The sequence below is a fragment of the Thermobia domestica genome, chromosome 11 (genome assembly GCF_964235325.1).
Source record: "Thermobia domestica chromosome 11, izTheDome1.hap1.1, whole genome shotgun sequence".
NCBI lineage: Eukaryota > Metazoa > Arthropoda > Insecta > Zygentoma > Lepismatidae > Thermobia > Thermobia domestica.
The window spans coordinates 253,692,243-254,845,675 of record NC_137464.1 but is presented as its reverse complement, the minus strand read 5'-3'; the positions used below and the strand labels follow the sequence as shown (position 1 = coordinate 254,845,675).

Genomic DNA, 1,153,433 nt, shown 5'->3' with positions numbered 1-1,153,433 from the left:
ATTAGTAGCATACGCATATCAAACAATTGATTTTGATTTTCAATCAAAATTTTAAGTGGAGGAACAAGGGTAAATTTGGCCATATACCAACTTTATTTTGTAAACATCTCTTTATGTTTTAAGAAAGATACGATTTTTACTATTTTTCTTCAAAAAAGTCAATAACAAACGAAAAACAAACGATTGGCTTCCGATTTCAATTCGAAATTTGAAAGGAGGCAACTTAACATAGGTGCATTGCTTCGCTTAAAAAAAAAAAATCCAAACGCAAATTCTAAGCCTACAGTTTTAAAATTGCAGTTACATGTACATACTTCAACTTAGTATACATAAAAAATTACAGCATTATAAAAATATCAGACAAATAATATTATTTATTCGGTATTGAAAGCCTCGAATCAACTATTGGAGTTATTTAGCGTATTTTTTTTTTTTAATATCACAAAATTAAAGGTGTATTTATTACGGCATGGATATATTACGCACAATATTTTTATACAATTTGTATATATATATATATACAAATTGTATATATATATATACAAGGTGAGGGATATGCGATATTGATATTTTCAGAAAGTGTTGACCACCCTACAGAATGTCGATCCTGTGCCGTGTCGATCCTGTGCCGTGTCGATCCTATGCCGTTTCGGTCCTGTGCCGTGTCGATCCTGTGCCGTTTCGGTCCTATGCCGTGTCGGCCCTGTGCCGTTTCGGTCCTATGCCGTGTCGATCCTACGCCGTTTCGTTCCTATGCCGTTTCGATCGTATGACGGTTCTCTCCTATATATCCTTGAGAAAATAATTGTTACTTAATATTGCGTAATTATAAAATAATGTATTTTTTATTATTTCGATCGTATGAAAGTTCTGCTGTCGATCCTATGCCGTGTCGATCCTGTGCCGTTTCGGTTCTGTGCCGTGTCGATCCTATGCCGTGTCGATCCTACGCCGTGTCGATCCTACGCCGTGTCGATCCTATGCCGTGTCGATCCTATGCCGTGTCGATCCTACGCCGTGTCGGTCCTGTGCATGTAACCCAATATCAGTAGGTTTTCCCCTTCTAGCTATAAAACGTTTCAAAGCTATACAATAAATGACTCTGTTGAAGCATCACTTACTAATTCCAAATGGATGGCTTTGACACTGAAACAAATAAAGAGTGATACGTAACCTTTGAACAATTTTGAATTTCGACTTTTCATATTTTTTAACATTGGTGGACCAGCATAATCTAAACCGCAATGCAAAAATGGACTAGTTGGTGTTACTCTACAAAAGTTAATAACTGCTGGGGTCCTATATGACTAGGGTTGCCAGATTTAGTCAACGAAAAACCGGGACACCAATCTCAGGCGATTTTTTTTATGATCACGGTTCTACTCATTTGGTCAGAATAAATTAATTACCTGTCTTTCCCAGGTTGCTACTCACAATTTCCCAGTTCATTCTATATACAGTTAACACAAATGAAGCCCCACGAGGGATGTATAAAGAATGTGAAACGGTAACATATAAGAAGAGACGCTGAATGGCGTCTCTTATTTCGAATTACGATTTGTTGTGTTTAACAGGTACTAAATATTGCGCCAATACGATATACCCTTCCATTTACGATTGAAGAGATATTTTTTCTTTCTTTCTTTGTGCTTCATTATCTGAGTCAGAGACACTATTCTAAAAGAAATACAAATTTAGCATTTAGCAAGAAAAATTACATTTACGCTCAATGCAGAACGATAAATAAGAAGTAAATCTCCTTAAAGACTTATGCGGACTCTCCAAAAGTTCGGAAGAAAAAATTCCAGTTCCAAAATTAAACAGGACACACCTTCGGTGTTTAACTGCCACTTCTTGTGCTAGAGTAAGTTGTTACGGAATTTTAAGCTGAAAATTACTGAAAATTTTATCAGATAAAGGAAAAATATAAATCCAAAATTATTGAATACGTGCATAGCATCTTCAGAAATATTTATTCACACATAGGAAAGTAAATTACAGACAACTCAGTTCTGTAATCGTTGAAGTGGAATTTGATATGAAACTTGGATGTAAGACCACGGACCTAAATGCAACAGACGCTCATGCAACCTTCCATATTATTCTTACAATAGAAGCAGTGAATTGTTCGAAAAATGAAGCAAATTCTTCACATGAAATGTATAAAACACATAAGAGATTTTTCGGACTCTTAGATTAATTTGCGAAGGTAATATAGCGAGCAAAAGCTTAAAATATATCTTCGCAAGAACACAGGTTTTGCTATTACACACTATTTTTCCGCTGGTGTAAATTTTTGCTGGCAAAGATTATGGTTTTATAGGTGTTATAAATTCTCCTCCACTTGTTACGGTATTGTTTGAAACATATGGAAACAGGCTAGTAATGAGCCCAAAATGTAGGGAGAGGGGCGATCCAATCATATTATAGTTCATCACTATATTATAGCTTATTTCCAAGCCAATCGTGAAAATTTTAAAGGGTCCGGCAAAAATTTTGGGGGTGCGGCTCCTAGTCCACCGTGGATACGGGCCTGTTCAGGACTTTTTTTTTTTCCGCTAGATCGTAACGTATAGGGCTATACAGATGAAGTTAATATGATTTCCAAAACAAACATACTGAAGCTAATGGATTTTGTCACTTCAAGTCCTGTTTGAAAAAAATAATAATAAAAGTGTAAATTTAAAAGAACGAGTAGGCACATCTTTCAAGCACGTCAAGAAATGCCTGATGAAGCAGAATGGAAGTTTAAAACAATACGTTCGGAGTATCTCAAATCATCCACTTTTAGGCCAATACCTTGGCTTTTCCAGCTTCACGCACTCTCTCTTTATATATACTGTATATGTGGCAATGCTGTCACTATATTGTAACAAACGAATATCATATATGATTTTTATTTTCAGAACATTATACCATCTATAATAAAGTCAATTAGCAACTCACATTCAAGTTATTACACTCACTCCTGATATTTACCGTATCTGGTTTTAGAAGCACTGCAAAGATCTCGCCGCTGACTTACATAATCAAAGAATTCTAACAGCTCATTCCATAGTTAAATACACATTTAAAAATGCAGGCGATTTCTCTCCTTTATGCACTGCACATTCATGAGAGAGAATATTCTTTTCATATTAGTATTATGCCCAGGAACATTGAAGATAAATTCTCAAAACCGGGACAAACAGGCGTCCCGAAAGCCTTTTTCGGGACAGTCAATTCTTTCATTGTAAACCGGGACGTCTAGCAACCCTATGTATGACCCCAATGATACTCAGTGCAGGAAGTGAAAACCTTGCGCGCAGATACACACAAAAATATCACAATATACCAAAATGAAGTTCCTAAGAAAACATGAAAATTCATTTTTTTTTTAAATTTTTATGTAATATAGTACGCAAGTTATATACTGTTAAACTTAGCTTGGGATCATATAGGACCCCACGGTAGTAGGAAGATTAACTAGTAGAAACTTGTCAAAAAAAAAAAAAAAAAAAAAAAAGTTCAATGTATATTCTTCAAAACAGTTTCAGATGTTATTCTTTGTAAAACTAACAATTTGCGAAGCAATTTTCCGTTTCATTATCTTTGAAAAGGATTTGATTAAATTGCTGTTGACACAAACCGTTATGACCTTTGACTCAGGAGGTGAAGAAGAAGAAAAAGAAGAAAAGCAATTGCAGATTGACCATGGAAATACCGGAAAGCAACTGGTTTCCAAGATGACTAACGTTCTGACTATAGCTATATATGTTTAGCCAATGGCCTCCGTACTGCGACAACAGGATAAGATTAGTTCTCCGATTTGTAGTTTGATACTTCTCAAGGTAAACTACATTTTCTTATAGGTGTAGGTTATTAAATGGTTACTTTTTCTTCTTTTCGTCCTGCTCACTTGAATTCTGGGTAGTAGGAGCCGTGACCAATTAATTTCAATCCAACAAGGCGAATAGAACGTTTCATGTAGTTCAAATTTAAAACTATTATAGTGTTTTATTGGATTTTATATTTCAACATTTTACTTGTTTGTTAATAGAAATGATAATACAGTACATGTATAGGCCTATACAGGATGAAGAATTTGTAATGTCCAGCCATGATTACGGAGAAACCAAAAGAGAGGGGAAAAGTGGAACTTTGCATGAAGTAACTAGGAGGGGGATATCTTTGCGTGTATTAAGCGAAAATGTGATCTGACCTCATTCCAGTACAATATCTATTATGCGGCCTCCAAAAATGATGTTCATTTCTTCAGGCTTTAATTTGTGTCAAATATTGTCCCCTGGATTTAAACGGCATGACAAAGATCTTGGCATTTGAAGGCAGCGCTCCATGCCCTGCCCCCTTCCCTTTAAACGCTGCTAGCAAATGAGAGGCCAGCGATATTGCCACGTTTATTTTGCACACATCCACGTCTATTCTCTCTCACCGATTTCGCTGTAGTTTGCGTAGCCATAGCCACACCCCTTTATCACTTGGCAACGTCGCGTCAGAGCTTGCGTTTTATTCGTTTAGCTGAAATGCCAAGATGTTTGTCACAGGCTTTAGTTTGTAAAGCCCAGAATGGAGCGGACCAGACACACTATTTCCAAAAGAACTGAAAATAATTTAACCTTTTAACGCCCATTGACGCAACAGCTGCGTCGGGGTTTAAACCTCAATGGCTTAGCCCCTAATTAAGGTAAGAATATGATTTTGGTATCAACGTATTCCTGAAAGATGCAGCTTTCCACCGGTATGCGAGGTATGTGGAGGTACCACGACGGGGGAGGAGGGTAGAAGTCAAGTTTTTCAACTTTTTTTTTTAAAGGAGGAGTACTACCTCATAAAAATTGGCATATGAAGCAATGAACTAGGCCACTACATGGTAATATTCTGCATTTGTACTTCTTGCTTATATGGGGGAAGTAGGAAGGGGGCGAAGTTAAGCAATTTTTGATGTTCTAGATTTTGACGTAAATTACATTTATTTTTACGACAAACATAAATAGCTCAGCTCCTATTTAAGCTAGAAAGATAATTTGGTACCAATGTGTTTCTGAGGGTTGAAGTTTTCCGCCAGTATCCATTTTATGTATGTGAGGGTACCACGGCCGGATGAAGTTCGTTCTTTTTATTTTTTCATCAATTTTGCGGGAACCATTCCTCTCTCTTTTTATGGTACACCCATGAAAATTGGTATTATATTGTAGCAATGGCTACCATTTTTTATATTATTGTCGCAAGTGTCTGGCCCAAACATTAGCATCATTTTTTCTGTGTGGTTGACTGCAAGGGTTGCTATAGGCACATAGCCAAGGAGGGGTCTCCCCTTCTAGACTAGAAATAAAAAAAAATAAAAAAGGATGATACAAAATGAAATGAGAAAAAAAATCAGCGTTAAAAATAAAAAGCTACAGGAAGCTTTTGGTTACTCTTTTGAGGAGATTTGTATTACTTGCAATACATGGTGGCGAGGTGAGCGAGATAACCTGAAAGAGTCAGGGAATTTGAAATTTCTAGAAAAGTTACGGAATTCTCAGAATTTCTTCTATTAGTCAGGGAGATTTCAAGCTTCCGAAAGCATAGTGCCGTTGTGTAACAGCGTGGACATTTTTTTTATCATAATTTTTCGTCATTGCATCCTTGCAGTATCAAACATGTTATTTCAAAAACAATTTTCTACTGCTTCTTTAACCTGTCATTTGGAACAGACAGTAGTTGACGGAATAATAAAAACAAAAATTTATGTGGAAAAAAGTTGTTAACAGTTGATTCAACAGAAAAAGGAAGGCAGATATTGCAAAATATTTCACAAGACAATATTGAGTATGTACTTTTTATAATAGTGAATATATACTTTTTATAATAGTTGAGGTCGTAATGAAAGGAAAATTGTTATATTTGAATAAAGAGAGGAAGGACGTAAATATTGTAAAATCTTTTTCAATACGTTTTTTTTATTATTTTACTCGAGATTTCTTCATAGTTCGTTATTAAAATACTTACCAACATATCCTCATTTTATTGTCCTAACTAACCAATATTTGTTAATAGTAAAGTAGCTTAGATTGATCGAACTTTGGGCCTTCAGAATTTCATGTCTCGCCCCCTCCCCCCGTTACGAAATCTTGGCTAAACGAAGCAATATATGTTACAGTAAAATTGTTTAGAATGATCTAGCCCCTGGTGTGATGACAATAGTATTTCATGTCGCGGACCCCCTCCCCTTTCACGAAATCCTGGCTATGTGCCTGGTTGCTGGGGCACAGCAAATTCTTTTTTTCTTTCATTTTTTTAATGATTTTCGTGTTTCTTCTTCTTCTAATACTACTGTTACTAATGTGGCGGGAATTGCACGAATGTTACATCATTAAAATTTGTGTTCTATAAGCTTTCCAACGTTGTATGAATCATGATTCTGTGATAATTAGGGGGATCACCAGAGCCCCCAATGTGATTGTCTACGATTTTGGCTACGGGCGTCTAAAGTTTAAGGTGCTGCTTGCTGTCTCATCATGTTAACAAATCATATTTTATTATGAGAGTGCATAAATGTAATCTAGAGCCTCATTCCGTAGCAGTTTGCGTCAACTCAACAAAAAAAAGTTGAATTGTCGTTTGGGATATCTGTATTATACTTATAACTAAATATTGCATTATTTGCGTTGCGATGCGTAAATTCTCTTAAGACCGTTAAAGAATGAGGCATTAAGTTATATTTTAGTAAAACGCAATCTAGTGTCACTAGAAGTACCAGTAATAAAAATATTTTTTAAGGCTTTAAATTCTAGCCAGGCTCAAATTTTATATTTCATATTTTTCTAGGGGAAGGACCAGATATTAATGCCTGCCTCCCAAGAAAAAGTTCCAAGTTACGGTGCTGTTTGTACACATATCTTAATACAATAAATGTTCAGTTTTTCATATCTTGTTTAACCTTTTGCGTAGTCATTGCTTTCATTAGTATTCGTCTGTTTAGCCTAAAGGGGAATATGGTTGCTCAGTGGTAGAGCGCTTACTCCTGCGTGGTGTCCTGGTTCGATCCCCGGTCAGGTATGTTTGTGGTGGACAACATCGTGTCTGTGGGTTTTCTCGGGGGTACTCCCGTTTCCTTCCACTTTCTCATTCCATCAATTATTTCATCATCATTCATTTGCTTTAATCATTCGTCCCTGTTAGCCTAAAGGACATAACCATGGGAAGTTGAATTAAAATTTCAATTTATTTTTCCCTGCTGGAAGGGATGTTAAAACCTAGAACTCTTTTTAGCGTACGTAACGTCACTACTGACTGTATTTTGCCTGAACATTTTATTTCCTAAAAATTAAGTCATCAAACCCTAATGATATATCAGCATTTTTACCAAGGAAAATCTAACTAGAGTGTTAATTGTATTCTGTTGCGCAAGTATTCTCTGAGAAGCAAGAGAAGACGAAAAAGAAGAAAAAGAAGAAAATTAAAAACTTGACTAAATCTTATGGGAAAAACAGAAACCGAAAATGGCAACAGAGACGTCACGCTTTCTTTGTGGTTGATGACAACATTCGTCTGATGGATTTTTTTATTTTTTAATTTAACTTCCAACACCCCCCTCCATTTATACACACACACACATACACAAACTAGCAAAAAATGCAAAATGCAAAGAAAAACAACTGGGAAATAAGACATTTAAGTTTTTTCTCTTTATAATATTTTATGGCAGTTAGTAAGATCGAATGAGAAAAAAAATGTGTAATAACTGCCACTTTTCTTTGCCAATAAAGTAAGAATTTGAGTGGAAAAAAGCAGAAACTATTGCATCGGATGATTTGGAGTCTGTGTATCTTTTTTCTTTTCTTTTTTTATTTGCAAGCTCACATCATCTTCTCTGAGTATTATTATTACTTAATTAACGAACAACATCTGTCTACTGAAAGAAAGAAGAAAAATGTGTACTAATTAAATTTTGATCTACTGCGCTTATGATGTGAAAATTTCATTTTTCCTGATTGATTGTTTTTTTCTGTATTCCATTCATTAAGAGATGATACTTTTCTCTCGTTAGTTGACATACGTCAAAGTTTATTGAAGAAATAAGAAAGATGGTGTTCTTACATAACATGTAATGTGGAAATAGTTTCTTTTCCCTCAGTCTTTGATATAAAATTCAACAAATAAATTATTTTATCTTTAAAAAAGAAAACTATGGAAGGACTAGTGAAGTGTGCCGACAAACGGATACAAGAGTCATTATGAAAAATGCGTCATTGAAACTTTACGCAAGAGATCGTAAATCAAGTAGGAGCGTCATGTGTACAGTCCGCAACGAAAAAACTGCAACATGAGCATGTAAGTTTATTGTGAAAAGACGAAGTCTTTTGCTCCGGAATAAGTGTGCAGGGGAGGACACCGAGGTTTCTCCTAGAATGATTCGTGCCACTTAGACGTTATGTTGATTCTAGGGATGGGTGAAACCGGTTTTGTAAAAACCGGAAACCGGTTTCTAGAAAAACCGAAACCCGAAAAACACATTCCGATCTGGTTTCGGTGAAAACTTTTGGAAAACACAAAAATATTTCTGTGGAAATGGATTCCGTTTCCGGAGAACAACAAAACGCTATTCTGGTCAGAAATAGAACAAATTTTGAGGAAAACCGAAACCGGTTTTGGAGAAAACCGAAACAGTTTTTTGAAAATTTTGAAAAACCGGTTTCGTTTTTTCTAAAAACCGAAAAGCCGGTTTTTGTGCCCTCCACTAGTTGATTCCCTGCGCTGTTAGGCGTAGTTTCACAATAAACTTACATGGTCATGTTGCAGATTTTTTGCTGCGGACTGTACAAAACGTGAAGAAGCTTGACGTTAACGGCGAAACATTTTTTCAATTAATACTAAAACCGGATGTGGTACTATATTTCTACCACTTACGATTTTAGTAGAGTAAATAGAATGGTGATGGAATGTATTTTGGAACACTGCATCGATTGCACAAAACCGCTTCTCGTTATCTATTACCGTGTTTTCAACATTACAACCGGAGATAGTTGGTTTCTACCACTTCCGGTTTAAATATTACCTTCATCACCGAACTGGGTTCTAGCGATGAGCAAGTGGAAGACCAAGTCACAGGTGGTCTTGGTTTTTGTCTTGCAATGGAAGTCTTGGTCTTGGTTTTGCACACCCCGTCTTGGTCTTGCTTTTATGAAGTTTTATATTTTTCATTGGTAAATTTTACACTGGATATAAGATATATTAAAAGCTACGCGTATCATTGCCTGTTTTAATCGGTCAATAATAACGGAAATATGTCTTCTAAATGTAATATTCTTTCTCTTCATGTAAATTTGATATGATAATGTACAGACTTACCGAAGTTTAATGCTACATTTTCGATTTAGTTTTAAAACTCACTAAAATCAATTTTGTTAGTTTATTTTAGTTTATATGCTGTCTTACGTTAGCCACATAACTAGGATTTCACAGAACCCAATCATGGGCTATTGTAAATGAATCGAATAACGGGCAAAGTAATTCAGACACTGAAGTTCTTACCTTGCAACAATTCGTAGAATTGTATTATCTATCGTTTTTTACACACCATTTCAATTCATTGCCATTCTCCGTGCTCCAAGTAAGTTCAAAAGGAAGACCAAAGATGCACGGAGACTGTATTTGACTAACACTTACTCTTGTTCAGTGGCGTATTTAGAACTTTATTTCGGGGAGGCTTCGCACAACACGTGAATAAACACTTACATTTTTTTTTTTTTTCCTTTTGGGTGCCGAGAAATTTTAATGAAGTTGTACATACCTAGGTATAACAAATTTATTTCGGGGTTGGAGCTTGAGCCCGATAGCCACTCCCTAAATATTCCACTACTCTTGTTGCTTGCTTTTACTAAGGAGGAGTCATGCTCACAACTTCAGACAACTAAACATATATGATATTAGTTATGGCTCAAGAGAATTCTGGCAGACAAAAGCGAGTGACCGAAATCGACATTATTTTCCAAATTGTGGAGCAATATTTTATTGTAGAATGGATGTATCAATGTAAACCGTCTGAATTTTAAGTTTTTCCATGATCATTATACCCATCTATTACATCTTACTCCAAGGAAACTTTTGTTTTTGTTGTAAATTTAGTATATATATATATATATATATATATAAAGAGCATTAAATAGCAAGCATGGCATGAATTTTCGGGACATTGATATGAGAGATAGTATTAAGATGTGGTTAGCAAATATACATTGAATTGGGGACATAATATTGCACATTGATGATCTTTAATGTAAACTTCTGTGAATTATGTAACACAGCGAATCCAGAATTTTTTTTTTTCTAGATAGACAGTAATATGATCCTGAATTTATTGTCAAAAGTAGTCGGCTGGGAGACAATGACATCTGGAAGGTTGTTCTTCGCATGAAAACAGGCAGAAACGTCTATGTAAAAATAATATGTCGAAAACGGCTTGTATTACTTTCCCTTCTACCTTCTGAAAAATATTCAGTTACTACGTGTGCAAGACACTTGCAGGTTGGTTTTGTTCTTGCGAAAGTCTTGGACATGCATTGCTGGGTCTTTGTCTTTGTCTAGCATCCAAGACCAAGACTCTTGGCTCATCATTACTAGATTCATAGCTTTTGACTCCCTATATCTTAGTCAAAATAGGTTGTGATCTATCAGGTAATTTATTTATTGATTTTTTATCTCCTGGACAGACAGACAAACACACTGACGAAGTAAATACTGTATATAAAGGAATTTTGGTAAACCAAACTCTATAAGAAAATAGTTCGCACATGCAAATCACAGAGTAACTATGGTCTGATTTAAATTTCTATTACTGATATTTCAAGAATAGGCTTGTGCTGAGAAACTTTGTTGCTAACGTCAATCTATGTAGCAATAGGAAGTAAGCCTAATTTTTCATATGCTAACAAGCACAGAAGTGGGAACGTCACCGCAATCTCTGATAGAAGTAAGGATTTAAAAAAAAATGAACGCATTATAGTAGTTCGCATTCTACTTGAAACGGTAGGTCTATGTTTCATATAACCTCGCAACTCAAAAGGGGCATTGAACTCAAATACGCCCAAACGAATTTCTTGGTTACTCAAAAATGTGACCAATGTTACTTTCACAGTATATTGTCATTTATTGGTATGTATTTCTTATTAAGCCCATTTCACGAATAACAAATGCATTGCCAAGAAACGAAAATTATATTGTGTGACCTTGAATACAAAATCATATGGAAATGTCTTTAATACTAGGTAGAGTCTGTATACAGAAGTATAATAAAAATAACAAAGAAAATAAAGAATTCGGTGAATCATACTAATGGTTTTACCTAAACGGAAATATTTCAGAATAAAAATTTAGAAATGGAGCACACTAACGTAAGGATCACGACTGAAACAATTGATTACAATTCCAGTTCCACTGATGCTTGCTTCCGACCGACAAAGGAAAAAAAGGAATATCATTGACAGGATCATTAGCTTCTCAAATTAACCTGTGAAATAAGGAAGAAAGTGTTAATGTTTACGACAACAAGGTTGCAATCTTACATTTTATGGAGCTAACTGATTTAAAGAAAGGGAAAAAAGTTCTTTGTGCTAGGTTAGTAAATACAGAAGTTATCAATGTTTAAGGCAGACTACAGAGTGGTCCAAATATCTTGTCACATTGTACGGAAAAGCGTATAAATAATAGAATATCAGAATTTGTACCGGATTTAGTTGATCACGTCACTGTTATTCTTTACGTCACACCCAGAAGATCTGTAAGAACACCATTATGTGAGCTGCATAAAATAATGCGGTACCATTACATCTGTGAAGTTGTGCCGCCCACCTAACGAATTTTTCTTTTTCTTATCTACATTGTTAGTTTATCGTTAGCTTACGTTAGTTTTGCTTAAATAGTTTCGAAAAAATAAATTTTTCATTCAAAAAATAAATGGGCAGGCCAACTTCACGGTTCCCCACCCACAAACGAATTTCAGTTTTTTTCACATCACATCGTTAGTTTATAGTTAGTTTACGTTAGTTTTGCTAAAACTATCGTTAGTTTCACAAAAATAACGATTTTATTCTAGAAATAAAGTTTTCCACCAACTGTGAATTAGCCCGCCCATACTGAATTCTCATAAACTTCCGACTCATATCGTTAGTTTACGTTAGTTTTTCTAAAATTAACGTTAGTTTCGCAAAAATAACGATTTTATTCAAAAAATAAGTGTACGTTTGCGTGTTACTTGCCACGGTGTTACTTGCCACTATTGGAATTTCGTGTTACTTGCCACGGTTACCTTATCGCATATTTATTGTCTATGACAGCGTGTCTGTTGCCACGCACCTGCATCTAGATTTGACTTTGAGGGGGTGGGAGTAATTTCCCAAGCAATTTTCGAAACAAGGCAATCACCTGAAACACAAGAAACAAATTTCTGATTTAAGAAATAGGAACCTTGTTACATTTATGCGTGTCACAAAACTCACAAAACTCGCACGAAATACAAGAAACAAAACAAGATTCTGATGAAAGGAGTATTCTTGCAAATCTACACAAACAATTGAAGTTCTTCAGTAACTCGAAAGCATGTAATTCGAAACATCTATTTTTTTTTTTTTTTTTTTATCTCTCTGCTTGGATGTACCTCGGCAACTTTTCTGTCGCCGTCGCCGCAGTGAGCGGACTCCCATAAGACTCAATGCATTTTTAGATGTTGCCCAACTGTTTCGTCGCCAAGCTGTTGCCTTAGGCCTACCGCTCACTGGCAACATTTTGTCGGGCAACTATCTTGTTGCTCTGGCTAAACGCATTGAGTCTTATGAGAAAAATGAAATGAAATGAAATCTTTAAGTTTTACGTCCCACGGTTATGCCGGTTAGGCTAAAGGAGACGGTGATTATGAGAGATGAGTGAAATGGTGGAATGAAGAAAGTGGGAGGAAACGGGAGAACCCCGAGAAAACCCACGAGCACGGTGTTTGTCCACCACACAAAGTTCACTTGGCGGGGGCTGGGATCGAACCCGGGATCCCAAGCACCAGAGGTGAACGCTCTACCACTGAGCCACCGCGCCCCCGAGTCTTATGAGAGTTCGTTCACTGAGACGACGGCGACAGAAAAGTTGCCGAGGTGTTGCTAAGCAGGGTGACAGCAGGGCAACAGCTCGGAATCGGAATAGTTGCGCAACATCTAAAAATGCATTGAATCTTATGGGAGTCCGCTCACTGAGGCAACGGCAACAGAAAAGTTGCCGAGATATCTCCAAGTAGAAAGGTAAAAAATAAATGTTTTCTACAAGTTTTTTCACGTAACAGTTCGTTCTGTGTGTAGTGCGTGAAAAGAAGTGCTCGCAATGGAAACTAATGCATTCTTTGATTAGTGAGTAGCATGTCTTTAATTAGTGATAAAGACTATGAGAAATTAATTGAGGGAATAGAGAAACGCCTCATTAAAGAAGAAATATATATAAAGAAGAAATTATGGAAGGATGTGTGTTTAACTGTTATAAGAAACCAGAATGAGCTTTCCAGCCAAGATAAAACAACACAGGGAAATTACTCCCACCCCCTCAAGGTCAAATCTAGATGCAGGTGCGTGGCAACTGACACGCTGTCATAGATAGATAAATATGCGATAAGGTAACCGTGGCAAGTAACACGAAATTCCAATAGTGGCAAGTAACACCGTGGCAAGTAACACGCAACGAAGTGTACGCATTGCCAAAAATTTTTCGCGGTAGGACCCCTGGATCCCCCTAATTTGTAAGAGTCCTTAAAATATAGCCTAAAATTGCGTTCCCAGTTTACAAATTGCCAAACAGTTTCTGGGAAGGGTCCCGGATCCCCCGAAACGAAATCCTGGCTACGCAACTGTCGAAAACATTGTTTGTAGAATTAAATCGTTATTTTGCGAAACTAACGATAGTTTTAGCAAAACTAACATAAACTAACGACAAACTAATTATGCAATGTGAAAGGAATTTTTAAAATTTGTTTGTGGGTAGGGAACCGTGAACATTTATTTTTTGAATAAAATCGTTATTTTTTGAATAAAATCGTTATTTCTGCAAAACTAACGTAAACTAATGATACGAGTTGGAAGTTTATGAGAATTCAATATGGACGGGCTAATTCACAGTTGGCGGGAAACTTTATTTCTAGAATAAAATCGTTATTTTTGCGAAACTAACGATAGTTTTAGCAAAACTAACGTAAACTAATGATAAACTAACGATGTGATAGAAAAAGCTTTGAAATTCATTTGCGGGTGGGGGGAACCATGAAGTTGGTCTGCCCATTTATTTCTCGAATAAAATCGTTATTTTTGCAAAACAAACGTTAATTTTAGCAAAACTAACGTAAACTAACGATAAACTAACGATATGAACTCGAATTTTATGATAATTCAATATGGGCGGGCTAATTCACACTTGGTGGGAAACTTTATTTCCAGAATAAAATCGTTATTTTTGCGAAACTAACGATAGTTTTAGCAAAACTAACGTAAACTAACAATAAACTATGTGATGTGAAAAAATTTTGAAATTCGTTTGTGGGTGGGAACCGTGAAGTTAGCCTGCCCACTTATTTTTTGAATAAAAATTTTATTTTTTCGAAACTCACAATAATTTAAGCAAAACTAACGTAAACTAACGATAAACTAACGATATAGATAAGAAAAAGAAAAATTCGTTCGGTGGGCGGGACAACTTCACACACATGATACCATTTCTTATGTGATATTTTACTGCGCGTTGCCTTGGCAAATGGTGGAGAGGCTGCATCAACAGCATCGTTCAACTGTTCGGTTGTCTGGTATCGCTCTTGGAAAACACGTTTCTTGATATGACCTCACAGAAACTGGTCACAATTCTTGAGTCTGGATCTCTGGGAGACCAATGGAGATGTACTGAAAGTTGCTCTGATCTTCTCTTTGTGCATCTATCACAAAAAAGTTCATTCAGCAGGTATTCCTTGGCAATGTCATAAAGCAGTGGTTCTCAACCTTCTCGAGCTTAGCGACCCATCGTCTTAGCCCAATCCATCCATGCGGAAAACTGAACATAAGACTTGGGCGAAGCAGTCTAAGAACTGGTAAATGATTTCAATTCTTAACATTAGTCCTGAAGAATATATTTAAAGGCTCAGTGGTAGAGCGTTCACCTCTGGTGCTTGGGGTCCCGTGTTCGATCCCAGCCCCCACCAAGTGAACTTTGTGGTGGACAAACACCGTGTGCCTGGGTTTCCTCGGAGTTCTCCCGTTTCCTCCCACTTTCTTCATTCCACCATTTCATTCATTACTCATCATCACCGTCTCCTTTAGCCTAACCGGCATAAACGTGGGACGTAAAACTCAAAGATTTCATTTCATTTTCAATATATTTAAAGTGAAGGAAATTATTGTTTCTATGATTTGTCTTACATTAGCCATTTGCCCCCCTCACATTCCCCCCCCCCCCGCTTTTTAAAACGTAAGCTTGCCTTCCTTACTTTCCAAAAGAAAGGGACTAATGAGTGTTTCTTTGATCGACTTTTAAAAGGAATCAAAATGTGTTAGAATCAACCAATTATTATTTATTAAAAAAAAAAAAACACTAGATTTCAGTTTAAGGTAGGACCCGAAACGCTGTGATGAGTTCAAATTTGAATGCTCTCCCACGGGGAATCAAACCTGAAACCATGTACACCAAAATCGCACCCACTAACCAGTAGATCAGTAGGGACGGCTGGAAGTAAATAAGATATGCATATTTTGAGTATCAAAAGTTCCCATACTATATATATATATATATATATATATATATATATATATATATATATACACAAAACATTTTATTAATTCAACACAGTTGCTCTGTGTTATTCTAATTGTATTCAATTTTGGCACGTGACTAATGCTATTTCAATTGCACCGGATTTTAGAGTAAAATGTTAAAATGGTAGTCGTTAAATCAAGTACCTGACACAATGATTTATTGTGTGATTGATTTTAGTAGCTCATTATTGGTCTTGCTTTGTGCACAGTTGTCATATAACTACGTTCACAAAAAACTTAATAACAAAGCAGAAATAACTGTTATGAATGACAATAAAGTATATGTCAAAAATGATTAATTAATGAGTAGGAGAAACGAAATATAGTGGGTGAGGAAGAGGACTTTAATGTTGCAATCTGGTAGCCATATTTCCAGAACGGAAGGATAGCACGCAATGACCAGCAAAATAATCACATGCAGTGTCAAACGTTCTTGGCTTAACCTCATTTTGCAGAGTCTTAACTATGGGTTAAAATACATCGAGAAGAAACACGCATTCCTTCGTTCAACCACCTAATGTCTAACAGAGTCACAGTGTTATTTTCACACCGCTCAATATCAGCTCTGTGTCAAATCAGTAACACCAGGCCTGTATTTATTTGAATGTGTAAAGTATTTTTAAAGTAACGATATATTGTTTGACCCTTTTTCGTGTTATGTTTCACATTTTATTTAAATTTTAATTTACATTTGAGGAAATAGATTTAGAGAAAAAACTTGCGCAGAACGCCATAATGCGTTGTTGCCAAATTTATACGTTTACACTGGTAGTCACAATAAGAAAATTCCTGGATTCTAGCGTTGCAGTTCGAGAAGCGAAACTTAGGTGTGAATTGCATTAAGCATCGAAGACTAATTTCTCCAGTAAGTATCCAAGCAGAATTCAATGCTTACTTTCCTTTATTATCTGGCATCAGTAAACACTCGACACCATCTGGCAACGCCGCAGCATTTAGCATAGAGCCAAGAACACCTAGTAATCCACCTTAATATCGAGTTGAATTAATACTATCATTTATGTGTATGCTATAATGTCATGTTTTCAGTCTTTGTTCTAGAAACTTTTTCTACGGGGGAGGGCGGACACAAACAAAATGTGGAACCTCTGCATTGGGATGCACTTATCCAAAAAGATGTGTCCTATATAAGACTGACATGCAATAGCAATTTAATTTATCTTAGTGCCGGGGGTAGGGCGATTAACCTATTCTGGAGATTTTGTTCCTGCTATCCCCGAAAACATGACTCTAAGAAACATTGCTTAGAAGTGTAACTATTTAGAAAAAGATTCCCTCTTCGCATTGCACCTATCATACTTGTATTGATCTCTTCTCCCCCCCCTCCCCCTGCTTTTTCGGGATGGAAATAGTATAATTATTTGAGTGTAAGGTTCGTTTACTGTTTACCAAAATGACATAATGTACAGACGTTAGTGTACTTAAATACTTATAAATCCAGGGTACAGAAAAAATACCTATCGCCTCCTACTCCATCCGCCATATTAAATCCTTTCAAGTGAATGATAATCGTATTCTGTATATCAGAAAACTTTTACATACATGAAATTTCATGTCCTTGTGTTCAGTGTTTGAAAGACATGTAAAATTACTCTTGTAGTTAGGGTCTATCAGTTTTAGCATAAACTTGATCCATCTTTTACACTATCGATCAGTTACGTATCGCTAATTGTGGTAGTAGGATATAGTATAACCATCTGAAAGACGTGTACCTTCCAACGGTAAGAGTGATCCGACTCGAATGCATAATCTCAAATGCATACAAATACCCTATCAGCACAGACAATAAGTTCAACAATAGGAAAAGAATTGGCTAATTACGTGCCAACGTTGGTCCTACGTTGCGATTGGCCGCTTTGCCGAGCATTTTCCAACCAATAGATGGATGAAGCATGACGTAATTCTGGTATTATTTGTTTCTGGTAGGTGTCCAAAGACTTGAGCTACATATGGGACTTTCAATGGTTAAGTTTTGCAGTGACTTATATAGATTGCTAGCAGAATACCTTATCTTCTCACGGGCAGAATAGTTTTATTTTGGACATAAAGGGCTGAATTTGGATTTAAACACAATCGGAAGTGTCACTGTTCATCTCAGCGACCACGAAAACTAAGTATTCGACACTAATATCGCTCATTTTCGATTATTTTTAAATATCTTCCCCCTCACCCTACTCTATATTGTACCGTCAAAGTGAAATAATAAAAACCATCGCAGGCCCGAACCTTGATAATTTGATCGAGATCGGTCGGGTGGCTCAAGAGCTATGATGTCATAAACATAGTAATTTTCATTTTTACTTATACAGATAGATAATGAAAGAAAGAACTGCTTATTTTGTTCAAATTTTCGAAAGAAGGAATTTTAAAGAATAACAAAGAAAAGGAAGGCAAGGAATGTATTTGGATGAAAATAATAATAATGATAAAACTAAAATAAATGATAATTTAAGCTGTATGTTGGCCAGTTAACAATTTGCCAGATTGCACCGACGCATTTTGCAACTGTACTTTGCTAGGTTACGTCTCAAATTAATGACATTCTCTCATACGAGAAATAATATAGTTTTGAAGTAAAGCAAGTAGACTCTATAATATGCAAACAACATTCTGTAAACGAGGATAAGACGGAACAGTGACTCTTCAACGTTAAATTGTTAGATACGGTTAAAGTCCAGAAATGTCGATGATCTTTTCTACCGTGTTTTCCCATTTTATAATTGGTCGGCACGAGCGTCGCAGTTCCATCAGAAACACAAATTTAATTGTCAAGCCATGAAAGCACTTAACAAACATTATTTAAAGCATAAAATGACACTAAGTTGTTTGTAGAAATGACAATTTTATAATGATGGTAATCAATTGGCTATTGGGTGCGACAGTGGTACCAGGCTCTTTGTGAATCTGTGAATTGAGGAAGCTAAACACCATGATTTTCTGCGGTGGCTCTTTGCACAACGGCATGATGATAACAAACGGGTCTTCTTTTTCCTCAGTGTATCAATCTGCTTTCCTTATTTTATCACTCCATAGTAAGGCAATGGGCTCTCAGTTCCAGGACGGGTCATGAGATCGAAAAATCTTCAACATGATTTTTAAGAAATGAATCTTGAGTTGTCTTTTTGTGACTGTTAATCAGAAACTACTGGAAAAGTTTAACTGGACTTGTTGGGAAGATATTGAGGAAGTGCTGGGCAACATTAGATATACTTTTAAAAGCAAATGAATGTGATTTTCACACCATGAAACTATGGATGATTTCGAAACTTTGCGAAGTTGCGTACTCAGTACTGAAACTTGTCGTAATGGATCTATAATTTCTAATTATAATACAGGAATAAGGTCAGAGGTTATTCTCGGGACGCTGATTCCATATCAGAAAGCCATTTCTAGCTGTCTCTGCCATATAAGGATTAATATTCAAAAAGAAAGTGTTTTTAGATTTCTACAACTTTCGGTTGAACTAGAAGAATAAAATAAAATGAAATGAAATCTTTCAGTTTAACGTCCCACGATTATGCCCTTTAGGCTAAGGAAGACGAATAGTTAAGGCAAGTGAATGATGATGGAATAATTGGTAGGATGAAAATGTAGGAGGAAACGGGAGTACCCCGAGAAAACCCACAAACACGATGTTGTCCACCTCAAACTTACTTGGTCGGGGATTGAACCAGAAACCTTACTCTACCACTGGGTCACCGCAACCCTTCCCTCATAGAAAAAAAAGTCAGTGACGGAACATATTATTATCCAAACGCTTAATTTACTGAAAAAAAAAACTCTCGCTATCTCTGCCGTATTTGATCTATGAAAATCCATGGAGAAATCGGAAATAGTAGTAAATTTCTACCAATTCCGGTTTTAGGAAAGGGATAAGGCCCTTATCCCTTTGCTAAGGGTGAAAACAGTAAATTTCCCCAAGACTGTACATCAACTCCAAAAAGCCGTTTGTCATTATTTGTCAAGATCACACATCTCATTTCTCATCGCATAACTTAGTACAGGTAACTCAGATCACAACCTATTCTATCTATTTTTTTTAACATCATAGTTGACGCTATCTATTGCAGTTCACCAGAAGAGTCGCCACTTGAGGGCAATTGTCCTTGTTTCCAGCTGCGGGCGTTCATGCCGCTTGATGTTTTTGTGTTTTGATACTCTCACAGATGTGGCTGTTATGTTTGAATCACCAGAAGAAATGTCTTATTTTGATGGAGAAGCAAAACATCAACTCACCTTTCCACTCTTATTTTTGATTATCTAGTTTTAGAATAACATGACAACTTGAAATAACGTTATAATCACAGCCTGCTTCATATTCACCTTTGTTTGAGCCACTAATGATATCAAGACCTTTTACTTTACTCACGTTGCCTCATTACCATTTTTTTATTATTTAATCATTATTTATGCCTGGGTGTCTTCTTCATTACGGTCATGGAAATTACGGAAACTTATAGCCTCTAGGCCAGTGATTCTCAAAGTGGGGTCCACGGGCTCCTGGAGGTCCGCGGGAAGTAGCCAAGGGGGCCGCGACGCCTAAAATTTGAAATGCGACGTAATGAAATGGAACTCACAGCTGTCATGCAAGAACTATTTTTAAGATTAAGGAGCTTCAGCAGTGGGCAGTAAGAGTACAAAACAACAACTATTCATCATTTCCACTGCTAAAGCATTTCATTGATTCTTCAGGTGAAAAATTCTCTGCTGAAATGCACAAAACACTTGTAGGACACTTAAGAGCATTAGCTACAAGTTTTCGAGAATATTTCCCTGTCCCACACCTGGTAATGGTTGGATTGAAAATTCGTTCACTAATATAGAAATCCATGACATACAAGGTATGAATCTCTCTCTAACACAGAACAAGAACAGCTATGGGAACTATATTGCGATACTTCATGGAAAAACGTTTTCAAACAAAATGAACTTTGTAGGTTTTGGTTGCGTGTGCACTGTCAGTATGAAGGGTTGTCTAAAAAAGACATTACAACATTTGATGCCTTTCCCTACCACTTCCTTATGTAGGCAGACCTTTTTCTGCTCTTTGCAGTGTTAAAACCTTAAAGCGAAATCGTCTTAATGTGGAATTTGGATCTAAGATTAATGGTAGCAAAACTTATTCCAAATTTCAATGCAATTATAGAAAAAAAAATCAGTCCTCACATTAGTAACCCGACATTTGAGACCATTGTTTATTAAGTGAATTTCCTTTTTTTAAAAGATTAAAGAAACCTTGATTTTCAGTCTTGAAAGTTACTGTATTTTCAATTTAAATTTCGTTCACTAGGAAACAATCATGTATCTTTAGAATAAATTACTTATTGTATTATTTTTCTTGATCTTTTTCTCGTCAGTGGTATTTCTAATTAGTATATTCTTTTAATACCTCGTGAAATTTCAGATAGCATTGCAAGGGGGTCCGCAAATCACTTTTCGAAGGAACAGAGGGTCCGCGTTATCGGAAAGTTTGAAAACCACTGCTCTAGGCTATTTTCATAGGTACTTTTATGACGTCATGCCTACAATCTTATAAAAACCCACTAACGTGATCCTAATATGGGAAGTGATGATACAGATGAAAAAAAGCATGTGAGTATGTCCACTTGTAGAATATTCCTTCCATTAAGCTGATGTTCTAACGTAAGACAGCAGTTCCCAACCTTCTTACTGTACACTCCCGATATCACGACACGCTCTTTTGATTTTTAATTAATAACTAGCTATAAGCACTTGTCGTTGTCGGGTCTTAATTTAAAACCTGAATGAAAATAGAGGTATTTATCCTATGCTGTTATGTAAGCCAGCAATACCAGAACGTAATTTTTGTTGCGTACAGACCAGCGTTCTTAGAAAACACCAGTCAAAAATGTGGATATATTTTCATCCCCCGAAGCCAAAAAAAAAAAAAAAATCCGCTTCGTAAGTGATTAAATTAAATGACTCTTTGCTTTGCAAAAATCTGATGACACAAACATGGGCATGTGGGGGGGGGGCGGTGGCTCAGTGGTAGAGCGTTCACCTCCGGTGCTTGGGGTCTCTGACTCGATCCCAGCTCGCACCGTGTGGACTTTGTGGTGGACAAGCACCGTGCTCGTGGGTTTTCTCGGGGTTGTCCCGTTTCCTCCCACTTTCTTCATTCCACAATTTCATTCATTTTTCATCATCACCGTGTCCTTTAGCCTAACCGGCATAACCGTGGGACGTAAAACTCAAAGATTTCATTTCATTGCAAACATGGACACAAACTTTTGTTGTAATTATTATTGTTGCTCTTATTTAATAATAATATAATAGCGTAATCCTATAAGTTTTTTCTAAAGTAGTGACTCTAAGTAGTATTAAGTATTGCTGCTGTTCTGGAGGCGCAGACTGATATAGTGTGTCTCAAAATTGATTCTAACTAATTATTAAAGGCAGTGGTCGAAGTTGGACGGTATGCGGTGGTATGCCATACCGCCTCTGGTTTTTCAGCGATGAAGGCATACCGTCTCTGGTTTTTTAATCATTAAAACATACCGTCACTGGAAAGTAAATACTAAATATCTTTAATAAATCAATTTTTATACACAGCAATTGACGAACAGCTTTGCACGAAAAAAGATTTTATTTCTTATGGAGAGATAATTTCTAAGTTGACAACACCGATATTTTTGTTATCTTTCCCCTATCTTTTGTTTTTAAAATGAAGTGTCTTCAAAGAAGTTCATTTAATTTATATTTTGATGTGCCATATTGAATTGTTTGTTTTTTGTGTGTGCGTGTGTCTTCTTTCCTTAATGCATATAAATGCTGTGTTTTGAGCATGGGAGGATATAGGGTTGTCTACTGTAGGGGCAAGCCTTCTGGGGGCTTAGAATACTCCACAGTAGAGTGGGGGGATTGGAGTTTTCCCGCAGGAAATTGTTAATATCCTCATTTGGTTTTTGAGTATTTTCGTGTATAATTCTCTATAGTACAAGATAAGGGAATATATTTTTTTTTTTCAGAAAGTTGTTGGTAGGGGATAAAAGTCTATCCATATCCCCCCCTCCCCCGTTACTACAGAGAAGCTCTCCAATGATTTTCCAGACATTATGTAAATAGAAATGCAATATTTTAAGCAACATACCCTCACAGCATTTCAACATTTAGATAGCCGGTATGTCTAGTCAAAATCGTAATAAAACATACCGCCTCTGCTTTTTCACCACTTAGAACACTGGTTAAAGGTATCATAATTTTTAAATTCTGGAACTTCGCGACACACCTTACAGAACCACGCGATACATCGGTTGGAAACCACTGTTCTAAGAACTGCTCTTATTGAGCTTGTCAGACTGAATTGAGCATTGTTTTTTTTTTTCAACTCTTAATATGTAAGTACAGTACACTGAATTACTAGTCATTACAGAATAGCAGTAATGTTGTTAACAAAAGTATGAACTTTTCTTATAATTATAAAATAAAATTTTATGATTTATTACTTCGGGAACGGGTTATAACGTGGTTGCAAGGAGTGTATCTCCGCAGTGGCGGATCTAGAACATGAAAACTGGAGGACTAGCTAGAACCCAGACTATGATAGGCATATCATGTGTTTACGATTTTAATTTTAATTAATTTGAATCACATTTTAATTTGAAATCTGTTTACGTACTTTGTTAAGAGGAAATAGTATTTTAAAAAAAATGTTTGCTTCTTGTGTAAAACAAGAGAAAGCACACATCGTTGTTGCTTCTTGCCTTCAGTTTCTTGTATTTTATTACCAGCACACAGTGACACAACATATAATCGTGATCCATTTAAGAACTAATTCGTCGGTTGCCTGTGTTTGCAAATTGATTTACAATTTTTCTTGGGTCCTGCAGAAACTCCCAAGAAAACTCTCTCCCGATGGATATTATAGCTAGGTTGAACGTTAACGTTGTGGACCTCAAGTATTGTTTTAACACATTGCATAACAGAAAAACTGCAACTTAAACAATATCTAATGGTTCAAAAATTTTCCAGTAAAGAATAAAGAGCATTGCTTACTATAAACTTTCAAAAATATATAAATAATAGCTTCAATTATTTTTATTACTGTAAAAATGGGGGCCCTAGCCCTTTGCCACCGGGCTAGATTCGCCATTGTCTCCCAATACCCGCAATACCATTAAAAATTACTTAAAAAAAATACACTCACTTCACAAGAAGGCTATGAATGTGATAGAAATTATCTGACAGATGGCAGTAAAAGTACACTAAGTTACTTGTGCCATCTATCGTTTCTTTTCCGAATTAACCTGTCTCCACAGAAGAAGAGGACAACATTTGAGTGAAAGTGTGTGAAACGAAAGCAAACCATGTCAGACTGAAATATCCGTGGAAATAGAGGACTTCTTTGATATAAAGTTAATAGCTACACTACTCGTTTAATTCTACAATACTGTTGGGGTTTAACAGAAAAGAATTCTAAACATCCAACATATATATATCAATCGATAGCTCTAATAAGGTGAATGTAAAGTGTGTTCTTAGAGAAAATAATCAGAATCGAATAACTTTGTAATAATTTAAAAAATAGTGTTGTACGATAAACAGTCTTTCTATTAAGATGAAGTTGATGCTGATAGCTATGTATTTTAACCCTTAAACTACGGAGGTAAATCTTTAACCTTTAAACTACGGAGGTAATTTACCTTTAACCTTTAAACTATATTTAAAGCGTTTTCGTAAGGGTTTACAAAGAAGTCCATTTCTTCACTCATATTTATCAAAGACACATGAAACAAAACGTTTTTTAAAAAAAGTTATTGTAGTACCATTTCGAAATCGAAATATCCGTAGTCAAGACAAGAAACAGGGTATTTTGAAAACAAAATATCCCGTAGTTTAAAGGATAAACATGCTCCTTTACTATGGAGCCTGGAAGATGAGAGTAACAGAGTTATTGCATGAGTTTGTTATAGATAGACTTGCCAGATTTTTGAAGCTCCAAACCAGGACCTTGTTAATGCCACTCTTTTGCGATAAATTGTCGTCATAAATTCTCAAGTTAACAAGACATACTGAATAAAAATTTATCGTGGACGTTTTCCAAAATTGTAACATAAGATTTATCTATATACACCTCTCAGAATTCAAACTTTCACTACCTAAATATTAGTATGCGCAAAGACAGTAGGTAAATTTTGATTTGTAGTACCATAATAATAATAATAATAATAATAATAATAATAATAATAATAATAATAATAATAATAATAATAATAATAATAATAATAATAATAATAATAATAATAATAATGCGAAAATCAGTCTGAGGTATTTGTCTCAAAATTTGCTGTTCGGTACGTCAAATTTGGTTTTCTAATTTATCAAGCAGTTCAATTTCTCTCAAGACTCGTTTCTGTTTATATATATAGCAAGACAAAATTTAACAACTAACTAGTTTAACATCCTCAAATCAAGGGGAAAGGAACTTCAAAAGTTTACCAGATTGTAGATCTAAAATATCACTAGAACTCAATGGAAAACGCGCTAGAAGTTGTTAAATAACTTTTGCGACTAGAAACGAAATTTCTCCGTCTGACTGGGACTAATTACAAAACCGGCCGGGACGCTGGAGTGACCCCCTCAAAACTGGGACTGTCCCGATCAAACTGAAACGTCTGACAAGTTTACTTAATAGACAACTTTAATGTATATATTGTTTGTGACAGAGGTAATACTAGATCAGAGTGTAACGACCGGGCTATATCAAAGTACCTGTTGGTACGTCTTGGAATTAATGATCCCCCCCCCCCTAGGTTCAGACCTGGAAATGTGTCCCTCCACGTTTCTCGATCTTCAGCTTTCTCTTTTAACTCCCAATATTTTCTTTTATTTTTCAAATCATCGATCTGTTGTGTTCTTCTTCTTCCTATTCCTCGCTTTCCTTCCATGTTTCCCGTGACGGGGAAAATAGCTTCTATGCTGAAGTCCCCATTAAATTTCAGTCAATTAAACATTCCAGGTTTCCTTCTATGATAGTACGAACACGACAAGTTTTTCAGAGGATGTGTCTAATCCAATTGGTGTTTCTTCTACGAAGGACCCTGGCTAACAATATCCTCTCTTCCCTACCGCTTTGTTTGCCACTTTCTCCGTCCATTTTACCTTCTCCATTTTCCTCCAAGACCCATCACAGACTTAAGGTAAATTCATAAAAATGATATAGGTTAGAAAATGTGGAAAATCAATTTGTTTCATGTTTTGTCCCAAATTCATTTACTTGAGAAATATTTTTGTTGTATTCCTCGAAAAGTGAAATTTTTATTATTGTTGTTAATTTAGTAGCACTTAATTTTTGTCGTTGCAAAACCAAAATTGACGCGATATCCTATATTCTCTTTAGCATGCGCCTTATGTGCCCAACCTTGCTATTTTGAGAAATATTTTTGTTGTATTCCTCGAAAAGTGAAATTTTTATTATTGTTGTTAATTTAGTAGCACTTAATTATTTTTTGTCGTTGCAAAACCAAAATTGACGCGATATCCTATATTCTCTTTAGCATGCGCCTTATGTGCCCAACCTTGCTATTACATTCTGGTAGATCAGTTGTCAATTCGAATTTTGGAGAGAGACGCATTTGGCGAAGCACTCCTCGATCTCTGTCCCCAGGTGCCCAACACTATGAGTTCCAGCCTCCACACACTTGAGTTGCCTGATTTTTCAGAGAAATTTAAAAGGAACATCCTACGATTTTTAAGGAAAAAAAAAGGAAAATATGTAATATTGAAATTTTGCATATAATAAACATATATGGTTTCACATAGTAACGCAGAATAATTTAAATTGACAACTGGAGCAGTATCATTACAATCAATTGTAACACATAAAGCAGAAAAAGATCTATTACAATTCCGTGTGGGAAATCGTGGGGCTCGGGTTCCATGTTAAGCAATAGGTTCTCGCCTCATATAATCTCCATTCTGAAACAGACGCTTCAGTCAAATCAAACCAATTCTTTTAACTGTAATTTTATGAAGATTTCATCTCTTAACAGTCCCACATCCTTGTTTATACGCTCAAAGAATCCTCACAGTACATAATTGAAATTTTGCAAGCACTTGGAGTCCTGGTTTTAGTAATTCACTGCAGTTAATTCTCCTAACATTAGTATTCGGCTTTTACTAGCTCACAGTAGCCTCTGTTCCTGACATTAGTATATTTTGCTTTTATTAGTTCACAGTAGCTTTTGTTCTTGACATCATTATATTCTGCTTTTATTAGTTCATAGTATCTTCTTTTCCTGACATCAGTATATTCTGCTTATATTAGTTCACAGTAGCTTCTGTTCCTGATATCATTATATTCTGCTTTTATTAGTTCACAGTAGCTTCTGTTCCTGATATCATTATATTCTGCTTATATTAGTTCACAGTAGCTTCTGTTCCTGACATCAGTATATTCTTCTTATATTAGTTCACAGTATCTTCTTTTCCTGACATCAGTATATTCTGCTTATATTAGTTCACAGTAGCTTCTGTACCTGATATCAATATATTCTTCTTATATTAGTTCACAGTAGCTTCTGTTCCTGATATCAGTATATTCTGCTTTTATTAGTTCACAGTAGTTTCTGTTTCTGACATCAGTATATTCTGCTTATATTAGTTCATATTAGCTTCTCTTCCTGACATCAGTATATTCTGCTTATATTAGTTCACAGTAGCTTTTGTTCCTGACATCATTATATTCTGCTTTTATTAGTTCACAGTAGCTTCTGTTCTTGACATCAGTATATTCTGCTTATATTAGTTCACAGTAGCTTCTGTTCCTGATATCATTATATTCTGCTTTTATTAGTTCACAGTAGCTTCTGTTCCTGATATCATTATATTCTGCTTATATTAGTTCACAGTAGCTTCTGTTCCTGACATCAGTATATTCTTCTTATATTAGTTCACAGTATCTTCTTTTCCTGACATCAGTATATTCTGCTTATATTAGTTCACAGTAGCTTCTGTACCTGATATCAATATATTCTTCTTATATTAGTTCACAGTAGCTTCTGTTCCTGATATCAGTATATTCTGCTTTTATTAGTTCACAGTAGTTTCTGTTTCTGACATCAGTATATTCTGCTTATATTAGTTCATATTAGCTTCTCTTCCTGACATCAGTATATTCTGCTTATATTAGTTCACAGTAGCTTCTGTTCCTGACATCAGTATATTCTGCTTATATAAGTTCACAGTAGCTTCTGTTCCTGACATCAGTATATTACGATTGATCGAAACTACGATATAATCGAGACGGTGTTGACAAATGAAGGCGAAGATGCTAAAACAAAATAATTCTTAATCATAAGGTTGAGGTACCAGCTAGATAGGAGATAAAAACTCAAACTGTTGTATATTCTCTTTGAATACTAAGTTACATCTTTAGGTTGCATTAGTAACAGTTTGTGAGTTATCTGTAAACAGTTTTAAAATGTCCAGTTCTATGACCTCTTTTATTTATTAAAAACGGAAGAAATCGGTTTATGGAGATAAAACATTCTGGAGGTGAAATAGTCCCCGTTAGCTATGGATTTTCAAAAACACAAGCAAATTCAACTGGTATAAGAAACCATACGACAATGTATAACTATTTTATTTTACCAATACATCACGTAACTGCCAATACATAACCTATTATTATTATTATTATTATTATTATTATTATTATTATTATTATTATTAGTAGTAGTAGTAGTAGTAGTAGTAGTAGTAGTAGTAGTAGTAGTATGTATTCTTCCTGTTGGCAGGTTCTGGGGCTAATGTTTTTTTTTTTTTTTTTTTTTTTAAGTTTGGGCCTCGAAATGTTACTTCCACGTTTCTCTCGATCTTCAGCTTCCTTTTTTAACTCCCGATATTTTCTTCTATTCATTAAATTATTTATCAGTTGTGTTCTCCTTCTTCCTATTCCTCGCTTTCCTTCCATCTTTCCTTCTATTGCGGTGTGAAGAAGATATTTCTTCGTAAGATGTGCTCAATCCAATTGGCCTTTTTACGAAGAATGGTGGCTAGAATCGTCTTCTCTCCTATCCGTTTTAAAACATCGTTTGTTGCTCTTTCTGTCAATTTTATCTTCTTCATCTTCCACCACCACTACATTTCAAAATTCTCTAAATATTTCTTCTCTTACTTCCTTAATGTTCAGGTTCTTAACCATACAGTCCAATACTCCATATACAGCACTTAACCATATTCTTCCTTAATCCAGTATTAAGTCTGCTAGTTAAGAGTGATCTTTTTTTGTTAAATGCTTCTTTGGCTATGGCAATTCTTGACCTGATCTCTTTACTATTTGGTCTAGGAATTAATTCGTGCGGGTGGACAAGAGATGGCGCAACGAACGGAGCGTCCCACAGTTCCGTGTATCCACACATGTGTTGCAAACCCTGTCATCGCGTATCGTTCGTAGTATAGGGCAGTGGATTAAAGCGTCAACAACACCAGTTTGTAGTTAAGTGAACATGGCGCAATTTGTGCCTGATAAAGTGTTTTTGCGGGGTGTCCTGCTGCATTACTTTAACATGCAGAAAAGTGCAACTGAAAGTCATCGTATTTTGGTGGAAGTGTATGGTGACCATGCTCTAGCTGAGCGAACGTGTCAGAAGTGGTTTGCACGGTTTAGAAGTGGTGATTTCGGCTTGGCAGACCAAGAGCGAGCTGGACAGCCAAAAAAATTTCAAGACGAAGAATTGACAGCATTGCTCGAGCAGGATTCGTGTCAAACGCAGGAACAACTTGCAGCAGCATTAGGCGTTGATCAAACAACAGTCTCCAAACGCTTGAAAGCCATGGGAATGATTCAAAAGATGTCCACATTGGGTTCCACATGAATTGAAAGACAGAGACGTTGAAAGACGAAAAACCATTTGCGAATTGCTGCTTCAACGACAGAGCAGAAAGGGGTTTCTGCATCGAATTATTACGGGTGATGAGAAGTGGATCCATTACGAGAACCCTAAACGAAAAAAGGCCTGGGTGAAACCAGGTGAACCAGGTCCATCACAACCAAAACGAGATATTCACTGTGCAAAGGTTATGCTGTGCATATGGTGGGATATGAAAGGTGTGGTGTACTATGAGCTGCTGCAACCGGGTGAAACTATGAATGGAGAACGTTATCGACGACAATTAATGCGTTTGAAGCAAGCTCTGGCCAGAACACGACCAGAATGGGAGAACAGACATGATAAACTTATTGTTCAGCATGATAACGCTCGCCCACATGTCGCAAAACCGGTCAAAACCTATTTAGAAAATGTCGGATGGGAAGTTTTACCCCACCCGCCGTATTCACCAGACGTTGCTCCTTCGGACTACTACTTGTTCGATTGCATGAACAACGATTTGATTGGACAGCGGTTTACTTCTTCAGAAGATATCGAAACATGGGTCTCTGACTGGATCGCTTCCAAGGATGAGGACTTCTTTCGCCACGGAATCCGTACATTGCCTGACAGATGGGCGAAAGTGGTGGCTAGCGATGGACAATATTTTTCTTAAGGTATGTATGTATTTTGTGTTTGTACTACAGCTTCAATGTGTGCGTACCAACCGCACGAATTAATTCCTAGACCAAATACAATAAGCGTCTTTCGTCAAAATACTTCCCAAATACGTGAATTATCGACCTCTTCAAGTTCCTTTGTTCTACCCTGACCTGTAAGGCTCGTTTCCACGAGATATACTCACAACTTTCGATTTTTTAATTTTTATTTTCATTCCATATAGTTTTCCAGTGTCAACTATTGTATTAATCATTTCCTATAATCTTTCTTCGGTTCTAGCTATGATAACCATGTCATATCCATACCTTATCTTGTTAATGATCTGACCCCCAATCTTGAAATTCCAATTTCCATTAATGCTTTCTTCATTAACAAACAATAAAAAACTGTTGAGTAATCAGAGTGACATACTACATGCTTGTCTGACTCCTCTTCCAGTCTTCACATTATTGGTTTCTCCTTCATTCAAACGAAACCTCATTCGTTGTCCTATGTACAGTTTGCGATTGCGGTCCCTCCAGTTAACCCCGATTTTCTTAAGTACTTTCGAAAGTTTGGTCCAATTGATCCGGTCCAAAGCCTTCTGCCTGTCGATGAAGCACAAACACAACTATATGTCAAGAACTCGTTCTGATATAATTCTCATGAATCCAATAGTTTCTGTTGTGTCTTTTTCTTTCCGGAATCCAAATTGATCTTCCTGTAGCATTCTTTGTATCTCACTTTCCAGCCGCCTGTTCAGTATGCGCGCAATAATCTTTCTAGTGTGAGAAATAAGGCTAATGGTTCTGTGATCGCTGAATTTTTTTACTTACTTTTTCTTGGGCAATGCAAGGATTGTAATATAAAGAAAATACTTTGGCCATTCTCCACTCAGGTAGATTTTGTTAATAAGTGAAGTCAGTACTTTCATTGCATGTCTCCTAATTCCTTGAGCAAACCTACTGGTATGCTCTCGTCTTCAGTGGCCTTCCGCCTTCGGGAGTTCTTAAGTTGACATAACCGAAGCAACAGCACATGTCGTCACTACCCTGGAGCACTTAATGCGCAGTGTATCCATAAGCAAGGTAGCTCTGTTGACAGTATTACTGCTGAGATAATATGCCAAGGTGGATTACAATTTAAGACATACCTGGAATTTGTTCGTGTACTGGTAGACAATAAAAAACACATTATGTTGTTACAGCGGTTGTGTGAGTTGCGTTTTACATTCAACGAGCGAACAAGATTATACACAAACAATGCACTGAATAATGCGTAAATAATTGCGGCTTGTCCCATCAAAGGCGGGAAGAACGCCGGGATTTTTTAAAAATTTCATTTCGTGCTGCGCACTGATACGTATATCAAGATTGAAATTTCAGGTTTCCTCAGTTATGTTCTATTTTATAATTGTACTGACATTCATGATATATCAATTTATTTTAGCACCAAATGAACTCTTGTAGGTTTAGTAAGTGTTTTGGAGTGGCAGAAACGGAATTAAGAATACGTGGACATTTTTAAAATTACAATTTACAGGTAAAAAGTGTTAATTCAGAACAAAAGACAAATGTTTAGGGAATTTATTTATGAAGGCGCAGAATATGTAAGTCATCTGTGGACATAGATACAGCAATAAGATGTTGCTTTAATTCTATGAAACTCTCCAGAAGGGCGTTATTCCAGGCCTGCAAACTAATATACAAGGGACTTGAAATATGACTATTTCGCTGCCTGAACCTACCCTAACCTAACCCGAACTACTGCTACTCTACTACTACTAGTATACTATTATTATTACTACTACTCAACTGCTACCATTACTGCCTTACTATACTACTACTACTACTGCTACTAGCCTATTATTATACTATCATTGCTACTACCAGGGCCGAAACCAGCTACAAAGTTTTGGGAGGACCGTGAATATGTTACGGGGGGCCAAGTCTTTAAAATTATCTTATAAATATCTAAATTGTGTTTTTTGTATTAATAATAAAATTTTGTATTGAAGTCTGGAGGGGCCATAAAAAGTTTAAAGGGACCTGGCCCCCCTCTGGTTGTTGGCCTGGCTACTACTAAACTACTAGTCTACTACTACTGCCTTACTACTACTATACTATCATTACTACTATTACTACTACTAAGTGTGTACCCATAATTTTTTTTAAAAAATGTAATTTTTGAACAATTAACTTATCTCTTGTAGCGCTCCTGAATTTTACCTGTTCCTGGTGGATCACTGGCATGCGCCAACACATGTACAGTCTAGAAGGCGTGATGACACTATTTTCATCGAGAAATGTGGGTTTCAAACTAATATGAATTTGTCCACGTATTATTGATCTGAGCTGCAGAAACTACTCTATCCCAGTTTAAGGATGCACATTAACACTGATGTAATAAAGTAATTATGCAGCCTATACCTAAGCTACACGAGGTTTACGTTTAAGCACCCACCGTTTCAACTTTTGAAGTATTTCGTTTTATTAGCTTATCGACGCCGACCATACCCTAGACGCCGCATGGACAAAGTCACACATAGTACGAACCACTCGCAAAATCAAAGTAGGCGAATCACTTATCCACAATTTTCGCATTTATTACTGCCTTAAAATGGGGAGGTCCTTAAGTGACATGAATTCCAGCCTATATCTGTGTGTGTTGTGGATTACACGCACAACATTTAATGGACGGCGGGAGCTCATGTGATTCGGATTCCACGTTAATCAGTAGGTCCACGTCTCATATAGCCTCGCTGCTGAACGGGACGTTAAACTCAAAATCAACTCAACTCAACTCAACATTTAATAGATTTATCAAGAAATACTGAACCCACAGGTTCAGCACCCACATAACTGCATTACTTATGAACAAGGGCGCCCATCAAGTAGGGCTAGGTGGGGCGCTCGCCCCCAAGAGGAAATTGTACTTGGGAATACTGGGAACCCAATAGAATTTTTACATTACTTACATCAAAATTTGAAACTATATTTGAAACGTCGCTTATACTTGCCCCCTTGGAAACCACAACATGGGAGCCCTTGCTTATAACTGCACACTAAGAAAAATCCGTTCTCCGGACAGCGGTATATTGTACAAATATACAAAATCCTCTTGCTTACTACAGAAATCAGTATGAAGCATATGCTACATACTAGGAATGGCCACAAAGTTCCGGTTCCGGTGGAACCGGTTCCACGACAAACCGGTTCTCGGAGATCCGGTTTTCAGAACCGGTTCTTGGGAGCCGGTTCTAGACCTGGATCCGAAAACCCGGTTCCAGAACCGGATCTTAGGAACGGGTTCCAGACCTGGATCCGAAAGCCCCCAAAGACCCGTAAAGAAGGCACAAAGTTCACCTTCAAAAAAATAATGCAAAGAGGACCATGCGCTTGTGCCTTCCCCGCCCAGACCCGCTTGTGCCCCCAGAAAAAAAATTTTGGTCCACCAGTGGGTGTTTAGCCAAATGAGTTTGCCAGTTTGCCTGTTTAGCCAATGAGTTTGCCAGTTACCCAGTTTATTTAGCCAAATAAGACAGGCTGCCTCCGCCTGGGCGCCTGCCTGACGCTTCCACCATTTCACGTAGCATACTGTTCACAGCTTGCCAGCAGCTCGGGTTTAGCGTAGGGATGGTCACAAAGTTTCGGGTCCAGCGGAACCGGTTCCAGACCTGGATCCGAAGAACCGGTTCTAGACCTGGATCCGAAGAACCGGTTCCAGACCTGGATCCGAAAACCCGGTTCCGGAACCGGATCTTCTAGAACCGGATCCGTTCAGACCCGAAAACCGGTTCCACCAGGAACCGGTTCTGGCCATCCCTACTACATACGCACTGCCCTTAGATGTTACATCATGCCATTGCAGGATGTCTTACATCTAACAGTTTTCCGTATATATCACCTATGTTACATTCTGCAGCTATATTCTATTCTACTATGGACATTCTGCGTCGATTTGTATGTGAGATCCTGACCGCCTATATTGTTTCATACGGAAAGTACGTATAGATGGAACACTTATACGGAAAATAAGTATTATAAAACATGCGTTTTCAGTTATACGTTTGCTGTACGTTAAGTCCAAAAACTACAGGAATTACGCATGTAACCTACCGTTTTGAATACGCTACCTACAATTTTTTTTCTCAGTATGTGCTTTGAAAACTAGCCATATGTCGGATTAATGGGAGAAAGCAATTTTTATTGAAAATCATTGCTGTTTTCTTAAATGTTTTTGAGGTTAATCTACCTAAAGCCAAACATACCACTAACTAAAGAGTTTCAGACAGTATTGCTGAGCATGAGTAGTCGCTAATGCTCTCGCCTTTGGTCCTGGGCTCGATTTCCGGCAGGGTCAGTCGGTTCAAAAGGTGTAACAGCTTTTTCAGGCTAGCTATCTTAAATAATTTTTTTTCCTGGGATTTCCTCATTCACACCAGATAAAAGCCGGGATGGTATCTCATTTACAGGCCTCAGGCCGCTTCTTTCCTTATCCGTTCCTTATATCCCTCCCCCGTTCCCCGTACCGTGATTGTGTGCTCGCCGAGGATGTCATTCCTCCAACCTGACGTGCTTAAGGCCATACCCCATCAGGATTCTGCCGCCTATTGTCGAACAATTTGTCCATGCCGACCAGATGCCGCGGTCGGATTGCCGGCGCCGGACGCCGGCATCTTTCAGCGCGATTTTCGACCGCGACGAATAGTTGCCTTGGCGAGCGGTCGGCAAACAGCCGGAAATGAGCATTAAATGCGCCGGCACCGCCGTCGAAAAGTTGTCTTGCCGAGCAGTCGGCAAACAACCGTAAAGGCGCAGTAAATGCGCCGGCGCCGCCGTCGAAAAGAGGCCGGCATAAGGAGTCGGCAGAGGGTCGGAAAGAGGCCTTTCCGATTGTTTTGCCGGCTCTGACGGTCGGCAACAGTCGGCAAAGAGTCGGCAAAGGGAATTTTACTTGACGATTTTCGACCGCTTGCCGCCTCAGCAAAAGGTCGGCAACTTTGAACAAGTAGATCGTCGTGCCGCCGCGGAAGGGTGCCGGCTGCCTCTGGCGGCCCGCCACCGTCGACGGCGGCAATCCATCTTTCCGACCGCGACGTCCTGATGGGGTAGATACCGGTAAAAGCCATGACTTGTAGCAATAAATAAATAAATAAATAAATATTGACGAGCGAGCGCTAGCAAGCGAAGTCGGGTTAGAACGCCGCAATGCACGTTATATTTGTCCATTCTAATTAATAGCAAATTGTAATTGCAAAATTTTCCATTTCGCAGATGGCATTTCCAGTCTACTCAGTTCACAAATTACTCACATATCAATATCAATTATCTTTTCGCAACATGAACTCATTTCACCTATAAACATTGTGTTTTTACGCAGTTTTGGTCCCCCGTAATCCTAGAGAACCCGAGAAATATATTACATATTTCTTTCGTAAATTTTGCAAATTCAAACTCATAAAATAGGACAGCACCATCGTTTTCTACATACAGTAAACGTTATATAATTTTTAAAAATTAGTAGTACAGTCCCTTTCACACGCAGTCATTCATTTTAATCATAAGATACTGTTTTTATGTTTATGTAATCTACACCTGCATCCATTTATCCAGCGCCGTAACTTAGATCGTTTTCTTGGGAGGGGGTAAGCATTAATACGCGTATTTGGTGCTCCTAGAAAAAAGTTGTTTCTCTAAACTTGGGCTCCCTCTTTCCATCTTTCTCTTACTCTTTATGGGCCCGAGTCGTTAGTTACACCTTTGATCCCGTTCCAAACATGACAAATGAAGTAAGGGGACAATATTGACAAATATTAAAGCCATACGAATAAACATTACTTCTAGGGCCCCTAATAGAAACTTTTTTATTGAAATGGGCCCACGACTCATTTTCGTTTTATTTACCTTTATGTGTTGTTTTGTTTATGTAATATAGTGGACATATTCGATGCTTCATTTATAATTTCATGTTCGTATCGTATACGGAGTAAGAAAATGTTGTCTTAAAATGGGTCCCCTCGAACGGTGGGGAGCTTCCTTGGGGAAGCATTTGCCCTCTCCCTCCTCAAGTTACGGCCCTGTCAACTATCACATACTAGGCTGGTAGCCAGCCCAAAAATCTAGAAGCCCGGTAGAAGTTTGAGAGGGAGTCCCGATCCAAACGTATTATAGTTAATCATCATATTATAGATCAGCATATAAATTTTCGACTAGAAATTGGCGACTAGAAATTTAGAGCTGGCGACCAGTGTTCAGTAGGAATGGTTTCTGCCTGAACTCACAGGGCAGCGCATTTTCTGTTTCGTAAGAAAATAATTGTCACTGAGTGAGAGAAAACACGGAATGTGAAGTCTTTCTTTGTCAAACCAAAGGCCATTTGGGGGGGGGGGGGGCATCTTAACTTGTACGTGAGAGATACTGGCGACCATTATTTTTGGATCGGCGAGTGCGACTGACTGAAATTTTGCACCCTGTTATAGTTCATTTGCAAGCGTACTGTGAAAATTTTAGGGGACCAGTACCGTAAAAATTTAGAGGGGCCCGCCCCCTAGACCCCATGGATGAGGGCCTGTCACATATTAGTATGATGTAGACCTATCATTAATTTTTATGTCAATTATATATTGTGGATCTCCAAATTTTTTGTGGCAACAAATCTTTCGCGGAGCACATCATCAAATATCGCGTGTGGAAATGCTATGTTTTCATACAAATATACAAATATCTCTTTAAGTATATTACTTCATTAACAGATAATCATTTTTAAACATTTTCTTTACCGGTCTGTCACTCTAGTATAAAATTAATAAGTTGACACCAAATCAGTTGCAAACACTGCTCAACTTACTATCACATTTAGTGACGTCATATTGTGTGGTGCCATGGTTTTGTCAACTTAAGATCTCCCTTCCGCCTTCGCATGTCTTTTATTGCTTGTAGTACTTCACTTTTCAATATGCTGGGTCCTTTTTCTTCATCATCCACCTTTTCCTCTTCTTCAAACGCAATATCTTTGGGGCGAATCTACTGATCATACAGATCTTTTATGTGTTCCTTCCAAGTTCTTAAGATTCTTTGATGGTCACTGACTACATGACCTTGTTGATCTTCGATTCCAAATGTGCGTACACTTCAGTGGCGAAGGGTCGTAAGAGGCCCTGAGGCCCGGCCTATCCATTTAATTTCAATTATAATTTATAATTAATTAATTTTCCTTGCACAGAATGTATGATAGTTTTCTAAGTTGAAAAAAAAAAATTGTTCAATAAAGAAATCGTGGTTAGCACCACTGCTGGGAGGCTCACCGAGCAGTGTCTCAGGCAGCAGTAGAACTATCGCCAACGCCAAGCTACTAAGAAAATCCCGCGAGAGAACGTGTTGGTAATAACCTGCGAAAGAGACCGGCCTGCATTTTTGCCGATCCCAAACGTTTCAGCATTCTTGCCAATTTGATGTCGAGAACAGAATCCAAACAACTCCTGCGGGGCTTCTAACCCGTTCCTACTACTACTACTACATTAGCTGTGGATCTATATAGTACAGGGGCAAACGTACTACCGGTACTACATTTGCTGTGGATCTATATAGTACAAGGGCAAACTTATTTTAATGAAAGAAGTTTAATGAAAATTTAAAAAAAATGATCTTTAAATCACTTTTTGAATATTATTTTTAATCTTATTTTAACGAAAGAAGTGTTATAAAAATTTTTAAAAGTAGTAAAAAAAAATATCCGTAGGCAGGATTCGAACCTACGCCAAAAACATTTTCTTTACTAGCATGTTACGCTAGACCACTCGGCTACTAGAGCCGACAACAATGGTCGTTTACTTTGTGCTATATGTAGATCATGTCTTGTGATATCGCATCTGCATCGACCAATCAGATCAGAGGATATCTGAAACGTTTGGGATCCGTAAATATGCGACCGGCCTCAGCGCTTATCGACTTTCGTTTCTACATGGAGCGTTTCTCTTGAGACCTTCGATTTCGATTCGATATGTCAAACAAATAAAGAGCAAGAGAACGTAGGGCTCCATTCCGTACCAACTTTGCTTAATTTTGCTGACTCTAAGACAACGCAAAATCTGGAACAAGTAATTCTAAAGGTGCTACGCCTATTATCGCAAACTAATACCCCTTTATTCCGTTACATTGGCGCAAACCTGAACGAAATCAGACTCCATGAGTTCATTAAAACTGAGTAGAGAGTGTGTCTTTTTGAGATATTGTGACATTTTTTTCTTACATTTGCAAAAGTGAATGAGAGAAAATGTCAGTAAGTGGAGAATATGAACATAATATAATTACTATTAAAGAATCTTCTATGTGAGTGGTCTTTGGACAATTAATGTGTTATTAAGGAACGAAGACATACGCCTGTGTTGAAAATAGAACAAACAGAGGGCAAGAGAGTTCTGCATGAATTCTACAAGAAAATTATTTGTAGTTGTTGAAATAAAGAGCAGCGTATGAAAAAATATTTGTCTGATTCTGTCTCGAAAGGGGAATCAAGTGACACACAAAATGACTGGATTGAATGCTTGTCACTGTTTTGAACAATATAGGCCTAATTAAAGACGAAATTTTACAAGCAGAGTTTGTTTAAGTACAAAAAGACTAAACAACATATGTTTCTTGTAAAGCGCAGATAATGTGATAATCCATCTTCCCCACTCGATCAAGCCCAATTAAAACAATTAAACTGCATTACGGCGAATTAAGATCAGGTATGAATCACACGTGAATTTCATTATGAAAATTGAGATCCGAATCGAATAAGTGCTGTCGATGGACTACAATTACGTTAAATTATGTGAATTTTTCTTCTTGTGTTTCTGTATTAAAATACTGTATTTATGTCTAATCTGTTTCATTTTATTATTATTATTATTATTATTATTATTATTATTATTATTATTAGTAGTAGTAGTAGTAGTAGTAGTAGTAGTAGTAGTAGTAGTAGTAGTAGTAGTAGTAGTAGTAGTAGTAGAAGAAGAATAAGAAGAAGAAGAAGAAGAAGAAGATTGGTCCTACCCTCTTGAAACTATCACTCTTCGCCACTGGTACACTTTTATTAGCTTCGTCTCCTAATTTTTGTGCTTTCTGAAACATCAAACTATATCTGTCACTTCGGTGATGTTCCATTATTTCTTCACATGTCTCTTCCATGTGCTTTTCCTTGGCTTTGTCCGTCTCTTCTCAATTCATTATTCAGCCTTCTATATTCTTTGATGTTCGTGGTTTTCGCTATTCTACGTTCCTCCATCTTCTTAAGCTTGGCTTCAGTTATAGTTTTTTCGATGCTCTTTCCATCTTGCCAATGTTATTGTAGAGTGTGTCAAGTAGACTATGTTTAAATTCTATTTTCGACTTCTCCTTCCATTTTTCTTGATTGACTTTAACCAGATTTGCGTTTCCGCCACTAGGAGATTGTGATCCGAATCAATATCTGCTCCCGGTAGTATCTTCACGTCTCGCACACAGTTCCTGAAACGTTGCTTGACAAGGATGTAATTGATTTGAAAACGTTTCTTATCTCCAGGACTTTTTCCACGTGTACAATTTTCTTTCTTTTCTTAAACCTATGTTCGTCACCATTATATCATGTTGCCTACAGAAGTCAATAAGCATTTGGCCCTATCCATTTCTTCCACCTAATCCCACTACCTTATTCGCAGTTCCTCCTCCTACTACGATGTTGAAGTTTCCCATTACTATTACGTTGACCTTATCTCGTCCCTCCTGATGCAATAAGTCACTAGTGTCATGATATATTACTTCTACGTCATTGTCATCATGGTCGGTTGTTGGCATATTCAATTGTGTTAGTACAATATCCACTGGTTTTGAACTTACACGGGATGAACACGGTTCTGAACATGGAATCTGGGGTCAAATGTTCAGAAAGTACGTGTCATGTAATTGAAGAATTCGCTTGCAAAAGTTCCGTTGGGCCTAACCCAGTTCACCATAAAATAGGGGTCCGACAAAACAATTGAGCTACCCTTTTGACCTATAAAGCAAATTACTTCTAGCGACCTCTAGAATATTGTTCAGGTGGGTTTGACACGATTCTCACCGAACGACACAAATAATTAGTGTAAAAACATATTTAAGCAATTTTGCCCTGTATACCGAGATCTACAGGGAAACCAATCATGAATCCGTGACCTACTCTCCAAGAGGAGTAGTGTGATATGTCGCATGGTATACCCTCACAGACATTTCTATGACCTGTCATTAGCTCACTGCAAGTATATCACCATTTATGCAAAATGTACATTCCCGAAATTTCTGCTGCAAGGTGTACCCAAGATATTATTCGAGGATAGGCTGATGTATCACTCGTCAAGAGGAGCTCTTGTATATCGCACCTAATTCGTGAACGACGTTTGTGTAGCTCCTGAAGGAAACCTAGATCGTAATGCTCTTTATTGATATATATTTTCTAATTTCAAATAGGATTGAGAAATATTTTTCCCGCTTCACTATATTTAAGATATCAAAATCATATTTCGTAAAAACATTAACTATAAATAAATGTATTTTACAGGGTACAATGTGATTGCGTACTCTTACCTTAAATCGCTCTAGGGGTCTCCAAACTTCAAAAAAGATACTTTGGTCCCGATTTCCTCCAAATTTCCCGATTTCCCTTTTCCGATATGTCATGCAAACATGTGCCATTATGCAGTTGAAAGACTGTTTTATTGTTAAGAGAATGAGATACAAAACATTAAATTCGGATGAGTAGTGCTGAAGCAATAGCTATTTAAAAAAAGGCAATACCGTGGCTCATGGTGGTCATTTTGAATGGCCGCCATTTTGATATTCTACACGGATTTCGAAGTGGATCTTCGGCTCAAATGTTACATTTTGACCTAAACTTTAACCACAGAAAGTGGCATATTCCAATCAAAATGTGCAGTATTTTGGCTTTTCCAGTCATGTACCCAACGTACTAACTTTCTTCTGTTAGAAACAAAGGTCAAACGTAGCACACACTATCCCGTAAATGACTGGCGGTCGGTCAAAAATCAGTTCAGATTCTTGTTTGTAGGAAGATTCTAGCCAGGGACGTACGCAGGGGATGGGTCCTGGGGATCCGGATCCCTCTCCCTCGAAATTTCTACTTTTGTGTAAATTTAGCCTAATTTTAGGGGCAATTTTAGGAATTTACATATAAAATATCCTCATATTGAGCTTGGACTTCTCCCGAAATAAATTCCTGCGTACGCTACTGATTCTAGCCTAAATTGGTGTGATGATAACGTACCTCTTGCTATTTAAAAATATTGTGTGATATCCAAGATGCAGAATTCAAGGTGGCTACCTTGTACAATCATTCAACTCTGTTTTCACCAATACCAACTTGCAACCAGGATTGGATTTTTTTTTTTGGAAAACAACAAAACATGTGTTTAAAACATACAAAAGGTGTTCAAAATGTTTTAAACATGTTTTAAAACACACAAAAACATGTTTTTAACATTTTAAACAGTTTAAAACATGATTTTAAACACATTTCAAAACCGTGTAATAACGTATTTATTAACTTTTTTTTTCTCTTGCAACCGATCTTTTCATTTATTTTATTCTCGTTAAGACTACACTGTTGAGTACAGAATATTTCAGTATAGATTAGTAATTCTCAACTTATTTCATATCACGACCCTCTTTTATTACACCCTCTTGCCAATAACTTTCGTAAGTACTTTCTTGGTTGTAATAAGCTTTTTAGGTAGATTTTAAAATCTACCTAGGAGATTTCACACAATCTATCAATATACATGGCAAAACAAAAGTCCTCACCATCCTTGTGTATTGAGAGCTGGTTGAGGGAGAATGATGAAACTTGGAAGTGGTCTGACACATCAGATAGTGCTATCAAGCGTCTTGGCGGACATCTTTAATTGGTATTCGAAATTTCAAATGGAAATGGAGTCATGTTACACGTTTTACGGCTAGAATTTTACCAGAAATACGCTTGAGCAGTTATTTTAGCCCTAAAGCGAGTCATTTCGGAGTTACCACTTCTGAAAGTGTTCTAGTTATTCTTTTAGAGGCTGAGCTCGCGTTTCGTGGAGGTGGGTGAGATTTTTGTTGCAAAATTTGATTACTATTTGAGAACACTGATGCTAGTAAGATTATTTTAAAATAATAAATTTTCGAAAAGTAATGTTTGAAGCTCACTTCATGTTGTGCTAACTTTAGAATATTTTCTACGAGCCTATGGAATGATCATAGATGGATCATCCCTTGTAAACAGTTTTCAATGTTGCCAATCTGATTTTAAAGGTGTAAAGAAATAATAATTTCGTCATATTTTATGACGCCGGGACCTACATGGCTATACTTTTTGTCTTATCTTGGTGTCAGGAATCACCTCCCAAACGTTGTCGGTGTTGTTTTGAAACACCCTGTATATACTTTAATATATATAATTCGATATTTCCTCTGTAAATTTTACACATCAATGCTTGCCTTTTAAACAAGGTCACCTTGGGGAAAAGTTAAACTTTTGATATGAAGACACAAACGACGACTATGCTCTAGCAAAACTATTTATCGTAAACCTGTACTTCATTTTCATACATCTCACCTGTTACTTCGTATGTTTTCTTCATCAAAGCAAACAAAAGTATTTTTATTTTTTAAAAAATATTGAATCATTCAGTGTTTGTACTTGCACCGATTTTTCCGACACATGATTTCAAATGCAATGTTTAATGTTGATTACTGTTCCCAGATGTCTCTGGTTGTATTGCACCTGTCTATGAATAACAACACTGAATAAACGTATCATGGATAGTCTTAAGAGATTTGAGGATATCAATTTACTTTGATACGTCGCCATTTTGGAAACGGTTGAAGGAAAACAAGTTTGAAAGAAACGATTGTGTGGCAGTGGCTTGTCAACTTAAATTCTTTTCAGTGACTTCAAGGAAGAATAATATCTTCAGTGAGCTTATATTACTATATAGTAAATTGTCAACGTAATCTAGAAGATAGAAGTGGTGTAACATTGAAGAATCGTGACAAAATTTAAGTGAAAGGTAAAACCTATTAATTTGGACGTTATTTGGGTATGGCCTAGTATTGTGAAACCAGTTCTTGAAGGGAAGTATAGGTTCGTTTCGATTAAAATATTCAATAATTAGTTAATCTGAATGATTGTCAATATTGATCCATAAGTTTTAACTTGCAAACAGGTGTTGGCAATATCCTTTACTGATAATAGCTACACTATGTTTAGAAATTTGATATCGTTGCGTAAACTCTTTATATAATTTTGCTTCAGTATTCTAAGAAATTAAGAGTTTAATATTTAAACATCAGTGTGCTTGTAAAAAATGCAGCTTGTCCTTGGTAGTATCGATTGATATGAAATAGCTTATATTGGTTGAGCAATCAAGTATGGTAGATTAATTGAGTTTGATCATAGGAGTTTGCAAATATATCTGGTATGTTATAAATTTTATAGTTAAAACCCATAATTGTGATTCATATTAAACTTCGTTTAACCTAATGTGACAATATATATGTACTATAAAGAGAAAGTAAACTTGACCTTGTACTAAGTCGAAAATGGAAAAATTTTAGCGAAGGAAATTTCGAGTTCAAGTCAGTTGGATAATGTGATATTGAAATTCATGTGAAATATTATGACTGGAAATTATTTCTAAGGTTTCCTAATTCGTTTACATGAAGCCAGCCACGTGCCATTCATTGTATTTGTTGTAATCTTTAGTGCAAGGGTTCAAGGACAAGTGATACAGGTCGTTAGTTGATACTTTTTTTTAGGCATTTATTCCGAAGTTGGGCGTCCGTTTGCGCCACGTTCTTTCGCTGTTATATCCTTTCCACATTTTCAGCAATTTGTTATTAGGTTCATTAATCCGTACTCTTCACAACCTTTTAAAAGATTTTCCTCGTTATCAACGTATTGCTTCACAAATGTTAAAACTGTTACTTCATTGCCCTTGTACATCCGCCATGTTGATAACATAAATGCTCGTTACTTTCCCACAATGCAACTGTTCGGTTACCTTGCGCCAAGTAGTTCCCTCCGCTCGCCGTATAGTCCCATGTTTATAACCGCTTATATATGACACAAACAGATTTTTCTCAAGACCCTTATATATTATCAAGCACACAAACAATTAAATTATCCATATCTTTCCTGTAAATTTTAAAAATTTTCATGGAAACGGACGCCCAACTTTGGAACTTAACCCTTTTTTTATTTCGGATCACTCATTAACTAATTAGAACTCACTCTGGTTATAGTTAAGGAGCCGTACTTCCCATTTAGGGAAGGACGAGAAACGCCATACTTTCAGGAATTATTCAATGACTATCTAGGATGTTAAAAAGTAGGTAATAGACTGAGTTCTTGCCCTTGTACTTAGGGTGTTTAGGTAGTGCAACAGTAAGATGTATCCTCGTGCACGGGAGATGAGAAGTAGCTGTTCTTAACTATTACCCTCACTCTATTACCTACTTTTTAACATGCTAGATAGTCAGTGAAAATTCCTAAAAGTATGGGGTTTCTCGTCCTTCCGTAAACGGGAAGTACGGCTGCTTAAGTATAACCAATACATTTTCAAATGGTTATCTGAATATTGAGACAGTGATGGTTTAATTATATTTCTGATAGAAAGTAGGTAAAATTAAAAGTTGATCGGGGAAAAAATCGGTAAGAAGAAAGAAATTAATTGCAAATAGCGCAGTGCAAAAGGTTGTCACGTAGTCCTTTCATCTTTACTGATCTTCCAGAACTATAATTAAAATATTACTATTTCAAAATTAATACAACCAATTTCAACTCATTCACGTTACGAATGAGACAACAAAAACATTTAAAAGAATTACCCAGGACAGTATAACCTCGACCTCCGACAAATAGTAAAAGAAAATCCACATGCTAATCGTATCCTGAGCAACTAACTCACACAGACAACATAGATACATAGGGTCACAACACTATCATGGGAAGGTTCTAGAACACAGGTCCCCCCATATAGGTTAGTAGCTAGGTAGGTTTCTTTCTGTATCAAAGTTTAATATTCAATTCACACAGTATTGCCAAGAAAGCGCTAGCAAGTGAAGACGGGTTAGAGCCCCTCAGGGCATGTTGTTTTCTGTCTTTATTACAGCTAAATGGGAAGGGGGACCTGTGTTCTAGAATCTTGCCCACTGTCATAACCAATCACAATGTTTGAAAGCAAGGAATAATCACAGTAGAGTACTAACACTAAACTCACTGTCAACCAAGACAAAACACCCAATCTTGAAGTACATGTTAATTTGGGATGAATACATGCTCAGTAAAGTGAAGGAAACAATATAAATCAATGAATAAACACCAAACCTAATCTTTACCCTGCCTTCACACGATGTCACCTGATGATGTGACTGAGTTGCGTTACTGTTTGTGAAAAGAAATATGGCAGTAGACAGTGAGGGATTTTTTTTTTAATTGCTCAGATTATGGATGGTTGCCTGGACTTATTGAAATACATGGAACACGTAAAAATAAATATATAACCATTCGTAGTTGGAGATTTCAGTATTTACTCGGCGACTGTTTTGTTCATATAGTTCGTAGAAGCATTTCTACCGTCAAAGTTATTCCACTTCGAGAAATGGCTGTTAATAGTAAGCAAGCGTTTCGTCTTTTGCTGCTCAAAAAGAAGATAACGTAGAGAGTATGATTGACCGCGTCAACTTTAATACTTGTGTAAAAATTTCTGCAGTGGTTCACTAAAGCCGCGAGGGAGGAAAAATATTCCCAGATTATTGGGTGGTGCAACGTACGGTTGAGGATTTTTTTATTATGTGTTTCATACTTCTTTCTTTACGGAACCCAATCTTTGACTGGGCTTCAGATTTCGAGTGCTTAGGTTAATCAGGAATTCATGCGCCGGGACAGATATTTCACTCGCTTCAACCTAAACACTGTTGTGTGTTTGGGTGGAAATTCCTCAAATCCAAATTATCTCACAACTGGGTCAACACCGAAAATCGGGGATCGAACCCGAGGCCTCACTCACAGAAGGCGGACACACCCGTAACAGATAGCAAAAGATATCAAGCATGGAAGCACAATATTATTATTACTATTATCAAGCCTATAAATTAGCCAATGGCATCAAATTATTTTCCAGTATTTGCAGACAATTTAGCGGCGATTTCAATGTTGTTGGGAGCGTTAGCTTCAAATTCTAATTTCGTGGCCTGCCATGCTTATTATTTTTTTATAGGTTTTTTTTTTTTTTTTTTTTTCAGTTCCACCTGTAATACGAGGAATCAAGTATAATGCCTTCAAATGAGTTCGTGGCAGACTCTGCGAATTCCTGCCTCCTTTTATGTGACCTGAGCGAGATCCCTGAAAGTCACAAATGCATACATAAATACCGGCAAAACATAAATGAATATTTGGTAACTGTTTAGTAATGGGGGGCCAGGGCTAACGAAGACAGAAAACAACTTGCCGTGCGGGGCTCCTAACTCCCTTCACTCGCTAACGCTCGCTTGGCAATACTACCTGAATTATGTGTCATTAACCTAACCTAACCGAATGTGAATAGAATATCGCAAAAAAAAAAAAAAAAAAAGTGTTAAAATCCTGTCCCCTAAAGCTAAACATTACTCGAATATTTAATAGGTCAAGGATAATAAGGTAAATTCAGCTTCGAAGTTGATTTGCTTGAGGTTGATTTTAGGATAATTCACATTAAAATTGTACTTCTAATTTGTTTTAAAGCAGTTTACTATTCGTGCTATGAAAGAAGATACAGCTTATTTAAACAAGGAAGATTGGTTTAATTTTTGAATATTAACGATTTTTTTTTTTTTTAATTCACCCTAATTTTAACATACTGTGTGCTGCAATGCCAAACCACTAATAAACAAATCATGTTCCTTCTCTAGTCGTCTTTCTCATTAATGGTTCCTCGAATAATGAACGAAATAGCAGTCTCAAGTTTTCAAGCGTTAATCGTTTGGACTTCAGCGTTATGGTTCTTTTAACGTAGGTGAAATCTCGAAAGAGTAAGAACGTGCAGGATTTAATAGCATTAACTTGGCCGTCGTTGTGGACAGCGAGTGGGCAAAGAGTATAAGTTTCGAACTTGATTTTTAATATATATGTATATATAGGGCGGGATTTAGGGGAGGGTGCACGTCCACACCCCTTCGTTGTAAATATACACTATCTAAAATGAGACACTGGTAGTGAAAAAAGCAACACTTTTCGAAACGTTCTGCCATCATGTTTCGTTTGGGGCAGAGCTTTGCAAAGGCAATAGTTTAAGTCGATTTTCTGAAGGTTGAAGGAAAAGGATTCACCAACCAAAACTATTAACATTTCTCAAGTAGGGAAGAAAACAGAAACCAGGAGGAAAGAGCATTTTTTCCTGCATATCACTTGCGATCCTTTTTGAAATACTCCCTCACCACCCCATTGTATGTAGCAAGTGTTGTCAGGGGTAAAGAAGATTGTCATATGTCACTTTCAAGAGTTTGTGTGAGTGTGATTGGTGCATCCTTTTCAGAAGATCCTGGATGGATGGTGGTGTAATATATATTTTCATTATTGTGAAATTATCTCAGTAAGAAGTGGGTTTGGGAGTCTCCAAATATGTCAGTAGTGAAAAGGTTAAGATTAAGAACTTTCTTAACATAATAGTTTGTACCTATGAAATCTAATAGTTTTTGCATAATTTTCGTGTTGCGGACAGCTTATGAATCTACATAGGGAAGTATTTCATAATTTCGAGTGTTTGTATGGGGCCGCGGGGGTTCAGTGGTAGAGCTTTCACCTCTGATGCATGATGTCCTTTGGTTCGATCCCAGGTCGCGCCAAGTAAGTTTTGTAGTGGACAAACATCGTGTACGTGGGTTTTCTCGGGGTTCTTTTGTTTCTTCCTATCTTCTTCATTCCACCGTTTCATTCTTTTATCATCACCGTCTCCTTTAGCCTAACCGGCATAAGAGTGGGACGTAACACACAAAGATTTCATTTATTTTTTTCGAAGTTGTAATACAATGAGGATTGAATTTTACTTTAAATGAATTTCCTTCGTGGAAAGCAGGAGCTTATTGAATATTCAGTCTTACAAGCTGTTCTCAGTCTACAGGTGACAGTGCCGTTTCTCTAGGAACTCTCGTAGATACGCTCGAAGAGAGTTTGGCATATGTCAGTGATTCGGAGGTGGATCGAGCTGTTACGATTTCTGTAAGTTCCTTTCTTCTTCCTAAACACGAAGTTATTGCAAACCTAATGGATTAATCTGTTTAAAAATACTCTTACGTGAGTACCGAAATCAATTAAACGTAGAAGCATTTCTTCCTGCTAATCATTAATAGAATAAAAATGGAGCCGAAAGGTACGCTGCTGGATTTCCTGGGCATTGTTAATGCTTTGTTTTTATTCCAGGTAGTCCATCTTTTGCTGGTTTCCAGTAATGAAGCGTTGGAGTTTTGTCAGATAGTACGAAAGGTTTATTAGCAATGATAATGAAATGTTGTTGTTCCAAGTGGTTGCGTTGAAAATTTAAAACTGTCTTAAAGTGATAACTTATCATGATGGATGAGGAAATGCCCCATTTCAACTCCACTGAGGAGGAAATTCAGTATTGGAGAGATTTGGCTCTTCAGTATAAACAGGAGTAAGTATTCATTTTTATTATTGTACTATACATTCCTGCCATGACATGTCAAATCAAAACAATTTTCAAGCAAAATCTACTTCATCTTGCCAGATTTTGATGAAATTTGGTACAGATTTTGGTACCACTGGAAAATTATAATCTCAGGTATTTCAAGTAGGGATGTACCGATATATCGGTATCGGTGATATCGGCTACTTTTGGGAGTATCGGTATCGGCAAATAGACACCAATATTTACCGATACATTTTCCGAACTATTTTCAGTTTGTTTAATATTAACAGTAACACTTATATTTCATCGGTTTCTTTTAAAGTAGATCTATATTATTATCAATTGTACAATTCATTTCTTGATGTATGTTTTCGCCTTTGATTTGCACCACTCATACTCAACTGATATTTTTAGTCTCTCGATGCCAAAATAGTGATGAAGAAAATTTTCTATTTTGGAGGCATTCCATGTTTGCTGTATTACGTATACATTTTCGTGAGGCAGGGGGTCCCACCCTGCCCTCCCCCTTCGGATATCCACAGTGAGGATAACAGAAACGTAATTTGAATCCCAAACGAGACAGAGGTTTCGATTCAGAAGAAAATGCTATAGAAGAAGCCCACAAGACGTTCACTTTGTCATTTTCTCCTACTTACTGGTTAAAAACAATTAGTTCTAAAGTTAATAGATAGTTCTATCGTTTTAGACTTCGCTTAAATAACCCTCTTATTTTTTTTTTTTTTTTTTTTTTTTTTTAAATAATATGGAATACACAGCAGCATCTGGTTCAGCACGCATAATTTTGTAAACAATAAAAATTTGTAACGGTAGTATCCGTTTGCATTATACGTATGTAATAGAGGCTAGTAAATACAATGTAACTCTCAAAGAACATTATCACTCTAAATATCAATCACTGACTCTTACAAGAAACGGACATGAACGTGTCATCCGAATCAAATCTAGTCCATTCGATAGATATGTTCGATATTCGATAGATAACATGCACAAAAAATTAGGTGCCATGGACAACGGAGTAAGGCCTTAAAGCCCATTATCCTTGTTAGTATAAAGAAAATCGTAGATACGCAGTGAAATAGCTATTGTATATATCGACACAGTTCATTGGAAAGTCATGGTTTATAGTTCATTTTCTTCAGCATGGAACAAGCTTTCCAGAGGTGCTATGTATTGGAGCCCAAAATGTATTTGAACAAGGAAAATTGGGAGAATGTCGGAAAAATTCCCTCCAAAAACCCCTTCCATCAAATTTGACCCCAGGTAAAAGCACACAATCTCAATTTATCTCGGAAAATACTATAGGGAATAAGAAATGAGTGTACCAAATTTTCTTTTGATAGACGGAATAGATATGAGGGGAAAGGTTGTATACCAATACGCTCTGTACATACAAAACCGAACCTGTAACCTGACCTATAAAGAGAACAAAGTAAGATTTGTATCACATTTTCAGTAGAATGAAGCAAGCGTTTCAAACAGCAACTGTGCTACAGTTGCATTGGGATAAACCCACGTTATCCACCAACACCCTCACCTATGTCCCTTTGTTCTCTATTCCGTTCTTACTATGTCATACTGCATCTTCTCCCTTCTTTTAAGAGTCTTCATCTCGGCGAAATTAAAATACCGCTAATTTTACAGTAATTATGTGATATCTTCAAATAGATATAAGATAATTGAAATATGGAACAAGAGCGCCCTAGACAATATTATGTTGCGTGAGGTACCGTTATCACAAGTCACCTAGCAGCTTTCCGTTTTCAGCTGTTTAGAAACGCAGTGAGTCGTGATAACGGTTTCTCATGTAAAATAATATTGCCTAGGGTGCTCTTGTTCCACATTTCGGTTATCTTTTATCTGTTTAAAGATATCACATAATTACTGTAAAATTAGCGGTATTTTAATTTCGCCGGGATGAAGACTCTTAAGTATATACCTCCTCCTCATAGTATTTTTCAAGTTATTTTAATTCTGTACTCATACCAGGAAGATGAGGGGGGAAATCCCCCCTCTAAAGAATTGGATGTCTACCATAAGTTTTGAACTTTCCCTGTTAAGTTTCTCGGATGTACACTTTATCCCCCCTTAAAATTTCTGTAATTTGCACACTGGCTCGAGTGTCACTTCAGAGGATGCACAGCTTCACAATAGAGCTATTTTGGAAGATATTTTTGCGACTTACCCCCAATTTCCCCTTTCCATATATCACGGAACAAAGTATGACAACCATTGAGACGCTTGCTTAATTTAACAGAGAATATGTGTGTGTGTGTGGAGAGTTCATGATATGAGGATAAATACTACTGCATTTACATTTTTATATTATGTTCTATTTATAGCTCAGGTCATAAATTCGGTTTTGTATGTACAGAGCGTATTGGTATACAACAGGCTTTCCAATGCTCCTATATTTCCTATATTTTAAACGATGCCTCCTTTATTTTTGTGGCGTTGCTACTTCCACTTGTGAAAATAACATAAGGAAATAAGATGTGGGTGGTTGGAGGGCCTTTTGTCTCCATAGTAGGGTGCTTGAATGGAGACACTTCTGTATTTCGTCCTTTCCTGCTTATTCAGGGTGTCTATCGGTCACGGAAAAGTCACGAAATCAGAAAATGGTAATGGAAGTCAAGAAAATTAAAGAAGGCAACTTTCAATTCTATATTGGAAAACTTCTAACAGATAATTCCATATAAATCTCAAAGTTTTGGGGATACATTCATAACATGTGAAATTCTTTTTAAATTTTCAGAATATGACTTCTTGAGAAAATCAAACTTAAAATGTATTATTAAAAAAAAAAAAAAAAAAAACTTCAAATTATATCTTATCTTTTCGTAATTTTTAAAGTGACATTTTAACCAACATCTTAACGTTCTTTAGGTCAGCCGCAAATTCCAATCGAACAAATGTCAAGTAATTTTTGGTAAATTTTGAGAACTTTGGGGAGTCTGTAATTTCGAAATTGGTTCACGAATCAACTTGAACTTTCCGCTTGTCCCACACACTGACATAGCGGTCAATATATAAAATATCACTACAATCTGTAAGAGTCGATCCGAAATTGTATGTTGATATGACATGGAATGTCTCTACATAAGGTCTTATTCTTATGAACTAGATCAGTGTAAATTAGAAAGTACATAGTTTAGAAAGAATGATTACCCTTCGCTCTTTAAGAAGTTAAAGAGCTCTGAAGCCATTTTGAACTAGAAAGATTAACAGTGGATCTACATATTAAGGATTCCATTCCAGTATTCGCTTGATGGGACTGAGAATAAATCTTGGGATAATTATATTGCTAGGATAGCCGACCGGGAAATTCGAACCCAGTAACCTCCTGACAGTGATGTGAGAATGTTAACTGATCTACGGTACATACCGTTTTATACGTTTATGTATAGAGGTACTCGCAAGAAGAGGAGTTTTAAAGTATGGCAAGTCTTTTCATAACATGCTGTAATTACGTGTCTGCGGGGGTGATTCGAGCTTTTCTGCATTTCTGTTGACTTTGACGAACTTTATACAGGGTCCGACAAGAAAACCTGATAGTTTTTGAGATCATAGTACAAGATCACATTTTGAAAGAAATAAGATTGGTTTACTTTTACTCGTAACAAATGAATTGTCAGTTGATGATGAAAATCTTCATTTGAAAAACTACATCATCTGAATAAGAACCATTCTTGCAAACGCATCCGACCAATAACTCCCTCAAATGTTGCTTCAGCGAGATGGAGTGATTGCTCATACATCAGAAACATTGATGGCTGTCCGTATACAAATGTTTGCCGTGCACCTCATCGCTCATCGGCCTATCCTTATGCGATTTTTTTTTCTGTAGTCCCTGTCATGAATTCGTCTCTGGTACGTGGACACCCTAGTCCTATCCCAGCTTTGCCAAATGGTCCTGTGGTGGAGAAACATCATGTACATAGATTTTCTGTCTATATTGGCCTCTGTCGTTAACAACAAAAGTTCTAGTGCAAAGTATTGCAGTAGTAGATAGGTCAAAAGATTTGTTCAACTACAATTGATTTACATTAACAAGAGTTTAACAAAATGAAATTCTGAGAAGTGGAAGGGTCCCATTTGATGAAACAGCTGTTGATGAGGTCAACTGTTGATGAAACAGTTCAGTGGAATTAAAGTGCAGTTGAGTCAGTGAGTTTTTAATTAAAGCGTTCTGTCTGTTTATGGAAACAGTCTCTTTAGTGTTGCATACAGTGACAATGGGGTTACGTTATAAGTGGCTATGCATGTTTATGTATGTATTTTTTTTTTTTTTTTTTTTTTTTTTTTTAGAGGGGGGGTATATTTGTTTGTGTGTGTCGTTGAATTCAATATTTTCCATGCTAATTTTATACGTTTATTTTTAGGAAACAAGAAGCACAGGATGAGTTGGAAGAATTTCAAGAGAACTCCAGAGAATTAGAACAAGAATTAGAAACCCAACTAGAACAGGTTGAAAATAGGAATCGAGAATTGAGGACTGTGAACAACAGACTGCAGCAAGATAATGAAATGCTTAGGGTTAGTTTTTAATATGTTGCATTGCTTTTGTTTTATCGGTGCTACATTAAAAATTGTTTTAGTTAGTGTTAGCACAGATGTGGAAGGTCAAGGAATACTTTGAAGCACAGATATTAATTGAACTCAATTGACAAGAGTTTTTCGAGTAGCTTACATTAACGAGACACATAGTAGATAATAAAGATTAATAATTTTATCTCAAACATCGACGAAAGCGTATTTCTGAAGACGATATCGATGTTAGACTATCATGTTTAGTTCAAAGAATACGCTGCTCAACAAACTAGATACCTAGGAAAAATTTTATCGTTTGATGGATCTTGATGTCTATTTACAAGGAATTATTTTTATTCAACGATTTGTGTACTTTTCTTTCTCTAGTTCTGAATTAAAAGTAAAACTATGCCTACATATTCGGCTGAATACTTCCACACTAACTGTTCGATTAGTCCATTTCCAAAAGTAGTCATAATGTAAAAATTTTAAAAACTACATTTGGTGGATAGCTTGTTGATTTCTGTACACAAATAACGTTGTAGTTGTACACCAAAAAACTTGTACATACTGTAAAACCCTCCACAATATAGTCTGTTGCAGTGTGCGAATTGAAAAATTTTCCCAGGGGGGGATGAATTTCACCCATATGCGCACCCAGTCCTCACACACACACACACACACACACACACACACACACACACACACATATATATATATATATATATATATATATATATATATATATATATATATATATATATATATATATATATATATATACTAACAAGTACAAAACAGTTGAGATGTGAGATCTTTCATAAATTTTCACTCAAGTAATATTTAGGTTAGCTACGCAAAGTAAGAATTGTTCCCTTTTTCTATCTTATCTTTATGTCCATTTAAAAATACTCCAGAGGGGGAAAAAGTTATCCCTGCCAGGGATAAAATTTTTCTTCTCCAGGGTGGGAAAGATTTTTGTCAGGGGGGGAAATCCCTGGCATCCCCCCCGCCAATTCGCACCCTGGTCTGTTGAGCAGCATAAGTTATTACTACTCGCACTGAAGATGATGATGATGATTACAATTTTTAACTTCGCAGGTCACACTGGTGAATGTCATATGAAAGATTTCGTTTCACGAAAAGATAACTGCCCCGAAATTAATTCTGTGACAGTCTCGCTCCTTTAATGTGTTGAATCCTCATAATCTTTGCACTGCATTAGCTTGTACCTTTCGTAGAGGTATTGCTCTTTATGGATTGATCTCTGGTTAAATCCCAGGCTAGTTAAGGTTTTTGAGTTCCATGATTATGCACTGAGACTGAGGAAACGGTAGTGATAGTGATGAACGAAATGATGGAATGAAGAAAATTAGGAAAAACCGACGCATACGGCGTTCGTCCACCACAAAACCTACTTGGTGCGAACTGGGATTGTACCAAAGACCCCACGCTCCAGAAATGAACGCTCTAGCACTGATCATCGCAACCCTTGTAAGTTTGGGGCTGCCAGTGTCTTATTCGTAAGACTTTTACTTTCCTTCCAGTAGTCAATTCATCCATTCTTTTATCATGGTTGGATTTTCTGTTTTCGTGGCTAGTAGAAAATAATAAATACGATTAATATCTTATGAATCTGTCTGTTTGGTTGGTTTGAAACTTGTGAGATTTATTGTGAATAATGTTAGTTTCGATAATGAATTTTAAAGACCGAGAACGGTTGCTAGAATTGAATCGGGGCCTCCAATGTGCTGTTCAGTGCTTTAACCACTTCGTTACCCTGATCCTTTTTCAGACCAGTGACGTATGTTTCTCTTGAGGATAGTACTGTAGATCCTAGATAACGCGAGTTCTACAACAACTAATGTGTAACACTTTTTAAAGGCACACCTCAACGTGACCACCCAGACAAGTTTTATTTATTATGACTGTTCTTATATAGCATGATTGATGGACTTATTCTTAGAATTCTGTGGCCTCCCTGCTGGTCCAGTGGCTAGCACGCTTGCATTTGACGCCCGTTGTCTTGGTGGAGATGCCTTGAATGAACATGTTACATGAACATATTAAGATCCATGTCTCACATACCATCAGAACTGAAAAGGGACACTAAAGTCCACTAATGAACCAAGTGTTAGAATTCCATTGTACGGCACATGCCTTATAATCGGGAAGGGTTAAATCCCTAATAAGTTGCTTTTGTTTCGTGTGTCAGTTCTGACAATCTCTCTTAACTAATTTCTTCGTTGTCTGTGATTCTACATTTTTTAGTTTCCGTTTCGGTAGCAGCACTTTTCTATCCCGTACCTTCTTTATCTCTTTTGAAAACTGCCTCTAAGTGTTTAAAACTTCATCATTACTTAATTGTATACTTAGTATTATAATTTGTTGCTGTTTGACTTTAAGTTAGAATTGTACTTAAAAAGTGATGTTGAATTACAGGATAGGTTAGAACAAGTGCAAAGGGAAACGCATTCACAGATTCAAGACCTTCAGGAGGAGTTATCACAGTACAGGTCACTGAAGGATGAGTGGCATAAATACATCCGAGAATTAGAACAAGCCAATGATGATCTAGAAAGAGCGAAGAGGTAAGTTGGAAATTCGTGATTCGTTGTGAGTAACTGGTAATGGAGAGGGTCGTGTTTTGATGTAGCGAACTCTGATAGAATAAATTTTTTAACTCTCTAGTGCACCGTATGGATTATAATTAATTGAATTGTTTTTTTTTTTTCTTCGTTGTTAGGACATTAAAAAGAAAGAACTAATATTGTAATACGAGTAATGTTGTATATGTGTAGAAAACTATTGAAATTGCTCTTGTTGACTAAGAAACTGAACAAGAACAGTGAGTACAAGTTGCGAATTACGAGAAGGCACGGGAGATTTGAGTTCGATTCCCGGTGAAAGCGCATCCACATTAAACTGTAGATTCTTGTCTTCCGGATTGTGCAGAAAGACGTGCTGACTCAAAAACAACCAATCAAGATATGAATATTAGTATAAGTGTGATCCTTGAAGTATAACACACGTTTATTGTACTGAAGTGGGAAGATTGTGATGAGAGTACTTTCTAAGTAGGAGATCAAGAAGTAGAAAACCAGCGTATCTCCTAAACAATTCAGCCACGCACCCTAGCAAGAACGTCTGTTCAGCGTTTGAAATTATTGCTGAGGTATCTTTTTGAAATACTTGAGAAAAAGAGTGTAAATTTAAAAAAAAAAAAAAAAAATCGACGGAAGTTGGTTTGTTGATCACGTATTACAATGATTTGAAAAAGTGGTCTTCTTTATGTTGTAGATATTTATTTTAAACATAAAAAGTCTGACTAAAGTAAACACTGGTAATTTAATGTCTAGTCTGTTACAGTTTTCAGCAGTACTTTCATTGCTTTCATCAGACATTATAAAAGTACAATTAAAGTCCGGCTCAAACCTCTTGACATCTGTCAAAAGCCAGTGGTGGGCATGTGCGACGTTGTCGGATTTCGCTTCTTTCCGTGTAGACATATCGTGAAACGTTAACGCGAGAAATTAAGATATTTAAAAACAAATTCGTTCTTGCAAATTTATTAACGTTACAGTGACATATATCATAAGAACTTACCTTTGAAATTGCTTTCTCCTAATTCAGGAAACAAAGCTGTTAGACAACGTCGTCCAACTTGCATTTGATATTGTGAAAAGGAAGACACGCCTTCAAGGTCAAGAGGTTTGAGCCAGACTATGAATGTTACAGCTTATATGGGGGTCCCATACCGAATCGGATTAACTACCTTTTTGTTGAAATTATGATAAGAGTGGTATTTGTGTTGAGAAATGAAAACTTTATCATGCTAGAATACACTCGTTACAACAATTTAGTGGTCTTGTATAGCGTAGTCGCTAACGCTCGTGTCTTTGGTGCAAGCGGTCCTGGGTTCGATTCCCGGTGGGTACACCGGTCGAAAAAGTATAAAATCTTTTTCATGCCATCCATGCTGAGTGAATGAGGGCTTTTCCTCATTCACACCAGGCGAATGCCGATACGTAACTCGTCCCAGCCAGCTTCCTTTCTTCCCCAATCCTCGAATAGCGTGAACGCCGAGGGATGTCATCTCCCACACATGCCAAGCTAACATGGCCATAAATGCCGAGAGCTCAGAAATATAATTCGTAGTCCTAATCGTTCACAAATTAAGAATAGGTTAATTCTGGCATGATAAATCTTTCAGTTCACAACACAAATGTCACGCTATCTCAGTTTCGTTAGAAATGTAGTTAGTCCGTTTTGGCATTGGACTCCCCTTCCCCTCTCATATAATTCAGAAAATGAGAGGAAGTAACAACCAATACATTTCTTCTTTTCATTTTTAAAGTTTTAATTATTACAGATTGAGGTCTTTGCTTAGTTAAAAATTTAGAACTGAAAGTGAAAGGAAAAATTTTCTTGGTCCATAGAAGTGACCTCCTCCCATTTTCTGAAATACAAAAGCTGTAGCCTTTGATTATACTTTCATAATGTATTGGAATAATGTATGGCCGAAACCGTAACATAGTAATAATGTCAGATTTTATTTTTTATTTAAGTTATACACTCTTCCAAAGCTAGAATGAGCCATATTCAGATACTTATTTTAATTGTGTTATCTTAGTCAAGTGGATTGGAAGAAATACGGTTGTACAGGGTGATTGTAGAATTTTGAAACTAGTAATAGAACATTAATGGTCACTCGCAGTAGAATTTGTATATTTTTCAAAATAGTTATAGAACGAAAGGTGTGCTCATAATTGCCGAAACAAAAAAATAGTATTTGGCTACGGCAATTCTTGACTTACTGTCTTCAGTGCAGTAATAGTTGCTTATTGTTTTCCGTGTCAACTGTTGTATCCATCACCTATAAGTCTTCTTCAATTCTAGGAAGTAGTGTAATTTGCATACTTAATCTTAATTGGCGTGGGAGACCCAGGTTCGATTCCCAGCGGGAGCCCATGTGTTTCGGATTGCACGTTAAACTCAACTTAATCGTGTTAATGACGTGAAATCTCCAACTTTCGTTGATACTTCCTTCATTAAGCATTTACTGTAAACATTGAATAAGTGGGAAGACATGCTACATCCTTGTCTGATTCCTCTCTCTATCTTCATACTATTGTTTTCTCCTTGATTCAGGCGCGTCTCTTTGTCCTGTGTACAGGTTGCGAATGAATCGACGAACTTTCCAGTTGACTCCAATTTCAAGTATTTTCATAAATTTGGTACATTACAATCCGATTCTCATATAATATCTCATTTAGCCCTCACAGGCATTAGAATGGGTTGTAAATGCACAGTAAATCAGACACGAATTCAATTCCCCGTCCAATCCTACTTTTTCACATTTTTCGTGTCTCCCGCTGAAAAAAATACGTAATAACTTCGACATCAGAGTACCATAAATTTTTTTAAAACTAAAATAGCACGTGTACTCTTTAACCTTCTAGTCCTACAAAACAAAACCAAGAACGAATCTCACTACATAGACTGGTGTCAAAACTCCATGTTAACAACAATTAGTCGCACGTTCCGTAACTACAGCGTGCGTGCATGTTGTAATTACGGTTATATTTGGTACCCCTCTTGGAGCATAGAGTTTAACGTTCAAAAGCAAAAGAATGGTCTAGTGGTGGGAAATCCATATCTCCTTGGTTAACTAACATACTTATTACTCATTTTGAAACCTAAATATTAGAAGTAAAATTTAATAAATAATAATATTTTGCTGTCGACACTTTAATAGTATATCAAACCAGTGATAAGTTGAAAACTTTCGACACTGGAAGAAAAATTAAAAATAAGAAGTACCTGTACCATTCACAATAGAATATAGGAAAAAGAATTTTTTTTTGGGGGGGGTAAGCTTTCATAGAATAAATGATAAGTTCGTTACCAGTATTTACAGAAAACCAACGGCGAGTGATGTATCAGTACACAGAAATGAGCAGATTCAAAAACGATAAAATCCTATATTTGGATTAATTAATTTCTGAGGGCTTACCAATTGGTCTCCTCACAGGAAGAATTACAACAAGAGGCATTTTATTTATCAAATTGGAAAGTCAAATGGTTATGATATCACACTTGATAAGTTGACCTATAGACCTCCTAAGGTTAGTAGTGATAGAAGAAACATTGGCACAAAAATTGATTACTTTACCCTTATATCCTCGCTTTTCATTTAGGTTATTTAGGATATCTAAGAAACATAAATTAAAAGTGAGCTTTAAGCCACCCAAAAAAAAATATCAAGTTCTTATATAACTGTATTAAGCACTATTAAACAAATCGGCGATCAGAAATGGAGTTGAAATTGTTCGTATAAATTCGTTGATGACTTTCCTTTCGTGGGGAAGGTAAATAACTTCAGAATGTTATTAAGAATTGTACTACGAAGATATCAATTGCAGCGGTTTTTCCTTATTTTTGAAGTACTGAATTAAGTAGATATCCTCTTTTAAGTTCTTCAAATCTCATTAATCTTATTATTTTTTAATTCATGATTTGACTTCAGAAGCATCCATAAATAGATTATGTATATTGTTGATTTTGTTTTGTAGAGCCACCCTCGTTTCTTTGGAAGACTTCGAAGCACGACTGAATCTCGCGATTGAACGAAATGCATTCCTCGAATCAGAACTCGACGAAAAGGAAACTCTCAAAGCCATGGTGCAACGATTGAAAGATGAAACACGGGGTAAGTTGATTTCTGTTGTATAGTTCTCCTGTTTAATGATAAGAATTTTTCATAGCTGCTGTGTTATATTGTGGTAGTATGAAAGTAGTATGAGTGTCAGTTGTTAGCAGAAACCTAATGACAATAGATACAAGCTGCCACTTGAAGCTGTGTATTTTTTCGTATACAATTCATATATAAACTATTGCGATTACGATGGGATCGACCCCAGATTAAGACAATTGAATAAAAGACGAACTGAAATCGCCAAGCTTTCTTCAGAAGTTTAAGCCTCCATCATGCGGTTACGCTGTGTTATCTATGGTATACTTATAATGGGACGTACGCGAGAGGTATCGTATTCATAGCAACAACCAACTTTTTTTAAGAAATCTAGGCATCGGTAATTTCCTACACCAGTATTTCATGAATACTTTTTCCTATTGAAATGAAAGAATAGGATTTGTAGGGGAATGTTTTTGTGTAATTTTTCGTTCAGTCGAATCTGTTGAAACTTCCCACGGACAGACTCATGACTAGGCATTGACAAATATGAAACATATACATACTTTCAGATTATTGATGCAGAGTATTGTTGGTTGATGGAATAAACTACTAGTAACAATCAGCCTTGATAAGATGTTCCTCTTGATAGGTCTTCATCGCCACTAGGGCTTCTTCGTGGCTAAGAGATTAGCGTGGGAGATCCGGGTCCGATTCCTGGCGGGAGCTCATGTGGTTCGGATTCCACACAATCAGTAAGTCCCGTCTCATATGGCCTCGCTACTAAAAAAAGCGTTAAACTCAAAACCAGCTCAACTCTTCATCGACACTACCACGACTTTTTTAAAAACCAAGTGGTTTAGATCTTCGACTCGAGTCGAGGTTATGGATCTTTCTGTATTCGTGGTGAAATCGTAAGGACGTGTACCTATGAATTTACTTTTGTCGTCATATTTGTCAATACATGATTTTACACGTTGACTTGTGAAAGTTAGCTGACTTCAGTGCTTGGCAACGATTTCAAAAGACTGAATTACATAACAGTTTTACAGATAAAGAATTCATTAATTAATCACATTTTATAGTTTTGAAATATCCACCATTTCCTTGCGCTGTTCGGTGAATATCCTTTGAAGAATAATGAACTAAAACAGGGTGTCTGTCGGTCACGAAAATCACGAAATCAGGAAACGGTCATGAAAGTCAAGAAATTTAGCTTTTGGGTCATATATATAATCTGTACAAATAGAAGTACAGACTGGAAAATTTTGTTCTATAAAATGTCAAAATACACCATCAAAAATTTCTACCGTCGGCTTTAGACGCTACCAAATCGCAAGCAAACATGCTTCTATCGCATGCATGAAAATTCGACCTATTTCGCATCCAAATTTGCTCTTGAGAATGTTAAGAAATTTTGTAGTCTGATAAAGAAAAGGTCACGAAAAAGTCACGAAATTTCATTTTGGAATTTCAGTAGACACCCTGTAAAAATACAATTACGGACAAAAGTTTAACAGCGATATTGATAAACGTCCGTGACATTATTTTAGCAGAGTAAAGGCTATAACTTCATTAGGCAACTAGCGACGTGCTTTTTTAACGCTACCTAAATTACGCTTTCTCGAAAACGACGCATCAAAATTTATTCAGAAGCGTGTCATTATCTCGATGTGATAAACGAAAGTAAAGTTTTAGTTACATAATTTTTTGGCTGTATCTCATTCACCTTGCTACGTACTGTCCTTTTGCTAGTGTCATAATGAAAGCTTAATTAGTGTGGTTCCATCATAAGAGGTGGCGTGGTTATTGTATATGAATTGTGTACATTTTTTTCTTTTTCAAAAAACACGCATGAGGATTTAGTTTCCCATATCATTGTATTCTGTTCAATATCTGTCGATTGGTATTTCTAATCTTTCAGACTTTTTTTTTCGCTAACTGCTAAGAATATTGGTAAAAAAAACTTAAGTGATTGATACATTTTTAAAAAGTGTAATTTAAAAGTAATAAGTATAAGCAATTAACTCCGTTTAAGTGAATCTGTAAGAGGTTTCCTGAACAATTTTTAAGGTCGGTCAGTTGTATGAAGATTGCAATATATCATCATCTTTGGTACGAGCGGTTCCGGGTTCAAATCCAAGTGAGGATACTCGGTCGAAAGCTTTTTGAGGCCAGGCATCCTTCACACGAGGCAAATGCTGGGATGGTATCTAACATACAGGTCCCAGGCCGCTTTCTTCCCTTTCCTCGAATAGTGTAATCGCCGAGGGACGTAATCTCTCATACGTGTTGGGCTAACATGGCCATAGATGCCGAAAGCTCAGAAATCTAATTCCTAATCCTAAACGAATCATATCACGAAAACGTCTTGCGTTTTTGGAGCAAGGTTTCTAAAAATTAAAAAAAAAAAAAAAAAAAAATCTTGATATCTTGTTGTTTTTGAAGAAAACTTTCTGCGGAGGTTTCTGGAGATGTAACAAATCTTTAGTACGCCCAAACTATGTGAAAGTTTTACTTAACACTATTACTTCATTACTTGAAGATTTTTTTTTTTTTTTAATTTTTATAAAGTGTGTGTGTCAGCGTAGATAATTATTTTAATACACTGGAACATCGTTTCCTTTTTGCATAAATCAGCTCTTTGCAGAGATTTAAACTTCTGTTACACTTCTTTGTTTCCAGGTTAAGCTGGAAACCGAAGACTATTGAGAAGATCACCAGTGTTAACGTTAACAGAATTCTATAAACTTCTAATGAGGTCAGGTTTTCAATTTTTTAGAACTTAATGGAAATATGCAAGATTTTCCCATTAATTGTTTTGAACTCACAAGAGACTTTTCTGTTGAAAATCACTGAATCAAAAGTGATTGTAACTGAGGAAAATCCGTATAAACGCAATTTTACTAAGTGCTACGTATCCTGTTTATATATTTTTTAAAAAAATCTGTGCATTATGCTAATTGCTAATGAAAAACAATTACGCTATCAGATGTCACGAGCGTGTAAGCAATTTGCCGGTTCAAAACTATTGTTACGATTTAATTGCAACTTGTGCGTTATACTAATTCCTAATAATAAATAATCACGCTAACAGATGTCACTAGCGTGCACCGATTCAAAACTATTGTGACGATTTAATTGCTACTTTAAAACTGTATTGTTTAATTATTTCGAAATAGGTCAAGGACCATGACTAAATTTAGATTCTAACATTAATACTGCATTTGTGTAACTACGTGCTGATTGATGGGTAACTTAAAATAAAATGTTAAACCTAAATGAGATTAGAGCTTTTTAATTAACCCTAGGAGTCCAAGCTGGATACAGATTGTGCCCCATTTATATTTTCTATGATAGCTCTGTAAGTAATGACTAGAGGCCGGATTATATGTAATGACATATTTTTTTACCCTTGCATGTAGTTACGAAAAAAGTTCAAATCTTCATGAATCACGTGAACAAGGTCATTATACCTAGGTTTTGTTCTACACATTTTCAGGCATTTTACATAAAATCAAATATATTAGCAGTTTCTTGTAATTCCTGACCATTCTCTACTTGTGGATGTTGTAAGGAATACAAAACAACTTGCAGAAATGTTACTGGAATTTCCGAGAAATTTGCTCTGTCCTGCACTGCATCTAAGCTTTATTAGGGGGGAGGAGCAGATGTTCAAACCTAATTTTAGATGTCTGGCATTGAAGATTTCACTGTTTGAGGCAGTTCATTTCGTCAATCTTTCAAGGAAAGTAACCCTGCCAGTTTCATCCCTCCGTGTTGTCTGACACAAAAGTAGCCGTACTGTGAAAAATTTCTTCATACGAACAGACGTTGTCTTGTGGACGTGTTTATCGTGGACTGTGGATTTGTGTATTGATATCGATATATTGGTTCAATGGTAGCTGCAAACATTCCTTAGAACAAGCTTCAAGTGCCAGAATACCGGAATTTCTTGAAGTATTGCAAGCGTAATATCGAGGGAAAACTACCTCGATGCTTGCTGCAACAAAGGTGTCGAAGCAGTTTGCGCTCAGATCGGTGATTCTTATATATGGGTGGCTTCGGACGAAACCACCGGCAGTTTGGGACGCTTTGTAGCGAATTTAATACAGTGAAACCTCTGAATAACGGACACCACTGGGACATGAATTTTTGTCCGTTACTGAGAGGTGTCCGTTACAGAGAAGTTACAGAAATTTAATTATCCACAATGGTAATTGTATGCAGGAATGAACATTAAATACATTATGTATGAGCGTAAATACGTAAACTTCAATATGAAAATACTCTATTTAGTACGTATTTAAATTACTGAAATGGATGAAGGAAAAATTCATTTCTGTTAAATAATATTATTGCTGGGGGATGTGTTAATATACTCGTATCCTGCAAAAGATAACGCGTGTATGGTAATTTTCTTAAGTACATGTCATCACCCTGTAAAAAATAATCCATTAATTCACTTGTTATCTATGAAATTGTCGGGAAAGATGCCACGGAAGTGAAGATCTTTCGCATAGAATTCTGTCCGTTATGAAGAGGTTATTGAAACGTTTGGGGGGGGGAAAGAACTGTCCGTGTCCGTATCTGAGAGTGTCCGTAAAAGGGAGGGGTTTGTTCCGTAAGGGAACATATATTTTTGCCGGGACAAAAAAATGTGTCCGTATTATAGAGGTGTCTGTTATTGAAAGGTGTCCGTTAAGGGAGGTTTCACTGTAGTTGGCAAGCTAGATCCCAGCTCGCCGCCCAAATCCTACTTGATACATTGCAAGGAGCTTGAATGTGTCAATCATTCTTCCGTGGCAAGGTTCGTGAATGATGACCTGAAAGTGCTGTGGCCTCGTGGTGTTGACCAAAATGTACCCCACTCGGTACTCCATGGAAATAAATTGTTGCAGTGCGCATTCTTTTACATTTGGGCTAGCACTGCTGCTTCGTAACGTAATGAATTCTGAGACAAATGATGTAATATTATATCAGTAAACATTGAACTTGTGACTTGACATTGAGTATCATTGTGTAACAGGTAGCTAAAACTCCAAAACGAACTGTGCAGCTCTGACCAAACAAGAAATAGAATCTTACATAAGATTCCTCATCTGATGAGGATTATGTTGAGAATTTAGAAGAAATGATGACCTTATAAATTCTCACGACCAAGCACAAATTACAACAAAAATATTTTTTGGTCTAGTTTGTACCCCGCTTGGCATTCTGCTGGTGCTAAATAGCTTTGCCCTGCACGGTTAAAGGCCTGGGCCCATTAACTAATTATTTCTAAATGAAATTGTGATAGGAGTGTGTACGCACATTCCACACACAGAGATGGATAGTTAGTTATTCTTGTATTTTACTCTAGTTACGTTAATCGGAGTTTAAGAAATTACGTTAACTATGATTAACCGATAATGGGTAATTAAGCCAAGCGTTTTACATCTGCATGATTATTGCATTTAACCTGTTGATTTCACTCTTTTTCCGATTTCACTCTTTTTCCAGATCTGAAGCAGGAGCTCCATGTAAAAGGACGGGATATCCCGGATAATGACAAATGTTTAGAACGAGTTAGAAGTCCAATTGATTCGAACAAATTGACGGTAGAGATGGAAACTCAGACGGCGCCAGGGTCTCCTATGAAATGTAAGTTTAAACTGTTTTCGCAGTTCAGTCACACCATTGCAGGAAAACAAGATTTAAACGAGATTTTACGTTTGAAGGTATATGTTTTACTGTTACTATTTACATTAGACATCATTCCAAGATGAATATACCATATAACAAATTTTCGCCATACAGTGGATTCCATTATCAAGAAGATGAAAGAAGGAAATGTACGGGAGAAGCTATGAATCGTCTATGTAGCGCCATCTTGGAATAAAGTAGGGATGTACCGATACAGATACTGAAGAGGCCGATGCTTTTGGACACATTTCTTATATATTATTATGAATTTTGAGAACAATGAAATGATCAACATTGTAAGGCCAAAATGTGACATACAAAGGCAAAAAGCAGAATTTCATATTAGGTTCCACACAAAAAATATAGTTTCTCTTAAGTTTAATCCAGCTTACGTAAAATGAACTAAAAAGCAGCAAATACTTATATAGTGTAAACTTAATTCTAAGAGTCAGTGATTGATATTTAGAGTGATAATGAACTTCGATAGTTACATTGTATTTATTAGTCTATTACATACATATAATATACAGACGGATATTACCGTTGCAAATTTTTATTGCTTACAAAATTGTGCGTGCTGAACCAGGTGTTGCTGTGTATACCATTAAAAAAAAAAAAAAAAATGGTTATTTAAGGGAAGTCGAAAACGAAAAACTACATATTAACTTTAGAACTAATTGTTTTCAATCAGTAAGCAGGAGAAAATGACAAAGTGAGCGTTTTGTGAATTTCTTTCATAGCATTTTCTTCTGAATCGAAACCTTTGTCTCGTTTGGGATTCAAATTACAGGTCTGCTATCCTGTCCACAGGCAGGGCAGGGTGGGACGCCCCTGGCTCACGAAAATAGACGTAATATAGTAATCATGGAATTGCCCCCCCCCCCCCTTAAACATTTTCTTCGGGCGCCCATGATCGTGACAGGACCTTTGGGTTTTCTTCACCACCGTTTTGGCATGGAAGGACTAAAAATATCAGTTAAATATGAGTGGTGCAAATCAAAGGTTTACACATGCATAAAGAAATCGATTGTACAATTGGTAATAATTTAGATCAACTTTAAGTCTAAAAGAAATCGGTGAAATATAAGTGCCACTATTAATAAATTGAAAAGAGTTCGGATAATATATCGGTGTCCATTTGCCAATATCGATATATCGATACATCCCTACTTAAATTGTGTTAGATATATGTCTAATCACAGATTAGGTTATTGTACTTCAGTGGTAATTAATCACTTATAAGAATATTATTTATATTTACTGCGTCTGATATTTAGTGTACTACTAACTGTATTGTTCTGGTGTTTCTTGACACCCTCCCTCGTCTGATTTGGGCAACTCATCTCACTTCTCACAATTTTGTCTTGCACCAATTCGTGGACATGGTAAACAGTTATAAGGTCGAAAAATTTGTTAATATGATCATATAACCTCATTGCAGTAGAATCATCATCTTTTGAACGCCTTATTTTTGGGAAAAAAAATATACATATATATATATATATATATATATATATATATATAATTATTTTTATATGAAGAAAAATGTTTTGAAAATTGCTCCACAAGTTAAAGAAGTAATATCATCGAAGTTTAACATACAATTAACAAATAGCATTTAATCATAGATGTAATATACAATAATAGCATCTTCACGAATTGCCTGTAAATAGGATTTATATATATAATATTTAAAAAACTAGCAGTAGTCTTGAGTCTTACGCCTGCCTTTTCACATTTGTATTATTAACGAACAATAAAATTATTATTTTAAGCTTTTACACTAATTAAGATTATGTTTGTTTTGTTTAAGATTATGTTTGTACATTGTACATAAGTTCATATTTTCTCCAATGAAGTTAGACATTATAAAAGTTGTCATAAAATATGTAAAATACTTTTATTCTTGTGCTCTCTGTAATATATATGTTAACGTACAATAGAGTGCATAACAATCATCTATTAAGTATTGGCTTGTACTAAGAGGTCAGCGGGAATCGACTAGTCTCGATTCTGTTTGCTTTGTTGTAGAGGGAGAGAGAAGACTAATTTTCTGTAGAGCACTGGGAATAGATTCTGATAGATCAGTTAGCTGGGAAGTTACAGACAAAAGAATACGTAAGATGTACAGGGTGCGGCAGCTATTTGTGAACAAAATAACATCCGCGGAAAATAGGAGCAGAGACTGAAGATAGAACATTTAACTTCATGTATATGTGAAGATAGACCCAATACAGGATATCATTCAATGAAACCGCCATCTGCCGCAATAACAGCCTCTAAACGGTGTCGAAACCGTCGGCAGGTATGAATGAGGTGGGTCCTGGGAATGTTTGTCATGTCATCTACAATAGCTGCCCTGAGAGCTGCAATGATGATGTGTGGGTGCTTATTGGAAGCCCTCTCAACCACACCCCAGACGTAAAAGTCCAAAGGGTAGACATTAGGGGAGCTGAGGGGCAACATGTTTGAGGTGACGTGATCGTGAAAATCCGTGGCCGACCATTCTTGGGTTGAATGGGCCGTAGGGCGGGAGCGGGGTCCTGCTGAAGAACATATGATTTGCCATGTGCTATAGCAGTACTTCAGGACTACACAACTTTTTTAACACATCGGTGTAAGCAACAACGTTGACTCTGGCACCTTGCCTTAAAAAAATTGGAGGCATCACGTCGCCCTCACTGCTTACGACCCCCAAAACCATCACGGAGACGGGAAACTTGGTGTGCATGACGGTTGGAACCACCTCGGGTGTTTTACACTGCCACTAATTATTTCTGCGGTTCGCCTTCTGGTCCAGGACGAAGATTTTCTCACCCGAGAAGAACCAGAGCAATTCTGGCTACTCCGGATGTTTCAACTTCTTCAAGAAGCGCGTAACGCGGGTCACTCTATTCTCGCGTAGGTGAACTGGCCTCTCCACATCACGTACGACTTGTAACGAATGTCTTTATTCACCACACGTTGAATGGTGGCCTCGTCAACCTATTTTTCCCTTGGAAGTGCCCTCGGGGACTTCCCTGGGTCCGCTTCGACAACAACTTGGACGGAAGCGATGAATTCGGGCGTCCTGGCCCTGTCCGAGGGCTGATAATGTCGTTTCCTGGGACAAACTGTTTTCACATCACCACTGGCAGCCTCCAGTTCTCTCCGAATGACCGAGCGACTTTCAGGAAAGCAGTGATGTTGGAATCGGCGTGTCCTGCAGCCAAGGAAACGATGACTGCATGCCTCTTCATTTCCTGGATTAGCCTAGGGTTTGCCATGGCTACGTGCAACAGAAAGGAATGTGTTACGATAACACACAGGATACTGTGCCACTTATACTGTGTGTTCTCAAATAGATGCCGCTCCCTATCTATCTATCTACCTACATATATATATTTGTTAATGACTGCCATGTTTTTTTTTATCTATTATCATTATTGTTTATCAATGTTATACAGAGTTACTATTGTGCTTGTCTAGTGTTGTAATCCGACTTATATTTACTTCCAGATACTCAAACTAATAACGGTCAACCAATTCCATTAACACCCTCAGCAAGGATATCTGCTCTGAATATAGTTGGAGATTTGTTACGAAAAGTAGGGGTAAGTAGAAGCCAGACAAAATGCGGAACATTTTGAGTGCCTGTACGTAGTTTAAATGTAACATCTTCAAATGTTTCTACTCTTTCCAGAGTTTCTTCAGTTTTATAATTAGTTCTCTGTAATTAATAGAGTTCTTTTAAAACTAAACCAGATTAATGAAATGTTTTTTGGGGCAGTTATTTTCTTCGAATCCTAATGTGCAAGCGAAAGGAAAATAGGTGCTAATATTGAACGGGATGGCTCAGCGGGGATGCAGGTCATGTAAGTCGGTGTCCAAAAGTCAGGTGCTGCTACTTTGTTTCATTACGTTATTTGTTTTTTTTTTTCTAGGCAAATACCAACATTGTGCAGTGTAGTTCAGGAAGAATTTATATCACCGCACACTCAGTTTCTTTCAAAGGATATAGTGCAATTGTTAATAGATACGGTTTGATCCGTTGAAACAAGAATTCTGCAAATAGTTGACTCGTTAGTCAAGAATGGCAACATTGCATGGTTTGCTGTTCGTTGAAGTTTAGCATCCCTTGTCAGCAGCAAGGCTATATGAGACGTGGACCTACAGTACAAGGTAAAATCCGAACCATTGTAATACATTCAAATTTTAATGATCAGACTCTAGAAATTGAATCCTCCGGAATCATGTGCGCCTACCGGCTAGTCACTAGCTCAGCTGAGAGGGGAATGAGCAGAATTGCTTAATGTTAGTAGTAAGCAGTATAATATGTGGTCAGACACACTCGTTTCTTGAGTGGAGTAGAGAGTAGTAATAATGCGTTACGGATACGTTCGAGCGAATACATGAATTCCTGTGCAGAGAAGATTCTGTGGCAAGTGTAATCTTCAATCAAATGCAAGAGGTCTACGGGAGATTCATGTTTGAATCGATGTACAGTGTACAGGTTATGTGCTGACGGGTACAGGTTATGTACACAATGGATCTCGCAGGTACCTGTAATGTCAGGAAAAGATTAAGCTGTGGACATGCTAATAGACAGTGGCCGTATAACTGTATTGAATTGTTAACCTCAGCGTCGAATCCATTTCTACAGAAAACAGAAGTATTGGAAAGTATGTCCCTAATGGGTATCCCAGCATTTCACTGTTGAACAGAAAGTCGTACGGATGGGCATATCTCAAAATTTGCTATTTTGAGTTAATACCGGTACCCTATATGATTTTATTAGATCTACCGTTCGCTTCGCCTTCTCATTAACTCAGTATCTAAGAAGGGAACGCTTATGATTCTTACAGCGATCGGTAGGTCTCGTAAAATTAGATAAGATACTGGTGTTGATGTCGAAACGTAAATTGGGTATCCCAACGACGATATGTCTGGAAAGTTTCAGCTGCAACCACATGGACATTTCCCGAGAAAATTGTGGCTGATGATTAAACCTTAGTACCATTGTTACGAGCTGGCAGCGAAGATGGATAAGAAGGACATCCTGTCACACTAAAACTGAAGAAGACGTACATGTGTTCGGATTGGCACAATGATATTTACATTTTTTTTATGGTGTGTATGAAATGGCTCCCGATCGACGCTCAACGTTATTGTGACATTTTACACCAACTTCGAAGGGCTATCAAGAATAAGTGATCGGGAAAACTCATGGTATGGAAGGCATTAGAAATGAGAGAGGGGAAGGTATACGGTGGCTCAGGGGTAGAGTGCTCAACTGTGCTGTGAGGGATTCTTGGTTCAATCCCAGAACATGTAAGCTTGTGGTGGACAGCATCGTCTCCATAGGTTTTCTCTTGATTCCTCGATTTTCTCATACTTTATTCCCACTATTTCTTTCATAATTCACTTTCATTGATCATCCGTTTCCCATAGGCTAACAAAGGGCATAAGCCGTGCGACGTTAAATTAAAAATGCAGCTTTTTTCATAGAAACAACATTTTGTGTGTATATAGTAGGCAGTACTCCTTTGGCGCATAGTTTTTATATCTGATGAACTCTCGATAACTTAATTTCACAGCTGTTTTCAAATTAAGAAACTAAAATGGAATTAAGTAATTACTGTATTTTATTTATTTTATATACCCTGATATCTGTATTTTCATTATTTTGAAATTTTTGTAAGGAAAACAGCTAAGTAGCTTCGATCCTCCTCTTAAAGAAAAGTGATTGTTTTCATTGGCTGTAAATCTGCATGGTTTTCAATGGTGTACTTTAAATGTGTATTTTTGTTTTAGATACATGTAGAACGTACGTAGATTTATTAGGAAGAACTGTGTTAAACAATGCATGAGTAGTGTACAGATTGTGTGTGGTATACTTTGCATGGAAAGTGTTTTCGCATCACTTTTTTCTTCCTTTCCTTTATATTAGTGCATACACGTGGTGTATAAATATTGAAAATTTTTTGTCGAATATATATAATTTCATTTTATTTATATTTTCTCGTTTCTTTAAACTTATTGTGTGTGACGTGTTTTATTTTGATTGGCAGTTGCAGAAATTATTCTGTTCTACATGTAAAAAAGTGAAGTGTATCTGTGATGAGCCGCCAGCTACCCTAGTCCAGTGACCACAAACATTGCTGGCTTTGTAGTTGAATTTCTACGGTTGCTGCACTCTGAGGTTGGGTGTTTTGTGTATTTTTTTAAAATAAATCTCCTTATGCATCTCCTTTGAAACTATACTTTAGGCAAGGGGAAATTGTTCTGTGGTAAATAAGGGTATGTTGCATGTTGATTGGTTCTTAGTTTTCCTGCTGAATTGTAAAACATATCATTTTCTTTCATGGCTTGGAGGATTTGCATTAGTTTCGAAGCTTATTCCCTTTTTCGCTGACTTTGAATCCCTGTTGCTTACTTCACTTTTGCTTTGAAGTAAAATAATCTATCATTTGTTGATTAATGACCTAGAATCAAAATTATAATTCCATTCATACAACTTGTTCCTTGTGACAGTTGCTTTCCTTTGTTTTTTTTTTTTTTTTCTTTCTTTCTTCCTGCACGTGGTCATAACAATCAGCCAAGAAAGACTGTTTCTATGGCAACAGCACGTTCAGCCAATTATAGTGGGTCATTTCTCTCGCTCTCGCAGTTGTAAACATTTCACCCTCTCCGCACGTTGCCAGTTTGAATATCAACAAATGCACATTGTTTTAGTCGAATGCCAACTTGTGTATTGAAAACTTCCCTTTTAGTTCATTTTTGTGTCATTTACCATTCTACATTTAGTAAATGTTAATATGGAACAAGAAACAATTCGCTTGTTCTAATCGTGTAGTTTCAATGTCCGACGCAAAAGCTGACAACGCAGCATTAAGCACCATGTGCGCGCAGCGAGCTGTTACAAGAGACAAGTAGTATCAGTTGTAGTGTAAGTAATACGCTTAATCCATGGGCTTAGAATCCATATTTATATAATCCGCTGGGCTCAGAAATGAAATCTTAAGTTTTATGTCCCACAGTTATGCCGGTTAGACTAAAGGAGACGGTGGTGATGAGAAATGAATGAAATTATATGAAGAAAGTAGGAGGAAACCCACGCATACGGTGTTTGTCTACCACGAAGTCCAGTTCGCACGAGCTGGAATCCCATGCACCAAAAGAGAACGCTCAACCACTGAGCCACCGCAGCCCCAAGGCTTAGAAATATATTGTATAGATTTCCTTATAACAAGAATAGTATTTAATCTAATTTTCTTACTCTTCTATTCTTTCGTTGTGTGCTTTAGTGGTTCCAAACTTAAAGAACGTGAAAATCTAGCTAATTCAGGAGCGCAAGCTACTGAAAAACTTCGTTGTATAGATTTAAAGGATATGATAATTATTCATTGCATCCTGCTGTATAATCGAAAATGCTCGAATGGAGACGTGACTGTTCATCTTCTACACGATTATAAAGAAAACCATGTGCATTAAGATTATCGATTTTTTATAAAGGTAGCAGTGGTTGTTGAAATAATCACCGGAGGGCGTAAAAATACAACACATTAAATGAACGCATATTTACATACAAAATACGTCGATTGTACACTGCTACTTGCCAAACTCACGTGTAACTAAAATCGCACTGTGTAGCTTCTGAGTTACTGACGCATGTACTTGCTGCGTGTTCTGTGCATGACCCAAACTCGTCGAACAGTACGTGCGTAATTTGCTCCTTCCTCTATAAGTGTGGGAGTGAAGCATCATTAATCAGTCAGTTTTGGATTAGCAGAAAAATTGGTTTATTGCCATTTAGAAGTAACAAGAAAAGACCAGCTGATCTAGTGTCTAATGAATGCACCTTGATCTACAGGGTCCTGGGTTTGATTCCCAATGAGAAAACATTACGGTGGTTTGATTTTTGGAAAAGGACAATAAACTTCAGCATATAACAAGAAAGAAGGAACAGAGTAGATCAAATAGGAGATAATGGAATTCACAAGGTTTACAAGTGGGGTAAAAAAAAAAAAAAAAAAGACTACGCTTTTATATCCACCTCCCAAGTTTCATTTATTTATTCCTCTGACTGGTTTATAATTTATGAATGCTTTAAGTATTCGCATAACCTCTCGGTGCAGAATGGTAGTGTATAAGCTTTTTTTAGCTATTCCAACAAAACAGGTAAAATAAATTTTAAAAAAATGCAGCTTGCAAAAAATTCGTGCTCTTCTTGTTGCACAAATGCAAGAAATTATTCTCACTCATTTTTAACCAAATAAGAGAGATTTGAACTACAATAGTAAAAATTATTCGGTCTCACTATACATAAAACTAGTTAGGAATTTTTAGGTACGAAGTTTTGGTTAAAAAGATGCAAGTTTCAGATGTAAATATTCATACTAAGAATATCAAAACTACGTCATATACAGAGTGTAACTTAATGTAACAAACATCGGGACGTGATTCATAATACCGAGATAAGAAAGAAAGAAAGAAAAAAAGTACTATGAATATTATAGAGTTAGCGAGGGCCGAAAGCATGGAAACGGTAAGTTCGAAGCAGTAGATATTAAAACCAATAAGCTTAGAAATGGCGGTCTATTAAAGTCTAGAGCGTCTCTAGTGCTCAATACGTAGTTCCTCGGTTCACACGCAGATGGTGCTTATGTTCCAGACGCTACGGTACAGGAGTGCGATCATTATCCTGCGAGTGTTGGATAGGACAAGTGAAAGTGCTCGACTAAAATATGGTGCGTTATTCAAATCGCGAACAGGCCGGCATGCTATTCATGTACGGTTGTGCAGATGGCAATGGACGTAAAGCAGCACAACTCTATAAGGAGCGATTTCCTAACAGACGCAAACCATCATATAAGATGTTTGCAGCAATTTATCGGTGCGAGTGTGAAACAGGGATCGTACTCCATGTCCATGTGAATGCTAGTGGACCCCGTCCTGTGTTAGAAACTGCGGATAGTGTGTCAGGTACGAATACGAGGGAACATAGACGTGAAATGCATATTATACGTATGCATAGACGTGAAATGCATAGACGTAAAATACTTACATGATTTTGTAGCGTGTTACATGAAAATGCCTTGTTCCCATACCATCTGCAAAGGATACAAGGACTGACCATTCCAACCATGTGAAGCATCCTGTCAGTAGTTCATTCAACATACCACTACATCATGTTGTTTCAAGCATCAGTACTGTTCACTGATGAGGCCATGCTCGGAAAGGATGGTATCGTCAATATAATGCACATCCCTATGGTACGTTTGTCACTCATAATCGACATCAATTTGGACTCAATATATGGTGTGGTGGTGTCCATGATCAACTGGTCGATACATACATGCTATTCCGAAGACTGAGTGGAGCACAGATTTGACCTTCCTACAGGATACTCGGCTCGAATTACTGGAGGATGTTTCCCTACCGATTCGCTGCAACATATGGTGTACACATGATGGGATTCATGTGGACTTCAGTATGAATGTTCGCTGGTGGTTGAACAACTTTCCAAGATGTTTGGATCGGGCGTGGCGGTTCATTGCATTGGTCTTCCCGGTCTCCGAACTTGAATCCAGTGGAATTTTATCTGTGGGGACACACTGAGTGTGGTGTATGCTAGTCTTGTTAACGACGTCAATGATTTCGAACAACGTATTCATAACACCTGTGAAAATGTTCGCTATGACCCAGGTATCTTCGAACGGTAGGCCAATCCATGATCCGACGTTGTTAGGCATGCATTGCTATCGATGGCGGAAACTGGACATCTGTAATCTGCCGTCCTAAGCGAAAAGACCTTAATTCAACATTTTTCGAAAATCGAGATATTGGTATGGGAATGTTCGTAGTACAATTCTGCATCTATCTAAAGTGAAATTGACGTGGTTTGACCAATAGGTACGGCGTAATGACGTCATGAGTGTTTACCTTATATTCAAAACTGTAACTGAAAATAAGCAGAAAGACCTTAAATGGCAATTCGTAAGCAAAAATATTTAACTGTATTACCACACAAATTTTAGAGCGTGAAAATATATTTAATAAAGTTTAACTGAAATACAACAAATTTGAACGTACAGCCTAAGCCAAACGCGTTTTGCTTATTTTCTCGAAAGTATGTGAAATGGAGATAAGGCCTTTTCGCTTAGCACGGCAGTAATGTTCGCAACGAACGTACGTTTGTCTCTCTTTGCATGTCGATTTTTGCCGCTTCGAACTTAACTTTTCCCATGCTTTCGGCCCTCGTTATTTCTGCCAATATGCTTTTGTTTTTGTTTGTTTGTTTGTTTGATTGCTTGCTTACCTTGGTGTCAGGAATCACCTCCCGACGTTTGTTACATTAATACGGGGTGATTCTTTATGGGGTTTACAAATTCAGTCAGTTATAATTCTTTATCGGAATCACATACAGACTTGGTTTATATGTCATTATACTGCAAAACACTTCAAGCCTTTTGTGACAAATCCATTATGGCTCAATGTATGCACCTGCGGTTATCCTGGACGCATCTCAACAAGAATCGATTTCCTGCCAAACAGTAACCAGCATTTCGGGGATTCCGTAGTGGCTGCTGTAATGCGATGTTTCAGTTCATCATCAGGTAGGGGAGGGGTGTACACCTTTCACAAACCTCCACAGAAAGAAGTAAAGTGGCAAGTAATCTGGAGACCGTGGCGGCCAGGCAATTGGTCCACCACGACCTATCCACTTACCTGGAAACGCTGATCCAGCAAGTCCCTTACGTCTGTCAGGTAGTGCCGCGGGACGCCATTTTATTGCCACCGTAAGCGGCCATGGTAGTCATCTTCATCTAATTGTGGAACAAGGAGGCTCTGGAGCATATCAAGATAGACGATGCCGGGGATGGTGCTCTCAGCAAACAAGAATGGTCCATACACCTTTTCTCTGGAAACGGCGCAAAATACGTTCACTTTGGGACTGTCATGAACCAGCTCCACGTGCATATGTGGATTTTCCGTGCCACAAATATGACAGTTCTGTGTATCGACTCGGCCGGAAAGGTGAAAAGTTGATTAGTCACTAAATACCACATTGTTCAAGAATGACACGTCACTATACTAATGCGATCCAACATGGTAACACAGAATTCATGTCGGGTACGTTAACCGCTTCACTCAGTACTTGAACCAAGGACAGTCTGCATGGCTTCATGGACAAACGTCTACGCAATACACACCAAACAGTGGTCTGAGGGATACTAGTTTCTTGTGATGCACGTCATGTAGATTTTCGAGGACTACGGACAAAACTTCCTAACTGCTTGCACTACATCGTCAGTCATGGGTGAGCGCCCTGGAACCTTTGTGTCGCACAGAACAACCTGTTTCAAAAAATGCCTGATGCCATTTGTACATTGTTGGTCTGTTGGGTGGTTTCTTACCATATTGTGTGCGAAACTTACGCTGTACACTCATTGCTGACTTCGTTTCTTCAAACCAGAAACACGCACTAAGCTCTTTCTGCACCAGTGAAAGTCGCTCATTTTCAACGAGTTACCGGTAGCGCCGCGTTTCGTCAACTCCGCAACTACTTACTATATGAGTCAAACGTGAAGTGTTTTGCAGTATAACAACATATAAACCAAGTCTGTATGTGGTTCCAATAAAGAATTATAACTGAAGTTGTGAACCCTATAAAGAATCACCCTATTAAGGACTCAAAATTCACTTATGTATTAAAAAGTCTGCATAAAACAAGTCCCAGAACGCAATGTTTTAAAATAACCAAGTCCAGAAAACTTAAACAGATAACATTTAACTTTTTTTTTTTTCCAGTGAGACTGCATGTCTAGTTACTAAGTCAAGATCGTGGTTATATAGGTAGCGTATATGCCTTCAGCGCGGGAGACAGATTCAATTCCCGGTGGCAGCTCATGTGTTTCGGGTCCCTCGTTAAGCTCACGTCTCATAAAGTCCCTGTGCTAAACAGGCTCTAAAGTCCAAATTAACAAACCTATCGGTTTATTCAGACACTAAATAAATATTTGTATGTACAGAAGCCCTCAATAATACCGATTGATGAAAGCGATGATTGGTCAGTTAGGTGTTACCACTTCCCTATACTTTTTGTTCAGTTGCTTTCATCGCATAGGACTGCACTGAAGCGAACATACCGCATACACTTGGTGTTCCTTGTTTAATTATTATAGGAGTGAAATGCAGAAAACAAGTTTTTTAAAAAAGCGCGAAAAGGTGTAACCAAAAGACATAAGTGTTTATTCAATGCTTTGTTTTGAAAGACAAGCTAATTTGGGTATTTTAACGGGAGAAAAAAAAACTAAATAAATAAATAAAAAGAGCTTCATCTAACGTTCCTAGCGTATAACAACAGTGCACATATAATCTGATTGGCACAATTTATCTTCGTGCAAAATTTTAATATTCAACGCTTGAATTCGACAGTTATTGGAAATTACTCTTCCGTTAAAAAAACAAAACAAAAAAAAAAAAAAAAAATCACATTGGAAAGTTAAGGAAAAGCTTAGTGCCGTCAGATAGCAGTTGGCGTTCCTTTTACTTATCCACTTTAATCTGCTTCGTGAAACATCCTTGTAAGCATATCCCAACATGTAATATGCATACTTGTTAACCATTTTTTCTTGCAAGTAGTGGTTTAGTAGGGATGTCTGAGAGCATGAGGCTGGCTACGCTTGCTTTCTATATGCACGACAATTGCTATATGAATCCTGTAAAAACAATTAAGAACCGTGTATCTATATCTGTAGCTTGGAAATATTAACGTTTAGGAATATGAGAAGAAATGTAAGGTAGACGAGATATTTTGTTATTCCGTAATGGTTTTGTGTCTGCGCTTGGAAATTTACCGGTGCGAAGTTGCCATATATGTTCTTACCTGTTAGGAGCTTCCACCTTCTCTAATGTCTTTTTGTCTGTCGAATACTTATATCAAAATTGCATTTTTATTTTTCCGTCGCTCTTATCTTAAAAGGAAGACAAGTGAATTAATTTCCTTACAATGAGCATATAAGCAAATCGAAAATTTGACGAATAACAGTGTAGATAGAATTTGTTGAAAGAAGTTCGTATTTTCCTCTCGTTACTTGTTCTGGAGAGTATAACAATTACTTTAGCAAGTGAAGTATGTTATTCATATTTTCAGCAGACGCGCAGAGAACATTTTAGAAAACTACTCTCTGTAAAACAAATCAAAACTGCGATTACATTCTCTTCTGCAGAGATAAGTAGTAGGTATTATCTTCAAAGGTCGATCAGGTAATAGAATCCAAAGTAAATATTACTTTTTCTGTTTCAGTTCCCGTGAATAATACTATCGAAATCTTTTTTTGTTCTAATTAATATTCATATTCTTTGATATTAATGTTTCTTTTTTCCCGTAAAACGCAAATGTCTCTGGTCTTTTTCCATTCCAGGTGGTGGGTAGTAAGGACAACTGACATTTTTAACGGCTGTTGACAGGAAATGAAATGTATCATAGGCTCCTAGTGAGCTGTAGGCTTTAATATTAGTAAGGTCAAATTTGGTATCTTTCTTGCAAATGTTGTATAGACTAACAAAAGAAGTAGGAATTAACAATAGAGTTCGCATGAATAATAATAACAATCGTGTTATTTCAGTAGTTATAAAATATTTTCTTGTCATAAGACAAAGCAGAAAAAATACTTAAAGAAAATTATGACGAAGTATATGTTCTTTTTGAGTCTTTCATAATGAGATTCACTTTAATTTTTGCCCCCACTGCGAAACAAAAGACAATAAAATATCCCTGATGGTAGGAAATATGCATTACATCTAACGAGAAGATATTGGGCATCTGTATAACGTAGTGACATCACTTTTTGTTGCTTGTACATGGAGCTACCATTGTGAGCGCATACTCAACAAGGTAGTTGAATTGGGGGACATCCTTCTTGAAGTTCTGCTATTGCACTTGCAGAATCCCAGGCAGTGGAAATTGGCTACATCTTCCGAGACTTACCCGCCGGTTCCATTCATATTATTAATGTATAAAAGTACTTCCAGTCTGGATAATATAACAATTCTAATTATCGACAAAACGTCTCATTCGAAAATTTCAGTCTCTCCTTTTAATACTCTTTAGTATTTAGTAAATTATGTGAGAAAGAATGTAAACAATAATTCTTTCATCACTTTAGATGCTTCTCTGTAGATCGCTGAAAGATAATTGTGATGCTTTAGTGTTAAAATTTTCTGATTTCGTTGCAGGATACAAATTCGTTTCCTGAACACAGCTTGATTCTATCTTGTACATGTTCGCTTTTGATTTTCACCTTCTCTGCATTACGAAGCCTTTTATCTTCTAAAAAGAATCAAAGAGTTAACAGCATGGGCAAAAGTTGATAGTCTGTAGAAGGATACTGAATGTTGATGACAATTTGGTGTGCTTTGTAGTTTCTAGTGGCGATTAACAGAATGAGCATATGTCCTCGTTTTGTTTTGTTAATGTGATGAACGATAAGTGTGTGAATTAAAATGTGATATTTCAAACATAAGGGCAGTGAAGAATTTTGTTTTTAAATCAAAACTACGGAAATTCTGTGGCATTTTTATTTGGGATTTTTTTTTTTTTTTTTTAATATAATACGAATTTTTATTTTTTCTTTTTAGATGTATTTATTTTGTATATTAATTTTACATAAAATATTATGAATTTTAAAGTACGTTTTATATTATTACAATATTTATTTACTTATTCAATAAATAATTCAAACTGGAGAGTAATGTATTTTAAAGCGCATAGTTTAAGGCTAATTTAGGGGTAAGGCTTTGTGTTGCTATTGCGTGGAAGATTACATTCCGTGGGTAGTGCATTCGAGTAAAAAGAAAGTACGAAAACGTTATTATGAGGATGAAAAGATTTTCCTTTACTCTTATCTTTCTACTCAAGTTCGTAAGTACGTTAATATATTTTTTAATAGCAATACAGAAAAATGATCGTTGTGCTGACAGGGACTCGAATCTCAATCTCCCGGGGAGCAGATGACAAATTCAGCTAGAAACTACGTGACCAATTTTCTATTTTATTATTTTTATTATCCAAGAAACTAAACAGACATTATTGGAAGAAATCTACTACAGTAGTACTGTTTTAATTGAGGGGGCTGTATAAACAAAGAATGAAGAACAGTGAAATTAGCCTGACATTTTAGATAAGTTAGTAAGAGGATTTGTCCGATTAGCGGGATATCGGGGTTCGAGTCCCTGCCAATCCAACGATCATATCGTTCTAATATATTTCCATAGAACTGATATTAAAGGTGTATATATAAAGAATTGAATTTTCATGTGTGCTTCTTTCGTAACGGGCTTTGTCATAAAATTTTGAAAGAAATAAAAAAAAAAATATATAAAACAATACGTTACGAAAACAGATACTATTGATTGTGTGGAATCCCTGTTTACATATAGCTGTTTAATACAGACTTCAGAAATGTACTGTGCTGCTAACAGCTCTGGTAGGGATCCACATGATGATGGGAAACTATGATTTAGATTCGCTCGAGTCCAATAGTATACTTCCATTTCGTTTTAAACGCTTCGTTGTTGTGTGCAAGTAAAATATTTTTAACAAATATGTAATTGATTCAATCTAATATACGGATGAAAAAATATAACTCTCTTTAAATAATCTTGTGTTCATTCCTTGTACTCACTAATTGACGGAAATAGAAGTTTAAAAAGTTTGAGTTAGAATGATCAGGGCTCAGATCTTCATATTTCTTTAGCGCACGACCGAACGGTTTATTTTCGTTTTTCACATTTCGTAAATACAGTAATTAACTCCTTTAATGGAGTGTATTTCTGCTACTTTGGACAAAGAGGTTTTTTTTTTTTTTTTAAAAAAAAAGCAAAATAAAAAAAAAACTGCCACGGCGAAAGTAATTCGTCGCCCTTCGTTGTGAACTGAAAACTAAAATACAAGTTTTCAGTTATTAATATTAAATATGATATTAATAACTGAAAACTTGCGTAGTTTCCAGTTCATAACAAAGAATAATGAATTATTTTCACCGTAGTCTTTTAAGTTATTTAATAAATTGATAATCGCTCATGTACTACATGTGACTGTAGGTGGTAAATTCCCTCTCTTTTTCCTCCAATTTTACCGATAGGGGAAGAAAATTAGCTTAAATAAAATGGCGGCTGATGTACATCATATTGCTTTCTTGTGGCGTCATCTGGATTTTATCCAGACTCGACTAATACATGATACTTAATTTATTGAAATTGGTTCAGGCTTTACATTATTGCACACAATACCTTCCTTTTGGCTTTACGATAGAGGTCTGCACGGGCTCGAGCTTTAAATATTTTTAAATATACAACCATATTTTTCGGGCCTTTTCAAGCCTCACTTTGTAAATATACTGTACAACGATGTATATTACACCGTTCTTTCTGGAGAACTTTTAAAGCACAATTGCAAAATTGAATCTAATTGCTGACAATAAAAATACAATTTTGCGTTAGTTAGTAAGTTTCTGTAATTCGGACTCATTTGATTATCACGCGAGCTCGGGCCTAAATGCTAAAACATATTTCGGACTCGGATCGGGTCTCACATTGTAAATTCATAGGCCGGGCCGGGCTAAAAATTCCGGCCCGTGCAGACCTCTTAATTCACGATAGTCGGGGGGAAAAAGATCGCACTAAATAGCAATTTTATGCCAATCATAGATCCATAGAGACGCTCTCCCTGAGAACGGAGAAATTTGAAGCGCGTCTGTAAATGTTCTCCTGAATCAATGTCGTCTTCCGTCGTGTCAAAACGCGCTTCCCACTAAACGGGTTAAAACCAATCTCGCGCATAGAAAACTGGAAATCGCGTTTAATGGAGATGAGCAGAATTTCCCATCTATGGACTACGATAGAAATTTTATATCTAAAATGCGCATTGCCTTTTAAATACAAAGTAACGCTTTAGAGGCCGAGAAATTTAGGATGGATTATGACCTTAATATACACAGTAGCTTGTTTATTGAAGCAAGAGATCGTTGCATTGGGGGAAGAGGAATTTTTGTATTTATTTTTTCTAGATTTAAGACCAATGTTGTGCTGTTTTCTATGAAACACTGTGAAAGATCTCTTGCGCATCTTAAAATCTCACACTATACTTCTGAATTTTACGTTAGTGCTTCAGCATTAACTATCCTACCTCCTCAGGTGGTGTAGTGACTAACGAGCATGCCTTTATTGCACGTTGTCCCGGCTTCGATTCTTGGTGGGAGTGCATTGAAATCTGAACGCATTAAGGTGATTCGAATTCATCTTAACTCCGGGTCTCATATAGCCTCTGTGCTGAAAGGACGTGCTAAATTTCAACAAGTGTGCGATGATACTTGATTTCATTTGTATGTGTCAAGGAAAAGAAACGGCGCGTTTTTTTATGAGTTCCTTGTTACTGTTCAACCCCATAGGGAAGCAGTTGACCGTTGAGCCATCTTCATACTCTTTCACTATTAGAAATTACTGTCATTTTTTAAAGAAGTTAATAACAGTTAATACTACCAACTCAAAAATGCATGTACAGTAATTGTTTGTATTGTCTCTCTACTAGGAATACTTACGAGTCTGAATCGTATGTGTTCAAATTGTCCAAATATATCTGAAGTACTCAAAAGTATATGAATCACTACACAGAGTATTCACTACAGATCTAACCAACCATTTTTGCACTGGAATTTCTTTTTAAACAATAATAATAAATGACTGTTCTCAGAATTCCCTCAACTTCTTAATACAGCAAATCTAGTATATGAACCGTAAAGTGGTTCTTTTTGAGTTAGAAAGGATTTCAGATGAATAGGAAAATAGTCAATATATGAGAGGTTTTCCAGTTAACTGCTGTTATTTGTTAATGGCTACTTTTTTGATAAGAGATGCCAACCTATAGTACGATTTTCGTTTGATAACGTTTTTGATTTAAGCTTCCGAAATCGAAGTTGAATTGATGACTTTTTATCTACTTAATGTACCATTTCTGCATAGTTTTTTTTTCCTCAGTGTTTCTTCTATTTTTTTCGGTTCAGCATTACTTGCTATTCGGTACAGGATTTCATTTCATTGAACACCGATAACATGTTAGATTAAAGTGGCGGATATAAATCCATTTGAACTATATAAATGTTTTAATTAAATCAAAAAATTGTGTTGTAATATCTTCTTATGGCAATAGAAATGTTACTAGTAAACACTCTGTTCACCGACTATCCAGTTGTATCATTAGTAAAATTTGTTCAGTTGTTTATTACACAATATATTAAATTCCATGAAATTAGAAGAAGTTGTTTATTGTCTGTTATTTGCAAACAAGATTTTTTCAGATTTTTTTCAATGCTAGTTTGAATTATTAATATACTAATTAATAATTTGATCATTTGCTTTAAAATGTTTTTAGTTCTGGTTATAATAAGGTTTCCATCATGTTCAATTTTATTTGCCGTATGTACAAGTGTTCTAGAAGATACCTCTTATCTCGTTTTATGGAGATAGGTTTCCGTGTTTTTAAATTGGATTGGGTTGTAACGTCCCTTTCAACAGCGAGGACGTGGACCTACAGCTAAATGTGGGATCAAAGCCAAATGAGCTACCACCGAGAAACGAACTCTTGTTTTAAGATGAATATTGATTTTATATGATAATGGTTTTCATTATTATATTGAAAGTGATCTATGGTACGTAGAATATTGGAAGAATTAAATGAATAAATAATAAAAGAACCGTGTAAAAAATATACGATAAGTCACACCACACTAAATCACACAACCTGTCTTAAAAGTCTCGAACCAGATCCTTCGGTACAGGAATAATTCCATTATCGTGGTTATTGTTAGCTAGAAAAATCCCACGATAATCAGGATTAAAATGCGTGTAAAATCATTGTCAAGGATTTTTCACATATACGTATATATTAATTTTTATATGAGAGATAAAATATATATATTTAACGTTAAAGTACACAAAAATGGTAAGAGTTATGGACCTTCTCAGGCACAGCTAAGTAGAGAACTCGGCGTGACAGAGACGCGATAAGTCGCTAATTGTCCGCTGAAGAGATACGCAGCCTTGATTGTTGTCCACAATTTGGGATTGTTGCTGGTAGAGGATCCTAAGCATCAATGGCCCGGTCGATGATTTTACATGTGCTTAATAGGGTTAATATCTGGAGTCTGGGAGGCCAAAATCGTGTCGGAACTGGCCAGAATGTAACTCATACTAGTCACACAATATTGCGGCACGATGACAGTGCATGTCAGGGTACACGAAATGCATAAAAGGCTGGAGATCGTCACCAAGTAGCTAAACACAGCGATAACTGGTCAAATGTCTGGTTCAAGCGGACTAGAGGACCCAAACAATGCCATGTAAACACGCCACAAATCACATAGCCACCACAAGCTTAGAATGTACTTCGTTGACAACTTGAATCCGTAACCTTGTGGGGTGTGCGCCACACCTGGACCGCACGTATCAACTCGAAGCGTAACTTGTCTGCCCATGCTACACGCTACCAATCATGTACAGTCCAATTCACGTTTGCGACGACTTCCGAAATCGGATATCCCATTCTTCAGCTACCATCATTTGCTCAAAAGCCGATAATTCCCGTCGGGTTGCCGTCATCACAGTACATTTCGTTTCACTGCACTTACAAAAAGTCCAACTGATAGCATTAAAACTGCTTCGCAATGTTCCTCGACGTCAAGTAGTTCCTTACTGTTATCCCATGACTTGTGGCACGTAAGTTTAATTCTGGTTGCATATGTAGTGGGCTACATCTTGTAGCAGCGATAATTCGAATTTAGAACGCAATAATTGGAAGTTTGGTATCACATTATAAACCGCGATAATAGAGGTATTCCTGTAATATTTTCTGCTTTTTTTTTTTTTCTCGGAAAAGAAGCACATAACAGTTGAAATTATAATGTTTATTATATTAGAAGTACAAGGGACGGTAAACATAATCATTTACTATTTCCATATGCTGCAGAATTTATTTTTGACCCATTTCTGTGTATATTTGGATATCTTTCTGGGAACTCGCATAACTTTAGATTCAGACTTTACATTTGAGTCCTCCCTGCTGGTCTAGTGACTTTGGTGCACGTGGTTCCAGGTTCGATTCCCGGTAGTAGAGCAAAAAAAATTCAAAATCCGTCCGTCCCCGGTAGCCTAAAGAGTGTAACCGAAAAAATTAAACTTTAAAAAATTCATTTTATTTTTTTTCCCGTTACATTAGTTCAGTGTAGTTTCTTTTTTTCAGACACAATATTTACCTACTCCTAATCTCGTAATAATCAATAAATAACTTTTTTCTTTTCTTCCTTTCACCATTTTAGGCTCTGGAATCAAAGTTAGCCTCATGCCGAAATTTCGTGAAGGATACACCACCACCTAGTGACTCTTCATCAAAAGAATCGTACCGGTAAGTAGCAATATAGAATTCTAGGTAATGATTATTTGTTCATAGTAACAAGAATGCATAAACAATACGCTTTATGACTAGTTTCTATTAATTGAACGGTTTTATTGCTCACTAATTTATTAATTAAAACTAATAAAAAAAAAGTGCATTGTTAGTATGAATGCCAAGGCATTAATGGATATATAAATAAAGTAGTATATTCTAGAATAATAATTATGATGTCTGGTAGAACATGGTAGGTTTTTATGCGAGGAAGTAAATTCGTAGTATTAAGCAACTGGTTGCTTGATAATAGTATTGATTTGGCGTTACTATGATAGCCAATTACATTCAAAATTGAAATTTTAAGTGTAGATACGGTAGGAGCACAAACAGAATATAGCTTTTTTATATTATAATAGTGCAGTAATAATTATTATTAGCTAATTGCATTAATAAGGCAGAAGTTTCGGGTAAAGTGCCGTACATTTATTGTCGCTTCGCATCCTTGTAGTGAATTGTTTTGCAATAACAGACATATCATAAAGATACAATGATGCCTACATGTTATTAAAAAGTCTCTAAAATCAATACATAAAAACACTTTTAATCCTTTCTAACTGTGATTATACTTATTTCTTATAAGACCAACTGAAGCGATAATATTGGAGGAAACAGTGTGCATCAGAGGGTTAATTTTAACATCAACACGAACCCGTGTTGAGTAACTGTAAGTAACACAATCGCTGCTCTAATATCACTTCGTACAAATTTCGCTTTAGCACATCATTACAAGACCAAACCAGTCTGTGTAAAGCTCACTGCTCTCCGCTGCTTTTGTTTTGAAACTGGCCTTCAGTTACGCTTCAGCACATTACGAGTGAAAATTTAAATTTGCTACGAAGTTCACGTTTGTGAAATTCTGACACACGAAAATTATTCACTGAGTTCTTGTATGTTAGCAAAAGGTCTCAGATTCTCTAAAGCAGTGGTAACTTTTTTTTTAAGGACTACTTTTCATTTCAGAAATCATTGGCGGTCTACTTACCTCAATGTAGACGAGTAGTATCAAATTATAATGAACCTGATGACCATAGTCGTTGTTTATTAGTAAGGTAAAGGCCACAGCTGCTATAATAATAATGATTTCTTTCAGACCCGTATCCAGGGGGTCTAGGGGGGCTGGTCCCCCTTAAATTTTCACGTTGGGTTTGCAAATGAATTATAATATGGCTATGAACTATAAATACTTAGATCCCCCCTACATTTTTGAGCTGGCTACCAGCTTGACTTCCCCTCCCCCTATTTTCCTCTTTCCAAAATAACAGTACATATTTAAGAATCACCGATTTGCAATATTGACGTAAACTACAATGTGTTCCCTCATAAAAACTGCAATGCAAATATAAGCTTTCCTGTAAATAACGAGTAGAAAAATTGAGTTAAGATGAGTTTAACGTTCCGGTCAACAGCAAGGCTATATGAGAGATGAACCTACTGATCAACGTGGAATCCGAACCACATGAGCTTCCGCCTGGAATCGAACCCGGGTCTCCCACGCTAAAGACGCGTACGTTAACCGCTTAACACGAATGACCCAAATAGAAAAATTGTTTCAAACAAAGAAATAAGATTGCCAATTTAATAATAATAATAAGGGAGACTTACGACCTTATTTCTGTTATGAATATATAAAAGATGTTTATATTTAAAGTGTTTTATTACAAAAAAAAAAACAGTGATAAAGTGATTGCAGAGAATAGAAGTTCTTACCTAAAAGCTGTAGAAAATTAGTAGTATGCTTTATACAGGTTATTTTTAATTGGATTAATCCACTGAAACGACTCACATTGAAATCACTGACAATTTGCCGTTCGACAGGTTGACCATCCCTGCTTTAAAGAATCCAATTCCTTCAACAAATGCAAAACTACAAATCCCACAACTTAATTACGCACTCAATTCTGATTTAATTATATTACGAAACTTGTGAATGATGTACGTTTAAATTATTGTACCTCGTGCATTGCTGGTAGGATATAGAACAGAGCCTCTATTAGAATAAAGTGAGAACTGAAATTCTGGGCGATCTATGTGAACTGCCGATAGCATGCGGCACTGTAAAGCTTTTACTTTACTGTAGACGCTACATTGATACTGCTTCTCCGATTAATATATAAATTCATAATAACTGCCATAAGATGGATTCGCAAATGATTAGACTCTTCTTTGGTAGCCAATGATAGGATCTTACGTGTGACACCTATTAAGTAAACACATACTTTAATTTGAATCTTTTATATTGCTAAAACCTTAAAAATAGGTTCGCAATCTACCTTAAACGTGACCGGTTTTGTGACATAAAAGGCAGTTAGAAACTTCCGGAGGCATGTCGAATGGAGACCTTTAGTTTGGGTTGCGAACCCCAAACAATTCTCATACATGAAAACTACTGAATGGCCTTAACATCCACCCAGTTCCTCCAAGAAGCAATTTAAATTAATGCAAGTCTTGGGGGCGTAGATAGCGTAGCTCAAAATTAATTAGAAACATGGGAGTAGAAATTCAAAGATAAAATTCGATAACAGAAATAATTTAGAATAAGAATTTAATGAACTGATCTTGAATAATTGAATAATCACAGAGCATGGTATGGACTGGTATGACTTAAAGACTAGAGAAGACAATGCATAATCACTTACTTTTGGTAACGGTGATAAGCAGAACTTCTGATGGACAGAATGACGGAGTAACAAAACTAATGACGAATAATTTGACTCGCAGTTTCGACGTCAAAATAGAACTTCCCATACCCGGAAGAGAATCCGATAGTATTTATATGATTTTTCCGTCATGTCAACATTCTTGCCCATTCTTTCTGAGTCTTCCTAGTTCTAGAAGTCATAGCCGGTCATTTGCATTGTAGAAGTCAAAGTACTCTAAATTTTCCATTGGATTATGAATTCTAAAGAATATTCAAACTGCCTCCACTGCCTGTTTTATACACATTTTAAAATTCAATTAAATATTTTATTTCATTACACACTGTGGTACACAATAATATGTAAAATAAACACACTGAAAACCTTGCTTCATCTGTGGGCATATCGAGTAAGAAATACCAGTACGTTTAATCACTATTATGAACAAAGAAAATGATATCTTATTCAGACGAGGTAATACGTGTAGTATTTCGTGCTGTGATAAATAATAATAATAATAATAATAATAATTAAACCGATGACAACGAAAAATGAATAAATGAAGTTTAAAATGACTGTCATAACTAAATGGATAGTGTGTTTAGGATACCTTTGGAAATGCATACCCGGTGGAAATGCACACTACTCGGATCCCGTAACAAGTTGTAGGTAATATAAGATTTTTTTAAAGGAAAAATTAAAATAAAGAAATTAATTTTGATGAGTAATAAAAGTTACAATTAAACTTTTATTTTTTTTAAATTGTCTGTTGAATTATGGACGGTTCTATATTAGTGCTCGACAGCTAGACAAGGTTACGTTGAAGAATTTTCATTTCTTTGTAGCGTATTGTTAGTTTTTTAATTATTAATATTTTTATTCTTATGAGCAACTTCACATAGATGTAATTAGTATTGTGTGACTTAAATTTGTCACGAAATGTCAGTTCACAAGTCTATAATGATGTAGAGCTTGCGTTAGGTACAAGAAAATTAGTAGGAAAGTACTGTAGTAATTAGTTTCTACTCGAAAAGCTAGTTATTTGCTTTCTTTAAAAGTCTTGTGCTTATGTAATACGTTACCAATTTCCATCTACATTTTTTTTTTTCTGTCAACTCGTGTTTACCCAAAATATTTGACAATTGCTAGAAGCACAAGACTTTCCAGAAGAAAGTGGAGAGACCTATTTTTATATCTGTAAATGTGTATTACGTCTCGAGTGGATTGATTTTCGTAACCGAATCTCTTATGACGGTGTTTTTATATAATGATGTATTAATTAAAAAATTGCTCACTCCTTGCACTATGAACAGGGTGCAGATGCAATCAGGATATTCTGGCAAATCTGGAAGAGTCAGGTAAGTCTTTAATGCGAGTTGCTGTGGGTTTCGTTTTTGTTTGTTCGAGTCGCTGTTGTTGTTTAAGGTTTAAGGAAGTGCTTCGTTGCTGTAATTTTCTGAGTCGGGAAGCTTAGTATGATTGTCCATGAACAAGTGATGTCCGCAGGTTGAGCATGGGTGTAATTGAAAGAGACTATTAACAGCTGTTTGGTTTAAGGGGTGTTCTTAAATTTACTCCGATTTCAATTGGAATTTTTAAACTTAAGAGCCTGAATTACTAAGAACTAAACAAAATTTGATCATTTTTCTTTTGCTTATTTTTCGTAAGTGAAAAAGGGATAATGAAATGCAACTTACCACAATTATAGATAATGTTATTCTACAGCTCGAAATATAAACCTGAAGAATCTTCAATGTTGCCATCCAGAAAATTTACAGTGTTTCCAGAATAACATTTCCCCAAAATCTAAGTTAAGGCAGCGACTAGAGGAACAAACTCAACTGCATTTGTGTACGTATCATTTTGTCTTGGAATCTTGTTAACTACTATATAGTTGTATTTAGTTTGTAATAAAATAGTTTTAACATACAGTTATTAAAATTAAATAATAATGTTATTTAAAAAGTAGTTGATAGGATACCAAAACAACATGATACGTAATCAAATGCTGCTGAGTTTGTTCTTCTAGTTGCTGCCTTAACTTAGATTTTGGGGAAAATATTATTCTGGCAACACTGAAAATTCATGTTCATATTTTGCTTGTAGATTTAACATTATCTATGAATGTGGTAAGTTGCATTCATTATCTCCTTTCACTTATGAAAAACAAGCAAAAGAAAAATGGTAAATTTTGTATTTTTAGTATGTCAGGCTCGTAAGGGGTAACGCTATGTCGAGAGTGTTCTTAATTTTACTCTGATTTCAGTTGGAATTTTTAAACTTAAGAGTAAGTCAATGCTCGTAAATGATGATAAAAATAATAAAAGAAAAAAATCGCCAGTGAGATTACATATTTCAAACTGTTTTTCTTAGAAAATTCTCATAATGTAGAGATTGCAAAATTCTTCAACCTTTTGGAGACGAAATAATTAAAATTACTGAATTGCCTTAAATAATCTCGGATTTCCGTCAATAACTTCCCTTCCACTGCAGCGTTGGAAAGGCCACCCCATCCCCTTTCAAATGCGTTGTTTAACTCTGTAGAATAACTACAGAGTAAGCAATAAGCAGCATGAGGTCTAATATAGTTCACAACACGTAGCTCTCAAACCGTTGAGAATAAGACCCACGTTCATATTAACTTTTTTGCTTAGAATCACTCTTACTTCCATTTCTCCAAATACGGCCACTTTCTCCCGGGACACCCCTTATAGTTCGTTACCTTAATCTAAATACGGTATTTAGATGATAACCACAAATAAGTATCATACTTGTGAATACACAAGAACATCCTCGTTTAAATACGGATGTACACTCATGTCCAAAATTATTGTCGCATGTCTATAAATATATTGTTGTAGAAATATAATTGGATAACGAATTCGCCCGGTATTTCTTATAATGTTAGTATCTTAATAATCGGCAAAGACATGTATGTGGCAAATTTCATGTCAAAAGAGCAGTAAATAAGAACAATAAAACTGTCTTGTCCATTTAGCAACATTTTGTTTTACTCATTCTAATATTGGTATTATAATTCTTTTCCTATGAAATTTATCACAAATATACATTTCTTGATTATACACGTAGTATCAGTATTAAAAGTGCCCTGCAAAATCATTATCAAATTATATTCTTACAAGAAGAGAGTTATAGATATGCGACAATCATTTTGGACATGAGTATACATTGTTATAAATGATACATTTCAGTGATAGAAACACAGTGAAATATACATGCTTAAGAGCGAGTTCAATCTTTAATGTGTTAACCTTTTTTAAGCGGGATACGGGAAAGCATGGGAAGAATTTTTCGCAGTATTCTGGTGTAATTTCTGTAACCCAAACGTGTTTTATAGCTTCTCTTAATTGAGAAACTGAAACTGGAGATAAGAGAAAAATGTTGTTCCGACTTCATAAACTGAGGAAGTATTGAACCACGGAATTACAATCAAGAAGTGATAGGAGCAATATAAACAGTCACACACTGTATACCCATATTACTGACCTAGAAGAAAAGATGTGAAAGCAATTACTGGTTTACTTAAGTGTGTTATATAGATACTATCTGTTTTTTTAATTTTATTTTATTGTATTTATATTAGTTCATTTTTTAAAAAAAAATAGGTAGATCGTAGGGAATACTTTCAAATTGTTCCGAAGTGACGGTGGAATGTCGCATGCGTAAAGGGAAGATATCCACTTTGGCTTGGCTTGTGGTAAAGTTCTGAAGGAGGCTTGAAGGATCGAATAAGTCAGTAGCTCAGATTATGGGCTCAGTTCTTTCAGCTGCGGATGACAAGGGCACTGAAAAGACTGGAAATAAATCTTCATCCTCTACGTTTTACTAAATGTGGCGAAAATTAATACATATATAATAATAAAATTTCTCGATAAGTATCTAATACTTGAAAATTATACAGTACTGGCCGATGTACTAGGTAATTTTCAGTATAAAAACAGTTTCGTGAAAGATTCTAATGTGACGTCCCCCTTTTTAAATGACACCTCTGGTTTTCTGACTATGCTCTGGGACGTCGCAGTTTGTTTCTCACATTCTCGGTGAACTACACGGAAAGAATAAGGGACAGGTAAAAATAACCTTACTTTTATAAAAGCAATAGTGGCAAGCAAACAAGAACGTCGATGGCTAAATGAATAGTTTTTCGGGTTCACATGGACCAATGACCAAGTAAATGGTGCTCCAACGAAATTAGTGAGCGCGAGCTCCAAGGAGGCTAATGAGTCCGATTCTCATTGGAGGATGCGAGTCCCGAGATCGAGTAAGCGCAAGCCTCAGTGGGAGTAAAAATGCGAGCCTCACGAGCTCGTGAGCTGCACATGTAACAGTTTGGAACATTGAACTGAAGATTTAAATAAAAATAAATGCAATAAACACTACATGTTCACATACAGAGAACCTAAAGCTTTGAGCGAACATTAATGGTTGAATAGAGAGAAGCCAATCAGTTTTAGCGATGCTCGCTTGTTTTTCGGCTTCACCGAGTTAGGCGACAGACATCTCTTGAAACAACCGAATTATTTTGAATATTTCTACATGCCTGAAAGAAAAAAAAAACGAATTATAGGGGAAACTACAGGGTGTCTATCGGTCACGAAATCTGAAAACGGTCATGAAAGTCAAGAAATTTAACTTTTGGGTCACGATTTTTTTTAATCTGTACAAAAAGAAGTATAGACTGGAAAATGTTCTATAAAACTTCAAAATTCACCACCAAAAATGTCTATGATCGGCTTTTGACGCTACTAAATCTCAAGCAAAGCTTCTATCCCATGCATGAAAATTCGGCCCAATTCGTACCTAAATTCGCTCTTAAGAATGTTACTAAATTTTATGGTTTGGAAAAGAAAAGGTCACGAAATTTCATTTTGAAATTTTAGTAGACACCTTGAACTAGGAAAAGTGTCTATTTACGCTCCGTTCAGCTTAAAGAGATAGAGCCGTTGGAAATGGTACCAGTAAATTCCAAAACAAACATATGAGGGAAGCAATTCAAGTCTCAGCAGTGTTTTGTGAGTGAACGTAAAACGTATTAACTTCCTTTAACAAGTCTCTTTCATGTCGGAATTTCACCGCTGTAACTGCATTCATTCATTTTTGGGGTTAGTTTTCCGAAAGTTTGATTAACGTTTTTGCACGATTTCAGGTTCTAAATTATATGAGATTTTGTTCCATTTTGTGCAAGATTTATATAGGTCGTCGTTAAAATTGTGTAATGCATGACACGCTCGCTGGTTATAAATGCTTCTTTATGTTTTTATGGGTTTAATTTTTTTATTGATGCTGTTGTGGATTCATTTTTGGCTTTATTGTTACGTAGTGGTGTAATTACTTTAAAATGTTAACTATGACACATAATTTTTAATTCTTTTAACATAATTATGAACTTAGGAAGAACATTGTAAGCAGCTGAATTGTAGAGTTTACAGTTATTTAGTTAATTCAGTGATTTTGCTTTAGCGAAATTAAATCGAAGAAATGAATAAAAGAGGTAGCACTTGTTAGTATGTTAAGCTACTGTCCCAAAATTATCCCATGCAGCAGAAAGGCAAAAAGTTTTCGCCAGCACCAACGTTCAAATTCTGCTAGTCGACCATGTATTCGCTCCATTTTCATGATATGACCAGTATTCTGTTTATCACGTAAGCAGCGGTTTTCTGTTACCCACAAGCTGTGAATGTAGGGTTGTTACAAACTCAAACATATTAGCCAAGACCCAGAGAAGAGAGGGAAAGCCAAGAATCTTTACAAATCTGAGTTCTTCCTGCATTAAAATGAAGTTGAACTAATGAGAGGCTTAAATTTTAATCCCTGGATTCCTTTTGAGGGAGAGATATTTTTGGGCTTTAATTTGAATTGTGAATAAGACCGAACGCTATCACTCGAATAAAATATGCAACTCATTGTCTGTCTTCTACTTACTGTTAATATGCCTATATTAGGGACACTCCCTTTTTCAGGCGAGCTGTTCTGAGTGCGGTTTTCCTCATTTATGTTACTTTATAAAATGTGAAAGGAGAATTTGACTAGTGTCAGTAGGTTTAAATTGATATGATCTTGAAGCGTTGTTGGCGTGTACTATTAATCCAGTGTTCTCGGGATTGCTGCCAGTGAGTGTTGCTGTGCTGAGCTTTCGTTACCATACAGCGGCAACATCTTCAGAGCTGGGTGTTGCTGTGCTGAGCTTTCGTTACCATACAGCGGCAACATCTTCAGAGCTCTCAGCTCAGCATAGCAACACTCACTCTGGCAGCAATCCCGAGAACATGGGATTAAAGGTTTAAATTGTATTTATCTTAACTATCCGTAATCATAATTGTACTGTAAATGAAATTCATGTGTTCGCTTGTATATAAATTTTGTAGTTTTATTCTTCCTTTAATTCATATCTTTGATCTTAAATCTCTTTGAATCTTTCCCAATTGATATACTTGTATATTCTTTCTAATCTTTGTCCTTACGACATATACTCAGAATCTTCCATACATCTTGTGTATCTCACCAATATCTAGTTTCTGTTGACGACCACAGACAACCAACCTTACCAGGGTGTCTATCGGTCACGAAAGTCATGAAAAAAATCACGAAATCAGAAAACGGTCATGAAAGTCAAGAAAAAGTCACGAAATTTAGGTTTTAGGTCTTTTTTTTAATAATAATAATAATAATAATAATTTATTTTCATCTGTAGAAATGTAAATATAGATTGGAAAATTTTGTTTTATAAAATGTCAAAATTCACCACCAAAAATGTCTACGGTCTGCTTTAGACACTACCAAATCGCAAGCAAAGCACTCTTCTATCTTATGCATGAAAATTCGGTCCAACTCATACTCAAATTTGCTCTTGAAAATATTACTAAGTTTTATGGTTTGCAAAAGAAAAGGTCACGAAATTTCATTTTAGAATTTTAGTAGACACCCTGCTTACGCTACACAGCATGTGTACTCTGCCGTGACACTTCCTGCCAACAATTACACCAATTTACACCAGGAAAATACCGGGATGATATGTAACATAATGGTCCTAGGCCACTTCCTTCTCTCCCCCCCCCCTCTTCCAGTTCCTCGGGTAGTGTGGTCGTTGAGGGACGTCATCCTTTATAGCTGCCGAAAGCCCACAAATCTAATTACTGGTTCTAATCCTAAATATGCCTATATATTGGTGTAATCAAAACTGTAGTATCATTCATTCCTGAACTTGGGGCTACACACTTACTCGAATAAGCAATCATTATTATTCGTAGTACTACGGTAGGCCGAAATAAAAGAAAGACTGCTTAAAATACAAAGTATTTATCCATCTTATTTTCGTAATATATTTATTCCTTAGAACAGATAGTATCTGTTTCCATTACGGATATAATTCTATGAAGCCACACTAATTTTAATATTAGGATGCCCACCAACACTATGTTTCGTCTTCATAGAATTAGAACTGTTCAGAGGTTTGTATATTTTGTGACATATATATTTTTTTTTAATGTTTCAGGGGCAGGCGTCCCAGTCGTGGATCATCATCATCATCATCGGTCCAGAGCCTTATTAGAGCATAATAAATACGCAACACTACCACGTGTGAGAAACCTGAAGAATTCTTCCAGTTAGGCACGGAACTGATTCTTTATATACATAGTGTGATTCCGCATATACATATGATATACATATATGTGCTTTTTGTTTTAGTGCCTTTATGAACAGGACGCTGAGATAATTAATGCGTAATTATATTGTTGGCCTCGTAAATGCCACCAATCAATGAAAGTAAATGTGGCGTGTAAGACCTCGTTTGCATTTTTTTTTTTCAGTCACCATCAAAATAGTTTTGAGTCAGCAAAGGTTAGATTGTTACATGTGAACGAAGAAGAATCATATTTACGACAAATGAAATATATTCATACAGAACCAACGGGTTTCTCTGTTTCCTACTTAGCTTTTATCTTACAGACGGTTCTACTAACTTTTTTTAAAAAGAAAAATATAACGGTGTCTTGTGATAATGTCATTATTATTATTATTTAATTAAATTATGCACAAAATATAAATAAAAAAAGAAGTTTGCGACCTGTTTTGTGTTGCAGAGCATTAGAATCAGTATTGCATAATGTTCTGGAAACCAATACGAACGAATTGTGTTTAGCATGTTAAAAGATAACAAGGGATGTACTTTATTCTTCTGTTGTTGTATAGCATAATTGAAAGAACTGTATAAAATGAGATGGCACCGTTCTGAAATCGGTCGTGAGGGATGCATTTTTCGAAATGTGACCTATGCTTACTTATAATTGCCCATGAACACAGCTTTGGGGCTGTCACTAAGAAGTAATATTTTATATATATGTATGCTTTGCTAATCTAGTTCAGCGTAATTACTGCTAAGCGAAACGTTGAAGGCAAAGTCAGTGAACGACAAAAAGTTGATACCTAAACAAATAGAATTATGAAATTAACAGTATTTTTTTTTCACTTGTAAATTTAAAATAATAAATAGATATGAAGCTATAATGTATCGGGGTGCGTACCTGCATTTTTTGATTCGATACATGGACTATAATTTGTACTATCAGCTGATAATATGGTTATTTCTGTGTGATTATTACCCTAGTTTTGAAATAAGAGAAAAAAGTGCCAGACTTTGGAAATTCCGCTAACTTAACTTCTAAGTTAATAAAATTACAAAATTGAGTTCTCCAGTAAACTAATTAAAAATCTTTATGAAAATAAATCGTTGTTGAATTTTCGAGAATTTTGTGGTGTTGTGCTATATCTTTCAAAAGGAAATTATGATTAAGCAATGCCCGTAAATGTTGAAAAAAATTCTTTCAAGGTTTTGTGAATAAGTTACTGAAACTAAAAGCTCAGCTTCAAAATATTTGTTAACGACAATTACTGTATTAAAAGAATCGTGCCATTAATTGAGAGCTGAAGAATACCAGTTAGAACTGAGAAGGTTGTTATACAAATAGAAAAAAATCATATATACATATGCAGCAGTTTAGAAATAAAAGTGTTCATATTTAAATATCTTTATTAAAAGTAATTTAAACTTTATTGTTAATTGTAATGTGAAAAGTTTTGTATATTAATAATTTAAGACGTTATTTTTCTCTAAATCAAATATACACTTAATTGGATTTCTTTCTCTTCTTAAAAAAATGTACTTAATTTTCTTTTACTATGAAAAAAAATACTAGACAGTCGCGAATAGTATCTGTAGGATAAAATACATTGTAGTGATATTTTTTTTAATAGTTTGATTGTTTCTCCTGAAATATTATGTATGTTTTTTCTTGTATTCAAATTTATTTAACAGTTGAAAATTATGGTACATTCTGTATATCACTTCTTTCCATGACATGGGTAACAACTGTGCAGCTTCCACTCTGTAAACTATCTGAAGAAAAGAAAAAAAGTAATTTTCAGATTTTTGTATTATTATTTTCTAGCCATCTGTAGATATACTGAAAAGGTTTTATTTCTGTGTATGGAGTGAAATATACAAAGGTAAATTACAAAGATTCTCATAAAAGAAGGTACACCTTGTCTCAAAAAGGTTGAGCGCATTCTTTATTGGTGTTTTGAGGCAAACATTTTCTAAGTCCAGCTTCGGGTATCTTCGGGAAAAAGTAAGCCAGGTTCGAACCTCCAAGCCAGCCTTTGCAATCGGGAAAAAGTTTGCAGATGTGTTTTTCTTCTTTTAAATATAATAAGACTTGTTACCAAGTGTTTAAAAAAGCAACATTGATTGAAATACTTAATGATACAATATTTCGAAACCTTTTATTAATATGAGCACATGCTTGTTTGTCATTTAGCTTTCTATACGTAATGGAACATTTAAATACGTTAAAGAATCTTTCCATATGTAAAAGAATGCTCAAAGTTAAGAAATAGAACATAATTATCGCCTGAGTACTAAAATAAAAGTCAAAGTAGAACAGAAACAGCGTTTGTCATGGATATGAATGTCATAATTATCTTGAGATCCGTTATACATCGCTAGAAGCTTAGCTCTAGAAGTCCTTGTGTTAGCTCATTGGTAAGCTGTCGGATTTCAAATCATAAGGTTGTGAGTTCGAATCCCATCTGGGTCAATACTTTTTTTTAAAATTATATTTTCCGCAATGCATGAAAAATTATATAAAATAATTACATTAAAATACATAAGTTGTTTATATATAACATAATAATTGCAGAACATAGTAATTATTATGTTTAAAATATAACATCTGAGATAATTTTCACAGTAGGTCGGTATTATATATGAGGCTGTAAATACAAGTTAAGAAACTCGTTCAATAGCAATAAATAAATCATGTAGTGTATTTATTTGCAGCTATTTGTCATATAGAGAGTAATTCTCAACATTCATAATATAGAATGTCATTTATGTTCTTGAAAAGTTATTCGATGCATAAACAGAGGGTATAAACAGAGAATCCAAAGTCGGAACGCTCGCAAAAAAAATTCATGAACCCCAAAGGTCACGTGAGCAGACTGGAATTGTCCTTATGAAGCATGCCAGAGCAGAAAGTCTTTACATAGATTTTCAATTCAATTCCTGATATATGCTTTTGGAATGTGGAAGTGGTGATGCCTTGAGTCGCCCTCTCTCGCTCGCTCACTCTCTCTCTATTTATACAGAATATAAAAGTGGATTTATGTGTGAGTTTCAACATAATTCTGATATATCTAGAGCAATTTTAACTATATTTCTTACAATCTGGAAAAAGAGTACTGTCGGGATACATATCAAAAATGCTAGAAACGGGTCGATATTATTATTGAATCCATAGTTTCGTGGTCGCTTAGGTGAATAGCTCTACTTTCAATTCAAGTCCAATTAAGCTCCCATTAGCACCCAGGGTGGTTACGTAGCGACATAAAGATATCGAAATCAACCGATATTAGAATCGAATCATAAGTTTTCAGCGCCGCTAAGAGTGCAGCATTTCCCATTAGTCCACATTAGTCCCATTGCCTAGAGGGCAACATATTTGCAGAGTGCGAATTTTAAAACGAATAATATTTTAATTTTTTCCTTATGAAAAAGTTAAAAATCATGAGCAAATATACTATTTCACGAACAATCCTCTTTTACTATTCTAATATGTTTAATAATAGCGTAAGAAATGTAATAGTAATTCAGAACATGTTTCACAGTTGTTATTTTTTCTTACATAGTTGTAGCTGTAGCATGTAGTGAGTGGAATTTAACTGTAATACATTCACTAATTAACCATATTCGAATTAAGTTTTATTTTTAAGTTCGGAATGAAGGGGCGGAGAAATATGGAGTTATTGGGGGCACCGAGCTTTTCTACATTTTACTTTCAAGATCTCCATTTTTCTTTTGTCATTTGTTCCTAATAAAAAAAAGTTCAGTCACTTTTGGATTGTCATAGGATAGTAGGAGTTGGATTTTGGGATGCAGCCTGTGAGATTCTAGAGGAGCTAACTGCTTGAAAAAATATTTTTGAATCATCTGTAACATATGAAATAAGGATATATATCATAAAAAATTGAAAGTAACTATGTCTGCGTAATCATCACGGTCAAATTGCAAAGTCAAATGAATTGACGTTTGGTATATAATCAGGCTCCAATCCCAACTGGGAAGTTATCATACGCGTGTCACTTTCATTATAATACATATCCTTAGGGGGAGTAGAAGTCCGAATTTTTGCGAAAAATTTAGTATCTCACAAGCCGTTCAACTGAGAGCTGAAATTCAGCATATAACTCTATTAAAAATAAAGAGAATATGCCCTGGCATTTTTTAAAATTGTCTTTTATGAGCGGGGGACGGGGGTGCATTTTCTATATATTGGAAATTGGTAGTGGGTTGATTTGTAAAAATAATCGAAAACGATTAATATTAGTTGAGAAAAAAATCGAGTAATGCAAACTAAAGTTCTTTTTTAATTTTATACCCACTGCTTTCTATTTATAATTGCTGAAGCTGGTGTTTAATATATGGAGCGTTCCGAGCATAAGGCAATCAAGCCATAAAGTTAGAGAAAAATGGCCATAAAATTTGTATTCTAAACTTAATTACATGGGCATTTCCAATTAGTACGGCATGCTTAATTATATAGATTTTTTTTTTTTTTTTTTTTTTTTTTTTTTTACGTTGGTCTACTTTTCCTTGATTCGAAACTTTTAAATTTCACCCTATTTTCTACTGAAATGTGTCTGTAAGGCAACAAAGAACTAATTACATATGATAAATTTAAATTCATTTTAATTCGGAAGATGAGAAACACTTTGCCATTATATATCGTAAAGGTCAGACCCACCAGTATTGTAACAAAGAGGTGCTTGAGCCAATGACGGTAGAAATTCAAACTCCGATAAGTGATAATTTCACAGTCTTGTTTTATTACAAGTGTAATCTCTTTAGTCAATGGAGAGGAGGACGTGGGTCATCGGTCAGAGTTGATGTCGATGGGTTTTGGTGGGTCGGAGTTGGTCGCAATGGTTCAGAGTGGTTCATAGTTGGTGGTGGGTCAGAGTGGATCACGATGGTTGATGGGTCAGAGTGGGCCAATGGGTCATTTGGGTGGTGGGTCATAGTGGGTCATTTTGGGTCGTGGATCAAATTTTCATTGACCCACACCATCTCTGGTTAAAATTGTACTAAAGATAAGAGGCACCGAAGATGCATGTCGGCTATTATGCTCAAATTTTGCGCATAGATAGTACTCCACCAGAAAGCAATAAATCTGAAACGGTTCACGGTATGACCTCCTAGAACTCGAGATGTAGGGGTTTGTCTGATTGGCTAAATTAAGACGTCAATGATTTATCCTTCAACAACCAAGCTTTTTATGATCGTTTCCGTGGGGAAGTCAGAAGAACACGTGCCTAGTAATCGTAATATTGATAGTTTGCGTCCACCCCGGGGTATTTGTTTTGTGTTTTTTTGTTTCACCTAAATATAAACAAATCACACATATAGGCATTTTAACATATTTTGGGAGAGTAATTTTGTGGTTCGTTGGCGTTTCATCGCGTCTCTGCCGCTGGTAGTAAAGTTTTCAATATGGAACTTGGGCCATCACGGATCGTCGCTGCGGGGCCACCAATTTCTGGCGAGAGGTTAATAGTTGACCATCTGTAGTCCACCGACGCTTACAGCTTAAGGTAATGAACGATGTCCTTGCCTTGTAGACTTCATGACTACCGACGTCGGCAGTCAACTAGCTTTTAGTATTCCTTTACTAACCATCTATCGTTCATGTTTGTACACGGTGTTGTCATAATAATAATAATAATTATTATTATTATTATTTGTAGTAACAGTAGTATAATTGATGATAGAATAATTATTGTCTATGTATTGTCTAGGTAGGACTACACACAGGATTTGGCTCGTTTTGGTTCGACTTGACTCTAATCCGAGTCGAGTTGGAAGATATTTTTTGCGCCGAGTCCAAGAGTAGACCTCAAAGATGTCTGTTCCGAGTCGAGTCAAGTTTCAAAGAAAAGTCGTTCGTGCCCATCCCTACTAATGAGAGCTTAATCGGAGTTAAGCGAAATTGAAAGTCTCACTATTTATCTAAGCGACCCCGAAAACTATGAATCTAATATCGATAATTTTCTAGCAATCTTTTATATGTATCTCCCTCCCATTCACCATAGGTAACCCGACAGCACTCTTTTTGAAACTATAAAAAATGTGGTTAAAATTACTCTAGGCCAGTGGTTCTCAATCTAATTCCTATCATGATCCCCTTTTATCACACGCTCTTGCCAGCGACCCTTTTATAATTTGTTTTATAATAAGCTTGTGTGGGATTTTTAACTTACCTATTTCTATAATAGTAGAATCCATTTTTTTTTGTTTATAGTGAACAGTGCCATGGAAAATCATTGCCCGGGGCGAGAGTATAGTACGATGTCACCGTATATATGAGTGACGTCGACAGACTAGCTACGAAGCGCCACCATGGTTGGCACGAAGCTCAATAACATTTTCAAAATAAACCCTACCTTTCCTTAATTTTGAGCACATTTTATTACGTTTTTCCTTCTATTTTACACATGTGCACATGCACTTTCCTAACTTGAGTAACACACTTCCTCCGAAATGTGTGGCCCCTCTTTTCGGCGCCCGGCACTGACAGTGGATACAGTAACTGTAATATCTATATTCCCAACGACGAAGGTGCTGGTTCAAGATGGATGTTAAACTCCTTCATTGAAGAGGCCATTAACGTATCCGATCTAAGCCCACAACTTCTTGACCAAATAATAGAATGATCATGCGACAAGTCTTTGCAACTGGTTTTCTGTAACGAAGACTTGGACAAGTTCTGCCGGATGAGGAGAGAAGAATATCCTGGTCTGGTGATTGCTGCTTTAAAAGTAATAATTCCATTTGCTATATCGTACTTGCGCGAAAGGTTTTTTTTTTTTTTTTTTTTTTTTTTTTTTTTTTTTTTTTTTTTTTTTTATGGTAAACATTAAAACAAAGATAAGAAATCGCTTATCAGTTGAAAACGGCTTGATAATATTCGTCATGAAGATTGAACCGGGCATTGCTGCACTAGTGAAATTACACCATGCTTAGGTATCTCATTAGGTTTTAATTTTAATTGTATTTCAATGTGCAGGTTTTGTTTCATGTGTATTTTTCTAGTATTTCTATATACAGTTCTCATTAGTTTTATATCATACCTCTTTGATTTAAATTCATTTTTAAACAACTCTACTAACTAACTAACTCTATGGCCTATGGAACCCGGAGGTTCAATGCCGCGTTCACAAAAGCTCTACACTGACTTCTATCCTTAGCCAATTGGATCCAGTTTCTACTTTGTATTCTTATCTCAGCGAGATCCATCTTAATATTGTCCTCCCATCTGCCCCTAGGTCTTCCTAATGGTCGTTTTCCGTTTGGTCTTCCAGTCAAGATTTTCAAAGCGTTTCTACTTTCTTCCATTCTAGCTACCTGACCTGCCCACCTAAGCCTCCTAGACTTGACGACCCTAACAATGTTGGGTAACCGTATAAATTATGTAGTTCCTCGTTATGAAGTTTCCGCCATTCCCCATTCCCGTTCCTCTTGGGTCCGAATATTCGTCTAAGGATCTTGTTCTCAAATACTTTCAGTCTATGTTCTTCCCTCAGAGTAAGCGACCATGTTTCGCAACCATACAGAACAACAGGCATGATTATCGTTTTGTATATTTTAAGCTTCAAATTTCTCGACAGAATTCGCGACGACAAGAGACTTTGAACCGAATAGTAACACGAATTCTACACCCTTTGAAAATGTTCAGTAGACTTATTTTTTATTGTTCTTTACAGTGTGTATAAAAAATAAAAGTATGCCTATCAGAACAAAATTAAAAATAATATTTAAAAATAATTTCTGGTATTAGATTCTAACTATATTTATCTCTTCCGCCTATCTTCGCGATCCCCTAGGGGCCGCGACTCCCAGGTTGAGAAACCCTGCTCTAGGCATACATGAGTTATGATGGAACATACATACATACACTTTTATATGTATAAATGCAGATAAGAGAGAGTTGAAAGAGAGCGATTAAGGAATTACCGCTCTCAATCTCTTCACTTTACTTTTGCGATTCGTGAATTTCTTACGTGACATTTTGGGGCTAGCTAGTTTTTTGTCTTGAACCGCGATCCGATTTTCGATATGCTCTATCTAAATGCTGTAATGCGAATATTGAGAAGTTATCTGCGATGAAAGTAGCTGCAAATAAATATATTACATAACTTATTTATTGCTATTACACGATTTTTTAAATTTGTATTCAATATTCACACACAACACACCGACGTTCTGTGAATACCTCAGATGTTATATTTTAAAGATAAGAATTACTTATGTCGTGAAATGATATGAATATATATATTCAACTGATATATACAACTGATGATATGAATATATATATTCAACTCATATATACAACTGATGATATGAAAATATATATACAACTGATGAATTGTAATGTAACTATTTTACTTAATTTTCATGCATTGAGGAAAGTAGAATATCATAAAGGAATCTCACCTGAACGGGTATCGAACTCACGATTTAAACGCTCGGTGGTGTACCACTGAGCTAACATGACCGCTTTTCGGAAGCTGCTTCTGAAATATAACTGAGCTCATACGTAAATGCTCTTTTCCGTATGGAAATCACAATGACGAAACGAGAGTGTGAATACATAGTCTCGAAATATTGTATCATTAAGTATTTCAATCAATGTTACTTTTTTCTACACTTAATACCATTTCAACATGTCTTATTATATTTAACAGAAGGAAAAACATATCTGTACATCTTTTCCCGATTACTAAGGTTGGCTTTGGAGGTTCGAACCAGCAGCTTTAGTTTACTGTTTTCCGAAGACACCCGAAGTTGGACTTCGAAAGTGTTCGTCTCAAAACAGCTATAATCATATCGCTCAATCTGTTTGGTATATGGTATATGTTTTTATACGTGTAAAGTCAGTATAACAATTCATTCTTTAAACAGCTTTTCGTATGTATTAATATTCCTTTATAAAAACTGTTTTTATTATTATTATTACGGCGCACCATTTTCAGATTTCTTTCGCGAGTCGTTGACCAAGTCGTTCGCCACCAGCGTTGCCAGACTCACAGCTCGGAATTATTCCAAAACCTGATCGAACTTATGCTAGATTCGGTCAAATTATGCTAGATCCTCATAATTACTAATTCAGGAGTTAAAAAAAAAAACAAAGTTGAGATACGATAACGTAACTTAAAATACACAGAGAGCAAGAATGCATGGATAGAACTCAATACTTCACGCACCAAAATTTTAACTCAACTAAATTACTGCAGTCGTTGCCAAACTCAATGGCGTATATATCGTATAAATGAATGCAAAGTTTTTGTTTACATATTTTGAAAGAAAATTACTTCGCAGCATAAGCGGAGTTGGGAATCGTCTGCTGGGGGAGGGGGCAGATTTTTGGTCGGTCTCGGAGCTGTCATTTCAGGAATAAATATGATCATGAAGTCAGAAGTAAAGATGGTGAAGTTGTCAAAAAGTTGGGGGGAGAATGGCCCCCATAGCTCCGCCCATGCCTCGGAGTTAAAGGATTAGAAAACCCTGGGTGGAGCCACAAAAAAAAAAAAAAAAAAAAAAAAAAGCCCAAAGCCGTTTCGAACTTACTTAGGAAAATAAGACTGCCTGTATGGTTTACCGAGTGTATGAATCAATGGAAGAGGATACATTTCTGCCGTTCTTTTTCTTCCCACGACCAACTTCTCCAGGTTTTACGGCTTTTTGATAACTTGCTGAAATTGTGCTAGATTTGGGCAGGATGCTAAAAGCAAGATGCTAGGTGCTAGAGACATGCAAATTATGCTAGATCTGGCAACGCTGTTCCCCACAATAGGCTTGTCGTGCAAGTAACCAATCACACGTCAGGTACTAGCTTTTACCTATTGCTTTCTTCTAACAGCTCAGAACATTGGTAACTATGGATAGACGTACAGCAGTAATTACTTTATGGGAGTTTGAAGGTTATTCTGCAACTGCAGCTAGCAGGCGAGTAGGTGTCCCGGCCTCTACAGGAAGGCAATGGATTCGGAAATATGGTGCTACAGGTCAGACTGGTAATTTACGATCTCCTGGTCGTCCGCATGTGTCAACCGAAGCCCAAGATGCCAGATTAGTAAACGAAGCCCGGTTAGACCCACTAAGGACGTCTAGACAGATAAGGGAAGCTTCTCTCTTTCCTGGTAGTAAGCATACAGCTCTGCGAAGGCTTCGTCATGCTGGGTTACGTGGCAGTGTTGCTGCCGTGAAGGAAAAACTCTCAGACGACCACAAAATTACCGTCTCGCGTTTGCACAGGCGAATGTGGGTCTCAATTGGGAAAACGTAGTTTTCTCAGATGAATCCATATTCACAACATCAAAGGAGGGACGCCGTTTTGTGTATCGTCCGAGAGGCACCCGATATGACCATGGATATGTGGCTACTTGCAATCGCAGTGGCCATGTATCTATTTTATGTTGGGGTTGGATTTCCAGTCGCGGAGCAGGACAGCTTCATAGAATTGAAGGACATCTGGACAATGCTCAGTACTTAGACATTATCAGTAATATCATGGTGCCATCTGTTTCAGCCTGACGGTGTAATTCAGTTCCAGCAATACCAGTCGCCAATACATAATTCCCGTGTGGTTCAGGAATGGTTCGCAGGGCACCCTGAGATTGATTTAATCGACTGGCCGCCTCGTGGAGCAGACCTCAATCTCATGGAAAATATGTGAGCAGAAGTGAAGCGTACTCTAAGGGAAAGTTGGCCTGAGGCAGATCCACCAAGAACTCAGGATGACCTGTGGCATCTTGTTTCCGAAGCATGGCTGGAGGTAGGGGAAGGAGATAGATTTGTCACCCATGTAATAGATTCCATGCCCAGAAGAATGGAGCGTGTAATAAATTCAGAAGGGTCTTGGACACAATATTAATGACCCCGCCTTAACTCCCGAAAACAGCCCTTTTCAGGGCTACCTAAACGCTTCTGAAAATATTTCTAGAAGTAAACCACTCCTTGTATCCGATTTCTGTGCAATCCTACTAACAAAAGAATGATAATTAGCTGTAGGCTTTGAACTCAAGACCTCTTCAGTGGCAAGTCCGTACTCTACCAGTGAGCTAACATGAACACGTAAACCTAACCCGAAGAAACACGACTTTCAATTTCTGGTATTCGATGACAATGATGCTCATATACTTTGCAAATGTTGTATTCAACTTGGGATATTCTGCAACACACACACACACATAAACAAAGCGAAAGAGAGAGAGAGAGAGAGATGAATACACAAAAGCATATTCAACGTATTCGAATGAGACTCTATGTAACGACATTCCGTTCTAAAGAGAATTTGTGTTTCTTCCCGTGACGTTAAGGGGATCGGGAAAAGCTATGTGTCTTGAAGCAGGATACGACTTTGGATACTCTGTTTATACACTTTCTATATCCGTAGGAATATACTGTATTTCACGAATATAAATAACATACTGTAATGAGAATATTGAGAAGTTAAATCTGTATGACAAATAGCTGCAAATAAATACACTACATAACTTATTTATTGCTATTAAACGATTTTCCTAACTTGTATTTAACATTCTCATATATAATAACGACCTACTCTGAAAATTATCTCAGATGTTATATTTTAAACATAATAATTACTATGTTCTGCAATTATTATGTTATATATAAACAACTTATGTATTTTAATGTAATTATTTTATATAATTTTTCATGCATTGCGGAAAATATAATTTTAAAAAAAGTATTGACCCAGATGGGATTCGAACTCACAACCTTATGATTTGAAACCCGACAGCTTACCAATGAGCTAACACAAGGACTTCTAGAACCAAGCTTCTAGCGATGTATAACGGATCTCAAGATAATTATGACATTCATATCCATGACAAACGCTGTTTCTGTTCTACTTTGACTTTTATTTTAGTACTCAGGCGATAATTATGTTCTATTTCTTAATTTTGAGCATTCTTTTACATATGGAAAGATTCTTTAACGTATTTAAATGCTCCATTACGTATAGAGAGCTAAATGACAAACAAGCATGTGCAAGGTTTCGAAATATTGTATCATTAAGTATTTCAATCAATGTTGCTTTTTTAAACACTTGGTAACAAGTCTTATTATATTTAAAAGAAGAAAAACACATCTGCAAACTTTTTCCCGATTGCAAAGGCTGGCTTGGAGGTTCGAACCTGGCTTACTTTTTCCCGAAGATACCCGAAGCTGGACTTAGAAAATGTTTGCCTCAAAACACCAATAAAGAATGCGCTCAACCTTTTTGAGACAAGGTGTACAATCTTTTTCAGAAAAGTTCCAGGATAAGGGTCATAAAGAATAGAAAATTGTAAAATAGTAATATCCTAGCTCCTATCAAAGTAGTCTCCTTGGCTATTTGTACACAATTGCCAGCGTTTCTGGAGGTCTTGGAAGAAAGCAGGGAAATCTTCAACTGCGATACTTGTAAGCTCATTGGTCCTAGCCCGTTGGATGTCTGCGATATCTTGATGAAGCCTTCCTTTCAGTCGCCTTTTCACTCGCGGAAATAGGAGAAAGTCATAAGGTTAAAGGTCGGGCGAATATGGCGGATGTGGGATGGCAATAACAGAATGTCTGGCCAGATACTCAGTAACAGATAAAGCAGTATGGAATCTTGCATTTTCATGCAGTAAGAACCAGTTCTGAGAATGCCACAAATCAGGGTGGCGACGTCGAATTGCTTGTCGCAAACGTTTCAAGACTTGGATGTAAAGATTTTGGTTCATTGTTCGATCTGGAGGAACATACTCATGGTGAAGCAATCCTTTACTATCAAAGAATACCATCAACATGGTCTACGGTCACTCTTTGCTCACAATGAGTATCCATTGTGTTACCTTAACTAATACAACAACCCGAATAGTGTGTTGCTAAGCACAGTCCTGTCACCTAGTGAGTTTGCACGTAAACATGGCCAAGGTCATGTCCAGTAAACATACCAGGTAACATAAGAACAACATTTGTTCCTTTTTAGTATTGCAAAAAAAAAAAAAAAAACAAAGGTTATATTTTGAAATATCTGCAATATTAACAAAATAAAACAGCGTAGTAAAGTGCTTGTACAAAGAGTAACTGAAAATTTTTGAGCCTTGAGGAAACTATAAGAAGTACAGATTTAGTGATACCTTTATTTTTCAACATAATCCCCTTGGACAGCAACACACTTGCTCCAACGGTGTTGCAGTGTTCTTATCCCAGTTATATATATCAGTAGTTGGAAAACGTCGTTCTAGTAGACCCTCTTTTAGATTAGGGAACAAGTAGGTCTGAGGGGGCCACATCTGGAGAATAGGGTGGATAAGGAACGAGTTCAAAGTCGCATTGTGAATAGTAGCCATGGCAACTGTTGATGTGTGGCCAGGAGCATTGTCATGATGGTAGAGAACGCCTCTGGATATCATTTGTGGTCTTTTTTCTTGAATTTGCACTCGAAGTTTTTTCAAAAGGTCACTATAGTATTGTCCCATGATGGTATGACCCCCTTTGCAGGTAATTAATGAATATCACACCTTGGGAATCCCAAAAAGCAGAGGCCATCACTTTGCCAGCGGAAGCGATTACCTTTGCCTTCTTTGGGGTAGGGGAGGAGGAGTACTTCCATTGTTTGGATTGTTTCTGGCTGGTAATGGTGTACCCAACACTCGTATAGTGATGAATCGACACAGAAAAATTGTCCACATCACGTTGTAACAGTTTCAAATTGTCAGCGGATAGGAGGTACTGAGTGCGTTTTTGTTCGGGAGTCAGAAGACGTCATACCCATCGAGCAGAAACTTTGGATAAACTAAGCTCATTCTTCAGAATAAGATCTACTCGCTCCTGTGATATACCCAGCCTGTCTTCTATCTATCGAATTGGCAATCGGCGATCTTCCATGATCATATCAAGTACCAGGCCAATGTTTTCCGTGGTGGTACCACTTGATGGTCTCCCAGATCTCGGCTCATCTTCAACACACTGCCTGAAGGGGCAGATTCACGTACGGTACTGACCATACCCTGGTAGATCTCAGACGCTGACATTCCTTTTATTTGCAGATATTTGATGACTGACCTGTACCCATTTTCCCAACTTCTGTCATCTCACTCACTTCAAGAGCCTGTAAAAGACAAATTACTTAGAACCAGGAGCTTGATATACATTAATATGAAATGTTGTACTATTCTAATACATATAATTATTATATTCTAGATTCTCGTTTTCTATGTTAGGCTCAAAACTTTTCAGTCACCTCTTATACATAGAAATATTGTGTGTGTTGAATAAGAATGTGATATTCTTAGTATAATTGTTGGCCAATAGTCACCACTTGGTATTCATATATCAAGCTGACTGTGCATAATTTCAACTTTTTGACTGGTATTGATGCAGCAAAGCATGTAACGAACTTATTCAGGGTTCACAGCGACCGGCGAAAGTCAAAGAATTCACCTTACTCGTAACAAATCTTGTAAAAGTCAGGGAAATTTAAGTACGAATTTCTTATCTTTTTGCCTTACCCGGCCGTTTGGTAGGGGATATGTTATATAGGGTTATGGCACTATATATCGAACACTTAAGGACATTCCTATGAATATTTAATCATTATTTCCTATCAGTGAGGAACAGGGCACTGTTTCAGTGATAAAACTGTAAAGGTGTTATTTATTTTTTGAAACAAGCCCATTATGACAATCATAAATAATAATGTTGAAATTTAAAGAACATTTAAATAGCAAAGTTGTATTACTTCTTGTATCGAACGGGTTGTGCTATATATCGATCAATGAGGTTTCATTAACGAACAGGATGTTTTATATATTAGTGAACAGCGGGGTTTAAATGTTGAACAGAATATTTTATTTTTACACAAGTTCACTTTAACGACAATATGGATATAGTTTCATTGTAAACACATTGCAATAATTCTAAAATATAAACTAAGATAGCAGGCGCAAAGAGAAATACATATTAAAATGCTGTAAGCTACAAAATGTGTTTCATATTGTCACTCTTCAGCACCGAGAGGAGCATCTTACGTTAGTCTTTTTTTGTTGCCTTTCTTCTTCAGTTCTTCTCGGTATTCCTCGGAAGATATTGCATACATTTTCTTCAGCTTAAATTGATGGGGTTTCTCCGTTGCTTCAGGAAGTTTGAGAAACTTTGAAAAATCGTCACTACTACTTGAGGAAGGCAAGCATAATAATTCCGATGCAATCTCATCTTCATGCAATAATTTTGACCTGTGAATTTTTACTCCAATTTTTGAAATCAAGATCCTTCTTGAGTGATCATTATTCCATGTGAATTCAGGAGTATCACTTTCTTACTTTTCGTTTTCTTCTGAGCTTGAATCATTTGTTGTTTAGTTTTTATCAGCCAGTTTAGTTTCATGTGTCACACTGTACCGAGTTTTAACACTTTTCCAATATGCATCCAAATCTGCATCACCATCACTCTGTTCCTCTTCCTCACGTCTTAGTTTGTCACGGAACATATTAAGAACACGAGGAGGCATGACTACTTCCAGATCATCAAGCACAAACTTCAGTTTCTGATGAGGAGTAGGGAACAGTTGTTGAGAAGATGAAGGGGTACTCTAGTCACTCTCTTGCTGTGGTTTTCCCACTGGGGTCTTCAGAATATCGGCAACACACTTGCTATAGGCCACAGCAGCAGAACTCAATGGATAAAGACCACACTTACGAAATGCGCTTCTCACAATTCCTGGTTTGACGGCATCATCCCAAACTTTCTTCAATTGGGGTGCAAAATTTATCTTCGTTACCCGTGCTCCGAGAGATTTGATTTTCTCGTCCTGAAGAGCATTCTTCAATGCTCGTTTCAAGGGTGAAAATACGCCTACGTTTGCTGGTTGCAGAAGATAAGTGGCATTGGGGAAAAGACAATACACCAGTATTCGATAATCGTAACAATATCTATTGACTTGAAGTGATACATGATTCCTGTGCCCATCAAGAAAGAGAATAACAGAAAGTGTGATTTTCTCAGTCTCTAGCTACGGACTAAGCCGTTGGAGGTAAATCAAAAATGTTGTAGTCTTCATTCAGCCACCTTCTGTTTTCTCGTAGGTCTATAGCTCAGGCACATTATTTTTCATAATTTGCTTAAGTTGTATGTTGCTGTAGATGATCATGGTTTGGGCGCAACGTCCATCAGCACAGAAATTACCAAGTACTATTTTGCCCTTTTTTCTACAGATGTTACTGTAATTTGAAGCTGTTCTCTCACTTCAGGATACTTTCCTAAAACCGTGTGGAAAGAAAGTTTGTTTCGTCTGCGTTGAGGATCCTTCTTGGGTCTTCCATTATTGCACTTAATCCCTCAAATTCAAGATAGCTCGAAAAGTTCAGCAGACCAGCCGCGTATTCTCTCTTCCAAAACCGCAGCCCTACCCTTGGTAATAGTTTCAGCCTTCTGAGACAGGCAAGGATGTCATCCCATAAAACACCCAAACCAAATTTTCCCTTATCTTCCATGCTTGAACGATGTGCTTCTTCCTAAAGACTGTACAATTTCCTGAAGAGTGTCTAGTAAATTACTTTTCTTAAACGGAGATCCGCTCTTTGTCATGTTCATTACCCATTCAGGAATTTCCTTTTCTTCTCGCGGGCTCAGGAACGGCTTCCCTCAAGAGCAATTTCAGTCTTCTGACGCCCTGATAATTTAAAGTTGGAAGGTTCTCGATGCCTGCCTTTGGAACATCATACCGGACCTCACCTCCTGAACAGCTTATCAAGGCAGATAACGAATACTGGAATGGTTTCATTTTATGAGAAGTTTGATTCTGATTTTGGGGACACTTTCCTTGTTGGGGTTCTTAATTTTGCCCATTGTCAAATTCTGAGCAGTAGTTAAGGATACTCAACAAAAAATCTAAACAATTATTTATGATTAACTTTAACTATGTTTACTAGTCTATACATTGAGGAGAAGAGCAAGGGTCAAAAGTCTGAAATAATGCGATCAGCACGACGTAAGACCTCGATAGGATAGGCTCTCTATGACGAAACATTACTAAAAATGGTAAATCTAAATATTTTTTATAACGGTTTGAACCCAAGAACTATCAGATTCAAGGTGGATGGCTTACAATTCAGTATAAAACTCGGTATTCAGTGCAAAAGAAATTAACAACTTAGTTAAATTAATATTTAAATCAGTAATAGCCCTTCCAATTACAATAATGTTCGATACAAAAGAACACTTTTTCTTAAAGGAACCTCTTTTATCGAACGGCATTTCGATATTACGAAATGGATCTCGAATATCGAACACTATTTTCTTTTTCCTTCAGATAAGGTGATTACTGAAAAGTAACATTATAACAAATAAATATACATATATTGATATTAACACCTCGTATTATTAAAAGGATACCTTATAATGACACTATCACACATGGGAAAAAGGATCATTACTGCGGTGCTGCATCTTACAAAAAATATAGCGATTTCTCCAATCTCACAATCTCAAGATATACAAAAACCCAGATATGGAAACTATCTCGCGTTAGCTAATATCGAAATATCGCCGTATTGATTTTTATAAGGAAGGTTCAGAAGGGCGTGTTCACAAATTTCAGATAGTACGCAACGTTTTTGGTATTCTTATTTCTTAACGAAATGACCAAGGTGTTCGATATTTAGGGGGCGTTCGATATTTACTGCCATTACCCTATATATATGCGTAATAGATTATGAATGCCCTGCTCGAGAAAAAAATATTATTATAGACCTGAAAATTTGTAGATCGTGACCTGGAAAAGTAAGCGAATCCGCGCTCGCCACATAACGTATTTGCGCGAATATAGGCCGCACTTTTTTCCTAAATTTTGACTTCATGGTGCGGCCTATAGTCGAGATTGTTCACCTCAGATAAATCGTCAGTTTCAAAATATGTACACGCATCTTCTGGGTTGAAATTAATACCATTGTAAGTTACTGCAGTTACTTTTGTAAACCATCAAAGACTGGTAACATCTTACATTGGCACAAAAAAAAAAAAAAAAAAAAAAACTTTTATTGTATCCTTGTTATACAGTACGCTATATTTATGTACATTAGCTGTTCGTGAAAAAAAGATATGCAACCTCGTTTCGCAAAACTATGTCGGTTTGTTGTACCCATTCAGATCAAGCACAAACATTTCCCACCGTCGTCTGATTCTTCACTCTCACTGGACGATCCAAAATGCTGCTCAGAGTCACTATCACAAAGAAGTTCATCTTCAGTCCCATCAAGATTATTGGAAAGTCCAGGTGTTTAGCTTTTCATGACAAATTCTTCCGATATTGACCGCCAAGCAGCCAAAATCCAACGGCACACTTCTGACACAGATACGCGTTGCAAACTGCCTCCCGGCATCGAAGTTTCTTTGTTCATGATGTAATTTCGATAATTTCAAATTTATTTTGTTTTTCCTAATCATTGTACTATAAACAATGTGTATTTAATTTTTTAACGGTACATATTGAACATCTTGTACACGTGTACTATTCTGAGCTTCTCATGTATAATTCTTGACAATTCTCAACGAAATTTACAATACGGAATTGTCACACTAACTTGGATGACTGATACATACATCCAAAACTGCAACGCGAGTTTCTCGTAAATTTTGCAGTGCGGCCTATATTCGCGTTAAGTGGGAAGGAACCATTTTATTGCAAGGTATGATTTAAGGCAATTTTTGCTCCTGACGATAGATACTTTGAAACAATATTAGTCTACGTACGAATATTAAAAACAGGGATCCCATCAACTTGGCAAAGTTAGGAAATTTGATGCTAAGCAATAGTCGGTAGAGGTAGCCTGCAGATCGAACACAACCGGTGGTAGAAACACGGCATTTACCAGGTTAGAGGCACGTTCAAATTCAGGTCAATATAACTGAATGAACCTCTGTATTAAAATGTACACGTATTCCCCAAATGGAAGAAATAAGAACAACCTTGGAACATCATACTATGACAGAAATTATAGAGAATGAAGAATTTTTTGCAGCCTAAATAAATTGAGTGAGTTAAATACCATAAATCACTTTACATCAACCTACAAAAAAAAATACAAGACACCTTAGCAACACTAGACACATTCCGCCTTATGCAGAGTCGTTTTGACGTATGATTAGCGTCATACTAAAGGCCTAAGTACTGCAGGAAGCATATGTTAGTCGAACTCTTTAGTATTGCACTAATCACGTGTCAGAACGACTCTGCATAAGGCCCTTATGTAAACATTAATTCAGAGTAGAGTGAATGCGCGGTGTGTGTCTGTAAGTGAAAAAGCAGAGAAAACGAAAAAAAAAAAAAGTTATTTCTGGAGAGCAGAAATAACGGAAAACATAAACAAGTGAGAAATGTGTTCGTATGAAAAGCAACCATTAAGGCAAATTCTGGAAATCCGAAATAGCGCCGGATGATAGAGTTCGTCTTTTCGTGTACGGGAGTGTGATGCAAAGTTCCACCCCAAGCAGAAAATAAAAACGCACATACACAGGTGAACAATCTAACATCATGCTTAATAAATAGTGTAATGTTGAATGAAAACAAACGTAAAATACAAAGAAATTTTTAAAAATGGTACTGCAGGCAACAAAAAATTATTCTAGGCGTTGATATGCGTCAATTGCTCGATGCACAATCCTCAGGGAAGTGGATTAGTCGCTGTGGTCTCGTGGAATGTCCCACACTCTTGATTTGTATTTGTGGAGCCATTTGAAACAGATGGTGTAGGCTGAGGAACTTTGCGATATAAGATAACAACAGGAACACATTCATCACGCCCGTGACCACATTTCACCGGACATGGATACGGCGACTACGGTTGTCTGTCAGAGTGGATGGCCAACTTGTGCCGTTGGTAGGTGATTTTAAGTTTTTCATAATGTCAAACCTTAAGATATGAAAATGAAGTCTCAGTTTCGTGCACCCCAGTTATACCGTGTAGGCTAAAGAACAATAATGAGAAAGGAATGAAATAGTGGGACGAAACGGGAGAGCCCCGAGAAAACCCACGCATACCGTTTGTCCACCGCAAAGCCCACTTGACGCGAGCTGGGATCGAACTAGAGGTCCCACGGACCAGAGGTGAATCTAAGATATGAAAGAATGCTGGTGTTATTTAATATGCGACCTACCCCTTTTCCATTTGAAATTTTAAACTTGCGTTCAAAATGACAGCTATGGATGCCATGTAAGCTATAAATTGCGGCTCCCTCTTTATTATTATCTTCCATTAAGATATTTTCGTTTGAGCTTTCAACATAAAAGGCCGTCAAAAGACTTCTGTATAATATGGGCAATGAGCTGCGAACTTAACGAAAATGTGAGCCCATGGACTAATAACTGGAGACTTTTCGACGAGGGATGAATTTGGACTGACTTTTCTCTAAGTGCCAGAGAAAAGGCAAAAGCAAATAAGGAATCTATCGTATTGCAGGAGAAAAGATAGTAAGTAACCTCTTTTAAGCAATGAACTGTTCTATACACACATGCAAAGTAGTTGGCCCATAGACAATTCTTTGCAAACACACCTCGATTGGAGATGAACGAGAATGGAAGTGCTAACTCTGGATCTGGCTGTTAAAACTATGAATGCTGTCTTTGTATTAGAGCTGTGAGAAAAGAGTAACATTTTTTATGGAAGTGATGACTTTATCTCTGGACCACAGGTGTTCACTGAAGAACACAGGTTCTGTTATGAGGAATGATGAGAAAATAAAAAGAACAAGAATTCGAATTTATTTTTTCCTTTCTTTTCAATATATGAATCTTTGGTTTTCCATACAAACGGAACGAATAACATAAAAATTGAATCTGTGCTTGAAAAGTAAGTTCTTTCCGTAATATATATACTGAAGGAGATCATGCAGTCTGTTGTAACATCTAAAATCGTTGCTTTACGTGTCACTATAAGAGGCCGTAGGCGAATAAAAATGAAACTGATGCTTGTAACTTTATACCTCTTGAACGATCCGATCCATCTCGATCAAATTTTCAACATGGATGAGATTCAGTCCTGGGATTGTTTTTATCACTTCACTTTGACGCTGCAATTTAGGGGGGGGGGGGAGATATATAAAAATGATTGAAAATGACCGATATTAGTGTCGAATCCATAGTTTTCCTGGTCGCTGAGATGAACAGTGACATTTCCGATGCCGTTTAAATCCAAATTCAGCCCTTTATGTCAAAAATGAAACGTATTCTCCCCGTGCGAAGAACGGGTATTCTGATAGTGAATAAATAAATTACATTATAAATGAATAAATAAATAAGCACATATTAATGAAAGTGAAGGATTATGAAAGGAATTGATGGAATGTGAATGTGGAAGGAAACTGTGGAACTACGGACGTCATAATATCCCTCACATATTCTTAAATGAGTTAGGATCGAACCAGGGAGTCGTAGCACCAAGGTTCCCCTATTCAATTGTAAATAATATAAAGGGAATACTCGACTTGTATAGTATTTCCATCTATACATGCAATTTCCCGCTTTAACTTTGTTCAAAAATGTGAACAGACAATCCCATAGCAAATTCGTAAATATATGTAATACTAATATGCAAAATATACCTCTGATTTATTAAATAATGAAATGCGACAATATTCAACCAATTCTGCTCTGTAGGATCATATTATGACGTCAGCATTTTCGGGTCGGCCATAATAAGTAGAGGATTAGCATAAATGATTCATTCGTTTTCAAAAGATATATGAAAACAAGTACACACATGAAAGATATATGAATAGAACCACAGACTCACCAAGTTTGTATTGTGTATTCCAGGTGGCAGCACGAGTCCATTATCTTTCCGATCGGGATTTGTACCAGTCGAAAATGGAGGGAAAGCAAGAAAAAAGTTTTTGTGTGCTTGAATATATTAGACGTTCGTCTCTTATACACCCTCCATTCCAAAAGAAACCGAACGTTTTAAAAAAAAACAAAAAAGCAATGTACATTTTGGAACAAATCATTTTTATTAATCAATGTATTCCCCTTCTGCATCGATACACATATTTGCACGCTCCAACAAGTTGTCAAACGACTTCTCCATGTCCTTTATTGGAATGGTCTTTAGGACAGCGGTCGTCGCCTTCTCAATAGCATCAATCGATGCGTGCCACTTTCCTTTCATCGCCAAATGCAGTTTCGGGGACAGATAGAAATCGCACGGAGCGAGATCTGGTGAATAGGGCGGATGATGCAACCGAATAATGTGATTTTTGACCAAAAATTCAGTTACAAGTCGCGAACGATGTGATGGTGCATTATCGTCCAAAAGAGTCCAACTGCCGATTTCGCGATATTCGGGCCGAATACGACGAATTCTTGCCAGCAAACGCTTCATGACGCCCAAGTAAAACTCTCCAGTGACTGTCTGGCCGGGCTGAACAAATTCTTTGTGGATAATTCCTCTTGAATCGTAAAAACAAATCAGCATCACCTTAACTTTTGACTTCACCAAGCAACTTTTTTCGGGTGTTCCTTCATCCGGCGCTCTCCATTCAGCACTTTGCCGCTTTGTTTCGGGCTCATATTCAAAACACCACGTCTCGTCACCAGTTACAATCGATTTCAAGAAGTTTCGATCCTGCCGAGCACTTTTAACGATGTCTTTGCAATGCGCAATTCGATCAACTTTTTGGTCTTCGGTGAGTTTGTGTGGTACAAACCGCGAATTAACCTTCTTAAGGCCCAAAACTTCGGTCAAAATGCGGTATGCGGTTGTTTGAGGAATGCCTAATTCCATTTCAATAACTTTCACCCACGATTTTTTGTTATGTTTGATGAATTCACGCAATTTTTCGATGTTTTCTTCCGATAATCCGGTTCTGGGACGGCCTGATCTTTCGTCATCATCCAGCGTCTCTCTACCCGATTTGAATCGCCTGAACCACTCGTAAACTTGCGTACGGGATAGACACTCATCACCATATGCATTTTGTAGCATTTGGTGCGTTTCACTAAAAGTTTTACCCAGTTTAACACAAAACTCAATTGCAGCTCGTTGTTTGAAACTCATTTTCCGACCGATGTACACAACGCACTGACAGTTGAAACGCAATAACTTTGTTGCCGTGCATCCAAATGTCATGACATTTATACCAGTTGTCAATGAGGGACTACGCCATCTACCGGTAAAATATTACAACAGATGGCACTAGTCGTACTATTTGTTTTCAAAAGTTCGGTTTCTTTTGGAATGGAGGGTGTAGCTGTGCAACGCGTTTTCAGAAGAGAGTGTGGAAAAGAACCGCCATGTAAACGATGAACTTCCGCATCACTGGATTGGGCGTATTGGTGAGAATGACCTAGCTTTGTCCCCCTGGTCTCCCAGATCTCCTGATTTAACACCCTGCGACTTCTTCCTGTAGGGTACATTAAGGACCTTGTTTACGTACTCCCACAACCGCAATCCTTAGTTGAGCTGAAAAGAACGCACCAGTGCTGCAGTACAGGCAATTGATAGGAATATGCTACAAAATGAGCTCGAGCATCGTCTGAATGTGTGTTCAATATGTACCCCTTTATTGAGAGTGTAGAAACTTGATGAGTTTGCGGTTCTTTTCATATATCTTTCATGTGTGTGCGTGTAATACTTTTGAAACAACAAATAGCCCTTTCAAAACGAATAAATCATTTATGCTAGCCCTGTACTTTAAAAATCTCTTTAGTAGTCTTCAAAACTCGGAAAATACATACAGTCGATAAATTGTTTTCAAGAAATAATGACTTGCAAAAATTAAAAAACAAACCACGAAGCGTCAATTATACAAGGGTTGGATTTTTAGTAATGGCAACAACGGTATCTTGAGAAGTAGAGTACTTACAAGGTTCGAAGTTTTACAGGCCCTCAATGTAATCACCAGCATTGTGAATCACGCGTTCCCAGCGATGTGGAAGCCGCTGAATGCCGTTGGCAGTGCCTAATATCTGGATAGTGCGGATGGAGCGATCAGTCGCTCGGAGGAGATCATCAACTGTACGGAAGCATCGGGAAGGGGTCGTAGTCGCAGGGACTTAAATCTAGAGAATATGGGGGTGATACAGCACTTCCAAACCCCAATGATGCAACAAATCGGTGACCGCACCTGCTGAATGTGCCCTTGCATTGTCATACAGAATGATGGGTGGGTTTGTCAGGAAGTGGCATCGTTTTCGTCTTACAGCTGCTCGCAAATTCTTTTGCAAAAAAATGCATTTGGGGGACGGTATGGTTTATGATTACACCATTCTAGTCGTATGCAATGATGAACATAGCTTTCACATTGGTTGGAGATTCCGAACTGTTGTTTTTCTCGGTGATCCAGGATGACGTCACTCGTTTCAGCTGTGGTTCATACGCTCTGGTCCAGGTCTCATCAATAGCAATGATCCGCCGTAAGAAGGCCTCACCTTCACGTTGATACTGCTCCAAGTATGTTCGAGCGGCATCATATCGCAGCCACTTCTGTTGTTTAATAAGATCTTGTGGAACCCACCTTGAGGCGATTTTACGCAATCCCAGGTTCTTCTTCAGAATTTTCAGCAGTCGAATGCCCTAGTCCTGTATCGTTGGCCAGCTGACGAATCATGGCGTTCCGATCCACTAGCACTAGCGTTCACGTTCTGCACATCATCTTCACTTACAGGAGAATGGCCGGAGCGAGGCTTGTCTGTGATAATTTGTCGTCCGTCATTAAAGGCTTTGACCCACCTTGCTACTGTACGGTATGGTAATGCACTTATACCGCAAACATCTTGCAATACTTCGTAGCAATGCCCTCTAGCGCATTCAATTTTCAACCAGTTCCTCTGATCCTGTTTCGTAAACATGACTGTGTTCCGCGAGCACTCACGCAGCGTGACTGTAGTCCACAAGCACTCACTCGAAACTGCCTTCTAACTGCTGGCGCTGTGCGCGCATGGAGGGGAGGGCAGGCGAGTTCATGTGCTCTGAGGGAGGGTCGACATCTAACCTACCGCTGGTATGAATTACAATGGATTGCTTTGTTCCCGAGTATATGTATCGCAATGTTGCCATTACTAAAAATGCAACCCTTGTATTTGATCCGAGATCTCACCAGTCTTAAGTGAAATAGAAAAGGTCATTTTTTAATACAAAGTCAACGATTCTACAAACCAATTACTTTATTTGATTTTTTTTAAATATATAACACATTCAGTAAAACAAAGATCGGAGTAAAATTTTATTGGTCATAAACACAAGATGTGAAGTGTTAGCGTCTGTAAGAAGATTTCAACACTTGTGTACAAGCGGTACAGCATTCCTTGTGCGTTCTGGTAACTGTACATACCTTATACAGAAAGTAATTTTGTATTTTGCAAAACGAACCCGGAGTATCATAGCGCCCACGCATGATCCAACCTTGTTAATACTTATAAACCAATTGAAATAACTTCAAACAGGGTAAATAAGAGTTCCAGATAGCAGATTCTTGATTATTTTCTGCCATTCAACAGATGGCAATGCAGGCACTGGATCGGGAACACATGGCTGCACAGTCTTCCACCATGACTCGACTAAAGGTTCCACTGACAGGAAAAGAACGCCATCTTGTTGGTGTTGTCGGAGCTTCAAACGAATACTACCTAGTAGAATTAGGGAAAAAAAAAAACAGTAATCACATACAAAATAATACATTACGAATGTTTGCTCTGTATCATTTATAACTAAGGTAGAAACTGGTACTGTGATGCAGTAAACCCAGCAAGGATTGACTATACTAGATGAGAAATGAATGTAATACATCGCTGAAAATGAAATTTGTCCAATAAGAAAAAAAAATGTGCTTTTTTTTTTTTTTTTTTTTTTTTTTTTTTTTTTTTTTTTTTTTTTTTTTTTTTTTTTTGTAGATTGTAGAATTTGTAATATCATATAATAGTACATTACACATACAATACATAAGGAACAATACATAACTGCAATTTTAAGTGATTGTTTTGTACTTATGTTACTTTTTAGTAACAATTCAAAAGAAGAATATGTTAATATAGTTACCTAATCAACAATGAACTGACAAAAACCGTTTTCATTTCAGTACGCGCTCAAATTATTTAAATACTTTACATTGAATACAAGCCATCATTCTGTAAAGTAACCTTCATACAGTGTAGTGTTGAATTTTTGTAATCCAGGTTTTGGTCCCAGACGAAGACCGTGGAATAACTTCTTTTGTAATCGCAGACATACCTCACCAGAAGGGCTGGTTAGAAGGATTGTGGCGAATCTTTTTTTTTGGTTATGCTGTCCTAGTGACTGAAATTTTTTAGTAGCAACATCATTGCTTTGAAGGTTACCGGTGGCGACTCTAAAATTGGCAACCCCTACCACGACTTGACAACACCGGATTTGACAACACCAAACAAGACCTCTGAATATGGACAGCCAAGATCGAGTCGACGCCGCAACTACGACACTCTAGTCGATTAAAAAACGAGCTACTCTTAACAGTAAATTAAGCACATTATATTTATTGACTAGATCCTTCCTAAAGATGATGTAACTTAACTGTGACGTAACCCGGATGTGACTTACCACAACTCATGAAACATGGAAAAAGCACTATGAACTATGGGATGTTCTACCTAAATTTGAAGAAACCGGATATGCATCAAAGATTGAACTCTTGGATCTTGTTCTAGCTGTTGATGTCTCAGGAAGATGATCATCTTTCACCAGAAACGATCTTGGGAGGATGCATGCAGTAGGTGGATCCACATGAGAAGAAATCTGGAAATGAATCTTGATCTACCAGTCATTTCATCTAATCCCACTGCATATATTGACATATGATCTTTTCCCGAGCAAGAAAGTGAACATACCATGAAGTTCCTTGCTAAAACGACTACTCCGATAGCTGACAATCAAATTCGATAATTGATCTGCATTGCCATGAGTGTGTTGCACAGTGATTGAGATCCATAACAAGAACTTCATCATTATATTGGTTCCAAATTTCTGCATACCACCTACTGGCTCATTTTACGTAACTGGACTTTCATTCTAAAGAAATCCTGTCAATCTCTCTCTCCTGATTGTGTTGGATTTTGCCTCTTGGAACAAATTTTAAGAGATGACATAATGTATTCACAAGTAGTTATGTAATTATTAATCCTTTAATAAAAGAAATTTTAATGTACGTGGAAATGTTAGTTATTTTGCAACAATGCAATAATCACATTGTTAAAGTATCTAACATATTTATTTTAGTGTTAAGACGCTCTTTATTCTGTAACAATAAGAGAAATTGTTACATTATTACGTAATATTATTGAACAATTCTAATTTTCACATAATATTTAAAAGGTATAACGTATAATAACCATGTTACCAAGTTTCATACTGTGTAACTTTTCTGTACATTTTTAATGTTGAAAAAAGTATTTGTTATCATTTGGTAGAAAGAATCATCAGTCTTTCCCTACTAATCCACGAGGTATTGATATATTGCTTGGTATGCCCTTCGTCGACATAAAATTACAGTTATGTATTGTTCCTTATGTATTGTATGTGTAATGTACTATTATATGATATTACAAATTCTACAATCTGAAAAAAAAGAGAAAAAAAATGAGTGAAATATAGACGAATGTGGAATATTTGGAGTTACATCTTTTATCTAGATATCCTTGATCGAGATTTAATTCCGACCTCGAAACAATCTCAAATACGCCACTGCTTCATACGTAGAGCTTTCTGTTTTAGAGACGTCTTATGGAATATCTTCACCTTAATAATGGCATGCTTTAGGCAGAGAAATGTTTATATACACCTGAAACTGCGATATACTAACCCCTTGAGTCCCTTATGTGTCTTTCGATCATGCCGATATGTTTGGCTACAGCTGTACTGTACTAAAAATGTGCCAGAAGCACTACGATTGTCCACATTATAGCTTTTTATCCTGTGAAGTTATTTTCTAATTTCATTTTTGGTTTAAGTGTTATGTTAATCTCTAGATAAAAGTTGGAACTAAAGCCTGGGACAAACATCTTGGCATTTCAGCTAAACGAATAAAACTCAAGCTCTGGCGCGACGTTGCCAAGTGGTAAAGGGGTGTGGCTATGGTTAAACACACAAACTACAGCGCGATCAGGTGGCAGGGGATAGACGTACAAAATAAACATGGCAATACCGCTGGCGCCTCATTTGTTAACAGCATTTAAAGGGAACTTGGAGCGCCGCCTTCAAATGCCAAGATGTTTGTTACGCCATTTAATCTCATCTAAGTATTAATCTAAGAAGCACCACGAACTTTGTTTGTTATTCTAAATTAAAAAGCACTTGTTTTCATAAGTTTTTCATAGTTGTAAGAAAAGAATACACAACAGGGATTAACTACTATGATTCATAATGGTATGAATAAAAAATCATTATTTTTCTAATTACCACTAAATACATTTTTTTAAAGATGTATGTGAAGCGTTTAAGAATTTTGCAGGGAAGATATTTCTATGAAGAGTTCATGAGTTTGCAAAGAAGTCGTTTCTATAGGAAGGTATACGAGGAAGTAAACAAAAACCAACAAGTAAATTCGTACTCGACTTAATCTTCAGACGGCTATTCTGACGATGCTCACAGAAGCAAGTGAGCGAAATACAAGGATTTATAAACACATAAAACACACAAAAGGTACGTAAAACATTTGTTTTCTTTATGATATATACCTAAATAATATCAAGAGGTTTGGAAGTGAAACACAGACGGAATATTGACGACACACTGATATTCTTTGCAAGGATAATACATGCAAGTGTGAAGCATGAAAGAGCGTCATTCAGTTTTCAAAATGTCTACCTTGAGCCTGGATGCAGATCCAGTCTGGCGGGCTACTCGTCAATGGAATTACGAACAGTGTCGATGGGGTAGTGGACTGCCTTGACCAAGGCGCGCTTCAGGGAGTCCACATTAGCATCTCTCTTCTTGCAGGCCGTTGACTGAAGCACTGGCCACAGTTTGTAGTCGATCGGGTTCAGATCTGGGTGCTAGAAGGCCAGTCTGATTTGGAGATGAAGTCTTGGACGTTAGTCCTTAGCAACTCCTGTGTTGAACGTGCTTCGTGCGCGGGAGCAGAATCTTGTTGGTTGGAGAACACAGTGGTACTCAATAGTTTCACAATCGTCTTCAACAATGTGATTTCTTATACCACAGCCTATGTTTTGACCCCTTGTTTACAAAAATGCAGCTGTGTTATGCCGCTGAAGCTCACACTCCACCACGCAATAACTTCACCACGCTGGGTCATGGGATCTTCACACCCTGGAAACACGTTTAGCAGCTTGCACTGATGACGATGCGTACCCACGGTCATTTTGGGCATCCAAGAACTGTTCAACTGTGACCAGCTTTTCGTCCGAAAAGAGAACTGTCATGTGAACATTTTCTGCGTGACGCTTCAGGATACGTTTGGCGTTCACCACTCTGCTAGCATAACACTCAGTCAGGATGTGACCTATATATTGTTTGTATTCTGTGTTCCATGTCTTGAGCACTCACGACATGGTTGGTCTCGAAAGGAAATCTCTTGGTACATCAGTGATTGAGTCCTGATGGAATTTCTATGAGTCTCTGCAGCTATGACTTTAACTGCCTGAGGTATCCTCATTGTGCGCGGTCTGCAATACGCTGCCGATCATTGACACTTCCCGTTTCATTGTAACGCTGGATGGAGCGGTAGACAAATCGTTCACTGATGATTTGCAAGGGTTTTCAGGTTGGCGACGATCGTGCTGGTGGCATACCCATCTTCTGTAGAGCTATGACTGCAACACGATTCTTGTTGTCGTTCCACTCCATCGTTACATGTTCCCACTGCCACGCATTTCACAGTGGAATGAAAAGCTCAGAGGCACACTTGTCCAACGATATGCAAGAGATGGCAGCACTCACTCATACCCATCATTGTGAAACAGTGGTCAAAATCTCTGAGAATATTTATGAAATAACAAGGTAATTTGCATAAACATGAAAACAATGTATTACGAGTGGCTGTTATTTATGATTTCACATAAAAGTACATACCAAGGATTTTTCATTATCAGAATCTTGCTCTCGAATTTTAAACTTATTCCATCACTTTTACTCTTAGAGATGGACAAGCAAGAGAATTTCATATTATTTATTTATTTATTTACTTATTTTTATTTTTATTTATTTATTTATTTATTATTTTTTTTTATAATGCAACAAATTTTCTTTAAATACTGTGAGGAAGAGATGAGAAGTACCTCGAAACCGTTCGCAGATTTTGCGCTTTTGGATATGTAGTATGAAACATTTTACTTGCTGATAACGCTTTGATTTTGATTTTTTTTTTTTTTCATCGTTATGAGTAAGTAGTATTAGTACTATTAAACCTGGATAAATATAAGTGTACTTTTCGTTGCAATACACATAAGAAAGGGGGTCTTTCATTCTGTACTATTTCGTGTATGCTTTTCGTGTTCATTTAGTGCAATGAGAACTGAGATGTAAAATCCAATTCCAACTAGTTTTTCATAAGAGAAAGAAAATGGTGTAGCTTCATGTAACACAGATGCAACTTTCTTCACAGTAGCCAAATAGAAATGAAAATTAAATCTTTAATTTTACGTCCCATGGTAATACCTTTTAGGTTAAAAACGGTGGATGATCAATGAAAGCGAATTATTGTGAAAGAAATGATGGAATACAAATATATATAATCAAATTATAGATGACAATATATACTTCCTAAACAAGCAATAAGCCTTTAATTCTCTTTTTACACTGAGTGCTAACTGAATTGCGGACCACTCTTCTACACAAGGATGTGCGGGCAGCAACCGAGCTGATTACATGACCATCCCGACTGGCAATATTGCAGAGAAAGAACACACTCAAGGTTACATGTTGGCATACAGCACACTATTATAATGGGAGATGGACAGAATTTATCCGCATTCCAATAGGGCACGATTGTGAGTACCCGAGTAATACGTGCATTAATAACCCAGATAGCAATACTTGTCGGATGCACCCATTCCTGTGTAGTGAAGGTGTACAAGAAGTGGGAAGAAAATGGAGTAACGGTCTCTACGAGACGGAATTACAGGGGCGTACGGAAGTTCAAAACGTGGAGCAAGCGTAGCGTCAAACAGCTCGTGACAGCCAAACGAACCATCAGTGTCCGAGAATTACGTGACCAATACAATGGTGGATTCACAACATCCATATCCCACGCAACTATACGGCGTACACTGGCACGCATGAATTTTCACACCAATGGACCCACTCCACACTTGTCACCGCCGACTTCATCGCACTTGGGCATAGAAACACGCTAATTGGAACGTGGATGATTTGAAAAAGGTGTCTTGGTGCGATAAATCACGGTTTGTGCTACTCCTCTAGGACAGACGTGTGCATGTGTGGCGCCAACAGCAGTGTGACGCCAACAGCACGAAGTCATGGACCCCTCGTGCATGGTGCGTACTGGGACCGTTAGTGTGCATGGACCACAGGAGACATCTGTTGTGTATCTGCATGTGTTAGAGAATCAAGTACACCCTATAATGCACCGCTTCTACCCATACAAAGACGGTACTTTCCAGGGCGACAATGCATCGTGCCACCAAGCCAGGACTGTACTTGTTTGGCTTAAGGAATATTCCACGGAGCTGTAGCATATGAATTGGCCTCCTAACTCACTAGATGTTAATCCTATAGAACATTTATGGGATGTTGTGGAACGAGGTTTTTGCATCACGACTCCTGCACCAACACCTATGGGCTCATTGTGGGATGCCATCAAGAATATATTGTGTCAGATCCCCGTGGAAACATAACAGCAACTACCAGAATCCATGCCACGCCGTATCCAGGCCGTTCTCTGAGCAAAAGGTGGAGCAACAAAGTATTAGATAAGTGGTCGCAGTTCCGTGGGCACCCAGTGTATTAACAGAATTAGCTGCATGGATGACAGAGCTAGACTCATCCACTAAAGTTTAGAATATTTACATCTTTTACTTCAGAAATCAAGTCTTTCATGTTTCTTTCTTGCAGACATCGCGATGTCTTGCATCGTGTGAAAAGGACAAATTCATATCATTAAATACTTACTGGCGGCATAAGGAGAACCAGTCAACCAGAGAAATGTTACAAATATTGGAAGCACTTGGATTAAATATCGTAATCGTGTCAGAAGACCTCCGAATGCCACTACAGCCAATCTCAGCTGAAACAAAAGAGAAAAAAATTACTTTTAACACATGAAATATTGACAGCTGCTGCGCAAGGAGACCACTTATAATAAAGATTTAAAAATTTTCATCTAATATGCTTCAAAACTACGAAAAATCAGAACTAGAAACCCAATATTTCTTTCAAGCAAGTGGTTTACTGGCGACATGAGCAATGACGTTATTTGCTCCCATCACAATAAGGCTAATGCCTGACACATGCCATACATTAGATATACCAAATAAGTTCTAAAGAAATGCAGATCATATGTTCTACAATATTTTCAAAAATTCAAACAGAGGTTACTAAAATGCTAAAATAATTATATATATATATATATATATATATATATATATATATATATATATATATATATATATATATATATATATATATATATATATATATATATATATATATATATACAGTGAAACCTCCCTTAACGGACACCTCTACAATACAGACAGATTTTTATGTCCCGGCAAAAAATATACGTTCTCTTACGGAACAAAACCCTCCCTTTTACGGACACTCTCACATACGGACGCGGACAGTCCTTTTTTTTCCCCCAAACGTTTCAATAACCTCTTCATACGATGCTGATATTGCAAAGGCGTTTATGACAAATTTTCAAGTGACACACAATAAATCGAGCTACAATCTTATTCCTATGGAGCAACACAATAATTCGGAAATCCTGGACAAATTAAACATTAACTTTATAGATATCAAAAATGTGGAGAATGCTATTAAAAAAGTAGTATCATACACCAGGAAAATAAACTATGTACGCAATGTGTATACTATTAATCAAACGCCAATTGAGAGAGTGGATTATGCTACTGATCTTGGAGTCACTCTGCAGTCAAACCTATCATTCGATATTCATGTCAACAGAGTAATTGGTGAGGCCTTTAGGAATCTTGGCTTTGTGATGAGATTAGGAGGTGATTTTTATAATACTAATGCTCTCAAAACATTATACACTGCCTATGTACGGTCTAAGGTGGAATATGCAGCGATAATATGGGGTTCTAATAGTAAGAAATATATAAATAAAATCGTAAACATTCAAAATAAATTTGTGCGCTTTTTGACATACAAAGAAACAGGTATATATCCAAAATTTGAGAACTACGAAGGTCTTCGAAACAAATATTCATTACAATCTCTTGAAAGCAGAAGAAGTCATTTCATATTATCTTTCTTACATAAAATAATTCATGGTGCAATAGATTCAGAATATTTGTTATCAGAAATCAAAATTCGCGTCCCACATAGAGCAACTAGACCCCATAATGACATATTCCATCTTTCAGCGCAAAGGACTAATGCATTAGATGTATCGCCTATCAGAAAAATGTGTATATTGTACAATAAGATGTCACAAGAACACCCAGATATAGATATTTTTAGTTACAAACAAAATTTTCATTCTACATAAATTTGTTGTATCCTATATATCGTGCTATTTGTATTTTAACATATATTGTGCTTTCATATTATTTTTTTATTATATATTATATGTGTATTTTAGAGTGTATTACAATAGAATTGAGGTCATATTAGTATGATATTATATATGTATTTTACAGTGTATTAAATACACTTTACAATAAGGGAAGACTGTAATTAGGCATTTGCCTGTTGTTTTTCCGAAATAAATAAATAAAATAACGGACAGGAATTATTTTCGGTTCTACGATATATTACAGTAGACAGAAAATTATTTTTTCCACAAGTGTATCTATCATGAGTCTACACCTGGTGAACCACCAAACAGAACAGCTTCAAGCTGAACTTGAAATTCTTCTCTTTTTGTCTGCCCGCAACGAACTGTTTTCTTCTGGAAATCCTAGAAGCATAACACTCATATAGGGTCAGTTGTATGACCAAGAATTCTATGCGAAAGATCTTCCCTTTCCTATTAGTCCTTTTTTTTTTTTTCTGGGCCTTGCATCTTTCCCGACAATTTCATAGGTAACAAAACGAACATTGATTGTTTTACAATAACATTCTCAACGAGGAATGTTTCCTCTCGTACTTTTTTTTAAAGCAACATTTTTCTTTTATTTATGATACTAGAACAAGTCTGGGTTGGAGTTTTACCGGCTTCCTTTTAGGTCAATAAACATATACACTCCCAATAACTTATCTTTTCATCGATTCCGTCAACGAATATACAGCGCCAATGCAAAAACACACATACTCACACACATATTTCTACTGAGGACTCTCAGAGGACATTTGCTAATGAGTTTTGTTACCCCTGTAGAGGAAAAAGTATAGCTTTTTCGCTAAACAAAGGAGTTTAGGCGGTTATTTGGTTCCTAACACATCTTTTGAGAAGGTTCTGAGAATTTGAAATAAATGAACCCTCCCCACTTTCCCTCACATGAATCTTTTGCAGTATACAAATATATTAACACATCAACCAGCAATAATATTATTTAACAGAAATGAATCTCACCTTCACCCCTCCCAGTAATTCAAATACGTACTAAAGACACTAGTATCATATTGAATTTTACGTATTTACGCTCATACATAATGTATTTACTGTATATTACTGCATATAATTACCGTTGTGAAAAATTAAATTTTTGTAACCTCTCTGTAACGGACAAAAATTCTTGTCCCATTGGTGTCCGTTATTCAGGGGTTTCACTGTATATATATATATATATATATATATATATATATATATATATATATATATATATATATATATATATATATATATATATATATATATATATATCGGATGTTCTAAAAATGGCGCCCATGAACCACAGAGTACTATTCTACAAGTCAAAATAAAGCAAAAATGTTATGATGGTATTCCCTCCGGGGCTTCCTTCAGCCGCTATGGGGAATCAAAAGTTCACAATGTGGCAACGTTGCATATTAACTTGGAGTCATTAGCATTACTCTACGAACACAACAAGCAGTTGAATCGATTGCTACACTAGTAAGTGATGCTAGTATCAATCAATAACGACTTTAGCTGCCATCTGGAAAGAATTGATGTAACTATTTGATAGATTGGTAGATTAATCTATGATTCCTTATTTGCGACGTTGTCACATAGTGCAATTTGTGTCTCCATACGAGGACTTGAATGGTATCTACAACAGAGTTAACCATTTTATATTGAAACGCTCTTATAACTTTTGAACTATAAGCCAAAAAATGCTGAAAATTTGCAGCACGCAAAAACTGGCAGGGGACACTGACATACTCTGCAATACCACCAGATTAACATTGTTGTTAACCTAACAAAAAAGTTTTGTTTTTCAAATTTCACTACGTCAAGTTATTACAAATTTCAATGAAATGAAATCTTTAGGTTTTACGTCTCACGGTTATGCCAGTTAGACTAAAGGAGACTGTGATGATAAACATGAATGAAATGGTGGAATAAAGAAAGTGGGAGGAAGCGGGAGAACCCCAAGAAAACCCACGCACATGGTGTTTGTCCACCACAAAGTTCACTTGGCGCGAGCTGGGATCGAACCAAGGACCCCAGGCACCAAATGTGAACATTCTACCACTGAGACACCGCGGTCCCTATTATAAATTTCAAATCTAGATATTAAACAAAAACATCAAAAACCACACTTCTTGTTGACCGTTGAAAACTAAGGACTAGCTGTATCACAAACGTTCAAATGTTTGAGGTCTCTACAACAGTAATAACGCAAATAAGACGGGCAAGACAATGCACATCCTCGTGAGAAAAGTATGAGTACTTGTGACTGCAGCAACTCATGTACCACGGTTTTCATCTCATCAATTAGGAAATGCTTGCTTCTCATCTCTTTGAACAGTCCCAAAATATGAAATCAGTACCAGCGGGATCTAAAGAGGGCCGAGTGTGTGTCACGATAGGATTTGATATTCTAGATTATGGACACCGTTAAACGAGCAATATGAGATCAGGTGTTGTCATGGAGTAACAGAATACGTGAGGTCAGAGGTCCTTGTCGTTTACTTCTGATTGCACAACAAAGTTGATACTGGAGCAAATCTGCACACAAAATGCTAGCCACTGATGCTTCCTTCTCTATGTGACGTTCTGAAATTACCCTATTTTTCTCCCAGAAGATAGTGAGGATGACTTTTTCTGCTGATAATTGGATGCAAAATATTTCTGGTTTTGTCAACGAGCTATGGCGTATTCCTTGTTTGGTCTCCTCGTTTCAGATTGCTGATAGTGAGTCCAGACCCAAGTTTCTTGTCTGTAACAATTCTGTCCAGAAATACGTAACCTACGGTCTCAAAAGGACGTTTAAGTTTGTCCTTCACTTCACCCCACACACGTGTATCGAATTCCAAAACATTTTTTTTCTTTCATTAACTGGATTATCGTTTTTCTTACATTTTCTTAGTAATTTACAAGGATTATATATATATATATATATATATATATATATATATATATATATATATATATATATTGTAAGAAAAGGCTAGATTTAAATTCTTTTCATTGTTGCATCTCATTTAATGTATAGTAAATATTATACATTAGGTTATTACAAGTTTAACTATAATAAAACATCGTATTATAAACAACGTTTAAACAATATTAATACTCAACTCATCTACGTCTCGACGAATTTGAAGCTTTTTAAATAATATTATTATTTTATTTAATATTTAAATAATATTATTTTATTTAAATAATATTAATATTTTATTTAAATAATATTATTTTAACAATTACATTAATTCCAAAAAGAAAAATAATTTCAGTTACAATTAAGTCGTCATAATGATTCTCAAAAAAATTCCACCTGTTTACATCTTATTTCCCTAGAAGTTATCTAGGAAATCGTGTGCTTCCCTCAGTTTCTGCATGTTCACGTCCACATTTTTCTCTTTTCCAAAAAAGTTAAGATTGTTGCATCTGTATTATCGCGGTTTTCGTTTAATGATTTGACAGAAATGCGAATAAAACTTGAAATGAGTATCGATGGAAACAAAGTGTACAATGAGTTTTGAGATCTGTAATACACATCTCAACATGTGGCAGGAAGGAAAATAATTACTGTTCTAATTACGGGATGCATTTTTCAAGAAACTAGACCAAACCTTTTCAAAATAATGCAGTGTCTTCTCGATATGCCAGTCAATAATGCCTATGTCGAACGAGTGTTCAGTATAATGAAAGCTCAATGTTTAGCTGATAGAAAAAAAACGACAAGAGAACGATTTTATGAACACAACTGTGTTATCTTCTTCAATTCTCCATCAAGATTTACATGGGATCGTTGAAATTTATGTTCATATGAACTTGCAAACGGTCTGATAGGATTTCTACAAGACAGTGCCGAAAAAGGACTTTTCTTAATGCAGCTAGAAGCTCCGAAAATATCAATAATGTGGTAGCAATCTATAATTTCTAATGTTTTGTGTTATTTTCTTCTTATTCAGTACAGTATACAAGGTATAATCAAACAGAACGGTGAATGTAGTTGCACAGTGCCATCTACCGACGTTGTATCCATTTCAACTAGTAAGCCCAGTAGCCTAAACCTTTATTACAGTCAGTGTCGAGTTTGAATGAGTTGTGACATGTTAGCTGACTTCTAGAGGCAGAAGAGTGAGAACGTGTTAGGAGTGTTTGTCACGCTCCAACATTAAGTTTTGTTCTAAGCTGCAAAAAAATTTCAAAGAAGCTCACAAAATGTCAAAATCAGTGTACAGCGATGAAGCGGTCCCTATTACAAATTTCAAATAGCATTGAAGACTGTTTCGGAATGGTATGAGCGATTCAAAAAGCGACTGAAAACGAGCAACGATCGAGATGTTCTTCAACGTCAAAAACAGATGAAAACGTGGCACAAATGATTTGTTCAAACAGGCGAATGACTATTTGAGAGCTTTCCGAAGAACTAAACATCTCGTCTGGGTTCGTGAAAAGCATTTTAACCGCCGGTTAAATGGGCAAATGGCTTCCTTCTTCACCACGAAAAGGCGCCGTGTTCCACTTTGCTTTTGATCCACGAGTTTCTGGCCGAACAAATATTCCTGTTGTCCACATTCGCTGTGCTCTCCAGATATAATACCATACAACTTCTATCTCTTCCCAAAAATTAAAACCGTGTTTAAAGAAAATTGTTTCGACACCATTCCAACATTGAGAAGGCCACGACAGAGCAGTTGAACGCCTTTCCAAAACAAGCCTTCCAGATATGCTTCTAGTCATGGATTCAACGATAGGATAAGTGCATTGCTAGCCAATAGGAGATTAAATCAAGTTCCGTGTAAGATTACTATTTTGTTTCTAATAAAATTATTCACCGTATTTTTTGATCGTACCTCGTACACTTAGTTCGTAGTATCGGCTGTGCTACTGCTATAAGTGCTGAAAGTGACGGTGGTAATAATAACACGCAGAAACGTTCCGTTTCAAATTTGTATCAAAATACATAAATCTCCTGGCTTACTTCCACTTCAATCTAGCACCCCTATCGACAACACTGTCGATTATGTTATTGTCAATGAGGTAATTTTGTGTTAGACCGACTGGAAGATGAGTCTCAACTAAGTCTTAATAAATTGAATTGAAACTGAATACTAATATTCAAGGTTTGGAAACATTCAATTCATAGCAAAGCAATGTTTACGCTTATTGTCAGGTTTTTTGCAACGAATAATAGTTTTATTTGTCGAAGAAGCACACTACTAAAGAAATAATAAACACTTCTGACCAGAGTATATACACTTGTTTATTAAAAACTAAATTCCAGTGTAACAGTTTCAACAACGTAACGTTGTCTTCATCAGACACTAACTGAAAGAGATATCTTAGAGCGCAGTTATTTATACTAAAAGTGAAAGTCCTTGTGTGCATGGGAAGCCACCTGGGTCGGACTTCCCCGGGCGTCATCTTTCGGCCACCTGCCCTGACTTAATTACCCTCCCATATCTCTTTCAGTTAGTGTCTGATGAAGACAACGTTACGTTGTCGAAACTGTTACACTGGAATTTAGTTTTTAATAAACAAGTGTATATACTCTGGTCAGAAGTGTTTATTATTTCTTTAGTGAGTTCCAGAGTCGTGATGGATAGAGTTGCAAGCACACTACTAGCGGAACGGACGTTATCTGTGCAATAAAAGAAAGAAGAAAAAGGAGTAACTGAAATCAAATTTTTGTGTCATTACCACAACAGTATAACTTTATAACATGCAAAGGCAGAAGTCAGTGCACATAACCTAAAGAAAGACGTGGCGAAACTACTGATAGTTTTTGACTTTCCCCTCGTATAATGGAGGATTTTAGGAAAGCGATTTGGAACAATCATAATTGGATTTGATACGTTCGCGAACTTTTGTATTTCTGTGGTGATGAACCTACAAGCTTTTCATAATGGTTCTCCCTGAAAGTCTAATATTAATTTTCCTGAATTTCCATCACTGAATTAAGCAAATTTTCTCTGACACGTGACATCACAAACACTGTAATTTATTGTTATGTTTAGAAATCCATTTTTTTTTTAAATAGGCCTCCACCACCCCCACAGCCATCTAACACTCTTGTTTGTATTTTCTAACATAGTGCAACCTTATTTTCTTGTAAATACAGGGTCCGGTAAAAACATTTCTTGTATTTGGAGAGGGCGCTGTGTGAGTTGTGGTGGGAATATGGCGATTTTAATCGGAATATTTCGATCGATAGCAGTATGCGTGCCATTTTCTGTAGTTACAATGGCGTGACGCGGTGAGCATCGTGTGTTTGTTGTGAAGGAGTATATTCGGTGATTACTATTCAGCGAGCATTTCGCCGGTTCGGACTTGGCCAACATGATTCTGTTCCGGATAGGAAAACTATTCAAGTTTGAATTAGTGGTGGGCACAAAAACAGGTTTTTTCGGTTCCCGGTTTTTAGGAAAACCGAAAACTGTTTTTGAAATTTAAAAAACGGGTTTTCTCCGAAACCGATTCTGGTTTTCTCCAAAACCAGTTCTGTTTTTCACCGAATCCGGTTTCGACTTTGTGCAAAACCGGTTTCAGTTTTTCCAAAACTTTTTATTTCTGATCAGAACAGTGTTTCGTTGTTCTCCAGAAACCAATTCCATTTCCACAGAAATAATATTGGAGAAAACCGTTTGGAAAAAACCGAATCGGTTTTGGAAAAAACGAAATGTTGTTTTTTCGGATTTCGTTTTTTCTAGAAACCGGTTTCCGGTTTTTAAAAACCGGTTTTGCCCATCCCTAGTTTGGATATCAGCTGACCTCGAACCATAACAATGATGGAAAATATGGCGCGTGTGAGAGCGTCCGTCCAGCAATCTCCAAAGCATTCAGCACTTAAATAGATGGGCCACCAGATTGTTTTCTTAGTGCAGAACCTGTTCCTCTAAAGAGATACCCAATTTTGAAAGTTTTTCTACCCGGAAGAGAATCATGTCAGCGTCCGAACCGAATGCGAAATGTCCGGTGAGTAGTAATAACAGCCACAATCACGAATATACCCCTCCACAACAAGCGCACGATGCTCACCGCCCCACGCCATTGCGATTACTGAAAATGACACTATAGCGCTATCGATCGGTACCCCCTCCACCGCCGTATCCCCACAACTCACACAGCGCCCTCTCCAAATACGGGAGGTCTTTTCCGGCCCTTGTACTTATTATGAGTCAATTTTCCTGTACCTGGAAAAGAATAAAACGCTAGTATCAAACAATAATTTTACTCTAAGATATATATTTAATATTTCGGCATTTTCCATACACTCATGAATATAAAGAAACATAAATAATAATTTGTCATGTCCTTTGATTATCTACAACCAACAAACTTAGCTAATAACTGAAGCTTTCTGCAGCCAATAAGCAACTGGAAGCAATACCTATCTCCCAGGGCTGGATTAAACCATCTGGAGGTCTGCGGCTAGAAAAAAGTGTTGCTCCTGCTGACTGCACCTAATACATTTCTGTAAAAGTACAGTAGGAAAGTTGAGGAAATATGTTTCATATTTTTGGTCATATTTTATATTATGATAATTGTATCTTCATGATTCTTTATAGGTAGCCAGCTGAGACTTTGATCAGAATGGAGGCCTATGTTCATCTGGAGGCCTGGCTGTAGCCCTCTTAAGCCCTCCTTTAATCTGGCTCTACTATCTCCAGTCTAAATAAAACTCGAGGCAGTAATTCGGTAGAAATAAATTGGGTCATTTTTTCGTACTGAAACTGTAAACGCAACTTGAAATTATGATTACAAAAGATAACAGTACTAATATTAAATGTACAGTCCGCAGCAAAAAACCTGCAACATGAGCATGTAAGTTTATTGTGAAAATACATCTAACAGCCCAGGGAATCAAAATAAAGTCTAATTGGCACGAATCACGCCAGGAGAAACCTCGGCGTCCTCCCCTGAACACTTATTTTGGAGCAAAAGACTTCGTGGTTTCACAATAAACTTACATACTCATGCTGCAGATATTTTTGCTGCGGACTGTACAAGCCAGCTTCCTTTGCATATTCAGTTTTCATTATGAATTCTGACTTTTACAGGATTTATTTTATTTATTTATTTTGGTAAAATATAGCAATATCGCTTCTCCCGGCATATTTTGAAGCATTTCCCTGACTCATTTTAACTTCCCTGAGCCTCCCTAACTTTCAAGTTCAGTAAGATTTTTTTTTTTTTTTTCCCCACCCATTTTCGCTCTGTTTGATTCTAAAGGACTTACCATTGTAAAAACGATGTAGTACATGAGAGTAGTAGGCAACAAGAACAATAGGATTGTAAAGGCCAAAGTTCCGACGAACAGTTGATCTGAGGTATACTGACACGAATCCACTCGACCGCGTAATGGATTCCATTTTTTACCTAGAAAAAGACGCCATAATGCCACTAAACCGGACACTTGAAGATTGTACAACCTGTAATACAGGGAGATAAAATCTATTAGTAACGAAGAAACAAAACAAAACAAAAAATACAGAAAAAAATTGAAGAAATTAAAAGGTATCAAATATTTCTGATTTGTTGATGAGGTTTGTGGATACACAAACAAAATATCCAACAATTTCTATAAAAGAATTAAACATTAATTTTGTAATAATATTACAAAAGAAACCTACTGTTAGTGATAAGCCATAGCGCGCAAAAACACATTTTAAACAAATAACTCATCTACTTGTTACAACTTCTGCTGCAAATACTTTTGACGATTATTTTCTCTATTACGAGGGAAAATCAAATGAAAACCACAAAAGTGCCATTAATCTTTTTTTCCCTAAGCGTTTGGAAATTTACACACAGTCCTCCGAGCTGGTAGTTGGAAGCAGTGCCGGTAGATGGAGTTGGAGATCAGTAAAAGCTGATTCAATATGACAGCACCATTACGCAGTTACACCAAGGAGGAAAAGAGTAGAGTTATTCGATTTTTATGGACTGAAGGTGTGCAACCAGTTGATATTCATCGGAGAATGAAGACGAAGTATGAGACGCCTGTCTATCACAATGGCAAGTTTACATATAGTGCAAGAAATTCACAGAACGTACAACTTTGTTGACTGATGCTCCCCGTCCAGATCAGGTTCATCGAGCTGTGACAGAGGAGTCTATAACCGCAGATGATCGGCTTATTCAGGGAAACCGGCGTGTCACTCTGACTGAAATGACTTCCTAGCTGAATATTAAGTTCGGTTCAGTACAACACACAGTGCATGACGAACTCCACTACAGAAAACTGTCCGCCAGGTGGGTTCCTTAACAGCTGAAGCAGAAACTGAAAGATCATACGGTTGATACATGTCAAAAGAGGCGTTATGAAGAGGAGGGTGAGGATTTTCTAGCTTACACTGTCACCGGGGATGAAAGTTGGGTGCACCATTTTCAACTAGAGATGAAACGCGCAAGTAAAGAATGGCGACATTCTTCTTCGCCGAAACCAAAGAAGTTTCGCAGTCAGCCCTTTGCACGGAAAGTCATGTTGACTTTGTTCTAGAATAAGAATGGTCCAATTTTGGAACACTACCTGCCCCCCAAGTACCACAGTGACCAGTGCCATCTACAACGTCCTTCTCAAGAACCATTTGAAGCCAGCAATATGCACAAAACGAAGGGAATTGTTGAGTGCAGGTGTTTTGCCTCAACATGATAACGCCCGTCCTCATTCTGCTCGTGCAACCATGAAACCCATCGACGACCTACGCTTCACGTGCCTCCCACATCCGCTATACTCGCCAGATTTTCCACATCTTTGATCCATTAAAGAAGCACTTTGGAGGGCAAAAGTTCAAGTCTGATGTAGACGTCCAATCATCGGTGCACGAGTGACTACAGCGTCAACCAAAAGAATTTTTCTTACGTAGTATCAATGGCGCACGTGGCAACTTTCTGTTCAATGGCGCAGGTGCATTGAACTGGGAGGGGACTATGTAGAAAAATCATGTAAAGCAAACATTCTCACTGCAGTAAAATAGTAGAAATAAATTAATTGCTATTTTGATTTGGTTCTCCCTCGTACTTTCCTCATAGCACTTACAAGAATGCTCTTAACTTTCGGAAACAAAACATATTCTTATTTTTACAGCATACCAACTCCTATGGTTTTGTTATTTAAGGTTATGTAACCAAACTGTGATTTAAAAAAAAAAAATAAAAATAAAATAAAATAACCAATTCATATAATTGTTTATTAATAATGCTTTCTATAATCACAACTCATTCTTTATTTTAATTACCTTTGTCTGTATCGACAGCAGAAATTTTTACTATGAATATGCAAATTTTATTTCTTTTTGCATGCAACGAAGTCTACAGTAACCTGAAACTGTACTTTTAAAATTTAAAAGAAACATTCTAATACAAGAACAACTAACGTTGGAAGAAACATGTTCTTTCTAGTGTTCAAGTTCATTTCTCTACAGAAAGAAAACTTAGACAAGGAAACGAAACATACCTTTGACACGGATAAAATTAGCAAGTTACAAAAATGACAAATACAAGCAAAAAATAAATAAATAAGTTAGTAAATTCACAAAAGGGAGGAAACACAAGTAGAATTCGAATGAATGAAAAATTATGGTTTAATGAGACGTCAGCAGGGAGATTATTTATCCCGTCATGATAAGGCCAAAGATCGGCATATGCTGCATATTAAGAATTCGAAGTATTAAAAAAAAAAAGTGTAGTTCATATACAAGTTCTAGAAACAGACAAAACAATAATAATAATAAAATAGAAATTGTTAAAACGCTGAAAGAAGATAACACAAATATATAACAGGAAAATAAATCAGAAGTATCAATAATAAAAGACAACAGGAGAAGTGTAAAAAGCAAACCTCACAGCAAGTGAATAAATTCACAGTTATTTACTAAAACTGAAAAAAAGTGGAGTTAGGCTTAAGGAAGACCCTTAAAAAACATTTGCAGAGACGCCGTTTTCACACGAAATCGAAGCATCAATCATAGACTTTTTCAATACCATTCCCAAGACAAGAAGGCGCCGAATTTTTGACTTATGGCAGGACAGGGTAAATAGGTGTATTGCTGCAGGGCGGAATTACTTTGAACACATGTAACAAAAGTTTGTTGAAAAGACGTACTGCAAAAATTTTCGAGTGACTCTCGTAGTAACAATACTCTAGGAAGTGGAATCTTTCAGTTTAATGTCCTTCGTTACGCCTGTTAAGTTAACGGAGACAGATGATTAAGGCAAGTGAATAATGGAAAAATGGTGGAATGAGGATGTGGGAGTATCCCGAGAAAATTCACATGGACACGATGTTGTCCACCAAAAAGTTACCTGGCCAAAGTTCGAAGCAAAGACACCACGTACCAGAGAAATAACAACCAAAGAAATTTCAAAATAACTAACAGATCAAGGAACCTTTTGTTGAATTCGTTCTAAATACCGGGAACGCCTTATATATTTTCAATTTTATATATATATATATATATAGGGTGGACAATTTATCTGGAACATCTGTGATAACGGAGAAAAAAGAGGGAGAAAAGTGAAACTTTGCACGAAGCAACTATAAGGAGGGCGACATCAGTTTACGTTTTAAACAACACCACCCAGTAAACAGTGTTGCCATCCCAGTATAAAGTTATATTTTCCAAATGGCACTAAGTCAGTTTATTACATATTTCAAATCAACATGTTAAAGCAAAACTTAAAATACTACACTTAGTATTCAGTGTTGCAAGCTAAGGATGTTATAGTATCATAAACATCCAAAATTTGGAAGCCTCTATCACACATACAGCACAACGGACATGGACAAGATAATCCACATCAGAAGTACCTTAGCGTTGGATACCATGGGCAAGGTATGACTTGATCTGAATGAATAGCAACGAAGTTACAAGGGCTGGAAAATTGGAATTTTTTTGAAAGGCTTTATTTCGAAAACATGCCTAGGTAAGTATCATATCTAATTACTTGTGTGGTTTATAATTAACAAACATATCATATTGCCGTTTACAGCACTTCGATATCTTAAACCGTTCCGGAGATATGATAAATTTCGGAACATTGCTGAAAATGGCGTATTTCTGGGCAATCTATCTATTAAAATGCTACAATTGCAATTAAAGCGCCTCAGCTCCAACCTATAACTTTGGTTGTCAAATCTTTCATTTACGGTTATTTATGATTTCACGTTTAAAAGAGACCAACATTTTAAATGTGTGTACTTTACATAAATTACTTAAATACATCTTTTTCATAAAGTTTATGTTTTAAAATTATTGCTCAAAGCCTTTGTATTTCAATAAACCTTCCCCAAAATTAATGGAAATGAACTGTGCTGCATCTTTGGGATTCTTTTAGACTGTATCTTTGTGGACGTTTATTTGTTTGTGGCCAATCCTTTCGACAATGAGATCTCGGAAACTACAGGCTCTAGAAAGATGACGCTTTCACTGATCGATTGCAAATTTTGTGTAGATTGTCCAATTTTAATTGAATATTTAAAAAAAACATGGCCATTATTTCTTTATTACATTTTTACTGGTACACTGGAAGTGTTGAAATTAAATTAAAAAAAACTAAAGCATCATATCCTACGCATTATAAATTCCAACACCACATAGTTGTATATTGGGGTTGTATATGTGTCAGGCGTTTGTTTCATGGCTAAATAATAATGGAAAAAGGAAGGATAACCATTTCTCCAGTCTAAGATGACTCTTTATTTTTGGAGTGTTTTGCCCAATATATATAACTGACATTATAATTAATTGTGTATGTAATGTATTTACTTATTACATACTGCATGCAAGAAGAAAGAATACACTTATCATACATGAATTAGAAACTTCAACCGGAAGTAGGGTCAAATCTTGCAAACGGTCCGAGATATTAAAAAAATAATCGAAAAAATATCTCACTTTTATAGTATCCTTTGCCGATTTTTATCACGACGTCTTTAACTTTTGTCTGTAAAGGGACATGTACAGATGTTGTGAGGAATGGCAAGGAAATTCATGCTCATATGCGAATGATGCGCTGTGTAGAGAGCGCAGGTTCAGCTAGTATTAAAACTAATTGTTGTTTTCCTTCTCTTTGCAGGAATAACTTTTAGTAGATGTAATTACAGGAAGTCCTCGCAATTACATGATTTAAGCAGCGGTGCAAACTTCAGCAATGTTTATCATATCTCCGGAACGGTTTTAAGACATTGAAGTACTGTAAATTGCAAAATAATTTACACATCCATTGCAAACCAAACAACTAACTAGATATGATACTTACCTAAGCATTTTTTTTTTTTTTTTTGAAATAAAACCTTTCGAAAAATTTCAAATTTTCAAGCACTTGTAATTTCGTTGATAATCATTCAAAACAAGTTATACCATGACCATAGTATCCAACGCTAAGGTAATCCGATGTGCATTGCCTTGTACATCTGTTATGCTGTATGTGTGATAGAGGCTTCCAAACTTTGGATGTTTGTGATATAACATCCTTAGTTCGCAACACTGAATAATAAATGTATTTTAAGTTTTCATTTAGCATGTTGATTTGAAGTATGTAATAATCTGACGCAGTGTCATTTGAAAAAAAATATATCTTTATACTGGGATGGCAATACTGTTTACTGGGTGGTGGCGTTTAATACGTAAAACTATGTCCCCCTCCTTTTACTGCTTCATGCTAAGTTTCGCTTTTCTCCTTCTTTTGGTTTCTCCGTTATGACGGATGTTCCAGATAAATTGTCCACCCTGTATAATATTTATATGTAAACATTTCTCTTCAGATTAGCAATTAAAAAAATACAAACCTTGCTGCATAGACGTAGACACAATACACATGAAAACTGACTAAAGCTAAGAGGTCAGCCAAAATGGAGACTTGGAAACTCAATCCCAAATAACCAAAGAAGTGGAATACTTGAAGCGTGAAGTAAAGCAGAGGCTTCGCAACGACTGGAAAACAAGAAAATGGATTCAATATTGTAAATAACTACATGCAACAAACAAAACATATTAAGGAATCCTTTGGAATCCGTACCTTTAATACAATTATCACATTATACGAAAATGTAGTAATATTGAACTTTTGCTCTGCAACTTTTGACATAATACTTAGTTTCTATTAACTGAAATCGGGGAAAACCTTAGTCTAGTGTTTGCAGCATTGGACTCATGCCAGCGTGGTCCCGGGTTCGAGTCCCCAACTTTCGGCGTCCATCCAGCGTCGTGAGGCAAACTGGGGAGTCACGTGAAAACAAGACGTGACTTTCACTCCGTCTAGTAGTCTCCTAATGCGCCTGTTAGGGACTGACCACGTGCTCGCCGCTAGATTGGACGTAGTTCAGCCGGTCGCTAGCAGATGGCGCTGGTGCAGGCTTAGGCTCATAAATGAGCCGTTACGCCAATTGCTTTTTGGTTTGTTTATTTTATTAACTTAAATTGGTTTCGAGGAGTTGCTTATTGCTAAGACGTGAATGTTCCACTACTTTATTTCGTCTTAGGTTGATGTTATATGTACACGGATCAAATATACATAGACATTTCCTCTTAATAACACGTATTATTTAAAGGAGATAATAGGTTACGGTACCCAAAAAGCACATTTTTAAGACAACATAAACTTACCATCGTTGTAATCTACTTTACTGTATTTGGAGTGAAGGAGAAGGGGGCAGTGACTCAGCTATAAAGCAATCACCTCTGACGCGAGGGATCCACGATTTGACTCCAGGCCACGTGAGTTAACGGTGGACAATATCGTGCCTCATGGTTTCTCCAAATTTCCACTCACATTCCCATTCCACCATTTATTCCATCATCATTCACTTGCCTTAATCACCTGTCTCCCTAAAAAGCATAAGCCTAGCCTAGCATAAGCTTAGCCTAAAAGGCATAATCGAGAGACGTTAACCGGAAAGAATTCATTCCATTTCACTTTTCAACATACTTAACTAACTTAGCTGAGGCGATACATTCCATTATTTCCACACAAGGCTATGAAATGCGTGGGTGCAATCTCTATTATAAAAATGAAAGGAGTCACTATGTTTGTAACCTAATAACTCACGAACCACCCGACCAATCTCGCATCAAATTTTCAACATAAATGAGATTCGGGCCTGGAATACTTTTTAATCATTTCACTTTGACGGTGTAACTTACGGGATGGGGAAGGGAAGAGATTCAAAAATGATCAATAATGACCGATATTAGTGTAGAATTCATAGTTTTTGGGATCGCTGAGGCGAGCAGTGATACTTCCGATACCGCTTAAATCCAAATTCAGCTCTTTATATTCAAAATGAAACGTATTGCCCCTGTGCGAAGAACGAGTATTCCGCTAGTAATTCATAAAAAAGTAAATCTTAAACACTTACACCAAGTTCGTAATCTATATAGACGGAGTGAGGTAAGGAAGCACAAAGTTCAAACATCGACTTGTTCAAAACATTTAATTTTACATTAACTAAACCAACATAGCATTCAATATGCAACTAACCTAGAAAAGTCCACCACAAATTAATGTGATACATAAAAAAGTTTCCCAGCATAGTGTTCAGAGCGAAATTCAACTTCAAACCAGCTGGTATACCCATAAGCCAATGCAGTAGATCTTGGAGAGCATCAACAACCACCTGAAGAAAGAAAAAAAAAAGTCATGTTAGCATACCGAATCCTCACTAATATAATAGCAATTCATAAGACGTTCTCATTAAGGAGACACATATTGAAATACAGCGCAAACGTTCTAGTCCAATCTCAAAGAAGGAATAAGTCATAATCAAAAACAAATCTTTGGCAAGTATTTTCTTTAGGCTCTTCATTCATTATTTCGATTCAATTTGTTCCGGTTTTTGAACGAATCAGTTCCAGTCGCTACGTCAGAGTGACTCTTTGCTTTTTCTGTTAACTTGCTTGCACCTTGCAGTAATCGTTGGTCGGACGGTGTGTGTGTGCTGATAGTGAAATGTGGTGTGCAGTTAAATGCCGTGTTCGAGATTTGAAGAATACTTTCAGTCATGAATGTCATATTCGATGGGTTATTTTCAGAGGAATTTCTCCGTAATTTAAATTACCGGTATTTAAATTGTCAAGTGAAGTTTGTGACACAAAAGAAAATAGTTACAAATTTTGTTTCAGTGTAGGAATACTGAAAGTAAGTAGGACTCGTATTTCGTGTGATAAAGAGTATGTAATTTTCCACCTTTCATGGAGAACGACTAACAGTGAGAAATATGCAATACTTAGAGGCATGCAGCTGAATTGTAACAGGTCATTCAATAAGTCCGTAGGATAAGTAAGTAAAAAACAAAATTTTGACAAAACTCAATTTCACTATTCAACATAGTTGCCTTCGAGGTCGATACAACGAGTATAGCGATTTTCCAACTTTTCGATACCATTTTTATAGTACGATTTCTCTTTCTCGTCAAAATAGGCCTCAGTATCAGCGATGACTTCATCGTTGGACTTAAATTTCTTTCCAGGAAGCATTCTCTTGAGATCTGAAAACAGGAAAAAGTCGCTGGGGGCTAAATCTGGAGAATATGGTGGGTGGGTAACAAATCCGAAGCCCAATTCATTCAATTTTGCCATCGTCTTCATCGATTTGTGACACGGTGCATTGTCTTGGTGAAACAACACTTTTTTCTTTTGCAAATGAGGCCGTTTCTTTGCGATTTCAGCCTTCAATCGATCCAAAAGTGCACAGTAATAGTCGCTGTTGATGGTGGTTCCTTTTTGGAGATAGTCGATGAATATTATTTCGTTCGCATCCCAAAATACAGACGCCATCGCCTTACTGGCCGACTGTTGCCTCTTTGCTCGCTTTGGATTCGGTTCGTCGACTGCTGTCCACTCAGCTGTCTTTTGGATTCTGGTGTGTAATAGTGAAGTTATGCTTTATCCATTGTCAAATATCGATGATAGAATGCCCTTTTATTGCGGTTCAACAGCGCCAAACACTCCTCTGAAGCATCGATTCGTTGTTTTTGGTCAACTGTGAGCTCACGCAGCACCCACTTTGCACAGAGCTTTCGCATACCCAAATGTTCGTGTAAAATGATTAAAAAAAAAAAAAAAAAAAAAAAAACACTACTATCTGATATCTTTACAATGTCAGCTAGCTCGCGCACCTTCAATTTGCGATCGCTCATAACTAATTTGTGGATTTTTTTAGATGTTTTCTGGAATAACAGCCTCATTTGGGCGTCCACTACGCTCTGCATCATTTGTGCTGGTACGACCACGTTTAAATTCAGCAATCCATTTCTCTACCATTTGTCACGATGGAGCGAAGTTCGGATAATGTTTATTACGCCATTGTTTGGTTTCCACTGTAGTTTTTTTTTTTTTTTTTTTTTTTTTTTTTTTCATCAAAAAGCAATGCTTTATTAAAACTCGAAATTCACTTTTGTCCATTGTTTTTGCAGTAACACAAGTTGCTTCACACAAAAAGCTATAACTCACGAATCAATAGTCAGATTGCTGTCAAATGTACCAGTATACACGTATCGTTTGAAGGTTAGTATTAAATAAAATCATATGGAAAAAAGTCTAGTAACGTCATGTCTGTGTCATCCTATGGATTTTTGAATGGACTGTTATATATTTCTTTTATGTATGTAGTTATTTTTATTTAATATATTTTTAAATTTTTACATATAGTGGTAGTTATGTTGGGGGCTTTGGAGGACTTGAATTCAGATATAATGAGTAGTTTTAAGTTTCTATGAATTGTTTTCTACAACTTTGTGGAATTGAGAAATATGGCCGTTTGTGGTGTAATATTTTCATTTACATTCAATACTGAATATCTGAAAGATCGGTTAATTTAGGGCTATTCTAAGAGTGGAAATTAGGATAGTAATAAATTCTTCGTTACTTCGAAAAGCAAGAATTACAGTAGGAATTACCATGTTTCGTAACCTGATTCCGTATAGCAGGAACTGGTTCCTCAGAACATTTAAGGAACTGTTGTAAGGAATCAGTTCTTTTGGAATCGGAACTGGAATCATTGAACGAATCAAAAATGAATGAATTCCCTAAAAGAAAAAATTGCCAAGCCTTTTAATATTCCGAAAAAAAAAAAAAACGCATTATTTCATAATTTTACAAGTGGTACGTGCATCAGTGTCAGAACTGTTTTGTCACTGTTAGGAGAATGTCACTGGTAGACGCGAAACAACTGTCGACTCAATTTTATTCTGCTACTTAAGAGTATATTTTCCATATACGGTACATAAAAAATAAATAAGTAATCTATTCTAGAATCTATCCAGCACTGAAAATAAAAACTGGAGAAACAATTACATTTTCAAATGTGAACAATGTGAAATGTCATTGGCAAACGTCGGCAGTGAAAAGTATCTTTCTCGAGGACACTAAGTTGTCGATAAAGAAGGTATTATTTATACTGTATTGGTGTAATATTACAAAAAATAAACCTAGTGACTTTTGCAACATCATCGTTTACGTGCGTACCCATCGCTGACGCGCCAGCTCCTTACGGACGCACCCTCTTGCAGCTGTACGGGCCTCCCTGCTGCGCTCCTGGCCTAACTCGGTCAGACAACATTTGTGATATTTTATTGGCCAACTAGCACTGTTTGGTTTGTGTTTCTACACTATTTTTTATGGTATACTTTCGGACGTAATATACTGTACACACATAAAACGGCAAATTGTGCACCGAGGAATTCTTAAGAAACACTTTCTAAAGCAACGACAATATATTTCCATATAAAAGACAAAAAAAATTACGTTTTTCAACCTGAATACTTGACCTACTCTGGGGACCACGGGCCAAATATCTAATTTAAAAATTCATTTCAATCCTATGGGTATTATTTAAAGTTCCTCCCCCAAATCACTTGGTAGAGACTCTGGCTCACTGAGTCTCTGGTAGTGATTAGGGTTCTTCATTTCTAACTGTGATGTAGTCTTGAGTACCATACAAATTCTGTGTGGACGTATGGCATATCAACTACAGTACAAGAAACACGGACTAACTTGTGCTAGATGGCCACTAAAAAGCACGAATGCTATCTATCAGAACACGAGCGCAGCAAGGGGCTCCAAACGGCAGAGAGGGGTGCATCCATATGGAGTAGGCGCGTGAACGACGGTGAATATACTTATAAACAAGGTCGTTTACAACAACTCACTTTAAGTTACAGTACCGGCTCCGCATCCGTTGATGCGATTGGAAGAGATACTAAATGCTATCCCAAGCCTACAATAAAGAAAAAGAAGAACATGCCAAGTGTTGACAATTACCTCAGCAGTGCTTAGTAACAAATCTAAAAGATGAGGAATTGTCACTAAAGTAAGTAACCACTGTAAGAGTAAAACTCCACAAACAATGTCCAAGGCCTTCGCTGTAATACAATTCCCAATTTTGAGAGACTCCCCACACCTCTTCCAATTACTAAACATCCACCAAACACTCTGTAAGAAGACATCTAAATGACAACAGAGAGTACTATATTTCAAAGCAGGTTTCGTGTACGTAATTAATTTGCTAGTACCAGATAAGACAGAATATAGCAACATTTGTTTCCCTTTTGTGCGTTCAAGATGATTCGGTTGTGCAAATTCGTGTAACAGTCTTGTTAAAGTTCTAAAATGACAAGAGTTCAGAGACATGTCACTGCTTGTTCTGTCCTGTATTAACAACCCTGACTTCGGAAATATTTCATTGTCGTATATAATACAGGTGACACGACTTGCACTTGAAATATTATGTTCGATAGTATTAATCACTAATTCTCTTAATACGAATTCATTTTCATCCAGTCCAACTGTTATCCAGTTTTCTGAATTCACTTGAGGTTCCCTCCTATAGTGTATCTCGTTTATAGAATAATATCCTAAAATATAGGGTTTCGTGTAATGAATATACCGGTGCTCAGTACAAGGCTCTAGGGCAAGAACATAAAACGTCGTTCCTGACTCCTCATTATATTCAGTAACGCCACTCAAAAAACACTCAGTTTCTCTGAACAAGCAACTGGGAAGGAAAATTACTGTTACATTTGTCATTCTTAAATGATTCCAGCGAATTATAATGAAACACAATTTCACTTAATATTTATTCATTTGCACTTCAAACCAGTGATGCCAGTTTTGTAACAGCGAATTTCCCGTCCGAAACTATTAAATTTCCCGATTAGACGCAAAATTTCCCGCCAACTAAAATAGATACAATTTATAACACCTAGTGATAAATAATTTTGCAAAATATCATTTTAGAGGGCCTATAACGTACAGTTGAACTCATTCTCGTAACGAAGAAGCCACTATTTACACTTATGCATGATAATATCACAAAGATGCTGGCACAATATTAAAAAAAAAAATCAAGAACACTGAACTTTTTAAAAATGAACACCATGTTTTTCCTTTATTGTTCGGAAGCGAATGTTGTGTTCGGCAAAGAAACACAATACAATTTTCTGGTCTTAACAAGATATTTGTGTTGCTGTACATTACTTGTTCCTTGCTAAGAAAAAAAAAAAAGCTGTAACAATCGACAAGGTATTTTGCTATTGCATTACATTAACTAGATGCTTAAAGCTTTTTGTGTGATGAGGAAGCTCACTTTTACTACAAAAGATCTCGACGTTACAGGATTTTTTCCTAGCTTTGGTATCGATTCCCGACACGGACTGTAACCCCTATTAGATTGTGGATCCGAAAACCACTCCTTGTTAGAACTCTTAGTTTTATCTCGCTTCTTAACTCTCGCTCAACTCAAATAATAATAATAAATTACCGCGAAACAAATTCCGCATTTCTCTCTTTTATCCTAGCACGAAACAAGATTAAAGTAGACTCTTCTGTGACAGGAAGGAGCTATTTCGAAAAGAGGGCTATGCTTCTATGGAAAACAACTTCATAAAGATGTAGGCCTACAACAAATGATAACAGTTTGAAGTATTGGTTTCTTTCTTGTTTATTGATATCAGTTGATGTTGACACACAAACATAGTCAACGTCTTGCGAATGAAATCAGAAAAATAAACACACTGCTGAACAAGACTGCACTTATTTAATATAAAAACACATTTACACGTGACGTTTCGATCTTCTAGCCAAGATCCTCATCAGACGTACACTGAGTAATACAAAAAATTACTCAAGTATATATACACAATTCATCTCCCTATCTGCTCTCTCATTGGCCCGTTCAAACAGCCAATCGGAAGCGTGGAAATCTATCTGAACTGACCAATGGGACAACATAACATTTTACCAGAAAGAAACAACAAGGAGCAAGCAACCATTGAATACATTAATTCATATACATATTTCTGTATTTATCAATAATATTTCTCCATTCTTTATTAATGGTGATACCTTTGGTCCAATTCATTAAGTTTACATCCCCTTCCTTTTCTATCCACCAGGCCTCTTTCCACTTTCTCGGCCACAATCTTTTTTCCCGTTCCAGTACAATAACTTCTTCCCAGTTATCATCATGTCCCTTTTCTTTTACATGTTTAAAGATTGCGTTAGTTTCTCTGCCATATTTCACATCACTTTTATGTTGTTTAATTCTTTCTTTCAATAATTTCCCCGTCTCACCAATATATTTCATATCGCAATCCTTACATTTTATACAATAAATGACACCTTTCTGATCTCTCTTTTCTTTTTTCTTCCCTTTGCTTTTGACCATGTCCAACAACGTTCTGCTACCTTTTCTATACACTTTGACCCCTTGCTTTCTTAACATCTTCTTTAAAATCTCGGTATCTTCTCCTAACCCTATAATGCCTTTCCATACCCCCTCATTGTCCTCCCCACTTTTACCTTTCCCCGAGACCACAGATGCTTTAACTATATCCCGTTTACTATAACCATTCTCATAGAGCTGTCTTTTAAAGATTTCCACATTCTCTTCTACATTTTTGTTACAAATTTTGGAAATTCTTTCTAACATATTTCTTATGAAATTAACTTTTGTACTTCTATCTACATTACTTCTCTTATTACAATAAATACCAGCACTACATTCTTTTTGATACCATTGAGTCTTAATGCTCTTCCCTTCCTTACTCATTAAAATGTCAAGATAACATAATACACCTCCCTGCTCTGTCTCTAGTTCTAATTCTATTCCCTTCTCCTTATCTTCAATACTGCCAACGAACTCTATCAACTCTTCTTTTGATCCTTCCCATATCCCAAAACAATCATCAACGTATCTACATAAAAATCGAATCTTTTCTTTCCCCTTTTCTATCACATCCTTCTCCCACACATTCATAATGATATCAGACAATACCGGACTTATCTTAGATCCTATGCTTAAACCATCCTTAATCTTGTGGCCGAGAAAGTGGAAAGAGGCCTGGTGGATAGAAAAGGAAGGGGATGTAAACTTAATGAATTGGACCAAAGGTATCACCATTAATAAAGAATGGAGAAATATTATTGATAAATACAGAAATATGTATATGAATTAATGTATTCAATGGTTGCTTGCTCCTTGTTGTTTCTTTCTGGTAAAATGTTATGTTGTCCCATTGGTCAGTTCAGATAGATTTCCACGCTTCCGATTGGCTGTTTGAACGGGCCAATGAGAGAGCAGATAGGGAGATGAATTGTGTATATATACTTGAGTAATTTTTTGTATTACTCAGTGTACGTCTGATGAGGATCTTGGCTAGAAGATCGAAACGTCACGTGTAAATGTGTTTTTATATTAAATAAGTGCAGTCTTGTTCAGCAGTGTGTTTATTTTTCAGTTGATGTTCTTAAGGAGTTTACTCATCATTTGAGACATCCTACATATGCTCCTGCTAAAAAGTGATAAGGACAAGTAGGAATGGTCTAAGAGCATCTACGTGACATTATCAAAAGAGTTACTCTTTACAATGGCCACACGCGGGAAACTTAGCCCACTGCAATTTTTGTCTCCCTCTTTTCGCTTTTTCCTATATGTATCGGATGGGTTTGATATTTTCTTTCATTATCGAAACATAGCAGTGACACCTGTGTGCGTGCCAAAACACAGAACCACCAGACAACTGTACCCATTTGTTTTGGAAACAATAAACCAATCTCACGTGTGCGAGGGGAAGGATAGTACAGCGGAAAGATCAGGTATTTACTCACGGTCAGATCGCAGCAGGAGTCCTAGTACCAGACCCTTTTTGTTTCATTTTGTCTTTATTAGTCGTTTGTGCTGGCTATATGCCTGCTTAGTTGGTCAACACTGAGATAAGTCAGTGAAGGAATTGTTCATGTGTGAGAGAGAGAAGAGCAAAAGAAGAAAAAACGAATGAATGATAAAACATACCAGAAAAGTTAAGAATGTCAGAATTTCCCGTTTTCAGCCTATTTTAAAGAAAAATTCCCGCATTCCCGGCAGTGCTCAGAATTTCCCGTTTTACGGGAAATTTCCCGCCAACTGGCATCACTGCTTCAAACTTCACTTTATTCAGTGATGCCAGGTTCGCGTCCACGTGAACAGAAAAATGTCAAACTTAGGCATGAAAAGAAATCAATGCGCTCAGTAGGGTAAAAAAATGAGTTTCTTGCGCCACATTCCCTAACGATTTCTATTACCGCCATTCAAAATTTCCATTTAAGTTTACGAAATCGGCGTGGTTGTTACATGTATATTTTTCCTTTTTGTGCCACGTTAACGGAGATTTTATGGAAGCTGGCGTGAATGGTGCCCTTTGCCAAGGCAACCAGTGATGATTTCAGTATAGCCCAAGAGAGGGACGCGCCCACACAAGGTGTTCACCGGGTCCGAACCCCTCCAAAATTCGTAACCTGGTATACATTTGATCAGTTTTAAAGTAAGACCATATGGGCCTTATGCAGAGTTGTTCTGGACCGTGATTAGTGCCATAATAAAGAGTTCGACTAACATATGTTTCTTGCAGTAGTCAGACCATTAGTATAACGCTAATCAAACGTGAAAACGAGTCTGCTTAAGGCGGAATTTGTTTAGCATAGAAATCAGTGATATAGCACGAAGATTTGATCTCACAACTCCATCTGTACTCTTTATCTTCTCTTTTAAAAACAACCTAGATTTTAAAAAAATAGGTGGCATTACTTATCGTTTCTTCCGGTGAAGAATAACAATTTGTTCAATACTAGGTACACGTTGTACCTTAGACAGTAATATGACCGATGACAAACACTCTACCGCAGTGGTGTAGCAATAGGGTAGGCAGGGTAGGCATTGCCTACGGGCGCAAGGCTTTTCAGTATATTACGGGGCGCTCCAGGTTTTTAATTTAAAAAAAGAAGCAAATTATATAAATGGAGCCCCAAGTTTTCGCGGCCTTTATTTCCGAACATTTCAAGAATAAAAATTCCTGCTTACTTCGCCCACGGTTTATTACATTTACATATCAAACTATTAGCATTACTGTAAGCTCTTTGAGGTTATAGCACTGTACGATTAAGAAATTAATACGATATAAGTCCTATATTACATATACTAAACTTACTAACTTTAAATAAAATTCCCCTGCGCAACAGTTTTTCAACAATAATGACAGATCTTACGACATATAAGATCTGGATTAAAACAAGTTAATAAAAAGTGTTGCCATGATTAGAGGTATAGCAAAATTGCCACGTACCGCGGCTACACAGAACCAAGCACAAGCACCAAGAGTCGGGCAAACCGGCAATTGCCCGGGGCGCTAACGTCAGGGGGTATCCAATTGAGCACCAATCTACCCATCTGAAGTGACAGATATTGTTCTAAAAAAGCTGACTTTGAATTATGGTTCATGCAGGTCACGATTACCTTTGTATCCTACAAATGAAAATGATGGAAATCGTAGATTTTCCGATGAGTACTACACATTTCGAAATAAGGCTGGTGTTCTAGAAAGACTACGGTTATGTTATTTTCCAAGTTAGATAGGGTCTACTGTGAGCCTTGCTGGCCGTTTGCAGATAGGCGGGGACAAAATTTCCGAGAAGAATGGATTAATGGCATAAATGCATGGAAGAACTTGTCAAATAAAATAGTAATGCATGAAAGCTCAAAAACCCATATTCAGTCAGTAATGGCGAAATGTGCATTGGTGAAAAGACAAACAATGGTAAGCAAACTCGATTTGGAAACACAAGCGAGAATTAATTATTGAGAGTAAGTATTAAAACGAATATTTCGTGTTTTCATTTCACTGTATTCTGGTATGTAATACATTGTGGCCATCGAGAATCTGTGAAAAGAATGATACAACTCAGGTAATTTCTTTTGATGTTTTGAAAAACCTTTTTAGAAGACGACAGGAAGAAGATCAAGTACCTAAGGCCACAAATTCAGAATGAAATCATCGATCTCACTGCAAACAAAATTAAGAAGACATCTGCAATGTGATTCTAGGGGCTCCTTTTTTCAGCATTATCCTGGATTAACGCAAGACATTACAAAAATCGAGCAAATAAGCATCATAATTCGCTATCTCGTAAATCTAGTGATTTCTACAGTTCGAAATTGTAGAAAGCTTCCTTTGATCTTTTGATATGGACGAACATTGTGCAAAAAATTATGAAGATTTAATACTAAAAGTCCTATTTTGCCTAGGGGGAGCCAAAGACTATTGTTTCGCCACTGCTCTACCACTTTACATCGTAAAGCTCAGATCTATTGGTATTGCAACAGAGTGCTGCTTGAGAGGTTGACCGTTGAAATTCAAACTCCGATTAATGATAACTTCACAGCCTTGTTTTATTACAAAGGACAGGATGCATCAATTGACCAAGCATCATTTTTCGATTTTCGAGATTTTTACATCACTAAGTACGAGACAATGTTAATAATATTTTAAAAAATATGTTTGAAACCCTATTTTCTTAAACGTTCAGGAAAAGCTATTCGATCAACCGCCAACGGCCAACTAGATCGTAATGGTAACATGTTTGTGTTTCCTTCAATATCTCAGAACCATGTTTTGGCGCTTGGTCAATTGATGCATAACACCGTCCTTAGTCAGTGGAGAGGAGAGCGTGGATCATGGGTCAGAGTTGATGACGATGGGTTTTGGTGGGTGATAAGTTAGAATGGGTCATGGTGGGTGAGGTCAGAGTGAGTCATGGTGGTTCATGGTGGGTGATAGGTCTGAGTGTCTCCTGAGTCCAGTGGGTTGTGGCTTACGGTGGGTAGTGGGTCATGGGTCAAGTTTTCATTGACCCACGCCATATTTGCTGCTATTGTAATCCTCCAAATCTTTCCTATCATTGAAATCTGACAATCCTCTGATCATCAAATCCTTCATCGGGAACTCGACAAATATGAACAAAGCAGACTTGGTAAGAATCTACAATGATTGTCTGTGATCAAGTCTTTCCGCTGATCACCCGAAAGTTCTTTTCCTACTTGATTTCTGGTCAGCAAACACGGATAGTCCGTCGTACAGTTCAGGAATCAATTATGCTCATCAAACGTCTCGTTTCTGGTGGCTGTACTGGTTTAACCAAATCTCTAGATGTCAATTTCTTTCGAATGTACAAATCATTCGTCAGATATATACATCAGTGATTTCAGAGCCGGGGGAACATGTTTGTCACAATGACAGTCGTTCGCTTTGCACTAATTTTCTGTACAACGTTTCAGGAACATGATGCGATTCCTGGACGAGAATTCAGGATTCCTGGATTCACAAAGCTAAGTACCTGGACGAGAAACTTGGACTATGGATTTCACCGCATGACTTCTGTTTCGACTCTATAGTGAACGACAAGTTCTACAAATATGATCCAATTGCATTTGTAAAGTATGCTCGCTGTGAGCAGAGTACATAACTCGTTTCTCATCTAAACTGCGTCAAATAATTTCCCACGTAATCGCACAACTTCTATGGGGCTACTGTACAATTTGTGTCTTCTGAACCTTTGTCAGCCTGCATCTTATGTAATAGCAGTTGGATACTGAAGTGCAAATTAAATTTAGCTTTAGACAAGTTAGTATTAGACCTTCTTAAGTCCTATTGACTTTAAAGTCCTCCAGGCTGAATTCGTCTCGTTGAGTCAGTAGTAAAAGTGCGGGGAACGCGGGAGGACGCCATCCTCCCACCTCCGAAAAATATGTACGGTGTCCCCCCAGTTTCTAAAAATCTACAATGGGCAAAGATAGGCAGGGGACGTCATAGCATCATGCCGCTACCTACCGTCCTTTTCAGACTCACTTTTACCCCTACGTTGAGTACTTTATGAATATATATAAAATGTCTATAGTTAGATCGAGGTGAGAGGCCTCCTGGAAGAATAAACATTGTTTTCCATCTGCTATCCTGCCATTGTGTACCGAGATACACTGATCATATGGGTTGTCAGGCTTTGCCGATAATTGGCTGATGGGAATGAAATGTTATTTCTCTGGGATAGCATTAGAGAAACACATTCCCCTCAATCAGTAAAACTCATCCACACAAACAGTGACCTACCGTTATCAGGCTCAAGAATGCTACGCCACGGCAGAAGTCATCCACGAGAACATCGACGAGAGAACCATCATACCTCAGAGGAAATCTCAGCAAAGATTCAATAAAGAAATAGAAACCACTTCAGCATATGAAGAACACGCCAAAGGAAGTCATACGGTAAGAAGACACAGAGAAACTCCCATCAAAAAGCAAGACGACAACTCGTATGTGATGGGCACCCCAACAGCTAACACACAACCAAGCAACAATGCCAAAAGTCATGCTCTCCAAAATTACTCACAAGACAGAAAAAGTTTTCACCATCATAGAGGCCAAGATGGATACAGAGGGAATATTCGTTACAAACAGGCAACAACAGGTTCCGAATTGACTTCTCCACAACAGTTAGAGAAATATTTCTATGCAGGCCCGAAACCAGTCCCAGAGGTTTGGGGGGGCATGAATACGTTTGGGGGGGCAAGTCATTAAAAATTATCTTACAAATATCTAAATTATGATTTTTGCATTAATAATAGCATTTTGTATTGAGATCTGGAGACCAGCTTAATACCAACGTGGTAAGAAGACAAACACAAAAATACCAGCACCCTTACTCAGATTATTCTCAGAAGATGCAAAACACGTCAACGCACTGATAATGAACAGAATCACAATAGGAAACTCACAAGGTAGAGACATCCAGACCATCTCCACGTCCAATACGTAGTTTAACTGTTACCTTTACGGACACAAACATCAGTGCAGGAACAAAAGAATCTGCTATCGTTGTGGAAAGGAACATAAAGGCAAACCAAAGAACCGGAAAATGATCACTGCAATTTTATGCAACCTGCAGAGAAACAGGACGGGTAATAGCAATTGCTCAAAGACAACACGTGAAACTAAACTGAAATGCCAAAGCTCATTACAGAAAACCAATTATACCAAATGTCAACCACAGACCCTCAAGAGGACCAGAATTCTCAAGAAATAACACAGAGACAAAATCAAGGTGAAGAAGAAAAAGCACCAATCAACGAGAATGACGCTCGCTCTAATAAGAACCAAAAGTAGTCTCAGGCAGAAAAAGAAAGAGCTCAGCAAAGAAAGCTGAAAAGTCTAAATCACCGCTAGAGATACTAAAGCTATGGATCAACAATGCAATGGCACAAGTAACCAATACCATGGCAACATGAAAATGAACTTTAAGTTAAAATGTGGATTATGACTGCTTGTGGCAACAAGTAGAATTGCAGTGAATACCAGGAAATGATCACTCATACAGTGGTCTGATATGCGCACCATGTTAATGAGCAAACCAAGGCCACAGTGCAAACAGAAAAAAGTACATGATTATGCTACGAAGCCAGTAGACAAGTTAGTAGGACTGTCGTAGTTTAGAACTATCATTTCACTTTTTTCATGGAACCCAGTTGATTGATGGCCACGAACATCCGTGTGGATGGAGTCTCTGAGGCGGAAGTACTCATCAGATCTTCGACAATCAACATAGGAGGCTCGAGTTGATGAAGGAACTACAGTGATACGGTGATGAAAGAAAACTCACACCGCAACTGCTTGAATATCAATAAAAAAAAAAGGTTAATATTCCTACAACGGAAAGCGTCCGATACACCGCCACCAGCGTTACTATCAATTGTGCTTATTGTTTCTGTTGGGCATGTAAGAATTTAAAGACAAAAACTGCGTCGGCTGCTTTTCCTTCAAACATATACAGAATAACCTCCCAAATACAACACTTCTTTATCTTGGACAGCCCCTAGTTGTATACTTTTTTCTCGAAACTGAAAAACTCCTATTTCTTCCGATGTCTTTAAACCCTTGTAACCTGTACACATTGGTGTCTTACACATTGAACACTCATTTCCGAGAGGTGTGGACAACTTTATATTCTACTTTTTCTTCCCGAGACGGAAAGAGTAAAAACGATGTGAAAGAATTATAAACTCTGCAGAGAAGTGGACTAATACAACGAATGATTTAGTAAATGTGATGATATCAAGTCGAAGGATTAGTATTTCTCTCAACACCTGGACTCATTACACAAAATGTAGTCAGTCATGAAAGATCTGTGAAGTATTGAGAAGACAATATCCTTTCTCTAAATGTGCACCAAAACTAATTGAAACTTTGCTCCATATCAGAAATGCAATTGACAATGTGTGAGCAAAGAGCAAATTGAAAAAGTGAAAAACAAACTATTGTTGATTTTTCTTTAAAAAATTGATTTTCTGTAAGTTCCGACAGACGGAAGTCAAATCTCAGGTGAGTTCGGGGTAATTCTATCAGTTCTTAGGATTCAGTTTGTTAAGACTTGAATGAATATCAAGTTTAAATTGAACTACCACTTCTCTATTACTGCGTATTGAAGGGTGTGTAGAGTTCCTGATTCGATCCCTGCACTCGTCAAGTAAGTTTTGTGGTGGACAAACATTGTGCGCATGGGTTTTCTTGGGGTTCTCAAGTTTCCTCCTACTTTCTTAATTCCACTGTTGTTCATTATCATCACCGTTACGCGTCGGTGCATTAACACAGGGCGTTAATTTTGTAAAAAAAATCGTAGTGAAGAAGGTATGATTATTTGTTTTGTCATGCTTCTACTTCAATCATGTTTCCACGCACTTCAATGTGCATGTAAGCTCATCTACGTTATTTTATACGGTAGGGCCTATAGAATAAAATCAACTATTCTAAAATTCTGTATCATGTTTACGCATGTACAGTACGAAATACGACAGCATTACGCACATGATATTCTACCGTTTAAAAAATCATAATCGTTACCCCTCTATATTTAACACCCCTCTAGCTTGAACAAATTTCCTGGGAACCATAAGTCTCCAACTTAGAAAGATTCTATTGCAATAGCTGGTGAGTGGACAAAGGTGAATTGTTTCAATTCCTCAATCTCGCTGCTGTAGCCGTTAAGTCCCATTGAAGAAGCGCCAAATTGGTACGATCAGCGTTTCCGGCGAATCTTGCGTCGCTGGCCAGCTACCACCCACTCACTATCAATCAGTACGTTTTCCGCCATATTTAATTTCACTAAAGTTGAAGGTGGCTTGTGTACTGATGGACAGAATAGGGTCGTCAAGATGACGACTGGATTAGTTTAATGCCAGCTACATGTGGTGATGTTTCGTTATTTTAGTTCACTTCTAAGACTAACATCTCGGTCTTTGATTGTGCACTGGACGAGGCAGTGACTGAGCTTTTTGTTCTACAATGTTGTGTTTTGCGAACACTGTTAGGGTGAAAACATCATTTGTCTCAATCGAAACAGATTAAGTTACTGCTAGAGATGCTAGCAGTATACGGAGTGGAGTTGGAAAACTTTCTTTGATTCGAACTTTTAAACCAGTAGTAGAAATATTTTCAACAACCATAAGCTTTCGGATGCGTTTCTCTTTCTGAAAGACTCTGAACATTCCCTAGACCAACCAAAAGGATCACCCTCACACATGACGCAACAGGGCTTGGTTGCTGAATTCGGCTCTGCATTATGGCTTTGTTTGTCGCAGTACTCTCAAATATAACACGTTGTGCTTGAAGCAACGAATAAAGGTAGTAATGTAGGAATGTAGAAATGCATATTGAATAGGCAATATCTAGTCTTGATTAGGGTTGACCATGAGAAAAGATTTAGAGCTGTCTCGCCTCGAAAAAGTATCTCGAAAGTGTAATCTCGTCTCAAAATCTGTATAGGTTTCTATTGGGAAAGTTCCATCTCGTCTCATGTCTCATGTTATTAACTATTAAAAAGCTTTCTTAAAATATTTTTCTGAGTGTTTTATGTATTTTTTATTCTCATTGTCTCCAACACAATAATGAAACACACTGCACTCACAGACAAGCAGGTCGAGACTGGTGCATGTCTCAATACGAAAATTAAATATCGTCTAGTTTCGTGGGCAACTTTAATCTTGACAAATTCCGGAACCAGGCTGAAAGTAAGAATCAATTCATCTGACTTCTTACATTTATTCAAGCTAATCAACGACATGTTGGTCACTAAACTCTTATTTGATCTCCTCTTAAGTTGTGTTAAGGACATCCTAAACATGATTTTACCCGGATAACATTCAATAGTCGGTGAGGTTCTACTGAGACACGAGATGGTCTATTACTCTATAATTTGAGTAGCTATAACGTGCCGTTTTCTAGTTTACGAATGTCCTTAACCTGTCCGGCTGCGTAAGTAACTATTTCATTAGAACAAAAGGGAACAGGTCTTTAATACCAATCAGATGGTTAGACTTGCTATTATGCAATTTCTTTAATTTTAAGGTAGCCACCCACTGGAGCCACGACACTTATCGCTTCTTCCATTCTCTTTTCTTGCACTTCTTTTTTGGATTTCTTTCGAAAAAATTTCGGCCTCGAGGAATTAAGAAAATATGATTTTCAAGTAAATGAGTTTTTTTTTTACTTATACACAGCATATTAAAAGTAGTGTGTGGTAGCAATACCATCATACCGGAGTGTTAGCAGGGAGAACTTACGCTATTCCCCTAACAATCATGTAGGCACGCCTCATCATTGGATCAACATGAGATTGACATGGTTAAAAGAAGTGGAAAATGGGAGATGTACCAACAAAACACGTAGCCCCTGAATATAAACAAAAACGAAAAATAGCGTAAATGGACAGCCTTCGCCGATTAAAATTATTGGTTATTAACTATTAAAAAGCTTTCTTAAAATATTTTTCTGAGTGTTTTATGTATTTTTTATTCTCATTGTCTCCAACACAATAATGAAACACACTGCACTCACAGACAAGCAGGTCGAGACTGGTGCATGTCTCAATACGAAAATTAAATATCGTCTAGTTTCGTGGGCAACTTTAATCTTGACAAATTCCGGAACCAGGCTGAAAGTAAGAATCAATTCATCTGACTTCTTACATTTATTCAAGCTAATCAACGACATGTTGGTCACTAAACTCTTATTTGATCTCCTCTTAAGTTGTGTTAAGGACATCCTAAACATGATTTTACCCGGATAACATTCAATAGTCGGTGAGGTTCTACTGAGACACGAGATGGTCTATTACTCTATAATTTGAGTAGCTATAACGTGCCGTTTTCTAGTTTACGAATGTCCTTAACCTGTCCGGCTGCGTAAGTAACTATTTCATTAGAACAAAAGGAACAGGTCTTTAATACCAATCAGATGGTTAGACTTGCTATTATGCAATTTCTTTAATTTTAAGGTAGCCACCCACTGGAGCCACGACACTTATCGCTTCTTCCATTCTCTTTTCTTGCACTTCTTTTTTGGATTTCTTTCGAAAAAATTTCGGCCTCGAGGAATTAAGAAAATATGATTTTCAAGTAAATGAGTTTTTTTTTTTTTACTTATACACAGCATATTAAAAGTAGTGTGTGGTAGCAATACCATCATACCGGAGTGTTAGCAAGGAGAACTTACGCTATTCCCCTAACAATCATGTAGGCACGCCTCATCATTGGATCAACATGAGATTGACATGGTTAAAAGAAGTGGAAAATGGGAGATGTACCAACAAAACACGTAGCCCCTGAATATAAACAAAAACGAAAAATAGCGTAAATGGACAGCCTTCGCCGATTAAAATTATTGGTTATTAACTATTAAAAAGCTTTCTTAAAATATTTTTCTGAGTGTTTTATGTATTTTTTATTCTCATTGTCTCCAACACAATAATGAAACACACTGCACTCACAGACAAGCAGGTCGAGACTGGTGCATGTCTCAATACGAAAATTAAATATCGTCTAGTTTCGTGGGCAACTTTAATCTTGACAGATTCCGGAACCAGGCTGAAAGTAAGAATCAATTCACCTGACTTCTTACATTTATTCAAGCTAATCAACGACATGTTGGTCACTAAACTCTTATTTGATCTCCTCTTAAGTTGTGTTAAGGACATCCTAAACATGATTTTACCCGGATAACATTCAATAGTCGGTGAGGTTCTACTGAGACACGAGATGGTCTATTACTCTATAATTTGAGTAGCTATAACGTGCCGTTTTCTAGTTTACGAATGTCCTTAACCTGTCCGGCTGCGTAAGTAACTATTTCATTAGAACAAAAGGGAACAGGTCTTTAATACCAATCAGATGGTTAGACTTGCTATTATGCAATTTCTTTAATTTTAAGGTAGCCACCCACTGGAGCCACGACACTTATCGCTTCTTCCATTCTCTTTTCTTGCACTTCTTTTTTGGATTTCTTTCGAAAAAATTTCGGCCTCGAGGAATTAAGAAAATATGGTTTTCAAGTAAATGAGTTTTTTTTTTTTTTACTTATACACAGCATATTAAAAGTAGTGTGTGGTAGCAATACCATCATACCGGAGTGTTAGCAGGGAGAACTTACGCTATTCCCCTAACAATCATGTAGGCACGCCTCATCATTGGATCAACATGAGATTGACATGGTTAAAAGAAGTGGAAAATGGGAGATGTACCAACAAAACACGTAGCCCCTGAATATAAACAAAAACGAAAAATAGCGTAAATGGACAGCCTTCGCCGATTAAAATTATTGGTTATTAACTATTAAAAAGCTTTCTTAAAATATTTTTCTGAGTGTTTTATGTATTTTTTATTCTCATTGTCTCCAACACAATAACGAAACACACTGCACTCACAGACAAGCAGGTCGAGACTGGTGCATGTCTACTTCATTACAAAATGGTCATACTGACTCCCATCAACCACCTACGAGTCCAATAAAGTATTCCCAACTGGTAGAGGGCAGGCAAACGTGTCAGATAAAGGAATGAGCAAATGAATGTAAGTAAAACTGTTCTCTCAGCCACACTCATCCCGAGTTAAGGGTCCTGCATGAAGTTAGGGCCCCGTATATGCATATTGGAAACTAGCAGTACTATATGGAAACTCTTGTATATCTTGATTTCGCTCGTACATTAACGTTACACAGTTTTGTTACTGTTGATCTATTGCAGCGTCTTTTAGATTGCTGTCTATTTTTATATCAGTATCAACAGAGTAACAAACAATAACTGTCTATTAGTTTCAATGACGTGTTTCTCTTCCTGAAGACAAAATAAGTAGTGAAAGGTATGTATTACAGGCATCAGTAGTAACATAGTCAAGCTGTTATAGTTGACCACTCTAAGAATTAGTAAGCACTAGACTAGCGGTCACACGATCGGTCGGTCGCGAAATCGAATTCTGCTCAGGGCATGGGTGTTACACACTATTCTTTCATCATTCATTCACTACTTTCTTTATTTATTTTTATTGGCTCATTTGACCTAAAGGAGATAAACGTGGGACATAAAACTAAACAAAACAAGCAGAACACTTTCGGTAAATCGAACTCAGAAATTTCCGGCTTGTATATTTGGTCCTTGACCAAGCTCGCACACCAAATACAGCGATCTTTATTCCTCAGAATACGGGCTACTTGCCCATCAAGTTTGGCTCCGGTTCGATCAGTAGTTAGCTAGAAATATAGTACCACATAGAAGGCAAACCGATTCTGTTCTCGATCGAATTCGGCCACCAGATATAGTAACCTTTATTCCTTAGACAATGTATTACTTGCTTACCTCATTTTATTTAGATCCGGTCAGTAGTTACCGAGAAATAAAGTATCAAATACAAGGCGATGCGAGCTTGTCCTTGGTCGAGTTCGGCCACCAGATATGGCAACCTTTGTTCCTCAAATGAAGGACTACATCATCAAATTTGGTTCAGATCCGGCAGGTAGTTATCGAGAAATGAACTACCACATACGTACAGTTCTTGAATCACACTATCAGCTCCCCTATGCTTGTGACAGAAATTAAGAAACAAATAAATAAAATCAAGGGCAATACAATACAACAGCACCTTTCAACATCATTTCCCAAAACAGGTACCGAAATTCCAGTGGCATACGCAGAGCTGGGTCACCAGGGCTTAACATCACTTTTGTGAGATAGCTACTATAGAAAAATATTGAATTACCATAGTAAATTAGATATGAAAAAATCGTCCGCATCCTCAGGCGATATCAACTTGGATGCTTGAATCCTTCCGAAATGACTTTTGTGTACTCCACTGCAAGAGGATGGACTAGCCACTGGAAGAGGTGCAAGCACAGTTTTCTGAACGTGAACCATAGTAGTTAGAAATGAAATGTGACAAAAATTTTACGGCAATGTTAGTCGGAACTTGTGTTCCTTTGAAAGGTAAAAGAAATTGTTATGGGAGATATGTTTGGTTGCTTACATTGAGTTAGTAAATGGAATCATAACATAATACACAAAAAATGTATTGTTTCCAGTTATGAAAAGAAACTGCTAAGAATTTATTTCAAGTATATCTTATTTTGCTTAAGTGTTATTATTTCAAGTAATTCATGCGTTATAATGGCTTAATATTCATATACTACAGGTTGTAAATAAATATTTAGTAATTAAGGCTCTGTTTAATTGCGTTATAATGGAATTGCCATTTAGTGGCATCCTAAGAATTTAGATTATTGAATAAGTAAAATTTTGAAGATTTTGAATATTATTATTTATTTGCTTTAAGAATTTATATACGAGATAAACAAATCAAAAGATAAGCCAAAATTTCACTTATATACAAAATACATTACATTCTGTATTTACAAGTCTGTTAAAATTTTGAACAAAATACCTCCATAAACCATTAACATATAAAATCCAATCAGTTTACTTTTTCTTATCAAACAAGAGCAATTTCTCATCAAAACTGAGAACTTTATTATTCCATTTATCGAAAAATGTCAAAACACGGAGCTTATCGCTGGTTACCTTAAAAGTTTCGTCCAATGCTTTCTCATGTTTCCAAAATAAAGGTTGAATGAAATGTTTATACAAGAAAATCGAGCCATTGAAACAACCTGGTGAAAAACACCATACCAAAAACATACTTTTGTAAAACCAATAGAATCGAATCATTTTTAAAGGAACGGACGTAAAGAGTTCACACAAGTATATGTAGGCAAATATAATCCAATAAATCAACCATTTTGTTATCAGTTCTTTATCTTTTCTCTCAATTTCATTCACTGAAGCACATATGGGATAGACTACACAAATAGCATCAGACAGCAACTTCGCCCCACTCCCGAAAATCATTATGCTTGATGATACAAGTATAACAACACTAAAGAGTATCCAAAAGTTTTGTGCACTATGCGGACGATCCTTCGTTGAACTGTTAGTAGAAGTTTCTAAAATCTCTGTGCTGTCCTCCAAAATGTCTTGCAAATCATATTCTTCCGTTGCGTACTCATCATCAGATAACTCGGACGCAGAACCATTGAATGAGGCCATTTTGGTTTAATAGTTTCTTTTGATTGTACAAAACATGCACGCAGGAGGTATTATCCATGATTCTTCATATACAATGAGTACATCCGTTCTCAATTCAACAATTTTCTTTTCCTAAAACAATCCATCTTAAAATATTTAGAACAAAATTATTTTAGTAGGCCATTGTTTATCAAATGTTTTTTTCATGTTAGTTATTTTACTCTTCAGTTGTTTATTAGTATTTCTCTTCTCACTTAGGACTGTGTTAATCGTTAAAACATTAATAGCCCAAATATTTCAATGAATCTCTGTTTACCTTGAGGAACATTTGATTCTTACTCCAACACTTGTTTCTAATATTGGTGCAAGTCGTCATAAAAAACAAAATATTATCATTAAAGTAAGAGCGAGTGTAAATGAAAGAAGACTGTCTACGATACTCATTTCCAACGGCAGAATATTTCTGCACATTGTAGTACAGTTGTATATTATGTTTACAAGTGTAAGGTTACTAGTCTAAAGCCATATCAACTGCTTATTAAGACGGGTAAAATGAGTATGTGGTTATGAACGAGGGGTCTATTAGATATTATTTTCGGCGCAGATTTTCTTCTCGAATCCAGATATTTGTAAAATTTACGGAACAAAGTTGTAATAATATTTTAAAACACCATTGTATAAATAATCTAAATATGTTGTGTTCTTATTTATGAGATGTGTATCTACGTAGAAATATATTGATGAAATCTAACCTTTTGAGAATGGATTCGTTCATAAGGTAGCTTTTATCCATAATAAACAAAATCTGAAGTCAGTGTTCTAATTTATGGCGTACAATCAAAGAACTGATCGAGAGATAGGGGCTCCACATAGTTGTGAAATTTACGTTAGTAATGTGTTACGTTAATAGACAAAACACATATTCACGAAGAAATTAAATGTCGACTAAAAGCAGGGAATTCGTATTATTATTTAGTTCAAAATCTATTGTCGTCGCTAATTCCGTCGAAGGATTTGAAGCTTAAAATATACAAAACCATAATCATGCCTGTTGTTCTGCATGGTTGCGAAACATAATCGCTTACTCTGAGGAAGAACATAGACTGAAAGTATTTGAGAACAAGATCCTGAGACGAATATGCGGACCCAAGAAGAGCAGGAATGGGTCATGGCGGAAATTTGATAACTAGGAACTACATAATTTAAACAATTTACCAAACATTGATAGGGTCATCAAATCTAGGAGACTCAGGTGGGCAGGTCATGTAGCCAGGATGGAAGAAAGTAAAAAGGTTTTTAAAGTCTTAACTGGAAGACCAATTGGAAAACAACCATTAGGAAGACCTAGGAGCAGATGAGAGGACAATATTAAAATGGATCTCTCAGCAATAGGAATACAAAGTAGAAAATAGATCCAGTTAGCTAAGGATAGAAGTCAATGGAGAGCTTTTGTGAACACGGCATTGACCATCCGGTTTCCACAGGCCATAGAGTTAGTTAGTTATGTTTTGTCACTTTGGAATTAATATATACAAGCAATAAAAACATGCTGGGATATTACTTATGACGTCTTTCATATCGCAACAAATATATAATCCAACAGGTAAGGTAAGTGTTGTTATTCAATATACAGTATTTTGAGCTATTTTTGTTCATGTGTATACCAGCCAATGCTGACTCGCCTGCTTGCTATGGACGCATCCTCTATTTTGTAGCTATATATATGGTCGGTTACAGTGGTCGAAGTGAAACGGTATGCGGCGTTATGCCATACCGCCTCTGGTTTTTCTGTGGTGAAAACATATTACCTCTGGTTTTTCAGTGATCTAGACATGGCGTCACTGGAAAGTAGATATTAATATACCTTTAATAAATCCATTTTCATACACTGTAATTGACGAATTGCTTTGCATGTCAAAGAATTTTATTTCTATTGTAGAAATAATTTTTAAGCTGGCAAAACCAACATTTTTCCTATCTTAAGATTTTCAAATGAGGTGTCTACGAAGAAGTTCGCCCCTTGCTCTAATGCAAGAACTCGTGTTAGTTGTGTTGGTTGCAAATAAGAGACATGACAGAAAGGGATCAGCCATGGGCCCAATCCAAACAAAAGGCAATGTATTGAGATGACTCGTTTAAACTAAAATCGGAAGGTATTGTTAGGAGTTCGCCGGGACTTCTTTTGTGTCTACAATGGTAAAGAAACGCATAACTGAGTTTGGTATTTACGAGAAAAAATATAGTTTATGCAATCAAAAAAAAAAAAAAAATCTTATTTTGCTTAAGTGTTCAGTTATTGTGTAATGTGTCAAGACGATTAAATTGATGGAGCTTATTTCTATTAAAACGATTTTTGTGTCTTTCTAATAATTGGATAACAACCTTCCGGGGGTCTGGAATACCCCTCAGTCGAGTGGGGAGTTCGGCAGTTTACCTGCGGGAAATTCTTTAAAAATTGTTCATATTTAAAAATCGATTTCAGAGCATTTTCATACAACAAAGGGGGATTTTTTTTATTCGCAAAAAATTGGGGACGGGTTGCAAAGGCTCTCCATGTCGCACTCGTAACTACAAAAAGTTCTCCCATGGTTTTGAGTTATTATGCAAGTGGAGGTGCAATCTTCTAGATGACGTACCATTACTGTATTTCGATATTTTGATGGGCGGTATGTCGAGCGAAAATTGTAATAAAACATACCACCTCTGCTTTTTTTTTTTTTCACTTCGAACACTGGTTGGTTATCCTCTTATTTTAAAATTCGTGTTTTTATGAGCCATTGTAGCGCAAAGTAGGTCCAGGATGTTAGTGCTTATGTTAGCTTAGGGAAGTCTACGTTAAGTTAGAGTTTCGTAGGCCAGCTTAGTCTCTGTTAGGTTTCACATTCCTGGACCTACTCTCCACCACTTTATACGTTTTCTTCAACATGTTAATTATTAATTATTTGTTTGAAAGTGTATTAATTTTAGATTTGTAAAGTCTCCAAAGCTTACTAGACCTTAAGCTTCCTTCCGTAACGATGCAAAATTTGTTAATCCTAATGCAACACAAACAATGCATTAATAGTTATTCCGAGTATTGCATAATTAAAAAAAAAATCACAAATTTTGCGTTGGGTACACGCAAACCACTATTCGACAGACTATTGCCATTAGATATATTCCAGAATAACAATCTGGTATCATTGAATGAATACGTTGGCAACACTGGGCGCCATAACATATTGAAAATAAACATTCAACATTATGTGAAAATATTGAAAATGTATTAATAGATTATGAAATAATATGCCAAATAGTTGCACTTAATGTGAGTGATATTAACTACAGTTCTCTCTTCAGAAATTCAGGTTAGTATTTAATGTTCGTGTGGCTAGACTTCGGATTCTACTACATTAAATCGTAACTTGAATATAAGAATCTGTTATATTCGATCGTTGTATTTTGATGTTTGTCAGTAAAATGTAAGTTGTTAAAAAGTGGAAGGAGATAGATAAAGTAGTGTAGGAATGAATTTTCCGATACACAATTCAGTAAAAGCAGAGATCTAATGTGTGGAGAGGTTAAATATTCTATAATAATGTGCAAAACTACAAATTAGCCTTGTATTTCGTTACATTATTCAGTATTAACGTAAGTAACTACATGTCCTTTGGTTAGCTATTTAGTTAGATTCTGTGAGGTGCATTTCGCTTCATTTACATTATAGGTTAAGGTACTTGAGTGTACTATCTATAGTTTCCATATAGCGAAGTATGCAGATTGATGAGCTGTCGGCAGAAAAAATATTACACAAAATGAACATTTTATAGGTAGAAATAATATGTTTTCGAAATAATGCTTATTCTACTCGCGTATTTGTAGTTCTTACGTCTAGCTCGTAGTTTTATGTAATACCTACAGAATTATTATTATTTGCTATAAAAAGCGTTTTGGGGCGCATTTTACAGTGCACACTCCAGCTACACATGTATGATTAAGACAGCTTTAAAAGGATATAGCAGTGTACAGCAGGATCGTTTAATTTATGGATTAATATACTACATAATTGGTGTGGTATTGCTCAAGTACGTAGAGGCACGCTGTGTCCTTTGTTTTCCTTAACCATATTATCGAGTCTATATCCCCGGTAACAAGAGACTGTAACATCTATAAGTAGCTATGAATTTTATTTGGGTTAAGTTCCAAAGTTGGGCGTCCGTTTCCAGTAAATTTTTAAAATTTACAGGAAATAATAGGTTAGGTAGGTAATTTGATCGTTTGTGTGCTTGGTAATATATAAGAGTCTCGAAAAAACATGGGACTATACGGCGAGCGGAGGGAACTACTTGGCGCAAGGTAACCGAACAGTTGCATTGTGGGAAGGAAACGAGCATTTGTTATCAACATGGCGAATGTACAAGGGTAATGAACTAACAGTTTTAACATTTGTGAAGCAATACGTTGATAACGAGCAAAATCTTTTAAAAGTTTGTGAAGAGCGCTGTTATTAATGAACCTAATAACAAATTGCAGAAAGTGTGCAAAGGAAATAACAGCGAAAAAACGTGGCGAAAGCGGACGCCCAACTTCGGAATAGAAATCTTGCCTTTTATTTAAATAGAAATAGAAATCTTGGTCAATGTTCCGTTAAGGGGGTCCAGTGTCTTTGACACCACTTCTTTCTGTTGATTTTCGTTTAATTATATAATATAACATTATATTAGGTTCTATTAGGTTAGGTAGGTTAGGTTAGCTTAAGGGGGGTCCAGTGTAGTTTTGGACCTCCTTAACGGAACATGGACCGAAATCATCTGTAATAAAATTTGATGGATGAGGCTCCATGTTGAGTATTTACAGTTAGCTGGTTTTTCGCAAGCATGTAGTGGATTATTTGTCCACGGGGAAGGATTTTTATTGTGGCGGGATGTTTAAATGGTAAGTAGTTCGTTGTAATATAAAGATTAGATAGTTTGGGCAAAAATTATAAATGTTAAAGGGCAATTCGTTTTGTCAAATGTACTAATATAGTGTCACTAAATTTAATGTTTAATTTGTTATTACACTAATTACTTGAAGTGGCTTTGTGGTATGTAAGTATAGGTAGCTAATTCATTAAGCACTGAATGAGCTTGCATTAATTGTAAGTAGTTAATAACAGCAGAATATTCCCGAAACACAAACGGGAATTAGATGGACATTCTTAACAAGTAGTGCAAATTCGAATAAGTCCTGTCGGAAAAAAAGACGCCTATAATTCTAAAAGTAAAAAAGATCCTCTGTTCTTGAGACACGCAATTTTCTACACATATTATGTACGTGGTTTGTACATGGAGACATCGTTTTAAATGACCCTACAGGAAAAAGCAAGTGACAGTTCCTAATGAAGCCACTAATCCAATAGTTCTTCGCAATGAAAACCCAGTGATCTACTGATTGGTGCACTCTCGGTGGCAGTGGCGGCCGATGAATTGTAATGACGGGTGTTTCAGGAAAAATTGGAAACAGAAGGTAGAAATTGGACTCACTAACCAACCAACAGAACTGTGACGCAAACACTAAGTGACATACAAAAATAAAATTTTCTAAATTGAACACACTTTATTCCCGGTTTTTCTTGGAAAATTTTGAGGCGCACTGTTGAAACATGTGCAAAAACATGTTGCTGCCATTTGTTGTTCTGTGACCTTAGACTGGGCTTTCGCTTCGCAAATTATAACATCATGTACTTCACTTCGTTCTATTCCATTCTGTGCTGTCATTTTCCCCTTTATTGATTTTCTGTATGTTGATTTTATTTCCTTCGTCCTCTCATCATCAGTTTCATCACATTAATGTTTCTTTCAAAATTTGAAATGATGTGTTGTAAGAAGGAAAATCAGTTTTCTCTCTTGAAATTGCCCAATCAAATTTTCCTCAAATGGTACTGCTTTGTTAAACAAAAAATTTGTAATTAAGAACCATATTAGTAGTTCTTGTAATATGATTCTAAATACTGATTTATTAAAATTCGTCTCTCAAATTTGGGACACGGTGGCTCAGTGGTAGAGAACTAGACCGTGAGGTTGCAGGTTGAATCCCCGACCGAGTAAGTTTTTGGTGGACAGCATTGTATCCGAGGGTTTTCCGGGGTACTCCTGTTTCTCATTTCATCATCATTCGCTTGGTTTAAACATCGTCTCTTTTAGCTTAAAGGACATAATCGTGAAACATTAAATCAAAAGATTTCACTTCATTTCGGCTCTCAAATTAAGGAAGCCTACATTATCTATATAAGCGGATAATTAACTCACATGTGTGTGTTTACTTTATAAAATGAAATGAGTTTTACGTCTCATGGTTATGCCATGTGGGCTAAAAAAGACGGTGATGATGAGAAATGAGTGAAATGATGGAATGAAGAAAGTGGGAGGAAACGGGAGAACCCAGAGAAAACCCACGAGCACGGTGTTTGTCCACCACAAAGTTCACTTGGTGCGAGCTGGGATCGAACCAAGGATCCCACAGACCAGAGGTGAACGCTCTACCACTGAGCCACCGCGGCCCCCTATGTTTACGTTCTATTTCTTAGTCTGTTACATGTTTGTCTTATTATTTTGTAAGTCTAAGATGGGCTTTAAGAAGTGTCATTATGTTTATTAGGTTTCACTCCTGCATACTCATATGACTACCACTCCTTTCTTTTAACAATATGAATATATTAAGGGCATTTCATTTGCTGATTTCTACTGTTGTATGTTTCAGAAATTGTATTTAATGCAAAAGCTTCTTATTTACTAAAAGCTCTGGTGTGACTAAACATTGCAACGACCAAAGCCTAAAGCACTTAACAATCATTCCAATATTCTATACTGCAGAACCTGGTCATTGTAAGCTTGTTGTGGCGCAATAGAAATTAATGAATGACTCTGGAATGTGTTTCTTTCTCGTTTTGTAACAGTTAAATGAACGTTATAATTATGAAAGTGCAAAAGTATGTTACAGTATATACGAGAATGATAGAAAACAACATTCTCTACTTCGGTGCCACTATTTCTAATAACATTTTTACTTGAAAAACTTGGGTCATTCCGCAACATTGCAACACTAATATTAGCCCGCCACTGCCCGGTGAGAAAGCCTTAAAATCTCGAACGCATTACTGATTTACTGATTCCACGTCCTTAAAGCGTAGGTTCACGTCTCTTATAGCCTCAGTGCCGAAAAAGGACGCTAAAGAATCCAGTCAATATCTTCACTGCGACTTGAAAGCAAGCTTGCGGAACTCTCTCTTTTCGTGTTGCTTTTTTACTTCTCCATGGGCTAATAAACATGATGTAAAAATGGAAACAAAATCTTGAAATATTTAGAATAGCAAATAAATATTACCTGCATTATCAGTTATAATGTCGTGGAAAATTTCCGAAATCCTAGTAGAATTGATGCAGTCTTTATTATTTCACATCATCTTACAGGTATATTATTGCACATTATGATGGGGTAACTGCATTATGCTGTATTACTCAAATTTTCAATATTACTTTAACCGGTCACTTATAAACTTCTTATTCCTGTTGTTTGATTTTAAATTTAACATGAATTGTCAAAAATAAATAAATAAATAAAATAAAAAAGGAAAAGATTCCTTCACATAATTTCAGGTCAAAAAACTATTATAAAATGTTAAGAATTATTATGTAAATTTGTCTGCCAATTCGCTTTATATACTTCACGCCAAGTGAGCTTTGTGGTGGACAAACGCCATGTGTGTGGGTTTTCTCGGGGTTCTCCCGTTTCTTCCCACTTTCTTCATTGCAGCATTTCATTCATTTCATTTCTTTTCTTTTTTTTATTTATTTATTTATTTTTCCTTTTATGTGGTGAAGATAGTTTGAACTTCCTCATTATGTAAATCTTGCGTTCACAAATTTCGTCGTCTAAACCAAATTCCGTCTTGTACATAAACCCAATTTTCTGGGTCACTCTTTCAATAGCGTAGTTCTACGTCATAACCACGGGCATTTTAGGTAACAACTTTAGTAAAAATAATAGTATAAAACCTCAAAATACTTCCAGGATAGTATGGTGTGTTACCAAATATTTTATCGTTAGCTGTCTCAACGTAACTTGGAAATTAAAATCACATTTTGTCGTCAGACTCCGAACATCAAAGTCTGTACCAGTTAAAGTTTAAAGAACTAACAGTTTCATCAAATAAAATTTCTCTCTAATTCTCCACGATATCAAGTACTTACGCTGAAATTAAATGTCAGGGTAACTGTGTTGTGAAACAATGTCTGTAATAAGAAACGCAGGTATGTACTTAAAAACGCTCAACTGCCAAGAATGCCTCAACACACAAAACAATTCCAAACACCACATAACAACTAATCAAAAACACTAAATCAGTCACACATTAAAGCTTGTATCCTTTTATTCATGCCTAAAATTACCAAGTTTACCGTATTTTACGGACTGTAAGACGCACTTTTTTCTTCAAAAAAATTGCCTTCAAAATTCAAGTGTATCTTATACTCGAAATTAATATAAATTGTCCATCGTTTAATTTAAAATTCCCGCCAGTCTTAAAAATGGCCATATATTCGACGCCGTCTTAAAAATGGCCATATATTCGATGCCGCGGGAAACCTATCTCTATCTGGCAACATTGGGTTCAACTGGCAGCAGCAGCAGTGCACAAATGCGACGAGCATGAGTTGCGAGGACTCACAAGCTTGCTAACACTGTCTTCCTCCCGCCCCGCCAGCACAAACCCAGAACCACAGACTAGAATATACAGACCGTAAACTGCGAAAAACTGGAAACAAGGCGAACCGTAGCGCCTCTAATATACGACGATGGAAGTAACCAGTCGATCTGCTAGTCGATAACCCATGACGTCACGCTCAAAAACCGATGACAGCGCCAACCCACTTACAACCAAACATCGTTCCCCACCAAACGTGCAATTTAATAATAAGATGGTTAAAATGTTACGGTATTTTTTAAAAAAAAATTGCTTAAAATTTAAGATGGCTCTTATAGTCCGTAAAATACGGTAATTAGTGTTGTATAACTCTTCTATCTAAAATGTAAAAGTTAATTATATTTAGGTCACTCAAAACTTCTCACAATGCACCCCAATTAAGGTTTTAAGTATAAAACTTAAGCATAACCACATTACTAATTACTGTATATTTGTTGTTGCAGATTTGGAATAATGCCTCCACGCAGAACGTACAGTCCTTTATCTCTTGAAGATCTCTGTTTAAATGAAGTATTGCAGTATTTAGAAAGGGAGTTGCAGCTATGTTACTACATACAAAAACACCAAGAAGGTTCTCTGTTAATGAGGAGAAGAGGAATCGTAGCAAGTCAGCTGATTCAAGAATTAAACTCCACAATGGACGCTCTTCCAGGTGTTCTTAGTGAAATAGTCCGACAGAAATTAGCAAATAAACTCTTAAAAAACTCAGGATCGTACCTTAAATCTAATGGAGACGTTGTGCCAAATCCAGTGGATATATTTCTCGGTCTATTGGACATAATTTTGAATGACGAAATACGATCCCTAGAGTTCGGCGAATCAAGACTTCGAATGGAGACAAAACTATGGTCTATGGTTTTGAAAAAGTGTACTGGGTTAGAAAAATTCACGATAATACAGAATATGTTTGGTGGTAGTGGTGCGGTCCTTTTCCAACACTTTTTCACAACCCTTGCTGAGAATTGTCATCAGTTAACAGAACTGGTTTTAAAAGATGCACTACAGGGGTTTGAAACATTAACTGCGATTGGAAGAAACTGTCCAAGTCTTCGTGTTCTAGACATAACTGGCTCTGAAGTTAATGATTTTGATATTTTACATTTGTGTATTCCAGATCCTGGTAAAACGTTACCAGCTCCCTCTACGGGAAAACCGTATTATAAAGTGTCATTGAAGAAGGAAGATCTATACCCTTTGTGTCAAACGTTGGAAGTTCTTATGTTGGGGAGTTCCAGCGTTCACGCTCAGGGTGCAGCTTTTGTACTAAAATTCATTCCCAATTTAACGTCGTTGGGTAATTTCGTCTTTACTGCAGCTGGACTTAAAAGGTTGTATGGAGTCAAGAGTAAAATACGTAGCAAGCTAAAGAGAGTAAGTATTCAAGGTGTTTTCACTTATAGATACTAGAGAACAGGGGTGCACATCCTGCCCTCCAATTTACCATTTTTCTCCCCAAATGTACCCTTTTTTTCCCCCTCAGATAATCGCATGGACACAATCTGCACCCAAAAGTGCGCCTGTAAAAGCCCCTGCCATAAGATGCGTATTGAATATAATATTCTTACATTGAGAATCCAGTTAGGTGAATTATCATTATATATATATATATATATATATATATATATATATATATATATATATATATATATATATATATATATATGAATTAAAGTAACTATGTTTGTGACTTCACGCCACTTGACCCAACCGATCTCAATCAAATTTTCAATATAGATGAGGTTCTGGCCTGTGATAGTTTATATCATTTCACTTTGACGATGGAACTTAGGAGAGGGAAAGATGTTTAAGAAAGATCGAAAATTACCGATGTTAGTGTCGAATCCATAGTTTTAATCCAAATTCAATCCAATACCGTTCAATCTCTGACTCTTCCATCACTAACTTCTTGAAAATTGTTTACACTAGCCTCATTGAGGGGGCCGCGGTGGCTCAGTGGTAGAGCGTTCACCTCTGGTGCTTGGGGTCCCGGGTTCGATCCCAGCTCCCGCCAAGTGAACTTTGTGGTGAACAAACACTGTGTGCGTGGGTTTTCTCGGGGTCCTCCCGTTTCCTCCCACTTTCTTCATTCCACCATTCCATTCATTATTCATCATCACCGTCTCCTTTAGCCTAACCGGCATAACCGTGGGACGTAAAACTCAAAGATTTCATTTCATTTTTTTTATTAGCCTCATTGATAGAATCTTTTCTCCAGTGGAGCTTCCTCATAGAATCGGTACAAGCAACCTACAATCTCCCTGGAATTTCTGTGTTGTCATCAACTATAATTATATTTTCCGAGGAGTTATGTTTCATCATTCTTCTAGAATAGCTTCACAGGAGGGAGGATCCCAGCAATGAGTCTAGTGTAAGCGTTTTTAAGAAGTTACTGATAAAGACATCAGAATACGCTGAAATTATATTAGTAAATGAATAATTAACCTTACTGGATACTCAGAGTAAGAATATTATATTCAAAGAGTTGTTTTTGTTAAATGTATGACACGAACACAAAATATACATATTGACTGGTAACTGAGAAAAAAAAAAAACTTCAAATTTAATTATGATGAAACTATATCGGGTGTTAAAAAAAATGGCGAGCACGTACCACGGCACTAGCCCAGAGATCAAAATAAAGCGAAAATAAAATATAATGATATACCTTTTGTTGCTTCCCTCAGACGCTATAGCCAATCAAAAATTTCAAGCAATGTGGCAGCGTCTTATATATTTAAATTTTGGGCCATATCATTGATCTAGTCTATCTAATAGTTACAGTGATTCTTTACAGATGGCAAGGCCGCGGTGGCTGAGTGGTAAAGCGTTCACCTCTGGTTCATGGGGTCCCTGGTTCGATCCCAGCTCGCGCCAAATGAACTTTGTGGTGAACAAACACCGTATGCGTTGATTTTCTCGGGGTTCTCCCGTTTCCTCCCACTTTCTTCATTCCACCAGTTAATTCATTTCTCAACCTCACAGTCTTCTTTATCCAGGCCGGCATAACCGTCAGACGTAAAACTTACAGATGGCAGTTAAAGCCGATAGATATTGATACTAACCCCATCTATTAATATCGGTATAAGTTATTATATGAATAGAAATAAACACAGTCTCTTGCTAGCGGAGCAAACACATATACCAAATTGCTAAAGGTGTAAGTTTTCTTGGACCGTGATATAACTTGTACCGATCTTGGATTCGGAGATTAGCTAGATAGATTCTTCAAGCAATACTGATGGTTTGAAGTTTATATACTACTTCGCCATATTGTATATATTTTGGTTAATCGTACCGCCTAAAGGAAGCCCTTTTCGTTTAATTTGACCTTAGGATAGTGATCCGAGTTCTCCATTTTTAGAACATTTGGTATGTTTGAGAAATGAAACAACAGCGTTATATATATATATATATATATATATATATATATATATATATATATATATATATATATATATATATATATACAGGGTGCGGAAAAAGACCCGGAACGGATCAATATCTCGCTAAGTATAAAGATCAGCAAAACAAAAATAACACGTGCTAAATAGTTTTGAAAAAGCTATCCAATGATACTAAAACACAATCCCCTATCCCCACCCCCTTCGGGGATACGGGGGCAACTTTAAAATTTTAAATAAACCCCAATTTTTTATTGCACATTTCGATTCTCCAGAAAAGGTGACAGTGATTTGACCCAAAATTGAAAACAATGCCTTCACGGATCGCACTTGAATTGACACACACATAAAAAAAGAACGCAAAACGTTGTGAAAATGTGGTATCTCGGCATCGTACTTTGTGGCCATGCAGTTAGCGTACTGGACTGTGGAACCAAAGATCCTGAGTTCGATTCCCGCGCAGAGTATCATTTTTATGTGATTTTTTTACACCCAAATAATGAATTCATACATTTTAACTTCGATAAAAAAAATCATGTATTTCTCCATATTTGCAAGAAAATACAAATGGCGACAAAAATGGTTTATTTTTGTTATAAATAACTCTATGAACTCTAACCCTAATAACCTTATTACTAAAAACTACTTCATAAAGCTAGTTTGCAAAACAATCATCGAAATTTGTATTCTATGTAACTTCAAAAAAGTATTAATTGAAGTTAAAACATGGAATTTATTTGGGGAAATAAAAGAAAGAAGATTGCCTTGAACCGCGGATCGAACTCACAACCTCTGACTCCGTAAGCCAGTACGCATAACCGTACGGCCACAGAGCACGGGACTGACAGTTCGCATTTTCATAACGTTTTTTTGCACCACCTTTTATTGTGTCGATTCAAGCGCCATCTGCGAAAACACTGTTTTCAATTTTGGGTCAATTACTGTCACTTTTTCTGGAGAATCCAAATATGCAAAATGAAATAGGTGTTCCCATTTAAAATTTCAAAGTTACCCCCGTACCCCCGAAGGGGGTGAGGATAGGGGGTTGCGTTTGATATCGTTGGATATATGTTTAAAACCAATTTAACACGTGTTATTTTTGTTTTGCTGATCTTTATTCGCGAGATATGGGACCGTTCCGGGACTTTTTCCGCACCTTGTATATATATATGAGGTAAACTTGTATTAATTTGGAGGAGACAGAGTACGCAATTGGGCGCAGATTGAGCCTGGGTGTCTTTCTTATCATTCCGGTACATTAACCGAGACAACCAGTTCTCTTCCCAATACCAGCTTCGTATCTAGAGAATTCAGGTCATACAGTCTTCGGCTAACGCAGCAGGGAGAGCCGGGTTCGATCTATGGCCTTCACTCTTTGAAGTCATTTGTTGCCATCATTTCTCAAATATGTAAATACAGAAGTATTCATTTAAGATAGTTACTTGATTTGCCGAAATCGAACAAATGTCAGCTGTGGTACAGTTCACGTGATCTTGATAAAGCAAAGCTCTTAAGAGGCAGCAGGACCAAGTACAGCTACTATGGATAAAGAGCTTCAGTTTAGCATGGGTCTTTTTTATGGTACAATAGTTCAGTGTAAGTTACAGATATGTTTAATGCACCTGCACTGGTAGAAGCTTCATGTGCTTCTTAAACTTGTAATTTATGACATTGATAATTGTAAACCCCGAAGGAAATCAATGATAAACGATGAAATACCAAGTCATTTTAATGAGCTTAGAATGCAGATAAAAATCTTGGTTATTTTTCTAAAATGCATGTAATTTATTTTCGGAAAGCAACAGTGTGAAAACAATAACTCTCATTTCTCAAATAACAATACAAGAAAACCGAGATCATTCTCGTGGGTCCTGAGTAAATTTCTTGTAAGGTGTGAGAATAAAGTATAAGAACAGAGAATCAAAATAAAATCATATTGTAATTGTATTGTGTTGTATTTATTGTTGTAGGTATTTTATCGAGGCCCTTCCCATGTAAAGTTGAAAGTGGTAGCCAACTGCTGTCCAGCACTTGAGTCTTTGTTCCTTGGTGCTGACCAAATGAGAAGAGTTCATTTTCATGTAAGTAAAATCAGCTGTTATCTGAAACTTCTTGCCGTATAATATGCAGAGTATCCAAGAAACTGTTATAATAATGATTTAGTTTATTTGGTCTTATTATTTCAGTCCTCTTAAAGTTCAATTAAACCAAAGTACTAGTATCACAATCAGTCAGTATTTGATGTATAAATACTGTAAACTCCAGATTATCCGCGGAATTGGATGGTGCGACAGCAGGAAAGGAACAAAAGTCTAATATGTAAATATTTTTGAACAATTTTATTTATAGTAGGCGGTCTGCATATACAGTTATTATTTAATGAGGGTAGTTTTCTGTACTTACAACTTTGTTGGTTTACTTTTTCACAAAAAGATGTGTCAACTGTTTTTGTTTTTTCGCGTTGTGAAAACACCTTTATTTATGGTTTTGAAAACAATTGTCACGAAGTTTTAAACTACATTTTCTTTTAATAATACAAGTTATTGGCGCAAAAGAAGAAAGGAAGATGGCGAAAATCGCGAGTTTGCTGTACATGCATATCTTGCATAACGCTGTTTATTGGCTCTTAAGAAACGTCCGCGCTGTGTATAACCGCGTTGTTTGAGGTCTACCGAAAAACGCTAGTCTCATTGCTCCTCGTTATAGTGAAATGAAGCTATTGTGCTGCCAAAATGTCTTGAGCAGTGGCAAAAATGCGAACTAAAGCTCACACCCTCACACACCCACGAGTTGAGCCAATAAGGGTTCAGTTGTTGCTAAGCCAGGGTGTCTATCGGTCACGAAAGTCACGAAATCAGAAAACGGTCATGAAAGTCACGAAATTTAGCTTTTGGGTCACGATTTTTTTTTTTTTTTAACTGCAAAATGTAAGTACAGATTGGAAAATTTTGTTCTATAAAACATCAGCACCAAAAATGTCTATGGTCGGCTTTAGACGCTACCAAATCGCAAGCAAAGTATGTTTGTATCGCATGGATGAAAATTCGGCCTAATTCGCACCCAAATTCGCTCTTGAAAATGTTAGGAAATTTTATGATTTGGTGAAGAAAAGGTCACGAAACAGTCACGAAATTTCATTGTGGAATTTTAGTAGACACCCTGTAAGTGAGAGAAAGGGAGTGGAATTCCTTCAGCCGATAGCAGCACTTGCTACGGAAGACTACGGATCAAGTCAATGTGGCATATCTTTAATCTGTGAGACAAGTAAATTAGCGCTGTTCACCGTAAAGAATAAATCTTGTTGACCAACCAAATACATGGAAAATGCGTTTGATATTGCTGTGTGCTTCAAATATGATCTTGTCACATCGATATTATTGGAACGATCATTGGCAGGCCTCGAAAGTATCTTAGCAGGCAGGCGACATACGTTGTGTGGACAATCTAAAGAAAATGCGTATGATATCGTGCAGCGGCGAACTAGGTGTTGTATGGTGTGATTGCTTAATTAGAATTCCACCTAATATAAATCAAGTTCTAACTAGTTTTAATTTAATTTATTTTACGTGGTTTCTGATCAGGACATTTGTTATTATATTTTCTTCCAGGTTTTTTTTAGCGGTTAGCGTACGCGTCTTTAGCGTGGGAGACCCGGGTTCGATTTTCGGAGGGAACTCATGTGGTTCGGATTCTTTGTTAAGCTGTAGGTCCACGTCTCATATAACCTCGCTGCTGAATGAGACGCTAAACTCAAAACAAATCTTTGCAGTTTTATGTTTGAAACTAGCATTTCTATGATTTGTAATTGTCTTTCTCTCTCTCTCTTCGTTTTGATGTGTTCTGGTTATTGATACTTTTAGTTCTATTTATTTAATAGTGCTATTTAAAATTCTTAGGTAAATTAATGACGTGAAAATACAATGACAGTATCAATTTTTGCCTGTCATTTTCTGTGTTTTATTTTGCGAGTCTTTAATTTATAACTTGCTATTTAAAGGACTCTTATATAAGCATTAATATGGTTACGTTTTGCAAGATAGTACATTTTATGTAAAATATGATTACATTTTGCAAAATGTGAGTAAACAAACGAAGTTGTAAACCGAATAACGCGAGGGAGAGACGCAAAGGTACATGAAGAGTAATCCAGAGAAATAGTTAAGATGGCAAAAATTCTTATGGTTTGTTTTACATAGTATATGTATGATTAATGTCAGTTTTTATTTATTTATTTATTTATTTTTTATTTCAGCACTTCACAGCATTTACGTTGCTTCGTAGTTTAACTCTGGAAAACATCCATCCGGAAGACATAGCAGTGGGGCTCAAATACATTCCTAACTTGACAATACTTCAGGTATGTTTATGAAAACAATCAACTTTGATTATCGGTATGTATGATTTGTATATGCTTTCCCCATGTACAGTTGCTGTCCAGTGTCACTGCCCCGTAGGCTCCATAATATGTGACCAAATTCATTATTGGGCTTATATATGATCGATCGCAGGACAGACAATTGTGCAGATCGTGGACTTTTATTCAGCCACGTATTTCAAGTCTGCGAAAATTAATCAGTAGATTCCAATACTGAAGGAAAAGAATGAAAAGGATGTCTTTAACTGGGCAACCTTGGATATTTAATAAGACAAAAGAGGACCGTGTAGGTTGAAATGGACGTTGAAATTTGTGTGGCTTTTTATTTATTAAATTCATAGAAGTTTCAGTTGCTTCGTGAAGTTTCGTACATACGGCAACGTCGAAGGACAAATTAACGGGTAGTTTGTGTCGGTCGGGGGGTTAGCTGTTCACATCATTTGAGCCCTACGTTGGAGGACTTTTTATGATCTTCTTTGAGCTTCTGAAACTGTACATGAGGAGAACATGTTTATTATACTATTAGTTCGATTTTTTTTCTTATAGCTAAATTCTCAATAGTTTTAATACCAGTTTTTTTTTGTTTTGTTTTGTTTTTTAAAGAAAAGTTTAACGTCTTACATGATTATGCACCGAGGATAAAAGAGATGACGAAGAGATGAGTGATAATACTGGTAATGGTAAAATGAAGAAACAGAAAACATGGAAAGATCCCGAGAAAATCCACGCACATGATGTTTGTTCATTACAAAACCCACTTGGCGCGGGCTGGGACTGAACCAGGGACCCTACTTATCAGGGGTGAGCACTCTGATACGAATCAGCGCGGCCTCCGAACTGCTATTTTCGTATCGCATACCATAGTGAATTTTATCATGGAAAAGCATACCTTCATCGTTATGTTTTAAACATTTTGTCTTTCAGGAAATGATTTAGATACATACATAAGTGGTACACTGTATTAAGTTAGGCTGATATGAAGATTCGGGAGTATTTTATATGTCAAATCCCTAGATTCTGTTTCGTAATTTTTACCTTGTATTGTCTTTGGACAGCTGCCGTTACAATTGGTAAATTTCTGCATACTACATGGTAGCGCGGTAACGGTTTCAATAGAAGGAAAGAATTTGTAAATGGGAGACAATCAATGCTGGCTGTTCACCATGTTGATATCCAATATCTTGGAACATCATACATTTCGCTGCACTGAACCGTCTTCGAAGGTGCCTTTTCGTTGTTACAATGACTTCACATTGTTGATGCTTGCCTTCCTATGGAATCATGTTATTTCGAACTGCAGTTAATGAACAGAAAAAAAAAAATATAAGAAAAAGAAGAAGAAGAAGAGATTCATAGCCGCTTGTGAAGCCTCCAGATCTAATTGCTGCCACGTACCAGAGATGTTTCAAGAGAACTGGCCAAGTGGTGTCGCTGCTTACCACACAAGGAGCTCGCAACGGACTTTCCTACAGTGTCATAACTAGTCTTTAACCCCTTAACTTATTATCTCGAGTTTTGAATTTTTACAAAAGTAAATAATAATAATAATAATAATAATAATAATAATAATAATAATAATAATAATAAATAAACCATCAAGAATATACGGGCATCATGAAATATGATTTAAATTTTCTTTAAACCGTGAATAGTTTTATTCTATGGTACCACAAGTTACATTTTTAGCTTTAAGATTGTGTAAAGTTCTATTTCCGTGAAATTTTAATTGTAATTTTCTCAGTAGGTTATGCTACGCGCTTTCACAATAAGCTGACTCTGTTCCCTGATTTATTTTTCTTTATTATTATTATTATTATTATTATTATTATTATTATATATGGAAAGTAACGGAGAACTTGGTGTAGACGTCGAATACAGTGGATCAGAATGAGAGACTACTATCATCGGCAATGAGAAATAGAAAGACCATGCTTGTTTCCATGTTACTATTACATTTGCTAATGCTGTGTTTTGTTTGATTGCTGCTTCTTGTTTCTGTGTGGTTTACTGAGAATGGAAGAAGGCAAACTAACATCACAGAGCATTGTATTAACCATGTTCCTCCTCGTTTCTGTGTAATTTACTGAGAATGGAAAAAGGCAAACTGTAACATCACAGAACATTGTATTGACCATTTTTTTTTATCCAAGCTATTAGATTTAGAAAGTGAAACACTGACTGTTTTAAATGTTAGTGTGTAGACTGAACCAATAGATGATTTTAAAATTCGTAATTTTCAGTTGTCGAGTCCAGGAATGGATTTGGGTGTTGTAGCGAAGTGTTGTCCTCATCTGGAAAGGCTGAACGTCACAGAAGAACCATTACGATGCGTGTCACCAATTGCTCCTGGAAACCAAGTTTTTACCAAACTTACGGAACTTAAGGTAAAGAAGCTAAATTATAGTATTATTAACAAAAAATGAAAGGGCAAAAAATTAAATTTCAAATTTTGAACCATCCCTCGAAGGGAAATCGGAACAAATTTTAATATTTAGTGGTATGTCAAATCGAGATAGCATGTTTGATATTTTCATATTTCGTAATGTTTTGACAAAATGTTCATATTTAGTAAAACTCTTAATATTTTTCATATCCTGTATATCTCGTACGCTTAAACAGAATCTCTAAAGCATGTCTATTCCACATGTGCCCTCGGAAACCATGCGAACTATACTTCGGCCCCACCCCCACCACCCTCTGGCGGATGAAACTCTCCCTTTGCTTAGGGAAAAGAAGTGAATGACATCAACTGTGTTGCTAATGTGTCATTCAGTCGTTTGGCCTTGACGAGTGAAGATCGTAGGTTACTTAGAATGGTTAACAAGACAGAGAACAGCGAAGTCCCTGAAATAATAATTCATTGTGGCAACGCTTCCGCTTCCAGACAATTGAAAGATCTCGGCCGCAGCAAGTTGTTCCTCCTCGTTCGAGGGAGATACAGGAAATCACGTATCGACAGCAGCTCCAGTAAGGGCACAGTTGAGATAGAAAGGCTCTAACTTCGTTAAACCCAGTGACCATGCATCATTTACAACGGTTAAGCGCACTTTTCCTTGCCCATGCAGAGAATGATTCCTTTATCAGGTCTTCAGTGATAGACCGAGACTGCGGAACTATTGTTTGATCTCTGGGAGAATTCACTTCATTTCGTTGGAAGCATAACGCCTTTTGTGGTGAAGTTTGTAGGCATAGGTGTCGATCGAGATAGCTTTAATGAGCCCTGATAGCATTGAAGCACTTAAAAGGTCAACAATTTGCTTTTTTTTTTTTTCTTTCTTTCTTTCTTTAAGAATGCAAAAAATATGCTCCAGGCCCAAATGACAAGATTGAAAATTCTCATTGCAAAAGAAACAATTTCTGTGTTAGGTTAATGGCCGTGGTGCAAAAGCGTAGAAGATTTGGACGGGATGTTTTGTTAGTTACATCTGTATAACACGATAACCATTGAACAGTGAAAATTGAAAATTGTTTGACCCTATTTCATTATCTGTGTTCTTTGCAACACAATGCTTACTTAAAACCGAACTAATGACACTAGCATCAAGCTCGATAAAAAGATCAAGTACACGTTTACGTATGATGCTATCGCTGGCGTTTAGTAACTTCATTAAAGTTTCCGTAACATCGTTATGAAGAAAGAGTATTTCGTGGAGCGTATCACATAAACACGTCTGGAAAAAGTCTCTTATTAGAAAATTTCAGAAATATACAGTAATGTTCAGTATTTACAAGGTCCATTCAATAAATGACCGGAAAAGTTGTATAAAAAATACAAGACTTAGACACAGTTTGTGCTTCTTGTCTGTCTCATCTCACAGGAAAATAACTGAATCCGTATGAAATGAACATAGCATTTGAGAAGGGTTTGTAGACTTCCAAGTTACATGCTGTGCATAAATATCATAAGTCTACGTCCGTTTATCGAGAAAAAAACGGTAAGATATATCGAGAAGTGATTCTTTGGAATTAATTAAGTGTTTCAAGGATAAGTTTCACTTCTTGCAAAAACCTATTATTTAAATCTAAAGTGCTAGAAAGAGATGACGGTTTCATCGTTGATCGCCATATACCTAGGTAGCAAAAAGATTAATAGAACCGCATAACCAGAAGAGTTCCGTCGCATCGTATGACAAACTGACTCTTGTCTGTTTTAGCGTGTTAAAAGTAGTTTTTTTTTTTTTTTTTTTTTTTTTTTTTTTTTTTTTTTTTAAGGTGCTCATAAGTTTGCACTAATTTAATGTAATAACGTACATAAAGTTTGTAATAAGCATAGAGACGTAAGAAGCGCTAGATTCTTTGGCAGTCTTTGGATGTTGATAGAATATAATAATATGGACAGTTTTTTTTTTTCTCTCTCTCTAATTTGTTCTGAAACTTTCATAATATGTTGTCCAGCGAAAGAAGTTCTTTCTGTAAAAAGAATGTTTTTCTTGAGTTGAGAGTTATAGCCCTGTAGTGGTGCAAGGATGTGAAGAGTCTGTTCTTCAGTGAAGTGGACGCGAATTGTGTAATCTAAAAGCAACGACACTTTTTTGTTTTCCGTGCTAATCGTTAAGCAACTAAAATACACAGGAAAAACTAACAATCTTTGTAATAACTGCCCAGAGAAGGTATAGAGGAGGCTGTAATTTTGAACTTTGAGAAAATTATGTTTAAAAAAAAAATTAGAAATGGTTTCAGATATGGGCGGTAAATTGATGGAGTAAAAACTCTAGTATTGAGAACACGCAAATCCAAGTGTTTTCAGAAATAACTGTATGTCTTCAAACTTATATACAGAGTTTGTCCCAGAAGTTCCCAGAATGATGTTTTGTAGTTAGCAACGCTGGCTGACGGTTCGCGGCTTAGGCCGGCGGACAAGTTGGTGGGGGATCCAAGCTTGGAAACGAGACCGGCATCAGTCGCCTACGGGCAGTTGTTGAGGCAGGGTCACACTCCGCGCAGAGGTATTTACTGCATCCTCGTCGAGCAAAAAATGGAGCAGTTTTTGGAGCAGCGTTATTCAATCAAATTGTGTGTGAAACTGGGTAAAAACGGGGCGGAGACGCTCGAAATGCTTCGGAAAGCGCACGGTGACTTGGCGATGAAAAAGAAAAAAGCCAAATTTTCATGTGGCACAAGAGGTTTCGTGAAGACCGGAAGTCCGTCAACGACGACGGGGCGCTCAGGACGCCTGTCGACATCACAAACGGACGACTCGGTGTAAAAAATGCGTTAAGTTTTGGACAATGACCGACGATTAAGTGTTCGGATGATTAAGTGTTCAGAGGAGAGTGGAATACCCAAAACAATCGTCCATCACATTTTAACGGAGGATCTTCAAATGAGGAAAGTCTGCGCGAAAATGGTACCAAAAGCCCTGACGAGTGAGATGAAGAAGCAGCGTTTGTTGAAGTACCAGGAACGCTACGAAACAGACTCAGAAAGGAGCCGCGACGACCTCACTGAAGGAGATTGCCGTTGACGACTTCCCGGACGCCTTCAACGATTGTGTGAAACGTTGGCAACGGTGCATCGAAGCAGGGGGAGAAAACTGAAAAGTTATAAAAGGATTGAAAAACTGATATTGTAAAGATTGTAAACTGATATTGAATAAATGATTTTTTAAAAATCATTCCAGGAGCTTTTGGGACAAACCCTGTATAAATGAGTTAATAGTAGAATTACTTCTATCCAGTACATCAACTTCAATGTGATTCTTTATATGTTCTTATCCTCTTCTATAAAAGCATGTGAAATATAATTAAAAATAGATGAAATAGTCTGCTTATTCTTTAAATAAAATGTACATGTTTAAACTCGAGGAGAACAATAGTATTTAACACTGAAGCAAATACGTCAACATAATATCGACAAGAAGCCAGCAATATATCATATATTTTTTTCCACGCGTAACGTGTTTGCTTAATTATTGTTACTTGGGTCGAAGAGCTCTATATTACTTTCCAAAAGAGGAACGTTCATGTATTCACCGTCAAAATTGATACTTCTGTTGTAGTTTCCTCAACTTTCTCCTGGAGTACGCTATAAGGAAAATCAAAGATAGCAACCAGGGCCTAGAATTCAATGGTATTCACCAGGTTATGGCGTATGCTGATATAAATTTAATAGGGGATGATAGGAGAACAATAGAAAGAAATGCAGAGGTCTTATTAAACGCTTGCAGGGACATAGTTTAGAAGTAAATGCAGAGAAAACTAAATACATGGAACTTCGTCGGGATCATAATATGACAAATTATGAATACGTTAAAATATCAAATAATAATTTCGATAAAGTGGGTACTTTCAGATCTCTAGGATCAATATCAACAGGCCAAAAACATAATCACGAAGAAATTAAATGTCGACTAAAAGCAGGTAATTCTTGTTGTTATTCAGTTCAAAATCTTTTGTCGTCGCAAATCCTATCGAGGAATTTGAAGCTTAAAATATATAAAACGCTAATCATATCTGCTGTTCTATATGGTTGCGAACCATGGTCGCTTACTCTTAAGGAAGCACATAGACTGAAAGTATTTGAGAACAAGATCCTGAGACGAATATTCGGATCCAAGAGGAAAGAGAATGGTGAATGGCGGAAACTTCATAACGAGGAATTACATAATTTATACCTTTTATCAAACAGTGTTAAGGTCATTAAATCTAGAAGGCTTAGGTGGGCAGGACATATAGCCAGGATGGAAGAAAGTAGGAACGCTTTCAAAATCTTAACTGGAAAACCAATCGGAAAACGGCCAATAGTGCAGATGGGAGGACAATATTAAGATGCTTCTCGCTGAAATAGGAATACAAACTAGAAACTGGATCCAGTTAGCTAGAGACAAGTCAATGAAGAGCTTTTGTGAAAGCGGCATTGAACTTCCGTGTTCCATAAGCCGTAGAGTTAGTTGTAGTTCTCTTTGTTTTCAAATCCTCAACGGAACCTAAATACATTTTGTTCAAAACAAGACGTTTAACTGCTCTGTTTACTAATTTCAAAAGATGACAATCTCTAGGCATGACAGCACGTGAAGTCGAAATATCATGAATTTAAACATTGTACAGTCGGGTAGAAAATAGTATTTTCTACTCACAACTCTACTCTTGACTATAAGAGCAATAACGGTTTTATAGTGCGGCTAAAACGTAAATTTTGGTGTTATAAATTTGGGCCGGAAATTATAGAATAAAACCTGCAAAATTAAATGCGAAATATGCAATGCAGTTCCCTCTGAATTTCAGCTTTAAGCGTTTTTCGATGCATCGTTAACGGTACCGTTCTGGATTGTTAATTTATAGTGTATTGTTGGGAAGAGAGTTAGTTGTTACCAAATGGAAGGCGTTCTCTAAAAATCTCGGAACTAAATGGGATTTGTGGTGAAAAGTTATATTCTGAATATAGAACCTAATGTCAACAATTTCTAGAATGATAGGATAAATTGCTTAAATATACCGAAAATAGCAGATAGAGCGCTATATTAAAAATAAAAAATTAAAAGAAAAAAGTAATCGGTGGAAACTAATTTATAGATCGTACCGAGAGTAGACGCCCTGTCTACTATTCCAAGCTTTGCTCTACTTCTTATTTTAACATACTGTAAATCGGAACAAATTTTGGAGAGTGATTGATACAAACAATTGTTCTGGATCCGGCGTGTAAGTCGTTAGGTAAGCGACTGGTTGTTTACGTGAAATTGGTCAACACGTTTCATATACACCTCGTGAAAGAGTGAATGTATATGAGAGAACTGGAGGTGTGAAAAATAGGTCTTATTTTGGAAAGATTGGACGTAATAGTAGATAATATTCAAAGAATAAGTGTATGCTAGCGTAACCTTTCCGGTAGTCCGCACTGGTAATAGTTTGCAGTCTGGCAATTTTTTGTATTAATTTCCGTGATAAATGGATCAGCATCATAATATAATTGCTGGTAACAAGATGCCTAAGTGTGTGCAACTGGAGTTTCTGTTAAAGCAAGAGGTTTGTGTAACGTATTATCTGGGAGCATTTGCACGTATGGCTGGGAGGAAGGATAATTAGTGAGCCATAAAGAAACAAAACTAAGCTGTTTATTCTCATAGCAGGCATCGGCAATGAAATCGCTCTTTGTCCTACCACCACCTCTTTTTATATTGTGAGGATTTCAGTGCAAGCAGCACGTGCTATTGTTTATAAGGATTAGTACAGCAGACGATATACATAAAACCAAGAAGACACAAAGCCAACACGACGGGAACCGAAGAAGAACGAGTCAACCAGAAATGGCCTATAAAAATGGACTCAAAGAGAACAGAAGTATCAGTTGACCACTGATCACTTAACCAACACCTGCTCCTGAGGGTACCCTATACGAAGGAGTACTACCTTGCCTAAAATCCGTGGACGCTGCCATGAGCGAGAGGGATTCCTAACCACAAGCCAAACCTCTGGAGTTAAGGGGGTTACCAAAAAAGTACCGTATCCTGAAGTCGCTGGAAGACGCCCTGGAGGCTGTTATGAGCTAAAAGAGTTGTCGTCTAAAACATCTCCTTCCTTCACTTCTCTGGTAATAAGGAAGATTTAAGATATTCACTTTCTAGATACAAAGACTATTTTGTAATATTTTTATAAAATAAATTAGGTGAAGGGCTAGAATTCCGGACTGTCATTGTCTCTACCCACGCAAATATTACAATATTTTCTATTTTCCCGCAAGCAGTGAACGTCGTAATTCTAATTTGCGGTTGTCAGTATTTAGCGACTGGACATTATTACACTTAGTCTTTAGCTTCAAAAATGAGATTTTCTATATCTTCTGCAATTCTAGTAAGGTTTCATTCAAATCCAAGAACTTCTCAGGGTAGGATTTAGTCGTAGGATTTTAGTTTGAGATTGGTGTATGTTATAGTTTTCACTTCGTGTAGTTTCATGTATGTGCTGAAATTCATGGTAAGTCTAACTTCATAGTTTTATCTCAGGACGTTAGTGTCAGCGACCCATCCTCTCCAGAATCGAAGGTTGAATGTTTAGATTTAGAAGTACAATGAACTAAATCAGGATTATATACTTCCTTGATAATCGTTATACGCACTTCGTTCTGTAATTTCGTGTTTCCTCTTATGGAGTATTTGGTAGTTGGTTTCTAATGAGTACGACCGCAAATTAGAGAGGGAGGGATCGTTCAAATTTTGTCTAAGGAAAATATTGTGCTTAGGGACATGATTTGTTAATCCGTGGTTTACTATGTGAGTTTTAGCAAAAGCAATGTGATGTCGTGAACATATGAGTGTAGGTATTATCTACATGTAATTCTGTTGAAAGCACTTTCATCACAATCACTCAGTACGTTCATTGCATTTGTACATATTTGTAATCCACAGTGTGACTTTTCGAACATGATCTCAAAAACCATTTTGCTGTTAAATAGGCTTTCATTTCGTGTGGTTGTGGGGAATAGTTTAATTTTTAAAATCACCCCAAAACGGAAATTGAGAATATAACACTTACTTTCTCTAGTGTACCTCAATAAGTTTATTTTTTGTCCTTAGCCTTCATATATAAATAAATAAATATATAAATAAATAAACCCACATTTCAAATAATTTCAAATTTGAAATTAGTAAATTTTCATTACATTTAACAAACACGTAATCAATGCAAGCATTTATCCTAACAAAAATGTGCTATATAAATCTAATGCGCATTTCATTTGGAAGACCATAATTAAAAAATAATTAATCCAGTCTGAATAAGAAAGTATTCGTGGCCTACATTCTGACTAACCTAAAAAACGAAGTTACTGTTTCCTATGTTTTCCGTCAGCTAGATTCTGGGAAACAAATTTCTAGGAACATTATATCAAACATCAGGGAAAATTTCATTTTTACTTGATTTATCTGCTCTGCCTGAATGGATAGGGTCAATGTTTAGTTTCGTCGTATAAATAAACTAGCCTTCGGCTAGCTGGGGCTCCTCCCCTCAGACCCCCGCGTTTGCTCGGCTCACGGCCTCGTACCTCTTATCCCACAATTCTACGCAATTTCACACTTTTGTGTTTCAGCTATCTAAAAGATAAGATTTTGTATCCCAAGAAAACGCCCATTTAAATAACATGAGAATTTCTTCATCCCCCTTTAGAGTCCTTAAAAATTAAAATTATTTACTTTTGGCAATTTTCCTGTGGGTTAGTCCTGGAAGGCTACAATCATGCCAAATTTCATCATTCTAATCCTGCCGGAAATGCCTAAACATTTTGAGGTGTACAAAATGTCTCATATAATTAACATGGGAAAGAGTTTTCAGTTCCCCATAAAACCACTCTACAGTTGGAAATTTTTGTTTTTGAAGATTTACTTAGGTAACGCTAATGAAAACGTACCAGCATACCAAATTTCAACTTTTTATTTCAATTCCCAAAAAAACGAGATTATAGGTACAAAAAAAAAAAGTTCATTTAAATAACATGAGAATTTCTTAATTCCCCCTTTAGACCCACTAACAGGATATCGAAGCTATTAAACATAACTGGGAAAAGTGTATCGAGCTAAAAGGAGAAATAAAAATAGTTTTCCCAAATATTTTGTTTTTTCTCTGTTAAGTCGGGTACTTCTAGGGCTACTCTCGTGGTTCATCTTTAACAAGGTATATAATTAAAATTTCATATTTTCGTATTTCTTCTTGATACTTTCCCTCTCTAATTATTAAGTGTATCTGTGAAAATCTTCACTATTTAATCTGATCGACCACCACCGGATTAACCACCAACATTAACCACCGGATCGTTTTCTAGTGAATGTTGTTTTTGTCATTCCTTCCTATTACGAAGTTGATTCAGTTAGTGTGAGATTTCTACTTTTGGAATATTACCGTCTTCCGTTCTTATTAATTGGTTTGTCCTCGAAGTATGCAGTTGACGCAGTGGTGCAGGGAGTCCCTGATTGGATCTCAGATCGTTTGAACTTGTAGTAGACAACGTGGTTTTCCTCGAGGTTTTCCTGTTTCTTACCACCAATTCTTCTGTAATCATTCACACACACATTTATCATCCATCGTCTTTTACACAAAGTAAAGTGAACATTTAATTTCATTTCATTTCCTGACAGATTAGACAACTTGGACACTGAGTTACAGATTAACTGGTGAATGCGCTAGAAGTAATAAAGAGAAAGCCGCCTATTAGAGATTAAGAAATTACAAAGCTTTGCAGATTTAAAAATGTAGAAGTAAAACATTGTGTGTATTCTATTTACAGGTTTCGTGCCCCTTATCGCTGGAGTGTGGAACTTTGTTTCTGGTAAATGCACATCGCTTGAAATCCATTGAGTTGGTGAGAGTTCGTGGTTTGACTGATGACGTCTTCGAATCATGGATGCGGAAAAACCCTCTTCAGCATCTCGAAATGGTACGTCCTATGGTGGGATAAACATTTAAACAAGTAACAGAATACTGTTTGTATGGAATTTGTTTAGCTTTTTATTATTATTATTATTATTATTATTATTATTATTATTATTATTATTATTATTATTATTATTATTATTATTATTATTATTATTATTATTATTATTATTACAACATCGAGGTTACATAAATCATGAGGCTACGGTTTAAGGGATACGTTAAACCACATACACCCTTATTGGGGATTGAACCCTAGCCCATACCCATAGAAAGCATGCGTAGTAAGTACTTGGTGTGCTTCTGTTTTCGAAAAGCGCGTAGGGGACATGGTGACGCAGTGATAGAGCGCTTACTTCTGGTGCGTGGAGTCCCTTGTTCGATCTCGGGTCAAGTAAGTTTGTCGTGTCCGTGGGTTTTCTCGGGATACTCATGTTTCCTCCCACTTTCTTATTCCACCAATTGTTCCATCATCATTCACTTAGCCTGAAGGGCATAATCGTAGGACGTTAAACTGAAAGATTTCATGTAATTTCATTTTCGAAAAGTGTGTGGTTTATTCGTGCTATTTCGATTGAGTTTAACACCACATGCATTATGATTGGGTGGAGGATAACTGGGGTTAAGGAGTGTCTACTATTGTCCCTTCCCTCTATACTAATCAGGTACTTCCGAGGGGACACGGTAGTTTAGTGGTAGAGCGCTCACCTGTGAGTGTGTGGTAGATATCATCGTCATCATCATGTTCGTGGAAATTTTCCAGGGTTTTTCCTTTTCTTCCTACATTCTCATGTTATCAGTTCTTTCATAAGCATTCCCCTTCATAAATCATCCATTCTGTTTGTCAAAAGAGCAAAACTGTGGGACATTAACACCTCATTAGAAGAAAGAAGAAAACCTGGGCCACATTCGTTGGTTGGATTGAAATTTAGTGTCCCTTTGAGCACTGAAGCTATTTGAGACGTAGACCTACAATTTAACGTCCGAACTACATAAGTTCCAACAGAAATCGAAGCCGGGTCTCCAACATCAAAGGCTCGGACGCTAACTATATACCTACGAAGAAGCTCTCTGGGGGCAACAATGTTTTATTACGAAAATAAATTAGAACAAGACGACCTTTCTATGTCGCTGAAAAAGACATACTTTTTATTGTTCTATGTCCACGATCTATTCAACTAGATGGTTTTGCTCAAGGAACCACGAATCGAATTACATAAATGTTACAGCATGGTAGCGTGAGTCTCTGCATACTAAGCAGTTTCGAAGGTAAAGAGACGTGTGAGTTATATTTGGTTCACAAGGGCCCCGAGTTCAAAACTAATGTAAGTTAAACCAAACTCGTATGGCTATTAGTGTGTTGAATTAAAGATTTAATTTTCGCTTTTCCAGTTTTTTTTTCCGAAGTTAATATTTTGGTACTGATGACATGTCTAGGTAAGGTCTGACTATGTCCTCACATGTATTACATTAATTGTTGTATCCAAAAAGATATGCCTGAAATGTGTCATAGTTGGTCCTAACTACTGATTTGACAATTTGAACTTTCCTGCAATATAGAAACGACAGAGAAATGGTAAAATTCAGTAAACTTGTGTAAGATTCTTATTGTTGTTATTTGTGTTCTACGAATAATGAACATAGTTTTGTTATTTTTATAAAACAGTTTTAAAGCAGCATAATTCCTATGAAAATTCTTGCAAATTGATGTTAATGAATAATTCGTCTGATGAAGGCAGTAATATATTGCCGAAACTATGACACAAATTAGTAATATTTGCTTGATCAGATTTTATTTCCATTTAAGTTATGAAATGTGTAGTAATTTACGAGAAGGCTTACCCTTTACCAGAAACCACTCTCGTAGAAAAATGTAATTAAATTTTATCTTATTATTAGTATATTTATAAGACTTAAGTATTGACATTATCATACAGGGTGTATCAGAAGTAGTGATTCACCTATGAGTGATCAGTACGAGTACATTTTTATTATAAACAAGAATTGTAGGTACAGAGGAATGATGTAAAAATCAAGTGCTTTACAGTATCTAATCCCTATTCTCCATTTGGAGGTCCACCTGGCAGCCATTAACATCGATGCATGCCTGCATCTAGAGACGCACATTTCTGCACATATCTTGGCACATTTGAACGGGAATGTTAATTCCTGGGTGATTCGCAACTGTTTATGGGTCTTGCATATACCTTGTCCTTCAAATGTCCCCTTAAGAAGTCGGGAGAGGTGAGCTCTGGTAACCGTGGCGGTCACTCCACTGTTCCTCGACGACCAATCCATCGCCAGGGGAAGGTGTTATTCAAAAAGTCACGGACAATCCGGGCAAAGTGTGGTGGAGCACCGTCTTGCTGCCACCACAGTGTCAAAATCATCTCCCTCCTGCAACAGAAGTATCACAGACTCCTCCAGTAAGTTCAAGTACACCCAGACCCCTGTACACCGTCAAGCGTTACCCCACCCCAAACCATCACATCAGGACTCTGGTGATTATATTCAATTACCACATTTGAATTTTCAGGACGCAAGTACACACAATTATGACAGTTCACTGACCCTGACACATGGAACTTTCGTCCGTCCAGGCTATGTGGTTCTCGAAGTCGGGATTTTCCTCCACCGATTGTGTTTTTCAAGTGTCAGGCGAGCCGCCATCGTATAGTGTTGCCAACTGAAAAAAAAAGAAAGAAAAACACCATTACACCACAACACAAACAAAACAAGAAAACAACAGCATCAATCATACAGCCTAATCTACCACACCTAACAAGTGAGTGATTACTTCTGGGACACCCCGTAGCAATCTTTGCTTATCAGAGCAAGTTCAAATGTTACATTATTAGTTGATTAAAGTATTCTATCTCGTTATGTTTTTACGTAGTAATCACTAACATGATATCTGCAAAACAACCCAATAGTGTTCATAATTTGCATAAAGCATTTCGAACCATCATATTCTTCCTAACTGTCATCAGTAGGTTAAACATAAAAGTTCATTTTGTTTTTCAGTTGATGCTTCGGTACGCCCAGCTAACTCGAGAGAGCGTGGACCTGCTACTCGCCCAGTGTCCGAAGCTGACTCGACTTGGGGAGCTGAGCGGGTGGGATCTCCGCTCTTGGGAATGCCGTCGGCTGAAGGAGCTTGTGTTGCGAGAAAACTATGCATTACATCTTCTGTTCTATACACAAAGAGCTGTGAAAATCAGTGATATATTTGATGGTAATGTGAGTTCGGATGACGAAGTGAATGCATTATTTTGATATTAAGTAGTGTTTTTATGTGCGTCTCGTACTAGCTATGCTAATGAATGTGGTGTATTTTTTTCTTCCGTTCAAGTGATCCTAAGAATTATATTTCTTATCATGAGATGATATTGTTGACAGTGTTGTAAGGCAAGTGTTGTGAGTAACGTTGTTCTTGTATCGTTTTTTTTTTCTAAGTGTAGGCAGGTATGTGAGTTCGTTCAATTGGCAGCAAAAGTTGGTCCTTTGTCATTAGTTCCAATGATATTTTTTTTTTTTTCTGCTCGTAATGAAAAACTTACTCGAAACACCATTTGTACGTATAGTAAACTGTTCTAAATACGTATTGAGTTAATGTTAGAATCAAGATTTAAAAAAAAAAAAAAAAAAAAAAAAATCTGGTGTACCACTAGTGAAAATGCGAAACTGGTAACATTTGTATAGGATAACAAGTTCAGGAACCAAGCTGATACATGATCACAAATATTAACTGGAAGTAACCTTGGGATACGTCTAGACATGTGTAATTGCGGAAAATTTCAACATGAACCTTTCATCTTCCTCAGCTTTTTGTAATCTTGTACTGCAAATTTATCTCATCAATCTTTGTGATACATGAGGATCTAACAAAAGCCGCATTTCTAGTAATAAAAATATATGTAAAATACCTCAGTATTACCAGTAACAAGAGTTATGCTTTTGAATATTCGAACTTTTACCGAACCACTTTTGAAATTTTCTTATGCTCCGTAAAACTTTCTTGAAGGGTGCAGATATACTATACAGTTGTCATTGTGAGACTATAAAGAGTGCTAATACTCCATTATTTCCCGTTTCACATATTACAAATTTTTGACACACTTACACTAGTTTTTTTTCTATTATTTATTATTTTTCACACAAATCTTTTTGGAATTCCTATACAATGATTAGTCTTTACTTTTGCCTAAGATTTTGTAAATTAACGAATTTTTAAATTGAGTCGTTTTCTGGTAAATAGAAGTTTAAAAAGTTTTAAAACATTTGTTGTATTTGATTACTAAAACGAGTGATGTCATTTGATATGGTGAGTCTACAGTAAAAGTTTTTTAAGAGAGAGAGAAGCCACTGATGAAGATTTTGAGTTCTCGTTGAAAATTTCAGCAATTGAAAATGTGTTTTTATTTTAAGTTTAACGTCCCATAATTATGTTTCGAGGCTAGGAGACCATGATAATGAGCGAAATGGTGGAATGGTGGAAACACACACATGTTAGTCTACCATAAAGTTCACTTTGCGTGAGGTGGAATCGAACCAGCTCCCACCTTCTCTCCGCACTAGAAGTAAGCAATCTAGCACTAAGCCACTGTAGACCCAAAGACATATACCAAGGTTGATCCAAATTAATATGTAAATGGAATATGTGTCGAAAGAAAAAAAGCATATTCACCCAGTGATGTTATTCCTGGAGTATTAATTATTTTCTATGCAGAATGTGTAAATAATGTAGGACTAGTCTTTTTGTGATAATGATATAAACTCTTATTAGGAGAAGCAGCTCAACTCGTGTCGTTTTCCTTTCCATCTGTCGGTAGATGGCACTCTTCATCACTGCTGGCATTTGTTTTTTATTATTATTATTTATATATTAATTGTTACACTTCTTATAAATTTTCTGTTGTCTGTTACCTTTTAAAGTTGTTGTTTTAACGTTTTGTAGAGAATGAACGAGAAAAGAGAAGAGATTCTTATTTTACTAAGTACTATTTACTAAGAGTATAATTAAAAATTATATTTACCTTTTTAGTGCATGTATTATTCTGTTATCATCCTCTAATGGTCCTGAGCTCGTCATCTGGATTGATTGTCTTAAGAAGAAAAATCGAACTCCTTGTGATCAAATACCTTAAAGTTCGTAGACTCAAGGACGTAAAATTTCTAGGTTTTGTCCTGAATCTGTAGAATTTAATAAGAGATTATTAAAATCAGTAAAATAATCAATATGTAAACACGATATATTTTCTTCTTAGTAACAGTCAACCCAGAAAAAAAAATCAGGATTATTAAAGGTTTAAATATAGCACAATACAGTAATAAAACATGCTGAAAAGGTAAATTACAAAATGTTATATTCTTATATAATATTACGAGTGCGTACAATCAAAATTAAAACTTTTTACTATTTACAATAGTAGTGTGATGGTGTATAGAAGAGGTTGTAGTATTGCGTCAAGGAAACATTCTTACTAAAATAAGCAATTACATTTTCCAATCTTATTTTGCCTTTATATTTATTTATTTATTTGTTTTATAGAATTATTGAATATTCGTTGATCAGGGCTGTCACCTTTTTTTTTCCCCAAATCTTTTAGCTACGAACGAGGTGTTGAATAAATTTTGGGTAAGTAATGAGAATGACAGGCTTTAAGCTCTATCAGAAATACTTTATTCACATTTGTAATTAATAATTCTCTGAATGTACTGTGTTTTCTCTCCCTCTCCCTCCCCTTCCCATTTATCCCTTCATTAATTGATTAATTAATTACCATCAACGTTTTAATATCGGAAACTAAATTCTGAGACCCAACAACAGCATTTTTTTTGACATCATGACAGAAAAGGGGGGGGGGGGGGGGAGAGGAATGCCAGTAAAGTTAAGAGAGTATGATTTGCTAATTAACACTTTAATTAATGTATTTATTTTACAGCCTGTTCTTTTCATTACTTACCTTACCACACAGCTCTACAGCCCAGTATGAGCCTTGGCTTTTTCCACCAGTTGCCTCATCTCTTCTTCTGTCTCCAGCTGTTTGTTTCCAGTTAGCCACTTTCAATATTCGGAGATTCGCTTGGATATTGAGCTTCCACGTGGCTAAACGGCGTGGGGGACCCGGGTTCGATTCCCGGCGGGTGCTCATGTTGTTCGGATCCCACATTAATCAGTAGGTCCACGTCTCATATAGCCTCGTTACTGAACGGGACGTTAAACTAAAAGTCAATCTCTTGGATATTATCTATCCATCTCTGTTTGGGTCTCCCTTTTCTTCTGCTGGAAAATATCTCATTCCTGATCCTTTTGAGAAGGCGATCTTTTTCCATATGTTCCACGTGACCCAGTCATCTCAGTCTTCGTGATTTTATGTGTCGAACTATGTGCTTGTTTTTTCAAATTTCTTCTATTTCTGTATAAGAGCGTATTCTGCATTCCTCTCCAGTTTTAACACGACCATAAATCTTCCTTAATACTTTTCTTTCGAATACGCGTAGATTATTGTTGTTTTCTGTGGCGAGTGTCCATACTTCTAAAGCGTATGTTACTATTGGTCTTATGAGGGTTCTATATATTTTTAATTTTGTTCTTCTGTTTATATCTTGTTTTTCAGCAGCATGTTGATGCTGTGATATGCTTTGTTTCCTGCTTGTATTCGTTCTTTTTGTTCTTTTCATTATGTATCGAATACTCGCCGAAGTCTTAATCCATTGTAGCGAAAAGACGCTAGGATGAAAGTAGCAACCTTGATCACCCAAAATTCAACTTTTACATACCAAAAGAAAAGTAATAATTTTATCTAAAAGAGACTTCTGCTGTGTTTTGTATATATATATACAAGGAATGGATAAAAAGTAATGGCACAATTGTTATAATTTACAAATGACTGTATTAGAAGGGAAAATACGTTCTACATTCCTTGAATGTAATCACCCCCATGTCCACAACCTTCTGCCACACGATGGAAGGCGCCGCACTCCGTCAGCACGTTGTTCTCTGGCTATGTCTCGCAACGACCGCCCTACGGCATTGAGGATGGCCTGTCTGGTGTTGTATCGTTGTCCGCGAAGTGGTTGCTTCATCTTGGAAAACAGGTCATAATCGCACGGACTCATATGCGGCGAATATGGTGGATGTCCCAGAATCTCCCAGTTCCAGGCACGTAAAAGGTCCGTCACGGCGGTAGCTGTGTGACAGCGTGCATTGTCGTGCAAAATGATTGGGGTCCATGCCAAAAGATCAGGTCGTTTTCTCCGAAGTGCGGGACGCAGATGGTGTTGCAAGAACGTGCAGTAATATGGCGCATTCACAGTCGGCCCTGCTGGTACAGCATGGTGCAGGATAACCCCTTGGACATCATACGCCACTATCAACATCACCTTCACTCCTCCCTGACTAGGGCGCACAGTCTTTGGCCGAGGGGAACCGGGATGCTTCCATTCGTTGGATTGGCGCTTCAAACATGGTTCGTAGGATCGAACCCAGGTTTCATCAATGGTAACGATCCTGCCCAAGAAATTGTCACCCTCCCTCTGGTGGCGGTCCAGCAGTTCTTGTGCCATTGCGTATCTGTACCATTTCTGCACCTCGGTAATGACATGTGGAACCCAACGTGCTGCAATTTTGCGAAAACCCAGGATGTCGTTCAAAATGTGAAGCACAGTTTTATGGCACACCCCAACCTCTGCCGATAACTCACGCACAGTCCACCGTCTATCCACGTCCAGCAAGGATGCAAGGAATTGAATTGTCATGTTGTCCACTGGAGGTCGTCCAGAACGTTGGTGGTCTTCCACGTTCTGTCTGCCTTCACGAAACACTTTAACCCACCGAACTACGGTGCGGTATGGCAACGCTGCATCACCACAGGCTTCCCGCAGTCCCTGAAAACCACGTGTCACTTCAATTTTGATCCACGAACGCTGTTCATGTTTAGTGAACATTGTGTTTAGAGCGCTTCCACTCGCGATACCAATTTGACGCCACTGCTCTCGTTGACTGACTGACTCAACAGCGTTCCACTCACCTAAGTTCCTAAACTGAGATTGTCTTCCCCTGTGCTGCCACCTCGCGGTTCTCCGTCACTAGACTGGCGCGTGCCGGCAGTGTTGCCAGTACTTTTTATCCAACCTATGTATATATATATATATGACTTTTTTTATTTACAAGAGCGTCCGCAACATCTTTTCTGCGAATCATAATTTAGCACGTAGTAAAACACATACAATAGAGAGAGAGAGAGAGAGAAAATGAGGTATCTTGTTATACAGGGTGGCCCAAAAGTAGGTATACACCCCTGCATTGATCAAATATAACATTCTAGTTTATGGGTTTATTTGCTTGGCTCTTCCGAGCGTAAGGTATATATGTAAAAACATATTAAGACCAATTAATAAAGAAACTAAGTCTATCTGATGGATAACGGTAAGAAATGATATAAAATGCAATGAGCTGATCAGTACGGTACTGTATACCTACTTTTGGGCTACTCTGTATGTGTAAAGCACTCGGTATTGTGCAGTCTGCTCGCCAGCAGCATATATGTTTGTGAAATTGTGTGAAGTTTAGAAAGAGGAATATATAGTCATTCATGCAAAACTTAGAACTTTCTAAACATTTTTCATCAGTATTTAATATTAAGTCAAACGTAGTACGAAGTTGTTAAGCGTTCTCACTGAATTTATTTTTGGACATGAAAATATGGACTTTCGTAGCTTTTAAGTAGATAAAGTGTAAATTATCTTTCATTTATATATACAGTATATGATTTTAAATGACTTTCGAAAACAAAAAATGGAGGAAAATCTAGACTGGTGATCGTTTAGAAATGCATCAGTACTTCTGTCCTGTATTACTTGAAATAAACATGTTTATGTTTTATAACTGTATTTTGGAGCAATTATGTATTTATGTCAAATTTTAAATATTTTTGGAAGACCGATAGTGGTGGGAAGACCAAACTATTTATACAGGTAAACTTTCTTTTAACAACAGTTACTTTACATATATATATATATTTCAATTTTAAATAACTTTAGGTACGTGCCACTGCTAGGAAAAACAAAGTAACTTGGTCTTTAAAATAATACATTACTGAAAATACTTGTAATATAATTTATTTATATATTTTTCACAAGTAAATAAACTTTTCCCAGTAGAGTAAAATGGAGCGTTCAGAACACAAGGGAAACAAATAACATTAGTAAAGTTGTAAGAAAGAAAGACATAGAGTTTGTTCGGAAGCTTAACTACATAGAAAAGTTTACACTTAAAAAAAAATCTTATGAGAGTTATTTACATTTGGATATTAACCTTTTAAATTTTGAAAGGAGCTTCAGACAGACATCTGAAAGACATGTCAGACAAACAGACATGTCCAAAAAGTCCAAAAGCACTGAACGCTCCAAATCTTTCTAAATTCAGCAATTTCTATAATTTCACATTTTTCGTAAACCAAGAATGGCAAACTTTCACAGGTTACACTATATTTACCTCAATTTATTTTTTTCTCAGAGAAGGTAATCGTTTGTACAGTGCCCGGCAAAAGTGTCTTCTCATCCTGAGAATTTCTTATGTCGGTAATTTCAAGGAAGTGAGTGGTTCGAGAATAGGATTTTCTGTAACAAAAAGAACAAAATTCTTTCTAGTTGAAGCAGGACCCTCCTTGGACAACCACTAGAACAAAAGTTTAAGGGCACATAAAGCAGCTTGTTTCTTTGTACATACATTTATAGAAGTAATTCCCTAGATTTTAAATTAGTTTCTCCTTGCGTTACGATAAACGTAAGCACACCGCACGAAAAAATTAGTTACTTCCCATAGGACTTGCCTAATACCGCCTCTGGCCTGAATAACGGCCTGAGTTCTGTTTGGAAGTGACTCCACAATGTATTGGTGCTATGCCATGTCTTGCTTATCGGTAGATCTCGTTGTTCCAACAAAGTTTGTGACTACCTTGTTCCTCGTTTCACTCACTCCTCCGAATAGTCCCACAGGTTTTCAATGGATTCAGTTTCCATCTAGGGTCTAGTGATTAGGGTCCGTGTCTTTGGTGCCCAAGATTCCGGGTTCAGTTTCCAGTGGGAGAAAATTGAAATTTGAACCCGTTACGGTGGTTCGGATTCCACCTTAAACTATAGGTCCACCTCTCACATAGCTTCGATGCTGTAAGGGACGCTAAATTCCAATCCAACCATTCAATTGGATTTAACCTTAGGGATTTTGCAAGGCAGACAAAGTTCAATATGATCCCTGACTGTTCCCCAAGCTATGAGCGAATCCTGAGTCCTGTCAGTACAGCCGTTGTCATCTTGGAAGATGAGAATATTCACTGCATAGTCACCACTTGATTACTGACCATTTCCAAATAAATATGGCGGTTCATGTTCACATTCATGACTTAATGTAAGAGTGGAAGCAAGCCATGGTACGAAAAGCATTCCTAAATTGTTAGAACCTCTCCCGGCTTGAACCTCACACTGAAGTGCTTCATTAGTCTTTCGGTGCACTTGAAGCCTTACATCATTGCGACTTGTCGGAACACACTACATGTTTTCTGTTGTTGCAGCGTAGTATCTGGTGTAGCTTTTACTCATTGAGGTGTAGCTTTATGCTACACTGATAGGTGTCCAGTTTCGTGGTACTTGTCTTCAAATACCCATTGCATGAATTTCTATACGGAGCTCCCTTGTGACTGTGTGGACAGCGTTGAAGCCAGGTTCGATTCCCGGCGGAAGCTCATGGAGTTCGGATTCCACGTTAAGCTGTGGGCCCAATTGTCTTATAGCCTCGCTGTTGAAAGGGACACTAAACTCATTTATAGACTGCACCAATTCTTGTCGAATATGAAAACGATATTGTATGGCAAAGCATGAAACACATTCCTGTGGGTTAGAGTTGTCTTGTAAGCACAATTTTTAGACCGTTTTGCACTCACACGCGTGTACTACTATTTCATATAGAGACGTTGAAAAGTCTGCTTTAATACATCAACATTTACTATGTGCTTTTTTTTTCTCCATTCTGTCACATGTTTGCTTCTTCGACCCATCTTGACAAGCTGTTTCCATACAACCAACTCACAGTGGTTGCTGCAGTGGCCATGCGTCCATGGTGATAGCCCATTTACTCACGTGTTACTATCTATAAATGATAAAAATAGACCAAAAATGGATGATATTTTTTGTCCGGTGTGCTTTTTTACATTTTATCATGTAAATGAGGAAAGAAGCCAGAGGGATAGTAGTGGATGAATGTTTTGAAAATGATCAGGACACAGAAGTTACTTGTTGTTAGGCAGGGGGGCTATGACGCAAACTGCGTCATTGAAATATTTGGGGTGGTTAAAAATCTATATAAATGTGTTTGAGGGGGTGTAAAAATTAATCGAAAAGATTTTTTTTTTCATGGAAGAACACCTACGGATAGACAATTGAGGGGGGTTGCGTCATGGACATGAGGGGAGGTGGGCACCACTGTGTTAGGGGCACCATTTTATTACACTACAGCTGTGACTTCAACATAAATTGAATCACAATGAATAAACAGTTCCGAAACTATTGACAGAAGAACATTATAGGAGCAGCATTACTTTTGCTGCCTACTGCATAATTTGTAGTACTGTAAGATAGATCACTAATTGATGTTGTCCGTATTTATATAGAATTAGAGTAAATGTTACATATTGTATTTAAGATATGTAATGTGTTAATCTATAGTAGAAACAAATTCATTGTTTTTAATCTACAAATTCACCAATTTTGTACATATCAAATCTTTGTACGTATTTAATAGGTTGTGTGTAAATAGATTTCAGAGCAAAAATCACAAGCCGCAAAAGGTTTGGAAGAATTAAAGGAAATATGTAAATACTATTTTGTATAATATTGTCTATTGTATAATATTGTGTATGTAAGGTGTATATTATAAACGTTAACTATATGTTGAGGTGATGTGCTGTGATGTTTTATTAGTAATACGCTAGATACTTTAAGTAATGTGTTTTTTAAAACTTTATTTTAATATCTCACAAACGGGCTCTCAGTTAAATAACTTGGTATAGATTGAGTTCCTATGTACGTTCGTAACAAAGTTCAGTGAACAATTTATGTAGTCGTGTGTTCGATTCTCGGTGTGGAGTCCAGCCCTAATATCTAGGCCGCATGACATAAGTGTAGTGCGAAAAACTAAATAAATCCAATGCAAATCAGTAAATGAACACAAAATGTGCAGAAATTCTTTTCACAAGACTAATGATGAAGACTAGAGTTAATTTTATGCTTACCACACTGACATAGGTGAACACAAATATATATATATATATATATATATATATATATATATATATATATATATATATATATATATATATATATATATATATATATATACGAGGCGCATTCGGAAAGTAACTTCCGATTGGTGACTACGCGTGAAGTAGTGGGGACAACGCTACCATCATTGCACAGACGTGTTCGGTAGATCATCAGTCTGCATCCCAGCCGTGGTAGAGTGAAGGTTATGTGATCACTAGTTCTACTTTTGTAGTGTCTCAAAATGTGTGCTGCAATAGAAAACTCCGCCAAGTGCGAGGTGCGAGTTGTTAATACGTTTTCTTACGGCAAAAGAAAATATTCGGCTGCAGCTATTCATCAGGAACTTTGTGCTGTGTATGGACCAAGTGTGATGAGTGAATGAGTTGTTCTTGAATGGGTTCGTTCATTTAAAAGTGGATGAACAAACATTCATGACGAAGAGAGGAGTGGTCACTGATGAACTCGTTCTGAAAATTGATGGAAAAGTTCGTGAAAATCGACGTTTCACAATCTTGGAGCTTTCCGATTAATTTCCACAAATTTCCAGGACTGTGTTATATGGTCTCAGCACTTTAGTGACAATGAGGAGCTGAAAGAAGCGGATGCGGTCACAGGCTGGCTCAAGACACGGTGGGAGATTTTTATGCTGATGAAATTTCGAAGCTAGTGCAGAGATATGATAAATGCTCGAATGTTTATGGAAGCTATGTTGAAAAATAGAGCAAAGAAGTAGTTTTCAGATGTATATAATAAATTCTTCTTATTTACTTTGGTGTTTGTTAATTTTAACCAATCGGAGGTTACTTTCCGAACGGCCGTCAAGGGAGCGGAAGTTAATGACCTAAAAAATATAGAAATATACCTATAAAATGCTCTAAAGAAAGTCTGGAAAAATTACCTAAAAGTTGACGATTAAATTTGTAACTGTAACTTTAAAAGAATACAACAAACGATATGGTTCCGGACTTTTGATACACCCAGTATATTGCATATACAGGGTGTTACAAAATATTGTCTCAATATTTTGGGAATAGATTCCTGACATCAAAATAAGAAAAAAGTTCATATGGACCTGTGGTCGGAAGTACATAGTTTCGTAGTTATACGGTGCCGAATACGTGAAAAAATGAACTTTAAAGGTCCATAGATCCACTACTATAGAACTTATCGTAGTCGGGTCAAGACATCACTGAGGAACTAGTATGTAAACTATCCAAATATCCATCTTTCAGGACCTCTGGTACTTGCACAATCATTTTCAAAGAGGCTGTTTGGGAGTACTTGATCACTCTCCACCTACCTCTCGAAAAGTTGATGTGCAAATCCTTGAGTATTCTTAAAGATGGATATTTGGATAGTTCAGATACCAGTTCCTCACTGATGTCTTGACCCCACTACGGTAGGTCCCATAATAGTGGAGCTATTAGCTTCTAAAATTCACGTTTTCGTCACCCTATAACTCCGAAACTATCCACTTTTGAGCACAGGTCCATGTGAACTTTTTTTTTTCTTTCTTATTTTGATGAATCTGATCCCAAAATATTGTGACACTTTTATTTAACACCTGTATTTATATGAGAAAATGTTTCTAATATAAAATTTGTTCATTCAATTTGTGATGAATTATCACAAAAGAAATAAAAGTGCTGTAATCACTTTTAGTACACGTTTCATTAAACTAAAAGCGAAAGAAGTAGAAAAAATAAATAAATATCATGCGGTACCGTATTGATGTTTAGTTATGCCTTCTTCGGGATCCTTTTATTTTTGATCACATAATTTGTAATGTATATGTGTCGATGCGTCTGAATATATATTATACTCCAGTGTCTCATATTAGATATGTCCTATTCTACTAGACTTGGTTTAAAAAAAATTATTGTTGTAAAATAAAGCATTGTTACTTGCCTCGCAGGTAAATAAAAAGAGTTGAGAAGCATTTATATTGTTTCATTTAGAGTATGAAGTTTATGTTAAATTCTGTATTAAAATGTTTTGTTGTTTCTTATATCCTTATTATTAAGTGTTCTGCGTTTTGGCAGGTCCTGGAACTAGGGTTGTCATTCGTCCTGGGCAGTCCGGGACTGTTACGGAATCCAGATCTGCGTCCCGAAAATATTTCTTGGGACGCTTAAATGTCCCGGATTTCAGCAAAGAAGAAAGGAAGCGGTGGCGGATTCAAGCGGGGGAGAGGGGCAATTCCCCCCAGAAGAGGAAACTTTCTTATTTTATATATATATATATATATGTATATATATATATATATATATATATATATATATATATATATATATATATATATAACCCATCCCAGAGTTTGAAGCTCTAACTAGCAGTATGACAACCCCCCCCCCCAGAATTCGGTCCTGGATCCGCCCCTGAAAGGAAGGGAATATAGTTTGCTTTTTCCACACGTTAAGGTATATAATTATTCTCTTCAACTTCTGAGTATGACAATTCAAAAGTTAAAGAAAAAACGTAAATACAAAACTTTTATGTCTATAGTGCAATAACTTTCTTAAAAATAAAGGTATTTAAACGCTAAAGCTACTGTAATTTTAATTCTGTGCAAATACATGATAAAACACATGGAATTGAGTAGCGATATAGGCCCACGTAAAAGAAGGGACAAGTGGCGAGTACCAAATTTGGTACTCACGGCAATAGTGGCAAGTAATGTGGTACTCATGGCAGTCAACCTGTTAAAAAAAAAAATGCTTACAAGGGGAGAGGGGGTAAATCATCTACTTACATTTGCTTAACTAGGGAGAAGGTCTACTAAAATGTGATTATGTAATACTTGAACAACTCTATTTAATGAAAGAAAGTAAATTAGTATATAACACTTTTCATTTTCAATATTTTAAAGATTCTCGTAATTTAGTGGCGTACCGGATTTTCATTTGTGAAATGTTTGAACCCTACCTGGGACTAATGAGTTTTTTTCTTAATTTTCATTTTGGGCCTGGAAATGTTTCTTCCATGTTTCTTGATCTTCAGTTTCCTCTTTTAACTCCCAACATTTTCTTCTATTTTTCAAATCATGATCAGTTGTGTTCTACTTCTTCCTATTCCTCGCTTTCTTTCCATCTTCTATAGCGATGTGAAGAAGAAATTTCTTCGTAAGATGTGTCCAATCCAATTGGTCTTCCTACGAAGGATTCTGGCTAAAAGCGTCCTCTTCTCTCCTATCCGTTTTAAAACATCTTTGTTTGTTGCTCTCTCTGTTCATTTTATCTTCATCTTCCTCCAACACCACATTTCGGAGCTCTCTACGTATTTATTCTCTAACTTCCGTAATGGCCAAGTCTCTGAACCATGAATTCCAATACTCCATATATAACACTTGTTCAATTTCTTCTTTAGTCCAATATTAAGGCTGCTAGTTAGGAGTGGCGTTTTGTTGTTGAATGCTTCTTTGGCTATGACAATTCTTAGCCTGATGTCTTTGGTGCAGTACGTGTCTTTCGTCAAAATACTTCCCAGATACTTGAAATGATCGATCTCTTCAAGTTCTCTTTGTTCTACGACCTGTAAGTGTACGTTTCCTCGGGATATTCTCATGACTTCCGATTTTTCGATGTCATTATAAAATACCTAAAGAGTTGTTTTATAAAATCAAAAATACTTGTTTCTTTTTAAGGGCATAGTGGTTCAGTGGTAAGGCGCTAACCTCTGGTGCGAGGAGTCTCTGATGCGGTCAAAGATGGGATGGTCACGAGTCGAGTTTGATAAATGGCTCCCTCGTTCAGCTCGTTTTAACTCGTTTTGAAACCATGACCTGATTAGACTGGAAAGCAAAAGCCATGAGAAATGTAAGCAGTAATGTGGATTAGTTTTAATGTTGCTCACGAGAGGGGACATTGCTCGCGTCTCGTCTCGATAACAAGACAGTCTCAAAGATCGTGAGCACCAACATAAGTTCTTATCATCAAGGCTGAAACCTGTAAGGTCGAATTTTTGAGCCCAAGCAAAAGCTCAACCCGGACAGTGGTGTCAACCGGCTCGGCTCGGTTTAACTGAGAGAACAGCTCGATCCGGCTCAGATGGGATGATCTATCGGCTCGGCTCAAGTGAGCCAATGGCTCGAGCGGGCTCGCTTGAGGTGAGCCATGGATCGGTAGACATGACATGTGAACGTTTTTTCTGAGCTCGGCTCTGTGATGAATAAACCATTTAAACCAATTGCACCATTAGAGTCAGCACAGATGATTCAACATGATCAAATGGATTGAGTTTGTTTGTTCGCTAGAAGTCAGATGTCGCTTTTATTGAAGTGACTGTATATCTGCCTCAATGGATCACCTTGTATCTGGACTTTCGTTTAAATAATTCTTGGTTCAGCTTGAAGAAGACTATTACGAAACTAAGTTCTTGTACAGTCAGATGTAAATTTCCAACTCAATAAATTTCTTGTAAGCTATCTTGAAGAATTAATGTATAGAAGTAGTGATTAGTAGTTTTCATTGGTTCAGGTGGAGGGAGCCATGGGTCCCTTGCCCCTCCTTTGAGTATGACCATGGTACTCTAAATCGTCTCCTTAACTTTGAGAGCTTTTTGCGCATATAGAAAATCAATTGGAAATGAATAATAAATTTGCTCCTATCGCTTGTTGAAACCAAGGCAAAAAAAAGTAAATGATGAGACTGTTGATAAACTATTGATTTGAAGCATAAGAAACCAAAAGATGAGACGTTGATTAACTATGTTGATTTGAATCATAAGAAACCGAATAATGAGACCGTGGATTAGCTATGTTGATTTGAAGCATAAGAAAGCAAATGATGAGACGGTTGATTAACTATGTTGATTTGAAACCTCAGAAACCGAATAATGAGACGGTTGATTAGCTATGTTGATTTGAAGCATAAGAAAGCAAATGATGAGACGGTTGATTAACTATGTTGATTTGAAACCTCAGAAACCGAATAATGAGACGGTTGATTAGCTATGTTGATTTGAAGCATAAGAAAGCAAATGATGAGACGGTTGATTAACTATGTTGATTTGAAACCGAATAATGAGACGGTTGATTAGCTATGTTGATTTGAAGCAGAAGAAAGCAAATGATGAGACGGTTGATTAACTATGTTGATTTGAAACCTCAGAAACCGAATAATGAGACGGTTGATTAGCTATGTTGATTTGAAGCATAAGAAAGCAAATGATGAGACGGTTGATTAACTATGTTGATTTGAAACCTCAGAAACCGAATAATGAGACGGTTGATTAGCTATGTTGATTTGAAGCATAAGAAAGCAAATGATGAGACGGTTGATTAACTATGTTGATTTGAAACCGAATAATGAGACGGTTGATTAGCTATGTTGATTTGAAGCAGAAGAAAGCAAATGATGAGACGGTTGATTAACTATGTTGATTTGAAACCTCAGAAACCGAATAATGAGACGGTTGATTAGCTATGTTGATTTGAAGCATAAGAAAGCAAATGATGAGACGGTTGATTAACTATGTTGATTTGAAACCTCAGAAACCGAATAATGAGACGGTTGATTAGCTATGTTGATTTGAAGCATAAGAAAGCAAATGATGAGACGGTTGATTAACTATGTTGATTTGAAACCTCAGAAACCGAATAATGAGACGGTTGATTAGCTATGTTGATTTGAAGCATAAGAAAGCAAATGATGAGACGGTTGATTAACTATGTTGATTTGAAACCGAATAATGAGACGGTTGATTAGCTATGTTGATTTGAAGCAGAAGAAAGCAAATGATGAGACGGTTGATTAACTATGTTGATTTGAAGCATAAGAAACCAAATGATGAGACAGATGATTATCTATATTGATTTGACGCATAAGAAAGCAAATTAGACCGTTGATAAACTATGCTGTAGTATGTTAAATTATAATAAAGAATTGCTAATCAATAAAAGACGATTTTTTTTTTCATAATAGGAAACCTATTAGTACACATACTATATTCACTTCTGTATAAATGTCTTTAGGCTACAATAAGTCTTGCAATAATAAAATAAGGTTTCTCTCTTTAAAATGAAATAAAATAAAAGTAACCTTGCCTAGAGTGATCGACCTGCTTGCCTTGAACTACTGCAGTGCCTGTGGGCGTCATTATAAACATGCCTTGACAAACAATTACAAATGATAATTAAAATTATTTTCAATTTTCAATAATTATAATTATATAGCCAGTCAGATAGTAATCTTAGTCTATAACATGCAGGCCCATAGCCAGAGCATTAAGACAAGGAGGGTGAGATCATTTTGGAATGACTGCCTTTAGTTTACATTCATTTATACGAACATACTTTAGGGAGGGCTGAAAGACGTCGCAGGAGAGGATGAGCTCCCCTGACCAATTCCCTAGCTATGGGCCTGCTAACAAGAATTGATAAAGGCATTCTTAAATCCTTTGGGCGGTATTCAGAGAGAATTCGTTAATCGATGGTTAGTCAGAGTCTACTTAGTAGCATCCTAACTCTTTACTAAGGAAGGTGCACTTTTTGGTATTCAGAGTCTACTTTTAGTACAACTAAAATGATGATTTGGGTATTATTAACTTACAGAACCCCAATGCATCGGTGAGTAAAATAAATGTGGCAACTACGGAAAAGTAGATGAGCGCATTCGAAGTCTGTAAAAATGAAAATGCATGAATTACGAAATACGAAATGATGTGTCGCACGCTAAATCGTGGGTAAAAGATTAGACTCTGTTCTAGATTAATTAGTCACATGTGATTAACTTCGTCCAATACTACGTCCTAATCAGAGACTCTGAATACAATTTTGATAACCATCCTTTAGTCAACCCCGTAGTATGGTGTTAATCAGACTTCAAAACGACTCTGCCTTAAGGCTCTTTACGTTTATTTGTTTAAAGTACTCAAACATAAGCCCATATCTCCTTAACAAATAAGGGGAGAGAGCAGAAGATACTAAGGTGGAAAACATTAAGGGCCTTATGCAGAATCGTTTTGACGCGTTATTAGTGCCATACTAAAAAGTTCGACTAACATATGTTTCCTGCAGTAGTCATGCTTTTAGTATGACGCTAATCATACGTCAAAACGACTCTGCATAAGGCCCTAAGAGTTTTGTTCCGTGGCGATCTGCGTCAACGAAATGCAAATTTACATTTAAGTTTGAAATTACCGGTAAAGCAGTTATTATTGAAATGAAGTGAAATGAAATGTAAGTTTTATGTCCCACGTTTGTGCCGTCTAGGCTAAAGGGGACGGCGATGATGAGAAATGAATGGAACGATGGAATTAAGAAAATGGGAGGAAACGGGAGATCTCCGAGGAAATCTACACACACGGTGTTGGTTTATCACAAAGTTCATTTGGTACGAGCTGGGATCGGACCAAGGATCGCATGCATCAGAAGTGAATGCTCTACCACTGAGCCACCGCGGCCACCAGAAGATCAGTGTTATTGCTTATTGTATTTTGGGGGAGAAAGTAGCTCAGTGGTAGAGCGATAGCCTAAGGTGCGTGGGGACTTCTGGTTCGATCTCCGGCCAAGTAAGTTTGTGGTAGACAACATGGTCTCCATGAGTTTTCTGGGAGTACTCCCGCTTCCTCCTACATTCTCATCCTACACCATTCTTTCATCATCATTCACTTGCTTTAATCATCGTCTCCTTTGGCCTAAAGAGCATAATTGTGGGATGTTGTTTCATTTATTATATCGATTTATTCATTTTTTTAAGTTATAATATTTTGATTTTTTTAATTGTCGAATTTAAAGTAATGAACAAATTAATTATATTACAAACCACAAAGTATTCATTATACGTAATAGTTGTATGAATGCTATAGAGTCAATTATTGTTTACAACTTGTTAAAATAATAATAATGCTCTTAGTGGCACAATAAATAGACTATAGAAATAGAAATAACATAATGGAATCTCTCTAGAAATATAAATAAAATTGAGCATATTTGTTTTGGAATATGTTACAAGAATTTTGTGAAATCACTTTTACATTAAAAATGTACTTAACTTTATTATATTATTTGCTTTATGTTGCCATCCGCAAATGTTGCGAAGACTAATTTAGAATGAGACAAAAGAGTATACTTATAGCTTTTATTTATTGTTAGCTGAAATGTCAATTTTTCGCATGAGAAGCATAAAGTTTATGAGAAATCTTTCAAGGTAATTTATATTTAAATACCCTTTTCCCATTAGGGCAGTGTGGTAATTGAAGGGGAGAAAGGGGGGAAATTCCCAGGCACCTCTGAACACTTCCCCAGAACCTCTTTCCCTTTGTGCTTTCTAGGGGGGGGGACTTGGTAATGATATGAAACCTTCATGTGTAATTACAAAAATTAAATTTATAAACAAATAAGAAATCAAATCATCTGTTTTTCAACTTACTACTAAGGAATCTCTATCAAAATGGATTTTACTCCAAGAAGACAGTATAAAGTTTTAGTACAGTGAGTTATCCGAAACGCTGAGAAGTAACATCTCCTGAAGAGTGAACAGGTTGAGATGTGTTGCAGTATCTCGGGTTTAGTTCTGTGTTTCGTTGAAAACTATTTTTACTGTGAACAATGGATATACGATAGTTTCTTTTGTTTGTTTTTACAAATATCTGTTCTACCTTTTTTTTTTTTTTTTGTATAATACACCTCTTTCAAATTAGAAGGTTAACTACTTTGAATAAATAATTATCATAATTGTAGTTATGCATATTGTATCTTAAATTTAACGTGGTGGTTACACAAATTACAATTATGATCACACTTTATTAAGCACTCTCATAGAAGGTGCCCAAGCACCTTTATAAACTATGTAGGAGACACCGGGGCTGGTTGAAATATTTTTTACATTTGACCACATAACTTTTGTAATATGTATTTGAAATTCACAAAAAATGAAACAAATTAAACTTTGAAATCTCACCTCGTATTATGTACAGTTTCATCCTTTTATTGGTCCACATCACGGAGTAAAACACGATTTTCTTCAGGTCTACAAGTGTTATAAGCAACACCGTTCACGGGCCAGGTTGAAACACACCGTGGGATTGATTGAAACAATGGGAATATATTATTCTAAGTTTTATTTAACCTTTATAAAATGTAATTAGCTATCATATAACGTGTATTCTATACAAATTGTGAAAAAGATCAAAACTATTTTCACAGCCATATAGAAAATATGCTTGTGAAAATGATAGAACATAGCATTGCAGTATTGCATTACTTGCTATGTAGTTTCGCGAAAACTGCATCCTTAATCATAGTCGGAATTGCAGTTCTGGCATACAAAAGGAACTGTTCCATCAGTGCACATTTCATGAGCCCAAAAGTGGCATGATGTACATTTAACATACTTTTCACGAGGTTTGCTGTTAGAATATGTATTCCAACAAAAAATACAAAAGTATTCATCTTCTGAACTGGAACTAGGGTCATATTTTTCTCTTTCTTTGATTTCTTGTTTGGAGGTAGTTTCTTTGATTTAGTAAACAGTTTCTTTTTCGGTAGTACTACTAAGCTTGTGCTTCTTCATGTTTGTAGTTTCTGAAATGACTAAATTATTTCAATCATAAGAACTCAAATCACTTTTTTAAAATAAATTCATCATTTACATAAGCCCTGACCATATGGAAATAAAAGCGAGATTGTTTGAAACATTAGAAAATTTGTGTTTCAACCAACCCCCTGCTGTCCGCCATGATAAGAATGAAAACAGTGACACACACAATTCGTTAAATCAAAATGTAAGCACTGTAAATTGTACACGAAACTTCAAATCACTTCCTGGATACTACTTATACTTCCATAACATTGTTGTTCTGAAATAATAAAAGAAAAACAAAATTTCTTAAAAGTTACTCAACACCTTCGAAAACAATTTTTCTAGATGAACTGTGAACGATCACTGCAACCTCCATGAAACCTGTACACAATGAAGACAGTTGACTAATGCTGCTGTACTAGGAAGACGGAGTTGCTAGGTCCATTTCTCCATAATTTTTCGCTTCTGTTTCAACCAAGACGGTGTTTCAACCAGCCCGGGTCTTTCTTATATTAGAAAAACTGATTTTGTAAGTCTTTTGTAAGAAAACTTCTGTGAACTGAGAAATCGTAACCTTTTCCATATTGTACAGGGTATTTTCCTGCGAGTAAAGTTCCTTTTGGAATGCGTTGAGAAATTAACACTTACTCTGCAAGACAGTGGTGTATTTTGTGGACTACCGGGCCTACCGGCGGTAGTCTTAGAATATTGCAAAATAAAGTTATTATAATATAAACTAAATTATATTAATAATTTTATACTTTAGTGTAGTTTTTCAATGATACAAGTTTCTGAGAACTGTATTATTTAGAAAGATCCACTAGCTTCTTTGCACGCAGCCTGTCTCGCAAACTTAAAAGGTCTTCGATATGACACCGCAGCAGAAACCAATCTCTAGTTACTACAGCAAGAATCGTATCAGAGGATTCTCCTTCGCCCCACCTCTGCCCACAGCGCACGACTGGGCTGCCAGGTAACAGCAGTTGCCTCTAGAGAAATCAGTTTCTTGGGAGTGAGCGAAGAGTAAATGGAAATTATACGAGTAATGACAGTTCATTTTGGGGTTCTCTGTGAATTGTTTTAGACATCATGAGCCTTGTTCCATAGCGATTTGTGTTAACGCAACGAAAATTTTGTTTTACAGCAGTTTGCGAAGCTCTTACAGACTGAGGTTAGTTCTTTGCTAATCGCCTATTTCAGCGTTCATTATTATTCGGGCATCTTCCATTTACTCTGGTGAGAAGGGTTACCACCTATCCAATGCGAAATGTAGCGATACTTCATGCAACAAATAAAGGTAGAAATGTACGATCGTTTCTCTGTAATACTAATAAGGTAATGTTAGTCTTGCTAGTGAAGAGAAAATATTTATCTACTTGATAAAAGGGTGGTGCAAGTTTTTTTTCTTAATTTGAAGACCGTATAATAACGTGGAAACTAACTATAACAACAACAATAATAATAATAATAATAATAATAATAATAATAATAATAATAATAATAATAATAATAATAATAATAATAATAATAATAATAATAATAATAATAATGTACGGGTATTAAAAAGGTTAGTGGTAGCCCAAGCCATCAAACCAGTATACACCACTCCTGCAAGTGTACTCTCTTAGTACAAGTATATTTTAGGAACACACAAACTCCCACACACACACACCTCGAAGTGCTTCAATTATCACACTGCATTAGGGTACATAGTATTTCCTCGTTACGATGATTTTATTAACCAAAATTAATTTATAGAAAACCCAGCCAGTTTGAAGCCAAGTGTTGACAATGTTCAAATATCCATTTCAAACGGTTCCGCTATTTCCTCGCGGAAGGGCAACATACAAATTCGAGAACGAAATGAAATGAAATCTTTTAGTTTAACGTCTCACGATTATATCCTTTAAGCTAAGGGAAACGATTATGAAAGCAAGTGAATGATGATGGGAGAATTGATGGAATGAGATTTGGGAAGAAGCGGGAGTACAATGAGAAAACCCACTGACACGATATTATCCATCAAAAACCTACTTGGCCGGGGTTCGAACCAGGAACCCCACACACCAGAGTTAAGCGCTCTATCACTGAACCGCCGTGCTACATACAAATTCAAAAATATGATAGAAATCATTACTAAACCCATTTTAGAAGCAGAATTTTTAGAACTTCTCCCATCACAATATCTTTTGCTTGTATAGGAAAACTTTATTAAAACATTCGAGCAAAACCCTATTGTTTCTTTGTCATTGATTTTTCTATGCGAGTTCGCCCGTAAACAGCTCTGTTGTTTACAATGCGTTCCTGCATGCTATGCTATGACTGATCGACTATGCATCTTACTATTTGTGGAAACAATAAAATACAGTAAATGTAAACAATACAATACAAGAATCAGAGGCATCCGCAATGAAACATACAACAATTAGATAATTGTCTGCAAAGAAACACGTACAGCGTGAGCACTTATATTTTACTTGTGTAGGGAGTAGTAATAGGGCTTTTGGCTCACCCTGTACGCTCACAAAATTCCAAACGGTTCAATTGTTTTCCGTTATGACATATTGCAACATATAACGTCGATTTTATTTTTGTACTTTATTCACCACATTGACTACATTTCTGATATTTTGCAATATATTGAAAGCTTTTTGTATTCTTATCAAATTCTTTTTAGGCCTGTACTTAAATAATGACTATCCCGAACGCAACTTTTGAAATGCCCGCCATTTCTTTTCTAGTAAGTTGGCAACATTGAACGTTACACGATTTTCATTTGTTGCCTGTCTTTGTGATTGTATAATATTATCTTGTTGTAGATTTTCTTGCTTTTGATTTCATATTTATCACAAGACTCATGAATCCCAACTTTTCTTTTTTCTTCCTTTTTTTTTTTTTTTTTTTTTACGATTGTATTTGTTGAAGAAATATTAAATAAATAAATTATCTTTGTGTAGAGGAAAACTAGCGAACACAGAATGAAACGAACCTGTTTACGTAATGGAAACAATATTTTTCTTTCATACACAGTATTGGGTATAGCCTTTGAAAAAAAAGTGTAACATTACCTAAACTAGAATTTATCTATATACGTAAATAAAAATGAAGGTGACTGTGTTTACGATTTAATAACTCTTAAATCACCCGACTGATGTCGATCAAATTTTCGACATAGATGAGATTCGGGCCTAAATAGTTCTTATCGGTCCACTTTCACGGCGCAACTTAGGGGGTGGGGAGAGAGGATATATATATTGGAGTCGGTGAGATGAACCGTGACACTTCCGATGTTGTTTAATGGGGTGGCTCACCCCTGCTCCCGCCAAGTGAACTTTGTGCTGGACACACACCGAGTGCGTGGGTTTCCTCGGGGTTCTTCCGTTTCCTCTCACTTTCTTCATTCCACCATTTCATTCATTGCTCATCATCACCGTCTTCTTTAGCTTAGCCGACATAAGCATGGGACGTAAAACTAATAATAATAATAATAATAAAAATAATAATAATAATAATAATAATAATAAAAATAAAAATAATAATAATAATAATAATTTCTCCGATGTTTTTTAAATCCAAATTCAGCCCCGCAACTTAGGGAGGGGGGAGCTAAATGGTCGATATTAGTGTCAAATCGATAGTTTTCGGAATCGCTGAAATGAACAGTGACACTTCCGATGCCGTTTAATTGCAAATTCAGCCCAGCGACTTAGGGGAGGAGGATCTCTCTCTCTCTCTCTCTCTCTCTATATATATATATATATATATATATATATATATATATATATATATATATATCAGTAGCGTAGCGTTTACTTTCGCAATGGGTAGACAGCACAGGCATACCCACGGAGGGGGGGGGGAGTCAACCAGGTTCCGACATCCCCAAAACTTCTTGAGTCAATATACTTTTATTCACTTTCTTAATAAAACTATACTTGTTTAGTAGAGAAATGATTGATGTAGCATGAAAATTTGATCTTACATATCATCTGTAATATTTCTCTTATAAAAACAATGTAGTTCCATATTTTTTTCTGAAAATATAGATGAAAGTACTTTATAATCACTTGTCTTGTCGAGTGCAGAATAGTATCCTTTCAATACTACATAAACGTAGCGGCTTGGGTTCCCCAAAACCCTGGACCTCTCCAGTTAGGAATTGTCTGCTGAGGCAGACCTTTTGGTCAGTCTCGAACCTGTAGAACACTTTCTTGACAAATGTGGAGTTAGGCTATGGGTGGCATTTTATTTTTTTGTTAAAAAAAAAGTTGAAGTTGAAGCAATGGCCCCCATGCTCCCATAGCTCCGCCCATGCTCTCCGCCTTCCCAACAAAAAAATTGGGTGCGTGCCTGGTAGATATTATTATTTCTTCTTGAGTTCGGAACCAACATTAAGTTGTAAGGCCATGTCTCATACAACTTCGGTGTTGAAAAGGAATATAAAACTCCTGACCAAATTTTGCTACAAACTGATTTTTGCGAGGTTGCACTACTGTATATAACATATGCAGACTTAATTTTCATCAACAAAACCCTTAACGATTAAATCAAACAAGGTGCAATAAATCTATATCTAATCATTTAGTTTGCACATAATACATAATTAACACACATACCCCAATTCACATAAAGTTAGCTAACGATTTTAAAAGTAACAACAGAACAGCAGATTATAAAATATATTGCGCTCGCTTTTGCCTTTCGCAGTGTTGACACACTCTGATATTGCAATTAAACAGAAGCCGAAGCTAGATCATGGAAGATTTATATGAATTACAGGTATTCTTAAAACTTTCAGCAATTGTTCCGGTAGTTATTAATTTAGTTTTTTCTCTTCTATTTCTTGAAATTTTCTTTGAAATATGATTGGATATCTAAAAAGAAGAGGACAAAGTTTGTTGGATTTACAATAGTACAATGGCGCTGAGTGTGGTATCACTGCAGTTGAAACATGTCTCATTGCCAGGTTCTTTCAGCGAGCGAGAACCCCACACAGCCACATGCGCGCGCCACTTTTAAGTAGGAGCTCCACTGATTTGTTCAGCCGCGTTGAGACAGATTTCTTGATGTCTCTCTGTGGCCTGTTTGACGGAGACAGAACTTTAATTCCCCAATTTTGAAAAATACAATTATTAACAAATTAGATTCTACCACTATTGCTATTAACCAAGCTATCACAGACCATATTATTTCTATATTTTTCTACAACATGAAATGTATATTAATCTTATAATTAAGAAATTCTAAAACTATGTTCTTTTAATTTAAATGGGTAGACAGTGTCTCAGTGTCTCATAGCACTCTACGCCACTGATATATATATATAGCCTACCGGTATATATATATGATCGAAATGACCGATATCAGTGTCGAATCCATAGTTTTCCGGGTCGCTGAGATGAACAGTGACAGTTCCGATGTCGTTTAAATCCAAATTCAGCCCCGCAACTTGGGCGAGGGGTAGAAATATATATATATATATATATATATATATATATATATATATATATATATAAATGAAAGAAAATAACAGATATCATAGAGCGCTTCAATAATAGTAAAAAACGGCTGACTAACGGAACGTATTACTATTTTTTTTATTATTATTTTAACTCAGAGAATTGGATAATGACGCTTGTTGTACCATAAATATTTTCTTAGTCTTAAATAATATTTTCTTCTTATTTTTTTTTAATTTGGGTTTTTACATTTCCTAACGACAAAAGTATCACTTATCTAAAAAAATCCTTACTGTTTATATATTAAGTGTTCTGTGCATAATAAACTAAAAGCGAGTAAAAAAAAAAAAAAAAAGTATGGTCCACTTCAATTCTTCTGATGCAGGTCATTTTTTTTTTATAACAGGAGAAAAAACAGTTCCACAATTTGCAAATTCATATTTAACATCTAGGACACACAGCAAGAACTAAATTTTGAAGTTTACTTTATGGAGATAAAAGATAACGAAGATTTTTTTATTATTATTATTACTATTCTTAAGGTCTTTGTACAACAAAAGATGACAAGCTTTCTATGTGTATGATCGTGAGTGGACAATTTGTTAGAGGTGTTAAAAAACACAACCTACTTGACAAGAAGCAACAGAAAGATACATAAACGTATGCATACTAGAGAACACCAGCTACTGGACAATGAACTGTTGGGAGATATTCTGTGGAATGTCTTGGCCGAAAAATATTCGTGCTCAAATAACGGTGAAACAGAAAGGAAATAATGTATTTAACATAAGGCTTCAACATGGCACTTTTTACACTCGCATATATATATATATATATATATATATATATATATATATATATATATATATATATATATATATATATATATATATATATATCGCAGGAATTACCGTAATTTAAAATATTTAACTAATCATAGCTAATAAATACCAATACAATATTATTTCAAAGTATATTTTCTTCCTATTATAAGACATTGTTCATTAGCTGAACATATTACTGTTAAAATTCTTTGGATGGTCGTTATTTTTGGATGTAGCCTGATTTTTACTAACGGATCTCTTTAGCATTCTTGTGTCGTTGTTGTAAGTAGCTGTCAAACATAAGATAGACAAATTCAAGTTTCTTCAACTCGTTTGCTAAAATTTCACGAATCCATTTTTTAAAAATTGTTATACGTTATCTACCTTTTGTAAAACTTTTTTTTTTTCTTTGTATTCTCTCTGCGTTCTAGATTGCAAAAACTGTTATATTTTTCGCAGTTGTTTTGGATTGTCAACTGAAAAAAGTCTTTCTCGTGGTTGAACGGTTAGCGGGCTTGTCTTTCTTGCGGAAATTCTGGGTTCTGTTCCCTCTGGAACATTAGGTGATTGGCAAAGGCGCCCATCAGACGGAGCAAGGTGGGGCACTCGCCCCTTTTTAGAGGAAATTATGCTTCGGAAGATCGAAAACCCAATAGATATTTTAGAATGGTTACCGCAAAATTTGAGACTACACTGAAACCAAAAAAAGGACTTGGATTTGTGTGTGGATACATCGTATTTCGCTCCTTAAGTAATGTAATTTCATGTATAAAAGTAGAGCAGGTGGGAACACCATGCCAAGTCTGGAGTTCGGCGTCGAACTAGACTCGCTGTGATTGGATAATTTTATTTACATGATTGATTTCGTGTTAAAAACTATTACTCTCGTAAGGTAGGGAGTCACAGATTTAGAAAGAACAAAGAGGGAACACTCGTAGGAAGGTAGTAACAACATTATATACCTAAGTTACCACCGTCGGAATGGGCATGACGTTAATTCTAGATTTGAAATGGTGGTCCCACAATACAAAATTTTCGCTGGACGGTGGTGTAGATCGTACTACTGATGAAACAACATAACATTACTTAATGTGGTGACGCGCGTAACCTGGTAAAAACAGCATTTACATGCCGACTGGATTATGCATTTTTCTCCGTGTATATTTGAAATGTCGCTTATACTTGTCCACCCTTGGAAACCACAATATGGGCGCTGGTTTCTCATAGATCCGTGTTTCATATGGATTTAATGTTGAAGAAAACAAGAAACAAATTTGTATAACAAGTGGAATGCAGTGGTGGATCTTCCCCTTCACCCCCCCCCCCGTTTTCTGAATGACAAAAATTATTTATGCTATTACTTATATATTGTTCAAATTTATAGTAGACTCATTATATATCTATCATAAACTGGATCCCCCCCCCCCGACTTTTTACCTTCTAGATCGGCCACTGGTGAGATGACTAATAACCCTCACAATTTTAGACGTACTAATAATATTGTTTATGGTAAATACTTGCTTACAAGTTAGTAAATACATTGGTACATTAAAAATGCAGCTGCAAGAAGGAGATATCGGATTGACCTTACATTTACAAACTGTGTAAAGGATTGGAGGACAAATTTCGGTGATGTAGCTTCGTGACGCATCACAGTTCAGTAGTAATCGACTGTTGACGTAACACGACAGTTGAACAGTACCACGTCGCGGAACAGTAACATCAATCCAGTTGGTTTCTATCTTTGATCACGAAAGAACTATGCTATATCGCAAGTACGGATTGTAATTCCGTGACATAGGTGAATAGGTTGGGTGGATATTGCAGTCGCTGTAATGAGAACATAGAATCGGTTACTCTAGGAAACAACGTACATTCAGCCACAAAAGTACTTGAACCCCTGACTGCTATAACTACATTACGTCGGATCCCGCACTTGGCTTATACTTGTCAAACAGGCTTATACTGTGCAACTGATGCAAGGAAAATTCCCCACTTAAAGACGTCACAACTCTTAGATTCTATAATACATTATTTCATTACACACTGCATGTGAAAAGATTTTTTTTTAAAAAAAAACTGATCGTACATGAGTTACAAAATGGTTGAAATAAACAGAAAACATTAATCTGAAATAATTGAAGTAAGTAAGTACGTGAATCATTGTCTCCATTCATGCTTCTGGGTCAATCCATACGAAATGGTCCAGAGCAGGTTGCTCGACCATCTCCGAAAATTATAAAAATTGGAGTGTGATGTTGAACCTTGTGTATGAGAAGGTCAATAACATCATTCACATTGTTGTATGTACAGTACAAGTGTTCCTGAATGGCGGCCATCTTTGTTGTCGGCGGAGTGCCAATTTTTACATTTGCAAGTGTTTACGAAAACCACAGTTGCTCAGGACGAACGAATCAGATGAACACCAAACAAAAACGAATGTTTAGAGAAGAGACTGAGATACACGGAGAGCATATGCTCTTGCTTCTAAATAAATATGCAGGGTTGCAAACCTATATATGAAATCACCAGAAAAACAACAGAAAATTACACATTTAAAGTGGCCGTATTTTGGAATGACATAAAGGAGGGGGGGCGTTCATAAGTTTTGTGTTGAATACTACTGCATGTAAAGAGTCTGCAGAAATATCCACAGCTATGATACTACTTGCACCATAGATTTATGGGTGTCCGAAAGTTGAAGTTTGTGATTTTGATGCCATTTTTGGGGCGCAATATCTCAGGAGTGCAAAGTGCTAACAATTTCTGCTTAGGTCAGAAAGTAATTCTGTATGAATAAACGATTGAAAAAAAAAAAATCATGACTGATATTACATGGAGGAAAAAAAAAAAAATGAAGACATGGCAAAAACTAGAAGAAAGCACGTCGTAGTCCGAAAAGATTTAAATGTTTGGATATGTTTCATGCTAGATCTCAAAAACTACGCATGATGCAGAAATTAGGCCAGATTTTCTTTCTGTGTAGTTGTGCAAAAGCTTACGAGTAGCGTTTGTTCCATCTTTCTATCTCCATGATCATTGCCACGTCTGTATGGTAAAGGGGTTACCTCCCTCTTGCACCCACGACACCTATCGCCGAACTGGACCGCGGTATTAAGGCACTTAATGTATCAGCAAATATTATTGAAATTCAATCCCAGTTACGAAAGTTAATATGTTCATAAAGTTGCGTTATATAGAATAGACTAGCCTTTGGTTAGCTGAGTTCTCCGCCCCCAGACCCACACGTTTGCTAGGCGTACGGCCTCGAATCTCTAAAATCTACAATTCTACCAAATTTCAAGTTTCTTTTCGTATTTCAACTATCTAAAAGATAAATTTTATATAACAAGAAAACACCCATTTAAGTAAGATAGGAATTACTTCATCCCCCTTTAGACCTCTTAAAAACTAAACATATTCAATTTTCTTGTGAGTTTGTCCCGGAAGTCTACAATCATGCCAAATTTTTTATCATTCTAATCCTGCCGGAAGTGCCTGAACATTTTAGGGTGTAGAAGATGTTTCATAATGAGAAAAAAATTGTGTGTGGCGTACGTATAAAATGTTTTGTGGCCCTGTAGTTTTTGCACTTAACGTACAAAAAACGTATAACTGAAAACGCATGTTTCATACTTTCTGTATAAGTGTTCCATCTATATGTACTTTCCTTATGAAACAATATAGGTGGTCAGGATCTCACATACAAATGGACGTAAATAACATATAGCTGACGAAGGTAACATACATGTATGTTATGTGATATACGGAAAACTGTTAGATGTCAGACATCCTGCAACGTTATGATGTAACATCTAAGGGCAGTCCGTGTGTAGTATATGGATAACATATCGTCGACAGCGTCACAAAGTGTCGTATCTCAAAAAAATTGAAAATTGAGATATTTTACTATGTGGTTGCATACACTGATTTCTACAATTTCCCAAAACGACACATCTGTAATGTGCGTTGTTTTGACGGTGGTGATGACGTCACTGTGTCGTATCTTAAGATGAAGCATATAAACCATTTTCACAAACAGTCGTATCTTGAGTTACGACAGTTTGTGAGCAACAGATCTTTCGCAACTCGACAGATACGCCTATATTCAAAACATTTATATATATATATATATATATATATACAATGTGGCCCAAATGTAGGTATACAGTCCCGTACTGATAAACTCATTGCTTTTTACATAATTTCTTATTGTTATCCATCAGGTAGACTTAGTTTCTTTATCATGTGTTCCTAATGTATTTTTACTTATATCTTAAGCTCGGAAGAGCCGAAGCAAATAAACTCATAAGCTAGAATGTTATACTTGATCAACGCGGGGCTGTATACATATATATTTACACGGCATGGGGCGTCCTCAGGTTGCGGATTGACATGACATGACATTTTTGAGTTTTACGTCCCACGCTTATGCCGGTTAGACTAAAGGAGACGGTGATTATGAGAAATGAATGAAATGATGGAATGAAGAAAGAGGGAGGAAATGTGAGAACCCCGAGGAAACCCACGCACACGCCGTTTGTCCACCACAAAGTTCACTTGGCGGGAGCAGGGTTGGAACCCGTGACCCCATGAACCAGATGTGAACGCTCTACCACTGAGCCACCGCGGCCCCAGGTTGCGGATCGAGAAGAAGGACTTTAGATATATTCTAGAGGTTAGCTGCGAAGATACTGAATGAGCAGTCGCGGGCAGACAAGGAGTGGCCCTCCAGCTTGGGGATTTGAGTGAGCCTAATAAACTCATCCTGTAATAGAAAAAAAAAGGACACTTTTTCAGGAACAATCACAGAAGCCTCGGACCAAGACTGATAACTTGGCACGACATCAGAAAAAGAAAATGGACAGGAGATTTGGGACATGGAATATTAGAATTCTTTATAGGGAGGCGCGTTAAAATCCGTAACGAATGAGTTAGAGAAATACAGGATGGACCTAGTAGGAGTTCAGGTTGGTTGCTATGAGGGGGTATGCGGTGCAAACACGTAAGAACACCAGAGAAATTTCTCTCCGATTCTTTGAATCTAGGCATGGACAAAATGAAGGAGATTCAGTCCACAGGGTATATAAGCACATCTATTAAGCACTGTGGCAGCAATTTTGTACCCTCGCAACTTGAACCGATTGTTAAAGTAAAAGTACCCATATACCGTTCATTGTGTTGACAGAAGCGATGTATGAGACTAGATCTCTGTCCCAATGTCTTTGTATTCTGTCAGTTAGACGTGACGAAAATGGAGATCCAATCTATTGGACGGAAATGTGCGAAGTGAAAGTGAACAAAGACTATCCAAACTGCATTCAGTTTAAGACAAGTCATTTTGAGGACACTTACATAACTATTTCCCTGAAAAGAACGCAGATTGTATCCACCAGATAGAAGTTCCTACTTTGCAGACTTGTCAAAAATTATCGCTCCAGAGAAGTACGAGGACTCGTTTTATTTGATTGATTGATTGATTTTAACGCCCCTTTCAGCAGCGAGGCTATATAAGACGTGGACCTACTGATTAACGTGGAATCCGAACCACATGAGTTCCCGCCGGGAATCGAACCCGGGTCTCCCACGCCTATGAGGACTCGTGTCCGGGCCCAACTCCAATCATTCGAAACCCTGAACATGTTCAATTTTAGAGAAACTTACCACATTAGCCATCCTTCTCAAGTGCAATATCAAAGCATGCAATTTGCAAATTACTTTGCAAGATTTTATATCCTGGCAATGACAACTTGATAGCATTATTTTATGTTATGGTTAGTATGCTCTTAATATTGTGTTTCTTGTGTGTTCTCAGGAATTTCGTTTTACCCTCAAGAAACTCAGGAAGCATTTGTTAAATTATTTTGTGTAATAAACACGAAGTTTTTCAATAAAAGTGCAATATATTCCGATTGTTCATCTATTAATGTAGTTCTCAGTATAAAAAATATGCGTCGTATCTTTCATACAAGAGAGGATTACCATCGTCACAAACTGTCGTATCTTTTTCCCGCCAAATTTTCCACAAGCTTTTACAGGCAAATTCCATAAAACTTTCTATACTGATTTCTTATGATTTAAGTTATAACTTGGTAAATTTTCTCTCCTTTCGGTAAAATAGATTTTGAGTTATGGCTGTTCAAAGTTGTGTGAAAACCTAAAAATCGCTCTCCTGAAAAGTTTAGAAAACTGAGATACGACAGTTTGTGACGCTGTCGACGATATGTTTCGTACTGATTTCTTTAGTAAGCAAGAGGATTCTGTGTACAGAAGTATATGTACAATATACCCCTGTCCGGATAACGGATTTTTCTCAGTGCATATAAATAACATTGAGGAGATTTTTCAATTCCTCATAAAACCTCTCTAAGGTTGGATTTTTTTTTTTATTTTTGGAGATTTAATTAGTTAAGGCTAATGGAAACGTACAAGCATATCGAATTTCAAGTTTTTATTCTGATTCCAAGTACCTAAAATATAAGATTATAAATCAAAAAAAGGGTCCATTGAAATAACACGGAGAATTTTTTCCATCCCTCCTTTAGACCACCTTAAAAAAAAAAAAAAAAAAAAAAAAAAAAATCGGCAACTGTAGGTTAGTTACCCGACAGCTACAATCATACTAAATTTCAACTTCCCACGTCAAGTACTCGTTTATTTTATGTCAGTTCATGTAATTTTGTATGTAGTTAGGATAGATGTAACGCAACCTTGTAAACATATTAACTTTCATAACTGGGATTGGATTTCAATGACACTTTGCTGATACATTTAGTACCTTAATACCGGGATTCAGTTCGACGATGGGTGTCGTGGGTGCAAGGGGGAGGTAATCCCCTTTACCATACAGACGTGGCAATGATCATGGAGCTAGAAAGATGGAACAAACGCCACTCGTAAGCTTTTGCACAACTGAACACAAACAAAAGCGGGCCTAATTGCTGCACCATGCGTAGTTTTTGAGATCTAGCATGAAACATATCCAAACATTTAATTTTTTTCCGGGTTTCGACCATCGTCACGCACGTGTTTTCATCGTGTTTTTATCATCTCCTCACTCTTTTCTCCATGTAATATCAGTCATTCTTTATTTTTTATTTTATTTTATTATTTATTTATTTATTTATTTATTTATTTATTTATTTTTTGCAATAGTTTATTCACATACAGAATTACTTTGTTGTCTATAGTGAAGCCCTCAAAACCGGATCATTTTGAACAGAAAAAGCTGTAACTCGAAAGGAAACAATACAAATTAGGAAATTTCACACTCATATGATAGAAAGGTACGATTATTTACTGAAAAAAGAAGTTTCGTTTGTTTCTAATTAATTAAACATGAATGTATATTAAACAAAACATGGAACATGTACGAAAACTAGATATTAAGCAATTTGTCGTCTAAAGTGGATCATATGTCCTGCAAAGTAGCTCATAACCCATTTCTAATATTAAAAATACACGAAAATAATCTAAATGAATAATAAATGGAAAGCAAAGTGTAATAAGTAGCTTAATCTTCATTTTCTAGTATGTTTTTGAAACAAAGCATTGTTCAGAAAAGAATGTCCTTTTTTTTTCCTCTCTCTCTCTCCCTGACACGACACAATCATCATGGAACCACGTGTTACACGAGCTGCATTGGATCATTCTTAAGTTATTCTGAAGCAAAACACTTTCCACAAAGAAATGTATTTTTTTTTTCCTTGAGCACCAACACAGTCTTCCTCGGACACCATGAACTTCTGACTACTGATCTTCCTAGCCCGCTACCCAGAACTATCAATGGGGACAAGGAGGGAATATGAAATTAAGTACGTTATCCATTTGTTATTTAGCATAAAGTGCGAAAGTTTTCATGTGTAGTAAAATTAATCTACTTTTCATTAGGAAGAGAAAGATGGTTTCTATACTAAAAGATAACACTAAGTCATGACGTATTTAATTACAAATCCACACAACTGATCAAAATTGTAAGAAATATTTTTTTTTTAAATGAAAATATTTGTGTTTCACAAGAGAAACAAATGCTTGCTACCGGTCGACTTTATAGGACCTTTCTATCAATGATCCTGTTTACAAGACAATTCAAGATCCGGTTTACAAAACATAATATTTCGCATAACGTTCAACTATGAACAACTAAGGAGAAAGACGAGGCGTCACAAAATTTAATCAATTGTTGCACAATGGTTATCTTAATGAACAACCAAAATATAGTTCAATTTGACCTAAAAATACTTACAGCAGAACCTTATGTTTTTCTTGTATTGTTCTTTGGGAAGCTACTTTTGTTCTAACAATGGTCGCCGAAATTTTCTTTCCGATTCTCTATGCGACAGATAACACCATACACACACTTCCAACGGAGGTATCCACTCAAATGACCTTAAACACTTCGGTACCGCAAGACACGGGAACACAGAGGTGCCAACTATTGGTCACACATCTCACTTTTCTTAAATTTATCCACTTTATAAGCCGATCCGGTTTTGAGGACTTGACTCTAAGCAGCGATTTTTTTTAGCACTTGGCCCTTCTGAGATATTACTCCCCAGAATTGGCATCAAAATCACAAACTTCAACTTTCGGACCCCCATAAATCTACGATGCCAGTAGTAGGCTTATCATAGCTGTGGATATTTTTACAGACTCTTTACAAGCAATAGTATTCAGCACAAAACTTATGAATTCCCACGTATAGATAATGATAAGGAAGGACCTCTATTACCTAGTAGTGTTAGAAGGAGATGACCTTTATGCCATTCAAAATACAACCCCTTTACAAGTGTAATTTTCTGTATTTTTCTGGTGATTTCATGTCAAATTCATTTCAATTGGTTCAGCTATTTTCTCGTGAAAAAGCGACACACAGGGTTCTTTCAATCCTTGTTATAGAATGCTCACATATTCCTATCGTGACGTCATGCGCACAACAGCAATTTAAAATGGATCTGCGCTTTGCCTTAAGAGCTCCCCTGACTAAGACCTTATGAAGAGATTATCATCTTCATCAAATGTTATTGTTTAGGTAATATTATAGCAATTCTATTATTGCTTTATTATTATTATTATTATTATTATTATTAACATCATTGCATTATTATTATTAACTTCACAGATTCAACCGGTTTTCTATCAGTTATTGTGACATAAAAGAAAATATGATTTGTGAGAGAAATACGTTTATGCTTTACAAGAGATGTAATTTCCAATTATTCGTCGCAAACTCAGTCGTATCTGGCTGTAAGCAAGACATAGTATAGAAAGGAAACCACTTTACACAAAAAAAATTTGAGCTAGCGTGCAGAATAGTCGAGCGCTTTTGGGTGAATAATTCGCTTTGGGTGAGTAATGAATGGGGGAATTCCACCATTTCATTCATTTCTCATCATCACCGTCTCCTTTAGCCTAACCGGCATAACCGTGGGACGTAAAACTCAAAGATTTCATTTCATTTTCATTTTCGGATTTATAGGGGAGGGTTTCCACGGGATATTCTTCAACTTTCGATTTTTCGATGTTGATTCCCAGTGTTAACTATTTTATCCATTATCTCCTGTAGTCTTCGGTTCTAGCTATAATAACCGAAGTCTGGACTTAGTAATGATTTGTCCTTCAACCTTGAAATCTCCAATTCCCATTAATACTTCTTTTATTAAACATTCAATATAAACACTGAATAATTGGAGCGACATACTACATCCTTGTCTGACTTCTCTCCCAATCCCCACACTATTAGTTTCTCCTTGATTCAAGCCTAACTTGGAGAGTGGTAAAGTTTGGAGGAAGAATGATAAATTTTGGGGAAAGGTAAATTCAGAGCAGCGAATGGTAAATTTAGGGGTTAGAATAGTAAATTTGAGAGGTAGAATGGTAAATTTGGGAGAATAATGATAAATTTGGGGCGAATAATGGTAAATTCGGGGGAAGAATGGTAAATTTTGGTGAATAATGATAAATTTGGGGGAAGAGTGGTAAATTTGGGGCGAATAATGGTAAATTTGGGGCGAATAATGGTAAATTATGAGGAGCATGGTAGATTTAGGGGATTTTACCCAAGTTCTTGGGGGGAATGAGCACATTTGGAGCGCAGAAACTTGGAATAATCATTATGATAATGATGTATTAATAAATAGTAGTTTGTTCATGATATTCGCTTTTTTTAAAGATTGATATACACAAGACCAAATTTACCACCATCAGTCAACGTTTGTTATCTGTTCTATCTGGCAACACCGCACAAATATTTTGCTACTGGAGTCGGAATCTGAAGATGCAACAGGTGACAACAGGCCTTATGAATAGAACAGACAAATAACTCAGCTTCTCCCTTGTCGACAGAAACAGAAAAAAAAATAAATGTTTGAATCTGTTTCATTTATATTCCCATTTGTAAAGCTGTCAAAGAAGAAATGAAACGTCTTCTTACAACCCTACCTTTTTACCTCGCAAACAAACCTTTCAATTCTTCTCACGGACGACGACGAGCCGATCTTCAGCTAGAATCAACGGGACATGCGCACTAGCGCCACCAGTTCTTTCCCAGCTGAATCACCATCGGGAACTTCACAACAAACTTTTCCACAGTATTGCCATCTATAGAACATTAAATTATCAGAAATAACGCTTTCTTACATTGTTCTTGTTTCCATTAATCTAAAAAAAAAAAAAAAATGAAAGTACGGTGTAGATTTACATAAAATTTCCTTTTACATATTAATTTATAGAGACATAGTAATTAACACCTGTATTATTATTATTATTATTATTATTATTATTATTATTATTATTATTATTATTATTATTATTATTATTATTATTATTATTATTGTCTGTATCCGAATGTTGCCAAATGATCGCTTTTAGTATTGAATTTAGACTAAGCAAAATTTCCTTGACTTATCAAACTATGGTCATGACTGGCAGAGAATTTCCTCAATTGTGCCACGCGAAATCGTGAAACGTGGGCAATGGTGTTATGACTATAAGGTGAGGCGTAAAACTTCAACTGTACTGAAATGTCATCTGGATTTTTTTTTCTTGCATTATGGATTGGAAGTTTAGCAACCATTTTCAGGGCTAAGGGAGTATGACACGGAATCTGAATCATTTTAATGCATTCAAATTTTAAGGTTCTTTTAGCGAGAATTGGACCCGAGACCCTGTGCACCAAAGGTATGCGAGCTAGCCACTAGAGACTAGCCCGTAGGGATACTTTTGCACTGCAGAACACTGTGTTTATCCTACGGACAAATTTTTTTAAAAAAATTGGTATGCTGTAGGTGGAGGTTACGCAGCTTATACAAAAAGACCAATATTTAGCAAATAGGATGTTGTTCAGGTTCAGTGTGCTATGAATTTCAAAAGTATTGCTAACTACGTACTGTAATGTAAATTTATGTGCAAATGTGCTTCAAGATTAATGGGAATTTGTAAGTTTGAGGCAAGCATGCTGCAAACTTACATATTTCCACTGTATGCTTGAAGACAGTTAGCTGGACTATGACTACAATTCAAACCTGCTGCAAGTTTTCAATAAAGGTTCACCGTACTACCTGATTATGAAGTTGTCGCATGGAATTATATGGCATGTGAAAAGCTACACAATGGGAAAACTAATCTAATGGTTAGAGAGTTGCACTCACGTCCGCGTAGTCCCGGGTTCGATTCCCAGCCGGTGCTTTCCAAATTTCGGCTTCCGCTCAGCATCATGAGACAAATTGGGGAGTCACGTGAATAGAAGACATGACGGCCATTAGGTCTAGAAAACTCCTGATCCACCTGTTAGAAACAGGGCAAACGCAGTGCGCTGACGACGTGTTCGTTGCTATAGGCTAGATGTAGTTCAGCTGGTCGCTAACAGATGGCGTTTGGAGCGGCTCAGGGCCATAAGGGCTATCATACCAGTGGTTTGTTGAGAGACTATGCAGTCAAAGGAAGTTTTAGAATTAGTGCTTTGCAGAATATAGATGATAAATAGACCCCGATTTCTTTTTTAAATGCATATTTGGAAAGTTATTGCATATTGTAAGGTGTTCGTATGTTTTGGTATACATATATTTTAAGTTATGAACCATTTTAATACCCACAACGTCCTGAATCGGTATTTTCGTGTGCATCTTACATCCATTAGAAACACATTTTTCCTTCCGTCTCAGGAATGGAAGCACTCTTTTCTAGCATCAAGATATTAATTTCATTAACATACATTTTTCGACAAACGTTGAAACAATCAAGCACCTGGAAACTAAAGTAGCAACCCTCTCCGAGTCACTCGAACTTTTAAACTTGGTAAGAAAACAACTTTATAAATTCTGTCTCAGAGACGAAGCTTCAAAAAGAAACTCTCAAAGGTAGAGCGCTTCCTTCTGGTGCGTAGGGTCCCTGGTTTGATCCCGGTCGAATAATTTTGTGGTGGATTGTGTTCGTCTAGAAGTACTCCCGTTTCCTCCCAAAATTCTCATTCCATCATTTCTTCCATAAATCATTCACTTGTCTTAATCTCACTTAGCCTAAAGGGTATGACCTATTAATTAGGCTATACCTTTAGGCTACCCTAATTATCGGACATTAAACTGAAATATTTCATTTCATTTTCGACGTGTTCCATCAAGTGATCTTAAATATCTTGCATATAGACAATATTTTGTGTTTAACGTAAATTAAAATTTAAGACTTAACGATTAATTTAATCAAGTACATCTCATTATTCAAAATATGAAATGTTGTCTTGATAATGCCATGATGAAGAAGTTACTGACGCTATATTTCAACATCTATTTTAACCTCAACAAAACAAAGTTGCTAGGGATGCGCACGAGTCGAGACATGTCTCAAATCTCGACTCGACTCGACTCGACTTTGTAAAATTAGAGATGAGTCGAGACAAACGCATTTCTCGATTCGACTTTTCGAGTCGAGTCGAGACTGCTCGTAAATATCTCGACTTCACTTGAATGTCTCGAAAATCTTTCAGAGCGCATCGCTCCCTGTCGGAATTTATGGGAATTAGCTGACTTGTGTGTGCACATGTGGTGCCACCTCTCTCCACCGACATACCAAAGATCGTTTGCGTCCATGCCAAGACTCGTCGCCGCCGCTGTTATCCGTGCCAAAGGTTGACATACTGACCAATAGGTAGGTAGTCATAAATATTCTTGCTGATGTGTGCGTATATTTTAACTCGTATATTTTGTCTCGACTCAAATTTAGAGACGTCTCGTCTCGAATTCGAGTCGAGTCGAGACAGAAATATATTTTCGAGTCGAGAAAACATTTTCTCGAGACTAATCGAGACATTCTTAAATCTCGACTCGACTCGACTCGTGCGCATCCCTAAAAGTTGCATGGTTCTCGTAATACAGCAGGAGGTGCGGTGGCTCAGTGGTAGAGTGTTCACCTCCGTTGCTTGGGGTCCCTGGTTCGATCCCAGCTCGCGCTGTGTGGACTTTGTGGTGCACGAACACCGTGCGTTTTCCCGGGGTTCTCCCGTTTCCTCCCACTTTCTTCATTCCAGGATTTCATTCATCTTTTATAATCACCGTCTCTTTTAGCCTAACCGGCATAACCGTGGGACGTAAAACTTAAAGATTTCTTTTCATTTTCGTGGTACAGCGGCAATTTTTAAATTTAAAAAAATCAATTATTTATTCTCTATTTTTCTCGAAAACTACGCATAAGCTTCTACAATCACGCCTATCATTTCGTTTAACTCAATGAGTTTTATCGACTAATACATATCTTATCTTTGGAGAACCCCCTTCTCCCGACTCCGTTAAATGCTAATAACATAATAGAATTTATTCAATTTTAAATAATCTTTGACATGTAAATGACAGAAAGAACAAAATCTTACTTTAATAATTTTATCCTTGTCGCATATGCAACCCAACAATCTTTAATGTTTGGCTTGGTTCCATAAGTCTACGTTTTAATCAATATTTCGTCGCTACGCCTCGAGGAACCACTATGTGACTTTTTTTTAAAAAAATCGAAAATGAGTTATGACATGCAAATAAAGCTGAAAGCGTATAATGTGATAAGTGAATATTCAATTGTTTCGCCACAACAATGAAAGAATAATAGATTGAAATTAAAGGCTTCAAGTTCTAATCTCGTACATATTGATCCTCAATGTGCTTATAAAGGTGCAAAAGATAAATTAACATGTGGTACGTAAATACAAAAATAGTAGTATAATATTGTTGAAGCAAGCTAGAACAATCTCTAGTGCATAATATACACAGAACCAATTATATTATATTTTTCAAGTGTTTCCGTGTGTATTTGGCGAAATTTCAAGTTTGGAATGTTTTTTGCTTCTCCTGAAAAGTTGTGGTTTTAACACATAGCGGTTTTTCGAAGCGCAGCGACAGAAGACAGAAATTTTTCAGTTTAACGTCTCATGATTACGCTCTTTTAGGCTAAGAAAGACGGAATGAGAATATGGGAGGAAACGGGAGTATCCCGAGAAAATCCGCGGACACGATGTTGTCCACCACAAACTTACTTAGCCAGGGATCGAACCAGGGACCCCACACGCCAGAGCTGACGCTTTACCACTCAGCCACCGTGACCTCTTGAATCAATATTAAATGGCTATTTAATGAAAGGGTATTCCATACAAAATTTGGATGTCTTGTATTACCGTATCTCCGGTGCTTTAGTGATTCTAGTGTATGATGGGTCAATTAATAAATAGATATTTATCAGATTTTGACTCTCATGTTATAGTAAGTTTAGCTATAGCAATTAATAATAATAATAATAATAATAATAATAATAATAATAATAATAATAATAATAATAATAATAATAATAATAATAATAATAATAATAATAATAATAATAATAATAGGATTTTGTTATAGATTTCACATATAGTAATGCCTTCTGTAATACTTTTAATTTACAAGAGAAAACAATCTGAATTTGCAACTCTGTTCATTTGTGGAATCTTCAAGCCTCGCTGTCAGTCTACCTCGAAGGCATCCGTCAAAAAAATTACTTGCAAACACTGGAAGGAAAGGGGTGGAGTGAACAAAAAAATAATGTCAGATAATTGAGTAATGTGAAGTAAAGAAAGTAAGTTGATTGTCATTAATAATAAAAACATTTCCATCCAGTTCTCGTCTGTGCAGTCTATAAACGAATGATTTGTTTATTTCAATGGTAAAATACACCTATTGTATACAGAAAATTTAAACTATTAGTTCTAAACTATGTAATTCTAAAGGCTTCTTATATATTACGGATTCTTTCATGTTAAATTGCATACAATATTATGGACATCCGTGGACAGGCGCGTATCCAGAAATTTTCAATGGGGGTTGCTGAAAATTTTGGGGCAAAATTAAATACAACATAGGCCTATTTTGTGTTGAACATGAATCCAGATATTCAGGTGTCTGTGGACACTACTCAGTACAAATAGTTTGCAAAATTAGATGAAAGGTAGGCACGGGGAACGGCATGACGTCATACATCCCATTACCTTTTCAGATTCACCTTTACCCTTATAGTAGAGATATATTAATCTAATATTTTCTATCATTTAAAGTGTCCTATCAAATTCTGATAAGATATACCAGATAAATAAGTTTGCTTCGATTTCTTTTAATAAGACATTAAAACCATTTTGTATACATGTAGCCTACTAAAAAATAAAACTTGTGAACATCCTATCTAAAATGTACTGAATGTACTGATTGAAAGATCTTAAACTGTTACATGTGTTACACGTTTACAAACCACGAATATCTCTACGCTAACTACTAATCTATTTTGTAATCTCGCAGACAAAGGAAACTAAAATACTGAATTTGTGATCCCAAATAACGTAACAGGAAAACTAAAAGCGTGGGTGTCATTAAAAGGTGCACTACAAGTTAGTAGTGAGAGTATTTTGGCAACTTTCATGCAAGATCATAGTTCATTGAAAATCATATTTCAGTTTGGTCAACAGGCACTTCTGGCATACTATTTTTTAAAGCACTTTTGATGTTTCGTAATCAAAGGTTTGGAAGGGTCTATGCCCCCACCTTACTGTTTTTCCAGGAAAATACGAAACACGTATCCCCTCATTTTACGTCTACAATATCTGTGCACAATTTCGTTCACTTCGGTCCACTTCTTCTTGCCTTTCGGGCGTCAAATTTCAAAATTTTAACTGGGGGCTTTTGCCCTCTAAAACCGTTTTTCCGCAGAAAATGAAAAACACGTATTCGTTTATTTCATGTGTAATATCTACCTGCCAAATTTTATCAAAATCGGAGTGCTACACTTGAAGTGTCACATGTTCGACTAAAAGCACTGCGTTCGATTTAGTGTTCACATAAAATCTTAGGAAGAGCGTCAATTGCTTTTATTCTTACTCACAAAATAATAATAATAATAATAATAATAATAATAATAATAATAATAATAATAATAATAATAATAATAATAATAATAATAATAATAATAATAATAATAATTTCCATTTGGTTTTCTTATATGTTATATTTAAACAGTACTCTAAAATTTTAATTTTAGAATTCAACTTGTAACACCACAAGCACGAAAAGGATATCACCAAAGATTTAAACTTTTTTTAAAAAAAAAAAAGTTTAGCCTTCCATTGGTACGTACCTATAAAAACAACTATTTTGTAAAGTTACGTTGAAAAATATTTTCTTTTAACCAATAATAACAACAAATATCACTTTCCGTTCACATGAACTTGTCCATCTGTACACATTATATATCTGTTGTTCTTGTAATTAGCTTTGCACAAAGACAAAATAAGTATCTGTTTGATGGAAGAAAAAAACATGTAAATATACAAGAAAAACAAGTCCCTGTACATTAATATGATGAGTGTAAGAAAATGATGATTATTGTTGTTACTTTGAATTGCAGATGACCATGAACCTGAAACAGAAAGAACAGGGTTAATGTTTTCCGGAAGTTTGCATTTGTGGAAATGATTTCCTTTCGCAGACATGTTTTCTTTTAATTAGAAGAAGTAATAGATTCTTTTTCCTGTTTAAATAAATTAAACAATGCAAATGTAAGTAATGCATCAACTTCAAAAAGGAAAAATAAAATAGTCGAAGAATTGCAGTCCTGTATCACAATAATAAACATTATTTTATACGTAGTATGTTGACAGAAGAACCTAACAGACACAATTTACTACTTATTTGTGTATATTTAATATTGGTGCAAATCCCAGGGAGATGAGGGGGACAGGTACCCCAATCTTGGAACTGGATACTGTCTCCCCCAATAATCCGATTTGAAATGTGTTTTTGCCTAAGTGGGCGGCTATTCAAAGCGTTCGCAACGCGTTTTTATTGCTCATGCGTACATTTGGAATACGCTGACCATATATTTAAATGTGGATGGCTAATCACAATGTACTGTAAACTCGAAAGCAATAAAAACGCGCAGAAAACGTCTGCTGGAGCGTATTTGGTGCGTTTCAGAACAATAGACCACCTGCTGTTTAAAAGATGTCTAAAGGAAGGGAAAAAAGAAAAGACGTGTTGCCAGGCAAAGGGATTTCAACAAGAAACAGCTCCTTGGAAGTTGCTTTGTGCAAAGTACCGTAACTCTGCTATTATGGACTTGGACCGTGCAAAAAGACCTGGAAACCCTGACTGGCTCACACTATGATTTATTATAACTCTAGCGAAAGTAAAATTACCTACTAGCCACCTAGGTCGCGTTCGCTGCAGGGGTAAAGCATGGGAAGCGCATTCTCGAATAGCCATACACTAAGTAGAAACATACCAACTATAAATACGTATACATGTATTTAGATTTCAGATTCTGTTCGCGGCACGATTTGTAATACTGATATGTACCACTACTTCATCTACATTGCCTGATATATAACATACAACAGGTTCACCTCAGAAAACAGATTCATCCATAACAATATGAGTCTCATCTCCTCCCCCCCATAGAATAAGGCACAAATCTATCCGCCTCCCAATGTTAAAGACAACTCTACCGCCCTGATCCTCCAAAGCATTGAGCATTGTATATCAACTTCATAAATATTTTGAACATTGCTTAAAAAACATAAAAAATAATTATGGGAACGATCTTACCCGTCCCCCCAATGGCAGATTTCGACCGATGATATTTAAGCATATATACAGTAAACTTCCAATTATCTGTAAAATTGGGTGGTGCGGTAACCGTGGATAGTTCAAAAAAGCACACTAAATAACACGAAAATGTCTTTGATCAATTTTTATTAGAGTAGGGGGGACTACAAATGCAACTGTGACTTAACAAGCAGAACTTTTCTGTATTTACAAGTTTGTTTAATTTCTTATTTTTTTTTTTTTTTAAATGATAAACTGTTTTTCGCTTTTTCGGGTGAAAATATATCTTCTTTATTTGTGATTGAAGTTTTTTAAAAAAGATTTTGTTTTTAAAAAAGAAAGTAACAAGAAGATTTAAAAAAAAAACAGAAAAGTAACACTACTAATAATTAGCAAGGCGGATAATTGGGAGTATACTGTAATTCATAAATAAATAATCAATCTGTTCTAATAGAATAAGGAGCTTATTATTATTATTATTATTATTATTATTATTATTATTATTATTATTAACTTAATGATATGGTTTTTTACACCATAAAAATTTGTCTTTGCCCGTTTTCTCGAAAATTATGCATGAAAATTTACTCTGAAGTACGTCATTATGTTCAGCTGTAAGTACTCTATCGATTTCTATATGCCGTCATCTTTTCGACAATATTATTTAGTTAAACAAAAAAGTAAAATTAATATTCGTTTTTTGGGGTGTAATCTCATTTACCATTCTGTGTGCTACCATCTGTTGTTATCATAATTAAACAGGGTACCGGTAATGACAGTATACATTTTCATCTTCATAGTATGTCAGTGCCAGTCAGTTTTGTTAACAGATAGCATTGTTATCGCACAGCATTTTTTTTTAAAGAATTACAACAAATCGAATTGTACGCATGAGGATTTGCATTTGGCAAACCAACTCCCTTTGTTCAGCTTAATGAAATTTAACCTTTGGTTATTATTATTATTATTATTATTATTATTATTATTATTATTATTATTATTATTATTATTGTTATTATTATTATTATTATTAAACAGTAACAATATTGTAGAACATTTTGGAGGGAAAGAATCCACACTATCAGGAGATAGTAGGAGTTCATACTAATCATCATCATTATTATCACAGGTAGTCAGTGGCGTAGCACACTTTTGCGCCCCCCCGCAAAGTATAGAGAAGGGGCCCTAGTTGTACAGCCGATAGAAGTAAGATTGAAGTTCTACTTCTTTAAATTTTTATTCATCGCAAGACTTCGGGGCCCCCTATACGTCGGGCCTCCCCGCACTGCGGGGGTTGCGGGGGCAGCTGCTACGCCACTGCAGGTAGTCTGCCATTATCCACGGTCTTCTGTTAACCTCTTCGTCTTCATGTACGATTTTTTTTTGGGGGGGGGTTAGATATCGTCCTTCAATTGTATACTCTTTCGCCCCTTCCCTCTTTTACCTGCCACAATACCCTCATGATACAATTAGCCAATGCCCCAATCAATTTCTCTTCCTTTTCTCAACAGATATATTGTTTTTAGGGAAAGGTTATTGTCAGTTTCGTGAAAATTGTTGTGATGATACGACTCATACCAAATGATAACATGATAGCATTCTAATAATTATTGTCGGAAAATATTAACACAGTACTTGCATATAGTCTAGAACCAGTTATGTAATTCTAGAAGTTTTGGTGTATACGATAGATCTTTTTTCATATAGCGTATACACATCACCCACCCCCGTATAAGCTTGATTACATCCCTGTCTAGAACTACAACGTTTGTGTATTATGAAACTTATATCATTTAAGCTCCGAAAAATAAGTTTTCACAAAAAAACAACGATTATTCATATTTACAACTGTAGCTAGAACATTCAACTGTTCATGTTGAATATTATTAGGAAAAAAATGCCACCGTAACTATTGAATTACTTTGAATACAATAAAAAGAACTTTTAATATGAAAATATTCAGGTTGAGTTTTTAAAAAGAAAATAGTAAACAACAAAACACTACATTTCTTCACATTCTTTTGCCGGTGTACCGTTATTACATTCTCAATCCTTTAAAGTCTTCGGAGTCTTAAGACATGAGTAGGGAAATTCGTGTTTCCAAGATATCTTTCTACACGAAATTAACAACCGTGAGGTTTAATACATAACTTTTCTATTATTTCTTTTCTTAAAGCTGATTCAATGGAAAAACCAATCAAACTTCTAAAAGATGTTGTACGGAACGAACAGAATAACGTAATTCAGTTGAATAAATGATCGCCCAAGCGAGAAATAGAACATTTATTTTTTTGGCATTGTCTTTTTTTATTATTATTTTTATTTCTAAAAAAATGTGGAATTGTTTCTGATTCAGACGCTTCTTTGACAAGAATATTGCAGGTAGTAAAGTATAGGTAGAATCTGGTGGGTTGGGAAGGACCGCAGCCGACCGACAGGCTGGCAAAAGTCTTAACTTTCTCGGTCCGCATGGTTGTCATGGTATTGTTATGTAGCCTACTGGAAGAATAGCACCTGTGCACGAGGCTAGAACAGGTTGGAAGTCGCACTGCGCAGTGGTATTCGCGCCCCGCAGGGATGAGAGAGAGAGAGAGAGAAAGAAACGATACGAAACGAAAGGAGTGCCGTGCCATTGCTTGTATGCATGTTCGTATGTATATGTGTGTATGTGTAGAATACAAGAACTCCTCTTCTTGTCTTTTTCTAAATCTTCGTCTTTGAGGAACCAAAAGATGTGAGTGACGCCGTCTTCGTAAGACATCATTGAAGTAGTTAGGCACTTTTTTCCCGCTATCGCTAGTTACGGCTTTTGATAAAAAAAAAAAAAAGTGTGCTTTTGGTTTTTCTTTGGAAGTGTGGTGTTTTTTCTTTTTGTTAAAAAAGTGGATAATATTTTTTGGTGTTTCTTTAATTTAGACGCGGCTTTAGCTTTCATTTGATATATTGTACGTGTGTATTTCGTGTGTGGTTCTCTGTGTATATAACTTGGCCTTGTGACATCCTAGAGGATTGTAGAGGAAAATCTAAGAAAGTAAACAAGTGTTTCCTTTTATGAGTAGTGTGTTTTTTGTGCGGGTTAAAAAAATCGCTTTGCGGATGTTTACAAAATAAGGTAAGTTTCCAATCTTGTCCTTTTGGAAGGGACTTCAATAAGTGGATAGAACAGTAACTTTCGATTATTTTGATATCGATAATCTCTTTCTTGTGTTATGAATTAAACTTACTTTTAGGTTATTTATTTAATTAAATATTGATGTTCATACAATGTAACTCTTCCGCCATGCGGATCAAATTACCGAGTCAAAATTTCAGATGGTCATTCCGGATAGCGGTGTCCATCCCCCACAAGTGCTTGGGAGAACCCCCCCCCCTAAGTCTTGCTTTGTAAACTAAATTGTACTCAATGCGTTCTTAAAAGCATTTTTTTTTTCTTACAATTGATGTTCGATTATGCCGTTTTCGATGGTAAATTATGCTCTTACCAAAAATTATAGGCACAATCTTAGTCCTAAATCCAGTCTGTGGGTGCCTCGGATTCCGGCCACGACCCGCCACGTATAATCTTGTCCAAAGGAATCTTGACCACCCGCATTTCTTTAAAAAAGCGATGTTTTGGCAACCATACCAGGAAATTCCAATACTTCTACAAGACTTTTCAAAAAGAGATAGGTCGCCAGGTTTATTTGAACAGTACTGTACACATGTCAATTGCGGGAAGCTATTCATTTTATTTCTATTTCTATTACGGAATATCCATATTTTTGACATGCTGGAAGCGATATGGCAGATTAAAAAGTAATAGGCAGTTTCTTCGAAGCTATTAGCTAATTAATTAATACAATAATTTTTGCTCAGTTGATCGCCTCATCAATTTCTACACCTTAATTTGACCACATATTTGGTCTACTTTGGTCATAAGTTAGATCACGGGCGCCTATTTTCTCCATGACGCAAGACGCAATCCTCTTAATTCACCCCACTTGAACCCCCCCAAAAGCATAATCTACTTTTAAATTAATATTCGTAGCATCCAGTTATGACGCCAGTTTTAATACGTATCTTTGGAAGACAAGTGGAGGGCAAGTGTTATATATATTTTATATATGAGGAAAATTATTATTTTATATTATACTAGCAGCGTTCACCCCGCTTCGCTGCGGTCACCCCGGAACGCAATAAACTTTGTTACTTAGATAATTTTTACTTTTTCGCTTTCAAGTGATATGATAAAAACCATAGAAGATTGCATTAAATGTTAACATTATATCGCCTGTCATTTATGTTAACCCGCCCCGCTTCGCTGCGGTCACCCCGGAAGTTTTCGCTTTCAAGTGATATGATAAAAACCATAGTAGATTGCAGTAAATGTTAACATTATATCGCCTGTCATTTATGTTAACCCGCCGAGTGACATGGTCATGCGGGTTGCATATAAATACGTTTATTTTTACCTATGATGAACTAACAAAGGATTTGTACGTTATGGACACTTGAATGGTCAATTATCTCAAGACACTGGTAATTAAAAATTAAAGTGATATGATAAAAACCATCTAGGGTCCAAATCCTAATAACCCCCCAAAAATAAAAGAAATTGGTTCAGCCGTATTAGCGTGATGAGGTAACAAAGGATTTGTGCGTTCTCTTTTATATATATAGATTAGTGACCCACCTTACAAAATATGTCTGGGACCCTACAAGGGGGCAAACGATACCATCATAGACCCGCCCGTTCCTTTTAACGTCGTCACTGGTGGCATTTAATACCCCCTTTTTCATTCCTGGGTACGGTCTTGAATATAAATTATTGTTATTACATATATTTTTCACGTGAAATTCAATCTTATAAATTTCCCACTAATTTCGCATAATTTCTTGTCCACTGCACTCTCTAAAATTTTATTCATTGACTCATTTCTTAGTGATGAGCCCTGGGATAAGTTTTCTTTCCTTGATTCAGAGACTGAATCATAATAAATGTATATTAGATACTCAGCCACTCACATGATGTAAATCTATTTAAGAATTTTCTATCATTCCTTGTAAAAGTCAAAATTGAAAACAAATATAAATCTACGTAATTGAGGTGATCTTCTACCATACAACTAAATTGACATTTTTGTTTCTTTCTGGCCAGCTATTTGTTCCGAAGTTAATTCAATGAAACCTACTATACACCTTACTCAAACATTCCGAGATAACCCTGTTGCTTGACGTCGTAATCCATAAAGGATAAGCGTGAACTTAGCTTCCCACTTGATATAAAAATATATTCCAGAATAATTTCCGTTAAAAAAAAATGTAATAGGGAGTATATTTTCTATGACAATTCAGAATTATCCATCTCCTATGGATTGAAGTAAAATTAGTAGAAAAGAAAGTGGATTATCCATCTTGCTACGACTTTTTAAAAAGTTCCACGTACTTTTGAAACAATTATTCAATTTTAATAATTTTCATGTTTTATTTTCCTTTAAGGATTTCCCACAGTCCACAGTTCTTGGCATTAAATACAGTCAGGAATGAACGTTTAGCCTCCTTAATGTGGGGTGAATACATCTCCCTCTGATTTTTTTTTAAAAAGTTCCAAGATAATTATTTTGATTAAAAAAAATACATATTCTTATGCAACACAATGCACAGTTTTGAGGTTCCACAATACTCTCCACTATTTCGGTTTAAAATCAACCAAGAACAAGAAAATGTGTGTGTGTGTGTGTTTTAAAATTCGTATATAACATTACAATGTATCAAAAAGCACGTGTTTCTCAAATTCAGTGGGGGCAGTTACCCCTACTCTCTCCAAATGACGCTTCAGTTTTAAAACAGTATTAATTGAAATTCCTTTAATTTTCCTGTCGGTATTAATACAAGAAAATGCATACTATTTTTGTCAAGTAATAATTGAAAGCTATCACGAGCATTTCATAATTATATATTTATTCGCATATAAGCTATTACAATTTGTATAATATTTATCGTAGCTTAATAAATGGCATGATCAATTTTTTGTGTAATCTATACCTGTTTGAGATTCTCAACTATAGTGCAAGGGCGCCGATTTCTCTGTAAATTTTTTTTTGGGGGGCATTCAGATTCAGAAAGTATATATATGAGGATTTTAAGACAAATCGGACTCAAATTATGCCAAATATTGTATATTCATAAGTACAATAGGGGGCCCACATGAGTTTTGGGAGCCCGGGCCCCTCGCCCCCCAGGATCGGCGCCCTTGTTATAGTGTCTAATACATAATTCACTTGTATTATATTTGTTTTATGTCTTTTTTTTTTTAATCTAAGAGGGTCTCGAGGACTACTGTTTGAGAAATACTGGTATGGAGTGTTGTGGTACGAAGCAGAAACGTGGATTTTATGAACAAAAATGAATTGAGGTTTTAAAATTCAGAAAATACGTTGTGTCGAATAAAATAAAAATAATAGTAATAATAATAACAATGAAAAAAGTGTTAGAAATTAAAGGTAGGGTAGAAAAGAACAATATTGGAGGTAACTGAAGAAAGGAAGAGAAGCTTGTTAGAATATTATTTGAGAAGAAACTGTATTGGCAGACAGTGGTGGAAAGTATAGAAAAAAAACTATTAACTGTAGTGCATGAAACTTGCACCACGACATATGCTTCCTGTTGTGCTGCTGGGAAAAGCTGACATCTGACATTTGGACAGAACACGAGATGCGCTGGAGGTACTGTTGACAAAGGCTCTGCGATAATAAAGTCAACAGGTTTGACGACAAACCTAGATGTCATAATTCTATAATCATAATGACACGAGAAAATTATTTGTAACGTATGATTTCCAAATAACAAAAACAAAGTGCTTGGAATATTTGGCAAAAAGGCTCAACATTCAACTAGCGCAGTCAGTGACCTCGGTTGCCTACAAACAGCGTCATAGAATATTGCAGTGATTGGCCAATAATCCTCCTCTTCATTTCGTTTCCAACACGCCCGGTTATCTATCAGACGCCAGCTTTCGTTAGCCCCACAGTCGTAGTCAAATTAATGACAGTTAAACGTCCTATGGTCATGCCCTTTTGGTAATATATAAAGACTAACACAAGAGCACGGTAATGGAAACATTGCTATAACTACACTATTGGGACAAAATGCGGGAAACCGTATCAAAACCACGGACCCAACGTTATCCACATCTTGTAACCTGTGATCAAACTTCGTGACAGGGACGGATCTAGGGGGGCGATCGGGGAACGATTGCCCCCCCTTTAATTAGGATAAGAGTTATTGATATCAATGTTTCTTTTTTCCCCTCGTACGTTCTTTTAAATAATAATACAATATTATAATTGTAATTTTATAGAGCCATAATATAGTAATTCCACAATACTATGAAGCAACAGATAAATTTATATAGGAGGTATTTATTTATTTATTGCTGAACAATTGCAATTTTGTCATGTAAAGTTCACTCAACTAAAAAGCAGTATTGCCAATAACAATTGATATTTCGAATCTTTTTTTCGTATTTCGTAGTATGAGCACCCATCCATGGCTAGCATGTGTGCTTTTCTGACATGCACATAAGCGTTCGGTCTCCGATGAGGGCGCTAAACTTGACATCAAATTGGGCTATAGTTCAGGCTTCATTTTAAGAACTAAGCTCTTTCTCATATAGACTCAATCCTGAAAAGATATGTTCAACTTTACTTAATCTAGAAGGAAATTCCATTAAATACTCTAAAGACATATTTTGCGCATTCCTACAATGACTGCTCTCCCGTGGGTAGGATTACTTCAAGAAAATTTGTGAAAAAAAAGTGCAAAATAAAATTCACGCAGAACACTTGAAGCACTGTCCTCTATGTAGTTACTATATATATATATATATATATATATATATATATATATATATATATATATATATATATATATATATATATATATATATATATATATATATATATATATATATAAACGTTCGTTTTTTAAAACTTGTATAAGGGGTCCCGGGTTCAAACCCTGCTCCCGCCAAGTGAACTTTGTGGTGGACAAACACCGTGTGCGTGGGTTTTCTCGGGGTTCTCCCGTTTCCTCCCACTTTCTTCATTCCACTATTTCATTCATTTCTCATAATCACCGTCTCCTTTAGCCTAACCGGCATAACCGTGGGACGTAAAACTCAAAGATTTCATTTCATTTCATTTAAAACTTGTATTTTCTATAATATACTTCTTTCTTTTACTGTACCAATGCAATTTAGTTTATGCTACACGGAGTTAGTTTCCTCATTTCAAATCATATACTGCAAACAGTGTAATATTTTTTTAAAAAATCACAATAATTATTACTACATTAAAACAGATTTTCTTTTTAATAATACAGTAAACCTTGAGTTGGCCTCCCTTGTTTCTACAAAAGTGTTTTGGCCCAAGCTTGCATTGATGTTCTAACCAGCTGGTAACAGTTTCCGATGCACGATGCCAAACATACAGTCCACCAAGCACACAGGAGGTTCTTCTTCTGGTGCAGTGGTGGTTTCGGCTGTTTTGGAACCGGTTCATGGGATGCTAACCAATGCTGACGGTGCCGTGGAGCTTCGTACAGAACCCAATTCTCATCACATGTCAACATCCTGTCTAGAAATTGCTCCTTCCTCAGACGAGACAGCAAAGAAACACAAGTGTCTGCACGCGTTGCCTTCTGGCCCGGAGTCAAATCATGTGGGACCCATCGACCCAACTTCTAGTGCTTCACAAGTTGAAAGAGGTGCTGCCGAATGGTTTCTCCACTCACTGAATTGTAGTTCCAGTTCCTCACATGACTCGCTTCAATATTGCTACTGAAGATATTCGTTTTGTACATGTGTTGGTCTTCCGGCACGTGGTGCGTCTTCGAGTGTTTCGTCACCGTCCCTAAACTTGTTAAACAACCACTGCACTATCCGTGTAGTCACGACATCCTCACCAAAGGCCTGGCATATATTCTGCCCCGCTGCAGCGGCGTTTGACCCCAGTTTGAACTCGTACCGCATACACGCCCTTATGACGCTCTGTGGAGGATCCCATGTTCACTCTGTCCTTACACAAGTTCACTGTGTAACTGAACTGCCACAACCAGGTAATATGTTGGATATATCCACACTAACAACTGATCTTCGCTTTATCTCCATTTGCTTTTAACTCACGGTGTGAGGGCCAATGGAACCCAGACCTCCACAAAAAGCGACAGAACTTTCTTGGTTATCTTTACAAGAAGAAAGATTGAATGAAGTGAAACATTTTGAAATATTTAGGCTTATACGAGTATGTTGTGAAAATGGTGATTTGGAATCTGGAAATGACACACAGAATGAAATTGGAAGAAAGTATGTGGCATTCTTTGTGGCTGCAGAATCATGGTAAAGAGTAAAGAGATAATTTACTAAACAGTGATTAAGCCAGCAAATTTACTAAACAGCGATTAAGCCAGCAGTACTTAATTCGGAGCAGAAACGTGGCCAATAAAGAGACACATGAAAAGAGATTGAATGTTACCGAATTGAGAATGCTATGGTGGTTTTAGAGATATCTAAGATCGAAGAAAGAAGACTGTAGTGGTCTGGTTATCTAATGAGAAGAACAAACAAAAATGTGGTCAGAAAAGTGATAGGAATGAAGGTGGATGGGAAGAGAGGTAGAGGAAGACCAAGAAGGAAATAATTGGATATGTTTAAGAACGACTTCAGGGAAAAAGATCTAACAGGGGAAAATTCCAGAACGGGGCTTTATGGAAAAGACTCATCAGGAATGTCAACCCCACATAAGTGGAAAAACACGGAGAGAAAGAAGACTGGGGCCCTAGTCTGGTATGCACTTCTGCAGGTAGGTCAAAATTAGAGGTCCTATTTGGTTTGCCATAAGGACCAGACTGTGTGACATGATCACGTCAAAAGTCACGTTGCGTGCTAAATCGAGTCTGGAGTTTCCCAACCCAGATGTGAGATATTTTAAACACTTAACCTGTGCGTGGGGCGCCCTGGATAATTCGAAAAAGATACATATATTTTTATCATTATTATTGATTTTACTCGAACAACTTGACTTTTGACAATGTTCTATCCCTATTTACCTTACGTGCTATACACCGTCTTTAAGCTCTTCATAATGTCTTCCTAATAAACCTTCAAGTAGCTGTGTCCTTCTTATAGTTTTTTAGATAAGTGGAGGAATTATTTATTTTTCATCGAGTTTCCATTTACATTAATGTTAATGTTTCGTGCTTTTTGACTATGTTTCATCCATTTTTGGACAATTTTGATTTTCGAATATAGAATCTACATTTGAGCTGAATTTCAGACTTCTCCCCCAAAGTTTGTTCACATCATTGCAACCGGATAGGGCCTTTTTGACGAGTAGTGGCGGATTTTTCAGAAAAAATAATAAGATTGAAATGAAATTTTTGAGTTTTACGTCCCACGGTTATGGCTGTTAGGCTAAAGGAGACGGTGATGATGAGTAATGAACGAAATGGTGGAATGAAGAAAGTGGGAGGAAACGGGAGAACTCTGAGTAAACCCATGCACACGGTGTTTGTCCACCACAAAGTTCACTTGGCGGGAGCTGGGATCAAACCCGGAACCCCAAGCACCAGAGATGAACGCTCTACCACTGAGCCACCGCGGCCTCAATAATAAGATTGAAACATTTGGCAATTTTATTTTGAAATACCAAGCAGCAACCAGAAGAAGTGTTTTCTCTTCAGCATTCATTGGCCGAATGAAAGAAATTACCTATTAGTACAGTCACTTCAACGGATCATTATAGTAAAATATAATTTTAAACATATTAAAATGTATATTTGTTGCAAAACATAATCTATTTCCTTTAATAAACTTGAGGGTTACGAACAATGTATTATTGTCTTGATATGACCAATATATCTTTAACATCTTCAACACAAGCTGTTTTCAATAATAAAAAAAAAAAAAGTCCCGCCTTTTGAAAAGTACAAATCATTTTCTGAAAGAATAAGTGAAATTCGATAATTTTGACATGGCAACTCTATTCATGACCGAAGCAGAAAATGAAAAACCTGAGACCTAATGCGCAGACAAACACGTGATTAAGATTACCCTTAAAATATAAATGAAGCGGACGTCAGAGAAATTGCACATTTATTATTCTGATTAGAGAAAGAGATTGCCCGGGCGCAAAATTTTCCTTCCGTTGCCTGTGGAAAGCCTGACATGCTGTTGGAAAACAGGTTTTAATTTAAAATGCGAATTTAAGCACACAGTAAAGTAGTTTCATAAATTAGTTATCAAGAGGTGCACGTATTCTTAAATCGATTTAAACAACGCTATACGACGAGAGTAAAATAAAGGATATTTCCTGTGGACAACAGACACACAATAGCTCATCCTTGATTCATGTTCACACTGTTTTATTTGTGAAGTTTATGTGACTGATGTATTAGCGAAGTCATATGAAGGCTAAGAGGGGGTAAACAGTAATGGTGCTAATCGCCTGCAAGTGCTTGGACGCATTGCTTCTCCCAAAAAGATGGATTGCTTCCCCCATGAATTTCTACAATGATATATACAGTGGTGCCCCCCTCATGTCCATGACGCACCCCCCCTCAATTGTCTATCCGTAGGTGTTCTTCCATGAAAAAAAATCTTTTCGATTAATTTTTACACCCCCTCAAACATATTTATATAGATTTTTAACCCCCCAAATATTTCAATGACGCAGTTTGCGTCATAGCCTCCCTTGTGGGCACCCCTGATATATATATATATATATATATATATATATATATATATATATATATATATATATATATATATATATATATATATATATATATATATATATATGGTGTTAATGAACTATATAGACAAACTGTAAGAGGAGATTCCTCACATGAAAATAAGTCAAAAAGTTCCAACGGACCTGTGGGGAAAAGTGCATAGTTTCAAAGCTAAAGCTGTACAAAATCGCGAAAAAGTCAAATTTCAAGAGGCCCTGTTTCGAATTCCAGAAATCGTGGAGTGGCGGTTCTTATCAACGTAAAGGAAGTCACGCATACACAATCCAAAAATGCATATTTCATTAATGTTCAATGGGCGTGAAGAGTATTCCCTGCAGGGTGAAATTCCCAGACGTGCCATCAACCGAATTTTGAGATATGCTCTAATGACTTTATGATTGGTCCAAAGTAGGCAAACGATAAGCCTTAGCAGCCATGAACACGTAATCCTTTGGCGCGATGTTAAGAATCGTCAACAGCACAGTCTCTCGTACTCGGGAAAGGTCATGTTGCGATGTGTTCTTTCATGTTTATAAGTGAAGAAAACGTAAAAATATACCGTGCCGAAATACATCACATCACACGCTATTCCGAACACAAAAACCATAGAGCTGCCGGTTCCTAATACTTCCGACTTCCCTCCGAAGCATTGGATGTCCATTATTGTTAAGGCTTACCTTCTGCCTACTTTGGACCCTTCTTGAAATCAGCGTATATCTGAAAACTCTATTGAGAAGATATTTGATAAGTATACCCTGCATACCCATTAAAATTGATGTAACATGCATTTTTGGATTGTGTGTGCGTGACTTCCTTTACGCTGATAAGGACCACCATCAATAGTTTCTGGAATTTGAAATAGAGCCTGTTGAAATTTAGCTTTTTCGCGATTTTGGACAGCCCTAGCTCTGAAACTATGCACTTTTCGCCATAGGGCCATATGAACTTTTCCTCTTATTTTGATGTGAGGGATCATCTGTTACAGTTTGTCGGTATAGTTCATAATGTTCCGCCATAATGTTGTCGTTTGAAACAAAAGAATGCATTCTTTGCTTTGACAATTCAATTGATTATTTTAAAATGTTATTCATGATGAGTTCTTCTTCACATTTAGGATTCTTAAAAGCATTATTATATTATAATTAAAGCTCGATTGTGTCATTTTCAGTAAAAAGTCGTCCCCTTCCTTGGGCACCTCTGGTAAATAAAATACGTGCTGTACAGAGCTTTGACATTAATTATAATGTAGACGGAAGGAATTTCTCTATATACTCTCACTAGTTATCTATTGGTGGAATTACTGCACAATCAAGGGATCAATTAAATAGAAATTAAAACATTATACATTCCATCATTTTGGTCTTTTAACATTAATTTACTTCTATACTGAAATGTTGGGGATACTTTTCAATCAGGTAGATTAATATGGTTTCTCATGAATTTAATCCTCCAACTTCGTCTCCTAATATTAAGGTACTGTATGTTAAAATGTTTACATACATTTTCGCATAATATATTTCATACAGGCAGACTAGTATGGTTTCTAGTGTGCTTCGGTTTTTGCTAATGATCGTCTGTACATCTGAAAAGTTAATTTTGTACAATCACGAAAGGAAGTATTCTTCAGTTGACAACATTCTTTTCTTAATAACTCAACAATAAATTAACCTATTACAGTACCGATTTTGGCAAGTTATCAAATTGTAACTATCCTATGAATAACAACAAAAAGATCCAAGTTAATTCATTTGTTCCCGAGTTGTTGGCAAAAGAAAATTTTCAACTGTCAAATACTTTCTTTTCAGTGTGTACCTGTAGCCCTAGCTTGGATTGCTTACGAGAAAAAAGTTGATCCGTCATCTTTCATCATTTTCATCAATTTTTACATTAAAAATTACTTTTTATATCAAAACTTAGTGATATGGGTGAATAGGACCTATATCTGCACCTTAAGATACAAATCTCAGTTGAGGTTAACGAAAAAAGAAATAGACAAGTGTTGATATTATCTGGTTTCAAAAAATGTCACCAAAGTGATGTCTATCCTCGAGAGAAGTAAAGAATACGTTGTTTTTCATCATCAGCCATCATTTCGAAACGATTTTTACGTAGAACTTATTAATGTTTACAAAATAATTATGAATTACAAAATTCAGTGATATATGTGTCTGTTATCTAAGTCTGCATCTGAAGATATAAAACTTTATGCGGAAAGTGTATCTTGTTTCTATTGGAAAATACATAGCTGTTTCGATTTGTACCTCGTCACGAAAATTTTGTGGGCACCGTAACTTTGAGTATGTACATGTACGTAAACCGTGATTGTGAATTCATTCCAAAGTTATTTTTATTTAATTCAATCAACATGCAGATGTTGCATGCGAAATAAGGATAATAATAATGATAATGTTTTCAGCATTGGCATTAATTCACCTGTCAAACAGAAGGCGTCCTTCTCACACTGAACATTGAATAGAGTGTTTGACGTTAATGTGATTTGAAGGTTTGGGAGAAGGCTGAAGACCACCATGACGCTTGAAATCAACTTCATGACATTGATTAAAATTATCTTTTCATGAAACATTTGTCTTTCTCTGTGTGTGTGTGTGTGTTAGGTATGTAGGTGCAGTGAGTCAAGGTGTCTGTCTGTAGTCATCATTTTTCAAAGGAATGTAAGTTAATGGTGACGTCACTTGCCCAGCTGACATCACTGTTTTTCTTCAAATATCAAGTATGTAGGCTCATCCTGAGTCTTAGATGCATATTATATTTTAAAATAGAAACAGCCAATGATAAGTTGAAGGTCATTTTACACACTTGAAGGATATTCTTTATTTTGACACAAGGTATTTTCCTAAATAGTGTATTCCAGTTACTGAGTAATTAATTACGTAGAGTAATTTATTTTTTATTTATTTTTTTACGTCTTTCTGCAGCATCAAAGTTATAAACAAGAATTTTAGGAATGATCCAAGAAAAAAATGCATAAAAATATTGCGATCATGGCTTTTTTTTTTTTTTTTTTGGATCAGAGGCCACAAAATTTTTGGACGCCCCTAAATCAAGTTTTCGTATTTTCTACGGAATGAGCACATCAAACTGAGTTAACTGATAGTTTGGGTTTAGCTACACTATATGTAGTTCTCCAGAGATAAGGCCTACAACACAATTTTTTGCCTGAAATATATTGGATCTTTTGATCCAAAAAGTCTTCTGTCTTTTTGTGAAGCTATACCAGTTGATTTGTGGAAGCAAATTTCTGTCTTGAAGTGTTCAGAATTTCACTAAGCTGTTGTACATGTAGATTTTGGTTGAGCAATTCTGTGCTATTCTGCAGGGGTGCCCACAAGGGGGTCTATGACGCAAACTGCGTCATTGAAATATTTGGGGGGAGGTTAAAAATCTATATAAATATGTTTGAAGGGGGTGTAAAAATTAATCGAAAGGATATTTTATTTTCATGGAAGAACACCTACGGATAACACAATACATAATTTTTTTTCTTCTGTTCTTTATACCACGATACTGACCATTTTGGTTAATGGTTTGAACGGTTTTAAGGTTTTCGGTTGCATTCCTTACTTGAAAATCATCTTGTCTACGCCACTTCAATCTGCACTTTTTCTGAACTTTATTACATTAGGGGATATTTACGATTTTTTTAAAAAATTAGCTGGTAGTTTAATTTCGATGTCGAAAGCCCTGTTAATTAAGTAACTAATCATCCAACTTTAGCTTGAAGTTCACGTAAGTTTTGTCCAGAATTTGGAGTATGGAAAGTGGTATTTAGATAGCAGATCCTTGACCAGTCATTACTCTTGTCCATGTTTAACCAGAGTCAACAATCCTCTTTGATTAAAGCGTTGTTTTGATTTATATTTTATATGCGTTAAAATTCGTTGCATCAGACCAGATTGATATTTGAATTAGTCTGTTATAGTAGCTTTTTTTATGTAACAGCGTTTTAAATGTTTTATAGTGACGACAACTTTCACGTATCAGTAGCCTCAGATAAGATATTTGTTATCCTGGGCCGCTATCTTGAAACTGTTTCAGGATTTCTTTTTTACTTTTGGCATACTGTAGTTCAGCCTGAATTTTAGCTAGTATTCTTTGGATTTTGCTTGCTGAGAAGTGTTTGTGGTTCGCAGGAAGAATTTTGTATTTGAACTTAAAATTATGGGTAGAACAGGCGATTTGGCAAGAGAAAGTGTTTGAATATATATAACATTTAAATTTGAATTGTCATAATTATACGATCAGGCTGGGAGCGGGGTGAGTCATGAACATAAGGGGGGCACCACTGTATTCTGGTAACAATCTCGCAGAGGCACCGTGTATAGCATTGACGTTCAGTGACTAGAGAGCACCAGTATGACCACTGCTAGTACTTCCGTACTAGATCTAGTACCTGTTAATAATATTTTAGTGTTCTAGTACGTTCACCAACAAATCTAGTACTTTATTTCTCCTCTTCTTTTCTCATTAATACATTTGGCAGAGAAAAAGGAATATCACGAAAATTGGCAATGTACGAAAATTTCGCAATGCACGAAAATTTCACTGCTAAGAGTCTCGGGAGGAAATAGATCCATTTCTATCGATTTTGTGCTGTACGATCATTCCACTGGGGAAAATAGGAAGTACAATAGTGTCAAAGAACGAAGGATTAAAACTAATAAAAGACCGTAGTAAACAATTTAAACAGTAGGTTATTATGGAATTAGAACTAGATTTTCTCAATAAGCCCATTTTATGGTATTTCTTGCTTTATTCGACATTCTCTATATTTGTCTTACTTGTGTTGCTTTAGTGGTTTTACAGTGAGTTTTAATGCGACAATTAAACAGAAATTCTGCCAGGATTTTTAGTTTGGGGGTGGAAAGTTAAAATTGGCAGGGTGTAAGTGGTTTGTATCGAATTTTGACTTTTTTTTTAAAAAGTAAAGTTGGGGCTCTTTTAAGAATGTGGGGTCACTCCCCCGCCCACGGGGAAGGGGGAGCTGTCGGAAACTTTCTAATGATTAAATATTAATATCGTAAAATGTCATAAATAGGGTGAAACAGGATCATATAAAATTTTAGTACTTTTCCCGTAGAACTAGTATATATTGTATAGGTTAGTACGAAATATTTTTGCTGGGTGGTCACACTGGAGAGCACTGTTGTCTTTTAGCTTTGGTGGCAAGTTGCGTTCTAGAAGCTTTGCCTTTAACAGGTTACTTCTACCTGTGTGATTAATAAGTGCTATTCTAAATATGTTAGACTCTTCTTCTAAACGGTTTTATAGGTTAAGGTTACTAGATTTTTTTTTTCATACTATCTGGGGGCACTTTTATCATAATGTACCTTTTCTCTCCTCTCAATGTTAAAAACTCAATCGTAATTGTAGTGAGCTCCCTGTGGCTAGCATACGCAACTCTGACGTGGGAGACTTAGGTTTGATTCCTGGTGGGAGCTTATGTGGTTTGGATCCAGGTGTGCACACAGAAATTTTAGTTGGAAAGGGTACAGATGAAGTATAAGATCAAATTTTCATGATATATCAATCATTTCTTTGTTAAACAGGTCTAGTTTTATTGAGAAAGTGTTCAAATGCATGTTAAGTTAGGAAGTTTGAGGGGTTCGGTCACAGTAGACCTTGCTGTAAGCAGGGGCGGATCCAGGACCGACTTCTGGGGGGGGGGCGGTGGGTTGTCATACTGTTACTTTTAAGGGCTCCAAACTTTCGGATGGGTTTTATTTATATATATAAAATAAGAAAATTTTCTTTTCTGGGGGGCGACCGCCCCCCTGGATCCGTCCCTGGCAGTAAGTGCGCTCCTGTTTGGATTTCACGTTAAGCTATAGGTCTATGTCCCATGTAGCTTCACTACTGAAAGGAGGTCCTATCCAATCCAATCTCTCGTATCTGTAACCAAGGGCGCCTATGTTGTTTCCAAGGGGGGAGGGGGCAAATATAAGCGAGGTTTCAAATATAGTTTCAAATTTTGCTATAACTAATGTAAAAATTCTATTGGGCTTTCGATGTTCCGAAGTACGATTTTCTCTTAGGGGGGCAAGCGCCCTACCTTGCCCCCTGATGGGCGTCTTTGTCTGTAACTGTTTTCGCTTTGTAACATATTTGCTAAACTAGTTTAAATTCTGTATTGGAATATTCGATATATGTAATATCCATCACTACTGAAATTTAAAAAGAAAACTCTATTGATCCAACAACTGAATTAATTTCTAGTGGAAATGTTACTGTGCTACTGAAAGTAGATAAAAAGAGATAGTCACAAGAAGAAGAAACAGCGAAAATAAATTTACGTTCTCTTCATAAGACTGTTTCCAAAATTTGAAACTACTACCAGTTTGCCAGCAAATAAACTCAGAATCAACCGAAAATATATTTTTTTCTTACCTTGTACATTTCAAATACGATTCATTTTAAGTGTATGCTATGAACTCATTACGTAAGCATATTTTCTGTGCTGTGCTAGCCAGAATGGAGAATCTCTCAACTTGAGCAAACGTACGCATCGCCTAACATAACATCTCATATTCTGTTTAATGATGCAGCATTTATGAGTGAGTGTCTGTGTGCGTGTGTTTTAAACAGTTATCAGCGAGATTTCAGAGTAACCATTTACTGTGATCAATGTATAAGAGCGTTGTGAGATTTCAATAAACGAATTCGTTGAATACCTCAGTTTATTCACTCAGTACCTGGTTTTTGTTTTGTATACTAGAACTACTCGTAAACTGGAGCACCCATGCTTTGCCCTGAAACAGATAAAGTAAATCGAAAAGTGGTTAAACGTTGAACAACCTCCTATCTCAGGAGGCATACTACAGGGTGCTTTGAGTGTTGAATATCCAAATGCCCACCACTGGCCAGGAACATTTTTTTCTTTTTTAAGACAGCGTCCTTAAGAGTCTGACGTACTAAAAAAAATACAGAATTTACCATTTTTCTTTTGCTTGTTTTATATAAGTGAAAGGAGATAATGAAATGCAACTTAGCACAATCATAGATAATGTTATTCTAAAAAGAAAAAAAAAGGCTAAAAAATTTTTTTTCTCAATCCTGATTGGTATATACTATTTTGCATATAAATTAAATTTAAGTTTCGTATTTCTAATATGCGATATATAAAAAAATAATTCAATTATCTGAAAATGTTTGGGACATCAATTGTTAGAACCCAGTGGCGAATTTAGCACGGGGCCGGAAGGCCTAAGCCCCCCAGTTTTTTTGAGTGACAAAAATAATTGAAGCTATTATTTATACATTTTTGAAAGTTTATAGTAAATTCATGATATATCTATCATAGTCTGGGTTCTGACTGCCCCCCCTCCCATTTTTTACCTTCTAAATCCGACACTGAGAACCAATTTATTATACATGTGGAAACCAGTGGATGGTTAGCAGCATAAAGGATTGCTAGGGGGCGTGAGCACCGCAAGTTACGCCCCTGCCTTATTTTGTTCGAATTTACGCAAAGTTTCGAAACATTCACTCTAAAATCAACTGAAAACGTCTTCCAAAGTCGAGAAGTAGAATTGCTTTAGGCACTCCAGCCCTTGGTTGCTACCCGCTTGCCACGACCTTCGCACTGTCACGAAAAACTTATTCTCTCATGCAAACATGCCTATATAGTAAAAATAAAAACTCACTAATAAAATCAGAACTTTTAAAGCATTCGAAAATTAATTTTGTAAAAAAAAAAAAAAAAAAAATTGTAGGCATTATCGTTAATGCCCACCTAAAGAGAAATCTTCTTAGATAAGGTAATATGATTTTTCAAAACATTAGAAGTTTATTTGTAACTTCCATGAAACACTACAAAGTTCATTTATAAGCATTTTACCTTTCGTGTAAGCCTCAGCAAAACATGCACGGAAATTTTAACAGAGTAGTAAAACGATTCTATATGCCATGTGTCTGAGCATCTCTTGCTGTTGAAGAAGAAAAAAAAGTAGGAAATAGTCTGACTCACGAGCATAACATAAAAGTGAGAGAAAAAAAGAAAATACATTTACTTTACAGAATGAATAAAGGAAGACAGTAAATGCATACTTTTCCTCGTTTCAGAAATTTTGATGCAAGAGCTGTTTGTTGAGTGATGATGACATGCGAAATATTATTTCAAGGTAACAAAGTGAAACAATTTTATGCGAACTGAATCTAACGTAACTCTTCTCCTAAATGCATATAGGCACAAATAAATATGTGTCTTACAGAATGTAAATTGTTGGAGAACTGTTTGGTGTATTTCTTACATTGTTTTTTACGCCCATTGTCAACAGCGCGGTTATATAGGACAAGACAGAATTTAAAGTTACTTAGAAGCAAGATAGTCTATGCGATACTTTCCCGTCGTTAATCAAACTCAGGACCAAAGATGCTCGAGAATAGAAGAGATGAGAACTGATGTTTGTAATGACTTGTATCAATTCAGGATTTTCTTAATAATACGCTTACAGAAAGCAGTGTGTACTAGTAATTCGAATGTGTATCGGGGACCATGGTGGTTCACTGGGTGCCCTTCCCGCTGGTCTAGTGGCTAGCACGTGCGTCTTTGGTGGTCGGGGTCCCGGGTTCGATTCCCGATGGGAATTTTAACTGTCCTCAATGTTTCTGTGTTCGTGTAACTGTCGTTCTAGGTTATTGGAAAAGTGTTAAACGAGTAAAATAAGTAAAAACCTTGTAATACGTAATTAAGTAAGTTAATGAGGCACGTTCGGTGTATCAGTTAATTTAAAAAAAAAAAAAAGTGGTAGAGCGTTGAGCGCTGGTGCGTGGGGTCCCTGATTCGATCCCAGCTCGCGCCAAGTGGTCTTTGTGGTGGACAAACAGCGTGTTCTTTGGTTTCCTCGTGGTTCTTCCGTTTCCTCCCACTTTATTAATTCCACCATTTCATTAATTTCTCATCATCATTGTCTCCTTTAGCCTAGCCGGCATAACCGTGGGACGTAAAACTCAAAGATTTTTCTGAATGCATAGAAAATTATTATTTTGTTTATAAATCCAGTGCTTTTAGGACGATCATTTAAAGTGCCAACGAACATGCAAGGAACAATGTCATTTTATCTCTGAGTATGTATACAACTTCCTGATAGCCTCCACACCCATTTTAATTGCACAATTAGCTGTAACAATCATCATTTCTGGCGCTTATGGTCATGCTAGGCATACATTTTTTTTTAATATTGCAAAAACTAAAATATAATATGAAAAGAATTTACAGCAAGTAAATATTTATCTCAAGAAGTTGCCTTATTGTAGACCCTCACAATCAACTTATGGCGTTAAATAGAATGCAACACAGACACCTAGGAAATTGCCCACTGTTCACTAGTAGATACAGAAATAAAATTATAACTCTTGAATTTAAATAGAGAAGGTGGCCCAATTCTCATCAGCATCAGCATTTAACGTTTAGATGAATTACTTGGCACTTTCTCCAACATCAATCTCAGAAACATAAGCACTCATCACACAAATCTCAGGGCATTTCGTCAGTCAGTTGTTTCTCAGCTTTGTTTCGGTGTTTCAACCACAATTAAATGTCATCTTTAAAAGTTAAAACAGAGTTGGATATAGGATCAAAATGATGGATATATAGGAAAGGGTTTATCAGTGTTAGATATTTGTATATTTTCATTTGTTACAACTTCAATTGTTGGATCAAAAAATTCAATATATTTTAGTCAAAAATTTTCTTGTAGGCTTTATATCTGGAGAACTACATATAGTGTAGCCAAACCCGAACTATCACTTAATTCAGTATGATGTGCTTATTCTGTATATATATATATATATATATATATATATATATATATATATATATATATATATATATATATATATATATATATATATATATATATATATATATATATATATATATATATATATATAAACGAAAACGAAAACTCGGTTTAGGGGCCGTTCAAAAGTTTTGTGGCCGCTGATTCAATTTTGGATCAAAAGATCCATTATATTTTAATCAAAAATTTTCTTGTAGGCCTTATATCCGGAGAACCCAAACTATCATTTAATTCAGTATGATGTGATTATTCCGTAGAAAATACGAAAACTCGATATAGGGGCCGTTTAAAAATTTTGTGGCCGCTGATCCAAAAACGAATTATTGATCAAGATCGCAACTTTTGATTCATTTTGGGGGGGGGGGGATCATTCCTAAAATTACTGTTTTTATTATTTTTATAAATTCAATGTCTTATTTAACAGAAAAAAACTTAATACAAAGATAACATAATGTGGTACAATGAGAGTTGATGGAAGATGCTTATAATAGATTCGACTCCTGAATTTAATTTTCCTTTACACGTAACACTGATTATTATAACAAATTTCTTAGTCGAATCTCTCTGTATAAAAGAAGTCCTGCCTGATTGATTGATCAACGTCAAAGCCAAACAGCTTAAATTAGAAACTTAAAATTTGAACAGGGCATATAGATTGTGACGTAAAGTTCCACTAAGGAAGGATTTTTGGAAATTCAATTGAATTAGGTAGGGGAAAGAAGGGTGGCAGTTATCTTCTTAAAAAAATTCAACGTCTCAGAATTTCTGAATGTTATAGACATGAAATTTGGTATATAGACTTCTCATTTAAAATAAATAGACACGTCTTTGAGCGTTTTTAATATTTGACGTAGAAGGGAAGAAATGGGTGTGAGACGGAAAAAAAGATGGGAATTACAATTATTATAATAAGATTTTCATATCTTGGAATGTCCGAAGGTTAGAGACAGGAAATTCCGTATTTTTTTTTTATATTCTCCGTAGAAGAGAAGAAAAATGCGGGTAGGAAAGAAGTTGGAGTTGCTATTAAAGATAAAGTGGCCATATCTTGAAATCCGTTAAAATTAGAAACATTAAATTTGTTTTTTTTTTAGACTTGTCATTTAAAGTAATTAGGGACATGATTAAGCGTTTTTTAAAAGTATTTCCCCTACAAGAGAAAAACAAAGAAAGAATTGTGATTGCAATTTTTAAAATAAGATGTTTATATCTCGAAATGCCTTAATGTTAGAGACATGGAAATTAGAATTTAGGCTTTTAATTTAAAACAAAGGCGTGTTCCATCGTTTTTTTTTTTTTTTAAATAAATGTTTTCCTTAGAAGGGAACAAAAAGAGTGGGGTTGTGATTGTTAAAATAAGATTTAATCTCTAAATAATAATCTCGAAATCCTTTAAGAATAGAGATGCGGTAGGGATTTTTGTTTTTGAACTCTTTAGAAAATACACTGGAAAAAAATCAACAAACAGTTTTAAGGTAATGAATCTGAGAAGAAATAATGAAGTCCATGCTTTTGAGGAAGCATTGATCTAGTGTTGTCACGAAGGCAGGAAGATTTATGATAATTTGTTATAGGACTACGTAAATTTCGATGCACAATTGCTATATGATTGAAGTATTCAACGTGGAGGTCTCTCAGCCTTCTTGGACTCTATGTTGGTATGCCAGAACAGAACGGAAGAGTATCCGTTGCAATGGTGTACCTGAAGGCATGGCTATATAATTTGAGTTTTGCAGAGAGGATCTATCTCTCTTTGGCTAAGAGGAAGACGGAACAAGGCGAAACAAGAGAGATAAACATTTCTTGACCATCCGCATCGACTGGAGGAAGACACGAATCATGAAAGTTCATCGAACGGTGTGCGTGTGTGACTGTCCGGGTGTCCTTGGATTGGAACAACTTCCATTCAGCTCAAGACAACATTTCAGACCAACAAGATTGGAAGTGTAGATTTCTATAGAGAAAACATTTTGAAAGATTTTTCGTTTGTGTTACTTAGCCTATACACAGACTGGTTACGAAAGAACTCCCCAAGGTAGATTCTGCCATATTTGCCCAAATGTGGTTAGATGAGACCACCAAGTGATCAAAACAGAGATAAGGTGGGCAAATTTAAGATTCTTTTCTCTAAGTTCATAAATTAAAGTTTGATACTTCATATGCAAGAACTAAGAAATTATGGCTACATTGCACATACATTTATTTTGCTTGTCAATTAATATTTCTTCAATAGAACTCTTTAAAGTTTAATGTCCCAGATTATGCTCCGACCTTGAGAGATGGATGATTACGATGAAATTAAGAAAGTGGGAGGAAACGGGAAAACCTCGAGGAAACCCCTTTGTCCACGACTTGGCAGGGGCTTCAATTGAACCAACGACTCCACGCAACAAATGTGAACACTCCACCACTGAGCCACTGCGGGTTCCACTGGCGCAAATTCCGAGGTGTTTGAGGGGGACATGTGCTCCCCCAATCTTGGACTGTCCCCCTCCCCCCAATAATCCGATTTGAAATGTGTTTTTTGCCTGAGTAGAAACATACCAATTATAAATATGCATGAATTAAGATTTCAGAATGTGCTGACGGCATTGATTTGTAATTACTGACATGTGCCACTACTTTATCTACATTTCCTGGTATGTAATATACAATAGGTTCACCTCAGAAATCAGATTCATCTACCTAAAGAGTCTCATCTCTCCTCCCCCAGAATAAGCCTCAAATCTGCCCGCCTCCGAATGTTGAAGATAACTTTGATCCTCCTCCTTAGCAGTGTTTTTCAGTTTCATAAATATTTTGAACATCGTTTAGTATATATATATATATATATATATATATATATATATATATATATATATATATATATATATATATATATATATATATATATATATATATATACGGTCTTACCCGTACCCCTCACTGTTGAAGACAGATTTTTGCGGCTGGCGGGCCATATGTACTCTAAAAGTCTTACATGAGAAATTCAGAATCTTCCACAAAAGACAATTAATAAGAAGCAACTGTTGCCAGGGCAAAATTCTGGAAACGTCAATAACTCGTTCTATTTTAAGACAGTTAACATCCCTATTCTGAATTTAATGCGATATTAAGTGGAGAAGCTCCTTGAAATGCACAAGTATGCCTAGATTGATTACTTCCATGGATTACAGGATTGCCCCAGCGGTAGGGGCGCCCGAAGAAAAAATTCTAGGGGGGAATCTCCATGGTTGCTATACTACGTCTGGTATTTAATATAGGCCTACGTGGTTTGCTATATTACGTATACATTTTCGTGAGCCAGCGGGGTGCCCATGTTCCCAGTCTTGTCCCTAGTCATGCAAGAGGAAGTGCCCTGTTGAAATTCCAATGGAGAAATAGGGGAAAACCACGGTGTACGTTGCACGTTGCTAAAATGTTATTTACAGTATAAATTGTTTGTTAGGGTTTGTATACATGACTGTGCAGTGTATATAACATTTTTGTTTTCTGTTAAGTGTTTCCTGTGCATGCACGGAATGGTTGATTTGAAATGCAAGAAAAAAAGGGGGTAGAACGCCAAATTGTGTCTAATGAGGGCGTACATCGGTTTCGTTTCGTAGAAAAAGCCAGTGATGACGTCAGTTTTAAATAAAATGCAGATACGTCACTCAAGCTCCAACCCACCCACCTACGTATGTGGTAAAAAAGAAGAATCCCATATAATCTATTATCTTCTTCGTACCAAGTACATACATATACACACACCTACCTACTCATGCGACAGTGTACGTGGGTGTGGGTACCTCAATTTGCAAAATACCAAACTAAACAAATCACAGTGGTCAAGCCCATTATTGCCTTCTATTACACAAACGGCTGTGTGGCTTTAAAATTACAAATATTCCCACGCAATTATTTTGAGTTTTCACAAGTAAATATGAGGAAAGGAATTAGGAATTATATTTCTGGACTTACAACGTCTACGGCCATTTTAACTCATCATGTACGTATAAGCAATGACGTTCCTCGGTGATTACACTGCCAGAGGAATCGAGAAGTGCTCTGATATCTGTTGAAAAACTGACAGAGAGACGAACATAGACTGTAACTATGACTAGTTCTGTAAGACTTTCGACACTAATGCATAGCATGGTTTAGAAGTCTAAAATACCATCCCTCTCGAGACAAAGGGGCGTATCTCATTTTTTAAAAACTTTTCTAGGAGACAACTTTAAACCTTTTCTCTAGGCCTATATCGTCTTCTTTTAAAATTTTGTTTGATATCCTTCGTTCAGGTATATAACTTACGAGATCGAACTAAATTTTAAAAGTAGACGATTGGATAAACAATGAGAAAAGATTTAAACTTGTATCCTGAAAAAAATTGAGAAAATGAGATACGTCCCTTTGTCTCGAGAGGGACGATACTATGTAACATATCTTGGAACTATCCAGTGGCGAATCTAGAAGGTAAAAACTGGGGGAGGCGAAGCCAGAACCCAGACTATGTTAGGTATATCATGAGTTTACTATGAACTTTCAAAAATATATAAATAATAGCTTAAATTATTTTTGTCATTCAAAAAACTAGGGAGGCCTAAGTCCCCCCTGCTCCGGGCTAGATCCGCCACTGGAACTCTCATACTTTGTTTAATAAAAGAAATGCAGCAAATTTTTACTGTATTAACACTTTATTCGTAGAATGTGGTCACTGGGCTAAAAAAAAAAAAAAAAAAAAAAGGAAAATATTACGTAATATCTTTGTGTGTGTGTTAATTGCGTGATTTCAAACTCCGAAACGAAGAAACAGCATGTAAACTAATTACGATAAAATTTAATAGGATTTACGATGTCATTACAAGGACAAGCGAAGTTATTGAGTTTTTCTTTCTTAAGATTACATTTTGTTGTCCAAATTAAAAAAAAAAAAAGTTCTATATGTAGATTATTTTTTAGTAAGCACATTGTTTTTTAAATAAAGCTAAATTACTGCGATGTTGAATCATATATGTACACTGTAATCAAAACAAGTATCCAATCAAGTGACATACATGTACACGGTTTTGTTTTAGCAGAAACAATATTGCCAACACCATACGTGTGGTTTATTTCACTTTTGAGTGAAAGTGTTGACTTCATAGCTTGTCCACAATTTTACAATTAAAGTTTTTTTTTTTTTTTCTTTAAAAATTTGCCTTGTGTGTTTTTTCAATGTTAAATCACGTATTTGAAGCAGATTTTCTTTTCACTGTCAGTTTTTTTTCTTTTTTTAAAAAACTGTACTTCTAACATGTAAGTTAGAAACCCGGATATAGCTGCGTGTGATATCACTTTCGGAGAAAAATTCTATCACGTTAACAACAGCTAACTGTTTTGTATTAAGTACCGCTAGAGATATGCAGTTTCAAAGACAATAGAATCCATATTGATTTAATGTTACAATCTTTTATGAGGCATATGGGCTGGTTGATTTGGACTCTATAATACGCAAATTCCTTTTCTTTACTGAAGGTATATAAAAAGTTTACGAGACAAATTTATTCCGTGTTGATGTAAAGCACGAAAATATTTGAATTGATTAAGATGTTGTAGATGCATTTTATTTACTTTTTATAATTCACAGTAGATAGCGTCGTCGGTAAGGCCTACATACCAGAGGTGGGCGTCCTCCTCATTTAACCTCCACTCACACTCCTCCTAATTTAACTAAATTCAAGGTGCACGGTGGCTCAGTGGTAAAATGCTTACCTCTGGTGCATGAGCTCCTTGGTTCGATCCAGAGCCAAGTAAATTTGTAGCGGACAAAATCATGTCCGTGGGCTTTCTCGGGGTACTCCCGTTTCCTCCCACATTCTAATTCCATCATCATTCATTTGCCTTTGTCACCTGTCCCCCTTACAGTAAAGTGCATAAAAGTGGGACGTTAAACTGAAAGATTTCATTTTTTACTAAATTAGGGCGCAAATATCTTTTTGAGAATGAGGATGAAAATATATTTTCCGAACGAGGAGGTGAGGGCGGACATTTTTCAAGTAACTGCGACAATATGAAAGTGAGTGAGATTGAGGGCGAGAATGTACGTTTTGAGTAATGTTCTTGATGAGATTAGAATTCAAGACGGAACTAGAAATGTGACAATTCTCGTCTTAGAATTCAAGACAGAATTAGAAACGTGACAATGCTTGTCTTAGAATTCAATTTAAGTTCACATGTGTTTAAAGAAAGAAGGGAACAAGGTTATATAACCTGTCAGTAATTCAAAATCTGCACAATATAATTTTGGACATATGAATCACATTCAGAAAGTAAACACTGATTTCAAGTCACAAACAAACGATTTCCCATGTTATCAGATATTATGTGTATATGCTGATTTCGTTTGTGCAATTGTGATTTTTTTTTAAATGACATAAATTGCGCAATAGTATACATATAGCAATAAAAACTATTGGATTTTCACTGATATTTCTTCGCTTCCCAATGCATGCACAATACTATACAAGAAAGACAAACATGCATAAACATGAAAAGACCAAGCAACATGAAATGTGTCGTGATTTGTAGAAGTTCCCAATAATTTCACGCTGAAGTGATACCGTGATTGTTTTCTGTCCGCTCTACTCGATCATCTTTCGCTATCTACGGACAGAAACAACACAGAGATTTCTTTCTGTCAATGCAATCTTTATTGCTTAAATGTTTCGTAAGAAATGGAATAACAATAAAAATAATAATAATAATAATTCTTCGGTTTGATGATGACCCACTTGTTTTGGGAAGTACAACTACTTAACACATTCCTCGTAAGCGCACAATATGGATCTCAAAAGAAAGCAAGAATCACTCACGATCCAATCCGCTTCTTTTTAATGTAGGCTATGTGCCTTCAGGGTTTTCTTTTATTCATATTATGATTATGCGTTTATGTCAAAGATTAGCTACGGTATAATGAAAGAAAAAGGTTTATTAAAAAAAGTGCATTCATGTCCCAGACAATGCTGAATCATTGATGTCTTTGCATGATAATGTTAAATCTGCTTTATACTGTATATATCTAAACGTCATCATTGTGGGTTTACTTGGAATACTCCCGAAAATTTTAAGTATGACTATTTCTATATGGTGGGTATACTGATACTTGCATTCTTGAAAGACAACAGCCTAATCCGACCAGTGGCGGATCTAGAAAGTAAAAACTGGGGGGTAGCCGGAACCCAGACTAAGATAGATACAGAGTTACCAACCTCAGAGAACAAAAATATTGATTTTAATCTTTAAAATTATCGTATCATACACAAAATTATTGTATATTTGTTATGCACAAGGGCGCCCATCATGGGGGCAAGGTGGGGCGCTCACCCCATCCTCCCTTTTGAGGAAATTTTACTTGAGAATATCGAAAACCCAATATAATTTTTACATTAGTTACAGCAAAATTTGAAACTATATTTGAAACGTTGCTTATACTTGCCCCCCTTGGAAACCACAACATGGGCGCACTTGGTTATGCCCGTCGTAATTGTAGAAACAAGAATATTACTGCTAATAATAACAATAATATTCAATAAAATTATCTAGTAATCTTCAGTTTCGAACTTATCCTTATTAACACTTCTGTGAAGAATAACAATATTTCCACCCCGACAAGTACGTTAATTGAATTTTTAAAGAATGGATGTAGGATTGCCATATGCCAATTCTCAAATCGTTGATTGATTTATTTTAGCGAGAGTGACTATTAAAAAGCTCAATGTGTGTGTTTTATAATTATTTAATGCACATCTACAACTTATTTGCACATTTAAAAACTACATATAAGTATGCATTCTAAAATTATAGTATATTCACCTATTATCGCAAAGGTATTATCGTACGGTATATAGTATTAAGGCTTAAATTATCATATATCACCATTAATTATCGTATGGTTGGCAAGCCTGGTTGGGTATATCATAAGTTTATGCAAATCATGTTAATTTGAGATCTATTTACGCACTTTGTTAACGGGAACTAGAAATATCTAATGTTTCAAAAAATAATCCAGTAAAGAATAAAAGGTATAACGTTTACTATAAACTTTCAAACACATATAAATAATAGCTTCAGTTATTTTTGTCACTCTAAAAAGTGGACGGGCCTAGGTCTCTCACGGCCCCGGGATAGATCCGCCACTGTTTCCGACAAGTGAAAATAATAATAATAATGAATTCGGTCTACTTAGTTGAGGTCTGCTATTTAACGTTCCACTGCTACGCCCTGTAGATAAAAGAAGATAAATTATTATTGAAAGTGAATTATTATTAAACAAAAATTGTGGAGTGAGAATGTGTGAGGAAACGGGAGAACCCCTAGAAAACCCACGCCCATGGTGTTTGTCCTCCACAATTTCACTTGGCGCGAGCTGGGACCGGGCCCACATGAACGCTCTACCACTGAGCTACCGCGGCACCAGATAGTAAATGAGTTTTGGTTGGTACACCAAATTTCTTTAAAAAAAAGAAAAAGAAATAGTATATCGATTAGTAATGTATTTGATATTAACATTTCAATATTTGAAAATTGAGCAATATATCGGAATATCGCGCGTGAGGTCTTTTCAAATTATTTTTTTTAAGTTTAAAAAAAAATTGAACAGATTGCGTCCATCATAAACTCTTTGCACCATGAAGAGAGAATGGATGCTAAGTATTAATGTTAAATTTATCAGGCACTCAAATATTTTCGTACTTTTATACGGTCATAAATTCTCTGACAACGTATTGACAATTCAATAAATTGGAACAAGGGCACTTCAAATAAACTAAATCTTTTCTAACATAACAATACTCAAAAAAAGAGAATACAGTTGTCTTTATTTCTTTCTCCTCTCCACAAGGGAAAAAAAAACTCATTTTGCTTCACGCTCTTAAATATTACAATAGACACTTAAAAGTTAGAATAAAAGCACTTGATAATAAATACCTAATAAAATAACCCGTTATTTTTAATTATAAAAAAAACACTTCTACTGCTGATTTAAGAGGTCTGTTTCTTATAGAATAATAGTACTGCTAATAAATTAAACACACGTAGAGGGAAGTGCTTCTATTGAAGTGATCTTCGAAAATAACTGATTTGTAGAAAGCTTATTAAATATTTAAAAAGCAAGCGATGAAGTGTATTGTAAGCATTAGAAAAAATATATATGAAATTCATAAATTATACCTTGTGATCAAATTAGTAAAATATCTTTTCTCTATATACTGTATAAAAAAGGAAGAAAGTTTGAGATGGCATTGAAGTGGCACATATTTAGGGTTCTGAAACATTCTGGTTTAACCAGAACACTTCCGCATTTACATAATCTGTCTCTTCCAAAAATTGTTCAGAACTCCAAATATCCAGGTTTTACTATTCGTTCGATATTTTAATAAAATGATTTGACTTTTAGTTTAGCGTCCGTTTCAGCAGCGAAGCTACATAAGCCATAGACCTACAGTTTAATGTGGGATCCGAACTACATGAGCTCCGCCCTGGAATTTTTGGTTAACGCTTTCATTAGTCATTTTTTGTTGGATTTTGAAAATAGCGCTTTCATTAGTTATTTTTGGTTGGATTTGGAAAATAACGCTTTCATTAGTTATTTTTGGTTGGATTTTGAAAATAACGCTTTCATTAGTCATTTTTGGTTGGATTTTGAAAATAACGTTTTCACAAGTTATTTTGGTTGAATTTTGAAAATAACACTTTCATTAGTCATTTTTGGTTGAATTTTGAAAATAACGCTTTCATTAGTCATTTTTGGTTGGATTTTGAAAATAACGTTTTCAGTAGTTATTTTTGGTTGAATTTTGAAAATAACACTTTCATTAGTCATTTTTGGTTGAATTTTGAAAATAACACTTTCATTAGTCATTTTTGGTTGAATTTTGAAAAATAACGTTTTCACTAGTCATTTCTTGTTTGGATTTTGAAAATAATGATTTCATTAGTCATTTTTGTTTGGATTTTGAAAATAACGTTTTCACTAGTTATTTTTGGTTGGATTTTGAAAATAACGCTTTCATTAGTCATTTTTCGTTGTATGTAGAAAATAACGCTTTCATTAGTCATTTTTGGTTGGATTTTAATTTGAGTTTAGCATCCCGTTCAGCAGCGAGGCTATTTGAGACATGGACCTACAGCTTAACGGGGAATACGAACCACATGAGCTCTCGCCGGGAATCTCGAACCTGCGTCTCTCCAGCCAAGTCATTTTTGGTGAGTGCTGACCTATTATGTAGTTGATTATGATATCAATAAGAAGCAAGTTCGTAACCATGAATATACTAGAAATTTTCACAGGGTATCTCGGTTTTTTAGTCTGAAAACTTGGGAACCGCACACATATTGCAAGAAGAAACTATGTTTGATGGCCCAAACTTATCATTGAGTAGATCCAAGAAGAAAGAAGGGGCCTAGACAACGTTCTCATATGACACGATGTGACGAAACGAAGGAGCACTGCGGAGTAACGTGCAAAAATTGCCTAAAATAGGCAGTTGCCGAGAAAATTTGGAGAGATGTTCTATCAGTGATATGATAATTCTTGATTATATATGTGAATCCAACGGCCTACAGAATCCTCTCCCATTGAGCTCCAAATTTGTATTGCATAAAAGCAGGAGCGTCAACTCAGGAGATACAATTGACCCTTCTTCCCTTAAATATCGCTCGTGGTAAAAAAAAATGGAACTTATTGAAAACTTTTCTCAGGTTCTTGCTTGCTTGTAAACTTAAGGTAGTGTGCGAACTGAAAACTTTTTCCAAGGTTCCTGCTTGCATAAAAAATAAGTAAACATTTTTATGAAACTTTTTGTAAAGCCCGTCTTATAGTCAGCTGCTCAAATCTGTCTTCAACATTGGGGGTGGGGGGGGGCATGTAAGATCGTTCCCATATATATTTTGCGATGTCCAAAATATTTATGAAGTTGGAAAACAATGTTGTGGAGGATCAGAGTTGTCTTCAACGTTGGGAGGCGGGCAGATTTGTGGCTTATTCTTGGTTGACATCAATTTCATCTCACGTTCCTTTGTGGCAATCGGACAAAAATCATCAAATTTCTTCCCCAAAACACATTTCAAATCGGATTATTGGAGGGGACATGTTCCCCTCATCCCCTCGGGATTACAGACTCGGATTCTATTACAGACTCGGATATATATTACAGACTCGGATTCTCCGAAAAAAAAAAAAAAACATAACTTTTGTTTTGAAATTTTTTTTCGTTGCGTGATAGATAGCGCTGTAATCGACAAAAATCAAAATTGGTTACAAACAGTTGACAATGAGACATTTAAAACTGTTTTTGGCAATATCTGGAAAATTACAAATCGGATTTAAAAACAGTTGTAACAAAAGTTTTTCTTCTCGAAAGGTGGCGCATCCAATGACACCATACTCGACCTCCTACTCTAACCCCAGGGGCAGGAGATGGATTAACTTTGAAACCTTAAGTAAGAACGCGGTGCAAGGGAGCCCATCAGGGGCGGCAAGGTGGGCCCTCGCCCCCCCCAGAGGAAATTGTACTTCAGAATATCGAAAATCCAATAGAATTTTTACATTAGTTACAGCAAAATTTGAAACTTTTTTTGAAACGTCGCTTATATTTGTCTCCCCTTGGAAACCACATGGGCGCCCTTGACCCGGTATATATATATATATCAGAAGTGTGGTTAGAATAAAATCGGCCACGTGCAAAGCAAAGCAGACGACTCCATACAATTGTTTCAAATCCTTTGACGCGTTTCTTTCTTTCTTTCTTTTTAAAAAGTTGATAGCTTAGACCACACACACATGTCTAATGCTGTTACACTATATGATATATGAATTACACAATATTGTAACATTCGTCGTCATGTTTTATAGCGTCATGACATTGATTAAAAAAATAATAATAATAGTTATAAAAACGCAAGCAAACAGCGGTTAGCTATAGTCACGGCTGGTGGGTTACATACCTCGAGGCCTAAATTCCTCTATAAAAAAAAGTAAATAAAAAAAAATTAAAAGACAACTTTCTGCATGCTTGCAGGGCAAGTGCAATGCCAAGTTGCTGCATGCTGTAGAATGCAACAAAGTGCTTATGACGCAATACACCAATGTATATGTTTTTAATCTGCTTTGCATTGTCCCAATTCAAAATATGGGTCTTAATCTTCTGAAGTCAGCAATATTTCAGTTTAAATTTGTTTGATGCTACTTCTCTATTTGTTGTCGCGTACTTATGCTTTTCCGTGGTCATATTGTTTATTACAGACCTTTGATCCCTTATAATAAACCAGTTTGGGGTCTTAGGTCAAATGTTAAAAGTTCTGTGTTTTGTACTACATATATATAGCGATCTGTTAAAAGAAAATATACCCACAGATCGTTTAAAAACGTCTTTTTTTACTAGACAGTTTTAATAGCGTTCCATACTTCATTAAGAAAACAATAGAGGTAGCCTTCGAATTATATCTGTCGTGTATAATTGTTTATTGCAGACAGCAAATAAAGCTAAGACAAGATACTTAACCTACCTTCTCTCATTTTTAGCAGGTGACCCTTTCTGGTCAAGTTGGTAATGCGTGGTCTCCTTGATTTGATTCTCAGTGGGGGGGGGGGCTTGACTCGGATAGAAATTCTTTAATAGTGGTTCGAACACTATTTTAAGGTATTGGCCTCGTCTTACATAGCTTTGGTGTTCAAAAAGAATGTTAAACTTCAACCAATCATTGGTCTCTTCTTATATAGCCTTGGTGTTCAAAAAGAACGTTAATCTTCAATCAATCATTCGTTTCGTTTAACGTAACGTAGGTGTTCAAAAAGAACGTTAATCTTTAATCAATCATTCGTTTCGTTTAACGTAACGTAGGTGTTCAAAAAGAACGTTAACTTCAATCAATCATTGGTCTGTTCTTACATAGCCTTGATGTTCAAAAAGAACGTTAATCTTCAATCGATCATTTGTTTCGTTTAACATAACCTTGGTGTTCAAAAAGAACGTTAAATTTGAGTCAATCAATCATTTTTCTTTCTGAACATGTAGTCCTAGAGCTGGAGTCGGGAACAACTTGTGTAATAAGCTTTTGTAGAGGTGGTGTTGCTCATGAGACGAGCTTCTTGTCTCGTCTTGTAAATTTTTTTGACCTTTTTGTCCCTTAATCTAGTGGCTAGAGTATTGGACACACGTCCACGTGGTCCTGGGTTCGATTCCCGGTCGATACTTCCCAATTTTCAGCATCCACGCATCGTCGTGAGACAAGCTGGGGAGTCACGTAAATAAAAGACGTGACGGTCGGCCACTACATCTGGAAAGCTCCTGATAAGCCTGACCACGTGTTCATCACTAGACTGGATGTAGTTCATCCGATCGCTAACAGATGGCGTTGGAGCGGCTCAGGGCCACAGAAACGGCCGTTACACTAAGTGGTTTCGTTTAGCTGTACTGTTCATGCCTTCCAATTACAATGTGGCTGATGCCAAATCCTATTTATTGCCACTTGATTAACGGCTTAATATTTTCGACCTCTTTCAATGGTGATACTTCATTATAGAATGAGTCCCTTAAAATTTTAAACTAGGGCCTGAACCACTCTACTGCGCTTAATCCTCTTCAACCGGGAATCAAACCTGGGACCTCGTGCACGGAAGGCACATGGTGTAGCCACTAGCTTAGGATAGAGGATATTTATAGTAATGTACGAGGGTCATATAACTCAAAGTGGCAACATGGTTGTGAAATGGAATGTAGTGAATCACTCGCATCAAGAAGCTTGCAGTGCTTCGATGTAGTCTCCGCCAGCCTGTTGAACCCTTCGCCAGATGTCTGGTAACCGTTGAATACTTGTCAAAGCTCCAATTTGTGAGAGAGTGTTGACAGTGCGCTTTAAGGCACGAATAATGCTGGAAATGTCTCTGAAACGTTTGCCCCTCAGAGGTTATTTCATTTTTGGGAAAAGATTAAAATTGCAGGGGCTCATATCCGGGGAGTATGGCGTGTGCTTCAGTACCTCTCAAGCTCATCGTCGTAACAGAGTCTGTACTGGGTTGGCTGTATGGCATCTGGCATTGTCGTGTAGGAGAATTGGTACCGACTCCAGGAGGTGTGTACGTTTGCGTCGCAACGTTGTTCGCTAATGGTGACTGAGGTATGAAGCATAGTATGCAGCATTGATGGTAACGCCCGGTGGAACTTGATGTGAAAGCATAATGCCTTCGTGGTCGTATAACATTATCATCATAACCTTCACGTTTGGTAGCTCTTGCCTAAGCTTTTTCGGTCGTGGATATTCTGGGTGGCGCCATTCACTCGACTGACGTTTCAATTCAGGCTCGTAGGATCTTCCCCACGTTTCGTCACTTGTAATAATGCGGTGCAAGAAGTCATCACCTTCCTTATTGTAACGCTGAAGGTGTAGGCACGCACATTCCCACCTATGCAACTTTTGAACCTCGGTCAGAGCATGGAGTACCTGGCATCTGGCTGTAATTTTCCTATAGCAAGATCTTGTGTTAGCGTGCGGAACACTGATCCCGAAGAAATATTCAGCTCCTGCGCCGATTCACTACAAGCTCAGCACCGATCACCGTCAAGCAGTGACCGTAGTCTTGCAGGATGAATTCCGTCCGTAGCCGTTCGCATATGCCCTCCACCGTGCATTTTGTCTGTTGACTGTCGTCCCGCCTGAAATACTGCAACCTGAAATACTGCAACCTATCTCGCTACTGTCCGATACGGTAGAGCAGCTTCACCACAGGCCTCTACTAATCTTGTGAATCGTCCTAGCATTTCGCCCTCGTGCCACCTGGAATTTCATAAACACACGCTGTTCTGTACGCGTGAACATTGCGTTAGGGCGGTATTTTACACAACAATCACTTTTTCACACAACAATCATAACTTCATAAGAACATTCTTCCAATACACTGCACAAAGCATCTTCCAGCTGTTTCTTGCTAAAATCCCCTTGCCTGGTAACACGTCTTTCCTTTTTCCCCTTCCGTTAGACATCTTTTACTGATTCCGAAACAGCATTCGGTCTATTGTTACGAAACGCACCAAATACGCTAGAGCCGACGTATTCTGCGCGCTTTTATTACTTTCGCGTTTGCAGCGCATGGTCAGCGTATTCCAAGCATACGCATGAGCCATAAAAACGCGTTGCGAACCCATCGATAGCCATGCACTTAAAAGGAAGAAGAGTAAAGTAGACGATAGGCTCTCCTTTCTTCTTTCCTTTCTCGTTTCTTCTTTCTTTTCTGTCTCTCTAGAGGGGAGAAAAAGAAAAAGAAAAGAAAACCTCTCTCTCTTTTTTTTCTTTAAATTAGGAAAGAAGAGAGAGAGAAAGAGGACGTAAAGAGAGGACTTTTCTTCCTTTCTTTCTTTATTTTTCTCGATTTTCAACGAACTTAAAAAGCTCGTTACTGAATTCTCTATGTCTGTGTGTCTGTTCGTCTGTCTGTTACTTGAAATTTTTCAATTTTGAGCCCTCCATTGGTTAAAGCATCAAAAACTATCTGAAGAAGTGATGTAATTTTTCGCGTCACTCTTACCGTTCACGAGATATTGAACAAAGATATCCGATTTCCTTAGATTTAAGGAGCTGTATCTCGGGAACCATAAATTATAGAGAGATGATATTGTGGTTGATCAATACCTAAGAGGATGGTAAACATTTTGGTACCAAATAGTATCCAGTGGACTCTGTTCAACTGGCCACCGGTTTGGCCAGTGACCACCAGTTAATATCGGTACGAAAATGATTACCATCCTCTTAGGTATTGATTAACACCAATATCATCTCTCTATGACTTACCGTTCCCGAGATATTGACCAAAAAAAAGTTTCAATTTCGGGAGATTCAAGAAGCCATATCTCGGGATCCGTAAGTCATAGAGAGATGATATTTTGCGAATTTTTGCGAGAAACAGAAGGTGCGGATAAAAAAGATTTACTTTTACATCTAGGAACAATAACAGTTATCCTTCCTGCTCCATCTTCCATTCTTTTTTAGTTATTTCTGGCAATGCTCTTGGAGCGCTCTCAACTGGTTAATTTTTAAATTGAAAATTAATCAACATATTCCCATTGCTTATTGCTTATACGATTAGGAACTATTTTCTGCACTTATGTAACAAAGTGAGTTAGCACTTATTACTTACGGATATGTTTGTGTCAGTAAATATAGTACTCATGTAATTAATGATGGTAGTTTATTATGGAAATCGGTTTTGATTTATTATCTTGTACGAAAATTTCCTGTTTAAAGCTCGTGTTCCGGCACATGTTTAGCGCAATCTTTTTATTGTAGTATTTACGTATATCTTTTGTGACATGATTAATACAGTCTTTCACAACACCGTATAAAACATTTGTGTGGAATGTGTGAACTATGCTGCACCGATATTTCAACGTCTAATGTATTTCTGTAACAGTTTTTAATTGAGGGTAATAGTGCACATGGTTTCCGACATGCTCTTCTGTTCTTGTTAACGTTAGCTGGTGCTTTAGTACCTACTGAGAGATCTTTGGTTCGGTTCACATTGAGAATGCATTTAAATAGAATCATGTAGTAGAAATGCAGCATGTGCGCGTACTTGGGTCATAAATGAGAGGTTTCTGATTTGGTTTCCACGCAAATTAGTCTCTTTGTTGTTAAGGGGACAAGATGGCTCAGTGGTAGAGCGCTTACCTCTGGTGCGTGGGGTACCTGATTCGATCCCCGGCCACATAAGTTTGTGTTGGACAACATCGTATCCGTGGATTTTCTCGGGGTACTTCTTTTTCCTTCCACTTTTTCATTCCACCAATTCTTTCATCATCATTCATTTACCTTCATTATCTACTCCCTTAGCCTAAAAGGTATATTCGTCGGACGTTAAACCAAAAAATTTAGTTTCATTGTTCATTTTGAAAACTCAAAGCTTTCGCCCAACTTCTATTCTGTAAGACAATAACATCATTGCAAATTTTGCGAAGGGCAGACGGGAGCAAAATTGTCCGCCAACATAAAGAGTTTCACGTTTTTCTATTAATATTTTAGTTTATAAGTTAAAATATCAAATACTATTTTTGATAAAGTGGATACTTTCAGATATCTAGGATCAATATTAACAGACGAAAACCATATTCACGAAGAAATTAAATGTTGACTAAAAGCAGGGAATTCGTGTTATTATTCAGTTGAAAATATCTTGTCGTTTCGAATTCTGTCAAGGAATTTGAAGCTTAAAATATACAGGGTGGTCCAAAAGTAGGTATACACCACTGCATTGATTTAGTGTAACATTAAGTGGATGTATTTTATGGATGTATTTGCTTCGACTGTTCCGGTCTTAAGTTATAAGTAAAAAGACGTTAAGGACAAATAATAAAGAAATTAGGTCTACCTGTTCAATAACAATAAGAAATGATATAAAATTCAGTAGAGGACTGTATATCTACTTTTGGGCCACCCTGTATAAAACGATAATCATGCTTTTTGCTCTGTATGGTTATGAAACATGGTCGCTTACTCTGAGGAAAGAACGTAGACTGACAGTATTTGGTTACAAGAACCTGAGACGAATATTCAGATCCAAGTGGAACGGGAATGGGGAATGGAGGTAGTGATGTCTCGGAAAATGTATCTACTTATATTGGGAGAGCTTTGTTTAATCTCATCTCTTCTCGTGGACATTCATAATTCCCGCTAGGAATGAATTCTAAATCACGCAGACATAATCATGTAAATTCTAACCAAACATTCAATCGACGGTTACACTCAAAACCCAGTGAAATCCTAACCCCAAATTAACACTGGTCTTTTCATTAATCTAAGTTCTCTGAGGCTTATTAAAGTTATGTTCAAATTTATGTTCAATGTTATGATATAAAATTCAGTAGAGGACTGTATATCTACTTTTGGGCCACCCTGTATAAAACGATAATCATGCTTTTTGCTCTGTATGGTTATGAAACATGGTCGCTTACTCTGAGGAAAGAACGTAGACTGACAGTATTTGGTTACAAGAACCTGAGACGAATATTCAGATCCAAGTGGAACGGGAATGGGGAATGGAGGTAGTGATGTCTCGGAAAATGTATCTACTTATATTGGGAGAGCTTTGTTTAATCTCATCTCTTCTCGTGGACATTCATAATTCCCGCTAGGAATGAATTCTAAATCACGCAGACATAATCATGTAAATTCTAACCAAACATTCAATCGACGGTTACACTCAAAACCCAGTGAAATCCTAACCCCAAATTAACACTGGTCTTTTCATTAATCTAAGTTCTCTGAGGCTTATTAAAGTTATGTTCAAATTTCAACTTTACTTAATTTTAATATCTCAATCCAAGATGTTAAGAAGACAATTTGTAAAGTCAAGGTCATTTTGAAAATTTGTGAAATAACCTGTCTGATGGGGAGGCTGAAACGGTTACACAGGTATTATTAAATATATTTGGTGCATTGTTCAGTTTTGTTTTTGTTAATACTGTGAATACTTCCAAAGCTATAAGGAACAAGATACCTCGTAATTCACTTTGTTTTTGGATAAAGTTTGAATATTTCATATCTTGAAATTGATTCAGTTAGTGTGGATGTTGTTACACCTTTCAAAGTACACTAGCTGAACCTGCGCTATTTACACAACGCGTGAATTTCCTTCTCACGAAGAAGAAGACTCTCAAAGGGAGCTAATTGCTATAGAAAAACATAAATATACTGTAGTATTTTAATATATAGAATGTTGGGGTGAGTTTGAGGCAAACTTGGATAAGTATTTTTTTTTTCTTTCCATATCCGAGTACGTCTCGTTGTGGGTTCATAAGCTTTCGAAGTTGCCAGCTTGCAATAGGTTTGGTCATTCAGATTAAAGCAAAGCGCCTGTATTGCATCAACCCGCTATACATAGCTCCTCTGCTGGTTGCCTTTCACAAGGGTATCAACCTAGTTGCAATATTCAACTAATAGGGCCAAAACGACGTCTAAAATGTGGAATAGAAAAATAAAGACAAGTTTTTTTGAAAACTTGAATGAGAACTTGCAAATATACACAACATTTAGAAATGAAATCTTTAAGTTTTACGTCCCACAGTTATGCCGATTAGGCTAAAGAGACGGTGATTATGAGAAATGAATGAAATGGTGGAATGAAGAGAATGGGAGGAAACGGGAGAACCCCGAGAAAACCCACGAGCACGGTGTTAGTCCACACGGCGGGAGCCAGGATCGAACCAGGGACCCCGAACACCGGAGGTGAACGCTCTACCACTGAGCCACCGCGCCCCCCACACAAAATTTAGAACCAACCAGCAAAAATGGCACGTTTCTAGCACTTGTGGTATTCGATATCTCATTGTCGAAAGATAGGGGAATATATATACTGTATATTTGAAAGATAGGCGATATGTGTTGCCACCCATAGACTATAGCAGGTGCTTTATGCAGACTGTAAAGCGGAAATAAATGAAATAAGAATAAGGAATGGCTTTTCATATACCCTGGCATAACTGTTGAAATGACGTTTGGTTGCTTTTATATTTTGAAAATTATAAAGGAAAGCGAAATATTCACTTTCAACATTTCATTATTGGTCGTGGCATCAGTAACACAAGCTGAAACTGTTCTTAAAAAAAAAAAAAAAAAAAAAAAAAAAACTCGTGACACTATCCTTTCAACTATTTCTGAATAAAAATTTCTTTCATGAATATTTCATAGATATGGTCTTGTGAAACCTCTGCTTGTCTCACGTCATCCAGCTTAAAACATTACGTCAGTCATTTCACAAGTACAAGAAAAAGAAACAGAGAGAATAAAGATAACTGAACAAACCAAGACATGAAAAGTCGATTGGAACAAGACAAAAAAGAAACAAAATCACAATGTCTTTTTATTTTCTTCGTGCAACATGGATCCCCCGACTAATGATTCTCAATGCGTAGTAACAATGTTCTAGATTCTCAGACGAGGCCGTTTTCCTCCGTAATGTTTAGGATAACTTCGGACGACCCCAAGACTAAAAAGCAAATCGTCTCGTTAAGATATCGATATAGTGAGTGATGTCTCGTCTCGGAAATTGTGTCTTGCTTCTATTGGAAGAGCTCTGTTTCATCTCGTCTCAATATTAAAGATAAGTTCAATAATAAATACTTCTTCGTCTCTTTGGCTATGACCAGACAGATTACTTTCAATTTGGTGATACCTTGGGGATCGGCTTCCATCGTCGTTATTTTTTGGTTTCAAGCCAGGAGTTCACTACCTCTTAATTCGACTAGATCTCCAATTACTTCACGATTGAGTTACATTGAAGGGTCTTCTAGCTACAGGTCAGAAGATGTAAAATAATTACAGAGTACATATTTGATTTATCTTAATTTTCACCGCAATATAATCAATTAATTATATCAATTTACTTTAACCCTTATCCGGGCAAGCGGGGCCTCCCAGGCCCAGTAGCTTCATATATATATATATATATATGTATTTTCAAATTTCTCAATAATCATAAATATTTCGATGACATAAAATTCTGAATTCTTCTATCTTTAGTCGAAGTTAAAGTCATGAACATATCGAGTTGGTAAGACTAATAGAGTTGGTAAGGCCCCAGTTGCAGTCAACGTTACAAAAATACTTGCCCGGACAAGGCTTAAATCAATTAACCAAAGTTAATATTCATTGGACGACCCTTCTTGTCGCGTGTATTCATAGGAAGAGGGCCAACACCGTTTCTCGTGAGATCACTAAATTCAAGCACTACCAGATCTGGTCCAAGAAAAAATGGGTGACCATTAGTACTCTTCAGTAGTGTTGGCATTGAGACGTCCACCTAGCGTCGTGAGGACAATTGGGGAGCTACTCGAAAGAAAAAAATAGTGAACTTCGATCTAGAAAGCCAACATAAACGATGAGGGAGGACGATATGCTGACCACACATCACCCCAAAGATGTATGCTTTAGGCCAACTGGTAGGTGCTTGCCTCTTAAAGCCTGTTGCGTTAGAAGTTTAGTTTTATTACTGGCAGGAGTTTCGTTCTTTCTATGTACGTCCTCGTATTTAAGAAGTCTTGGATTTGAATTAGGAACTGTCGTGATCGTGACAGTTCCTTCCAGAATATACTGATTCCTAAATTTCGCCAGGCCTCTCCATACGTTTAAGCTTTTTGTTGTTGTTTTTGTTGTTGTAGTTGTTGTTGATGATGATGATTTTATTGGTTTTTTTTTTAGATGTTTACAGAAGTTCCTTTCTTACCTTACTTTGATATGGACTAGCATAAGCGAGTAATAATAATACTAATAATAAATTTAAAATTCCTCACTGTTAAGATTGCCTTGGTATATAAAGAACATTTACAGTAAACTAGCATTCCAGACATACCAATTAAGTTGTTCTGTTTTACATATAAACTTTTTAACCCTGTTCTTACTTCGTAGAATTTCAATGTGTCTGTTAAATTTAACATATTTTGGCTAAAAGAAAGAAAAAGCTAAACTTGCATGCAAGAAAGAGTAAGTCGATCGTCTTTATTTGGTCGTCGAAGCCTACAGCGGAACGTGGCTAGCCACTTTTTCTCCAGAGCTTCCCATGCTGCAGTATTTTAGAGAACTGTTTGTTAGCTCTACGTTCGTACAGCCGCTATGCTGTGGCGTGGCATGTTTACTTCCTGAAGCTAAAGTCAATTCACTAAAAAGAAACTGTAAATTCCTTCACCGTGGAGCAGAGTCCACTGTACTCTTTTGCCTTTTTGTAAAACCAAAACCAGAAGCAGCAATTTTGCTATTGGCATTGTTTGCTTTCGTCATACCCACATTATTATAGTTTATGCAGGAGAGAAATCCTTCGTTCTCCTCCCTTCCGTTCTTAGTGAGTCGTCGCTATTACTCTTCTTACTGTGTATCCTTCTTCTTCGAGATATGGTTGCTCAGTGCTAAAGCGCTAATCTCTGATGTGAAGAGTCCCTGTGTTCGATCTCAGGCCTTGTGAGTTTGTGGCAGGCAGCATCATGGCCGTGGATTTTATCGGGATTCTTCAGTTTCCTCCCACATAGCCGCTCCAACAATTGTTTCATTCATAATCATTCGCTTTCTTAATTTTCTGTGTCCATATATATATATATATATATATATATATATATATATATATATATATATATATATATATATATATATATATATATATATATATATATATATATATATATAATTTATTGCATGAAATAAGTCAGTTACATTTGGTATAGATACAGTAAATCTTAAAATTCTTTAAGATTTGGGAAGCTTCAGAGGGAATTGACAGGTGTTATTTCTTTTCTTCGTTGCCGATCTCGTCGTTATCATTTTCATCATCATCAGATAAATGTAATTTACCTGCTTTTTTTAAAAAAAATTCTTGTTATCGTTACTGTTGCATATTGTAGTAAAACTTTTCATAATACGAAATTTTACAAATATTCTGTGTCCACAATATTTCTAGTCTAGGCTTAACAACATAATAAGTATATATATATAACATCTCACGATTATCCTCTAAGGCAGCGTTTCCCAACCGGTGTACCGCGGCACACTCGTGTGCCGTGAATGGGCCGCTGGTGTACTGCGAGGAATCGAAACAAAATTATTAATTTTATAGCAATCAAATTGCAAAACGTAGGGAAAAATGTATATTTGTATTTCACTAGGGAAAAACGTATATTTGTATTTCACATTACTATGAACCTTCACTATGAATCTACAATTTTAAGTTTGATACCGGGTTACTGTTCTGTATATTTCTAATGTTGAAAAAAGTACAGTTACAGAAAGTGTATTTTTAAAAACATGAGTCCAATGTTTCATTGCAATTGTTTTCTATTTCTAATTAGAATGAAAAATAAGCATAATGATTTACCAAGGGGGAAAAAACCAGTGAAAGAGCTTTCTTCTCTGTTAGGAGATCAATAGTCACAGAAAAAGTACCACTGTGTTTTATATTTACAAATAATAATGCCTATAAGTGTGCCGCGAGAATCCAAGTATTATCCGTAGTGTGCCGCAAGTTGAAAAAGGTTTGGAAACGCTGCTCTAAGGCTAAAAAACGCAGTGATGATGATAATGGGCGAAATTGTGAATGAAGAAAATGAGAGGAAATACAGTCAAAGTTATTTCCGATTGGTAAAATTTATTTTGGGTGGTGGTATGACTGGAACATACAGAAAATTTACATTCTTCTCAGTTTACACTGTGTAGCCTGAGAGTGCGGATAACGGTCACTGGGTTTGGAACCGCAACCGTTAGTGTACGCCAGACAGGATGGCGAAACGGTTGTCTCTGGAACGTCGTGTGCGTTTGTATTCTGCGGAGTGGCCAGCTCGATCTCTCGATTTAGCACCAGCCACTGTAAATAAAGAACATTTACAGTAAACTCGACTTTTTTTTTCTCATTTGGTGTTTTAAAGGACAAAGTGTATTAACACCACTTATGTAATTAAGTCGAACTACGGGAAAATATAACAGAAGAGTCTCACAGGATACTAGTATGGGTGTGTTAATCTGCTTGTGACAACGTTGCTCTTCGTGTATCGATTTGGATAATTTGAAATTTATCCATGTTAAAGCAGGTCCAACAGCAGACGGTCTCTGACGTTTCTTACCACATGCGGTGGGACAATGCAGCCTCTACTTTGGTACTAGTGTTACCAACCACGGTCACTCTGTCTTACACCATTAATTAAATTGCCATTACAGATGCACCGAAAAAAGCCTTGACACATGAGTAGTAGGAACGTCATTGCAAACTGTCAGAGATCTTCTCTTACTGGCTCCCCTATAAGGCACTACTTTAATTGATGGTATGATCGTTATTTCTTTGTAAGGGAATTGCCATGAGTTTAGAAAGTTGCATATAAAAAAATCTGATTTTTTTCTGTATAGTGCTTCAACCCATTTTGATTAGTTGTTGTGTGGGTTATTGAAATACTTGGGATAAAATTAATAAAACTAGACCTGGACAATACAGGAAAATAAAACATCATAGGTTTAGTGTGTTTCATATTAAATTCTCTCATTATTTTCCTGCGTAGTGTTGCAACCCATCTTGATTAGTTCTTGTGCGGGTTATCAAACTACTTAGGATAAAGGATTAATAAATCTGGATCTAGGAAATAGAGAGGAAAAAAAAGTGTGATGTAACAGTGAAAATATGATTTTAAGAACATTTTTTTAAAGACTTAATTCAAGTTTATTTTTTGTCCATAGAAATGAGCAGATTCAGCTAATATGTTATTAAAATTTGTCTGAGAAATTCGAAACTAATGGATCTTATGGGTGTAGAAACTGCTCTTTGATTTATAATTATCAATAAGAATATTTGGAATTCTCCGTTAAAAGTTTACCCATTTTTGTCCAAAATTTTGTTGCCTCATAAGTGTTAGGTTATGCGTAACCTAAGTTCAGTGTTTGTTAATTGGTTTCTATTTTCGTCGGCAGTAGCAGAGCTATTTAGGACAAGACATGCTGTAGAATTCAGTGCATTCGATGCTTTTCGAACGGGAATTGAACCCGAGTCCTTGTGTTCCAAAGGCACGCACTATAACCACTGGAGTAACAATGAGGGTTGCTTAAACTAAAAAAAAAAAAAAAAAAAAAAACTGAGCAAGTTATTGATATGATGTGACGTGATAGATCGAAACTTGAGAAAACGGGAGAACTAATAGAAAACCTATAGACATGACTTGGTTGAAGATTAACTTCCCTTTTTAGTATCGAAGCTATATGAGATGTAGACCTACATTGGAAACAAATTCTGTAGTTTAAATTACCAAATATCAATGTAAAATCATTTACCCTTCATTTTGTAAGTTGTTACACATTTCCTTAGATTAAATTACAAAATTCGCTGTTTTTTTTTTTTTTTCATACAAATTTACAGTAAAGTTATAAGAAAATATATTTTTATTTATAAAAATGTAATTTTACACCATTTCATATTAGTAATTTTACTTTATAGGTATAAATTGATTTACATAGAGGCTTGACAAACAAATTGGCACCGTTTTTTTGTAAGTTTACCTATGCAAGTTTTTACAGTGTACTGTTTAAAATACAGAATCCAAATCATTGTAATGCGGACTAGACCACAGTTTTGTTCATGAATTCACATCTTTAGGAATGGAACCAGTACTTTTTTTTTTTTTTTTTTATCAAGAGATAAGTGCTGATACTACTTTACTAGTTTGGTGATGTGTAGTCAGCATATTTTGCTCTTATCATTGTTATTTCTGGCATTTTTAGACTGGAGCTCGCTACGTCTTAGCTAAATATACTTGGACAGTTGCCTCTCCACTAGTAATCGAACCCGGAATGCACACCTCATGTATTACCTTATGAAGTACAAATGCTTTTAAAAAAAATGTTAATAACTTATTTTTACAAATTTCACTTGTACATTTTTAAAATTAATTCTTGATTTTACAAAGATCAAATGTATCATTCGAATCTTTTCAATATGATTTTTCCCAATTGGTGGTCCGCGGACCCCCAAGGGTCGATGGAACAAATTAAGAGGGTTCGTAGCCTTATTTCCTTCTCATAATTTAAAGATATAAATAATGCCATAGACTGCATATACTGTATATTGTATGCTTATAACATAAATGTTTGCAATTTAATTGCTGTTAATATTGTTCGGTACCTCTTTACTACTACTACTACTACTGCTACTGCTGCTCAGAGGCGTTATTTCAGATTTTGCTGGGGGAAGGGGCAAGATTCTCCACTGATATAACTTTGACATTTTTTCGTATATTAATATACACTTGTTTGAAACATTTGTATTACTTAAACTCAGATGGGACAATTGCCGTCCCCTGGCCTCCCCAAAACACACATACATGTTACTACTACTACTATTACTACGCAGGTACCAAAATGTGGAGGGGTGTGGTTCGTATCTTGCCTTTAAAATAATAAAGAGTCTGCAACTGAAGTAATTGAGAAGTGCTATAGAGCATTGTATCAATTCATATCGAAGCGTCAGGGCTTGGATTTGATACGTTTTTGTCTAGAGACCACTACAAACGAAACTATCCCTTCATAATCATAAATATAAAAGTGTGTATTATTGGATTAAAGAGAAGAGAGTTTCAATTGATACAGTGCCGTCTTCACAAGCTATGGTCTGACGCAACCAACTGGATATTCGTGACATATATATACACGTAATACAATACAATGAGTAGTCATTTTATGAAGAGAGAGAGAGTGTATGAAAGGATTCAATTGTCATGCTTATTCCATTGAACAATCTGTTTTTTAAAAGAGTTTCCGTCTTTTATTTTCTTCATTGCATCTGAAGATATTGATGCTTCGACAAAGGTAAAAGATGTCTGTTGTCTTACCTTTTAATTTTCTATACAAAGCGATTTATGAAAGTGGATTGGGCAATTCATCAGCCAAATCGAGAGGATTGGAACCGAGTGGTTGAAGAAACGGCCTTTTATTGTTTAGCTCTGGTCATGCTCACACGAAATTACTCCAACGGACGAGGAGGTCATTGATTTAAAATACAGTTTCGTCTCTGCAAACACAGAAAACTCTATTTGGAGTGTCTGACTGAATCTATTAAGTATTGTCACGATTCCATGTTCACAATGGCCACATTCTTCATTAAAATGTTTATTCTATATGCAAACTAAAGTCAATAGTTTACTCAAATGCGATCCAAAAAGCACCTATTTAGATGCGGATGTACAAGATAAAAACTGGGGGGGGGGGAACCAGAATCCAGACTATGCTAGGTATATCATAAGTTTACTATAAACTTTCAAAAATATGTAAATAATATCTTCTTGTCACTCAAAAAACTGGGGGGGTCTTAGACTGGCCCCGGGCTAGATATACTACTAATACTAATACAATACTACAGTATTTTATATTAAATCTACTATATACAATACAGTACTACTATTAATAAAAATGTTATTTTCTTGCATATAAGAAGTACTTTTGTATTGCTAGCCTAATCAAAAAAAAAAAAAAAAAAAAAAAAAATCGCCAAGTTTTCATTTCGCTAAGGAATATACACACAAACAACCAAGCTTCACATAAACATTATTAAGAGGACATTATTTTCGGTTGAATTAGAACCGCTAGCTTTGTATACGTATGTGCTTGTTATAATACAGTAATACGGGAACTAATGTTGCAATTGGTAGGTAGTTGTTATGCTGTAGAATATAATATATTGTTTACAAGATTTCGTGCTTCGAAAAGACTTTTTTTCTTTTCAGAACCACATTGCAAACTTTACATACAAAGGAGAACAAAAAACAGAATTTCTTTTTCACTTTTCTATGGTTTGTGGATATTCGTTATTATCTGAAAATTTAAAAAAAGTAAATTAACACAATTTCTAGCTAATTAGAACTGGAAAGGAGTTTAACAATATTACCACACTAACGAAAATGATTTAATTCTTTCTAGCTAATCTCCGAACCAGTTTCTTTTCCTCTTCTTAATAATATCTAAAATTGTTCTTTTCTCGACCACCATTTTAACAATTCTCATTCGTTTTTCGCTTGACCCGTTAATGCTGTCCATTTTTCTCCATACCCACATTTCGAAAACTTCCACTTGTTTTTCATCATTTTTGTATAATGCCCATGTTTCTTACCCATACAGTACAATACTTCACACGAAGCATTTTATGAGTCTTTTTCTCAACTCTTTATTCAAGGCCCCCTAAAATAGTACGTGTATTTTCTTCCTTCTAAAGGCTTCTTATCACGATTCCTATCCTTGCTTTTATTTCACGTTCAAATTTCGTATCATTACTAATAATACTACTCAGGTATCGAAAACTAGTCACCTGTTCTATTTTCTCTCCTCCTACTTCTATATTTAACACCAATCCCTTCGTTGCAATCACCATGGCTTTTGTCTTTATAATATTTATTTAGATCTAGCTAGATCTAGCTTAGTAACTAGCGAAGCAACAAGGCTAGTTGTCTCCAGGGACAAGAACTCGCTTTAGCAAACCAAACCAAAACGTTTCCTCAAACATGTGCCCAATTTTTCGCCCTCTTAATCCGGCGTCCGGAGCACAAGCCCCGTTTGCCCCTCCCCCTCAGTTACGCCACTCAAGCGCCATATTACCATATTTGCAAACCATATACACCTAATCATTCTACCTCCTATGTATCTAACTTATATGTGATATTTTAATACGGTAGTTTTAGGTCCATCGTGATACCGTTCAACAAATATTGTTGAGTTGTTTTCAATTAATAGTATTTCACATGATCAGTTATACCAATAGAAGATTCATTGCATATTAAACTTATAGTTTGTTATTCTATTTATTTCTGTACGGAGTTTTCGATTAATGATACAGTATAACAAAATACAACCTCAGTATGCCCATGAAGCTTCCATTGGTACAGATGCGGTATATTAATGTATGTGTGATTTATACTGAACTATTGTACATTAATAATAATTCTTCATAAACCCTAGATAGTATATACGGTATAGTTAAATGAAAGATATTTGTCCTTTCTTAAATCGGAGCTCAATCCATAGCCTCTTCTAGCTGTTTGAGTTACTATTTTCTTCTTCTCCCTGAAGTTTTGAATAGCGCATATCAAGGGCGTACCCTCGTGGGGGTCCACTGGATCCGGACTCCTCCTCCTTCGTGGGGGTCCCCTTCCGAAACCCCGTAAATCGGCATACAATTGCACACTCTCTTAATAAAAATTTACTTGTTTAGCAAAGAAATGATTAATGTAACTTAAATATTTGATCTTACAAGTACAGTGCTTCGTTTGCACTCTTTCTTTTCCTATAAAAGCGCGGTCTACTCCAATCATTTCTCTCTGAAAACATAGGTGGCAGTACTTAAGAATTACTTGTCATTTCTTCAGATGTACAAAAATACCATTTGAATGTTACATAGATGTAGTGCTTTAAGAGGCCCTATCACTGCGAAATTAAAATACCGCTTATTTTACAGTAATTATGTGATATCTTCAAATAGATAAAAGATAATCAAAATGTGGAACAAGACCTTCCTATACAATGTTATTTTGCTTGAGGTACCGTTATCACGAGTCACCTAGTTGCTTTCCGTTTGCAGTTATTTAGAAACTCGAAAATAAATGCCGATTTTCTTAATGGCTGCAAATCGAAAGCAGATAAGTAAGTCGTGATAACGGTATCACACGTAAAATAATATTGTCTAGGGAGGTCTTGTTCCACATTTTGATTATCTTTTATCCATTTGAAAATATCACATAATTACTGTAAAATTAGCGGTATTTTAATTTCGCAGTGATGAGGCCTCTTAAAGTTTTTGAATCTTCCAAACTTTAAACCTCTCCGAAGAAAAATTTGTCATGTGCGCCATTTTGTGCTCTACTCTCATTTTAACTTTTTTTTTTTTTTGTCTGTATAAGCGGTGTTGCTACACCCGCATGGAAAAAAACAGCGAGTGTCTGCTTTGCTTCATGAAGTAACAAGTTGACCTGTCGTTTATAACCACAAACCGGCATCTCATTAGCAGCGTTCTTTGGTCATTGCACTGCTTTCAACAAATGCAGCTCTCTAGCCTCCATGGTCTCGTTACTTGTTTCAACTTCACCTGCATCATTAAAACAGCTGTAGCAGATGAAACGAAAGAAAAAAGGAACCTTGTCTGTTCCAGGTCTGGTGGCTTCAGCCTTCATGAGTCATTGTTGTATATACTGTGTAGAATGAACCCACAGAGAAATGGTCTTCTTTTCCTTCATCAAAGGAGAGAGCCTTTGGTGGTTGTTGTGTGCTGTGTTCTTCTCAAGGACGATGCAAGTAGTCCGTGGTGTTATGCTGACGTAGCCATGCACAGAGAGACTGCAACCTACTCTTTCTCTTTTTAAATGATCATTCAACTAGATTCTTCGGACTTGGCTATCTTTTATCTGTGTAGGTATTAAGTAGGGTGGTAGGGTTCAACATTTCCATTCGATTCTGTCTAATGATAAAACAAATCCACTCTGTTATTGTTATTAGAGCTTTCCTATTTCAAGTGTACCCTTGCTGGCGCTGCTGTCACATGTTTTCCCGTACCTCCCTCGAAAGAAGAAGGCCAAGTTGCTTTGGTAGGGACCCTTCAACAGTTAGATATGTACAGGGCTGCCAGATTGACAGGCCTCGCTGTGCAGTCTTGTTTACTATTCTAAGTAGCCTACTATCTTTACTCGCCAAGATCAAACAACTGAATGACAAATTGGCAACACAGCTGAGGTCATTCACTTCTTTCCGCAAAGCAAAGGGATGGTTTCCTCCGTAAGAGGGTGGCGGGGGTGGGGCTGAAGTATCTTTCACATATTTTCCGAGGGCACACTTGAAATAGAAAGGATCTACTAGTGTTGCCTACGAGACGAGACGAGACGTGCCTCGTCTCGTCTCGTCTCGAAAGAGAGGTGAGAAGTATTTTTGTTTTAATTCGAAACGAAACGAGAAAATGTCTCAAGTCCAGTGGATAACACTCGTTTCACCCAATTCTTACATTTCAAGCACGGTTTTTGATGTTACATGATTCATGTTTTAAACCATAAGTTGATAATGATACGTTGTAGGAATACAATTAAGAGCATTCATCAACGCTTAAAAATTTACGAGTCATTACACAATGTACTCTAACTTAATACAGTATAGGATGTCGATAGTCCGAATGTAAAAAATCCGAAACGTCAAAAATCCGAACGCAGTCCCTAGAAGCTCTTTACATTTTGTCTTAACGCTAGCGATAAACAAACAATAGGGTTGTCCGTCGGCGTTGTGTGAAGTGAGTGTTTTTACAAAACCTCATTCATATGCAATTGTTTGTCATACATATTTTTATTTTTATTTTCCCTTAGGCCTATACAAGTTAAGTTTTAAGTGTGAGTTATAAGAACAGTGTATTTTAGTGTAGGAGGAGGTTTTTCAGAAACATTAAATGTAAGTAGCCTTACGAACGGTATTGTAATCACTGTATGTAGTGTATAACCACTGTATCGATAAAAATTGTACAGTATATTTAAACCTAAATGGCATTGTTTGGTCATTTTCGAAAATCCGAAAAATTTGAAAATCCGAATTACCTGTAGTGCCAATTACTTGGGATTTTCGACTTCATACTGTAACAAATATAGTTTGATGTAGTTTAACTGTTGTTATACCACACCCTTCACGGACCTCTCGTGATGCGCAAGAATTGTGGTAACTTTTAGATGAAATTATGAAAAAATAAATGTACAAAATGAAACTAAGACGTAGAATATAATATTCCAGCGCGTTCGTATTATACACTTTAACCGAAACATGGGTCTCTAAGACCCAGTGGTAAATTTTAAAACGTAATGTTGGCAACCCTGATTGCTCATGAAAGTTTAAATTTATTTGGCCCTTTTATTATAAAAGACCTTAAACACATTCGAAAGTAAATATAATACAAAATTGACTAATGAGTCTCTGGGACCTTGTGTTTTCCATAACGTTTCTAAAACTCGTGTTTCGGTTAAAGTGTTAAAAAAAGAATAGGCTGGCTTTACATGTTTCGGATAACAATGAACATCTTTGTTATTTAGTGCAATGTTATTTTAACATTCCGATTAAGGCGTGATAGTAATAAAATGAAACTTTTTGGGTTTTACGTCCTACGATTATGCCGGTTAGGTTAAAGGAGATGGTGATGATGAGAAATGAATGAAATGGTGGAATGAAGAAAATGGGAGGAAACGGGAGAACCCCGAGAAAACCCACGAGCACTGTGTTTGTTCACCACAAAGTCCACACGGCGATCAAAGCAGGGACCCCAAGCACCGGAGGTAAACGTTCTACCACTGAACCACCGCGGCCCCTGAGGTGTGATAGTAATCGTTGTTGTATGACAAAAATAGATAAAAAAAATTCCACTCATATAACCCTTTTTCTAGACTATGAAACTTTCTATTTCACAAATAAGCTGTTGTCGGAAAATCATGATACTTTTTGTTGCTAATTAGAAAATTTTAAGATTTCACTTCGTACACCTTTAACATACTTAGAGACGAAACATTTTCGTTAATGCGATATGTATGAAACGTTAAAAAAATGCGTATATGTTTCAGGAAACCTGAAACTTTTCGTTTCAGAGCTAGAAATCACGTTTATATTATCGCGGTTTTTTGCGAAATTCAACATTACTTGCGATAAAAGGGAATGAAAATGGAAAAGTGAAATTCTTGTTAATTATTGCTAATAATAACTAAAAGGCACATCTCCAATACTATCTAACTTTAAAAAGTTGCATTTACGAAAAAACTCTGTGAGTTATTTGGTCCAGAAACTGTTTCACTTGATAAACATGTAGACATCAACAAAACTGAACTGTTGTTTAAATCGTTTATTGTGTTTTGTGGTGAAAATGTTCATGATTTATTGGTTACTTATGGTGAATTTAAAAATAAGGTTGTTGAAGTTCTCAACAGTGAGGATAAGGAAGTTGACATTGGATCATTGTTAAAGAGTTCGAAAGTTAACCACAGATCTTTTTGCTGACAGCTCGTTACGTTCAATATGGTTGCTAGTCTCGAATGTTGATGCCGAGAGATTCTTTTCCAAATATAATACGATTGTTACTGACAGAAGAACAAACTTAAAAGAAGAATTGATAGAGGAAGTGTTTAAATTTTTGCATTAATTTCTATATTTCAGTGAATACATTAGTTAGAATGTGCACCTAATCAAGGTATATCCTCATTTTTGTACTAGATATACACCTCACTACCAAAATATACTGTTTACAAGTTCCATAATTTTTTTAAAAAAAACTTGTGCTAGATTTAAAATAATACATGCGACATAAATGCGAAAATTGTGATAATTAATGCTACAAAATATCAAAATTGTTGCAAAAAAAAAAAAAAAAATACCGTCTCTAGATATGCTAGATGAATAGATAATCCGTGTTCGTAATAATAAATCTAAATTATTTTATTCCAAATCAAATCGTATTAAATATGTGCTAGATAATTTATAAAATAGGCCCAAATCATGAATATAAAGTGTAGATATTACAATACCATGTTCCTCAAGAAGTCTTCCTGTTTGATTATTATTTAAAATATGGAATGTAAATTTATTAGCCATAATATTTGAAAACATTTCTAGAATGTGTTGTTGTGAATTATGTATCAAAAAATTAGATAGTAATTGTTTGGATAGCAGACCTTCTACAGAAAATATGATCCACCCCAAATAAAATTTCATGGATGAACCAAAAACGTAATCACAATAGAACATTGTGTAAGCTGTATCCATTTTATTTATATATTGTTAATCATCATGTGATGAGGGACCCAAGAACTGTTATGTTAATGATATTTGTTGCTTTCAATGAAATGAGAGTGAACAGCAGTAGGCTGTTTGGTATTTCTCAATCCTTAAATGATCTCTATGACGTCACAAGTTACCGTAAAGAAACAACGGCAAAAAAAACCTGATGATGAACCGCCATTCATGCGGAAAGCCGTTCTTCACTTAAAAATAATAATATAAAAAACTTGGCATTTTTCTTTTTCTCTCACTCTTGACAGTGCACTTTCACACTTCGCCGTCTGATCGTCTTCCTTGTGTATGAACGTGACATTTTGATTTTTGTTATTTCTTTTCTGTTTCTTTTGTTTGTTACTCTTTATTAACGTTTTGTTATTATTATTATTTTTCACTTTCTGTTGTTTCAATTGACTGTGTTTGTGATCTCGACACTCGAGTCATCATCAATCATGTCTCTGTCGTCTCCGGGTTTCTGTTGCATCACATGTCTGTATCTATCAGCTGCAAAGAGAGAGAGAGAGAGAAAAAAAATAAGAATAAAAAGCAATTCGTTCTGAAATATTTGTTGTGTTATGTTTATGTAATAATCAGTTAATTTCTTTTTTTATTAAAAAAATCTTAGGGCAGCTTCACATCTAATAATGGTTCTCGGCAAAAACTAGTATAATTTCACGACCTTTTTAAATACAGATAACTAAAACAACCAGTGGCGCCAATTTCTGTAAAGCTGCAAGGGTTTAAGATGTGTGTATTTCGTTGTCAGATATACTGAGAAAAATCCGTTATCCGGACAGCGCTATACTGTACAAATATACGGAATCCTTATGTTTATTACAGAAAACAGTACAGAGCATACATTATCCATATGTTACATACGCACTGCCCTTAGATGTTACACCATGCCGTTGCAGGATGTCTGACATCTACAGTCTTCAGTATTTTACATACGTATACGCATGTTACATGCGTCAGCTATCTGTTACGTCTATTTGTAAAATCCTGACTACCTACGTGACAGTTCTTTCGTTCATAAGGAAAGTATGTTTATTCGGAACACTTATATGGAAATTACATATAAAACATACTTTTTCAGTTATACGTTTGCTGTATGTTAAGTCCAAAAACGACCGGATTTACACATGTTTTTATGTACGTCACATACTCCCCCTCCCCTCAGTGTATATCGAACAAAATATCAGTGAGGATTTTAATACAGGTACGGGGTTCCGAGCAATCTAGGAGGGACAGTTGCCCCCTCCCCCCGTCCAGCATTGGTGTCCATGACCACATTCACATATAAAAATAAGATGAAATTCAGCGGTCTCTTCCCGTTTTAGCGGTCCAATATATTTCAACAAAAATTTTCTTGTAGGCCTTATATCTGGAGAACTACATATAGTGTAGCCAAACCCAAACTATCACTTAACTATGTATGATGTGCTTATTCCGTAGAAAATACGAAAACCCGATTTAAGGGCCGTTCAAAAATTTTGTGGCCCTTGATCCAAAAACTAATTATTGACCAAGATCGCAATCTTTTAATGCATTTCAGGAATTTCTTTCAGTTACAGTTGCTCGAAAGTAAAAATTTTCAATTGACAGTCTGTTGTGTTATATCATTGTCTTAGTATTTTTTAACCAAAGAATGTTGTAAATAACTGTGCATTACATTTCACTGTGTTGTATTTAACATGTATTTTGTGCTGAAATTGTGGGAGATTTTTCGTATTATAATCCATACTAAACATGTAAAAGTACAGTAGTTAAGGAGAAGAAGAAATGTCATTGAGTAAAGTGACGGGTGTATAGGCGAACTTCACATTGTTCAGAAGAGGTCGCTTGGCTTGTAACAGTTTTCACTTCCTCTCTGGGAAAAAATGCTGTTGGATGGATAGATGGATGCATGGGAATTTTTCGTCCTCTGTACTGTGCACAGTATGAAGGTCACAGGTCAGCTGAGGGCGCAGGGTCTTATCTTTCATTTTCTTTGTCGGATTCTTAACGGTCAACACTAGTTTTTTTTTTTTCTAATTGGCAGCTAAGTATCAAAAGTTTAATACATACGTTATTTGAAGTCTTTTATGTCTATTGGTTATAATTATACAATTCTATCTGATAGAATAGAATTGTTTGAAGTGACATGTAATTGTCTAGCCTTAAATGCTAATTAAGAACGATACTACTACTACCAGGGGCATATCCAGGACCGACTTCTGGGGGGGGGGCGGTGGGTTGCCATACTGCTACTTTTAAGGGCTCCAAACTTTGCGATGAGTTTTATTTATATATATAAAATAAGGAAGTTTCCTCTTCTGGGAAGGGGGCGATCGCCCCCCCCCCGGGTCCGCCACTGACTACTACTACTACTATTACTATTATCTCGATACTACGATACTACTACTACTCATACTATAAAAGAAAAGGATTTTAGTTGTTCTAAATCAGTAAATTCCCTGCAAAATTTAACAACCAAATGAAATTAAGGGGGTCACTGTTGCTCAGTGTTAGAGTGCTTACTTCTGATGTGTTGTGTCCCTGTTTCGATCCCCGGTCAGGTAAGTTTGTGGTGGACAGCATCGTGTACGAGGGTTTTATCTCGGTGTTTTCCCATTTCCTTCCACATTCTCATTCCACCAATTCTTCCAGCATCATTCATTTGCCTTGATCATCCCTCTCTCATAGCCTAGCATAATCGTGGGAAGTTAAACTAAAAGATTTCATTTGAAATGAAATTGAAAGCACATACTTGCTTTTAAATACAAAAGCTCGCCTTTTCGGACAATTTTAAAATAATAATGATAAAAAAAATCACAAATTCCAAAGCCAACACCATCAATCAATTGGCTGAATAAACAAATGATAACACGGAATCGTCGGAGGTAGATATACGATCGCGCAGGTGGTGACATCTATTGGCGTGATTGTGTATTATTATGATTAGTGTGATGCATAAAATGAAGTGTTGAGGCATTTGCTGTTTTATTATTGGGGCGACAGTCTCATTTCGTGCCACTTTCGATCATATCGTATTCCAATAAAAAGATGGAATGAATTTTTTCAGTTTAACGTCCCACGGTTATGCCCTTTAGGCTAAGGGAGACGTATGATTAAGGCAAGTGAATGATAATGGAAGAATCGCTGGAAGGAAAATAAGGGAAGAAACGGGACTATCCCGAGCAAACCCACGGACACGATGTTGTGCACCACAAACTTACTTGGCCGGAGATCGAACTGGGACCTCATCCACCAGAAGTAAGTACCCTACCTTTAAGCCACCGTGCCCACCTCGCCTTGTAGGATTGAGTAATTACTCTTGTTTATTTGCTTTGCTTATCAAAGTTTAGCGTCCCTTTTTAGCTCTGAGTCTATATGAGACGTGGTCTTACAGTTTAAGGTGTCTCCGAATCATCACAATGCATTCAATTTGTTTTTAAACTGTCCTACCGGGAGTCAAACCGAGGTCCGTGTACATCAAAGACGCGTGGGATACCCACTAGACTATAGGGAGGATTGATCACTCTTGAAAATCTTGTGGTTAAGAAGATTCGAACATTGGAGGTTCTGATCTTAACGAGAACGTCAACTTCTCATTTATGCTCGCTAAGTAAAGTAAAAATTAATGTGTTTTGTGAATTTATGGAGGTGAATGCAGAGCACAGTCGTATGTTATAGATGTGTTGCCTGTCTGGCAGGAAAGAGGAAGATCCTTTCTCGTGTAATTATTTAGAAAAAAAAAAGAACTCTTCCCCACGTGACACTTTCACGCCCAGTGACCACTGATGCTCAGGATGTTTTTGTTTTTGTTCTTTTTGTTCCGTTTCGTCTTGACTCTTTTGTATGCGCTCTCTTTCCTCGGATTTCCTTTCGCTAGGCTTTTTCCCCTATATTGCTTCCGTTCTTCTTATATGAGGAAAATATTAAAAGAGAAGATAAGAGAAATTGGCGGATCATCCATTTAATTCACCTCTCAGAATGGACTAACATGCGAGCACTAATCATTTAATTCACCATGCAGAATAGGCTAACATGAGCATTGCCCATTTAATTCATTATTCAAATGGACTAACATTCTAGCATCATCCGTTATATTTGCCATTCAGAATGGACTAACACACGAGCATTGCCCCTTTAATTTACCTTCAGAATGGACGGACATTCTAGCATTATCCATTCAATTTACCATTCAGAGTGGACTAACATTCTAGCATTATTCGTTATATTTACCATTCGGAATGGTCTATCACATGAGCATTACCCGTTTAATTTGCCATTCAAATGGACTAACATTCTAGCATTATCTGTTATATTTACCATTCAGAATGGACTAACATTCTAGCATTATCCATTATATTCACCAGTCAGAATTTACTAACACACGGGCATTATCGATTCAGAATGGATAACATTGTAGCTTTATCCGTTCAATTTATCATTCAGAATGGACTAACACACAAACGTTACCCGTTTAATTTATCATTCAGAATGGACTAACATTCTAGCATTATCCGTTCAATTCACCATTCAGAATGGACTAACATACGAGCATCGCCCCTTGAATTCACCTTTCAGAATTGCCTTCCATAGACTTACTGTATATTGACTTAAGTAGAGATTTGTAGTTCTGCGGTGTTACTCTTATTCTTGAAAAGTAATAAAATGTTTACAGAATAATAAAGATGCATGTAGGAAAAAGGTAGGAAAAACCGAAAGTAACTATAAATGCATGTATATAGATTACGTTTCTGTAACAAAATGTAACATAATAATATATACATATGTAAGAAGGTAAAAGAACATATTAACATGGTTCGCTGCACCTATTTGGAATTTTAAAGTGATAATATTCTTGTAGGAAATTCCTTGTGAGTGGCTGTTATTAAAACCTAGGAGAGCTAAATGAGGTGATCGTTTTAGATAATCGCTTATTGCATAATTAAAAATACAGCTTCATTTAGAATGCAATTAGAATGTTTGCAAGAGATATGAATGCATTCTTTTCCCTTGTTTAGATAACAAAAATCCCTTATTTACATCGTGTTCCCCATATTTACATAAAGATAGAAATAATTAAATAATATTAGATTTCTCTTTTTTCCTCTGCAAGAGTTTTATGATTTACAAAAATTAAATTACATCTGGTTTTGTGCTTTACGTGTTACAAACACTATGTGCATCAGTATAGGAAAATCCTTGAGTTTAACGACCCATTCTTATACCCTTTAGGTTAAGAGTCTTCATCCCGGCGAAATTAAAATACCGCTAATATTACAGTAATTATGTGATATCTTCAAATAGATAAAAGATAATCGAAATGTGAAACAAGACAATATTATTTTACATAAGAAACCGTTATCACGACTCACTTATCTGCTTTCGATTTCGAGCCATTTTGAAAATCGGCATTTATTTTCGCGTTTCTAAACAGCTGAAAACGGAAAGCCACTAGGTGACTTGTGATAACGGTACTTCACGCAAAATAATATTGTCTAGGGCGCTCTTGTTCCACATTTCGATTATCTTTTATCTATTTGAAGATGTCACATAATTACTGTAAAATTAGCGGTATTTTAATTTCGCCGGGATGAAGACTCTTAAGGGAGACCACGATTAAAGCAAGTGAATAATGATGGAAGAATTGGTGGAATGAGGGAATGGGAGTATTTCGAGAAAACCTACGTGCATAGTGTTGACCACCACAAATTTATTTTCCCTGGGATCGAACCTGGGACCCCATGCACCACTTTTTTTTTTTTTTTAAAAAAAAAGATCAACTGATCATACCTCAGTTTCCTGATCACCCGATTTTTTTTTAAAGCTTTACCAAATTCGACAGGAACACATACGGTGTACATACCCAGGACAGTTATAATTCCAAACGCTCTCCCACCGGGAATCGAACCCGGGATCCAGTACACCAAAGACGGACGGGCTATCCACTAGACCAGTGGGGAGGGCAAACCACTGAGGCACCTTGTCCATTGTCTCTTAAATCACTATAGGAGTATGTGTGTAACTTAGAGGAAAACAAGTAGCAGTAGGTACAGTCCGCAGCTAAAAACCTGCAACATGAGCATATAGGTTTATTGTGAAACGACGAAGTCTTTTGCTCCAAAATAAGTGTGCACAGGAGGAGGCCGAGGTTTATTCTGGCGTGATTCGTGCCACTTAGACGTTATGTTGATTCGTAGTTTCGTAGTAGCTGTTAGGCGTAGTTTCACAATAAACTTACATGCTCATGTTGCTTTCTTTTTGCTGCGGACTATACATTCTACTGGTCAGGGGCGCATCCACGTCGGAGGTCCATCGGCTCCGGATACCGCCAAAAAGTTTGGTAATTCGACATGTATTTGTACACTTTCTTACTTTTTCGGTCACACACATGACGTTTTAGACTTATCCATATCATTTTTGTCAGCTTAATCAGATATGTTGCTAGGTGTATGTGTTATCATTTGATGTATTTTCCACCGTCATTTGGTTAAACTTGTACAAGCCTTCAAACAAGTCTTTAGGGTTTTCAACAGCTTATTGCGATATGGATGGAAGTCATAGTATCCCTGTAGCAGCATCTGTTCTGTTGATGGTTCTGAGTTGCATGCAGTTATACTTCGTAATTCTTCGTTAACTACTTCGGAAATGAGTCTAGTACAAGAATAAGTACAGATACTCCCTTCGACAAAAATCGCACTATTTTTGAGGTTTTGATGAAAAACCAAACCGGGTTTTTGAAGAAAATCGAAGTCGGGTTGTATAGAAAATACGCCATTTGTTTTAAAATACGCCATTTGTCCTTTCACACCCGAGCATCGAATCCAGAACCGCGCATGTCTTTGGTTAACCATCCAGTTTCTAGAAAGTATGACTTTGTTATCATATGTAGACTATAGTTTCCATTTAGGACACTTTTAATAGCTCATCCTAATCCTAATAATAGTACTAGTAATAAATCCTTTCTTCTTCACACACACCAGTGTATCATATGTCGTGGAATACTATTCAAAGTAAAGGGGGTGGGGGAGAGATAACGTAGTTTGTTCCGTGAAGGACAAATTGAAAATGGAAAGATTACGACCTCATTAACTATACGCTAAGAAAAAGTAATTAACATAAATGTAATCTTTCTCTTGTCTTCTGATTATAAATGCTCATTAGATAGGACCTTGACTCGTACCTTTCTGCTCGAACATTTTTTTTTCTTTTTTTGTAAGCAATTTGATAAACATGTAGATGCTTATATTCGTGTTGAGTTTCGTATTTCATTAAAAGAAAAGTATCCCACGAGAACTCTTGTACGTATAATCAAGATAAAATTAAATAGCATATTTTACATGAAATTTGTCTGCTATGACTATACAGAATTAAATCGAAACTTGGGCTATGGTCGGCATGTCAATTTGAAGTTGAGTAATCTGTAGTAAGCAATTTGATTACAGTTGTCAATATTTCTGGTTTTTTAGACTGGAACGTGCTTCTTCTTAATTCCAGTAGTTTCCCAATAGCCTCTTGATACTAACACTATAATCAATTTTCGGCTGTCTAAAATTTACTGTTTTACTAGTGCAATACAATCATGATAGCCCTCCCCGCTGGTCTAGTGGGTAGCGAAGGCTACTTTAGTACATGGGGGGGCAGGGGGGCTCAGTGGTAGAGCGCTTACCTCTGGTGCGTAGGGTCCCTGTTGGATTCCCGACCAAGTAAGTTTGTGGTGGACAACATGTGACCGTGGGTTTTCTCGGGGTACTCCCCTTTCTTCCCATATTGTCATTCCACCAATTCGTTCATCATCATTCACTTACCTTAATCATCGTCCCTAGGGATGCGCACGAGACAAGATTTGTGGCTGTCTCGTCTCGAAAATGTGCTGTAAAAGTGATGTCCCGACTCGAAAAATGTAGGGGGCGCGGTGGCTCAGTGGTAGAGCGTTCACCTCTGGTGCTTGGGGTCCCGGGTTCGATCCCAGCCCCCGCCAAGTGAACTTTGTGGTGGACAAACACCGTGCTCGTGGGTTTTCTCGGGGTTCTCCCGTTTCCTCCCACTTTCTTCATTCCAGCATTTCACTCATCTCTCATAATCACCGTCTCCTTTAGCCTAACCGGCATAACCGTGGGACGTAAAACTCAAAGATTTCATTTCATTTTTTCGAAAAATGTATGTGTCTCTATTGGAAGAGCCGTGTCTCGACTCGAATTTTGTCAGGAAAATCCTGTCTCGACTCGTCTCGTGTGCATCCCTAATCGTCTCCCTTAGCCTAAAGAACACAATCGTATGACGTTAAACTGAAATAAAAGATTTGCCTTAGTACATAGAGTCCCGGGTCCAATTCTCAGTCGGAGAGTATTGAGCGCACTATAGTAGTTCAGATCTCAACTTAAAACAATAGGTTTAGGTCTCATGTAAGCTTGGTGATAAAATGGGACGCTAAACTTCAATAACCAATCAAAGAAAAACGTGTCAGTCTGTATGTAACATGTTACACACTAAAATGTGTTGTTTGATTTATATGGATATATTAATGTTTTTAAGTTGTTTTTTTTTTTTTTTTTTTATCTCGACACATTTCACTACGCTTCATTTTGATTTAATCTAGATTAACAGTTTTTCGTTTTATCAATGGAGAAAATCACTTCCCCTCCAAGTTAATGTGCATTAATGTTGTTTTACAAAAAAAAAAAAAAAAAAAAAATCATTGACACATTGGTTCATTCCCGTTGTGCCTACTTCCCGTTCTGCCTACAGACCCTCCAGCACTTTAAAGAAAATATTTTTAATTATCTTATCTCTAGGCAGAACGGTAATTCCCGTTGTGCCTACTTCCCGTTGTGCCTACTCTTTCGAGACGGGGAATTATGTGCAGGGAGGAATTTTTGTAGGGAATATTTCTTTAGTATTTCTAAAAGCTTCTGTAAAAACAACCACCACCTCTACAAGTTTCATCATACATGGAAAATTGGTTGACTCAGTTGCAAGAATGTTAGACATTGTATGTGAAACAAACATTAAAAAAAAAAAAAAAAAGATTTAATATCAAGCAATTTCAGAACAAAATTTTATTTGGGTTTCCAGTAGTTTACCTCCAGCATGCTAAGACTTGCAGTACTAAAAAATGCCACAGTTCACATCCCCAAGACATGTCTGGCCAACTATTAAACAAACAACGCAAGAGGATGCATAAGGCGGCCTTTAAAAAGAGTGTTTGTCTCCATCATATCTCTTTCCTCGAATTGATTGATTCAGTTGCCAGTAACCCGTTTGACATTGTATCTGAAACGAACACGAAACAGACTTACTTCGGGCTAATATCAATTCATTTCACAGCCCTCTACAACATTATTTGTTCTTCCTCAATTTTGCTCCTTTCTGTTTCATGAGAGTGTACTCCACTCTTTGATAAAACATCGTCACCCAAAACAACAACTGTCGCTTTGCACCCACGTGTACATTTCCAATATGTCTTTTCTTTACTACGTCTATTAATCCGGTATAAGAACCCTTCGTACGCGAGCACTTTCCCCCCGTATTTCGAACTGACAAATTCTGCCATTCTGTGCTGCTTACTATTCCTATTGATACTTATAAAGAGACAGATTAAAAATTTGAATTGAATTTTATACAGATTACTGTCTCGATCTCAGAACTTTCACTTTTCGAAGCCGTCAGGTGTTCTGAACGCTGATTGGCTACCGGTGAACACAGTAGCCAATCACCTTCAAGAGTACCAAACTGAAACAAAATCTTATAAATCCCTTTCCCTCCCCGATTATCTGACCTTTTGATTTGAGTTGAAACTCTACAAAAACATTCAATTATGATATTTGTATTTTGTATTCCTGCTATTTACATTGACAATATAAATATGAAAATAGAAGTATGTATGATATTATGGCATATAGTATAGAATCACGTATAGAAGACAAATCAGCTGATAAGGTGATGCCGAAAAAGTAATTTTAATGTAGGAGACTAAGACCCAACTTAGAATGTTGGAGATGAACTACTGGAAAACTGAATAAAATTTTGTTGTGAAATGACTTGATATTAGACCGAAATAAGTTTATTTTCTTGTAACTGAATCAATTAATTTTCCATTTTTCTGTAAGTATTAAAAAAACACATCTCTACTAAAGTAGACGTGAATAACGCTGCTAAAAACAAAACTATACCTAGTCATTTTTTCTGAGAAGAGCAAGTAAGATAACATTTAAAATATATGATGAAATTTAAAGGAATAGTTATTCTTCTTACAGAATCTATTAGAATTACTAAAGAAAAAATCCCTAGAAAAGATCCCTCCCTGCACAGAATTCCCCGTCTCGAAAGAGTAGGCAGAACGGCAGAATCGGTGCTGAAAGATGGGTTGAGATATTACTTAATTTTATTAAGTATTTGGGTTATTATTCTTATAATCAGGTCTAGATAAGGAGTATTTAATAGTCCATTGTATGCCACAAGTCACAAGTTTTTAGTCTAATTTTGATTTTCTTGTATGAAAATGGAATCTCAGAAAATCAATTACGATTTCGCGCCCAGAACCAAATTTGTCGTTAAAATTGTTTCGGTACCCGGCCAAAATACGTTGTTCTTTAAACCACAAACTCTGTCGAATCCGCACCCAGAATAGTTTCTCCACGAAAATCGGTTCTGAGATCGAAACCGGATAGATCCTATGTACACCTATTGGTTTCGTTACTATTAACAAGCCTGGACTTCATATGTCCAGCTTAAAATATATAGAATAAAACTCTTCTGACATTACGAATGTGTGTGTGTGTAGGTGTTTAAATATAACTTATACCACAAAAATAGTATACAAGTGCTACTTAGAAGATATACAATTCCCTGTTCTTTGTAAATAGTACGTCTTTTTCTCTTCTTTGTAAATAGTACGTCTAGTAGAAAAATGAAAGACGGACATTTCCTCTTCATTTTATATATATATAAAGGAAAGCACCTTTACTAATTACATGTAAGTACAGCAGAAAAGAGTGTTACATGTCCTGTGAAGGTAATAACAGAAGAAAAAGGGACTTTTTAAAAACAATATCGTTACTGGAAGAGGACATTGCAGAAAAATGACCTTTTTCCTGTTCGTTGCTTTCCAAAAACAATTCTCGACAGAACACAAAAGAAGAGAAGATACAGAAAACACGAAATGTAACTTTGTAAGCGCATGTTCCAGAAGCACAAATGACAACGAGTGAAAGTTTTAGAGTTAAAGAAGAAGTTGTTTTCAGTAATAGAAGGAGAGACTGTGTTAATGGCTCAGACGAAAACTTCCTTTCCTGTATGTACTGTACAGAACATGAATATGAAAAAATGTAAATACATAGGCACTGAAACTGTTAATTTTGGTGTTTCAAGGGGAAAAAATAAGAATTTGTGTCAAGAATGTTCAAAAACGTACTGATTTAATCACTAATGCAAAGCATTATAATTTTACCCTAACTTACGACTAATTTCAGAAAACAGAAATTAATTAATAGAGAAGTCGTACATGATGTTTGATATTTGGCTAATTCAGGGGTGCCCACAGAGGGGGGCTATGACGCAAAGTGTGTCATTGAAATATTTGGGGGGGGGGTTAAAAATCTATATAAATATGTTTGAGGGGGTGTAAAAATTAATCGAAAAGAATATTTTTTTTCATGGAAGAACACCTACGGATAGACAATTGGGGGGTGCGTCATGGACATAAGAGGGGTGGGCACCACTGGCTAATTAGTTGAAAATGAAATGAAATTATTCAGTTTAACGTCCCACTATTACGCCCTTTAGGCTAAGAGAGGCGATGATTAAGTCAAATGAATGATGATGGAAGAATCGGTGAAATGAGAAAGTGGGAGGAAACGGGAGTTCCCGAGAAAATGCACGTACACGATGTTGCCCGCCACAAACTTACTTGGCTGGGGCTAACCAGGGATCCCACACACCAAATATAAGCACTCTACTACTGAACCACCCATCGCTGGTTGGTTAGGTTGTGGTTTAGCGTACTTTTCACTACCGAGACCCTATAAGACGTGAACCTACAGTTTAAGGCGGAATCAGAACTACTATAATACGTTCAAATTTTAAGGTTCTTCCACTGAGAACCGTGTGCACCGAAATGTGCACGCTCTAGCCACTGGACCAAGAGCGGGACATTGGATATTTAACTAACTACAAGTAGAAAAAACTCCGTTCTCTTTCTTTTCTTCTGCCTACACTGTGAGATATACACCAAGTAGTCCATGAGGTAAAGTCTAATTTAGTGATTGCTTTCTATTTGAACAATTCTTTCTTATCAATTTTGTATGCAAATAATCCAGATTTCCTCTTTCCAATATTAACAGTTTATACAGGGTTGCCCATAATTACGTATATGATGTTTGACTGACTATAGTATTTGTAATTCTGGACAAAAAAGTTTGGATATGGCAGCACTGGGTAGCCTAAGAATGAGGATGGCACAAGATGGAGCACCGCCACACTATGCCATATCAGTGCGAGAGTAGTTGAACGAAACATTCCCGAACTGCTGGATCGGTCGATGTGGGTATGTGGAATGGCCACCTCGATCTCCCGATTTAGCACCTACTGATATTTTTCTTATTTGGTGTTTTAAAGGACAAAGTCTATCAACATTGCATACACAATTTGGCCGAACTACGGGAAGCTATCACATAAGAGTCCCACAAGATACCAGTATGGGTCTGTCAATCTGCTTGTGACAACGTTGCTCTTCGTCTCCAGGCATGTATCGATTTTGATGGTGCGTTGGTGGACCACGCCATGGCCGGGAATTGAACCCGGATCTCCCACGCGAAAGGCGCGTATGCTAACCGCTTAGCCACGAAGAAGCTCTTTTGTAAGGAAAGGTGTGAGATCAATGTGTCTATGTTCAATTTGATATTCAAGTTATGTTGCTAGTTTCTTTACCGTAGTATTTGAAACATGATACACACAATTATGGGTCACCTTGTATTTTCGCATCAGCTAACCCCATACAAGATGATTGAATTATATTCGATTTAAGTTTTCTTCTCTTACTATTTGGTATACCTCAAGGTAGTATTCTTGTCCTTCAACGTTTTGTAAGAACTATGTTGAAGATTGATATCATTGAAAACGGTAGTACTCTTAGTGGTGCTATTCAGCCGGTTCGCTAGAACCGGTTGTTAAAATATTTCAGGTTCGCAGAACCGTTTGTTATACTAGACATAAACACAAACATACATATATGCGCATGACTTAAGCAAGAGTGAAAGAAAGAAGTCAAACAAATTTGTGAAACACCTCTGTACTTTTCCCGCTCGTTTGCATTGTTGTGAAAACAAGCAATTTTGGATAGTTTTAATTCGATGGGCAGACAGAAATTTGAATGTATGGGCGCCAAAAAAAATTATCTGATGCGACGGATAAAGTTTCGCAGTCAAGTTAATAAAAAGTTTCCAGGTCTTTATTATTATTATTATTATTATTATTATTATTATTATTATTATTATTATTATTATTATTATTATTATTATTATTATTATTATTATTATTATTATTATTTTGAGTGGTCTATATTTGTGTTGGTGGCAATAAACACTTGGAATTTTCAGACAACAAATGACTGTTTTCGGTAAAGCTTTGAAGCTACATGCACAAAATCTCACAAAGAAAAATACATTATTGTATATTCTGTTACGTTTTCTCCTCCTCCAAGTCGGTTTGGTTTGAACGTGTCACTACAAACTGTAATTAGAAAGTTCTTAGTTCGAACCCAAGGTGGTAAATACCGTGTATGGTTCCGTTTGTTTCCAAAGAGAGTTACATCTTCCAACCGGAAGAGAACCGGTTGTTAAAAAATCAGAATAGCACCACTGGGTATTCTAGTCTATTCTGATGACTTTAAGCAGTACAAAATAATATCGCCAGTTTATGTAATGTATATAACTTTGCAACAAATATCTTCTTTTTAGAAAATTAGATTGGTTACTAGATGGTAAAGAAAGTAAATGACGAAATTTCACTAAGTTTATTTCATTGAATTTGTGCCCTCTTGTTCCGAGAAGCCCCGAGCTCCGACATTGTTTTCTATTTGTTTTAGGTGTTAAGATCCATTGGTGTCGGCAGGAGTATCAATCGACCCCATCGGAAATCCAATTATGAAATTTTCTGTTGAGATGTAAAAATAATCTTTGTCTTTCCATGTTATGAATCTGATGCTCTACTAATTATTATTATCAGCGTTTCCACAAAAAACTATTAAATGATCGTGGGTCTTTTACTACATATACTGTATGACTACACGTTACAGCAGACGTAGGGGTTTCTAACGCTACATATTATTTATTGAAGTTAGCGTAAATGACAAAGGCATCAAACATACCCTTTTATTATTATTTTAATTGACCATCTCAACTTAGATGTACACATCTGGCTATACTATACACTTCTTTATAACATCAATATCCAACACGATGCTTTAACCAGTGCATGTCTACTTGGCAATCGCCAAGAGCCCGAGGGGCCCTGCAGAGATCACGAGCCGAAAGATCTGTAGAGCTTGGTCGAATTTTCGCGATTGCAAATGCTTTCTTGGTCTTCCCACTAAAAAGGTTGCGGAAGCCTAAGTTCGTCTTTCTGAATGAAGTCTTCTGCCCCCCCCCCCTTGTTCATATCAGTGCGGCCCGTGAGTCAGTAAAACTTAGTACTTAGCAAAGGCCCCCTCTAATCCGCAATGGCCCCTTGCGCTTACTCGCTTTTCCTGTTGTCTCATGCGTACACCGTTCATATGTACTACCCAGAAAATATTTTTTTTTTTTTACTTAACATGTTTTGCAACTGACGTGTTAAGTTTATACACATAGGGGGCCTTTAAGGACCCTCGCCAAGGGCCCTCAACTTGGCCAGTCCGACACTGGCTTTAACAAATGAAATACGTTTCATAATGAATACCAGATTAGTTGATTACTCTTCCACGATGTAGAATAACTTCACATAGCGAACACAAACAAATTAGCATTGTAATTAACATCTAAAGGCTAATGCTTCTACCGAGAGCATTTCCTGCTGAAAATGCAGCAAATGTATCAACTCTTTAAATTTAGCATTAAACATAACTACTTCGTATAATTGACCAAAATGTTCATCTAGTGAGAGGAAAATGAAAAGATAAATTGAAATTCAGTATTTCTAATGAAAACAAAGTCTTATATTTACTAGAGAGAAAATTATTGAGCAAGGCAGTTAATACACATCTTGTATTATTGGATATTATACTTTTGTTACATTGTATGCTTTACTGTTACCAATGTTACAACAAAGGAAAATAATAGTGAATCACAAGTAATTACGAAAGTGCTTTACATATCTCTAACAGATCAATATGCCACATGAAGGAATCTGCGATTATTATTATTATTATTATTATTATTATTATTATTATTATTATTATTATTATTATTATTATTATTATTATTATTATTATTATTATTATTATTAGTAGTAGTAGTAGTAGTAGTAGTAGTAGTAAAGACGTACTACTGAAAAGAAAAGCTTGGAATTTTATTAGAAGATAATCTATTTGTTAGATAGGAAACTTCGGACGTTTATTAAAAAGGAAAATCTTGAAATTGTTAGAAGGGGCTATTTATTAAAAGGAATACTCGAGACTTTATTAGAAGGAGTTATTTATTAAAAGGAAAAGCTTGGAACTTTATTTACGAAATCAAATGAAATCTTTCAATTTAACGTCCCACGATTATTTTCCTATACATTTTAGGCTATGGGAGACGGATGAATGATAATGGAAGAATTGGTAGAATGAGAGTGTGAGAGGAAACGGTAGTACGCGAGAAAACCCACTGACACGTACTTATCCATTACAAACTTACTTTGTCGGGAATCAAACCTGGGGCTCCACGCAGCAGAGTTAAGCGCTCTACCACTGAGCCATCTTGTCCCGTATCAGCATTTAAAGATATGCAATCGTTACACAATATACGTTAATAATAAATATAATTTCAATGTTGTTATATCACACCCTTTGTGGGCCTCTCGTGACGTAGAAAGATTCTGATAACTTCTAGATGAACTTAAGAAAAACATTCAGGCAATAAATTTTGTAGATGAATTTACAAAATGAGATGAGAAAGGCTTTTCGAGAATCGAGACGAGACGAGACTTGAACAAAGTTTACGGACACGAGACGAGACTTGTACAAAGTTTACGAACACGAGACGAGACTTGTACAAAGTTTACGAACACGAGACGAGAAAACTTTATATCTCGTAGACAAAACAACGTATAGAGCATAATAGTGGAACGCAAAAATAAAGTATTTCATTTATTATATGCATTGTTCGGTAGAATTGCAGGCGAAGTAAACGAAAACTTCAACAAATCAGCTATAGTCATAAAGGTTTATACAAGGAACCCCTTGATTATAAGTCGAACACTCTATCACTTCTAAACATTCTATTATATTGTTTCTCAAGCTAGAATTATATCGATTTTTGACTATTACTTTCATAAACACCACACCTCTTTATGAAACTTGGAGCAAGTCACTGAACTGTGATACAGCAGAGGAGAGGGGGGAAACTATCAGCCGTATAAATGAAGTCATTTAACAATTTTTCACGCCGCGTTACCAACCTGAAAATTGGTTCCACCCTTACACCAACGAAACAGCACACCGATTTATTATAAACGTAGTCTGTTCATGGGATTGGTTACTTAACGCAAAAGAAGTTAACTTCGTTGATATACTGGATTGGAAAAAGGAATTATGTGTAAAAGTGTAATGCAAATAATGATATGCATGGTGGTTCATAATTCTGGAATCAGGATTTTTTTAAAGACATGTTCTAGATGGTTCCCATTATTGGAAACATGCAGATATGTTAAAAAAAATAAATGAAATATTTCAGTTTCACGTCCCACGATTATGGCTTGTAGGCTAAAGGAGATGGTGGATGAGAATGAGGGAGGAGATACACGCACACGATGCTCCCCACAAACTCACTTGGCCTGGAATTGAACCCAGGACACCTTGCACCAAAGATGAGCGACTTACCAGTAAGCCACCGTGACCCCAGTTATTATTATTGTTGTTATTTCACGCTCCAACAGTCCGTGAGTGGTTCCGTATAACCGAATTATTTTTGCGAGTTTTATTGGTGTAGTACTACTGGGTTCGATTCCCGATTGAAGCACAGAAATTTAACTTAACATTGCAAAGTAACTGGGAAATTACTTGAATTAGAAGGATTCCTTTCTTAATAATAATAATAATAATAATAATAATAATAATAATAATAATAATAATAATAATAATAATAATAATAATAATAATAATAATAATAATAATAATAGAACCTTTAGGTCCTGTGAAATTTCCCTGTGGGTAGCTGCTGCTCAGTATTTTGAATGAATTACATCCGGTAAAGCTAATAATCACAGGACTTGGTGCTGGAACGACCTGAAATTGTTCTCAATCTTTAGGTGCGTAAGAAATTGTGCTTGCTTAACGGTGGGGCAGAGTTTTCGGATCTGAAATATCCAGTGGGCCACCGTTGGTAAGCATAACTGGCGCTTCATATAGCGTTGGTGCTGCAAGAGACGCTAAACTTTCATAATTGGTGGTGTGATGATCTATATAACAGTGTGGGATTTGTTTGTGTCGTCCTAGAAGTTTTTGTGTTTTGCGTACGTATGATATACCTAGGTTCTAAAGCACGGTGCACTTGAGACCATATACCATCATGCAAGATCTAACCTCATACGGTACGTAAGGCCTATCTCACTATACTATTTCTCCTTCAAGCCATTGGCCCCTGCTGTAAGTTAACTGGCAAAAACTAGTGTACTTGAATTAAGAAGGATTGACATACATAATAGCGATGGGTTTCATTGTGCTGATCACACACCAGTCAACTAAAAGATAAATAGGGAGCACGGTAGGTCAGTGGTTAAGCGCTTACCTCTGGCCCATGGAGTCCCTGGTCCAATCCCTTTTCAAGTAAATTTGTGGTGGACAACATCGTGGCCATGGTTTTCTCGGGGTACTTGTGTTTCCTCCCACTTTCTTATTCGACCAATTTCTTCCATCATCTTTCACTTGCTCCAATCATCGTCTCCCTTAACCTAAAGAACATAAACGTGGGACGTTAAACTGAATTATTTTATTTCATTTAAAATGTGTGTGCTGTGTGACTTATTGTTTAGGACGTACACAGGGAGTAAGTCCTTGTGGTCCGGACCCCATGATATTCCGACTTTTCTGTACAGTTTAGTCTAATTTTAAGAGTGATTTTACAAATTTTAATACAATATCCCCATATTGAATTTGGGCCCCCTAAAAAAAAAAACTTTAAACCTTCCCTGAAATAAATTCCTATATGTTTGTTATCCCTCATGGTCTATAACGCAAGAGAAGATTAGTCTCCTTAAGTTTATCGTAAGTAAAATTGTCAATCAACATTTTTTCCCCTCTGAAAGGCAAACAATGGAATTTCTATGGAACAAGTTTTAACTATAGTAGGTGTAGTGGACAACGTATCGACTGCGGTCTACTGGTCGACTAGCAAATCGTAAGATGTAGCCCGTGGTAGTAGTTTGTGTCATACTGTCTGTATTGATTACTACCGTTGCTTTATGATAGATTCTGTCTAGCGACCCATTGAAATCGAATCAGATCTTAAGTTTTACATCCTACGATTATGCCGTCTAGGCTGAAAGAGACGATGATGATGAGAAATGAATGAAACGGTGGAATGAAGAATGTGGAGGAAACGGGAGAATCCTGAGAAAGGCCACGCACGCACATTGTGTTTGTCCACCACGAAGTTCAATTGGTCCGAACTGGATCGAACCCAGTACCCCATGTACCAGAGGTGAACACTCTACCACTGAACCACCGCGGCCCCCAAGGAAGCCATTGAACCGACAAGTCGTGAGAGACAGCCCGTGGTAGTCTGTGTCATATTGTCTGTATCACTGTCATTTCTTTATAATTCCCTGTAGTGAGCCACTGAACAGGCAATCAGACCACCAGTGATTTCTGAAATGAAAAATAGCCCTTAAGTCTGAAAATGTTAGCCACCTCTGATCTATAATAGCTATGTAAAAGATAAAAACCCTCCATGTAATCCATAATAAACCAAAGCACTAGAATACCGCTGTCGTGAGGTCAGTGAAGTTAAGCAGAGTCAGGTTTGCTCAAGGAAAGATCTGTAACCAATCATATTTACAAAATTATGTTGGCATTGCGACGTCCACCAGTGTCGTGAGGACAATTGTGGAGCTACTTGAAAGTATAAAGTAGCAAACTTAGGTTTGGAAACCCAGCATCAACAACAAAGGGAGCTGACCGCACATCACTCCAAAGGCATGAATGCCACAAGTCGGCTGGTAGACCCTGGTCCCCTAAGGGCTGTTGCCCAAGGAGTTCTTCAGTTTTTCAGTGGATAAGAAAAGGGAATTAGTGGAGGCGAAAAAAACAGGAAGTTGAAGCAATATTACGTGAACGGCGAGAGCGAAAATCGCTTGCAGCTAAAACGTCGGCCGCATTCCAACACAGCCACAGATTGATGAATGACAATGCTTACTATTACATAGAATAGCGGCACAATTCAAACCATTTCTGGTTTCGTTTTGTATCGGTAAAGTAAAATCTAAGAAACAAAAGTGAACATAACACTACAATGAATCAGAAACAGAACTCACTTCTGGAGGTGGGAATTTCTCGGGAAAAACAACAAGAATCAAGACACAAATTCCATAGCTTCAAGCTATATCGAAAGCTAACTGCTAATGTAGCTTGAAGCTATATTCCACCACAAGAAGTCGAGAGGAAGAAGTACACGTATTCATGCGTATGTGAGTAAATACGTTATCTGCATGTGTGTGTGTGTGTGTGTTTGCTGAAATCAAATCAACTTGATTCGCCTGTTTGTGCTCCGCTACCTTTAGGCCTTGAACTTCCACAGTGAGCAGCCCTGGAGAAAAACCAATCTTCAGAACGCTGACCCCTTCTGCTTCGCTTTGCTCTGCTACATGGCTACACGTAATAATGACACACGATCAGTTAAAGAGAAAAAAATCTTCAGACCGAGATCACGAGTATGGACAAACAGAACAGCTACGCCTAAAAACATTGCAAAATGAATGAATTCATTGTCGATTCGGTCTGCTTCACTCCATTATTATTACGTTATTTTTCTCTATTCCTCATTCGAACAGTCGATATAGTAATATACGGGCCATCCAAGTATATTACTCTTTCTCTGTGGTTTCCGTTTTTTCCCGGGTCTTGCAGGAAGTTTACAATTCTACTTGTGTCTAATATTACGGTCATCCGGGTCTTCATTATGATTTTTTGTAATTCCAATGGTTTCAAGTGCCTTTTTTGATGTCCTCTGGGACCTTCCGGTATCTCATATTTTTGGTATTATATTTACATTTTTGGTCTTCCATTGTTGTTTCACCTTTTGAGCTAGTTGTTTGTATTTTTTCTCTGTCCTTTTTACAATTTCGTTATGTATGGTATTGGGGGGGGGGACGATGGCTCAGTGGTAGCGTGGCGTGATCACTCAATAGCAAAGCGCTTACATCTATTGCAGGGGTCCCTGGTTCGATCCCCGTTCAAATATGTGTGTAGCGGACAACATTGTGGGTGTGGGTTTTCTCAGTTATGCCGTTAGCTCTCGCCGCTAGTGTAGTGGCTAATGTGTGCGCCTTTGTTGTGTATGGTCCTGAGTTCGATTCCCGGTGGGATAGTCTGTGGAATTTTAACTGTCCTGATGTTTCTGCGTTCGTATCCCTATTCTTAAAGGTTAATGAAAAGTAAAAAAAAAAAAAAAAAAAGAAGATGTGAAATAGTGATAATTAGGGAAATTAAGTTACTGAGAAACGTTCAGTAAATCAGTATGGTAAAGGTACAACTGTTATACGGAAGGTTCGTGGTTGTATTCTCGGCCAATTAAGCTTGTGGACATCCCTGGGTTTCCTCGGGGTATTCCCGTTTCCTTCCCCATTATCATTCCACAAATTCTTCCACCAGCATTCAGTTGCTTTGATCATCGGCTCCCTTAGCCTAAAGGGCGAGAAGGGATTTTCCTCGTCCTCTTTCCTTGTTATTGTAATGTCTGACCTGTTTTGATGCACTTCTTTATCAGTTAGTATTGTTCTGTCCAGTAACGTACGCAGAATTTCCTAAACCGGGAGAGGAGAGATTTCAAGCACTCAATTTTATTTGTTTTTTGTACAAGTAATATGTATTAATATAGTAAATGTTCATTTTTACATAATATCTCGCTCAAGGGAGAGGTTTAAACTACGAACCCCCTCTTCGCGCGCGCCACTGGTTCTGTCTTAGTAAAGTGTGTGAAAGTAAAAGAAATGAAATCTTTGAGTTTAACATCCCACAGTAGTGCCTGGTTGGGCTAAAGGAGACGATGATTAAAGCAAGTGAATGATGATGGAAGAATTAATGGAATGAGAAAGTGGGAAGAAGTGGGAGTACCCGAAAAAAAACCACGAGTACGATATTCTCTACCACAAACTTACATGCGCGGGGACCGAACCAGTGACCCCACTTACCAGAGCTAAGCGTTCTACCACTAGCCACCATGCTCCTTAGTAAAGTTTGTGTTTGTTTCTAGTATGGGTTCCGGTTGGTATTTGTAATGCAGTATTTCTTCTATATAGTATCATTTTCTTTTTCATTGCTTTTTCTTGATGTATGATTTTTTTTGGGTCACTTTTCCCGTGTATTGTCGTGTGTCGTGTAGTCTACTTTGTATTCAGCTTGTGTTATCATTAAGCATCCACATACTGTGTATAGGTCAGTGGTTCTCAATCGATGTGTCACGCAGTCCCCTAATGTGTGTCGAAACTTTAGAATTTAAAAATCAGGAAGAATTTAATAATAATTGGTTAAAATCCAGACAGATTCTACCAGTCAACACCTCCAGCGGTAGCAATAGCAATAATGCTCAGTGCTATATAGAATCATTATAAAAACTAATTGAGTTTCACTATTATTATTAATAATAATAATAATAATAATAATAATAATAATAATAATAATAATAATAATAATAATAATAATAATAATAATAATAATAATAATAATAAAATATTAAACAAGTGAGTCCTGGACGTTCCCTAAAGTGTGTCGTTACTCAAAAAAGGTTGAGAACCACTAGTGTATTTAGGCAGGTTTATACGTATAACGACTGTTCGTTGGGAACTCCGATTGTAACGTGTTGCGATTTTTTAAAATGTATTTTGTCTCTAGATGTCTGATTACAGTCTTCTGTATCTGCATTACAACTGTTCTGGAAAGAGCACCTCTTGTAGTGAAGCAGAATAAGCCAAAGAGGAGAGGAGATAATGGGAGAAAAGAGGGGGATAATGATAATGTGGCAAATATGAATGAATTAATACAACGTAGCAACTAAAAACAAAAAAAGAGAAGAAGGCAAAAGTTTAAGAAGGTGGTTTGCTCAAGGGGGGGGGGGAGGGAAAGGACACGTCACCTGTTTTCGACAGCATTCCTTAAATTTTTCCTTCAGCACTCAAATCCACTCTTTCCGGATTCCTCCGAGTTATCACGTCATAGTGTAGAATTGGAGGAGAGGAACATCTTGCCCTATGTACCGCTGCGCTGGTAGAATCAGCCACTGCGTTTATCTAAAACCTTGTTTATCCTTCTTTTCAGAGAGAGAGAGAGAGAGAAAACACTCTTACGGATTCTTTCATGCATTTTCTAATACATAGTGTAAGATCCCGGGTTTGGTTTCTGGTACTAATCATCTTCTGAAGAATTTGTCCTCAATTCTGCTTAGCGTGATTTTTCGGAAGCGCACTGACGATTAAATGTAGTCCTTAACCAGTTGAGAATGCTCCAAGCGCATTGTCAGAAGGAACTTCAAAAGAATTAATTTTTCTTATTAACTTCTACAGGCTTTATACCAATTGTTCTATGTACTTTATTATTATAGTCATTAAACAATTCTTGTAATATATCTAACATTAGCATTGTGATCAGTTTATTTGTGTTAGGTAATAATATGAAGAGCTACTGACTCCTGCATGGCTCAGAATTTAATATATTTATTTGCAGAATGTCCGAAAATTGTTACACCATAGGAAAAATCACAGTATTTTTTCAATGTACTCTCCGTTGAGTCTCGCAAGTGTTTGTAGATGGAACTGCAAATTACTGAGCAGGCAGAATTTATTATTATCTGACAGAGGAAAATTTGCAACAAATTCCCTATTTCTGAATTTTTCCACCAATCATCCCACGATAGTGTTGGATATTGGTCGTCGTTCAAGATTGAACTCACTTGGCTACATCACGATGCGAATATCCTTGACACCCACACAGCGGAATTATTTCTGCACATTATCGTTCTGCGACAACTTCATTCACTATGCACAACAATGCAACAAAAACAATTCTTTTCATTTTTACTAAGTTGCGGGATTCTTCAAACACCATGTATGTTATACAGATATATTTCTGTTTGCGACAGTTTCAATTTTTTTTTTTTTTTTTTTTTTTTTTTTTTTTTGGATCAACTTTGGTTAAAAGGTAGGTAAAATGTATCAGTAATGTTAAAATATTTTAGTTTGTCTGGCTGATTCTTCGAACAAAACTTTCAGGATCACTGAACTGGTTGTCAGGTTCTATTGTTTTTTGCTGTTAACAGAAACAAACTAACCATCATATAAACATTGGTCATCACACAACTTTGCGCGTCATTTGGGGAGGGCAATTTGAGAAACCGTGTTTTCTCATAAATTGAATACTAGTTTACTAATAAGAAGACGTGAGACTTCTATGTCAGTGGACCTTCCTCCCGTAAAATCTGAAATGACGCTACTGCCTATCGTGCGAAGGGTCTCTGGTTTGATCCCAAGCCAGGACAACATTGTGTCCTTGTATTTTCCCGTCTCTGACATTTTCATTCCATCAATTCCTTTCATAAGCATTCACTACTATTAATCATATGTATTCTTTAACCAACAGGGTATAATCTTAATCTAAGTTAATTGCGGAGATTAGAAGTTTCATTTCATTTCATTGAATGGAAAAAGAAGTTATATAACAACATTTCACATTGGTTACTTATCATCAAATATTATACGGATAATAATTAAAAAAAAATGGTAGGGAGATGTACGGTAGCCTTACCAAGGAAAGGGATTCAGGAGTATGACCCTCTAAATTTGGACTTTAGTGTACCGTTCAGCATCGACACTATAACAGAAAATTATCATGTTCAATGCAATCGTTGTGGCTTAGCGGTAGAGTGGTCACATTTGATGGAAAAGGTGTCTGGTTCAATCCTAGGTAATGTGAGTTTTTGATAAACAAAACATCATTTCTTTATCTTTTATCCGGATTCTTCCGTTTTCCCCCATTTCTGAGTTAATCTGCACTTCCATTACCAGTCACTTGAATTTGTCCTCCTTCGGCTTTATACGCTAACATGCATGATCTATATTTTAAGATGCTAGAAAAGTTTATGTTTGTGGCAGATTCTTCCAACAATGAGATCTCGAAAACCACAAGTGCTAGAAACATGCGTTTTCGCTGGTCGATTCCAAATTTTGTGTAGATTTGCCAGTTCTCATTCAAATTTTCAAAAAAAAAAAAAAAAAAAAAAGCCTTTATTTTTCTGTTCCATATTTTAGGCTTCGTTTTGGCCCTATTGATCCTTGTGAAAGGCAACCAGTTGAGGAGCTACGTATAGCGGATTGATGGACATTTCAGGCACTGTGCTTTAATCTGAATGACAAAACCTATTGCAAGCTGGAAACATCGAAGGCTTGTCGACCCAAAATGAGGCGTACTCGCATATGAAATTATAAGAAAAAATATTTGCATTTAGTATCATCCATCACTTATCCAAGTTTGCCACAAACTCACCCCAACATTCTATATATTAAAATACTAAATTTATATGTTTGTCTATACCAGTTCACTCCCTTTGGAATCTTCCTGTCCACTTGTGTCCATAAAGGGACTTGCACAGATTGGGAAGGAGATTCTCGCTCATATTAGAACTATGAGCTGTATAAATAGCGCAGGTTCAGCTAGTAATGACATTAAAATAAAAGTTTTATTTTCAACTGAAACCATGTACACTCATGTCCAAAATGATTGTCGCATATCTATGACTGTCTTCTTATAAGAATATAATTTGATAATGATTTTGCAGGGTACTTTTAATACTGACACTATGTGTATAATCGGGAAATGTATATTTGTGGTAAAATTCATAGGTAAAGAATTATAAATACGAAAATTAGAATGAGTAAAACAAAATGTTGCTAAATGGACAAGAAAGTTTTATTTTCGTTTTATTGTTCTTTTTACTACTCTTTTGACATGAAATTTGCCACATACATGTCTTTGCCGATCATACACATACTAACATTATACGAAATACCGGTCGAATTCGTTATCAAATTATATTCCTACAACAACATATTTATAGACATACGACAATAATTTTGGACATGAGTGTACATTACAGAATCGACGAAGAGATTCCTTCCATAGTGCTGGAAATATATGTATTTCCTCATTTGATAGGGACCTTTTTTATACACGCTGTATAATCACCCAGACAAGAATGTACCGAGAGGAAAAGGAAAATTTATTAATATTCCAATCATGTATGTATGATGGAGATATTTGTTCTCTTATAAAGTCTTATTGTTTACCGTCCACCATTCTAAAAAAGAAAATCTAACGGTACAACCTAATTTGTCCGTCTCAAACATTGCCACATAGGGAGAAATCGTGAAGCGAGGAAGCTAATATGCCGTTGGGTGTCCATACAACACACATTCCTCATTTACACTTGTGGTATGTCACAAAGCGTCTATAGTCATGTAGGTTTGTCATATCAGTCACTTCAAGAGAAGTTGGAACATAAGTTTCCGTTGCGGGAGACCATTTTTTTCAGGGCCACCGGTGATATTCTTAGTTTCGTATGGGAAGGTAACGGAACGGGAAGCAATGTATGGAAGGCAGCACTATAACGGTGCGGTGGGAGATAAGAGCGTATGCACATTTTGGTATCAAATAATTTCGTACGAATGTAAGACTAACACCGATTCAGGGCGACATAGGCAGTAGAAACTAAGTTACAAGTTTCATACGTGGTCTAATAAAAAGTTTGCTCAGTGGCGCATTTAGGAGAGTGGCAATCGGGCTCAGTTCTCCCCAAAATTAACTTGTTATATACATTATTTCATTAAAATTTGTCGGTACCCAAATGGAAAATATAAGTGTTTATTCAAGTGTTGTGCATAGTCCTCCCCCAAACAAAATGCTAAATACGCCACTGAGTTTACTAATAACATCGTCAAAACTTTTAAAAAAGGTAGATTGAGAACTACAGGTGTTGATTTAAAAAAATATATATATATATATATTGTGAAAAGCAATCAATGACATTGTACATTTCGACCTCGATAAGTCGAATTTTTCCACATTATCTTGAACTCTTCAAAACACTCAATGTTAAAATAACTTCCGTAAGTCGAATGTTTAAAAATTATAACATCGATAAGTTGAATTTAAGGGTTTCATGATCATATTTTAAAACTTCGGTAACTCGAACTTTCGTATCTGCAAATCTCTACGAGTCGAAGTTTACCTCTATATAAGTCGAATTTCTTTTGATGTGACCTCGATAACTCGAAGTTATAAGTCTATGCTTTTACATAATTGTCATTGTTACTAGTCCTGTCATTGTTGCTAATGTGTACTACAATTGTATTTTACTCATGTCTAGAAGTCTCCACTCCAAAACAATACATATACAGTACTTTCTTTTTACTAGTCACCTCATTTGATTTAAGGAATTTTCACATCTTCTATTTCTAGAGGTTGAACAACGCGGAAGAAGGGCGCCGATCCTGGAGGGTCCGAGGGGGCCCGGGCCCCCCAAAGCTCATGTGGGCACCACCAATTGTATTTATGAGTATACATATTTGGCATAATTTGAGCGCAATTTGTCTTAAAATCTTCATATATATATACCTTCTGCATCTGAATGCTCCCCCCCAAATTTACAGACAAATCGGCGCCCTTGACGCGGAGTAGGGGAAGGTCGTCTGGTATCGGACACCATAGCTTTTTTCAGTTTGTCATTCTGAAAAATAGCTATATCAAATTATTTAATGCACAAAATGATACCTTGGTATCTTACACACAACGTGTTAAAGGTGATTTGACAGGTAAAAACTATTAATATATATTTTTGTAAAAAATCAAAGGTAATACAAATTAGCATTCTTAAAAAGTGGAGGGTGGTATCGGACAAACATAAAACTATAGATAATTGGTCTTTTGAGGTAATTCAATAACAGAACTAATTGCAAATATTAGCTGTTTACTTACAAGAGTTCTTACACTCAAAATAGAGTTTTATTGCGCTTTGAAATACAGCCTAAAATAAGAGTAAAAAATAGATCTTAAAATTCTTAGTCTCATCAAGAGATGTTATTTTTTTATTCTGACACAAATCACAATGATAAATCAGTCTACCTTCAAAATTTTCACATTGTTCAAGTCACATTGGACCAAGTCTTTACACATATTGCACTGTATCCAATCATCAAAAGACTCCCAGCAGATTATAATGTTTTTCAGCAAGTTTGTAAACTAGTTTTAAAAAATTCTGGTATTCTTAGTGGCGTTAGGCTAGTTAACTATACAAAGCCTTTACATGATTGTATAGTATTTCTTCTTGGTCATGTTCTACTAGATGTGCCTTTGTTATACGAGCAGTGAGGCTTAGCTGTTACTTCTTTCCCTTCCGACAGTTTTCGACACGATCTCCTAATGTACTCTAAGGAACACCATATCTAGCACTGGCCACACGTACTTCTTTGGAAATAAGTTTGTAAATGACCAACTTTATACTTTCTTCATCGCAATTGCCAAGTATTTTCCCCATGGTTTTCTGAAAAAGCCAGAAACCATTAAAAAACGTCAAGTTTACTTACCAGTGTTTTGTCCGATACCACCCGATTCCCTTTTGTCCGATACCAGCCGAAAGACTTGCAACTTATGAATGGCTATCTACCGGCTTGTAACAACACGAAGGCAATTATACGCCTAAATTATAATATATACACATCCTAATAAATACTATGATTGCAATAATATATCAATACATTTACTTTGTGACAAGTTGCAGGCACACAAATCTATCTCCGTGCACCTCATTACTCGTAAAAATACAAAAACTTTGAAGCATGAGATACACCGTTCATCGAACAAATCCACTATGGCGTGGGCTTGGCTAGTTCATTTTGATCAACTCACTGTATGCTTGACATGTGCCGCCTTAAGCAGGAAATAACGAAAACTGCTTTTGTCCGATACCACCCGCTGTCCGATACCAGACGACTTTCCCCTAATGAGGAACGCGGAACCTCAGTATTTCGAAGTTTTGTAATGGCCGCCTTGATAATTCGAACCTTGATTACTCGAAAAACTCGATATCTCGAATTTTTGTCTATTCCCTTCAGCTTCGATTTATCGAAGTCTCACTATATTTGAAAATAATATAATTCAAATGCCTTCTTGTGCTTTGGTGGTTAGAGTGTATTTTGTAAAGTCCAAGCTTGCACCATCCTCTGGCCAAATAAGTTTGTGGTGGACAACATTGTGTCCGCGGGTTTTCTCGAGGTACTCCCGTTTCCTCCCACTTTCTCATTCCATTAATTCTTCCATTACCATTCACTTGCTTAATCAACGTCTCCCTTAGCTTAAAGGGCATAATCGTGGGACGTTAAACTGAAATATTTTATTTCATATATATATATATATATATATATATATATATATATATATATATATATATATATATATATATATATATATATATATATATATATATATATATATATATATATATATATATATATATATTCTTTTTTTCAAGCTTGCACCACTTTTGCACACATATTGGTGGTAAATTCGCAACCATACGTTCAATGTTCCCTTTCAATTCATGAATTTTTCTAGGCTTATTCTTATAGACCTCACACTTGACACAACCGCACAGAAAATAATCCATGGGGGGGGGGGATTACATGATCTGGGCGGTCTGTTAACAATACCATTTCTTGACAGAACGCGTCCGGGAAACGTTTCATTAGTGCTCGTACATTACATAAGGTAACGAATTTTTAGCGAAACCTTAAAATGAATGTAAGACTGCTTGTAGGCATTTAGTTCTTATGGGTGATGCAGGAAATGAGAACCTTTTAAAGAGGTGCTAAAAATTAATGACACGTTTACCTTTGTGAGTGCTTGAGCTTTTAGAGAAAATTGTGTGGAGTCAAAGGTTTTGTACGTAAAAGAAGTATACAGTATAGGCGAGAGATAAAGTGAAATCAGCGTGACGTAGGAAGTAGCCCACCGTGACTCACGTGGCCTGTTAATTACTAGCTCCTACTAACCTAAGATATCAAAAAAAGATCTTGACGTTTGATTTTAGGGCCTGTCACCACACGTAATAAGATAAATGTGGTTGCAAAGCTCCGCCTCATGCGAATATTTCATTTTATGTATCATAACTTATTTATACAGAATGATTCCGAAAAGAGTGTTATACATTCACAATACGATATTACTCTAATGGATGGTAATATAGGAACAGAATTATACGTCAGTGGAAAATATACTGTTATTAAGGAGTTCGGGTACCAAAACTTCTTTATACAGAGTGGCCCAAAAGTAGGTATACAGTCCCGTACTGATCGGTCATGACATTTTATATCATTTACTTATTATTATCAATACAGGTATTGACTTAATTTCTTCCTTATCTATTCTTAATTTATTTTCACTTATACCTTAAGCTCAGAACAAACCAAAACAAATAAATTCATTATATTAATAAATTAAAATGTCTTACTTGATCGATGCTAGTCAGTATACCTACTTTTCCCCCACTCTGTATGTTTACCTGTTCATTCGTCCATGTGGAAGGAAAAAAATCTCAAAACTATTTGATGCATCACCACCAATTTTGGCCGCGATGTAGAGACTCTAAAGCTAGAAATCAACTTTGTTAATGGAGATGATATCCAAACCTTGTGTAGTCATCAACCATGGGGGCACGGTGGCTCAGTGGTAGAGCGCTTACCTTTGGTGTATAGGGTCCCTAGTTCGACCCCCTCCCAAGTAAGTTTGTAGTAGACAACATTGTGGTCTGTGGGTTAGAGTAAAAACAGTAGTAGATTGCAAGAGGCTATTTTATGCAATCAGTTAAGCATCCAAAGAATATATTTCATCTCCACTCAGGCTTTATGCCTAAATTTGAGTGAATTTGTTTTTCCTCCTTTTTTCATTCCCGTTTTAAATCAGGAAGTCGTCAGCTAATCCTGTACCTTAGCCCGTAGTTAGACACTAGCCAATCTGGACCCTTGTGACCACTTTTAGCCTATCCGAAACGTTGTGTTTGTTTGAGGGATATGAATGTTCACAAAATAAGCAGTCAGAGAATTCTTATAGCTTAATTATTTCATTGTGTCCAAAAACGTTCTGATTTGCTTGTGGAGCGGAGTAGAAAACCTAACTTAAAATTTTAGTATTTCTGGCACATTGTTTTTAGTAGTTTTCTTTTCTTTTATTTCACCGCTCTGTTATTGTGTATGTCTTCGCTCATTGATTTTATAACAATTTCTTGCATCGCTGAATGATGAATTTAGTCATTTTTTTTGTTTCCAGAAATTCAAGTGGTTTGACGGAAGATGCATTTCATTTGTTGAGCTAGTCTGACTACTACGGTACTTCTTTTTTTTTTTTTTTTCTCCTTAAAATTTTAGATAATGTGTCTTCTGCAGGCAGGAATGCTTTGTATTAGGGATGGCCACATTTTCCGGAAAAACGGAAAACGGAAAATATTTTTTCCGGAAACCGGAAAATGGAAAACGGAAAACGGAAAATTTTCCGGAAAATCGGAAAACGGAAAATTTTCCGGAAAATCGGAAACGGAAAATTTTCCGGAAAATCGGAAGGCGGAAAATTTTCCGGAAAATCGGAAACGGAAAATTTTCCGGAAAATCGGAAGGCGGAAAATTTTCCGGAAAAACGGAAACGGAAAATTTTCCGGAAAATCGGAAACGGAAAATTTTCCGGAAAATCGGGACGGAAACTTTTCCGGAAAATCGGAAGACGAAAAATTTTCCGGAAAATCGGAAACGGAAAATTTTCCGGAAAACGGAAGACGGAAAATTTTCCGGAAAATCGGAAGACGAGAAATTTTCCGGAAAATCGGAAACGGAAAATTTTCCGGAAAACGGAAGACGGAAAATTTTCCGGAAAAACGGAAACGGAAAATTTTCCGGAAAATCGGAAAACGGAAAATTTTCCGGAAAAACGGAAACGGAAAATTTTCCGGAAAATCGGAAAACGGAAAATTTTCCGGAAAAAACGGAAACGGAAAATTTTCCGGAAAAACGGAAACGGAAAATTTTCCGGAAAATCGGAAAACGGAAAATTTTCCGGAAAATCGGAAGACGGAAAATTTTCCGGAAAAACGGAAAACGGAAAATGTGATTTCCGGAAACCGGAAAACTCTTTTTCCGGAAATGGCCATCCCTACTTTGTATACACTTCATGCCTTTCGTTCGAGCGGTCCTGGGTTTGACTTTCGGTGAAGATGTCAAAGCTTTTTCAGACCAGCCATTCTGAGTGAGGCATTTTCTAGGTTTTCCTCATTCACACAAGGTAAATGCCGTGATGATATCTAGCATACAGGCCCCAAACCGCTTCCTTTCTCGGATAGTTTGCTCCCTGAGGAACGTCATCCTTCACACGTAATGAGCTTAACGCCATAGATGGCGGTAGTGCCCAGAAACAAGGGCGCCGATTTCTCTGTAAATTTGGGGAGGGAGCATTGAGATGCGGAAGGTATATATATGAGGATTTTAAGAGAAATTGCATTCAAATTATGCCAAATACTGTATATTCATAAATACAATAGGGAGCTCAAATGAGCTTTTGGGGGGCCTGGGCCCCCCGGCTCCCCAGGATCAGCACCCTTGCCCAGAAGTATGTATAGATAACTAAATGTGTATTCACTTCATAGAATTATGTATTCGTTTCATTATCAATTTTCAGTTTTTGAAAGTTGTTAAAATTACATTAAACTGTTGTAATTATTAAATACGTTTCAAATGTTTCTGTGCAGCTTATTAAGGAAAATCCTATTTCATAATATTGACATTCATGCACTAGGAAACTATGAGGACCTTATTTATGCAGAGTCGTTGTGACGTATGATTAGCGTCATACTTAAGACCTGACTACTGTAGGAAATATATATAATCAAGCTCTGTAGTATGGCGCTAATCATGCGTCAGAATGACTCTGGATAAGGCCCTGAATATCTAAGGTTAAGTTACTCTCCCCCAACAAATCTCTCATTTTCAATCCCCCTTTGTCTTATTAGTGTTTTAGCTAGGGATCTTGTTTTGTACTATGTTAAAGTATATTTCTGTGTAGGCTTTTATATTACATACTGCAGCTCATCTTAAGATCTAATAAATTTTGGCTCTAAGGTGGTTTAGTGGTAGGATGCTCACATCCTGGCACGCAAGGTTCGTGGTTCGAACCCAGGTTCCGCCAAATGGACTTTGTGACGGACAGTTACTGTGTGGGTGAGGTTTTCTTGTTTCCTCCCACTTTCTTCACTCCACCATTTTGTTCAGTATCATCATCACCGTCTCTCTTACCCGAGTTAGGGGTGCATGCACAGGAATAACCACCGGGTCCGAAATCCCTCCAAAAATTTCCTAATTCAACATACATTTGTACCCATTCTCATTAAAACTATTCTTGTTTAACACGGAAATGATAGATGTAGCATGAAAATTTGATCTTGCACTTCATCTGTACTGCTTCTCTTAGAAAGACAATCTAATTCTATAATATTTTCTGAAAATATAGATGGAAGTATTTTACAATTACTTATCGTCGTTTCGGGCGCAGAATAATAATACCCATTCAATATTACATAGACGTAGTGGCATATAGTGTTGGACCCACTTCAGTGCTTGCACGCTTCCCAATGAAAATTCTGGGATGCGCGCCTGCTCAAAGTATAACATTGGATTTAAAAAAAAAAAAGAAAAGAAAAAAAACTTTTTCACCAATGTAATTAGCCAGCTAGACAGAATTTATACACAAAAATCTTCATTTCAGAATAATGAAAAGGTATTATCAATAGTTTTTACTAAATAAAAATGTTTCAGTTAATTAGATAAGAAACATACTGAAGAAAACTTGCAATTTTCTGGAGCTTCTGAGAATTTCTTTTTTTGTTGCCTTCTGGGAAAATAGCATGGAAAAACTCCCACATCATGATTATATTATCCTTTCTTTTGATTTTTTTTTCTTTTTGAATAATCTGAATGCTAACTTTACGCCCTGACAAGTTGTATGTTTGGCGTAGGTGCTTGTTCAGGCATTGTTCCAACAACGGCCACGAAAGAAAGAACGTTCACCTTCAACAGCCAGTTAAGGGAAAATTAAGTCGTCGTGTGTTTAGAAAAAAAAATGTGTTAAAAATAAAAGAAATGAAAGAAAAACACAATGAGACCAATCATAATTAAAAAGTTGAGACAGTCATTTATCCTTTCCTTTTCTTTTTCTTTCCTTCCCCCGTTTTCTTTCGTTCATCAGAATATGTAAATTTTATTTATTTTGTAAATAGCATCACGTCGTTAACGTTAATTTTGTTCCAACGGTCTGTGTGTCTGCAAACTTCAGTTGTATCAGAAGAAAGTAAATGCCACACTTTGGGAAATATAATTTTTTTAAAAAAGAAAAGCTTTCCTGTCATTAATATCTTTATATCGAAAGTAACAAAAAACTGGTTATTTGAAAAGAAACGACAAATCTTCTAAATATTGAAAAATAACCATTGCAACTGTAACATTGTAGTTGTTTCAGCATTGTAATAATGGATTCTACAAATGAAATGAAATAATAATGAGTTTAACGTCCCACGTTATGCCCCTAAATTTTCACTCGCCCGCTCTAAAATTTTCACGGTAGGCTTGCAAATGAACTATAATATGGTTGGCTCGGGCCCCGCTAACTTCTACCGGGCCCCCTCTACATTTTTAGGCTGGCTACTGGCCTGATGGAAGGATTAGTGAAATGAGATTGTGGGAGGAAACAGAAGGAACCCGAGAAAACCCACGGGCCCGCTGTTGTCCAGCACAAAGTTACTAGGCCGTAGATTAAACCAGGAACCCCATGAACCAGAGATAAACGTTCTACCACTGAGTCTCCTCTGATGAAATCAAGGTAGTGTTATGGTAGTGGAATCAAGAAGGTGGGAGGAAACGACAGAACCCACGCATACCACGAAACCCACTTGGTGAGAGCTGGAATCGTGAACATTGTACCACTGAGTCACCGCAGCCCGATAAAAAATAAACATTTTGCTACAACTACAACGTCTTTGTGGATCCTATTCAAAATGGTAGTTTTATAGATCAATTTTTAAAATTTGTTTCTTCCATCATTCTGTAAAATGACTAATTAATTTATTATTATAATTAACAGAGTTGTATTGACTTTTCTTGAAAATTATAACTATTTGTTCTTTCTTGCTAGAAAGAGAACGTAATTTACAAAATGATGGATATTTGTGAAACATATTAAGATAATGTGATAGAGATAAATTGCACATATCTTGAACGTTACAAGTGTCATTTCCAATGAACTAACCGGAATACAGAACTTTTAATAGTTAATATTATTCAAATTTTAATATTAAAGAAATATGGAATATTTTTACTGCTTAAAATTATCGAGGTTTATTTCTAATGTTATTATTTATTTTCCAGGTAAATTTCGAAATGAAAAGGTCTTAGTGCAGTGCAGCTGTTATCTGTGTAAGTACTGTGGCTTATATCTCTGGAAATATCTCAGACTTATTTGTCAGAAAAAAAAATGTTTGGAAGGGTTATTTAAACATAGATTTATTTATTATTGTAGTTTGAGTTCTGAAGTACTTAAACTGAGCGACCTTCTTTCTCGTCTCGTCTCGTCTCGTCTCATAGGCTACTCTAGACGTTGATAATTCTCATAGTTTACATGGTTTCGATACAAGACGATGTCCTTGAGGAATAATGGCCAAAAAACTGCCTCGTATCATACTCTTATCATTAACAGAGTAAACACTGATCAAACTACTCCGAGGTAGTGTAAAGTACATTAAAACAAGCATATTTAACTCTGAAAAAGAAATCACAAGATGGAGCCACAGCACAAACACAAATTCTATTGCATTTGTGCGTGCAGTGTTTCTGGGGTGCCTTATCTTCCTCACTGGTACCACGAGTTCCTTCCTTACCACATCTTTCTTTTTGGGGATGGAGGATACCTAAAAGCTGAAATCTTGAAGATAAATCGTAGACAGTCAAAGAACTGAATGATGCTATTTTTTACTGAGATCGCAACAACACGAGAGGGCATCTCCATGCACACACTGCAGAACTTCTGAGCACGGTTGCAGGAGTATATAGCTCGTGAGGGCAAATATTTGCAGAGCATTATCTGTAAAATAAAGCGATTGCAAAATGACAAACGTTGTTCTATGTAGTGGTTATATATAAAAATTGCAGTAGGATATATTTTCTGCATTATTTTTATTTCAGCATTATTTTCTGCTCTTCTCCCTTAACATATTGGACTGGCTGCGATCCTGGTATCCAGGGCCACCCATAAGAGGGGCAACCCCAACAATTGTCGAAGGTCTGGACCCAGCCCGTAGCCAGACCAAAAATGTAGCGGGAGCTCGGCTGAAGTTAGGGAGGGCCCAATCCAACCATATTATAGTTCATCAGCATATTATAGTTCATTTGCAAGCCTACCGTGAAAATTTTAGGCGGTTCAGCAAAAATTTAGGAGGGCCGGCCCCCTAGACCCCTCTGGACCTTTTGAGAGTCCGAGTAAAAAAAAAATGCTTTCTTCATTCTGATATAATTTTTTGAAGTTGAAATTCCCGACAGAGACGAAATGATTATAATTCTTCACAAAATTCTGTAAGATTAGATTTAAAAGGAAGTGTGGATTTTGCGACTTCCTAAACGTCCTTCGATGACAAGAATAAAGTTTAGTCAGTTGAAAATACAGGAATTTAGCGACTTTTGAATTCCTTTTTCATGAAAAGGGAGTTGACAACAGTGGGGGCCAATGAAAGCTATGGGGGTCCGTGCTTTGCTCGTAGGACTTTCGATTCACCCTGTAGTAGAGTCCATTTGACGCTCTTCAACCATCTTTGCTTAAAACCTATTTTATAAAATGTTTTGTCAACAATGACAAGACAAAAATGTGGTCTTCAAATAAGGTATGAAACTAAAGAGGGAGAGAAAAATAATAGGAAAAAAGTGTTCCACGTGTCTGAGAACAAGTACCACAAACGAACAAAAGATGGCATTGTTGGTGGTTCCAGTTATGACCTAACAAGTGGACAGGTGAAGAATTTCCACGTAAAGAAAAAAAAGCAAAAATATTTATATTATTGTTCTCCTTTTAAGGAATCACTTCATATTTTATATCTAACAGATTTAATGGTGTTAACTAGATAACAAAAAAAAAAAAAAAAAAAAAAAAACCTACAAAAACAAGGCAATATCGTTGAATTTATGGTGTAACGTTCCTTTGCTACACTTAGGTTAATATAAATATTTTTACCCTTGGACTTAAAGTATTAATAATACAGTTTAAGTATTTGTTTTGTTTTATAAGAATGGAATGTGCGAATTTCTGGTCAGGGCTTGAGCTAGGCATAGTTTTAATGATATAATACCTGTATTCACATTTCGAGTGGTTAACTGTGAATTGGCTTCTAACGTTGTTGTTCATCGGAGGAACACAGTGTGAAGGTATCATCTCAGGAGTAATGGTTATGGACCAGTTTAGTTGGTATGTGAAGAGGATAATTAAACATTCTATGATATTATTGGGGGGGGATCCAAAGATGAAAGATAGATCCAGGGTACGAATTATTGGGGGGGCACTAGCATATTTCAGATTTTGCCACGGGGGTGGGGGTGAGATTGTCCACCGAGGTTTCACTATTTCATTAGTATATTAGTATTCAGTTTCTTAAAATGCGTATGTTTCTCAGAACTCATTGGTGGAGTCAATTGCACCTGCTCTTCCCAAATGACGCCCCTGGTTGGGAGATGCCCCGTCAGTCATATTTTAATTCTCTCCAAATAAACTAACTAAAGCATCATTACCATGGATGATTGCCCCCCCCCCTAAAGAAAAAAATATGTTTGTTGATAAAATGTTTGCATTTTCAAATTCCTCTGGTTTTTGTGCTTTTATGTAATTTTAATCTACAAACCTTATTTGAAGGTAAAAATAAATAAATAAATAAATAAATAAATAACCTACTCATTTTTGACTTCTACTAATTTTATATTCACCCAGCTATCGGGTATGTACACTCATGTCCAAAATTATTGTCGTATGTCTATAAATATGTTGTTCTAGGAGTATAATTTGATAACGAACTCGCCTGGTATTTCTTATAATGTTAGTATGTGTATAATCGGCAAAGACATGTATGTGGCAAATTTCATGTCAAAAGAGCAGTAAATAAGAACAATAACAGGAAAATGAAGTTTTCTTGTCCATTTAGCAACATTTTGTTTTACTCATTATAATTTTCGTATTTATAATTCTTTTCCTATGAAATTTACCACAAATATACATTTCCCAATTATACACATAGCATCAGTATTAAAAATACTCTACAAGATCATTATCAAATTATATTCTTACAAGAAGACAGCTATATATATGCTACAATAATTTTGAACATGAGTGTACATATTGTTTTCCCTTACATTTTTACCGTCGTCCAGTGTAGCTATTTTGTGCCTATAGTTATCATTACAGCCCGGATTTATATGCAAAATGCATATTTATAGTAACATGCAGAAACGTATGGAAAGGTTTTTTTTTCTCCCTTTCCGAGGAACTTTTAAAGATTCGTTTGAGACGCATATGATAACGCATATAAATGCATAATTTGAGTGAATTTCGATGTACAAGCATATTTCGTAAACTTTGCAGGATGCGGTATATTTCCGAATTTTATTTCTGCATACTAACGTATTTCAGAGTACATCACAAGAAACTGGGTTATATTTAAGGTGAACTGAATCACTTTGTATATGCACGTGTAAATTATTTGTTCTTTAATCGTTGTTTGTTGCTCACAATCCTAAGGAAAGAAATTTTTGTAAGAAATTGAAATTTTATTTTCTTCGGGTATATTGCAGTGCATTAAATTTTTAATGAATATTTTAGAGCATATTTTTTAAAAAATATATTTTTCGTGCATATTTGCATGCATATCTCAGGAGTTACTTGTGCATGGAAATCCGGGCTCTAGTTATCACTAGCAATTCTATCGTCATGCCCTTCAGTTCGCCGTCGCAGCTGAATTCGGATTAGATGACGACGTTAAATTCTTGCGTAGGTCTACGTAGTTGGTAATTAATATATTTAGGGGGCCAGGCTGTCCAAATTCAATGTGAGAATGAATTATAGTAAAATTTGTAAAATTATCCCCTAAGATTAGATTAAATTTACAGAAAAGTCGGGATTTTGAGGGAGGGTCCCGAGCCCCAGGATCAGGCGGACACCGAGAAATTTTTGTTGGGAGGGGTCCAAGCTTTAAGGGGGGGGGTGTTCAATACTACAAGCCACTACGTCTATGTAGTATCGAAGGGTATTAACTGTTCCCGAAAAGAATAAGTAATTGTAAAATATTTTCTCTTATATTTTCTGAAAAAAAATAAATAAATGATTGAATTACATTTTTTTAAAGAGAAATAGTACGGATAAAATGTAAGATTATTTTTTTATGCTACATCAGTTATTTTCCTGTTAAACAAATATAGTTGTATTGAGAAAGTGTAGAAATGTATGTTGAGTTAGGAAGTTTCGAAAGTCTGGACCCCGTAGACTTGCCTCCTCGCGGGTGTGCCCTGGTTGGAGTCTGGAGAAATGCACACCGTATCAAAGGGGTTCTCGGAATCACGAAGCTTAAGAACCACTCATTTAAGGATAATGTAAAGCCACAAAACGTTTGTTTCTGTGGTGATAAGAGATGACGTTGCTATCGCCCTATCTTTTCAATGTAAATTAATATTCACAAAAAATGACTAATAACTTTCACAAATACTGAACTATGTTCTTCACTGTCAGTCTGTTTGAAGATAATGACTATACGCAGCAATTGTTCCGAGCAGATTTTCGAATTGTTGACTCGTTCATTGTTGAGTTCAACTAATTGTTGCAGAGGAATTCAATGCCTCTCCCCATACCATTTGTTCTAGGACTCTGGAATTCTAGTATTTAGCACAGCATGATGTAATCTATACGTTCCAAGGTGACAATTTTTCGACATGTTGTTCTTTCCATTGTTGCAAGCTTTTAATTGTTGTAGAGAAATCCTATGCCTCTCCCGTTATCGTTTGTTCTCGGACACTGAAATTCTGGCATTTATTATAGCGTGATGTAATGTATGAATCACAAGTTGACATTTTTTTTTTGAAAGTTTATTCTTTCCATTGTTGTAAGCTTTTAATTGTTGGAGATTCCACAGACCTGAAAGGGTAAATGGTAATTGCCAGCAAATTTTATTATTATTATTATTATTATTATTATTATTATGTGTGACGTTTGGCAAATAAAATAAAATTATACGATCAACACGCTTTGGACTGGAGTTGGACGTGCCCACACCACAACACACGGCCAAGTGGCGCAAAAACGTTTACCGAAGGCGGCAACGAAGCCTGAAAAACCGGAAGTATTTCGTCACTGCGGGAGAGACTTAACGTCACCATCACAACAAGTCACGGAACATTGAACCCAGCCCATGTCTATAGTCTTTTTCCTCTCCTCCTGTGTTAAGTCCTGTCAACACCATAAATAATCAAACAATAGCGCCTTTTGTAGATTTTAGCCAAATACATTTGCAAACAACAAGAAGGAAAAATATAACTTAGGTGTGTCCTTTTTTTTAAATACATAAGCTAACTTCCATACTGTTATGAGAAATTAAGAAAGAAAAACTCATTGGAATAAATATGACAAATTGCCGTTATGTCAGACACATGCGTTGCAGGAGGGCCGTGAAATTTCACGCCTGACTGATAAGTTCTTATTGTGACCCAGATTTTCCCTTCCCAGCTGATTTTTGAGTATTGAAAAGAGAAGCATTGAAAGTGGAGGCTGGTGTTGGTCGTTGTAATAATATATAATTCGTGCTTACATTTGACTTCACTCACTGAGGTCTGTTGTTGGGGCGTGTCACCGTCACTCTCGCAGACACCCATACGTGCTCTATAAACAAAGAGCGCTATGTACCGTATACAAGTGGCCGATGTGAAGACAAAATGTTTTAAGTAAAAGCAAACGCATTGATCAGATTTGGAATATCGGATTGAATGCTCTAAATATCTCTGTTCTAAATCTTCAGACAGTTTCTATTTTTATATGAAATTCAAATCCATGCAGCTTCTTCTTGACCTCCATTGTGACCAAACGGTTAAGCCAGCGTTTCCCAACCGGTGTGCCGCGGCACACTGGTGTGCCGCGAATGGGCCGCTGGTGTGCCGCGAGGAAATCGAAACATAATTATTAATTCTATTGCAATCAAATTGCAATACATTGTGTCTCACATTATATTTGTGAGGAAAAATGTATATTTGTGTTTCACATTACTTTGAGTGCCTACTATGATTCTACAATTTTAAGTTCCATACTGTGTTACTATTCTGTACATTTTTAATGTTAAAAAAATATTTGTTATAATTGGTATCACCATTGTTGCTTCTTTATTGTTGCAGACTATTTCGTAACTTGAAATTTTAAAATATTATTCAATCATTTCGAGTAAGCAAACCTGCATACAAATTACCCTCATTTGTGTTTTAAAAGTACAAGAGATTTGTTTGTTCGTTCGTTATTTAGTAATCTTCCTTCTTAGTGAAAGGTTGGATACAATTTTCGAAAGAGAAAGTGTATTTTTATAAACCTGAGTCTTATATTTCATTGTAATTGTTTTCTATTTTTAAATTAGAATGAAAAATAAGCATAATGATTTACCACGGATTGAAACCAGTGATCGAACCTTCTTGTCTGTGAAAAATATATCAGTAATCACAGAAAAAATTACCAATGTGTTTTATGTTTACAAATAATAATAATAATAATAATAATAATAATAATAATAATAATAATAATAATAATATCTTAATGAGTGTGCCGCGAGAATTCAAGTTACACCCGTAGTGTGCCGCAAGTTGAAAAAGGTTGGGAAACGCTGGGTTAAGCGTACACGCCTTTAGTTTGGGAGACCCAGTTCATTCTTATCGGGAGCTTATGTGGTTCGGAACTCGTTAAGTTGTAGGTCGACGCCTCATACAGTCTTGCTGTTGAAAGAGACGCTAAATAAATCCAACTCAACTCAGGCCGAGGGGGCGCTGTGGCTCAGTGGTAGAGCGTTCACCTCCGGTGCTTGGGGTCCCTGGTTCGATCCCAGCTCGCGCCGTGTGGACTTTGTGTGAACAAACACCGTGCTCGTGGGTTTTCTCGGGGTTCTCCCGTTTCGTTCCACTTTCTTCATTTCACCATTTCATTTATTTCTCATCATCACCGTCTCCTTTACCCTAACCGGCATAATCGTGGGACGTAAAACTAAAGATTTCATTTTTTTTCAACTCAGGCCGATAGCCAGCTCAAACGTAGGGGAGCCCGGCTGAAGTTAGGGGGGGAAGCATCCAACCATATTATACTTCATCACCATATTATAATTCATTTGCAAGTCTACCGTGAACATTTTAGGGGGGGCAGCAAAAATTTAGGGGGGCCGGCCCCCTAGACCTCCCCTGGATACGTGCCTGACTCAACTTCTTGCTTGATCCAATACATGTGAGGCTAAGGAATACTGTGATGACAATGAATGAAGCTGATGGAATGAAGAAAGTGGGAGAATCCCGAGAAAACTAATGCACTTGTCCACCACGAAGCGAATTTAGCGCAAGCTGGAATCGAACCAGAGACTCCATGCACGGAGGTGATCGCTCTACCACTGAGCCATGGCGACCCTCTGTCCTTTTTGTGTCAACCCCTTAAGATTCCATTATTTTCTCCTGAACTACTCATTGTCACACATAGGTTGATACAGACGTTTCTCTTTGTCTTTTTTTCACTTGGACTATCACCTCTGAAAGTTTACCCCCATAGTACTGAAATATCTTGTATAAAATTTAAATAATAGTTTTGGAAAATCTATGGCAACGATTACTCATTTTATACGCATCACTTATCCCGACTATTGTGTTATTTTTCATACAAGAATACCGCGATACTAGAACGAATCCTTGTGTATATATTGCTTCTCCCTTGTTTCTTTCGTTATAAACTCGTTAAAAAAAAATGCAAGTTGAAACTGTTTAAGTTTTCACCTTAGAAAAATGAAAGAAAGCAATGTTTCCTTGAATATTATTTAACAAACAAAAGAAATCCATGACGTCACAAGCGTCTAATTGATCACCAACCTTTAAGATCAAAAGTGGATCAAGGCGAGAGGATCTACGAACTAATCTGCCTTTGGCAAATGATTGGTTACAAAGCGTCATTAGAGGAAAATGATGTCTTTTTTTTATTTTCCTATTCGTTTGGTTGAAAGGAAGAAAAGTTATGTAATGGTGCTTTTGTAGTTAACACTTCGGATGGTCAGTTTGAATGATACGTGATTTGACCTTGAATGCAGTTAACATGGTGGAGCATCTCTTTCTCTCGATTTTTTTTTACTCCTTCATGTGGAAGGCCGAATGATGTGCATCAGTAAAACAGTGTTTCGGAAATCAGACTATTTTTATGGATGATCGAAACCTTGTTCGGTGACCGTGTATTACCAGATGACAACATATATAAACTGAGCATCACAAAGTGTATCTAAATTAAAATAAAGATAGAATGGCGAAAGAAACCTGTAGGAGGAAAAAAAAAAATATTATGTTGTGGGACCTTGAAGAGCTGAGAAAAAGACTCATAAAATGCTTCGTGTGGAGTATGGATCAGAAACATGAACATTTCACAAACATGATGAAAATCAACTCGAAGCTTTAGAAATGTGGGTGTGGAGAAAAATGGAGAGAATTAGCTGGGTGCAGCGGAAAACGAATGAGAGAGTCTTAGAAGTGGTGGTGGAGAAAAGAACAATTTTAGATATTATTAAGAAGAGGAAGAGAAACTGGTTGGGACATTGGCTGAGAAGGACCTGTAGATTTATCATGAGGGACATGCTAAAGGGTATGGTGGCAGGAAAGAGAGGGAGAGAGTGAAGAAGACTACAATTTCTGGACGGTATCACAACAGAAAAATCGTACGTCAAGACGAAGAGGTTAGCGGAAAACTGTGGAGCATGGAAACTTCTCAGATGCAGAAAGTGATCTGGTAATAATGGCAGAATACCGATGATCATTTATGACAGCGACTTCTGTTGTACGCAGGAAGGGAAGTATCCCTAACAATGGCTACATTTAAGCTGACAGAGGATAATGTTTCATATCATCCTTTCACTTTAGCTTAATCATAGTTACTGGGGAGGGGTTGAAAATTGCATATGGAGATAAAAGGGAGATTTGTGTTTCTCCTTGTATGATAAGGATGTGTACTTTATGATCAACCAGTAAAATGTGTAAGATCCTGAACACTGAACACCTGAACACTCAGAATACACTACTTTTTCTGCAAATGCGGAAAAAACTAACATTCATCCCTCTTCATGGCCCTTCTTCATCTTTTTATAACGGGATCGCGGTGCCTCAGTAGTAGAACGTTTGCGTCTACTGCATAGTTTCCTTCATTCGATCTCAGCTTGAGCCGTGGAAGTAAACTTTGTGGTGGACAAACGCCGTGTGTGGGGGTTTTCTAGGGGTTCTCCTGTTTCCTCTCACTTTCTTCATTCCACCATTTCATTCATTTGTTATCATCACCGTCTCCTTTAGCTTACGCAGCATAATAGTGCGACGTAAAATTTAAGAGTTTTATTTCTTTATAATAGCGGTTTTCATTATCACTGTCATTCATGTAACTACAGGATGCATGAAAACTAATTAGTCTTTGATTTTATTTTTTAAATATTGAAACAATCTCAATAAAATTTTGTATAGGTACATCTGTATTATGTAAAAGTGAAGTGAAATTAAATGTTTCCCACTATTATGCCCTTTAGGCTAAGGGAGACGAATGGTTATGGCAAGTGAATGAGTGATGATGGAAGAATTGGTGGAATGAAAATGTGAAAGGAAACGACAGTACCCAGAGAAAACCTATGAACACAATGTTGTCCACCAGAAATTTACTTGGCCGGGGATCAAACAAAGAACGCCACGCACCAGCAAAGGTGCCCGAACTCATGAGGTTGGCACCCATGAGTTTGGAACTCACGCTCGCTCGACCTCACCCTCACGAAGTGAGCGTGAGGTTGAAGGAGCGCGAGTTTTGAATCATGGTGTGAGCGTGATGTCGAAATGATGTGAGTGTTAGGTCGAGTGAGCGTGATGTCGAAATGATGTCGTGAGTGTGAGGTCGAGTGATCGTGATGTTGAAATGACGTGAGTGTGAGATGGAGTGAACGTGATGTCGAAATGATGTCGTGAGTGTGAGGCCGAGTGAGCGTGATGTTGAAAGGATGTCGTGAGTGTTAGGTCGAGTGATCGTGATGTAGAAATGATGTGAGTGCGAGATGGAGTGAACGTGATGTCGAAATGATGTCGTGAGTATGAGGCCGAGTGAGCGTGATGTTGAAAGGATGTCGTGAGTGTTAGGTCGAGTGATCGTGATGTCGAAGGGATGCCGTGAGTGTAAGGTCGAGTGAGCGTGATGTCGAAGGGATGTTGTGAGCCTGAGGTCATGTGAGCGTGGTGTCGAAATGATGCCGTGAGTGTGAGGTCGAGTGAGCGTGATGTCAAAGGGATGTCGTGAGTGTGAGGTCGAGGGAGCGTGGTGTCGAAATGATGTGAGTGTTAGGTCGAGTGAGCGTGATGTCGAAATGATGTCGTGAGTGTGAGGTCGAGTGATCGTGATGTCGAAATGATGTGAGTGTGAGATGGAGTGAACGTGATGTCGAAATGATGTCGTGAGTGTGAGGCCGAGTGAGCGTGATGTTGAAAGGATGTCGTGAGTGTTAGGTCGAGTAATTGTGATGTCGAAGGGATGTCGTGAGTGTGAGGTCGAGTGATCGTGATGTAGAAATGATGTGAGTGCGAGATGGAGTGAACGTGATGTCGAAATGATGTCGTGAGTATGAGGCCGAGTGAGCGTGATGTTGAAAGGATGTCGTGAGTGTTAGGTCGAGTGATCGTGATGTCGAAGGGATGCCGTGAGTGTACGATCGAGTGAGCGTGATGTCGAAGGGATGTTGTGAGCCTGAGGTCATGTGAGCGTGGTGTCGAAATGATGTCGTGAGTGTGAGGTCGAGTGAGCGTGATGTCGAAGGGATGTCGCGAGTGTGAGGTCGAGTGAGCGTGGTGTCGAAATGATGTTGTGAGCGTGAGGTCGAAAAGATATCGTGAGCGTGAGTTTGAGTGAGGTTAATCCAAAGTGGGCACCTTTGCGCACCAGAAGTAAGCATCTACCACTGAGCCACCTTGTTCCCTATTATGAAATAGAGAAGAGGCTCGGTCGCAGAGCACTCATCTCTACTTTGATGAATTCTTAATTCGATTCCAGGTTATGGTGGACAACATCGTGTGTTGGTTTTCTCATGTGTTTTCCCGCTTTCTCCCACATTGTCATTCTACAAGTTTTTAAATAATCTTCTGTTTGTATTAATAATCTATCTTTCTTTAGCTTACAGAGCATAATCATGGGAGTAAAACTTTATAGAAATTCCATTTCATTTTATTCATTATGATACAGGACTACGTATGTACTAGCTCAGAATTCAATGTTGACACCGTGGTATTTATTTCCAACATCAATGTTACATTCTCCGTATAACGTGATGTCAATGAACGCTTACTTCTTACGTTCGTTAACCGAACCTTTATTCATAACCTCCCTATGACATTCTCGATTGAAGGCCAAATGATTTTATTTCTATCTTTCACTGTATGCCACAATCTGTGCACATCAACAACTGAATTCCACACTTCGTAAAATCCCACAATCTGAATATTCGTCTCAGGATTCAATAAATGTTATATATATAGCTATGATAAAATTTTAGTTTATTCATAATTTTTTAACTGAATTTTCAAAATTGATATTTTTCGCACTATTTAACTTTTTAGTGAAACATTTTCTGCTGTTGAACGTTAACGCTCTGTAAAAAATTCATTGGAACTGGAGTGCGTCCACCGATTTTTCTGTCCTACCCAGTGACTGATTTTGTTTGATTCTTGATATTTTTTTTTCCAAGATTTTCTCTTAAGAATGCAATAATATATATTTTTTTTCGTACTAAATGGGAAAGGCAAGGTGGAACGTACTGAGATCTATCCACTAAACTTGAAATTAAAAAAAAAAAAAAAAAAAAAAAAAAAAGCCACGCAAAAAAGTTGCGGAAAAAAGCTTTGTATTTTTCCCCAAAAAAGCCTTTTTTTCCCTAATCCTTGCATCTCTACCCTTGGAATAACTTGATTCATGTATAATTTTAAGGAGTTCTGCTAGTAAATAAATAACCGTTTACCTTTGATAGCAGCGGAAATCTTCATCAAGTGTGAAGTCTCCAAGGGAGGAAAAATCATATATAAAAAAAAAAAGCAACGGAAGTTAGTTGTGTTCTACATTCTCACGGATGAATTCAATCTTTCTTGTAGTTGTATCTGAACATCAGTTACGACTTCTCCCAGAACCCAAAGAGAATGATTTTTCCTACCGATGGAAGAAGATCTGAATGCAGTTCGCTTGCGTGTTACACGCCATTCCTTGTTTTATCTTTTAACTTCTTCTACAATTCATGTTACATTGCATTGAATTTCATTTCTTCATTCATTTGTTCGTCTGCATCATTTCGTCATTCGGAAGAATCTTTATTACCATCTTCCCCTCACTCAGAAGTTCCATTGAGCACCTTTTTCTGATGATTGATAGATATCAATGCACCACAGAACTAAGGCAAAACTCTTAATGATCTAAACTGTAGTTTTAAATTTTTCAATCTGTGGAAGCGATTTGCCACTGGGCTATTGATCCTCGTTCTTGCTGGATGTCTGGCTTTCGGAAGATATACCTGCTCCGAATAATGTGATTCGTGAATACGACTCAGCCCTGCAGCAAATCTTGTTTAGAAATATGAAGCTCTTTTCAACCTGATTACACCCTTTCCTATTGTTGAATCTGCTACTTCAGAAGTTAGTGTACAACCGACATGCTTCGCTTGTTTTGTTTTTTTGTTTTTCTTTTATTTTTCTTTATAATGCTGTTGTTCTTAGTGAACGGCTATTCAATGCGTTCGTATCGCGTTTTTTATGGCTCATGTTTACGCTTGGCATACGCTGACCATATATGGATGGCCATATGCCAGAGTAGTCTATCTACCTTTTTCACCAATTTTCAGTTAATGAATGCTTGTTACATTAAAAAAAAAAGTGCCTTTTCTTATGCCAGAATGAGCCAGGCAATAGCAGCATTAATTTCAAAATAAAAGGGCCACTGGCTCATTCTGGCAGAAGAAAAAGCGCATTTTTTTTATGTAACAAGCATTCATTAACTCAAAATTGGTGAAAAAGGTAGATAGACTACTCTGGCATATGACCATCTATATTCAAATTCATCCATTAGCCATCCATATTCATCCATTAGCCATCCATATGGCTAATCACAATGTGCTACAAACACAAAAGCAATAAAAAAAAAACGCAGTGTATTCGATGCGCAAAACACAGTGTATTCGATGCGTTTCGGAACAATAGTCCACCTGCTGTTTCGGAATCAGTAAAAGATGTCTACAGGAAAAGGGAGGGGGGAGGAAAGACGTGTTGCCAGGCAAGGGGATTTTTAGCAAGAAACAGCTGCTTGGAAGATCCTTTGTGCAGAGTATTAAAACTCTGCTATTATAAAATGTGTGCATGTATAACAAAAGAAAATTCACAAAAATACAAGAAAAATCCGAAAAATTAGCTAATCACAGAAAAACCTATGTTACATAATAGGCTTATTTCTCGTGATTCGCATGAATGAGAATAAGGGTGTAGCAGTAAGACCTCGAAAACCTGACTGGCTCACAGTATGATTTATAACTCTGGTGAAAGTAAAATTACCGAGTAGCCACCTAAGTCTGGCTTCGATCCTATGTGTAGCAGAAGTTTATTTTTCTTTCTAAGCTCGTTTCAATACAACTTAGCGATTCACCCAATCTTGGTAAAATGGGTTCCTGAGGAAACTTGATATTGAATACATTAAATTATCTTCTCTACAGGGTGGTCCGGAAGTGGGCGTACCCCCCTTTAGTTTCAATAGTGTAGTGTTAGTTATGGTAAAATGTCTGTACACAATTACCTTGAAGTCTTAAAAGTCTCATTAACATCTGTATGATTACCATCCATGTCGTAACACAGCTAAATTCTGCGCCAAGTTCTCGCAGATGTTTTGCGGAGATACTCCGGAGTCACGAGGCTGAAGGCGTGTTCCACAGCTGCTCGTAATTCCTGCGTTGTGTGATATCGAGTGTTTCTTACTTGTTTCTTTACGAAACCTCAGAGAGCATTGTCTGGTGTCGACAAATCGGGATTTCTTGGGGACCAGGCAAAGGGAACTGGTGAAGATGCAAAACCTCTTCCAATTCAGCGACCAGGGAACGTCTGATTCAGGTAATTGAGCACGTGAATCGTGAAATGCGCTGGTGCTCCATCCTGCTGTATCACAGCAATGTCTTTGATACCATTTTCTTCCAATTAAGCCAAGCAATGTGACCAAACAAATGTGGGTAAAACGTAAACCGTCAGAAAACACCAACTACGGGTACACCCACTTCCGGACCACCCTGTACGCAGTGATGTTTTCAGGGGTTGCTCCAAGGGCTAGGGGACCCAAGCCTCCCAAGATTTGCTTTGGCTCCCAGAATTTAGATAAATTTTGTTTGGATATCTGAGAATGAAACACATCTAAATCCTCTTCTCAAAGACGTACAGAAATCAGCACCGCTGGATGGTCCTGGAGGAATCTCTCCCTGCCCCCCCCCCCTTTTTAGAGGCATATCTCTGATCATGTTGAACGTGGGCTACTGCCGTTTTTGCAGTGCTACTTTCACCTCTATATTGAAAGCCCCTTCTTCCCACGGACGAAATCTGAATTCGTTACTGCCTGTATGTGGGTAAATCTATAGTGATCGCAAGGAGTGGTGAAGCCTCGCCTAAACCTTACCGATTTCACAAACCAATAGAACGCGAGAGCATGTTTCAGTCATCAATTCTATCCATGAAATTTTGCTAGTCTCGTCTCTCGCGATTTATGGAGAACATCTCCCGAGCGTGCAATGTTGCCTGAGTTCCGCTAAGTTTCGTTTTTCTTATTTTTGTCGTTATTGTTGTTGTTTTATACTTTTGCTATTGTTTAATTTGAATAGTTGTTAGTGTTCCTCTTTAGTTCTTTAAGTTTTTTTTTTTTTTTTTGTTTTTTTTGTTCGCTGTATGTCTTCTTAGTTCGCCAACGTTGTAGATGCACTTCTGATGTTTGACGTTTTCTTGACTGAGTATTTCGGAAGGCAACTCCACGAATGGTACCGAAAGTTTCCTATGTATCACACACAAAGTAGAACAGTTCTGTGTTTGGTACGGACCCCAGGCTTCACGAATCCTTGTGGTCACTCTAGGAAGTTTACAGCCTTACTTCTATAATTCGCTGCTCCGCATCCTCCACCGTACGGAGCATCATCTGACTGCAGTAGTCGCGAACATTATCCACATTATTCTCTCTGAAAAACTGGTTGACAGACTTCCGGGCTCATCAGAAACGTCTTTACGCTTATCACGAAATACCATTCAAACACACGACCACGAGACAGGGCATTCTCGCTGTAAATTATTCTGATCACCTTGTGCGTCGCTTTCTCTAACTTACAACAAAACTTAATATTCCGTTTCCTTCCATGTATAATCTAAGACAATGGGAAAACAGTGTGTCTTTGATGATAGACGTTCAGAAGGGCATAGATGCTCTCTTTAACAAACCTTCAGATGTCCTGCAAAGAACAAAATATCTTGCCATTAATGTCACACGATTAAAAAAAAAAAAAAATGTCAAGAGTACCAACATGAGTTCTGGAACTTTATTGTCAAACCTTCGTGCAATTTTCAGTTCGTATTATCCAAGACGAAACTGAGGGTATCATTATCTTTCCTTTCGACATCCCTTTAACAACTTCTCCTTGTACTAATATCTTTTTAAGTATTTACAGTAGGATTTAAATCGGCATCCTCTTGTTCATTGCCTTGCATAGATTTTGCGAAGTGGGAATGCTTTAACCCACGATTATACATGCCGTACATTAGTTTCAAGCAAAGAAAGAAGAGGAGAAAGTATGTTCATCGTGAAAAAACAATATCATCAAATTAGATATTTCAAACAACGGATTAACAGTTTTCATGAGTCGTTTTTGAATTATGTCCTTCCGTTCATTTATTCCAATGTGTGTAGATACACTTGCCTAAAGGGAATACCTCTTCTACTTTTGAACTAAAGATTTTTTTTTTTTTTTTAAAGATTTCCCAGTTCTTTGAAAATGTTCTTTTTACCCCGCAAAATTAGGGTAGTTTACTGGAGCGTTAAAGTTATAAGCAAATATTTCATTAATAACTGTAGAAAATGATGTAAGCCATTTCTCATGGAAAACTAAATTCAGAAGGAAATTTTACTCTTATGGTGATTTTTTTTTTTTTTTTGGTTTTAATTATCATTTTCTGAAATGACCGGTGATTTTGTTCATATTTCGTGAGTAAATATTCTATTCATAGCACATGTCATAAGTGTTTTCTGATGAAAGATTTCATTAGGGCTGGTTTAGTCGTGTGTGTGTTTTCTTGAGGTGAAGTTTTTTCTAAAAGACTCTGACAATTTTCTGTTGTTCATATTTTATTTGGTCTAGGAATTAATTCGTGCGGTTGGTACGCACACATTGAAGCTGTAGTACAAACACAAAATACATAAATACCTTAAGAAAAATATTGTCCATCGCTAGCCACCACTTTCGCCCATCTGTCAGGCAATGTACGGATTCCGTGGTGAAAGAAGTCCTCATCCTTGGAAGCGATCCAGTCAGAGACCCATGTTTCGATATCTTCTGAAGAAGTAAACTGCTGTCCAATCAAATCGTTGTTCATACAATCGAAGAAGTAGTAGTCCGAAGGAGCAACGTCTGGTGAATACGGCGGGTGGGGTAAAACTTCCCATCCGACATTTTCTAAATAGGTTTTGCGACATGTGGGCGAGCGTTATCATGTTGAACAATAAGTTTATCATGTCTGTTCTCCCATTCTGGTCGTGTTCTGGCCAGAGCTTGCTTCAAACGCATTAATTGTCGTCGATAACGTTCTCCATTCATAGTTTCACCCGGTTGCAGCAGCTCATAGTACACCACACCTTTCATATCCCACCATATGCACAGCATAACCTTTGCACAGTGAATATCTCGTTTTGGTTGTGATGGACCTGGTTCACCTGGTTTCACCCAGGCCTTTTTTCGTTTAGGGTTCTCGTAATGGATCCACTTCTCATCACCCGTAATAATTCGATGCAGAAACCCCTTTCTGCTCTGTCGTTGAAGCAGCAATTCGCAAATGGTTTTTCGTCTTTCAACGTCTCTGTCTTTCAATTCATGTGGAACCCAATGTGACATCTTTTGAATCATTCCCATGGCTTTCAAGCGTTTGGAGACTGTTGTTTGATCAACGCCTAATGCTGCTGCAAGTTGTTCCTGCGTTTGACACGAATCCTGCTCGAGCAATGCTGTCAATTCTTCGTCTTGAAATTTTTTTGGCTGTCCAGCTCGCTCTTGGTCTGCCAAGCCGAAATCACCACTTCTAAACCGTGCAAACCACTTCTGACACGTTCGCTCAGCTAGAGCATGGTCACCATACACTTCCACCAAAATACGATGACTTTCAGTCGCACTTTTCTGCATGTTAAAGTAATGCAGCAGGACACCCCGCAAAAACACTTTATCAGGCACAAATTGCGCCATGTTCACTTAACTACAAACTGGTGTTGTTGACGCTTTAATCCACTGCCCTATACTACGAACGATACGCGATGACAGGGGTTTGCAACACATGTGTGGATACACGGAACTGTGGGACGCTCCGTTCGTTGCGCCATCTCTTGTCCACCCGCAGGAATTAATTCCTAGACCAAATATATATATATATATATATATATATATATATATATATATATATATATATATATATATATATATATATATATATATATATATATATATATAAGTGTATCAATAAGAACTGAAACATGATCAAAATGAATTTACTTATTAAGAAATGGGAACGACAAAGTTTAAAGAATATTTTTATTGAATCTTTCATAACCTATAAAACTGTTTCATGATGAACTTAGGAAGGAAAATGCTGGCACCGCACCTACTGTTTGCTTTAGTATTTATGTAACTTGCTGTTCGATAAGAAAAAAAAGTAACAGAAAAACGTTTTTTTATAAAGATAAATATCAACATGTTTTTTTTTAAATAGATAATTACATTTTTTATATAACATTGGGCTGCACTTCTTCATTGTACAACGTCGTCTGTTACTATATTGGATATTGAAGAGGAATGTTATAAATTTATATCAAACTCTTCTTAACCTTTCACGTCTTTTCATCTTTATTTTCAGTGTAATATATGCATATAAAACTAAATATTCATTCGCATGAAATGTCATGGACGCATGGGTCACAATTCATTAAGCATAAGCACTTGAGAAAAAATAAGCCTTGAAATTTCAGTTACATGTATTTCATTCTTCAACGGAAAAGAAATACGAAGCTCACGGTTGCTCAAATTTTATACAAATTGCTTGATTCCAGTAAAGTCAAATCAAGTACGTGAATGATATTAAACTGAAATCATATCAATGGGGTAGAGCTCTCATCTCTGGTCCAAGGGATTCCTCATTTGACCCGAGGCCATGCGATATTGTGGTTGACAATAGGAATGGCCAGAACCGGTTCCTGATGGAACCGGTTTTCGGTTCTGAACGGATCCGGTTCCGGAACCGGATTTTCGGATCCAGGTCTGGAACCGGTACCCAAGATCCGTTTCCAGAACCGGGTTTTTAGATCCAGGACCGGAACCGGTTCTGAAAACCGGAATACAAAAACCGGTTTCTCGTGGAACCGGTTCCGCCGGGACCGGAACTTTGTGTCCATCCCTAGCTGACAACATCGTGTCTGTGACTTTTTACGTACTTCTCTCGTTTTCCTTCCATTTTCTTTATCCCACCCTTTCATTCATAATCATTATGACCGTCTCCTAGCCTCGGAACATAAACGTGGGACGTAGAACTAAGATATATCAAAGAGCAGTGGAGTACAGGAAAGTTCTTTCCGGATTTTAAGTTCGCCCTTCCGCTTCAACAAGATGTTATGGAAAAATATGCATTCCCCATATTAAGATATGTATTAGCAGTACCGTGCCGTGAGGAAGCTAGTAAGGGGGCGCAAAATTCAGGAGAAAAAAAGGAAAAATTACTTGGAATATATGTATGAGGGCACCGTCGTATACTTTCGTCGCGGGCGCTAATTTTCCGCGGTACTGCACTGTGTATTAGAAACAAAAATCAGGTGTGTCCTGAAGCGATGAACTTGTGTGATCGAAACCCCGTCCCTTGATGAAATTTTCTGTATGCAATTGTCAAGGAATTAATCGACGTAAGTGTTTTTAAAAACGTACTCTTCTCTTATGAATGTAGTTTATTTTAAGAGAGAATTCTTCTGTGGCTATGCGGTTAGCGTACGCCCTTTTGGCGTGGTAAATTCGGATTCGATTCTCAACGGGAGTTCACGTGGTTCAAATCCCACGTTAAGCTATAGGTCCACGTCTCATAGCCTCGCTGCTGAAAGGGACGCTAAATTAAGAATGAAAATTTTAAGACGGGCAATAAAATAAGGACTAGTGGATGTAACGATGTTCAAATAAGATTTGCGTATCGTCTCCGAAAGTATTGCTTTGTCTCCGTACTAAAAAATTGTGAACATCGGGATGGTACTATACGAATTAGCCACTTGGGCAATCCCTTTCCACGCTCTTTCTTTCCCTATCTGGAGCTAAGCCGTATTTGCGAAAACGATCTACGTATTAAAATGCTAGGTTTATATGTTTGTGTCCAATCCGTTCGACAATGAGATCCCAAAAGCCACAAGTGCTAGAAACGTGCCGTTTCCGCTGGTCGATTCCAAATTTTGTGAAGATTGTTCAGTTCTAATTGAATATTTACAAATGACTGTTATTTCTTTATTACATGTTTTAGAGAGTATACTGGAAGTGTTGAAATTTTTTAAAAAGTAAAGCACCATATCCTGCGAGTTATACATTCAACACAGCACTTCTATAAACGGGGTTAGTATATCTCTCCGGCGTTTGTTTCATGGCCAAATGATTATGATAAACGAAGGATAATCATTTCTCCAGTCTAAGATGAATCTTTATTGTTAGGAATGTTTTGACCAATGAACACCATATATCACTAACATCATATTAATTGTGTGCGTAATGTATTTGCTTATTACATATTGCATGCAAGAAGAAAGAAAAACACTGATCATACATGAATTAGAAACTCCAACCGGAAGTAGGCTCAAATCTTGCAAACTGTGCGAGATATTGAAAAGATAATCGAAAAGATCTCCCCTTTAGGATCTCCTTTGCCGATTTTTTATCAAGACGTCCTTCATTTGTGTCTGAAAAGGGACATGTACAGACAGTGGCGCATTTACGATTTTGTTTCGGAAGGGGGGGCTTTGCTAACTTTCGGGGGAGTTGGGGCTTTGCCTGAAAATATGAAAATTATGCAAGGTATTTTTGATATACTTTACTATAGTAAGAAAGATTTCGGGGGGCTTAAGCCCGGAAGCCCCCTCGTAAATACGCCACTGTGTACAGATATTGTGAGGATTGACAAGTAGATTCATGCTCATATGTGAATGATGCGCTGTTTAGAGAGCGCAGGTTCAGCTAATAATAATAATAATAATAATAATAATAATAATAATAATAATAATAATAATAATAATAATAATAATAATAATGTTTGCATCTGCGAAAACATTTTTATAAGGAGCATTTCTAATGTTATTTAATGATTATCTGATGTGTGAAATATACGAAATAAAATAATACATAAATTTAATCTCATGAAATGAAAGTAGGTAAGATTTTTTTCATTTCAAATAATGTTCAGGGATATTTTATTTATTTAGTACATAGTTCGTTATCTTAAAAAAAAGCTCCCATCGGAGCATCTCACCACACGTAGAATGCCTTTTTAAGAGATGACAAGAGATATACCTTAGTAAACGGATGAATGGTAAGGTTTTATTTTATTTTGTTTTTAAAAGCTATAAAAAAATGAAATCTTTATAACAGCAGTCATATTTTTTGTTTCACATTCCAATATGATAAAAAAGTGTAGTGTGTATATATTGCGTAGGTGTTCCGCCCTTATTGGGATGATTCTGTAAATAAAAAAAGAAACATACAAACAGCAAATAGGCTTTATGCGGTAGATGTAAACATGCTGTACCGAAGTTGAGTCATTGAGTCAATATATATATATATATATATATATATATATATATATATATATATATATATATATATATATATATATATATATATATATATATATATATATATATATATATAAGCCAGTCTTGCTGTAATGTGTAACAGAGAAAATGTATATATTTATTGCTTGCTTCACTTGTGTTTACGACTGAGATTACATCTATATAAACAATAATAATGCCGTATTACTTTCGTCATTTTATTTTTCGAAAGAGCATTGCGTTTGTTTTTTTCTTATGTGTATTGGGACAACGAGTTTCTTTTTCTTTTAATTTTTGTAACTTTTTTTTTTTACGACATTACAAGATTTTGGTGCGTTCAACAGAATTAGTGATATTATAGATATAACTTTTCGCATTGTGTGCAATACATACGGCGTATATAACAGTTCTTTCTTGTTGTTTTGTAGTTATATAAACAAGAACTTTATAAAACACATGTCTTTGTCATTCATTTGTTCTTGTTTGAAACGCAACATCTTTTTAATGTCCTTTTAATTTTGACAGTGATTTGTTTTTATCACCCATTTCTTATTGTCTTTTTTTTCAAAATAAATAAAACAAGTGAAAGTTTTTTTTTTTTTTAATTCCGAAATTTCAGTTTTAGTTTGAGGTCATTGATAGGTGTGTTGGCTTAAAACTTGTGCGTGGTAGAATGAAGGTATGTACTTGTATCTGTACACGTGACATTACAAAACACTTTTTTTCTTTAAAAGCTTCTAAATTGGTTTCAACTTTGTGTAGACTGCAACGCAACAACATATTTCTTCGTTACAGTTTTGCTAAAAGTAAATGGACTGTGGTTTTCCTTTGAAAAATAAAAATAGAAATAAAAAAATAAAATCTTCAAGGCCAAAAGTTGACGTTCATTTGTCCTTTGACAGAAGCACGAAGGCGCTAATAAGTTGGCACAGTGTGAAATAGTTTAAGTATTTTTACCTTTCCCTGGTTGGTAGTTAAAACGTATTAACAACTTTGTGCTATGAGTGCCTTTATTTTCATGGTAGCTTCCTTTTTTGTATAAGTTGGTGACTCATTTGTTGCCAGCTATGTTAGATTTATTATTTTTTTCGTAATTTTCAACGGTCACCTAAGAACTTACGGAATACGAAGCGGATTTATATATATATATATATATATATATATATATATATATATATATATATATATATATATATATATATATATATATATATATATATATATATATATATATATATATACAGTGAAACCTCTCTAAAGCGGACAGCCGTGGGGAATCAAAAATTGTCCGCTATAGAGAGGTGTCCGCCTTAGAGAGGTTTCAATATATTTTTACGTAAATTAGTACAAAGTACTATGCAATTAGGAAAAAATATTTTTGCATGAATCATGTATTTATGAATATTACCAAACGTTACTGTACCTGCATTATTTTGCGCCATCCAATACTCTATGTTCAAGGCAGAACATCAGAACATGGAAACAAGATGTTATAGTTCTCTGTACTTTACACTTATTGCTACTTACTATGTTTTCGGTATGTTGCTTTAATTTGTGAGTCAATTGCAGTCCAGTAATGATTTTTTTTTTTTTGAGACAATATGCCTACCGCGGTCAAAAAATACCAAACTTATCTCCTACTTGGTTAGAGATTCCAGCGGGACAGTAGAATGACTTGTCATCCCAAACGGTGGCAACTTTCAACCACTTTTGTGTCTCCTCTGGGTTGCTGAGCAGACAGTTGAGGAGGCAAAATATTGTCACACTCTCATGTCCTTCATTGCTGATACACGTATGGATTACAAAAATGTATTTTTACTATAATTTTCAACTTGTTTGCAGAGAAAGTGTCCATAATATGGAGGTAAATAATACCTATAAAAGACAGTCAAGACTGTCCGTGTCCGTACTAGAGAATGTCCGCTTTAGAGAGGTTTGCCAATATGCTTTTTCCTATAACAGTGTTTGGGGATTACAAAATTTGTCCGTTATGGGAGGTGTCCGCTTTATAGAGGTGTCCGTTAGTAGAGGTTTCACTGTATATATAAATATATATATATATATATATATATGTAGGGTGTTTCAAAACAACACGACAACATTTGAGAAGTGATTCCTGACACCAAGCTAAGACAAAAAAGTATAGACCAACCTGGGTGCACAAATGCTTTCTTTCGGAGTTATAGGCTGCCGAAATCATGAAAAACTTAATTTTGAAGGTCCATAGCTCCAAAATTGTGGGACCTACCGTAATCGGGTCAAAATTTCACTCAGGAACTCATATGTGCCCTATCCAAAAATCCATGTTTCAGAATCCTAAGGTACTCACCAACTAGCCTACCTCTATAAAAATTGTTGTAGAAGTACCGCAGAATTAATTTGAAACATGGATATTTGGATAGGGCACATACTAGTTCCTAAGTGAAGTCTTGATCCGACTACGGTAGGTCTCATAGTTTTGGAGGTATGGACCTTTGAACTTATTTTTTATTTTTTTTTTCATGTTTTCGGCAACCTATAACTCCGAAAGGAAGCATTTGGGCACCCAGGTTGGTCTATACTTTTTTTATCTTATCTTGGTGTCAGGAATCACCTCCCAAACGTTGAAGGTGTTGTTTAGAAACACCCTGTATACAGTATATGTAAATGAAGGAAAAGTATCACAGATCTTGTCGTTCACATACAACTGCGAATGCCTTTTACAATGAAAACGATTAACAGTGACATATAAGAATGAATTCTTGAAGGAAATTGACAAGGGCTTAGAGATAATAAACTAGCTTCAATTACCAGCTTCGTTGGGTTAAAATAACAATTAGTAGGCCTAATATGCCTCGTTAGTCAGTCACTTTTTACTATTACCGAAGCGCTCTCTGATATCGGTTATTTTCGAAATATAATTATATCCCCTCATACTCCCGTAAGTTGTGAGGCTGAATTTGGGTTTATACGGCATCGGAAGGGTCACTGTTCATCTCATTCCACCAAAGTGTCACTGTCCATCTCTTCGGGGCAGAAACTGAGTTTACCATTCTTGGGGAGGATATGCAGGATAGGCCAAAAGTCGTATGGTAGGCGAACAAAGTAATATACGCCATAGACAGGAATGAAGTATCCCTACACATGTTATAGATGAAGGGAAAGTGCCACAGGCCATACCGCGTTTCCAGCGACCATCTTGAAATCCGACATCTTAAGATTCAACTTCAAAATTTAAGATGGGAAGAGGTGTGTGTGTGTGTAACACATCAGCTAGCAAGTTTTTATGATTATCCCGTTACTTTTACGTCTTAGGCTCAGTAAATTGAATATAGTCCTCACGAAAGCTCTACGCATAGAAATTATTCTGATGCGGGGTGAACGAAGTGTGAGAGTCATTGCAGATGACTTCAACAATTACCACCACGAAAGGAATTCTATATCATTATGACAGTTGCTACCTTTCTATCCAAGCTCAGAAATACAGTTATTGGAGGCAGGCTCCGGACCTGTAGACCTAAAACGGCTGCAAACAAAGCAACAACAATAGCAGTGTTGACATCCGTTCACAAAAAGAGTCGTCTTCAGTCAGATGCTGCAATAATTGCATTTTGTACGGATGCTTGTTTGTTTTTAAAAGATTCTCCTTATGGTAGGTAGTACGACTCACGGCACTTTCTATGGACACGCGGCATGCACTACTTTAAGAGCTTTTGTGAAAGATGGTAACACTGCTATTATTGTTGCTTCGTCCGTAGATCTTTTACACCCACCCGTGTGGGGCCTGTCTTCAACAGCTTATTGGATAGAAGGATAGGGAATGTGTTAGGTGATATAGGATTCCTTGCAGGGTGGCGATGGTTGAAATCATCTGCGTCAAACTTTTGTTGAGGACCATCTTCAATTAGTGACCCTAAAAAGAAAAATAATTAAACAACTCGTTAACGGTTAGATCTAGATTTAAAAAAAAAAGAAAAAAGAAACAGATATTAATTCCGCCTGGATCCGCCTCTAGTGTAAACGAAATCAGGAGTTTTGATTTTGGTACTTTTCGATCTTGAGTCCTCGCTTAGGTCGACCATTGTTCTTTGCTGTCACGTGACCAATAAAATGGAGTAAACAATTCAATAGCGTGCGTTTATTGTAAACAATTATTTGCCTTAGTAATGCTGCTACTTCCGCGCAAAGAATTACATGTGTGAGTATGGTAGTCTTGATGGTTTTGAGCGAGATTTTTTTTTAAATATTAGTACAAAAGCAGGAAACATCTGATTCAGTAGCCAGAGATCAAGGGAAGTACAATCCGCCGTCATTTGTGCCATCCGCCATTATCTAAAGCAGTGATCGCCAAACTTACGAAGCTTTTGAGCTACCGTGCCGTCTTTAAATCCTACTGTGAGCTACCAATCAAAAGAAGTATCAACTATTTTTTTTTTTTTAATTTACATATGTTTGTGGAGGAATTAGTAGATGAATCAAGGTTATCCAAACGGAGTGTTAACGCGATCTACCAAAAATGTCCCCGCGAGTTACTAGCAGCAATCACTGGCGATGTCGGTTTGGCGATCACTGATTTAAAGATTTGTGGCCTCCAATGTCACCAGACCTGTCATCGAGAGATTTCTTCCAAAATTATATCTGAAGGACAGAAAATCTACAGAAGCAAGTTCGTACGTCCAAGACATCTGAACAAATATTACATCCGAAGTCACTCTTTATAAAAATAAGTCCTGAATGAATGATCAGCGCCCAGGGCAAACTGCTTAAGCTAGAAACTTGGAATTTGAACAGTGCACAGAATTTGTGACGTAACGAAGCATTAAGGAAGGATTTTTGGAAATTCAATAAGGAATAAGGGAGGGGAGGGAGAATAAAGGTTGAAATTATTATATTAAAATGTCCATATATCGAAATCTCTGAAAGTTGGAGAAGTTAAATTTGGTATATGAACGTCTCATTTAAAATGAGTAAGCACATGTTCAGCATTTTTCTTTAAATATTGACCTAGGAGGGAAAAAAAATGAAGTGAACCGAAAAAAGGGTGGTACACAATTGTTATAATAATAATATATCCATATTATTAAGATTATCGTATCTCGGAATCTTTTGACTTTAAAGACATGAAATTTGGTATCTGGATTTCTGTTTTTAATTTTAAATAATTTAACATGTGTTTAAGCGTGTTTTGATATTTGTCCTAGGAGGGAAGAAAAGACATGCCAAAAAAGAGGGGTGACGATTGAAATTGTTAATAAAGAGGTTCATATCTCGGTATCCCTTGAGGTTAGGTACATGAAATTTGCTGTTTTGACCGTTCATGTAAAATAATTGAATACGTCTTTCATTATTGTTTATTTATTTATTTATTTTTATATCTATCCTAGAAATGGAGATGAGAAGATAAAGGGTTGGAGTTGCAATTATTGTAATAAGATGGCCATATCTTGGAGAATCCATTATAGTTTAAGAAATTTGTATTTGATATTTGGATTTTTCATGTAAAATAATTAAGAATGAATTTAGCGTTTTTAGTTGTTTAACCTAGAATTGAATAAATTTGGTTGGGGTGGTTCCTTGAGATACCCATACGACGCCTTCGAATTTTGTGCAAGATTTCGAGTCCACATGTATTGCATGGGAAAGGTGCAGAAGGAAGATTATCGTGGGAGCATTTGCTAGCAAACAATGCTGATGTAGATATGTTATGTACCTGACAATGTGGTAAAACGGACAAGATTGTATCTCCAGGAAAAGGGGGGGGGGGAGATACTGTCAGCGCATCTTAATTATTATTTTTCAGAGATATCCTTTAATTAAAAGTTTTGTATGTTAATGCATTGTTATTCAAACCAACAGTATTCTGTACTATTTCAGTGCTATTGAAATATTCCGTACTATTGAAATATTGCATACTATTGAAATATTCGTCCTATTGAAATATTCCGTAATATTGAAATATTCCGTAATATTGAAATATTCCATACTATTGAAATATTCGTCCTATTGAAATATTCCATACTATTGAAATATTCCGTAATATTGAAATATTCCGTAATATTGAAATATTCCGTAATATTGAAATATTGCATACTATTGAAATATTCGTCCTATTGAAATATTCCATACTATTGAAATATTCCGTAATATTGAAATATTCCATACTATTGAAATATTCGTCCTATTGAAATATTCCATACTATTGAAATATTCCGTAATATTGAAATATTCCGTAATATTGAAATATTGCATACTATTGAAATATTCGTCCTATTGAAATATTCCATACTATTGAAATATTCCGTAATATTGAAATATTCCATACTATTGAAATATTCGTCTTATTGAAATATTCTGTACTATTTCAGTGCTATGCACTGCTTCTAGGATTCCGCTAGAAATGTAATGAGAATAGGGAAATATTAAAGATTGTCCTGACCACTTTAGCCTTTGGTTGTATTCTGTGTGTCCTTCGGGCAATGACACTCGAATGCCAACAACATCACATCATGTCAACTCCCTGTAATTTCTTCTTGTTGGATGTAAACTACGTCTTGGGTTTTGTCAGGCTTTGTGTGTGTGTGTGTTTGTTTGTTTTTATCTCCTTGAAATACAAATTACTTTTTGTATTAAATGACATGGAAGGTAAATAATTCTATGTTCTAGTTTTTTCTTCTTTTTAATAATATATTGTGACATTACTTACGTCCGAAATTATAGGAGACAGTTCCTGTGGATTAAAAAAAAAAAAAGAAAAGAAAAAAATTCTGTACCATATTGTTCCGTTGTTCCGGAAAAAGTACTACAATACGAATACCTCTTAATTGTTCTACTTTCTGCCACCCATTGTTCCTTTTCTTTTTTTCAAACTTTTGAGATGGAAGGGAGAAAAATTGAGAACAATCTTATGTTCTATGAATCTCTCCCATCTTCCTTTTTTGAAGCCTGCCTGCCCACATTTCCTATTCTTGTATTTTTTTTTTTTTTTGAACACCTGTTTCCTGTTCATTCTTGATTTCTTTTCAATTTTTTTTTTGGACTTGGTAGTTGGTGTGTACATTTATGCAAATGCCACATTGTTTTATTTATTTTTTTTAAAGTGTTATCTCTGAAGGGCAGTAGGCCGAAAGATAAATACAATACAAGCGTTTTCTCTTGTATTCTCTTCAAAGAATGATTTGCAAACAACTACACTACACGCACAATTAGTGGAAAGATTAAAAAAAAAAAACTTTGCTACTGAACTGTATATATAGTTGGTAGTGGGATTTCACAATGGGTGGAGACATGATAACCAGTGGTTGTCAACTGAAGCCCACGGGGTATCACGACACACTCATTTGATTTTTTTTTTTTTTATTAATTACTAGCAAATCGCCCGTTCTTCACACGGGGAGATGTTTCATTTTGGACATGAAAGACAATGGAGGCGGAATATGGATTTTAGCGGGATCAGAAGTGTCATTGTTAGTCTCAGCGACACCGAAAATTATGTAATCGACACTAATATCGGTCATTTTCGATCATTTTTATAAATATATCTGCCCCTGCCCCAAGTTGTGGGGCTCAATTTGGATTTAAACTGGATCGGAAGTGTCACTGTTCATCTCAGCGACCCCGAAAACTGTGGATTCGACACTAATATCGGTCATTTTCTATCATTTTAAAATTCCCCTTCCCTAAATTTTACCGTCAAAGTGAAATGATAAAAACCATCCCAGGCCCGAACCTCATCTATGTTCAAAATTTGATCGAGATCGGTCAATGGTTCAAGAGTTATCAAGCTACGAACTTAGTCACTTTTAATTTTATATTTTAGATTATATACGCGTAACGACTATCACTTTAGCGTGTTACTTGTGTCTTAATTCAGCACCGAGCACATCGCCTTCCGACCATATAAGCCATAACACGTTACTACCTGAGAGAATTTGCATTGGTATTTATCGTTTAATATGAGCAACGCTTTGCAAAATATATGCCAAGTAACGAATATTATTCTATGTTTTCTGTAATCGGTCACAGTAATATCGTTGTAAACCTGTGAATCGTTTGAGAACAGTTACATGAGTAACAGTTCCGCCATCTTATGTTCATAGTGCTAAAACACAAGAATAACAGATAAAGAAAATAGATGCAAGCACTCCTATCTGTGTAACTGTTGTCAGATGATTCACAGGTTTACAACAATATTATTGTGACCGATTACAGAAAACATAGAATGTTATTAGTTACTTGCCATAAATGCTAAATATATTTCGCAAAACTTTACTCATACCAAACAATATAAAACAATGCAAATACTCATAACCAGTAACGAGGTATTTCTGATATGCTCTGAAGGCGATGTGCTTGGTGTTGAATTGACACACAAGTAACACGCTAAAGTGGTAGTCATTTTTTGTTGTTTCAACACCTCATTTTTTGCTCTGTACGCAATACTGAGTATTGTGTTGCCGGTGGGGGTACAGACCGACTCAAAATTGATTTTTAATTAATTTATAAAATGCTTCATGATTTTTAAATTCTAAAGTTTCGTGATAAACCTTATGGGACTGCATGTTGCGACACACCGTTTGGGAACCACCAACGTAAACTATTGTGCGAATCACTGGTATTGCAGCCACAAAGGATATTTAGCTAGTGGTCTGCGCGGACATAAAATACTGTATCCGTACCAACATCCACAAATAATGAGATAAATATTGCCGGTGCTTTATAATGTTTAAAGAATTTGGCTAGTGTTAGTACCTTATATATATTTATCATAATCTATCCGGCATGTTATTTGCACCATAAATCAAACACATGTATACACTATTATATAACCTGAATTCTTTATTCCTCTTGAATCTTCAGACAATAATCTCTTTGACTCTTTCCCAATTCATATACAGAGTGGCCCAAAAGTAGGTATACACTATCATTCTGATCAGCTCATTGCATTTTATATAATTTCTTATTGTTATCCATCAGGTAGACTTACTTTCTTTATTATTTGTTCTTAATTTATTTTTAAGCTCGGAAGAGCCAAAGCAATTAAACATATAAGCTAGAATGTTATACTTGATCAATGCAGAGATGTATACCTACTTTTGGGCCACCCTGTATTTATAATGTTCCTAATATTTGTCCTTACGACATATATTCATAACCTTTCAACACATCTTGTTTATCTTAATCAATATAATAACCAAAGACTACAAACCTTACGCTACATAGTATGTGTATTCTACTGTAACACTTTCTGCCAACAATTAAGATCATATATTTAACAACTAACGATTAAAAAAGATTAACAATTAATGATTAAAATACATTCTTTCTTTATAGTTTTATAAATTCTATCATACAGGCTAATATCAAATAAATTCAGCCGGAACGATAAATAAATCTCTTTCCGATTATAAGTCATCTATTCTAATTTCTAAAATATTATTAGCAGTTTAAAAAAAAAGTCCAAACTTGAGACCCATGCGAATCGATTGGTCTTATTAATCTGAATAAAATGAAATGGATAGGTGTAAAAAGCTTCGAGAAAATCAAGAAATAAAAAAAACTAAATTTGTTTGTAAACCTTAAAATATTATGCTGGAGGACAGCTCATCTACTTACTGATGTAGAACTTATATTGAAATAAAGCCTTATCAAGTTCTTTATTATGACATTAGCTAGTAGACAGTACGTTGTGTGGTTAATGAAATACAGCCGGTACGTTGTATGGTTAAAGATATATAGCCAGTACGTTGTATGGTTAATAAGATACGGCCAGTACGTTGTATGGTTAAAGAGATACAGCCAGTATGTTGTATGGTTAATGAGATACAGCCAGTACGTTGTATGGTTAATGAGATACAGTCATTACGTTGTATGATTGATGAAATACAGCAAGTACGCTGAATGGTTAAAGAGATACAGCTAGTACGTTGTATGGTTAAAGAGGTACAGCTAGTACGTTGTATGGTTAAAGAGATACAGCTAGTACGTTGTATGGTTAAAGAGATACAGCTAGTACGTTGTATGGTTAAAGAGATACAGCTAGTACGTTGTATGGTTAAAGAGATACAGCTAGTACGTTGTATGGTTAAAGAGATACAGCTAGTACGTTGTATGGTTAAAGAGATACAGCTAGTACGTTGTATGGTTAAAGAGATACAGCTAGTACGTTGTATGGTTAAAGAGATACAGCTAGTACGTTGTATGGTTAAAGAGATACAGCTAGTACGTTGTATGGTTAAAGAGATACAGCTAGTACGTTGTATGGTTAAAGAGATACAGCTAGTACGTTGTATGGTTAAAGAGATACAGCTAGTACGTTGTATGGTTAAAGAGATACAGCTAGTACGTTGTATGGTTAAAGAGATACAGCTAGTACGTTGTATGGTTAAAGAGATACAGCCAGTACGTTGTATGGTTAATAAGATACAGTCATTACGTTGTATGATTAATGAAATACAGCAAGTACGCTGAATGGTTGATGAAATGCAGTCAGTACGTTGTATGATTAACGACGTACAACCAATATATTGTATGGTTAATGAGAAGAACCAGTACGCCAATGCCACTACAGGGACAAAAATCACTAATTTCAGTGACTCATTTTGTTTTCGATTCATATAGATCCACGGAGTTCAACTTTAGAGTCGGGTTCGTGACTTTCGGGGAATAACCACGAGTAAAAAATCATTTCGAGCAAAATCCACGAGGGAGAAACTCCTTTTTGGCCAAAACTCACTCAACCAATATATATGTTTTTAAGAGGATTCACACTGTTTCGGGTTGAATTCAGTTAATAATGAGGGAATATCAATATCTACCTTGATATAGCAAAAGACGAAAATCTACAATCGCTTCCTTCTACAACGCACAGAGTCACTAGTACATAGTGTATTGTTATTTTACACTCTTTTATCTTGAGTGTCTTTATTTTTATATTGTTATTTATAAAATTTTGTTTCTTTTTCTTTTACAGATGGGGAGACAGTGGAGAAATAAACAATACAAAATGATGCTACGGTGATATTTAAAAGTATTCTCTCGGTTTTCCGGTCTCCTTCCGAACGCCAAGAGGAGCTTCAGTCATGTTCAGCGAACTGGAGAAGGTAAGTACAAATACAGTAGTATTATATAGGAATATATATGGAGTAGTTTTTATATTTCTTATATATTTACAAAGTTAGTCTTCATAAATCAAGCTAGGGAGTGAGAAGTTTATAAGGTTCCGAATGAAAGTTTAACAAAGCTGAATTTCAAAAAAACGAAATGAAATCTTTCAGTTTTACGTCCCACGTTTATGTCGGTTATGCTAAAGGAGACGGTGATGATGAGAAATGAATGAAATGGTGGAATGAAGAAAGTGGGAGGAAAGGGGAGAACCCTGAGGAAACCCACGAGCACGGTGTTTGTTCACCACAAAGTCCACACGGCGCGAGCTGGGATCAAACCAGGGACCCCAAGCACTGAAGGTGAATGCTCTACCACTGAGCCACCGCATCTCTAGCTGAATTTTCAAAGTCAAGTACGGTCTTGTTCAAAAAAACTTCCAACTCATTTGTCTTTTAAAGAGCAAGTTCTTCTAGATACGTGAAGGAGATTTCAGTATTTTGTCATGTTAACAATATCTTAATTACCCAAACAACATTAATATTTGTTTGGTTTAATTGTATCTACCAGTTACTTAAAAAATCTTTCAGTTTCACGGAGCCATGGGGACCCAATGGTAGGGCGTACATCTCTGATGTGTGGGGTCCTTGGTTCGATCCCAGCTCGCATCAAGTGGGCTTTATGGTGGACAAACACCGTGCTCTTGAGTTTTCTCGGGGTTATTCCGTTTTCTTCCACTTTCGCCACTCCACCATTGCATTCAGATCTCATTATTACGGACAACTTTAGCCTAATCGATATAAGCGTGGGACGTAAAACTTAAAGATTTCATTTCTTTCAGTTTCACATCTTACTAAACCCCCCACATCTAAAGGAAGTGGATGGTTAGTAAAAGTGAATGATAATAAAACAATTTATGGAATGAGAATGCGGAAGGAAACGGGAGAAACTCCAGAAATAACCCATGGACATGATACTATTCACTATTCACTTACACGCCCTATCCGATGGTCTAGTGATTAGCGCGCATACCTTTGATCTCACGGTTCGCACGGAAAATGAAAATAAAATGAAATCTTTCAGTTTTACGTCTCACGTTTATGCTTGTTAGGCTGAGGGAGATGATGATTAAGGCAAGTAAATGATTATAGAAGAATCGGTGGAGTGAGAATGGGGGAGGAAACGTGAGTACCCCTGGAAAACCCATGGACACGATGTTGTCCACCACAAGCTTACTTGGTCGGGGATCGAATAAGGGACCCTACACACGAAGGGTAATCGCTCTACCACTGAGCCACCGTGCCCTCCTCGCGGTTCGCACTGTTTCTAAGTTGCTTCCCGGTGAAATGTATTGAAATTTCAACGCATTACAGTGGTTCGAATTACCTTAAACTCCACGTCTCATATAACATTGATGCTGAAAAGGGGCGCTAGACATCAATATACAAAGAAACGAACTTACGTATCCTGGTAAAGAACCAGGGACCCCTCACACCAGATATTAGTGTCAACCATTTCTTCTTAAAGTTAGTCCCAACCGAGACTTCGTCCTCTCTGACGGAGATACGAACACAGAAAATTCGAGTGAGAAACGGCTATTTGTTCAGTGGGATTTGGCGCCTTGTAACGCGAAGCCAAACGCTTCAGACCATTCAGTTATTCCCGCCGGTTACCATTAAGCCATTGTGGTCCCGTCTATCAATAAGAATACGGGTTTTCTTCATTTGAAAGAGGTAAGTGGTCATTTTTCTTTAAAGGATGACTGTACACATTACTAGATATCATACGAATAATGGGATCAAGGCTTCTGAAGTAGGCGCGTTATACGTTTCTCGCAAAGGGTGTGGAGGGAGAAAAAAAAAACTTGTAGGTGGGCTAGGGAGAAGGTGGAGTACAAAGCTGAACTTTTAAGGCAGGTAGCCCCGTCTGATTACATTGAATATAACCAACTATTTTATTTCTGCATCAAGTTAACCTCTATTTTTTAAAAGTGAATATTAGGTGCATTATAATATTTCCACGAGTTCAACTCAGACTCAGACGAGGCTATGGCTCTTCACCCCGCTTGTTTTAAGTAACTGTAGAGTGTGGTCAGCACATCGATTCTCATTAACATTATTCGTTGTGGTTTCGTGTACCGAAGCTCGATACCTTCTAAGGCAAATAGCTCCACACAGATGCCTCACGATCAATGACGGAGGAACTGGATGAGGCGGGACCATCTCCCCTTTTAGACGAAATTTCTATGAGGGACAAAGTTATCAAGCCAAGAATAACTAACTGTAAGAGAAATAGTATTAACGTTTATAAGATTAATACTATTGTAAATTAATCCATCACAAATTGGGTTCCAAGTTTGATCTTCTAGTGGTGTACCTGTGCAGAGATCTTATTAAACACTTGCAGGGACAAAGTAAATGCAGAGAAAACTAAATACATGGAAGTTCGTCGGGATCGTAATACGGCAAATTATAGGTACGTTGAAATATCAAATAATACTTTTGATAAGATGGATACTTTCAAATATCTAGGATCAATATTAACAGGCGAAAACTGTATTCACGAAGAAATTAAATGTCGACTAAAAGCAGGAAATTCGTGTTATTATTCAGTTCAAAAATCTCTTATTGTTGCGAATTCTGTCGAGGAATTTGAAGCTTAAAATATATAAAACGATAATCTTGCACACGCACACACTATTGCTATTGCATTGGTTTATTTCTAAAGGACAAAGAAAAGTTTAAACATTTATACCATATTGATTTAGTTTGCCCAAGAATGTCCCTGGATTTTCACGTTTTATTAAAAAAAAAAAAATCCTTTTTCCGTTTTTGCTAAATTAAACCACGAACACTGATATTACATATCTGTAACATATGTTAATCCTCTTCTAACGAAAGGGGAGTAAAGTTGTCTTATTTTGATTCAAGTTATTTGTAGTGTTGAGATATTTATGCAATTTGTCATTTTAAAATGATAATAAAATATCATTATGAAAGCGTGCATAGAGTTTAAGTGCGCTCTTGACCCTATGATCGTTGCGTAGTAGTTATTGTGTAAGTACGCAGAACTTTTTTTTTCTTTCTTTTCTGCTTTGCTTGAAAAATAAAATGAACGAACTGAATTGCCGAAGTGAAAGTTGCGATCACTAATTAGTACCTTCTATCATCATGTTCGTAAATTTTTACTCTTTCCTGAGACTTGGAAGTAATAAATGACGTTTTTCTAATGTTACGAAAAAAAAAACTTGTTCAGATGAATTTATATTTAAAAAAAAGAAAGAAAAAGAAAAAAAATCAGTAGTTCTCTATAGTACAGGTATAAATAACTTGTTAATAATTTTTTTGTTTTTACAAAAATGTTAACTAAGTGATCTTACTTTAACAAGAAATTTTAATAGTTTTTATTTTAATATTCTTTATATGTTGTCTCTTTTTCCTTTTAAATTAAAAATGCTGTACGCATTACTTGCATTACTCTGTTTTTCTTCCAAGAAAATACTTTTCGTAGCTCACTTTTTTGTTATGTACAGTGGAGTCTCGTTAATTCGAACTTGGATAATACGAACAGAAGCCCATTCCCCTTGAAAACTGTATTGAAAACAATAGTAAAAAATCGTGGATAAATCGAACTTTTGAACCTATGTTTTGGATAATTCGAAGTAAATACAGTTGAAAATTTTTAATGTTGGACTGATGTAAACAGAGAAATACAGTTTTAACGTGTTTTCAGTTATCCAGATGCAGCCATAGGGAAGAGTAATACAAAAGATAAATAGAAAATCTATGTAATGATAAAGATGAAGGTGAGTTGGGGAAGAAGTAAAGATAGAGAACCTGTGCTAATCTCATCTTGTTTCAGAATTGGTTGAAAATTTAAGATGAATTATTGATAAAGTCAACAAAATGTTATTAATATCGTATTCCACGCAAAACATGAAATTCAAGATTTATTGAACGTGCAAAAACAAATTTAAGCAAATGAGGTTTACGACTTCTTAATATATGTTGTATTACAATAATGTATGTTGTATTATTATACGTAAATATGTTTTCCATTGTACACGTAGTTCGAATTATGTGGAGTCAATGTCGTTTGCGGTATTCGATCACGCAAATAATCTGCTTTAAAGGTAAAGTCTACACCATATGAATATGTTTTTGATGCACAGTACTTTGGTTTGTTTGTTGTTATATATGTGAAAAAATGTTGTTGGATAATTCGAATTTTGGATAATTCGAAGTTTTTTCGTGTCCCCTTGGATTTCGAATTAAAAAGAGTCCACTGTAGTACCTAAATATTATGTTTGGATGACGAATGTTAATGTTTACAACTTACTCTGCGAAAGTAATATGCGCAAGGAATTCTCTGCAAATAGTTCATGTGAAAATTAAATCAATCATTTTAGAAGGATTCATCCGCTATTTTTCATCATCATTTTTATTTTCATTCATTTTTCAATTTAAATTACCATGCTACAATAACCATAACAATACTTAGTGTTATAGGTAACAGAGTCCTAGATCTGCACCTGGGAATATAAAACCTCAATTGGGGTTATGAAAAGAAGAAACAAAATCGATATAGCTCTGGAACAAGGATGTTATAAATAAATGATCTGCCCATATGTATCTTCATCCTATTAAATCGATGAAGCTGAAAAACAACCGAGCATCGGCACATCTGATTGGCTACTCTCGTTTCTGCCATCGTCTGATTGGCTACTTTCGTTTCCGCCATGATTGTTGGCACAACATATTGCGATCGTATTGGGCGGAGTGGGCAGAGTAGGGGTGGCGAAACTGTGACGTATGGCTTCAAGATTTTGTTGTAAGGGCAGATCCTCTATTTTATAACATCCTTGTCTGGAAGGCATACATTTTTTTTCACGCGCTACCCTAGCCAACTGTTTTTAAGTTGATCACAAGGAAGCGGGTAAGGTTAGATTTACGTCGAAGTTGTACCACCCGACTGTGACGTAATGTCACGTGGTATTATCGTAGGGGACAAGATGAAACAAAACGAACCCTGTGGGGCTTCTAACTCCCCTTCGTTCGCTGACGCTCGCTCAGCTGTTTTTCTTAATGTAAGCAAATGACTTTTTTTTTATCAATATAGTTGTGTGTGAAAAGTCTTTCCCCCTCTATATCTCCCGACTATCCCCTACAACCCGTAGCTTCGCGATGGCTCTACTTCTTACTCTCCTATTGGTTTATAACTTCATTGTTATTACGCGCTATCAGAAATATTTAGGTAAATGGTGGGAAAAAACACACTTTATGCATTATATAATCCGTACAAGGACAAATAGTATTATTTTCATTTTATTTTAATGAAAAAAGTGTTATGAAATTTTAAAAAAAATCTTGGGGCGGGTTTGATCCCACGCCAAAAGGTATTTTCATTACTAGCCCATTGCGCTAGCATGTTCGGCTACGAGAACCAACAGTATGTGGGGTTTGATTTGTGGTATATATGTGCTACGTGGCGGAAAAACGGATAACTCCAGCCAATCAGAACCGTGTATTTAGCTCCTGTGGCTAGGGTCGAGCGTGATGCTTCTGAAAGATTAATGTAGATGAGTTCAATATTTTAGGTAATGTTGTTCACGAAATGAGAAATTTTTCGTTCCGTCTCAATTCGGTCTCGAAAACGAAACTATTCAATTAGGTTCTTTAAGTTCGAGATGAGACGAGAAAGACGTTAATTCTTGAGACGAGAATCGTAATAAGTCTCGTGTGTAACACTAATTCACCCAAGTTTTAGATCTCAAATATTGCTCTAGTGTTGTATGACTCATAGTGAAAAGAACTGTAAATTGATTACAGGAACAGATGGAGAACATTTATCAACGTTTAAAAATAGGCCCAAATTATTACACAATATATTTAATTAATAAATATGGTTTAAATGTAGATATATCGTAAAGTACCTCGTGACGCGGAAGAATTCTGTTGTTACCTTCGAGCTGAAGATTAGTAGACCTGATCTGTGTTGCTACACTACCCAGAACCCTGAATGACATGGGCGCCCCAAGAAAATTTTTTAGGGGTGAGCTCAAATACTTAATTGCTATATCACATTTGGTAATTTTTATTTGTATTAAGAAAACCTTAAGAAATTTAATACATTTTCATGAGCCGGGGGTGGGGGTGGCTCGGGCCCCATCCTGCCCTTCCCTTCGGGCGTCCAAGGTGAATGATCTTCTGGAATGCGTCACCGCAGCTATAAACTCCATTACATACAGTCCATTTAATACAAGTTGTCCCTTCTGACAGTTGCTTTCCTCTGTTTTTTCCTTCTTGCACGTGGTCATAACAATCAGGCAAGAAGAACTGTTTCTATGGCAACAGGACATTCAGCCAATTATAGTGACTCATTTCTTTCGCTTTACAATGGTAAACATTCCACCCTCTCCGCACGTTGCCAGTTTGAATATAAACAAATGCACAATGTTTTAGTCGAATGCCAACTTGAGTAATAGACCTGCTGCTTATTGAGAACATTATTTTTAGTTCTCTTTTGTGGCATTTAATTTTATAAAACTGAGATTTATTTCCAGTGAATAATTTCGTGTTTCAGTACCTGACGCTAAAGGTGGGAACACAGCATTGAGCACCACGGGCGCGCAGCTGTGGTGCTGTTAGAAAGGACAAGTAGTATCAATTGCAGCATAAGTTACGCTTCACAAGATTTAGCTGGAGCTGGATTATTGTGCCGATAGTTCCAGCATAACGATCGCGTGTATGTAATTCCAATCAGCACCACCAAAAATGCTTTGAGTTCATGTAATTGCTTCGAAAGTTTGAGCAGAATAGTACTTTTGGCAGTGCTGTAGTTCTAAAATTTTCAGAGGGTATACGCTGTTTTGTGATCATCTATGACTGCCATAAAAAATATAGAAGGTATTTTTTAATAAACAAAGTAAAACGCATGTATTAATTCAATTGAAATATAAAGGATACCTTAGTGTTTTATGGTCTAAAAGCATTGCATGCTATTTTCTTGGTGACACTTTTTTTTGTTTTTTTTTTTTAAATACTTAAATCACCACTTCTCAAGACTCTCGCGCTTCATTCGTCTATTTAATGGCTCCGGGTCCATGGGTCTTAAAACCACAAATCCATTTATCATCAGGTTATGGCAAGGTTGATATCCAAAGAAGGTTGGTATCCAAAGAAAGCAGTCCACATCTGAGGTTTATCTCTCTACTGTGCTTGATCACATATTTAAAATGCCGGGTGATTGGCTCGGCACAACCCCCAATCTAGACTACCAGTGGCTGACTGCAGTTCCGAACTGGGCGATGGAGACGCCGGGTTATCATTGGACTCATGGCACAATTAATTAAATAAATAAATATAAACGAAACAAAAGCAGAAAGTACTATACGCTTTGAAGCAGAAGGTATACCCTAATGACTAAAATTAAGCAGAGGGTATACCGCCGTATACCCTCGACTATAGCCCTGACTTTTGGTATTAGAGTTATATATACTCTTTCCAAATCAATTCCTGTTTTTGTGCTCACCCTGTATATACAAGCGTTTTTGGTTAAACGAACTCCTTACCAAGTGAGTTAACAAAGCGATACTAGAAAACTTAAAGTAATAATCATTTGTATAACGAAATAAGTACCATTGAAACGATCAGAGTCATTTAAGTTCATCAGCGTAGTGAAATGTGATATGTTTATTTAAACAAGGAATCTATAGCCATAAAAAAAAAGAGTAGTTAGTGACTACAAAGTTTCCTATGGGTGCCTTAGTATTAACAATTTACTTATATATATATATATTCCTCCTGTAATGTCTTTAGGAAGAAGCCATTAAATTAAAAGTTATTTTAACGCAAAGGAAACAAATCTTTCGACATACAATGTTGTTTATATTTTCTTAGTTCATGGATGCGTAGAATGGGTCGAGAGATCGATCAGTTCCTGTTGCGTTAAGGTGTACATAGCGGTTATCGTGTGGAGTCGGATGTTGGAACTAAATTTTTAGAATAAATATTGCTTCATATCCAATCAATATATGAATATAAAGTCTTCGCCAAAATTAAAGATAACACTATATTTGCTGAAGATATTGTAGGCTACAGTGACACGTGAAATCAAGAAAATATACACTAAAAAGCAGTGGCGTACAGAGTATTTAATCAAGGAGAATCCAAAAGTTTATATCGTGTTTGTTTTATATTAGATTATTAATATTTAAAAAAAAAAAAAACACTTAAATGTGTATTATTATGCATATACAACTATGTTGTAACTTATGTAAAAATCAAATTGACAATATATCATCAGGGCCCGGTGGCGGCTCTAGAAGGTAAATACTGGGGGGCCAGCCAGAACTCAGACCATGATAGGTATATCATTAGTTTACTATAAACCTTCAAAGACATGTACATAAATAATAGGTGGTTCAATTATCTTTTTCACTCAAAAAACTGGGGGCTAAATCCGCCATTGATATGATTAGCTTCATCAGCCACGTGAAGACAATTAAATAATACTTTTGATAAAGTGGATAGTTTCAAATATCTAAGAATAATATTAACAGCAGAGGAAAATCATATCCACGAAGAAATTAAATGTCGACTAAAAGCAGGTAATTCGTGTTACTATTCGGTTCAAAATCTCTTGTCGTCGCGAATTCTGTCGAGGAATTTGAAGCTTAAAATATACAAAACGATAATCATGCCTGTTGTTCTGTATGGCTGCGAAACATGGTCACTTACTCTGAGGGAAGAACATAGACTGAAAGTATTTGAGAACAAGATCCTGAGATGAATATTCGGACCCAAGAGGAACGGGAATGGAGAATGGCGGAAACTTCATAACGAGGAACTACATAATTTATATGGTTTACCCAACATTGTTAGGGTCGTCAAGTCCAGGAGAGCGGGTCATGTAGCTAGAATGGAAGAAAGTAGAAACGCTTTCAAAGTCTTGACTAGAAGATCAATCGGAAAACGACCATTAGGAAGACCTAGGTGCAGATGGGAGGACAATATTAAGATGGATCTCGCAGAAATTGGAATACAAAGTAGAAACTGGATGCAGTTAGCTAAGGATAGAAGTCAGTGGAGAGCTTTTGTGAACGCAGCATTGAACCTCCGGGTTCCATAGGCTATAGAGTTAGTTAGTTTGCTAAAATTTTATTTTTAATTATACGTAGTTCCAAAGATAGAATGTGCAGCATTCAGGTGTATTATTATTATTATTATTATTATTATTATTATTATTATTATTATTATTATTATTATTATTATTATTATTATTATTATTATTATTATTGGTTGATTTGAGCAATTTGAGACCTGGACTTACAGCTTAATGTAGAATCCGAGCTACGTGAGTTCCCACCGGGGTTTGAACTAGTATTGTTAGTAGTAATGTTGAAGGTTTGAACATTCAATCCTGTATCTGAAATCGCACAAGAGGTAAATCAAGAGCACATATGAGTAACGAGCGAGGAGAGCGGGCCGTGAAGTATGCAGGACTAACGTACGGGGGGCGAGAGTAAACAAAGTTGGCAACCACTGGAGTACATAATTTTTATTCTGTTGAACGAGCTTATTTATTGCCGTTATGTAGGATATTGTATTTCATGATAATACACGTATCTCTAACGGTGAAACTCATACCTCTAATGGTGACACTCATACTTCTAATCGTGACACTCGTACTTCTAACGATGACACACATATCTCTAACGGTGACATTTCTAACGGTGGCAAACATACCTCTAACATTGGAACACAAATCCTAACGGTGACACATACTTCTAACGGTGGCAAACATACCTCTAGCAGTGGCACACAAACCCTTTCGGTGACACACACTTCTAACGGTGGTAAACATACCTCTAACAACGGCACAGTGGCACACAAACCCTAACTATTACACACATACCTCTAACGGTGACACATACTTCTAACGGTGGCAAACATATCTCTAACAGTGATCCACAAACCTTAACGGTAACACATACTTCTAACGGTGACATACTACCTCTAACGGTGAAACTCATATCTCTAGCGGTGACATGCATACTTCTAACGGTGACATGCATACTTCTAACGGTGACACATACCTCTAGTGTTATACATACCTCTAACAGTAATATGCATACTATTTGTAAATCTGTTAATACGGTATTCAACTTTGAACGAACAAAGACTGAATACGATTTCATTTCGTCATGATTCTAATATTTCTGTTCAACTGGTTTAGTGGCCTCATCTGGGTGCGTTAGGTTACTTGGGCTAGAACCTCCATTTAGGCAAAACGCTCAGAGCCCTACGCGCTGGTGTAGTGGATAGCGCGTGCATCTTTGGTGCATAAATGATCCCGTGCTTCATTCTCGGTGAGACACATCAAAAAATTTGAACGTATTACTGTAGTTTACATGGTCCACATCTCATATAGCCTCGGTGCTGTTACGGGACGCTCAAACTTCAACAAACAAACAAAACACTTGAAAACACACAATACTTTATTGCTTTGTTTTCTCATGCAAGAACTTATCTTCTAATATTGCAGTTGACAAGGCCACATACTTGTTAAAGTAAAGAATGGCTACGAACCACGAAATTACAGTGGAGAGTCTATTAAGTTGAAAAACTCGCATTGTCATGATGGGGCGGAATTGAATGGGTGTCCTAGAGAATCTGCGACTCTCCTCCAGATTCCTCTGACATCATTTATGTGGCAAGGTCAGCTGGAGATGGAGAGTCGCATAGCAAAGAACGACATTCTTTCTGGGTTCCGAAGCACTGGACTGTACGTTTTGGAATTGCGACTACTTTCTCTGTACTTTTGGTAAGAGCATTTGATTTGACGCTTAATAAATGCAGATATTTCAAGGTCTTTGGCGTTGCTTTTTTTTCGCGGCTATCAAGAGAAAGGTTAAATGCTTTTATTCTCTGTCGTGCTTTTTAAATGTTTCCGCGATGTGATCAGAATATTCTGGCAGTATTCGCCAGTTTCATCGTCTGTGAAACTTGGATTTTCTTCCTCAACAAAAAATGTAGTGAAATGAAATCTTTGAGTTTTACATCACACGATTATTCCGGGTGGGCTAAAGGAGGCGTTGATGATAAGAAATGAATGAAATGGTGGAATGAAGAAAGTAGGAGGAAACTGGAGAACCTCGAGAAAAACCCACGCGTACGGTGTTTGTCCACCACAAAGTCCACTTGGAGCGAGCTGGGTTCTTTCTCAACATTGGTTTATTGGGCAATACGAGATTACCAAGTTTAAAAGTAGTATTGTATTTTGAGATGGGAAGGGGCATATCTTCAAAATTTACTGCTCCTACTGTTTGTGGTAATCTTATAACTCATCTTGAGCGGGACTCGAGCCCTAGGTAATTGGTCGTTTCTCATTGATTACGTTAAATTTTGCTAAGTTGCGCTAATTTCCTTTTTTATCTCCTAATGATTCGTATACCGATAGGTACAAAATAATTATGTAGGTTTATTTTGCACATCAAATCGTTGTATAAGCTTTCGCAATGATTCAGCAATTCGTTGGTTGGAATAAAACCACATTTCTTGACGAATATATATTTTTTACAGCATTGCTTCTATTTCGATTCATTCGTTCCCTTAAATATTAGAAGCACACTTCGTCTTTTTAAGTATATAGTACCGTACACCTTACTTTTAATTGACTTTGGTTTATCTGTATCCGAGTATTTATTCGTCCAGGAGACAAAACCTATTAAAAAAAAAAAAAAAACTACTTGGTGGATCATAATCAATTTTGGGCATCATCTAGACCAGTGGTTCTCAAACTTTCCGATAACGCGGACCCCCTTTCATTCGGAAATGATCCGCGAACCCCTTTGCAGTGCTATCTGAGATTTCACGTGTATTGAAAACTATACTATTTAGAATTACCACCGACAAGAAAAGGATCAAGAAATATAATACAAGGTAAGTAATTTATTCTAAAGATACATGATTGTTTCCTAGTGAACGAAATTTCAATTGAAAATACAGTAATGTTTATTCAAGACTGAAAATCAATAATCTTAGGTCCGATTCCACATTAAGACGATTTCGCTTTCAGGCTTTAATACTGCAAAGAGCAGAAAAGATCTGCTCACATAAGTAAATGGTAGGGAAACACATCAAATGTTGCAATGCCTTTTTAGACAACTTTTCATACTCATAGGGCAGAAATTTAGTAAAATAGAAAAGCATTTAAATTTACAAACGTAAGTATAATTTCTAATTGCTTTCTTTTTAATAACTGAAAAAAAAATACTTCTTGCATAACAGCTGTGAGTTCCATTTTATTATAACACATTTAAATTTTTAGGCGTCGCGGATCCCTTGGCTATGTCCCACGGACCCTTAGGCGTCCGAATACTTCACTTTGAGAATCACTGATCTAGAGGGTTAAAACTTAAGAACAGAATTCGTTGATGGAAGCAGGGGTAAAGCTGTATCTGAAAAGGTAGGGGAACACATGACGTTACGCCGTCTCCCGTGCCTATCTCTGTCCATTGTAAATTTTTTAAGGAAGTGGGGGACGCCATGTTTGGAAGTGGGAGAAAGGCATCCACGTCCGCTCCTCCTAATGGCCCTTTCACATTATCCGGCGAGTTGCCGGATCCGGTTCCGGCAAATTGCCGGACGAGGTAGAAAGACATTGCAAGCAATGAAGCTCTTCACATATCTGCGGCGGTCGCCGGACATTTATCCGGCGAGCAAAAACAGCCGGATCTCCCTGCTAGAATCCGGCGCGGCAAATCGCCGTGTATAGCCAAGCGAGACATCACAAGCAATGAAGCTCTTCACATACACGCGGCAAACTACCGGATGGGTGTTGGGAGAGGAAGCAAGTGTTGCCAGAAAAGAGCAGAAAGTGGCTGCTATAATATGGGAGCCTGTGGTTTTGTGTGTGTGTGGAGTGTTTGTGTATGTGGTTATGTTTTAGCCCAGTACATCGGGAGTAATTAACCAAACCTGTACATACAATATATGGGGAAAGATGACATGTAAAATTAATTGAAAACGACCAATACTACCGAAGTGTCGAAATCAATATAAATTATTATTTTTCTATAGATTGGGAGATGTCCGGGTAGTACTGGACAAATGAGTTTCTATAAATTTGTGGTGACCCAAAATTGAAATATACACTATCAAATATTTCAGCAATACAGTCTTTTGCTATATATTTATGTACTATTTTGCTACGCAAAGCAAGAGAGAATTCATGATGTGATATTTGATAAATATACCGTACTTTATATATTTTATAATTATCTGGCTGTAATTTCTTGAATAGTCCTCTGAATTCAGGGACTAGAGCAGTGCTTTAAAGAGACTTGAGTCATTAATCGGAACGCTTAAAACAAAAGAATAAACACGAAATATAATAATAATAATAATAATAATAATAATAATAATAATAATAATAATAATAATAATAATAATAATAATAATAATCTAATATAAATAAAGAGTTTATGTGTCTGTCTGTCTGTCTTTGTGCGGCCTGGGGACCACACGAGTGGACCAAAAGTTACCAAAATTTGGTCACGTATACCTTGATCCAGGCTCCAGATCAAGCCGATGCGTTTTTTTTAAAAAATTCGAACCAGGAGGTCTCAGTGGGGCGTTTACCAGGACATGTAAAAGTAGTAGAAAATGACCGATATTAGTGTCAAATCCATAGTTTTCGCGGTCGTTGAGATCAATGGTAACACTACCATTAGCGATGACTTCTGCCACTATTTGTATGCAGACCGGGAGTCACCAGAGGAAGGGGGGATTTCAAGACATGTAAAAATAATCGAAAATGACCGATATTAATGTAAAATCCATAGCTTTCGGGGTCACTGACCTCAATGGTGAAACTCATCAACAACTCATCAAAAGATGCGATAGACATATGAAAGTAATTAAAGAGTTTTCCTTCGTCTTCCCTTAATTGTGGAAACAGTATAGAAAAATCTCCTTCAAGATACCGCTTTTCTAAAAAGGGGTGAACCCATATGTGTCTCTGACGTTTTTTTTTTTCTGCCTGTGTCTTAACAAGACGAGTAGAAAACACATTTTGCGTCTGTCCATTACAACCACCATAACACGACAAGAGTCACAGAGTTTTGTTTCTCCAGTTGCACAGCAACCCTGCTCGCATATTTTTCATTCACGGCAAAACGCCGGATAATATGAAAGGGGCCGAAACCGGATCCGGCAAACAGCCAGAAACGGATCCGGCAAATCGCCGGATAATGTGAAAGAGGCCTAACTTTTACCCCTTGATGGAGGTTATCCAACCATCGGGAATGGTAGAAATCCATCATTCATCACTATAGAGCGAAAAATATAATAAATTGCGAGAAGTGGTCTCGTGCAATCGATTAAGTATCCCAACAATATAATTAATCTTCTTTCTTAACTCTGTACCAAAACCGGAAGTGGTACAAATCCAGTTCTATTTCCGGTTTCAATATTGATCTACTTAGAGAGAGAAAAACGTGGCGAGGTTGCGAGAAACTTTTCTTGTGTGTAATCGATTTAACGTTCTAAGAGCAGTACTATATTCTCTCCTAACCCTATATTCAAACCGGAAGTGGCAAAAACCAACCACTTCCAGTTTGAATGCGATAAGCTGTTATCTGCAATCAATTAAGCGGCCCCAAAGAGTATATTTGATCTTCATTGTATTCTTTCTACTGAAACCGGAAGCGGTAGAAACGTATTATCATTTCTGGTTTCAATATTGAGAAAGTGTCACGCTATACAAACCAAACTTCCTCACGTGGTATACACGTGACACTGTTATTTGTTGAAAAAGCGAACTACTATTTATATACAATATTTATTCAAAATAATTTGTACAAAATATGCTACAACTTTGTACTTAGTGATGATCAAGCGTGTATTTTGATTTTTTTAAAATTAACATTGCGTAATCCGCACCACAGATGTGTCATTGACAGAATATTTACACGTTTTGCACCTTTGGTACATAATTCGAAGCTCTCCCAACAGATGGCAGGAAGAAATCTTTCCTCCTAACGCTTCACGACGTTGTTCCTTTGCGAAGTACTAGATGGCACCGCAGTTCACTTTAAATCAACATCGTAGGCGCAGAGAATGTTAACCCTGATTTAAGTGTAAATAATTCCCAAGCCGTGTGCAATTACTACTTGTCAGTAAGTGCGAAGGAAGTTTAATTTAAATCACTACTGCCTACGATATAATTATGACACCAATACACTTTATATAAAGCATGTGTGTAGGCTATATGCATGTTTGGTAGCATTTTCCATACCTCTATTAAATTACGATTGATGGAAGTTTCAATATCGTATGAAATGTTATCTAGATGAGACAGTGTCACAGTATACTGTAAAATAATGTAGTTCTCGATTCCTGAGGAGGTCAACGTTCGTCCAGTAACCCTTAGCAACTCACTACTTACCTAACACGTAGGTCACATAGGCCTATCTCTTCTGAAGAGACAGTTCACAAGTCTTTTATTATTATTATTATTATTATTATTATTATTATTATTATTATTATTTTAATGCTCAACAATTGTAATCCGAGAGCTCCCTCGTGGCTAAGCGGTTAGCGTACGCGCCTTCGGCGTGGGAGACCCGGGTTCGATTCCCGGCGGGAGCTCATGTGGTTCTGATTCCACGTTAATCAGTAGGTCCACGTCTCATATAGCCTCGCTGCTGAACGGGACGCTAAACTTAAAATGAATTCAATTCAATTGTAATCGGAGGCTGAGGGATACGATGGTGATAAGTTGAGTGATAATGGTGGAATGATGCATAAGGAAACAGGAAAACCCCTACAGAACCCATGTACATAGTGTTTGACCATCACAAAGCCTACTTGGCGCGAGCTGCGATCGAACCAGTGACCCCAAGCACCAAGGTGAGCAGTCTGATTAGTCGTTCCTTCCACAACAAGTATAGGTCATCTTAAGAGGTAGATGCCCATTATTCCTTCTAAACAACCTAATAGTTTAGTTACCTACGATACAATAAAGTCATAAATGCTTTTGTGCCAGCTATGTTAAAATAATTCTAAGTTACATATTAAATATCAATAAGTGCACTACGGTAGTGTGTACTCTGTTTTGGATTGTTGTATTACTGCTACTACCTGTACTACTACTACTACTACTACAATAATAATAATAATAATAATAATAATAATAATAATAATAATAATAATAATAATAATAATAATAATAATAATAATAATAATAATAATAATAATAATAATCATCATCATCATCATCATCATCATCTTAGTTACTTCAATAGAAGCCAGTGCGACGACTTGACGCTCAGTGTGCTGACCACACATCCTACAATTTAAAAATAACAACTGGTCGGCTTAGCTTCTTGACTTCATGCCGAGGAGCTTACGTTTAATTTTTAATAGTGTCCCATGATAACTTGGGCTGGAAATTGGAATTCCAGAAACTAATAGCACTAAAAAAAATTACAAAAGTTTTAGCCGAATGAATGAATTAAAGAAAATGATACATATTTGAAAATACAGAAAAATCCGTTGATGATTTGAGGGGATGGCCCGAAAGAAATTAAAACCCACGGAACTGCGAAATAAGTGGATTAGGATTAGGAATTAGATTTCTGGGCTTTCGGCATCTAAGGTCATTTAGCCCGTCACGTACCTCGGCGATCACACCATCCGGGGAAAGGAAAGAAATAAAGGGTTGGGGATGGAAGGAAACGACCTGGGACCTATAAGTTAGGTACCACCCCGGCATTTGCCTGGTGTGAATGAGGAAAACCCAGGAAAACCTCATTCAGGGTCGCTGGCCTGGAAAAGCGTTTTACACTTTTTCGACCGAGTGCCCCATCGGGAGTCGAACCCGGGACCCCTCGCACCGAAGGCGAAAACGTTAGCGACTACGCTACGCGGGGTCACATCTCCAATCGTATTCAACAAGGATTACCGGTATTTTCGCAGTACTACTCTTACTCTCTGTGTACCGAAATTCTCTCGAGGGAAACTCTTTTGAAATCATCACTCCTTCGTTCCTTTATTCTACTAATAACAGTGTCCCCTCGTGAGCAAATACTCTCTTATTTTTGTCGTACCGGGTTCGACGCTCAATGGGATATTTACTTCGAATACAAATGGTGTTAAATACGAGACTAGAAATAAAGATTTTGTCGTATCTCGTAAATATTGTAGAAATCTCGTCTCGATTCTCGAGAACGTGTTTCTCGTCTCGTCTCGTTTTGTAAATGTACACTCATGTCCAATATTATTGTCGCATGTCTATAAATATGTTGTAGGAATATAATTTGATAACGAATTCGCCTGGTATTTCTTATAATGTTAGTATGTGTATAATCAGCAAAGGCATGTATGTGGCCATTAGATAAGAACAATAAAACGAAAAAATAAAACGTTCTTGTCCATTTAGCAACATTTTGTTTTACTCTCTCTCTCTCTCTCTCTCTCTCTCTCTCTATATATATATATATATATATATATATATATATATATATATATATATATATATATATAAAATAAAAAATAAATAAATAAATAAATAAATAAATAATGGAATTATGTACGTTTAAAATAAGTATCGGGAAACCGTTAAAGCAATCAAAACAAAGTACACAATATAATAAGAACAAAATGCCGTATCGAAAACCACAAACAGTGTTGCCATAAATGAAGCACTGTTGCAAACTCAGTATAAAAGGATTTTGTTTGAAATAACACCATATACAAATGTGCACAGATTTAAGATGCACTATTATCACTAAACATAACATTGAAGTGTAGTGGTAAAGTGGTGCACACTGTTGGAACTATGTGTGCTGAAAATGTACAGTGGAGAAGTCTGATATGTGATAACAGAGCCAGTTAAGAATGCATTAGAAAAAATTGAGGAGTCTGCATTACAGTTCCGTAGCCCCTGTGAATAAGCAGACAACTCGCGAAAACAAAATGTTACACGTGAGGAAAGAGTTTTTCCAGATTATCTTATCCAGATTTCGTAGAATACTTTCTTGGTTTACGTCTTTCGTGTTAAGTGACATATTCTTTTACTTCCTGTCCTACAAATCGTATGATTATGTACACTGTAATATTATCATATTCATTGGAAATATAATTATTTTATTACTACTTCATTTTGTTTTTCATTGGACCGGATAGCCGTGTGGTCTAGAAGGTTAGGCCATCGACCAATTTGGGAACGAGGGTTCCATTCCCGCCTCGGACATTGAGGTTTTAGCTGTACTTCTCACATTACATTCCATTATCATTTTTCTTCTCATATTACATTTCATTATCATTTTTCATCTTTCATAGTGGTTCGGATCCCACTTTACACTGTGGAACTCGTCCTATATAGCTTCGATGCTGACACAGGACGTAAAAATAGCAGCATTCATTTTCGTTTTTCAAATGTATCAATCTTTTGTGACACTGCTGACATTTTGCTATGTTATACTGTCGGTGTTATTCTGCATTTGAATTAAATCCATAATATGAGACAAAGATTACTTTATTAGCATTTGTTGCCACATATCAGACTTTTCCATTGTTCTTTCTCAGCACACGTAGCTCCAAAAGAGTGAAACACTGTACCATTAGACTTCACTGTTACGTTTAGTGATAATGGTGCATTTTAAATCTGTACACATTTGTATATGGTGCTATTTCAAACAAAACACTTTTATACTGAGTTGGCAACACTGCCTCATCTATGGCAACACTGTGGTTTCCGATATGTCACTTTGTTCTCATTATGTTGGCACCTTTTGTTTTGATTGATTCGGCAGTTTTCAAGATATTTACTTAAAAGATATATATTTCCATGATTCAATTTTTTGGATATTCAAATCTGAAGTCCCCTAAGTCCTATCATTCTGGTCCATAGCACTTTAAATTTTGCTCATGTTCATTTCTCATGATGCTCTATCAGATGTGCTATGTGGCAATCACATTTGACCGACAATTTGTGGGACCTTTCCTTGTGAGTACGCCTCGTTGCAGCTTTACAAGCCTTTGAAATTGCCAGCGTACTTTAGATGTCATTGCGAAAAATAAAGCGCCTGCGATATCCGACAATCCGCTATACATAACTCATGTACTGGTTGCCTAACACAAGGCTTACTGGTTGCCTACCAGCTTTAGCCACAGCCTGGCGACAATATTAATCTTATGGACCCCCCTCCCTCCAATAAAAATAAAATGACCCTAAAACATTGAATAGAAAAATTACGCTTTTTTGAAAAAGTGAATGAGGACTGGGAAATCTACACGAAAATTTGAAATCAACCAGCGAAAATGGCACGCTTTTAGAGCTTATGGTTTCTGAGATCTCATTGTCGATAGGAAGTAGCCATAAACATAAACATAGCATTTTAATATATAAACTAGCTGAACCTGCGCTCTCTACACAGCGCATCATTCGCATATGAGCATAAATATCCTTCTCATTCCTCACATCTGTACATGTCCCTTTACAGACACAAGTAAAAAAAGTCTTGATTTAAAAAAAAATCGGCAAGGCGTATCATAAAGAGGACCTCAATATTTCGCACCGTTTGCAAGATTTGAGCCTGCTTTCGGTTGGAGTTTCTAATTCATGCATGACCAGTGTTTTCTTTCTTCTTGCATGCAGTATGTAATAAGCAAATACATTACATACGCAATTAATTATAATCGCAGTTATATATGGTGTACATTGGGCAAATCACTCCAAAAATAAAGATTCATCTTACTGGTTAAACTGAAGAAATGGTTATCGTTCTTTTTTCATTATTATTTGGCCATGAAATAAACGCCTGAGACATATGCAACCCCTATATAAAACAGCGTGTAGGATATGGTGCTTTAGTTTTTTCTTTTAATTTCAACGCTTCCATTCGTACCCTAAAAATGTAATAAGGAAATAACGAAAATATTCAATTAGAACTGGACAATCTACGCAAAATTTCCAATCGATCAGTGAAAACGTCATCTTTCTAGAGCCTGTAGTTTCCAAGATGTCATTGTCGAAAGGAGTGGCCACAAACATATAAATTTCCATAACATATAGTTTAAAACAACTCGGAAGATGGAAGCACAATTCATGTGCATTGATTTTAGAGAAGGCTTATTAAAATACAAAGGCTTTGAACAACAATTTTATATCATAAACTTTATGAAAAAAATCTAGTTAACTGATTTATTTAAAGTACTCGTACTTAAAATGTTTGTCTCTGTTAAACGTGAAATCACACATAACCGTAAATGAAAGATTTGAAAGCCATAGTTATACGTTGGAGCTCGGGCGCTTTTAATTGCTATTGTAGCATTTTAATAGATAGATAGTATTCATTAATCTTTTATACAATTTGGTGATGTAATGCAATATTGAGTATAAAGAGATTTTGTGGCCAACCTGCATATCAAAAAATAAACGATTGATTTTGGTTTTGAGTTGAAGTTTGACAGTGAGGGTGAGCAAATTCACAAATATGTTTTCCCCCGTCAGTCAGTGGCAGATCTAGTCTGGGACCGGGAGGCATAGGCCCTCCAGTTTTTTGAATGACGAAAATAATTTAGGCTGTTACCTCTTTATATATTTTTTGAAAGTATATAGTAAACTCATGATATACCTATCATAGTCTAGGTTCTGGTTGCTTCTCCCGTAGTCTTTACCTTCTAGATACGCCACTGCCCTCCGTTAGTACGAGTGATGAGTGTACCAAGTTTTACGTAGCCTCGATAACGAAAGGGACATTAAACTAACAAGCCAACCGAATGAGAGACGCTATTTACCAGAATCAGTAGCGTAGCCAGGATGTGTGTTTGGGGGGGGGTGCTGTTATAGGTACATATAGAAACATTACAAACAAAAAAATATATAAACATAAAAATATATAAAAAATTACAAACGTCAAAGTACCAAAGTACATTGTCGGACCTCTTTGGGGGGGGGCGGCCCCTCTGGGCCCCCCCTTCCCTACGCCACTGACCAGAATGAAAGTCGGGAACATACTGCTGCAGTATTATATACGGTTGTTAAAACTCGACCCTGGTTTTATATGCACACACACACACACACACGCACACAGCAGATTGTAATGAACTTTGCCAGGTTCTGTCTGAGAGAGTATCTTATGATGATGATTTTCCATCATTTTGTGTCCTTTATCTATTTATATTCCTTGGTTAGACGCCTTAAAATCTGCAGGATAAAAATAAATAAACAATAATGACGAGTGGATTAAATCATTAAAATACAATAAATTTCTATCAATGTCAATGGTATCTGTCACTCATCTTGATTTGCAACACCTCCCTACTTGAAATAAACGACTTATTTTTCTTTTCTTCTTTTTATTCTTTGTGAACATAGTTTTTTTGCACGTAAAGAACATAATTAGAACAAACAAAAACAATAGGAATGATTATCGTGTGTTTCATTTGATGTACCGTATGACGTCATCTTCTTTCATTAAATGAAACAACAATCTTAGAGAGGAAGGAGTGGGTGTTACGGAAGAAGTCAGCTTTAGTGATATTCCATTTCTAATAACTTCCGCCCCGCTCCGTTCCGCTCAGTAGCACAACACTCATTTACAAGAATTTATGGAATGAAAATTATTTTGACCAAATTTCGACAGCTCTGCGTTATGCAGGATTAGAATAGTGGAACGTTTAATTCTGTTATTATTTTTATTGTTGGTAATTATATATCTGTTGTGGTGCATGTATTCACATGTGTAAAGAAAAAAAAATATCTTGTAACGTACAATTATTCACTTAATATATTAATGTAATAGATCACAACAGTGGCGTAAGAACTGCGGCTTATTATGTATACTTAAGACACTACTTAACAAGCGTAAGAAATATATAAAATTCGTAATTGTTCAAAAAATTTGATAGTTGTAAAGGAACTGTTTTTATTATTCCCTTTTCCGTCAGCAATGTCAGGCCTGGTTGGAACCAGGGTTGTTTTGTTTAAAACAAATGATTACAACTTGTTTTAAACAACTGATTTTGTTTGAAACAAATTTTGTATACATTTTAAACATTTTGTTTTAAACACATGTATTTTTTAAGACTTGTTTTAAACATTTATGTTTATGTTTATTTTATTTTATTTTTATTAAAAAAATCTGCTAGAGAAAGAAAATTACCAAAAGTGCTGCTCATTCAGAAGACTATTTTCTTCCCATGTAAATGTTTTGATTTCGCGTGGCTACAGCAGGTCAATGTAATGATCTACAATTTGTTTTCTCTCTTTTTTCCCCTTAGTTTTAACGTATATTGCATTGTTTAAACGCTTCTCACTTAACTTGCGAGAAAGTGTCGTAGTCGAAAGTTCGACTACTTGTAGAACTGATATTTAAAAAAAATAAATAAAGTAATTATCATGGAAACAAATTTTTGTGCTGTATTCAGAAAACAAAGAAAAGGTTATTTCCTAAATTGCGGTTCTGATATTATCACAGGCCTTCGTTGATACAGTACATGTTGGTTCTTAGTCTCCGGTACAAGTTGGAATCGTTTAACATGAGTTTTACGGGAAGAAAAACCATCATCATTTGAGCAAATTTATTAAAGTAACTCAAATTCCATGAGATAAGACGACCATACAAGCTCGTTGCAAAACGTGTAAGAAAGAAATGGTTGGTTTAGTTCAAAGAATGAAGAATCATTACGAAAAATGCAATGCTGTGAAAAAGCTGAAAACTCAAACAAATGGTAAAAGTGTTAATCCGAAAATTGCTTCTGATGATTCTAACGTCAGTGATGTGCTTGAGATGCAACTGGAAACTTCAGGCAATAATTAATTTTGTATCAACAATATCTTTTTCATTATATTATGAAAATTTTATTTCGTCCCTCTTCCCCATTTCAATTCTAAATTTTCTTCAAAACTTTACACCTTGGCATAGCTTGTATGAAGGTGATCAGGCCAGAAAGCGCAAGGTATGGCAGTCGCCCGCGTAACTAACCATTAAAGCGTGATACTTATTGTAACATCAGTGCCGAACGTCAGTGTCTCGTGCTATATGATCTCAATTTGTTCGTCTGTCGGTAGTATACACCACGCTATAGGGAGCAATTTTCGGTCTTTTAACATTAAATTTTGAGGGTAGAACCACGAGACGTCGGAATTTGCTGTACAGATTTTGACTGCGATCTGACGTAAAATTTCAAAATTAGTGTTTCGGATTCCACTTTAAACAGAAAGAGCCCTGTTTCATATAGCCTTGCTACTGATACGAGAGTGTAATCAATCAAACTAAACAAACTAATTTTATACGTTTCGAACAAACTTGGGTTGCAGGATAAATCAGGCTCCAACTCAGTTTTTATAAAATATTTTTTAGATATGGAGCATTCAGAGCACAAGAGATCCAAGTCCATTTTCAGAAAGGTTCACCTTTGTTCACTTTTGTTCAGCAAACGTAGTATCGTAGCCAATTGTACGAAATAAATGAAATAAAAACCACGTGGAAGGGTGTGAACTAGAGTTTCATAGGACAACCGCTAGATAAGGGCATTGATGGTGGTGGAAGAGGGCTAATTTCCCCCTCCTTGCTCATAAATTTAAGATATTAATATTATACTGTGTACACTGCAGCGTGGGAATGATTAACAAGTTAAGCTCCGAATGCCATAGTCAATGATGCATAATTACGTTAAATAAACGCAGAGTATGTCCAAAAGAATACACCGACGGGAAACGTCATATTTTCACAACTTCGAATCCGAGATGAAAGAAAGAAAAACTACATCATAAGATGTAACCTAGACTTTTATATGATTGCTGCTAGGGAAGGACGTTCGTTTAGAGGTCATCCGCCCCCTACCCTGAATTTCAGATTTTGGAAACAATCATGCAGATTTAGAAACTTTTTGCTGAGCAAAGTCCAACATAAAAAAATTTGAAGTCCTTACACCGAATAAATGTGGTTTTGATAAGTTATAATTCCATTACACTTCCATTGGCCGTAAGGAGCTATAGGCCTATATTGCTCTCTTGTATATTTTTTGGGCCAAGGATTCCAAAAGTGTCTCTACTTTCGAGTTTCGGGCCTGCTTAAAATTCTGAAATTTGAGCCTAAGCAATTTCCCATTTTTAATCATTGTATGTTCTCCGTATTTATTCGGTGTAAGGACCTCAAGCTTGCTCTGTTGGACTTTGTTTAGAAGAAGATATCTAAAACTGCCTTACTGCCCCCAAAATCTGAAATTTAAGGTTGGGACGGGGGCGGTTGCACTCCAGTCCCACTGACGCTCCTGTCTAGCGGCTGTCATATGAAATCATCCCACACCCTTTTGCATCAGTGTTCTGAAATAATAATCAAATTTTGCAACAAAAATCTCACCCACTTCCACGAAACGCAAGCTTAGCCCCTAAAGGTATAACTTTCAGAAGAGATAACTCTGAAATGACTTTCTTTAGGGCTAAAATAACCGCACAACCGTATTTCTGGTAAAATTCTAGCTTTAAAACATGTAACATGACTCCCTTTGCATTTGAAATTTCGAACACCACGCAAAGATGTTAGTCATGATGCTTGATAACACCATTATAGACTACTTCCAAGTTTCATCATTCTCCCTCAACCCGTTCTCAATATACAAGGATGGTGAGGACTTTTGTTTTGCCCTGTATATTGATAGGTTGTGTAAAATCTCCATAGTAGGTAGATATAAAATTATCTAAAAAGCTTATTAAAACCAAGGAAGTACTTATGAGAGTCACTGGCAAGAGGGTGTAATAAAAATGGTTCATGATATGAAATAAGTTGAGAATTAGTAATCTATACTAAAATATTCTGTACCCAACATTGTGTAGTCTTAACCAGGATAAAATAAATGAAAAGGTCGGTGTGCAAGAGCAAAAGAGTAGACGTTATTACACGAGTTTCAAAATATGTTTAAAATCCTGTTTTAAACTGTCCAAAATGTTTAAAATATGTTTTTTGTGTGTGTGTGTGTGTGTGTGTGTGTTTTAAAACATTTTGAACACCTTTTTATGTTTTAAACACATGTTTTGTTCTTTATGAAATAAAAAAAAACTATTTTTTCCAACCCTGGTTGGAAGACGGTAGCTCAGCAGTAGAGCGGTAACATGTGGTGTGAGGGCTACCTGGTTCGATCCCCGGCCATGAGAATTTGTGGTGAAAAAATCTTTTCTCTGGATTTTCTCAAAATTTTCCACTTTCCTTCCGCATTCTGATTCTACCCACTTTCATCAATCATCCTTCTTCTTCAGTCTAAAGGACCTAATCGTGGGACGTTAGTGAACCATATAGAGCCCATGTGGTTCATATTCAACGTTAATCTGTAAGTCCACGTCTCAGATGGCCTCGGTACTGAAAAGGAACGGTAAGCTCCGAGCAGTGAGTAGTATATAATAATAATGTTAGATCTTTGCTAAATGGCTCTCAATTTCAGGTATAACGTCAAAACTTTGCTAATACTATTAGCTGAGTAAACGAATAGTATAGACCAGTGGTTCTCAACCTTGTTGTTACTGCGCCCTACATTAAATAATAAAAGTGTTCTGTGACCCACCAATATTTATTCCAATACACATATACTTTTTTTTCTCAATAACTGTATCATATGAAATTGTATGCATGCGCAAAGAGGGTTAAAGTGTTTCCATAGAAAGGTAACACAGAGCTAATACTACTCCCGACGCAATACCTTATCCCGTGACAGATTTTGACTTACCCACTCTCTTTCCACCCTAACCTAGCACCTTTACTGGCTATACAGCAGGCGCGGGCTCTGAATAACTACTTACTTTTACCTCATTAACAAACACTTCCAATTTTCATTTTCTGAGTAGTACTTCACAACATATCTTCCTGCACCAAAAAATAAAAGTTTCCTAATTAAGAGGAAAAACTTCTCGCGACCTACCAAAAAACGACCTCCGAGGCATCGATGGATCGCGACCCACACTTTGAGAAACACTTGTATAGACTAATGCAAACATCTCATGACTATGCACCGAGGTTAAAGGAGATGGTAGTGATGAAATGGGTGATAATAGTGGAATGACGCTGGTGAGAGAAAACGAGATAACCCCGAGGAAAAGCTATCAGACAATGTTTATCGACCAGAAGGCCCACTTGGCGGCAACTGCGATCGAACCAGATCCCACGCATCACATATGAAAGCTTTATCAATGAGCTGCCACAGCGCCACTAAAGCTGTAGAACCTCTCAAATACTAACTTCAAGAAGTCTTAGGTCTATGCATACAGCTAAAGATACACCAAATTGACTTGATACCTACTCTTCCCTTCCAAGCGTAGCTATCAGCTGAAGGAATTCCACTCTCTTTCGCTAAGGCTCTCTCGCTTAGCAACAACTGAACCCTTACTGGCTCAATGAGTGGGCGTGAGCTTTAGTTCGCATTTTTGCCATGGCTCAAGACATTTTGGCAGCACTGTAGGAGAATGACTAATTATATAAGGCAACAAATACAGTTACTGTATAATACTCTTAATTCCACTTTTCATACATTATTATTAAACCTTCAGATGTAATGTATTTTTTACCATAATCCTCACAGATTTCCTAAACTGATTTGATAGGGAAAAAAGTAAAATAAAAATATTAAAATCAAACATGCTTTCTTTTTTTTAAAAAAAAAAATATATGAACAAACAAAATAAAACAATTCTTAGTAAAAAGTAAAAGAAAATCTTTATTTCTTAAAAAAAAAAAAAAACTATTTACACATGACTGAAACGAAAGGCATGCTTAGCGCTCTCATATACAATTAAATTGTAAGTTCTTTAATCCTCATGCAATTCTAGTGATTGTACATATATGAGAGCACTCCCAATGCTTTTTGTTTTTACTCATGTATAAATAGAAATTGTTTTAAAATGTAATTTTCTTACAAGCAGATTTTTTTACTTTTAAGTACAATTTGTTATATTTCTTAGCTATTTTTTTCTAAAAAAAAAGTATTTTTTTATTATTTTTTACTTTTTAATATTGTTTGTTTTATTATGTTAAACTTTTTAAAAGAAAGTATGTATTAAAAATACTATTGTATTTTACTATTTTTCTTCAAATATGTTATGAAAACTTGCGAAAATCTGAGATTTTGTTTGAACTTGTGAATGTTAACCCCTGTGTACTATATAACCCCGCTTTACTCACTGCAAAGCTTGTTGCATATGTAAAGTATGTAAAGTATGTTATCGATCTTTAAAATTTAAGCTTAAAATATTTATAAGTGTCGTTCTGGAGGAGTGATAAACAAAGGGCATCACAGAGGGCGGTACGTACCTTTAGGTTTCGAAGTAGGTTCCATCAGCATCCAACACATTTTGCCAACGTTTTGCAGCTGTACAATACTCGGGTGATAACTCGGTGATCGTGGATGCAAAGAAGTCCGTAAGTGCGTTCCACAGGTCTCCGTCATTTACGAAGGATCTCTCACGGAGGTGGTTGTCGAGGGAATGAAACAGGTGGTAATATGTTGACGCAAGGTCCGGTGAATATAGTGCATGACACAGTGTGTCAGCCAAATTGCTAAAGGGTCTACCGGGATCCTCTTTGCGAATGTGGCCTGGCATTGTCGTGCAAGAACAACACACCCTTGCGATTCACCAATGCCGGCTTCTTTTGTCTGAATGCACACTTTGCACTTGGTAAGAGTAGAGGTCAGAAGTGATTGTCTGACCAGGTGGAAGAGGTTCGTAATGCACTGCTTGCGACAATTCCACCATACAGAGAGTATAGCTTTTCGTGAGTCTTCAGGTGTGAGGAACAGGGTCATGTGACGACAACCAAAGTATGGTACGCTTGAGAGTGTAATAGAGGACCAACTTTTCGCCACCAGTTAGCAAGCGATCAAAGATGGGTGTGTTCAGGTGCCGAGTGAGAAAGGACAAAGAGACGGCCACTTGTTCTTTTTTGGCTGCCGACAATATGTGGGGTACCCACTTGCTTAACTTATATGAATTTCCTATCCCATACAGGTGCAGTCTCACTGTTTCAGCGGAATCATTGAACCTTTCTGCAAGTTCATCATACCTTAGACCATTATCATCGTCGATGGCTGCTTTCAGGGCCTCGTTATCCAACACATGTGGTCGTTCACATCAAGGTTCATCCGAAAGGCTTATCTTATCCGACCGGATTTTTTGGAACGAATGCCTGGCAAGCATTCGTTCACGGCATTCTTCCCCAAATGCTTACTATATGCGGCAACTTGATACGATAGGTGACAGGTGCACTTTAATATCATACAACAAACAGCTGCTTCGATATCTCCATTTCTCGTCGACACTGAACGAGGTATGACTGCTGTGTGTGGGCAACGTGACTGTATCAGTAAAGGTCGATGGTCAAAGTAACTCCCGATCGCTTGGCAGGCACGTGCGTCATTTAATTTCCTCTCTGTGAGCTCATGATTAATGGAACGTCAAAAAGGGCAGGAACTTTTTTTGGTTACCTTGTATATGAAAATATATTTAAGTCCGAATTCGTTGGTCCGTAAACTAAAAAAATTTGAAACCCGGGTACTCAAAGCGGCGTCCGGAGATCTTGCAATCCTAGTTGTATCTGAATCGCATGTGCTTTCATCGGGAATCGAATAGGGTTTAACGTACTACTACCGAGAATACTGGCTACTTAGGAACAAGTAAGTTCTTTGTTAGAGAACACCTTTTCATGATTGCATTTAGTTATTTGTTGCAAGCAAGCACGCTTTCTTCTTTCCTTTGTACAAAAAAAAAAAAAAAAAATCAGAATAATTATCTGAAGCAACGACGCAGCGTATCAAAGACGGATTTACGGCTGCTGAACTTGTATTACATTTAGTTAATGACGTCATCAAGAGATTTTATATACTCCTCAGTAACAACTACAGCGCTTCCGTATTGAACTGCATTTTCATAGTTATATTGCTTTTATTTTGATTAAGAACTTAAAATTTTATGTATTTCTTCGTATCCGTTAAGCTTTTGTATAACTCGTATATTTAATGTGCTCGATGATACTGTTACTCGTCGAGGCGAGAAATTTCTCGTCTCGAAGGGGAGACTAGGATTATCATGGTTTACGTTTCATCTCGAATATAAAAATGTACTTATCGTTTCGCTTTCGAGACGAGAATCCAGATGAGAAGATAAAGGATCTATCTGGTTGCAATGATATAAATAGACTTTAGGAGAGATGGCTGAATTTCAGCTCAAATTTAGAAGAATATGTAGATTCTATACTCGAAAAGCGAATCAAAAAACGCGAAACATTAACATTAATGTAAATGGAAACTCGATAAAAAAATAATAATAATAATTTCTCTACTTATCTCGAAAACCAAAAGAGGAAGATGTCTGAAATTCAGCTCAAATAATAGAAGAGACTATGTAGATTCTATACTACAAAACCAAATTGTCCTAAGCTGGATCAATGAAAAATAAATAATTCGTCCAGTTATCTCAAAAACTAAGAGATAGAACTAAAAGATTCAACTTAAAGATAAAATGGACTATGCAGATTCTACATTCAACAAAGAAATTGTCCTAAAATGGATGGAACATGATAAAAAAAAAAAAAAAAAAACATTAGCATTAATGTCAATGAAAAATCACTGAAAAAAAAATCAAATCATCCACATAACTCAAAAACTATAATGATATGAACAGACTATAATGATTTTCCATTTGATAATAATTGAGTTGGCTAATTGAAAGGGTGTTGCAAAGACATAATGAAGGGCTTAAAAACGATGTATCGCACCTAATTTAACATTCTCAAAAGTCAAGTTGTTTGAGTAAAATCAATAATAATGATAAAGTATATGAATCATCTTCGATTAACCCAGGGCGCCCTACGTGCTTGAAATGTCTCACGTCTGGATTTGGAATCTCCAGACTCGATTTAGCACGCAAAGTGCCTTTTGATCTGAGCATGTGACACAGTCTGGTCTTTATGGTAAACCGGATAAGCCCTTTCTTGAATTTCATTGGCAACATTAGTTCATCCAAATCTTCATTTCAAACATTACATGATTCATAAAGTCAATGTACAAACACAAAGAAAGCATTTATCGACGATTAAACATACGCAAGGCAGTGCAAAATAAACACACACACACACACACACACATATATATATATATATATATATATATATATATATATATATATATATATATATATATATATAGCCTAGGGATTCATCTGCGGGATTATTTTGTTTTCTGTGAGATGAACTGAGTGGAATCGTAATTATGCGATTTTATCTATTTTATCTTCAAGAGAGGTCAAAAATATCCCTTACTTTTTTTTTAATGAATTTGTATTACCTAGATATATACGGGATGTATCAAAAGTTTAGCGTCCTACGCCAACTTCATTATGACGTATAAAGATACGAAAAAATGAAAAGAGAGAAAAGTTGTTGGAAATAGATGATTTTCAAGATAAAATGGTGGATTTTTTTCAGTAGCATCACCCATTTGAATTCCATAGTGGTAAGACTCCCTATGTTAAAGGAAAAAGTAATGTTTCCAGTTCAGGAGATAGTTCGAACGGAACGTAAGATAATGCAAAAATGACATGGTGAACATGCACGATATTGTATGAGGGAACATAGAAAACCCAAAATGTGCCACTTACCTAGGAAATGCCGTGTTTCCACCACCGGTTATGTTCAATCTGCAAACCCCTCTACTGGCTATTGCCCGTCATTAGTTTCCATTGCAAGACACCACGTTGCAACTGGACCATGGATATTGCATCCCATTCCTCTTTACAGGCTTTCCACAGACCGGTAACGATGCATACTCGACTATGAAACATGACTTGAGGAGTCCGGAAGCACAATAATGCTTTGGGCTGGTATTTGGTCTCTTGACAGGGATGTCAAAGAAGGGAATTTTGAAATTCCAGTTTTCTGTTGCATACAGCGATAGTGTTGCAGCAATGTTTTCATCGTGTCGCTGGATCCCTTGTCTCGGGGTAGTTCAGCATGATTCACATCTTGTCCGTACAATGCTGTGATTTCATGCTGATACATTTCAGTCAGGACATGAGTCTGGTAGTACGCTGCATTGATTTTGATGTTTTCCTCCATCTTTCGGAGACGCAATTTGTCCCTACACGAGAAATCGGTCACAATCTTTAACCCTCTTGAAAAACTGTTGTAGTTACTCGCGTGGGAATAGTGGGCCCAGGACTCTGTACCGCATATTTCCGTATAATGCTATTCACAGTGGCTCGACCTACACGAAAATTACGCTCTTGACACGTTTCTGACGCCGTGAACTTAACGTCGGAAAGGATCACAATAAACCCGTCCCAGAATCTGTTCAGTTTCGGCGGCGTCAGACTACGCTACGCTAAGCTCGACCACATTGCTCTACTACGTGATTAGCAATCTCACGGCGATTGGTTGCGCATGCGCGGTACATTGACTTCGGCTCAATATAAATGAATCAACCTCAGTATTTCCAACAACTTTCCTCTGTTTTTTTTTCTATCTTTACTCATAACAAAATTGGCTTGTGGTCCCGGACTTTTGGTACACCTCCGAGCTTAGACTTAATATTACTCAAATTAAATTTGATCGTTAAATATAACGAAATTTAATTTTCGTGAAATAAGGGACATTTAAATGGATTCGAAAAAGAAATTTGTAAAAGGAAACTTCTAAAACTCCCATTTATTTAAAAGAAAACAGAAAAAAAGTACTATAACTCCAGTCCATTTAAAATAAAACAGAAAAAGAAACATACGGTACTGAAACTGCAGTTCATTAAAAAAAAAAAAATTAAAACTCCAGTTCATTTAAAAGAAGAAAAACTTTCCCATGTGAATCAATAGGGTAAGGAACAAAGATGGCGCATATATCCGACATCATTAGTGTTTTATAGACATCTCTAGCGCATTTAACGGAGGGTAGGGTGGTTGAGACGTCAGGTTGACAAACGGGAGGCGGAACTCATTGGAGAGGGGGAGGGAGATTCGTGACTCCCTGGAAAGCACGGCTAGATTAAGAACTGTCCTCCAAGTTCTTGTGTTCGTGCCCTTATTATATTGGATTAAATAGAACTGTCCCGGTTTGGGGCGAATAAAAAAAAAAAAAAAAAAACGTGGTTAGCGTTCGTGCTTCGTATTCTTGAGGACTTGGGACTAGATTTCTAGGCTTTTATCGTCTATGACCATGTTATCCCGTCATATATAAGGCATGACGTCTCTCGACGATCACACTATCCGAAGAAAGGGAAGCAGCCTGGAACCTATATTTTATGAAGGCCTACCATCCCGGCATTTGCCTGGTGTGAATAAGGAAAACCTAAGAAAACCTCTCGCAGGAAGGCTTTCCTGAAAAAGCTTTTTACACTTTTTTTTTTACCAAATGTCTCTACCGGGAATTGAACCCAGTACAGCTTTTGAGGACATGGGGTTCGAATCTGGTGGGTGCTATCTTGATGCAGACTTTTTTCCTGTTTCACCAGCCGAATGCTGGAGTGGTATCTTTAAACAAACGCCATGACCTCCTTCTAGCTCTTTACTCATATTTTGTTGTTGATTACTAATGATTCCACTGTCAATTGACCTCAAGGCTGGATTTAAAATAAATAAATAAATAAATAAATATACGAAATATATTCTGCGCGAACTAGTTTCGTTGTCATTACAAAGGTGGATCAAGGTGAATCATCGAATGTTGTAGAGGAAGAATTTCTGTTTGATTATTTTTTTTAAATATATAAGTGTAAATAAAGAAAATAATAATTATCATTGTTGACAGTGAAATTTTGTTATCCTCTTAATCAGTAAGAGCGCATTTTTTTCTTAACTACAGTAACTAAGGTTGTTATTTTTTTTACCTTGAATGCAGGAAGCCTGTTCCGTTGTTTTCTAAATTTCATTTTCAATTCCCTTGGTTTTTAAAAATTCTTTTATGTAAAGACAACACTGTTACATAAAAATTACAACAAATATCAAATTTATTAGACAATTTATGTTTATGTAGTATAAATTTTGCTGTTACATAATTGCTTGCATGCAATGCTTAGTAAATTAAAATGCTGGTTTAGAGAATTAAGGACCTTATTTTATACTTGCTTCAAGTTCTCCGCTGGTGCATTGTGTCGTTGGTTCGATTCCAGCTCGCGCCAAGTGAACTTTGGTGGACAAACACCGTGTGCGTGGGTTTTCTTGGAGTTCTTCCGTTTCCTCTCACTTTCTTCATTCCACTAATTTATTCATTTCTCATCATCAGTGGCGTATTTACGATTTTGTTTCGGGGAAGGCTTTGCTAATTTTCGGGGGGCTTTGCCTGAAAATGTGAAAATTCTGCAAGATATTTCATATACTTTACTATAGTAAGTAAGATTTCGGGGGGGGGGATTAAGCCCGGAAGCCACCCCCTAAATACGCCACTGCTTATCATCGTCGTCTGCTTTAGCGTAGTTGACATAATCGTGAAACATAAAACTTAAAGATTTCATTTCATTTTCATATACTTTCTCCAATTTTCTGAAATTTTAGTTGGGGAGGGGATACGGTGGTTTAGTGGAAGGATGCTTACCTCTGGTGCGTGGGGTCTCCTGTTTGATCCCCGGTCAAGTAAGTTTGTGATAGACAACATCGTGTCCGTGGGTTTTCTTTGGGTATTCCGTTTCCTCCAACATTCCCATTTCACCATTTTTCCATTATTATTATTATTATTATTATTATTATTATTATTATTATTATTATTATTATTATTATTATTATTATTATTATTATTATTATTATTCAGTTACCTTAAATCATCGTCTCCATTAGCCTAAAGGGCATAATCGTGGGACGTTAAACTGAAAGATTTTTTGTGAATTTTTAGTGAAGGACTTGTAAATAATGAAGACTATGGAAGGTACGCAAAATGCTAATAAACTAATAACTGTTTCGAGATCTTCCCTTATAGATAGGGTTGCCATAATTTTTTGATCCAAAATACGGACAAGCCTTAAAATGCGGTGCCCAAACTGAGAACAAATATTTGAAATTTCTTACCTAAAAATTACCTTTTGAGGTTATCACACAATTGTTTACTGTAATACTTAAACCACTATTGGAAACTAACATGTTTTATATTTTTTTCATTAACACAAATTTAATAAATCGTGCCATTAAATTACATATATTAAATCTAGCTAAAAGAACCCTGGAATGGAAAAATGACACTTTTTAGAAAACGTAAGCTATTTTATTAATGGTAACTAAAATAGAAGTTATATGATTAAAACACAATTCTTTTCACCCGAGATTTTAACGATTCCCGACTCAGAAATTTTCGGGCAGGTCCAAAAGCTGTCAAATACGGACATTTTCCTATTTAATGCTTTGTACGATACGGACACGGGCCCAAAAATACAAACAGTCCGTACGAAACACGCATATATGGCAACCCTACTTATAGGCCAAAAAATATCTGATCTTCCCGTTTATGACTTCATAATAATTCGACACTTAAATTTGGTCAGTATTCGAAAGGTCTTCATTGCGACAATCTGAAAATCTACTTTTAATGGTACATGGCCATTGACTGATGCTAATAAGTGGAGATATCAAAGGCTGTAATACTGCTATAAGGGAACACCGTACTCTAGTGGTCCCGGGTTCAATTCCCGGCAGGTGCTTCCCAATATTCGGCATCATCCTGGAGTCATGAGGCAGGAGTGACGTGAATAATAGAAAGCTCCTGAGACGCTTTTTAGAGACAGAGTGACACAGCGCGATGACCACTTGTTCGTCGCTAGTGTGAGTTTAGTTCAGCCGGTCGCTGACAGAGGGCGTTGGAGTTGCTCAGGCCTATAAGGGCTGTCATGACAGTAGTTTGTTAGTAATATTGCTATAGAGCATAAAAAATGCAATAGCATATATAAATTAGAAGGTAAGAACATTCCTATCTATATTATCCTCATCGTTAATCTAGTGGCTAGCGCACGTGTGTTGGGTGCATAAGATCCTGGGTTCGGCTCCCGGTGAGAGAACATTCAACGTAATACACGAATTCCGATTCTACTTCAAACTGTAGATTTCGTCATATATTATTTCGCCCACTGCTGACGAACAGCGTAGATACCAGTGTTTCTTTCAGAAACAATATTCCAGGGGGATACTGCTGTACTATTCTATTTATTATTATATTATAGACATATTATTTTAGTTTTCTCCGGGGGAGCACTCTCAGAGCTACAGGGGACAGTGTCCCCCAAAAACATGTCTGGAAGAAACACTGGTAGATACAAATCAATAAATGATCCAGTTAGTTTTTGCTAATGACTTTCACTACTTTTTTTTTTTTTTTTTTTTACTTTTAAAAAACACTTGTTGAACTTAGAGATGTACAATGAGTTCCACGGAAATTTTACTTTAAAAAAAATCAAATTGCTCATTGAAATTCATCTGTGAATTAACAAAAGTACATATGCACCGAATATATATATTTCTCCAGTTCTGTGACCTCAAATACTGTATCTCGGAAAAGTAAACAATTCAAGTAATAATAATGGAAAAAAGCAATATGCAGTTGTTTTTCACTAAAAGATTTTGTTGTCCAATGTTTTGCTTATAAATTTTTACATTCTGAAATAAAAGAAGAGCTACTATTCTATCGCGATAGCAGATGCTACGAAGCGGAAGTTTATTTCTTTAAGAAAACTGACAATAATGCAAACAGTATTGCAAACTTAGTACTTTTCCTCTAAATTGGGAGGAAAGTGTTTCAGGAGAAATATTTCGGAGGAACCAACTTTTAGGGAAAATTTCTGTTTCTTTCCTATTTAAAATTCTTTTTATTCTCAGACATTTTTGAGTTTATTGGTTAATTTTATCTAAGAGAAGAGTAGTATTCACGTAATGATTCCGTGCTTTTCAATGTATTCTAAATTTATTATTATTGCTCAAGGAAGTGGCGGATCATAATGGTCACATCAGTAAAAAGAAAGAAAATAGAATTTTATGGCAACAAGTTAAGGAAAGAAAATTGAAATGAGTTCTAATTGTATACAAAATTTTGTACATTAGATAAATTCTCTTCCCTTAGTTTGTAATAGTAACAGTCAGGAACCGCCACTGCTCACAGTCTGTTGCAGATGTTTGGGTATAAGTCTTGGGGCTCAAATATAAAATGTAGAAATTTTTGATTTATTTGTATTTGCCTTTTTCGGTTCAATGCACCGAAGCTGAGGGAGACGGTAAAGATGATGAAACGAGAGAATTCCGAGAAAACCCACTAGCACGGTGTTGGTACACCACAAAACTGACTTGGCAAGAACTGGGATCGAACGAGTGACCCCGCGAACTATGAACTAGAGGTGTGTTTTCGTTCTTCATATGATCTGCAGCGAGACTGTATAGGAATAGATCCACAGTTTAAAGTTGGATATAAACCATTGTAGTGCGTTTGATGTTCTGCCACGGGGAATTGAACAAGGAACCTTGTGCACCAAAGGCATGTGCTGTAGCCACTAGACCAAGGATGAGGGCATGTACAGGATTTCGGGACATGACCAGTGGCAACAGTTTCTCCCAAGTTTGATATATAGCATATATACTGTATATATGACTATAATAATAATAATAATAATAATAATAATAATAATAATAATAATAATAATAATAATAATAATAATAATAATAATATACTAGTGAAACATAGAACTCATTCGTGAAACCACAGCATAAGGTGATCTCTGAGTCACGTGAGCTCCCACCGAGAATTGTAATATATATATATTTTAGTGTTCTATGTGTTTGCAATTAGTTTTTTTAATGAAACTTTTCTAGTTTCCAATTAAAATTATTCTTCATTATGTGAAACCATAGGCTATATATTCGTTGTGTGTAAAATCTAAACAGGAGTGCATCCACATCCCTCCCTCCGAAAAAAAAACTTCCCAACTCAACACACATGTGTACACTTTCTCAATAAAATTATGCATATTTAACAGGGAAATGATTTATGTATCATGAAAATTTGATATTACACTTCATTTGTACTATTTCTCCTACAAAAACAATCTAGTTCTAACATTCTTTTCTGAAAATATAGGTGGAAGTATTTTATAATTACTTATCGTCTTTTCGGCTGCAAAATAATATCCGTTCAATACTATATAGACGTAATGACTTGTAGTTTTGGACAAGGGCGCTGATCCTGGAAGGGGCTGGTCCCCCCAAAGCTCATGTGGGCCCCCCTATTGTATTTATGAATATACAATATTTGGCATAATTTGAATGCAATTTGTCTTTAAATCCTCATATATATACCTTCTGCATATAAATGCCCCCCTCCAAATTTACAGAGAAATCGGCGCCCTTGGCTTTGGATAGCCCCAAAGCTTGGACCCCTCCCAAAAAAAAAAAATCTGGGTGCGCGCCTTAATCTCAATATCACATACCTTCCGTTTTTCGCCCTCTAAACATCGTAGAAACTTCTTTTTCTTCTTTTCTCGCTGAAAAATTTTGTGAAATTTTGTTTCAGGAGTTGGTATCACTGAATATGTATTCTAGCAATCAACTTTTTGCGAGTTACTAATTGTACAAATTTGTATAAAAGAAAATTCGCTGTAAAAACACAAGGAAAATGTAACAAATTCAAGATATAGAAGAATATCTCGGAAGAAAAACTTACATCGATTTTGTTCATTGCTTCTTTTAGTATAAAACTTCCTTTAATTGTGCCTTGTAGATTCACTTATTTTCTTTTTTTTTTTTTTATTTATATATTTTTGCTATGCCATCTGTATGTTAAATCTCTGATCACAATATAACAAACTCTTTATAAGCAGTTTATATACTTTAGTTTACTGTTATATTTCTTTATTTTTATTTAAAAAGACAGGAGTTCTTCCTCTTTTTATTGTTATTATTTCCTCTTGTATCAAATTCGTTTATATCATATTTTTTTTCGTCAGTTCCGCTATTTTGAAAAACATAATAATGGCGTAACGACTCGACAATTCGTTCCGTGAAGCTAGCCAGCCAGACAGTTGTATTTTGTTTCAGAGAAGTTCACCTGCGCGTGTTCAAGACTTATTATTGTTTATAATGCTAGTAGTAGTAATAATAATACAGTTAAGTTATATGAAGTTGGTTTTTAAGTTTCTCGTTTAGACACTATTCCTTTGTCATAACTTGCATTCCTGCAATGCGTCTCACCGTAAAAACACCAATTGGTCATACATTTCAGTAGGAGAGCATGTGTTGTATGTTTTAAAAGAACATTTTGGTGCTTTAAGGTTAGTGTAAAGGGATAACTTTTGCTGATAGATGTCGCTACAATCTTCGTATCTATCCTTTTTTTTTCTTTTTTTTTTACCTTTCACGAAAGTTTACAATTTCTCTTACAAATTTCAACCTAGAGACTTAAAATTTTTATAGAAGGAACTTCATAATCTATTAAAGGAAACAGTTCCATTGTTAAAGGTTTGGGTATCCATTTCAACAATCATGCCATTTCAACAATGAAGAAAATTCTAAATAAAAATCGGCACGGATTGTTCCCTTTAATATGTTATGAAGTTTCTTCTCTATAAATTTGAAGTATCTAAGTTGAAATTTGTAAGGAAAATTGTAAATTTTCGTGAAAGGTAAAAAAATACATGGAAAAGATACGAAGACTGTAGTGCCATCTATCGGCAAAACTTGTCCCTTTAAACCAACCTTAATCAACACAATTTATGTATATAAGCGGGACGATGGATCAGTGTTAGAGCATTCACCACTGATGCGAGAAGTACCCGGTTTGTTCCTAGGCCAGGACATAGGAGTTCGTGGCGCTATAGTGGATCCCTTGCCTAAGCCTGAGCCGGAATGAACGTGAGAGGGAGCTTCATTGAAGAGCGTGGGCCCGCGTCCTAAGCAAGCATGAGTCCAATCAGATAAATACACGCGAGATCGTGCTGATGCGAGCTGCATTGCGAGCTCGAGCGAGTTCGAGTAATGTTGGGCACGAATTGAGTCGAGACTGGAAATAAAATTGTTTCGTCTCGAATCTTAAAATATTCTTTCGTGTCTCGTCAGTAATTTCCAAGTATTCTTTCTCGTCTCGTTTCGAATTTTGAAGTATCCTTTTAAAATCTCGTTTCGAATTTCGAACGATTTTTCATCGAATTCGAAATATTCTTTCTCGTCTATTTTGTATTTCAAAGTATTCTTTCTAGTGTCGTTTCGAATTTCGAAGTAACCTTTCTCGCCTTGTTTCGAAATTCGAAGTATCCTTTCTCGCCTCGTCTGAAATTTCGAATTTCGTTTCGAATTTTGAAGTATTCTTTCTCTACTCGTCTGAAATTTCGAAGTATTCTTTCTAGTTTAGTTTCGAATTTCGAAGTATCCTTTCTCGTCTCGTTTCGAATTTTGAAGTATTCTTTCTCTACTCGTCTGAAATTTCGAAGTATTCTTTCTAGTTTAGTTTCAAATTTCGAAGTATCCTTTCTCGTCTCGTCTGAAATTTCGAGGTATTTTTTCTAGTTTCGTTTCGAATTTTGAAGTATCCTTTCTCGTCTTGTCTGAAATTTCGAATTATTTCTAGTCTCGTTTCGAATTTCGAAGTATCCTTTCTCATCTCGTTTCGAATTTTGAAGTATTCTTTCTCTACTCGTCTGAAATTTCGAAGTATTCTTTCTTGTTTAGTTTCAAATTTCGAAGTAACCTTTCTCGTCTCGTCTGAAATTTCGAGGTATTTTTTCTAGTTTCGTTTCGAATTTTGAAGTATCCTTTCTCGTCTTGTCTGAAATTTCGAATTCTTTCTAGTGTCGTTTCGAATTTCGAAGTATGTTTTCTCGTCTCGTTTCGAATTTTGAAGTATTCTTTGACGTTTCGTCTCGAATTTCGAGCTATTCTTTCTCGCCTCGTCTCTATTTTCAAAATATTCTGTCTCTTCTCGAATTTCGAAGTATTCTTTCTTGTCTCGTCTCTAATTTCGCACAGGTGTTGCAGAGTGTGACACTTTCGAACCTCTTTGTTTCCTTGGTGATTTCGATACCCGATTAGACACGTAACTCCTTGATACTAGGAGAAGTCAAAAAGCCTTTTATTGTAGGAATAGTATTTGATGTATATATATATTAATATATATGGGTAACATACTCAGTTCTTATTTATGCGGGATCCAAAATTTTAAGCTTCAGTTCATCTCTTTGCTTCTGTTCAGTATTGTTCAGTGTTGTATATAGCCTTTTTAACCTCAGGGGAAAAGAGCTGACAGATCAAACCCCTATTGCAGAGACGTACGCAGGTGGTGCATCCTAGAAGGTGTCCAGACCCACGAAACCTCGACTTTTCTGTATATTTAGTCTAATTTTAGGGGTAATTGTACATATTTTAATATAATTTTTCCTCATATTGAATTTTGATCCCCCGAAAAGCTTTGAGCGCTCACCTGAAATTTCTGCGTACATGTCTGCCCTCATGTACACTCATGTCCAAAATGATTGTTACATATCTATAACTGTCTTCTTGTAAGAATATAATTTTGTAATGATTTTGCAGGGTGCTTTTAATGCTGATACCATGTGTGTAATCGGAAAATGTATATTTTGGGGTAAATTTCATAGGAAATGAATTATAAATACGAAAATTAGAATCAGTAAAACAAAATGTTGCTAAATGGACAAGAAAGTTTTATTTTCGTTTTATTGTTCTTATTTACTACTCTTTTGACATGAAATTTGCCACATACATGTCTTTGCCGATTATACACATACTAACATTATATGAAATACCAGGCGAATTCGTTATCAAATTTAATTCCTACAACAACATATTTATAGACATGCGACAATAATTTTGGATATGAGTGTACATACTTAGTAGTCTCGTTATGCAAAGGACTGGAACCAATATTCGGGCAGAAAACTACCGTAATTACAGAAAGAAGAATAAGAATATATGGTTAACCTAAACAAGCATTAAGCGGTTAGCGTACGCACCTTTGTCGTGGGAGGTGCAGGTTCGATTCTCGGCGGAAGCTTATGTGGTTCGGATCCCACGTTAATTTGTAGGTCCACGTCTGATATAGCCTCGCTGCTGCATGGGACTCAAAACCGAAAATCAAATCAAATCAAACCTAAAGAAACAAACTAAGCATCAGGGGATACGGTGGCTCAGTGATAGTGTGCTTACCTCTGGTGCATGGAGTCTGGTTCAATTCCTGGTCAAGTAAGTTTATGTTGGACAACATCATGTCTGTGGGGTACTCCAGGCCATTTGTGCGATCAGGGACCCAGTTTTTGGATTAGGAGCCACAAAATTTTGAACGGCCCCTGAATCGGGTTTTCGTAATTTTTACAGAATAAACACATCATACTGAGCTAAGTGCTATTTTGGGTTTGGTTATACTGTATGTAGTTCTCCAGATATAATAGCTACAAGAAAAAAATATTGAAAAATAGTGGACCTTTTGATCCAAAAAGCTCTATAAATAATACAGTGTTGCAAAAAAATATACGCGATGATGGGTTTTCATTCTTTCTTATAAAGACAACATCCTTCCTAAATTTCCTGGACATTGTCCTGAGCACACTAGCTAATATTGAACAGCCATATTTGTTTTAAATTTATTTATTTATATTTATTTTGGGTTTTAAATTTTGGCAATAGAACTTAAAATTGGACAGATTAAATTACTTTTTTTTCTTGTTCTATACTCATGTTATGTAGGTCACTGAAAATGGAGCTTTATCCGTAGTCGATCCCGAGATCACGCACATCAGAAACGAGCGTCGTAACCACTCTGTTACCGAGTTTCTTTTAAAATATCATTGAAGTAATAAAATCACTGTTAACCGTCCTCGATAAACAAATATTTCAGTGCTGCCGTGGAGAGTTCATTAACAACCAGAGGACGGACATTGCCTGGTTACTGACCACGTATGAACATCTCCTTTTGGTATGGTTTATATTTTAACAAGCTCTTTTGGCAACCCACCCAAGTGTGTTGTTATTGTTATTACTATTTGGCAAACACATCATATCGGTCATCCACGTCCAACTCGTGTGTCGTTCCAACAATAACTTCCGGCCGCCACAAGCGACATTGTTGTGTTGTTGAATTGTCTTCAGCGACACTACAAAACTCCACACCCTCTCGCCACTTCTTCAGCGAAAGAACACATATATTCTTAGTTTTGCCGCCTAAGTGCATACGTACACACGCAAACGCATTGCTATGCTTTGATAGCAGGAAGTAAGTAGCATATCAGATATAGCAGTCACGCTGTGTAGGCAAAACGCCCCAGTTGAAGGGCGAACATTACGACGGCCTTAAGAATCCAAGTGAGACGCATGCCCCGCTACGATCACTCCCTATGATCACCCACACGAGACAATTGTTTTGAAGAAGTTCGCGACGGAAGGTGGTTTATTTGGTGCTTGAAGTAACTTATTACATTATTTTTTTAGTTCAGTCGGTGGTGTTGGCGAAATTTTTTGTGTGATTATGTACAGTGTTCTTGAATGACTACAGAAATCAATACGGGATTTCTCTGTGTTAAAAAATACGGATTTAATATTTAGCGAATGACCTGAAAACAGTGTCATATCACGAGTGGTAATCTGTAAACGTTTATGGTGACTTAGAAAGAAACACCACGAAGAATTTACAGATGGCAGTTCATGCTGTTTGTAATTGTGTGAATACTTTACGGAAATCAACATTTTGTTCGAAAATCAGTAATACAAGTAATTTGTGTCGTTCCTAGTGTTACAAAAGGAAACAGCGAAAAGTAATTTGTTAGTGCTTTTTTTAAAAATTCTAGTGCAGTTTTCTCTAAAAATTCAGTGAAAAAAAAAGCAAGAAGAGAAAGGACCCACCGTACTTACTTGGTGTTGTGGTGCGTTTCGAAGCAATCTTGAAGCTTGTAGAAATCCCAGTTTGGTTTCTGTGATTTTTTTTTTTTTCGCATTCTCTCCAATTGTAAGATTCTCTGTGGGAAGCAAGCAGTATGTAATGTAACTCCATCAATTTAAACAAAAACGAAAAAAAAAGTGTTCTTCATTTTGTTGTGCAATAGGAATTGCTACATATACAAAAAACAAGACGCCTGTACCCACCCTCCCCTTGTTTTATTTCCCTTCCGAAGATCGTGATCCAGAATTTGTTCTACTGGAAGACCGGATTTGATATTATATTGTTGTGGTTTTGCAAAAGACTCGCAAACATGAACAAGGAGAACGGTATTTGTGTAGCTTACAAGTGAATTCTTTTACCAGTATTTGTGGTGGAAGCTTATCTGCCAAGAGGCTACCGTTACGCGCTGCTAAAAAGAAGCAGGTCTCTGTCTCAATGAATGGACTAAAAATGGCGACGTTCTTTGCTAATATCTGTCAAGGCAGTTCTTCTGGTCTTTGCCAATAAGCGTTCTAAATTAGACGAGGTCGTTAACAGGGTGTACTGAGTTCTCACCCTTTACTCGTCGTCCCACCGGTTAGTTTGTTAATTGTTGTGGATGTGTTTTCGGGCTTTCAAATCACGTACCTTCCCAGACGACCCTACCGAAATGCCGCTGAAACCAATGACTATGTGCACAATTCAACGCGTTTATCAATGGACGCCCTCAGAATACCATGCAAGTGTAGAAGTGAGCGGTTTTGGGTTCAAATTCCGAAGGCGGTGGTTGGAACTTGAGCAGACTGTTTGTAGCTGGGGTGGTGGAAGCACAAGCGGTCCTAGAGATGTCCATCACAGATCCCGAAGCTTATCCAAAGCATCTGTTCGGCGCAGACGCCGCGTAAACAGTAAGGCTTCCACAATTTCTACGGCTTCCACCAGCCTCCTGTGTGACTTTCCCTTAATGACCACCAGGCGAAGAAAGAGAAAGAGCTTACAAAGCATTTCCGGGGCTACAGATAGTGTTTCTTCGGCAGTGTCCAGGACACTAACCAATTCATCAATGATGCTAACGTCCGTATCGCCAGCACGACGGACGTATTCGTTAGAATGGGATTTGGACCGACGAAAAAGGCGTGGTGGCTTATCCGACACAAAGTCTGTAAGCTCCAAGACGTCTTCCTTGTACAGACGGCTGCGTTCCGATGAATCTTTGTACACACAAAGTCAAGAGTCATTGTATTATCAAGTTCCTCCAATCATGGATGATGAGGATGATGAAGATGATTATTCCCGAAGAAGCGAGAGAGATTATGAGCAAGAGCTTTGTCAAATTACTGATGGCTTCTACAGTGACCATTATGGTACCACAGGAAGTATTATTAGTGGTAGCCAGCACCATCTTAACCGATCAATGCCGTCTCTGCAAATTGGACCAGAAGAACGAGATTTGGAACGCATTTCCTTTGTCGGAACGGATGTCGCTTCGGAACGCGTTGGTTATGTCAGTAATCGAGGAACGTATGTCAAACGTAAATACCGAAGGAAGTCATCCCAAGCAAGTAGCAATATTGAGAAGCGAAGTCCCTCGCCGTTTCATCTTGTGGCCTCGAGGTCATCAACTCCGATGATCTCCAAAAGTCAATCATGTAGTAGTTTGGTGTCCGCGGTGACTGTGTGTGGTGCAGATGGTGTTGCTCGAGTGAAAAGTGGTGGCCGGTTGGCTTATTGTACTCATCGACCTCCTCCAAGACCCCCCAGGAGAGAGAAGATTTTCGAACCGAATGAAGTAAGTACCAATATTCTTCCTATAACATCTTAATTTAAGTTGACTGAATATAATACATTATAATTTTTCAGGTAAAATCACAAAAAATACTGACAGTGATGTTGTCAATCTGTTGTTGTAAAGTCACAGTGATGCATAATGGTTGAATACGGTTTTTTTTGCTATTATTGCTGGGGTTTTGTTGTCCTTTTGAGTACCGGAGCTATAGGAGATGGGGATCCATAATTTAAAGATGGTTATCATCTTCGTCACAAAATTTCACTTTTTCTAAAATATTGCAGTAATTAAAGAATACTATAATAATTTCTCTGAGTAACTGACGCTAACATAGTAATGATTTATGCTAAAATCGTAATGATTAGTATTAAAATAATAATGACTGATATTACGCCAGTAATGATGGATTTTAAAATAGTAATGATTTATGTTAAATTAGTCAAGATTGATATTAAAACAGTAATTTTGATATTAAAATAATAATGAGTGAACTAAATTGCTAATTATTGATATTTAAATAAGAGTAATGATTTGATATTAAGACAGAAACAAACTACCTAATTAGTTTAATGAACACATTTTATATTTCACTTTTTTCCTTCTCCATTTTTTAAAGCTCAAAAAATGCACTCTCTCTCTCTCTCTCTCACACACACACACATACAAACAAACGAATAAATAAATGAAAACAGTAAAGGGTACCCGAAGGGGGAGTAGGGGGCCCGGCCCCTGGCTCTTGAAAATGTATACGTAAAATAGCAAATCAGGTATATTAAATATAAGAAATACCAGAGGTAGTGTGGCAACCATAGACATGCCTCCCCTAGAAAATTTTCTTTCGCGCCCCTGATATCCACTCCTTCTCCAAGTCTATTACGCGTCTCCCGTACGATATCTGTATATGTCTCTACAAAAACATATACTTTTAAATTTTCTTAACGGTTTTGAGTTTAAATACCTGGGGTGGAATGATAAATGCGGTGATACAGATATTACAAGCAAGCCATGAAAAGGACAATGATATAAATATTGGGAGAGTGCCATGCCTATTAGTACTGACTGATTAGAGTTTAAAGTCTCTTTCTGCAGTGAAGCTATATGAGACATGGAAATACAGCTTAACGCGGGATCCGAACCACATTAATTTGACAAGGTAGTATTACGTCATTCATAAATGTCTGGTGCTATAGGCATCTCATATTATGTCTATAAATACATACGATTTTAACTGCAATATAAGGCATGATTTTAAAATCAAGGTAGTTTGAAATAAAGGGATGTTATTTTAGATTGATATTTGACTGCTGAAGAGCAGTTACGCCCTGAGAACATGGCCTGATTTGTTGGTAGTCAGCGTTAAACATACGATGAAAACATAGCCTAACTTGTATGGAGCCAATCATACCCGCACCCTGAAAACATAGCCTCACTTGTTGGTAGCCAGCCTTACACACACACACACACACACACACAGACACTCTGACAGCATATCCTAATTTATTGGTATCCCGGGGAGGGGTATCGGGATTCGGTGGATGCGCTCCTGACTAGAGATGCGCACGAGACGAGTCGAGACAGAATTTTCCTGACAAAATTCGAGTCGAAACACAGCTCTTCCAATAGAGAAATATACATTTTTCGAGTCGAGACATCGCTTTTACAGCACATTTTCGAGACGAGACAGCCTCAAATCTTGTCTCGTGCGCATCCCTAACCCTGACTGTAATGCATTCATTGCTCTCCCACCGGCAATCGAATCCAAGATTCGTGCAGCAAAGAAGTACGCTAGCCACTAAACCAGCAAGGAGAACTGTGGCTATTCACATAGATAAACTTACGAGATTATCGCTCTTTTTACATTCACCCCCAAGAAAGCATAGTTTGATGTATCAAAATGCCTTTATATCTTATTTTTTGATGTACTTCTGTGCCTTAGTATTTTTATTCTTTCATAAAGCATGCTTAATTACGTAAAAATCTTGCAGCTTGAATGGAAGAAGCAATGAAAACATTTTGTTGATTTCTTTTAAGAAAACTCAAATGAGGAAATTTGAAAGTTATCACTTCACAAATCATTATCACGCTAGTGAAACCTACGTCCTACGGAAATTGTTAAAGAAATTAATACTTTTTATTCCTTCCGAAAAAAAAAATACTCTTTCGGAATAAGGAAGCTGGCTGGAATGATTTCCCCTACGTTATGTATTAATTTCTTAGTCATGTGAAAACTATATGATTTTTCTTAGGGCGCAGATATCACTTGCTTTCATTTTGATTGATTATTTTGATTTACAGTTTAGCGTCCTTACAGCAACGAGGCTATATGAGAGATGGACCAACAGCTTAATGTGGGATCCGGACCACGTGAGCTCCCGCCGGGAATCGAACCCGGGTCTCCCATGTCAAAGACGGTATTTCTTTCACACGCATATTTATAGCATCCTGCAGGAAAAGCGAGACACTCTTTCCTAGCATGATACATATTTTTATACACTATGCCATATTTATCTTTGTATTATTATTATTATTATTATTATTATTATTATTATTATTATTATTATTATTATTATTATTATTATTATTATTATTATTATTATTATTATTAATGACCGGATTTGTAAGATGCAAAGTTACGGTCGGGAAAAGGAAAGGAAAGACTAAAAAAGTATTGTAGAAGATGAAAAAAGTGCTGATAAAATTAATTTATTTAAGTGTAAAGTAATAACATGAACATTCTTCAATCAACAATAGCAGAAAATATCTTTACGTACAGGAACTAATTGCATTTATTTTGGGGGCAACTCAGTGACATAAATATTCTTTACTAGTTGAATATACCCATGCTTCGCATGGGGCTGTATTTGGAAGTCAACATCTGTGGGAGTATCATCGTTGATCTCAGCGACCGCGAAAACTATGGATTTGATACTAATATCGGTCATTTTGAGCTATTTTTTTACATGTCTCGGTATGCCCCCCTCTTCCCCCGCTGACTTTCGGCCCTCATATAATTGTAACTAAATTTGCAAGTCATCGCTAATAGAAGTGCCACCATTAATTTCAGCGATCGCGAAAACTATGGATTTGACACTAATATTGGTCATTAGTCATTTTGGATTACTTTTATGTGTCTCGGTATCTCACCACCACCCCCGGTGACCCCCGGCCCGGAGCCGAATAGCGTGAATTTGGAAGTTAATGCAATTGAAGTTCACCAATGATTTCAGCGACCGCGAAAACTATGAATTCGACACTAATATCGGCCACTTTCTACTACTTTTACATGTTCCAGTAAACGCCCCCCTGAGACTTCCCTGGTTCGAATTTTGACAAAAACATTTAACTCTGGTCTGGAGCCTGGACCAAGGTATTCGTGACTAAAATTTGGTAACTCTCGGTCAATTTGTCTGGTTCCCAAGCTGGTTCCGGTAAACGCCCCCTTATACCTCCCTGGTTCGAAATTTGAAAAAAAGTGCTTCGTCTTGATCTGGGGCCTGGGCCAAGGTACCCCTGACCAAAATTTGGTAACTCTCGGTCCACTCGTCTGGTCCCCAGGCCGCACACAGACAGACAGACAGACAGACAAACACACAAACAAACTCTTTATTTCATTTATATTAGAAGATTAGATTAGATTCAACAACAGTAAATAAATACCCTTACAGAAAAATATAATTAAAGGTAGATTAGTACGTTTCAAGAAATTTGTTAACTGATTATATAAATAATTTCTTTGTTCTCGAACATAAAGCTCTGGCGCTTCGAGCTCAGAAGATCCTTGTATGCAATGAAACTCCTCTAAAACATCAACGGAAACTAATGCAGCATACATAGTACATATGTTGTAAGCATACGGAAAGAATCTTCAGTTGAAGTTGCAAAAGTTTCTATATTCATGTTGTTTCTCAAATTTAATTCATATTTGACTTTGACAAGAGAGAGAGGATAAAGATGCTGAAGAACCAATGAGGTGAATAAAAGAGGGGAAAATATGTTAATCACACGAAAAAGGTGCAATAAATTTCATCAACTTCTCTTTATTTCATACCCCCGAAATACCCATTTTCAACTATGGGTGCGAAAACAGCTATGAAAAGGTGTTGCACCTTAAAATCCGTTCTCTAATTATTATATCTCGGTTTAAACTGGTTATAACTTAATAATCTGACTGCCGTCTGTAACAGGTGCTGATTACTGAAAGAGCTCTTCCTGAGTATATGACAGATGTCCAGAATTACTGATTTTTGTAGATTTGTATTTACAGTGAAGTCCCGCTAATCCGAAGTAATTGGGACCGAACCCTGTTCGGATTAACCGGAATAACAGTAAAATCGCGGTTTGAAGCAGGTGAACGGGACAATCGTGTTGTAATACATAGCGTATAGTATTTCAAAACACGTTTTGTGACTACAGTATATGTACTGTACTGGAAAAAATGTTTAAAATGTTCGAGAAACTTGATGCCTAGAACAAGAGGCTATTGCTACACCTGCCGATATAATGCTTATGAGACCATGGCGAAACCACGCGTTGTCCAATAGACTCTCTTCACTGCGACAAAAGACAATAACTAAGTTTATGTCTTGGAACAAGTAATACTAGTACGGTACTATGGTGTATTGTAGATACAGTACAGTACTAGTACTGTACACTACCAGTATTGTCCGTTCAGTTTTGTGTTACAGTACAGTATTTATTTTATTACATTACTGTATTTCACTATTACTAAACCTATAAGTTTCAATATTCTACAGTACGTGCATACTGTATTCTATTTCGAACTTTGTGTAATTGTCGTAATGTCCCTTAAGGCCTAAATACAGATATTAAAGAAAAAAAAACTGTATTTAACGAAAGCTTACTTTGTTTTCTACGAAAAGATGCACCCATTCTCATCATTTTAGTTGTTAATTTCCTAAAACTGCGTATTTTCGTCACAAAAATTCCTCCCGAATCTGTTCGAATTAACCGGATGTTCGGATTAAACGTGTTCGGAATACCGGGACTCCACTCTTATGTGTTGCAACTGCGTCACAGTGCTTTTAGAGACAATAGTTGTAGCCGAGATTATATTTGTTCTTGTTGTATAACTTTCTGATACTTCCATATGTTTTTGGTATCGTCTGCCAGGTCTTTATACTTGCTTATTTTTGCACTAAATGTTGTACATATGTTGTGAGTCCGTAGCACTGCTTCATGTATGACTGTCACTTCTTACTCCATTTTGTTTTCGATAGTAATGTCAGATCTGTCTGTTTGTGTGTCCGTTTCGATTTCTCGATTCCAATATAGTTTGTATTTATCGTTTTCAAGTATTGGATTTGGCTAATATTTGTACTATGGTTTGTCAACACTGATCACACAGCGAAAAATATCGTATGTGGCGTACATAAAAAATGTAGGTTACATGCGTAAATCCTATACTTTTTGGACTTAAAGTACGCCTATATATAACACCTTGCAGTAAACGTATAACTGAAAACGTATGTCCGTATAAGTGTTCCATGTATACGCACTTTCCATATCACTGAATGTAGGCGGTAAGGATCTCATATACAGATGGACGTATATAACATATAGCTGACGTATATAACATGCGTATATGTATGTAATATGTGGAAGATTGTTAGATGTCAGACATCGTGCAGCAGCATAATGTAACATCTAAGCGGGAAAAAGGGTAATGCGTATGTAGCATATGCATAACATATGCTCCGTACAGATTTCTGTAGTAAACATATGACTGTCCCAATAAAACTGTATTTGTTTAACAGGCAAATCATTGATATAGCATGAGAACTTGATCTTACACTTCATCTGTACTCTTTCTTTTATAAAAAGAAAAATGAAATAAAATAAAATCTTTAAGTTTTACCTCCGCCGGTTATGCCGCCTAGGCTAAATGAGACGGTGATGATGAGAAATGAATGAAGGGATTTAGATTTCTGGGCTTTCGGCATCTAAGGCCATTTAGCCCTTCACGTTTTTGAGGGATGACGTCCCTCGGCGAGCACACTATCCGGGGAAAGGGAAGGAAGAAAGGATTAGGGAAGGAAGGAAACGGCCTGGGACCTATAAGTTAGGTATCATCTCGGCATTTGCGTAGTGTGAATGAGGAAAACCTCATTCAGGGTGGCTGGCCTGAAAAAGCTTTTTACACTTTTTCGACCGAGTGACCCCCACCGGAGAAATGAATGAAATGGTGGAATGAATAAAATGGAACTAAACAGGAGAACCCGAGAAAACCCATGCACACGCTATTTGTCTACCACAAAGTTCACTTGGTGCGAGCTGGGATCGAGCCAAGAACCCCATGCACCAGAGATTAACACACTACTACTTAAAAAAAAAAAACTTGCTGACTCATTTTCTATTTGAACCACTTTTCAGGACTACTAAACGGTAGACATGATCACTGAGCCAGTGCGGCTACTCTTACAAAAACAATCGTATTGTATATTTTTTCTGAAAATATAGTTGGAAGTGTTTTACACATACTTATCGTCTTTTCAGATGCAGAATAATACCCATGCAATACTACATAGACGTAGTGGCGTGTAGTATTGGACTCCCCCCCCCCAAAAAAAAAGATTAGACACCTCCAAACAAAAATTTCTAGGCGCTCACGTACGTTTCCACTTTTCAGCATTTTTCGCCCAGAATTTTTTGCTTTGATATATAATTACCAGAGTGGGATTTAGGTTTGGTGGGGTCCTAAGCTACTGAAGGCAATGGGGCCCTTCAAGTATCAAGATACAGTAGACACTTTATATCCAGAAATGAAGAAACTAATGCTATTTTAGAAAGCAAGCGAGCAGAAGGGGCCCCGTTACTTACATCTAGGAGTCCACATAACATGAAGCACTGTTGCTATATGTAGATTTTACTTTATTATTTTTCGTAAATCTTGAAAACGTATATCCAATTGTTTCGTTTAATTTTTAGGGCCCCTAAGAGAGTGGGGCCCTAAGCTATAGCTTGTTTAGCTTATACGTAAATCTGGCACTGGTAATTACCATAGCTTCTAATTAGTATAACTCTATCCTTGATAGGTATTATAAATCACACTATTTCGGAAAAGTTTGCCAGCTTTCTTATGCTGGCATTTGGTTATAGAAAGAAACTATAACTTCTAGTTTATTTCTATTGCTGTCTTCGGGGTGAGTCTCAAAGGATTCACAGAGTTCTCCATTTGCTATGTTTTTTGTTAGTGTCTAGACGTAAACATGCGTCGTTGCCGGTTCTTCTGGATAAAACAGAGAGGAACACTTTCCTTCCTTCTTTCGCGCCTTAAAAAAAGAAAAGAAATTTGGGTGAAATGTTATCGAGACTGTAACAAATCAGTTAACGAGCACGAAAATTACACCTTCGACACTAATATTGGTCATTTTTGATGCGTTATCTTTCATCCGCGCACCATGACGACCATGACGAACTTGGAATTAAATGACGCTGAGAGTGTCAACACACACACTTCTTTTATATGATAAAAATATTATTTGGTCTAGGAATTAATTCGTGCGGTTGGTACGCACACATTGAAGCTGTAGTACAAACACAAAATACATAAATACCTTAAGAAAAATATTGTCCATCGCTAGCCACCACTTTCGCCCATCTGTCAGGCAATGTACGGATTCCGTGGCGAAAGAAGTCCTCATCCTTGGAAGCGATCCAGTCAGAGATCCATGTTTCGATATCTTCTGAAGAAGTAAACCGCTGTCCAATCAAATCGTTGTTCATGCAATCGAACAAGTAGTAATCCGAAGGAGCAACGTCTGGTGAATACGGCGGGTGGGGTAAAACTTCCCATCCGACATTTTCTAAATAGGTTTTGACCGGTTTTGCGACATGTGGGCGAGCGTTATCATGTTGAACAATAAGTTTATCATGTCTGTTCTCCCATTCTGGTCGTGTTCTGGCCAGAGCTTGCTTCAAACGCATTAATTGTCGTCGATAACGTTCTCCATTCATAGTTTCACCCGGTTGCAGCAGCTCATAGTACACCACACCTTTCATATCCCACCATATGCACAGCATAACCTTTGCACAGTGAATATCTCGTTTTGGTTGTGATGGACCTGGTTCACCTGGTTTCACCCAGGCCTTTTTTCGTTTAGGGTTCTCGTAATGGATCCACTTCTCATCACCCGTAATAATTCGATGCAGAAACCCCTTTCTGCTCTGTCGTTGAAGCAGCAATTCGCAAATGGTTTTTCGTCTTTCAACGTCTCTGTCTTTCAATTCATGTGGAACCCAATGTGACATCTTTTGAATCATTCCCATGGCTTTCAAGCGTTTGGAGACTGTTGTTTGATCAACGCCTAATGCTGCTGCAAGTTGTTCCTGCGTTTGACACGAATCCTGCTCGAGCAATGCTGTCAATTCTTCGTCTTGAAATTTTTTTGGCTGTCCAGCTCGCTCTTGGTCTGCCAAGCCGAAATCACCACTTCTAAACCGTGCAAACCACTTCTGACACGTTCGCTCAGCTAGAGCATGGTCACCATACACTTCCACCAAAATACGATGACTTTCAGTCGCACTTTTCTGCATGTTAAAGTAATGCAGCAGGACACCCCGCAAAAACACTTTATCAGGCACAAATTGCGCCATGTTCACTTAACTACAAACTTGTGTTGTTGACGCTTTAATCCACTGCCCTATACTACGAACGATACGCGATGACAGGGGTTTGCAACACATGTGTGGATACACGGAACTGTGGGACGCTCCGTTCGTTGCGCCATCTCTTGTCCACCCGCACGAATTAATTCCTAGACCAAGATTGAAATAAGCATTCGGCGTTGTTCCTGTCAATACGAGGCATTTCCCATCTCTTGGTCAACACATGGACATAGGGGACCACACGCACTCATTTGAACGTATCCTAACGTGCTCTCAGAAAACCCATGAAATATTTAACGTTTCTCCGATACTCGAATCTGTGCCACCAGGAATCGAATCTGTAACCAGATGCACTAAAGGCACACGCGTTAGCCAGTAAGAAGACTAGTGGTGGGCAAAATACGGTCCACGAACAAAACCAGGCCCAATGTAAAGTTCTATTCGGCCCGCAATATTATTCTTTATCTGACGAATTTAACTTCAATTCTGAGATTGAATGCATTCTATTCGAACCAGAATACAGGGGCACAGTGGCTCAGCCTCTGGTGTATGGAATTCCTGGTTCGACCCTTGGCCAAGTAAGTTTGTGGTGGACAACATTGTGTCTCGAGGTGCTCGCATTTCCTCCCATATCATCATTCCACCAATTCTTATATCGTCATTCACTTGCCTTACTGATCCGTCTCCCTTAGCCTAAAGAACATATTAGTGGGACGTTAAACTGGAAGATTTCATTTCATTTCGAACCAGATGTGATTTTTTTTGGAAATGAATTCATAATTTCATTTATCATATTCCTCTTTATAATTTTTCAATCATTAATAGGGCAAGAATTTTGTAAACTATACCACAGTTGATTTTAATATATTATATTGGTCCGCCTAAAGTTTTCTTATTTTTTTCTTTGGCCCCCTTGCTAAAAAGGTTGCCCATCACTGAACTAGACCAACGGGGAAGGTTTTTAATGATTTTTTTCTTTAGTTTAACGTTCCACGATTATACAACGAGGCTAATGAGATGAACGAGTATGGTGGAATGACGAGAGTGGGAGGAAACGGGAGAATCCCGAGAGAACCAGAAAACTATTAATGAAAATATATAATCATCAACGAATTTATAGAATGAGAATATGTGTGTAACAAGGCGGACGGGAGAATAGAACATCGAGAAAATGAATACAAACACAATGTTCTCTACTTCAAACTCAAATAGCGCTCTTGTCATGTCAACGAAATAATTTTAATAGCATTAATTAGAAATACGGCAGATGGTAGTTTATTAGGAATAAAATTGCAAATTAATTCCATTATTTTTTAAAAAAATATTCATGATGATATAAATAATTACCATGAGGACAAAAATAAAATACGTGATAAGATTTAATTATTTTCCTATGTTTATACGTAATTAACAAGCAAGCTTTTTTGCACACGTGTAAAATGTTACACAATAAAAATAATTTATACTAATAGTATATCTGGAGTGGATCCCTAGGTTGCAGTAGACTGATAGTAATGAGTTTAGAATATTTCTGACAGCTTTGTAAAAGTAATGTTGAGCAAGGACAGTAGGAAAATATATTGGTTATATGTACAAGTAAACTAGTGGTTCTCAATGTAGAGTACGCGTACCCATGGAGGTAAGGGCCGACCATTCTAGCGGGTCGATAACTAATTTATACTAAAAGAAAACAAACCTTTTACTGTTTGTTAGTAGTGTGAATAATAATTGTTAAAATTAGGTTAAAATTTTAACGGCTAATAAGGGGGTTTGGTAGAATCAGGAAACAGACCATAATGGTGTTAGCTCCAGCTCCGTACCTTTTATCATACGCACTTGCATGCGCGATTGTAAGTTCCACTTCTTGCAATATGTTCACCTCATTTCTTCTTCAATGGTGTAATGTATTATCCATTATTCTTGTCATATTGCTAATTCATGTGATTATTTTCTTGTGGTTACGGGTGATTCTTTCCTTATATACATCTATCTCTGCATCGTTGTCTATTGCAGTGGTTCTCAACCTGTTTTTGACTCACAACACACTTTTCTGAACGTGCAAGAAATTCGCGACACACTTGTTTGATATTATTATTATTATTATTATTATTATTATTATTATTATTATTATTAATAATAATAATAATAATAATAATAATAATAATAATAATAATAATAATAATAATAGTGAAACATATTGATTTTTATAATGACTATATAATACTGAGCATTATTTCTGCCGCTGGAGATGTTGACTGGTATAGTCCGTCTCGATTTTAACTAGTTATCACGATTTTTAAATTCTAAAATTTCGCGACACACCTTAGAGGACTGCGTGACACACCAGTGTGTCGCGACACATCGGTTGAGAACCACTTGTCTAGTGTGCAGTTGGCGAATGTCTGATTTTGGCTGTATCCATGTCTGTGATCCATTTGTCGAAACAGACGTGTTTGGAAAACCTCTTTCATACTCATAAAGAAAAGGTTGTAGCTGAGGAGGAGGATGTTGCATTTTATATTTTAGAGTTATTAAAATTATTATTATTATTATTTACGTTTAAGATGGGGACTATTACTTAGATGGGCAATGTGCGTCACGGCGGGAGAGAAATTTTCTTTTATTTTATATATAAATAAAACCCATCCCAGAGTTTGGAGCTTTTAAAAGTAGCTCTAAGTAGCAGTATTACAACCCCCCCTCCCCGAAGTCCGTCGTGGATCCGCCCCTGATGTACGTGGAATGCATAGAGCCTACAAGAAGGAGATCTTTGGTAGACTGAAAAGAATATGGGAGGATAAATTTAATCTTCTGGACGGTATTGGCTTTTAGTTACGTGTGTTTGATGAATTTTCGTGTTCTACTGTATTAAGGCATATAGTTATAATAATTTAAAATTTTGAGCAAGCTTTTAAAAATATTTTTTGATTTATTTTATTTTATTTTTATGTATTTATTTATTTTTTTGCGAATGTAAAAATCGTATTGACCTTGCCTCTACATATGAACTGTAACAGAGTAGTTTGATGTTATTACGTATGGGCATCGTGCGTGAAATGCGTGAAAATGGACAACATAATAGCGATAACATTTTATAAAGCCAGACAGTTTTAAAAGACATACATTCCATATTTGTGTGTTTTTTTTTAAATGATGCAATAAAAGCAGCGATGTATATTGAGTTAAAAAAAATATTAACTAATATGAGATGGTCAGATGACCGACTGGTCACGCTTAGATACCATAATAGATTAGAGATTTTTATCACTTTATCAGAACGATATATTAATCTATAAACACACAAGCATGGGAGGAGTTGCATATTGCATGATTTATTTAGACCTTTACAGTCGTGGATTTTTTTTAAAAAAAAAACATGATTCTGTATAAGTAAGTCAATTTACTGTGTGGATTAATTCATTGATGGGATATTTGCAATATAGTCATGCGATTTTTTTTTTAAAAAAAAATCTTGAATTTTATTTTATTTTCAACGAGGGGCCGCGGTGGCTCAGTGGTAGAGCGTTCACCTCTGGTGCTTGGGGTCCCGAGTTCGATCCCAGCCAGGCCCGTATCCAGGGGGGTCTAGGAGGGCCGGGCCCCCCTAAATTTTTGCTGGTCCCCTCTAAAGTTTTCACGGTAGGCTTGCAAATGAAATATTATATGGTGATGAACTATAATATTGTTGGATCGGGCCCCCCCTAACTTCAGCCGGGCCCCCCTAAATTTTTGGGCTGGCTACCGGCCTGATCCGAGCCCCCGCCAAGTGAAATTTGTGGTGGACAAACACCGTGTGCGTGGGTTTTCTCGGGGTTCTCCCGTTTACTCCCACTTCCTTCATTCCACCATTTCATTCATTGCTCATCATCACCGTCTCTTTTAGCCTAACTGGCATAAACGTGGGACGTAAAACTCAAAGATTTCATTTCATTTTTTATTTTCAACGAACTTAAAGTCCGTTACTGAATTTTCTTCGTTTGTGTGTGTGCGTGTTATATGCAAATTTTTCAATTTTGAGCCCTCCGTTCATTAGAGTATTAAAAACTATCTGACGAAGTGACGGAATTTTTCGCGTCACTCTTACTGTTCCCAAGATGTTGGCCAAAAAAGTTCCGATTTCGGGAGATTTAAGGAGCCATACCTCGGACCCCGTAAGTCATAGAGAGGTCATATTAGTGTTGATCAATACCTAAGAGTATGATAAACATTTTAGTACCAAATAGTAACCAATGGCCACTAGCCAACTGGCCACCGCTCCCCAGATATTGGCCAAAAAATAACGGATTTCTGTAGATTTAAGGAGCCATATGTCGGGAACCGGAAGTCATAGAGAAATTATATATTTTGCGAATGTTTGAATTTTGAGCATGTGTCTTTGTAAAACAACATATCATAGAACGTTTTCACAGAACTCTTAAGAGTCTTCATCCCGGCGAAATTAAAATACCGCTAATTTTACAGTAATTATGTGATATCTTAAAATAGATAAAAGATAATTGAAATATGGAACAAGAGCGCCCTAGAAAATATTATTTTGCGTGAGGTACCGTTATCACAAGTCACCTAGTGGCTTTCCGTTTTCAGCTGTTTAGAAACGCGAAAATAAATGCCGATTTTCAAAATGGTTCGAAATCGAAAGCAGATAAGTGAGTCGTGATAACGGTTTCTTATGTAAAATAATATTGTCTAGGGCGCTCTTGTTCCACATTTTGATTATCTTTTATCTATTTGAAGATATCACATAATTACTGTAAAATTAGCGGTATTTTAATTTCGCCGGGATTAAGACTCTTAAACAAAACATGTGGAAAAAGTGAGTACTGAAGGAAATTATAAATGGATACATATATTACAAGAATTGTTTAATGAATATAATAATAAAGTACAAGAATAATTGATATAAAGCCTGTAGAAGTTAATAAGAAAAATTAAGTCCTTTTAAGTTCGTTCTCCAATGCTCTTGAAGCATTCTCGACTGATCTATTTTTGCTTTAACCCTTATAATAGGTTGAACATCGAAATTCAGTTGTGGAAATGTATAGGGTGGTGCAAACGAAAGTGCACCCATACTCAAATTATCGTTTCAGTGGTATTGTTCAAACGGTCCTTCATTCTTTGCAAGCCATTGTATGCAATAATCAACAACAGAGTAGCATATACGGTGCAGTAAAAATTTTATCATTGGACGTCGAGGACGTGAAACACCTTGGTAATGGAATTTTTCAGTGCATTTAAGTCTATCGGTGGTGAGGAGAATATCATATTCTTAACCAGGTCAGTAGCCAAGGAGGGATTAGAGCAGGCGATGCCCGCCCTAAATTATTTTTGTCTACTCTAAAAAGCAGAATGTTCTAAAGAATTTTTAAATTGAAGCAAAATTAGATATGAAATTCTTGGAATTTTATTTACCAAATTAAATTAAATTTAGCGCATGTTACTCAACATTTCCGTGTAAGATGTACTCCTTGAACCGAACATCTTTCATGGATCTTTTCTCATTTCATCAAAGGCAGGGGACCAGGTGCACTTTCAAAGAATAGTTGCATCGAGATAAACAATGTTAATTGCGAACATAAACTGTAGAACAGGCTCGTGACTAGAGGTATGTAGGGTGACTTAACATTCCCTTCGGCCACCTTCATCTTCCTGAAGCCATCAGCTGTTTAGATGTTTTAAAAAAGTAGTGAACAAGGAGATGTGAAAAAATCTTTTTTGTGATCGCATCACAGGAAAACGGTTAAATTGTGTGAAGTTAATTTTTAGATATAGTTATCGTGTATCTCGAATTGGACTTTTATTATGTTACTTTGAAATATATATATATAATCCTAAGGTGATGACGAGGGTATACTTTGATTGAAATGTATTCTAAGGTGGTGGTGAGGGTATACTTTGAAATGTGCATCATAAGGTGGTGGCGAGGGCATACTTTGATTGAAATGTATATCCTAAGGTGGTGGCGAGGGCATACTTTGATTGAAATGTATATTCTAAGATGGTGGCGAGGGCAAAATTTATGCGAAGAATTGAGTATCTCACGATCCAGTCGAGCTAGGAAGATGAATCTTGGTATATGAACTCCTTATTAACAATAAGTAGAACGTGTTCTAGCGTTTTTGAAAATGTTCCTTTTAAGGGCAGGAGAAAGAATTATCTATTAGTTTTCTTCTTTATATTGAAAACTATGTTCCATGTTGTTTGTAATCACATCACGGGGAAACGGTTCAATAGTTTAAAATAGATTTTTGAACCTCCTCAAGCTGGAATTTGACCATGTATTGACTTTGATTAAAGGCCGTATCCTAAGGGGAATAGGAGGTTGAAGACTAATGCCAAAAATAGAATTTCTTATGGCATTCTTATTATTATACTTTCATTAATGTGTGTAACCTAAGGGAAAGAGGAGACTCAAATATTTCCCATAGACCTGTTCTCGTGAGAGAACGGGCATTTCAGCCGGTAGATAATAAACAAATGGTATTACTTGATATCTGTCATTTCTCCCTCACTGTCAGTGTTAATTCCTAATTGTTTTAAGAAATCTGGCTGGCTACGTGTCTGTCTCCCCAAAAGTTAAATTGCATGGCGTCAAATCACATAAGAACGCGATTCAGTGGTACCACGCCATCGTATCCACTCTTACAATGTGGCATTCAAAAAACTTTGAACATCAAGTCCATAATGGGAAGCAGCCCAATCTTGCTGAGATCCAAAACAGTGATCAGAATGAGTTGGTTGTTTTCAAATTCAACTAAAACCTTCGGTTGTATCTTTGCTATGTTTCTACCACAATCAAACCATTTTTACACTCTATTCTGTTGTGTACTTACGTGCCATCAAAATTTTCGACACATCACAGAACAGGACATTTCGGTTCCCCACGGGAGCTCGTGTCCTTCAGATCCCACGTTAACCTGTAGATCCATGTCTCAAATAGCCTCGCTGCTGAACAGGACGCTAAATCCCAAAGAGCTTAGTTCAAGAACGGCACATTTGTTTGAACACACACACACAAAACTAAATCTCAACTGTCCACAAAAGAATAGCGAGTGCAATGTCACTGTTGAGATGAGAAAAAAAAAACTTGGAAAATCCTAAATTACAATGGCTGCCGCTAGGTTCGAACCTTGGATGATATGAGTTTTAACTGTTCATCGGACCAACCTTACAAGCTCTCGGTGTGGTAGTGAATAAATTCTAAATATGATTTATAGTTTTAAAAAAAATGTTTGTATTCGCACTTTGTCGTAACAACTCGTTTAAGTTTATTTTACAATAGACTCAAAAAGAAAGAAATACTGTAGTTACCTTATATTAGGAATGTTACTCCGTTCCAATCAGAAATTCTTTCAACTTTTCTTTTTTGTGTATTTTTTTTTTTTTTTTTAAAGTTTAGTGTTACTAATAAGTATAATTGATAATTTATAAGTGGCAAGAAACAGGAACAATTTGTAACAAATTTCACTTTTAATTCTCCGTGTTTCTAATGCTGAAATCCTCTATCATTTTTTTTTCCTTTTCTGTTCAATAAGCGTATTATTACTTCTGTATTTCTCTTCGAGTAAGTTCGCTCCTATACAGTGGTTTATTATTATTATTATTATTATTATTATTATTATTATTATTATTATTATTATTATTATTATTATTATTATTATTATTATTATTATTATTATTATTATTGTTGATTAATTAAACTTTGTTGTTTGATTGGTGGATTGGAGTTAAGCATTCCTTTCAGCACCAAGGCTCTATAAGACGTGGAACTACAGCTTAACATTGACCCCAAAGCAAATAAGGTCCCACTGGTAATCGAACCCGTGTCTCCTGCATCTAAGTCGAGTACACTGAATGTATAGACACGATGGGCTCTTCATTAGTAAAGTTTTACATCGTTGCATAATAATTATATGTTAATAATAAACACACAAGCTACAGAACAAAAGCTCAAAACGCTGACGAATTCTATAGCATGAATCGAAGTGAAAATACTATTAGTACCAAGGACCTTATAAAATAGAGGATCTGCCCTTACAACAAAATCTTGAAGCCATACGTCACAGTTTCGCCACCCCTACTCTGCCCACTCCGTCCAATAGGATCGCAATGTTTTGAGCCAACAATCATGGCGGAAACGAAAGAAGCCAATCAGACAATGGTGGAAATGAGAGTAGCCAATGAGACGTGCCGATGCTCAGTTGTTTTTTGGCTTCATCGATTTAATAGGATGACGATACTTATTGGACAGATCCTCTATTTATAACATCCTTGATTAGTACCTAAAAATGAGCAGGGCGCCGATTTTGAGAGACCGATAGGGCCGTCCTCCAAATTTTGCTTGGTCCCCCCCCCCCCAAGATCTGGACATATTTGATAGGATTTTTACTTGAATATTTGACAATGAAACGTAGCTGAACGGGAGTTCCCAAAGTTATACAGAGAATGATAGGAATCAACCTTTTCTGATATCAATATTGGTCACCAATAGGCGATAAGCTGTCTTTTAATCGATTCAGCATCTTGAGGAAATATACCAAGATACTAGATAAAATTTTATTACTTTTGGTGTACTAAAATCAAAAGTGATAAAATTTACTTGCAGTTTCAACGTTTATGGGTAGAACAAGAACGGATTTTGACAGTTGCAAGCTGACTTTTTTTTTTTTAAATAAGTAAATTCAGCGTCTCAGGAAAATATACCATCTCTACTCGCAAAACTCTAGTAAAATTTAAGAGGTAGAAATTTACTAGTACTTCCGGTTTCAATACTGTTAAGAGGTAGAACCAAAACGGTAAGAGATATCGCAAGAGGTAATTTTCTTTCTTTTTTCTTTTTTCTTTTTCTTTTTTCTTTTTTTTTTTTTTTAAAGAATCAATTTAACGCGTGCCAAAAATAGGCTCCATTTCCTTCCATTTGCAAACCAGGAATGGTATAAATCAATTGTTTCTGGTTTCAACTGTTATTTCCATACAGCTTAATAACATTCGAGAAAAGTTTTTTTCGAATCCTTTCAACTTCTAAAGAAAAGGTATCATCTCCACTCATCTTATTCTACTAAAAACTGTAATGGTTAAAATTTAGTTGAATTTTCCGATTTCAGCGTTGAGCACTATGGAACAAAAACGGTAATAGATAGCGACAAACGACTTTTTAAGAATTGATTCAGAGCCTCAAGGAAATACACCATTTCCAAGCGAATTCATCTACTTAAGCCGGAAGTTCTGTTGAAGTATGAAATTCATATTAGTTAAAAGAGTTTTAATAAAATTTAATTTAGATGCTTGAATTCAAGTGTTTGAATTGTTTATGAACTGTTTAGCACAAATTGATTTAGATTTTGATTTTAATTTGGATATTTTAAGTTTTGTGCTTTTGATTATTGTTCAGCTTTAATTTTGATACCTAGTTTTGATTGTGATTGGCGGCGGATTATTACTTCAGAGACGAAACTAGTGATACTTTATTAGTTTTGTAATAATTATGCTGAACACCCTCTGTTTCAGCGGTGTTAAACTTTAAATGAATATTGTTTTACATATAGAAATATTCGTTTCTTTTTTTATGACATCGGACATAGATTTGCGTTGTTTATTTTTTGGGAGATTTTGTATTAGGATTTTTGCTTAGGTAGATAATTTAAAAGCTCGTGGACGTGACGTAAACAGCCACATGCAGTAATAAGACTTTTTTGACTGCGAGTTCCAGAAGTTTAGAATACATTTTGGAATTTAGGAAGTAAGAAATAATCTGTGCCAGCTTTTCGTAATGAATTTTAATTATGTAAGTAAAACTGTTTGTAACGTATAAGACAAATTCACAGATATAACTGTATAACAGAGAGTTTATTTCTATATATATAGTATGTATATAATTTAATTTTCTACATACAATTGTTTAGAAGTAAACTTAGTTTTGTATTTTTTAATGTTTCGTAAACTTACATCACTAAAATGAAAATTAGATTTGACTTGAAATAAAAATTTAAAATCAGGACTACCGCAGCTCCCGAAGTTTAGTATTAGCTTCAATTTTGATGTTGATTTCCATAAAGCAAACAAACGATTTTTCATCTGGATTCAATATCCGAAGAAAAAAATTAATTTAAGCTTTATTCATATACTGTATTAAAAGGGTCAAAAGTTGGAGACACAGTGGCCTAGTCGAAGAGTGGTATCATCTCTAATGCGAATGTTCCTTTGTTCGCTTCCATGCATGGGAACGTCTGTTTGAGTACATAATGTTCCTGTAGCCTACAGAACGTTGCAGAATGACGTCAACGAAAGTTTTTCATTTCAAGTCAGGACGATGTTTGGAATATAATACTAAAACATTCAAGTTATTAGTTAGAAATAATTATGGGACAGTATATTTCAATATAAACGAGAATATTCGTGTAACTATTTAGTTTGCTAAAGCTCTTGAGTAACTCTTAACCAGTGTTTCTTTTAGACATGTTTTTCCCCGGAGCTCGGAGAGTACCCTCCCGGAGGAGACCAAAATAATACGTCGATAATTTAATAATAAATAGAATAGTACCAGCAGTGCTCCCCTGGCATATTAAGTGTGGCCCCCCGGAACATTTTTTCTGAAAGAACGACTGCTCCTAACATGTCAAAACAGACAAATTTATCATCCTGAAGGGTAGACTACCCCTTCTTGATTTTTCCAAGAGAAACGATTTGTATCACAGTATGGAGTTGTTATTGGAAAATCTATATATATAAAAGAGAACGTACAAATCCTTTGTCCGCTCATCACGCTAATACGGCTGAACCAATTTCTTTTATTTTTGGGGGGTTATTAGGATTTGGACCCTAGATGGTTTTTATCATATCACTTTAATTTTCAATTACCAGTGTCTTGAGATAATTGACCATTCAGGTGTCCATTACGTACAAATCCTTTGTTAGTTCATCATAGGTATAAAAATAAACGTATTTATATGCAACCCGCATGACCGTGTCACTCGGCGGGTTAACATACATGACAGGCGTTATAATGGTTTTTATCATATCACTTGAAAGCGAAAAAGTAAAAATTATCTAAGTAACAAAGTTTATTGCGTTCCGGGGTGACCGCAGCGAAGCGGGGCGGGTTAACATAAATGACAGGCGATATAATGTTAACATTTACTGCAATCTTCTATGGTTTTTATCATATCACTTGAAAGCGAAAAAGTAAAAATTATCTAAGTAACAAAGTTTATTGCGTTCGGGGGTGACCGCAGCGAAGCGGGGCGGGTTAACATAAATGACAGGCGATATAATGTTAACATTTACTGCAATCTTCTATGGTTTTTATCATATCACTTGAAAGCGAAAAAGTAAAAATTATCTAAGTAACAAAGTTTATTGCGTTCCGGGGTGACCGCAGCGAAGCGGGGCGGGTTAACATAAATGACAGGCGATATAATGTTAACATTTACTGCAATCTTCTATGGTTTTTATCATATCACTTGAAAGCGAAAAAGTAAAAATTATCTAAGTAACAAAGTTTATTGCGTTCCGGGGTGACCGCAGCGAAGCGGGGCGGGTTAACATAAATGACAGGCGATATAATGTTAACATTTACTGCAATCTTCTATGGTTTTTATCATATCACTTGAAAGCGAAAAAGTAAAAATTATCTAAGTAACAAAGTTTATTGCGTTCCGGGGTGACCGCAGCGAAGCGGGGCGGGTTGACATAAATGACAGGCGATATAATGTTAACACTTACTGCAATCTTCTATGGTTTTTATCATATCACTTGAAAGCGAAAAAGTAAAAATTATCTAAGTAACAAAGTTTATTGCGTTCCGGGGTGACCGCAGCGAAGCGGGGCGGGTTAACATAAATGACAGGCGATATAATGTTAACATTTACTGCAATCTTCTATGGTTTTTATCATATCACTTGAAAGCGAAAAAGTAAAAATTATCTAAGTAACAAAGTTTATTGCGTTCCGGGGTGACCGCAGCGAAGCGGGGCGGGTTAACATAAATGACAGGCGATATAATGTTAACATTTACTGCAATCTTCTATGGTTTTTATCATATCACTTGAAAGCGAAAAAGTAAAAATTATCTAAGTAACAAAGTTTATTGCGTTCCGGGGTGACCGCAGCGAAGCGGGGCGGGTTAACATAAATGACAGGCGATATAATGTTAACATTTACTGCAATCTTCTATGGTTTTTATCATATCACTTGAAAGCGAAAAAGTAAAAATTATCTAAGTAACAAAGTTTATTGCGTTCCGGGGTGACCGCAGCGAAGCGGGGCGGGTTAACATAAATGACAGGCGATATAATGTTAACATTTACTGCAATCTTCTATGGTTTTTATCATATCACTTGAAAGCGAAAAAGTAAAAATTATCTAAGTAACAAAGTTTATTGCGTTCCGGGGTGACCGCAGCGAAGCGGGGCGGGTTAACATAAATGACAGGCGATATAATGTTAACATTTACTGCAATCTTCTATGGTTTTTATCATATCACTTGAAAGCGAAAAAGTAAAAATTATCTAAGTAACAAAGTTTATTGCGTTCCGGGGTGACCGCAGCGAAGCGGGGCGGGTTAACATAAATGACAGGCGATATAATGTTAACATTTACTGCAATCTTCTATGGTTTTTATCATATCACTTGAAAGCGAAAAAGTAAAAATTATCTAAGTAACAAAGTTTATTGCGTTCCGGGGTGACCGCAGCGAAGCGGGGCGGGTTAACATAAATGACAGGCGATATAATGTTAACATTTACTGCAATCTTCTATGGTTTTTATCATATCACTTGAAAGCGAAAAAGTAAAAATTATCTAAGTAACAAAGTTTATTGCGTTCCGGGGTGACCGCAGCGAAGCGGGGCGGGTTAACATAAATGACAGGCGATATAATGTTAACATTTACTGCAATCTTCTATGGTTTTTATCATATCACTTGAAAGCGAAAAAGTAAAAATTATCTAAGTAACAAAGTTTATTGCGTTCCGGGGTGACCGCAGCGAAGCGGGGCGGGTTAACATAAATGACAGGCGATATAATGTTAACATTTACTGCAATCTTCTATGGTTTTTATCATATCACTTGAAAGCGAAAAAGTAAAAATTATCTAAGTAACAAAGTTTATTGCGTTCCGGGGTGACCGCAGCGAAGCGGGGCGGGTTAACATAAATGACAGGCGATATAATGTTAACATTTACTGCAATCTTCTATGGTTTTTATCATATCACTTGAAAGCGAAAAAGTAAAAATTATCTAAGTAACAAAGTTTATTGCGTTCCGGGGTGACCGCAGCGAAGCGGGGCGGGTTAACATAAATGACAGGCGATATAATGTTAACATTTACTGCAATCTTCTATGGTTTTTATCATATCACTTGAAAGCGAAAAAGTAAAAATTATCTAAGTAACAAAGTTTATTGCGTTCCGGGGTGACCGCAGCGAAGCGGGGCGGGTTAACATAAATGACAGGCGATATAATGTTAACATTTACTGCAATCTTCTATGGTTTTTATCATATCACTTGAAAGCGAAAAAGTAAAAATTATCTAAGTAACAAAGTTTATTGCGTTCCGGGGTGACCGCAGCGAAGCGGGGTGAACGCTGCTAGTTGATTTATGAAATATAAACAAAATCGATAGAGCCAATTCTGAGAAAATCGTGAATATTTGTTTTCATTCTGCAGTAAACTTCCATTATTTTTAGGGACAGAGGGAACACGATATGATCTATGAAGTATTCGATACGTGTGTCCCTCGTACGAAAACTCTGCCTCAAAATTTCCGTGCAGGTTGACTAAGGAGATAATAAACTAAAAGTCAAGGCAAGTTATCATAAAAAAAGTATCAACTAAAGTACCTCTGCTCATTTGAGAAGAGAGGTTAAAAATGACATCAAATTAGCCAATAAAATATTCTTACGTAATTCTGAAAATACTATCACTGAGAATTCAAGTGAATTGTGGAATTTTATTAAAAATAGCAAGAGAAATCTACCGTCGAAAGCATTAAAGTTTCAGGGTCATAATCTCTGTAATAATAAAGAAATAGCGAATACAACGAATACTTTCGCGAAGCATTTTAGAATAGTGTTCGTTCCCTCTTCAGATAATTGACCGTAAGATAAGTCTGCGAGATAATAGGTATGGTAACATTGATTTATTAAATATTTGCCAAGTAGATTTGAAAGAAATAGAAATGGCTATTAAGAACCTTAAGTCCAAAACGGCAGTTAGGTCTGACTGGAATCCCTCCTACGTTGTGAAGGGTTGTGCTGATATATTTCAATATTCCCTATAAATTGCATTCAGTTTATCACTAAAAACAAACACTTTCCCAGACAAATGGAAATCAGCTTTAATTTGCCCCATTCCAAAATCCAACAATAGCCAAGATATTACAAACTTTCGACCAATAGCAGTATTACCTGCTTTTGCCAAAGTATTTGAGCATATCAGGTATCGACGAATCTTTAATCATGTCAAACCGGTTATTTCAATTAAGCAACATGGCTTTATTCCACAAAAATCCACAGTAGCGAATCTTGCAATCATTACACATTTTATAGCGAATTCATTAGGTGTATGTAGCCAAGTCGATGAGATTTATATTGACTTTGAGAAGGCTTTTGATAAAAATAATCACAACATATTATTGGAAAACTTAAAGCTTTTTCACTTTTCTCTGCTCTTGATTAAATTCTTCTCGTCATACCTGTCTAATCTTAGACAAGCCGTTCTTTTTAATGCATACAAATCTAAAGAATAAATTGCATCCTCAGGAGTTCCTCAGGGTTCAAACTTAGGACCATTGTTATTCTCTTGTTTATTAATGACTTATCTGACTACATTTCTGACTATGAAAAATTATTATATGCGGATGATCTAAAAAAATATATGCTAAAATCAATTCTCTAAACGATAACATAACACTGCAGCAAGGTCTAGATCATATTAGTAACTGGTGTTCTTCTAATCAACTTGGAGTCAATGCAAGCAAGTGCAAAGTGTTATTGTTCACTAAGAGCAAATCACCTCTTCAGTTTGATTATGTAATTAATAGATGTGTAGTAAATAGACATGATTCAGTTAAGGATCTTGGTGTTACGTTTGATACTGAGTTCACGTTTGACAGTCACATTGTAAATATAAGAAGTGAAACATTCAAACTGTTCGGATTCGTGATTAAAACAGGAAAAGAATTAAGAACTCTTCAACATTACAAAAGTTGTACAATGAATATGTTCGTTCAAAGTTAGAATATGCGTCTACTATTTGGAGTCCATCTAAATTTTAAAAAATCGTAAGCAGAATACAGTAGAGAGAATACAGGGAAAATTTTTGAAATTTCTAACCCACAAAGAAACTCATATTTATCCCAGTTACGACAGTTATAACACCATCCTTGAGAACTTTCGTCTTCCAACACTAGAATAAAGACGCCATGAGTGAATGATTTAAGAAAATAACTCAAAATATTTTGGACTATCCTGACTTACTTCGTTCATTGAACTTTCTTGTTCCTACATTAAAAACCGCGCGAAAACACTGGCCTCTATTACTGTAAAAAAATAATCAAAAACTAATATATTGATGAAATCACCAATCTGGAGAGTAACCGCTTTGTATAATAGAATGTGTGCAAATAACAATGAATTTGATATATGTAATATGTCGCCTAAGAAATTTAGAAATGCCGTTATGAATATGTAATTTTGTAATTCTCAACACTGTAATTGGGCTATAGCCTGTTTTGTTGACAATAATAAACAAATAAATAAATGATATAAAGGACTTCATGGTAAACCAATCTTAAAAAACCAAAGTTCTTCAGCACGTTTTTTCGCACCAAACTTGAGATGCGACCCTTCTATGGAAACCAGATAAATTAAATTGAGACATCTTATTTACAAGAATTGGTTATTGTTTAGCTTTGGGGGGCCCAGCTTTTTCACTTACTTTTTTGCGATATGATATTCCGATTCGGTCATTTTATGGTTTCACATGTTAAATTAGGATTCATAGTATAAGTAGTAGTAGTAGTAGTAGTAGGAGTAGGGGTAGTAGTAGTAGTAATAGTAGTAGTAGGAACGGGGGCTAGAAGCCCCGCAGGGGTTCGTTGGTTCTGTTCTCGTCATAAAATGGGCAATCACTTCCATTTACCTTAACTTACTTTCTTTAAAAAATTGTGTACGATATTTTCACAACACTGTAAACTCATTTCTCCTGTAAATCATCCTGTTTTTCACTAATTTTGGCCCCCCATTTCTAAACAATTACCCAATATTTTTTTCCCCTGGAACTGAAAGCTGTTATTGAGTTAATAGGAACTTTGAAACGAGAATTCTTAACATGTTCGAATACAATCGCCATCTTTGTTTCTTTTAGACCATTGATTTCTACGGAGAATTAATTTTCTTTGAAATGGAAATTTTGTTAGTATTTTGGTTTTACAGATTTCTACTTCAACTCTATTTAAATGTTCCTTACTCTTTAAATCTATTAAAATTAAATTTTGATTATTAAGTTGAACTCGGATAAGGTTGAATGAATATTTATTACAAATTCATTATCAAAAAGCAAGGAAGGAGACCCGGGTTCGATTCCTGGCGGGGAACTCATGTGGTTCAGATTCAACGTTAAGCTGTAGCTCCACGTCTCATACAACCTCGCTGCTCAAAGGGACCCTAAACTCTAAATCAAATCAAGAGGCCGCGGTGGCTCAGTGGTAGAGCGTTCTCTGCTCTGATGCATGGGGTCCTTGGTTCGATCACAACTCCCGCCAAATGAACTTTGCGGTTGACAAACACCGTGTGCGTGGGTTTTCTCGTTTCCTCCCACTTTCTTCATTCCACCATTTCATTCATTTCTCATCATCACCGTCTCCTTTAGCATAGCCGGCATAACCGTGGGACATAAAGCTTAAAGATTTCAATTGCTTCCTACATAAATCAAATCAATAAAATCAAAGGGCAAGGGAACATTTAACTAGATTTGACGAAGAAGCCAGTAAAAGTAACTAGTTTAATTCAGGGAGAGAGAGAGAGAGAGAGAGAGAGAGAGAGAGAGAGAGAAATTTTTTATATAAATCAAGGGCCTAAAAAAAACGAAGATGGTATAGTTATTCCACACTGTTAAGCAAAGAAAAACATTACATGACGTTACACTCTTATACAAATTCTTAAGAACTAGACTATAAGGATGATGAATACAGTGAGATCACAAAAAAATAGAGACTTTTTTGTTAGGAGAGATCCAATCTTTCGGGGGGGGGGGGATCCAATGCTACAAGCCACTACGTCTATGTAATATTGAAAGGGTATTATTCTGCATCCGAAAAGACGATAAGTAATTGTAAAATACTTCCACCTATTTTCTCAGAAAAAAAAAAAAAAACAGAACGAACTTAAATAAAATTATTTTTTTTCTTATTAACTTCTACAGGCTTTATACCAATAATTTTATGTATTTTATTATTATACTCATTAAAGAATTCTTGTAATATATCTATCCAGTACTAAATTTTTATACATGTTTTGTTTTAAAGTTATGTCAAAACGTTCTACGATATGTTGTTTTACGAAGACACATGCTCAAAATTGAAAAATTCGCAAAATATCATCTCTCTACGACTTACGGTTCTCGAGATATGGCTCCTTAAATATCCAGAAATCGAAACTTTTTTGGCCAATATCTCGGGAACGGTAAGTCATAGAGAGATGATATTGGTGTTAATCAATACCTAAGAGAATGACAAACATTTTGCTACCGACATTAACTAGTGGCCAGTGGCCAGTTAGACAGTGACTACCGGTTACTGTGTGGTACCAAAATATGTATCATCCTCTAAGGTATTGATCGACATCAATATCATATCTCTATTACTTATGATTCCCGAGATATGGCTTTTTAAATCTTCAAAAATCGGCCATTTTTAGGCCAATATCTCGGGAACGGTAAAAGTAACGCGAAAAATTCCATCTCTTTCTCAGATATTTTTTGATGTTCTATCGAATGGAGGTCTCAAAATTGAAAAAAAAAAAAAAAAAAGCAAAGACAGACACACACACACACACACATATACATAGAGAATTCATTAGCGAATTTTTAAAGCTTGTTGAATATTTATACGTGGATTATACACAGGAATTCGTTTGTAATTCGCGTTGTGTATGTACAGTATAACAAAGTAAAGAGTATCTCTTACTGTTATCTTTATTTTACAGGGTGATTTGGTGTGGTTCGACCCTGGCGTTGGTTATGTGTTGCCAGGGGAGGTTTTGGAGTATCATCGCGCAGGACAGGTGGTCACTGTACAGGCTGTTATCAATGGCAAGGTAAGAGAGAATTTTCATTTAATTAATATGTAATTATTTAATCGACGTCAAGAAATATATGTGTTGTGTCTATGTTCACGCGTAACTTCTGTATACTTCCACGGATTAGGATGTAATGATAATCTTTGGAACTAGACCATGAAACTGTTCAACAGATTAGTACGATGTGTGTCTATGTTCACGCATAACTTCTGTATACTTCCACGAATTAGGATGTAATGATAATCTTTGGAACTAGACCATGAAACTGTTCAACAGATTAGTACGGTGTGTGTCTATGTTCACGCATAACTTCCGTATACTTCCACGGATTAGGATGTAATGATAATCTTTGGAACTAGACCATGAAACTGTTCAACAGATTAGTACGGTGTGTGTCTATGTTCACGCATAACTTCTGTATACTTCCACGGATTAGGATGTAATGATAATCTTTGGAATTAAACCATGCAACTGTTCAACAGATTAGTACGGTGTGTGTCTATGTTCACGCATAACTTCTGTATACTTCCACGGATTAGGATATAATGGTAATCTTTGGAACTAGACCATTGAAACTGTTCAACAGATTAGTACGGTGTGTGTGTTCACATATAGTTCCATAATGCGCAAGTCTGTAACTTGGCTTTTTGCCATCCCGGGCAAATTCGAAATTCGACGCCCTTTCAATGTATACATATCGCTCTTTTAGGCGCCCCACGAACTACGCGCCTGAGGCACATGCCCCGGTTGCATCCCCCTAGCCTTCCCCGGTTTCTTGCGGCCCGGGTAATGCGTAGACCAATTTACACATACACGATCACGCATGTTTTCTTGACCGATCAATTTTATAGGTAGTTAGTGTGCTTACTGAAAAACAAACTCGACTTAAGGTTAGTTTAAAGGGACAAGTTTTGCCGATAGATGTCACTCCATTCTTCGTCTCTCTCTTTCTCATGTATTTTTTACCTTTCACGAAAATTCACGATTTCTCTTACAAATTTCAAACTAGAAATTTCAAATTTTTCGAGAAGGAACTTCATAACCTATCGAAGACAACAATCTGTGCCGATTTTTTTATTTAGAATTTTCTTCATTGTTGAAATGGCTTGTTTGTCGAAAGGGATATCCAAACCTTTAACAATATAACTCTTTCAACAATGAACAAAATTCAAAATAAGAAATCGACACGGATTGTTGCCTTCGATAGGCTATCAAGTTCCTTCTCCGAAAATTTCAAGTCTCTAGGTTGAAATTTGTAAGAGAAATGTAAGAGAAAAGAAAAAAAAACATGACAGATACGAAAACTGTAGTGACATCTGTTGGCAAAACTTGTCCCTTTACACCAACCTTAATAGCCTTTTTTGTGGGCGAGAGTCGCTTCAACGCAATCTGTTAGCGACCAGCTGAACTATTGCTCTAACACGTGGCCAGCGCCCTGCGTCGGCTTATCTCTAATAACAGATGTATCACGAGTTTCTAGATCTAGTGGCCGTCACATCTTTTATTCATGTGACTTCCCAGTTTGCCTCACGACTGTAAGTGTACGCCGAAAATTGGGAAGATCACGCGGACGTGAGTCTCACACTCAAATCTTTTGATAACGGTGTTCCCATAACTTAGCTACTGAGGGTAACGAAAAACTTGAAAAATTAAATAAAGTTAAAATAAAAAGTAACAAACTTCAAGAACCTACTAAAAAGCAGATAATATCGCTTAAAAGCTGAAGACAATTCATTACCATTTCTACAGGGTGGCCCAAAAGTAGGTATACAGGCACATACTGACCAACTCATTGCTTTTCATATCATTTCTTATTGGTATCCAGCAAGTAGACTTAGTTTCTTTATTATTTCTTAATGTCTTTGTACTTATATCTTAAGCTCGGAACAGCCGAAGTAAATAAATCTATAAGCTAGAATGTTATACTTGATCAATGTAGGGATATATACTTACTTTTGGGCCACCCTGTATATAAAAAATCTCGCACAGACTTCAAATTTTTTTATATAAATAATGGTTAGGAATTATTTTCAGCTATTAAGGGATTATTAATAATATTTTCTGTTTGTATGGCGGTTTTATTATTTTCTCCTTTCTTTTAGCGCTTTTGTTAAACAAAAAGAAAAAAAAAGAAAGAAATATCAAAATACTCAGGGTCAAAATTGTCTGATTACAGAAGGATGCGTTGTTCGTAGCTCTAAAGTCGCTAGATTTGTTAAGTCGCCAAATAGTCATTTAAGAAGGACCAAAAGAGTCGTGAATAATATATATATATATATATATATATATATATATATATATATATATATATATATATATATATATATATTGTAAGTCGAATGTACCAGATTTAGAGACTTCCCTTCAAATTAGGAATGGTAAAGCATCGCCAATAATAATAATAATAATAATAATAATAATAATAATAATAATAATAATAATAATAATAATAATAATAATAATAATAATTCAGTATCTTGAAAGTCGAATTCACAATATTTTATCACTTTCCCCCAAAATGGGTTATGTAAATACGTGGTTATGCCATCAAATTCCAATTGTTTAACCAAACAAGAAGTTAGGTACCCCCTGAGTAGGTAGTTCCTAACTTAACTTTTCAAAAATATTCTATAGATTATGTAATATTTAACAAACATACATTATATGATAGCTCCCTATTATAATTTAAGAGAATTTTTTTTTTCGAAACCACCAATACATAATAAATATTTGACCATAACAAAATATTAGTGTGTAAAGAGCCATGAATTTTAGATCAGAGGGAAAAAGAATACATTTGTTTGAAAAAAATATACGACGTAAAAAGCTGCTTGTAGAAGGCATAGATTTGTTAATTCGTTAAGACTTATCAAGAGACGTGCTGCCATCTGCAGAGCGTTTATGGTACTACTAGCAGCTGAGAAAAACTGTGAACCACAGAGACATAGCTCGCACCAATTCCAGAGTGGAAGTGGGGCGAAAAAAAGAGGGCGCTCCATTGACGATTCATGTTGATCTATTTCTTCCGTTATCACTTCATCGGTAATCTCTTGGTTTCCGCTCGTTTCTTATTCTGTTTCTTTTGTTTTGCTTTTCTTACGTTAGACGGAGCACGGTGATTTAGTGGCTGTACGTACTGAAAACAAATTTATGTACTGTACGATACGTACAAAAGGACCTAAAGTGGAAATTATTGCGTGAATACACAAAAATGCGTATGTATATATCCTACGTATTATTTTGTCAGTGATTTCAAAACGGGGTAGAGCAATTTTAATTCAGTTTTCTTTGGCGTAGAGAATGCATCATTTTCCGTACCAACGGCGTATACAGAATTACATTTGGGTGTGTGTGTGTGGAGAATCTTCAAGCACCCAAAATTATATCGTTTTCAGGACACCAGCGATTTTTGTATACAGTCAGTGGCGTATTTAGGGGGTGGCTTCCGGGTTTAAGCTCCCCCGAAATCTTACTTAGTATAGTAAAGTAAATGAAATATCTTGCAGAATTTTCACATTTCCAGGCAAAGCCCCTCCCGAAAGTTAGCAAAGCCCCTCCCGAAACAAAATCGTAAATATGCCACTGTATACAGTACATATTCTAATATGGTGAATGAATATTTTTGAATGATATCTTGTTAGAAATTGGTATTAAGGCCCGGAAACTATCTTTCATACGCCACTGTTCTGTACAAGGGTTCGATGAAGCTTTTATTTATTTATTTTGACACTGATGTATATGTATATGAAATGAGACAAAATATTTGCCTGGATAGAATGGGTAGAGAAATTACTTGAACAGGGAAAATCCCGTCATTCCTCTGTTGATTCGATTCATGGACTGTACAATACAGGAAACTGTATTCTAGTTGGTCAATTCGGTCGGAAGTTATTGTGAAAGATCATATAGTAGAATTTGTGTATATATATGGTACCTTTCTTTCTTAACTGCTGCCTGTATATTAAGCGGTTATGAGGAACCGGAAAGAAAAATCTTACGTCAAAGGATTCGAGATTTTTAGAATAGTTTTTGAAAATAATCGTCAAACTAAAATATCTGACACGAAATCCTACGAAGAGAGGAAAGGGGTGAACGTTTAGTGAATTCGAACTTGCTTCAACGAGGTTTTGGAGCAAGAAGTGAGAGCGTTGTAGCTTATAGAGTGTTACAAGATAATTTTCTATTTGAGGTAAATATATAATGAAGTGCTCGATTTTCGGCAATAGATGGCAGCACAATATTCGAAATATTTCCAATGTGTTTTGTAAGAAGAGATAATACTCTATGCAATTCGTTCAAATGCAAGGGATCAATATTGAAACATTCTCCAAAGACAAATTGAATAGATAATTAGATAATTATTCGTGTATTATTTGATTATTTTGTTTACTAATGGGTAAAAGCTCTTCAGAATCATCAAAAAGCAGAGAAGTATACGGATTATGCTCTGATTATCGATTTAACTTGTCTGTGGGAGAGTTTGAATATTTATTGCTTGAAGCTGATGCAATTGTTTTATGAATATTGTCGCATTCTACATTGCAAAGATGGGGGGGACACGTGCTGCCATCTGGTGATGAAAAGCGCTCCGATAATCTCAATTCAATGTTACTTCGAACCACTCTAAGAACAGAACAGCCACTTTAGCTACAGTCAGTAATGATTTTAGTGGTGTGGCCCGGGGAAAATCCCCCCAGAAGACGGTATCTTCAATCGTGCTCAATGTGTGTTACCAGTATTTTCCCAATATTGTTATTAGCGTGTATTGAAAGTCTCCCCCGCCCTTCCGCTAGAAAACTGAAATCAACACTAGGGTTTATACTTTGGTATGGATTTTCTACTTGCCCATGAAACGAGATGAGAAATTTCTCTAATCTCGTGGGCAGGGTAACACTAGTTCACCCAAGACTGGGATCTCAAAACACTGTTCGTATTACAGGATTCATACTATAAAAAGGGGGCGCGGTGGCTCAGTGATAGAGCGTTCACCTTTGGTGTTTGGGGACTGGTTCGATCCCAGCTTGCGCCGTGTGGACTTTCTGGTGGACAAACACCGTGCTCATGGGTTTTCTCGAGGTTCTCCCGTTTCCTCCCACTTTCTTCATTCCACTAACTTATTTCATTCATTTCTCATCATCACCGTCTGCTTTAGCCTAACCGGCATAACCGTGGGACGTAAAATTTAAAGATTTCATTTTCATACTATAAAAAGTTACAGATTGATAAGTGATAGTACAAACTCAATGAACAGCAGTTATCAACATTTAAAAAATACGCGTGATTACACAGCATATTCCGATAATAAATACAGTTTAAATGTTGTTATATTACACCCGTCGCGGATTTCTCGTGACGCAGAAGGTTTCTGATAACTTCTCGATGAACTTAAAGAGGCCTCATCCTGGCGAAATTAAAATACCGCTAATTTTTTCAGTAATTATGTGATATATTCAAGTAGATAAGAGATAATTGAAATGTGGAACAAGAGCGTTCTAGACAATATTATTTTGCGTGAGGTACCGTTATCACAAGTCACCTAGTGGCTTTTCGTTTTCAGGTGTTTAGAATCGCGAAAATAAATGCCGATAATCAAAATTGCTCGAAATCGAAAGCAGATAAGTGAATCGTGATAACGGTATCTCATATAAAATGATATTGTCTAGGGCGCTCTTGTTCCACATTTCGATTAACCTTTATCTATTTGAAGATATCATGTAATTACTGTAAAGTTAGCGGTATTTTAATTTCACCGAGATGAGGCCTCGTCGGGTGCATGGTGACTCAGTGGTAGAGCGCTTACCTCTGGTGTCCCTAGTTCGATCACCGGCTAAGTAAGTTTGTGGTGGACAACATCGTGTCCTTGGGTTTTCTGAGGGTACTCCCATTTACTTCCACATTCTCATTCCACCAATTTTTCCATCATTATTAATTTATTTTGATCATCGTCTCCCTTAGCCTAAAGGGGATATTCGTGGAACGTTAAACTGAAAGATGAAAGAAAAGAATCAAGGTACAAAGTTTATACCACGCGGGAGACCCGGGTTCGATTCCCGGCGGGAGCTCATGTGGTTCGGATTCCACGTTAATTAGTAGGTCCACGTCTCATATAGCCTCGCTGCTGAACGGGACGTAAAACTCAAAATCAATCAATCAATCAATCAATCAAAGTTTATACCGTAAATATACAAACGAGACTAGAAAAATTTATTTCTCTTCTGGTGAGCAACATTACTAAACCAATGTGTGAGCATTTTAATGTAAAATTGCTGCTATTTCGCGTCGAATTAACATAGACCTACGTCAGAAAGGGAAACAAGGAATGGCTATAGTTGAATACACTGTTTTCTCTCATGTCATTTAAAACCGAATTCATTCAGTTTAGACCAGTTTATAAAAAATAAAAAATTAAAAAAAATACTACCACCACTTAACTACTTTAATACGGTAAGCTGTCCAAGAAGTGAAAAAAAAAATCTTTATATTCTAGTTTTTCTAGTTACGCAATCGTCAGTGACATTTAGGTATTTATCGGTGCCCGAATGACATTTTAATAGTAGCTCTACTTATGTCGATTGGGTGGAAGCTTCCAGTTCACTCACCTTAAAAGAAAAAAAAATACCCAAACCCAGCTCATATAAGGATGTCCTCAACAGTCATATAGTAATTTTTGGTTGGCTGCGGCAGGGGCGGATTCAAGACGGACTTCTGGGGTGGGCGGTGGGTGGTAATACTGTTACTTAGAGCTACTTTTAAGAGCTTCAAACTCTGGGATAGGTTTTATTTATATATAAAATAAGAAAGTTTCCTCTTCTGGAGGGGGTGATCGCCCCAGTCACCCACCCCTGAATCCGCCCCTGGGTTGCAGTCAGTCTATACGAAGAATGGAATTCGTTTCTCTTCCTCTTATAATCATATCCTTTAGCCTAGCCGGCATAAGCATGGGACGTAAAACTTATTGATTTCATTTTCTCTTCCTCTTAGAAGGACATGGTGACTCATTACTATAGCACTTATGTCTAGTGCGTGGGGTCCTGGGTTCGATTCCCGACCAAGTAAATTTGTAATGGACAACATCGAGTCCGTGGGTTTTCTCGGCGTACTTCCGTTTCCTTCCACAGTCTCATTCCGCTAATTCTTTCATTATCATTCACTTGTCTTAATCACCCGTCATCCTTAGCGTAAAGGACATAATCCTGGGACGTTAAACTGAAAGATTTCATTCCTTTCCCTTACAACAACACACACACACACACACACCAAAAAAAAAAAAAAAAACGTTGTTTAAAGTCAAGTAGTAAATGCTCCTGGTTTATACGTAGGTGATCTCGGGTTCCATCCCAGATTGCAGAACTTGCCTGGCATGAAATTCCGAGTACTGGCTCAGATTCTGCTTTAAACAATACGAACCATCTCATGTAGCCTCAGTGCTGAAAAAAGTGACGTTATATTCCTATTGAAACATCCCATCGAATAACGCTGTATTACGCATTTCAGTGAATTTGAGAAAATTGGAGGAAACATGTTGTATGTTCCGGGACTCTGCATTGTTCCACTCAGAGACCACTTTGTCAAAATGTTCATGTCATCACTTGAGCAATGAAGAAACAAATGTTTCAGTCATGGGCGTTTCTGGGGAGGGGGACGAGGGGGACATATCTCCAAATATTTTGAGGTACAAAATATTCAATATTTTATTCTAATTTAATTTATTAACTAACGACAGAATAACATATAAATAATAATAACTATATTTATTTGGAATATAATTTTCAGGCTGAATTATCAATGGGACGATTATAACAGAGTTCTTGATATACCTTAGGGAGTCCGTAAAGGTAAGCACAAAGGTAACAAATGGAATCGAAGATAAAAACAGGCTGGGCTAGGTACTATCATTTAAATCACTTTCTTTGATGTCCCAGCCAAATTTTACATGCCAGAGTCGCCAGTGGTTTCAGTATATGTCGATCATATTCCGTACAGCACTTGATCCCACTGATAACTCAGCACATTCCCCAAATATTCTGACTTCAACTAATGTCTTCAACAAATTCTGAACATCTTGTAAGTAACTTCGAAAAAAAAGTTGTAGGTCACAGAAGAAAGCTTTGCGAGCCATAGCGTTTTCTTGACAACCAGGATGTCTCGAGTTCAAATCCGATGGGAGCAATCCTAAGTTCTCCATGGATTTTTCCATATTTCAACAAGCCATACTCCGGAACAGTATATTTTTTAATACAGGCCTGACCGAATCTCTTCCAATTCTGTTTCTTATTAGTGGTTGTTGATGCTTATTGATTCTAGTGCAAATTCTAGAAATAATATTTTAATATGTAGGTTTCGAACAAAGTTTTTAAGGAATTGAAGGTTGGTAGGACTGGAATTTCATATCCCCTTTTCAATATCGAGATTGTATACAATATGATTCCAGACCACCGTAATTTGTTCAAATTTCAAAGCTGTCCTCACCGGGAATCGAACCCAGGACCCGATGCACAAAGGTGAGCACGCACTAGCCTCTAGACCAGCGGTGGTTCTCAACCTAATTCCTATCACGACTCCCATTTTATCACATCCTCTTGCCAGCGACCTCCTTATAATTTCTAGTTTGTAATAAGCTTGTGTGAGATTTTTAATTTACCTATTGCTGTTATTTCATGATATCCATCTATTGCTATAAAAGTAGAATCCATTTCTTGTACATAGTGGATACAGTAACTTCCCTAAAAGCGAATGTATTAAAACCAAATTGGTAAGTTCATTCATATTACAAAAAACGAATCCGATCCGTCATACTTTTTCATACTGAAGGCCGTTTGAAAATTTTAAAACTTCATAACTCATATGGTAAAAAATAAAGTGATTTGTAATTTGAGCATTTTAAATGACTTGATAATGTGCGTCACGAAGATTGAACCGGACATTGCCGCACTAGTGAAATCACACCATACTTAGGTATCTCATTAGCTTTCAATTTTAATTGTATTTCAATATGCAGAATTTGTTGCACATGCATTTTGCTGGTATTTCAATATGCAGTTCTCATCATTTTCTTTCATATCGTACCTCTTTCATTTAAATTGATTTTTAAACAATTCTACATCTGTTGAAAATGTTTAGTAGACCTATTTTTTGTTGTTCTTAACAGTATGGATAAAAATAAAAATCTGCCTATTAGAACAAAATTCAGAATAATATTTAAAAATATTTTCCGGTATTAGATTCTAATTATATTTATCGCTTCCGCTTATTTTTGTGACCGCCGTGAGAGCCTCTCGCGACTTCCAGGTTGAGAAATTATGCTCTAGACCATGAGAAGGGCAAGTCAGTGTGTGTTTGTTTTGGGCAAAAATGAGGTAGTCACAAAGTTCCATTCTTTGTGGATTTTAGATAATCTGAACTTTTTAATTGACAACATGATTTTCCTCTATATTCTCTACCGCTTATTTCAATAAACCCTGAGGGCATTACACCCATAACTGCTGTGTAATATTATGTAAATTAATCCATACAAACTATGTAGCGTAAAAACAACGAAATTACTTTATATTATTGTGAGTCATACGGTAGGCTATTTTATATTGTGCAGTCAGCCATCCTACCTAGGTAGAAAGAGAGAGACAAAGAAAAACAATGACCCTTGCATTAGCCAAGGATACCAAATAAAACTATGGAAATCTACACTACATTTCCTTTCTTGTGATATATATATATTGTAGTAAATAAGTTTTTATAAGCATTATACTTGTATTTCCGGCTGTGTTTGTACATCTAACGCTTGGTTGCATCTTCGACTGTCATAAATTTTAAAGTTTCTGTTTGCATCGAACGTAACAGTCTTTATCAATAGTAAATTGCTTGGAAATAGACATTAGCACCTGTTAACATTCTTTATGTTAATAGCTGAGATTGACATCTCCTGGCCATACAATTAACGTAAGCGTCTTTGTAACGGGGTACCTCGGTTTGATTCCTGGTGGGAGTTCATATCGTTAGGATCCTTCGATAAATTAATGTGTCTTTATAGCATCGGTACTAAAAGGAGTGTTAACACTTCACCAACCAACTACGGGCCGCGGTGGCTCAGTGATAGAACGTTCCCCTTTGGTGCATGGGGTCCTTGATTCGATCCCAGCTCGCGCCAAATGAGCTTTATGGTGGACAAACACCGTGTGCGTGAGTTTTCTCGTTTCCTCTCATTTTCTTCATTCCATCATTTCCTTCATTCCCATCATCACCGTCTCCTATAGTTTAGCTGGAATATTGTCGGACGTAAAACAAACATTTCATTTCAGATTCAGATTGAAAGTGTGAATTATTTTGTGGCGAAGGATAGGGCTGTTCGATATTCGGATTTGGAAATCGAAAAAATATCGAAACTTGATTGATGTATCGAAATATCGGAAAATATCGACACATCGATCAGTAATATTTTTTGATACTGCTTAGGTTGAAAAGGTTGATCATAGATCGAAATATCGCACAGCCAAAGATATTTTTTAATGAGTTTGATAATCGTTCTCATGTAGAGGCGTTAACAGATTATTTTTTTTTTAATTCCATACTTCTTAACTAATGTTTTCTACCCATAAGATACGATAAGTATAGGTAAGTACAGGTCTATCACTATTATCATAGAACGTTCTGTCATCACTGGCAACTTACTTGCCATGAGTTTAAGAGTTTTTATTCATGATGTTCGTCTACTATATACGTAAAAATTTTCCTCTTCAATATTGGCCTCTTCAATTGCAACAATCTCCCTCTTTTTCCTTCCACCATACGTTGTATCAGGGGAAGGAAAAAGAGGAAGAGTCACATTTCTCTCAAAGCAGTTTCTTCGCACTTTTTTTTTTTTTTTTTTTTTTTTGCAAGCTAATGAAATTTTTCTCAGCGTTTCTTCATTACCTTAATCTTTCTGACATTTCCTGATTAGTTTCCTGTTCGACCCAGCTAATTTTAACCATTTTCCTCCACACTCACACTTCGAAAGTCTACTCAGATTTTCGATGCAGAGCTAGCTTTGCAAAATTGCTTTTCACGGAACAATTGGGGAGCTACTTGAAAGAAAAAAGTAGTGAAATCCGGTCTAGGATAAGCCAGCATTAACGGTACAGGGAGACGATGTGCTGAACACACATCATACCAAAAAGCATGAGTGCCACAAACTGGCTCGTAGGCCCTGGTCCTTAAGTGCTGTAGCGTCAGGAGTTTAATTTTTGGTTTTGTTGTATTTATGTGTTACCCTTTAACTGTTTTCATTTCCTAATACCGTGACTAAGAAAAGGAGTTTACAGATAGGCGAAAACGGAAAATTTCTGTTTGATTGAAGGTAAATTGATCTATTTTCTTCATATCTTGTATACCAATGTATGATGAACTCCCCATATATTGGAATCAATAGGAGGATTCAGTGGCGTATCAGAAATTCATCAAGGGGGCTCATACAGTTAAGCATATATATGAACCGTGAGCACCCACACACTACCGGGAGGATGATGTAGGTACAGCCCTCAAAGAGCGTTTCGTGTATGCATATTTTTGAGTCCGGGATGGGACATTCATATCCTAACGTACTCTCGTACCTCAAGAGTAAGTGTGGTAGTGTAATCTTGTCCCAGGAGTTTAGGTTTGGCGCTGGATTCACAGCTCTACCAGGGAAGTCACAACTCCCAAATGGCCATTGGCTTTAAAGGGAGACAGTTTACATCAGCCATTGGTCTGGTAATGTACGGTGTACTTCATTCGTAAATACAGAAAGTTCCGTATTGCTTGAACGGCCCTACCGAGGGTGGATGTGGTAGTCCCTCCCATAAATCAGACCTGTGTTTAAAAAATGGAAACTAGGGAGGTCATTCCGTACCAGCCTTCCTAAAATTCTGCGCACAGCAAAGCAACGTTGGGGGGTCGGAATGCAAAAAGCCATCCAAACTTTATCGCAAATTTTGCGTTTCGTTGACGCAGATCGTTACAGAATGGGTCGCAGACTTAAAAATTTATGCCCGGCATAAGTTAAACAGAAACTCGGTAATTTTTTTTAGAAACCTAAAACATCAACTTCCTTTTCTTCATGCTATCTATTCACACGCGCAGATAGTAAATTGTAATGTACATGTTACAGAGAAAGAACTGAAAAAAGTAAGAATACAAGATGGAACTAGTTTGTTGAAATCTTATGAAAAGCTAAATGGTAGAGCTTCTGAGAAATAAGTGGTCCTTTAGCATTAATCTACATGTACAGTATTTTCTTGGTGATAAATTATATTAAAGAAATAACATGATAACATCGGGACAACAAATGCAACATACTGCATGTGAGAAGAATCTATTTTTAATACCACTGCACTAGGGGGGGATTGTGCCGGGGCACCCCTTTGTCTACACCACTGGGCGGTTTAAGGTATAATTCCATTTGAGTCTCAATGTTTATGTTCTTTAAAAAAATGTCATTTAATTGTATTTAACAATGTACAAAGTGATACGTATAGTATGCAGTGTTTAAAGAAGAAAGTTAAATAAATTGAACGTGCACACTTTAATTCAGTCATGAGCCGCCCCTGATCCTCTGCATATGAACACTTAAAGCGCCTTAAGAATGTAATATAATGAAGTGAAAAGAGTGAAAGTGTAAAAATAACATTAGCATATTAACCAAGTATACATGGCTAAAGTTTTAAGAAGAGAAATGTTAAGTGCCATTAAAGAAATGAGTAATATAATTTCTTATTTATTTTAATTGAAGAAATCCTATTGAAAGAAATGAAGAAAAACTAAAAGTGATAAAGACTAAATTAATCGATAGGGAAGATAAGTAGATGTTGAAATTGATACGTTCTATGTAGTAGAATCGTGTTTAAATAAATGAATGATTGTCTGTGTGTGTGTTTAGATCATAATGAGAACACAAGATGAGCCAATTGAATATTTAAAAAAAAAAAAAAGAAAGAAAGAAAAAAGTGTTCTACTTTCTCAGCACTATAAAATATGAAAAAAAAAATAACAGACGAAAATGAGTTTAGTTGTAACACATATGCCGTAATAAAAAAAAAAATGTAGGAACAACATATTTGTGGGAAGATTTTCAAGTAAATGCCTCTCTCTTCACCTATAAGGTTCAAGGTTGGCTCTACGTTTTCTGTTTAATATTGCTGTCACCTGTTATGAGACGTCTGGTCAGTTTGACCTCTTGTAACCCTGGGTCCTCCTTTTGCTTGTTTCGCCTCTTTTTTTTTTTGTTTTTTTTTTCTTTTTGTGTGTGTACTGCATATACTTCCGGCTCTTCTTTACCTCCTTGCCCCCCACCCCAACCAACCAACCTTTCCCCACCATCAAAATGGCTACACCTTTCCATTCAGGCGGATAGTTGTTTTCGTTTTAACTTTTTGAGGTTAGCAGGACACCAGACGATGCGTAGGGTGTGTCGTCTTCGGTGGTCCTTTAGCAGAATGTGTTAAAAAGAACTGATCATCATATTTGGTATATAGCGAAGATGACTTATTGTTGGGGTTAGGCCGAAAGTGTACTTTTCTGAAATTAGTGGAATGTACTTTTCCGTATTTTTCATTCCTTTCTTAATAAAGAAATTATGAAAAGAACCAACACAATGTCTAAAATGGAAAAGAAATACGGATACTATGTTGCCCTAAAACAACAGACGTATTTTAAAGTGCATGTTGCGCTCATGAGATTTTTCGGGGAGGAGGCATAATTTTTCATTGGAGAATGGTAATTTTGAAGGGAAAACGTAGATCTATATTTGGGGGATAGAATGGTAAAGTTATGAGTAGAATGGTAGATTCTGTGGTGTTTCACCCAGGCCCATGAGGGGCCATGGACCATCTGGGCCACATTCAACATTTTCAATTACACTCGCGGGCCACTAAGTGTACTGTGGTATTTAAGAACTTTAAATCCTGCCATCTATTTTCTATTTAATATAAGGGCGCTAAATACCGTCACCATATTTATTTGTGTGGAGAATAGTTCTATTACTTTCTTTGAAATTAACATCAGTTTTGGTGCTTTGATTTTACTAATTTTTTCTACAAACCCAGTCAACTGCCATTTTGATTGTAAAAATCAAATTCAGTGATGCACAGCGTGGTGCGCAACCAGGTTTACTAGTATAAACATTATTAACTCTGTACAGAAACGATACATGGCTTATTGAATTTAGCAACTCATTTTGTTTGTTTGCTGTTTGTTTGTTTGTTTTGGTTATCTCGCAACACATATGTGACATGACAATAAGGTTGGTTCCTGGGTTCGATTCCCTGTGGGGACACTCGGTCTTAAAAGTGTGAAGGGTTTTTCAGGCTCATCATCCGGAGTGAGGTTTTCCTGGGTTTTTCTCATTCATATTCAGAAAAATTCCGGGATGGTACCTAGCATGCAGATCTCAGGCCGCTTCCTTCCTTCCCTTTCCTCGGATAGTTTGATCGCCGAGAGACGTGACGGGCTGACATTGACATACATGCCGAAATCCCAGGAATCTAATTCCTAATCTAATCCTAGTGACGGGTTAACATGGCCTTAGATACCGAAAGCCCAGAAATCTAATTCCTGTTCCTAATCCTAGTGACGGGCTGACATTGACATAGATGCCGAAAGCCCAGAAATGTAATTCCTAATCCTAATCCTAGTGACGGGCTAACATGGCCTTAGATGCCGAAAGCCCAGCAATGTAATTCCTAATCCTAATCCTAGTGACGGGCTGACATGGCCATAGATGCCGAAAGCCCAGAAATCTAATTCCTAATCCTAATCCTAGTGACGGGCTGACATTGACATAGATGCCGAAAGCCCAGAAATGTAATTCCTAATCCTAATCCTAGTGACGGGCTAACATGCCCTTAGATGCCGAAAGCCCAGAAATGTAATTCCTAATCCTAATCCTAGTGACGGGCTGACATTGACATAGATGCCGAAAGCCCAGAAATGTAATTCCTAATCCTAATCCTAGTGACGGGCTAACATGCCCTTAGATGCCGAAAGCCCAGAAATGTAATTCCTAATCCTAATCCTAGTGACGGGCTAACATGGCCTTAGATGCCGAAAGCCCAGAAATGTAATTCCTAATCCTAATCCTAGTGACGGGCTGACATGGCCATAGATGCCGAAAGCCCAGAAATCTAATTCCTAATCCTAATCCTAGTGACGGGCTGACATTGACATAGATGCCGAAAGCCCAGAAATGTAATTCCTAATCCTAATCCTAGTGACGGGCTAACATGGCCTTAGATGCCGAAAGCCCAGCAATGTAATTCCTAATCCTAATCCTAGTGACGGGCTGACATGGCCTTAGATGCCGAAAGCCCAGAAATCTAATTCCTAATCCTAATCCTAGTGACGGGCTGACATTGACATAGATGCCGAAAGCCCAGAAATGTAATTCCTAATCCTAATCCTAGTGACGGGCTAACATGCCCTTAGATGCCGAAAGCCCAGAAATGTAATTCCTAATCCTAATCCTAGTGACGGGCTGACATTGACATAGATGCCGAAAGCCCAGAAATGTAATTCCTAATCCTAATCCTAGTGACGGGCTAACATGGCCTTAGATGCCGAAAGCCCAGAAATGTAATTCCTAATCCTAATCCTAGTGACGGGCTGACATGGCCATAGATGCCGAAAGCCCAGAAATATAATTTCTAATTCTAATCCTAGTCACTCAAGGTGGCGACCCGGTACAGTGTAGAGCAGCGTATTTTCAATGTGAACGAAGATACAAAAATTAAATGACGCGTAACCTTGCAGAGGAAATTTATATAATTTTAACTGCAAAAATGTCCTTTCCAAGCTGAAATTTTGAGCTTGCTGAAGAAGAAGTGGAATACGGAAGGGACAATTCAAGTCTCCAGGAAGCGCAGAAGTAATCCACTACGGCTACCACCAAGAATAGATGCCCTCAGAATGTGTGTGTGTTTGCAGGGACACGGTGTCTATTTTAAACATCTTTCAGTTTAACGTCCCACTCTTTATGCCCTTTAGGCAAAGGGAGACGGATGATTAAGGCAAGCGAATGATGATGGAAGATTTGGTGGAATGAGAAAGTGGGAGAAAACGGGAGTATCTCAAGAAAACCCCACAGACATGATGGTAATCCACCATAAACTTACTTGGCCGGGGATAGAATCAGGGACCCCAGTGTCCATTTTGAGCATGTTATTCGTAAATAAAAAAGAACGAAAAATAATAGTAAAGTTGTTGAATTCAACGAGCCAGCTGTATATCGTTGCTGTAGATATGTTCTTTACAGATTGTAGTGGTGAATCTTATTGTGACCCACACTGTTTAGTTTTAATGTTTAAAAATCAAATTTTAATAATAAAGTACAGAAGGCGAATAACTTTTTTACTTCAAAGAAAAAGAAGTATTTTTCCATTTAAATAAATGGACTAGAACTCGAAGATGGCGCAAATTCTGAACACATTGTAAGTAACTTTCGGACCATACATTAGAGACTTCTCTGCTGAAATTTTCCTGGTCATATCAATAATCAAAATTAATTAATTAATTAATTAAAAAGGATTTTAGGATTTTGATTTCTGGGCTTTCGGCATCCATGACCATGCTATCACATATGAGGGCTGGTGTCCCTCGGCGATCACACCATTCCCGGGGAAAGGGAAGGAGAAGGGATTGGGAAAGAAAGGAAGCGGCCTGCGACCTATGTGTTAGGTACCATCCCGGCACTTGCCTGCTGGGAATGAGAGAGAGAGAGAAAAAAAAACAGGAAAATCTCATTCAGAATGGCTGACCTGAAAAAGTTTTAACACTTTTTCGACCTAGTGCCCCCACTGAGGATCGAACCTGGGATCGGTCGCACCGAAGACGAGAGCGTTAGCGACTATGCTAGTCGGGGCCACTATAAATAAAAAGAAAGAAGAAGAAATATTATCTTCCTTCATACCACTTCCGGTTTCAAGAGCGGAATACAGTCGGAGAGTAACCTATGCTTGGGACTACGCTGAATCAGTGTGTCTTCCCCTGAGCTCTGAGAGTTCCCTCCGAAGGAGACCAAAATAATACGTCTATAACAAGGGCGCCCATCAGGGGGGCAAGGTGGGGCACTTGCTCCCCCTTTATAGGAAATTGTGCTTCGGAAGATCGAAAACCCAATAGATATTTTAGAATAGTCACCGCAAAATTTGAGACTAAATTTGAAATGTCGCTTATACTTGCCCCCCTTAGGCGCCCTTGGTCTATAATATAATAATAAATAGAATAGTACCATGTGAAAATAATATGTGCCCCTCCGAATACTAAGTGTGCCCTCCCGGAATATTTTTTTCTGAAACACTGTGCTGAATCCATATATTGAACACATTTCTTGCCATCTTTACCATTTTTTTTTTCAATCTTGAAACCGTAAGAGATTAATTATATCACTTCTGGTTTCAAGAGAAACATAAAAATAGAGATGCAACGTATTGTTAGGTCGCTGAACCCATATCTAAATACTATTTTTGATTAGATACCTGTTGACAGAGAACGGTCGTTCTGGAAACTTCCTTTACTTTTGGTGTGAATGTCATAATTTGAAAGTCTTAAAAAAAAAAAAAAAGTGCTTGACCAGCAGTATACCACAGAATCCTTCTCTTGTAACTAAACGTGTGACTTGATCAGATAACTATAACCACACAATATACAACGTGCCACCGTGACCTCATATATGTAAATTATGTGTGTCTTGAGATTTACGCATGTAGTGTTCATATGCAACGCGTGGGAACGAGATTATAGTTGCATATTCTCATCCAGTGGTTGATATATATCGACTATATGCTATTCTTCTTTGAAGCATTGAATATATATAGCCTATTAAACGCACTTTCACCCTACCTAGACCATAGTTAGTAATTTATGACTTTTTCCCTGTTTTGAGACTTGATAATTTGTATTATGATTGTTATCAAATCTCATGAGACAGATGTATATAATTTATGAACTCTATTTGTCGGACAAATACTGTTTATACTGCTAATATTGCTTGAGATCATATTGTTGAGAACGGTACGCTTTTTTAACTGTTTTACAGTTTGTTGTTGAACGAAGTAGTTTGCGAAGAGAACGTAGAAATGAATCAGTGGATGAAACCTCTTGTCGTCAGGGACCAATAGCGTTATCATCATCATCATCATCATCGACATAAGTATTCTGGTATCACTGGCTGGTGACGTACCGGAAGTTAAGAGCTTGTAGTTTTCGTATTACCCTCCCTTCTTTACCTTCTATCATATTTATCTATCTGATCGAAAATAATACATTTTCTTCTCAAATACTTTGTCGGTACATGTTAGTGTTCTTCTTAGGGAAAATCAGAATTGAAACCGGAAGTTGTAGATTTCTTCCACTTCTGGTTTCAGTAGAAGTCTAGAAATAGAAATGGAACCTATCCTTGGAACGCTGAATCCAGTTTTAAGAAAACTATTCTTGCTATCTCTTGCCGTTTTTGTTCGATAGTGATTAGCGTTGAAACCGGAAATGGTTGATTTCTACCACTTCCGGTTTAAACAAAATCAACAAAGGACATGGAACCTATCCGTGGGGTACTTAATCCATATCAAAAACTATTGTCACTATCTCTTGCCATATTTGCTCTGATATCTGTCGACAAACACAAAAGGGTGGACCGCTAACGTCTTTGTTGCGAGCGATCCCTGGTTCGATTCCTTGTAGGGACACTCGGTCGAAAAAAGTGTAAAAACTTTTTGAGGCTAGCCATCCTGAGTGAGATTTTCCTGGGTTTTACTCATTCACACTAGGCAAATGCCGAGATGGTACCTAGCATACAAGTCGCAGGCCGCTTTTTTTCTTTCCCAAATCCTTTCTTCGTTTCCTTTCCTCGGATAATGTGATCGCCGAGGAACATCATCCCTTGTACGTAACGTAAACAAGGGCGCCAATTTCTCTGTAGATTTTTTTTGGGGGGGCATTCAGATGCAGAAGGTATATATATGAGGATTTTAAGAGAAATTGGATTCAAATTATGCCAAATATTGTATATTCATAAATACAATAGGGGGGCCACATGAGATTTGGGGGGGGGAAGCTGGCCCACCCAGGATCGGCGCCCTTGAAGCAACGGGTTAATATGTCCATAGCTGCCGAAAGTTCAGAAATCTAATTCCTAATTCCCAACAAACGGGCAGATAGACAGAGCCCTTCTATTAAGCTTTCCTATACTTAAGCTTTGTATGATTTGAAAGTCAATCAATACATAGGGGCGCGGTGGCTCAGTGGTAGAGCGGTCACCTCTGGTGCTAGGGGTTGCAGGTTCGATCCCAGCCCACGCCAAGTGAACTTTGTGGTGGACAAACACCGTGCGCGTGGGTTTTCTCGGGGTTCTCCCGTTTCCTCCCACTTTCTTCATTTCACTCATATCTCATCATCACCGTGTCCTTTAGCCTAACCGCCATACCGTAGGACGTAAAACTCAAAGATTTCATATCATTTTCAATCAATACATATATTAATACGTCTAATAGAACTAAGATATGAAGTAATCTTAAATTTCAGTTTCAGGTTCAGTTATCTCCCTTTCGGAAGATTTATAAAGGAAGTCCCAGCCGTAGAGTCTTGTGGACTATTTCACTAAATTTGTTTTAAATCAAATTTGTTTGAAATAAGCATATGTACTAAAATGGCACGACCCAAAATGTCCGAAATTGCCTGTTTGATATATATTCACAAAAGTAATGAATTATAAATAATAAAAATTGAGAGCAAAGCTCCCCAATACTTATTGTTTACAGCGCCATCTCTTATCCCCATGTTAAATTTCTCTTGATAGCATTGAAGCCATAATAATGGTTCCATTGTTGAAACCTACTTATTGTTGTTGGATTTTTAAAGAAGGAAGATGTTAGAAGAAAAAAGAAATGTGTAATCGTATTCTGGCTCCTCGAGCGATTAAGAATGCGGGAGAAAGTATGCAGAATTATTCGTTCTGCGAAGATGATTGAAGATTCGTGATGGAGAATTCAACGCCTTCTTCTTTAGATGGGAGGAGGGACCGTGTCGTGATGAGTCCAGGAAACCCTTTCACCGTCGTCCCTCGATGAAGAATGAGCTTTAAAGCTATTTCAATGGGTTTACAGTATTCGTCGTTATCTCGTATTTGAGTGGACGGCCTAGATTATGCGTGTAACGCTATACATTTCTTCATGTTTTGGGTTTACCTCAGACACTTCATTTTATGTGGGCGAGAGATCCTCATTATAATATTATCGAAGTTATTCTCTTTGCGGCACGATATTCCAATGGTATTATCCGTATTCAAGGAAAAGTTACTTTGAGAAGATCCTGTGCTGGAAACCGCTCTGGAGAGTTATCTTTGTCTCAAAGAGGACAATAAAGTTTTCTCATCTCATTTCGTCTCGACTCTCGGAAAGTTTTTTTTTCTTTTTTTTTTGGGGGGGGGGTCTCGTTTTGCACATTTATGTACGCACCCACGGAGGGTGACCACCGGGTCCCGAGCCCCTTCCCTTGGGTCCGAGAGAAAAAAGAACTCTTCCTAACTCTTTTTGGTAGTGTTTGTGTTTTATCTGCATCAGGGGTGCACTCACGGAGGTCCACCGAATTCAGACTCCTTCTGATCTTAGCAAATCGACAGACATTTGTACACTTTCTTAATAAAACTAAATACTTACTTTAGCAGAGAAATGATTGATGTAGTCTAAAGATTTGATTTTACACAACACATGTACTATTTCATGTTTTCTCATAAAAAAAAAAAAATGTTTATACAGTGAATCCTGTCTATGTTGACCATCATCGGTTCCATTGAAAACTGGCCAACTTACAGAAAATAAGTGTGATTGGTATATTTTTAGAATAGGATTTCTAGTATTACTTGATTGTAAAATTTTAATAAGCAATACCACGACAGCTACTTATAAACAATGTATATAGAGTAATCTTAATAACACACAGTACTAGAAAAATATATTACAGTATATTTAATATATGTACCTTTTTTCTTCCTGGAAACTAGTCTGGTACACTGAATTATTCGGATGAAAAACACAATCACACCAACAACCATAAAATCGAAACATATGTACGCAGTTTATTGAAATTGGTATTGTAGCCCACTGAGTTATTCAGATTGAACACAAGAAAAGCAAAATTATAAATTCAATAATTTATATGCAGTTTATATGATTTTTTCGGCGGTGGCCAATATTTTCTGTAGATCCTTTCGAAAAGTAGCAACTCAGTTATTAATAACAGACATATGTCTTTTATTCTTTTTTGCACATATCCACATCCTAATTTTGTAGTAACTACCTCTTGCTAATGAGCTACAAGTGTTTCCCTTGAAGCGACAGATGTTTTGAGAAGATCTTAAGGGAATTCATATCTCGAAACCTCCGCTACCTTTCGACAAACAGTCACGTGCTAATAAATGACAATTGAGATGATTAGCTTTAATCTTGAGAATTTTTTGGAATTACTGAAGCTCCCCACTGATGAAAGGAGCCGATATAGCTAATGGTTTTACCAAAACAGACAGGGTAAACAAATACGTACAACAATTTCCTGAATTCCTGTACGTGCTTTTTCTTATTCGCATCTTCTTTCACCACCCCTTTGTCAGGGTAGTATTCTGGCCATTGACCTCCAAGATTTGGCACTCATACGGGAATACGAAAGAGTTAAGAAAAATAACAAAACGTATTCGCGTGGACAAGATACGCAGGTAAATTTATCATCATCAACATAGGATAAACATTGCTTCAATGTAGCCAACTTCCAAGATAGACAGGTGGCCAACTTACAGAAAAGTAAGCAACGAATATCTAATGGGAAAATGCAGGTTCAGGACGAACCAGACCAAGATTAGCAGGTGGCCAACTTAGAGAGGTTGCCAAGTTCACAGGTTTTACTGTATCATTTTTTTTTTTTCTGAGAATATAGCTGGAAGTACTTGAAAATTATTTGTTATTTTCTCGGCTGTAGAATAACACAAGTTCCGTTCCTTTTAATATTAGGCCATCTTCCCAACTTAGGACTCTCTGTAACAAAATTTTCTGGGTGCTCACCTTAGTTAAGAAACGGTTAATAGATAGCATAAAATACTTTTTAAAAAAAATATGAATTCATTTCCGACTTAAGAGGCCTCATCCCGTCGAAATTAAAATACCGCTAATTTTTACAGTAATTATGTGATATGTTCAAATAGATAAAAGATAATTGAAATATGGAACAAGAGCGCCCTAGACAATATTATTTTGCGTGAGGTACCGTTATCACAAGTCACCTAGTGGCTTTCCGTTTTCAGCCGTTTAGAAACGCGAAAATAAATGCCGATTTTCAAAACGGTTCGAAATCGAAAGCAGATAAGTGAGTCGTGATAACGGTACCTCATGTAAAATGATATTGTCTAGGGCGCTCTTGTTCCACATTTCGATTATCTTTTATCTACTTGAAGATATCACACATAGTTACTGTAAAATTAGCGATATTTTAATTTCGCCGGGATGAGGTCTCTTAACTGTTGTATAGGAATCAGAAGAGGTAGAAATATAGTTGTATCTTGATCTCCATAGACCAAAGGAGAACGGTGGTTCAAGGGTAGAGCGCTTACCTCTAAAACGTGGGGCCCCTGGTTCGATCCCCGGACAAATAAGTGTGTGGCGGACAACATCGTGTCCATGGGTTTTCTCAGGGTACTTCCGTCTCCTCCCACATTATCATTCCCCTAATTCTTCAATCGTCATTCATTTGCCTTAATCATTCGTCTCCCTTTGCCTAAAGGGCATAATCGTGGGACGTTAAAACTCAAAGATTTCTATTCATTTTTTCCCCATAAACCAAACCCAGTCTACTATATGTATTCTACTATACTGTATATTCAAGTCGGAAGTGATGAAAAAAACTATAACTTCCGGTTTAAACATTGATTCCCATGTCTGGGCCGCGATGGCTCAATGGTAGAGCGTTCACCTCTGGTGTTTAGAGTCCCGGGTTCAAACCCTGCTCCCGCCAAGTGAACTTTGTGGTGGACAAACAGCGTGTATGTGGGTTTTCTCGGGGCTCTCCCGTTTCCTCTCACTTTCTTCCTTCCATCATTTCATTCATCTCTCATTATCACCGTCTCCTTTAGCCTAACCGGCATAAGCGTGGGACGTAAAACTCAAAAATTTCATTTAATTTCATTTGATCCCCATGTCCACAGATAGGCAAACGGATGCTATGCTTATGAGAACCATGGTTTGTAATAATAATAATTCTTATATGATAGTAATCTGAAAGTGACTATGATTGTAACACTTAATTTCTTGAACCACCCATCCGATCTCGAACAAATTTTACACATAGATAAAATTTGGGCCTGGGATGGTTTTTGTCATTTCACTTTGATAATGCAACTTAGGGGAGGGGAGATACATTTAAAAATTATCGAAAATGACCGATGTTAATGTCGAATCTATATCTTTCATGGTCGCCGAGATGAACATTGACACTTGGGATGCCGTTTAAATCCAAATTCAGCCCCGCAATTTTGGGGGAGGGGGAGATATATGAAAATGATTGAAAATGAACGATATTAGTGTCGAATCCATGGTTTTGGGAGTCGCTGAGATGAACAGTGACACTTCCGATGCCTTTAAATGCAAATTTATCCCTTATTGTCTTTATGTCCAAAACGAAACGTATTCTCCTCGTCGAAGAACGGGCAGTCTGCTAGTAGTAAATAAAAAGTAGTATCACATCGTACAAAGTTCGTACAAAATTTTAACCAATCATCACGTTAAAAAATCGATTTTGAGCACAGCATGCTGGGAAACATTACTCTGCCTAGAAAGATATATATTTTATTTGCATTAAACCTCCGTATATTTTTGTGTCATTTTTGTTCAAGAGATTTCGTTGTATGCATTCTCACGTGACATTCTCATTGATGTGAAAAGATGTGAGATGAACCTTGTTGTCTTGTAAGATGTGCATGTAACTCATTGATAAAAAACGGAGATTACAAAGGGAAGGATTTGATTCATTGAAGACGTTAAAAGAATTATTGCTTCATAATTTACGAGGAAGCTTTGACAAGTTAGCGCTATTAACTATATATCTTCACCTTCAGTTAATCAGCAGAAGATAAGGAATTATGGGTAAAATAATGTCGTTTTGATGTACGTACTTAACATTGTAATAAGTTGCCTGGTGAGCTTTTCTCCTTCGATCTTGCACGCTACTCACTTCTTTATACTACAAACGTCATCAAAATTACAGGGAAATACTGGCAATATGTTATAATATGTTATTAAATTACAAGATATAATGAGAAATTCAGTTTATGACAATGAAAAATAGTTGATCATCATTTTCATTAGTAGTTATTAGATTTCAAAACTGTGCTATATTGATCTAGTAGGGGAAGCATCGTAGTACGAGACGGTCCATCCGTCCGTCTGTCGACAGGAATCAGAATAACAGCAGTAAAGATACCGAGAAATATATATATATATTTTTAATGTTCCAGGAATAGATTCTATTGTTATTATTAAGTATTTGGCTGTTGGTAGGTCCTGGGACTAATGATTTCTTTTTTTTCTTTTTATTTTCCTTTTTTTGTTTTAAAGGTTTGGGCCTGGAAAAGTTTCTTCCACTTTTGTCGATCTTCAGCTTCCACTTTTAACTCCCAATATCTCTCTTCTATTTTTCAAATCATCGATCAGCTGTGTCCTTCTTCTTCCTATTCTTCACTTACCTTCCATCTTCCATTCTATAGCGGCATGAAGAAGAAATTTTTTTCGCAAAATGTTTCCATTCCAATTGGCCTTTCTACGAAGGATGCTGGCTTAAAAGCGTCCTCTTCTCTCCTATCCGTTTTATAACATTTTTATTTGTTATTTTTTCTGTCCATTTTGTCTTCTCTATCTTCCTCCATTTCGAAGCTCTCTAAATTTCGACTTTAACTTACTTAATATCCAACTCTCCGAACCGTACAGTCCAATGCTCTATATATATAGCGGGGGGCGCGATGGCTCAGTGGTAGAGCGTTCACCTCCGGTGCTTGGGGTCCCCGGTTCGATCCCAGCTCGCGCCAAGTGAACTTTGTGGTGGACAAACATCGAGTGCTTGGGTTTTCTCGGGGTTCTCCCGTTTCCTCCCACTTTCTTCATTCCACCATTTCACTCATCTCTCATCATCACCGTCTCCTTTAGCCTAACCGGCATAACCGCGGGACGTAAAACTTAAAGATTTCGTTTCATTTCTATATATAGCACTTGATCAACTTCTTAAATCCAATATTGAGCCTGCTAGTTAAGAGTGATCTTTTCTTGTTGATTTCTTCTTTGGCTATGGCAATTCTTGACCTGATCTCTTTGGTGCAGTAAGCGTCTCTTTTCAAAATACTTGGCAGATACTTGAAATTATCAACCTCTTCAAGTTCTCTTCGTTCTACACTGATCCATAAGGCTTTTTCACGGTATATTCTCATGACTTTCTATTTTTCAACATTGATTTCTTCATTCCATATAGTTTCCCAGTGCCAACTATTTTGTGAATCATTTCCTGTAGTCCTTCTTCTGTTCTAGCTATGTCCATCATTTATTTCTGTTGACACAGGAAGGAAAGTGTTAAATTTTTTTTTAGCACTTCCGGTTTCAATATTGGATCTTTATAGAACAAAATACTAAGAGATAACGAGAATTGGCTTGTTGGTGTGGATTCAGTATCACAGGAGCAGATTCAATCGAACCAAGCTTGACAGTAGTGTGTAGTTGCCACGCTCATAATATTCCAGTTGGCGACTCTTGATATTAGTGAGTAGTAACCGCAGTTATAACGTTTCCAGCAGGCATGTTTTGTTAATGATGTACAGTAGCCGCGCTAATGAATTTCCAATTCATCATTATCATACGTATTCTGCCATTATTGGCACGTCAATTGCCGCAACTGAGAAGATTCCATGCTCCACGGTCTTCCGCTAGTCTCTTCGTCTTCACGTACGATTTTTCTGTTTTGATATCGTCCATTAATTGTAACCTCCTTTGCCCCACCCTCTCTTTCCTGGCACCATACCCTTTAGCACGTCTCTCATAATACACTTCCTTCATAGCCATTTTCAAGGATTCTTTTATCTATTTGAAGATATCACATAATTACTGTAAAATTAGCTGTATTTTAATTTCGCCGGGATGAAGACTCTTAAGAGCCGCCACTTTATCCGGCTAAGGCAATCTTTAGGCTGTGAAAGAATCGATGTGGGTGCGAGTTCAGAGAACTCACTGCGTGCAACATTCTTTTGAAACAGAATGGAAATGTTTTGTTCGAGGGTACTATATATTTGAAGCGTAATTTTATGTGATTAAACTTGATAAGATTTTTCAGCAATGAAGAGTTAGAGTATGTTGTAAATGAACAGAATTTCGAAAGTAGCGTTAAAGTAAGTTGTAAAACTTTATTTTTCCTTTCTTTTATGGTTGTTTTCTTAATTATTTTTTTTTTTAAAAAATCGTTGAATTACGCACTACAGCACATCTGTTGCGAATTCATTTTTTATTCCGTTGGATTCTACTTGACCAATAAAAAGAACACGCCATAATACGAGAACCCAGAGAAACTAAAGCAAATTAAACCATTGTAAAATGACAGTCAGTGTAGTATATACCGTGGGAAAGGTCCCATACTCAAACACTCATATAACACAGCGTCTAATAAGAATTCTCAGCTGTGTACTAACATACATGTTAATGAATATTCATTCATACAAACATGGAAAATTGTTTTTTTTTTTTTTTAACCTTTTGGAAGAAACAAAAACAAGTTGTCTTATTAACCGAGCGATGGGTGGAGGCACCGTGTCGTGTCCCAATTCCCTAAACAATGGGTTTATCGAAACAACGATGGGTTTTGTTCGTACAAAGCTAAGTGAAAGTCTGCCACATATTTCTCACATGATGGCGCTCGAGTAAAACAATTTCGAATGATAACATCAATTGCTTTACACAGATATATTATTCATTTTACATATGTAAACAATGTTTTCGAAAAAATAAAGTAGCCAAAATGAGACATTGGAAGTGAAATAAAGTTTGTTAGGTAATTTAAAATCTGATATTATTTATGGTTCCGCGAAAGCAACGGGAACTCATAGTATTAATTACTTTGCTACAATATAGTAATGTATACATATAGGTATAATCGTTCCGTACAGTAGGTTTTGTTTTTGTTCGAAAATAATATCTAATCTGAAGGTCAATACGCCGGGCACAAGATCCGAACACTCCATATACGTTCCCAGCGTTATTGCATACCTTAGACAAGAAAAGAAATAAAATGAAATATTTGACTTTTACGTCCCACAGTTATGCCGGTTAGGCTAAAGGAGACGGTGAGGATGAGAGATGAATGAAATGGTGGAATGAAGAAAGTGGGAGGAAACGGGAGAACCCCGAGAAAACCCACGCATACGGTGTTTGTCCACCACAAAGTTCACTTGGCGGGAGCAGGGTTTGAATCCGGGACCCCAAGCACCAGAGGTGAACGCTCTACCACTGAGCCACCGCGGTCCCTACGTTAGACAGGAGGTATGTAATGATGCATAGGGGTGGATAACATGCATAAGCTGATTTGAGGAGACGAAGTGTCGTTAGCTCCAGCGATACAGACACCAGTGCTGCAAAAACCCGGTGAGAGAGAAAACAATCTTTTACTGCCACACATCCATCTGTTTCTTCCAGGATCCGCCCCTGATAACATAAGTGCCAATTCTGAGACTTTGGTTCAATTCAAAAATTTTTTGGTTGGCACTCAGAATCTGAATATCTTAACTTGGATATCTAACAGCAAAACACACATACTTGGAACTTTCCCCCTCCAAAATCAAAATTATAAGGAAATCGACGCCACTGTTGGCTAATCTTTTCAGGCTTTAGACCTACTGTTCATTTCAGAAATCACTGGTGGTTTGCTTGTCTGTTCAATAGTTCGCTAGATTGAATCACAAAGCAATGACATTGATCGACAAGGACTATCGCGGACCTCTCGCGACTTGCCGGTCGACTAGTAAAATCTTTTTTTTTTTTTTTTTTAGTTTTACGTCCCACGGTTATGCCGGTTAGACTAAAGGAGACGGTGAGGATGAAAGATGAATGAAATGGTGGAATGAAGAAAGTGGGAGGAAACGGGAGAACCCCGAGAAAACCCACGAGCACGGTGTTTGTCCACCACAAAGTCCACACGGCGCGAGCTGGGATCGAACCAGGGACACCAAGCACCGGAGGTGAACGCTCTACCACTGAGCCACCGCGCCCCCAAGGTCGACTAGTAGATTGCGGTCTACGTGTAAGCCACCCGTGGCGTATAATGCACCTAATACTTTTATAGACCAGCGTACACTCACCTTAAATTTACGAAAGAACTAGCATGTACGTGGATGGCCATACGGAAAGATTTTATTTTATTTTTATTTAAGTAAGAAATTGTCGGAGAAAATAAATGTTGAATATAAAGATATATACACAACTCACCACTATTAATGTTATCTTAGAAGTGTCCAATAAAGAGTAAAAGGTTACTATAAATTTCCAAAAAAATATAAATGATAGCTTCAATTATTTTTGTCACTCAAAAAACTAGGAACCTAGGCCCCCTGGCAGGGATGTACGCAGAAATTTATTTTGGGAGGGGACTAAAGCGTTTCGGGGGGGTCGAAATACAATTTGAGGCTAAATTATATGAACATTTCTAAAATTGCCCCTAAAGTAGACTACATTTACAAAAAAATTGGGATTTCGGGGGAAGGGGGGGTCCGGACCCCCAGGACCCACTCCTGCGTACGCCCCTGCCTCCCGGCATCGGGCTAGGTCCGCCACTGGTTCACACTATTGGGACAAGAAGAAAAACAAGAAATAGCTGTATTCAACAGATGTTTATATAATCAAACTTTAAAAATAGAGAGAGAGAGAGAAAGAGAGAAAAAAAGAAGGATATTTTATATTCTCAAAGTAGTCAGAGAAGTCAGGAGCGTACCTTAAGGAAGAATTAAAATACAGCCTATGCATTTCTTCAGAAGTAGTAACAAGGGCGCCTATGTTGTGGTTTCCAAAGGGGGAGGGCTAGTATAAGCGACATTTCAAATATAGTTTCAAATTTTGCGGTAACTATTCTAAAAGTTCTAATGGGTTTTTGATCTTCCGAAGTACAATTCCCCCCTGATGGGCGCCCTTGAGTAGTAATAATGAAAAGAGGTTTTTGATGACTAGGAGATTACTACTCGTCTGTCGCAAACAGTGAAGTCTAATCCTTTTGCACTCAAAATTTTACCTTTTTCACCCAAGCAACAACCTTTTGAACAGTGGCGGATCTAACACGGGGCCGTGGGACCTAGCCTCCGGTTTTTTTGAGTGACAAACATAATTTAAACTATTATCATAATCTGTGTTCCCCCCACTTTTTACTTTCTAGATCCGCCACTGCAAAAATCAAAAATCTAGTTTTACGTCCCACATTTATGTTCTTTAGGCTACAGGAAACGAATCACTAATGATAGTAATTGATTATGGAAGACACGTTGGAATGAAACTGTTGGAGCAAAATGGAAAATCCCGAGAAAACTCAGGAACACGATGTTCTCAACCACAAAGTCACATCGTTTGGAATCAGAGCAAGGACTTCTCGCACCAGAGACAAGCGCTTTACCAGTGAGCCACCGTGCCCCTCAACGAAAAGAAAAACCTGATTCAAGCCGCTTTTTCAAAATGATAAAGGGAACTGTATATGTTCGATGTTTGTTTCGTTTGTTTGGTATTAGGGGCATCATTTGGGGAGGGCAAGGGGGCAGTTGTCCCTCTTAGTTTGAGAAGCACACGTGCTTTTTAAAAATAAATCCTATACTAATATATTAATGAAAATCGCGAAACTCTTAAGTCAATGACAACCCCTTCACTTATAAAATCTAAAATGATTCTGTTATTTGGTATGCTCAAGATGTATACATTAAGATATAGAGCTAGTGGTATATACCTACCACTCGGATTCCCAGATTTCCAGCGAGGACTGAATTTACCCGTTGTTCTACCTTCATTTCGATGCTGCACACAAGTTAACCAGGTAAAATAGGTACCGTGGGGTAAAGAGGGCCGGTGTGTGGTGAGAACTACATTACCTTCCGAATGTGCCGAAGTAGATTAACTGTGAAAGCTTACCTCCGTATCGAGCATGGATCACATGAGCCTGATCTGAATTGCGGGGGGGGGGGGATGATGGCTCAATATTAAAGCGCTCACATGCAGTGCGACTCTTCCTTGATTTGATCCCAGGATATGAAGTTGTGGTAGACGACATCGCATCCATGAGTTTTTTCTCAAGGATCTTCTTTTTCCTACAACATTCTGATTCCACCAATTATTTCATCATCACCTTCGTTATTTGCCCATTTTCTTTAGCCTATAAGGGATAATCCTGTGGAGTTAAACAAAAGTTTGCCTAGGACTCGATACGTGTAGGGTTACTGCTTCTCGTTTTGAAAAGGTTCGTGGAAATGGTCGTGTCCCGTGGAAAACCCTCCGAATGGTAACCTTATTTTACACTAAAACCTTTATTTCACTATTTTTTTTTTTAAAATCTCAACAATTTTACACTGAAAACAATTTTGAATGAAACAGAAGGTTTTTATTTGACTTTTATTATTATTATTATAAAGATATTCCAAGATTCGTTTTGGTGGGACAGACGAAAACTCTTGAATAAATGTGGGAATGATCGGTTGCGGGCCAAACAAGTCATGATAATGTCCCACTAAAGTAGAACTGAAAACCCATCTTCTATGTACGAGTATTATTCCAGTAATCACTTAAAGGTAATTAATTAAATTTATAATTAAAGGGGGTTAGAATATGAAGGTGTCATGTTACATTTCTTCGAAAACATGGGTTTTGCTTGTCGATGAAAGTCTTATGTGTTACTCAGACGCACACCCAAAATTTCTTCTTTGTAGGGGTTCATATTTTGGGGCGTTCATACTCGAGAATATTTTGTAAGACCTTGAACAAAGAGTTGAGAAAAAGACTTCCAAATGCTTCGTGTGGAGTATTGTACTGTATGGGTCAGAAACATGGACATTATGCAAAAATGATGAAAAAAGATTGGAAGTTTTGGAAATGTGGATGTGGAGAAGATTAAAAAGAGTTAGCTAGGTCGAACGGAAAACGAAAGAAAAAGTGTTAGAAGTGGTAGTTGAGAAAAGAACACTTTTAGGTATTATTTCGGATTTATTTTAAGAATTTATTTCGGGAGGGGTTCAAACTCAATATGAGGGCATTTTATATTAAAATTCCTAAAATCGCCCCTAAAATTAGGCTAAATTTACACAAAAGTCGAAATTTAGGGGGGGGTCCGGACCACCAGCACCAACCCCCTGCGTACGTCCCTGGGTTAGGACATTCAATAAGAAGGAACTGTATTATGAGAGACGTGCTAGAGCTTATGGTGGCAGGAAAAAGAGGAAGGGGGCGAAGGAGACTATGGTGAAAGATGATGATACTACAAGACACTACGTATGTATAGTATTGAACAGGTGTTACTCTACATCTGATAAAAACAATAAGTAATTGTGTAGTGTACTGTTACCTATATTCTGAGAAAAAGTGATAGAATTAGGTTGTTTTCATAAGGAAAGAAAAGGTATAAACGAAGTGTAAAGTCAAAAGCTTTAGGCCACATCAACCATTTCTCTGCTAAACAAGTTTAGGTTTATTAAGAAAGTGTACAAATGTATGTCGACCAAGTTTGGGGAGGGGGGTTTCCGGACTTGGTGAATCCCCACGTGGCTGCGCCTCTGGTGTTCTTGCTACACAACATCTCAATTTGATTGATTTTTGATTTTTCGTCTGAATGAAGAGAGAAATTTGTAGTGTGTGTAGTGATCCAGTAAAAAAAATGCAAAGATAAAACCTTTGACCTCAATTTTTCTGAATTGTACAATGCCTTACATACCATCTTTATCCTGTAACCCAGTGTTTCTCAAAGTTTGGGTCGCGACCCATTTTTGGGTCTCGGACGGGTTTTTTGATGGGTCGCAAGAAGTTTTTCCTTTTAATTATGAAAAATTTTATTTTGATACAGAAACATATGTTATGAAGTACTAGTCAGAAAATGAAAATTGGAAGCGTTTGTTAATGAGGTAAACAGTTGGTTAAGTGGTTACTCAGAGCCTGGCCCTGTTGTGCAGTTAGTAGTGCAGTTAGTGCTGGGTTTGGATGGAAAGAGAATGTGTGAGTCAAAATCTGTCATGGAGTAGGGTATTGTGTCGGGAGTAGTGTCAGCTTTGTGTTACCTTTCTATGGGAACACTTTAACTCTCTTTAGGTATGCGTACAGTTTCATATGATACAGTTATTGAGAAAGAATGTCTATGTGTATTTCAATAAATGCTGGTGAGCCACAGTGTACTTTTATTATTTAAGGTGGGTCGCAGTAACGGCAAGTTTGAGAATCACTGCTCTAATCCCTTCAATTATTTATTTTTATCCTTATTAAATTAATCATTAGTATAATTAAGTTTTATTGTATTGTTCCAAGTTGAAAGACATGATAGTTTATTACTAAATTTCCCACTGGTGTGTGAGGGGTCGCTACTTCGATTCCAGATCAAAATAAAGGACTGAGGTTGTCCTTGATACCAGGACAAATATAAATTAAACGATAGAAATCATCTTCGGTACGCAGGAGCAGAACAAAGTAATAAAATAAACTACTAAGATCACCCATAGTGCATAGCACACAAACTAAACGACTAAAGTCGTCCATAGTACGTAGGATAAAATATAAACGAGTAAAGTCGTCCACAGTACGTAGGATAAAATATAAACGAGTAAAGTCGCCCATAGTACGTAGGGCAAGAAAATAAATGACTTAATATCGTAAGGCCAACAATAAACGGATATGGTCGTCCTTAGTACATGGAAGAAAATAAACGACTAAAATAGGGTAGGTACCACAAAAATAAATAAGTAAAGTCGTCTATAGGACAAAAAACGACTAAGATCGTTTATAGTAGGATTTCGCAAGTACTGCCACTGTTGGTGATACGACTTACGGTGACTTTGTGGTGGACAAACACCGTGTGCGTGGGTTTTCTCGGGGTTCTCCCGTTTCCTCCCACTTTCTTCATTTCATTCATTACTCATCATCACCGTCTCCTTTAGCCTAACCAGCATAACCGTGGGACGTAAAACTCAAAGATTTCATTTCATTTTTTACGACTTACGATGGCATTAATAATTAGTATGCCGTAATGCTTCGATAGTACCCCAGTGGGAAAAAGTTGAGAACCCCATGTCTACAGTACGTAGGACAACAATAAACAACTTACCTTGCCCTTAGTGTGTACATAGGACGAAAATAAACGGTTAATGTCGTTCATGTCACTTAGGGCATAAATTAACGCGTAAAATGTTCTGTAGTACGCTGGACAAAGATAACGAAATGTCTAATGTAACGAGTGTGTTAAAAGCTTCTACTTTCACCATTTCACCCACAGATAGAAGAGTACTTTGATGTATTGAACTGCAAGTAGCCCTTTAGTAAATGTGAAAGATAACGTTTATCCTTCCTATAATTGTATTTATGGACAGAGAGCTTCTCGAGTTATTTTGAACATAACTGTATTTTCATGGGGTTCGATGATCATCCAATGGACATCCGCTGGTATTAAAAACAATAAGCGAAAATTATTATTTCTTTATGAGACTGACAAAGGAATCATGTTATTATATTTTTGTTATGTAGTGTTTTAATCAGCCTTTTTCTGAGAAATTTTGCTTTCTTTACCTGTCAATGTTATACGTATAGTATTTGTGTCCGCAAATTTCCCTAGCGTTCGGTGAGAAAATTCCCTCCATCCATCCAACACCAAGGTGCTTGAGGCTGTTAAAGCAAAGGAGGTTGAAGTGAAGTGAACGTCAGCTGAGAAGAAGAAGGCCGCGCGGCGAATAGCGTACACATCAGAACATCGAGAAGAAAGAAAAAAAAAGTTTTAAAAAAGAAACAAAAACGAATCGGTCAGGCTTCGCTGGAGAGAGGCAGACCAACTACTCCAGCCAGTCGACCGAGACAGCTCTCATGATTTCGAGGTGGCAAACCTCTGCGGCCGGGTTCTGGAGCCTGCGCTGGAGATCTCGCTCCGTCTTCCGCTAAAAAACGTGTCAGATATATTGTCATACGGTTATTGAACACATGTGAATTTAAAAGTGGGGATGACTTGTACTGTTCTTTGCATTTAGTTGACAAAGTGATCTGTGTGCTTCTTAAGTTCTTGATCCACATATAACAACGCTGCGGTTGTGTTTCTTGTGTTGTGATTGTGGTTTCTTTGGTTTGAAAATAATTGTAAACAGTCGTTGCAATGACTGAATACCAACCTTCTCTGTACGTATGGCACTAGTCAGAAGTTGGTGTGAGATTCAGTGAACGGTAACATTGCGCTATTGTTTCGAACGAATATATTAAAAAGTGGCAATTCAAATTCCGCCTCCCACCGTACCTTTCAGCTTATCAGAAGTGTCTCTGTGATGGTGATTCCCTTGTGTGGAAAGGCTATTTTATTTCTAATGTCCGTGAGTGTTTGTGTATGAAACAACAATACTGACGAATAGAGAGTTAACAATGTTAACGTGAGTGATTGTTACGTTTTTCTTTTTATCATTTGCATCTAAATTATGTTCTGTTGGTTCGTGGATGAACATTGTAGGCGGCCAGTGACCATGTTAACAGTATAATTTCTAGAGTGCATGTGTGAAATGGAATTGAATATGTGGGTTGTTTGGTATAATGTTAATTAATTGAGGGGGCGGGAAACAATGGCGCAAACACGAAGAAATAGTACATCTTCAGGACCCATAACAGAACCTTTGCTACGACTGCAGAACAAGGCCACTTCTTGGTCCAGGTCAGAAAACGACCTTGACCTCTTGGAGATAACAGCGACCAGCACGGCGACAACAATACCAACATCGACATCTCCAACTGCAACAATGAGCCCAACAGGAGGGCCAGTTTCGTTACCCGCAACTCCTTGTGGGGAAACTTTTCTGAAGAAAAAGACCTCTTTTCGGTTGAGCTTCCGGTCTTGGATAAACCGCAAGAATTCGCGGGCCTCTGACGTCAGTAGTCGGGCTGATAGTTGTGGCAGTGGGTGTTTGAGTGATTTGTTAGATGCACAGGGCCATGGTACGTGCTCTCATGAACACAGGGATAAACACAGGATGAAAGATGCCGGGAAATTTTGGGCTGAAATTCGACAAGATAGGAGAGCCCGGCAGCGCGAAGCGGATGGAACAGCTTTCAGTAAATCGTCACGAGCGAGTCTTCTGTCGCTCTCGGGAAGTGACATTGGAACTTCAAACCGGAAAGTGCCGAAATTGTCGGAATTATGTGTCAAAGTTTTGATCAGAAATGTAAGTACTTTTTAAAATTTATTTTATTCTTTACTAATCTTAGAACATAAAGGAATTATATTGTACTTCCTAAATTTGTGGTGATATTGAAGCTCCACATTCTGGTTCTTGGAATTAAATCTCCATTATGTGCTAAGACTTATATTTGTTTTGGGTTAAGTGCCGTATCGCCGGACCAATTTTAGGAAATTTACCGGGTCAATTGGAGAATTCATTTAAGTTTATGAGAAAGAATGAATACAAGGGAGGTAAGGGGAATAGTAAAAGTTAAAAAGTGGTTGCATTTGTTGATTTTTTTATGTTGTTAGCGGCACTGTATGTGGAGGCGGATGGACTATTTTGCGGAGAGGTACAATTGTTTTACTATACGGATCCAGAAATTGTAAAATGTACAGAAAAAAATTGGCAAGTCTTTAATTTGCCCACTTCATGTCGAGGACAGAACCCAACCAACCCTTGCCGGGCTTCTAACCCGTTCCTACTACTACTATTACTACTCTTACTCCTGCCTCTACTACTACTAATACTTATACTATGGATCCGTATTAAAGTAATACTGTACGCCTAATGTAACGTAACTTAATGTAATCCAACAAAATATAACCGAATGCAATACATTTCGGTGCTTTTTTCAGTTTTCAAAGTGGTCCGGCTAAAAATGCCTTTGTTTTTACGCCCATTGCGAAGGGGCACAATAGCGTAGTACTTGAGCGCTCAGCTGCGATGTGAAAGGTCCGTGGTTCAATCCCAGACAGAGTTCGTGACGTACAATGTTATGTCTATGAGTTCTCTCGTTTCTTCCTACTTTCTCATTCGATCAGTTTCTTCAAATAATACACTTTTTAAATCATCCGTCTCCTTAAGCGTAAAGGGTGTAACCGTAATAAGTAGTAATAAAACAGTAGTGTATGTGTGTGTGTGGTAAGGGGATGCATGACGTCACGCCGTCCCCCGTGCCTATCTTTGCCTATCGTTTATTTTAGAAAGTGGAGGGACGCTATATATATTTTCTGGGAGTGATGGAACGGAGTCCTCTAGCGTACCCTTCACTTTTATCCCCCTGGTCCTATGTTCAAATCCTGGTGAGAGTGCTTGCCTAGAATGAATAGTGGCTAGAATTCAAGAAAAGGCAGTAATGTCCACGAGACGAGATGAGACGAGAAAGAGATCTTCCAATAGAAACACGTATACTTTTCCCAGACGAGACAACACTTTTCACGGTATCTTATGGAGAAGAGACAGCACCAAATCTAGTTTTGTGGGCAATAGTATACCTTGGTTGTTCAAAAGACACGTTAAACTTCAAAAGTAAATCTATCAATCAATCATTGGGTCAACTGTCGTAGGAAATTAATCTCAGCTAAATTCACCACCATCCATCTTCACGAAAAAAATTTTTTCAGCAAATAATCTTTAAATTACATTAATAACTTAATGTTGACAATATGTACAGGAAGTTGAATCTTGCAAGATGCCTGCATATGGAAATCAATGCACTTCAGTAGAAATCAATGCACTTAAGTAAGTCTCTTCATCATTTTGACTAAATAATTGCAAGAATAATGATTAAATTGTTGTAGGTCAAAACAATTTATGGAAAGAGAAAATACGACGATTGGTGGCTAATCTCATTTTTAAGTTTTAGTGTCTTGGAAGATATTGTGTCCTAAATAGAAGTTATTTGTAACATAATGTTCATTATTAAGAGAACCACGCTTAGTGGCATCTAGCGTGGAACCGCGACGGCCTAGACCCGCCCAGTTTTTTGAGCGACAAAAATATTTGAAGCTATTATTGAGCTGAGCGAAGCGAAGCTCTTATACTCGGGTTAGCCGTTTGGTTGTCCGCGAACTCTTCCTAGACCGTTTGGCCGATCTCAACCAAACTTAGCACGCTGATAGAGTATGTCGTGCTGAGTGACAACATAGGTCGAAATCAAAAATCCGATGTGCCATCGAGAAATAATCACCGAAAAACGCTTCCTCCTAGACCGTTTGGCCGATCTCAACCAAACTTAGCACGCTGATAGAGTATGTCGTGCTGAGTGACAACATAGGTCGAAATCAAAAATCCGATGTACCATCGAGGAATAATCACCGAAAAACGCTTGCATAGACTTAACATGGGGAAAAAGTTTTCACGCGATTTTTTTGTCAACAATTAAAAATGGCATTTATTATTGCATAATGGCCAGGAATGATTACGTAGTTTAAGCTCGCTCAGCTCATTTCATTGCAATCGGGTACATCCATTGCATTCCTAGTTTATATATTTTTGAAAGTTATAGTAAGCGTTGCTTTTATTCTTTACTGAATTTATTTTTGAAACATTAGATATATGTTCAGTTGGAGCTTTTCTGCCATGCAATATGTAAAACAATATTTGAGACCCACTATGTCAACGTCCAACCTAGCCATAATAACTATCGACAGAGAGTTAAGTTGGAATCTTCTTCAGAAGCCATGAAAAATTGTAAACTCTTGATATACCTATCATAGGTTTGGTTTCGGCTGCTCCCATCGTTAATAATAGTAGGTCCTGTTACTCATAACCTCGGTGTTGTATAGATACAAAACGCAAAAATTTAAACTCGATCCTAAGCCATATAAGTTTGTGGTGAACAACATTTGGGTCTGTCAGTTCTTTCGAGGTTATTCCGTTTCCCGCGCCCATTCTCATTCCATCAATTTTAATACGGTGAGGACCCGGTCGAAAAAGTGTAAAAGCTTTTTCAGGCTAGTCATCCTGAGTGAGGTTTTCCTGGGTTTTTCTCATTCATACCATGCAAATACCGGGATAGTACTTAACATACAGGACCCAGGCCGCTTTCTTCCTTCCCTTTCCTTGGATAATCTGCTCGCCGAGGGAACGTTATCCCTCATACGTGACGGGCTAACGTGACCGTATGTTACCAAATGTCGAAAGCCCTGAAATCTAAATCCTACTCCTTCCAATTGAATCGCCGATTTGAGGAACGTCATAAGTCAGCCATATGCCGAAAATGAGTTTACATGCAGCTTTGATTCTAAAAAGGTACCTACACCGTTGGGTTGTGATGTCAGAAGCCACGCTAATAGTTCGTGCAATATCGAGTTGCAACAAATGCCCCTGAGTTAAGAAACGTCACAAGTCATTGATTTACGGCATTATTGGCATTATTGACTTATGACGTTTCTCAAATCAGCGATTCAATTACAATACTTAAAAAGATAACAATAGTTAGTTTAATACAGTACCTCTTTCGAGATATGTTTCGTAGCATCTAGTGCTACCCACGAAACGAGATTTAATGCTGTTTGCTCTCAAAAAGGAGTCTTTAAAGGGGTTGTCTTGTCTCAACGGTTTCTATTGGGAGATCTCTACCACGTCTCGTCTCGTCTCATCTGTCCCGTGGACAACACTAGGCACACGTAATTACTGAATATAGAATACATATTTGTCATACATTGGGCTCTGTATAAGGATATCTACACTGTAAAAAAATCCGTTCCCCAGACAGCGGTATATTGTACAAATATACGGAATCCTCTTGCTTACTACAGAAATCAGTACGGAGCATACGTTATCCGTATGCTACATAAGCACTACCCTTAGATATTACATCATGCCGTTGCAGGATGTCTGATATCTAGCAGTCTTCCTTACATTACATACATATATGTATGTTACCTTCGTCAGCTATATGTTATATACGTCCATTTGTATGTGAGATCCTGACCGCCTATATTGTTTCATACGGAAAGTACGTATAGATGGAGCACTTATACAGAAAGTATTATGAAACATGCATTTTCAGTTTTACGTTTGCTGTACTTTAAGTCCAAAAACTACAGGATTTACAAATGTAACATACGATTTTAAGTACGCTACATACAATTTTTTTTTTCCTCAGTATATTTAACTCAGCAGTCCCAAGAAAAAGTGGCCTCAGGAGACTTTGGCAATCATTTAATTGAAAGAGATTTTAGCAATAGCAAAGTCGAAAATTAAGTTCACATTGAAACCTTGAAAAGTTTTTTTCCCTTTTCGTCCTATACACATGATATATGAGGAAATTTGTATGATGCGAAATGGTCTGAAATTCATTCATTTATTCATTTATAATCTTCTAAGGTTTTTAGAGGACATATGGGGGCTCAGTGACAGAGTGCTCATCTCGGGTGTAAGAGAATTTGGTGAGTTTCTGGAGTACAGCGTTCTGTGTATGAGTTTTCTCAGAGTTCTTCCTGTACCTCCCACATTTTCATTCCATCAATTCTTTCATAAACATTCACTTAGCCGTAATCTAAAGGTCTGCATTGACTCGGGCCGGACTCGGGCCTACAAAGCACGGATCACTTCGGGCTCAGGCAATATTTTTTTAAAAATATACAACCATATTTCTCGGGCCTTTTCGGGCCTAACTTTGTAAATATACGTTACGACAATATTTATCGGACGGTTCTTTCTGGAGAACTTTTAAAATACAACTGCAAAATTAAACTAATTTTTGTAAATATAATGCTAATACAATTTTGCGTTAATTATTAAGTTTTTGTAATTCGGGTTCATTTGATTATCAGCTGGGCTAGGGCCTAAATGCTAAAACATATTTCGGACTCGGGTCGGGCCTCACATTGTAAATTCACGGGCCTGGGGGCTAAATATTCCGGCCCGTGCAGATCTCTACATACTGTGGAACGATATATTAACGATTTCATTTCATTTGTATCGAGAGTTAAATATTTCATACATATGCACAGTTGCTGTGAATAATAATAATAATAATAATAATAATAATAATAATAATAATAATAATAATAATAATAATAATAATAATAATAATATTAATATTAATATTAATAATAATAATAGCAAACTAGCAGCTCCTTGTACATAGTCCAAACGGCCTCGTGGAGTTCATGCGCACAGAGAACAATCCTAACGGATATGTCTATTTTTATGTTGCTACAGGCATAACCAGACAGCCTTGTTCCATTCTTAACAACCCATATATGCATTGCCTTTTTCAATGCAAATATTTTTTCTATTATTCACAGCCGAAAGCAAATAAAAGATAGGTGGTGTTCGGTAAGAGCAAAGGCAAATAGAATAAAATACGTATATACTGTGTACGCATGATGCAAATATAGGCGGTACTCCACGGAGTAAACAAAATGTTTCTCAACTGTTATGTGGTAACGAATTCTTGTCGTACTGTTTACTAATAACGTTTAGATACATGTCTGCACAGTGTTCACGTAATCAAATGTAGAAAACAGTGTTTTGAAAAATTTATGACAACGCATTGGCGTAATTCGGTTGTATTCTGCTGTCATGAGAAATGATAATATGATGTTAAATTGATTTTTGAATTAAAGTATTTGTAGTGAATTGAAAATATAAATGTAAACGTAACAGACATTGCGATAGAAACTAATATCAAATGATAATAGTAAACACAAAATAGAATAAAATAATTTAATTTCCCCTTAACCATATGCATACAATTAGTTTATTACAATTTTTTTTTTTTAAATAAATTCTTAACCTGTCATTTCAACAAGTTCAATTAAATCAACTTCTGTTGAAAGACGAGAATTTAATTGTCATTAGTTCCACAAATTTGATTTTATTTTTGGACCAAATGATCCAATATATTTCAATCAAAAATTTTCTTGTAGGCCTTATATCTGGAGAACTATATATAGTGTAGCCAAACCCAAACTATCAGTTAATTCAGTATGATGTTCTTATTCCATAGAAAATACGATAACTACCTCTTTATACGATTTTTCAATCAAAAGATCCAATATATTTCAATCAAAAATTTTCTTGTAGGCCTTATATCTGGAGAACTATATATAGTGTAGCCAAACCCAAACTATCAGTTAATTCAGTATGATGTTCTTATTCCATAGAAAATACGATAACTACCTCTTTATACGATTTTTCAATCAAAAGATCCAATATATTTCAATCAAAAATTTTCTTGTAGGCCTTATATCTGGAGAACTACATATAGTGTAGCCAAACCCAAACTATCAGTTAATTCAGTATGATGTTCTTATTCCATAGAAAATACGATAACTACCTCTTTATACGATTTTTCAATCAAAAGATCCAATATATTTCAATCAAAAATTTTCTTATACACGTTATATCTGGAGCACTACATATAGTGTAGCCAAACCCAAACTATCACTTAACTCAGTATGATATGCTTATTCCGTAAAAAAATATGAAAACTCGATTTAGGGTCCGTTCAAAAATTTTGTGGCCCTTGATCCAAAAACTAATTATTGGCCAACATCGCAATCTTTTGATCCATTTTTGGATCTCCTGAATGAGGTTTTTCCTGGGTTTTCCAAATTTAACCACGCAAATGCTGGGGTTGTACCTAACTTATAGGTCCCAGGCCGCTATATGCCTTCCCTTTCCCCGGATAGTGTGCTCGCCGAGGGACGTCATCCCTCAAAACGTGAAGGGCTAAATGGCCATAGATGCCGAAAGCCCAGAAATCTAAATCCTAATCCTAATCAACAATTCTTGTTCTTTCTTTCTTTGTTCCCAGATATGTTACATATTATACTGATGTGCCTATGTAACAAGGAAACGAAATGGGATCTTTCAGTTTAACGTCCGACGATTATGTCCGTTAGGCTAAGGGAGACGGGTTGCAAGTGAGGTACGATGGAAGGTTTGGTAGAATGATAATGTGGGAGGAAAAGTGAATAACCCGAGAAAACCCGGGGATCGAACGAGGGACCCATCGCACCAGAAATAAACCCTCTACTACTGAGATACCGTACCCACCATCTATATAATAAGAAATGGGATTTGGGAAGTGATTATGATATATCAGTTAATATCAAATATTTTAGTGTTAGTCATCGCTGTAATTTTACAACTAGTGTGTGCTTAAGGAATATGTGTGTCATCAGGGAAGTATGCAGGGGATAAGTCCTGGGATTCCGGGCTCCCCTTCCCGAAATCACGACATTTCTGTAAATTTAGTATAATTTTTGGACTGGCTTCATAAATTTTAATATGATATGGTAGTCACGACGATCAAAAGCATGGAATTGGAATATTAATCATCATCAGGATCTACCAGGTATGTCAGAGAAATCTGTTTGTGCTAGGATTTTACCAGTGCATAAGACAATTCACTAACAGACACTTAAATTCACTCTAAATTAAACTTTAGTAAAACGCTTTTAAAAGTTTGATTTATGAGATTTCATTGTTGTACCTCTTGGAAAACGCTCCGAAACTTAAAAAAATAATACTATAATCTCATATCTAACAATAATTTATCATCATTGGATTTAGATCTATCTTACAAAATAGCTTTCTGCGTACGTTCTTGTATGTGTCACTGCAGGCAACCAACAATACTTTGCTGTTGTACAGGTTGCATAATATCTACGGAACGTCATGGATTTTAAACTATACAGTACGTTAAAGTCACGTTACCAGTGGATTGACGGATTGACTCCATTAACGAATTCGGCAAGAGATCATGACCGTAAGAAAAGCTACATATCCTACTATTATAGGCAACCAACATTTCTTTGCTACTTTACAGGTTGCATAGAAGTTAAGGAATCTTGTAGATTTTAAATAGGTCACCGATATACATCCCCCGTTAAACGTGAAGATGTTAACGGATTGACTTCATTAACGAAAACGGCCGAGATTATTGTAGTAAGAAAAACTGCATATCCTTTTATTATAGGCAACCAACATCTCTTTGCTACTATGCGGGTTGCATAGAAGGTAGGGAATGTATATTTTAAATAGGTTACCGATATACATACCCGTCGTTACCCGTGAATATGTTAACGGATTGACTCCATTAACGAAATCGGCCGAGATATGCAGTAAGAAAAACTACATATTATTTATTATAGGCAACGGACATTTCTTTGCTACTATGAAGGATGCATTCTAAAATATTATAGATTTTAAATAGGCTGCCGATATATATACTCGCCGTTAAAGATGCCGTTACTCGTAAAGGTTTTAACGAATTGATTCTTTTAACGAAATCGGCCGAGGTAATCGCTCTAGCTGTGTACTGCAATAACAAAATTCCAAAACTCGCTTTTGTTGATGAGTTATCGTGTGGAATACGGATTGATTAACGTACTAAAATACGCAGTGTCTTAAGATTAGCAAGAACTCACTATGATGGTCATTTGACCAGGAGAAAAAAAAATCAGGAAATTCACAGCTATGTAAGATGAATGTAATAATAATACAACGCTTTATGTAGGAAGAAAAGAAAGAATGAAATTTAGCGGAAGTGTCAATTATGACATATACTGTTTACTTGCATGCTGTTGTGTCGCTTGTCATGTTCAACCACACAAGTAACCGTGTGCACATTTCTACATATTACACTTATATTTCACCTGCGGCTAACAACTTTCCTCCGCGCTCCGACCGTTCATTATATTCGCTGCTTTCTTTTTTTTTTTACTTGTTTTCGTTCTTTTTTCTTTCTTTTCCGATGTATATGTTTTTTTTTTTTCTTTCTTGTAGACTACTTCTTCCGTATATTTGTAATATTATTATGATCGCTTTTAGGAAAATTTTGCTCAAATATTTTACCCCTGAGGTATATTTCTGTCGTTATCATAGTGTTTTGACAGAAACCCAAATATTCGTCGACTTCCGCGTTTTCCTATGTTATTATTATTATTATTATTATTATTATTATTATTATTATTATTATTATTATTATTATTATTATTATTATTATTATTTAAAATATAATTAAAAGCGTCCATATCTGGCTGTAAAGATGTATACTGTGAGATTTTTAATGGGGGCACGGTTGCTCAGTGGTATAGGGGTTCGATCCCCGGCCAAGTAAGTTTGTGGTGGACAACATCGTGTCGGTGAGTTTTCTCACGATACTCCCGTTTGCTCCCACATTCTCATTCCACCAAATTCTTCCATCATCATCATTAACTTGTCTTAATCATTTACATCTGGTGTATGGGGTCCTTGGTTCGATCCCAGCTTGCGCCAATCGAGCTTCGTGGTGGACAAACATCGTGTATGTGTGGGTTTTCTCATGGTTCTCCTGTTTCCTCCCACTTTCTTCATTCCACTTCCACCATTTCCATTCTTTTCTCATCATTACCGTCTCCTTTAGCCTAGCTGGCATAATCGTGGGACGTTAAAACTGAAAGTTTTATAGAAAATTTCTGTAAAAATTTTATACTATATGCCTTTACATCCATTTAATATTACAGTGAACCAATGCAAAAACATAATTCAATACACTGGACCTGAAAATACGATCATAGTGTCGTAAGAAATATTATAATATTAATGTAAACAGTGATAAATCGTTAATTAAGTTCTCCATTCCTTGTATTACGCAAATTTAACAACAATAAAAATAACATTATATATTGCATACAAATTAGCTTATCTTACGTTAGTGTACTAATGATAAGTTAAATTACAGAAAAAAGACATTGACAAATGCTCCTCTTTTCTGTCATTGTTAAATAACACGACAAATAAACGTGAGAAATACGGTTCATATTAAAATTATCAGTGATTGATGCGTGTTTAAAACTAGTGTACACAACAGGTCAGACGTACAGCCAGAAATTTTTTCATTCCATCCTCCAAGGGGTCCAAGCTTTGAGGAAAAGGCGTCCAATACAACAAACCATTACGTCTATGTAGTATTGAACGGATATTATTATGCACCCGTAAAGACGATAAGTAATTGTAAAATATCTTCACCTATATTTTCAAAATAAAAAAAATGATACTGCTACACTGTTTTTATAAGAGAAAAAATACAAAGGAAGTAAAAGATCAAATTTTCATGCTACATCAATCATTTCCCTGATAAACAAGTATAGTTTATTAAGACAGTGTACAAATATATATTGAGTAAGAAATTTTTTGGGAGGTTCTGGACCCGGTGGACTCTCCGTGTGGGCCTCTTGGGATGGACACATTTCGAGAGGGTTGGGCACACTTTAAATGTCCAGCAACGTAAGCTAAGCTGAAGTCCTTGTTTCACTTCGAATTGAAAACAATTTATTTTAAATCAGAATTCCTGGAAAGTCAGGTAGTAGTTTTCCGTCCTTTAAGAACTCAGTCTTATGATGGGACATGGGAGTGACGTGAACTGTTGTTAGGTAAATCCGATGAGAAGAAAGTTCTTTATTCCAAAGAAAAAATAAAACTTGGTGGAAAGTGAGAAACTGCATACAGTAGCGTTCTCTATTGAATACCAAGTTCCTCTTTTAAGACATAAACTGCAAAGATGATATATTTCTACCTTTGTATATATATGTGCATATGTAGAGGATTTCCCGTACACACATATACACGCATCACTTCTTCCATCCTTCTTCCCTTTCTTTCTAATAATACATATAAGTTAATTTTTAACTGTGGCAGAAAATCCTGTAAAGAAACATGTTCCCATAAGTACGCGCATGTAAAAGTAGACCGTGGAGACATTTTCTCTCTTTCATTCCAGCGTAATATGAATACAACTCCCCCACCCCCACCCCCACCATCGTCTTTGAAAAATTAACCAAAGGAAGAAAAATAACGTTATTGGTGTTTTCTGCATGAGAATCTTCTTCTTTCTGATATTTGTATAGTTTTCGCTTTTATATATGCTTTTCCTCTTTCTTAGCCTGTTATTACATATGTATAGTGGGAAAATTGTTGTTTCTTTTGTTTCTGTTCATTTGCAACTATATAAAACAGACAGCTACTTAATAAACACACACACACACACACACACACACACATATATATATATATATATATATATATATATATATATATATATATATATATATATATATATATATATATATATATATATATATATATATATATTAGTAACCCATATATTACCAAGAGACTAGTATACTATCACATGTGGTTTGTATTAGGAATATATATAATAATTTGCATTCAGTTCGTCTGGCTTATCAGGATCTGGTGCTTGAATACGTTTAATGGTTAACTCTAAGACTAGTAAGATGGTGTTTTACATTTATTTCGTTACGAGAAAGATGATTTATTATAAACGGATTATATTAAAACGATTTACCTGTCACGTGCCACTACAAGAGTATTACTCTCAAGTCATTATGAAAGGATAATGTCCAAATATGATAGAAAGAGGTCATATTGCCCAGAGGCACAGACTTGTAATAACAGACGAGATTATGAAAATAATTATATCTTTTCAATTAATAATCGGTTCCTAAAATTTACCTTTATGAAAAATATTTATTGTATGTAATAAACCTGATTATGTAGATTTAAAAGGTTTTATAAATAAAATAAAATTTAAGCAGAAAAGTTAATATAAAGATCATATGATATTATCTGTAATACTAGCTGAACCTTGTCATTCCTCAGAATATCTGTACATGTCCCTTTACAGACACAAGGGAAAGTTGTCTTGATAAAAATCGGCAAGGAGTACCATAAAGGAGAGATTTTTCCGAATATATCTCACACCATTTCCAAGATTTGAGCCTACTTCCGGTTGGAGTTTCTAATTCATGTATGATCACTGTTTTCTTTCTTCTTGCGTGCAGTATGTAATAAGTAAATACATTACACACACAATTAATTATAATATCAGTGGTTCATTGGGCAAAACTCTCCATACATTAAAGATTCATTTTAGATTGGAGAAATAATTATCATTTGTTTTTCATTATCATTTGGCCATGAAACAAATGCCTGAGAGGTATACAATCCCCGTATACAACTATGTGATGTTGCAATTTATAACTCGTGGGGTATGATGCTTTTCAAAATTTCAATACTTCCACTGTACCCCTAAAAAAAAATGTAATTAAAAATAACGGCCATTTTTTAAATATAATTAGAACTAAACAATCTACACAAAATTTGCAACCGATCAGTGAAAACAGTATTTTTCTAGACTCTATGGTTCCCGAAAACTCAGTGTCGAAACGATTGGCCACAAACATCTAAAATTTTCTTGACCACAAACATATAAACCTAACATTTTAATATAGAGATTAACTTAACTCCTATATATTCATGCGCGCAATATTCTCATGACGTCACCATATTTCCAATGACGTAAACTCCAACCTTCTAATATACGACCTACAATAAAACACTAGAAATCACTACACACTATAAAACTAACACTAGAAATTGACATAATAGAACGTCAATAAATATAGATCCAGTACACTGTATACTATCGTGTTGCTGTATCAGAATTTTAAAAAAGGGGGGGGGGGAACTTGATTATTGTATATTTCAGTTTCACTTTCATTTTAATAGATTGTGTGATGATCGTACATAGATGATCGTGTAATCAATTTTTAAGTTTAAAATAAATCGTTTTTCATTATTTACTCAAGAAATACACATTGAAACGGTCAGCGCCAAGTGTAGAAATAGGAGAGGAGAAGATAGAACTGGTGGCTAGATTTCAAAACCTGTTTAGTATTATTAGTGATGACATGAAGTGCGAACGTGAAATAAAAGCAAGGATAAGGATGGTGAAAGAAGCCTTTAGGATGAAAAAAAGACTGTTTTTGTGGGACCTTGAATAAAGAGTTGAGAAAAAGACTCATCGAATGGAGTATTGTAGTGTATGGGTCAAAAACATGGAGATCACGCAAAAATGATTAAAAACGACTGGAAAGCTTGAGGAATGAGGGTGTGGAAAAGAATGGAGAAAATTAGCTGTGGAAAAGAATGGAGAAAATTAGCTGGGTCGAGCGGAAAACGAATGAAAGGGTATTAGAAATGAAACGGGGAGAAAAGGATAATTTTAGATAATATTGAGAAGAGGAAGAGAAATTTTTTGGAACATTGGCTAAGAAGGAACTGTATCATGAGGGACGCTTTAGAGGGTATGGTGGTAGAAAAGACAGAGAGGTTCGAAAGAGGCTACAATGGATGGATAATATCAAAACAGAAAAAATGTGTGTGAAGATGAAAAGGTTAGCGAAAGACCGTGGAGCATAAAAGCTTCCCGGTTGCGGCAAGGGAGCTACCAATAATGGCAAAATACCTATGATGATGATGATGATGATGATGATGATATCATTTTGTTGAAATAAATGAACTCTCTTGCTTTTTAAATGCCTAATCTTCCAACATTTTTCGTTTATTTTCGTTAAACATTAATATTAAAATATTGTAGGGATGTAGAATGTTTCTTTAATTGAAGTTTCATCCATGGAGAAAATCACGTTCCAATATTATTTCCCTCTCTCTCTCTTCCGACAATTAAGTTATTTATTGTTTTCTTTTTTGTTTTCGTATTCCCGCAGCAACTAATGTCTTTTTTCATCCATTGACCAGCAACAGCAGACAGCCGATCAGAGCTCCAGATATGGCCATGGCAATTGAAAATACCAACTTCAAACATTCCAAAGCAAAAAGGCTTGCCGCGTTATTACGAACATATCTATCATAAGTTTAGAATGAACAATAAAAAAAGTAAAGGTCTTCCGCGTTGTTGTATAGGGGCAGGGTTAGCTTCTAACAGGGCGTGGTCTTCAACTGAGAAAAGGGGCGTTTGTTGATGAAGGAATATTTCTTTTAACGGACGGAGCAACAGGTTTCTGGCCACTGCAATAGCAGCTTTTTTCTTTCTTTCGTTATTTCGATCTTGTTTTCGAAACTTGTAACCACTTTTTTTTTTTCAAATAAAAAAAAATGATGTTTCACAGCTGGGAGATAAAGTCCCGTTAATTGAATTCTTCATTTGATGTAATGGTGACGGAGATTATATGTATAGCTTTATCTTAGAGGAGTTTTTTTTTTTTTTTTTAAGTTATAAAACGTGACACTTTTAGTTCTCACTGAAACGGATTATAAGAAGAGTTGAAATAAGACAGGTTAAAGGTTTGTTTATTGGTTTGTATCGAAAAAAAAAAAGAGAAGCTGTCGTATATACGAGGGGTGATCGAAAAAAGGTTACACACTGTACAAAATTTTTATAGATAAATTTACAAGAAAACGGTGGCAACCTGTTTGCCACTCCTCTATGTAAATTAATTTACACACCTATAAAGTAAAATTACTAATATGAAATGGTGTAAAATTACATTTTTATCAATAAAAATATCATACTTTGTTATAAATTTACTGTAAATTTGTAAAATAACCCAGCAAATTTTGTAATTTAATCTAAGGAAATGTATATCAACTTACAAAATAAAGGGTAAATGATTTTACATTGATGTTTGCCAATTTAATTACAATTTTTTTTTCAGTGCATAGCATAATTTTTTGTGTTCACTGTAATACACTTAACGGAAATTTATTTGTAGATTAATAACATGTCTGTGTTGATGCCGGTTTGAAGGCTTCGGGTTCTGATCTTGTATATCCGAGAAGCGGGCATTAAAAACGATGACTCGTCTGGCAACATTGGTCAAGAGTAGAAGTGAAGTCAGTGGTGCAGTTCCTGTAGACCAAAAACACTACATCTGCTAACAGTCATAGGCAGATTGTTGAGGTGTATGGGAAAGGCTAAATTTCTAAGCAACATGTAGGGAAGTAGTGTTGTATCTTCAAAGAAAGACGGACCAATATTGTTAATGACAACCTTGGACACAGCGATAGACGCAGTACTTCAACCACTGACGTTACGCTTAGAACGACTAGAGCACCCCTTCTATAGTCCTGACCTAGCCCCAGTGACTTTCACTTTTTCCCTATTCTAAAGCAAGAAATGACTGGCTATCATTATCTGACATGTCATTATGTCAAAACTGCTGCCTCACAGTGGCTATGAGAACTTGACGCGAATTTCTATGCAAATAGTGTTAAAAAAAAATGCCGTTCTAATAAACGGTTGTACAAAAACTGTGATTAAATCGAGGATAGTGTTGATTGCCCTATCATCATGTTTGTTGATATTCCAGCTATGTCTCATAATAGGCTTTATAACCACTTTTTCGATCATTTCTCATATATGATGTAATACTGAATCTTAAGGTCTATTGCGGCCAATACATCATTAAGGAATATGATTGTTTAAAAATTCACGAGCCTCTAGTGTGGTATTGCCACGTTCTGCTGGAACGTAAATTTATCCGAATTGATCTTCCAACTGTGGGGAAAGTCACTTTTCAAGCATATTGAGATTTGAGATCCCGTAACAGTGTTCTCATTAAAAAAAAAAAAAAAAAAAAAGCAATACTCAAAATGATTTCATCATCCTCCTGACAAATACTGAAGTGACTGGTAAATGAAATGCGCTACTGCAACCCAGCCATAGGTTGGCTTACCAGGATACCGAGACATGTCCCGGTGCGTCCTCCGAAACATCATATTATGAATAAACGTACATTTTTTTTGTTTGTTTTTTTTTAATAATAAATTTCATTCAGTTGCTGTTGGCAGAGAACAGGTAAAGAGTACTCTTTTAACCCTTTAACCACTATGAGGCACCAACGCTATGCCTCACTCTTTTCATAAATTTGTGCCGCGTGGCACATATAGATGCCTCGCACCTTTTTTGTTTTCGAAGGTTATACACATGCAATACGCAGAATCGGTCCAAATAAAATGAGAAAAATCAAAATTACGTTTTGGCCCCAGGGATATAGTTTTTGCTAATACATTGTGGCAGTTAAAGGGTTAAAATATAAATGTATAAGGTTACGTTACGTATCTATAAAACAAAACATTGTGAGAAATCAGGAATAGTTTGGATAATCAAACGTGTAATACATTCATGAAATATTACATTGACATAGTAGATTCTGTTTCTAATTTACGAGTTTTACATTGATCTCTATTAAAAATGTCATACAAATATTTATATGTTCATTGTCAGGTATTAGTACTGCATAATCTAGTTGATATCTCATGTAATTTCACGCGTAGGTTGACTATCTGCACATCATTCATGTATGTTATGTTACGAAGGTATAGTTATGTACTTTACTGTGGGAGTTTCTCCATCCGTACACCGAGCCTCCTGTACGAAAATCCATTAATCTATAAAGTAACACTTACTATGAGAGTAGGTGGATTACAAGAGTATTAACAGGGCCGTATCCACGGGGGTCTAGGGGAAGCCGCCCCCTAAAATTTTCACGGTAGGCTTGCAAGAATTATAATATGGCGATGAACTATAATTTGGTTGGATCACCCCCTCCTCTCGGGCCCCGCTACATTTTTGGGCTGACTACGGACCTGAGTATTAAAGATCCTTAAGAGCACTTTAATAGGTGCAGGAACAAAATAGGAGTGCTGTTCACTTGGGCCTTTGGTTTTTGTCCTGTTACATCGACCAAAGAAGTACAATATAGAAACGGTTCACTACTTTATGTTTATTCACCCTAATTTTTTTTCCCTAATTGTAGGCTGCTAATAGTAAGAAGACGCACTTTTAAAAGAATGTTTTGTTTCTCCAATTTAGAAAATATTTACAGCCTTTGTTTTTTTAATTAAAAAAAAATTAAGTACTGGATAATATGTAAGACCCCGACCATATCAACACATTCTTAACACATAAAATTTTAGTCACGTTTTTGGAGTAACCATTTCCTGTAAAGATCTTTAACTTTTTTGAGCTTATTTTTTTTTTTTATAATGGACATTTCCTTCTTTCTTACTAGCTTTACAATTCCGTAAACAAACAACAAATGCTATATACTTATTATAACAGACCGTTATAATTGATACATTCGGATCTCGTTTCGTTTTTTTTTTTTCTATTTCTCTCCTGTTACCAACGTTTGTTAATAGATTACTACCATCTAATTTGTTTTGAGCTAGAGTTTTAACAGTTGAATAACGCTTTTATTCTGGATAACAACATGAACGCAAGGGGGCACTTCTCTGCAAGAGTTGTTAATTAACAAGAAACAGTTCTTTTCCATTGCAATAATGCTACAATTAGCTGCTTCATTAAGCTACTACGTTACTGCACGAATAGTTTTGCGAAAGCTTATATAACGGACCAGAAATACATGTTTTTTTTTCTTCGCTACTTGTAAGCAATAGTGAATCCTAGCGTTCCTTTGTAGTCTAGTGGCCACAAGGAAATAATGCTTTCTGTTTATGTGGGTTTGTGTTCGATTCCCGACGGAAGTTTCTCCCTTGTATTCAAACCCAAGCAACTTCCCGATGTACGAGGTATAATCAAAAAGTAAGGCGAATCATTTTATTAGAAAGAAAGTAATAAGGCTTACATGGAATTTGATTTAATTTCCTTCAAAGTACTGTCCTTGACTAGCAACGCACTTATCCCAACGTTGGATCCATGACTGCAAGCATTTCTGGAAGGCTTCTTTTCGAAGGGCGTTCAACTGCTCTATCGTGACACTCTCAATGTTAGGAATGGTGTCAAAACATTTTCCTTTGAGCACGGTTTTAATTTTTGGGAAGAGCTAAGGTTCGAGTGGTGCTATATCTGGAGAGCACAGTAAATGTTGGCAAATAGGAGTACTTTTTCTTTCTTCGAAAATCTAGATCAACAGCTAGATTTGGCACGGCGCAATTTCATAGTGAAGAAGGAAGCCATTTGCCCATTTAATCGGCTGTTAAAATGCTTTTCACGGACCCATACGAGTTGTTTAGTTTTTCGAAAAGCTCTCGAATAGCCATTCGCCTGTTTAAACAAATCATTTGTGTCACTTTTTGCACGTTTTCGTCTGTTTTTGACGTCCATGGACGTCTCGATCATTGTTCGTTTTCAGCCAATCCTTGCTGCTTTTGATCGCTCTTATCAGTTGTAAACAGTCTTTAGTGTCACCGTTTCATCGCCATACACTGATTTTGGTATTTCGTGAGCTGCTTTGGCACTATTTTGCATAATACATCCCATCTTATTTATTGCTTCGGTGCTAAAAAGGGAGCGTTAATCTTCAATCAGCTATGGTTCCCAAATTGAATGTCCATTTTTTAAAGCAGCTTGCAGGATAGTACTTAATTTCTTATCTGAATTATTGTTTATGAATGAATGCTAATTTTAGTTTTTATCAGCTTATATCAATCGCAGAAAGATAAACATGTATTATCATTGTACAGTTTTACTGATGTAATGAGGAAGTAGATAAATATAGGAAGAGAGAGACAAAACAAATAGGTCACATTCATATGGGCAAATACGAGGTGCATATCAAAAATACAAGCCTTTGCATGTAACTTCGATCATGTACATAATTTTGGCGAAGCCTTTCCCTCACTTTTTAACGTAATTTTCATCCACCTCCACCACATAGTCACAATCTGTGTATTCACCTCTTCAAAGTATCTGTGAAGTTATGTTGCAGTGAGTGTGTTTGAAACACTGGTATACGGCACTTTCAAGGAAAGTTCTGGATGAAAAATATCTGACCTGCAAGGAATTCGTCAGTTTTGAAAACGAGCAGAGGTCACTGGGGAGATATAGTTCCTCGGAGTAGAATGGATAAGGGCCACTTTTTATTTTATTTTTTTAAAAAAGCCTTTTAATCTGGGAGATATCTCTTTGTCCAGCTCTCGAGGGATCTAACGTGAACCAACTTTGACAACTTCAAGAGGTCTGTTGAAGTTCTTTCTACGATGCAGTGAGATAACCCCGCAAGGCTACATGTATATCCTCAACGTTTTTTCCCGGATTTTTGGTTAAAAGATTTTCTGTTATTTTCTAACTTACACTATCACTTTTGTTTTCTTGTAATAAATTCTGCAATTAGGAAAATGCGTTTATAACATTAATTAATTCAGAGCCCTATGTTTACTCTAGGCTGGCTACTTTGATTGGTTCTCAAACTGGTACTGTATTATTGCCAACAAGTGTTGGTTATGCAACCCACCGTATCACAAGTAACGTGTTGGTTTGCGTATTTACCTAGTGCCTGGAAGTTATACATCTTAACATACATATGTGTTGAACGGGTTGCCAAAATTCAAAGAGGGGCAAGAAAAAGGTACCATAAACCAAGAAATAGTTACAAAACTTCTTTTTCGTATAACATTTGGCTCGTATCTCGATCTTTGTTCGGGAAACACTTTATTATTGTGTTTCAGATAGTCTCTTAGAAACCAATACGAATTGACTTTGCATAATTAAAGCTATGAACGGCTATTTTATGTATGATATTAGTGTAACACACTAGTAAAATTTCATTATTCACAGAATCCTACTTACTGCACTGTTATATTGTGTCAAAATGTTTGAAAGAAGAAACTTTCGGGTAGCATCTCTAACTTCCCCACCTTCGAATTTTAACGGCCTCAATAAATATTAATAAGATTTAGTTTTTTCTCATAAATAATAATAAAATTTAATTTTTTCATAAATTTTAAACTAAAATTTTGTTTCACGAAATTTATTACATTTTTACAAGCTATAGCTAATAGTTTAACATCCTTTGATTATTCGCCGACGCTAAGGATTTTTTAATTGCTTTTCCTTCAGAAAACAGTAATTAAGTGTTTCTTCCGTGTTATAATGGGAAGAAAACAGTGGAATGCACTGCTCTTCTTCATTATAAGTAAAATATTTACAAAATGCTCAAAATTTCCCAGGCAAAAAAGTGTCCTGGAAAGAAATTGTTTTTTTTTTTTTTAACGTCTATTGGGTAATCCTGCGCTACACAGAAATCTTTAAAATGAAAGGAGATCTTTAAGTTTAACGTCCCACGCTTATGGCGGTTAGGCTAAAGGAGATGGTGATGATGGGAAATTAGTGAAATGGTGGAATGAAGAAAGTGGGAGAATCCCGAGAAAACCCACGAGCACGGTGTTGGTCCACACGGCGCGAGCTGGGATCGAACCAGGGACCCCAAGCACCGGAGGTGGACGCTCTACCATTGAGTCACCGCGCCCCTCCCCTGCGCTACACAAAGAACACAAAGGAAGAGATTGAAGTCATTTCACGTGGTTAGGGTTTTATAATAGTAATACGTTCCAAAATATTAATTGGTGAAAATTTCACTCAGAAGTTTAAGATAAATTATATATATATATATATATATATATATAAAGAAGTAAATGAGAATATGTTATTTGTGGAGCACACCTCTATCTAAAACCGAACCCAAAATTATACAAAAGTAGAGACACATATGGAAGCATAATAGACCATAAAAATCATGCTTCCACTGCTTTTTAAAAATAAAAATAGCCATGTAGGAATTCAAAAGTCGTTGAAATTCCTGTAATGTCAGTGGATTTTTCACCAAAGGGAGTCGATGAATTCATATATTTTAAAAATCTTTATTTAATTTAATCTCTAAAAAAGTTACGATTGCTTTGCCACTGTAGGGAATTTCAAACTTGAAAAAGTCCAGTTCAATAAAAAAAAAATCAAAAGATGTATTCTCACGGGCCCCCCAAAATACGGGCCCTTCAGCATTTGTCGGTGTTTCCCCCTACCTACTCCCTCACCTTGTGAACGTCCCTAATGAAAGACACATACATCATCTCTCTCGCTTACTCAAAGTCTTCTTTGTAAATCTGTAAACGGTCAAATGTAACTTTTTAAAAATTTTTTGTAAAAGTATAAACCTAAGAACTCTTCATTTGGTCTCAAAATATAAACCGTGAGATAGAAGTGCTTTTTTCTGAAAAAGAGAACAATCTTTCTTCTTTGATATTTTCCTAAAAAGTTAAAAAAAAAAAAAGGCATACAATAATGAGTCAGCAATGAATGTATAGTCAACTTTCGCTCATTATAAAGCGGGAGTGATGTGTATTTTTCAGTTAAAGCTTTTTTTCTTCTTCTTACAGTTGTGTAAAAAAAAAGTGCTGCAGTGGTCATTCACTTGTTGTCTTTCTTTTAGGAAGATGACCATTCGACAGACACCGTTATATTTATATGCGTGACAAAAAAAAAAAAAAAAAAAAAAGTCGAGTTCCTCCTCAGAATTTGATTAATTATGCGACTGAAAAAAAAAATCCGTTGAACGAGTTCTTGGCCAAGATATTTAAGAAATAAAACAAGTTATAATGTTAACTATAGTTAAGTTGAGGAGACAGTAGTCTCATCTGACAAACATCGAAACTCAAATCATAACTTTCCCTAATCTCAGTATATGTACTACATGTTGCAACCATATTCCTAGAATTAACCTTTCAAAAGCAGAGACCAAGTATACACTCGGTATTAAAATGCCTACCCCAGTGGTTCTCAACCTTTTTTGAATGACGGCACACTTTACTGAACATCTAGGACATCGTGACATATTTGTTTGATATTATTATTATAAATAATAATAATAATAATAATAATAATAATAATAATAATAATAATAATAACAATAATAATAATAATATCTATTGTAATAGTGGAACTAATTAGTTCTTACAATAATTCTATATAGCACTGAGCATTATTGCTACCGCTGGAAGTGATGATTGGTACAGTCTGTCTCGACTTTAACTAATTAATGTTAAATTTTTCATTTATTTTTAAATTCTAAAATTTCGTGACACTCCTTAGGGGACTGCGTGACACACAAGTGTCTCGCGACATCGGTTGAGAACCACTGGCCTGCCCTATGAGCGGGATCTTGAGCACACATTTGCCAAATGCTATAAAAAAAAGAAAATCGACATTGCTCTGCCATCTGTGGAGATTTCGTTATATTTTAAATCAGGGATGTAAATAAGCAACAAATATTTACTAACCCAAGAAAAAAAAAAGTAGCTAATAACCTACATCTCACAACTAAGATCATTTACTTACCTTCAGTATGATTTTAAATACTCGCCCGAACTGATGACTCACTCGCCCCGGGGCGAGTCGGCGAGTGGTTATTTGCATCCCTGCTTTAAATAGTATATTTAGAAGTCTTTCTACCAGGGAGATTTTTTAAAGTCTGTCAAAATCACAATCTTCGACTTTATATTGCTGATTAACGGCGTTTAATATCGATCATAATCACGCACTCAGTTTTACAAATGGTGGCGCACTATGGCTCAGTGGTACAGCGTTTTTCTCTGGTGCGTGGAGTCCCTGGTTCGATTACCGATCAAATAAGCTTGTGGTGGACAACACCGTGTCCATGGGTTTTCTCGGGGAACTCTTGTCCTTCCACGTTCTCATTCCACTAATTCTTCCATCATCATTCAGTTGCTTCAATCATTCATCTCCTTCAGCATAAAAAGTAGGCCTATAATTCTGCGACGTTAAAGTCAAAGATGTCATTTCATTTATTTTTTTTAAATCGGTTTCAATCTCATTTCACAGATTGGAAGCGAAGCCCACGTTAATAATAAGTCTCGTCTTTCATAATCGTGGTATTGAACAAAAAAAACTTGAACCACAAAAACTCTAGGTTTTCTTCATCTTATGCCAACGTAAAGGCTCGCCTTTGTCCATATCATATGTGAAAATGAAGAAATTACGTACCACGTAAGGGTACTCACGAAAAGAAATGAGAGACAGGTCTTCCAATAGAAGCAGATCACTTTCAGAGACGAGACATTGCTTTCATGGCACCTTTTCGAGTCGAGACAGCTTCAACTTTTGCCTCACGGGCAACTCTAACTATGTAAATTGGCCTTGGGTATGAAAGATTGAATCCATACTTTGCTCGGCGTTTGAAGTGAAACGTAAAAGTTTGTGATATAAAAATATTGATTACAACAAAACACGTTTTCTCGTCCCAGTGATGACTCTAGTCTCTGTGTAAAATCAACACATTCCACTCGAAAAGCATTTCCTAACATTTGTGACTATAGATTAAAATGTTCATGACAATGGGACATGTGTTAAAAGAACTTTGATTTTTTTTTTTCTTAATGCATACTCCTTGGAGTAGAAATGTTCGATTTACTTGATAAATGCATTTTAAAAGGTAGTGTTATTTCATATTCTTACTTATCAATTGTGCCACCAGAGTCAAAACAGCAAAACTAAATGCTCATATGTACAGTGTCATATGTCTCGTGTTCAGTCCCTAACCAGATCGTGCATGATGTAATAAACAACATTCTGTCCGTTTTTCTTTTCTTATTTCGTAATTTCCCTTCTTTTCAATGGATTCATTAAAAAAAAGACCATTCATTTATATTTATCGGTGCAGATTGAGAATACCTCAACATAAAATTGAATTTCAAAATATGAAATCTATTACGTAATCTTTGAATTTAACGCCCCACGATTGTGTACTTTAGGCTAAGGAAGACAATGATTAAAGCAAGTGAATGATGATGGAAAAAAAATTGGTGCAGTGAGAAAATGGGGGGGGGGGAAACGGGAGTACGCCGAGAAAACCCACGAGTACGATGTTGTTCACCACAAATTTACTTGGCCGGGACCGAACCAGGGACCCTATGCATCAGATATAAGCAGTCTACCACTGAGACACCTTGCTCCCCATGAAATCTATTAGTTCAGAATGGAAGACTAATGCCTAAGAAATACATTTATTTATGCGCATACCTTTAGCTAAAGTATTAAGTTACAAGTAACCTCAAAATGTAATCGTCACGATCATAATGAACGTATTTTTCATTAAATAAGCATTGCACATGCTATTATAAATTCAATATTTTATATGATTTTCCCCCAATTTATTTTAAGTTCCAGTGACTTCAAATAGCTCCTGCCCTTCGAGGCCCTAACCCAATGTGTTAGTCGCTTTTGCTCAATGAACACTCGCTTAGACCTGTGCACTTTCCATAGTGAGTTAGGAAAGAAGAACGGGATTGTTAACGGGCAGCGGGACCGAAGACATATGACCGGTCCCGGAATATAAATAAATATTTTAATTCAGTGTACTTCGGGTAGGGACAAGAAAACCGGATGCATTTTAACATCACAATTTGCAACCATCATTAACTAAAAGATAGTTACAAGCTCCGAGCAAATGTGCTATGATAACTCGGGGAAATCACCTACAGCGGTATTCTATATTTTTCTTTTCTTTATAACCAAAATCAGAACCCATTTTCTCAGAGAAAATGAATTTCGGTTCCGAGAAGAAAATTGTTTTCAATACCACTCTAAAACTGTTTTCATCAAAAAAATATCTTTATTGGCTCCGATCTCGGAATTCATTAATGCCTATTTAGTTCTGTTAGTGTTTACAACGCCGAGAGAAATCCCCTTATGGAATTATCCCAAGTAAAAATGGTAAGGTGCTAATATAGAAAGACAAGAAGCACAATGTTTATAGCCAGGTGTGGATTCCGATTTTGGTTGCGGAAGGGAAGGCTAAACAAGTTCTTGTATCATTATATCTATTGTATTTTGTCCATTGTAAAGTACGATTAAATGCCTAAGTGTAATTTTATCCGTTATAAAGTACGATTAAGTGCCTAAATGCAATTTTATCCATTGTAAAGTACGATTAAGTGTGTAAGTTTGTAATTTTATCCGTTGTAAAATATGATTAAATTCCTAAATGCAATTTTATCCGTTATAAAGTACGATTAAACGCCTACGTGTCATTTTATTCCGTTATAAAGTAGGATTAAGTGCCCAAGTGCAATTTGATCCATTGTAAAGTACGATTAAGTGCCTAAGTTCCATTTTATCCATTGTAAAGTACGATTAAATGAATAAGTTTCATTTTATTCGTTGTAAAGTACAATTAAGTGCCTAAGTTCCATTTTATCCAGTTTTAATAACATGAACGAGGCTATGATCTCCTTGAGCCCGCGTGTGTTTATAGCTATGTAACACATTTATTATCCGTATCTTTTATCCTACAGGGTGTAATTTCGGACATGAAACGAAAGATTTCTTTTTGTTCGAAGTTCTGGTTTTACATATCAAAGCATATCATATGAAAGCATAATATATTCCTGATTAGGTAACGTAAAGTGTCATGGCGGACAAATGGGGCATATTCATCTCGAAGATACGTGGTCAGAGCGTCGAATCTCAGCACTGCAGTTTTTGGCTTTCTAGACAGGAGATTATCATCCCTTATTCCAAGTAACTCTCTATTTGTCTTACGATACTGGGTCAACACTCCATAGGAGTAGTTATAGGGAGGCCAGGAGGCCCATATACCCTATAACACTGTCCCATCCCCCTCAAATACCGTTAAACTGCGTGTTTGTTTTAATTCTTAGAAGAAAGGGCCCATCTCCCCTAAGCAAAATATCCCAGTTACGTCGATTCAACACCCTAAAAATTCTCTTTTCCCACCAGGAATCGAAGCCTGAAGTATGTTATAGTGCTCCATACATTTTTCATTCACTTTGTGTCCCGAAATGTTTATTTCATTAAAATTATTTTTCAACAAATTAACCATTTAAAAGTCAGAAATACCGTTAAACTGTTTTGAACAAATTTGTCTTAAATTACGTAAGAAAAGCAGTACTTTTGTAAGCGAAAAAAATGTGAAAAATATCCAACACGACGCTGATATATTTCATAATTAGTTTTTAACTAACATACAAAAGAATGTGTCAAAAACATACTTTTCGTAATCTTTTGTAAATAATGGGGTATTTATATAACAGTAGGGTAGTAAGTAAGGAAACTCAAGCGAAGCTATCTTGTCAAACAAAAGACTACACAAATCTACCTAGATCGTCAGCTGTTGTTGTCATCATGTGATTTAAAAAAGAAAAAAACTATGTGGTATGAAGCTGGTCGATCGTCAACTGTTCTTGTATTCAGCTTATGGTACATAAAAACCAAGGAACGTATCAGCTAGCTGTTCGTTGACCTTGGTATATGACGTTGGGAGAAATACTGTTGGCTCACCCAACGGTGCTTGCTGCTTGTTGCACCGTTGTGGTAGGCCAAATCCTTATAACTACCTGCTTACCAAGGCTTGAAATTATCATGTATTACGTATATGACACGTTGAAATTAAAGTTACATCATTACACAGTTAATTACGACAACAATGTCTTTCTTTTTTTTCTTCTTCTTCTCGTTGCATCAGGCGTGGATGACTGTTGATTTGCTGGCCTAAACCATGCCACGTATCACAGAATATAATTACAACTTCGTACAGCGAATGTAACACATCAAATCTGAGTTGTTTAATTATAATACTATGTTTATTTCTTTTAATACACACACACACACACACACACACACACACACACACACACATATATATATATATATATATATATATATATATATATATATATATATATATATATATATATATATATATATATATATATATATATATATATTATAATCCTTAGTACTTAACAGTACTTGCAATGATATTTCGGAATGTATAACCGTGCTAAAAAAATAACTATGTTCTTATCATTTTCTGATTGGCTTTTTCAGAATATGAGTAGATTGAATTATAATGCAGTAACAGAATACCCGTTCTTCGCATGGCAAGAATACGTATTTCATTTTGGTCATAAAGTACTAATGGGTGCGCTGAATTTGGATTTAAACGGCATCGGAAGTGTCATTGTTCATCTCAGCGAACCCCCCGAAAATGATGGATTCGACACTAATATCGTCACTTTCGATCATTTTTTATGTATCTCTCTCCTCCCCCTCCTCTAAGTTTTACCGTCAAAATGAAATGATATGAATCATTCGAGGCCCGAACTTCATCTATGTTGAAAATTTGATCGAGATCGGTCGGGTGATTCAAGAGTTATTATGTCACAAACATAGTCACTTTTCCATTTCTATAGGCTATATGTAGATTTGATTTATATGGTACGTGCAGTTCTTTTAAAATAAAAATACATTTTTGTTCATTCTGTTTATCCAGCCGGTTCATACTCACGTTTGAACATAGAGGAGTGATTACGTCACATTCCAATATGACAACTCTCTTAGAATGTGAAAGAGATGGAATTCGTGTATCTAAATGTAATTACAATGCATTTTCATATAGAATTGTTTGACAACCAACATATACCGTATTTTTGTTTTTAGAAACACTATTCTACTTTTATGGATGACAGCGAAACTTGTCTATGGTCATAAGGAGTAGTTACGTCATAATCCAATATGGCGTCTCTCAATGTATGAGAAAAATGTAATTAGTATTTATTATAAAGTTATTCTAATGCATTTACGAGGTACCTGCATGATGGACCTATCTGCTTATTAGTTTGGAAAATGTTCAGTTAGAACAAAGCAAATTGTATTTTACATTGTTCTATTAAAATATAATCTGAACAGAGTGGTTATAGTGAGCAAGGTCGTAAGGTTCAAAATGGGAGACAGATTTAACTTGACAGACATTTACATTTCGTTTTGTATATAAATCTAGAATTATTGTGTCTAAATCAGTTTCAGTTGAGTTGAGTTGATTTTAGTTTAGCGTCCCGTTCAACAGCGAGGCTATATGAGACGTGGACGTACTAATTAACGTGGAATCCGAATCACATGAGCTCCCGCCGGGAATCGAACAGGGATATAGTGTCAGGCTATTTTTGAGATTATTTTTCATACTTCTTTTGCTCTAATGACAATAGCTTCGGGACCCGGTAAAAACCTTAAGAAGAAAATTTGAGGAGAAAGTTTCTAAAAGTACTACCTGCTTTATATATATATATATATATATATATATATATATATATATATATATATATATATTGGCGGATCCAGGATATGATCAAGGGAAGGGCTAAACCATAGTTTGTCGCTTTATCCAGTGTAAAGCAGGATTGAAGTCCATTTTATCCAGTTTATACCTGAGCGTCAAGGGGATATATATATATAGCATCATTCTTTGCTAATTATCGTGCAAAACTCGAGACGCTTGAGGAAGGATTAAAATTTGCAGAACGTTGAAAAAAAATCTACAAAGTATACGAAATACTTAAGAAATCTTAGGAATAGGGAAATCCTGGGACACATATGAAGGATGAAATCCCCCGGCGATCACACTGCCCGGGAAATTGGAGAGAAAGAAAGGAATGGGGAAGGATGGAAGCGGCCTGGGACCATTATGATAGGTACTATCCCGTCATTTGCCTGGTGTGAATGGGGAAAACCCAGGAAAAACCTCACTCAGGATGACTAGCCTGAAAATGCTTTAACACTTTTTTGATCCCGTGTCCCGTCGGTGGGGAATCAAACCCGGGAGTGTCCGCACCAAAGTCGAAAGCGGTAGCTACAATGGTACACGGGACCACTTAAGAAATCTTATTTAAATTTGAAACCTATCATTTATTACCGTGAATAGTAATGAACTATTGAAATTTTGAGAACTGAGATAAAACAGTAGAGTTACGCAGTCTTAAAAAAAAGACTGTAGATAAAAACCAAATCAGTAAAAAAGGCTTTAATCATTGCACATTCAAGATTTCATTTGGACTGCTTTATTATTATTACTAGCGGAAATGCCTATTCCTCGTATGGAAAGACGTTTTTCTCCTTTAGCCTAACCAGCATAATCGTGGAACGTAAGACTAAAAAAAGGTTTTATTGAATATAAAATCATAATTTTAGTAGTATAGAAATTGCCTCATTTCCCCACTTAGGAGCGAAAATTTCGAAACTTCTTAAACATGGAGTCCCTTATCTATATCTTGCTAAGTTTCTATGTTTGTGGTCAAGAAAAGTTTATATGTTTGTGGCAGATTCTTTCAACAATGAGATCTCGTAAACCACCAGTGCTAGAAACGTGCCGTTTTCGCTGGTCAATTCCAAATTTTGTGTAGATTTGTCAGTTATCATTCAAATTTTCAAGAAACTTGTCTTTATTTTTCTGTTTCACATGTTAGTCGTCGTTTTAACCCTATTAGTTTAATATTGCCGCTATGACGTTAAGGTTGATACCCTTGTGAAAAGCAACCGGTAGAAGAGCTATGTATAGCGGGTTGATGGACATTTCAGGCGCTGTACTTTAATGACAAATTCTGTTGCAAACTGGCAACTTCGAAGGCTTATGGACCCACAATGAGGCGTACTCGGATATGACAAGAAAAAAATATTTGTATTTAGTATCATCCATCACTTATCCAAGTTTGCCACAAACTCATCCCAACATTCTATGTATTAAAATACTACATTTTTATGTAGGGCTGTTCCGATAATCGAGTAATCGATAACAATTCGATAACATTTCAAAACCGTTTCATCGATAAAGAATGTTAATTTTATCGAATTATCGAACTTTCGAGACTCCCGAAATGTTTGAGACTCTCGAAATGATCGAGACTCCCGAAATGTTCGAGACTCTCGAAATGATCAAGACTCCCGAAATGTTCGAGACTCCCGAAATGTTCGGGACTCTCGAAGTGTTCGAGGCATTCGAAATGTAAGAAACCTTAGACAACTTCGAGACACTGGAGAAGAAGAAATCATTGGAGAGGTGAAGGAACTGAACTGTTCATCACTACTTTTGATAATACCCGAAACTTCGATAATACTCGAAATGTCGATAATACCCGAAACTTCGATAATACTCGAAATGTTGATAATACCCGAAACTTCGATTATACTCGAAATGTCGATAATACCCGAAACTTCGATAATACTCGAAATGTTGATAATACCCGAAACTTCGATAATACTCGAAATTTCGATAATACCCAAAACTTCGATATACTCGAAATTTCGATAATACCCGAAACTTCGATAATTTCAAATACTCGCACGGTTTCGAGTAACCGATGACAACTCGATAAATTTTCACTCCCGAAGTTCGATAGTTCTTCAGCCTTATCGAACACCCCTATTTTTATGTTTGTCTATAGCAATTCACTCCCTTTAAAAGTCCTCCTGTTCTTTACTTGTGTTCATAAAGAGACTTGCACAGATATAGTAAGAAGTGGGAAGGAGATTTAAGCTCATATTAGAACGGTGCGCTGTGTAAATAGTCCAAGTTCAGCTAGTTTTTAATTAATAGTTTACATACCTAATTTTAAACCTCTAACTTAATCGAATCTTCACTTGTACACTTTGTAGTAAAAGAAACCGAAATCTGAATATAAATAGAAATTGTCCCCCTTTCTTCTTAAGAATGAATTTTTCCCCAACGTTGAAACACATTTCCCTTATATTTTAATTTAGAGTTTATGCACTGAATTTCACATCTCTAACTTACGTGAATTCTCACATTGATCATTTTCCGAGTAAAGAGTTGCGAAATATTACAGAAATTGCTTCTCTTCTCCCTCCCCTTCGACAGTAGAATTTTTCAAAAACGCTTCAATACGTATTCAGTTATTTTTAATGAAATGTTGGTATACAGAATATCATCTTCCTAACTTCGGTAATTCTTGAGATGCATTATTCTTTTTTAAAAAATAGAAATTTTAGTTCCCCTTTATTCTCCTTATATACCAAATATGTATTTCAAAACCATCATTTCTTATCTCCTGCTTTCGTTATAAAAGGAATTTTCTACTCAAATTTTACGTTTCTAGCTATAGTACTACATGAACTACTTTTTAGTTGTATTTAGTTTGTAATAAACAAAATAGTTTTAACATACAGTTACTAAAATTAAATAGTGTTATTTAAAAAGTACTTCACAGGATACCAAGACAACATGATACATAATCAAATGCAGTTGAGTTCGTTCCTCTAGTCTCTGCTTTAACTTAGATTTTGGGGGAAATCTTATTCTGGCAACACTGTAATTTCTATGGATGGCAACATTGAAAATATTTTCTGTTGTAGAATAACATTATCTATGATTGTGGTAAGTTGCATTTAATTATCTCCTTTCACTTATTTGTAGGGTTCTTATAGGGCTTATTGTCAGGCTCTTAAGAATAATGTGCTGGAATAAGATTACATCGAGCTGATCGGCATACTTAAGGATACATTCTCATTTGTAATTTTTGAAAATCTGAAATCTTTTATGGCATTAAAACGTATGTGGGTTTTTTTTCTTTCTTTTTTTTTTTTTTTTGCCAATTTGATCCAGTTGATAGTTTTAATCCTGTTAGAACAGACTATTTATTAATTTATTTTCTGTATACAAAAAATCCACTGTTAAAGAAACACATTTTATCTAATGTTATGTGATTTCCTCTAACAGTGACGTTCATTCCACTTATAATTTGAAGCTGCTAAAATAATATTTTTCTAATTCTAGCATGTCTGCTAAAAAAAAAAAAAAAAAAAAATCAGAGCGTCAAGCTTTAGGATTTAATTTTGAGTAGGCTCGCCCCCTCGCTTATAAATACATGCACACATTTGGCTGATTAATGACACTAGGAAATTACTTTTACAGTAGTGGTTGATGCTATTTGTTAAGTAATTATCTATCATTAATACAAATAGTGGAATATACGTATATTTACTCTTTATTGTATCTTTTAGCGTATATATATATACATATATTTCAAAATTTTTGAGTAGGCTCGTGCCTACTCGCTAAAGCCGCCACTGGCGTGAAGTTGCCGTCCTTCTTTATAGAATACTTATTTCCAAATATCGCACATGAATCTGTAGTATAAAGGTTCTGTGAAAGTTTTTAATGTTTTGCGGCATTTTTTTTTTTTTTTTTGTGAAAGTTTTTTTTCTTTTTTCTCTCTCTGTGTGTAAAACAAGGTTAAATAATACCTTGTTTGTAGAAAAAACTGACATCATTGTCAAACGTGTCAAAATTTGCCCTATTAACCAAGGAAAATTGTTTAGTTCGTGACAGCTAATAATAAGGTATTTGAAGCTAGTCTAAAACAATCCACACCCTGTTTTCAACATTTTTGCTCCGTCTGAGTCACGGAGCGGAGTTGGGACATGTTCTTCTATCAAAGTTATTAAGATAATATTGCTTAACGTTTTGCGCCAGTCTGAATCTACAAATAATACCGTTTACCAAAGTAGAAATTAACTTCGTCCAATTTCAAAATAAATTTTATGAATTTCTGGTTCTATCGTACTAAGATATTCCTATGATCCAAACAAGGTGGTGGAAGAATAAAACGAAGCTTACTTGAATTTTGTTTATTGTGTTACATGAGGAACGTATAAACAAATAACAATATGACGCAATGTCATATACGAGGGGTATTCAACAGTTATTGTTCCTGTTACAGAAGGAAATTTATTTTTCCCCGAAGTCACCCATTACAGAAACGCTCTTCGTCCACCTACGTTCTAGCGCTGCTATACCGTGTAAAAAAAAAAAAAATGTGGTTTGTTACCAGGCCATTGTGCACAACATAGATAACATTATTTTCAAACTTGTTCACGTCACCAGTCTTTTATCATTTGTAGGAGGAGGTTTTACCACCCAATACACTACCTGTATGAGCGTGGATCTCCGTCGGTGTTAGACCCTTTACCTGGAAATATTTGATCACGCACGTACTTCGGTTTCATCTATTTTCATAATCCGTACGCACTTGTTACCTACAACACACATAGAACACGACGAATATCAATGGCATCGGCCTATACTTTGACACATACACTTTTAAAGCTTCAGAGCACAAGCACAATTTTGTGTGTGTGTGTGTGTATATCGGGCAGGGCCGTGCCGTAGAAAATCAGCGCCCGGGGCGAGAGTATACGACGGCGCCCCTATACATATATTCCAAGCAATTTTTCCTATCTTTTTCTTTTTTCTCCCGAATTTTTCGCCCCCCTTACTTCGGCGCCCGGGGCCGTCGCCCTACCCCCTCATGGCACTGCCCTGATATCGGGAAATAATTGTTGAATACTCCTCGTATATCTCGTTTTGACTACGTTACATTTTGTAAGCGTAACGGAATTAAATCGTGTTCAATTTATGTATTTACGTCTTTATATATGCATTCCAGGTATCTTTTTCGTGTGTTGAAAATTATACAAACATAGGCAGTATAGGATTACACTCCTTCTTGGGCAGGATTCAACGCTGTGTTGAATCGTAACAAAACGAACATATCTCCGATGTGGTGCAAAAGAGTATGTTCCTTAGTGCGACGTGAGAACAACTCACCGTTTCAATGAACAATAGGAAATGCAGTACAATGTTTGTATACTACTTTAGTTTTGAGGATGTACGCAAACTTTTCTACGCGGCTTTATCGTTGTTGCTGGTGGTCGCTACTATAATAGCAAAGCTACGCTACACAGGGTAAAAAGGCCTTAGTGTTATTGCCAGACGAACATTTAGGAGTCACTATATCACCATAACGTTCCTTTCCTATATGACAGTGGCATATCTTGCTTGCATTGTTATTTAATAGGACAAGGCGGCGAGGTCAGTGGTGATGTACAAAGAGCGGATGGTACATGATTTAGGAATTCACGCAGCTCATCTGATAGACGTTTGTGTGAAATCCACGCAATAATAATAAAACCCGATTAAACATATACATTCGTACTTCACTCGTGGTTTCGGAACTGGATAGCCCAGTAACAAAGACAGGTAGAGGAGAAATGATATCAGCAGGGAGAGATTGGCCTATTTACAAATTTTGATAACACAAGTGTTATACATAGTGTTTCAAAACAACCTCGGCAACGTTTGGGAGGTGATTCCGGACACTAAGATAAGACAAAAAGTATAGACCAACCTGGGTGCACAAATGCTTGCTTTCGGAGTTACTTGCTGCCGTAAACACACACACACACACACACACACACACACAAAGAACTTTAAAGGTCAATAGCTCCAAAACTATGGGACCTACCGTAGTCGTGTCAAGACTTCATGAGGAACTAGTACGTGCCCTACTCAAATATCAATGTTTCAGAGTCCTGCAGTACTTCCACAACGATTTTTATAGAGGTAGTTGGTGAGTACTTCAAATTATATGCTCGTAGCCAAACTCTGTCTATAAAAACTGAGTACCTTGGGATTCTGAAACGTGGATATATTTGGATAGGGCACATACTAGTTCCTTAATGAAATCTTAATCCGACTATAGTAGGCCCCATAGTTTTGGAGCTATAAACCTTTAAAGTTCATTGTTTCATGTTTTCGGTGGCCTATAACTCCGAAAGGAAGCATTTGTGCACCCAGGTTGGTCTATACTTTGTCTTATTTTGGTGTCAGGAATCATCACCTAAACGTTGTCGGTGTTGTTTTAAAAGACCCTGTATATACACCCCTGGTGGCGCGTCACATATCAGTCCTGTACTAAAAATTAACTCTATGGCCTGTGGAATTTAGAGGCGAATTATGTCTTAGCCAACTGGAAGCAAGCAAAGATATCAAGATTGTGAGTGGCCAAATCAAGTTTGCCGAAAAACAGGCCCTGTCCAAAGAGTACTGGGTAAAGGTAATAACAATGCAGAATGGATTGATTGGCTCAATATAGGCTAACCCAGTGAAGTTTATTTTTTCTATGGCCATGGTCCTATATACTCTCCATAAATCTAAGAAAAATCTACTTTCATATTATTTCTAAGTAATGTAGTAGTAGCAAGTATCTTGATTAGATTTAACCTTTCTTCCTCCCGGAGCACCGTAAATTTTTATCACAGACTATAAACAACAGCCGTTTGTGGCAGTGGTGGCAGACATAAAGGAAGCTAAATCAGTGTTTATTGTGAGAATATTCTTTTTCTTTTTTTTAAAAAAAACTACCAGTTTTCATTTCTTGTCTTCTGAAGCTTTTAAATCAGTTCATAGAAGGTGACACACTTTTCCAGGATTCTGGTCTGTGCGGACGGAACTAGTCTCATTCACGTGGAGCAATGGCTGGTTGACTGGAAGTGGTCCCCCCCCCACGCTCTCCTCCTTTTAATGTGGAATTTTAATCCCCCTCCCCCTACTAAAAATATTACTCTTTTTTTTTGCCTTGTATACTCTTTCTGCAACATGATGGAATGTCTATAGGAGTATCAAGGTCATTATAATACATACTGAAGTTGCTAACAGTACGATTTGATAATACAATATAGCTACCAGTTGGTGATGCTTGTAAAGTAAATACGATCATTTTTGAATGCATTTTGGGGAAAGGCAGAAAGTTGAAATATAATCACTAGTTCAACATTATGATTTTTTTCGCTTTCATACGAAACGTAAAGTAGATAACATGAAAGGGGAGCCACGGTGGTTCAGTGGTAGAGCGCTTACCTCTGGTGCGTAGTCCCTAGTTCGATTCCAGTCCAAGTACTTTTGTGGTGGAAAAATCGTATCCGTAAGTTTTATCCGAATTCTCCCGTTTCTTCCCACATTTTCATTCCACTAATTCCTCAATCATCGTTCACTTGCCTTAATTCATTGTCTCCCTTAACCTAAAGGTCATAACGAGGGATGTTAAACTTTAAAAAAATCATTTCATTTCATTAGATAACATTAATTCCACATTGCGTACCTAATATACCATTCATCATCATCATCATAGGTATTCTGCCTTTATTGGCAGGTCACTTGCCGCAGCTGAGAAGCTTCCATGCTCCACGGTCCTCCGCTAACTTCTTCGTCTTCGCGTATGATCTTTCTGTTGTTATATCATCCATTAATTGTAGTCTCCTTCGCCCCCTCTCTCTCTTTCCCGACACCATACCCTCTAGGACGTCCCTCATGATACAATCTCTTCTCAGGCAATGTCCCAACCAAGGATGTTATAAAATAGAGGATCTGCCCATACGTATCTTTATCATATGAACTCAATGAAGCCTAAAAACAACTGAGCATCGTCTGAGCCGGCACGTCTGATTGGCTACTCTCGTTTCCGCCATGATTGTTGGCTCGAAATAGTGCGATCTTAGTGGCGCGGAGTGGGCAGAGTAGGTGTGGCGAAAGTGTGACGTATGGCTTCACGATTTTGTTCTATGGGCAGATCCTCTATTTTATAACATCCTTGGTCCCAACCAGTTTCTCTTCCTCTTCCTAATAATATCTAAAAGCGTTCTTTTCTCACCCACCATTTCTAACACTCTCTCATTCGTTTTGCGCTCGACCCAACTAATTCTTTCCATTCTTCTCCACACCTACATTTCGAAGGCTTCAAGTCGATTTTCAGCACTTTTACGCAATGTCCACGTTTCCGCCCCATACAGTACAATACTCCACACGAAGCATTTTATGAGTCTTTTTCTCAACTCTTTCTTCAAGGTCCCACAAAACAGACTTTTCTTCTTCCTAAAGGCTTCTTTCGCCATTCCTATCCTTGCTTTTATTTCACGTTCGCACTTCATGTCATTACTAAGAATACTACCCAGATATCGAAAACTATTCACTTGTTCTATTTTCTCCCCTCCTACTTTTATATTTGACACAGACCCCTTCGTTCCAATTACCATGGCTTTTGAATATACCATTGAAATACCTAATATAGTTGGTATGCTCTGTGTAAGTAGTCCTAGAGGGCATCGGAGGTTTAGTGGCCCAGTAACAGGCCTCTCACCTCTGGTGTGAGGGATCTCAGGTTCAATTCCAGGCCATGTGAGCTTGTGGTGGACAACATCGTGTACGTAGGTTTCTCAGGCATACGTTCCGTTCCCGCATCCTCATTCCACCACTTCCTTCATAGTCATTCATTTTGAATTTATCATCCGTCTCCTATAGACTACCTGGGATGTAACACTAGAAATGCTACTTAAGAGTCTTCATCCCGGCGAAATTAAAATACCGCTAATTTTACAGTAATTATGTGATATCTTCAAATAGATAAAAGATAATTGAAATATGGAACAAGAGCGCCCTAGACAATATTATTTTGCGTGAGGTACCGTTATCACAAGTCACCTAGTGGCTTTCCGTTTTCAGCTGTTTAGAAACGCGAAAATAAATACCGATTTTCAAAATGACTCGAAATCGAAAGCAAATAAGTGAGTCGTGATAACAGTTTCTTATGTAAAATAATATTGTCTAGGGCGCTCTTGTTCCACATTTCGATTATCTTTTATCTATTTGAAGATATCACATAATTACTGTAAAATTAGTGGTATTTTAATTTCGCCGGGATGAAGACTCTTAAATATAGTGATGATTTCAGGGGATGAGTCGGAAGTAATCTCCCTACAAAGCACGAAGTTTCCCTCGGGAAAAACTCTGTTTAACGTGGATTACCAGTATTTTCGCAGTATTCTTTCGCCCACCGTGTGTTGAAGTCATTCCTATAAGAAGATATATATATATATATATATATATATATAACGTTGACACAGATACTCCTAATAATGGCTGACTGACTCATATGTTCTTTTGTAATAATAGTATCGAAAGTTACTTTTGTATACCTTTTTCGTTGGAAGTAACAATTTGTGATCAAAATGTTGTGGGAATTCTTGTTTATATCTTTGTATTGCCCACGAATAACATACAGTAGATTTGCGCTTTAATGTAACAGTGAATACAAGGTAATCAAATTTAAATAGACCGATCCCGTACAATTTTTGTTTCCATAACTGTGGAAAATGATTCGTACCAGTAGTGGTTATGTGTTTACTGTGAAAGTTAGTATTTTGAATGCATTTCCTCTAAAGTTGGAGAAATCGACTTAGAAAGATAGAAAGAAAGGAGGAGAAAAAAAAAAAACGGTAGACCTTGCGGGTATGTCCGTAAAAATTGTCTGGTCGGATATGAGATGTCGGCGTTATTGGCTTGAGGATAGGTATTTTATAGAAATGAAACAAAGCGAATGCTAATAATAACAATAAAAAAAGGGAAAAGCAACAATAATTGCAAGACAACAACAACAAGAGAGATACAGTAAAAGAAACTCAAAAGGGAAATATTTCGTAACAAAAGAAAGCGAAAGAGAACGTGGGAGCGTAGTAGAGCAGTGGCCGAGGCTGCTTGTATTGTTAGGCGATTTCTGATCATGCACCAAGCTACCACAAGGACAACAACACATCATGATGTTGTTAGTGATGATAATGATGAGAGTGATTCTTATTATAACATGCTTGTACGTACAATCGAGGCCAAAATTTACACGATGGAAAGAAAGAAACAACAAATCGTATAGGATGATGTGTCATTGCTAGCAATGTTTGTTCTTCTTGAGGGTCATTTGAACAAGTAAAAATTCCCGGCCCTTTTACATGTTTTCAAAACTTATTATTCAAAACGTAATTTAGGGTTCAAATTTGGAGAATAACATAAATACATAAAAAAAATGTGGTTGAAGACCATGGACATACCCAGGAATTTATTTCAGCGGGGAGATCCCTCGTGGCTAAGCGGTTAGTGTACGCGCGTTGGGCGTAGGAGATCCAGGTTCGACTCCCGGCGGGAGCTCATGTGATTCGAATTCCACCGTAAGCTATATTCCCACGTCTCATATAGCCTCGCTGCTGAACGAGACGCTAGACTTAAAATCACACAAGAGCCTACAACGAAGACAGTTTAAATCACCTTTTAAAAGAACTAATTGATATTTTCTTGTTTCTTTTCTTTCTTTTTAATTTTTTTTCTTGGGTAACGCTTTTTCTAGCGAATCGGTTAACCCGAAAATTTCGTTAAGAGTCTTCATCCCGGCGAAATTAAAATACCGCTAATTTTACAGTAATTATGTGATATCTTCAAATAGATAAAAGATAATCGAAATGTGGAACAAGAGCGCCCCAGACAATATTATTTTACATGAGAAACCGTTATCACGACTCACTTATCTGCTTTCGATTTCGAGCCATTTTGAAAATCGGCATTTATCGGCGTTTCTAAACAGCTGAAAACGGAAAGCCACTAGGTGACTTGTGATAACGGTACCTCACGCAAAATAATATTGTCTAGGGCGCTCTTGCTCCACATTTCAATTATCTTTTATCTATTTGAAGATATCACATAATTACTGTAAAATTAGCGGTATTTTAATTTCGCCGGGATGAAGACTCTTAATCGAGATTTGGTTCTGCTGGACTGTAGTGTATTTTGTTTTACCCCCTTTGTGTCAGAAAGCAAATAGTGTTTCCCCAATATCTTTTGTTTGTGTTGTTTTGTAAGGAGCTCTCACGAGTATCAAATCATTAACATCATCAAGTGAGGAAGTCATGCGAAAATAACAGTGACGTCTTCTGCCTGGTCTCTACTCTTCTACGAACTGTGGATCATTCATGAGAAATAAGTGTAGAAAAAAAGTTTTTTTTTTTTTTTTACCATTCAACCGTTAAATTTAAAACAAAATGGTTGGAAACGCTGATCGACTAATTTAATTGGTTACTTTTGTGTTTTGTGTTTTTGTTTACACCTTAAGAACAACATTGATATTAGTACGGATAATCACAGACTATCACGCTTTGTTGTGTGTGTGTTTTTTTTTCATTTTTTCCCTCTCTACTGAAATAAACGAATACTTGTAAACACATCTAAAAATCGTACTAATATTGCTCCTTCTCCTGTCCGGAATGAAATCTTCGTAATTCATACTACAGAATAGATATTCGTATGCCTTTAGAAATATTGGAACATTTAATTTTTCCAGAATAAATCAATTTCTCAGTCCAATTTCTATAATTGAAAGCCATTTTTTTTTACGCTGATGCCATCTGTGAGACAGTTCTATAAAGCATTTCAAGTCTGTACATGGGATATAAACAAGCCTTGTTCATTTACGTTGTCTGTGTTATAAAAGGAATATTTACGTAAAATTTGCAAGGTTCTAAAACAAATACTTTCAGAAATCTGGTAGTGGGCGATAGAATGGCTCTTTTTTTCCCACTTGGAGGTTGATTAAGAAAAAAGTCTCCAACACAGCAAAATTAAACTACCGCAAATTTTAGAGTTTTTCGGCAATATCTTCAAAACAAATAAACACAATCGAAAAGCAAAGACGATGTGCGCTACACAATATGATTTTGCATGTGATAGATTTTTTTACACCACAACTCCCCTATCTGCTTTTGGTGTGCCGCTATTTGCAGAAACCACAAAAAATTCTAAATCTATCGACAGTTGCACATCGAAAGCAGATAGATGAGTTGTTATAACGGTATCACATGCAAAATAATATTGTCTAGAGCACTACATTTTTGCTTTTCGAATATTTTTATTTGTTTTGAAGATATTACAGAAAAACTCTAAAATTAGCGGTAGTTTAATTTCGCTGTGGTGAAAACCCTTAAGGGGAATGTACTTGTTCATAATTCTCTCTCTTTGTCTACGTGCAGTAACTTTCCTGTATGGTTCTACAACCTACATTGGTTACGTGTGTTGCGGGGTAGCTCACATAATAGGATAAATCTGGATCTGGGAAATAAGAGAAAGAAACGCGTGCAAAATGTTTGCAAATGTGACTTTAAGCCACAACAATTGTTTAAGTCTAACGAAAGTTTATTTTTATCTAATAAAAAGTGTAGGCGAAGCTCATTCATAGAAAATTTCAATCTTAGATCCAACGTCGAAGAAGATTTGGTTGAAGGTCGAGAAATACATTTAGTAATAATTCCCTTGCGTTGAAGTTTCAAACATTACAGAATTTCTTTTCCACAGCCCAAAGTATTTTACGACGTATACATACATCGTAATAGCGATGGGTTGGCGTGAAGTGTAAGTTATTAATCGTATTTTTTGTATATATATATATGTGTGTGTGTGTGTGTGTGTGTGTGTCAACCATGGTTAATTCCACTGGTGGATGAAGGTCTCTCCATCTGTTTACAACCATGTATCTATATAAGCCAATTCTCTTCCACATTACTTGTTAGCGCTTCTTGATGTTGTGACACCATTTGTGTGGACGTTTCGTGACAAGTTTCTTGCCTCTTGGTACCCAGTCAAGAATTAGGTTTGTCCATTGATCATCATTTCTCCTTGGAATATCTCCATCCCTCTACCAGTTTAATTCCTTTCTTTTCACAATAATATCCGTCAGTCCTGTCATATTTATGATCCCTGTGATTATTTTCCTGTATTTGCGGATGATTCTTAGCATGGTCTGTTCTGTAATCTGCACCCTGTGGCAGGTCCTTGGTCTAAGGAGGTTTTTTTTTTTCTGTTTTTTGTTCTTAGATTCAGTCCCGGAAAGCTTCTTCCACGTTTGTCGATCTTCAGCTTCCTCTTTCAACTCCCAATATTTTCTTCTATTTTTCAATACATCCATCAGTTGCGTTCATTTTGTTTCTGTTCCTCGCTTCCCTTCTATCTTTCCCTCTATGATGGTTTAAAGAAGACAATTTCTTCGCAAAATGTGTCCAATACACTTGGCCTTGCTACGAAAGTTGCTGGATAAAAGCGTCTTCTTCTTCTACCCGTTTCAAAACGTCTTCGTTTGTTACTTTCTCCATCCATTTTATCTTCTGTAACTTCCGTAATGTCCACGTCTCCGAATCATACAGTCCAATACTCCATATATAGTACTTGACCAACTTCTCCTTAGTCCAATATTAAGCTTGCTAGTAGAGTGATCTTTTCTTGTTGAATACTTCTTTGGCTATGGCAATTCTTGACCTGATCTCTTTGGTGTAGTAAGAATCTTTAGTCAAAATACTTACCGATATTTGAAATGATCGATCTCTTCAAGTTCTCTTTGTTCTACTCTGATTCGTAAGGACGTGTTTCCACGGGATATTTATTCTTGTCGTCTCGATTTTTCGACGTTGATTTCCATTCCATATTGTTTCCCGTCGTCAACTCTTGTATCCATTATCTCCTGTAGTTCTTCATTGGTTCTAGCTACAATAGCCGTATCATCTGCATGCCTGATCTGCTCCATAATGTTCACGTCTCTGATCCGTATGTTAAAATAGGCATATATGTATTCAGAAAACCAGACTTGTAGTCAAATCTAGTAAACAAAAATTACATATTTTGTTTGACTAAAGTCTTTTTTCGGCACCAAAGCTATAATAGAAATTGAGATACAAAGGGGCGCTAGCGGTCCATTCCCGGTGGGGACACTCGAAAATGTGTAACAGCTTTTCCATGCTAATGAAGTTTTTTCTGTGTTTTCCTCATTCATACCAAGGAAAAGTTAGGTTGGTACTTAACATAAGGGTTCCAGGTCACTTCATTCCTTTTTTCCTCTCCGATTCCCCGGACAGTGTAGGGATTTAGGATTTAGATTTCTGGGCCTTCAGCATCTATGGTCATTTAGCCCGTCACGTTTTCAGGGATGACGTCCCTCGACGAGCATACTATCCGGGGAAAGGGAAGGAAGGAAGCGATCTGGGACCTATAAATTAGGTACCACCTCAGTTAGGTACCACTAGGCATTTGCCTGGTGGTACCACTAGGCATTTACCCAGTTAGGCACCACTTGGCATTAACTGTCCATTTGCATGGTTTTCCTGATTCAGGGTTGCTGGCCTGAAAGCTCCACCGGGAATCAAACCCGGGACCTCTCGCACCGCAAGCGAGAGCGTTAGCGACTACGTTATGGGGGGCCACTCCCCGGGCAGTGTATTCACGAGATACGTAATCCCTCACACAAGACGGGCTAACATGGCAATAGGTATTGAAAGCCCATACATCTAATTCCTGATCGTAACATATGACAATGGGATCCAAGCGATACGAATTATTACCGAGAATCGAACCAGAAACGTCCGCACCAAGTGTAGGAACACTTAACACTTATAACGAGGGCACTCTGAATATGCGTTTATTTGCATTCATATATTTCGAATCATTATTGAAAAAGTTAAAAAAAGAAACTAATATTTTTATTAATTTAACTTTGCAAATGAGACATAATTTGTATCAGTCGTGATAAACGTAAAAATATGTGGAAGCGAGTTTTCAATATCTTGTTCTCTAATATCCCTGTCTCGTTTTCATCCTGCTTTTGTTTACACATCAGCATCCTGTTTTAAAATGTTGCTGACAGACAGATTTGGTATTCGTGGCAACATGCTAAGTTCATTCCTGTCCAAAGTTCAGCGTATGTGACGACGGATCCTGCATGCAAGGATATTATGTATGTAACCGTTGCATTCTATTGTTAAGTCTTGCAACAATTCTTCTGTGAGTTGGCATGCAGACAGTGCATGCATGTAACTGTCTTAATTTTAATGAATGGATTCTTGTTTGTTTGTCCACAGAAATTCGAATGAGATAACCTGATAGTATATTATGGAAGACTAAACCATGCATGCTTTTTTTTTTTTTTTCTTAGAATGTGTGAGAATTGTTAGCGCATGCACTTTTGGCATATAGTCCTGGGTTCGACTCCCATGAGAAATCACTATTTACTGAGCTCTAAATCAAGGGGTGATGACTTGTGGAACAGGCACGTAGCCAGGATTTCGTAAAGGGGGGGGGGGTCTGAATCATGAAATACTGTGGTCATCACACCAGGAACTCGACCATTGAAAACTATTTTACTGGAACATATATTGGTTCGTTTAGCTAGGATTTCGTACCGGGGGAAGGGGGAGGGAGGAAGTGACAAGAAATTCTAAAGGCCCAGGAGCTCGATCAGTCTAAACTACTTTACTATCAGCATATATTGGTTTGTTAGGACAATAAAAAGAGGATATGTTGGTAAATATTTTAACAACAAACTATGAAGAAATCTCAAGTAAAATAATAATAATAATAATAATAATAATAATAATAATAATAATAATAATAATAATAATAATAAAAATAATAATAATAATAATAAAAATAAAACTTATTGAAAAAGATTTTATAATGTATTTACGTTCTTCCTCTGTTTGTTCAAATATAACAATTTTCCTTTCATTATGACCTCAACTATTATAAAAAGTACATATTCACTATTATAAAAAGTACATACTTAATAATGTCTTGTAAAATATTTTACAATATCTGCATTCCTTTCTCTGTTGAATCAAATGTTAACAGAACTTCATTTTTATATAAATTTTTGTTTTTATTATTCCGTCAACTAGTGTCTGTTCCTAATGACAGGTAAAGGAGCAGTAGAAAATTGTTTTTGAAATATCATGTTTGACACTGCAAGGATGCGATGACGAAAAATTATGATAAAAAATGTCCACGCTGTTACACAACGGCACTATGTTTTCGGAAGCTTGGAATCTTCCTGCCTAGTAGCAGAAATTCTGAGAATTAAGTAACATTTCTAGAAATTTCAAATTTCCTGGCTCTTCCAGGATATTATGCTCACCTCGCCACCACGTATTGCAAGTAATACAAATCTCCTCATAAGAAAAAGTGACCAAAGCTTCCTATAGTTTTTTTTTTTAACGCTGATCCTTCTTTTTCTCATTTCATTTTGTTTCGTCCTTCCTTATTTCTTTCATTTGTGGTCTCGAAGGGGGGGTCCGGACTCCCTGAACCCCCCTGGGTATGTGCCTGTGTGGAATTATAGAATACCAGAAATAAAGGGTTCGAAATCCTATGTGCTGAGCACTTATTATCCCAGAAGTACTTTCGCAGAATATCGGGATGTGCATGGAACTCCATTTTTTTTCTACTGAATGTCTCGTACATACTGTGGACATTCTTTTGTCCCAAAATTGAACATCCTGTGGGACATTTGTGGGTCCTTTGCGAGATAATCACAGAATGACGAGTTTTGGCCATCCAAATATTGCTCCATTACAGTTACATCCCATTAAAATCCATGGGAAATTCTGTAGCTATTTCCACTATCCTTAAAGATCCTAATGTGACAGTCACCTTCCATTAAAATCCAAGGGAAATCCTGTAGCTATTTCCATTATCCTTAAAGATCCTAATGTGACAGTCATTTCCGATTGAAATCGAAGAGAAGCCCTGTGGATATTTCCAGTACCTTAAAGATTCTACTGTTAGAAACACATCCCATTAAAATACAAAGGAAATCCCGTAGATATTTCCATTATCCTTAAAGTTCCTACTGTGTCTCACATCCCGTTGAAATCCAAGGGAAGTCCCGTGAATATTTCCATTATTTATAAATAAATAAATAAATAATCCTTAAAGTTCCTACTATGTCTGTCACATCCCATTGAAATCCAAAGAAAATCCCGTTGATATCTCTATTATACTTGAAGTTCCTACCCTAACAGTCATATCCCATGGGAATCCAAGGGAAATCCCATGGATATCTCCATTATCTTTAAAGTTTCTACTGTAACAGACGTATTCCATTGAAATTTAATGGAAATCCCGTAGATGTTTACATTATCCTTAAAGTTTATATTGTAACAGGCGTATTCCATTGAAATTCAAGGGAAATCCCATGGATATCTCCATTATCCTTAAAGTTTCTACTGTAACAAACGTATTCCATTGAAATTCAAGGGAAATGCTGTGGATATTTCCATTGTCCTTAAAGTTTCTACTGTAACAGACGTATTCCATTGAAATTTAATGGAAATCCCGTAGATGTTTACATTATCCTTAAAGTTTATATTGTAACAGGCGTATTCCATTGAAATTCAAGGGAAATCCCATGGATATCTCCATTATCCTTAAAGTTTCTACTGTAACAAACGTATTCCATTGAAATTCAAGGGAAATGCTGTGGATATTTCCATTGTCCTTAAAGTTTCTACTGTAACAGACGTATTCCATTGAAATTTAATGGAAATCCCGTAGATGTTTACATTATCCTTAAAGTTTATATTGTAACAGGCGTATTCCATTGAAATTCAAGGGAAATCCTGTGGATGTTTCTATTGTCTTTAAAGTTTCTACTGTGACAGACATATTCCATTGAAATTCAAGGGAAATACTGTGAATATTTCCATATCCTTAAAGTTCTAATACGAGCCTGAATATCGACATATGTGGATCTTACAGGATGTCCAGTGGATGTTCCGTGGGCACATTGTACTACGTGGGAACGAACGCGCCTTATTTGACATACTAGGCCTTTCATGTATTGTGTGTACCTGCGAGTTCAGGGTATTATTGAGATGTTAAAAATATCAGAAATAGGAAGAAGCATATTTCTTAAAAATCTTGTTGTAAATAAGTTTTGGAGAAAAAGGTGCTATCTATAAACGATTAATTGATCGATTTGAATTGTTTTCCTTTGCCAGCAGAGATGCAATGTTAGGACTAGATTTACAGCCTTAAGTGCAGTGGTCGAAGTGAGACGGTATGCGTTGGTATGCCATACCGCCTCTGGTTTTTCAGTAATGAGAACATACCATCTCTGGTTTTTCAGTGATCAAGCCGGTGTGTTGAGTCAAAATCATAATAAAACATATCGCCTCTGCTTTTTTCCCCACTTCGAACACTGCTTAAGTGGGTTCAAAATCATTGTATGCTTTCTTACCGGAAATTGGACTCGAGACCTCGTACTCCAAATTCATGCATACTAGCCACTAGACCTGGGATGGAATATAATATATTCGATGGAGAAGAAACAAAAGTTTAATTGTAATCAGCTATGAGAAAATGGAACGATACAATGAGTACATATTTATTTATTTGTTATGTATATCGTACATTTCCAGATACAATTTGCAAGACCAGTAGTTTACATGGGGACACTAGTCTATAGTGTTAGAGCACTGGACTCATGTCCGCGTGGTCTCGGGTTCGATTCTCGGCGGGTGCTTCCCAATATTTTTGGCGTCCACCCAGCATCGTGAGGCAAACTGGGCTGTCACGTGAATAAAAGACGTGACGACCGCTAAATCTAGAAAGCCCTGATACGTCTCTTAGTACCCGGCTATTTGAGGCGATTGCAAAGCGCATTTATTGCTCATGCGTACTCTTGGAATACGCTGACCATGTATTTAAATGTAGATGGCTAATCATAAACGCGAAAGCAATAAAATCGCTGAGAAAACGTCAGCTCGAGCGTATTTGGTGCTGGTCGGAACAATAGACCGCCTGTGGTTTAAAAAAAATCAAAAGGAAGGAAAAAAAGGAAAGACGTGTTGCCAGGCAAAGGGATTGTAGCAAGAAACAGCTGCTTGGAATATGGTTTGTGCAGAGTATTGGAACTCTGCTATTACACACCTGGGCCTGGCAAAAAGACCTGGGAACCCTGACTGGCTCACAGTATGATTTACACATCTGGTGAAAGTAAAATTAATGAATAGCCACTTTGGCCGCGTTCGCTACAGGGGATAACGCTTTCTTGACTAGCCTAGGACTTAGAGACAAGGCAAAGAAGCGCGTTGATCACGTGTTCGTCGCTAGGTTGGACGTAGTTCAGACGGTCACTAACAGATGGCGTTGGAGTGGCTCAGGCCCACAAGAGTTGCCATGCCAGTGATTGATTAGGTTAATAATTTATATTTGAATCGTTAATAATCATAGCCTAGGACGAAAAACTAGAATTTCATTTCAGCATCTTGAATTAAGAAGTGCCGAATTCAGATCTAGAAAGCCAGAATCACGACGAGAAGAGGCAATAGATGTAACCACACATCACTCGTTTGGATGTGTTATAAATTTTCGACCAGATCTCGTGTTGGGATATAGCGCCAAGAAGTTTATACTAACGATGTTTCTCTTTCTCTCTCTGTCTTTCTCTCTTCGTTTGTTTTGTTATGTATGATTTGTTGCTACTACAAATTTGTTGTCAGTGTGCGTGCATGTATGTATGTGATTTGTTTTCTGTGTCTAAAGAGGAAAAAGAGAAAAGAATTCAGGTAAATCGAACCAGAAACGGAAGTGACGTAACGAAAAAAATTCGGTCGCTCGGAGAAGACGCAGAAGAAAGCAAATCAAGGAGTGTTGTATTTTGTAGTTAAAAACCAAGCCGGCAGCTAAAACAATCAGAACTTAACCCATCCATCCACTTAACAACAACAGCTCTCGCATGACCAGACGAGACAAGGCGTTTTATCTCATTATATCCGTGTTGGATGGAAACCATTCTTATGTCACAAATGGACTCATGGTTCCGGCGGCCCGAGGGGGAGAGGGAGATGTGTTGTAAATACATGTAGGTCACTCAATCTGTAAGCATGCTGGTGCATTTCAATTGTTTTCTGAGTTGGATTTTTAAAAGAATGTCTTCCCCTCTTCGCGATAACCTTTTGTCTTTCGTGCTATATCGCATGCTGAATGTTTGGTACATTTCTTGTGTGTGGAAGGCCGCGGTGGCTCAGTGGTAGAGCGTAAACCTCTGGTGCGTGGGTTCCATCCCAGCTCGCGCCAAGTAGACTTTGTGGTTGACAAATACTGTGTGCTTGGGGTTTTCTCGGGGTTCTACCGTTTCCTCCCACTTTCTTCATTTCACCATTTCATTTATTTCTCATCATCACCGACTCCTGTAGCCCACACGGCATAACCCTGGAACGAAAAACTCAAAAGATTTTATTTCATTTCATTTTCTTGTATGTGTGTGTGTGTGTTTTTTTTAATTCATTATATTTTTATCATTAAAATAAATTATTTTTAATATCTTGTTCCACTCTTCCTCCTAACTTCTCCCATTGTAATTACCATAAATAGAAATTAACTCCAAGTACCCGGTACTCTCCACTAGTTTAGTGGATACCACGCACTCGGCTTTGATTCACGAGGTCTCGGGTCAGATTCCCGATGGGAAACCTTTCGAACGCATATCGGTGGTTCGAATTTCATCCAAAACTGTAAGGTCACGTTTCATACAAACTTGGTGCTGAGAACGGACGCTAATCTTAAAGAAACAATCAATCAAATAAATAAATTAACAACCAAAAAACCGAATAAATAAATAAATAAATAAATACAAACGTTTGACAATTAGACAATTCATTTTGGGGGGAATTTACTCCGTGTTATTTTAATACATAACTAACTATGGTCGTCCTTGTGCGAAGAACCAAAATCCTTGTTTTCATCGAGTCTTCTCTGGGAAGAAACAATATTCTATGTTTTTGTCGAGTCTTCTCCGGTGAATATCTTGATGATTATTCTTAAAATTGTCTTAGAGAGCGCGGAATGCAACTGGCAATGGATGAAGATTGAATATTTTGCAATATTATATATAGGGTGCGGAAAAATAACACCACCAAAATCCGAGATATAATTCCTTACATCAAATGAAGGGGGAAAAAAGTTCTAATAAACATAGCTCGAAAAATGCCTGTTTTGAAAAAAGTTACCATTTTTTTTTTTTTTTAATATTGAAATTGATTCCACATCATTATCAAAAACTTCTTAAATGAAAATAAAATTTTTGTGTATGGTTGCATAATTCTTAAAAATAATTTTAGTTATTTGATGAAAGAGGAAAGTTGTATTAGTTATTTTCGATTAGCAGTAACAAAATAATGCAACTGTTTAAGTTATCATTTGTCACTAACTATATTATCACTAACAAAATCAGATATTCGCCTGCAAAGAGATAGGAAAGACTCACATAAATCAAACAAGTGACAAGAGTGACAAATATTATCATAAGAATGACCCATTTTTCAAAATTATATTTTATTGTTATTTTTATTGTAGCGGGTAAATAATGGCTGTATTTTAAAATTCATCTTTCTTCAGAGACGAAAAAATTCAAGTTCTATTATACATATTGCAATACAAACACGGTAGAATAGTTTATTTCGCATATAGAAATGGATATTTTAAATGAGATTGTCTTCAGAGATGCAAATAAATAAATAAATAAATAAATTGCGAACTGAAGTATATTGCAAAACACAGATTGACTTGTTTTGACAAATTAACAGATATCTTCTTGTTCACCTCAACCATAGCTTGGTGGGCAACATGGAAATTTTAAAACCTTTCTCTCGCTTGGGAGAGCTGTTTTATATTTTGATAAGGCCTCTTCTTCGTAACTGCATCTAGATATACTATCCTTGGTCTTCCTCTTCCTGGCTTTCCTTCTGCCTTTCCCTCTATCAGCACAGTGATACAATCGGAGTGTCGAATAAGGTTGCCAAGCACGCTGTTTCTTCTTTTTCCTATTATCTTCATGATCCGTCGTCCTTCATAAGTCTTATAACCCACACTTGTACTGTCCGTCCAGAAGTTGTATTTATATGCCAAGTCCGTCTCGTTAATACATTTGCTGAGTTTTGTGTATTCATCGTCATCATCATCAGAGACATTACAATTGCTGACAGGTCATTTGCCGCAACTGAGAAGCTTCCATGCTCCACGATGTTCCGCTAACCTTTTCGTCTTCACGTATGACTTTTCTGTTTTGTTATCATCCATCAATTGTAGTCTTCCTTCCTGCCATCATACCCTGTAGTACGTCCCTCATGATACAGTTCCTTCTCAGCCAATGTCCCAACCAGTTTCTCTTCCTCTTCTTAATAATATCTAATAATATAATGTTCATGTTCATTTCTCCCTCACCATTTCATAGACTCTCTCATTCTTTTTCCATTCGAGCCAGCTAATTCTCTCCATTCTTATCGACATCCACATTTCAAAAACTTTCAGGCATTTTTCATTATTTGTTGCGTAATGTCCATGTTTCTACATCATTTTGTGTATTGCCTTTGGCGTGAGATACCGAGATTTGACTCCCAGCGCTAACGCATGTGTTAATCAGTAGGTCCACGTCTTAAGCCTTGCTGCTGAAACGGACGCTGAACTCAAACTTAACTCAACTCAACCATTTTGTGTATTGCACTACCTTAAACTAACTCACTGTACAATTTTCCCGAATTTTATTCGGAGAGCGGAAGTCAGTACTGTGTGTACCTTGTAAAACTAAAAATTCCAAACCTTCTGGTGCAGTGGTCCGTGGTTCGATCCCAGCTCGCTTGAGTGACCTTTGCGGTGGACAAACACCGTGTGCATGGGTTTTCTCGGGGTTCTCCAGTTTCCTCCCACTTTTTTCATTCTACCATTTTATTCATTTTCCATCAACACAGTCTCCTTTATCCCAACCAGCATAACCGTGGGACATAAAACTTAAAGATTTCATTTCATTTCAACATTCCAGACAAACGTTAAAGTTGTCAATCGTTTGCCTGTGATTGCCGTCAGCCGACTTACAAACCGTTGTATTGACTGTCTAAATACGTTTCCCGTTTGGTGACCCTCATGTTAACAATGCTTTTTAGCTTTTTTGCTTCTTTTCTCTTCTGTTGATTGGGTCATTGACACAATGATCAAACGAAAGTGACACAGGCGAAGAATGATTGAGGAAGAATGAAGAGAAATCTTTTCATGCGAATTGTGTCTGGATTCTTTATGAAGAGTTCATTTTAATTTCACTTGCGAGATGAACAGGTTATTATTATATCAAGACATACGGACTAATATGACTGCAATTCGATTGCTTAACGCCTTGGGGGTAATCTTTATTTCTATTCTCTGTACACAATACGATAAACTTTGGAAACAACTTCTTCACTATAAAGTAACTTAGCATAATATTTGTTTCTCGTACGGTAAAATATTTGAAAGGCATTTACATTCGTTTTCGCCCTCGGGGGGGGGGAGGGCAGTTACCCTCTCCTGTATTTTCGAAAGGGGTTTTTGATTCTTCGAAATATATTTGGTCTAGGAATTAATTCGTGCGGTTTTTAATAAAAATTGGAGCTTTATTTCAAAAACAAAGTAAATGAATACGTTAACAAAAATATTGTCCATCGCTAGCCACTACGTTCTCCCATCTTTCAGGCAATTTACGGATTCCGTGTCGAAAGAATTCCTCATCTTTTGACGCAATCTAATCAAAGATCCATTTTTCGATATTTTCTGAAGAAGTGAACCGCTGTCCAATCAAATCGTTATTCATGCAATCGATCAAGTAGTAGTCAGACGGAGCAGTGTCTGGTGAATATGGCGGGTGGAGTAACACTTTCCATCCGACATTTTCCAAATAGGTTTTGACCGGTTTTGCGACATGTGGTCGAGCGTTATCATCTTGATAAATAAGTTTATTATGCCTGTTATTCCATTCTGGTCGTTTTCAGACCAGAGCTTGCTTCAAACGCATTAATTGTTGTCGATAGCGGTGTCCATTAATAGTTTCACCAAGTTTCAGAAGTTCATAGTACACCACACGTTTCAAATCCTACCATATATACAGCATAACCTTTGCACAATGAATATCTCGTTTCGGTTGTGAAGGACCTGGTTCACCTTGCTTCACCCAGGCCTTTTTTCGTTTAGAATTCTCGTAATGAATCCACTTCTCATCACCAGTTACAATTCGATGCAAAAATCCCTTCCTTTTCTGTCTTTGAAGCAGCAATTCGCTAACGGTTTTTCTTCTTTCAACGTCTTTCTTTTCAATTCATGTGAAACCCAATAAGACATCTTTTGAATCATTCCTATGGCTTTGAGACGTTTGGAAACTGTTGTTTGCTCAACTCCAAATGCTTCTGCAAGTTCGTCCTGCGTTTGACACGAATCCTGATCAAGCAATGCTCTCAATTCTTCATCTTCAAATTCTTTTGGCTGTCCAAATTGCTTTTGGTCTTTCAAGCTGAAATCACCACCTTTAAACCGTGCAAACCACTTCTGACACGTTCGCTCAGCTAGAGCATGGTCACCAAACACTTCCACTAAAATATGATGACTTGCGGTAGCACTTTTCTTCATGTTAAAGCAATGAAGAATAACTCCCCGCAAAAACACTTTATCAGGCACAAAATGCGCCATTTTCAGTTGAAGAAAAAATGTTGTTGTTTCCGCTTCAAGCAACTGACATATACTAAACAAGATGCTCAATGACAGTAGTTTTCAACGCATGTTTGGATCAACGAAACTATGGGACAATAAGCTAGTTACGCCATCTTTTGTAAAACCGCACGAATTAATTCCTAGACCAAATATGTTTAAACGAATTACTATATTTGCTTACTCAGACACAGTATTTATTGTAGCTAATAAAAGTTATGCAGTGTGCGTAAATAATTGTACTTTATATGACGTATTTATATTTACATCAGGTACTGTCTAGTAGTGCCTTCGCTTGCGTCTCGATCTTTTGCCTCTCTTCAAAAATCTTGCAAGCGCCTCTGTTTACAGTTTTTCTGGTTACAAAATACTTGTTGATACGAGTTCTATGCTACCGGAACGAACACTTAGATCCCGTTTCCCCGTAAGGGGTCATATTTCCTTAGAGGTCGCATTTAGCAAAATTTCATCTTATCTACAGGCTGGGGTGCAAGAAGAATATTTATACGAATTTTCAAGATTCTATGTTTCTATGCTATTCGGAAATCCGGTGATAAGTGAATGCTAGGATGTGCTATTTTATACATAAGGTGTTTCAAAATGAATATAGGAGTTCTAAGGCCGTATAGTATTTATTACATTTATGGTACAATTATATATAATACATTAAATGAAAGAGGAACTCAAACAGTTTTTGCTACAAGTGTTTAATGTGATCACCATTCGTCACACGGCATACATAGAAATCTTTGAGATTTACATCCCACGGTTATGCCGGTTAGGCTAAAGGAGACGGTGATTATGAGAAATAAATGAAATGGTGGAATGAAGAATGTGGGAGGAAACGTGAGAACCCCGAGAAAACCCACGCACACGGTGTTTGTCCACCACAAAGTTTACTTGGCGGGAGCAGGGTTTGAACCCGGGACCCCATGCACCAGAAGTGAACGCTCTACCACTGAGCCACCGCGGCACCAACGGCATACATAGAATCGATAGGCGAGGTCTTCCCAAACTTTGATATCAGTGTGTTTGGAGTAATTGTTACAACAACTACTTCAATCCTCTTTGTTAAATTCTTCAATCTCCTTAAAAAAATTTCTCAGAGACGTCACTGGAATTTCTAATTCACGACTAGTCTTCCGAATTGATTTCTTGGGGCTACGCGTGAAAGACTCTCTCACTTCTTCAACACATTCTTCAGTCGCTCTTGGTCGTCCCGTACTCTTCCCTTTTGCACAGACAGCAGGAATTTTCAAACTGATTATGGTGCAACAGATATTATTATCACTTAGTGGACTGCAATTGAACTTAATACGAAAAGCACGTTGCATGGAACTACAGATTCAGTCTTTCCAAAATGTAAAACACAAAAAAAAAACTTCCTGCTCACTAGTCGCCATCTTTGCTACTAGCGCCTGCTAACGGCGGACAGAAGAAACAGCGCTTGCGCATCGGTGCGTTCAAAACTGTTTGAGTTGCTCTTTCATTTCATGTGTTATTTATACTTGTAATCAATACTACAAAGTCTTAATACCCTGATATTCATTTTTAAACACCCTGTATATTCAACGTGATCAATGCTTTTCAAATTAGTGTTGTAAAATAATTCGAATAATTATTTAAGTATAATTTTTCTGTTGTTATTCGATTTTTTAAAAAAAATATTCAGACCATTATTTGAATAATTATGCATTATTCGAATAAATATTCGAATAATTATTAATTATCAGAATAATTATAATATTCAAATAATGATTATTCGAAGAATCCATAATTTGAATTCTTGAATAATGAATTATTGGAATTTTAACAGTACCAGTTCAAATATCCTGTTCACATAGCCTATTTGTTTTCCTAATGTAAGACCACATTCTTGAACTTATACGTAAAGCTCTTAATGCCTTGGCTTCAAATAATGATTTTTCATTGTTTTTGTTTTATTTTTTTTTAAAATCATTCTATCTATGGATAAGAATACAACGAGAGCTCCCTCGTGGCTAAGCAGTTAGCATACGCGACTTTGGCGTGGGATTCCCGGATTCGATTCACGGCTGGAGCTCATGTGGTTCGGATCGCATGTTAAACTGTAAGTTTAACAAACATACTCCTAACAGCGACACAGTTCTAACAGTGACACAATACTTCCAACACTGACACTCTTACTTCTAACAATGAAGCATACAGAGTGGCCCAAAAGTAGGTATAGAGTCCCGTACTGATTGGTCATGACGTTTTATATCATTTATTTATTGCTATCCATAAAGGTATTGACTTACTTTCTTCCTTATCTATTCTTAATTTATTTTCACTTATACCTTAAGCTCGGAACAAACCGAAGCAAATAAATTCATTATCTTAATCAATTAAAATGTCGTACTTGATAGATGCAGGTCTGTATAGCTACCTACTTTTGGGCCACTCTGTACATTCTTAACAGTGACGCAATCATCCTTACAGTCATGCACATATTCCTACTAGTGACGACGCAGTAATCCTAAAATTGATATATATACTTCTAACAGTGATGTAATAATTCTAAGAGCGATAAACATATTACTAAAAGTAACTCACATACTCCAGAAATAAATAAATAAATAAATAAATAAATAAATAAAATAAAATAAAATAAAATAAAAAAAGGCAGTGACATACTAATCCTACAGTGATGCACATGTTATTTGTAAATTTTGGATGTCTGTAACATGTACTGTATTTCTTTTGTGGAAATCCTGGAATTTTATTTAGATTAATTTGACAGAATGATCACTAAATATGGTCTCTAAGTGAATAGAGAGAACACACAATAATTCGTAACCTGTATTAAATAAATAAAGGTAAGAAACATAACACAGAACACGCTTGTGCCGAATTTCCTGTTCATCTTTTCGTGTGTGGCCATTTACACACATTTGCAGTTCCGTTCCGGAACATAAATATAAGAAAAAAGAAGAAGAAAATAGTGTTTTAGAGCGAACGGATGTTTTGTTACATGGAAAGAATTTCAGATGAGGTGGAATCTCTGCACATTCAGACTTAAGAGAGAGAGAGAGAAGGACTATTTTGCAAAACTTGTTTTGTAAAGCTGCGTTTAATTTTCTTTCTTGTTGTTTCTTTACGTTGTCTAATCACGCATTATCCGAATAAATTCTTAACGCTTTACTTTTTACGAAGTTTGTAGGCCCAGAATGCATTGGCACACTAACACAATTTACCTCCTAAATAATACAGCTTTATATGGCGTATTTACGGTTAAAACAAAATCTCTCCACATTCTTGTAATGGTAATTGGTTTCTTTGCTTACTCAAGATTAGGTCCCGTAGCTATGTTCAAAATTAGCTGGTCATACCTCTTTGTACAAAGGAGAGAAAGGTTGCTTTTATTAAAACATTTAAGAGTAGGTTCTTTTTAACTTGTGTCTTTAACTTGGGAATTTTAAACTAGCGTTAAGCACATTTGCTCTCAACACTGTAATTTACGGCTTTCCAAACTGAGGTTCGATACCTCTTAATTAAATAACTCTGTAATTGCTTCAGTATGGACTTCCCTCGGGAGACCGGGTTCGATTCCCGTTGACAGCTGTTTGTAGTTCAAATCTTATGTTACGGTGTAAGTCCACTTCTTATATAGCCTCACTGCCGAGAGACACTATAGTGCAATCACTATAGTGCAGCTTCATATGGCTCAGAAAGTAATGATGTAAATAAATACGTAAATAAATAAATAAATAATAATAATGTTTAAATGTTTATTAGGGGCAAACAGCTACAGCCACAAAGTACCCCCAAGAAAGATTATACAAATATAGGGCGCTTACATTTAAACATAACATAAAAATGAAACATGCAATGGGTATTACAGATGAACATACAATGAAAATCATAATGAAAAAACAAATAAACATAATTATCATCTGAAGTACATCTCAAACAAAGTACACCCAGTCACGAGACTAAAATAACAACATATTCATATGAGTATACCATAGGGAAAAAAAGTATGTAATATATTAAAAAGGAACATACATATAGTCATAAAGTTACAAATGAAAATACATGAAAGTCATAAAAGAATATAAGCGTAATTTTCAAATCAATAATTTCCATACAATTTTCATAATAATAATAATAATAATAATAATAATAATAATAATAATAATAATAATAATAATAATAATAATAATAATTATTATTATTATTATTATTATTATTATTATTATTATTATTATTACCAACAAAAGCTACTACCACCACCATCGGGCGTGAGTAGATCAGTTTCTAGGGTGCATCGATTACATGCCTGTTATTGTTTTTTTTTTTCTAAACATTAATATTACCATTCTTATTAAATCATCAAACCATTTGGCGTAACAATTCTTTCTGGACCTGAGCGGCTTCAACGACATCTGTTAGAGACCGGCTGAACTATATATTTCTTTGAAGAAAGTTCATACAAGTTGATCATCCGCTATGAGAAGTGTGTCAATATCGGTGGAAACTATCTCGAAAAATAGTTTGTGTGCTCTTTCATACAAAAATAAATTTGGCTTGAACAAACCTGTTCTAGTATATTTTTTAAAAAAAGGTACTTACTTTCCGAACACGCCTTGTATATTATTATTATTATTATTATTATTATTATTATTATTATTATTATTATTATTATTATTATTATTATTATTATTATTATTATTATTATTATATTATTATTACAGAATTCAATATACAGGATTTACGAAGCGGGGCACCGTGGAAACAAGGTTGGAATTCACTGGGGTAGATGAACCCCCATTTGAATAAGAGAAAATTCTTGTCCCAATGAGTATCGAATTCCTCAGTTCGTAGATAAACGCTTTAACTACTGCGCCAATTCGAGCCAAGATTGCGTCAGGTTTCGGTGAACTTTTTCGAACTCCCATTTCGTATAATTCTTTTATATAACACAAGTGTTGGGTTAAGTGCCGTATCGCCAGACCAATTTTAGGAAATTTACTGGGTCAATTCAAGAATTTTTTTAAATTTGTGAGAAAGAATGAGTACAAGGGAGGTAAGGATGGTAAAAGTTAAAAAGTGGTTGTACTTGATTTTTTTATGTTGTTAGCGGCACTGTATGTGGAGGCGGATGGACTATTTTGCAGAGAGGTACACTTGTTTTACTATACGGATCCATAAATTGTAAAATGTACAGAAAAAATGGCAAGTCTTTAATTTGCCCATTTCATGTCGAGAACAGAACCCAACCAACCCCTGCAAGGCTTCTAACCCGTTCCTACTACTACTAGTACTACTCTTACTCCTGCTTCTACTACTACTAATACTTATACTATGGATCCGTATTAAAGTAATACTTTACGCCTAATGTAACGTAATCTAACGTAACTTAATATAATCCAACAAAATATAACCGAATGTAATACGTTTTGGTGCTTTTTTGCAGTTTTCAAAGTGGTCCGGCGATACCGCACAAATGCCCAAGTGTTGCTTTCTATTCATTTTCTTTTGTACTCAATGTTTATAATATGTGGACATATCTGGCGTCTGCGTATTTATTATCTTTAACTTATTCACTTTATAATAATATATTATTTAGTGGAGGCAGATTCGGGCTTATGGCCGCGTCATTTTGGTTGCCACCTGAGCCGTGAAAGTTTATTACTCGTAGTGCGACATAACTTAATGCAATTTTCTACTTTGGGACAATAATAGTGCAATAGTCGACTTGGCCAAAGTGCTGCGACTTTAGTATTAAAAAAAAAAAACTTTAATGATTAAGTGAATGAAATTACTGCTTTACCAAAGCTTCCTTTTTTCTCTCAGAAAGAACGTCACTGCCATCTATTGGTAAAATATATCGTTGGTAAATAAACCTAAAAAAATTCGTATATTTTTTCACAGGTCATTTATTTCATGTTTGATATCGTGTTTCTACTTGTGAGTTTTGTGTCTGTTCTTCATTAAATTTGTTTAAATAACGTTTTTTCTCTCGTTATTTGCAAATGTAAAAACGGCCGTACATGTACCTAATCATGTTTGTGGTAATATCTGGTGCGTGTTTGTAATGGTTGCATGACTATAAAGCAATTTATGTAGTTTTTTGTCTCAACACCAGAGGGCAGGAGGTGCTTAACACCGTAATATTGAAATACATTTTTAAAAAAATAAACCTTTTCGCTATTTCTTTTTCGAAAGGCTATTTAATCCGGAAAGAAGAGACATCGATTGGTGTAGAATTAGATTTGTGGAACAATATTTATTTTTTCTTCTTCAATACATTATGTAAATATTTATTCAGGATATACGCAGTGAATATGGTTTATTATTGCAAAATTTCCTACCACAATTCTTGAAATATGCATGAATTCATGAATTTAAAAACGAAACAAAACAGGTTTTAGAAAATATAGTATTGGTCACTTCAGAAGATTGAAATATGTAACGAATGATATCCAGATTGCAAATTTCTTGATGGAAGGGGGGGGGGAGTCAGTGATGGCTTTGTTTTGAAAATGATGACTGACTGGTAGAGTCAGTGGCAACTCATAAGGGAAGTCACATTGGTAAAAATTAACATTCTAATATCACAGGATAAAGTTATTGTTAGAAGCTGTATATACATTATAAGTTTTCTTATTTTAGTTGGTGTCAATAAAAAATATTAATATCTATTGATGTGCCGTCCTTCAAGTGCCTGCCTTGTCTAAAGTTCTAGTGTAGTGTTCCAACCTGGGGACAATATACATTATTATTATTATTATTATTATTATTATTATTATTATTATTATTATTATTATTATTATTGTGTTATGCCCTCATTGATGGAATGCTTTAAGATACTTTAAGTAGGCGCCTCATTTTCGATCATATGAAAGATTTAACTGAATTCTATTAGATTCGAGTGCTTATGAATTAACCTAAATTTGGCGCATATAGTGGGTGTTTCGTAAAAGACACCAACAACATTTGGGAGGTGATTCCTGACACCAAGATAATATAAAAAGTTTGGATCAACTTACGTGCAGAAATCCGTCATTTCGGAGTTATAGGCTGCTGCAAACATGAAAAAAAAAAAAAAAAAGCTTTAAATTTTCATTGCTCCGATATTATGGGACCTACCGTAGTCGGATAAAGGTCGATAGCTTCAATAGTATGGGACCTACCGTAGTCGGGTCAAGTTTTGACTTAGGAACTAGTATGTGTCCTATCCAAATATGTGCGCTATCCAAAAAATACATGATTCAGAATCCTAGGGTACTCATGCAACAATTTTTATAGATGGAGTTTGGCTACGGGCATATAATTTGAAGTACTCACCAATTATCTCTATAAAAATTGTCGCGGAAAAACCGCAGGATTTTGAAATATGGATATTTGGATAGGACACATACTAGTTCCTAAGTCAAAACTTGACCCGACTACGGTAGGTCCCATACTATTGAAGCTATGGACCTTTAAAGTTCATTTTTCATATTTTCGGCAGCCTATAATTCCGAAATGACAAATTTCTGTACCCAAGTTTTTCCATACTTTTTATCTTATCTTGGTGTCATGAATTACTTCCCATATGTTGTCGGTGTTATTTTGAAGCACCCGGTATATGTAGAGTAGACCGAAAAAATAAATAAATCTGGAGTTCATTATTTCAATATCCCAAGATAGTTTCTCTTTTCGATCTTAATTTGGTGGAGGGGTGGACTTTTTGTCGACGAAAGAAGTATCTTCTTCATGCATCTACCTTCGTTTTGTGCTTTGGCAACTCAGTAAATTTTCAATAAGTTTGAGGAAACTTGTTCTTAGATATATCAGGTCTAAATACAAATTATTTTAGTTGGGTTTGAATTTGAAAGTTAAAAGAGTGATGTTTTCTTTTTTAAATTAAAATGTATTTACATATAAAAAGTGTTTTCGTAAGAAGTATGTAAAAGGCAACTTTTAGACGTATTAAATTATAAAATTCGACGAAAAATTATATTTTTCAACTATGTATATATATGCCCAACTCAGGTTAATTCTGAAAGTTTATTAAATGTTATTTAACATGATTTGATTTATACCATAGTTTTTCAGGTTAATAAAAATATATATTTTTGTCGATTTTCTTTTCAAAAATTACCCATGCAAATTTACCTTAAAGCTTAGTACGTGATTTTGTTCAGCCAATGAGATCTATTCATTGATAATGTCTCGTTTTAGGACAAAATTTCTGCGTGATATATTAATCCTACTGTAGAATTTCGTTTTAATTCCAGAATGATCCTCATATGACGCAGTGAAGAATTGTATGTTCTTGTTTTTTGAAATCATTTTTATCCTTTCGAGCTAGTGTTGAGTAGGCTATTATTTAAAATAAATATTTCTTGTTGGAAACAGACTTCAAGATGATGGTAGTTAAATTTTTTAAGGTGACTTTCTGTACGAATACTACATATGTTTGAATACTACAATACTACTAAATCATGTTTAGGTCGCATTAATTTAAGGTCATATAGACAGTGCTAAAGCAAATGGGCAAACAAATCCCAGCATGAACTACTTGATTGTTATCAAATACAAGAACTCAATTCTCGAACAGTAGCGAATCCCTGTTCCATTTAGTTAATTATCACAGTTTTTATATCAAAACTAGTCTTGCCTTTGTCACAAACAAGTTCCTTATCACCGAAGGTGGAAACAAGTTTTTTTTTTCAACAAACGTAAAAGGAAAATCAAGAAATAAAGATAAAAAAGCTAATTGCACTAGAATTGCAAACTGATATATTGAGATTGAAGCTCGATATTGAATTCTATAAAAATGGATACCATTCTTTCTTTGCAGGCGTTTGCTTTATCTTTCAATAACATAATAGATTAATATTTAAAGAAAAAAGGCACAACGAGATTTTATTTGTAATGTTCAAGCCTTTCTAAGTGCGAGTGCTTTTCCCCTTCCCTTCGTTATTCCTGATGGGGTAGCATAATTAAAATCGTAGATTTTACGATTTGCTCTTTCTGGAGAAAGTAGGTAATAAATAATGCCATTGCACAGGGCGGCAAATTGCCTAGGACAGGCCCTGACAAGTGGAATACACTTTCCAAGCAGTTAGTACCCAGAGAAACAACAACAATAATAATCCTATCTAGTATAAGAGTCGTTTTCGACTAAGGTTTTATTACAACTTTGCAGGTATTATGTGTATGCCTATTAGGTTTATCACTAGGAGAAATTAGACAAACAATACTGTTTAACAGTAGGTATGTTTTCTCATGTACAGAACATAAAAGAACTTCAATAAAAGCAGTAAAGAGGATCATGGGAAATAGTTCCATGTATGGGATATGGATATGGATCACCGTTAAAGTCACCATACCGTTAAACTCTTAACGGATTCAATCCATCAATTCACTCGGCCGACATAATTGCAGTAAGAAAAGCTATATATCCTGTTACCGTAGGCAACCAACAATTCTTTGTTACTGTGGAGGTTGCATAGAAGCTAGGGAATATTATAAATAGTTTGATTGATTGATTGATTTGGAGTTTTACGTCCCGTTCAGCAGCGAGGCTATATGAGACGTGGACCTACTGATTAACGTGGAATCCGAACCACATGAGCTCCCGCAATATTATAAATAGGATACATTATATATATATATATCCACCGTTAACGTAACCGATGCCCGTTAAGATGTTATTGGATTGACTCCATTAACGAACTCGGCCAAAATAATCGCTCTACCTATTTATTGTAATTTAAAAAATCGCATCCGACCTCGATTTAGGCCGAGCAAAGGAACCCTAAAACCAGAGATAGCACTTTTTAGAGACGAGAGAACACTAATATAATATAAGCTTTAGTGAAGGGGAATATTATTTTTACTCTTGGTCCAATGTCCATATCTGTCAAGTGATATCCGGTCACACTTTATAATCTGTGATATATATATATATATATATATATATATATATATATATATATATATATATATATATATATATATATATATATATATATATATATATATATATATATAAGTAGAAGAACCAGAAAAAAGATAGATGGCGTATCCACCACCGCAGCGACAGTTCATTAATTTCGTTGCTTTACTACGAACTGAAGAGCAAAGGAGAAATTCCTGTTTACAGGTGTTATGATAGGAACATAAAGCACTCAAAGGCAAAGTGATTTCGGCCTGGTTTCCTCATTCATAGATGCCTGCGAGGCAACTCTTACATAAAAATTTATAACAGTCACACTTCACGAAATAGCAATATAAAATATTCACTACCTACTGTCTGCCTCTAGCCCCAGGAAAACTATTTATATATGTGGACTTTTTAAATATATATATTCCAATATTGTTAGAAATTGCGGAAGCTTTTCAGGCAATCAATTTTGTTGTGTCAGATTACAATCTTAAAGCGGCAGCTTTGTGAGGATCAGCCTCAACCAGTTTGATACCAACGAAGTAAAGCTGTCCGAGAGACGAGACAAGACGTAAATAAAGTTTACTCCTCGTCTCATAATTTGTTTTTCGAATTCTCATCTCGTCTTAAAACTCAAAGTAGGTCTTCTCGTCTCGCATTGAATTTTCAAGTATTTCTTCTCACCTCGTCTCGAATCCTAAAGTATTTTTCTAATCTTGTCTCGAATATCAAAGTGTCCTCGTATCGTCTTGAATCTTGAAATATTCTTTCTTGTTTCGTCTCGAATTTAAAAGTATTCCTCTTCTTGTCTCGAATTTTGAAGTATATTTATTATTCTGAAATGGATATCGAGATGTGCCATATGCTTATTATGTATATGTGGCTATAGACTTGTAATGTTACACCTGTTTGGAATATTACATGATATTTATTATTCGAGTATATTGTGTAATAAGAGGCATGTCTCTGAATGATGATATAAGCTCTTCATTATGGTCGCACCATCTCTTTATCAATTTATACTTTTTATATTAGAAATGTAGATGATATGGTGCTTGTTACAAAATATGGAGAAAAAACCAATAAGATGTTACAAAACTTGAGGAGAATCTGTGAAAAATATGGGATGAAAGTAAATGCTAGAAATACAAAAGCCAGGGTGATTGGAACGAAAAGGGTCGGTGTCAAATATGGAAGTAGGAGGGGAGAAAATAGAATCGGTGACTAGTATTATTATAGTGATGATATGAAATGTGAACGTGAACTAAAAGCAAGAATAGAAAGAAGGATAGAAGCCTTTAGGGGGAAGAAAAGACTACTTTCTGGGCCCTTGAACAAAAAAGTTGAGAAAAAGACTCATAAAGTGCTTTCTGAGGAGTATTGTACTGTACGGGCCAGAAACATGGACATTACGCAAAAATATTTGATAAACGACTGGAAGCGTTTGAAATGTGGGTGTATAGAAGAATGGAGAGATTAGATGGGTTGGACCTAAAATGAATGAGAGGGTGTTAGAAACGGGTGTGAAAAGAACATTTTAGATATTATTAAGAAGAGGAAGAGAAACTGGTTGGACGTTGGCTAGGAAGGAACTATATCATGAGGAACGTTTTAGAGGGTATGGTGGCAGGAACAAGACTGAAGGAGCGAAGGAGACTACAATTAATGGAGGATATTAAAACAGAGCAATCGTACGTGAAGACAAAGATGTTAGCTCAAGACTGTGTAGCATGTTAGCTTCTCAGTTGCAACAAGTGACCTGCCAATAATGGCAGAATACCTATGATGATGATGATGATATTAGGAATCATGTAACTAAAACAGTGTTTGACGTCTAATATTTCGGTGAGATAGTGTTGCCAACTACATTCGAGAAATTTCTCGCCTTGTCTCAGAAACGAGACAAGAATTGTCATGTTTCTCTTCTTCTATCAAATTTAAAAATGCACATCTCGTCTTGATTTCAAGACAAGAATCGAAACAAGAAGATAAATTTGTCATTTCGTAGGCCTATGATAGTTATAACATATTTTGTCGTCCCGCGAAACTTGTCGCTCGTTGCAAATGGACGTGTTGCACATATGGTAGAGCTGGCCCTATGCCTTGTCAAGATACTGTATATTCTGTATGTCAGAGTTAGCGAATCTTCTTAGCTTTTAGGACTACTTTTCATTTCAGAAGTCACTGGCATTCTACTGAATATAGACTAGTGGTGTCCAATTATAATGAAGCCAATACCCATAAAAGTGTTTACTAGTAAGATGGAAAACAAATGCTTTTAAAAAAGGAAAAAAAGTAACTGTTTTTACTTCTACACTCCCCTGCACCACATAACAACAATGCATATTCAGGAACCTTACAAATTCACTATTTTGGTGTAACAAACAATGTGTTCCCTCAAGAAAGCAAACTTCTACAATTCAAGAATAAAATTTTCTGGAAATAATGCATTTAAAAAGTTTAAAAGAAAGGGATATAGTTGCCAACATTTCCTTATAGAATTGTTAATTTTCAAATAGTTGGAATGATCCCCAAATCTATTTGTATCAATCAGTTTTAATTTGTTGTTCCTTGTCGCCTGTATACCTTCAAGATTTTAGTAAGTTGCCAACATTTCATTTGTTTATTTATTTATTGTAAAACAAATCGGAAAGTCTTTGTTATGATAAGAACAATATGAACACAGAAAAGAATGTTTAAATTTAAATAATTTTATTAAAGAAAAGAAGTATGATATGCTTGCAGAGTACAGAGGGTGTTATTTAAACAGATGCGTTTATTATTTAAAGCTAACAGTGTGATTTACATTGGTTATTATTTTTAAATGGGATTAATCCACAGGAGTGGATAGTGCAAGAACAAATAACGCGGGCTATCTCTCACGACTTGGAAGTCATCACGTTGACAATCCCTGATGTAAGTAAATGCACTCTTAAATGAAATGTATAAAACAGAAGTTAGCGTTAATTTTATGTAGCCTTAACAAAATATTGATGTTAGTGCTGGTATCCACATTTTGTTGGATTAGTGAAATTATCATTATGTTTTTAGTTATAACACGTCTGCTCGCCCTTCTTCAACTACCAGATTGTTTGGCTGAGAATAGTCAATGTACTTTCTATATGTATAAAACCTTTGGTTTTGCTATTTCATTTTTACCTCTCCAGTTTGCATTTTTTTTTTCAGTCTCGACCCGAGCCATAGGAAGAATATGCATGTTTCTGATTGGATGCAGTTTGCAATTGTCCAAATCTTCTGGTGCATGTATTGTGTGCCTAGGTATTGTAGTAATAGAAGAAAATTGTCACTTTATGTGTTGATAAAAGTAAAAAAAAAAAAGATAATTATGTTTGGGTTATATTTCGTAAAAACATGAGACATATTTTGTTTTTCACGTGCTACCATGAAAAAAAATGTCACGTGGTATTATCATGGGGGTTAAAGTGGAACAAAACGAGCCCTGCGGGGCATCTAACCCCCTTCGCTTGCTCAGCTATGTTTCGTAACATAAGTAAATTACTTTTTATGCATTATATATCACGCACAAGGGCAAATTAGTATTATTTTTTATTTTAATGATAAAAGTGTCATGAAAATAAAAAAAAATAAAACTTCACTTGGGCCGGGTTTGAACCTACACCAAAAGTTATTTTCATTACTAGTTCGCTCGCTAGCAGAATTTTTTTAAAAAAGTTAACTAACTCACCAAACGTGACTCAGTAACTTACTTGAACTAGTTATTACTTAATTTTACTTGCTTACTTGATTTTTTTTCGAATCACCTAGAGCGACAGGGGCACGAACACAGAAACATCGAGGACAGTTAAAATCACAAAGACTGTCCCACCGGGAATCGAACCCGGAACCTCGTACACCAAAAGCGCACGTGCTAGGTACTAGACCAGCGGGGAGGGCGCACACTCGACCACGAGGACCGACACGCGTTAGATTTATGCTATACTTTGTGCTACGTGGTGAGAAATGGATAATTTCAACCAATCAGAACCGTATATTTAGCTCCTATGACTAGAGTCGAGTGTAATTAAAATACTTGCCTCCAGTTTGGTTAGTTGTTGTCTTAAACGACGTTACATTCAGTGGTGCCATACCGTTCTTGCTTCTAAAAATTGTGCTTACATTCTTTGACTGAGTTTTTTCTTTACTGATTCATCAGTGATGACCTGGTAAGATTCATGCAAAATGATTTTTATCATGTTAAAAAGAATCTTGGAATATTATTCATTTTGTTGTTTTTCCCACGTCAACGATTTGTCTTCATTGCCTTGCTACCTTGAAACATTATTATTGAAGTACAGCTTTCACTTCGTATGCATATATTATTTCGTATTTCTATCATTCTTGTAGCTTTGTAAAAATTTTCCGTAGTGTTTTTTACATGAAAATCATCCTCCCAACCGTAAGATTTAAAAAATGCATTTCGTTGAGTTCATTTACTTTCGTAAGATCTTACAAGAATATGCTGTAACCATTTTGAAGGGACTGAGAACTTCAAGCGAAAAACTGTTGATTCAGCGAAGGTTTGTTCTGGAGTCCAATTATTATGATGAGAAAACCCACGACATGAGGCGGATTTGGATTTTCGCAATCTCTTCTTCTTGTGTCATGTTTTTTTTTTTCTCCTGGTTAGAAACTGGAGTAATAATAATTGGTGTTTTGTCATGTTGAACGTGCAAATGGATAGTCAAGGTAGTCTTGAGTCATCTTCCGTAATGTCACAGAATAAAAGTATTTCCACTCTCATATTCATTGTCTTGGCGTTTATTATTTTAAGGCGTAGTCCTATTTTCCCTTCAAGTTTTGAAATTTTATTCCATTAATTTTGAGAATACACTACTTGTGGTAGGAGTACATTAGCCAATAAGGAAAGTAAACACGCACGTAGGTCATCAAGGGTAGAGGACAGCACAGAAATTTTCCATATCCGAATTTACAATAGTCCATGGGCCATTACGAACAATACTACCAAAAGTACAGTTCAACCAGTATCCTTAAAATGGGCCCTTACATTATATAAGAAATGAAAAGAAATTAAATTTTTGGGTTTTACGTCCCACAGTTGTGCCGGTTAGACTAAAGTAGACGGTGATTATGAGAAATGAATGAAATGGTGGAATGAAGAAAGTGGGAGGAAACGGGAGAACCCCGAGAAAACCCACGAGCGCGGTGTTTGTCCACCACAAAGTCCACATGGCGCGAGCTGGGATCGAACCAGGGACCCCAAGCACAGGAGGTGAACGTATATAAGAAAAGAATCACATGGAACAGAAACATGGCAGGAGTAATGGATATTATCGTGAAAATAAGTGCTTGGAAATGACAGCTACCCTGCTTTATTACAAAAAGAAATGATAATCGGCAGACAGAATCAATCGTTGATTCGTTATCAAGACACGAAAAAGACTTAGGAAGCGTTCTGCTTGCTAACGTAGAAAAAAAATATCTTAAGATAAATGATTATGGAGAAGATTTCAAGAGGTCTTCTTAGGGCAATGAATTTACAATGAGTGATATTTTATTGTGCAAAATAACCTTATTTGTTATTGTAATGAGAAAAGCAACTCTGAAATATTCATTTACAAATTTTCGTTGAATGTCTCGTTACGTGTTACAGTATATCTTTGACTAGTAACGCCATCTGACCGTGATATTTACAAACTATAGAGCGTGGATAACATAAATAGCAAAATTTCCTCGTTTTCACATGATTGTTTTTCTTCTTTCTTTCTTTTTCTTTTTTTTTAAGATTTCACTTCTAGATAAGTAAATGAACTTAACATTTAACTGGAATTAGAAATTGGTTTTTATGGGAAATCTGTTAAAAGTTTGCGCAGTGATGTATCCATTGGATAACCCGGGAAAGGGGTCTGAGATCTTCCCGAAGGATATCGAAAGAGATAAATATTTTCAAATTTCTATATTATCGTGTTTACATATTTGTACTTCATGGACTGTCAATTTATAACTACACAAATGTATTGTAGCAGTATTGTTTTACTGTAAAAAACGTCTCATTTTGTTCTGAATTCATTTCACACGACTTGCGTAGTTAGGTTCATTTATCACAGAGAACTTAAGCAGAAAATCCACACCATATGAGTGGGTGGTGTTAGAAAATTTAAAAGAAAATATTCAAAGTAGCCTACCGCAATCAACATATTCTTTCTCTCGTTTCTATGTGGAGTCGACGTGTCTGATTTGTCTTTTCGGGATAAAGCCCTATCCCGGAATTCTTTCCCTGTTAAGACTTTTCTCCCTGTATTCATTCTTAACCATATCCACCCATTCTTGGTATCCCTCTACCTTTTTCCCCATCCACGTCCATTGCCATAATTCTGACAACATAGCCGTCTGTACTTGTCATTAGATGGCCATACCATTGCGGTCTTCTTTCTGGAATCTTCTTAGATAGAGATATCTAAATTTTCATTGTTCCCCTTACTCTTTCTCTTCTTGTTATCCCACACATCAAGTACACCATTCTGATTTTAGAAACATTCAATCGTTTTTGATGTGCTTTCTTTATTGATCATGTGTTTGCTACATACATCATTGTTGGCCTAACAATATCCCTTTATTCTTTGTCGTGATTTTGCGGTCACACAGAACCCTATATTTCTCTGACAGAAAAATTGTGTGATAAGATTAATTTAGCTATATTTGAACCGCTTACTGCAGAAAGCAAAAATCTCCACATCTCGTAATGATTGCAGAAGAGGAAAAAAAAGATACTGAAGAAAACTATATTTACGATATTTCCACCATAACATGTGTTTTTCCTTTAATGAAAGAAGTATACGTGATTAAAATACACATGCAAAATTTGGGTATGACGTAAGGGAATAGAGGGTGCACCATTATCGTCAGAAAAAGGAAATGCTTAAATGTTGGACATGTTTGCTTTCTGCAATAAGCGGTTCATTTAAGGAAGTGCCAACCACATTTGTTTTAGGTGCAATATGTTACTTTGAACAGACAGCCAGACACACAAAGTATTGCTATTCTATTGGCTTATTGAAGAACAAAGAAAAAATGTAAGCATTTATATTGGTCAATCAATCAGCACGAGAATTTCCCTGGGTTTTCACGTTTTATCGAAAAATTCGATTTTTTTTCGTTTTGCTAAATTTACTTAGGAAATTTCCCTCAAATTACGAACACTGTGTCTTGGACGGAGCGGAGACAGAAAATATAAAGGAGTTTTTGGTAATCCAAAAATCCTTCAAAATATTAAAAGTAAGTTTTGCAAAATAAACATTTTCTTCAGTGCATTTATACTTATTACACTCCACATAGACTTTTTTTTTTATTAAGTGCATTTTCATTCCCATCTGAAGATGGGCGGGCCGCATAAGGTAACGCCTTCTCTTAGGCCATGAATGTTCATTTATTTGTAGTTTCATAGGCGTTTTGTATCATCTTAAGTCAGAATTGCAAATAAAAACTAACTAACTCTATGGCCTATGGAACCCGGACGTTCAGTGCCGCGTTCACAAAAGCTCTCCACTGACTTCTATCCTTAGCTAATTGCATCCAGTTTCTACTTTGTATTCCTATCTCTGCGAGATCCATCTTAATATTATCCTCCCATCTGCGCCTAGGTCTTCCTAATGGTCGTTTTCCGAGTGGTCTTCCAGTCAAGACTTAGAAAGCGTTTCTACTTTCGTCCATTCTAGCTACATGACCCGCCCACTTAAGCCTCCTAGACTTGACGACCCTAACAATGTTTGGTAAACCATATATAAATTATGTAGTTCCTCGTTATGAAGTTTCCGCCATTCCCTATTCCCGTTTCTCTTAGGTCCGAATATTCGTCTCAGGATCTTGTTCTCAAATACTTTCAGTCTATGTTCTTCCCTCAGAGTAAGCGACCATGTTAAGCAACAAAATATTATTAGCCCAAGAAAGCTACCAGCCCACATCCCACAATATAAATCGTTTACTTACCTTCAGTATGATATTAAATACTCGTCCGCCCTGATGAATTTTCATCCCTGTCTTAAGTACTTAATATTGTTCAATGTTATCAGTGTAGACTAGAAGATAAATGTCCAGAAATGAGACATACATCAATTGATAAATCTCATCAATCGGAACAAAATGACATACTTTGAAGGTAAATTTTTATGCGTAGTTTTTGAGAAAATTGACAAACCATGTTTTGTTTACATGAAAATTGATACTTCACGAGAACTATTCCACCATCTATTAAGGTGAACCTGATACTAAAAATACGCCCCTGAGTCTTTCATTATAGTACTAGTAAAGATTAGGGATGGGCAAAACCGGTTTCTAGAAAAAACGAATTCCGAAAAACCGAGATTTCGGTTTTCTCCGAAACCGGTTCGATTTTCCCCGAAACTGGTTTCGGGGAAAACTTTTGGAAAATACATATATTATTTCTTTGCAAACGGAATCGTTTTCCGGAGAACAACGAAACACTATTCTGGTCAGAAATAGAAAGTTTTTTGGAAAAACCCGGAACCGACTGAACCGGTGTTGTGAAATCCGAAACCGGTTTTTTGGAGAAAACCGAAACCGGTTTCGTTGAAAAACCGAACCGGTTTTGGAGAAAACCGAAACCGTTTTATGGAAATGTTCAAAAACTGGTTTCGGTGAAAAACCGAAAAACCGGTTTTTGTGCCTACCATTAGTAAAGATAGCAGTACATGTTGTCATTAATGACACATAACATGAATCTAGCATTAACTGTTCAACTTCATTTCTTGTGTTAGGCCTAATTGTGTAATGAGTGCGTAATATCACTTAAAAGATGCCATGAGTTGCAAATGCTACAAAGATTCGGCAATGCCGCGAAAAATTCTATCTCACTTACAATCTGTAAATACATACAAACAAACATACAATCTGTAAATATTTAAGTCTAATTTGTAAGAAGTATGTTTTAATGGTTGGATATGTTGTTCTAGAACTATTGTTGATTTTGTTAACGATTATTGTTTCTCATTGTTACAGCCGCAAGTGTTCACGCTTACCAGCCTGTCCGGAGTCAGGAGGCGGCAAGATTTGGGACAGTTTGGCATCGAGGATATGATACAGCTATCGTAAGTACTTACTGTTATTACTAATATTACTATTACTAGTTTTATTAATCTGCTGGTTGGCACGGTCGACAGATCCAAAGTTTGTTAGGGTGATGATCCCAAGACCAATCTTTTACATGTTTTAATCCCGCGCGTAGGGAGTGGACATTGTGTGTTGTCTTTCCATGCATTCCCTTGTATGTGATCGATGATAATATAAGATCGAGAATTAAAAAAATATAATATTAGTATAATAAATATAATAATTGAATTACTTTAATTTGAAATGGGATTCAATATCTCGGATTTGAAGGGTTACCTATTTATTTAGTTAGTAGGTATATTTCATTAATACTTTCTTAACACTGCTTGTAAACAGTTAAGCATATATATATATATATATATACAGAGGGTTGATTAATTCGTGTGTCAATTTCATTTGTTTACTGTACAAAAGTGGTATTAGGTAAAGCCGTGCAATTTGGTGTAACTTTAGACGAAGGACATAAGTTTTGTTTCACCATAGAAGCATGCCACTTGTACTAAAGATTTAAGAGATATAGGGTCAAAGGTTAAATTTCGATTTTTTCCTTATGGGATTGCAGTGATAAATTCTGAAAGCCTGAAAAAACATAAATCGAAGTGATATCAAAGAAAAAGCTATATGGTATGATTCTATGTCGCAAGCCGACCAAATATGCGTCAATCAAGTGTCAAGGTCACAGGTCACGGTCAGATCAAGGTCCCAGATCATCTTGAGAACCCATTTCACATGAAGAAGTACGGACATTGCGTTGTGTTCAGTGTATTCAAAAGTTCCCTCACTTAAAACTACATGGAGAGCCGTATATTTATATTTCTGATATGTACGGAATACGTACGTTTATTACGTAAACCTGCAAGCGATGCATTATACGTATTCTAGACAGAGGCGTCATTTATTGGTAGGAAGAGGCAATTGCTTCCCCTGAGTTTGAGATTTGTGTAGATTTTATCAATACAATAGTAGTAAATCAGTGAAAAACGCGAAAATTTTCTTATATCAAAGGGTCTTGCCCCCCCCAATCAAAATCTAAAATGACGCTCCTGATTATAGATAAAGGATCTTTGATTTTATATAACTATATTTATGATCTAACAATATTCCATGTGCTGAAAACAGATACATGTTACGTTCCTCTGTCAGTATACGTTATCTAGTTTGTTTCGTAATACATGGTGTCATCTAAATAAATGGCTGCTATCGTACTCATGACCGTCAGGATTGCCAGTTTAGCTTATTACCTGAGATTTATCTTAATATTTTGCACTAACTTCAACTTGAGTAAACCACACACCACGAATTTTACCTACTGTTTATTACAGTTGTTACCTGTGGCATATTGTTCGTGTATCCGTAGTTGAAAATCATTGTTTCATCTATTTTGCGTTAGAATCCACATACAAGAACTATATTCTTGATTCGTGATTATTATTATATTTTATTTTATTTATGGAACAAATTTCCAAATACAGGATCGATTTTCCACAGAGGAATGTTAGCGAACAGGAAAAAAAAAACTAGAAATAAAGTATCAACACAATAATAACAGCAATGTCAACAAAGAGTGCAGAAGTAATATTATTTGGCCAGCACGCGTTTAATTAGTCCGTCAAACATCGGGGAGCTCGAAAATAATGTCCACATCAGTTGTTAGATTATTATAATAGTTCGGGAATTATATGGAAAAGTGACCTTTGTGCAATTGCCAACCTGGGGCGGGCAAGATGGAATAGGAGGATATTCCGGGTTTTCCGAAAAAGGACACGTAAGGATAGTGTTTCCGATCTTAAATTCCCGTTAACTATCTTATAATGAAATTTCAGTTCAGAGTTATTTCAGTGTACTTCCGGGATCTGGGTATTAACATACCGCAAGAGTTTCTTCTTAGATTCCCAAAGTGCAAGAACACGAAAGTGTACTAAAATAAAAAACAAAGTAAGAATAGAATGTTTAAGCATTAGGGGCCGTCCACATATTACGTAACACGCCAAACGGGGGAGGGGGTTCGGTCTTGCGTTACAAAGTGCAACAAGAAGGGTTTACGTATTCGTTACGGGTTCAGTTCTTTTCCTTTTTATATAAATAAATGTTTCTATTGTTTTGGGAAATTGCGAACATATAGTCTATATAAATTGGATCATGCAGAAGGGATTCGAAGAAACTACTAGACACCAGTATGATTGGTGACGAACTCTACGTGTGTTACAATACAATAAAACACCGTTTTACGGCTATCGCGGTATTGCGTTTACAGCATACGCTTTTCTGGAATTAGTTGTTAGTGATCGTAACCAGCGCTTGAAAGTGCCCTCGCGTTTCTATTCCTATTGCCATTTTTGAGGATAGTGTTCAAAATTTTTGATTTGAATCATTACCCCGTCTATTCTTCTAAGCTTTTCGCATGTGAAACAGAAGAAACTCTTTTTCGTGAAATAATATTTTCCGCGATGGAACGATCCACGATTTGCAGAGAAAAATTAGATATTAGAAGCCTAATTCGTTTGATATTCATCTCGTACTGTTTATTTATTATTATTATTATTATTATTATTATTATTATTATTATTATTATTATTATTATTATTATTATTATTATTATTATTATTATTATTATTATTATTATTATTATTATTGGATTTGAATATTTCTGGAGAAATCGATTTTTATTCGCATTCAGGGACTGATTCGGGCCAAGAAGAATTTGAAAAGAGATAAAATGAAGTCCAAAGTCCAAAGATGTTCGAAAGCGTATTCACAAACGATATTGTCCCTGCTCTTTCATATGTGCAGTCACTTCGAATCTCTGGTCGACAAGGAAAAAAACTTTGCATCGTCGACATTGGCGAACTTCAAATACACGAAGCATCCTGGATCCCCCCCCCCCCAAAAAAAAGGTCAATGTTAGTTCTTTAGATCCTGCTTTACATGCACCTTCCGGCATATTTGCTCCTTGCCGATCATCGGTGACCTACAAGGATGGGTACGATCTTTTGGGAGAATTACATATGCAGTTTCGAAGAATTAAGACTGCTTAATTAAACAACCTTATGGGATTAGAATATTATAACGGTACTACTATTTTCTAATAGTTTCATTTGTTGGGAAAAACACTACATATGTTCAGAACATAAGGATTTTGTAAATAAAAAGTACTCCCATTAAAAAAATTTTTTTTTTAATTTTAATAACCCCAGAAATAAGCAAAATTGATGAAAAAACAAAAATAAAAAAGTGTTACGTAATAATTGTGGGAGGGGTTCGGCTCGACCTTGCGTTACGAAGTGTGACAGGGGTTGGGAGGGGGGTAAAAATATGGTTAAAAACAGCGTTACGTAATATGTGGACGGCCCCTAAGGAGAATTTTGTTAGACTCATTCAAATGACGTGTCTGTGTGGAAAACCCTTAATCAATCAGAAATGTGTTAGTAATTAATAAAAACTGAAATTGCCGTCATAACGAAAGGCCTTAAGATCAGTTTATGAGTCACAAAAAAAGAGTTTGCGTCTTATGAAATATCACAGTACGTCTTAGTGTCGTACTTATCATTGTGTATTTAATTAGAGAAAGTGAATCTGGTTCAATAAAGCCAAATCGTAAACAAAGTAGTGCTGCCACCTCTCATCAGTATACTACACTACTAAAAAGAGCTCCAGCTTGCATTTTATTGACAGCAATATGTTTCATAAAGCACGACATTAAAATTACTTTCATTAAAATTTTTGTAATTGTCGTAAGAATTTTATAACACTTCAAGACAAAACATACCGATATTAATTCATTAATTTCTTAATTTTCATCAATGTAAAATAATAGTAAAGCATCCAATATATGAGAGAAAGCTCAATAGATGACGCTGGCGTTTCTTAATTAATGTTTACAAGTGAATTGTGTTTTGCGTAACAAGGCTTCAAAGCAAAAGTACGCTGCAGTACTCTTTATAGACTAAGGTTTTGCAACTGGTGTTTGGGTATTCTGTACTTTATTACTCTCCATCCACTGGATAAATACAGGATGCCCAGATATGAAGTATACACTTTCAGGTTGCTTGCAAAATGAAATTATAGAGAGAACTCTCCAAACATACGGGACAGAACCTCCCCTTTTGCGGACACTATATACAGATAGAGACATTTTTCTTGTCCACCTCAACGTTTTAGTAACCTTTTCATAACTCACAGGGATCATTCTTAGTTTATATCGTCCCTCTCGAGACAAAATGGCTTTTCTTCTCTTTCTTAATTTTTCTCGGAGGTAAGTTTAAATCTTTTATCATGTCTTCTTCTAAAATGTAGTTTGATTTCCGTCTTTTCAGATATATAACTTACGAAATCAAATCAAATTTTGACAGAACACGATAGAATAAATCTACAATAACATCTTTAAACGTGTCCCCTGGAAAAGTTGAAAAAATGAGATACGCCCCTTTGTCTCGAGAGGGACGATAACTAAAAATACGTGTTGCAGTTTGAAAAAAATACCTGCAATACAAAAATGAAATCTTTCAGTTTTACGTCTCACGATTATGCCGGCTAGGCTAAAGGAGATGGTGATGATGAGAAATGAATAAAATGGTGGGTGGAATGAAGAAAGTAGAAGGAAACGGGAGGTGCTTTGATCTGAGTCCATCTCCTGAGGTGTTCCCAAATCTAATATTTGGAAGTAAATAACACAGTAACTAATAAAATTCAAAATCGGAAACTTAACTCAATATTGAAGGTTAAAACATATGCGGGATGTTTCAAAATAACACCAACATTTGGGAGGTGATTCCTGACGCCAGATTGTAGACCAATCTGGGTGCACAAATGCTTCTTTTCGGAGTTACAGACTGCCGGAAACATAAAAAAAAAAGAACTTTAAAGTTCCATAGCTCCAAAACAATGGGACCTACCGTAGGTCAAGATTCACTTAGGAGCTAATATGTGTGCTATCCAAAAATACATGTTTCAGAATTCTAAGGTACTCGCGCAACAATTTTTATAGAGATAGCTTGGCTATTGGTATATAATTTGAAGTACTTACAAACTACCTCTATAAAAATTGTTGCGCAAGTACTGCAGGATTCTAAAACGTGGATGTTTGGATAGGGCACATATTAGTTCCTAAGTGAAGTCTTGACCCACTACGGTAGGTCCCACAATTTTGGAGCTATGGACCTTTAAATTCCATTTTCTCATGTTTTCGGCAGCCTATAACTCCGAAAGGAAGCATTTGTGCACCCAGGTTGTTCTATAATTTTTGTCTTATCTTGGTGTCAGGCATCACCTCCCAAACGTTGTCAGTGTCGTTTTGAAACACCCTGTATATATATTTGGGTGTAACAAGTTGGAATACAAACTAGACATAAAAGCATTTATTTATTTGTGAGTTTAAGTCACCAAGCGGAAAACTGTGGCACAAAATAAAGAAATTAATGTTTCACTGAAAACGTAATTGTCCCCAAATCACATCTCGCAAATAGCCGCCATTCTGCTATACAGATTCAGTAACCCTCTTCCTAAGATCACTCATTACTCTTTGTAGCACATCTAGGCAGGGGCGCTCGAAGAAAATTTTCTAGGGGGGGGGGGGCATCTTCAAGGTTGCTGTTTTACGTCTGGTATTTAATATAAAGGGTGTTCAATATACATTGCAACCCGGAGTTTGGGATAGTAGAACTTTTGAACCTGAAATGATACACAAATAATGGTTATACTAAAATAAAGCATTGTTCGTGCAGACATTTTAAAACTAGGAATCAACGATTGAAGTACACTAGGAACCACACAGTGTTGCTAGATGCAACCGAAGGTGGACATCATTTTTTTTTGGGGGGGGGGGGGGCAAAACATGTAAATTGACTCACAACTCATACGTATAGATATTCTGTCGTTAATTTTTTTATTTTGTTTAGTTGGAGTAGCTTACAGCAGGAAAATGATTTTTTTTTATTATTTCTACCGATAACTAATCGGATGTGGCCTCTGTAGGGATGAACTAGGGAAATCGTAGTTTTCATAAATTACCACTCTGAATTGGCAACATTGCTGATGTTTGAGTGCATCGAAAGGTGTGTTAAGGATTTGTCTACATTATTCAATTCCTGGAAACAACGAAAAAGAAACTCACGATAGAACTTTTACTTGCACCCGGCAACACTGCTATTTATTTCTATGGGGCTACTTAAAGCAAGAGATATACAAGAACATTCTCGAATTATATAAGATCTGGAAACGAGCATTCGCAGTGCCATTGAGAACATTAACACTCCTACTTTTCGTAAAATTGGTGCCAACATGATGAAACGTGTGAACCATGTTTGAATCAAAACAGAGGGCATTTCCAGCATCGCTGTAGAGCTGATAACTCGTTTCATGATAGTAACAGTGTTGCCGAGTGCATGCAGGTAAAAGTTTTATCATGATAATTTCAAAGTTTCTTTTTCGTTGTTTTCAGGAATTGCATAATGTAGACAGATCCTTAACACACCTTTTGATGCACTGAAACATCAGCAATGTTTCCAATTCAGAGTGTTAATTTATGAAAACTACAATTTCCCCAGTTCCCCCTTACAGAGGCTTCATCCGATTAGTTATCAGTAAAAATGGAAAATTCTTTTTTTCTGATCCATAGTTTACAAGCTACTCCAACTAAACAAACTGAAAATTAACGACAGAACATCTATACGTAGGAGTTATGAGTCAATTTACATGTTTGGCAAAAAATTGATTTTCACCTTCAGTTACATCTGGCAACACTGTGTGGTTCCTAGTGTACTTCAATCGTTCCTACCTAGTTTTAAAAATATATACATGAACAAGGCTTCATTTTGGTATAACCATTAATTGTGTATCACTTCAGGTTCAAAAATACTACTATCCCAAAATTCGGGCTGCATTGTATGTTGGACACACTGTACTTGGTTTGCTATATTACATATACATTTTCGTGAACTAGGGTGGAAGAGCCCTACTGTCCCCTCCCTTTGGGCGCCTATGCATCTGAAGGAATTCTCGGAACTCTTCGTGAATGAAAGGTTTTAGTTCTGGAATTGTATAAAGACAAGAAAACCAAAAAGAAAGGTAGAAATGATAATTTTGTTTCGTAGTACGTACTGTTTTTTTCTTTTAATTTTGTGCAACACTTTTGTTTGGAGATTTAAATTCACAAATAACTGAATGCTTTCGTATCTATTTTGTATTCCAACTTGTTACACGGAAATTAATTTCATCGTTTCCTCGTAAAACGTTTCTAAGATTGCCCGATTCACTGCCGTATCTTGTACGATCAAGAAACATTGTCAGTGATATTAAGAAACATGTTTTCGGCTAACAACCGAATTACTGTAGTAAGCGAGTGACAATCGTCTTTATATTTGTATTCAGAAACTAATTTTTTGAGCTAATATCGTCGATAGTTAAAACAAGAGAAGGGCCTAGTTTTCAGATAATACCTTGTTCTACCTGAAACGCTTTTGGTAATACTGAATTCTTTAGCGATTCCGGGTTCGATTCCCGGTGGGGACACTCGGTCAAAAAAGTGTAACAACTTTTTCAGGCCAGGCATCTTGAATGCAGTTTTTCCCGGGTTTCCCTCATTCACACCAGGGAAATGCCGGGATGGTACCTATCATAATGGTCCCAGGCCAGTTCCTTGCTTCCCCAATCCTTTCTTAGAGGCCGCGTTGCTCAGTGGTAGGTGGAAGTCGCGGTGGATTTCTTGTGCCTGGGGTCCTTGGTTCGATCGCAGCTCGCGCCAAGTGAACTTTGTGGTGGACAAACATCGTGTGCGTGGGTTTCCTTGGCATTCTCTTTTTTCCTCCCATTTTTTTCATTTCACCATTTCCTTCATTTCTCATCATTACCGTCTCCTTTAGCCTAGCCGGCACAACCTTGGGACGTAACATTTAAAGGTTTTATTTCATTTTTCCCAATCCTTTCTTCCGTCTCTTTCATCTGATAGTGTGCTCACCGAGAGACGTCATTCTTTATATAAGTGACGGGTTAAATGACCTTAGATGTCGACAGCCCAGAAATCTAATTCCTAATGCTAATCCTAACACTTTCGTTGCTTTGTTGTAAGTGTATACTTGTACTTTGAAGACAAATAAAGAGTTTTTCTTTTGAAACCAGTAGATAGTTAATAAATTAAAATATAATTTATTTAGGTGCGTGTTCTACCCAGTCGCAACTTAGACCTATAGACTATAAAGGAAGCTCCTAAAGCAGAAACTTCGAAAGATTTTTATGTCCTTGCCCCCCTCCCCCCGAAATGAAATTCTGGCTATGTACCTGGTGTTATGACGTAAATATTACAAAGAAAAGTAGCTAAAAATGTTTGAAAAGCCAGTAAATATGCTTATTCAAAAAAAATTAACAATGATAATTAATTTTATTTTGTAATACACGTAAACCAATAAAAAAATATCAAATAACAAATAGTAAACAAACAAACACATACATAAATATTTTTTACAAACAAGCACGCAAAACCATTTGTAAAGAAAGAAATAAAAAGCAAAAAAATGTATGTATTTGTAAGGGAAAGTTAATAAAGATTTTTTTTTTTTACTTGAATTACATACTGAAGGTATTAGTTCCTCTTCACGCTGGTAGATTGCACCACTGTTTGTGATCACGTTAGCGGAGAAACTAAATCGCACAGTTTGTTTCAGTTGTTATGTGAAACGCCAAGGATTAAAATATTTTCTTTTTAAGTGGCAATTTCTCTCTTTTCTTTTTTTCTTACAGAGACTTGAACGAAGCTTCTCTTTTGTGGAATCTAAAAATTCGATATGACAAGGAACTCATTTACGTAAGTACAAAATATTTTTTTTTGTCTATTATTTACCACTTGTTAAAAATGTTTATACACATAAAAAAAAACTATTGCAGTTTATTTTCAACAAACTTAAAAAAGTCCGTTACTGAATTTTCCATGTCAGTGTGTGTATGTCTGTCATTTGCGAATTTTTCACTTTTGAGCCCTCTATTCGATAGAGCATCAAAAACTGTTGTTTGCGAATTTTTCACTTTTGAGCCCTCTATTCGATAGAGCATCAAAAACTGTTGTTTGCGAATTTTTCACTTTTGAGCCCTCTATTCGATAGAGCATCAAAAACTGTTGTTTGCGAATTTTTCACTTTTGAGCCCTCTATTCGATAGAGCATCAAAAACTGTTGTTTGCGAATTTTTCACTTTTGAGCCCTCTATTCGATAGAGCATCAAAAACTGTTGTTTGCGAATTTTTCACTTTTGAGCCCTCTATTCGATAGAGCATCAAAAACTGTTGTTTGCGAATTTTTCACTTTTGAGCCCTCTATTCGATAGAGCATCAAAAACTGTTGTTTGCGAATTTTTCACTTTTGAGCCCTCTATTCGATAGAGCATCAAAAACTATCTCAAAGAAGTGATGGAATTTTCCGTGTCACTCTTACCGTTCCCGACATATTGGCCAAAAAGTTGGGATTTTCGGGAGATTTAAGGAGCTATATCTCGGGAATCGTAAGTCACAGAGAGATCAATACCTAACAGGATGATGAACGTTTTGGTACCAAATAGTATTCTAACTGTTGGCCACTGGCCGACTGCCCACCGTTCCTCAGATATTGGCCAAAAAAGTTCGAATTCCGAGAGATTTTAGGAGCCATATCTCGGGAATCGTAAGTCATAGAGAGATGATATTTTTGCGAATTTTTCAATTTTGGGCTCTCCATTTTGAGGATGTCTTCGTAAAACAACATATCTAGAACGTTTTAACAGAACTCTTAAACAAAACATGTGGAAAAAAATTAGTACTGAAGGAAATTATAAATGGATAGATATATTACAAGAATTGTTTGATGAGTATAATAATAAAATGCATAGAATTGTTGCTATAAAGCCTGTAGAAGTTAATAAGAAAAATTAATTCTTTTTTAAAGTTCGTTCTAACAATGCTCTTGGATCATTCTCAACTGGTTAGAATTGAATTGAGGTAAGGAAAGAAAATAAAAGCCAATTACGGGTTCGGATTTACTACTACTACTACTACTACTACTACTACTATTATTATTATTATTATTATTATTATTATTATTATTATTATTATTATTATTATTATTATTATTATTATTATTATTATTATTATTATTATTATTATTATTATTATTATTTAGTTTTCGTGATGGGAGGCGGTATAGTAGGATACGGAGCGTTCATTATTTTACAGTTTCTTTATGTTTCCCCCCTTATTCTGGGGTTTGCAGGAAGTTTCCTGCAATTCGGAACGTGGCCAATATTACGCTCTTCTGTATTTCGTTTTTCTTTTTAATTTTATTTTAAGTGCGATTGTTTTAAACACCCTCTCCCAAGTCTTGTGGATCACGAAGATATTATTATTATTATTCTCCAAATATGAAAGTAAGAAATTAAAATATTTTCTTTTCCATTTTGCTAAAAAAGAAAGAAAGTACGTACTTACAGTAGTGGTGGATCTAGCCGGGGGCGTACACCCCCAGTTGTTTGAGTGACAAAAATAATTTAAGCTATTATTTGTATATTTTGAAAGTTTATAGTAAACACACGGTATACTTATCATAGCCTGAGATCTAGTTGCCCCCCACAGTTTTTATCTTCTCGATCCGCCACTGTGTTACACAGCTTGAACATTTATTGATATGAGGTTAGACCACTTTTTTCTCCCTATTTTTGTAAATAAGCGAAACTAGGATAGTCGTTTCTAGATTACTGTCTTAATTACAACTTGTAAACTGGTTGAATGAGTGTATATGTAAATATATAATAAATAAGATGCAATCTCATCGTTTGTTAGGGGTTTTTCTACTTGAATTCTACAATATACGGGATGAAACAGGCTTATTTCTTATAAAATCAAATTACCATAGTAGAAAATACAATTAATTTCTGTAACATTTAATGTAATTTTTGTTTCGTAATAGGTACAAATTTGTATTTTAACTTATAAACAGAATGCTGTTAACATTTTAATTTTGTTTGGTGTTTCCTCATAAGAGAAACCTAATTCTTTAAAAAAAAAAATCCTTTTTCTCTAGCGGACCATTTAAACATTTATCGTACAGCGTTCGGATTACTGACGAAAATTTCCACATTTTAAAAAAAGTCATCGTTTGTAAACAGCAACAAGAAAATAGTCGTTCAAAAACTATTGAGGTCTAAAGTACCCCTGAATAAATTTTAAATTTATACGTACAATGAATCAATTTGCCCAGAATGATGAATGAAACAATATAAATTCAGTTCCCAGCGAGTCTCTCAGCCTTCAAAAACATTATTCATAATTTATTCATAATGTATGGAGTATCTATTTCCAATTGTATGTTGTAATGTTGTGTACGGCGTGTTTTCTGTAATACAGTTGAATTTTTATTTCGAACCGAACACCGATGATAAGCTTACTTTACGATCCTTTATGTCAGAAATTCACATGGCCCTTCTAGAAAATATTGCCTTCTTGTTAACTTCCTGAATTAAGACATGTTTCAGTCACAGGGGGACACGTTGGCTGAGTGGCAGAGCTCTTACCTCTGGTGCGTGGGGTCTCTGGTTTGATCCCCGTTGTGGTAGACAACATCGTGTCCGTGAGTTTTTCCTCCCTCTTCCTCATTCCACCCATTCTTCCATCATCATTCACTTGCCTTAATCATTGTCTCACTTAGCCTAGAGGGCATAATCGTGTGACGTTAAACTGAAAGATTTCATTTCAATGATATTCCAGTGACACAGTTTTATTAATAACGTAGTTATCCTCTACGCTAGAAATTAATATATGACTGTTCTAGGGGGGGGGAGTGCCTGAGATATATTCCACTCACATGATTTTATTAATCACTTTCAAAATCGTAAAGTAAAATCGTCCCCTGTTCTCCAGGTTCTGTCAGACCCTAGTATGTAGTTCATGTTCCAGAAAAATATTGTATTTGTAAAGCTAAGCTAATGCTAAAAGAGATCTTATCCAGATTTAATGTTATTGCGGGGGCCACGGTGGCTCAGTGGTAGAGCGTTCACTGGGGTTTCGGGTTAGATCCCAGCCCCTGCCAAGTGGACAAACACCGTGTGCGTGGGTTTTCTCGAAGTTCTCCCGTTTCCTCCCACTTTCTTCATTCCACTATTTCATTCATTACTCATCATCGCCGTCTCCTTTAGCCTAACCGGCATAACCGTGGGACGTAAAACTCAAAGATTTCATTTCATTTCATTTCATTTAATGTTATTGCAAGAAACAATAATCAATGGATATATATGTAAACAAATTCACTTTCGTAAATGAACGCAACAATATGAAATTAACAGAAATATTTTGGTTATCATTCTGTTTACGTATTAATTATTCATTCTAATTTGAATACATATTGGCACAACATACGTAGGTTCACAGATCCTTCCGATTGTTATACTTAAGCTTGTGGGCTATTAGTGCTTTACTTTATTTCCACTGTAGATAAATTTATGCTTAATACAGGGTTTACCCAAGTTAAATATTATAAACTTTCTATAGAGATAAATGGAGGTGATTTTTTTAAAGCCAACATATGGTGATTATTCCTGGTAGGCTAAAAGAGACGATGATTAATGCAAGTGAATAATTATGAGGATATTGGTGATGTGAGATTGTTGGGGTAAAAATGGGAAAACCTTGAGAACTAGCGAACACGATGTTGTCCACAAGTTACATGACTTGGGATCGAACCAGAACCCTTCACACCAGAGATGACCGTTCTACCACTTTTTTAAATACACTTTTTGAAACTTTTCATAACTACCAGACTCAGACCGCTGAGCGATCATACCTCCTACACTATATATAAATGCACCAGCTGAATTCCGAACCAGGAACTTCTGACACTGCAGTTAGGGGATTTATCACTGAACCACCGGTTTCGATTCCCAGCTGGAGCTCATGTGGTTTGGATTCCACGTTAAACTGTAGGTCCTCTTCAATGTACACTCGCTGCTGAAAGGCACGCAAAAATCAGATCAAAATCGAATCACTGCATCGTCGTGGACTCCTAGAGTTATCGTGGAGTAGCCGAATCAGATAACCATTGTAATAGTATGCGAGCATGAGTTAAAAATATTACTTCAATACTTTATTACAGGTATTGTTTGCTTATTATCAAATATCGTTCTACGTATCACTTAGGAAGTATTGGTTTAGAGTGTGTTTATCAGTTGGTCAATAGGCCGTTTAAATTAAAATAGGAAATCCTATACAAATTTTAAAAATATAAACACAACTCTTCCCCCTGGTCTAATGGCTAGCTCGTGCGCCTTTAGTACAGGTGGTTTCGGATTCTATTTCCGCTGGAAAGTATTGGAATCTGAAAGCACTATTGCCCTTCGGATCTCACCATAAATTGTAGATTCACGTCTTATATAGCCTATGTACTGAAAACGGAAGCTAAACATCAGCAACAACAAAACAAAAGTATAAACAAATAATATTGACGGCTACTAATATCACAAAAGGTTACAAATTGCATTGCTTCATTTCACAGACGTAGTGAAAAAACAACGGTATTAGATTAAAAAAAAAAGAATTCCTGGAATATAACAAGACTGTGCGAGCGTATTCTACAAACCGGTCCTTTTGTTTTGGAATCGAGAGCTTCCGGCTTCGTATCCGGTGGTTGACAGCCCTGAGGTTACTCAGAGTTTATCCGTATTATACCAAGCAAATACCGAAATTTTTCTGTTAAATATAAGTCTTCTTCGACCTTTTTCTTCTTCCTTTTTGGCTGTTTTTGGTCTTGTAATGTGTTATGAAATAACAATAGCAATGGGTCAGGAAGTTGGCCAGATTAGTTAAAAATACTTAAAGATGAGTTTGGAGAATTAGAGTTTAGCGTTTCTTTCAGCATCGAGTCTATACGACACGTGTACTACTGTTTTTAAGGTAGAATCTATACCACCACAATGCGTTTAAATTTCAAATTTCTCCCACCGGGAATCGAACCTGGGTGCCCGTGCACCAAAGGTGCGCGCTAGCCACAAGACCAGCGGGGAGTTAAGATTTAAAGATGTCATTCCGATATTCGCCTGGAGAACCTCAATCCGATTGACTAGTCACAGGAAACAAGAAAATAATCACTAGATAAATGTGTTAAGGACAAGTTCTCACTCAAGGAACGTTTGTTAGAGACATAATATCTCGATGACATTTTTGTATTTTTCCCCCCAGTAACTAGGCAAATACATGTGTTTTAAAAATCATAGTATTATTTCAATAGGCCCCAAGGATTGTACAAAACTAATAGCAGACTATACTTTGCGAGACATTGAATGAAGCTCTCCTCCATACGTGTATAAGTGTTACAATCATTCGGTTAACATTAGAAATATAGAGACGCGATATAGACCTACTTAATAATTTTGCGACTTTGGTCTTCGTAATAAAATAGTGTAGGTAGTATTACTGTCAATGAACATAATTATCTCTGAAACAATTTGCAAACAAGAATTTAAAAAGCAGAAGAAATATAGTACATGCGAAATATTTCTGTTAAAACAAGGAAAGTTGTTTATGTATTGTTGGACAAGATCAACAAGAACCGAACATATCAGAATATATGTATTTGGTCATGAGGAGGAAATCCGATGACCATGGCATCGCTGTGTTGAAGAAATTTCACTTGCGTGTATATTTTCCTATACAAATTCCAGAATATGACGTTTATACATCCTTTCACGAATTGTGATGAAATGTTTATTTCGAAATATAATTTGAGGAAACACAATATAATAATCGATATTATTAAAAGAATTATTTATTCTATTAGAATGTTTTCGAAGTCCTAACTGATTTGGGAGCAGGCCCGTAGCCAGTCCAAAAATGTAGGGGGCCCGGTAGAAGTTAGGGGGGGACGACCCAACCATATTATAGTTCATCATCATATTATAGTTCATTTGCAAGCCTACCGTGAAAATCTTAGGGGGGGCAGTGAAAATTTAGGGGGCCCGGCCCACCCTAACCTCCCGTGGATACGAGCCTGCTTGGAAGTGTCGTTGATTTTAAATGTTGTGATCTACCGATTTTCGTGAGCGTCGTGAGGAGCTACAAGAAAAACCAAGGTAAATGATTCGGGACAAAGCAACCAGCAATAATCAGTGAAGAAATTAGTGATGTTCCAACCATACATCCTTCATTTCAAATCTACGGATAGTCGCGGGGCTTCGTTTCAGAGAGTTTAATTTTAGCCCTAGTTACTTTGTTTAAATAAAGTTTAACGTCTGTTCTCAGCACGGAGACTACATGAGACGTAGATGTGTACAATTTAACTTGGGATTGGAACCAAGTATTTACTATGGTCGCACCATAGTGTACTATGATCCGGAGTCAAACCTGGTCACCACCATCACCAAAGGAGAGGATACATATATATATATATATATTTTTTTTTTTTTTTGTTAGTAATTGAATAAGTTTCGCTCTTGAATACGTTCAGTAGTCCATCAGTTTTCAATCGTTGTGTCGCGGCACATTGGTGTGTTACGCAGTCCCTTAGAGGGTGTGTCGCGAAATTTTAAAATTTAAAAGTTATGAAGAATTTAATAATAATTAGTTAAAATCAACTTTGAGACATACTGTACCAGTCATCATCTCCAGCGGCAGCAACAATGCTCAGTACTATATAGTCATTACTAGAGACCGGATGTTTAGGCACTAAAAACCTGGAAAATAGGCAGACAAATAGGCACTTAAAATTTAAAAAATAGGCACTAAAATGTAACTCGAAATAATGAAGATAAATACTCAATACCATAAAAAAAAGATTAAAAAAAAATGAAATCTTTGAGTTTTACGTCCCACGGTTATGCCGGTTAGGCTAAAGGAGACGGTGATGATGAGTAATGAATGAAATGGTGGAATGAAGGAAGTGGGAGGAAACGGGAGAACCCCGAGAAAACCCACGCACACGGTGTTTGTCCACCACAAAGTTAAAAAAAAAGATTCAAGTCATAGATAATGTTCAAAGAATATAGAAACATACTTGTTTGTTAAATAATATCTTCTTTTGCTGTATATACAAAGACGAGGCATGTTATGCATTCCACATACTGGGTGAATCTGAAAGATGTGCACATCCTTTGGGAGGTGATTCGTGACATGAAAAGAAGACAAAAAGTGCTGTTGTATGTTGTCGAATTCTGCGTCGTGTTCGAGTAACAAGGGTGCCAACTTGGAATCGAAAATCGAATCCTGACAATTGAAACGGGACATAAAGGTGCGCACATACTTCAGAAGATGATTCGTGACATTCAAGAGAACTTTTATCTTCATTTCATGTCACGAATCACCTCCCGAAGTATGTGTATAACTTTGAAGTTCACCCTGTATATATATATATATTGTAACGTACCACGAGCTTGTGTTTACAAACACATAATATAAGTAAATATGTGTGTATTATGTTACATAAATTATATATTTTCCCAATGAAGGCCTATTTTGAAGAAAATGCATAGAATAGACAATATTAGGCACTAAAGCAATTATTTAGGCAGTAAAGGTTGAAATAGGCAAAATAGGCAAAAAAATTGGCTTAAATCGAAACTATGACCCCACATATAAACTTTAAAACGTTACTTTTGATCATATCTTTAATATTAAAGAATATACATTTTGCCTAACATCCAGTCTCTAGTCATTACATTATATAAAACTTATTATTATTATTATTATTATTATTATTATTATTATTATTATTATTATTATTATTATTATTATTATTATTATTATTATTATTATTATTATTACCAATAACATATCAAACAAGTGCGTTGCGATGTTCTGCACGCTCAGTAAAGTGTGCCGTCAGTCAAAAAAGGTTGAGAACCACTGGTTTGGTCCATAAAATCAATATAGCAACGTTCCATGATGGTATAAATACTGTTTGTATGAGAAGCGTTAAGGAAGATAAATATCTAATTTGCTAAAGGACTAACCACCGTGAACTGAGATAGCACATAAAGAGGAGACAAGTTTTCATTTCAAAAGAATAAAACAGAAAATATATATATATATATATATATATATATATATATATATATATATATATATATATATGTATATATATATATATGTATATATATATATATGTGTGTGTGTGTGTGTGTATATATATATATATAGTTGTTTAAGATAGCATGCACGTTATCACAGTAATACATTCATTCCGTGAAAGAAAATTGAAATTGTGGCTTCATTTAGTATCTTATCAATCTTGTAGTATCAAAATGACATGTGAGACATACTGAACTATATATACTGTATATAAACAGTATATCAGCCATTCTTTGTAGTATAGCGAGCACTCTAATCTAGCTGCACTTGTCTGCCGATTATCATGAAGTTACCGCAGTCAAGTAGTACTTGGATGGATGATCATTGGGCATTGGACCCGAAAGCTATCTCAAACTGGCTTTGTAAGAGGGGGGAAGGGTTGACTATATTTTGAACAAGAGTGAGCCGTTTTTGCTATTAACTTGGAGCTCCTTTTGCTGTAGGGCTATATTAAAATTTGCAATGATTCACTTTATTTTTAAAAAACAGAAAATTGTAACGTTTATATAATATACATCCACATCAACATTCTATGGAAACAAATGAATCTTTTTTTGTTATAATTCTTTATAGAATCTTTTAATTCAATTCAAAGCTGATCAGTTGTGGTATATAGATCAATGTTCTTTTATACTCCAGAGTCTCTGAGAGTTTCGTGTACAATCGGTTGCCGAATCGTGAGTTGGACACCCCAATACTAGAATATGTACTTCTGGAACGAAATCAGCAAAAAACTAAGGATATTTAGGAAACATGAAATATACATTGAACTCCCTTGTAGCTGTGTGAATAGCGAAAGCACCTTTGGGGTAGGAGACCCAGGTTCAATTTCCGGCGGGAAATCATATGGTCCAGATCCCACGTTAAGTTATAGCTCCGCGTCTTATACGACATCGCTGCTGAAAGGGACGCTAAACTCAAGGGAAATAAAGTGTTCGTGATGTGCAACATAAATTTCTGTGTGGGAATTAACATTTTGACGGAAGACGCCTATATGGTATGCGACCCATCATTCAGAAGCGAGTATTGGGTTGTCTACTGTTTAGGGTATAATCAGAAACAGATGAAAAAGACATTTCAGAAACGTGTTTTGTAGCATTTTAAAGGCAGTGATTCTCAATTTTTATAAAGCCGAGACCACACATTGCTTACATGCAAGGGCGCCGATCTTGCCCCCCTCCAAAGCTCATGTGGCCCCCTAATTGATTTATGAATATACAATATTTGACATAATTTGAATGCAATTTGTCTTAAAATTCTCATATATGCCTTCTGCATGTGAATGAGCCCCCCAAATTTACAGAGAAATCGGCGCCCTTGCATACACGCCTCCCAGCATACGAATCGAATATACATGTTTATTTCACAATTGAATTTAGAGCATAAAATGAATGAGTAAATGTATATATTGGAAGAAAATGAAAATAGACCAATGTTCTTGTCCGTTTATTTAGAGTTATGACTATCAATTAGTTTAAAATAATGAGAGTTGCTATAGAGGAAAAAACCAATGACATCTCGTTAATATTCGGAAATCGAATGCCATCTCGCTGATTTAGTGGCTAGTGCGTGTGATCCGGGGTTCGATTCCTGGTTGGAGAACACAAAATTAATTTCACAATTAATCCACTTTCATTAGTCGTATTCATTCGTCTCCTTTAACTTAAAGGACATAACCATGGGTTATTAAACTAAGAAAATTCATTTTCCGTTTTCCGAGATCGGACAAATAATTATATTGAATAAACGAACTAATGGATATCGGTTATTCACTCCTTTATTTGGTTTATTCGCCCCCTTTACTTATTTTTTCTAACCAAGGAACTGAAATATAATGTAAGTGTTCCCGTTTACAGCTTAATGCTTAGCTCACCTTGCGTTAGTGCACATAATACCGGCTTCGATTCTCTAGTAGGTAGATAATTTCCGTGAGTATTGGAAAGCAGTTCAGGAGCTAGTTGTATTATGTCCAGACGCGCACCCAGAATTTTTTTTGTTGGGAACGGTCCAATACAACAAGACAATACTTCCGTGTAGTATTGACCTCCGGTAAGACACGTATGCAGGAATTTATTTCGGGGGGGGTCAAAGCTTTTGGGGGGTTCATATTCAATATGACGATAAATTATATTAAAATTCGTAAAAATCATCCCTAAAATTAGACTAAATTTATACAAAAGTCAGGACTTTGGAGATGGGTTCGAACCCCCAGGCGCACCCTTGCGTAGGTTTTTGGATCCGGTATTACTCTGGACCCGAAAAGACGATAAGACTTTATTAAGTATTGCCATTCTGAGGGAAAAAAAATTGTAGAACTAAATTCTTTTATAAGAAAAGAAAGAGTGTACAAATGAAGTGTAAATACAATTCTTTAGACTACGCCAATCATTTCTCCGGTAAATAAGTGTAGATTTATTAAGAAAATAAATAAGTATATATCGAATTATAAAGTTTCAAGGGGTATCGGTTCGGTGGACCTCCCTCATAGGTGCGCCCCTAATTATGACAGAAGTTTAACACGCTTTAGCCATTCGTGAACAATAATGTTAAGTTTAAAGTAAATATATGTCATGGAAGGGATATGTTCGAACAGACGTAGCAGCCTAGAAGGAAGATAACTCAGAAGCATATATAGTCTCAACACTCATATTTATAAGGTTTTCTGATACATTGTGAAGTTACAAAAATCTCCGATGTACCGCTTTTAATAAAAACATTTTTGGCATTGTGAAAATATGATTAATGATCAAGTACCTACATACTTTCCTCTAACACCGTATTGGAGGACATTTTTAACTTACGTAACAATGTGAATATTATTGCTTAGAAAAGATGAGGATGCAACGTTTGGAACGTTAGGAATACGTTTTGAAGTTCGTTTGTCATCCGTGATTTTGATTATAACCTACGGAATAGGCAACCCAAAACTCAATAATGAATAGTGGGTTGCATGTCACGTAGGCGTCTTTCATCAGTATATTGATTCTGCAAAAGTCTCAGCTACATATCACATTCAGTCACAAAATATGTAGGACTACTACTACTCTACTATATTATTATTATTATTATTATTATTATTATTATTATTATTATTATTATTATTATTATTATTATTATTATTATTATTATTATTATTATTATTATTATTATTATTATTATTATTATCATATTTTGAATGATGTTGATAATACTTATTGCAAAAGAAGCTTTGACTTTTTAAGCATCGTGTGATGAATGTAATTTCTCGCTTGACTCCTTAAGAAGACTCGAATTTTTCTGCCTTGTCAAAGCATTGCAAAACAAATTGACGGCTACTTAAATAAAAAAAAAAAACAGGGAACTTAATCACCTTATCATAGTTAACTAGTTTGCAATACGAACTTAAAAAGAATTAATTTTTCTCATTAACTTCTCCAGACGTGTACTTTATTATTATATTCATTAAACAATTCTTGTAATATATCTATCCATTTATAATTTCCTTGAGTACTAACATTTTTCCACGTTTTGTTTAAGAGTTCTGTTAAAACATTCTACGATATGTTGATTTACGAAGACACATGCTCAAAATGGAGGGTTCAAAATTGAAAAATTCGCAAAAATATCATCCCTCTATGACTTACGGTTCCCGAGATGTGGGTCCTTAAATGTCCTGAAATCGAAACTTTTTTGGCCAATATTTCGGAAACGGTAAGAGTGACGCGAAAAATCCCATCCCTTTTTTGAGATTGAAAAATTCGTTAATAACAGACACACATACACACAAACACAGACATAGAGAATTGAGTAACGAACTTTTTATTGAGTTAAGTTGAAAATTAAGTTAATTCTGTATGGAAAGTTTGAGGAATTCACCGTAAATCATGTTGAATGTGTACATCAAAAACACAGTATATGCAACATGTGTAAAGAATGTGGTATTGATGTGTTAAAAATATGAAGGTATTTAACGGAAGAATGTAGTCGTTTGCGAATGACAGAGAGAAACTTTGCAGAGAAACAAGGCGATGTACACTTACCGCTTCGAAGGACAAGAGAAATTTCTAAAACTAAATGCCAGTATTGTGCGAGTAGGCCTTCGCTCTGTCTTTCATCTATGAACGTAGGGAAAAAAAGAAAAAGTCTGTTACGACATAGAAAAGAATGATTCTGCACTTGTCTCCGCCATTTCTTATTTCTGAAGTTGCCACACCTCAATTACATGCACAAAATACAAGAAGTGAAAATCGAATGATGTCATTCGATTTTGACATTCCTATTCAAAATTCTAATAATGCTTAGTCTATTACATGTTTCTCAGTTTTCTAATTATATATATTAGCTTACAAGATACGAATAATACTTGTATGTGAATGATAATGGGATAATTGGTAGTACGTTAAATAATGAAAATCGGGAAGAAATGGGAAAACTTAGAGAAAACCCACGGGTACTATATTGTCCACCACAAGCTCGCATGGGCGGGGTTTGAACCAGGAATTATGCATTGTAGGTGAGCAGCGGCGCAAATCTGTATTCAGGGACGGGTAAGACCAGGACGTACGCTGGAATTTATTTCGGGAGGGGTCTAAAGCGTTTCGGGGGTGTTAAATACAATTTAAGGCTAAATTATATGAAAATTTCTAAAATTGCCCCTAAAAGTAGACTACATTTACAAAAAAGTCGGGATTTCGGGGGATCCATACCCCCAGGACCCACCCCCTGCGTACACCCCTGGGTACGACTGTTCCCATAATTCTTTTTAAGCCATGTTCAAAATATTTATGAAGTTGAAAAACAATGCTGTGGAAGATCAAGGGAGCAGAGTTGTTTTCAACATTAGGAGGCTGGCAGATTTAAGGTTTATTCTGGGGGGACATCAATTTCATCTAACTTTCCTTTGTGGCAATCGGACATAAATCATCACATTTCTCACCCCAAAAACACATTTCAAATCTGATTATTGCGGGAGAGATAATCCCCCAGTTCCAAGATTGGGGGGACATGTTCCCCTCATCCCCCGCGATTTATGCCAGTGGAGGTGAGTGCTGTATGATTGAGAACTCCATGCGCTCATAGAATCTGTCAAGCTGTATAACTTAACTTTGTCATCACTATTTGTGGGACAAGCGTACGTGAGCACTCATCTTTACTTTGTAGCTATAATTCCACATTTGAAACCCACGTCTAACTATTCTGGATTTAGGAGTATAGTTAGGAGAAGACATTTAGAGTCTGTCTCCTGGAATTATGGTAACACACTATAATTTTCTGTGATAATTGTGACCGATAATGTCTAAGGTTATGTGAGAGAGTATAATTTACCAAACAGATGGAGAGTAGTGGTTAGCACTCTTGCTTCACAGGCGAGAGATATCTTGTTAAAATCGTATAACTTACTATCCTGAAGTTTTTCCCCTTAGTTTCACCAGGTGATCGTCGAAATTATGCTTTTAAATTTAGAACCTTCCTTTGATTTCCATTTGCACTTTTGTTGTTGTAAATTCTTAATTTTTACAGTGCGAATTAGCCTTTTGGGTGTACTTTAAAAGTTTGGTTAATTAATAAATATAGAAATTGGAATAGACTTTAAAAAGCAGTAATCAGTTATACTTGGAATACAGTGCTGAAAAGGGAACTTTAAAATCCAGTTAATCAGCCACCTAGCGAAAATAAAACAAGGCGTAGAATATTATCTTACTGGATACCGGTACCTCCTGAACTTAAATTACTAGGTATATCTCTGTCCGACCAATAGTAGTCCAGTAGTTTTCCTCAGCTGCCTGAGAGAAAGAAGAAGATTATAATTTTAAAATAGGATCTATCTATAATTTTAAAATAGGATCTATATAGGATACAGCTTTGAAGTCACGCTAATAGTTCGTGCAATATAGAGCTTCAACAAGTGTCCCTGAGTTAAGAAATGTCACAAATCATTGACTTATGGCATTATTGACATTATTGAGTTATGACGTTTCTCAAATCTGCGATTCATTTAATCTATGCTAAAAATTTAGAATTTTTATCTCTCTATATAAAAATGAAAGTGAGTATATTTGTGACTTAATAACTCTTGAACCAGCCGACCGATCTTAATCAAATTTTCAACATAGATCAGGTTTGGGCCTAGGATGATTTTTATCATTTCAGTTTGACAGGAAAATATATATACACAAATGATTGAAAATAATAAGTGTCGAATCCATAGTTTTCGGGATCGCTGAGATAAACAGTGAAACTTCGGATGCCATTTAAATCCAAATTCAGCCCTCTGTGTCCAAAATGAAAAGTATTCTCCCCGTGCGAAGAACGGGTATTCTGCTGGTAAATAAATAAACTGCAATGTTGAGGGGTAAGTGAAGACAACGAACATACTTTACAATCAAGATCAATAAACACTCTTTGCATAATATGAGCATCAACATGTTTCGCTTTTCAGTATTGCTTCTTTTTGTGGAAAATGAGAAAAAAATATCAGAAATATTTGTGAATCGTTTAAATACATTAAATAGTAATAAATCATTTATCTTTATTCTTAGCACTAGAGAGGGAGAGAGATGATTTATTACAGTAGCCAACACTGACGTTAAATGAAAGTAAATTATTTCTCTTTTTTTATATAAAAATGAAATATAATAAAGGTAAAAAAAATCTGTACTTTTCTCTGCATAATAAATATTTCTGTTATCTCAAACTGCCTGACACTGGTAGACTCATACACATGCATAAGCACATACTCATTATACATGTTAGGTGCGAGGGGATGGCGGTCGTCGTGTATGTAACAATTTACATTTACAATGTTTTTGTTCTGACTGAATTGAGGCGGACTTTTGTTCTTCCAACTTCGTTTGTGTAAATTAATTGGATTTATGAAGCTTTTCCTTTCAGAATGTTAGATCATTCGTGACTAATTAATAACTTAATAAACAGTTGTGTGTATATATATATTTTTTATGTTTGGTTTTACGTAAAGTAAATTTATGACTTAATTTATTTGTTTTTGTTTATGTTTGTACATTTATCTGTCATCATATAGTATTTATATGGTAAGGATTTGTTTTTATACCTTTTGGTATTCACATGGCGAGGGCAAGGTAGTCCAGCGATAGAATACTTGGTATACTTAGCGTACAATGAAAAAAATCGAAAAATGAAACATACTAGGGCATTCAGAAACTCCATAGCCTAACAATGGAACAATATAAATTAGTGAAGCAATACAGACTTATCCTTCAGCTCTTTTTTTAAGCTCAATACATTTTGTCCAGCGATGTTCCAGTTCATTTACCCCATCTCTGAAATTATTTCCCTTAAGATCTGTAAAATACTACTCTATAGCTGCTATAAATTCTGCATTGGATGACAAACGCTTGCCACACAGGGATTTTTTTAAGGTTTGGAAACAGATGAAAGTCAGAGGGGGTAAGATTTGGTCAATATATGGTGGATGTTCCAACAATCCATTGTGTACCTCTTTCTATTTGGTCATTGCAAGGACACTTTTGTAGGCCGGTGCATCTTTACATGAAAAAATGACTTTTTTCTTCGCTAAATAAGGCCTTTTCTCCATAATTTTTGCATCCAATTAATTCAAAAGGTTCGAGTGATACTCTAGTGTTATTGTTTTACCGCTTTGAAGGTAATCAATTCACAAAATTCGTTGTGCATTCCCCCCAAAAATTAATGTCATAGCATTCTTTGACGATTTTGACCACTTCGGCTGCTTTGAAGCTGAACAACCGGACTCAGTTTAGTCTGGAATTCAGGATTATAGTTGTAAATCTAGGTCTTATCCACAGATGTAGATCGACGCACGAAGTTCATTTTATTTCTTTAAAGCGATCCAAATGTTCTTAAGAAAATTTCTCCTATACGACATTTTCACCCGTTAAACGCTTTGTAGAATTTTGTTAACAATTATATCACCCCATTATTCCATAATAATACTTTCAATTGCTTTAGCCTTCATTGTAGATAGCTTATTTGTTCACCATGTATTTTATTCGGTAAGCAAAAGTATTACTATTAATAGTAAAATACTTTCAATTGCTTTAGCCTTCATCATAGATAGTTTATTTATTCACTATGTATTTTATTCGGTAAGCAAACGTATTACTATTAATAGTAAAATACTTTCAATTGATTTAGCCTTCATCGTAGATAGTTTATTTATTCACCTTGTATTTTATTCGGTAAGCAAACGTATTACTATTAATAGTAAAATACTTTCAATTGCTTTAGCCTTCATCGTAGATAGTTTATTTATTCACTATGTATTTTATTCGGTAAGCAAACGTATTACTATTAATAGTAAAATACTTTCAATTGATTTAGCCTTCATCGTAGATAGTTTATTTATTCACCATGTATTTTATTCGGTAAGCAAACGTATTACTATTAATTGTAAAATACTTTCAATTGATTTAGCCTTCATCGTAGGTAGCTTATTTATTCACTATGTATTTTATTCGGTAAGCAAACGTATTATTATTAATAGTAAAATACTTTCAATTGCTTTAGCCTTCATCGTAGATAGTTTATTTATTCACCATGTATTTTATTCGGTAAGCAAACGTATTACTATTAATACTAACTTAACCTGCGCTCTCTACACAGCGCATCAATCACGTATGATCATGTATCTCCTTGGTCATTCCTCACAACATCTGTACATGTCCCTTTACAGACACAAGTGAAAGATGTCTTGATAAAAATCGGCAAGAGATATTATAAAGGGAAGATTTTTTTCGATTATTTTTTTAACATTTCGCACCTTTTGCAAGATTTGAGCCTACTTCCGGTTGGAGTTTCTAATTCATGTAAGATCAGTGTTTTCTTTCTTCTTCCATGCAGTGTGTAATAAGCAAATACATTACACACAGACACAATTAGTTATAATGTCAGTGATATATGGTGTTGATTGGGCAAAACACTCCAAACAATGAAGAATCATCTTAGACTGGTTATCCTTCGTTTTTCATTATCATTTGGCCATGAAACAAACGCCTGAGAGATATATAACCCCTGTTTACAAATATGTGGTGTTGGAATTTATAACACGTAAGATATGATGCATTACTTTTTTTTAAAAAGTTCAATACTCTCAGTGTACCCTTAAAAATATAATAAAGAAATAACAGCCATTTAAAAAAAATATTCAATTAGAACTGAACAATCTACACAAAATTTGCAATCAATCAATGAAAATAACACCTTTCTAGAGCCTATGGTTCCTGAGAACTTACTACCGAAACGATTAGCCACAAACATATAAATTTTTCTTTACCACAACATACTGTATAAACCTAGTATTTTAATATATAGACTCTGCAGCTAGGCTGTGGATTATTGTGGTATATACAAGTAAAGAAAATGAAATCCAAATTTCTTAGCCGGAAATGCATAAATTTAATAAGCTTGAACACCAGGAAGTAACGGATCTAACCAGCAAATGTGTGATGAATTCTTTTTCCTAATAAACTTGAAAGCAACAAATGAAAGACTTATTATTTTCTTCTATTAAGAAAAAGTTTAAAAATTTGTGTTTCTTCTTCCTAATAATGGAGGAAAAAGAAACATCAAGCATGAATGTGTTTACCCATAAAGGCTGTTCAGTAGAAAGTGATGTGTTTTAATTGTTTTATCCATGTTTTTTTTTTTTGTCCCTCCCTCCTCCTCCCAGCACCTAAACGTTTCACGCTCAAGCATATTCTATACAACATTCCACACGTTTTGGTTTTCTTCAGAATGCAACAGTGTTTTGTTTCTCTTTTTCTGATGAAGGTGGCCGGTAGAAATGTATTTACCACAGAGCTGAATTCCTGGTTTCTCTCTCTCCTCCAAGCACTTTTGCTGACATTTTCCTCAATAAACGGTACTTATTTTGCTTGATTTTCAAGTTTCTTTCTTTCTTGTTTGGTTATACCATTCATACGTTGTCATTATACACCGCGAAGTTTTGCAGTTGCATGATATGTTTATGGAGTTCCGTATATGTTGTTAATACTAAGTTTTCTTTACTAATTTTCAGTTGTCATACTTTTCATATAACGTAGGTTTTCCTTCTTTTTGTATTTTTTTTTATGTGTGTGTTTATCTGCTCATTTGAAAAGCAAAATAAAATCAATTTTACCTTGTTTCTGTGTAATGCTTAACATAAGATAATAACCCAGTTACTATGCTGAATACTTAAATGTATGCATATGAAGTTGCAGTTGTAACGTGTATGATGTTTTTATTTGTTGGGTGACTTTTTCTTTGTTTCTTATGCGATGTCGATTAACTTCATAGTGCAAGAATTTGCCACTAGAATGCCTAAACGTTCTAAGTTACTAAAATGCTCTCTACTGAAAAATCTCGTTTGATGGAGTTAATCGGTTTGGCATCTGAATGGCTTATATATACGGTATATATATAATTGTAGTCCTTGTTATATTTATAACTTAGTATAAATTACAGTATATATTATTTTTCGACTTCCGAGAATTTTTGAGTCTTCGCCCCCCTAAAATGGTTCCACACAGTGGCGTATTTACGATTTTGTTTCGGGGGCTTTGCTAACTTTCGGGGGGGGCTTTGCCTGAAAATGTGAAAATTCTGCAAGATATTTTATATACTTTACTGTAGTAATTAAGATTTCGGGGGAGCTTAAGCCCGGAAGCCCCCGCCACTGGTTCCACATCAGATCAAATAACCCCAAAGAAGAAAGAGCTCAATTGAATAATGGTGTCCCAATGTCTGCATGCATTTAATGCATTTACAATCTTATATATAAAAGAGAACGCACAAATCCTTTGTTCCCTCATCACGCTAATACGGCTGAACCAATTTCTTTTATTTTTGGGGGGTTATTAGGATTTGGACCCTAGATGGTTTTTATCATATCACTTTAATTTTTAATTACCAGTGTCTTGAGATAATTGACCATTCAAGTGTCCATAACGTACAAATCCTTTGTTAGTTCATCATAGGTAAAAATAAACGTATTTATATGCAACCCGCATGACCGTGTCACTCGGCGGGTTAACATAAATGACAGGCGATATAATGTTAACATTTACTGCAATCTACTATGGTTTTTATCATATCACTTGAAAGCGAAAAAGTAAAAATTATCTAAGTAACAAAGTTTATTGCGTTCCGGGGTGACCGCAGCGAAGCGGGGCGGGTTAACATAAATGACAGGCGATATAATGTTAACATTTACTGCAATCTTCTATGGTTTTTATCATATCACTTGAAAGCGAAAAAGTAAAAATTATCTAAGTAACAAAGTTTATTGCGTTCCGGGGTGACCGCAGCGAAGCGGGGTGAACGCTGCTAGTCTATATTAAAAATGAAAGTGACTATGTTTGTGCCTTAATAACTCATGAACCACTCGACCGATCTCGATCAAATTTTCAACATAGATGAGGTTCGGGTCTCGGATGGTTTTTATGATTTTATTTTGACGGTGCAACTTATCGGAAGGGGGAGATATAAAAAATGATCGAAAATGACCGATATCGTTTAAATGCAAATTCAGTCCCGCAACTTGAAGGGAGAGGGGTATATATATATATATATATATATAAATATAATATAGTGGTGGATTTAAGGGGGCTATAGCCCCCCTTGGCGCTCAGGCATACACTGGATAAAACGGCAAAATATGGTTTAGCCCCTCCCTTGATCATATCCTGGATCTGCCCCTGTACATATATATATATATATATATATATATGATCGAAAATGGCCTAAATTAGTGTCGAATACCTAGTTTTCAGGGTAACTGAGATGAACAGTGACACTTCCGATGCCGTTTAAATCCAAATGCAGCCCTTTATGTCGAAAATGAAACGCATTCTCCCATTTGAAAAACGAGTATAGTGCTAATATGCAATATGAGGCAAAGATACCCTATAAATTTGAAAAGATAATTGTGAATTAAATATACAAATATTACGAAGGCAATAACCATTAAGTGGGTTAAAGATAAGTTGGAAATAACATCATATGTGTGTGAAAAGCTACCCCGAAACGAAACGTCCTACAATCTCTTCATTTAAAACTTTGAACTGAATCTAAGATGATGGAGTTTCAGATGGCCTCCGTGATGGCCATCTACAGTAATAGATGCTGTTCTACCTCCATTACCCATACTCAAGATATGACATCACTCCCACTAGCAGCTTCACACGTACAACATACCTTTGTCTCATATTGTACACTGTAAATGCATTGAAGACTTGAGGTTGCTTGGGGCACTATTTAGTATTATTGAATTGAGCTATTTTTTCTCGTAGGTTCCTTTTGTCTAATATAATTTTAGATTTAGATTGAAAAGCATCTATTTCCAACATCTTTCCTCTCTTTCCAGTTTTAAAGTTAGCCTATAGCCTGGGCTTTTGATACACCCTGTATTGTCTTCTCCTAGGCCTTCCCAGGAGTCTCTTACTCTATATACGCCGCACAAGTTTTTCATACCGTCAACGTGTTCCATAATAACTCGTATAACATCCGGTGACGCATGTAGCTATTATGGAGTCCTATTATGTTTTAAAATGTTTTTTTTTTGTTTTATATTTTATAAATATAATGCATTTATATAATTGCTTCAACGAAAGTTTGTTTTTTCCTGTTTTCTGTAATAGAGAAGAACAACTGCGAATTATTTGTTCATTAGAAGAAAACAGGTGGTTTTCACTTACTATTTGATGATAGGAATCATAACCACTATTAACTTTCGTTGTTTTTTTAGTTTGAGGACGTTCATTATAGGATACAGTCAATTATCCACAAATAAACGTAGAGTTTTATATACTGTACACTTCATTAAAGTTATATTTATTATAAGAGTAACGGATATCGTTGCCGTTACAAAATGTTCCTTACTCCAGTGTCAATCAGTGATCAAGTGCCGTCCTAATAGATACGTGTGTTTTCTGTGCACGATATTTGCGGATTTGATCCCCAGTTGGAGTGCTTCCTTCGGATACAACTTTAAACACTATTTATCGTCTTGAGACGAGACGAGAAGTATTTTTTTTTAATTCGAGACGAGATGAACAAAAATTTTACGAGTTTCATTGCCAACATTAGTTCACCCAGAGTTCGATTCTCGGTAGGGACACTTTATCAAGAAAGTGTAAAATCTTTTTCAGATCAGTCATCTGGAGTGAGGTTTTCCTCATTCACACCAGGCAAATGCCGGTATGGTACCTAACTTAAAGTCCCAGGTGACTTCCTTCCTTCCCTTTCCCCTAATAGTGTGATCACCGAGGGACGTCATCCCTCATACGTGATGGGATAACATAGCCATAAATGCCGAAAGCCCAGAAATCTAATTCCTAATCCTAAAGCAGTTACTCAATCGCAAATCTCAAACAATGCTTTAGTATTATATGATTCATAGTAGTAGTGTGAATTGATAAAGTGATTGCATGAACACAACGAAGAGCATTTATCAACGTTTAAAGTTACGTAATATCAATAATAAATATAATTTAAATGTTGTTTTATCACTTCCTTCGTTGACCTCTGGTGACACGGAAAGATTCTGATAACTTCTAGATGAAATTAAAAAAATTACGACAAATTTTATACATAAACTAGACTTTGGGTAGCTGAGGGCTCCGTCCCCAAACCCCCGCGTTTCTTCCGCCTACGACCTCGCACCTCTTCAACTCACAATTCTACCAAGTTTCAAGTTTCTTTTTCGTATTTCAACTATCTAACAGATAAGATTTTGTATCCAAGGAAAAGCCCATGATAATTTCTTCATCCCCCCTTTGGACCCCTTAAAAACTAAAAATATTCATTTTTGACAATTTTCCTGTGGGTTATTTCTGGAAAGGTACAATCATGCCAAATTTCATCATTCAAATCCTGCCGGAAGTGCCTAAACATTTTGGGGTGTAGAAGATGTCCCATATAAATAACATGGAAAAGATTTTTTTAGTTCCCCATAAAACCACTCTAAAGCTGGATTTTTTTTATTTTTAGTGATTTTTTTTTAAATAATCCTATGGAAAACGTACAAGCATACCGAATTTCAAGTTTTTATTCCAAGTCCTAAAACATGAGGTTATAAATAAATAAAATAAAAAAAAACATTTAAATAACATGGGAAATATCTTCACCCCCCTTTAGATCTCCCCAATATGAAAAATATTCACTTTTGGCAATTTTTCTCTAAGCTGGTCCCAAAAGACTACAATCATGCCAAATTTCAACTTTCTACGTCAACCGGACGTATCCCTTTATTTTATGTCAGTTCATGTAGTTTTGTATATAGTTATTATTTACGAAATGGGACGAGAAAGAATTCTTTGAAAATCTATACGAAACCAGACTTCTACAAAATTTACGAGACGAGACAACCTTATTTCACGTTTTATCTCGTCCAGTGTGCAACACTATGTTGTGAGTAGGGTAGAACACAAGACGAGACATTCTTAGTGCTCGTTTTGTCTCATCTCGTCGGCAACACTGTGTTGTGAGTAGGGTAGAACACAAAACGAGACGATACATAAATTATGTAACGGTCTACGTGACGATACAAAGCTGTTCTAATAAAAACAGATCTCTTTTGCAAATCGAAACTCCAGTTGAGATGTGGCAGTCAGAACTCATGTCTCGTATATGCAACCCTTGGTATATAGGAACACAATTCGTGAGGGGAAAAGAACATTACCACTACCTTAAGGAGGTAAAAATGGTTTACATCCAATGTTACCTGCTCTTTGATCGCTTCGAGTCCCGTTGGGGGCACTCGGTCGAAAAAGTGTAACAGCTTTTTCAAACCAGCCATCCTGAATGAGATTTTCCCTGGTTTTTCCTCATTCACACCAGGCGAATGCCGGGATGGTATCCAACATAATGGACCCAGGCCGCTTCCTTTCTTCTTCTCCAATTCCCCGGGCAGTGTGGTCGCCGAGGGACATTATTTCTCATATGTATGACATGCTAACATGGCCATAGATGCTGAGAGGCCAGAAATCAAAATTCCTACTTTCCCTCCTTTTGGATCACCTACAAGCTGATGCAGTTCGTAAATGAAACAAAATTTCAAAATAACTATGTCCCAAAAAAATGTAGTTTGACAATATTTATTTCAAAATTTCAAAAAAAAGTAAAAAAAAGCACCACAATTGAGAAAAATGAAAATAAAGAACTGTTGATTGGTTGATTGAAATTCAACGTCCCGTTGAGTACCGAGGCTATATGAGACGTGGACATTTAGCTTAACTTGCAATCTGAACTATATGAGCAGCTCATCCGTGACAAAGCGGTTAGCATAGTGCCTTTGGCGTGGGAGATCCGCTGGCTGGAGCTCATGTGGTTCAGATTCCATGTTAATCAGTAGGTCCCATCTCATATAGCCTCGCTGCTCAAACGGACGTTAAACTCAAAATGAAGTCAGCTCAGCTGAACTACATAAGTTCCTACCGGCAATAAACCCGAGTGCTAACCATATTTCCATGAGGGAATTCAAAATAAGCAGCTGTATACAAGCAAAACATATACTACTTTTTTTTTTATCATAAGAAGTATTAAAGATTATTTTATTCATATCTGGAAAATGCAGAAAGAGTTGAAAAATTAAGTTATTAATAACATAATTAACATTATTATAGACACTGATGAATGATTTATATTTTTTGTAATATATGTAAATGATTATTACTACTTCAATCCTTAGTAGGAGAAAGTGGTGAAATCAAAGGAAGAAAAATAACAAATACAGTCGGTCTACTTCGGAGGGAGAAAAAAAATCAGAAATGAAAAATAATGGCAGTTTTTCCAAGGTTATTGTGGTTGTATGTAACACTCGAAAAAAAAAGTGGGTGGGTACATACAAGTGCGTGTTAATAAATAAATAAATAACAATATTTGTTATTATATAACGAATACATTCCATTGATGCAATCAAAAAGGTTAGTTTGAGAAGGTACAATATTGTAGTTAGTTGAAATGTTATACCGTCAAAGAACAAATGAACTTTCTCTTACTGACCTCAAATGACTCCAGTAGAGCACATATTCACGGGAATTAGTAGGCCTTATATTTTGGCTGTTTGCGGCTCTCAAGATATTGTTAATGAAAGGACTAATACGAAAAAATGAAATAAAATGAAATATTTAGTGTAACGTCCCACGATTATGCACCAAGGCTAAGGGAGACAGTGATGATGACAAATGAATGAAAGTGGGAGGAAACGGAAACTGAAAAATTAAATTTTTCACTTTTACGTTCCACGATAATGCATGCACATGCATTTTCGTAACATGAATAATATTTTTCCTCTCTTTTCTTTTTCCTCACGAATTTTGCGCCCCTTACTTCGGCGCCCGGGGCCGTTGCCTCCCCTACGGTACGGCATTGGTCCCCTCCTGGCAAAATTTGAAATGACGACACTGATAGGATTTGTGCGTGGCAAAATTTATTATGAAATGTTAAAATTTTCCGACTTATCCAATAGACTTCGCGTTACATCGGTTGGGAAACACTACCATAACCTGGGGAGAGATATTCTTTATTGTTTATAACAAGGCCATTTATATGTCACTTCCTTGAGAGGTCATTGGTAACACATGATACAAATAAGAGACGAAAGTAACGCGCAATTCAAGTTTATGTTTTTGACGCAGGGAAGACATGATGCAATGCTTATACGTGTCTTAAAATTTAAAAGAGAATTCTAGTTATTACAAAGAATTCTTTTCTATTCTGTTTGTGTATAAATATAAATAACGGAATTTAGAAAATATAAAACGATGCAACTTTATTTGTTTTTAAGTTGCCAAACAGCTGTATGGAATGCGAGTGTAATTAACTGTCTATTCTGAACAATTGTTGCCAGATCCTTCCGCAATGGTAACTTTTTTCGCTAACGTTCAAAACCCTTTTAATTTCACAATCCAAAAATAGAATATTTAAAAGTACGGGCTATGAGTTGTAAACGAAAATAGAAATAGATCAATAACTACTTCACTACGCTTCTGAAATACAACATACATTACTAATAGAGTAATTGGTAAATTGCTTACCGCAGGGATACCAAACTTCATGAAGTAAACAAAGACGACATCTAACAAAAACGTGTTGTTACAAAGTGTGTACAAGCATAAATATTCTTTTATCTGTTAAGTAGCATCTTCTTTATTGCTTTATACAACCTTAAACGTATTTTGAACAACAACGTCAATTTCCGTTATACCGAATGACTGATGTTATTCCTGGACAAATTATAGCGTTCTCTCTCATGTGTAGTATTAGCAGATGAGCACCTTAAGTTCTAACGCTCGTGCTGCATCTATTTTTTTCTCATATTTAGAGAATAAATGATACTTTGTATCTATAACTGCCTATCTTAAACAGGTAAGTGTCAACTGAACGTCTTGCTGCGTGTACTTCAGAAAAATCTAAGACAAGTAGGCTTTGTTAATACGGGTGTCCTCCCACTTGCGACAGTCCTATTAGCGACAGGAACTGTTAACTGTCCTATGAGCGACCGATTCGATCTGTTAACTGCGCTATGAGTCACCGATTCGTTCATACTAAGATAATGGAATAAGATAAGGTTCTCTCTTCTTTAACTTGTTTCATGCTAATGTGATTTAGAACCTAACAAAATGTACTATGAAAAATTTCGCTCTACCTGAATTTAATACGTGAGACTGCTCTCATTACATTAACAATATTTTATACGTTTTTCCTAATATTATATTTTTGAATTAATTTCTATGAATACACTGACTATACCAAGGGGAAAACTAACTAAATATTTAGAGTAGATCCGCCTTTGTATATGGTTCTAATATAATTTAAAAATTCATGTTAAAATGATGCGGAGCATAAGTTTAGATTGAATATGTTTATGACATAAGAAAGAAATCAGAAAGAGGTAGGGGCGCCCGAAGAAAATTTTCTAGGAAGGGGCATCTTCATGGTTGCTGTATCACGTCTGGTATATCTGGTATTTAATATACGTGGTTTGCTATATTACGTATACATTTTCGTGAGCCAGGGGGGCGATCCCTGCCTTCCCATCGGCCGCCCATGGAAAGAGGGTGTTCACCACTTGAGGATATCAAAGAAATCTGAAAACACGGTGTATTCGAAGAAATTATTACACAAGTTACAAATCTCTCGCAGGACTTAATAGTTCGTTTAGTTATAAGGGATTATTTCAGATTGCTATACGACAAGCTTTTATGTATAAGTCAAAACAAGGGAGGAAGACAAATTAAGCAATTAGTTTACGTTTTAGTAGCTTACAATAGGGCGAGAAGATAGTTTAAAGAGTTTGTTTACCTTTTGGAATGATGGAGTGAACTACATTGTAATTGGTGGGATTGGTTGAGAATAGCCAATCAGATGTAAGGGATCTCAAAAGCTGTCTTTTATCATTGACATTTTTTTCATTTTATTCACAGTGTCTTAGAAAGTCTAAAAAGTAGATAGTTGGCGAAAGTGTTACACGTTTAAGTTTTTTTCAAAATAGAATGTATTACTGTGCTCAGTGAGTAATTAGATTTGAATCAAATTAAGTACAGAAAACAGAGCTTTTGAAGAAAGGGGATATTACAACTTGATTTTCAATAATTACATAGGAATACACTTTTCATGGAAATATACCTGTTGTCTCGTTATTTGATATGTTTTATGTCAAATATAACTCAAAATTAAAATAAGTTTTTATTTGCACTCACAGTAGAGGAAAAATATATTTGAGGAACAGTATCACTGGCACGTACATATTTCATACCAAGGCTGTTCGGGCGCTAATAACGCCAGAGGCAAGCATATCTTACGAGATGGAATCATATCATCTTCCATCATCTCAATGTAAATGAATCGGTCGCTCATAGGACAGATAACAGTTCCTGTCGCTAATAGGACTGTCGCTTCTGGGACTAATTCGTTAATACGTGCTTTTAGAGTGCCCCACCCCCCAGTACGTGTTTTATAAAAGAAACACTGAGTACAGATAATTGCAAGAATCGATATGGTACTTTTTATTTGAAATTTCCATTTTTCTCGAATTGTTAGAAAACACGGATCATTTCATTGTGGGAGAAAATCCGCTCGAATGCTTCTTTATTTTATTCTTAAAAAAAAGGACGTTGGCAGTCTTTAGTAATTTTAATAATATATATGCATTTGTCTGTGATCAGCAATTAAAGTGGAGCACTCAGTGGTAGAGTTCTCCTCTCTGTTGTTAGCTGTCTGCGATTTGATTCCATACCATACGAGCTTGTGGTGGACAACTTTCTCGGGTTCTTCCGTTTTCTTGTCACTTTCTAATACCAACCAAATTATTCACAATCATGGCTACTATTAATCCTTTTGAGATTTTAAAATTAACTTTTAGATTTTCACTGCATCATCACTATTTGTCCTAGGATCATGGTTCGTTCCTCATTCTCTTCAGAATAAAGTAACATTCCAAACGCTACCATTCACATGTCCGTATCGTATATTTGAAAAGGGAATTTCGAGGAAAATAGATGATGAGAAATGAATTCAATAGTGGAATTAATAAAGTTGGGGAAACGGGAGAATCCCGGGAAAATCTATGAACACAAGATTTGTCCACAATAAAGTCCACTTAGAAGTCATACTTGTTGCAATACTTACGACTTATCCTGGTAGTATACGAATACTCCACACAAAGCATTTATGATTCTTTTTCTGAGCTCTTTTTACAAGGACCCACAAAATATACCTTTCTTCCTCCTAAAGGATTCTTTCGCTATACTATCCCTGCTTTAATTTTACATTCACATTTCATGTCGTCACGAATAATACTGCCTAGGTATCGAAAACTAGTCACCTGTTCAGTTTTCTCCCCTCCTACTTCTGTATTTGACACCGTGCTTGGGGTCCCTGGTTCGATCCCCGCTCGCGCCGTGTGAACTTTGTGGTGGACAAACATCGCGTTCGTGCGTTTTCTCGAGGTTCTCCCATTTCCTCCCACCTTCTTCATTCCCCCATTTCATTCATTTCTCACCTTCACCGTCTCCTTTAGCCTAACCGGCATAACCGTGGGACGTAAATCTTAAGGATTTCATTTTTTCTGTATTTGATACCGATCGTTTCGTTCTAATCACTATCGCTTTAGACATTCTAATGTTTCTTTTCATCCCATATTCTTTACAGCCGTTCCTTAAGTTTCCTAATATCCTATTAATCACTGTTCGGTATGGTCTACTTGAAAAAAAAAAAAACTCCCAATTGGAAAGAATGGAGAAAGTTATGTGTGTAGTGAGTCCTTCTTCCTTTCATTTTACTTAGAATATTACGTTTCTGTTCCGTTGTATTTTAAATTAATAAGTATATCATCTAGAAAAGAAGATTTATGAGCTTATTTGGTAGGTTCCGTTGTTAAACGTCTTTTCCCTTTCTCTTTAAATGATTTAATATGAATTTCCTTACAGAAATAAATTTAAAAAAATAATATATCTATTTATGTCTGGGATACACTAATATTTGCAATAAATAAATAAATAAATAAAAGAAAATAGGAAATATTTGTATGCATACGGTATGATAGGTCTTTTTTTCTTCGAGAAATAAATAAAAAGAAAGAAACGCTCATACATATGGACAGAAACACAAGGAAATTATAGTTTGTATACTATTCTCATGGTTACTTTGTGCAACAGTGTTTTGTGACGCCAGTAAAGTTGAAGGGATTCACGGACGATCTAATTATGTAAGGTGTGCTTTTTATAAATTTATTCCTTAAACAGTAACAAAAAATAAGAAGTGTAGGTAGCGTTATTAAGAGAAATCAAACGATAGAACGATCTATTAGGTAATAGTACATACATACAGTAGGAAGTCGAAAATCCGAACTAATTGGGACCACAGGTAGTTCGGATTTTAAAATTGTTCGGATTTTCGAAAATGACCAAAAAATGCCATTTAGGCTTAAATATACTATACGGTATGCTATTTTATCGATACAGTGGTTATACAGTACATACAGTAATTACAATACCGTACGTAAGGCTACTTACATTTAATGTTTCTGAAGAACCTACTCGTACAGTAAATTACACTGTTCTTGTAACTCACACTTAGAACTTAACTTGTATAGGCCTAAGGGAAAATAAAAATAAAAATATGTATGGCAAACAATTACGTATGAATAAACTTTTATAAAAACACTGACTTCACACAACGCCGACGGACAATCCTATTGCTTGTTTATCGCTAGCGGTAAGACATGTATAAAAAAAAAAAACCTACTCACCGCGTTCGGATTTTTGACGTTCGGATTATCGAAGTCCTACTATATATATATATATATATATATATATATATATATATATATATATATATATATGATAAACTAAGCCATACTACTTACCGTGACGGCTCTTTGTGGCCCTGAACCACACCAACGCCATCTGTGGTCAGCACGCTGCATCACCCTGTCTTCGTATCGTATCAGGGGCTTTCTAGATCTAGCTGCCGTCAGGTCTTTTATTCACGTGGCTCCCCAGTTTGCCTCACTACACAGAGAAAAAACTATGTGGCGTACTTAAAAACGTAGGTTACGTGCGCAAATCCTGTAGTTTTTGGACTTAACGTACAATCCTATGTAGGATCTCTCATATAAATAGACGTATATAACATATAAAAAACGTACGTAACATATGTATGCGTATGTAATATACGAAAGACTGTTTTCACCTCTAAGCGGGAAAGAAGTAGCAGTATGAATAACGCATGCTCCCTACAGATTTCCGTAGTTAACTTATGGATTCCGTATATTTGTACAATATACCGCTATGCGGATAACCGATTTTTCTCAGTGTATGCTCTGGAATCGAACAGTGAACTATCGTACCCGAAGTGTTATAAGGCCCAAGTAAGTGCTGTAATGCCACACACATTATCTACTTGATCACGAAGAAGTATACATGGATTTTATAATATGTTGTTAATGATAATTACCTTAGTTTCTTTTGTTCCTTTTCTTGTTGCGATTCTTTTTGTTCATTGCGAATATCTTCTTTTGTAATATTAAGCTAATTCCAACAGGAAGAATTCTGGGACAGTTTTTATATGGGAAGATTCATCAGAAACGTCGGTCCTGCATAAGTGGAGAAAGAAGAAGAATTTATGAATATCTTTGACTTTCCAGTTCGGCTGGAATTTAAGTCAGCTTCTGGAGTTCTATCTTTCTGTGTGTGTGTGTGTGTGTGTGTGATTTCTTAATTTTTTTTTCTAACAAACCACAAAACAATTGTTAAACACCGTAAATGAATTAAGATTCTGTACAAAATACGGGAAGAAATAACTCCATAAAAGAAAGAAAGAGAAAAAATAATCAAAGCGTAAATGTAAGATGGTCATGATAATGATCAATTATTAACAAGGAAAAAGCGTGTGTCACGGTGGCCTATATAAGCAATGCATTGGAACCAGCGACTGCTTCTTCTTAATTGGTTCCGAGAGAAAATCCCAATTATTTATTGCAGAACGCTGCATGCAATCAGACTCAACACGAATAATAATAATAATAATAATAATAATAATTTAAAACATATGGTGGAGCGCTCACTTCTAGTGCGAAGGGTACCTGGTTCGATCTCAGGTTTCGCGTATGCGTCTTTGATGCGGGAGACCCGGGTTCGATTCCTAACTTGAACTCATGTGGCTCGAATTCCACGTTAAGTTGTAAGTCCATGTCTCATATAGCCTCGCTGCTGGACGGAACGATCCCTCACCAGTTAAAGAACCTAAGATTATGTTGTTTGTGGTGTGGTGGACAAAATCATGTTTGTCTTTTTTCCAGGGATCGCCTATTTTTCTGTCATATCCTTATTTCGAAAATTTCTTCACAATGAGGGGCTTTTATCAGGGGTAGCCTCTTACCTCCAAGGTTCATGACTCATCTCTATGAGTTCCTACATTTTATTCCAACAAAAGGAATACATATCTACTTCGGGTGACCACTCTACCACTGGATTGCGGTTCTCCCTTTGTCGGTTAGAATTACAGCTATTCACGGACAGTGTGTAGATTATTATTATTATTATTATTATTATTATTATTATTATTATTATTATTATTATTATTATTATTATTATTATTATTATTATTATTAAGTACGAGTATCAATTACCCGCTTCGCTGGGTTAAATTAAGAAGAAATAGTAATATGTTACGTTAGTCAGTCACTTTCTACTATTACTAAAGCGCTCATTGATATTGATCATTTTCGATGATTTTTATATATCCCCTCTCCTCCTCATGTTCAGAAAACACCTCAGCGACCCTGAAAAGTATGAATTCAACACTGATATTGGTCATTTTGATTATATATATACGTATATATCCTCCTCTCCTCCCACAATTTTTGCAAGGCTGAATTTGGATTTAAATGGCATCAGAAGTGTCACTGTTCATCTCAGCGAACTCAAAAACTATAGATTCGACACTAATATCGGTCATTTTCGATCATTTGTAAATGTCTTCCCCTCCTTTAAGTTACATCGTCAAAGTGATATGACAAAAATCATCTCATGTTCGAACTTCACCTAGGTTGAAAATTTGATCGAAATCGGTCCGGTGGTTCAAGAGTTCTTAAGTTTTATTTTTATATATCTGTCCCCTCCTCTCCCCCTCCCCTAAGATCTACCGTCAAACTGATATGATAAAAACTACCCCAGAGCCGAACTTCATCCATATTGAAAATTTGATTAAGTTCGGTCCTCTTGTTAAAGCGCGATGAGGTCACAAAGACGGTCAGTTTTATTTTTATTCTTTTTACATATATCCCCCTCCCCTCCCCTAGGTTCCACCGTAAAAGTGAAATAACGAAAACATAACAGGCCCGAACCTTATCTATGTTGAAAGTTTGATGAAGATAGGTCTGGTGGCTCAAGAGGTATTAAGTTTCATTTATTTTTTATAATTTCTCCCCTCCCCCTACCGTTAAAGTGATGTGATAAAAACCACCTCAGGTCCGAATCTAATCTATGTTGATTTTTTTAAAGTAAAAAAACATAGATAAGGTCGGGTGGTTTAAGCGTGATGAAGTCATAAAGATAGTCACTTTTATTTTTACTTTATATATATATATATATATATATATATATATATATATATATATATATATATATATATATATATATATATATATATATATATATATATACCTCCTTCCCCTCCCCTTCGTTGCACTGTAAAAGTGAAATAAACAAAACATCCCAGGCCCGACCTTATCTATGTTGAAAGTTTGATCGAGTTCGGTCGGGTGGTTCAAGAGTTATTAAGTTTTAATCATTTTCATATAATTCCCCTCTTCCCTTACCCCTCCCCTAAGATCTACTGTCAAAATGAAATGATAAAAAATAAACTTCCCAGTTTTGAACTTCATATATGTTGAAAATTTGATTGAGATTGATCGGGTGGTTCAAGAGTTATTAAGTTTTATTTATTTTTTTATGTCACCCCCCTCCCCTAAGTTGTATCGGCAAAGTAAAAAAGCTATAAACACTCCAGGCCAGAACCGCGGTCGGGCGGTTCAAGAGAGTAAGAGTCACAAACATAGTCACTTTAAATTTTATAATACCCTGTATAGATTCTGGGTTTTAGCAGGTTCTGGGACTAACGATTTTTTTTTTTTTTTTTTTAATTTTAGATTTGGACTTGGAAATGTTTCTTTCACGTTTCTTGATCTTCAGTTTCCTCTTTTAACTCCCAAGATTTCCTACTATTTTATCAAATCATCGACCAATTGTGTTCTTCTTCTTTCTATTCCTCGCTTTCCTTCCATCTTCCCTTGTATGGCGGTATGAAGAAGAAAATTTCTTCGCAAGATGTGTCCAATCCAATTGGCCTTCCTACGAAGAATGCTGGCGAAAAGTGTCCTTTTCTCGCCTATCCGTTTTAAAACATTTTTCTTTGTTACTCTCTCTGTCCATTTTATATTTTCTATCTTCCTCCAAAACCACACTTCGAGGCTCTCTAAATATTTCTTCTCATACTTCCGTAATGTCCAATTTTCCGAGATATACTGTCCAGTACTCCATATATAGGACTTGATCAACTTTTTCCTTAGTCCAATATTAAGCCTGTTAATATTTAAAATTAATATTGTAATTGATAAATTACGATTACTACTTGATTTTCCGAAGCGTTTGGATCGCTTGATTAATTAATCGTTCTAAGTGTTTACATTTAACTTTTTTTCAGTTTGCCAAAGTAACTTGTTACACAAATATCCTATTTATCCTCAAATCTAAATATTATTAATGGTAGCTACGGTCTGTTAATGGTAGTATGTTTCATATGGATTGGCGGTTAAATATTACACTGTCCTAAAGGTGAACGGCAACAACTGTCTGTAGATTATATACTGTGTTCATGTTACTTAGTTACTAGATAATACTGTGTTAAACACCTGTCGATTTTATAACAGTAATTAAAACCTTATTTATATTTAATATGGTCCGTGTCTTAATAATAAACAACTAAGCACGTTCATGTTTGACATCATCACTATCCATTTTCAAATAAAGGCAGGCATCTACTTATAACACAAAATCATTTGAAATAAAGTCAGACATCTATTTATAACCCAATATTATTTGAAATAAAGTCACACATCTATTTATAACACAAAATCATTTGAAATAAATTCAGACATCTATTTATAACATAAAATCATTTGAAATAAAGGCTGGCATCTATTTATAACCCAATATCATTTGAAATAAAGTCAGACATCTATTTATAACACAAAATCATTTGAAATAAAGGCTGGCATCTATTTATAACACAAAATAATTTGAAATAAAGGAAAATATCTATTTATAATACAAAATAATCTGAAATAAAGGCAGGCATCTATTTATAACACAAAACATTTGAAGTAAAGGCAGGCATCTGTTTGTAACTCAAAATCATTTGAAATAAAGGAAGACATCTACATATAACACAAAATTATTTTAAATAAATGAAGACAGCTATTTATGACAGAGAGTCATCTCAAATAAAGGCAGGCAGATAAGCATACAGCGAAGGTAACGAAGCGGCGTGGGTTACAGATGTATTCTGTATATTAATACTACTATATGAAGGCATAGAATCACTATGTGAAGTACGTTATCATAATAAAGAAAGCTGTGGCAACAGAAATTATCCTAGTTAAGACTTGTTAGTTAATGGTGTAATTAAGATTGATCCAAGTCTGGATTATTATCCTGTAGCATAATGTTGGTAATATTGGTTCACACAACCTAATTTCACCCAAACAACCCAAGCTGAGAACTGTATAGCTCTTTGTTAGACATAGAGACACATTACATTATTGTCGTAAGTATATTCTAATATATTGATCTTACGCAGTAGCGTAGCCAGGATGTGTGTTTGGGGGGGGCCCAAGTGCTGTTATAGGTACATATAGAAAAATTACAAACAAAAAAATTTATAAACATAAAAATATATAAAAAAATACAAACATCAAAGTACCAAAGTACATTGTCGGACCTCTTTGGGGGGGGGGCGGCACCTCCGGCCCCCCCCCCTTCCCTACGCCACGTTCATTCAGATGTATCATTGTGAGAGGAGGTCGACCAGAAGGGTTTGAGGGAGGTGTGAAGTGTAACTTTACAGAATCGAACCCGCGACTATCACTTAGCAACGAAGGGGTAGGATGAGATTCAGATCGACTGAACTTTGGAGAAATGAAAACTTTGCTTAACGTCCCACGATTATGCTCTTTAGGCCAGGGGAGACGGATGATTAAGGCAAGTGAATGATGATGAAAGAATCAGAACGTGGAAAATAACGGGAGTACCCCAAGAAAACTCACGGACACAATGTTGTCCACCACAAACTTAACTTGGTCGGGGATCGAACCAGGAAGTCCAATCATCAGAAGTAAGCACTCTACCACTGAGCCTGACGTTTCGAGAAAATACCGATGTTGGAATAGATACACGGATGCTTTGTGTATACGTTGAGTGATTCTTTCACAACTAGGAACAAATACAATAACCATTTGATTAAATCTAGCTTTAACCGTGTTATTGCACTATACACAAATACTTCCAAGTATTTTGCTATTATCATTGTTAGAATTAATTCAATATTGAAGTTAAAGATACAATCATACGATTTCCCTACTTTTATTACCAATAATGCAACAATAGTATCAATGGTGTTATCATAGCATATTTAAATCACTTTTTATATTGAGAAAGCTTTATCATGAATTGAGATCAGGATACACTTTCCAAAAGATGCTTGCATGCTTTTTATTTTTGTTTGAAAGTAAATTTTCACTCACTTGTTAGTTGGCCTACCACAATGACTTAAAAGGCTATCTAGAGAATCAAGGAAAGTAGATTTTTTATCAGGATTTTTACTGCCAAAATCTCTGCATAGAAAGGAAAATGACATGACTTGCGAACACAAGAACAAAAATGGGAATTAATGACTTTTATTCCAAAGTGGTTACTCCCACACGCATACACACGAATCATGAACTGGGAATTGGCGTGGTTAAGCAACAACAGGATGTTCATGAGTTTGAATACTGTTTCGCATAACTCGGTCATTCTTCGTTAGGTACGTACGCAGGGATTTATTTCGAGGGGTCCGAATTCAATATGAGGATAAATTATATTAAAATTTGTAAAATTACCCCTAAAATTAGACTAAATTTATAGAAAAATTGGGATTTCGTGGGGGGGGAGATATCCATATCCCCAGGACCCACCCTGTGCATACGCCCTGCTTCTAGTTTCATTTAGCATAAGTATCCTCATTTTATTGTCGGCCTTCTTAAGACCAGCAAGAAATTTTGCGGGTCAAAGATATCTATTTGTCTACTTTTCAAGCAGCAGCGTTACATCATGTTTTGCTTTCACGGGATGGGGTAAGAGTCTTCACCATTATAAGCCGAGCATCAGCTGGAGACGCTAGCAACTTTCTACACAGATAAAACTTCACCACATCTAATCTCGTACGGAACAGTTTTTATTTATTTATTTATTTATTTATTTATTTTCGGCTCGTTCAAAGTGTATGAACGTTTCTAATATTGTTTCCATAATGCCAGGCTTGTATGCAACCATTATTACGTATGTTATGCGGACTTATATAACAGCATAGAATATATGTCTGGGCAATGGAATGGTTGGCACAAATCTGTCTTCAACATTAGGGGGGACAAGTAAGACCGTTTCCTTTTTTATTATTATTATTTTGTTAAGCAATGCTCAAAATATTTGACAAGTTGAAAAACAATCCTGTGGAGGATCAGGGAGCAGAGTTGTCTTCAGCATTAGGAGGCGGGGAGATTTGAGGCTTATTTTGGGTGGACATAAATTTCATTTCACTTTCCTTTGTGGCAATCGGACTACACCGAAAACATGTATATATGTAAAAACACATACATACAATACATTACTGCAAATCTGATGAAAAGTGCAGCATGTTGCATGTTTTCACATTTTCTTCTCTCATTTATAGCTTTCTATCGTTGATTACCAAACTGTACTTCACAAAAAAAAGAAAAAAACTTTCACAATCAGTATTCGTTATTGGAAGCCATATTGCCGACAGAGACAAGTTACCTAAGTTTAAATATTTTCTCCCCTTTGGAAAATTGTACTTTTTATTGATGTTTTTTAAAAAATTCGCAATTTGTTGCATTTTGCAGCACATTTCGCTCAAAATCGGTCAGTTATCGCATTTTGTCGCGACTTCAAAATATCTATTTCCTTACTCAATCTGATGTAGTTCGTTGGAAAACCAACTCTCGGCTTTGTCGGAAAACTTTCGCGATTTCGCAACTTGCGAAAAACTCCTGCCCTTACTCATAACTACACACAAACCACATCAGTAGGGTTGCCAACTTTCAAAAATGGAAGTACCGGATACCTTCATGGAGTAAGTGTACTCTTTAAGATCGTGACATCATCGCTCGTCAAGAATGTAAACAACCTGAAAATTGTTACCTCACTTAAAATTGAGCGATTTGGAGTTCGAATTTAATAACTTTAGTTACTTTTGAGGCATTCCAGTTTTGGTTGAATCGGCTCATGTAATTTTGGTAGTCTACATGCACAAATTATTCTCGAAAAATAAGTCTTACCAGCTTAGCTGGGGTTGGCAATATCTCATAAATTATGGCATGCACAAAATATTCTCGAAAAATAAGTCTTACCAGCTTGGGGCTGGCAATATCTCATAAATTATGGCATGCACAAAATATTCTCGAAAATAAGTCTTACCAGCTTAGCTGGGGCTGGCAATATCTCATAAATTATGGCATGCACAAAATATTCTCGAAAAATAAGTCTTACCAGCTTGGGGCTGGCAATATCTCATAAATTATGGCATGCACAAAATATTCTCGAAAATAAGTCTTACCAGCTTAGCTGGGGCTGGCAATATCTCATAAATTATGGCATGCACAAAATATTCTCGAAAAATAAGTCTTACCAGCTTGGGGCTGGCAATATCTCATAAATTGTGGCATGCACAAAATATTCTCGAAAAATAAGTCTTACCAGCTTAGCTGGGGCTGGCAATATGTCATAAATTATGGCATGCACAAAATATTCTCGAAAAATAAGTCTTACCAGCTTAGCTGGGGCTGGCAGTATCTCATAATGCCTACATACTTTTAATGGATCTGGATGCATTATTTAATTGGAAGATGTAGCTGAAGATGAAGCAATGCTACTTGTGCTCTTGAAAATGTAGTTTCATTGACTTTTAGCAGTTTTGATAAGTTCAGTAAATTTCCCTGCCTTCAACTCTTCAGCAAATTCCGAGCACGACAGGTCGATATCAAAGCGAATTATAACCTCTGTTTAATCATGTTAATCGACACCCGACAAACGATTTCTTTCGTCAATCGAAAATAATCAGAATAAAACAGAGAATAGAACTAATAACAAGGAAAATTGCCGGACATTTAAGTCCGGTTTTGAGGTCGTATCAGACACCAGATAAGGTCAAAAACCGAACTGTCCGATAAGGACGATTGGCAACCGTACACTACAGGGAAAATTTGAGTAAAGAAAAAGGGAAATTTTGTATATTTTGATGGGAAATCTATGACCATTGTCAGAAATGTGATTTATATTTGTTTACCTGCGTTTATTGTAAGTAATTTTAAGAAAATGGAAAAAGCTGGGGAAAACATCTTGACACAACATTGAGTAACTTGTAGCTTTTTTATTATCATTATTATGGACTTGTACATTTTTCCAAACCGGCCGGAAATGCCTTATGTTTCGACCTAAGTACCTTGGACTCAATGAACGGATGAATGGTTTTTACTCGAACGCAGTGCGTTGAATCAGCAATCACTGCGGTGCTTAAAATATTTTCTTTTACTTTCTTCTTTTTTTTTAAAGTCCATCAATCGCTGACGCAAAAATTCCACGCAACACTGAATATCTGTGTTAACAATAGATGCCGCTGAAGGCCTGTTTGTTTGCAATAAGAAAGGAAACATACGTTCTTTCAGAGCTGCCAACCTCAGAGAACACAATTATCGATTTTCGTCTTTAGAATTAATATATATATATATATATATATATATATATATATATATATATATATATATATATATATATATATATATATATATATATATATATATATATATATCAGGGGCGTCATTTAGGAGGGGCAGGAGGGGGCAATTGCCCCCCCCCCCAAGAGTTTGAGGAATGCATATACTTTAATCGATTGTCCACTAATATACTAGTACAAAACATGAAAGTCTTTCGTTGGTGGTGCTCTTGCCCCCCTCAAGCGAAGTCTGAAATGACGCCCCTGATATATATATATATCATCGTTATACACGCAATAATTGTAGAAATTAGTATAATGCCAATAGCGGGTCTAGCCTGGGGGAGCCTGGGCTGCCCTGTTTTTTGGGTGACAAAAATAATTGAGGTGAGGTGATTTTAGTTTAACGTCCCGTTCAGCAGCGAGCCTATATGAGACGTGGACCTACTGATTAACGTGGAATTCGAACCACATAAGCTCCCGCCGGGAATTGAACCCGGGTCTCCCACGCCAAAGGCGCGTACGCTAACCGCTTAGCCACGAGGGAGCTCACAAAAATAATTGAAGCTATTATTTATATATTGTTTGAAAGTTTACAGGGAACTCATGATATACTTGTCATAGTCTGAGTTCTGGCTGCCCTTCCCCCGCAAGTTTTTAACTTCTAGATCCGCCATTGTATAAGACTACTGATAATACCAATCATATATAATAAACTTTTGTAGTAATCTTCAGATTCGAAGTTCAAATTGGCGTCAATGTCCTCACATTAAAAAAAAAAAAAAAATCTTATTAACACTGCTTTGAATAACAATAATATTTGGTAACCGAATTTAAAGACTGGATGCAGGGTTGCTATTTGCCAGTTCTCAAGTCGTTATTGATTTATTTTAGATGAAATGACTGTTAAAAGCCTCAGTGTATGTGTATTTTGTAATTATTTATTGCACATCTACGCAGGCCCGTATCCAGGGGGGTCTAGGGGGCGGGCCCCCCTAAATTTTTGAGGGCCCCTCTAAAATTTTCACGGTAGGCTTGCAAATGAAATATAATATTGTGATGAACTATAATATTTTTGGATCGGCCCCCCCCCCCAACTTCAGTCGCCCCCTCTACATTTTTGGGCTAACTACCGGCCTGCATCTACAGTTTATTTACCAAAAACTATGCGTTCTAAAATTATCGTATATTCACTTATTATCGCAAGGGGATTATCGTATAAAGCAGGCTTTCCAAGCTGGGGCCACGAAGATAAGCGGAAGAGATTAATATAATTAGAATCTAATATCGGAAAATATTTTTAGATATTATTTTGACTTTTGTTCTAATAGGCATATTTTTGTTTTTATACATACTGTTAAGAACAACAAAAAAAAATAGATCTACTAGACATTTTCAACAGGTGCAGAATTATTTAAAAATCAATTGAAATGAAAGAATACCGAATTCGATATTTGTAAATTTGGTTTTAATCCATTCGCTTTTAGGGAAATTACTGTATCTACTATTTACAAGAAATGGATTCTACACAAGTTTATTACAAACCAGAAATTATAGGTGGTCGCTGGCAAGAGAATGTGATAAAATGGGGATCATGATGGGAATCAGGTTGAGAACCACTGGTGTATAGCATTAAGGATTAAATTGTCGTATATCACGATAAATTATCGTATGGTTGGCAATCCTGCGTTCGCTGTACAATATAGGCCTACATCCTTTTATACCTTTTACTTTTTTATTTATTTTTATTTTTGAAAGACAAATTAAATATATTTTCACTGTGTATTCTTCTACCCCCTCTCCACAATAAATAGATACCACTCTATGATGATCTTTAGGTACATTTTTTCCTTAGATCTTTTTCTGTTGTTTATACTTTATATTGTCTTTTTTTAAGGGGGTCAAGTGGTGTATATTTTATGAACTTGAAAAGAAAATTACTTTTTCTTTCTCTTGTGTATTTGTAAAAGTAAATTAAGAGTTGAAATTAATTTTTGTTAGTCCAAAGGTAATTTAATTTTTTCCTTAACAATTATCCAAGACAAGATGAAAGCAATTTTACTTACTTTTTATTTATTTATTAAAAAAAACAACTAAAAGCATGCTTTCACTTCAACGTTTCTTCACTGAAAGTCAACTACCAGCGAAACCGGCTGAAAATAGATATGAAAGTTTTTTTTTTTTTTTATCGCCTACAGATGATAGCATACTTCATCCATCTCCCTATATATTTAATAAGGTAGCCATTAACCAAAATAAAGAAAAAAATGTGAAGTATGAATTCAGTGTCCTAACTCATGACGTGCAGCCATAGAAGTATCCGAGAGTTACGAAATCCCCACAAAATATAGTGCGATACCACCGTCGCGGATGTGCCTGCTCCCTATGAACACAATCCCTCGTTACCGCTCGGGTACCCCTGCTGAGTTCCTGCCCTGACTCGGTTAGTAGATAGCGTTTGTGGTTTTTAGTGACCACCTGGCACAAGCTAGTTAATGTGTTTTACATGATAGTTCTTATTGTTTTTTTATACTGAAGCTCTCCTAACATGAATCTGCACAGAGGAATGCAAGTCTATTTTCCAAAAATGATTGTTTAATACCAGCAGCGCAAATCTGTCATCAACATGGGGGGGGGGGGACCGTTTCCATGTTGTTATTTATTTATTTATTTATTAGCGATGTTCAAAATATTTATGAAGTTGAAAAACAATGCTCTGATCAGGGGAGCAGAGAGTTATCTTCAACTTTGGGAGGCCAACACATTTGAGGCTTTTTCTGGGGGACATAATTTCATCTCACTTTCCTTTGTGGCAATCGAAAACAACTCATCACATTTCACATCGGATTATTGGGGAGGACAGTCCCCCCCACCAGTTCCAAGATTGGAGGGGACATGCCCCCCCTCATCTCCCCCGGATTTGCGCCAGTGTTTAATACAGAGAGTCGATTTACTGGAAAAGAGGTACAGTACATGTGCAATGAATTGATATGGGATCTGCACAGTAAATCCGCACCCAATTGGAAGTTGTCGTTACTGAGAAACTGGAGCATATTGCGTTGATTAATACAAATTAATAACATTTAAATATTTACACCTAGATATTTATGCAACCCTATAACTCCTTAAATAATTTTAATGAAGTACTGAACATTGTCGCTGCTGCCAAAAGCATTAACTGGTACACTTTATCTCAAAATTGGCTTTCATTATGAAATTATTTATGACGTTTGAATTTTAAAATTTCGCGATACACCTTATGAAATGCGCTGCACACCGGTTGGGAACCACTGTACTTAGTCGCTTATACTAACTAACTCAATGGTCGAAGGTTCAATGGTGCGTTCATAGAAGCTCTTTACTGACTCCTATCCTTAGCACCTGGATCCAGTTTATATTTTGTATTCCTATTTCTACGAGATCCATTTTAATATTGTTCCTCCCATCTACACCTAGGTCTTCCTAATGGACGTTTTCCGATTGGACTTTCAGCTGAAACTTTGAAAGCGTTTCTACTTTCTTCCATTCTAGCTACATGACCCGCCCACCTAAGCCTCCTAGACTTGACGACCCTAACAATGTTGGGTAAACTGTATAAATTATGTAGTTCCTCGTTATGAAGTTTCCGCCATTCCCCATTCCCGTTCCTCTTGGGTCCGAATATTCGCCTCAGGATCTTGTTCTCAAATACTTTCAATCTACGTTCTTCTCTCAGAGTAAGAGACCATGTTTCGCAACCATACAGAACAACAGGCATGATTATCGTTTTATATATTGTAAACTTCAAATTCCTCGATAGGATTCGGGACGACAAAAGAATAATAACACGAATTTCCTGTCTTTAGTCGACATTTAATTTCTTCGTGAATATGGTTTTGGTCTGTTAATAGCGATCCTAGATATTTGAAAGTATCCACTTTATCGAAAGTACATTATTTGATATTTTAACGCATCCATAATTTACAGTATTAGGTCTCGACGAACTTCCATTTTAGTTTTAATGTCTAAATAAATACCAGAAAGGCTTGTGAATTGATTCGTATCTTTACATCAAATCTTTGCTTATTACTCTCTGTGGTTTTGTGTGAATGTCCCTTTATGCAGATGGACTCCCATGGATGTTCTAGTTGTAAACAGTAATACGATAAATGGATTGTTTTCAGACACGTTGCACCGTATCATACACCTTTTGTTGTACGACTGAAGCTGAATAATTGGAAGCTATGCATGGATTGTGATGCATTGCATACCAGTTATCAGCCACCATGCGTGACGTCCAGTGACACTGTACATATGAGGTTAACGTGGCCGTAGGGAACATGTTACGCCTCATTAGGTAACTGACACATTAGCCATTCATGTAGACACTTCAATGTCATGTTTTATTCATACTGCAATGCGAGTCAGAGTTTCTTCACTGGAATTCCAAAGACAAGAATGTTATATTCTTCATTTACTTAGAGTCAGGTATTTCTTCACTACTTCGTCTGGAAACTGTACAGGATGTCTGAAAAAATAAGTGTATATTTTTCATTTTGCTTGCAAATCGAAATTGCTCTATGAAATAGTACCGGAAATGATTTTTTAAAACAAGTCCTGTGTATTCCTAAAATTAAGACCTAACCAGGAAATAGATCTTAGCATTTTTTTTTCAGATTGTTCGTAATATAAGACCTACTACCAAAATATGCCTTAGTAGTTACAGGGCTCGAAATTGATTACTTTTGTTGGCTTCCGGCGTGCCTTCAGCACACTGGAAGCCTATAGTATCACTCCAGGCGGATATATACTGTATTTCTCAGTAAATACTTTGAGGATCTATACAGACTTCGGGAAGCAAGTAACCCACAGACTTCGGGGAACAAGTAATCCATTATCTAAGGCAGTGATGGGCAAACTACGTACCCGTGGGCCAAATGCGGTCCGCTTGAAGGGTTCTAAACGGTCAGTGACATGGTTCCTAATCTGACGAATAAAAAAAAAAAAAAATATGGTAACTTCGAGAGAGTTATATTAAAAACAGACTAACATACAGTTGCGGATCTACCCTGGAGCGGGGGGCCTAGGCCTCTCCAGTTTTTGACTGACAAAAAAAAAATAAGCTATTATTTATATATTTTTGAAAGTTTATAGTAAACTTATGATGTACTTGTCATAGTCTGGGTTCTGGCTTCCCCCCCCCCTTAGTTTTTGCTTTCTAGATTTGCCACTGCTAAGATTTGAACATTTAACCTCACTTCTGCGAGTTTAACATGTTAAACTACTCTCTATTGCATCATGTGGACCTTAAAAAGTTGACACATGCATTCACCTTCTCAGATTTTGCAGCCGAAGGCCTACCAGATCTCCCCATGTCCACGTCACTACCAGTAGTCATGAATTTTCTGTGACACGTTGATTGTTTTTATGTCAAGAACACCATGTCTCCCATATTGTGCTCTCCGTCAACATTGCACTTGAATCACAGACTGTCTATTTCTACAAAATCTCAAAGGATTTCATAGGACCTGAAAGAGCATAATAACTGACACGCTTTAGATATTAAAACTAGATAAAATTAATTACAATATGTGCATTTCTGAACTAGAAATTTAAACTTAAAAATAAGAATTTTTGGAAAAGTAAAAGTGGATAAAAAAAAATTGCGATATTAGCAAATAATTAGTTTTTGGATCAGGGACCAGAATTTTTTTTAACGTGCCCTAAACTGAGTTTTCGTATTTTCTACGGGATAAGCATATCATACTGTTAAGTGATCGTTTGGGTTTGACTATACTATATGTACTTCTCCAGATACAAGGCCTACAAGAAAATTTTTGACTGAAATATAATGGATATTTTGATCCAAAAATAGTTCCGTCCACCGTGTAGAATTAATTGTAACTTTGGGGAGTAGAGTATAAGTTTTACATGTAATATTGCACTTTAAGTTTCACGAGACAAATCTCAATAAGATCCTGGTAAATAAAGTATATTACAGCGTAGCAGATTATCTTTACGATAATGTATATTAAATAGTGTAACACATTTCTTTTTCTAAGTGTATTTGAAACAAGAAAGAGGACTGTCTGAACCCTCCAAATACCAAATGTATCTTGGTTTCAAATGGAGTAAATAAATACAAATACAACACAATACGATCTTTTATCGGTCAGGTGCTTATTCTTCATGGTCTGACTTGCTTTGCTAAGACTATTTGTACTCACTGGCATGTATAGCGGCATTCCGTTTTGTGTCGCCAAAGTATGTGCATAGCACCTTCCGGGTTTTGGTATAGTGGTCGTGGTTGTCGGTTCTTTTAGCGAAAATCTCTCTCTCTCTCTCTCTCTCTCTCTGTTGTCAGTTTACCATTCAAGGCCGCTGGCTTCTTGTAATCACCATTCATTTAAATTCTATTCCCACACAAACACTCTCAGGCACATAGCTACAGGAGCGTCAATATGCGAATGTCTCTCTCTCTCTCTTATAGACAAGAACAAGCTGCTGGTTTGCACTGAATAAAACGATGAACGGTAAAACTCTAGTCAGAATCAATTTGCTGCTTATACTGTTATCTTCGCTTGCTACATTTTGGCGCTTCGTAATTTGACAGAAGTTGTTTGTTATTGCATCCTACGGTAGGACCTGTTTATTATGAATAATTTTGTAATTTAAACTGCAAATCAGATGTTAACTTGTCCTTTTTTGTTTTTAAAAAATCGTATTATGGTGCAGCTGTCAACAAAATGCAATTATGTTGTATTTCTAGTCAATTTGTTGTTCATGCAGGAGAGACGTGGATCAATAAAGATTCAAGGATGTTGCTATATTTATTATTCGTAAGTTATATATATATATATATATATATATATATATATATATATATATATATATATATATATATAATAAAATTAATAACAGAAAGGTAGTAAGTTGAGTGTACTATCGTCTAACGGTTTTATAATTACAGCATTACTTTTGTAGAAAGATAATTGTATTAAGTTTGAGATGAGAAGTTTACGATATAAAATTCTTTGTATCATCAACAAATTTTAAACTTCATTGTCTGGAACGAAACCATGACGGTTTTTTAAACCAATCAGCTGGTGATTTTAAGTTGGGGGTGTGTGGGTCAGCATATTCCTAGCCCCTAGTGTTTCTTCCAGTCATACTTCCCGGCAAGCTTTCCCGAACACCTTTTCTTCTCGGAAGTATGATGACATGGCAGTCTTGTACATAGCATGTCCTTTAGCACATTTTGTTTTTGCCCTCTTATCCCTGACAAGAAAGCCTCCTACCCCCCTTCACAGTTATTGCTGGCTTTCTTGACCTGATTCCATGCTTTCATTTAAATAGGTCAATAGCCCTCAAGACGGTGGGTGAGCACCACAATAATAGTACCAGGTTTCCTCCAATACTCATCTATTTAAGTACTGACCAGACTCAGCGCTTCTTGACTTAGGTAATCTCGCATTAACCATTCGGTTTTCACAACACAAGCTTTTACATGCTTTTAAAAAACTTACTATGGTTCAACCGTGTCCTTACATCTTGCAATCTTCATTTAACTCATTTTCCGACCTTATATAACGAATAAATGTTGCAGCCTTAATTTAACTGATTTCCCGATCATATAACAAATAAATCTTGCAATCTTTATTTAACTCGCTTCCGGACGTCATACAACAAATAAATCTTGCAAACTTAAATTAAGAAACGTCCGGAACTGGTGAACAGAAAGGGTGTGGTGTATCACGCTGTCAATGCCAGACCGCTTACGTCTTTTAACGATCCGTCAAAAATTGAGAGAACCTAGGTAGGAAGTTTTAATGCATCCATCTTATAGCTCGGATCTGTCACCATCAGACTATTTGTTCCGATCTCTGTAGAACTCTCTGAACGGTGTAAAGAATGGTTTGAAAAGAAGCCGGTAAAAATCACATGCCACATTATTTTTAAACCAGAAACAACAGACATTCCATAGCGACGTGTTACGGGAAGGTCATTGAATAAATTGATACATATGTGGCTTCATAATGTTAGTTTGAAATCACAATAAATAAATGTCTTCTGAATTATGATCTTCAAAGACTCAATACTTTTTAGACAACTTGATAGTATAAATATGTCTCCATTTAGTTATCCTTCCAAATTTTTGACTCATCAATTCCTACCCTGGGTTCCTTCGTGAACAGGGAGCGAAATCCTGGAGGCAACTCCCCACTTAATATTTTTAAAGTAATTCTCCCTCTTAATGAATGAAGTTACACTATTAACAGAAGTTTGCAAATTAATTACATTAATTTATGCTTAATTAACATGTACTACCAGTAGAATGCCGTTCTTCGCAAGGGGAGAATACGTTTCATTTTAAACATAAAGGACCACAAAACTGACAGCAATCCACTTAGGGACCCCAAAAACTATGAATTTGTCACTAATATCGGCTATTTACAATTATTTTTACATGTTACCTTCACTTTCGATCACACACACACACACACACACACACACACACACACACACACACACACGCATATATATATATATATATATATATATATATATATATATATATATATATATCCCTCTCCCCATCCGCAAGTTGCGGGACTGAATTTGGATTTAAACAGCATCAGAAGTGTCATTCTTCATTTCAGCAATCCCTGAAAACTATGGATTCAACACTAGTATCTGTCGTTTTCTATCATATTTATATTTCCTCCCCTACTTGCACCGTTAAAGTGAAATGTTAAAATCCTTTTCAGGCCCGGATTTCGTCTATTTTGAAAATTTGTTCGAGAGCGGTCGGGTAGTTCAAAAAGTTATTAAGTCACAAACATAGTCACTTTAATTTATATATAGGCTATATAGATTTTGTATGTAATTAATAGAGAGCGGATTTTAAGGTGCAGCACCTTTTCTAAAAATGTAGTTGTTACAACAACCAAAGTTCAAAATATGTATTTCCTAGCATAAAACAAACTAAAATGAACGCACTTCGCTGCACCTTTAAGTGACTGTAGCACCTTTTTTTGTTGTTGCTAAATTCATAAAATTTCTTTTCTTTTTCTTTTTCTTTCTCTTTTTTTTACTTCTTTTAGCCTTCAGCACCTTTATTGCCCCTTTTTTCTCCCTTAAAAAAATAGACAGAACAATATGTTTTATTTTCAATCTAGTTTAGACATAACAATCCATAAATTTAGACGCAATCTTTACGGATTTGCTAGGGATAAATTTGAATTGAATTTGCGAATAATCCGGACATGGAGACTTTTGCAACGTCAATTGACCTTCCTGTCCGTGTACTTACAAGATGTGCACCACTAATTTCCGTTGATGTCGAGCGAAGTTTCTCCACATACAAGGATCTCCTGAGGTCCTAGCGACAGAAACTAACATTCGAAAACAGATAATGTGCATAATCAAGTATAACCAGTTTCTGAAAACCCAGTAGTATGTAAGGGTTTCTCAAGCCACAATATTGCTAAATTAAGTTTTCTTTTTTTAAAATACCGTGTTGGTTTTAACCACAATTTTATTACAAGAATGTTGAATGTTGTACAAGTTTGGGAATAAATAAAACAATTTAGCAATTTATGTCAAATGTTTAAAGCCAAGATTTTAACAATATTTGCTGGTGTAATGAACAAACAATGTTCATGTAACTGTATAGGCCTACTATAGCACTTAATAAAGATATCCTATTAGCACCTTTTTTGCACCTTTTTGAATGATTTTCAGCCCCTGTTATTCCCTTTTCTTACCACATTTTTGCACCTTAAAATCCGGTCCCTAGTAATTAATAATATGAGAAGACACAGAAAAAACTAGAATGAATTATGATGTGGCAACTTCGCCGAAGTATTGCAATGCAAAGGGTTTTTTTTTTTTTTTTTTACTTTTACTTTTACTTTTCATTCCTACCCCCATTAAAACAATTGGACAGTGCTTTCTAGTTTGCTCGTAAGTATAAGATCGAATCCCACGTTAAGTTGTAAGTCTATGTCTCATAATGAAAACCTCAATAAGGAAAAGACAAGGTCCAAACCAAACCAAATTTGCCGCCGATCGTCAGTGTTGTCAGTGTAAAATTATTCCATTGGACCTAGAATTTAGCAGGTGTAACAACAATAAATAACAAAATGAAAATATAGACACATTTGTGCTCATTTTTTTGTAACTTGTTTTGTTTCATATTCCTTTTCTAAAAAATTCTTTCTTTTTGTTTACAGACGTACACGGGGAGCATCCTGGTGGCTGTCAACCCTTATAAGATGTTCGACATCTATGGGCTGGATATGGTAAAGAAGTATGAAGGACAGATTCTAGGAACATTACCACCGTAAGTGACATATCTTTCATACGTATAGAGACTGTCTATTTCAAGTGTGCCCTCGGAAAATATGTGAAACATACTTCGACCCCACCTCCTGCCGCCCTCTCACGGAAGAAACTTTCCCTTTGTTTTGGGGAATGAAGAGAATGACCTCTGCTGTGTTGCCAATTTGTCATTCAGTCGTTTAGTCTTGCCTAGTGAAAATTGTAGGCTACTTAGAATGATTAACAAGACAGTGCCCAACGCAGCCCTTAATTGTTTCAATGTGGCAACCCTGTCCGTATCCAACTATTGAAAGATTTCGGCCGCAGTAACTTGTTCCTCCTCTTTCGAGTGAGGTACGGGAAAACACACATCGACAGCAGCGCCAACAGAGGCGCACTTGAAAGAGAAAACCTCTATAGATATACCACAATGACTTGACACCTAGTCTTCCCTTTTAGGCGCTGCTATCGGCTGAAGCAAGGAATTCCACTCCCCTTTGCTAAGGATCTCTCTCTTAGCAACAGCTGAACCCTTATTGGCTCATCGTGTGGGTGTGTCGAGGGTGTGAGCTTTAGTTCGCATTTTGCCACGGCTCAAGACATTTTGGCAGCACTATAGTAATGCAAAACCTACACGATATTATTTGGATGTACTGTATAAAGCAGAGTCAACGAGAACTAAATAGAAAGGATAGGATTGACGAAATAATCTATTAGGGAAAAAAGAGAAGTGTGTTGTGTGGGTGGTTGAATCAAGGGTTAAAAGAAATCAAGTGTTTTGTGTGAAGTATTGGAATATATGAAGCAAACAGGAACATGTATTGTGAAAGAGTGATGAAAAATGATGTGAAGTATTTGAAATTCGAGTATGGAGAAAAATAAAGAAGATTTATCACGGTGGAATAGGAATGGTCTGTTGAAATGTAAAGGGTGGGGAGAGAACAATATATGAAATGTATTTTTTTATTTAAAGAAAAAAAAAAGAAAATAACTAGCAAACGGTTAAAGAAAGTAAGTTATCGAGCGCTAAAGGATGTAACATAATTTATGATGGAAGTGAAAAGAGGGATAGGAATAATCAAAAGGCAATTCTTACATCACTTTAAAATGTTAATTCGCGAACTTTAATGTATGAAAACAGCATTTCACCTGTTAAAAGTATTGTCAATATGCTTAAGATGATTATTACACGAGGAAAAATCAAAAAAGTAATTGATTAAATTTTTTTACAGCAAAATAGGAATGTGTTACAAAATCTGAAATATACGTTATGAAGCATGAACATTCCTTTATTTTTCTACATAACAATCACTGAGACTAAGACATTTTCCCCAGCGTAACATAAAGTTTTTGATACCCATGTAATAAAAAAATGAAATGAAATCCTTGAGTTTTTCGTCCCACGCTTAGACTAAAGGAGACGGTGATGATGAGTAATGAATGAAATGAAGAAAGTGGGAAGAAACGGGAGAACCCCGAGGAAACCCACGGTGTTTGTTCACCACAAAGTTCACTTGGCGGGGGCTGGGATCGAACCCGGGACCCCAAGCACCAGAGGTGAACGCTCTACCGCTGAGCCACCGCGCCCCTCCCTGTAATAAAATTTGTACGTTTGGGCGCTGAACCATCGACATATGGCTGTAGTGACCCACTGACGCTACGGCTGTAACTTTCAGTGTAATTGCAGCAGGCGAATAAATAATATTTTGTTTTGTTGGTAATTGGATAGTATCCAAAGCCTATAAGTCAGTGACAAAAGTCCTTTCCGTTTGATAAAATAAATTTCGTAAATAACGTCAGAATGGAAGGACAATTTTGAATATAGTTTTCAGTAAATTAGAAGAACGTAATTTTCTGTACGTTCCAGCCATACGAACATTATACGTTCCAGTAATACCACCGTTATTCCCAAAGTACATTTTACCAAACGGAAGGAACTTTTGTCACTGATTGTACCTTGGTTTGTTGGTTGCTTGAATTTGGGTTTAATTTTTCTCTGGAGTTCGGGACATTCAAGTCATAGCTAAAATTGTTGTAGAAACAGGTACATTTAACCTTTTAATTGGCAAGCATTGATAAATTACCATTACAAATACCGTATTTAGTTTGTTTTTATGGTTGAATCATATCTTCCTGATCATAATTTCGTAATTTTTAAAGTATGTTTGTGCTTTGGGTACAAAATACAGGGTGTTTATTTCAAAGCAACATTGCCATAAAAATATACATGTAGCTACTGGAGCAGCATTGCCCTATTATGACAAAATATCATAAGAATACTCTCAGTAATTAGCAACAGTTTCGTTGAAATCTTTTCTTACAGAGCAAGAAACCACAAATAAAAAAAATAAAGAAAGAACTTTCACGGAACATAGGAAATAAAGCTTCTACAATACTAAATTTCACTGTCCCCTGTAGGGATGCGCACGAGACAAGATTTGTGGCTGTCTCGTCTCGAAAATGTGCTGTAAAAGTGAGTCTCGATTCGAAAAATGTATATTTCTCTATTGGAAGAGCCGTGTCTCGAGTCGAATTTTGTCAGGAGAATCCTGTCTCGACACGTCTCGTGCGCATCCCTAGTCCCCTGTTGACGAAGATTAGAAGTATCTAAAGAAGCGACCTGCAAATCATGTATGTGAATATTGTATGAAAGCAATAATGGCAATAATGCCAAGTGCGGATAACGCAATAGAAACCGATGTTGCTTGAGAGCAACAGTGTCAAATATAGGGTTAAGCCTGGAGTTTAAATGGCGTCACAGCTCCCATGTTTGCTGCAAGATAGTTATTGTGGATTCGTAGTGGATGTACCATGATACAGAAACAAAACTTAAATAGGCGTACTTGAAAGGATTTTTCAAACGAAATACGATTACAAGGTTTGTATGTGTCCACCAGTATTAGGGGTATATCTGTCACCATGTTCGTATCGAGACTACGAACAATAAATATATGTTATTTATGGATTTATTTTTACATACACGGTACGTAAGTAAATAAACACTCCATTATTATTATTGGCAACGAATGAGATATTTTTAGCACCATAAAGAAATAGTTTTTTTTTTTTATTTTGTTGAAAACTACACATAAGTCATTATCTTCATCTCAGTGTTATTTATAGATTGACGTACGTCTTATTTTTTGAATGATATTATAGATTAATACTTGATTATAATTTTAAGCCAAGCCCAGTGGCTCAGTGGTAGAGCGTCCACCTCTGGTGCGTGGGCTCCCTGGGTCGAACCCAGCTTGCGCCATGTAGGCTTTGTGGTGGACGAACACCGTGTTCATGGATTTTCTCGGTGTTCTCCCGTTTCCTCCCACTTTCTTCATTCCACAATTTCATTCATTTCTCATTATCACCATCTCCTTTAGGCTAGTCGGCATAATCGTGGGACGTAAAACTCATAGATTTCATTTCATTTCTTTGAGCTAATCACACTATGTATTGTTCCGGGTCACTGAAGTATTTATTTATTTGTGAACTTAAGTAGCCAGACAGAAAACAGTGTTGAACCATAAAATTACTGCCCAAAAATGACATTTTGCATATGACCGCCATTCTGCTGTACACACTGAGTAAGGGTCTTGTTACGGTCAACTATTACTCTTTGCAGCATATCTAGAGGAATTCTTGCAACTTATTCCTGAATGTGATGTTTTAGTTTTGAAACAGTGTAGAGTGTAGGAGCTTTGAAGACAGGATTTCAGATACCGCTCCAAGAAAAAGAAAAAAATCATTTGCCGAAAGATCGGGTGGTCTGATCGACCATGAAATGTTCCTAGATCTAGAGATAACACAGTTTGGAAACAGATTCTTCAAGAGTGCCATAGAAGCACATGCGGTGGGGCACGTAGCCTCATCTCCGTGAGAGACATATAGAAACTTTATCTTTGAAAGAAGATTGCCATAATTTTCATTTTTGGTACAACACTGTCTTCTTTATTTTGTGTAACATTTTCTGTTTGGTGAGTAAAATTCAGAAATAAAATTAAACGAAATCTTTGAGTTTAATGTTCCACGATTATGTCCTTTAGGCTAAGGGAGACAATGATTAAGACAAGTGAATGATGGTGGAATAATAGGTGGAATGAGAAAGTGGAAGGAAAAGGGAGTATTCTGAGAAAACCCATGGACACGATGTTGTCCACTACAAAGTTACTTGGCCGGGAATCGAACCAGGGACCCCACACACCAGAGGCAAGCGCTCTACCACTGAGCTACCATGGCCCCAAATTCACACACACAAAAAGTGTATGATTTCGCGTCTAGTTTGTATTCCAGCTGGTTATACCCGAATAAGCTTCATCACGTCTTCTTAATAACGATTTTAAAATGGCCGAGTCACTACCGCACGCTGTATCATATTAAACTCGGAAATTAAGGAATACAAAGTGAGAAATCTTTCCTTGGAAATCGCAGCTTCTAAACTAAACAACATTAAAGACACGGTCATTTTTCTTATTTGCAAATGGTATACCTTGTGCACGCCATTTTGTATCCACCATGTATGTACTAACGATCTTCTCTAATGTTCGTAATTAGTACTTTCACTTTATAATTTATTACGCGTCCTCTCTTCTACTATAATGGAAAATTCATTGAAAAAACGTGAATAAATGAAAGTGAAAGATTTTTCCGTAAGAAGGAAAGAAAATGATTTTATATATATATCATCATTAGTAATAGAAGTAATAATGACAGCAGAACGTTGTAATCTTACTTGATCTGTGCTAAATGAATAATTGATTAACCTACAAAAGTAGAAGCGAAGTGGATATTTCATTATCAGTTCGCGTTTTACTTTCGGAAGCATGCCGCATTCATTTCACTTTCTCAACTTACATTTTTCGCTTTGGTCATCGATCACTTCATGCTACGTCGACGAAAACTAAAATTACTGATGTCACGAGACGAGACGAGACCAAACTTCAGGTTGTCCTGTCTCGTCTCGTACAAAGTATATCTCGTCTCATGTCTCGTCTCGTTTACGTTTGCTTAGTTTCGACCGAACCAGTAATGAATTATTAATTTATTTAATAATACCATTTTGCAGATACTATATGGTGCAGGTGCAATTTCTGATGTTTTAAAATTGTCAGTGTTTCTAAGTAGTTCACTAAAATGAAAAAAAGAAAGAAAGAGAAAGAGAGAGAGAAGGAAATGCATGACATGTTGATAAAGTTATTCAGTTATGATTGAATGTAGCCCAATAATCGCCAGCTACTGCCCAGTTAATAGGTTTAATGAATAAATAATAACGCACTATTATTATTATTATTATTATTATTATTATTATTATTATTATTATTATTATTATTATTATTATTATTATTATTATTATTATTATTATTATTATTATTATTATTATTATAGTAATAATAACAGAAGGGTCCACAGTTAAAGTGGAATTTCATGAACAGCAGAAAATGAAAACAGCAGAATTAGTAGGGGAAAGTCTTACAGTACCGGACAAATTTACATGTTCTATTGTTACTTGAGAATCATTAGTTCTATTGGGAATTTAATACAATACTACAATACTTCAATATATGTTTTATCAATGTTATTCACGATTTATTCAAACTGATACATTAAGTGCACAATATTTGAAAAACAAAAAATGGTTACAATTTTCAAAAAATCAAAATTGGTCTTCCAGTACCGGACAGAAACTTTTCTACACTAAGACTCTTATGTCTGAAGTCATACCTTATTCTGGCAACGTTCACAAGTGAAGTAAGCAATACTGTGTTCATCTGCACAGTTGACATGTGCCCAGCCTCTGCAGTCCAGACATTGCACCCATTCTTCTTGAAAGGTTTCAGTGCAAATGATGCATTCTGTTTCTTCATTCTTGTCTCCGCCAAAATCTAATTTCTTCTTAGATCCTGTTTTGACTGTATGGGCATGTTCTTCCTCTTGATTGTTTAGATCGACCTGTCTTTCAGTACTGTCTGCTTTCTTCTTCTTCATCTTCTGTTCCTTGGTGTCCTTCTCAGGTATTAGCTTCCGTGTTCTTTTTCTTCTTTTGTTCTCTGCTGACGTCCTCCTCTTGTACTGTAGATCATCTTTGAAGGGGGTGGACGTAAGAACCTCACTCTTTTGTGTTCTTCGAGTTCGTTTTCTTGTTGCCTCTTTTGTTGGTGTTGTCACTTGGCGAGAAATCTTTGCAATAATTTGTTTCAGATCAGACGTTGAAGTTGAAGGTTGAGGTGTCGAAGTTTCTGGCGAACGTCCCTCATCGACTGGTGCAGGCTCTCCAAAATGCTCAGACGGAATGAAGTCTAAATCGGTAAATATGCCTGGATTCAAGGGATACAGTCCTGTACAAGCAAAAGCAGATTGGGCAAGTTCCATTCGGCAAATTGAGGAGAAGGCAGTATTCACTAATCCAGCAACATCTTCAGGGTAATTTTCAGTGGTTCGTATTTTCTCAACCAGACACTACAAGCTTGATTGTAGGCGGCTTTGAATGGACGCATTACAGCTCGGTCCAATGGTTGCATTTTATGGGTAGTGTGCGGGGGGAGGCTTATCATGTGTACATTATGTTCTCGTGCGAACAAAATAACTTCCAGATCCTTGTGTGTGCTATGACCATCTAATATGAGGAGTACAGGTTCTTCTTTCGTAGGATGAATTCGCTCAACAAAAAGGTTCATCCACTTCATAATGATTTGACTGTAATCCAACCTGTCTCTTCTGCTACAAACACACTGCCTCTAGGAGCATCCTTCTTCAGGATTTCATCAATCCGAGATTTGTTGGGGAAAACAAAAAGAGGGGGCATGAAGTTGTCACCAGCAGCATTGATACAAAGCAGAACAGTCACATTTCTTCCTCTTTCTCCGGATGTTATTTTACTGACTTGTTTTTTACCCTTTTGAGATATTACTTTCACATCGTTATCGTGTACAATGGAAACACCCGTTTCCTCACAGTTGTAAATTTTGTCCGGGCCAAAATTGTACTTGTCAAGCAACTGTTGATATTTTGTAAAAAAAAAAAAAAATGTCAACTTGTTGTCTGTTAAAGCCTTTGGCTCTCTGAAGGCTCGTCGATTCAGGCGATCGAAGGGACAGATCTGGATGACGTCGCATAAAATCATAATAAAACTGTTTACCTGCAGATTTATCTTCCTTCTTAAATTGGTGTGGAACTTTCATATACTCGGCCAAAGAAAACACTAATTTTAGAAATTCCTTTCTATTTAAAGGCATAAACATGTTGTCCAACTCTTTGATGTACGAAACTAGTTGATCTTCCATTCTCTCATCAAATGTCTTTTTAAATCTGCCCATTTGTGGAGTCAAACTTACTGAGTTCCCGCATTTGATGCACTTCACTCTATCACCCAGCGAACTTTTCGGGACACTAAAAGTTTTACTTGCTTGTCTGATCGTCATACGACCGGACATAACTTCGGTTACTGCATGTTTCATATGTTCCTCTGTCCACTTTCCTTTCCTCTTCTTCTCATTAGCAACCATATTGCTATAAGAGAAAAGGAAAATACATTACACAATGATCACTCGAAACTTCGTTTTGTCCGGTACTGGAAGAACGACGGATGTCCGGTACTGTAAGAATACAACCTATCAACAAGTTTCACCATTCTTCAGTTCTGTGTAATGTAATCACAGGACTAACATATTTTTTTATAACTTACTATAATAAGGATAAAGTATATTATGCAACATAGTCAGCAACTTACCTTGGGCAGGATAATCAACGGGATAAAAATATCTTTTGACAGACGAATTTTACACCAACTTCTTTTCACAGCCACAACTCACACTAAACTGAACAAAGAAAAACGCGCCCAAATTATGTTGCATGTTGGTGCCTGCCTTTCGTACTGGTGTGTACACTCTCTTGCCATCTAGTGCTCAACGCAAGATACAGCTTTGTCCGGTACTGTAAGACGTCCGGTATTGTAAGACTTTCCCCTAGCGGTTTGACAAAATGGCGAGACACGGTGGAGTATTGTGTGACCGTAGGGTATTAATACGCCTTAAAATAAAAATTTACAAAACCGCAATGAGACCTGCCATAATACACGGAGCGGCATGTTGGACGGCAAAGAAAAGAAATGAACTAAATTTCCATGTTGCTGCGGTGGATATATGGAATGACGCGAAAGGACATAATTAAGGATAAAATGGTCCGGGGAATAGTAAAGGTGAGATCAATAGTAGAAAAACTGCAAGAAAATAGGCTGAGATTGTATGGATATGTAGAAAGAATACCTTCAAAATATGTAGCTCACCGAGTGGATGCTATAGAGGAATGGGAAACAAGCCCGAGACCAGCCAAAGAAGAAATGAGGAGATTTGTTAACAACCATATGATACAGTGAAGTATCACAGTGGATATGACACAAGATAGAAACAGGTGGAGGACAATGATCCGAAAAGTTGACCCCAGCTAATTGGGAAGAAGGCTTAAAATTATTATTAATTATTCGAGCAATGACGAACTTTCAAATAATGCTAAGAAGAATTTTTTAGGAATTATCCCCCCCCCCAAAAAAAAAAATCAAAACATTGCAATAATTAGTTTGTGGATCACGAGCCACAAAAATTTTTGAATGCCCCTAAATCGAGTTTCCGGTTGTTTTTTTTTTTTTTTTTTTTTAAATACGAAATAAGCACATCATATTGAGTCAGGGGCGGATCCAGGACGGACTTTTGGGGAAGGCGGTGGGTTGTAATACTGCTACTTAGAGCTACTTTTAAGAGCTCCAAACTCTGGTATGGGTTTTATATATATATATATATATATATATATATATATATATATATATATATATATATATATATATATATATATAATAAGAAAGTTCCCTCTTCTGGGAGGGGGGCGATTGCCGATGGCCTCCACTGGATCCGCCACTGTACTGAGTTAAATGGTAGTTTGGATTTGGCTATATTATATGTAGTTCTCCAAATATAAGACGAACAAGAAAATTTTTTGATTAAATATATTGGATTTTTTGGATCAGGGCGCACAATATTTTTGAACGGCTCCTAAATCGATAAATCAAGTTTTCGTTTTTTTTTTTTTTTTTTTTAACGGAATAAGCATATCATATTGAGTTAAGTGTTAGTTTGAGTTTGGATACATTATATGAAGTGTGATTTTCAAATAGTTATTCAGTTTTAACGGCTTAATATCGACTTTTCTTTATAGTCGATACTTACATATCTTTGGAATTAGTTTTTCAGCTTCTTCCTTATTTAGCTGAAAGACATTTTTACATCTCAAGACCTAAATTAAGACATACCGGTATTTTACGTTTATATCTACGTATATCTATCTTTTATCTGTCTATATATATATTTAATTCAATATCTTTTTTAATTTTCTTTCCAGACACTTGTTTGCGATCGGATCCTCTGCATATAACAAAATGAGCAAAGACAACGAAAACCAAGTCGTAGTGATTTCTGGGGAGAGTGGAGCTGGTAAGACTGAAAGTACAAAGCTTGTGATGCAGTACCTGGCAGCAGTGAATAAATCACCTTCGAATCTTATCACGGAACAGATCCTGGAAGCGTCGCCACTTCTAGAAAGCTTCGGCAATGCTAAAACAGTACGCAACGATAATTCTTCCCGATTCGGGAAGTATCTGGAAGTCAATTTCAAAGAGTAAGTAGTAAAATTAATAAATAAAATACGTATATAATTTAATAATTATATAATTTAATCTTTGGCAGGTCTTTACTTTAGCCCTTTCATTCAATGAATCGTTCAATGAACCGATTCGTAACGAAGACAGAAAACAACTTGTCCTACGGGGATCTGACTCACCTTCACTCGCTGACGCTCGCTCGGTAATACTATGTGAATAAAATATTGAACTTTGGTACAGAAAGGAACCAACCTGGCTACTAATCTATATGGGCTAACAGGTAAGTTCTCAAAACCGGAACCGAAAGGTCAAATCACTGAATCGAAGAATCGAAAAAATGAATGAAATGGCCAATGTAAACACTTGATCTTTTACGATACCTAACACAGTCAAAGTGGCATAGGCACATAATGAACAGTCATACGATCCTAAGTCAAATCTCTCCGCTACTTTAGGGGGAGGATTTATTAAGTTTAACTCTTATCGTCCCTTAGTTTGAAGTGATGGAAGTTCTATTTATTAATACTTAATCATTCGATGTGACTACCTTCAAGAACCGGCACTGGAAGAGTAATTTTGCACTTCGTCTTTTCACATGTTTCAGTTCTAACTGCTGTAGTGATATTTCCGTCAATCACTTGGTAACTATTAATGTACAGGGATATTATAAATGATTAGAGCGATTTCACAGCTCTATAATATCTATATTACTGTATATATTGCGATATTTTTACACACAAAACTCAAAACGTTTTTGTTAACAATTACAAATGTTCGATATGTGCCCCCTTAGTGATTCGACAGACATCAAGCCGAAAATCAAGTTCGTCCCACACTCGGTGCAGCATGTCCCTATCAATGAGTTCAAAAGCATTGTTGATGCGGGCTCGCAGTTCTGGCAGATTTGCTGGTAGAGGAGGTGTGAACACTGAACCTTTCACATAACCTCACACAAAAAACAAAGGTCTACACATGGGGTTAGGTCAGGAGAGCGTGGAGGCCATGACATGAAATGCTTTCTCTGAGCTTGTCGCCATCTTGTCTCGCTGCCCACTGCTGCGCTCTTGTGGGAGAACTCTGAGGTACACCTGGAAGAAACAAAACTTTTTTGGGCTTTTCTACGTTAGTGTTGAGTTTTGTTACAATATCTCAATTACTAGAACTACAATGAATTTATGAAATCGCTTCAATCATTTATAATATCCCTGTATTTAGGTTTTGGTATATATTGATTATAGTTTTCATACACCATTTTACTTCTTTTTATTTTTTGGCTCTTTTAATATTTTTCAGTTAATTCGGTTACATTCTATACACTACTGCTAGAGATTATATATTCAGGGATGCAAATAAGCAACACAATTTTACTGTCCCAAGAAAAAAAGCTACTAGCTCGCATCCCACAATAGAAATGATTTACTTACCTTCAGTATGATATCAAGTACTCGCCCGCACCGATGAACCACTCGCTGCGGGCGAGTGGGTAAGTGCTTATTTGCATCCTTGAAAAAAAAATATATATATAATATATATATATAGTACAGCCTCGATAACTCGAATTTTTCCACACTCCCTTGAACTCTCCGTACAAGTCAAATGTTTAAAAATTACAACCTCGATAAGGCGAAATATAAGGGTTTTATAATTTTACTTTAAAACCTCGATAACTCGAACCTTGATATGCGCGAACCTCTACAAATCAAGATTTACCTCTATAAGTCGAAATTCCCTTGACATGACCTCGATAACTCGAAGCTATAACTCTATGCTTTACGTACTTACCATCGTTGTTAGTCCTATCATTGTTGCTAATGTGTATTGTATTGTGTTTTACTCATGTCTAGACATGAAGGCCCTCCCCCTTCCAAAACAATATATGTACGGTATTTTATTTTTACCAGTCATCTTATTTAAGTTGAACTTTCACAACTTCGAGTTCTAGAGGTTGAACGAATAAAACTTCGAGTTATAGAGGTTATATAGTCATGTTTAATGAGAAACGCGGAACGTCGGTATCTCGCCAACGAGGGACACCTTGATAACTCGACTTTTTGTCTATTCCCTGGCAGCTCCACGAATTGTACCGAATTCTTCCGGTGCATTGAACGTCAGGCAAATCAGTTCTATGATTGGTGTAGAGCCCAGGCTTCGGGAATTGTCGGGGTCACTACAGTCATAATTAAAAAATCTTAATGATTGAATATTTCAGTATCCATGTCACCTCAGTAAGTGACATGGCTCTCGAACAGCATCAGTTTTCAGGTTCTTTTTTTTTTTTTAATAAATTATTTCTCTCCTTTTCTGGACAATGGGAACACTGTAATCTGGTGGTTGGAGCGTTGGACTCATGTTCGCGTGGTCGCGGGTTCGATTCCCGGCCAGTGCTTCCCAATTTGCATCTACGCAGCGTTGTGAGGCAAATTGGGGAGCCACGTCGCTAGGCTGGACGTAGTTAAGTTGGTCGATAACAGATGGCGTTGGAGCGGCTCAGGCCCACAAAAAGAGCTATAAGCGCCAAGTGGTTTGGTTTGTTATTTTCTCGAAAACTACACATGAGGTTTCATATTCATGCATATAATTTTGTTCAGATGAATAGGATGTACCGATGGGCAGTCTAAAAGTTCCCGGGCAGTTTTAGCATTTATGGTGCAATCTTGTATAGTGCAGTCCCTACATTGCCTAGTTATGAATATGACAAGTGTAAGCAGGTCATAACAGTCAGTTTACGAGTAGTATAGCTAAACGGAGGAGTATGTCGCAGTTCAAACAATCCAAAAACTTCAAGTTCATGTACAAATTCGGGGAAATCTGCTTCAGATACTCACTGTGATAGCCTTAAAATCAATTTACGGTGTCAGTGCTTTAAGGAAAACAGCACCAATGAAGACATTAAAAACCAACGCGACGGCTGAACTTATGTCGAAAGAGGACTTTCGTCGATGTTTTCAGCAATGACAGGAGCGGTGAGGAAGTGTGTATGTTCTGAAGGCAGGGGCGAATCCAGGGGGGCGATCGGGGTGATCGTCCCCCCAGAAAAGGGAACTTTCTTATTTTATATATATAAATAAGACTCATCCCAAAGTTTGGAACCCTTAAAAGTAGCAGCATGAAAATCCACCGCCCACCCCCAGAAGTCGGTCCTGGACCCGCCCCTGTCTGAAGGTGCCTTCTTTGAAGTCGATTAAGTAAATGTGTACTTATATTGTGGTAATAAAGAGCCAGAATAAAATTTCAGGAACTTTCTGACTGGCCCTTGTATGTCTCGACTTCGGACATTTTTTTTTCGTTAAGTGCACGTTTCGTTATAATACAGACAAAAGCGGAATTTTTCGTTATAATATAGACTTTATAAAATTTATTTTGTTATCTTAGCATTAAATAAGATTTAATGTAGAAATCAGGACAACGGTGAGGTATATATATCGATAATCGATATCGCAATAATATCGACGTCGATATACCGATATCGTCGATATTCGATATCGATTTCCGTTATCGTCGATATATATAAAGGGCGGATCCAAGGGGGGCTATAGCCCCCCCTTGACCCTCAGGCATACACTAGATAAAATGGACTTCAATTCTGTTTTACACTGGATAAAGCGGCAAACTATGGTTTAGCCCCTCCCTTGATCATATCGTGGATCCGCCACTATATATATAATTAAGAATTTTTAGTGATTTTAAATGACTTGTGTTCAGTAATAACCATAATAAGAATTCAGTTAAATGTTTAAATGACTACATATTCAATTATTAATATTTTCCCTTATTTCCAGTGGTGTGATCATTGGTGCCAAGATAACGGAGTATCTCCTAGAGAAGTCTCGAATAGTAACGCAGGCTCCTGAGGAGAGAAACTACCATGTATTCTACGAAATGCTCAAAGGGTTGGCCAACGAACAAAAGGAAAAATACGGGTTGTTATCTGCAGAGAAATATTTCTACCTGAATCAGGTTAGTGTGTGTATGTGTCTCAAGTGTTTCACAAAAAAATTCGGATCCAATCGACTATAAATGTCGAAGTTAACAGTGTGCGTTGTAATTCAGATTATTTATATATTTGTGTTCTTTGATCAGATTTTTATTGTTATTTAAATTTGATTATTTTGCTAAATAATAGTTGTTTTCTGACGGACGTAATAGAATATATGGTAGAAGGGAAAAGAGGGAAAGGAAGATAAAACTACATGATATTTTGACATACTAAATCAAGTAATTTCTACGTCAGAACGAACAGATAGCTGATGATTGTAGTGAATAGAATTTTTTAAACTACAACAAGTGACTTTCCTTTGATTGTCGAATACTTATGAAAATGGTAATGATGTACCCGTTTGTGATTTCATACTTCGCATCCAGTTTCCTACATGTGAATCATATTTTGATTATGTACGGGACATACTATAATGATTTACACTTCTATTTTTTCAGAAATATTCGTACAGGTTACACAGCAACTGATGCGCTCATCTTCTCAATATAATCTCCCTTTATTTTTATGTACTTTTGCTAGCGGTGTGTCAGCTTTAGAAGACTTTCCTGGAACTAATTGTTTGGAGTCTCACGTGTTCATGTTTTGACAGCTTGTTCAAGTCCATGAGCATCTGCAAACTGACGACCACAGGTTTTTTTCATTGTCCTAAACAAGTGGTAATGGGTGGGAGCCAAGTCTGGAGATTACGGAGGGTGTGGCAGCACTGTAAACCCTAGTTGATAGATGGCGGCAGTGGTTTTTCGGCTAGTGTGAGGACGTACATTATCATATTGCAGAAGCATTCCTTTCGCCCATTTTTCTGTGCCGCTCTTTTTCAATGGCGCAACATGAGCGTCTGAGGGTCTCCACATACGCTGCACTGTTAATCATGGCTCCATCTTCTAACCAGCCAATCAGAATAATGCTTTTCGTGTCCCAGAACACTGTAGTCATGCGCCTCCCAGCTGAAGGTGTTGTTCAAAATTTCTTTGGCGGTGGAGTGTCATGAGGTTTCCACAACACTGATTGCTGCTTCGTCGTCGGCTCATGGTAATGGAGCCAGATCTCATCATCAGTCGTAAGCCTAGACATGAAATCTTCAGGATCATGATAATGGCGTTGCACACTTCCACACGACATTATTTTTTCTCTGCAGACAAGAGTTTTGAACCCATCTTGCAGTGAGTTTCCTCAACTGAAATGGTTGTGCATTATGCACTGCAGTGTGTTTCTGGTTAATTCTGGTGCAGCCTCCATTTCAGAATATGATTCATTTGTTCTCTAATGGCCCTCTCTACCACTACGATGACATCTGGTGTTGTCATTGTCACTTTTCTGGGAGAACTGTTGACTGTTCATCTTTTTCACTGTGGGTTATTTAATTTCCAATCTTCTACCCAGTTTTCCGCGACGGTGCATGTTCTCCACACACTGCCACAAATTACCTATGGATTTCAGCAGCGGCCACGCCCTCTTTCCATAGGAATCATGACTTCCAGCGTTGTCTACGAATCCACCATAATCAATTTCCATGTTGTTCGTTAGTAACACTCACAGGGGTTCAAGAAATGGACTGCACAAGGCGCTGCTGCCGCCCCGTTGCTAGTGACGCTCCCAATGGGTAGATGAAGATCCTAAGTGCCTCTGACTGCGTTTCCAACTTCAGTAGTCCACTTCATCTGGAACAAGAAAAGAAAGTGTAAATCATTATAGTACGCCCCTCGTAATTATTTGCACTTGAAGATTTCTTGTATTCATATTAATCATACGTGTTTCAGGGTGGTAATTGTGAAATTGATGGCAAATATGATGGAGAGGATTTCCAATCATTGTTGTCAGCAATGCAAGTGTTAGGTTTCACTTCGGAAGAACAAGATACCATTTTTAGAATATTGGCATCAGGTGAGTGATTTAATTCTAAACTATTTAATCTATTATTTTCTCTATATTATATGTAATATTTACTTACTATAATAGATTTTCTACCCATCAAACTTAAATATCACTGAAAATAATATATTTTCCTACTATATATTTGTTGAAGTTATTATATTTAATGTGTATGAGATATAATAATTTCGATTGTATATTAGCTGTACCAGATGTTGTATTAGATATGGTATGCAATATTATTAGATACAATACAATCAGAAAAGTCCGCCAAATGAACGTAATAGTAGTTACTGTGCTCAATGCTGTCAGTATCAGTTATAATTTTATCAGTTTTATTTACTCCATGAAATTTGATAGCCACAACATACAATAGATCTGTCTAAAAGATTTATTATCCAAAGTGTGTCCCAAAATTCGCGTCAAGATTTGAATTTAGCGCCATTTGTGAGGTAAGATGTTGTTAAAAAAAAAAAAAAAAGTAACAACTGACAGTTCCGAGTTATTAAAAAGAGAGTGCTACACAGGAACAACACGTTTTCATTGTTGAGCAATATTTTAAAAATAATGGAGGTTTAGCAGCTATAGTTCGCAGTTTTCATGCAAAATATGCGGAATAATGATTTAACTTCATCAGCTATGAAGAGATTAATTTAATACTTTAGAGAAACTGGATCAATTTGTTATCTTAAAGTGCAAGATAGATGTGAACGACAAGTGGCTTCAACAAGAAAATGAAATGAAATGATAAGTTTAACGTCCCACGCTTATGCCGGTTAGGTTAAAGGAGACGGTGATAATGAGTGAAATGAAGAAAGTGGGAGGAAACGGGAGAACCCCTAGAAAACCCAACGAGCGTCCACCACAAAGTCCACACGGCGCGAGCTGGGATCGAACCAGGGACCCCAAGTACCGGAGGTGAACGCTCTACCACTGAGCCACCGCGCTCCCTGGCTTCAACAAGGCAGTGCCACATGCCATACAGTCCGAGAAACAATTAAATTACTGCATGAGTCATTTTCTGGTCTTAATGAGTGATTTAATTGAGTAACGAGTCATGAGTGATTTAATTGCAGATTCAAAACTGTTGTGACGATTTAATTGCAGATTACAGATTCAAAATTATTGTGACCTATTGTGACAATTTAATTGCAGATTACAGACTTAAAACTTGTGACGATTTAATTGCAGATTGCAAATTCAATACTATTGTGACGATTTAATTAAAGATTGCAAATTCAAAACTATTGTGACGATTTAATTGCAGATCGCAAATTCAAAACTATTGTGACGATTTAATTGCAGATTCAAAACTATTGTGACGATTTAATTGCAGATCGCAAATTCAGAACTATTGTGACGATTTAATTGCAGATTCAAAACTATTGTGACGATTTAATTACAGATTGCAGATTCAAAACTATTGTGACGATTTAATTGCAAATTGCAGATACAAAACTATTGTGACGATTTAATTGCAAATTGCATATTCAAAACTCTTGTGATGCTTTAATTGCAACTTAAATACTGTTCCAGTTTAATTATTTCAAAATATGATAAGCTATAGTGTACAGCAGACCGAGGACTTGGACTCAACAACTAGTATTTCGTAATATTGAATCTAATAATAAATCTTTTAAGAACTGAATGATTAAGAGTTCAGTTACATTCATTTTGTCAATTTGGCGCGGGAGACCCGGGTTCGATTCCGGGCGGGAGCTCATGTGGTTCGGATTCCACGTTAATCAGTAGGTCCACGTCTCATATAGCCTCGCTGCTGAAAAGGGACGTTAAACTCAAAGTCAACTCAACTCAACTCATTTTGTCAAATACTTTTCTGTCAAATTTAACAGCTTTGAGATATTAAATATAATAGATTGTCTATTGAGTTTAATATCCAGGAAATATAATTTACCTATAAATTTTATAATCTTAAAATCTACCTCCAATATAAAATATAATTTATTTTACAAGATACACTCTAGGTCTGTTATTTATATTTAATATATATTAGATATATTAGGTTCATTTTTTTAAATAACCTACGTTATTTCATGTACACGTTTTTTTAGTATTCTTGAACATGAAAAAAGTGAGAAATGGTTGAAAATGCAATTATGTACTAACCACTGTATAATTGTCTTTTCTTTAATTTTCAGTACTTCATTTGGGCAACGTGTACTTCCATCGGAAACAACTGAAACATGGCCAAGAAGGTGTGGAGATTGGTTCTGATGCTGAAATTAGATGGGCTGGTCATTTGTTGCAGCTCAGTGTGGACGGCATCAAAAGAGCTCTCACAACGAAGACGACGGTGAGCATTTTTTCTTTTTTTATCTATCTCTCACTCGTTTGCACACATATTTTACACTTTTCCCTTTCTTTAATTATGTTTATCAGAGAAGACTTCACTGAGTGTTAATATTTGCTAGAGGCCTCATCACAGCGAAATTAAAATACCGCTAATTTTACAGTAATTATGTGATATCTTCAAATAGATAAAAGATAATCGAAATGTGGAACAAGAGCGCCCTAGACAACTTTATTTTACATGAGAAACCGTTAACACAACTCACTTATCTGCTTTCGATTTCGAGCAATTTTTAAAATCGGCATTTATTTTCGCGGTTCCAAACGGCTGAAAACTGAAAACCACTAGGTGACTTGTGATAACAATACCTCACGCAAAATAATATTGTCTAGGGCGCTCTTGTTCCATATTTCAATTATCTTTTATCTATTTGAAGATATCAAATAATTACTGTAAAATTAGCGGTATTTTAATTTCGCCGGGAATCCGAATATAAGTATTAAAGTGTTAGTGTTAATATAAGTGTTAGTATATATAAGTGTTAATCAGTCCGAATATAAGTATTGAACTATCTTCGTTGCTTGTATTTCAATGCTGGGGCACCGTAGTGTAGTGGTTACAGAGTTGGACTCACGTCCACGTGGTCCCGAATTCGATTCCCGGCCGGTGCTTGCTCAATTTTCGGCATCCACCCAGCGTCGTGAGGCAAACTGGGGAGTCACGTGAATAAAAGACGTGACGGCTACTAGGTCTAGCAAGCTCCCGATACGACGGTTAGCGATAGGGTGACGCAGCACGCAGACCACGTGTTCGTCGCTCGACTGGACATAGTTCAGCCGGTCGCTAACAGATGGCGTTGGAGTGGCTCAGGCCCACAAAATGGAGTGTTGGTGGTAAATATAACTATCAATATTCATATAGTTGTATTATCCGTTTTTAATTCTTTCTCAGTCCTCTATTTTTGAAAGAGCTTTGTAAGTGTTTCTTTCTCCTTCTTGTTCTTTTTTAGAAATTCCTCGTGGTTAAATGGTTAGTTGACCATTTTTGGTTAATGAGATTCGGGTTCGATGTTTGGTAGATGTTCGTATGGTTCATATTCATTGTTGAACTGTAGGTCAATCTACGTTTCATAGCTTCGAAGCTAAATTGAGACATCAAGCCGCAAAATAGCTTCTTTTTCTTTCTTTCCTTTCTTCCTTTTGGTTTAAATTCTTGCTTGAAACGTAGCAAATTAATGCCTGGCCTCATTATCTAGTAGTTATTCATTATAAAAAATATTTACTCTCGGTACTTTCCATAATATTCATTACGAAATGTAACTAACGTTTGTACATTTTTGCAGTCTGTTCAGGTATATTCTAAAGTGAAATTCATCTTACAGATTTTCTGTTATGAAGCATTACTCGCGAGTTAATACTAAAACAATCTGCAAACAAATGGAATATATTATTATTATTATTATTATTATTATTATTATTATTATTATTATTATTATTATTGTAACTTGCTTTAAACCGGTTTCAAGTTAGTAATCTGACGGCCGTCACTGACAAGTGCAAATTATTTCACTAGCTCCACCGAAAACGCGTTGCAAGCGACAGTTTCTGTCACATTGAGATTTTAACAAAACAACGGTACTGTAATAGAAGTTCCAATTCTATGTAACATCATTTGATATAAAGGCATAGTTTGAAACTGAAAAAGTAAATTTAAAGCATATACATAATCAACATATAGTTTTTATTTTCCGAGTTCTGTAAACTTGGATTGTTATCACTTGCAGCGTTGTTCGGCGGAGCCATTGATTTGAAGAGTTCTTCTTCTCCAAAGAACTTTCTGACCATATGACAGGTGTCTAGAATTATTTATTTTTGAATGTTTGTTAGGAGATGTTTTGTGTTTATCTGTTCCAGTTGGGTGCTTTTAGGGTCAATAGCTGTAACTGAGATAATGATTGATCTCATTGTAACTTTCTGACATTTCCATATTTTTTTATTTCCTCAGTCAGATCTTTATATTGGCTGATTTTCGTACTGAATGCTGTACGTATATTATGAGTCAATGGTACTGTTACATCTATGAGGGTTACTTCTTTGTCCATTTTATTGATACTAGTGATGTCGGGTCTATTTACAGGTACCGTTACATAGAGACTTGCACGGGCAGACTTTTTCGGCCCGAGCCCAATCCTGCCCGAATGTACCTAAGCCCGGCCCAGCCCGGCCCCGAAAAATTTTGGAGATTTTCGGCCCGAGTCCGGCCCGGCCCGATACGTTTTTTTAAAAAATTCCTGGCGGAAGCCCGGCCCAGGCCTGATAAATTTTTTAAAAAATTAGCTCGAGCCCCAATCTTTCTCAAAATTTAGTATTATTTTCAGGTACTGAACTTGGCTGGTATTCGTAGTATGGCTAGGTGTCGGTGATTATTTGAATGTTATGTGTCAAAGACTAGTGAATGCTTTTTGCAACATTATTATGTCTTTTTAGATAGTCAGCGAGAGCCGCCATTATTATTATTATTATTATTATTATTATTATTATTATTATTATTATTATTATTATTATTATTATTATTATTATTATTATTATTTATTACTATCGATGTGTATACATATTGTTTTATTTTGTAGGAAGCTCGTAATGAGAGGCTGTTGACGCCCCTGAGCATTGACCAGGCCCTGGATGCTCGAGATGCATTTGCCAAAGCTCTGTACAATTCTTTGTTTTCTTGGCTGGTGTCAAGAATCAATCAAATAGTGTGTAAAGGCAGCAAGAGAACGTCTATTTCCATTCTGGATATCTTCGGGTTTGAGGACTTCAAAGTAAGTTAAATGATTGTGATCTGTTTTAATGAGATTTCTTTTATGATGTAATCTAGAACAGTTTGAAGACAATACGAACTTATAATATAAATGATATATAAATCTTTCACAAATCCTTATATCATACTTAAAAGTATACTTTTGAATCGTATTTTAGGATTAGGAATTAGATTTCTGGGTTGTCGGCATCGATGGCTATTTAGTCCGTCACGTACATGAGGGATGACATCCCTCAGCGAGCACACGATCCGGTGAAAGGGAAGGAAGAGAAGCGGCATGGGACCATTATGGGTAAGGTACCATCCCGGCATTTGCCTGCTGTGAATGAGGGAAACCCAGGAAAAATCTCACTTAAGGTGGTTGGCCTAAAAAAGCTGTTACACTTTTTCGACCGAGTGTCTCCACCGGGAATCGAACCCAGAACTGCTCGCATCTAAGGCGAGAGCGTTAGCGACTACGCCACGCGGGGCTACTGAATCGTATTTTACTCCAACCAGAAATCCTGATTTCAGTGTAGACAGAGAAAACTAAAAGGATAGGATACAGTTATAGGGTGCTTTATTAACAAGTAATAGCATTATTCGTACAATGGTTATTTTATCACAAAAGTTTGTTACTTAAAAAATCACGATTTAATAATTTAGATAGTTCACGGTCTGAGCTCCTCCGTGGCTAAGCAGTTAGCATATGCGCCTTTGACGTGGGAGACCCGGGTTCGATTCCCGGCGGGAGCTAATTTGATTCGGATTCCACGTTAATCAGTGGGTCCACGTCTCATATAGCCTCGCTGATGAAAGGGACGTTAAACTCAAAATCAACTCAACAGTTCACGATTTGACAACACTGATGAAAATGAATAAAAGAAAAATGTAAGACAGAAATAACAAAGTTTCCAGATCAGGCCTGTTGCAGGAAATAAGATTTTTCAATTTACTAAAGCAAGAGTATTTTCCTTTCATATAAATTCACCTGTCCTTTCTAAGTGTTCTCGTGGAAATGGCTGAATAAATTCAGTCACTAAAATTAACCAGTAACAAAATTATTGAGATGGAACTTAACTAAGATGCGTTCATACGGTCTTGAAATATGACTTTACATACCATCACCTATTATAGAACATATTTGATTTCTGTTTATCTGTAATTATTTTTTTCCATTTCAAAGTCGCTAAATTTAACCTATTACAGAGTTCAGAATTTTGAGACCGGTGATATTCTATGTTGTTCTTGAAACAAAGCCAAGTTTCCCCTTTTCAAACTGATCAATTTTATCATTTAGAAGTGTTTTACATATATGAGCACAAGATTAAAGTAACGGTCTAAGTAATTGAAAGGAACTTGAAACGAAGGAATCCCAATATTTTAACCTTGGCACTAATCTGATATATGTAGTCAACAGAAGAAAGAAAAAAAAAAAAAAAAACACCTAAATTAGAAAGCATTTTGTACTTAGAAATTAACATGTTCAAACTTAACATGTCGAATGTAAATATCAAAACATTTGTTTTTGTAATCGTTATGTTGTTTATTATAATAGTTTTAATTCTGTTTTTCTATTCTAATTTTATAGGAAAATAGCTTCGAGCAGTTGTGTATAAATTATGCAAACGAAAATCTCCAGTTCTACTTCAACAAACACATCTTTAAACTGGAACAGCAAGAATATGCCAAAGAGAAGATAGAGTGGCAGACCATTGCGTATACTGTAAGTATTTGTTCCAGATATTTCACGTTGTAAGTTACAATTGGTCATGGGTATGTTAGGTGTAACAATATATCAAAGAGACGTTACAGTGACAAATCATTGCGTATACCGCAAGTATTTGTTCACATACAGCTTCGCCGCTTTATTTCACGCTGTTCGCCGCCTTATTTCACATTGTAAGTTACAATTGGTCATGGCTATCTTAGGTATAAGAATATGCCAAAGAGAAAGTAGAGTAGCAGACCATTGCGTATACTGTAAGTATTTGTTCTAATTATTTCTTATTGTAAAGTACAATTGGTTATAACGTATATTAAGCGTAAGAATGTAATTCGAAGTTTACGCTACGTCAGTGCTTTTAACCATAAGAGAAAGAATAATCTATTTCATTAGAATTTTTATTGAAATTAAATTTGTTAAAGGTATAATATAAGAAAACAACTTAATGATCTTCAATATGAAGGCATATCCCAGTATTATCTAAAATTACCACTTTCATCTGTCTATATACACATCTTCAATGGGATATTATTAAAAAGAAACCTTGGAAAACCTAAATAATAAGATAAGATAAGAATAACTTGCACACATTAGTATTTCGTACTTATTTTTTTTTTTAAATACGAGGTGAAATCAAAAAGTATGATGAATAATTTTATCAGAAACAAAGTAATAAGCTTACATGGAATTTGATTTAATCTCCTTCAAAGTACTCTCCTTGGCTAGCAGTGCACCTATTCCAACGTTGAATCCATGACTGGAAGCATTTCTAGAAGACTTCTTTTGGAAGGGCGTTCAACTGCTCTGTCGTGGCACTCTTAATGTCAGGAAAGATGTCAAAAAAAAACGTTTACCTTTAAGCACGGTTTTAAATTTTGGGTAGAGTCAGAAGTCGCATGGTACCAAATATAGTGAGTAAGGCGAATGTGGACAGACAGGAACACATTTTCCGTCCAAAAATCTCACGGATCAAAAGCAAGGTGTTGTACTGCGCATTTAATAAGTAATCAAATCAAAAGCAAGGCGCGTTTTCGTTGTGAAGAACAAAGTCATTTGCTCATTTAATAAGCGATTAAAATGTTTTTTACCGCACGACAGACACTCTTAACACGTCCTCAATCTTCTGCCTCTGGAAGACAACTAACATGTCACAACTCGTTCAAACTTGATACTGATTGCGCCAAAGGTTTAGGCTACCGGGCTTACTAGTTGAAATGTATACTACATCGATAGAAGGAACTATGCAGCTACATTCACCGTACTTTTCGATCACACCTTGTATACTTTCTAGACAATATTTCAGTTGATTAGGCTTCAGCTTTCATCTGATCTAGTCCTTCAGATACAGTATATAAAATTAAGATTATTAGCTTCAACAGTACTACAACGATATATAAAGTATTGCACAATACTAATGCGAGTAATTCTTTTATTATAGATTTTTTTAAGAAGTCAGCAAAACATGCGATACGAGTAAAAGAAAATAATAAAAGCTGTCTTAATAGAATTTATTTATTTATTTATTGAACAAATTCCCAGATATAGCATAACTTTGCCATTTTACACAGGGAAATGTTGACAAAAGAAAGAAAAAAGAAAACAAGACAACAATAACAACATAGAACAGTATCAAAAAAGAGAGTAAAAGTAATATTATTCCGTCAAAACTCGTTTAATTGCTCTATCAAACACCGGGTAGCTCGAAAAAAAATGTCCACATTTGTTGTTACTTGATTATAACAGTTTGGTATTCTGTTAAAAAAAGAGATCTCTGTATAATTGCCAAACTAGGACGGGCAAGATGGAATAGGTGGGTATTTCGGGTGATGCGGGAAGGGACACGTAAGGATAGTTCCTGAAGTAATATTTCCGATCTTAAGTTTCCATTCACTATTTTGTGAAGATATTTCAGGTCAGAGATAATTCTACGTACTTCCGGAGTCTGGATATTCAGATATCGCAAGAGTTCCTTCTTAGATAATATTCGAAGTGCAGGAACACGGAAACGGACTATAGCGATAAAGAAATTAAGAATAGAATCAAGTCTGGAGAGATTTAAAAAAAATAGATAAATAAGAAATAACAGGAAATAAACAAAAAAATCTCCTATTTATATTTGAGGCTTATTTAGGGAGATTCCTTGTATTCTATTAATATTCTGCTTATTATACAAACATCATTATAAAGATAAATTGAAAATGAGGTCCTTTCTGAATTTTGCGATAATGCTAAAGTGTTTTTTTAAATCTTTACTTGAGAGTCTTCACTATACTTCTCACATTAAAAAAAAAAAAAAAAAATAGTTTCTATAAATAACATAATAACAACAAGTAACACCATAACTTTAAAAAGTATTTAAAAATAATTTTGTCAGTTATCAACAGTATGTGTTTTAATGAAATAATAATAAGCTTTTTCTACTTCCTTCTTCTTCTTCTTCTTCTTCTTCTTCTTCTTCTTGCTTTTCTTCTTCTTCTTCTTCTTATTATTATTATTATTATTATTATTATTATTATTATTATTATTATTATTATTATTATTATTATTATTTCCAAACCTAGTTCTTTTAGTTTAACTTCATTCGTTTGCTTTATTCTTCAGGACAATCTTCCAGTGATCAGTCTAATCGCCAAGAAGCCTGTTGGCATCCTTCACCTTCTGGACGATGAATCCAACTTCCCAAAGGCGACTGACCTCTCATTCTTGGAGAAATGCCATTATAACCATGCGCTGAATGAACTCTACTCCCGGCCTAGAATGTCGAGCATGGAATTCGGTATTCGTCACTATGCCGGTCAAGTGTGGTACACGGTGGAAGGATTCTTGGACAAGAATAGGGACACGTTGCGGCATGATGTGGTAGACCTTCTCATCAGTAGCAAAATCCCTGTAAGTTCTATTTTTTTCTTTTTAAAATGTTGTTTTTTCCCCTTTAATTGCTTTAAATATTTTGATTTGTTTTAGGTTAATTAGATTTATATAATCAAACTTTAATTTTCCTTGAATGTTGTGAATTTGGTTAGCACTTTGTACCAATGGTTTCCAACCTTTTCGCATTAGAGACCCACCTCAATGGGTATTATATTTTATGGGACTAAATGATAAATTAATATTATATTAGATATTCGCTACAATGTTTTTTTTTTCGCTGCTCCTATGAAAAAAAAATATCAAAACAGAATCCGATATATATATATACGTAAATACTATGTAACAAACTATTATTTCAGAAATTATTATTTATTTTCTGAGGTGCGAATTCAGTGCAATTCAAAGGGTAAGCATGTAGGACTGGATTGCGAATTGAATCCGGGTCCTTTGTTGACTAGAGTGTAGCGTCCCTTTCAGCATCGAGGGTATATGAGTCTTGGACCTACAGCTTAATGTGGGTTCCGAACCACGTGAGCCCTCCAGGAAATCGAACCCGAGTCTCTCACGCCAAAGATGCGTACACTAATCACATAGTCATAAAGAAGTTCCTGGTCTTTCGCTTACTGTGTTGGTGCGCTAACTACTTACATAAGAATTGAGTAATGACATAAGATTAAACAGGGAACAGGTTTAAGTAGCTTAGTGGTTAGCGCACCAGCATGTTCTAAAGGAGACCCAAGTGTGATTCTTAGTCCAGTCCCTCCTGTTTGCTCTTTAAGTTACATTGAATTGTTTTGCTTGAACACCACAGTGTCTGTAGACCGGGATTCCGGTTTCGATTGTCATCTTAGTCGTGATTTTTTTTTTTTTTACTGTAATCAATATATGTAGAGACAATTCGGTATTTTAGTATTTATCTTTTTTTTTTTTTTTTAATCGGCTGCTTTATTCCTTCTCATATATATCAGCATGTTATTTCAGTTATAGTCGCTTATTTTTTTTCTTACATACTCAGACGTGAAAAGTATTTTCATTTGGGTCAACCCCCTTTTGCTCATTATACAGTTGGTTCGAAAAGTAACTATGCATCCGTCATTGACCAGTGCAACAATATGTAACGTCGACTTACTTGTTGGGACTACGTTTTGCATAGCGGCTGGTAAGATTTGCAGTTTTTCTTCGTCGAATGCTAATGGGCTACTACTTCGCTCATAGTCTATCACTGACTCAATCCTCGTGACGTTCTCAATTAGTGCTCTTACACAGTATCGCAATTATGAATCAGTGCACATGGAAACCTAACGGAAAACTGCTCTTTTAGTTCTTTGTGTACTCATCATAGCCCACGGAGGACATATTTAACGAGAAATATTTATCGTTCTGAGCGCACATGAAAAGAAGTGGTCTCAATCGTTCAAAGATGATGAACATACATTGAACAAGAATGAACCAAACTTAGTTTCTCAAGGTGGCCACCCTAACTGGCCCACAGAAGGAAACTGCACACAGCATAAGAATACCAATCTTTAAAGAAAACATCACTTACATAAATGTATTTATTTAGGTGTGTCAGAAGACCGAGGTAGTAGGCCAACTTCATTATTTGTAAAGATACTAAAAAAAATGGAAAGAGAAAAGTTATAGGAAATAAGTGGTTTTCGATCTAAAAAGATATAATTTTTCCAACCACACAAGCCGTTTGAACTTCACACTACTAAGGTGACGCTGTGATAAATAAGAAAGCAACGTCGTCGGTTGAACAGGCTTTCGAACGGAACCGTAAGCACACGCGCAAAACTGACACGGGGAACGTGCACGATGTTACGTAAGGGAATCTAGAAAAACCTCGAATTTGTTTTTGCAACAATATTGTACTGTTGGTATGGATAAGGACCGAATTGAACACCCTGCTAGACGACTGGTACAATTGGAAGAATTCTACCATTTTGGATTGAAAAACAAGTATTTCCAACAACTTTCCTATCTGTCCATTGTTTTGTATCTTTATTCATAATGGAGTTGGTGTATGGTCTCAGACTTTTGATACACCCAGTATACAGGGTGTTACAAAAATATGTCACAATGTTTTAGGAATAGTTTCCTCACATCAAAATAAGAAGAAAAAAATCATATAAACTTATGGTCGGAAGCAGGGGCGTAAATAAGGGCCCCGCAGACCCCACATTGCGAGGGGACCAAGCCATCATGGGGCCCCCAAATCGGGAAGTGGGACGTAGAGAAGAGCCCCACTCCCGCTGTCTGCGGGGGACCCTCTAGCCTTTAGTTACGCCAATGGTCTGAAGTTCATAGTTTCTTAGTTATAGGTTACCGAAAACGTGAAAAAATGAACTTTAAAGATCCATAGTTCCACTACTGTAGGACCGATCGTAGTCGCGTCAAGACATCACTGAGAAACTAGCATGTGAACTATCCACATATACATCTTTCAGAACTTCCGGTACTTGCACAATCATTTTTAGAGAGACTTCGGGAGTACTTGATCACTCTCCACCTATCTCTCTAAAAATTGGTGTGCAAGTACTGGAGCATTCTTAAACATGGATATTTGGGTAGTTCACGTACTAGTTGCTCAATGATGTCTTGACCCGACTACGATAGATCCCATAATAGTGGAGCTATGAGCTTTTAAAGATCACCTATTTCACATTTTCCGCACCCGAAACTATTCACTTTTGAGCACAGGTCCATATGAACTTTTTTCTTATTTTGGTGTGAAGAATCTGTTTCCAAAATATTGTACAAGATATTTGTAACACCCTGTTATGTGTATAGTTACTTTTGAAGCATTCTATACTTTTCAGTTTACCCTTAAATTTTTAAAATTTTATTTTGTGTTAACTGGAACACAATGGGGAAAGACCTAGGATCAGATAGAAGCAGTGGCGGATCCAGGGAGGGGTCGTTCTCGGCGATCGCCCCCTCAGTAAAGGAAAGTTTCTTATTTTATATATATAAATAAAACCCATCCCAGAGTTTGAAGCTCTTAAAACTAGCTCTAAGTAGCAGTATTACAACCAACCGCCCCCTCCCCCGCCAGAAGTCCGTCCTGGATCCGCCCCTGGATAGAAGGACAATATTAAGATAAATCTTGTAGAAATAGGAATACAAAATAGAAATTGGATCCAGTGGCTTAGGATAAAAATGAGAGAAGACGTTTAGTGAGTGCGACATTGAATCTTCGGGTTCCTTTGGCCATAGAGTTGTAGTTAATTGTTTGTTTTTAGGAAGTTGAGCATTACTTATTTCTCTGTTAGTTACGTAATATTCTTAATTAATTAGGTGTTTATTCCTGAAATTTTAAATTTTGTTTTTACTTATGTTTTCGTTTTTTAATTTTTATTTATTTGATTTTTGTTTTGTTTTGTTTGAAATAGATGCTTTCTAGAATGTTTCAAAACCTGAGAAACCATCATGAAGCTGCCAAGACCATTAATAAAGCAAATGGCCGATTTGTGACAATGAAACCAAGAACTCCAACAGTTGCTGCGAGATTCCACGACTCATTACAACACCTTCTAGAATCCATGTCTAAGTAAGTGTTTAGAAGTTATATCGTTAACTAACGATACACGCAGTACTGAGGTTTTGAACTACCGAATCAGGCATAGCCCGTAGTTAGAAGCACGCTTCCTTAAATGTGTCAAATTAAAGTTTCTCTTATGTTTTTTTTAAAATATTTATTTAATTTATTTTTCTTTTCTTTGTTAAATGACAGAAGGGTCCTTAATTTTAATCAAAGATTTAACGAGTAAGTGTGTATACTTTATAAGTAACGATATAGTTTCAAGGGATAACCTCCGTCACTTATCAGCGTCTTGGAAGAAACTTCTTGTAATATCACATCACTTCTTGTAGTATAAAGTTGAACAATTGATGCACAAAAACATTTATCAACTGTTTTTAAATTTTGCGTTTATTGATCTCTATGCAGAGGTTCTCAACTGTTTTTTTTTTTCTTTTTGCATCCATTTTTGAATTATGGGTTTGTTGATCTCTATGCGGGGGCGGGAGACTCGGGTTCCATTACCAGTAGGAGCTCATGTGGTTCGGATCCCACATTAAGCTGTAGTTCCACACCTCATATAACCTCGCTGCTGAAAGTCTGGAATGGAATATATTTGTACCTCGAGGATTGTTCGTAACAAGAACAAAATATCGGACAGATTACTAATAAAAAAGACTAATATTGCAGGAAATATTTGAGAAAATAAGGGATCAGGTACAAATGTATCGACTAACATATTATTAACTTGAATAAAACCTACAAGTACCACTAAATTTCTTTGAAAAGCTTTGTTGTTTTGCTAAATTTTAGAATAATAATAATAATAATAATAATAATAATAATAATAATAATAATAATAATAATAATAATAATAATAATAATAATAATAAAATATTTTACCGTTGTAAAGTTGATATTGTCAGGAAAAGCTTCTAGATATTCTCTGTACAGTTTTGAACTTTTAAAGAAAGAAAAATATTGTCTGAATCAGACTGTGTCTGAATCAATATATGTATTGATTATTAAAGCAATATTTAGTAAACATTTTCCACTCCGCTTTTTGGTAAAATCTGTTGTATAAGTTGGACTATACTCTTTTAAACAATCTGTTATAACTTTATGTATAGGACTTTTGTTAGTGTTTGATATATGTTTTTGTTAATATTTTTGTTCATGTATTTCAGTTTCAAATGACTATAGTTATATCCAGTGGCGGCGGTTGGACGTTAAAAGTGGGGGGGCAAGACATGATCTGAATATTTGCATATAAATGTTAGTTTTCCTGCTTGTTTCTAATATTTTCTTTGACGAAAGGTGTATAACTAATAGGATACTATCTTTTTCAGTTAAAATACCGTATATAATATTTCATATTTTATTAAATAAATTGACAAGAGCAACGCCAGTAGGTAGTATTCCTTTGTACTCTTAAACAACGAAAGTGTAAGAAGAGATTTGATTCCTTGCTCATGAATATCTTAAAATTCTGTCTGGAACATTGTGTGATTAGATTATTGAATAACAAATTTGCAAAGCAAATAAATGGAAAGGATAATATTAATCATAGTAATAAATAATGATTAGGGGCACGAGTTTTTCGCACTAAGAATTTGAAAATTTCGCGTTTCGTTTCTCATATTTCGCGTTTTGTCGCATTTTCCAAATAACTTCTGCATTTTTTAGCTCTTGTGAAAAAGATATTCCCGACATTTTTATAATTGTTCCTTCTATTCATAGATCACTACAGAAATAAACCATTAATAACCTAAAAAAAAATACACTGAATATTGCACTTGACATTGTAAATTTCACTTATAGAAAATTATATTTTTTTAAAATCAAATGAAAGAAAATCAATAACTAAACTTACTATGAGTAGGAAAATTTTGCTGTTTTATGAAACACATAAGGACAAATTACATTTAAGCATTAAACATAAGCATGTTACACATTTCCACATTTTCCTTCATTGTTGTAAGTTTGCCACTTATCACCAGTCCATACTTGGGGAAAGAAAACTCTCACAATTGGCATTGCTTTTTGGAAGCCACACATATGTAAGTGGCGTTTACAACAAACTTCAAACAATCATCACTTCAGAACTTTCGTCCATTCAAAATATATCATTACACTGTACTTTCCAGACGAATCACTTGTCAAGAGTTCATAGGGTACTTTGTAAAACTCCAAATGCAAAACTCCAATACTTCATAATCAGATGCTTTCATTTTTTTAAATGAAGGCCAAGCTTTAAAAAAAACTTCCTTAACTCAACAACGTTTGGTTCACTACCACATGCAATTACAGAAGGATCAAATAGCTTTCCCAAAGCATCAAATATTTCTTTAGTTTAGGAGTCTTCTCTTTGCGAAGAAAACTTCAAGGATGATCTTTATGCACATTTTTTAAAAGTCACATACAACATTAGCCTCTTTTCACTTCGTAACAAACGTAAGTGTGCTTTAGTTTTTCCACCAAAGAGGCCCTGCAACATGTTCTCTATCCGAATTACCCAAAATGCACGTTCTATCGTTCCGACAGCGGAAAAGTGGCGTTTCCAAATTAATGAAAAAGTATGTTTAAAATTTCGCATTAAATCGCGAAATTTCGCGTTTTATCGCGCAACAGAAAACAATGAAAATACACCAGAATATCACAAACCGTCAAGAAACTGAAAATTACTTAATTCTGACGCATTTCATTTTGTCGCGCAATGCGAAAAACTCGTGCCTCTAATAATGATGTTTGTTTTGCAAAAGTAATATTGAAACAGGGATTAATGAACAACTTAATTTTTAATTCCACACATGCTATTAAATGTATATTATTACTCTTAGAAAATGAAAGACAGTAAATACTACAAGCATATGCTACGACATTTAAAGAAATATTTGCTTTTGCAACTTCCCGAAACATATTCTTCACCATTAGGTGCAGTTTTAACTTTCTTGGAGCACATCAAAACACAACAATACTCAGAATCACTCCATACTCCAGTTATACAAAATAACACTAAAACCTAGAATTATGTTGAATTTACTAAATCTTATTGTATATACACTCGTTCAGCTCTAACATACCACTTCATTTATACATTACACTACAAAGCAATGGAAAAGGTAGTAGTTGTTTCTTATTACGCTTTTCCCCCCTTACTTTAGAAAGAAAAGACATTTTAGGAACTGTCAATTTTTGTGCAATTAAAAAATAACTTGTGAAAGACTTTTTTCTTTTGCGAAATGCTCTCTGAATTAGTTTCAAAGCGACTGACTAATATATTGAGCCCTTGTAAGAAGTGAAAGTATGTTGAAATTGTTGTGCTCCAATGTGTTAATTTTGGGGTTATTTTCTGTGGCAATTAAAACGCAATTCCTGTAGTTTTCTTTACTCCACGGGAAGACAATCAATACCTACTCACGGAACGGCAAATATATGGCCCCACCTTTTCTATGAACCAGTAAAACATACAAAAACTTTACATTTCTAAATGAAATTATATTCATTGATGGGTTACTTCAAAAAAGTGGGGGGGGGCAACTGCCCCCCTTTGCCCCCCTAATCGCCGTCCATGGTTATATCTGAAATGTAGTTAAATAAATGGTGCGAAATTAAACGCTCTCAAAGATATATAAAAACATATTTTGATTCCTAATTATTATCGAGATTCTTATTTCACCTAGCTTTCATCCCATTATTTATTCCAAAAATTCCACATTGACTCTTCTTGTCTGCTTTTTTTCCACACTTACTTTCTTTCTATCTTTGCTTTATTCCACACTCGCTTTACCCTTGCTTTATTCCACTCCAGCTTGTCTTTCACACTGAATTTCCTCCAATGCTGTAACTGATGAATTCACATTTTCTTTCCTTGCTTCCCTTATTTCAACTAACTTCCTTTCTCTGTTTTGTTTCATACTGGCTTTTCCATGCTTTATTCCACACGTGCTTTTCTTCACACTAATATTGCCTGTTTTGTTCAGCATTCGCTTTCCACCTGTTTTACTCCACACCTACTATTCTTCAAACTGACTTTTTTTTCCATACTTTATTTCACACTGACGTTCTTCGTATGCTTTATTCCACACTGACTTTCTTCCTATTCTTTATCCCACACTGACTTTTCTCCCATGCTCTCTTTCACACTATAATCTCACACTTTATTTCCTAGCTTCTTTATTTTATACTTTCCCCTAGCTTTATTCCACGCCAGCATTTCTTCACACTGATTTTCCTCCATGCTTTATTCAACAAATTTCACACTTTCTTTCCTCGCCTGCTTATCTTTACACTGACTTTTCTCTCCATGTTTTATTGCACAAATTATACACTTTCTCTCCTTGCTTGCTTTACTTCACAAATTTTTCTTCGGCTGCTTTATTCCACGTTGGCCTTCCTCCCGTGCTTTATTCTACACTGACTTTCTTTCGAACATTATTTTCTCATTGACTTTCCTCCTGTGTTTTATTTCTTACTTGTTTTCTTCCCCATTTTCAATTTATCATTTTTGTATTACATTCAAATAAACTTTTCATACTATTTTACTGATGCATTTTGTTAATCTTTTCACAGGTGCAATCCTTGGTTTGTAAGGTGCATCAAACCTAACAACGACAAAGCCCCAATGAAGTTCGATATGCCAATAGTTCTGGAACAGTTACGGTACACTGGCATGCTGGAGACAATTCGAATCCGAAAGATGGGTTATCCTGTGAGGATGAAATTCAGCCAATTTGTGGATCGCTACAGGTACCTGCTGCCAGGCAGAATTCCCCGTGGTGCGCCTTTTAGGGAGATCTGTCGTCTAATCCTGGATCAAGACCCAGCCAATAGAGATCAGTATCAGTTGGGAACAAATCGTGTGTTTATCCGCGAAACGTTAGAACAGAAACTAGAGAAGGAACGAGTGGAAATTCTGAGAAGTGCTGTCATCAAGATTCAGAGAAACGTCCGATCGTTCCTTGCTCGAAAGAAGTACTACCAAATGAAGAAGAGTGCCATCAAGATTCAGGCGCACACTCGTGGATGGATTGCGAGGTCACGGTATCGTAAGATCCGTAAAGGCGTTATCAGAACTCAGGCCAACTTCCGCATGAAACGGCAGAAGAAGAGATACCAAGAATTGAAGGTTTGTACAAATATACATTGTATTTGATATTATAAATTTCTTACTTTTACAGACAAGCACACACAAGTACTGTTAAAATATGGATATCCAAACATTTTATTCATAGAAACGAATAATTTTTCAAATAGTTATTCGAACTATTAATTGAATAAAAATGTAGTCAATTAATTTTAAGAATTTGCATACCCACTCAGTGAACTTAAAGCAAGAGTATCTAAGAAATGAATAGTTCAAGTGATTTCGTTACTTCCAGTGAGAACAAACATGTAAAGATCCAGAAGTTGCTTTTTAGGTTCCTTCAGTATGGCTGCTATGTGAAGAAAATATAGGGGGTTCTACATAAAACAAGTATGCCTCACACACGAGATTCAAATAACATTTTGCCAGCAACAATGAAGTAACTAACAATAAATTGATAATAGTCGGTTGCCGTGTCGGTCGCTTATTCCTCTGCACATTCTGAAGGGAACCTATAGCCCTCCATTTCTTGTACAAGTCTTGAATAGTGCTAGTCGTGGGAGTTTCCTATCAGGATATTTCGCTTGAAACATTTCTTTACATTCTTTGATGGAGCCTGTCTTTATGTAAAATTCTACAATATCAATTCTACAATATCTGTTCTAATGCAAATTGCCCCATTTCTGTCACAAATGTTCCTTATTACCACAAGCACTGATTCAACACATAACACATTGCAACAACTCAACAATGGAGCTTCTCACAACAATTGGCGTACGAACAAACTGCTGCATTCAACTTTCGAGAGACAGTGTTGTCACCCCACAAGCAATTTAACTAGAGATGATTAACCGGTACGTGAGACGTACCGGTTTCATGTGGGACACTGTATAATCCGGTTTATAATTCACTTTTATTTTTTGAGCTCCGTGGCTAAGCGGTTAGCGTACGCGCCTTTGACTTGGGAGACCCGGGTTCGATTCCCAGCGGGAGCTCATGTGGTTCGGATTCCACGTTAATCAGTAGGTCCACGTCTCATATAGCCTCGCTGCTAAACGGGACGTTAAACCCCAAAATCAACTCAACTCAATTCACTTTTATTTTCATGCAATATGTTTCCTTACTTTCGATCCTTTTATTTGTTAAGGTTCCTTTTTTTGGAAGTTTAGACAAAATTACAGTTCCCTCCTTCACTACTGATAACGTTTATACCTCAACCTAATACATATTCATTGTAAATTCTATTTGTAACCGTTTCGTCTCTTGTCTTCTCTTCTTCACCATGTAATTAGACTAGGTTTACTTTCGTTAGTGAGGACATAATCCTTGTTACCTAAATACTTCTTGTTTCGAAGTTCTCTAAAGTAAGCATTGAATAATTGCTTTATTATATGATGCTATTCGTTTATCTGGGGCAGAGTTTGAGGTTTGATTTTTCTTTCACATGCACTATATATATATATAAAACATGACAGATAACCTTATTATGTTGTTTTCATGATATTGAACAGGATCATCCTCAGTTACTCTTATTTTACTTGTACTTTACTTTAAATTCTGATGCGTGAAATATTCTTTCATTTCCATACTTTCGGTTTTACCTAGAACTATGTTCATGGAGGATAAAAGTGAGATTGAAAGAAATAAAAACATGAAGGAAATATAAAGGAATTGACTCACTGGGAAGAGCAATGAAGGTACACCACGGGCGTCAATCCCACCGGGGACACTGGGGGCTTGCCGCCCCCAAAATTGTAAAACTGTTTTTCGTCCCCCCCCCCCTCCCCAAATATTTCAACTATCTTAGGTCAGCTATGGCCCAAAAGAGGGTCAACCATGGAGTAGCAGTTTGCTACACTCACAAAACAATGTTAGACAAAGTGGATATGAAAAAAATAGCACAAAAGTTTGTTTCTAATTGTGAAGAAAGATAGTCAGTGTTTGGCCCTATGAAGGTGAAGATGGAGTAAACTGTAAAGTAACAAACTGTTTTTATTTAGATAACGAGCAGCAAAGCGAGTTTAGTTTAGATTTAAAAACAACTTACTATACATTGTTGAGCTTCATTTACATTAGTTGCAGGATCGTATTTAGGTAAGTGCTATTCTGTGCTCGAGCACAGGGCGGCAGAATTTAGGGGGCGGCAAAATTTTGGATTTTTTTTTTACAAGATTCACAATAAAGTATTATTTAAAACTACCAACCCGCAGAGTCTCGCGGAAGCGCAAGAAAATATCTAATGTCTCTAGTTCGCTCTAATTACAGTAGTTACTAATTAACTAGCTTATCTGATTATTTTTAAAAAGTCATCCTCTACCCCCTATTTCAAGGGGCGAGGATGAACTTGAACATCATGAAAACTGATACCGTTAAACTCAGTGACCTCGAAAACTATGAGTTCAACACTAATATCTGTCGTTCTCGATTACTTTTAAAATCTCGACCTCCCTGACGAGTGGAGTATGACATTAAAGTTGAATTGGATTAAAACTGTCACAATTCATCTCAGCGACCCTAAAAACTATGAATTCAATTCTAATATTGGTCGTTTTCGGGGGGGGGGGGGGTGCTGGGGCCGGCAAATTATTTAGAGCATATATAAATACGGACCTGATTAGTTATACGCTTGTAGGCCTAAAACCTCTTTCAAAACTTTATTGTTTCTGAGTATTCACTTCAACTACCTTAACATTATTTTGTTTTTGACATACACTTGATATAATTTAACTAAAATTGTAAAACGAGGTTGAATTTTACTGTTTGAAAAACAAACTAACTGTGTAAAGTATGTGCGTGTGTTTTTTAGTGACACATTTAAAAAAAACTACCAAAGGTAAAAATAAAGTAAGTTTCCTTTTGCTTTTTAAGTCGAAATTGCTTTAAAATGCAAAAAACAAAGACTATATTTTTTTAATTTTCCGGGAGAGGAGCAATGGACCCGCGCCTTTCTGGAGGATATTCTATATACCCCATCCCCCCTGGTAGTCTGTCTTCCCAAAGTTTATATGCTTCTGACGTCAATGAAATACATCTTGTCAATTGTTGCTTGTTACTCGTAACTAACAAGGTGTATCTTCACTGCGTATCACGGTGAGTTTATTCCTTTACATTACCTTGATATTCTTATTTCTTTACTTCTATTTTCATCGTCCTTGAACAAGACTCGCTGGGAGAGCTGAAAACCTGAAAGTGTGTGTGTGTGGGGGGGGGGTTAATTGAGCAATTTAAAGGAAGTGAAATAATTTTATTTATGTATAATGCATTGATTATAATATTGTACGTTTGGTGTTATTAGCATTGTAAGAAGTTTTATTATGCTTAAAACAAAATAGAGAATAGCTTTCTGTTTTTCTAAATTGCAAATGTTTACATGATTAATACTTATTCTTGTAGGAGGAGCTGAAGCGAAGAGCAGAAGTAGAGAAAATTGCCCGCGAAAGAGCCAAAGCCAAAGCCCAAAGAGACGAACAAGAACGAGTTTCCAGAGCAGTGGCTGGAGTCAATCATCTGGAAATTCCAGCAGAACTTGCATTCATATTCAGCAAACTAGACGGTGAGTTCAGTTGGATTTCTAAAATTCCATAAATCAGGGTTTCGATTACCAGGAGGTGTAGCAAGTGGCGCCATCCTCGTGAAACCACATGCATTCATTTTCAACAAAACATTCGTTCAAAAGTTTGCACGTAGTATGCGATAATTAGCGTAGCACTTACAATTACTTGTTTCAACTTTTCGCGTTGTATTGTGGTCTGCAAAATTTTGCGATAACTAGTACGGAATGAAATCCCATGTTTACTAATCTGCAACAATCACTGATAATATACTCGTAATAACAGTGTTAGTAAACCAATGAAAAGAGGTATTGCGCAAATTAAAAGCTGCATACTAAAATCTGAATACTTACCCTATATTGATATAAAAATATCAGATATTTTTATTTATGTATGCTTTATATTAAACATATTAAATCCGCTGCTTTTATTGGAATACCCTTATTTCAATACTCAGAACAATATTAAGGAAAAGTGTAAATTATACCTAGGTATGAAACATAAAAAGTGAATTTTAATATCGCAGCATCATAAAGTTAATGTTTCGAAATTTAAAGGGCTCTTTTTGGCTTGGGCCCCACCTACATTGGAGGCCCTGTAAATCCATTAGTTACGCCACTGCATTGCACTGTTTTTGAAATTCTTTATTGTCTAGATTCTCTAGAAAAATATACTCACACCTTTGTTTTTGAAATTCTTTGTCTAGATTCTGTGTATAAAATAAACTAATACAAAAGTGCACTTATACCTTTGTTTTTGAAATTCTTTGTTGTCTAGATTCTGTATGAATAAAATAAACTAATAGCAAAATGCACTTATACTATTGTTTTTGAAATTCTTTGTTGTCTAGACTCTGTATGAATAAACTAATTATTTGACTTTGATATGTAGATTGGCAGCCATTGCATACAGAAAGGAACCTTGTGAAGGTCGTTGGAAGTGTGCCTGCAAGACCGGATAGATATTATCTACCTCACGACATAGATTACCATGCATTCACCAAGTTCACCAATATTTATTTCAAAGTAAGCTTCATATTTATATTAATATAATTAATTGTTATTTGATTATATTGTAGATGCAAGTGTTTCTTATCCTTAGTCAAATAACGAAACGTGGTCATTTAGAAGAACTTGTTTTTGAATATGTTTTAAATTTAAAGTCTGCGTACAGTTTCAGCATAGCCTCCTGTCTTCCTCGCCAGCTTTGAAATTTCTATTGTAAATTTAAGAGGATGGATTGAAAAGTTCGTGGCCGGACCTACAAAATTAGAAAATATTTGGATAATTTATATTTTGATAAGTTTTATATTTTGATAAGTTATGTTTTATTTTTCCACATAATCCCCCTCGATCGAGATACATTTATGCCACCTCTCCGGTAACGCTTCTGTAGCACTTTTAAAAAATGACTCCTCAAGCCTTGCAAAATGTCCCAGTACAGCACTTTTCACTTCTGCATCAGAAGAAAATCACTGACCCTCAAAAAACTTTCAAGGTTTCTAAACAAGTGAAAGTCCAAGGGGTACAGATCAGGCGAATACGGTGGGTACGGCACTAGTTCGAGCCCACAGAAAGAATTTCTACCATGGATGCAAGGAACGTGTGAACGTGCGCATTGTCCTGGTAGAGTTTCTCCATGCCAGAAATTTCCGCCACTTCCGCCGACTTAGTGCCTTATAAACTCCTCACCTGAAACAATAGAGAAATTAAATTTTACACAGTGACTACCAACGAATATAGCTAAGCAGCTAACGTATACAAATGTAAAATAATTCTTCCTTCCTAGTCAAACCACGAACTTTCCAATCTACCCTCGTACATGATATCCTATGATAGAACAGTATCATCCTATACTATTAATTGGTAGTTTAGATAAAGAGCGATATTGTCCACTAGTTGAGCGATGCAATATATCCTTTCTAACTTACATGTACGAGTACATTTGATTTTTCTGTAACTAATTTAAAACAAAATATGCGTTACCTTAAACCTTCTCAGCATTGAGCAAAATCATATTGCTGTATGCTTTAAGATACATTGTAGTCGAAAAATATCACTTTTAGCAATCTGAATGCCTCATTAAAAAGTAATTTTAAGGAAATGATGATAGTTTTTCCTGTGTGAGGAAAATAACGAGGATTTATCTTTAAAGATTATTGAGAAATATTTATTTTGCTATTCCTAAACGACATAGTGAAAAGCTGGAAAAATGCAAAAGCTACACAAGTAAAATTGATCAAGATCGTTGAACAAGGCTGTTTAGGTCTTGGCGATCAATAAAATATTGAATTACTTTTTGTGTGATTTTTCCAAGATGATAGTGCTAAACTTCTTATAAAGAATCAACTTCTTATCTCGTGTAAGGTAGGAGTAAATTTTTTATATGAACTTCTAATCCTGTATCTTTTGAATTCTGTTCAGTATTATCATTCTTCTTCTTCTTCTTCTTCTTCTTCTTCTTCTTCTTATTATTATTATTATTATTATTATTATTATTATTATTATTATTATTATTATTATTATTATTATTATGTTATTGCTGCTGGCGCTGCTGATGATAAAAAGAGTGTTGAACTTCATATAAAAGGGAATGTTTCATCATAAAGTAGTCCAAATAATCTCTCTAAGCTCAGGATGTTGCACTTTTTTGGGTTACTTGGTACTAATTGATGATTGAAAACTTGTAAATAGATACGAAAGGCTGCTAAAAAGTTCATAACCCAATCAAGAAAGAGTGCACCTGGAATGACGAAATTTTACAGTGTTAAAGAATATATCTTTGTATGTACAAATAGATTCTCATATTAATAACGAACTTATTGACTTTTTCAAGCCCCCTGGAGGGATCATGTTTGCCTGAACATCGAAATCAGAGCTGTCATCAAATTTTGGTTCCACCAAAGAAATTCACTGAAGCAAATTCATAACGAAATCAGTGAAGCACTATGGGACTTCTTCCGTCATATACAGTGGTGAAGAAGTGGGTGGCACAGTCTAAACGTGGCGATTTCTCAACAGATGATGCTCCACGTGCAGGAAGACTAGAAACAGTCTGTCCCCGAAATCATGGATGAAATTCATGACATTACTCTTGAAAATCGCAGATTCCTAGTAGAACATGTGGCAGAGATTGTGGACATTTCTTGGGAACGCGTCGGTAGCATAATGACTTTGGCATGCGCAAGTTCTTGGCAAAATGGGTTCCTAAAAATTTGTCAGCAAATCAAAAATTCGGAAAAAACATGGTTATTCCACTATGATCCTGAAACGAAATAACAGTCAATGAAGTAGCGGCACTCAGGTTTCCCTCGCCCCAAGAAGTTCAAGAGACAGAAGTCGGTTGGGAAAGTGTTTGCAACATTCTTCTGATATAAAGATGGAGGTCGTACTCATAGACTACCTGTCCAGGGGTCATACATTTAACGCAGAGTATTACTCGCCATTACTTACAAAACTGAAAGTGCAGTGCCGCGTAAAATTTAAAAAGAATTCTGTTTCTTAAGACTGTCTTGAGCACTGCAAACACAACCAACATTGCATGATCCAGGGTTTCAATGTCTAGATAATCCTCTTCATTCCTCTGTCAGACTATTATTTATTCCTCAGACTCAAATAATACGCCATTTTGGATCTGATAAAGAGATGGTTAGTGCTACAGAACAATCCCCAGATATTTTTTTAACTGCTCTGCAAAAAATGGAGCACGATGCAAGGAAGTGTATTAAACTTCGGAGAGAGTATGTAGAATAACTGTAAAATTTCATCGTTCCACGTGCACTCCGTTCGGGTTTGATTACGAAGTTTTCAGCAGCTCCTCGTATATTTAGAAAAGAAATGAAACGAGATTTCTTGAAGAAAACTCTAGAATTGAATTGCCTCCAAGAATTGATAGATACATCTTTATAGATGTACCTAAATTAGAGTTGACATACTTGCTGACATCAGCATCAGAAACTGTTTCAAATTAACACCGATAAATGACTAAATATGCTGCGAAATTATTAAAATCACGTTTAATCTTAAAAGACGGCTATATTATTCAGAATTTTTGATAACATACTTCACCATGTATTCTGTATCTACGAGTGTGTGTTCAATATCTGTATATAATTATTGGATGATATAATCCCGACCAAAACTTTTTATCTAGAATTTGTAGTATTATGAAAGGTTGAATATAAGCGTTTTCTAATGTTGTAACACGTTAATTTTAAACTTTGAGATAACTTGAAAATCCATGACAAGACAGAAATAGCAAGTTTAGACTAAGTTTAAGACTAAGTTTAGAAACAAACAAAAATTATTTACATCTTATGCTAGCATTGAAACTAAATATTTTATTTTTGTATGTCTTGTTTTTGCAGTCTCACTTGTGGGGCATGAAAAGAGAGCCAATCAAAACTCCGTTTCTAGCCAAATCGAAGGACATCGACTATCAAGACTCTCTGGCCATTTTCAAACTTATCCTAAGGTTCATGAACGATAGCAACCTCAGTGGCAAGAAGGAAATGGTTCTAGGAGACTATATTGTGAATAAGGTAAGAATTAACAGAATGTATCTCTTGCCTCATCGCTGCACAGTACAACCAATATCCAGTTTTATGCCGTGAATTGTCAGCTTCTTTTTCTATCAGTAATTTGAAAGTTGAGATCGGCTTCTTCTCTTTTAGTGTCACACTTTTATTATTGTTCTAGAAACAAGCATTTTTCCTGTTCCACCTCTTTATTGTCCTCCCGCTGAACATGAAAAAGAGTTTCTAGCGACTGTTGATTGATAAATGAGAAAAGTTGTAGACTGTGATAGTTAAGATTGTCCTCACATAAGGATGGAAATTGTGGTTGTAAATATGAATTACTTTTTATGATAATCATATGTGTATTCTGATATAATGTTCATCCAGTGTTTATTAAGGTTTCCCTGATCCAGATTTAATTTTGGTTGTTTTGTTAGAATGAAATAAACTTCCAAAACAGTTCTTTCTGTTGATGATTTTGTATTGTCTAATATTTGTACTTTATTTATTTTGTTAACTTTCAAACAAGTGCCTGAAAATATATATATATATATATATATATATATATATATGTGTGTGTGTGTGTGTGTGTGCAGTGGTAGAACGTTCACCTCTGGTACGTGGGGTCGTTCGTTCGATCCCAGTTTGCGCCAAGTGGGCTTTGTGGTGGACAAACACCGTGTGCGTGTGTTTCCTCGGGGTTCTTCCGTTTTCTCCCACTTCCTTCATTCCACTATTTTATTCATTTCTCATCATCACTGTCTCCGTTAGTCTAGCCGGCATAACTGTGGGACGTAAAACTTAAAAATTTCATTTTCATGTATATGCGTGTGCGTGTTTACACATTCACAAGAAACTTGATACATTTCCGAAGATGTACTAGCTTTTATATTCCGTAAGAGTTTTTTTTTTTTTTTTTCTGATAAGTTGTGTTTCTTGAGATAATTAGAAATATTGGGAAAAATTCGTGTGCCTAATCGATGGATGACGTTGCATGTGGTTGAAGCCTCGTCTTAAGAAGTGTTTATCATAATCATTTAATTCACCTGAATGTATAACTTTTTTGTCGTTTCTTTCTTATATTCTTTTCTCGACGATAAGGTGATCATTTTCTTACAGAAGTTTTGCCAAGTTTTAACTTCTATATATGGGAGATGTGCTGAGCTCTTGTGCATGCTGGTTTTTTGACAACAGTACTATAAAAAAATTAAGTAACAATAATAATAAAAATAAATAAAAAAGATAAAAGGATATCCTACGATTTTATGACCAGTAGTGTTCTTGAAGATTAAAAAAAATCGTTTAAATGGGCGTTTACAATTTTATGACTGATAATACTATACGAGGGGCAGAAAAAAACTTCCCGGAATTTCATTGTAACTATTTACTACCACAATATAGATTCACATTCACTTAATCGCCTTCAAAATAGACTCCTTGAGAGCACATTTACTTAATCGCCTTCAAAATAGGCTCCTTGAGAACACATTTACTTAATCGCCTTCAAAATAGGCTCCTTGAGAACACATTCACTTAATCGCCTTCAAAATAGGCTCCTTGAGAGCACATTCACTTAATCGCCTTCAAAATAGGCTCCTTGAGAACACATTCACTTAATCGCCTTCAAAATAGGCTCCTTGAGAACTCATTCAGTTAATCGCCTTCAAAATAGGCTCTTTGAGAACATTCACTTAATCGCCTTCAAAAATAGGCTCCTTGAGAGCACATTCACTTAATCGCCTTCAAAATAGGCTCCTTGAGAACACATTCACTTAATCGCCTTCAAATTAGGCTCCTTGAGAACTCATTCAGTTAATCGCCTTCAAAATAGGCTCTTTGAGAACATTCACTTAATCGCCTTCAAAATAGGCTCCTTGAGAGCACATTCACTTAATCGCCTTCAAAATAGGCTCCTTGAGAACACATTCACTTAATCGCCTTCAAAATAGGCTCCTTGAGAGCACATTCACTTAATCGCCTTCAAAATAGGCTCCTTGAGAACACATTCACTTAATCGCCTTCAAAATAGGCTCCTTGAGAACTCATTCAGTTAATCGCCTTCAAAATAGGCTCTTTGAGAACATTCACTTAATCGCGTTCAAAATAGGCTCCTTGAGAACACATTCACTTAATCGCCTTCAAAATAGGCTCCTTGAGAACACATTCACTTAATCGCCTTCAAAATAGGCTCCTTGAGGACACGCACACTTGTTCCACCGCTCCTGTCATTGCTGGAAAAAACGCTAAAAGTCCTGTTTTGGTATGTTCCAAAGTGCAGCCGTCGCGTTGGTTTGGATGTTTTCTACGTTGTCAAAACGCTTACCTTTGAGGGCCTTTTTGATCTTATGAAAGAGCCAGAAATCCACTGGTGCTAAATCCGCTTAATAGGGAGGCTAGTGGAGGAGGAGAATGTTCGTTTCTGCGAGCCGTTTTGTCACCGTAGAAAACCAACGCGACAGCTGAACTTAGAAACATACCAAATCAGGACTGTCAGTGTTTTTTCCAGCAATGACGGGAGGGGTGGAACAAGTGTGCGTGTTCTCAAGGAGCCTATTTTGAAGGCGATTAAGTGAATGTGTTCTCAAGGAGCCTATTTTGAAGGCGATTAAGTGAATGTGCTCTCAAGGAGCCTATTTTGAAGGCGATTAAGTGAATGTGAATCTATATTGTGGTATTAAATAGTAAGAACGAAATTTCGGGAAATTTGTGATTGCCCCTCGTAGAATACTAATAAAAAACAAATCAAATGAGCGCCTTACGACTTTGTGACTGACGATATTGAATTATTTTTAAAATATTTAAATGGTTCTTCTATGAGAAGATAAAAGAAACTTGCGGTTGTTGAGTAAAATCATGTGACTTACATATGTTTTTACTCGAATATATTTATGCAGTGAATTTTTAATACAGTATGTGTCTAAAAAGTGTGTTTCTATTTAATAGGGTATTGTAAACGAGAAAATGCGTGATGAGATTCTGTGCCAATTGTGTAACCAAACATGGAAGAATGAAAACGAAGAAAACAACGAAAGAGGATGGCTGTTGATGGCGAATTGCTTGTCAGTTTTCCCACCAACGAAAACCCTCTACAAATATTTGCTCAAGTAAGTGCTTATAGTTTTCTTTTAGTTTCTCCAGGAAATTTGGATGTAATGTGAATGTGTGTCATTTCACGTTCATTTATTAAGAAACGTTTCAAACAAAACAAAATAAGAGTAATGCAAATTTAGATGCGTAAGTTACATCTATAAATTTTTGAAGAATGGTATTGACTGTTGGTTGCTATTTGCGTTAAACTATTATTTCTTGACTACTATTTTTATTGTAAGCATTTTACTATCATTGTCAGATCGCTTGCCGTTGTCCATTATTTTAAATCAGCGGCATTCAAGTTCTATTAAATTTATAGCATGATTCTCTTGTTTATAGTAAAACTGTTATTTAATTAATAGATGATAAATTTGTCAAACAACCAAATAATGTAGAACAGATACTATACCTGGACACTCAACATAATTCAATGAAGCGACTGTCTTTTACACTAACGTGTCATGGTCAACCCCCATTTCAAACATGTCCCCGTTTACTTTTATATTGTGGATCCACGTAAATGGCAACGTTGCATTTTCATTTAACATTGGGCACATAAAGAGTGTACAGCTCAAACGGCTCGTCTGACTTTTAAAAAAATCCTTCAGTTTATATTGAAAATATCATATTTGGAGACGGTTTCTCCTCTTACATTTTGTTGTAACTCTGATAATAACAGAGTTGCCTTATGTCAGGGGACTTTTGAGACACCCTGTATATATGTATTCAGCATTCTTATATGCTATATACTAGGGGTGATCACAAAGTAAGGTTATAGAACCTTCAGTGAAACGTGTATATATTCATACAACCAATACAGCTAACAGTTAACACATACATTGGTTATTCTTTTGGCATAGTCCCAGATCAGTTAAGGCAGGCACTTATCGCATTGTGGGATGAGTTTAAAGTCCTGGTAAAAATCCTGTCCTTGCGTCACGAAGTGTTTCGCCTCTCCTTCTCGTCTGGAGCAAAGTGACGTTCTTCTAGGTGCTCCTTCAATCCCCAATTCTGCTATCAAATGCCGTAACGTGATTCTCCTATTGTCGTGACTGAGCTCCTCCAATGCCAGGTTGTGTTCAAATCTGTTGATGCTGTGCTGGGTCGGCCACCTACGCTCCTCGTCGGTGACGTTTTCTCTATTCAGCCGCAAATTTTCGACACCATTCTGCGACATGCTGAAGAGACATTACAGTCTCTCCGTAAACCTCTACCAGTTGCCATTGAATTTCAGTCGCAGTTACATGTGTCGCTCACAAAAATCGAAAACCAAGCGGGCTTCTTCGCGAGATCAGTTTTCCAAACGAATCGCCATTTGTGTTAACATACAACTTGCGCCGCAAGTGGCTGGTGGCTGAAACTCTGCACAGTTGCCAACTCCATGTATTAAAATTACTGCACACTCCTGATTTCTCTATAACAGACTAAATTCTAGAAATATCGGTCTTGCGACCTTAGCTTCTGATCCTCCCTCGTATAATACTAAGAAGTGTTCTTCTAATAGTAAGCAATAGAATATATGTTTTTATTTATTTATTTATTTATTTATTTATTTAACAAGTTAAACTAAAATTCGTTCTTTTAGTTGTATGGCTTTTGCAATGTCCAGTTTTAATATTCAGTTTTGAGGGCTTTATATGTTGTTAATAAGATTTTTCACGCTGAAAATACATCAAAATATATCAAATATACGGTGCTGTATATTGACAAGCCTTTATTCCGGTTTAACGGAATTTTTGTTCATTCGAAACAACATCGATTTCATCAAATTCAGTTAAATGGGTCCCTAGTGTAAAAATATTATATGCATTTATCTTACAAGTTTTTCCTCAGTCCTTCCAGGCAAATGCTGGGATGGTACCTACTAAACAGACCCTGGCCGATACCTTCCCAAATCCTTTCCATTGTTATTGTTGTTGTTGTTAGATATCCAGTGTAAAATGGCCTCTAAGCTGTATCTGGTGATTGTTAAATAAATAAAGTTAATTTTATTCTTTAAGCTGAGTGAGTTACATATTCGTAGAAATAAGTGGTAGCATCTTTTAAATTCCATGTTATTTATTTTACATTTCTGGCGATAGTTGCAGTGTAAATTAAATAAGAACAAACGTCTGTCAATGTCAGAAAGTAACTATTTAAGATTTTGTGGTGAAAAGAAGAATGCATGCAAATTGTTCTTAAACAACCAATCCATTGTACTTTTTTTTTTTTTTTTCCTGGTGATTTCAGTTTTTAGAAATGGTGAAGTGTTATAAGTATTTACCGATATGTATACTTCATTACAGATATGTGTCTGACAATGCATATGATGGTTACAAAGCCCTGTGCCAACGAAAATTGCTTCAGTCAGCCCGTGTTGAATGTCAGCTCTCAAGAACATATCCACCTTGTCTCCTGGAATGGAGGGCGAATAGGAAGAGAACGAATATGGCGTTGGAAGTTCATTTCTCAGATGGTGAGTATTCAGGGGGACCCTTCTTAAATATTCCTACAATATTTCTACAAGAATATTAGGATAATCTTAGAACATTTTAATATGTTTCTAGTACATATACAGACAAAATATCCTAGTGTCTATCTCAGTTAGGAAATGTTCTTTAAACTAATGGCACCCAGATCTCCAGACTTTACGACCGTAAAATTTTCGTGTTATATTTAATACACGCTGTCTGTGCTTCAAAATATGAACGGATAAAACTAACTAACTAACTAACTCTATGGCCTATGGAACCAGGAGGTTGAATGCCGCGTTCACAAAAGCTCTCCACTGACTTCTATCCTTAGCCAATTGGATCCAGTTTCTACTTTGTATTCCTATCTCTGCGAGATCCATCTTAATATTGTCCTCCCATCTGCGCCTAAGTCTTCCTAATGGTCGTTTTCCGATTGGTCTTCCAGACAAGACTTTGAAAGCGTTTCTATTTTCTTCCATTCTAGCTACATGACCCGCCCATCTAAGACTCCTACACTTGATGACCCTAACAATATTGGGTAAACCGTATAAATTATGTAGTTCCTCTTTATGAAATTTCCGCCATTCCCATTCCTCTTGGGTCCGAATATTCGTCTCAGGATCTTGTTCTCAAATACTTTCAGTCTATGTTCTTCCCTTAGAGTAAGCGTCCATGTTTCGACATTTAATTTCTTCGTGAATATGATTTTCGTCTGTTAATATTGATCCTAAATATTTGAAAGTATCCACTTTATCAAAAGTATTATTTAATATTTTAACGCATCCACAATTTGCCGTATTACGCTCCCGAATGAACGGGTAAAAAGACCAACCAAGTAGAATTGTTGATAATCATTTAATTAGAATCCAGAAGCTACTTTCACCTTTTGATTTTTGGATCAAAAGATCCAATATATTTCAATCAAAAAGTTTCTTCCATGCCTTATATCTGGAGAACTACATATTGTGTAATGAAACCCAAACTATCACTTAACTCAGTATGATGTCCTTGTTCCGGAGAAAAAAAAAAAAAAAAAAAATAGGAAGACTCGATTTAGTGGCCGTTCAAAAATTTTGTAACCCCTGATCTAAAAACTAATTATTGGCCAAGATCGCAATCTTTCGATGCATTTTTTTTTTAATCATTCTTAAAATTCTTGGCCAAGATTGCAATCTTTTGATTCACTTTTTGGATCATTCCTAAAATTCTTGTGTGTCATACAAAGAACTTGAAATTTGCGTAAATGCCTGACAATTTTGTTCCTTTTACATGATTTATAGATATTTCTTTTTAAATGCATTAGTTTCATTCAAATAATTTTATAAAAGTAAATTATTTCTGGTACCTAACATGAATTAGTGACTAATATGCTCTTTCTTTAGATAGCTAGGTCAAGTGTATGTAATACTTTCTTATGCATCAGTTTATAATACTTTAAAAACGGCTTGAAATCTTTGAGTTTTACGTCCCACCGTTATGTTGGTTGGGCTAAAGGATATGGTGATGATGAGAAGTGAATGGAATTGTGGAATGAATAATGTGGGAGGAAATGGGAGAACCCCGAGGAAACCCACGCACACGGTGTTTGTCCACCACAAAGTCCACTTGGCGCGAACTGGGATCGAACCAGGGACGCCACGCACCAGAGATGAACGCTCTACCACTGAGCCGCCGCGGCCCCTATAATACTTTAAAAGGTATATGACATTTGAGTCAATGAAGGACTTTAACCTACCGCTCACGTATAAATGAACGTTGCGTGGTCAGCGCACCAATTTTTAATAGTATTATTTCTGGATTTCTTTAGTCATAATCCACTATTTCGTAATACAATACGAGAGTTTCTAAATATTATTATTTTTTTTAAACAATTGCGACATGTTGCAATATATATTTATTTGAACAATATGCTTACAAATTAGTGTTTACTTCTTTGCCGAGGCATATGCAAAGGAAATTTTCCATGTTTTAACCCCTCTTCTTTAACTAGATATGAAAAAATAAGCATTTACTTTATTAAGACACGTATATAAAAATCCTGAAACGATATGAACTTGATTGAGAGCTTGATTCCCCTTCCTTGATGAAATTCTGTGTACGCCACTGCTTCTTTGTATTCATTGAGTTAAAACTAAAAAAAAAAAAAAAAAAAAAAAAACTCTTCGAAGCTAGTTTTATAATTTTAAGATATTAGTTTGTAAATTGTATATCTGAGTAAGTTACTTTATTGTGATACACAATGGTTTTGAATTCATCTAAGGCACGGTGGCTCAGTGGTAAAGCGCTTAGCTCTGGTGTATGGGATACCTGGTTCGATTACCGACCAAGTAAATTTGTGATGGACAACATTGTGTCCGTGAGTTTACTCAGGGTACTCCGGTTTCCTCCCATATTCTCATTCCACCAATTATTCCACCACTTTTCACTAGGGATGGCCAGAACCGGTTCCTTGTGGAACCGGTTTTTGGATCTGAACGGATCCGATTCCGGAACCGGTTTTTCGGATCCATGTCTGGAACCGGTTCCCAAGATCCGGTTCTGGAATCGAGTTTTCAGATCCAGATCTTGAACCGGGTTTTCAGACCCAGATCTGGAACCGGGTTTTCGGATCCAGGTCCGGAACCGGTTCTGAAAACCGGATCTTCGAGAACCGGTTCCGCCGGAACCGGATCTTTGTGGCCATCCCTACTTTTCACTTGCCTTAATCATCCGTCTCTCTCAGCCTAACGGGACGTTATACTTAAAAAAGTTTCATTTCATGTGCTCATCTAAGTGGTAACAAAGTTAAATTCTTGAATTAATATCTAATCATTTTACTATTTAGTTTTCTTGTTGGTCTCTTGTTTGCAGTAAAACTTCATATAGGTGAAGAGTAAGGCACAACAACAAGCAGTATTACAGAATTACTGCACCGAGAAAGTTTCAAGTAGCGTGTCAATATCTTTATTTTTATTTATTTACTAGAATATATTACCCGTTTCGCTGGGTTGAAATGAAAATTTAAACGCACAACTCCGTATCTCATGTGTGTAGTGCCGTGAAATATGCTGTTTTTGTTTTAAATGGCATCGATTTAACCAATATCGGAAAGATCATTGATCATATCGGTGACCCTGAAAACCATGGATTCGACACTAATAGTGGTCATTTTCGATCATATATATATATATATATATACCCCTCCCTCATGTTGCGGGCCATGGCATCGATGGCGGTCACCGTTCATCTCAACGACCCTCCAAATATGTGGATTCAGCACTAATATCGGTCATTTTCGATCATTTTTACATATCTCTTTCTCCCCCTCCCCCAAGTGGCGGGGCTGATTTTGGATTTAAACCGGATCGGAAATGTCACTGTTCTTCTGAATGATCCCGAAAACTATCTATTAGACACTAATATTGGTCATTTTCGATTATTATTATATATAGCTCCCCCTCCCCCTCTTCCGTGCTGCAGCACACGACATCAGAGTTGTCACTGTTAATCTCAGCTACTCCTAAAACTATGAATTCGACACTAATATTAGTCATTTTCGATCATTTTTAAATGTTTATCCCCCTCCCCTGCGTTGTACCCTCCCCTCCCCAACTATCAGGCTGAACTTGGATTGAAACAGTATCAGAAGTGTCACTGTTCCTCTCATCGACCCCAAAAACTATGGATTCAACACTAATATCGGTCATTTTTGATCATTTTTAAATTTCTCTCCCCTTCCTCCTCCCCTCCCCTACATTGCATCGTCAAAGGGAATAACCTAAAGTAATCCCTGCCCCTCATCTCATGTATGTTGACAATTTGATCGAGATCGGTCGGGCGGTTCAGGAGATTTAGAGTCACAAACATAGTGATTTTCAATTTTATATATATATATATATATAGATTTATTTATTTATATATTTTAGTGACATTGGCCATTTCAAATGTTTTATTCTTTGATATTGTTCAGTTGTAATCCGGTATGATTATATACCAGTTTCGTACTTCTTACTACGGAGCTTACAGAAAAAAAAGAGCATTTTCTGTTCTTTCAAACATACATAAAGATAGAAATTTCTGGAAAGCCATATGTAGAGTTTCCATTTGTTACCTTCGACAAATATCATCTCCTAATTTTAACAAATAACTCTCTTTTTCTGTTTTTTTGCAGGCGAGTCACGGTTAACTCCTGTTGACTCTTGGACAACTGGAGAAGAGCTGGCGTCGCTTGTGGTGCGTGATCGTGGTATTAACGAATGCAATGGCTGGTCAGTGAGTCTAGTGGATGAGGAAGAAGATGGAGAAGTCCGAGAAATGAATGGCTTTGACTACGTTCTGGATCTGATTTCAGAAATGGAGGTAGCACCAGCGTTCCCAGTCTGCAAGAATTTCTTCCTCGTGTCTGGCAAGAAAGGAAGAAGGCCTAAGGTGATTTTCTGACGCTTTTTACCTACTTTTTATTTTTCTTATTATAGTAAATCTGAGTGTAACAAAGTTCCACGCTGTGAATGGTTTTTTTTTTTTTTTTTTTTTTTTTTTTTTTTTTTTTAATTATGGATAGCTTTCCGTTTAATAGAAGTTGTTGAATGAAAAACATCTTCTTTGTTTATAAACTTATGTACGCTGCATTCTAATGTCAAGCGCATATCTGGGGAAAAATTTGAGAAATCAGTAATGTGTAATTCAAATTGAAGCAGATTATTGAAGTACAGTACTTCAATGCGATCAGTCATCTTCAAAAGTATAGTTTCTTAATTAGTTACGAGAATTTTTGTATGTCTCTCTTCCAGAGCTCCGTGACCTCTCCAACAGGCCATATGAGTCCTCTGACTGTGGAGGTAGAAGACCTTCCACCGTCATCTCCTCGAAGACCAGCTGTTCCCCCTCCTGAACCCCCTGTTAGAAAGCAAGCAGTGAGTATTAGTAATATTTTAAGTCTTTGTTTCGTTCGTGAAATCTGTAAAAATCCGTACTGTTTCATATATTCTTCTAAAATGTTAAACCAAACTTTACATTAAGTCCATAAATCTTAATCTGATACACTTTCGAAACACAAAATATCAGTACTGAAGTCATAAACTTGTGTTTAAGAAACATACTAGCTAAGTTCTATACTATTATTACAAATGGTTTACCCCTGCAACAGTTATCAATACATTGTATGTATAATATTATAATGTCTCTTCGTAGTTTTCTAGTAATTTTAGAATAGTTAAAACTTTTTTTTAGATGATCTTCATTTGTTGAATGGTTTGTCAACTAATTATGTTACCATGATTTTATTGTAAAATTATTGTTTACTATTTGTATATTTTGCAAATGTAAACGTTGCATTAACAGGACCAATTATATCCTGTAATTTCTAATGAAATATATAGTTTTTGAGCCACCGTTTCTTTGTAGAAAGATAGGATGTGTTTTCGTGATGTGTTCCGATAATAACATTGAAATATTGATCAATGAATATATATATGTATATGTATATATGAATAGAGACTATGTACAGTACAATTCAAAATGAAAGTAAATATATACTCGTATGAATAAAGAATATCTTAAACAGACGAATAAACTTTGAAAAGGAAACAATTATTATGTCAGTAAAGGGCAAACTACGGTCTGCGATCCAGATGCGGTCTCCTGGGGAGTTCTATTCAGCCCTCAACATGATTTTTAATCTGACGAATGTAAAGAAGAACTGGGTTATTTCGAAAGAATTGTATTAGACTGACAGATAAATATTTTGCTTTACTTCTAAAAATCAATGCATCTCAGTTCGAATCTGATTATAAGAAACTTCAATCATTAATAGAAATTAAGTATTACAAGAATTTTATGAAATGTACTTTTTTTAAATATATAAATTATACTGACCCGCCCAAAGTGTTGTTCTTTCTCCTTTGGCCTCTCCTCAAAGAGTTTGCCCATCACTAATTAGATGATGAAATTGCATAAAAAGAAGTAAAAGAAGATAAATAAGAAACACGTGAAATATAGGAAAAATAAATGTGATATCGTATGAACAAGTGGTTCATTACATTCCCTTCCGTAGATACGAGGCGGAAACTGAAGTAATTTTTTTGGATTATGAATAAATTTCAGTTTTAAAAAATATTTTGACTTACATTTATATAAAATACACATTTATTTGTCTTCTATCCTTTCTTTAGACGAGAAAGGCGTCTCATGAAATCATTCAGGATAAATGGCCTGAGCCTCAGAAACCAAAAATGCGATCTTATTCCAAGGACCATGGAGTGGCTTCTCCAGGAATGGGTCTGTCAAGAAAATCTGCTCTGAACGATCGATATTTCGAAGACAAAGGCAGGAGTCGAAGTTTAGACAACCTTCTGGATAGCGTAAGTAACAATAATAATCTATTAATATTGTATATAAGCACGGAAATATCACCATACACTAACTGACTAAGTGGTTGTGTTTTCAGAACCTCTTGAATGAGTGAAATAAATCAGGGTTGTTAACTTTGTTTAAATAGATTGATGGAGACATAATTCAATATTAATTACTGTCTACATTGTATAAATAATCGTACAGTTTCGGTGGGCAACTTCTGTTATTGTCAACTGTGTTGAAGGAACTTCCGCTAAAATCACACCACTTCCTGTAACATAAGCTTGAACAAATTTGAGAAGATATTCCGATGCATAAAAACGTTTATCAATTCGTACGTGAAGAATGTTATTTCTATAGGTTCATAAGGAAAAGAAAGGCGATTTTTAAAATAAAAACCAATCACTTTATATAAACTACCACAAAGGATTAGTAATTGAGCGAATAGAACACATTATAATATATATAAAAAATAACCTGAATAGTGTTACTTTTTAAAAGAATTTTTAGTGATATTTCCGGTACGTCCCATGGGTACTCTTCTTCGGGACTAAGATTTACACAGGAACACAAATTGGAAGGAAAGATTTCTATATATTAATGTTAAGTACGGCAACATTGCTCATACAGGATCTAAACTTACGGAAATTGAAAGATATTTGGAAAGCAAAAGATCACAGGATTATATATTATTTAAATAATAATAATAATAATAATAATAATAATAATAATAATAATAATAATAAAGTGGCTGTTAAGGTTAACGCACTAACCATTATAACATTAAGAGTTTATATATATATATATATTAACATCACTGTTGTTAAAACATTAAGATGTAAATAACAGCATAGAGGATGTTCTTAAGCCTTAGTCTTTTCGGCAAACATTCTTTTAAAAGAACATTACCCAGTTTAGTTTTTGATATATACCACAAAGAAATTTAAAAGAACGCATCAGATTAATCTCTTTTGCATTGACACTGTAGTTGGATAAGGTTGATGTTAAAGTGATCAGTATTTATTTCTAAAATACATTTTTTGCTATTCATTTTTTATAAACCTAATTTTTACTTTCTTCATACATACGAGTTGATAAAAATTTTGTACATCAAAGTGTTAACTCAGGAATGTTTAAATTTATATTGCGGATTGTAGCGGAAGTTCCTTCGACATTGTTGATAATGAGAAAAGTTACCTGTCGAAACTCTACAGCTATTAATAAAATATAGATGTTGACTGAGTAAGCTTCTGAGTATTGCAGGGTTATTAGTCTTCACATTTAGGTGCCTGCTAAGAAAGAACTTTAAAAAAGAGATTTATAAAATATGTACTCGTACACTGCGAAAGAGATGTTTTTTACTAGCAGGTTTCTTTTTATACGATAAAGCGAAATGATATGATACATTTTTCTTTATGAGCTTCTTAAGTGACTGGTACGCTTCATTGCTAATATTTTCATAGAATTCCTAACAGCAATGAAATTTCTCGCACAATTTATACTTTATACATATTAATTTTGCAAGAAGTTATTCCGTAAGCAAGAATCATATTGTATGACACTTTCCAGAAGTTCAAAGACAATAATGGATGCATATTCAGTAATTAAAGAATTCACTTATAAGTATCCTAAGATAATACTGTAGACAAACTGTTTCAACTTACCTACAAACAATAGGGATATATTGGAAGTCTGTTGTGATTTATGTAACCGTTATTCCATTAAGTCGGGGACACCGTAGTGTAGTGGTTACAGCGTTGGACTCACGTCCACGTGGTCCCGGGTTTGATTCCCGACCGGTGCTTCCCAATTTTCGGCGTCCACCCAGCGTCGTGAGGCAAACTGGGGAGACGCCTGTTAGAGACAAGGCGACGCAGCGCATTGACCACTTGCTCGCCGCTAGGCTGGACGTAATTCAGCTAGCCGCTGACAGATGGCGTTGGAGCGGCTCAGACCCTCAAATGGACTGTTACGCCACGTAATTTGGTTTGGTTTGGTCGTTTCATTAAGTAAATACTACTTACACAACTGTAATTTGAATCACATGGTTACTTTTTTCGTCATTGTAAAAGTCCAAAATGTAACTATCTCACCTGAGTTTAGTGTTCAAGCTATCAACCATCATCTGTATGTGAGTTGGAGGTAACTTCATAATATGAAGTGTTCAGCAGCATAGGTTTCTCGTTTTCAACATCACACTTAGAAAGAAGACGGTGGGTTCGTTCAAAAAGTTTGTTGCTCTCTATAGTATTACAGGATCTTTATAGATGAGTTTTTAATAACTTCCAAGAGCGTTAAAAGTAGCATTACAGGATATTTATAGATGAATCCTTTAATAACTTCCAAGAGCGTTAAAAGTAGCATTACAGGATCTTTATATGTAAGTTTTTAATAACTTCTAAGAACGTTAAAAGTAGCATTACAGGATCTTTATAGATGAGTTCTTTAATAACTTCCAAGAGCGTTAAAAGTAGCATTACAGGATTTTAATAGATGAGTTCTTTAATAACTTCCAAGGGCGTTAAAAGCAGCATTACATGCTCTTTATAGATGAGTTCATTAATAACTTCCAAGAGCGTTAAAAGTAGCGTTACAGGATCTTTATAGATGAGTTCTTTAATAACTTCCAAGAGCGTTAAAAGTAGCATTACAGGATCTTTATAGATGAGTTCTTTAATAACTTCCAAGAGCGTTAAAAGTAGCATTACAGGATATTTATAGATGAGTTTTTAATAACTTCCAAGAGCGTTAAAAGTAACATTACAGGATCTTTATAGATGAGTTTTTAAAAACTTCCAAGAGCGTTAAAAGTAGCATTACAGGATCTTTATAGATGAGTTCTTTAATAACTTCCAAGAGCATTAAAAGTAGCATTACAGGGTCTTTATAGATGAGTTCTTTAATAACTTCGAAGAGCGTTAAAAATAGAATTACAGGATCTTTATATGAGTTCTTTAATAACTTCCAAGAGCGTTAAAAATAGCATTACAGGATCTTTATATGAGTTCTTTAATAACTTCCAAGAGCGTTAAAAGTATCATTACAGGATCTTTATAGATGAGTTATTCAATAACTTCCAAGAGCGTTAAAAGTAGCATTACAGGATCTTTATAGATGAGTTCTTTAATAACTTTCAAGTGCGTTAAAAGTAGCAGAACCATAAAAGTGAAAGCACATATTCATTTATTTCATATTTCGTAGAGCCATATTTCATTCATTCTGAGTCATATTTCGTTGAGCCATAAACCAAAACTTCTTCCCAATTCTGATAATTTTTGCAAGGTAATACAAAAGAAAAATTAAAAATAGAGAAAGTTGTAAACCATCTAAGTAGACGCCATATTGAAGTTTGACAGGTCACATTTTTTTCTTATCACCTCTACATGATAAAGCATGTCAGCGAAAGAATTTATGATTTTTTTTTTTTTTTTGGAAAAGCTGTCTATTTTTTAGTCTGTGCATCATGCATTATATCTGTAGTTACGTATATAATATTTAAATATAACTCTCTTCCAGGACCAACCCAGCAAACTTCGAAACATTGGTTTGTCTCAGAGTCGTTTGAATGAACGTTACCATTCAATGGAGAAGATGGAAGTGCCAATGCTAGTACATAATAAGGAGTACATGACGAAGGACGAAGTCATAGAGGAGGCTTTGGAATCCATATCTCAGAGAGGAGAAAATAAAGTTGAAGCCAATGAAAAGCCATGGAATAAATATGGCCTCAGCGACAGAAGTGCTCTTAATGATAGGTAATCATTTCTTTCATTTTATTTCTATTTACAATGCTTCTTCCTATTCTCAGTTGATGCTACATTTTTTTTAAAATTTCAATTAGTTGCAAGTAATTATGGATAAAACGAATAAATGTTTCTTATAAAATGAATCAACATTGATAAATTTAATATATAATTATCATTCCACTTATCACTTTTGTATATTTCCGCCCAAAAGCGCTGTTTCAATCCGACAGGGTTCTTTTTCAACTGTTTCTTAAGGAATAACTAAGAAAAAGGAACTGGAATTAAATCAAAATTAAAAGGAAAACCTGATGATTCTGTCCTTACTAATAAATAAATGTCAGCGATTAAATTCTTGTCTAGCAGAATATAGACTTATTTGTGCCTATGTTGTAATTGTTGCAGATATTTCTCGAAAGAAGACTATCCCGATGGCTCAAAGACAGCAGATACTCGGTCTGAGATATGTAGTGAGGTGAGCTCGAATATCAGAGCTGTTGAAGAATTCGACAGAAGACGTCGCCAGCCTCCATCGGAATCGTCTCCCAAGAGAAGGACGTCATCTGAATTTGAGAACTATGGCGACAAAGATGATTTTGGGTATGAACTTTATCTTCTTTTATTCTTTCTCTATCAGTAAGGCATTTTCTTACATACACACGTCCGCTGGACGTTCAAGGAACGTTAGTTCCGTGATATTGAGATGTTCACAAAACTTTTTTTTTTTTTTTTCAGTGAATTTTCCATAGATATTTTGAGAAAATATAGATGTCGTCTTATGTTCTGAAAACGAAACCTTCTTAATTTCTTTGGAACATTCCTGTGGTCTTTACTGGTTAATCACAGGGCGACTTTTGGCCATTCAAATGTATTGTCCCGTGACAACCACATCCTTTTGAATTCCAAGGGAAATCCCATGGATATTTCAGTTATCCTTAAAGTTTCTATTGTGACAAGCACACCTCATTCAAATCTAAGGGAAATTCCGTAGATTTTCCATTATCTTTAAAGTTTCAACTGTGACAGACATATCCCATTGAAATCCAAAGGAAATCCCGTGGATATTTCCATAATCCTTGAAGTTTCTACTGTGACAGACACATCTTGTTAAAATCCAAGGGAAATTCCATGGATATTTTCATTATCCTTAAAGTTTCCTGAGATAAAAATGGTACATGTGGGACATCCATAGGACATCTCGTAGACATGTGCTATGTGGGTTAAGTAAATACTTTTAAAAACTGTCTTTATGCTGTGTATTTAATGGTTTAAAGATAATTTGCTAGGACCATTACAATATACGTACAAATTAAAATGTTTTTGTATACAGATAAAATAACCGTATTTCTGTTTTTTTACAAAATTTGAAGTTATTCGCCATTAATTGTATTACATGGATTTATTGTCTTTTTCTGTATTTACGTACAGAGGTCACAAACAACTGAATGGCCACGTCAATGGTTCTGGATTAGAATTACCTACGGTCTCAAATGGAAACTGTGACCTTCCTGATTTTGAATACCCTGAGGTCGCCAGCCAAACAAGAAGTGAGGATGACAAAGGAAGCTATTTACGAGGACATCCAAGGTAATTTTTGTGTTTGTGTTTAGAATCTCGAATTCTATAAAGGGATGAAGCATTGCGAAAAATAGTAATACGAGTTTTGTTTTATGGTAAACGTAAACTTAAAGTTGATTTTGAAGTATTGAGATATTGATTCGTGGTAGGAAGAATACAAAACTACTGAGAAATCAGTAACTGAGCGGTTAGTGTTCTCGCCTTTGGTGCAGAAGAACTGGCTTCGATTCTTAGAATGAATACGTGTTCAGCCTCCAAATTAAGCTGTTTATTAATGAAAAATAAAATTGAAAGGAAATAAAATATTTAGTTTAACGTCCCACGATTATGTACCAAGGCTAAGGAAGACGGTGGTGATGAGAAATGTATGAGGTGGTGGAATGAAGAAAGTAGGAGGAAACGGGGAAAACCCCGAGAAAATCCATGTACACGGTGTTTGTCCGCCACAAAACTTACTTGGCGCGACCTAGGATCGAACCAGAGATCCCACGCACCAGAAGTGAACGCTCTACTACTGAGCTACCACAGCCTCACTTGTATATTAATGTCTCATATAGATTCGATAATGAAAAAAAAAAAAACTATAAATTCCAGACAAATAAATTATTCGAACTCAAAAGGAGTGTTTCAACACAGTTTTATTATAATTTACAAATTTTTGAATGTTGAAAATGGAAAAAAAACATACTATATCATACTATAAGAATTCAACCATATTAAAATTTACTTTTATTCATTTGTGAAATAGTTCTCAAACAGAAAGAGCAAAGATTTAATCAACATTTCTAAATTAGAATATTGCTCTTTTTGATCATTTCTCTATTCAAGGAAGATCTGTGATCATGTATTAAATTATATAATGAAAAATGTCTTCCATTTTATCCTTGTGTTCTAAAATTGGTGCCCACGGACTAGAGAGCACTATTCTACAAGTCAAAATAAAGCGAACAATATATATAATTATATTCCATTTGGATCGTCGTCTGGAGACGCGAAATGCACTGTGTGGCAACGTCGCAGATAAAGAACCTCAGGGAAGATCTACCAATCAATTAAATAGTTACATCGGTTCTTTCCAGATGTCAGTTAAAGTCGATGAACGTTGAGGCTAGCGCCATTTATTTTATTAGCTTAACAATCGGTGTAATTGCTTAATGGATCTTTAGAGCAATGCTAATGGTTCCAAATTAATCTGCGACGTTGCCACATAGTGAAATTTTCATTCCCCATAGTGGCTGGAGGAGGCTCCGGAAGGAATATCATTATATAGCATTTTCGCTTTATTTTAACCTGAATAATAGCGCTCTGTTGTCCGTAGCCGCCATTTTTAGAACACCCGATATGTATATAATTGTTGCAACTCTCTTAACTGAAAGGTTCTGTAAACGTGAGTTTGTACAAAAGACGAATGGTCTCTGAAATCATGAAAAAATAAATTTGTACATGATTGGTCTCTGGATACTGGTCTCTGGATTGAAAATGGATACTTTCAAATATCTAGGATCAATATTAACAGACGAAAATCATATTCACGAAGAAATTAAATGTCGACTAAAAGCAGGGAATTCGTGTTACTATTCGGTTCAAAATCTCTTGTCGTCGCGAATTCTGTCGAAAAATTTGAAACTTAAAATATACAAAACGATAATCATGCTTGTTGTTCTGTATGGTTGCGAAACATGGTCGCTTACTCTGAGGGAAGAAAGACCGAAAGTATTTGAGAACAAGCTCCTGAGACGAATATTCGGACCCAAGAGGAACAGGAATGGGGAATGGCGGAAATTTCATAAAGAGGAACTACATAATTTATACGGTTTACCCAATATTGTTAAGTCTAGGAGGCTTAGGTGGGCAGGTCATGTAGCTAGAATGGAAGAAAGTAGAAAAGCTTTCAAAGTCTTGACTGGAAAACCAAGCAGAAGACGACCATTAGGTAGACCTATGCGCAGATGGAAAAACAATATTAAGATGGATCTCGCAGAGATAGAAATACAAAGTAGAAACTGAATCTAATTGGCTAAGGATAGAAGTCAGTGGAGAGCTTTTGTGAAAGCGGCATTGAACCTCCGGGTTCCATAGACCTTAGAGTTAGTTAGTTAGTTAGATTGGTCTCTCTGAAATCGCGAAAAATAAGTATTCAAATTCATAATTATATACCATGTTTACATAAAGCTAAATATCTAAATATTCATTTTTTTCTAAAAGAAAATCTGAACCTTTCTTTATAATTAATAGAAGAACTCCTTCTAAATATAACATTAACGAATCTTTAATTCAGTAATCCTAAGAATTTAAATTATTCGTAAGATTATTTATACGTAATAATTTATTTAAGTGTCATTTTTATACGTAATAATTTATTTAAGTGTCATTTTTATACGTAATAATTTATTTAAGAATATATTGTGACTGTTTTCCATTTAACCACAGAGAAATAAAGTGTGTATATATTTTTGATTTATTCCTCTATGGTAGAATGGAAAACAATCAAAGTTACGCTTAAAATGTGCATGAGAGCTAATAAATCAAACAGATCTAAGCTGTGTCTTAATATAAAATTGTTTATGTATAAGCCAACAAGTAACTAACAATATTTGTATAATAATATTTTGTTATAATCCTGTAGACCTTGATATAAGTAAGGTGGGAATGTGGGCTCCCGAAATACTTCCCAGTTAAGCTCCGCACCCAGAAATTTTTGTTGGGGTCCATTACTACAAGGCAGTACGTCTATGTAGTATTGAACGTGTATTATTCTGCATCTGAAAAGAAGATAAGTAATTGAAAAATACTTCCAGCTATATTTTCAGAAAAAATGGTGGAACTAGGTTGTTTCTACGAGATAAAGAATACAGATGTAGTGTAAGACCAAATTTCCATGCTACTTCAATCATTTTACAGTTAAACATGTATAGTTGATTGAGAAAATGTACAAATGTATGTTGAGTTAGGACTTTTTTTGGGTGGGTGGGGGGGATAGAGGTCCGAACCCGGTGTATCCCCCGTGGGTGCGCCGTTGTTGTACCTGCTAAGGCAGTTCTGTTGTTGATTAGCTAAAAGGCCAAGTTGAAAATGTAACAGTATATTACATTATACCTAAATTGTATAGAGTAAAATACTTTCTTCAAGAAAGCTACCTTGAAGGCAGTCAAGTATAGTCCGTTTATCTTTATTCAGATATTTGTATTTTGGTCCTGAATGTTTGAAAGAAAAATGCTAACAGTAAATGAATAATGTTTAATTTTTATATCTTTATTGTCGTAGGTTTATTAAGTCGCAGTATGCTGGCAAGAGAGCTGCTCCTGGAAGTCATTCAAGTCGAGCGTACATCGAAACAAGAAACTCTGAGAAGTCAGATTATGGAGCAAAATCATCTGCTTTGTCCGACACGAGTGAGGCACCTTCTCTAGGTGGGTAGGAACAAACATAGTATTACATATAGCATGTAGTGGTACTTTATCGTGTCCGTAAATCATACATATATAACGTTGGACATACTTGCTTCTCAGGTCAGCCATCTTTCGATTGGTTTGACGTAGCTTTGTGCTCTTCCTTATCCTGAGCCAGACTTTTCATTTCCATATACTTTTCTTCCTTACATCTATTATTGTTTCACACAGCTTTCCACTCTTCCTTATCCTGAGCCAGACTTTTCATTTCCATATACTTTTCTTCCTTACATCTTCAATTATTGTTTCACACAGCTTTCCACTCTTCCTTATCCTGAGCCAGACTTTTCATTTCCATATACTTTTCTTCCTTACATCTATTATTGTTTCACACAGCTTTCCACTCTTCCTTATCCTGAGCCAGACTTTTCATTTCCATATACTTTTCTTCCTTACATCTTCAATTATTGTTTCACACAGCTTTCCACTCTTCCTTATCCTGAGCCAGACTTTTCATTTCCATATACTTTTTCTTCCTTACATCTTCTATTATTATTTCACTCAGTTTTCCACTCTTCCCTATTCTTACCCAGATTTTCATTTTCATGTACTTTTTCTCCCCTATATCTTGTATTATTTAGTCCATATATTTCAATCGCGACCTTCTTTTGGGTTTATTTCCTTTCTATTGAATATATTCGTTCGAAGAAATGAGAAGATACGTTTTTTGGACACATAACAATAATGATACGCTTTACTACGAATATATTGTATTTAAACTTTACATGTAGAATGATTCAAAAGGTCCTTTACTCTTTACTACGAATTTACTGTATTTTAATCTTAAATATAGAATGGTTTAATAAGATCTTTATTCTTTACAACAACCCTATATTTTTTGTAATAAATTGTCATGGAAGCTTCAACGACGAAAACTGTTGAACTTCCATACGTCAGCGAAATGAATTTAAAAGTAAATAAAGCATGGACAACACACCAGAAGCCATTTCAGTTTAACTTTCAACTTCTCAACTGTTCACTTGTATACAAAATTATTGATTCATTCTTCTTTATATTTCGACTGTTATCAAGCATAATCTCGTTTTAAAAAATGTACATGAAAAACAAGAAAAACAGCAACATACACTACAATGTTGTTCCCAGATTTTCTGCCTCACTTTGAATATTTCTAGAGTCTACACAATAACAGTCTTCTTTTAAAAAAATCTTAATCGGAATTACAATATTAGTACAGAATATTTTCCTTTTTTCTTTTATTATTTTTATTGTTATTTATTTATATTTTATTTTATTTATTTATTATTATTGTTTGTTGTAATTTTGCAAAACTTAAAATGATTTACTCTTAGTAATTGGAAGGTAGTTTTGTGTACATAAGATATTAGCTACTTAAAAAAAAAAAAACACAATTATTATATATTTATTAATTTTTTGAACAGTTTTAAACAGGGGCGTCATTTCACCCTTCGGTTGAGGGGGGCAAGAGCACCACCGACATAAGATTTTTACGTTTTGTACTAGTATATTAGTAGACAATCGATTAAAGTATATGTATTCCTCAAATTCTGGGGGGGGGGGGCAATTGCCCCCTCCTGCCCTCCCTAAATGACGCCCCTGGTTTTAAAGTCTATATACACAGCAACTTTATACACAACAAATTAGTATAAAACAGATGAGAATTTCAGCAGTGCCACATGGTATTCCCAAACGCTTCCTTTTCCTTTTGCTTTCTTGGAAGATTTAAACTGTTTCTAATACTTGTTTTCTTCTTGCAGCATCCCACGTGAGGCGAGTCCGAGTTCCATCTCAGGCGTCAGATGTAGATCAATTTTTAGACGATCTGTTTATGCCTGTATTGGATGGAAATTTGGATGAACTGTCTGATGCTAGATCACTTGCCGCATCCATTAAAGGTGGTGGGGAGAGAAAGGTTTCAACAAACAGTCGTTTTGATGATTCTGTGGACGATGAAGTAGCCACACTCACAGGGTCTGTCTCTGGAATGAAGTAAGTGGAAAATTGTATTTTAGAATATAATAGACGATATATATATACCTTAGTATAAATACATTTTAGAAACATTTCTATAGAATAAACTCCGTTTCCATTATTTTAATCGAATATCCAGAAGTCTTAGATTGTAATGTAATACCAAGTCATTGGTAATGATGGCTACTGTAAGATGAAGTCATGAGTAATGGTTAATGTAAGACGAAGTCGTAATTAATGATGGTTAATGAAAGACAAAGTCGTAGGTGATGGTTAATGTAAGGCGAAGTCATCATTAATGATAGTTAATGTAAGACAAAGTCGTAGGTAATGATGGGTAGTGTGAACGTTTTCAGTAGGATAAAATTAAAAGTGGATAAACGTCTTGTTTTGTTGTAGTATACTTTTCCCCTCAAAAGTAGAGAGTTGATTTTTCTTTAGCTTTACTAAATTCGAATAATTCTGACTAGTTTCAAAACTCAAACCTAAAACAACATTACGAACTGTCCATATTAGTCAACAATAAAAAAAAAAAAAAAAAAAAACTTTTAAATGTAGTTCATACCGAATAAATAAAAATATTATAAGAAACCCAAGTAGTTCATTTATCGGTAACATTTAGGCTTATTTGACAGCTTTTACATCAGCAATGCAACCATCCTAAATGTGATATATATATATTTTCTAAAAATATTTTAGTTGAGTAACTTATTAAAATTGTATAACTTTAGTTCTGTAACTTATAATGGATCGTGTGTATAATAGTTCTAATTATTGTAGTGAGTGCAGACTTTCTGAAACGAATTAGTTATTGACATAGCATGTAAATTTTGGAAGTTTTTGAAAACCAATATTTCTGAGAAGTTTGGAATCTAGATAATAATTAAAACTATAATTTTTCTGGGAATTAATAAATATATACCTTGATCGGACATAAATATTATGGTCCTGGTGTAATGGAACCGTTGGTTGGCTACTTTCAGTTTGATACAGTGTAGACAAAGTTATTGTGAGACAGTTGGCGAATTACTTGAATTAAAAAGCAGCAAACTCTGGCGTTGATAATTGAAGATATTCACGATAATAGAGTGAATATCTTTTGCCTTACATTGCCCAACTAAAATAGGCATCTCGTAGACTAAGGCCTTCTACATGTTCTAAGGTTTCTGAACATTAAATCTTATTAATCGTTGAAAGAATTTGCCTTAGAAAGATGTTTTATTTCTTTTCATAACATATTGTTATATCACGTGTATAAACCACACCTTTTATTTTCCCAGGGGGGGTTTCAGAAAGAAATATTCCTGTTTATAAGCCGCAGCTAGTTTAAAAAATTGCATGAATACATGTAAATTCATTTATATTAAAATAACATGCTACAATTGTTTCCATTTTTTTAGCAAATCGTATAACTAGCTATTGAAAACGGTTTTTTTCCTCTTTATTTAGCAAGAGAAGAACTGAAACTGGGAGTGTTGGAATAGATATGTATTATCGAACCTAGTGTTCAGTTGTGAAATATTCCTTTCTTGTTTGTTTTATTGATTGTATTGGATCCATGTCAAAAATTAGTAAGTTTATTCGAAGGAATCTGAAGCAAGGAACCTCTCCATTGTAGCAAAAGGATAACTGTGTGGTTTGATTGATTATTCTGGAATTGGTGGTTCTGTAACAAATGATTTTGGCTTTTCATATGATCATTTACTAACTAACTAACTAACTCTATGGCCTATGGAACCCGGAGGTTCAATGCCGCGTTCACAAAAGCTCTCCACTGACTTCTATCCTTAGCTAACTGGATCCAGTTTCTACTTTGTATTCCAATCTCTGCGAGATCCATCTTAATATTGTCCTCCCATCTGCGCCTAGGTCTTCCTAATGGTCGTTTTCCGATTGGTCTTCCAGTTAAGATTTTGAAAGCGTTCCTACTTTCTTCCATCTTGGCTACATGACCTGTCCACCTAAGCCTCCTAGACTTGACGACCCTAACAATGTTGGGTGAACCATATAAATTATGAAGTTCCTCGTTATGAAGTTTCCGCCATTCCCCACTCCCGTTCCTCTTGGGTCCGAATATACGCGTCAGGATCTTGTTCTCAAATACTTTCAGTCTATGTTCTTCCCTCAGAGTAAGTGACCATGTTTCGCAGCCATACAAAACAACAGGCATGATTATCGTTTTGTATATTTTAAGCTTCAAATTCCTCAACAGAATTCGCGACGACAAGAGATTTTGAACCGAATAGTAACACGAATTCCCTGCTTTTAATCGACATTTAATTTCTTCGTGGATATGATTTTCCTCTGTTAATATTGATCCTAGATATTTGAAACGATCCACTTTATCAAAAGTATTATTTAATATTTTAATGCATCTATAATTTGCTGTATTACGGTTCCGACGCACTTCCATGTATTTAGTTTTCTCTGCATTTAGAAACCCATGTCCCTGCAAGCGTTTAATAAGATCTCTGCATTTCTTTCTATTGTTTTCCTATCATCCCCTATTAAATTTACATCATCAGCATATGCCATAACCTGGTGAATACCGTTCAACTCTAGGCCCTGGTTGCTATCTTTGATTTTCCTTATAGCGTATTCCAGAACGAAGTTAAATAATAATGGCGACAACGCATCTCCTTGTTTCAGGCCATTTTCGACGTGAAAGCTCGAGGACAAAAATTTTCCTACCCGGACTTTACTTTGGGATTCATTTAAACATATCTTAATTAATCTAATTAGCTTTCTCGGTATTCCAAGTTCTGTAAGAACGTTGTATAATGTTTCTCTCCTAACCGGGTCGTACGCCTTTCTAAAATCAATAAATGGCTGATGTACCGGGGTATTGTATTCCCACTTTTTTTCGAGTATTTGGCGAATGGTAAATATTTGGTCGATAGTTGATCGATTTCGTCTAAATCCGCACTGATAATCTCCAATAATTTCATCTGCGTATGGGGTCAGTCTTGCTAATAGAATATTTGAAAGGATTTTATAGGATGTTGACAGAAGAGAAATGCCTCGATAATTATTACTATTCTTAGCAATTACCGGTTCTGACGTATTATATTTAGTAGCTTGAATCAGAATAAATGGTTTAAGACAACTAACTAATCGAGTTATTTTCGTACGACTGCACAAGCTCATAGAAATAACCCAACAACAATAGTATCATAAAGAGTAAAACTAATCCTTAATTGTTGGATCAAAAAAGCCATTATATTTTACTTTAAAATTTTCTTGTAGGCCTTATATCTGGAGAACCACATATAATGTAGCTGTAGCCAAACTCAAACTATCACTTAACTCAGTATTCCTAAAATTCTTGTTTGATTATATCTATTTGGTTGTCCTTTTTCAGGGTGCTGGAAACATTGCCTCGTTAGGTAAACTATCTTGAACTTTAGCAAAAATATAATTTATTTTAAGATGATTGTGAAATAAAATCTGCCATTCCTGAAGTTTTAGGAAATATGAGAAGTTGATTTCAAGGTTTTACAGATTGAGCAATTAAATTTGCTATTAAGGAATTTATATTCGATGACCTCTCTCACTTTCTTCGGTCCATGATTTGAAAGTTAAGGACGGCTTTCTCTTCCTTTAGTATAGAGCTCCTTTGTCCTTATAATCACTTGTAATTGTTGTGCTTTCCGTACATGTGAGTCTGACTAGGTGAACATACTTTTCATTTGTTGCGTTCTTTTTCTATCAGATTGCAAGATGGGAAGCCTGTAAGAAGAAAATCTATTTTGAACCAGAACCAAGTACAAAATGTGGATGACTATATAACTGATCTATTTCGACCGATCTTTGTGAATAACAGTATCAAGAAGTTAACGAAAGCATCAACGTTGGCAGAGGCTATCAAAGGTGGAGGAAAAGGAGTCGGTGGAATAGAGACACAAGTAAGTCTGTTTACTTCACTATATAAAATTTCTATTTGCTATAATTTTTATACTTTCGAAAGGTGAAAGGAGAGGGAAAAAGTATGCAAGGTGTCTATCAGTCACGAATGTCACAAAGAAGTCACGAAATCAGAAAACGGTCATGAAAATCAAGAAAAGTCACGAAATTTAGCTTTTGGGTCACGATTTTTTTTTTTTTTTTTTTTTTTTTTATCTGTACAAATATAAATACAGACTGGAAAATCTTGTTCTTTAAAACATCAAAATATACAACCAAAGATGTCTATGGTTGCCTTTAGATGCTACCAAATCGCTAGCAAAGCACGCTTCTATCGCATGCATGAAAATTCGGCCTAATTCGCACCCAAATTCCCTCGTGAAGATGTTCCGAAATTTTATGGTTTGGTAAAGAAAAGGTCACGAAAAAGTCACGAAATTTCATTTTGGAATTTTAGTAGACACCCTAGTATGGTAATAAAAAAAGAAATAAAATTAAAAAATAACGATTTCAATTAATGATTTTAAGTTCCATGGCCCCCCCTTAAAAGTGATTTTTGGGTACAGAAGAGGCAATTTAATCTCTTCTATCACCCAAAATCAGTTACTGCTTAATTGTAATCAACAATAGAATAGCGTGTGAAGAATACAGTACCTTATTTTGGGTGGTAGGAGATAGAGGTCGGAAGGTATGACACCGAAAGTTTCACTCTTGAAAATCCCAGCTGTTAGATTTTAGAACAAGATTTTTCCTACCAGACTGAAACTTGTGATGGTGCTCTAATTACCAGGGGACAGAGATCGAAAGATGTGACGAACATTCTTCAACATTCCAATTAAGGAGAACCGGCCTACTAGACCGGAAACACATCATTGGGAGCCGTAGGCGCTTGGGGTCCATATTTGTTTTTTAATATCTGATGTCAGTTCTTGGTGGAAAATGATGCTTTAGCTGGTAGCTTAAATGACAAAGAATCCACTTGCAAGCGAGAGGTCTGGATTCACATCTCCGCCAATCCAGTTATAAGATTTTTTGGTGTTTTTATTACTACTCAGTCGAGTAGAATAGATTAGAAGCTTACTCATCTCTAGTTTTTATTATTATTATTATTTTTAACAAGCAATTGATTCCATCAAGTACTGTATATATAAATAAATTCCTTTTTGTTTAATGACAGGTAAAATTGCCCCTTTCCGTCATTCTTCGTGTTTGCTCCTGCACTACTACTTATTGCAGTAGTGCAGGACTCTCTGCCTTTAGGATTGATCATCGATAAGTTATACATCAGTTTGCTTACTGCGAAAATTTCTCGTTTATGTATATAACTTCCCCTGATATTATTGAGGAACTTTTTAAAAAAATAAATATGAAAAAGTTCTTTCCCTGTATTTTTCTAAACATAGGAATCTACAGAGTGGTTCAAAAGTGACCAAACATCCAAATAATACTGGAACGATCGATCTGTGTGTTTGATATGGAAGAGGAGGGCAAATACAACAATACGTGAGAGGACCTCGGCTTCCATTGACAATTGTGCCATACTTATGACAAAATTGCGTATCAGAAAAGCTAAAATTTGTTCCATCGTAAAAATCGAAAAATGTCCATAATTTTGTTATGAATAAACATAAAACAAAAGTAATTACAATGATGTCTTTCTGAGAGCATGCATTACCAGAAAATGGTATACTCTATAGTTTTATTTAAGAATTGTAACTTAAATTCCATATGGTGGATTTCGAGATGGCCGCTAAGGTCTTAATGTGATCCGCCGTGTTTACGTGTTTACTCCCCCTTATCACACTTATAGAATTTGACTTCATGTTTTTCTAAGCCCATCGAATTTTATTTGGATATTTTCACACTTTTAGATCACCCTGCGTAACTCTGAAGTGAACAATAGTATTAGTCCTCTCCACTGGTTTAGTATCCAATACGCACGGCTTTGGTGCACTGGATCTCGGGTTCGATTTATTGTGGGAGAGCATTAAATTCATTAAAGTGGTTTGAATTCATCTTAAACTGTAGGTCCATGTCTGAAATAGCCTTGATGGTGAAATGGGATGCTAAACTTCAACAAACAAGCTAACAATATTGAATAAGAATGAAGCAATTTCTCATCATTTTTTTTTTTTTTTTTTTTTTTTAATTTTGGCTTGCTTTTATTTCTATATTTTGATATAACTTAAGTAATTGAGAAATCCTTTATAAGATATGTGATCAAAAAATACTAACAAATATTAATTTCGTTACTATGGAGATTGAGAAGTGGAAGGAAATCAAACCTGGTAATGAAAGCTAAGATCTTCAGTGCCTTTTTTGTAACATAAATCATTAAATGGTAGTCAGTTGAAAGGCACATCTAATTATAATTATCGTATAACTTATCTGATTGTGATTTCTGAAAATTCCTTGCACTTCCAAGTTTTCGGCCGTCCTCTGGAGCCTTGTTCACGGAGTATAAAAATAGTAAAAGTAATAAAAGAATCAATTAAATCTAAAGAAATTAATTCACCCGGGAGCAGAAACACCTTGTCGATTGCGGGGCCGCAGTGGCTCAGTGGTAGAGCGTTCACCTCTGGTGCTAGGGGTCTCGGGTTCAAACCCTGCTCCCGCCAAGTGAACTTTGGTGGACAAACACCGTGTGCGTGGGTTTTCTCGGGGTTCTCCCGTTTCCTCCCACTTTCTTCATTCCACCATTTCATTCATTACTCATCATCACCGTCTCCTTTAGCCTAACCGGCATAACCGTGGGACATAAAACTCAAAAATTTCATTTCATTTCATTTCACCTTGTCGATTGCTGCCAGTCACTCTTCAAATTACCACCTCAATGCTGCGACCAGCATTTGACCTCCGCAACGATCGACCATTATTTGACGTGTGACCGGCAGCAATCAACCATTACTTGACATGTGACGGGCAGCAATCGACCAATACTTGACATGTAATTGGCAGCAATCAACCATTTTTGATATGTGACCGGCAACACTTACCCTTATTTGACGTGTGACTGGCAACAATCGACCATTATTTTAACCACAGCAACAATCGACGATTATTTGACGTGTGACCGGCAGCAATCGACCATTAATTAACCACAACAATCGACGATTATATGACGTGTGACTGGCAGCAATTGACCATTATTTTATGTGTGGCTATCAGCAATCGATGATTATTTGACGTGTGGCCGGCAGTAATCGACCATTATTTGACATGTGACCGGCAGCAATCGTTCATTACTTAACATGTGACTAGCAGCAATTGACCTTATTGGACATGTGATTGGCAGCAATCGACCATTATTTGACGTGTGGCTGGCTGGCAGCAATCGACCATTATTTGACATGTGACCGGCAGCAATCGGCCAGGTATTTCTGCACTGCTCTTCACATTTCTTTATATTTTCTTGATGTTTTTATTACTTTTTCTCCTAGTTTTTCATCCTCTGTGAACAAGGTTCTACGGGAAAGCCAAAACCTTGAAAAAATAATTAATTTTCAGGAATTAGAATTTCAAGTAAATGAAATGATAATTAAAATTTCTGAGCTTCAACACATATTGTCTGTAATTGTAAATAAGCTATTGACATTGTTAAAAAAATAGACATTAAGAATTATGTTTTTATTTTCAGCAAACTCAAACGCAGCCAGCGTTTGGTTTTACTCCAATTGCTGGGATGACATCCCCGACCCCTGTGATGTCTGGAATGATGTCGGGGATGATGTCACCTCCGCCAATGATGATGCCCACTGTCCCTGTCTACACGCCAGCAGGTAAGTTAGTGGGTATTGCTATCTTTCTTTGAGTGACAGCTTTCAATAATAGTCTAACTAATAAAACATAAGAAGTGTTCTTGTAATCCAGTTGGCGCTTGTCTTATTGATTGGTTTATCTACTATCGCTGTTATTTGTGCTTCGTATTAGTTGTTAGTTTCTTTTAAAAAAACATTTTAGTTCTGCTTTACTCGTCAATTTGTTGTTACAATTTGTTTACGCCCGCATCATATTCATTTGTGTAAACAGTTTATAGATTTAATAGCCATAACTGTATATATTGTTCTTTAAAAAGTTTAACTTTAACTGACCAATTTTTCAATAGTAGTGGGATTAGTGATAACTAACGCTTAAATGGGGAAAAAAATCAAAATATACGAGGGAGGATCAGAAACTAAGTTTACAAGGCTGATATTTCTGGAATTTAGTCTGTTATAGAGTAATGAGTAGTGTGTGGTAATTTTGATACATGAAATTGGTAACTATGCAGAGTTTCAGCCACCCGCCACTTACGGCGTTAGTTGTATGTAAACACAAATGGCGACTCGTTTGGAAACCTGGTCTTGCGAAGAAGTCCGCTGTGTTATTCGATTTCTGTGGGCGAAACATGTAACCGCGGCTAAAATTCACTGGCAGCTGGTAGAGGTTTACGGAGACACTATAATGTCTCGTCAGCATGTCGTAGAATGGTGTCAAAAGTGTGCGGGTGGTAGAGAAAATATCACTGACGAAGAACACAGTAGCTGACCCAGCAAGGCATCAACAGATTTGAACACAGCTCGCGTGGAGGAGCTTGATTCAGGACAATGAGAAAATCGTGTTATGACATCTGATGGCAGAATTGTGCGTGTCGTTCGGAAGGACCTAGGAGGCCGTCGCTTCGCTTTAGACGAAGATGTGAAAGCTTCGTGACAACGTGGCTGAACGCGCAAGGACAGGATTTTTACCAGGAGGGAATCTTCAATCGCATCCCACGATGCGACAGTTGCCTAACCTAATGTATGTACTATCTGTTGGCTGTATTGGTTGTATGAAATAATACATACACGTTTTACTGCAGGCTTTGTAACATTACTTTCTGATTACTCCTCGTATATACGCAACTATATACATAAATTTGTAATTATATTGATTAATATCTGAAAAATTAAAGAAAATACCAATCAGAATGTGAAGGAAAATGTATCTCTAAAAATACTGTTATATAAACTTCATATAAAGGTGGGGAAAATATTAAGAGAATCAGCTTTTTAGTTTAGTAATTTTGATTATCGTAAAAGCGGTCTTCATTAAGAAGAAACAGCAAAATAGAGCAGATCTCTCTCTCTCTCGCAATCCCTGTTTAAAATTTGAAAGTGGAATACCACAGGGATCTATTCGTAGCCCACTTCATTTTCTTTTTAACATTAATAATTAGTGCATTGCTATTGGTACCTGTTAAAGTTTTTAAATTGGTATTCTTTTCAGTCTAAGATAAATGTTAGGAAAAAGGGACGAAATCTTTCACAATAAAATTTATATTATTTTCTTCATCCAGATTTTTATGGACTTTTAGAGAAATGTATTTTATGTGTTTCTCAAGTTAGTTATTTCTGTAGAGTAGGTGGTCAGATTATCACATTAAAAGTGTGTTAAATTTTGCATTTTTAAAATGAATTTCAAATATTCATTTATATAAAACTCTCTGTAGCATTATTAAAATGTTATCATCAATATTTAATTATATTAATTCATGATTGCGTAATGTTGCAATGTATGATTAACTATACTATATGATATAAATTTAAGATTAAACTAATTCTTGCCTTAGAAGAAAAAAACTTTCCTGAATAAACATGTATTATATTAATGCAGAAACAAATAATGGTGTTTGTATAATAAAATGTTTTATGTATATTAGAAAAATTAACTCTCAACATTTTGAAAATAAATAAAATTTTAGCGTTTTAGTATTAGATTAAGCTTAAGTGCTTGCTTTATTCTTATATTACTCGTAAACTCTTGTGTATAGTTCCCTTGAACCTCTTGTGACATGCTTTTAGGAAGTAGAGATTTAACTTCTTTATATTTCTGCTGTGTTGTACATTCTTATATTTGTAATTTGTATTATAGCTTGCTGCATGTTCAAGCATAAGCATGCTATTTTACGTGAACTGCTTTTCAGTTTTGTCTTCCCTCGGACAGAATAATTGTATTTACAGTGGAACATTTTGAAGTCCATTCTGAGATTTTAGGAGTGAAGTTCTCAAGAATCATATTAAAGATTTACTGAAACAGTCGTGCCCTCAAGACAGAGGGAGGGTGTCATTAAACGGTGTGGAGTACTTACGCCATCTTTGTTTCTTTATCCCATTGATTTAAATCAGTGGCGAATCTAGAAGATAAAAACTGGGGAGGGCTGAAGCCAGAACCCAAACTATGATAAGTATATATCATGAGCTTGCTGTAAACTTTCAAATATATATATATATATAAGCTTAAATTATTTTTGTCATTAGGGCCGCGGTGGCTCAGTGGTAGAGCGTTCATCTCTGGTGCTTGGGGTCCCGGGTTCGACCCCCTTAGCCCCGAGGGGGGCGCGGTGGCTCAGTGGTAGAGCGTTCACCTCTGGTGCTTGGGGTCCCGGGTTCGATCCCAGCCCCCGCCAAGTGAACTTTGTGGTGGACAAACACCGTGCTCGTGGGTTTTCTCGGGGTTCTCCCGTTTCCTCCCACTTTCTTCATTCCACCATTTCACTCATCTCTCATAATCACCGTCTCCTTTAGCCTAACCGGCATAACCGTGGGACGTAAAACTCAAAGATTTCATTTCATTTTTCCCCTTAGCCCCGCCAAATGAACTTTGGGATGGACAAACCGTGTGAGTGGGTTTCCTCGGGGTTCTCCCGTTTCCTTCATTCCACCATTTCATTCATTACTCATCATCACCGTCTCCTTTAGCCTAACCGGCATAAGCGTGGGACGTAAAACTCAAAAATTTCATTTCATTTTTTATTTTTGTCATTCAAACAACTGGGGGCGTAGCCTCCCGGCCCCGAGCTAGATCCACCATTGATATAAATGAAGAATTATTTTTCTGGTTTCTTTGAAATAGACCAGAATTTCAATTATGTGATTTTATTGATATTCAAAGAGTGAAAAAGTGCGTGACTGGATCGGGACTTGAACCCAGGATTTTCGGCTTACCGTGCCGATTCGTTAAGCACTACACTATCCAGTCCGCTCCCAGAACAGCCATACACTCTCTCACTCTTGAAGACGGTGTTCTTTCACTCAGATCACATGACTTGTACTATAACTTCCTCTTCTGCTTGGCCAATGCAGTGTTAATCGTTAATACAACCATGAGAAGTGTTCTGAATTTTGACACAAGACTACTACGGATTATTTGAATTTACACTATTTTGATGGGAAAAGTAGTTTCGGTTCACGAACAGTGTTACCGAACGGATTAAGTTCGTAGCCTTAACCAGGAATAATTTGTTTCAACTATACATATACAGGGTCTGCCAAAAAGAATTCTGTATTTGGAGAGGGCGCTGTGTTAGTTGTAATGGGGATACGGCGGCGATTGAGGGAGTGTCGATCGATAGCGGTATACGTGCCATTTTTACTAGTCGCAATGGTGTGGCGCGGTAAACATCGTGCGTTTGTTGTGATTACTACTCAGTGGGCATTTCGCATTTGGTTCGGACTTGGCCGACATAATTCTATTCCGGATAGAAAAACTATTCAAATTTGGGTATCAAATTTTAGAGCAATAGGTTCTGCACTCAGAAAAAAAGTCGTCTGGGCGATCTCGGACGGTAACAACGACGGAAAGTGTGGCACGTGTGAGATCATCCATTCAGCAATCTCCAAAGCTTCAGCACTTAAACAGGTCGTCCAGACTACATTTTTTTTTTGGGGGGGGGGGGTGTCAGTGCAAAATCTGTTGCTTTAAAGTTTGATACCGGAACTTGAATAGTTTTCGTATCCGGAACAGAATCATGTTGGCCAAGTCCGAACCGAATGCGAAATGCTCGCTGAGTAGTAATCACCGAATATGCTCCTCCACAACAAACGCACGATGCTTACCGCGCTACGCCATTGCGACAGCTGAAAATGGCACGTATACCGCTATTGATCGATACCCCCTCCGCCGCCGTGCCCCCATCACAACTCAAACAGCGCCCTATCCAAATATGGATGGTGTTTTTGCCGGATCTTGTATAAGTCAAAAACTGTAAATGCAATTGTTAAATTTATTCCAAATTGAAAAAGTTACCCCTCTCCTACTCCTTTAAATTCCGTTGATTTGTTCTTGAAACTGGAAAGCAGTTCTGTCAAATGTTTATGTGTTTGTTTTGTAACCTTTCTGTACAAAGACCCTTGTTTCCGTATTGTAGCTCAATCTGCAGGTATGAATCCCAGTGGCGGTGTTCAGCCAATGCCTAGTGGAATCACCTCCCCTCTCCTGTTCTCACCACCCTTAAACATCAACCAAAGCATGCAAGGTTTTGCCTTCCCTTATCAGTCCACCCCTATTAATCAAGAGCCATCAGCAAGTGGAGTCACTTCCCCTATGTCTTACCCCTATATGCCAGTTCCAATATACAACATGCAAGGTAGGTTTGAGTTAATGTATAGATATACCTTCTTACATATAAACTGTGTATGACGTGCGTGGAAATGTTTGTATGCATGCGTGAATGAAGTATGTGTGTAATTGAAGTAGAACAAAATCTGCTACCTGCTTTTTTTTTAAGTAATATTTTCTAAACTGTAGGTAGAATGTATTTTAATGCTTTAACTTGTAATAAAAACTTCAAAGTAGATTAATTTGGTTGTAAAGGGTTGGCTAAGTCTGGAGTCAATGTAAGAATAGATAAACAGCGTATTACTTCTTGAAAACGTGCTTTACCTGTCCGCCTAATTGGTTACTTTCTAGTTTAACAATCCTTTCAGTACAGAAGCTAAATGAGATGTGAACCCTATAGCTTAACTTGAAATTCGAACCATATGGGCTCCCACTGGAATTGAATGTATGTCTTTCGCGCTGAAAGTGTGTCTTCTAACCATATAGCCATGAGCAGACTACTGATTAGGCATTCAAAAGTGCATGGTTTGAAACATCCCGCTGTTTCTTTGAATTAACTTCAGAATGTAAATAGTTATTTAAATGGTTATCCTCTCTCGGAAATGTAATTCAGATGTGGCAACACATTTCGGAAGCGTAATTTAAATATGGCACCACATTTCACAACCGTGGTAGCAGTTGTGGATTTTTAGCCAATCATGAGATCTATATAACTGAAAGCAGGCAACAGAAATGAAACATATTGTGAAATGTGTTGGAAACTCCGACGAACTACTGTTACAGTAACATCAAATAAAACTTAACACCCAATTTTGTGAGTACGGTTGATTGGTTAGATTGGTTAGTGTTCTTAGCAGCACAGAGGCAGTGTGAGATATAGACCTACAGTTTAATGTGGAATTCGAACGATCATAATATGTTAAAATGTCAAGGTGGAGTCCGAACTACATGAGCTCCCATCGTAAATCGAACCCCGGAACCCCGTCCACCAAAGGCGCGCACACTAGTCATTAAACCAATAGGGAGGAGTATGTGAGTTGCGACATATGTATTTCTTCAATGAGCAGAATTGAGATATTTTATTGGATTAGCAAGTCTCTTACAAAAGGCTTCTAATGACTACAATAAGTGTGACACTTTAATTACGACAAATAATTTAGTTCTCTCGTGAAATTATATTTACTTTTTCTCTTTTTAATATTTTTTGTTAAAATACTATTCATTTCTAACTTTTCGTATTTCCCTGATTTGTAAGCATGCCTGGAGTATGAAATTTGTACATCGTAAAACATAATTTGCTTCAATTAATTTATACACGAAATGGTCTCTCATTAGAAGGGTAGCTCTACCTTCCTATTCAATGATCATTTAAAATTAACAAAGTAATTGGATTCAGAGGAAAAATCATTTTATCAATTCTAAACATATAACTGTTGGAAAAGTAAAACTACTGTGCGTTTTAATTCGATAGGTTATGCCTCATTCCAGTAGTAGATATACGTTGTTGTAATGTAATTTAAAATGAAATGAAATCTCTTAAGTTTTACGTCCCATGGTTATGCCGGTTAGACTAAAGGAGACAGTGATGATGAGAGATGAGTGAAATGGTGGAATGAAAAAAGTGAGAGGAAACGGGAGAACTCCGAGAAAACCCACGAGCACGGTGTTTGTCCACCACAAAGTCCACACGGCGCGAGCTGGGATCGAACCAGGGACCCCAAGCACCGGAGATGAACGCTCTACCACTGAGCCACCGCGCCCCCGTAATGTAATTTATTCATAAAAAGTATTTAGTGTTGCAATGATGAAGGCTCATTGTGGTTACTGAAATAATATGCCTCTGTTTTCTGTTTTATATAGTAAGTATGATTGGCTAAATTATATATATATATATATATATATATATAAACTTAGCCCATGGGTGCGATACGTACTGAAGTACGTATACAGGTTTGGGAGGCAGTGTGGATGACTCAGTGGTAGAGCGCTTACCTCTTGTGTGGGGTCCCTGATTCGATTCCCAGCCAAGTAAGTGTGGTGGGCAACATCGTGTCCGTGGATTTTCTCGGGGTTCTCCCGTTTCCTTCCACATTCTTATTCCCCCAGTTCTTTTATATTCATTCACTAGCCTTAATCATCCGTCTCTCTTAGCCTAAAGAGCATTACGTGGGACGTTAAACTTAAAGATTTTTTCATTTTAATTCTTTTCGTAAACAGGTTTCACAACAGCCTCTTTTTCCCTTTAGTTTGTTCGTCTTTTACACAAAGAAGACTTATTTCTACTCTGTTTTTTAGTGGCACAGTAATCGGAAAAGAATAATCAAACCTACAATCTTCAAAGCCATTTTACACCACAATCATGAACAACCAACAACCCTATTTATAAAGCAGAAACATCTCAGTCTTTGAGCAACGTTAATATACAAACTTCAAAACATTTAGGGGCTACGGGTTGCATAAACATCTAGGCTAAATTATTTTGATTCACTTAATCCTTATTATAAAAAGCAAGATGTCTCATTCTGTCAGTCACGCTAATTTGCTAATAGTTCACAGTTAGGCTAATAGTTGTCGCTACGTAAGCTTTCACATACCTGACGCCAAGAGATATCGCAAGGGTGGAGGTAATTGAGCTGAGCGAAGCGAAGCTCTTATACTCGGGTTAGCCATTTGGTTGTCCGCGAACTCCTCCTAGACCGTTTGGCCGATCTCAACCAAACTTAGCACGCTGATAGAGTATGTCGTGCTGAGTGACAACATAGGTCGAAATCAAAAATCCGATGTACCATCGAGGAATAATCACCGAAAAACGCTTCCTGATTACGTAGTTTAAGCTCGCTCAGCTCATTTCATTGCAATCGGGTATATCCATTGCATTCCTAGTTTACAGATGAGCTGAAAACTTGCTGGAAATAATTAGCGATAATAATAATAATAATAATAATAATAATAATAATAATAATAATAATAATAATAATAATAATAACGAAACAAAAGTGTAAGAGAATATGAATAGTTTATAATTGAAAGTACGAACCTAACATTTTCCTGGTGAAACTGAGGAAGAACCTTGGAGAAACCTCATGTAGGACAACCTTTAACAGGATTCGAGCTTATGATGTTTCAGTTTTTAAGTAGGGGTCTCTAAAATCTCTTGTTGATTCCAGACTGAGTCACCTATTATGTGTGGGTAAAAGTACAAAGCCAAGGTGGTGGTCAGTTCTTTTGAATGTGACTATACTTTGAGGAGATGGTAGTGTAATTAATACTTAACAGTATATTTCTTTTTGTTACGTGTTCTAACATTAAATATGGAAATTTTTTAGTTCTACTTAAAAAAAAAATACTAATACCATACGTCCGCTGCAGTTTCTTTCTTATATAAATCTTTAATATTGTAATTTTGTTTTATAATTATCTCCGATATTGCTTTTTTCTCCTATCTTTTTCTAACTCTTCTTCGTTACTGTTCCTTCCATCCATCTAATTTCTCCGTTCTTCTCCATACTCATATGTACGTGGAACGTTTGTTGTCGCTTTACATTGCTTTCTTGAAATAACATTTTTTCTGACCTAATTAGTATCATATACGGATTTTGTTAATTTTTTGTTGTTGTTATTGATTGCTTCTTCAGGGGCCTTCAGAATACGCTCCCCCTTCCCCTCATGAGTGCATCTTTCCTCAATTTTCGTCCTTAATTTTGTTCGTGCTTCGAACTTCATTGATCTTGTCTTTTTTAACACTTGTTTTCTCCCTCATATTTCTAATTTCTGATATGGTTACTTTATATTACTTTATAATGCGTAGTGATACCCTTATTTATATGCATAATTAACTGTGTATTTTGCTTCTTATTCCCATCACGTTGGTCTAGTGGCTCGAGCATGTGCCTTTGGTGCACGTGGTCTCGGGTTCGATTCCCGATCGGAGAGTACGAAAAATATAATTTCACAATGATTCACTTTCATTTATCATCTGTTTCCCTTAGCATAGAGGGTATAACCGTCGAACGTAAAACTAAAAATTTTCCTTCCATTTCTTTTTTCTTTCTTTTATTGCTTTTTTCTTTCTTTCTTTCTTTCTTTCTTTCTTTCTTTCTTTCTTTCTTTCTTTCTTTCTTTCTTTCTTTCTTTCTGTCTTTCTTTCTTTCTTTCTTTCTTTCTTTCTTTCTGTCTTTCTTTCTATCTTTCTTTCTGTCTTTCTTTCTTTCTGTCTGTCTTGCTTTCTTTCTGTCTTTCTGTCTGTCTTTCTTGCTTGCTTTCTTTCTTGCTTTATTTCTTTCTGTCTTGCTTTCTTGCTTTGTTTTGTTTAGTTTAGAGTATCTTTTCAACAACCAGGAAATATAAAACGTGCATCTCCAGTTTATGGTGGAATCCAAAACATCGTAATGGGTTTAAATTTCAATGATTTCACACCGGGAATCGAACCTGTAACCACGTACATCAAAGGCATGAGCGCTAGCCACTAGACCAGCGGGAATGGCATTAACTGCGTATTTATATATGTGTCTCTAAATGTATTTATATATGTCTCTAAAATGTCTTTATGTTCCGTAGATATACTAGCACTTTAATAATTGTATGATGTATAATTACAATTATACTCTTAAAACGATTACAAGCAATTAATTTTTTCGAACCGGCAGGTCACATTCGTAACACCAAGTTATCTATTAATAAAATCAGCCTTTGTACCAAATGTGACGTGATTGTATTGCAAAAATGTAAGGTAATAGTGCCTGATTACGAATTAAGCATTATCCATATTCGTAATGAAACGTGATAACACGTAATGACTTCCATCAAATAGCTGTGAGTCTATTGTCTTTGTGTGTCAACAGTTACTCTCTTAACCAGTCGGGTCATAAAAACACAGTTATCAGTGGTTAGTTCTTGTGTGCTCAAGAGACGAAGTGCATAGGTTGTTCCTAGCTTAGTGTTTCGGGATTAATTATTATTAATTTAAATATTATTATTATTATTATTATTATTATTATTATTATTATTATTATTATTATTATTATTATTATTATTATTATTATTATTATTATTATTATTATTATTTTAGACTCATATGAGTAAACAAAATTCTTTAGATTGTGAATCTGTTTTGTTTCTTGGGATGCAAAGTGCTATTTCGCAAATATTCTTCGTGAAAGATGTTGATCGACATAATATTTAATTATTGTTAGATACAGTTTAGGTATTCCTCGTGAGATATGTTAAATTCAATCGTTGGCTATTGTTAGATACATTTAGATATTTTTCATGAAAGATGTTGAATTAGTAGGGTGGTGTTTAGCTTTCCTTTCCAGCACGGAGGCTATATAAAGCGTAGTCCTACATTTTAAGGTGAAATCTAAACCACCAGATTTCAAGACTTGCCAGCGCGAATAATATCCCAGACATGTGATCAAATGGGAGCGCGCTAGCTAGATGTTGAAGTTAAGTTGGTATGGTGTTAGGCTATTACTAGATACATTAGGACATACGTCCAAATAGATGTTGGTATTGAAGAATTGTAATTAAATTACTGCATTGTGCATTGTTAGTATAATCTAAATAAGTCATATCTATGAAAGGTAAAATAGTACATGTATCGGAAATGATGTCCTTTATTGTTATCCATGGCGTCAGTCTGGTTCTCGGTAGAAGCTTATAGTATAATCCAAGGGCGCCCATGTTGTGGTTTCCAAGGGGGGGGACAAGTATAAGCGACATTTCAAATGTAGTCTCAAATTTTGCGGTAACTATTCTAAAATATCTATTGGGTTTTCGATCTTCCGAAGCACAATTTCCTCTAAAGGGGGGGGGGGGGCGAGCGCCGCACCTTGCCCCCCCTGATGGGCGCCCTTGGTATAATCAAATATTAAACATCCGTTTTCTTAGTCTTTGTTTTTGTTTGGTAAGTGGATAAAAAAAATACTTTAACTTCGAAACGCTTAAGTTTAGTCGATTGAAATATTGTCCGTCATTCTTTTAAGCAGGTTTCAGCTTACCAACATTTCCAATGCCAGCACAAAATATTCAAGGCGTTCAAGGCATGGACGCCAGCCAAATGGTGGCCTACCAGCAAAATTTACAGAGGGCCTTCTTGCAGTCAGCGATGGCACAGAATATCCAGATCCAGCAGCAGCTTCTAGCACAGAATCAAGCTCTTCAACAGCTTTTGCAGCAGCAACAGCCACAGCCGCAGCAGCCTACGCAGCAACAGCAAACGCAACAGCCTGTAAGATTTATTTTATTTTTATCTTATTTTGTATTGAATACCATTAAGGTTGGTTTAAAGGGACAAGTTTTGCCGATAGGTGTCACTACATAGTCTTCGTATCTCTCTGATGTTTTTTTTTTTTTCTTTCACGAAAATTCACGATTTCTCTTACAAATTTCAACCTAGAGACTTCAGATTTTTAGAGAACGAACTTCATAGCCCATTGAAGGCAACAATCTGTGCCGATTTTTATTTAAAAATTTCGATTGTTGAAATGGATATCCAAACCTTTAACAATGGAACTTTCAGCAATGAAGAAAATTCTAAATAAAAAAATCGGCACGAATTGTTGTCTTCGATGGGTTATGAAGTTCCTTCTCTAAAAATGTGAAGTTTCTAGGTTGAAATTTGTAAGAGAAATTGTAAATCTTCGTGAAAGGTAAAAAAATACTTGAGAGAGATATGAAGATATAGTGACATCTATCGGCAAAATTTGCCCGTTTGCATCAACCTTAAACTAGATAATGCTTGTTGGTTTCAAATTAACAAACAATTAACATCCTAATAGCTGGGGTGGGGAGCGACTGGAAGGGAACATGGTTGCTAACGGAACTTCTAACGATAGTTGTTCTTTCTGAATTCTTCTGTCTTAGTTTTTTACTGATGCTGTCTTCTCTTTAAAAACAAGTTTGTCGAGTTGAAAGAATACTGCTACTTTGTAATAAGCATGAAAATTAAACAGACAACTTCCTATTTTCAATTTCTCGTAGCAGTTTATACGTATCTCGTGAATTCGTTCGAAAACATCATATCAAATTGTGTTTATACTTAAAAAAACGATACGAAATACCTGCACCATCTTTATTTTAGCCAATTTGATTTATGGGGAGAATTATTTTAATCCTATTTCATTAATTTTATTAATTATCCCTCTCTTTTAGGGCATAATCTTGCGTTAAACTTAAATTTAGTTTCGTTTCGTTTCCAAAATCATTGTTTGCTCCAAATTTTGGCAGATATTTTATTAAATTGCCATAGAAATTGATTTACAAGTAAACGTCATGTTTGGATGACTCGAGTTGCTGCCCGATACATATGTGATAGAGTAGTACTAAGTGTGTTCAATAAATCAGGGAAGTTTTAGATGCAAAGCTCAAAGGGTTTAGGAGATACAGCCACTAGAACGTCACATGGAGGTACATGTTATAGCCCTAATACATAGTCCAAAACATAAGAGAGAAGTCTTATACCTATTATTTCCTCTAAACTAGATTTATGTTCGTGTTTCCAGCATATTTAACTGATGAAACACAAGAGAAAGTTGTTTGTTTTGCAAATCCGAAGTGATTTTGTTATTGCGTAGAAAAGTTGTCAATTACTACAATCAATATGCAGTTCAGAAAAGAGTGTATGCCTCGCACAAATACTCTCTTCACACTGAGCACACCTGACAAACGCAATCAAGTCGCACTTGAAACATTTGTCGTTCACAATTGCGTCAAAGCAGTAATCGTAAAGAACGATCCAACTTTCATTCTCCTCATTCAAGTATTCAGCCTTATGGAAAGCGAATCGAATCATGTTGCGAAAATGGGGATCTTTGAACTGATAAATTTTGAACGACTGAAGTTTTATGAACCTGTGACGATGCTAAATATTCACGTCACTTCCTCTTATTACTGTATCAGTGATGAAACGTACAAATGCTTTGTATGGACGGAAGAACTGAACATCTAGAGGCTGAATCATGCCACTACATCTAACAGATATCAGCCGTTTGAACAATGCAGAGCCCTCTGGCACAAACTGTGACGAAAAACTGTAGTCTTTGTTTGCAGATTATGAATGAAGTAAACAGGAGGACTTTCTTCCTATCACCTGGAATGCTTTCCCACATGACGTCCGAATAGAAAGTCTTAAGATCCTGCTTGTTCATGGTCGCTGTTTTACCAGGAAATTAGATTAAGATTATCGGATCGGCTGGTTTTACGCAGGGAACCTACTGTTTGATTCAACCACCAGAACATACATGGGACGCAGAATTTCTGCGTCCATGGACACAACAGGCATTATCATATAGGAATGAAATGTTGCACTCACATATCCCACTGTTGATCTGATCTTCACTAATCCTTTCTCCAACTCCCGGTAGGAATGCAGTTCCTTTTCGAAGCAACTTTGATCCGCATTGAAGACATTGGCAATTGGAATGTCATCAGTGATCATAAGATCACGTATAGAAATAGACTATAACATATACTTCCATGTGACGTTATAGTGGCTGTATCTTCTAAACCATTTGAGCTTTGCACCTAAAACTTACTTGACATATTTAGCACACTTAATACTACTCTATCACACATGTCTCTGCTAGCAACTCGATTCATCCAAACGTGACGTTTACTTGTCAGATCATTGTTTCTATCTCAAAACAGCTTGTATTTCTTCTTGTTGCTAAATGACTGAAGCTTTTTAAAATAATATTCGTAAGGATTGCTGGTATTAACTACACTTCTTAATTCTTAATTTAGTAATTAGACCATCCTAAATATAGATGTAGTCAATGAGGCATGTATGTTATTATAGGGAAGTGTATTGTACAATAATTAGTCTGTAGCCAATTGCTAGAAATGCTTTACGTGAAAGCTATACTAAATAGCAATACTATGTGAATTCTCTGTAATATCGCTTTCATAGATGCTATAAAATAGCTTGCTATCTGTCGTGCGTTATTGTAACAGCATGTGGTGCATATCTAACTGTGTTTGTGTGTTTATTTAGTTTAGTTTAGTGAGTATAGCAATGTTTCGCTGAGAATTAGTTAATGATACGTGTGTAATAGTTGTCAAAGCTTAATCTAGCTATAGTGTCTATTTCTATATAATCTGTGTTTGCATGATGATGCATGTGCAATTTTTTCATAAGATCAGCATTAACTTAAGCCAGCGACAATAAGACTATTGATGAATTAAAAATATTTTGTAACCATGCTATGCGACATAATCGAGAATTACAAAATGTATGATAATAATTGATACAAAGGTAAGTCTTATTGTTGTGGCTTTTGCTAATGAAAAAATGAACGTTTAAAATTATGAATTTTTGTTTCCCTACCTACATTTTATTGTAATTTGCCTCCCGCAAGAAAGAAAAAAATCTTATGGTCGCCTTCAGTTTAATTTGCCGTCTTTTTTTTTTTTTTTCTATTTCGTTGCTATTTTGAAAATCCTTGTTATCATTTTAAAAACACAATGGAATAACAATACAGAAACTTGTACTGCTTAGCGAAATCTGGAGTTGATTTTTAAAGCTCTGGTTGTCAGTACATGTATGTCAAACTTTAAAGACATTGTTTTAAATAAGTATTGTTATATGTGGAATAGATAGTTTGACTTGTAGATGCCTGGTAACTCTTCACGTTGGTGCAGCAGCTAGCGCGCGCGCTTTTGGTGCACGTATTTCGGTTTTTCTCGGTAGGAGAGTATTGAATTTTGAACGGATTATGGCGGTTCAGATTCTACCTTACACTATGTATCCACGTCTCTAAGCCTCGGTTCTAAAGGGACAGTGACGTAACTCGGGTGGGGACATCGGATTGAGAGAGCTCAAAATTGGACAAAAATTTGGGGGAGCGTTTTGGTTTGGTTTGTAAGGGGCGCCAAGGCGAGTTTTTGCCCCGGGCGACAACTAGCGTAATTATGTTGCTGTAAAGGGAAACGCTAAACTTCAACAAACCCAGAGCAATTGTAGGCACCTGGCGTTTCCTTTAATTTCTTATATATACATATTAAATTCATTGCATTTTCTTTGTGTTAAGAAGTGACTTTAAAACCGTAGCTTAAGTCCTTAAAAAATAAAATCGTGTATTTGGCTTGTAAAATGGGTCAAAGATTACTAACTAATCTTGTAATAATATTGCAAATGTTCTGCTCCCCGTATTGTTTATACTTAGAATGCAAAAACAATTTTATGGAAAGTAAGAACGTAGGTCGAGTCAGAATTTTCTCGTGACTCTATGTTTATTATATGCATTTCCAGTGCGAAAGATGCGAGTTCGATTTTGGTGGAAGCTGATGTCGTTTCGATCTCACACAGGGACTGATTCAAAACTTTCTTGAAAGCGCAAATTTTGGAATAAGTTAGAGATATTTTCGATATGTATAAACTTGCAACCTCCAGTATCCTCAAATATTCATATTTCTACATAATAAATCCATTTGTTTGATCCTTTATTATTATTCTCATTTTTTTTTTTTTTTTTTAAATATGTCATCGTTTATAAACAGACATACTTAGTTTTGTTATACTCTAAAAGGGAAACATATTTTGGATATACCACGTAAGAAATGATGTGCAAATAAGTTGTACTTTTATATGAATGTTTTCATATAAAACGCTACCAAAATTGATGATTTTATTTACTGTTCTAAGAGCGTAACGCTGTTGTGAACAAGAAATTCTGCTACTAATGGGAACCCGAAACAAGACAGACGTAATAATCTTCTCAATTCATATCAGGAGTAACAGTTTTGGCAATGATAGTTTGTATAATACTTCTGTATAATTCAATTTGAAGTCGCTTCCTTTTTTATTTTTTTAATTATACGAGTTGTAAAAAAATGAAATGAAATCTTCAAGTTTTACGTCCCACGATTATGCCGGCTAGGCTAAAGGAGACGATGTTGATGAAAAATGAATGAAATGGTGGAATGAAGAAAGTGAGAGGAAACGGGAGAACCTCGAGAAAACCCACGCACACGGTATTTGTCCACCACAAAGTTCACTTGGCACGAGCTGGGATCGAATCAGGGACCCCATGCACCAGAGGTGAACGCTCTACCTCTGAACCACCGTGGCTCCTTATACGAGTTGTCTGGCCAGTCTGGAAGATTAATGTTTATTCTCTTTGGTGCCGAGAAGGGGGGTGGGGCACGGTAAGTTTGTGGTAGACAACATCGTTTTCGTGGATTTTCTCGGAGCACTCCCGTTTCCTCCCACTTTCTCATTCTTCCAATTCTTCTATCATCATCATTCAATTGCTTTAATCATCATCTCCCTTAGCCCAGAGGGCATAATCGTGGGACGTTAAACTGAAAGTTTTCATTTCATTTGGTGCCGAGGATGACAGGGAACATTATCACAGAAAAACACCTCGGACAGTTGTTATATTTTTTTGCTCAAGTTATGCGTTCGGCCTCAAAAGTTTTTACATCCCTGTATTGTTGCGCAAAAGGCTGGAAGGATCAGAATGAAGCGCAGAATATTACGTGCTGTTACACTTGGAGATATTAGCTGTTGTAATTTACTGAGAACAGATTACTGGTCTAAGGTATTGACAGGAAACACACGTCTCGTCTCCAGCGCCGTAACTTATATTTTTTCTGCGGGGGGGGGGGCTTTAATACGCGTATTTGGGTCCCCTAAAAAGTTTTTCCTAATTCTTGGGCCTGCTCTTTTCATTTTTCTCTTACTCTTCATGAGCCCCCTGGAGCCTGTGGGTCCTTCCGCACGGAAAGGTCTGCGGGGCCGTTAGTTACACCCATGGGACCGTTCCATACATGACAAATCAATTAAGGAAACAATATTGGCAAATCTCAAAGCCATACAAATAAATATTATTTCTAGGGTCCCTAATATATATCGAAATGGACCCACGATTCATTTTTGTTTTATTTACTTTTTATGTGCTATCTTGTTTATGTAATGTAGTGAACCTGTTTGATGCTTCATTTATGATTTCGTGTTCGTATCGTATATGGAGTAAGAAAATTTTTGTCTTAAAATGGGACCCCCTCGAACGGCGAGAAGTTTCTGGGGGGGAAGGGGCAGTTGCCCCCCCTGCCCCCACAAATTACGGCCCTGCTCGTCTCGTAGAAAAAGTGATATTTTCCCTTAAGGAGGGGAAAATAATAGTTTAAATAGGGTTTCCTGTAACATACCTAGAAGGGAGAGACAAAAATTCGTACATTTTAACGTGCTTGTGTTGGCTTGTAACTGAGAATCTTATTGTATGTAAGGGCAGGGTGAAGATAGAACCTAACCTAATAGTCTATTAGTAAAAGGATCGCGTGGTTGTTTTTTAAAAAAGTCTTACCATACTAACATTTTTCTTTGCATGTTTGCGCTTGCTTATATTTTTGTAGGAAGTCCATCATGGAAGCATGATTTATGGCAGATCTTCTCAGGCTCTTCAGATGTTTGGGACTTCCAGTAGTTGTTATACATCATTATCAAATACTGACACGTTAAGCAGCTATTCCAAGGTATTGTTTTGCTAAGAATGTGTTGGTTTTTTTGGATAGTAAAAATATGGAAAAATTTTAATTTTGTTATTTGTTGTGCAAAATGTTATTGTTTTAGTAATAATTTTGTTTTCGTCTTCTTTCACTATTGACTTTTTGATCTTCTTATTTCTTTTATATTATTTATTGTCTTCCTTTTTCTGTCCTGTATATGTGTATATTTTTTTTCTTACATTAGTTAAAAATGAAGTATTGATAGTTGTATCTTATGTTCTTTGCATATCAAGAAAGTGTTTCTTCTGTACTTTGTTTATGAGTAGTGATAATGTATTTAACAAAATAATTAACAAAAGAATGAGATAAAATCTTACAACTACAAAAATTGATCATCTAAACAAACAATCCAAACACAAACGTCCCAGCGACAAGATTTCACCGTTTTCACTGCATATCATGTAAAAATTAACATTGCTTGAACTACTGCATTTTTAATGGTGATTTCCTTCAGTGTTGAAATAATAATAATAATAATAATAATAATAATAATAATAATAATAATAATAATAATAATAATAATAGCAGCAGCAGCAGCTCTTGAAATATAGTTGTTAACTTTCCTTGTTAATAGATGCTTTCTTCTCATTATCTTTGTCCAGACTCGAAGAAAATAATCATCTGCTCTGTAGGAATAAGTGCTAATGATAATTAGTACGTGTTTTTATGGTGCTTAGTTTTATAACTGCATACTTTTCCTAATACGAGAACTCAAAATTGTACTTTAAAGTGTCGTCGACAAGTTACATGTTTATGTATAGCAAACTAAACAGTTCCACATCACTTTTGTCCTGAATTTCCTGTACGAACATCAGTCTTAGCTCTTTGACCTTCAAATACGGATATATCCGCATATTTTTTAATTCAAAGTAACACAAATAGTATAATAATATATTTTTCATAGTGTCTTTAGCATTTCCATCTTTTGTTTCATTACAAAGTACTGTAATATTAACAAACAGTAAAATTACAGCATTTTTAATAAACTACTGTAACTGTTATAAAAAGTTTTCTTTTATATATTCAATTTTAAAGATTCTTAAGTGATACTATTTATTTCAAGTGCACTAAAAGTAGAATTGATAGAAAAATGGTTAGAGAACGGAATTAATGAAAATGGAAAAATCATGAAAAATAACGTTTATGCTGAATGTTACCATCAGATTATAAACATTGACAGTCGAATCAGAGATCAAAATTTACCAGAATCTCCATAATTCCGTTAACAAGAAATAAACTTCTATATTTATTGTAACATTTTCTGTAATTACTTAAAATATAATTAATTAAAGTAATTATACTTTGAAAGTAATTAACCATACAATATTCAAATGTAATGAGGAGACACGGCACTTCTGTTGTAATTGATATCTTTGCTGCAAGGAATCCGTAGATCATCCTTATGTCATGTAAACGCGTGATGAACAAATTGTTATCTGACTATACTATATATATAATTTTCCTGATTAATTCCGAAATTTGGTAGATTCTGTGGATAAATTACACAATTCACAACCTTGTTACGCCTATAGTTTTGTATCTAACCTGGAAGACCATTTACGTTATGCAATGCTATGTTTCATAATAAAATACATTGTAAGGTTTTATATCAGTTTTTGAGAGAAACACAATGACTTAAATACCGTATGAAAGCACCGTTCTTCTGTAGTAAAAATCAACTGCAATAGTCAAATCTGGTCCACATCTGTGCTACAATTTTGTACAGCAATGTTTTGATATAAAATCTTTAGTTTAAATGAAATATTAAAAAATGAGTATTTCTTCGATGTGTTGTAATAATTAAACATTAGAAAGTAAGACATTTTTCCATGTGCTAGCGAGAGACGTTCGTGTGATTTGTGTGTAGTGGGATGTTGAGGGTATAAAATAAATAAATTTACATTTGTCCGTCATTGGAGATTAATTTCGTCGAAATACGTATGGAATTGTTTTGTTGAAACATTTTCGAATATTAGCTATATTCGATCAAACAGTTATTCGACAAAACAGTTATAATTTAACGAATGACGCTGTTTAGTAGTGTCTAGTGTACATAAATAAATCAATTCCGAATGCTGTGAAATATGTATCATGTTTTGTTTATCAGAAGTGTGTACTTCGTATTGTCATAGTATTTTTCTTTTAATACTATCAGTATTGTATTTAGGTAAACGTAGTAGCATGGCATACAATATTCACTTTTAACACTTGTAATATTGTTGACTTTTAGTGCAAATTATAGTTGTATCTTTCTTCTAATATCTTTCTGTTTGTTGAAGTAGTACGAATAGAACTCCTAGTCGTATTGCAAGTTGTAACTAGTTTCTCTGGTAGGTTGTGTATGTTAATGATTCTGTAGTAGTAATTTTACTTGGCTTGTATGTAATATTAATATAACTTCCTTGTTGTATCGTGTACTATTGTTACTATCATCAGTGTTGTCTTTACTGAGTGATGGGTACTAATTTTGCTTTATTTTGTAGATTTTAGTACTTTTTTTTTCTGATGTCTGCAACACAAGAAACGAGAAACAAAGTTAATTTTATGTTTCGAGAGCCGTGTTAAATTTCTGATATTATCTAAGGCATTGCTCTCTTAAAAACATATTCCGTGCAATCCATGTAAATTGCCCAGCGTGGCTTTTTAAAACAAGTCAACTTATTTAACTGATCAACTTACAACGTATTGTAGAACCTAAGGAAGCCTCCTTGATTCAAGGAAAAATGCCCACTTATAAATTACAGTGAAATCTAACTTGACCTTCCTTGGTTTTACAAAAATGGCAAATTTACAAAATGCATTGAAATCCAAGTTAGCTATTTTTGGTTCTAAAATTGGCCAACTTCCGAAGTACAATGAAATTAATTTGACCATTGTTGATTCCATGAAAATGGCTAATGTACAAGTACAATGAAATCTAAGTTTGGTATTTATGGTTCTATAGAAATGGCCAACTTGAAAGTATAATGAAACTACATTGACTATCCTCGGTTCCGTACAAATGGCCAATTTACAAATTACAGTAAACTCTTAAGTTAGTCGTACTTGGTTCTACAGAAAATTCCCAACTTGTAAAGTGACAAAGTCGTATTTACACGATTTTACACACATGCGGCCAAATTTAGCAGATATCTACGTTAAAGAAATGGATAACTTAATAGATTTTATTGTAATTTAACTTTCTGTAATGATTCAGCATGAATATTCAAATACTAGAGAGTAGAAAGTCGTAAAGAAACTTACAGGGTCGTATTGTTCCTTTGTCTTAGTATTCTTAAGTTTTTTTTTTTAAATAATTGCCTCACTATCAAAACGCGTAACATGAGTATTTTGATTTTTCTTTAGAAACGAAACTTAATAGTCTGTGTAACTGTTCACAAATTATAATAAATACAAAGAATGCTATTCCAGTGTTGCGATACATATAAATTTTATTTTGACTTAATGTACATTCATATTTAGAAAACTTGAACATTCATATTTAGTCTACCCACTTTACCTGTAAAAGACTTTATGTCGTAACTTAGGTAAGATGTTTTGAAAGATCCCCAAGTGATTAAGAAGTGTGTATATTATGCACGTGATCACGGTTTCGTTTCGCGGAGAAAGTTTTTAGTTTCCATTAGCATGTAGAATAAAATGTAAGCCCTAAAACTAAGATTACTACAAAAGTAATGTATTTTGCTACGTGTAGTATAAAGTTAAGAAAGAATCAGATTTGAAGGTTTTTTTTTTTTTTTTAAAAAAAAAAAAAAACAATATGAGTGTACGTATTTTTTCATGGAATTATATGGTAATAAAATAAGGGTATATTTGTCTTTCTTCTGTAAATTGTTAGTGTACTTTCCTGTGAATGTAAAAACAAAAACTTCTCTTGAAATAAAGTAGTAATTCTGTCCTTCAGTAATCTGTAATTTCTCTGGTACACAAATGCCTTTCAAACATTATAGCTTATAACGACAACTTAACGCTAAATAATGTAAACTCAGTAGAAGAACGTTTTGTTAATACTTGATGATAGATGCTAAGGATACATTATGAATAATCCATATATGAATAGTCTAACCTTGTATCGCGAAAAAGTTATACTTCAATCAAACGGTTTCAGTGTGCGCTGACTCCTTTTTCGATGACTTCTAAAAAAGTGTCAGTACATACTGAAGCTGTTGGATTGAAGTACAGTTTCTTCGTGAGCAAGATAAAATTGTTCATAATTGAATTATTAAGATTGATTAACCCCTTGCATTCCACGTGTCATTTTCCAATGTGCGTGCTGTAATACTCGGTTTTCATTTACTTTTAAAAGACTGTCTACACCGTTATATAAAGATATAGTTAGCACTCAGATCACTCAGATCACTGATAAATCAATTATTTGTATTGTGGATCATTTGGACTGAAAAAGGGAAATTCTGATGTAATGAAGAGATTTTATGCTGCTTCAGGTTGGCAACACTGACCGGAGATCAGAGACAAAGATTTTCCTTTTCTGATCTCGAAGTTGCTAATTGTTTATCGTCAAAATTAAACACATGTGTGTCGTAATTGAATGCTCCCTTAGGCCTGGCATCTGCTGAGAGAACACTTTTTTTTTTTTTTCTGTCAATAAGATGCTATCATTTAAGGAGAAGTAGTAGAACTTAGTCTTGTCTTGCATCCATTAACAAAGTTCTTCATCTCCAGGATTAATACGACCCCTAATAAAGAATACGTTTTCATGACATTTATATGGATGTCACTGGTACGCAAGGGATTAATCTGAAATAAAATGTCGTCGTTTTACAATCAATATATGTAACAAATGTGTACCAGGGAAAATAACAAATATAAAACTGTTTTTGTAATATCTTCTTCGAAGTGACTGTCGTAGTTGATAAAACATCTTCAGTAGACTATGTAAATAGTTTTCTTTTTGAATGTACTTCTTTCGTTTTTCTACAAAACAAATCTTCATTCCGCATATCGCTATTCTTGGAATACTTTCCTTTCTTAATATTTTCAGCAATTTTTTCTTCCTATTGTTAATTTTTTTAAGGATGTTTGCTGGTTCTGCATTACTGTTTTTATTATTATTTCTTCAAAATGACCTTGAACAATAAAACGCTTTCAAAATACCATTGAGTAATATTGGAGTTATTGCCATAAGACATTTTCAAGTTGAGAAACACTTAAATCACGTTAAACATCTTAAATCGAATATGGCGTCATAAAGTTGAGCGACAAACTACTTAACAATAGGAACAATGAGAAATACCTTAACTACGCTCATTTATTAAAAAAAATATTTTTGTGCAAAATAAAAAGTGGTTTTCGATAGGTGTTTATTAGTTTTCGACTCCAGGTTGTGTTTATCTAAGAACTTTTCTTTCTCTGAACTTAAAATATCCAATATTAATTAATATTCAGCATTATTAAAACTGGAAGTTCGTTAACATCTTAATAGTATAAATTATGTGTGTGATTTTTCAAAAGAAAACATATAAATTCATATATCCGTTTTAGACTTAATTATTCTTAAGTAGGCGCTTGAGGTCACGGATGAAACCAAGCTTTTTTCAGTAATCAAGCAAAAATTCAATAAAAACAAATAAGTTTGATAATCAATGTTATTACTTTTATAAAATAAAATAAAGTACCGACGAAAATTAACATTATTCACATATATTAAAGATTTATTTGAAGCGAGAAAGATAACGCAACATATTTTATAATGTTTATTTTTGTTGAGTAATAATGGTTGGACTATAAGATTTAAAGTATGTTTTGTTATACAGTATTATCTACTTAAGTAATTCCTGTAGACACTTAAATTTGAGATAAATATATTCTCTGCATCACAATATTGTCCTTTTTTTCAGTTAAAGTATAGAAATTGTAATTATCAAATATCATTTCAGATCTATGGAAAGATAAAATATGTTTATTATAAGACAATCTCTTAAGCTTGTAAAAAATCAGCACTTCAAGTCTCATACATATTGAAGCTATATAATGCATCAATAATATCATAAACGTCTTTCAGGGGACAATTACTTTCTGTGGATTTTTGCAACAGTACATAAACAAAATTTTGGAACCAAAATGTGCAAAATATTGCTATATTCTTACTGGTTTTATGTATATTTGCCGTTAGGTGAAGATTTTCATTTCCGTAAATAATTCTGTTTACGATCATATATTTCCTTTATTTTATTGAAAAATATTACAAAATACGACATAGCAAATGTATGTATTGAGTGTACGTTATTTGCTAACAGAATAACTTTATTTCATTTTTTTTTTAAATCTGAAGTTTAAATAACCAGTCTAGAAACTTCGTTTAAAATTGATGTTAATATAAAAATAATAAGCAGTGACAAATCAAAGTAAAATTTTAATTAGTTATGCTAATAGACTTGTAATAACAAAGTATTAAAATCGATTTATTTCTAACTTTAATGAGGAAGAATTGAAATAGAAATGATTTGTCTCAGGAATACTGTTTACTTTTACCAAAATTAGTAACACCAATTAAGAAAACAAGAGTAAGAAATCTTGCGTAAATGGCGATAATAAACAGCGGTATTTCGAATTACAGATTATACGGTACACACCAAATAGTGTATTATGTTTTTTTTTTTTTTTTTTTTTTTTTTTTTTTTTTTTTTTAGCCTTTTAAACAATTGGTTTTCTACCTATTTACTCTTAAATCTAATAAAGTAAATTAGTATCTAAATATCCAATTTTAATTTTAAAAAATTGAGCTCCTGTAATCTAAGAAAATTATTACTGTCGTTTTTTCTATAAAATGGTTGATGAAAATATAATAATTGAAATTCTTTCTCAAGGTTAAGAACGAAAATGTTTCTCAAGTTTAACAAAGAATGTGTTTCTCGAGTTTAACAATGAAGATATTTCGCAGGTTTAACAAAGAACATGTTTCTCAAGTTTAACAAAGGTGTTTCTCAAGTTTAACAAAAATACAGCCGTCATATTGACAATTGAACCTGTGAGTCTTTCAACTTATTTTTTCAATAGTTCTTGATAACGAACCAGATGACTGTTAAAATACTAACATTTTCCACCCTATGATAGTAGTTTCTTTCTACATTGATAGAATTTGTAAATGAGAATTCTCTTCATTAAAATGCGTATTAAAAATTGTTTTGCTCTGATCCACGAGACAGAATAAAATAATAGCTTCAACAAAATTTTGAATGTTGTTTTATGGTGTTATATATCAATAAGAGAGTGTTTAAAAATTAATCTTGGTTTGACCAGGTCTCATTCCATGATTCTTCCAATGGTGATCTTTGGTCTCCAGAGAAACGACAGGTCCCTAGTCGCTCACCGCCTGACCACCCTCCCCCTTTACCACCCAAAACACGCTTTGGTTCCCCCTTGCACCAGACTAACAACAACAACAATGCATTTGTATCTCCTAGCAAAGTGCAACAAGAAACATTCATACAGGTTAGTGATTGGATTTCTACTTGGTGTGGTGTAGTGTTTCAGTTTTCATAACAATTCTTACAATGTTCGGAAACCAAGGTTGTAAGTACAATTGTCCCAGTGTTTTAAATATTTGTAATTTGATTACACTGTTAACGAAAAAGAAAAGAGGTTAAGAGGTTTTGCCGCCCCTGCAGATGTGTTTTCAAATCATTTTAGAAACAAATAAAAATGCAGATTGAGTTTCCTAATTCACTTCCTTTTTTTCAGTGCAATAAGTGCAAAATAGCCGAATTGGTTCTAAATCAACGCTATTATTATATTGTCTGCCCAATAATATTGTTAATTAGACTAGTAAACCATGCATTCATAGAATAACAAAAAAGCTTTTAAAGTATGAGTAAGATAGATATTATAACGCATGTGCAATTACAAAATCCGAAATTCGAAACTAAATGATTTTATACTACATTAAAGAAAATAAAACACACATATAATTTGTTAATTGCTGCGGTTTCAGATATACAATTTTGAACACAGTTAAGTTGCCATTTCATTCCACGTGTTTCAACATTACTACAATAGTGTGTTCAAAGAACTGTGATAATTTATTAGCAATTATAAAAATAAGAGAAATGAATGAAATCTAAATACTTTTTTTTTTTTTTTTTACAATATTATGAAGAATTAGGAATTAGGATACAAAAAGAGGAAAATAAAATGAAAAAATGGAAAAATAGTTAAAAAATAGGCATTTAATTTCTTCTGACTATCCCAACAAATTGTCGCAAATAATAAACCATTGTGGTCCCTGCTTCTAATGTCCTTATATAGAATTGTATGATCAATGGTGTCTATTCTGAATGACTCCAATATCTTTACTTTAAGCTTTTATATCGTCTACAGGATAGAGTAAAATGGCTTTTAGATGTAAGGGAGAAATATAATTGTCTTCAATGTGAATGTGCTTCATACGATATATCCTCCATTATATCGTCCTATGAGAACCAGAGGGACGTAACTCCATTTTCTTAGGTTTACAGGAGAGAGGGGTTTTTTTTTTCAAACATTTTTTTTTTTTTTTTTTTTTTAATAAGATGCTAAACACATTATTGCATAGCAAAAGTCAGTGACAAAGTCAACTTCAATAACACTCAAATAACACCGATTGGGGCTTTCAGAATTATGTTCATAATCCAAGTAAACACAAATTCCATTCTTGGACTTATGTTTCTTTGGTTCTCATACAATGATATGAATTGTTAGTGTAAGGTAAATTTTAAGGACTACTTTGATCAAACTGAGCTATTACTATTTCCCTGTTGTGGAAAGAAATATTACATTGTGAAGAAACTGAAGAGCTTGTTGCAGTTGGTCTTTTGTCGTTGCAAAGACGAAGAGTTTAAGATACATATTGCATCAAAGAAGAGCATTATGCAGCAGAGCTAAACATCTACCTCACTTCTTCAGTTCATCTTCAAGATGGATGGATCACTAACAATGGACTTACAAAAAAATAAATGAATTCTTTTTCTTCTTTTTAATGTTGCACTCGTGTGGGCGACAAACATATTTAAATTCATTTTTATATGACGGGCTTAGGGTACATGGAACATATGGGGAAATCTATATTTTTATTTAACACAAAATTCAGCTATAACTTGAATTTATACATCAGGTTTTAATTTGTTTGTCCTTATTTTTAAGACCTACTAATACCTTACAGATAATTCCAACAGAAAAGGGTGAGTTTCTACATTTATTCAACAAATTTTCATTGATAACTATAGAACAAAGAACACTTTCTACAAAATGTTAAATTGTATACATACATTTTCAAACTACAGTATTTTTCATTGATAATTATAAAACAAAGAGCATTTTCTATAAACTTAAGTTAGAGAGACATTTTTAAGCTATTTTTTCTCATTGCTTACTATAAAACAAAAGAGCATTTTTTCACTGATATCTGTAAAACACAGATGATGTTCTAAAAATGTTAAATTATGGACATATATTTTCAAACTTTTTTATTGATATTTATGAAACAAAGAAATTTTCTAGAAATGTTAAATTGAAGATATAAAGTTTCAAACTTTTTCCATTGATATCTGTACAATAAAGAAATTTTCTAAGTGTTAAATTGAAGACATATATCTTCAAACTTTTTCCATTGATAACTGTAAAACATAAATTTTCTAGAAGTGTTAAATTGGAGATATAAATTTTAATTTTTTTCCATTAATATCTGTAAAACGAAGAAATTTTATAAAAGTGTTAAATTGGAGATATAAACTTTCAAACTTTTTCCATTGATATCTGTAAAACAAAGAAATTTTCTAACAATGTTAAATTAGAGACATATTTTCAAACTTTTTTCATTGATAATGTAAAACAAAGAATATTTTCTTAAAATTCTAAATTAGAAATGTATACATTATGAAACTTCTTTTCATTGATAACTATAAAACAAAGAACATTTTCAAAAAATGTTCAATTAGAGACATACACATTTTGAAACTATTTCTCATTGATAACTATAAAACAAAGGACATCTTCTGCGAAGTACTAAATAAAAGACACATTTTCAAGCTACTTTTCATTCATAATTATAAAACAAAGAGCATTTTCTACAAAAATTAGAGACATGATTTCAACATAGTTGTTATATAATAACAATTAATTTATTATTTACTTATAATCTTAAAATTTTAGAGTAAATTCTTGTGGAAATAAAAGAAAAATTTCTTCCTAAATGTATAGAAAAATAGTGTCCATCAAGACATTAATTGGGTCGTTATTTGATATACATGTTGATCATGTATGTTTCTACTCTCTATATAGAAAATATTTTATTGTTTTCATTGAAAAAACAGTTAAAACACTTTTTGAAATTTACTCTTTTTTATTTGCTGCAATGTTCTCCAAAGTTTAAACTTTTACCATCTACTAGATAGCCACAATTCTCCATGCTTACCAAACATAGCCCCTTTTTAAATATATCTTCTTAATATATTTTGTTGTAATTGCCTTACCTTCGCCTAAAATTGCCTCCTATATCCCTTGTACCTGAGGCACCTCATATAACGTGTGTTTTATGTTGAAATTGTATCAACGTTTACAAGAAAAAAGACCTACCAGAATAGTATTGTTAACATTGACATCCTTAATGCAATATTTTATGTGTTGATTACTAGTTTAGTGTTTACAACCTTCACTATCATGATGCTACAACATTATCTCTGAGAAATCAACGTAAACAAGCTTCTCTGTTATATTGTGGCCTAAATTCGCCACGGTTAGTTAAACATAAATGCGACTACTTCAGAAGATTATAATAATAATAATAATAATATATATATATATATATATATATATATATATATATATATATATATACTTTATGAACTTTTGTCCAATTCAGAGGTTTAATCACAATCGAAATTTGTTTCTTTGTGTTATAAGATTTCTGTTTCAGCAGGTTTTTCATAATCGTAATAGAACCTTATTGAATATTTCTAGTTAAATAAAAGAAGATTTGCATGTATATAATACTAAACATTGATAAAATCGCGTCGAAACTAAAGTTAGTTATGTCTTGTATTCCTGCTGCAGTACAGTTAGGACATATATATATTGTCAATATTTGGTATTATCTTTAGCATTAGAAAGTACGTTGTTTTATTATAATGTATATGTATGTAATTTGTGTTTTCTATAACTTGCTAGCATAATCGCACAATACTTAGTACTTGCTTGCCACCATAAGTAATTGTGCACTGCATGAAGACCATGCACTGCTTACGTATTTGTTTGGCTTATGTTTGGTGTATTAAAATGCAATAATTAAGCCTAAATTTAAGGAGGGATACTTTAAAGTTTTTTTCTATCCAATAATAATTCTAATTATTCAAATAAACTGGCCATAAGCAAACGCGAATCCCTGTGAATTCTTTCTGAATCATATACAATAGTTTTTCACTTAATGGGATTACCAGCTAATACAGTATGGACAAACTTTTGTAGTAGAGGGCAAAAACGCTTTAGGCGAGCTGATATAATTAATTAAAATTAATAATGGTACAAGTTGGAGCAGCTGTCTATATACCCAGAAATGGATATATATATATATATAGTCATTGCTCTAAAATTCACCCCAAACCATTTTTAGGAGCCGAAAAAGAGGACATGTACGGGTAAAAGTAAATATATATTCTTTTCATTTGTCAGATTAGGAATCATGTCACAGATCAGATAGAGCCTATGAAAAGGAAAATATTACTCGCCGTGTAATATTACTTCATAGAGAAACTTACTTTAACTCTCGGACTACCAATGGGGGGTACTTTGTGCCCACCATAGTATATTTTTTTTATAATTACTCTTATGATCGTTTCTTTAAAATTGTAAGAAAATACGTTATTCCTCAACATGTTTAGCTAAAGCGTATACCTTAACGTAGTACAAATTGAACTCTAACGTATCTCATGAAATTTGCTATTTTAAGTTGGTGGGCACAAAGTACCCCTTGCTCCTCGTTGATAGGAGATGTGACTGACATTTAGAATTGCCATTCCTAGATGGCAGCATAAAAAGTAACTGTTAGTCTCGTTCTGTGTACTCTTCACTTCAGTCCCTGTAGATTTTTGAGAGAATTTTTAATTTGTTTCTTTTGCGAGATATATTTAACCTTAACAGGTAGGCACAAAATGACCCCCTCCCCCTTTGTAGTCCGCGTTGCAAAAAATACCTAGGTAGTGCGAGGGTTAATACCTTCGTTACCATAATGGTCGTTTTTGTACTTTGTGGGGCCTTAAGTGTTTCATTTACATGTAATTTTTTTCCAGTTACAAAGGCTAACTTAATCTTTTAGTAGAAATTTTCCTTATTTGTTGAATGAAAATCGATGTTTATAGTATTATTACAGTAATTTATTTTCAAGAGGTATAGAGTGTCCATCAGTGTGATGGTAAGTATCTTTCTTCATTTCTTGACTTTGACACACACACAAGAGGTAGCATAAAATTTTTATTTTCAAAATACGGACATGTCAACAGAAATGTTGACACATGGTAATCCTAATCAAATGTAGAATTTTTTTTTATTAAAATTTCAAAATAAGAATCCACCCGAAAAATGTATCCACTCTTTGTCATCCTGTATCGGGATACTGACATTGATAATTGTTCTGAAATTTTAGTATCTTGTAGTATGTTTTTCGCCCAACAGATGTCGTGCATTGTCAATTGTTTTCAGTTGGGACGCTCGAGAACCTTCGCCAAAAGATAACAGAGGTATGCGCATTAGTCTCCATTGATACATTGACCGCTGTAGCTGTAGCGGTCGTTCCATGCGCCTCAAACTTGTCAACAATGCGTTTGATTGTTAGGCGGGTTGGTAGTTCAGTACCAAACTCCCCTCTCCACTGACGCTGCACTTTGATGCCATTTCCAAACCTGATGAAAAAAACACTTCAAAACGTACTTAAACGCTGCTCGAACGTCATGCGTGCCCCTGCTATTTTCTTATCTCACTAACTGTGCAGACAGTACCGACATCTGTTGAGCGAAAAACCGTACTACAACATAATTGTAACTGAAAACAGTTGACAGTCCCGACATCTGTTGGGTGAAAAACATACTACAACATATTTAAATTTCAGAACAATTGTCAGTACCAGTATCCTGATACAGGATAACAACTGCCGGACTCTGTATATAACTGGATCATCATACTTATATTAAAATTACTTCTCCTTATATACTAGATATTTGTTTTGTAAAGTTATCTTTGATGTTTCATAAGTAAGACAATTGTTTTACAGGCTCCACAGTACTCTCCTGTGACAAGAGAGACTGGTGCAATGAGAAAATTTAGCAGCAAAAGTCAGAGTCCTTCGAATCCTCACACAGCGTTTGGAAGTGTGCTCAACGAGCTCAAGAACAGAAGAAGCTCGGTCGATTCTCAGAGTCAACTAGCTAAGGTATCTATTTCGTACAAATACGCATTTTGTTCCACATTGTTCATTTTTGTATTATGCTGCTTGTTATACGTTTATTTATTTATTTTTTTTATTACGTTTGGTAGTTTTATATTTAGATTAGCCTTCAGCTAGCTGGGGGCTCTGTCCCTAGAACTCCACATTTGCTCCGCTTACGACCTCGTACTTCTTAAACCCACAATTCTACGGAATTTCTTTTTCTATTTCAACTGTCTAAAAGATAAGATTTTGTATCCCAAGAAAACGCCCATTTAAAAATCATGGGAATTTCTTCATCTCCTTTTTAGACCCCTTAAAAAACTAAAAGTATTCACTTTTCGCAATTTTCTTTTGAGTTAGTACCAGAAGGCTACAATCATGCCAAATTTCATCGTTCTGATCATGCCGGAAGTGCCTGTCTATGATCTCCCATATAAATAACATGGCAAAAATGTTTTAGTTTCCTATAAAACCACTCTAAAGTTGGAAATTTTCATTTTTGGTGCTTTACTTAGGTAACGGTAACGAGAATGTACAAGTGTACTGAATTTCAAGTTTTTATTCCAATTCCAAGCACCTAAAATATGAGATTATAGGAAGAAAAAAAAGTCCATTTAAATAACATAGCCAATTTCTTTATCGCCCCATTAGACCCTGTAAAAATTAAAATTATTCACTTTTGGCAATTTTCCTGTGGGTTAGTCCCGAATAACATGGGGAAGATTTTTCAATTCTCCATAAAACCACTCTAAAATTGAAAATTTTTATTTTTAGAGATTTTGTTTAATAATCCTATGGAAACGTACAAGGGTATCAAATTTCAAGTTTTTATTTCAATTCTAAGTACCTAAAACGTGAGATTATAGGGCCAAAAAAAAAAAAAAGGCCCGTATAAATAACACAGGGAATTTCTTCATCCCTCCTTTAGACCCCCTAAAAATTAAAAAATATTCATTTTGGCAATTTTTCTGAGGGTTACTCCCGAAAAGCTACAATCATGTCAAATTTCAACTTTCCAACTGTCCAACCGTTCAACTTTCCAACCGGAAGTACCCGTTGTTTTATGTGAGTTCATGTATTTTTATATATAGTTAGAATTAGGATTCTACTACAAAAGCAATACAGAGTAGCGACATTTTTAGATAGTTATAGAAGTTATTCATATTCATTATCGACAAAAAAAGTTATCCGAAAGGATAGTTCTTTTCGTTCACTGTAGAAAGTAAATATTTAAAACTACGTTAAAGGTAGTTACAGGTTGAAGACCTTATGTATCTTTTGTTTAACTATATAAGAAATCACCTTTCACTTTGATGTTAATATACTATTACTAATGGAATTTTCAAAAGTTTTATTTAGACAGGCAATAACAAAATCAATTAACGGTGTAGAAACAATCAATACAACATTGAATCATGGCAGAAATACAATCGCAAGTATATTCGTGGACAATACAAATTTTCATATTTTTTTTGTACAAATTACTACAAATTGATGTATTGGCGAACAGAACTTAATTCTGCACCATAAAATTTTGACAGGCAAAAACAAGTAGAAAGTAAATAAAGCCTAAAAAATTAGATGTTATAAATTTGAATGAACAAAAAATGGTAACATTTTCAAAATAACATTATTTTTTTCTTTAATCATCAGATACCTCCTTCTGGGAATCCACCCCCTCCTCCCCCTCCAATGCCACCGGAACCAGTGAGCATCGACCCATCTGGAGCTAGACCATTTATCGACCCATATGGACGTGCCAAAACAGTTCGAATAGGGAAGTGGCGGTGGCCGCCACCCAAAGCAGATGGAGAACAATCAGACAGTTTCTTGGAGTTCAAAATGCGTCAGCATCAAAGAAAATCAAATCAACACCAAAATTCAAGGGTAAGTAATCCCCTACATGTCATATTATTCCTTATATCTCTTGTTATCTTATTCCTTATGCATTACATATTTGAAAACTTCAGCATTTTAAAGAAGTAAAAAAAAAAAAAGAAAGAAAAGAAAAGAAAGAAAGAAAAAAAGAAAAAGAAAGAAACTTACTGGTAGCACTTTTGCTTTTGGTCAGGTTATTATAATTGGCCAAAGTCATATTTTCTCAGTGAAATTCAGAGTGAAAAGTATGCTACTGAGCTGTGGATCGACTTCGGGTCTCATCTTAACGTCCCGGTGCGCTAGCGCTAAATATAAACTGTGACAAAAATAATTGATTGTTACGTGTATTTATCGTATATTTCATATTTTCTCGTTTTATTGAAAATCTAGCGAAAATACGTACAGCTTAAACAAAATATAACCTTCTTTCGGATTAAGGAAAAAATAAAATGAAAAAAAAAAAAGAAAGAAAACAGCGTAAACGCTGAAGTAGCACTGTTACTTTAACGCAAGATGGCAATAATAGTGTTTGTTATGCGTCGCATTGTAGCTTATATGACAAAGGAGCGTAGGCGCCAAAATCTATTAAATCGAGAAATTCTTGTCGTTGTCCCCTTAGGTGTGGAACTGTTAAATTACAAACCTGAGATAATTGATAGCTGTTAAATTACAAACCTGAGATAATTGATAGCTGTTAAATTACAAACCTGAGATAGTTGATAACTGGTAAATTGCAAACCTGAGATAATTGATAACTGTTAAATTATAAACCTGAGATAATTGATAACGGTTAAATTGCAAACCTGAGATGACTGATAACTGTTAAATTGCAAACCTGATTTGACTGATAACTGTTAAATTGCAAACCCGAGATAATTGATAACTAAAGTGCACATAGAGTTCGTATAAGAGCGGGAGGTGGTCTCATACGGAATATTTACATGGTAACAACAATGTAAAAATTGATCTTCTCATTGTTTACTTTATGCGTTGTTTTGTGTATATTACACACCTTGTTTTTAATTTATTTTCATTAGTTGTTCGGCTGAGTCTTCGGCCCACCGTATATTGTGAGTTAAAATTATACTTAATTAAGACGTCTAATTGTTTACATTAAACTTTTGCCTTTAGTTTACTCACCAACTAATCTAATCTCCATATCATATTTAGCATTTATTCAAGGGCTTTGTTATACAGGTAAACTATAGCACAAGTAGCGACATCTATTAACTTAAGACAGGCAGGTTATAGCGCAGGTACATCTATTAGCATAACTGTTTATTATTAAAATTAGCGTGACACATATTCTGAGACTTTACCGTTCATTTTAAGGATTTTCTATGTACTTTTAACCTTATTTTGTGCTTTTTTTTTTTTAAATAAGTTTTTGTTCAAATATTTCTAACTTTTTTGTATATATTTTTCTAGAAAAAACTAAATATATGGAAGTTCGCCATTATCGTACTACTGCAAATTATGGGTGTGTCAAAATATCAAATAATATTTTCAACAAAGTGGATACTTTCAAATATTTAAGATCAATATTAACAGATCAAAACCATATTCACGAAGAAATTAAATGTCGACTGAAAGCAGGAAATTCATGTTATTATTCAGTTGAAACTCTTTTGTCGTCACGAATTCTGCCGAGAAATCTGAAGCTTAAAATATACAAAACGGTAATCATGCCTGTTGTTTTGTATGGCTGCGAAACATGGTCACTTACTCTGAGGGAAGAACATAGACTGAAAGTATTTGAGAACAAGATCTTGAGACGAATATTCGGACCCAAGAGGAACGGGAATGGGGAATGGTGGAAACATCATAACGAGGAACTACATAATTTATGTGGTTTGCCAAACATTGTTAGGGTCATGAAGTGTAAGAGGCGAAGATTGGGAGGTCATGTAGCCAGAATGGAAGAAAGTAGTAACGCTTTCAAAGTTTTAACTGGAAGTCTAATAGAAAAACAACCATTAGGAAGACCTAGGCGGAGATGCGAGGGCAATATTAAGATAGATCTCGCAGAAATAGGAATACAAAGTAGAAACTGGATTCAGTTGACTAAGGGCAGAAGTCAATAAAGAGTTTTTGCGAACGCGGCATTGAACCTCCGGGCCACTCCACTACTCTTCCCGTCTTTGTCATTACAAAAGCAAAAAGCCAGTTGTTGACCCTGACAAGGAGAGAACCATGCAAGAGACAGATAATATTATGAGATACACAGTATGTTGTAAATAATGTCATTGAGAAGATATTTCACTTAGCTTCTGCTATCAACAATAACTATATTTAGTTTTCGCCCCTTAAAAGATATTGATTATAATTTGTATATTAAACTATTAAGTATTTGCTAGGGTGTCTTGTACCTTTAATTTTAGTATACATATAAGAAATCTAAATAAAATTTCACTTTTTCATTTGACAGGACTGCTCTGATAGTCATAGCACGAGCCAAGACCGAATGGAAGGTATTGAATGGGAAGAATTTGAAATTACTGGACCTTCTAGTTTATCTATGAGAGACAACGAGCCCAAAGGTCCTTCAGGCAAAGAACGAGTGAAAAAGGACAGCAGAGACTCGCTTCTCGAAGGAAAAGATAAGAACGTTATCAAGTGAGTGATCTCATTATTTTTAAAGCTATTATTCCTAGGAGCAGTATGTTGTCTTTTCTCCATCTTGATAAGCTACTGGCTACTTCTACTAAAATTCGAGTTATTGCAATGAATTTTTTTTAAAAATTAATACTACTCTAACATAAAATTACAATCTACTATTGATTTTTTCTTTCAAATAATCCAAGAAGTAATTTTATTATAATTTTACAAATTACTGTCTCAATTTTTCTATTTCTCAATAATGATTCAGATTCACTTAGGACCCAATGCTCTTACAGTCACGTTAGTCGTGAGATGTTCCATAGGGTGGTACTTGCTCAGATTGAGTTGTTCATGAGGTTTTCAAGTAATTTTCAGAGTGACAATGAGCTAATGGTTTTGACGAAAAAAGTGAATCGAACTTTTTTTATTCTGAAAGAATGTACTTTATTCCCTCAAAAGTATTCATTACTTTTTCGTAACAGTTGACATGCATTATTATTATTATTATTATTATTATTATTATTATTATTATTATTATTATTATTAGTAGTAGTAGTAGTAGTAGTAGTAGTAGTAGTAGTAGTAGTAGTAGTAGTAGTAGTAGTAGTAGTAGTAGTAGTAGTAGCAGTAGTAGTAGTAGTAGTAGTAGTAGTAGTAGTAGTAGTAGTAGTAGTATTATATTATAATAATAATAATAAGTATTCTGCGTTGGCAGGTTATGGGAGTAATGAGTTTTTATTTCTATTTTTATATTATTTTATTTTATTTTAAAGTTCGAGCCTGGAAATATTTTTTCCACATCCCTCAATCTTTAACTTTCTCTTTTAACTCTCAGTATTTTCTTCTTTTCAAATCATCGATCAGTTGTTTTCTTCTTCCTATTCGCTTTCCTTCCATCTTTCCTTCTATAGCGGTATGAAGACGAAAATTTCTTGGCAAGATGTGTCCAATCCAATTGTCCTTCCTGCGAAGAATGCTGGCTAAAAGCGCCCTCTTCTCTCCTATCCGTTTTAAAACATCTTCGTTTGTTACTATCTCTTCCTCCAACACCACATTTCGAAGCTCTCTAAATATTTCTTCTCTAACTTTTGTAACGAGCAAGTCGCTGAACCATAAAGTCCAGTACTCCATATATATAGCCCTTCACCATCTTCTTATTTAATCCACTAATAAGCTTGCTAGTTAAGAGTAATGTTTTCTTGTTGAATGCCTCTTTGGCAATTCTTGATCTGATTTCTTTGGTACAGTAAGCGTATCTCGTCAAAATACTTTCCAGACATTTACATTAGTACATCATTTTTATTATAAAATTTTAAAAGTGAAGGAAAACTTTAACAAAACAATCTCGCTTTGGCAGTTGTTTGTCCAAAAAGTGCAATCTCATTTTAATACAAGAAGGCAATAATTAATAGTGCTTCGAAGAATAATCACTATTTTTTTTAAGAAACACCCGCAACTTTATTCGCAAAGAAAATAAAAATATATCTGCAGGAAACTATATTGGTGTGGATATATATAAGTATGTTCATTGATATCTAGATGTCTAGAAATAAGCATCAATCTAAGCCTACATTTATCGTGTAATAGGACGGAAAAATGCTCCGAATTTCAGGGTCTTTGATGTTAAACAGTAAATATTCAGTACGTACTCTCATTAGCTGTTGTCGGAAAAATGTTGCTTTCTTTTTTTATTTATTTTATTTTCATTTATTTATTTTCTTTCTTATAGAGCGTTTGAAGTTGGAGCCGCTCGTCCTATGCCTGGTAGCATTGGCAAATTACGTATAAGCAGCGAAATGCGACAGAAATTAGAATTAGTTACAGCTAATCATAGCTTAAGGTAAGCATTTCTATAGACATATATTCTAGAATTAACGGTGGTCAGTACGTTCGCCAGTTTTATGTTGTAGCTCATTGGTTTCTATGGGGAATTAATTATCTGCTTTCTTTTTGAAATGAACTGGATTTTAGTGTTATAATTTTAACGATTTCTTCTTTAAATGTAGTTAAAATGTCCTTCACTTTATCAAAATGAATTTGGATTACGAGGGTCATCCAGAAAATAAAGACCATTTAGTTATATAAAATGGAAAACACAAGTTTTATTGGAAGAAACAATTCTGTTACATACCTGAAGTTTCCCTCCTTTCTCTACATAATCACTACTTTCATTTAAAAATTTGTCGTACCTCTTTACTAGCTTCAGAATTCCCACATTATACTTTTCTCTCGCGAGTTCACTAAGCTAGATGGTAACTACATTCAAATAAAAGACCGCTCGCGCATTGATCGAATTGTGGCTGGTAATGAGATCTTCGTGTCTCAAATCTACGCAGACAGCAAGTACTATAGAGTAATTGAAACTACTTGTCCCTTCTGACAGCTCACCGCACGCACGTGGTGCTCAATGCTGTGTTGTCAGCTTTTGCGTCTGGTGTTGAAACACGAAATTATTTACTGCAAATAAATCTCAGTTTTATAAAATTAAGTGACGCAGAAGATAACTAAAAAGAATTCTCTCAATAACCAGCAAGTCCGCTAGTCAAGTTAGCATTCCACTGAAACAATGTGCATTTGTTTATATTTAAATTGGCAGCGTGCGGAAAGGGTAGAATGTTTACCAATGCAGAGCGAGAGAAATGAACCACTACAATTGGCTGAACGTGCTGTTGCCATAGAAACAGTTCTTGTTGCCTGATTGTTGTGTCCACGTGCAAGAAGGAAACAACAAAAGAAAGCAACTGTCAAAAGGGACAAATTGTATCAAATGGACTGTAATCACTTGAGTGGCATCATCCCTCATCACCCAAATGAACGAGAAAATTTAAACATATTCTATCAGCACCAAAGGTCATGGCAACCATCTTTTGGGATTGTAGTTTTTTTTTTTTTTTTTTTTTTTTTTTTTTATGCCAAACGGCACTACGATCCATGCAAATTATTATTGTGAAATTAAGAAAAATACGGCGAATCATCCAAAGCAGAATGCGAGGAATTGTGCTTCTTCACAACAATGCCAACCAACCCTAACATTGCTGCTGCAACTCAAGAATTAGTGGATCAATTCGGATGGGAAATTTTTGATCATCCACCGTATACTCCGGACCTTGCTCATAGCGATTTCCACCTTTCCCTAAGCTGAAAATTGGAGAATGCAATGACCCACCTGACTTAATGAACTAACGGCAGAAGAGTATACATGGGAAATTTAACCTTGTGACCAGATACGACAAATGTTTAAATGTAGAGGGTGATTATGTAGAGAAGTGAAGGAAGTTTCAGGTATGTAATATAATTGTTTTTCCCAATAAATATTGTGTTTTTTAATTTTGTATAACTAAACGGTCTTTATTTTCTGATGCCCACATAGATGTAAAAGTTTAATTTTTAATTAAATAAAATTTAATAATTACATATTAAAATTACAAATAATAAATTTAATTTTCACAAAATAAAGGACAAATAACTAGTTTTGAAGAAAAAATTAGTAAATTCAAGAGTTTAAAATTCCAGTTCATTTCAAAGAAAACAAAAATAGTTTCCTATGTACGTCAATAGACCACGGACTGAGACGTTCTTATAGTAAAATAAGGATCTTACTTTTTCCTATAGAGTTGATAGAATAACACAACACTACAGGGTCTTCAAAAAGTCATGCAAAACACAAATTCACGCAAGCCAAATATCTAACTGAAGTAACTGTTGAACAATTAAGTAATAAACAGATAAATCTTCCACTGATTATGTGTCTTGTATCTGTAGATTTTTTTTTTTTTAATTAATCAGTAGTGCGAATGTCTTCATTGACTGAAATGAGAGAGCTCAAAGTGTATTTTATTTCATTTTCTTACAAAGTGAAGGGAATCATGCATAACTTTCAAGTGTAAATTGCATTCAATTATTTTTCAGTGTTAAAGAGGTAGGATGGATGTGTATCTAATCAGTTTAAGAAAAAGGAAGAATATATTTTCATTCATTGTTGACTGATTGCTCTATTGCTACTTATTTGTAAAGCACATGTTATTTAGAAATTATATGCTTCTCGAGCAGTCAGAGAGGTCACAACAGGTTTATATCATCGTCACCTTTGACATTATAATACTGTTTTTTAAAAAGTGGAAATTTATTGTTTAATAAAATAAAAAGCAAATAAATAAAAATAGTAACTTATCTATAGTTGCCAACCCTCCTACAATTTTCGATTACTTTAGAGTAAATATTGAACGATGACTTTCGTTTCACATAATACGATATCCATATACTATCTAATAATTATATAACTCTTATTATCTAATAATTATGTGCAGGCCCGTATTTACGCACGCGCCAGAGCAGTATATTAAAGAAATCGAGATTGAAGTATGGTATGCGGAAAAGAGACGCTGTCCAGAAGAGAAAAATGTAAGAGAAAATGTATACTGAAAACAATGTTGATATCAGCCCGACCGAATTTCCTTGTTGCGATGCTATTGTCACTAGGAGCTTATACTATTGTTTATTAGCTGCCAACGTGATCCGTGCATTTAGTTTTGTACGACGCGCCCCGTTGCTGGTAGCTCAATATAAGCGGACACAGTTGAATTCTTTAGTTCTATACTAGATACAAACAAATAAAGGGAAAGGGTCGCAAAATTTTCTTGGGCCTTGGGTATGAGCGATAAATCCTCTTGTGCCCAAAGGCGTAAAATAGTTAAATGTGGGCCTGGTTATGTATAATAATCACATTGCTATACATACATACCTTTGCTTTGCTTTGTAGATCGTCTGTCAAATCTGAGAAGCCAGGATTCCTTCCCATTAAGAGTAGAGATGAAAGCCCGCAGAAGGCAGTGAAGAAATTGGAAGACAATCGACGGTTGATGTTGCAACAACAATTAGGTAAGTCCTTGCTCTTGTTGGAGCTGTTTTATTTCCCTGTCTTATACTAATAGCTTCCATCATCACCATCATCAATTCTCGATTCTCATCTGGCCTGATTGTGGGTTGGATGAGGTCTTTCATACTTCTTTTATTCTACCACTTTTCATCCTGGACCTTGTCCCATCTCATTCTGCTTCTTTCTATAACTTTTGTATGTCAAACCTGAACCCCGTCCTGTCTTATTAGCTATTTCCATACTTCGTATTTTATTTTGGATTTTGTCCCACCTTAGTCTGCTTTTTTCCATACCTTCTGTACTTCATTCTGAACGTTTTCCTACCTTACTCCGATTCTTTCCACATCATTTCTCACTTCCTTTTGGATTTTGATCTTATCCAGCGTCTTTCCACAACGCATCGTTCATCATATTGGACCTAGCCCCATCTTACTCCACTTTTTTCCACATCGTTTCGTACTTCATCCTGGATCTTTGTACCATCTTATCCCTCTTTTTTCCACACTCCTTATTTCTGGTGATTTTATTTCTTATTCGATATTCTACTAGTAGCCTTCCCTTAGGTGAATAAACATGACATAAAAGTATAGAAACAAAATGACTGCATGATTGTGTGATCAGAGTTTTGAACTTTTGTTCTGAAAACTGTGGTAGGGAGACGGTAGAGAGAAATGTCGTAGATGTTTTCGAGATCATTTATCACAATATTCATTTATTCCTCTACGCAAATAAAAATACACAGTGTTTCAAAAAGAGTGACCTGATTTTGGACGGCAATAATTACGGAACATGGGACGTGTCGGCAAGGAAATGAGTGTTGTTTAAATGGGCATGGCCTAGTTTCATAAAATCGCCGTTAGATCTTGCATCTTCTCAGTTTGCAGTCAGTCAGAAGTAAGATGGCGTCCGCTCAAGAGAAAGCGTTTTATGTGCTGTAGTTTGCAAATACTGAGTCAATGATTTCGGTCCAGCGTGCTTTTCGTCGGCGTTTTGGCATTGATCCGCTTGCACCCAAAAACATTCGTCGTTGGTATCGCCAATTTGAAGAGACAGGATGCTTGTACAAAGGTAAGAGTCCAGGTCGGCCTCGCACTTCCAATGAAATGATGAAAACAATTCGGCAAACGTTTGAGTGGAGACCACGAAAGTCTACAAGCAGAGAACTGACAATGCCTCATAAGACTGTCTGGCGAGTATTAAGTCGTCGTTTGGTCTATAAACCATACAGACTGCAATTAGTGCAAGCTTTTCGGGTTGGTGATAGAAGGAAACGGGTTGACTTCTGCAATGCTCCACTAGAGGACACGGAAGACGATACGTTTTTTACCACGGTTAATTTTCAGTGATGAAGCAACATTTCATGTTAGCGGAAAGTAAATCGATATAACATGCGTATATGGGAACTCCAGAACCCTCATGACATTATTGAGCACGAAAGAGACTCACCTAAAGTGAACTTTTTTTTTTTCTCGTCGAATTTAGCTATCGTCTAAATGTTGTTCGTGTTGCTGCTTGTGGACATATAGAGCCTTTATAATAACATAGCTAAAACTTGAAGATTTTGTGAGTATTTTGCAATTTATCCCGTTTTTGTAGTATGTTTTTGTCAATACATATGAACTTTTAAAATCAGGTCATTCTTTTTGAAACACCCTGTAAAATAAAGATCAATGGGGCGAGGCAAGCATTTCGTATTCGCAGTTATCGTGAAGATTCCATGTACGACTGTCAGCACTGAACATATATTTGAGGTTTTCAATTATTACTAGGCAAATGACGAGATGATACTGTAAAATAAAAACATTCGCTCTTTCTGTCCTTCTCATTCTTGAAAGATAGTATTTAAAAAGTAAAGTTCAACTTTCAAAGATGAAATTGACATACAGTATCATAAAATATCAATATAAATTAATTATTCTATAGAAAGAAATATTAAACGCAACATTTGCATTTTATTTGTGATTCTTTGTGAATTTTTAGTAATTGTATGAAGGAAAGCGTTTTCGTTCCTGCTTTTAATTACATGAAAATACCAATTACTTTGTAATATAATATAATATAATATAAAAGAAGATAAACATCACATTTATATAATGTTAATTTAATTTAATATGCACTGCTACGACAGCTGTGCGTCGGCGGAATGTCATTTAAATATAAATGCACTTATTACTAAATGTTCATATCTTTTTGTTTTTCCGTTATAGAGATAGAAATCAAAATTGCCAACGGAAATGTTTTATTAGTATTATTATTATTCCTTGTTAGATAATATATATATATATTTTTTTTTGTTAAAAAAAAAGAAATGCATATGTGATGGATGTCTAATGGAAAAAAAATCAGTTAATTGCCGCTATTCGGCATGACTGTTTCGGTCTAATTGTCAAAGTTTTTTTTAAATCAAAAGTTATTACTTTTCGTTGTAATTACGTTATTTTGACTTGCTTGAACCATGTAACATTTTTTTTTTCTTTCTTGCTTTTGCGATGAAGGATATAATATTGTTTCAGATGCCAAATAAATAAAAAAGAAAGAAGGCAAGAGAGCTAATGTAATCATCGTTTGCTTCAAAGCCAAAAAGTTATTACCATGTAATGTTTTTTTTTTTTTTTTTTTTCGAGCTTGCTGATAATTATTTCTCCAATTATATTGCTAATGTATTATTGCGCATGAACTCTTTAGAAGTTGTGCGCAATTAGCCACACCTTCTCGACAGTTTTCAGTTTAGTTGGTCATGTTCATCTGTAGCAACGGTTAAAAAAAAAAGTGTTAACATTATTGTATTGTACATGGATAAAGCTTTATTTTTTTTTTTATTATTTTTTTTACCAGAAGAATGGAATAGTAGAAGCTTTCGTTGTGGATTCTAACTTGATTTCTTCATTTTTCGTTTATTTCGACTTTTTTAATGAAACAAGCTAACTAAACAACTAGTGCTTAGCAAGTTTATATCCGGAAAAACACATTATTAGAATTTGCTTCGGAACTCAACAATGTGATTTTGACAGTGAGTGTGCAAGTGCAAATTTCCCATGCGCGAATAAGCCATCTATGCTTTACATACTAGTGATTTAATTGTGTTCCTAAACTTTATACATAATGTGATATCTGAAGATGGGATAACCTATACAAAACTTAAGGTTTGTAACTAATTTATGTAGAATATGATAGCTAACACTTGAATATCAGGTATTAAACCATAAACTTTATTTACAGTGTCCGGAGAATTCATATAGGATGTAACAACTGATCGTGGATATATTTCACAAGATAGTAAAGTTCTAAAACTAAGTTATACTGTCTGTAGAGTCCATTCAGAATATGATAGTTTACGTTTGAATATCCTATACATAATGATAATTCTTTACAACTAATTTATAGTCCGAAGAATTCATGTAGAAATATGAATTTATAGTTCGAAATATTCGGGTAGAAATATGAATTTATAGTCCAAAGAATTCATGTAGAAATATGAATTTATAGTTCAAAGAATTCATGTAGAAATACGAATTTATAGTCCGAAGAATTCGCGTAGAAACATAAGTGACGCTTAGATATTCTGCTCAAATTATTTAAACTAAATTTATAGTGTCCATAGAATCCATATAACATGCGAGATTGAAGCTTAAATATCCTGCACAAAGTTGCCGTAAAACTCAATCAAATGTAATAATTTAAGCGGTGGTCGTTTATACAATATAATAAAACTTTGAATGTACTTGAAAAAAGAATTGAAGTCGTGACTTCATAACCGCACAAGTCCAGCTGAAGAGATATTGATAAACTCAATATAAACTGAATATTTGTTGGAAATGTAAACTTGGAAATCAGATTTTTTTCATACTTAGTGACATTTGTTATTCAGCAAAGTGTAAGTATGAAAAAAAGTCTGATTTCCAAGTTCACATTTCCAACAAATATTCAGTTTTTATTGAGTTTTCTCAATATCTCTTCAGCTGGACTTGTAAGGTTATGGAAGTCACGGCTTCCAATTACTCTTTTACATATATATGTTGTGTGTCAACTATGATAAACGGCGCATATTTAATCAAACGTTTTATTTCAGCTGGCCGATGGGATACAGTAGATTCTGTGGAAGCAGTAACACGAGGAGTAACGAAAGAAGACAGGCCAGACGTTCAACAAACCAATATTGTAAGGAGTCAGGTATGCTTTAAGCATTTACTAAGATTAGATTTACAATGACAAAAGTCGTTGATTTACTTTTAACTGAAATAGAATCTGGAACATTTTGTTAAGATTAACTAAGACTCACCTATTGTGTGCTCTGGGAATTCCAATCAGGTGATTATATCCCTGGTGTGATTTCGGCAATCAGTCTTGTTGCTTTCGACAACCCAACACTAATACAAAAGCCTCGACTTTACAGATGTTTTTATATGTTATTTAACTTAGTCTTTTTTTAAATACAGAAAGCAATAAAATCTTGAATAACTTTAAAAAAATGTTTATGATTAATGCACACACCATCTCACAACTTGGCGGGACCATTATAACAAGTAAAATGCACACAGTTGTAAAAAAAAATCATCCTTCATTAGATTTTTATTTATTTATTTATTACTGAAGGGTGACCTTTAATTAATATTTAAACGATACTTATTAAGTTTTTGTTATGTTCATGAATTAGAAATTCGATTGTACGTAACTCAGGAATTCAAAGCCTGCACAACGTAATATTTCACACGGTAGTCGACAGATCAAATTCTACCACCATGCCAAATCTGATCCCAATTGAATGAGTTTGTTATATGGAGTTTTGCTTTCGAAAATTCGACCGTCCATAACTCGGGAACCATAAGTCTGCACAACATAACATCTCACACGCTTATATACCAGATCAAGTTCTAGCACCATGCCAAGTTTGATCTCGAGTGGATGAATTCGGTCTATGAATTTTTGTTTTCAAAAATGTGACGCAAAATTTGACCACCCATAACTCGGGAACGTAAGCCTCCATATTATGATATTCCACATGTTTATATAGATGGGCAAGTTCTATGACCATGACAAATTTGGTGTCGATCAGATGAGTTCGATTTATGGGATTTTGTTTTTGAAAAATTATCCAAAATCTGACACCCATAACTCGTAAACCGTAAGCCTCCATAAGCCATGTATGATATTCCACGTGCTTCTATAGGAAGTCAGGCTCTACCATCATGCTAAATTTGATCTCTATGGAATGAGTTTGATCTATGGGTTTTGTTTTCGAAAAAAGATGCAAAATCTGACCACTCATAAATCAGAAACCGTGAAACTCCACAATATAAGATTTTATTCAGTTATTTAGTATGTCGAGTTTCATCCTGATTTTTTTTTTTTTTTTTTTTTTTTTTTTTAATATAATGCAAACAATACATTTTACATGAGTATATATGAGGTCAAATTCTACCACCGTCCCAATCGGGTGAGTTCAGTGTATAGATTTTTGTTCTCGAAATTATGAGGCAAATTTTTACCGCCCATAACTCGGGAAACCAAAGCCTGCATAACATAATATGCCACACGCTTATATAGCAGGTCGAAGTCCACCACTAGCCAATTTTGATGCCGATAAAATGAGTTCGGCCGAACTCATACGATATATTGTGTCTATACTTTTTCAAGGGAAAGTCAAACGATGGACGAAAACAATCTAAGATACTAAGAATTAATTGGGCGTATAGAACACATTTTAAAGTTAACGAAATATTGACATTTATATATTCCTGTGATGGTGATCAACAATTTTTAACTTATCATCTATAGTGGCCCCGCGTAGCGTAATCGCTAACACACTCGGCTTTGGTGTGCGCGGTTCCGGGTTCCATTCCCGGTGGGAACACTCGGCCGGAAAGGTATAACAACTTTTTTAGGCCTTCCATTCTGAGTAAGGTTTTTCCTGGGTTTTCCTCATTACCATCAGGCAATGCCGGAATGGTACCTAACACAATGGTTCCAGGCTGCTTCCTTCCTTCCTCTCCAGTTTCCCGGGCAGTGTGATCGCCGAAGGACGTCATCCCTCATGTATTTGACGGGCTAACATGGCCATAGATGCCGAAAGCCCAGGAATCGAATTCCTAATTCTAATCCTAGTGACGGTCTAACATGGCCATAGATGCCGAAAGGTCAGAAATCGAATTCCTAATTCTAATCCTAGTGACGGTCTAACATGGCCATAGATGCCGAAAGCCCAGAAATCGAATTCCTAATCCTAATCCTAGTGACGGTCTAACATGGCCATAGATGCCGAAAGCCCAGAAATCGAATTCCTAATTCTAATCCTAGTGACGGTCTAACATGGCCATAGATGCCGAAAGCCCAGAAATCGAATTCCTAATCCTAATCCTAGTGACGGGCTAACATGGCCATAGATGCCGAAAGCCCAGAAATCGAATTCCTAATTCTAATCCTAGTGACGGTCTAACATGGCCATAGATGCCGAAAGCCCAGAAATCGAATTCCTAATTCTAATCCTAGTGACGGGCTAACATGGCCATAGATGCCGAAAGCCCAGGAATCGAATTCCTAATTCTAATCCTAGTGACGGTCTAACATGGCCATAGATGCCGAAAGGTCAGAAATCGAATTCCTAATTCTAATCCTAGTGACGGTCTAACATGGCCATAGATGCCGAAAGCCCAGAAATCGAATTCCTAATCCTAATCCTAGTGACGGGCTAACATGGCCATAGATGCCGAAAGCCCAGAAATCGAATTCCTAATTCTAATCCTAGTGACGGTCTAACATGGCCATAGATGCCGAAAGCCCAGAAATCGAATTCCTAATCCTAATCCTAGTGACGGGCTAACATGACCATAGATGCCGAAAGCCCAGAAATCTAATTTCTAATCCTAATCTTAACTTCCCTTCTATATTTCTGATATGTTACTCGTATTTCTTTCCTCAAGATATATAATTAAACTAAATTGCGAAAATGTTGACTAGTCACATTATAGATTTTATTGATTTTAGATTGATTTATTGATTTTAGAAAGGCGTACGACTCGGTTAGGAGAGAAACATTATACAACGTTCTTACAAAACTTGAAATACCGAGAAAGCCAATTAGATTAATTAAGATATGTTTAAATGAATCCCAAAGTAAACTCCGGGTAGGAAAATTTTTGTCCACGAGCTTTCACGTCGAAAATGGCCTGAAATAAGGAGATGCGTTGTCTCCATTATTATTTAACTTCGTTCTGGAATACGCTATAAGGAAAATCAAAGATAGCGACCAGGGCCTAGCGTTGAACGGTACTCACCAGGTTATGGCATATGCTGATGATGTAAATTTAATAGGGGATGGTAGAAGAACAATAGAAATAAATGCAGAGATATTATTAAACGCTTGCAGGGACATGGGCTTAGAAGTAAATGCAGAGAAAACTAAATACATGGAAGTGCTTTGGGACCGGAATACAGCAAATTATGGATGCGTTAAAATATTATTAATAAATAATAGTTTTGATAAAGTGGATAATTTCAAATATCTAGGATCAATATTAACAGACGAAAATCATATTCACGAAGAAATTAAATGTCGACTAAAAGCAGGGAATTCGTGTTATTATTCAATTCAAAATCTATTGTTGTCGCGAATTCTGTCGAGGAATTTGAAGCTTAAAATATATAAAACGATAATCATGCTTGTTGTTCTATATGGTTGCGAAACATGGTCACTTACTCTGAGGGAAGAACATAGACTGAAAGTATTTGAGAACAAGATCCTGAGACGAATATTCGGACCCAAGAGGAACGGGAATGGGGAATGGCGGAAACTTCATAACGAGGAACTACATAATTTATATGGTTTACCCAACATTGTTAGGGTCGTGAAGTCTAGGAGGCTTAGGTGGGCGGGTCATGTAGCTAGAATGGAAGAAAGTAGAAACGTTTTTAAACTCTTGACTGGAAGACCAATCGGAAAACTACCATTAGGAAGACCTAGGCGCAGATGGGAGGACAATATTAAGATGGATCTCGCAAAAATATGAATACAAAGTAGAAACTGGATGCAGTTAGCTAAGGATAGAAGTCAGTGGAGAGCTTTTGTGAACGCGGCATTGAACCTCCGGGTTCCATAGGCCATAGAGTTAGTTAGTTAGTTTAGTTAGTCACATTATAGAACAAATTTAATTATAAGAATCAATGTTTTCCAGTAAAACACTCTTTGAAAGTGTTATATATCTACTTTCTATTTATTATCTATGATCTAAAAGTGACTTAGTAAGCCTATATAAATTAGTGGCTTCTGTTTCAGTTTAAGATCACCTAGCTTTTATTCAATCACCAAAAATACGTTCTATTCATAACCCAATTCATTTCTTGATTTTACCATTATGGACACATATAAAAAGGGTATATATTAGACGGAAGGCAATAAAAGGTGGATACAAAAATTAAAAATATCACTAAACTGTATACAAATTTGTTATGGCAACATTGGTACTCTAATACTATATCGCATTTTAGTACACAGGATTTTCTTTTTCTCTGGTGTGAAAAGAAAATGATTTAACGTAGTTTTTCTGCCATATAGAAACGTATTTTTGTTCATTGGTTGATTTTAATAAGAGCACTGTTGTCATATTTAATAAATAGAAAATAGATGTATGATAGAATGTTATACTGCTTGAAGCACTTGTTATAATTAAATTTGTGCTAGTGAAGCTCTATACCCTATAATGCCGTATGCTCCTTTGGAGTGGGACACCCGGCGGGAGCTCATGTGCTTCGAATCGCACATTAAGCTGTAGATCCACGTCTCATATAGCCTTGCTGCTGAAGGGATGTTAAACTAAAAGTCAAATCAATCTATAATGTGAATAGTTAACATCTTTATAATTTAACTTAATTAATCATCCTGAGGAAAGGCATAGTACAAGAAAAATGCCAGAAATATAGATGGGAAGTTAAAAAATTGTTGATTATCGTCACCACACAAGCACATAAAGGTCATTATTATATTAATTATAAGGTGTTACTATTTAAACATGTTTCACACAATTTAAAATGTTCCATTTCACTTTTCCTACATTGTAGCTAAGTGTTAGTTAATCTTAATAAAAAAATTCACTAATACGTACTTAGTTCAAGTGTTCATCAGAACTATCTGTGAAAACTGTTTCTCCATTGTTCTGGTTTTGTTTCTGAGCCACCCATATGAAGGGATATTAAAGTACCTTAACTCGCATATCTGGGCACATGAATGAAATGTGCAAGGTTTTATTATTTTCTATATAACTACACAGAGCGCTGATACATTTTTCCAAATGATAAGATGAACTTCGCAGACCATGATCAAAAAAGGTCTCTGTTATGGTTTGAAAACCATTGTCTTACAGCTGATGTTACCCAATGCAGGCTCGCAACCAGAGAGGGCTAGGGGGACCTGGATCCCCCAAACTTTTCGTGGCCCCTCCAGACCTCAATACAAAAACCACAATTTAGATATGTATAAAAGAATTTTTAATGACTTGCCCCCCTCCTCCTAACATATCCATGCCCCCTCCCAAACCTCTGTGGCTGATTGCGGGCCTGCCCCACTGTTTATTGAGAAATTTGAATCCTTCAGTTTTAGAGATAACAAATAATCCGAAGAGATTACATCTGGTGAGTAAGGGGATGAGAGAATAGTTAGCAACTGCACTACTCTTTTCCTGTCAATATTTTTACGTCCAATACTTCGAAATTCCATGTAGATCTATATGGCTTCCTTGTAAGGAAGGAAAGCATTAAACTCTAAACAATAACAATAACAATTATGTGAGGAGACAGAGCGCTAATCTCTAATGTGTGCAGGGGGCGCACGGCCGAGAGAAAAAAAAAAATAAAAAAAATATCTAGAAATAAAAATAAATAGCCATAACTTAACAACATTTTTTGAATTGATTAAAAAAAATCAGGCTAATAAAGCATTCTGATTTTGAAGTTCATTGGAACAAATAATTGTTGGTAAAGTTCACCAATCTTTTATTAATACATTAACGGTATTTTGTTAAGCCCAGAACCAAGTAAATTCCTCAAAAAACTTGCAATGATAAAATTGCATCGTGGAGTGGTGTTTAAGCAATTAACACGTAGGCCTGACATAATTTTTTAATAAAAGTTTTTAGAAAAGTAACTTTAACCAGACTAGGGAGCGGAAAAAATTATTAGGCCTAGGGGCGCCAAAATGCTAAATCCGGCCCTGAATGTGTGGGGTCCTTAGTTCGATCCCCGGTCAAGTAAGTTTGTGGTAAGTAACATCGTGTCCTTGGGTTTTCTCGGGATGCTCCTGTCTCTTCCCACATTTATCGTTCAACCAATTCTTCCATCATCAAATCACTTACCTTAATCAACATGTCACTTACCCTAAAGGGAATCGTGGGACATTAAATTGAAAAATTGAAATAAACAATTATGTGAGTGAAATAAATAAATAAATATGTCTTTTGATAAAATATTAAAACTCTACGTTGTAGAAGTATTTGAATATCAACAGTTTCCAGTCGAGAAAGTTCGGTGTTAAAATTTAAAATTAAATAATCTAAACAATAACAATTATGTAAAATAAATAAACTCCGTCTCTGGATAACATATTAAAATTCTACGTTTGGTAATCACAGTTATGAGGGTGTCATCAGTTTTCATTACAGGGAATTCATTCTGAAAATTAATGATAGACAAACAGAGGAGACAAATTGACAGTATTTACGAACTTTGCACTGTATTTCTACAATTTAATTAAGAGAAAGATTAAGTTCGTAATGTGGTTCCAAGTTTTCATGTAATTAGTGATGTTACTTAAAAGAACGTAAGGAATACTTATTTAAATTTTTCACATTCACCTCCATGTTTCCTGAAGACGTGCTTAAACATCTGCAATACTTTAAAAACTGCTAGATGTTTCTTAATTCTAGCAATAAACAATGAGACTTTCTCACAAATTTCCTATTTTTTAGATGTGTAATTGTTAAGATTCCTTAGATGTGTGTATCTTCTGTCAAGCGTACGCAAAAATATAAATTCGAAAGTAGTCTTGGCTAATTCGCATTTTCATCACATTTTTTTATTTCGTAGGTGCACTTAAATAACTTACCGTTTTTCACACTTCGAAAATATGCTCTTATTTACAGAATCCTTTGATTAAATTATTTCGTAGTATATATCAATATTGGTTGCCCTTTTAAAAATTTTATTAAGTAAAATCATCCAATTTATTAACACTCTGCCATATTTTCTGTGTTTACGTCATAGCAAATCAGAGTTACCAATTCATTAAGATGTCTTCAAGGAGGGTGGGTGGTGTAGGTGGGTGTGAAAAATTTAATTAATGATGTTCTACAAGATAGTAATACCGTATGTGAGTTGCAGTTCCCTAACTTACCCTAGTATCTTTTGTTTCTTTTCTCTTTCTTATTCTTCTTTGGGGGCGCGGTGGATCACTGGTAGAGCGTTCACCTCCGGTGCTTGGGGTCCCTGGTTCGATCGCAGCTCGCGCCATGTGGACTTTGTGGTGGACAAACACCGCGTGCGTGGGTTTTCTTGGGGTTCTCCCGTTTCCTCCCACTTTCTTCATTCCACTATGTCATTCATTTCTCAGAATCACCGTCTTCTTTAGCCTAACCAGCATAAGCGTGGGACGTAAAACTAAAAGATTTCATTTCTTCTTCTTCTTCTTCTTCTTCTTCTTCTTCTTCTTTTTCTTCTTCTTCTTCTTCTTCTTCTTCTTCTTCTTCTTCTTATTATTATTATTATTATTATTATTATTATTATTATTATTATTATTATTATTATTATTATTATTATTATTATTTATTGATTAATTGATTGATTGATTGATTTTGTAGGTTGAAAGAATGGAAAAGACAACTCGGTCTGACGACAAAGTGGGACAATGGAAACCAGCTCCCCCACCCCCTCCAGTTACCCCTCACTTTGTGGATGTCACCCCGATGGCTCCTACATCAAGAACCAGCAGCTATTATTCACCAAGGTTTGTTGTTGACGTTAATCTAGAATGGTAATTCATTATTAATTTCGTAAACAATTTCTGTTAATGTACGGGTTAATTAGGGATGGTTTAGAAAATAGTACTATGCGAGAAAAAAAATTCTCGCGGATGTAATTAAAAAAAAAAAGAGTGGAACTGTGCCGAGAATCGAAGCCGGATCTTCGGTTTACCATGCCAGTGAGCGAACAACTGTCTCGTATTTTTCCATCTTGAATTTTCATTGAATTCGCATCTATAGAGGATGTGGTGTAAGAGAAATTAGTTGCTTCCTATCATGTAATAAGAGGCACATCCGGAAAGTAAGTTTCCCTAGAGTGGTAAACACAAAGAAGACACAATGACCTTGAAACATTTATTGTCACAGATACAGCACAACTGACACTACTTTTAACATATTCACCTCCTGAATTCAGAAACTTGTCATATTATGGCACCAAGTTTTGTATTCTGATGTAAAAGTCAGCCGTCTGCAGTTGTTCATCACTATCAAAATGCTTACGGTGTACGACAGCCGTCTGCAATTGTTCATCAATATCAAGATGCTTACCGAACACATATTTTTTTGAAGTATAAGAAGAGATGAAAATCATTCAGAGCAAGATCCAGGTTATATGGCGGGTAACAACCGATCTTCTGCAGTCGTTCTACTGGGCGATGTATTTTGTAATGTACCATTACAGTTGAAAGTAATGGCAATTTTTTTTTTACGCACCCTGTACCTAGTAATTTTTTTTTTAATTCAATTTCGGTTTAGTTACACAATTTATTTACTCTCTCTACTTCGAATTAAATATAATGAACCCAAAGGTTTCGTTAGTAACCATATTCCCACTGTATAATATATTTATTTATATTTTGATTAAGTGTAAATCCCATTTCCGGATATATAACTTGAATAGTTACAAGGTTTACCATTCTGACGTCATACCGAAACATAGTTCCGTTATTGGATATAAATTTCCTTAATTTCAGACCAATGTAAATTTTGGCCAGGTACCTAATCTTTCCCTCACCCCCTCTCACTAGTCCATAGTCACTTTCAGATCCGGTTATATCTGGATTTACCAAATTTCCATTCGCTTTGTAATTTCCGCGGCTAAAGTTTTCTTTCTGATTGGAGGAATTCTCCTACCTCTGGCTTTTTCGGCGCAATGTTATTAGAATAATAAAGGACACACTACGAGGAGCAGCCCGTGATGTCTTCTTCTACATATCTGCGGTAAAAGGATGGAAATTCTAACTATCTCAAGGTAATATCCAGTTAATTTCATTGATAAACGCCGTATAATGATTTAGGAGCTGACAAACTTACATTTTTCGTGAAGTGAACTGTAAAAAATAAAGGAGAAATGGGAACCAGCTTTACAGACGCCATATTGCTCGTTATCCAAGCCAAAGAATAGACAATATAGGAAAGTGATTTTTGATCTGTTAAAACTCAGTTAGGGATTAGGGACAATACGACCTGGTTTCGTACATATATTATAGTGCGTATAGTAAATGTGATTTTTTTTATTAGTCAGTAAGTGCATGTACACAGTAGGTTTCATAGTTGCAATGTTAACTTTCGGAATGGCAGCTTAAGCTAACAAAAAGGGGCTCCTATCCCCTTTTCTGAATTGAACCAGTTCTAGCGGGGGAATGGGTTAGTTATTGTTTGTTTTAGGGCCTTTTCCCCTCTCAGGGGAAGGGTCCCTCCATAAACCTCGTTAAGGTGCCCCCAGGGCACCAATTTTTGGCAATCATTATGTAAACAATTGGTCAGGTCAATTAGACCTAGTGTTACCTTTCTCATTTTTGACCCCCTTTAAATTAAATAGAGCCGACTGTATATATCGACGAGGGAGTAATGTATTTTAAATTTAATGTGTTAGGTTATTTTCGTCAACATGCATGTAACTAAATGGTGCATGTTTATTTTAGTTAGTTGTCTTTATGTATAGTACTAACAGTGGTGTATGTAGTTAGTAGTTTTGTGTGAGTGTGTGAATTTTCGGTTAGGACAGTGTATAAATATGTGTTAATTTAGTACCATTTTCCTAACAGAAATAAACCAGAGTAAATATTAAATTTCTGATTAATGAGTACAAGTATAGATTTCAGTACACGGTAAATTATGCCTCCACTACAGCGCCACAGCGTCCGGTTTCGGTACTCAATTGTTTGTTGACAATACGACATCGCATAACTTAGTGATCTAGGTTGTTGGATTTTAGTCATTTATTCAAAAATTACTTTCATTGGACATGGTTTTCGGTTCGGATGAGTATACCTTCGTATAAAATAGCATGAGATCTTACTGTACTGAAAATTTCAGCTTGCTAGGTCCAGTAGTTAATGAATAATCCGCTGAAATAAAGAACACCTATTTTCTTAATAGAAGTAAAGTCCATATGCTGTTACTGTTCGTTTAAAAATGTAGTATTAAATTCTCTTTTCCCGTGGCTGTAGAAAATTCCATTGTTGCTTCAGTTTTATCAACAAATCAGAAATAGATTAATCGTTGACAATTTAACTTTCCGTAAATCCATGTATGATTTTTTTTTTAAAAAAACCTGCAAGGTAAATACAATTTGGGTGCTTCGAAATAAAGAGTACGTGGTTCGATGAATGTGATCGTGTGGTGGTTTGAGCGTGATAGATTGTGATAGTTATATATATATATATTCATTACTGCGTAATGTAAATATGTGTATGGCCTGCGTGTAAAATGTACGAAATAGGGTGTTTATAAAATATTACTTCGTGCGAAAATTAGTAGATAATGAATGAATGTAATGATATGTTAATAATATGATATATAATATGAATGAAATGATGACCCCTATATTTAAATGGATAGGCCTAGTGAATTTTATATAGTGAAAATATGAATATGTTTACGAAGAAAGAAAGAGAAAAAAAAAAATCTCTCGCGTTTTGACTTCCACACCAGTGCATTCATCCAACCGAGTTTGCTACTTGGATAGTAAATTATAGTTGGGAATTGTGTGTTACTTTGCATTTATGTACCTCCTAACAACAGCCCCAGATCTTAAGCCTTTCAATAGATAGAGTAGCATCATGTGGGAATTACTTCTAAAGGTTGACAGAAATGATAATTAAGAAAACCAACTGCTATATCCTGTGATCATCGAAAAGTACAGGTTTCGGTCATTTGTACCTTTAGCATTCATTGCCTCTCCGAGATTTTTTTTTTTTTGTTGCTTACCTTATTTATTTATTGTGCAGTGTTCATATAACTCAGTTCGGACTATCCGATTAAATTAACTGCTACTAAATTAATATTCATGTCATTAGCGTACCCGGATGTCGACCCCTAGTCCCTTTAAGTATTTTCATTTCTTTTCTTAGTTTAATTAGATGAGGGAAATTAACGACGTCCCAGACGGTGGCGTGTCTGCGTAGGGTAGCTATCGGTGATGTTTCGGTAATTGAAATCACCGATCCAAAATTCAGTTTATTTATTTAATTTTTTTTAATTTTGGCGAATTACTAATTAGGGATACCTTAGCTATTACTCTAATTTCATCCCTATTCTGGAATCTTCTAGTTTTCAAGAGGTCGGATGATTTTTTTTTTTTTCTTGAAATTCTAAATTAGCGCCTTCTCTAACCTTCCGGACGATTTCCGGGAACCTGCTGGTTTGGGCCGGATACGGGGATCGGATTTCAATCTTACAACCAAACTCTTGTGGGATTGGGATCTGATGGACACAGAACTTGCATCCTTGGCAGCAGGGCGTTCCTTGAGTCTGCGTATTTGAGTAGACCACCCTTTTGGCATGTTAAGAATATTTTGGCTATGGATTTTGTTGAGAGCGAAATTCGATTTCTGTCTTTGTAGCGTTAGTTATTTCCCACTTAAGTCTTTGGCGCCACTATTTCTTCGTCTTCCTTCTTCTCTATCTCTCTCTGTCTTCATTACTTCGAGATTTTTTTTTTTTTTACTTTTTCAACCTCCCCCCCCCCCCCGGTTTCTGAAACTCATGAAAACGTACAATATTTCATATCACCTATTTCGATCGTATGTACTAACTGAGACATCGAGGGATGCAATTCGTGGAGGTATTGCAGCACATCTCGGGACCATTTTCGCGATATTCAATCCACCACTGGAGAAATTGACGGGAAGGTACACTATGCTTTCGGATTCCTAGAAACATTCGTTATTCATGGATCATACAAATTATATCCATTGACAACTGATTACTGGTTTTTATTTCTATTGATTGGTCATATAGTGTGTATGTATTAGTAGTCTGGGCCCACTAGTTTCCAATAACATTGATTTTTTTATATATACATCTATATATGTGCTTACATAGTTTTAAAAGTTACGTGCCTGCTCATTTTGTTGCATTTCCACCTCTTATGTCAACTATTTTTTATATATCTACGCGGATCTTTAGTAAATTGAAAATGATTATTGATTATCGGGTTTATACATATAAATTACAATGTTGCAACTTTATGAAAAAAAAAAGTGAATTTTTGATAGTCAGGGTTTTTGTTTTTGTCTTTGAGCCAATAAAATATAAATATTTATAAAATATGAATACTTGTCGAATATGAACGGTTATGTAGAATTTAAACGTCGACGAAATACTACGATGGATATTAAAGTGAAATTTATTGTATTGAATAATATGAATATATATATATATGAGTATGTATGTAATGGGCTCGGTATTTACCCTGGTTTTGTTTAGGTTGCCATAGGTTTTTGACACCCGACCTTTACCAACTATTTGTGACATATAGTGTTACCGCGTATATTGTAATAAATTACATTTTGTTGAGTGATTACTGATGTCTGTAACTATTAAAGTTGAATATAATGTTAAATACCGCATGTAAGTAAAACGAGTAGCAGGTCGTAAGATAAGTAAAATAACCCTAATCCTCATCCAAATTTATTTCGCAAGATCAAAGTGAAATTAATAGCCTACGAAACAGTGTGCCCCACCAACGAATCTTCCATCAGTAAACCATGAAACAAATCCTTCCCCTACGATCAGAAATTTAACTATTCAGTGACTAGAATCTTTTGACTACAAGATCTATACTATAAAGAAAATCACTGGTCTTAAATTTAATGAAGAGAAGTTTAGTTGATAACTTAATGTGAATACCGGAATATGGAAATATGTTCTCAATGTCTGTGACTGGATTCAAAATTTTTTTTAACCTTGATAAACTTTGAAATTTTATATTGAGTGCGTCGAGTGACAAAATGAGAAATATAAATATATATGTGATATGAAGCGACTATTTGTCTATAGCTAAAACAAAAACAATTAAACACTCTCATGGACACAAACCACAGTGCAAAAGAGAGTTGGAAAAAGGAGCTATTATCGATGTGAGAACAGAGACTCATAAAATCGTCGAAATGTCTCCTCTTGGGACAGAGACCTAATAAAATGCTATTAAAGTATTTTTTTTTTTTAGAATGATTAACCAATTATATATATATATATATTTTTTTTTTCGTTTTCCGCAATGATATATATATATTCATTACAATGAATCCTAAATGTATTGATCTGTGAATCTCCTTATTTTTGTTTTTTTTCATTTTTTTTTGTCAAATTCTCTTTCATGTAATTCAACTTTTAATATATATATAGGAAGAGAAATGTGTTATTTGATCTTGTTGCAAGTAGCGAATTTCTATGCATGTTAATGAAACATTCTTTCCATGTATTAAATTTTTCCCTGTTATGTCCAACTAATTTTTCTTCTATTGAAATGTAATAAATGTATATAGTAATGTAGTTAGGTTAGTTTAATTTAACTAAATACAACCCGAAGTATACATTGTCCTGTATGAATGTGTGTGTGAGTGAAATGTAGGTTTAGTATTAAGTGCATCCATTATTTTGACATATATGTGTGATTTATTATAATTAATGGTAGTTATCAATTAAACTCATTGAATGTTAATACTAACTTAAGTTGGCTCTATGAAGGAAGTAAAAAGGACTGAAGTAGCCTGAACGAATGATCAGCATGGGAGAACTGTGAGAGTCAAAATCTTCTACGAATATGTAATACTCTGATTTTTTTTTTCTTTGTGGTCGATTCTAACATGCCATCAACTTCGTCGTTTATTTTTCAAATATTGGATATTAGTGGAAATATTGAATAAACTGTAGAATTAAACTTTCTCATCTATCTCAGATCTAGATCGGGATAATTTGGTAGTTAGGGTTAAATGGATCTAGATCGGGGATGTATGGGTTAACATGTGTCTACCCTTGATCACCTTAATACCAAATATTAACCCAATAGCTATTGGAATTCGATAATTATTCACTTTTCTTTACCATATTTTTCAAAATATTCAGTAACAGCTTCCTCTTTATCACCTTCTTACTTTACCTCTTTCCTTTTCTATTTTCCTTTTCCTTTCTTCATCTTCTTCTTCTATTTTTTAATAAAACTGAAAAGGGGGTCGTGACTGGGAATCCTAGATGTAATAAACACGGTCATGTATTTAGTTATTTTATTTCATTCTCTTTAGAAGTCCGATAAAAAGTTTTCTCGTTTCGATCGAATCTAATATGTTCAAAATTAAGAAACGGCTAATATATTCCAACGTAATTAGACATAAGCTGATAGCTTCATGAACATCCCCACCAGGGGTGAAGGGTTCCCACTTACGACTTATTCTTTTCTTCAAACAGTTTTAGACTGACAAGAAGTGACAGGATTCGTTGTTATGGAAACGGTAGTTTCTATGGCAACGGCCCCTCCCCCCCTTTTTTCAGTTTTAAAGTGGCGACACGTGACAGGATTGTTGCTATGGTAACCATGTTTACTGTGGTAACGGATCTGAAAATGCTTATTGAATAATACCAGTTATCATGCCAATCAGTTTGAATTGGTGAACCGCGATAAGAATGGTTGTTATGGCAACGTTTGTTTCCATGGCAACGGATCTCATTTTAAATGGCAACCGATAGATTTGAAATTTTTTTTAAGAATGTCAAAGAGTGAGGTTGAAGGCATGTTGAATTGATTACAACATTGAAATTAATAAGAGAAATTTTATAGTCAAATGAAATAAGTAGAGTCGTTGGCTACTTTGTCATTTTTGTTTCCTTTTCTAAGGGGGAGAAAGAGAAGGAGTGTCCAAATTTTTCTAAAATTAGAATTAAACGCTAGAAGGGTTTCAAGGAAGGAAAGAGAATGGGAGTCCTTTAAGTCATGAATAATACTTGTCTGGATAGCAAATAAGTATTTTATAGTATATGTGTATTTTTGCTATATATATCTTGTCTTTTGTAAAGTGTAAAGTGTCTCAAAGCTATGGCAACAAAAAAGGTTGTGGTGTCACAGGGCGAGTGTGAAATCACGTGCACTCAATGCACATTAAATGAAAAAGAGAAAAGATCTCGCGCCCCGCGAAGATTAATTAGATGCACCGGTTGTGGACAAAAATGGATCCACTTTGCTTGTTCCAATTTAGATGATACTGCGGAAAATGCAGAAAAGGTGCAAACCGGCGAAATAGAAAAATATTGTGAGGACTGTGAAAAGGACCGAGGCCAAATATCTCCAGCGGAGATATCTGACCTCGACGATGAGGAAAAAAATGAAAATCACAGTGATTCTCGGGATCAGACGGCAAACCCGAAGGAAGGAATGTCATCTGGAGGGTCTGACACGTCTGCATTAATTCGCCAGATGATGGAAATGATGCATGAAAAATTCACTAACATGGAAGTTAAAATAGACCAGAATAGTGAAAACTTAAGGCGTGAGATAAATGAGAAGTTTGATACCTCGAAACGAGAGACCGACGCTCGATTCAAGGTATTAAACAACAAATTTGACCAGATTTGTTTAGACTTTGCTTCTTCGATTAGCAAATTGAAAGAGCAAACGTCTACGGAACTAGAGCAGGTTAGATACCGGGCCCAACAGTCTACCGAGCAGCTCAGAGACGAAACAAATAAAAAATTAAACGAAATAGATGTAAGGTTTGAGAGTACGAACAAAAGATTTGGAGACATCGAACAAAAAGTTGAACAGCAGCAGGCTGAAATAAGTAGATTGAATGTTGTAATATCAGACCTATCAATAGAAACTAAACTAGAGTCGGTTGATCAAAGAATTAGTCGAATTCAAACCGAAGTAGACAGTATTAAGGGGAATATTACTAAATTGCAAATCGCCAAGTCTGATATCTCCTATCCTTTTCCTGATGGCGGTTCTCCAGGGAAAATTTTCCCAGAAACAAGTAATGTCCTCCCGGGTAAGAGTCAAGTGTTGCCTGATGCACGGGACACAACCATGTATTGTCCCCCGCATCAGCCAACCTCGAAATCATGGTTGAGTAATTTCGATGTACCGATGCAGTCGAGTGTTGTGACTACAACAGTCACTAGCGTAAATGCTCACTCTACTTTTGGAATGGTACAATCTTACAGCGTGCTGCCAGGAGGGGAAAGGAGATGTGCCGGACCGTCAGTTACTGCAGTGGTGGGTCCTAAATTCGAACCTTACATGGTCAACACAAATTACAAAACCTCTCTTGGTCATATGGGAGCGTTCAGTTCAGTGACCACTTCGTCGGTGGCAAATCCGGTGACAACCCCAACCGCTCAGGATAATGCGTTGATTCCACTAGATTCTTTTCCTGCCCCGTATAGTATGAGCTCTAAAGTTTCCCTCCGGGATATTGAACGTTTTCCCACTTTCGATGGGAACATTACTAACGGGTTACCTAGAGTTTTTCTGCGAAGATTGCAGCAATATCTAGACATGTACAAACTTACTGATGGAGAACGCCTACAAATAGTTGAAAAATGTTTGATCGCCGCTTCGGGCGCATGGTTTGCCTCGGTTAAATACCAAATCCGGACGTTCGGTGATTTTTTGATTCTTTTCAAAGAAGAATATTGTAATGAGCACATCGAACGACTCCAAAAAAGAAACTTACAATCACTCCGGTATGATCGCTCCAAGTATGGATCCCTCGTGGACTATGCTTGGAAAATTATCGAACTATATTATCAGATAGCTGAACATCCCTCTCAGGCCGAACTGGTAGATATTATAGTTAACGCTCTTCCACCCGATGAGTCCCGGGCCATAGCGTCCCACTTGTGCCAAACGGTGCGAGAAGTCACCTCACGTTTAGCTGCCTTGTGCGGTAAGGAAGTTGGTGGTCCACCAAAACGATACTTCGCCCGACAGGCAAAGATTCTAAAACCGACGAAGACGAAGGTAACGGCAAGTTGCCAGACAGATTTCCTGAGTTATACCCAAGCTGGATCTCGTTATCCTAGTGGGTATGGCTCAGAAAACAACAATAATGGCCGGCGACTATTTAGGAATCGGCCCATGTTCAACAATCGCCGGAGTTATCGTCCCTATGACCGTACCAACATGGCATCGAACCCGGACAGGGGCGATAACACCAGGAGGAATTTTAACAGGACGTACGGAAGAAGGGAGAACGGTAATAGTCAGGGCAATAATAATAACAATAATAGTAACAATAATGTAAATCGACCCCAGAATTCAGTCCCTTCGCAAGTGCGTGGTAACGGTGAGCCTAGAACAATATTAAATGGGAGTGATAGTCGAGAAACTAGATCCTAATGCTAGTCGGCGAGTGAAGCCTCACGAGTTGTCTCTGTTGATGTCTCAGTTAGAACTTCTGTCCGTTCTATTGCTATATGAACACTACTGAAAAAAAAAAAGTATCGGAACTCACAATTTTCGAAATTTAAAGATTTTCAATTGTACAGAAGATAAACGTAATGAATTACTCGCGCAATACCCCAAGTAGATATAATACACTGTCCTAGAGTGACTGGTAACGTGTGAATGGGATGAATGAGTGTGTTAATTTAACAAGCATCATTAGTTAGTATTCCCAATTAGCAAAATTTTGTTATTCTAACAAAATTTTGTTAATGGGCCGGGGAAAACTGTAATGTACCATTACAGTTGAAAGTAATGGCAATTTTTTTTTACGCACCCTGTACCTAGTAATTTTTTTTTTAATTCAATTTCGGTTTAGTTACACAATTTATTTACTCTCTCTACTTCGAATTAAATATAATGAACCCAAAGGTTTCGTTAGTAACCATATTCCCACTGTATAATATATTTATTTATATTTTGATTAAGTGTAAATCCCATTTCCGGATATATAACTTGAATAGTTACAAGGTTTACCATTCTGACGTCATACCGAAACATAGTTCCGTTATTGGATATAAATTTCCTTAATTTCAGACCAATGTAAATTTTGGCCAGGTACCTAATCTTTCCCTCACCCCCTCTCACTAGTCCATAGTCACTTTCAGATCCGGTTATATCTGGATTTACCAAATTTCCATTCGCTTTGTAATTTCCGCGGCTAAAGTTTTCTTTCTGATTGGAGGAATTCTCCTACCTCTGGCTTTTTCGGCGCAATGTTATTAGAATAATAAAGGACACACTACGAGGAGCAGCCCGTGATGTCTTCTTCTACATATCTGCGGTAAAAGGATGGAAATTCTAACTATCTCAAGGTAATATCCAGTTAATTTCATTGATAAACGCCGTATAATGATTTAGGAGCTGACAAACTTACATTTTTCGTGAAGTGAACTGTAAAAAATAAAGGAGAAATGGGAACCAGCTTTACAGACGCCATATTGCTCGTTATCCAAGCCAAAGAATAGACAATATAGGAAAGTGATTTTTGATCTGTTAAAACTCAGTTAGGGATTAGGGACAATACGACCTGGTTTCGTACATATATTATAGTGCGTATAGTAAATGTGATTTTTTTTATTAGTCAGTAAGTGCATGTACACAGTAGGTTTCATAGTTGCAATGTTAACTTTCGGAATGGCAGCTTAAGCTAACAAAAAGGGGCTCCTATCCCCTTTTCTGAATTGAACCAGTTCTAGCGGGGGAATGGGTTAGTTATTGTTTGTTTTAGGGCCTTTTCCCCTCTCAGGGGAAGGGTCCCTCCATAAACCTCGTTAAGGTGCCCCCAGGGCACCAATTTTTGGCAATCATTATGTAAACAATTGGTCAGGTCAATTAGACCTAGTGTTACCTTTCTCATTTTTGACCCCCTTTAAATTAAATAGAGCCGACTGTATATATCGACGAGGGAGTAATGTATTTTAAATTTAATGTGTTAGGTTATTTTCGTCAACATGCATGTAACTAAATGGTGCATGTTTATTTTAGTTAGTTGTCTTTATGTATAGTACTAACAGTGGTGTATGTAGTTAGTAGTTTTGTGTGAGTGTGTGAATTTTCGGTTAGGACAGTGTATAAATATGTGTTAATTTAGTACCATTTTCCTAACAGAAATAAACCAGAGTAAATATTAAATTTCTGATTAATGAGTACAAGTATAGATTTCAGTACACGGTAAATTATGCCTCCACTACAGCGCCACAGCGTCCGGTTTCGGTACTCAATTGTTTGTTGACAATACGACATCGCATAACTTAGTGATCTAGGTTGTTGGATTTTAGTCATTTATTCAAAAATTACTTTCATTGGACATGGTTTTCGGTTCGGATGAGTATACCTTCGTATAAAATAGCATGAGATCTTACTGTACTGAAAATTTCAGCTTGCTAGGTCCAGTAGTTAATGAATAATCCGCTGAAATAAAGAACACCTATTTTCTTAATAGAAGTAAAGTCCATATGCTGTTACTGTTCGTTTAAAAATGTAGTATTAAATTCTCTTTTCCCGTGGCTGTAGAAAATTCCATTGTTGCTTCAGTTTTATCAACAAATCAGAAATAGATTAATCGTTGACAATTTAACTTTCCGTAAATCCATGTATGATTTTTTTTTTAAAAAAACCTGCAAGGTAAATACAATTTGGGTGCTTCGAAATAAAGAGTACGTGGTTCGATGAATGTGATCGTGTGGTGGTTTGAGCGTGATAGATTGTGATAGTTATATATATATATATTCATTACTGCGTAATGTAAATATGTGTATGGCCTGCGTGTAAAATGTACGAAATAGGGTGTTTATAAAATATTACTTCGTGCGAAAATTAGTAGATAATGAATGAATGTAATGATATGTTAATAATATGATATATAATATGAATGAAATGATGACCCCTATATTTAAATGGATAGGCCTAGTGAATTTTATATAGTGAAAATATGAATATGTTTACGAAGAAAGAAAGAGAAAAAAAAAAATCTCTCGCGTTTTGACTTCCACACCAGTGCATTCATCCAACCGAGTTTGCTACTTGGATAGTAAATTATAGTTGGGAATTGTGTGTTACTTTGCATTTATGTACCTCCTAACAACAGCCCCAGATCTTAAGCCTTTCAATAGATAGAGTAGCATCATGTGGGAATTACTTCTAAAGGTTGACAGAAATGATAATTAAGAAAACCAACTGCTATATCCTGTGATCATCGAAAAGTACAGGTTTCGGTCATTTGTACCTTTAGCATTCATTGCCTCTCCGAGATTTTTTTTTTTTTGTTGCTTACCTTATTTATTTATTGTGCAGTGTTCATATAACTCAGTTCGGACTATCCGATTAAATTAACTGCTACTAAATTAATATTCATGTCATTAGCGTACCCGGATGTCGACCCCTAGTCCCTTTAAGTATTTTCATTTCTTTTCTTAGTTTAATTAGATGAGGGAAATTAACGACGTCCCAGACGGTGGCGTGTCTGCGTAGGGTAGCTATCGGTGATGTTTCGGTAATTGAAATCACCGATCCAAAATTCAGTTTATTTATTTAATTTTTTTTAATTTTGGCGAATTACTAATTAGGGATACCTTAGCTATTACTCTAATTTCATCCCTATTCTGGAATCTTCTAGTTTTCAAGAGGTCGGATGATTTTTTTTTTTTTCTTGAAATTCTAAATTAGCGCCTTCTCTAACCTTCCGGACGATTTCCGGGAACCTGCTGGTTTGGGCCGGATACGGGGATCGGATTTCAATCTTACAACCAAACTCTTGTGGGATTGGGATCTGATGGACACAGAACTTGCATCCTTGGCAGCAGGGCGTTCCTTGAGTCTGCGTATTTGAGTAGACCACCCTTTTGGCATGTTAAGAATATTTTGGCTATGGATTTTGTTGAGAGCGAAATTCGATTTCTGTCTTTGTAGCGTTAGTTATTTCCCACTTAAGTCTTTGGCGCCACTATTTCTTCGTCTTCCTTCTTCTCTATCTCTCTCTGTCTTCATTACTTCGAGATTTTTTTTTTTTTTACTTTTTCAACCTCCCCCCCCCCCCGGTTTCTGAAACTCATGAAAACGTACAATATTTCATATCACCTATTTCGATCGTATGTACTAACTGAGACATCGAGGGATGCAATTCGTGGAGGTATTGCAGCACATCTCGGGACCATTTTCGCGATATTCAATCCACCACTGGAGAAATTGACGGGAAGGTACACTATGCTTTCGGATTCCTAGAAACATTCGTTATTCATGGATCATACAAATTATATCCATTGACAACTGATTACTGGTTTTTATTTCTATTGATTGGTCATATAGTGTGTATGTATTAGTAGTCTGGGCCCACTAGTTTCCAATAACATTGATTTTTTTATATATACATCTATATATGTGCTTACATAGTTTTAAAAGTTACGTGCCTGCTCATTTTGTTGCATTTCCACCTCTTATGTCAACTATTTTTTATATATCTACGCGGATCTTTAGTAAATTGAAAATGATTATTGATTATCGGGTTTATACATATAAATTACAATGTTGCAACTTTATGAAAAAAAAAAGTGAATTTTTGATAGTCAGGGTTTTTGTTTTTGTCTTTGAGCCAATAAAATATAAATATTTATAAAATATGAATACTTGTCGAATATGAACGGTTATGTAGAATTTAAACGTCGACGAAATACTACGATGGATATTAAAGTGAAATTTATTGTATTGAATAATATGAATATATATATATATGAGTATGTATGTAATGGGCTCGGTATTTACCCTGGTTTTGTTTAGGTTGCCATAGGTTTTTGACACCCGACCTTTACCAACTATTTGTGACATATAGTGTTACCGCGTATATTGTAATAAATTACATTTTGTTGAGTGATTACTGATGTCTGTAACTATTAAAGTTGAATATAATGTTAAATACCGCATGTAAGTAAAACGAGTAGCAGGTCGTAAGATAAGTAAAATAACCCTAATCCTCATCCAAATTTATTTCGCAAGATCAAAGTGAAATTAATAGCCTACGAAACAGTGTGCCCCACCAACGAATCTTCCATCAGTAAACCATGAAACAAATCCTTCCCCTACGATCAGAAATTTAACTATTCAGTGACTAGAATCTTTTGACTACAAGATCTATACTATAAAGAAAATCACTGGTCTTAAATTTAATGAAGAGAAGTTTAGTTGATAACTTAATGTGAATACCGGAATATGGAAATATGTTCTCAATGTCTGTAACTGGATTCAAAATTTTTTTTAACCTTGATAAACTTTGAAATTTTATATTGAGTGCGTCGAGTGACAAAATGAGAAATATAAATATATATGTGATATGAAGCGACTATTTGTCTATAGCTAAAACAAAAACAATTAAACACTCTCATGGACACAAACCACAGTGCAAAAGAGAGTTGGAAAAAGGAGCTATTATCGATGTGAGAACAGAGACTCATAAAATCGTCGAAATGTCTCCTCTTGGGACAGAGACCTAATAAAATGCTATTAAAGTATTTTTTTTTTTTAGAATGATTAACCAATTATATATATATATATATTTTTTTTTTCGTTTTCCGCAATGATATATATATATTCATTACAATGAATCCTAAATGTATTGATCTGTGAATCTCCTTATTTTTGTTTTTTTTCATTTTTTTTTGTCAAATTCTCTTTCATGTAATTCAACTTTTAATATATATATAGGAAGAGAAATGTGTTATTTGATCTTGTTGCAAGTAGCGAATTTCTATGCATGTTAATGAAACATTCTTTCCATGTATTAAATTTTTCCCTGTTATGTCCAACTAATTTTTCTTCTATTGAAATGTAATAAATGTATATAGTAATGTAGTTAGGTTAGTTTAATTTAACTAAATACAACCCGAAGTATACATTGTCCTGTATGAATGTGTGTGTGAGTGAAATGTAGGTTTAGTATTAAGTGCATCCATTATTTTGACATATATGTGTGATTTATTATAATTAATGGTAGTTATCAATTAAACTCATTGAATGTTAATACTAACTTAAGTTGGCTCTATGAAGGAAGTAAAAAGGACTGAAGTAGCCTGAACGAATGATCAGCATGGGAGAACTGTGAGAGTCAAAATCTTCTACGAATATGTAATACTCTGATTTTTTTTTTCTTTGTGGTCGATTCTAACATGCCATCAACTTCGTCGTTTATTTTTCAAATATTGGATATTAGTGGAAATATTGAATAAACTGTAGAATTAAACTTTCTCATCTATCTCAGATCTAGATCGGGATAATTTGGTAGTTAGGGTTAAATGGATCTAGATCGGGGATGTATGGGTTAACATGTGTCTACCCTTGATCACCTTAATACCAAATATTAACCCAATAGCTATTGGAATTCGATAATTATTCACTTTTCTTTACCATATTTTTCAAAATATTCAGTAACAGCTTCCTCTTTATCACCTTCTTACTTTACCTCTTTCCTTTTCTATTTTCCTTTTCCTTTCTTCATCTTCTTCTTCTATTTTTTAATAAAACTGAAAAGGGGGTCGTGACTGGGAATCCTAGATGTAATAAACACGGTCATGTATTTAGTTATTTTATTTCATTCTCTTTAGAAGTCCGATAAAAAGTTTTCTCGTTTCGATCGAATCTAATATGTTCAAAATTAAGAAACGGCTAATATATTCCAACGTAATTAGACATAAGCTGATAGCTTCATGAACATCCCCACCAGGGGTGAAGGGTTCCCACTTACGACTTATTCTTTTCTTCAAACAGTTTTAGACTGACAAGAAGTGACAGGATTCGTTGTTATGGAAACGGTAGTTTCTATGGCAACGACGACTTTCCCTTTTACAGTTTTAATTTGACCACCCACCATATAGCCTGAATCTTACTCGAAGCGATTTTTATGTTTCCTTATACATAAAGAAATCCTGTCCGGTAAGGATTTTAATAGTGATGAACAATTACAGAGGGCCGTCAATACTTGTTTTACTCCCAGGCGGCTGATTTTTACAAATATAAGAATACAAATGTTGATTCCACGGTATTGTCCTTTGTACTGTATTTGTGGCAGTAAATGTTTCAATCTCATACTGTCTTTGTGTTTACCATCTTAAGGAAACTTACTTTCTGAGCGCGCCTCGTAATAACGAATTTAAATTAATTTAAATTATTGTAATAAAACTGACTATTGTACCTGTTTATTTATACTGTATAAAAAAATTCAAGGACTCTTCTCTTCTTTTCGTTTATACTGTGTAATTGGTTGATGGCCAGTGAATGCTCATCGATGTTCTGTTTTCAGTTATATTTTATAATTTTGTATGTTCCAATTTTTATGAATTATGTGAGTTAATGCTTTCTAGATAGTGATTATATTTTGTTTTCGTATGACAAAGTTATAAAATCTGTAATTTAATTTTGATTATTAGGAGTAAGTTATGTTTCGGTATTAGTTTTTTTTTTTCTCTCCGTACATCGTGACCGACATAGGGAACAGAAGAGTTTCTGAAAACTTTCACAAGATAGATGTACAAGAATAATAAAGTCTGTTTTATTAATTTAAATGAAATTACTGTCACTGAAGATATTGCATTGATAACCTTTTACGAGATCTGATCAAGGAAATGAGAACAGAACGAAGAAGAAAAAATCATTATACAGGGTGATCCTGAAAGATGTGCACAAACGCTGAGCACATCTTTCTATTCCGTTCCAATTGTGAGAATTCGAGTTTCATTTCCTAGTTGGTACCCCTGTCACTTCTGCACATCGCGGAATTCGACAAAATGCAAGAAGACTTTTTTTTGTCTTCTTTTGATGTCACGAATTACCTCCCAGAGTTTGTGCACATCTTTCAGGTTCACCCTGTATATGGGATCTGTATTTGTCTTAGTTCTTTCTTCCTTTTCTTTTTTCTTTTTCCTAGAGAAAATCTGTAAATAATTGAAAGTTCAACAGAACGTTTCGTTAGTTATTTAGATAGTATGTTACCTTAATATAAATCAGGACAGTAATTTATATTTTATTTTTCAGTGCACATTGGCTTCGTTCTTTGAATCTCATATAATTAGATATATATTTGTGTTCATGTTGAACTTTTAAAGATCTTAGAATTAAAATGTCTTTTCTTGCTGTTTCAGCAACACACCAGTAATACCTCACCCCCGTTCGCCACCCCCTCCAATTCAGCCTCTCAAGCATTCCAGAGATCATGGCTACAGTGTACAACGAATTGACAGAGACAGAAGATCGTCGGTATCCACGCATCATACGGAAAAGATGGAACGAATCGAAAGTAAGTCCTTTTTTTTTTTTTTTTTTTTTTTAACACATTCCTTCACTGTCTTCCTTGCATTTCCCGAATGTTGAATGAACACGAAATCTTTTAGTAGTTCACAGATATTGTTATAGTATCTAAATCGCAAGTATGTACAAATGTGCTGTACAGTCAGCGAAAAAAGTTCTTTCGTTTGAGGAAATTAGTTTCGTAAGTAACTTCAGAATGGAAGGACAATTTGAGTACAGTTTTCAGTAAATTAAAAAAAAATGTAATTTTCTGTGCGTTCCAGCCGTACCACCGTTATTCCCAAAATAAATTTTACCAAACGGAAATAACTTTTGTTGCTGATTGTACATTGTTATAGTATCTAAAGTGCAAGTATATACAAATGTACTGTACATTATTTCAAAGTTGAAGGTGTTTCAATATTAATAGGAAATTTATTATTGCCTGCAGATACGGTTAATTTTTTTATTATATTAGTAGCGTGATTTGTAACACTGCATAACTTTGTGAAACGTTGGCCCAGTAAATTTTAATTTTAATAATACTGATGTCCGGTCGGGAAAATTTGCTCTCAAATAGTTTTCTTCTATTGTCTAAAAGTAAAAGATAGTATTAAACTAATATAACTATTAATAACTAGTTATGACGTAATTTTTCATCTTTCATTTGATTTTCTCTGAAAAATTAATAACAAGGACAATAGATATCATACGATTTCAACCGAAGTCATCCGATCTGGATCAAACTTGGCATTGTAGTAGACTGTGATACAAGCTTGCGAAATATGCAACTATATACTGTGTTGTGTAACTCTATATACTGTGTTGCAATATATATGTAGTGAGTTGAAAAAAATGTTAAGAAAACTAACCAATTAAGAAAATTCTGATGCTGTCCAATGTAATTACTGCCAGGGCTCAGCGGTTGAGAAACGCTGGTGTAATAGTCTTACAAGTGAAAAAAATTGTATTATATATATATATATATATATATATATATATATATATATATATATATATATATGTGTGTGTGTGTGTGTGTGTGTGTGTGTGTTAGTTGTTTTCCTATAAATTTGAAGTGATTTATTTTTAATATTGTACCGATTGATATCTTATAATTTTGAAGTGATTTAATTTTACTATTGTACCGATAGCTCGTAGGTTTCCGAATGTTTCCATAGCCTTGAGTTATAACTAAAATTCTCGACAAGTAATAAATAAATAAATAAATAAATAAAATAAAAATATTAAATTTATAAATAAATATGATCTCGGTTTATTACGCTCACAGACAGCCGTATGCACCAACGAAGTTTAAACGAGCGTTCACTCAAACGCGTTCAACATTAAACTTTCAAGTTTAAACGTGATTCCAGGAGTTCTGTTGCACCATTCAAACTTGTACATCTCGTTTAATTAAACTTCGGTCAGTTTGTAAAATCGACTGTGATTGGTTGTCGTCTTTTGTCTCTAATCTTCGTTTAACAAAGTAACAAATAAACAAAGCATACCGCGTGCCGATCTTTTCGACTTTTGTGTGCATAGAGTTGTGAGCAGCCTAATTTCAGTGATCGTAATTCTGATGGGAAAAATAATGAAACCACGAGCAAAAAATTTTTCCGAACACGAGAAATGTATTGTAATTTCATTAGTGGAAAAACACAAAGACATTATTGAATGTAAACAGACTGACTTGGATTAACGAAGTTTAAACCTTCAAATTCGACCGTTCAAGCTAAAACCAAGTTTATCCACTATTTGACCGAGGCTTAACCTTGAACCTTGTTGGTGCAATAGACATTTTCACCGAGCTTGGTTATGACCCTCGACAGTTGTACTTCGTTGGTGCACACGGCCGCAAGGGACTATTTATAAGTAGAACCCGCACAGAAGAAACGTAATGTATTAGAGTATTCAGAATGTGTTTATATATATCAACAATTTGACGAAGGGTCGTATCTCAAAATCTCGCTTTTTCAGACATAAAGAAAGAAATAATAATTACGGGACAGGAAAGCAGTTAAATATGTAATAACTTGTCACTTATTCCAGATAATAATTATGTGGAATTTCTGATCAATTATTGCATTTTTAACTTTTTTCTCCTGTGTGGAATTATATTTTTTTCTTTATGTCTGAAAAAGTGAAATTTTGAGATACGACCCTCCGTCAAATTGTTAACGATATGTACAGGATGGGGCACAAAGTATCTTTCTCTAATATGTGAAGAAAAATACTTCTTCTGAGCAAAGAGACTTTATGGTGCCCAATATATATATTTGAATCTTTTTATTTTTTCTATGCTGTATAACATTTATTTTCTTAATGCTTTTGTTGAAGGCATTTTATAAAATATATACCTAATGTTGACAAAATGTATTTTTATTTTCAGTTGAAGAGTCGTCGGAATTCTTGAAGCCGGTTGACACAGCACCCTTAATCATAGACCGTGATTACGATAAGAATTTGGAGAACATGAAGACGAAATTATATCCACCAAGCAATGCGCCATTTTTCACTTACAATAGAGTCAGCTGGAAACTTCAAATAAGGAAAGAGGTAAGATTAATTACCACTATTGTATTGCCCTGTTCAAGTTATTTCTTGCATTACAGCTAGTGAAGTCTTAGTAGGCTTCTTATGCATTCTGTCGCTGAAATATCCTGAATTTCTAAATTAATTTAAAATAATAAATATAAAGAGGAGAATTCATTGAATAAACTATACTAAAACGAATTAGAGATAAAAAGAACGTCATCTTATATTCTGGGAGCAGAGAGCTTCTGCAGACAGTTTAAATGCCTCTGGTATCGTTTTCAATAGTGATGTCAACCGGCTTGGCTCGAGCCCTGAGCCATTGGTTTAGCTCGAGCTCCGGCTCAGCTCGGCTCGGTTCATCTGATCCATCGGCTCGAGCCGGCTCGGTTGCGATGAACCATCGGCTTAGCTCAGGTGAGCCATCGGCTCGAGCCGGCTCGGTTGGGGTGAGCCATCGGCTCGGCTCGATCCAAATGAGCCGAGAGCTCGAGCCGGCTCGGTTGGGTGAGATTTTGGCTCGGCTCGATAATGACTCAGCTGTGAGCCAAGCCGCTCGAGCCGTTGACAACATTAGTTTTCAATGTATTCAACTGCGCTGCTAGATTGGTGACCTTCTATGGAAATTCTTTCTTTAAGTAAGAGAAATAAGTAAATGAAATACTCTCTTCACAAGTTGTTTTTCAGAAGTAGGCGCTTCACTTTTTCTTGAAGGTTGAAGTGTACGAGGTGTGTTCGAAAAGTATCGAAACTTATTTTTTCCCGCGTAAACCAATGAAGCGCGGGAAACTTTGTTCATTGTAGATATAGAGGGGATATTCATACGCAGTCGTGAATTTTTTTCCCGCCCGCAGAAAACGTCAGTCGCTGGCAGTCGCCCAATGTATGTAGACGTGTAGTGAGCAGTCGTCAGATTTCCGTTTTTTGTAAAATGACAGAAAAACTTGAGGAGCGATTTTGCATCAAATTTTGCCAAAAGCTTGGCGATACCCAAGGGGAAACCATTCAATCGGATCGGTACATTCAATTTTGAACGAGAATTTGGGCATGAGGAGTGTGTCCGCAAAATTTGATTCAGGCTTTCATCGCCAAACACAACATTCCTTCGTGTCGTCAGTCTCCCTACTCACCCGATATGGCTCCGTGTGACTTTTGGTTATTTCTCCAAGCTGAAAATGCCCTAAAAAGGACCCGATTTGAGTCAAGAGAAGACATCATGCGGAAGGCGACGGCACGGTTGTTCATCATTCCAAAAACTGCGTTCCAGAAATGTTTCCAACAATAGCTGAAGCGCTGGGAGAAATGTATGCATTACCAGGAAGGCTACTTTGAAGAGCATTAGTGTTTCGTATTCCAAATCAATAAATATATTTGTGCCAATGAAAGGTTCGATACGTTTTGAACACACCTCGTATTTCTCCTTCGCAATAAAATTGGTGCAATATTTTTCACATGTGCATAATAATGTAGTGGGACCGCAAATTCGCCATTTCTTTTTGCGAATAAATATTCTTTTTTTTTATTTTTAAAAACCTGCAACAGAATTCGTATTCATTTACTTCTTTAAAAATACAAATTCGTGTTGAGTGTTCTTTTTTTCCCTAGCTGGAAACCAGACATTCTGTCTGCCTTCACAAGTTCCCCCTGTCTGACCTGTAGGTCAACAGCAGTTAAGATAAACATTCTCCCCTTCTGGTTCGATACGGAAGCTTAGTTTTTTTTCTATATTTATGTAGTCTTTTAACAAGTTAGATTATTATTATTATTATTATTATTATTATTAGTGGTAGAATACTGTTAAGGAAATCCATATAGATTGTGTATCTTTTTAAATGTCATTTTTGCTTCTAAAAGGAAGATTCTTTTTCGTTCTTCGAGGCATTAAATATATATGTATGTCTTTGGTCTAAAACAAGTAAGATAAACTGTCGAAGGGTCTTGAGTTCATTATGTATAAAACCTTTCAAGTTTATTACTTGAAATCTTTTATGTTTTAATATATGTTTATAGTATAAGATACTATTTGTACAATTCTCTGTAATATCTCGATGTAACCTCATTCTTCCAGAGAAAGGGGCTCACACACATAAATTCAAGGACTACACATCACATGCACACGCATGCGCACACACACAATCTTATCTTTTGCCTGGCTCCGCCCAAGGCACCTTGTTCTAGCCAATCTAGATGTTAATGGCATGGCTCGTTCCAATAGCTAGCGTCTCCGCCCCTCAGAGTGGAACTCTTCCGAGCTCCTTGTGCACCCGTACCGTGTGCAAAGCCAATAATCTTTCTTTTCAGGATACGGGTCCCCTTCGGGCTCCGCCCTAGGTACTTTTTAGATCTCCACGCATGCTCAACCTCTGACCTTACGGTCCTAGTGCAACGTTTGCTCACGTTACTATTTTGCACACAGACCGTAAATTGGTGCCGCTTGCACCTCCGACCGAGGCCCTTAAAAACGCGTGTTTTGGCCTCTCTCGTCGGACAACGTCCCTCTCCTGAACCCCTCAGAGACGTGCAGACTACGAGGAGTACGCAATTCGTTAGGTACGTCTCAGTTCAGGAACTTATCACGAAGAAGTCTCTAGTTGTCCATCCCTCTGCCTTCAAACCTCTCTGCCTCTACGGAGGCCTGCCTACTCAATCTCTTGGTTACCTACCTCACTACCTTGGTTTACCCAGTACTTGGCAATCTGTTTCTGAAAGCTCGATGGCTCAGCCAGGGTTCTCCCATAATTGCTGGTCGGCTTAGGAAACTGACGGTCAAAGTACTACCCTACCTAATCCTCACAGTAACTTGGCAATCTGTTTCTGAAAGCAAGACGGTTCAGCCAGGGTTCTCCCATAATTGCTGGTCTGCTTAGGAAACTGACGGCTAAAGTTACCTCCTTCCGAACTTGGCAATCTACTTCCGCAAGTTTCGCTTCAGCCCGGACTCGCTCCAGAAACTGCTGGCAAACTTAGGAAGTTGACGGCTAAAGTTCTGTCGCACCCCTATTTGATGTGTGTTTTGACAGACTCTAAGTTTATTGCTTAGCTGGCCTAAAACGCACCGGTAATCAAATAGTGACTCCCTGTTTGATGTCTGTTCGCAGACCGGTAGATCAAACGGTAAACCCTTACACCTTCCTTGTTTGATGTCTGTTCGCAGACCGGTAGATCAAACGGTAACCTTAATTCCTTCTGGTAACCAACTTTGTTTGATGTCTGCCTAGCAGACCGGTAGATCAAACGGTAACCTTTACACCTACCCTGTTTGATGTCTGTTCGCAGACCGGTAGATCAAACGGTAACCTGTTCCTAACCTCTGGTAGCCTACCCTATTTGATGTCTGTTCGCAGACCGGTAGATCAAATAGTATACCTCTTACCTACCTACCCACTAGGACTGATTCGTGCCCTCCCAGTCTAGTGCAGTTTTGTTTTATTTGTGAAAAGTGCTACAGTTAGTTTGTTTTATTCAGTGACATTCAGTGAGTTATTTTTACTACCTATTGGAACGTCGCCACGTAAGTTAAACTCTCTTATATATAGACACAGTACTTACACTATCGCCCCGGCTCTGGTTCTTGTAATTTGCTTAGAGCCAATAAACTGCAGGCTTACTGCAAGGAACATATTTGTCGAGTTTTGTTTCAAGAGATATCCCAAAAGATTGTTTGGTTATAAAACCTTAATCAGGATAACGATTCCATTGTTTCCATTAGAAGATAAGTCTTGGCCACGGCCAACGCTACCGTGTAATACTAAGATTCTTCAGACTGTTTTGTTAGCTGAGTTCCTGTTTCCAGTATAACTTTACCGCTCGAGTTATAGTTGGTGTTTTGCAGAAACTTTGGTTGACTAAATAGAAGTATTTTGGGAAATTACAAAACTCTCTTGTGTGGGTGCCGGTCTAAGCAAACGCATACCGCCGGCCCGCCACATAATTTGGTGTCAGCTTTGTGGGATATCTTGAACAACCTAGGATATCGTGAACTTTTTGCACAGCCTTAGGATATCAGGAATAATTGTGACATCGTAAACTTTGATACCAGTTTAAGTTATTTAAGTGAACTGTGTTTTGTGCATGTGCATTTTGCATGTGTGGTATTTATTGTGTGCTGAAAGTTTTTCCATCTGTTTAACTTTCATTCCATCCTCCTTGGCGGAAGCGAAAAGGGGAAAAGGACGCTTTTGTTGTTTGACTGGCCATCAATCAGCAAAACATCCTGCTCACTGTATCGTGACGCCAAACGCACATTAGTGATTTCAGTTCATTAGTGTTTAAATAAGTGCAGTGCATTTTAGTGTTGAAATTAGGCATTTTAAAGCCCGAATAGGTGAATAAATCCCTCGTGATCAAACATACAGGTGATAAACTCATCGTGAATTTAGATTTAGTTAGGTTAAGTGAGAAATTCCTCTCAGAAACCATTATTGCTCAAACCTTCGAGTTTTCGCAAATCTAAGAGGTTCATTCATTTATTTAATTTGTTGTTTCTACGTTGAAACGTAATTTGAATTTTTAATCATGGCAGAAGCTGACGGAAGTAACGTACAGCCAGAATATGTTAAAGTTTCTCAAGCAATTCAGGTTATTGCAGAACCATTTACAGGAGATCGTTCTAAGTTGAGGCAATTTATTGATAGTTGTGAAATTGCTCAAGGGTTAGTTAACCCCCGTGATAAGCCTGTATTATTGAAGTTTATTAAGTCGAAAATTTTAGGAGAACCTAGAAATCGTATTTTAGTTAGATTGAACGTAGATACTTGGGAAGCAGTTAAGACAATTTTAGAAGAGAATTATGCTACACATAGATCTATTGATTATTATGCTTGTTTATTGTTTTCTGCCAGGCAAGGCAAAAATGAGGATATTAGCTCATGGGCTAGCAAGTTAGATACAATTCGAGCTGATCTGAAAGCTGCTGCTTCGAAAATATGTCGTGAAACTGAAAGAGCTGGTGCTCATTCACTTATTGATCATTTGACAAAAGCATCTTTTGTCCAGGGAATTAGCGATCCCCGCATTCAAACAGTAATTCGTGGTAAAAGTACAGAAGATGATAGTTTCGCTCAATTAGTAGATTTCGCTCTAGTTGAAGAGTCGCACATATTGTCTCAGAGACGACAGCCATTAGATTCTAAGAATGAAGATAGGGCAAATTCTTTAAATCATAACCATAAATCAGAGAAGAAAGGAAATAGGAAATTTCCCCAGAAAAAGCATTCTGAAAGTAAATCTAGAGATTCTCATAACTCTTCTCATTCCCGTAAGGATAGGAGAAATTTTAGGAAAAAGGTTCATTGTTTAGAAGATTGTGATCATTCAGTAGACTCGCATGAAGAACCGCATGATAAACATTGTAGTGAAAATAGTGACAAATTAGAGGATTCCAATTCTTGTTGTGCTTTACGTTGTACACACTCATATCATTGTCGTGAAAAGCGTACCCATACTTGTGCTAAGAAACGTATCCATGTTTGTACCCGAAAGAACACAAGTTCTCCGCGTTGTTCTCATCACCGGCAAACGCGCAGTCCTTCTCCGCGTAGTTCTCGTTGCCGCAAAACGCGAAGCCGTTCCCCGCGTCGCATTCAGTGTCGCCCAGCGCGAGATCCTTCTCCGCGCCGTCCTCAATGTCATCGCCCAGCGTGTACTCATTCTCCGCGTCGCACTCAGCGTCGCCGATCGCATAGTCATTCTCCGCATCGCACTCAGCAACGTCCAGCGCGTAGTCCTTCGCCGCGTCGCCCAGTGTATGTGTGTCCTCAGCGCCGTACACCGCGCAAACCTTCTCCGCGACCAAACCCGAATAATGTCTCACCGCGTCGTCATCCCGCCTTTGACACGCATGATTGTGAATTGAAAGAGAAATGCCGTGCTGACCACAGCACCAAGCCAAAATCTTGTAGCAAGAATAAGTCTTTATGTTGTTTATCGAAACACAACTCCTCCAGAGTTAAATTAGAGAAACGTGTTGATAGTAATAGAAATCAGAATGATAATGTTAAGAAGATTTTCCTTTGTTCCACTGAACAAACGAGTAATAATTGTACGAAGGTGTCCCCACCTCAGAAACCTGATCGAAATTCTGTTAAGTCTGATACAATTGGACGTTACGCCCAATTATGCGAATGTTCCACTAAGAGTATAATCGATGAAAAGGGTAAAATTAAAGTACGAATGATGGATTTAAATAAGAATTACGACATGTTATTAGATTCAGGCTCAGATCTATCGCTTATTAAGTATAGCCATTTACGTGAGTCAATGTTGAGAAAGATACATAGATGTGACTCCACTCCAGTGCATGGATTCAATAATTTTCATGCCCATACTTTAGGTACATTAGATCTTAGATTAGAAATAGGCAAGAACAGAGTGACTCATACTTTTCATGTAATGCGTAGTGATTTATTACCTCCTAATGTAGCCGGTATAATAGGCAGAGATTTTCTTCTTGAACATCATTGTGTAATTTCGTATGACGGACAAGCTGAATTGAAAATTGATGTAGGAACTAAAGTAAAGATCCCAGCACGTACTGAAAAGCTAATTGAAGTTAAGACTGAAAATAATGGGATAGGATTTTTGTCCAAACGTACTTTGGCAGACGGTGTATTCCTGCCAGACGCTATAGTTAAAGCATCCGATAACAAATGTATAACTAGCATTTTGAATTTGACTGAAAATGAGGTAGACGTACAAATTCCTCCAATCTCTTTAGATTTTGAACCACTTCTTGATATGACAAAATCTCATAGTGTTTATGCATTGAGCAAATCTGACAATGCAAGTCAAACTAAAGGATTAAAATCGCGTTTAGAAGTACTTAGGCAGAACTTGCGATTAGACCATTTGAATCCAGAAGAGAAAGCGTTAATACTGTCGCATTGTGAAGAATATCATGATTTATTTTATTTAGAGGGAGACAAACTCTCCTATACTGATGTGATTGAACATAGCATCCCCATTCATCCCGACAAACGAGGTACAGTCGTGACTCAGAAACCGTACCGTATTCCCGAGGTACATAAGGCAGAAGTACAAAATCAAATCGACAAGATGTTAGATGAAGGTATAATTTCCCCAAGCAAGAGTCCTTGGAATTTTCCAATATTAATAGTGCCGAAAAAGATGGACGCATCAGGCAAACCTAAGATTCGTATATGTTTAGATTTTCGTAGGCTTAATCAGATTACTATTGGAGATAGCTTTCCTTTACCGAATATTACAGAAATACTAGATCAGTTAGGGCAATCGAAATACTTTACGACCTTGGATTTAGCCAGTTCGTACCAGCAGATTAGAATTAAACCTGAAGACCGTAGTAAGACCGCCTTCAGTACACCATATGGTCATTACGAGTATAATCGCATGAGCTTTGGATTATGCGGTGCCCCCGCAACATTTCAGAGAATGATGAATATTGTTCTATCCGGATTACAAGGATTAAAGTGTTTTTCGTATTTAGACGATTGTTGTATCTATAGTAGAGACTTAAAGGACCATATGTCAAGATTGAAACTTGTATTTGATAGGTTTCGAACCTACAACCTCAAACTTCAGCCTGATAAGTGCGAATTTCTTAGAAAAGAAGTAACATATTTAGGACATCAAATAACAGATCAAGGTCTGAAGCCAGACCCTCGCTTAATTGAGAAAGTGTTACATTTTCCGCATCCGAAAAATGTCAAGCAATTGCGTGGATTTTTAGGATTAAGTTCTTATTACCGTAGATTTATTGAAGGCTATAGCAATATAGCCAAACCTCTCACTCTTTTGTTAAAGAAAGATGTTCCATTCAAGTGGGAAACCAAACAAGAACTAGCGTTCCAAACTTTGAAGGAAAAATTGACATCACCACCTCTCCTTCAATATCCTGACATGAGCCGTCCCTTTATTATTACCTGTGACGCCTCAGAAGTCGCAATTGGAGCTATCTTGTCTCAGGGCCAAATTGGTCAAGACAAACCAATCGCTTACGCTAGTCGTACACTAAATAATGCTGAAAGAAATTACTCCACAACCGAACGTGAATTACTTGCGATAGTTTGGGCTGCCAAACTATTCCGCCCATACATCTTTGGAAAGGAAACAACCTTTGTGACTGATCATAAACCTTTACTTTGGGTGTTTAGTGTAAAAGATCCTAGTAGTAGACTTTTAAGATGGAGAATTAAGTTAGAAGAATATAATTATAAGATTGTTTATTAAGCAGGTGTCCGTAATACCAATGCTGATGCATTGAGTCGTATTGCATATTTAGACCCCGATCCAGAAGGTCAACCTTCTACCCTTGACGAAGAAACAAAGAGTAGGATTTTGAAAGAGTTTCACAACCTTCCTACCGGTGGACACCAAGGTATTCATCGAACTATAGCTAAAATCAAGTCGTACTTAGAATTGAACAATATCGATCCGAAATCTTGGAAAAGACTAAACACCGATGTCGAAGAATACATAAAGAAATGTGAGTCGTGTCAAAAGAACAAACTCACCCAACCTAATGTCAAACTTCCAATGGTTTTGACCACCACTCCCGAAGTAGTATTTGAGAAATGTGCTTTAGATCTTGTAGGGCCGTTTCCTGAGAGTTCTCTCGGAAACAAATACATTTTAACATGCCAAGATGAATTATCGAAATATTTAGTGACCATTCCCCTACAGCAACAAGATGCAGAAACCGTAGCTGAAGCCTTTGTGACGAAATTTGTTTGTGTTTTCGGTAAACCTCAAACCATTTTAACCGATCAAGGTACTAATTTTATGAGCGATACCTTTAAGAAAATGTGTCGCATGTTCCAGATTAGGAAACTACATACTAGTGCATTCCACCCTCAAGCTAACTTCGTTGAAAGAGTTCATAGATCTCTTGCTGAGTATCTGAGGCATTATGTGTCTGAAAACCAACTGGACTGGGACGTCTGGTTGCCATACGCTGCTTTTGCTTACAATACAACTCCACATTCAGTAACTAACTATACTCCACACGAGTTGATGTTTGGCCGGATGGCTAACATCCCTGGTATATTACAGAAACAAACTACCGACATTAATTACGCGTATGATGATTACATCAAAACCCTAAAGCAGAAGCTTCAGAACAGTTACGAGTTAGCTAGATCAAAACTGAAACAAGCTAAGGTTAAAAACCAAGAACAATATGATAAGACCGCCTCTCATAAAGAACAATTGTTTAAAGTAGGCGATCAAGTGTTACTTAAAGATGAATCTGTTAGAAGAGGACGATCCAAGAAATTGGGTTCACAGTGGATCGGTCCATACAAAGTAGTTAAAGGTGTTAATTGTACTATTGCTAATCGAAGAAAAACATTTGTAGTTCATGCTAATAGGTTAAAGTTATATTATTAGTAGTTAATATTAGTAGACTTTATTAGTAGGTAGTGTAGTTTCCATTTTTGTTCGCAGCCATCATGAGACATCCTCTCTCCTTGTCTGCTTGCTTGATTATATATATATATAAAAAAAAAACAAACAAACTTATCCGTTATCTGTTCTGAGTATTCTCATCTAGAACTTTAATTAAGTGTAAACACCCGAAAACTCCACAAGGTTGAGCAAATGTAAAAATACATACATGGTGAAAAACCAAAGAGGAATATTTAATTTACTTCATAAATTTAATTTGGTTGTTTGAAATCTAAAAGTTCTAATTTTGGTATTTCAGATGTTAGTTATCAATGACTCTTATTTAATTATTTACGATAATTAAATCTGATGTCATTTCATATGTTAAATATTATCAAATAGTCTTTTGAAAACTATCAATGACACTGTGTTGTCTATTAAACGTAGTCAATACTTGTAGTCAGACATATATGAGTTTGCATGTCATACATTAATAAATACATCTATATCAATTGTTTTCATCAATCAGAAAAATTCTTGGTTATGTTATTAGTTTACCTTTCACTGATGGTTTAAGATTAAATATGTATCAATTAATTCCATTTTAAAGACAATAAGTATTTCTTTATACGTCCGTATTTTATTATTGAAGTATTAAAGCAATCTTACCATAGTATTGTAAAATTGATGAACATATGTTTATTACTTGTAAGGAATTAACTTTATTTTCAAGGGTTTGTAAACAAACATTTCCGCTAAAACCTACACACAGTAATGAAGACTGTGAAGTAAAACTTATTGATTTTGTTAAATCAATTCCAGCAGATTGTAACAAACGTATAGTAGAATTAAGAAATATTTTATGGATTTCATTAGATAATAATGAATGGCTATTTGCTTCGCCATTCCCAGAAAAATTAACAATAGTTTGTGGAAATGATGTGTCGAAAACTGTTTTGATTCATAAAACTGGAAAATTAACTTTAGATAGAAACTGTAAAGCTTATGGTCCAAACTCCTTAATCAGTTCTCAGGAAATATATGTAAGTAACAGTACAAGTAAAGATTTGCTTCCACTACTAAATGATAGCATTGATTGTTGTATATTCTCAAACTCAAAGATTAATATTAAGAATATGGAATTTACTTTGCCGTTAAATCATATCATACACAAAGTTACAGATTTACAATATGCCAGCCATCGTGTTGAGGATGTTGAAAAATTAATTAATGAACAAGAATGGCAGATAAGACAAAGTAATCATGTATTTTCTTATTCTATTTTAACTTATATAATCATGTTTACTATTTTGATATTTCTTTGTGTGTATTGTAGTTTTAAGTTTAATTGTTGTAGACATAGGAATAAATGGTGTAATTCAGACTGTATCAGAACCATATGTTTTAAGCCAACAATCATTGCAGGTGTACAATCAAATAATCCAGCTCTTAATGCTACTTATCGAGCTGCTTCTGGTGAAATAACTTTTAACGAGGAATCACAAGATGATGATTCACCTCATCTCAATCAGAGAGTTACTAGGTCTAGGAACTATCGTTAAAATTTAATTTTGGAAATTTTTTTTTTCTTCAAATTTTGATTGTAGTTAGTACGAAAAATTTTTGCCTTACAGTTAAAATTTAAATTTTGCCTTCCAGTTAAAATTTTTCTTTCCCTAGGAGGAAGGACTGTAGTGGGACCGCAAATTCGCCATTTCTTTTTGCGAATAAATATTCTTTTTTTTTTATTTTTAAAAACCTGCAACAGAATTCGTATTCATTTACTTCTTTAAAAATACAAATTCGTGTTGAGTGTTCTTTTTTTCCCTAGCTGGAAACCAGACATTCTGTCTGCCTTCACAAGTTCCCCCTGTCTGACCTGTAGGTCAACAGCAGTTAAGATAAACATTCTCCCCTTCTGGTTCGATACGGAAGCTTAGTTTTTTTTCTATATTTATGTAGTCTTTTAACAAGTTAGATTATTATTATTATTATTATTATTATTATTAGTGGTAGAATACTGTTAAGGAAATCCATATAGATTGTGTATCTTTTTAAATGTCATTTTTGCTTCTAAAAGGAAGATTCTTTTTCGTTCTTCGAGGCATTAAATATATATGTATGTCTTTGGTCTAAAACAAGTAAGATAAACTGTCGAAGGGTCTTGAGTTCATTATGTATAAAACCTTTCAAGTTTATTACTTGAAATCTTTTATGTTTTAATATATGTTTATAGTATAAGATACTATTTGTACAATTCTCTGTAATATCTCGATGTAACCTCATTCTTCCAGAGAAAGGGGCTCACACACATAAATTCAAGGACTACACATCACATGCACACGCATGCGCACACACACAATCTTATCTTTTGCCTGGCTCCGCCCAAGGCACCTTGTTCTAGCCAATCTAGATGTTAATGGCATGGCTCGTTCCAATAGCTAGCGTCTCCGCCCCTCAGAGTGGAACTCTTCCGAGCTCCTTGTGCACCCGTACCGTGTGCAAAGCCAATAATCTTTCTTTTCAGGATACGGGTCCCCTTCGGGCTCCGCCCTAGGTACTTTTTAGATCTCCACGCATGCTCAACCTCTGACCTTACGGTCCTAGTGCAACGTTTGCTCACGTTACTATTTTGCACACAGACCGTAAATTGGTGCCGCTTGCACCTCCGACCGAGGCCCTTAAAAACGCGTGTTTTGGCCTCTCTCGTCGGACAACGTCCCTCTCCTGAACCCCTCAGAGACGTGCAGACTACGAGGAGTACGCAATTCGTTAGGTACGTCTCAGTTCAGGAACTTATCACGAAGAAGTCTCTAGTTGTCCATCCCTCTGCCTTCAAACCTCTCTGCCTCTACGGAGGCCTGCCTACTCAATCTCTTGGTTACCTACCTCACTACCTTGGTTTACCCAGTACTTGGCAATCTGTTTCTGAAAGCTCGATGGCTCAGCCAGGGTTCTCCCATAATTGCTGGTCGGCTTAGGAAACTGACGGTCAAAGTACTACCCTACCTAATCCTCACAGTAACTTGGCAATCTGTTTCTGAAAGCAAGACGGTTCAGCCAGGGTTCTCCCATAATTGCTGGTCTGCTTAGGAAACTGACGGCTAAAGTTACCTCCTTCCGAACTTGGCAATCTACTTCCGCAAGTTTCGCTTCAGCCCGGACTCGCTCCAGAAACTGCTGGCAAACTTAGGAAGTTGACGGCTAAAGTTCTGTCGCACCCCTATTTGATGTGTGTTTTGACAGACTCTAAGTTTATTGCTTAGCTGGCCTAAAACGCACCGGTAATCAAATAGTGACTCCCTGTTTGATGTCTGTTCGCAGACCGGTAGATCAAACGGTAAACCCTTACACCTTCCTTGTTTGATGTCTGTTCGCAGACCGGTAGATCAAACGGTAACCTTAATTCCTTCTGGTAACCAACTTTGTTTGATGTCTGCCTAGCAGACCGGTAGATCAAACGGTAACCTTTACACCTACCCTGTTTGATGTCTGTTCGCAGACCGGTAGATCAAACGGTAACCTGTTCCTAACCTCTGGTAGCCTACCCTATTTGATGTCTGTTCGCAGACCGGTAGATCAAATAGTATACCTCTTACCTACCTACCCACTAGGACTGATTCGTGCCCTCCCAGTCTAGTGCAGTTTTGTTTTATTTGTGAAAAGTGCTACAGTTAGTTTGTTTTATTCAGTGACATTCAGTGAGTTATTTTTACTACCTATTGGAACGTCGCCACGTAAGTTAAACTCTCTTATATATAGACACAGTACTTACACTATCGCCCCGGCTCTGGTTCTTGTAATTTGCTTAGAGCCAATAAACTGCAGGCTTACTGCAAGGAACATATTTGTCGAGTTTTGTTTCAAGAGATATCCCAAAAGATTGTTTGGTTATAAAACCTTAATCAGGATAACGATTCCATTGTTTCCATTAGAAGATAAGTCTTGGCCACGGCCAACGCTACCGTGTAATACTAAGATTCTTCAGACTGTTTTGTTAGCTGAGTTCCTGTTTCCAGTATAACTTTACCGCTCGAGTTATAGTTGGTGTTTTGCAGAAACTTTGGTTGACTAAATAGAAGTATTTTGGGAAATTACAAAACTCTCTTGTGTGGGTGCCGGTCTAAGCAAACGCATACCGCCGGCCCGCCACAATAATGTCACTGCACTTATCTTCTTGTTGAGGTAGAAATGAATGTTGTAACAGAAAAGAAAATTTGTGAGAAACTTTTGAGGTTTCTTCATTGAGCAAGCGAAACATTGAAGAGCATCCAGTCTTGTGCAAGTAGAAAATTAAACTTGACTTAGTTATTCAATATGCGTTGTATAGCTACAACTAGCAAATATAGGGAAACAATTAAAAATAAAGTTATTTAAAACATAAAATTAAGGGATCATGCCGTGATAATTTCTAGTCTTTGCACAAGTAAGATAAATTTTGAGAGAGATTTAAAAATACAACAGAATTCGAACTTTAGTATATTTCATTGCTTTTATTTATTGATTATCAAAATATTGCGGCAGAATCTCTTGGAAATATGCAATTGTTAGTAGAAGATGTACAGAAAATACCAAGTTACAATCAATACACTGATAGCCAGTGCACGGCACGTAGGGAGGGAGACGAGCGGGGCGGTGGCCCCGGGCGCCAAAATAAGGGGCGCAAAATTTGAGAGGAAAAAGAAGAGAAAAAAGAGAGAGGAATATTTTAGATCAACAGCAGTATTTTTCTATAATGTTACTCATGTTAGAAAACTGCATGCGCACATTTATGAAATGGAAGGGAAAAAAGTAATAAAAAGTGCTCAAAATGAAGGAAAAGCAGAGTTTATTTTTGAAAATTTTTTTGCGCTTCGCACCGACCATGGTGACGCTTCGCGGTTGGCCTGTCGACCTCTCATATGTACGGGGGCGCCGTCGTATATTCTCTCCCCGGCGCTGATTTTCCACGACACGACACTGATTGATACAAACTTTAGATTCGGATAGGCGTAATCAATTTCGCTTATTACATAGTGCGAACCATATTTTGCTTCTAAATAAACATGTTTTAATTATAGTTTGGAAGGAGCTTTTAACTACTCTGAAGAATCTCTGTGTGTGTATAACTATTCGTAAGTTTATACTCGTTAAGACATTAGAAAATTAAACAGTAATAATCCATTAATATAGTTGCTCAGTGCCAAGACGAAATTCTGACAATAGTTACATATTACATAGCAGACGTTACATATATGTTACGTACCATGTTTTTTAATATTGCCCCACGTAACTTGATTAACTAAGTTACATAGGTTTAAAAAATGGCGTGTTTCCTCTAAGCGAAGATCACAAACAAGTTTTCTTCAGAGGGAGACAACAAAACTTAGAGATATTTACCAATATAATACAATAGAAGTTGTGAGTTCGAGTTAATTGGCTGCATTTAGGAGTATGCAAATTTTTAATATTCATCAAATACCAGCGGAATACCCATTCTTCGCAAGGGGAGAATACGTTTCATTTTGGACATAAAGGGGTGAATTTGGATTTAAACGGCATCGGAAGTGTTACTGTTCATCTCAACGATCCCGAAAACTACGGATTCGGCACTAATATCGGTCATTTTCGATCATTTTTATAGATATATATATATATCACCTCCCCTAAGTTGAAGCGTTAAAGTGAAATGATAAAAACTATACCAGACCCGAACCTCGTCTATTTTGAAAATTTTATCGAGATCTGTCGGGTAGTACAAGCGGTGCAAAGTCACAAACATAGTCACTTTCATTTTTTATATAGATAGATAGTTTTACCAACAGATGAATAGCAGAAACAGTTTCTTCGAATATAAATTCAAGCTGTTGCCTGATATGGATGCATAATTTCTCGAAATTTAGTATTACGGAAAACAGTTCATAAACAGTAAAACAGTACGTAGGTTAAAATGAACTTAGGTGTCCTTGTTTATTATTACATGAGAACTGGAACAGATTCGTAGTTGCATTAATCATTCGGCACGATCTTGTTAACAGTTTTCCATAATCGAAAACCGTTACTCGATCGGAATTGTTACCCTGTATTAAAACTTATATATATTGCTTAAACAAATAATCTGTTCGTGATTGTATTTTATTTACCTTGTTTATTTTGTACTCAACAGGTGTTCACTCCGAATGAGAATATGACGAATCCTTTGGCGCTGCATCTAATTTTCTGCCAAATTGTCAGAGATACGCTGAGTCCGAATTGCATTCGAATAAGTCGAGAGGAACGGAGTAAGATGAAAAAGGTAATATAATATATTTTATTCTTGTATTTGGGGTGTCAGGGAAGGGAAAGTAAGTTTCATAAATGTAGTGAAATATACATGTAATTCATTAAATGACTGTTATGTGGGTCTTTCATGTAAGGGAAGAGGAAAGTTAGATGTCTTCTAGAGACTTTAGCATCCATGGAGCCCCTGGAAGAAATCATACGTAGCTTACTGTATATAAAAATGTTGTCAACATATGTACAAATTAATTTAAAATATCTCATTTGACTGTGTATCACTTGATATTTTATATGTTCAAAGTTCTTGTTAGACACAGATACACACACTTATCCACTGATGATTAGGAGTGCTTTTTTTGCTTTCGTCTGTCTGTCTTCAGAATTCCTGATGAAAAAATCACATCAATGAAATTCTTTTGTGAACATAAGAATTGAGAATTCAAGGACATTATAATAACAACGACAAAACTAGTATTCAAAGTGTGTCTCAAAAGTTATGAAATATACCTTTTTGCCGCGCCCCAACAGGTCAGATCACGTTTAGGTGTGTTGAGTTAGCTGGGCTTTGCAGTGCACCCTAGGTCAGTCTGCCTCGAGCATCGGTGACGTTAGGATTGCTGATTAGTGCATCTCTGTTTTGAGACCATGTAATGGTGGATACTTTCGAACGATGTTGGACGATCAAGTTCTGCAGAAAACTCGACTAAAACGCTACACAAACTCGTGAACTGATCCAGAAAAGGGTCATCCACAAAAGACATTGCCGCTACTTGCCTGCTTCATCACGACAATACACTCAGCCACGTACATATCTTGTTAATACATCTTTTGCTAAAAATATATATTTCATGACTTTTGGGTCATACCCTGTATATGTTAATCTGATAACAATTACCGTATGTTATACTTAATCCATATTATAATATTTTTGTGATAAGTTTGCGTAGTTAAAAAATAAGTCATTCAGTTAAGTGCACTTACAAGATATTTCTTCTAACAACATCTAAATTTCTTTCAACGTATCGCACTTCTGTTTCTATGGGAAATTATATAATTTTATACCAACTTGTTTGTAAGTATATTGCGTTTTCGCAGTCCGACGTGAGTAGAATTGCCATACGTCCCGGAAAACAGGGACTGTCCCGTAATTACGGGTAAGAAAATTGTCCTGGCCGGTTCAGTAGAAATCCTAAATTTTATGAAAGTTTTCTCCACTTTCATGTTAACTTCGAACACACGCTTAAAATATCACCAAGTCATAATGTTAATACCGAAAGAGTATTTTCACTGATAAATGTTCAATGGCTTGACGAGAGGAGTAAATTTGCCGTCCATTAAAGCTATTGGGAATATTCAGTATAACATGGCCCATGTAAATTGTTCTGAATTTCACTTTTTTTTTCTTTTTTTTTTTTTTTTTTTTTTTTTTTTTTTTTTTTTTTTTTTTTTAATAGTAAAATCTGTTCAAAGTATCTTCACCAAGTAAGTCTTATAAACAATATAATTAATATGTATAATAAAGCTTTGAACAAATCAAAACGATATCCACGAAGAAATTAAATTTCGACTGAAAGCAGATAATCCGTGTTATTATTCAGTTCAAAATCTTACTCTGAAGAAAGAATACAGACTGAAAGTATTTGAGAATAAAATCCTAAGACCAATATTCGGATCCAAGAGAAACGTGAATGGAGAACTTCATAACGAGGAAACTACGTAATTTATATTATTTACCAAACATTGTTAGGGTCATCAAGTCTAGGAGGATCAGATAGGCAGGTCGTGTAGCCAGAATGGAAGGAAGTAGGAATGTTTTCAAAGTTTTAACTTGAAATCCACTTGGTAAACGACTATTTGAAAGACATAGGCGCAGTTAGGAGGACAATATTAAGATGGATCTCACAGAAATAGAATACGAAGTAGAAACTGGATCCAGTTGGCTAAGGATAGAAGTCAATGGAGAGCTTTTCTGAGCACGACATTGAAGCTTCGGATTCCATAAGCCATAGAGTTAGTTAGTATAATAAAGCTTAAAACACAATTAACACAATTTTCAATTTGCAGTAAAGAGACTCGTAATAGTCGATAATAATTCGATGTAATTGGTATAAACAATATGATATAGTACAGCGTGAGCATAAAATACTCCTCGGTTTAGAAAGAGTACCAATTATTCTTTCTTTTTCTTTTACTTTCTTTTCTTTTCTTTTCATAGTTGCATAAACTTATAATGTTTTTGGTGATGTTGATTTGAGTCACAAACACTCGATGTGAGCACGCGGGAAACGTTGATATGGTAATCCAGCTCCCACATATTGATTTTTTCTTCGATTGATTGATTTTCGATTAAGAAAAGCCATCGGTAATACGGATATTTGTCGTTAATAAACCCCATAGTGATTTTAGTTAGCTAGAATTTCATAAATATAAAGGGCTCACAGACTGTGCGTGTTAAATGAGATTAGTTATGTTAATGAAACTTGTATTTTGGGTTATATATTTGAAGAAAAAAAAAAGTCTTAGAAATGTTAATGTTTCCTTTTCAGATGTTAGATAGTTATGGAATAACGCCAAATAATTTACACTCAGCACATCACAAAACAACGATTAAGAAGAATATTGTTGACTTGGCGAAGGACTGGCCAACATACTTTGCTAGAATATTTCCTGTATCAGTAAGTATCGTAATTTTCTTTGTATCTTTTTAATTCATACATACGTTTATCTGTTAGTTATTAGTACAGGATTTCTCAACTTGAGGATTGCGAGAGCAATTCATGGGGATCGCAAATAGAGGTGAAAATCATAAATGTAATTAGGATCCAGTGGCGAAAAAAAATATTTTTTAAAGATTACTTTTAATTGCATATTTGATAGACATATTTGTATGTCCATACTTCTTGATAAATACAGGGAGACATATTTTTTATATCAATATTTATTGTCAAATACAAGAAAACATACTTTTTCATGTCCATACTTATTGTCAAATACAGGAAGATATATTTTTATGTCCACATTTATTGTCGAATACAGGGATACATTTTTTTTTTCATATCCGTACTTATTGTCAGGTAGAGGGAAGCTTTTTTTTTTTTTATGTCGGTACTTGTCAAATGCAGAGAGGCAGATTGTCCGTACTTATTGTCAAATACGGGAGACAGATTTTTTTCATGTCCATACCTATTGTCAGATACAGAGATACATATTTTTTATGTCCATATTTATTGTCAACTACAGGGAAACATATTTTTTCATGCCCATACTTATTGTTTATGACCTTATTTATTGTCAAATACAGGGAGACGTGTTTTCTATGTCCATACTTATTGTCAAATGCAGCAAAACATATGAAACAAAATTCTAAACTATTAAGAATCGTTTAAATAACAATTGGACTAAAAGAAGAATAAAACTGATGAGAAACTGCATATTGAAATACTATGTACAAGAAAAATACAAAAATAACAAACACTGGATATTAAAATGCAATAACTGTAAACGATAAGTAGTAATAATCTGGAGGCTTATCACAAACTGGGTCTCTGCCAAAAGGATCTGATAAAACGGGGTCATGATATGATAGGCTGAGAAATTAGAAATACTAATTTCTTCATTAATAAACTAAAAATTGTCATATTAGCTAGGCATTACATGCTAGAACGTGATTAAAGATGAAAGCAAAGTTTCCTAAAATTTCGAAGTTACTAAGAAGATAGGTGTAGGAAGGCACACGCTGTAAATAATATATTTTAAGATTGTCATAAAATGTACGTATGTATAATACAAATCTTACTAAATATAAAATATTGAAAACATTAGTACTTTCACCAAGTCCTTCATCAAATAGGGGTTGGGAGTAGCACAAAAGAAAAGGGTAAAAAAAATAGAGAAAAGTGTAGAAAAGTCGAGGCGAATAGTTCGGTACGTGCTTTATTAGAAGGTAGAGTGTATATATGGTAAGAGTCGGCATTCACTCGTAATACTAATACGATGTTAACTTAAAGTTTCTATCGTTGTCACGGCGTGAGTTGAACCGTTACTGTCAGGAGCTTGTTTCGTCATTCGTTAGAGCGCAATGCTGTTCAAATGTCAACCACTATCTAATATACAGTGAAACCTGTCTTTAGCGGAATCGAGCGGGACTTGCAAAAATTTCCGTTAAAGTCAGATTTCCGCTTAGTGGAGGTAAACCTTTCCTTTCTTTCTTTCTTTTTCTTTTTTCTTTAAATACATGCTTATAAAGGGACATACTGAGAAAATATATTGCTGTACGTACATTGTTCGATTACAGTACTTCTTTCTTCTACGAATAAATACACAAAAAAACTAAAATGAATACAAAATATACTATGCACACGTTATCTTTTATTTTTCTAATAGCCAAGCAGAGTTTTCTCGCGTACATTGCTGCTTGACTTTCCGCATACACTTTAGCGTGAGAAATTATACTAAGTGAATCAGAATCATTTTTCCGTAAGGTAAATTTTTGCAGTTCCTTTAAACTTCTGAGAGCACTTTGATATGTATTTATTCTACTCGGTATCGTATTCCTCTTCTTCCTCTATCTCGTTTTCTTCTTTCCGACATTCCTTATGATTCTTGATTAAGTTGCGGGGATTAAGGACAATCTGTGGGAGTGAAAATGAGTAGTGGCTGGGGAAGGTCAACACTGTCCAGAAATATTTAACAAAAGAACGAACATTTTATCGCAAACAGGGTAATGTATATGTCTCACAGAATGTCTAAACATCTAAACGCTGTAGTCCGGAACTCAGAATTTTCCGTTAAATGTTTATTTTTCTTTCCGTTGTCCGTGTAACACAGTTTCCGCTTAATGAAGGGACTTTTACACGTTTTGTTCTCCAAAATTCATGGGACCGTGAAATATTTCCGTTTAAGACAATTTTCCGTTTAATAAGGGGTCCGTTGAAGACATGTTTTACTGTATTTTTTCAGTCTGTTCTCTTGTGTTGTACAGAGAATATCTTCTGAATACAGCGTTTTGGGTTTCTAGGCAAAAAAGTATTAACTTCTTATCCCACACAAGTTAAAATGGAAATGTTCCATATAAATCATGTAAAACAGTTCTGTCTTGTGATTGGCATCCAAGCTACGGTTCAATTCAGGTCGCGAGATCTATACATGTGAAAAATATAGTGATATTTTTTTCTAATTATTGTAAATTAAAATTACATTTATACTATTTACTTTTAGGGAGGCCATCAAAACCCTAATGTTCAACACTTGGCTGTGTCTCACTCTGGAATCAGATTGGTCAGAAGAGAGAAGAGTTTGCCAAATGATTATTTGCAAGTTTTGGACACATTCATGTAAGTTTACATTCCTAATTTTATAGTATTTTTATGCATTAAAAATGATTTTTAATTATGAAATATTTGTGAGTCCACTGCGCTTCCAGTCACATTTTTTTAAAATTTTAGTGAGTAACTTAAAGAAAAAGAAAAATGTAGATAATGATCCAGATAATACGAAGGGGAGTCCAAAAATAAGTTTCCCCCTTTCGTTTTCCCGAGGAAAGCGAACAGCAGTACGTGAAACAAGACAGCGGTTGCACGCGCAACACACCCAGACACAAGTTCACCCACAATCCTGCAGAGCGCCTGCGCAAAATGGAGACAAGTCTCTCAGTCTGCACCTGGTAGCTGTAGAGAGAAGGCGTGTTTTTGACGTCGTGGTCAAAAGAGAAAGTGCAAGCGGTTGTCCGCTATGAATGGGCACGTGGTGTATCGGGAGCCTGAATCCATAACCACCTCCTGCAAGTGTCTGTGCCTGATGTAATGTCGAAACAAATGGTGCGGAGCTAGTTTCGCTAATTCAGTGAGGGACGGCAGCAAGTGTTGGACACACTGAGACCTGGAAGGACGTGCATAGCCACTACAGATGACAACGTCAGGATGATGGATGACATGATTAAAGCGAACCGGCATATTATCATCGATAAGGTAGCGGAGGAACATGAAATCGGACATGCGCGAGCTCACAAGATCATCCACGACATGCTTGGCTACCGGAAAGTGTCAGCACGATGGGTGATTCTACAACTGACCTCGAACCATTTGGAACAACGCATAGGCGTCAGCCTGGAACATCTCGTGTGTTACCATCATGATGGCCTTCACTGCAATGCAAAACCATATTGCTACTCTTGGGTGGGAGCATCTTGCCCATCCGCCATATAGTCCTGATCTTGCACCTAGTGACTTCCATCTCTTTCCGGCTTTGAAGAAGACTCTCGGCGGTAATGTTTTAGAAGCAATGCTGAAATCACAGAAGCTGTTTGACGCTTCTTCCATATTCAGAGCCCTGAATTTTTTTCTGAAACGGTTTTTGAAGCTTATTGACCGGCATGACAAATGTCCCCATGTACGTGGTACTTATGTGAAAAAATAAAGGTACATCTTTCTTTAATGTGACATCCTATTTTTGGTCTTACATCTCCACCTCTTTCCACAGTTGTCTGGGGAAACTTATTTTCGGACTCTCCTTCGTATCAACAAAATGTTATTAAATAAACTAGTAAGTGCTTTTAGATCGTTTCTTATTGGCTAGAAATTGGTGGTGCAGTTTATTTATTACGTCATAATTGTCGAGCAATCAAAATTTCTGTATTGTGTGAAAAGTTTTCTAATCAACTGTTAGTTCATATCCAGTGTGTGATCAATTCATAAACATGTTTCTCTAAATTGCTGAAAACTAACTGTAAACAGATTTGTCCATTCGTTTCGAAATTATTCATAAAATAACATGTAAGGAGAGAAGATCACATTGTTGCGAGTATATGTAAAGTAGTTTAGTACGGGATACGGACAAAATCTCGCGGCCGAAACATCGCCGCCCAAAATCTCGCCGGGCCAAAACCTCGCGGGCCAAAACCTCGCCGCCCAAAACCTTGCGGGACAAAATCTCGCCGGGCCAAAACCTCGCCACCAAAACATCGCGTGGCCAAAACCTCGCCGCGAATGAAACTTTTCTTTAAAATTTACCCAATGAGTTTCTTAATATGCAATTCTCCATTACAAAACATCGTGTGCGTGGACTTTCTCGGGTTATTCCCGTTTCCTCCCACTTTCTTTATTCGATCATTTCCTTCATCCTGGTCATCTACGTCTCCTTTAACCTACAGGACATAATCAAGGGACGTCGTAAAAACTCATATATTATTTCATACTTTCATAAATATTATTAGATTTTTGTAAAAATTTTAAGTTTTTGGATGTTCCAAAGTTCACGAAACTAACCCCGTTAGTTGTCATTACTTTCCTTATGCAGATACTCTTTCCCTATAACCAGTTTAAAAACATCCTGTCGCCCTATCTTCACATTGAAATCCTCTAATACAGAAATAGAATTTTCATATGGTATCGCGGAACTTGGTCAAATACCCGTGATACTTCTTCTGAAACAGTGTCTTTTATACCGTCATCCTTATCTTCTGTTGGAACATTTACATTTTGGTCAGGCGAGATTTTGGGTATGGCGATATTTTGGGGCGCGAGCTTTTGGAAGACGAGGTTTCGGCAAGACGAGGTTTCGGCAAGGCGAGGTTTTGGCCCGCGAGGTTTTGGGTAGCGAGGTTTTTGCCAGGCGAGGTTTTGGACCCGCGACGTTTTGGGCGGCGAGGTTTCGGCCCGGCGAAAATTTGGGCCGCGAGGTTTTGGCCAGGCGAGGTTGTCGCCGCGAGGTTTTGTACCCAAACCCTTTAGTACATACACTGAAACGATATCAATCATTTCACGATTTTTAAAACAAACCTTCAAGACTCTCTACATTTTGTATTTCTGTTGCTATCTGTACATCTTTTATTTACTTTTTATTTTATTTATTTCTTTTTTAATTTTTTACCCCGTTTAAATACAGTTTTTGATTAAATTTACTCAGTTTTATTTTACGAAAAGAGATACTTATCGACTTTACAATACTTAATGTAGCCAATAGCTCCATTCCACCGGGAACCACACTAGCTAGTAGAAAGGGCCGCGGTAGCTCAGTGGTAGAGCGTTCACCTCTGGGGTCCTCGGTTTGACCCCAGCTCGCGCCAATAGAACTTCGTGGTGGACAAACACCGTGTGCGTGGGTTATATCGGGTTCTTCCGTTTCCTCCCACTTTATTCATTCTACTATTTCATTCATTTCTCATCATCACCGTCTCCTTTAGCCTAGACGGCGTAATCGTGGGACGTAAAACTTAAAGATTTCATTTCATTTTTCACTATCTAGTAGAAGTAAGACAAATGTGATTCTTCTTTTTCACACGAAATTTCCACCGCGCTTACACAAGCATTCGAGCTACTTTCGGCCTTGTCCCTCTATCGTATTTCAAGCTCAGATAATCCAAGCGGTAGGTCCCATTTCCGTCCTATCCCGGTGAAACATCTTCACCTCCACAACCAACTGTGACCCAGCAGATACACAAACTTGTGTTATCCTGGCAGATATCTCAAATTAGACACCACGAAGAAAAAGAGGTCTGTAGGGTTACCTAACAGCGAAACACAACCGACACCTCTCCTCAAAATTTTCCTTTAACATCATACGAAGTGTGAAATTTAATTTTAAGGAATCGGTTGTTAGTTTATCTATATACAAGCGGCTGCTACCCTGTCACTACTAAAAAGTAACTCCTTATAAAGTGGTGCACTTTGTTAGACGACTGAACCCTTGATGAAATTCATTTTTCAGGACGCTGCACTGTATGTCTGTAGTGGTGCAGTGAATGTGCGGAATGCCACCTATTCTCTATCCATACAAGGTACATTTTAATTTTGGAAGCAGCCAGTTACATAAAGTTAAGCTAGGGGAATAAGGTGGTTAGTCAAATTTCGGAATAGATTACTGAGTCAGGAATTACGGATTGTTGCTTCAGATTCTTGTCAATGACTCGCATGTTATTTCGTCCCCTGTTTCGTGAGGACTGAGTCAACCGCGACCCAGTCGAGCTCACGTAATGACATGTCAGAACTCGTTTTAATACAGATGCCTGTAGAATGCATCACTATAGTGCTTTGCCACGAATTGTCACACATTGTAAATGTAGACACTTCTCCGCGGGTTGTCAGCTAGTTTCTCATGAAAGGATTTTTTTAAAAATTTTCTCAGCTTGTTTTAATATTAATTTTCTATAATACAGAATACTTACGGAATAAAACACGAGAATTATTGAAACATATAGACTAATTAATAAATTAACGCAACTACAAACTTTCAAGCATGTATCTCATTATGTTTGTTTCTCTTCCAAATGCAGGTTTGACGATGTGGCTGAAACGTCGGTGCCAAAAGGTAGTGCATTGCAAATAGTTCTCCAGACCGGTAACCGTTTTGTCTTCTACACGCACAGAGCAAACCAAATTAGGAACATGATCGAGAGGTTCATAGTAGAAACGGAAAAGGTAAGTGCTGATTAATTTTTCCCTATCTTTATTTACAAGGTATTCCGTAACTCTACACATGGTTTAAGACGAGATTTGTATTGAGTGGACCAAATCAAGAAATCACCAAAAATAATAAGATAAAATGTGGTAGACATTTACATCATATTGTTCTTTCAAATTTTACGATTCTGTAAAAACCTCTGGTGAGTTTGTGGAAAACTGCTTTGGCGATTTTGTGAGAAAAACTTCAACAATTTTATGGAAACCTGCACTGGTGATTTTGTCAGATAAGAAGGCCAATCACGTCCAATTTAGGTACTTGGTATTTAGGGACCTCCGAACGTCCAAACTTTAATGTGGGAGTAGGCCATCGTGTTGATAGATTGCATAAGGCTGCAAATCCGTTATCTAGGGATACAAGAACTGTTTTATCATAAAGATTCGAATAATATATATACTAGTAGCAGCAAAAAGAGATGATACACTTAAAATTCTGGCCTTCGTTACGCACTTTAGGGCTTTGAGGTACATCATCTGTAGTCGTGTGGATTTTGCGTTCCCCAAAATCCTAAGTTATGATGAGTGACAACTCCTTATTTCGAATGATATATCACATGTTATGTATATATAAAGTAAGATTCTGACCAGAAAACTGAGGGTTTGTGCTTATAAAATTCATAATTTTGATGGTAAATTTCTATGAAGACTTGGTTGTGTAGTTGTACAGCCAGAAACAATATTAAGTGTAGGTTGGAGGTATAATAAATTATATCTCCAACTTATACTTACTATTGTTTCTGACTGCACATAAAATTACTTTTTCTTCTGTCGCTAATTACAGTACATTAAATTACCATAATTTATTCGTAAGAGCTAACTTAAATATGGAGTTCGCATGAGATACGCTATATTTAGTTGGAAAAATACCTTCGGGAAAATACCAAGATGATAACAGAGTAACATAAAACAGAAGCTTAAGGAAATAACTACCCTCACTATTCTATGCTAATCCAGTTCTATCCTGTTCCTATTCTATCTCATTCTGTCCTGTTCTGTGCTAACTCAATTATATCTAGTGGTGGGCACAAAAACCGGTTTTCAGTTTTTAGGAAAACCGAAACCGGTTTTTGAAGATTTAAAAAACGGGGTTTCATCGGGGTTTTTCACCGGATCCGGTTTTCTTCAAAACCTATTCCGTTTTTTATTTTATTTTTTTCAAAATTGGTTCTACTTCTGATCAGAATAGTGTTTCATTGCTCTCTGGAAACAGATTCTGTTTCCACAGAAATAGTTTTATGTGTTTACCAAAAGTTCTCACCGAAACCGAACCGTTTCGGTGAAAAGCCGAACCGTTTTTTGGAGAAAACCGAAACCGGTTTGGTGAAAAACCGAACCGTTTTTTGGAGAAAACCGAAATGTCGGTTTTTCGGATTTCGGTTTTTCTAGAAATCGAACCGCTTTTGCCCATCCCTAATTATATCCTGTGCCTGTCAATTCTGTTCTGGCCTATTCTGTGCTAACCGAATTCTACTGTGTGCTTATCTATCCTGTTTTTCCTATTCTGTGCTAACCCAATGCTATCCTGTGATTATCCTACACTTTCTTCTATTATGTGCTAATCCTCTGCCTATCCTACTTTATCCTTCGCTAACCTAAACACTGGCGAACCTTTGTTTCTGCGGACATGAACGTTATGATTTCTTATGCCGTAGAATTGGTTATATCGAAATAATTTATTCATTTGATATTTCAGAGGAGTATATTATATGTCAGGCATATGCAAGTTAGATCAGAGGTGGGTCAATCATAGAGGACTGACCTGCCGTACGAGACAATGGATAACATTTTCACAAGAATTGAATAGCCATATTGAATGAAGAAACTTGTTTATCGTACACTAACATCACAGGAACACAAAAACTATTGTAACTGTAACCAAACTATTTACTTACTAAAGAAAAGCAGAAAGAGATATTTATTTACCATTTTAGTAGGAAACTTGACCCTTCATGTTCTAAACTAGTTTCTCAATGTTCAGTGCTATATTGGATATTTCAACTCAGGACAATATTTTCAAGATGGATATCAGTTATCTAGGGGAAAAAGTCAGTTCAATTTAAGAGATTACATAAGAAATATTTTTCAACAACGAATTAGGGGGGACAGGTGAAAGGGTTCAGTGAGCCAGAATCAGCCCGGGGGATGTTATTGCACATCGTTGTTATATGTGCTGTATATATAAATCTCAGCCTGATTTTATGTTATTACAGCGCTGAATTATGGAATACCTTGTAATGTTATTTTATGTGTAGTGTGGTGATGGTTAGGTTCTTTTTTTTTCTTTTTTCTTTTTTAAGTCGCGAATGTAGTATTATAAGATATAGAACTTTTTACGTAGGACGAAGAATCGTGAAATGATACCGGCAATGAATATATTCGATATTTAAATGGAATTCGCATGTTTGTGAGAAATATTTCATGCTTTCGTTCAATTCAGATATGAATTTCAGTTCACAAAAATATCCGTGAACATTTTAGCCTTTATTATGTCTCCTTGGACTGTATAATTCATACGCATGACCCCTTTGTCATGTAGCACTTACACTCAACAATATTCTACCACGTCCACATTACAGCGTAGATTCAATAGAACTAATACTACATATATCTCCCTTCTGTCGTCAAGGATCACTTCATACTCTTTCTGATCGTTTGCAGAGTTGTGCATGTAAATATTTGTAAAATCCTCCACAGACTTTCGGCCATCTTTCAAACGCTTAAATCACTAAAATGTTGCTTGGCTTAAAGATTACTCACCAAAAGCCATCCTTCGGCATTCGTTGTTTTTCAGCTGCAGTTTTCTTTAGTTTGAAACAAAGCTTAATGCAGATTCTTTGCTCCCTCATATCAGCCATTTAGAAATTCGCAGACACGGCAGAACAAGATGTAACGAAACTAATAAAAACGTGAAAAAAATTACACTATCGATAATAGCACTTGGCAGACTGCCAGTTGAAATATATATCAAGGGACAACTAGCTGCAGGAGTTTGTGCTGTTGCTGGTTTAGCCGAAATATTAAGATTCTCACAAATGTTGTGTATCACGTCGTATTATACTGAATTATGTCAATGAAGGAATAAAATTGTTTAACGTTTCATTGCTTATACCCAACACTTTCGATCTAGTTGTTGCTATTTTCTGGAAATAGCTTCCGCTAGTGAAGTATAATGATCCATATCACACACCACTGATCACCCTGATGCCCCACTTCTTATATACCCAATTGAAATTCAAATCATTCCCACAATGCAACGAAAGTGATATCAGCGACACGGCCGGCTACAGTCGTAACTAATTGCATCGTCTACTACTGGCAGTAGTTAATTGTATCATTGGCTAATTCTATTAGGCTCACGCGCTCTGAATGACTTGATTTATTCTTTGTTTTCAGTAGTTCGTGCTACCCAACTGCTTAGAGTGGCGGCGGCACATCTTCACTCATGTGATTATTTTCAGCGGGAAGAGCAGCTGAAACCACTTATACTACGTCCTTACTCTATGTATACAGATATACTGCTTCCTATATTATTCGTGAAAGTTCGCTGTCCATATACTGCATAAGTAACAGCCAATCAGGTTCGTGGAAGATCGAAATTGAATGGTGCTTTCGTCGCTCTTTCTTTGGTTGTCATAAGCAGGGAAGAAAAAAATGACTGTCTATCAAGCTTAGAGACTTCAGAGGGGAAAATGTAAAGGAAAAATAGAAGAAAATAATAAGTATATTCAGGTCCGTAAATAGGATATCTCTCACTCGGGGCAAACACGAAATTCCGCGACCTTTAAATGTATAAATATTTCCCTTTTAGGCGCCCCACCAACCACGCGCCTTCCCTAGTTGCGATCCTCAGTATATTGAGTTACACTACCATTCTATATACTAAATCTTATTTTCTCTCTAATTAAAAAAAAAAAAAATAAAAAAAACGAACACTTCTCCTTCTACATATTTATATTTATTTATACCGAAACTTTGAGGTATTTTTTTCCCTCGTGACCCAGAGCTGGCTCCACCATGTGTGCAACAAGTGCATTTTCACGAGGCGGCAAAATCTATCATAACTATATTATTTAAAATAAAAAATATTTCTTGTTGGAAACAGGCTTCATGATGATAGTAGTTAAATTTACTAAGCTGCCCCTCTATTTTAATACTACATTCATAAATCATATTTAGTTCGCATTAGTTTAGTGTCACATGGACAGTGTTAAAGCAAATGGTCAAACAAATCCCAGCATGAATTGCATGATTGTTGTCAAATACAAGGACTTAGTTCTCGAACAGTAGCGAACACCTGTTGCATTTAGTTATCACAGTTTTGATATGAAAACTAGTATTGTCTTTGTCACAAACACGTTCCATACCATTGAATGTGGAAACAACCTTTAAAAAAATAACAGATGTAGAAGGAAACTTAAGAAATAAAGATAAAAGCCAGTTACATTGGAATTGCAAACTGATATATTGAGATTGAATCTCCATATTGAATTCTACAAAAAGAATTACTACCTTTCCTCTGCAGGTGTGTTTAAATTTATTTTATCTTTCACTAACACAATAGATTATTATTTAAAGAAAAAAGAACACATACAACAGGATTGTATGTGGAGTGTTTAGGCTTTTCTGAGTGCTAGTGCTATTTTCCTCCCCTTACTTGTTCATGAGGAGTAGCATACTTAAAATCGTGGCTTTTAAGATTTGTTCTTTCTGGAGAAGGGGTTAGGCAAATGATGCCATTGCACAAGGCGGCAAATTGCCTGGAGCCGGCCCTGTGGTGACCCTATAAACGGATGTACAGTATGTGTTCCAGAAAATTCCATTGGATTCCGCTTCCTCAAATTAGTACAAGTATATAAGGCGCAATTACAAAGGTATCTAAGCATACATTTTTTTTTTTTTTTTTTTTTTATCATTAGCATGAGCAGTAACACTTTCTCTGGACTATAGACTTAATAACAACAGAAATCTTACTGATAATATTTGCTTTTAATCATTAACGCACGCAGAATTTCGTCAAAAGATTAGGAGGAGATTCAGGCTCCCAGGTTCATATGATTTCGGGTGTTTGTATACATATCATCATCATCATCATAGGTATTCTGCCATTATTGGCAAGTCACTTGCTACCACTGAGAAGTTTCCATGCCCCACGGTCTTCCGCTAATCTCTTCGTCTTCATGTATTTTTTTTTTTTTTTTTTTGTTTTGATGTCGTCCATTAATTGTAACCTCCTTGGCCTCACCCTCTCTTTTCTGCCACCATACCCTCTACTACCTCCCTCATGAGGTTTCTAAATGGCTGCAAACGGAAAGCCACTAGGTGACTCGTGATAACGGTACCTCATGCAAAATAATATTGTCTAGGGCGATCTTGTTCCACATTTTGATTATCTTTTATCTATTTGAAGATGTCGCATACTTACTGTAAAATTAGCCGTAATTTAATTTCACAGTGATAAGGCCTCTTAAACGAAAACATGTAGTCAGAGGTGATATAGAGACGAGCAGTGGCATATTTACAATTTTATTTCGGAAGAGGCTTTGCTAACTTTATTTCTGGAAATGTGAAAATTCTGCAAGGCATTTCATTTAAAATAGTAAATAAAATTTCGGAGGGGGGCTTAAGGCCGGAATCCCCCTTAAATACGCCACTGTAGACGAGTTAAGGAAGATGTTGAGTAGCTATAACTATCAAACAACATTCATGACCTGCCTTTACGTCTGGGAACTGTTCCACTTGATTAAATTGGAAACAAAACTATTAAGAAATTCCTGGCTTTGTTCTCGTCGCACATCGAAAATAAGAAAGAAGCCTGCGGTTTTTCTCTGTAGAGGGATATGTGACCGCAACGAACAGTCAGAACGAAAACAAAAACAAGTTTAATCAACCTTCAAAAGAAAGATACAGAGAGAGATAAAAAAAAAGAAGAAGAAGAAGAAGTGACTCCAGAGGAAACCGACTGAATAACAATATATTCGTTGTCAGAGTGTGGTTGTAGGCGTGCGTTCGCGGGAGCTTCAGAGGCAGATGTCCTTTATTTTTAGCGTTTCATATACATAAATTGTATTGAACACTTTTAAATTTGTTAGCAATTCTTAGCTGTTGGTGTTATAATAGGTGGTGGGTGGTTTTAATCATGTCTCCATAAGCATTACAAGCTCTTGAAATTTCTCAATTGAAAAGAAGCATACTATCACCCGAGCAGTAAGAGGGTTGCCACAGGAATCGGGAACGGTAGGCTACCTCAGTGCTTCTCAAATTTTTCGAGTCTAGCGCCCTCTTGGGTGAAAGCGACTGTCCTGATCGCCACTTCTGTCATCTTAACCCAATCCACACCCATGCACAAGACCGAACGTAAGACTTGGATGAGCAGTCTAAGAACCCAAAAAAAGCTTCATTTAAAAAAAAAATCATCCTTGAAGAATGGTGATTATATATATGCTATTATATATATACTATGTGATCAAAAGTATCCGGACACCTACAAAAGCATACGTTTTTCATATTAGGTGCATTGTGCTGCCACCTACTGCCAGGTACTCATTATCAGCGACCTCAGTAGTCATTAGACATCGTGAGAAAGCAGAATGGGGGGCTCCGCGGAACTCACGGACTTCGAACGTGGGCAGGTGATTGGGTGTCACTTTGTCAGAAGTCTGTACGCGAGATTTTCATACTCCTAAACATCCCTAGGTCCACTGTGTCTGATGTGTTAGCGAAGTGGAAACGTGAAGGGACACGTACAGCACAAAAGCGTACAGGATGACCTCGTCTGTTGACTAACAGAGACCGCCGACAGTTGAAGAGGTTGTAAAGTGTAATAGGAGACATCTATCCAGACCATCACACGGGAATTCCAAACTGCATCAGGATCAACTTCAAGTACTATGACAGTTAGGCGTGAGGTGAGAAAACTTGGATTTCATGGTCGAGCAGCTGCTCATAAGCCACACATCACGCAGGTAAATGCCAAACGACGCCTCGCTTAGTGTAAGGATCGTAAACATTGGACGATTGAACAGTGGAAAAACGTTGTGTGGAGTGACGAATCACGGTACACAATCTGGTGATCTGATGGCAGGGTGTGGGTATGGCGAATGTCCGGTGAACGTCATCTGTCAGCGTGTGTAGTGCCAATAGTAAAATTCGGAGGTGGTGGTGTTATGGTGTGGTCGTGTTTTTCTTGGAGGAGGCTTGCCCCCCTTATTGTTTTGCACCCCCTCACAGCGCAGGCCTATATTGATGTTTTAAGCACCTTCTTGCTTCCCACTGTTGAAGAGCAATTCGGAGATGGCGATTGCATCTTTCAACACGATCGAGCACCTGTTTATACTGCACGGACTGTGGCGGAGTGGTTATACGACCATAAGATCCAAAGCAAAGTAAGACCACTTTAAAATATGATAGTATTTTTATGGACACTCTGTATATTAGAAAATATAATCGTGTCTATAAATCCTTAAAGTTTGTTGTTATATTATGTAGAATCTGCTGAGTGTGTTAGAATTAGCTGTCGAGAGTTAACACATAGGAAAGGGAGGAGAGAGTGTTAGGAGAGAATGTTACGACTAATAACTTAGAAGATGTCGCTTTAGGAAAAGTATATAAAAAGAGGAAAGAACTGTTCCGGCGGATAAAGGAAGATAAAAAAAAAGAATGTTAGACGAACATGGCAGGAGGCAAAGAAAGAAGGTGAAATAATAAAGAAAAAAAAGGAAGATGGAATATCTCGTTCCAACCTGGTTACCATTGTAGGTTGTTACATAAAAATGAGTTCTCTCCTAAATGACCGGATGCTTTAAACAATTTCTCTTCCACATTTGCAGCTTTCCATCACATTTTGGTTTTATAAAGTATGTCGTTCACCAGCACCTAAGAAACTATTTATGTTTCTTATTATTTAGAGTTCATTCTCTAACCTGCTTAAAAAAAAAAAAAAAAAAAAAACACTAAGATACAGGTACGAGTTTTTTTCATACTATTTGTGAGGCATTGAACAGGTATCGGAATCTGGAGATCTTTGGTTCAAATAAACTAAAACTAAACTTCCTGTGGTTGTAGAGCGCTCACATCTAGTGCAAGAGATCTGTGGTTCGATCCAGAATATATGGTGTTGGACAACATCTTGATGTTTTTCCCTTTTTCCACTCACATTCTCATTCCACTAATTTCATAATCGCTTTCATTAACCACCCGTCTCCTTTAGCCGAAAGGGCATAATCTAGGGACGTAAAAAAATTAAATATAGTTACATTTGAACTCCGGGCCACGAATCCTCAGCGGTGTCCATATCATCATCACGGCTATTCTACCATTATTGGCAGGTCACTCGCTGCAACTGAGAAGCTTCCATGCTCCACGGTCTTCCGCTATCTCTTTGTCTTCACGTATGATTTCTCTGTTTTGATATCGTCCATTAATTGTAGTCTCCTTCGCCCCCTCCTTCTCTTTCCTGCCACCATACCCTCTAGCACGTCCCTCATGGTACAGTTCCTTCTTAGCCAATGTCCCAACCAGTTTTTCCTCCTCTTCTCAATAATATCTAAAACTATCATTTTCTCCTCCACTATTTCAAACACCCTCTCATTCGTTTTCCGTTCTGCCCATCTAATTCTCTCCATTCTTCTCTACACCCACATTTTGAAAGCTTGCAATCGTTTTTCATAATCATTTTTATGAATGCCACATTTCTGACGCATACAGCAGAATACTTTATAAGTCTATTTCTCAACTCTTTATTCAAGGTCTAACAAAATAGTATTTGCTTTCTCCTGGGAAATTATATCACAAGTGTGTCATTGAAATTTGAGGGGGATCGAAAAGAAATTAGTTAACTCTAATGGAAAACTTGTGTAATTGATACAATAAAACCATTGAATAAGTTTGCGTGGAAGACCAGGTTTCGATTCCCGGTGAAAGTTTGTTATCCACGTTAAACTGTAGGCTATATCCACGCCTTACATAGTTGTAATAAACATAGGTGAAGTAAAACTTCTTTTCAGAGTCACAAGTCAGCGAAAATGCGAAACATCACTTCGTGTTTGTATGTGTGTCTGTTTGTGTAATGTTATGTGTCTACTCAATATTTCATGGCATGCTTCGCAACTGATCCAGTATGGCCAACGTTGAAACAATATGTATGATGCATTCTGAAACTGAATACATCCGGTGGGACATTCTTGAAGGAAGTGGAATTGTATCCTATTTTAAGCTGTAGGGGGCTTCATTTCGTAACAGTTTTCCCCAAATTTTGCGAATGGCAGTTTGATACAAGTACCATAAAATGAGTAAATTGTATCTGCTATGTCGACTATACGCAAAATGTGTGTTGTGTTAACACAAACGGCTACCTATAGGTGGGAGACCTGAGTTAGATTTCCGGCTCGGATTCCACGTTAAGTGTATGTCCATGTTTCATTTAACGTCGCTGCTGGAAGGAACGTTACACCAAAATCAAATAAATAAATAAATAAATAAATAAATAATAATAAAGCAAACAGGTTCAGAATGAGGACCTAGGTCTCGTCATCTCATGTAGGATTTTTTAATATCAATCGCAATTAAGATTGGGATTCGTGTTCCCTTGTGATCAGAAAACCTGGAATGTAAGATTTGTACGAGATACACCTCAATTTAATAATATATTCTATAAATTGAAGAAGTAATAAAATATAACAGACTCTAATGCAGTGATCAGGGGCCTCATTCCACAGCGGTTTGCTTCAACACAATGCAAAATTGAATTTTATTTTGTGATAATCGACCTTTTTTTTTTTTTCTTTCCATATTTTGCATAACAGAATAAGTCTCAATATCTTCGTTATTTTCCGTTGATGGTTTCATGTTAATTTTGAGAAGTAGAAATGGTCGTCTCATGATTACAAATACTGTACATTCAGGCCCGTAGCCAGCCCAAAAATGTAGGGGGGGGGGGGCGATCCAACCACATGATAGTTCATCACCGTAGTTCATTTGCAAGCCTGCCGTGAAAATTTTAGGAGGGTCAGCAAAATTTTAGGGGGCCCGGCCCTCCTAGACCCCCTGGATACGGGCCTGTGTACATTATCAGTTATTAAAGGATTTTATTGATTATTTCATGGCCATCCTGTGGCTCACGTAGGAAAATTTTTTAAAAATATATTACTTTCTTCTGCAGTTAGAACTGTTAATTTAAAGTTAAAAACGGTTATTGAACGCATTTAGTCCTTCAATATTTTGTGATTGTATAGTACAATAGACAGCTGTGTCATTCTCTTTTTATGTCTACGGATTATGCTTGAGGAAGTATGGGTTAGGAAAGAGCAATGAATGGCCTAGATTTATGGATATTATTTAGACCTTAATTAACAGCCGCGAAGGACGTTTATGCAGACTGGCTATATACCGGTTTCTGTTTCATGAAGCAGGCTATTCTGATGGATATTGTACGGAAAAGTTCATTGTGCGTACCACGTGGGTGTAGGCGAGTAGTTAGTGTGTTTGTTTCGTAATATGGAGATTCTGAGTTCAAACCTCGTGGCCGGCCACTCTGATATTTTTTTTAGTGTTTTTACTCAGTTGCATAAGGCAAGTGCGGGAATAGAGGCTTTAAATTTAAGCCGTGCTGATGTTCATTTCCTTACCGGCCGAAGTAGCTGAGCAATTAGTTGATCGCGTAGTGAGACTACCGCGGGTTTGAGCTCCACTTAGGAAATGCATGTTTTTAATTGTCTTCGATGTTTGAACCCTATCACTTGTTGTGTGACAAATGTTAATCTACTGCTGGATGAAGGTCTATGAAACTCTTCTTCACAATCATTTGCATTGGTCAATTTCAGTGGTGTAACCAGACAATTTTTGTAGGGGAGCCGGACTTTTAGTACTAAAACCAAACTAAAAGTCTTGTTTGAAAATTTGAAAGCATTAAAATCTCAAGAAATTCAATTCTTGTTGTAAGAATTGACAGTTGTTGCACGAGTGGAATGTGTTGACCCATTTGAACAATCATTTTTTTCTAAATCATTACGGGTTCAAAAATAAGATTCGACTAGAGCTATTACGTATATTTAAATAATGACAAGTTAAATAAGATAAAAAGTATTGTAGAAATATGATTTTTTTCAAATTCGGCAAACTTTAGACCATACGCCGACTGGAAGAAGTAAATCGATTTTTTTTACCCCTTTTTAGTCTCCCAATTCGCAACTTTCCGCGATATTACGACTTGAAAAAAAAAAGTTTTCCGTTTTTTCGGCCCATCCTAGTAAACGTGACGGCTAAAGAAGCAATGGAATATCGTGCCCACCCAGGAAGTGTAGAATAATGCGTACGCTATGTGGTCGCGTATTATCGAGTTGGAACTTGACTTCATACAGGACCTGCGGTAAAGAGGGGCACCGTGAAAATATTCGCCCCTCAATGACACCGAAATGTTCATGGAAACTCTAGTTCCTGCGTCATAATCCCGAATCCCTGTGCTAGTGTTCGGCATTTGGTTGGCCGATCCGCCGTAGCCACTTCCACAAATCTATCCTCTCGGTCCATGATGCTGTCGCTAAGATTCTTGCGTCGTTGTGTATTGTCTTCCTGAAGTAATCGATTCCATATTTGCGGTCACTACTATCACAGAAGGATAATGTTCAATTGCTATATGTCAGAATTCTTCTGCTATCAAAGGCTGAAACCTGTTGGATTTGCAAACGCATTTGAGAATGGGGCATTGTTGGAGCGTCCAAATTTTCTTAAGTCATGCTAACTCCCGGTCACTACGGTAATATAGCTCTCTGATCTGTCTTTCGGGACTTGATTCCAGGGTATGTAGCCAACCGCACGTAACGCGTTACGGAACGGAACCCTTCTACTGTCTTTCAGTCCTCTACCATCCTGCTAGTGTGGGTCAATTTAATGCCTCCTTCTTAGTGTTGTGTTTTAAATGTCCAGCAGTGTGTGTATATATTACACGCTTAAATACGAAATAAATAAATAAATAAAAAGACATGAAACCTTTCAGTTTTACGTCCCACGATTATGCTTTGTAGGCTAAGGGAGACGGATGATTAACAAGAGTGAATAATTGTGAAACAATTCGTGCTCCAATGAAAATTTTGAAGGAAACAGGAGGACTCTGGCAAAATCCAGAACGATGATGTCCAACGGATTTACTCGGGCCTATAGTCGAACTAGGGATCCCTCACACTAGATATAAGCTCTCTACTACTGAGTCATCATTCCATCTTTAAGTTTGAAATGTTTGGTTCAATGAAACATTATTTCTATGATTTGGTTCAGTGAAACATTATTTCTTTGATTTGGTTCAATGAAACATTATTTCTTTGATTTGGTTCAAAGAAACATTATTTCTTTGATTTGGTCCAATGAAACATTATTTCTTTGATTTGGTTCAATGAAACATTATTTCTATGATTTGGTTCAATGAAACATTATTTCTTTGATTTGTTTTTGCAATTTCGGAATCTTTATACCTGTAATATATAATTACAGAAACCTGTAAGTAAAATGATAGTTACAATTCCTGAGTGTGGTTTTGCAATGTCTGAATTCTTTGATTTGGTTCAATAAAATATTATTTCTTTCATTTGGTTCAATGAAACATTATTTCTATAATTTGGTTCAATAAAACATTATTTCTGTGATTTGGTTCAATGAAACATTATTTCTTTAATTTGGTTCAGTGAAACATTATTTCTTTGGTATTTTGGTCTTTTATCAATTACATTTGATACCAAAGCTGATGGCTACGGTGTTTAGTAACTACAACCTTTTTTTTAAAGTATTGTTTTTTGTAGCGTGTACATGGGGAAAACTCGTTGCATTCAGCAGTGGATTGTTCTTTTTGTCATTGTTCCACCACCAAATATCGTCCTAGTTTCATGCATTTGATCCAGCGTTTCACATAGTTACGCTCTGTAAATATGCAAATTCACCATGAAGTAGATGGTCATTTATTTAGGGAAGCTCATCTGATAGCCATCAGCTTCTTAAGTAGAGCATTTGGACCAACTTTTACGCTTTCAGTGTACGTATACTCAAGAGACAAAGAAATGGTTTAAGTTGGCAGTGAAGCTTTCTAAGATATATTAATCGTCTGCTTGTGTGTTCTAAACATTTTCATTTAAGGACGAAGAATACGTGTTTCCTTTTTTTATTGTTATTACTGAAATAAATTAGCAGAAAGAATCTTGTGCGAGTATGTCTAATGCATAGGCTTACCTGAGGATTTTATATAGGCTGTGTAAGAAGGAGGGACGTCGAGAAACAAAAGAAATAAGGATAATAATAATGGGAATATATCATTAGCTGATAACGAAAAAGATAATAATTAAAATATATATCATTAGCTGATAATGAAAAAGATAATAATGAGAATATATCATTAGCTGATAACGAAAAGATAATAATGAGAATATATCATTAGCTGATAATGAAAAGATAATAATGAGAATATATCATTAGCTGATAATGAAAAATATAATAATGAGAATATATCATTAGCTGATAACGAAAAGATAATAATGAGAATATATCATTAGCTGATAATGAAAAGATAATAATGAGAATATATCATTAGCTGATAATGAAAAATATAATAATGAGAATATATCATTAGCTGATAATGAAAAAGATAATAATGAGAATATATCATTAGCTGATAATGAAAAGGTAATAATGAGAATATATCATTAGCTGATAATGAAAAGGTAACAATGAGAATATATCATTAGCTGATAATGAAAAGGGGTAATAATGAGAATGTATCATTAGCTGATATTGAAAAGGATCATGAGAATATATCATTAGTTGATAATGAAAAAGATAATAGAATATATCATTAGCTGATATTGAAAAAGATAATAATATCATTAGCTGATAATGAAAAAAGATAATAATGAGAATATATCATTAGCTGATAATGATAAAAGATAATAATGAGAATATATCATTAGCTGATAATGAAAAAGATCATAACAATGCGAAGATACCATTAGCTGATATTGAAAAATGTCCAAACATGAGACTTCAAGCGATACAATTCACTGAAGTAGACGGTAGAATACCACGGTAGCGCAGTTGTAGAGCGCTCATTTCAAGTGTAAAGGGTTCCTGGTTCGATTCCTGGCTACGTGAGTTTGTGGTTGGTAGTGTAGTGTCCGTGGGTTTTCTCGAGATTCTTTTGTTTCCTCACACATTTCCATTCCACGAATTATTTCATTATGCATTCACTCTTTTATTGATCATCCGCCTCCTTCAGCATACAGAGCATACACGTGGGATGTAACACTATAGATTTCATTTCAATATGTGTGAGGGTAAACTCATTCGTAGTGAAATGAAATAAAATCTTTGAGTTTAACGTCCCACGATTATGCCCTTTAGGCTAAAGGAGATGATGATTAAAGTTAAAGGAGGCGATGAATGATGGAATGAGAAAGTGGGAGGAAACGGGAGTACCGCGAGAAGACCCACGGACACGATGTTCTCCATCAAAAACTTACTTGGCGGGAATCGAACCAGCTACCCTACGCACCAGAGGTACGCGCTCTACCACTGAGCCACCGAGCCCCCCAGCGTAGTATTCGGGAAAAGGGACAATTCATTACTATGGCTCTAAAAAAATGTCATTCGTGGCCAACTCAAATGCTCAATCGCACGCCAACTATTAAATTGAAACTGCTACTAAAACATACGCTCTCCCTTTCAGTGTGATGTTAACAAGAGAGTAGTAGATACTATGATTAATGAGATACTATATCATTAACTCTTAAACTTTGAATTTAAATATATTTCAATTAATGGTTTCAGAGTTGTACGTATCTATCTATACACGTATATAAAAATGAAAGTAACTTATGTTTGTTATTTAATAACCCTTGAACCACCCGACAGATCTCGATCAAATTTTCAACATAGAGAAGATTCGGGCTTGGGATGTTTTTTTATCATTTCACTTTGACGGTGCAACTTCGGGGAGGACGAAGTGTTAGATATTTAAAAATAATCGAAAATGACCGATATTAATGTGGAATCCATAGTTTTCGGGGTCGCTGAGACGAACAGTGGTACTTCCGATCCGTTTAAATCTAAATTCAGCCCTTTTTGCCGATAATGAAACGTATTCTCCCCGTGCGAAGAACGGGTATTCTGCTAATTTATAATAATAAAGTAGAAAAATGAGTAATTGTTTATATATTTAAATGCTGAAAAGCAAAATCGAAGATGACGATTATATAAAATGCAAGATTAATGATGGGAATGTGTGCCATTAAAATGATCTTTAAGTCGCCATCTTAAAATCGAGTAATAAGCTGAGGAGAACTACTGAACAATATAGTCAGTTTTTAGAATGGAATGGAACTGTCTTTCGTATAAGCTGGTAGATAGCCAGCTAACATTTACTACAATACCCCACGCACCAGTGGTATGGTTACAATATATTTAGACTTAAAGGACCTTATGCAGAGTCGTTCTGACGCGTGATTAATGCCATACTAAAGAGTTCGACTAACATATGTTTCTTGCAGTAGTCAGACCTTTAATATGACGCTAATCATAAGTCAAAACGACTCTGCATAAGGCGGAAATAATTTACTTAAAAAAAAACATATGGTAAAAAGTAGTTCATCTTCTTTAATGTATCCTTAAATTTCAAGTTGTGTATCCTTAAGTTCCTTAAATTTCAATGTATTCTTATGTATCCTTAAGTTGTGTTATTTCGGTTATGAATTGCTTGCTTTAAAGTTACTACGCACCTAGTAAGTTACGGAATTTGAATTTTGGTCCTGAAAGTAAGGGAAATATTTCTTAAATTAGAGAAGTTTTGTGTTTTATTACACACAATATTACAAGCCTTGTTCAATCTTTCGTTGAAATATGTGTTTTTTCTCATCTATAATAACAATTGAACGTGTATGTGTTAATGTCATTTCCGAAAGTCTAATGGCTAATATGCACTCATTTAATGCTGGGTTTCGGGTTCGATTCCCGGTTAAGAGCATTGAATGCGTTACAGTGGTTCGGATTCCTTCTTATATTGTAGCCCATGTCTCACATAGCCTTAGTGCCGAAAGGTGACGCTAAACTTCAAATCTTCTTAAATTGAATGTCCACCCTCATGTAGTTTTAGTGCCGAAAAGGGACGGTAAACTTCAATCCTCTTTTTAAATTGAGTGTCCATGTCTCATGTAGTTTTAGTGCCGAAAAGGGACGGTAAACTTCAACCTTTCGTAAATTGAATGTCCATGTTTCATGTATCTTTAGTGCCAAAAAGGGACGGTAAACTTCAATCCTTTTTAAATTGAATGTCCATGTCTCATATAGCTTTATTGTCGAAAAGAGACGGTAAACTTTAATCCTTAAATTGAACATCCATGTCTCGTGTAGCTTTAGTGCCGAAAAGGGGCGGTAAACTTAAATCCTTTTTAAATTGAATGTCAGTATCTCATATAGCTTTAGTGTCGAAAAGGGACGGTAAACTTAAATCCTTAAATTGAAATGTCCATGTCTCATATAGCTTTAGTGTCGAAAAGGGACGGTAAACTTCAATCCTTAAATTGAATGTCCGTGTCTCATATAGCTTTAGTGTCGAAAATGGACGAGGACCTAAACTTCAATAAAGAAACAATATATGTGTTATAATAAAGTATATATTATTTATTTGAAGTTGTTGATTGCAACCGTGCGCGACAAAGCACGCTATTTAGGTAAACAATTTGAAATTATATCTCCATTTACTTTCCGTGGATATTCCATGTAGACCAAAGCATGTCTCCGTCTACGTATTCTGTCCGAAAGCAGGTTCTAGCCGACTTACCCCAACGTAGGTAGATTGGGTGGAGTAGTAAGTTAGTAGTGCAGGGGTAGGTTGGCAGGTTCGTGAATTCGGATGTTAAGTGATATAAGTGATGGAATAGTTGGTGGAATAAAATCACTTTTAAGAACGGTAAACCCACGACAAAACCATAATCTCCGACAAACCCACTGCCACAATATGTTGTAGTCTGAAATGGAACGCAAATTTCTTCTTATCGATGATGAGTGCTGTCTACTACTGCAACCGTGTTACCATGTCCTATTTGAAGAATTTTACGATGTCTTGGTTTTTATAATTGTTTGACTTATTGCGTACTAGCAGCGTTCACCCCGCTTCGCTGCGGTCACCCCGGAACGCAATAAACTTTGTTACTTAGATAATTTTTACTTTTTCGCTTTCAAGTGATATGATAAAAACCATAGAAGATTGCATTAAATGTTAACATTATATCGCCTGTCATTTATGTTAACCCGCCCCGCTTCGCTGCGGTCACCCCGGAAGTTGTCGCTTTCAAGTGATATGATAAAAACCATAGTAGATTGCAGTAAATGTTAACATTATATCGCCTGTCATTTATGTTAACCCGCCGAGTGACACGGTCATGTGGGTTGCATATAAATACGTTTATTTTTACCTATGATGAACTAACAAAGGATTTGTACGTTATGGACACTTGAATGGTCAATTATCTCAAGACACTGGTAATAAAAATTAAAGTGATATGATAAAAACCATCTAGGGTCCAAATCCTAATAACCCCCCAAAAATAAAAGAAATTGGTTCAGCCGTATTAGCGTGATGAGGTAACAAAGGATTTGTGCGTTCTCTTTTATATATATAGATAGAAGATGGCGTAACCTAGATCAAACTTCAGACCACATTGAATACGCATTACTAAACTAGCGCACAATCCTTTTGTTACTATGGTTGCAGAACTGTAACTTACTTTCCTATTACTTTTTTGCAGCATCGTAGTTAATGTAGCTGGCGGGCGAGGTAATAAAACGGTGGTTTTCTTATTACTTACTTACTGCAAATCCTTGTTCCTGTGGTTTCAGAGCTAAGAGAACTGTAACTTTTCTGCAGCATCGCACTTAATGTGGTTGCCAAACTACTACAACGTGGTTTTCTTATTACTTAGCTACTGCACGGCAGCCTTGTTATTATGATTGCAGAACTAATAGAAATGTAATTTTTGTTATTTTTTTGCACAATCGTAGTTAGTGTGCCTGCCGAGCTAATAGAACGGTGATTTTCCTATTACTTAACTTACTGCACTATCCTTGCTTCTATGGTCCCAGAGTTAGTAGAATTGTAACTTTTTTATTACTTCTTTGCTGCATCGCACTTACTGTAGTTGTCAAGCTTCCAGAACAGTGGTTTTCTTGTTACTTAACTAGTGCATCATTCTTGTTACTGTGGATGCAGATGTAATAGAATGGCGATTTTCCTCTTTCAAATCAGTGAAATGTGTCCCGATTATTGGTTCGATTCCAGACAGTAGAACACGAAAGCTATTCAATCAGCATGCTTTTGTTCTCTGTATATACATTTAATTGTTTTGACTTTCTAATTGTTACGTCATTGCACAGCAGTCATTGGAGGACACGACACGAAGGTGAGAAAGTACCAAGGATTGCAAGCATTACACCGCACCGCACCGGTACCATTGATTGTATGTATGTACATATGTCGATATCTTATTTCTTATCATGAAGCAAAGGCAGTGATTACGTATGGAATCTAAAAAGAAAAAAGTATAAACAGAAAGCACGTTGTTAGAGCCGTGTCCAAGGCAGGTTTTCCACTCCAGAAGCCATCGATACACTCGGGTTCACAGGTTGCGCAAAATGTTCTCTGCACGCCTCGGTTGAGAGTATTTTTCAACAGAAGACCGCTTGCCTTTGAGAGGAAGGATGCACACTAAAAGGGAAGAATATCACTTTTCTTTCAAGAAATAATACTCCAGGGACACAACACACCGACAAATTATTCAGAAGTAATTGCCATTTTGTCATCTTACGTACATACATGTGTTCTTCCGTAATTTTCTTGCATGTTTCCTTCCGTCCTTTGTGCATCCATTATATATCTTTAGTGTGTAATTGTTATTTTCGCCAATACTGACTCATGCATTTACTTCTTTTTTATATACACACATCCGAGTCGACATGACTGCTGTGAAGGTGAAAGTTGGTCTGGTCGTTTTCATCAGTCAGCTGGGCTGAGTTGTTGAGTTTTGTGCCACAAGCACAACAGTGGTGTTGAAGTGTCTTGTCTTTTTAACCGTGTGCCCTGCCTTAAAGAAACGAAACTGGTTTAACTTAATACAGAAAACAATTCACATTTAATCAAAGAAAAGAATGTCGACGCTGGAATAAGACAGCAGCAGCAACAACAAAAATCCTTGTGTTCTATTGGAGAAGATTGTGTGTATGTGTGTGTCGAAGAAGAAGAAAGAAAATCAGGGCATTGGAAAAGAACTCAACCGCAAGATTCACGGTTGACAATAGATCCGGCCTTGTGGATGTTGATTGTGGTTGTATTGATGGGAATTATTATTTTTTTTTTTTTCATCTTAATGCACTCTTGGAGATTTTTCTTTTGTTTCTCTCAGTCTCTGACAAGATAGGTTGCCAATTGTGCATGTGTGGGAATTTCTTTTCCATTATCCGACAATTCATCATCTCGAGTGTTTGTTGTGTTACTGTATACATATGCACATTCTAAGTGCAATGTGGTATTGCATTGTGTTTGTGAGTGTTAGTAATTGAAGCAAACTACAAATTGAAGAGAAAGGCATTACTTTTTTTTTTTTTTTTTTTTTTTTAGTGACATTAACTCTCAGAAATTTGTGTGTTGGTTCATTTTTTAAAAAAATTGAAAATCAGATCTTGTTAGTGGTTTGTGTTGGATTGTCTCAAATTACAGCCAAAATTCAATAAGATTTGAAAGTTCACTGGTTACCAATTCAGTACATTGACATTAGTCTATTCAGATCTACATTGTGTCAACAATAGTATATCATTCGCATTGTTTACGGTAATTTTTGAACAATCGACGTGTTTTGACAGTGATAAATCATCTCTAATAGTGTAGCATATATTCCAAACTATTTAGCTATATTAATCGTGTTATCCAGAAGTTTCGTCTCATTTTAGCGTATCTTATCTTTGAACCTAATAGACTTTCTATCATAAAGCAACAGTGTTAACCTTGTATTTTTTTTTCTTTTGTACAAGCATTTTAACGTTTTAGAGAAGAAACTGCAGCAAGTGATTTTTTGTGACTTTTTTCTGCATAAAATACAAATATGATGATAGTGCAGTATATTCCTAAAACTTCCGGCCAAAAGAATGCAGTTGCAAAATATTAGCAACTCTCCCTTGGACTGTTGCCTTTCCGCCCCGCATTTAAGCTGGTGAAAACTGTTGTTTTGTAATGTGATTACGCGAATACAAACACACACACGTGATTCTTGTACGGTCATACCACTAGCACAGTGCTTTTTTGTTTGTTTGTTTGTTTTATTGCTTGGTGAGTTTTTTTATGTGTTATGGTTAATGGATAAAAGTTGAATTATTGTGACAATGTCTGACGGGTATGAGACGGATGATGCAAGGAGCTATAACACTGCGTTTACTGATTGCTCTGTGAGTGAAATTAGTTCGACAGAGAGTTCCCCGGTTACCCTTAAGAGGTGGTACTCGGCTGTCAACCGCTCCAGAAGACTTGGATGGACTCTAACCCTGTATGGAGGACTTCGCGCCAATATAGATCCTGTTAGGCTATATAGGGACCTCTTCCAGGTACAGTGACGTCTTTCTTTTAACATGTAACTTTATATAAATTTCCTAATGCGTTTTGGTTCAGGCCCGTATCCAGGGGGATCTAGGGGGGTTGGGCCCCTCTAAATTTTTGCTGGCCCCCTAAAGGTTTTACAGTAAGCTTGCAAAAGAACTATAATATGGTGATGAACTGTCATATGGATGGATCGGCGCCCCCCTCTAACTTCAGCCGGGCCCCCTACATTTCTGGGGTGGCTACGGGCCTGTTTTGGTTTAAGGACACTCTACAATGAAATTTTAACTCCGGGAGCTGGAATGACATTTTGGGACGAGTCAACCAGAAGGTATATGTTGGTTGGAATCGAGCGTCCCTTTTGAGCAGCGAGGCTATATGAGACATAGACCTTCAATTTAAGACGAAATTCAAACCACCTTAGCGCATTCAATTTCCAAAATTCTCTCACTACCGATCGAACCGGGACATCTTGCATTAAACGCGCGCGCTAGCAGCTAGACCAGAAAGACGGGAGAGAAGGTAAAGAAATTGTATATGTAACAGTAAAATTTAAGGTCCTGATGAGATTAAAACTTTTCAGTTTAGATAGCTAGCCTAAATGTTGAAATGTAGAACAGACTAATAGTGAAGCAGAAACATTAATAATTCCGTTATTTTATTTAGTATTTCTGGGAATTTTTAAACGGTTGTTAGAATATTTTTTTAAAAATGTATTTTCATTTTTAGAGAGAATATCATTCTAAGGCCTTTAGTTGACACATGTCTGGGCATATACCATCTCGTCAATTAGTTTTAAAATTAAATGAAAGTGTTAGCTTAACGCCTCACATTTACATCGCGCAACACTAAAAGAAAACACATACATACTGACAGTAAATCGAATAAATCATTATGGATGAATTGGTGGAATGAGAATGTGGGAAAACTTCCAAGAAAATTCGCGGATACGATGTTATCCGCCACAAATTCACATCGATTAGAGTTTGACCAGAGACCTGCCATACCAGATGTGAGGGCATTATCACTGAGCCACCACACTCCCAATTAGGGAGTTTCAATCTAATGTAGTACCACCCGTACTTTCAACTCGTGTAAACATGAATTAAGGATAGCTTTGTAGAACTATAGGATGTATGGCTTTATTTAAATTAAAATATACCAATGCAACTTGAAATCATTTACTATTTGCTGGTTGATAGTCTCTTAAACTGTAGAGAGTAGCAAAGAAAAGCATAAATTAAGCATCCTGTTATCAGTCCTATTAAGAGCTTCTGTGGAGATTCTAGTATATTCCCGATTTCTTTCTTAACATTCCTTCGTATATGACTTTGACTTATTGTTAATGCATAAAATAAATATCAGCTCCAATGTCTTATGATTGATCATTACAACTAAGTAATGAATATGCTTAGTAATGACTAGATGCGGATAAAAAGTATTCCGATTCTCCATATTTCAAAATAAATAAATATATCGTAAAGATAATGTATGCTTCCTTATTAGTTAAAGCCACGATAATAAAATGTTTAACTACCTTTTGAAATAATAAACTTGTTAATGGAATTAGTTATATATATATATGAGGTAAAAGTGAGGGGGAACGCGGGGGAACGCTGTTCCTCATCTTTAAATAAGCATGTACGGCGTTCCCCCAGTTCCTAAAAATTACAATGGGCAAAGATAGGCAGGGGAACGGCGTGATTTCATGCCGCTACCTATCGTCCCCCTACCTTTTCAGATGCACTTTTACCCATATATATGCGCAAAAAATTTACTCAACTTAAAAAAAATGTTCGGGTATTTTGAAATACGGGGTATTCTCTCAGTTCGCTTTTTTATGTATGTATGTGTGTATGGAGAATTATAAATAGGCAAACCGATGAGTCTTAAACAAAGAGCGTGTGTTAATCATGACCGCAACACCCAGATACGCAAGCTGGCTTCTAAAATCCCAAATATCGTCAGGATGACCCCTTAAAGCCCTGTATCCTGCAATAACCCCTAAACTCCAAGATAGCTCCTACCATAAAATATGAGCTTTTCTATGTATTTTTTCTTATAAGTTAGAGCCACGGTAATGAAATGTTCGTCCAACAACTGGACGGTCCGTGAAAAATGAAATGAAATCCGTTTCCTCCCACGATTGTCCCCTTTAGGCTAAGGGAGATGATTATTAGAGCAAGTGGAATGAGAAAGTGGGAGGAAACGGTACTAACCGAGAAAACCCACGAGCACGATGTTGTCCACCACAAACTTACTTGTCCAGAGACCCCACGCGCCAGCGGTAAGCGCTCTACGACTGAGCCACCGTGCCCCCCTTCCCTGGACAGTCTGTGTTTGATCCCCTGATGAATATCTCGTTCAGTACCCATCCTAGAAAAGTTCCGGAGTTTCCTAGCCTCTTTCAGCTCAATTCGTTAGGAACTTCGGGGTTGTGTCGTCTGGAACGTAATTCCGACAACATGACGCGGTACTTAACTGTGTCGTATGAGCTTGAAGCTTTACCTTCAACAGTCTATGAGCTATAAATTAAATGTTATCAGTGGCGTCATTCAGCCTGTTCGCATCGATTCACCCGAACCGGTTGTTAAAAGTTCTCAGATTACCTGAATCGGTTTGTTAAAAATGTATTTTCACCTCTAGGGCCAGTAATTACGATAATAATAAAATAATAATAATAATAATAATCTGTAGTACTATTTTTGAAAATCAATATACAAAGTATCAATATAAAGGTGCTATGACTTACTCCTAGATACTATTATTAGTACCATTGTAACAAATAATAATAAAACTACTACTAATAATACTATAACCAAATCGCAACAGTATTATTACTAAGTCAACGTACTATGCTGATCGTAGAGCCGATTGTTAAATGCTAATCATAGAATCTAAAGTTAAAATATTTGACAAACACCACTGAATGTTATCGATATGACTTCCATAAAGACCCACTATCCTGAAGACCATATTGACTCATCCTTAGGTAATTGCATCTTAACGTTCATCTCTCTTAGTAGTAAGAACAAGGGAAAATTTTCGCTAAAAGTAATGACTTAAATTCGCACTTGAAATTCACTGATTATGGTGGAATTCGGTGGTCAGTAAATATGAACAAGATGATGAGAATTTAAAAAATCTGACAATAAAATCTTAAGATTCTTCATCCCGGCGAAATTAAAATACCGCTAATTTTTTCAGTAATTATGTGTATCTTCAAATAGATAAAAGATAATTGAAATATGGAACAAGAGCGCCCTAGACAATATTATTTTGCATGAGGTACCGTTATCACAAGTCACCTAGTAGCTTTCCGTTTTCAGCCGTTTAGAAACGCGAAAATAAATGCCGATTTTCAAAATGGCTCGAAATCGAAAGCAGATAAGTGAGTCGTGATAACGGTTTCTCATGTAAAATAATATTGTTTAGGGCGCTCTTGTTCCACATTTCGATTATCTTTTATCTATTTGAAGATATCACATAATCACTGTAAAATTAGCGGTATTTTAATTTCGCCGGGATGAAGACTCTAACATGAGCTCGAAATTAAGGGAGTAGAAAAATTAATGAGAACGTTAATGACACCACTGCTTGTTCCCGTCACGGAAAGTGCATAGAAATATTTACATATATTATTATTAATATTTAAATATGTAAAATAAATACCCCTTCATCTGCAAATGACTATCACGCGTGCTTTCAGAGTGTGTGTTTCCGAGTTCAGTCACCTGTGAGGTTGCCTCGGACAAAAATCCCAGTAGTAATTTGGATTTCACTCTACCTAGGAGCTCCCGTCTCATATAGCCTGGGTATGAAAACGAACTGAACTCTCAGTTAAAAATAGGGGGCCGCGGTGGTTCAATGGTAGAGCGTTCACTTCTGGTGCTTGGGGTCCCGGGTTCGATCCCAGCTCCCGTCAAGTGAACTTTGTGGTGGACAAACACCGTGTGCGTGGGTTTTCTCGGAGTTCTCCCGTTTCCTCCCTCTTTCTTCATTCCACCATTTCACTCATCTCTCATCATCACCGTCTCCTTTAGCCTAACCGGCATAAGCGTGGGACGTAAAACTCAAAAATTTCATTTCATTTCATTTCAATAATAATAATAATAATAAAATTTCAGTTATGGACTTAATAAATATACATATAAAAATGCGCGGTAAAGGAATACCATTGTCTTGAAACAATCTCGGAAAAATGGAAGTTCACCCTGAATCATCAATTAAGAAATTTAATATTTCAGTTTAACATCCCATGATTATGCCCTTTAGGCTAAGGGAGACGGATGAATAAAGCAAGTGAATGATGATGAAAGAATTGGTGGAATGAATATGTGGGAGAAAACGGAAGTACCCCGAGTTGAGTTAACTTTGAGTTTAACGTCCCGTTCAGCAGCGAGGCTATATGAGACGTGGGCCTACTGATTAACATGGAATCCGAACCGCATGAGCTCCGCCGGGAATCGAACCCGGGTCTCCCACGCTAAAGGCGCGTACGCTAACCGTTTAGTCAAGAAGGAGCTCGGAAGTACCTCGAGAAAACCCACGGACAAAATGCTGTCTTCCACATATTTACTTGGTCGGGGATCGAACCAGTGACCCCATGTAGCACTGGTAAGCGTACTACCACTGTGCCACCGTCCCCTTCTGAATTATCAAAAACTTTTAGGTTCATACAGATGCTTTCAAAAATCGCTCCTTCGTTACTTTTTTGAGCGTTTTGAAGTATGGGATGTAGCGCTTCCAATCTTCCTGATTATTTTTCTCAGTTTGCTAAAAAGTGACTTTTGTCCTGTTTATATGTATGGAGAAATGAATAGGCCAATGAAGAAGCCTAAACAGACACAGAAATGCCAATCATGACCACCATATACCCAGATGGCTTCAAAAATACCAAATACCCTCAGAATGACAACTAAAACCCGATACCACAATGACTTCTAAATCCCAGATACCTAAGTTAGCTCGTAATAGGCCCTGGTACATCCAAGATAGTTCCCGCAGTAGCATTAAGAGTTGTTTTTGTGTTTCTTCTGTTGCTTATCAAAAGCGAATTATTGCGTTTGATCTGGTTTCTTGTAATTTGTGTACCCTTCTTGATGGGCTAGGGTCACCGGTAGCTGTAGCAGAGTGGGAAAAAAAACTATTCTTACGCTTATGAATCCATTTTGGAAATCTGTTTCCTGCTATCTATTACCGTTTTCGTTCTGTGGTGATTCAACGATGAAACCGGAAATCATTGATTTTTAGCACTTCCGGTTTAAATAGAAGACTAAGATTGGAGATGGAACATACTCTTGAGATACTGAATAGGAGATAGAATATACTTTTGAGACACTGAATAGATGAAACATACTCTTGAGGCACTGAAAATGAAATTAAATGAAATCTTTGAGGTTTACGTCCGACGATTATGCAGCTAGACTAAAAGAGGTGATGATGATGAGGAATGAATATAATGGTGGAATGAATAAAGTGGGAGGAAACGGGAGAACCCCGAGAAAACCCACGCACACGATATTTGTCCACCGCAAAGTTAACTTGGCACGAGCCTGGATGGAGCCAGGGACCCCTTGCACCAGAGGCGAACGCTCTAGCACTGAGACACCACGGCCCCTACATGAGACATTGAGTAGGAGATTGAACATATCTACGAGACACTGAATAGGAGATGGAACATATTCTCGAGACACTGACTAGGAGATGGAACATATTCTTGAGACACTGAATGGGAGATTGAATATACTCATGAGACACGGAATAGAAGGAACATATTCTGGAGACACTGAATATGAGATGGAACATAATCTTGAGACACTGACTAGGAGATGGAACGTACTCTTGAGACACTGAATAGGAGATTGAATATACTCATGAGACACTGAATAGGAGATGGAACATACTCTTGAGACACAGAATAGGAGATAAAACATACTCTTGAGACATTGATTAGGAGATGGAAGATATTCATGAGACACTGAATCGGAGATTGAATATACTCATGAGACACTGAATAGGAGATTAAATATACTCATGAAACACTGAATAAGAGATGTTACATACGCATGAGACACTGAATCCATATTAAGGGTGTCGTTCTCCTTGCGACAGTCTTATGTGCGACAGGAACTGTTAATTGTCCTATGAGCAACCTATTCGATCTATTAACTGGCCTATGAGCCACCGATTCGTTTATACTAAGATAATGGAAAAGGCTAAGGTTCCCTGCAATTAGTTTACGTTTTGGTACTTTACAACAGGGGAGAAAGATGATTTAAAGTGTTTGTTTACCTTCTGGGTTGTTTAAAGTGCACTGCATTGTAATTGATTGGTAGGATTAATTGGGAATAGCCAATCAGAGGTAAGGGATCTCAAAAATTATTTTTTTTTTATTATTAAAATGTTTTTCTCGTTTTATTCATAGAGTCTTAGGAAGTCTAAAAGTAGATAGTTGGCGGAAGTGTTACACGTTTCAGCTTTCCTAAATAAAATATATTACTCTGGTTATTAAGTAATTAGATTCGAATTAAATAAAGTACAGAAAGCAGAGTACAGAAAGAAACGGGATTACAATTGGTTTTTCAATAATTAATTACATAGGAGTATACTTTTCATGGAAATATCCCTGTTGTTTCGTTAAGTTATTTGATATGTTTTATGTCAAATTAAACTAAAAATTAAGATATGTTTTATGTGAAAATTACATTTTTCACACCAAGGTTATTTGGACGCTAATAACGCCAGAGGCGCACATATTTTACGAGAGGGAATCAGAATCATATCTTCCATCACCTCAATGGAAATGAATCGGTCGCTCATATGACAGATAACAGTTCCTGTCGCTAATAGGACTGTTGCTTCTAGGACTAATTCATATGAAGGAAACATTTCTCGCCATATCTTGTTTTCGCTCTCGTACCTGTCGACAAATAGACGGACGTGGTCGCTTTATAAGACTTCCAATACTTAATGCATAGCATAATTTGAAAGTCTGTAAGTCACAAAGATACTGCATAAAGAAATTTGTATACGCCTTTCAGTATTCCCTGTAGTTCAATTTTACTTACTGTCTGTGTTCCGTTTTGAGTAACCAGAGTTCTTGTTACTTAAATGTTATACGAAAACCCTAATCTTATGTTAGAGATAGATTAACAAGTGCTGAACGCTGCTGAGAGAGAGAGAGAAACATCCTTGAAACCATAAATGCATAAATGTTATCCGTGAAATAACGTTTATTATGATCTAATAACTCAACGTCACTTTTATTGTTATTGTATGTTATTGGAGGACAATTTGTGAAGGCTATTCTCATGTTTCGTAGCTGTAACTCGCACAGAATATGTCGAGGACACAAGGAAAACGGAAGGAGTGGAAATATCCAGAATAGCAGAAAGAATGCTTTTAAAGGTAAATGCTATCATGCAATATCGAGTTGTATGTAATACGAACGATAATAACTTAACCTTCACGAAATTGATTACTAAATATTATTTTTCACGTTTGCTGTAGAGCACGAATTGCTATTCAAAAATACTGTATATATTAACTATGTAAGATCGTGTCTTATTATAGGAATGGTATTCAGCCAATGGTAACCGATGAGTTCTTACGGGTACGTAAAATTGTATAAATATGAGGAACAAATCAAAAATACAGTTACTCTTTGAAAAATTAATTTATTTACATAAAACCTCTTACAATTTCTCTAAATAGTCCCTATAAGTGCAATACATTTCCATCACTTTCTGATTCCATTGTCTCAGGTTCGTTCCCAGTAAAAAAATAAAATGATAAATCACAGTAGGATTGCCAATTCTCTCTATTATACGATAACTCCCATAGACCCTATTTGGCACATTTTTTAAACTTCCCGTCTCCTAATTTGACTTGATGCGGGCGCTCGTATCTCCAGCAGTGCCAATTTCTGTATAACATTTCTGCTTGTCCCCAAGGGCGCCCATGTTGTGGTTTCCAAGGGGGGCAAGTATAAGCGACGTTTCAGAAATAGTTTCAAATTTTGCTGTAACTAATGTAAAAATTCTATTGGATTTTCGACATTCTGAAGTACAATTTCCTCTAGGGGGGTCAAGCGCCCTACCTTGCGCCCCTGATGGGCGCCCTTGCGTGTCCCTTTACATTTCTGACTCGTCCCTTCTTGAATTCACCCATGGTAGTGAACTAAAAAAAAAAATCAAAATAACATTATGATATCTATTTGGTAATTGTTTCACACGTACCACTTGATAAGATAAAAAAGGATTCTCATTTAACAGCAGTGGCTGTGAAAATTGTCTTCGCAAAGCATGACGAATGCGTGAAAGGAAATTGGTCAATCTCTTCACTTCCACTTCCTCAGATACGCTTTATAACTCTTATTTAATGAACTCCATTTCAAAGAACTTACCAAATGTTACTAATTCATGCAAATTATCATCTACAGTGGCATCATACATGCAAATTGCGAGTATAAGGAGGTCCTTTCTTAGAATCTCCTCATTTATGTTTCTGTGAAGCTTCTCCCTTGACTAATCTTTGCTTAACGATGCTCATATAGCTTTGTTATATCATAGGACAATCACTTCCATATCCTTTGTGACGTCACAACTGATCCTCCTATTCACATTAAATCCAGCAGCAAACAGAGCAACTTGAGGGATTTAGGATTTAGATTTCTGGGCCTTCGGCATCTAAAGCCATTTAGGCCTTCATGATTTGAGGAATGACGTCCCTCGGCGAGCACACAATTCGGGAAAAGGGAAGGAAGAAAGGATTGGGGAAGGAAGGAAGCGGTTAGGTACCATCCCGGCATTTGCCTGGTGTGAATGATGAAAACCCAGGAAAACCTCATTCAGAGTGGCTGGCCTGAAAAAGCATGTTACACTTTTTGGATCGAGTAACCCCACCGGGAATCGAACCTGGGACCGCTCGCACCGAAGTTTAGCGATTATACTACGTGGGAACATCCAGAGCAACTTGACGTTGTCGAAGGAGTGGTGATAGGTTTATGATTTATCCATCATTAACTGTTGTAAAATTAAGATTCCAGTGAAGACATTTATGTGAAGATTTCCGTAAAATTGGTCATGAAAACATGCATACATACTAAAGTCGTAATGGTGTAGTTGATACGGCGTCCCTCTACTAATCAGATGACCCGAGTATGATCCAGGTAGGGACTGGAACTATTTCTCGTTTCTATACGCCCCAGGGATTCACTCCCAGCCCATGTAAAATAGGTACCTGGAGAAACACATAGGGCACAGGAGGTCTTGTAAATACTGAGATCAAATAAATGTGGAACCATTTCTTAAGACCGCACATGGCGCTGCACTAGGCCTCTTCCAAGTGGGGATCGCAGCTTTACTTTATATATATATTATTTTTATAGTGGTTACACAGAGCATTGCTCCTTTAGTATAATGGTCTGGCTTGTTCTAGTTTAGCGTTCCCTTTCAGCGCCGAAGCTATTTGAGACATGAACCTACTGTTTAAGGTTGAATCTGAACTACCGTAGTATGTTTAATGCTTTCCCAGCTTGGAAACATGCGCATCGAGAACACACGCGCTAGCAGCTGGACTAGGGAGAAGGACTGTTTAATATAATAGTTAGCTCCCATACCGTGCTACACCTGTTCTCGGGTTCGTTTCACAGTACCAGCGTATAATTTTGGATCGTGAGACAATTAGAGAGCTTCCTCAATTAAGATGTTCCGAATTGATTCTTCTTATTTGTTAACGACTCACGATTGTGTCCCTGGAGGGTAAAGGAGACAGGTAATTAATAGGAGTTAATGATTATGAAAGAATTGGTGGAATGAGAATGTAGAAGAATCTCGAAAAAAACAGGCATACGATGTTGGCCATCAGTTACGATGGTGGCTGTACGGAACATCTAATCAGATAGTTGAAGACAATTGAGTCTTGGAGCTGTAAGGGTACAAAGGATACTATTCTATTACTAACAGAAATCAGCGGAAAGGTTTATACAGATAGGCAAGGAAGTGTGTATATTGTTTATTCTACAATATACTTTGGAGCAAAGAAACTTGGCATTGTCGATAGGGAGTTCTAAAGAAGATTGAGCATGAAAGAGAGCACCGAAGATTCATTATGTAAATCAACAAACAAGTGTTAGTATAGTTGAGAGAGGACACAAGAGAGTGTAATTGGAAATGGTATTGAACAGAAATTAATTGAAATCTATCTGGAAGGATCTACAGAGGATATATCAGTAGGAAGTAGAAGGATTTGGTGAATCAGGTTAGCAGATGATAGAGTTATTTCGCAGAACCCAAACCACATTAGCTCCTATCGGGAATCGAACCCAGATCTCCCACGCCACAAATGCGTACGTTAACCGCTTGGCCACAAGAGAACTCTGGGCATAAAAGTAGAAAGAGAATCTGGTTGCTGTAAGTCTTTAAAAAAAAAAAAAAAAAAAAACTACATTCTGAATTATGTAATGTAATACAACGTACGACGGAAGGAAAAGGAGGATGAAAGTACAGTTGAAGTATAGTTGATTTTGAGTTTATCGTCCCGTTCAGCAGCGAGGCTATATGAGACGTGGACCGACTGATTAACGTGGAATCCGAACCACATGAGCTCCCGCGAGAATCGAACCCGGGTGTTCCACACCAAAGGCGCGTACGCTAAAGCTTAGCCATGAGGGAGCTCAGTTGAAGTATAGTATCGTAGCCGATAAAGGAGAGTCCAGACGAAGAGGTTAAGCAAATAACCTGTCATTAATGGCGTAATGATGAATTGTAGTCCAACACTTAGTGACTATACATCGCGCAGCCTAGAGCAGTGGTTCTCAACCTTTTGTGACTGACGACATATTTTACTGAACATTCATAACATTGTTATACACTTATTTGCTATTTTTATTAATAATAATATAAATTATTATAGTGTAGCCTATAAGCTTTTATAAAGCAATGACTCTATATGTAGTAAGCAGTGTTACTGCCGATGGAAGTGTTGACTAATACAGCCTGGGTTAAAACTGATTTTTAACTAATTATTAAATACTTCATGAGTTTTAAGTTTTATAATTTCGCGACACACCTTATGCGACTGCACGACACAGCAGTGTGTCGCATAGATGGCCATTTTCCACTGGGCTCGCTCGCGCTTGCGCTCACCTGTCTCAATTGGGCTCGCGCTCATCTCTTGACTGGGCTCACTCGGGCTCGCGCTCATCTCTCTTGACTGGGCTTGCATCACTCGGGCTCACGATCACTTCTCTCAACTTAACTCGCGCTCATTCGCACTCGCGATCATTTCTTTTAACTGGGCTCGCACTCACTCGGGCTCGAGCTCACCTGTCTCAACTGGGCTCGCGCTCACTTCTCTCAACTAAGCTCGCACTCATTCCTCTTGAGTGGGCTTGCACTCATTTCTCTCGATTGGGTTCGCGCTCACTGGGGCTCGCGCTCGCTAATCTCAAGTGGGCTCGCGCTCATTTCTCTCAACTAGGCTCGCACTTACTTGGGCTCGAGCTCACTTATTTCATTGGGGCTCGGGCTCACTCGGGCTCGCGCTCAATTATTGAGCCCGAGCCCGGTTGAGCGCGAGTGCCGAGCTCATGAGCGTCGGGCTCACGAGTTTGGACACCTATGGTGTGTCGTGACACATCGGTTGAGAACCACTGGTCTGATAATGGTCTGTAAGCCATTATGACACTGCCATGCCAGTCAATCAGTTTAATTTAGTTTAGTCATCGTGCTCTGAACGTTGATATTTTCTTCCCAAGTGAAAGTAAGATTCGAATTCCTTCTAAGGAAAGATTAAAAATGTTTGTTGTTGACAGTGCATTTATGCTGCCGGCTTTGATTAACTTTTTTTTTTTTTAAATCGTAGTACATGCTAATTAAATTTCTGTTTGGATTTTAAGCTATGAAAACTTACTAGAGTACAACAATATTTGTTTGGGGAAAAAGACAGCTTCAGAAATCTTGACAGGACATTTTTAGTCTCGAAATAAAAGTGAAAGTAAACATAATACTTGTTAACGGATTAAATAAAAAGTGAAACATTGGTCCTAAACATTGTTTCGTCGTCAAAAAAAGAAAAAAAAAGTTTTGTGATTATGTGATGCGTGCATTGACAATATCTCGCATTTCATTTCATTTTATTTTCACTTTTGCATAACTTTTCCTTTGTTTGTGAGAGGGAAATGAGAAGGTATTTTCGCTTATTTAAATTCTTTTTTTTTTTTAATCCTGAAAAAAAAATAGCTCATTTCCTTTCCAGTCCACATGGTTTTCATTCATTAGCTCTGATGTGTAGAAAGTGATACATGTGAAGAACACGCTGTAATACTTCATGTTATCTTTCAGCACGCAATGAATAACTTTACTGGTCGAATGCAGCGCAACAAGTAAGAATCAAAGCTAAAGTGATTTTCATTTTGGTGACTCCGCACCAGTGGCGGATCTAAAAGGTAAAACTGGGGGAGCCAGCCAGAACCCAGCCTATAATATACCAGTCTATAATAGGTATATTATGAGTTTACTACAAACTTTCAAAAATATATAAATAATAGCTTAAATCATTTTTGTCACTGAAAAATTGGACGACCTAGCCAGGGGCGTCATTTAGGGAGGGCAGGAGGGGGCAATTGCCCCCCCAAGAGTTTGAGGAATACATAAACATTAATAGATTGTTCACTAATATACTAGTACAAAACGCGAAAGTCCTATGTCTGTGGTGCTCTTGCCCCCTCCAAGCGAAGTCTGAAATGACGCCCCTGGACCTAGCCCCCCAGACCTCAGACTAGATCCGCCACTGCTCCGTACACCTTTACTATAGTTTTTAAAGGATATGTTACGAATTAGATTCCTGGACCGTTAGCATCTATGGCCATGTTAACCCGTAATGTATGAGGAATGACGTCCCTCGGCATCACACTATTTAAGGAAAGTGAAGGAAGCGTCCTGGGAAGTTAGCTACCATCCTGGCATTTGCCTGGTGTGAATCAGGAAATCCTCACTCAAGATGGCTGGCCTGAAAAAGTTCTTATACTTTTTCGACCGAGTATCCCCCACCGGGACCACTCGAGTGTGGTTTATTTATTTATTTAACAACCACCAGATACAGCTCAGAGGCCATTTAATACTAGATATCTAACAACAACAACAACAATGGAAAGGATTTGGGAAGGTGTCGGCCAGGGCCTGTTTAGCAGGTACCATCCCGGCATTTGCCTGGTAGAACTGAGGAAAACCCTGGAAAACCCCAGTGTTGATGGCCGGCAGCGGGATTCGAACCCGCGACCTCCCGAATGCGAAGCCAACGCTCTACCACTTGAGCTACTACCAAAACTTCTCTATATACACATTTACCGTGCCTGTGTGTCCGTCCGTCTGTCCGGGACATAAAACATCCTAAGAACTACTTAACGGATCATCATCAATTATAGCCATAATGTAGAGGGGGCAGCAGTAGTTAGGAATCAAGATCGTTGATGGAAATTATATTAAAACCGGAAGTGGTTGAAAATAATGATTTCCGGTTTTAATGTTGATCACTACAGAGCAAAAAACAGTATTAAACAACGAGAATTTGATTCCTGCAATCATTTAAAGGTCCCAACAATAAATTTCATCTCCATCCTTAACTTTATACTAAAACCGGAAGTGGTAGAAAAAACCTGTTTCAATATTGAATAACACTGAGCAAAAGTGAAAAAAAATTAGAGAGAAGAGATTTTTAAAAAAAGAAACGCTTTACCATTGTAAGTATAGGTACCATCTCCTCTCTTAACCTTCTATTGAAATCGGAAGTGGCAGAATATTAACCACTTCCAGGTTAACATTGATCGCTGTAGAGTAAATCAGTGGACGGTTTTCTGTACTCAATTAAGCGTCCCAAGAATATGTTAAATCTCCATTCCAATCTCTTTACTAAAACCTGAAGTGGAAGAAATTTACTATCATTTCCGGTTTCAATATTAATTAAGAAAATACCCTCCATAAAACCAAACTCTTTCACGTGATGTACACGTGATACTGCCACTTGTTCATCTGTCGCTGGTATGGTCAAGCTGTATAAGGCAAAATCTGTATATCGCGGATTCGAATCACGCTCAGGGCCTAACTGTTACTTACTGTTATGTCTCTTTTTATTTCGTGTCATCGTTCATTTCTATTCGTCTCCTTCGTACCTATCTAATAAGCGTAGGCGTCTTTGCCGCGGGAGATTCGGGCTCGATCCTCAACGGGAGCCTATGTGGTTGGAATCCCATATTAAGCTGTTCCTAGTAGTAGAGACAACTTACAAACCACTTGCTGTAAGCTTTGATTGCAAGTCGGCCAAGCTTGCATCCGGCTTGATTGGAAAACGTGCAAGCATGCTGCAAACTGGATTCCAGTAACGAAGTTACATAGGAGCAACTTTGCATTCAGTGTTCCATTCAAGCTTGACGCAAGCGTTTTGCATATCAAGTCAACGGCCAATGAACGGCCAGTGATGTTGTGATGCTCTGTGAAGGGTGTAAAGCATCACTTGCAAGTACAATAAAAGGCAGATTGTATGAAAAGCATGCGTTTCAAGTGCAAGCGTAATAAGCCAAAAGCCAAGCACGCGCCAAGTGGGCGAAAGCTTTCTTGCTACTAGGGGTAAGACTATGTCTAGTATAGGTTAGGTGCTGAAGGGGACGTAAACTCCAATCCTGCTAGCCAATCTTCATCTTCTTTAGGATAATAGACCGCAGGGCATAAAATTATATCATGTCTCCGCCTGCAGAACGTGTGTGGAAAACAGCTGGCTTCTCGTCGGTAGAGTGAAGAGAAAAAACGCGCGGTCACTTTCTGTTAAAAGTCGTAAAGCATGCATCGTGGAGAACAGACTAGATTTCCAGTAGTGCATTTATACTCACCAATCAGTATTTTAATAAATCTTAATCTGAAGTTACTTCACGGGAGCTTGGAGTGAAGGGAGGGACCAGGGGCGTATCTATGGGAGTCTATCGGGTTCGAACCTTCCCAAAAAAAAAAAAAAAAACTTCTTAACTCGAGATACATTTGTACACTTTCTGAATAAAACTATGTTTTTGTAACAGGGAAATGATTGATGTAGCATGAAAATTTGATCTTACACTTCATCTGTACTGTTTCTCTTAGAAAGACAATTTAGTTCTATTATTTTTTTAAATGGTATTTTACAATTACTTCTTGTCTTTTCGGATGTAGAATAATACCCGTTCAACACAACATAGACGTAGTGTTTTGTAGTCAGTGGCGTATTTACGGGGGGCTTCCGGGCTTAAGCCCCCTTCCGAAATCTTACTTACTATAGTAAAGTATATGAAATATCTTGCAGAATTTTCATATTTTCAGGCAAAGCCCTCCCCCGAAAGTTAGCAAAGCCCCTTCCGAAACAAAATCGTAAATACGCCACTGTTTGTAGTATTGGATACTTTCTCCGAAAAGCTTGGACCCCTCCCGACAAAAAAATTCTGGATGCGCGCCTGGAGGGGGCACGATAAGTCTCGCTTAATTTTTGTCATGTTCCTACATTCTCCCGTTTCCTTCCATATTCTCGTTCCACCAATTCGTTCATAATCATTCGTTTTCATTGGCCAGCCGCGTCCGTTTTCGCACAGAACATAAAACGCGGGACGTCAAATTAAAAAAATCTTTATTTTGTTATAGTTCAGTACAATTTAATAACAAAGAATTGACAATACTTTTGCCAAAATACTGGTAATTTTACTGGAAATTTTCCTGAAATCAATATTGTCAGTTACGTGTGGTTCAGTTACTCCTTTATGTATAACACTCTAGTCTGCATGCTAAAAGTGCATTTGTGTTGCATGTCTTATGCTTGTTTTTGCTACACCTAATTATGAATTTTCCGGTTTTACTTGAAGAAGGAAAACAAAAAAAAGTGAAGAAAATGAAGATGAGATTGGATGAAGCTTTCTCTACCGATGAGATGGAGGCTTCAGTCAGTGAAAGTGAAAAAGGAAGTGGTCGAGTATAGTATTTTGATGATGGGAGGCTGACTCCATTGATCGTGAAGCATCAATTGAAAATCCAAAAACCTCTTCTCTTCTTTCTAAAACGAAGTCATCACTTTGTAGGGCAATCGTTTCGTTTTCACTTGCTTTGAGTGTTGGGCCAGGGAGGAAGTAAACAGAAATAACAATAGCGTAAAAACATGAATTCGCTGGCCTTTCTCAAGAAATCGAAAGAAGAGAATCGTATAAAGGACATGCATGATACAACTGCTCTTTCACCTGAAGAATTTCATGTATTATGCACATTTGAACAACGCTGCATGCATTCTTAACATACTCTTTTATGCATGCTACATGCATTCTTACTCTCTTAGGTAAACATATATATCTGGCACTGACATCGTTAACTTTTAAATATTGGGACGATATGCTGCATTTCGTTATTTTTTACTGCAGTTATTTTCAACGAATTTAAAAAGTTCGTTACTGAATTTTCTATGTCTGTCTATGTATGTATGTATGTATGTATGTATGTGTGTGTTACTTGTGATTTTTTTAATTTTGAGCCCACTGTTCGCTAGAACATCAAAACTATCAAAAACTACCCGAAAGAACAGATGGCAATTTTCGCGTCACTGTTACCGTTTCCGAGATATTGGCCTAAAAAAATTCCGATTTCGGGAGATTTAAGCAGTAATATCTCGCGAACCGAAGTCGTAGAGATATTTATATTTATATTATAGTCGTAGAGATAATAACCGGTGACCAGTGTTCAACAGGCCATTGGTTCAGTCAGTGGTCACCAGTTTCTATTTGGTACCAAAATGTTCATCATCCTCTTAGGTATTGATTAACACTAATATCATCTCTCTATATGACTTACCGTTCCTGAGATATTGGCCAAAAAAGTTCCTATTTCGGGAGATTTAAGTAGTCATATCTTGGGAACCGTAAGTCATAGAGAGATTATATTTTGCGATTTTTTTAGCTTTGAGCCTTTCATTTTGAGCATGTGTCCTTCGTAAAATAACATATCGTAGAACATTTTAACAGAACTCTTAAACAAAACATGTGGAAAAAATTTAGTATTCAAGGAAATTCTAAATGGATAGATACATTACAAAAATTGTTTAATGAGTGTAATAATAAAATACATAGAACAGTTAGTATAAAGCTTGTAGAAGAAAAAATAATTATTTTTAAGTTCGTCCTGGCAATATTCTTGGAGCATTCTCATCTGGTTTTAACTGCTCATTATTGTTTGGTTTAATTTGATAGAAGAAATTTAGTGATCTAATGTAGTGCAAAAGAAACTAACTCTATGATCCATCTAACCCAGAGGTTCAATGCCGCGTTCACAAAAGCTCTCCATTGACTTCTATAATTATCCAACTGGATCGTTTCTACTTTGTATTTCTATTTCTGCAAGGTCCATCTTATATTGTCCTCCCATTTGCACTTAGGTCTTCGTAATGGACGTTTTCCAATTGAATTTGTAGTAAAAACTTTGAAAGTATTCCTATTTTCTTCCATTCTGGCTACGTGAGCTGCCAACCTGCATGCAGCGGCGCAAATCTGTCTTTAACATTGGGAGAGACGGGTAAGATTAGTTCCCATTCTTTTTTTAAGCGACGTTTAAAATATTTATGAAGTTGAAAACCTATGCTATGGAGGATCAGAAGACCAGAGTTGTCTTCAACATTGAGTGGCGGGCAGATTTGAGGCTTATTATGAGGGGACATCAATTTCATGTCACTTTCCATTGTGGCAGTCGGACACAAATCACATTTCTCCCCAAAAAACACATTTCAAATCGGATTATTTGGGGGATAATCCCCCAGTTCCAAGATTGGAAGGAGAATGTCCCCCTCATCCCCCAAGATTTGCGCCAGTGCCTGCCTGAGCCTCCTAGACTTGATGACCCTAACAATATTTGATAAACGGTATAGATTACGCAGAAGAAACCATCATTCATAATTAAATATTAAGAAAAGAGGAGAAGTAGAAGTAGGAATAATGGAGAGATCTACAGAATCCAGTGCAGTGAGTGTAGTATGCATTATGATGAAGGAACAGGAAATAAATTAAAAGAGCGCATTAAACAACATTAAAGACGACATAAAGTTAGAAAGAGATAGAAATGCAGTCTACAAACAAATAAAGGACACAGGAAATATGATTAATTGGAACAAGGCGAAAGTGCTAGGCCAAGAAGACAGTCGAATTATAAGGAGCCAAGATTCTGTATAGTCGAAGGAGATAATGTGATAGGTGCAGCTCTGTGCAGTCTCGGAAACATTACTAGAAGAAGGTGAAGTTCTTAATTTTTTTCTCTCACAATTCCAAAACACCGAAAAAAAAAAAACTTTTCAACGAAACGCAAGTTACTAATACCTCTTGAGATGAAATCCACAGATTTCGTAGCTGCGAGGGAAATGTCTCCCTCCCCCAGTACTTCTAGTACCACCCCACGAGAAAGCTGAGGGACCTCACGTAGCTTAGTCGCTAACGCTTTCGCCTTTGATGGGAGCGGTTTCGGGTTCGGTTCCTGGCGGGGACCCTCGGTCGAAAAAGTATAAAAAATCGGTATCTTAGCGAGATTTTCCGGGGTTTTTCTCATTCATATCAGACAAGTGCCGTAATATATAATGATCCCAGGCCGTTTCCTTCCTCCCTTTCTAATTCCCGGGTAATGTGACAGCTGAGGAACCTCATCCCTAATACATAACGGGCTAACGTGGCCATAGATGCCAAAAGCTCAGCAATCTAATTCCTAATCCTACGAGTGAGCTGGAAACAAAAAATAAGTTTTGCTGACGCATTTTCATCCTGCAGTGTTTAAGCTTTCTCTGATCGTATACCGGTAGTATATAATCGTTGTGGATAAAATATTCGTTACTTCCGTATTATTTTATTGTTTGTTCATATGCGTGAATGAAGGTCATGCATTGTCGTTCGTAGTTACCGATATTCTCCGACAGTAATTAGATATGTATTTTCCTAATTAACTGAAGTAATGAAGTGCGTTTTAATAAAATATGCCAATAGTGGTAGGAATGTTCTTTACGTGGGTCAGTTTGTGTGTAGCACTTCCGCTCGGCAGTCACATAGTATGAAGGCTAAACGGAAAGCTCAGCTGAAGCGGCAGATGCCAGTGGCCAAAAGACGCCGGTATCGCAGAGTAAGTTCTGATATTACCTTTTATCTTCTGAGTTCGAAATTGATTGCTGTGAAGATTTTTTTTAAAGCAGTTCCGGAAGGATTAATTAGAAAAGAATATCCGATTGTGTCTGTAACGCAGTGCACCTCCAGAACAAAAATAGCTATTGGTGACCAGTCTCTTTGGCCGTTTTCAATGACTTGCCTATCAATGGTGCTTCGAGAGATTAATTTTAAGAAAGTATTCGATTGTATCTCGAGAATAAGTGTTGCCAGTTCGGAATAAATGTCACTAAATGTGGGGGATTGAATTTCCAATATAGCGACAAAAAGAATCCGATTTGCGATTTTTAATGACGATTTGGCGCAAACTTACAAATCTAGCTGCTTTTGTGCTACGAACAACTTGGTCTTCTGTAATGAAGCACGGTCAGTTCGAATCAGTATAGGCGACCTTGTCCTCTGCGGGCCTAGGGCGAACAAGTAAATATGTAAATATGACTTGTCGCTCGAAAGTAAATATGAGGTTACGATAGAGCATTGTTTCTCTACTTGGGGGTCGCGAAGATAAGCGGAAGAGATAAATATAATTAGAAACCGGAAAATATGTAGATCCTAAATATTTTGAATTTTGTTCTGATAAGCATATTTTTATTTCTATACATATTGTTAAGAACAATAAAACAGTAGATCAACTAAACATTTTCAACAGGTGCAGAATTGTCTAAAAATCACACCAGAAATTATAAAGTGGTCGCTGGCAAGAGGATGTGATAAAATGGGGGTCGTGATAGGAATGAGGTTGAGAACCACCGCGATAGAGAATAAATTTCCTTGACTACTATCAAAGTCATTGTTTCGTCTATATGTGTCTCTAGGTCTACCACTTCTTCTTTTAATAATTCCTACTTTCGCATAGTGTGAAAGGCTATATATATAAAGTTCGTTTCAGAATATTAAAACGAAATTCACTTCTTTACTTACGATTAATCCTTTTGACTTTGTGTGAGAACTCCTTTTTTACGTTGAATGTAATTAACGAAACCTATGTCTTTCTAAATGAATATGTTCGTTATCATTTCGTAGTTGTGAGAATTGTTATGCAAGGTAATGGGAACCAGTGCTTTTCAGTAATTATATTATTTTTTTCTTTCTCTGCGCGTGTTTATATTGTACACTTTAAAAATATATATATATATAGCTACGAAAGTGAATTAATTTCAAGAAGTTGACATGAACCATTAAAAAAATAATGTAAATATTCTGAAATTATATCCTGCTATAAGGCTGTGGATTTCACTGTATGTAAAGTAAATGTTTCCTAAACAGGAATATTATGTGGGTAGTCCAAGGAAATTATAGAACACTTTTGACTCCAACTTTTCTCGTTCATATTTGGTTTGCACTTTCTATTAAATGCTTTTACACTTAGTGTTCTTTTTATTTTTTTTATTTTTTTTTATAGGTAGATTAACCTTAGATCAGGCGCGTGGGTGAAGGGGTCCCCCAGTAATTTTTGTCTTAAAATGGGAACACTGTGTGTTGGTGTTCGCAGTCGCGCCTTTCAGTAGCTGAACGTTAATTGTTATTGTTTGATTTGGCAGCAGTAATAAACTTCTGTTTCCCGTCTACAGTTTATAAGAAACAAATTATCTCTGCAGCAGCGTGTTTGGATGACAATTGTCAACCGCGCGCCTATGTACGTAACAAGTAAAATATCAAAACGCCGGAAGACAGAGACGACAAAAGATAAAAATAATGTTCTGCAATGGCCTGAGGAGGAAGAGCAGGAGTCGGAAGTGTGTTCTGATGACAGTGATTATGAAATTGGTCACATAACTGCAAGTGACACTCAATACTGAAACGGAACAAAATGGCCCATGGTGATATTTTGGGTCTTTTAAATATATGTGCAATTAACGCACTTTACATTGTGAAATTCAAATAAATAATAAACACTTCTGACCAGAGTATATACACTTGTTTATTAAAAACTAAATTCCAGTGTAACAGTTTCGACAACGTAACGTTGTCTTTATCAGACACTGTTTTTTTCCCTCAGAAATAAAATCGCTCTTTAAATGGATCATTCCTTATGCCAACATATATGTCCTATTAATAACATATATAATAACAAGAAATAAGATGTTCGTACCCTCTATAATATTACGTACATAAAAAATGTCGAGCATCATATTTTGTACATACGTATGCAATAATCAATAGTGGTGAAAGTATTCTTCCTTGTGGTATTCCTTGTGTGGAAATAAAGGTCGTGATAAGTGCTTTGTTCTCAATTTGAAAATTAAAAATAAGAAAAAAAAAGAACGTGATACTATTATATGTTTAGTTGTATTTTTAAAAAGAATGAATAATTTGTGTTAGAATTTATAAACCCCTGTTTCGCAATTACAAATTAATCATAACTCTTGATCAAAAGCCTTTTCAATATCCACTCTGTGAAGTAACAGGAACGAATTCTATTAACCTGGTTTAATTATTAAATATTAATAGCACTTGACTTGTAATGACTGAGATGAGATCAAATAGGCCTATGTTAAGAATTTGTTTAAACGATCTGTCACTGTCGAACGCAACCATTTGTTGTAATGTTTTGTTGTTCGTAAAATGGTGATTAACATAGTGAATATCGATACCTATGAAAAGGGAGTTACAGTTTTGCATATTTTTTTTAACTGTCGGATGTTTTGTTGTTGCTGCTGTAACAAAAGAAATAACACCGCGTGCTGACCTCTCGAGATGCGGGGGCGATGCCCTCTGGCGTCTTGTTTACGTAATAATGTATTGCACGAAGTTTACTTTCACTTCGGAACACAAAACACTGCAGAAGGAGTTTCGATTAGGAACAAATAAGCACAAGATTTTAGCTCCTCAAATTCTCTCTCTCTCTCTCTCTCTCTCTCTCTCTCTCTCTCTCTCTCTTTCACACACACAGACCAATTTCTGTTTCCAGAGTTAGTTTAGTGTTTCTAACTCTGCCTGATTTTAAGAAAATTTAGTGCTTCCTCTGAAGACAACATAGCGTTGGACTCACGTCCGCGAGGTGTCGGGTTCGATTCCCGCTCGGTGCTTCCCAATTTTTGGTGTCCATCCAGTGTCGTGAGGCAAACTGGGGAGCCCCGCGAATAAAAACGTGAGGGCCTAGGTCTAGAAAACTCCTGAATACGTCTGTTAAGGGTCTTCACTACAGCGAAATTAAACTACCGCTAATTTTAGAGTTTTTATGTAATATCTTCAAAACAAATAAAAATATTCGAAAAGCAGAAACGTAGTGAACTAGACAGTACGATTTTGCATGTGACACCGATATCACAACTCATCTATATGCTTTCGATTTGGAACTGTAGATAGATTTAGCTTTTTTTTTTTTTTTTTTTTTTTTTTTTGCGGGTTCTGCAAATAGCGGCATACCAAAAGCAGATAGGTGTATTGTGGTAAAGGTATCACATGTAAAATCGTATTATCTAGTTCACTACGTTTCTGCTTTTCGAATATTTATTATTTGTTTTCAAGATAATACAGAAAAATTATAAAATTAGCGGTAGTTTAATTTCGCTGTAGTGAAGACCCTTAAGTGTCAGGACGACGCAGCGTGCTGATTACACATGTTCATCGCAAGGCTGGGGGTAGGCGTGGAGTATTTTTTTTTTAACATACAGTAAGCCTTGCAGCACGCATACGTAGTACATTATAAACGTTGAGTAGCTAAGTTTTAGTTTAAAGCTCAACGCCTGTGCTCCCTAATTTAGAGAAAGGTGATAGATAATTAAGTAAGCTAAAATAAATGATACATCAAATGGGGGAAGATAACTCTCAACCCCTGCTTCCTCCCCAAAATCACCGGCACTCCCAATGTCATCCTGTGTAATACGTGGACGGCATTAGAACGTTAAATGCTCTGTTCATTCTTCGCTATTTTTGTAATGTGCTGATGAGGCCTTCAAAGACAATTTCCAACCACAACAGATAAGTTTCTGTTTTTTAGTTAAATTTTCTCTGCTTTATAAATGGTCTTCCTATACTTATAACGATAATTTACTCATGCTCATGAAAAAAATATATTATGGAAATGGATCAAATACAATGATTGAAAAATATAATAATTACATCATAATTCCCAATATCATTATATAACTTCCTCCTTATTTCCATTTGCTCTGAAATTCGCTAGGACGAAAATTTTTCTCTATTAGGAAAAAAAGCAAGGAGCAGTATCTAGGGATGCGCACGAGACGAGTCGAGACTGGATTTTCCTGACAAAATTCGAGTCGAGACACGGCTCTTCCAATAAAGAGAGATACATTTTTCGAGTCGAGACATCACTTTTACAGCACATTTTCGAGACGAGACAGCCACAAATCTTAGTCTCGTTCGCATCCCTAGCAGTATCACATATATTGGTTTGTAAGGAGTGATATTTTCTGAATTAATAATAAAACCGGAAGTAGTCGTAGATTTAAACCACTTCTGGTTTTAGTAGAGACATTAAAGTGCAGATAAATTATATTCTTGGGATGCTTAATTGATTTGATTACATAAAACGGGTTCTCGCTATCTATTACCGTTTCTATTTCATAGTGATCAATACTAAAATTGGAAATGGTTCATTTGTATTACTTCCGGTCTGAATAGAGGATTAAGAAAGAAGATTGTATCTATTCTTATAAAGCTAAATCGGTTGAGAACACTCTTGTCGCTATCTCTTATGCTGTTTGTTCTATGTATCTCAACATTGAAACCGGAAGTTGTAGTATTACTTCCTGTTCTTGTAGAGGTTTACAGATGAAGATGAGATCTAATCTTGCAATGCTTAATCGGTTGTAGGAAACCGCTTTTCGCTATATATTACCGTTTTTGTCTATAGTGGTCAACAGTAAAACCGGAAATGGTTGATTCCAACCACTTTCCGGTTTGAGTATTACCTACCTCAACGAAGTCAATTTCTAATATTTGACATGGCCAAAATTGAAGTTTTATTTTTTATATTCCTAACGGATTGACAGGATAAGTACCTGTATATGAAGGAGTTTTGAAGAATCAATCTTCTTGAAAAGCTGAGTGTAACGTAACGTGTTACATCTTGTCAGTGAGTAAAATTAAACTAAATCCTTTGGATAGTTACTAAACTCCTTGGTTTGTAACGCTGTAATTGTACGAGATCTGAAGGAAAATATTTGTGAAGTCGAGCAGAGTGTTTTGCTCATTTTAAAAGGCACCGCGGTGTGAACAAGTCACGTCCCGTGTACTATATAATGATTCTCCGTTCTTAATCGCAGAAGCCAAATTATCTTCGGATGTGCTTGAAGAAACCAAGGAAACGGAGTTGATGCTTTGCTTTTAGATTTTCAGTTGAGAAAATTGCTTTCTGTGAGTGGACGCATGAAACGATAAATAAAAGGAGTGTATCTTCTTTCATACCTAATACGCTATCAAAACCTCCATCTTACTCCGCATTAAACGGAAATGGATGACTAATATACAGCATAAAGTCCACTATATTATTATCATGTAACTAGGGGCAAAATATCCAAAAATGAAGCACTTACCAAGCGATAAATCTATTTTGAGATAAACCAAATATTGTGTGTGTAAATCCTTATGCATTATTTTCCTGTGGGATCTTTGGTTCGATCTCCTGGCAAGTAATTGTTGGGTGAAGAACATCATATCCGTGGGTTTTCTCGGGATACTTACGTTTCCTTCCACATTCTCATTCTGTCAATTCTTCCATCAGTATTCACTTGCCTTAATCATCTCTCCCCCTTAACCTATTCGTGGGACGTTAAACTGAAAGATTTCAATTCATTTCTGTAGACTTGATCAGTGTTTTCAAGGAAACTTCAATTTTCTTCTACAAGAAATTCAGTCATCAAAAAAGAGGAATTCCAAAGAGAAAACTTAGTGCCATCTTCCTCGCTGGCAGTAATAACGATATAATAATAACAATATTTAGAGGGACTGTCAAATTATCCCCGATTGGCGAGTGTCCTTTGTTATTACTATAGAGCGAACCGTTCTTAACCAAATTTGACACGGTGATTCGATATCAAGCGCTGAGTGTCGTAAGGGATCGTATGTCTCGATCAAACATAACGTTGAGGAATAATTACAGGAAAACTGAATCTCCAAGATGTCTGAACCTTTCTCAAGCAAATTTGACATGATACGAGAGTGCGCGCTGATACAAATGTCCCGATCTCACATACGATTGAGGAATAATCACCGAAGATGTCCACAGACAACCTTGAAAAAGCATTTGACGCACGAATTCTCATTGTAAACATTGGAAAATAGAATTTTCAGTATTTGAAATAGGCCGAAGCCCTTTTCGTTTGTTTTTTTCGAGCACAAGTTTTCAAAGCTATTATGCTTTCCGCTGATATACCAAATTGAACTATGTGCATGTTGTGTTCATTCACGAAAACATTTGAAAGGTTTTTATGAGTAATCAATAAAGGTCGATCCCTTCGCTCCGAATTTGCAATTAATGCATACCGAGTTATTATTTTCTAAATCTATAGTCATTCTAGTGTAACTGCATGTTGGTTGGAGGGCGAAGTCAATGATATAAGTAATTATATATGTAATCCATTAGGTCTCTCAATTAAGCACAAGTTAACTTATATTCTGGAGACAAGAATATGTTTATGGAAAGCATCTGAACCACCTATCCTCCTTAGGATACGCGCTTTAATCAAAGCACATTATAGAGACTTAGTCGTTTCAAACTGTTCGGCCGTTTTGCTGTGATATCACAAACAACAGACATTGAAGTATTTTATTTCGTCGTATTGGTATACAACCATAACATCATCGGTGCAAGTTTGGTTGCCTACCTCCCAGGTTTAAAATTATTAAGTTTTTAGACCCCAAACATGTTTTTCTCTTTTTTGCCAAGGAGTGCTAGGGGTGTCTTGTTCCCACAGTTTTACTCCATCAGATTGTAAATCATGTGTATCAAGTTTGGTTCAAATTGGTTGAGACGATTCAGAGTTATAGTGGAACATACATACATATATTTTCATTTTTATATAGATAAGAAATTGAAACCAGAAATCGTAGAAATATACTACACCTTTCGGTTTTTATTGTTGACCCAACAGGAAGGAACTAGTTCTGATATGATTCAGACACTTTCAAGAACGGTTGGAAAAGGAAGAAGGCATTTTTGTGCGAGTTGATCATGTATGGTAGTCGCTAGGGCTCGAATTTCAGTATCCTAAAGTATTTGAAAACATGCATGCACTTATGCGCAAGAAATTGCCAAATTACGACCCAAAAATCACACTAAATATTTCAGTAGTGGAATTCTTGCCTTTAAGCATCTTGAAATTATATTTTGTTCTCTCAAGCAAGAAATTCTTAAACGAACGTCAAATATCCTTGATATTTGAAAAATATCCCTACCCTCAGTGTATATATATACCGTTGATAATTTTAAGATGGTGACGAGGGGGAGAAGTTCTCTTGCGGTATCTCCGATCGTGCTCAATGTAGTTTGCTGATATGTTCCTGTATTGAAAGCCTCCTCTAGATATAGACGGGAATATTTCTGATCAACATCCAATGAAGAAACTGGACTTGAGGTATCACTACATGGGGAGGAGAAACAGACATGCACACAAAGACTGAGGAGGTGATTTCTCTTTTCAAATATATAACCAATATAAAACCGTATTTTCGTGTCCACAAAGGTCATAAATGTGTCTATATTTAATTAGACATCTCGAAGATACCATGATGAATGTATGACATGTCATAATAATCTGAGACTTAGTGATAGGTATATACCCACCAACTGCACCTAATCCCAGCTTGGTTCGTAGTCCACATTAATAAAGGTTCTGTCGTTCATAATTGTCACGTTGCATAAGGACGTAACTTAAAGTGATCCATCAAGCAATATGTTTTTATTTAGTTTTAATGTGTTGATAATATATTATTTATTTATTTACAGGGTAGCCATGAATACGTGAGGGCGGTGGCAAATTATTTCACTCGAGAACCTTCTCTACTGAGCTTTAAGAAGGGCGACGTCATCAAAATTGTTAATAAGGATCAGTACTTGCAGAAAGGTAAGTCATTTTTTTTCTTTTTTCAAAGAAAAGGTTTTAACTGTTCAACTAAATGTAGGAGACCTCAGAGAGAAGCTAAGATTATTGTTAGGTGCAAAAGTAGTTCAAACATTCAGAAGAAATAATATCCTGAGATTCGTGGTACACAGTAAGAAATAGCTGTGTTAATTCATCACAATGCTTCTGTGTAAACTATGTTGTTAAAACTTTGACACTGTTTGACCCTATCGTAGTTTGGAGTAAAGTGTTAAAATGGTAGTCGTTAGATCAACTGCTGACATAATGTAGAATTATTTTAGTAGCATCATTAGTGTTGTTTTTATATACAGTTGCCAAACAATTACTTAAAAACATTTTTCTTATTAAAGAGATATGAGTTACTATGGCTAACAAAGTGGCATACGATACGAGGAACAAAATTTTTATCGTCGACCAAGACGAACATAGTGAACATAAGGACAACAGATGACAGAACTTCTACTCATGTAAATGCCAGAAAATTAATAAACTTACAAAATTATTTTCGTGAAAAATTATAGGAAACATAATACGTAGTTTGTTAGTGGTATAAATTGGTAAATATACCGCATTCAGCTACGCCGATCCTAGAGAGCCTCCAGAATGTGGATATTTTTGTTTGGATATACGTATGACAGCGTACTTGAACGCTTTCAACACCAAATTTCAGAAATCGGGCCCGCTCGAAGTACAGGGCGAGAAAAAATTTATTGCAATTAATAAGAAACTTTTAAGAATTTATAGAAAAGCTTCATTTATACGAGAACATACGTTTTAATTAACACCACAACAAAGCTTCGGAAAGGTGCGGAGGTATTAAGTTTCATAAACATTGGGTAACATTGAAAAGTAGATAGTGCTTTATGGAGAACACGTGTGTTAAAGTGAATTAATTAAGGCACATCTTGACTTAATGAGGATTGAACACGTCTGCAGTACAAAAGGTTCGCGTAATCAAAAAGGACGGACTGATTTTAAAGATAGACGTCTTTTTTGTATTATGCAACCAATTCTCCTTTCAAGTAAAGCAGGGTTATCTAATACGCAGGGGTTAATTTTAAGATGTCTAGGCTAATTTCAGATGACTTTCATTATTTAAAAAATAGAAAAAAAGAAAAATATGTTGCCTCTGCTAACCGTTTAGCACAACATGTCATACATGCGTTAAACTTAGGAGTAGAACTGGTACCGAGACCGTGACTAATCTTGTAGACACATTCCGTAACGATTTGAGTGGCCCCGCATAGCGTACTCGGTAACGCTCTCGCCTTTGGTGCGAGCGCACCCGGGTTCGACTCCCATTGGTGACACCCGGTCAAAAATGTCTAAAACCCTTTTCAGGCCAGCCATCTTGAATGAGGTTTCCTTCATTGACACCAGGCAAATCTAGGATAGTACCTAACCGCTTTCACTCTTCACCATTTCTTTCTTCCTTCCCCACTTCCCCAGATAGTGTGATCGCCGAGGGACCTCATCCCCCTCATACATAACTGGCATATACACCATAGGAACTAAAAGCCCAAAAATATAATTCCTTATCCGTATCATAGTAACGATTTGCGTTAACGCAAGGGAAAATTTGCGATTTAGTTTGCGATAATCGGCATACCATCGATACCATTTCTACTTTATGCATTTTTTGCATTGCGTTGCTGTACATAGAAATTTGTTAAGACTGGTACAAAATGGCATGAAGACGAGACCGAAATTCAACATATCGAGACATACCGGAGACGAGACAAACACTTATATTTCGAGTAGAGACCGAGACTGAGAGCCCGCTATATGTTGACCGAAACTGTGTTAAGTCTCGTCTCAATAGAATCCCCACTCAAGAGACCCAATACCGCAACGATAATAACATTATGTAACGAAATTGTATTATGTAGGTCTAAAGTCGTATATAGCCCTAGCCCTAGTACTGTTGAAGAACGAAAACCGATTACCGTGTGCGTGACTTCGAGGTTCTCCGTTTTCTCCCGCTTTCTTTATTTCACCATCATCATCGTTTCCAGTAATTTGGGAGTATACAACAGTGTAGTTCTTTCATTTACTTTTTCGCAAAAAAAAAAAAAAAAAAAAAGAAAAAAGAAAAAAAGAGAGATAAAACAAGAAAAGAGAAATTCGCAGCCTTCGGAAGTGTGATTAACTAGCAGTTGCGAAGCTGCTCGCCAGATGGCACACGCGGTTGTTGCTTTGGTAGTTACATTTCACTTCAGATTTACGAGATGGCAGCACTATTGAAGTAAGTGACCTTTCTCGAGCTGCTATACTTACAACTCAGAGTAATTTTTGTTACAACCTAGACCAAGCTTCAATGATATGATCCATAGAATAGAAATGCAATTAGATATTCATTGGGTGACTCAGCCCATTTACAGCAAACCAATCCAGTGGCTATAAACATGTTATGACTATAATTGTTCAGATTCTAGTTAGGCAGAGCCCAGCTAGAGGGGTTCAGGACTCTTGTAACTTTCAGCACTTTGTTAGAGAAATATGTATTCAAATAATAAGCAGTCAAGAATGTAAGGTCAACTAGAGCTAATCCTCACTTCCAAAATTATTTGCCCACCCCGACTTGCTGCGTGCCTCATTGTAGGGTCTAATTCTTGTCCCATATAGCCTCGCTGCTGATATAGGTGTCAATGCTAATGAATCAAGCACTGTCTACAGAGAAGACCTAATCTTCTAGAGGACGTCCAAAAAATATATATATGAGGTGGTATAAAAAATTTTCGAGACTAGTTCTGTAACACGCCAACATATCGCAGCGCAAGTCTACACGCATAGTACAGGGAGTACCGATCTTTATAAATCAGTGTGCCGCGAAACATCGTTCTGAGTACATTATGAGCTTTACAGCTGATGCTATTCTAACCACGTGCGTTACCACGTATGCGACTTCAATATGAACGGCAAGTTAGAACGAGTGAACGTAAAATTCTGTGTGAAAGTGGGCAAACTCACCACAGAGACACTTGGCGCTAGGATGAGGCAAAATAAACTTTTTTTAATAAAGTATTTACCCAACGCACGAGGGAGAGTCAGAAAGTTTCCGGAATTTTGTTCTAGCTTTTTATTATCACAATATAAGTACACATTTACTTAATCTCTTTCAAAGTAAGCACCTTCGGAATACACAGACTTGCTCCACTGGTTCTGCAATTGCTGGAAACATTGACGAGAGGCTTCTTTTGGTAACTTCCAAAGTTCAGCCGTCACGTCTCTCTTACGATGGCGAAACTGGTATCTTTGAGGCCCACTTTCAACTTTGGGAAGAGCCAAACACGGTGTTAAATTGTTTTAAATTCTATCAAAGTCTCTGAAGGCGATTTTTTCCCCATTTGCACATGAACTTGATGGTTGAGCGTTGCTTGGTTTGAGATAACAACATGCTTCATACCAAAACTACAACAACATTTTGTAAACTTTCTGAGTGTCCCTCGTAGTTTAAAGTGAACGTTGGCCAACCAACAATTTCCCGTCGATTATTCACCAACAAGTTCTACCTCGCACTCCCAATTGCAATTTTATCTTTCTAAGGGTTAACGTTGCCAGTGGAATTGGTTGGGAGAAGATCGACAAGGCAGTCAATTTCAACGCAGGGCCAGCATTGATAATTGTCGAGCTACCGTTTTCCTATTTTGAGCCTACTGTCTTGTATGGCATTCATCTAGCCTACCGTTTTCTCATATTGGTTCACTGTCTGTATGGCAATTGTCTAGCCTACCGTTTCCTCATGTTGGGCCTACTATCTGTATGGTAATTGTGTAGCCTACCGTTTCCCCGTATTGGGCCTATTATCTGTATGCCAATTTTGTAGCCTACCGTTTCTTCATGTTGGGCCTATTGTCTGTATGGTATTTATCTAACTTACCGTTTCTTATGTTCAGTCTACTGTGTGTATGACAGTTGTCTAGAATAGCATTTCCCCATGTTAGTCTACTGTCTGTGTGGCAGTTCAGCCTACCATTTCCCCATGTTGGGCCTACTATCTGTATGCCAATTATGTAGCCTGCCGTTTCCCCATGTTTGGCCTACATTCTGTACAGCAATTGTCCAGCCTACCGTTTCCCCATGTTGTGCTACTGTATGTACTGTTAGGAAATACCCATTGCCCCATTTAACGAAAACCTACATCCTCGGGCCAAAATTACACAGAGTATATCGAAAGTCAGAGGCCATAGGCCAACTCCGTTATGAATAAAGATACAAAATAATAAATAAATAGAGGAAATTGTTGGGAATGTGTGTTTTTCAATCTAGAATGGTGGATTTTTTTTTTTTTTTAAGTCGTACCTGTTTGGCTCCACATTGTTAAGGCGCTATATGTTAAATGAAATGAAACGTTACCAGTTTAGCAGGCTGTTCCCGTGGTCCCTCACTGTACTAACAATACAGCATTGTTGGAAAATACAATTATACTCAAAATATTCTAGGTTTCCTCACACAATAATGTGCACGTTCCCCGTGTCATGCCCTTACGTTTCGTTCGAACAATATGCTGAACTGAATGTGTTGTTCTTTCATTTAACATAGGGCTTCTTACTAGTGTACAGCGCAAGAGCTGGTGTAATTAGAAAAAAATCCGTTTTACATTAAAAACTCGCAGTTTTCAACAACTTCTATATCTACTTTTTCGTATCTTTACTTATAACAGAGTTTGCCTATGGTCTCGAACTTTTGATACACCCTGTATACAGCAATTGTAAGGGGGCAGTTCTGTACTTCGAAACCATTATGTGATTGTCTGAAGTTTTAAGTGTTGGTATTCTCATTTTGGGATACACAATATTTACAATTATTTAATTGGTTTTATGGGTTTTCAGGTAACAGGTATTCATTGGTTTTGTTAACGACTTTCCTCATTATGACCGTGAAAACAAAATACAATTGTCTCCTTATGTACAATTAATACTTTTGTAGAAGGAAAGTATGATAATCAAGAGTTGCTCTAAATATTCCTTAGCTTAAAGGCAGGAATGAACAACCTTGACACAGAATCACACTGTTCAAGATACCCTCAAGTGGTTCTATCTTGTTCATGTCATTGTTAATTGTTACAGCTTCTGGCAATTCTGCTTTCAATTTTTGTCATATTGTGAAAACGAGTTGGGAAACAAATGGTAAAAGGCAATATTTTAAGAAAAAACACCGTGGCCCCACGTTTATTACGAAGAGCCCTTGGTTCGATTCCAGACCATGTAAATTCACGGTGGACAAAATCGCATATGTGTGGTTTCGTCTTTCATTCCACCATTAAAAAAATAATCTTATCAGTTGCATACATTATGATTTCCTTTTAGGCAGGGGTAAAAGTGAATCTGAAAAGGTAGGGGACGCATGACTCCACGTCGTCTCCCGTGCCTATCTTTGTCCATTGTATTTTTAGGAAGTAGAGGTCGCCATGTATATTTTCTGGAAGTGGGGAACAGCGTTCCCCCCTCACTTCTACCCCTGCCATTAGGGCAAAAGACGTTATCGCGAAGTTTTGAATTAAAAACTTTATTTCATTTTTAAGATTTCCCTTAACCTGAAGGGCATAATCGTGGAACATTAAATTTTAAAAAATATATATATATTCATTTTAAAGATTTTTGGTTTATTAAAACTGCTTAATTTACTTACCCTGCCTGTCCGTGTGTCCGTCTGTCTGTCCGGCAGACAAAACATCCCAAGAAACACATGATAGATCATCGTCAATTTTGCTCAGGATGCAGATGGTCCATAAAGTTAGGAATCGAGTTATTTGATGGAGATGAACCATTTCCGGTTTTGAAGTTGATCACTGTTATACATATAACGGATGTTCTAAAAATGGCGCCCACAGACAACAGCGCGCTATTCTGGAGGTCAAAAATATGGCATATCCTCCGAGACGACCTTCAACCGCTGTAAGGAATCAAAAGTTTCATTATGTAGCAATATCGCATATTAACTTGAAACTATTAACATTACAAATCCATCAAACAGTTACATCGAGTGTTACATTAATAAGTGGTGCTAGTGTCAACGTCTATCGACTTTAACTGCCATCTAGAAAGAATTGATGTAACTATTTGGCGGATTGGTAGGTTTCCTCTGAGATTCTTTATTTGCGTCTTTGCCATATAGTACAATTCGCGTCTCCAGACGAGGACCCGAAAGGGATACAGTTATGTATATTTTCCGTTTAACTTCAACTTGTTGAATAGTGGTCTGTAGTCCGTAGGCGCTATTTTTAGAATATATTCATAATTTCAACTGTTGCATGTATTCAAAATAACTCTCTGATCGGGGGTACAAATACTCTCCTGCCCCGGAGGCCGAAAATACTTGGTACGGCACTGTGCAGAACAGGGCCGTACGCAGAAATTTATTTCGGGAGGGAGTCCACATTCACTATGAGAATAAAATATATTAAAATTTGTAAAATCACCTCTAAGATTAGACTAAATTTACAGAAAACTTAACATTTCGGAATGTCCATACCCCCACGATCCATCCCTGCGCAAGGGCGCCGATCTTGCTCCCTTCCCCCAAAGCTCATGTAGGCCCCCTATTCTGTTTATGAATATACAATATTTGGCATAATTTGAATGCAATTTGTCTTAAAGTCCTCATATATATATATATATATATATATCTTCCGTATTCGAATGCGGGGGGGGGGCATTCGAATGACCCCACACACACACATATACACAAATTTACTGAGAAATCGGTGCCCTTGTCCCTGCGTACGTCTCTGTGCAGAGGACTAAAGTGGATGGAAGTTCCTAAATTTGCGAGAAGAGATTTGGTAACTACTGTCAGAACACTTAATATTAATTGAGGTCTTGTTCCCTCATCTCGTAGTCGGAAGATCTCTCGCACCAATGGCAAACGTATTGCGACCTCAAGGTCAAGGTTATCAGAAAACGTGTAATCCCATCCAGTGGCGGCGTAAGGCAAACTGGGGCCCGGGGCCAGTGAAGTAGGTTGGGGCCCCTTTTCAAACAATCGTGATTTATACACTTCTATTTTTGACATTCATTTACATAATCATTCTTTCTGTTTGCTCCTCCCCCTTTCCCGTTGGTGTGTGTGTGTGTTTAGATCATTATAATCTGGGATATATTAAACAAATAGGGCTGACATTCAGCATCCCTGTCTATTTTTTAAATGCTTAGAACCTCCTGTAGGCTGGTATCTACAAATAAAACTGGACCATGATTATCACTGCATATTTTTTTATTATTATTCGTTTTTAAACAAAGGACATGATAGATAAACGATTAGGGATACAAGTGTAACGGAAACTACAACCCACAACAGAAATAACAATCTTAAGAATAACAATCTTAAGAACAAACAAAACGTAACAATCAAGAATCCAGAATTTATCCTACACCTACACTATCGTAGTATCAACGCGTACTGTAATTAGATAGAATAGTGGAAGTAATGCTCCTAATAATACAGTTAGAGACAAATTTACGTACAAAACGTAACCATGAGCTAATATTGCAAAAATTGCAAATAATAATATAACCGATGCAATTTTTAAATGTAAACTCTATGTTTTCTAGAATATTTTTGTTCGGTTCTCGCCTTTGGTGTTTCTCCTGCGCAATTTCTCATATGGTTAAGTTTATTCATAGTTTCTCACCTGTCTGAATTTACGTTAGATGGGTTTTATTTGATTAGATTTTCCTTCCTACAATTAGCCCCATTCATTTTAAAATTCGGTTTTTCTCCAGTGATAATGTACGATCTATTTAGTGCCGTTGCTTTTGCCGAAATATCAATGAATAGTTAAGCACTAAAATATTTTTTCCTGCTTGTCTTTTTTTACTATTGTTTCCAGATTTCGCACTTGTTTTATGATTATATTATTTTGTATTTAATAATTCAGTCATGTTTCTTTCTGTCACTTATGACATTTTCATTACCATTTACTAACATACTTAGTACTAGAATATATTATAACAAAAATCCTGAATATATTGAATAATTGGTTATATTATTGATTAAATATGTGAGCACAGAATTCTACTACGGGTTATACCATCCTACTTTTCATTACCACCTATCACCAGTCAATTGACAAATCTTGACAGTTTTTTATTACTCTTTTGGTACTTTTGGGGGCGCGGTGGCTTAGTGGTAGAGCGTTCACTTCCGATGCTTGGGGTCCCAGGTTCGATCCAGCTCGCACCGTGTGGACTTTGTGGTGGACAAACACCGTGCTCGTGGGTTGTCTCGGGGTTCTCCCGTTTCCTCCCACTTTCTTCATTCCACCTTTTCATTCATCTCTCATCATCACCGTCCCCTTTAGCCTAACCGGCATAACCGTGGGACGTAAATCAAAGATTTCTTTTTCTCTTGGTACTTTTGTATTTTTATTGCCTTTACTTGAAACATGAAACTACTTTCGACAGTAGTCCCACTACCATATTAGCCTATGTTCCACCAACATTCAGAATGATACCTCTCTTGCTTTGGTAGCAACGAAAGTCTCAACTATATTATCAGAACCCAGTGGATGCTATTTCATTTTCGATAGAAAGAATGGTCAGATTCGTGAATCTTGCCTGATTCATTGTGGAACGCAAGTATGACTTTATCAATTTCATTTTGGTGAAAAACCATTCACATGATGCGACAGATTCAGCAGTGTTATCAAAATCTGAAGAGCTGTTGCCAAACTTTAGTAAATTTCAAGCCCCATTGAAGATACATATTTCAGGATACCTTGTGGTGAAAAGTCAAGTTGTTCTTTAGCTTTCTGAGCACACCTTAGTGAACGGATTAAATCCTTACAATCCTGAAATAATAATAAGTCATCCAGGTCATTTGGGTAGAACAAAGCCAAATCAGAGCAACATGCTTTTAGCCTTTCCTCCCTCTCATCATCTAGCTGCTGCACAAATTTGGCCATAGAACGCAAGAATCCAAATCTGTCGTTCAGGTCATGCATCTGAGTAAAATGATCATACATTTGTTGTCTCATCTCATCTAGAATTCATTGATAGAGCGCTTCACTTCGGCCTGTGCAGTCAGGTTTCATTCTTTGTTTCTCCAAGCATGCATCTCCTTCTACTGGGTGTACCCACAGTTATGTTCCATGCCCTGCAACTTCTTTCAGCTGTGGATATGATTTCCTTGTCCAGCTCAAGTCTCCAGATATTAATGGTGTTAACCAGGCTCTGTAACTGAATAAGAGTTTGGTTGAAAGTCATATCCTGAGATTGAAGGTATTTTTGGATCCGATCAATATATGAGAGATTTGCAGATCAGAAATATAGTAAAGCGATGAAGTTAAATGACTGGATGCTTGCAAGAAGAAGACCAGTATCTCCTGTAGTATCAAGCGTTTCAATCGAAGTGTCACGCAGATCTTCCAACGGATCAATTACTTCATCCAATTGACTAAAAAGTGCCTTAAAGCTTCTGCTTTTTAACTCCATCTAGTGTCATTTTCACGTTTCAGACTAATTTTTACGTGATTTTGCAGCACATTCCATCGGTGAGTGGATCTAGAGAATACCAACAAACGTACCGTTGCTCCCAACAAAGTCACCGCCAGAACGTTAACGTGCGCAGCATGTAACCTACAAGGTTGAATGAATTATTGTTACAAGGAACGAAAATGGCCAAAGGACTTATATTCCGTATGAAAGGTTGAACTCCAGAATATTGCCCGGCCATTGTAGCCTGATTATCACAAGACTGGCCTCTAGAATCTTAATACCAAACCTATCACATTGAAGATCCTTCAGTATTTCAGCAGAAACACTCTCAGCAGTCTTTCCTTCGACAGAGATGAAATCAATAAATACTTCCCGAACTTGAACAGAATCACGTTGTATGTCAACAAATCGAATGATTTGTGACAAGTGTTCCATATGAGAACAATCAGGAATTGAATTAATTATAATGCTGAAGTATTTTGATTATTTGAACACTTGTTTTCTTATTGAACATTTTCTTCACTCTAAATTTGTGGGTTGAAATGTAAATTCATACGCCAAAAGGAAGAGCAGAAGTGGGGAAACCAGGTAAGCGAAAGGGTTTCGCTCGCTGAAAATTCGACTTGTAAAGGACAAAACAATAAAGATAGAAGGAAAACAAGTGAATCAGCTACTATAGCGTCTTCACCAAAGAGCTTTTAATTAGGAACAGAATGCTAGTACCCTAATAAAGCATTATATACGTTGATCCCTTCTTTCTGCCCTTCTCTTCAACTGATATATGAATAAATAAATAAATAAACAGTGATAGTTTAGGAAGCAGGCTAGCAGACGGGGCCCCATTACTTGCATCATAAGACCTTAGAATGTAAATAACACAATATACTTGGTCTTTCATTATATTTTAATTTACACTCAGCTTTTCCTTTAAATTTCTCTGAGGTTATTGAATAGAGTATAACTTTTATTTTATTCATATTTTAATCCACATACATTTTTCCTTTAAATTTCTTTGGGGCCCCAAGAGAGTAAAACTTTTTTTAAAATTTATTTTTCAGCTACATTTAACTTTAAAAAAAAATTCTTGAGGGCCCCAAGAAAGTGAAACGTCTGTTTTGTTTTTTTCGCCTGCATTCAGCCTTTTCCTTTAAAATTTTTTGGGGGTCCCCAAGGGTATGAAACATTTACTTTATTTTTCACCTATATTCAGAGCGTTTTCCTTTAAATTTCTTTTGGAGCCTCCAAGATAATGAAACTTATTTTTTTTTTTTAATTTTAATCTACATTCAGTTTTTTTCTTTAAATTTCTTTCATGTGCCAAAGAGAGTGAGGCCTGAAGCTTATAGTTTGTTTAGCTTATACGGAAATCCGGCACTGATTAGCTCTATTAGACAGATATTTCTGTTGTTTCATCCGTTATTTGGTGTAATATTGATTGAGACAATTAATTGCATTTACTTTTAGGGAAGGTGTGGATTATAAACCTGGACGGCCCTTGTACGGCTCATGCTAACAAGGTTCCTTAGTAATTATTTTTTTTTTTTACCTACCGTCGGGGGCCCTCCACAAAGTGGGGCCCGGGGCGGGGGCACCGCTCGCCCCGCCCTTACGCCGCCACTGATCCCATCATAATGTCCTGGTACTCAGTATATTCCGTGCCATCTGCTGTTTCTCACTGAATGTGGGTGATGCTGATCATTCCTGACATCTAGCGGCTGTACGAGTTCATTGCTGATTCATGCCATCTGTCGCCCGATGCCGTAACTAACTGTTCGTGTAATGAAATGAAAATAGTTTACGGCTTTAATATGCAATGTAGAAGAACGTGAAGTGAATTGCTGACAGTGTGTCGATGTTGTTGTTTATAGTGCAGCTGCTGGCAGCACACCGGTTGTATGACACACGGTAGACGAAAGACAGAGTAATGATCATTATATTACTGACCATAGTGAATATGCTTTTGTTTGTTGGTCAGTAGACCATTTCAAAGCTCAACATGCTGTTTTCTTGAGCACAATGTACACAGGGTGTCGGGATTAATCTTTCGTAAGCTTCAGTAATTCCAAAATATAATTAGCATTTAACGGAATTTAGTTTTGTCCAAAGATGAGTCATACGCCGTTCGGTAGATCTAGTTGAACCAAAGGAAAATTTATGGGTGCAGGTAAATTCTCATGCGCAATTTTTGAGAAAGTCGAGAAAAACTATTATTTGCATAAACCTAAAAATTGATGCTCTCTGATAACTACGCCATCTATTAATATGAAGCTGACACTAATCAGGCTTTTCATTATGTTACTAGAAAGTCGACAGTACACATCATGGTTAATAAAATATAACTAACTCTATCGCTTATGGAGCCCGGAAGTTTATGCCACGATCGAAAAGCTCTCCATTGACTTCTATCCTTAGCCAACTAGATCCAGTTTCTGCTTTGTATTCCTATTTCTGTGAGATCCATCTTAATATTGTCCTCCCATCTGCGCCTAGGTCTTCCTAATGGTCGTTTTCAGATTGGTCTTCCAGTTAACTTCGAAAGTATTCCTACTTTCTTCCATTCTAGCTACATGACCTGCCCACCTAAGCCTCCTAGACTTGATGACCCTAACAATGTTTGGTAAACCGTATAAATTATTCAATTCCTTGTTATGAAGTTTCCACCATTTCCCATTCCCGTTCGTCTTGAGTCTGAATATTCGTTTCAGGATCTTGTTCTCAAATACTTTCAGTCTACGTTCTAAGCGACCATGTTTCGCAACCATACAGAACAACAGGCATGATTATCGTTTTTAAATTTCAAATTCCTTGACAGAATTCGCGACGACCAAAGATTTTAAAGTGAATAATAACACGAATTCCCTGCTTTTAGTCGACATTTAATTTCTTCGTGGATATGATTTTGGCCTGTTAATATTAATCCTAGATATTTGAAAATGTCTACTTTGTCGAAAGTATTATCTGATATTTTTACAGATCCATAATTTGCAGTATTACGATCTACATGCGAACTTCCATGTAATGCGATATAGTACATTTTTTTTATTAATTCATAAACATTAATTTTTAAGTATAATATTGTCGAAAGAGAAGACATATGTACGTCGATAGATTACATCGAGAATGAAATTAGAAGTTTGAGCGTAAATTCTCATGCATAGTTTCCGAGAAATACGAATTTTAATTGCTCCCCAAAAGTACGAGTACGTTATTCGTTGCGAATAACAATTGATAACAACGGATTATATCCTTTAGGCTAAGAGAAACGGATGATTATGGCAGGTGAATAATGTCGAAATATTAGGTGGGATGATAATGTGGGAGGAAACGGAAGTATCTCGAGGAACCCCACGGACACAATGTTCTCCACAAACTCACTTGGCCGGGGGATCAAACCAGGGACCTCATGCGTCACAGGTAAGTGCTCTACCAAGCTACCGTGTTCCCCGATCATTATTGTTTGTATAACGAGTTAGCCAGATGAAAGCGTGACCGCATTTTGACATTTCGGAATATTCTAAACCTTCTTTAAATCAGGGGCGTCATTTAGGGGGGGCAGGGAGGGGCAATTGCCCCCCCCCCCTGAGTTTGAGATTTATATAGGTTTTATCAAAGGAATAGTAGTAAATCAGTGAAAGACGAAAAATTTTACTTAAATCAAGGGGTCTTGCCCCCCCCCCCCCAAGCAAAATCTGAAATGACGCTCCTGTTTTAAATTCATATTAAATCATTTCAAAGAAATGCTGCAAGTATGTTAAAGAAAAGGAATGGTAACTCATGGTTTAGGAGAGCGCAATTTTTGCTCCGAGCTATGTGAATGTTTACGGACTCCTGCCGATGTGGCTTTGCAAGTCGATTATCGCCGTACTCTGGGCTTGTCTCCACATCGAATCGCGAGCTGCTATCGTGTTTGCTCTGAAGACTGTTGAAATTGTTGTAGAAAAGCAGAATTGCAGTGTAAACTCCCATCGGACTGAATATGGCCATATAACCTCATAGGTGTCGTGGGAAAGGAAATCGTCACTGTATTCTGTAATCAATGACAATACAAATCAGCGGATATGCTTACATAAACTGACAGCATTTATATAGAGCTTCTGTGTATGTGGAATGTGGTCCTAACACCGCACCTTGTGGAATTCCTTTAAAATAGCAATAACAATAACAAAATTGATTTTCAGTAAATGTATCTATACATTGTTGGATGTTCAGTGACTTCCAATATTCCAGTAGCACACCCATTCTGCAACAGCCAATAGCGAAATATCCGGACGCGCTGACATCCAAAATTGAAAACGGATATTGAAGTAGTTTAGAGGTCTGAAATTGAATTTTTACTTTCCCGGTAGAAACTCATAATGGAAGAAAGAAGGTCTATCAAGAGTTCACTCCCTCTATTATTGTAAGTATTAAACAAAATAAAAAAAAGAAAGAAATTCACGGCGCATTTTTCGTGGCAATTATGATTCCACACCACCTAAACATGTGGAATGTCCTTGTGTTTAGAATTACCTTGTTTCCTGTCGTTGTAGGTGTTTTCGTTGCAAAATCTGAAGCGTCAATTGAACTATGTCCTTCAGATCTTTTATTCTCGATTTTTTACGGTTCTTCCTTTATACCATAGGTTATGTCCTATCATGTGTGGTATCAAACTATTTTAGTATTTACATTTGTCTGTCTTATTCCTAAAATACAGGGGTTAACTTTATCACTTACTTCTAAAATTCGTCATAAATGTGACTGGAGTATTGAATTACAACTTAGTCATCAGTTTTGTGATTTTCTGATTATCGTGAACGAAATATTTTGGGACTTGTATCCTGATCGTTTATATGGTTTCACATATAAGTGATTCGGAGAAAGAGAATGATAAACAAGGGCGCCAATCCTGAGAGGGCCGGGGAGTCGGGGATATCATGTATTTTTTGAGTATGTATCTTTTTTATGAATATACAATATTTGGCATAATTTGAATTCAGTTTGTCTTAAAATCCTCATATATACCTTCTTAGACCCCTGTCCGCGATCGAAACACTTCTGAATAGCCCTCACCTCCCCAAAGTTACAGAGAAATCGGCGCCCTTGATGATAAATCACGTTTTTCTAACTCTCGAGTAAAGGGGATCAGAAAGTTCAACATTCCCATGCAAAATGAAATAAAATGAAATTTTTTAGTTTAGCGCCACGCGATTAGGCCTGTTAGACTAAGGGAGACGATGGTTAAAGCAAGTGAATGATGATGGGAGAATTGGTGGAATGAGAATGTTGAAGGAAACTGGAGTAACCCAAGAAAATCCGTCAGCATGATGTTGTCCACCACAAGTTTACTTGACCGGGAATTCAACTAGGAACTCCACGCACCACAAGTAAGCTACTCTTCCACTGAGCCACCGTGCCCCCAATGTTTCCATGCAATGCAATGCAATGGCACATACCAAACAAAATTTCCCTTGCCATCTGCTGGTGCATTCCCAAAATTAAAAATAAAATAAAATGAAATCTTTGAGTTTAACTTCCCACGATTATGTCCTTAAGAGCCTGCCTTACTAAAAATAATACGAAATTTACCATTTTCTTTTGCTTGATTATTCATCAGTGAAAGGAGACAATGAAATGCAAGTTACCACAATCATAGATAATGCTATTCTAGAACAGAAAATATGAACCTGAAGAATGTTCATTGTTGCCATCCATAGAAATTACAGTATTGCCAGAAAAACAATTTCCCTAAAATCTAAGTTAAGACAGCGAGTAGAGGAATGAACTCAACTGCATTTGATTACGTATCATGTAGTTTTGGTTTGTTGTGAGCTACTTTTTTATTAACATTATTATTTAGTTTTAATAACTGTAAAACTATTTTTATTACAAACTAAATACAACTATTATTTAAAAGTAGTTCACAGGAAACCAAAACAACATGATATGTAACCAAATGCAGTTAAGTTTGTTCCTCTACTCTCTGCCTTAACTTAGATTTTAGGGAAATTGTTTTTTGGCAACACTGTAATTTCTATGGATGGCAACACTGAACATTCTTCAGGTTCATATATTCTGTTGTAGAATAGCATTATCTATGGTTGTGGTAACTTGCATTTCATTATCTCCTTTCAATGATGAATAATCAAGCAAAAGAAAATGGTAAATTTTGTATTATTTTTAGTAAGGGAGGCTCTTAAGGCTAAGAAAACGATGATTACGCCAAGTGAATGTTGATAGAAGACGTGGTAGAATGAAAATGTGGGAAGAAATTAGAGCACTTCGGGAAAACCCACAATATTGTCCACTACAAGTTTAGTTGGCCGGGAATCGAACCAGGAACCCCCACGCACCAGAGGTAAGCACTCTACCACTGAGCCACCGTGCCTCCCATTTCCGAAATTAAAGCACCTACATACCGTTTTGTGGTCCGATCCCTCCACCTAATAACCCAATTTCACCTAAGAGGTACTTTCTATTGTCTTCCCCCGGGTTGGGCTAATTTATATACGTGGTTAAGCTTTTAAAGTTGTGCTTCATAGACTTAACTGCTTTTAAAGGTACAATTTTGGCATTGACAACATTACTTTTTCAACACTAAAGCTATACAAGACATGAACCTACTGTTTAAAGTGTAATCCGAACCACTCCCAGAACTCCGTACAACAAAGACGCGTATGCTAGCCTTTAGACGAGCGGAGAGAGCGGTTCATGACCAGAAAAAGAAAGTAAAACTGAAGATATACCTAATAAGAGTAAATGAATGAAAAGTTAAAATTGAGCTAATGAAAAAAGTCACTGGGTCTTCCACAAGTTGATATGACTTTAGATCGAACAAGCAACTCTTCGTACGATAAGTAAATGGTATACAACTGACTCACCATGCCTCCTTAAATGGAGGAGAAGAAGTAGCAAGATGGCTTCGTGGTTATAGAGCGCTCTAATCTAGTGCTAGAGATCCTTAGTTCGATTCCAGACCAAGTGTGAGGGACAATTAGTGTTTCCCATGAGACAAGAAGAGTAGAAATGAGGTTGTTTCGTATCGATTCTCGAAAGTTTTCTCGTCTTGCTTCGTAAATTTATGTACAAAATTGATGCATTTTTTTTTCTTAATTTAATTTATAAGTTATCAGAATCCTTTCTTACTGTATTACGATAGATTTACGAAGGATGAACATAACAATATTTAAACTATATGAATTATAGAAGTATAACCTGTAATGACTTTTGTATCTTTAAACAGATTGATAAATGCTCTTCATTGTGCTCGTTCAATGACTTTATCAACGTAGTTTTCATACTATGAATCATGTGACACTAAAACAAGCGTTTGAGAACCATAGGTGTCCAAACTCGCGAGCCACGCTTGCGAGCTCGGCATTCTCGCTTAACTGCTCTTGGGTTCAATAATTGAGCGGGAGCTCGAGTGAGCCCGAGCCCCAGTAAAATAACTGAGCGCGAGCCCAGTTAAGATTAGTGAGCGCGAGCCCAGTTGAGACAGGTGATCGCGAACTTGAGTGAGTGCGAGCCCAGTTGAAAGTAGGGGTGTTCGATAAGGCTGAAGACCTATCGAACTTCGGGAATGAAAATTTATCGAGTTGTCATCGGTTACTCGAAACCGTTCGAGTATTTGAAATTATCGAGGTTTCGGGTATATCGACATTTCGAGTATTATCGAAGTTTCGGGTATTATCAACATTTCGAGTATTATCGAAGTTTCGGATATTATCGACATTTCGAGTATTATCGAAGTTTCGGGTATTATCAACATTTCGAGTATTATCGAAGTTTCGGGTATTATCAACATTTCGAGTATTATCGAAGTTTCGGATATTATCGACATTTCGAGTATTATCGAAGTTTCGGGTATTATCAACATTTCGAGTATTATCGAAGTTTCGGATATTATCGACATTTCGAGTATTATCGAAGTTTCGGGTATTATCAAAAGTAGTAATGAACAGTTCGGTTCCTTCACCTCTCCAATGATTTCTTCTTGCAGCCAAACTAATCAAACAACTTTTTTCATCTGATAAGTTATTGCAAAGTTGTATTTGTCGAATTCATATGTAAAATTATTTTTCTGCCTGCCCCGTTATTGGCGCAATCGGCAAAGTGACTATTAGTAGACTAATGTTGTCTTGGATTCCAATTCCATTCGGGTGATGCATGTTTTCTCCTCCTTTTTCTCTCTTCTCACAGACTGCTTAAACCTTGTATAGATCTGTGGGGGGAAAACTTTTCCTTCAGTACATTGCTAAGGAGAGAAGTTTTAAAATGAACACTCTGCATATATGTAATACATATTATATACAACTATGATAACCTCGAATACATCGTTTCTTTCGAACACTCCGATAATCCCGAACTCTTCTAAATACTCAAGCGACTTGCGATCATATTGATATATTTCTGCATTTGCTGCTTTCAAACAATTCAAGATTCTCGAACAGTTCGAGTGTCTCGAAGTAGTCTAATGTTTCTTACATTTCAAGTGCCTCGAACACTTCGAGAGTCCCGAACATTTCGAGTGTTTCAAACATTTCGGGAGTCTCGAAAGTTCGATAATTCGATAAAATTAAAATTCTTTATCGATGAAACGGTTTTGAAATTTTATCGAATTGTTATCGATTACTCGATTATCGGAACAGCCCTAGTTGAAAGAAGTGAACGCGAACCCAGTTGAAAGAAGTGAGGTCGACCCCAGTTGAAAGAAGTGAGGTCGACCCCAGTTGAAAGAAGTGAGCGCGATCCCGAGTGGGTGTGAGCCCAGTTGAAAAAGTGAGCTAGAGCCTGAGCAAGCCCAGTGCAAAATGCCCATCTATATCCTGAACTAGTGTTGCCCACGAGATTAATGAAATCTCTCGTCTCGTTTTCAATGCTATGGACGTCATCACGTCCATGACTTCTCTCAGTGTTTCCTCCCACATTCTGATTCCACTAGTTATTTCATAATCATCTATCTCCTTTACCGTAAAGAGCATAACTAGAGGTTTTATCTCATTTTAAATAGGGCAGCAAGAGTGACAGAAATTTAGCTGCAGGGAAGGCTGGAACCAAAGAATGGGAGCAGTAGTGCAGTCGAAGTGAAAAAAAAAAATTGCAAGAAAAAAATTAAAATGGACATTAAATAACAGCGTAACATCTCAGGAATCGGAAGTGTTTAAGTAACTATAATTTTTGCTTTACAGAAGCCGCTTACAAAGCACCAATTTTGGAAATTGAAAACTACAAAATGTTTTGTCGTTCATACTTCAATTCTTACGGTATAATCTTCAGCTTGGGCAGTAGTTGTAATTATGACTTCCTGTGAAATAATATTTTTTTTTCTTTCTTCTTTCAAAAGGAAAGGATAACTGACTAATTATTTCTACAAAACATGAGATCAATAGAGTACTGTAATTAGCTGTGTATATATATACGATTAAAAAACACAATTTGTAATTTCTCTTTTCTTCTCGCTTCGTTATTTTGTTATTAGAAAACGGAGGGGAAGAAGAAGGAAAGGTCAAAATTTGTCCTCGATAGTTAATGGCTAATGAGAATTCTGAAATTTACGGAAGTCCTAGTCTTGTGAGCATTCATATTCAGGCATAAAGCATTCATATTCAGGCATAAAGCTTCGATATTGTTTTTTGTGGTGAAATTATCTTTTTAAAACAGTTCTTGTTTCTGTTTATCGTATCAAGATTGTGCTTGTCAGATTTTTAGTTAGATAATATGAGTGTGTCCAGAAGGAAAAAAGGGACAGTCGTATTTTCGGAAATTCTTGTATTTATGGCAGTGAAGCGTTTGAATCATTTAGTACAAGTTAGTGTGTATGGCAAAGGTAAGACAAACTGCATTTCTCGTATTGACTTGAGTGTGAGTAAAGACCTACGGTTGATTATGTCTATTCATCGTCTGCGATTTGTTAGTACTTTTTGGCATCTTTTTTCTTAAATAAATGCACGATACACTGAGGGGGGGGGGGAAGCTTACTTTTAATCTACGTAGAAAATCCAGAGAGGCGAAATTTAACAGGATTCTGTATCGTGCACAAGATTTTCTGTACCAGACGACATACAAGTCGGTTCCTTAGCCAGCACCAGTCTCTACAGCTACAAATAGACGAAAATCATGTGTCCACCTTCGGCACGTACAGGATACACAAAAAAGGTTATATACTCAGGGATAAAAGTGAATCTGAAAAGGTAAGGGGACGCATGACGCGTTGTCCCCTGTACCTATATTTCTCCATTATATATATATATATATATATATATTAGAAAGTGGAGGGATTCTATAGATATTTTTCGCGTTCCCCCTCACTTTTACCGCTGTATGTACTTCAATAAACATTATCTTGTTGTGTATGGATACTACACAGAACCGTTCTTGTTACGATCTAGATTTTCCTCCTGGCTGGAAATAACATACAGGGTAAGAATTGAGTATATAGCAGCATTTAGATAATCTGTACGGAACATAGTACAAAGAAAGGGAGTGCGTATTGGCTATCTGGGCTGACCTGGCTCCAACATAGTACAGAAAGCCTACATCATGATACAGATCGCAGTTCTGCCGTAACCGGAGCAGCGCCAGAAAACTGTCCGTAGCAAGAATCTAATTATTTTGCAGTTCTCCTTCCGTGGCAGGAGCACCGCCAGGAAAGCCGCCTGTAGCCGGAATCTACGAATTTGGCAGTTCTCGTGCCGTGGCAGAAGCAGCGTCAGGAAAATCGTCTGTAGCCGAAATCTACAGATTTGGCAGTTCTCCTTCCGTGGCAGGAGCAGTGCTAGGAAAGCCGCCTGTAGCCGGAATCTACGAATTTGGCAGTTCTCCTGCCGTGGCAGAAGCAGTGTTAAGAAAGTCGTATGTAGCTGAAATCTACGGATTTGGCAGTTCTCCTTCCGTGTCAGGAGCAGTGCCAGGAAAGCCGTCTGTAGCCGGAATCTACGAATTTGGCAGTTCTCCTGTCGTGGCAGAAGCAATGTTAAGAAAGTCGTATGTAGCCGAAATCTACGGATTTGGCAGTTCTCCTTCCGTGGCAGGAGCGGTGCCAGGAAAGCAGTCTGTAGCCGGAATCTACGAATTTTGCAGTTCTTCTGCCGTGGCAGAAGCAGCGTCAGGAAAATCGTCTGTAGCCGAAATCTACCGATTTTGCAGTTCTCCTTCCGTGGCAGGAGCGGTGCCAGGAAAGCCGTCTGTAGCCGGAATCTACGAATTTGGCAGTTCTCCTGTCGTGGCAGAAGCAATGTTAAGAAAGTCGTATGTAGCCGAAATCTACGGATTTGGCAGTTCTCCTTCCGTGGCAGGAGCGGTGCCAGGAAAGCCGTCTGTAGCCGGAATCTACGAATTTGGCAGTTCTCCTGTCGTGGCAGAAGCAATGTTAAGAAAGTCGTATGTAGCCGAAATCTACGGATTTGGCAGTTCTCCTTCCGTGTCAGGAGCAGTGCCAGGAAAGCCGTCTGTAGCCGGAACCTACGAATTTGGCAGTTCTCCTGTCGTGGCAGAAGCAATGTTAAGAAAGTCGTATGTAGCCGAAATCTACGGATTTGGCAGTTCTCCTTCCGTGTCAGGAGCAGTGCCAGGAAAGCCGTCTGTAGCCGGAATCTACGAATTTGGCAGTTCTCCTGTCGTGGCAGAAGCAATGTTAAGAAAGTCGTATGTAGCCGAAATCTACGGATTTGGCAGTTCTCCTTCCGTGGCAGGAGCGGTGCCAGGAAAGCCGTCTGTAGCCGGAATCTACGAATTTTGCAGTTCTTCTGCCGTGGCAGAAGCAGCGTCAGGAAAATCGTCTGTAGCCGAAATCTATCGATTTGGCAGTTTTCCTTCCGTGGCAGGAGCAGTGTCAGAAAAGCCGCCTGTAGCCGGAATCTACGAATTTGGCAGTTCTCCTGCCGTGGCAGAAGCAGTGTTAAGAAAGTCGTATGTAGCCGAAATCTACGGATTTGGCAGTTCTCCTTCCGTGTCAGGAGCAGTGCCAGGAAAGCCGTCTGTAGCCGGAATCTACGAATTTGGCAGTTCTCCTGTCGTGGCAGAAGCAATGTTAAGAAAGTCGTATGTAGCCGAAATCTACGGATTTGGCAGTTCTCCTTCCGTGGCAGGAGCGGTGCCAGGAAAGCCGTCTGTAGCCGGAATCTACGAATTTTGCAGTTCTTCTGCCATGGCAGAAGCAGCGTCAGGAAAATCGTCTGTAGCCGAAATCTATCGATTTGGCAGTTTTCCTTCCGTGGCAGGAGCAGTGTCAGAAAAGCCGCCTGTAGCCGGAATCTACGAATTTGGCAGTTCTCCTGCCGTGGCAGAAGCAGTGTTAAGAAAGTCGTATGTAGCCGAAATCTACGGATTTGGCAGTTCTCCTTCCGTGTCAGGAGCAGTGCCAGGAAAGCCGTCTGTAGCCGGAATCTACGAATTTTGCAGTTCTTCTGCCGTGGCAGAAGCAGCGTCAGGAAAATCGTCTGTAGCCGAAATCTATCGATTTGGCAGTTTTCCTTCCGTGGCAGGAGCAGTGTCAGAAAAGCCGCCTGTAGCCGGAATCTACGAATTTGGCAGTTCTCCTGCCGTGGCAGAAGCAGTGTTAAGAAAGTCGTATGTAGCCGAAATCTACGGATTTGGCAGTTCTCCTTCCGTGTCAGGAGCAGTGCCAGGAAAGCCGTCCGTATTCTGAATCTACGAACTTGGTAGTTCTCCTGCCGTGGCAGAAGCAGCGTCAGGAAAGTCGTTTGTAGCCGTAATCTGCGGATTTCCCTTTTAAATGCATTCGATTTTTCTCTCCGTGCATATACTTTACGGTTTTGTTATTAGAATATTTGTGAAATGGAATGAAATTAATAGTTTTGCGTGTCACAATTATGTTCTCAAGATTAAGGAAGGCAAATCCTAATAATAAACAGCAAACATTTCAGTCACACTAATCATAGTAATAAATAGTCACGCTAATCGTAGTAATGAATAGTCACGCTAGTCGTAGTAATAAATAGTCGCGCTAGTCGTAGTAATAAATACTCACGCTAATCGCAGTAATAGATAGTCACGCTAATCGTAGTAATAAATAGCCACGCTAATTGTAGTAATAAAGAGTCACGCTAATCGTAGTAATAAATAGCCACGCTAATCGTAGTAATAAAGAGTCACGCTAATCGCAGTAATAAATAATCATGCTAATCGTAGTACTAAATAGTTACGCTAATTGTAGAAATAAAGTCACTATTCGTAATACTAAGTAGTCACGCTAATCATAGTAATAAAATAAGCATAATAAGTGTAGCAATAAATAGTCACATTAATGGTAGCAATAAATAGTTACACTAATCGTAGTAATATCTAGTCACAATATTCGTACTAATAAATAGTCACGGTAATAGAAGTCGATTCCTACGCAATCGCTTATCTGTATAACCAGGTCTTGAATGATTACATAAATATAGGATGGAGTTTGATGGAGTTTGATGGAATTAGTGGGAAACAAATAATAATAATAAGTTTTTTTAATGTAAACAATTAGAGCATTTAATGAAGCACAAGTGGGGTCCCAGGTTCGATACTAGCATTCGCCAAGTGGGTTTCGTGAGACACACATTATGTGCGTGGGCTTTCTCGGGGTTGTTCCATTACCCCCGCTTCGTTAATTCAATCATTTCAGTCATTACCATCATTATTTCTCTTAGCCTCCGAACATAATCATAGGACGTTAAACATTTTGGAAAAGGAATTAAGTGTGATGTCTATCTGTCTATTGTATACAACGAGGCGAAAATCTGAGCGGAAAAGCTAATGAAATAAATGAGAAGAGAATGATTATCAAGTATTTGGTGGAATGAGAATGTAAGAGAGCACGGGACAACTTCGACAAAACACACAGACGTGTTGTTATCCACCACGTGTGCATGGCGTAGGATTGAACCTGGAACTCTTCAAATTGTACCATTGAGCTACTGCTGAAGGAGAGAAACGTGAAATATTAGGCTGCATGACGCATTCGTGTGAGATCTTTTGGAACCGCGATGGCTCAGTGGTAGAACGTTCATCTCTGGTACGTGAGATCCCTGATTCGATCCCAGCTCGGGGCAAGTGGAGTTTGTGGTGGACAAACACCGTGTGCGGGGATTTTCTCAAGTTTCTCCACCATTCATTCCCCCATTGCATTTCTCATCATCACTGTCTTCTTTAGACTAGCCAGCATAACTGTGGGGCGCAAAACTAAAAGGTTTCATTTCATTTTAATTTTGCTTGTAAGATCTTTGTTATTTTTTCAATAACGTAAGCTATAGTTTGCTGGTTTCCTGCCCCGTAACTACTGACACGTTCGTAGAAGTTTGGTAATGCGTATTACAAGAACTATTTTACAGAGCACGTCTTGCGGTTCATTTTGTGGTTAGAAAGCTTAACATGTGGGCTATCGATTATTTTTTGTTGTGAATTTTTAAAAATATTGTTAAGTGTGTGAATTTGTATTTTTTTCTTCTTAAAAGTGGTGAACTGGTTCTCACGTGATTAAGTCATGTTTTCGGTTTGATGCAATATGTAATGACTAAAAGCGCAGTTGAATATGTAATTGTTTAGTAAACGAAACGAAACGAAATTTTTGAGTTTTACGTCCCATGGTTATGTCGGCTAGGCTAAAGGAGACGATGATGATGAGCAATGAATGAAATGGTGGAATGAAGAAAGTGGGAGGAAACAGGAGAACCCCGAGAAAACCCACGCACACGGTGTTTGTCCACCACAAAGTTCACTTGGCGGGAGCAGTGTTTGAACCCGGGATCCCACGCACCAGAGGTAAACGCTCTACCACTGAGCCACCGCGGCCCCGTAATTGTTTAGTGCATAATACTAAAGCCAGAGGGAGAAAAGTGTGAAACCAATTTTCGTTACTTCCAGTGTTGTAGAGTTCAAGAAAATACACACAAAAATGAATAACACTTTTCTGTTGTTTTCAGTTTTGTTTCTTTGTATGATAATTTAACATCCTTTATAATTTCGAGGCTATATTATAATCAATCTTCATTTAAAGTAGAATTTGAATTACACCCATCCATCGGAGATTTCATTCGTTGGTGGAAGCTCGTGGGACTCGGATTTCACGTTAAACCTTTGCCCTTCAAGTGTGGATATATCCGCATAAAAGAAGGCACTGGATATCAATGGCGGATATATGATTTACCAAAAAATCATTGTTTCACTGATCACTGACACTAACAATTGAATACTGACACTAACAATTATAATAGTAATCTCTTCACCATAATGCCTTTTAAGATTTGTTGTTTATGTCAAATATATATTTAAGGAGAAAGCAGGGGATAGCAGTGACGAATATGTCCGCACGCGAATGACCAAAATTTCATTCTTTCGCTGATCTTTCAAGAGAATTGAACATCGAAACTGTAACAAATATAACCATAACCTCTTCTTCGTAGTGCCTTTTAACATTTATTGTTTGTGTCGTTAAAAAATACCAAAAAACCGTTAAGTTACAGCAATGTAAGTAAAGCAACATGTGAAGAGACTGTCAGTAGTGGTCGAAGTGAGACGGTATGCGGTGGTATGCCATACCGCCTCTGGTTTTTCTGTAATGAGGACATACCGTCTCTGTTTATTCAGTGATCAAGACAATATCTAAATAGCCGGTATGCTAAGTCAAAATCATAATAAAACATACCGCCTCTGCTCTTTTTTTTTTTCCCACTTCGAACACTGACTGTCAGTCATGAAAGGATTTGGTATCCTTTCCTTTAGCAAGAGTTGGTTTTGTTGGCAAAAGCTTAAGCTATAGGTCGATGCTGGAAATGGACCTTAAATTCGCAGCACTCTCAATGTACCACGTATTCTGTCCAACTGTCAGAAGGTAGATTTCCTTAATCGCACAGTAAACTATTGAGGACATCGAAAATTTTACAGGAGGTCGTATATGAATATCTCCAGTTTCCACTCATCGCATCCAGTCGTAAAATAGATCTTCAAGCAAGTTGTAGCTTTTCTGTCAACTGTTCAAGGTCCATTGTCCTCATGGGTACTCCTGAAGCTGCGGTAAAGGGTAAAAGTTCAGGCACTCGTATTAACAGTCTCGATTTTAAACGATGTCTTTCTGATCGTTTATCCTTAACTTTGCAAATATTGTATTGAGTGTATATATGTAAAATGATTATATTAATGGTATATTATGTTTCTTTTGTTGCAGGATGGCTGTATGGCTCAGTGGATGGTCGAAGCGGTATGTTCCCTTGCGAATATGTTGAGATGTTAGGTCGCAATGAAGTCCCTCAGACCCTCTCAACGGTAAGTACTGTATTTGTTTATTTTTGTGTTGGGAATTCGAAGCTAGCGTGCCCAGATTGTTAGCGGAAGACTTGGGTTTGATTCGCGTTTTAAGAAGAAAATGTTCCGAGAATCCGTGACCGTTTCCTTAGTTTTTATATGGAATAAGCTAAGGTTTGTAGATTTTATTTATCAATGAATTCATAGAGGCTTTTTATCTAAAATCTACATTACTAAGATGATATGTAAAAAAAAAAAAAAAAAGAAAAGAAAAAGAAAAAAAATTTTTGTCTGAGGACACATTTGTAAATCGAAGATCTGTTCCTGGCAAACGGGGATGTCTGGCAACCTTTGCATAAGCAAATGTAGATGCATTTGTTTAATCGCAAAACGCTGTTTCTGTTCTATGCACGAACTTCGATAGTGAAAAGAAAATTACCCACACAGAGAGACGTCCACGGGACGTTCCATTTTGTCTGTGGACACCCTGTGAAAATCCTTATGTCCCGAAAACGAGATTTCCTGCAGGGTAACTGTGGGAAATTTCTAAGCCCTTTGCGAGATAATTACAGGACAACTTTCGCACATTCAAATATTATCTCGTAACACGTATATCCTATTAAAATCCAAGGGAAATCCCATGGATATTTCCATTATCCTTAAAGTTTCTATTGTGACAGGAACATCCCATTGGAATCCAAAGAATATACCGTGGATATTTCCATTATCCTTAAAGTTTCTATTGTGACAGGAACATCCCATTGAAATCCAAAGGAAATCCTGTGGATATTTCCATTATCCTTAAAGTTTCTACTATAACAGGCACATCTCATTGAAATCCAAGGGAAATCCTGTGGATATTTCAATTATTCTTAAAGTTTTTACTCTGAGCCTAGCATCAGAAACAACAAAAGAAACAAAATGACATACACATTCATATTTACTTACTATTGTGACCGTGGAAAGTCACATGTAGGTACGTGGAATAAAGCAATTAAAAAGAAAGTCTCTTTAGAAAAGAAAAACATATGCGCAGTAAAAAGTATATATAGTTTTTTTAGGCAGAACAAATCGTTGTTTTATTTTGTTAGCTGGAAAGAAACATAAGTTAAGTGTAAAGATGCTAATTTCATACAAGTAATTACATTTGTTCATTAGTAAAAGTAATTTGTTGTTGATTAATAGCGTAGGTCTGTATTCCAATCTCTTAAATGCATTTCTGGTATTGATAATAAAAGCCACTGTTTAACATTTCAAGATATTGCTACGCTTTCTTTAGACTGTTAATAGCTTAATTTAACGCGCTGTACATGCAACTAAGAATGCAATAATCACGTATCTCGTTCTCTTTAACTCGGTGTTTAACCTATTTAAAACATCATAAAATGAATTTGAGGTTTCTCTACAGGACCTAAATTCTACCATGTACATAAGTTTTAATCGATTATAGGTTCCTTTTTTTTAACCACGTGGAGTTAATTGTTTCTGTGGTGGAGGATAATTAAGGACATAGATATTTTTTTGTCTTCTTTTCTGTTCAATTTAGCTATGTTTTTCGTTACCCGTAGATTTTTTCCATCCATTTTCCTTTGTAAGAGAAGGGCAGTTGATCTCATCCGGATTATACCTTCCACCAGGGTCGGATCCAGAATTTTCTGACCCGGGGTGCACCAATAACTACCAGTACATTTGAATTCAATTTGATTTTTTTTAAATGACTTTAGACCTTGTCAATGTTCAGTGTCTGGTCTCGGGAATCGAACCCACGACTTTGAGAATGCAAAGCCGATGCTCTACCTAGTAAACCACGGCTGCTTTGTATCAGTATAATTTTCAGTATATAATTAGTTTGTTGCTTTAGATCAGCAATTTCTTTTAATCATGGACACTTCGAATATGATAGATACTTGTATCGTACAGAACCTTTATGCAAATGTTGCTGTTTTCACTTGTGGCTCCTCATTTTAGATAGGGTATATTTACGACGACGGGGGATGCGCATGCACTGGTGCACCTCCCCTGAATCCGACTGCTTTTTACTACCTTACACTGAATCAAAAGCTGATGTAATTTAGACCAGCGGATATCCTTTCTGCATTATGTAGAGATATAATGCTGAGTAAAACTATTGAATGATCCAAAGCAAGTACACTTAAATTCATTACTTGTGTGTTAAGTCAAGAGGGGATGAAATATTCACAGTTTATTTTCTGCGTAATAGTGTATTATCTCTGTTGAACTGTCCAGAATATACTTTTATCCGTTATCTTATGCTGAATAATAGAATTTACGCGTAAATTTCGTTTTTCCAATATTTATAATGCTAAATAAAATATGTTTAATTTACACGGAGTGCATTTCATCCTTTACGTTATGTTGAATCAGTAACTGTTTAGCTTATACGGAGTACATTTTCATCCATTATCTTATTCTGAATCAAAAGTTATTTAAACTTGCAGGAAGTGCATTTGTATCCATTACCATACTCCGAATCAAGAGTTATTAAATTGTATGGAGTGCATTTTCATCAAATACCTTATTCTAAATCAGGAGGTATTGAAACTTATAGGGAGTGCATTTGCATCCATTACCATACTCTGAATCAAGAGTTATTAAATTGTATGGAGTGCATTTTCATCAAATACCTTATTCTAAATCAGGAGGTATTGAAACTTATAGGGAGTGCATTTGCATCCATTACCATACTCTGAATCAAGAGTTATTAAATTGTATGGAGTGCATTTTCATCAAATACCTTATTCTAAATCAGGAGGTATTGAAACTTATAGGGAGTGCATTTGCATCCATTACCATACTCTGAATCAAGAGTTATTAAATTGTATGGAGTGCATTTTCATCAAATACCTTATTCTAAATCAGGAGGTATTGAAACTTATAGGGAGTGCATTTGCATCCATTACCATACTCTAAATCAAGAGTTATTAAATTGTATGGAGTGCATTTTCATCAAATACCTTATTCTAAATCAGGAGGTATTGAAACTTATAGGGAGTGCATTTGCATCCATTACCATACTCTAAATCAAGAGTTATTAAATTGTATGGAGTGCATTTTCATGAAATACCTTATTCTAAATCAGGAGGTATTGAAACTTATAGGGAGTGCATTTGCATCCATTACCATACTCTGAATCAAGAGTTATTAAATTGTATGGAGTGCATTTTCATCAAATACCTTATTCTAAATCAGGAGGTATTGAAACTTATAGGGAGTGCATTTGCATCCATTACCATACTCTGAATCAAGAGTTATTAAATTGTATGGAGTGCATTTTCATCAAATACCTTATTCTAAATCAGGAGGTATTGAAACATAGGGAGTGCATTTACATCCATTACCATACTCTGAATCAAGAGTTATTAAATTCTACGGAGTGCATTTTCGTCGTTATCTTATGCTGAACCAAGAGCTCATAAAGTAACTTTCATTCGTTACTCTATGCTGAATCAACAGCTGATGGAATTACCCACAGATTTTTTCCCCTTCGCTACAATAGCTTATGCTGTGCACTGACAGTAATTACTTATATTCATACTCTCATTCCTTCACGAAAAATGTTTTACATCGTATTTTACCTATAAATTTTCTATTTGGTAGAAACGTCTGCTCCAGTGAAACCGAATATACTCACATTCGTTATCCTTTGATAAATCAGTTGCTTGTCCGTAGGCTAATTTAATCTTGTAGTATACTGTTCTTGTGCAAAATCAAAGGTGATTATTTTCCGTTTACATATTTGCGGTAGCCGTCAAGGTCTTTTTTTTTTTTTTTTTGACAGTTGCTGTGTTGTTTTTATTTTTGTTATAAAAGTCTTTTAACTCGATGACAAGATAATAGTCTGGCATTTACTGTATGGCTTAGGTGAAAGTATTAGTTACCCCGATTACGTCATTGGATTATATTATAAATGTTGGTGGATTGGTCATCGCAAACGTTCCTCAATGGAATTAGATGAATGTGTCATAGGTTGCAAGCGAAGGAGAAACGGGAACGTGTTTGTTCTTTCTCTCTGTTATAGCAAGCGACCTTGGCCACATGAGAGAAGCCATAGTCATCCGGCTGTGTTGTGGATGGGTGGGTTTTGTTGAAGCAATATGATTCCATCCATTCTTCTGTGTTTGTTTGTCTTCCCCCAAGGTAAACAAGCTTCTCCGCTGCTTTGTGTGTCATCCGCCAATTATGCAATGAAAGGATGAGAGGAATTATCCCATATCACTGTATAGGAAATGAGAGGGAATCTTTATGCCGAGGTGTTTCGGCAACTAGAAACTAATTAAGGACAAACTTAAAAAAAATAAAATAAAAAAATGTTTGTAACGCCCGCCCCATTTCTGGTTTGTTGTATATCATTCAAATATGACTGTATATGTATAGCGATATGCAAAAGTTAACTTTCTTCGGTACAGCTCAGGCTTATTTTTGGTTCTTCAACTCACGAATCCACAGATGTTAATTCGAATTCCGTGTTATATCAGATCCAGCATTATAGATTATTATGTTCCGTGGAGCAGCAGGAGTTAGTATGGGTAAAGAGATTTAACATGGACCATGAAGATATTTCGTTATATAGGATGATTAAAGTCAGTGGCGGCGTAAAGGGGGACCAGCAGTGCCCCTGCCTCAGACCCTTTCCAATACCTGACACAACTGATCAGTTGCTCATTATTAATCGATGGAGCACCTCAATGGTGGTTGGTGATGCAATAATTGTGGTTGTATCAGAACTTATGCGCTTGGCTGTACTTTCTAAAAGGAAGACTCCAACCATAGGCATGGATAGACTACAGTGAGAGAGCGAGTTGTTCGAATTGCATAGCGAGTCTCCGAACAATTGTGTAGTGGAAATGGAAAAGGCTGAAAGTGCCAAAAAATAAAAAATCGATTTTTTGCATGGAATGTCTTGTAAACGACATCGCCAATAACCTAGAGAAGGTCCAAAGTGCCAGAAAAAATCCTACTAGTTTCTAGAGCACTCGCAAGGAGCAGCACCTTAAAGGATAAAGTACAGTTTTAGGAAGTTTTTATTGAATACTGGAAATTTTACTTTGTGGCACTTTCAGCCTTTTCCATTTCCATTACACAATTCCTTTTTGCTGTTCCATCCGCAGTTCCACACATCCATTCACTAATTTATTGATTGGATCTTGGGTGTCAGTCTCACTTGTGCTATTCTGTGGTAATATGAGCCCCATATAGACATACATTTAATGGATAAGTTGTATGTAGAGTCATTAAAATATAATATTTACTGCCTCATTTGCTACTTGATGTTAAAGTGCATGTATATACACCACCGTCAATAATTCGGACAATACGAGAATTTTTGGTTTTATTTGCAACAAAGTGAATGGGATGAAAATCTCAGATGACCACACATAGGAGGCTTTTCAAGTTGATTCGCTTGCGCCATATTCAAGTTTTTCTTACCTTCTATTGTTTCAGTTTGTCCCATACTTTAATGTACTACTGTAGTGTTTTTGTTTGTTTGTTTGTTTTTTAATCACCTAATATATTTCGAATGCTTCATGGACGCTAAGTATTTTTGCCTAAACTTTTGGAAATTTCCACTGCTGTATATTCGATACAGACACACTTCTATTCGGCTTATTTTCATATTCGTTTCCCATTAATGTGACTCATGTTTCAAGTTAAATAGGAATTATATTAAATTAGGAATTATATTCCTGGGCATTACTGGCACCTAGGGCCTAAGCTTGTCACGCATGAACGATGAAGTCCCTCGACGATCACACTGCCCGAAGAAAGGGATGGGGAAGGAAAGAAGTGGCCTAGGATCCTTATGTCATGTACCATCTCGGTATTTATCTGGTATGAATAAGAGAACACAGGAAAACGTCACTCAGGATGGCTAGTCTGAAAGGGCTGTTACACTGATTTAGATTAAATGAGTTGGCATGAAAGACCCGGGTTCTCTTCCCGGCAGGAGCTCATGTGGTTCGAATCTCACATTAATCTATAGGTCCACGTCTCATATAGCCTCGCTGCTAAACTCAACTCAAATCAAATCAATAACATGAGAACATGTGACTTTTTTTTTTCAAATGAGAAACCTAAATGATAAATTTGGATTTCTTTGTTCCGCTGCTAACTACATCCAATAGCAATCAGATGAAAGTGAAGAAACGCTGAAAAAATGTGGTTGTTATTTGGGAATATTTAATCCCAATTACCTCGACGGTGTGGAATTATGTCAGGATTATAAAGACGTTATTATAATAATTGAGACTTTGATTTTATTTTATTTAATTTGGTTGTGAGTTTAACGTCCCTTTCAGCAGCGAGGCTATATGAAACGGAATTGAGAAGTTTGTAGCAACCAACGCAGGAAAGGTTTTATTCTGAATGCAAAAACAGTAGTAATAAAGTAGTTGTAGTAATATTAAATTTTGAAGTTTTACGTTCTACGGTTATGCCGGCTAGGCTAAAGGAGACGGTTATGATTAGAAATGAATGAAATGGTGAATGATGGAAGTGGAAGGAAATGGGAGAAGCCCGACAAAACCCACTTACACGGTTTTTGTCCACCACGAAGTTTACTTGGCGCTTTCTGGGTTCGAACCAAGGACACCATACATCGGAGGTGAACTCTCTACCACTGAGCCACCGCGGCCCCATAGTTGCAGAAGTCATCTCATGTAACAAAATATACTAAATAGTCATTTATGCAGATCATAATTACTGCGCGCACTTGCCCCCTCCCCCCACATTTTATTTTTAACTGATTGCAACAAAAATAAGAAATTTATTTTACTCAAAAACTTGATTAAAACTCAAGATTACTCGTTTCTTCACTTTCACTGAATAAAATTCTCCGTATGTCATTGCAGTGGGATATCATTCATGTGAAAAAGTCAAAGTTGCCGCAAAACAGTTGATTGACTCGGGCAAACATCTGTCACATGTTCTAAATTTCAAGTAAACTGGAAAAGATGTCTATATTGCCATGCAATTTAATGCAAGAACACATACCAAATAAGCTTCTCCTGACATCTTCAGGTATATTTTCAAAATTAAACTACCTACATACTCTTCTGTGGTTTGATCCCAATTCATTCCAGCAAATAACTTAATTTCACCGGAAGTGGCATTTACGTTCACCCAAGCATAATTTACATATTTATGCTCGATGTGGAATTCTCACTTCAATGGCCCCGCAATTTCCAACCAAGCCTCGCAAATCGACAGGACAATCCTACATAGAGTGCAAAATGATACAATTTTTACGTTAAAAAAAAATTAAAATCATTAATACACTTATATTACGTATCCAAGTTTAGACAGTTGTTAACTGTGTGTACTGAAGAAAAACGTAGGTAACATCCGTCCTTGAGGCAAAGTAAATTTTTCTGCAACTCTTATTCCATTTTTCCCCTCTCTGTCTTTCTGACAGTGTTCTTCCATCAAGATTTATCAAGAGTGTGTATTTAGTGTTGTTTGGACAGCCACAAGAAAACGTTCCATCAGCTAAAAGTTCCGGTATGTTAATACGAAAGTGCTCTTACCTTTAAAACAAGTACAGACGGCGCGGCGTTCTTGTACGAAACATCAACCATTAGCAGAGAGAAATCAACCAACGGTGCCATTTGGAAACATATACTGTGCGAATGTTGTAATTTGATATTTGGACTAATACAACATTAAAACGTTAAGAAAAGGTTCTGGTATTGTGCATTCACAAATAGAAAGTTTGCTTTTTAAAAAGTGTGTAATATGACCGAAAGCTAAAATTATAATATGTTACGTTCATGTAAATAGCGTTTTCAAAAAAAAAAAAAAAAAAAATAGTTACTCATATAGCTTGTATGTCGTATAACAATACGCTAAGATCTCAAAGAGTCCAGGACGTTTTGGGATTCCGAACGCTGCACATCCTATGGAAATCCAGAAGTCCGCATATGTTCCGGAAACCTGACTTCCTGTGGGACATTTCTAAGCTCTTTGGCGGGATAACTGCAGGACGACTTTCGGACATTCAATATACCGTGCGGTATGCATTCCATTGTAATGCAAGGGAAACTCTGTAAATATTTCCATTATTCTTCAAGTTTATACTGCGACAGGCACATCTCATTGAAACTCAGGGAAATCCCATGGATGTATCCATTATACTGTATCATGCCCAGCCGTTGAAATCAAAGTAAATCCACTATCTCTAAAATTTGTGACAACCACACACCATTAAATTCCAAGAGAAATCCTATGGATATATCCATTATCCTTAAATTTTCTACTGTGACAGGCATGTCCCATTGAAACCCATGAATATATCAATTATCCTTAAAGTTTATACTGTGTTAGGCACATCCCGTTGAAATCAAAGGAAATTCCGTGGATATTTCACTATTCTTATAGTTTCTACTATAACAGGCACATCTCACTGAAATTCAAGGGAAATTCCATGGATATATCCATTAGCCTTAAAATTTTTATTTTGACAGGCACATCCCAGTGAAATCCAAGGGAAATTCCATGGATATTTTTATTATCTTTTAACGTTTCTACTGGGACAAGTACATTCCATTGAAATTCAAGAGAAATCCTATGGATATATCCATTATCCTTAAATTTTCTACTGTGACAAGCACGTCCCATTGAAACCCATGGATATATCAATTATCCTTAAAGTTTATACTGTGTTAGGCACATCCCGTTGATATCAAAGGAAATTCCGTGGATATTTCACTATCCTTATAGTTTCTACTATGACAGGCACATCTCACTGAAATTCAAGGGAAATTCCATGGATATATCCATTAGCCTTAAAATTTTTATTTTGACAGGCACATCCCAGTGAAATCCAAGGGAAATTCCATGGATATTTTTATTATCTTTTAACGTTTCTACTGGGACAAGTACATTCCATTGAAATTCAAGAGAAATCCTATGGATATATCCATTATCCTTAAATTTTCTACTGTGACAAGCACGTCCCATTGAAACCCATGGATATATCAATTATCCTTAAAGTTTATACTGTGTTAGACAGATCCCATTGAAATCAAAGGAAATCTCGTGGATATTTCCACTACCCGTAAAGTTTCTGTTCTGCAATTAAATCCAAAGGAAATCCCATATATATATCCATTATCCTTATAGTTTCTACTGTAACAAGTACCTCCCATTGAAATCCAAGGAGAATCCTATGGATATTTCCGTTACCCTTAAAGTTCCACTGTGGCAGGTACATTCTATTGAAATCCGAGGAATATCCTTAAGGATATTTCCAGATTCTTAAAAGTTCCACTGGGAGCCTGAATGTCGGCAGAAATGAGTTGAGTTGAGTTGAGTTGATTTTAGTTTAGCGTCCCTTTAAGCAGCGAGGCTATATGGGACGTGGACCTACTGATTAACGTGGAATCCGAACCACATGAGCTCCCGCCGGGAATCGAACCCGGGTCTCCCACGCCAAAGGCGCGTACGCTAACCGCTTAGCCACGAAGGAGCTCTCGGTAGAAATGAAACTTGTAAGTTGTCCAAAGGAGTCCCATGGACATGTGCTATGTAAGCAGTGTTGTATAAGGATTACTGTAACAAGTACCTCGCATTGAAATCCAAGGAAACTCCTATGGATATTTCCATTACCCTTAAAGTTCCACTGTGACAGGTACATTCTATGGATATCCACGGAATATCCTTAAGGGTATTTCCAGATTCTTAAAAGTTCCACTGGGAGCCTGAATGTCGGCAGAAGTGAAACTTGTAGGCTTTCCAAAGGAGTCCCGTAGACATGTGCTATGTAAAGCGGTGTTGTGTAAGGACTTCAAGCAAAATCGCAAATATAACATGAATTACACATTAAAAAAGGAATGAGGTTACTAAGATTTACCATTGGACTTTGTTGAAAGGAGGAAGTGTGCGTTCTGATTTTCTTTTTTTCTTAAGTCGTGGATGTCTTGTGTACTGAGCGGAGATGAGCTTCCAGGTAGCTGGAGAAAAGACGGAAGTGGCTGGAGTAAAGGATTCTCCTTTGATGAGAGTTTTCTATCCATTTTTTTTTCTTTCTTTTCCAATTTTCTCCTGATTCATCTGAGCTTCATGGTTCACTAATCAACCAACCTCATTAACAACATAAATTGTTGCTATACTGATTTAAACTCCACTGAATACCGGTCACTCGCCATTTTAAGCAAATACAGTTTGCGATGTCTAGTGTTAGTAGTTCAATAAAAATAAATATTTATTGATTAATAAGTTTTGTTTGTGTTTGTGTTGTAGACGATTATCATTGAGCGAGCGTTTGTCCGTGTATTGTCGAGTCTTGGTAAACAGATTTCAATTATAGGGTCAGTCGTTGTAGATCGTTATACGATGACCATTACTTTAACGCCACCATTATTGAATGCTGAAGAACTTCCTAGCGTAACAATCCATAAAGGGCTACTACGCATGGTCAAGTGGGTGATACGTGCTCTGGGAAACGGCTCCCAATTCGCAAGATTTTTGGGTTTAAATCGGAGTTTAATAGCTCTTTAATTACGTAGCTTCTGAATGTCGTATCTGATGTTGGGTCAACGTAGAAAGGTATGTTCCGTCGCTGGGAGTTAAGGTTTGCCTATGAGACGAAATAATATGAGAAATATGGCTCTCTTCTCGTTTTTTTTTTTTTTTTCCTGGTAGAAACTTCTTCTCATTTCGATCCTGGAAGAATTCTTTCTTGTCTCGATTCTTGAAAAGTTTGGGCCACGGTGGCTTAATCGAGCGTTCACAGCTCTAGTGCGTGGGATCTCTGGTACAATCCCAACTCGCGCCAAATGAAATTTGTGGTGGACAAACACTGTGTGTGTAAGTTTTCTCGGAGGTTCTCCCGTTTCCTTCCACTTTCTTCATTGCACTATTTCATGCGTTTCTCATCAATACCCTTAGCCTTGTTGCATAATCGTATGACGTTAAACAAATATTTCTTTTCATTTTTTCTTGAAAAGCTGATCTCGTTTTGTAAATCTCTATTTAAAAAATTATGCCTTGATTAAAAAAAATATATTGTATACAAAATAAAAGAAATTCTGTCCATAGCATATACTATATAATAAATAAATAATAACATTAGAGTTTCGGCAATAGGGATGCGCTCCAGTCGAGCCGAGACAGAATTTTCCTGACAAAATTCGAGTCGAGACACAGCTCTTCCAATAGAAAAATATATACTTTTCGAGTCGAGACATCACTTTTAGACCACATTTTCGAGACGAGACAGTCTCAAATCTTGTCTCGTGCGCATCCCTATTCGGCAAAGTTTCTTTGCCGAAAATGTAACGCTATTCTGTATTTATTTATTTATTTATATATTAGATAGTATATGCTTTTATCAGAATTTGTCTTTTTATTTAGAATGCAAGAAGTTCCAAAGCTGAATTGAATGGGATTTAAAATTTCATTGAAAAGTTAGCAGAATTCTTCCGCTTCACGAGAGGCCCACAAAGGATGTGATATAACAGTATTTAAACTATATTTATTATTCGAATATATTATGTAATAGCTTGCGTATCTTTAAACCTATAAATGCTGTTCATTACGTTCGTACAATCATTTGATCAGTTTATTGTTTTTATAGTATGAGTCATGTAAACACCAAAACAGTGCTTGAGATCTAAGTCTTGGAAGAACTAGTATTGCTCACGAGACATGAAATTTATTGTCTCGTCTCGAATTTTTGTATAAATAAATCTCGTTGTGTTTTCGAGACGAGTCGAGGCAGAATTTTCGGCACGAGGCGAGCTCGTGCAATAGACACATATCGTGTTCGACACAAGATTCACTTTTCACACAACCTTTTTTTTTTTTCTTTTTTTTTTTTTTTTTTCGAAAGAGGTAGCCTCAACTCTAGTAACGTATGCAGCCGTAGTGGGAATGAATCTGAAATTTTCGCGCAACAAAGGGAGGGATTGTAACGAGTGAATTATACTGGAGGAATGATGTTTAGTGGGTAGGATACGTGAAACTCCGAAGGAAAAAAAGAAAACAGAGAAGACGCATGTGTCCTATAACATCCGTATGTTCAATCTTGCGTATTAAAGCTTAAATTCTGCGAAAGGAAACCACAGTACTTCGTAAGTTGGTCAATACCCGTTAAGAAAATATGCCCTTTGGGTTAAACGAGACGGATAGTAAACAATTAAGAATGCATTGGTGGAATGAGAACGTGGGAGAAAACGAGAGAACCTACGACATGATGTCCATTGCAAATTCACGTGTTCTTGAATCGACCAATGCCCCTTTGCACCAGAGGTAAGCACTTTACCACTGACCCACCGTGCACTCCAAATCTTTGTTGAAGAATTCACAAAATATGATTTCTTGTTTTGTAATCCTGTCTGTTCTCTTCATGTTCCCGGAAATCCTGTCTCTTGAAATAATAGTGTCAGTATAGGCAATAAAAATGTTTTCCTGACCTATTGCAATATCTTTATGCTTGAGATAGTTAAGTGTAAGAAAAAAGTTAACGCCGAAAACCATTGAGTGCGTCCAAAGAATTACGTGGTGCAAAGAATTGGAATCCACACAACACAAACACAACTATCTGGTTAATTCTGTTATTGCGTGAAATTCACGATATTTCCTCAAGCATATCCGATAGCAAGCATTCATGCAAGCATTCACGATATTCCAAAAGTACTAACTTCTTTTAAAAGAATAATTTCTTCATTTATTATTATTATTTTATTATATGTAATAAAAGCGTCATATGTGCGTATTCAGGGATGCCCTATGCAGTAGTGCCCCCCCCCCTTATGTTCATGACGCACTCCCCCCCAATTGTCTACCCGTAGGTGTTCTTCAATGAAAAATCTTCTTTTCGATTAATTTTTTACACTCCCTCAAACATATTTATACAGATTTTTACCCCCCCCCAAATATTTCGATGACGCACTTTGCGTCATAACCCCCCTTGTGGGCACCCCTGCCCTATGTGATTAAGTTTGGAGCTCGGAAAGGAAGGAGGCATGAGCCCCTATAACCTTCATAGATTCCCCTCTATCTCTCTCTTCATGAATTTGCCCATGAGGGAAATAATTTGTCGCATTATTTGTCCACTTTCGTACAGGCTGGTAGCCAGCCCAGAAATGTAGGAGGGGCCCGGCTGAAGTTAGGGGGGCCCGAACCAAAAATATTATTGTTTATCGCCATATTATAGTTCATTTGCAAGCCTACCGTGAAAATTTTAGATGGGGTGGCCCCCCTAGACCCCCCTGGATACGGGCCTGCTTTCGTATATATACACACACTATGAAAACAATCTAGTTTCGCCCACAACATAACACAAGACGGGACCATTTTCGTTACAAGATAAAAGATCTTTCAATAGAAACAAGTACACTTTCACGACACTTTTTCGAAAGAAAATATCACGTAACCTTATATGTTATCTTCCTTATCCAGATAGGAGTAAGGATAAAACATTGCCCTATATCTTATCTCCATTATCTAGATAAGAGTAAGGATACCACGTAGCCCTGTATGTCACATTCGTTACCCAGATAGGACTAAGGGTACTATGTAGCCCCACTATATCTTACTGTCATTACCCAGATCGGAGTAAGGATACCACGTAGCTCTACATGTTATGTCCATTATCCAGATAGGAGTAAGGATACCACGTAGCCCTGTATGTCACATTCGTTACCCAGATAGGACTAAGGATACTATGTTGCCCCACTATATCTTACTGTCATTACCCAGATAGGAATAAGGATGCCACGTAGCCCTACATGTTATGTCCATTATTCACATAGGAGTAAGAATACCACGTAGCCCTGTATGTCACATTCGTTACCCAGATAGGACTAAGGATACTATGTTGCCCCACTATATCTTACTGTCATTACCCAGATAGGAATAAGGATGCCACGTAGCCCTACATGTTATGTCCATTATCCACATAGGAGTAAGAATACCACGTAGCCCTGTATGTCACATTCGTTACCCAGATAGGACTAAGGGTACTATGTTGCCCCACTATATCTTACTGTCATTACCCAGATAGGAATAAGGATGCCACGTAGCCCTACATGTTATGTCCATTATCCACATAGGAGTAAGAATACCACGTAGCCCTGTATGTCACATTTGTTACCCAGATAGGACTAAGGATACTATGTTGCCCCACTATATCTTACTGTCATTACCCAGATAGGAATAAGGATACCACGTAGCTCTACATGTTATGTCCATTATCCAGATAGGAGTAAGGATACCACGTAGCCCTGTATGTCACATTCGTTACCCAGATAGGACTAAGGGTACTATGTTGCCCCACTATATCTTACTGTCATTACCCAGATCGGAGTAAGGATACCACGTAGCTCTACATGTTATGTCCATTATCCAGATAGGAGTAAGGATACCACATAGCCCTGTATGTCACATTCGTTACCCAGATAGGACTAAGGGTACTATGTAGCCCCACTATATCTTACTGTCATTACCCAGATCGGAGTAAGGATACCACGTAGCTCTACATGTTATGTCCATTATCCAGATAGGAGTAAGGATACCACGTAGCCCTGTATGTCACATTCGTTACCCAGATAGGACTAAGGATACTATGTTGCCCCACTATATCTTACTGTCATTACCTAGATAGGAATAAGGATGCCACGTAGCCCTACATGTTATGTCCATTATCCAGATAGGAGTAAGGATACCACGTAGCCCTACATGTTATGTCCATTATCCAGATAGGAGTAAGGATACCACGTAGCCCTACATGTTATGTTCATTATCCAGATAGGAGTAAGGATACCACGTAGCCCTGTATGTCACATTCGTTACCCAGATAGGACTAAGGATACTATGTTGCCCCACTATATCTTACTGTCATTACCTAGATAGGAATAAGGATGCCACGTAGCCCTACATGTTATGTCCATTATCCAGATAGGAGTAAGGATACCACGTAGCCCTACATGTTATGTCCATTATCCACATAGGAGTAAGAATACCACGTAGCCCTGTATGTCACATTCGTTACCCAGACAGGACTAAGGGTACTATGTTGCCCCACTATGTCTTACTGTCATTACCCAGATAGGAATAAGGATACCACGTAGCTCTACATGTTATGCCCATTATCCAGATAGGAGTAAGGATACCACGTAGCCCTGTATGTCACATTCGTTACCCAGATAGGACTTTAGGGTACTATGTAGCCCCACTATATCTTACTGTCATTACCCAGATCGGAGTAAGGATACCACGTAGCTCTACATGTTATGTCCATTATCCAGGTAGGAGTAAGGATACCACGTAGCCCTGTATGTCACATTTGTTACCCAGATAGGACTTTAGGGTACTATGTAGCCCCACTATATCTTACTGTCATTACCCAGATCGGAGTAAGGATACCACGTAGCTCTACATGTTATGTCCATTATCCAGATCGGAGTAAGGATACCACGTGGCCCTGTATGTCACATTCGTTACCCAGATAGGACTTTAGGGTACTATGTAGCCCCACTATATCTTACTGTCATTACCCAGATCGGAGTAAGGATACCACGTAGCTCTACATGTTATGTCCATTATCCAGGTAGGAGTAAGGATACCACGTAGCCCTGTATGTCACATTTGTTACCCAGATAGGACTAAGGATACTATGTTGCCCCACTATATCTTACTGTCATTACCCAGATCGGAGTAAGGATACCACGTAGCCCTGTATGTCACATTCGTTACCCAAATAGGACTAAGGATACTATGTTGCCCCACTATATCTTACTGTCATTACCCAGACCGAAGTAAGGATACCACGTAACCCTGTATGTCACATTCGTTACCCAAATAGGACTAAGGATACTATGTTGCCCCACTACATCTTACTGTCATTACCCAGATAGGAGTAAGGATACCACGTAGCCCTATATCTTATCTTCATTACGCAGGTATTCACTTGAATATCGGATCAAGCAATAATAATAATAATTTCAATGAAGTCTCTGTGTTAATGACCATGCTGCTCGAAGGCTAGGTAGCACTTTTAAAATGTAATGTTGGTGCTGTACTGGAATCTTAAATCTTTGGCAGTGCTTATTATGCTTACAGTATATGTATACGTATGTGCAAGAATAAAGTGTTTGTTTGTAATGCATTCACATCAGAGAGCCCTATATAGTGTGTTAATTGTATCTTCTTGTTAAGGCCTACATTTGAATACGGTCAATATGCTCGCATGTTGACCTCTAAAACGAAAAGAAACAAAAAAGAAAACCGGCGTACATAAATGCCAAGCAGGGACTCTGTAAGTGTTCTCTAGAACCTATTACATAATCCTCTTTAAAGCAGTGAATGAGTTTCAATAAAGATCTTCTTAGTGATAGGGTGAAGTATCAAGCGTTATGTAGTGGTTACGCTTATGATGTACTTACTCTTAAAATATAAAAGTCCAACTTCCGTGATAATGTCATGTCTTCTGTGTGTCAAATAAATGGATGGGTTTTAGGTTGTTTTTTTTTTTTTTTTTTTTTTACTCTTTTCTTAAAGATTTAACATAAATTCAGCAGTCATTTGCAGCGATATGTCATTCATAATTGAAAACAAATATGCCTATAGAGATGAAAACAGTTTAGCCGTTTTTTCTTTTAATCGGTAAAGATATTTAAATTCTAGTAATATGATGACCTAAATTCTTAGATAATCGCGTAAGACATAGTTTTCTCAACCTATGGCACGTGAGCTACTGCTTGGGAGTACACACGAGTTCTGTAAAGTTGTGTGAAAATATTCCCTTTGGTTGAGATTAGCAATGTGAAGTGTGTTGAATCGAAGACCCAGCCTAAGAACTTTGACAAATCCAAAAACCTACATTATTGTGAGACTTTTTAAAATGAACTTTAGTCTCTCTCTCTCTTTTATATATATATATATATATATATATATATATATATATATATATATATATATATATATATATATATATATATATATATATATATATATAATGCACGATTTCTATCAAAATATGATAATCTCGAGACACTGATCGGTCTACCAACTTTGAAAACGATTGGTTAAAGCATCTTCATTGAATAGATGGTGGAAATATCGTGTCCGTGTTTTTTTTGTTGTTTTTTTTGGTATAGTCCCGTTTCCTCCCACATTTCATTCCACCAATTTTTCCATCAGATTCAATTGCCTTAATCTTCCGTCTCCCTTAGACTAAAGGGCATATCCTGGGATGTTAAATTAAAAGATTTTACGTATTTTTTTTCGTTAAATAGATTCAAAGAATAGTTAATTTTTTAATATATAAATGCATTTTTACGTTATTTAATTACAAAATAAGTCAGTAGTTGTGAAAATTTTCCTATGACTTTTCCATAATAGTTTTAAATAATGGCACATTAATATTCTTTATATTGAATATGGTGGTACGTTAGCGGAGAAAGTTGAGAACTCCTGCCGTAAAGAATTCGGTAATGAAATGCACTTCGTGTTTATCTCCGTCTGTTTCGGATAATGTATTTCTGTGAGAGTCTTGCTTCTTTATGTCATGTCGAAGGGGATGGAGTACAGTGGCTTAGTGGTAGAGCGCTTACCTCTGGTGCGTGGGGTCCCTGGTTTGAACCCGGGCCAATTAATTTTGTGGTGAACAATACTGTATCTGTGGGTTTTCTCGGAGTACTCCCTTTTCCTTCCACTTTCTCATTCCACCAATTATTTCATCATCATTCACTCGCTTTAATCATCCGTCACTCTTAACTTAAAGGACGTAATCGTTTTACGTCAAACTGAAAAATTTAATTTCATTTCATGATTTCAATATATGGGCTTATAAATTACATTTTCTAAGAAGATTTTAAAAAATTTAAGAACAATTCATTCGAGAACTGCAAAAACATATCTAGATGTGAATGCTCAATCTTGTTGCTGGGGGCGCGGTGGCTCAGTGGTAGAGCGTCCACCTCCAGTGCTTGGGGTCCCTGGTTTGATCCCAGCTCGTGCCGTGCGGACTTTGTGGTGGACAAACACTGTGCTCGTGGGTTTTCTCGGGGTTCTCCCGTTTCCTCCCACTTTCTTCATTCCACCATTTCACTAATCTTTCATCACCACCGTCTCCTTTAGCTTAACCGGCATAACCGTGCGAGATAAAACTTTATAAAAAAGATTTCATTTCATTTTTCAACCTTGTTGCTATGAAGTTAACATAACGCCTAGCTGTCTGCAACCAACCACACTTCTGTGAAGGCTTGATTTATATAAGTAGCAGGCGCATGATACGTCTAAATCAAGAATTTTACAGTAAAATGATACGCTACAACAAAAATTATGTAAAAATATGCTATTTTCGTATGATTTATATATACAGTGAAACCTCCCTTAACGGACACCTCTCAATAACGGACACCTCTATAATACGGACAGAGTTTTTTGTCCCGGCAAAATTATATGTTCTCTTACGGAACAAAACCCTCTCTTTAACGGACACTCTCAGATACGGACGCGGACAGTCCTTTTCCCCCCAAACGTTTCAATAACCTCTTCATAACGGACAGGAATTTTTCTCGGTTCTGCGATATATTACAGGAGACAGAAAAGTCTTCTCCCCACAAGTGTATCTATCATGAGCCTAGACCTGATGAACCATCAAACAGAACAGTTTCAAGCTGAACTTGAAATTCTTCTTTGTTTATGCACGCAATAAACTGTTTTCTGATGGAAATCCTAGAAAAACTTCAGTAAGTAATAACACTCATGCAGGGTCAGTCGTAAGGCCAAGAATTCCATGCAAAAGATCTTCCCTTCCCTAACAAATTTAGTCCTTTTTCATCTGGGCCTTGCATCTTTCCCGACAATTTCTTAAATAACAAAATATTGTTTGTTCTACAATAATATTTTCAACGAGCAATGTTTCCTCTCTTACTTTTTTGGAAAAGCAACATATTTCTTTTACGTATGATACTGGAACAAGTCTGGGTTTGGGGTTTTCCCGGCTTCCTTTTCACTTTTACTAAGAGGATATTCTTTGTGATTGGGACTGGGTCAATAAACATATGCACTTCCAATAACTTGCCTTTTCATCTATTCCGGCAAAGAACGAATATATTAACACATTCTCCAGTAATAATAATATTTAACAGAAATGAATTTCTCCTTCATTCCTCCCAGTAATTCAAATACGTACTAAATAGAGTATTTTCATATTGAATTTTCCGTATCTACGCTCATACATAATGCATTTACTATATATTACTGCATACAATTACCATTGTGAGAAATTAAATTTCTGTAACCTCTCTGTAACGGACACCTCTCAATAGCGGACAAAAATTCATGTCCCGTTGGTGTCCGTTATTCAGAGGTTTCACTGTATCTGTGCAAGATATTAGGGCTTTATTTAGTTGGACGTGAATGAAATTTAAGTTCAAAGAGTAAACTCTGGCAAAGAAGGAGAAACCTATCTAATAAAATTATGTGAAAATATTGTATAGTCATAGGGTTTACTATATCTATGCAAGATGTCAGAGTTCTATTTAGTATGGGAATGAGTGGGCATACAAACAGAAAACTAATATAATACTATTTTTTTTAAAAAAAAAATCATCGTGTTCCAATTTGAATCTTTTTTTATTATAAGAAACGAACGTGAAATGAAAGCTTTCAGTTTATCGTCCCACGATTATCCCTTTAGGCTGAGAGAAACGATGATTAACCCTTTAGTGCATGAATTTTTAAAATTATTTGTTTCTTTTTATATTATCATTTGGTGTTTACGCGCTACCAAAATTCAAGTACATGAGATGTAATCGAAAAAAAAAACAATTAGAACCACAGCAGAGCATAGTAAATGCATGCTATAGTCGTTTGGAGTTGTACTTTTGGTGGCTATAGCAAGATGTATAAAACGTAGTCAAAGGGCAAAACCATGCATTGGAGGGTTAAGGCAAGGTGGGTGATAATTATGGAAAAATTGGTGGAATGCGAAAGTGGGAGCAACCTTCGGAAAATCCACGGATACGATGTTGTCCACTACAATCTTACTTGACCGGGGATCGAATCAGGAATCCCACACAACAGAGGTAAGCGATGTACCACTGAGCCACCATGCTCTCTTCCAATTGTAACACAATAGTGATGTAATTGTACCAATACACGCGGTTTTATTATTATATATTATAGTCAAAGGAATACTATCTGTAGAGTATTCGCGTGAAAGTTGTAAATTTGTCATATTTGTGTGTTTTTGTTAAAAGTCATGCCATGTTACGTTTAAATATCAAAAAAATTATATAGTATTATTTAACTTTTAATAGAAAAATTACATATCTAGAGGAAAATCTTTTAAAATGCTTTGTTTCTGTTAATAAGAAATTAATATTTTCTTGTCACGCTTTTCTTTTTGACACGTATATAGAATAGTTTGGTAATTTAAAAAAAAAAAAAAAAAGAACGATTCTTATAATTTTTTGTTACGATTACTCACAGATTTTTTTGTGATTCAATACACATTTTTCTGAACAATGAAAGCGATTTTTTTCTTCTGATTAAATAATGACTGATTAGCATCAAAATAAATGGCAAACAATAAAAAAAATTATCAGATCGCTTAACGATTTACCTTTGTTTCAATAATATTTACTGTATAATAATGAAAGCAGTTTTTTTTTTTTTTAAAAAAAAGAAAAAAGTGAGTTATTTATAATAAATGCAAGGAAGCTCTTGTTTGATATTCTTTCGGAGGCAATCATTGTGCAAATGTATTAAGTAATAACAGCATTGTGTTATTGGAAAAAATGGAGAGTAAATTATATATTTAAAAAAAAAAAAATGAACTCTCTTCGTAAACGTGATTTCTCTTTTCTTGAATCCAATAGAGCGGTGACTGGTGAAAATCTGCTTGTTGTATTATGGATTAGGGAAAATTTGAATATGTATGTTTGCAAAAATCGTACAATCATTTCTGTATAAGTATGTATTTGCAATACAGAAAGTAGCGGAAGATGACCATAATTTATACATAGACACTTTTTTTGATCTGACAGCAAGAATGTTGTTTATAAACATTCTAGGCTTCCTGGACAGTGTTGCCAAACGGGTGTCTTCAGAAATACCTAAATGACCCAAAAGCTGGCTAGAAATTATTAATTTCTTCTAATTTATAACTAGTAGCCCCGCGCAACGTAGTCGCTAACGTTCTTGTCTTTTGTTGTGAACGGTCCTGGATTCGATTCCCGGTGGAGACACTTGGTCGAAAATATGTAAAAGCTTTTTCATTCCAACCATCCCGAGTGAGATTTTCCTAGGTCTTCCTTATTCATACTACGCATATGCCGGGATGGTACTTAACATATAGATCCCAAGCTGCTTCCTTCCTTCCCCTTCCTCGAATAATGTGATCGCCGAGAGACGTCATCCCTCATAAATGACGGGCTAACAAGGCCACAGACGCCGAAAGCCCAGAAATCTAATTCCTAAATCTTAAATTATAGCTTAGCTTATACTTATTAGAATCTAACAATAAAGTGAGGAAATATTTCATTGTTCTAAAATGAAATGAAATCACTCATTGTTATGTGCCACAGTTATACCCTGTTGGTTACAGGTGGTGGATGATTAATGAAATTGAATTGTTAGGAAATTAATTAATGAAATGAGAATGTGGGAGATGATGGAACACCGAGAAAACACGATTTTGTCCACCACAAACCAGGAAACCATCGCACGAGAGATAAACACTTTACTACTGACCCACTGTGCCCCCTTTCGTTTTATAGTTTTACCTAAACATACTGTAGGTAATATTCTTTCTAACATTCCCAACTCAGACACTTTCACTTTTAATTTATGTTTAACATGTTTAAAGAAGTAGCGTGCCGTGGTATGTAAAAGCAGTGGTTGTAATATCAAAAACCGTTGAGGCGCGTTCCGTGCTATCGAGTATTACTTCAATATATAGTAGAAATGGCTAACGAAATATCTCCGTATCTATTTTCATATGTATTGATTTATCGGTGGGTTATGACTTAGACTGAACATTTTTTAATTAGTCCACCAGCCAAAATTTCAACTTGCGCAAAATAAGGGGTGGAAAGTTATGAGAGTCAAAGTTTTGCCATAATATATTTTCTATATTGACCTTATTTTAAGCTTTTAATTTTTCTGGGTAACAAAACTTTAGCATATTATAAACTTTTAGGAAATTAGACAATGATTAGGTGCATATTTTAATTCAAAATAAATGACGCAATTTGTTTCCTGGCTCTCTTCTCGAGAAAACATTAGGTATGACACGGACTATGGACTATGAGATGTCCTCCAGAATAGAGAACCAAATCTTGTTTCAAATTTAATATTGATGCATAGGACATTTTCAATTAGGCAAATCCTATTTTTAGCTGAGAAACAGTTCTGAATTTAAAACTGTAAATAATAATTTAATTGTAAGGATTCGCCTGAATACGTTATTTTTTTCAGTTAAAAAACTCAGAATCTCATAAACGTTTAAAGAAATAAAATAAAAGAATAATATGTCAGTGAGATACTTCTAGATTACGCCACGTTATCGTCGTTGGAAGTTGTAGTTTTGACAGCTGAAAGCAAGGGCGCCGATTTCTCTGCAAATTTGGGGGGGGGGGGACAGATGCAGAAAGGATATATGAGGATTTTTAAAACAATTTGCATTCAAATTATGGCAAATATTATAAATTTATAAATACAATGAGGGGGCCCACATGAGCTTTGGGGGGGGGGGGAGGGCAAAGTCTATACATTTGAATGAAGTTGGAAAATGTTCTTCCACTTTCCGTTGAAACAAATTTGACACAATCGTCCTAACATTTTACAAAATGTTACCGCCCATTACTTTTCATCTCTTAGTTTGTGCAAGTTGAACTTTACTATATGAATTAAGTGAACAATTTATTGACATCAAAACATGATTTAGAAGCAGGGACGTACGCAAGAATTTATTTCGGGAGGGATTTAAAAAGTTTCGGAGGAGTCCAAATACAATTTGAGGTTAAATTACATTAAAAATTCTAAAATTGCCCCTAAAAGTAGACTACATTTACAAAAAGTCGGGATTTGGAGGAGAGGGTCCGGACCCTCAACTCCCAATCCTTACGTACGCCCCTGATTAGAAGCAAAAAAGTGTTAAAGTTCCCTTTTTTAAAAAAAAAAAAAGAAAAAGGACTCTCCATAACTTCTGACTCCTTAGTTTGCGCTATTTGAAACTTGGCGTGTTGACTAATTAAGACGTGTAGAATGTAAAGAGAAAATGAAATCTTTCAGTGTAACGTCACACTATTGTGCCCTTTAGGCTAAGGGAGACGATAATTAAGGTAAAGGAATGATTATTTAAGAATTGGTGGAATGATAATGTGGGAGGAAACGGGTGTACTCCGAGAAAATCCGACGGACACGATGTTGTCCACCACAAACTTACTTCGCCGGGGATCGAGTCAGGGACTCCGTGTACGAGAAGTAAGCGCTCTATCACTGAGCCACCGTGCCCCCTTCCCCCTGTGTAGAATGTAATAACACCAAAATGAAACTCATAAAATTCTTGATCCCTCCACAACTTTTGGCCCCTTAGTTTGCGTATCTTGAAATTTGGCGAGTAGACTAATTAAAATATGTACAGTCCGCAGCAAAAAACGTGCAACATAAGCATGTAAATTTATTGTGAAATGACGAAGTCTTTTGCTCCAAAATAAGTGTACAGGGGAGGACGCCGAGGTTTTTCCTGGCGTGACTCGTACCACTTAGACGTTATGGTTGATTCCCTGCGCTGTTAGGCGTAGTTTCACAATAAACTTACATGCTCATGTTGCAGGGTTTTTTTTTTTTTTACTGCGGACTGTACAATCGAATCAAATTTGAACTCAAAAATTCAAAAAGCCCAAAAGTCGTCACCGATCACTTAAAATATGCCCACTTTATTGACTCATAATTTTTCAAATCGTGTCATTGTACCGGGAGATATGCATACGGCATATAAAAAGCATGCACGTTTCATAAGCTTTACATAAATATGTACATGTAATTATGAAAAAAAAGCCACTAAACTTTTCAAATAGTCAAACTTCAAGGACGTTAATCAATTAGTATTCATATATATAGCCTATATAGTCTATATACGGTGATCATGTATAAATATTTCAATTATGTAATAATGGAAATATATTTTCTTTAAAAAATGTTTAGTTTTTAAAAATGAATTTTTATTTTAATAAACTTTCTCTTTTTCTCTTCCTGCCCGCATTTTTTCACTGTTGTCTTCTTTTTTTTTATTTTAATCTGGTCATGGCTAGTGATTTTGTTTTAATAGAATAATATTGGCGAAGAAAAAAAGTGAAGTTATTTTCCCTCCTTCATTTATCCGCTTATGAACCATGAGAAGAAACAGCTTGTAACAAACAAAGGAATGAATAAGGCTCTGTTAATTTCCTTCCATTTTGTAACGAATCAATGGATGTTGCTTCTTTTATTTTTTATTTTACACCAGAGCAAAGTAGGTTGTAGCTGTTTTCCAAGAAGTAGCACTTTTCCTTTGCTAAAGGGCGTGTAATTATAACAAAGTTTCAGAGTAGTAAGAAGAACCAACTTAATGCACGTAAAAGTAAGTTCATTAAGGCATACATGAGACATCCATAGAGTTTTCAATTTTTCAGGCGAATATAGTTATCGTACAGATAATTTTCAGGTCCCAGCGGTGGTGAAGTTTCGGATAATGAAATACTAACGAGTTTCTGCTTGAAATCTATTTAAATATGCTATACTTCATGATTAAACGGTATACTTCATGAAAATTGAATGAGCTCCCTCGTGACCTAAGTGGTATACTTCATGAAAATTGCAGGGCTCATAGCAAGTCACTTTTTTTTTTTAACTAAAAGTTACTTTTTTTCAAGTTGATCAATAAAAGTTACTTTTTTTTTTCAAATTTGTCACTAAAAGTTACTTTTTTCGGAGGCAAAGTGACTTTTTCGTGTGATTTATGTTTCCCATTGGCAGTTTTCTAAGAATATAAAAATAAATGGAAAAAGGCAGAAACTTGTTACTCATTGCTCTTCTGAAAGCTTCAGTACTTCCTACAACATGTGAAACAGTCAGCTTTATTCTCACTTCAGCTTTTATTCTTTCTAAAGCACAGTGGATGGTTGGTGGATGCTTAAGCTCTCAAAGTGGGGTTGAGAACCCTTCTGTGTCTATTCTTTCTTCTATCATAATAGTCTTTTAGTTCTCTCTCGTAATAGTTAACGCTCCGCTTAACGTTGCGTGTGTGTGTTTGTGTGGTTCATCATGTTCGTTTTGTGTTATGCTTCTTGTATGTTCTTAAGAGTAAGTGATGAATGCTCACAATGCTAAGTTGAATATGATGTCTGGAATGAAGAAATTCGGAAATAGCCCATAAGTGGTTCTACTTACTCAGAAGCTTCTTACATTTGCTAAGTCTGATTACCGTAACTACAACGTATACTTAGAAAATCTAAGAAAGGAGGATGCTCAAAAAGAAGTAAAGAAGAAAAGATTAAACAAAACAACAAAGAGAGAGGTGATGAAGAAATTGACAAAGGAAAAAAGGGGCATGATGAGATTTTCGTCATTTTTTCGTGTGCTTTTGGTCACTTTTCAATCATTTACAAGAGACTAGATCACTATGAGCCCTGAAATTGAATGAGTTCCCTCGTGACTAAGTAGTATACTTCATGAAAATTGAATGAGCTCTCTCGTGACTAAGTAGTATACTTCATGAAAATTGAATGAGCTCCCTCGTAACTAATCGGTATAGTTCACGCAAATTGAATGAGCTCCCTTGTGACTAACCGATATACTTCATGAAAATTGAATGAGCTCCCTCATGACTAAATAATATACTTCATGAAAATTGAATGAGCTTCCTTGTAACTAGTCGGTATAGTTCATGCAAATTGGGTGAGTTCCCTCGTGGCTAAGCGGTATACTTCATGAGAATTGAATGAGCTCCGTGACTAAGTGGTATACTTCAGAGAATTGAATGAGCTCCCTCATGACTAAATAATACACTTCATGAAAATTGAATGAGCTCCCTTGTGACTAACCGGTATACTTCATAAAAATGAATGAGCTCTTCGAGACTAAGCGGTATACTTCATGGAAAATGAATGAGCTCCCTTGTGACGATGATGAACTCGGACTTAAACGATATTGGGAGCGTCATTGTTCATTTCAGCGACTCCGGAAACTATGGATTGCACATTTAATCAGTCATTTTGCATTATTTTTACCAGTTATTCCTTCCAACTCCCACCCCTTGGGATGTCTCATTGCCACATTTTTTTTTTCAGACTGAATATCATCTGTCTACTATGTTTGATTAAAATTGCTGCAGCATTTCGGAGTCACGCTGGAATATACGTGACACATACATCAGATATATACAGGTGCGAGCAACACATTTGGCATTGCTCCTGTGCGTTCCCAATCCAGTTGACATGCTCGTTCATGGCAAAACTGTGGGATTTAATGTCATCACGATTGTAACCTAATTGCTTGACAAAACCAAACTACATATTCGATACTAATCTCAATCATTTTTTACACTTTTTTCACCTTCCCATCCCCTCTCTGCAAATTGGGAAGAATATGCACTTATACGGCATTGGAACGTCACTATTCATTTGAACAATCGCGAAAAGTATGGATTCGACACTAATATCGGCCATTTTCAATTATTTTTTACATATCTCAATTTCACCCCCTCCAGGATGCTAATGGGGGTAGAACTTAAAATTCAGTTTCCTTCCACTTTCTTCATTCCACCATTTCATTCATTTCTCATCATCACCGTCTCCTTTAGCCTAGCCGGCATTACCGTGGAACTTAAAACTCAAAATTTTCAATTTCATTTCATTTTGAACTTATTATTATTATTATTATTATTATTATTATTATTATTATTATTATTATTATTATTATTATTATTATTATTATTATTATTATTATTATTATTATTATTATTATTAATGTAAAAAGTTGAGCAAAAGGAAATTGACGTATACAAACAAACAAAAAAAAAAGTATGCATAAGAACGCTTCAAATATACCGTATATACGCATCTGCAAAAAGTAGATAGCGAATTTAAGTACAATGAAAGACAGAATACTATTACCTGAACTGTTAAAGAACTTTAGTTGTCTATAAAGTTTTCAGGTTGCAGAAAATTCTCGTATAATTTTCTTTTCTCCTTTTCCTCCTTTTTATTAAATTTATTTGGTCAAATAAACACACATTTGTTTTTTCTCAATATCTTAAATTACTGATAGGTTGCAGAGAGAATTGATGTTTTGTGCACTCGTGGAGAAAGTATCTAACCTCCCCGTCTATCCCTAGCATTGGCTGAGTTCTCTCTGCATGGTGTGTGTCATTGGACTTTATAATCGGATTGCTCTCATTTTTGCTCAACAGGAAAAATGTCCTCCGGAGCCAAAGAACTTTCGATTGCATAGTTTTCTTATTTTCTTCCTCTTTTTTTCTTTTATTGTTTTCCTGGCACAGTTTTGTTAAGTTCAAGAAGTATTTTAATAGTTTTTTTTATGTTGATTTATAAATAAAGGTCGCTGGGTACAATAGATATTAATGAGTACATGTATTAGCGATAAACAGAAGTGATTTCAAGCAAAAGATTCGAAGTCCTTCTCGAAATGTGTATATTATGTGAACATATCCCTCCCCCCTCCTTTCTGAAGGCTAACAACAGAAGGTCAAAAGTACCTACGTCATTTCAGATTTTCGTTGAGGGCAGACAATTTTCCCCGATTTAGGGAGAATTTCACGTTTTTCATTAGCATCAGGGGTTACATTGAGGGGGAACGCGAGAGAACATCGTTCCTCCACTTCCAAAGAAATATCTAAGACGTCCCTCCACTTCCTAAAAGTTACAATGGGTAGATAGGCACGGGGGACGGCGTGACGTCATCCATCCCCCTACCTTTTCAGATCCACTTTTACCCATAGGTTAAAAATACACATCTCTGAAACCCAGGGGAGGAGTATTTGCCTCCCCTCTCCAATCCCAAATTACACCTTTGGTCAAAAACTTGTTCGGAAGGAAGTCAGGTAGCTTGTATATTAAAATGTAGTGTCACGCCATTTACTTGGTGACATTGTGAGGGTAAAATTGATCAGAACACTTCGTACACCGATCTGCTCGCTAGTGTAGTGACTAGCGTGTGCCTTATGTATATGGGATCCTGGATTCGATTCCCGGTGCGAGAGCATTAAATGCATTATGATGCTTCGGATTCTATCTTTTCAACTGTAGGTCCACGTCTCATATAAGCTTGTCGCTGAAAAAGGAGGCCCGACTTCAAGATCCAATCATAGCTTCGTGGATCGTAATATTTTAATTACGTAATATTTACAGCCCTTATTTCCCAGTTCGGAGCTCATTCGTGGCTAAGCGGTTAGTGTACGCACCTTTGGCGTGAGAGACGGAGGTTTGATTCCCGGCGGGAAGTCATATGATTCGGATTCAACATTAATCAGTACGTCCACGTCTCATATAGTCTCGCTGCTAAACGGGACGTTAAACTCAAAATCAGCATCATTTCTCAGTTCGGTAGTTCCGGTTTAAATCCAGCAGCAGACCATCTTGTCTCAAGGATTTTCTTCCGTTCCAGTAGACAAATGTCGGGATAATACTTTAAATCATGGCAGATTGTTGTCCACTTTTTTTTTTTTTTTCGTTTGCTGCTATTTTTCTTGATTATTCTCCTATCATGTTGTATGAGGAAGTTTTAAAATAAACAATCTACTAAGAAAGAAGAAAATAAGGGTGGAATTTGTCCTCACCCTTCATAAAATCTACATACTACGACCATGTTTCGAAACCAGAACCAAGGTTTGTTAACTCACAAGGCAGATGACCAATGTTATATTCTTGCTGGGAGCTCTTATGTTCCGGGTCTCAAATTTAAGTTATATGGTTTCGGTGTTCTAAAGGGTCCCTAAACGTCAAGCAGTGTTCGATAAGGAAACCCTAAGTGTCTGAACTATCTTATCCTTCAAGTATAGATAGATGTTAAGCTGAGAAACAGTGGCGGTTATTGAGGGAAGTCATATTTGCAAAAAAATAAATAAATAAATAAATAAATAAAATAAAATAAAATAAAATAAAATTTTATCATACAAGCTAGAGCAGGAAACCTAAGATACGTACTAATTATTATACTGTAGTACGTATTTTAAATTTTCTTCCCATAGCTTGTAGCGATAACTAGTATTGTCCACGAGACAAGAATTAAGGTTTTCTCGGCTCGTCAATTTTTTTTTGGATTATTATCTCGTCTCAATTCTAGAAAAACAATTGTCTCGTCTTATTTTGTAAATGTATGTTTAAAATTCATGTCTTGATTTTATTCTTAACTTCATCTAGTTGTTAGAATCCTTTCGAGTCGCGAGAGTTCCATGAGAGGTGGTAGATATAACAACATTTGAATCATATTTATTATTGGAGTATATTGTGCAATGATTGACATATCTTTAAACGTTCATAAATGTTCCTAATTGTGTTTATACAATCACTTTTATCAATTATGAAAATATGAAATGAAGTCTTTGATTTTGGATTTAGATTTCTGGGCTTTCGGCATCTAAGGCCATTTAGCCCTTCACGATTTGAGGGATGACGTCCCTGGGCGAGCACACAATCCGGAGAAAGGGAAGGAAGAAAAGATTGGGGAAGGAAGGAAGCGGCCTGGGACCTATAAGTTAGGTACCACCCCGGCATTTGCCTGGTGTGAACGAGGAAAACCCAGAAAAACCTCAGTCAGGGTGGCTGGCCTGAAAAAGCTTTTGCACTTTTTTCGACCGAGTGCCCCCACCGGGAATCGAATCCGGGACCGCTCGCACCATGAAGTCTTTGAGTTTAACGTCCTACGTTTATGCCCTTTAGGCTAAGGGAGACAATGATCAAAGCAAATTAATGATGATGAAAGAATTGGTGGAATGAGAAAGTGGGAGGAAACGGGGTACTCCGAGAAAACCCACCTGCACGATGTTGTCCACCACAAGCTTATTTGGCAGGGGATCGAACCAGGGACCTCACGCACCAGAGCTAAGCACTCCTACCACTGAGCCACCGTGCCTCCTCCTAAGACTTGGGTGAACTCGCGTTGCCCACGAAATATGAAAAATTTCTCGTACTGTGTCGATTTTCGCCTGGAAAACGAAACGTGAATTTGTCTCGAATTCGAAGATACACTTCTCATCTCGTGGGCAACCGATGTGACTTCCGTTTAGTGTTTACTGATGTTCCGTTTAGTTCCCATCAAAAGCCGCTACTGCTGAGGACATTTTTTAGTTTGAGAGCCTGCCTTTGACACAGGTACGATTCAAGTCGTGTGATCGTAATGGCATCACTTATCATATCGTCAGTTCTGCCTATTTATTCATTGTGATACATGTTAATGTATCACCTCTTGTTTTAGGTTGCTATTGCACTTTATATTCAATCATGATTATCACTATATAATTTCTTTAATGGCCGTAAATCTAGCTGGAAGAGGTGATTATAATAAAGATATACCGACTTCATGTGCTTTCTCATTATCTATCCTAATCGCTGTGACGAAAAAAAAAAATCAAAGCAAGCCGGCGGCAAACAACTTGTTACTTTGTTGTTGGGGCAGTTAATCCAAATGTTTGATGATTTCCTCCGCGAGATGATGATGATGATGATGATGTGTAGAATTACCAATTGTTTTGTGTGTATGTATGTATGTGTGTGTAATCTTTGGTACTCGTACGTCGAAAAATGAGTTAAGAAGAGAAAAAGTAGAGCGGATTTTCTGTGCTACTTGCCTTGGCCAGACAGACCAGTATTCGTATTAATACGAGTAGTAAAAATTAAAAAAAGAAGCAAAAAAAGTACATTACATTCCCTCCCTCTTGTATACCTAGATGACGTCACAATATGGTTGTTGCGCGTGCTGGTGTTTTTCTCTTCTCCGCTGCTATGCAGCTGCCATGCGGGGAGTCAAGTGGCTTGGTTAGTTAGTTGAACAGTGTGGCTCGCTCGGGCTGGAAGAGGATCCTTCGGCAGTGCGCTCGTGGTGTTTTGGCTGCTCTCGCGTGGTTTTTGAAGTCACGTTATGCTAGTGCCTACCTGATTGATTGAACACGCCTGAGAAAAAGTGAAAGAATTCTGTGTGAAGATTGTGTTTTTTTCTCTCCTCTGATAACAATCTTTTCGTTTTTACTTTTTTTGGTGGTGTTTTGGTCTGCAAAATGCTCTAAAGAAAAAGAAAAGTTAAAATAATTGTTTCTAATGACCAAAGTATATAGCGTTTATGTTTATTTGAGTGCAGTACTAATTTTTTAAGAAGTGACAGTGTTTGATATAGTGTATTTGTTTCAAAATTTCTCACCGTATTCACATGGTGGGGGGGAAAAATCCTGGAAATTAAGTCAATGAACGTCCCAAATTTCCAGTGCTAATTTCCGGTACATTCGTTATCAAAATATAGAATCTGAAAACAGTTCCTTTTTCGAAAAATAATTGGTGAATCTAATCTATATTATAGATTAATAATAATAATATATATAAGCTTTCTTATTAGTGCAAAGGATTTTTTTTTTTTTTTTAAATAAAGGAAGACTTGATTGCCCATTCTTCACAGTTAGAACGGAAGTGAAATCGTTAATACTTGTCTTCGTACCTCTCATACCAACTCTCTGCATCCTGTTTCCTTTTTTTTAAACTGTTGTTAACTCCGATGATACTGGAATACCATACGTACCATGTTAACTATCTCCTGGTATGCATTAATTAGGTGTATACTCACACCTAGATCATTTGTCGTGTAAATCAACGGAAAACGAGAAGGTCGTCTGTCATGCCTCACGTCGACGAACATCACAAGAATTCTGAAAAGAGTTCTTCCAAAATGTCTTTCCTGTTCCGGCTTGTGAAACGGAAAAGTGGTGGTGGTACTAATAAGATCATGAGCAATGAGACGAACGGTACAGCTGCAAATACCGAAGGAGACGTCATTAACGCAGATGATAGATTAGATACTTGCAAATCGCCGGACAAAATGCGAGATCAATTGGACAAGAATATGGTCAAAAATTGGGAGGACCTTCCTGCTACCTTACGCCGTAAACTTAAAAAACGGGAAGCCATTTTAGCAGAATTTTTGGATTCGTCATCAGGAACTGGTGCCGACAAGGCCGATTCCGGTGTTTCAAGTTCAGTAACCTCCACTGGTGCTACGAATTCTGAAGTGACTCTCACACCTACGTCCCCAAGTGTTGGTGAATCTAGTTCTACGGAGAATGATGGTGAGGGACAAAGATTGTCCAGAACGTCCTCAAATGACAGCTTGTTGTCCAACAGTGGTGGACATAATTCACCGGTGGAAATTGGTGATGCAGATGCACCCCCATTGCCATCCTCAACACCTGAGGTCGATTCGGGAACAGACGTTAATCCCTCTGGTTCTTCAAGTTCTTTGTCTTCGTCAGTGTCTGAGGACGAGGACCACCAAAATGTCAACAGGGATGCGTGTGGAATTCAGCAACAAGAACAACAGGACGACTATGAAAATATTTCGCCTCCACAGGTGACAACTCAACAACAGGATGTAAAAGAAGATATGATGCCATGCCAAGAATTGAATCCGAGCACCGATAATCCGGATGGCGTGTTACAGAAGGACGTGAAAGGAGATAAGGAAGTTACGAATAACGGTGAGAAAGAGGAAGATGAATTCAAAATTGATCCTGTCATTATGAACACTAACGAATTCGTTGATATAATTTTGTCTAGTTCATTAAACAGTGCTCCTGAAAAAATTCCCATGGAGAAGGAAGATGAGGACACTTGTGAGACTGAAACGAAGACTGATAGTTATGAGAACATAATAGTCGAAGCATCCGTGCACTGTTCCGATGTCCAAAATTCAGAGAATAGCGCAGACGTTAATTCTAAAGAAACGAGTAACGAATTAAAACCGTTAAACGAAACATCTGTTGATGGTGATATCAATGAAAGTATCGACAAGCAACCCACACAGGAAAATAATGATTTGCTTCCTTCGTCAAGTAATTATGAAAACGTTCAAGTGTCGCCGACAAAACCAAAGACTTTTAGTGACATCTATGAACAAATGAAAGAAGAGGCTAATAATAAACTAAATAAGACTCTGTATGGGAAAATAACCAAAGAATCGTCTGGTTTTAGTTATCTGTACGGGAAACTCGGAAGCAAATCGAAAATCAAGTCAAGTAGTTATTGTAACGTGTACGAGAAGATTGAAGAGGAGCCGGAAAACGTAACAAATTCTGACGATGAAGGAGGTAAGAAGCAATCGTCGTTTGGTCGTAAAAGGAGGCAAAGAAGTGTCAGTTTCAAGTGCAACATGCATCGTAATAATGATAACAGTGGTCAAGAAACAGAGAAAAAATCGAGCGATGAAGACGACGATGAGGGTGAACGAGCTAGTCGTGGAATTTTAGAAGAGGAGAAACGATCTGTCAAAGAGATTCTGAAAAAGTTTGAGGAACTCCGTTTGGACGTGGAGCGCCAAGAAGAATCGACGGAAGGCAAGAATAACACTTTAAAAGATATTCAGGAGACGCTGCAAAGATTGGAGGAAAAAGTGCGCATTTATGAGATCAAATTAGCGTGTGAATACGGTGAGAAAATCCGGAAATCGTCTTCAGAAAGTGGTGCCGGCTCGGAGTATCGGGAAGGGAGATTTTCGTCTCCGAAGCCACCGTCGTCTCTGGATGGGAAGGATTCCCCAATGTCGGAGAGGAGTATTGGATCTATTGATTCTTTAATGCAAGTGAGTACATTGTTGTTGTATTAACCCAGTACTTTGGTATTGTATGGCATGTTCAGTGTATAAGGAAATCAAGTCCATTTTTTGGGGTCATTTTCGACATATTTCATTTTTAAGATCTCTCCATCTGACGCTCCGCTCAAGAGCTTAAAAGGTTTATGTCTAGATATTGTTAATAACTCTTTTAATGTAAAAAAACAGTGCTAATTTTTTCGTGTATCCATACTTTAGCATATCACACTAACTTTGTCTCTTGTTCTCACCATAAATTGGACTTGATTCCCTTGTTCTCAGAACGTTCCATATGGTTTGTTCCGAAAGGAAGGTTCCCTTTACTTGTTAGTATTAGTAGTATGTTATTATTATTATTATTATTATTATTATTATTATTATTATTATTATTATTATTATTATTATTATTATTATTATTATTTAATTATAAAAAATCCCTACTTTTAAAGCGCAAGTCGGATTGGTTGATGATACGTATAAATCCCTACTTTTAAAGTTCAATTCGAATTAATTGACGATACGTATAAATCCCTACTTTTAAAGGGCAAATCGGATTGGTTAATGATACTTATAAATCCCTACTTTGAAAGGGCAAATCGGATTGGCTGATGATACGTATAAATCCCTACTTTAAAAGGGCAAATCGGATTGGTTGATAATACATATAATTCCCTACTTTTAAAGGGCAAATCGGATTGGCTGATGATACGTATAAATCCCTACTTTTAAAGTTCAATTCGAATTCGTTGATGATACGTATAATTCCCTATTTTTAAAGGGCAAATCGGATTGGTTGATGATACGTATAAATCCCTACTTTTAAAGGGCAATCATTCAAGTCATACAGCATCAGAACATATACTCATTTATCAATATTTCGACTAACAAAATACAATTACACAATTCTATTCAAGGAAATAAAACCGTACAGTACACTACTACACCAATATAAGAAATTGATTAATAATATTTTCAAAAAAATAGTCAAGAAATTGCTTCAGAAGCACCATTCTTAATAGTATTGATGAAATTTAACTGAAAACTTAAGATGACTGCTTTAATTAGAAGCCATCACGTAGTCTAGATGTTGAAGTAAAAAATCTTTGGGATGAGTTTGAGAATTCTATATCCGAGATTAGGAATGGAAATACAACCGCGATAGATAATATAGCAATCGAATTCATTAAGAATATGGGATATATATATATATATATATATATATATATATATATATATACAAGGACAATAAAGAAATATATGAAGCAGGGGAGTGGCCAAGAGACATCCTCAAGACGATCATGATATTGTTGGCTAAGAGATCGAACCCAGAGAAATGTGAGAACTATAGAAGCATTAGTCTCAAATCACATGCGGCAAAAATTATGTTTCAAATATTGAACAAATGAAGACGTTGAGGAGGAATAGTTCGGTTTTAGGAGAGACAAGGGCACAACAGATGCAATTGGCTTATTAAGAGTAATCGATGAAACGTTTATAGAAAAAGAGAGAAAATGCATGTGTTGTATTTATTTATCGAGAAAAGGTTTTATACCGCGTGAACTGGGAATTGTTATAGAGAGTTATAAAGAAGGTAGGGTTGGATCGGAAAGACCAAAGACTTGTAAGAAACTTATATATGAACCAACAGGTAAATGCTAGAATAGGGGAGGAAGTGACAGAGAAGAGTGTAATTGGGGAAAGAAGGGAAGTTCGACAGAGATGTTTTTGCCGACATTATTTATTATCTATTTAGAAGAGAGAGTGAAAATGAGCCTACATAATGTAGATGGTATTCAGTAGCAAATAGAATGATTAAACCGTGTTGCAGATCAGGGCTGTGCCCGGGGGGCGGGCGAGCGGGGCAACGGCCCCGGGCGCCGAAGTAAGGGGGAAAATTCCGGGAGAAAAAAGGAAAAAAGATAGGAAAAAATGCTTGGAATATATGTTTGGGGGCGCCGCCGCATAGTCTCGCCCCGGGCGCTGATTTTCCACGGCACGGCCCTGTTGCAGATGATATGGTGCTTGCTGCAGAATCTGGAAACAAAATCAATAAGATGTTAGAAAGCTTGAGGAAGGGAAAAAGCTGTCAAATGTTAGAAAAACGAGTTCGTTTTTATTAGTGTTCTGCGTTTGTGTGTGTCTAGGCTTCAATGTCGTAACATTAATCATGAAGGTAATAAAAAAAAAAAAAAACTGCGTGGCGACATCTTTGGAGGTAACAAACAGTCAAAGACGGATGTGCGTAGGCACCGTCTCATCTTAAGTTTCGCTTCAGTTTCCTCTTCAGTCGCACACCTCGTTTGGGTGGATCCATTTTCTTACGTAACATGAACGTATATACATCACATACAACAATGGATGACAAAACATACAAAAGTAGTCCGCCCTCTCTTGTCATCGCCGGTGAGTACACTGTATGTTGAAAAAGAATTACTTTTACACAGTTACACCAGACATAGACCTACAAAAAAAATAATAATAATAATAATAATAATAATAATGATTTGAAAGCATTGTAATATAACAAAAAGAAGAATCATTTAAAAAATACTCCAAAAGAACAGTAGACCATCGTTACGAAAAGTATTCACACTAAAGTTTTGTGTTTTAGCAATAGTGGGCTGTTACACAATTTCATCTGTGGAAAACGTTCGTGTAAGCTTTTTTTCCTTGATTTTTTTTAGTGCAGTACAGCATATGTAATCTCTCCAGTATTAATTTTCGTGATATTTTTTGTATGGTTGACAAATATGTATTAAGTATTTGAATATTATTAGGTACTACCGTGTCTGATAACGTTATTTCCACCGCCACGTGTTTTGCGCATCCTAATTTTAAAAGCAGTTTGATTTAGCAGAAACGCTTTTACACTACACTATCGTTAGTTACCAGCTTCGGTGGGTTAAAATAAAAGAAATTAGTAATATGTTTCGTTACTCAGTCACTTTTTACTATTACAAATGCGACAATAGCCTACACTACTGAGAAACGTGAAGCTCTACCCATACCGGTAGGAAATCTGGCACCCCTTCCCCAACCAAAACTTGAAATGAATATGGTTTTTCCGTTTTGAATTTAGCAAGAAAGCTTAGCTCCGACAGTGTTCCAAAAAATAAATAAAAATAAAATAAAATAAAGTAAAACGTAATATATCATACGTATCTGTTTACATCTAAAGAACAGTTTGGTAAGAACTATGAACTCAGAACAATTTGTCATTTCACTTTCTGAAGTATCAAGTTACAAGTCTTCTAGAATGTTACTATTCAAACTTGTTAATTGAAAGAAAGTAAACATGACTATTCGAATGAATTAGAATATTTCCTATTAATAGATTCTAATATACACGATCACAATAACATACGTGTTGTTTAACAAACCGTACACAATAAGCTCTTCACTGGCTACCTAATCACTCGAACACGGCGAACTTTCCATAATAATAATAACAACAACAACAATAACACCTTTTTCCAACGAACTGGAAGCATCTTGACAATTTGTTTAACATTGTTGTACCTGTCACCTCTGCACGTTAGTTCTAATGTAAATAGCATAGCTTACTTATTTGGATAGCGTCATGCAACATTGTTTACGAGTTGTTGAAACAGCACGCGAGCAGACAACATAGTGGTTACACTACAAAGTCAAGGTTTTGTTCGGAGACTACCCAATTTGATCATAAACGGTGTTTTATAGTGTGCAACAGAAAGTGCATAAAAGAAATTAATGCAACAATGTATACGAAAATAGTACAGAAATGTGTTGAATACCACATTATTACGTTAATACATCTACTCATTTCAGAGATACTTATAAACAGAGGAAATTAATATAAAATTGCACCGATATTAAACAATCGTGACTATATATAGTGGCTATGTTTGTAACTTTGTATCTCTTGAACCTCCCGACCAATCTCTACCAAGGTTTCAACATAGATGACATTTGGGCCTGGGATGGTTTTTATCATTTCACTTTTGACTGTGCAACTTAGGGGAGGGGGAGGAGGGGAGATATTTAAAAATGATCTAAAATGACCGATATTAGTGTGGAATCCATAGTTTTCGGGATCGCCGAGATGAGCAGTGGCACTTCCGAAACCGTTTAAATCCAAATTCAGCCCCGCAACTTATGGTAGGGGGAGAGAAGTCCTTGTTTCTCACACGGCAACGCTATGTGGCAATGTCTCGAGTTGGAAATCCCGAAAATTTACATGTTCTGGTTGAAGAATGTAAGAAAAAAACATAGTGATAGTAAAAAGCGCTTAAGTAATTGTAAAATTACGTAAAGGTGACGAAAATCGACTGGAAGCCTTCGAAATGTGGATGTGGAGAAGAATGGAAAGAATTGGTTGGGTCGAGCGGAAAACGAATGAGAGAGTGTTAGAAATGGTGGGTGAGAAAAGAACACTTTTAGATATTATTAGGAAGAGGGAGAGAAACTGGTTGGGACATTGCCTAAGAAGAGATTGTATCATGAGGGACGTCCTAGAAGGTATCATGGCGGGAAAGAGAGGGAGGAGGCGAAGGAGACTACAATTAATGGATGATATTAAAACAGAAAGATCATACCCGAAGACGAAGAGGTTAGCGGAGGACCGCGGAGCATGGAAGCTTCTTAGCTGCGGCAAGTGACCTGCCAATAAAGGCAGAATACCTATGATGATTATTATTTTATTTTATTTTATTTTTATTTATTTTTTGAACACTGTCGGAGCTAGGCTTTCTTGTTAAATTCAAAGCGGAAGAACCATACTCATTTCAAGTTTTGGTTGGGGAAGGGGTGCCAGATTTCCTACCGGTATGAGTAGAGCTTCACGTTTCTCAGTAGTGTATTGTCGCATTTTCATTACTATGTACAGTATATCAATCTAGAAATGATTTTTTAAAAGGGAGGTATTCAGAAGCATACGAGAATATTTTCATTCTTGTCAAATGGCAGAATCTCTTTTCTGTAATTCTAATTCACGTGTTACCGAGTTCTAAGCGCATAGCCTATAATCATAGACGGATCTAGGGGAAGGGAAGCGAAGGGTCATTCGCGCTTCCCCCAGCGGCATAAGCACCAGTGCTGCAAGGACCGGTATGAGAGAGAAAAACAAGGATCTTTCACCACACCCCCAGGAGTCGGTCCTGGATCCGCTCCTCCCTATATTTCTCGAACATTCTAATCTGTTCCTGCCTTAAATTCCTGCTTAAGATTAGGCTGGTAATAGGCTTGATCTTTTTTAGCCTATAGGAAAAATGTACAAGATGTAGTCTCGAATTCGATTTCCGGTGTGTGTCCTCCTTCTGATTTATTGACTAGAATCCCGGAGTCAGTTCCCAGTTGAAGATCATTGAACGCATATTGGTGAATCAAATTCCTCTTAAGTCGATTACTCATATAGTCTCGGTGTTGAAGAGGGACGTTAAATTTCAATAAAGATGATGATGATGATTCGCGGTCTAGGACTAATTCAAATTCGCTTTAATAAACTAAAATTTTGTTCTAATAAAGATTAGCTTTGTTGTATAGAGGTTAAACAAAAATATGCAATTTTTTTTTTAGAACGATCTTTGTGTGAAACACGATACCCCTCGGTGGGTATGAGGAATTAGTTTTTTCCAGCTGAGTTCGGTTCACATATGATTCAAAATTAATACATTTAAAATAATACTTGCCAAATTACAGAGCAATAAATGTTGGATTGTTTCAAAAAGTTCATGGATAATTTATTTTTATGTTTACTACAGTTATTACTATTGTAATAAATATCAAATACATTGTAAAAATTATTTGTTTGTGATGTATGAAGTGTGAAATAGTGTGTACCCTTAAATTATTAATTAAGGAATACTCTTTAGTTAATAAATAGCGTGCGTTCTGCTGCCCGCTTTTAATGACTGGTCACGATTTATCTTTAGCATCTTTTCACTTATTTTCTAACACCTGTCAACACTTTCTCCTTACAGACAAAATTAACATTTCACTCCATAACTTAAATCTTTCAACAACGAATACGTTAAAGTTGTATGTATTATCAAGGGTCATATAAAAAGTCTCCGAGCTTCGTTGGTACATTTTTGAACACTTTCTTTATTGAAAATCAATTTTAATGAAGCACATATTGACCATTATTATTTATGACCTTTTGCCATTTTTCGGGTAGCTTCATAATTCGATCGATGTAGAACTTCTGTAGTTTATCGTCGAGAAACTTGGCCAAGTGATTTTCAGCGGCGCTTCGGTCGGCCAATTCTTACCCATCAAGAGAGTTTTGCAGAGACCGAAACAAAATGGTAGTCAGACGGTGCAAGGTCCGGGCTATATGGTGGATGAATCACTTGCCCAAGTTTCTCGACGATAAACTACAAAAGTTCTTCACCGATGGAAGTATGAAGCTACCCGAAAAATGGCAAAAGGTAATAGATAATAATGGTCAATATGCACTTGATTAAAATTGATTTTCAATAAAGAATTTTTTGTTAAAAAAATGTACGAACAAACCGCGGAGACTTTTTTATGACCTATTACTATACTAGAGAAAGGATATAGTTCTTTGCATGGCAGAAATAATGTTTATGGAAAATCTTTGAAAATAAAGAAATACATAAAATATATGACGGCGATAAATGCCTTCGGCATTGGCCCCTATCGATTCTCGGGTCAGCTGACATGCCCGTTTTTCGTACGGGAAGAATATAATTAATGCAAAACAATCCAAAAATTTGAAATGTATGCAACCTTGACCACGCGAAGAACGTTTGGGCTGCATGCATCAAGGTGCTGGTATTCACTAGGTGTCTACATATTATTATTTATAATTGTTGCATAAATTTTGACCTCCCCATATTCCCTCTCGAATCGATTTTTTTTAACGGCTCCTTACGCGATTAGATCTTGTGATGATCTATATGTGTACAAAATTTGGTGGTTTTAGGTAACTCCTTTTAATGTTTGAAATCAAGTATGTGAAAATCGTTCTAAATCTTTCCATGGGAAAATGTTTCTATTTGAAAACCTTCCTATGTAAAGATGTTCCTTTGTGAAAATCTTCCTAGGTGAAAATCGTTCTATATAAAAATATTTCTGTGAAAATCTTTCTAAGTGAAAATTTTCCTGTATGAAAATCTTTCTGTGAAAACCTTCGTATGTAAAAATGTTCCTATGTGGATGTCTTGCTACGTGAAAATCTTTCTGTATGAAAATCTTCCTATATGAAAATCTTTTTATGTGAAAATCTTCCTATATGAAAATCTTTTTATGTGAAAATCTTCCTATATGAAAATCTTTCTGTATGAAAATCTTCCTATATGAACATCTTTCTATGTGAAAATCTTCCTATATGAAAATCTTTCTATTGAAAATCTTCCCATATGAAAATCTTTCTATGTGACGGTCACATTCTTTAATGTAGTGGTATAGGCTAGCAGAAGTGCCAATTCGCAGCACGAGGCTGAACCGTATGTAACCTGGAATACAGGAAAGCCTATTAGTTGCTATCTTAAGGGCTTCTAAAATATTTGATAAGTTTTGAACCTCCCTCCGCTTAAGATGTGGATTTTTAAAAAATTTAAGTAGCCTGCAGCCTTGTCCCTATAGTTATCTAGAAGTGTCCAAGCCAACGGCGTAGATATGTGTAAAAGACAAACAAAGATTAATTTTAATATATGAAGAAAGATTAGTAATATCTTCGGTGTTACAACACAGACCAGATGCTTGTCTACAAACATGCTTGGTCATGAATATGTTATATGTATAGTTTGATTGGTTGACTGTAATTTAGCATTTGGGAATTAAAGTTTATGCTAGGGCGCACCTAAAGCACTAACGTTAACCACTTTGTTATAATAGACATATTGTCGTGTGTATAGTTTAAAGACAAGGTATCACTTCCTTGACATGGAAGTGGAAACTAGACCCTTTTGGACATAATCCCTATACAACAGGTATGTAGTATACTCTCGCAGAGGCACATCGCATTAAAGTCCTCTGGATATTTTCATGTTTCCTAAAGCTTCTACTGACACTGCAAGCCTGAATATGGCAGACAGATATGGAATCTGTCAAGATAAGGACTGGACAGATATGGAATATGACGTATGGACGTTTTGTGGACATGAGTTATGTGCGAAATTCTATTTTTCGTTATAAACTTTCTATCTTTAAATGCAAACTAATGGCCTACGTACAAAGGCGAATCCAGGACTGTCTTCTGAGGGGGTGTTGAAATATTGTGTTTTCTCTCTCACCAGACTTTTGCAGCACTGGTGCTGTGCCTCTTGCGGGCGAATGACATTTTACCCCTCCTGGATCCACCTGTTTATGTAAGCCTTTTTCACCCTGCACGGTCAGATGTTGGCCATTAGTCATCGTTCTCCACTATCTCTGCTCCATATGCTCAATAATGTAATGAGATGATAGTCGAAACAAAGTAATAAATAAATAAATAAATAATGAAATTCATTGAAAGCCATTTTTACGACAAAATTTCAATATTATCCGCTTATTTCCGTGCCGTACCAGGATAGCACTAGACGCATTTTTTATGTATGTACATAGCATTTGGATTGTAAAAATGCATTTAAAAAAGGACGGAAGTAATGTTGCGGAAGTCGTATAATGTTTATCTCTGAACGCTAGCGAGATTTTGTGTATCTCGCGTCATGATACATAGTTTTTTCCTTCTGTTATTGCAATTACTCTTGCACTGAAGGCTATTAAAATGTTAGAAGATAAATAAAAAATCTTGTAAAAAATTTTTAGTTTTGTTTTTAATCAAATAAAAGAAAAAATATCCAACCTATTGTTCCGCTCCAGATGCATTCAACCGGACAAAGTCCCTCTGTTATGAGGATTGTAAAAGATAAAGAAAAAAAACTTTCTCATAAAGAATGCCTCATTTTATAAATAAATTCGTTAAAAAAAGAATAACAAATAGGTTTTACATCCAATATAAAAGAATAAAAGAGTTATTTCATGTTGTTTACATGCAGAATACAAATTTGACTCAACTTACATGTCAAACTAGATCGTTACAAGAGAAGATGGAGATAAGTGCATTCGTGTGAAGCACGTAGACGAATCTTCCTGTCCTAGTTCAATAGATGTTATTGCTGTGTACTAACATGCTTCACGTGGATGCACTTTTGTGCGCCGTTTCTTCACAGAATAGACATTAACGTTCCTAGCAGTTCTTGGGGACGGTAAACATAGATTCGCACGGTCGTGTGGATATAATAATGATAAAAGAGGAGGAGGAGGAAGAAGATAAATCTCTCCCAACCAGTCCGGTTGTTAGTTTTGGTGCATTGGGTCTTAGTTCAATAGATTTATTGTTGTATATTAACATGGTTCACGTGGACGTACTTTTGTGCGCCGTTTCTTCACAGAATAGACATTAACGTTCCTAGCAGTTCTTGGGGACGGTAAACATAGATTCGCACGGTCGTGTGGATATAATAATGATAAAAGAGGAGGAGGAGGAAGAAGATAAATCTCTCCCAACCAGTCCGGTTGTTAGTTTTGGTGCATTGGGTCTTAGTTCAATAGATTTATTGTTGTATATTAACATGGTTCACGTGGACGTACTTTTGTGCGCCGTTTCTTCACAGAATAGACATTAACGTTCCTAGCAGTTCTTGGGGACGGTAAACATAGATTCGCACGGTCGTGTGGATATAATAATGATAAAAGAGGAGGAGGAGGAAGAAGATAAATCTCTCCCAACCAGTCCGGTTGTTAGTTCGCGCGCTTTTGGTGCATTGGCTCTCGGGTCAATTCCTAGTGGGATCCCTTGAACTTTGAATGCATTACATTATGATGGTTCAAATTCCACATTAAAATGTAGGTCCATGTCTCATATAACCTCGGTGCTGAGGGGGGACGCACCACAAATATTTCACATACTTTCATTGTTCTTGTTTAAATAATATTTATTATTATTATTATTATTATTATTATTATTATTATTTCATAACCACTCTCATAATGGTGGTACTGTTCCGTTGCTTTTCTTGACAAAACATAAAAACTCATGGAGAACTTTAATAAGAGCGAATGGCTGGCCAGCGGATTCGACACGGTACTTCGAGGTTACATAGCAAATATGCTATTCATTACCGTACTTACACACAGTAACTATGTTACAATAACGCTGTGAAAATTTCGAATAATGGATTCTTCGAACAATTGGATAACAAATGGTGGATAACAATTAGATTCAAATAATTGTTAAAAACTAGTATTCAGATATTCGAACAACAACAGAAAAAGTAATTAAAAATTTATTCGAATAATTTTAATAACACTACGCACTTTGCATTTGTAGTTCCAATGTTTTGATACATATATTTGGAATAATTTACTAGTATTACTAGATTTTGTGAAATCACTACTAGTAGATAATGCATCTTAAAACTCGTTTCATTATTATGAATGATATTCCCTCTCCTTGCAAGACATTACCCCTTTTACATTTAAATGGTTAACGCGTTTACTTTCAGTGTGAGTGGTCTCGGGTTCGAATACCGGTAGAAGTGTTCACCTCGAATACAAAACCTGAGTAGTAGTTCGAATCCCATTTTCAATGGTGAGCCCCGTGTCATGTAGCCTCAGAACTGAAAATGGATGTTAACACTTCAATAAGTCTACCAACCAAGCTACTGGCAGACGGATCATGATGGGTGGTGAATATATTCTAAGTTTTCTTTCTCACCAGATTTTTGCAACACTGGTGCCTGTGCTGCTAGCGTACAGTGGTTGAAATAGCAAAAAAGCTGAGCATAACCCCAAAAATGAGCTCTTATCACTGGAACGAACGTAGGGGAATGTCCAGTGTATATTGAACAGATCTGTTTTTCATCCTGTCATCACTCGTTTATGAGAAAACACCTGTCGAAAATGGAAAATTGCGCGTTCTTGGAAAAAAAATGCTTTTTATGTGTAGTAGTATGACTGACCTGTTACTCGTAAGTTTGTTGACAGTTATGAAATGCTAACTATAAGTATTGTTGATCAGAACAATAGCAATCCTTTAAGGCCAATAACAGGCCTCTGAGGCACTTCGTATGCGCACTGGGGGCATTTTTACAGCACTACATTGGAAATCAAAGCTTTGCTATATATTTGTAGCCCTTTAAAATTTTCCTAGCAAGTCCAAGGTTTCATTTTCATTTTAATATTTTTCTGTGATCTTTTTGTTAGAATTACCTGCTACTTGGCAAACGAAGCCAGCTTCAATGAGTCTGGGCACGCGCTCAATGCTCATCGAGACTCACTGCTCATCCCGTTTTGTCGTGTCATCTTGCCACCTAGACAAGTCTTCGCGCACATTGTAAATAGCTGGAGGATTTACTATACCCATATTTCCTCTCCCGATAGAGATGCTAAGTGAGGAAGCTCAAAAGTCTCGAAACAGACTTCCGCCAGTATCGTGGGGGCGCGGTGGCTCAGTGGTAGAGCGTTCACCTCCGGTGCTTGGGGTCTCTGGTTCGATTCCAGCTCGCGCCGTGTGAACTTTGTGGTGGGCAAACACCGTGCTCGTGGGTTTTCTCGGGGTTCTCCCGTTTCCTCCCACTTTTTTCATTCCACCATTTCACTCATTTCTCATTATCACTGTCTCCTTTAGCCTAACCAACATAACCTTGAGACGTTAAAGATTTAATTTCATTTCTCCCGCCAGTATAGTGAGAAATTGTGCCAGAAAAACTGCGAAAGATGTAAACTTAGACTTGCAACACATTTTTTTTTTTTTTTTTAATCGTGTGACCCAATAATTTCATCGTTTAGACCCAGTATGCCCCAAATCATAACAATATGCCGAATGAAATGTTACAACTTTTTAAATCAGGCGTTGGATAGCAACGTTGCGTATCTTAGAGTTAAAAGACTAGGCCATAGGCCAAACGATGGGACCACAAAGAACCGATTTTATCCGCTTTTTCTATCTCGATTCTAATAAAAGTCACAACATCTCACTATGTCTCAAAACTGAGTTACTCCACTTTGCCACCCAATAGCCATCAAATAACCATCGTCAATGTATAGGCACCAGAGACTTTTTAAAAGTGATTAATTTCACAATCGAATTTTGTGAATTTTATTATAGTTGATTGGACAACTTCCACCGTTTTGCTTCCAAATATGTATGTTGCGAGATGGTTTCGTTTCTGTAAACATTTCTTATACGGACTAACTTTTGGTAAAATTCATGTTTATATTTAATTTTTTGTTACTGTCCAAAAATATGTTTATTTTGTTTATAATGAGATCTTTACTTTATAGTTTTAATAAGAATAACATTACCACAAGTTCTAAATTATTTATTTTTATAACGACCCAAGGTGGTATTTGTAAACCTAATTTTGAAAATGTAGACTTTTTTCGCCGCCTACATAGGCAACCCGCATCATTGACTTTAAACGGTAAATTATTATTCACATTACAGCAGAACAACCGAAAATAGCCTAATGTGTCTTTAAAAAATACTATATCGACAAAAACGCGCTTTCCATATGCCTGCAAATAGTTTCGCGCATTTTCTCGTCATTCCGACCACTGTGTGGCGGGCAAACGCCCTTCGCTCCTCCTGGATTCGACTATCAACGTCTTTTTCTCCCTGCACGCTTATTTCTGCTCCATAGAATTGTCAGCATGAATGCTCATTAATGCAATGAGATGATAGTGGAAACAATGTAATAATTAAAAAAAAATGCATAATGAAATGCATTGAAAGTCACTTTTACGACTAAATTTCAATATTATCTACTTATTTACGTGCCGTACCAGGATAGCACCAGACGCATTTTTTATGTATATACATAGCATTGGATAGTAAAAATCAGTGATGTGCCGTAAACTATAAATTTACGTCTACGCGATTGTCTACTGTAATCTATACGTAATCTACATTACACCTTTTCCCGTGTAGATTATGTAGACAACCACTATCTAATGTAAGGAAGAATTTCGTTGCTCGTTTGTTCATATTTCCTCATTTAGCTGTTTTGCTTCGGTGCAGCGAAAGATTAGGGAAAAGACTAACATATAAAAAGTAGAGGGAATTATCTAATCTGTATTTTACTCTGCTCTACACATACCACTTCCTTACATTTTCCACTTCGAGCACTGCTTTTATAATGAAATTTACAAAACTAATTCTCACCTGTGGGCTTTCAGTCTTGAATCTGCTGTATTTGCCAATTTTTCTTGCATATTTTACAAAATGCATAATATTTTTTATTTTCTTTCATCAAGACGAAACTAAGTATTCGAAAGTTACTATTCGCTGGTCTAGGCATTTTATTTTGTACGCAATTTCGCAAGGTAACGACAAAAGAAAGCTCCTCTATTGTCCACGACGCCATATTAAATTACACGTTGTTGACATATTCTACATAGTCTACGTTGTTTACATTGTCTACGCATAGTTGACACGTAAACGTAAACTATCGTTTTTTACGCGTAGACGCACATCTCTGGTAAAAATACAGGACGGAAATACCATTGCGGAAGTCGTATAATGTTTATTTCTGAACGATAGCGAGATTTTGTGTATTTCGCATCATGATACGTAGTTCTTTTCCCCTTCTGATATTACAATTATTTTTCCATTTAAGTCTATTAAAACGTTAGAAAGCTGGGTAAGTCGAGAGTACTGGTTTCGAATCTGAAAATTGTTTTCTCGATAGTAGAGTTGAGCGATATTTCGATATATCGATTGACTAATCAATATTTTTTAAATTATGGAATGTCAGTATCCAAAATTCGTAACGATTACTTCAAATATTGCGATATTTTTTATATTGTTGATCGTACGATATTTTCTATATTGTCGATATTTCTGTTGATACTTTCCATATTGCCCATATTTCGATAGTTTCTATATTTCGATAATTCGATAGATTCTATATTTCGAATTTTTATATTGTAGATATTTTGATTATTTCTATATTGCCAATATTTCGACAGTTTCTATATTGTCGACGTTTCGATTATTTCTATATTATTAATATTTCGATAGTTTTCATATTGTCGATATTTCGTTAGTTTCTATATTCTCGATGTTTCCTTATTAATTATATTGTCAATATTTCGACAATTTTTATGTCGGTATGCCGATTATTTCTACATGCTGGTTTCAAAGTGTTGTACAGGGTGTTTAGAGTTACTTTTGAGGTGACCGTCCCTTTCAGCATCGAGGCTATATGAGGCGGGACCTACTGATTAATGTGGAATCCGAACCGCATGAGTTCCCGCCGGGAATCGAACCCGGGGCTTCCACGACAAAATTAACGTAAAAACGCTTTGTTCTTACGAATCCTAAGATGAAGAGACGAGATTAGCAGAATTTTGCAAGTATTTATATTAAACTTTCTACCTACCTTACATCTTACAATTAGCTACTTAATTTTTATTCTAATTTTGCTATGCACATCGCACTAACTTTAGCAGCCAAGAATTTTTAGTTTCTACTTCATTTTAAATCGAATACCTGTAGCAATGTAAACGAACTCATATCATTTATGCATATGATTTTCCACGCTCTAGTGTGTTCACGGACATGAGTGAAGAAGCTTCTATCACTAAGTTATCAACATTACTTTCAAAAATGAAAAATGTAATCGTACTTTACGCATGGCACGAAATATGTAGAGAAAAATAGTATTAGCCTACCTGAATACTAATGATTGTTAATCAAACTGTAAGAATGCAAAACAATATACATGCAATGATTTACATATGTATTTATATGTGGATTTTTATATACAAATGTTTTCACTTCCTCTGGATCTTGTATGCAAGTGTGTATGTTGTATATATGCATACGTTATACTCTTCCGTCCGTTTTCACACACACACACACACACACACATATATATATATATATATATATATATATATATATATATATATATATATATATATATATATATATATATATATATATATATATATATATATAAACACTTTTCTGGCATACATGTTCTCAAGGGCGTATTGTCTTTAATAGCCATCATAAAAAGAACAAATGTGTTCATTGCAGTTGTTGGTACCACTATGTTTGTAGGATAAAAATGCAAATGTTTATATGTGTTTACTTTTATCAGCTAAACGAAGTTTCCCTTAACGGAATGTAAATTGTGTGTTTGCTGGCATTGCCTGGAAGACGTGATGCGTTTTGGTGTGTAACTTTTTTCTTTCACTAGAATGGGGTACATTAATGTTGCAGCTGCTTATGTATTGAAATGTATCAAACCAATAACCTTTCAAAAAATTTGTTTTCTTGCTTTGCAAGTTAAAGTAGAAAATTAAGTTAAAACCTTTTTTGTATTTGTTTTTTCCGGTTCCTGTCCTAGATATAAGGGTTTCCTCTCTTAATTGCCTTGGAGTTATTCGTACAGACACTTTCCCGTCTGCTGCTAAGTATTTCATTGTAATAACACGAAAGCAAATAATTGAAGGATTGATTTGGATAAGGGCTCATGTAACGAATTCGAAATGTATAGGATAGTTTTTTCTTTTTAGTTCTCGTGTCATGTTTTCAGATTGTATTGTGTAATTGTGATTGTTTGTGATCTCTACATATTCTGGAAAATGAAATATGGGTCCGCGGTGACTCAGTTGTAAAACACTCATCTCAAGCAAGAACGGACTCTGATTCGATCCCAGCTCCCGCCAAATTTTCTTTGTGATGGGCAAACATTGTGTGTGTTTTCACGGGGTTCTTCCGTTCTGCATTGCAAAATTATTATTCATCTTTCCATCAAGAGCGCCGATCCTGGTGTCTCGGCCCCCTAATGCTCAATGGACCAGGAGGCGCGGTGGCTCAGTGGTAGAGCGTTCACCTCCGGTGCTTGGGGTCCCTGGTTCGATACAGCTCGCGCCGTGTGGACTTTGTGGTGGACAAACACCGTGCTCGTGGGTTTTCTCGGGGTTCTCCCGTTTCCTCCCACTTTCTTCATTCCACCATTTCACTCATCTCTCATCATCGTCTCCTTTAGCCTAACTGCATAATCGGGGGACGTAAAACTTACTGATTTCATTTTATTTTATTTTTTGCTCATATATTTTTATGAATATGTATTTTTATTATGTACTTTTATGAATATACAATACTGTACCTGAGAATATGAAGTGCGTAAGTCACAAATTCTTGTTTTCCAGAAATACTTGGTTAATTGCGTCATCAATCCATATAGAACAAAATACAACTAACCATTCGTTGAAGACTTCCAAAAGCTATACAAAACTGGTTTTTAATTCATTTTCGCCGAAATTAGACTTACACACTTCATGCTCTCAGGTGCTTGTCAGAATTTGAATTCAATTTGTCTTAAAACCTTCATATATGTCTTCTTAGACCCTTGTATGCAACCAAACACACATCTGAATAGGCCTTCCCAAAGGTACAGAGAAATCGGCGCCCTTGCTCACCATCATTATGGTGTATTCCTTTGCCTCGGTGCATACCCGTGGGACGTTAAACTCCAAAAGAAATGGAACGATGTTTATAGGTTTCTTTCCCACGTTATGTCCTGTAGGCTAAAGAAGACGGATGATTATTGAAAGTGAATGCAAACGGAAGGAGCCCGAGAGATATCACGGACACGATACTGTTCATCACAAAGTCGCATGGCGTAGGATTGAAACACGGACCCCTAGCACAAGAGTTGAGCTCTCTACCAGTGAATCTCCTTTGGTCCAACCTCCTACATATTGATCTAAATTACTAGCATAATCTGTAAAACATGACACGTATGCTAAGTAGGAAAAAGGAAAAAATCTCTTCTATAAAATTTCAAATTTGTTATATAAGCCCTTATCCAAATCAACCTTTCGATTATGACTGTTGTATAAAGTTAGTGGTATTCTTTGTACAGTCGTATATTGTTACATTTACAGGACAATGCTAAAACTCTATCTTTTTAGAATTATAGAATGCCAGCCATCTTGTTATAATGCCACCGTTTCTGGTGAATTTTTAAACATAGCATTTGAGTCTAGCTGGGCTCTTATAATTTTAAATTTGATAAATTATATTCATAAATTATGATAATTGATGCTGAAATTGAGCTACAATTTTCACGACAAAACGCACGAGTAATTTTGAGTACGATGTAGACAACCCAAACCACTATACTGTATTCCTGGTTGCCTACTATTCAGGCAATCATGTGTAAATTTATTCCCAAAATAGAATTTTATTTCCTCTGAAGACGGAGTGAACGAAGATATACCGTACACATACAACGTATACAAGTCTTATTAGGGTTGTAATTGAGATGTGTTGGAAAATAAAAGAAGGAAGAGATTGGAATTGACCGATAGTATTTAAAGTTCATAATTTTAAAATCAAAATTTTGTAAAAATGGGAATTTATAACCTATAACCTATAGAAGCCAACTAACGATATAGAAAACTTCCTACGACCATAAATACTACGTATCTGATAGGTTACTGTATTTGTTCTGTAGAGTACGTGCTATTGTGTTTACGTAGGGTTGCCACACGAAGGGGGTGTTAGGAGAGAAGGAATGGGTGGTTCCCTACCCGAATATAAGTGCGGTCAATAAATTAAAATATAAAATAATAATATGGACAAAAATACATTAACGTAGGAAACCGAAAACTTCATAAATTAATGCATAATAAATAATAATAATAATAAATCATTATCATCAGTGGCGTATTTACGATTTTGTTTCGGGAGGGGCTTTGCTAACTTTCGGGGGGGGCTTTGCCTAAAAATGTGAAAATTCTGCAAGATATTCCATATACTTTACTATAGTAAGTAAGATTTCGGGGGGCTTAAGCCCGGAAGCCCCCCTAAATACGCCACTGATTATCATCATGGATATTTTGCTATTCTTGGTAGGTCAGACGCCGCAACTGAGAAGCTTCTATGCTCCACGCTCTTCCTTTCTTTTCTTTCTTTCTTTATGTACAAGGTTATATTTCATTAGTTTGATATACTGGAAACATATTGTAAATATTTGCGATTCTTTTCTCTGCTTCATTGATGCAAATGACCTTGCCAGAAATTAAAGTAGAAACATTATATTTCTCCCAACGACCTTGGCTTCTGTATGGACATTCTCTACATAAGACAGAAGCACAGTAATTAAACTTGAAAGGCCATTTTACGTAAAAATTTTAAATTAAATTTGTAAATAATATAACAAGTTTTTTTCTTAAAGCTAATTATCGTTTCCACAAAATATTACATTTCAGAGTTCTTTTCAGTTTTTCTCTTTCTTTAATTGTAAGGTAGAGTTTGTCATAAAGTTGTAGTCAAGCTAGCATATTGGATTTTTAAGCCCATTAGTTTGTGTTAGAAAATATCTCTCTATTTTCTTTAGTTTACGCCCCTTTCCATCATCGAAGAACTAGGAGACGGGTTGGTTGGATAGAATTTAACGTCCAAAAAGAAAGAGAAACTAGTTTGGACATTGGCTAAGACAGGCCCGAGCTAGTATACTAACGAAAGCGGCGGACATGTCTTCCAAAAGAGTGCCCATACAAACGTGAATGTATGTGGGCACTGATCATTTAGCAATACAATAGGCACTGATTATCCGAACATTGCTCTAAAACACACAGTAGCAATCAAATTTGTAAATTAAAAAAAACTTTAACAAAGAAAATAAAAGAAAACTTGAGTAGTTTAAATTGCGTTATAATCGATTACGCTTAGCTTCTGATTTTTTTAAAATTTTTTTTTTGAATAAATGAGTAGCAGCAGGAAATAACTCCTATTTTATCTTACCAAATCGATAACATATTAAGTGTTTTACTGGCTGTACTCAGGGATAAAGGTGATGGTGAACGCGGGGGGACGTCATTACCCCATTTCCAAAAATATCTATGGCGTTCCCCATTTCCTTAAAAAAAATACAATGGGCAAAAATAAGCACGGGGAACGACTTCACTTCGTGCGTCTCCCTACCTTGTCACATCCACTCTTACCTCTGGCTGTACTACAAATGTTTTGTTTTATAGATTCATAACTCCAACATATTTTAAGTTTTTGTACTCTTGACTTGTTCTCTGTCAATAGTAACTGTATGAATTTGTAATACAAAATTGGTATACCGAAGAATAAAGAAAACTATTTATCTGTAATGTGACGTTTTGCTGGGCGCCTTATATAAAGTGCGCACTCTACCATTCACGGGTTCTTTACCAACAGTAATTGAATGTATTTATTGTACAGAACTGTGGTATACAGAATAAATTAAACTGTTTATCTTTGATGTGTTCGCAAGGGCGCCCTATGTAAAGGGCACACTACCTTTTACGGGTTCTTTACTAGACATTTATAAGAATTTATTATATAAAAAACGCTTGTACCTTTATTTATAACGTGGTGTTTCGTTGGGCGCACCGGGACATGTGTTCTGGTGGGCCAGCTACTGTGTGGGCTAAGGAGGAACTGAATCATGAAGGTTGTGCTAGAAAGTACGGTGTCAGGAGAAGAGAGAGCGGACGAAAGAAACTACAGTTGATGGACACATTTTAAAACAGAAAATTTCTGCGTGAGGACGAAGAGGTTAGCTGAAGACCATTGTGATGAAAGTGTCTCATCTTGGAACAAGTGCCCTGCCAATAATTGCATAATGACTAGCCTCAGCCATTTTGTTTCATGGTTATGATTTTTAATTTGTGAAAATTTTTATTATAACTTTTTAAAAATTGTTTTAAAAGGTAAATTTTTGTTTAAAAAAAAATAAATGCATGCTTTTAATTCCATTCGGATGTTAAACTGTGCAGGCAATTTGCCGGTTTATAACAACAAATTTGAATAATTTAACAAACATTGGAAAAAAAATGGCGGGAAAATCATTTCACTGTTTATAATTGCGGAAGAGCTAAAAATCTCGTTCAAGATGTCTCTGGTGTCAATATGAATACATTTTATGATGCACAAAGTTTCTTGGGAGAGGGAAGAAGACTTTCTCCTTATTTTTTTCTCAGCCAGCTTGCTCGTACGTAATAATGGCCGACGACAAAATGGCTTCTGTTCAAGTGAACATAATTCCTTTTTGGCTGTGTGCATTCACGCCCTGTTATCACATAATAGGTTGATGGAATTGCTTGCCATTAGTTTTCTTCATTCCTGCCTCCTATATACTATGTAACTACCTGCATTCGTAGTGCGGAATACCCCTTTGTTGAATGACGTGAACCGTTTATGAAGTGAACAACACAGACCGCTCTAGTTGTCAACTGTAACAAAATAAAAAAAAAAAAAATGAAGAAAGTGTGACTGATACCTTGATTCTTTTATCTTTCTGTATATACATACATGCTAGTGCTGTTGTTTTTCGCTTTTGCTTGCCTGTTCTATGTAATTAAAAAAGCCTTTCAACTTTGTTTTCTTTAGAAGTGTTCCGTGCAAATTTTGTTTGAGTCCGCGCGCGCGGGAATGCATTTCTACGCTTTCTTGCTTACGTTATGACTGGAGGCGATGTTTTTCCTTTGTATGACTATTGTTGTTGTTTGTATCTGTTGCAGTAGTACAACAATATTTCAAAATGTAAGCGCGTAGTCGAGTAGTCTTGTGCGTTAATCCAGTGATTCGCAAACTACGGTCCGCGGGCTAGTCTCGACCCTTCAAAACTTCTATCCTGCTTGCAATATGATTCCTAGTGTGTTGAATTTAACTTTACTTCTGAAAATTAGCGTACAGTGGCGGATCTGATCTGGGGCCGGGGGCTATGCCCCCAGTTTTTTCAGTGACACAAATAATTTAAGCTATTATTTATATATTTTTGAAAGTTTATAGTAAACTCATGATATACCTATCATAGTCTTGGTTCTGGCTACCGTCTCCCCCCTAGTTTTAGCCTTCTAGATCCCCCTGTCAGCGCATCTCAGTTTGAACCATTATGAAAAACTTTTAGAAGTGCATTGACAATTTCATTCATCACAATCTCCTTCATAATCTTTCAGCTATTTTCAGAGTTTAGTATTTCAGAAATTTTGTGAGTTGTATCATTTAGTTTTTAATAAATTATATTGATCTGCCCGAAGTTTTTTTTTTTGACCCCGTCCTAAAAAACGTTTGCCCATCATTGCATTAGCTTAATGATTGTAAGACGAAACTGATTGTGGGTTCTCTGGTGCTAAGGGTTCCTAGTTCGATCTCCGAGCAAGCAAGTTGATCGTGTAGTGCATTGTTTTTTTTTTTGTATTTTTTGAATTATTCCATTTTCTCCTACATTCTCATTCCACCACTTATTTCACAATGTCATTTTCATTATTCATCCACCTCCTTTAGCCTAGTTATCTTAAGTTCGATTCTCACTGAAGACCATAGCTGTTCTTAATTGTGCTCTCAATGTTTTTGTGTTCGTGTCCGTTTCAAGTCCAGAAGAAATTCAAAATGTCAGGGAAAATTAAATCAGAAATTAGGGATAGAGATGAATTTTGTGATTAAAGCTTTACGAGAATCAAGACGAGACTTCTACAATTTTTTAAGACGAGACGAGAAGCTTCATGTCTCGTCTCGTCTCGTCGCGTTAACAACATTAAATAAGGCTATTTGTGAGATAGGTCTATAGTTTAAGGTGGTATCCGAAGCAGATACTTTAATCAAGGTATTAACGTTAAGAGGGACAGCGCTCACCACTTGGTCACGGAGCTTCGGAACATAGTACTCGAGATATTTGGTAATCATTTTACATTCGATGACCATGCAGCAATTCAACATTTTCTGAATATGAAAACTGTTCGCTAAATTAATTTTTTTTATTCTCGAAATTTGTGTCCAGTTAAAGAATAAAAAAAGGACACGTTGCAACATTCGATGTTGTTGATACAGCTTTGAACAATGGCTCTGTCATATTGATATTTATGTTTTATGTTGTGTATCACAAAAGAAACGAAAGAAAATCAGCTGGCCTAGTTTGTAGTAACCAGTTTACCTCGAGGTAATTACCACTTGCAGAACCTCTTTTTGGTTCTATCACTGATAATATATACTCTGCTGTTACTAATTGTGACGAGAAGGAAGCCAAGCCGCCAGGGGTTTTCGTTAATCCAGAATCTATAACCACAAGGTGAAATGAGTTAATTATTTGGATCTTTCTGATAGCAAATGCAGAATCAGAAACCATGAGCAATAAACCAGTCTGGAAAGGAAAATTTTCCCTAAACCACAGACTCGTCCTAAATGTCTATATTTAAAAGAAATATGGAGTGAGTAAATAAGCAAACGCCCAGACCAAACCGTTTAAGGTAGAAATTTGATATTTTGACATATAAGTTTAACTAAGGAAGTATTTCTGGAAGTTCGACGAGAAAGGGGGGAGATATAGAGATTACAATTATTATAGTAAAATGCCCATATCTCCGAATCTCTGAAGGGTAGAAACATGAAATTTAGCATATGGATTTCCCATTTTAAATAATTAGACATGTTCTTCACCGTTGTATGATATTTCCCCTAGAAAGGAAGCAAAAAGCGAGAAGAAAAGGTGTAGGGTTACGATTATTGTAAGAAGATGGTCATTATCTCGAAATTTCATAAGATAAGAAACATGAAATTTGGTATTTGGGCTTTTAAATTAAAGACGTGTTTCATCCCTTTTTACGTTTCCCATACAAGGCAAGAAACGAACAAATAAAATGAAATCTTTCAGTTTTACGTTCCACGGATATGCCGGCTAGGCTATAGGAGACGAAGATGATAAGAAATGAAGTAGGATGAGAAATGAATGAATGAAGTAGGAAGAATCTGGAGAACCCCGAGAAAACCCACGCACACGGTGTTTGTCCACCACAAAGTTTACTTGGCGCGAGCTGGGATCGAACCAAGGACCCCATGCGTCAGGTGTTAACGCTCTATCACTAAGCCACTGCGGCCCAGGGAACAAAAAGGGTTGAGGGTTATTATTATAATACCTGGTAAGATGAACATATCTCGAAGTCCTTTAATTTTAGAGACAAATTAGGGATGTCAACTTGACATATAAACTCTTTACTAAAAACAAGTAACCATAAACCATACCTTTCCCGGAAATTCTGCCTCAATATTTCTGGAAAGTCCAGTTTTAGGATAAAAGGAGGAGGGGGCAATTTGTAGGGTTTTTTTTTTCTGAATGTTTAAAAGTGACTTCGAGATTGTCAGTCTCACCATGGCGGTAAAACGGGTGATCCATTTGAAATGAATTTTTCAACAGTTAGCACTTGAGCCGATTTTTTTTATTTCGTTTTATTGAAATATGTGTTCTAAGGGAGAGGTTTAATTCTTTCGCAAAGAATAATGCCATGAACGTATTTTTGCGTGCGAAGAACGGAACCAGAGGCTAAAGTATGAAGCTAGACGCTATAGGCCAAGCAAACGCGGTGGTCTGGAGGCTAAGTCGCCAGCTAGCCGAAGGCTAATTTTATTTTAAACATTTTAAATTTTAAATTGATACTTCAATTCTAAGGATAGGTAGAGGTTAGGAAATACTTCATAGAAAAAAAAGAAAATAGAAATTTTCGTTCTACGAATTTCTCCCAAGAATTGTTTCCCCATAAAATATACAAATTCCCCTCAAATTTAGGGGAAAAGTAACCAAGTTGACAGAATGACTCTCAGATATCTAGAATGTCAACACAGTTAAATTGTTAGCAAAGTTGTTCCAAAGACAATACATTTCCAAATGGCGAAAATGGTTTTCCATGTTAAATTTTGTCACAAGATTAGGAACAACAATTGTTATTCGTTGCAACGGCCATTGAAATGGAACAGCACCAGAGTTCCACATACTCTTCGTTTGTTACGTGATATGGATGTTCGGTAGGCTGTTTAAAAGTCGCCTTTTCTCCCCCTTTTACTTTCAATGACAACTTGTGATGAAGTACAGCATATCGTTTGCTTTGTAAAAGTGAATTTTGTATTTTACATAATGTAACAGAGCATTAAAAGTTGACTCAGGCTAGGTCACACTTTGCTTTCTTCGCGTAGAATCTATGTTGTTTCGAGAGGTAAATAGAGCTGGTGGAACCTGACTACGAAATCACTAAATTCATCCAGTGAACGCGGTCTAGAATAGTGGTTTCCAACCTGGGGAGCGTGAGGGCTGAGCAAGTGGGCGCAAGCTACGGGGAGAAATAAACTACGTTCGTAATTACAAATACAGTATTACTAATGTTGTAACAAAAAGGCGTTAAATTAAATACCGTTCAAACACAAAGTAATTACAGAAGAAAAACTATGGTTTTATTAAGAACAAAGTTGGTGAAATATAATACTGCACAGAGTATGTGGAAGTCTTGCTGAAATTACATATATAGATTGATGAGATTATTATTATTATTTTGGGGCACAGTGGCTGTTATAGAACTTTTACCTCTGTTGACTGGGGTCCCTGGTTCGATCCACGGCTAAGTAAATTTGTGGAGGGCAGCATCGTGTCCGTGAGTTTTCTCGGAGTACTCCGGTTTCCTCCCAAATTTTCATTCTACCAATTCCTCCACTATTATTCACTTGCCTTAATCATCTGTTTCCCTTAGCCTAAAGGACATAATCATGGGACGTTAAACTAAAAGATTTCGTTTTATTATTATTATTATTATTATTATTATTATTATTATTATTATTATTATTATTATTATTATTATTATTATTATACATTTGAGACAGTTAGCATACGCGCCTTTGGCGTGGAAGAGGCGGGTTCGATTCACGGTGGGAGCTCATGTGGTTCGGATTCCACATTAATCAGTAGATCCCGTCTCATATAGCCTCGCTGCTGAAAGGGACGTTATACTCAAAATCAACTCAACTTAAAATTTGAGAATGCTGCAGCTGAATTCGCACAGTAGGTCAGACAAAACACGTTAATAACCAGCCAGCGGGAAGGAGGCAGGCGTGAAGTAACGAGTTTACGAAGGGTAGCACCAGCCAAATAAGGTTGGGAATCGTTGGTCTCGAAAGACGAATGATTCAATGAAAAGCCTTAGGGCTAGCCATAGCTGTTTTCAAAATAACTTTTTTTTACCTTTCTTAAATGTAAGTAGTATATATGTCCAGCATTGATAGGATAAAGCAATTTACTTGTTTGTGTTTATGAAACATATTTCGTAGTATTTTCAGTTTGTTTCTATTTGCATAGCACGCAAAGATATTAGAAAGGTGATTTTGTTGTGAAGCAAAAAAAAAAAAAAAAAAAAAAGTATACTAAGACCTTGAATTATTTTGAATTTATCTGTAAAATCAACTGTTATCCGTATCATATTTAAATAAAGACTGGTTGAAGTGAAACAGTCAGAATTAAGATATGAAAGAGTACTCTGTCAAGTGAAAGCGTGAAGGTCGAGTAGATCTCCTCGCAGTAGGATGCTCAAGTTAAAGAAAAAAATCTTTATTTGTTCCGGAATACAAAATTCATCGGTATACACTATATACACAATGTATTTATGTCCTGTTAAGATTTTTTGAAGCAAACCCCCGTAGATACATTCCTTTCCGCTACGCCACTGAAACAACTTAAGAAATTCAAGAAGAAAAAGAAATGAAGGTGATATTATTGCTTGCGAAAGATAGTAATAATCTTTTTGCTATTGGAGATGTACTGCGTATATCCTTCACAATATAATTTGTGTGATTAAAATTGAGGAGAGAGAGGAAAAAAGAACTGAGGAGCGCGTTGAAAAAGATATAAACGGAACTTAAAGTAGAGAAAGTTGTTATTTTTCCGAAGAAAGAATGAAAGAAAAAAATTCCTGAATCATCTGAAAATCAAACAGAATACGCAATGCTTTTGTCCAATTATTTTCGCCTTAGTTTCCAAAGTCCTTGAAACTTCTAGCAAGTCATTTTGGAAGTCTTTTCTTCTTGCTGTACACAATCCCTTTCTTTTTCTGTATGATACGTAAATATTTTTGTATTGTTGGAAAATAGAATGTCAAATTCTTCGTACGAAAGTATTACAATATATAGTGATTTTCTACGAAAATTCCTCAGGAGATTCATTAAGCAAATATTCTCGGAATTCTTATTTTCTGACGTTCTATGCAGTTTTTGGTTTCTGTTATTTTTCGTTGACATTTTTCTCTTTTTAGTCACGTGATTTTGTTTTAATAGGTACCAGAATGGAATATACAGTACATGTACTTCCATGAGTCTGAATTCAGTTTTCTATTATTTTTATTTCAGAAACAAATGTTTTTCTTAAAGGCTAAAGTAGTACTCCATTAAGTTTTAGGCCGCGGTGACTCAGTGGTATAGCGTTCACCTCTGGTGCGTGGGTTCCCTGGTTCGATCCCAGCTCACGCCAAAAGAACTCTGTGGTGGACAAACATCATGTGTGTGGGTTTTCTCCGGGTTCTTCCGTTTCCACCCACTTTATTCATTCCACTGTTGCCTTCATTTCTCATCATCCCCATCTCCTTTAGCCTAGCCGGCATAAGCGTGGAATGTAAAACTTAAGTTTTAGGCAGTGACATTTTGAGCTATCAAAATTCGATAAAGGCTGTTATGAAAGAGGCTATGCTTAAGGCAACTTAATACTATCTTTAAATGTCAAAAGATGTCGAATAATGTGCAGTTTGGACGGTCTTGGCAATTCAAAATTTTGTGTGGAACCTCAGTGAAACCTGTGTATGTTTTCTAGCATCGGTTCCATTGAAAGGTGACCAACTTAGGTGTCAAACTTACAGAGAGAGAGAGAGAAATGAAAGTTACAATGTTTGTGCCTTATAATCGATTATGACAGATATTAGTGCCGAATCCATAGTTTCGGGGTCACTGAGACGAACAGCAACAATTCCAACGCCGTTTAAATCCAAATTTAGTCCCCATTAGTACACATAAGGGGATGGTGACATGTAAAAATAGGTCCAATTGAAAGTGACAGATATTAGTATCGAATTCATAGTTGTTGGGGTCCCTGAGTTGATTGTTGACAGTTCTGGTGCCCTTTATGTCCAAAATGAAACGTATTTTCCCCGTACGAAGAACGGCCATTCTGCTAGGTAAGTTCTGATTTAACATATTCAGCTGCAGCGTGTGAAAGAAAATATTTCGACCTAAACGAGCACTAAATAGTTATAAATTTCAACATAAAGATTGAGGTTATACTTGTATATGTGGAGATAGTGTTGTTTATAATTGTAATATCCGTGTTATGTTTATATATAAAAGAGATTTGCCGGAAGTCAAACAGGTGATTTTGAGGTAGCTTTTTCCCAGCTTTCCTCTCTCTGTGTTATCACAAGAAACCGTCTTCTTGTTGGGTTAATGATCTCCTGAGGGAGTGTTTTGTCTGGTACCTGTCTTGCAGATTCAGTTCTCATGGTTTATTTCATCTTCAGATTCTTTCACGAATCCTCTACAGTCTGTATTATTATTATTATTATTATTATTATTATTATTATTATTATTATTATTATTATTATTATTATTATTATTTATGGAAGTTTATTCTTTTTGGATGGTTTACAAATCTATGTTTTCGATTAACATTGCGTCTTAACGAATAAAGGAATACGTTCTATTACGTGGTTCATTTATTCATTTATATGTATAGTTCCAAACAGAGTACGTTGACATTTTACACTGAAACATATAATAACAATTTGAAAAAAAATAACAAGAAAGATGTAGACAGTAATAAAAAAACAGAATATTAAGATAAAAATTGGACAATGTATTTTTTTATTACTTATCCATACGAATTGACAGTAGGTCCCAAATCATGTTTTAAAAACAACAAAATAAAAGCAGTAAGCAGCGTATGCATGTATAGATGGAAATACTATATAAAAATGAAATCTTTGAGTTTAACGTCCCACGATTATGCCCTTTAGCCTAAGGGAGACAATGATTAAAGTAAGTGAATGATCATGAAAAAATGGTAGAATGAGAAAGTAGAAGGAAACGGATAGGATAGGATAGGATAGGATTTTAGATTTCTGGGCTTTCGGCATCTAAGGCCATTTAGCCCTTCACGTTTTTGAGGGATGACGTCCCGCGGCGAGCACACAATCCGGAGAAAGGGAAAGAAGAAAGGATTGGGGAAGGAAGGAAGCGGCCTGGGACCTATAGGTTAGGTACCACCCCGGCATTTGCCTGGTGTGAATGAGGAAAAACCTCATTCAGGGTGACTGGCCTGAAAAAACATTTTACACTTTTTCGATCGAGTGGCTAGAAGGGAACGGAAGTACAGCGAGAAAACTCGCGGACCCGATGTTGTCCAACACAACCTTACTTGGTCGGGGATCAAACCAGGGACCCGATGCACTAGAGATAACCGCTTTACCACAGAGCCACCATTCCCCCACCCCCCCGAAAATACTATATAAGACAGATATACATTAGCTCCGATTCAAGAAGTGATTAATTACTTCATTAGAGTTCCACTTCCTTTCGACAGCGAGGCTATAATCTAGACTGCGCGGGAAAAACAGTATGTCAGAAATTGCCCAAAATGAGATAAGTCGAAATTGGAGATCAATTTGTTATTCTCCACCTCCGGTTAACTTGATATAAGTCAATTCTAAACGTGAGTTGAATAATCACGTCTTTGTACTGATTCCTACAGTGAAAAAAATGTATGTGGCGTACGTAAAATCGTATGTTAAATTTGTAAATCCTGTAGTTTTTGGACTTAACGTACAGCAAACGTAGAACTGAAAACGCATGTTTTATAATACTTTCTGTATAAGTGTTCCATCTATACGTACTTTCCGTGTGAAACAATGTAGGCGGTCAGGATCTCACATACAAATGGACGTATATAACATATAGCTGACGAAGGTAACATACATATATTTATGTAATATAAGGAAGACTGTTAGATATCAGACATCCTGCAACGGCATGATGTAACATCTAAGGACAATGCCTATGCAGCATACGGATAACATATACTTCGTACTGATTTCTATAGTAAGCAAGAGGATTCCGTATATTTGTACAGAATCGCTGTCCGGAGAACGGATTTTTCTCAGTGTACTTATGCTTGGTAAAATAAAACATCGTCTCCTGATGGAAATTTTTATTTTTTTACTTATACTGTTTTTCCCGCGCAGTTTACATATAAGACGTGGACTCAACGTAGGGATCCAAGCCACTTGAGCTCCGACTGGGAATCTAACCCGGATGTACCGCCCCAAATGCGCATACACAACTATATAGCTACGAGAGAACTTTACAATTCAAGAATGGGCACACGGACTGAACAGTAGAGCGCTTATCTCTGGTGTGACGAGTCATTGGTTCGTTTCCAGGCCGTGGAACTTTGTAGAGGACAACATCGTGTCCGTGGGTTTTTCTCGAGGTTCTCCTTTTGTCCCATATGTTCATTCCATCAATTCTTTTCTTAAGCATTCAGTTTCATTAATCATTTGTCTTTTTTTAGCGTTCAGGGCATAACTGCACCCGGCCGGTGCTTCTCAATTTTCGGCGTCCACCCACCGTCGTGAAGCAAACTGGGGAGCCATGTGAATAAAAGACGTAACGGCCTGTTAGAGATAAGATAAAGCAGCGCACTGACAACGTGTTTGTTGTTTGGCTGAACGTAATTCAGCCGGTCGCTAACAGATGTCGTTGGACCGGCTCAGGCCCACAACGGGATGTTATGCCAAGTGGTTTGTTGGTTTTAGTAACGGCGTTATGCAAAGTATTCCTTCAATTTTAAAGAGCCATTTACTTTTAGTTCACCTTGTCTATTGGCTGTCTACTATTAACATTACATAAGTTATATTATTAACATACTCCCTAAGTTATTAACAACAGGGAATTTTCCTACACGGAAATCAAAATTATATCACCCTTCAACACAAATTTCGCCGTGTTTAGAAAAGGAGCAAAGTTGAGGATTTATTGTAGCAGTATTGAGAGAAAATTGTATTATGCGATTCATAATGTCATCAGCACCTCATGACGTTATGCCATAGCGAAAGGTTTAAATTGTTCGCGGAAGAGTCAATGAGGAAAACAAAAGCCTGTCTTATGAAGCAAGACAATGCCACACTTCAGTTCCTGTTTCTTTCCTTTCGCGTTGTTTTTGTTGGCGCCGTCGTAGTTGACTTGAGCCACTGCGGGACGTGGAGTGGGAGAATTTCGTCCTTGCCCTGGACAAAGTTAAATGGGGCCTCACGCTGATCTCTTTCGTCACGACCTTGTGCTTGGCTACGAAATTTAGATCAGTCATGTTATCAAACCTTTGTGAGAGTTGAGACCCTTCGTGGCTAAGCAGTTAGCGTACGCGCCTCTGGCGTGGGAGACCAGAGTTCGATTCCCGCCAGGAGCTCATGTGGTTCGGATTCCATGTTAATCAGTAGGTCCCGTCTCATATAGCCTCGCTGCTAAAAAGGGACGATAAACTCAAAATTAGCTCAACTCATTTGCGAAAGTTCGACAGAACAAGGATTCTTTGCAGATAGTTATTCCCGATTTATCTCAAGCACTTGAGATCACAGGCGGTGTTTCAGCAGTAGTCCCATTTTAGATTCCGTAAATAAGAGAGGATTGTCCACCGACGTAAGAGTATATTAGGTCTAGTATACAATTTATTAAAAATATGTGCCTCAAACTCAGGGAGCAATTGCCCCCTACCCTACTCCTCTCAAATGACGCCGCTGCTTTTGGAACTAGCAAACTGCACGCATGGAGTTAAATGTACGTACGCCACATTGCAGGACTGTATTGTGTTATATGTTAAGCATACGAGTTCGGTTTTCATCTTCTTCTTCGTACTCTTTGTAATCAATAACTTAAACATCGTACACAGCTCTTTTTAAACCTCAAAACGTTGACACAAAAGAGGGATGAAATGACTCAAGTTTTGGATGAAAAGTCGCTAAACGCTGGAGCTATAATACTTCTGGCACAATTAACATAATAAAGTACTTGTTGTACGATGTTAAAAATGCATAAATATTGAGACTCCTCAAAGTAAAACATCTAACACTCACTTCACTTTAATTCACGCTTCTGCAGCTAGTCGGCTTGCTGTCGGTAATGCTCAAGAGTAAATGGAAGTCATACGAGTAATGACACAGTTGCCGTTTTGGGATATCTGGGAATTGTTTCGCATATCTTGATAGGCTAATCTTCTGTTTCAGCGCTCATTGGCCATTCTATTCTTCAATGCGGAATGGGTTGCTATTACTCCTACCTTCCATTTACTCTGGCAATGCCTCTCGACGTAAGATCTGCAAACGGAAAGATATTTAGAGTTGTAATCAGTGATAATTTCAGCGGGTGGCCCTGGGTGGAATTCTCCCCATGGGACCATATATCCTATCGCGCTCAATGTAGACTTCCAGTATTTTCGTATGTAATACTACTTTTCACCCCCAGTGTATTGAATTTCTTCCACCCCCGGAAAAAAAAATCGGAAATCATCACTGGTTGGAACTGTTCTCCGTTAGAAGGGAAAAGGTGACAGAAAATAAAGCGGAATTGTGGAAGAGTAGTCAAGTTGTACACATACCCAACTGGAAATCACTTGCGCTGATTAAACGAAAATGAAACATATATATATCAAAACTACTTCGAAGTTCGAATTGATAGTGCTTGATTACAAAAGGACATGTTCGCAGCACAAATATCGCTAGATTTATAAGTAAGTCGTCAAATGATCATTTTAAAAGTAACCAGAAAAGAGTCACCAATCGGCAAAATTAGTTTTTGTTGCTATCTTCGAAGTCGAACTCGTAATTTAGTAACTTTTCCTCCAAATTCACAACACTATATTTTGGCAACCTTGTAAAGAAAGAAGAAAACACTTCATGTCTCCCTTCTTTATACCCCCTTCAACCAATAACACAATAGCAACTCTAACCAACTTTGTGGCCTATGGAACCCGGAGGTTCAATATCGCGTTCACAAAAGCTCTCCACTGACTTCTGTCCTTAGCCAACTGGATCCAGATTCTACTTTGTATTCCAATCTCTGCCAGATCCATCTTAATATTGCCCTCCCATCTGCGCCTAGGTCTTGTTAATAGTCGTTTTCCGATTAGACTTCCAGTTAAAACTTTAAAAGCGTTCCTACTTTCTTCCATTCTAGCTACATGACCTGCCCACCTCAGCCTCCTAGACTTGATTACCGTAACACTACTCAACAAAAACAAATGTAGACTCATTAGACATGTACCCAAGTCTCAAGTGTGCAAGAAGCATTTTTTTAAGGCAAACTTATTCAACCAATAATCTCAGATTATTGAGTTAGTAAAAATTCATACAATTGCTTTATATTATCGCATTATTAATTTACTGAAACTCCCCTTTGTAGCGGAAACGGAAATAGTTACGGTTTTAGTTAATAGTTTGTTTAATTGTGCTTAGCTTCAGGAACTAAATACCTTCTTATTTCGAAAATTTCTTTTTTTTTTTTTTCTTAAAATTTCCGTATTTGTTTTAGCATTTGATGCGCACATGTAAATATACAATTAAAAAGGGAAAGCAGTTTAGTTTTCATCACACGTGAGTTAGCACTTCTTGCAAGAGACACATTTCTTTTATGTATGTATGTATGCAGGTGAAACATTATATTCATTTTCCGCATATGAGTACTGTATGCGTACAGAGCAGGGAAGTCTCGATATACGCTTCCTGGTATGTTTCCTCCAGGATTTGAAGATCCCGAAATACAGAAATTTGTTTTGGTCTTGAGCCGCTGCGAACTTTTAGATGGGTTTGTAAAAAAAAAAAAAAAAAAAAAAAAAAAAAAAAAAAAAAAAACCCTAAGTACATTTAGCTAGGACGAGAATTTTTTTTCTTTTTCTCTCGAAAATATTATTATTATTATCTTGATTATTAAAATTTATGTACTTAAGAGGGAGCAAGATTAGATACAGCTAATATGGGTTGAAACCTTTCATTTAACGTTGGGCATAAACATTTCTCATTATATAGGGTGTATCAAAAGCCTAGGGACAAGGACAAACTCTGTTCTGAGTAGAAGCACGAAAAACCGTGAAGAAATGAAAGTTGTTGGAAATAGGTGGATTTTCAGTCTTAAATGATGGAATTTTTCCAGTCATACCAGCCACTTGGACTTCACACTGATAGGACACTTTATATTAGAATGGAATATAAGTGCACGTAAAAAATGACTTGGAGAACGTGCATATTGTTGTATGAGTTAACCTGGAATATATCAATGCTGTATTATCGGTATGGTGAGGGCTCCAGCGGACAGTCTGCTAAACTGGCAATGTTACTTTGTTTCTTAACATAGGACGGGTTGCCAGTATGGAGCCCAAACGAGTGACGCAGTTGAAAAGGTTCCAACATTTTAGGTTGAAAACCACCTATTTTCAAAAAAAAAAAAAAAAAAGAAAGAAAGAAAAGAAAAGAAAAGAAAAAGAAAAAGAAAAAAGAAAGAAAAAAGTGTTTTTCTATTTTATCCTATCTGCTCGTAACGGAGTTGACCTATAACCTCGGACTTTTGATAGACCTTGTATTTTTGTAGACCTATATGTATTAAGTTTTTGTCACATTTTACGTTGTACGTTTTCATTTTCCATATTGTCAGATCTTAACCTTTTTTCTGTTAAGTTTTAAGTTTTTTCTGGCGCGTTATACGTTACACGTTTTTATTTTCCACGTTGTCAGATCTTGAGGTTTTTTCATTAAGTTTTTAATTTTCCTGGCACGTTTTATATTATTTTCCCCTAAATGATCTCTTCCTTTCTTTAATAAATAATAAATAATGAGCGTCCTGGACACTTGTTAAATGTTTTCAAATTATTATTATTATTATTATTATTATTATTATTATTATTATTATTATTATTATTATTATTATTATTATTATTATTATCCCTATAATGCTGGCAACCCTACATGTATGTCATTCTCGTTGAATCATTGTGCTGTATATTAAAAAAAATATCCGAGGTGTGTAATGAAAAGTGTTTATGATCCATGTTAAATTGGAGCTCCACTCTTGCTCCCTAAAAACTCAATTTGAAAAGCTACAATCGATATGTTGACTATGGTCAAACTAAGAATCATTTGGGGGACTGTAAAATCTCATACTTGCAGTAATGTTATGGAATAGAGCTCATTTGGCTAAAACTGTGTTATTTTGTGTTTTCCTACTGTTTTAAAGGATATCGTGTTTCGGGGTAAGTAGTTCCTCATTTTAAGGAAATCCATAACTTCTTTGTTTTAAGAAGTAGTCAAGATAAGCCACTTTGGACGCTATACTTTACACATGTACTGGGTCACACGTGTTTGTACTAGGTGGCGTCTAAACACATCTCGTGACACCTAAGAACTAGCTTCCATTTTGTTTTCATGTAATTCGTGACGAGCTACATGAATAGAAACAGATTTTTGTTCTCTTTTTAAATTGTTTCTGCCTTTTCCTGTTAAAGCCCTTAAAGCATTTTAAAGGATTATTGTTAAGATTATTTTTCCTTTTTAAAAGTATATATATATAAAGGTATATATATATATAACGACGTTAACTATACTGTTAACTATACAAGTGAAATGACATAAACGCGTATGATTCATGATTTATCTGAAGTGCAATAATTAGCACTTTTGACCCACATAGCGAAAACTCTTTAAACAAAATCTCACAGCTTATTGTGCTAGATGCCTTTAGAATTCGGCCACCCGCCAAACTTAGCGAGTAGTACTTTGCTTATAAGAAAATATAAGAAACATTTTTCTAGTAGTTAAAGCGGATATTGTTTTTTTTTTTTTTTTTCTTGAAAAGATTATTAAATGCCCAACAATTCTCCATTCTACAAGCCGCAAGAAGGCTCTGGAGTACATGAAAGTCAATATAAACTAAGATGGTCAAGTGGTTATTCATCAAGATATTTGCATACACCGACATCTATCGCGAAACTGGGTTAGTAGTTGTGTAATGATGATTTTTCAAATTCAAATCTCATTTCTGTTATATTGTGACATCGTTGCGTATAGGTGTTAAAGGGTTATTTCTTAAGTTTTTTTTATTTATTTATTTATCCGATGCATGATGGTGACATGGCGTTTAATTATGTAACAATTTTACATTACGCACAATATAAGAGAGGGCTTTGTTTTCGGATATTATTAACAAACAGGAAAATTAATTAGTAAATAACTACTTGTTTTATTATAATAACCCGAAAATTCAATCATAACAGGAAATCATTTAATTTTAATGCGTGATCATTCAGTACCAATGTTTTTTTTATAAATTAAGCTCTTCAGTAGTTACTCCTTATGTAACTCAGTCAATAACTTGAACGCCTATACTGCAGCTGTCGAAACAAATCCAATTGAATCCAAATCAGGTTTATTACCAACTATTTCATGCATATATTTTCTTGTTGAAGCGGAGCGGGGCGGTTGAAGCGTTGGAGCAGAATGGTTCTTGAGATAACGCGTTAGAAACGTTCTGTCGATTCTGACCAAATTTCGTACAGTAATAGTAACCTCTGAAGGGAAGGTCATAAGATGATCACTGATTCGGAATTTTAGATAATACTTCTTTCTCGTAGGGGGGGGGGCAGAGGCTCAGTGGTAGATCGCTTACTTTTGGTGCATGAGGTCCTTGGTTAGATCCCCGGCCTAGTAAGTTTGTCGTGGTGAACATCGTGTCCATGGGTTTTCTCGGTGTACTCCCGTTTCCTTGTACATTCTCATTCCATCAATTCTTCCATCATCATTAGCATACTTTAATCATCGTCTCCCTTAGCCTAAAGGACGTAATTGTGGGACGTTAAACTGAACGATTTCATTTTCTTCTTTCTCCCGTAGAATTCAATGAAAAGTGAAAAAGGTGTCAAATTACCTGAAATCTATGTCAAAAATGGGAGAAAATTTTCGAACACAAATTAGAGAGATAATTTCTTCCAATTTTTAAAGACTTTGGTTTACCAAATACCCTTTTATAGCTTTACTTTGTTTCTGTCTGCGTCCGGTAGACACAAAGTCTCAAAAAAGCCTTAAGAGTCTTCATCCCGGCGAAATTAAAATACCGCTAATTTTACAGTAATTATGTGATATCTTCAAATAGATAAAAGATAATTGAAATATGGAACAAGAGCGCCCTAGACAATATTATTTTGCGTGAGGTACCGTTATCACAAGTCACCTAGTGGCTTTATGTTTTCAGCTGTTTAGAAACGCGAAAATAAATACCGATTTTCAAAATGGCTCGAAATCGAAAGCAGATAAGTGAGTCGTGGTAACGGTTTCTCATGTAAAATGATATTGTCTTTGGCGCTCTTGTTCTACATTTCGATTATCTTTTATCTATTTGAAGATATCACATAATTACTGTAAAATTAGCGTATTTTAATTTCGCCGGGATGAAGACTCTTAACGGATCACCTTCAATTTGGCCAGGATGTAAAGCGTCAAGAAATAGAAATCGCGTTCATTGATGCAGGTGACCCATCCAGTTACTTCCAAAATATGGACCATCAACAATCCCTTCCTCGCGTGTTATTTTGGACTAGCAGCGTTCACCCCGCTTCGCTGCGGTCACCCCGGAACGCAATAAACTTTGTTACTTAGATAATTTTTACTTTTTCGCTTTCAAGTGATATGATAAAAACCATAGAAGATTGCATTAAATGTTAACATTATATCGCCTGTCATTTATGTTAACCCGCCCCGCTTCGCTGCGGTCACCCCGGAAGTTTTCGCTTTCAAGTGATATGATAAAAACCATAGTAGATTGCAGTAAATGTTAACATTATATCGCCTGTCATTTATGTTAACCCGCCGAGTGACACGGTCATGCGGGTTGCATATAAATACGTTTATTTTTACCTATGATGAACTAACAAAGGATTTGTACGTTATGGACACTTGAATGGTCAATTATCTCAAGACACTGGTAATTAAAAATTAAAGTGATATGATAAAAACCATCTAGGGTCCAAATCCTAATAACCCCCCAAAAATAAAAGAAATTGGTTCAGCCGTATTAGCGTGATGAGGTAACAAAGGATTTGTGCGTTCTCTTTTATATATATAGATATCCTACGTGCTTTGTAGTCTATCCGCAGTGTTGATGAGATTAACGGGTCAGTATAACGCTCAGGATGCAAAAATACTAATCTGTGCGTGAAATACAACTCCCAAATGAAACTATGACTTTGAACCCGACAAATCTAAATACTTAGATGTTTTCTATTTTTAGATATTTACGGTATTAATCTTTTTAAGGAACATTTTTTGAATGGGAATAGAAAATGAGTGGAAATGCAAAAATTCAAACTTCAATTTTCGTGTTGTGGATGTTGTGACGTTGCTACTTGTTTTCTGTGTACATATATTTTTACTCGTGGATGCCCACGGGAATGATATGACGTGGACACATTTTACATAGCGCACTTTATGTATGCGTATCCTTTACTTTCAAAAAGAAACGAAAAAAATACGAGTGCCACAATAAGTCGTATTTGATTAGCGACATGATATTATTTAGTGTGACCCCGCGTAGTGTAGTCGCTAAGGTTCTCGTCTATAATGCGAGCGGTCCCGGGTTCGATTTGCGGTGAGGACATGTCGAGAAAATATAAAGGTTTCTTAGGCCAACCATCCTGAGAGAAGTATTCCTCGTTCACACTAGGCAAGTACCGGGATGGTACCTTACACAAAGATCCCAGACCGCTTCCTTCCTCCCCCTATTATGCGAGCAGTGTAATCACCGAGGGAGGTTATCCCTCATACGTGACGGGTTAACATGGCCGTAGATACCAAAAACCCAGAAACCTAGTTTCTAATCCTAATGACACTGCTTAGCGTAGTTTATATGCAGCTTGAATAATATTGCATAAATGAATTCACTATTTAAAAAAAAAAAAGTCAAAACCTCAGGTAAATTTCACTAACCGAAGCTAACGTACCTTACAAAACCTAGAGAAAAAGTAAATTTATTCGAGGAAAACCATTTTATTCTTGTATTAATCATTTTCTTCGTGCACTCCTAAAGTAATTCTTAAACTAAAGGATGTGAAATACCGACTTCTTAAGCCGTAAGTCGTATATTTACCCAAGAAGTACATTCATATTGATTTCCTTGTGGCAGACCTAAAGCATAACTGAACCTTTTCGTAGAGATTGAGAGGTACTGACAATAATGTATCTTTAAAGCATTAAATGAGGTTATATTTTAGATAATGTGCATTTTTAAAAAGGATAAGAAAGAAATGTGGCATCTAAACTGTAAAAAAAAAAAAAAAAAAAAAAAAGCTTTCTTACTTTTAGATATATACACCTACTAAAGACTGCGAATTTTGCGTTTTAATTCAGTTTAATGACTATATATAAGGAAGTACAAATATATGTATTGTGTTTCGTTGCAAATAGTACGAACAGGAGCAAATGACGCGACTTAAGCACCTACCTCACGACAGATGTTCAGTGTAGCCAAATAAACTTGCCTCAGGTCACTCGGACAACTAAAGATAACTCTGTATTAGTTAATAATGACTTGATTCGCGAATGAAATTCAGTAGTACCATACCAAGATTTTTTTTCTTAAAGAAGCATCTCTGAAATGCTGTTGAGCAATGAATTCTTGATGTTTAGCAAATTGAGAGCACTGATGGCGAAATAATACCAAGTCGAGGTTGAAGAAACTGCATCTGTTGAAAAATAATAGAAGAGCAATGTAATATACTCAAATTTGATGTTATCTGATACTTACACTAATTTTGTAAAAAATCATAACGAGATATTTGTAAGATTGGCTCTTCCTAATAGGAATCACTAAACTAAAACGTTATTTTATTTGATCTACTATTAGTGACTGCTGGCACGCTTGAATGTGCTTGTTAGAATGTGTCGAGAATGGTTTGCGCACATACGTGATCTTAATGTCCAGAATTCGATTCTCTTTCAGACCATGGACTTTGGAATTGTTTAGTTTAACGTCCTATACGATTATGCCGTTTAAGCTAAGGGTATAGGAATGATTAAAGCAAGTGAATGATGACGGAAATATTGGTGGAATGAGATTGTGGGAGGAAACGGAAGTATCCAGAGAAAAACGATAGACACAATATTGTCCACCACAAACTTACTTAGTCGGAGATCGAACCAGAGGTGGGCGCTTTATCGCTGAAATTGACTGCTTGAACCCTCTTGATGAAATGAAATGAAATGAATTCTTTTAGTTTTACGTCCCACGGTTATGCCGACTAGGCTAAATGAGACGACGACGATGAGAAATAAATGAAATGGTGGAATGAAGAAAGTGGTAGGAATCGGGACAACCCAGAGAAAACCCACGCACACGATGTTTGTCTATCACAAAGTTTACTTGGCGCAAGCTGGGATCGTACCAAGAAAGGACCCCATGCACCAGAGGTGAACGCTCAACCACTGAGCCACCACGGCCCTCCCTTTTGAAGAAATTCTACGTACGCCACTGATTACCGTCAATACTGTTGTTTTCTATTATCTATAACACTTCCTCATTGGTTTGTTGTTGGACCCAGTTAAATTTCTCCGTATACATGTTTCGAAAGTCTCTGGTCCATACCCATAGCCAGAACTCTAGGCTAAAGAGGTCATAATTTTTGGGTTGGTAACCTTAATTCACTTTACATTTATACATAAAACAACGAACAATTCGAGAACTGTGATAGTTCAGTGGTTGAGCGCTCATTGCTGGTGTGCGGGTTTCCGGATACGATCCCCGTAGTCGCCAAGTGGATTTTATTATGGACAGGCATAATGTGCGTCGGTTTTCTAGGGTTCTCCTGTTTCATCTCACTTTAGCCATTTCTCTATTACCATCCACTTCATCACCACCGTCTAGCTTAATCTTGGTGCATTATCGTGGACCGTTAAACTGAAGAAAGGAAGTTTCAGCGGAGGTTAAGATGGTCTCAGGGAGCCATCCGTAACTATGGGCTTGCTCTAGTGGTTTCATCGCTTTTGCGCATCTCGGGAGGCCAAGGCACCCTAATGTTTTCAGTGACAAAAATAATTGAAACTGTTTAGAGCGTTGGACTCTTGTAATCGCGGACTCGATTCCCGGCCGGTGCTTCCTAATTTTCGGCGTCCACCCAGCGTCGTGAGGCAAACTGGGGACTAACGTGAATAAAAGACGTGACAGCTACTAGGTCGAGAAAGCTTCAGATACAACGGTTAGCGATAGGGCGACGCGTTCGTCGCTAAATTGGACATAGTTCCACCAGTCGCTAAAAAGATGGTGTGGAGCGGCTCAGGCCCACAAATCTGGCCGTTATGGCAAGTGGTAAGGAGTATTGCCTTGTATTCTCATTATTGGACACTTTTTCAAAGATTACATATAGTTTCAGTTTCAGTTTTTCTCTTACCAATGTGTAAAACAATACTTGAGGTCCACAACGTTAACGTTCAACCTAGCCATAATATCCTCAGGAAAGAGTTAAGTTGGAAATTCTGCAGGACTCTTAAAAAATTGTAAACTTATCGTAATCTGGATTCTGAATGCCCTTCCTCAGTTTTTACCTTCTAGAGTGCCAGTCCACACGCAAACATTTTATGGCTTCTAAGTACTGAAAGGCCCACGAAAAAAAAAAATGAAAATTAAACTTATGTGGTGAAAGGCTATTGATTGTTGGTTGAAGTTTGTTTAAGTCTCTTCATCCCGGCGAAATTAAAATACCGCTAATTTTACAGTAATTATGTGATATCTTCAAATAGGTAAAAGATAATTGAAATATGGAACAAGAGCGCCCTAGGCAATATTATTTTGCGTGAGGTACCGTTATCACAAGTCACCTAGTGGCTTTCCGTTTTCTGCTGTTTAGAAACGCGAAAATAAATGCCGATTTTCAAAATGACTCGAAATCGAAAGCAGATAAGTGAGTCGTGATAACGGTTTCTCATGTAAAATAATATTGTCTAGGGCGCTCTTGTTCCACATTTCGATTATCTTTTATCTATTTGAAGATATCACATAATTACTGTAAAATTAGCGGTATTTTAATTTCGCCGGGATGAAGACTCTTAAGACGGAAACCACTGTTTAAAAAAATAGGATCCGAAGGATATAGCTTTACCGGGATCTTATTTGCACTTTTGTTAAGAATTTGTCCAGTCCACAAAAGGGTACTTTTATTAAGTGTTAATTAGTTCAGAAAAGCATTAATCAGAATTAATTTCATTTCACTCAAATTATCAGTCAAACTGAGAGCAATAGGAAGGCAAACCAAAATTTAAAGGGAAAAATGAACTTCCTCCATCTTGCTTTGATCCCATATTTATAGAAAGAACCGTAAATCGCTTATATCCATCATTAATTATTTTTGACGAGTTGCTTCCTGAACAATAAGAGAGTTGACAACCCTGCTCATGAGCCAGATGGTGCTGGTAAGAATAAAAGATTAAACATTCAATTTCAAGAGAAAACGGCTATGCTATTGTTGCACAGAAAGAAAAAAAAGTAAATATAACATGATCTTCATAGGAAAAGTATAAGATAATGTAAATATTGTCCCTTTGTTGTAGAGTAAAATAAGGAGATGAAATATTTGTATTTGTGCAAATAGAAAATTTGTTGGTAACGTTGCGAATCTAGATGTTACTGCGTTGTCCTATAATCCGTATGTCCTTGTTAGATAATAAGTCCTTGACAGAATGACCGAATGGAATAGAATTTTCTTAAGTTTAGGAGAAAGAAAAAAATGCGGAACTAATGCAGTGTTATGTGTAACACGAAAGTCATGTTTGTTGGTTCTGGTGATTCTGTGATCATCAAAAGATGCAATTGTCTGACTCACTTGCTCCTCCTCGTTGCACGGAATTTGCTGTCTTCTACATATAAAACGTAACTTCTTTACGTAACAGTAACACACGAAGACAAAGTTGCCAAGCTTTTAAACTTCTAGTCATTTTATTATTCAGACATGTTGGAAGTAGTAAACCCCTCCCAAAAAAATCTAGAATTCACCAAAATTTTGAAGATATATATGTAGTTATAGGATGTATGTGATGAATATAATCTTCCTCTGGAGCTTTAGATTCCCCACGCCCACTCCGACGTACTTGACACTCAAAGAGAAGAATAAATAAAGCACTGCTCAAACGTGATACAGAGAATTTTACGTATACATTATTTAGAACAGTAGTCATAGGAACGTGAAGATAGGTCAAAATTTCTCAGACGCTCAGAAATATAACCTTTTTGCATATTACCTTTTGCATACCCCTAAAATTCAATGTATTCTTGACAGGGGCGGATCCAGGATTGACTTCTGGGGGAGGCGGTGAGTTGTCATACTGCTACTTAGAGCTACTTTTAAGGGCTTCAAACTCTGGGATGGTTTTTATTTATATAAGAAATATTAAAGTTTCCTCTTCTAGGGGGCAATCACCCCCCTGGATTCGCTACTGATTCTTGATGTACTTGTTCAGAAATTTTCAGGGAGGACAATATACTGGAACATAATTGGTTATTTTAGAAATTGAAATATTACGAGGTTGAGGCAGTTTTGACCAGTTTTTGACATTTCGTGTATTTTTTGCAAATTTTAACAAATTTTGCAAACAACCAATTTTAAGCTGCAGCTGTATTTTCAGAATGATTAGCCGTATATTTCCAAGACAGGGCACTGTAACTCAGTGATAGAGCTCGTGTGTCTGGTCCTGGGTCCGTAGGTTTTCTCGGAATTCTGCTGTTTCCTTCCACATTCTCAATCCAACAATTATTCCGTCATTATTCACTTGCCTTGATCGTCTGTCTCCCTTAGGCTAAAGGTCATAATCGTGGGACGTTAAATTAGAGGATTTCATTTAATTTCCGAATCTAAGACAAGGCTTGTTTTGGTCATAATTTCCCTGCCCAGAAATATAGAGTCGTCTTCCCTTCGCGACATACACAATGGGGATTTTCTTTACTGAACAGAATCACGAACCTCCATTTAGCCCTAAATTTAGCATCTTCCATGCTTACCACTTTAGCCCTCAATGTTCGTAGAGATGAAGAGCCTTGAACTCTTCCAATGAGGAAAACTGAGGAAGTCCTGTATCTGCTTTTATTTTTAGTGTAGTTTTATAGTAAGTTTAGAAATTATACCCAGTATGTGCTGTAAATGTTTATAACAGCTTCTTTGAAATATGTGGGGTCATTTTGGATTCAGAAATGTATGTTTCTTGTTTGTTTTTTTATACGTACAGATATATTTAGGGAAAAAGATATCTTAATTTTAAAAGAACAATGCTTTTCATAAAATGCACTACAGCAATATATAAAACTTGATATCACTCACTCATAAATGAAATTGCATGTTTCTGTTTGTTCTCATATGTTTGGCAACTCTGGATATAACTCATGCATTATATGCACTCAACTCTGTTCTCAAGTTATGATAAGAGAACTTTTAACTCCTGCGGTTCAAACAGTTGAAACGTGAATGTTCTGGATTTTAATGCACGTGATTTTTGCTTCTTCAATTTAAACTTGGTGTACACATAACAACTCGTCATTTTGCCCTCAATTTTATGTAAATAATCTTGAAAAGTACTTATTTTCTGCCGACAATGTACTGATTTTTTTTTTTTTTTTTTTTTTTTTAATTTCACGAAACTACTACATGAATTAGATTATCAGGTTTGGGTTTCACATAAATGGCTTTGTGTTTACTTGAAACCGTGAATAACCTCATAACGTGTTATAGTAGCCAGACATTTTTTTCGAAGGGGAGGCAGACACACGCCCGTATTCAAGGGGGTCTAGGTGGCGCCCCCCCAAATTTTTACTGGCTCCCTCTAAAATTTTCACGGTAGGCTTGCAAATGAACTATAATATGGGATGAACTAATATTTTTGGATCGCCCCCCCTAACTTCCACCGGGCCCGCCCTACATTTTCGGGCTGGCTACGGGCCTGGGCAGACATACGTGTAGAAAAATAAAAGGAAATATTTCACTTTTAGTCCCACACTTATGCCGTTTAGGCAAAACGAGACGGTGATAATGAAAAATGAATGAAATGGTGGAATGAAGCAAGTGGGAGGAAACGGGAGAACCACGCACACGGTGTTTGTCTACGGGGCCTACATGGGGATCAAACCAGGAACCCCACGCACCAGAAGAGACCCCTCTACCACTGAGTCACCGCGGAACGACATACGTGTAGGATTTAGCACAAGCGATAAATTACTTCTTAATTTTGTTAGTTGCAGTTACGTAGTTGTAACCTCCCATGATTATGTTCCGAAGCTAATAGAGATTGTGATGATGATAATGGACGGAACCCTGAGAAAACTCACGAACACGGCGCTTGTCCACCATAAAGTACATTTGGCGGCGAGAGTTAGAATAAAACCAAGTATTCCTCGCACCAGAGGGAAGAGCTCTATCATTTAGCCACGGAGTACCCACTTCTTTTTTCATAATCTCTTCCGCAGCTAATACTTGTTATTTTCCGAATCCTTAACAATTTAATATTCCTTCCACATTATCGTTCCACCAATTCTTCCATCATGATTCACTTGCCTTAATTATCCGTTTCCCTTAGCCTAACGGGCATAATCGTGAGACGTTAAACTGAAAGATTTAAACTATAGGCCTGTGTTTTAATAACTTCGATGCAGAGAAAAGACGCTAACTTCAACGGGCTAAAATCGAATTAGAAATGAGGTTCTGCTCAAGAGATAATGTTTCTGTCCAGATTTTCTTCCCAAAAAAAATATGTCTAGGAGAAATCAAAATGTAAGGGGCTGCACTGGAACGCTATGTTGGTGTTAACGAATATTGAGAACTCGTGAATATGGACCTTAATGTTCGAAGAAAAGATACAGACGATTCTTTTCATATTTACCGAAGGATTTTCCCTGTACAAGCAATCGCAATTTAATTTATCTTAGCTCGTAGAAGGGGGAAGGAACGTTGGCCAATTCCGGACTGGAACATTACTATTTACACGTATATTTTGAGGTTATTTACTTAAATGTGTCTACAACGCCTTCTCAGTCCTCTCTAAATGACTTTTTAACATGTTGATTTGGTTTCTTACACATGAAAATGAAACTATATTTGTCTTTTTTATTTCTTTCAGCACAAAACCTCTTCGCAAGGGGATCCGTTCCATCAAACTACTAACCAAGAGCTAAGCGCATGGACCCGCGGGGGACAGATGCAGCCAACGCCGCCACCTGCCAATAATAATAACAATAATAACACGGAAGTCCAGAACAATGTAGTGCATGATGGGAAACATTCGCTTCTCCAGTTTGCCATGCATTACTTCCGGCAGAGCCCCGAGAAGTAAGTACAAAATTATTTTTTATATATATAATCACCAAAAAATGATTTGCATGCAACACCTGTTTGTATTATTATTGTTTTCAGAAAAGTTGTGTAGAAGACATGTTCCTTTTTTAAATGACAATACTATATATTGCTTCAAATTAAAATATATTAGGGAGACTCATACCCACCAGCGATATTTAGGAGAGCAGCAATGGAAATATTTAAGCAAATTGTGTAAAGGCGCATGTCTTTGGTTATAAGCGCCCCGGCCTAGATTCCCGCTTGAGGTGTAGATTTCGTTTCGTGTAAAACCAGGATCATGAGGCGAGAGCTATTTGAATTCAGTGGCATCTCTACCATGTATAATTTGTGTGTGGGGGGGGGGCAACAAAGAAAGAGATTTAAGTGGTACTACCTAGCCCAACCTGTTTATTATCTTCGATTCAATCTGTTATCTTTCTGCTTACCTTCACGGACCACCTGAAATATATCAAGAACTCTGTTATAATCGTTTCACAGCCTGAATATTATATTCCAAATGAATATAATTATCATTATGTATATGTTATTCTTTCGTTAGTAAATAAATTAAATTAGAATAGAATATTGAACATTTTGAACTTCAAAATATTGGGGGAACGCGTCCCCCTCGTCCGCCCGCCAGTGACGCCCGTGTCTGAATTGTCTAGAAGAAGACAATTGTCTCTAGAGAAAACTATCTTTTCTCCCTGTCAAGAAGATTCCTATAGTAATGTATATAAGATTCCTATCTTTATTCCCTAATTTTATGGTTCGACACATTCTGTAAACTGGCAGTGATCGACTTTTTTTGATGGGGGGGGGTGGATTCCAACAACAGCTACAACACTACGGAACTCGTAGATTTGTTTATAATCCTTAACGATTTTTTAAAGAAGAGGTTGAATCGTATAAGCAATGTAATATCGGAGACCCAAAGTAAAGTCCGGGTAGGAAAATTTTTGTCCACGAGCTTTCACGTCGAAAATGGCCTGAAACAAGGAGATGCGTTATCGCCATTATTATTCAACTTCGTTCTGGAATACGCTATAAGGAAAATCAAAGATAGCAACCAGGGCCTAGAGTTGAACAGTATTCACCAGGTTATAGCATAGGAGAACAATAGAAAGAAATGCAGAGATCTTATTAAACGCTTGCATGGACATGGGTTTAGAAGTAAATGCAGAGAAAACTAAATATATGGAAGTGCGTCGGGACCGGAATACGGCAAATTATGGATGCGTTAAAATAGTAAATAATACTTTTGATAAAGTGAACACTTTCAAATATCTAGGATTATTATTAACAGACGAAAATCATATTCACGAAGAAATTAAATGTCAACTAAAACCGGGGAATTCGTGTTATCATTCAGTTCAAAATCACTTGTTGTCGCGAATTCTGTCTAGGAATCTGAAGCTTAAAATATATAAAACGATAATTATGCCTGCTGTTATAATTATGGCCAAGCGCCACCGTAAAGTTCTTCGTGACAATATCAAGGGTATCACCAAACCCGCTATTAGGCGGGTTATACGTTTTATTTGCTCGCCGTGGTGGTGTGAAGCGTATCTCTGGTCTCATTTATGAAGAGAGCCGAGGAGTATTTAAAGTATTCCTGGAGAACGTAATCAGAGATGCTGTTACGTACACCGAAGACGCCAAGAGGAAGACAGTGACAGCTATGGATGTTGTGTATGCCTTGAAGAGGCAAGGAAGAACCCTGTACGGTTTCGAAGGTTAAGTTGGAATACCTCCTATTTTGGATATGGTCGCTTACTCTGAAAGAAGAACATAGACTGAAAGTATTTGAGAACAAGATCCTGAGACGAATATTCGGACCCAAGAGGAACGGGAATGGGGAATGGCGGAAACTCCACAACGAGAAACTACATAATTTATATGGTTTACCCAACATTGTTAGGGTCGTCAAGTCTAGGAGGCTTAGGTGGGTGGGTCATGTAGCTAGGATGGAAGAAAGTAGAAACGCTTTCAAAGTCTTGACAGGAAGACCAATCGGAAAACGATCATTAGGAAGACCTAGGCGCAGATGGGAGGACAATATTAAGATGAATCTTGCAGAGATAGGAATACAAAGTAGAAACTGGTTCCAACTAGCTAAGGATAGAAATAAGTGGAGAGCTTTTGTGAACGTGGCATTGAACCTCCGGATTCCATAAGTCATAGAGTGAGTTAGTTAGTTATATCGGAGACCCTTTTTTAAACGGTAACGCACATGTGTAGCCTATATTTTCTTGCCATAGAGCACCTTTCTTTTCTACTGTGTTTCTTAATTAATACAAAAATATTAACTTAAAGAAATATTCAATGTTTGAATTTAGTTTTGCACTCTATTGAATTACAAATAAGAATATTTCAAACATAACACTTCTTAGAATGATGAAGTACTTCGTAGGATATTTATATCATCTGCACGGGTTCAGAATGTGCGTAAACACATAAAAATACGTTTTATTTATTCATTTATTTATTTATTCACAAAGTTTCACATAGCACTAGGCCAAACAACATAAAAACAAGAAAACAACATCGAGCGAAGTAGCTCAAGTGGTAGAGCGTTGGCTTTGCATTCGGAAGGTCATGGGTTCGATTCCCGCTGCCGACCATCCTGACTGGTTTTCCAGGGTTTTCCTCATTACTACCAGGCAAGTGCCGGGATGTTACTTACTAAACAGGACCTGCCCGATATCTTCCCAAATCCTTTCCATTATTGTTGTTGTTATTAGATATTCAGTATAAAATGGCCTCTGAGCTGTATCTGATGGTTATTAAACAAATAATAATAATAATAATAACAAAAATATAAAAGAATGGTTCAACTTTCAATATACAAAGTTCTCATCGATTGAGTTGTAAAGTTTGTCTCAGAGGTAAAAATGTTGTTACATCCTTTTGACAATGTATTATTATCATGCGTTAGTCTGTAAAATAAGAAGCGCCTTACAATCGATAACGTCGTTTGTCAGGGGAACATAATTTCATTAAAGACATTAGTTCTTATTTCGAGTAATTACGTAATTCGGGAATTCTAAATCTAACAATGTCAGGAAAGGAGTTTAATACAGTCAAAATGCGAGATAGATTAGTAGGTACTGCCATGTTTCATACAGGTGAACAGTATTCAATGATCGGAGAAATAAAAGCCTTATAAAACATTGTAACGGCAGGAAGACTTTGTATTTCCGGAAATCTACTGTATATAGTTTCGAGTAATTACCTAACTCGGGAGTTCTGAATCTAACTATAGCAAGAAAGAAGTTTAATAGAGAGTCAATGCGAGATAGATTAGTAGGTACTGCCATGTTTCATACAGGTGAACAGTATTCAATGATCGAAGAAATAAAATCCTTATAAAACATTGTAAGGGCAGGAAGACTTTGTATTTCCGGAAATCTACTGTATATAGTTTCGAAAGAAAGAAGTTTAATAGAGAGTCAATGCGAGATAGATTAGTAGGTACTGCCATGTTTCATACAGGTGAACAGTATTCAATGATCGAAGAAATAAAATCCTTATAAAACATTGTAAGGGCAGGAAGACTTTGTATTTCCGGAAATCTACTGTATATAGTTTCGAGTAATTACCTAACTCGGGAGTTCTGAATCTAACTATAGCAAGAAAGAAGTTTAATAGAGAGTCAATGCGAGATAGATTAGTAGGTACTGCCATGTTTTATACAGGTGAACAGTATTCAATGATCGAAGAAATAAAATCCTTATAAAACATTGTAAGGGCAGGAAGACTTTGTATTTCCGGAAATCTACTGTATATAGTTTCGAGTAATTACCTAACTCGGGAGTTCTGAATCTAACTATAGCAAGAAAGAAGTTTAATAGAGAGTCAATGCGAGATAGATTAGTAGGTACTGCCATGTTTCATACAGGTGAACAGTATTCAATGATCGAAGAAATAAAATCCTTATAAAACATCGTAAGGGCAGGAAGACTTTGTATTTCCGGAAATCTACTGTATATAGTTTCGAGTAATTACCTAACTCGGGAGTTCTGAATCTAACTATAGCAAGAAAGAAGTTTAATAGAGAGTCAATGCGAGATAGATTAGTAGGTACTGCCATGTTTCATACAGGTAAACAGTATTCGATGATCGGAGAAATAAAAGCCTTATAAAACCTTGTAAGGGCAGGGAAACTTTGTAGCCCCTCCCTTGATGATATCCTGGACCCACCACTAGGCGGTGCGTTCAATAAGTTCCGAGACAACCTGCGTTCAATAAGTTTGACATATAGAACTTCGTTCTACGTATGTGAAAATTGGTGGGAACAGAACTGGATTTAGATTTGGTGAGGCCCTAACCCATTCCAAAGCTAATGTGTCCAGCTGTCATATATATCGAAGCACATTCTTTTTTTAAGGAAATAGAGATTGTAGTACATATATTGGGATTTAGAGACATATTTCAGGCAGAGTACCAATTACATAACATATGTATGTCAGCCAGCAATGAGGAAGCATCATCTATAGTGTTAACAACATTGAAAAGTTTAATCATTAGCGAAAAACAATATATTTGATGAAAAGGTCGAGAAGATGATAGGTAAATCGTCCATATGCAAAAAAAAAGTCATTTGTACTTTTTTTTTAAACTTAAGTGATTTATCTGTGGTATTCTCGTTAAAATTAATTGACGTTCGATAAACCATCAAAGCCGCTAATCCGAAGTGTGCTATAGGTAACAAACAGTATCAGAAATATACAGGTAGCGGAACTTGATCGCGAGAAGTCATGTACACCAAGTTCAACAAGTAATTAACAGATGGCACCAGCATCAAATGGCGCTACACTAGCGCTGCCTATTGTTGAAGTTAAGAAACTTTTGTGGAGGATAGCATACTTTTTTCCTGCGATGCCATTGCGTTACAATAAATCTTCAAAATGCATTAAGAGTTTCTTTCGATTGCTGTATTGACAAAAGTTTAGCAGAAATGCACTACGTGATTTTTTTTTTTTTTTTTTTTTTGGGTGTAAAGTGAAACGGAACTAAGAGTCCAAATGGGCGTTCTTCGCTGAGGCTGAGGGCTAAGATTTTTTTAAAGGATGTTAGGGAAGAGGTTCGCTCCCTTTTAATCTCAATTCCATTTTTTATTTCACCCCATAAGAAAGTTAGAAAAGTGTTTCTTTTTACGTTTCTTAATCTTTATTCAATATATTTAATTGCGATGAAAGGCAATAGTCTCTTTCTCCTTATTACGAATAGTACGAAAATATTCAAACTTGTTGATATGAAGTCCACAGAATGCCTAGTCGTTTGCAACCAGCCAAACTTCTGTGGGGTTTGGGTTGTATAAGCAGCAGGGGCTGTATATTAATATATAGGCGGTGCGTTCAATAAGTTCCGAGACTACCTGCGTTCAATAAGTTTGACATATAGAACTTCGTTCTACGTATGTGAAAATTGATGGGAACAGAACTGGATTTAGATTTGGTGAGGCCCTAACCTATTCGAAAGCTAATGTGTCCAGCTGTCATTTGTCAATGACAAATTGTTGCTGTTTATGTGTGTGTGTGTGAACGATAATTTAATTTGTATGATAAGATTCCAGCATCGTTAAAAGTGTTTCAAAGCAATATAAAATAAACTTTGAAGAAAACCTGTTTACGGTGTAATTCATTTACATTTTATTACATTAGTATGCTTTTAGTTCTCGCAATATATGCTACATTGTAGATTATGGACTTAAATGAACCTAAAGCCATTTGCACATGACATATGCCATGCAACCGGCCCATGCAGAACGTAGGCATCCTAAGCCTATGTAAAAATGAACAAACTGGTATATATATTTTAGGGAACAGACCAGCAGGAGAGACTCCCATTACTTACATGTTAAGAGCTTACACAACACAAAAATATATGATGATTTTCTTTATATATTTCTTTTTTTTACCTATGGCGTCTCCCAAGAGAGTGGGACCGTAAACTATAGTTTGTTCAGCTTATACGTAAATGCGGCATTGGGTGGGGACAATGGACTAATGCTAGTTGTCAGCTGTTTCAATCAGGTCTTCTTCCAGAAAATTTTGCCCGAAAATTAAAATGTGAGTGGTTGCACTGAGACACTTATTTGCTGAAGGACATGCCCTGTAAAACAGTGATTTTTAGCAGCAATTTAATTTAGCTTCTTTTCGGACGGTCGGCCTACTTTAGGGGGAAAGGAGTGGTTTCAGTTCCGTTTTATCGAATTCTTTACAAGTTCACTATACTGTAAGAAAAGGCAAAAATGTATTGTCTGTCCTTAGTAATATTTTTCCGCGTATACAAGTATGGTCCGGAGCGTATCCCCTCTCCCCAGGTTGGCTTGCTGTATTAACAAAGCTACAGTTGCAAGTGTGAACCAATTTTACAGTTACTAACTTGTAACAAGTTTAACGCTACATTCGTCACTTACATAGAGCTCCTTCGTGACTAAGCGGCTGGCGTACGCGCCTTTGGCGTGGGAAGCTCGGATTCGATTCCCGGCGGGAGTTCACGTGGTTCGAATTCCACATTAATAAGTAGATCCATGTCTCATATAGCCTGGCTGCTGAACGGGACGTTAAACACGATCCGTCTGGTAGGGCTAAAGAAAAGTTATGGGAAATCTGAAATCATAGTACCCGACTGCTGAATTCGAAACAAGGTCGTTGATATACTGTATGTTATGAATATTTAACGTGTTCATGAACTCAAATCTTCGCTGAAGGTAGGGGTGTTCGATAAGGCTGAGGACCTATCGAATTTCGGGACTGAAAATTTATCGAGTTGTCATCGGTTACTCGAAACCTTTCGAGTATTTGAAATTATCGAAGTTTCGGGTATTATCGAAATTTCGAGTATTATCGAAGTTGCGGGTATTATCGAAATTTCGAGTATTATCGAAGTTTCGGGTATTATCGAAATTTCGAGTATTATCGAAGTTTCGGGTATTATCGAAATTTTGAGTATTATCGAAGTTTCGGGTATTATCGAAATTTCGAGTATTATCGAAGTTTCGGGTATTATCGAAATTTCGAGTATTATCGAAGTTTCGGGAATTATCGAAATTTCGAGTATTATCGAAGTTTCGGGTATTATCGACATTTCGAGTATTATCGAAGTTTCGGGTATTATCGAAATTTCGAGTATTATCGAAGTTTCGGGTATTATCGAAATTTTGAGTATTATCGAAGTTTCGGGAATTATCGAAATTTCGAGTATTATCGAAGTTTCGGGTATTATCGACATTTCGAGTATTATCGAAGTTTCGGGTATTATCGAAATTTCGAGTATTATCGAAGTTTCGGGTATTATCGAAATTTTGAGTATTATCGAAGTTTCGGGTATTATCGAAATTTCGAGTATTATCGAAGTTTCGGGTATTATCGACATTTCGAGTATTATCGAAGTTTCGGGTATTATCGAAATTCCGAGTATTATCGAAGTTTCGGGTATTATCAGAAGTAGTGATGGACAGTTCGATTCCTTCGTCTTTCCAATGATTCCTTCTTGCAGCCAAACTAGTCAAACAACTTTTTTTATCTGATAAGTTATTGCAAAGTTGTACTTGTGAGGAGAAAAGAAAGCGTGCACAAAGGGATTGCTTTTTCGTCCCCACACACAGAAAGCGTTCATTTTTCCCTGAATTTTATCTCTTGTTTGTTATTTGCTAACAGCTAGTGTATAAGTGTTGCCAGAGATACGATGTCTTAAACGTACAAATAGGGTAATTTGCTCTTCATACGATATAGTATACGCCCAATACCTCAACCATATTAATCACGCACGGTGTTGCTAAAATGTTATAGCAAAATTTTATTTTTAAGCCAAATGTATTATCTTCTGTCGTGTTTGCTTTCTCTTAACGGCCACTAGTTCACACATTGCCGCAATCAGATATGATGATGCTTTGGGCGCAAATCCCCCTTTAGCCTTTCAGTAAAATAAATGTTAGTCAAATCAGTGGTGATTTCAGGGGTTGTTTAGGAGGAATATTTCCCCACAAACATATCTCTGATCATGTTCACCGTGGTTTACCAGTATTTTTGCTACTTCCACCCCCCGTGTATTCAAAATCTCCCGGGGTAGGATTACCATAATTTCTGGATATTTTTAAGAATGGTGTGTGTGTTTATTGAGAAGTTAAGAAAAGTCTAATCTTAACTTCCTAAAATGCTTATGCTCATTTTCTATACTTAAAATATATTTTTTATATTATTGTCTTAATTATTTTCCTGAGTAAAGTATTCTTGCGAAGAACACCTTATCGTTATTGATTTTTTCATAAATATCAGCACACAGAATTGCAAGCCAAGCACTTGACCAAACACAGCGAAATTTCCCAGTCTTCCATTTTCCCTAAAATTTCGGGCATTAGTTAATCCCAGACAATTTTCCAGATCGGGCTTGAATCTAGAACGTATGATAAGACTACGCGGGGGAAATCATCACTAAGTTTAATGAAGGTGAAAAACGGAAATAAATCTATTTCCTCGACAGTGAATATACAGTCTACCATATGTTCTATACAGTTGGTTTGTACATTATGATGAATCCACACACTAGCGGATTCAGAAGCGTCGTTTGGTGGAGGCAGATTGCTTCCTGGACGAATAATGTAGGTTTTAAAAACGTAAGAGTTTTGCATCAATTTAGAATAACGTGGTGCATTATTTTATATAGAGTGTTTCAAAACAACACCGCCAACGTTTGGGTTGCCACATTACCTAATTTTAGCGGATACCACAAGATTTTCAGGTCTTATATTCGTCCCCCGCTTAATCATCTCTTAATCATGAAAAACCACCCGCTTTTTCGGATTGGAGAAAAATCTAAGACGACTTTGTTGATAAAGTGTTGTTATATTCAACGTAAACCGATACATTTCTGTGTCAATCTCAATCGCGAATGGGCAGATGACAGAAACAAGATGAACGCAAAAACTGTCAAATTATTACTACTGGTCTTGTACAATATGAAAGACGTATCATGCGTAGAATTTTATGATAAGATTTTATGCCATCGAGATTTTTTAAAGGAAGTTAAAGGGAATGAAAAATGTAAAAAATTTGGCATAATCATACACATTTTGGTTCAACCCATGAATACTAATGTATGATCTCATGGGTGCGTATTTCTTTGATAACATTCTGTCCAGTTCAACTGAACACGTCTATGTTGTTACGTAATCTATATGTTCAACTAGTCTCTATATATTGAGAAATGATTGCAAATTGAACCTACGGATCCTTAGCATATTGTTTAGATTCATTATTAGTATTTTTTCTTTTAAAATGTTTATACTGTATTTCATATATTGTGAAACTGTGGTATTTTCGTATGTTAGTATGATTTCAAGTAGAAATCTTTGAAAATGATCAGAAATTTTATAAGAGATGGACCAAGACTCCTAAATATGTTTTAGCTTTCTTACGATAAAAGTTTAGAAATTATTTTGTATTCCTTAGAGAGAAAACCGTATGAACAACATCTGCCATATATCGCTTGCTTTTTTTTTTAAACTTGTCTTAGAGAAATCCTTATTAGAGATATTTTACTGTAATACTTATTTAATACTTACTTTACAATACGAGACTCACATTTGTTGAACTTAATAAAATATTAAAGGCAAAAACTATTTTTTTTTTACTTTAGTTTTGTTAGAAAAGTACATTGGAAGTGCCACTTAACAAAGAAATCACTAAAAAAATGGTCAGAAGGATCGTCAGTATTTATAATACACAAATTCACATCAGTACTTACGGTTTAGAATCCCCCGCTTTTCTAATTTCAAAATATGGCAGCCCTATCCTGAGACCAAGATAAAACAAAAAGTATAGACCAACCTGGGTGCACAAATGCTTCCTTTTGGAGTTATAGGATGCCGAAAACATGAATAAATGAACTTTATAGGTCCATAGCTCCAATACTATAGGATCTACCGTAGTCCGGTCAAGATTTTATTTAGGAACTAGTATGTGCCCTATCCAAATATCCAAGTTTCAGAATGATCCAAATATCCCATATGATCTTTTCGCTGATATTTTCACTTCAGTAACTTGAACACACTTTCCAGTACCGTTTCAGCTTGAATTAGCAGTATAACCTTGTTTCCCATAGAAAAATCTGATTACAACCGAAGTGCAATGTAATTGTAATCGGTTTCAAAGACATTGGCTTCTTGTTTCAGAAAAGAAAGAAACAGTGATAAGTAGTCTATTGTATGCAGGACACGACAGGAGAGATAGGGTCTAATATTGCTTTCAACAACTGCAAAGCAAGTAACTGTACACCATCTTTCTTTGAAAGTCTGTTTGCAACAATATACGAAGCAGCTGAGAGAACTCTTGAGGAAATAATGTTTTCTATTTTTCCTTAAGAAGTGATCGGAAGTTATTTTAATTTGATATGGAAATTGAATCAGTGCCATTGAAATGTAAGTCAGAAGATGTGTGTTTTTCTCCTTTCCCCTTCATCCCTTTTGTCCCTCCCTGTTTCGATCCCCGACCAAGTAAGTTTGTGGTGGACAACATCGTGTCCGTGGGTTTTCTCGGCGTACTCCCGTTTCCTTCCACATTCCCATTCCACCAATTATTCCATCATCATTCACTTGCCTTAATCATACTTCTCCCTTAGCCTAACAGACATAATAGTAGGTCATTAAACTGGAAGATTTCACTTCATTTCATTTTCCTTTAGTCTTCGTTCTGTCATATGTAAAGTTCTCCCTTGTGAATAGCATCATGCCATGAGGGCATGTAGGGAGTGTGCCCTCAGTCGTAGATGAATGTGGTGTTGTTGGCACCACGCTTCGGCCGCATCCCCCCCTCCCAGGTATGCATTGAATCTGAGGTTGGTAATGCCCAGAGCCGCACGGCATCTTATGCACAAAATCAAATATCGTAAAGTAACCAAGAGCAACAGATACCTGACATATGCATTTAGACCAATCCTCTTTAAAAATCGGATAATTCATTCGAAAGTTATCGTAACTTTCACACGCCTACGCCCAAAGTAAGAACAAATACTTCAATTCGGGAAAAATCCCCTTGTGGTATGGCAACCAAAACAATAGGTGTCTGGTGAAAGCAAAAGAGAGCATTTTAAAATGAGTTCCATCAAAATCGGACAATCCGTTCGAAAGTTATCGTCGGATGCCACATGCAAACAGACAGACAGGACGGCCTGTAATAGGGAGCCTCGCACCCAAAATTCTCAAGGTTTGTTTCACGACAATCTCAAATACTCGAAGGCAATCAAGCACCAGAGAGTAAATTTTCGAAATGGAAGTTTGATAAGTCTTCAGCCTTATCGACTTTCCTTACCTCTACCTATATCAGTAGCTCTCGCTTTAACTTTAAATTAAACCCTCGAAATCATATTAAAATTATTTTTCTGGCGCAATCGGCAAAGTGACTATTAGTAGACTAATGGTGTCTTGGATTCCAATTCCATTCAGGTGATGCATGTTTTCTCTTCCTCTTTCTCTCTTTTGACAGACTGCTTAAACCTTATACAGATCTGTGGGGAAAAAACTTTTCCTTCACTTCATTGCTAAGGAGAGAAGTTTTAAAATAAACACTCTGCATATATGTAATACATATTATATACAACTATGATAACCTCGAATTCATTGTTTCTTCCGAACACTCCGATAATCCCGAACTTTTCAAAATATTCAAGCGACTCGACAAATGCGATCATATTGATATATTTCTGTATTTGCTGCTTTCAAACAATTCGAGACTCTCGAAGAGTTCGAGTGTCTCGAAGTTGTCTAATGTTTCTTACATTTCGAGTCCCTCGAACACTTCGAGAGTCTCGAACATTTTGGGAGTCCCGAACATTTCAGGAGTCTCGAACATTTCAAGAGTCTCGAACATTTCGGGAGTCTCGAACATTTCGGGAGTCTCGAACATTTCGGGAGTCTCGAACATTTCGGGAGTCTCGATCATTTCGAGAGTCTCGAACATTTCGGGAGTCTCGATCATTTCGGGAGTCTCGAACATTTCGGGAGTCTCGATCATTTCGAGAGTCTCGAAAGTTCGATAATTCGATAAAATTAAAATTATTTATCGATGAAACGGTTTTGAAATTTTATCGAATTGTTATCGATTACTCGATTATCGGAACAGCCCTAGCTGAAGGTACACTATTATGTTATCTACCTATAATACGTATTGAAAAACAAAATGCACAAAATGTATGTGTAGATATTAGCAATATTTCTAGCCAAATTAATATAGCTTATAAACCAGGGATTTACATTCAGGATGCAACGATAATTTAATTTGTATGATAAGATTCCAGCATCGTTAAAAGTGTTTCAAAGCCGTGTAAAATAAACTTTGAAGAAAACCTGTTTACGGTGTAATTCATTTACATTTTATTACATTAGTATGCTTTTAGTTCTCGCAACTGCCACTGCAAGGCACCAGTTGTCTGTATATTTACTGCTAGCGCTTGCGTAACTTCAAACAGTTTTTGTTCTGGACGTTAGATGTCGCTGAGTGTCTCTTTACCTGAAGAGTAATTTTAAAAATTTTAAGTTATGTCCTACTTACTTCACTTACTGTTTGCTACAGGGGCGGATCCAAGGGGGCGATCACGGCCATCGCCACCCCAGAAGAGGAAACTTTCTTATTTTATATATAAAAGAAACCTATCCTAGAGTTTGGAGCTCTTAAAAGTAGCTCTAAGTAGCAGTATTATAACCCACCGCCCCCCCCCACCCTCAGAATTCCGCCCTGGATTCGCCCATGGTTTGCTATTTGTTGAAGTTGAATGATACAAAATAAACTTATGTGCCTTCTTTTTTAGCCATATCAAATAGTTCAAGATTTATGCCTTATACACTTGTCCTGTCTGTCTGTCTGTCCGCTCGGGAAATAAAAAAAATCTCTAGAATCATTAGGGATCACCCAATTTTGGCCAGGATTTAAATAGAATTGATTTTGGGTTTAATGTCCCGTTCAGCAGCGAGGCTATATGAGACGTGGACCTACTGATTAACATGGAATCCGAACCACATGAGTTCCAGCCGGGAATCGAACCCGGGTCTTCCACGCCAAAGGCGCGTACGCTAACCGCTTAGCCACGGAGGAGCTCTTTGGCCAGGATGTAGGGGGTTAGAAGTTAGGAATCGATTTTAATTGAGTGAGGTAATATTCAAAGCGGAAGTGGTAAAAAAATCAACCATTTCCGGTTTTAACGTTGATCACTATAGAAAAAAGAAATAATAGCGAGAAGTGGTTTTCTGTAATCAATTAAGCCTGCCACGAATATAGTTGATCATAGTGTAATTTATTTACGTTACATTAGTATGCTTTTAGTTCTCGCAACTGCCACTGCAGGGCGTCAGTTGTCTGTGTATCTACCTCTAACGTTTGAGTAACTTCAGACAGTTTTTCTTCTCTACGTTAGATGTCGCTGAGTGTCTCTTTAAGAGCAATTTGAAAAGTTAGTTCTGCTGTTTGTTGAAGTTGAATGATACAAAATAAAACTCTTGTGCTTTCTTTTTAGGCGTATTAAGTAAAAAGTCTATCAATTTAAAGGAGTTTGACGACAAGAAATCTCAAGAACTGTGGTTTTTGACGGATCACCGTCAATTTTGTCAAGGATGTAGACAGGAGCGGATTAAGGGCAAAGCCAACGAAGCCCAGCCTTCAAAAATTTCTATCTTTAATACTAAAATATAACAGTCAACTTAGTCTTCAAACGCATGCTTAAAGTCTTCTTCCATCAGCGTCTTCACGATACTTATTTTGTGAAGGTTGAACTATTTTGGGCCTCTATTACAAACCAAATGATTAGCTTGTGGCAGGGGCGGATCCAGGACCGACTTCTGGGGGGGGGGGTTGTCATACTGCCACTTTTAAGGGCTCCGAACTTCGGGATGGGTTTTATTTATATATACACTCTGTAAAGAAAAAATAGCGACACTTCCTCGGATATGGTTTTCACAACATACATTAACCAATATGAGTTTTTTCATGAATTACTGATAATGTTACAATGCATATTCTTAATGAGTAGTTCATCCTTAATACTTGCGCCGCAGTTTCAGTTTTTTGATATTAATATAATGAATTTATATGCATATATTAGTATCTGTGTGTGTTTTGAGCAAACTTGTCTACAGAAAGACTTATACATAAAAGTATGAAAGATCACCAATAATAGCACAAAACCAAAAATGTAATTTCTTAATAGTAAGACATATTGTGTACGAACATTGAGAGGTACAATACATCAAACTAGATTTCGTATGTGGACCATGGGCTTTAGGAAGTGCAGGGGAATCGTCGAGGCCTTTTGGTCGCAACGCTATTGCAAAGTGTACCCTTGATTTCATGGAATCACTCCCGGATTATCTGTTCCGTGAGTTCTATTCTATCCGAAATAGTTGTCTATTGAGTCTTCTACTCATATCGACCCAAACTTTACAATTGGATGCATGTCAGGTGAGTTTGGATGCCACATGAGTCTTTGAATAGTCATATTCTTGCACCACGTATTAACGATTTTCGTTCATTGACATGAAGCATTAACGTCCTGGAAAACGAAGTAGTCCATATCTTCTTCAGGAAAGTTATCTTAAGCTGTTGTAAAAATTTTACGTACCAGAATTTATGAAGACATTTTTCTACATCAAATGACTCTTCACATATATCTATTGGCAGTGAAGCAAGCCCATACCATCACTCAGTAACTGAATATTTGCATCTCTTAAACAAAATCCGTATCAAGTTTCTCGCTCATTCGTAATCCACAACTTCACACCACTAACGTTTCCCACTATTCTAAACTTTTTTCAACGGAGAAAACAACATGCTTCCAGTTGTCGTAAGTCCAAGTAGCATATCGTCTCACAAACGTACGTGTTGAAGTCTTTTGTGTTTTTGTTAGTTTCGACTTTCCAGGCCTTTCTTTTCTTCGTAATATCCTCCTCATACAGTTAAGACAATACAGTTGCAGGAGTGACTGCAGTTTCAAGATCAAAACGATTTTTGGCGAAGTCATTCCTTAATTCTGCAGTGCTATTAATTTTATTTGGCGATCTGCTCTGGGTGATGCTTTCTTTTTTCTATTACACTGTTGACGAAGGGATGATTTCTTATACTATTTTTGCTTGTGAATTACTCTTTCTGCCGTCGAATAGTGAATTTTGAGTATTCCAGCCATCTTCCTTAGAGATGTAACTTAGCTGTGCAAAGCAAGAAGTGTCTTGTTCACGTGACGACAAGTCACATTTCTTGCCAATCATTCTTGTTTACAGTCCACATGTAGCAACAATATCATACAAAAACAATGCTGCACAACAACAATATTACCACTTGACACTGTTCAAACAATGACAAAGCATAGAACAATCACAAAATGCTAATTACATGGGCCTACGCATCACAAATGCAATGCAGAATTCTCACCCCAATAATTTACGAGACGCTCTCAGGTGCCATCTAGAGAGAATATTACTGATACATAAATAATTAGTAAGCGCATTGTACACCATAGGTGTCACAGATAATGCAAATGAATTATCACACTCATAATTTCCTTCTATTCCTCTTCTAGCCGGCTGGAACTATGGTTTTCTGTGTAAGTTACCTTGAGAATTGAGGTGTCGCTATTTTTTCTTTACAGAGTGTATAAAATAAGAAAGTCTCCTCTTCTGGAGGGGGGCGATCGCCTCGATCGCCCTCCTGGATCCGCCTCTGGCCTGTGGTGACAATTCCTTTGAAATATCTCTGGCATTACTTAGTGCAAATCTAGAAGGCTTTCCAAATCTCCTTAACAATAAAACATGGAGTAAAATATGACAGCATAGTTCCCGGTGTTTCGATAAGGCTATGAGGCTGTGGAAGGGAGCAAAGAAAATTTATGCGCTGGAATAATTTGTAACATAGGTTCCCCTTTGAAATAGTCAGCTCGAGGGCCTCCCAAAACCTTAATCCGCCCCTGGATGTAGAGGGACAGAAGTTAGAACTTAAAAAATGAAATCTTAAAATTTTATGATTATTCCAATTAGGCTAAAGGAGGCGTGATAATGAGAAATGAATGAAATGGTGGTATGAAAGTGGGGGAAGCGGGAGAACCCCGAGAAAACCCATGCACACGATGTTTGACGACCATAAAATTCACTTGGCATGAGCTGGGATCGAAGCAAGGACCCCATGTACCAGAGGTGAACGCTCTACCACTGAGCCACGTTAGGGGACTTGAGTTCGTTAATTGAAGTAATACTCAAAGCGGAAGTGGTAAAAAAATCAACCACTTCCGGTTTTAATGTTGATCACTATAGAAAAAAAGATAACGAGAAGTGTTTTTCTGCAAACAATTAAGCGTGCCAAGAATAGGCTATATTTCGTATCCACTCTAATCTTTCTACTGAAACCAGAAGTGCAGGTGTCAGTATTAATTTAGAAATGAAAATGAAAAATGAAATCTTATAGTTTAACATTCCACGATTATGCCGTTTAGGCGTGGGAGACCCGGGTTCGTTTCCCGGCGGGAGCTCACGTGGTTCGGATTCCACGTTAATCAGTAGGTCCCGTCTCATATAGCCCCGTTAAACTCAAAATCAACTCAATGATTATGCCGTTTAGGCTAAGGAAGAAGGTTGATTAAGGCAAGTGAAGGATGATGGAAGAGGGGCCGCGGTAGCTCAGTGGTAGAGCGTTCACTTCTGGTGCCTGGGGTCCTTGGTTCGATCCCAGCTCGCATAAAATGATCTTTGTGGAGGATAAACACCGTGTGTGTGAGAATTTTCTCGGGGTTCTCCCGTTTCCTTCCACTTTCTTCTTTCCGCCATTTCATTCGTTTCTCGTCATCATCGTCTCCTTTAGCCTAGCCGGCATAACCATGGGATGTAAAACTGAAAGATTTCATTTCATTTTTTATGATAGAAAAATTGGTAGAATGAGATTCTGGGAGGAAAGGGGAGTACCCCGAGAAAACTCACTAGTACGATGTTGTCCACCACAGACTTACTTGTCCGGGGATCAAACCAGGACCCCTAAATATTTAGAAAATATGACACCATATAAATTAACTCCTTCATTTGGTTACACGTGACATGGCTTGTCATTTATGGAATTTAAAGAACGTTTTAGAAACCCACAAATAAAATGTACTAAATAGTTACAATGACTCTCTGATAAAATGTTTGTTTCTGGAACTTGGGTTCGACTCCAGGCAGTGTTGATTACAGAAAATTTCCCCACGGAGACTTTTAGTACATGGGAGATTGAAAATAGTATTTTGAATATACTCAATCAATGGTAGAGCGCTTACCTCCTGGGTGCGTAGGGTTCCTGGTTCGATCCGTGGCTGAGTAAGTTTGTGGTGGACAACATTGTGTTTTTTTCTCGAGATTCTCCCGCTTTCTCATTTCACCAATTCTTCCATTATCATTCATTTGCTTTAATCATCATCCCCGTAGTCTAAATGGTATAATCGTGGGACGTTAAACTCAAAGTATTCATTTAATTTTTCATTGTGAATGTACGGGATGTAACTCTCATTGAGAATGAATCGAAATATTATTCGATGAGAAGAATTTTACAGCTGCGGGGAAATTTTCCCTGAGCCATCACTGATTCCAGATCGCATTTATCTGGCTCAAACATTTGGTAAAGCGACCAATTACAACGTTGATCGCCACTGAAGGTCTTTAGCAGTGTAATTGAGTGATCTATATTAAGATTTGTAAAACAACCTAATACAAAGTTACTTTCTCGTCTGTCAACTTTGGAGCGCATCTCTCGTAAAACGAGTTCTGAAACAAAACGAGCAATAAGGAAGTTATGTTTACAGTAAGTCGTAAACAGCAGTAGTCGTTTTGTAATTACAAGCGAACAAGGTCGCTTTGCATTGAATGAAGACGCGAGTTGTGAATTGTTAAGTAGGATGAGAGGACATCAATATGTGTTTGAACCCGTTATAAAGTCTTCAGTTGCATTCAATTAAGTGATTAAAGTCATACAGCTCCGTTTCAACAGCTTTTTAAACTTTTTTTTAAATAATTTTATTCTTCGTTTGAATGTCAGAATGTAATTATGAGAATCAGAGATAGTTGTTGTTACTGTTTTTATTTGTTATTCCTTTTTGCTGTTTTTGAAGCTCGTATGGAGAGTGACAAAGTGACTACTACAAAACAGAAACAAGAAATTTTTAGTTTGACGTCACACGATTATGCTCTGTAGGGTAAAAGAGATGTTCGTGAAATAACTAATGGAATAGAAATGTAGGAGGAACCAGGAGAACCCTGAGAAAGTTCACGAACACGATGTTGTTCACCACAAATGCACTGGGGCTGGGATCGAACCAGAGACTTCTCGCACCAGAGCTCAGATCTTTATCCCTTATTCTCTTAACTTATTCAGTTCTTTCGTATTTTTGAACTTCTACCGGACTCAACAGGGATACTAACACAGAAACATCAAAGAAATATAAAAAATCACCCAGAGGAACTGTAACTCCCAACAGGTTTTGCGACACGTTTCTCCATAGGGATGCGCACGAGACGAGTCGAGACAGGATTTTTCTGACAAAATTCGAGTCGAGACACGGCTCTTCCAATAGAGAAATATACATTTATCGAGTCGAGACATCACTTTTACCACCTTGAATACTAAAAAAAAAAAAAAAAAAAAAAAAAAAAAAAAAAACTCGATAACTCGAATTTTTGTCTATTTCCGTCAGCTTTGAGTTATCGAGTCCCACTATATAAAACATGACTTTTAGGAAATTGACTATAACAATTCCGACTGGATTAGTTTTCCCACAGAACATGATCTTATATCTTTCGTTTGTTTCTGCTGCAATGAACCACAAGGGTTCTTAAGCAATATAATTACTGAATTAAAGATAAAAGTAACTAGATTTTTAGGAAAGGGGTTGATTAACATTTACACTACCCTCCCCAAGCGGACCCTCTCTACCCTCTGGCTTCAGCACTACTTCGAATACGGAGATTTTAACCTGGGTCGAAGCTTGCTGATTATAAGGGAAATATTCTGCCGCGTAATTCAGCGAATAATAATGTCAATTATAGCGTCGTATATTATAACTGGTTGCGGAACAATATGTGTCAGACTTAGCCTTTTCTCCATGGTAGGAGTCTCTTTCTTACGATCAACGTATCGAAGCAATACTTGGTTTCTCATATGAGAACCGGAAGTCGAAGTGAAAGATTTCTCGGTTGCTTCCGATGAAATGAAAAGCTTGAGAAGTCATATGGAAATGTTAACACCGGTCTTTCTTCCGAAACAACCAATCCATCAAAAGAAACAAGAGCGGTGAACTTCGCCACCATATATAGGGTGATTCAACATTCTGTAAATATCAATACCCTATCCATATAGAGCAAAGGTAGTGGGAGAAAGCAAGGGAAAGTTTCATTATTATTCGCTCCCGGCGCAACTATGCGAGAGCTTAGTTTCATTCTAGTTGTATGTGTGTGTAGACGAAACTTAGTGGCCAAGTAGCCTCACAACAGAGGCTGTGTTCCACAACTTTGTACACCGGGGGCTTCGATTGGCTCTCCTCGGTTTATTATTATACGAACAGAAGAAAGAAATTTGAGAAAGCATACATACAAAAAAAAAAAAAAAACTATATAATGTTTACATCAGTGAATACTGTTTACGAAACATAGGTTTTAAAGTACCAAATCATAGCATAAGAAAGAGCACGATTTTAATTTATCTGAATTGGAAATGTGAAATTTTAAAAAGTTTTTTTTTTTTTTTTTTTTTTTTTAGTGTAAGTTATTGAATTATTATTATTATTTGATTAGAATTCAAGAGATTACAGAATTGTTTATACTAGAAAAAGGAACTCAACACAAGCATATAGACAAATTTAACAATGCAAGACAATTTAACAATATATGTGTAGGAACATAGACTATAACATCAAGAACGCTTAAACTCTTATCTGTCTCTTTACTTTGTTATTCGCCTGTTCTACGTGCCTCTTGTTTCGCTTTGCTGGCCTCAGAAAGCTTCCTAACATACATGAGTCCTCGAATTGCTACCCGTTCAGTATGATCGGAGATATTTTCCAAGAAACCACAGCTCGCATACACACCTTTGTTCCCATACTGTTTGGCAGACAATACTAAATCTTCTGCTTTCAATGGCTTTTTAAAAGATTGACAGATTCTTTAAGTATATACATAAATTTTAGACTTACTGTATTAAGCAAGTGAAAATTACATATTCTGTATACAAACAGCATGTCCAGCGACATTAGAGAAAGACAGATAAGCTTCGAAAGAAAGAAATTGTCAGTTTATGTTCTTTAGGCTAAGGAAGACGGATGATAAAGACAAGCGAATGATGATGCAAGAATAGGTAGAGTGTGAATATGGAAGGAAACGGAAGTATCCCGAGAGAACACGATGATGTCTATCATAAACTTATTTGACCGGGTATTGAAGCAGGGACTTCAAGCGCTAGAAGCAAGTGCTCTACCACTGAGCCAGCGTACTCCGGGAATACCGATCCATCTATACCAGAAATCCAAATTTAAAATATGTATTATTGCTTTTCTTTTTTTAAAAAAAAAAATAATCACTAAAACTAATGTGATGTCTGTGCTTCGTGTCTTTCATGGAGTTTGTCAACACATGGGCTTATGGTTGACAGGTGTGGTTTGTCAAACTCCAGTTTGTGAACTCGATTCAAACTCTCTCTATATTTTACTCTCCCTACTCTATTTGTTGTAAATTTCCTCCCAAATTTTATGCAGTAACAGTTACTTCACGCTTTATTGTATAGAGACTTTCTGAATGGCATAAATCTTCTTATGAAACCCTAATTTTCGTGACATATCCCATGGAACTGAGTGGTGCACCAGTATGTCCGACATACCGGTTTGAAATCACTGTACTAATGAAAAACGTTGCAAATCTATTTATATTGAGTGTGAGTTTTGGTCCTCCAAGCAAAACATGAAATGGCGCCACTGACTCAACATCATTAACTGTTTTAAATATTTCTAAGATTTTCCCTTGCACTTCCCCATTAATTTCAGTGATGTAGTTTGCGTCATGCGCCTCCTTTTGGGTACCCCTGGTTATACTATGCACTGCCGTAATCCCGCTAGCATGCATCAAATTCAACTTACGCACTGTATACTTTGCTTATTATGTGTGCTTGGCAACAAAACGCTCACCAGTATGCACCTCCCATTATGATACACCTGGCCTATAAACAAAACAGAAATCTAGGTAGTCGTAAAAAATATTTTTTTAAAACCGAAATCGTGAGAAGAAACGTCAAAAGAAGTAACTAACGGCTTGTGCATGAGTCCTCAAACCGTCACTCGCGGCGCCACCTACTACTTCCGGTTGTACAGTTAATGAATAAGGAAATGGCTGAGAAACAAAGAAAATTTATGTTTGATTTTTTTTTTTATCTCTTTTTACGCCCTTTATAGAGGATGGCAGTAAACTCTTCCGGTGTACTTCAGTATAGGAGGCTTATGTATACATATGCATACGGGTTGTGTGTGTGTGTGTATGTGTGTGAGACTCGTACTTCAACTGCCTTAACTGTCTTATTGTTTTCTGTTGTGTGAATCGAATGAATGGGCAGTCGGATATTAGGGAATTGGAACATACTGACGAGACACAAAAGGTCGAATTCATTACTTTTATTTTTTTTATTTATTTTTTTTTAAAAAGCTTTGTTCTATACTGTACCTGTCTTGTGTACAGCATAGCTAGGAAGCCAAGAAAAAAGAATTTCAAAATATTCAGTTGGCAAATATTCTCACGGAGGAGAGAAAAAAAGAAGAAGCAGGCAGTAAAACAAGAAATAATTACGTAATATTCATTTGTTCATTTCGTGATGCAGCAATGTGTTCGGGTTTTTTTTAATCTTTTATTATATCGTCATTTGAAGGACTTTTTAGTGTGGGAATTCTGGAGGTAGATTAGCCATCTTTGTGGTGTAAAGATAACCAAATGCATGTTTCCCTAACGCATATAAAACCAATAATTGCATTTTCTTTTCTTTTTTAATTGCGTGCCAGTTAATGAAGACGTATTCTTTGTACAGGAAGTGTCGCAAAATTTTGTAATTCTTTTGTCTGACTAAGGGTTCTCTAGAGCTTGTGCTCGTTTTTCAATGCCGGGGCAGCATTTTCAAATTAAGGATTTACGGTATTATAATATATATCGATCCATATTTAAAACTGTTACTGTTAGAAGAAATAAAATGTCGACTGAAAGCAGGGAATTCGTGTTATTATTCAATTCAAAATATTTTGTCGTCGCGAATTCTATTGAGGAATGTGTAGCTTAAAATATATAAAATAATAATCATGCCTGTTGTTCTGTATGGTTGTGAAACATGGTCGGTTACTCTGAGGGAAGAATATAGACTGAAAGTATTTGAGAACAAGATCCTGAGACGATATTCGGAGCCAAGAGGAACGGGAATGGGGAATGGTGGAAACTTTATAACAAGGACCTACATAATTTATATCGTTTACCAAACATTGTTAGGTTCATCAAATCTAGGAGGCTTAGGTGGGCAGGTCATGTAGACAGAATGGAAGAAAGTAGAAACGCTTTCAAAGTTTTAACTATAAATCCAATCTGAAAACGACTATTAGGAAGACCTAGGTGCAGATGGAAGGACACTACTAAGATGGATCTTGCAGAAATAGGAATACAAAATGGAAACTGGATGCAGTTAGCAAAGGATAGAAAGAAGTCAATGGACAGCTTTGTGAACGTGGCATTGATCATTCGGGTTCCATAGGCCATAGAGTTATAGATATCTTGGATGTTTTTCAATATTTCGATATTTTTCATTTTGTTATAAAAACTTAGGTATGTTTGATTATGCCATATATAAGAACCATTAATTCAATTTTTCAGTGATTCAATAGTTGAACAGCGTTTTTGCTACCTCGTTGCATCCTTTTTTTTACCTTCGATAGGCGGTAGAAGAGAAAAACGTATCAGTAATCGTAAAAAAAAAAAAAAAATGTTTATTCGAGATTTAAATGGAATCGAAAAGGTACTTTTTTTATTATTTCCATTCGTCTGTTGATCCGTTCCAATGTATGAATACTTAGGGCTGTAAAATATCTCAGATATATCGATCAATCGATATTGTCCATTATCAAAATTTTGTGTGTCGATATTTCGATATATAAATCAAGTTTCGATATTTTGCCGATATGGATTTTTGATATCCAACCGGATATAAACAGTTATTCAGATTACGAATTAGTATTCAAACAATTCGTCCCTCTGGAGACAAAGGGGCGTATCTCTCTCTCTCTTTTTTTTTTTTAATTTTCCAGAAGAAAGGTTTAAAGATTTTAACCTAATTTATTCTACATTGTTCTATTAAAATTTAATTTGATTTCGTAAGTTATATACCTAAAGCGAAGGAGATCAAACTAAATTTTAAAAAAAGATGATAGAATAAAGAATGAGAAAAGGTTTCAACTTGCCTCCTAAAAAAAACTAAGAAAATGAGTTACGTCTCGAGAGGATGAGTTATTCAGGTAACGAATAATATTCAAAACAGTGTTCGAATAATGAATTATTATTATTATTATTATTATTATTATTATTATTATTATTATTATTATTATTATTATTATTATTATTATTATTTTAACAGTACTAGTGGAAATTATACTTAAGCCTGAGTCGGAGAACCGGTGGCTTGGTCCTGTAAACAGCTCTCCTGGAGGTGTGACGGGGAATGGCTTAATGTGTAGCACTCTCGAATTGCACCGTTTTAAGCCCTGGTCATGGTACGGAGCTTATGTTAATAGTAGGCGCTGGCCTTAATAACCTCGGTACTAAATAAGAACTTAGGCTACTTAAATGTACTAAGCCCTTTCTTGGAAACATCCTATCCAATTACGATGTTCTGATGAGCTGCTGGATTTCTGACTCCCTATTTCATGGAAACTCTTTTAAAAAATACCTTACACTTTTTTTTTGCGAAGGAAGGGAGAGAGGGGGAGTTATGGAAAGTTAATTAGTTATTTTCTTGAAAGCAGAATTTGATGACGAGATCGTATTGCAACCAGTTCTGTCATCTTTTTGTATCATAACGGGAGACTGATTATGGGAAGAAATTGGTTAATTTCTCGCATTAAGAGAAGAGGGGGAAAAAATTGTTCCGTAGTTGCGTGATTTCTCTCTGCTATCAAGATGGCGATTCCCAGAGATAACAATCATATCTTCTTGCAATACACTCTCTCTTTCCTCATTATCTCAGGAGATTCATCGTCAATCTTACACATATATAATGCAAATTTATATGCTTCTATCTGCTACGTATATTTGAATTCAAATGTATTCATTAAAAATATTTAATTTATACTTTATCATTAAAAAAGCAGGTTTAACATAGTTTCATCATTTACATTTGATATATATGTGTACTGAAAATATGCATAGGAGGAAAAGATATAATGTTTTATTACGCATTTTATTACTCATATTTTGCGTCTAGTAGCAACAGTAATTTTATCTGTGTTAACTTTATTTAGGTCATTCTGGTAGGTTTAATGAAGTTTTAATTCATGTCAGCACCGAGGCTGTATGAGACATGGGCCTACATGAAAATGGAATGAAATCTTTAAGTTTTACGTCCGATGGTTATGCCGGCTGGGATAAAGGACACGATGTTGATGAGAAATGAGTGCTACGGTGGAATGAATAAAGGGGGAGGAAACGGAAAACCGCGAGAAAACCCAAGAACATCGTATCTATCTACCACGGTGGCGCGAGCTAGGATCGAACCAGGGACCCCACGCATGAGGTGAATGCTGTACCACTGTGCCACCGGGCCCCCTTTGACCTACATTAATTTAACTTTGGGTCCGAACTAGGTTGTACGATATCAAAATACGGATAATTTAAAATATCGATTAATATTTCAATATTTAAAAATATCTATCGAGCTATAATCGATATAGTGAAATATATCGTTCACTATCGGGAATCGAACTTGATCCCCAAGGCTAAAGGCTCTTATGCTAATCACATAACCACAGATTAGCTCTTAGGTTATTTTGGGAGGGGGAAGAGACTGGAGACGTTAAAATTGAGTCATCAAACAGTCTTTGATTATTCAGCAAATAGTGATTTGAATAATTTGCTTAAATGACTAATAATTTTAACACTTTGAAGCTGCCGGTGATTCAGTGGTACAGTGCTTACATCTTCTGTGTGGGGAACTACTTCGATCCCAGGTGCCGTCAAATGGGATTTGTGGTGAACAAACGCTGTGTGCATGAATTTTCTCGTAGTTCTTCCATTTCCTCCAACTTCCTTCATTTTCCACCGTTATTATCCATTTAATCATCACCCTTACCCTTGGTACATAAACGTGGAACGTTAAACTAAAAAAAAAGAAAACTTTCTAAACACATTCGAAACTAATTTTCCCTGGAATCATTAAGGGAGTCGAGTATCTGCGCCATCTTTGTTTTTAGCCTGTTGATTTAAGTTCAGCGTCATTTGCGGCCATGGGGAGATTTTCTGCTGAAGTGCGACAGATGCAGCCATACCCATCATTTGCGGCGATTCGGAACTGTTGAACACAAAATTTTAAATTTAAGGTTTTAATAAGATTCTTACGGTTATTATTATTATTATTATTTTTTACATCTCCCGCCACTAAGAGTAAGGTAATTTACTGGAAGGTGAAAATAAAAATATGAATTTCTCGAAAACTGCTGAAACGATTTTGTTTGTCTAGACTAATACAAGATAATGTGTATGTATATCTGTCATCAGTTTTTACGAATAGAACAACTATATTTTGTACACATCTTCATCACTTTACAAACCAGTTTTTCGATTTTCGGCTCGGTGGGGTGGCTGAGATTTGGGGGTGAAAATTATGCGAAAACATGTGCATGTTTCTCGAGTTTTTTGATAGTACCGTGTGTATATACAACCCCTATTACCTCGTAGTTGTGCAGGCTTATATAACAGCAGGGGATAAATACCCAGGAATCGAGTAAAGACTTCCCCTCTTTAATCGATGCTCTGAATTAAGAGGCCCTAATAGCCAGTATTTAATAAGTCAATGTTGCATTAATAACCCTATAATATGGTATAAGTGTTCTTTTTCTGGAAAAAATCAGAAGAAATCAGCTGCGTATGCAGAATTACGTCAAGGGGTTAGGTTCGAGTTTCCAAGTTTCAGATATTTCTATACATATCTTAATATGGCAGATATTTATTTTATGACAGATATTTATTTTTGCATAATGTCTTGTTCAAGAGGAGCTTAAAACCCCAAAATCACCTTGCGTATGCTGGGAGAGGTAGTTTACTCTTTAAGTGCTAAGCACTTTTCAAACTGATTTTTGTTTAGATTTCTCAAAAACGATGTTCATATTTCATAAGTAAATAGTTCAGTGATAGCTGCTTCATGAAATGGTTTAATTAATGAAATGGAGCGAGAAAGTTTAGTTCAGTGTCCTGTACCGTTTATTTGGGAATGTTATTACGTGTTAGGGAGCCAACGCTCTAACAGCACGGGAAACCAGATGGTGTTGTCTTTGCGTCGTTCACCCAGCGTCGTGAGGGCAATTGGGACGTTCAGAGCACAAAGGACTCAAATCAAATTACAAAAATTATGAGAAAACGAGACATAAAGTTTGTACGCCCCGTTTAAACATATGGAAAAGTAAACATTTATTATTATTATTATTATTATTATTATTATTATTATTATTATTATTATTATTATTATTATTATTATTATTATAAGAGTTACTTACAGTTTTGGACATGAATCTTTTTTAGTGCCCAAAAGTTTATTTGAATAATTTGTGCACTGATCGCCCTAATTTTAGACTCTTTTTTAGTTTCCCGAAGTTGACTTAAATCCATTGTGCACTTAGCGTCCGAATTTTGGGGAGTTTTTTCAATGCCCAAAAGTTCACTTGAATCCTTTGTGCGCTGAGCGCCCCAATCGGGGACTCTTTTCAGTGCCTAAAAGTTGACTTGAATCCTTTGCCGAGGCCCGAATTGGGCAGCTACTTGACAGTAAGAAGTAGCGAATCCCGGTCTAGAAAGCTAGCATAAACGGTGAGGGGAGTTTGTACTGACTACACATAATCTCAAACACATAGGTCTCATATATATTGCTAATAGGGCCCTGGCCTCAGGCGCGCAGCGAGAAATTTTTGTTTGGAGGGGTTCAAAATTTAGGATGGTTTAATACTACGAGACATATATATATATATATATATATATATATATATATATAGTATTAAATCGGTATTATTCTGCACCCGAAAAGGCGATTCTCCTATATTCTCGGAAAAATTGATAGAACTAGTTTGTTTTTATAATAAAAAAAAGAAAAAATATCAAAACTTTATTCTACATTAATAATTTCTTTTCTAAACAATTATAGTTCTATTAACAAAGAGTACAAATGTATGTCGAAATTTGGGGAGTCCAGACTTAGTGGAACCCCGTTGGTGAGCCCCTGCCTAACCCCTTAACGACTTTTGCGCCAGGTATAGTTTTTTTTATTACTGTAACGATCAGTATTTTAAAGAATCGAAATAGGGAATACATTTTTTGAAACAGGTGTAATAACGGGTACAAAAGAAAGAGAAAATTGGAACAAGTGTTCTAAGGTAATCCGAGACTGAAACTTTTTTAGTTCACATCCACTAACACGGAAATGTGAACCTGGAACTTGCAGATCATGAGGCATGAAAATGCTTTCTCTAACTGAGATCTTCCTCTCACAGCCTGATCGTTTCTCGATGGGCTCTTTTGTTTCTTGGTGTGAATGATACTAATTGCTGATAAGACCAGAATGGATCTGGAAGTGATATAGGTGAGATGAGTTGATCATGTATAGGATAATAACATTTTTAATCTGTAGCACCCACGTGTCAATTAAGATTCAATTAACAAAACAACAGGATTGAACACTTCCGTTCTTTCCCTATCCATTCTTTATATAGCTATACACTTTGCTGCATTACTTTTTCCCTCCCTCCCGCTCCGCCTCCGTTTCAAATGGAGATAATCAGAACCGTTACATTATCTCGGACGCTCTCGTGTATATCCAAGACAGAACAATGGAATTCTGAACAACAAGAACACAACAGAGAGAGAAACACTCCCTCCATTGTCGGATAATGGGAGCATACATGTCTTCTCCAAGTGCACGGTTGAATTGGATGAGTGTATGGGAAGTGTAATCAACAGCGAGAGGGAGGGGGCAGAAATGGAGTGTAAGAACTGCTCATTCTATCTTGATAGATAGATAAATAGAAGGATTTTTTTCTTTTCCCTGTTCTTCAGTTTCTTGCGATTCAGTGTTGTTTTTCCCACGTGTTGTGGTAGTTTGATTTAAAGATGTTTGTGTGTGAGTACGCTTTCCAACTTGTGGGAAGTTCTTGCTTTCTGCTTTAGTTCCAATGAGTCACTCACTCGAGTATGTTGTGTGTGTGTGTGTGGTGTGAGCATGTATCGTATACGGACCGTTGCACGCACTAAGGATCTCAATTTCTTCATTTTACAACATATACCGTCCGTCTGTATGTGTAACTTTTGAACAAACACCAACTACTTCTTCAAGTGAATTTTTTCTGTTGCAATACGTGGAAGCAGAAGCTATTTTCAAACATGGATTTTGTTGTTCTGAGAACTTTGTGTTGTAATATTTCATTATTTGATTGCCTTTAGTGAATTTTATCCTGCGCACTTAAATTTTGATGTAATATTGACTTATTGATTATCTTCAAGTGTGGAATTTATCCTGCGCACTTAAATTTCGATGTAATATTGACTTATTTATTATTTTCAAGTGTGGAATTTATCCTGCGCACTTAAATTTCGATGTAATATTGACTTATTGATTATCTTCAAGTGTGGAATTTATCCTGCGCACTTAAATTTCGATGTAATATTGACTTATTGATTATCTTCAAGTGTGAAATTTATTCTGTGCACTTAAATTTCGATGTAATATTGACTTATTGATTACTTTCAAGTGTGGAATTTATCCTGCGCACTTAAATTTCGATGTAATATTGACTTATTTATTATTTTCAAGTGTGGAATTTATCCTGCGCACTTAAATTTTGATATAACATTGACTTATTGATTCCCTCTACATATGACTTAGAACTTTATAATTTCGATTGTTCTGTAATTTTGAGTCAGTGATTGCTCTCGAGTAATGACTTTATTTTAGTGGAGTGATTCTACTACGCATATAAATTAGTCTTAAGTTTTTATTATTAAGTGACTTACTGAATTACATAACGGTGACTTGGCTAAAATTTCATACGAGGAAATGAGTTTTATATCTTCAAGTGAAACACAATCTGTTATCCATTCGTTTATTATTTTATAAATGCTGGACAAACATTAGTGTATGTGCGTGAATTTGTGAACAGGAGGAAATCTTTCAAAATGGAGATGCGAAAAAGTAAATGTCCTCGAATGGAGGACGATCCGTTTCGGATGAAACTGTGCGCCGAGCTGAAACAAAGGTATGTTGTTATTTTTATTGGTCTGGTCTTAATGGAGTGCGATTATTGTTTAAACACAGAAATATTTTCTTAATACTAGATATTTTATTAACCTCTTCGGACGCCGAGTGTCGTATACGACACACAAAATTAACATCATTTGTCCTGATAGAACGACAGCACGGCACATACGACACGCGTATTTTGCTTCTCTTCCTAGTCGCCATAGTAGGCGCTGCATTTGATAGAAGCTTGACAATTAAAGAACGCTTTTCGCTAGTTCTAAATTGTGTTTTTGGAGGAAAGGAAATATCGCAGAATCCGAAAAAATGACATAGTTACGTTAAGTATTCTTCTTCCCTTTCTTTAACGGGTTACCGGTATTTTTTGATATGTATGTTGATTTATCTTGTTAAAGCCTTGGGGATAAATACACACTTAATATTTTGCTCTTCTCTTGTGTGAGGGAAAATGGAGACCTTTCGTTTTATCGTGGGTCGTATGCGACACTATGAAACCAACTGTTATAAAAGATGATTATTCATAATCTAGAGATATATCATGTTTACATTCTCTTCACTTGGGTTTTATGAACATGTGACCGTGTTTTAGGCATTGGATATTGTGTTGTATTGCATAGATGTATGAAGTTTGTAATACATATAGGCATACGTGGTAGGGAGGCAAGAGAGACTACCAGAACATCGTTTCTCACTTTTTATTGGTAGAGTTCCAATGTGTCCTATATGACACACATGATTTACTAATCTGTGTAAAAGAAAAAAAAAATCTTTTTATTCCTTGCATGTACGGAACGAAAGCATTATGAAAATATGAAATTTACAAGACAAAACTATTTTGTTCTACTAGTGACACTAAAGAGGGTAAAATGAGATTTCGAGCGTTATAGATTGTAACTCACATATACTCATTTAAATATTGCGGTTCCAGTTCGATTAAACTTACTTTGATAACCACTCAAACTTGCTACGATAATTATTTCAATAAATTAAACTATTTTTACTCCTTTCAAACTTCGTATTTTCTTAATACTTATCATTCATTTCGCAGAAATTAAAAAGATACTTCCATTAACTATGGCTTCCTCACTTATTATATCTTTAACAGCAAAAAGAAAACAAGTTTAAACAAGTTTGGCCACATTTGTGATCTTAAAGTATCAGACTATTATCCTTGTTGCCTTAAAATTAAATATACATAAACGTTGTCGTTGCAAGATGCTTGGAAATAAGACTTGCACTAAATTTAAAATTAACTTTTACACTTTAATTATGTTGTATCATTGATTTCTTATGTACCGTCAAGTGTGGGCTTTATCCTGCGCGCTTTAATTGTGTAGTAGCGTTCATTTATCGTTTACCTTTAAGTATAGATTTTATTCAGCACGTTATAGTGTCATATTAATTTGTTGATTGCCTTCAAGTATGGACTTTATCGTACGCACTTTAAATTACGATGGAAATCCTAATAAATGATCCTATTACTTATTATATCATTATCCAAAGAGCAAATATTGGATTATTTCGCATCTTCAGGTAAACATTTTATTGCGAAATAAAAGATTCGGCATTCATTTCGTGAATCTTACATCTTCAATATCCCTTAAAATTATTACAGAATCTTCGTACTGGATATTTAAAGTGGACTTTATCTTGTGACCTTCAGCTGTAATGGCATTATTTTATGTATGAGTGCTTTTAAATAGAAACTTATTCTCATAAACTAATTCTATGTCAATTGGGGCACGGTAGTTTATTGGTAGAACAAAAAACGCTCACCTCAACCCACACAGCACATTAATATTCCTAGAGTATGCAAAAACTATTCCACACGAAGTATGGGAATATTCCAGGCATATTTCCGAAATCTTCCAGGACTGTACATGGAGTATACGTGGAATATTCCAATGTTCGCTCTTTGTCATATGCCCTGAATATTCCCTGGAACATGTCTAGACAATTCTGGAAATTTTCTAGGCATATGCTGGTTATATCCCAGGAATATGTCTTAGTAAAACAACATATCGTAGAACGTCTCAACAGAACTCTTAAACAAAATATGTGGAAAAAATTGAGTACTCAAGGGAATTATAAATGAATAGATATATTACAAGAATTGTTTATTGAATGTAATAATAAAGTACATAGAACAATTGGTATAAAGCCTGTAGAAGTTAATAAGAAAAATTAATTCTTTTTAAGTTCATTCTGGCAATGCTCTTGCTCTTGGAGCATTCTCAGCTGGTTTCATTTGTATTCTTTGTGTTTTAAAACATGGGTGTAAGTGGGTATAAGCAACGTTCTGACTTCATTTCCATTTAACTAAAACACAAAATAAATTGCATGTCCAATTGCTCCATAGTATTTCAACTACTCCACAATATTGTTTTCAAATTTTATAATATGCTATCTAAGAAGTAACGATACAAATCCTACAAACAACCTTTAAAATATTTAAGAAACTAGGTGGCTCTTCGAAAGCAATTAAAAAAACAAACGACTACATCATTAAGAAATTCGTTCAACTGTGAATATTAGCGTAACTTTAAAAGCTTATATGAACATTGAAGGTCGCTTTAAAGGATAGTTAATGTTATCTATCCTACTACAAATTGCAAATCTGGGGTAAAATGGTAGTTAATCATTTTATAATTTTACAATACCTATTATTACGGAAATGAAACTGTGAAAAGTTAACTAATTCTTTAAATTATACTAATAAACTTTAAAGAATTTTCGTTGTAGGTTTTGCTTTGTAATTATGTCGTTAAATTGCACTGTTGTCCCAAGCAGGCGCGCACCTAGAAATGTTTGTTGAAAAGGATACAAGCTTTTTTTTTTTGGGGGGGGGGTAGTCCAATACTACGTCTATTGAATGGATATTATTCTGCACCCGAAAAGACGATAAGTAATTGAAAAATACTTCCACCCTATATTTTCACGAAAAAAAAAAAAACGGTCGTTTTTGTAACAGAGTACAGATGAATTGTAAAATCAAATTTTCATGCTAACAAGTAGAATTATATTGAGAAAGTGTACAAATGTATGTCGAGGTAATAAGTTTTTGTGGGGTCCGGACTCAATAGACCCTCCCCCCGTGGGTTCACTTCAAGTCCCAGGTCATTACTGGATGTCCGTATCCCATGGCTGCTCTGCGCAAGAGGTCCCAACTTGAAACCCTACTGGGATTATAATTGAAGTAAATTTTCTGACGTTATGAAGTCAATCTTCTGACGTTATGAAGTCAATTTTCTAACGTTACCAAAGATGGTTATTTTGTATCAGTATAGCGCTCGATAATAGTAAGATTCACATTCACTAATCTTGATGGGGTTTGTGCTTACTAGACATCGGATCTTCAGGTTGAAAAAAAAAAAAAATCCTTAGCTCAGAATGCAAAATAAAGTAGTATAGGGAGGTTTTATGACAAATTAAAGCACTAGCACGAAGTTTTATTTTGCCTAAAAATGCCTAATTGAACGTTAGATCCTATTTTTGCCTATTTTGCGCAAAGTAAACATGTGAACATTTTCGAAAAGTTAAACACGAGAAAAACACGAAAAAAAAAAAATAGTGGGGGATGTTTATAGGGTTACTGCTGATGAATGATTCTTCTATCCCTACTGATTTGACATATATCCGATTGCACTACACATTTTTTGTTCGGGTTATTGCAGAATTAGATTGTTCGGGAATACCACTTTCTAAGAATATTGAGCTTATTCATGAAGTGAAGCAAAGAGTCGTGGAAGTGCCCGGTAAAGTTGGAGAGAAAGTGAAGGTAAAACTTGAAAGTGTATTCTGAAAGAATTTGGGACTGAAGAGTTTGTGTGCAGCAGCAGATATTTTGGTTGGGAAACAAAGTGAATGCAAATGCGAAATATAAATTGAGCATGTATCCAAGTTGAAGTTTGCTCCCATCACGTTAGTTGATATGGAACGTTCACTCTCTGCGTACAAGCTCATTTTCACCACAGAAAACCTGGAAAAAGAGCTTGTTATTTTCTCTGAGGCCAATTACGGCTGAAATATGAAGGTGGTGTGTTTTGCACTGAAGATTAATCTACAAACAGATAGTTTTATTAAAAATTATTAATTTGAGCAATATTTCTGTATTGAGCAAGTTAAAATGTAAGGTAACATGGCGTGTGTGAGTGCATTTCTGTATCTTAAAGTTTGTATTCAGATCGTAATGTATCATTCCATTCAAAAATGACTATCTTTTATGAGAACCTATTTTTTCAGTTTTAATGGCTAATTTAGTATTTTTGGCACCTATTTTAGGCACCTAAAAGATACTTTTTTAGAACCTAAAAATCCGATGTCTAATTATTATACTCAAGCCCGGCTCAATGTGAGTCCTGAACTCGATGGCCAAACTTTGGCTCGTGAATTTGGATATTTTGGGACGTTACACATCTCAGAATAGGTTATGGCCCACCATATTGCTTTCAATTGGATTGATGTGTTGTTAGCACATTGTGTTCTGTTCTGGTTTCATTTTTTTTTTTTAGACAGCAGTTCGATAATTTTTTTAAAAAAGTTGTATTCTAATTGCTTTACAATGTTAGGTCAACGAACCAAATTATTTTCTTCTTTCGGAAAACGAACTCGGAATCCTGTGTACCACATTGGAGCTCATTAGAGTTCTGCATGAGACAAGACAGAATGTTTGTGAAGACAGACGAGACGAGACTACTTTCACATTTTTTCGAGACGAAACAGCCTGAGCTCTTCTCTGTCCTTATCGTTCTGCTGAAGTGAAAAATGAAAAAAAAAATTAGTTTAACGTTTGACGATTATATCCTTTAGGCTAAGGAAGACTGATGATTTAGGCAAGTGAATGATGATAGAAGAATTGGTGGAATGAGAAGGTGGGAAAATTAATGTACTTCTTTAAATAATTGCTATTGGAAGAATTTTACATTTACTAATAGCAAGGAAATTCAAAAGGTATATAGAAATAACTGTTAAACAATTAGCATTAGTTATATATCATCCAGGTTCCTTATCTCATCTAAACGAACATAAAATGTTCACAATACAGAACTACTGATAACTGATTTTAACAAAGGCAGATTTTCGGAGTAGATATGAAATGCAAAGACACTGACTAAAACATCGAATAAAGAAAACAACTCAGTATCAAATAGATACTTTAAATAGTTAAATAGTATTGCATAAGTAGTTTAAGCCTAAACCATTAGGTAATTCAGTGACGTGTGACAAGGGTTTAACATCGGATCTTTATTATTTCTTACCTAACCTATTCACAAGAAGAAATTAAATATTGAGTTAAGTTGAGTTGATTTTGAGTTTAACGTCCCTTTCAGCAGCGAGGCTATATGAGAGGTGGACATACTAATTAACGTGGAATCCGAACCATATAAGCTCCCGACGGGAGTGGAACTTGGGTCTCTCACGCCAAAGGCGCTTACGCTAACCGCTTAGCCATGGAGGAGCTCCGAAATTAAATATTCAGAATGCACTATATGTGCAGATAACGTTAAATGATACAAGTAATAGATAACGATTGTAATATATTAAATTTATAAACACCTATACTTAAACCATATTTATAATTGTAGTATATTGAGTAATGACTTTCGTATCTTTAAACGTCGATACTCTTTACCTATATATAATTTTTATTCTATGAACGATGTAACACTAAAACAGTGATTGAGACAGGGGCGGATCCAGGACAGACTCCTCGGGGCAGCCGTAAAAGACACAAAAGTTTTTTCACACCGGGCCTTTGCAGCACTGGTGCCTGTAAATGAAATGAAATATCTCAATTTAACGTTCCACTATTGTGCCCTGTAGGCTAAGGGAGCTGATGATTAAGGCAAGTGAATGAGAAAGATGGAAGAACTGGTGGAATAAGAAAGTGGGAGGAAAGGGAAATACCCCGAGAAGACCCACGGACATGATGTTGGTCCACCACAAGCTTACTTGGCCGGGAACCGAAACAAGGGTCCCATTCACCAAAGGTAAACGCTCTGCCAGTGAACAATGCCTGTGCTGCTGGGGGCAAGAACGATACTTTTCCCCTGAATCCGCCTATGATTTGAGATACTAGTATTACTCACGAGTCTTACAAAATTTCTCGTCTCGTCTCGAAAGCAAGACGAAAATTGTCATGTTACCTCGAGCCAAGACTAGAAATTTACCGTCTCGTGTACAACACTATCGTGTATTCGATCATTGTGGTATTTTATGTGGCAACAATAACCACAATGATCGCAGTATTCCTATGCTTTATTGTGTTTTATCATGCCATTGGAACCCATTCCCCACTAAACCGTAATTTTGTTGAAAATATCTATACGAAATGAACTTATTAATAAATAATAATAAACTTTTCACATGATTACTGTGTGGACTTTAGCGCGAATAACTGTCTTATATATCACCGTAAAACTCAAATTAGATGAAAGAAATCGCCTGCAGCTATCTTTGCTCCCTCCCAAACAATGTTGTTTTATTCATTATAATACAGAAACATACCCTTTTTTACTGCTTTTCAGTGTGTAAATCTTATGTTCATTCTACGCTTACATCAACACTTGTATCGTTCCGCAAGGCCATTTCCCTCCAACTTCCACTGACGTTTCCGCTTTACGCCATCTTGATTTCACTAATTTGTGCCACTTCTTTGATTCGCTAGCTTCATTTTTTATTATTATCATTATCTTTTTTTATTTTTTTTAAACTGAACGTAATTCCCTGGTACGAAGATCCGAAGGGCATGGCGATTTGAAATAAAGGGGATGTGTGATCATCAAATCAAAATCATATTGTAATTGTTGCTGATTTTTCTCCACAAGAGTATGGTAGCTTCCCGATTAGACTATCTCACCACCCAGCGCTTACTCATATAAGCAGCTTTGCCAGGTCGGAAAGTGAAAATATCTGTAGATTTACAGCAAAATTTCTGTAAAAAATAATATTAAAAAAAATATTTGGAGATAAATCTGTAATGACTTTTGTACTTCAGCTGTATGCTAATTGTTCAATATACTAGGCCTGTTTAATAGATAATGTCCAAACGAAGCAAATAAAAGAATTGTCTTAGCAACATTAAGAAGTGGCACAAATCTCATGAATAGATACAAAAAACGGTCATTTATACGTATATAGATCTATAATAGTTTAATTGAGTTGAATTCTATTTGAGTTTCCCTTTCAGCTGCGAGGCTATATAAGATATGGACCTACAGCTCAACATGGGATCCGAACCGCATGAGCTCGCCGCCGGAAATCGAATCCTGATCTCCCATGTCGAAGACGCATGCGCTGACTATAAAACCACGAAGGAGCTCATGAGAATTTAAATTCATATGGCTGTTCGTTATAAGTTGTACCTTATACACAAAACTAGAAAAATAATACAAAAGATGTGTAGATCCTTCCAAAATTTCTTGTTTTCTATGTTGCTATGAAAAATCTGTTGCTCATTAAATAAATATGGAGACGTGGCAACGCTATATGTAAGTGCCGATCAGACCTGGTTCTGCTTGGCTTGGAAGCCGGTAAACCAGTACGGTAGGATTTTACCATTATTGTGATTATTGGTCTCGAATATTCCTGTTCTCTTAAGTGACTGTTGTGAAATAAACAAATTGGAGTTGAGCTAAATCAGTTATGAAGTGATATTCAAAAAGAATTTACCAATTCCGAATCCTATTTCGTACTCCTCAAGCATCTTTACGGAAGGAATCACTGACCATTTGAAAAAGTAGGTTTCTAAGTTTTTGCTAGTCATTTGGACGAGTCGTTCCCCCTCAATGCTCAGTATTGCTTGTTAACACCGAAAATGACAATACATTAGCGAAAGGCGTTTTGCGTTTTTAAGTTTGCGAAAGCTGGTTCAATTATCACGGTACAGCGTGCTTTTCGAAGGGCGTATTTTAATGTACAGTATTTTTAAACTGTGTAGAATGTGACTGCATTTTTAAAGTGTGAATGTTTGATTGTTGTTTCAGATTTGAGATGCTAAAGGCTGCTGATGGCTCAATCAATGGCTCCCTCCGTGTGATTGAGAGTCTCAAGAGCAACAAAAAAGGAAAAAGCAAGAAGAGCAAAGACAACACCACGGATTGGACTTGGAAAGAACAGGTAAGTAAAAGACATTGTTTGCCAGAAGTTTTGTCGGGTGTTGTGTTTTACATTGAAGGGAAGATAACATCACCTTTATTACTTGCTTGGTACTCTATCAATCCAGTAATCTTCGTGTGACATCATACATTGAAGGGAGATAACATTCCTTTCATTACTTGCTTGGTGTTGTATCAATCCAATAATCGATATGTGGCACCATACATTGAAGAGGAGATAGCATTAATTTTATTACTTGTTTGGTATTGTATCAATCCAATACTCGGTATATAAAATACAATGAAGGGTAGATAATATTGTTTTTATTACTTTCTTGGTGTTGTATCAATTCAGTAATCGAGTGTGGCATCATACATTGAAGGGGAGATAACGTTACTTTTATTACTTGCTTGGCCTGTTTATAATATTTAACTACACTTGTATCAGTAATCGGTGTTTCATATCAGCTTCCCAAATATATGGTAAATCAGGTAACGTATCCTAATAATTTGATAACCAATATGCATGGGAGAGGCTCAAGGAAACCGTACCAGATAACGTAATGCCCTGTACATACTAGACATGAATGCTCAGTGCTAGCTGAGTACTAGCACTTAAGCCATAGTCATAACAACTTGGAACTGATAGGCTTTTATCCTCAATCATTCTTCATTGAGACACCATAACAGATATCGTCTACCGCATTTTTCTATACAGAATCAATATTAAACCATCACTCAGAGCTAAAATATACGACTACCAAATACCACTTCTTCAATATAGAATAACCTCCTGTCATCTTGAATGTATATAATTTTCTATGTCAGTTTTACTGTATAATTACAAAAGACCACCTTTTAGTGACTCAGCCTAAATTATTTTACGTAATAGAACACTCAAATATTTAACAGCAAACATACTTTCGTTGACAATGGGCTCAGTGTTCATAACTGTCACATTTTTCGCCTGTTTATAATATTTAACTACACTTTCTTCCACAATACTGGGTAGCTTTTCCAGATGTATTCAAAGCTCCCCGGAAGAGTATGTCTGAAGGAAACACTGCTGATACTGGCATTCTTCTTCAGAGTACTGACAGGAATGGATCATTTGCCAGAACCTCAGAAGAAAAGATTTCTAAGTAAACTGAAGATAATATAAGTTCATTGGTTGTTCCATAGCAGGACCGTGGCTAGAGGGTAGCCAAGGATTCTAGTTCAGCCTTCGACCACCTTCACCCTCTGAAACCTTCAGTTGCTTATTGATATGTATATATGTAATGAGAATTAAAGTTAGCGCCCTAAAAGTTTTCACAGACCCCTGGCTTAATGGTCTGGCTACGGGCCTGTTTCACAGATGCCATATTTCCCAAATGCTTGGGTGCAATTCCCAAAATTTACTACTCCTTCAAAAAAAAAAAAAAAAAAAAAAAGTAGTGAAGAAGACTGCAGTTGGTTGAAACAAAACCAAGATAACTTCAGTTCAATGGAAAAAAAAAATCTCTTGGGTGCAACTTATGCCCTAAAACCCGTCTGTGGACACCCCTGGATGGTTCTCAAACTTCAGTTTGTAACTCAATCTGATTATTTCCCTCAATTTCAACATTTTGACCTAAAAATTTCCCTTTTTCCCCTATTTGGTAAATTTTGTTACCATTTTTTTATTTTTAAATGGAGTCCCCTTGCTGGTCTAGTGACTAACAGAAGTACCTTTGATGCACAGGATCCCAGGTTCGAGTTCCTATGGGAGAGCCCTAAGATTAGGGTAGTTCGGTTTCCACATCGTATATACTGTAGCTTCGGTGCTGGAAAGGAACGCTACACGCCAACCACCCAAATTTCCCTAGACATGAGAATTTTTTCTTAATCTGAGAATATTGTCGTTAAGTCTTTGACATGTTACTGATACTTGATAAGAAAGAGAAAGAAGACTTATCACCCGTTTGCACTTAACATTTCGTTCAGGAGAAAGCTCACATTTCCTCCTGATTCACATATTATCTTTTCTGTCTGACTTGTTTTTCGTTGCGTTTGTTGTACAGAAGTGAAACACACACACATACAGTCAGACATGTAGAGGAAAGAAAGAAAGAAAAAAATAAGTGAATCAGGCAGTGGTTAATGCAGGGAACATGTAGACTTTTCACAGTCATTACCGTCAAACGATGTAGGATTACATGAACTTTCCCTTGCAGCATGAGTTGTTAAAAGCAGTTGTTCGTGTGGAGTATTGTCCACCATTGAACAAGGTTTTATTGTTCTAGAAGAGGCAATCCAACTGTTTTTTTATTATTTCTTTTCCTTTTTTGTTTTTCTTTTTCTTCGTGGGAAAGGTCACTCCAAGAAAGCCAAGAATTGTAAAAATATTAGTGGTGGACGGACTCACGAGCCGTTATAAAGTGTTTTTCCCTCAATGAAAGCTTATTTCTTAAAATTTCTTTTAAAAAAAGAAAATAAACGAAAAACAAAACAAAACTGAAACAATGCTCATTCAAATAGTAAGCAATTTAATCTATTTTTTTTTTTTAAAGAAATTTCGTTATTTTCTTCGCATCATTTTTCTGTTGTGAAAATTGTGATGCTTTCTCTAGCTTTTATTCTGTGAAAATTCAGTTGATTTTCACTGATAACAAAATTGTCATTCTTTATACATACTCACCAGACTATTTTGGTCAAATTAGTTTGAAAGCAAATGGTAATATCAGTGTGAGAAAAAAAAAATCTGCTGCATTTACTTACACAAAACGTTTCTTTAAAATAACACCTATGGCACCAAGAGAAAGAGTTTCTCAATTATAAAATGAATTTAGAAAATCTAGTAAGAGGATTTAATACATCCCTTGATGGTATGACTTTTCCCAAAGTTACACTTACTAACGGCCATAAGTAGTGATGTTCTGATTGAATGAAGTTTTTAGGCTCATGATTTCGAATAATGGCAAAATTTTAGAGATTAATCCAAATGCAGAAATAGGAGGGGAGAAAATAGAACAGGTGTCTAGTTTTCGATACCTGTTTAGTATTATTAGTAATGATATGAAGTGCGAACGTGAAATAAAAGCAAGTATAAGGATGGCGAAAGAAGCCTTTAGGAGGAAGAAAAGACTTTTTGTGGGATTTTGAATAATGAGTTGAGAAAAAGACTCATAAAATACTTCGTGTGGAATATTGTACTGTATGGATCAGAAACATGGACATTACGTAAACATGATGAAAATCAACTAGAAGCTTTAGAAATGTGGGTGTGGAGAAGAATGGAGAGAATTAGTTGGGTTAGAAATGGTGGGAGAGAAAATAATAATTTTACATATTGAGAAGAGGAAGGGAAATTTATTGGAACATTGGCTAAGAAGGAACTGTATCATGAGGGACGCTTTAGAGGGTGGTGGTAGAAAAAACAGAGAGGTTCGAAAGAGACTACAATGGATGGATGATATCAAAACAGAAAAATCGTATGTGAAGATGAAAAGGTTAGCGAAAGACCGTGGAACATGAAAGCTTCTCAGTTGCAGCAAGTAACCTGCCAATAAGGGCAGAATATTTATGATGATAATGATGATGATGAATATCTTGAAATACACGTGAGCAATCAGTGAAAAAATTTGGTAAACTATTACATACTATATTCATCTTGAAACAGCCATATTACTTTTAAAATAATAGTTTTTATTTTTTTTTTTTTTTTTAAATCCTGAAACAGATATCGACAGGGGAAAATCGTCTGATATACTCTGCATTATTACCAGGTGAACAGTGTTGCCAACTCAACATAAAATTCGAAATATTGTGAAAATTTACAATTTAAAGGCCTCCATAATAGAAACAAGTAAGGTTCACGGGAAGACACACAAAAGAATAATCTTACCGTGGTTGCTTGCATTCATTAAATATTAAGCCTGCTAGTTAAGAGTGATATTTTCTTGTTGAATGCCTCTTTCGCTATTGCTATACAGCTATAACTTTTACTATTAAAAATAACTACTTCCAAACTAAGGTACTCTTTATTTACGGACACGGGTACATGCACACAAACTTCAAAAGTACTTTACTAATTTTCAGCTATGACAATTTTTGACCTGATATATTTGGTGCTGTAAGCATCTCTCGTCAAAATACTTCCCAGATATTTGAAATTACCGACCTCTTCAAGTTCTCTTTGTTCTACTATGAACCGTAAGGGCGCATTTCCATGGGATAATCTCATGGCTTTTGAAACAGATGTTCATAAAATGGACTTTTATCGAAAATTGTGATTGTGTTTATTAAATAATGTTATTGTGTTTAAAAATACGAGAAATATCCTGAAGGAAGTACTAAGGGTGAGGAATAAGTAGTAATTATATTTGTTTCAAATAAGATGCGATATTAATGAGCCTGCACGTTCTTAATGTTACATAAGTGTTCTAAAGCATGAGTTCAGTGCATTAAGTGGTTGTATGCAGCTGCACACACTCTCCTGAGATAATAAACTCGTTTTCAGGTGATATAAACAAGGGATCGTCCTTGCGTGTTAGATAATGCACTGCACAGTACCTGTACGTGACGCTGGTTAACGATTGCGTGCTGGTCGTAACATGTAGAGCATTTAATTACAATGGATTACGTTGTGTCAGCCGCTAGTTCAAATCCTCTCGGATACGGGACGTTTGCAAAAATGTATCACAAAGGTTTCAAGTTACCCATCTACTAAAATGCTACTCGGACATTTTTCTTTTCCAATATTTCGAGTGTTACATTCGGACATTCATCTTCAGGAACACATAATGGTTTATGTTCTTTTATTTTTTCAAAACACTTTTTTTTTTCTTGTCTCAACATGGAAATTTAAAAAAAAATTGTGGAAATAATTTGTGAACAAAGAAATATAGGCATTGGCGTCTACAGCACATAAACTTTGGGGGGACAGACTACTCAGGTGCATGGAATACTCCAAGGAAAGTGAAGTGGTGTGGGGTCCTTCCCCAGAAAATTTAACAGAAATAAACTTCGTATATTGCATTTTAAAGGATTTTTAACTTAAAAAGAAAACAAACACTTTAAAATTTTAGAGTTTTTTTATATGGTACTGAAGAAAACACACACACTTTACAATTGTTTTTTTTTTTTATTTTTTTATTCAAACAGTAAAATTCAACCTTGTTTAACAATTTTAGTTAAATGATACCAAGTGCAAGGGCGCCGATCCTGACATACAATATTTGGCAAAATTTCAATGCAATTTGCCTTAAAATCCTCATATATGCTTTCTGCATCTTGTCTAACACTGTTTTGTGAACATAGCAAACTGCTACATGGTTGATCCTCTTTTGGGTCATTGTTGACCTAACATACTTGAAATATTGGGGGACGAAAACCTGTTTTACAAATATTGGAGTGTCCCCGGTGGGATTGACGCTTGTGAATATAGGTACTTTTTCTTCAAATGTTACAGTATAATTTACTAACGAGGGAACCTATCCAAGTGAGACTCTGACTTCGAGTCGAGACTATGGTCGTTGGATACCTTGTCCCAAAAGAACATAACACGAAAAGTGATACATCCTCGATCGCAACCGTTGCAGAGATATAAGCGTGAAAAGTTCGAAATTGAGCTCCATACTATACATTACAAAGTCAGCTTCCGGGTCAGATTTGGCGGAAACGGTCAGGTAAGGAAACTCAGCGAATACATATCGAAGTAGTGTTGGGAGCCCACCACCTTTTGAATGAAAAAAATGTTGCCCCCGGGGCACTCGCAGGGTCCCAGGCGGGGTCCAACTCAAAATTGGCAAATGGAACCGGGGGTCAAGTAGCATATTGTATGAAAGCTAGTGTTAAATAAAAGAAGATAGAACAAATCTCAACTCTCTATGATGACCCTGTGCAAACGGGCAACTGGTCAAAATGTCAATACAACCTACATCAGAAAATATATGGCCACTCTTCTAAATCCGTTAAGTTGTGACAATAACAAGACAGAAAAACACGTTTAAAAGTGCAAGGTATTGAAGTTAAACAAATTGTTGCAGAGTCTCTCACAGTGGCCATATATTTTCTGATGTAGGTTGTATTGACATATTGACCAGTTGCCCGTTTGCACAGGGTCATCATAGAGAGTTGAGATTTGTTCTATCTTCTTTTATTTAACACTAGCTTTCATACAATATGCTACTTGACCCCCGGTTCCATTTGCCAATTTTGAGTTGGACCCCGCCTGGGACCCTGCGAGTGCCCCGGGGGCAACATTTTTTTCATTCAAAAGGTGGTGGGCTCCCAACACTACTTTGATATGTATTCGCTGAGTTTCCTTACCTGACTGTTTCCGCCAAATCTGACCCGGAAGCTGACTTTGTAATGTATAGTATGGAGCTCAATTTCGAAATTTTCACGCTTATATCTCTGCAACGGTTGCGATCGAGGATGTATCACTTTTCGTGTTATGTTCTTTTGGGACAAGGTATCCAACGACCATAGTCTCGACTCGAAGTCAGAGTCTCACTTGGATAGGGTCCCTCGTAAGTGTCGTCTAATCAAAATGCTTTGTTATACTGACTGCTAATTTCACTAATGAACGTTAAAATGTAGTTTTAATTTGATGGAAATCTTTAGTATTTTCAGGAAAAGTTTAGCATTTTCCAATTACCTTCAGCCAAATTCATTTTATCGCTTACTTCATATTATGCTCTTGCTGCTGGTCTAGTGGCTAGCGCTTCAATCTTTTGTGCCGGTGTTCCCGGGTTCGATTCTCAGTAGGAGAGCATATAAAATTTAATTTCACAATTATTCACTTTCGTCAATTATCTGTCTGTTTTAGCCTAAAAGGCATAATCGTGGGACGTTAAGCTAAAACAATTTGTTTAATTTTATTTCTTACTACATATGTTGTTATTATTATTGTTACATTTTCTCGTTTCCTCCTACTTTCTTCATTCCATCATTTCATTCTCATCATCACCGTCTCCTTTAGCCTAGCCGGCATAAGAGTGAGACGTAAAACTGAAATCAATATAAAGACGGCGTCGAGATTTGCAAAACTAATTGAATAAATAATCAAAAGTAGTGTACTTGTTAATGATAATTACGATATTATTATTATTATTATTATTATTATTATTATTATTATTATTATTATTATTATTATTATTATTATTATTAATAATAATAATAATAATAATAATAATAATAATAATAATAATAATAATAATAATAATAATAATAATAATAATAATAATAATAATAATAATATAGAAATTACCGTTTCAGTGTTTGTTGTCGCAGGTCATAAAGCTACCACCCATTTTGCTTTACGAGGCGTTTTACGTTTTAAAGAACCATTTATTAAACTGTTGTTACATTTCTTTACAAGAAATATTGGTAAAACAGGTTCCGAGAGATGCTACAATTCCGTAACATTAATATTGAATGCTAAGGAATAAAATAACCTTCAGTTGATTGAAGTTAATTTCTAGTTGCTTATTTTTTATGTGTGATCAACCTTTTTAAAGGAAGGAGATGCCCCTGCACAATTCTGTAACATTATTATATCCCTTGCTGGGGGGAGGTACCGATATAAATAGGATTTCACGTTCTTCGTTAATTATTGAATATACAGGGCGTTTCAAATCAACACCGACAACGTTTGGGAGGTAATTGCTGACACCAAGATAAGACAAAAAGTATAGACCAATCTGGGTGCACAAATGCTTCCTTTCGGAGTTATAGGCTGCCGAAAACTCGAAAAAATTAACTTTAAAGGTCCATACCTGCAAAATTATAGGACCTATCGTAGCCGGGTCAAGACTTCACTTTGAAATTAATGTGCGCTATCTAAAAATTCGTGTTCCAGAATCCTAAGGTACTCACGCAACAATTTTAAATAGAGGCAGTTTGGCTACGGCCATATAATTTGAAGTGCTCGCTAAGTACTTTTATAAAAATTGTTGCGAAAGTACCGTAGTTTGTTTTGAAACACTATATATATATATATATATATATATATATATGTGTGTGTGTGTGTGTGTGTGTGTGTGTGTGTGTGTGTTTCTTATACTCACTGGGGTTAGTTAGCCCCCCGGAAAACCCAGATTATGTTGAAAGAGGAAATGTTAGTACAGTGACGTCGTCGAGTTCAATAAACCATTTTCTTTGGCTTTACACACAATGAAAAAAAAAAAAATTACACGCTCTTTCCCTAAACAACTGGAGATTCATCTTCAACTTGTGATAAAACAGCACGGAAAATGGAAGTACAAAAAATTGAATTATATGCGAAGATAGATGAAGTGAAAAAAAAAAAAAGTTCGAGTGCTTAACTCCGGTTATAAAAATAAGAGTATCACTTAAAATAATGATATATTTAACGACTCCATTTTGTTGTTTCTGTTACTTTTAAAAGATAAAAAGAAGCGATCAATGTCTGACATAACTTCCGTGGAAACAAATGAATTCTTCTCCCACTAAGCCGCCACCTACCAACAGGAAGTTGAAAGATTATCTGATGACGTAATCAACGAAAACTTTTTTTTTTCTTTCTTTCTTTCTTTTAACCGTTTGGTTGGATTTTCTTGTGGTAGCTGCTACAGTAATCCATAGAAGTTTTTAAGAGCATTTACTGAAAGATTTCGCATGAATTGAAAGACTTTAACTTCCTTGTTTCGTGAGGGAGAAATACTGTAGCATGAGAGAGAGAAAGTAATTGAATTTACGTGTTATGCATTTGCAGCTCGGGGTAATTAATACTTTACTTTGTGTGTGTTATGCTGTATATGTAATTTATACTTTCATTCGGTTATTGTATTATAATGCAATAAAGGCTGCGTTAACGCAAAGGCGCGTGGCAATACACGTAGCCAGGGGGAAAGCGCGGAATCCCCCTTCGAAACCAGAAATGAAGAAAATTTAAGGAAGGGTGAAACAAAAATAAACGAAAATAAGAAGAATCAGCGTTAAAAATAAAAAGCTACAGTAAGCTTTTGGTTACTCTTTCTTATGAGGAGATTTGTATTACTTGCAATACATGATGGCGAATGAGTGGGATATCCTGGAAAAGTCAGGGAATTTGATTTGAAATTTCTAGAAAAGTTACGGAATTCTCAGAGTTTCTGCTACTAGTCAGGAAATAGTCAGGAAAATTTCAAGTTTTCGAAGCATAGTGCCGTTCTTTAACAGCGTGGATATTTTTTATCATAATTTTTCGTCATCGCTTCTTTGCAGTATCAAACATGCTTCTTTGCAGTATCAAACACATTTGAAAAGACTAAATATTGAAAATGACGAAATGTGTTCATGTGGAGAAATCCAAACACCTGAACACGTAATATGGAATTGTGAAAATTACGTAACTAGTGAAGAAATAAGGAACTTCAGAGATGAACTTAGTGATGAAGATTGGACTAGCTTACGGCAGGATAAAACAAAATTCGATAATTTTCAAAAAAATAACAGAGCATGTAATGAGAAACCTATGGAATGAACGAACCCAACGAAGAAGGTAATTGAACAAATGGCACTTTGAAAAGATACAAATAATAATAATAATAATAAAAAATCAAATTCTAATAGAAACAATTTTAAAGTTCTGGCAAACACCCAGAACTATAGTACAAACTTACGTTTCTTTTTATTTATTTATTTATTTCGTTTTATTTCTATAACCTCTATCAACATTGTGTGTGTGTCAGTGTAGTGCGTGTTAGTGTAATAAACGCATATGAAAAACAGTGTGATAAAAGCATAGAGAATCATGGAAGAAAGAAGAAACTACAAGACAGTTAACACCAAATGAGAATATGTTTTTTACACTGTGTTTTGTTTATTTTTCTTTTAATATTTTACTTTTCAGGGTGGGGAATGTGCTGCTTTGCACTCATTTATCTTATGTACTAATCAATTATTTTCTTTCTTCTTTTAGGTTATTTTCTGCATGTAAAAGGATAAATAAAGGAAATTAATAAAAAACAAAAAAAAAAAGATAGAGAGAAATATAAGGGCATGGTTTTAAATATTAGGTGCCATGCTGAAAAGAAATGTGCCTCACCTCAATCTGCTGAGGTTTGACAGCCGAAAAGACAGAGAGATAATAAAGAAACAACAAAGTATAAGAGAGAGAAATAAAGGCAAGAGGCAGTTGCGTCTGCCATAAATAAGTCCGAAAGAAATCGGCCAAGGCAGGGGGAAGTGGAGGCTATAAAAAAAAAAAAAAAAAGTATCAAACATGCTATTTGAGAAACAGTTTTCTACTGCTCCTTTAACCTGTCATTTGGAGCAGACAGTAGTTGACGGAATAATGAAAACAAAAAAGTTATGTGGAAAGGAAGATCTGTTAACATTTGATTCAACAGAGAAGAGAACGCAGATATTGTAAAATATTTTACAAGACATTATTAAATATGTACTTTTATAATAGTAAATATGTACTTTTTATAATAGTTGAGGTCTTAAGTTGAATGTACAAAGGAAGGAACGTAAATATTGTAAGATATTTTTTAATACTTTTTTTTATTCTTTTACTCGAGATTTCTTCATAGATTGTTATTAAAACACCTACTAACATATCCTCATTTTATTGTCCTAACAAACTAATATATGTTGCCAGAAACTCCTGGGCTTCAATATTTCATATCACGCCCCCTCCCATTACGAAATCCTGGCTAAACGAACCAATGTATATGTTCCAGTAAAATAGTTTAGAATGATCGAGCTCCTGGTGTGATGACCACAGTAATTGATGCCACGGACCGTTCCCCCCCCCCCCCCTAATACGAAATCCTGCCTACGTGTCTGCTGGCAGTGCTAGATGTTGTACAATATTATCAGAATATAAAGAAGAACAAAATATCCAAGCATGAAACATACCAATCCATAGATCTAATTCAGCTGAATAAAATGATACGACCAAGTGTAAATAAATAATCATGCGTAATTTTCGAGAAAAATGATTTTTTGTGTTTGCTTGTTTATTTATTTGTAAATGTAAAAAAATGATTGTTGTACGATAACCATGCTGCCTCCTGTTAAGATGCAACCAGTTGCGTATTTAGGGGGCTTCCGGGCTTAAGACCCCCCTTCCGAAATCTTACTTACTATAATAAAGTATATGAAATATCTTGCAGACTTTTCACATTTTAAGGCAAAGACCCCCCGAAAATTAGCAAAGCCCCCCGCAACAAAATCATAATTACGCCACTGGATGCAACTGATGCTGAATTATACTTAAACAACGCAAGTTACGGTTAATGAGTTATTATTATTATTAAAATTATAATTAACCCTTAAACCAGTGGCGAATCTAGCCCGGGTGGCCTAGGCCCTCCAATTTTTTGACTGACACGGTATGTAATAATTGTATTTAATATAACACATTTGAATAATAGTTGTATTTAGGTTGTAATAAACAAAATCGTTTTAACATATAGTTATTTAAATTAAATAATAACGTTATTTTAAAAGTTAGTTCACAGGATTCGAAAAACAACATGATACGTAATTAAATGCAGTTGAATTCGTTCCTCTAGTCGCTGCTTTAACATAGATTTTGGGGGAAGTGTTATTCTGGCAACACTGTAATTCCTATGGATGGCAACACTGAAAATTCTTCAGGTTCATATTTTCTGTTATAGAATAACAAAACTATTAAAAGAAAAATGGTAAATTTTGTATTATTTTTAATACGTCAGGCTCTGAAGGAAATTTAAAGAAATTTGGAAATAAAGTTTTTTTTGAGAAAAGAAATAAAGAATGACTAATGAGCGAAGTTAAAGATGTAATTATGAGTTTGGAATTTTGGCGGAAGATAGGGATGCGCACGAGACAAGATTTATGGCTGTCTCGACTCGAAAATGTGCTGTAATAGTAATGTCTCGACTCGAAAAATATATATATTTTTCTATTGGAAGAGCCGTGTCTCGACTCGAATTTTGTCAGGAAAATCCTGTCTCGACTCGTCTCGTGCGCATCCCTGGCGGAAGATCAAAATTTGGAATCCCTGGCGGAAGATCAAAATTTGGAAGAACAGAACCTATATTAACTTGTAGCATCCTATTTTTATTTACACAAATATGAATTAACAAGTGTAATACATATTATTCTGCTTTGCGGAACAATTTTCTATACAATCAATAGGAAGTGTTGCACTGTAGATCATCGAAAAAAATTAATCAATCACCTACGAAATGCTTTCTTGCAAAAGGAATGCGTATGTAAAACAAAATAAAGTAAAGAAGTTTATCAAATCCCAAGCTCTGATTGGTTGAACATAAAAGTAATATCCTTTTGTTTATATTCAAATTAATAATGAAAAGTAAATGTATAATGAGATTTAAATTACTTATTTTGATAGTATCATATTTCAATATAGTAATTGTTATTTTTTGTTCTTTCCATTTCAGGTTGATTTAGTGAAGTTCACTCCAGCTCCTATTGAGCAGTCACTACTACGCCTAGAGTCAGGTGAACTGAATGAATTAGCTGTAGAGTGCTTTGTCTCCATTATGAGATACATGGGAGACTTCCCGATGCCTCCAGAAATCACGGAAGTTAAGTGTGTCTACACTATCCTTATGGTAAGTTATATCACTTAAGATTATATGTTGTATTTTATGACTATTAGACTGTTTAAACATATTATATTAAACTTAAATTAGTTGTGAACAGGGTGCATACAGTTTAAAAAACAGTATGGTTTTCGATATTATAGCAATATCTTTATGAGACCAGTGGCGTCTCGTGATTCGATAATTTGCTAGTTCACAAATAATATTATATACGTGTATGTATACTACTGTTTCGATAATAAAGCTCAGTACTTTCAACATTCTGAACAAGGCAAAGTGATGAAATCAACGATAATAACCATACAAACATTTATACATGATTAAGAGTACCTAGCAATGATGATGCTAGAGGGGAAAAGGAGACGAGTGCCTTTCCAGTAGCTTCGTCTGCTTCTCCGACTACCTCTTTCAGAATTCAGAAAATAGTGCCCATCTTTCTCTGCCCCTCCACTTGTTGCCTAGGAGCGTCATTTAGAGATGGCAGAGGGAACTTGACGAAAGTGACGGAACTGACTTCCCTATTTCGACAGTCTGTTTTTAACACACTTCAAATAATAATTTTAAAAACTAGTATTATTACACACTAATATAATATATATAGAATTTTAGGTATTTGTAGAGGATGTTGCAAACGTGATGGGAAATATATAAGCAAAGGGCAAAGCAAGCGGAAAGTGTGTGTGCGTAAAAGATAACTTCTGGTGATTCTGATTTGTGATACGAAAGAAAAAAGAAACGATACAATAATATAATATTTTAAACGTTATTATATATCTTAAGATAGGGTAAAACACGCACCATATTTGGTGGTTCACATGCTCATGTAAACTGCATAAAGCGACGCCACTGCATCAGACATAATATACTGATTTTCAAATATAATTACTTTATCTCATGAGGTTACTAAAAGATAAACGTTTCAGTGGGTATTGTTCTTTATTGACTATATGTATCTTGTTCACAATGTCAGTTTAATGTATTTCATTCTATTTGTGTGTATTTGTTTCTTTGCAACTCCATTGAACCGTGCTTAAAGTGAGCCGGTTATGCATCCGCAAGGTAAAAAATCGGTATGGCATACCAGTAAAAATAAGTGGTTTAAATTGTGATTTGCGTGTAAAACAAAAAGAAAAAAATACATATATAAATAAGTATGACATTAGCATTAAGTCAACAAATATGTTTGTACTATCAAAGATTTCGTTGCTGCTGCTTCGAAAGTTAATTCATTTCTCTCTATTCAATGGCAGAATTTGTGCTCTTGATTTTCTTTTTTAACATGTGTGCAAGCAATTTCACCACCACCCTTAAAAAAAAAAAAAAAAAAGTGTAACTACCTTACCACACGCCTAAAATGTTTAATCTACATCGGCTCCTGGCATTGACAGAACACTCTTTTTTAAATTCAAAATTATTCTTTTCACTTTGTCTGGACTTGTGTGTTTACAATTATAAGAAAATTAGTGTTACCACAAGACGAGACGAGATCAGAAGAAGCTTTTAAAAAGGGAAATGAGATTGGAAAGAATCATTAAATACTAGATAAATAGTACTAATACTAGAGACGAGACGAGAGTGCCTACAAAGCCTTGAAAACGAGACGAAAGGCATATGAGCGTATATGTGTTCTCTTGTTTTAATCCACAGCCAAAAACCTGACCCTGTCCGTTATCATATGATTATAAGAGACTGAACAGTTACAATATTACCGATATAATAAGTTAGTAGCAATAAGTTAGTAACAATAATAAATTATATGTTTATTTATTTATTTAAAAATCTCCAGATTCAATTGAATCATGAACAAATGTCTACCGTTGGTCTTAAGAAAATGATCCATTATAACTCATAGCTAAAATCACTAAAATTTGCAGTTAATTACTTTTCCTTATGACCAACAATATATAACTTCATTGATTCAACGATTTAAAAATAGACATTTGCATATACCTATTAGTTGCCGCCAGAGCTCGAACTCACAAACCTGATTGTGCACTTTACAACAGACCTTCCATTTTGATTCTAATATCGGATCTGCACTATAGCAACATCTAGTTTTTGTGGAAAGAATAGGCACCGAAACATAGCTGTTTTGAAATGTCAGACCGTAGGTAAAAAGAAGGAAAACGGTATCTTTAACATTTTCTCTTCCAGGCTTATATAGCAAATTGCAATGTCTTATCTGTTTAGTACATTTTTAAAAGAGAAAATAATTATTTTTCGTTGCATTTGTAAAAGATGTGTATCGGGTAGAAGAAAAGGGTCGGTGTGCGAAATATATGGTAAATTAATATTTAGCCATTCTATTTTAAGATGAATACAACAATTCTTGCTGTTGTTGGATGAAATTGTCACAGTATTACCAAACAATTGCGCTTCATCCGTTTGCATTAATAGATTATCCCGAATCCTGCTCGAGCTTTGTCCGTTTACATTAATAAGTTACCCCTGGTCGGAGTTTTGCTTGGGCTTCATCCGTTTGCATTAATAAGTTACCCTGAATTCTGCTTGGATTTCGTTCGTTTACATTAATAAGCCATCCCGAGTCCCGCTAGGGCTTCGTCCGTTCGCATTAATAAGTTATCCCGAGTTTTGTTCGGACTTCGTCCGTTTACATTAATAAGTTATTCTGAGTTCTGCTCGGGTTTTGTCCGTTTGCCCGTTTGCATTAATAAATTACCCCGGGTCGCAGTCAGGCTTAGGATTGAAAGTATTAAATTATTGAATAAATTAAATTATTTCCAAAAATAAGGACTATCTATTTCATTTATCAATCATGAGCAGAAGCAGAAATCGCATTATGCACCCAGCAGGTATATATATATATAAGTGAGATGTATGTTAACTTTGTAAATTATTGTTATGTGAAGTGACTAACATGTGAACCTTCTCTGTTTCAAGCATTGTCATAAACATGAGACTCTCCGGGACGAGGTGTATTGTCAAATCATGAAACAGACGACCAACAATAAATCTCAGCAGCCAGACTCCTGTCAACGTGGATGGAGACTGTTCAGCATCATCGCAGCCTATTTTATTTGTTCTAACACTCTGAAGCCATACCTCTTCAAATACCTCGAGACAGCGGCCTACGACAAGAGGAGAGCCTATCACGGTAAATAGATCTAATGTTTAATAATGATTAATATATATATAATCCTCACCTGTTATAGAACACATATAATCACACTTAATCGTGTACTGTAAGCTATTTCTGGAACTTTTTGTCGATTTCTTCAATAACAGAAGATAATCATATGTGTGGACACAACACTTGACTATTATAATGTATCCTAGCAACGGTAATAAACTTTTACAAAAGTTGATAAAAGTGATATTCTTTGTTATGAATTTTTTAACATAAAGTTAATATTTCATTTATTTTACTTCGGCTTGTGTAAATATATTGCTCTCATGGCCAAAGAGGATTTTGTTGATTGATTATTTATTATTATATGCTGTTATGATTATAAATAAATAAATTGTCATTCATTACATGTTTTTAAATAAATATTTTATAATGGTCCATATCTTTGAAAGAATGGTATAATGTGAATGAAAATTGAAGAGCTCAATTCCAAAAGAGCGTAAGTCAAAAAAGTAAGTTTTTCAGGAGAAGATTTTTGTGTGTGTGTTTCTATCATTCCATTTCTGTAAAAGAAAAGTAATCTACCTAAAAGAAAATTGTAATTCCTGCTTTTCGTAGGGTAACGGTGAAATTATCATCTATAGCAAGAGTTTTATGATTGTTTTTAAGCATGAGTCAGAAAATAACTTCAGAGAATACTGTTGACTAAGGACATTTTGGAAAACAACGATCTTTTCTTTTGGTCACAACTAATTTGATTTATGGATTTTTTGCATAAAACCCTGTTCAATATACGGAGATGCTAAAATGGAATTTAATAGAACGAATATCTCAAAATTGACAAAATTTGACTTAGGCTCTTTTGGAATCCACCCCTTCAATTGATATCCTGAAATGTTCAAGACCATGTTTGCTCAAAACTAATGTCAATAATTATTTTTAGTATTAATTGTACATATTTGTTTACAATAATATGTTCGTTTCATGCTTAAATTTAACAGCAGTTGTGCATTGTGTAGTATGATAATAGAGTTTCTCCGGATATTGAACATAATATATTCGCCAAACATTAGGTTTGTATTTGTTTTAAATGAAACTCGTTCCCAAAGTTTTTCATACATTATTTTTCCAGCTTTCCTTTGTTTGATTTCCAGTAGAAGGATTTCAGTGATTAGGATTTCAGTCAAACTTTTGAATTCTTATTTCATAAATCTAATCCACATAGAAAAGATGATTTATACAAAAGAGAAACGAATCTGGCAAGAAATCCTTCAAAATATGATACTGTCCACACATGAACATTATTTTTGTAATGAATATATTTTGTGCTGGTTTGAAATAAACGTAATACAATTGTCAGTGGATATATTTAAATGGTGATTATTGAGGAGAAACTTATGCAAATCTAGTGTTAGCCTATGTAGAGAAAGGGCCTCAAGGTTGAACTCAAGAGGTGTTATTCTGACCAGTAATAACCGAAATTCCAGTATCCGAGTACATAATTTGACGTTATGTAGGAATAGGCATTGTCATTACCTAGGAGATAGCTATTACATCCTTTACTTTTACATAAAAACGACTGTAAGTACAATCTCTGATTTAACAATAACAACTGTTAGTAGTAAAAAGAAAAGTCATTATTCTTTAAAGGAATTGTTTAATTTATTATGTTTACAAATGTTGACATTTCTTGTTGTAGGAACGGCAATGGTGTGCTTACAAAATCTTCGAAAGACCTTCAAGTATGGAGGCCGAAAAAATGTGCCAAGTGTGGAAGAAATCACGGCTATCAGTGCTGGAAGAAATTCCAAGCGACAAATCTATCGTCTTCCAGGAGGAACTGAAAAAGTTATCAACACAAAATCTACCACTGTTGTTCAGGTAAAAAAATATCAATAGCTGACATTTATAATAACTTACATATTTAGAAATTTAGTGTATCTTTCGTATCGCCTTTAGTAGACTGAGATTAGAGATAAGTGAAGGAACAGGCTATAAAATTACGGAAGTTAGAATATAAAAAGATTAAATCAGGAATGAGCTCACCCGCGTGAACATTTTGGTTCAAATATCCGTATATACCTAATTAGAGAAGTAGAGGCCCATCGAGGGCATATGCAAATTATAATAAGTTGTACTTACATTGTTATCTTTAATAACACTCACACACATTGAAAGCGTTGCCAAATAATACCTAGGTTTCGAATCACAATGTTTCGTCGTTTCGTTGTGTCAGGTCAAATATCAATTCTTCGCCATATTGAATATATAATTGTCGTAATACTGTAGTTCTATAATCTTACATTTTTAAATTTGTAAAGTTCTTTTGAAGATCATTTCCAAAATTCAAATAATTTTTAGACATTTAATTCGTTAATGTGTTATTTACAAGTGTTATTATTAAGATAATATTGCATATAACCTATCAGTTTATTTATTCTTTCGAATCAAAAGCTCATGGTATGTATATATTTTCCGCCACAGGATATTATTGAAGAAATCTGTTCTGTGATCAATGTTCGCTCCCAGCATGAGATGGAAGAATTCTCCTTATACTGCATTGTAGAGGGAGACACCTTCACCATGCCTCTTGCAAGGGAAGAATACATTCTAGACGTCACCACGGAGCTCCAGAAGAATCAACAGGTATCAGTCATTAGATACATTCTCATTTGTCTTAAGATATGAAGGCTCCATATTTCTTGTAGGCGTAAAGGTTATCGCTGCTGTTCCCATTAGCTAGGTTGAATTTTAGTGAATAGTTATTTATTTATTTATTTAAGAACAATCAAAAAATATCAAGAATTGAGTAAATAACACAAATTGAGTCTATCAAATGCTGTTAAATGAACTATTCTCACTAAATTCGGGTCATTTCATGTAGAACAGAAAAGTGCATGTTCGATTCCATAATTGTTGTACACTCGAATTTTTCCACTATGTGAAAAATATTGACAATAATCATTAATTCATTTAACAGTATCTTGTAAGTATTAACGGTTTACGCTCCAAAATTGTAATATTCTAATATAATTCAAAATTATCTCGCTGTCCATTCATTGTGTTTGTTCTCACACACGTTTACATTCAATTATTAGGCCCGAAAGCCGAACTCGCAAGCTTGAACATCTGTGTTATTATATATGAAAACTTGACTCAGTACAACTATTAACAGATGAAAGAAACTTATCTGAAATTTCATAAGAATGTTAATAGTAAAAAATTGTTTCTAATTATGTATGATGTAATTCCAGGTGTTCTACTTGATCTTCTGCCGTTCCGTGTGGCACTACCCTCTCCGCTTGGACACACATTTGTACATAGAAGTGGTTTTCAATCAAATAGCTCCGGATTACTTAGAAGGACTACTGTTGGTTATGCCTGGAGAGCAGCTGGAACAAGATGTAGTGGTAAGGATTTAACCATTCAATTCCGTTTTCCTTTGTTTCTGATGGACATATATATATATATATATTGTATCATTCAATAGTTTCTTGCATTTATTTGGGCATTAATTGATATATCAAGTGTGATATATTTCTGTCAATGCTTCCGACATCATTGGTTTCCGATGGGTTTCAAAGAAATTAGCTACATATGCAACTTAAATGATTAAGTACTGCACTGACTTATGAAAGAGGGAAATACATCACACTAATGATGTTATAATGAAAGAGGGAATTGCGATTTTTCCATCGATGTTCAAGTGCGTTAATCCGCTGGTAAAAAAAAAAATATATATGTCAAACGTGAAGTTCCAAGAACTTGCTTGGAACTTTGTACTCTGGTTGGTAATGGTAGACTCAGATCTCATCTACTGTTATGAATTAAATGTGAAAGGCATCTGGATTTGTCCGGAAGAGATGAAGATTGTCTCCTGAAATGTTGAGCTTTTGATTAGGTGTCAAAAGTTTTGGCACCCATCTTGGCGGAAACCATTCTCATTCCCAGATGCTGGGTGATAATTCAGTCAAAGTTTCCAGTAGATAAGTCCACTGCCTCAGCAATCTGTCTTATGGTCATTCATCGATCATTCATAATAATTTCATGCACTTTGTCAATGTTCCTCTGGGTTAATGCTTCCACGGACCTTCCTGTTCCGTGTTATCTTTAATGGAGGTTCTCCCTCTGTTTAATTCGGCTGCCTATTTCTTCATTGTGGTATATGAAGGGGCACTATCATCTAAAGTAGCAACCATGTCGGCGTGGATCTTCTGCGGCTTTCAACCTTTCTTGTGAAGATATTCAATAACAGCTCTAGTCTTCGATTTCTCCATTTGGTCACACTTTGCTCACTCTTTTGTCTTTCTAAACCTGTGACAGAATAAATGTCAATATTAACACCAAAATTGATATGACATCATAAGAAGGTTCAATAAATACGGCCTAAAAGCATCACATGTCTAGTTCTAATATTTCTTGGTTAGGCTTAGAATTTATGTAACAACCCTCGTACTTCCTTTCTTCTTCTTCTTCTTCTTTTCATTTTTACTTGTTCACAATTATATCAGCTTAACGATTCATTGAATGTACCTCAGAGGAATGTATCTGACATTCTTATACTTTGCTAGGTTTCCCGAATGTATTGTACGTTTATTTATCATTATTAAATTCTTATTCATTATCATGTACGCAAATAAAATCTATGTTGAGTGTCTAACTGAAATTGCCTTATAATACAAACCACTTAAGGAGCGACCTTATCAATAAACTCAAAATGTACTCAACTTTCCTTTTCTGAATTATTGTAGGTATTTCTTTTGAATCATATTAAACGTCGAATTTTCGCTGAGAGAGTATCAGCTTTGTCAGACCTTATGCAAGGAAAGATATTTAGTAGAGATGGAATGTATGGAAATTAAATATTTACATCCTAATAAAAACATCTTGCGTCTCCACAGAATTCATATTTTACGTCTTTCTTCTTCAATGATTAGTAACGATGGTAAAGATTATTAGTGTTTCTTTTTATTTATTTTTGAGTAAATTTTAAATTCTATACGTCATATTCCCACTAAACACCTGTCGTTTCTTAAGTCGTGATATCGCTGATAACTGTCGACGAAAATTCGACGTTTAATATGATTTATTTGAACATCTATAATAACTAGGAAAAGAAACATGGGTATCAGTCTTTCTTCATTGCATCTACTCAAGTGAAATCTTAGTAGGAGTGGAGGAAACAACCGCTGTCTGTAAGTAAATTTAACCTTTTAGGGACAGTGTGGCATATAAACACAACCAATTGTTGCGTTGAGGGCATGTGTGGTATATAAACATCTGGATGGAGAGAACGGGTCTGATATATAAACACAGCTGGACTGAGGACAGGTGTGGTATATAAACGCATCTGGATGGAGAGGACGGATGTGGTGTATTAATATGTTTGGACTGAGAACGGGTGTGGTAGATAAATGTCTGGACAGAACGGGTGTGATATATATATAAACATATCTGGACTGAGGACGGGTGTGATATATAAACACATCTGGACGGAGAACGGGTATGGTATTTAAAACATCTGGATAGAGATGACAGGTATGGTTTATGAACCACATTTGCGTTTAATTTATGAAATAAGTCGTTCAATCTACAAGCATAAGCTTGGATGACATTTCTTTTTCGTTTCTGTGGAAAGATTGATAATCATCTCTAAATCCCTTAGAGATGGTGTGACTTGTAAATACACAACCAATTGCCCGATTGAGGATGAATACGGCGTTAAACACAAAATGAAGATTGAGAGGACATATGTTGTGAGAACCATATTTGCGTTTAATTTGCCAAATAAGTCATCCTATTGCAGTATAATAAAACTTCAGTTTGATTTTTTTTTTTTTTTTCGTTTCAAAAGAAAAGACATTCAAAATAGTCGTCCCTAAAGGGTTAAATAGTAAACATGTGCTGCTGGGACTGAGATTGACTCCGCTTCTCCGGACCAGCTAAACAGTTACTTTTTAGAATTTCAAGCAAATTTTCTTTTAATTCTTATTCACCCCATGTAAAAATAATGGGCAGTGTTAATTCTTATTTGCAGTGCCTTCTTCTGAACGAAATAAGAGTTTCCATCACAAGATCTGACTGTTTTTGTTCGTTTCAGTACGACATAGCGAAAATTGCTGCGTTACTCCATCGTGCTGCTGATATGGATCACATGCCAACAATGAAGGAGACAAAGTTCCTGTTACCGAAGCCAGCTCTTACCATTCGTGATATTAAACCCCCGCAGTGGGTTAACATGGTCCAAAGCAACTGGCGAGACGTTGAAAATCTGCAGCCAATCCAAGCCAAAGCTCAGGTGCTAGGTGAGTGTTATTTTATATTTAGTATAATACTGTATATTTAACTGGTACAGAGATAGTATCATTCTTTGAGAACTAACTTTGGAAGGACCAAGTTTATTTTGGAGATATAATTCTTATCTTATATAAGAGAACAAAGAATTCTAAACTACATATATGAAAATAAAAGTGACTATGTTTGTAGCTTAATAACTCTTGAACCACACAACCAATCTCGATCAAATTTTCAACATAAATGAGGTTCGGGCCTGGGATATGTTTTATATCATTTCATTTTGATGACGGAACTTAGGGGGAGGGGAGTGGGATATATTTAAAAATGATCGAAAGTGAACGATATTAGCGTCGAATCCAGGTTTCGGGGTCGCTGAAATGAACAATGACATTTCCGATATATATAAATGATCGAAAATACTGATATTGATGTCGAACCCATAGTTTTCGGGCTCGCTGAGATGAACAGTGACATTTCCGATGCCGTTTAAATCCAAATTCAACCCCTCAACTTGGGGGAGATATAAAAAGGAGTTGTGCATGTAAAGTTTTTATTTCAACCCAGCGAAGCGGTTAATCAACGCTAGTTTTCTGTAAAATAACAAAAATTCAACTTAAGCCTATAACCTAAGTACTTTTCAAAATTTCCGCTTTTACCTTTACTGTTTCTTGCTTTTAAGAGTAAATGTTTAGAATTTACTTAGTCAATTTAGTTGAACTGGCGTCGTTTTGAGCTCAGTGAACTGCATAAACGCAACTCTTGACTAAATCGCTTTCACCTTAAAAACTGAAAAATTTGAGCATGATTAAAAGTTGAAATATGTAAGTAATTGAAAGTTTATAACTGTGAAAAGTAAAGAAAAGAATCTTATTGGTTGTTAAAAGTAACCTCCTCTCATTTTCTGAAATATACAAGCCTTAAGTTCTAATTCATAATGCGTCTGATAAAGGCAATGAAGTATTGCCGAAATAGAAATTCAGATTAATATCAAGTGTTGATGTACTGCCGAAATAGTAACACAGATTAATAGTAAGTGTTGATGTACTGTCGAAATAGTTTACACAGATTAATAATAAATGTTGATGTTCTGCCGAAATAGTAACACAGATTAATAGTAAGTGTTGATGTTCTGCCAAAATAGTAACACAGGTTAATAGTAAGTGTTGATGTTCTGCCGAAATAGTAACACAGATTAATAGTAAGTGTTGATGTACTGCCGAAATAGTAACACAGATTAATAGTAAGTGTTGATGTTCTGCCGAAATAGTAACACAGGTTAATAGTAAGTGTTGATGTTCTGCCGAAATAGTAACACAGATTAATAGTAAGTGTTGATGTACTGCCGAAATAGTAACACAGATTAATAATAAATGTTGATGTACGGCAGAAATAGTAACACAGATTAATAGTAAGTGTTGATGTACTGCCGAAATAGTAACACAGATTAATAATAAATGTTGATGTACTGCCGAAATAGTAACTCAAATTAATAGTAAGTGTTGATGTACTGCCGAAATAGTAACAGATTAATGATAGGTAATGATGTACGGCCGAAATAGTAACACAGATTAATAATAAATGTTGATGTACTGCCGAAATAGTAACACAGATTAATAATAAGTATTTGCGTTTAACAAAATTTATGTTATTTAAGTCATAAGTAGTTCCAAGTTTAGAATAAGTAGTATTCTTGTTAGTCGTATTCCATTTACAACTTCTGTTTCTAATAATTCCGTCATCTTCATCAGAGCACTTACAAAGAATGGTTAAGAAATTTGAAGTATTGCAGATAGCTTCCTTATAGAAAAATACTACTTCCTTATTAAAACGTGGTGCTCATGATTTGTTTACTTGACATACCTATTGTTAAGTTTTAAGGAAGGTTTCAAAATACAGGGTGTTTCAAAACAACACCGACAACGTTTGGGAGGTAATTCCTGATACCAAGATAAGATAAAATGTACAGACTACCTGGGTGCGTATATCCATCATTTTGGAGTTATAGGCTGCCGAAAACATGAAACAATGAACTTTAAAGGCCCATAGCTCCAAAACTATGGGACCTAGCGTAGTCGGGTCAAGACTTCACTTAGGAAGTAATATGTGCGCTATCCAAAAATACATGTTTCAGAATCATGAGGTACTCATGCAATAATCTTTATAGAGGAAGTTTGGCTACGAGCATATAGTTTGAAGTGCGTGAGTACCGCAGGATTCTGAATCGTATATTTTTGGATAAGGCACATAGTAGTTCCTAAGTGAAGTCTTGAGCCGACTATGGTGGGACTCACCGTATTGGAGCTGCGGATCTTAAAATATTTTATGTGTGTGTGTGTGTTTTCTTCAGCCTATAACTCCGAAAGGAAGCATTTGTGCATCCAGGTTGGTCAGGAATCACCTCCCAAACGTTGTCGGTGTAGTTTTGAAACACACTATATGTCTTGAAGCTGGAATGGATTCCGGAACTTTTATTGTCAGCTGTAAGTGAAGCAGGTACATACCCTTCATTATTATAAAAGGTTTAAGAAACTGTTGTTGATTAAGACCAAACATTAACGTATAGTGTAATTGATTATATATTGTTTTCTTTGCAGATATTCTTCAAAAGTGGCCATTGTTTGGATCTAGCTTTTTCGCCGTGAAGCGTGTGTCTGATCCTAAGGAACGAGCAGACCATATTTTGGCTCTCAACAGGAACGGAGTACATTTCATTGATCTGGTCACTCACGTAAGTCATTAGGCATAGTTTACATAATAGTGTTAATTACAGTAAAATGTGTTAATTTGACCTCATCATTTTTCTATAAGAATACATCCTTGGAATTTTGCCTCAATTAAAACAACTTTTTTTCTTCTTATCTTTCTTTTTCTTTTTTTTTTAGAGAGAGAGATTTTTTGCTTTTTCCCTTTTTCTTTTTTAAAGAGAAAGAAAAAGGGAGAAAGAAGAAAAAATACATTTAAATATTTTTAGAATCTTTTGGCTTCTCCCTCTTTTATCTTCAAGAAAAAAGAAATAAGAATTTTTTCTCTTCTGTTTTTTTTTTTTTTTTTTTTGTTTTCTTTCATGAGAGAAAAAAAGAAAAGAAAAATATACAAAAGACTTCTCTCTTTTAAAAAAAAGAAAGAAAGAATCATTCTAGCAAGGACAACTTGTAAATTGTTTGATGTAAGCTTGAATTGCAAGTCTGCCAAGCTTGCATCCAGCTTGATTGGAAAGCGTTCAATAATGCCGCAAGCTGGATTCCAGTAACGAAGTTACATAGGACAACCTTGCATTCAGTGTTACGTTCAAGCTTGACGCAAGTGTTTTGCAAGTCAAGTCAATAGGCAATGAACGGCCAGCGATGATATGGCGCTCTGCGAAGGGTCTAAAGCATCGCTTGCAAGTACAACAAAAGGCAGATTGTATGAAAGCACACGTTGAACGTGGAAGCGTAGAAAGCCAAAAACCAACCACGCGCCAACTGGCCGAAAGCTTTCTTGCTACCAGGGAAAGCATAATAAAAGAAAGAGAGTATCTTTTTGTATGAAGAAGGAAGAAAAGAATGGGAAAGGAAGAAAAAAAAAGCTTCTTTGAAAGGAATCTCTCTATCTCTGTCTCTAAAAAAAATTAAAAAGAAACAAGTAAAAAAAGAAAGGGAAAGAAAAAGAAAAAACATGGAAAGAGAGAAAGAGAATGAGGGGAAAAGAGCCCGAGAAGGAAAAGAATGGAAAAGAAAGGAAACGGCCTTATCTTCCTTCTTTCTTTTTTTCTTTCTATAAAAGAACAAGAAAAAGGAAAGGTAGACAAATTCTTCTTCTTTCATTTCTCTGTCTTTCTTTCTTTTTCTCTCTTTCTCTCTCTCTCTCTCTCTCTCTCTCTCTGTCTCTCCTTGTTCCTATCTACTAATCTAGAGTTCACCTCTGTATGTCTTCGAAACTGAATATTCGACAGTGTACTTAAGGGCCTATCCGGTTGCAATGATGTGAACAGACTTTGGGGGAGATGCCTGAAATTCAGCTCAAATGTAGAAGAGATTATGTAGATTCTATTTTTCGAAAGCAAATTGTCCTAAAATAAATTTAACACAGTCAAGAAGCACGAAACATGAAGACTTTTGTCCTGATCACATGACATAGTCTGGTACTTATGGCAAACTGGATAGGCCATTTCTTCATTTCTTGGAAACAGTTCCCATAACACCTTGTGCTATTGAAAAGTTAAATCTTACTTCTATATGGGCTACAAATAGTTCAAATCCACTACTTTTAAAGCACAACCTCCCTACTTTTTAATCTTCAGATCTGGGCAACACTGGATTAAACATATTTTCGTGTGTTGTTTGTTCCACGATTGATCTACATTAGTTATTTCAAACTGGGTGATCTACAACGCTACAGTTTGCTGTTTCAATTCACACCAAACCGTAACCAGACCAAGGAGCAGACCAAAAATCTAACGTTGATAAAAGACAGGTGAACTTTTTTTTTTTTTTTTTTGATTGATTGAGTACTTATGGATTTATGACTACTTGTGTACTAGCAACACTTGTTTTATTCCATTCCCTACCTCATCCTTTCTCCTCCCTTGCTATCCATTTTCTCTCTGTCGTTTCTCCAATCATAAAAGCGTGCTACTACGTCATACATAAGACAGTTGTTGTCATTAACCATACTAGATGTACTAACAATCTAATTTATGTATTTTCTTTTTATTTTAGGAAACCCTGATCCATTATCCTTTCTCTGAAGTCATATCTACTCGTAAAGTCAAATCAGAGGATGGCACACTGTTCTTGGACATGAAGTGTGGCAATCTCATGCAACAACGCATCACAAGACTTCAGACTGACCAGGCCCATGAAATTTCACGTCTTATCCGTCAGTACATTACGATGGAGCAGAGACATCGAGGCATTACGCGAGGTGACAATCCAGGCGACGTCACACTATCTAGATAGGAGTTAACAGAAGCATTAAATAAAAGTGGCCACAATAATTGAAATAACACAAACATTGCATTTGTAGTGTTTTGAATATATAGTTTTTTTTTCTTTTTCGACACACTTCGCATTTGTGTGTATGAGTGTAATTCAAAGAAAGAAAAAAAAAATGAATTCTTAGTGGGAGAAACCACATAGAATTCAACCATGGAGTGAAGTGCAATTAGAGACTTAAGAAAGAAAACAAAAAAACAGTATTAACTGTGTTAAATGTTGCTCAAATTTGAGGAGTGATAATTCAGTCATTTGAACTGGCAACACTGCATTGAGGAATGACTGCAAACTCTGTCAGCTATTCCGAGACTCGCTTCGTTAGCGATTCAGAATAGTTTCATCACAAGACAGATGTTGTGTTTTCGTGTGATAATATATAAAATGGTGAAATAAATGCATATAAATATGGTTGTCACTAGATGTTACTCTTGAAAACATTTTATAGTTATTTTATTGCAAGTCGCCGAAACAACATTATGTAAAGGGTAAAATAATGAACATAAAAAGTTACTATTTACAGTACTTATAAAACATTAGAAATTAATACCCTTTAGTTATATATTTTTTAAAAATATGAAATTTGTACCAACTTATTACAAGGTATTTAACGCATTGAGCTGTGAAGAATTTTCAAACTCATTACTTAATATTTATGTAAATAAAATATCACAGCATTTGTTTATATTACTGTTTATTGTAAAAGAATGCAAAGATAATAAAAAAAGACTGTAGGAATACCTTAGGAATAGAGACGAATTTACATGAATGTTGTACATATTTCAGTAAGAACGCTTGTCATTGGTTTTATATATAGAAGTCCGTGATCCTACAGTTTTTATTTTATGTTTTCAAATGCAATTTTATATATATATAAAACAAACTAAATTCAGTACTCAACTTTTGTGTATATAAGTACCAACATATTCAGAATCTTAACTTCTGCTCAATATTATAATTATTATGTGTTATATAACATAATGGTGCCTTGACTTTTTTTTTAAAAGAAAACCAATTGACTGATGTCTTATATATACATAATGTAAATACATAAATAATTTCTTCAAGCACTTGTAAATCGTAAAAAAGGCAACAAGAGTGGCGTTTTAGTGGTTTAGGGCTTATATTTTTTTAAAACAAAGGGGTTCATTTCTTTGTTTCAATGCAGTGTTTTTAGAATTCTGCAAACAGATACATGTGTTCTACAGATATCTACATATATTTCCCTATAAAATCTACTCTGTATATGTATTGCTCTCAATATTTGTATAATTAACATACCGGTACCAATTTTTGTGTGTATACATTGTAATCCTGAAAATTTATTAATTATTTTACTTTTTTTAAAATTGTATTTTACCAGATATCTGAGCTAGCATTGTCTAGCACTCACAATGTTCACTCAAATAAGTTTTTAACTTTTGTTTAACTACACGTTTGACATTTTATTTAAGCTTTTCATCCCCCACAACACCTTACACGGTTGTTTTGTTCATGAGATGGGAACAAAATCTAGTGAATAAAATTATAAAAAGAAACATATTTAGAGCCGTGCCGTGGTAAATTAGCGCCCCCATGCATATGACTGAGGTCGACAGATCAGCCGCAAAGCGCCACCATGGTTGGCGCAAAGCATAATAAAATTTTTAAAAATAAACCCTGCTTTTTCTTGATTTTCAGCACTTTTTTTTATTACTTTTCTCCTTCCATTTTATATATGTGCATATGCATTTGTCCCGAATTTTGCGCCCCCTTACTTTGGCGCCCGGCACGGCACTGCATATATTTAACACTAGACATAAACAAAGACAATAATAGTTATTTTTACCTCTATATACATAGAGCTGGATTCAATATATATATATATAAACTTATCATCATAAAGTGCCCTTCTACATGTTAGTATTCCGTTTATAACAACAATGAGTAGGACACCTTGTAGATATAAAAATACGTATGTATATGCATAGAACCAAAGGGTTGTTTTGAAAGATTTATCTGTTACAGAAAGCTCTTGAATCCAGTTCTGTGTATATATATATATTAAAAAAAGAATTATTTAATATTTCTCTGTCCCTGCAAAAATAATTATAGCGCTTCTTCTGTACATTGTTAGATTATAAAACGAGGATTTTGTAGATTTTTCTGCCAAAAATATTGTGTCTGTATGTTTTGTATTCATTTTTTAAATGATTGTTTATGCTGTTGACAATGGAAAATTAATACTATTTTCTTTGTAACTGTGATTATATATATATATATTATAAATACATTTCCATAACAGCCAGGTATTATTTGACATTTTGACATCAAAAAATATGTTGTATAACAATTGCAATCGTTTTTAAGTGTATACATCGTAAAAATCTATTTTCATTTTATTTTTAAATTAATATCTGTTTTTTAACGTTACAGATTGAAAAAGAAATGTATCTGTTGTGTTTTAAAGCCGTGTATTTTTCTACATACTTTGCTATATAGATAAACACGGAAAAAAATAAATTACTCGAAATATGTACGTATGTTGTGTAATGTTTGTGTCATGTATATGTGTTCCTTGTCAATAGGTATGTATTCATATATACAGTATATTATATATATATATATAAATATGAACTGGTTCTGTAACATCTGTATCGATGTAGAAGAATCTAATTGTTCACTTCTGTAAGAAAAATAAACTTTGAAATTTATTATCTTTTAGTTTTCTTTGGCAGATAAAATAGTTTCTTTTAAATCTGATTCAATATGCTTCAGATTAGAAATTGTAGGTTCCTACAAGAAGGGCATTGTAACAAAAGAAATACTGATCAATGCTTCAACACACATTGTATTTTAAACTATAATGTGTTAAAGTTTCGAATATCTACCATATCCTTCATCAGACAATATATACAGGGGTTGGACCAAAAAAAAAAAAAATTAAAACGTTTGCAAAAATGTGAAAATCATACCTAGTATGGTGTAGGACCTCCTTTTGCGTCCAAAACAGCTTGAATCCCTCTCCAAAAAATACTCCAATTCCTTAAGGGATGCTGGTGGAGGGTAATGAGATCGAACACGCCTTTCTGACTCAGACCACAATGGCTCAATGATGTTCAGATCTGGTGATTGTTGGACCCAGGTGAGGTGGGATAGCTCCTGGTAATGCTCCTCAAACCATGATTTCACCGTTTTTACAGCGTGACAGGGTGCCAAATCATCTTGGTAGATGCCATCATCATCAGGGAACAATATTTGGGCCATGGGTAGAACCTGGTCCCCCAAAATGGCATCATACGCCTTAGCATTCATCATTCCATGCAGGGCTATGATGGGACCTGCGGAAAACCACGATATCACTGCCCATACTGTAATAGAACCACCCCCATGCTTTACAGTTGGGAGCAGACAGTTTGTATCATAGGCCTGCGACGGTGTTCTCCATACGTAAACACGACCGGTTGTTGGAAACAAGGTGAAGGTCGATTCATCGGACCACATTACGTGTTTCCACTGCTCATGAGTCCATGCCTTGTGGTCCTTGCACCACTGGATACGCCTCTTCGCATTTACTGCTGAGACCAGAGGTTTGGCGATAGCGGGCCTGCCATGAATTTTCATTTTATGAAGTTCCCGTCGCACTGTTTTCGATGAAACCGGGTTCTGTAGGCCGGAATTGAGTTCAGACGTAATTTTCATTGCAGTGGTCTTCTTTTTAGCTGCTACAATCCGTTTTAATGCCCTCCGGTCCCTATCTGACAGGATTGTCTTTCGACCACTGTTGTGCTTTGCAGACGTCGTTTGCCCATGAATTGTGTATGCCCTCGTGACATTGGACACAGTGCCTTTCGATACCCCCACAATATTCGCCACTGTTGCCAATGAAGCTCCAACTAGATGGGCACCAACGATCATGCCTCTTTGGAAGTCTGTCAGGTCGCCCATTTTACCGCACCACTTTCACACCACGACACTCACAGGTGAACAGGTTACTCCTGACGGAAGAGGAAGGTCCACATGAAACATTATTAAAAAAAAAAAAAAAAAAAAAAAAAATCGGCAACCGCAACACGCGTTGTATAGTGAAGGGCCAAACTTACGTGTCCTGTATGAAGTGTTTTTAATTTTTTTTTTTTTGTGAAACCCCTGTATATATATATATAGTCATCCTTATGGAAGTCTAAATTCTATTGCCTGAAGCCTTCCCAGGTAAATGCTGTAGGTCCCACTGTCCGTTTTCCAACCAATCACGTGCCGGCATTTTTGGTCCTTATAAAGACCTTTTCCAATTTCATCTTCCTGTCTATGCTATCCACAATTCTCTGCCACAGTTCATTAATAGGTAAGCCCCCGTCCAGTTCATCAGCTTATCTCTTCCTACCTTCTTTAAAATACAGCGTGTCTTGAAGATTTGGTCTATTTCTTTTGTTACAATATACAATCAATAATGTTATTAAAGAAGGGGGTGTGGGTGTCATGACACAAGGGGAGTGGAAGATCAAAACCATTTAGAAACTTTAAAAGCAGTAGGTATTGATTTAGGGGAAGAAAACTGGGGCTCATAACGTAGTCCTGTAACCCAGTTGGCATCGAAAAAATCAAAATCTTCCAGGTTAATGTCCTACGATCATGCTCTTTAGGCTAAGGGAGAAAAGTGATTTAGGCAAGTGAATGATGTTGAAAGAACTGATGGAATGATAATGTGGAAGGAAACGAAGTGCCCCAAGAAAGCACACAAACATGATGTTGTCCACCAAAAACTTACTTGGCCGGGGATCAAATTAGGGACCCTACGCACAGAGATCAGTACTCTACCACAGTCACCGTGTCCCCAACTCTCTTGGAGACGAGATAGTGTGATGCAGGGGCGGATCCAGGACCGACTTCTGGGGGGGGGGCGGTGAGTTGTCATACTGCTACTTTTAAGGGCTCCAAAATTTGGGATGGGTTTTATATATATACAGTATATATATATATAAAATAAGAAAGTTTCCTCTTCTGGCGGGGGCAATCGCCCCCTTCTCCTGGATCCGCTCCTGGTGTGATGGGGAATGGCTCATATTGTGAGGATTGATCTTGATGGTCTATGTAGCCGCAAACTATGCCAGATCCAAATGGTCTATGTAGCCGCTAATTATACCAGATTCAAATGCTCTATGTAGTCGCTAATTATACAAGATTCAAATGGTCTATGTAACCGCTCACTATACCAGATTCAAATGGTCCATGTAGCCGCTAACTGCCATGCCAGATTCAAATGATCTATGTAGCCTCTAACTATATTAGATTCAAATGATCTATGTAGCCGCTAACTATACTAGATTCAAATGATCTATGTAGCCGCTAACTATATTAGATTCAAATGATCTATGTAGCCGCTAACTATACTAGATTCAAATGATCTATGTAGCCGCTAACTATATTAGATTCAAATGATCTATGTAGCCACTAACTATACTAGATTCAAATGCTCTATGTAGCCGTTAACTATACCAGATTCAAATGGCCTATGTAGTCGCTATCTATACTAGACTCAAACTCCGATCGTAGTTTGGAGCGTACGTAAATAGTGGATTCCTTCATGTTGCATAAGGATAGAAAACACAAGAACTCAAACGTCAGGAGAATTTAGAGTGAAGTGACATGGGTAGAGTGGGCATTATGCACAGGGCCGGCGAGAGGGGAGGGCAGGAGGGGCCAGAGCCCTGGGGCCCGGGGCCCCAAAGGGGGCCCGGCGGCCGAGGATAAACAATTACTAAATGTTGTATATTCTTACTCAGTTCGCTTCCAATCATTGCGCTCTTTGGGTAACAATTTTTGTGTATTGTGGTTTTGCAAAGAAATGACAGGTGACCAGATCCAAGAACAAGCAGCTGCACTAGTCCAGCGATATCTAAAAGATTTAGGAGATGATCTTTCTGATGAACTACCTAGCCTGAAATTGATATATTTGGCCAATTTTGGTTAGTTAACGCTTTCACCATGGGATCTCCTACATAACATCAAAACTTTGAATCTAGAAACTTTATTTCTAAATCTGACAGTGGCCCTTCGTATATTCGCCACAATCCCTGCTACCGTTGCTAGTGCAGAGCGCTTTTTCTCTCTGTTAAATCGAGTAAAAAAGTTTTACACTCTACAATGTATCAAAACAGATTATCAAGCTTAGGCTTGTTGGCAGTGGAGACAGAACTTGTCAAGTGTACCAACCTGGATGCTATCATTGATGAATTCGCCCTGAAAAACAGCCAGAAAGGGAATTTTGTTGTAACTATACGTAGAAAAGGATACATTGTAGCTGTAACAGTTGTCTGGTAGTAATACATAAAATAAATTTCTCCTACAGACAATTACTATTAATATCACATTATTAATCACACTATAGTTAATTTGAGCAATATTTCATTGAAATAACTAAATTAGGCCTACTGCCTCATGCCTCTAGTTAAGGAAGACTAACTGCATAGCTTACTTCTATATAATTATTTATATCAACAATTTGTGCAAAGATATTCATAGTACAGGGTAGGTTGGATGATTGAGAACATTTACTTTCTCAACTTTCATTAACTATTTAATACGTTCTTTTTGTATTTCCTTCACAAATTAGTTTGTTTTGAGGATTTGATTGAGCATTGGGAGAGAACTTTTGCTATTACAAATAGATAAGTTACTTTTTTCTGTATTTTGATACCATTGTATTAAATAGGCCTATATTATTTGGTCTAGGAATTAATTCGTGCGGTTGGTACGCACACATTGAAGCTGTAGTACAAACACAAAATACATAAATACCTTAAGAAAAATATTGTCCATCGCTAGCCACCACTTTCGCCCATCTGTCAGGCAATGTACGGATTCCGTGGCGAAAGAAGTCCTCATCCTTGGAAGCGATCCAGTCAGAGACCCACGTTTCGATATCTTCTGAAGAAGTAAACCGCTGTCCAATCAAATCGTTGTTCATGCAATCGAACAAGTAGTAGTCCGAAGGAGCAACGTCTGGTGAATACGGCGGTTGGGGTAAAACTTTCCATCCGACATTTTCTAAATAGGTTTTGACCGGTTTTGCGACATATGGGCGAGCGTTATCATGTTGAACAATAAGTTTATCATGTCTGTTCTCCCATTCTGGTCGTGTTCTGGCCAGAGCTTGCTTCAAACGCATTAATTGTCGTCGATAACGTTCTCCATTCATAGTTTCACCCGGTTGCAGCAGCTCATAGTACACCACACCTTTCATATCCCACCATATGCACAGCATAACCTTTGGACAGTGAATATCTCATTTTGGTTGAGATGGACCTGGTTCACCTGGTTTCACCCAGGCCTTTCTTCGTTTAGGGTTCTCGTAATGGATCCACTTCTCATCACCCGTAATAATTCGATGCAGAAACCCCTTTCTGCTCTGTCGTTGAAGCAGCAATTCGCAAATGGTTTTTCGTCTTTCAACGTCTCTGTCTTTCAATTCATGTGGAACCCAATGTGACATCTTTTGAATCATTCCCATGGCTTTCAAGCGTTTGGAGACTGTTGTTTGATCAACGCCTAATGCTGCTGCAAGTTGTTCCTGCGTTTGACACGAATCCTGCTCGAGCAATGCTGTCAATTCTTCGTCTTGAAATTTTTTTGGCTGTCCAGCTCGCTCTTGGTCTGCCAAGCCGAAATCACCACTTCTAAACCGTGCAAACCACTTCTGACACGTTCGCTCAGCTAGAGCATGGTCACCATACACTTCCACCAAAATACGATGACTTTCAGTCGCACTTTTCTGCATGTTAAAGTAATGCAGCAGGACACCCCGCAAAAACACTTTATCAGGCACAAATTGCGCCATGTTCACTTAACTACAAACTGGTATTGTTGACGCTTTAATCCACTGCCCTATACTACGAACGATACGCGATGACAGGGGTTTGCAACACATGTGTGGATATACGGAACTGTGGGACGCTCCGTTCGTTGCGCCATCTCTTGTCCAACCGCACGAATTAATTCCTAGACCAAATATTATTATTATTATTATTATTATTATTATTATTATTATTATTATTATTATTATTATTATTATTATTATTATAGTTTTGAAGCCTTCAAAAATCTTAGAACCAACAAGTATAGGGTCTAAATAAAATCATAAATAGAGAATTAATGAGGGCTTTTTTTTTTCAGCAAACAGTGAACATAGGCTAGGTTCAGAGTTCTTATTAATCACTTATTTGGAGATATAGCAATACTGTTTAACATGTAAATTAAATGCAATAATGGTCTAATAAATAGTTCAAAATAAGCCTTAATGTTCATTATTGTTTACCTCCGTCCAAAGTGTTAAGTACGTAAAAAGTCATAAGGGAACATGTAAGGGGCCCGGGATTGCTCAGCCCCGGGGCCCGCGACCGCTCTCGCCGGCCCTGATTATGCAAACAACCAAACAAATCCCTTTTTATATATTATCAAAAAATAAATATATTTTAACCAAAAGATATATATATATATATCTTTAGCACCTATCTCATTTTTAGAAAGGAGCCGGGGTGGCTCAGTGGTAGAGCGTTCACCTCTGGTGCTTGCTATCCCGGTTCGATCCCAGCCCACGCCAAGTGAACTTTGTGGTGGACAAACACCGTGTGCGTGGGTTTCCTCGTGGTCCTCCCGTTTCCTCCCACTTTCTTCATTTCATTCATTACTCATCATCACCGTCTCCTTTAGCCTAACCGGCATAACCGTGGGACGTAAAACTCAAAGATTTCATTTTTTTTTCTTTTCATTTTAAAAAATCGTATTCCCAAAATCATAGGTAGGGCGATTTTCTGTTTCGGACTTAAAATGAGAGTTTCAAGCGTTATTTAAAAAAAATACTATATTCCAAAATTTGACGAATGTTATTCTCTGCCGATATTTCAAAATCTTCTCAAATTCTTTCTTCACAAAATCTGACGATTGTAACGACAAACGACTATAAATGGTTGTCCCTCTACATTTTTGGCTTAGAAAAGCACTTGATCACTATAAGAGGAAATGTGGGTATCATATTTAATCCACTTTTATAATTTGTAAAATAATCTTCCAGCAAGGATAGCTTCAGAATATTTATTTATTATTAATCATTTCGACTTGAGTACAAAAGTACAGATGTTTGCAAAGAGAATGACTAGCCAGAATTCTTTGAACAAAGATCGCTGTTTGAAGTCACCATGGAAAGACAGAAGGGCGTAACTAACTTCCAGGTCAGGTAAAAATGTCATAGTTTCTTAATGCAAGAAATGATAAAATTTAACAATTTCGTTAGATTATGATAAATTTAAAGGAGTAAATTCTTACAAATTAAATAGTCTAATTTATCTTAGTCTGGTACCTGAAAAATATGAATAAGTAACTTTAAGATCTAAAAGAAAGTGTCCTCGAGTATTTACGGTTACCAGATTGGAATATTATCTTCCAATGGCATCGTGGACTAATATGACTTAACTTCAAAGTACTGTTATAATGGTCTCCCAGGCTGCCACCAAGTATTCTTTGGTTCTTCTCTTTGAGAGGTGAAAATAGTTGATCTAACATGAATGCAGAAGCATGAGGAAGAAATTATGAAACCAGAGACGTCTTTTTGTGTGTCAAGCGATGAGAGAAAGCTGTATTGACAAGAAAACAGAGCGAATAACATATGGTAAATAAATCCTTCAACTTGAAGTATGACTTGTATCAGAAAGAGAGATTTTTGAGCTATTTTTTTTTATTATTATTATTATTTGGGACATACGATATTTGAGAATAAATACACTATATATTACATGTACAATGAAAATTTTATTTTCTGTTCCTTTTCTATTAGCGATTACTGAAATCTGTGCCTGTTAAAAGTCATTGATTTTCATTGATGCGACAGCTGTCTGATTGCTCTTCGACTCCGTAATTTTTACCATCTTTTTAACCGATTTAAAAAAAAAAAAAAAAGTTTCTCAGTTCAATCTATTTATATATTATACATATATGATGAGGGTATGTTCACTCATAATTTCGACATAGTCCACGAATTCACCGAATTTGATTATGCTATTTATTTATTTATTTTTTAACCATTCTTTCCCGCTGGTCCCATATAAAGGGCCTATTCGGTTCGCCATAAGGACTAGACTGTGTCACGTGATCAGGTCGAAAGTCACGTTGCGTGCTAAATCGAGTTTGGAGATTCCAAATCAAAATGTGAGATATTTCAAGCATATAACCTCCGTGTGGGATGCTTTGGGTAATTCGAAGATATATATATGCTTTATTATTATTATTTTATTGATTTTATTCAAACAATGTGACTTTTGACAATATTCTAACCATATTTACCTTACATACTATACATCGTTTATAAGTTCTTCATTATGTCTTTGCAATAAACTATCAACTAGCCATCTCCCTCTTTTGATTTTTGAGATATGTGGACGAGTTCATTTTTTCACTGATTTTCCATTGACTTTAATGTTCATATTTCGTTTTTTTTTTTTTTTTTTTTTTTTTTTTTTTTTTTTTTTTTTTTTACTATGCTCCATCCACTTTAGGACAGTTTCTTTTTTGAATGTAGAATCTACATAGTTTCTTCTATATTTAAGCTGATTTTCAGACATCTCCCTCTTTTGATTTTTGAGGTAACTTGAGGAGTAATGTGTTTTCCATTGATTTTCCATTGACATTAATGTTAATGTTTCGTGCGTTTTTGACTATGTTTCGTTCATTTTAGGACAACTTGCTTTCGGAATATAGAATCTACATAATCTCTTCTACATTTGAGCTGAATTTCAGACTTCTCCCCCAAAGTCTATTCACATCATTGCAACCAGATAGGCTCTTTCTGTAGAATCTTACGGTAATCTTTGGAGCTAGGTGATGAAATACCTCAATAAATGCTGAGTTGAAGTCTGTTAGAGTTTTTGTTGAAAAAAGAAAATGTATTTGTTACAAATCTTACTCCTAATGACAAATGAGAATTGGACTTGAGTTAAGCAAATTTCAATAATGAAACGCAGACAGAACCATAACCAATTGATTCAATTGTTTCTATACCAACAATGCTACCTAAGAAAGTGGCTAACACTCTTTAAGACTGCATGTGCTTTCGTGAAAACACACCTTGAGACTGATATCTTGAAATAAGAACACATAATACTTATTTTTATCATTTTAATGGTTGATCTTATTTTCGAAGAGGAATACATTTGTTTAAAGAACCATAGTAAATCATAGCAAAGGTATATGAAAATTTGCACTTTACGTTACATTCAATACAATAAGATATCAAAATGACAGATGGGAATGAATATATTCTTAAAATGTGCAGATGAATATTGTATCTTAAGACTTAAGAGATTTTATAGAATTATAGATTATCATGATTCTTAAGTTAGTGGTCTATGTCCTGACAAACAAAATTGTTTCCGAACTATTGCCCTCTGTAGGAGTTCGGGCGTAACTCCGTGTCTGTTACAACTTGATGAAGATGGCTCTGATTGTCGTCTTTGTTCAGCATGATTATCTGGTAAAAATACTTCACCTGGTGACCAAAGTTCACTAGCACTACAACGGTTACTACCGTTAGATGCTCCACAAGTTGATCCCCTTTCTGTATCAGTGTGAGTTTGTGATGCTGCAGACGGTTGTGTTACTCTAAAATGGCAGCAGTGCTGGCAATGACTTAGTTCCGAAATCTCTCCTTCGGAATGTGATCGTGTTGTGCTCCAGTGTTCATCAATTTCTGTTACTTCTCCCAGACGAACACGTTTCTCACTTGCTGATGATACGTTAGGCCATTGTTGTGCTGTATGTAGAACGTATCCAGGATCTGAAGGAGTTAGTACTTTGCTGGTTGTTCCTTTCTCTATGTGTCCATATGATTCATCTTTAGGAATATGCATTGTGTGATAAGAGCCGTTAGTATCACTTTTAGGCACCGGCTTGTGCACTGGTTCTTCACAAATATCGTCAATGTATACCAGTTTGATTTGTTCAGGCTTTTGCCTTATAAAACTTTGGTTCACTGCAACTTGTTTCAGAATTGGTTTTGTGTTCAATGTAGATGCTTGTTGTAACATTGGTTGATCATTTGTGTCATAAGCGTGTGTTCTCATCCGGATATCTTCCGTCCATTGCTTTTGAAGATGAGTTTTTGGTTGAATTTTCTCGTATTCATTTTCAATTTTAATGTTATGATGGTAACGTTCTGTATATCTCACTGGAGGTCTGTCGTACCATTCTTGAGGTGTTGAACTACGTTCCTGTGAAAATGACATGTTATCTATACCTTCGGTTGATATCTTTTTAATAGCTCCAGTACCTGGTAATTCAGTATGCTGTATCCTGAACGGTTGAGTTGAATCCTCGGTTTGGGTACTTTTCTTCAATAAACCTGTATGTTCAGAGTCTATTACAGAAGAATGTATAGTAACTCGACGTGCTGGTTCTTGTTGTCGATTAATTGTATCCTTGTGAGGAAATTGAGCACTGAATGATCGTCCTCGTGGGGATTGTAAATCTTGTTGAGTTTGTTGCTTTTGTTGAGTTTGCTGAGAGGCTGTTGCACTAGATTGATTTAAATAACTTATTCCTACTTGATTCTCAGATTTTTTCGTAAATTTAGAACGTTCGTCATTAGAAAGAACCATATTTTGTGCTGTAAGTCCACGGTGATGTGGCAGCTCTATTTCTTCCACATTTTGAGCTGGACTTCTTATGGAAATACCATTTTCCGTTATTTTGGCTGCTTCTGAAGACGGTGACACCGTTTGAACTTCTTGAGTTATTTGTACGTTATGTGTCTCAGTTTGGTTTTGTTGTTCTAAAGCAGACCGACGGTGATTATTATCAGTTTGACTGCGTTGCTGCTGTGGTATTTCGTCTGCGTCTTGTTCGAAATGAATAGGCGTTAGAGATCCGTAGATTACATCTGGTGTGTGCACTTCCGTTTGAATTGACCTGTGACCTCGTCGTATTCTTGCTCTTTTCCTTCGCGAACTGGACAGAAGAAAATCGAACAAAAATACAAGACCCGTCACAAGTGCCAAAACTCCAAGAATGGCTGCGTTGTCAACCAACTCATGAGGGACATATTCCAATGCGGCGAAAACTATGCTTCCCGAGATTATGAACATGATTGCTCCAAGAACGACGAAGAAGCTCTCCTGAAACGAAACCATATAATTATAACTTAGCACAATATCTTTAGTTTAATCAGACGTGAATTCAAATAAGCAATACAGAATTTATCACAAGACATTATAATCTACAGAATGTTTCAGTGGTTTTGTCTTTCAGAGAGTTTAAATTACCAAGACACAAGGCTTTGGGATTCAGAAAACCCTCATGTGTTCAATGAGTCATCACTTCATCAGCAATAGGTTGATGTGTAGTTAGAAACTTCCGCTCAGAAAATCACTTAAATCATTTCCTTTCAAAGGCTGTGAACGTTTATGTGTACAGGGACATTTGCACAACCTTCTTGGAATAAAATAAGTTTCCAGCAGGATGGCGTTACACACCATACCTGCGATGAGTCTAGGCATAGGTCAGGAACTTCTTTGTGAGTCTGGCGGACACAAGAAAACAAATGCTCATCAGATAGGAACTAAACTGTGTCGTAACTCAATGTCCCCCTGTAATCAATATTGATGAAGGTATGTCGAGGTGTATTAGAAAACATGATGTAAAGGTGCAAATATAATGGAAACCAAGAAGTTCTGTCTTTTTTTTCACCACCACCTTCGAACATCGGTATGTCACCTAAGACGTACTCAAAAATAGTCCCCATCAGCATCGACGACTTTCTGCCAAAGTTCTGGAAGGTCATGGATTCCATCGCGGTAGAACTTGGTGGACCATGAAGCGAAGAAAGTATTACATCTCTACTAGGGATTTTACATCTCTACTAGGGATCTGAATCGACATCCTCTAAGTTGATTGTCCAAGGAATGGAACAGGTGATAATCGGATGATGCAATGTCCAGTTAGTATGGCGGATGAAATAGTGTTTTCTATCCAAGGCGTAGAATGATGTTCCGGGTCATCCTAGCCACATGGGGTTAGCATTGTCATGTAACAAGAGGACCCCTTTGCGATTCAGAACTGCTGACTCCAGAGTATCGAGTTTTTCTTGAACATGGTTCAACTGCTGACAGTACACAGTTGTATTGATGCTCTGAACAGCTGGTAGCAGTTCCCGATGCACGATGCAGAGAGTAGTTCACCAATCACACAGGAGGGCATTCTTCTGGTGCAGCGCTGGTTTTGGCTATTTTGGAACCGGTTCATAGGATGCTAACCAATGATAACGGTGTCTTGGAGCTTCGTACAGAACCCACACCTCATCACATGTCAACACCCTGTCCAGAAGTGGCTCATTCCTCAGACGAGACAGCAAAGAAACACAGGTGTCTGTTCGCATTGCCTTCTGGTCCGGAGTTAAATCATGTGGAACACATTGACTCAACTTGTAGTGCTTCCCAAGTTGATGGCGATTGCGCCGAATGGTTTCTCCACTCACACAGAATTGTAGTCAAAGTTTCTCACATGCCTGTCCACTGTTCGCCTCAATTGCTGCTTGAAGATTTTCACTTTGTACACTCATGTCCAAAATTATTGTCGCATGTCTATAAATATGTTTTTGTAGGAATATAATTTGATAACAATTCGCCCGGTATTTCTTATAATATTAGTATGTGTATAATCGGCTAAGACGTGTGTATGACAAATTTCATGTCAAAAAAGCAGTAAATAAGAACAATAAAACTTTCTTGCCCATTTAGCAACATTTTGTTTTACTCACTCTAATTTTGGTATTTATAATTCTTTTTCTATGAAATTTACCATATATATATTAATATATATATATATGGTAAATCGTATGTATGGTATGTATATATGGTATATATATCCGATTACACACATAGTATCAGTATTAAAAGTACCCTGCAAAATCATTATCAAATTATATTCTTACAAGAAGTCAGTTATAGATATGCGACAATCATTTTGGACATGAGTGTACATATGTTGGTCTTCCGGTATGTGGTGCGTCTTCGAGTGTTTCGTCACCGTCCTTAACCTTATTAAACCACCACTGCACTGTCCGCATAGTCACGACACCCTCAGCAAAGGCCTGGCTTATCTTCCGACTCACTGCAGCGGCATTTGACCCCATCGTACAGCATACACGCCCTTATGATGCTCTGTGGAGGTCCCATGTTCACTCTTCACGCAAGTTCACGGTGTAACTGAACTACCACAACCAGGTGGTATGTTGGATATACCACATAAACAACTGACCTTCGCCTTAACTCCATTCGCATTAAACTCACGGTGTGAGGGCCAATGGAACATAGATCTCCACAAAAAGCGGCAGAACTTTCTTGGTTTCCTTTATATTTCTGCAAGAGGAAAATCAATCTTTCATCATTTGATGTGATGCTTAGTCGTTTTCCTAGTAATAATGTCACATTTAAAATGACAGCCTCATAGTTAAAATGATGGTTTGCTAGTACGTTTAAAACTAGACGTACTTAAAAAAAATAAAAAATAGGATAACCCACTGGAACTTTCTGTACATTATGATAAAATATCAGAGATAAGAAAATTACAACTTTTAGGTACTTGTAAACATTGATAAAATTGTTCAAGCGAGTGCTATCGATGCTTCCACTATTTGAATCGATTGGCATTATTGTGTGTCTGTCGGTATGTTTGTTCTACGATAACTCGTAAAATTTATCCGATTTTGATGAAACTTGGTATGTGTCTTCCTTCCTTGCACCTGCAGAAATATTCCTACGAGGGGGGGGGGTCCAAAAAGTTATCTACCTAGACAGGAAGAAATGCAGATAGGCTCACTTGCTCATCACTGTTTTTCGATGTAGTCCCCATAGAGTTCTATGCACCGTTGCCACCTTGTGAGAAGCGAAGAATTCCCAGAGAAAAAAACAGTCTTTGTCATGGCCTGCAAACCACTGGGGAACAGCCTATTGGACTTCGTTGTGCGACGGAAAACGTTCTCTCCGCAGTTGTTTCTTCAGGTCTCGGAAGAGGAAATAGTCACTAGGGGCCATGTCCGGACTGTAGGGAGGATGATTCAACACTTGGAAACCACATACCCTCAAAGAATTCCAATAATTCACACAAACATTCTCCTCAAGGCTACTGCGTTGCTCCGAGTGATCTGAAGTTGCGGAGCGGGGTTCCCCACAGTGCCCTTGGCGTCTCAGGCGTCATTATGCTTCGCCCTCCCTTCCTGTCTAGGTAGACAACTTATTGGACGACCCTCGTATTGTTTGGGATTGCAATCCATCAAGTATAAGGGGAGATAAAAGGGACTAAGTGTGGAGTTTATACACTTAGTGTACATTTTCTTTATGACATTGTAAATATCCCCTTGACTTGGAGTTAAAATCTGTCAAAGAATGAAAGTGTGAATTAACTGCTCCGTCACATAAAAAAACTACGATTATTTTCGTTAAAAAGTGTTTGATTTGGGCGTAACATGTTGTACATTTAATTTCAGGCTTCCCGATCATCTTCTTAACTACGAATTAAAATCAGTAAAAAATAAAGTAGGAGATTTACCCTCATAGTCCTCCCCTCTGTTTTCTTTCAGAGTCCAATGATGAATCTCTAAAATTCATTAGATTTTGTTACAAATAATGTATATTTTCTTTTATTCTTTTCCGTAATCCCCAATGTTTGTGATTAAAATCAGTCAACAATGATCGGTGAATTCAATCCCCTCATATGGTATATAGATTATCCCCTAACTAGTGTAGTTTCCGCTAGAAATGTTCGGTTTTAGTGTGCTATATCGTACACGTTCTTACGAAGTTCCACGATAACTTACATGAAAGTCGTTGGGTTTTGATACAATATTATGCATATTATCTTTCACTGTTTTCCATAATCCCTGTGCTTGAGACTAAAATGAGTCAAAAATGAGCTGCGAATTTGGTCCCCTAATGTGATATGGACTACTCCCCGCCCTTCTCATATATATATAAAAAAAAGAAATGTTCAAGTTATCGTTCGTAAAAGAAAAAAAAATCCTTCAATTTACTTTTTGAGGATTCACAGTCATTATCATTACTTGGATTTACAATAAATCGAAAACTAGAGACTTTGGGGGGTAAAGAAAGATATAAAAATATATTATAAAATATCTTTCGACAAGGGTGCCTATTAGGGGGGCAACGTGGGGCGCTTGCCGAGTAGGGGAAATTGTACTTCGGAATATCGAAAACCCAACAGAATTTTTAGAATAGTTACAGTAAAATTTGAAACTATATTTGAAATGTCCCATATACTTGCCCCCCTCCCCTTGGAAACCACAAAATGGGCGCCTATGTCTTTCGACTTATATTATTCGACTTTAACGCAGCATGATGTATGTGTTTAGTGAGGTTTTCATATAATCCACACTTTTACAGTTGAAGTAAATCAAATATCAGGATTCACTTACCGCCTCCTAAAGATTTAAATAAATATTCTATGATAACTTTCGTAAAAATAAATAAAATTTTTGTCTAATATAGCCTATTTTTTCTAAGAATTTTCTATCGTTTCAATTGCCTGCAGTGCGTGGGTTTTCTCGGGGTTCTCCCGTTTCCTCCCACTTTATTCATTCCACCATTTCATTCATTACTCATCATCACCGTCTCCTTTAGCCTAACCGGCATAAGCGCGGGACGTAAAACTCAAAACATTTCATTTCATTTCATTTCAATTGCCTGCAATTGAAATGAGTCAATAGTTAGGCAGCGGGCCTCTCCAATTTCTTATAAAACATCTTTCTGAACTCTTATTAATCATACTCAGATTTTTATAAAGCATAGTGTGTGTGTGTTGCCGTAAATTCGAAACTTACTCTTATGGTTTGGGGTTGGAATTAGTGAGAGAGAGGATAACTCGCTTCAACAATGTACAGCATCAATAGTTACTGGCTACTTGTCTTCATAGAGGCTTCATTCCAATTCTGGATAATACAAAATTATCAGTTACGTATATGCAAATACCTTGAGTGTAAACCCCAAGTAAATACCAAATAAAATCATCACACGAATTTTCGAAACCTGTAACCTTAATAACATTTAATTTACTCTAAAAGAAACATTGTCTGACCATTCATTATCCTAAGAGATAGAAGTAGACTGTCTATCCTGACCACCAAACTCACCGGGTTTGGATTTTTAGAATTTTCGAAAGTTTAAATATAGGAATAATACCCTTACACAATTGTTGAATTGAGAAAAACGTTATTAGGGTGCAAAGGAAAATACATCATTGCGCTGGTGTCATGAACCATTTTACTCGATGCACACTAACGTTAGAAAAAAATAAGTTATCTAGCACACATATCATTACACAAAGATAACTTCATTGAAAATTATTACTTAGTATATCCAATGACCATTTTTTTTTATTTATATAGGCAATTTTATTAATATTCTACATATTTGAAATAGTCTTGTCAACTTTCGACAAGTAGATGTGTAAAGTTAGCTTAAAACGAATACTTTTGGTTTTCTGTCCAGAAATACAGTAATATTATTTATTGTTGACGTTTCGAAAGCTACTTACTTGTTTCATTATCTGATCTTTAAATAAAAGATACGGGACATCGCAGTAAACTTTCTCGTTCCAATTTCTTAAACTAAATCATGTTCTGCTAGAGCTATAACTGAAATATTTATTAGTGAAATACAAGCAAAATTATAAGGCGCAATAACAAGTTTGAGAAGCATTGATTTAAGAAATCTAAACAAAATTGACAGACATTTTTGAGAAAATCGCCACCAAAAAATCCCCACAAATAAACTATCCCGTCTGGATTTTTTCATAACAAATGAAGTTTAACATATTGTTAGGTTATTAATGAAAGCATTTGTTAATAAACTAGGAGCAAAATCGTCCGAAAATCTAATCCTAAGAGTAACTACCTCTTGTGAATTTTTAGGACAAACGATTTATGCCATATTGTCCAGATATTAATAAAATGCTTATTTATGGAATATGAACAGAGTCGTGTAAGTCGTTTTTGAGAAAATCGCCCTTAAAAACTCACTCTCAAGACTAAACTACCCCTTGTTTTTTTGGGAGAACTGAGTTATGCCACATTATCAGGTTATTAGTGATTTTTTTTTTTTTTTTTTTTTTTTTGAAAGATGAACAAATTTCCCCGAGTCACTTTTGAGAAAGTCGTCTGAGAAAAGTCATCCCTTGTGGAATTTTTCAGAAGAAATAATTTAAGCCACACTATAAAGTTATTAAAATATTTATTTAGGAAATATGAAGAAAATCGCCTTAGTCGGTTTTAAGAAAATCGCTGATAAAAATTCACACTAAATATACTCCTATTTTTCAAGATAAATGATTTATGCCATCTCGTTAGCTAGTAATAAAAAAATATTTATAAAATAAAACTAAATTGTTTGTGTCATTTTTGAGAAAATTTCCTGGAAAAATACACTTCCAAGAGCAAACTGCCTCTTGTGAATATTTTCAGAAATGAGTTCATGAAATATTGTCAGGATACTAACGAAATATTTTATTTATGAGATATGAAAAAAGTAGTTTTAGTCGTTTTTGAGAAAACCCTTCAGAAAAAAAAAAATCCCCCAAAATAAACTATTTCTTATGAATATCTTCAGGACAAATGAGTTATGCGACACTGTCATGCTACTGATCAAATATTTACTTATGAAATATGAAGACAATCGCCAGGAAAAACACTCCCAAAAGTAAACTTCCTCTTATGTATTTTTTCAGGATAAAAGATTTATGTCATATTCTCAGGTTAAGAATGAAATATGAACAAAGTCGCTTGAAACGTTTTTGAGAAAATCGTCCAAAAAAATTCACCCCAAGACTAAACTACACCTTGTGAATATTTTCAGGACAAATGTGTTATGTCATGTTGTCAATTTATTGACGATATATTTATTTATGAAATAGGAGTAAAATAACCCTAAGTCGTTTTCGAGAAAATCGTTGAAAAAGAACTCACCCCTTAAAAATAAACTATCCTTTATAGATTTTTTTCTCATAGGAATGACTTATACCACAACTTTCAGTTGCTAATGAAATATTGATATACGAAATTTAAACAAAATTGTTAGAACCATTTTCGAGAAAGTTGCTTTTAAAATATATATATATATATATATATATATCGTTCAATAAACTACCCTTAATTGTGGGAGTAGGAAGAAAATTCGATAAATGCCTTTAGGGAAAATTACAGAAACCTTAAGTTTAAAATTTGGTGCGGATACGTTGAGCGACACGGCCTGTAGTCGAGTGAACACATTTACATCGAGACGGACAGGCAGAGATCGAAAAATCACTTTTTCGGTGTGTAGGGGCCATGAAACTTCTAAATCCATTAAAATATCGAATTTGATTTTCATCACGATCACCAAATTTTCTTCTTTCCTAGTGTCGCTCGAAAGTAAAAATGAATACTTTTATTTTTTTCTTCATGAACATTATTTGTTATTGACGTTTCGAAAAGCAGTTTATTCTTTCATTATCCGAACTAGGAAGGGGGTGAGTAATAGTTGCGATTTTCCGTTCAGGAATGACATTGTTTACTGTTGGCGTTTTGCGAGCAACTTGCTCGTTTTATTATTTGAGCTTAGGAGAAAGTAATGCAAGCAATTTCCCATTGAGGAATTACATTACACATCTTTGATTATCTGACTTTAGGGAGGGGAGGAATAAAGCTTTAATTTTATACCTGGAAATAATATTGTATTTATTGTTGACGTTTCGAAAGTAACTTATTCTTTCATTATTTTGAGCTTAGAAGATAGTAATACTTTTGATTTTCCGTTTAGGAATGACATTATTTACTGTTAAAACATATCGAAACAAACTTACTCGTTTCATTATTTGAGCTTAGGAAAACAAAGTAGTGCTTTTGATTTTCCGTTTGGAGAATTACATTATATATTTTTGATGTTTCGGAACCTTCGTACTCCCTTCACTATGTAAGTTACCAACTGCTTTCGAAGCTATCAGCAATAAATACAATTATTTTGTTTCTTGAGCAGAAATTCAAAAGAATTATTTTCTGCGTAACAAGTATGTTTGTAAAATATATGCTAATATAATTTAAAATTAGCCGATGGTCATATTTTCATGCATACAACTTCTACTATCGATTATATGAAAGAAATCAGTGGAACCATTTGTTATAATTACTCCTCGAACGTATGATTATTTCAAAACTTTTATCAAGTGTATCTAGAGAGCAATTGGTTCTGGTAACAGAAAAAATTTCAGTGTTAAAATCCAACACAATAAAGAAATGGAAGAAATAGTTGAATTAAGAGAAACCAAATTTCAGCTTAAAAAGCCAGAAATAGTTTCGTTATGAGAACACGCACATACCATTATTATTAATATTACTATTTCAAGCACAACACTCATTTAAACTTATGGGACCCTATGTAGAGTCGTTTTGACACGTGATTAGTGCCATACTAAAGCGTTCAACTAACATGAGTTTTCTGCAGTAGTTAGGCCTTTAGTATGACGCTAATCATACGTCAAAACAATGAAATGAAATGAAATCTTTAAGTTTTACGTCCCACGCTTATGCCGGTTAGGCTAAAGAGACGGTGATGATGATTGATGAGTGAAATGGTGGAATGACGAAAGTGGGAGGAAACGGGAGAAACCCGAGAAAACCCACGAGCACGGGGTTTGTCCACTACAAAGTCCACACGGTGTGAGCTGGGATCGAACCAGGGACCCCAAGCACCGGAGGTGAACGGTCTACCACTGAGCCACCGCGCCCCCTACGTCAAAACAACTGTGCATAAGGCAGATGTTGTTTAACTGTCCTATAGACCTTGTAGGCTTTAGCGTCAAATGATTTAGTTTAAAATCAATATTTTGGCTTTTACAGTAAATGTACATTTACAATAAACACATACCGTTGCCCTTGGATAAGGAATTTGGATTTTACTTACGCATACAGCCAGAGGCGGATCCAGGACCGACTTCTGGGGAAGGGGGGGTTATACTGTTACTTAGAGCTACTATTAAGAGCTTCAAACTCAGGTGGGTTTTATTTATATATATAAAATAAGAAAGTTTTCTCTTCTGGAGGGTCGATCGCCCCGTCGCCCCCCTGGATCCGCCCCTGCATACAGCAGACCTATTGCAGACTTTTTTCTAATTGGCTGTCGAAAAGCTCATGACGGATTTTTTCTCTGTGTTTCAAAGTTCATTTATTGATATAAAGAATAATCAATGATATATCGCCCGTTTTGTTCGATAAGCCTTTTACCATCTTTCAGTGAGCCTCATAATTCCTTGTTCATAGAACGATACGTCTATCGGCAAAAAACCTGAGCAAGGTGCTGATTTAGAGCCTCATCAGAATTGAACGTTATACCTCGCATGGAGTTTTTAAGGTAGAGATACAAGTGGAAGTCTGTCACGCAGTTAGGTGAGTATGATGGGTGTGACAATACATCCCATCCAAGCTTCAAAAATGCTTGACGAATGATCAAACTTGGATGTGGTTTCGTGTTGTTATGATGGAACACTTTTTTTTTAACGATTAACGAGCTCGTGACGTTTCCAAATTATGAATTCATTCAAAGTTTCAATTACAGACCGTACACATTCTAATTATTTGTCTGGATTCAAAATTATATGACTTTCCTAAAATACCTCTGCACTGAGAGCATAAGCTTTCTCTGACGAACGCCTGCTTTCGATATCGTTTGAGATGAATTAAGTCGGGATCAAGATCGTTTGCGCACCATATTATGTAAACAATCTTTTTCTTCTCATCACTAGTTATAAGCCGCTTCAAGAAATATCGTTCTACTTAAATTTAATGAGCATATTTCATATATCTATTCGCGCCGCTCATGAAAGACCAATCAATCTCCGCATGAAATATCGAGCTGACTTACGTACTACCTCAGCTTGCTCAAGTGGTCTTCAACGCTTGAATGAGTAATGTTCTATGTTTCTATAATCTCTCGTGTCATGTACGTACGTGGGTTTGACTCGGATCAATGGGTTTATTTTGTCGCCATTAACTTTGATGACCGAGGAGCATCGTTAAGAGCAAAATCACCAGCATGAAATTACCATCGTTAGTACCGACTTTCTTGTAGAGCACTAAGCTTGATGCACATTCTTGAGTTAATGGAAGTAAAACAGTAAAATATTGCCAAAATGTACAGTTTGATCTCTCACCTTTAACTTGTAAAATCAGCAAAACTGAACAAAATTGTTGAATTTTGTTTTAGAATGAAGCTACAACTTAGCTGACAAATTGCATATCAATAACACGTGTGAATGACTCTGTTAAAATCAACTAAAGTTCATGTGTTACCAAAAAAAAAATGCACTATGACTTTTCAGACGAACTAATATTATGAGATATTATGAGAGCCCATTTAATAATATTTCTCAAAAGTTTCTTGATTTGAAGAAAGCTATAGAAGAATTCTCTCTGTCCGTTACGTATACTACGACGATATAAGTGCGCCAAACAACTGAAGACAGATTCTTTACATGAGAAGCAGTCAAGAAGTTCCCGGAATGTTGTAGCAGGCACGTAGCCAGGATTTCGTGAAGGGGGGGGGGGGTCCGTGATATGAAATACTGTGGTCATCATACCAGGGGCTCGATCATTCTAAACTATTTTACTGGAATATATATTGCTTCGTTTAGCCAGGATTTCGTAACGGGGGGAGAGGGGACATGAAAGTCTGAAGGCCCAGGAGCTCGATTAATCTAAACTACTTTACTATCAACATATATTGGTTTGTTAGGACAATAAAATGAGGATATGTTGGTAAGTATTTCAATAACAAACTATGAAGAAATATCGAGTAAAATATTAATAAAAAAAATTGAAAAATATTATACAATATTACGTCCTTCCTCTGTTTATTCAAATATAACAATTTTCGTTTCATTATGATCTCAACTATTATAAAAAGTACATATTCACTCTTATAAAAAGTACATACTCAATAATGTCTTGTAAAATATTTTACAATATCTTCGTTCCTTTCTCTGTTGAATCAAGTGTTAACAGAAATGTCTGTCCCAAATGACAGGTTAAAGGAGCAGTAGAAAATCGTATTTGAAATAACATGTTTGATACTGCAAGGATGCTATGACGAAAAACTATGATAAAAAATGTCCACACTGTTATAGAACGGCACTATGCTTTCCGAAGCTTGAAATCTCCCTGACTATAAATTCTGAAAAATCGGTAACTTTTCTAGAAATTTCAAATTCCCTGACTCTTCCAGGATACCGTATCTCGCTCACTTCGCCACCATGTATTGCAAGCAATACAAATCTCCTCATAAGAAAGAGTAACCAAAAGCTTCCTGTAGTTTATTTTCAACTCTGATCCTTCTTTTTCTCATTTAATTTTGTTTCATTCTTTCTTAAATTTTTCATTTCTGCTCTCGAAGGGGGGAAGGTCCGGACTCCCCGGACCCTCCCTTGGCTACGTGCCTGGTTGTAGTTTTTGCGTTTGTGATACAATTACAATAAAAATCTTGTCCAGTAGATTCCTTAGGTTGTCTAATTATGAATTTAACAAGTGTCAACACATCTCAACAGGCAGTGTACGAATATGGTATAGCTGAACGGAGTAGTGTGTAGTAATCAGCTGTCCCAATTTCACAGATCGAGCAACGCTTAACCATGAAGTTTAGCGGCCAAAAAACTAGGCAGCTTCTATTCAAGCAGAAGATTAAGATTATTTTTTAAAAGATTCATATGTGTATGCCAAACAGTACCTTATTTCTATTGTGTTTTACTTGTGTACACACATGTTCAAAATGATTGTCGCATATATATAACTCTGTAAGAGTATAATTTGGTAATGATTTTGCAGAGTACTTTTAATACTGATACTATGTGTATAATCGGGATATATATATTTGTGGTAAATTTCATAGGAAAATAATTATAAATACGAAAATTAGAATGAGTAAAACAAAATGTTGCTAAATGGACAAGAAAGTTTTATTTTCGTTTTATTATTCATATTTACTACTCTTTTGACATACAGTTTGCCACATACATCTTTTCCAATTATACACATACTAACATTATAAGAAATACCGAGCGAATTCGTTATCAAATTATATTCCTACAACAACTTATTTATAGACATGCGACAATAATTTTAGACATGAGTGTACGCATCAATATCGAACTACAAATTCTGGGAACTTTTTTGACTTCTCCTCGTATATAAAAGTCCACTTACCATATTAGGTGTTTTGAGTTCTCCTGTGAGGTAACCAATGAGAAGCCCTGCAGAAATGATGACGTAGCCTCCAAAAGTAATGGCGGCGAAGAGAGCGCCATGTTCGTTCCATGTGACATTATGAAGTAGTGGCCATTCGATAGAGAACTTCCCCTGATGATAATAGAGTCGTATTGCCTCCCAGTCTGTAATGCGGTTGTAAATAATGCACACCATGGACAAAAGCTGTAAGAAGTTAAGAATCATATAACGGGTTGAAAGTGCTTCAGGATGAGTTAGAAAATATTACAAAACCAATTAATTGTAAAATAACCTTATAGTTACAAAATGATAATATAGCATAACCCTGATTTTACGTTCCCACATTTAACGAAAAATTAAGTTGTTTCCGAAAAAATAAAGTTCTCTTCATCCTCGCTTAAGGAAAACCATAATAGTATTAAAAAAAAAAAAACATTTAACGAAAAGAAGATGCGAAATAAATATAATTAATAAATCAGAAGTTACATCCAGTAGTGTCACTCAGCCCGGTTCGCCCGAACCGATTGCTAAAATCTCTCAGGTTCCCAGAACCGGTTGTCAAAAGTGTCTCTTAACCTTTAGATCCAGTAGGCCTACTTACGAAACAAAAGTAATTATGTAGTATCATATTGAAAATATTCATGTATACGAGGCACGTCCAGAAAGTAAGTTCCGTTTGGTAATAAAATTAAATTGTGTACAGATACAGAAAAATTATTTTTGCACAAAATTCTACAACTCTTAAACTACCTTTCCACATAACTGCCGAAATTTTGCAGGCATTTGTCATAGCGTGGCACCTTCTTCATAGAAGTTTGCCGCCTGTGTCTTCAACCAGTTGAAAACAGTTTCTTTCAGCTCGTCGTCATTGTTGAGGTGTTGACCGCCAAGGAAAGACTTGAGATGTAAGAACAGATGAAAGTCGCTAGGAGCGAGGTCAGGGCTGTACGGAGGATGGTCAAACACGTCCCACCCAAATCCCTGTAGGAGGTTTTTCGTCACATTGAATTCTCACCATCTTCTCACCATTGATTCACTCATCGCATTTTGTCCGTAAACATCGCAAATTTGCCGATAAATTTCACTTGGTTTCATTTTCCTCGCATTCAGAAAACGAATCACCGCTCTGATTTCACAAGCGGCGGGATTTTCAATCAACACCGACATTGTAAACAAGCACAACAAAGCGTACGTTACTGACAGCGATCTCCAAATGGCGCACGTTTCTCCTCCTTGATACAGAGCGTCTACCGCGCATGTGCGGAACTGCGATCGCAGCGATGCAGCGGAGATAAATTGAAACGGAACTTACTTCCTGGACGTGCTATGTAGATGCTATATAACTTAATCCAATTCACCATTACTAGTATCACTGGAATGAATAATAAGTAAGGTTCGTTTCACAGTGTCACAATGGGAACTACAGTAGACTTATAAACTATGGGAATTCAATATTCAAACTTGAAGTAGTCCTATCTGTAACCAAAGGCGCCGATTTCTCAGTAAATTTGGGGGGGGGGGGGGCATTCAGATGCAGAAAGCATATATGAGGATATATGAGCATATATTAAGACAAATTGCATTCAAATTATGCCAAATATTGTATATTCATAAATACAATGCGGGGGCAAACCAGAGCTTGGGGGGCGCCACCAGGCCCCCTTAGGATCGGCGCCCTTGTTTGTAACTACTAGGTGCAATAGGTTAATAAGATCAAAAATGGAACATGTTCCTTGGACGTTGAATCCATATCAAAAAGAATTACTAGCTATGTCTTACTGTTTTTCTTCTTAGTAGAAACCGGAAATCGTTAATTTGAACCAATTCCGGATTGAATAGATAGTTAAGGAAGGAGATAGAATCTACTCTTGGGATGCTGAATCGACTGTAAAAGACTGCACCTCGATATCTCTGACCATTTTAGCTCTACGAAATCAGAAATGAAACCGGAAGTAGTAGTAAATTTCAACCACTTCCGGTTGGTAGAGTATTCCAGATCGTGTTGTATGTTCCCTTGACGCTATGAATGTGCTGCAGAAAACTCCATGTTTCTATCTACTACCATTTTTATACCTCACTGATAAATATTGAAACCGGAAATCGTTAATTCGAACAACGTCCGATTTGAATGTTAATTGAAAGGATAGAAGATATTCTTGGGAAGCTGAATCAATTGCATGTAACGGCATCTTGATATCTTTTACCGTTTTTGATTTATGAAGGTCAGCATTGAAACCGGAACTAGTAGTAAATTACAACAACTTCCGGTTTTGGTAGTGTTGCGGGGTGTGATGACACCCTGAATAATCAATTGCAGAAAACTCCTTGTCGCTATATATTTCCATTTTTGTTGTACGACAATAAATGTTGAAACTGGAAATGTTTTGTTTAACCACTTCTGGTCTGAATAGAGTTAAAGGAGGAGAAGTAACCTATTGTTCAGACCAGGGTGCGAAATCATTTGAAAATGGGGGGGGGGAAGAAGTTCAGCGATCCACACTAATGCTTCGTGGAGCCTCCAAAAAATTGAAATATTAATGGATTATTATTATTATTATTATTATTATTATTATTATTATTATTATTATTATTATTATTATTAATAATAATAATAATAATAATAATAATAATAATAATAATAATAATAATAATAAATGTTCAAACTAGTCGTAATTGTTATTTAAAAATACTTTAATGTTATTTATTCATTTCACCAAAATTGGTAAGTTATCTACTGCATTTAATATACACTTCGGTGCGTATGGTCCAGGGTTAGACTCTAGTGGGAGCACAGAACCCTTGTGTTTACCATTATATTGAAGATTACATTCGCGAAAATAGCAGTAGAGATATATAAGTCAGAAATAATAGTCCCTGAGAACCGATGTCTTAACCAAGCATTAGAACTACTAACTTGAAGCGCTCCACCTGGCAAGCCATAGATCCTCATGAGCTGTAGAGTCAGAGTATAGTTTTTATTATTATTTATGAAATTCTCGTTTCTACGTACGTAGTGTTTCAGTTTGGTCGTTCAGATATACGGTCACCTTTCTAAGTCTAAATAATACTATGTATCTATATTGTATTATTAGCAAGAATATATTATTATAAATAATGATTTCAATACAAATACTTGAAAGACAACAAAAAGCCGTGTTGCCTCAGTGGTAGAGCGCTCACCTCAGGTGCGTGGAATCATCGGCTGGATCCTAGCTCGCGCCAAATTCTGCTTGTGGTATACAAACAATTGTATTGGGGTTTTCTCGGGGTCTTCCCGCTTCCTTCTGTCTTAATCCACCCTTATAATTCATCTCATCATGACCGTCTTCCTTAGCCGTGGTGAATATTCATAGGACGTTAAACTTTAGAAAATAAAAGCACAAACACTATAATACGATTGATTTGCTGATTTAAGTTTAATGACCCTTTCCAACAGCGAGGCTATGAAATGTGGACTTACAGTTTAAGGTGAAATCCGAAATATTGTAATCGTTCAATTTTTTGTCCTGTGGCATCTGTGACTGTCGCGATACTTTTAAGTGTTGCAGCTGTAGATGACTTACTGAACACCTGGTAAAGTTCGCCTAACAAACATGCAAAGTTGTGAACAGCATTCACAACACCAAAAACTCTTTCAGAAACAAGATCAATTCGATGTGCCATGCAGTGTACGCTAATTAGGCACGGGTTGACATTTCTTCTAATTTGAGCAGCAACACCTTCGTTTCTCCCAGTAAACACTGCATCCCCGTCCGAACTAAATCCAACCAGTTTTTCTTTAAGATTAAAAATATCTATGCCATCTTCGGAAAATGCTTGAATAATTTTCTTTTTAAGGGATTTTGCATTGGCATTTTCTACAGGCACTAATTTATAAAAACGACAACAGGGTTTAGTTTCTTCGTCCACATATGTTCATATAACAGCAAGTGCTTATCCGCAAACCTGTTTGTAGGTTCGTCCACTGAAATTGAAAAACAATCTTGTTGTTTCAGAAATTTTACCAATTTTGCAGGTAACTGGTACGCTAGAGAATAAAGGTCTTCATCTCGTCAACAACCGAACAACCGAAAAAGTTAAACAGCTGATTCTTTTACAAATAAACTACGTTTTTTAAAACAGCATGCATTTAAAATTATTGTTTGTCTGAAAATTTTCATTATAGACCTACTTATATAATATTTTCCTATTAAGGTGTCCCCTCTTACAGAGTTTGGTGAGGGGAAAAAGCAAGTGTAAAATTTTTGGTGGGGGGAAAATCCCTCCGCCCCGGGATTTCGCACCCTGGTTCAGACGCTAAATCAATTGCCAAAAATCACATCTCGATATCTGTTACCGTTTTTGCTATGTAGAAATCAGAATTGAAACTGGATGTAATATTAAATTTGAACCACTTTTGGTTTTGATAGAGTGTTTGCAATAGTCATGGTATGTTGCTTCAGATACTGAGTCATTTCCAAAACACTGGTCATTAATTTTGCGCCACGTGAGTCATGCTCGACAAACACCGTGCGCGTGGATTTTCTCTGGGTACTCCCGATCCCTCCCACTTTCTTCAGTCAACTATTTCCTTCATTTCTCATCATTACCGTTTCCTTTAGCCTAGCCGATATAAATGTTGGACGTACAACTGAAAAATTTCATTTTCCAAAAGTCAAATGGGTCATTCCATACGAAGTGGTTCGGAGGTGGTTGCTCGACCATCTCCGAAAATTCTAAAAAAAATTAAGTGTGATGAACCTTGCGTATGAGAAGGTCAATAACATCATTCACGTTGTCGTATGTACGAGTGTACCTGAATGGCAGCCATCTTTGTTGTCGGTGGAGTGCGAATGTTTGCATTTACAAGCGTTTACGAAAATTACAGTTGCTCAGAATGGGGTACGAATCAGACGAGCGCCAAACAAAAATGAATCTTTACAGGAGAGACTGCAGTACACGGTGAATATGAACTTTCACGTCTATATAAATATGCAGGGTTGAAAACCAATACATGAAATCACTAGAAAAACTAGAGAAAATTACACTTTTAAACGGGTTGTATTTTGGAATGGCAAGAAGTGGGAGGTACATAAGTTTAGTGCTGAATACTATTGTATGTAAAGAGTCTGTAGAAATATCCACAGACATGATACTACTGACACTGTAGATTTATGGGGGTCCGAAAATTAAAGTTTGTGATTTTGATGTCATTTTTGGGGCGTAATATCTCAGGAGGGCAAAATGCTAAAAAAAATTGCTGCTTATGCCACAGAGTAATTCTGTATGTAATAAACGATTGCAAAATAATATATATATATATATATATATATATATATATATATATATATATATATATGACTCATATTACATGGAGAAAAGAGAGAAAACATGGTAAAATGCGAAGAAAGCACCTGCATGACAATGGTCGTAGCTCAGAAAAAATTAAATGTTTGGATATGTTTCATGCTAGATCTCAAAAACTACTCATGATGATGCAACTAGACCCGCTTTTGTTTGTGTTCAGTTATGCAAAAGCTTGCGAGTAGCGTTTGTTCCATCTTTCTAGCTCCATGATCATTGCCACGTCTATATGGTAAGGGGGTTAGCTCCCCCTTGCATTCCCCTTGGGACATACATCGTCGAACTGGATCGCGGTATTAAGGCACTTAATGTATCAGCAAAGTGTCATTAAATCCAATTCAAGTTACAGAAGTTAATATGTTCACAAGGTTGCGTTATATAGGATTGACTAACCTTTGGCTACCTGGGAACTACGCCTCCAGACCCCCTGTTTGCTTGGCCTACGGCTTCGAACCTCTAAGAGATAAGACTATTTAAATAACATGGAAATTACTCCTGATCCCACCAATAGGTACCTTAAAAACTAAAAATATTCACTTTTGGCAATTTTCCTGTGGGTTAGTCCCGGAAGTCTACAATCATGCCAAATTTCATCATTCTAATCCTGCCGGAAGTGCCTAAACATTTTGTGGTGTAGAAGATGTCCCTTGGATCTTTCAGTTCCCCATAAAACCTCTGTACGGTTGAAAATCTTTATTTTTGGTCATTTACTTGAGTGAAGCTAACAGCAACACAAAAGCATACCGAATTTAAAGTTTTTATTCCAAGTACCTAAAATATGAGATTATTATATGTCAAAAAAAAAAAAAAAAAGAGAGAGAGAGAGAGAGCCCATTTAAATAGCATGCAGGATTTCTTCATCCTGCCTTTGGACCCTCTAAAAATTAAAAAATCTTGCAGCTGAGACTCTGCCGATTCAGCATTCTACAGTTTCAAGTTCAATGTTATAAACAAGACCATGTGCTTCAGTATCTTAACGATTACGTCAACTATTTATACGGGAGAAAAGACAGGAACTATCCAAGACATTGAAAGATGATGTTTTCAAATTGACAAATTAACTTTCTTGTATGTTTATTCTGCAAATATTGATTGATTGATTGATTGATTGGTTTAGTGCTACATTTTATTATTTGTTAACGCTAGTGATTCAAGTGTTTTTTTTAGTGATGTGTGATTAATTATTATTTTTATATATATATAACATACATAAAGTTCATATAATACAAAGTATATATACAGTGCGTTCAATAAGTAATTGGACCTGAAACGACAGCGTTCCTCTTTTCGTCGTTCAGTAAGATTTAGTGGCGGGAATGTAGAGATATTGGATTACCCTCATACTATTAATATTCAGTATATAAACAAATCAATATTTAAAAACGATTATTTTATCTTTATTTTATTTTATTTTATTATTATTATTATTATTATTATTATTATTATTATTATTATTATTATTATTATTATTATTATTATTATTATTTTACTTTTTTCTCTTTATTTTCTGTGGATGATGAGAAACAGACACAACTTGAAATAATAAGACAGTCAGCAAACATTTCAAAATTCTCTTTAGTAGACGATTCGTCATTCTTCATTCTTGGTAAATTTATGTAACTTATGTAATCTGATGTAACCAAAGCGTTCTGTAACTGTTGACATATTATTAAATAAGTCGAGAATTCCATTTACCTTGCACTTTCCTGAATCCTTACACGTGCGTACTTTGGATGTTTTTACGTAATTTCGACGGCCATCTTCCTACTTTGGTTGATATAAAAACGTCCTAGGACCCGGAAGAAGGGGGTAGCACTCGAGAAGCGGGGAAGTACACGAGGAGCGCTAAAGTTCAGGAGGAGCGAGTGTGAGCAACGGCAGGAGAGACCTATTCCAAGTTCCACGCCAATTCGACACAGAAGCCGAGACATGGAGACCACCAGTCGACGACCAGGAACGGAGGTACGGAATACACATCCAAGGTCCTAAACGCCAAAACAACCTTCCTTTTCTTTCTTCCTAAACAGACTCTCGACTCTCTCTTTTTTTATATATTTGTTTTTATTTATTTCTACCCACATGACCTACAAACCAATACGCTCGTCGTCTTCTCAGATGCCTCCCATTTCTAGCAGTGAGCTATATTTCCAAAATTAACGATTATAGTTTCTTTTCTTTCTTCAAAACGACGACGAAAGCATTCCTTCCGAATGCACAAGCGTAAGAGTACCTTAAAAACTAAAAATATTCACTTTTGGCAATTTTCCTGTGGGTTAGTCCCGGAAGTCTACAATCATGCCAAATTTCATCATTCTAATCCTGCCGGAAGTGCCTAAACATTTTGGGGTGTAGAAGATGTCCCTTAGATCTTTCAGTTCCCCATAAAACCTCTGTACGGTTGAAAATCTTTATTTTTGGTCATTTACTTGAGTGAAGCTAACAGCAACACAAAAGCATACCGAATTTAAAGTTTTTATTCCAAGTACCTAAAATATGAGATTATTATATAAGTCCCCCCCCCCCAAAAAAAAGAGAGAGAGAGAACCCATTTAAATAGCATGCAGGATTTCTTCACCCTGCCTTTGGACCCTCTAAAAATTAAAAATATTAACTTTTGGCAATTTTTCTGTGGGTTAATACTTGAAAGCTACAATCATGTCAAATTTCGCCTTTACACGTCAACCGGAAGTAGTGAAGTAGTATGTGCTAACAAATACCGCAAAATAAAACGAAAATTTTCGTTACTTTGACGCAAATCAATACGGAATGAGGCCTGTTATCAAATGTGAGCAAATTACTGTTACTATTAGGATATTATTGTTATTTTATATACCTTGGTTATTATTACTGAAGACATTTGAGAATTTAATGCCGCATCTAAATTCGCAGAAGGGATCTGACAAAATAATAATAAAAAGAACATGTATGATCAACAAGCATTGAAGAAAGGAGGGGTGTGAAGTATGCAGGTTTCATGATAGATCCAGGAAAATAGGCGACAAATAAACAACGTTGGCAACCTCAGTTGTAGACTGATGGTTACATTATCTGAGGAGAGTACTGAATATAGACGTCTATTTGTACTGTTTTCTAGAGAGTTTTGTGTTTTACTGTCATCAAAATAATAATAATAATAATAATAATAATAATAATAATAATAATAATAATAATAATAATAATAATAATTAGAGACCGGGTGTTAGGCAAAATGCCTATTCTTTAATATTAAAGATATGATCCAAAATAACACTTTAAAATTTATATGGGGGTTTATAGTTTCGATTTAAGCCAATTTTATTTTGCCTATATCGCCCCTTACTGCCTAAATAATCACTTTAGTGCTTAATGTTGCCTATTCTACGCATTTCCTTAAAAAAAGATATAAAAGATTGGAAAAAGATATAATTTATATAATATAAATAACACACATATATTAGGTGTTTGTAAACACAAGCATGTGATAACATTACAATATATATATATATATATATATATATATATATATATATATATATATATATATATATATATATATATATATATATATATATATATATATATATACAGTGGAGTCTCGTTAATTCGAACTTGGATAATTCGAACAGAAGTCCATTTCCCTTGAAAACTGTATTGAAAACAATAGTAAAAAGTCGTGGATAAATCGAACTTTTGAACCTATGTTTTGGATAATTCGAAGTAAATACAGTTGAAAAGTTTTAATGTTGGACAGATGTAAACAGAGAAATACAGTTTTAACGTGTTTTCAGTTATCCACATGCAGCCATAGGGAAGAGTAATACAAAAGATAAATAGAAAACCTATGTAATGATAAACATGAAGGTGAGTTGAGGAAGAAGTAAAGATTGAGAACGTGTGCCAATCTCATCTTGTTTCAGAATTGGTTGAAAATTTAAGATGAATTATTGACAAAGTCAACCAAATGTTATTAATATCGTATTCCACGCAATACATGAAACTCAAGATTTATTGACCGTACAAAAACAATCAAATTTAAGCCAATGAGGTTTACGAATTCTTAAAAGTGAGAACAGAATATTCAAATCGTTATAGGAGTTTAATTGTTTGGGCTATTCAATGTATGTTGTAGTGTTGTACGTAAATATATTTTCCATTGTGCACGTAGTTTGAATTATGCGGAGTCAATGTCGTTTGTTATTTGCGGTATTCGATCACGCAAATAATAAGCTGCTTTAAAGGTATAGTCTACACCATATGAATATGTTTTTGATGCACAGTACTTTGGTTTGTTTGTTGTTATATATGTGAAAATGAATATTGCTGGATAATTCGAATTTTGGATAATTCGAAGTTTTTTCGTGTCCCCTTGGACTTCGAATTAAAAAGAGTCCACTGTATACAGTAAAAGAAGATATTCTTTGAATATTATCTATGGCTTGGATCTATTTTTTAATTGTATTAAGTATTTATCTTCATTGTTTCGAGTCACATTTTAGTGCCTATTTTACTGCCTGTTTTTGAATTTTTAAGTGTCTATTTGCCTGCCTATTTTCCAGGTTTTTAATGCCTAAACATGCGATCTCTAATAATAATAAATGTTAAAAGTACCTTCATGACTCTTTTCTGCTTGTCTTCTCCGAGGTATTGGTGGTCGTTAAGCAGAGGTTAGCATATTACTGAAGATATACCACATTGACTTGATCCTTAGTCTTCCGTTTCAAGCGCTGCTATCGGCTGAAGGAATTCCACTCGCTTTCTCTCGCTTAGCAACAGCTGAACCCTTATTGGCTCAACGCGTGGGTGTGTGACGGTGCGAGCTTTAGTTCGCATTTTTGTCGCGGCTCAAGACATTTTGGCAGCACAATAACTCCTAGCTACAGCACATGTTAAGACAACTCTTAATAACCAAAAGTAAGAAACGGCAATTTTTTGTACTGATAACACACTTTGAAAGTCCAGGACATTGCGACACATTTGCTCAATTATTTATTAACAATAATAAATATTATGATAATATAAGGTAATAATTTCTTATAAAACAATGATTTTATGTAATACTGAGAATTGTCGCTGGCGTTGACTGGTACACTCTGTCTCAAAATTAATTTTAACTAATTATTAAATACTTCATGATTTTTAAATCCTAAAATTTGAAAACACTCTAACAACACCGGTTGAGAACCAGTGAACTAGTCAACTGTCAACATTGACCCACCCTTCATTGTGTTTGTTTACTTTGCTAAGTAATTCAATTACCAACGTAATCGCTATAATTGAAAAAAATGCGAATGAGAGTGCGATTTTGTAACTGTTTAAAAAAAATGGCGATAAATTGTTGAGAATTAGCACCATACACTCTATACACTATGTAGGGACAAAATATCTTTAAACTTTTCCTTGCATTTACTAATTGCCAAAAATACCGACAGTTAGCTTTTGTTTTTCAATTACGAATTCTCAAACATGCAAATAACTAACCTACGTAAGATAAATGTATTTTTCAACTTTTTTCGATTTGATAATTCTCAACAATGCCGACAAATAGCCTACGTACGGCCAACACATTTTGGAATTACTAATTCTCAATCTTGCTGACATTTGTACTACGTAGGGCCAATTTTTTTCTTATAATTAGCAACCATGCCGATAATTAGCCTACGTAAGGCTAATTTTTTTCTTGCAATTACTATTTAACATGGGCTTAACGTACTTTTCAACTTTCTTTGCCATTACTAATTTCCTATCATGTCGACAATTAGTCAACGAAGAGCCAGCTTTTATTCTATTTTATTTATTGTGTTATTATGATTATTTTGAAGATACTAATTCCGAACCATACTGATAACACTAGTCAACCTTTTTTTTTCTCTAACTGGCATGAGAACAGATGATTTTTATGTTTTCGGGTGTGCTGATAACAAAAACGTTAATGCAAATGCAAGATTAGCTCTCGTTTTGAAGTTATGATAATTTTACGTTATTACTTATATATGCTTATGCGTATTTAGCCTACCTTGTTGTTATCCCTCGCAGGGAGGTCACTGAAGACGCAACTGCTTTGTTTGGCGTTTGTAGTTTTCAGCTGGTGATTCCTGATTAGTGTCTAGCAGTAATCATCAAACATTGATGCATTCCACTTTGCCTGGTATCTCATTTCCATGCCCGAAATTTGCTGGTGGAAGCATCTTCCGTGCTTATCGCTTGCAGCACCACAGTTGTCAGGAAATAAGTCTAAGTGCGAATCCAAGAAACGTAATTTTAAGGACATGTTGCACCCAGTCAATCATAGCAGAGCAGAAGATTTGCCACAAGATCCTTATAGTTTTCTGCCCTCTTATTTCCTAAAATGTTTGTTGATACTTGAACAAAGGCATCCCAAGCTAACTTTTCATCGCCTGTCAGGATGGTGTTGAAATTCTCATCTTTGTACAGTTTGCGTATCTGGACAGCCGCAAAAATTGCCTCTTTTATTTTCGCCTTGCTAAGATGGAAATTTCTCGCACAAATAGAGAAATTCTTCCCCAGTTTTGTCCATGACCTTAACGAAGCTTTTCATTAGGCCCAATTTTACATGAAGAGCAGGGAGAATTATGTTGTTGGATTCGATAAGTACTTCGTACGTAACATTATAAGGTCCTGGTTCAAGTGATTGACGCTTAGGCCTATCTTTCTTTTTATAATGAAGTGTTTTGGCGCGGCTATCCTAGAGGTACAGTTAACAACATAATTTTGTGTAGCCCTGTTGTAGCCCAAGTATTATGCCTATGACTTTCAGCTCAATGGAAATCTGCCATTTAAACTTGTCATAGTTCAATCGCAATAACAATTGTTATCATATGTTTCTTTCATGTAAGTTGCATACCCAACCGGAATCGATGATAACACGTTATTATATGCAGTAGGACACGCCTGCTTATTTTGGAGGAGTCGACGAACAACCTCCACTCATCACTTTTATAGTCAATGCCCATAGCTGCCATTAGTCCTTCTACATCACTACAAAATACCAAGTTCTTTTCACTTTTGAAAAATGGAAGGAATGACATATGGCGGTTACGGAACGCAGTCACATTGACCGTTCTATCAAGGCAGTACCACCGTTGTAGTCTTGACGCCAACAGTTAAGCTTTATCTTTCGGATATGTCAAGGAAGACATTTTCTTCTTGGAAATACCATGTGTTAATGGAGTTTTCATACAAAAGTAACAATCGTTCACATAGTTTGATGGTTCTCGCCAGATCATGGGTATAGCAAAGCCCATGGAAGATCTTTCACGATTCAACCACGAATGAAGACTCGAAACAGAAAATATGCAACATACATGAGGAGCCCATGGTTTGTCCTGGTCCCCGATTTCACGGCCAAAGTACAGTTTGTACGCCTTCCTAATATATGGCGTTATTTGCCTCCTTTGCGACTTCAATATAGCCTGTCCGCAAATGTAACACAAATTGTCAGCACTATTTACACATTTGCTAGGCATATTGAATCACAGGAATTATATGACTACACGCACCAACTACACTTCAGTAACACGTTCTTTCAGCACCCAAACACAACACAGCGTATAACAGACTGAAACTACACTTAAATAAAACATGGTCTACTCCTCCCTTCCTCTTCCCCTCCCCCTTGTAGCTATGAGCCCGGGCTAAAAAATACTGACAAAATATACACAGCTATTGTCCTACAGGAAACGCAATCATTCTGTCTACCATCAGTGGCCTATGTGGGAAGGGATTGACAATGAATGCAATAAAATATAATCATAATTAATTTCATCTCCCCCCCCCCTTAACTTGAAAACGAGAGCTAATTCGAGTTTTTCATTGTCGTTTTCGTTATCAGCGTGGTCGATATAATAATAATAATAATAAAAACATTTATTTCATTCCAGTTACATTTTCACTATTGGCTAGTGTAATTAGCCTAAGTAGTTTTTTTTTTTTTTTTTTTTTTTTTTGTAATTACTAATTCTCAATCTTGCTGCTAATTACCTAACGTAGGGTCAATTTATTTTCCTACCATTTTTTAAAATTACTAATTCCCAAGCATATTGATCATTGGCTTGCCAAGTGTGCAGCTAACATTTTCGTCTTTATTCGATTTTAATGCTGACGTTGATGCATAGTCTAACCTCTTTCTCCGTCTCTCTCTTTTTCTTTCCACTATACTTTCTCTATACTTTCTGTCTACGTGTACCATATTTCTCCACTGTAAATACAGGACGCATGTTATAAATAATAATAATAATAATAATAATAATAATAATAATAATAATAATAATAATAATAATAATAATAATAATAACCCGCACGTCTTGCGCAAGACCAGGACACTATTGTTGTCTGAATGATTGAATATGATACAAAATTAAAACTATTCATGGCTAGCAAAGTAGTTTTAATAACACGTTAATAATATCTTTCATTAAGAATTTCTCGATAATTACTCGAATTTAAGACATCCTCGAATCTAAGACGTCCCCCGATTTTGCTGGGTTAAATTAAGGAAAAATAGTAATATGTTCATTTTTACTATTATTAAAGCGTTCTTTGATATTGGTCATTTTCGGTGATTTTTATATATCCCTCTCCCTTCAATATGTTGCGGGGCACGGTATCGGAAGTATCATTGTTCATCTCAGCAACCCCAAAAACGTGTCACTGTTCATCTCCGCGACAGCAAAAACTAGAGATTCGACACTAATATCGGTCATTTTCGATCATTTTCAAATGTCTCTCCCCCTCCTTTCAAATGTGTCTCCCCCTCCCTTAAGTTACACGTCAAAGTGATATGACAAAAAACATTTCAGATTCGAACTTCGTCTAGGTTGATGAAAATTTGATTTAGATCGGTCAGGTGGTTGAAAATTTGATCATCTCCTCCCCCTTCCCTACGTTGCATCGACAAAGTTAAATGATAAAAAGTATCCCAGGCCCGAATGTCATGTGTGTTGACGTTTGATTTTTTTTACATATATATATACCCCTTCCCCTCCCCTACATTGTGCCGTCAAAGTAAAATAATGAAAACATCCCAGGCCGGACCTTATCTATGTTGAAAGTTTGATTGAGATCGGTCGGGTGGTTCAAGAGTTATTAAGTTTTATTCATTTTCATATATTTACCCTCCTCCCCTCCCCTCCCTTTTGTTCTACCATCAAAATAAAATAATAAATAACTTCCCAGGTTCGAACTTCATCTATGTTCAAAATTTGATTGAGATCGATCAGGTGGTTCAAGAGTTACTAACTCAAGAACATGGTCACTTTTATTTTTATATTTATTGATTTTTGTGTATCTCCTCCTCCTCCCCATCCCCTACGTTGTTCCGAAAAGTGAAATGGTAAAATCCATCCCAGGCACGAACGTCATCTATGCTGAAAATTTTATCGAGATTGGTTGTTTGGTTCAAGAGTTATTAAGTTGTATTTATTTTTTATAATTCCCCCTCTTGCCCTTCCCCTAAGTTCTACCGTCAAAGTGGATAGCTAAAAACACTCCCAGGCCAGGACCAGTGTTGCCAATTTGGGAGAAAAGTCGCTAAATCTAGAGGTTTTGACTTCCAGAATAGCGTCAAAACATAACCTTTCCGATTAATGACTTTTTGGTGATTTTTAAGTGATGATTTGGCGACTTATTTACAAATCTAGCGTTTTTTGGGATGTGAACAAATCAAGCACTGTTCTGAAATGTTTTGTATATTGAAAATGTTTTATATGTTTGTTTTCACTTTTACTTAATTGAATTAACCCAAGCGTCAATGAGTTTGGGTAATATACAACCCATATAGCGTGTGATATCTCCAGAATCCCGCTTTGTTTTCTGATAGGCTACGTCTTATCATCTAACGGAAAACAATTTTAACCTTCCATGTCATTTAACTAGCAGAGCTTCCATTGAAAGGCAGAAATAATACAGTATTACTTCTAAAAGCTCGAGTAAGCGGGAAATGGGTGTAAGTTTTTTCTATGTGAAGGTTAAATTTCATGGGTTTTTTCCTAGAGAGCTTTCATGAATGGGAATTGAACCTCTGGGTTCTATAGGACATAGAGTTGATTTTGAGTTCAACGTCCCGTTCGCAGCGAAGCGATATGATACGTGGACCTACTAACATGAAATCCGAACCACATGTGTTCCCGCCGAATTTTTTAGCCACTTTTCATCCCAAATTGGAGTCATTTCACCTCCAACTTAGCTACTTTTCGTGTCAACTTTTTGGCAACTCTAGCCAGAACTGCATCCACGTCAAAAATTTGATCGAGATCAGTCGGATGGTTCAAGAGATTAAGAGTCACAAACATAGTCACTTTCAATTTGGATCTGAACTTTTTTGTTCACAGACACCGTTATTAATATATAGATAATAATCTTTAAGCAGATTTCTAAACATACATACATGCAATACATAATTTATCTTGATGTTTAAAGATATTGACTTTTCTTTTTAAACAATACACTTAACTATCATTTTGATTAATAGGTAGCTCGTACTTCCTAAGGTCATTTCTAACACCAATTAATATTTAACAACGGTTTTCATTGGTGTATCTCGTACGTTCCTGTTTGTTCGTAACTGAAGCGAAGATTTGACACTGCGCTTTCAGAGAAGTCTTTTACTATATATAAACTCCTACCTTTTAGTAATCCTAACGTTAGTAATCGTCTTAAAACTATTTGTAGAAGAAAACAAATTTTACTCACCAATTCTAGAACTTTAAGAACAATGAATTTATCACAAGCCATTCGTTGAAGAAATATAGACACTACGAACTCTTCACGTTCTGTCTTCCTAACTATGTCACAAGTAATAAATATACAAACTGAGGTTAATAATTTGAGAATAGCACTGCCACCATATTAACACAAATATGCACAAACACAAGTAATGATTGCATTATTTTTAACTTAAAAAAATGGAAAAAAGAAAGAAAAAGCATATGACCAATCGGCACTAAAAGGAAAACCCCACTAATGATAAACACTTTCAAGGAATGTTACTAAATGGAAATGGTTACTGCAGGTGGCTTACTAACGTTAAGGAAAAATACATGTTCAAGTGTAATAGTGTTGATAACGATAGCTGTGAAAAGCCTTAATAAGTCTTCGTTACGTTAGCTTGCGCTACGCTGTTTATTACATGACTTTCAGAGAAAGTTCATTTTTTTTTTTTACTTTTTAACTTTTTTTTAAAGTTTTTTTTTTCTGGGGGAGACACGTAGTTCTTGTGCTTGCAGTGTTGATTAAATGTTGACCTGATGTGAGAACCGTTGTTTTTTTTATCTGTACTCAACGTTGGAAAAAATTGATATTTTGGATATCAATGACGGATAGCGGAGTAGGTGAATCAGTGGCGGAACTACTGACCCAGCAACCAATCATTACAGTAAAGAAGATTGAAAAAAATAATAATAATACGATATCAGGACTATAGTTCACGATATATTGCAATATACGTCTTGTAACTTTTTAGTCATTAGAACATACCTTCTGCTTCAAGGTATATAGTACTTTTGTTTCGTTAATATTTATTTATTTACTTATTCAATTGGGTTACGACTTCAGTAATAAAGTCACCATATATCACTTCGTTTCTTATCCTATTTATAACCGCTGTTCAAATATATCGAACATGCGTAATAATCCGTTTTTTGGGCGGGCGCGGTGGCTCAGTGGTTAGAGCGTTCACCTCCGGTACTTGGGGTCCCTGGTTCAATCTCAGCTTGCCCCGTGTGGACTTTGTGGTGGACAAACACCATTTTCATGGGCTTTCTCGGGGTTTTCCCGTTTCCTCCCACTTTCTTCATTCCACTATTTCATTCGTTTCTCATCATCACCGTCTTCTTTAGCCTAACCGGCATAATCGTGGGACGTAAAACTTAAAGATTTCATTTCATTTTCAATCCGTTTTTTTTTTTCAACGAACTTAAAAGGTTCCTTAATGAATTCTCCTATGTCTGTGTACATGTGTGTCTCTGTGTGTGTGTGTGTGTCTGTTAAATCCGAATTTTTCCATTTCGAGCCATGCATTCGATAGAAGATCAAAAACTATCTAGGAAGGTGATGGAATTTTTCGCGTCACTCTTACCGTTCCGGAAGTTCCGAGTTTCGGGAGATTTAAGAAGCCATTTCTCGGGAACCGTAAATCATAGAGAGATGATACTGGTATTGGTCAATACCTAAGAGGATGGTGAACATTTTGGTACCAAACAATAACCGGTGATCACTGTTCAACTGGCCATTGGTTTGGTCACTGGTCACCGGTTACTATTTAGTACCAAAATGTTTACCATCCTCTTAGGTATTAATTAACACCAATATCATTTCTATGACTTGTCGTTCCCGAGATATTGGTCAAAAGAGTTCCGATTTCGGGAGATTTAAGGAGGCATATTTCGGGAACCGAAATTCACAGAGAGCTCATATGGGTGTTGATCAATACCTAAGAGGATGGTGAACATTTTGGTACCAAAAAGTAACCGGTGGCCATTGCCCAACTGGCGACCGTTCGCCAGAAATTGGCCAAAGAAGTTCAGATTTCGGGAGATTTACGGAGCCATATCTCGGGAATCGTAAGTCAGAGAGAGATCATATTTTGTGAATTTTTCAATTTTGAGCACGTGTCTTCATAATACAACACACCATAGAACGTTTTAACAGAACTCTTAAATAAAACATGTACTCATCCATGGAGGGGTTCACTGGGACTGAACCCCCTCCCCCCCAAGAACTTTTTAACTCAACATATATTTGTACATTTTCTCAATAAGACTACACTTGTTTAACAAGGAAATAATTGATGTAGCATGAAAATTTGATCTTACACTTCATCTATATTCTTTAACTTATAAAAACAATCTAGTTCTAGATAGTGTCTTGTAGTATTAGAGCCCCCTCACAAAAAAGCATGGATTCCTCCCAACAAACATTTCTGGGTGTGCGTCTTGTTCCTTCTGTGTACCTACAGTACTTCCATTTTTATTATTATATTAATTGAGTAATTTATCTAAGAAGTATTATCAAGAAAATAGCATACAATGCTTTTTAGACTGTAAAACTAAAGCTCTTATATTTTAGTGAAACTATTAATACATTCGTTTTACGTGGATTGTTCGTTTCTTAAACATGTCTTCACGTTTACAAATTATTTACGATCACAAAACAGTATGTATATTTTGTGAAAACTTTTGGACTACAGCACCGTATGATGTGTCTTTAAAAGTTGCATTTTGAGTTTTCTTTTAAATTACCGTAGAAGCGAGTTGTTATTGTATTTCAAAATAAACCTTTTATAAATTTACCGGTATTGAATATCAAAGCTTTTTTTTTTTTTTTTTTAGTTCATTGATTTAGAAAATTATTTTCATATTTCACTTGGTTTGATATTATTTTTAGTTTAGCATCCTTTTCAGTAGCGAGGCTATATGAGACGTGGGTCTAGCTTAACCTGGAATCCGAACCACATGAGCTCCCACCAGGAATTGAACCCGGGTCACCCAAGCCAAAGGTACCTACGCTAAGCGCTTTGTCACGTGGGAGCTCCCCGTTTTGCTTGAAATAAACGAAAATTTTAATTATATAATATTAATGATCTTTTATTCACGTCTAGTTAAATTTCTCATACTTCCTTCAAAATGAATTTGCGTTATATAAATTAATTATTACTTAAATTTGTTTATTAAATGTTAAAAATTAAAGATGTATATAAAACTTAATTTTGATCTCACCGTTGGTTGTGGTGACTAGTTCGTGAGCTTTCGATGGATCCGGGGCCGGATTTCGATTATCGATTGGGGCAACATTGAAATTAGAATCCTTTAGTGGTTTGGATTTCACATTAAACTCGTGGGTCCTCTTTGTTGTTAACGATCAACTTTCGCATCCATAGAGTGCTACAGTCAATACTATTCTCTTACAGATTTTCAAATGTAAAGTTCCTGGATGCTATTTTTTCTCCTGTGAGTAATATCATTCATTTTCCCCAATCAATATAGTTTTTAATTTCTTAATTCTTCATTATTAGGCTCACACAATGAAACTTATATAAGATTCTGCTGTTAATCTGTCCGTTTGTTACTACACAGGGTAACTCTTGAACGGGCGCGAAGTTTTGAATCCTGTTTTCTTGCAATAGGCAGCTAGAGCGATTATCTCATTCTGAGTTCGTTAATAGAGTAAATTCGTTAACATGTTAACGGCTTACAGTGGCTTTAACGGTGGCTATCTGTATCTCATATCCCGTACATGTACACGAATTATCTCAGAGAAATTGTTGTAATGAAGTCAATTCGTTAAATCTTAACGGATAACAGCGACTTTAACGATCACCTTGAATACCAACGTTAATGGAGTAAATCCGTTTGGATTACAGCGGCTTTAACGGTGGCTATCTGTATCTCATATCCCGTACATGTACATGAATTATCTCAGAGAAATTTATGTAATGGAGTCAATTCGTTAAATCTTAACGGATAACAGCGACTTTAACGATCACCTTGAATACCAACGTTAATGGAGTAAATCTGTTTGGATTACAGCGGCTTTAACGGTGCCTATCTGTATCTCATATCCCGTACATGTACATGAATTATCTCAGAGAAATTTTTGTAATGGAGTTAATTCGTTAAATCTTATCAGATAACAGCGACTTTAACGATCACCTTGAATACCAACGTTAATGGAGTAAATCCGTTTGGATTACAGCGGCTTTAACGCTGGCTATCTGTATCTCATATCCCACACATATACACGAATTTTTTAATTACTTTTTTTTTCAAATTGGTGGCTAGAGAAATTATCTCAGACAAATTTTTCTAGTGTAGTCAACTCGTTAAACCTAACAACGACTTTAACGGTCATTATAAATATCACCGTTAATGCAGTCAATTCGTTAAATCTTAGTGGGCAACAGCGATTTTAATAATCGTTATCAATCAATATCACATATTCATTATATGTAACGGAATTTTTAAATTCTGTTTTTGCAATATATAACGATTATCTCTGCCGAGTCTGTTAACGAATCAGTTCGTTAAGGTCTTAAAGAGTAACGGATAATGGATATCTATATTCCATACATGTAAATTTCGTGTGATCTTTACTGTCTTCATCAGAGTTTATTGTAACAAAATCCAGGTGTTTAAATCCGTTTTTCTTTTCTCGACTTCAGGTCTTTGATTTCGTCTCGATTAACGTAGTTTTTACTTGTCTCCATTTACTTCTTTTGTCTTTCTTGTACATTTGCATACTGGTCGATTTCTTCCTATTTCAAAATTTTGAGCAAAACCTATTTGGGCTATGTGATGCATCATTTTCAAAAGTTTTTCAATTCTTTTCTTTAAAATAAGACATTTTCATCCAATAAATAATAAAAATCGAGTTTAAACTTGATTACCATATACAATAAACGAATATTTTCTAAAGAAAATCAAGTTTAGGGATAGATACGAGTCGAGCTAAAACTCGACTCGATTCTACTTGAATTCAAGTCGAGTTTCGACAGAGTCAAATGTGATTTTCTCGAGTTGGTTTCCGAGCCGGGTTACTGTTTTTGAGGTCGAGTTGCGAGTCGAATCGAGATTGATAAATGGCTTGCTCGTTCAGATCGTTTATAAACTCGTTTTGAAATCATGGCTTGATTAGATTGAAAAGCAACAGAAATATGAGAAATGTAAGCAGTAATGTGGAATACTTTTCGTGTTGCTCATGACAGGGGACACTACTCGCATCTCGTCTCGTTTCAATAACGAGATCACAAGAGGTTTTTATAACGAGCTTATTTCGGCTCGGCTCTAGCCGGCTCGGTTCGGTGAGCTGTTGGTTCGGCTCGATAGTGAATGAGCTGTGAGCCGAGCTGTTCAGCCTTGACAATCCTAAACCTGATCCGAGCAGTTTCGAACATCTTTGGCCGGCGCCCTATAACTTTTAACAATTTTTGGCTAGAGTGGAATACTCAACCCTGACCATCAACCCAAACCCAGAACCTCGTGAACGATGTCCTTGCCTCCTAAACTTGATGAGTACTGACGTCGGCATTCAACTAGTTTTTAGTAATCAGATACAAACCGCCTATCTTTCATGTTTATACACGATGTTGTTATAATAAATATAAATATAAATAATAATAATAATAATAATAATAATAATAATAATAATAATAATAATAATAATAATAATAATAATAATAATAATAATAATAATAATAATAATTTGTAGTAGTAGTAGTATCATTGATAATAATTCTATTGTCTGTGTAGGATATTTGAAGATAGTATTTAAAACTACATAAAGGATATAACTCGATTTGGCTCGACTCGACTCGAAACTCAAATCAAATTTGAGTCAAGTTGGAGGAAGTTTTTTTGAGTCGAGCTCAAAAATGTTCGTTTCGAGCCGAGTCGAGTTTCAAAGAAAACTCGCTCGTCTCCATCCATAATCAAGTTGCATTTCTCGAGACGCATTGTATTAAACTCAAGTTAATCTATGTTTTCAGATGCTCTGCTCTTTAACTTCTGCATGTTAACAATACACAAAAAACAATGATCTTATGGGGCGTTTACACTTGGTCGATTTAGTCGCACGAATAAATCGATTTAGTCGCACGACTAAATTGACTCGCTGCATTTGCCACTAAATCGAAGCAACTAGGCCGAATCAGAGCGATGGATGTGTTCAATTATTTCAACCACAGAAAATAGAACGTCTTTCAATTCAGTTGCCAGTCGATTAGTCGCCTTCGATCAACAAGCGATTAAGTTGAAGTCCCGTTTACACGGTCGATTAAGTTGAAAGTGACGTCAATTCAACTGAATCGAACGCAAATCGACTAAGTATAAACGCCCCATTATTTAGAAACCTATTCTAGAAGAAGATCAGGGGCGTCATTTGGGGCTGTACGGTGGGGCAATTGTTCTCTCTGAGTTTGATATCAGACCAATAGTAATCAATAGTATAAAGAGGATGACGCAAACTTACATTTATGAATAAATCTATACTGAAATTGAAGCAGCCAAAATTACATACCGTATTTTCTCATACCAAGCGTATGTGAGGTTTTATTCTTACCCAATACTCTTATATTTGAGGTTAAACTTATACCAAACAACAGTACCCTAGGCTTTATATAGCTTCTCATATCTCAGGTATTAGGGGTATATACTCATACCTTCTGATTTTCCAAATGTGTGAGATAATAACCTCAATAATATTTTTTTAAGGTTTAACCAAAAAAGTTTAAACTCTGGGGTGCACAACAGTTAGGCATAAATTTAAACAACAATACCCTTCTCACACTCCAAATGTGTAATGTCTTAACTTTATCAGTGCTACTTGAAATTTAACCGAAAAATCTATCTCAAGACCAATTTTAACTTCTAAAAACTTTTAAGCTCAAAAAATATTTTACATTTTAAACTCGACACATATTTTCATGTAGGGGACATGGAATATGGATAGCCACTGTTAAAGTTGCCTTTAACGGTGAATATATTAATGGACTACGCGAACTAAGTCAAGATGATCGCTCTGTCTATTGCAAAAGCCAGAATTCAAAAATTAGCTTTCGTTCAACAGTAATCGTGTGGAGTAACGGACGGACATACTAACATTACATTCTTATAAAGGCCTCTAGCGTAATCTTAATAACATTGTAGGAGATACGAGGTGGTACCAAAATTTTTCTGCAACACTCCAATAGATGGCGGCGATATGGACAGGCACACAGAACACCGACCTTCATAAGTCAGTACAGAGACAAAAACGTCCTGTGTACACCAGGAGTTGTGCAGCTGGTGCTATTTTGACCATGTGCTTTGCCACGTCTGCGATTTCATCATGGACAACAAGTTAGAACAGCGAGCGAACTTGACATTCTGTGTGAAACTGGCCAAACCCGCCACGAAGACGCTTGACATTATTCGACAAGTGTACGATGATGCTGTTCGAGGTGTTTCGAGTGACACGCGCACTTCAAGAGCGGAAGAACATCACTAGAAGATGAGGAGATACCAGGACGACCTTCAACGAGCACAACACCTGAAAATGTTAAAACCATTCGGAAACTTATGCATGAGGATCGTCGGAGAACAATCCTCAACATCGCTGCCATTGTCCGTGTATTGTATGGAAAGTGTGATTTGAGCATGCGCTTTGTTGCTGCTAAGTTCATCCCCAGGTTACTGACCCAGGAGCAGAAGGAACACCGCGTCGAAGTCTGCTTCAAGAACTCCGTTAGCGTAGATGACTTGTCCTTCATCTCAGGATCATTACCGGTAACGAAAGTCTGTGTACGGGTACGACCTTGAAACAAATCAAGTCTTCCTATTGGAAGAAACCATCAATCTCCACGACCGAAAAAGCGAGGCAAGTCCGTAACTCGACCAAGTACACGATCATAGGTACGAATTCATACTCAGGGCCAGACCGTCAATAGCGAGTTCTAGTGCCAGGTTTTAAGGTGTCTGAAGGAGGACATTCGGCAAAAAACGACATGGTCTGAGGCACACGAAAACTGGTTGCTCCACGATGACAATACACTCTATCACGGTGCTCTCCGCACACGTGAGTTTCCCCAGAAACAAGATGATCGCAGTTCCGCACCCACAGTACTCTACAGATTTCGTTCCTGCGGATTTCAGCATCTTCCCGAAGCTGAAAATCCAGCTCAAAGATCACCGTTTGGATACCATTACGAAGATCCAGCACAAATCGCACAGGGTGCTTGACACACTTCGAAAAGACTTCCAGGACACATTCCCAACAGCGACAGAAACTCTGGGGACGCTGTATTGCTGTACAAGATGACTATTCTGAAAGTGATAGTGTACAAACGTCGATAAATAAAGTACTTTCTTGTAAACATAACTAGTTTTGAAACTTTTTGGTATCATCTTGTATTTTTATTTATCATAATATCTATAAAGAAAAATAACGATATGGCCAAGATTTTTTTTTTTTTTTTTTTTTTGTAAAGATAGCTTTCGTTCAGGTTAATTTTTGATCATTCCTCGTAATAATCTCGAACATTCATTTCAACGTTAATTCATAATTTTACTCTTGGTTATTATTAATCAAGATGTTCTTTATTTAATTTTGCATTAGAATAATTCCTTTAAAAGGAAATAAAATAGTCCTATTATTTAGAAACGAAATTTGCAAAATGTCCTTTTGATTCTGTACAATTATATAGCTTACATAAAGTGTACTTTATAAAAAGGTAAATTTTAGTATCTTCGTTTAATGCCACCACACAATTTGAAACAGTAAATAACTTATAAACAGAAAGAGAGGGGGAAACAACGATTTGTCTGATTAATTTCATTGTTGCGAGTGATACGAATATTAACTCATACTGTTTTAGCACGCTGTGAAAGAGTGGGGGTAATTTGTAACAATCACCAACCAATAGTGGAATTTGTTGTGGAGTGAAAGGAAGGGGTAATCTAGATTTATCAAGAATAGGAATATCTACTGCAAGTGTCACTTTGTGTGAAGAAGCAATCGCAAGAGCATCTTGTAGTTGGGAAAGAACGTATTTAATTCAGCCTTCAAAATGTCGAGTGATAATGGATGCATGTCCGCAAGCAGTGAAGATCTTTCAGTGGATCAGGATAACTTTGTAACTGATGTAGCTGTTACTAAAAGGCTGTTAGATTTGATGAACAAGACCAGATACAAAATAGTCCAAGTAAATGGACAAAGGAAATATGGAGGCCCACCGCCTGGATGGGAAGGCCCTCCACCTCCAAGAGGTAGTGAAATATTTGTTGGAAAAATTCCACGAGATTGTTTTGAAGATGAATTGGTGCCAGTATTTGAAAGTGTTGGTTTTATTTATGAACTACGACTTATGATGGATTTTAGTGGGTCAAACCGAGGATATGCGTTTGTGATGTACACAAACCCAGAAGATGCCGATCGAGCCATTCTCAAGTTGAACAATTACGAGATACGAAAGAATCGACATATTGGCGTGGTAAAGTCTTTAAATAATTGTCGATTGTTTTTTGGTGGGATTCCTTGTAATAGAACACGCGAAGAAGTGAAGCGGGAATTATTTAAATTAACAGAAGGTGTTGTCTCTGTAACCTTACACAATACTGCTGCAGACAAAGCGAAGAGAATGTACGCTCTGGTCGAATATGATAGTCATCGCTCGGCAGCCATGGCAAGAAGGAAGCTCATTCCGGAGAAACTGAATCTGTGGGGTCATGACATTGTGGTGGATTGGGCACAACCTGACCCACAAGATAAGATACATAAGGTAATCTTGTAAATTTTGCATCTTATATCTTAATATAGGAAATATATTTAATATTAATTATTCTGATATACAGTAGATTAGAAAATATGTGTTTTTCTATGCTTAGTAATAAGTCCATATTTCTAATGGAAAGAAAAACCACAGCATATTTATTATAAGCAATTTTTTAAAAGGTGGAAGCTGACATTTATACTTTGGTGTACAAATTACAATAATATAATCTAAATCGAGACAAAATACTATGGCAGAGCTCCTACGTGGGTAAGCGGTTAGCGTACGCGCCTGTGGCGTAGGACACACGTGTTCGATTCCCGGCGGGAGCTCATATGGTTCGGATTCCATGTTAATCAGTAAGTCCACGTGTCATATAGCCTCGTTGCTGAAAGGGATGTTAAAATATTATGGCATTGTTTTAATGTGGATTAAAGTACTTTTCCTTAATTTTCAATCAAAGAAACTCAATTTTAACACATCTGTAATTTGGAAAATTAACGTTTAGTTTAATAAAAATAAGTAGAATTTTTAAAATATAAATGTTTGTACGCTTACAAAGCCACAGCATTGTCTTGGCTTGGCATACTTTTAGGTAACTGTAGAGAAAGTGCCGTAGACGAAATAGGATTTCATTATGCATGTCATTGAATAAAATGTATATCGTAAGGAAAGGGATGGAGGTTCAAAATGTACGCCAAAATTAGATTTTTCAAAGGTTTCTCAAGTAAACGAAACGAGATTCTTTATTAAATAAGTGTAAGTTGAAGTGTGTCCATGGGTTTCGAAAATTCTAATGAGAAGAAAGCACAATTTCTATAGTATTCTATACTATTTTACCTCTGGTCCATGGGGTCCCTGGCTCGAACCCCGCCCAAGTAAGTTTGTGGTGCGAGCCTGTATCAAATCAATGAGTTTTAATATTAGTTTTTGGTACCAGCAATGCATCCTTCAGAGAATGTAAGTGAATAATAATAATAATAATAATAATAATAATAATAATAATAATAATAATAATAATAATAATAATAATAATAATAAATCTTGTTGGTTTAGTAATAAAGCTCTCATTCTCACAGTAGCTATTATTTTTGATTTGCTGATTCGATATTAGACTATCTGATACCGTAGTCAACACAGTTTCCGAGCAGCATGAGCATCTTTGGTTGTATCCAAGATGTCCCAATATAAACTAATAAATAATAATAATAGTAATAATAAAACAGTTCGTAATGTAATATTTGACTATTTTATGAACAACAGCAACTACTACTACCATAACTAGTGCACTCTCCCCGCTGGTCTAGTGGTTAGTGCGTGATCCTTTGGTGCACGTGATCCTGGGTTCGATTCTCAGTGAGAGAGCATTCAAATTTGAGCGCATTACGGTGGTTAGAACTCCAACTTTAACTGTATAAGCCCATGTCTCATATAGCCTCGGTGCTGGAAAGAAAGGCTAAACTTCAACCAATATCAACTGCCCTACTACTACTACTACCTCAGTACTCTATCAATCACCTCTGGTCCGAAGGGCCTCTGGTTCGATCCCAGATCATGTGAGTTTGTAGTATATGTTGTTTTTTTCGGTGTTCTCCCATTTCCTCCTGAATTTTCATTCTACCAACTCATAAATATACACTTCCATCAATTATTCTTGTCCTTTAGTCTAAAGGGATATAGCCTACGACAGGCGCACACCCAGAAATTTTTGTTGGGAGTCAAAGCTTCGGGGAGGTCCAATACTACTAAAACCTCTATGTCTATGTAGTATTGAATGGGTATTATTCTACACCTGAAAAGACGATTAATAATACTAAAATTCTTTCAGAAAAAAATGATACCACTGGATTGTTCTTTATAAGAGAAAGAATTGAGACGAAGTGTAAGATCAAATTTTTATGCTACATCAATCATTTCCGGGGGCCACGGTGGCTCAGTGGCAGAGCGTTCACCTCTGGTGCTTGGGGTCCCGGATTCGATCCCAGCCCCCGCCAAGTGAACTTTGTGGTGGACAAACACTGTGTGCGTGGGTTTCCTCGGGGTTCTCCCGTTTCCTACCACTTTCTTCATTCCACCATTTCATTCATTACTCATCATCACCGTCTCCTTTAGCCTAACCGGCATAACTGTGGGACGTAAAACTCAAAGATTTCATTTCATTTCAATTATTTCCCAGTTAAACAAGTATAGTTTTAGCGAGAAAGTGAACGAAATGTATGTTGAGTTACGGATATTTTTTTTTGGGGGGGGGAGACTCAGTGGACCCCTTCGAGGGTGCGTCCCTGGCCTATGAGTACATAGGACTTTAAATTACAAATTTAATTTCATATTATTATTATTATTATTATTATTATTATTATTATTATTATTATTATTATTATTATTATTATTATTATTATTATTATTATTATTATTATTGCTTCAATAGCATAGGCAGAATGTCTCGGTTTGAGAAAATTAAAGTGTTTGTTACAATTAGCCTAGAGGCAGGCACGTAGCCAGGATTTCGTGAAGGGGGAGGGGGGAGTCCGTGACATGAAATACTGTGATCATCACACCAGGGGCTCGATCATTCTAAACTATTTTACTGGAACATATATTGGTTCGTTTAGCCGGGATTTCGTAACGAGGGAGGGGGGCGTGATATGAAATTCTGAAGGCTCAAGAGCTTAATCAATGTAAACTACTTTACTATCAACATATATTGGTTTGTTAGGACAATAAAATAAGGATATATTGGTAAGTATTTTAATAACAAACTATGAAGAAATCTCGAATAATAAAAATTAAAAAGTATTGAAAAAGATTTTACAATATTTATGTTCCTTTCTTTGTTCATTCAAATATAACAATTTTCCTTTCATTGTGAAAAGTACATATTCACTATTATAAAAAGTACATACCCAATAATGTCTTCTAAAATATTTTACAATATCTGCGTTCCTCTCTCTGTTGAATCTAATGCTAATATAACTCATTTTCCGTATAAATTTTAGTGTTTATTATTCCGTCAACCACTGTCGGTTCCAAATGACAGATTAAATGAGCAGTAGAAAATTGTTTTTGAAATAACGTGTTTGATTCTGCAAGGATGCGAAGACGAAAAATTTTGATAAAAAATGTCCAAGCTGTTATTCAACAGTACTATGCTTTCGGAAGCTTGAAATCTCCCTGACTAGTAGCAGAAATTCTGAGAATTTTGTAACGTTTCTAGAAATTTCAAATTCCCTGACTCTTCCAGGATATCTCGCTCACCTCGCCATCAGGTATTGCAAGTAATACAAATCTCATCATAAGGAAGAGTAACCAAAAGCTTCCTGTAGTTTTTTTTTTTAATTTTTAACGCTGATCCTTCTTTTTCTCATTTGATTTTGTTTCATCCTTCCTTAATTTTTTCATTTCTGGTCTCGAAGGGGGGGGGTGTACCACCGGACGCCCCTGGCTACGTGCCTGCTAGAGGGTATATCTAAACGTAGAATATGGAGAACCTGGTTCGATTCCCGGTGTGTTCTCACGTGGTTCGGATCCCACTTTAAACTTTAGATCCACGTCTCATATAGTGTTTCTGCTGAAAACGATGCTAAACTCCGAGTTAACGAACTAATAAACGTGGAATATGTTAAAACGAAAGATGCTAATAATGGCTAGCACACAGTGATATTTCCTTTCAGCAGTGAGGCATGTATATGAGACATGGACTACAACTTAATGTGGGATCCTAACCATATGAACTCGTGTAGGAGTCGAATCAGGGCCCTTAGCGTACGCGCCTTTGGTGTGGGAGATCCCGGTTCGATTCCCGGCGAGAGCTCATGTGGTTCGGTTTTCACGTTAATCAGTAGGTCCACGTCTCATATAGCTTCGCTGCTGAAAAGGGACGTTAAACTCAAAATCAACTCAACTCAACTCGAATCAGGGTCTTGCATACCAAAGATGCGTACGCTAAATGTACAACTACAAGGGAGCTCAAAGGCGTTTGATACACAAATTCCAGGATTGATTTCCGGCGGTAGAACATCGAAACACATTTCAGCGGCTGAGATTTTAGTCTCGATGCTAACAAACGACATAAATACAATCCATACAATTCAGTGATTAAATCTAAAGATTTTTCGATTTCATTCAAAGACTAAACTCTACGGGAGGGATTACAACTTAAAAAAAAAAAAAAATCTTTAAGTTTCACGTCCCACGGTTATGCTCGTTAGGCTAAAGGAGACAGTGATGATGAGAAATGAATGAAATGCTGGAATGAAGAAAGTGGGAGAACCCCGAGAATACCCACAAGCACGGTGTTTGTCCACCACAAGGTCCACACGGCGCGACCTGGGATCGAACCAGGGACCCCAAACACCGGAGGTGAACGCTCTACCACTGAGCCACCGTGCCCCCAGCATTACAACCTACTTTAAGAGTAAAATGTACTCTAGATTTTTACATATTTTGCTAGTGACGTATTTACGACTTTGTTTCGGGGGGGGGACTTTATTTCTGGAAATGTGAAAATTCTGCAAGATATTTCATTTACTTTAGAATACTAAATAAAATTTCGGGGGGAGAACCTATAGCTTAACGTGGAATCTGAACCACACAAGGGGTTAGACCAATGAGCGGTAAGGAAAGGGGGTGCCTGAAATATGCTAGGTTCACAGAGGGAGGTGCCAGGTGCATAAGGTTGAGAACCACTGTGTTAGAATGAACGAAATGGAATATAGACGTGTAAAACTCCTTGTTGACCATATCCTGAATCGACAGATTTGAGTTGAGTTGATTGTGAGTAGTGCTCTCAAACGGGTCGGGTCGGGTCAGGTCAACTCGGGTCGGGTTATCGGGTCGGGTCAGTCGGGTCAGCTCGGGTCGGGTTGTCGGGCCAGGCTAATCGGGTCGGGTTGTCGGGTCGGGTCAGCTCGGGTCGGGTTGTCGGGTCGGGTCATTCGGGTCGGGTTGTCGGGTCGGGTCAATCGGGTCAACTCGGGTCGGGTTGTCGGGTCGGGTTACTCGGGTCGGGTTGTCGGGTCGGGTCAATCGGGTCAGCTCGGGTCGGGTTATCGGGTCGGGTCACTCGGGTCGGGTTGTCGGGTCGGGTCAGTCGGGTTATCGGGTCGGGTTGTCGGGTCGGGTCAGTCGGGTCAGTTCACTTTGGTCAACTGAGTTTAGGTTGAGCTTAAACTCGGCTGGAGTCGAAAGCTGCTGTTTTTCACTAGCTGCCTAATTAAAAATAGCAATTTTCAATTGATTTTATAGAAACCATAAATCTATTTTGAACACTTGCAGCTAGTGTTTTTATGATAAATGCTTATTTTTCTACTTGTGTGTACTTTAATTTTTAAATGTGGAAGATTGATTTTACCAATCGACTGTAATATTAATATCTACGCCAATATGGAGTCTGGATTTAGAACAAAACTAGAAGTTATTTAAGCAACGCCAAAAGAGAGATTGGATATGGACGACCAAGCCCAAGCAGGGCCGCGGTGGCTCAGTGGTAGAGAATTCATCTCTGGTGCATGGTGTCCAGTAGCGTAGCTAGAGTTTTTTCAGGGGGGGGGCAATGAAGGGCCCAAGAGGATTTTGAGGGGGACATCTCCAATATATATATATATATATATATACATATATATATATATATATATATATATATATATATATATATATATATATATATATATATATATATATATATATATATATATGTGTGTGTGTGTGTATTCAAGGTGAATGTTTCCATCTTTATTGTTCATGATTTTACTCTTTGGAAAACAGTGAAAATATAAGAATTTAGTACCACAAACAACTAGGATTCATTAATGCAATTGATTTCTAATATAAGTAAATAGTTATTTAATCATGGCGTTTAAAATATGTGTAGCTGGTTGACTTAAGTGGAAGCAAATACACTTTTACAGGTAAAGAAAATAACTTATAGGTTCATGCCTCTATTTGAAGAGGATCTTTCTATTCGTGTGGGCAGCAGCAAACATATCCACAACTTGTTAAAGATCTAACGATTTAGCAATTTTCTTCTCAATATAAAGTAACACTAAGTTTTTCAACCTATCATGAGTCATTGACTTGCGTATACAAGTCTTTAATCTTTTCAAAGAAGAGAATGACCTTTCACATGTAGCACTAGAAACTGATATAATCACAGAGATGATACCTAGCTTGTAGGTTTCTAGGAATGCGTTTTTGTAGACACAAAGAAGATCAACGAAATTCGTTAAGGAATCAGCTTTCGTTTTCTTCTCGTCTTCATACAACTTAATTGTTAGAGCAACCCACATTATGCTTTATTTCTTGTTTAATTATGCTTTTTTTAAATTATGCTTTATTATTAATTTCAATGATTATTTTACATAAATCGTGTATAATGTATATTTATCATACATCAAATATTCTAAATATCTTGATCTATTTATTGATATTTTTTTGCAACTAGTTTCTCTCATATTTAATGAACTTTCTACTTAATTCATTGTAAAGAGATGTGCTTTGCTCGAATAAATTTTTTCTATCATTTGTGTGCGCCTTACAGGTACATATATACAGAAAGGGAAAGTAAAAGATGCCACCAAAAAGTACAGAAAATGCTTAAGTTCAAAAAGAAAACATAACAATACAGTGATGACGCCAGAGGGGGGAAAGGGGGGCGAGCGCCCCCCTAGTAGCTACTTCTGCCCCCCTGACTGCCACCTAGACTGCCCCCCCCCCAGACTCGTACAATCTTTAAACATTCTTTATGTAGTATTATATATCAGTATCATAACCAATCTCATTGACAAATTGTAGTCTACTTTCCATGAATTTACTATGTGGCAGATTAATCCTCAAGCTTTCTTCTTTGAGCGTCTGGGTATGCACGCATATTTCTGTTTTCTAATTTAGCCCCTTTTGAGGTAAATTTTAGTTATACTTCTTTCTTATGATTTTTAATAATTGTGCCTAGCGAACAATAGTAGATTTGGTCGACTTGTTTTCTTCTCATTGGATCAACTTCGATTGGAAACAAAAGAAAGGTAAAACCAGTTACGTAACTTGTTTGTATTTGTCCAGGTTTGAAGTTTTCAGTTTCATATTTTGTTTTATTTAAAACTTCTTTTTTCTGAAACATTATTCTCGGCTTCCAATATTCAGAGGATGTGCTTATAATAGCTTAGTTTGCAACTACCAGGGCTTAATTTTTTGAAGGAGATAAAAATAGTTGTGTTTTCCCTTCCTGCAAATGATAATAATAAAATTATGGAATGAAATTGATTCCCAATAAAATGTATTGTCAGAGTGCTGATCTTTAGTTAGTAATTGGTTTATACTAGTGCTCCTTTACTTATTTTGTTTCAAAGTACTGACGTGACGTCTACCATATTGACTAGGAACTGCTGAAAAATTCGTAGCCCAACCCAGAAGGAGTGCACGTGGATTGGTGAAGTTTTACTTCTTCTTCTCTTCTCCCGAGAGTCAATATACTACCTTGTACAGTGCTCCAGCTTTTGCAGAAAAGTTAAAAAAAAAAAATCTAGATTTCCTCGCACCACTGTTCGTAGCACTACCCCTATCTGATCTAAAATGGCGTCTTTCAAGTGTTATTTAAGTTTGGGAAATAAGTACACGTAATAGTTAGACGGAGCTAAATCTGCGGAATAAGAATGATGATCTAGACATTGAAATCCTAGATTATGCAATGTCAGTTATGTTCGCAGGAGCTTGATGGACAGGTGTATTCTCCTGAAGGAACATAATTCCTTTCTTTTCATTTTCCGCAGCGTTGAACTTTGAATTTTTCTTTCAGTTTTGTAAGTAATGTAGAGATTCTGGATTAAATATCTGACCATTGAGGAGGTAGTCTACCACTCCATACTTATACCAGAAGAATGTTCCAAACAGTTTCTCAACCTACTTCTGTGTCTTGAACTTCTTGGGGCGATGGAGAAATGAGTGCTACTACTCCATTGACTGTTGTTCCGATTCAGGATCATAGTGGTACAACCATATTTCATCTATGGTTACTATTCGTCAGCGAAATTGATCAGCATTACGGTCAAATTGGAAGAATACTTCTCTTAATGCCGTTACCCTTTTATTCTCCTGACATATATTTTGGGAACCCATTATGCCGAGAACTTGCGCAACCCAAGCCATTCTGAATTATGCTACCGACGAGTTCCAAAGAAATGCCCAGAATCCCTGACACAAGTTTTGCTGAGAAGATAAAAACTGAGAAAGCGGGGTGCAGACCTCAGACTATAATAAATATAAATAGCTTAAATTATTTTTGTCACACAAAAACTGGGGTGGCCTAGGCCCTCCGGCCCCGGGCTATATCCACCACTGGCTGAAATGCTGCAATTTTCAAGAATAATGTCACAAATTGCATCCATGATTCCAGGAAGAGTCATTGCTTTTAATCATCCTGGATGTAAAGCATAATTTGTTGAGAAATTGCTACGTTTATACTAAGCCACTTACTTCTTCAGCACTATATATAACGGAGGAGAGTCCCGTGGTGTTTCACTGATTTCCTAATTAATTTACTTCAGTGACTTTCCTTGGTGGAACAAAAATGTTATAACAGTAAGGATCTGGATGTTCGTGAAATTATCTGTTTGGGCACACATAATCACTTCAGAGGCCTGAGAAACAATAAGAATTTCATTATTAATATGAAAATTTATCTATATATATAAAAGAGAACGTACAAAATCCTTTGTCCGCTCATCACGCTAATACGGCTGAACCAATTTCTTTCATTTTTGGGGGGTTATTAGGATTTGGACCCTAGATGGTTTTTATCATATCACTTTAATTTTTAATTACCAGTGTCTTGAGATAATTGACCATTCAAGTGTCCATAACGTACAAATCCTTTGTTATTAGTTCATCATAGGTAAAAATAAACGTATTTATATGCAACCCGCATGACCGTGTCACTCGGCGGGTTAACATAAATGACAGGCGATATACAGCGGAAAATAGCTTGAATCTTCTGTTTAAAATTTTTTAATTGATTTGCTTATTTTTACAGACACTTTTACAATATGCCAGCACCGGGATGACCGCAGCGAAGCGGGGCGGGTTAACATAAATGACAGGCGATATAATGTTAAGATTTACTGCAATCTTCTATGGTTTTTATCATATCACTTGAAAGCGAAAAAGTAAAAATTATCTAAGTAACAAAGTTTATTGCGTTCCGGGGTGACCGCAGCGAAGCGGGGTGAATGCTGCTAGTATTTGTATATACAGAGATATGTTTTTCTAAACTACGATTTCATTTTTCTACCTCGTACCTACACTCCTTCTGGATTGGACTACGACATTTTCAGCAGCTCCTCGTAAATTTTCTCTCTGTCTCTCTCTCTCTCTCTCTCTCTCTCTCTACATATATATATATATATATATATATATATATATATATATATATATATATATATATAGAGAGAGAGAGAGAGAGAGAGAGAGAGAGAGAGAGAGAGAGAGAGGGAGAGAGCGAGTGATACGTAGCATATAGACGAATGTGTTACTTGTAGCATACGCGAAAGTAATTCAATTTATGTTTAGGCTTCAAAAGTTTCATTGAAAAATATTTCATGTGCAGACGTTACTTATTTGTTAGTTACAAATTTTATTTGAAATAAGTTTAATTTATAATCATATAGATCTAACATAAAAACAGCAACGAAATACACAATGTAATGTAAAATAAGTCAAACGTAATAAATATGTTATTTTTGGTATGGCAAATAGCCGCCCCCGAAAATGTATCTGCCCCCCTTTGTCCCCCTAACAACTTAAAGCTGGCGTTGTCACTGTAACAATATAGTATGGAGTTCTTGCATACTATTCATTGTTGGCGGAAAAATTTCTTCTTTTACTTTCTTTTCTCCACATCAAAGGATTACACCGAAAAGTTTACAGAAATGAAAATAAGCTTTTCATTGTTGCATTGTTATGTTCTCAATGATTTTGCATTGTAAATATTGGCTTTAAAAAATATTAACACAGTATGTTAAACTTTCAGTTAAAGAGAATTTTCCAAGAATTGTGCTATATATTTTAAATTATGCTTTATGCTTTATTTTCTAAAATTATGCTTTTAAAACTAGTTTCCCAATGTGAGTGCATTTTGGCGTTCACCCAGTGTCGTGACCATAGTGCTCTCAAACGGGTCGGGTTCACCCGACCCGACTCGGATCGGGTCAGTTCGGGTCGGGTTACGGGTCGGGTCGGGTCAACTCGGGTCGGGTTGTCGGGTCGGGTCAGTCGGGTCAGTTCGGGTCGGGTTGTCGGGTCGGGTCAATCGGGTCAGCTCGGGTCGGGTTGTCGGGTCGGGTCATCGGGTCGGGTCAGTCAATTCGGGTCACGGGTCGGGTCGGGTCAGTCTTCAACCCGACCCGACCCGACCCGTTGAGAGCACTAATTGTGAGTTTAACGTCCCTTTCAGCAGCGAGGCTATATGACAAGGGGACCTACTGATTAACGTGGAACCTGAACCACATGAGCTCCTGCCGAGAATCAAACCCGAGTCTCCCATGCCAAAGGCACGTACGCTAATCGCTTAGCCACGAAGGGCTGATTCGAGTTAACCTGTTAACGAAGGGTTATGCAACTTTATCATCACACAGTGCGAAATAGTAACTGTAAAACGTAATACTCGGCAGATCCGTTATTCTCATTGTATGATTTGATTGATTGATTGATTTGGGGTGTAACCTAACTTGTATGAAATATGGACTGACAGCATAACGGGGTCCGAACCACATGAGCTCTTACCGGATGGCTCGTACGTTAACCATATGGTCAAAGGGAAACTCTCGCACTTCAGGAGTTTTCCTCGTTTTCCTCGTTCTACGTGACACGGCGAGTTTAAAAATTGATGGATCTCTACGAAGCGTGACCACACGTACGGGGAGCAATACGGTTTTTCATCTTATTGGCCGGCTTTCTCATCGTTTAAACATGTAGAAAAATCTATTACTTAATTTGATTTGGATTTTGAGTTTAGCGTCCCGTTCAGCTGCTAGCCTATGTGAGACGTGGACCTACGGCTTAATATGGAATTCGAATCATATGAGCACCCATCGCGAATCGAACCCGGGTCTTCCATACACCCTCTAGGGAGCACGAAAAATCTTTAGAAATTAACCTTCTTTTTCCCTATTAACGCTAGAACACGTACCCGCTTATTTTTAAAGAGGATTTTATATAGCGAATTTCGTCTGGCTAAGTTCAAGGACTCTAGTTTTGGCATAAATTTTGAACAGTCTCTCTCCCTTCCTTATTAAAAGTGACATAAAAAAAAAAAAACACTTCCTCATTGAGTCATTTCCCCGAACATCCCATGTTTGTTTATGTATTTTGTTTAATCGCCCCACCAATTAAAAAAAAGGGGGGGATTGGTTGTAGTCGGAATAAGGAATCCAATTTAAAATTACTATTTCTGGGTATGTTTACTGATGGAAGCCAACATTTTTTTTTTTTTAAGTTCTACTATGGTGGTTTCTGTACTTATTGCATCGTATAAGGAGGGAGAAATTTAGTCATTCCGTACTTCTAGAAGTTCAAGAATTTCGTCCAAAAAATTTTTCAGAAGCCACATTAAACTGAGTTGTTTCAAAACTGTAGTTTTGTTTTTGTTTTGTTTTGTTTCTACGTGACTCATTAGCGTTTTTATTGTATGCACTCCCCGCTGCTTTCGTGGCTAGCACGCGCACTTTTTGTGTACGGGATCCCGGATTCGATTTCCGATAGAAATTTGAACGCATTATGGTGGTTCGGATTCCAACTTCAACTTTAGTTCCAAAATTCATATGGCCTGCAAAGGACGCTAAACTTTAACCCAGCCAAGCTAACTAGAAATGTAGGGTGAACTCAAGTTATCCCCTCCACTGTCTTACTTTTCAGGCTACAGGTCCGAAACACACTGTAAAAAATTAAGATCATGCAATCATGTCTGCTGTTAACTTCATACTAGAAATCCACAATTATCTATCTATACAATATCTGCTGAAGATTGATCCGTGTTCTCTCTGAAAATGTTATACATCCGAGGCAGATGGGAGGGAGATTTGAGGGTTTTAGCTTCCACCTTGATTCCAAATTTAATGGCGAAAATGAATCTCATGCCACTTGATCTTATTTTACAATGTACAGTCCGCAGGAAAAAAAAAAAAAAACTGCAACATGAGCATGTAAGTTTATTGTGAAACGACGAAATCTTTTGCTCCAAAATAAGTGTGCAGGGGGGGGGGACGCCGATGTTTTTCCTGGCGTGACTCGTGCCACGTGCCGAGTTTATGTTGATTTTCTGCACTGTTCGGCGTACTTTCACAATAAACTTACATGCTCATGTTGCATGTTGTTTTACTGCGGGCTGTACATAATCACATATGACAGGCTATAGCTTGCTTGACGAAATCTTTTTCTTTGTTGTTTTGGAAAATGAAATGAAATGAAATCTACCAGTTTAACGTCCTACGATTATGCCCTTTAGGCTAAGAGAAACGGACAATTAAGGCAAGTGATTGATGATGGAAGAATTGGTGGAATGAGGCTGTGGGAGAAAGCGGGAGTACCCCGAGTAAACCCATGAACACGATGTTATCCACTACAAACGTACTTGGCAAGGGTCGAACCAGGGACCCTACGTACCAGAGATTGGCGATCAATGTGTTGATTTGGAGTTTAGCGTCCCGTTTAGTCCCGAAGCTACATGAGACATTGACCTACATCTTAACATGGGATCCAAACTACGAGCTCCCATTAGGAATCAAACCCAGGACTTCCACGCCAAAGAAGTTCGATCTTAAATATACAGTAGTGCAAAAAAAAACTTGTACGTGCTCGAATCCAGAAGGGATAAACAAGTTCTGTGTGTCATTTTGTTTCGATAAAATACAACCAAATGCATAAACATAATTTTATACAGTAGCTCATTTGAATCCACACATGCCCATTGATATCGGTATCTTGAGACCCTTATTTTACAGTTATACTAGCTGAAATGTTCTTTTTTCGGACGGAAAGAGTAGATTTATTGAAACTATTTGAAAGGTACGCCTATACAGTATTTGAACCGTCTCTTTCCCTTATGATACGTATTCTAAGTGAAGGAACATGATAAAAGCGCAGATCGACAGAAATACCATGTTCACAATTTCGTTTCAAAAGGTGCAGTTCTTGGATTAAAACATAAAACTGCAAACTCCCTTCCTCCCAAACTTACCGTGTAGGAAGTATTGAACCAGTGTTATACTACACCTAAAAAGACGGTAAGTAATTGTTAAGTACTGTCATCTATATTCTTAGAAAAATGATAGAAATAGATTGTTCTTACAAGCAAAGAACGAGTACAAATGAAGTGTAAGATCAAAATGTCTAAACTGCATCTATCATATCTCTACTAAACAAACGTATTTTTTATTAAGAAAATGTACAAACATATATGTCTACATCAAGGTGACCAGAACTTTTATTCAAAAAAACGGGACGCATACGAATCGGCGACGGGGAGGGGGGTGCTTCCACATTGCATTTCGAGTCTCAGCAGTGTTTTCAATTTACAAAATACACAAGTAAGAATGATAACACAGCGTTTCTAACTTAAGTACTACCTAAAAATACTTTTAACTACTTCAAAACTCAGAATTCCCACTCAATTCCCACTTGAACCACAGTACACTCAATTCGCATTTGAATATTCAGAAGTTCTAGGCACGGCTGAACCTTCCCAATGAGTGTTGGAACGGAAGAGTGTAGAATTAGCATTGACCATTTATATTTTAAATAATAATTATGGGACACCTGGGTCATGTTTGCATAAAAATGGGACATTTAGAAAAAACGGGACAACGGTTGAAAATAAGGGACTGTCCCGGCTAAAACGGGACGTCTGGTCACCTTGGTCTACATTTTATATGTCGATTTAGCAAGCGCACTTGGTGGATTCCCATTGTAGGTGGTTTAATAATATGCTGTGGTATTTCAAATAGATTTCTATTCGCCTGACCGTTTTTTTTTTTCACTTAAAAGAAAGAAAAAATAAATCAAGACCCTATTGTAATATTGAAACACAACTAACCTATCAGATCTACTTTTAAAATTTGTTCAACAATACGTTCTCAAAGTGAATTAGGTCATAATTTAATTCAGACCACACAATTCATCAACGCCTAAAAACTTGAAATCACACCTAGCCTACAGTATTTTAAAGTAGGCACTTTCCAGCTATTAGTTGGGTCTGAATTAAAATTGCAATAGTGAACTTCAATTTAAAAAAAAAATGTGAAAAAAAAAATAGGTCAGACGTAAGAAGTACTTTTAAGGGAAATTCGATCTAAGATTTATTATGTTGTGTTTTTCTTTCTTCAAAACGTTTGTAAAAGAAGAGAGAGAAGAAATTATGATATCACAGTAATCATGACGGATTTTTCAAATGAACATTATAGTTTTGAGTCTACTACCATTTTCTTCTTTAATATTTCCTATATGTTCTTAAAATTTTGATTTTTCTTTTGTTTAGCAAGTAAAAATAGTAGTAAGTATAAAGTAAGCAGTAAGTAGTGTAAGTAGTAAGTAAAAAGGTATGGAAGCCAAACAGATGTTAAACTTACCCCTTATAAATATAATTTTTCACAAATACTATGCATGTGAACTGAACCTTCCAAACACTATGTATTGGTTACATTGAGTAAATAAATGAAATGAAATGGAATATGATTATGAACAGGCAGTGCCTTAACTTAGAATTTTTTTGTGGGGGGAAGCATTATTACGCGTATTTGGCCCCCCTGGAAAAAGTTGTTTTTCTAAATCTTGGGCCCCCTCCTTCCATTCTTCTCTTACTCTTTATGGGCCTCCCGGAGGCTATGGGCCCTCTCGCATGGCAAGGTTTGCAGGGCCGTTAGTTACGCCTCTTGGCCTGTTCCAAACATGACAAATTAATTAAGGGGACAATATTGACAAATCTCAAAGCCATACAAATAAATATTTTTTTAGGGCCCCTAATAGTAGACATTTTTTTTTTACTGAAATGGGCCCACGACTCAATTTTGTTTATTTACCTTTTGTGTTTGTTTTGTTTATGTAATGTAGTAAGCCTATTTGATGCTTCATTTATAATTTCATGTTGTTATCGTATATAGAGTGAGAAAATTTTGTCTTAAAATGGACCCTCCCTCGACCGGCAGGAAGTTTCCCTGGAGAGACAGTTGCTCCACTGCCCCCCACAAGTTACGACCCTGTGCACAGGGTGTCTCATAGAGAAAGCTGCCCGAGAGGGTTTAAGGTAGAGGTAGTGAGGTTCTGAGCAAGATACCTCGAATTGAAGCCATCCTGTGTTCGAATCTCACTTGAAGTTTCTCTCTTCTTAATTGTTCTCGGTATTTCAGTGTTCATGTTCCTATCGAAATTTGTTGAATTGACATCAGTAAGACAGGCTGATAAGTAACATGGGGAATCCAGTAAAATCAAAGAAACTGATTATATTGGACTTTATTTTTTTAAAAAGATTTTGGTTTACCAAAACGGCTTTATATATTTAAACTGTCTGTCCGCGTGTCCGTCCGTTCGGGTGGCAAAAGAGCTCAAGAACTACTTGATGGATCACCATTAATTATGTCCAGGACAGTGGCGTAGCACACTTTTGCGGGCCCCCCGCAAAGTATAGAGAAGGGGCCCTAGTTGTAAAGCCGACAGAAGTAAGATTGAAGTTCTACTTCTTTAAATCTTTATTCATCGCAAGACTTCGGGGCCCCCTATATGTCGCCCCCCCCGCATTGCGGGGGTTGCGGGGGCAGCTGCTACGCCACTGGTCCAGGATGTAGAGGGTCAGAAGTATATTGTGTAATGATATGCGTGTCTTTAAAAGTTGATAAATGCTCTTCATTGTGTTTTCACAATCACTTGATCCTTTTATAGTTTTTTACTATGAACCATATAACACTAAAACAGTGTTTTCGATCTAAAACTTGCGTAAACTAATATTGTCTATGAGCAGGCGCGCACCAGAAACTTTTATTTAGAGAGATCCAGGCTTTGTGGGGAGGGAATCCAATACCAATCCACTACGTCTACGTAATACTGAATGAGTATTATTCTGCCCGCGAAGAGACGATAAGTAATTGTAAAATACTTCCATCGATATTTTCAGAAAAATAAAACATAGGACTAGATTGTTTTTATAAGGGAAAGAGTACGAATAAAGTGCAAGATAAATTTTCATGCTACATCAATCATTCCCCTGTTAAAAACAAGTAAGTGTACAAATGTATTTGAGTTTGGAAGTTTTTTTTTTTTTTTGGAGGATCCGGACCCAGTGAAACCCCCGTAGGTGCGCCGTTCTGTACGAGACTCGACAAATTTCCCGTCTCGACCCGAAAACAACATGATAATTGAAATATATCTCGTCTCGAAAACAAGATGATAGTTGCTATATATATATCTCGTCTCGAAAACGATAATTGCAATATATCTCGTCTCGAAAACAAAACGATAGTTGCAATATATATCGTCTCGAAAACAAGATGATAGTTGCAATATATCTCGTCTCAAAAACAAGACGATAATTGCAATATATTTCGTCTCGAAACAAGACGATAGTTGCAATACATCGTCTCGAAAACGATAATTGCAATATATCTCGTCTCGAAAACAAGATGATAGTTGCAATATATCTCGTCTCAAAAACAAGATGATAATTGCAATATATATATATATATATATATATATATATATATATATATATATATATATATATATATATATATATATATATATATATCGTCTCGAAAAGAACATGATAGTTGCAATATATCTCGCCTCGAAAACAAGACGATAGTTACAATATATATATATCCCGTATATAGACGTAGACCAAATAAAACACTAAAACTAATGGAAAAAACAGTGGAAATGAGCAGTTATCTATTGATTAACACTCTATTAAACTCACCTTAAGTCAAACTACCACACAGACTGCAAGATGAACTCTAAAATACTCTATGAGTCAGAGCAGCAATTGCTCACCTAATGTATTGAACTATCGGTGGCCTGCGATTGTCCTGTAACCATAGAATGGGCTCAATGTCGGGCTAAAGGCTGCTCGATTTGTTCATGGGCAAGGGAGCCAATCAGGGGGGCAAGGTGGGGCGCTCGTCCCCTTAGAGGAAATTGTACTTCAGAATATTAAAAATCCAATAGAATTTTTACATTAGTTACAGCCAAATTTGAAACTATTTTTAAAACGTCGCTTATACTTCCCCCACCCCCTGGAAACTACAAAATAGGCGCCATTGTTCACGGGTTATATTTTCTGGATCTTCAATACATTTTCAACACTGTATTTACATGATGATGTTAAATGTCCTTATTGCGTTACTTTTACTTTTAGTTGTACCAATTAGTATGCAAATTAAGGGACTTTTGTTTGAGATTGTTCAAGATTCGTACATTGTCACAAAATTTTTAAGTTTCTCGTTAGATAAGAGATGGAAATGAGAGAGCTACTTTAAAAGAATGAGGTCACACACGAAATGGCAATGAAGATAACTATCTTAAAGGGTTCAACCTTTACTGCATATTTCGAAGGACTGTCCAGTAGGGCATCTATTTCTTACTGTAAGAAACATTGATAGATTATTTCATATATATACAATTTCATATTTTCAGTAACATTTGAAGTTTAACTTATTAAAGTTTGAAAGTTCAAACACCAAGTCTTCGATTTTTATCTACAGGTTGATCCAAAAGTGCCGTCACCTCTACAAATTAGTACAAGTTGCAGATCTTATCATGTAGGTCAGTGGTTCTCAACATATTTTGACTGAGGACACACTGTAATAAACACCCACGACCCTCACGATACAGATGTTTTATTTAATAATAATAATAATAATATAAATTTTCATAGTGTAAATGCTATAGTGTAAGCCTATTAGTTTCTATAAAGTAGTGCTGGGCCTCCTACAAGTAAAGTTTACACTTACTAGAGATGATTCCATATCGGAACCAAGTACCTGGGAAAAACCTATATATCGTCTGAAAGCTCTTGCCATGAGAAGCACGAAACCGTTTTCAAATCACGGGCAAACCCACAATCTAACCCTATAAGGTGTCAGTTTGTTAGGGTTTGTGACCCTATGTATGGCATATTCGACAAAAGTAAAAATGAATGTTACGATACATTACGCGGAATCGTCTGAGCCAATCGTGTTCCTTTTTGGGTCATTGTTAGAACATGATCCGGGAAAGAGTTTGATAATATCACTTAGCACCGCGACGTACCCATTTGGTCAGTGTTGCCAACGAATTGTTTGTGTAAGACCGGATGTATATCCATGAAACGTGGCATAAACATCATTCGTCACTAGAGAAAATATATTATGGACGTATTCCTCTCCCAAGGACCCCGGTTTGTCAGTGTTGCCAACTAAGTGTAAGTAATTGTAAAGCAGGTTCCATACGATGAAACGTTTGTTCACTATGCTTGACAGAAACATCAAACGACACTATAGCAAAAAGTCGTTGAGCGTGAAACTATAGCAAAAAGTCGTTGAGCGTGACTGTCTCCCAACCATTCTAGATTGTCAGTGTTGCCAATAAGCGTAAACATCATAATACTGAAAATGACGTGCGTGCCATTGAACGAATATATATCAAATGTGACAGATGCAGCATTGGATAGTGGAAAACAGTGTGAGTGTCCCTCTCTCCCAATCACCCCAATGTGGAAGTATTGCCAACCAATGTAAATAGTCAAGATTTTTGCATGAAGTCTACAGCATTGGAGGACGTAATTAAACAGTAACCCATACTAGGTTTGTAGTATGTTAGTGTGAACCCACAAGCACATGTCAGTTATGTCCGCCAATGAGGTAGACTTCATGCGAAAATCTTGAATATTCGCATTGGTTGGCAATACTCCTACACTGGGGTGCTTGGGAGACTGGGGCATTCACACTGTTTCCCATTGTCCAATGCTGCTCTGTAACATTTGTTATACATTCGTTCAATGGCACTCACGCCATTTTTAACATTGTGATGTTAACACATTGGCAACACTGTCAATCTAGAATGGTTGGGAGACGGTCACGCTCAGCGACTTTTTGCTATAGTGTCGTTTGATGTTTCTACCAAGCATAGTGAACAAACGTTTCATGGTATGGAACCTGTTTTACAACTACTCATTTTTACACTTGGTTGGCAACACTGACAAAACGGGGTCCTTGAGAGAGAAATACGTCCATAATATATTTTCTCTAGTGACGAATGATCTTTATGCCACGTTTCATGGATATACATCCGGTCTTACACAAACCATCTGTCATGTTGTATTTACAATTCGTTGGCAACACTGACCAAATGGGTACGTCGCGGTGCTAAGTAATATTATCAAACCCTTTCCCGGATCACGTTCTAACAATGAGTCAAAACGGAACACGATGGGCTCAGACGATTCCGCGTAATGCATCGTAATATTCATTTTTACTTTTGTCGAATATGCCATACATAGGTCACAAACACTAACAAACTGACCCTTTATAGGGTCAGATTATGGGTTTGCCCGTAATTTAAAAACGGTTTCGTGCTTCTCATGGCAAGAGCTTTCAGACGATATATAGGTTTTTCCCAGGTACTTGGTCCCGGTATGGAATCATCCCTAGTTAGGCCAATACATGTAATTCTAATGTAGGCCAAAACATCTAATTCTGGTCATGGGGCGCCCGTGCAATTAACCATTGGGTTTATGCATTAAGATGGCCCTGATTGGCATTACTCAGTATTCATTGGATAATGTTTATTCAGTGTCGTGAGAACATGTAGGGGATCTATTTGAATCAGCGTCGGATTTCCGACTAGGCAAACTGCCTACGGTCGCAGAACTCAGATGGACTGCAATAAGAAACTGTCAAAGAAATGAAACCTTTGTTATATCTACATAGTAATATTCGTGGAAAGCTATCATACACATCATATGAGGGACGTTCCAGAAGTAAGTTTCGTCATTTGTTTTGAACGAAAAGATGGTACACCAGGTGTAACAAACAATCGCCATAAGAAACCGTTGCCAGATCAATGACGAAAGAAGCGTCAGTCGAGGTGGAATGACGCATGCGCAGAGCGACGAAGATAGATTAGCAGCAGGCCGGCGTGCCCGAGGGTTATTCGAGTACAAATCACGATGGCAGACGGATGTGTGCTGACAACGTGGTTGTTAATGGAAGTTCATGTTGTTATCCGGTATGAATGGGTATGTAGGACTAGTGTGTACCTGTGTGAAGTTGGCCCGCAAAATCGAGATAAAATATAAAACTCTATGTAGAACGATTGTCCATCGTTTGCCCATGTTTGCCCACAAATAGAACCTAAGTTATACGTAAAAAACAATTTTAGGGCCAACTTCACACTGGCACAACAAAGTGTGAAAATAAAATATTGCAACATGCAAATCGATTGCCCATGTTTGCCCAACAAAAATTTTTGTTTGCCACAAACAAACAAAAAGTTATAAACAAAAACTTTTTTACGCCTAATAAACTTTACACGCAAAATAAAAGATTTGTAAATATTTATATTCTTTTTACATAAAGTATTAATTGCTCATATTTCTCTATCAAAACCAACCATTTGCGCTACATAAACGGAAAATTATGGAACGGACTATGCATCCAATAGTAACAATGACACAATCATATTACTGCATTTGTAATATTGCGGAATCTAACATTTTTCTATATGTGTAAATACAAGAACTATCATTAAACAAACAAAAACATTTGCTGGGTAAACAAAATCATTTGCTTGACAAACTAAGGCAATCGTTGGGCAAGTCAAACAAGGGCAAACATAGGGCAGTCAATATTTGTGATTAGAAACATAGCCCGCTTAAATTATCACATGTCTCAAAAACGTACGAAATTAGGTTCCAGCTTCTTTTCTATCGTTGGGCAAACACAAACTAATGCTGGGCAAACAAAATCAAGTGCTGGGCAAACAAGGTCAAACATATGGCAATCAATATTTGTGATTAGAAACACAGCTTGCTTAAATTTTCACATGTAGTCTCGAAAACGTACGATTTAAGGCTTTTCTATCGCAGGGAAACTAAAAACTAATGCTGGGCAAACGAAATCAAGTGCTGGGCAAACATATGGCAATCAATATTTGTGATTAGAAACAAAGCTCGCTTAAATCTCAAAAAAGTACAAAATTAGGTTCCAGCTTCTTTTCTATCGTTGGGCAAACCAAAACTAATGCTGGGCAAAAAAAAATCAAGTGCTGGCAAACAAGGGCAAACATATGGCAATCAATATTTGTGATTAGAAACATAGCTCGCTTAAATTTTCACATGTAGTCTCGAAAACGTACGACTTAAGGCTTTTCTATCCCAACGATAGAAAAGAAGCTGGAACCTAATTTCGTACGTTTTTGAGACTTAAGCGTCTATGTTTCTAATCACAAATATTGATTGCCCTATGTTTGCCCTTGTTTGCCCTGCGATAGAAAAGCCTTAAATCGTAAGTTTTCGAGACTACATGTGATAATTTAAGCGGGCTATGTTTCTAATCACAAATATTGACTGCCCTATGTTTGCCCTTGTTTGACTTGCCCAACGATTGCCTTAGTTTGTCAAGCAAATGATTTTGTTTACCCAGCAAATGTTTTTGTTTGTTTAATGATAGTTCTTGTATTTACACATATAGAAAAAAGTTAGATTCCGCAATATTACAATTTGCATTATTACAAATGCAGTAATATGATTGTGTCATTGTTACTATTGGATGCATAGTCCGTTCCATAATTTTCCGTTTATGTAGCGCAAATGGTTGGTTTTGATAGAGAAATATGAGCAATTAATATTTTATGTAAAAAGAATATAAATATTTACAAATCTTATTTTGCTTGTAAAGTTTATTAGGCGTAAAAAAGTTTTTGTTTATAATTTTTTGTTTGTTTATGGCAAACAAAAAATTTTGTTGGGCAAAATGGGCAAACGATGGGCAATCGATTTGCATGTTGGAATATTTTATTTTCACACTTTGTTGTGCCAGTGTGAAGTTGGCCCTAAAATTGTTTTTTACGTATAACTTAGGTTCTATTTGTGGGCAAACAAAACTTTTGGGTGGGCAAACATGGGCAAACGATGGACAATCGTTCTACATAGAGTTTTATATTTTATCTCGATTTTGCGGGCCAACTTCCAACACCTCTAGTGTGTCCGTGATCCACGAACACTTACAAACCGTGTATGATGAAGAAGTCATGTCTCGTCAAGTGGTTAGTCGCTGTTGTTGTTTGTTCAGTGAAGGAAGGCTGAAGGTGAAGTGGGTGTCCCTCCATATTCACGAATGAAAACAACATTGCTAGATTATAGGACATGGCGTTAGCGGACAGTCGTAGAACGGTGTCAGGCGTAATGTCCACACTGAGCATTGGTCGTGCTTAGGTTCATCACATGCTCCATAATGTGTTGAGTTACCGAAAAGTGTCTGCAAGATGAGTGTCGAGAAACCTGACCCTGGATCACAAGAGTGCAAGAATGGGAATCAGCCTCGATCATTTGATGCGGTACGCGCGAGGAGGAAATGAGTTTCTTTCAGAATCATCACAGGAGATGAGACATGGTTGCACCATTTTACCCCAGAAACCAAGGGCGCTTCAATGACGTGGAAGCATCTCAGTTCACCAGCGAGGAAAGAATTCAAAGAGCCACCATCCGCATGAAAGGTTATGGCGATAGTGTTCTGAGACGCGAAAGGTGTGCTTCTTGATTTTCTCCATGAAGGGACCATCAATGCGGCACGCTACTGCGATACCCTCACCAAACTCAGGTCCACAATTTGACGAAAGAGAAGTCACTCTGCACTTAAAGCCGCACTCTCAGAACGTCACTTCCAAAACAATGCTGAGGTGGAGCACCATGTGCTACAATTCCTTACATCACAGGCCACTGAGTTTTACCAGAGGGGTTTCTTCAAACTGATTGCACGCTACAACAAATGTCTCAATGTCGGTGGTGACTACGTCGAAAAATAGTGCAAGGTGTATACTTCATTATGCTATGGTGTATTTGTGTTTGCAATAAGGTTTCCGTGTGAAAACAATTACGAACCTTACTTTTCGAACGTCCCTCGTATATATCCGATCCCTTTCCCTTTCAGAATTGCCAATGTCTCCAGGAAACATCGAATGCCACTCTCCTCCACACCCGAATGGAAGGAACACTTCGCCAAGTGGAGTTTCTGTTGTGCAAATAATGTGTAAATTTCTTGAGGTTCTCTAGTTTCCTCCCACTTTCTCATTTCACTATTATTATACATTTTATTGTCATCGGTGTATAATCATGAGATGTTAAGCTAAAAAGAAAATAAAGTTCAACATGCGATGAAATTCACACACAAAAAATTACGGTATCCACCTTACTTGGATCAGTTTGTCTAGCATTTTAAATCAAGCATTAATTAAGACGGTGCCTCAGTTCAAGAACTGTATAACGATAGCGTTATATAACTACTTTTATTTTCTAAATAACACTTACAAACGAATATGTTTACTTTACATTTAGGAATAACTTGACCTATAAGCAGTAGCCCTGTTCCTGTATAGGGTGCCTGCAATGTGTGGGAGGGGGCCATGGGCGGAACTGAGGGCATTGCTCCCCAACTTTTTGACAGAAAATAAAAAATGCCACCTATAACATTCATATTAACTGTACACTCGCCTAGGAAGTATTCCACAGGTCCAAGACTGACCAAGAGGTCTGCCTTCCCAGCAAACAATTCCGAACTCCGCCAATGGTGGAAGCTCAGATTGACATTCATGACTGCAAGTCAAATTCAAATATTTTTAACAAAATGAGCGTATTGTGAGCAAGGCTGTCCTAACATCAAACCTTCGTCAGTAAGAGAAGAAAAAGTAGGAAAAATCAAGTGCAGTGTCAGAGGTCGGCAGAAATTTACAAAAACCCAGGTGCCCAGTTGCCCTCCAGGGCTGCTCTTCATGGAGGCCCAAGACCCAACTTTAAAATTTTAAACGGAAATATGGTAAGTGATACCTCGTTTAGTAGATCTTTAAAAACTAAAACGCGTTGTGGCAAAAGATTTTTCATATTGGTCACTGTATTCAAAATGGCCGTCAAAACATGGCGCCTGTATCACATAAAACGTCCAATACTCTAATATGGAAAGGGTTGAACATAACTGCACCGAACAAAAACTCAAATAGAAAATGTTATGGGGCACATCGATTGGTATTGTCGCCGTGGCTCCCAGGGCCACCCTTCAAGGACGCACGCATTACGTTAAATTATTAGGGGTGGGCAAAATGTTTCCAAGTTCCAAAAATGTGTTATTAAAACCTTTGCTTCTCATTTCTGTTTCTTTTTTTTTTTCCTATCCAATCACACTGCAATACAAATGAGTGTTAAACATGAATTTCACCATATTTTTATTAACCTCATTTTTATTCATTACAGTACCAATCACTTGTACACGTGTTTCAGACAAACCATATCTATTGCAAGTAAAGATGGGATTCTCATTAGAGATTTCACCATTCATTCCCACTTTTATCCAGTGTAAAGCAGGATTGAAGCCCTTTTTATCCAGTGTATACCTGAGCGTCAAGGGAGAGGGGCTATGGTGACCGATATATAAAAAAAATCTTTTGCCACAACGCTTTTTGGTTTTTAAAGATCTATCGAAAGAGGTATCACTCGCCCCATGTTTCCATTTAAAATTTTAAAGTTGGGTCCCGGCACCTCCTATAGCCAGGAGCGTCATTTCAGATTTTGCTTGGGGGGGGGGCAAGATCCCTTGATATAAGTAAAATTTCTCGTTTTTCACTGACTTACTACTATTCTATTGATAAAATCTATATACATCTCAAACTCAGGGGGGGGGGAAATGCCCCTCCCTGCCCCCCTAAATGACCCCCCTGCCTATAGCCCTCCTTGGATCCGCGCCTATATATATATATATATATATATATATATATATATATATATATATATATATATATATATATATATATATAAAGGGGGCACTGTGACTCAGTGGTAGAGCGCTTATCCTGTCCGTGTGTGTTTTCAGCATACTCACGCTTCCCTCCACTTTTCATTCCACCAATTCTTCAATCAATCACATGCCTTTAATCATCGTCTCCTTTAGCTAAAAGGGGACGTTAAGTTCAAAGATTTAATTTCACCATTTATTTAGGCATTTGTGCCGTATCGCCGGACCACTTTGAAAACTGAAAAAAAAAAAGCACAAAAGTGTATTGCATTCGGTTATATTTTGTTGGATTACATTAAGTTACGCTAGATTACGTTATATTAGGCATGCAGTATTACCTTAATACGGATCCATAGTATAAGTATTAGTAGTAGTAGAAGCAGGAGTAAGAGTAGTAATAGTAGTAGTAGGAACGGGTTAGAAGCCCGGCAGGGTTGGTTGGGTTCTATTCCTGACATGAAATGGGCAAATTAAAGACTTGCAAATTTTTTTCTGTACATTTTACAGTGGTGCCTACCCCACTCATGTCCATGACGTATCCCCCCCAATTGTCTATCCGTAGGTGTTCTTCCATAAAAAAATCTTTTCGATTAATTTTTACACCCCGTCAAACATATTTATATACATTTTTAACCCCCCAAATATTTCAATGACGCAGTTTGCGTCATAGCCCCCCTTTGTGGGCACCCCTGCATTTTACAATTTCTGGATCTGTATAAAACAAGTGTACCTCTCCGCAAAATAGTCCATCCGCCTCCACATACAGTGTCGCTAACAACAATCAACAAATACAACCTCTTTCTTAACTTTTACTATTCCCTTTACTTCCCTTGTACTCATTCTTTCTCACAAATTTAAATAAATTCTCCAATTCACCGAGTAAATTTCCTAAAATTGGTGCGGGGATACGGCACTTAACCCTTTATTTTTTACTTAACCAGCGAAAATGGAAATTACTGAGAATCGCTAAGTTATCAAGAAAGAAAATATGCCATTACAATTTTTTTAGTTAACGAATTTCAATGACAATTGCACAAGTTTTTAAATTTTGTCACTGCCCTGTAACAGTGACATCTGTGACCCGCACCCATGACCTTGAGATTTTATCGAGGTCAGAGCAAACGTCACTACTAGTAGTGATAAGTTCAAAAATTTCGAAAAGGATAGTTCTGCAACAGCCAGCTAGGGCAGCTTACGGCGTTTGCACGGAATCTGCTTCTCATTTGTTCGTTTGTCTTCTGCTGATAACGTGCAGTGGCAGTGTTTCTCACTGGTGGATTGTGATTTCTTGTGCGGAGTTTAATATTTTTTATTCGTGAAAATGGCTGAGAAATACGAGAGTAGTGAATATTGTAGTTATCGTTCCGTATTTTCATCACGGTACGCGTCGGAAGAAATGAAGTACAACTTTAGTGAAATGAAGAAATTTTCTACTTGGCGCAAACTGTGGTTATTCTTGGCGAGGGCTCAGAAGGTGAGTACTGGATTCGCTCATTTACGCGCGAAATTTTGGATACACTGATTCAAAGTTTTGCATTTTTTCGTCTTTTGTCATAACAAAATAGTATCATAGGTTGCATGACGTAACGTTCATTTAATTTTTGAATACGTTGTTTACTGGAAATGATAATACATCGCAACAGTCACACCTACACCAAATTTTGACGGTTGTTCTATGTGCTCTTCATTGAAATCGAAATATCCATGTTTTCCAATTTCCCCAGCTGTTTAATTATTATTTATTCGATTGATTGACATGCTTCTGTATTATTTAATACAATACGACAGTATCAGAATTAAATCATATTGAATTGTAAATACATTTCTTTTTAAGTAGATTCATTATTATTTCTAAACATTACACCGATTTAAGTGTATAAGACAGTTAAAAGCATTATGCATGTATCTATTAAAAGAGTAAAGCTTTTTGTATACCAGTACTTAGTGCAAGGATGAAATGTTAAATGAAATTGTAATAATTTTGAGAAGAATATTTGTTTGAGATGAATTCCTGTGTTAAACAAGCTGTGAGACACTCATGTAACAATGTGAAGTTTCGTACAGATTAACACAAACACATTTATATAATAGGCCTACGCCTAATTAATTTCACATTTCATCTTGGAAATAAGGGCTTGAGTTTAGAGTTGACCCTCCAATTTCAAACCTACAAAAAAGCAGTAAAAACATTAAAACGTGCAGTTTTATTACACAGATCCATAATATAAGTAGGAGTAGGAATAGGGCTAGTAGTAGTAGTAGTAGTAACGGGTTAGAAGCCCCGCAGCCCGCAGGGGTTCGTTGGGTTCTGTTGACATAAAATGGGCATGCTGCTGAATCATGAAATCTTCTGCGTCTTGCAAATAGTACCTACTTCCCCACATCTTTCCTCGTATTAAACATAACTTTACTAGCAAACTTACACATTTAAACATCACATAAGAACTCCAAATCATAATTTCTTACCTCATTTCTCCTGTAAATTTTCCTAATTTTTATAAAATACGGAGGGGCAACTCTAAACTTAACCTGAAATAACCAGCGGCTAGGCCCAATTGGGCAAACCCTGGTAAGTATTAACCTGACCTAAAGTGCAAAAAGAACGCGCCAATAGGTACTGGGCGGACACTACACGTTACTTTTATGGACCTTTGAATTGCAATTGAATTGTGTTGAAGGTTTTCTAAAGTTGTTTCTGTGTTCACGGATGATATACATGTTCGCCGCTTGTACTTACAGTTCCCTAAACACCTTCCTTTGTGAATTAACAGCTTTAACCTGCAAATATTAAAACATAGTCACTGTCAACGTGTATTTATTATTTCTTTGGTGAAATCCTCGAATCCAATTTCTTTAAATATGCTTGTTTTATTCGATACTCCGTTTTTATTACCACTATGATAACACATGTAGTAAATTCTGGTGTTCTCGTAGTATCTCCCCCAAATCCATCGACTGCTCTGGAGCCGGTACTGTGACTTACAGTGAGGCGTTCTAAACGACATCGTTTATGCGTATACGCACCGTCTTTGACGCGCCTGTTTCCTGCAGATGCACCCCTTCGGACCCCTTCCTGCAGATGCTCGGAAGCTCCTGCTGTGCTCCTACCCTGACTCGGTGGCTCGTGTTTTAAGCTCTGTAAATTTTATGCCGGAATACTCGTGACTACACCACAGTTACGTGTAACGGACCAAATCACTACCAAGTGATTTGAGGGAGAAACTAAATAAACTTTTTTTTTTTTTTTTTAATTACCCAAATCATCTAATATTTTAAATTATTGTACCACTATCTATCTACTTCACACTTCTACTGGTTCTTACGTTAAGAATATGGGAGAAATATAAAGTGTTGAAGCGATCATGAAATTTACATTATTTATGTTGTTTCTGTCTTAGTCAGGGTTTGAAAAAACTCATTCCATCTATGTCTATGTGTCCTTTTTTGGGTTTAATCGTATTTTTTTCGGATTCTCGTAAGGTAAAATGCTAAAATATTATTTGTCATTTACAGAATTTTCAAGGATTCTGTTTATTTGTAAGTAAAGACTTTTTCAAGATTTTTTTCATTTATCTATTCTGGTGGTTGAATTGCGTGCTTCAGTGGTGTTTGTTTATTAAATGAAATTTGGCGTCCCTGTTGACCATTGAGGCTAAATGAGACATGCAGCTATATAGTTTAAAATGCAATCCAAACTATCGTAATGTCTTCAAATTTTAATTCGCTTCCACTGGGAATCGAACCTTGGATTGCCTGCATCAATATCTCGCTAGATAATGAGGACTGTTTCAGCGTTTGAGTATGTAGAGAAATCAATATATTGGCTTGTAAATTGGAATAAACAAATGAATAAAATTAAATTTATCCCCATTTCGTCGGCCTGCGACAAACTCAGTATACTTACCTTCGCGTTGCTTCCAAACTTGTTCAGAAATGATAGAAACGGTCAAACTGTTCTCTTTTGATGATATATTTAAAACTCGTCTGTTGGCCAACATTGGTTTCACAGAATAATATATATATATGTGGTAGAATGGACAGCAATGAAAATGTACATTTAAAAAGTGCCTGCAAATTAATAGATCAAACAGATATAGGCTATATCTAAAAGAAGTCCTGATTGATTGATCAATGCATAGGCCAAACTGCTTTGCTTAGAGACTTGACATGTGAACAATACGTAGGTTTTGTGACGTAGGGAAGGATTTCTCTTTTTTTTTTCTTTTCTTTCTTTTTAAATCAACTAGAAGGAGGTAAATCAGTTTCTAGTTTTTATAAGATGTCCATATCTTGGACTTTCTCAAGGTTAGAGATGTATAATATCCTATTTAAATTTTTCATTTAAAATAATTAAACACGTGTTGCGGTGTTTTCTCAGACTTAACCTGAAGGGAAGAGAAAGAGGTAGAGTTTTTGACTAAAATTCCAATATATCTTCAAATTTCGTGCGAGAGTTGAACTTGAGACGAATTCCAGATGAAAGGCGCAGAAGGACGAACGGAAAAATAATGCTGACACCAGTAAAACGTGGAGGATGTATTTTAGTTCTTTCGTTAATTCTGTTTCTAATGAAGAAGGGCTTATAGCAAGTAGAAAAAAAATCTATAAAACATGAAAAGGAGGATAACCTTATCCATTTAGACTTTAACATTAGGTGATACAGTAACAAGTTTGTCAGTAATGTTTGTGTATCCACTATAGATCCACACATCCATGAGTCACTAAATAAAATATGGAAAAACATTTTTCTACATACTGTAAGGCTCTCTTCGTTAGAAACATGTTTAACAAAACAGATCGATTCTTTGTTGAGGATCGGCAGTCTGAGTGGATATCCTGTATCCGCTTAATTAACACTTTCGCTGCAGCTTCCTGTCAGTTTAGTTCATGTATAACATGAAAAAATGTAGATATGCAAAATACATGGCAAATAAATCCTTAAATTTCTATGTTAAGATGATGAAAATATTTATTGGTGTTGCTGAGTGGAATTGCCACATCATTGCTGAGCTGAATTCGGGCTTCATCCATTTATATTAATAAGTTACCCCAAGTTCTGCTTGGGCTTCGTCCGTTTGCATTGATAAGTTACACGAGTCCTGCTTGGAGATTCGTCCGTTTGCATTAATAACTTGTTCTGAGTCCTACTTGGACTTAGTTATCAAAAACATTAAATTGGTACGCTCAGGTATAAAGAAATCTATGCTTCGACAGACCTGAAACCTGGGCTTGGCTACCTATACATGTATTCCCCAAATTGATACCTCCATTGAATATATATATATATATATATATATATATATATATATATTTTACGGTATGGTTTACTTCTCCCTCCTCTGAGGGGGGGGGACTTTAGACCGAAATATTACCCAATTTAATAGCCATTACACGGATCCCAATGAAAAGTCAGGAGTCTATAAGATAAAATGCACCTGTCAGACGTTATATAGGTGTGACGAAAATAAATTTAACAGTACACGCCAAAGGACATCTGGAGATGCTAAAACAAAATACCTGATCCGGTTTTAGGTCTTTCAAAACATTTAAAAGATACTAAAAACAATATTGCGGACTCAAGAATTTTATTTAAAGCCAAAATTGAAACAGAAAGATACTTTTTGAAGAAAGAAAAAAGAGAAAAAGTTGGTAACATTTTCTCGTACAAATTAATGCACGATTGGACCCGCCATTTGAAAGGTACCACCGCCACTTAACGAGTACCAGCAGCAATCGGTACAACAAGGTGAATCTTCACTGCTCTTCACCGGTGTATACATTTTTGTATATTTCCTTGATGTTTTTGTCTCCTATTTTATCGCCCTTGAGTAAGGCTGTAGGCAACAGTCGAAAGCTTGGAAGTGAAAGATATTTTCAGGAATCAGAATTTGAAGTGAGATAATTAAAGAATAGCATGAGTGTTTTATAGCTAATTTACATGGAAGTTTAGACTAAAAAAATTAACATATCATTATTCTTTTAAGATGTTTCTTTATGGTAAAATAATTACAATGAATATTGTATTGTATTGTATGTTTTATAGGTTTTTGTATTTTGATAATTGTTCTTAAGAATAATGGTTGTAGCAAAGTGGTAATGTTTAATGTCTGTTTGGCTTCATTTACAGTTGTTGTATTCATATTGTTATTGTTAAGAAAATTCACAAGATATTAGAGTGAGTAATATTATGTCTAGACCTTCTATGTAACATATTCTGGGAGTCCTATATACGTATTAATTCGTATTTATATGTATTTGTAGGTGTATAGTAGCTGTCTTTACGTATGTTGGTCAATATTGTGTTCTTACCTGCTATCATAACAGTCTTGTTCAAAAGAATTTGACTACGTTCTGTCTTTGAAAAGCCATTTAATCTTGTCTAAACTTTTTCAGCAATCTGTGTCACCTTCGTCAGTAGCTTTAGGAAGCTCACATGATAGTCTTCTCATTTTTCAGTGTTATTTTACATTTATTTGGTGTGCATAGTTGAAAAATGATATGTAAACTCTTGCTAATGTAACTCTTTTGTATTCAAACAATTCTTCCTTTCAGCGATCTACTGAGTCTCCAAATACTTTGCACTATAACTGTATGGAATGTAGAACTAATTTTATAGAGTTATATAGCCATTGAAAGAAACTTGTAAAGTTACTGTTATTGACTAGAAACCTTTAAGATTACGTGCGTTTTAAACTTACTGTTCAATTACTTGAAGCTGTAAGAGCTACTTAGTTATGACTTATACATTGGCCTATTTTTGTAAATTTCCGCTGATCTTTGACATTACAGGAAACTTGAATTCGATTTTGTTTCTAATTTCCTTAATACACACGAACCTTTTAATACCTTTGATCTACACTAGCATCAAACACCTACATCTTTTTTACACATCATATAAATATGCGTCAAATCTTATCGTTAAATAATAATAATAATAAATGCAAATCTTGTTTGACCGATTGAGATCTTCCTTCAAATCAAAATGATCTTTAATAGAAAACTGTGTGCCTAGGTTTTTTTTATTTTTTATTTTTTTAAACAAGGCTGTACCCTTGAAGTACTTTGCTAATAGTGTAATGCATGTTATTAAGTTATAATGCATTTTTTAAAAAAGTACTTACCCCTAAAGTAATCAAAATTATCTAATTGTGAACGTTTCACCAAAAAAGTTATTGTCTTTCTTAGCACACAACCTTTCAGAACGTAGTTTCACACACACCGTTAGTTTTCTGGAAGGATATAAGGTGAGGAAGGCATTAACTTTTTGCCGAAATATACAATTAAATCATTTTGGGTAATGAATATTGAATGTGCATCTTATTAGATTAAGTAGCTATTTATCAAGTAATTAAGACAAAACTTGAAACGTTTAAATTTTCAATTTATCCAAGGCCTCGTCACAAAGCAGTTTGTCTTCTGGACGCAGAACACCTCAGTTACCTATTTCTGTGGAATCATCTTTGGTTAATCGGATGATACAGACAAGTATTGCCACTCAGTGTCCTGATCGTAGCATCTTTCTGTCAGATCGCAAATCGTTGGCATCAGGAATTCCAAATGGTGGTTTCACGTGTGTGAATAATCTACCACAACAAAATATCCTGAATGGTAGACTCTCATGTGTTACTAATGGCCACCAGCAGGAATCTCAAATTGCTGGAACACGCTTCAAGAACAGTCGTCACTCTTCAGGAGTTCCCAATAATAGATACCTTTTAATTACCAATAATCATTCTGAAGATGTTTCAAACCAGAGATTGCCATACCCAACCAGTTTGCCGATTAATATTCCAAACGGCAATGGAAAGTTATCTTACTTTAACCATTACCCGTATGAGCTGCTGAATGGTAGTATGACCAATCTGAATAATAATAATATTAATAGTAACAACGGGCAGAATGAACATTATCATCAGAATGGATCATTGACATCATCTGGAAGTAATTTTCAACATCATATTGTTATGAATGGTAGTGGCAATCTATTGGGAAACGATCTTCTTCAGAACCAAGATATAGCAGACAATACGTTGGCGCTTATCGCCGCGTCACCTGCTTTTGCTATGACGCCGGGAAATCTAGGAAATTTGGCTCGATCCCCGTCAGTGATAACGCTATGGCCGACGCAAAGGATTCCCACGCCAGTCCATGCTCAGGACATTGAAATGCGCATGGCAGGACTTACTAACAAAGGTAAGTTCCATTTTTTTTTTTTTTTTTTAATTTTTCCTTTTAGTAATAAGTTAAAAGTTACATACATTAGCATTTTTATTTGATGATGATAGTACAATAATAAAATAATGCCCTGGAATTCTATTTTTCTCTGGAAATTAGACTTAATGAACGAAATAACACATATTTAGATCATTGGACAGTCTTATTCGAGAAGGTTCACTTTTATAAAACTGTGGAATACTTCTGTAGTATACATAATCTGATCCATAAATTCTAGGAAAGCAATAGAATAAATACATAATAATAATAAAAGGATTTTTTCTTCCATGTGTTTGTTGTACGTAGTGAGGATGAAATTTATACTTATGCGAATAAATTAGTACGAAGGTAAGTCAAAAATTATCCCCAATTTTGACAACTTTTCTTCCATTGTTCATACTGAGCCCTGTCCTCGTTTATTATATTGTTATGCTGTTGTGATTATGCTATGAAAGTTTGATTCTAATTCCCCCATTTGTCTTCCTTTTGTTGCAGGTAGATTATGGCCGCTCCATTATAAGTTTGCACCAAAGAGAAACAACGAGTAGTGATCCGGTTTTTGAGGTCGGAAAGTGTGTCAGGAATCAAGGACTAATTTCCAGATGATGTGTCACTTCATCAGTAGTCACTCGTCTGTCTAACAGAAGGATGTTACGTGCACGCACAATGTTATCATTTGCGGCCATAGATGATCGTCCGACTCCTTCCTTGTGCGACCATTTTTGAATCTATTCATAGACACCGCGTTGCGGCAAGACACTGTTTCCGTATTGTGCCGAAAGTCTAATGGATTGCGGTCCCTGATACACCTTTCGACCACAAAAACCGGATCACTGCTCGTTGTTCCTCTTTGGTGCAAATTTCTAATAGAGCGGCCATGATTAATCTGCAAAAAATGGAAGACAAATGGAGGAATTAGGATCAAACTTTCATAGCATGACCACAATAGCGTAACAATAAAAAATAAACGAGGACAGGGGTCAGTTTGAACGATGAAAGAAGAGGTATGTCAAAATTCCAAATAATTGCAAACTACTGAATACCCTCGTATGTTCAGTAGTTTGGTTGAAATTCGTTAGCGTTGATCACGAACATAGGGTAAGTTTATTTTGCTTTTGGGAATGAAATGAACAATACAAATTTCAAGAGTGTTCTGTGAACATTATTGTAATCCAGGTGAGCGCTTTTGATATTTAGTACGCCTGGAATAGTTGGAAATAATGAATATCGTACAGCCATTTAACTTATCAGTGCTCATTTGGATCGCATCAGTCTTTACAATACAGTTTTAAAATATTTGTTGTCTATTTCTCTTCTTGAAACCTGTAAAACAATCTTATCGTGTCTTCCTGATCAAGACTGACGAAATATTGAGGAAATTACATTTGCTTCAGACATGACTATCATATTTCACGAAAGTGAAAGACACGTGACAAACATTTATTTAAAGATGTGAATAAGTATAAATGTCCCGTTATTTCTTAAGGGGCTGCATTTTCAAACGTATTTTAAACAACAGACATCAATTTTCATTATATCCATCTGCTGATGTTATTATTACTGGACAAATTATAGCTTTCTCTTTCGTGCGCTGTATTAGTAGGCCAGCGCCTTTCGTGCTACATTCGATTATTACACACCTCCTTTGTAATTGACAAATACAGATGAAAATATTTATTTGAACTTTCTACTTTCCTCGAATTGATAGAAAACTCGGACAAATTCGCTCGGACGTTTATTTTATTCTTGATGTAAAAAGGATGCATGGTGGGACAGCTTCAAGGATGTGGTGAGATGAATGACTAGGATGCATGGTGTGACTGCTTCAAGGATTTGGGGAGGTGAATGGGCCTAGGAAGATTGATAGGTCTGCTTCAAGGATGTGGCGAAGTGAATTACTAGGATGCATGGGGCTGCTTCAAGGATTTGGGGAGGTGAACAACTAGGAAGCATGGTGGAGTTGTTTTAAGGATGTGGGAAAGGGAATGAGTAAAAGTAGGTGACGAGGGACGAATCAGGATAGCTTGTGATGTTACTTGAGACCTGTAGGCTGTTGGAATTCTTGAGAGGCCATTGTGTGCATAATCTTTTACTGACTATCCTTTGTAAACTGTACGTGTTTATTTAAAGAAATAAAAAAAAGTCAATTCTAAACTTTTCGAGACAGACGAATGAACTTTGCAACAAACTAGTGTTGCAACAGTTTTTTTTTTTTTTTTTTTTTAATGTGAGTATAGATTGTACGAAACGCCGTATTTCGTAACACCTTAACTCATATTAACGCTAACCGGTACATTCATCAGTGAGAGGTGTTTAGTATGTAATTCTACTGCACTTCGGCAGATGGAACTAGCAGGAATATGGTAACTAACAGAATTTTAAAACATGAATGGGATAGAGTATATAGATTGTAATGGTAATTGTACGTATACCATGTTCAGAAAATTTGTGAAATGGCAATATTTTCATAGAGAGACACAGACATCCACTTAATATTTATGAAAGATGCATTCATTGAATAATAAATTCGAACGCCATGTGTTTCAATGTTAACCTGTTGTCCACTAGAGCGTGGATGTGGTAATTGAGGAAAGCAGAGATGGATTCACTGGTACTACACATAGTGGAAACAATGATCTTTTTCGAGTTTCCAAATCTCGCATCATATTTTAAATACATAGACAACTTCCTATCCATTTTATTTGCTCATCTAACTTTTTGCCTCCAAATACTATTGTAACTTCATTGTACATCAGTATCTCATTTTACCCACTGTCCCAGCCATTCACAAGGTAATTCGCGGAAGGATGGTGATGTTAGTTTTGTCTCATCTCATGTAGGATATGGAAGCATCTGCCTAAAGAGGTTTGACCATACGTCTTCACCAGCATACTCAACATATCGACCATGATATGCCTTAATGGCACTGTTATAGGGATGAAGGTAGAGCTTAAATACTACAGGTTTAGTGATGGACTCCATGATCATTCGGTTAAAACAGCATGCGATCATTGATTCCCTGCTGTGAAACGTGTGACACCGATCAATATCCACCGTCACATTAGTGTTGAGCATGGGGAAGCATGTGTGGACATTAGCACAATGAGGAGGTGGGTTCGTACAGTGCGCACAGAGAGTCTAGCCACGTCGTATCTACATAATAAGGACTGCATTGGACGGTCAAAGACTGCATCCACTTCAGAGAAAATGGGTCAGGTTGATGCACTGGTCCACGTTGATCTGCGCATTAAACAGAGGGTGGTTGCAGACATTACTGGCATATCACTTCGAACAGTGAATCACATCATACATGAAGAGCTTGGGTACAAAAAAGTGTGTTCAAGGTGGGTTCTGCACAACTTTAGAAAATAAGGAATCCGGAAAAATAAGTATGAGCAAAATTTGGCCCGCTTCAACACCGAAGACGATGACTTTTTCATACGTTTCGTGACTGGGAACGAGTCCTGGGCTCACCACTTCGAGCCCGAGACTAAGCACCAGTCTGTGAAGTACCCATCCTCTTCCCGCCGTAGAAATTTCAAAACACAGCCATCAGTAGGTAAAGTCATGATCATTATCTTTTGCGATAGTGAAAATGTGTGTGTGGTGCTGATTGATTTTTTGAAACGTAAGCTACGTGCAGACACTAAAGAAGTTGCGTGTACGTCAGCTTAGATTTCGTCCTCTCATAATTGTCATCCTTTTACACGACAACGCAAAGCCGCATACAAGCCGGGAAACCACTGCCGCGTTGCAGAAAGTACAATCCAGATGGTTTGCCGCACCCACCCTACAGCCCTGACCTGGCCTCCTGTGATTTTTGGCTATTCCCAAAGCTTAAGTAACACCTGAATGGCCAGCATTTCTCATCCGAAATGGAAATCATGAGAGCAGTGCGTTCTTGTGTCGACAGCATCCGGCCTCATTTTTTACCGACAGTATGCAAGAAGCAGTGCATCATTGGTGCAAGTGAGTCGACGTCGATGGTTGCTGTATTTAAAAGTGAAATATGACTGAAAGGAGAAGGTTCCAGCTTTCGTTTAAAGCTAAAATTATTCACGTACAACTATTAGTAAAAGAAATTAGAGAGTTGGAGACAAAACTTATTGAATAGTCCTCGTATTAAGGTATAGTTGGAGGGGTGATAGTCAAGGAAAGTAGAGATGCGTTCGGTAAGTCGTCAATACTGGAAACTGTTGTGGATTGTGGGCAGATCTTTCTGTTCATTTATTAACACGTAGCTCTCCTATGTTCTTACCGAACCACCTGTTCTGTTGGTTTTGTCTTTCTCCACTAAACTCTGCACCCTGTTACTACTATCACTTGACTCTAGATTCCAACATGATGCTAATGTGGATGGATATTTCGCAGCTACTTCTCTGTTCTTTATTTTTTTCTTTTACTCCTAATCTCTTCCAACCTGATGATGATTTTAGCAAAAGCGCTAATAATGTACCTTTATTTTTTTAATGGGGGAAACTGTGGCTCTGGTACAGTGCTCATCTCTGGTCTCTCTTCAACCCCATTACATTTGAGTTTGTGGTGGATGATATTGTATCCATGGATCCGTTTTCTTCCACATTCTCATTCCTACAATTATTTAATACTCATTCACTTAGTTTAACCAACCATCTTCTTTAGCCTAAAAGGCATAATCGTAGTACGTAAGACTAACATATTTCATTTTCTTTGTTTCCTAGTGTGTTATGTTTTCACCATTTTCTGGTTAGTAATTTACTTTACGTTTCCGTTTCGGGATTCTTTTGTTCATAAGGTTGAGTTGTTCTGTTTCGTGAATATAACATGTTCTATACCGTTCTATTCTATGTACAGTAAGTTAACACAAATCATGTGTTAATTGTCTTCCACTTGTTTCGTAATCGTACTTCTTTCACTCCCAATCTGATGATTTTAGCCATCCGCTGATGTTGCTTTTATTTTATTTATTTATTTATTTATTTATTTATTTTGTGTGTGTGTGTGTGTGTGTGTGTGTGTGTGTGTGTGTGTGTATGTATGTTTGTAATAATGCTTTCACAGTTTTCTAGTGAATAATTCATTTTCTGTTTCCATCTGAACGCAAGATAGTTATGTTTTCGCTAAGTAAAAAATTAGATATTACCGTATCTGTTAGGACATTGACTTTGAAATCGCTATTAGACGTTTCGTGGGCGTCTTCTTTAAATAGTAGAAATATTATACGCTAAAATCCGTTAATTCGGACACTTTTACAGAGAGCGAACTAAGGATTTTCTATTAGCTGGTGAAAATGTGTTTTTTTTTTTTAATCTCATACATTGTCTTGTTTGAATGAAATACTCACCAGAAAATGTGAGCTCCTTCGTGGCTAAGCAGTTAGCGTACGCGCCTGTGACGTGGGAAACCCGGGTTCGATTCCTGGCGGGAGTTCGTGGTTTGAATCCCACGTTAAATTCTAGGTCCACGTCTCCAAATCAAATCAAATCACCATAAAATGTACGTCTGTAGAGGGCTTGCTGATCTTACCTTGAAGGTCCCAGCACATCGATCGCCTTAGAGACAAGCGAATTGTTCTGCCTGTAGATAGTATACTGCATCTACTGTTTACCCATTCGGCTGAGACCTCTAGTTGGCAAAGTTCCAAGGAAAGTCTATCTTAATGAAAGGAGTGGACTGTAAAAGAAAAAGAAAAGGAAGAAAAGCGTTGGGTATTCGGATCGGCGGTAAAGGTATTGTTTGCAGTGTTACCAACCCGGCGCAGTAAATCTCTACCTGATAAGATTTTATAAATAATAATATGAGAATGAAATCAAAGTGGGCCTACAGCACTGAAAGCACGATAACAGATTATTATTGCCCGTAGGGCATGGCTGGGAATCTACGGTGCAAGATAAAAAAAAAAAAAAAAAAAAGATAATCACAATACTCTGCCTTCACTGGTTGACGGTATTGGCTCTATCATAATAAAATAACAAAACGACGCGCGTACACACACACGCTCACGCAAGCATAACCACGAAACAGATAAGAAAAAGAACGAAAAATACACTAAACTGCACACGCGCAAGCGTATGTGTACTGTAAAGAAAGACAATAACTGAAGTTCTCCCGCGGGTTGTTGGCGCGATCAACCGAATGTAGAAGCCTCTAAAACACAATGCTAGGCTGTATTTAAAATGCGCGCGCTCTGTTTACTGCGTGACATTATCTGACCAGAATGTATTGCTGACCTGGGACCAATTTACGTAGGCTGGCAACTATGTTTAAACTTCCAACCTTCTTTCTCTCGCTCCCAGAGGAGAAAACAAACATATGTTGTCCGTACCACCTATTTTTCGTAATGGACTCTTCTACTTCTGTCATGCGCAGAAGTGTCGAGGGACCTAATGTCCGAGGGCAGACAGTACGAGGGCCGCTTTTTTTTTTTTTTTTTCAACCTCTGTTAAGCCACCAGAGGAGAATCTCTGAGATGGCGGGACGCAGATTAGTCAAATCTGTTCGTTGGAGACTGGTGTTCAATCATTGTGAACGTGAAAGTATCGAGTCCAATCGCAGCGCCCACCAAGGTGAGCTGTATGATGTAATTCGATTTCTCTAGGCGTAGGGCACAATACATCCGCCATTCATCGTTGAATGATTAGGGATTATGATGGGAACTTTATACGTGATTGCTGTGTGCACTAGTGCTACAGAGAGTTTAAAGGCAGACTTACCAACCTACGCGACGAGAAAAGCCAATGGTGGATATCTGCGACTGAAGACGACCTTGATGAACGCACGAATCGTGTGGTTCTTGAAAGCTATAAAATATGGTTCCTGAACTGTCTGATCTTGGAATTTCAGGAAAATCAGCAGCCGCCTGGAGAAATAGAATTACATAATGTAATTCACACTGGGCGGGCGCTTCGACTGCAGTCACTATCTGAACTATCTGATCTTGGAATTTCAAGGAAGTCAGCAGTCATCTGGAAAAATTGAATTACATCATGTAGTTCATACTTGGCGGGCCTTTCGATTGCAGTCACTATCTGAACTATCTAATCTTGGAAATTTAGGAAAATCAACAGCCGCTTGGAGAAATCGAATTACATCATGTAGTTCACACTTGGCGGGCCTTTCGATTGCAGTCACTATCTGAACTATCTAATCTTGGAAATTTAGGAAAATCAACAGCCGCTTGGAGAAATCGAGTTACATCATGTAGTTCACACTTGGCGGGTGCTTCGATTGCATTCAATACTGTTTCACGCTCACTATACTCCACAATGATTGATTACAAGTCTGTCTCTTGGTATGGAGGATGTGCGATCTTCAGCGATCAGATTTGACTAATTTGCGTTTCGCCATATCACGTGGCTCTCCCCTGGTCGCTTAACGGAAGTTCAAAAAGCGGTTTTCGTAGTTTGAAGGACGTCAAGCAACACGACACATTGTAGTTATGTGTGTATCAGAGTCTGTATATGCAATGGCAGAATACCAACAGACGTCTATTGTGCTATTAAGTGATTTCAAGTGTGCCCATGTAAGGTGTCGCAAGAGGCTGAGTGATCGCTACCCAGAATTATTGCTCTCGTGGGTCGTGACATGTCAATAGAGCATTGATGGTGAATGGTGGGGAGCAGAGAGTGTCACTGCGAATGTATTCCCATTGCTGCTGCGACATATTACGAAAGCATCTGAACAAGCGATCGTTTGGGCTACCCTAACTGACAAGAAGGCGACCACTGCAATCAACCACTGCCCCCCCCCCCAAACACACACATGGAAGCAGGAACAGTAAACTATTTTTTGCGGTCAGATCTGCATGACTCATGAAACCTGCATATTGCCAAAACCGCCTTCGGTGATGTTCGGAGAGACTGTCCTTTATAAATAATATAAATGGTAATATTTTCATTACGTCAGTTCTAGTACGTTATTAGATTAAATGGTTAATTGTATCGTGGTTATGGTGTGTTGCTAGAATCATTAAGTGAAAATGTTGGCATTAATTGAAGTGTCTTATTTGTCACCAATAGTATTGTCATTGAATGTCTTTATCATTATAACCAGGTTGTCCCACAGCAGTGGGTAATGGTGACATATTTAAATGCTGCAGCTTAGATTACGAGAATGGCAAAGATTAACTTTTGGACAAGCCAACTCATTGCGATGTGCATGGTTTGCACAAGTAAGTAAAGGTAACAAATTGCATGTTTTACATATGCACTGTTCCAGTATTATGGTCTATTACATTAGTAGCATGCTGTTACTTCTTAAATGCTTGTTATATAGATATCCTTCAACTTCTTGTAGGGTTTCTCGTAGCAGATACATCACGAAAAGTGGCATGTAAGGGCAGTTGCCTTATTATTCGCGAATTTATTTTGCTTTTTACATGTTAGAAAATAACACTTTTGCGTAAATAGTAAGAACATTGCAACTTTATGCACAAGTTTAATTGCTATAATAATTTTACAATTGAACGCACATTTATTAATTTTCTTATTTATTTATAAATAGCTCAGTTTAATAAATATCTAAAGAGAAACTGAGGGAAGGAAGAGCTTTTTTAAAATTTACTAAGGTGGGATTATGATCTAGAAACGAGTGGCCCGAAAATCTTCCCGTAAAAGAGCAAATAATCCTGTTCCCCACAATCACCGTGAACAAACTAATACTGATCATTAACTTATAATTAAGTACTGACCTTGTATCCCCAAATAATGTTGTATTTATTAAATGATTTCAACCCTTTCTAAGGCCTTCATCAGTAATTTTTCTCCCGCTGCCTGTTTATTTTTGATAATGAATCCATTTAGGAGACATTCTTAAACTACCAAAGTTAGACTAGTTAGGTAGTTATAGTTAGAAAAACCTATAAATTTTTGTGTAGTTGTAGAACCTAATACATCTTTCTCTTTTGGGCTTCCATTCTTGAAAAAGTATTACAAGCATTTAAATGGAATGATTATTATTTACAAAACGTACCACTACTAGCGGTAGAAAACTTGTGCAAATGTTGAAACACAAACATTCTTTTAACAATACTTCGTAAAAATGGTTCCATTTATATAAACATTTTTGTCTTCACTATCCACAGTGTTCTTGCAGAAGTAAGTAAAAAGAACTTCTTCTCCGTGAAAATATACATTGTTTTTTGTTAGTTAATGTAAATTAAAAACTTCTGTACTCATTAACAAATTACTAGCTGTCAGATGTTTTGCTGTTTCAGTAGTCGGTGCTTCAGAACAAATGTTCTTTGTACTTAAAACAGCAAAAATTTTATTTTTTCCTCTTTGCATAAATAATTTGCTTCTGGTTCATCTTTCTGCTCAAAAGGTGTTTTTTCTTGGGTCACAAACAGCATTCGTTCCGAAGCACAGACTATTGAAACAACAAAACATCTGACACTTTGTAAGTTTCTAAAGAGCACTAACTCTTCCTGTGCCAGCTATACTTAAAAATCACAGCAACTTGTTTCAGGGGATCTATAGTCTCTTTATCAAGTTATCTTCTGTTGCGCTACAACCTGGAACACATTTATAGGCTTTGTCTTAAAAATCCATGCTTCAACAGAAAACTTTCGCACCACGCGTCCTCAATACATTGATTGATTGTGCAGAAACTGCATCACATGGAAAACTGTTTTATGGCAGTAAGGGTTTTCTTATCTGAAAGTTAAGGAAGATTTTTTTTCTGAAGTGGCTTTAACTGTGAATATCAGGAAAGTACATCATACTCTCACTAACAAAGTTACATAATAAAAATTTGTATTAATTTATAAATCCTCACCCCCTAAAAAAAATAAATAAATAAAAAGTGTGGACATTATACAATAACTTTCTAGCTTTGTTACCCACAATGCGTTCTACTCCCCCCCCCCACATTCCACAATTATCTTTACTTAATACTTAACCATAAGATCAGAAACTGTTTATTGTTTTATAATGCATTTCTACAGCGTGGTCCGGAAGTGAGCGTATTCCTAATTGGTGTTTTCTGACGGTTTAAGGTTTTACCCACATTTGGAGTAATCAAACGATGTGTGATCAAATTCCATATAGCATTGAACAAAGATTAGTGGTTGCGGTTTGGCTTCACGAAAGGCGTTTCACAGCTGACACCATGGAAAGTGTTAAAGCGAAATTTACCGACCGCCAAGTAAAAGCAACAATGTTTGGGTGGGAAAAACATGCATTTGCTACGGGCAGTGTGAAAGACCTTTCCCGAGGCGGTCGACCGATAAAACGGAGAACTTGGCGCAGAATTCAGCCGTGTTACGACATAGGCATGATCATACCGATGTTTATGACTCTTAAGACACTTAAAAGACTTAAAGGTAACTGTGTACAGACATTCTACCATAACTAACACTATACTGTTGAAACTAAAGGGGGAGTACGCCCACTTCGGACCACTGTGTATGTGGTCCAGTTTCTACGCCGTAAACCAAGTATTCTGAAAACGTGGATTGAATTTATCTTTTGTTAATTTATTTTGTCCGTGTATCCTTTCGTCAGGTGACTACCTGATGAATTATTATAAATTTTGGCCCGGGATATAAAGGATCAAAATTGAGGAGTCAGGTTCGTTAATGGAGGGAATATTCAAACTGAAGGTGAGAAGCAGTTTTCTTCAATCAATTAAGCATTCCAGTTTCATCTCTATCCCTGATTATCTACTAAAACCGTGTATTATAAAAATTCACTACAACTTCCGGTTTGAATTTTGATCTACCTAGAAAAGGGTTCCTACTGGTCAAGGAAAGTCAGGGAGTCAGGGAAATTTTATAAATGAATGTATAAGAAGTATCGTATCTTCAGACTAATTGATTGTCAGACGTTCGTGGGTACATATTAATGGTCACAGTATGGGATGTTGCTCAGATTTTTATGGGAGGTAAGTGGAATGTACGTATGAGGAATTGATTACTTTTTATGTCAATAGAATAAATGTTTTCATATATAAATGTTCACCGTTATTTATTTCTTATTTATGTGTCAACGGCGTCCGACATCTGCCATGAAAGTCAGGGAATTTCCAGCCAAAGGTCAGGGAAATACATTTCTTCAGATCAATAGGAACCCTGTAGAATAAAAATGATAAGAAATACAGAGAAGAGTTTTTTTTTTTTTTTAATGACGTTGCGTTCTAAGAATAGGTATTATCTTCTCTCTTAACCTTCTTTTCAACCGGAAGTGGTAGAAACCAACCACTTCCGGTTTTAACGTTGATTATCATACAGTAAAAACGATAATAGATAACGAGAAGCTGTTGTTTGTGATCAATTAAGCGTTCAAGGAATATACAGGGTGTCCCAGGAGGAAGGGGTATTATTTTGGGAAATGGTAGTATGAGTGATTCCAAGCAAAAAAGTTCATGAACATAGGTCCAAATCTCAACGGTTTGAGAGCTACAGGTTGTGAACCCTTTTTGACTTTGTTGCGTATTGTTCATCCTGTTACTATTTTACAGAGGTAAGACATAGCGGATTTGAAAGGGGATGAAATAACCTTTCCAACGGTATGCAGCATGTGGCAGTGTTGTCTTTGGTGGGGAAGCTATTGAGGGAAATTTGAGAAGGTTATTTAAAGAAATCGAATGGCAACGCTGATTCCAAATATCCCTCAATAATTTCTCTTCCAAAGATACCACTGCCACATATTGTATATCGTTGGAAAGGTTATTTCATCACCTTTCAAATTCGCTATGTGGCACCTCTGTAGAATAACTACAAAGTGAACAATACGCAATATAAAGTAAAAAATGGTCCACAACTTGTAGCTCTCAAACTGTTGAGATTAGGATCTATGTTCATATAAACATTTTTGCTTAGAATCACCCATACTACCGTTTCCCAAAATATTGCCCCTTCCTCCTGGGACACCCTGTATTTCATCTCCACTCTTAATTTCTCTACTAAATTGGTATAAACATAATACTACCTCCAGTTTTCAGTATGGAGAAAATATCACTTGAATACAAATCAAACTCCTCCACTGTGTACTCGTCACACTTTCCAAAGGTTTTCCATTGAAACATAGGTTTGTATCTATAGACAGAACCTATAAGCATATTTTAGTGGGCAGCGTAACAGAAGAAGAAAAGTCGATAAAGAGACCAGAGAATCCGTGAAACAATTTGTTGTGATTTTTGTGTCCCAGATGCAAGATAAATGTATTTTTTACTAATACACAATACTAGTTTGTCTTATAAAATAATAAAATTGCTTGTTTATATTAGATTTTTGCAGTGAATGTATTATTATTTTTCGCTCTCTCTTTGTAGGTCATTTTCGATTTGAAGTATTCAGTGATTAGTTGGTGCCGTGTGTTATCAGTGCAAGGATTAATTGATAATACATTAATTTGAAGCGTTTGAATCTGATTTAATGTTACAAGTAAAAAAAAAAAATATGTTGCAAAAATAATACAGTATATACAAAAGAGCTTAACATTAATTGGAAAGCTTGTTTTGCAAATAGGAAAATGTAAACGATTGAGTAAATAGCAAGATAAAGTTTCTAGGTCTTTTACTTCTAAAATCCTACAGTTTTTTCAGTATACATTTGTTTCCTACAATTTTATTTAAAACAAATATATAGTTTTTAAAAAAATGAAATTTAAATAATCTGATGTCCCAGAAAGATGTAATATGTTGTAGTATAAATATTGTCTCTTAAATATGTATGGAATGTCAGTTGTAAGAATATGTAATATTCGGAAAACAATCTAAAGTTAACAACAGTGAATAAATAGATAGTACTTAAGTTCTGTTCTAAGTTGTATGAAATGTTTGGTCAAAACTTGTGCAAAATGTTTGAATCAAATAATATTTTTTTCATCAGAAAATACTTGTAATTAATTGTTACAAGAACCAGCACTCTAAAGTGTTTTTTGCTAGGAGCTCAATTGTATACATTTTGTTATGTGCTGGCTCTTTTGGGATGTTAAGCTGATTTTGAAAACAAAAGAAAATTGTTATGTTACTGATATGATCAGCAATTAAAACTAATAATAATAAAGAGATTGGTCTAAACTCAAATAAATGTATTCCATATGATAAAAACATTGATGAAGTGTTTCTTCATATCACATATCAATATTTCTGTTCTGAAATCAGTATTATCTGTATTAAAACTCAGTTATAGACTTTTTGTTTTGTATCTTCTGTGATGCACTAGTTAGTTTTCTTAAAGATTATATATTAGAGGTAGGATTTTACACATTTTAGAAGAGTGCCTGAATATATACATATATATAATAAAGATATGAATGGTGCTAATTACAAATGGGTAGAGAGATATATTCTAGCTAAATATTTTATGACTTTGACGGAAGATAATAATTAATATAAATGTATACGTATTCATTTTCTTTGTATGTTTATTACAGATTTTGTGTGAATTGGTCTGATGTAATCTTTGACTTCAGTTATAATCTATACTTGCTTTTATGGAAAATTCGTGTTAACGATAGTAGTATTAATTTTTGTTTCTAATACTACTATTATTTTGACTTAATGAATATGTACGATTTTTTTTTTTTTTTTTTTATTTATTGAATATAAGTAACATTCAGAAATTTTAAGTTTTCCAGTATAAGGTAAAGTGTATTTTTTTTTTCTTAAGAATTTTACGCATATAAATTTTAAAAAAATAATTTCTTAATTTTCATCAGTGTTCATGTTTTTATTAACTCTCTTTAGTTTATACTTTTAAATTGTGTTTTTTTTTCAGTTCCCCTTATAACACTTTTTCCTTTCTTTTTTTTTTTAATAATAAAGTATTTCCAAGCACGTTTCTTCCCCTTAGAACAAAACATTTCTGTTTAAAAATGTTGATATTATGCGTAAGAGCTAATTTGACGTAATTTTCTGTCAAATTCTAATTAATAATAACCTTCTTTAGATAAAGTTTTCCAATGTTTCTTATTCTTTATATATCATAACATTTTTGTTAAGAAAGTGAATATAATTAGGAATTTATATTATAAAAATTATATTTTTTTTTTTGTCCCAGTAAGTTGATAAATATTTTTGAGATAGAAAAATAATCAAAATTCTCACTAATTATTTTCGAATCAATTAGGTAAATATGAGTTTGAAAACAAAAAAATATAGTTTGTTGGTAGAATGATAAATTCGGCATGAGTGAGGTATGTATCAATATGTATATTTTATTCTGTATTTACTTTATTTCTTTTACTAATGATTAACTGAAATATCTGATATTATGCATTCAACGTGGAAGAAATGTGCTGCTATTTGTTTACTATACTCTAACAGTGGATACTCTATTTGTTTTAATTTTTCCTGATGCCTTTGTTTTTTCAAAATCGATAAATGAAGAATTTTCGTCGTTTTTTTTTTCCTTTTTATAAGACCTGGCATTTTTTAATATTTTTATTTTCAGTTATTTCGATCTTTCAGTGTATATCTTAAATAAATGTAGAATAATATTAACTGATATTTGCTAAAGCATATTGTTTAATTCCACTTATAATAAATATGTATGTAGCTTAGTGTATACACATCTTATTTCTACAAAATAATAAATTGAATTTCTTTAAAAGAAAGAAACTTGTATTTTTTAACTTTTTCATTAATTAGATTGCACAATAAATATATTTGCCGCATTATTTTACCCGATTTTTGAAAATGAAAATCCTCTTGAATTTTCCTCGAAATTAAGTTTCTTTTCAAAATCACATTTGCTTTTTTTTTTTTTTTTTTTTTTTAGTTTCTGAGAAATTGAATAAAGTGTGCATTCGTGAGATAATATACTTTTTTTTAAAAAAACATTTCATCTGTTTTAAAACAGTATCTTTTCAGACCAAAATAAAACAAGAATGTAAGAGTATAAGGTAAACTGTTCTCCGTTCATGTTTTTATTTTATCAAAAAGAGAAAAGATTAAAACATTGATAAATAAAGCAGAGAAGTGGTTATAATTTAATGAAAATATCAGAAATAGAAGATATATTTTGCTTCAAGATTACATCAAAACCATGTCTGTAAGATAAATGAATCAATCAATATGAGTTTTCAAATTTGTTAAGTTCTTTTTGATACACCCTGTACATAGCCATATGAAGCTTCACTTCTTAGTAATATTTTAATAACACCTCCAAATGTGACTGATTTTTGTAACCACTGAATAATCCAAATCAGTAAAATATCTTTTTCTTCATTTAATTCCTATTATTCTAACATTTATCCTCTTTCCAGCTTGAACCACATTCAAATGTCTTTTCCCCAATTGCACACTTCTAAATTAACCGTACTTTCTTGCCATAAAATGACATGTTTATTCGGCAAGTTTTTTGTATTTCAAAATGAAGCAAGTATACGGATGAAGTTATTGACAATAAAAATGCGTTTTTAATAATTTTGGAATTAGACATGTGTTAACAAGATTAATTGTAATCGATATATTCATTCATAAAGGCATTTTTCTTTATATTTTTAATTATATTCGTCCTTAAAAAATGGTTTCCTAATCGGAAGCAACCATTCTGCTACCATCCTTTCGTGCTGTTTGTCTCTTAGGCTTATTAGCGAAAATTTATCATTTCATTTTTGGTTCTATTTATGATTGGCTCTTGAATGTAATATGAATATGCGATGTAATTAGTGTGTATGATTTCCGTTTCCTTCTAATGTTTATTGCATATTATTTTCTTAAGATTGAAATGACTCAATATGATATGCTTTAAAAGAGGCTGTGTTTCTTATATTTAGAATTCAAGACTGAAAGCGACTTTGTGAGTGATATTAAACCAGTATTACTAGAGATGTTCATTTTCATAAACTTATATGTTATTTTACTGCAATAAAAATTTGTACTGTTCCGTTTTTACTATCAAATTATATTCTATTTAATCTTTTAAAAAAATATGTAATCATTTTTTGAGTCAATAAAGGTGTAAACTTTATTTTTACAGAGTAAATGATTATTAGAAAAGTTCCTTGTAAAGTTTTTTTTTTTAAATGATATTAACTATAGATTAGTGTAGTATATTTTGTGTGTTTTTGCGAAGATTAAAGTAATACATTGAAAGTATTTAAAAGCTCCCCTGTAAGCGTCCTAAAAATTATTATTAAAAAAAGAAGCTAGAAATGGTTTCTTTAAACTATTGTTGACGAAGTCGTTTGTAGCTTTCTACAAGAATTTTTAGTACATTTGTCGCTTCACTTAAAGAAACATACACAAAATATAAAAGAGGTTAAGGTGATACGTTAAAAAAATAATAATTCTTTATTCATAAATATAAACCAGCTTTAAATCTGGATGTTGGCAACAGTGCTAGAATCTGGCTACCTACTTTTGATGTATTTTTTAGATCTTGCAATAGTGACGAAATATAGACATCGCGCTTCCTTCAACCCAGCTCATTCTTTCGCACTGTGCTCTGCTCGTGGTATTTTAGCACCCATCTCTTACGTTACATTTATTTGGTGCTGTGTATTCCTTTTTTCTCTTATTCGTGTTTATCTTTATTACCTTATCACTGAAGACGGATTAATGAACAGTGACCATACCACTTTTAATTTCTTAAGGGGGAGGCGGAGGGGCAAAGATTTTTGGGGAGTTAGCTATTTTTTTATTTATCGAAAATAATAGTGACCTGTATTCCAACTCATCGGGAAGGGGGGTCAGAGGGAGCCGCCTCCTTTAGTGTCGTCACTGGTTGTCAAAATTGTGATTTTAATAGTCGTACAGCATTATATTTTATTCTCATTATGGACAGGTTTTGCGATTAGTATAGATTATACTGTATCTGTTTAGCAATACAATTTAAACGACGGAGTAATACACTCAGATATATACCGGATAGTAAAAACTTGATAATCTTAAACTATAGAATAATCCAAACTGAGAAAATGGCCTAGGCTCAGACTTTGTGGACACCCTGTATAATGTAGTTCGTCCTTAATTCGAATTCGAGTTTCTATTAAACATTATATATATTTAGAAAAAATCACAATAGTTCAATGTAGTCAACAGATGCTTTAACCCCTTCACGTCCAACGGACATATTTGTTCCATTTCGTTAAACTGTCGCATTGGATCATTTAACATGTTTCAATTTTCGTCTGTTGGATGAGAAAGTTCAGCAATTGCCTAAATGAGATTGAATTATACAGGGCAAGTGAAAATGATAGACCCGATTTCGGAAATTTACTCTGTGAAATTTAATAAACGTATGTTATTGTGACACATGTGCTAAGAAAAGTAGACTGTCAATTAAAAAAAAAAAAAATATATCACAAGTGTTTTATGAGAGCACCTCGCGTAACACGACACACATCAAGCCGATAGTCTTTCTCCTGCCAGACTTTTTGTAGCATGTTGCGCTGAATATGAGCAATGGCTGCTGTGTTCCGAGTACGCAGGTCATCCAATGGTGTTGGAAGTGGTGGTATGTATACATGAAGAAATCACATGGAGTTAAGTCGCGGAAACGAGGTGGCCAACGAAGGAGAGGTCGATCTTCCGGTCGAAGCAATTATTTTCCGTAACTGTTTGCTGCTGACTCCTAGCGGTAGAACGTAGAAACACTGCGTGGAAACTAAACTTTGATAGTTAACCTTTCGGAACGTATGTCTCACAATAACATACGTTTATTAGATTTCACAGAATACATTTCTGAAATCAGGTCCATCATTTTGACTTGCCGACGGCAAATTCACATAAATACAAATGCAGGGTGTCTACTGATACTGGAAATACTTGAAATACTGGAATTTAATTTTGATATTGGATATACTGGAATTTTGATCCACATACTGGAAAAATTATGAAATATACAAAAATTATCATTCTTTATAATCTACCCTGTATTTTTGAACTCTGAAAGTCCAGGATAATAACAATCTTGCATTATAACTAAAATAGAATAATATACATTATTTATACAAGTTATAACTTAATAACACATTTAGATAATACAAATAATGCTTTTGGCTTACTGTATCAGGCCTGCGAGCAGGGTGTCTACAGGCCATGAAAGTCATGAATTGAGATTGTCGGTCAAAGGAAAGTAGTGAAATTCATGAAGGAAAGAGTGATTTCATAGAACAACAATACTTAATGTAATACAGTACAGTTACTGAAATATTAGATTGTGATTTTCCCTAATGATCCGGCGTAAAGAGGTGAGACCATCTCTCTTGGGATTGCAGATAGTCACTAACTTCCCCTTTCTACTAATATTGTGTTCAGTTTCCGCTTTTTTTTCTTTCTTTCTTCCTTTTTTTTCAATACCTCACGTATAATAACAATGATTGCATTATATTAAATGCAGTGCTTCTAGTACAGTACACAGGCTGCAGACTAGTCAGTGAAGTCAGTAAAAGTTTGCCCAATGATGGGAAACTGAGGGCCAGTTTTAATGGTTGGTATGGATGTGACACATTGCTTGTGTGAAGATTTCATTGCTTTCGTGAGCAGCTACTTATACCTAATCATGTGTGTTTCAAAAAAATCAACGCTAACTAAATTTATTAAAAATAAAGTATTCATTTGATGCTAAAACAATTACGAACCTGAAATAATCAAGAGAGTGATTATTCCTTAAAAAAAAAAAAAAAAAAAAAAAAAAAAAAAAAAAAAAAAAACCTGTATTAAGCACTGGAATTTTGCTGATATACTGGAAATATACTGGAATTTTGAAATCGAAACTCAGAAGATACCCTGAAATGGCTCTATAATAATTTTGTAATCAGCCTCTGGTTTTATATAATTTTTACTAACTACTCATGTATTTATGAAGTATGTAGAAAACCTTACTATTAGGACACACAAACATAATTGCTAACACTATTCAGAAGAATAAAAAATTTATCATGGATAGAATTAAAAGAAGAAAAAATGGGGATGTATTTTTCTTAGGCTATATATAACTAGTGAACCGTTGAAATGATAAACTTGCGATAATGAGCCTCGAATGTCCTTTACTAGCACATGTCTCCTAGAAGTCGTCTAAATCAAATTTTCTATTTGCATTTCAGTATTTGGGTTCTTCTTCCACATACTGAAACACTTCCTTTGCATTGAGTCAATGTAGTGTTTGTTAGTTCAGCTTACTGCTTGGGTATTCTTGGACTGCGGAGGAAATGTGTCGATATGTGAAAGAACTCAAAAACTAAAATGGAGGCACAAAATTTGATTTTGATTTCTAAGAGACATGTGCTAGCAAAGGACATCCGAGGCTCGGTAAGAGTGTCGAAATAAAGCAGCCTGACATATAGATACAAAATAACAGGAATACGCATGGTATGTAAGAACGTTATTCCTTTTATTATACAAAATGAAAACTTAACTTTTTATGAAATGGACGTAATTCAAAAATTCAGTTCCCAGACTGGTTTATTTAACTGAGGATTTTATGGAATGAATGTTTAATGATTTTATGGATGAATTAAATCGAATGAAGTTATATATATATATATATATATATATATATATATTTTTAATAGAAGGGCACTCAAAAAGGCACTTTTGTTGAACTAGGTTGAGTTTTTGGCTAGAAGAGAAACTTGGCAGTAAACAAAAAAAAAAAAAAAAAAAAATAGGGTAGTTATTTTAGACATCTTATTTTACATTCTTGAAAAGAAAAATGCACAAACTGTTTCAATGCTTTTCTCACTTCTTTCTCTATATGGGTTCCATACTTTGAATTAGTGCAAGTTCTTTCCATTATAATATATATATAATTCGATGACTTAACTGATGTTTTCTTTGTTAAGAACTGAAAATTTGTTCAATTTGGGTTTCGGAAATTTTGTAACTCTAAGCTCGTGACATGCTAGTTCAAGTCATCAAATTCCATGCGTATGGTAGTATATAAAAGAGGTACATTAATTTAATCCCTTGCGTTCCAGTGATATCTATGTGAATGTCAAAATACTCCGTTGCAAAATACCAGTGACATCCATGTGGTTTTCATAAAATACTCCGTTGCAAAATACAAGTGACATCCATGTGGTTTTCATAAAATACTCCGTTGCAAAATACCAGTGACATCCATGTGGGTTTTCATAAAATACTCCGTTGCAAAATACCAGTGACATCCATGTGGGTTTCATAAAATACTCCGTTGCAAAATACCAGTGACATCCATGTGGTTTTCATAAAATACTCCGTTGCAAAATACCAGTGACATCCATGGGGGTTTCATAAAATACTCCGTTGCAAAATACCAGTGACATCCATGGGGTTTCATAAAATACTCCGTTGTAAAATACCAGTGACATCCATGGGGGTGTAATGAAAACGTATTCTTTATCAAAGGGTCGTATTAATCCTGGATGTCATGATTTTTTTTTATAGCAGACGCAAGAAACGAGCTAGTTCTACTGTTTCTTCTTAGGTGACAGCACCTTACTCATCTTCCGGTCAGTGTTGCCAACATGAAGCAGCATAAAATCCCTTCAGAACATAAAAATTCCCCCTTTTCAAATGTGTCTGTGTGTGTGTGTGGGGGGGGATTGTACAGAAAATTTATATTCATTGAACTGTATACAATAACTCTGCTCTATAGAACGGTCTAGACAGTCTTTTAATTGTAAATGAAAACCTAGTATTAACAGCACGCACATAGGAAAAATGATACCTGAAATGCAAGTGGTTAAAGTATGGGATTTTCACACAATAGCAGTATAGCCAGGGAAGGCTCATCGCGAATGAGGCGAGAAAAACGTCGAAACAGTTTTATTTATTTATTTATATATTTATTTATTTATTTATATATTTTTTTATTTTCAAGGTTGTAAGGTAAGATGTCTTGTGTCTTTTAAATAATAAATGTACATCCTATTTCATCCATTAGCAAATAAGGAGAATTAATTAAACTGTTTTCAATCCAGAGCTACTTGTTGTTAGTAAGTTAATATTCATGAATTAACTGATAGCTATGGTTTTGTGATAGTATACAGTAAAATATCATTTTTTTTCATAATTTCATAAACATTCTTTATTTTCTCTTGCATTGCTTACAAAACTAGTAAACCAGAGTTACATAATCGTGAAAGTTTTTAATAAAATTAATAATTTTCCATTCTGTACTGTGAAACAAAACACACGTATTTGTTTTACAGACTGATTAAGAGTTTTTGTTAATTTACTATGCTTTGGCTGGAGAAATCATTCACATTTAAGTTTAACCGATGAACAGTAATATTTTCTTCCGTAAAGTTAAATACTGGTATTAATTAAAGACATATTTAGTTTTATTGTTTTTGAAATTTGAAGCTTATGTGTAACAAATATACGATCTGGATTCGTTAATATCATTGGTATTTCTTATATCTGTTTGGCGCAGGTGATTCGATTGCTGACGTTAACTTATGTGGTTTCGACTCCCATGTTAAGTTCTATCATGGGATTCGTCTCCTGTTTTTCTACGTCCACGTCTTATGTAGCCTTGATGCTGAAAAGTTGGCGTTAAACTTAAATCGAACCTAAAATCACACCTCTGAAAACACTGAATTTTCAGTTTTCACCTGGAAACTCATACGGACAGTGACAACTGCTAATAATTTTCAGTGAAATAGGGGTTCATAGTTAAGAAGTCTCTAACAGAAAAGAACACATTTTTAACACAGGGTTATACTTCTTTGTTATTGATAGTAATAAAACGAAGAACACTTTAATAAAGCTTTAAATTAGTGATGTCATATGTAACGTGTGCTATCACATTACAACATAATCTATTGATATCTATAGTGTTTTAATCAGTCATTAGATTAATTATACCAATATCTGATAGCAATGCTACCCAGTCTTCTAAGGCCTCGAGCACAACCCGCTCAAATTTATCATTCTTCCTCCAATTTTACAATTCTTTTTCTCAAATTTACCATTCTTCCCCCAAATTTACCATTCTTCTCCTCAAATATACCATTCTTTCTCTGATATTTACCGTTCTTTCCCCAAATTTACCATTCTTCCCACAAATTTACCATCCCTCAAATTTACTATTCTTTCCCTGATTTACCATTCTTTTTCTCAAATTTACCGTTCTTTTCCTCAAATTTACCATACTTTTCCTCTAATTTACCATTTTTCCCTCAAATTTACTATTCTTTCCCTCATATTTACCATTCTTCCCCTCAAATTTACCATTCTTTTCCTCAAATTTACCATTTTTCCCTCAAATTTACTATTCTTTCCCTCAAATTTACCATTCTTCCCTCAAATTTACCATTCTTTCCCTCATATTTACCATTCTTCCCTCAAATTTACCATTCTTCCCTCAAATTTACTATTCTACTTCAAAATTTAACATTCTACCCCCCAAATGTACCTTTCTCCTTTCCAGAATTTACAATCCTCCAGTTTTGTTGGACCATTTTCAACGAATGAAAAATTATGTCTCCCCTATGTCTCCCCAAATCATCTCTTGGACATAACTTGCCTGTGGATAACCTCTGTTTGTTGACATGTTGAATATGTACACATATATAATGCGTTCGGAAAGTATCTATATTAACACTAGCATGCTGAGTTGTGTATTTTTTTTTTTTTTTTTTTTCGGCGAGCCAATCAGGCTGACGATTTTCAGACGAGAAATATGTCTATGTTCTTTGTTGTTCATAGGGTGTTCATCACCTTTGGGCGATTGAGACTGCGTATTTCCGTAGTTCAGTCTGCCGTGAGCTTTGTGAATACACAGAAACAGTGAAAGACCAGTTTTCCTTTAGATTTCGATGTACACTATAAGAACACCAATCGATAAATTTACCAGAGAGACTAGATCGGTAAAAGACTATGAGTGAACTGGTAGCCCACTAGCACTTGATGAAGAAAAACTACAAGTCATATCAGTTGGTATGCAACGTAGTCCGCACAAGTAAACCGATATCACGTATTGTTGTAGTAGTACATTACACGCGTATAGTTACTTTTCGAACATACTGTATACAGTATTTTGCTTTTGTAATATTTTGTAAAAAATGTTCCTTCCTGTTTTATTGTTGTCAATAACAAATAGCACCACCTGTACAATTGAGACCAAAACAGATAACAGCTGGTGGAGAGTATTCTAGAACTATCTTTTCAGTAGCTCTATACTCTCTCCCTAGGTAGGATTACAACAAACACTATGCTGTGCTTCATCACTTTCTGTATTAAAATATGATATGTAAAGGGCGAGTAGAGATCTTCTAAAACAAAAATGAATTTTAATTTTTTTCTTGATTATACATATGGGTACGCTCGGGTAAAAGTTCGATTTTCATTGCTCGAAAGAATTGGTGATGGTTTGAAATTATCACCGACTTCAGTTCACCTATTCCAAAGTTATTGCAACATGTAACTTTGTTGGAAGGCACATACTGTACATACGAGTCTTAGCTAAAGCTCTTGTTTTGTGATCTAACGTAACTTAAAAATTTCAGTCTTAGTCTGTCGTTCATCTGTTTCCTGCATAAAGAACCGTGCGTCTGCTTCTTTAGGGAAGATACCGTACCTGCATTCATTTGGTAGGATTGTGCGAGTTGAAAGCTTGCTCAGTGGAAACGTGTCGAAGTTTCCGAAACAACGCAGAAATATGATACAAGTTTTCCATAATGAACAACAACAATTCTCAAATAGGATGCCTTGAACGCATTGGAAATTAATACACACATTGATCTGAAAGAAATCGAGGTACTCTTTTTCTCGCTTTGCAAATTTATGAATACATGTTATTATATAATCTTATATATGCTGTGATTTTTAAAAATATATATATGTGAAAATATTATTAAGCTTGTAAAAGAGAATTAGTGTGGAGCATATTCATAGACATCTTTATGGGTGAGTATTGCATCCAAAAGAAAGAATCCTCCATTGATAACAGCAATCGACCCTTTGGCGAGACGTATGTTTCTCACACGCACAGAAGAGATGTTGTCCAAAATTCTTCCGTAATGGATTCCTACTGCACCAGCTGCAATGAACAGGACCATGCCGGCTATGGTGAAGACTAACTCCTGCAACAACAAAATTATTTAAAACTAGGTGAAGTTTGAGTTCTTCCTCTGGAAATAGATAAAATTAATTAATTGAAAACATTGCACTCTGAGTGGAGAAAATCTTGGATTTGAGTTCGAGTTCACTAGAGTTCCAAGTTGGACTATGCGATATATCGATCGATTGATCGATATTTTTAAGTATCAAAATCTTGATATAAGAAATATTACTGGTCAATATTTGCATAATTCATTATATTATATTGCAATATTTTTAGATAATTCAATATCCGATATTTCAATATTTTTCGATATTGATATTTGATAATATCGATAAGTTTCAGTATTTTATCGATATCGATTTTGATATCTATATCTAGATATCGCACAATCTTAGTTCTGAACCTCTTCTTTTCCAAAAATTTAAATGATGATTTTTGTCGTCAAGACCTAACAAAATTGCCTTATGCAACCAAAAACATTAGTTTTAGTCTATTGCATATTAGTGGCAAGGCAGTCATAAGAAATAATAAAAAAAAAAAAGGATAGTTATTCCAATTCACTCACCTTAGTCCACCTTTTACACTTATTGTTCTGTTTCGTGTATTTTAAGGATGAAGGTACTAGCTCATGATCATTCTAAATTTCCAATGTAGTCACGGGTGAAAGTATAATTAATCAGTTTTCTTGGTTTAAGTTGAATAAAGCCATAGATTACTTGTTAAAGTTTTGTTCATACATTGCGCATCTTTATTTTTTTTTAATTTCATATCTTTCGGCAGTTCTTCAATGATTCAAATTCTTAAGAAATCATTAACTGGGGACTATTACTATAACTACTGAGCCTGACCTAACCTAATCATACATTACTAAACATCTAGTTATCTGCTCTCTGATGAATATTAGCTTTTAAATAATCATTGTGGGGCTGCGGTGACTCAGTGGTAGAACGTTCACCTCTGGTGCATGAAATCTTTGGTTCGATCCCAGCTCCCGCCAAGTGAACTTTGTGGTGGACAAACACCGTGTGCGTGGGTTTTCTCGGGGTTCTCCCGTTTCCCCCCACTCTTCATTCTACCATTTCATTCATTATTCATCATCACCGTCTCCTTTAGCCTAATCGCCATAACCATGGGACGTAAAACTCAAAGATTTCATTTTTTTCATCATCATCATCTCCCTTAGCCTAGCCAGCATATCTGTGGGACGTAAAACAAAGACTTCATTTCAAATAATCATCGTAATGAATTGCGTAAAGAAAATCTCTGTCTTTTTTGAGTATACAATTCCCTATTGTTTTTCGAGAATACACACTGATTGGATCGAGGGCTAGCGTAGCATGAATGAGCAGTATTTTATTATGAAACTGTGTAAATATTCTTTAACTGTTTCAATTTGATAGACATGCTTTCCAGCATCACCTCTCTTGATATGTTAAAACAGAGATTGAGAAAACATTTAGCGGAGTCAACGAGCATTCTATATAATGCGTCTAGTATCATGCTAGCATTCACTTTCGCTTTAGTTTCTGCAATGGAAGAAGTCAACTCGCCTTAGGAGTAATAGTAACGTCACCGTGGAAAAGAGAAAAGTCAAATCTCCGTCTGTTTTCCGAACGGTCTAAATTGAAGAGAGTGAAGGTGAAAAAGTGATTGTCCTATTGCTGTGTTTGAGTGCATCTGTATCTTGTATAACAAGGGAGCTTTCCAATCATAGCCGCCATCTTGTTAATTTCCTCTCAAAAGCTTTGAAATGAGTAACTCAATTTGAGTATTTTCTGATTAACTTAGAAAAACCCATGTCATTTTGTCATATTAGTTAAGGTGCACAGTGAACACATGGTTTTAATTCTAAAAAATAATCACTTATTGTTATAGAGATATTTGACTAGTCAAGGTGCACAGTTGCCGTAGAAAAATTAGTTCAAGTGCTCAGTGAACACATTATTTTAATTATAAGACATTCCCATTTATTGTCATAGAAAATATAAATTAGTTAAGGTGCGCAGAGAACTCATTATTTCAGTGAGGATTGCGTCAAAATATTAAACATACTCACTTTCGTTCCAATGTTTAATGAATTGATAAATTCCTGTATCTTGAAACTTGCTGTCTTCTGCGGAGCAATATAGAGGGATGAGTAATGGATGTGTGGTTAAAAAAGGTGGAATAAAATAAAAGAAAATATCCTACCAATCCTATATAGAAGTAAAAGTCCCTCATGAAATTCAATCGTTGTTCTTCAAATGGGAATTTTCCCTTTCATATTTCTTTTGTTATAACCGTTGACAATTTTAGTATCCAGCACAAAAATATTAAATGCCAATTGAAAGCAGGGAATTCGTGTTATTATTCAGCCCAAAATCTTTTGTCTTCGCGAATTCTGTCGAAGAATTTGAGACTTAAAATATATAAAACAATAATTAAACCTATTGTGCTGTATGGTATGATCGCTTACTTTGAGGGAAGAACTTAGACTGAAAGTATCTGAGAATAAAATCCTAAGACGAATATTCGGATCCAAAAGGGATAAGAATGGCGGTCACTACATAACGAGGAACTATAATTTATACCATTTACGTAACATTTGTCACCAAATCTAGGAGGCTCATGTGGGCTGGTCACGTAGCTAGAGTGGACGTAAGTAGGAACGGTTTCAAAATACTAACTGGAAAACCAACTGGATAAAGACGATCAGGAAGATCTAGGCGTAGATGGGAGGACAATATTAAGATGAATCTCGGGGAAATAGGAATACAAAGAAGTTGGATTCAGTTGACTAAGGACATACGTCAACTGAGAGCTATTGTGAATGTGGCATTGAGTTGATTGATTTTGAGTTGAACGTCCCTTTCAACAGCGAGGCTGTATGAGACGGAACCTACTGATTAACGTGGAATCCGAACCACATAAGCTCCCTCCGGGAATCGAACCCGGGTCTTCCACACCAAAAGCGTGTACGCTAACCGCTTAGCCACGAAGGAGCTCCTCGGCATTGAGTTAGTTAGTTGACAGTTTGATGTAGCTAAAAATTCTTTAAAGTACTATGTTCATTCTACAATAATTACCTAAAGAAGAATACTTACATCTATTTGTTTCAGATTTTTTTTTTTTAACTTAACACAAGTAGCCAACTTATGGAGTAATGGTAGCGTGGGTATATTTGTAGTGTTTCATGGATAGATAGCTAACGAAATGAGGATTACAATTACAGATTTTATTGTAATCAGATCCAAACTTGAATGTGTTGTGTGATGTGTAATAGTATGTGAGAACAGTGTCTAACTTCGATAATGTTTCGAAGAAAACTGTAACTGTTATCGTTGTCGAAGCTGTTACAACACTTGGTCATTCCGAGAATGAATTTAAGTGTTTGGAAAAAAACAAATATGGCGGTGTAGTAAAATGGACATAATCAAAAAGTTCAGTTGATCAATTATGTTAACCAACACTAGGATTATCCCGAATTAAACTCTAGATATATTTGATGCATGTCCTTATCTCGGGCGATAATGGCATTGAGAAACGCATTCCCATTGAGATAAGCTGAGCTTTTTACTACAAGAGAAACTTAGCATTAGAATTTGAAGAGTTTAAAAGAAAGTGTAACATACATAGGAAACCCAACTGGTCCAAGTCTTTTTTTTTTTTTTTTTAAATTTACACAATAAAATACGCAAAAGCTTTTCGTGATTTAATAAACATTCTTTATTTTCTGATGAATGTTTTACAACAGTAGCAGATCAGAGTTTCTATTTTTACAATGTTTTATTTTATTTTATGAAGTTAATACATTCTATCCTCACTGTAAAAGAAAGTACATATATCATGCATTTTTGTTGGTACAAATTCGTCAAGCTTCTGTTTATTTATTATACTTCGTCTAGAAAAGTTAGTTCAACGTAAACAGTCTGTTTTCTTTTATAATGGGCTTTGAAATTTTGCAATGTATCAATCTATGTTAAAACTTTGAGTTGTATTCATTAACGGTGTAAAGTATATATGCCATTTTTATTTTTGTTCTTAAATCCCGTTGATTTATATGGAAAATTATTTTCGTTTTTTTTTTTAAAATATACAGGGTGTTACAAAAATGTTTCACAATATTCTGGGAACAGATTCCTCCCATCAAAATAAGAAAAAAAGTTTATATGAACCTGTGCTCAAAAGTGGATAGTTTCAGAGTTATAGGGGTCCGAAAACGTGAAATAAGTGAACTTTAAAAATTTCAGAACTCAACTACTATGGGACCTATCGTAGTCAGGTTAAGACATCACTGAGGAACTGGTATGTGAACTATCCAAATATCCATGTTTAAAAATACCTCCAGTACTATTTTTTTTAGAGAGGTAGGTGGAGAGTGATCAAGTGCTCCCAAACAGCCTCTGTAAAAATGATTGTGCAAGTACCGGAGATTCTGAAGGATGGATATTTGGATAGTTCACATACTAGTTCCTTAATGATGTTTCAACCCGACTACGATCGGTCCTATAGTAGTGGAACTATGGACATTTAAAATTCATTTTTTCACGTTTTCGGCAGCTTATAGCTCTGAAACTATCCACTTTTTAAGCACAGGTCCATAAGCATTTTTATTTTCTTATTTTGGTATGGGGAATTATTCCTAAAATATTGTGACAATTTTTTTCTAACACCCTGTATATAACCTGGAATTTTTATGATGTGATTCTACTAAGTTTTTTTTTTCCCTTTAAGGCTAAAGTGAATTCGAAATGAATTTGCAGTGAGGATAGAAATGTGAGTGGTAAATATTTAAATTACGTTTAACAACTTAATTTTCACGAAGCAAGAGTTATTTAAATAGGTAGATTTAAGGAAGAAATCCGGAAAATCAAACCGAAAACAGAAAAAAAAAAAATCCGCATATAAATCAATGGGCTAAAACACAAAAGATGAACCGTTATTGAGATTGGTATTTGTCATACCCTATGTTGAAGAAAGACAATAAAGGTAATAAAGAAAAAAGACCGTGAATTTTTAATTTTTACTTGAAAAGTCTCGGATACAATAACAACAGTAATAAACGCTAAAGATTTTCAATGTCACAGGGATTAGGTTCATAATTAAATGTAGGCAACACCTTAGGAGCAGATTTCAACAGAAAAGGATGCATTTTGAACGAGATATCCTACTGTTTCCTTTTCTTTCCTTACATAATTTTAAATTGTTAAATATTAAAACTTTTTCTGCACAATGCTACATTAGTGACACTCAAATTCAACATTGTTGTTATTCATTGAAGTTTAGCGTCCCTTTTCAACAACAAGACTATATGGGACGTGGACTTACAGTTAAACCATCTTAATGCGCTCAATGCTCTCCTACCGGGAATCGAACCCGGGACCCTGTGTACAAAAAGGCTAGCCAATATGCCTGCGGTAGGGGCTCAAACCCAACATATCTATCATAAGACAACTATTGTTGCGCATTACATTCTTAAAATTTTGGATTTTTTTTTTTTTTTTTTGAGTAAATTCTTTGGAATTTTTAAAAATTTCTTCCAAACCTTGAATATATTGTTCATTTATGAATTAATATGTCATCATCTGATAGGCAGACATGCTGAGTATGGATGTTCTAATATGTTATACACTGTTGTCAGTAAAAAATAATTGAACCCGTGTGTAAATATGAGCCTCCTCTAATTAAAAATTGAAATTATAGTCACTGAAGCAACCAAATGTTAACGCTAAATTGACGCAGTGTTTCAACGGCATCTTGTCAGCTTCATGCGTGTACTTAATAAAAAAAAATACTATTTGTAGAACTACATATTTTGGTCTATTTCCTTCATTATAAAGACAATTTTGGTGAATTGCCACTGTAATTTTTTTTTTTTTTTTTTTTTTTTCAATAGCGGCAATAACCAACCACAGTGTTAATAACTAACTATTGGTTTCCCTTAAAACATGGTTCTGTTTTCCTAAGGAACGCGGGCGGAGAATGACAATAATTGTTATTGAAACGTATGCATTGAATTGTTACCTGGGTGTTTTGGTGATATAGTTGCCAGATTTTACATTTTCCCGTAAGTTTTATGGTTTCAGGTCAACCAAGATACGTATGTCAAATTGATTACCTAGAAACTGGTATTTACTTAGAATATAATTTAGAAAATGTTAAAGAGGAATATATCAACGCAATTTGAAAAATATTTGGAAAAAATATACCATGCTTTAAATGATACCAATATTTATTAACACTGTGGTGGGCTGTTGATGTGTTTTTGAAAAACGGTAGAAGAGGAAGTGTTAGTTCCAACAGCAAACTTCTTATAGCGGTGATTCAAGGAACGTCAAAATTGTCTCTACATTGCAGGAAATAGGTCAAAATACGTTGCTCTACAAAGAGCATTTGCCGTCAATTTGCCTTCACCATTTGGGTACTTCAGTGAATGTAACTTCAATTGTTAATATGCATCCTATTACGTCATTAGTCAATTATGATATTTCTCTGTTTTAATTCTATCCAAAATATTACCAATCATAATAACGAGTGCTACGTATTGAGCCCATGACGGAAATAACGTCCAAGTAAGAAGACAAGTTCGTGTAAGTTCAAAGTTTGGTCAATCAAACGTATTTAACACTTCTTAGCGCCGAAATATACACTTCATATGTCTCCTAAAACGAACGTGTTAAACGTAACTTATGATCCTTTGTTTTAAAAATAGATAATCGGCAGTAAGAATACTCTTAATACATTGGCAATTCTAATAGATACTCTGATCTGAATTAAATTGAGATACTCTTTTTTGCGCTTTGCAAATGCATAAATACATAATATTTTACAATCTTACATATGTTGTAACTTTTTTTTTTTTTTTTTTTTTTTTAAGTACACAATAATGTTGAGTGTATAAAAGGGAATCAGTGTGGAGTGTATTCATGGACATCCTTATGAGTGAATATTGCGTCCAAGAGGAAGAATCCTCCATTAATAACGGCGAGAGATCCTTTGGCGAGACGTAAGTTTCTCAGACGCACAGATTTGTTGTTCAAAAGTCTTGCGAAATGGATTCCCACACTTCCAGCTGCAATGAACAGGACCAGGCCGGATAGGGTGTAGATCAACTCCTGCAAAAACAGAATTGTGTGAAAGTAGCTGATTCGCGCAAGGACGTATTCACTGGTCCCTTTTTTTCCCTTCCAAGTGAAAAAAAAAGTTCCCAAAATGATATGACTTAAAGTCGGAACCTAGCAAAATTTCTTTCTCGCAGTCGATAATCTTAATTACTTTAATGACGTAATAGAATGCATATGAAGTAATTAGATAAAAAATATGTACTGACCATGTAGGGTTGTCAGATGTTTCAGAGTGAGAAAAGGAAAGATTTTACAATTTTCATAGAAAAAACAGTTGAGAATACTCCAAGAGCATTGCCAAAACGAAGTTAAAAAGAATTAATTTTTCTTATTAACTTTTACAGGCTTTGTACCAATTGTTCTATATACTTTCTTATTATACTTGTTAAACAATTATTGTGTCTATCCATTTATAATTTCCTTGAGTACTCAATTTTTTCCACATGTTTTGTTTAGGAGTTCTGTTAAAACGTTCTATGATATGTTGTTTTACAAAGATACATGCTCAAAATGGTAAAATTCGCAAAATATTATCGCTGTATGACTTACAGATCCCGACTCCTTAAATCTCCCGAAATCGGAACTTTTTTCGCCAATATCTCGGGAGCGGTAAGAGTGAGGCGAAAAATTCCATCAGTTCTTTGAAATAGTTTTTGACGCTCTATCGAATGGAGAACTCAAAATTGAAAAGTTCGCAAGTAACAGACACACACACACACACAGACATAGAGAATTCAGTAACGAAGTTCTTAAGTTCATTGAAGAGAACGAAGAGTGTTGTTCAGAATTTACATATAAAAATCACGTTTCTGGTTTCACATAGTTGCGTAGAATAATTTTAATTGAAGACTGGGGCAAACCGTAAAACACAAAAAAGTATGTTAAAATTCCCGGTGGTCATTCATGTAGTTCGAATCTCACATTAAGCTGTAGGTCCTTGTCCTATATAGCCTCGGTGTTGAAAAGGACGGTAAACTCAAATTCAACCAACCAAGTATTGTACAAATCTGTTGCCTTTAAATTTATTTTAATGAAGACTTTGTGTCTCTTAATAATAGTCCCACATCTCTCTCTCTCTCTCTCTTTATATATATGAGAGAGTGTGCGATATGATCGAGACGGTGTAAACAGACGAAGGCTAAAGTGCTAAAACCAATCTATTTTTAAACGTTAAGTTGGGGTATCGGTTAGCTACAGGATACAAAAGCAATCCGTTGCATTTTTCTCTCTGAATATAAAATTACATCGTTGAGTTGCTTTGTTAACGGTGAGTGAAAAATCAGCTTCCTAATTATTTTTGGGCGCTAAGTTATAAAATCATTTTAAAAGTGTCCAGGACTGTCATTTCTTTTATTTATTATGAATAGATGAAATCACTTTAAAAGTGTCCAGGACTATCGTTCCTTTTATTTATTAAAAACAGATGTAACCATTTTAAAAGTGTCCAGGGCTATCATTTCTTTTATTTATTAAAAGATGATGAAATCATTTAAAAAGTGTCCAGGACTATTATTTCTTTTATTTATCATAAATGGATGAAATGATTTTAAAATTGATAAAAACGGAAGAAATCGTCTTACGGGGAAAATAAAAACATGTAGAAAACGGTAAAACTTACGGGGAAATGCAAGATCTGGCAACCCTATCACCGAAACACTCATGTAACAATTCAGTGCATACGTTTCAAAGACCAATTGTTGTCATTCTTCGTCCACGTTCCTTAGGACATTACGCTGTTTGTAGCATTACCTATTCTGAACAGTTTCCTTCATTATAGAAATAGCTTATTGAATCTTGAATTACCGCCTTTAAATTTCCTTGTCCAGTGGAAAAATTGTAGAGAGTGGTGCAGGAACTGAATGAACAGTATATCCTTCTCTTTCTGGAGCTCCACCGGGTCTTCATACCAAGTGAACTGATATTTACAAGTGTGCTGGGCATAGTTATGTAAGTTGCAGTCTTCCATTAAACTGATAAAAAAAATTGAATTCAAATAGGTGAGAAAACCAACACAGGTTTAAGAAGTAACCACCAGTGATTCGTATCTTTTCTTCATATAAGTGGTATTAACAAGGTAGCACTATACAGATATATAATTCACAAGCATCTTTTACTGGACAAGGAAATTTAAAGGTAGTAATTCGAGATCCATTCCACACTACACCATAACACTATTTCTACAGGAACGTCTACTGAGGATGACGATAATTGGACATTGAAACGCATGCGTCGAATTGTTGTGTGGATGCTTTGGTGTGTATATTTCGTCTGATTATATTAATTGTTTATCGTGTTTGCCTTCCGAGGAAAATACACTGCCACTTCTAAAGAAAGAAAAAGTATGAATAATGAACGTGCCATGTGTGTATCCATAATCTTAGTGTGCATTTTATATTTGTTTTTCCCCTGGTATACAGTATAATTCATCCCACCATGAACATTAGTTACACGCAGATACCACTGGAAGAACAAAACAAGTGATTGGCTTAATTTTAGGTGGAATCTGTTCGTAGTTCCGGATTTATTTTGATGCAATTTCAAGCTGTATTATATGACCCGTGATGTATAATACATTTTCTTATTAACTTATTTATGTGGTCATGCATGTATTTTCAACTATATTCTGTATCAGGAATTCTGTATTATTATTATTTGCTTTTACACAGATGAAAAATCAATTTATTATAGGATACATTACGCAATTAACACATTTTTTAAGTATGTAAACTCTTTAATGTTGTGATTAGAATTACAGTTGAATGCTTTTGTAGATTATGCTGATTTTATGGTTAGAAAGGCACTTACTAACATCCTGGCACAAGATGATACTGATATTAATTACTGGTAATTGCGGAAACTGTAGAAAGCGCGGAGCACATACAGTTTTGAGGCACGGTTGCGTACTGAGGCAAGTGCTATTCGCAGACACTTAATGGATTTATTTATTTATTTATTTATTTAATAATCGTTCTGGAGACTATATTACATGTCCGTTTATACAAAATAGTGTAGAGCTCGTCATTGATTAAAATAGGCGCAATACTTCTGCTTTAATGACTTATGAATGATTTAATTATGAAGGAAATCATAGCGTGTAATGGGTTTTACAATCTCCACTCGTTAGGAATAAACATTGTAGTTTTTGTGTATGATGTTATATCTTGAACCTGCGATATAGTTTGTGATTATGTTAGTATTTACATTGAAAAAAAATACCTAGTGGACTGCTGTTCAAGAGTTTTCAAGAATAACTTTTTTATTATGTATTGTGGAAATCACCCTTATTTTTTTAATTGCTTTTTTGGGCATTCAGATATGCTCTATTTCTATCATGCCACTGTCCCTCATTTTAGTGTCTTACATTTTTATACGGCTGTTTTGTAATAAAATTATATTTCCAGTGATGAACTATTTTGCAGTAAATAGTAGATACGTCATTAACTCGACACCATATCAGCGAACGCGTGGCTTTGTTTATTACCATTTAGAGTAAGATGGAAGATATTATACAGGTGGACACTGCGTTCTGTGTTTCTGAAACGTAGGATACTGAAGAAGGTTTCAAGAGTGATTATTTTTTAAAGAATCTCTCCTTTTTTGTTTGTTTTTGTTTTTGTTTTGTGAAGTTATGAAATGTTTTGAGTTATTCGTTGGAATTGGTAGTGTAAATAATAATAAATAATAATGATAAAACTAAATTTGTTTTCAGTGAAATACTTCTGAGAACGCGATAGGACATTCAGTGTGTTGGAAATTATGTTGGCTCTTAAGTTGAGTATATTTAGGGACTGAATACTCATTAATATTCGTGATGGCATTTGCTGATAAGCTAAACAGACTGAAAACTGCTTTCGGTTAAAGCAATAATTGAAGGCAAAGTGGGAATTAGTTTATTATATACCTCATAATAAACTATATACAGAAAATTGATCTTCATATAGAAAGTAATGTCTTCGACTTATTTAATTTTGAATTATTCTGTTTATTTTCCAGTCGATCGACATACACTGACACGCCAAGTACGTTTACTAGCACAGTCTATTGATTACTACCAGTTACTGTAACACTGAAAGCTTCGTTTCTGAGTTAAGAAAACTTTTTTTTTTTTTTTAATCTTATTTCTACGTCAGAATTAAGTGTTTTCGTCAGATATTGATTTAGGACAAATTACAAGGTTAGCTTTGAGGCGTAGTCCCGCTATTATATACACCTGTCTCAGTAGCACTATTTCCCTCGTCCCCTAGCTATCACATAGAAATGGCTTGTGATTTACACCCTGTTTAAAAGCTTATAATCTGTAGCAGAAATATAAATGCTTTCAAAATTGTAACTGGAAATCCAATCGAAAACGACCATTAGTAAGACTGAGGTGCAGATGGGAGGACAATATTAAGATGGATCTCAAAGAAATAGGAATACAAAATAGAAACGATCCAGTTGGCTAAGGATAGAAGTCAATGGAGAGCTTTTGTGAACGCGGCATTGAACGTCGGGTTTCATAGGTCATAGAGTAGGTAGTTAGATTGAGACACCATATCAGAAGCAAAAATAAACAAAAGTTCATGCAATAGGAATGTCGGACATATTATTAATTTAATATATTATTAATTTAATATATTATTAATTTAATATATTATTAATTTAATAACAAAAGCAACCTTATTATGCGTGTATTTTTATGCTGTGCAAATTTTCGAGAACCTTTTCTTCTTTTCATTGGTAATGGAAAAAACAAGCCAAAACCTTACATACCTACTAGTGAAAACAAAATGCACAAAAACTATAACTTCGGAAAAAAGACAATAATCACTGTCTAGAAAGCACTCAGCCAATTAATTTGTCAGAAACCTGGAACACACAGAATTACAGTAATATAACTGAAAAAGCGGAACACTGCCGGTGAACCGAACCCAGAAGTTTTGCGTGCAAAGCTGTAGAACACAGACTCTGTTGCCGAACTGAGTATGGCGCTGACCGAGCTAGGCTACCAGTTATACCGATCTTTATTCCGTAGACGATGGCCAACTTGTCCAACAAATTTCGTTCAGATCCGGCAAGTCGTTACCGAGAAATGCAGTACCACATACAAACTTAACCAACTCAAACCTGCCCCTGGTCAAGCGTGGCTACCAAATAGAGCAGTCTTTATTCCTTAAATGATGAGCTACTCGTCCACCAAATTTGTTTTATATCCGGGCAGTATTTCCCGGATCTAAAGTACCACCCACATATATACACTTGGAGCGAAATTATAAGCTTCTGTATGCTTACGCTGAGAGCTAAAAAGTGAACTACGATGAGCTTTCACTGACTGATACACACTTACAGAATATCAACACAGTAAGTATTATCCCCTTCACATTTCCTCGCGTTCATCCATTTCCCGTTTTTTGACTTTATTTATGTATCAGTCAATGTGGATACAGGTCTAGAAAGCTCCTGATACTGCTGTTATAGACAGAGCGACGCAGCGCGCTGACCACTTGTTAGGCTGTAGGCCGGACGTAGTTCAGCCGGTCTCTAACAGATGGCGTTGGAGCGGCTCATGTCCACAAAGGGCTGTTAAGCCAAGTGGTTTTGGTTTTTATCGATGTGGATAACTCTTTCACCACTGAAGAATGCCCTTCTTCTGGATAATTATAGGATACGACTAATAGCGTAAAAGGCGTGCGAAAAATGTTAATTACATACATGTTTTCCCACCGCTAAACACGAAGAGGCAACATGTATGTATCTTGTAATTGTATCTGGCAACACTATGAAAGTTGGCAACAGTGGAGCGAGTGAGTAGTACAGTGTACAACGTGTAGCATATGCCCGGCACAATAATAAAATAACTATAAAAGATGGTAATTATTAATTAAAAGCATCACCTATACTCGAATAATTAAGAGTGTGTAAACAAGTAACACAATAATACACAACATTTCAGTTTTACGCAATTTGTACAACTATGTAATAGCATAGAAAGCTTGTTTGCCTTGCGTTTGTTAATTGTTCCAATATTTCATCCATTAATTATCCTGCGAACATCATCGAAGCTTCAGCGTATTTTTACACGTAGGTACGATTTCCTTCACCATCTTTGTTTTCATCTTCGAAAATAACAAAGAAGATGCAGGAAAGCACATTTTCCTGTAAAACAATCCGAAGTGTCGATACTGTCTGCAGAATGATGGACGGATGAAATTTGAATAATTTACGTAGAAACGCGACGCAAAGTAGAAGCTCATAGTTTATTACACAAAGGGACGACATTTGGTATATGAAAGTATCTTTCTTCAGGAAATGTAAATGTATCCATCATTAATTCCACGAATCCAATGGGACTGGCACAGTGGAAGGATTTTTCTTTTCTTTTCTCGTTTCAATTCTCGATGTACGGCACGAATCTTGCGTTATTTTTATCGATTTTGAAATTTTACTCCGAACAAATGAAGGAAGAGACAAATTTTAATATTATTTTTTTTCGGAGTGAAGTTCCCAAAATGTATATATGTAATGTGTATATATATTGTTTGAACTGTTTGACAAGAAATTCGTGTTATTATTCAGTTCAAAATCTTTTATCATCTCGAATTCTGTTGAGGAATTTGAAGCTTAAAATATATAAAACAATAATCATGCCTGTTGTTCTGTATGGTTGCGAAACATGGTTGCTTACTCTGAGGAAAGAACGTAGACTGAAGGTGTTTGAGAACAAGATCCTGAGACGAATATTCGGATCAAAGAAGAACGGGAATGGGAAATGGCGGAAACTTCATAACGAGGAACTACATAATTTATACGGTTTGCCAAACATTGTTAGGGTTATCAAGTTTAGGAGGCTCAGGTTGTCAGGTTGTGTAGCGAGAATGGAAGAAAGTAGGAACGCTTTCAAAGTTTTGACTGGAAATCCAATCGAAAAATGACTATTAGGATGACCTAGGCGCAGATGGGAGGACAATATTAAGATGGATCTCTCAGAAATAGGAATACAAAGTAAAAACTGGATCCAATTGGCTAAGGATAGAAGTCAGTTGATAGCTTTTGTGAACGCAGCATTCAACCTCCAGGTTCTATAGGCAGCATATAATAGCTGAAATTAAACTCGTTGGTATAAAAAAATGAATATTTTATATCTGAAAGATTAACGTTTCATAAAGTAATTATATTCTCTTGCTTGAACTTGTAGTCATGCTGACAGTATTGCCAGATGCAAGTAGTTTAAAAATTGATTTTAAAATTACGTGAATTCTGTAATTTTATTTCCAGAATTTGATTATATATATATGTATGTATGTATGTATATTTTTAATGTTTCAACTTCCGTAGATTCTTTCTTCCATGTGTTGGTTAGTTGACATGAGGGACATACGTAATACATATCCCGAATCTATAGACTGTAGACTTCAAGCTTTTGAATGAGGTATACGTATTTTGATACAATGATTTGGGAATGCACAAGGAAATCAGATGTGACAAGTATTTCTTTAGAAAATCGATGCCAGGAAAGTATTTGTTATTAATTCACAATTTACAGTAATTAACCGACTAATGGTTGATTTGGAATTCAGAGTTTCGTTCGACACCGATTCTATATGAGACGTGGACCTTCAGCTTAACCATATAAGCTTCCTCCAGATCTCACGCACCAAAGGTGCTTATGCTAACCAAATTGGCTGAGTAATACTTCTGTTTAAAGAACCCGAAGGTTCATCGCTACAGAAACAAAGCGTTTCCTTTGGATCCTCCCCATAATTGTAATTATCTATCTCCCTAAGATTCTGCTTTACATTATCCGTATGATTGACTTATCCGAAGGCTTTTTTCCCTAGGATTCCCAACTACAATATTTTAGACATGAAGCATTTCTCGAACTGTGTTGACATTTTTTTTTTTGGTCTACATTACAGTGATACACCTAGTATATTCGAAATACAGACTGTTGTACTTACAATTTTAGGTGGTGCCCTCTCAGCGGTTAAAATTCCAATGATGAGGGGTACAATGACAATAATATACCCTCCGTAGACAATTGTTTGAAGCACTTGTTCATGCCTATGTGCTTGGTAGGTAGTTTCCTGTTCCAGAGAATTCACATGAAGTCCAATGCATACACAGGCTAGGACCTGAGAAACAAATAGTTATGTAAGTGCTATAAGAACACATTGAAAGAAGAGAACACATTTGATTGCATATAGTTAAGTTGTAGATTTTTAGTTTTTGTCATATGTGATATCCTGACTACCATAACATTGTTCGTCTTACATTCCCATCCCTGCCATGTTCTTTAAATGTGATCATTGGACCTGTCGCAATTTTTCTTGCTAAGTGATACAGTGGGATGCATATCTAATAACAAAAGTAAGACTCCCCTGCTTACCCGTTAAGTATTCAGGTATTAAATTTAGCGGATGCGTAGGTGAGTTTTTCTTTTGTAGATAATAGTAAAATTACTCTGCGTACTTCTTTAGTACTTAGAACTTAATACTTAGCAAAATTGCTTAGTTTGTCAGTACATTTTTCATTGTCAAATTTATCGTTTCTTATGAAAATAGCTTTTTTTCTTACATTTCATTTTCCGTACATACCTCTCAAAATGAACGAAACTAGCAATATGTTTTCTTAAAACCACTACCGATGAAGTAAGCAGCAGAGTTTCCGAATAATGTAGTGTTGTAGTGTATTACTGTTATTTATCAGTGATTTTTTAGGAGGCGTGTCAAGAAAGTAAAGATACAAACACTTGCAGTTACGAGGGAAAATGTGTATCAAAATTGGAAACACTGGCAGTAACTTTGATGCACTATGGTGCATACGGCGAGGATTGGAAGTAATTCGTCAGTGAGTGCTGTGCTGTCTTGTGCAAGGAGCACACATTGGCAATGACAGCTGTACTGAATCCCGCCAGGTATGAAGTGCGCAACGTGATCAGAGTTTTGCAGAGACAAGGAAAGCATCCATCGAAGATCTATCGAGAGATAGTGTCTGTGTATGGGAACGTGATGAATTGGCAAAAATGTGGCGAAGTGGTGTCGTTCCTTCGCAGAAAATCGGTGAAATATTCAGGATGAAGGGTCCCATTCAGCAAATATTACCAAGGAGTTGCTTGCACATTTTCAACGGAACATCCTTGAACATCCACTATTCAGCCCCGACCTTGAGCCCCACCGTCTACTATCTGTTCCTGTACCTATAGAAACATCTTGCTGGAAAACACTTGGACGACGACGATCAGATCAGGGAAGAAGTCACAACGTCGTTCCAGACACAAACGTAAGGTTTTTACGATTCTGGGGCACATAAATTTATTTAAATGTTTGGACAATGGTGGGACTTATGTAGAGAAATAGCCTCTGTGTACCAGTATATCCACTGTAGCTTTCTTTTGTGGAGGAATAGCCTCTGTAATAGTATATTCAGTGTAGCTTTCTTTTGTGGAGAAATAGCCTCAGTACCAGTATATCCAGTATAGCTTTCTTTGCGTTCAATAAATTTCTTGTGTATATATATATTTTTCGTTTATATCTTTACTTCCCTGACATCCCTCGTATAATAGAAGAAACAGGATCGTTATATCAGGGCGCAAAATTTCAAAGTCAGATACACTCGCCAATACCAAAATGATGGTCGCCAATATTTCTCATGTACAAATTATGAGAGCCACCTCCCCCTCCCCCGGCCTTTGGTTTGACAAAGGAAGAGTTCACATTTCGTGTTTTCCCTCACTCAGTGACAATTATTTTCGTGCGAAACAGAAACTGCGCAGCCCTGTGAGGTTGGCAGAAACCATTCCTACCGAACAGCTCTAAATTTCTAATCGCCAATGCGCCCTGGTTATATGTATACTTTATGCTATACTTTCTCGAAGCCTGTTGTGTGCCAAAGATTAAGTTGGGCTTCCATAAGTATACAATCATGAATCAATCTTTTATATTCAGATGTTGCAACACCGTGCTTCTCGGGGTTCTCCCGTTTCCTCCCACTTTCTTCATTCCACCATTTCACTCATCTCTCATCATCACTGTCTCCTTTAGTCTAACCGGCATAACCGTGGGACGTAAAACAAAGATTTCATTTCATTTTCAGATGTTGCAAGCGTTGTAGTAGTCTTAGCTAGATACGAGCATAATAGCTTTACAAATCCGAAAAGAAACTAGTTTCTGAAGAACAATAGTAGAGTTTGGAACTTCCATTTAAGTAAGTCCTTACAAAATACATAGAACAACAAAAAAGTTTTCGACATTACAGAAGACATTTTAAGTTAATTGATGATCATAAATAGTAGCATGAAGACAATTTTTAGACTTTTTTCTTTTTAAATTAGTGAACTTGAAACACTGCATTTGGGTGGACATTTTTAAGGTTCGTATGAAAGCATCTTGTAGATAGAAATAAGGTTAATAATAATAATAATAATAATAATAATAATAATAATAATAATAATAATAATAATAATAATAATAACCGTCTATTTAGCTTTGAAGTTAGATGATAAACTAACTCATTATCTGCGAGGCATTGCTTTACAGCATTACAATGTCTGTCTGTAAACTACTTACCGTGTTATTTTGTAAAGAATTTTCAGTATTTTTTTTAAACTTGAGAACCAATGCTAAACCATTAGATAAATAGATTATAATTTTACCTAAGCAAACCCAATCAATCTGTGGTAAACAATGCGTATGCTACTTTGAATTGAATTTTAAAACTGTTATAATGTTGGAAATACTGAATAATTTTTAAGTAGTGAATCGAAGATTAGATCGCAGATGGGGACAATTATTTTTCTATTTGCTTCTATAAATCTGTTGTGATTTATCAAGATTTTCGTTGCCATATTTCTGAGAGGGAATGAATCTTCAATCTATTTTCAAATTTACAATGGAGATAAGAAGGAAAAAAAAAAGGATGCTTAGTTTTAAAAACTTCATTAATCAAAATACAGGAACCAACATACCAAGACACCGTGACTTAGCAGTAATGTGTTCATCTCTGGTGCAAAATATCATTAATTTTATACCAGACCTTGAGAGTTTGTGGTAGGCAAGATATCCATGAGTTTTCGGTGGATTCTTCTGTTTTTTTTTCTATCTTGATTACACAAATTCTTTTATAAGCTCCCTTGTGGCTAAGCATTTAGATACGGGTCTTTGGTGTAGGACAGCCGGGTTCGATTCCCGGTAGAAGCCCATGCAGTTTGAATCCCACGTTTCATGTAACCTTGCTGCTGAAAGGGGACGCTAAACTCAACATCAACTCAAAAAATCAATTCTTTCATAATCATTCGCTTACGTCACGGGACGTTAAGGGTTTTATTTCATATACAGAATGGTAGCCAACAGTGCCTTATTATGATCATTATATTCCTTTCCTATTAGTATTATATGTTGGAAATGTACAAACCAAAAGTAATCATGATTCTATATTTAGTTATCGTACAGTACTAAAGATACGGCAATTAAGCTTGTTATTTCTACCTTAGGCTTATTGCACGTGACGTTCATCCACTGCATTTCAGTAATCAAAGCAGAGGTAAAATCAGTGTAATAATTAGGTAATGCTTGATTTGTGATTCGAAAACATCTTTGTAATTCGTAGAAACTCTGTCGGATTAACAATGCTTCGTCACATTGATTCGATATATCGTTATTTCAATTTAAATTTGTTAATGAAAACATACTTTGTACCATATAAATGTAAGGCATGTTTGAATCCATGAAATGTATCTTAATTTTTTCTACTTTGGATTTGTTCATCCAACCGGGAATCCAAAGTCATATAGTAGATTTAGCTTGATTAATAACTATACCAATATTACCAATGACAGTTGGTAGTTTTTAGTTTATTGATATTTTGTAGTGTTGAAGTTACAAAAACACATAACGATTATTATTAAAAGGATAATAGAAAAGAGAAGAAAGAAATTGCACTACAATACTTGTATGCAGTGAGAATATTGTTGGACCTAATATGAAGCCTTGAGGCACACTTAAGTCAATTGTACAATCGAAGGATCATAATTTCTGTTAACATGTTTTCTTCCCGCATACAAAATGTATAAATCTAATAAAATATAATTTGTTTTAATAATACCAATGAGTTCTTACCAATTCAAATATCTTCAACACTAGCACTGCTGTTCCTAAAGGTGTTCTGCCAGCCATTTTTGAAGCAATTTTGTCTTATATTTTAGACCAGATCTGGAAAGTAAATAAATTCATTTTAAGAAATGAAAGTAATATTTCGTTAAACTAATATAATATGTATTTAAATAATTTTATGTTTTTAAAGTAGTTTGTCTGCTTAGCCAGTGGTATCGACAGATGTTCAGACGAAATTCGCTTCATTCGCATTCTTCTTTCTCTCCAGAATGGGTTTCATTTTGATACTTGACAGACAATAAACTTAACTTCAGTGTTGGTACTGTGCAGTAGTGATCATAATCTCACGTCACCACCAGGGCCGGCCCTAGGCAATTTGCTGCCCCGTTCAATGGCATCATTTGCCGCTCCCATTTGCCAGAAAGAACAAATCTTAAATGTGATAATCGTAAGTATGCTGCCCCATCATTAACATCGGAGGGTAAAGGGTACTCGCACTCAGAAAGGCATGAACACTACAAATACAATCTCGATGTGTCTGTTTCTTTTTTTGAATAATCATTTATTATGTTAGTGAAAGAGCACTAACAGAGGAAAGATGGTAATCCTTTTTATATAATTCAATATCGAGCTTCAATCTCAATATATCAGTTTTGCAATTCCAGTGCAACTTGCTCTTTTATCTTTATTTCTTGATATTCCTTCTACATCTGTTAAAATTCATTTATGAGGGGGCTCCAAAATGACGTTTTGACTTCAGTTTGCCTCGAAATCTCTGCCAGTGTCCCCTTTCTACTTTTTCGTTTGACGCATCAAAGAGTCCCCAACAACAAATATTTCTGGTGATCACATTAACCTGTTGGTGGCGGAGTTGTTTTTAGATTTGCTTCTTCCGTAATTTGGGTCTGTTTTTCTTTGCAGTACAGTGGTTCTTTTTAAAACCTTGTTTTACAATCTCAAACGGCTATCTCCGACTAGAGAACAGTACAGCGTATAGTAACGTAAAACGTTCAAGTACAATACAAATTTCGTTGTCGGTCGCTTGCTAATAGAAAAAAATAAACTATGTGGAAAGGACAAGACGTATCAGATTTACTGATGTTGAGGGTATCTGCGATATTCTCAGTAAACAAGAATTCATTCACATAAATACAAGATCTGCGAAACAAGTTGATCTATCGTTTAGCAGGCTATTAAAAATTAAAAATAGTTATACAATGCAAGGTGTAAAAAGTGTGAATCCTAATCACACGCAAAATTTACCTATTGCTCAATTTAAAAGCAAAGCGTGTGATTAGTTAGTTCCTATACCGTATTATAATGTTGAAGAGTTTGAGGAAGATAAACATATATTGGTATAGGATAAGAAATTACTTGTATAACTTCATTTGACGTTGGCTATTGTCTGTGCACAGACTTAATTACAAAAAATTCTATTATGTTCCGTTCTATATATATATATCCCTCTTTAAATTTTAATAATTACTAGAGATTGTTGCTTTATGAGATAATGAAACGAAGAAAAATAATTCATGTTTACAAAGAATAAACGTTTATAGTTATTACGTTGTGCTCTTCTAAAGTGAACACTATCTGAAGACAAGTATGACAAATTTCGTTCTTTTAACACTTGGAAAAAAGAAACTGCTAAGTAGTCTGGTGAATTGGATTTGTAATTTTTCTGTACAGGAAACACAGGTTGATACCCAGCAAGAGTAGTTACGAAGAAGTCGCTAGAAACTAATTTCAGACTGAAGATCTCTTCTCAAAGCTTGTTTGTTTATAACATTGGGAATCCAAACGTTTTTAAAAGCAGTTCAAGACAAACGAAATTATAAGTACTGACGTTCTTCTGATTATTTATTTATTTATTTCTTATAAGCTATCCTGTAGCTGAAAAGCATTGAATGCACTATCTTTCCGCATTATCGTGGATTTTATCACCAGTTTTTGTACTTTTCATAAAGATAAAAGGTAAAGCTGTACACCTCTTATAAATACATACATCACCTGTTGGTAAGACGTATTAAAGTATAATCAACCATATCTCTTTATCTACATCTAGAAATTTGCAATTGTGCTGTTACATTTTAAAATTTTACCATAACTTCTGCCTGGTACTTGAGCTGACACTTCGATCAAATACTAAGATCAATTATGAAAATTTACTGGTTTTGAAAGTCTTCTTTCTTTCTTTTTTTTGGTACTAATATGTTCTTTGTTAAAAAAAACAGTCCATAATTGTTTCAATTGTGTGGAGTGAGGCAAACGTACAATAATAATTTTCCGGAGATAAATGTAACTTTCTCAACCCGCAAATTGTCATTGTCTAGTTTAGTTGTCTAGATAGTATTATTAGTAATGATATGAAGTGTGAATGTGAAATAAAAGCAAGGATAGGAATGAAAGAAGCCTTTAGGAAAAAGAAGTCTATTTTATGGGGCTTTGAATAAAGAGTTGAGAAAAAGACTCATAAAGTGCTTCGTGTGGAGTATTGTGCTGAATGGGTCAGAAACATGGACATTACGCAAAAACGATGAAAAACAATTGGAAGCTTTCGAAATGTGGGTGTGGGGAAGAATGGAGAGAATTAGCTTGGTCGAGTGGAAAACAAATGAAAGAGTGTAAAGAATGGTGGGGGGAGAAAATAACAATTTTAGATATTAAGAAGAGGAAGAGAACCTGGTTGGGACATTAGCTAAGAAGGAACTGTATCATGAGGGGCGTGCTAGAGGATATGGTCACAAGATGGAGAGGGAGGGGGCGAAGAAGGCTGCAATTAATAGACGATAACAAAACAGATAAATCGTACGTGAAGAAGAAGAGGTTAGCAGAAGACCGTGGAGCATGGAAACTTCTCAGTTGCAGCAAGTGATCTGCCAATAATGGCAGAATACCTGTGATGATGATGAGGGTTTGATTGTACCGTTTGTATTGAAAATTTGTCTCTTCAAATATTCTGTTGGGTACAATCTTCGCCCGAAAGCCCACCTTGGTTGACCCATCCATCTCCTGTAGCCTAACCGTGGGACACAAGATTAAAGATTTCATTTAATTAGTATGTATATCACTACCAAAGTATGGTGGTACCAAATCAAAATGCTTAGAATAGCCGCTGCATGGGTGGAAAATGTAAACCCATGTTGTGATGCTATTATTTACGTAACTTATTTGTTTGTGTGGAAGCCGGCGCTTGGAATAAGACAAGCTGAACAAAAAACACATCTTTGGAGGTCGCCTGCACCAGTGAACTGTAAACGCTGCTTTGATTTGTGGGTCATTGAAAGTGTAATTGAAGAGCTCCTTTCCAAATACCACTTAAGTCATATGTTTAAAATTTACAGCAAACACCAAAAACCAGGAAACACCAATGACTAAGGGGGACTTTGCAAAAAAACGTAGTTTTTGAGCCATTACACCAGTGAGACTTGAGTGAGTTTTGCAGTTTATTCAACATTAATATGTGCATCTCACCCACAATATCATAATAAACATAAAAAGTTTAAAATTGAGAAAAACTGACTTAAGTGGTATTTGGAAAGGAGCTCTTCAATTTTGTTAATGAAATGTTACATTGTAAAGTTGAAGGTCGCTTATCGGCAACGCGGAAATTGCAATAAATCCAACGATGATTTGTTTATTATGGAAGATTTAGTATAATTGAATTACTTGCGAGGAAGGAAGGAAGAAAGTCATGAACTCCTCCAATAATTTCATAACTTCCGGCATCAACGAAGATTTGTGGTTGCAGAAGGTACACTTACAGTTTCAAACAAGATAGGTGCTAGGTAAAGAGAGGGTACGCCAGTTTCACATTTTTTTTCATTCAGACAGTTTTTCATACATTCCTTATCGTTAATCCATTTATTATGAAATTTCCTTTATAAGTGTATTTCTTCTGTCTGTCCGTCCGTCCGTGAGATAAAAAGTCAAGAACTATTTGAAGGATCATCATCAAGTTTGTCCAAGAGGTAGGGTCAAAAGTTAGGAATCGTTGATGAAAGTGGCATTCAAACCGGAAATGGTATAAATTAATCACTTCTGGTTTATCATGGTCACTGTAAGGCAAAAACAGTAATAGATAGCGAGAAGTGGAGTGCTGCAATCGGTTAGGCATCTCAAAATATATTTAATGTACTTCCTTAACTCTCTACTAATACCAGAAGTAGTAGAAATCCACTACGACTTCCAGTTTCTATATTTATCCTCGTAGAACCGAAAACGAGAAGAGATAGCAAGAAGTGTTTTTCTAAAAATCGATTTAAAGTTCTAAGAATATGTACTATCTTCACTCTTAATCCTCTGTTCAAACCGGAAGTCACATAAACGAACCACTTCCGGTTTTAATGTTGATAGCTATACTGTAAACACGGTAATAGACAGCGAGAATCGATTTTTTGCAATCAACTAAGTATCCCAAGAATTTAATTTTCATCACTTTAATCTCCGTACTGGGGGGCACGGTGTCTCAATGGTAGAGCGCTTCCCTGTGGTGCGTGAGGTCCTTGGTTCGATCCCCGGACAAGTAAGTTTGTGGTGGACAACATCGTGTCCGTGGGTTTTCTCGGGGCATTCCCGTTTCCTTCCGCATTCTCATTCCAACAATTCTTCCATCATCATTCAGTTACCTTAATCACACGTCTCCCTTAGCCTAAATGGCAATAAATGTGGGACGTTAAGCTGAAAGATTTCATTTCATTTTTAATCTCTCTCTCTCTCTCTACTAAAACCGGAAATGCCATAAAAATCTATTATCATTTCCGGTTTCAGTATTAATTGAGAAAATATCACGCTATATAAACCAATGGTGTATGTGTGATACTGTTACTTTTTTCTAAAGAGTCTTCTTTCGCAGTATTAAAAGGAAGCAGGAGTGGACACAGCTAGTATAGATTTAGAAATTTCATCATGAGCGATAAACAATTTTCTTTATATAACAGGGGGTCTGTGAAGTTAGAGGGTGTGTGTGGGGGGAGGAAGGCACAGGCATATTAAAATTACAATTTATTATATTAATTTCCGAAAACTCCATAAGTAATTCTATTATTAATACACGTAATAAATTACAATTCTAAAATATCATTGAAGGTTCCATTGGTACAGCTGCATTAACATATCTGCGCCGCTCAATAAAAACTTCATAGCCCCAGCTTATAATGAAAAATATTTATGACCGATGTTAAATCGAAGCTCTCAATTCATACTAGCTGTGTTCATTATATTTCCTCTTAAACATAAATTACACTTTTCTTTTTTACTAGCTATTGCGAAACCTCACTTGTAAGTTCTATGCGCACCAAGTCTGCACCTAGGTTTGTGTCACCCGAGTCAAACACGAAATTCAGTGCTCCCTAATATATCCTTTTAGGCGCCCCTCCAACCATGCGCCCGGAGCACTTGCTTCGGCGACTTCCCCTTAGTAGCGGCCAAGGTCCATAATATACAGGGTGTTAATGAACTATACCGTCAAACTGTAAGAGGTGATTCCTTACATCAAAATAAGAGAAAAAGTTCATATGGATCTGTTGGCAAAAGTGCCTAGTTTCATAATTAGGGCTGTCCAAAATCGCGAAAAAGCTAAATTTCAAGAGGCCCTATTTCGAATTCGAGAAATTGTGGATGGTGGTCCTTATCAGCGTAAATGAAGTCATGCATACACAATCTAAAAATGCATATTTCATTAATGTTGAATGGGTATATAGAATATTACCTGCATGGTAAAATTCCAAGACATGCCATCAACCGAATTTTGAGATATGCTCTGACTTTATGATTGGTCCAAAGTAGGCAAACGATAAGCCTTGGTAGCAGTGAACACGGAATCCTTTGGCGCGATGTCAAGTGTTAAGGATCGTCAGCAGCACGGTCTCTCGTACTCGAGGAAACGCGTGCTGCAATGTTTTCTTTCACGCTTATAAATTACTAGCAGCGTTCACCCCGCTTCGCTGCGGTCACCCCGGAACGCAATAAACTTTGTTACTTAGATAATTTTTACTTTTTCGCTTTCAAGTGATATGATAAAAACCATAGAAGATTGCAGTAAATCTTAACATTATATCGCCTGTCATTTATGTTAACCCGCCCCGCTTCGCTGCGGTCATCCCGGTGCTGGCATATTGTAAAAGTGTCTGTAAAAATAAGCAAATCAATTAAAAAATTTTAAACAGAAGATTCAAGCTATTTTCCGCTGTATATCGCCTGTCATTTATGTTAACCCGCCGAGTGACACGGTCATGCGGGTTGCATATAAATACGTTTATTTTTACCTATGATGAACTAATAACAAAGGATTTGTACGTTATGGACACTTGAATGGTCAATTATCTCAAGACACTGGTAATTAAAAATTAAAGTGATATGATAAAAACCATCTAGGGTCCAAATCCTAATAACCCCCCAAAAATGAAAGAAATTGGTTCAGCCGTATTAGCGTGATGAGCGGACAAAGGATTTTGTACGTTCTCTTTTATATATATAGATAGATAGATGAAAACATGAAATACACCTTAACGAAATGCATCACATCACACGTTATTCCAAACACAAAAGAACATGGAGCTGCCGGTTCCTAACACTTCCGACTTCCCTCCGAAGCATTGGATGTCCATTGTTGTTAAGGCTTACCTCCTGCCTACTTTAGACCCTCTTTGAAATCAGGGTATATCTGAAAACTCTATTGAGATCATATCTGAGAATTACACCCTGTAGGGAATACCCTGTAAACCTATTGAAAATTGACGAAATATGTACTTTTGAATTGTTTATGCGTGGCTTCCTTTACGCTGGTAAGGACCACCATCCACAGTTTCTGGAATTCGAAATAGGGCCTCTTAAAATTTGTTTTTTTTTTTCGCCATAGGTCCATATGAACTTTTTCCCTTATTTTGATGTGAGGAATCAGCTTTTAGAGTTTGTTGGTATAGTTCATTAACACCGTGTATTTATAAATAAATAGTGCCTTAAGTACGTTATGCTTATCGTGTAAGTAGTCCAGTTATGGCCTGCTTGGTAGACAAGAGTTTGATTCTTACTTAATTCAAGTAGATTTCCAAATCAGTAGCCTACCATCGTGAGGATAAATTAACTCGAACCACTGTCAATTAAAAAAAAAAAAAGCACAGAAATAATAATAATAGTAATATGTTTGGGATCCAATAAATTAAGATATTGCTTCCAAATTTGTATTTTGTGCGTAATTTCTTGTACCTATACTTGTACGCTTCGTCGCAGAAGACCCGAGTTCAATTCCCAGTGGGAACTCAAGTAGTTCGGACCCCACATTAATTTGTGGGTTTACGTCTCGTATAGCCTCGGTACTGAAAGAAACTCTAAACTCTTATTAACCAAACCAAGGCAAATGATGTTGCACGGACGGTTAACATATATGCATAAAGATTAGCTTGAAATGGAGCTGTACTGCCGTGTCGTGACAAAACGCTGTAACTTTGGCGAAGAAGTTTTGCGGAAATGAGCCTTAAAGTTTTCATCCGAAAATGTGATCTGTATCGTGTAGAACCAATGTATCTTGACTTTGGAAACACGTGGTTACATGTAATGTTACGTAAATGCATGTTATGTGATTAAATTTGGTGAAAATTGATTGGTTCACCATTATTGCCTAGTTACACTGGTTCTACACGATACAGATCACATTTTCGGATGAAAACTTTAAGGCTCATTTTCGCAAAACTTCTTCGCCAAAGTTACAGCGTTTTGTCACGACACGGCAGTGTAAAGACACCGTATATATAGTGGCCCGTGCCAGGAAGTGTTTGCCCTTACTGGGATTCGAACCGTGGGGCCATGTGCATCAAAACCTTAAGCATTTACTTTCATCTACCATGGAAACACAACTACAGAAAGAAATATTACGTGCTCTCTTAAAACAGTACTTCTAAGAAAGATTGCCATTTGTTTATCGTTTTTGCACTCTATTTAAAACATCAAATAGGTATATGAAGTTAATTGCTCAATAACTATTGTTTTCCAACTTCGGTAAAGAAACAATGACAGCACCTCTTTCTATCAATTGGATGCTGATTAATTAATCAACTATTTGAAGCGTAGGAAACGTTAAGAAGAACGAGCTTAAAGAGTGTTATATATGTCTTACCTTACCCCAATTTGGTTTCTCCTCAACTGTGCGTACATAAATGTAAGTGTGTTGGTTGGGTTTCTAAACGTTTAGCTAATAGGAGTTAATTATGCAGTACCGTAGCTATGTAGGTTGTCATACGTTACCAGCTTTCGAATGCTTTTCAACACAACCACACAGGTAAATAGAAATGTCTTGCATTCGGTTATTATTATTTATTTTTCTTGTGTGATGCAAGTCCTGAAGATTTTGAATGTTTGAGAAGTAGAAATGAAAATATATTTGGATTTGTCACCTATCCCGAATTAGGACGGACATCCCGAATTTAAATAAAATTTTCAGCGTCGCTAATTTCCACTTAAGAAGGCGCCAAATCATCCAAAATCATTAGAAAATATGGGACAGAAATTACTAGTGACATTTATAAATTTCGACCTACAATATGTACCTATGATTATTGAGGTATAGATAGGTTCTGTCGTTAAATGTTTTCATTCTGGTATGATAGCAGTATAATTTCCGCAATGATGTTATTTTTTACGTATGGCAAGATAGCCCTCCCCCACTTTAGAAAATTGAAACAATGACTAGGTCATTCGTTTGTACTACGTTTGTACCGTTTGTACCGAAAAAAGTTTTATTTGTACCCTGATAGTTTTCGAGAAACAGGGGATGACATTTGGGGGGGCTATCTTGGCGCCAAGATAGCCCCCCCGTATCACAGCACAAAAAAAAATGAAATACACCATTCGAAAGCAAATCGTTTGTACCGTTTGTACCGAAAAAAACTTTTGTTTGTACCCTAATAGTTTTCGAGAAACAGGGGATATGTCATCCCCAAATATCATCCCCTGTTTTTAAAAAACTATCAGGGTACAAACAAAACTTTTTTCGGTACAAACGGTACAAACGATTTGCTTTCGAATGGTGTATTTCATTTTTTTGTGCTGTGATACGGGGGGGGGCTATCTTGGCGCCAAGATAGCCCCCCCAAATGTCATCCCCTGTTTCTCGAAAACTATCAGGGTACAAACAAAACTTTTTTCGGTACAAACGGTACAAACGATTTGCTTTCGAATGGTGTATTTCAAGTTTTTGTGCTGTGATACGGGGGGCTATCTTGGCGCCAAGATGCCCCCCCAGTTGACCTCTCAAGTAACCCTATAAGGAAAATGGTACAAACTAAAATATTTTCGGTACAAACGGTACAAACGTAGTACAAACGAATGACCTAGTCATTGTTTCAATTTTTTGAGGGGGAGGGGGGCTATCTTGCCATACAGTTATTTTTTGATGGTTCAATGGTTCATCACTTGTCTTCAACTAACTGCCAACAAACTGACGTTGCAGTTCTCTGTTTCGTGTTTTTTTTTGGTTTAAATTTTCATTCACCAGTGTATGTATTTCTTTTTAATAATTTGTTCCATGTACAAATTTGGGTCTGAGGAACCAGTGATCTGCACATGTTGAATAAGTGTGACGGGCTTTAGGCTTACTGAAAGAAGGCAACCCTATGTATATATACGATACTACTCTGATATAAGTACACAGACACCCGAAAAATAAGTGGCCCCGCGCAACGTAGTAGCTAACGCTCTCGCCTTTGGTGCAAGCGGTCCCGGGTTCGATTCCCGGTGGGGCCACTCGGTCAGAAAAGTGTAAAAAGCTTTTTCAGGCTAGCCATCCTGAATGAGGTTTTCCTGGGTTTTTCTCATTTACACCAGACAAATGTAGGGGTGGTATGTAACTTATAGGTCCCAGTCCGCTTCCTTCCTTTCCCAATCCTAACCCATTCCTTTCCCATTCCCCTAAATCCTAACCCGAAAATTAAACATATGACCTTTGCTAGATACAAGTATGGCCGGCTCGAGCGGCTTGGCTCACGGGTCAGTCACCACCGAGCCGAACCGAAAAGTGAACCTAGCCTTTGGCTCAATTGGGCCGAGCCGAGCCGAGCCGATGGCTCATCCAACCGACTGCTCAGCCCTTCTGTGCACTACACAGAAATGATATTGAAACGGATATCTCACGAACAAATGAGGTGGAGAATTGAAAATGAAATGAAATCTTTGAGTTTTATGAGAATTGAAAAAGTTACTCTGTGTAACAGAGAATGTAAATACTATTGTCAATACAAAAACTCCCTGAAACTACTTGTTACTCTGACTTAAGCTGAAACTACGAATTACCTTTGGAAAAATAAAAGAGCTTGATTAATGTTAGAAAAAATATCATCCACAGCAAATGTAACGATGGGAAACCGAAAACTTTATGGTGAAAAAAAAATGATGGAAGCTATCAACTTAAATTTTATTGTATTTTTTCTCACCTGTAAGTTATCTACTCACGTATCGTAATTTTACAAAACTGTACAAAACAAAAATATGATAATTGTGTTTTTGTGATGATGTATAATTACACTGTTCTACAAAAAAATAGAAAAGTTAAATTTCTGGGATGCAAGTCTGTAGTTCTGTAGTGATTTACCATGGCTGAATTCCAATCAAAATCAGAATTTGCGTGCGCCTAACGACTCTGACTGAAGTTTATGCCGGGCTTCCTTTGTAAGTCTTTTCTATAGGTAAATTATTTATTCACGTTACTTATTTTGCAATTTCAGTATAAATTATTGTTTTGTTAGTGATATTTAAGAGGATCACCACCTGCTGGAGTGTTGTCAACGGCTCGAGCTGCTCGGCTTACGGCTCAGTCACCTCCGAGCCGGACCGAGAAGTGAGACGAGCCAACAGCTCATTCAACCGAGCCTTCTCGAACCCTCGGCTCAGTTGGGCCGAACCGAGCCGAACGATGGCTCGCCTCAATCGAGCCAGCTCGAGCCAATGGCTCACTTGAGCCGAGTCGAACCGAGCTGAACCAAGCCAATAGCTTATTCCAATCTAGCCGGCTCGAGCTGTTGGTCTCAATTGAACCAATCCGAGCCTAGCCGGTTGACATCACTAGATACTAGTGCATGGAAGGAATCATTCCTAATTTTGAATTTAGTACTTTGTGAATCCCTTTTTGATAGCGAGCTCCTCCGTGGCTAAGCGGTTAGCGTACGCGCCTTTGGCGTGGGAGTCCCGGGTTTGATTCCCGGCGGGAGCTCATGTGGTTCGGATTCCACGTTAATCAGTAGGTCCACGTCTCATATAGCAGTCATTCTTGCAATACTTCGATGTATTTCGTAACATTGACCACATTGCAAGACTGAGATTATTACGAGTTCCAAATTGCATCCCTCATCATCATGAGACACTTCCGTATTTCGCGTTAGGATGGTTCAGTTATGGTGAATCATGGTATGACGATCGTTTCCACACCAATTGTCCAAGAATTCGCATAATGGGAGCTCATTAGAGACTGTAGTATAGTTCCAGGAATGTCGTAGTTTGTTAATCATGGACCATGGCGGTGGCCCAAATGTATTTCCGTGTCATTTGCAGTTTCGTATGATTATCTGACATGTGCACTCATTTTAACAGAATGTCGGCAAATAGTACCCTAACCCTATGTGCTTCTTGCCTGTTTGTGGTCGGTGTCTGTTGCGAAGTCTCTCGTGGCTATGTGGATAGTGTACGTGCCATTGGCGCGGAGACTTGGGTACGATTCCCGGTGGGAGCTCATATGGTTCGGATCCCACTTTAAGCTGTATTCCACGTTAAGCAGTCCACGTCTCATATAGCCTCGCTGCTGAACTGATCGCTACACTCAAATCAAGTCAACTCGCTGACTCGCTGCGTTTTACGGTGGATCAAGAAGGAAATTCTCTGTTAAACATCTTCGTGTACGTATTTATGATTGGGAGTAGCATAACTTCCTTGACTTTTATCGGAGAAGCAGTTTTTTGATGATTATTTCATCATACTACAAGCAATTCCAGATTTTATTTTTATAAACCTTGCCACCAAGGGTGTTCACTGCGATGAAAAATTCGATCAAGATCCGTGAAGCGTTCGGAAGAAGATAGGTCAGAAATATCTTGCTGTTCTTTTTCTTTTTTTAAAAGAACATAGTCGGGAGAATTATAGAAAGATTATAGTTCTATTTTAAACTACGGTGTTCACTGAGACACTGATCCATAATGATATATTTAAGATCCGTTAACCAGGTATCAAAACAAGAAGAAGAAAAAAAAACCTCAAATTCTATGGATAATGTAACAATAAATCATTTCACAGTAGCGCATGATTGTTTCTGTTTGGCAGGATAATATGTGGCCAACCCAGATTTTCATTGTTCCCTTTTCTAGCTTTGGACTGAAGTTTGATATTTACAAGAAACTCTCCTGCGGATGTTAGGGTAGCACTTCGAGAGAGAATTCTACGTTCTAAGACCCGAAATCACACACATATCAAAGATAAGTACATAGATGTGCTAATCGTCCGCTTTCTACGGAAGTACTTGTGGCAAGAATAAGTTAAGATATCCATCCTTTTCCGGTATTGTCGACAGAGAGCATTACCATTAAGAGAATGGGGATTTGATGAACTTCGAAAGTTGACTTAAAAGTGTATTTATTCAAATATACCAATGTTTTTCTGAGCCTTTTCGCTGGTTTGGCGGCTAGTTCCCAATAAATTGAAAGGACTTCCATCTTTCAAGATGCACGAGGGCTGATTTGGAAGATTGAGTGGTATCACTAACCGCAGTGTACAACAACAGTAATTCACGGAAATTTAAGCTGTACCCATAGTCATAGGTCCAGGAAGTACTGGGCCCCCTAAAACACCGTTGGTCTCCACGGAAGTTTATTCTCATAACGTTCCTGGTGAATATTGACGCTATATGAAACGGAATCGGATACTTAAAGTAGAATTTGCTCCACTACTCGGATTTATATCCGAGACAGACACCCCTACAAGGGGTTCGAACAAGCCCCCACTTACGCGTAAATTTAGCATCATTTTAAAAGATATGAGAACTTATCCTGTCCAGACTCAGAAATCATAAGTAGTGAAGCAGCAGTAAGATTTCTTTGTGAGCGGAGTCGGATTTGATTCCCATTATGGACACTTGGTCGAAAAAATGTATTATTTTTTTCCAGGCCAGCCACTCTAAGTGAAGTTAGACTGTTACATGTCCATAATATGTATTATAGGAATATTTATTATAGGGGCCACTATGTTTAGCCAAGGAAGTTAGTTCCTCATACATGGTTAGTGCCCCTTCCCGTAATTTTTACTTATATTTCCCTCGAAAGGTAGTACTTTTAAATTTACTCAATGATTCAATACCCTTTTACCCCAGGCACGGTCTTAGTTAAAACTAGTTTTTTTTTTCCCGCGTATATTTTATGCAGACTTTTATAGTAAATTCACCTATTATCCGTTCTTCGGACGGAAACAATAAGGTTTAATGAAAATATTTCAAAGATATATATGCGAATTTTTTTGTTTTTTTCCAGACACTTCTTGATGCAAGTTTGCAATTTCATATATCCCCCAGACAGGCACTTACACAGGAATTTTATTTCGGGAGGAGTCCAAAATTCAATATGAGGATAAATTATATTAAAAGTTGTAAAATTATCCCTAAAATGAGACTTAATTTGTAGAAAAGTTGGGATTTTGGAAGGGGTCCGGACAGGCGACAGTCAGCCCAAAAATGTAGAGGGGAGGGCGATCCAACCATATTATAGTTCATTTACAAGCCTACCGTGAAAATTTTTAATGGGGCCAGCAAAAATTTAGAGAGGCCGGACCCCCCTAAGACCCTCCTTGGATACGGGCCTGGGTCCGGACCCCCACGACATATCACCCTGTGCTTACCTCCTTGCCCTTACATAATCGTCCTTAAAAATAACTTTTTTGTCAAGACCAGAGTCAAATCGTTTTCTCACACCCTAAAATTGATTAATTCATTCATTTCATAGAGAAAGCGTTAGGCAAAAATCTCTATGAATACAGAATCTGAGATTAGAACATCGTAGAAAATGGACTCATTTCCTCATTTAGAAGCTTAATTTTTGATTGGTAGATTTGGTTGATTTGATTGATGGAAATTTAGCGTCCATTTGAGCACCAAGGCTATATGAGACGTGGACCTACAGTTTAAGGTAAAATTCGAACCATCGTAATGTGTTCAATTTTTAAGGTTTTTCCACCGAAGACGCTTGCACTAGCCACTAGACTAGTGGGGAGACTTTGAAATTTTCGAAAATGGTGGAGAACATTTTAATTTATTTTTAATTAGCGTCATTTACTCACTTCTCTGGGTTAACATAAGAAAAAAAAATAGTAATATGTTCCATGAGTCAGTCACTTTTTTTTTTAACTATTACTGAAGTGCTCTCTGATATCGGTCATTTTTGATCATATATATATATTCTCTCCCAAGTTGCGGGGCCGAATTTGGATTTAGACGGCATCAGAAGTGTCACTGTTCATCTCAGCGACCCCGGAAACTATTAATTCGACACTAATATTGGTCATTTTTTTTAAAAAATCATTTTCAAATTTTACCCCCTTCCCTCCCGTAAGTTGTACCGTCCAAGTGAAATGATAAAAATCCATCCGAGGCTCGAACCTCATCTATGTTGAAAATTTGATCGAGGTCAGTCGGGTGGTTCAAGGGTTATTAAGCCACAAACATAGTCACTTTCATAGATGAGGAGTTCATATGCCCGGTTTATAGGGGTATGCGAATTGCATCTCCCTAACTTGAAGGGCTCGTGAAATCCTAATCAATTTTTGACAAAAAATTTTGAATCTATTCTCACTTAGGATACTCATTTAGGTCTACTAACTGCGTTCAGAAATTCATTTTAAACGACAGACGTTTCGCCATGAAAAGGCGAAATGTAACGTCGACTTAATTTTGAGGTTGGATATCCGGGTTCGATTCCCGGCGGGAGCTCATGTGGTTCGGATTCCACGTTAATCAGTAGGTCCACGTCTGATATAGCCTCGGTGCTGAACGGGACGTTAAACTCAAAATCAATTCGACGCAAACTGGTTTAAAACATTTCAACTAATATATATATATATATATATATATATATATATATATATATATATATATATATATATATATATATATATATATATATATATATATATATATATATATCTTCTGTTGTGGACACCTCTGATATTGGACCAATTTCTGTAGGAGCTGAGACATCAAATTTTTTGCACCCTCTGATTTTAGTTCATTTGGTAGTAACACAATCTCGGAAATGCAGCTTGATGTTGAAAGAAGTAATAATAAAGATTTAAAAATGTTAAAAAAAACATAACACATTCACGTAACTTTCACTTCACCTACTGATTAACACTAGCACGCTATGAGCTTTCTAAACCGTTGAATGAAAGTGGAAAATGTAGATGAGTTCTCTTACATCTGTAGCCAATGAGAAACGAACGAGACAAATGACTTACTAGAAGTTTAAAAAAACAAAGAACAGAGTGTAATAGGTGAACTTACCTTAGCACCGCTTAGGACGACACACCGTGATCGTTTGAGAATTAACTTGTAATCGCCTGTTTTGTATATCGGGGCGTAGACTCAAGCTTCCTGTCCGTTTCCATACGATACTTCCGGACTATATTTGTTTACTCATGTCTTCCGTTTGAATGAATAAATGCTACATTCCAGGTAGTGATACATAATGTCCCCATTGAGAATTTCCATTGTATTTTACATAAATCACCGTCACTAACTAAGCACTTATATACTTTTATGACTCGATAATGATAAGGGTGGAAATTAAGAAATCTGCCTACATACAGGACAAGTGGTTTTGATCCTAGAGTGACATGTTAACCTGCTTAGAAGTTACTCTGAAAACGTTTCATGTAAAACATTGGAATACATTGAAAAACTATGGCATTAGTAGAATTCGTCCAGCAATTTCCTTTTACTACATTTTTGTACTAATTTAGCTAACAATGGCTTAACGGAATTGAATAACTGTACTCAGACACGCCTTCTGGATTTTTCTAGGGGGGGGGGGCAACACACAAGCGTAGTTGCGAATATACACACCTACAAAACAATTTGATGCACGCGTGCACGTAGTACATCATATAGGTCTAAAACAAATTTACACACATATCCTTTTTAACCAGCGGCGCAAATCTGTCTTCAACATTGGGGTACCGGTAAAACCGATCCTATGATCATTTTTTTAAAAACGATATCGAAAATATTTATGAAGTTGAAAAACAATGCTGTGGAGGATCAGGGGAGCAGAGTTGCCTTCAACATTGAAAGCCTGGCAGATTTGAGGTTTATTCTGGGGGGGAGGGGCATTAATTTAATCTCACTTTCCTTTGTAGCAGTCGGACACAAATAATCACATTTCTCCCCCAAAAAACATGCTTCAAATCGGATTATTGGGGGAACAGTCCCCCAGTTCCAAGATTGGAGGGGACATGTCCCCCTCATCCCTCCGGGATTTGTGCCAGTGTTTTAAACCTCAGTAAACGGACCATGGGATTACAGCATTAAACAAAATGTATTAATACGCTCAGCCCGACATCTGACAGTAATGAAGAAACTTTGCTTTTTGAAAATACCGACGTGCGCAACCGGTGGTGCATGCCGTTCTTCCGTAATTCCCAACTTGCGCCACCGGTGGTACACAATCTTTATTCTAATATTCTTGGATATAAGTTGTCTTTGGGTTTTTAGTTAGAAAAGTAGAACAGTGTTACAGACTTTCTGTTATTATTATATATACACATCGTAGGCAATCTTTGAAGCAGACCTGTAACTCTTTTAAGGGAAACAAACGTGATATTTATCAGGAGCGTAAATAAGGGCCCCGCATTGCGGGCAAGGGCGGATTAAGGCTTTTGGGGCCCTGGAGCCGACTATTTCAAGGGGCCCTATGTTACGAATAATTCCAGCGCATACATTTTCTTATTAGGAAATAAGGATCATGTTGTAAAATCCTCCATTACTACACGAAATAATATCTTAATGCCATTATTGATTGAAGATAAGAATGCTGATGCTGTATTAAATTCTGCTTCGCAGATATCAATAATTAGAGAGGATTTAGTTTCACCTAATACTAAGGCTAAGATATTTAATATTGGCACACAAATAAAAGGAATTACTCAGAATTCTCTTTTAATAAACAAAATAGCAATTGTACGTTTCAAAATTAATGGGAGAACATTTCATCATGCTTTTCGCGTGTTAAGTAATTTTTCCCAAGAATGTTAGGGAATGACTTTTTAGTATCTCAGAGAGTCTAAATTGATTTGAATAGTAACGTTTTATTGTTAAGGAGACTTGGAAGACCTCCTAGATTTGCTCTAAGAGATATTTCAAAGGACTTATCAGCACAAGCTAGTAATTTGGTTTGTAATAGAAGCCCAAAATAGCTCACTCCCTCACAAAATAAGTATCATGAAAACGCTGGTGGAAGAAGACAACTCTAGCGATACCGCAAGCGGTAAAAAAAAATAAAAATAAAAAAAATAAAAAAATAAACATAAAATAAAATAAAAAATAAATAAATAGCAAAGGTCTGAAGCCTCTAATATAATAAGTTGATTGCTATATTTTAGCATTAAAGAGAAGGATTTTGGGGCCCCCCTGAGGCTGGGGGCCCCGGAACCTGGGCTCCATTGGCTCCGCCCTTAATCCGCTCCTGATTGTGGGAGGAGGGGCAAGCCATCAGGGGCCCCCAAATCCTAAAGTGGGACGTAGAGAAAGGGCCCCACTTTGCACTGTGCGGCGGGGCCCCCAAGACTTTAGTTACGCCACTGTTATTTATTGTACATGAACTGTGGTTAGTATGACATATTTTATAATATTAAAATAGATATGGAAATGTACACATAATCGTAAATAAAACTTACTGGAAGAAAATTGTAGACAAATACTTTTTCAAAATCAATAAAACACTATTATTTACTAGAAAATACACTTTTAAAAAATCAGAGATATGCTATTTTGTGCTGAAATGAAAATAATAAAGAGACAAGTCTACTGAGACTTGGTTTTTGCTTTTTGAAGTTTCTTAATTTTTTGCATTGAAGCATTCAAGACACACAGTGGAATTACCTTCACAGCTAGTGCAGTATGTGGAAGCACGTATGGCAATTCTCGAACTGTCGGGTTTGCCTTTTCCCGCTTCATGGCTTCGTAACAGGATTTTACGTTTCAACTTTTTACTACCATTTTTTTTATATATTTATTTACAAGTATTTACCTGATTCTGATAAAGCACCACAGTAGCACCGGTTATTACCAGCTTCTCCAACAATGCTACTGCAATCTCCGGACAAAAACACAAAAGAACTAACACTCGTTTTCTGTAATAAAGTTGCTCTTTGTGAATATATGCAGTTTGAAAAATAACCGCGAGACGACTACTCCAACTCTGAAAAGTAATGCCATCATGCAGGTATTAAATCAAACTACCTAATCTTCAAATCAGAAAGATTTGATAAAATTATTGTGCGCCACCGGTGGCACCGCGCTTCTGGTACACCCCGCATAAAAAAAATTGCGACAGCTAACGCCGTGCAGTTAGGCCACCCAATAGACACCTTCTTATCCCATAATCGTGTCAAGTAAAGAGACCCCCTCTCTCTCCTCCTTTCTTCCCTCCCATACTAAAATTAACTAACAACATGAGCGCAATTCCAATTTCAAACTACACATGTATTAGCTTCGATAAAATGAAATAACAAAATGAAATGAAACGAAACAAGATTCATAAGTTGACGTAGGGAGAAACAGAAACAGACATAATGGAAAGTTGAAATCAATGCATGGCTATTACACAGAGATTCAAAAATGAGAGAGAGAGAGAGAGAGAGAGAAGAAGAAGAAAGAGAAAAGGGAGAACAGATAAAACTGTGGAATTTAAACGTAGTATGGAAACAACCTAATATTATGAAGTTCTGTTTCAAGAAATCCAACAGTAATATAGAAATAACGTTTTGTTCACATAGTTTTTCAGAAATATTCGAATATATAGAGGATGGTTTAAACATTCATTATGTAACTTTTATAATGAATAGCATACTCAATTTCCAGTAGAACTCTATAACTCCGAGACACATCCAGGATAATGTCAAAAGTTTAACACACTTGCTTTGTTTCCGCGTGGTTCGATTGCAAATTCGGTAGTGTTCATTGGACATACTGATTCGAAACCACATTCTAATATACCCAGTAAATAGTGTTGGTCATTTTCTCCATTTCAGACTATTAATGCCAACTGAACAAACAAACAAACAAACAAACAAACAAAAAAAAAAGAAAATTGAAGAGGGCTATTTTACTGCTAAATTTCTATCAGAAATACTCTATATTAAAAGTCCAAACTGTATCTTAATGAAAAGTTACAAATGTTCGAAATCAAAAGTTTATGTTCCTCTTAGATGTAGCATGTTTCAAATTTCAACGTGAATAAAACACATTGAATTATAGGATGGAAACAAATTTTGTGTCGAACTAGTATAAATAAAATTCTGTTTTCAAATAATTCTAGTCTTTTCCGAAGATTTATCTGTTCCGAACATCCAGCATTGATTTCATCTCTTCCAGATATAACGTAATTTGCACAGATAGAATGAACACGTTAAGAGCTCAAACGGATCATTGTGTCCGTCGGATGATGCAGACCACCACTGGGTCGAGGATTTAAATCCGTAGTGACCCGGTAATACGACTGAGACTCGGTAACCCAGAGGATAAAAAAAGAGATTTTACTTATTTCCTTGCGTTTAAACAATATTTCTGTCAGAGGGGACCAGGACTGGAGATGTTATTCCTAGAGCACGAAAAACACGACTCCGAAGTTCCCAGTTAATTAGATTATCCAGACCGGGTATATCGCGCTCTTGCTCCGTTTTAGCTTTGGAACATGAAGTGCGTGTGTGCGTGAGAGAGAAAGAGGGGGGGGGGAGAAGTGAAAGATGCAACGACAGGATAGGGAAACGTCAAGAAAGAGAGAAAGGGCCGAATATAAATATGAAATACTTATCATTGCAGTGTATGATGTAGAACGCACACACTGTTTACTCAAATTATCGCCAGTGATGCTTTGTAAGTTCTCCACCAGAAGATAAATCTCTGTTTGCAGGCATTATTTTATGCGAAAAAATCATACCCTTTGGTAGTCTAGCACGCTACCACTACACCACCGATTGCTGTAGCCAAACTCTGTTTTACAAATGGTGTAGTGTTTCTTTCTGAGAATGATAACACAAAAAGTGTATACTGCAGATCAATGATGTCTTTGGAATGTCCTGATAATTCCCTTGCCCTTTTCCAGCCAACATTCGCAAATCGTTTCTATCATAATACAGGTGTTTACTTCAACATTCTTATGTATTGCTTGTCCAGTATAAGAAGTCGATTCTTCGCAATCACTTTGTAAAATAATTAACTTTGGGCTGAACAGGGTTTGAACCTATGTGAGATAGCTTTAGTAGTTATAAAGCCATTACGTTACCACTACACTATCGGGTCACCTGAATTTACAAACACAAACATTACGTGCTGATAACTCCAAAACTGAAAAACTAAAATCCCTGATGCAGAAAAACTAAAATCAAATTTGAATTCAGGAGTGAAAATCCTTTCAGAATCACTACTTTGTTATTCAGAAATAGAACTTTATTTTTTGTAGAACAGTGTTATTATAGGAAGAATATTTACATCGCTTAGTTATATTTTATACGGTTTACCCAACATTGTTAGGGTCGTCAAGTCTAGGAGGCTTAGGTGGGCAGGTCATGTAGCTAGAATGGAAGAAAGTAGAAACGCTTTCAAAGTCTTGACTGGAAGACCCATCGGAAAACGACCATTAGGAAGACCTAGGCGCAGATGGGAGGATAATATTAAGATGGATCTCGCAGAAATAGGAATACAAAGTAGAAACTGGATCCAATTAGCTAAGGATAGAAGTCAGTGGAGAGCTTTTGTGAACGCGGCACTGAACCTACGGGTTCCATAGGCCATAGAGTTAGTTAGTTAGTTAGTTAGTTAGTTATGAAGAAAGATAAATGTTTGCATTAAAGAAAATCAAGAAGGTTGTCCATGAAATTAGATGGGCCAAGAGGATGCTTCGTTTTTCTTCTATGAATAGAATAAAAGGTTAGATCCCTGCTAAATTTTTGTCATATTCACGGAATCATATCACGTAAGATTCATTAATCTGCAATTCTTGCCATTAAAACTGCAGTCAGTATATTTCAGCATCAACTTATCTCATCATTTTCTTTCAGGTAAAAACATACAGAGATAAAACTGAATAGGCCCTATTTCCATTTTTTTTTTCCTAAAATGAAATCAGTTAAGTTGAAATGAGATTACAAAAATTCAACATGTGTTTGCAGGAGCGTCATTTCAAATTTGCCTGGGAAGGGGGAATGGGATCCCCCACCAATATACGAGTTTCACACGTTTTCAGTGTATTAGTAGGCATTCGATTAAAATATATGTAATTCTGAAACTCAGGTGGGAAGTTGACCCTCCCCCCCTATGCTTTCCTGTATTGTACGTAGTCCCTCGAAACAAATTCTTAAATAAGCCACTGTGTATGAGTGTACTTGGCGTTACATAATCTGTCATTTAGTATTTACCATCGCCTACGTATGTATGTAGATTGTTTATACATTCAAATCCTTTCTAACGTTATGTTAAGCACTGCGTAACCTAGTTCTCAGGAACTGATGCGTTGTCTTACGAAAGATGAGTTAGTCACGGCGGATTTCGAAGGCTTTGAATCAAGGCTTTTCTTAGCTTTTAGTACACACTGTGGAAGTGACGAACGTATACATGTTTATAGTACGTCATTGGGATAGACAATGTTGTCATTTATGTGGTGTAAGAAAATAGTACGATGACCGTTTTACTTGTAAAGAAATGTTGTAACGGAAGCAGGATTTTGTTCTAAGGATTGAGTTTAACTCTGTCCTGTAATCTTTATGTCAATCATTTGATAAAAAAATGAAATGAAATCTTTAGTTTGAGTCCTACGTTTACATTCTTACGGCTAAGGGAGACGGATGATTAAGGCAAGTGAATGATGATGGAATAATTAGTGGATTGAAAATGTGGGAGGAAACGGGAGTACCCTGAGAAAACTCATGGACACGATGTTGTCCACCACAAACTTATTTAACCGGAGATCGTTCGTTGTCCACCACAAGTTTACGTGGCCCGGGATAGTTGTCCAGCACAAACTTACTTCTCCGGGGATCGTTTTCCACAACAAACTTCCTTAGCCGCGAAACGAACCATGGTCCTCACGTAACAGAGCGACCACTGAGCCATTGTGCCCCCCCTAATCATTTAATAAGAAGTTGATTTTTAATTCATTCAGTCGCGAGAGATGATTGAGCTGAAAAAAATGATATGGGTCAATGTAAATCTCATGCGTAGTTTTTGAGAAAATCAACAAAAATGAAGTTTTTGTAAAGATAAAAATTGATGCTGTACGATATCCATGCCATCTAAGAAGATAAAACTGAAATTGAAGTATATCTTCATTAAACTATTCATTATGATTATAAGACGATGATACACAGAATGGTTGATGAGTTACACCCCAAAAATTATGATTAACTCAAACTTTTTAAAATTTTTGTTTAAGTATAATGTTGTTCAAAGATAAGACATATGAATTGATAAATCACATCGAGCTGAACAAAATTACATACTTGAAGGTAATTTCTCACGTCCAATTTTCGAGAAAATCGACTGAAACGAATTTTTATAACGTTTAGAAGTTGGTCGTTTATTGTCAATTTGATACAGTTGATGATTTTTATTCTGCTAGAATACCTTGATTTATTATTTACGTCTGTGCTGTAGATGGAAATATCCACTGTATAATAGCAGATTGTGTGTATTGTTGTTTGTCTTTCCTTAACAGTGCTATAGATTGTCATAATAGTGATACACATACAAATAACTGTGACACAAATAGTCCTAACAGTGACACACATACTAATAACATTGACACAGATGGCCCTAACAGCGATACACATACTAATAACAGTGACGTATATAGTCCTATCACTAACACAATACTGTTAAGAATGACACATAGTCCTAACAGTGACACACATATTAATAACAGCGACACAGATAGTCCTAACAGTGAAACCTATACTAATAACAGTGATACACAGTCCTAACAGTGACGCCATTACCCTAACAACGAAGCATGTACTACTTATAATCTTATGCACTACACTCCATAATAAACATTTCTATCTTGACATAGCAATTATGCATTTTAATGCAGTGCATCAGCTGTAGTACGTACAGTAGAACTTAATTATAACATCAAAGGAACCTAGTAAATAGTGTCGTTATACATGAGTGTGATTGTAATCAACATGTGATATCGAAGTATGAGGTACGGAATGATTAAATATTTGACCTATATTACAGCTATTACTTTTCTATACTGTCATTTATTTTATTGCGTTTTAATTAAACTGCAATATATACGTAATAATGTGTTGAAGATGCTCACCAAATTACAGCAGAGTACATAAATACGTAGATAATAGTATAGTAAGTAATCAGTCATCTATTTTCTATCCCAATGCACTCTCTAAATTACAGGTTTTTCCTCTCAATTTTCAATAAATCAATTATATAAATCAATAGTACACACACAATAATATACTAATGAGAAAAGTAAAACTCTACTTATATTGGTAATCGGTGGAGAGTAGCAAAATCTAACATGGCGCTGCTCACCCTTGATAACTTTGGTATTGTACATGGACAGAAAATAGAAACATCAAAATAGCAGAATGCCACAACTACGCGTGAAGTTATGGTTTGTTGTTAAGATTATCTCAGTGAAATAACCGTGCTTCAAATGGATTATAAATATCCTGAATTCAATTTGGATTTCCCATGTTTATGATTTGCTATAGATGGAATCTATTATGAGTGGATACATTTATTTTTTGTTCTGTTTTCAGTGCACATGCTATATGATACTTGTGAATAAATTCCAGAGACAAAGGGAAATTTTTATACAGAAACGAACATACGTGATTATATCCACTAAAAATCCTGTTATTTATAAACAACAAAAATACACTCAAGGTCACGATATCTGATGAAGGATTTGAGGCAAGGTTTGTAGTTTTAAAACCACTTTCGTTTGATCACATAGTCCGTGAAGCAGAAAACCGCAATATCCCGTCTTGGAAAGGAAACAGCAAAACCTATCTAGTGATAACAATAGACTTCGATTATCGAATCTTCTTTTTTTCAAGGAAGCAAGTTGATTCTGACAGGAAGTTCATTATCATTTCTTTTAAAAGTTTATTTAGTATGTGTTTCTCATGAGTTTAATTTACAGTACTTTATGAGTTAACTATTCATACTTTTATAACATCCAAGCTTGAAGCACGTAACCTCATTTATTTGTTTATTTATTTTTTGAGGGTGATTGCCAATTAGTATTTCACTGTCTTGCAATAGAATTCTCAAAAAAATATACAGGATATTCAGAATAACACCGACAAATTTTGGAAAATGATTTCTCACACGAAAACCCGAAGAAAAATTATAGACCAGTATGGGTGGATAAATGCGTCATTTCGGAGCAATAACTCACAGAAAATTTATCGGAATGATACAGATACGAGTCATATCTCGACACGGAATTATCGAATGAGGGTCAGAGAAAAATATTTTGATTTATGGATTTCATTAATTTGCCATTGGCAGTGGGTGTGGAGCGTTGGCAACGCAATTTATACACATAAATGGTTATGCAGTCAAGAAGAAATTAATTAGTTTTTCTATAAAAGAACGGTGATAAACCAAAAACTCTAAACTGTTACTAGTAAATCAAAAACTCTGAATTTTGAATGGTGGCAGGAAAGAGAGGGAGAGGGCAAATAAGACTATAATTAATGGGGACATCAAAACAAAAATCGTAAGTAAAGACGAAGCGCTTAAAGCATGGAGACTATGGAGCATGAATACTTCTCAGTTGATAATGACCTGCCAATAATGGCAGAATACCTATGATAATGATGAATACTTTCAATTTCAGGGAGGCAGCCCCAAATAATTCCACTGGAATAGGAATAAAATTAGCGAGAAGCTTTAGAAGTGTATAAACGAACAGTTATACGAGAACATCTTTCAGTCAAAGCTTTATCCAAGTTTTGCGGAGCTCCCTCGCGGCTAAGCGGTTAACATACGCACCTTTGGCGTAGAAGACCTGGGTTCGATTCCCAGCGGGAGCTCATGTGGTTCGGATTCCACGTTAAAAAGTAGGTCCCGTCTCATATAGCCTCGCTGCTGAAAGGGACGTTAACCTCAAAATGAACTCAACTCAACCAAGGTTTTGGGTGCGGCAGAGGGGAGATGAAACCATTAAGTTAGTTTAAAGTACATTACGGGTTTTAGAGAAAATATGGGGGGTATAATGGCTTAGTGGTAGATCGATTATCTCTTCTGCGTGCCCTGGTTTGATCTCTACCGGTGGACATCGTATCCGTGGGTTTTCTCGGAGTACTCGTTTCCCCCACATTCTCATTCCAATTCTTCCATTATCGTTCTCTTGCCTTAATCATCTGTCTCCCTTAGCCTGAAGGACATAATCATAGGACGTTTAACTGAAATATATTTAGAGGAAATTTATCGTTTGTTACAAGGGATGAGACACGAACCAAGGGAAAAAATACGGACTGTTGTATTTAGAGATGGATGTTTGATACGCAGGCGCGTTATGATCACCTCATTTCTGAGCATAGTACATGACACTACCTGCCGATTGGCAGGAAAAGACTTTTCCAGTAATCTTAGAATAGTTGTTATCTAGTCCCTGAGATACATTTTTGTATTATCAATGAACCATCTTCTGGGCCTGTTGAAATGTCACTTTCCCTCCATCTTTTTAATCATAACTTAAGCTGCGCCAATTTCCTATGTTGGCGAACGTCTCGATCTTGTCTAACGATTCGATAGCATGTACGAATATTATTCCCACTAACATAATCTAAGTTCCGTATTGGGTAGATTTCTCGGTTCATTTACTTGTCCACTGTTACACTAAACATTTGTTCTCAAAACGTTGTGTGAGGGACATAATGCCTCAGTTGTAGAGCGCTTATCTTTAGTGCGATGGGCCTCTAGTTCGATCCCAGGTCATCTGAAGTTCTGATGGACAATATCGTGTGCGTGGGTTTTCTCGGGGTTTTCCTGTTTTCTCCCATTTCCTCATTCCACCAATTTTTTCATAATCACCCTCTACTTTAGTCTGAAGGTCATAATTCTGGGAAGTTAAACTAGAAATTTGAAATTTTATTTAACACTGGAGTAGTCGCGTTGAGGACAATAGTCCTCCATACGGTTTGTTTTTTCACCATTTCAGTAAATTCTATTATTATTACAATTTATTATTTTAATAGGTTATAATAATATTTCATTTAAAAGTAGTTAAATAATCTATTGACATGAAATTCGTACACAATAAACGTTAACTGTATAAAAATTACAGTAAAATATATTAAATTTTAAATGGATGACTATTGTCCTCCATGCGACTAATGCCTTTCCAGTGGGCTACGCGACCACTGCAGTGTTTATTTTCTTTCGAAATTTAGTTCGTAAAACTCTTACCTTTTTAATCTACCACTCAGTGTTTATACTTGTATAATACAACAGATAGAACCAAAAAAATTTTTATATGTGTATATTTAGTTCAATATAAACATTGTTTCGTTGTCTAATATCCATTATCGTCTTCTGATTCTACTTTAAAAATTCAAGCAATTTGTTTTCCGTTATTGTTACTAATCATTATCATCGGTAATCTGCCATTATTATTGGCAGGTTACTTGCTGCAACTGAGAAGCTTCCATGCTCCACGGTCTTTCGCTGACCTCTTTTTTCGTCGTCACGTACGATTTTTCTGTTTTGATATCGTCCATAATTGTGGCCTCATTCCTCCTCTCTCTCTTTTACCTGCCACCATACCCTCTAGCACGTCCCTCATGATACAGTTCCTTCTTAGCCAATGTCCCAACCAGTTTCTCTTCCTCTTCTTAATAATATCTAAAATTGCTGTTTCCTCTTCTACCATTTCTAACATCCTCTCATACGTTTTCCACTCGACCTAGCTAATTCTTTCCATTTTTCTCCACACCCATATTTCGAAAGCTTAGAGTCTTTTTCCATTATTTTTACGTGTTATTGTTACTAGTTTTTGTCCCATGCCTTCGGTCAACTGTACTTTCATAAAAGTTTTAAATTACAAATTGCGTGCACGTGACCGTTATTTATTGGCATCAGGGGGGCAGTACAGGTAGCGATCCCTAGTAACGCGACTGTTAACTATTAGGAATTACTGTTATCGACATTATTGACATGTTTTGTTTTTATAATGTACTACCATGAGCAAAATAAATGACGCGTCTCTTTATTTTGAAGTTTTTTGAAAATATCTCAGTTTTCTTTACATGTTCGAAATTTCGGAAGGTTTCCCCAGCAGGACAGGTTAATAACAAACCCGTTTTTAATATTTGTGTTAGATATTAGCTTAAAATAAAGAAATTAGAAGCAAAAAACATTAAATCGACAGAAATCTCGAGAATTACCAACTCTGCTAAAGTGGGAAATTTTCAAGAACACGAGGGAATTCTGCATTTCAACACGAAGCAGCGACATCTATGTCATTGAGAGAAATGTGGATTAAATCTACAAACTAAACTTTTAACGAATATTTCTAGTATGTCTTATTATATGCATTATCTGCAAACTCCAAATATATGAATATATGCTAAGTATTAACATAAAGATAGAGCAAATAGTGGAAATTATCTATGGAAAAGGACGAATTGGTAGGACGATCGTAATGAAATATCGTCTTTACCGGAACAGGCTCAGTTCACGTAAGAAGCAAATAGCTCAGTTAGTTAAAGCAACGAGTCTGTATGCTGAAGGTATCGGGTTCGATCCCATTGAAATGCCGTTGTAATTTTTATCACTACACTACGGTTATTTTATTTATTTTTTTATGTGGGAAAGAATCAAATTGTAACGTATGTGTAAAACTCATGACGATACCAAAAAAAGAAAAAATGCCGTTGTCGCACTTGCATTAGCGTCCCTAATTTTGTTTGCAAACAGTTTCGTAATTATTTCCCCTGTGCTCACTGCTCCGCATATGCTCGCTGGCGCATAACGAATGTTTCCCAGTAAATGTTAATTCTAATTTGGAGAATTTTATAAAGTTTCACAATATTTCTCACTAGATAGTCTTCTATCTACGTGTTTGGATATTTTGATAACAGATGTCCCTATTAAATGTTTAATTTTCCCTAGATCAGGGCTGTCCAAATGGCGGCCCGCCAAACCATTTCCTGCGGCCCACAAAGCTTTCATGATTTACGATTGTTATAACTGATAATATTTTAATTTATATTCATTCATTCATTTAATGTTTCCACTCTTCTTTCGGAATAAGGCATCCATTTAGCGCTTCTATACAACAAAAAGGAGCAGGCATCCAAGACAACACTGGAGTCAGTAATGTAACCGTTGCTGAAAGGGGCGATTACTTCAATGAACGAATTTATATTTGATCTAGCTTTTTAAATCAGACCCTTTCTTCCTCGAACTTTGCCTAGAAGCCATAGCGCGCAAGAAATACACCACTTCTTGTGATAAACACAATTTAGCATACTTTCCAAGCTGCAATCGTCTGACATTAGATTTTGAAAAGGAAGCGTTTAATTTTTCTGAGTTCTGTAGAAACATCGAGAGTATCATGAATGGATTTAATGCGAGATTCTCAGATTTTGACAAATTAAAAAAACTGCATAGCATTATTTACTAATGCATTGACAATAAACATCGAAGAACAAGCTCCAAACTTACAGCTCGAACTTTGTGACTTTCAATCTGACCCATTGTTTCAGACAAGAACAAAGAAAGGAGTAGATTTTTCAGACTACTCTCTAACAAACGTTTCCCTAGCTTTTGTGTGTTGTGTTGGAAAATAGTGTCACTGTTTGGTAGTACTTATCTGTGCGAAAGTGCATTTTCCACCATGAAAATTGCAAAGAATCGCTCCAGAAGCTGCCTTGGAGATTCTTCTCTCTTACATCTGCGGGTTACATCTTTTACAAGAGGAATGGATGTAGATACCCCAGCCCTTGTAAACGCTGCTAGTCACCCTCATTAGTCACATTGAATAGGAATGTTAAATTTCAAATATATTTTTTATATTTTTCTTTTGTAGTGTAATAATAATAATAATAATAATAATAATAATAATAATAATAATAATTTATTATTATTATTATTATTATTATTATTATTATTATTATTATTATTATAATTATTATTAGCTGCGGCCCTCCACCTTACTAGTAAAGACAGTTATGGCCCTCAGGCTTATTATAATTGGACACCACTGCCCTAGATGTTTAATTACGGAAAAGTTTTACAATGTATTTGTATTGAATTGAAATTGTTTTGAATTTACTACATAAGGTAAGTAGACCCAAGGAGGAGAACTCAAGTAATTGATATTCTACGTAAAAGCAACCTATTGTAGAATGATGATGCTTCTTACCTTCAGCACATAATCTTTACGTTAGAGAGTCAGAGAGAGAAAAATCCTGTTTTTCCTCCTCTATGACCACCCATCTTAAACCTCTACATATCATTGTTCGTCTCACAAAATTTCGGTGCTCCAAAAACATTCAAATAATAATAATAATAATAATAATAATAATAATAATAATAATAATAATCCTGAATATGCCATCCTTACATAATGTAAGGATATCTTAGTTTCCTAGTTTAAATCTTAAATATCTTAGTTTAAAATGCTTTCTTTAGTACCGGTACTTATTTGAGCAACCATGTAGGAGGGGGTACGACTTTTTATTTTGCCCCTCTCATTTCAGTACCCTTCCAACAGAAAGTAATTTTTGATAAGCAGGACAGACAAAATGAATAAGAAATATATTTACAGCATCCTCTCCCCTTTCATGACTGGAATATCACGTAATATTTTTTATTCTACGAAAGATGGCCCTTTGCGGTTAGGGGTAGGTAACTAAAAAAATACCTAATATATAGCGCCCCTTGATTGTAATATTACCGCTTCTTTATTTGTACGAGGGAGCCCCTACACAATCAAGGGTGACAAAAAGAATAGGAAGAGTGTCTATTGATTCCAGTGGTGGATCCAGCACGAACTCCTGGGGGAGGGGAGGGGAAGTGAAACATTCTTTTGATGATGTGAAGCTGTCACAAATTACCACTTAACTAAACTAAACAATAGTGGGGGGAACCGGAACCCAGTCAGTTTAAATTGATGTAAAAGTTTAATTTTCGGCTTCATATTAAAGTTTTGGTTTCAAATGAGAATTTCAGTCCAAGTGGTAAATGATCAAATCTCGTGGGGCTCTTCAGTGTAGGCTAATACGGCCCCCTTATGAGAAAAAGCAAAATTATTAACATGTTTATAACTTTCGAATTTTTCGTCTATTTTAAAGAAATATTTTGCTTCGTATTAAAGTCTTGGCTTCAAATGACAATTTCAGTCCGTGTGGACAATGATCAAATCTCGGAGGGCTCTTCGGTGTAGGGGTTTCGGCTTTTTTATGGGACAAGATTCACGTAGTTGATATTGCAAAATTGTTTTATATATATAAGTGGAAACTTGCACCATTTGGTTAATTTTACCTCTTATGTTTTGCAGATTCATATTCTAAGCAATAGTTACTACGCAGAGCTAAAAGAAGGCAATTACTAGTTTCATTAAAATGAAATGTCTTTTATGAGAGAAATGAACAGGCACCCAAACGTTGGTTGAGTCGTACGGTTGAAACTCGTTAAGCTCACTTCAATTATTATTATTATTATTATTATTATTATTATTATTATTATTATTATTATTATTATTAAAGCTTTTTGCTCCTAATTTAGTTATTTTACTTTGTTATTTAACGAATATATTGAAAATTGTCAGAGACACGTATGCAGTAATTTATTTCGGGAGGGGTCCGACTTCAATATTAGGATAAATTATAATAAAATTTTAAAAGATAATCCCCAAAATTAGGCTAAATTTACAGAAAAGTTGGGGTTTCAGAGGGGGTCCGGACCCCCTGGACCCACCCCTAAATGCGTCCTTGTTTGTCAGTAACATTTCCTCATTTTGAAACCCTCAAAAACTTCGAATAGACTATATAAAGGAAAACGAGTTATTTTCGATAAAATATCACTTCAAGGAGACGCGACAGTTTTATTGCACATGGTGGTATCCAACGTTCACAAGGGCAAGAGTTCCTTCCCTTTTATTCTTTTGCTATTGTGCTGTATCGAAAGGTCAGGTTTGTAACATATTACTCCTACGAACAAGCATGACTGGCAGATAGGAATACTGAACACAACTCCAGAGAAATGCATGCTGAACTTAAGTTTATAGCTACGCTTTGGTGATTTGCCCTCAAGGTCAATCGAGTGGTAATTCAGTTCCGTCTCTGTTCTTAAGCCATGTTCGTATTACTTCGAACAGTTTTGATAATGAAAAGCATGCCTCTTAATATAACAGACTTCTTTCGCGTAAGAAATCGAAACTCAGTTGGTCAGAGCAACTAGTCTGTAAGAATTAGGTTGTTAGTTAGTTAGGAGCCCAGTACGAGTAAGGGTTTTTATTACTATTGTTTTTATCTTTTTTATGTGAGGAAAAATCAAATTGTGACATCGCGATATCAAATGTATTTGATTAGGTAGCTTTGTCTTAGCTAAACTTTAAACATCAGTAACTGTCGAAATTATTTCACTAACCGATCACTTACTGAACATTTCAAACACGTCAAACCAGTGGCATAACATGAAGGTTAACCTCTCCTCCGCAGTCTTTAGTTATGCGTCCGTACTTTCAAGGGCGGACTAAGGGCCGGGCGACTGCCCGGGGCGCCAGAGAAAGAGGGGCACCAAAACGAGCCTCAAAAAGTAAATTTATAATGTGCTTTCTACTGACGTTTTTGGTTTATATTCTTGTAAAGTAGTGGCAATTATATGATCTTTTTCCATTTCACTATGGAAGAAGAGAGTTTCATAGTACTAAGGGGGCTGTATCGAAAAATTGAGAGATGGCATGTAGAATAAAGAGTGCCGGGAATTAAGTATTGTTTGTTTGTTTGCTTGAGTTTAGCGTTCGACGGTTATGCCTTAATGGGCAAGGGAGATGTGGATACTAATTATAGTGGAATCCGAACCACTTTTATCGTTCAACAGTAATCCACCGGGAATTGGACCCGGTACCACAGAAGGCAGGCGTGCTAGCCACTAGACCAGGGGAGGTGGAGTTGGTATTGTTTATAGCGGGCCATATTCTTTGTTAAGTTTTCCTAGGTAAGGATTTCTTTTTGAAAATGGGTTTAAAACAGGGGCGTCATTTAGGGAGGGCAGGGAGGGGCATTTGCCCCCCCCTGAGTTTGAGATGTATATAGATTTTATCATTAGAATAGTAGTAAATCAGTGAAAAACGCGAAATTTTACTTATATCAAGAGGTCTTGCCCCCCACCCAAAGCAAAATCTGAAATGACGCTCCTGGTTTAAACTATTAAAAACACTATGATAAAATGTAAAATATAGGCTACTACTAGGGGAAGGGCGCCAAAAAGTCACTTTGCCCGTGTGAAAATTTGGCCTGCTCCGCCCCTGCGTACTTTCTGTATACTTTTTGTCCATGCAGCTTGTGCGGTCCCCACGCCACATTGTTGCGGGGGCGCTATTTACGCCTACCCTTCGAACGTAATTCAATAACGGTTTAAGAAATTCTACCATCAGCGTGGAAACGGGAATATATTTTTCTAATAGTCCCATAGAACTTTCACTCAGAACGCCAGTTGCAATTTTTCAGAGTGGGCTCTGGCTAAGTAGAAGGAAGATTTGTTTCCTAAGTAAGTTCCTTTCAGAAAGTTTGCGATTTCTTTAACAGTGATGTAAATAAATATACTCATCGTTATTAGCTCGACACCAAACCAATGATCGGCAAAAGTTATTCTGCCTAATTTTATAAGCGACTCAAGGGTGAAACACTTGTTAACGAAAGCAATGTTGTGTATATACTGCCTTGTTTCTGACAAGCTATAAAGTCTTTTGTAATCTTTAGACACTTTTCCTATTCTTTTTGTCACCCTTGGTTGTGTAGGGAAGCCTCGAACAAATAAAGAAGAGGTAATATTACAGTTAAGGGGCGCTATAAATATATTAGGTATTTCTTTTGTTACCTAACCATAACGGCCTTGGGTCGTCTTCAGTAGAATAAAAAATGCTACGTGATATTCCATTCACGAAGGAGGAAAGGATGCTCTAAATATATTTCTTATTCATTTTGTCTGCCCTGCTTCTCAGAAATTAGTATATACCTTCTGTTGGAGGGTGCTGAAAAGAGAGGAGGGGAAATAAAACGTCGTGCCCCCTCATACATTTTAAATTTTGTGACGTGGTTGCTCAAATTATTACTAAAGAAAGCACTATAAACTAAGATGTCTAAAGTTACAACATTATGTAATGGTGGCATATTCAGGAATAATAATAATAATAATAATAATAATAATAATAATAAATATGAATGTCTTTGGAGAGCCGAAATTATGTGACACGAATCATTATAGGTAGAGCTTTAAGATGAGTGGTCATAGGGGAGGAAAAACAGGATTTTTCTCTCTCTGACTCTCTAACGTTAAGATTATGTGCTGAAGGTAAGAAGCATCATCATTCTACAATAGGTTGCTTTTACGTAGAATATCTAATACTTGAGCTCTTCTCCTTCGGGCAACTTTGCTTATGTAGTAAATTCAAAACAATTTCAATTTAAGACAAATATTTATAGAGAAAATTAAACATTTAATAGGGAAATCTGTTATCAAAATATCCAAACACGTAGATAGAAGACTATGTAGTGAGAAATTGTGAAACTATAAAATTCTCCAAATTAGAATTAACATTTACTGGAAAACATTCGTTATGCATCAGTGAGCACAGGGGAAATAATTACGAATCTGTTTGCAAACAAAAATTAGAGACACTAATGCAAATGCGACGATATTTTATCTTTTTTTTTCTTTGGTATCGTCATGAGTTTTACACATATGTTACAATTTGATTCTTTCCCAAATAAAAAATAAATAAAATAACCTTAGTGATAAAAATTACAACAGTCCTTCACGGGATTCGAACCGTCTACCTTCGGTATACAAACTCGTTGCTTTATCTAACTGAGCTATTTGCTCTCTTACGTAAGTTGAACCTGTTCTACAGTAAAGACGATTTTTCATTACGATTGGGCTAACAATTCGTCTTTTTCCATAGGTAATTTCCACTATTTGCACTATCTATACGTTAATACTTAGCATAGATTCATATATTTGGAGTTCGCTGATAATGCATATAATAAGACATACTAGAAATATTTCGTTAAAATTTTCGTTTGTAGATCTAATCTACGCTTCTCTCACTGACATAGATGTCGCTGCTTCGTGTTGAACTGCAGAATTCCCTCGCGTTCTTGAAAATTTCCCACTTTAGCAGTTCTCGAGATTTCTGTCGATTTAATGTTTTTTGCTTCTAATTTCTTTATTTTAAGCTAATATCTAACACAAATATTAAAAACGGGTTTGTTATTAACCTGTCCTGCTGGGGAAACCTTCCGAGATTTCGAACATATAAAGAAAACTGAGATATTTTCAAAAAACTTCAAAATAAAGAGACGCGTCATTTATTTTGCTCATGGTAGTACGCTTTCAAGATATAATGAAACATATTTTTGTGTTTACTTTAAGGGCACTAGCCGAAATGTGGTAACAGCGCCAGGCTTCAAAGGTTGTAAGTAATTAAATATTTGACAACTCGATCAAACCTATAACAGAGATGCGAGTTTAAGACACGTTATATACGAGTTTGATGCATTTATGAATATCATATTAACTTGGTATAAAATCGCTTACCTTGTGAGGGATTAGATGGTCCCACTGAATGTTTAACGGAATGGATGAGGTATCGCAGTAATCGTTTCCTGTAACCAAGTTCAAATGTGGGGGCGCGCGATGCCTCAGTGGTAGAGCGTTCACCTCCGGTGCTTGGGGTCCCTGGTTTCGATCCCAGCTCGCGCCGTGTGGACTTTGTGGTGGACAAACACCGTGCTCGTGGGTTTTCTCGGAGTTCTCCCGTTTCCTCGTACTTTCTTCATTCCACCATTTCACTCATCTCTCATCATCACCGTCTCCTTTAGCCTAACCGGCATATCCGTGGGACATAAAACTTAAAGATTTCATTTTCATTTTCCAAGTTCAAATGAAATTGTGTCGAGGGAAGGAATTTGAGTATAGTGTGTGCACAAGCAAAACTATTATTATTATTATTATTATTATTATTATTATTATTATTATTATTATTATTATTATTTGCTCAAAGACCAAGTTCTAATTGTAACATTATTCAAGAAAAAGTCTTTCATCCTACTGGAGACAATGAAATACTGCAACATTCCTTATAGCATCTTGTTAGTTCCTACATAGGGTAATCTGGTCGCTATGATGGGAAAAAGTACAAAAATAAAGTTGAAGAAACTTACGTTGGCCCAGCGTAGTTAAAGAGTATGTTCGCCAACAACAATTTGTCATTTATCGAACATATGGCAGGCTTTACGTGGGCCAGTGTAGAAATGTAGCGCGGGTTAGAAATTGGTCATTGCAAAAATAAAGTTGAAAAGTAATTTAACCCAACGTAGCTTAAAGTGTATGATGGCCAACAAACAATTTATCGTCATTTATCCAACAATTTCGACCTCCCACTCCTAATCACAGTTTTAGTCCCCCCCCCTTCCCCGTAGATGTTTCTTTGTTGGTTGGTTTGGTTGGCAACTGCTCGCTCAAGCGGCCAATAACAACGTAGCATCACGTTGGCACTTGAGTAGGCTACCGTTTCCCATTGTTGGGTATACTATCTGGTTGCTCGAGGTTTAACTTATTAGGCAGTTCTCATTAGGTCACTAATTCCCTTTTCGTAGTTTCGTTGTTGCGTACGAGAAGTTTGTAATTCCATTGTAGGGAGTTTTTATCTACGGTAAATGCCATTCAGGACCGATTCTCTCTAATAATCTTTCCGTTTGTTAACTGTCAGATAAAGCTCTCAAACAAATGATTCTGAGATTACTATGTATTATTAGATGATGGTAGAACACATATTCACCACACGTGTCTTCTGTTAAGCTGTAGTGCGTGGCTATTCGAAGCGTTCGTAACGCGTTTTTTATGGAACGCTGACCATGTATTTAAATGTAGGTGGCTAATCACAATGCGCTGCGAACGCGAAAGCAATAAAAACGCACAGAGTACGTTGGCTCGAGTGTATTTGGTGCGTTTCGGAACAATACACGCCTGCTGTGTCGGAATCAGTAAAATATGTCCAAAGGAAGGAAAAGAAAAAGGAAAGACGTGTTGCCAGGCAAGGGGATTTTAGCAAAAAAAAAAAAAAAAAGCTTGGAAGATAGTTTGTGCAGAATATGGAAACTCTGGTATTATAAAGTATGTGGTGTATAACAAAAGAAATTTTACAAAAATACATGAAAAACCCCAAAAATTAGCTAATCACGGGAAAATCTATGAAACATAATGGAGTTATTTCTCGTTATTCGCATGAATAAGAATAAGGGTTTGGTAATAAGGCCTGGAAACCCTGTCTGGGTCAGAATATGATTTATAACTCTGGCGAAAGTTAAATTACTTAGTAGCCACCTAGGTCGCGTTCGCTGCGCGGGGTAAGGCATCGAAAACGCATCCTGAACTAGCCATACACTTAAAGGTCAGGAATTTACCAGAAGGTTGTAGGAATAGACCTTAGTAGTAAGTACTGTAACATACCTCTTTGGAGTCCCGGTGCAACAGGATATTTGGAGACGGCCAATCAGCGCGTCTTGATCCCCTTGCCAAAAACCATAAGAACAAGTCTCCTTGAATTAATTCATATAATGGTTAATGGGAACCATATATTAATGTATATGGTTCCTCCCCGATAAGTTCTGCGGGGCCGTCTCTTCTTGCTACATTTTCCTGCAGCAATGGTTGACTTTCTTCTGCAAACTATAAACGGGTAATACATTAAAAGAAAACTAGTCAGCCTATAAGACCTTACCTTTTCAACAATGAAATATTACGCGTAAAGTTTTGATAATTATTATTATGATATACGAGGAGCACTCAAAACATTCACATGTTCTGATTTTGCCATTTGTGATGCAATTACAGTACAGTCCTTAACTTGTCTAATTATGACTTTCACAAGTATTAACACGTCATAATAGAAATGTACGACTAATGAAGCTGAACGTGTGTGTGGTAATCAGTTGTTGCAATTTCAGAGATCGAGCAATGTGCAAACATCAAGTTCGTGTGCAAAGGGAAAATCTGTTTCAGAGACTTCGATGGTCTTAAAAGCAGTGTAGCAGCATCAAATGTTTGGCTCTTCCCAAAGCTAAGAAATGGGCCTTTTCCGTTTTGTCAACGCAGAAGAGATCAAAACGAACGCGACGGCTCAAATTCGGAAGAAACCAAAAGAAAACTTTCTTCGGTATTTTCATCAATCACAGGATCAAGTGTGTGTATATTCCGAAGGTACCAACTGCGAAGGCGATGAAGCATATGTGTACTTATGTTGTGACAATAAAGAGCTACAACAGAATTCGGGAGTTTTTTCTTTTTTTTTTTTTGACTGATCGTCGTACTTACTGTCAGTTTTACTGTCGTGTCAGTGACTTTTCCGATCCTGAACTCAAAGGCCTAGCCTGACTGTCTCCAAGACATTGCGTTACGGTTTGGACATTAGACGGGGGATCAAAACAGGTTTGCCACTTATGCGAAATTTTATAATGCACAGATCTTATGTACACAAAAATTAATAACAGGTCACGTAATTTAAGTATTCAGTAATAGGTTTTATGAGCTTCACACAGCGGGTGGGATGCGGCCCCGATACCTTGCACTACCGATTATTACGACTCTGTATCTTAGTAGATCTAAAATTGTTATATATTGTATTAGGTTATAAACTCAATGCCATATTTCCTGCGATCATTCATCCAGACTTGTGTTTATATATATTGGCTCAGGTCTATATTCTTACTTCGCGCTTTGTCATTCCATGAATGATTTTTCATGATTCCATAACGCAGTCATAGGATATATGTATAAAACTAAATTAGTGCGTTATTTGTGGAATTCAGTATTATTTGAAATATATATAAGTATTTATAAGTGCCATTAATGATTCGTTTAAAACAACAATAAGATTAGAATTGCTTTACAATACGTATTTAACAGAGGCATGCTAATATAGAACGGAAAACATACAGCTTTAAATGTATTCATACTTACCGTTGGATGTAGTGGGTAATAGGCTGGTAGCAGAGAACGTGATATGTCCTGTTTTTATGAGATCCTGCGATAGGATAAAAAATTACAGCTCGGTTTACCTAGACTAAGAAATGTAATAAATTTATGCTTCACTTGTCTTTGACGCTGACAAATATCATTCTTTCCGAAAAAATCTCGTAATTTAAGAAAGAAGTTTCAAATGAAGACAATATGTCATTAAAAAACAGACGGTCATACTGTGATGCATTTTTCCTTTCGTGTTGTTTGCGTAGATGGCTGCAATCAATTTTTCTGAATAAATGTTGCAGAGCAAATAGAACGTCGTTTGGTATTTTCTGGCGCCTAATTCTTCCCAAATATCACAATGTTTATTGTTAAATGTATCATTGTTCTCTCGTTATATGCTTCAGAAGAATTGATTGGTTGAAAGATTTCTTTCAGCTTTCTTTTAATCCGGAATTTCTTCAGTCTGTTGCTTAGCTGTTACTCAAGTGTAAATTTCCCCTTTTCAGTGATTGTAGTTCAGTTGGTCTTTGTCTAAAAACCTTAATCAACCTCAACCTCATGTCCTCATGACCTCTCAGCCTCAGTACACTTTCAACTCCTATATAGAAAGGTGATTTTTATTTTACAACTAGGAGGAAGTGTTCGTTCTCCACGCGCGAAGAATAAAGTGTTTATGCAAATATTTTGTCAAAGAAATGCATGAAATAGGTAACGATAACCAATGCCTTAGTGTTAGGTTTTGCCCCTATCGGTTCTCGAGCCAGCTGGCGTGAGACAATTCCTAGCACGAAAAGGTATGTAATCCGGTAGACAGACAGAAAGAGTACTTGGGTTGCCTACCTCACAGGCATTCCTATCAGTTCTCGAAGCAGCTGGCATGGCAATTCTTAAGCACGAAAAGTATGCGATCGGTCTGACAGAAAGAATAGTTGGGTTGCCTACCTCGGAGGCACCCCTATCGGCTCTCTAGCCGGCAGACATGCCAATTCCTACTACATGAAAGTATGCAACCCGGCCCACCTAAAGAGGCGTTCTGTAGCCTACCTCAAGGTAACCCTATCTGTTCTCGAGCCGGCTGACATGCCAATTCCTAGTACCTAAATGTATGCAACCTGACCGAAAGAAACAAATAGTTGGGTTGCCTGCTTTAGAGGCACTCATATCGGTTCTTGAGTCAGCTTGCCTAGTACGAAAAGGTGTGCAATTTTACCAACCGACAAGAAGCAGTTAGATTGCCTAGCTCACAGGCATTATGATTTGACTATATAACTTTGCATGTAAGTTTTGAACCTCAGTCTTCGGTTTGAAAATCGAAAAAAAAAAATGCTTGGTATGTTATTAAATCTGGTGAAAATCTATCTGTGCACAAAACTGAATACTTTCTATGCAAAAATCTGAGAGAAGACACACTATTTTATACATTAGTATTAGTGCAGAAGTCAACCTGACACACACACACACACACACACACACACACACACACACACACACACACACACACCCCTGTTTGTCTACCCTACAAAAGGTGTATGCACGCTGGGCCATAGGAAAACCGAGTATGCACTCATATCTACTTTACCAATGGAGCTATTTTCCTGATACGCTCCCAAAAGTTGCGCCAGCGATAAAGCTACATTTCCAGAGGCACCAGAATGCAGTATCTCGAACCTGACTGGGTACGTACAAGTGAGCACCCAAAACAACTGGGCATTTGCAAAAGGAGTAATTATAACAAACGAAGACACTAACAAACAAACAAAGATATTGTGTGTAAAATGTGTAAAATGCGAGTTCAGTGAGTAAATGTGAGCAATGCAATTAGAGCAATTCCTTTAAACACTAGTTAACTTTGTAGCAAATGAATCACATGGATATATGCTGTTGACTTTTTTGGGCCCTCCAATTTCTTTCCACATTTTCCTTTCCACCAATTATTTAATAATCATTCACTCTCATTAATCACCCGTCGATTATAAGCTATAGAGGATAACCAAGGGATATAAAACTAGAAATTTCATTTGATTTCAAATGGAATACTGCATTGATTCAATCCCCGAAGAAGTTAGTTTGTGGTGGACAACATCGTTTCCATGGGTTTTCTCGAAACTCTCCCATTTCCTTCCACATTCTCATTCTACTAATTATTCCATCGTCATTCCCTTGCCTTAACCATCGTTTCCCTTAACTTAACAAGGATATTTGTGGGACGTTAAACTGTAAGATTTAATTTCATTTTGAAATGGAATGGCGAGACTAAAGTAGGGTTATATCTGTTTGTTTTTCGATGAAGGTTAGGGTTTCTTTTCAGCACCGAGGCTGTAAGAGAGACTTATAAGTTAAGGTGGAATCCGAACCACTATAATAGTTCAGATTTTATTAATGCTTCCGTGAGACCATGTGACCAAAGAGGCACGTGCTAGCTATAAGGCCAGCGGGAGAACAATATTATATGCCTAAAGAAACATGAGACAAGATACATTATTCATACCAGGTAGGAGACCCGGGTTCGATTCCCGGTGGGATCTCATGTGGTTCGGATTCCATGTTAATCAGTAGTTCTTTCGTCTCATATAGCCTCGCTGCTGAAAAGGATGTTAAACTCAAAATCAACTTAACTCAAATATTCGTACCACCGAATTTAATATTTTTGTTATAACGTCGAAAATGAAGTACTAAACGGTAAGAATACTGCAAAA

At 36.2% G+C, this 1,153,433-nt stretch overlaps 7 protein-coding genes and 1 long non-coding RNA gene across 29 annotated transcripts; 4 read left to right on the top strand and 4 right to left on the bottom strand.

Annotated features, from left to right (window-relative positions):
• Positions 1–43,116: 43,116 nt before the first annotated feature.
• nudE (Nuclear distribution protein nudE) lies at positions 43,117–98,485 on the top strand. Of its 6 annotated transcripts, none has more exons than XM_081732081.1 (10): positions 43,118–43,376; positions 48,764–48,995; positions 53,390–53,543; positions 55,980–56,128; positions 60,113–60,249; positions 65,734–65,874; positions 69,415–69,509; positions 86,274–86,359; positions 90,354–90,398; positions 96,554–98,485. In XM_081732081.1, the coding sequence occupies exons 2-10, from the start codon at positions 48,910–48,912 to the stop codon at positions 96,615–96,617; spliced, it is 957 nt and encodes a 318-aa protein (XP_081588207.1). In that variant the 5' UTR covers positions 43,118–43,376; positions 48,764–48,909; the 3' UTR covers positions 96,618–98,485. The 6 variants fall into 6 exon arrangements, 5 of the variants coding, with proteins under 5 accessions (XP_081588210.1, XP_081588207.1, XP_081588208.1 ...); XM_081732082.1 differs by having other exon boundaries at positions 43,118–43,450; XR_014127540.1 differs by lacking the exons at positions 90,354–90,398; positions 96,554–98,485 and adding an exon at positions 79,326–79,420 and having other exon boundaries at positions 43,119–43,376.
• Positions 98,486–121,802: 23,317 nt separating this feature from the next.
• Positions 121,803–150,482, bottom strand: PIG-Q (phosphatidylinositol glycan anchor biosynthesis class Q). Its single transcript, XM_081732080.1, has 6 exons — positions 149,629–150,482; positions 145,850–145,985; positions 144,159–144,303; positions 138,606–138,798; positions 128,773–128,887; positions 121,803–122,282 (listed from the first exon to the last, which is right to left on the bottom strand). Exons 1-6 carry the CDS (start codon positions 150,391–150,393, stop codon positions 122,092–122,094), a joined length of 1,545 nt encoding a protein of 514 aa, XP_081588206.1. The 5' UTR covers positions 150,394–150,482; the 3' UTR covers positions 121,803–122,091.
• Positions 150,483–170,250: 19,768 nt separating this feature from the next.
• LOC145664948 (uncharacterized) lies at positions 170,251–209,177 on the top strand. 3 transcript variants are annotated; one of them, XM_081732077.1, is made up of 7 exons: positions 170,251–170,528; positions 176,233–177,160; positions 181,161–181,271; positions 183,443–183,547; positions 185,806–185,949; positions 194,777–194,926; positions 197,947–209,177. In XM_081732077.1, the coding sequence occupies exons 1-7, from the start codon at positions 170,512–170,514 to the stop codon at positions 198,196–198,198; spliced, it is 1,707 nt and encodes a 568-aa protein (XP_081588203.1). In that variant the 5' UTR covers positions 170,251–170,511; the 3' UTR covers positions 198,199–209,177. The 3 variants fall into 3 exon arrangements, with proteins under 3 accessions (XP_081588203.1, XP_081588205.1, XP_081588204.1); XM_081732079.1 differs by having other exon boundaries at positions 170,252–170,374; XM_081732078.1 differs by having other exon boundaries at positions 170,252–170,414.
• Positions 196,904–233,563, bottom strand: LOC145664949 (uncharacterized). Its single transcript, XR_014127539.1, has 3 exons — positions 233,488–233,563; positions 199,959–200,115; positions 196,904–197,608 (listed from the first exon to the last, which is right to left on the bottom strand). It is a non-coding gene; the product is annotated as an uncharacterized LOC145664949 (long non-coding RNA).
• Positions 233,564–243,732: 10,169 nt separating this feature from the next.
• On the top strand, positions 243,733–987,787 carry Myo10A (unconventional myosin 10A). 10 transcript variants are annotated; one of them, XM_081732074.1, is made up of 60 exons: positions 243,733–244,260; positions 330,902–330,949; positions 362,827–362,956; positions 434,428–434,538; positions 540,980–541,068; positions 549,821–549,884; positions 598,892–599,001; positions 608,361–608,636; positions 612,399–612,576; positions 614,374–614,497; positions 616,645–616,799; positions 619,426–619,617; positions 621,187–621,321; positions 623,923–624,210; positions 627,588–627,745; positions 632,288–632,843; positions 636,195–636,354; positions 637,244–637,377; positions 640,719–640,892; positions 643,812–643,972; positions 646,244–646,413; positions 650,562–650,818; positions 651,181–651,303; positions 652,561–652,749; positions 656,258–656,496; positions 656,890–657,084; positions 657,913–658,071; positions 661,327–661,472; positions 663,248–663,479; positions 667,174–667,366; positions 671,002–671,143; positions 675,532–675,750; positions 681,707–681,951; positions 688,077–688,196; positions 695,490–695,681; positions 701,485–701,643; positions 703,294–703,527; positions 705,947–706,134; positions 707,849–707,959; positions 710,879–710,997; positions 715,065–715,165; positions 722,836–722,981; positions 740,347–740,501; positions 742,884–743,050; positions 758,532–758,660; positions 761,191–761,319; positions 763,862–763,977; positions 767,913–768,057; positions 815,815–815,932; positions 841,526–841,623; positions 920,371–920,579; positions 958,093–958,225; positions 970,569–970,742; positions 973,635–973,848; positions 975,521–975,702; positions 976,306–976,467; positions 977,076–977,231; positions 979,922–980,126; positions 982,713–982,846; positions 984,819–987,787. In XM_081732074.1, exons 3-60 carry the CDS (start codon positions 362,936–362,938, stop codon positions 985,056–985,058), a joined length of 9,831 nt encoding a protein of 3,276 aa, XP_081588200.1. In that variant the 5' UTR covers positions 243,733–244,260; positions 330,902–330,949; positions 362,827–362,935; the 3' UTR covers positions 985,059–987,787. The 10 variants fall into 10 exon arrangements, with proteins under 10 accessions (XP_081588200.1, XP_081588199.1, XP_081588194.1 ...); XM_081732073.1 differs by lacking the exon at positions 330,902–330,949; XM_081732068.1 differs by lacking the exons at positions 243,733–244,260; positions 330,902–330,949; positions 362,827–362,956; positions 434,428–434,538 and adding an exon at positions 468,590–469,936 and having other exon boundaries at positions 715,065–715,153.
• Positions 987,788–996,232: 8,445 nt separating this feature from the next.
• On the bottom strand, positions 996,233–1,026,573 carry LOC145663808 (uncharacterized). Its single transcript, XM_081729899.1, has 3 exons — positions 1,026,400–1,026,573; positions 1,010,350–1,010,574; positions 996,233–998,230 (listed from the first exon to the last, which is right to left on the bottom strand). The coding sequence occupies exons 1-3, from the start codon at positions 1,026,439–1,026,441 to the stop codon at positions 996,452–996,454; spliced, it is 2,046 nt and encodes a 681-aa protein (XP_081586025.1). The 5' UTR covers positions 1,026,442–1,026,573; the 3' UTR covers positions 996,233–996,451.
• An 8,603-nt stretch (positions 1,026,574–1,035,176) lies between these two features.
• LOC145664939 (uncharacterized) lies at positions 1,035,177–1,085,059 on the top strand. Of its 3 annotated transcripts, none has more exons than XR_014127538.1 (4): positions 1,035,177–1,035,955; positions 1,068,342–1,069,143; positions 1,077,196–1,077,323; positions 1,081,414–1,085,059. XR_014127538.1 is itself a non-coding variant. In XM_081732055.1 (4 exons), the coding sequence occupies exons 1-3, from the start codon at positions 1,035,245–1,035,247 to the stop codon at positions 1,077,267–1,077,269; spliced, it is 1,587 nt and encodes a 528-aa protein (XP_081588181.1). In that variant the 5' UTR covers positions 1,035,177–1,035,244; the 3' UTR covers positions 1,077,270–1,077,313; positions 1,081,414–1,085,059. The 3 variants fall into 3 exon arrangements, 2 of the variants coding, with proteins under 2 accessions (XP_081588181.1, XP_081588182.1); XM_081732055.1 differs by having other exon boundaries at positions 1,077,196–1,077,313; XM_081732056.1 differs by lacking the exon at positions 1,077,196–1,077,323.
• A 5,021-nt stretch (positions 1,085,060–1,090,080) lies between these two features.
• LOC145664938 (uncharacterized) lies at positions 1,090,081–1,150,876 on the bottom strand. 4 transcript variants are annotated; one of them, XM_081732052.1, is made up of 4 exons: positions 1,150,732–1,150,876; positions 1,112,280–1,112,372; positions 1,108,125–1,108,298; positions 1,090,081–1,093,103 (listed from the first exon to the last, which is right to left on the bottom strand). In XM_081732052.1, the coding sequence occupies exons 2-4, from the start codon at positions 1,112,334–1,112,336 to the stop codon at positions 1,092,894–1,092,896; spliced, it is 441 nt and encodes a 146-aa protein (XP_081588178.1). In that variant the 5' UTR covers positions 1,112,337–1,112,372; positions 1,150,732–1,150,876; the 3' UTR covers positions 1,090,081–1,092,893. The 4 variants fall into 4 exon arrangements, with proteins under 4 accessions (XP_081588178.1, XP_081588177.1, XP_081588179.1 ...); XM_081732051.1 differs by lacking the exon at positions 1,150,732–1,150,876 and adding an exon at positions 1,127,794–1,127,939; XM_081732053.1 differs by lacking the exon at positions 1,150,732–1,150,876 and adding an exon at positions 1,120,387–1,120,432.
• Between the last annotated feature and the right edge of the window lie 2,557 nt (positions 1,150,877–1,153,433).

Excerpts from the sequence above, each read along its gene's own strand:
- nudE (XM_081732081.1), top strand. The coding sequence starts at position 48,910 with ATGATGGATGAGGAAATGCCCCATTTCAACTCCACTGAGGAGGAAATT. Across the intron at positions 60,250-65,733 it reads ATTGAAAGATGAAACACGGG|ATCTGAAGCAGGAGCTCCAT; the intron begins GTAAGTTGATTT and ends CTCTTTTTCCAG. Across the intron at positions 69,510-86,273 it reads ATTTGTTACGAAAAGTAGGG|GCTCTGGAATCAAAGTTAGC; the intron begins GTAAGTAGAAGC and ends TCACCATTTTAG.
- PIG-Q (XM_081732080.1), bottom strand. The coding sequence starts at position 150,393 with ATGACAAATGTAACAGTAATTTTCCTTCCCAGTTGCTTGTTCAGAGAA. Across the intron at positions 144,304-145,849 it reads TTTGTGGTGGACTTTTCTAG|TCGTTGCGAAGCCTCTGCTT; the intron begins GTTAGTTGCATA and ends CTTGTTTTCCAG. Across the intron at positions 122,283-128,772 it reads TGGTTCTCCTTATGCCGCCA|GTAGTATTCGTTTGAAGCTC; the intron begins GTAAGTATTTAA and ends TAATTCTACTAG.
- LOC145664948 (XM_081732077.1), top strand. Across the intron at positions 183,548-185,805 it reads CTAACTTGACAATACTTCAG|TTGTCGAGTCCAGGAATGGA; the intron begins GTATGTTTATGA and ends CGTAATTTTCAG. Across the intron at positions 194,927-197,946 it reads CTCTTCAGCATCTCGAAATG|TTGATGCTTCGGTACGCCCA; the intron begins GTACGTCCTATG and ends TTTGTTTTTCAG.
- Myo10A (XM_081732066.1), top strand. The coding sequence starts at position 469,340 with ATGGCGCAAACACGAAGAAATAGTACATCTTCAGGACCCATAACAGAA. Across the intron at positions 624,211-627,587 it reads TCATCAGTAGCAAAATCCCT|ATGCTTTCTAGAATGTTTCA; the intron begins GTAAGTTCTATT and ends TGTTTGAAATAG. Across the intron at positions 710,998-715,064 it reads GATGTTGCAACAACAATTAG|CTGGCCGATGGGATACAGTA; the intron begins GTAAGTCCTTGC and ends GTTTTATTTCAG.
- LOC145663808 (XM_081729899.1), bottom strand. The coding sequence starts at position 1,026,441 with ATGGCTTGTGATAAATTCATTGTTCTTAAAGTTCTAGAATTG. Across the intron at positions 1,010,575-1,026,399 it reads TTCTTAAAGTTCTAGAATTG|CTTTTGTCCATGGTGTGCAT; the intron begins GTGAGTAAAATT and ends AACTTCTTACAG. Across the intron at positions 998,231-1,010,349 it reads AACTCAAAACACCTAATATG|GAGAGCTTCTTCGTCGTTCT; the intron begins GTAAGTGGACTT and ends GTTTCGTTTCAG.
- LOC145664939 (XM_081732055.1), top strand. The coding sequence starts at position 1,035,245 with ATGTCGAGTGATAATGGATGCATGTCCGCAAGCAGTGAAGATCTTTCA. Across the intron at positions 1,035,956-1,068,341 it reads CACAAGATAAGATACATAAG|GCCTCGTCACAAAGCAGTTT; the intron begins GTAATCTTGTAA and ends AATTTATCCAAG. Across the intron at positions 1,069,144-1,077,195 it reads GGCAGGACTTACTAACAAAG|GTTGTCCCACAGCAGTGGGT; the intron begins GTAAGTTCCATT and ends CATTATAACCAG.
- LOC145664938 (XM_081732052.1), bottom strand. The coding sequence starts at position 1,112,336 with ATGGCTGGCAGAACACCTTTAGGAACAGCAGTGCTAGTGTTGAAGATA. Across the intron at positions 1,108,299-1,112,279 it reads TGTTGAAGATATTTGAATTG|GTCCTAGCCTGTGTATGCAT; the intron begins GTAAGAACTCAT and ends TTTGTTTCTCAG. Across the intron at positions 1,093,104-1,108,124 it reads AGAGGGCACCACCTAAAATT|GAGTTAGTCTTCACCATAGC; the intron begins GTAAGTACAACA and ends TTGTTGTTGCAG.